At 36.7% G+C, this 1,153,433-nt stretch overlaps 3 protein-coding genes, 2 long non-coding RNA genes and 3 pseudogenes across 34 annotated transcripts; 5 read left to right on the top strand and 3 right to left on the bottom strand.

Annotated features, from left to right (window-relative positions):
* Positions 1 to 96,918: 96,918 nt before the first annotated feature.
* LOC134474201 (uncharacterized) lies at positions 96,919 to 172,257 on the bottom strand. The gene is made up of 3 exons (XR_010044869.1): positions 170,213 to 172,257; positions 99,969 to 100,163; positions 96,919 to 97,261 (listed from the first exon to the last, which is right to left on the bottom strand). It is a non-coding gene; the product is annotated as an uncharacterized LOC134474201 (long non-coding RNA).
* Positions 172,258 to 467,167: 294,910 nt separating this feature from the next.
* On the bottom strand, positions 467,168 to 468,053 carry LOC100734824 (large ribosomal subunit protein uL6-like; annotated as a pseudogene).
* A 50,563-nt stretch (positions 468,054 to 518,616) lies between these two features.
* On the top strand, positions 518,617 to 532,553 carry Ccdc196 (coiled-coil domain containing 196). Of its 2 annotated transcripts, XM_063240907.1 has the most exons (9): positions 518,617 to 518,987; positions 519,091 to 519,243; positions 520,657 to 520,753; positions 521,421 to 521,471; positions 523,232 to 523,309; positions 524,059 to 524,118; positions 524,528 to 524,660; positions 530,349 to 530,407; positions 532,294 to 532,553. In XM_063240907.1, exons 1-9 carry the CDS (start codon positions 518,941 to 518,943, stop codon positions 532,408 to 532,410), a joined length of 795 nt encoding a protein of 264 aa, XP_063096977.1. In that variant the 5' UTR covers positions 518,617 to 518,940; the 3' UTR covers positions 532,411 to 532,553. The 2 variants fall into 2 exon arrangements, with proteins under 2 accessions (XP_063096977.1, XP_063096976.1); XM_063240906.1 differs by lacking the exon at positions 521,421 to 521,471 and having other exon boundaries at positions 518,628 to 518,987.
* A 13,169-nt stretch (positions 532,554 to 545,722) lies between these two features.
* On the top strand, positions 545,723 to 1,077,643 carry Gphn (gephyrin). 25 transcript variants are annotated; one of them, XM_063241454.1, is made up of 27 exons: positions 545,737 to 545,858; positions 585,098 to 585,261; positions 678,726 to 678,804; positions 727,577 to 727,634; positions 758,329 to 758,421; positions 771,037 to 771,075; positions 790,695 to 790,789; positions 843,313 to 843,379; positions 847,742 to 848,014; positions 849,305 to 849,409; positions 889,614 to 889,748; positions 900,736 to 900,792; positions 910,981 to 911,022; positions 945,148 to 945,190; positions 971,697 to 971,834; positions 990,452 to 990,544; positions 1,005,423 to 1,005,478; positions 1,008,651 to 1,008,770; positions 1,010,944 to 1,011,002; positions 1,012,005 to 1,012,158; positions 1,023,527 to 1,023,648; positions 1,045,822 to 1,045,909; positions 1,059,116 to 1,059,189; positions 1,064,516 to 1,064,580; positions 1,068,026 to 1,068,129; positions 1,075,306 to 1,075,402; positions 1,076,657 to 1,077,643. In XM_063241454.1, the coding sequence occupies exons 2-27, from the start codon at positions 585,141 to 585,143 to the stop codon at positions 1,076,788 to 1,076,790; spliced, it is 2,511 nt and encodes an 836-aa protein (XP_063097524.1). In that variant the 5' UTR covers positions 545,737 to 545,858; positions 585,098 to 585,140; the 3' UTR covers positions 1,076,791 to 1,077,643. The 25 variants fall into 25 exon arrangements, with proteins under 25 accessions (XP_063097527.1, XP_063097530.1, XP_063097534.1 ...); XM_063241453.1 differs by lacking the exon at positions 910,981 to 911,022 and adding an exon at positions 903,081 to 903,152; XM_063241457.1 differs by lacking the exons at positions 585,098 to 585,261; positions 910,981 to 911,022 and adding an exon at positions 903,081 to 903,152 and having other exon boundaries at positions 545,723 to 545,858.
* LOC106028177 (mortality factor 4-like protein 2) lies at positions 995,834 to 1,005,416 on the top strand (annotated as a pseudogene).
* Positions 1,068,887 to 1,072,620, bottom strand: LOC134474246 (uncharacterized). The gene is made up of 2 exons (XR_010044971.1): positions 1,072,402 to 1,072,620; positions 1,068,887 to 1,069,394 (listed from the first exon to the last, which is right to left on the bottom strand). It is a non-coding gene; the product is annotated as an uncharacterized LOC134474246 (long non-coding RNA).
* A 3,997-nt stretch (positions 1,077,644 to 1,081,640) lies between the features above and the next one.
* Garin2 (golgi associated RAB2 interactor family member 2) lies at positions 1,081,641 to 1,137,200 on the top strand. 5 transcript variants are annotated; one of them, XM_063241485.1, is made up of 11 exons: positions 1,081,641 to 1,085,343; positions 1,090,270 to 1,090,351; positions 1,092,981 to 1,093,129; positions 1,096,452 to 1,096,648; positions 1,097,240 to 1,097,783; positions 1,111,994 to 1,112,241; positions 1,120,958 to 1,120,986; positions 1,124,659 to 1,124,733; positions 1,132,938 to 1,133,056; positions 1,134,128 to 1,134,210; positions 1,134,317 to 1,137,200. In XM_063241485.1, the coding sequence occupies exons 3-8, from the start codon at positions 1,093,007 to 1,093,009 to the stop codon at positions 1,124,670 to 1,124,672; spliced, it is 1,155 nt and encodes a 384-aa protein (XP_063097555.1). In that variant the 5' UTR covers positions 1,081,641 to 1,085,343; positions 1,090,270 to 1,090,351; positions 1,092,981 to 1,093,006; the 3' UTR covers positions 1,124,673 to 1,124,733; positions 1,132,938 to 1,133,056; positions 1,134,128 to 1,134,210; positions 1,134,317 to 1,137,200. The 5 variants fall into 5 exon arrangements, 4 of the variants coding, with proteins under 4 accessions (XP_063097555.1, XP_063097553.1, XP_063097556.1 ...); XM_063241483.1 differs by lacking the exons at positions 1,132,938 to 1,133,056; positions 1,134,128 to 1,134,210; positions 1,134,317 to 1,137,200 and adding an exon at positions 1,126,977 to 1,127,258 and having other exon boundaries at positions 1,123,574 to 1,124,733; XM_063241486.1 differs by lacking the exons at positions 1,132,938 to 1,133,056; positions 1,134,128 to 1,134,210; positions 1,134,317 to 1,137,200 and adding an exon at positions 1,126,977 to 1,127,258 and having other exon boundaries at positions 1,081,642 to 1,085,343.
* Positions 1,137,201 to 1,137,294: 94 nt separating this feature from the next.
* Positions 1,137,295 to 1,137,409, top strand: LOC111757617 (small nucleolar RNA SNORA44; annotated as a pseudogene).
* Positions 1,137,410 to 1,153,433: the final 16,024 nt, after the last annotated feature.

The raw sequence follows: 1,153,433 nt of genomic DNA, 5'->3' as shown, positions 1-1,153,433 counted from the left end.
CAGAGAGCCCAACATCCTTCCTCTCCAGTTTTACCAAACTTCCCTCCTAACACAAATTCCTGGAAAAAGTTGTAAGAAGCTGGGCTCTGAGAACTGCAAAATGACTGCAAAAAGAAAACTCCATTCCCATTCTTCAGATGCAGAACTGAACCAGGAGTTAAAGAGTTAGAATCCTACTGAATTTGGATTCGCATTATGTTAGTAGGGGGCTAGGGATGAGTGGGGAATCAATCAGCAAGGAGGCAGAGGGCAGACAGGCGCTTACTCGTTAGCCTCTCCACTCCCTTCCCCACTGCCTCTGCAGAAGCTTCGGGTGTCCTAGAGGTGCTGCCCAAGGTGTTTGTGCCTCGGGAGGATTCAGCACATGCAGACTGGGCTGGCTGCTTCCACTAGCCCTTAACCAACAAGCTGCAGAGAAGCCTGAGTGCAGGGCTACTCCTTCAGGAGTGGAACTATGTAAAATAAATGTAAAATACAATTTTTGCCTTCAGGAAGGGTTGAAAAAGCACAAGGTGCTAAAGGAGCACATGGCAGGGTGTCCAGGGCCTGTGGAGTCCAGGGAAGGTTCTGGGAGGAGGTGACCTTGAGGCTGAGGTTGAGGATGAATAGGAGCTGGTACCCAGTGGCAAGGAAGATGAGTTGGAAAAAGGTGCTCCAGGCAAAGGAAAGGACATAAGCTGGAGGTCAGAAAGACCAGACTGTGTCAGTAGGAAGTAGGGCCCAATGTGGCTAGAGCAGAGAACGCCAGGGAGCAGAGGTGTAATGGGGAAGGAACTCTTTGGGGGCCTCACAGGCAGCTAGAAGAATCTGGTTAACATAGAGCAGTGTTTATTTTACTCACTGCTGCATTGCTTTTGGGTAGACGTACTTAGTAGATGATCAGTACTTAGTAGATGATCAGTACATGTTAACTGTTACAATTGCAAGGTTTTAAGCAGGAAAAAATCTGGTCAGTTTTGCATTTGAGAATCACCAAATGCAGTGTGGAAAACGGCTTGTAAGGTGATGGGGATGAGGTAGAAGGTAGAGAAATGTCAGGCACTCTAAATGCAGATGGCAATGAGGAGGGTAGAGTAGAGGGTAGCATCCACAGGACTTGTGATTGGTCCAAGGATGAGGGATCAAGAAGGGTATTGGTTTAGCCAGCTTTCCATGAATGTGACAAAAATACCAGAAATAATCAACATACAAGGAAGAAAGATTGATTTTGCTCATGGTTTCAGAAGCTTCAGTCCATGCTTGCTTGGCACGTGGCTTGGGCCCATAGTGCCACAGAACATCATGGCAGAAGTGCATGGCAGACAAGACCTGTTCGTCTCACAGCAGCCAAGAAGGAGAGAGAAGAAAGGAGAGAGGAGAAGAGTAAGGAGCTGGGGTTCTAATATCCCCGTCAAGAGCATGCCCCCAATGACCTAACTTCCTCCCATTAGGTTCCACCTTTTAGAGGTTCTGCCACCTCCTGTTAGTGCCACAGGATGGTAACTGAGCTTTCAGTGGATGGGCTTTGGGAGGAATTTAAAATCTAAAACATAATGAGTATCTTGGTGTCACTTCTGTGGCTCTTTAGGGATATGGATCCCAGTCCTGAGACAAGGCAGTTGCCATGGACACAGAGCAGGGTCTACTTAACCCAGAGCCTAGACTCCAGGATGAGCAGGTCTGAGAGGCTCCTAAGACACATGATCACCTGACCCATGTCATATGTGCTACCCTCTCCACTCCAAGTTCCCCTCAAAGACAGATCCACTGTCTTGAACTGATCTAGTAGAAATTAGTTTTAATTCACTTGAAAATACATGATGCGCTACACTGAGGTGCGTGCGTGTGTGTGTGTGTGTGTGTGTGTGTGTGTGTGTGCGCACGCGTTAATGGGGATGAATGATCTCAAACCCAGGATTCCCAAGTCTTCAACATTTTACAAGTGATATCACAGAATTCAGTTTCTTTGGCCTTGAAAATGTGTATTGAACAACTTTCATAGGCAAGGTAAAAGGGCCTATAATCGAGCATCTTCTCCTTAACCATGTTCATGTTTGCTGTATTCCATTTAGTTTTCCAAGAGTCTCCAGAACTGGGGTTTGGAGTTATGAAGTGACTTGCCTGAAGCTGTAAAGCCATTTGGGTTGAAGCCAGAGTATGGAACCAGTGTTGTTCTCTAAAGTGAAGGTGCCCATCCACCAGCATCTTCTTTACCACCCACAGCACCAATGGTCTTCACCCAGAAAGATACCAGTTAACAAAGAGGAAATAAGGGAGGAATTCAATCCATCCCTAAGCTTGGTTATGAGAGAACAGCAGTGAAAGAAAGACGTGGTATTGGTTTTTTTGCAAAGAATACATGATAGATCAGGAGTCAAATTCTGCTTCTGTCACTTGCAAATGAAGTGGTTTTGAGCAGTTACCTGATGTCTCTGGCTCAGTTCTCTACTCTGCAAAATAGGGATGCTCCTCTTCATCTTGCAGGAAGAGAGATTAGAGACTTTACAGAGGACCCAGCACTCAGGGTTAGCTCAGTGCGACAGCTCCAAGAACATAAGCTGGGCCCTGGAGTATAGAGGCCTCATCGGGGCTGGGGTCAGGGGAGGACATTCCAGGTAGAAGGAAGAGAATGAGCACAAAGAACATTTGCAGGGAGACATGAGGAGTGATGAGTCATTCAGCCTGATTGAAATGTAGGAAAGTGTGTGTGAGGTGGAACGTTAAAGAACAAGGAGGACTTTAAGTGCCATCTGTTTCTCTCCACCCCCGCAGCTCTGCCCTCTCTGTCTCTGGTGGCTGCCGATGGTTCTTGCCCATCTCTTCACCTCCAGCCTGTTGTTTTGCAATCCATCCCCCAAACACGTGGTTTGTGGCTCACACAGTTCGGACTTCATTGCGTGGCCATGAGGAGCCGTGGAATGACTTGAGCAGGGGAATGGCGAGGCCAGCCCTGTGCCTCAGTTGTGTTACCCAGGCAGCAAGGCTACACAGTGAGGACCATGGCGCAGCTTAGGCAGCCCAGCACCTCATCTGGGCAGGCTGCCAAGGCCTCTCTGTCACTGACACAGTTCAGCCCCACAGCACTGGCGTGTTCTGTGAAGCTCAATTTTGAGTGGCCCCATCTGCCAGCTGGTCTCACCAGATATCCTGAGCCCTGTATACCAGGCTCCTCTGCATTCGAGAGCACTCTGAATCACAGAGGCAGTGACCAAGACCCTGCCTCATGGGTCTGTCACAGGAAGCAAGAGCCCCCATGTATGACATTAGGGTTCATCCTTTGTCTTAAACTTCAAACCAATTTTGCCTCTTTACATTCATGATTATTTTAATTTTTAAGAAGCTTCAATTACTGCTTACATTGCTTATTTTACCCAAATGTTAAGTACCATTAACATTACAAGAAGGTGCACCACACATACTCAGTCCCTGAACCACAGCAGTAGTCCGTGGATACACAGATGCTCCATTTGGGGAGTGCTGTCTTCAATGCTAGTTTGTCCTTTGCATGGTTGCCATTCTCCTCCTGAGCTGGAGAACCCCTGCGTACACTTCAAGCTCCAGCTGAGATGCTACTTCTTACTTGAAAACAAGCCAATTGGTTAATTCAAGTGAGAATGCATGCGAGGCTCCCTGCTAGCTTCCCAGGCTTGCTCCTCCCGCTGGACCTTGCACAGCCTTTTGTGTTTCCATTGAACTTTATGATACAGCACGTCTGCTGTTTTTGTCCGTCAGGTTAGAACTTAGTGTTGATGCGTCCATCTGTCTGCCCTACAATTTCTGGAAAGCCAGAAACACAGCAGGCTCCGCATCATTTTTGCACTTTGGAGCTACCCCAGTGCCTCACACACAGTAGGAGCTCTGTCCATGGGGAAGAACAGTCACTTAGGGTGTCAGAGTGGTGTGTGCAGTCGAATCCTGACTGTCATGAGGTCCCTGGGATCACATCAGACAGCACACAGCAGACAGCAGACTCTTCCGGATAGTTCCTGTCCTGACTTCAGGCCGGGGATATCGGTGGGGGTAGCAGGACATTTCTTATAGTACTACTTTAACATGGCTTTGCTGCCAAACAGGTCCAGGTACAGAAGACAGAAGCTAGAGGAAGGAACTATCTTTAGCCTACATAAGTAATCTATGAGTAAGATGCTGTCCTCATCGCCCCAGTAATTTCATCAGCTTCCACCCAGGAATCAGCCTGACCTCCAGATTTCCTTGGCTTGGTTGTTCTCCAGCCAACCACTACCCCTACTGCAGGAGTCCATGTTCCTTTCTTGAAGAAGCAGGGATGTGGGTTACAACCCACATGTCCCATCCCAATCTGTCTCTTGTTACTCTGTTCTCCAGGGTTTCCTTAGACTCCCAGTGTCCCACGCTTGATTACCCTGCTGGCCACAGTTGTATACACTGGCCATTCAATTCTGCCACACCTTCAAGTTCGTTGGGTTTTGACCTTGCAGGATTTGTTGACTCAGGTTATCCAAAAATGGATGTTCAATGGCTGCGGCATTGAGTGGTTTTTCTGAACATGACGTTCCTGATCCTGCTTCTATTTATAGAGTTTAAGCTCTGGTTTCCAGTGGTTCTAAGTCTAGGGGGTGGAGTGGCAGCCTTTTCTTTACCTTCCATTTGCCTGTCTTTGCAGCTGCAAGAGACTAAAATACTCTCTTCCTACAAGCAGGCTGCTGAGACTTTGAAGCCCAAAAAGAGTTGTTTCAGCCAGAGCAGTTAAACTCCAGGAATCTCTGCCCAGAAAGGAGAAAATAAATCAATGTTTGCTTAAGAAATAAAGAACAAACTCTTCTGGAAAAACAAAATGTAATTTTTTAAATTATCAAAGCTGTATTTAGCAATCACAGAGGAAAGTAAATTCCTTGAAGCTCTTAATGGGTCCTTATGGTATCCTTACTATGGTAAATACCAGATTTGCTTAGCTATGATTAATTACTGAGGCCTGATCCTCTCTTCCCCTGGGCTATATCTTCCCTGCAGGCCTGGTCACCTACATCTTCATGCTTTTCTGACATTTGCATCTGCCACCAGCCATCCTTTATATTTGAATAAGTTGGAGAGAATGAAGCTCTGTTTTTCTCATTTCTTGCTTGAATCATTAATTAACATAGGCTCCTTGCCAATCACTCTGGCTCTAATTTGCCCCTCTTTAACTTCATAGTTGCTGCTCCTGGTATCTGTCTGAAATATAAACTTGTTCCTGTCCAATGCTAGCAACAGGGAGTGGCATCTCTGTCCTATGCAAAACCTATGGAAGTTTTGCTCCTGGGACCCAAATCCCTCTCCAAACACATACAATGCAGCATGACTCACGCTTCCTCTATGGGCATAAGTTTCTAATACTGAGCTGGTCTCAAACCTCCCCTGTGACCAGGTCTCCACAAGAGCAAAGCTCTAAGTCAAGAAGTCAACAAAGAAGAAGGGAAAAGAGAAAAGTCTACCAAAATAACATGTGAAATAGAAAGTAATGGAGGAAAGTGGAAACTTTGTTTTCTTTCTCAGCTTCCCCAGCTAAATGCTGGGTGATGGTAGAAAAACTAGAAAGTCTGGCAAATGTGCCATTTTCTCTTTAAACACTTTTTACGGAAGTATTAAATACACTTAGAAACATAAATTACAAATATCGAGCTAGAAAAATTCTGTTAAGTGGGGCCCATGAGTGGCCCATGAGTTACATGAGTGGGGCCCACTCATGTAACCAGCACTCAGATCAAGAAGCAGGACATGACCAATACCCCAAGAGTCTTCTTTATGGTTATTACTCCTGAATCGGTTATGCCACGCCATATTGATTTCTAATACCATAGAACAGGATTGTCTATTTTTTAACTTTCTAAGGTAGCAATGGCTACCTTTGCTAAACATTACATTGATAAGACTCTCCATAGAGTTGTAGTTTGTTCATTTTCATTGTTGTATAATATTCAGTTGGATAAATAAGCCATTATTTATCTACTGTATCACTGATAGGCTATGGGCAATGTTGTGGATTATGTCTAGATGTCCCTTAAAATCCTCATGCAACCATAGGTGGGGCTTTTATAGATGTGGCTGAATCTAGAGTGTGTGATATTGGGATTAACAGTGTGTGATTATTAAATCAGGCTACTGATTGGTTTGGCATAGTTATGAATGTGGGTATTGGAAGGGCTTGGCATGGGTATGAGGATTATCTGCCCTAAAGTGTGCCCCCTGGCTAGAATACAAGGAACATAAAGAGGGATGCTGTGATCACTTGTTGCTTGCTGTTTGTTCATTACTTTGCTGCCTTCTGCCCACCATGAACTGCTTCTGCTCTGCGATGGCCCCTGCTATGCCATCCAGCCTTGAAGTTAGCCAGCTATAAACTGAAACCTCCAAAGACTGTGAGCTAAATAAATCTTTCCTTCTGTTACTTTGGGTGTTAGGTATTTGGTCTCAACAATGGGAAAAGTAACTAAAACAGGCAATTTTCAGTTTGGAACTATTATCAGCAACCTAATTTGCTGATGATGTATTTTGGTGAATACATACGTGTTTACAGTGGGCACATATCAAGAAGTAGCATTGTTTGTTCATGGGATATGTGCCTATTCGGCTGTGATAGTTGTTAAATAGTTTACCAATGTATATAAGTAGTACCAGTTTACAAAGTGTGAGACACTGAGTGGCTAGAATCACTCAATGTCTCACACTTTGGTAGTTTGGTAGAATCAGTCTCTTTTCCAGTACGTCTGGAGTGGTCTGTCAATAGTTTTAATTAGTATTTTCTTCAGAGTGCTAATTTTGAGCACTGATTCCTATATTAATGATCATTTTGGATAGTTCCTGTTGGGAATTATCTAATCAGAAGTGTTGGCTATTTTTCTACAGGTTGTCTATCTTTTTCTTATTGATCTGCAGGAGAAGCTGGACCACTTTGAGTAACTGTATTTTCCTTTTTATCTACCTTACCACTACGTAGGGCAGTTCAGTTTAACCAGCCCACACTGACAGTTGCATGACCGTGCTCGTCGCAGTAGAATTTAAAGTGGAGTGAAGTTCAAAGCTCACTCCATCTTCACAATTGATCTTTTTCCTTGAGGGTTTGGAATTTAGACCTACATCCTCATATTGGCCAGAATTCTTAGTTGGTCAGGGAAGAAATGGCGGACTATTCACACTATGGCTTAGCATGGTTAGACAGAAATTTATTTGACTTTCTGGATATTTAATGATGAACTCTTCTATAGGTCTACAAAAGAGAACCTGGGAGAGAGGAGCAAATGACTTGAGACAGGTGAGGTATTATTGACTCTGTCCAGCTCCACAGATTCTGTTAGGAAACGACGTTACAGAACAGTTGGGCTGTGCTTTCTCTCCCAGGAATGGATGGCAATAGTAAATAGCAAAACAATTGATACTGATGCTGCCTCACTTCATGTCTTGCAGTGATAGCCAGTACTCTGGTTTGGGAAATGTGAGCTTTCCATATGACTCCTACTTTGGAAATCTATTGCTATGTCTTAACTGATGGCTTCTATTTACAAGGATTCACATTATTGTAGGACAAGTATGAGCCACAGAAGTAGGCTAACAGATAAGCAGAAAAAATTTTATGGGATAACTGAAGCCTTGTATTGGCTTCATTTTATAATCTGAGATTTGTGGAAAATTATTGTGCTATAATAATCAACACACTGATGGTCAAGAGACCTGGATTCTGGTAATTACCTGGGTCAGGTTGCTGTGAGACCTTAGGCAGATCTCTGATCCTTCCTCTCTGCTTATCTGCCAAACTGAAATCCTAATCCTTACCATGAACACTTTGCCAAATTTTTAGAAAAAAATAAAATAAAGTGGTACATGTGTTATGGTCAACTTAACGCCAGCTGGATTACATCAGCATGGGATTGAGCGAAGATGAGGAAAGTTGCCAGCATAAATAGGTGGAGAAGAAGAAGGGAGGTGTTTAGGCGTTAATGCATTGTTGCATTGAGGCATTGTGGGTTCTCGTACGAGTTGCTGTTTGAGCCGTTAGATTCTCCTGGAGAAGCTCTGGTCCTCACATCAAGCATTACTTCCTGGCTCTGGAGGGGAAGACGTGTGCCACTTGGTCTCCAGGATGAACTCATCACGCTGCTTCCTGGCAGGTACCCAACTGTGCTTGTTGTAGGAGGAGCTCGGGGCCTCTGTGTCGCTGAGGATGGTGGCGATGCCTTTCAGGATAGTCCTGGTCTTTGTTGTGAGTGTGACTTCTCAGCTCCAGCATAGAACCCTCATCTCACCAGTACAGCTCTTTCACCCCCCTGGCATGGACTTTCTGGCTTCCACCACTGACCTTTGGGCCTTCCTGGCACGGATCCGTAAAAGAGACTGGTGTGAATCCTTCTTGTGGGCTCTGGACCTCCAGCTGGACTCGTGGGAGGCATTGTCCTGAGCTCTGGGTTTTCATCTGGACTCATGTGGGATACTGCTGTGGGATTTAGGTCCTTGACTAAATATTCTATGTCTTTGGTGTTGTGGATAGATTTCCTGCATTTTCTTGTGTTAACTCCCAGTGACCATTATAAAAATATTATAAACTCCATGTGCTGATTCTAATTGTTCTCTGCACAACCCCTGACTACAACATGTGAAAAAGATTTTGAAAAAATAAAATACCATATAGATTGGGTATACACTGGGTCTACCAAAATGCTTGAGACCAGAAATGTTTAAGATTTTACATTTTTTGTTTCAAATTTGGAGCTATTTGCACAAACCCAATGAGATATCTTGAGGATGGGTCCCAAATAAAAGAATGAAATTTATTTATGTTTTATATATCCTCAAAAGTAATTTTATGCAATGTTTTTAATGTGCTCGTGTTTTGATTGTAAACCATTACTTGAGGTTGGGTATGGAATTCTTCACTTGGGGGTTATATTACTGCTCACAAGGTTTCAGGCTTTGGACTATTTCAAATTTTGAAATTTTGGATTATGGATTATGAATGCTCAACTTGTTTATAAAGTGCTGCTACATACCTGAATTTGCTCTAAAATAGCAACCAGAACCCATATCTTTTAATCATCAATTTCCTCCTTACCTCCATTACTTGGTGTTAGTGATCCATGGCTTGGAATTCTTTTGTAAAAGTCACATCTTTGATCCAGATAAACTCTGGTACCTTGGCATTTCACCACACTGCTGTTTCCTCCCTGACCTTTTTCTTCCTTTGTTTCTTCCCAGGGTCCAGCAGACCTTTTGTCACCTGGACAGTTTGCTAAGACAGCCTGCAAACTGCATCAAGGTATTTTAATTTCCTCACAACTTTGTTAGCATTTCACATCGTTACAGGTCAAAGCACAAGGTGATTTACTAGGACTAAGAAATGTCACTGATGTGATTCACAGGAGCCCCATGAGTTCCTTGTGGGTAGTCAAGGCAACACATTGCACCTATAGTCTTGGTGAGTTTAGATCACCTGACTCCCTCAGGGTCCTGTGCGTGACTAAGATCTGAGTGAAGAGCGACTAACTCGGAAAGTGATAATGCACATTGATTTGCTCAAGGAGTCGCTTCCTTTTAATGGCAGATGTTTCTTCACTTTCTGGAAGATTCAAAATCTATTTCCTAGCCAATTAGGGAGGAAGAAGTTTTTCATTCACTCATTCAAAAGTCACTCATTCAACTTTTCAATGGGACTTTTCATGCACCCCTTCAATAGAAAGTGTGTAAATATCACGGGAATGAGTGTACAGAGAGATCGAGAGCCATCTCCTTCTTCCCTTTCTGCTGTATCTTTCTATCATCATAAATGTAGCAAAGATATGGAGGAAAGGAGGACCCAACAGGGAGTGCCCTCACCAGTTCTCAAGGAAGGATTCGCTGAATATTCAGTAAAAATGGAATTCCGTGAAACATTCCCTTCTTTGGTTCCAGGGCACCTTCCTTTCTTGTTTCTTGTTTCTCCCTTTCTTGTTTTTCCCTTTCGTTGTTTCTTGACATTGAAGTACCTCTACGTCTGACTCAGATCCCTTCCTCATTTCTCCATGGAGGCCCCGGCTGTTATCCTGGAGATAAATGCTTTCCATTGGCTGCCTTCCATCCCTCTCCTACATTTCTAGGCTTGATTTCTCTGCTGAGCTGTCGATAGATATATCTACTTATTCACTTGATCTGTCCACTTGGCAGTCGCGAGAGCCAGGTTTCCACTACTGCAATGAAATACCTAAGATAAAAAAGGTTTATTTTGACTTTATAGTTTTGGAGGCTTCAGTTCATGGTTGGTCAGCCCTATTGCTTTTGGGCCAGTGATAAGCCAGCATCTCACAGTGGGAGGATGTGGTAGAAGAAACTACTTACATTAGGATGGCTGGTTAGAAAGAAAAGGAAGAAGAGGGCCTGGGGTTCCACACCCCAAAGAACTAAATTCTTTCTTCTAAACCCCACCTCCTAAAAGTTCTACAGCTTCCCAATAGTGCCATAGGCTGCAAGCCTTTAACACATGGGCCTTGGGGTATACTTAAGATCCAAACCATAGCAGCAGCATCAAAAGCATCTTCAACTTTATAGGTCAGCTGCGGGGTCCATCCTTTTCCCAGGCCTGAACCTCCTCTACTTTTATCATCTCTCAAAACCAGGAAGCCAGCAGACATCTTGACATTCCTCCTCTCTTTTCCTTCCCTTCCCATCATCCTCTCCTGTCTGATCTACTGCAATGGTGTTCTGGCTCACATCTACATATCGCCCAAAGTCTTATAGGTGGAGGTGGCTTATTTTTGGAGGTGGCTGGATCTAGAGTGTGTGATGGTGGGATTAAAGATGTGATGCTGGGATTGATTCATGGTTTGAATCAAGAGTGCCCCATCCTAGGAGTGAGTGCTACCTACCCCTAAGGTAGGTAGCTTGGATAGACTGTAAGAGACAGAAAGAAGGGTGCTGTGGATGCTGCTTGTCACTTGCTGCTTGCTGCTTTTGCTGCCTTCTGCCCTCCATGAACTGTTTCTTCCCTGTCATGCTCCTCCGCCATGCCGCCCTGCCAACTATGAACATTGGTATATATATATATACAATGTATAATGATCCAATCGGGGTAATTAGCATTCCAGTCTCCTCAAACACTGACTATTTCTATGTATTAGGAAACCTCAGACTGTACCATTTGGAAAGCTTCTTGTAAGGGAGGACTGGCCAATGACATCTTGGCTCCTGCCCCCTCCTTTTTCCCTTCCACTGACCTTGGTATCTCTCAGGCCCCACCTCTGTGTCTGTGCCCAGGAGATTCCTTCTGCCTGGAATCCTTGCTTCACTCAGCAACCCCAGAGCTTCTTCATAGCGCAGGCTGAAGGCCAAGGGTGCCTTTTCTTGCCTCCCAGTTTGTCTTCCCTGATATTGCTTTTATCTTTATATTCTTCCCAATTTGTTGTTGTTATAGATATGCAAATACATGGCATGGTGTGATGTCTGCCTCCCCTGCATAAGCCCCATGAAAATGGGGACTGTGATTCTCTCTTGTGTTTGGGCACCATTGTCCGCCCCTTCTCCTCTGACTGGCTAGCATATAGCAGGAACGTGGTAAGCAAATATTTACTGAATAAATAAATACCTTAACTGTACAAAATCAGTTATTTAAATGGCAAAAAATTACACACTGTGTTTATTTGTTGAGAGCATAAAAACAGCAATTTATAAACTAGTCCTGCCCTGGGATCTGGGAAGGCAAGGCCCTGACCTATGGCCTGTGATTCAAAGGCCCTGCTCTGGCCTGTCCTCAGCTGTGGCCTTTCCCCCTCACCCCAGGGTGAGGAGACTACATGGCCCATGTGAGGGTCCTGCCCAGCACTGCCACCTCATCTAGGAAGGCAGATTTAACAAATAAAAAAACCCTTGATGCACAACTAAGTTTGAATGTCAGATAAACAATCACTTAATTTTTGAAGTATAAAGATACCATGTGCAGTATTTGAAACGTACACTAAATATAATTCAATAATCTGGAATTCAAGATTAATTAGGTGTCCTACATTTTTTGGCAGCCCTAGTCCTGGGTTCTGGACCATGTGCCTGCAAAGTGTGGTGTGCAGACCAAATCCAACTTGCTGCCAGCTTTTGTACATAAAATTTTATTGGAATACACTGTCATCCATTTATGAGTTGCCATGATACAATGGCAAAGTTCAATAGTTGAGACAGTGAATGCATTGCCCAAAAAGCTTTTGACCCTTTACAGAAAGAACAGATGAACTGTGTTACACTGTGGGTCCGCAGAACCTTTCAAGTCCCCACACAAACAATCCCAAATCTCCAGAGCACACAGGGGCCAATCCTCCTGCTTGGCCTCCGAGGATGGCCCAAAGCTGAGGGTTCAGGGCTGAGGCTGGAGCAGGGAAGCAGGTGAGTGAGGGCTCCACAGGGTGGAAGGGCTGCAGGTGCAAGGCTGGGCCTGATGCCCCTGGAACTACTCCCCTCTACTTGCGGCTTTAACAAACTCAGATTTCTAAATCAGCACCCGGTCTTCCATTTCAAGGTGTGCTTTTCAAGAAAACATATTTTATGGACTCTGCGTTTTAAATTGAATTTACTTTTAAACAGTTATACATGTGACATACAGGCTTCCTTCTGTACTCCTGACCTGAGGCCCTCAAATGTCAGGTCTGTTTTAATCAAGACAAAGAAATGTCATCAATAGTGCCACCTGGTGGTGAGATCTCCTATTACCATTTTCGAGCTACTTAACTACTCAATCTAAGGAGTTTTTTAAAGAGCTCTGCCTGAGACTGTAAGTGGCAAAGTTCTAAATTATAGTGTTAGAGCATTGAGAGTTTCTAAAATACTTGAAGGGATAATAAGGGGACATTAAATTATATTCTGTATCGTTCTTTTAAAAAAATTAGTAACTTATGCATGGCCTATCATAAAAATTTCTCATATTAGTACTGTTTAGTCCTTAACAGTTATGGAACATGTTTTCATATACTTTCATATCTGGGCCTAATGAGTGCTATGGGCTTCACTACAAAGGAGGTTATTATGACCATTGACATGCCCCAGCCTGTCCAGCTAGTTGAGTGCTCTGTCCTGCCAGAGCCACCTTGGTATTAGCCAGAATGGGAATTAAACAAAATAACAAATTCTCTCACCATGAAGAGAACAGAGAAGTAACATTTCAGCCAGCAAAATAAAGGAGAGGAGGCTTCTGAAAGCATGTTGTGATCTATCTTTCATTTCCAGAGATTTGCGATGATTTCTTACTCTCCACAACAAAGAGCATTTAACCACAGAGTTGACTCTCTGACATTTCTGTTATTCCTCGAACAACTTTGAGCCCCACTTCTCTATTCAGCAGGCAGAGTCCATAATGGGGAGAGGCTGAAGGCCTTGGCCTTGAGTCAGGGCTCGTCAGGATGAACCTTCTGTGCTGCCTCTGTTCCAGCACAGCCACAGGGTCCTAGCTGCAGGGGGGATTTTGGGTTTCAGTCTATCAGCAGTAAATCTTGTCCAGAGGTATCTGCGAAATCAGCTTTCCTCCAGCAGGCCAGTGGGTGAGCTACAGAGGTCACCATCATAGGCTGACACACAGGTAAGTTTCATGTGACAGTTGGAAATACTTGGTGGGAGTTCAGGGATGGAGACAAGCAGGAAGCAGCCCTTCTGTTAAATTCTGCTTTTCTTGAAGAACACTAGAAGCTTCAAAGAAAGTCTGTGTGTGTGGGGGGGGTGGCTTTGATTAAAACAGCTGTGCTTCTGGCTGCTGGGAAAGCACATCTGAGCAGCCCAAGAGACACCTTTGCTACTTTTTGTCTGTGTGTAATACGATTTGTGGGGAAACAAGTTTACTTTGTCTTTCATTGTAGACTTCTGGGTTATGTAGCCAGCCGAGGGACCAGGTTTATCAGATCCAGGCTGGCCTTCTGAGCTCCAGACTCATTCGTTTATTCATGCTTGCATTCAATGAATAAACATTGAGTCCTGTCTGTCTCAGATGCTGTGCTCAGGAACAAATGAATAAGATTCGATCAGGCCCACTTATTGCTTCTCACTGCTGGAACATAGATGGCAGGGGACCAAGGAAGGTTTTCCAGACACATAAGCTGTGTCTTGAAGGACTAATCCCAGTTAGCAAGATAGGCTGGGGGAGGGTACTTCTTTCTGGCTGATCTAAATCCCAAAGATTTTACCAGAGAGTTCAGTTCCTAAAGCCGCCCCCCCAAGACTGTGGGTCACACAGATGGCAAAGTCAGAAAAGCATAGAGATAAAACCAAAACTAAGTAATCCCAGGAGAGCACAGCATGCCCTGCTGACTATGGTCAACAGGGGCTGAGGAGCACTGTTTGGGGGAGTTGATAGATTATGATTTGGGTGAGGAGGTCCATGAAGGTGAAGTGTCTCCCCAATACTAATTACTTTTTGAAATATTCATCCATTTATTTTCTATTTATTTTCTATTTATTGTCTGTCTTTCCCTCTCAAGGACCTATCTTAGCCTCTGCTGTTCCTATTTCTGCTTATTCCCTGGTATGTACTAAATTCTCAATAAATATTTTTAACAGTAATGAATGTGTGAATCTATGTAGCATTGAGAAATGGGCAATGCAGAAAAACTAAGATCTCTGTTCTACCTTTTGCTCCTAAAAGAGAGCCTGACTTTTAAGCTCTATTTCAGTTTTGCCGGATGGGCAGCCAGAGGCATGGTTGACCACAGGAGAGTCTCTGTGTTGGCGAAGAGGCCTTTGCAACCTGGGTAGAGTCTCACTGGGACCAAGGTAAGCTGTTGACACCTAGCCGGAAAGCCAAGGCCCAGGGCCAGTGGGCAGGGAGGAGTGGGCATTGCCCTGAAGCCTTGTCCTGCAGCAGCAGAGAGATTGAGAGGCACCGTGGTAATGTGTGATGCCCACTGCATCAAGGCCACAGCTGTCACCAGGAGCAAGGCTGTCAGGTTCAAAACAGATGGAGTGGTGAAGAGAGTGGTGAAATCCTCCCTGTGCTGAAGGCAGGCCTGTGCTGACTCCACAGATTTCCACTCTATGATTATTTTGTGACTTGCTTTTAGCGTTAGCCTCATGGCTTCACTCACTTATGAGCACTCGGTTGTCAACTTGATTTTTGTACAGCCTAAGAATGAAAAAACTAGGTAGATATATCACAAAAATACCAGCACAGTCAATAAATGATCCATGTTGCAGTCTTTGGAGTATGCTCAGACTTGGATGTATTGAAATCACTATGTCAATAGCCTTTTAATGAGACCTCAGAGAATATGGAGTGATAGCATAAGTGATGTTCTGGACAGCTGAGCTGTCAGGTGACATCTGTGTATGCTGGGAGATCTGTTTTCTAGGCTGGGGCCACAGAATCAAGAATTATAGTTTTCAAATTTTAAAGCAGAGTCACTGTGCTGTTCAGGCTCTTCCCCACCTGTCCTATATAATTAAGGTCCACATTATGTCATCTATATCACCAATCCTTCCAGTTCTTCTAACACTGAGGGGATTTCCAGGGCGCAAGGATTTCAACCTTGAAACTGAGCATCCCAGGAAAACTGGGACAAGCTGATCACTCTGGTACTGGTACTGCCAGTCTCTCCCAAGTATCTCGGACACCATTGTTTGACACCATTTGGGATGAAGGTTGGTGCATGAAATAAGCTTGATTACTGATGAGGATCCTGTGATAAAAGTAGTTTGGCACCTGTCAAAACCACCACCAGTTCTGATGAGGCAAGAAAAGCCTGTTTCGTAGCATCTTTCCTGCTATGGGAGGTGAGGCAGGGGCAGGGAACGGTGTCTCTACGTGTTTGTGGTGCTTAAGTCTAAACTGTCATTCACGCTGTCAGGGTTGTGGAAAGTGGGTTGTTAGCTGATGCCTATGCAGGATCACGCAAAAGAGTCCCCACAGAGAATGCTCCAGTTTTGCCAGATGTAACTGATGGGCCAGCATTGCCCATTTGCTGACTAAGCAAATTAGAGAATGATGGCAGGAAAATCTTCTAGATGAATCTTCTCATGGAGACTGAAGCATAAACAAGCAGTTAGAAAAGCCATTCAAAGTGCAAGCTGCCAGAGAATGTTGCTTGGCACTCTCCAAATGCCATAGTCAGGAGGGATTAAATTCTGTTTTACCTTCCCTGGATAGCAGAATGTCTTTGGTGCTGCTTTAGATCTTGCCTTTTGGGTTAAAGGAATAACAGTACTTCCCCTAATTATACATGAGAGAGGGGGGAGAGAGAGAGAGAGACTGGACACAGCTGATAATCTGTGCAACCCAGTTTGTTCTGGCAAATCCAGGTTTGTAGGTGGCACTCTCACTGATGACTCTGATGTGACACCTTGAGAATAGATGAGTTAGAAAATGGAACCAGACAGGGGGAAGTTAAGGAGGGATTTTCAAACCCATTTTAAGTTTTCCTTTTAAAAATTGCTCATGTTCACAATATCCTATGGGTCTGAGAATACTCTATACCATGTATCATCTTTGCTTTATATTATTTTGAATGTCTTTTTCTCTCAATTTCTGGCTTAAATTCCTCAAATGAAAATGAGTTGATTTTTTTTCTGTATATTATAATCTTGCTATAAATCCCAGGAATCCAGTCATATCTATATCTATATTTGTTTATATTACTTCAACAAAACATCTGAGGCAATCTACTTTATTAAGAAAAAAGAGGTTTGTTTAGCTCACAGTTCTGGAACTTCAAAGTCTAAGATCATAAAGGAGTAGCATTGGTGTAGTTTTTTGTGAGTCTTTATCAATGCATCACAACAGCTGGAGGAATAGATCATATCCTGAATCTGGAAGACAGAGAGCTTGGGGTTTTACTGTCTCTTTGGAGGTTCTTTGGTGAATTCTCCATGGCTTGTGGACCTTCGGCTAACCCTCTCCTCTTAAACATTCCATAATGCCTCTACTTTACCCAACTGAGGACCGATCTTCCAGTACATGAACCCTTATAGGACAAACTTCAACCAACAGAGCTCTATTCTTATCTATCTGTCTGTCTATCATCATCATCCTCATCATCACTTCTGCCTATCTATTGCCCATTACTAGCCTTCAAGCAACTCCTACTTTAATGCTAAACCAAAGCCTCCATGGTTGGAAGATCAAGTTTCTCTAGGTGGAAATAGCATTTCTCAGTGAGATAAGTCCTTTTCTTTAACAACAGCTATGCAGTTATGGAGAGTTATTGTGGGGTACTTGCTCTCTGAGTCTTCTCTGTATCTCCACAAAATTCTGGAATGACTGTGTGCTAGTTGCCTTCCCCTGCTTGCCTGGCTTTGGGAGTGTGTTAACCAATCTCAGATGGGTGACTGATCCACGGTGAGTTCCTGACCCAGGCAAAACCAAATCAGAACCCAGTAGAGGGTGCTAAGAGGGGACAGACCCAGGGTTGCTAGAGTTTCTTGAAGTTATAGCACTGCCCTCTAGGAGGACTTCTAAGTGAAAATAAAGCCAAACAAACCAAAGAAGGTAACAGACTGTGCTGAGCTGAATGGCGACACTCAGAAAACTCTTAACCACCTAGAACCTGCAAATGTAACCTTACTTGGAAATACAATGGCTGGGAATGTAATCAGTTCACATGTGATCATACTGGACTAGAATGGGTCCTAATCCAATGAAAGAAACAGGCACAGACATGCGCGTGCATACACACACACACACACACACACACACACACACACATCCCGGGCACACGCAGTCATGTAACAACACAAGCAGAGGATAAAGTGATGCCTTTGTTAGGCAATTCCAAAGAATGTCAGAAACCCTATGAAGAAGCAAGGGAAGATCCTTCCCTGGTACTTCAGAGAGCATGGCTCTACTGACACCTAGACTTTCGACCTCTAAGCTCTGTAACTAGTGAGGAGTGGTTGGGCTTGTGTTTTTAAAATTTATGGTAAAGTAGCCGTAATACAAAATTTACCATTCTAACAGTTTTTAATTCTACAGTTCAGTGGCATTAAGTATATATCCACACTGGTATGCAAAAATCTCTACTTTTTTAAGCTACCGGGCTTATGGTACTTTGTTACAACCACTGTAAGAAACTAGGACAGAATTGTGGAGGAGGAACACGTCCTGGTAATATTGTTTAAGACCTTGGATCAAGCCAAGTCTGAATTTCTTTAGTTTCACTGATATGAGGCTGTAGTTGTCATATATTTGTTTTAATCATTTTTTCCAGTGATTTTCTCTCACTTCTGTTCCCTTGAGGATTCTTAATACAGATGGGGCAGGTTGGTAGTGTGTTTTCATTATCATTCAATAAATGAGGGTTCCGATACACCCAGATGAACTGTCTCATTCAGAACTGTACCAGCCTTTGCTCCCCAACTTCTCCCCCAGTTGCAACCCTCTCTTGGTGCTCATGTCCATTGTAGCATTAACAAATAATAAAATATTTTGGAATGTGAGCCAAGTCTAAAGACAGAAATTAAGGAACATCTTGTAAAATTGCATCCCAGTTAGAAGAAATCTGATTAAGAGGATAGAGGAGTGAGATGAGAAGCAAGGACTAAGGTAAAAGAATGTGGTGTGTCTCAGAGAACTATCCAGAAAGCCTCTCCGTGTGCACAGGTGTTCCAAGGTTACTGTAGGTCTCATTTCCAGGGATGAAATGGAGGACGCAAAGCAAACAATTAATTTGTGTTAAATACCAGCTAGTTAATGAAACATATTTTCAAGTCTAAGACAATCCCCAAAAGGATGTACTTATAAATGGCACTGATATTTAGCCAATCAACCATGTCTATTTTGACGTTACAATTTGATGAGCCTGGTTGCTTTTATTAATCAACTGCAGATTGATTGCTCCTTATATTTGTTGAGATTTCATATGGGTGATTATCTAATAATGGTGGAAGCTGATTCCTCCAGAGCCTGGTGATACTAAGCAGGAAATGAACTGTTACCTGAAAGCACAGTCATGTGACATAAAGAACATGAGGTTTGGCTATGTGGGCTGGAAAGATGACAGTTACTACCTTCAGCTATAGTGCAGATTGATGAGTGGTCAAAATGGGCTATTGTCAAGGCCACAGTGGGCTTCTGGTATTGGTGGACAGTTGAAGTAAAAAATAGGTAACATCTAACTAGACAATCACTAAGCAAGGTTATCATTTAGCCCATGAACTAAGTGTGATGAATAGTTCTAGCTCTCCATGTAGCTAGATCAAATGGAACAAGGTATGAATACAACCAATTTGGGTTATGGAGGAAACAATAGCTTCCAGACCAGCTTCCTAACTGTAAAGCTGAGTGACCTTAGGCAACCCTCATCTTTATTAACCTCCAGCTGTAAAATGGGATTGGACACTAGGTTTTCACAAGCTCAGATATTGTGATGGACGCCAAGTACTTTTCCCAAAGCACTGGAAGGCTGGTAAACTTGCTTCTAAGGGACAGGTGAGATTTTTCTGAGATGCATGCTTAACTTTGATCTTTCCCCACAGACAGGCCAGAAGCTGGTCAATGCATTTCAGATACTACTAAAGCAAAAGCCTTTGTCCACAGTAATTGGGTGAGATTTGTCAAAGCTGCTCCAGACTAATGTGTCCTGTGGACACAGTGCCTTTCTCATTACCAGTGTGACTTTGGCTGCATGCTTTGATTTTGTCCTTGCCTGGTTCTGGGCCAGCAATTTGGTTTCTGATCTACTCTGCCCTGAATGTTCGATTTCTGCTCTTCCCTCAGAATGGTTGATTCATAGCTTAGCTCAAGTCTGTCCCTTGGAGGAGGACCAAGTTCAGTGCCCAGAACCCCACTGATAACCCAGAAGAACAAATGACTCTGTTTCTGCCAACTTCCATCCCATGGATGGACCCACAATAGCATACAGAAAGCTCAGACTGAATCCCTCCTTCAGGAGGAATGGCGCCTCATTCATCTGCTGTGAAGAATCAAAAACTCCATTTCCTGACATTTATTACAAAGCAAATCACATGTATAATAACGACTCCAAAAGACACCAGAGGGGAGGCCATGAGAACAGGTGGTGATGGTGGCAGTGGGGACTGCAACATGGCAGGGGCAGGGGGACAGGCAGCGAGAGAGTCCCCTGGATCCTTGGAAACCACATGGCCACATTACACCTCCAGATCCAAGTTACCTTCCAGGATTGCAGAGGGACTGGGAAGCTAACCTACATTTCCTGACCCAGATTCTCTAGCCAAGAGTTCACCTGCTAAATAAAGGATCAGAAAATGACACCCATCTTAACACAGTGGTCTTCAAAGGAAGGTGCTTGCCTAAGTGTCTTGTCCAAGTTCTCACCTTCTTGAATCAGCCGTGCTCCCCAGATCTTTGTCTCTCCCCACTTCCTACCTGCTGGGACTCTGCTTTTCCAGCCCAGGGAAATGGGAATTTTCATCAGATAGGAGGGTTTGAGTCATCAACTGTGAAACTGTTCCCTAAACACCTTCGGTGCCTAGTCATATGCACGATTTAATTTACTTTTAATATTACAGATATTTTAAAGTGCCATAAAGCTGAAGCTTGGCTACAGATAAGTTTATGTCAACACTTGTTCAGAATAGGTTTTTGAAAAATTACCTTGGCTATGTGAGCAGTTCTTTCCAGACAGCTGAAGGCTCCCTTGTTTGCTCTTGAGCACTTTGTTGTAAATTAACACAATATCACACTCTACTTTCAGGTAATTCTCTAGCTATTTGATGCTTGTATTCACTTGTGGCTTTTAAGCTCTCTTAAGGAGGGAAATGAGATCTCATGTGACACAAAGACCTCGGAGATTGGTGCTGGCCAAGACTGCTAACTTGGCATGCTTCAGTAATCCTCACCATGACCCCATTTTACAGATTGCCCTCATTTTACAGATAAGTAACTGAGGTTTTTTTTGTAGTCAGGGGTTGTGAGGAGAACAATTAGAATCAGTTTATAGTATTGTTTTATGATGGTCACCCAGAGTTAACACAAGAAAATGCAGGAAATCTATCTGCAACACCAAAGATATAGAATATTTAGCCAAGGGTCTGAATCCCACAGCAATGTCCCACATGAGTCCAGATGAAGACCCAGAGCTCATGACAATGCCTCCCACAAGCCCAGCTGGAGGTCCAGAGCCCACAAGAAGGACTCACACCAGACTCTTTACGGATCTGTGCTGGGAAGACCCAAGGGTCAGCGGTGCAAGCCAGAAAGTCCATGCCAGCAGGGTGAAGGAGCTGTGCTGGTGGGATGAGGATTTTACACTGGAGCCAAGAAGTCACACTCACAACAAAGACCGGGAATGTCCTGAAAAGCACCACAGCGACATGGAGGCTCCGAGCTCCTCTGACAACAAGCACAGTCGAGTACATTCTAGAAAGCCAGCATGAGGAGTTCATCCTGGAGACCAAGCAGCAAAAATCTTCCTCTCCAGAGCCAGGAAGCAATGCTCGATGTGAGGACCAGAGCTTCTCCAGGAGAACCAATGTTTCAAACAGCAACACATAGGAGAACCCACAATGCCTCAACACCTCAAAGCACCTAACGCCTTGCTTCTCCTTCTCCATGTCTCTATTTATGCTGGCAACTTTCCTCGGGTGAAACATCTACACTCAGCGCCACGGTGATTTAATTCCACTGGCATTAAGTTGCCCACCAGTTTCCAATCCATAACAGTTTTAAAAGAATAAGAAACTTATCCTTTGTTACAAAGAGGAATCCAGAGTCAGTCTATGTCTATTTGACTGATAGGCTATTTTTGTTTCATTACTTCTTTGGTTTGCATTTTGGTGCATACAAACATTACTACTCAGTAACTGCAAGGATATGAATAAATTGACTTTTCTCACCAGGTCAGTCTGGTCCCTACTAAACACTTTTCATAAAAGTCTGAGTAGTAGGATTCTTCAGGAGATGTAGGATGCTATCCTTACTCACAGAATTATGAAAAATAGGGCTTGTAATGAGAGTTCCAGAGGACCCCTGAATCCTCAAAGAGAGTCAGTTGTTTTCACTTTGATTTTACAGATCTGAAATTTCTGGTGATTATAAGTCCTATATAGTATATTGGGAATTACTTCTTATTGGAGAAAGAAAGAAAGAAAGAAAGAAAGAAAGAAAGAAAGAAAGAAAGAAAGAGAGAAAGAGAGAGAGAGAGAGAAAGAGAGAGAGAGAGAGGAAGAAAAAGAAAGAAAGAAAGAAAGAAAGAAAGAAAGAAAGAAAGAAAGAAAGAAAGAAAGAAAGAAGGAAAGAAAGAAAGACAAACAGAATGTATGCCCTGGGCTTGCTAGCTGTGTTGATTAGCTGTTCCCTGTCCCCTCCTTCTTACTTTGGGGGAGAGAGCCAGAGCTTCACTTCAATCTTAAAGAAATTAAACCCACATCTGGGCAGTGGGGTTGAATCAGGACCAATGTGAGAACCAGGGCCAAAGCCAGGCTAAGACCCTGCTGTATTCACATGGCATCTGTTAGATCAGAAGTGTTAGTGGTGTGTGATTCTAATTAGTATTTGTGTGTATCCAACACACCAGCAGCAAACTAAATGTTCACCTGATACTGATCCTGTCCCCCTCTAAAAGTATGTATTTTAGGCAAAATGTCTGACTTAAAACATCTGAGCTCACAAATCTACATTGGTTTTAGATATATCAGAGGACACTGCTAGCGACTGAATGAGAGAGTGATAGAGAGATGTATGACAGAAACGATCCTCAATTGGAAGACAAGACACCCTGGAAGAATCTCACTAATGAACACTAGACTTGCAAATGTCCATGTTTACATCTCAACCCAAACACACGCTGCGTTGCTGGAGCGCACAGCCCACTGTCCGCTCTTTTAGAGAAGATGGATCACAGAGATGGAGGAAAGGGCAGTAGAAAAATACAGGAAAAGCGTTGGGAAGCTTGGAGGACCTCGACCCTAACCTTTGCTGCCTCAACTGGCCTTGTAGCTGCCTTTCTCCGAGCCAGGCCTTTGGCTGCAGCACCCCACCTCACCCTGTCTGGTCTGTGGTGGCTGGGTTGGCCTCAATGCCACATTTCTTGGACCCCCTCATCATCACCACTGCAGAAAACAGTGCAAGCTCTTTAATGCCTTAAAGGTGGCCTGTGGTCTTCACCCGCATGCTGCTCTTCCACCCAACAGTTACCTCCTCCACCGTCCTGCCTCCTGCTTCCTTCCAGTGCTTGCAAGGCAGGTGCTTATGCCGCTGAGCTAACTCTCCAGCCCCTTCCTTCCTGTCTTAACTGGACAAATCCTAACTCATCTTCCAAATTCTTGCTTAGGTGTCAGTTTCCACAGGAGGCTGTCATGGCCATTTCCTGAGGAATGACTCCCTCCTCTGAGTCACACATGTGCCATGCTGTCGTCACTCTGTTCTATCTACAGTACTTGTACGCTTCTTAGACAAGGCCTCGTCACTGCGTCATTTCCAGCTCCTCTTCTGGAACCCAGCACAGTCAGTGCTCAGTGTGTGTTTGTTGGGTTGAAGATGAGAATTTAAAAAGTCGGATTTGTTCCAGCCCAGCCCGGGCAACTTAGTGACTTAGTGAGACTGTCTCAAAATAAAAATGGACTCAGTAAAAAGGCTCTGGGTTGTCGTTCATTTAAAAAAAGTGTTCGTTTAAAAAAAGATTTTGTGGGCTAGGTTAGGCAATGGCTGCATTTTTTAAAATAGAGACTATTCCAAAACAGGAAGAAAGAGAGAGAGAGAGAGAGAGAGAGAGAGAGAGAGAGAGAGAGAGAGAGAGAGATTTGGCTGGGGATTTAGCTCAGTGGCGTAAGTGCCTGCCTAGCAAGTGTAAGGTTATGAGTTCAATCTCCAGTACAAAAAAAAAAAAAAAAAGAATAGAGAATTTTCCAGTAAACTTTTAGAACTCATTTAAAAGTACAAAGCAAATAATACAAATATACAAATAGGATAAAATAGTGCCCCAAAACTTCAGAGAAAAGACAAATCACTGTGGCCTCAGGTTCTCTTTGTAAGGCAATGGAAAAGAATACACTTCCATTTATTGCCTACCATGGACCAGATTTTATGTTAGGCGTTTTGTTGAAAAGATAAATAAAAGATGGTTCCTGAACACGACGCCATAGTTGGATAGACCAGAGAAACAGGAAAGAGATGTGTAATTAAAATGCCATGGAATAAGTTTCTAATAGCTGATATTTAAGTTGGAGAAGGGACATAAAACTTGAAAAGCTATTGGAATTGTGCTTCTTGTTTAGGACAGATTCAGCTTACTCTTGGCAAAATTTCTTTCCTTTGGTTTCTTAGCTTAGTTGCCATTTCAGTCCCAGGACGACATTCACTCACTGGGGCCACTATTACCATCTGTAGCCAACACACAGGCCCTGTGTGGTCTCGGTGTTCATCTGACCTCTGAGTGCTGCCGGGCATACAGTTAGTGCTAGGATGCGTGGTGCAGCCCCAGGCCTCTGGGCTCGCAAGTGCAGGTGCAGAAGCTCTAAGAGCTCAACTGGAGGAGACAGAAGGGGAAAAGAGGTCACTGACGTCAGCGTCACCATCTCTTTGGCCTTCCCACTCCAGGAGCCCACGCCTCCCCCTCTACCCCACTCTCTTGTCTACTGGCAAAATTCTACTGAAGTGTCAAGACGCAGCCTAAAGAAAGCAAGCTTAACCTTGTCAGTGTGGAAGGTCCCAAAAGATTTTAGTAAATATACTGGTTAATTAAGTACTCCCAAAAGATTTTTAAGCAGAGATCGGTCATGACAAAAGTGGCCTTTTGAAGAGAGGGGTGAGCCACCTAGGAGACATTTTAATAGTCTAGGTATAAAATGAGAAAAAACACAAGGCGGCAGTGGGGGTGAAAGTGGTCTCCACGTTGGTTCTTAGAAAATCTTTGACTAGTGACTCATGGAGTGCTTTTTGAATATTTTTGATCAGTCTTGGCTCTCTATAAATTATGTTATCTCTTCTCAATTATAATTACTCCTGCATTTGTCTCCACTATTGGAATGTAAGTTCTCTAAGACTAGGGTCTGGGCTGTCTTGCTTATGACTGGCCCCTAGCTCACAGGGACTTTACCTTATGTCAAATGTTGCATGAGTTCAATGCACATTTTTTGGGTGGATCACTGACTCCATATTAAGGTCAAGAGAGTATCGGAAGCTCCCTCTTTTGTAAATCATTTCTAAATTTAAAAAGAGGGACCTGATTCTAGAGATGTCCTCAGCCTATCATGCTGTCTCCATTTCTATCAGAGAGCTTCCAGCCAGCCCCTCATTACATCAGTTAAACAAATTTGGCCATTGCTGTTTTAGTCTTCTTTTTAGTGATGTTGGCCTCTTAGTCATTATAGATCAAAAAGTCTGACAAATTTGCCTCCTTGCCTGTTTTGGACATTAATTATATCTTTGGTTTTAGTGACTTTACAATTCCCATGGGGGCATTGGCAGGGTTCTGGCAAAGGAGCAAAGGAACAGGCTGGCAATCAGTGTGATCATCATAATTTATTTTCTGCTGAGACTCAGAAAGTTCATCAGTTTCCCATGTCAACAAAATCCCCTTACTAGAAAAAAAGAGGAAAGAAGCCATGAGATCCACATTGGCATTATAGCCACATCCCCTTATAGACAGAAAGATGCTGCTACCTTTTTGTTCCTTTCTTGATGGAGACAGAGCTCCAACCCAGGGGCTCCCACATGCTAGGCAAATGCTCCACCACTGAGCTACCCCTGAGCCCTGCTTGTTAATGCTACCTTCATCAATTAACACTTTTTAAGATGCCGCTTCAAATAAGCTATTCTGTGGCTATGAAAACAAATGTCAGAGAACTCATGTACTGCATAATATTGGCTATTTACTTGTGAGTTCATCCTACATGCCTGCTGATTTGTAAATAAGCAATTTAATCATCAAAACAGCACTAGGAGACAGGTACTGTTATTTCTTCCATTTTACAGGTAGGGAAATGGAGGCTGAAAAAGTTAAATAATTTACCTATGATGCCACAGTTTTTAGAGTTGCCTCTGGATTTAGATTTAAGTAGTTGATACCACAAGAGCTCTGTTACGATTCATTTCTGGGTGTCTTCCTAGAGCCTCATTCGCTTATAGGCGGGGCTTCTGGGTGGTGATTGGATCAGGAGGGTGAGATGCTTATCAGTAGATGAGTTCACTGATGAGTTTAAACTAAATGATTTTGGGAGCTGAAGTCTGGTTGGAGGAAGTGGGTACTGGGAGTATGGCCTGGAAGGGTCTACCTCTTCCCCATCATCCCTTGGTCTTGGTCTCTCTTCCCCTCCCTCCCTCCTTTCTGCCAACCACACCCTCTGCCGTGCTATCCTGCCTTGGAGCCAGGCTACTGTGGACTGAAACCTCTACAAACTGTGAGGCAGAATAAATCTTTCCTTTAATTTGTAGGTGTCAGATATTTCTTTCTCCTGCGCACCTCTCTCTCTCTCTCTCTCTCTTTCTCTCTCCCTCTCCTTCTCCCTCTCCCTCTCATGGGAGTCTCCCTAATGTCACATATTAGTTGGTGAAGCTGTGCAGACAACTCAGGTCCAAGCTCGCTCATACCTAACTGCTAAAGGAAACAACCACCATAAGAAATACCCTCTTGTTTGGTACAAACACAGCAGAGAAAGGCTGTTTCTTAGATACCCTGACGGGGCAGCTTGGCATTCTCTGAATAATCCTGGTAAGAGGAAGTAGAAGGATAATCTATTTATAGGGTTAAGTATCCCAAATGGCAGGCCTCTGGGTGCGTGTCTCAGTAGAACCACTTGCTCAGTAGCCTAGGGGTTTCAGAACTAGAGGTTTAGCTGTTACAGTCTTGTTTTAACCTTCTCAGCACTTGGCTCTATTGTCTGGGCTTGACTGTCCTGCACATGGCCCTCAGAAATTCCCTAAAGCCTAATAAAACATTCTTCCTTTAAATTTCCCTTAAATTTTTAAACGTGATATAATACATACTGGCAATTTTGCGAGACATATATGTTCAGGTTGCAAAATAATTCAAAAGCAAGTATCTGTGTTATTACCATCCTGGTCAAGAATGACAGCATGGGGTCTAGGTGGTGATTGTTAGCATCTGCAAGCCTGGAGGAAGAGACTGTCAGGTTTTATGAATCTTCTAAAGGAAGCACTCAGCCCCATCCATGAAATGGTTGCACAAAACGTAGAACCCAAATCTGGAGAAGTTCAAGAACAAACCGTAAGTTTATACAAAATATGGGCTGAAGTACAGGTACAGCTCAAATGTTCTAGAGATGTAATAAAAAAATTCAGACTTAGGAACTTCTAAGGGCAGATGATATAGCTTATTAACACTAACAAATTGCAAGGAAAAAAGAAAGGAAAAGAGTACATGAAGAGACCAGTCAACCTATTATATAACCTGGTTGGAACAAAGCAACTACAAAAAATAGTCATGGACCAATTGGGTACAGGTTAAATATTCCATGATGTCAAAGGAATTGTTTTAGATGTGATAACTGTGCGTATAGTAAAATAAAGAATTTTTATTTTTATTTTTTTTAATTTTATTTTGAAAGTGGTAAAATACAACAGAACAAGACAGAATAAAGCCATCTTAGATCATACAGTGAAATTGGTATGGAACTTCACAGCAGGTTACCGGGATAACAGTAATAGGTATCACAGTATATTTCGTTATCTTTGTAGTAGTTGTTCTTTCAATCACGTATATCAAAATGAGATGAAATACAGCACATTATAGAACTTATCAAAACAAAATATTGAATAGAGCAGTACCATTAATCAGAATAGAGCAAAACAGTAATAAAATATTTGCCTTCAAAGAGATGGTAGAAGGAAGTCCCCCTTATTTGCTATGGTCAACCTCCAAGGAGATGCTCAGATTTCTGGTTCCCATTTGCTAAGTGGGGGGGGGGGGCAGGGGAGGACAGGAGAAGAGGGGTAGGGGAAGTGGGATGTTTGAGTCTAGGCCGTGCATCGGTAGGTTCACAATTGCTTAGCAGGGAGGCAGGCTGGTTGTTTGGTTTCCCAGTGTCCTAAGTTCCAACATGGCAGGGATCTCAGGAGCTGCTGGTGGTTCTCCCCCTGGAAGGGCCGCAGTCTGCCACACCACCACTGCTTATCAGGAAGGGAGGTGCTTGCTTCAGAATTTTTATTTTTTAAAGACACACATTGACGTGCACACCTATAAAATGATACTATAGGCTTTCCGGGATTTGAATAGAGCAGACCCATGGGGCAGTAGTGCAGTGGCCCTCTGTTAAGGTTTGAGGGCAGCTGGGTGGCTGCAGAGGGAAGCACTGCTGCTGTTCTCTCTTGTACATGTCTCAAAATATCCATAATAAAAAAGAAAGCAGCTCTCCTTTAAGATGCAATTAAAAAGCCACCTTACTCATATCAAAGGCAATCTTTTCCTTCTCAGCCCACAGCACTTTTTTTGTTCCTGAGGCACAGCTTGAATTCTAGTTATTTAGGTTTCTCTGGCCTTTCACTCTACTCTCTCCTTCTCCAAAATTCATCAGTGACTTGGGCAGGAAGTTTGTCCTTGCATTCCCCTCTGGTACCTAGTAAAGTACCCAGTGGTAGGCAGGGTACTGAATTAAATGGGGAGAGACTCTAGAGTACATCAAAAATACTTTTGATGAAACCATTCATTGCCCACCCCCAACTACTTACTCATAGTAGACCAACTTCTGAAACAGGTATGATCTCTGTTTTACACACAGGGAGCCTGAGGCCTCAGCCCGCTAGGAGTCCTGGGTATGGATTTCTGATACCACCCTAAAAATGTTTTGTGCCACCAACTCATGTGAAAGAAGCAGTTAGCTTGGGAAGTCCTTGCAGTGTTTAATGACAGAGCCCCAGGAGACTTTTCTGCCCAACTGTATCTTCTCTGGCTTTTGTCTGTGTGTCTGAGACCAGTAAGAAAGTCAGTGTTTGAACAAGACCTCGATTTGTTTGTAATTCCTGAGCTGGTTAACAATAAGCACTTATGTTCTAGGAGATTAGTGACCAGAAGGATTGCACAGAACAAGGCAAAATGCTGGTGGCAGGTTGCTTGTGACCATTTATAACTTCCTCCGGCCACAGCACTCTCAGGAGATAGCTCTGCAGGTATCAGTGCACACCAAGGACACACATCCCCTCTGGCCAACACTGTGATATTACTGTTTCTTTTTCATTTTCATTATGATCATCATAGCCATCATTGCTATTTCTTGATGTCATTTTATGTATGTAAATGAACTGAACACCATACAAGGAAAACAGTCACATTTAAGAGGAAAATAAAAAGATCTGGAAATCACAGTGCACCAGCAGTTAAATTAAATTAGACATGGTGTTTTTTAGAAGCAAACATGAAATGGGGAGGGGGAAGAGTAAAAGAAAACACACCTATACTGTTTGAGGGCAATTATACTTAATCTTCAGTCACTGTATTTTGGAAAGAATCTATAGCAATTGAAAGGGGGTCATGAGGAAAGATATGGAAATAGGGAGATGGCGTCTAGTCTTTTTTTTTTTATTTAAGAGGAAAAAGAGAAAAACACAAAACAAAACAAAGCAGTGTAAGGTTACACATAATACAGAACTACAAAAAAAAACCATAACAGTAAGAAATCACCTGTTAATAGATTACATATTATCATCTTGGAAATAGTTGCTCAAATCACAGTATCAAAGAATACAAAGTAGACATTCAAACAGAGAGACTGCAAACAGCTGTGTTCAATGATCCAAAAACATTAATATAGTCAGCCGTCTAGTCTTAAGAAGACCCTATTAGGAAGTCTGTTAAATAAAAACAGTAGAGTGAAGCAGGGAATCTGAACTCAGTTTCTAACCATAGCAGCGCTTCTCCATCAACTCAAAAAATTAAAGAAGAAATGAGCCTCATCAAGAAAGAGTTCAATTAGAAGAAAACTATGATCACAAGCCACGATCACAAGCCAGAATAGGCCTTCCAAAGAGGCAAGTGAGCCTCCATTGGCTCATATCTTTGAAAAGAGAATAATTTCACATTTCTCTGACATGATCTAAGCACAGGTGCACCCAGGGACATTTGGCTGAACTATAAGAATTCCATCTTTAACTTCCATCACTCCTAAATGCTGTCTCTTGCTGAGAGCTTACATACCATCCCAAGTGGTGCTTTTAGCCTCTTCTCTTCCCCCATAGGAGCACACAGGGAACTATTTTTATAGGAGCAGGTGTGATTTAGCAGCCACTTGCTGGGTTCGCAGATGATCAGCCCAAATCCAAGCCTGCTATCTGCTGTCTTTGGCCCTGGAACAGAGCAATTGGCCGAGTCTGGGGCTATCATCATTGTTCTCCCATCATCCAAGTCATGGTGGACAATTCTGCATTCTGACCAGCCGTGGATCTGGCATACTTTTCACTCTGAGTCCCATTGAACCCAGGGGTACTGAAGGCAGGTGTTGGCCTAGGGATATAGCTCAGTGGCACAGTGCCTGCTTGGTGAGCACTAGGTCCTGAATTCCATGCCCAGTCCCCACCACCACCACATCACCCCCAAAAAGGCAACTGAAGGCAGTTTTCCACTTACTTTTCATAAAGAATTTTGGATTGAAATGCTCCTATTAGCCTCTGAGTGTGACCCTTTGAATTTGCAAATAAACAAACTAGGGCTCAGGGAATTGGCCTGCCCAAGGTCACAACATGCCAGCTTCCTGCTACTATGCAACTATTCCATCTCCTCCTGTTTCAGCAGCCAAGGAATAGACGATCAATTCTTAGAAAGAATGGAGGTCAGCTCAACTTCAACCATAGGCAAATGAGAAAAGAGTTGTGCAGGGCTGCAAAGTTAGTATTTTTCTATAAATCTGCTGGGCTAAAAGGCACACAACGGTCCTACTAGAGCGAAGGACAGAGTTCTGAACTGGGAAAGCCACACCTGGCGAATTTCTCCTTCTTTATCAAGAAGATAGACTAAGTTGACAAAGGGGTAAGCGTTATATCTGATAGAACTGTGGGGGACCCATGGCAGCTGAAAAGATAAGAAGTATGAAATATAAATGACCTTTATTTTGAGAATGTGGGGAGACAATCCCCTGGGGCATGGCATGGCACCCCCCTTCCCCGTCAGTGATCTCTCTGTGGAACATGTGGAGTGGAGGCATATAAGTAGCCTAGTTTAGGGTGGAACCTAAGGGGCCATTAGGGATGCACAGGTAGCCCATTGGTCTTTATTTGGCACTAGGTAAATTCCTAGGGGTGGGGAAGATGGGGTCACAGGTAAATTCCTAGGGGTGGGGGAGATAGGAGCTCCTTGGTTCCTCCTCTAAGGCTTCATCCACTACAGTGTCCTGTCTGGGCCAAAACTCTTTCAATATCCACTTCATATCTGTATCACTAGTTCTTTCATTTTACATTTATGTAAAATGAACCATTAAGTTCTGGGTACCTTGTTCCCTGCTATAATTAAACCCAAAGATAAACAAGTTGTTACTACAGATCCCTTTCAGACAGAGGGACAAATTGTTATGTGGTGTGAAGACAGAGACGGTCTAGGGAATTGTGACACCAGGGAACCCCTGCTTTGTCACTGGGGCCGCCCAACAAGAAATCATTTTTGAATCATAGACATTACATCTGTTTCTGATAATTTTATGAGCCCCCACACCAATCCTACCTCAACTCCTCCTCAGAATTTCAAGACTGCACATTAAAGATCATTAAGAGTCATTTATTTCCATTACATAGGTGCAACAACTGAACAGGGGGGTGGAGGTGCTGAACGAATGTGGCAGGCCTGACAGGGCTGACACATTCCCTGTGGTGAGCAGCCCAGCTTCAATAGATGCAGACCACCACGAGCTGAGCTACTTCTTCCCCAGTCCTTCCTGGATCAATGTCCAGAGCCAGGAACCAGCTCAAAGCTGATTTTTAAACAGAAACTTGCTAAATGTGGACACTGAATTATTCATATTTGGGGGCATAAATAATGTATTGGATGTTAGTATCAGATTTATAAATGCATCCATAACCCTTAGAGTGATTAGTCACTGTTATGCGCTGACCAGAGGTAACAGATTACCTGGCTCTAGTGTCCTTGACTGGCTTTTGCCCTTGGAGATGGCTCCCCTGCTGAGTGTTAACGCCCTTCCTGTCTCTATTAGTGTGATGTTAAATAGTAGATGTCTGGGCTAAGAAATATCACTGCAGAGCCAGTGTACTTATAACCACTAGCCTCCAGCACTGGGTGCTGTACTGTGCACTCAACAGAGTTGTGTGAAGCCTTCAGGGTGCCTCCCATGTGCCAGGACAGAAAGCAACTACTGGACACTAAGATTAACTGTCTTGTGGGGGCAGAGGAGAAGAGGAGAAGAGGAGAGAGTTTGGTTTCTAGGATCCAGGACCCTTTGTTATCCATGGCAGTGCAGCTTCCAAGCACAGACACCATTTGAGGTCCCTGTCTGTTCTCGGAGAACAAGGAAGCTGGGGAGAAAAAGCACAGCCCAGAAGAGTGGTGCTTGGAGCTGTTTATAGATCCCTCCAGCCTAGACTGCTTCTCTGAGGGAGCCCTTAAGTGCCTGCTATGGGCTAGGATGATCCCTAACAGTGAGAATATTACTGCTCATCCCCTTACCCCATGTGTTTTGTCTATAACTCAGAAGGCCAAAGCATGAGATCTCAACTCCTAGTGACTGGTCCTTGGGACAGGAGTGCCCATGCTGGCTGGGAAGTCCTCTGCTGGGCACAAGAAAGCCCATGGGGGTAAAATGACCTCTGCATACTTCATCAAATAATGCCCCAGGCTCCAGACAGGCCTGGCCTGTGAACTGCTGTGCTGGGTGACAGCTCTGTGGTACTTGCTCCTAGCAGTGGTGTATAAACAATAACATTATTGCATTATTACAAGAGAGGCAGTGACATGCTGATGCAAATGCTCATTTCTGACAAGACTGAGAAAATGAAATGGCTCAGAAGGGAATGGGAAAGTGTCCAGAGAGTAATAACTGTTAGGCTGTTGAAGAGCTCCAACAATGGATAACTCTGCTGTGATTTCATCAGCCAAAAACCAATTAACCCCTGTGGAGCGATCTAACACTGTGGCTGGGTAGAGGGAAAAGCCTTACTTCAAGTGATCATCAGGGGAGCCTTAGCGCTAGAATGACTCTAAGGAAAGAAATGAGGCACTATGCATGTTTCATGGGGTCACAGAATGTGATAGGTGACAGCCCTGCAGTGGTCCAGTACCCACCAGTATGTCCTTTTAGAAACAGCAGAGTGGACCATGGCTTTAGACAGACTGTTTGGATAAGAGGAGATGAAGCTAGTGCATTTTGGACAGACTCATCTCAGGATGCCTGGAAGGGACACTGCCCCTTCTGCAACCACTTTTGCTTACAGTAGTCCACATTTTACCCAGTGACCCTGATCCCCATCAATCTAATCAGGAGACCAATGGGTCAGAGAAGAACTCCTGGGCCAAGCACCACTTAATGCACTTGGCCCACTTGATGCAATCCCTGAACTTGCTCGGAAAGTAAGGGTGGTCACAGCCCATGCAGTTTTCTCTCTTGTTCCTTTGAAGTAGAAAATTTCAAAGCCTGGCTACTAGCAGGTGGAGTCGAGGTCATGCTGGATGAATGCCAGACTGTATGGAAAAGAGAGATGTCAGGACCACACAGAAGAGGCAGAGAGAGAGAGAGAGAGAGAGAGAGAGAGAGAGAGACGTATCAGGACCACATAGAGGAGGCAGAGAGAGAGAGAGACAGAGACATGGGGGGGGCAGGGAGAGACAGTGAGAAGCATACATAGAGAGACAGAGACAGAGACAGCCAGAGAGAACAGAGGAGAAGGATGTAGAGGAGACAGATGGTCTTAGAGAGACGGGGGACAGCAGCTGCTCCCATATCTCACCTCCCTTGGATCCTGTAGCTCTCACAGATGCACATCTGGCTTCTCTTCCTGTGAATCTTTGCAGTGACCACCCCCGCCCCACCCTCCTCTCAGGTGATTTGATGAGTCTATTTCTCATGACCAAAAATGCCTCGGTTGAAAGATATGGATAGGGAAGAAGAGAATCATGAGTCAAGCAATGCAGAAAACCTACATTCAGACATCAAAATGAAACTGTGGCTCCGAGCGTGGAGAAGCTGGTGTGGATGAGGGCAGAATTCAGAATGGACAAAGAGGGATTAGGGCAGCACTTCTGGAACAGCTTGTGGTGATGGCCCACTTTCCCTCCTCCAGTCCACTAAGACCTTATTTTCAGATCTGTGAAATGCAATAAAAATGTGACAATGTCAAACTGCTTTAAAAACTTCTGGCTTCTTACTCAGGAATCTCACTGCAGGTGGGTCACATTCACAGATCACACCTGGGCTAATGCTGGTCTACAGGATTGTCATAGGAGACGGAAGGGTCTAAGCCTCATCTTTACTAACTATCTGTACATGGTGGTAGAGGCCTAACTAGAGAAGATCTAAAATAGTAGCTCTCAACTTGGGGTCCTATTGCCCCTTCCTCTTTCCAGAGATGCACAAAGAATTGTCCTACCATGATGCCAGCAGTAACCTGGCTGAAGCTTTGTGGTCAGGGAAAAGCCCAGGCTCTGCAGAAGCCCGACAGCAGCTCACGATGTTTGACCTATTTCAACAGTGTGTGGTTGTTTCTGCTGAAGAGCAGTGAGAGTTTGGGCCCAGGACAGGACAGACAAAAGGATGCTGGAAAGGGAATGCTGGGCTCAGAGCCCAGCCTAGCCAGAAGTGCCCAGGGACAGAGATAATGTAACCTTTGACAAACTGCTGTGGCTTAGGAGTAGTCAGCTCAGACAGAACAGCCTGTATCCACTTAATTAGATTTTAATTTCTCTTTACACATTTGACTTTCAAAGATTCTAAGAAGTAATTATTTACAGTATCAATTGACTAGGAGAAACAATCCCCAACTTAGAATAAGCAGCTTAAGGAAGTTTTTCTCATCCCTGTTCAAACAGCCTTTCAGGATCAGCTTGGGCTTGGCACATCATGCATCACAGCCCTGTAGAGACAGGAATGGCCCAGAGGCAGACACCTGGCAGGAAGCAAGCGGGGCCTGAGGTGTGAGAGAGAACCCTGAGGATGACAAAGGTAAGGTGTGTGAGGGGCCGTGCTGATCAGGTCATTGGGTGCAGGAATATGAGCAGAGCCTCGCTTATCTTTGGAGGTCAATAAAAACTGTCCATGCTTGGATACAAAATAAAGCCCATTCCCCAGCCTCTGAATCTGAATAACTATAGAGGAGCATCAGTCAACTTATTTGGAATCCTTATAAGATTTCTGCATTACACGATCCAACCTCAGTTAGCATATTTGAACTCAGAACACTGGAGAAAACAGCCCAATCAACACAATAGAAGTCACTGCTGATAGAGGCAATTACCAAAAATGGAAATGAAATTTTAGCAATTGTTATTGAGTGTGTGACCTTACAGGTGCAAGTGTGGCCATCTTATTCACGTTATAGAACAAGGGGTTGATAGGTTATAAAAATCAAGACTATTATCATAGGTAGGGAATATATGGAATACCTAAAAACTAATCACACAAAGGGCAGATCAATCAGAATGCAGCTAGGGCCATCCTATCTCCCAGATGGCTACCAGCCCTGCTCACAATATACATCACTACCAGCTGTCTTCAAGTTATGCAAGTAGGTGTGTGTGTGTGTGTGTGTGTGTGTGTGTGTGTGTGTCTGTCTGTCTGTCTGTCTGTCATGGATAACATTTCCAATGACCATGTTGCACTTGTATTTTTAAACTGGTGCATTTCAATACACAGCAATACAGGTGACATCAGTCAATGCAACTTCAGTGATAGAGGACACAAATGATAGATACATATTAGAAGTCTGAATAAAATTGTGTGAAATATGAGACTAGAAAAAACTGTTTCTTATAAGAAATGTTTCTAAATTTTCATTCTGTATCACCCATAGTTTTAAATGTATATGTATAACTAAATTAATAAATTAAATACAAGTCAATACTTTGAGTATATTTTCTGTATTTCTAAAAGTATATACATTTGAGTTGGTCAAAATTCTGTGAGGGCTCTGTGCAGTGGTAGATTTAGGAGTTTTCTTATATGTTGGGCCGAATAACATTTGATGACTGGATGAATGAAAAAATGACCTTCCAAACCATCCAAATGTGAAGTACTAGAATCCACTGGGGAGCTTTAAAATCCACTGGAGAGATCATTCAGATGATCTTCTAGACCAAGGGAAGGAGAGTTTCCAGAGAAGTTAGGGACCAGTTAATGGTACTGTGTTTTAGAAAGTGCTGTCCCTAATTCTAAAGTGTAGCAGAGTTGAGACCACTGCTGTAACGCATGTCTTCCATGCAGAGGACATTCAAGGCAGGTAATGGTTAAGGGCAAGGGATCTGCTGTGTGTGCTCCTCCTCTTTTTGATCCTCCTCTTTCACTCTCTGCTTTCTGGCTGCCATCAGGGGAGAAGCTTTCCTCTGCCATTGTCTTCTGCTGTGACATTCTACCTTGGACTCAACCCTCTATGGACTGTATTTTCTGAAACCGTGAGCCAAATTAAACCTCTCCTTCTGTAAGTTGTGCTATGTATTGTGTCCCAGCATCAGGAAAGTTGACTAATACACTTGGTATTTTCTCTATACATCTACTGTGTAGATAGGATATAGTCCAAGACAAGACAAGAATATAAATTTTACAAATGTAATCAAACTCAAAACAATACAAACCACAAGTGATGGAAAGTCAAAGATGACAGGATGCCCCTGGAAAGAAGAACATGTGTTGGTGGTGCTAGGTAGCTGGCTCTTGAAGGATGATGGGTAGAGGTTCATCAGGTGGAGCTAGAGGAATGGGCCAAGGAATTCTAGACTTTGTAGGCAGAGGGAATAACATGAGCAGAAATTTGAAGACAGAGAAGTGCCAGAAGTCATTTCATTTAATTGATATATAAGCTACAGGAGGGAAGAATTGGAGAATAAGGTAGAGCAAAGGTTTCTATAAAAGACCTTAAATGCTAGGGTGAGCAATTTATACCTAATTTGTCAGTCAGCGGGGAGCCACTGAGGATTTGGTAAATGGCTACAGCTGTGCTCAAGGAAGAGTAATTATTCATAAAATGGCCAAGAAGGGAGAGAAGATGGGAGATAGGGAAGATGGAAGGAAGTTGCTAGAATATTTCAGGTGAAGATTAATGTGGGTTTAAATGAGAGTATTATGGAGGGACAAGATAATGGCAGAATACAAAGGACGTGATGATTGTTTGCTATGCTAAAAAAGGAACAATCAAAGATGAAACCTGATTGGGGGAACAGAACATCAATGGAATAATAAACTAAACAGTATAACAAGTGCTGGAACAGCTTGGGGAGGCTGGTTAATAGGGGCTGAAAACTCTGCACCTGTAGCAGTGCTGTTTTCCCTCTACCTGTAGCACCTGGCTCTGTGCTTAAAACATGGTACGTAGTCAAACATCGGTTCTCATTTTGGTTCAGACAACTTCTTTTCTTGTCATGCCAAACTACTTTGGTATTTGTAGTTTACATTTCTTCACTTGTAGAACCCCGCTCCTCTAAAGGGGGATAAGACTATCTGTCTGACTTGGTCCCATTTTCAAATGTAAAAAGAACTTTGAGATGCAAGGCATTGGAGAAAAACATGGTAACAACATAAATATAATTGTGCATGCGGTTAAAAACAAAATGATTAACATGTGAGTCTGCAGATACCTTAACTCAAGAATCTCTGCATTTGAAAACTCAAGACAACAGTGATGCCGCATTAATAACACAGCTATCTCCTAATTTTTAGAATCCCAGCTTTCTACACATTGAGACTCATACTAGAACCTTTCGCTAATGGACAGGCCAAGTAGTGTGAGAAAGTCACACTCTGGTGGTTTACACACTTAGAGTTCCTAGGAAACCCCCAAAACTGCCCATTTTAGTCCCTTAATGCTCAGTTTTAGCTCTTTGATAATGTCAATTGCATGTCTGGTACATTATTAAGTGTACCCCAAATCGCACAAAAATATAAATTGGAAGCCTCTCTTTATTCTCTCTTCCTTTCTTCCCCTCTTTATTCTCCCCAACCCTTTCCTCCCTTATCTCTCTCTTCTTATGGAGTCTTGCTCAGTTGTCTAGGCTACACTTAAACTCATGCTCCTCCTGCCTCTGGCTCCTGAGTAGCTGAGATTCCTGCCTCTGCATCACCACACATGGAGTTTGTCTGTCCCCTGACGCTGCGTCTCCTAGCTTCTCTTCTCTCCTTTTTTCTCCTCTCCCTCTTTCCCTCCTCTTCCTATTTCTTCTTTTTCTCCTCTTCATCTCCTCTTCTTCCTCTTCATCCCCTTCTACTTCTTCTTTAATATACTGAGGTTTCACTTAAAACTTATGAGAAAAATAATTTTAAAATTCTTCTCTTTTTTTTTGTTTGAAAAGTCAGAAAATGTCTGGACTGAAGAATTTATAAGCATCCTTCTACCTAAGTTCTAAGGGATTTGCCTCCTTGTTTTGGAGGGACTGTTTTGCCTGTGCATCATTCTATAAGACTTAGTGATGTCCACTGGATTTGGTGGCACAGGTGTGTGATGACAGCACTCTAAGAGACTGAGGTGGGAAGATCTTTTTATCTGAGACTGTGCTCTATGGTGTTGGCCTTGAATTTGCTGTGAAGCCTAGGTTAGCCTTGAATTTGCAGCGATCCCTCTGCCTCAGCCTCCTGAGTACTGGGATTACAGGCATATACCACCACGTCTGCCAGGAAGATCTTGAGTTTGAGTCTAGCCTGTGCAATTTAGTGATTTAGTGAAACTCTGTCTCAAAAATTATAAAGCAATGAGAATGTCGTTCAGTATGGAAGCCCTGGGGTTCAATCCCCAGGAGCCCCTTCACCAACACACACACACACACACACACACACACACATACACACACACACACACACACACAAAAGTATACACACAAGAAATGAAAAGGATATTAAGTTGATTTCCCAAGCGCTGACTGCTCAGGCAGGGCCCCTGCCCTGTAAGTGGCCTCCTCATGGGTTTGGGGAGGGCACTGGGATGCTTTTCCTACTCCCGTTAACTGTCTGTTCCTGAGGACATTGCTGTGGCTCCCTTTTGCCACTCAAGTCATTCACTGAGCAGCATCCTGGCTTCTAGTTTCTTCGTTTGCTCAGCATTTGCAAACCCAAGTCAGTCTGATGTCCTACTGGAAGGCTGAGAAGAACTCATATTTCCTTCTGCAGTGCTTGCTGCCTATTTGGGGCATGCATTAGAGGGGGAGGAGCACTGGTCTTCGAGCCAGGTAGAAGGAGATGGGCTGCAAGCCCAGCAGCACTATCGCCAGTCCTGTGGCCCAGGCTAGTTGCTGCACTTCTAGACATCTCCACTACCACCCTTTCTTCATCTTTAAGCAAGATTTAACCTCTACATAGGTGTTTAAGAGGGTTGAAAGACCCAGTATAGTGATCGTCACACAACAAGCTCAGCAAATGGTTCTTATCATTTGCTTATCGTATTGTTGGCTGAAACAAGTTCAAAAGACCTTCTGGGGAACCAAATCAAATGGCAGCTCTAAAATGAATCCAGTTTCTTCTGAGCACCAAGCCTTTCTCACAGAACTAAGCCAGTTGTTCCTGGCTCTTTCATTCCCTGAAATGAGTGATTGCCTCACGTTCTTCTCAATGAATTTTAATAAGTCCCAGCCACAAGCGAAGCAGAGGTGATGTAACCTCAGTCTTTGGATCCAGGTGGGCCTTCCTACTTCTCACATCTAATCAGCATGAGAATATTCCAGAAAGTGTGGGCAGGGAGAAGGCGGAGGGAAGTGAGCAAAGAGAGCTGCCACAGCCAACGGTACCCAGGGGTCCAGTGTCTGAGAATTTTCCACTGTTTTTCAAAAGTGTCTTCCCTGAAAGAAGCTACTCAGGGAATCATCTAGATGAATAGTGTGTTAGCAGGTGAGGTGGCTATTTTTCACAATAGCCATTCAGTAAAGCAAAGGGGAGGCTACCCTTTGAAAACATCCTCCAGTGGATCTTTTGGAAGATGAAGATGAGGTTGAAACCTCAGCCTGGAAGACAACTCCATTTTTCTCTCTTTCTTCTTCATATCTCCTGGGCCCTTTAATGCCTTATAAAACCAAATTTTTCAGATTATGAAGGCAGAAACCTTTGAAACCTATTCCAGGGCTTAAAAAGAGAACTCCTGCATTCTCCATGATAAAGCTGTGGCAGGCCCAGGTCCCAGGTCCATTTCTTCCTATCCTCTGTTCTTTCTCCCACAATTAGACTAATTATGCAAAGAGGAATCCCCAGAAATCTACCAAGGCTTCACAAGATCCGTGGAAGATAAACAATATCCTTCAGGTTGGTGGAGAGTATGGAGGAATTACATCCTTGTGCTGAGTTCAAGTGAACCATCCAGCAGCCAGCCAAGAAACACAGTTTTGGATACAAATGCTCTATGTTTTTAGCTTTAGTTTATACCTTGATTTGTTTTGTTTCATTAGAAAGAACTCGTTAGAAAGTTATCACTCTCTATTCTTCTGGCCCAGGGTATGCCTTAGAGGTAGAATACAAGAATCATGAGGTAAGGATCCATTTTCAATTGTCATGTGGTTTGTCAGCTTCATTTTTCTCACTCTCTATTTGGCCTCAACTCATCTGTGCATTTCCTTCTGGTGAGAAGATCTGTACAAATCAGCTTTGTCTTACTGGTGATTTATTTAAGGCCATTGCCATTCTAGAGTATTTGTGAGCCCTGACCCACTTCTTAAAGGTGGAAGCTCCTTCTTGGGGGTATTATCTATGATCACTAGAAAATCTCTGTCATGATAAAGGGGTCATTTGTGATGTGAATATGTGACCTTGGCCTAGAATACACCACAGAAGAAACTGAATGCCCCTCTGCTTCTCTTCCTTGTCCCACCCATCTGCAGCTGGACAGAGCCGGCTGTCACTAGGCTGTGCATGGAAGTGCTATATGTCATACCTGGGTCAGAGCATTGAAAAGCTATGCTTGACCCTTGCGTATCTCTAATGTTTGCTATAAAGATGTCAGAGAACTCATCTTCTAGGAGGTACAGATACAAGATGAGAGAGCCTCTGTCAGCTTGAATCTGTGAAACAGACTTCCTGGACAGATCTACCAGCAATAGTAGATTTTGCAAAAAATAAATTTCAAGTGTTAAGCCACTGGAATTCTCAATTTGTTTCTGCTACATAGCATATCTTTCTCATCTAACATAGTTGCCAAAGGTTTAAAGACAGAAGAACCTTAGATAGTGGTCTAAACTGTATGAAAATGAGGTGACAGAGAGATTGGCAAAGCTTAAAATGGAAATTTCAATTTAGCTCTTTTTACTATGACAGAGCATCTTTTGTACTAATTTATATATAACTCAAATCTAATATTTCCAGCCTCACTTCTTAGTTAACCACAAATCCTTGATTAACTGAAAAATAAACATATTATTTGATCAAATTCTCTTGGTGTGTGTGTGTGTGTGTGTGTGTGTGTGTGTGTGTGTGTGAGCGTGTGGTCACTCTCCCTCTCATTCTCTGATGAAACTGTGGTAGAATCACTCTTTCATCAGTGACCTTAGCTGTCCTGTCATATTTCAGGGAAAACAAGATGGCACTGTTGGACTCTACACATGTAATTTCCTTGTACTGCACAGCCTGACATAAACCTTGGGGTAGAGGTGGTGAAGATATCTTGGAAGACTGGATTCTGAATAGAAGGCTAGAATTTTATATTCTTATTAGCTTCTATCCATATAATGGATACATATCACAATCCACTCTGTGTGTGTGTGTGTCTATCTGTGTGTCTGAATAAAGGTGCTCTTTATCTAGAGTCTTAATGTAGAGTAACAAAAAATCAAACTCTGAATGAAATCTGAGAGGGCACATACAAAGTAAGTCATGAGAATTATAACCAAATAAAATTGCTTGCAATTCAAGGAAATGAAAGAAGACAGAGACTGAAGACCCAGGAAGCTAGCGTAGGTCTAAACAACTGAGGTAAGCAGTGGATTTTGTTCAGCAGTTGCCCTAGAAGCATGGACAACACTCCCAGTTCATGTTTTGCATATTTGTAGCATGTGATTTTCTAGACAATTCAAAATTCTTAGCAATAGACCCTCACCAGTAAACTAAGACTGAAAATACTCTAACCCACTCCATCCGCAACAGTCATGAGTTGTATCAACCTCCAGGCTTGCATTTTCCTTGTTGCTGTGTGCTAACTTCTTGAGGGTGCTTGCGTGTTTTACCTAAACACATCATTACTAGATATCACTATGGATGATGTGAGTGCACTGATATTTCCCAGAATCACTGTTACAATTACCTGCAGAGTAAGTGGAAGTCCACCCAAATTTAGCTCATATACTGAGACTGATTAAGTCATGCAAATCCAAAAATTATGAAACAGTTTGAATTTATACAGTTGAGGGCTTTATGGAGAGCAAGGCAAGCCTCCTGCAAGTTCCCAGTGGCTTGAGACAGCCAGGAAAGGAGACTATCTCTGGGGTTGGATAGTAGAGTGTTACCATGCAGGACAGGCACAATATTTCTGGGTTTGAAGGACAGAATTCCCAGGGTTTCTTAGCAGCTTATCTAGATATAGGCATATGGGGAAACAGAGAAGTGTTGTTTAAAAGCTATCCACAATCACACATCAAAAATTGGGGCCAGACTCTTCATCACACACTCTATTGCTCTAATGATGACCTGCCCATCAGTATGAGATGGTTACCCAGTTTCCCACCCCAAGACCTCAGTAGTCCCCAACAAGTCTTATACCCAAAATGGTCTGCTCAAGTTCAGCTCTAGTCTCATCCTTTCCTCTTTCCAAGCTTGAAGCAAGGCTGGATCCAGCCATGCTACTGTTCTCCATGCTTCAGTGCCATGGCACACACATTGTGCTGGCCTCACTTTGGCAACCGGTTTTAAAATCACAGGCGATCACTTCCTGTTAACCTTAAGGTGACAGTGATTAGCAGGAAGCAAAAGGATTACATTTCTTTGAGGATTCAAAATAAGGAATTTAAAAAAAAAAAAAGGAATGAGGAATGCAGGGGCAGGAAGGGGTAAGGGTTTCTATCAATGAGGATAGAATGAGGCTGTGTCTTCCCTTTCTAAGTGCTCTAGGCTATCAAATGTCTTGGCCAGCGCCGGGGCAAGTCAGCTGCCTTGGATCATTTTATGGCACCCTTCTGACTGTGGCTGGGCGGAGGAGGGTGGCAGAGAACGAAGCCAGTGGATGTTAAATTCCGGGCTCTTCAGCTTTCTATTGTTATGACTCAGGTTTGCTTCCTTGTCTAAAGGGAGCTGGTGCAGGGCCAGGCTTTTTTGTTTCTGACAGAAGCAAACACATAAACTCTCTCCTATTGAGGACTTTAATTGGCCTTCTGTTTTGTGTATATGTTTGAGGACAGTGTTCTGCCTTCTTTATAAATACTTCCTTTTTCTCTAGAGTAGAGATATGGTCTCAAGCTTTGTAATGGATTTTACATGCAGAGAAAAGAAAGAAAAATGATTTTTCCAGGACTTTCTTCTCTGTTAGTTTGCAACACAAAGAAACATTCTCCTTAGCTAAGCATTTTACTAACCCCAAAGTGACTGCTTCACCAAAGGAAGGAGTGATGAGATTAAAGAAATAAAGGGAGATGCTGAGGTCATTAGGTCCCTGCCTGATTTTCTCATTTGAGACTTTCCTTTTTCTCATGCTTGACCTTTTCTTGTCACCTCTTCTACTTCACATCTGCTTCAGTTTCACTAGTTTAATGTCCAGAAGAGCTGAGCTGTCTTCAACTGTTTTCAGATCTTTGGTTCCCCTTCAGATTCAAAGTGCTTTTAAAAGATGCACATGTGATTATTTAAGATTTGACTTTGGCTGAAAATATCTCTAAGTGTCTATTCATAGTAACAGGGACATCCAACATTGGAACGATAGAAAGTCTTATAAATCAGAGATTTGGTATTGAACTTTTATTAAAGATAGAACATTGGCCAGAGGACCCAGGAAGACTGGAACCCATATAGTGATCACTTCTCCCTGCAGGTGAACTCTGAGGGAGATACAAGCACTGGACAGTGGCTGGCCAGGCAGGGTGGGACTTTATGATACTTGGGACCAGGCAAGACCTGAGAAACTGGGTATCTTGTTTTTCTTAGGCTAGAAAACTAACAACACTGTTATTCCCCAAGCCACATCTATCAGCATCAGAGAAAATAGAGAAGAAAAAAAGCCAAACCGATGCCCTGGAGTCTGGCCAATCGTACTCCTGTGTTCCTCCACTGAGACTAAAGAAGATCTGACGGTGGCCTCAGATGATTTCTCTACAGAGACCAGAAAGGAAGAACACCTTGAAAATGTGATGTTACCACAGGAAACGCACTTGTCACCTCATTGGCACCTTTGGCCTCTCCTTGTCCCCCTTCCACCCTCTTTCTTAATTTAACTCTAATGTTGGACTTTGAATCTACCGTATACTCAAGTCTTCTCATCTCTTAGAATAATTCTGTGGCCCAGTCACTTTTTGAACCCACACCCATGTTTTTTCCTACTGCCCTGCAATGTCCTCCTTTCATTTTGAAGTGAATATTCTCTACAAGAATTCTCCCTACATTTAACAGATGTCTGCTTCCATAGGACATATGTATATTAAGAGTCCACAATTTTTATATCCAGACAGCACTGGACTTCCATGCATTATTCTGAGTCTCTTTTGCTGCTGGTGACTGTCTTGTCTGTTTCATCCTCTAGGAGGTGTGGGACCTCCTCTGTCCTGTTTCCACTATGAATAGCTCAGTTTTCATTAGTAACCAATATCCTTAATATCTCAATGATTTGTAACAACAATATTTATTTCCCCCTCTTCTACATGTCTGTTTTATATGCCTTGCTGTGTCTTCTTCATTCTAGAAGTCAGGATGGAGGAGCATCTCATACCTGAGCATGGTGACAGAGGGATAAGAGCAACAAAGGAAACGTGACGGCTCTTGACATTTTCACTTGAAACTGGCATGTTGTACCAGGTCGCACTATATTGGCCAAAAAAATCCCATGACCAATCCCTGTGTCAATGGGCTGCAAATTATAATCCTTTTGTAGGGAGAAGAGAGTGAATCACTGGGGACAAAAATAATGTCTACCTCAGGTTGATGAATCAGGAGCCCTTGAGTGACAAATGAATAGTAAATACAGTAACTGACATCAATAAGACCTTGGTTATTTCTCATGGAAAGAGATACCCGTAATTTATCTCTTATATTTGGAGATAAGTATTCTTCTAAAGGCCTCCAAAATGTGTGTATTATAATGTTTGTGTCTTCATACTGGGATCCTAATTCCTCAAGGTTATATTAAAAAAATGGGGATTGGGGAGATATTTAGATCAGGAGAGTACTGCACTTATGAATAGGATTAGTGCCCTTATGAATGGAAGCCCAGAGAGCTCTCTTTCTACCATGTAGGATACAATGAGAAATCATAATCTGAAACACAGAAAAAGGTCCTCACCAGAATCTGAATACTCTAGAACTCTGCTCTCAGACTTTGGCCTCAACAAGTATGATCAGTAAGTTTTTGGCTTTCATAAGCTACCCTGCCCATGATACTTTCTTATAACAGCTCCAACTGGATAAGCAATAAATATCCTGGTTTTGTTAAACAAATGCTATGACACAGTAGAAATGTAACTTTTTCTCAGAGACTCAGAGTCATAATCATGACCATCACCTTGGGCTTTGTTGTAACATAGTAACACTGCTGAGGATAATTTAAAAGTACAGGGTTTCATGACTCTTCTTTAAATGATTTCCAGGTCATCCGGTTTTTGGAGATCAAGATTATATTTTCTAGTTTTTCTATCTTTTCCCAAGGCATAGGACTCTTGGCTGTTATATCTTGATAGTGGAACCATGTCTTTCTTTTAGCCCTCACATCATCTGGATGTTTATTAGAAATTCAAGATCTGGGCCCCATCTCAGGCCTTCTCAATCACATTCTGCATTTTAATAAGTCTCCTAGGTGTTAAGTATGCATATCAATATTAGAGAAGCTGCTCCGTGGCTCAGAACCTTGAGGGCACACTGATATCACACTGGTATCACCTGGGGAGCATCACAAATACTAATGAGTCTTGACCCAGTTGGGCTGGAATGTGGTAGGGCACTGGACATTTAAAAGTTTCCTAGGTGTTTCTGATGTGCAGCTTGGGCAGAGATCACTGCTGCCTGACAGCTTCTTCTCAGCTGCATGACTTTTTGGTTCAATATTAGGAATGCAAGTGCCTTATAATTGTGTTTCTGACCATTTGCATCAACCAGGCTCCCAGCAAGAGCCAGAAGAGCCTGGGCCATAAGAAATAATTACAGCCCTGGTTCTTAAGGAGCTTCTGTGGGTTGCAAATACTATCTCCAATCCTCACACACCTTCCTACCCAAGTTTAAAAATCTGAGCCTCAAAGAAGGTAAGCAGGTTTTTCAAGGTCACACAAACCCTAAGAAGAACTAGAATTTGTATTTGTCTCTAATTTTCAAAAACCTATATCTTTATTCCAAGCCCAGAGAACTTTTGTTCCCAACCTCTATGAGCTCTAATGGCTGGAGTTCTGTAATGTCTACTGTGGCTGCTCATAGACCCAAGTCACTTCCTTTCAGGGTCTGATTAGTTTCTGTTTGGGTAAGATTACCAACGTAGAGAATAAATTCCCCAGTGTGCCCCTCTTCCTCGAAGTGTGTAATTTTATAGTGGGGAAAAACTTAAATCATCATAAGGACATTTGAATGATTTTACAATTGGATGACACAAATTGATCAGTGCTGTGAAACTGCATGAAAAGGTGGAATTGTGCATGAACCAAAGATACTTCCTCCACATTTACTCCGTAATAATCTAGAGTATGCTGCTCATAGTGCCAAGCACACTAGGGACATTTCTTCATGTGCTCTTCACTGTAGAGTCCCACTGAATTTTGACCGGCGCAGCCCCCCAATGAGACAGGAGACGCTCTTGTGGGCGACAGTTAACTGCTGCTTTATTTACGCGGGCTCTGGTTTATATGTTTGGCTGTGACCAATCACAGGCTGCCACGAGGAAGCAGGGCGGGAATAGGACGCAGGCTCTGGCTACTATATCCAGCTGTGGCAATCAGGAGTTGCCACAGAGTACGGAGTGAGCACGGGGTGCGCACGGGTTGGCTAATTTAAAGAGGGATGTAGCGCATTGCGGAAGCTGGCGTGGTCCTTAGTCCCGGGTGGGGTATGGTATGTTGAGCGCCTGCGCCCAACATCTCCCCCTTTCTTTATAACTGACGCAGGGTCTCCAGAGGTCGGTGCCCCTCGTGAGGTGTCACGCTGCAGTCATGACAGTGCCTCACTACTCATTGGTGCTCTTTTGGAGGGGGCGGGAGTATTGTTTTATGAGCCCAACCCGCATGCTCATTGACTTGGAGACTGGGGTGTCTCCTGGCCAAGGACGACACCCCCTGCGATGCTTTGCTCCACACCTGCGTCACAGCATGGCGAGCCATGCTGCCGGGCTTTGACCAGATTCTACGGCCAGCAATGCTTGTTTGATACTTTGTCCCTATTCCTTTGTCTGCGAATCTGACAGAGCAGAAGTAGACTGCCGAATGCAGCAAATGTAGTCATGGTAGCCAGAGCCTCTATTCCTGCCCATTCCTTTATGAAAGCCAGTTGGAGAGTTGGCCCGAGCTGGATCACAGGAAACTCATCTGGGTCCGTCATAACTGGAATCGGTATGAACTAGAGTACCTGCATAACGACAGCTGAAAGTGTACTGTTATCCCAACATTGTAACATATAACAGGTTGCGGTGGAGCAATTTAGAAAAGTCGTATTTGTGGTGTTTATGGTGGCCAGGGAGAATCCCCATAATATCTCCTGGGAGTATCCATCCAGGGGGTCACAAGCGGTAAACTGGAGGACCCTTGCCCAGATAGGGGTGCAGAAGGATCCCCGGGGTCTCCGAGCTGGCGCGCCCTTAATTGCGGTGGGCTGGACTTGGGCCCCCTGCAAGGTGCGGGTCGGGAGGTAGAGCCATAGGTCTTATACAGGGCGGCCCTGGGATCCCGTACTCGCTTTCATTGACCCATTTACTCTGAGAAATCCTGTGTTGCAGCTCATTTATGGCCTCAGAGTAGGGCCCTCTAGACTGCGTGTGTGTGACTTCCCCTCTTTCGGTGGTGTCTGCATCCGCCATTTTGTGTACTTCTTCCTCCCCCTCATTATCTGACGAGTCCTCTGTTTCTGGGTTGGGTGCGGTTGCCTCGCCTGCGACACTGGGCTCTCGAGATTGCTCGCGGGAGGATTCTGCCTGATGGTAATCAAGCGCCATGGCGCCAGCCCTTATATGGTCACGACAAGAGGTGTCTGCGAGGCAGCTTCTCACTACAGCCCAAAGGGGTCTGACTCCTGGCTCCAGGAGGCCATTTTCTGCTGCAAAGTCAAGATCTCTCCCTAATTTATCCCAGCTGGGGATGGTAATGGACCCCGTGGGACCAAACCAAGGTACTACCTTATCGACCTGATCGAGGAAGTTTTGAATTTGTTCTCATTTCATTTGTAATCCCTTTTCTCTCAGTAAGTCGCCCAAAGCGACTGACAGCGGCTGAGTAGCGCTGTTACCCATGTTAACCGGAATTTCAAAAGTTTCTTTTTTGTTTGTTTGTTTCCTTTTTCCTTTTTTTTTTTTTGTAACACAGACAGCTTAGTCCCCGTGCCCCTTTATGGCGCCCCCAAAACCTGCCTCTTACGGCACCGGGAACTCTCTTCACGAGTTCCTCAACCCTTGCAACGTGTCTGCCCAAGGTTGCCCGATAGCCCCCGCCATCCGGCCCGGCAGCACCCGCTGCCTGTTGCGTAGCCCCCGCTACCAACGTTGAGCAGTTTAACCTGTCAGCCCCCGCCCGCCGAGTAGCCCCCGCTATCGGCGCTTGATGGTTTTACCTGTTAACGTCTCTGTTCCGTCGGAGAGAGGGTCTCAGCGCTCCGGGAGAGAGGGTCTCAGCGCTCCCCGTACGGGCCACCAGTTGACCGGCGCAGCCCCCCAATGAAACAGGAGACGCTCTTGTGGGCGACAGTTAACTGCTGTTTTATTCATGTGGGCTCTGGTTTATATATTTGGCCGTAACCAATCACAGGCTGCCACGAGGAAGCAGGGCGGGAATGGGACGCAGGCTCTGGCTACTATATCCAGCTGTGGCCAATCAGGAGTTGCCACAGAGTATGGAGTGAGCACGGGGTGCGCACGGGTTGGCTAATTTAAAGAGGGACGTAGCGCATTGCGGAAGCTGGCGTGGTCCTTAGTCCCGGGTGGGGTATGGTATGTTGAGCGCCTGCACCCAACAGAATTTGATATTAACTTTGCTCATTTTATAAGTGTAGAAATGAGAACTGGGGTATAGATTTTTCCAATATTAAATAGTAAGGAGCAGAATTAGCATGGACATGCAGGTTTAATGCCTGTACTATTTCCTTTTCTCTTTGTCTTTCTTTTTCTTTCTTTCTTTCTTTCTTTCTTTCTTTCTTTCTTTCTTTCTTTCTCTCTGTGATTCTGGGGATAGAATTTAGGCTTCCTCTATGTCAGGCAATTACTCTACCACTGAGCTATATCTGCAGTTACATTTCTCCCATTGCTGGGACAAAATACTTGACACCCAGAATGAAGGAAGGAAAGGTTTATTTAGCTCACAGTCTTTATAATTTTCAGTCTGTACTCATTTGGCTCCAAGGCAAGGTGGCATGGCTGAGGGTCAACCATTCACGACAGCTGCAGAAGGTATCACAAGCTCACAAGTGACCAGAGCAAAAAGGGCAGAAGAGAAAACTACTCCTCCTTCCCTGCCTTACATTGTATGCTGGCTCCCTGGCCCTGGTGGGTGCAGCACTCACACTATCAATCCCAGCAATAGACAATGAACTAACCACAAATACTAGATTCAGACCCTTCCATGGCTGCATGAGGCTATGGCGGGGGAACACTCAGAAACAAATGGTAACACACAGCCTGAGTGTTTCTAAGTGCATTACCTGCCAGCTGAGTTCTCTCTGGATCATTTCATGCTATATATCAACTTTAGGACAAAGTGCTCAACATCTCTTGATATCAGAATGGTTTTTAGGGAAAATGGAAGAGCTTCAGGTAAACAAGTGAAATAGCCAGTCTCCATTAGTCTATGGGGGTTCTTGTGCTTATTTTTGTCTTTTAATAGGTCAAGAGAAAGAAGTGACTTTGGGGGAACAAACAGATAGTCTGGATTTAGGGTACAGTTGTTTAAAGTGGTGTAGGGATTCAACTTACCAGAATCTAAAACCTTGGGGATTTTTGTAAAATTATAGAAGCTTTTTCAGGGGCAAGGAAGCCACTAGTGCTACAGCAAGCTGAGCTTAAAGTCAGCACCAAACCCAGTGTAGTTTGTTGTTACCTAGAGGAAGCTTCCAGTGCCAATTTTCATGAGAGAATCTACAAGGTTACCTGAGATAATAGTTATAAATGGCAAAGTAGGCAAGCAGTGCTAGACACGCCTACTAATCAATAGAGGTAGCTGGTTATGAGGAAAAATGGGAGGAAACACAGGTCTGAGGCACAGCAAGCTCTGCCTCTTTACTTTGGTCTCCTATTTCCACTCTATCTTCCTAGTTGGTGGGTGTGACAAGGGGCCAGTTCTGCAGAAGTAAGCTGATCTCAGAGTGAAAAGATGAAGAGGGTGGAGTCATATTTTCTGAGAATGGGGCAGGGTTGGATTTGAAACAGATAAAATTTTAAATATCACCAACTCGTATTCCCGCTCCCTCTAAATTTTGGTCGACTGGACAAAGCCCTCATTTCTTTGAACAACCACATCTTTGTTCTCCTCCCTCACTGCGTGCTTTCTTAGGGAACCTACCAAGAAATACATATTCACAATTTACTCACATCCTTATCCTTTCTTGCATGTCCACCACCCAACTCAGCTCAAGGAAATTTAACGTATTTTTCATTTCTGATATGAATCCTATCTTATTTCCTAAGGCCTTGTCTTTTAAAAATCAAAAATCTGGAAGAGTTGTAGGTTTCTGCTGTTGTTGTTTTTCTCCTTTATTTCTTTGTGCTCTTATATCTGTCTTAAGAAAATGAGTGTTGAATGTCCTGCAGCCCAAATGTGAGATGAAGTAGAGTCCATTATGTGCTAGGAGATGGAGAAAGAGCATCCATTAATATTTCAAAAGTGTTATATTTATAACATTAAGTTATCCTTTCCTTGGTTGTAGATATTGTTTGGTGTTAGTATGGATAAGGAGATGAGTCTACTAAATGCAGATGTGCTTCCATTAAGATACTAGGGCCTTTGTCTGGAGGAAGAGACTAGCAATATGTAATTTTCCACCTGTAGTTTTATTTCCTTGGTCTAGATACAAAGCGGCCCAATTCAGTCAAAGACTCCGTGGGAATAAGAGGGGATGTCTCTAAGAGTGAAACTGACTCCTGCTGTATTAGGGTAGAGTTGAGATTATCCTATTACTGCCTAGTGTCTAAGCCCTGGAAAGGCAAATGCCTTCCTGAGACACCTATCTTGAATTTAGAGGATCTTTGCTTTAGCCTGCTGATGGCTATAAGGGAAACAGTCTTCTAAAGGACTCTGCTCCCTATGTTGTAGGTGAATTGTCTAACCATTCTTACAGGAGGACTTAGCAGTTTTGATGGTTAATCTTGATTATCAAGTCAACTGGCTTGAGAGATGTGGGGATTAGTAAGGCACACTTCCATCTGTGAGTGGGTCTTGGGGGCATGACCTTAGGGACTGAATCTGGTCCCTGATCTCTTTCTTTTTATCCTTTTTCATGACCTCTACTCCCTGAATGCCACAAGGCCAGCAGCTTTCCTCCACCTCACCCCTCCTCTGTAATATTTTTGTCTTGGAGTCAGCCAGCCATGGACTGAAACCCTAAAACTGTGAGCCAAAATAAAACTTTTTTCTTTTAAATTTTGTGTCCCGTATTTTATCCCAGCAACAGAAATGTGAATACTAAAAACAGTATGTTCCTCCTTCCCTTTGCTTTTGGAATCCTTCCTGGCTTTAGTGGGGATAGGGAGGTGATATAGAAAAAAAGAGGAAAAAGGTAAGGAACTGTGTTCACATAGCAAGGATGCAAAGATGCCTTATGAGGCTTGAGCGACTTCAAATCCGTATATTACTAGATGAACAAATTACTTAGCTGCCAAGAGAAGGCTGGAACCCACTCGAGTGGAATTAGGCCAGAGAAACAGATATGCTTAGAGAGAGAAGAAAGAGACATTAGTGTCCAGCCCAGAGACTCCAAGGCAACACCCAGGCCTGGAGGTTGCTCCTCACATTTTCCAAATCATTTATAGCATCACTGAAAGTTAGAAATGAGCAGGGCAGATTGGTGTGAGTAGGGCAGAGGAAGCACACAGTGGACATATTCCAGACCATGAACAGACTGTGGGCAAGAGCTACTTCAGGACTGAATGGCTGGGAAGCAGCTGTAACTTCGTTAAGAAGGACCAGCTTCGCAGCACTTTCTCTGGGCTGCTGAGGAAATCTGAAATGAGACTCAATCCCCATCATCTTGTATCATCTTGGGAAGGATTTATAAAAGGAATGATATCAGTCATATTAGAGGACCAGGGTTTGAAATTTTCCTATACAATTCTAGAAGATATGTTTTGTGCATAGGGTTACTGAGCAAGACGAAAAGTCCCTGCTTTCATGGATCACAGGCTGTTTGGCTGCTTCATGTTGTGTGACAGAGAAGGGGAACTTTATCAGTGGAGATGGGACGAGTTAGCTGCTGTGGATACTCCGATTCTGCTCTGAGTGTTTCCCAGAAGGTCCCCATATTGGGCTCACGGCATGTCGTGACCACCTTTAAGGAAATAGAGAAGAATCTAGACTTTACCGGGCATCTTGGCTCATAGGAGAAGACTCCTATACCAAGCACCAATGTGTCAATGCATAGTACCTAGAGTTTCTGCGTATCCACTAGGGAAAAGATGAATATTTTACCTCAAGCAGTATGCAGATGGTCACTGGTAATTAAGAAATAAAGGAACTGACGAAATAAGCCAATTCAAGGGGCAGTGACTTTGCCTAACTTCCAGGCTGGGAAAATTTAGATGGCAAGTAGAAAGCCTTCCCTCTTTTTCAGGCCTGATGCCATGCCCTAACTATAACCCAGATACATTTTATAAAAGGGTAGATGTGAAAATTTTTCCTCTTCTGAACCTTAAAAGTCCATCTCCATGTCCCTCAGTGTCTGGGGGTTCCTGGAAACCTCCTCGGCAAAATCAAGTTTCAGCCTGGTTCAACTCTCCAGACAGCTTTACCTGCCCAGCCTCAGCATCAGGTCAGACACAAGGTCCTTGGAGGGCTTTTCCAAGAGAAACTCCCTAGCTTGATATTGTTCTTTTTGAGACCCAGCACTGCGAAGGGGCACAGCCCTGGTCTACCACCACTGCCATGGCTTCCTCAGTGCTCTCCAGAGCATGAAAGAATTTCTGCAGGCAGTTTTCCCCTCTTAAGGTCCCCGAGTCTCTTCTCCACCCTAGCCCCAAGTCTTCGTTCTCTAGCCTCTACCGAGAAAATTCTCACTCTGATTTTTGCCTGCTATTGCCACACTTCATGGAGCCAAGCATGGGGCGGTCATGGTGCTCCCAATGAGTTCCCAGGGACAGCTTCCTTCAGTCCCACAACATGCAGCCCTTTCTTTCTCCCCAGTGCCACGCCATTACTAGCTCCATTCCCATCTCTGGGGATCAACCAGGGCCTTACACATATGAGGCGAGTACTCTATCCCTGAGCTAACCTGCAGCCTACACCATGGAGGGCTTTCCCAACACCTGCCTCGTGGCTAACGACTGCTCCATTGATCTGCTGCTTGAACTATGGCTTTTCCTGTGTCTCTGGGGTTGGCTGGTCGCCTCTGATGGGAGCATGGGGTGATGATGGCGCAAATAGAGCATCACTGCCCCTTCCTATCTAGATGACTTTGTAAGTTAATTCTCCCCAGAAAGCCCCAGTTTCCTCAACTGTAAAGTGGAGATGATTATAGCACCTAATTTTAAGGACTGTTGTGAAGGTGGGGTTAGATAATGCTTCACACAGAACCCAAACCTGAGTAAATAACACAATCTGCACTAGGCTGTCCCGGGTTTGGAAATGCTTAATACCCAGTCTCTGTAAGTCAAAATACTATCCTAAGCAAACATTTCTCTTTTTAAGGAATTCTAACAAATACCATCTTATTTAAAAACTTCAAGTTTTATTATGGCATTTCAGCACTTTGTTATGTACTGTATATAGAAGTCTTTTATCAAATGTATGTGTTTGTCTTGTCCCAATCCATGCCTTGCTTTTTCATTGCCATAATGGTCTTTTATATGAACAAAAAGATTTTAGTTTTGGTAAAATCCAGTATCTCACTAACTGTGGTGGTGCAGGCCTGTAATCCCAGAACTCAGAAGGCAGATGCAAGGAAATGGGGACTTTCAAGGCAATCCCAGACACATACTGAGATCGTAAGGAAAAACAAAACAATAAATGCAATACCTCAATTTCCTATGGTGATTGTTTTCTGTTCCTGAAATGATTTGGTATCCCAAGTCAAGAAGATGTTCACTCATGTTTTCTTCTAGAAAGAAATTTTGTGATCAGTTTTTATGTTTAGCTGTATGATTTATCTAGAATGGTTTTTGTATATAATGTGAAGTACAGGTCAAGATACTCTTTTGCACATGAAAATCTAGTTGTTCCAGTACCACTGTTAAAGAAAATTTAGTTTTTTCCAGTTGAATACCTTTGACCAATTGCCTGTATGCAAATGCATTTTATAAATGTGAATCTATTTCTGGACTCTTTGTTGTGTTCCATTGATTTATTTATTTATCCTTATGCCAACACCGTTACTACCTGATTTTTATAAATGTTGGCTAAGGTCCTGAAATTACGTTAAATAAAATTCTCCTGTGGTTTTCCTTAAACATTATTATTCTATTCTAGACTCCTGAATTTCCACATAAATTTTAGAATGGACTTATCAGCTTCTAAAAAATAGGCTTGGTGAAATTTATATTAGGATTGCATTGGATACAGAGCTCAATTTGAGGAAAATTGAGTTTAACAATATTGCACTTTCAAATCACAATATGCATCTTTCTCTTCATTTGGGTTTTCTTCAATTTCTCTCAAACATATTTTCCACAATTTTATAATTTTATGGCAGGTGAATAAGACCAACAACAATCCTTGTTGTATCATGGCCAGAGTTAGAAACAGATCAATCATCCTTATTTGTTGAATTTGTACTTGGCTCTCAGGTTTATCTCTCATCATGGTTTCACCAATTTCTACAGAAATGCCACTGTCTGCAAAGGGATTTCCTGAAGAAAAAGAAGGCTTTCAAGGCTATAGGAAACTTGCTGTATTCAAAAGGATTATATTATATAGTTCAACATTAATGTTGAGACAACATTTTCTATGGGCAACATTCAATTCAGCCCCATACGTAACCTATTTGGGCAAGGGTTTTGTTTGGAAATTTGATATTTCTTGGTATCTTATATTCCTAATGTTTTTCAGAGTGTTACTTTCCAAACTGACCTTTTAAAATGCAAACCAGACCATGTTACTCCTAGGATTAAAATTATCCTATAGTTTTTGTTTTGATTATCTATTGCTAGTGTGCAAACTACCCTAATGTTAATGGTTTAAAACAACTATAATTCTTTGGAACAGTAATACAGGTCGGGCTTAACCGGAAAGTTACTCTGTTGGTCTTGCCCAGGCCCACACATGTTGCTGCAGCCATTTGCAAGTCCCTGGGGCTGACAAGTTCATCTACACATACTGATGCTTGACCTCGCTATTGCTTAGAACTTGTCCCCCATATAGTCACTTACTGTCTAGTAGTCCCATCTGAGATTCTTACCTGGTGGCAGAAGCTATCCAAGAAGGTGACATGGAAGCCACCAGCACGCTTGAGGCTCAGCTTTTGGAACTAACACATCACTTCTGCCAAGTCCTGAGGTTGAAGCAAGTCACAAGGCCAGCTGGATTACAGAGACAGGAAAACAGACTTCAGCTTCTGAGGGGAAGAGCTAGGAAATAACATGCTTTCCTTTCGCAAATTTTCACAGCTTCCCACCACACTGAAAATAAAGTTTGAATTTATATTTTAATATTAAGAATAAATTCAACTATTAAAAATAAAGTTCAAAATGCAAAATCTAGCACCTGCTTCTGTCTCCTTGAATTAGTCAGTTACCAATCTCTCGTTGGCTCACTAGAAATAAACAGTTGCCCTAACTTCAGGGATTTCATATTTACTGCTCCCTCTCTGCATGGAGAGCTGTTTTCTAAGATCTTTGCAAAACTGAATTTTGCTTTCTCTTTTAGTTCAAATGGTTTCTCAAAGGGGCTTTTTCTGAGAAATTCTCTGATCTACCCTGTCCCACTTGGCCATTTTATTTTCATATGTCATTTAGCAATAGCAGAAATTCTATTGCTAATTCATTTATTGCTTGTCTCCTCATCAGAATGTAAACATCACGGACACCGGCTTTCTAGTTTGCTTCTCTTTCTCAAGTGCCTAGAACAGTGCCTGACACCAACTGGATGCTGAGTAATGATCTGTTGAATCAACCCTGGAGTTTTTAGCTTCACATGTTTGAAAATCCATGATCACTTTAGAAAACAGGACAAAAATCTGTAGGCACTTTTCCTGAAATTAGCATACATTACTACCAGTGAGTGCCTTCTCATTTTGTGCAATCTATTAGGCAAGGGTTTTCCCTGAAATTCAAATGATGCTGTTTGCCTGGTTCATGCTAATAGATTTAGAATTAATTATGTGATATTATTTAAAGATTCTTGACTTGAAATATCAATGAACAGTAAAGTTATTTATTTCTCGAAGAATAAACACTTTTCTTTGAGGAATTCTGTGTTCTCTCTATATGTATATGTTATTAGCCATCATTAATTCTAAATCTTTTCCCACAGTCATATTTTTATGATTAAAATGCTCTTTGTAATTTGATCTGAATTTCATAATAGAATCAACATGCTTTAAGGCTGATGTATGGCACTGGATCTTCAGGCTTGGTTTGTGCAGCGTTGAGACCTGTCTCTGCTGAGCTCTCTCCCCATTTAGCCTCCACTGATGACTTAATTCCTTGTGTGTTTCAATGCTCTTTCCTCAACAATGGTTCTTTTACTTCTCTTCCTGCAGCAAAATTAGGCAGAAAGAAAAATACTTATTTTTTTACTCTAAAATCCTGACTCTACTCCAGATTCTAATACAAAGAAAATAATTTCTACTTCTTCTTAAATAAGAGTCAAACCTTTCCCTTCATTCCGTTTTTTTCTCTCTGGAAGTTCCTTAAACTACTGATTATATACAATAGGGCTTATTGAAGTCATAGTCAAGCCATAGTAATGGTTTGACAAGAGACAATTTATAAAAACTGTTTTCATAATAAGAGTTTCAGAAACTCTCTTCCTAAAGAAAAAGCTAGAGATCTTAAACAGAAAAATGCAACGATGCCATGCAAAGCTTTCTGGTTGGGCACTGAAAAGTTTTCTGCACTGTTCCTTGTAGAAGGCCGAATTGATTTCCTGGGTCAACAACAGCCTTCTGGCTGTGTTGTACATTAAGATGCCAGGATACTGGGCACTGCTGTCTCTCATTGGCCGCCGTTCCTTTGCCAGGCACTTGGGACGCAGTAAAGGCTTACCTAGTGCTCTACTGAACCACCCAGACTTGGGTTATTCCATAGCACAGCTATGTGAGCCAACACAGCAAATAACTTATTTTCCTTCCATGGGGATGAATCAAACATTCATAGTTTTGAATATAGCTTACAAAACCCAATCACTTTTAAATTGAAAGTCCTTTAGAACATACATGCAATCAGTAATCATTAAGGCCTTACTTGTGAGTATTGAGTATTTATTGAATGAATAAGAATGATGATTCAGAATATATAACCTATAGGTATGTTAATTTATATGAGAGTTCTGGATGTTTGTGAGGTATAGCCCACTAATTTAAAAAGGCAAACAATCTTTTAATATATTTATGTAACTTATTCATGTGTTCTATTGTTCTATTCTCATATATCCATGAAAATATGCATGAGAATGTAAATTAAAAATGGGTAAGATAAAAAGAAACAAATAATGCTTTTTAATCATTATTTTACTTTTCAATGGTGAAATTTTTACTCTTACTAAAATCATTTACATAATAGTAAGTCCCCAACGTACAAACATTTGAGTTGCAAACTTCCACAGATGCGAACAAATCACAGAAGTAAGTAGCTCAGGTGTCTGCAGACATTGTCACAGTAGTGCCGTTGTGTGCTCACTGTACAATGTGACAGTGCACAGTGGTGCGGTACTCAGCCAGAGCCCAGGGTGTCTGGAAGTAAGAGGAAAAGCAGTGGTGATGTGTAGGTGATACTGGATGTGAAGCAGTAACCATGGAAACAGAAGTGACAATAATTGAAATATTGGATCAAGGTAAAAAGATGGAAGAACTTGCTCATTCTTCTGATGTGAATTGCTCACCCACTGGCACAATTTTAAACTACAAGGACAAGATAAAGGGACAGTGAAACTTTTTATGCTTTACATTGTATTTTTTGTCAGAGATATATAAAACTCACTTTGTCAGACTTACAAACGAATCTGATTTACAAAAGTTTGTAAGCTGGGGACTTACTCATTCCTTGTGAAAACAATGTAATTGAATATAAATCTTCGAAGTCTTGACTTAGGGCTTTGTAATATAATCATTGTATGGTCTAGTTCTAAATTTGGCTTGCTCACTTCGTTGATTTTAATTTCTGTCAGAGCCTCCCAAAAGATACTTAACATATCTACTGGAAAGATACAATTGATCTCTCTTATGAAATCCATTATTCATTGTTCAGTATTTTTGGTGGTTGTTATTGCATGAGACAGAGTCTCACAATGTGTTCCAGGCTGGCACGGAACACACTATGAAGCTGAGACTGACTTGATTTCTCAACAGTCCTCCTGCCTCAGCTTCCCAAGTGCTTGGATGACAGGTGTGAGCCACGCTCCTGAAAGTCCTTTTTTAATTTAATGTTTTACATTATTCAATCTTATTCATCAGTTGCACATAAGTTTTTATGGAAACTCAGTTACTGTTTTTCTATATTTTCAGATAGCATCTTGATTTTTTGCAAAAGAATCAGAAGTTTCTGAGTTTTTATATTTTTAGCAAATGTGTTCAAAACTCAATGTGGGAAGAATTTTTAAAAATTAGAAAATTCAGCTTCTAAATTTTTTGGTGTAAGGACAAAAGTTTCCCAGGTGTTTCAGTATCATTCCAACAATGAAATAGAAATGAAAATATCTGTTCCCACACTTTTCTATAGCACCAGTTTTATTTGGAGAGCCTTCTCATTCATTGTTAAATTGCCATTTTTACCTAAAGGGGATGGTGAGGTATATTTATTTCTGGCTAGTAGAGTTCTAATTATCATCAGCCTCTACTTAAAAGATCAGGAGTTGGAAAGTATTATATTTTTGGTAAAAGCCAATCAATGGCATACCTTCACCTTTTCAGTACTGGAGGTCAGACCCAGGCCCCCCTGCATGCTGGGCATGATGACACCACTGAGCCACAGCGCCTGCCTCATGCATCACAGGTCTTAGGAGGTTGAGATAGACGGGCAACAAACCTCTCTGTGGTACAAATGACTTGTCTGATCCACACCAAATAATCTAAAGATCATGTAGCAGATTTCAAGATGAAAAGTGGACTGAAAAAATCACCCTTTCTATATTTTTTCACGCCTGCAGTAGTCAAAGAGTGTAGTTTATTGACCAGCAATTTTAGATCGCTCAAAGACTTGTTAGAAATGAACACTTTCAGGATGAGTTGGACATACTGAACCTGTATTTTAGTAAGATCCCCAGATGAGTCATGCTTCGAGGGCACTGCCTATGAAATTCCAGTTCTCACCTGTTGCCAACAATAATCTTATTTAGGGAAAATGAGGTTATTGGTTCTCACAGAGGGGACACCTTTGTATCCTGTTTGACTGCCTCCATGACATCCCTCTGACTGCACCCCTTGCGCCACTGAGTAGTAACCCTACTTTCAAAAAAGTCATTTTCTGTGAGACGTATATCTTCTTTAGTGCCTCTTTCCTTTGGTAACTCAGAAAATCAGTTCTTTCCCTAGTTCATTATTGAAATAGAACCAGCAATACCAATAACTTAGTTAACATCAGTACTTTTTGTCCCAAAGTCTTATAAATCTTCCACTCCATGTAATTTCATTCCTACCCATTTCTTTTAACGATCGGCAAGGTTTTTGCCACATCTTTTTAAAAAAATATTATTTGGTGAAAAAGGAGTCCATTTTAGTTTTCAGCCATCTTCTTTCCTACATCTGATTTCAGTCATTTTTATCACACAGGAAAGAACACAGAAGGAAAATGTATGGTTTTTTGCTTCTTATAAGTGAGAAACTTTTAAATAACTTTTAAAAAATTGCTTGGAGGGGCTGGGGATTTAGCTCAGCGGCATAAGCACCTGCCTTACAAGCAGGCAGTTGTGAGTTCGATCCCTGGTAACGATAAAAATGAAAAAGACCAAAAAAAAAATTGCTTGGTAATGTTTCAAACAATATGGGGTTGGGTATCACAGGGCCTAGGATACTGGGGGCTGGGTGGGTTGTAGACATGTGTGTCTGTGATTGAACACACAGGGCTGGGGTAATAATCTCTTGGTCACGATGCCTTGCTGCTCACATTAGGCCTGTCTTCTGGCATGGCACCTGCGTAGGGCACCCTAATAATAGTTAATGACGGTGGATGTAGATATGTTCTTTCTTCATTTCTATTTTTGCCTCTTCAGCCGACTTCTCTTCAGAAAGTCAGACCACCCCTGTGCCACCTCAGAGTGCGCCCACTGGAGAGCTCGTGGTGACCTCACCCTCAGCCCAGCCATCTCTTCATTGTCTGTCTCTGTAAGTCAATCGCCTACTATTTCTTTGCAGAAAACTTGTGTCCATCTTCTGACAGCTGAGTTAAAATTAGACACTTGATTCCATCAGTACCCAAATCAGGAAATATGCTACACTATGGTGAGGTTAAAGGAGAAGGAATGCCATGGCCAGACCCCCTCACTTGTGCAGTGCGAGATCCACAGACAGTAACCATGGACATGTTATAAACTCAGCTGCATGTGCTTCAGTTCTGCCTCTGAAGCAGAAGGTATGCATGGAATGATTCTGCCTGAAGACAGGGGAGGAAAAAGGGAAGGAAAACTTTGAGCATGTTAGAGGCAGATGTGGAGAAAGCATTCCTGATCACAAAGTGATGTTTCTGCTCCCCGGACTTCCTGTCACTTTAGCCCTCAGACACTTGACTTCACTGATCCATGAGCTTATTTCTTGCCTGTGTAAGTATAATGTGGACATAACCCATAGCTCTCTTATCCTCACATTTTCCTGACATTCCTTTTTACCCCTATTCTACACACTCTTTAAACTCTTTCATAGTCTGAGCCTTCTCTCAAAAGCAACCTTGGAGAGCATATTTTTCCTTTTGTCAGGAGCAGATTCCACCCACCCTGTGAGGTGATGGAGGGCTTTTCCCATTTCTACAGGATCAATAAAGCTGACTTCGCTGTTGTTAAATTTTATAAGGTAACGCTGACCCTATCGTGAAGTGTTCTCATCTATACTGCTTTGCTCATTGACCACAGTCTAGCATTAACCTTTTCAGACATAAATAATACAGCAGCCTGTTGGCCTGCACAGAGGAGGAGGGAGTGGTCTGGGCTCCAATTCGTCTTTTTTCCTTGCATATTTGCAGAGTGCTTTTTTTTCCTGTTTGACCGAAAGCTAAAACCGCATTTCTCTTTGTGTTGAAAAATCCTTCAACCTGTCCTGAACTCATGCTTTCTGCCATTTAAGTCCACAATGATGGTGGGGTGACCTGAAGCTAGGTTGAGACACATGATATGCTTTGGTCAGCAGATCAGCAGACACGACACAGAAAACAGGCTGGGACATGGGAGTTGCTCTTGATCTCTGTCATGACCAGGAAGAGAACCCTGGGAAAGCCTAGTGGTCCCAGGATGAAGCTGAAGATCATGGGTAGCAGATGCAGAGCATCCCGCTCAGTTGACAGCTCTGGTGTCTGAGGAAGTTGTCAGCATCAGAGCACAGTGACTTCTGTCAAGCACTAAATAAATAAATAAAGTGAGAAGGTTACAAAGGAGGGGATTGTAGGGACATAAGCCAGATAACAGGAGTTACTCACAGGAGACTCTGCCAGAACCATAACCTTACACACACACGCACACACATGCACACACTTCTGTAAGGATGCCTTTCCAGCAATTGCCTGTCCAATCCTGGACTGCTACCACCCATGTCATTGGTACAAGTAGCCTTAGATTATTGCTTGTGTAATACCTTGTGTAATATTCTTCATTTTGTCTTTAAAAATGTCTGTTTTCCTCAACTTCCTTGAACACATTAATACTTTACTGTGGCACATGTATTATCATTGGAGTGTTCCATTATTCTCAAATAAATACTACTATTTTTGGAAAAATCATTTTTCTATCTCTCACTCTTTCATTCCCTCCCTTGTTTCCTCCTTCCCTCCTTCCTGTCCTCTCTCCCTTCCCCACCTCCTCTTTGCAACATTTCATACTTTTGACAGCCCATTCATTCCAAACAAAGCCTCTCCCTACGGAGCCCCTCTGCATCACTTTTTCCTAAATCTCTGCTGAGCCTCAAGCTGCATCATAGGCTCCTCACCCTCTTCCAGCCCTCAGATGTTGGTTGATTCCCTAGGGCTCTGTTCCAGGATCCCTTCTCCCTATACCTCAGGTAATCTCATCCTATTACAGTAGGATGATGATTCCCAAATCTTCAAGGTGTCCCAGTTTCTTGTTCTATGGTCCAGATACATACATTCTATTGGATATCCCACAAATAAAGGTGAGATTCCTAAAATTTAATTCATCATCCTCTCTAAACTCCTCTTTCCCTTCAGTTCATTATCTCAGTAAATCCCAGTGGCATAGGTCAGAACCTCCTTAGCTTCTCTTCCTCCTCTTCCATGTTCAACTCATTTCCAGGTACTATTAACTCTACCTTCCTAACATAGCTTCTGTCCATGTCAGTTACCTTACTTCAGACAATTGCACTCTTTGCGTTGATCATTACTCTCCCAAGCTCCCAGCATGCATCCTGTATCTCCTCTTCCAGTTCTAACCAGTTTCCCAAAATTCAGTCAACAATATTTTCTAAAATGGGAAATTGATTTTATCACTACCCTGCTTAGAAATTTTATTGATTTTCCATTGTCAGAGATCATGGAGGCTCTTTTTACCCCTCTGGTTTTACCAATAGATATTTTCTTTTTTGAGATAGTAGGAACCATAAGGAGCCACTTGAAAGTTGCCCAGAAATATTCTGTTTTCACTGTCCTTGAAGCTTTTGTGTCTCCAACCCCATCTTGCTGGAACTATCCACACCTTAGCTTTGACCTGGCAGGTCAGGTTGAAAGCATTCCTGTATTCCTCTACATGCATTGGCATGGCACCCCATTTTCTTCTCCATATATCCCACTCTATATCCAATGACTTCTTGCCTAGTTTATGTGCAGTGTCCTCCAGACAAAGATTGTGTTGCTTATTACTGTATTCTCAGGACCCACTACATTTGGGCACATAGTAATTGTTCAATAAATATTAATTATCTGACTGAAAAAGTGAATTGTTTTTTCCTTTACCTTGTATACTGTGAAATAAGGCCTTTTAGTTCAGTAAGATTTTTTTCCTCTTACCTATCATCTACAAATGGATTTTGTCCTTATTTTATTGGCACTATCTTTAGGTTCTATAAAAAATGTCTTCAATTTCTTTTACTACCTATCTCAGAGCAATAAGCGACTCAAGTTTCCCTGTCTCTAATGACTGCCATATGGGGACATGATTCGCTAATGCTCGCTTCAATAAGCTAAAGTTATTGTTAAAATAAACTCAACTACCTCCAGTTCACCTCCCACTTTAAAGGACCACTCAAATTGATTCTGTGAAACAGGCTTTTAAAAAATATCCCCCTTAAGGGGAAAATATAAGCATGGAGAATGTTAGCTCAGAAAGTGCAGTCTATCTGGAGTCCTAGCTTTGTTTCACTCTATTGAGCAGGAGGTAAGGACACCCACTGGCACGGTGCAGTTCGACATTCTCTGTCCACATCAATGGACTCAGAGTTCTCAGAGATTCTGAGACCAAACAAGCCTCCCTTCAGCTTTCAGTCTCTTTGGGAGTGACTTGGCTATGACTTGGCACAATCCATGTGCATGTGGAATGGGAACAACAGTACACACAGTGCTGTAGCTGGAAACATCTTGCTTGCTGGTGCTGTGTTTCCTCAGTACTAGCAACCAGGGTGTCACATTTTTACACCTAAAAACTTACTTATAACTACCTGAAACCTACTGTTTCTGTGGCAGACCCACAGCAATTTTCACGTCCACACATGCACACATGCACATGCACACACATACACTATTTGTCTCCTGAGCCTCCTAATTACCATCATTTAAGGCTGCAAGCAGTGAACAGTCCCAGACTGAGCATTTTCCAGCACCTCTGTTTGGAGTCAGACATTTCTATGTGGGAACAAAGAGTCCTGGAATGATAGCAAAACTGGAAATCAAAAACAGGAAGAAAACTTTGACTCTAGCTTCTGCTCATAAATTTCTTGAGCTAGTCATCCCAGCAAGTGGCATCTTTGAACCTAATCACTGTGTTCATCAGAAGGATGAAATATTCTGAGAGCCTTTAAAACATAACCTGGAGACACATGGAAGATGGTATCAGACAGAACTGACAGGGCATTATAGGACTCACGAGCAACAGAACCCTGAGTGGGACATCTGGAGGACAACCCAAGTAGTTCTAACTGGCAATTTGGGAGCCGTGCATTGTGAATTACATTACAGAACATGATAGTTTTTAAACATCAATTCTGTTTTCCTTAAAGAAATTATTTTGCTTAAAGAAAGTAGAGTGAATCAAAAACTGTAAAGAAGCAGAGAAAGATGATAAAATGAGAAAGTGTGAGGTACAGCAGAAAAAAGGTCAGCTAGGCTTTCTTAATCTCAGGATCAGTAAGTACCCCACTCACCCACGCATCCCCTCCTGGGTCACAGATCTGTTCCCATAACTTTGCCAGATCTTTTGTTTGAAGAAACAAAGTTTAATATGTACCCAGTTCTGGATAGTCTCTTTCCAGCCCTAAGAATTGTGAGAACATAGAGAGCAATCTTCTAATGACTTTTAAAGGAAAGGATTCTCCAAACTCATGATGACACACCTTACGTATTTATTTATTAACATATTGAAAGCATGTACTACTATTCTAAAATAATACCCACATGTGTAAGTACATATGAAAAATAAAAGTTCAGTGATCTGTGAGGTAACACACACAAACAGAGGTTCTAGCACAGTATTTTCTTTCCATAAGAGAGAAGACAGCCCTCTAGCCCTCTTGTGAGGAGGGTCCAGACAATGGTAGAGATTGCAGGGGCAGGAAAACAAAAGGAAAATCAAGAGCGCTTTCTGAGTAGGTGATGAATTCTCCCAAACAGAAGAATACAGAGATGCAGACCTACATTCCTGGCAATACAGTACATTAGAAATCCTGAAAACCCTTTCCATTCCAAAATAAAAAAGGAAGGCACCCCTTGGACCATGGACCTCCAGCCCGGAGGGCAGGCTGCTTCTGTGCCTGCCCTCCCAGCCACCACTGGAGACCTCTTACCATCTCCTATACCTAGTATTGCTGTTGATCTTTGGTTGTGCCTTCTCCTCCCAGAAACTTGGATTGCAGTGGATTAACATTTGTGGGTTGATGAGAGACTCAGTAACCCCTCATCCAAACAGAAGACCTCGGCAGGCTTCCATCAGTGTGGTGAGTTTGCCTCTAAAATAGAAGTCTTCACTGGATAAACAGGAGCAGAAGCAAAGTTCCCTCCAGCTGTAGGACCTTGGGGAGCTTGGCAAGAGTGTGGGGGAGTCCTTCCTCCATACAGAGAACATCAGGAGGATTGAGGAGTGTGCCAATAAGGCATCCTCCAACGTGGAGAAAATTCAAAAGGCTTATGAGATACCCAGTGACAAAATAGGGTCCCAGCCAAGAGAAAACACTATAGACAGGGAGACCTGATGACTTGGAACAATCTTAAGACATAGTAACAGTGAGAACTAAGGGTTGACTTACACCAATAGGCTTGTCAGCCCAGGAAGAATATGGGACTCTCCCAACAGGCCCTGCAGGAGGAATTCAGGTGATTGGTCCTCCTCTTTATTGTGGTACCCAGCAATTGGACAAACATCAACCACACAGTAGGACCCTAAGATACACACTACCAATAGTTGAGACTAGTGGGATCAAAAGACCAAATAGCCTGAAAGGTGAAAATGACAAAACAAAAAAGCAATCTCAAACATCTAGCCCATCAGGAGTAAGTACAGGAGGCATTAAAATAGAACACTTTAGAAGTTATATACCTGAAATCTCTGAAAAGATAGCAAGTGAAATAAGGAAACAATCCATGAGGCTATAGAGGAAATCAAATTAGAAATAGTTTTTCAAATAAAGACAGAAATGACAACCTTAGCAAAGGAGTTGCTCAGCATAGCTAGAAAAGAAATAGATTTTTAAAAAAAGTACAGGAACATGGGAAACTGATTGAATGAACAATATAGAAAACAAGAAGAATGCATGAAACAAATTAAAAGAGATATCCAAGAAATAAAAAATTCTATTGAAATCTATCAAAATTGTTCAAATGAAGCTAAGGATAGAATTTTGGACCTTGAGGACAGGACCACAGCTAGCAATCATGAAAGAATAGAACTTTTAAAACTAACAAAGCAGCATAAAATGACAATTCAGCAGCTTCAAGATGATGCCAAGAGAAATAATATAAGACTAATAGGCATCAATGAAGATGCAGGAGTCAATGTGAATGACATCAGTAAACTGTTTTCAGAAGCAATAGCAGAAAATTTCTCAGACATGAGGAAGGACTCTGATATGTGGGTAAGTGAGGCATATAGAATGCCAAACAGTCACAATGAAGATAAATCTACACCCAGACATATAATAATTAAGATCCCAGGCATACAGCATCAAAACAGAATATAAAAGCTGTTAGAGAAAAGCCACAACTCACCTATCAAGGAAAGCCCATTAGAATCACAGCAGACTTTTCAGCACAAATCCTCAAGTTAAGATGAGCTTGGAGTGGGGTGTTTGAAACTTGAATTCACACTTCTTGTATGTACCAAAACTCCCCACTGATTTTACTTAATGACAAATTTATCAAATTTGTCCATTGTTCAAAGTGGCCCTGGCACATGGCGGATGCAATGAAATGTCTCTTTCACCACCTCTTATGGGATTTCCCCAGACAAAGGCATGAGAAACAGTAAGGCATCAAGGACAGAGAAGTCAAACATAGATCTTTTCCAGAAGCAGATAAGATGGGAAGGATAATGGGAAGGAGCAATATCTCCTTAGGAAAATAAAGGCTGAAACTTTCTAGATTTGCAATTGCAATAAGTCCCAAGCAAGGGAGTAAAAAGAAATCTACACTTTGCCACAATCTAGTGAAACTTCTTGAACACCAAAGACAAGATCATCTGTAAAACAGAGTGAAATCTGGGATCATAGTGACAGTAATTGACCAATATTAGACTTCTCAACAGCACCAATGGAAGCAGGCAGGTAGAGGGGTGGTTTTTTGAAATAGCCAAGAGAAAATAACTGTCAATGAAGAATTGTATGGCCTATGAAAATATAATTTTGAAAAACAAGAAATGATAAAACATTTTCTTAGAGAAATGTCAGGAGGGGTCACCACCCACAGAAACTTCTAAATAACCTTCTCTTGAGAAATTTCTTCTCCTTTTCAGAAAATGGGTCTCAATCACAACTCTGGTCTTGAAAAATGTTGTGATTACTCCTCTCCCTTGTGTTCTCTTCACCCTTCCTGCTGCTGGTGCCCACACTCACAGAGCTGCCTGAGTGGGTGTACCTTTTTCCTTCCTTCTCTCATCTGATTGCAGAGATGGCAACAAACAGCTGCTGACAAGTTGTTCTTTGCATTTCCAGAATGAGCTGTCTATGCGTGATGTTAGAAATTAGAATCTGTCCAGACACAGTGAATTTCAGATAGAAGGTTGTTTCCTGGGCTCCAGGAAGCCAACCTGTTTAGTTGACATAAGAGACAAAAGACTAATGTCCTCTGTTTTCTAACCAACTGATAATTCATTCCCTTTTACAGTACTTCAATTTACTTCATTACCATTTGGTATTTGGGAGCCACTAATAATACTGTCAGGTAAAGTGAAAGAAAGGGAATGAGGAAAACACCGGGAGGTATAATTAAAATGAAGTGCTAATAATCTACCCATCGAAAAGCATGCTTGAAACTTCCGAGGAGATGCACAATGGTTAGCAGAAGAGAAATCGCCTCTCCTATATTTGGAATTCAGATGCTGGAATGTAGCAATGTGAGGAAGAGAAGAGGAGGGAAGTGGATCCTTGGGACCCAGGAAGGATCTGATGTGAGAATGAAAGTCTATGGGGAAAGTGAAGAGAGAGCCCACATCAAGGAGGAAGCAAGTGGACAGTGGCACTTTCTTCCTGAGCCCAAGCTTACTATGTGGGAGGGGCAAATTAAACTGCCAAAGCACAGTACTATAGGGACTCCAGAGGTCTCTATGGAGAAATGCACTAGTGGAACAGAGCAGTGGACACTGAAGTCTGCAATGGCTGGTCAGGTATTTGGGTTTAGATGCCCACCAGGAGAAGATGATTGGCCAGTAGCCATTTTGGGAAGAAGCCAATGGCAGTCAGAACTCAGAGCAACTGTGGGTTGGCTCCAAATGTCAGGAAGAGATGCTACTGAGTTCAAGTCAGCTGGAGGTCAGGGAGCCAAGTTCAAGTCAGTAAGAGTCACTTGGAGTATTGCAGGCTGAAAAATTCAGGTCCTAATTTCATTGCCAAAAACCAGAAGCAACCTGAACTTCAGTGGAACTAAGGGTCCAGGTTTTCTGGGGTTATCCATCATCACCAAAATTCTACTGCTGGCTTGCTGGGATCAATCAACATGAATCTGGGCTCAGGCTGCCCCCTTTGTCAATCAATGACAGCAGAGATATGCCCTGAAGTAGACACGTTTTTGTGCTTTTTAACTCATGTTTTGTCTTTTTATTTTATCTTAATTTTTTTCTCTCTCTTTTTTTTTTGATTGCTCTTGCTTTTACATGAGTGAGAACATTGTTTCTAGGGTTTTTTTTTTTCATTTTGTTCTGTTCTTATTCCTGTTTCTTCCTTCTTTCTTTCACTCTTGTCTTCCTCATCAGTTCCTAAAGCTTTCATAATTTTCTTTTACTTCAAGCCTTGCTTCTAATTTCTTTCTCTATTTTCCCCTTAACTTCTTTTAAATTTTCTCCCCTGAGGATAAAATCACCATATTGAGAAGAGATCTACTTTACACAATTTTCTGGTTTCATTAGACTTGGTTATATAACTATAAATCCTGTTCAAATCCTGGTTAAAAGTGAAAACTTAGTACATACCACTGCTTGTCATTTTCTAAGGTTGACGCTATTCCATTTGATGCCATTCTTATTACTGATTGTACTACTTTAGCCAAGGTGACCCAATTATTCTAATCAGTTGTTTTTCCTTGTATGCCAAGACTAAGATTACCTGAGTGTCATAAACAATACTATAGGGCAGTGCCAAATAACCAAGTTTTAGACAAAATGGGCAGCAATTTATCATCCTCAATAAATCAAAGAGGTAGGGTCCTGCAACAAACTCAAAACCCCAAAAACAGCTACCCCTGGAAGATAGCTCTGAGAAATAGTAATTTCCTAAGGGTTCTTGATATGAGCAATAAAGATACCTGCCACAAACAATCTACAGCCATAAACTCAGGATTTAAACTAAAAAAAATAAAAACAAAAAAAGAAAATAAGATGACATGGAAGCAAGATGCAACCTCAGACTTCCAAATCACCAAAAGCAAATGCAGGGATCATCAAAGTGGAACGATTTGAAGGCCACCCATGTGGATTCTCTGAAGTGGTAACAGCAGTAATAAAAAAGCAAATGAGTGAGGCTCTAGAAAAAAATCAGATCAGAAATAATTTCTCAAATAATTTCAGAGATGAGCAACATAATGAAGGGCATAATTAGTAAATCTAGAGAAGGGACTGCTAAAAATATAGAGGAGCTTAGGAAAATGATGGAAATCATAACTGTCCAACATAGGGAAGAAATAAAATCCATAAAACAATTCAATCAGATATCCAGAAAATTAAAAGTTCTATTGAAAGTATACTTAGCAGAGTGAAGCAAATGTGAGAATAGAATATATGGTATGGAAGATAGGTTTGTGGTTAGTAATCATGAAAAGAAATATTTCTTAAAAATAACAAGGACCACAAGAAATCAATCCAATAGTTGTAGATAATGCAAAGAAAAATAATCTAAGATTGACTAGAGTCAATGAAAAAGTAGCAGATGGAAATGACATTTAAGAAACCCGTTTACAAAAGTAATGGCAGAAAACTACTCAATCATGGAAAAAGAATTTTACATAAAGATAAGTGAAGTATATAGAACTCTAATTAGTCATGATAAAAATAAAAACTACCTCAAATCATATAATATACAGGATTCCAAAAATTCTATACAAGAACAAAATATTAAAAGATTTAGAGAAAAGAAAAAGTCACCTGTAAAGGAAAGCCCACCAGAATCACAACAGACTTCTCAACAAAAACTCTTAAGTCAAGGGGAACTTGGAGTGAAGTACTCTAAACCTTAAAAGAAAATAGCCTCCAACCCAGATTGAGGTACCCTACAAAACTATCTTCTGCAATTGATGAAGAAATAAGATACCTTCATGACAAAGAACACGTGAAGAAATACATGACCACCAAATCAGCACTCCAAAATATTCTGAAGGATATTCTAGAATGAGATAAGAAGCACTACAACTCCATGAACTCCAACAGAATAAATCCACTGGGAAAATCAAGTAATTAAACAGAGAGGAAAGAAAGAGAACCAAAAAAAAATATGACAAAGATAAGCCAATATTATAAGCTATAACTGTCAAGGTCATTGGGCTGAAGATTTAGCTCAGTGGTGAAAGCACCTGTCTGGCAAGCATGAGGTCATGAGTTCAAGCCCCAATACCAGAAGAAAGAAAGAAAGAAAGAAAGAAAGAAAGAAAGAAAGAAAGAAAGAAAAAGAAAGTCAATGGGTCTGCATTGGAAGGTTGAGGAGTCTGTGCTAGAAGGTTGAAAGGTTCAAGGTGGAAGCCTAAGAGTCTGCACTAGAAGCCAGGAAATGGCCAGTAAGCTGAAAGCAAAGGATTCATCTCCTCTGAGAACAGAAGCAAGTCTGTCCTTTCTCAGCCCCGCTCTATACTGTCCAGGCCATCAGCTACCTTTAGGTGGGTCCTCTACACTACAGGGTGTAGAATTGCTGAGCTGACTTAATTAAGCTCCTAAACTTCTCAAGTTGACACAACCAATGAACCATTACAACTTCTCAAGTTGACACAATCAATCCACCTCTTATCAACTTGGCAACCAGATGTTTCTTTAACCAATCTACAGATATAATAATTATGCATAACATAACTATCCCATGTACAAATGGAAATGCACTAATCCCCTCTCCAGAATAAAAGGTAAGTTTTCTTTGAGTGATTCTTACTCTTATCATTTCATAAGAGTATGGTACAGATTTAATAAATCATATGGTACAGATTTAATAAATCCTGAAGAACCAGAATTAAATTTATCAACATTTATTACATTAGAATTATATTACATTAGGAGAGAAACAGTACAATTACAATATTCTTTTCTGTAACTAATCACAGGGTCATAGCTGGTATTTAGAACTACCTTCTTCCACTTTCCATTCTGTGTTCCTTTGGCCTTAAGGAAGTACCTCAGCAGGTCTTGGTTATTTCCTTGGTACAGAGACCCCTACCTTCATTCCTGAAGGCTCTGGACCATTTGTCATTCTGTCTGGATTAGTTTTTTGTAGTTTGCCATTGACTTTAATAACAGAGAATGGTAATATTAAGAAACATCCCAAGGGGTTTCCTGCATTTCAAATATACTCTTCCATTCTGGTGAAAGGCCTTAGGTCAAATTTTATCATCCTGTTCCTTCTCAAGAACCATGTTCTTCTCGGTTTCATTCTTGAATCCACAGCTCCACTGGAACCTCTCCTCTGGCCAAATTCTTCAAATCACTCTGCTGGCTCTTCATTCTTAATCTCATGGTATTAGAGATTGAATCCAGGATTATGTGCATGCTAACCAAGGGCTCTATCACTAAGTTACATCCCTTCACTCCTCACTCTTAATTTTAACACAGATCTAGCCACCATGCCACCAGTAACCATGCCACCATCCCAACAGTAGACTCATTGAAATTTTTTTCTGCCACTTGGGCAATATCTCTAAACATAAGCAAAATGCATACTAATTTCCTGCACAAATATAACATATCTCACCTGGGACCCAGTATCTAATGCAGTACTCAACAGAAGCCTCTTGAGCTTCACCCTAACAGGCAGATTTTAAATCAGTATTCTGATTTTTTGGGATCTGACCAGAACCTTCTATACAGTTAACATCATCTAGGGCCTACCTCTTCACCCAGTATCTCAAAATATTTCCAAATTAATTCCCATGGCTCTTAAACTACAGGACTAGGTAACATAACAGCAATGACCCCACTTCTGGTACCAATTTTGTTGTAGTCAGAGTTTGCAAGGGAATAGGTTTAATACAAAACACACAATTTATAAGATTACTTTATAATATTTACCCAAAAAGTCAAATGCATAAGAGTAAAAAAGATCTTTCCAGACAATTGAGACTCAAAGAATCCAGCTGAAGGTCTGGATTCTATGACAATGTCCTGCATGAGTCTAATTGAAGACTTGGAGTCCATGGCAATGTTCTCCATAAGTCTGGCTGGAGGCCTAGAGCCCACAACAATGTGTCATGCAAGTCTATACCAAGGATTTGCACTGGGAAGGCCCAAAGGTTGGTGTTGGAAGCCAGTGGGATGAAGGATCTGTGTCATCAGGCTGACAGATCTGCCTTGGATCCAGGAAGTGACAGTCAATGTAAGGATCAGAGCTCTCCTGAAGAGAACCAAAGCCATCCTCAGCAACAGCAAGGACTCAAGATCCTCTGAGGATGAAAACAACTAAGTTAATATCTGTAAAATCAGTGTGACAAACTTCTGTGGGAGAATCAACAGCACACCATTCTCCCCTCCAGTTCTCCTTTTATGCTGTCGGCAACAATCCTCAGCTGGGCCTTCCACACTCAGAACCATGTTGATTCAGTTCAACTGGGTGTTGCAAGTTACCATACAGTTAACAGCATCTAGGGCCTGATTAGTTAATCAGCCATAGATGGCATCTTTCCATATATTATAGGCTGTGGGGGCTAGATTGCCTTTTTTCAGGAGTCTTGGTACTGAAGACAAAAATTGCCTCAAGATGAAGGATGGTGAGAGAGATTCATGTATGAGTAAACAACTGGCAAATCCATGATGTCTAAGTAACTGTTTTCAAACAATACAGCCATTGCATGCTCCTTCAGAGACAATAAAATCCCAGTCAGAAGGCCTGCCTCATTTGTTTCTTAGAACAACTCTGATGAGGCAGGGATGATCAGCATTCTCACTCTGTAGATGGAATATGCTGAAGGAACAGTGTAGGGACTGAGGGCCAGTGGCTGGCAAGTTCAGAGCCTTAGCCCTTTGTAAAGCTAAAACAGCAGATGGTGCTTCTGGTCTGAGATATTATAGGAGGACGCATAAAATACCATCAGTTAAGATCAACTGAGCTCATCTTATGAGAATGACTGCAAGGGTTTCCTGTGTGTTAACACATTTAATCTTCATGAGAAATCTATGGAACAGGTACTCCCTTCATTCCTATTCTACACATTGGATAACTAAGGCCCCCAGAGATTGTTTCTTGCCTGAGATCATAGAACTGACAAAGTGGCTGTGAGCAAAGTTTTCAGTATTTTGCTCTTAATCCCCTTTCCTTCACTCTTCTTTTTTGTCTCTTCAATCTTCTTTCCCCTTTCTGTCTCTAAATCCAGTCCTTGTGGGTTCTAAAATGCTAAAGCTATTTTTAACAATTAAATAGTTTGTTAATACTATATTGTAGTGCTGTAATATAGTTATGTTCTCAATCTGGACTGGCCTTCAACTTGTTTTTCCTGTGGATGAAGGATTATAATTAAGAGATTCATGTCTAAAGCTAGTTACTGTCAAAGACAATGGTGTCACCATGAATATAAAGAAACTCGACTGGCTAGGACTAACTCCAGGGCTTGGCAGTGTTAATGGGACTGAAACTAATGATCAGTTTCTCCTCTGTGACACAAGTCAGGGTGCAGTGTCCTGATGCTGTCCTCTCCAGAGATGGCCAGGTGCAGCCCTTTCCCCTTCGTGTCTGGAAGGCTCAACCCTCTCCTTAGCACTAGGGTCTCCTGTGGCAGAGGTGTGGCAGTCAGAGTAGGTGAAATGAAGCATACCATGCCTGTTCTGCTCTGCTGTTAAGAAGGGAGGCCCAGGGATCCAGTGGAGTGCAGAGTTGTCAACTGAGTTACAAGGTAATGCAGAAGATTTCTTTTGTCAATTTCATAATCTTTCTCTCATCACACTTGGACATATTCCTTCCAAGAGAAACTCTTACCAACCTTCTTTTGTTCTCGAAGAACGAAGTCCTTCTCACTGGCTGCATGATCTTTGGAACTTGTTTGTACACAGAGCTTCCATAATGAGGAATTGATTCTCAAGAGCTGCACCTACAAAATAACTTGTTATTGATTTTTTCTGCATAGGGAAAGAGCCAGAAGACATCAAAATCTTATGACCAAAAGAAGTGAGATAACTAGATCTTTTATCAGGGTCATTACTTTCTTCCATTCTGCTTAGGGATTCTGTAAATCACCCAAAACTAAGCAGAAGAAAAACAAAGTGAGGCAGAAAAGCTAACTACAAAAGGGCTACACACTTTACCCAGCGTGCTTTTGATCTGTCAGCACCATCCTCAAAACTCCATGACTTGAGCAGGTTGCTTGAATCTTTAGGGTAAAATTATATTCCTTACTGAGAAGCCTGATGATGAAAATAGAAGAAAAAATAATTGACCCCGACCACTGTTTGAGTTAGAGCATTTCATAGAGGGGCTCCCTTAGCCTAACTCAATATAAAAATACACATTTATATTATACAGCATCTTTTTAAACTCTATATCCAAAATTGCCTTTCAGAGCAAATGTACTTGTGATTTGGACACTGTATGAGTTTCCAGTAGAATGGAAACTAAACTTCTAGCTGAGATCTGAAAAAAATCAGAAATACAATGGAACACATTTTCTTGTTGAAACTATCTAAATGAACCCCATGACCTCAGCCTCATAGTACTCATTGTGACCCATCTTTACATTATATTGGTTTCGCATCCTTTGTGATGGCTACAGGATCTTCTTCTATCTTGGTCCTCGTTGTCTGGTTTGAAGTGCTCTCCGGACTTTCAATTCAGGGCATTCAGCCTCTATGAAACTCTACTATCCCAATTCTTACTGATATCCGTCTCAGGAAACAGACATCCAGGTCATCTGCAGATGAGGGAATGGAAACTAGAGAGGGGACAGGTAAAGGGTTAAAACAGTGCATGAGAAGCACATGCCTATCATTCCAGCACTCAGGAGGCTGAGGCAGGAGAATTGTTGTGAGTTCAAGACCAGCCTGGGCTACAAAATCAGCTCAAGGCCAGCCTGAACTGTATAGTGAGACCGTGTGTCAAAAACACCCATGCACGTGCATGCATGCGTGCGAGCACAACACACACACACACACACAACCCCAAAAAACAGTACATGGACACAGACAGAGAAACATCAAGGGCCCATGGGCTGATATCTACAGCTTGTAGATACAGCATTATGATGGGTTTTCATAAGCACCACTCTGCAATAAGACCTGACACAGTGGATACTTGACCCCATCTAGAGTCTGGTGGACAGTGTGTTGTAGTCATGAGAAAAGCAGCTCAGGATGCAGAAAAGAGTCTTGAGAAGAGGGTCATAGAAGTGAACTCCTATGAAAAACACTGTGGTAGAAAAGGAAGAAAATCACAAAGTATGGGTAACCTGAGGGGTCCCAGAGTCAGGGAGCTGGAGAACCTGAAGGATGGTTAAGCCTAGCCATGAAAAAAGAAATAAGGAAATTTCTAGGAGTGGAGAGTCTGAATTGTAGGTCATATGCAGGGAGAAAGAAAGGGAAGCCATGGTTCAAGGTTTGGTGTGGTCATTGGTAGACAAGACAGAAGGAAAGAGGCATGAAGTGTTTGGACTGGGCTTTTAGATGTCCTGTCCTCAGGAATATTGAGATCTGTTACTCCAGTGGCAGGAAAAAATTTTGCTCAAGAAAAGCAGAAGAGCCCATATCTCTGAGCTACTATCTTTTGCAACTTCTGCCTTAATAAGCAGCACCTGCGCATTCTGCTGTCATGCTAGGAGCACTTTATGAAGAAGACAGCTGCAGGAAACCTTGCCTCAGAGCTCCCATTCTGAGCATCAGGACAGCAGCTCCATCACTGCCCAAGAAAACCCTGAACTGTATCTCTCTTTGGGGTGGAGATCTTAGCTCCTACTAAACCTCTTCATTCTTGGCTAAGTCCTTCAAGGTTAGAGTGGGAAAAAATGATTGCCTGTACTAAAATTAAAATAAGGTCAAGGTTTTTGGTTGCTTCCTACAGTTTAGATCTTGAGTCCTCCATGACTCTGTCTGCAGATGTCCTGAGTATTTTCTCCTAGGAAATCTGAGCTAGAAAATGTCATAGAAGGGCTTCTTTAGCCTAACTCAATATAAAATTTAACATTTTTCTCCTTTCTCCTCCAGCCTACTCTGTCCAGGAAAGGTACAGATAAGTGATAAGCTACTAGTTGTTGGGCTCAAAATAATTTCCTTAAATAATTATTCTCCCATGGTTGTTTTTTTTTTTTTTTTTGCCCCCTAGTGTTACTTCATAGAAATGTACTTTTTGTATACTTTTGTGTCATCCACATATGTAGACTCCAGACCTTAGCATTCACATTAGTCCTAAGCTTAGAACTTCTGGCATCCAATCATGATCTAGTTTTTAGCGGATATTCAAAAATCAATATCATCATCAAAAACAAAATAGGAAGAATTGCAGCAGTGTTCCTTTAAAAATTAAAAATTTCTAAATTAGCTACCAAGAAATATTGACAAACCAATGGGAAGGAAAAATATGACTCTCAGTGAGTCACTTTGTCTCAGTGAGCATTTGTTTGCTCATTTGTTGAAATGCCTCAGGTCTCTTCTAGTTGTAAATATTGATATGGATATACTTAAATAGCTTTTATAGACCCTGGAGAAATTTGTTCACAGAGAAAGAGAAAAAGTCTGGTTTAGCCTGACCTTTCCCTTAGAGACACTGATAGGACCCAGCGCCAGTGTTGTTCCTATTCATCTCATTTTTCTTTCATTGCATCTCACATCTCAGCAGAGAGCTTATCTTTATTTCCAACATCCTCCATATTATCCTCATGGTGTCTTTGTAAGTCTATTCACTGTATTGAAGTTTGGAATACGGTTTTCTTGAAAGATAACACTCAGAGTCAAATTTTTACAAAAGACTGTCACTTCGGTTTGAAGGGTAGAATGAGTTGCCAGTAAAGATAAGACCCTCCCTTCAAGTTAGGAGCAAAGAAATCTGAAATCTTTGAGAAGCCTAATTATGAACTGCATACTTTGCTGAAAATGCCAAAATAGATACATTCTGCTTTTCAGTAAAAAAAAAAAATCTCTAGCAAAAAAATCAGGGACAGAAATTCCATTTAATCATCATTAATGAAAGAACTTGGAGTCCCGGATAACTTATTCCTTATCACTTCAAATATTACATCATTTATTTCCAGCTCAGCTAAATTCCCTTGCATTGAATGTCTTCCTTTACTGAAATTGATCTTTGTTAATACCAGGCATAATGTGTTCTCCATCTCTTAAAGGAAACCGATGGACTCTTGCCATGGCAGGACATAACTGGAAATCTATATACTCCGGACACCAATTCCCCATCAATACACTGAAATGTCTTTTCTTTAAAAATAACAGCCCTGCATGAATTTGATCACTTTCTCAAATTAGTATAATTGATGCACCCTGAAGTCTTAATGATTCAGAAAGTGCATACTCGAGGGGTATTTAAATACCTATTTTGTAGGGAGATAAAATATGGGCCAATTCGCTGCAGATACACTCTGCAGATTTAGGGAACACTCAGAGCCTGGCTGAGGGCTGGCCAATGTGTCAATAAAACTGCTGATAAGAGGCACAGAGGGCAAATGGCTTCAGCATGGCCTATTCTCTTTGGGACCTTCAGTGGACCATGACAAGGGCCGCATCTGAAGACATAATAAAAGGAATTATTTCCACTTATTCTTTCCAATTCTGACATGGACCCCAGTTTTCTACCCTGAAAATCAAGGTTTTTTGATAATAATATTTTCTACTTCCTGGAGTTTTTATTGATATCAAATCTAAATGTGGTGCCAAAGCATGTTTGAATCTGGAAAATAGTTCTGTCACTACCTGGAACTTCTATCTACAGCATTCCCTGACTTCCTCCTGGGTGACAGTGTTGCATATGGAGGCTATTCTGAGGATGTTGAGTAAGTTAATACTTGAATAAATAAATTCCTCTACTTACATCTGCCAGGCATGATCCTGCTGCCTATCAGCTCGGAGCTGCACTGCTTCAAGCTAAAAGACAGCAAGTGTACCCCCACTCACCATTTCCAAACCTTGGCCAACATGAATGATCGAACACAGCATTCTTCTCAAATGTGTCCTCCAAACTAGCTCTCAAGTCAGTGTTGCAGGCAGCAACTATCAATTGTTGACATCACAGATAAAATTGTTGATACTGGAGATAGCCTACCAGGGCATTCAAATCATTGTTTGGTCACAATGCTCACCCTGAACTGGTGTTTGGACCATTGATATTTAATAGGCGCCATCCTGGGCATGGCTCTGAGTGCTATGCTCCTGCTCTGTGGGTGGAGAATGCTGGAAACCAAGGTCTGTTTAAGGGCAGGTCATTTATGCTGACGAGCTCTGCACAGGGACCTATTTGGTTTGCCTGTCTGGCAGCCCTTGACTCATCCCACATTCCTTGTGTGTAGGTGCCTATTTTCTTCTGCCCAGAGTCTCTGACCTTCCTAGTGAAGGTGTATAATCTTACTGTATTGAAGCCCATTTGGTGTGTGTGTGTGTGTGTGTGTGTGTGTGTGATTCCTTCTTTGAGCTGCTTCAGATCTCTTTTGGCCCATATTTTGCCTGGATTCTTGCTTCTTACCACTCAGACTCTTGCCAAATCTCTGAGAGGCCCTACCATGTCTCCTTGTCCTCCCTCAGCCCGCTGGATGTTTGCCTAGAGTTATGGTGACCCCTAGCAAGCATCAGGCACATTGTGCTGAATGATTCTCAATGTCATCAGCTCTCCTGGAGAAAGATCCAATATGTATTGCCTGCTTTTTTTTTGATGCCAGCTTCTTTAAATCCATTACCTAATTTAATTTTCAAAACAAAGCCAGGAGGTTGATAGAACATTATTATCTGGATGAGGGTATGAGAGGTGATTAGAGATTCAGAGATGTTCAATAATGTGCTCAAGGTTACAGAGCTAGGAAATGGCAAAGCTGTACTTTAAGATTTGATTTTGGAATCTGGACACTGTTCACCATGCTGCCTCCTGAACAGATACATACTTTGTGAGCACTGGGGGGCTGCACAAATATGGGTCAGTACATTTACCTCCCCATCACCTCTAGTCCCGGCTCTGTTCTCTTCCACATGGCAAAAAGGCTCATGTGAGCCTTCTCTGGGTACTAGAAACTCAACCCAGTGATTTGCAGCATGGCACCTGATAATTAAAGATTCCTTGCAATGAGACCATCTCCCTTGATTTTACTACCACATTAAAATGTGAATCTTAAGCAAAACAAGAATATAAATCTTACTGAAAGGTGGTAGAGTTTAAGAGAATGCACACCTAACTCAGTTCTCAATAGAGATGTCTTATCAAAAACCATAAAGCTCTATGCAAGCCAGAGATGGGAGTAGAATATGACTATAAAACTGGTTCTGGTTTAGTGATTGGAAAATGAATAGAGACTGTTTGGGCCCCAGCAGAATTCTTAAGAGGCCGTCATCAAGGTCTTCATTTCCAAGAACAAAATTCTGTAGATCAGAGTTACTCAAGTATGATGGTTCTTTCTAGGAGTGCTTCAGGCATTTGGGACAGGATAGTCTTTATGGAGGGGGTGGCTGTACTGTATACTACAAGATATTTACATCTATGGGAACAGATCTCACCCCTTTGCCGAAAATAGTTCAAGCCTTCTCTAAAATACCAAGAGATAGAGTTTTTCTCATGTGCCCTGAGTCATGCAAACCAAATGCATCCTTACTTCTCCAAGCTCCAGGTGTTCCCTCTATACACACAGGAGAATGCCATCTGCTCTTGACTTACCTCCAGGTCTTGTGACTGCTCAGAACAAGTAAGGGGTGCATATGAGCAGAGGAGAGAGAAAAGAGGCAGATACAGTTGCCAAAAGACACTGCCCTGAAAAGGAAATTCTTGACTCATACAAATATAAAACTACCATATGCCCTTAATAAGGAGGATAGCAGTAAGATTTTACAGCTAATTTGAAGGATTCCAACAAACATACATACTCATCATCATCATCATCATCATCATCATCATCATCAAAAATCCTGAAATCATACAAATAGAAAAAAATTGATCAGTAATCGTAGAGTAATAATCACCTTTCTTTCACTGGACATCATTTGCATTTCTATGGACAAGAATCTCTTGTATTTATACTAGAATTCTACATTTTGATAGAATTATAAAATAGTCGATGGATCATAAATGATGAGCCAGAAGAATGGTCACTAATCAATTTTGCCTCTTTCCAAAGACTTTTACAATTTTGCTTAACCACACGGATGTGATGGGTGCCCCTAAGTGTGTCCTACCCTATTCCCAGTTAAGCCAAGGGCAGGGCCACATAAACAACAGAAGATTTGAAAACCTGAAGAGTGTACAGTACATATGCCTACCTTCCCTGTGGTTTACAAGGAAGGGGGAAACCCTGTAATGTTGTCCCACAGACTGTAGCAGAAGACATGCAGAGAGGGTATAGAGGTGACTTCCGAGAATCTCTTTACGCTTGGAATGAGCCAGCCTGGAAAGCACTGCTTGACCTGGTTGTGCCCATTTCCGTGACTGCAGATTTCTCCATTTTCTCTTTTTTATACTCCACTGTTCAACAATTTTTCAGTTCACCAAACTCATCCCTATTTCAGAGTCTTTGTGCTCCCATTTATTCCTTAGGAAATCCATTCCTCTGAATTTCTGCATAGCTGCTTTCTCTCAGCATTCTACTTAGCTCAAATGTTGTGCCTTAACAAGACATTGCCCACCACGGCTCCCTTCTCAGTACTTCATATCACCTCTTTCCATTTCTTTGTGTTGGTGTTCATGACCCAGTTGCCTTTTCTAGAAGACCATCTTTCATGGACAGGAGCTCTCAGATTTGTGCATTGCTGTTCTCAATGCCTGAGACATGGTGGTGGTCATAAATATTTTCAAATCTCTCTGATGCTCAGCCAGCTAAATGGAGGCAACATACTTTGTTTGTTTTGGCTAAGAGTAGTCCAGAGGCCTCCTAACCAGGGTAAGACGATGCCCTTGGCTCAGGGATATAGTTCAGCAGCATGGTGCCTGCCTGGCAAGCATGAGGTCATGAGCCGATTGCCTGTACAACATTTTTTTTAAATGCCCTCATTGAATCTAGTATGAACTGTAATCCCTGGAAATCAAGAGAAATGAGGGCATTTTGGGAAATGACAGGCAAGTGACTTGGCCAGGCAACTCTGTGGCCACACTTGATCCGCGACACTATGCAAAGGCCCAGGTCAGGGAAAATGGGCAAACTAAATAACCCTGAAGTGACTGAGTTGACCTTGAATCAGCAAGGTAGCATTTCCATTACTGTGTAGAACAGGACTCAAGATAGCTCAGAAAAAATGGTAACATTTACATACTCTAGACAATGACGTTTCATGGTTTGAAATTCCATAGGCTAACCATGAAAACTTTTTAGGACACGGTATTGCATATAATTGCATAATACAAATTGTGAGAGTAGAGGAAGTTCAAAGCTTTTTATGGTCTTACTAAATTTTTAAACAAAGAATCAGCAAGTGGTTTAAGTGCTGGGGATCAAACTCAGGGTCTCTCACATGTTAGACCAGTGCTCTACCACAAAGCGACATCCCAAGCTCTTACTATTATTTTTCTTTGTCGATACAGTGAGTGCAATGTAGGGTGGTGGGATAGACGATGGGGGAAATAGGGGTATTGGTTACTTTCCAATCCTGGGACAAAACATCTGCCACCCATAACTTTAAGGAGGAGAGATTTATTTTGGTTCATGGTTTCAGTTTATTGTCAGCTGGTCCTCAAGGCAGAAACAAGAAGGCTGGCTCCAAAGCAGAGGGGCCTGGAGAGGAAAAGGTGCTACATCCATGCCACCCAGGAGGCAGACAGACAAGGGAGGAGCTGGGGACAAGAATATACTTCTCCACGTTGTGCCATCAGTGATCTACTTCCAATTAGGCCCCATCTTCCCACAGCACATTCCTCAGTGGGTGACTGCAACAATGGGTACAGCGCCCCATGATCCAGTCACCATCCAAACACATGAGACTTTGGGGGGAAATTTTAGATTTTAAAGTATAATAAGATTCTGTTTTTTTCTTGAAGGTGAGGTCTCACTATGGTGCCCAGGCTGGTCTTAAACTCCTGAGCTCTATCAATCTTTACCCTCAGCATCTTGCATAGCTGACAAACAGCAAATGCTTCCACTACTAGCTAAGAGAATTCTCAATTTGTATCTTTACCACAGGAACTGTAAGGACACTCATTCCTGCTCTGAACACATTAACTGAATGCTTGATGTATCAATCAATATGTGTAGGGGCTTAGAATACAGTAGTTGTGCCTTTGAGATTCTTCTAATCTAGCAAAAGATAAAAACAATAAATGATGAATAAATAATAAGCAAATGAATTTAATTGCAGATTAAAAGGACATGAGTACATAGCCAAAGGGGAAAAAAAAATAAGGATGAAAAAGATCAGAAAAAGGAAGCAAAGGGCAGGGGCATCTGAGCCAGGGTGTAAGAGAAGAAGGTATCTGAACATTAGGTTGAAGGGGAAAATTGATAAAGGACAGGAAGATGGTGTGGGATCATGGCTTGTTTAAGGACAAAGATTGGCAAAGGGTCAAGATGTCCAGAATTTGGGGCTGGGTGCAAATGTAGTAAGAGTTAATAGGGGTTCGATCACAGAGTTTGCTTTCATTAGGAAGAGTGTGCTGGGAAATGAACCCAGGGCTTCATGCGACACTAGGCGAGTGCCTGCCCACTAGCTACACCTTCCTGGAGGGGTTTAGAGGCCATTAGTGGAAAGAACTGGGGGAGGTGTTGGTTTATGGTGGCTGCTATGACAAATTACCAGAAGTTTGGTAGTTTAAAACCACAAAACCTCTCTCAGGGCCCTAGGGGTTCAAAGTCAGTTTGCCAGGCTGAGATCTGGGTGTGGGCATGGCCTGCTTCTTGGAAACTCCAAGGAGAATTTGCTCCTCCACTTCCAGCATCAGGTGACATTCCTTGATTGGCAGCCACCTTGCTCCCATCTCTGCCTCTATGGTCACACTGCCTTCTCCTCTTCGGTCTGGTGGTTAAATCTTCATCCCTTTCCTCTTAGATGGCTATGTGTGAGTGCAGTTAGAAACTGCCCAGCTGGCCTAGGATAATTTTCTCATCTCAAGATCCTTAATAACCTTGAAAAGATTCCACTTTGTCTTGAAATATAACACAGATTTCTCAGCCCAGGGTCTAGATATCCTTTCGGGGCTGTTTCTACCACAGGGACCATTACAGGGTTTGAAGCAAGTCTGATCTGACTTATCTTTTAAAATGATAAAAGGGCCCCTTTAGTAGCAGAAGAAAGTACAGAAGTAGGCAGAACATAATAGCAGGAAGGCTTTTTTAATGTTCCAGTTGAGAGATGATAGGCTCAGGTCAGGGTGATAGCAATGGAGATGAGAAGAAATGGTCAAATTCTGAGTTTATTTGAAGATAGAATTGATAACATCCAAAAGATTAGATGTGAAACATGGGAAAAAGCAGTCAAGAATGGCTCCAAAGTTTTGGACTTGAATAACTAGAAAAATGAAGCTGCCTTTGACTTGGAAAGGCAGAACTGTTGGGGGATCAGGTTCAAAGAAGATTGATCCACGCATGGTGGCACATGATTGTAATCCCAACTACTCAGATGGCTGAGGCAGGAAGTCTTAGAGTTCAAGGCCAGCCTGGGGTATTTAGTGAGACTTTGTTACAATAACAAAAATGCAGAAAAAAAGAGAGCTTTATAGTTTAGGACAAGTTCAAGATGCCAGTTAGATATAGCCATGGTGTGAATAGTGATTTTCCCCCCAAAATTATGCTGAAAACTAATACTCAGTGTGATAGTAGTAAAAGGTGGGAACTTTGGAGAAGTGATTAAATAAAATTTTCATCCTCATTAGTGGAATTAGTTCCCTTAGAAAAGACCTTGAAAGGAGCTGTCTTCCCCTCTTCTACAAGGCAAGGACCCAGAAACTGGGACCTTCTATGATGCTCCCTGTGATCCAATTATCTTCCAAACTTTCAAAGTTTATTGGACCTTCCTACTTCCAGAACTGGGAGAAATAAATTTCTATTGTTTAGAAATTATCCAGTGTAAATATTTTGCTATAGTAGCAGGATTAGCTATAGGAATGTATAAGAGATCTAAGGAGAGATGTCAAATAGACCATTGGCATATACTAGTCGAGTTCCAAACTAAGGTCTGGACTATAAATAAACAGTATTTAAAGCCAAGAAAAATGATGAGATCATCAACGAAATGAATTTAGAGAACCAAAGACTGAGCTCCTGGACATTTCAATACTAAAAGATTACCAAGAAGAGGATTTTTATGGTTTATATCTAAGTCATCTTTCAAAAGACTCACATGTTGAAAGGATGACTTTTAGAAAGTTGTTGCATCATAAAGGCCCTAACTTCTTCAGTGGATTAACCACTGATAAAATCATAATTGGATGGTACTGCTGGGGGTTCCTACAAACAGGAGCTAGGGACTATTTGAATAAAGTGGATCTTGACGATGTAAACTTGGGAACTATATCTGGATCCCAGCCCCTTTTTCACTGGTCTCCTCTCCCCTCTCCCTTCTCTTCTCCTCTTAGCTGCCATGAGGTTTTCTCTTTGCTCTACCACACTGTTCTTCCTGGATATTCTGCCTCACTGCAAGCCTGCAGTAATGAAACTAGCCAACCACAGACTGAAACTGTGAGCCACAGTGAATCTTTCCCCCTAAAAGGGGTTTTGCTTAGGTATTTGATCCCAGAGATGGAAAGCTGACTAACACAAGGAGGAATCAGAAGAGGTATTTGTTGAGCTAAGAAGAGGTACAAAAAGATACTTACGGGGGTACAAGGGTTCAGGACAGCATGTGGTCAAAGAAAAGCATGTGGTCTAGAGAAAAGAAATCAAGCAGGATGAATGACTCAACTGTGTCAAATGATACTGATAGGTCAGGAAGGCGAGGAAGGTGAATTATCTTTGGATTTAACCAAGTGAAGGTTGTCAGTGATTCTTATAAGCAGTTTTTGTTGGAAGAATTAGGAGAGCTAGGAAGAGAGGAATTGAAGGCAACTAGCACCTACATTCTTTGTTGCAAACTCAAACAAAATGGGATAGCAGTCAGTGGAGGATAGCAGAATCAAGAAAAAGATTTTAATTTCTTTTTAATTTCTGGTAATTTTACTGTTTAGGTGAGAAAAATAACTTCATGCTCGTATACTCATGGGAATGACTCAGTCAAAAGAGAAAATTGATGATGTAGGAGAAAAGAAAATGAATTGCTTGAAGTGTGTCCTTGAAAAGACAAAAGAAAATAGATATTCATCTAAGCTAAAGTACACAGAGGCAGAGTAAGCAGTGCAGATGTTGGTGGGAGGTAGATACGGCAAGGAGGAACTGTGGAAAATGTCTGATGGCTTCAATTTTTCCCAGAGGGTTGGAAAGAAGATCATCTGTCTACGGCAAGGATGGGGAAGGAGGTGGTGGGAGTTAGCACTTTGTGAGCATGACAGAGGCTATGTGGAGGTAGGACTGGTCTCACTCCTGGGAAGTGCCTCTGCGTAGGTTACTGGATTTGCTAGCTGGAGAAGCTTAATGTCACGCCAAATGCTCCAGTCCCGTGGAAGGCATGGTTTTAGTCCATTAAACTTAGAAGGGACTAATTTCTTAAAAGTCTTCTTTGCCTGAAGGTTCAGGTCTGTTTGAAAACATGACAAGGAAAGCTTGAGGAATGAAGGGTACAATGACCTGCAAAATAAAGGGCTGCTCCAGCCTCGGAAGTCCGCGTGTGGTTGGGCAGTCAGGAAGCAGTCCTAAGAGGCCTGAGGCAGTGGGCTCACCCCAAGGGAAAGGGCGACAGCACATGCTGTGTCCCTCTTAGGCAGATGGCTCAGGCCAGGCCAGGAACTGCGCGCCCTCAAATGCCTCCCAGCTCAGCCTCTTGGGGCCTCCTGGAAAACTCCAGAAAGGAGAATGAAGTGAAAGGACAGGGTGAGCATCTGGGGACACAAATGGCTGAGGCTATCTGGGGGTCAAGACAAATATTCAGAATCAGTTAAAGAAGTGGCAGGGGCAGGGTAATGGCCATGAGTGAGTTACAAGGCTGCTCTGGACCTTCCGATGATACGGCCCCAGGAGGAAGGCTCTATGCCAGACTCCCTCTTGCAATTTGTTTTTCAGAGAACAGCAGGTATAGTCAGCTACAGGCGGCTACTCTGACAAGTGGCCTAGCCTCATGCAAGCTGGCTAGGTCTGGCTGGAGTTTGTCTAAGCCTTCCCAGCACCAAGAGGAAATGGGAGACTCAACCCTGTGGATTAAGTGCTTCCAGCAGCTGCCATGCTGCTGACAGTGGCAGATAAGGAGGGATGAGCGGCACGTGCTCCGTGCAGCTCCAGTTTTTCTCAACTTGGCTGCACCCAGAGGGCTGGTGTTCAGAGTATTTAAAGTTATCCATTCAGAAACATCAGCCCTTCTTGGGAAGTCATGTTTGCCTACATATGTGAGGAGTCCAGGGAACAGAAGAGCACATGTGTCACAGCTCTTATCTGCCTCGGCCACACGGTGCCACTACTGGTGCTGGGCACATAGACCCTGGATGCACGCCTTCCTCCACTGCAACTGTGAAAGGGTCCTGTGTGTTAGTGACCCAGGCACCTCCCTGACCAGCCAAAGGGCTGGGGTACGTGCCTAAAGGTTTCGGGTCTGTTGGAAAATATGATTAAGCAGAGCTTGAGGAATGAAGGATACTGAGGACCTGTAAAATAAAGGTATCTCCCAAGTAAAGAAGACGTAGAATTCTTTATGTGCATCTAAACTGGCAATTAGAAAAATGTGATAAAGTAGGCCCTTTGGGTAGGGAGGTGCTTATTACAGCAGGAGTCAGGTAACCAGCTGTTTGACCTTCGAAGGTCATGGAATTTCTCTGATCCTGATGTTATTTGACAAATAATTCAATCAGGTTAAGTCATGTCTTCTTTATTTCTTATTTAAAAGTATGGAACCCTTTTATAAATGAAGAGAATTTCACTAGATTTACACTTTTACTCAGTTTTGTTCCTAACTTTTTAGGGCAAAATTAGTCACTTAATTCTTCATGCATCATAGTTCAAGGTTGGCAAGCTCCTCTGGTAAGGATCCAGGTGGTTTTCAGGTTTTCTGGGCCATTTGGTCAAGAGTGAAAGCAGCAATAGACAAAAGGCAAACAAAGAGGCACAACTCTAACTGCTCCAATAAAAGTGTATTTGTAGAAGCAGGGGGCTGTGTCTTCTCCACTTCTGAACCTGCAAGGGCTTGCAACCTGCAGGGTTGAACAGAGTGCGGAGGGGCTGAGACAAAGGGATTAGACCACTTCATTTTCCTTAACTGTGGCTCCAATAAAAATTCCATTTGTAACTCAGTCTAAATAGAAGATTAAAAACTAATAATACAAATTATCAGTAGTTTTTATTTATAAAAAAGTACTCTATACCCAGGACTGGAAAAGAGGGGAGAGACCAGTTAGCATTCACTTACCATGACCAATAGGGACACGATTTCAGAATTGGATCCAGAAACCCTCAGGGTTCTCTCATTTTCTTCCACAACAGCAGAGGCCACCGACAGCACCCAGAGAATATCTCTGCTTTGCATAGCATTTGCTGCCTCAATAATTTTCAAAAGTTGCATTTTCATGCTGTTAACTGTGAGGACAGATTCTAATAAAATTCCCAGGTGTACAAAATTTAACAGTAAGCAGTAGTACATCCTGGGGCTATTTGTCCAGTATTGTTTTTTTCTGAGTACCGTTCTCCCTCTACTCTAATAATCATTTGATAGATGACAGGAACCTAGAAAGGACCCAAAGCCCCCTTTCCCACCTCAGGAGTTTTGTACATATGGTTTCCTGAACTTGGATCTCTCTTCCTTTAGTATAATCTTTAATTATTTTCTGCTTATCTTTCAGATCTCAATTTGCATGTTATTATCTCAAAAATACTCTATTGTCCTCCAATCTAAATCAGCCCTCTGTATTGTTCTCTTTAGTATCCTATCCTCCTACTTCAACATACTTATCACAAGTATGTTGTGATTTGGTTTAATGCTTGCTCTTCTACAAGGATTTAAAGGGAAAGTTCAGGATATTGATTTTTGTCCAATACTGTATCCCCGGTATTTTGTACCTTGCAGTGAGTTACTATCTAATTCATATTTGTTGAATGATGATCCACTCATTGCTGCTGTTGATAAGAAGAAAGGCTGGCATCTTTCTAGTGGATGGGGGTTGGAACACCCTCTCCACCTTACAGCCTTGACTAAAGTCTCACTGACCACACTCCACTGTCCCCAATGCTGTGAGAGAGACATTGTAGGCACACAACACAATCAAAAGGGAAAAAGAGCTAAGGGCCAGAATGATAGGTCAGCAGAGGTCCTGGTTGTAAATTGTAATTCATTAATCTTAATTTGTGATCACTGCATTGTCTAAAGCAAAGTAACTTCTTTTGGTATTCATGTTTCTCAAACAGCATATTTAAGATTGGTGGTAAAATTTAAGATAAGTTCATGCAAGTGGGTAAGCAAGAATCCTACGCTACTTGTAATTTGTGGAACCAATGCCCATAATCTAGAAGATCCTGAGTGGGTGGGAGCTGTCAACAGCCTGGCATCAATCTCTTCATCCTCAAGGGCATGAATTCGGCTACATTCTTGAAGTTTAAAAATATAACAGTTTATTTTCTGTCCTCAGTTAACAAGATGTTTGCTCTCAATCATAAAAGAGCTGAAAATGGCTAATAAATTTGGGGGGACATTTGGACAACACAGTTATAGAACCACATGAATTGGCAGTAATTCTTTCTGACTCAAAACCTTTGGAAAATGTCCCTTCTTTTATGCTTACATGGATCATTACTTGGCAAAGAAATTCCCCCTAATATTGATCTATGAACATAAAGAATTATGTGCTGGGATGAAAAGATATAAAAATAAAGTCAATTAACTTATTCCCAATAAAATCAGGGCTTGGTTTCCATGAAAATGAACTAATGAAAGCCACCATCAAAACTGGATGAGCTGAAGAAGAGCAAGTTTAATTGCTTTACCCTGAGTCAATGGTTTTTGAGCAAATGTCCTCAGTTCTGAGCCTCCAGGATTTTCTTGAAATTGTTCAGTGTTGAGAATTGATCACTGAATTTTCATTGAGAGCTGAAAGCTTGATTGTAATCTCCACTGTAGTATCTGAGCACCTCATGCTCAAACTTGTATTTACTGGTTGAGTAAGATTCCAAAAAACTGAGATCCTAAAACTTTAAAACCTTGATGAGGAAACAGACAAGCATGAACCTACTACCACTGGAGGTTGCTAAGTTTCCAAACTGCAAAAGCCATTAAAATAGATTCAGAGGGTGACACTTAACCAATTATATTGACAAGTGCTTTCCAAAATTGCCATAAAAATTGAAGTCAAGAGAAACTCAGGAGCACACTGGTTTTCAAACATACAATATTGAGAAAAAGTAGGTCTATTCATAGACTAGTTCATATCAGGTTCTCAAAAAATGGTTTTGACACACTATGCACATTTGTATAACCAGCAAGGTTGTTAAACATATATATACTATGTTTAATATTTTATTACATTTAAAAGGAAAAAGTATTTTTAATTTGCTTTGCATTATGTATCTAATGATATCTTCACCTCAGTTTGAATATGCTTACTTGGCTGAGTCATCCAAAGTACATTCTACCATTTTGCCCTTGGAAGATCATCTTCTGAACCTTTAATGTTCTCATTAACTGAAGCCTGGCCGAGAGCTGAGGAAAACTCAATTAACCTGGCCACATACGAACAGTATTTTGCTTAGCCAATTTATCTAAATATTATTAAATATTAGCTCTGTCTTTTTCTACCACCACTTTGTAGATGAATAATGTTATGGTTTAGGTCTAAAATGTATCCCCAAAGTCTTACGTGTCTGGAAAGTGATCAGATCATGGAGGTGTGAAAATCATTGTGCATTCATCCATTAGTGAATTCCTAGCTAACTGTGTTGGTTGGAAGTAGATCCTGATTTGAAATGGATCACTGGGGTGAGACCTGGAAGGCTGTGTGCTCATTCTGTCATTCTCTCTCTTTCTCTTCTCTCTCTTTTTCTCTCTTGGTTGCCATGGGGTGAGCAATGTTCCTTCACCATGCCCTTCCATCATGCCAGTCTGCCTCAGAGCCAGCCAACCATGGACTGACCCTCTGAGAACAATAAACCAGAATAAACCTCTTCTTCTTTAGGTTGTGATATCAAGTATTTTGTCATAGCAATAGGAAAGTGACCAAAACAGATGGATAGATGGATAGGATAGGTAGATATGGATATGCAGATATATATATATATATATATATATATATATATATATGTTTTACTTTACTTGTAAAACACAACAAAAAGTGCTAGGTTTAATCTGCTCCATATATGCATGAAGTAGAGCCATCATCTTCTGTGGCTGAGCTGTTCACTTTTATTAAATTGCCAGATCACTGACCCTCGTTAGCCTACTGCAGCCTTTCATCTGAATTGCATGGAAAGTTCTTCATACAAGTAATGATTCTTGTTTTGAAAGGCTCTGGAGGTTTCAGCAAAAAAGTTGCTCCAGGAATAAAGATATGGGCAGAAATTATATGAATGATGCTGGCTTCCTTCCCACCTGCCCCATCTTCACTCTCTAGAGAGGGGACAAGCTGCAGGCTACTTCAGACAGTGGAGTTTGGGGTCATCAGTCTTGGTTTATGCCATTTTTTTCTTCAGTAAATGGGCATCTATAGTTATTCCCACAGAAAGATTGGCAAAAGAAAACTAAAACTTAAGGTTAAAAACACCATAGCTTTTAAATAGGTACAAGCCCCTCCCACATTCTCTTCTTATCAACTATACAACTGCCATAGCAACCTGTCCCTTCCTTCCTACCTCAGGGCTTTTGTATATTCTGTTCCTTTGGACTGGATCTCTCTTCCCAGTTTTTCCTTGTTGAATTCCTTCTTATCTTTCAGGTTTCAAGCTACACTTCATTTGTTAAGAAATACTAACTCTGGTCCCTCCAATCTAAATTGGTGACCTCTTATTCTCTTCATGTCTTATTCTCCTTCATGGCTCTTACTGCAAATGTTTTATATGTATTTGTTGTCATTAGGTTCAGTGTCTGTCTTCTCAAGAGAATTTACAGTGAGCGGTGAGGACTTTTTCTATTACTTTATATATTTTGTTTAACACTGTAACTACAGCATCTTGCACCATGCATGAATTGGCATTTAATTCACATTTGTTGAACGAAAGACCCATCTACCACTGCTGTTGATAAAATGAAAAGCCTGCATCTTTCCAGTGCACTGGAGTTGGAGTACCCTCTGCCGCACGCAGCCTGGACTGAGGTCTCACTGGTCACACGCAGCACGGCAATGCAAGAGAGACACTCCAAGCAGCCGCCAGCATCAGCAAGGGAAAAACACATGGGGCGGGGTGGATGAGAAGTCAGTGGAGTAGGAGGTTCTGGCTCCAAAGTGTTAAAGGAAATCTTTGAAATTCTCAGCCAACTTTGCCTGGGCTTATGGGCTTTCATACTATAGAAGATTTTTTTTTTCCTCTTTAGAAAGAACAGCCTATTTATTGATAATTTCCAAACACTAGTATACTCCAATACTGAGCCCCATCTTTCAAGCTGTGGCCAGAGTTCATGCTTTGTGGTTGCTTCTCCAGGCAGGCCATACCCAGACACTTGCCTGGACCAGGAGGGCCAAGTTTTGATGTTAACAAGGCCAGTCCACTGTACTAGTTTTCTGTGCTGCTCTAACAAATCACCACAAATCTAGTAGTTTAAATAACACAAACCAGTAGCTTATAATTCTGGAGGTCAGAAGTCTGAGGTGGCTCTCATCAGACCAAATTCCAGATGTTGGCAGAGCTTGCTCCTTTTGGGAAGCTCTAGGGGAAAACCTTCTCCCTGCCTCTCCCGTTCCCAGAGGCTGCCTGCACTCCTTGGCTCATGTCTGTTTCCTCAGAACCAACAACGTTCCAGCTCTGACCATTCCTCCATACCCACACATCCCTCATGTCTGTTTCCCTTAGCACTTTTAAAGACCTTTGTGACTATACTGTGCCCACCCACATATCTAGGGTAATCTCCCCATCTCAGGGACTTTAAATTAATCTCATCTGCAAAACTCTTTTTGCTATATAAAGTCAAATATTTATGGGTTCTGAGAATTATGACTCTGGGGGTTGGGGACACCATTCTCATTACCACACACATGAATAGTCCCAGGAAAGTCTCAAAATACAGGTGAAGAAGTTCTACCTCTGCCAGTTTCTATGTAGAGTTGAGGAATATAATAAGAAAAGAGTAAGGAATATAATACTGATGGATAAATAAAAAGAACATCAGAATCCTCAGGCCAAGGAAGTCCATCCTCCAGTATGCTGGCTGCAACAGTCAATAACAGCCAGCTGTGAAAACATTTGAGACCCTGAGAAAACTGTGTAAAATAACTGAGCACAGTGATCTGATGTATCTGATATTTGTTAATAAGAAATTCAGGGTAGTCAGAAGTAAATTTCAAAGCCATTTGTGTCAGGAATTATTTCAGCTACAAATAACAGAATAACCACTTAACAGTGGCCTAAGCTCTAATTATTCTCTGTAACAGAAAGCTCAGAGGCCAGCACTGGCTCAGAATGAGCAGGGACCCTGGCTCTATCTTTCTGCTCTTTCTCAGGAGGTCAGTAATGTCTCTCCACATGGCAGTCAGATGACAGCCATAATTCCAAGAAGCATGACCTCACAAAACATCTTCCCGACCACAACTGAAGAGTGTGAAGGGGAAGACCCTTTCTCCTCCTGCTGCTCCCTCTGCTATCAGAGAGGACACCCTTCCGGAGTAGCTTGTGAACTCGGCCTCAGATTCCTGGCCAGGCAGGTCACATAAACACACTGGAAATAGGGATGAGATTCTCTGATTGGCTTATTCCAACCGGAGTCATCATTTGGAATGGATATATCGCCCCCAAGCAGAAGTGGGCCCTGCTGAAAGAGAAGAGAGAATTGCTGTTGAGTATGGAACAGCCAACTGGGTCTGCGACAGAAACATTATTTTTAAAATGTGCTAATATGTAAATAGCCAGATCTCCATTCCAAATGAGGAAAACTTTGTATTCTAATCTGAGAAGTTTCTCATAAACTAGACCAGAGCCTTTTTGACCCTTAGATACACAGTTATGTAAGCTAAATTTATCTATTTTATTGCAAAAGTAAAAAAGACAAATGTGGGGAAAAAAGAAAAGACAAGGGTATTAAACTGTGTATTCATGGGCACAGGCTCATGTGATACACCTTGTCCATTCATGACAAATATTTTCTTGAGTATTCACAAAGCACCTGCACTGGTATGACCCTGACACTGTGACCACCTGTGGCACTACGACTGGTAATACTGGGTCTAAGAGACTCTGTCTGTCTCCTTGGGTAATTCCAATGCAGGTGGTTAAGAGTTACAACAGGACAAGAGCGAGGAACAAAAGAATGCTCTTCATGATAGGAAGACAACCTGGCCTAATTAAGGGGTCAGAGAGGTTTGGAGGATGTGGTGTTTGCAGAGATCTCCAAAGACAAACAGATTTAGAAGAATGAAGCAGGAGATGGAGACCATGTTGGGGTAGGGAAGAGGATGAAGAAATGCTCCAATTTAAGGAACTGGCTGTGAAAAATCCTGGAGATATGAAAGCTCAGGAAATTTTTGAAAACAAAGGTAATTCAGTATGCAGGAGCAGTATGTGACTACTGCTTGAGAAGACAGCTAACCTGAGGTCAGATGATGAATTTAGCTCAATCTCAAAGACAACAGGAAGTGATATAATCAGATTTTCATGGTTAAAAACCAAGAGGAGTAGATTTCTTCATGGGCCCCAGTACTCACTGTTTCCTGCATCTGTGCCCTTGCCATGATGGCATGGGTAGCTGAACGTGCTTCTCTACCTCTTGACTTTGGGCCAGTCCATATGGCTTGCTTGGGTTGTTGGCATGTGGGCAGAGGTGACCATGTGCCATTCTAAGCCCAGGCTTAAGAGACTTTGGATGCTTCCATTTTCTGTCTTGCACTTCTGCCATTGCCATGAGAACAACAACCTGTGACCAACTTACTGGGCCCAGGAGAAAGATGGGAAGCACACGGAGGGAAGCCACCAGCTGTTGCAGCCTGAAGCTGAGTTGGCCCACCTGCTCCCAAAATCTCATAAGGGAGGAGTAAATGTTTCACTTGTAAGCTACTGAGAAATTAAAGTTCTGCAGGATGTAGCATTATTGTAGCTGAGGCTGAGACAGAGCCACGCTAGAAGCAAAGGCATGTTTTAGGAGACAGTGCATCTGACAGAGAAATTCAAAAGATATTTGGGAAACAGAATTTTCAGGACACAGTAGTGTACAAAGGAGTTAGTTGAAGATGTCTATTCTTCTGTGTATGTAGAATGCAGACAAAATACAAGAGATAGGGAATACAAACAGGAGATGATAAGCTCAGTTCTGCTATATATGAGGCTTGTGAGACATCCAAGTGGAGACTCCAGTAGACATGGGGCTAGAACTAAGGAGAGGGGTCACAGTTGGGTCATCAGTGGACATACTGGTGGACACTAAAACAGTGGGTCTGGACAGGGACACTTGGGAAGACAACAAGGAGCTAGAAGGATGTGATGGAGGAGAGAACTTTGGAGAGGCCAGTGTCCAAGGACCAAAGAAGAGGCTCTAAAAAGACCATGGGCAGCCATGCAGGGCAGGAGGGAGGAAAGCCCAGAGAGAGTTGCTTCCCCCGCAAAGAACGAGTGTTCCTAAAAGGATCCTGTAGTCAATCCCCCAGGAAGCTAGTGAGGAAAGAGGCAAAGAACTTACAAGGAATCGCAAAGAATTTACCTACTTTACAAGGAAAAAAAAATAAAAGAGAAACTTTTGCCAAAAATCTTTCAACAACTGTAGTAAGGGCGCCAGAAGAGCTCTAGCTTTAAGTTCAGGTGCTGTGGCTTCCTGAGATATCCAGGAAACAAATAAAAGCAAAATCTAAGGGCATTTGGAGTCACTGTCTGGATGCCTGAGTGACCAGTGCTTTGGAACAGAATTCAGCTTTCCTGTAGGACATTGAGGTGTCATCCAGGCCACCCTGCCCAGAAGCTGGGCCTCTGATTAGCTCATGAAGCAGTGTCCGCCTAGATGCTGGACTGGCCTCTCAGTTCTCTCACTCATTTCTCATTGATCCAGGTGAACTTTCTGAATGCTGAGGCAGCCTCTCTTCCATCCAGCCTGGCTTCTGCTACTGAGAGCCATGGTGGCTCCTGCTGTCAGCAGCAGGGTGGCTCCTTGACCTTGAGTTCAGAAGTTTCTACACCAGCTGTGGCTGAGGGACCAATACCCCTTCCAAGCCAGGCAAGGGGCAGTGCTGGAGGAGAGGTGAACATGTGAGCTTGTAGAGGAGCAGGCACGAGGCTTGTGCTGGTGATGCACAGAAACAAACTGCCACCACACCCTGCACAACACTAGCTGGGCTCTCCAAGGATTACAATTTATTGCCTGGGCAACTGCTCAGTGCAAGGAATGCAGACTGAGTGTTGAAGTTTGTTTTCCTCTTCAATTGGAGTTGACATTTCCCCACAAATGAATTGCTTTGAAATCAAGAAATTGCAGCTCAGATAGTTCATAAATTTATTCCTGTTCCATCTTGTAGCGTTTATTATAAAGTCTGATCAGCCAAAGAATATGGTCTCTCTGCTCTTCATTTCCTGTTTTATTGAACCACCTTTTAAAATAGGGTAGTGGGACTAGCTCAGAGGCAGCAGATAGGGGTGTAGCAGAGCAGAGACAAGGGTTCTCTGCTCTGAGGGACATTCTCTGTTCTCCAGTCACCCATCCTCCTAGAGAAAGGGCTTGCAAGTGTCTTGGGACCAACTGGGCCAGGGGGCTATGGTAAAGAATCACTAGAACCCCAGCATCAGGTCAGAGGCAAATGCAGAATTCGAGGCATGGCCATCCTCTACTGTCCCCAGCCCAAGCAGTTATTCTTGAGGACAGGCATGGAAAGGGATTTTGGTCTGAGGGATGGGATCATAAACCCAGTAGTTCAGGAAGGCAGTCTTGAACTTTTGAAGGCCACAAGTCACCAGCCCTAGGGTGTATATGTGTGAGGGAAAGAGACTTATTAGTTATGTCAAACATTTATCCACTAGTGGAAAACTCTGGGTAGGAGTCTGGGGACCCAACAATGAATTCTCAGTCCTCCAAAAGGTTCCATCTTGATGGTCATCAGGAGCCAGGACTGGATTCTCTGCATGTACTGTAGAGAGCCACCCGGAAGTAGGGTCTGGGACGCCTTCTGCGCAGATTCCTTGGAGTGAGAAATTGTCTCCCATGTAGTTAGATGCAGATTCCTGAGACAGGAATAGGGGCCAGGATTCAGGACAGGAGCCCACCTCAATAACAACAATTGTAAGCTTCACAATTTAGCAGGCTGGTTAAAAATTTCTTAAACTGATGTCTTTGCCTTTGTCATTTGCTGTGACTGTGACTGTGGGGGCTAGAGTAGGATGTCAAGCTGATTGACTGGGATTTGTCCTGGGGATTGGTAGACTGCACTTCTGAGGGTGTCTAGGTGGGTCTTGGACATGTGACCTTGGGTACTCTAGCTTATCTTTCTCCCATTCCATTCTGGTGCCGATTCCCTTCTCTACTTTATGGCTGCCATAAACTGAGCTTTTTTTCTGCCATGATGCTTTTGCCTTGGAACCAGCCAACCATGAACTGAATTTCCCGAAACCATGAGGTAAATTAAAGCTTTCTCCCTTTAACATGTGGATGGCTGGTACTGTGTCACAGTGATGAGAAAGTTGGCTAGCACAGTGAGCTGACAAATACGAAACACTGTGTTCGTTTCTTTATTTGTGAAAAAGTGGTATGGATGCCTTAGGTCATAAAGTTGCTGAAAAATTCATGTCACATCTAAAGATGGCACTGCATGTCAAGGATGCTTAGTAAGTGTCAGCTCTATAATTTAGCTGTACCTGACTCTGTGTGTGTGTGTGTGTGTGTGTGTGTGTGTCTTTCAGAGGAGATGAGAAGGATAAAGAATACTCAGGGTCCACACCTTTGTCCCTGGCTTATCCAATTGTAATCAGCCCCAAAGTTAATAGACAACTTATTGTAAAGGAGAAAAAGACAGCAAAGTTTTTCCCATTCTATCATCTGCCCCATACTTAAGGTTTAATACTAGCTATAACCCCCACCCCACAAATACATGCCCAGGTTCTTGTGAAATAAATGGCTGGGGGCACCATCTACCTGTTACAATAGGACAAAATGAAACCTCAAATTCGTTAAATGATTTATCCTAAATCCCACATTGGAGATTACAGAAGAGTGTAAACCTGCACCTTGATCTGCTGAACTACAGACCTAGGCTTCCTAATAAATCACTTGTGATCTACTTCCCAGCAAGATGCATCCCCACAGTACTGAGCTGCTCATACAAGGCGGAAGGATTTCATCGAGCAAACCATGCTCTGAAATAGAAAATGTTGCCTCAGGCATTTTCTTGGATGCTTGATTTTAATATCAAGGCTAGTTCTATCCGTAATGGGCAAATATTATGCCATTGATTCTCTTAGGTTTCTGTGACAGCCAAGAACAGAAGCTGAAAAGCAAGCTAGCTCTGGAGAGTCAGCAACAGGGCATGCATGGTGCTGGCACATTTTTATTGGCATGAGCGGGGATACAACTTTGCAGTCCTGCTCATCTGTTCATCCAGAGGAAAACTGTGGCTTAAAATTACAGAAAATCAGTAGCTAAAATTATTAATAATAGCAAAAGAAGCTGTTTGTGCAGCAAGTAATTTGTGGTAATGTTTTATAATGGATAGTCTTTTCTATTACTTAAATTCTAATTACTCCATGTACTAAGCAATGTATTGACTTTACTTATGATGTTATGGAAGGCCTGCTAGCTTAAAATCATTCCTTATTGTGTTCTTTAGGTAATTAGAATGCAGTTTGCTTGTTCTATTTGTGGCTGTTTTTAAGACTGTGCCCTCTGGGAAAGGTATTGATACAAGAGTGACTGGTTTGCAGTTTAATGATTTTCTTACCAGTAGAATTCTCAGAATCCTTTTCTTACCTGTAGAATTCCCAGAATTCTTTTCTTACCTATAGAATTCCCTTGGTAATTGGTCCACATGATCTTGTTCTTTGTCTCATTTGCCCGTGTGTAAAATGAGAATTTCACACAATCTGTGTGTACCACTGCCCTTCAGTAGCACTGACCATATGGGTTCTGACTTTTCTGCAGACAAGTTTCTGGGCAAGTCCCTTCACCTAACCAGGGCTGCACCCTCCTGCCCAAAGGCACATTAGAAGAATAAAAAGAGTTTGTGGAGCTCTAAATTTGAATGAGTTAGGCAGGTGTATTGAAAGTTCTAACTGTTGAAAACAGAAAACAAAACAAAATTAAAACAGAAAAAGCGTAGTGGGTCAAAGGCACTGGATGATTCATGACCAACAGACATGAGTTGCCTGTTTCCGTGTAGTATTTCTGCATCTATCTGAGGGCTGAGTTTCACTATTTGATTCCTTTTAAAAGTAGGCTGCAGATAAAATCTATTGGGTCTTAGATGAGGCACAAGGCTGATGCTCTGTGAGACATTCTAGATTATTCTTCCAAGTTTATCTACAAGATAGGACTATTCATATTGTATTTGTTGAACCTGTTAATTGTTTTCAATTTTGTCTCAGGAAGGCAAGACTGGGTTAGGACTAAACGTTTCTTATAAAACATCAGCTCCAGTATGCAAATATAATGGATCACTTCCGTAGACTTAGGACAATGCAGGTCAATGAGTTTCAGCAACTTTGAGAGATCAAGCTCTTGGATTTGCATTTCATGTAACTGCTCCATTTCATGGCCTCATTTCACAGTCCCAGCTCCACCCAACTATCTTGCACTTACATATTATTGGACTGAAGTTTGGTGCTGAATTCTTGTTACTTGTGGACAAAAGGTTTTCCTCATCTCAGACCTATCAGTGTTGAGCAGCTCTTGACTCACAGTTGGAAATGCAAGTCTTTTGGCACAAGAAGTCTCACTGACCTGGTTGAACCATGACTTTTCAGAGGGTGCTCCCGAGCTCAGCAGCTGTCCTATCATCCTTCTGATCAGGTCTAATGTCAGACGCAAAAACCTTCTTTCAAATGTATTCTCCCAGCTTTGAATAAGCTGTCATGAGCCTTGTCAGCCCATCTTAAGATACCACGCACGTCCAGCACCTGCTGAGATGTTGCATACCTTTAGGAAAATGTAAAAAAAAAAAAAAAAAAAAGCAGACATAGCTACATTTTAAATAAGAAAATTATTCGACAACAAAATGTGTATCTAAAAAATTGACTTTTTCATTTTTCCTCTGCTGGAAAGTCTTTAAGAAATAATGTGAGCAAAACAACTAATTTTTGTTTTTTTACAAGAAATTAGTGAGAAGGGATATGCCCTAAGATTTGAAACATGCTATTAAGTTGAGTAAATAATCATTATGATCCAATTACAAAATGGCTAGGCATGAAAAAAAGATAACCTAGATATATACTTTGTTATTTATCATTGATCTATAAGAAAGGAGGAATTACAAATTCAAATAAATAGAATTGGAAAAGCTTAGTATGTGAGGAAGAACAATTAATTTAGATATTTCTCTCCAGTATTTAAAATATAATTTTCAAGAGAATGAAATAAAGGACAAATATGTGCACAATAAAGCTTCAAATATCAAAAGAAATCATGGAAAGATTTTTACCCAACATTTTCATGTCAAAGAATATTTTCAACATAAAAACAAAGGGGAAAGGTTAAATAGATTTCACTTACAAAAATTTAACATTTATATCAAAATCAGTGTTTATATTCAAAGCCAAATAAACTATGAAAATGGTGATCAGAAAAGGATTCTGGAATGATAGTAATGAGGATGGCATAGTTTTTAAGCCCCCTATGATTTCCACATAAAACAGAGTAATTAGTGAAAAACTGAAAATCCAAGAACATTTAAAACAAGGGTAAGTGACAAAATCACCATGAGCCCGAATAAACAAGCAGGAATGAACCATCCATGGCTTCCAGATCTGCAAGGCACCAGCAGACATGAAGGAGGGAGAGGAGAAAAGGGATAACCCCAAACTGACACCTGGAAACTTGGCAGGTCACCGTGGGGACAGCAGCTGAGCTAGCAGGGCTTTTACTCAATTGTCTTTGTCAGAGTTCTCCAGAGAAACAGGACCAATAGGATAGACACAGTCAGCCCTCCATCGCTGCAGGCTCTGCGGCAGGTCATGTGGGTTCAGCCAAGCACAGTTCAACAATATTCCTTCTGTATGAACATGAACAGACTTTTTTTCCTTGTCATTATTTCATAAATAATACAGCTACTTCTAGGGTATTTACACTGTATTGGGTATAAATAGATAATCTGCAAGTGAGTAAAAATATATAGGAGGATGTAGGTTATATGGAAACACTGCACTCTTTAACATAAAGCACTTGGGTATCTACAGATTTTGATACAGACGGAGTGTCCTGGAACCAGATCTTCATGGATACCAAGGGACAGCTGTATATTTAGATAAATAATAAAAGACTTACTAGCACCAGCTCATATAATTACGGTGGCTGATGTCTCATGCTATGTTGTCTACAATCTATAGATACATAGAGGATAATGGTGTAACTCCCAGTACAAAGTTGCAGGGTAAGTCCAGAGTTACAGGGTCTAAAGGCCTAAAAACCAGGATCTGTGGTATTAAAGGGCAGGAGAAAATGGATATTCCAGTTTAAGAAGAGAGACAGTTCACCCTACCCGAAATTTTTGCCTTATTTGGACTGGCATTCAACAGACTGGATAATGTCCAGACACCTTGATGAGAGTAGAGCTTCAGTCTAAGGTATTCTGAGGCTATCAGGTGTGTATGGTAGCATAAAAACAAATGGGTAATTACAGAGTATTTTATATGTCTCCTGTGTCCCTGAGAACCAGGATTATTGGCATGTGTGATGGGAGGAGCAGATTACCATGGATGAGGTTAAGTAAAATCTTTACAGTCCTGAAGTTGAATTGGAAGTATCAGTATACACTCACAAAAACGTACCTGTGTTTTGCTAGAATGTAAGTTTTCAAACAATCCACTACAGTGTACAAAATCACACATTAAAAACCACTGGGATTATGGTAGAAATAGGGATAAGAGAAAAACGCTCAAGAGCTTCATCAGTGACAAGTTATGAAAATGTAGAAATCTAACAAAAGTGGTAGCACACTCCTACATGTGTTAAATGGTAAAGAAATGTGTACATACTACAATAAACAGGGCAGCTTGCCATGAAAAAGACTGGGACTTTTCTTGCGGCTGTGGGTTTTGGAGGTGTAAAGTGGGGAATGGGGAATCATCTAGAACTGGGCAGAAAGTTGTCAGACCAGCCACGGATGGGTGCAGCTCATTATCCCGGTAGGCACTGCCACTGAAAATCAGTTACACGATCTCTTCTATTTTCATATCCTGGGTCAGACATCACCTTCATGATAGAAGTCTTTTATTGCATGCATTTGTAATAGATACTTGTTTCATCAAAGTTGAAAATTTTATCTAATGTTTCGTTAACTGTCTTTAGTTAACGTCTCTGTCACCACTGAAAATTCTTTCATTGCTTTCTCTGTAACACTCACCATTTCACCTGATAGCTAAAAACTCTGGAAATTGCAACGATGCTTGAAGTCACTAAATTACTCATTCGTAGTATAAAGGGTTCCTGCACTTTTGCAGGAGTTGGCAATTTCTGTTAAAATCTTTGCATATACGATGTGCTTTCTCTCTGATTTTGAAAAAGTTACTCCTGGTTTCTTTTTGTGCTTTTATGTATTCTTACATGGCTTAATGTGGCTTCATGAAGTTTTCTGAATGCACCTAACATTTCTCTTGTATAAAATCATTCATAGTGAAACACAAAATTTGTGTTATGCTCTACTTGTTCCCTAATATAACAAATGCATTTGAACAAATTAGAGTTTCAAACTAAATACTAAAGCCTAATGGAACATGTGTTGAATCTTTCTCCTCCTAGCTCTGTCCACCTGAAAGAAATTTCTACAATGACTTAGCTCTGTGGTATACCACCGAGCCATACCCCAACCCCTGGATGAAGACTTGAAATACTGTATCCGGCTAAAAGAAATCAGTGCTTCACGGAGAAATGTCTGGTTTCAGAACTAGAGTAGGAGACAAACCTGGAACAGGTCATTCTATACAGCAGGGAAGCTTTTGAAGATAACTAGTCACAAGGCCTCCAGAGCCAAGTGAGAAGGTTAAGTAAAACCTGGTGCCAAAAAATGAGACCTTTTATTTTGACAAGGATCAAAATTATATAAGCATATTTAAATCTATCAAATACATTAAAATCCATAGGTTTCTAGTGATAGTTGAAAATAACTGGCCACTTTTGCAAAATGAAAAGCATGTTTTCATTATCTTAAAAACTGATAACAAGAATCAAGTATTTGTTCTGTCTTTTCTTTGTGAAAGATACTACTGGGTAACCAAATCATAGATGAATAAAACCATCTCTTTGTGGAAGTGTTCAGCTCATAAAAGGAAATGATAGAATCGGAACATTACCATTTTCCAGTCCCTGATGAATTAATGGATCTAGGAACTGAACATCAACAGCTGCTAACATCGCAAAGAGGGAGCTGTGCAGACATTATTTGCCTCCTGATGAAAAACAGAACACTACCTATAATCTTACCAAAGGGATCAAATTTAAGTCTAATCAAGCCTGTGGATCTAGCTACCAATTTGCAGGAAATACAAAGCTCAAAGGAATGTATTGAACTGTTCCTTAAATATGCAATCAGCAAAATCCAGACTGTGGGAAACTTTGACAAGTTAAAGGCTCTAGTTCCTAAATGGAAAGTTTATAAGACTAAGGATATCTAAGTGGAGCATGGAGGTTAAACATTTTTCAGGCACAGTCAGGTTTTAAGAATTGGCGAGGCTAAATTATGGCATCTTCAGATGCATGTTTTTTGGTAGAGCTATAAAAACACAAGGGGAAAAATAAAAAGTAAAAACACAAGGAAGTGGTTGCTGTAAGAATCAGGATACTTAATAATTAAGGTAAACTAGAGAATAAAAGGAACTTTATTTCTGTGTGACTGCGCGTGTGTGTGTGTGTGTGTGTGTGTGTGTGTGTGTGTGTGTGTGTTACGCCCACTCCATGCCTTCACAGCGGTGCTTTTTCTAACCGGCTTTATTTTAGGGTTATGCATAGGTTTGCCACATTAGTCAAATTATGTTCCCTGTGGTAGCAACCATTGGGCCTTATAGCCCATGAGGCGGCACCTGAATCACACGGCTTGCTCTGGGCTAACCTTCTGCCATCTTCCTGTGGGTGGCAGCAGTTCCCTGGGTTGAGCTGAGTAGATATTTTATTCCCAGCTCCCCTCTGTAAAGTCCTGGGAAAATCCAGAGTTTGTTGTTATTTTTTGTTTTTTGTTTTGTGTTCCTCTATCCAGGAAAACAAAAGCAAATGCTGAGTTGTTGTCTTCACTATCCCTGCAAGAGCCCTGGAGTCCTATTTGGGTGTTTGATGACCAGCCAATTAGGTAAAGGTTGTTGATCAGAGTAGTGAAGGGTCTGGAGGAAAGGAAAGAGGGCAGGGATGTGGTGGAAGCAGCAGTGGAAGATGGAGCGGCCCACCCCGCCTGCTCTCTGCTGATGTTTTATTTAGACTGTTTGCAAATGAGCTCTGGAAACAGCATTAACAATAAATGAGATGCATTAGGCTGAGGAAAGGATGGGGAGGGAGACTCGGGTTTTTTCCTTGCCATACTGGTTTACCAGCTCCCTGCCTGGTCAGCCAAAGTGATTCTTCTCAGGGTCCTTACCTGCCTGCCCTTCCTCCACTTAGGGCTGCGGAGGAGGCCTGCATCCCGTTCAGCAAATAATGTTAAGAAGCTCAGAGGTATTTCTAACAGATCACAGCCAGCCTGAAAGGTGAATCCAACACAAAACCTGCAGACTGAGTACACTCATTCCCATTTCATCATTAATGTTCTCGTAACTCAAGATGTTAGGTAATTATCTCACTATGTTAAGACAATCAATCTTTTATTTATGCTATTAAAGCATAAATTAAGTACATATTAACCATGCACTTTCGCATGTATTGTCAAACATGTAACCCTCCAGGAATACAGTGACCAGTTTTATATAGAAACTGAGCAAGGTTCTGTAGGATCCAGAAGTACTTATGTTCAAGAATTCACATTTCTGCTAGCCTGCAATCCCAGTGCTTGGAAGGCTGAGGCAGGAGGATTTCTGTGAGTACGAGATCAACCCAGCTACAAAGTCAGTTCAAGGCCAGCCTGAACTGCATAGTGAAACAGTGTCTCAAAAAAAATCCTCCAACAAAGAATTCACGTTTCCACAATTCTTTACTTTTGGACAATTTCCATGTGCTTCAGTATTCCCTACTTTACCCAGACTTGAGTTGTTCCTTCCTCTCAACCAGTATACATGGACTATGTCCATAAATCAAGGAGTGAGCCAGGCAGAAAACAGGAAATCCCAGTGGCCAAAAGTCCTACTGTTTTATAGGCTATCAAGCTACCAATTTCGTAGCATATGAAATTCCATTCTACTATAATTAGTGGTTTCTCTTTAAAAATGGCAATAGTTGCCATTAAGTGTGCACCTAGTACCAGGTACCATGGAAGGCAATTTATGCATGTTGTATCATGCAAAATTTGGAACCTTATTTCTTAACTACACAGCCCATGTTCTTAAACCCAGGGGAAAGGCTTCATGAAATCTGACTCCCAGCAGAGAGACTTCATTTGGCTGGCCCGGGAGTGTGATTGTGCGGTATAGCTCTTCCCGTTTCTTCACACCTATTTGGCATCCTGAGTGAGAGCCTCTCCAGCAAAGGGAGATAAAGGAAGACCAGGTTTTCTCCCGAAGCTTAGCCAAAATCGTCTTCTAGCTTATAGACACTGGAGTTTGATTCCTACTGGCTGGGCCAAAAGGAAAACTTAGAGGGATAATCTTTGGTACCTGCAGCTTTCTGGGGTCTCCTAACATATTCTTGACATCTCAGTGTTGAGGTTGAGACCTTAAATGGCCTTCCAAACCTCATGCTTTTGGAAGGTGACTGGATCGTGGAGGCCACTACAGCTGACTTGGTGTTAGGAGGTGGGACCTCAATAGAAGCAGGTCCCTGGGGTGGTGTGACCCGGAAGAGTGCATCTCCCTGCAGCTCCTCTCTGCTTCCTCTGATACCTGACTGCCATGACATGAGCAGCTTTTCCTCTGCTAGGTCCCCCTGCATTGCTGTTCTGCCTTGGAGCTGGCCAATGGAGGAGTAAACTGTGAGCCCAAAGAAATGTCTCTACCTTGAAGTTGTGGGTGCACGTGTTGCATTGTGTCTCTCAGCCTTGGTTCTCAATAGCTGGTCCTCACTGGAGCAGCTGCATCCACATTGCCTAGGAGCTACTTAATAATGTTAAACCTATTCTATCAGAATCTGTGCTCTAATAAAATCTCCGGGGAAGTGAAATCCACATTAAAGTATTGCGTAGGAGGCATTGAGCTAGAGGAGGTGGGGGAGGGAGAGTAGCATAGCTCTGTGGTTCTCAGACTGGGGTCCGCAGAGACAGCAGCATCAATGTCACAAGAGAATTTGTTGGGAATGTACAGTTTGGGGCCTCACTCCAGGCTAACTGAATCAGAATCTCCAGGAAGAGGGGTCTAACCACCTGTGTTCAGTAAACCCTCCCGGGGACCTGAATCCTGCAAAACTTGGGAACACAAGTGTAGCGGATTCTCTCTCCAAACCCTGGCTTCCCTGCCCCTCATGTGGCACAGAGGTTGCAGATACTTGGGGGACTAGAAGAAAGTCCCATGTTTGATCTCCTCCTGTCCATGTGATTGCGAATTCAAGCCTCTGAACAAAATCTCTCTTGCTTGTAATTTAATGCTTCATTTGCATTGCCAATAATTAATGGGAGGAGAGGAGTCCCAGGAGGCCAGCAGCTTTTAAGTGCTACATTGTGTCTGGTCAGAAGCACGGCTGGGAATGTAAAGCTAAGCCCCTCACTTTATTATCCCAAGCATTAACAAGGCCATGGGGCCAGAAGAAAGAAAGGCTCTTCCAGGTCACAGATGCGGATGAAGGGAGTAGAACGGAGGAGAGGTCTACACAGAGGCTCTGGAGAAACCCAGAAGCACAGCACAACTGCCTGTCAGAAACACTTGAATCCACCCAGACTCTGATTAGTACCATGCCTACCTTTTCTCTCCAGACTGGGAACCTTCATTTATTCACTCTATAATAGTATCATCAACACTCACTGATATGAAAAAAGAACACGATAGTGTATTCATTCATCCATTCACTCAACAAGTCTTTATGGAGACTGCCCTTCCTTCCAGGCACAATGCTATGTACACCAAGAAAAGCACTACTCTCTACCCCATGGAATAGACATTCTAGTGAAAGAAATGGGCATCAGTCTCTCAAATACATAATTACAACCTTTGGATACATTGGGAGCATGTGTAATAGCCTCCTCTCAGGTCAAGGATGGGAGTTTGCTTCAGTTGGGGAGCTGGAGGTTGCATAGGAGTTAATCAGTAGTTTTGAGAACATTTCAGACAAAGGAAAAACACATGAGTGGAGACAGAGTATAGTAAATTTAAGGGCCAAAATGACAAACTAAGAAGAAACATAGATCGTAAGAGAAGGAAGCATGGCATTAGATGACAAAGAAATGATGGAGAGGACCAATCAGTGCAGATTTACAAAGCTCTGGGTCTGTAAAGATATTATCTAGATCCCTTGAGTAGCTTTCAAGGGTTTCAGCAGAAGAGTATCATGGACAGGTTTACATATTCTAGAGCTCACCCTGGCTGTGCCATAGGAAGGGAATACAGGTGGCTGGAGTACTGGCGAGTTTGGAGCCATGACAGTGGTCCAGGGGACTCTCACCAACCCTAGTGTTGAAGGTGTGAAGAAACATGAAGACTAGAGAGAGTTTGGAAGATCACAACCCTTCTGTATGAACTGGACATGAGTAAGAATAAAGAAAGACGACCAGCCTTGTGCCGGGTCACCAGTCAAGGGCGGAAAACTGGGTAGGAGCTGGGCTGGAAAACAGGCAGTCTTTGCATCCAGAAAGGACATGTGATGAAAATCAGGACAATCTGTGAGGGAACAAGATTCAGTGTTCAATTCACATAGGTGTCCTGGTATAGCTCAGGACACAGCCTTTGCTTAGGCAGCTGGTAGCTCTAGTAGCTACCAAACCTAGTTCAGGTTATTTAACACATCACTTAGGGTCCTGGCCTTCCAGCTGAAACACCTGGGCTTTGTTCCTTTTGCTGCACTAGCAGGTGGAAAGAGAAGGGAAGGGAGCGGGGAGACCAGCTCAGGTAGTCCGAGAACATCTGGTAGAGAGATAAGAACTGAATGGCCTCACCTTCTCAGAGTGTCAGGTTGGTGCCACTGGTTAGCTTACAGAATAGCGGTCCTCTCTATGGAAGAGAGGCCACACAGACACATAACTTACACCTCTGGCAACTTTCTTCAACCATTCCTTAATGAATTAGTCAAATTATTATGGCATCCAAATTGGTTCCTGTGATCTTTTCATCTGTCTCCCAGTTTTTGTGCCTTTAAAGTTTGGTACTGAATGGGAGAATTTTTTAGCCCGAGGAAAGGGGTATTTGAGAAACCAGCACTAGAGAATAGTAGAAAATAAAAGCTGATGGCAAGCTTTTGGGGGGTTGCTTGGTGGTGCCGAAGGCCACACCCAGAACCTCATGCACACTACGCAAAGGCCGTATCCTGAGCTAAACCAGGAGGGGCTTTCCAGGAAGGTTTGCAATGTCTTACTGATGTGTCTCTTGGAAAGGTGGGGGGACAGCAACCACCACTGTGCTTGGGAATTATTTGTTTGGAAAAGGGAGTCCAGAAGCCACTAAAATTTTAATTATCCATATGCTCCGCTTCAGGATTACGTTAGATTTAATTTTCTGTTATTAGTCAGGGTTTGGGCAGAGATCAAAGAGCACTCTCCAAAGAGAAGGTTGGAGATAATGAACAGACTGTTTCTATGGGTGTGAGCAAAGCTAAGGGAGGTGAAAAGGGACAGCACCAAGCCATGGAGAAACACTAACACCCCAAGACCCCAAGGTGTGAAACGGTGGGGGGGGGGGGACACACAACAGTGGCAGGTCATTCCTACACCAGGGAGCTGTCCTGGCTCTCCATGCGAACCAGAAACCAATGAGCAAGGAACCCACTGGACGCAGCCCCCACTCACAGAGCCCGTGGTCTAGGCTTCCCCAGTGCAAACAGCACCCTGCAGCACACTCACAGTGAGGCTGCGGGAGATGCAGAGAGCTGGTGCTGGACAGGCAGAGAAAACCCAGCGCACGAGCCAGAGTCTGGCTCAGGTGTGCACATTCATGTGGATCAATATATTTATGCAGATCTACGGGTTTCACTATCAGTGTTTTTCTGGTTTTGTGATACAGTTAATGCCAAGTCGATTGTATTAAATAAACCAGCAACAGAAGACAGATCTGCCTGCCCTGGTTGCTGAGTGAGGTGGGGAGGGAGCTGTGCCACACACACACTCTGAAGCAACTGTGCCTCTGGCCACTGGCCTCTTCTTTTCCTCCTCCAAAAGGGGACAGGGTTTGAATTATTGATGAAATCAGAAGGATAAGTTTGAGGAATGCATGTCTCCATCCTGCCTGTTGTTTGTCCAGTAAACAGCATTTCCTCTGTAAAACTGGAGCTTTTATCTCGAGGTGCAGCCCAGACTGAAGCCGACATTCAGGCTTCCCTTGGAGGAAATGCTCTGTGATCCTGGCTCGCTTTGATCAGCTCTCTTCCCAGATGCAGTCAGGCACACGGAGTCTGCCAGGACATTTTCCCCTTGGCCCTTTTTTTAAAAATTTTCCCCCCACCACAGAGCACACTCAGAAATAGACTTTGCTTCTGGTCTTTTCCCCGGCTAAGATACGTGCTTCTCTCACTGCAATTTGATAATTTCTAAGCTGTTAAAACATTCCCTTTGGTGAGGCAAAGAACGCTCAGCGACCCAGTGGAGGCAGATTCGCTCACATACTGCCCTCTGCTGTACAATATTGGGACTGTTCACTCCTCCCGCAGGTGTTGGGCCAGTTTGGAGCTGTAGGACCACACAGTCTTACCTGGATTGGGGATGCTTGTGTAGACTGGGGGTTCCTTACCCAGCGTGCCTCTCTCACTGGCAATCTAGAGTAAAAAAGTGGACTGTAGTGTAATATGTTTTTTCCATGATTTGGTATCAAGAAGATTTCTAAACAAGGCACAAAAAACAAAATACGTAAGAGACTACATTGAAAGCAAAAACTTCTGAACAGGTAAAAACATCACCAAGGAAGTTAAAAAACAAAAGAAGAAACCACTTGCAGCAAAGGATCAGTATCTAGAATATATAAAGAACCTCCACTGATCAAAAAGAAAATGAAAAAAAAAATCCAATAGAAAAATATTCTAAAGCTAGAAGATAATACTTTACAGAAAAGGAAATGTAAATGTCCCATAATATACATGAAAAATACTCAGTTTGGTTGGTGAATAGCAAATTGGAGACATCTTTTTTATCTGTTAAGTTGGAAACATAAAAATGCTATAGGAAGGGGCTGGGGATTTAGCTCAGCGGCATAAGTGCCTGCCTTGCAAGCAGGCAGTCGTGAGTTCGATCCCTGGTACCGATAAAAAGGAAAAAGACAAAAAAAAAATGCTATAGGAAAAAGAATATTTCCACATTCTGTCAGTACCATTGTAAACTGATGTGGTCACTTTGCAGGGTAATTTGGCAGAATCTATTGAAGTGTAAAATACCCACAGTGTATGGCCCATTGATTCCACTCCTCCAAATCTACTCTAGACAGGCATTTATCCATGAGGCCAGAGAGGCAGTTTTGAACATGCTTGTGGCAGTTTTGTTTGCAAATTTTAAAAGAAAAAACTTTTGTTAAAGAGAGACATAATTTAAATGACCATTGATACGGGTTTGCCTAAATGAACTATTGGCCCATTCATACCACAATCTTATATATCACCATTTTGTTTTTGCAGTGCTAGGGATGAAACTCAGGCCCCAGGCAAACACTCTACCACTGAGTTATTCCCTCAGTCCTATTTATAGCAGCTTTTTAAAAAAAAAGTATCATGTGTATTAACAAGGAAAGATTTTCAAGATCTCATGTTGAGTGAACAAAAATCAAGGTGCAGAATGACATACTATGAGAACTTGCACATTAAAAAAGACTATTATATGACATAAAAGTTTTTTTTTCTACAAGACAGATAACACGGATCTTGAATGTGTGCTAAGGTACATAGGGAATATCAGATAATAATGAGAGATACCTCTGGGATGGAGATAAGGATTGGAGATGGTGGTAAAGGGATTTCAGCATTATCTATAATGCTTAATTTTTTAAATAAAGAGAATATATTCATGTAATATATACACAATTAAAACTAATTAAAGCTACTCATTACAAAGAAGAGAAACCTTCTTCATCCTTCCTAAAATACCTGAAATGGCCAGGGGACCACTAAGCTAAAACATAATGGTGCTTTAGGTGATTTGTCAGAGGACCTGCTAAGTACGGGCACTGTGGTTGTCATGGAGATGACTGCCTTCAACACAAACCATCCTGGCATCATCTGCCCACACACTGTCAGGTTTCTAGCCAGTTACTGCTCAGTGTCTTACTTGTAAATCTGGCTCACAGACTCAGTAGTATTACTATGTGTTTAAATGTAACATCTCATTTAACCCTTCCTGTTCAGTCCCCATCTATCTGAGTTTACTTAGATTTACAGAGCTTGCCCAAAGTCAGTTAACTGATATGGTGTAGGGCTTTTCCTAACCTAAGAAGCCATATTTTCACCATTTAAACCATATTACAACATCTTTGTAATTCTGTTAGCTTCAAAATAGCCACTTCCTTTCAGAAGCTTTCTTGGCTTTTCTTGACCTGTGTGCCATAGCCATTTGATACACTGATCTGAGCTGCAGTGGCAGCTGGTTCGTTTCGGGAGAAAAATCTGCCCAGGATGAGGTGTTATTCAAGTCGTAGTACAGTGAAGAAGCCCAAAACTTGAACACACAAAGTAACAATTAGATTAGGGATAATCCTCAACCCAGACAGCCACTTCAAATATTGTGAAAATGAATTTTAGAAACAAAATTAATCAATAATATGAAAGGTTGGCTGGATGTGGTGGTCCACACCTACACTCCTGGCACGGAGGAGGCTGAGGCAAGAAAACCACTATGAGTTCGAGGCCAGCCTGCACTACACAGTGCTGAAAAACATAGCAGAAACCCTCAAAACACAAAACAAAACACAGAAAGAGGAAAAGTTAAAGTCCAACAATAATGTTAACCTTGTAGGATTCTCTAATGCCATACAATTTGCTCCATTTTCCAGACATATTTCTTCAGCAAAATGAAATGGATTCCAGTGATGCGGGCTTGCTCTCAGCACTCACCCATTCCCGCCAGGCAAAAGCACAAATCCAAGTGACATCAGAGGTTGCAAAGATCTATGCCCAGCAGGAAACTGCACCCTCTTCTTGCTGCAAGAAATGGGCTGCCAGGGGTGTTTCTGGAACAGTGTATGAATAGTTAGGGCAGCAGGTTTACAAATTAGAGCTGTGATTTCACACCTACCTTCGGCACCCCAATTTGAAAAAAAGAATTAGTCTCTGTTTGTCTTTTCGCTTAAGAGCAGGTGCATCTATGAATAATACATAGCTCAGCAGGTGACACACGAGTCCAAAGGCCCAGTAGTCTGAAAGCAAATGGGACTGAGTACGAAGACTTACAGTAGATTTTAAATAGTGTCACATAAGCAAGAAAAACCTGGGAGAGCTCAAAAACTGCTCTGCAAATAATAAGCACATCAAAGCCCCTGGCTATGTACACAAACACATCTCCTTGCAGATAATGGTAAATTGAAAGTCACTAGGTTTCCTTATGGGGAGTGGGGAGATAAATCAAGGAATGCAATCTAGAAAAGAGATTAAAATACTAGGGCTTTAATGAACTATGTTTGCAGGCACAGAATAAGGACATTTAAATTTTCCCTTCTGGATCATAACTCCACATTTTTAAATCCAGAAGGTCAGTCACCAGAAGAGCTAGGAAGTGGAGTGGTGTCTTCAGAACTCCTGGGTCCAGTTTAGGATTCCACTGCCCAACCTTTGGACACCTTCACTCTGACTGTGTCCCATAGAGGCCAAGAAGATGTGCATTTTCCCCAATTGCTCAACTTGAGAAAATAACAAAGTGTCACACGGGTGGGTAACTGGCAGGGTCCCAGCTTAGAGATTTTTTGGGAAACCAAAGGAGATGTCAAAAAAATGTGACTTCGCTCAGGCCCAAGAACATAGGGAAGGACCTTACACTCTGGATTAGGTCCTCACAAGACCTGCGGTGTCCCCAGATAAAAGCGAGCCATGGGCTCATTGAGATTACACATCTCTCCAGAAAAGAATATTGCTGTCCCAAGAAGACATTGAGATCTCAACAGCTTTACCACATGTACACACACACACACACACACACACACGCACGCACGCACATATACATACACATATGTACATATAAATGTGCACACGAATACACACATGCACATGCAGTGTGTTTCTTGTCAGCTCTGCTGAGCAAAGAGCTTTCACAGGTACAGGATTTGAATTCTGACTTTTTTCCCCATTCCTCAAGGTTTATTGTCTGGAGATAGGACAAGATATTGTTCCTTTTAACCGCATCTCATCTGGAAAATACACATCAACAATATATTATTCTACTCCCTCTCCCTGAGTAAAATAGCCCTCATTTAGGAGCAGAAGCTATTTGGAGATGTAGAATGAGGCAAATTAATAGGTGAACTGAAAACAGACAGGCTCTTTAAAAGTCTGCCCACATTGCAGAATTGGAAATAGAAGAACTTCTTTCCTATTATAGCAAGAATACCACAAGGCACGATTTGTTTACACAATAATAAATTGGCAAGCAAACTGGACCTGGAAGACGGCTCTACATCACTCTGCAATCTGAGTCTGCTGAAGAGGAAGAAACCCAAGGGTTTTTTGGTACAGAGCGCAAGGAAATCCAGGACAAGGGCTTAGGCAAAACACTCACCATTTCCCTACTCCAATAGCTCTGTCCCCATGACTCTCTTTGCAGATGATACCTCCTCCTGAGTCATGCATGCCTGCAGCCAGATAGGGTCTGGTTAGGTCAACTGACAGTTTGTGCTCTATTATGGCCTTCCTGAGACCATTCGTTGTAATCCAGATACCACCGAAGAGAAATAAGGAGCATGGACTGCCATCTGCAGCCTAACTTTCAATTCTGACTCCACATCTTGCAAACTGTGTGACCTTCAGACAAGCTGATAAAACACAGTGATACATTTACTGAAGAGAAAATACACACCCTATGCATTGGTGGTCCCAAAAAATAGATTTGATGCCTGGATGAGATAAAAAGGGAAAGAAAGAAGGCTTGCTGTTTCCTGCCTGCTATGCCATGGACTGTGTCTCCTCTCTGATGCCCCTCTGCTGTGCCATCCTGAATTGGACCCTGCTGACTTGGATAAAAACTTAAACTAACTTGTGCTAAAATAAACCTTTTCTCCTTTAACTGGTTGGTTTGGATATTTTGTCCCAGCAACAAGAAAGTAACTAAGACCCTACCAAACTCATACATTGAAGCCCTAAGCTACTATGTCACATGTGACTATTACTTTCCAATACCATGGGCTAGAGGACATTTGAAGTCCAAGCCATAGCAAGAAGACAAGCTAGAGAACCAGGGCAAAAGGAGTGCTGTAATTGGGATTTGATAAAGGCAACACTGTAAGAGTATAGGCTACAATGATTAAAGAAATGGTTTGGAAGAAGATATTCTTAAACCATGCTTGAAGAGCACTGTGATGTAAAGGACTGTGGGCCGAAAATTACCCAGCCTTAGGTATCCTGTTTCCCCAGAACAAAGCAGGCCGAGACAAGTAGGTCCTTAAAAGTGGAAGAGGAGGTAGGGAGCAAGTTGGAGAATTCAGCCCACTGTTGCTGATTGGGAAGATGGACAGAGGCCAGAAGCCAAGGACAGAGGATGCCTTCTAGAAGCTGAAAAAGCTAAGAAAGTGGATATTCCTCAAGAGCCTTTGGGAAAAACACAGCCTCTCAATATCTTACTTTTTGGTCAGGGAGACCTATGTCAGATTTCTTACCTGACCTGCAGGATGGTGGAATTTCTATTGTTTAAGGTTGTGTTTGTGGAAATTTTATAGGAAACTATTAGGGGTAGGTAGGATTTCCTCATGCAAGATTAGACAGCATTCCTGGGGTGGGAACCCAGCCAAGGCAGGTCTCCTGCAGCCCACGACACACCCAGATGTGGCCGGGGAAGGTGAGTGGTAGAAAGCAGATGGTATCACAGTGGCAGAGCTTTCTATTGCAAAGACATAGGTAACACTTTATTCTGAGGCACTGCAAAAACGTACGATAGGGCCAGCGTGATGTGTGTTTGTTCCCGCTGCTGTGAGTCACTTTGTAGCACCTCTCTCCTGTCATTTCTCAAGGCCCTCCTGCACCCTGATTAGCACTGCTGGAGCATGCCACCCGGTCACGAAGAACTTTAACAGTGAGGGAAACAGTAGCAGGTGTCAGAGCTAAGAGAGGGAAAAAATCTCAATCCCCACGGAGGCTGAAGATCATTTTATGCATTTCCATTTAAAGGGAAAAGTGAAAAAGCATGAAATCACTGCCAACAAGGAGAAAGCATTTAAACCAGAATAACCTTGACAGGAGCAGTCACCCGCAGCTTCCAGGTCATGGCTCCCAAATTCAGGGGAGAGGCAGATACGTGCACAGGGATCCTGTCTGTCCTCAGCCCCAGCCTCAATCACTCATGGTGGGCTTGACCTTTCCTCCTGAAGTTGCCTCAAGCTCTCAGTTCACTCTGACCCAAACTCAGTTTATTATCTTTCTCCAAAATGCTCTTCTCACATAATGACTCCTACCCAAGCAAGAAATCCAGAGTGTCCCAAGCTGCTCTCCCTATGCACATCCATAGCTACCCAGCATCCTGACCCAGTCCTGCCTCTGTGGCCTCCATCCTCACTGTCAAAGACCACCCAGCTCTTGGCATCTCTGGCATGGATCCTTGCAGTAAGCCTCCTGGCTGAGTTACACTCTAGATCTATCCATTTCAATCTCTATTTGCTCCCAGATATTTTTTTCCTGTTAAAATACAATTGTGATCATGGAACTTCCTTACTTAAAATCCTTGAGTAGTGTTCCTCCACTATTGAGATAAATTTCAAGCTAAGGCTGGTGAACAAATCATTCCAAGCCTCCTCCCTACTCAGCAATCCAATTTTATCTGTTCATCCACGCTGGCCCTATTCTCAACTCTTCCCCCTCAAGATTCCAGGATATGTCCCACACCCTTAGCTTTGAAAATTTCTCTTTGTCTTATCTTTCTGATGAACTCCTTGTCATCCACATCCAGCTCATGCATCTCCTCTTTGGGCCTCTGTCACTCCCTCATACATCTGTTCTATCACCAAGAGTTCCACAAGCACAGTCACTCTGCTGTCTTCTGTGCTCACTCCGGGAGAGCAGTAAGTGTGTCCTGTTCGTCCTTGAATCCTCAGGTCACAAACCAGTGCCTCACATAAAAGCCTGAGGCACTACCCTTGAAGTGTGTGGCACTGTGAAAGACCCCCATCCTGGGATGTGAGCAGACTTCTGAATGGCTGGGGGGACTTGATGAAATGAAGGCAGAGTCATGTTTCTCCTCAGGGACTTGAGCCCCACCTGGACAAGTGCTGGGCCTCCAGATCTAGGGGACAAAGTAAATGCCCACATTGGAATCCATCAGAATACATGTGAACTAAATATATTATGATATAAATCATATAATTTAAATCATTTTACCATATAAAGCATATATACCAAGATACACACACACACACACACACACACACACACACACACACACACACTGGATTTCTTGCTTAGATAGGAGTCATTATGTGAGGGGAGCAGATTTGGAAGAAAGATGACAGGCTGATTTTGGGTCAAGGCAAACTGAGAGCTTGAAGCCATTCCAAGTCTTACCTCTCTCCTCCTACCTCCTGACATCCACAAGTCTACCTACTACTTCTATACTGCCTATTCTGGCAAATTTATTTCATTTAGATGGAATCATACACCATGTGTCCTTTTGATTGGGCTTCATTTATTATAATACTTTTGAGATTCGTCTATGTCATGCTACGTACAACTTCATTCCCTTTTGTGACTAATGAATATCCTATTGTATCGATGTTTATCTATTCACTGTTCCTTTATCCATTCATCAATTGTGGGACACTGAAGTAATTTGTACATTTTAGTTATTATAATTACTTGGTAGCCATAGATATTTGTCCATGGCTTTGTGTGGATACATGTTTTCATTTCTCTTGGGCATATGTCTAGAATCAAAATTGCTGGGTCAAATGTTTATCACTTTGCTTAGGAAACTTAATAAAGATTCTTCATTTTTGAGGAACCATTCTCTTTGAAAAAGGTCCTACAGGGACTCTAGACTTAGTAACTGAATTGCTATTCAATTGTCTAGGACTTGGACTTAATGCAAAATAGTCTTACATCAGCTAGGACCTGAGGCTCCTTGTGCAAGAGCCTAGGAGCACAACTGGGAATAGAATGTGTCCCTGTCCTATCCTTTATCACTATACATCAGGGGAAAGAATAGAGTGAAAGGTACTACAATACAGCACCATAGAACCAGGACATGGCGGGAGGAGGACATCAAAGGGCATTAGCAAGGCTTCACAGAATTGGACCTGAGGACTAAGTAGGCAATTTCCAGAGGTGGAAGATAAGAGGGGTGATACATTAGATAGCTTCTCTTTTCCTTTGGGAAAAATGCCTGATACACTTAAAGGAAGGACAGATTTATTTGACTCATGGTTTCAGAGGATTCAGTCCATGGTTGACTGGTTTTAAAGCAGAATCCTCATCGTGAAAGTGTGTGTCAGAGTAAAGCTTCTTAGTTAATGGGGCAGAGCAGGGAAACAGTGCCAGAGATAAAGTGGCTAGGGTCACAATATAGATCCCATGACAAAGACATATCCATGACCTACTCAAACACATCCAGAAGTGCTTTGCTAAACCCCTAGGTTGATACAATTAAACTTGACTATCACATTCAACCCTTTGTCAGTTTGATACCCAAACGTGTATCTTTAAAGCATAATCTCCAAATAGACACAATAAATTCATAGTTTTGCCTTGCATGATACAGCATCCTGCCTATGATCAAAAAATGTGACAATCCCTTCGCTCAAGGTCTCAACAGTTCCAGCCTTGCTCAAAAGTTCCAGTCCAAAATCTATGATAGTCGAGGCAGACTCTTAGTTGTGGGCCCCTGAAACAATCAAATAGCAAGATACATAATGTCAAGGCCGGCACAAGGTAAACATTCCCATTCCAAATGAGAGGAATAGAGGAATAGAAAAGAAAAGCACCACCAAAGCAAGACAGAAACCCAGCAGGGCAAACATTAAGTCCTATAGCTCCATGTCTAGTACCCACAGCACATGATAGTGAGATGTGAGTTTCAAAGAGATTGGGTGGCCCCACCTCTATGGTCTCATTAGTTTACAGCCTACATGGCCTTTCTCTTAGGTTGGATGAACTTGTGGCCTGCTACTTTCCTGGAAAACGTTCCAGGTTCCTGGTATCTCCTGGTATTTCTGGTGTCTAAAGTACCTTTAATTTCATTCCTTCAACTTTACACATTCCCATCTCAAGAGCACATTGCCAATCTTCCCTGGATTTTCTTTCACATTGAGTGGAAGCTTCCATGGCCTCATAGCACTTGCATTCTTGAATAATCATCATCACATGTATAACACTGAGGTCTTTTTCCAATGTGAGGAATTGCCAGGTCTCCTTGAACCATATCTGCAGCAACCTCAGGGTTTGAATAGGTGAATACAGTAAAATAAATCCCAATACCTCTTCTCTAATAGGAAATCCTAGGGTCTCTCTTCTCAAAAAAAAAAGATTTACACTTTTGCACCCATGATCCTATGATGTATGGGGTCTTTCAAATTCTTAAGATACTTTCAAGACATCATTTTTGTCCTAGTTTAAAGTACTTAATGTCCTTTTAATCTCTTTAGCAACCATACCTCCCTTTGTCCCAACCTTATATGTGTTTCTTTTGGAGCTGAATGTTATATTTTTCAAGTACTTCTTCTCCCTATAAATCTACCTAAAAGTAGCCATAGTACTCACATAACAGCCTAAATGTTGGGCTGCCTTGAAATTTTCTCTGCTAGATCAATTAATCTGTAGCTCTTAGCTCAGCCTCTTGCAAAACATTAAGATTTGGGCAAAATGTAGACAAAATTTTTTGCTAGAATGTAGCATACATGGCCTCTAAGCCAGTTCCTAGTAGTAGAATTTTTTGTTCCTAGCTGAAACCTTCTGAGTCAGGCTTTTACTGTCTACATTTCTGTCAGCATTTTGGTCTTCTGAGCTCCAACCAGAATCATCCGTTAGTCTCTGCTTACAAGGCTTTCTCTGACCTGTTTATCTAAATGTTTTCAAACTCTTCCTTTTATCAACCAGCTCCAGATGTTTATAAATCACAAGGTAAGAGTCTCTGAAATGATTCTATTTAGCGAGTATCAAGTTTCTTTATTGGTCAGCTTTCCTATTGCTGAGAAAAACAACAAAAACCTGACACCTGCAGGTAAAACCCTCAAAGAAGGAGAATTTTATTTGGCTTATGGTTTAAAGGTATTCATTTCATGGCTAGTTTCTTCCAAGACAAAAACATTATTGGAAGAAGAATTCTGCTTAGCTCATGGGGACTGGAAGCAGATAAGGGGAATGGTGCCAGAGAGGAAGAGGCTAGGGGCCAGATAAAGGTTTCTCCCTGGCCTACCTAGATACACCCAGAAGTTCACTTTACTAATTCCCTAGGCAGCTCCCAAGCTAAGCGAGCTGACAGTTAAAAATGTCTGTCATGGTTGTAAATTTTCAGGCTGCTGAAAACAGCATGTGCAAATGATGGGAGGATGCAATGAAAGGACACCTTACATTAAGAGACCTAGACTTTTTTATTATTGGCTTTCAGTTTGAGGAAGGTGAGTAACAGGCTACGCAGGTTGGGCCAACAGTCAGAACCAAACAGGAAAGTCAGTGAGCCTGCTTCTGTGGTGTGCAACAGTCTGCCTGTTTTTATTTGTCACTCACCAGTCTGGTCTTGGTTCTCAAATGAGGCTGTGCTTAATCTGCTGCTTTCATATCTCCTGATTGCCCATATCTCTGCATACTACCTGATCATAGCCTGGGCCTGACAAGCTTTTTGCCTCTTAGTGGCCAGTTCTTCTGTGTCCCTGCTGGCCCACCCTCCATGTCACAGGGGATTCCCTACTCCTCTGGCTCCTACAGAGAGAAACCCTGATTTCTGAGCAATAAAATAGCACCCTGGAATTTGTCATGTGCTGTCTCCCTGTTACTTGCCAATGAGATCTAGACTAGCTTTTTTCTTCTTTCAGATTTGTGAGTGTAAGATAGGAGAAAGGCTTCACGTGGGCATTCGCACCTGACAGACTTAGGGAGCAGGGCATGTGATGAGCCTAAGATTCTATCTAGCACTGACCCTGTGATGGGGTCAGCAGTAAGCACCACAGGCCAGACCTGAAACCTCACTGCTTGTTTAGTATGTCCCAGGATCTGAAAATGGATTTTACATTTTTTGAAGGTTGAAAAAAAAATCTAAAGAATAAAGCTTTATAATATATGAAAATTACGTCAAATTTGAATTTAGGGTTTATAAAATTTTTAATTTTTTCAATCAAAAATTAAAAATTCTATAATTTGTTTTTTCTCTTGCTATAAAATTATGTACATATGTACTTCCTTTTTCTTCTTGGCCCCAAAAACAGTTGGCTATGTGGCCCTTCATGGAAACATTTTACTAACCCCTTCTCCCTACAGCCTCACTTGCTTCAATCCTACCCGCCACCCAGCCCACCTTCCCAAAACCCAGGGGTGAAGGAAACATTTTAGTTGCCTGTCACTAATACTGAATTCAAGAATCTATCTGCAGCATTTTACCTATCCCCCCACAACATGTCAAATTTACACTCCTCTACCCTCCATCTGTAGATTGTCAAACACTCCCATAAAATACAAAGCAACTCCAACTCACAAAAAGATTGACAACACTTACTGTGTCCAGTGATAAAGATCGACAGTGGCACTGTGTGTCTCATAGTAGACATTGTGCTAGACGTGTTAGGCACATCGCAAATACTTGCACCTCTGTTAAAAGTTCTCACCAATGTCCTCCTTCACATACATGGCAGAAGAGAGATATGGGTTCTCTTCCCCCTTTTATTCTCTCCTATCTTCTGAGTAGAAAATGTAACACATCAAATTGCACTGCCTTACACAGAGAACATTGATCATGAACATGTTGTTGTCAAGGTTTCTCAGCCTTAGCACTGCCAGCACTTGGGGATGGATAATCCTTTGTTGTGAGGCTGTCTGGTGCATCATAAAATGTTTAAGTATCCCTGGCCTCTAGTGCTAGATAGAAGCTAACAGTTCTTCTCTTCCAGTTGTGGCAACCAAAAAATGTCTCCAGACATTGCCAAATGTCCCCTGGTGAGGTATTGCAGGGAAGAATTGCCCCCAGCCAGGAATCATTATTTTAAATATTTTATATAGAGAGTCAAAAATCCTTAGCACAGGTAAGCTATGTAACATCTCAAGATCAGGTCACACAGCTGGTAACTGACAGCGTAGGGTGATGGAGTAGGACTTGAACCTATGTAGTTTGACTGCTGTATGCTCTTAATACTATCAAATTTAACAAGACTCAGAAGCTCCTGAGCTAACTTCGCACAAATAAACTGTAGGGAAGCACCCTCTTTGCAAGTAGGATAGAATCAAAAGTGAGGATCTCTTTGACCATGGGAGACAGCAGCAAGATAAAATTGGAGAACAGAGAGGGAAGGCTAGAAAGAAGAAACAGAAACAAAGCTAAAGGCACAAAATTCTGGGTATCCATCTGACGCTGACTCTGTGTGGCGTGATAGAAAAGACAAGCCACCCTTCATATCATCCTTTGGATTATGGTATTCATAGCCTTCTTGTAATAATTTCTTTCTTCCCTCTCTCCCTTTCTCCCTTTCCTCTCCCTCTTTTTTCTCTTCTTTTATTATTGATAATGAGTTACATATATGCCTTTCCAGAGGTTGTGAGGTATAACAATAGAAAAGAGAATATTAAAGTAAATGGAGGCTCAAAGTTTAATAAGGTGAAACACACACACACACACACACACACACACACACATACACCAGCACACTAAAGGTCAGCTGTGGTTTTGTTTCATTTCAGATTGCTATTGACTGCAAATATCAGAAACCAGACTCAAAGTGAATTAACTACAGAGGAAATAATTATTCTCTTTCCTAGAAGAGTCAGATGTAAGCACCCCAGGACGGCTGAGTGATTTTCTAATGCTACCAACATCCCCGTCTCTTTCTCTCTTTCTGCTCTTTCATCCTTGAGACCCAGTTTTCATTCTCTTGTTTGCAAGGCATCTGTGCTTTCAGGCCTCACAACCAGTCAAGCAGGAAAAGGCAAGGAGAGAATAACTGAATCCGTCCCTGGATTCAGTCTTTGGCCAGAGTGTCCTCACTTGCTCGCCCTTGCTACATGGGAATCTGGGGAAGAGCTTGTTTTTAAACAGGCATGTTACCACTCTGAAAAACTACGGGGTTCAACTAATAGAGAGAAAGGGGAGAATGGGTACTGGGAAGACGTCTAGCAGTGTCTGCCATACATTCCAAAGGCGACCCCCAGTGCTGCAGGGAATTCTGCCCACAAGACACAGCAGAGTGGGCTGAGAGCGTAAACTCTGGATGGCTGTGTTGAGTCCTGACTCTGCCCCTTACTTTTGCCTTGACCTTGAGTCCGTTGTTTTACCTTTTTGCATCTCAGTTTTCTTATCTGTAAAAGTGAGGAAAAGCATACACAGCATTGTAGTAGAGAAAATTAGGTAGCACAGGTGAAATACTCAGAACTGTGTCTGGTGCATACTAGGCTCTTGATAAATAGCTTTTGGGGGTTGTTACTATTAACCAAGCATACACTACATGCCAATCAGTACAATGAATGCGTGGGGGAAATGACTGTACACCTAGACTGTGTATACCCATGAGGGCCCCAAGCCTGTTGTTGGCCATGTCATCATAACTTTACTCCCTTTCATCATGGAGACTTCTAATCCTTTAGACTTTCTTTAAAGGAAGTACTTGTAAGAAAGGTCTGTAAGACTTTTCAGCAATGATCATAGCATTTGACAGTAGCAAACATAGCAATCTCTATTGGTGAAGTCAGCACACTTGGATGTTAAATACAAAGCTTCTGCCTCTTACTTTTCAATAGGTCTTGCCCTGGGTCCAGGCCAAAATTTTCAGTAAAGGTTTAATCTAAGTCCTGCTCTTTCTTGCAAGATCTGCAAAGGGGCTCACCTATATCAGGTATTTAAAGAAATGTGTTAATGGTGCTCTAGGGATAAAGCAGAGGCTGCTGCACACAGTGCATTCAATAATCAAGTAGGTCAGGTTGAACTGACCTAGAAATTCAGGAAAGAGGAGCTTGGAGCGGGGATTGGGGCTCATAGAAGATGGGAAGGATGGTCTCCTGAGTAGAACCAAACTAGGTCACAGAACAATCAAATACAATGACACCACTGACTGAAAGTCAGGGATCCCAGGGAGCCAGCAGGGATGAAGGATTCAGTCCTGTGGCAGAGGGGAAAACAGATCAGACCCCTCTGACAGCCCCTATTCACTGTGACACCAAGTAAAAGGCTCCCCACAAAACCTGCTTGCTGTAAGTCCAGCTTAAATGAAATGATACTTTCTGGAGGTACTCTGGGAAACTGAAAGATTCTCATCTCCAAAGGATAAATTCCACTTCTAGGAATATTTCAGGTAGAGATAACTTGCAGAAGAATTCTGCCTTGCGGCATTGTTTGTAATAGTAACAAATTTAGGGTCAACCAAAGCACTCATTAGTAAAGGACTAGTTACTCTATGAGATACATACATTTAAAAACAAAGATACCTATAAGAATTTACTAACATAAAAAGATGCTTCTGAGATCTTATATGAAAAAGAGAACAGTACAAAGTTATATGTAAGAATTAAAATATGAGAATATATATATGTTAGAAAAATATTGGTAGAAAAGCAAACATGAACAGAGACAAAGACTAAAATGCCTAAAAAATGTTTACCAAAATGTTAACACTGTTTATCTGTGTATAAATCTCCAAAAGAGCTAAAAATCTGTCTATTAGATTGGGAATTTATATATAAGCAAGAGGACAAAGCCAGAATGATCTATATGATAGTGAACTAGACTTGGAGACATAAGTAGCAACTCCTGTTTAGCTTATGCAAAGATGGTTATATATCTATACCTACATATTGATATTAATATGCACACATATATATGCTCTATCAGTTGAGAGAGCCTAGAAAAAATGACATTCTTACAGCAAGAAGGCATCTAGAACCCAGATCTCTCTTCTTTTCTTCCTTCCTCCCTTCCTTCTTTCTTTTCTTTCCTTCCTTTTCTTTCCTCTGTTTTTCCAACTGTTTGGCATTTACTTAAACTGATTCAGAACCTGTTACACAGTAATTACAATCCTAGATATTTACCCAACAGTATATATATATATATATATATATATATATATATATATATGAATATTTATAGTAACAGCATTTTTAATAACACACATTGAAAACAACTCAAATGTCTGTCAACATCAGAAAGGATAAATAAACTGTGGCATTATTCATACAGCATATTCATATAGCAGTATTATTATATGCAATTAAAGTAAGCTGAAACCACACCACAGAAAGTCCAGATCTTTATTTCTAATACTATTCTCTAACAAAATGAAGCAGGCTTCCTCTGGGGAAAGAGCTGATTCCAAAACTATGGCAAGAAATATACAAGTGGAGCATCTTGTAATGACAGCAAGTAAGGAAACATAATTATTGCTGCTTAGTGATGGATCCCTTCTGAGGAATGTATTAGGCAGTTTCATCACTATGTAAATAGTATACAGTGTACTTGTGTAAACCTACATGGTATAGGTCAATCACTCAATATGGAGTTTTGATGAAATTAAGAGACTAAGTAAACTCCAGTATCTGAAGTTCTTGGTAGCTAAACAGAGCAGACTGTTTGTTATGGTTTGTGCCTAGATGTCCCCCCTCAAAGCCTTATACAGTCATGGAACATTTTCAGAGATCAATGAATCGAGAGTGTGTGATGCAGAATTAAGGGCATGTAATTAGCATATAAATCCACTGGCTGATTTGGCATAGTTCTGGCTAGGATTAAGTGAGCGAATGCTGCATCCATCCTAGGCTGGCAGCCTGCTTACCATATAAAGGCCAGAAAGAGTCTTGTCTCACTCTCTTGTTGCTTTTCTTGTCTTCTGTTGCCACGAACTGTTGCTTATCTGCCATGTGCTACCGTGCCTTGGAGCCAACTGATTATGGACTGAAACCTCTATAAACTGTGAGCTAAATAAACATTTTCTCCTTTATGTTTGGGTGTTGGGTATTTTGTCTCAGCAACAAGAGAAAAGTGACTAAGACACTGGTTTTATAAGTAGAAGAAATACAACTAAATAATGGTAAAAATTATCAAATACTTAAACTGCTGTCATTTATTATCATTATGGTATCAAGTAGGGTATTCAAATATTCTACACTTTGATATGACTGGAAGCACAGTAGGTTTGTTTACATCAGCATCACCACACACACACACACACACACACACACACACACACATTACAGTGACTGCTCAATGATGGGATCTTTCCAGCTCCTTTATAACCTTATGGGCAACTGTAATGCATGTGATCTGTCACTGACTAAAATGTTATTAGACAATGCATGATGTAATAAAAAAAAAGATCACATTGGTGGTAACATTGCAAATAAGCCAGGGAACCAGGGGACAGAACTCTCAGTGGCTAATTCTAGAACAATTTGAACAATAAAATAAAGCCATTTTGCATATAATGCAACACTAAGATAATATCCATGAATTTGTACTGATTAAAAATAAGTGTTTGATTAAAATATTAAATACTGGAGAAGGGAAAAGAGAAATTTTCCATGAAAAATTCCAAATAATTTCTGTATCCACTCTGCTCTCAAGGAGCAAATTGTCCACTGCTTAAGTATAACTATGCTTATTCCTTCCTTCCAAAAAATATAGTATGGAAATAAAGGTGAAGGGGAAAAACAAGCTTTACAGTGGAGAAATTTGATGAACATCTCAGTCTGGTAATCAAGATCAAGACTGGTGTAAATCACACTGGTATTCTGTAACCTTGATACAATATGATGAAAATGATACTTTTCCCCTCTGATTTCCTTCCTCAAAATCTAAAACCTCTGCCTATTCATGGAGAAATCATCAGACAAATTATAGTAGAGAAGCATCCTACCAAACACTTGCCCAGTACTCCTCAAAAATGCCAAAGTCATAAAAAAATAAGGACAGGTTGACAGACTATCATAGGCAACAGGAACCTAAGAGGACAGATTTTTAGAAATAGTCTTCAAAATAAAGGCTATTTTAAACTAAAAGACTCAAATGGAACTTTTATATTAATTTATAACAATACAGAAATCAGTAAAAGTTTTAAAAATAAAGTCTTTCTTTTTTCCAATATTCTTGAACAAATTTTTACCTGGCGTATAAAATCAAAGTTCTTCAGCTTCCTCCAAGACACAGAAAGGTACTCTTCAGTACATCAGAAGCAGATGCAGTTCTGACTGAGTAAAGAGCTGAAGGAAGTTTAAATTTGCTTTCCTGTGTTCTTGCTAGTCTGTACATTCCAGTTCATCTTGTGTGAGATGGTAAAACTGAGTGATTACAGCTCCATTTGTGAAGTTTCCAGCGGGCTCTAGTCCACCTCAGTGCTTGACCATTGTATGTCCAAGGAACAGACCCTAGGGAGCTGAGGCCTTGAAGTCTCCAGAAAGAGCTACACAGATTGGCCAAGTACCAGAATTAAATACTCTCAGGCTCCTGATTCACTGAGGATGCAGGAACACTTCACCATGAACGTATCCAGTCATCAGACCGGCTTGCAAAATATTCTAAAGGTTTCTCTGGTCTTCACTTCTAACGAGAGAGAAGAATCTTAAAAGACTACACTTCTGTGAATCAAAGTGATGGGGGCAAACCATGGCATTGTTTTATCTCATCTTATTGATTTTGTATGTATGCAGTTTGACTAAGTAGAATTATGGCAAGCCATTTCCCCAATGACCTGGAAAATACATTACAAAAGATAATTCTTCCAAATAGAGAAGTCCCCAAATTTAGTACTAGGATTTAGAAGCAAGGTCAGCAAATAGTGTCTTTCAAGACTGAAAATGACAAAAATCAATGTCTCCCCAAACCAGCTCTGGCTAATCATCTCCTTGAGTCATCCACACTTAGAAATACTTGACAAGTGTATTACAGATAAAACTGAGCTTGCTCCCAAATCCTGTCAAAGGTCCTGGGGGCTTCTGTATTTCTATAAGAAACTATTCAAATTGAATTTACCTTATTGAAGTAAACTACAGTTTTGAAAATTGAAACATGCTAGTGATGAATGCAAATTAAAGCTCTAAATGAAGCTTAGAGACAGAAGGTGAACAGAAGTTCTGGTCAGGAGTTTAAAGTAGGTCTAATAGGAACCTGACCCATATTTGCTTTCTAGTTGCTATAAAAGTGTCTTTTCCAGTGGAACTGGGGCAACTCTTCCAGTTCTTTCAAAACAGGTGCCATGTGACTAGGCAATCCTTTCTTTAAATGTGAATTCACCAAAAAAAATTTAATCTACGCAGAAGATCTTAGGAGAGAGGTGAACCAGAGAGGTGTGCATAGGTACCTGATTACTGCAAGTTACTTCACTGTAGATGTCCTGTTTGAATGTGTTTACAAGTCAGTATCTTATGAGTTTGGAAATGCGTCTCTTTAATACAGAGCTAGAGCACACGTGTATGTACTGTACAAGTAAATTCTCAAGCACAAGGCTGGACCTCAGGTATGGGACAAAGATGTCTACACTAAGAGCTAGTCCAAAAAGCCTGCTTGGACAGTCAGCTAAACCCTTTAACGCTTTCTCACAGTAATTGTGGATCTTGGTTTTCTTGGTTTCAAAACTAACACCTTACAGTTAAAGTCTATCTATTTAACCCAAGATGTTTCTTAGAATCGTTTATGTCACAGAGCACAGTGAGTAAAGACGGGTTGATCTGACTTAATCAGGTCTTTCTCTAATTGTATCTGATTATACTTTATACAGCAACAGGAGTGTTGGTTTCTTTCTTAAATGTAATGAACTACTTGGTAGCAGCTACCTCGTATCTTTGTGTCAGTGAAGGACCTTTGGTGTAAGCACTTTGGGACTGCAAAGCCAGAAGCCTGACCTCAAATCCTTTGTTCATGCTGCACAGAGAGACTCAAGTCTATTTGTACCAAAGTTGTCCTCTATAGCTTAAGAACAGCCCTCCAGAATGTCCACCTGGGATAGAAAAAGCAACACTAACTGACATGAATTTGTAATAGTCACCTGGCTGCATAGAGAAAGCCTCTGTTTCCTTTAAGTTTTATCTGAGAGTTAAAGAGAAGGTCATGCTCTCTAAAATATTTGTACGCAAGAAAAACTATCTTACCCTCTAAAATGTGCTCTTAAAAGAAGTTATTTGAACTTCTTTGCCTTCCAATACAACCATCATGTCTCTTTCCTCACTTGGTTTTCTACAGAAATTGCAAGGTTTCTGGTCCCCCTCCATAAGCCTCTTGTGTTGCCCCAGGGCTGCTTTGTAAACATGCACCCTGATATGTTTAAAAACATTTACCAGCTGTGGAATGTCTTCTCCAAGTTCCTACATAAAAGAATATTAAAATCAATCTCGTGCTGTGAGGAGTTTCTGGAGCAACAGTCCTGGAGGCAACAGCTGCTCTTTCTTATTGTTACAGAAACTTTCTTGGCAGCACTAAGATGGCCTTACAATCTCCCTGGAGGGAACCTACTAAAATTCAAGAGCGGAGCCTGCCAAGCCCTGACCTCTGTGTGATCCAGGAGAGCCTTGACAGGCATGAGCTAGCCCTGAGGAAGGGGCCAGGGAAACCCTCCTCCTGTGAGCCACACATGGAGGGAAGGCGGGGCTTCTCCAGGGCCCTGGACAACGTTCCTAGGTATCTAACCGCCCCTAGTGGTCGCACTTCCCAGGCTGCATGCTCTGCTGCTTCCATCAGGCCTAGACTCTGGTTGGGAACATCAATCAGGAAGGCCTCGAGCCACGTTAGCACTTTACAGATGTGCATGGGTTTCAACCACTAAAGAAAAAGATAGAGAAAGGGGGCTGGGGATTTAGCTCAGCGACATAAGTGCCTGCCTTGCAAGCAGGCAGTGGTGAGCTCGATTCCCAGCACCGACTGTGGTTTGCTAGGGAAACAGCAGCGTCGCTGAAGGGAGGTGCAGAGAGTGATTACTGCAGCTCAAGTAGCTCAACACAGAAAGCAAATGAAGGCATCACGGGGAGTATAGCATCAGTCCATCTTCCCTGCTCGACCCCAGAGCACACAGTTATCATAGCTCACCTTTGGAATGAACACAAGACTTTTTTCCATACTATTTGCTACTATCATGCTTGGAAGAACCAGTAAGTAAAACATTTTAATAGGCTATTATAATAAAATTAATACCATTTATGTCTTATATATATTATTTAATCCTCAGTGGACCAATAAAGTGCTTTTATATCCATTTAGTACATTAATAACTTGAAGATATTAAGGGATAAGTGAATCATTTAAAAATATGCAAAGACTACCCACCTGAAATCTCAGCACTCTTGGAGGCTGAAGCAGGAAAATCACAAGTTTGAGCCCAGCCTGGGCAAATTAATGATTTTTAAGGAGACTTGGTCTCAGAATTAAGAATCAAAATAAGATAAAAAGGGCTGGTTATGTATCTCACTATGAAAGCCTTGAGTTGAATCCTCAGCACTACAAAATAATAATACATACAATTTGAAAAAATATGCAGAAAGCAAGTGCCTGAGGGATTTGAACTCACATGGGTTTAGTACTAAAGCACATCTTATCAGCCAAGTTATCATCTTCCTCCGATTTGTACTTGCCCCACCTTGTCAGAGTGGCTGTGAAGTCTCAGTCAAGAGACCTGTGTATGGGCCAAAGCCTCTGAAGAAAATGACCTCTGCAGCGTATTTTGAGGTCCGGTGCTTGAATAATTTGCAGGTACTGTTTGTGAGAAGAACCCTTTATTGTTCTAAATTTCCTGATGAGATGGCCTTTTTAAAAACTAGAATGTTGGAGTTGCACATTCCTGAAGGAGACAATCTCCATTTGTGTCTCCAGAATTCTGAATGTCACAGGATCACACTAATCCATTTTGCATGAGGATCAGAGGGACCTGGCCGGAGAAATAGTACAAAACATTTTAAAGGTTTCCAGCAAAGCATGGAAATTTAAAGTACGCATTTATATTTGCTTCACACTGAAATGACACTAAAATTATAGTACAGAAATCTAAAGCAGTAGGCCCCAGAGACAAAGATTCCTTTTAGAAGGGGAGACAACAGAAACCAAGATGGCAGAAAGTAGAAGAATGAGTGATAAACTCAGTAGAGAAAATTAAAACCCACTGACTTGAGGAGGTGGGCCAGTGAGAAGCAAGGCAGTTTGTGCCACATGGTCTCCAAAAGGCTCTGGGTTTGGAGGCCTGCGTGCATCTCCTGACAAGTGGAACTGAAGACAGCCTGATCTGTGGAAGTCTTTGTGAGAAGCATTTACACCCAGCCCCTTGTTCCTTCTACTATCCCTGTGGGGCGAAAAAAAGTTTTTTTTCAATTATATCTATAACAGTTCCGTAAGTTTGGACTTCTTATAAAGCTTTAAGAAGTAATTAACTGATAAAAGGCCAAGGTAGTGAAATTACAAAGGAAAAGATTTTTGTAAGACAATGGATGCACCTGGAGACCATAATGTTATGGGAGACAAATCAGATATCGAGGCCTAAGTATCACATGATTTCTTTTATAGAAGAAACCCAAATTATAAATAAAGAGCAAAATAAAGTAGTAGAAAGTAAGAAGCTAAATCTTTCTCAAATAAGAAGGGGATCAAGAGATGGAGGGAGGATGGAGGAAAGGAAGGGATAAGAGATGAATAAAGGAAATGGGTTGTTCTATGTGCATTTACCAACCCCACACAAGCAGTGTAAACACTATGTACTGTAAACATGTACTAATAAAAAATTCAAAAAGTACAAAAAGAAAAGATTTTTGAATGAGTTAAGAGCTGAGGCCAGGAAATCCAGTATCTGAATATATGAAATTCAGAAAGACAAAACAGAATACACAGGGAGGGATAAGATTATCAAAGAAGTGCAAAAGAAAAAAAATGTCCCAACCCATAGCACACTAGCTCTCAGATTAAAAGGCTCACTGAGCACTCAGCATAATACATGGAACAGATCAAGACATACAATCATGAAACTTTACAGCACTGGAGATAAGGGTAGACACAAAAAGTATCTGCAAAGGTTTTTTAAAAGTCACATATTCTTCACAAGGCAATTTGGGACTGAAGAATAGATCATTTCTCTTTGTCAAGCCTTAAATCAATAAAATTATTTTTATAAGACAGTGACTGAAATGTTTAGAAGTAGAAGAGATACACATCAATCCAAAAAGTTTTTGCAACAAAACTCTACAATTTTCTATTCAAGATAATGTTAAATTACAATCAGTACTACAATTAGTTCCTTAAACTTTTTCCTTAATTATATTGATTTTTGAATGGCTCTTCAAAAGTCAAATATAGATTTGAGACACAGTTGTCACTTCTCTTGGGAAGATGGAATGAAAGATGATTTTCTGAACATGAGGTCCAAGAACCCCAGCTACTCACCTTTCCCTGAAGTGAGTGGCCTCCTATCTTTACACCCAAAGGTGTTGAACAGAGATGCCATACGATGTAAGCATTGTCTTTTGATTGTGAGGCTCCAAAAAGTAGATGAACTCTATTTTCTAATACACACGCTACAAAGTTCAAGTCCTCAGGACATCTATGAAGCATAAAAGAGTTTACCAGGCCAGTCCTGGTTTGCTTCTATTCCCTCATTTTCTGGGGGAAAATACCTGGATTTTTCTCTTGGGGATGCTTATAGTCTCCAAGAATCAATTGTCCAAATTCTCACATTGCTAAACGAAAGAAGCTGCGGAAAACCTCTGTCACATGCATAAAGGAAGAGAACCATAAAGACTGAAACCTGCCAGCAAAATTAATCAGTCCCTATAGAAAGCCAGGATTGACCCTCAAGGCAAAAGCAGTTGCAGTATATCAAAACTAGAGTAGGAAAGAGAGTCAGTGATGCTGAACTCTCAACTCTCCAACAACTGCTGAAGGACACTCAGGATCCCCACAGCACAGTGGATACCCCTGAAAGAAGACACACACTCTGATTTCTAGGCCTTGCAGGGCAGCTACAGTAGCATCTCTGTGAAAATAAGAAAAGGAGCCCCCCCCCAACTTGGACAGATGGCCCCAGGCTCAAGGCATTGGTGTGGCTCTTCCTTTGGGCCAATTTAGCCTAATTAAGGAAGCATCAGCTGGATCTAGTCTCCAAGTGTTGCTCCCCCAGCCTAGTATTTTTGTGTGCCCTGTCACAAAATGCCCAGCATACATGGAGGCCCTGAGTGTTTTGCTTAACCCTTCCTCAGTTGGTAAGCCAGCCTGGAAGCAGGTCAGTGACATCTGCCTCAAGGACTGTAGCTCAATTAAAATCCTGACTCCAGCTGTCCTGTTGGCATGAAGAGGTCTACACCCAAAACATGGGATTGCTCTCTCAGGTCTTTGCTTTCTGCTTTACTTCAGGCCCTTGTTAAAGGTCATTCACGAGGAAATCTCCTTTGCAGTAAGGGCTGCCCCAGCTTCACTCACCTCAAATTCTGAAAATAAAGCCATACAGACATTTTTCCAATTTAGTCCAGTGAGGCAGAGGAAGATGATAGAATGAGGCAGAGAATCTTAAAATGTAATGAAGAGGATTGCAAAAGGCAATCTCCTAGGAAATAAGACTTTTCATCTTCTTTCCTTCTCCCCTTTTTCAACATCTGTTTAAAGCTAATCACTGATCTTCAAATTAGTCAAACCAGGGATTTGGGGATAGCAGCAGAGATTTTACCTTTACTACAGACCAGAGTGTGACTCCAGAGCCCACATGAACCAAAGTATTACACTGGTGGCTGCATGAGAATTTGAATGATGCCAACTGGAGCCCAGAAGCTACCAGAGACTGTCCTAGGGAAGAGAGAAACGTGGGGTTTCTGCAGTTGCACTGAGGATTCATAATCTCTGTCCTCATTCTCTTACCCTCCTTGGATGTGCTTCTAGGGTTAGAGAAGCCTGGGAAATCAGGGGTACAATTTTGAAGGCTCCATCTGCATTCACCGCACAGCCCAGTAACCCCAGCAGCTGCCAGAGGAGGTGCACGAGTTGGTATATGATGTGTCACTCCCATTTGGACAGCTTCCACATGTTCATCTTATCAGTGTAGTGCAGGACAACACTGTAGTCATCTCGCTACATCAAGAAAATTTAGGCTCAGAATTCATGGTGTCTCTGCATTTATATCTACCTCCAAGTAGTTGGCATCACTGAAACAAAAAAAAAAAAAAACTTTCCAACTCTGGCCAGTGGAATTAAAATTTTCCATCTAATATCAATTACTCTTACTACTCACTTTGCCCTATGGCTTGATAGAAAGCACTCTTGAGGCCTAGACCTTCACACAACTCACTAGCTATCAGGGAAATAGTAAATTTTCTCTTGACCTTAACTACACTCCACATTTGAGAGTGCTTTAATACTTTAACAAGCAAGATCTTAGTTATCCCCACATTAAAACTCCTATTAGAGAGAAATTATTCCTTCCTTAATTCATATAAGTTCTTCCAATTGTTCTGATGTAACCCCAAATGGAACTAATTTTAACTTAAGTCAACATTTCCGCCCACTTAAGCAAAATGCCTGAATGATGGGTGGTCCGTTCAACATTAGTAAGAATCACGGGATATTTTTCTGGTTCAGGACTCTTCCTCTGAGATTTCCCCAAGATGCCTCACTCATGTGAAGACTTGCACTGGCATAGAAATCAATAATACTGACACCGAGAAATAGTTTTAAAAGTTTCTTCAAGGTACTTGAAACTTTTTTTTGAGAATAATCCACACCGAAATCCCACCCTCTACTGCTCTACTAAGTAGCAACAAATGATCAGTCTGAAACTGACCTCTGTCCTGTGTGCGGTCAGCGTTTACTCTGCAGTTGGATGTCCTTTCTTTCTCCTTTGTTGTTTAAGTAAGCAGCCCCTGTCTAATTGACTTGTTCAGCTAAACAGATTACTTTAGGAATACTCTTATTAAACTGAAGTTTAAAACCTTTCTCCTAACAAAGCCACCTCCTCCATGGGAACAGGAGAAGGTCAGCTTTATTCATTCTTCTCCCATCATTCCTTCACATACCATCTAATATATGAAAGTGCTTGATGCTGCAGTGGTTTCTGGTTACAGCCATGAACTGTACCAATGAGCCAGCTGACATAGAACAGAGTTATATTCATTTTTAGCCCATGTAACATGGCTCACATAGCTGTAAGAAACTAGACAGTCTTCTTCCAAAAATGTTTTGTAAAGATGTGAATCAGCCCCTACTTAGTGAAAATTATTTCTCTGTGACCTAAAGATGTGACATGAATATCATATACAGTGTGAATTCTTACCTAACAGATAGAAGAATCAATAAAATATCCTTCCCTCTCTTGCCTTACAATACTAAATAGTTACAAAGATGAGCTATGCAGCTATACTATCTTTTCAGACTGTGTCTCTAGTATTTGCTAACTGTGACCTTGGCAAAGATTCCTGTGATTTAGTCTTTACATCTGTGAAACTGAAATAGTAATGGCTTATAACTCAGGAGATTATGGTGAAAAGCATATGAACACTGTGCAAAGAGCTTAGCACAGTTTGCAGCATCATAAATATTCAATAAATAATAGCTGCTTTTATTATTATATACCTTTGGCCCAATTTAGTAAAAAAAAAATCTTTATCTCAAAGTGCTGCAAGAGTCTCGTATCATTTCTAAAAGGCAATAGAAGAAAAACATTACTTGTAATACTCCTGCCACAAAAGCACAATGGTTACAATAGTCCCCTTCTGGCATGGATATTTGCAGGACAGTTATTTCCATCAACCACTTTCCCAGCTGCTATTGTCTTTATAAGCTCAATGAAGCTTCTTAAAGGATCACTCAGCAGTACAAGAGTTCTGTGCTTTTATTGGAGCTGCTTCCCAGACTCTTGTCCTCCCTCTGACATCTTCAGCTAATCTTAGGTTTCTGGGAGACAAGTTTAGTGCCATCGTAGAGAAAGATGGAGGCTCTCTGAGCAGGCACAGGCTGACCAGCAGTGGGAAAGAGTCTAAGTACTGAAAGAACCATGCAGAGTGTTAGCATGGGCCCTGATATTTCCCTCCTCAGGACACCAGGTCCAATCCAATTTAAGCTTTCATCAGTGCTGCTGGATGTTTGTAGCTCCTGAAAAAGAGACCATTGATATGTAGGAGTTTCTGACTGAGGGTAGGATTGGCTGTGGCCTTGATACATGGGTTTGGGAGTGTAGGATGAGAAATCGAAATGGGCCTTATTTTCAAAGAATTGAATTCAAGTTTAGAGTTAGCAGAGGTTCAAGATAAGGTTAGGCCTCTGGGTCCTGCCAAACTAGGAAGAAAGATGAAATACTGATAAAGAGCATAGGCTTCGGGTTAAAAATCCTGGAACCCCTTATCCCGACAGCCATTATTCAACACAATTCTCAACACATGAGTTTTCTCCCTAGATCTCAGTTTTTCTATTTCTCAAGTAACAATAGTTAGATCTAGTTCTTAAAATTGCTTTAAGCATTAAATGTTTTTGAGTGCCTAATACAGATAGATCAGATATTTGATAGTTTTGCTCATCTATTAATGTTACTATTATCATCATCTTGATTATTATCATCTTCATCTGTTCCAAATTTTTAGGACTCAATTTAGAATCAGAGGACTAAGGGAAGAGATTGATAAGGGAATAAAGAATAAGGAAAAAATACATGCTTGCATTGAATTTCATAACTGGCGTTCCAAGCTAGAACCCATCCATTCTCTCCTCTTTGATTCATCCATTCTCTCCTCTTTTACATGAAAGAAAACATTTTCACCACTCATACACTGACTTCTGAGAATCCACAGTTCAGTGACAGAGTTGGAACTAGAGAAAAGACTTCTTTCTCTATCTTATATCTCTGCCACCAGCTAAGCATGTTCCAACTCATGCAGCTTAGCCTTTGGTTTGGTGTTGCATTTCCTAGACACCTTCTGGTGTATATGAGAGTCGTAGTAGACTACACAATCTGCTTCCCCTAGCTATGCTGAGGCTAATAAGAGGGTGCAGGGGTGGACAGTCACACTATACAGGGAAGACATAGATTCTGGCTCATTCATTGTACTCAGATTCTCAGACACATAAAACTCAGTTTCATTTCTTCTTACAGTTCAGCAGAACAGGGGTTAATGACTTTGTCCAAAGAAACAAAAAAAAGAAAAACTCAAAACCAATTAAAAAGATCTCAGAAACAAGTCAAGCATAAAGAGTGTGAAGAAACTCTACAATTGAATATTTTTTCATTGACAAATGATCCTGCCATTGCAGTAGATAGGGTAACATATCTAATTCCTATAATTCTATATCTTCAAATGAAGCCTGCAGGAGATGCTTTGATGGAAAGGAAGATAAATGGCACTGAAAGGAGCACATTCCACTTCATTCTCTCCCTGAATTCAATCTCTCACCAGGTGCCCGGAGAGGTGATACCACCTCTCTCTTCCACTCCTGCCCAAAGCCAGTTCTCATTTATTTGACCACAAAAAAGATCATGAAGCCAGTGGGTTCACAAACATCTAACTCAGCAAGGGCCATCTCCTCCAAGCAAACATCTTCCTCTTTAGAATTTTATCTTTATTTTCTTCATGCATAAGAGAAAGAAACAAACAGGAAGATGACCAGAAAGAGAAGAGGGAGAGAGAGGACCAAAAGACCCAGAAAAATCAGCCACAAGAGAATCTGCTTGCTTCTGTATTGTAAAGCCCTTGCCATCGCCATAATGCAGAGTTGACTTGGTGCTTCCAAGACAGGACCCAACATGGAAATCAGCTGGTTATACTGTTCATGGCTTGCTATGTGATAAACTCAATGCTATGCTCTGGAGGATGCCAGCATGAAGAGAAGTAATGGAATGTAACATTGTTTATAGTGTCACCTTGGGCAAGTTTTAATCTCTTGTGACTCAGTTTTTATATCTGTAAAATAATCACAATAAACTGTATCTCAAAAATGGTGATAAAATTTAAATGACAGAACCTAGTAAAAGACACCTCCTCCTCCCAGCTTTTCCTCATGCCACTCTCCTTAGCCAATGAACACATGCTCTCAGTTTACCATCTCTGCAAAAGCCTCAGGGCAAAAGGATTAATACAACAGACCATGATCTGTGACAGGATCACAAAACCTCAAACAAGATTCATCATCATTTCCTTCCACTGGGACACCAACATTCCCCTCATCTCAGCAAGTACTTTAGTGGGTGGAAGCTGCTAACCTAGAGATGGCCTGGACATAACACGCCAAGGGGACAGAGCCTTTCCAGACTATGATTGTACAGTGGTGACTTGTAAGGCTTTGAAGTCACTGTGACAAACCTGGCTTCATGTGAGGGGCTGGGGATTTAGCTCAACGGCATAAGCACCTGCCTTGCAAGCAGGTGGTTGTGAGTTCGATCCCTGGTACCAATAAAACAAAACAAAACAAAACAAAAAAACTTGGCTTCATGTGGATATGACTGGATCTGAGCAGTGCAGGGGAAGGACTGTATGTCACATCACTTCTCAGTTCTTCCTGGCCCACTTTTCTGGCCCGTTGTTGCCGTGCTAACCAGCATCATGCAGATATAAGATGATCATATCTTGCCTAAGCTATGAACTGCCACCTGAAGTGCTCCAATGACAAGAACCACTCAGGCCAGAACACTGACACTGCAGGGCACAAGCACCAGCCTAGCAGCCTGGCCACTGCTGGTGCCAAATCTCATTTCCCAGGTCACTAACCTTGAGTGAGAAGATTGCCTTAGATGGCCTCATTTCAAGAACCCTTTCCTGGGTCTCACCTTGCATTTGCCCAAATTCATTCATAGATGCACATGCTTGGGTTTAGACATAGACAGTCTATGAGGTATACTACTGAAAAAGTAGGTATGTTACTGCAAAAACTTGAATCGTTTGTTATATACACAAATTCACACACAGAGAGGGAGAGAGACAGAGAAAACCTTTTTCTATTCTAAAGATCTTTGTAATAGTTTCAAATTGGCCTACTTTCTATAGCAAAGTTCTATACAGAAACCCAAACACACATGCACACACACACACACACGCACGCACACACACACATGCACACACACATCCAGTGTCTTAAACATAAATTGACAGAGAGTAGGACAGCATCTTGTTTCCTGTGTAAGGAAACACCTTAATGATATTCTTAGAAATAATACCTGTTCTCAGAACCACTTTTGTTTTTGATATTTATTACATGTTATTACCAAATTTTATCTGCTTTTCAGAAGTATTTTGCAAAGTCTATTTTTGTTGCTGTGAAACTAAACTCAAAGAGCAAAAATCCCCAAGTATGTTGCTAATAAGTATTTTGAGGTTTCTTTAAAGTAGCATAACTTCATAAAGTTGAGAATACAGAGGCACAGAGTGTTGAAAAGGTATCATATCTGTAAGTACCATCTAAACTAAGCCTAAATTAACACTCTGGAAGATTCCCCCTCAGAAAGCTTTGCTTGTTATCCAAGATCAAGAACGTTATGAAGAGGAAGCCAACAATAAAGAAAGTAGCCAAGAAACAATTTTTATATTAATCACTACTTCAGGCACATTCTCCATGCCTTAATTTAATCACTGTGATCTGGAGGGTGGGGCACTGGGACTGGCCAGAACCTGGTCACAGTCTCACACCTGTGACTTAGTGAAGCAGAGGACCAGGAGTGGCAGTTGCAGCACTAGTGCAGTAGGCTTTCAGAAACAACAGATCCAGGGGGAATTCACAGCAGCATAAAGAAAAAGAATTAAATTATTTTGGGTTTCTTTCTATGAACTATGGGCCAAGGTCCCATGTCACTGATCTACACAGGAAACCTTAGTCCTACCTCTTCTCCTTGTCCCAACTGCCTTTTTGTACAATTAGTACAATTTATACAATTAGTACAATTAGCATCCTGGGCAGCCTGTCAAAATTGTGATGGGGATGAACCAACTTGGATTGTGAGCCACTTTAACCATCATTCCCACTTACAGTGTGTTTTTAAACACCTGCAGGACGGTTGCTCTACTGGATTGTGCTTCTGTGTGGACAAATAAATTGAAATTGAAGCATTATCACAGCAGAGTCTAAGATTTCAAGCCTGGATGATTCTGATTGTAATTCACTCCACAAATGCTCACCAAAGATCCTCTGTGACATTAAGTGACACTCTTCAGAGACACAGAGATGGATCAGGGCCAGCCTCCACTTCAAGGCACTATGGTCTACCACATTGCTACCTTGGCCAGCAGCTGGAGAGGAAAAGTAGTGTGTTGGGTTCTAAGTGTTGTTGTTTGGAATGATTGGTTCTCCTGGAGGAGCTTGTCATGCTGGCTTACCTGATATGAACTCAGTTGTTATCATCAGAGGAGATTGGAACCTTGTCACTGAGAATAGCTGCAGTTCAATTTGGGAGTGCTCTGGTCCTTACAGTGAGCACAGCTATCTGGTTCCAGAGGGGAAGATAGGTGCTGTTCAGTCTCCAGGAGAAGCTTGTCACTGGTTTCTTGATGTGAACTAGGCAGTTCTCATCATCTGAGGAGTTTGGGACTTCGTTGTCACTGAAGATGGCTGTGGTACTTTTTGGGGGGAGCCCTGTTCCTTATGTTGAGCATCACTTCTTGGCTCCAGTGAGGAACTGTCAACCTATTGGCACAGATTCTTCACCTCATTGATCTTTGGGCCTTCCCTCTGCAGATCTGTCAAACTTTGGGCTTGCATGCGTCATTGTCATAGGCTATAGGCTTCCAGCTGGACTGGTGGGAGACATTGTCTTTGGCTCTAGGTCTTCAACTGGACTCATGCAGGACATTGCTATGGAATTCAGGCCCTTAGCTGGATTCCTTGGGTCTCAGATTTCCTGTGTGGACAGATTTCTTGCACTTTATGTATTTAACTTTTGAGTGGCTATTACAAAATAATACTGTAAATTATGCATCCTATATTATCTTATTCTCCTTGCAAATCCCTGACTACAACAGACAGATTCATGCTCCACCCAGAAGTTACAGAGGTGGGCTCAACGAGTACCATATCCTCTCCCCTGGTGAGTTTTACAAGACTCATCAATTTTTACCCAACAAATATTTTCATTTGGATTATTAATATTAACATTCTAGATTTTATGAAGTTAAATCTTTCCTAAAATTCTGAAACCTTGGATAGCAAAACTTGGCCATCACATCTTTAATTTCATTAACATGAGTAAAGGAAATGAGCATTATGCAAATGTGGATTAATCAGGCGTCACATGCAGGAAAAACAGCTATAAAACCAACCTTCAGTGGTGCTCACCACAGTAACATTCTGGATGGAGGGACACATAAGTGATCCAGCTGCCCTTGTCAAAAGATTGTAATGACTATTTTAGCCTCATGTCATTACATTACTTAATCAAGCATTCCTTATTTTGATCCCACATGTATCGAGTGTGTTGGAGCTGAGGGAGTTAGGTTATGAAACCTTCTGTATATCCATTTGTATTCCCTTGATTTACATAAAGGATGAACTACCACTAGGTTAAAGTTTCAAATTCTGGGGTTCAGTTATAAAGAACACAAAAGGTGCACTAAGCAAATGATGCGGTTTGATGCATTTCTTAGCTTTCTCATTGCCGAGACAAAATATCTGATGCTGAAAGTTGGAGGAAAGGTGTAGCTACCGTTCTGTCTGAAGAGGTTTCAGTGCATAGTGGCTGGTTCCAAAGCAAGGTGGATGGAAGAGAGATGCTGCAAAGGAGAAAGAGCCCGAGGATGGCAGAGCAGGCAGAAGTCAGCAAGCAAGCCAGCAGCAACAGTCAGAGCAGCCTTCCACCCCTCCCTTTTCATCCACCCATTGATCTGTGTCATCTATACCCAGGATGGGCATCTTTAACCCCAGCATCACACCCTTAATCCACATTCACACATCCTAGATCCGATCACCTGAGTACATGAGGGGACATCTAGATATAATCTGTAACAATGCAGTGGCAAGAAGAAGGTTCAGGATACCAAGGGACAGTATAAGGTGCTCGTGCCCTTCCTCCCTATTCCCTGCTGCCACGGTACTGACATTTGCAGTTAGTTTATGGCGCCCACCTAGGCGGTGCCTGGAGAAAAATGTGTTCTGCTTCCTGCACACTTTTGTCAGGTTCCAGTTTGGTGGGGATCAGGGACACGAGTGGAAACCAGCTTAAAAGATTATAATAGGGATGTCTAGAGCTAAGTCATCATCAAGGAAGAAGACTTGAGCTGTGATGAACCAAAGGCAACACTGAGCCTGACCCTGGTAGAAAATGGTTGTGGGATTTGTGTGGTAAGTGACACAGTAATGTGTCCTGACCCAGCTGTGCTGCTGTCGTGTGTATGCTGGTGAGGCAGAGACTGAGCAGAAACTTCTCTGCAGGCCTTTTGCTTAACTAAGAGCTGTTCTTTTAGAGTAGCAGTAACGGATCTTTGGCCTTAAGCCCTATAAAAATATGAGGGATTAATATGCAAAATATAAGTTCATCTAGCTGTGATAGCTATTAATAAACAGAATCCACATGTATAGAAATATAAGAAGGACCCTTGGGTCTCTAAACCTGTTGGAAGAAAATATAACTGGAAAAGCTAAGATTCTAGCAGCAAACACAGAGGCTCTGTGTCATCAGTAATTGATTTAAATCAAACTAGAGCTTCATCCTCAATCTGACAAACCCAGAGATGCTTGGGTGGGACATATGTGCTTACCAATTTCATTTCCATAAAGATTTTCAGGGATAACTCACTGGTTTTCTTAGAGCTAATTGATTTCTTTTCCTTGTCTAAGACAAATCCCTCCACTTAGCTCCTAGATTCTAACCCTTTCACTTCCCTGAGCCCTTTTCCCCAGCAATCTTCTTTGTTCTTACATCATTAGTTTTTCTGTTCCTGTTGGATCATTACCATAAGCTTAAATGAACACTGTTATTGTCGCATCTTTAAAACAAATGACTATTATCTTCTCACTTTGTTTCCCTACCTCCAGTCCTATGTTTGTTTCTCTCTTCAAAGTGCTATGTGTGCTAGTCAAGCACTTTCTCCCTTTCTCTCTTAAACATGCTAATAAAGTTCTTCTTCTGAAATTGCTCTTATTACAAGTATCCATTACCTATGTGCTCCTAAGTATGATGATTGAATTTCAGAGATTTTTTCTAAACTTAACCCTAACTTCTAACCTCAATCCTTAACCCTAATCTTAACCCAACCCTTAACTCTAATCTTAATCCTGTCATTTTAGTTCTGATCTAATTTGGCCCACCCACAGCATTTGGCATGAGTCCTTATGTCTTTCTCCTGAGGCCACTGTCCTGCCCTGACTTTCCAGTTAGTCCTCCCAATTTGTGTCTCCTCCTAACCCCGTGATTAAACATTTGACTTCCTTTATTCTTCCTCTCCTCCACCTTTATCTGTCCTTACTCCCACGGTGATCTGATCCAGTCTCATTGTCATAAATCCCCTGTAGTCCTTGATGACTCCCAAATTTATGTCTGACGCCTGGATCTTTCTCTTTAACTCCAGACCCAATCACCCAACTGCCTACAGGAAACCGCCACACTGTCATGTGTGCATTCAAAACTGATTTCCTGATCTCCAGACCTGTGTCAAGGGCATCCTTTTCTATCTCAGTTGATAGCAACCCTATCTTTCCAGCTGCTCAAACTAGAAACATTATTACTGATTTCAGTGTTATTCTTATACTTCCTACATACCATATGTCTGGAAATTCTATATTTCAAAATATAACTGTAGTTTGACTGTTCCTTACTGCCTTTGCTGCTATTACACTGGTTTGAACCACTAGCATCTGTCTCAGAGAGCTGTAATAACCTCCTGATGATCCCTCTTCTCGACGATCGAAGAGTCAATAATTTTAAAATTGTGTGATGGACAACAGTGTACTTTAATATACTATTCTGTCTGCTTTTAGTTTAAAATTATCATAATACAAAGTTTAAAAAATGAAAGAAAAAGTTAGTCAGATCTTTTCATTCCTCTATTTATGCCCTTATTTTGACTTCTACTGCACTCAAAATACATGTTGCAGACTTCTATTTTCTTCCTCCCTGCCATTTTCCCTTTGTAGGGCCTTTGGTTAGTCTGCTCTGTCTGCCAAGAATGCTCTTCCAACATATCTATGCCTCCTACCAACTTTGTTCAGATAGTATTCTCTCAATGATACCATATTGTGCATTTTATTTAAAATTGCAATCTTGCCGGGCTTGGTGGAGCATGCTTGTAATCTCAGTACTAGGGAGGCGGAGACAGGAGGATCACTGCAAGTTTGATGCCAGCCTGAACAGTATAATGAACAAAGTGAGTTCAATGCCAGCCTAAACAGTATAATGAAACTCTGTCTCAAAAAGACAATAAATAAATAAATAAATAAATAATTGCAATCTGCCTCCCTGGCATTCTCAACCCTCTTTACTTTGATACAGTAAAGTGATTTTTCCTAAAAGAACTAATCACTTTCTAGCATACTACATTATTTGCTTATTTGTTTTTATATTACTTATTTTTATTGCTTACTGATTTTTGTCCATCTCCTTACCTGTTCCCTAAAACACAAGCTCCTCAGAATCAAGTACTTATCTGTTTTGTTCATATAAGTATGCCAAGCACCTAAATAGTACCAAGGTCCAAGGCTATGATGTGTAATATGTGCCACTCAGTATTTGTTTAATGAATCAACAGATGAACAGTAAAGCAATCAAAAACACTGATTCTGACTTGTGCTTCCATGTGTCTTGACTATAGGAAGAGAATGCGCCGGTCATGCCTCCATAGTTGGACCACATGCTCCATAGTCTGACCTATTTAAGAGTCCTTTGTTGTTGTGGTTATGGTTGTTAAAATGGTGTATGCAAGTCTTTGTGTTATAGTGAATATATTATTAAATGTGCTTCTTTATTCTGATTACCCTCTATCATTTAATAAGGAGGAGCTTCAGAGACTTGGAAGGGGAAACCTACAAGTCTAATGCACCTGGCTTCCTTATCTCCATTTAGCTTTACTGATAATAAACCCAGGAGTTAGGAAAAACCAGACCACAGGTAGGCAGTCCAACTCTTGTCTCTCAGGAAACACAGAAACCAGTCAGTATAGTGAATAGAGGGTCCACACAGATGGGGTTAGGCAAAAGCAAAGACTGAAGCACAAGGAACGGCCAGGAGAAACCAAGTTCTTGGGGGAGCATGTCCTGACTGTCAGTGCCCACTTGGAATCTCAGTCCTCATATGGTCTAGAGGGTCTCTCTCTCTCTCTCTCTCTCTCTCTCTCTCTCTCTCTCTCTCTCTCTCTCTCCTTCCTTTCTCTCCTTGCTGCCCTGTTAAATCTTGAATCTTTGAAACAAATTCTTTACTTAAATCTGCTCTCTGTTCATCAAAAAGGCATTCTTGGGTCAGGCACCCAGGCCATGATGTGTCTGGCCCCTGGAACAGTCCAATGGAAGCACACCAGTCAATTCTGGACACTGGTCCGAAGTGATCAATACACACTCTTGAGCTGAATTCTCAGAAATATGGATTCAAATGTAAATGTGACTGGAGCTAGGAATATGCTTTCAATAGTTACTTAGACTATTCCAGTTTGCAGATCAGTTTGGGAAATCACAATAAGCACTATTTCCAGAAACAGAGGCTCAATGCATTTCTAGAGTATAAATGTGAGTGTTTTAAAATTTTTTGGACAAAATTTGTGTTGCAAATATAAAAGCATGTCTCATAGTACCTATCTATACTAGCTCCCTCCTGGATGCAAATAGTATACAAAAGGTGCAAAAATTAACCTCAGTAACCTTCAGGATTTCTCCAAGAAGTGAGCTCCTTTTTCTGATATCCTTACATTGTCTGCATATGAAAAATAATCATATGAGAAAAAGCAAAGTTCCTCATGTGGTAGGCAACCAGCACTATGCTAATTCCCTGGAGGTCACTCAGTCCTACACTAGGATCACACTGACAGAGGGGTGGACCAGGTGGGGGCTTAGTAAATTTTATGACTACTAATAACAATCCAAGTGATGCAGCTGAGATAAAAGAGCTAATCAAATTTCACACTCCAAGGCATGAGCTGATTATTGCTGAGCCGAAAGGGGATTTATTTCCTGAGGTTCTGACAGGCACAAGGGGCCAGGTGTACTCTGTGAGCTTCACACCCTGCTGACCACCTTCCAACAGGAAGATCCATGAGTTGGAATGCCCACTGCCAGGGCCTTGGCTTTCATAGTTTCTCAGCACAAGGACAGAGGAATGCCTTAGGGGAAGCTCCACAGGTACATGATTTGCAGAAACAGTTGGATCAGACTAGCTGAGGGCACCCAGAGAACGCATGTGTCCAGGCTTGGCCCAATCTAGAAAGGAAAGAGAATATTGAAGACCTGTGCTCTTTTTATTTAGTATCTCAACAACTGGAAGAATTAGTCTCATCATTTGTGAACTCAATATAATCTGTTTTCCCAGTTCCCTTCTAGAATATAATGATAGAAAACAGCAAACGCAGAAGATCCTTCCAGGAGAAAAGTTGGGTGTTGCAAAGTAACCAAACTATGGGGATAAGAATCATAACTATCCTATCCTCAGATCTTTCCAGCCATACAGTTACTCTAGAATGGAACTGAAATAAGACTAAGCTACACTTCACAGTATACCCACGACGCTCTCTCCAGAGTTCTGTGGCTCAAGATAGTTCCCCTGTAGGTAGGCTGTCCCCTCTTCTCACTTCCTAAGCAAATCCTACTCCCTCTTTGGATATTAGTTCAAATCAGTTTATCTCTATCCAAAGTCTTGTTTAACTACCCCAGGCCACAAAATGCTTACCAGTTTCAGAATTCCTTACTAAGATTTCTACTAAGCATCTTAGTGTTCACAGAAATTATCCCTAGTCTTGTTTAAATGAACAGATAGAAAGTTAATGTATTTAAAAGAAAGAAATCTTATTTTGAAGATAGGCCTTCATCTCACTAACTTGTTAGCTAAGTGAATCTTGGAAAGTTCCTTCCCTTCCCTAAGACTTGACTAAGATGAGACCCAAGACTCATCTGTTAAATGCAGAAAAATCATACTTCATAGGGTAATTTTTAAGTTTAAAATAATAAATGTAAATCATATGACAGGTTATGTTTATGTCCATGGCAAAGAAAATGTCCTTTGTCTAATACTTCTAGAAGGAAATGATTAGTGGACCATAGATGCCATTTGAAGATCTGGAACTGAGACATCCTGATATTGGGAATATAGAGGTGGAATCTGTTATGCAAGAGTAAAAATATAGCAAAAATTGAAACATGGAATAGAAATCTTTCCCTCTTCCAACAGAAGTAGGAAGAGAGTAGGTGAAAGACCTTAGAAAGGAATCAGGATGACAGATTCAGATGGAAGAAGTCAGGAATAAGAACAACCTTATAACAAACTCAGATATCCTGATGTAGAAGGCAAGCTTTTCTTTGGTATCTGTTAAGTCAGGTATCAATTCTGGTATAACCACCCCAGGTAAATCAGGAACCTGAAGGTACCTGGCTGGGTTATGTATCCCAAACTTCCTCCAGGAAATAATGACACACATTCAGAAAAAAAAAAAAAAACTAAACAAGAAGAAAAACAAACAAACAAGGCACACAACCTGATTTAATTTTGGACTTCTCTAAGAGCAACCATGCCGTCACTATGTGCACCAGAAAAAGACACAGGAAACTAATGGGCTTCAAAAATAAGCATAGAAAGGGCTGCTGCTGTTACATCATGTCTAAAAACTCAATCAAATTGATCATTCCACATTTACATCCCAGAAAAAAATAAACCATCTTCCATTCTCCCATCACTCTCCTTGGCCATTCTCTTCTTGTTTTCAGTGGTTTAAATACCCTTCTTGGAAGTCTTCTGTGTGTGTGCCTCAGGAAAACATGTCTTCCTGGGTCAAGGCCAGCTCTCCCATGTCTGGGTTGGGCCCTCTGATTTACTGCTGGAGCCTCACCTTGAATTCCTCTTCTGCCATCAGGCGTTGCACTACCATCAGCCTTGGAAAAGCCTCATAACTCAGGATGACAATACAGAGACCATTAAGCCTACATACTTCAACAAAACTGCCTCACTGCTGTCTCTGCTTCAGGTCATAAAGATTTCTCACAGCTCACACAGGCCGCTCTAGCACTGGACTTGATGGCTGGCCCTCAGAGGGCCACTTCCAAGACCAAAGATATTTTTCTCTCAAGCTCTCTGTCTACAGAGGCCTCAAAGTACTGCACAGTAATTTTGATGGTGATTTCTTGGATATTACCCAGGTATGGCCCATTCTGTAGGCCTCAAAATTGGTGATCAAATCTAGCTTAACTACCTCAAAACAAATCCTCATTCATATCTACGCTGAAACATGAATGCTAGTTTCTCCAATTCTTGTGATTGGAGAAAATTCACAACCTTCATTGCAAAAATCTGTTCACTAGTTTATGATGAACTAATATTGGTGATGGAAGTCAAGATGGCCAAGTCAAATTTCACAATCCTGAAAACTCATATGACAAGAAAAGTTCCTGGACCTGGTGAAGATATTTTTTCTGGACCCACAGAAGTTGAGCTATACTGAAATTATCAATTTCCAGCTCCTTTGGTCAAGATCCCCCAGTGCCATTTTCTTAGCCCTACAACCCAACTTCTACCATCAGGCAGAACAGCAGAAGTTAAAGGATGACATTATCAAATAGCAATATTTTAGACAAATGTCAGATTCAAGAGTGTCTACATCAGAATTTACAAGGATAATGACATTTGCCAAGGACATTAGCCAACACCATTTTCCGTGATGCTGCAGCCAAAGGCAACAAGATGAGGCCACCTCAATCTCTTGTCCCTCATTAGGGCCTGATGATGGACTCTTAATTGTGAAATGCTATCTGCAGCATGCTGTACCAGTTAAACTCTAAGGATTTTAATTTAATATGCACTGGCATTTATTTTGAATTATCTCTACCTCATTATCACAACAGATGTCTGCCAGTTTAAACTTCTCATAGCAATGTTCATATAAATCAGCTGTGGCCAAAACAACTTTTTAAAATGTTGGAAATGTTCTGCTCAGTAAGAAGCCACCTATGTCTATTAAGCACTGGAAATGTGTTTGGTACAACTGAAAAAAGAGCTAAGTTTTATTTATTTAAATTTAAATTTAGCCGCAAGTGGCTAGTGTCTACCATATTGGACAGCACAAATTCTAGATGTTCATGACAGGGGATGGGGTTGCTTCCTCAGCATTTTAAAAACTGTAGCATCATAACTTAGCCAAGAATAATAAGCAGCTGAAGAAGAGGAATTAAAATGAGGCTCAAATACACCAAATGCTAAAATAAGTGTGAGATAGTCTGCTCCAATGAAGTGTTTACAAAGGAAATGGTCAGTTGAAGTGGTTCCATGAATCCTGACCCCCCTCAATCAGGCTATGGAAAAAAATAAAAATATCAGGCAAAGGGAATGTATTGAAGAGATTTTGGGGGGCAAGTGGTTGCTACTGACTGTACGCTTCCTACAGTTTGGTAGATGAAGACGATAAAGACATCTAGGGACACCTAATAGAGATGTCCTAATTAGAACCGGTTAAATCCCACTCAAGAAGATTGTCGACAAGAGAAAGGGAACTCCAACAGCAGGGACTGGGTAACATGAACCCAGTGTTGTGCAAGTAAATGTTTAACACTCCACTCTCTGAAGAGGAACAAAAAAGCTCTAATGTGCTTTTGTTTGTTTTCTTCTGTTTGCACTTGCCAATTTTCAGTTGTCAGTTTGAAGTCCCCAAATACAGAGTTGGGAATGGACATGCAGGGGCAGCTTTTGTGAGCAGGCACAAGCCAGACCCACCACAGCACCGTGAGCTGGGCCTTGAAGGGGCTGGTCTAGAAAATGAAAGACTGACCCTACTGTCCAAGCCTTGCATATGAGTTGCAAGTCACAAGGGAGAATCGGTTTTAACCTCTTTCCAGAATGAGAACAAAAGCCACTCCACCAAGGGAGAGCTTTCCCATCCCTTTATCTTTCCTCCCTCCTCTCTGATCCTCAGATCTTGCAGCGCATGAAGTAGTTAGGGGATCTACAAAGGGTGAGTGAAAAAGCAGAATCTTAAAGGCAAGCAACTGTGTACCAGTGTTAGCCTAGGGAAGAGGAAACATCTCTCATCAGCATGAAGACTGACACATAATATCTCAGTAATGTCATAGATTGATTCTAGTCACCAAACTCAGATTGTATGTTTAGACTTACTCTGACCATCTGTAACTTGCCAAATTTTTTTCTGGGTGTAATGGGGACCTCAAACTAAAAGTGATAGGCTGAGCTTTTATTATACCATGAGCTATGCATATTCAACAAACTGTTAACAAAAATTTCCTCTTGATTGGAGAGTAAAAATAGAACCAGATTTTAGCATTCCTCCTTCTTTATCTTTGTTCTCACAACATATCTCATTGTTATTAATATGAGAAGTCATCACCATAAGAAATCCCTATAATCTGTATCTTTATTAATATACAAAATATGATATTTGGGGCAGGACTGCAGCAAACAGAACACATAGTTTAACCTTACCTAAACAGGGTGTGCATCTGGAGTACAAATATGTATTAAAGTGAAAACAAGATGGCAATCAGTATGTTCCCCCATGTGTAGAACAGTCAGCTCTATGAAATCCATTGTCTTAGTTACTTTTTATTCATTGCTGAGATAAAAATACCTGGTGCCCAAAGTTGGGAAAAGAAAGGTTTATTTTTTACAGTTTTTGGAGATTTCAGTCCATACTCAGTGGGTTCCAAGGCAGGGTGGCATGGCGGGTCTGCAGTTCATGGCCGCTGCAAACAGCAAGGCAGAAACAGGCAAGAGAGAGAGACACACCTTCCTGCCATTGTATGCTGGCTCCACCCCTATGTGGGTATAGCACTGACATCATCAATCCAAGCTCTAGACAATGAACTAATTACAAATGCATAATGCAAATGCATGAGGCCTGGGGGCCACTGACATAAACCATGATATCTATATAGCTCTGTAGTAGAGCACTTGCCTAGAATTCATGAAGTCCTGGGTTCAAAGCTCAACATTTAAACAAATATCAAATTCAAAAAACAAACAAATTCTAAAACTTAAAATTAAAATAAAAGCTAATTTGAAAAGTATTAATAAGAAAAGAGCAGTTATCTTAAGGAATGTTCCAAAGCCATCAGAATCAATTGAGCAATCTGTAAATCCTACTTTCCTGTATTTCAGAGGACAACGTTAAGGTGGAATATGATAGAAAGTGACAGGTTGTAGAGGCTGAACACTCCTGGCCAGCTGCTGGGCTCCATTCTACCTCAAAGAGATTAGAAGGCAATACGGCAAGGATGAATCTGTCAGATGTAAAGAACTCTCTAGTTAGACTGGATCTAGAGGAGCTTATTCTGTAAAGACACCCTTTCTGCTTACGCTTTTTAAAGCTGAATGCTATCTCTAGGCCTTAAAGTGGCCTTTAAGATGATACTTCGTCTTCATCAAAACTCAACCCTTGACTGGCAAAGTCAGGAACACTTTAGTTTTCTTGATAACTGTAATTGTCCCTTCAAAAGTAGGAGCTATTCGTGTTGAAAGTCTCCTCCTAAAATTCAGTGCCTTTGCATGAAGGTGTGGTCTCAGATTTCCAATAGTGGAACAACTAAAGGAAGAAGTATGTATGCAGCTCCCGCCAGCGTATGAGATAAACAAGCACATGGATCTAGTCTTTTCCTCCAGTCTCCAACACTGACTCATGTTATCTTCTGACTTTCAGCTAAGCACATTTCAGATGTTGGCTAATCCATTCTAAGCACAGAGCTGAGGACTCCAGAAAACTCGTAAAACTTCAATGAGCACTCAAAGCTTAAAGGGGATGATGGTTCTGTGCTCCCCACCTGCAAGGCTGAGTGTTGGAAGGTGTCACACAGAATGCTGCGGCTTTATCTTCCACCCCTGAAAGCCTTTCCTCTCCTTCTAGCTTCCTGATGATGATTCTTCTTATATTTGATTTTATATTATATTCTTTTTTATATTAGATTAGATTTTTTACATTTTAGATAGCAATCACATTCAACTCAGATGATTCTGAATCCTGTCTGGATCTTAGATCTGTCTGAGAATTGCCAAAAGTACTGAGATTCCCAGAACAATGCATACATGCACACAGTTAGATCTTCCTCCAATCCCGCATATAATTTCAAGGGGGTCCAAAGATGCCACTCCGTCACCACAGCCCCAGATGTGTGAATCAAGATTCTGCAGTTCTATGTTCAGAATCTCTGTATCCAGGCAGGTCTTCCATGGCTAACACCCTTCAAGATTGCAACTGGATGCTGCCCCAACCCAACTCCTTATCTTTGCAGCTGGCTGGGGTTCAGCGCATGACTGCTTGCCAGTTGAGCTGCCACCATGGACTTCTCAGTAATTGTTTTCTGGCTCTAGAGGAAACAGCCAAATTCCTTTAAGCAAATCTTGTCTTAGTTATTGATTTTTCCTCACTTGATGGTTTTTCATAATCCCTGATTAAATTATAAACCACCACATCTGCCTTCTGCTACCCCAGTCTCTTGAACCAAACGTCAGTTTCTTTGGGGCCCTTCAACAAATACTGCAAGTTCTGGAACTGTGTACTTCATTTTATCACTCATTTAAACACCAAACTCTATTGAGCATGTATTGTCAGCCATTTTCTAGGTATTGGGGATATAGCAGTGAATGAAACAGATCTCATCTTTGTGTATTCCAAAATGGTAGTTCTAACTATTGTAGCTTTAAAGCAATAATAATAATAACCTTATAAATCATAGGTTCTATCCTAAATATTTAATGTGCACTATTTCATTAGTTTTCAGAATACTCAATGAGGCAAGTATTAATATTGACCTCATTTTACACATGTGAAAATCAATAAGTTCAAGCCATTTATCCAAACTAGAGAGCGACAAAGACAGGATATAATATCAGGCAGTTTATATTTAAAATACTTTTAGATTCAATATTCTGGGTTACAGCTACAAAGCAAAGTTAAACTGTTTAGCACCACTAAAATGAACAGATGTCTCACCAAAAAGTTAGCTCATCAATGTGCATATATTTCAGTGGCCTGGGGGTTATCAGTGGTTGCCAAGAGGCTCAAAGTCAGTGTACTATAATTAAGAAGCACTGATGACTTCGTTAATCACACAATGGATTAAAGATCCTGACAAGAGTGTGATGTACATGAATGAGGATGTGAGGCTGAGGATTACTGGGGTTAAGCTGACAGTCAAGAAACACATGAGCCAAAAAATATACATATTTTAATGCTGTACACACACACACACACACACACACACAGTGGTGGACAGAAGAGATTATTCTAATTCTGAGGCAACAACTGAAGAGAGTACAAAGTAGACACTAAAGGAATTGACAAGTCTCAAGAAAATATTTAAAGAGATAATGTTAAGTGAAATAAATCAGACACAGAAAGTTAAATATTGCATGGTTTCTTTTATATAAGAAACTCAAAACACAAATAATGAGTAAAATAAAGGAGGGATGGTAGGAAACCAAAAGGTAGAGTTTTTAGAGATGGGAAAGGGAGTCAGGAGACAAGAGGAAAAGGTTGCAGTGGGGAGGAAAGGGCACAGAAAATGGCTAAGATATGTGTATGTACCAATTCTCCAAAATATATGTAAACATTATGTATCACAAATATATAATGATTTTTCAAAAAATTTTTTTAAAAAGAGCAATTTTCTGTTTCCATGGCTTCCAAGGACCTCAGTTCAGGTTAACAGAAATTCAAAAGCAGCATGTAGGACTGGGAATATCTGAGAGCAGTAACTCCTAGACAAGGGTGATTCCGTGTTTTATAGGGTTCGAATGTTCCACAATTTGTGTGATCCTCCTTAAAAATGACTGGTAGCAAATTAGATCGAAGACATTTGAAAGGACCCTGAACCTTAAGCAATATGAGTTCCACATCCCAACCAGCTCTGCACAAGAGGATATCAGATTTGGAGAGGAGGCTGCTAAGAAACATATGCTTTGTTAGTGTTGGGCTACAGTGCCAGTGATAAGAAGGAAAGCCCAACTTGAGGGACTTTACAACCTAGGGAACAATTATTTGGGAGTGCTTTGATAACAAGATGTAAGACCACAGTAGAGCTCATTTGAAGGGAGGCTTTTGCCAATCTACCACTGAAAGACACACACAAGCCCAATTTCAGTGAGCTACCATTTTGCATATCAATTTTAAAATGTATACTGTTAAGCCAGCCTCCAGCTAGCAGGTACAGAACTGACAAACAATCTACAAAAAGACAGCTACATGGGCAGAAAAGATAGAAAGACAAATGCCCTCGGGACATAGAGCCCCTCATCCTGCTCCTCCAAAGTGGGTGGTGTGATAGAACAATCCGGTGGTGCTTTGTGATAAAGCAGAAAGCATCCCTCTCTCCCTGTGTGATGTTGTACTTGTAGGGAGCAAGGCCAAGCCAGGGAAACAAAATGGTTTTCAGCCCCAGTTCATCTCTCAGCTGGGCACTACTGTGCAGTGCTTCATCTGCTCACTGAACACAATGCTCCTGTGTCTCAGGAGCGCTGACCGTAGCAGCATGCCCACAGGGGCTTAAAAACGTACAAGTCTCTGACCCAGGACGTCTCCTTTTGGAATATATCCTATGAAAATTATCAGTAAAAGGACAAAGACTTATGTAGAACTAACGGTGTAAAAGTAGTATTTATTTAGTGAAAAACTGAAAACAACCTGCATGTCAGTAATAGAAAACTGATTCATTAGCTTGTGGCTTGGCCTTGTAATAAAATATACCCACTTATTAAGTGAATTTTAAATAACAGGAGGAAGAGTTCATGATGTGACTGCAAATTAAAAAGCAGGAAAGGGAACCATGCAGAGTGTTAAAATACATGTGTCTGTTTAAGATGTCTAAGAAGGAAAACACCAAAATATTGAAAGTAGTTATCATTAGGTAGTGGAATTACAGGTAATTTTAATATTCTTCTTTATAATTTTACGTGTTAAAATAAACGCATTTTCTATGTAAACACCATGCCCATCAGTATTGTGAACACACATTTTTAAATGATAGCCATACTTGAAGGGCAGAGACAAAGGGGGAGCAGGGCGGGAACACAGCCCTGACCTCATGGGTGTATTATTCGCACCTCATTGATTTCCGCTTCTCAAGGAGCCTGTGCCGCTGGCTGCTCTGTGTCCTGTACTTCATTGCCCTCCATCCCGCGGTGATGGATGGGCACCGGAGGAATGTGATGCTTGCCCCTGACTGCCACTACTTTCCAAAGCACCTCCATGTACTTGAACACTGAGACAAGACAGCTGTGGGTCACTAAAGATGCTTAGCCAGATACCGCCATAGACGGCGAAGCTAATGGCAGCCAGGTCGGAGCAGCTAATTGACTTAGCTATTTACTCCCAGATTTATGGGGCACTACTGTGGAGTAATTAAATTTACTGAGCTATTTCCACAAGATATTAACTTTAAGTAATCCTCACTACACATGAATTAAGAGCTGGGTTTGGGTTTTGTTTTGCTGTTTTTCATTTTGGAGTCAGTAATTAAAGATTATTCAATTATGATAATGTGTTTCTTTAAGGAATGGTTTTTATAGCCAAATCCTGATGAACACTATGCAGCCCTGGATAATGATAATGAGTTGAGAAAAAAATAAAAATCTTCTGCAAAAATCAAATTCTGCAAAGAGAGAGAGTTGTGCTTTTTTTCTATACAAGTTTAGTTATTCTTTAAACTTAATTCTAGAGTCATCTTTAATTCAAGACCAATTTTCTCCATGTCCCTTTAGAGATGGACACAGATTTAGGCAACGTGTGTTTAATGACTTGCATCCTAGGGACACCTATCATGCTGGACTGTTTTAGTACATTGTGGGAGAAGTCAGAAGTGTTGTGACAATTCAGCTGAACTGGTAACTTCACTGGTTTGAAAGCTGCCTACAGGATTAGTAAAGCCCTGGGTGAGTTAGGTGGCATGACCTTGGGATCTCTATCTATCTAGTCCTTTGCCTGCTCCTACCTAATGCTGTTCCTCTGTGCTTCTGGCCCCCATGAACTAACCAACTTTGCTCTACCACTCCTTCCGTCATGATGATTCTGTCTTGGGGCCAGCCAACCATGGAGTAAACACCTTGAATCCATGAGTCAAAATAAAACTCTTTTCCTTTAGCTTTGTACATCAAATTTTGAGTCCCAACAATAGGAAACTGAACAATACAAGGGCTTTTGAGTTCAAACATCATATTTATATGGCAACATAAGATGATCAGAAAGAGAGGCTCAGAACTCAAATATTCCCTAAAGGATGGAAGGAGAGGCCCTACTGGAGTCACACTGGCAGGACTGCACAACCTGGCCTGGCCTCTTCTCTCCAAAATTACTGTTGCCTCAAGCTTCATCCGCAGTTTATTGAGTGTGAGATGCTGATGCACATCACATCCCTGGTGAGCGTGCAATCAGCACTTGTTCTGGCAAGTACTTAGCATCCACTGGAGCAGAAGGCAAATCCAAATATAAATTGACACATGGGCAAATTACAGCTCCTGCTACACAGGAGCCCAAGCCCTCTCCATGGTCTAAAATCCCTCATGGAATCAAGGATTCTTCATCAGAAACGGAAGAGGAAACACAAACTTCTGAATAAGGCAGGACCAGGGATTTAAGTCTCCCTAACTAGGGCAACTCTGCTTTCCTATGTCTCTACATCTCTGAAATCAGGATAGAGCATGTAACTCATTGAGGATACCATGGTGTCAGTAAGAACTGCCTGGCACAGTTACTGACATATGGAATTTGCTCTCTTCCACAGTTCCCAGGCTTCACTCATTCAGTCCTTGATGCTAGTAATTGTCATCCCCGGCTATACTTGAGGATCATCTGTGAGAAATACTAATGCTTGAATTCTGTTTTAATTAATCTTTGTGTGCCTGCGCATGTACACATGTAAGAAATTATTCCAAAGCTTAGTGATTTAGGAAACACATATTTATTGTCCCATGGTTTATGTGGCTTAGGGACCTTGTATCAGTCTAGCCAGATAGGATTTTTGTTTGTTTTTCACTTGCTCACTGTTTCATTATAATTATCATAGCTCTTGGTGCATATTAATTATACTAAGTAATGGGTTTCATTATGCCATTTTCACACATGCATATAATGTGTTTTGATTGTATCCACCTTTCCTATTACCCTCTTTTATTCCTCTCCCATTTCCAATTCCCTAATTGTCTCCCTTCTATTTTCATGCCATCTTCTTTCCTCTGGGTGCTACATATGAGAGAAAATATGTAACACTTGTCTTTCTGCATCTAATTTACTTTGTTTAACGTGATGATTTCCAGTTCTGTTTTGCAAGTGACATTATTTCACACTTGTTTATGGATAAGACTATTCCACTGTGCATGTATATTACATTTTCTTTATCCATTCATTCATTTACCAGCACCAAGGCTGGTTCTATAGTTCGGCTTAATGCATATAGCCCAAGAGTATGTTGACTTTGATTTCTTTAGGTGTGTGCTGAGGAGTTAGGCTGAATCACACAGTAGTTACACTTTTAGTTTTTTTAGGGACTTCAGTATTGTTTTTCACTGTTATCCAGGTAGCTCAGACTCAGAATTTCTTATGATGCTGCAACAAAGTGTCAACTGGGCTGCAGTTACTGAGGTTTTACTGGACCAGGAGACTACATAATGAGTGACTGATACAAGGTCCCTAAGCCACATAAACCATGGGACAATAAATATATGTTTCCTAAATCACTAAGCTTTGGAATAATTTCTTACATGTGCATCATATCATAATGATATGATGAATGATTAAATAAAAATTATTATTGTAAAAGACATATTGGCATGAATCCCCCTCAAAATTCTCCCCGTTATTTCAAGCACACTAGTTACATAATTTTTGCCACTTTCCGAAGCAGTTCTGGAAGTTCTCTTTCATGAGCGTCTTTATGAGGTGTGATAAAAATTATGCAGAACGCTGCTGTTGAATACCATCCAAGGGAAATGTGGCTCATAAAAACATTATAGTGCATTCTTGCCTATCTTATATCTGAAACTGAAACTTCTGACTCCTCCCCAAAGTCAAAATAACCTTAAAAGAAACACTTTTGAGTTGATTCAGGATATCAAGGCAGCCACATCAGCACATGGCAAACATGCTGGGATAAGTGTGTTTGAAGCACGGGAACAGTATTTTGAGGGGAATCAATGACAATATGTATAATCAATGACAATATTGCAATCATTTGTTAAAAATTCAAATACACACCATACTTTTCTATCATACCTCATACTTCAGGTTCACTTGTGTGGCTATTGGCCAGAATTCCTCAACAGGCAGGCCTCTCTACCATGACATGGTATCTGCCTTTCTCCACAGCAATGCCACTCTGCCTCTTACAACTTTGTCCAAGTCTTATAACTTCACATTCACCTCTTATTAATTAGAAAAAAGTCACTGAATTCCACCCACACTCAATAGAATAGAACTACAAAGGCACTACTATTAGAGGAAGGGTCATGGAGACAATCTTGGAGGCCATGCAGCCAGACCCCATTTTGACTAGTGTGGACTCCAAGTATCTTTTCTTCTTTTTCATTTTTCTTTTTCTTTCTTTCTTTCTTCCTTCCTTCCTTCCTTCCTTCCTTCCTTCCTTCCTTCCTTTCTTTCTTTGTTTTGTTTTGTAACTAGTGTGTCACCAAAGTTACAAACCACAACCACATTCTAAAGTTTTTTGATACTTTCTCTTCAGCTCAATTTTATTAGTTTAATCCTTTCTCTTAATTGTCTCATTATATCTCACTGTTAAACTTCCTTTGGTTCTAAGCAGTCAAGCCAGAAGTAGAAGTCACGGGTCCCAGGGAAGCAGGACCCCTAAAATGCAGATATCAAAGAGGCAGTGGGATTAAGGGTCAGAGTAGCGAACAGTGCCTGATACTAAGATTTCCTGGAAGGTCCTGGAGTCACAAGAGAAAATAGGTAAGGGACTAAGCAAAGTCAGGAAGTAGACAAAGTGGAGAATGGGAAGTGCTGAAAGGCTGGGCATGAGTACCAGCAGGCCAGAGAACAGTCACACATTGCCAAGCACAAGGACAGACCCCGAGCCAGAGCAGTTGACTGGCTCTGCTCCAGCTGTCTCGCTACCATTAACTCAAGAGAGTCAATCCTCAAATCCCTTACTAAAAGGCCAGTCAAAAGCAACCTAAAGTATGAATACAGAGGAAAACAGACATTAGAGACAGTTTCTCTAACACAAGCTCTCCTCAAACCCTCTTCCAGTAAGCAAGCTTTCCTGGCTCATTATAATGTTGGCATTGCCATTTGCCAGATGAAAGTTGCCTACAACAAAAATAAACATAAAACAGTCATGATATACATATCACTGGGGAATGAGATGTCCGTCATCACAGATGGCTTGTTCATCTCTGTGTAATGAAACCAAAACTATAATTGTGTATATTTCCAGCCTGTTCCCTTCTCACTAAAGAGGAATCTGGCTTTTTCTGATTGGTTTTTGTGTGATCTTCCCCTCTTGCCTTTGGCTTCTTGTAAAACATAATCTATGGAAAGAGAAAGAGCAGAAGGACAAGAGATCAGAGCAAGGACGTGAAGATGGCTCTGTAGGGGTGGTTTTGGGAGGAATGGAAGGGAATTTGCCATATATGAGAAAAAAAGGATGGAAGATAAAAAAGGGTTATAAAAAGAGAAATTTTCTCAGGAGTATGAGTCCTTTAAAAAATGTGCAAGAATAGAAATTTTTAAAAATGGTTACTTGAAAATTTATATTTAGCTGATGAATTGCTTTTTTAAAAATTATGTTTTGAGATTGGAATATGGAGATACTTACTTACTGTGTTCATTAGTATCCACATTGCCTGTTAAATGAATATTACATGGCCATAAAGTTTCAGAAATACCATTGTGTAAATGCTGAAATACAATAGAAATAAGGGCCACAGGACAGTACTTCATCAGCTCGCCACCAAATGCTTTCTGAGCAATCTGGCCTATAGCTAGAGTTGGGGACTTGCTGTCCTTCTGGATGCTTTGTGTCAACGAAGTCTTCCATGACCTTCTAAGACTCCAGTCACCCAAGCTATACTCCTAGAGTTAGCTTCAACTCCTCCCTCTTCCTGAGCATGCCTCTCATCCCCTACCCTACCAAATTACTAATTCCCATTGATTGTCTTTTAATGGTTCTTACATTTAAGCTTTTTCTTCTCCTGCATGTCTTAGTCCAGCCCCTTACCACTTCTCTCCTAGACTAACACCTACTAACTAGCTTATTAAGCACCCATCCCCTAGAGCTTCTAGATCTAACCTGGTGCTCCACTGCTAAAATAAAGTTCAAAGGCATAAACAGTTCTTTTTGCTATGGCCCCATATATCCACCAGCTCAGCCATGATGCTTATTTAGAGTGCCAAGGGCTCTGTGTGGCATTTACATCTCTTTGTCATGCTCTTCCCTTCCACTGAGTAGCCATTCTGTCCCCACTGCCTGCATGTATACCCTACCTACGGGGCATCTGATATGTCTGCCTAGTCTTAATTCAATGATCATTCATCCTACATACAATTTATTTTATTCCAGCATTTCTAAACCGTTGCACTCAAGAAGATGTAAAGATTAAGTGTATGGCCTTATCCTGTTAGTATTAAAATAATTATACTTCCATTATTATGAATAGTGCTGTTTCTAATATACCATTTTTCTCTTGTTCTCTCTAATAATTCTTAGTATTTTTGCCTAGCACCTTGTCTTAATTACTTTTTTTGCTGAGACAAAATACCTTATGGCCAAAGCTAAAGGAGAAAAGGATTATTTGGCTCACAGTTTATAGAGGTCCTGGCTGATAGCTGGCTAGCTTTAAGGCCGGGTAGCATGGCAGATGGGCATCACAGAGGAGAAACAGCTAATGACAGGCAGAAGGCAGAAAGAAGAAAGAATCAAGGCAGCAAGAAGCAAGCTATGAATGACCCTCTTTCTTACTTGTATATTCTATCCAGGCTACCTACTCTTAAGGGAAGTAGCACTCACACCCATGGTGGGACAGCCTTAATCCTAGCATTGAACTATGAATCAGCCCCAACATCACGTCCTTGATCCCAGCATCACATACCATAGATCCAGCCATGCCTGAAAAGCCCCCACGTATGACTACATAAGACTTTGCACAGACATCTAAATATGAGTCATAGCATTCTTCCCACTGGTGCCCCAAAGACTCACGTATATCCCTTTATGCAAAAGACAGTTAGTTCATCTGGAAGAGTTGCCAAAATCTTAACAGTTTCAGCACTGTTGAAAAGTCAATGTCCAAAAACCCCTTTGACATTTAAGGCAAACAGCTGCTAGCTCCTGTAAAAATGAAAAGTAAGTTAAACTTTTCCAACAAACAATAGCTCAAGATAAACGTTACCATTCCAAAAGATACAAATGGAGGATAGAAAGCAATGGGACCAAAGCAAGTCCAAAATTCAGCAGGGCAAACATTAAGTTCTGTAGTTCAATGTGCAGCATCAGAGGCAAGCTGTGGTAATATATGTATTCCAAAAACTTTGGGTAGCCTCACTTCTATGACACGGCATGTGGCTGCAGTTCTCATGGTTTCTCTTTTGGAATGACTTTGCTCATTCTTGTAACTTTCCTCAGACAATCCATGTTCCTGGCTTTGCCAACCTTCTGGGGTCTCCAGTGCACCTTCAGCTTCATACTCACAGATACACACACTGACCTGTCCGGAGCACACTGCCTGGTCTCCCAGGCCTTCTTCAGAAGTCTGTCAAAGCCTTCCTGATCTCACAACTCATGCATTCTAAAACTGGAACCACACAGATGACACCAAGGTCTACTGCCAGTTGAAGCAATAACCAGATTTTCTTCTCTTTTGACTATAGATATCGAGTGCCTGGATCATGGAGCACTCTGAACTCAATCCTGAGGAACAAGTTCTCTGGACTACCACCATTCTGGAACACGGTGCTCTGAGGCTGTCTCTCAAAGCAGTCTTTCACCTTTGCAACCTTGAAGCTGCAAAGGTGAGAGTCCTGCTGTGTCTCATGATGTCTTCAGACCATCTTTTCCATTGTCCTGTTCTTTCTCAGAAGCCAAGTTCTCCTCTGCTCTATCTTTGCAGTTCACAACTTTACTCAAGCTTCATTTCTAATCAAACTCATGTTTTAAATTATTCTGCTGGGCTTTTGCTCATGATTCTTAACATAGATCTCACTAAAAGCCCCCAAAAGTACCCGTGTCACTACCTCAACATTTGACTATCTTTGAACTTTTTTCTTTGAGATTAATTAGCCTGCCACTCTTAGTCTGAGGCAAAGTCCCTGGACATGAGAAAAATGCATACAAACTTTCTGCCAAGGCAAAACACATCACCTGCCATCCTTCCTACTTGAAAAAGCCCCCTGATCCTAGTATTATCAACTGCATTTCTATCAGCGTTCTGGTCTTCTGAACTCTAACAAAAATCTTCCATGAAGTGCAGTTTAAGGCATTCCAAGACTGCTTCTTCTTCAACTGGTATCTCCAAATCCTTTCAAGTTCTTTCCACAAGCCAGTTCCAAAGAACCACATGGTCAGGTACAGTTAACAGCAATGACCCTACTTACTTGGTACCAAATTCTTAATTACCTTTCTCCTTTCTGAGACAAAATTCTCTATGCTCCAAATTAAAGGAGAAATGGTTTGTTTGGTTCACAGTTTGCAGAGGTTTCAGTTCATAGCTGACTTCAAGGCAGGGTGGCTTCAAGGCAGGGTTACATGGCAGAGGGGTATTGCATAGAAAAAATAGTTCATGGCAACTTAGAAGGCTGCAAGGCAGAAAGCTGCAAGTTACAAGGGACCCTCTTTTGTCCCTTATGTCCTACCCAGTCTACCTACCTTTAGGGCAAGTAGCACTCACAATCAGAATGGGGCAGCCTTAATCCTAGCATTGCACCACAAATCAATCCTAGCACCCCATCTTTGATCCCGGCAACACACACCATAGATCCAGCCACTTCCCAAAAGCCCCACCTATGACTGCATGAGGGCTTGGGGGGTACATCTATGTTTAATCCATAGCACATTTGCTGATATGCAGGAGGCATTCAGTAAAAATGAGTAAGGATACTTCAACAGATGAGTATCTATTTGCTGAGAATAAGGAGAGAATTCGGGTTTGACCTTTCTAGTCATCTTCTCTGGCAGACTGAAGGACTGTGGGCTGGTCTCATACTTTTGACTCCAAAAAGTGAGTTTTTTAGGTAAAAATGAAGCAAATAATAATAATTGTTATATCTGATTTGATGGATATATAAAGGTCCTTTTTTCTACTTCCTCTGCATTTGAAAGTTACCATAAAAAGAAGAAAACTTTTATGTGGTATTGCTTTAAGATCTTTCTTGCTCTAGACTTTCCAGTGGTTATGTGGAGGTTTACTAACTCATCTGCCAAGCCAGCCCTCTTCCTAATAAGCAATTGGACCACTCTCAGCAAAGTTGCCATAGTGAGCGCTAGATCAACTGCAACATATTATGTATTTTATCTGGTGAAATTACTCTTTAATGTGTTCATTTGCTTGGCTTGGTCTGATTTGCCTGGGTGATGGATGCAGCAGTGATTCAGGCCTACTAGCGCCCCAGAGAGACAATCTTTCCTCAGAGGACAGCCAAGGCATGTGAAATGTGGCTAGTGAGAGGCATGATGACAGCAAGATTTATCTGCCAGGCAGGAAAATGGTTAGTGATATTTTTCATTTCTAGGACAGGACCCAGACTCAGTGGCAAAGCTGCTCAAAGTCTATAGCCTGGAGCAAATGGGATTTTCCTCAGTCTCTGCAAAACTTCAGCCAGATCTCTGAGTGCAGCAGAGCTGCAGCTTACAGCTCAGCAAGACATTCAAGGTTCCTGTAATGACGTATAGCAAGCAATTACATTTGATCAAACATCAAACCTTGCAAAATTATAGTGAGAAAAGCTGGCTGTTATATAGAGGATAGAGCAGGAAGCAAAATAAGTTTTAGAGTCAGTTCAATATAGATTCCAATTCCAAATAAGTCATGATTGATTTGCAGTCTTGGACAAAATCTACACAGCCCGAGCCTCCATTGTCTCAGAAAACAAGAAACAGTGATAACCTTATTTAACTAATGCATATAAAGAACCAACACAGTGACTGGAACATGAGTTCCCAACAAATGGTAAATATATTGTTTCAGGAGATTTTGAGAGTTCATGACGTTCTAGAAGGCACTCAAGAGAGAAAATAAATCTTGACTTTATAAGCTAGAAATAAAAGACAATGAAAAGGGATCAGAAATAATAAATTATTCGAATATAGGTTAAGAAGAGATTACAGAAATCAATGGAAAGCCAACAGAAAGACAGAAAAATATGGATAGCAAAGCTTGTATGTAGATTTCAATCTTTCAGGACTTGCTCCTGGTTTTACAAGATATTAAATTATTTTAAGTCAAGTCAAAGTTTTCTGAATATTCAAAAATCTCATTTCATTAGCTTGAATGCTTTTGACAAGGACCTGCACAAGCCACACAGTGCTGGAGCAGCACTCGGCTAAACGTTGACCTCAAAAAGAAGCAGGACAGTGACTGAGAGGCTGCTACAGTGAACCATTCTCTACATCCCATTTTTCTACATATTTTTCCATCTGTGTATAAACACTGCAGTTCATTAACTTTGTCCTAGTCTACAATTGTCAGTTAGTGCTATCCCATATGCTGCACAGGAAGAGAAGCATGACCCATGCTGCCTCCACACATCGGTCCTGGGACTTTGGGTTCAGACCAGAAGATGAAGCTTCAACTTAGATGTCTGACACCTGCCTGATTGATGGTCTCCTTTCTTTATGATGACAGCTGGTAAAACTGTGGGAGTGCATTTTGATGCCACTTATGTTCATTTTCAGCAATAAATTGTGATGGTATTGCTAAAGCAAATGTATCAATAGTCAGAACCTATTATTCTGCAAGGGCAACAGCTTCCTGAGAAAATCATAATAAATGCAGGATGAAAAAGCTTTCTCCAAGTATCATTTAGGGATGTTTTAAAATAGAAAATTATGAATCTAGTCATTAGCAGTCCCACTAACTGGGACACATGATCATCTAAGCATCAGGTTGTATGTGGCACCCAGCAGGACTGGAGGGTGTCACAGTGAATCTCCAAAAATCAATCAGCCATCTGCAGAGTGGGATTGTCAACCTTAACAGTCTGATTATACTTCATGTTTGTACCATGACATTTTATGTAGCTTACAGATTATCTCCTAACTTGTTAGGAAGTGATATAATCACTTCTATCTCTTTCCTTCTTTGTTTTTCCTAGTTCAGCAGCTCTCATTTTTTATTTCAAAATTTCACACACTTCCCCCGGCACGAACCACCCTACCCCCAATCTGTCTGACAACTGACAGCAAAATTAATCTTTCATATCAAGCACTTCTCAGAGTCATCAGTGGAGTTTCACACCTATTAAACACAGCCACACCACATTTCATGGTTAATCTGCTATGTGGGCCTGGTTTTCTGGGGAAGTTTTCCAAGCCCCACAATTGTAAACCATTTTCCTTGTGTTTTTCTTACCTGGCATTAAATTCTGAGAGCACTACAGTACTGGTGTATAACAGGTGCACATAAAATATTTGGTGAACAACTACATGAATGGACCTGTTCCTAAATATAGGTTGGCAATATGAACCAGTAAAGTTCTTCTGGAAAAGTAATTTGCCTGTATCAATATTCATTTAACTATTCATAATCTTTGACCTTAAAATAATATCTCTGAGAACATATTCTGAGTCACTCTTCAGTAGGAAAATGACATTTATTAGGTACTGCCTATAACAATGAAATGTCAGACATGCTTAAAGCAATAATAAGAGAGTGGTTAAGTAAATTAAGGTAAATCCACTCAAATGAATACTATAAAGTCAATAAAAATTTTTATAAAGCCCAGCTCAGATCATGGGACATTCTTATGATCTATTTCTTTTTTAAACAAAGTATTGAAAATTAAAAATATATCTTATTTTATCCACTTATCTAGTAAAGCTGGTTTTTAAAAAAGTATTCAAAATAATAAACAATGGTATTATAGGACAAATTCTCCTTTATTTGGATTTCTGCTCATGTCACTGTCCTGCTCAAAAAAATTGGGATTTGGTTTCCTGTCCCTCAGAATAAAACCCAGACCAGCCTCACATTTCAAAGGAATGATTTCCAATATACTTCTATTTCCATATTGAGTATTTTTTCTTTTTTTATCAGTTGTACAGTATATATCAAAAAACATAGAAATAAAAATATGCCACTCAGTGATTTCCCATGAAGAAACACCCCCAATTCCTAACTGCCCTGCCTCCCCCAGAAAGAAAGCTGTTATCTCTACTTGTATGCATTTTTAAAATCATTTTATCATATAAAAATTATCACAAAATATCACAGTTAAAACTTGCTCAGAACTAACTTAAGTACATGAAATCACTATTTTTTCAGTGCTAGAGAGCAAACCCAGAGGCTTGCACATGCTAGAAAACATTCTACCACCAAGTTACATGCCCAGCCCCAGAATCACACACTGTAAATTATATTTGGCTTCTCCTTCAGCATCATGCTGTTTAGATGTATCTTTGATGTTATGTGTGCCTATAATTTGTTAATTTTCTTTACTGCCCAGAATTCTATCGCATGAATATATATATAGCATTTATCCACTCTACTGTTTATGGATATTTGTTAAGGTAATTTCCAATATGAGATTATCATGAGCCTTCTATTAAATACTTCTTGGTGCTCACATATATGCATTCTTTCAGGTGTGTATCTACAGTGGAATGGTCCAGCCAAGTGAAGTTGACATCTGTCAAAAAACTGTGAGATAATAAATGAGTTCTATCTTACACTACTAACTTTGTGGTAAATTGTTAATTCCTGCACAAACAGAAAATCATTGCAAGAGGTCATTGGCTCTCTGGGAGAAGGGTCTAGCACCAAAAACTGTGAGGGTAGAGCTCTTGGGCTGCAAGCACATTGGGAATGCTTGAAGAATAGCCAGTCAGCCAATGATGGAACAAAGTTTAAAGGATGGAACAGAGTGATAGAGAATGTTAGGAGATGAGGTAAAAGATACAATTAAGGGTCAAATCATGTGTCACTTTGTAGACCTTTAGAATTTTTCTGGAAGCTAGTGGGAAAGTTTGAGCAGGAAAATATATTTTAAAGAGCTAACTCTTGCTCTCATGTGGTACTTTAGTACATGGCAGCAAATATAGATGCCCATGCAAAAACAGTGAGTAATCTACCGTGGGAGTCAAAGAGGGAGATAGATCTTTGTGACTGGCACCTATCAGTGAAGAGAGGCAAAAAACTGAGTGTTAAATACATTTTGAAGATTCAACATGATTTTCTAATGAATTGGATGTAGAGCATAAGAGACGTGAGACTTGGAGGTGTTGAGTAGGTAGCTGAGTGTGCAAGTTGGAGTTTATAGGAACTGACAGTATTAGGTGCTAATTTATAATATAAGGCTGGAAGGAATTTTCTTGGGAGTGAATGTAATTGGAAAAGAAGTATGCACTCTGAGGTAGGCAATATTTAGAGATCTGGGAGAGGTGGAGCTAAGCAAGGAGGTTTGAGGAAAACCAGAGCTGGGTCCCAAATGCCAAGGAAGAAAAGGTTGTAAGTAGGATGTCAATACAGTGAAGCACTGTTAGGAGGTTGAGGGAGAGGAGGCTGGCACTAACACTGGGTTTGCAGCAGGGTGGTCCCTGGTGATCTAAGTAAGACTGGAGTGGGAAGATAAAAGCCTGTTTAGACAGTCTTGAAAGGAAATAAGAGAAAGAGAAGACAGGGAGTACAGACCTTTGAAAGTCATTTTATTGCAAAGAAAAGCAAGGAAATGGGGCTATAGCAGTAGGGAAAAGAAGGGTCAGAGAGAGGGTAATTTTGTTTAAGCTGGGAGCTGTCATCTTGCATGTCCAATGATGGTTGAGTGAGGTTCCAACTGGAGTAAAATACTGGAAAGAGCTCACTGGTTCAGGACTTGGGGCCAGGAAAGGAGGCAGAGCAGATATGGAGGCCTGATGGCTGGAGGATGCATTTGGAGAGCATGGATGTGGCTTGTGGAAATAATAATGACCATCAGTAACAGAGATGTAGCACTGGATCAATTAGAGAGGAAAATGCCTTCACCCCTTCCTGAGAGTCCTAGTGAGGTAGGTCTTATTTTACATGCAAAGAAATAATGCCCTAAAGAGATTAAGTATCTTGCATTGGCTCACTCAATAATTGAGTCAGAGAACATGGCTCTATGAGAACAACCATCATGAGAGAATGTGGATGATCCTGCCTAAAATATCTGAGGGTAACCTGGCACTGTTCAAGCCTGTCCAGAGATGAGAAAAAACAAGAAGTAACAGACCTTGTTGCTTCTATGAACATCAGAAGCGCTACAAATCAAGCTGAAGTTTTGCAGAAGGAAAAGATAGAACTAGAAAGAAAAGTCTAATAGGGACAAGATTTCTTACCCAATTTTATCTACTAGTGTAAGTTTTGTGCTCAGGAGTTCACCCACTGTGACAAAGTCCATGTGTGCACACCCCCAAGGCATGCTCACTCTTGTCTTCCACTGATATTTTCCAGTGGGATGCACAGAGGCCCACCCGGTAGTCTGTCCACTATGGAGCTCTTTGTTTCTGCTTTGTTCCTTTCAAAGTCTTGTCACCACCTTCTCTTAGACATGATTGTGCTGTGCCCTCCCCACAGCCACTGCTGTCCATGTTCACCACAAGAAGGTTGGTTTGGGCCAGGATCTGACTTCCCTGATGTTCTAGGATAGGAGCATGACCCAGGGCAGCTCAAGGAGTACCTTAATCCCCAAGTGGGGGAATTTTGGTCCTGTGGTCTAAGCTGTCCTATGATATGCAGAGCCTCGGTGTTCACAAACATTCTTTGATCCCTTGGTTTTACCTTTTGCTTGCCCTGCCACAGACTCTGTGTGTGCGTGCATGCGTGCGTGTGTGTGTGTGTGTGTGTGTGTGTGTGTGTGTGAGTGTGTGTGTGTGCTCTTTGTTTTTCGCTTGTTTGTTTTAGACCTGGGGTGAGTCCAGTTCTATTCAAAGGGGTGGGCAAGGAATGATGGGTGCTACCTACTGACCAACAGTGCTTACTCATTTTTACATTTTCACACCTTCTCCAAGCCCAAACTTTTCCTTTTTCTCCACATTTAAGACAAAGTTACTGGCAGTTGGGGAAGAAGTGAAGATGTTCTGTAGGGCCAACATATCTGGCCTAGATGAACCCCAAACCTATCTTCCTCCTCTCCCTGGCTAACTGAGGCTGGATAAACTACAGCATCCTGCCTGATAAGAGTCAGAGAACAAAGGGAAGGGGTGGGGTAAGTATCATGGATGCTGACGAACGCCTCACAGATGTTCTTAAATTCTGTTTCAAACTTTAGGAACTCCCCTGGGTCCACTGATTTAGAGCTGGGGAGAAAAGATAAGCAGCTTCTGAAGAGGTCTCTGCAAATTATAAGGGAGCTGAACACTGATAATGGCTTCTTTTTAGGCTGCAGGTTCTTAAGGATAAAGATTGTGCTTTTGCTTACCCTAGCAAGCTGCTATATACAGAGAGGCATAAACATAACTCAATGATATGCAATTTGAAGCCAAGAGATATGGCTAATACTTGTCTTGTTTTTTGCACAGCGCTAGACCAGTGCTCAGTTCACAATAAACACTTGCCATGTTCCTGGGTAGTTGTTTTGGAGTATTAGACAGAGAGCACAGGTATTTGAAACAGAAGAGCTGCCTTCCAAATTCAGTTCTGCTCTATGATGTTGAGTTAAGTCAGTCAGTGTCTCTGTCTTTTAGCCCCCTGCCTTTTTAACATGTGTGAGATCTCTGTACAGGATGGTGTGAGGTCAGATAAGGCAGCTGTGCACAGAGGTCCCAGGTACACTAAGCTCAAAGCATTAGACAAAGGGAAAATATTTCTGCTGTCTTTCTCCACTCCTCACAGGTCAATAAAGGCTCGTTTCAGAAAACCTTGGATCCAGTGATCCAACACCTTCCAGTTAGGTAGGACAGATCTACAATTTCCAGGCTACTGGCACAGACAACAGAGACAATTGGAAGAACTTGTTCTCTCTAGAGAGTAAACAGGAGGGTACTAAAAGAAACTCAGGAGCCAAAAGGAAGATATATCTGCAAGCCCAGGGCTACTGAGCATCTTCTGTTGACACCCAGTAGAATTAAATGGGCAGCAATTGAGTGGCACAAGTGACACTGGAGAATATTTGTAGGTGTGTACTTTTCTTGCAACCTCGGTATGTTAGAAATAATATCTCACCTGAGTCTCCCTGAAGTTAATGAGACCAAGCTGACAGTTCATTGATTTGCTTCAAATAATTCATTTTGCAATTGTCTCTAATCCATAGGACGCCTCTTCCCTAATTTAGAACTCAACCAAGAGAAATTCCAGAAGAGCCACCAGCTCACTTATACTTACTGTGTTACTTTATACACAGGGTGCATTCAATCAACACAATTCAGTGTTCAACTCTGAAAAGAAAAAGACATCTTGAAAAATTCAATACACATAAAAACATATGTGTACACATACATGTGTATGTGTGTCTAAGTGTTCAAGTTATAGTTATAAATTCCTATATGTACAGGACTTTCTGTTCAGCTTCCTATTTTATAGGAACAGACTCTTTCCAACTGAAAACTCAAAGATTTCAACATGGAAGGGAAAAAGACAAATCCTGGTCACTGCTTTTTTTCCAGGGCAATGGTCCCATCACGGCCAGACTTCCAAGAGTATGGTTGCAGTTTACACTCATAAATAAGGGTTCTGATACTGGGTTTCTGGTCGTGGTGAAGATTCTGATGCCCTGTGACATGGGAGATGTGCAGGACAGGCATTGAGGGGACCCTGGAGGCCTCATGATTAGCTGCTCACATGGACACACAACCAGTTACCGGTGCCATCCCCGCCCTGACCTCATTTGGGATGAGAACTCCATAGTGACTGAGATTAAGTTTTTCTAGAGCTCAACGAAATGAGGACTTGGGTCAAATTACGCAGAGCTCTAGAATGAAGATATTATTTATGCATATGGAATTTGGGGTAAAATTTATATCTCTTTTGATGGAGAAATGATTCAGAACCTAAAGAAAAAAATGGCTTTGCTACTTTTTGCACCTCAGTGTCCACAGAGAAAAGTTGAAGTAATTAAGTCAGCTTCGTCCCAGCCTCAAGGGAATACAGGAACTAAGATCAAACAATCTCACAGTTTCCAAACCCCATTAATTCCTACTCTGAACCCTATAACTAACGCTGACCTATTTCTTCTCTGTCTCTGCTTCCTGCCTAGGCTAACCATGGCTTCCTGTATACTTGTGATATTTTTTAAATTTTATTTAAAAGGAAAAAGAGAAAAAACAAAACAAAACAAAGCGGTGTAAGAGTACAAGTATACAGAACTACAAAAAAAAAAAAAAAAAAAAAAACCCAGTAAGAAATCACCAGTTAATAGGTTACACATTATCAACTTAGAGATAGTTGCTCAAGTCACAGTATCAAAGCATACAACGTGAACATTCAAACAGAGAGACTGCAAACAGTTGTGTTCAATGATCCAACCAAAAACATTAATATGGTCAGCTATTACTCTTGTGATTTGTGTGATAAAGGTTATTACATGCACCTGGACTCTTCCATATAATAATTCCTGTGTTCTACCTTCTCTCCATGTGCTATCTCACTTCTGTTTCTTCAACAAACTAACCGACCATCTCCCTTAATTCTAGTTCAAATTCCCGAGAAAGTTTTATGTTTGGCAAGCTTTTATGCCTTGATGTTACAGGCTACCCACTGCTGCCTAGTCAGTGGATTTGCTAATCTGATGCCTTCTACTGGTATAATTGATTGAAACTGACAGGTCATATGCTGTAAAACCAAGCTATTACTTCTGTCATTTAAAGCCATGTATGGGAATCCCTTAGTGGAGATTGTGGTCAGAGCAGGTTTTTCAGAAGTTAATTCAGCTATCTGCATGCATTATTAGGAAGTCAGAAATCAGATGTCAATTACCTGAGCAATTTTTGTACATCTCTTGGGTCATACTAAATCTTTTCTTTTAATTCCACTATTTTCAGAAGCCCATTCTTTGCATTTTAAGACAAAAGAGAATTATAGATATGACCCAGCTTTCACTTTAAAAGTGGAAATCATGGAGATATCATGGAACAGCAAAGTAGACTTAGATGCCTGGACAAAAGTGTAAAGGGCATCTTAGAGCATCTGATTTAACAAGTGCCTGGGTGTCAGCAAGGTGATTCTCCCTGAACAGTACAGTGTCTTTTCTTCATAATGAAAGGCTCATGTTTCTAGGATCAGAACAGATCAGAAGGAAACTGTTTTGTCTTCTGATGCACAAGAGAGAAAAACAGAAAAAAAGGAAAAAGGTCTTTATGCGGGCATGGGAGGGCTGCCAAAGACATGCAAGCACCCTATGGAAGGTTCAGGACAAAAACCGCGGGCTTTATTTGGAATTGACAGGGACAGAGTTAAAGGGGCAAGTGGAATGATGTATTGACAGTTGACTGGAGGCCCACTGGCAGGTGCGAAAAGTGGGAGATTTAACTTTCAGGTTCCTGAGAAGGCAGGGAGGCGCTGTCCAGTGCCATGTTAGCTTGCACATGGGGAAAAACCTGTCAGAAAGCTACTCCACTTGTTCAGTTTCACTGTCATGTAGATCAGCACGTAGAGCACTTCCATGTGTCAGAATCTGCTCTTTGCCTTGTACAAGACATATCCTCCACAGACGTCTTTTTACACTCAAGGCTTAGGTGATGGTTTGGCAAGGAGGGTTGCATTATTCTTCAGAATAATTCTTCAGAGGCCTCCCTATGCCTCTGGGGGAAATTACTTCTTCACCCCCACTCCACCAGCTGGTGCCACTTGACTTGGACCCACTAAAGCTGCTGCAGTCAAACAGGCTGGCAGAGTGAGCGTACTCATGCTCGGTGGTGTACTTGGAAATCAGCCCTCTGGCTTTTAATGGAACTTTTCTCCAGTGGTTTCATGCTTACAAAGACAATCAGAGCAGTTGGAACCCTGTAGTATTTGTACCTTTCACTCTGTTTGGGCCTCAAGCACCAAAAACATTAAGTCAATGTCCCAGAGAGCTCATCCCCTTTAGAGAAAATGTTTAATAATTGAAGGCACTGTATGTCTGTACTCATTAATTTAAAAATATTCCCCAGTCAATATTGTAGCAATGAACATGATTATTTACTGCACAGTGATGAGCTGAATATATAATAGCAGTCTTTTTCCTACCACCTTCCGCTTTCTATCATGAATAAATAGTAGCACTCACCTATTCACAATGTCTATCAGCTGCTAGTGTAATTTTAAGTAATATATACAAACTGCTATTTTGGTTTTTATCAACATTTAGTAGCAGTTTTTGACTACCATCAACCACTGAGTTCAGAATCTCACTGTCCTTCGATTACTGGCTTTATTTATTTTCTTTTGTTATCTATACTTCTCTTGTTGTTTTTCTTTATGTGATTGGAACTTTTAAATGCTATTTCATAGTTTAGTTAAGTCTTCTATGCTTCATTTATTCATTGAGTATAAATACTAAAAATCCATCACTTTTCGTATTATAAATATTGTTCACCACAGTCACAAGGTGTATATAATTACTTTTATTTCTTATGGGTAAACATGTCTTAATTCTCATGGCAATTGGAGAAAAACATTGTCAGTGTCAAGTTCAAGGGAGAGTCCAGTCAGTGAACTTTTCCCATGACCCATGGCTTTGCTCTATAAGGCTTTTTTCAGAGATTTATATTACCTTTTAGTTTTTCTAGGAATGACGGACTGTTCAAGTGTCTTTAGTTTTCCTGACTCTCTATGATAACATTGATGCAATCTTCACTTCTACCCCAAGACAACCTCTGAAGCTCTGCCATTCTCCACCTGTTGTCCAGGCCTGACACGGCCCTTTGGAACCAGACCTTCCTTCATGCCCCCACTGGGTTAGGCCCCACTGAGTGCAATCGGGCTTTCTTTCCCTGTCTTGCTGGAATAATTTCCTTTTTTTAACCAGGCAAATATTCTCAATCTCTGTCTGTCTAAAAATGACTTTATTCCTCCTACTTAATTGACACTTTGCCAGCATACAGCATTCTGGATCAAATTAAATCCAGGACAAAATAATTCCCCATATAATAGCTATATCCAACCCATGGTGCTCATCAGAAGTTCTAGACACCTAGCAAATGGCCTTACAAGATCATAAACTTTTAACACTATTGTATGATTTCAGCCATATTTTTTCATGACTTGACTATGTGGTGCTCGGGTGTAGACTGCAGAGATGACCACAGAAGGCTGTGGAGAGAAGGGTGCAGTGCCAACTCCAGCCCCAGCACCCCCCGCAGAATCAACAGAATCTGAAAGCAGATGTTACATTAGCTTGTGCAATTTGAGCAGCAAAACACAGTGGTTACCAACAGTAGTGTATCCACCTACTGACACATGTGTGTCTGTAAAGACAGATGCTTATTGTTAATAAGCAGCCATGTTTTGTGTCTTTTGATTCTTTTAAACTTTTTATTGTACATTTTGTAGTACATAGTGATTACATTCACCATGGGAAGGTGGTATATGTACCTGACATATTGTAATTATTTTTATGTCTCCTTCCCTTCTTCTCCCTCTCTCCTTCCATCTCTTGGTCCCATTCCTGTTGGTAAAAACTCTGTTTCCTACTATCTATCTTTTATTTTGTCTTTACTTATAATTTCAGTTTCTCACATAAGTGAAATCATGCAATATTTAAACTTATATGTATTTTATTTCATTTATCATCATCTCAAAGTGCATCCAATTTCTTACAAATAACTCAAACTTTTCCTTACACCTGAGTAGTTAGTACTCCACTGTGCATAACTACTATATTCCTTACTTATTAATCCACTGATGAACATATAGGCTATTTTTGAGATTTAGCTATTATGAATTGTACTGTGATAAACATAGGTGTGTATGTATCTTTGTAACATGATATCTTTAACCCTTTCTGAATGCCACCTAGAAAAGGCATAGCCAGGTCCAATGCAGTTTCTAGTTTTGTGGAACTCTCCATGCTGATTTCCATAATGGTTGTACTTGTTTCTCTTCTCACAATTGCCTTGCCAGCATTTGTTATTATATGATTTCTTGAAGGTGGTCATTCTTCCTGCAGTAAGATGGAATCTCAGTGTTATTTTAATTTGCACTTCATTAATGGCCAGTGATACTGAACATTTTTCATGCTCAGCATCAGTATTTATGGCCATTTATGCTACTTCTCCTGTGAAGCACCTGCTGATATCAGTTGCTTATTTTTTAATTGAGTCTTTTATTTTGAATATTGTAATATTTTGAGGTCTTTGTATATTCTAAGTACTAGTCCTCTGTCTGAGGAATAACTGGCAAATTTTTCCCATAGTATAAGATTGTGTTCATTCTATTGGTTGTGTCTTTTGCTGTGCAAAAGTTTTTAATTTCATATAATCCCATTTGTTGAATCTTATTTCTTGTGCAATTCAGGTTCTGTTCAGAAAGTACTTGCTTATGCCTGTCTTCCATATGTCTAAGGATTAACAATTTATGTTTTAATATTTAGGTGTTTGATCCATCTTGATTTTATTTTAGTTTATGGTGAGATTTATGGGTTTAGAGTCAGTCTTCTGCATGTGCATAGCCAATTGTCCTAATATCATTTGTAAAAGAGGCTATCTTTTCTCCAGAGCATATTTTTGGCCCTTTTGTCAAGGATCAGACGACTGAATGTGGCTGAGGTTGTTTCTGTGTCCTCTATTCTGCTCCACTGATTCACATGTTTGCTTTTTACAGTACCATGCTGTTGTTATCACTGTTGTTTATAATATGACTTGAAGTTTAGGATTGTGAAGCCTCCTGCCTTGGTCTTGTTGCCCAGAATTGCATTGGTTATTTTGGGTCTCTTGCAGTTCCATATGAATTTTATATTTTGTTTTTGATTCTGTGAGGAGCACTACTGGTATTTTGATTGAGATTGCATTAAATCTATATATTGGTTTCGGAAGTATGACCATTACAACAGTAGTAGTTCTGCCTATTCAGGAAGAGAGGATTTCATTTCACACTGGTGTTCTTGCTGGTTTCCTTTTCTGGAGTCCTATAGTTTTTTTATTATAGAAGTCTTTCACGTCCTTTGATACTTGTTATATTTATTTTGGTCCTTCTTTTTCGTACTGCTATTCTTTCCCACGTATTGCTTTGCCTACACAGAAATGAGGAGCAGATGGTATGGTTTATTTTTCCTACTTTATAGAAACTACATGGTTACTTCTCCCAACAGACCTCTTCCCTGAACAGAAAGGTTGATTGCAGACTGTGTGATCAACCAGGAACAATCTGCCCACATTTCAAAAGAAAAAAAAGTTTCAATTCAAGGAAGCTTACCTACCTAGAAATCTTTGCTCTCTAATAATTTCTCTTTTCATAGAGAAGAATCTACTTTTGTTTTGGACTTTTATTTGTTTATGCTTTAGTCTAGGTGCAAATACTAGTTTCTAGTTGTTCTACAAGTGGAGGCGACAGAGAAAGGAGTATGGGGCTGATTTCTGTAGCTTTTATCAGTCTTTCTCTTTCTAGCTCCTTATTATTATCCTTTTATTTACCTATAGTTCCAGAGTCCAGACCTTTTAAAATCTGCAAGCAAGATTAGCTCCCCAATTCCTCTGTAGGCCTGTAGCTTCCCTTCTCTGACTACTTATTATTATACTTTGGATTTAAAATGTCCTTCAAAAGTGTGATATATTCAGAAATAGGCTTTTAGAGGGTGATTGGCTCATAGGGGCACTATACTAATATTAGATTGACCTACTGATGAGTTGATAGCTAAATGTGCACTTAGGAGGGGGGACGTGCTCAGAAGTGGGTCACTAAGATTGTACCCTGGAAAGGTGCATTCTTGTCCCTGGCTCCTCTTTTCACTCTCTCTGCTTCCTGACTGCCATGAGATAACCAGATCTTCTTCACCATGCCTTTCTACCATGATATCCCTGTCCTGGAACCAAGCAACCATGGACTGTACCTAATGGAAACTATGAGCCAAATAAATCTTCCCTCTTTGGAGGTGTGGGTGTTGGATATTTTGCAGCAGCAATGGTAAATCTGACTAACACACTTAGCAACACAGTTTAATTCATCCTCTTCTGGGAATTTCTTGAAATTTATATTCCCTAATTATCTCTCTTTCCAAACTCTTTGTTGCTATAAGCTTATTCCTTCTCATGTTTCTCTGAGTCCTGAAATTCAGCTGAGTTCCAGGATAGGGGATTCCATAAATGAGTACACATTTTTTACATCTTGAATCAGAAGCCCTCAGTGCTTGCTTTTAGATGTTTTAATGGAGGAGGCTATATTGCTCCTTCCTTGCAGTAGACAGGGAACTCTGAAGACAGTTATGTTCAGTAGAGTAGCTCTCTTCCAAAAGTCATGAACCCTAAGAATCTCTCTTGAGAATCATCATAGTCGGGGGGCGGGGGAAGCCAGATTAGAAGGCCAAGGTGTGAGTCACTTGTCTATGGAATGCTTGTAAATAACAGGGGGTCAGTTTGAAAGAGAGTGGGGGAGAGGTTTAATCCCTAATTTTAATTTCTAAAAATAAGCAACAGAAGCTCATGTGAACTTACACTGTGAATAAGGAAACATAACTTTATATTGTAGCTAGAATTATTCCTTAGAAATTTGCTTTCATAAAAGTGTTGTAAAGTTCAAAAAGAAGTCAATCTTTAGGGCATAGATGATATCTCCAGGGACAAATTTTGCTTGGTATAAATCATTTTGCCTGTTATAGAAAGCTTAACCCCAAGTAAGGGCAGGATTTAGAAAGTACCAATATTTATTAAAATTCTAATACATGTTAGGAATTTTATATGTTTTAATTTGTTTAATCCTCACAAAATCCATAATATCCATTCATTCTTTCAGTCAATTAAGTTTAGTATGCGGTTTAGATATACCAAGAACTGTGAATTGGAAGTACAATAGGTATAAAAACAACACTCATAATATATTGATACCCTATTGAAGAAGGCAGATTTTAAGCAATCATATAAATAAGTATAAAAAGTATTTTAATTGATATGATATTCTAGCATGAAATATATAAATGGGAAATGGGGGAAGTACCAGAGAATACACCTCAGAAAAAAATGTTTGGTCTGAGATCTCAGTAAATAATGAAATCTAAGTAACTGAAAAAGAGGGAGAGGAGAATTACAGGCAAAAGGCACAATGTGCAAAGGTTCTGTAGCAAGACAACATGGTACTTTATAAAAGAATCAAATTAGAAACTACCATAGGGAATACAAAATGTCCAAATAATCATCAATGGGTTCTAGTGTTAGAAAATAAAAATTCATTATATAGTCTCAGAGTGCCTCTTTGAATAGTTTTTTTTTCATCACAAAGGAAAAAACAATAACATTACAGTGGAAAAGCTGACAAGTATCAGCTTAATTGTGTGTTCAAAGCTAGTATCTAAAGTAATGGGATAAACGCCCTCCATGCACTCCTGATATGACGCACTTAAAAGACAAAATAGTATCTGTAATAATCCTGCCAATAATTTATGTCGTGTTTCTAATCATGAGGAACCTCAGACAAACCTCAAACAAAAGACACACTGAATAACTGGCCAAAGATGTCATGATTAAAAATGGCAAAGAAAGACTGTAAAATTACTCCATTGTGAAGAATTGAGAACTACAATAGAGCCTGTGATCCTGGAGGAAAAATAACTTTTTTGCCATGAAAGATACTAGGGGAGAACTAATGATATTTGAAAAGTGTTTTCAAAACAGAAAAACTGGTAATATATTCATATTAATTTACTACAGTACTCTCAAAAAGTACAAAAAAGAAGAGAACAATCAACCAATATGGTAAAATTAGGTTTAAAGAATATATTTTAAAATTGCAATATATTTATATTAATTTATTACAGTACTCTTCAAAAAGTTAAAAAAAAAGAATAATCAAACCAATATGGTAAAGCTAGTTTGAGGAATGTTTTAAAAGTATATACTAATTCTTCATACTATTTCTGCATTTCTGTATATTTGGAACTACCTCAAGATAGGTTAAAATAATAAATTTGAAAGATAATGCATATAAAAAGAATTCAGCAGACAAAGGATGTAAGGCAAGATGAAGCTGAACTTATACAGGAAAAGCCAAAGCTTGCTGTCCTTGGAGATCATGTTAACAATTCTGGTCTTCACCCTAAACACAATGGGAAGCCACTCAAAGATAAATACAGGTAAATGACATAATCGGATAAGTATTTTAAATATCATTCTGGCTACAGAGGAGGACCTTCCTTCCAGAAGTACTAAATGCAAGGGAGGCCAGTTAGATAGTGTATGAGTCACTTTCCCACTGCTGGGAAAAGTTTCCAGCACTGGAAACTTAAAGGAAGAGGTTTATTTTGGATCATGTTTTGAGGAGATTCGTCCCATGGTTGGTTGGCTCGGAGGCAGAAGCTGTATGACAGTATGGCATGGCAGAGGAAAGCTGTTCACCATATGACAGCCAGGAAGCAGAGAGAAAAGAGGAGCGGGGGACAAGAATGATCTCAGTGATCCACCCCTTCTGACAAGGTCCCAGCTCATACATGAGACTTGTAGGGGACATTTTAGATCTGACCTGTAAGAGAAGGGAAGTGTCATGGTAACACAAAGCAGAATGATGGCAGTGAATTGGTAGATGTGGATAGATTTAAAAGCTTCACATTTACAAGCTTGGCATAGGTTAAGAACAGAAGATGGTGAAGAGAAGAAATGGGGAATCAAAATGGGCTCCTAGGTTTCTGATTTTACTACTAGATAGAGAGGAGACCAACTTTCTGCAGAAGTCAAGAGTCTGATTCTGGATGTGTTGCTTAAATTCTCTGAGACATTCAAGTAGGGTTACGGAGGAAGCAAGTGCATCTGCACAGGAATAGGAGTGGAAGGGATGATGGGCTGAGCGCTCCCAGAGAGCAGAGGATAGACAGAGTAGGGCGAAGGGTACAGCCTTGGAGACTTCCAGTTGTGGGATTGTCTGCCTGTGCTCTTACCTTCACTTTATAAATGATGCTTTATAAATGGAGGCATGGTGGCCTGTTCAAGGACACAAAATTAGTGAGTGGCAGAGTAGGAACTGGAGAATAAGTCTATCTGATCTCAAATCCATGCCTTCCCTAACAAGCTCCTTTCATAAAGATGCTAATTTTTAGCCTCTTTTCTGATTTAATGCAAAATTAGCCTTAAGGAAACAAAATGCATTAATAAAGAATGACCTAGATCTAGAAATTTCTCCATCTTTTTTTTGTTTTTTTTTTTTTCTCTAAATGGCCAGGTAGAGGTACTTATCAGTTAAGGGTAAAAAGTCACGTTTTTTTTTTTTTTTTTTTTTTTCACAGATTTCCATGAATTTCTCTCCAAAAGCATATTATAAAGACATTTTTTTTCTAATGAAAAAAATCCTTTGGTGCTGATGAAGACTTGGAACCTCTGTCATTCTCTTCAGTTGTGTATAAATTTGCATATCAAGTTTGTTGAGTTGCTTTCTCCATGAACTTTAACATTTGTCTCCTGTTACCATGCAAGGTAAGGGGAGAGAACTGAATCATCAGAGACTGGGTTAGCTGGATCCCATCATAAAATTGCACTAATTCTTCCCGCTTCTCTGAGTCAACATTTCAAGATATGGCTGCATGAGCAAATGAGAGATTTCATGTCAGTGATTCCACTAGATTTTTCTTAGTTACACAAAACAAACCCACCGGTAACCCTTTGGATATCTTGTAGAGCAACGTGTAATAACTTCTGGCTTATGAGCTCAGCTGCTGCAGAGTCCCTTGGGCAGTATCGTGAAGGATAAGTGGCCAGCCCTAGGTCACAGTTAACAGAACCATTTGGAGTGATAAGCTGATGCTAAAGGGGCAATGACATGGGGCCCTAGTAACTCAGAAGTCTGTCTGGCGTTATGGACAGTTTTTACTCTTAAAAAGTATATTTACTTGATCTTTTTTTGTGCTTTTCAAACAGCACAAATCCCCACATGGATGGTTTAGCTATCCTTGAATTGACCCCAAGACTACGAAATCTTTCTTAAATTCACAATTACCTTTCAAATAGTCTATTTTTTGGAAAAGAAGATAAACAGAAGATTTTAGTTCTAGGCCTAAACCTTGTTAATTTGGACTTTTATTCTAGCCATGCTACATACTACTCCTCAGTAGATTTAGATTTTTAAAAGTCCTTAGTAGAAACAATATTGCTTCATCTCATTCCAACTCCAAAATCTCTCTACTCGAAGAATCATCCCCAATGTCCTTACTCTAACCCAGGATAGACCTTCACCAAAGTCCTCCAATTCAATGATGGACCTGGAGTGGGGAGGAAAATGAGCTGAATCCAAACTCTTCTTCATAGTATCCCTCCTCTGCCTGTCCTCACATATTTCAGAAACACCATTGAATTATACATCTTGAAAATGTTTCTAATCATGAACACAATGAAAATAATCATAGAAAATATTTAAGAAGCACTTACTGAGTGCCAGGCACTGTGCTAAGCTGTTCATACATATTATTTTATTGATTTCCACAACTCTGTGAAACAATTTCTATTATTATCAGCCTCAATCCACTGATAAGGAAATAGAGACTCAACAAGATCAAGTAACATCAATATTGGCACCTGGCCAAGGGCATAGAGTAAAACATAAATAAACCACCAACTCTTCAAATGGAAGCTTCTCAAACTCAGTCTTCCTCCAGTTTCTGTAATAACCCAAATCATTTGGTTACCAGTACATCACCTAAGCCTGCTTTCAGGGTATTTCAGAGGTATTTCAGGGTATTTCAGGGTAACCCAAATCATTTGGTTACCAGTACATCACCTAAGCCTGCTTTCAGGGTATTTCAGAGGTATTTCAGGGTATTTCAGGGTAACCCAAATCATTTGGTTACCAGTACATCACCTAAGCCTGCTTTCAGGGTATTTCAGAGGTATTTCAGGGTATTACATTGCCTTACTAGAATAGGCTTTGCACATTAGTGATTGTAAGCGTTTGTAATAACACAATGAACATTCTCACAATGATTATTCTGCACCCAAGAATTCTCATTTAATGTTTTCTAAATTTTTGTTGAAGGATGAAATGTGCACAGAAAGTGTACAAATCTAAATTGCAAAGTGAACACACCTATGTAAATAGCAGGAAACAATGTTATTAATATAAAAGTAGTCCCCCTTTTTTATTACCCTTCTACTCATAATTTTCCCATCCCAAAAAGTAAGCTGATATTCCCAGTAAGAATAAAAAAATAGGGCCAGGGATTTGACTCAGTGGCCAAAGCACTAGCCTGGCAAGTGAGTTTGTAGTTTGATCCCCAGTATAAAAAAATTAAATTAAAGTAAAAAGCAATCCATAGAACAGGAAAACACTCTATCATCATAGGTTAATTCTTCTATTTTTTGAGCCCCATGTAGATGGGATTATACACTGTACTAGTCAGCTTTTTAATCCCTGGGAAACAACACTGGATATCCACAACTTGAAGAGGGGTTCAATTTGGCTCACAGTTTCAGGGAGTTCAGTCCATAGTCATCTGGTTCCAGAGCAAAATGGTGGGAGGCCATCGCAGAGGAAAGATGCTTATTTCCTGGTGGCTGGGAAGCAGAACAAAGGGACAGTTCCAGTGAGGGAGGGGGCTAAGGACCAGATATAACACCAAAGGTCATGCTTCTGTGACCCAACCAGACACACTCAGAGGTGTGTCTTACCAATTCTCTGAGAAGCTCCCAAGACAATCAAGATGACACAATGAAATCTGACTATCACATAGATTACATACTGTTTTGTGCCAGGCTTCTTTTTCTCAACAGTGTTATGAGACTCACTGTGCATAACTGAAGATCACTCATTTTCATTGCCAAATAGTGTTCTATCTTAACATATCATATGCCATTACATTTACTCATTCTGCATCTGATAGACATTGGACTTGTTTCTAATTTTAAATTATCACAAATAATGTTGCTGTGATCGTTCTTATCCATAATTTTGGATTTCCATTTCATGTAGGAGGGAAAATAGTAGGCCATAGAGTGTATGTATACCTTCAACTTTAATAGATACTGCCAGACTGTTTTCTAAAATAGTTGTATCAGTTTGACCACCAGGCAGCAGATATGTAGTCTGTGAAACCTCTCATTATCCTATTGTTTTTTAGGAGATGGACACATATATTTATTCTACCTTCCTCAATCTGTATTATTATATTCATTGTTATAAATACTTGGCACGTTGCATCTTTTTCACTTTAGCTATTCTGGTAGATTGTAGAATCTCACTGTGATTGTTGTTTTGTATTTGAATGAAGTTGAACACTTTAAAGGAGAATCATGGATTTTTAAAAATCAAGTATCAAAAGACACACAGACATGGTTTTCTACCTACAGTTTCATAGAGACAAGAGGCATGGCACAGCATGCAGGAGGCTGCCCTGGGAAGCACCAAGGTTGTTAGGAGGCAGAGAGAGCAAGGTAAAAGATTTTACTGTGGTTTATAGAGCACAGGTAAGAGATTTTACTGTGGTTTCTGTGAGGAAAAAAGAACAAGATGGTGAGCAGGTTTAGTATTGGCTGGGTCCGATAATATCAGTGGTCTGCATGGTAAGAGGCTGTCCTGTAGTACAGTTCTAGGCCTTAGGTGATCAGAGCAGGGAGACAGTAGTCCAGAATGTGAGAAATGAAGGATGGTGGGGAATAATCTCTTCCTGGTGTGTTCAAAAACAAATTATTTAATTTATCCTCAGCAATTAGCTAATCCTAATGGGCATGGTCCCTCCAAGGTCAACAAGGCCCAAGATACCAAAGTATATAAACACAGAAAAGAAAAAGATATGATTAAGAATTTTTGCATACCTAATGAAAAACTAGAGATTTTTATGAGTACCCCTTCAAATTTTTCTGTTTTTCATTTTTAAAAATTTGGGCTGAGGATTTAGTTCAGCGGCATAACCAAAGGCCTGGCAATTGTGAGTTGTGAATTTGATCACTTGTATCCCCTCCAAAAAAAAAAAAAAGTGAAAATAAAATTTGGTTATATGTCCTATCTTACTCATTTGCGGGAAAATTTTTCCTTTCATTTATGTATGTATTTAGTTAGTTAGTTAGCTAGTTAGTTACTATAGTTATTTGCAGTGTTGGTGAATAAACCCATGGCATTGCACATGATAGGCATATGCTCTACCAAGGAGCCACATCTCCTCTCTTCTTGCAATTTAGATATGAGAATTTGGTTAGCTACAATATAATACAAAATGTTTTCCCATTCTGTGGATTGTTTTGTGTTCTCATAGTATTTTACGATTAACAGAGTGCTTTGTTTTTATATAAACTCACTTGATCTTTTTCTTCATACTTAATTCTTTCAAAAAATATTTACCTACTTCAAGGGCATGAAGATATATTCTTTTACATTCTAGAAGCCTTGTTATTTTACCTTTCATCTTGAGAACTACAATCCCTCTGGAATTTGTACATACGGTATGATGGAGTAAGCAATTCATCTTTTTGCATACTGATATACAAAGTCACTAGCATCATCTGTTAGAAGACAATCAGTTTGCTATAGTTTTCAGTGGCATTTTGTTACTAGCTAGGGGAACACTTATGTGTGGGTTATTTGTATACTTATGATTCTCTTCTTTAGTCACAGCATCTGCCTGCAGTCCTTGGTGTTTGGCTCCTCCACACTCTGACCTCTGCTGCTGACATCACATTTCTTCCTCTGATCCTGACATCCCTTCCTCTTTTTGTCTGGCCCCTTGTAACTACTTTGGGCTCACCCGACTAATACAGGATAATCTTATTATCTCAAGGCTCTTTATTTAATCACACTTGTAAAATCCCTGTTGCCATGTGAGTGTCATTGAAAGTTTCAGAGATTATTAGCACATGGACATCTTTGGGAGTCTGTTATTCTTCATACTCTAATACAATAACAATGGGAATTTATCATCATTCTTCTTATAATGGAACTGGAAGTAACAAACTATAATATCTGGTAAATGAATTTAAGCATCTATTTAGATTTTATCTTTAACATGTTTGGTTGGCATGGTTTTAACAATGGTATTTAATCCTTTTGACAGCTCCACATCATATTCCAAGCCTGGGAAAGAGTAAGTGATCATGTCTACAGTCCTTATATTCCTATCTGTTACCCAGGCTTCACTCCTGACTGAATAGTTTTCATATACTGTCCTGGAAGTGTGGGAAAAATAAAATATAGGCCATTTGGCCACTGACTGTCCATCTTTTCCAAAGTGTTAGACAGCCTTTTATTTCAAGTAACAATCATGCAATTCTCTATTTCTCATTGATCTATCCCTGTCTTTCCATGAGGTTTTCTTCTTTTTCACATGCACTCTCCCCTCACGGGGCCCCCATTATCACTTTAGGCACCCTTATATTGGATACCTGCCTTCACCACTGCCCTCCAAGCATCGGAGAGCTCTTCTTTTATAAGGTAAATATCCCAGGTAGGGTGAATTGACTGTTGTAACAATGAAGTGGATCAACACTCTCTCTCCTCCCACAGTCCAGTGCAGTTGACAGGATGTGCTAAATACTACACATGTAGTGGCCCAGACTCTTTTCTCCCTGAGGTTCCACACTACTCTGGTTCTACAGAGTTTTCTGTATTCAGCAAATAAAAAGAGAAAACGAGAACACTCACACAGGATAGAACTTCATAAACCAGGCCTTAAAGTGGCATATGTCACTGAACTTACATTCAATTAGCCAGACTCCAGCCATTTGGCCACACCTAATTAATTACAAGAGAGTCTGGGGGGAGGAGGTTAGTTTGTGAACCCTAAAAAGGAAAGGAAAATAAGTATTTGATGAATAGGTAGACAATTCATACCAAAATATATTACATTGTGTTGTATCACGTGAGAACATAGTATTGGATGATATTGATGTTATAAAAAATAGGCATCACTCATATGACTGGCTAGCTTTAGAGAATGGAGACGTGTTTTTTTTTTTAAACTGTATAATACAGTAGTTCTGCAGTAAATGTTTGATATGTGAAGTATAGGGTATTGAAGCTAAAATAATCCTTAGATATTATCTAATGTAAAGCTTTCACTTTAAAAACATGAAGAATCAAAAAGCTAGAGCTGCTAAGCATTTTGCCATGTTTGCTGGCAGGGCTGGGACCCATTTATCTCATATCCCAGATCAAGTGAGGCAATCTTTTTAAACCAATTTATCTCATCTCCCAGACCAAAAGAAACTCTCTTTTTAACCAACTTATCAGAAGTTGCACATCTATTACTTGTTCAGTGAATTCTCCTCAGGAGTTCTTACACAAGTCACATTCTACAGCCATTTAAAATATTCATGGAACTTCATTTTAGGAATTGCCTTCATTGCCTATGGTGCTCTCTCTAGAATTTCACTAATGGTGGTTGGTAAATATTCATTATTTGAAGATGGATTTGATTTTGAAAAAGTGAAGTTATTTGGAGCTCAGTTTGAAAGATAAAAGTTGAATGTAGGTGACCTAGCTGTGCAATTCTGTTTTGGATCAAAAAGGAAAAGAAAAAGTGAGGCTGTGTGTTACTTTATGATGCACAGCCATAAAGAGGTAAGTTTTCCGTTGGGATTTGGCAACCAGCTTGAGGGACAACTTCAGAAGAGGAACTATGTGAGCATTTTGAGCCATGCTATCATGATTGAAATAAGTACATAGGTCTTTGGGTGATTACTTTGAAGAGGAATAACAGTCTTCCAATACGTATGTATAACTCCCATGACAGAAATATCAGTGCTGCAAAATGCCTAAGGTAACTTCAAAGGCCTTAAGGTTAACTCGTGAACTGAAAAACTTTGAAAGTGTTTAGGCCCACATGAGCCCCCCTTTTTTAGAAAGCAGCCACACGATGAGGAAAAAAAGGGGTTATTTTTTAATTGGAGGCAAGATTCCTGGAAAACATTTTTGAAAGTTGGTAACCTGATCCACTCTGCTCTTAGGAAATACTTTAGAATATGAGAACAAAAGATTAGACTATAAAATTAGAAGTTTGTCACACTCCTCCTTCATACTGAAGTTCAGGAGCTGAGAGGATCATAAATGCAATTATGCAAACAGTGAGAGCATTCAAAAAGAAAACGTCTTTGCCCTATTAACAAGCTCCATATCAGAAAAGATCTTTCCTCCCGAGATGAAACAAAAAACAACAGCCTCTTCCCTAAATAGTACTGGAAAAAAAAAAAATGGATATCCATATGCAGAAGAATGAGATTAGGCCCGTATCTCTTATCACATATAAAAATCAACTAATTGATAACATACTCCAATATAATATAAGACCCAAAACAGGAAACTGCTAGTAGAAAATATGGAGGGAAAGTCTCATGACTTTTTTGGATAAAATCACAAAAGCATAGACTATAAAAGCAATAGACAAATAGGACTACATCAAACTAAAAGTTTTCTTCCAGCAAAGTAAACAATCTATGGAGCAGAAAATCTACAGAATGAAAAAACATATTAGCAAGCGACACATCTGATAAGAGATTAATTTCAAAGTATGGAAGATGAGGAACTCAACAACAATAACACAAATAAATTTTAAATGGGCAAAAGACCTGAATAGATATTTCTCAAAAGCAAAAAAATGTCCAACATCACTAAGCATCAGGGGTATACAAAACTACAGTAAGACATCACCCATCACCTCATGACTGAAATGGCTACTATCAAAAAATGAAAAGGTAAGTGCTGGTGAGGATGGGGCGAAAAGGAGAACCCTTATGGGTAGGAATGTAAATTAAAACTGCGTTTATGGAAAACAGTATGGAAGTTCTTCAGAAATTAAAAATACAGCTGCTATTTGATCCAGCTATCCCATTACTGAGTCCGTAGCCAGAGAAAATGTAGTAATTTGAGGTGATAGCTACTATATAACCCAGCCACTAAACAGAATGAAAGTCTGTAAGTTGCAGCAACTTGGAGGAACTTGAGTATATTCTGTTAGATGAAATAAACCAGGCACTGAAAGACAAATATAGATGACCCTCACTCATTATATGGTGTCTTAAAAACATCATGTCATAGAAGTGCAGATAAAATAGTGGTTAGGTGGGTCTGGGAGGGAAGGGAGTAAAAGAGATGGAGAAAGTCTGTCAGTGTTACAGTGGGAAGGAGTTAGTTGGTGTTCTTTTATACAGTAGGATGCCTAGCGTCAACAATATGTGCATCTCAAAATAGTGAGAAGAGAGGTTTTTGAATATTCTCATCACAAATGAACGTTTAAGATGTGGATATGCTAATGACCCGCATCTGATCATTATACAAAGTGCACAAGTACAAACGCATTATGGTGAACCCCAGAACTATGTTCAATTATTATGTACAATCATAAATTTTAAAAACAAAACAAGGATTCTCAAGGTTTGCAAACCCATAAAGAGAAAGCAATGCTATAGCATTAAGTGTCCAAGGTTCTGCTTTCAATTTTACTAAGTAAGGTAGGGGAAAGGAAGTCACAGTTCAGAATCATTGTTTTTGTTTTGTACAGTGATACAAAAACATAAATATCAGTCTCATTACTTTACTCTCGCACCTGGCCTATTTTGAAGCATTCTACGGCATTTCTCTGACAATCCAATTTAAATGCTTTTCAGTTGCATAATTATGCTCTTCTGGTAAATTACCATCTTGAGCAAGGGCACACTTTAAAAGAAAAGGACCAGTGGGCATGTGATTCTTGGGCCGCTGTGCTGTAATAGGGGTCTTTTAACACGCAAACATCCATTTGAAAGAATGAAAACATATGAAGTGTGACCACAAAATGACTAGCAAAGGTCTCAACAAAGACTCTGCCTGGAAAGGCTTTTGCTAGCCTCGTCTGTTCACAGAAACACCCGCCAAGGAGAAACCTCAGCACAAATGCAGTTTGTCTATGCCACTCCTTCCTTGTGAGGTGCTGTTACACTACTTGGTTGCGGTATTTCAAAAAAAGAGCAAAACCACCAGTGATAGAAGTATCGCACACACAACCCTCCTCATCTGCCTCATCACAGCAGCTGGGTGGCTTAAAACATCTTCCTGGCATAAGCAGTGGCATAAGCGCCCGCCTGGCAAGTGTGAGGTTGTGAGTTCGATCCCCAGTACAAAAAAAAAAAAAAAAAAAAAATTTGTTTGTTGGTTTTGAGTTTACAGGTTACTGCAGAAGTGCTGCACCCTGACACACACTCACCTCTGGAAAGTACAGTCATCACAGAAATCAACACCAGGGGCTTCAGGTTTTGTTTCCCCACAATCACTTCCTGACTAAATCATCCTCACTTAACAGTTAAAGTTGATTCTTTTATCTGCCAGGCCTGAAAATTCCACCTGAAACAAGGTTCCCTAACTGTATTTTTTTCTGTCTCTTACATCTTTAGAAGTAATAAACTTCAACAATTGGAATTTAGTCTCAATTTTGCTGATGAGGCAGTAGGAAAATTAGAATTCATTTTCCAGCCTATAGCTGTTAGACTCAACCAATGCTATCTGGTGCAAAAAGTTGTGGCCACACAGTTAAATCAGCAGCCATGATCTAGTCTCAGAAAACCCACACATTGACTGAAAAAGGGCAATTTAAAATAGTTCATCCTTCCCTTTTAAAGGAGGAGGGGCGCTGCTCTGGTAATTGTTTAAATCTTGATCTCCTCTGTTACAAACAAAACAAACAACTGGGAAGTGCATGAAACACATTCCCTAGAGACCAATGCAAACCAGCAAATGTAATAATGCATCAGAGTGTAAGCTTCAGAAATCCAGGGTCTCAGCCCAAGGTTCATCCATTTTTAATACACTCCATTCCAGGGTCCTTGTTAGCCTCCAGCTAATGACACCACCACCAACAGCTGGGAGAACTGGAATCCAAAGAAGAGTGAGAATCTAATTGAGATAAGAAATAGGTGTTGGTTCCTGTCAGCATTTGTTCACATCCAGAGCCTATGTCTTGTGTTTTTAAAATTTATTTTACATCGATTCTCCAGGGCTCCCTAAGAGAGAGCATTCCTGCTATTAGTCAAGATAGCCCTGGACGGTCAGTAACAGACTGTTACTCACACCTTCCTCTCTACCATCCACATTCTTGGTGCTGTAGCTCTCAAAGCTGGTTCCTGGCCTCCAGCACACAGAGAGCACTTACCCACATCATGCTCCCTGCTGGCTCTCCCCTGATCATGAGAATCTTCAACCTAGATGACAAGTCATAAACTCACAAGGATTTAGGTATTTACTTCCTGAGGAATCCAGGCTCCTAGGCTTCAAAGTCTACTGAAGGAACTGGGCCAGCAACTTAGCTGCAACTCTAGTTTTCTTAGTCTTATAAACTGACCATCCTCCTACCAGCCTCACACAAACCTTAGGCTTAATCATTCAAAGAATCCTCCCTGTTATCTTAGCCCCATAACAAAAGTGAAGCATTTAAAAAAATTGTCATCCTTATATGTGGTTATACAAAGGAGCATGGTAAACTTAACTAGTGCACAAATTGTTGGTTTCTTCTCTAGATTGGTCTGTGTTGAATTTCCGTGTAAGAACAAGAGGAAGGGCTTCCTGCATGTGAGACAAGAGCAGAGAGAGAAATATTCTTTGTGAAAATACCGATGTATTAACAGTAAATCCAGGAGGCTTTTCTGATTTCTGGTTCCCACCCATCTTCATCATGGTCTAGACCATGTAAGGCTTGAGGAAATCCTAGGGTTTCACTTCAGACTAAACTCAGGGGTCTGCAACCTCCCAGGGCATCTCACCATGGGTTCAGAAGTTGATCTGGGCAGTTTGACCTAAATTCCCAAACAACAGGAACACCTTAGAGTGCCTGTCTATTCCCATGAGTATTCAATCACATTCGAGCAAACTAGCCACTCAAATTTTTAAACAAGTGTCTGGTCATTGTAGCAAGGTAGACAATACAGGATGACCAAGGTAAGCTCCCTTACCCATCAGGGATCTGATGATTGCAGGAAATGTATTTTTCTGTGCCATGAGTGGGTCAGTTTGTTCTGGGTGCTGCTGGCCAGAGAGAGCAGTCAGAGCTTAGATGGACTACAAAGCATCAAAGCCTTCTCCAGGTCAGCTGCAGTCCCAAGACTTTCTAAGGGTTTAATTCTCTTTTGTCAAATTCGTCTCATCTGGAGATGGATCTTATTTCCTTCTGGATAAACTATTCCTGTCTCAGTGTAGCAAAATATAGCACATATACTTGCATTTAATAAATGCTGACAACTCAATGTTATGTTGGTTAAATCAAAACAGCAATAACAGGAGATAAACACCCTCTTTATTAACCTTCATGTAGCCATCTTCCCAGGTAAGTATACTTGCACTTTGCAAAGTCTTACTATATATCCCTTGACTTTGCCATTAAACTAGTAATAGCTACAATGTATTAAGAACATACTGGGTACCAGGAATGACTGGCATAACCAGAGCAGAGAGGAGAGATCAATATGAAGGTAAGTGCTGAGGTATAAATGAACACAGCATATGTGACTGGAAATAACACTTAGCTGTATGTAACAGAAACACAGCTCTAGCAGCTCTGGCAACAACAAACTTCCCAACCCATCCATCAGTTGGAAACTTACCACAAGCTTTGAAAACACACTTACATTTAATCCACATTCATCCCCACTAGCTGCATAAATGCATGTAGGTGCAAAACACTCTCAAACACCAATGCACACCATCAGTCTCTGCTAGCCCATAGTTGACTTTGTGAAACATAACATAAGTCACCTTCCCTCTGAGAAGTCAGGTAACATGGAATTTTCCTTTGAGGGAGCCGATGCTCGACATCAGAGTTTGGGCTCAATTTCTGCTCTCATCAGCTCCTTGGCTTCTTCTCACATGTGAGTTAGTGTCCTGCTCAGTTTTCCCAACCCACCATCAACGTTAACCTCTCCATTTCTCTTTTTATCATCCTTTCGCTCCAGATCACTGGCATCTTAAACTCCCTTGATCTAGCATCTTCTGTAGCTGGTAGTCAAATCCTACTGAGGGCAATGTATTAATTCTTAACCAAGAGAGATGAAGTCTTTCAATTTAACTAATAGCATTCTCTTTGAGGTCTCGCCCAAATTTTCTTGAAAATACATATAGTAAAATTTCCAATGCGTGACAATAGTAACAGAAAAAATAGTTGTCAAAATAATGGGAGAAACTTTTTGCTAACTATAGAAAGCTGAATTGAGAAAGTCTGTTTCATGCTTCATTTCTCTCTTCCTGGCAACATCTGAAAAACAGTAGGTTGCTGCTCCTTCTCTATAGCCCAACTCCAGGGCCTACATCTGTAGCAACCAGAAATAGGAACAAATATCTTTGCATTAGCCTCCTCTTACTTTCCCCAAATCTATCACAGGGAAACAACATTTTGGTAACTATTTAAATAAATATTTCTTATGTATTTTCCCACCTTTGACTAGGTGAGGAGGAAACTGATGTTTTGTTTTAAAACTGTATATCTCATTCCAAATATTCAAAATAAGAAATCTACTATATCTATTTAGTGAACACTCCAACTTTCTGAATATGCCCATTCAAAGTTTTTAATTGCTTATAAGGGTATCAATTTTTGTATTTATTAAAAACAACAAGGAAGGGAATATGGAAAGAATTGAGCTCTGCTGTGTACATGTACCAATTCCACATGATGAATATAATCATTATGTACTGAAAACATATACTAATAAAAAATTATAAAAATGGCAGAGTGGATAACATGGTGAGATACATCTCTTATAAAGCACTTTCCATGGTTGTTTTTGTTTTTGTTGTTATTATTTTTACTTGTATGATTGTTCAATTACCTGCCTTTCAGTCAACTGTAAGCTCCATGAAGATTGTTTTTTGTCATCCTTATGACCCTTGTAACAATGATGCATAGCTGTTATCCCAGTTTACAAAAGTGCCAGAAGTCATAAAGCAATGTCTGTTTTACCTTAAAAACAAAATGGTAGAACTCAAGAAAATAATTTTACTGATAATGCTTCACTCCCTCTTTGCTTAAATTTTTTAAAAAATTAAAATACTGAAGCACCCCTGGCACAAGCCAGGAGGAGAACCAGTCAGCATCTCCCAAGATCCAGCCATGGTGGAGCTTAGGCAGCTGAGCAAGAAAGCAATTTTCCTCCCTTCTTGGTAAGTCCCTTGGTGCGAGCCAGAAAGAAAACCAGTCAGCATCTTCCCTGAGCTACCAGCATGTGGACTGAGAATCAAACATCTCATCCCTTCCTCCCCTGCCCCATCCTATTAGCAACTGGGGCAGAGGTCTGAGCATCTCTTGAGAGGATGACAGTATAGCAAATACGTGAGATTTCCTTCTATCTTCTGTTTGAAGGCAAATGTTTTTACTGTTTTGCTTTGTTCTGATTGTTTTGCTCGCTTCAGTATTCTCTTTCAATTGATTTTATGATCTATTTTTGGTTTGATTTCACTATACCTAGTTGAATGGACAACTATTGTAAAGACAACAAGATATACTATAGTACTATTAGTACTATCCCAGTATCCTGCTGCGAAATGCTGTACCAATTTCACTGCATTGTCTTGATTGGCTTTGTTTTGCTGTATTTTACTACCTTCAAAATAAAATTTTAAAAAATTAAAATACTACAGATCATAAGAATAAGAGTAGAAGGTCTTTGGGAATTTTCTCATTGAGCTATCTTCTGCTTTTTCATTGACTCCAATCAATCTTAAGTTATCTTTCTTTGTGTCATATAGCAGCCTCAGAGTTGGTTTCTCATGATCCCTTTCTGTTTTTAAGCAATCTTTCTTTTCTTGATCACTAACTACTAACCCATTTTTTATATCTGATATTCTGTCCTCACACTGATTGACTCTGTTCCAGATACTTTCAATGGAAGTTTATTCTCCTGGATAGCTGCTTGAATTTGTGTTATGGATTCCATTTCTTTCCTATGTTGAGCATTCATGGCTTTCATCATTTTCTTAATCTCCTCTTTTTTTTAATCTGTACTGCTCTAGAGTCACTAAGTATGGTTTTCACTGTGTATACCATCACTGCAGTTATCTGAAAAATTATTTCTAATTTGATTTTTTTTCCAGAGCCTCTTTCAATTGCTTTGTTATTATCACTTCAGAGATTCTGGGTTGGTAGTTTTTGGACTATCCTACCTCATTGCCCCCTGGGTTGTCTTTGGTGAACTGGATGTCTGGGGCTGCATCTTGTCTAAGTGTCTTCTTATTTTCTTTCTTTTTTTAAGTTTAATTCCTGGATCAATGATTATAAATTGCATGGTGATTTGCTTTGTTGATAGTCTTTAGAACCATTTGGAAATGACTATTTCTCAGAGGCATCTTCCAGGTATAGCTGGTTTTTGGGTTTTGACTCCATTGCAAGATCCTACCTCTTCAATTTGTTGGGGATGAGAACTTGCTGCCTGTTTGGCCCAGCCCCTCATTCTTAGGCACTGTGCCACAGTACATTCTATGACCCTTAGTCACTCTCAGTCTTGGTGTACCAGGATGAACAATTGGTTAGAACAATTATGTCACTTTCTGCTAACATGGTACCATCAGCACTAACAATAGTACCAAACATGGCCTAGAAAGTGACAAACTGAAGTGAACATCAATTTGCCACCTTTAACCATATGAACTAGACTTGTGGTTACATAACAAAATCTCAAAAAGGCAATATATAAATCTTTAATATGTCCCCTCAAGGGTTAAAATTTAAAAGGAGTTAGAGAGGAAATAGAGAAGTAGAAGAAGAAGAAGAAGAAGAAGAAGAAGAAGAAGAAGAAGAAGAAGAAGAAGAGATTAGAAGTAAGCCTGGAGAACAAATGGGATCACATTAATGGGAATCACATTAACTTTGGGAAACTGGTATAGAAGAATGGAGGGAAAGAGAGAAGAAAGAGATAAAAGGAAGAACAGAATAGAACAACAACCACAGATGGATTAGAAATTATGTTCACAATCATATGAAAATGAGTTCAAACAATGAAGGAGAAAAAGAATTAAAAACAAAAGCAAAACCACTGCCACAACAGAGACAAAAAAAAAAAAATAATAAGAGAGGAGAAAAAAATGCAGTCTACTTCCAAGTTGTCTCTTCTGTCACTGGTAGACAACATGTGGAGAGAGAGTCCAGTTCTGTGCTGACTTATCACAACAAGCCTGTACCTTTATTTTCCCTGAAATTCAGTCTATGTTCTTACCATAGGAGCCAAAACCAGGCCTATTCAGCCTGCAGCAGTAAGCACACCTTCCACAGCAGGCCTGAATCTAGTGGGGGCCTCTAGATGGTGCCAGCAGCCACTCTGAGTTCTGAGTTTAGCTGGCCCCTCTCCAAGATGACTCCCAGCCAATTTCTGTCTCCTGCAGGATGACTCACCCCAGCTGGTGCAGACCTTTATGTGCATTGCTCTGTCTCTCCATGAAGGCCTCTGGGGTCACCAGCAGTCATCATGAGTTCTCAGGTTAAAACTGCTACTCACATGCAGCGAGTCCCAACTCCAGGGACAAGGCTCCACTGGATACCTTCTTCTTCTTCATTGAAATTTCTCTCTTCACTTTTACTGTGGGCTTCACATCTTGCTTCAGATCCTTCCTGGGTTCATGAGACCCACTCCTCTCCTTCTTGTTCTCTCTCAAATTGCTATATTCCAGAGTCTGGATGGCAACTCTGAGAGGCTCTTTCTCTGCTGCTTACCACTCCACCATCTTGGTGTTGTTCTGGAATTTTCTACTTGAGAAAACAACAAAAAGACACTCCCAGATGTGCAAGCACTAAACAAGGCTAGCCTTATATCCTTCCTGAAAAAACCTTTTAAAAAAATTTCATCAAAGGAAAGATAATTTTTAAAATACTGATCATCTCCACTGCATTTGCACTCAGAGTGATGTGTTTGCAAGTGGTCAGAGGAAGTTTTCCTTTACAGTGTTTCACTTTTCTTTCCACACCTTTCAGTGCACCAAGAAACTAGTCTCTTAAACCACTTTCGAGTAACTACTAATTGTGTTCAGTAACGTCATACAATAATAATAATGTTTTTCCAGTTCTTTCTAATAATGATCAAACCCATGTAGCTAGAACTCTAGCCCAGGAGAATTGTTAGGAAAAAACTCTCCTCGTTTCCCCTACAAAAGGATAATTGTAGGAAGAACACATTGTTCATTTCATTGCCAGAAAATTAGATAAGATCAGCTAAAACATGCAGTTTCTTTAAGTGTTAACAATAACAAATGATTTCTGTCATTGAACTCTTTCTTGTTTTATTTCATCTACTTTCTCTCTGTTTGCAATGCCTAAAAATCAATGTACGATGTGATCTGTATATGCACTTTATTAACATCCATAAAATTATTTTGTATTGAAAACATACACTAATAAAAAGGAATAATCAAAATACAAATGAACTATGTTTTAAGACAATTATAAATACACTAAAATATTAACATTTGCTATATTAAATTTAATTATGTGGTTGCCTTAGTCTATTTTGTGTTGCTACAGCTGAATACCTCATAGGTAATTTAGAGAGAACAGAAACGTTTCTTACAGTTCTGGAGTTAGAAAGGCTGAGGTCAAAGGGCCTACAGCTGGTAAGGGCCTTCACGCTATGTCACCCCATGGCAGAAAATGGAAAGGCAAGACAGTAGGAGAACTGCGCAGTGTGGTAGTGCACTGCTCACACCTGTAATCCCAACACTTAAAGGCTGAGGCAGGAGAATTTCCATGAGTTTGTGGCCAGTTTGTTCTACAAAATGAATTCAAGTGGAGCCTCGTATAGTGAGGTGAGAGTAAGAGAGCTAGAGGACAGAGAGGAAGACAGGGCTGAACTCATTTTTCTCTCAGGAGCACACGTCCGCAGTAACTGCCTCCTCCACAGTGGAAGCGTTGCTCTGTCCTGTCCTCTTGACATAATACCCCCAGAAATGCTGTACCTCTCAACAGGGGATTAATTTTCCAACACATGAACTGAGGGAGCACAATCAAAGCACAGTACTGAACTTTCTATGTGACAGCTGTCGGGACAGAGCAAAGGGCAGAAGACAAGAAAAGCCAGTAGAATTTTGGCTCCTTTATTGTATGCAAAATACTGTATACTCTCTGAAAACTTAAACATTTCTCATGCTTTTGTTTCCTTTACCACTGTTATTCATATCAGTCTTTTATGATAACCTTAATTTCTCCGCAGTGGTGCATTTATCCCATTTTATAAGTGATACTATTTAATTGTATCTTGTCTTTTTTCTTAGACAATCCTGCCAGAGATTTGTCAACTTCTTAATGCTTTTCAAAGAAAAACTTAGTTTTTTCGATTTCCCCTACTATAACTTTTGCTCTAATTGATTAATGTCTGTTCTTTTGCTATTTTTTCTTCTCTCTTTGAAAGTTTATCCTATTTTTTAGCTTTATAGTATAGATGCTTATCTTATTTATAGGCTTTCTTCTTTAATAGGAGCATAATAAGCTATTAATGTCCTGTGAAGTATTACATAATAGTTAAGACTAAATTTCTCCCCTGAATACCATCAAAGATCGCAAGCTTTATCATTGTTCTTTGTTGTTCAGTTCAAAGAAGCTTGGTAAGAAATTCTTACAATTTGTACATTGTTAACAGTTCACAGCCACAGTCTGTCAAGGTTTACTTATTATATAAATTTTCCAAAAATTCCAAAACAAGAAGCTAAGAAATACTAATTAACACTGATAGTATTACGAATAATCTCAGCATAAACTGTTTCTAAGATCTGAATACAAAAAGAGTGGTCAATAGGCTAAGATGACAGAACAGGCATTCCCTATGAAGTTGCCAATCCATTAATTACTGGTAAACAATCTCATCTTTTCTCACATCCTGAATAAATATCCTTTCCCCAGTCCCTGAGAAGTCCGTTTCTTGACTGTTTTCTTTATGCACGTATAATATGTCAAGGACATAAATCATTGATAAAAGTTAGGCTGCTGGTCAGCTCAGTTACTTCTGTTTTTCTTTAATTCACTTTTTAATGCCCATTGTTTATGATATATGAATTATTTAGAAGTGATAAAATTCACAAAAATTTAAGTCTTCTTAAATGTTTTAACATTTAATTTGTCAGCATTGCAGTCATATAGTCTTAATAATGCCAAATCTTTAAAATTTGTAAATACTCGTTTAGCTGCCCAGAATCAAGTTTTATAAATGTTCCATAATAATTTGATTCAAATATGTATTACCCTTTTGTTATACTGCATTTTTGCAAAATTTTTGCAAAATGTTTGCAAAATGCTGTATATACCCATTAAAATAGAATACCATTGGTATTGTGCAATTTTTTTACGTTCTTATTAATTCTTTGGGTTTGCATGTTGTTGAGAGATCTCTGTCAAAATCTCCCATTTTGGTTATAACTTTATTGCTCCTTGAAATTTCATTAGTTAAAAATTATATAATTAGGTGAATCCAAGATTAAAATTGTTATCTTTTCCTGGCAAATTGAGGGTTTCCTATTTAGATATTTTCTTCACTTCCACTGAATACTTTTGCCTTAAAGTCTACTGCTTATGATGAAATACACAGCTATACTCATTTTCTTTTGGTTATTATTTGCCCACATTCAATTTTTCCCACGCTTTTACTCTGAACTTCTCTGTTTTTATGTGTGAGGTGTGTCCCATGTAAGTAGTCTCTGGGTAGATTTTCCAATTCAAGGTGACAACCTTCTTCCTTTAGGTGGAGTTTATGAATGCTTATTCACTACTTTCTGGCTCTGTTGCTTTCCAAAGTCAATTGTACCGTCTTTATAGTAATCTCTCTTTTACTGCTTTTAGGAGTTCTTCCTTCACTATTACTTTCTGCCCATTTCATAACATTTTATTTTCAGAAATTCTGATAAATTCTTTTTCAAATCTGAAAATATACTCTTTATAACTTGCAGTAACTTTCATTGAATTTCTTTAGACACTGACCATATCTTTTATGTTTAATCAGTGGTCTAATCCTCTGGTTACTGGCTCCTGCTTTCTTTCTCAGCTTCTTTTCTCATGTGTTCAGTACCTAGCTTGTACCCTATGAGCTCAAAGGAAATGCATTTATCTGTTGAATTTCATTGAGGAAATTTCAGAGATAATGTGCATCCATTCCTATCAAATATCTGAAGACATAAGCAATACAGTACTACTTTAAATTTTCTACTTGTATTTTTTTAGGTCAAATAATACCCTGAATTCAAGTACTGATGCTTCTCAACTTATAGTGAGTTTGTATTCCCATAGGCTCATTGTAAATTGAAAATACCGTAAGTCAAAAATGTAGTTGTTGTGCTTAGCTTACTGAGCACTTGTGTCTAGCGACATAGCTGGCTCTGACGATTGTGTGGCTGACAAAGAGCTGCCGCTCACTACCCAGAACTGTCAGAGGGCATCCTGTGCAGCACATTGCTAGCCTAGGAAAAAAGATCAAGTTTCAAGGTCTAGTTGCATTTCACTTCCACACAGTGGTAAAGTTCCAAGTTGAACCATAGTAAGTGAAGGACATTGCTATAAACTTATGGCTTAGGAATTCTTAGAACTTTTCTTTGCCCTCCAATCTGATCCATCAGCAGAGCAGGTTCCCTATCTCTCCCCAGTTTGCCCCATTGTGGATCTGTTACCTTTCAGAGAGCTTCACCCTTATTGTAGGGGAAAATTCTTTGACCTCCCATCTGTTTGTACGGCTAGTCTTATCCCTTGTTTTTAGCATAAGTAGTATTTTAGATCCAGTCTTAATATACTCATCCTCAGGGATCAGCAGATATTCCCAGTGCAAACACCTACCCAAGACCATGCTTCTGTCTAGTTTTCAAGCCTTTCTATGATTTTTACCTTAGATGTATTCCTTTAGTGTGCCCTAATTCACGTTGCATATGAAAAACAAAGGTTTTGTCCTTTAGCTAGCATTTTAAAAACATTTTGGGAGGGGTTTCTCTGAATATCTATTCTTCCATATTGTTAGAATTGGAACCTTCTTATACTACACTGTATTTTTACATTTTCTATGAAGAACATGTTTAGTTTTACATTTTTGAAACCAGATGTATTTCCCCAAAGAGGCTTATGTATCATTTTGAATATGATGAATGATCACAGCAATACCAAAACATACGTACCCATCACAAAAACAAAACAAAAAAATAGCTAAAAATAGTCTCAAATATATGTAGGAAGAAAACTATGGAGAGTTTGTGCTTTTGACTTTTCTGTATTTTTGAAATTTTAAAAATTAAACAAGTGTTTATTTTGGAGTCGTAAAAAAAAAAAGAAAAATAGTTCTTAAGAAAGAAAATGAGAAAAAAGTCAGAAAATAGTATCATATCAAGATACTCCACACTTGTCCTTCTAGAATATTACTGAACTAATTTTACTTATATAAATCAATTTTTAGCTTTGCTGTATTCACAGGCAAAGCTACTTCAATGTGATCTTAGCCACTGCCTTGGGATAGTTCCCATTTAGTCACTGTCCTCTTGAAATCAGAAAGGTCCTTTCTTAATGCATTCACATCAGTGCACATTGGAACCAAGGAAACTCTTAGTGCACGAGGAAGATGTCAGTGCAGAGAGCAGACCCAGACTTTAATTCCTACTTAAACGTGGTGCTTGTATCATGGGAGAAGCAGAGTCTCCTATACTTCTGATTCCATGGCTCTGAGAACTGTCAGAAATCATACTAAGACCCTGACTTTTGAGTCCCTCTGGAATGCAAATTTCAATCCTTAGGTTAAAAGAAGGCAAAGGATTCAGCAAGTACTGGGGGATCCTTCCTGGGCAGTATACAGACCTCTGAGGACGTGATGGGATCCAGATCTTTATTTATAGTTTTGTTTTTCTGTCTGCTGATATGTTTGAAGTATTACACCAAACATATTTTTATGATTATAAAATATAATTTTAGATTCATTTTTATTTTATGTAATAAAATTATCTTGACACACTATTAAACACTGAAGCCTCTTTCAAACAAAAACGAACTACCTTTTATTTGATATTCAATGTCTCTGTGTCTGCTTTTATGTGTGTACCATATACTACTGTAGACTGAGTACTGTCCAGGGTGGTATCCAAGAGTGCCCTGTGTGAATGGATATGTGCATTCCCTTTAGATCATTTTAGGGCTTGCACTCATATTGACTGGATGAAGAATGAAAACCTTATCTTTGTATAGTTCTAAAGTTTATACTTAGAAATACCACATACCACTTGGAGAATGGTAGCTTGTATAAATCTACCTTTACCTTGGATCAATAGACACAGCATTTTGCTTCTGTGGAATCTACTTTTTCACTTGGGAGCTTGAACAGCATATAAACTGTACCATCTGTAACACTGGTTACATACATTAATATTTCTTAATGCATTTGAAAAAATAGATATTGGATGATTGTTTTTATCTTTATTAATCTTCCAGAATAAAGGGATTTTTGCTATTCTGTCCATTCAGATAAGAAAGGGCAGCCAGAGAATTTTAAGATTGGTCAGGATTTCAAAAAAAAGTCTATAAAGTAGTAGGCAGTTTCCAGACAACAGACTCCTGAGAAGCAATAAACAGACAGTCTATCCATTCAGATGCGAAAAGAACCTCAGCTCTGAATACACAGATTCCAGGGTTAACTGTCTGTGTCCTACCCTTAAAGCAGCAGAAAATTATATCCCCAAATTCCATACAAGAATCCTTGTCCTTTTAAAAGGGGCCAGAGATATAACTAAGTTGCATTTTGCACACTATTAGGTATTTTTAATCAAATATTCACCTCTACATTATAGTGGTAAATCTGTAAATAAATTTGCAGAAACAAACAGCAGTCTATATTCTACAGGCCTTAGTTTACCATACTTTGCCACATATCACACATACCAGGTAAAGAAACATTCCTGGTTCAGCATCCCAGTTCACCATGGAACTGTGTGTCTCCTCTCGCAGCATGGAGAAGGCATGACAGGGTCCTTACTCCATAAATGTGTATGACAATATGAAGTATGGATTACACATTAAATGAGTAATATATGATTTCTAACTTTGAAGTAATTTTATAACTACTGTAATATTGAGTTTTACCAAACTTAGTATTGAAATTAACTTTTTTTCTTTTTTGCACCAGGGGTCAAACTCAGTGATTTCATGCTTGTCAGGCAGGTACTTATACCACTGAGATAAATCCTGGCTTGAAATTAATTTTTAAAAGAAAGTAAAGAATTAAATTTATGGGCTGATAAGTGACCCAGAACTAAAGCATTTGTCTAGCATGCACTCTAGTATCACCAAAAAATTAAAGTTACATCTGCCTTTGTATACATATATACGCATATATAAGATATATGAGATAAGCATTATAAATTTAACTGACCATCAGATTGTTTGAAAGCATCCAAAAATATTCTCAGTATTCTTCTATATTGACACAGGGTTGGCTGTAGTTGTGGTCTTTGCACTAAACCCTTCTATGATCTGGTTATGCTTTTCGTGTCTTGGTGGAATCTGATTTGTGCCTTTTAAACTACTTATCAGTCTTTCTCTTTCTGTTTACCCAACTCCTTCCTTGCCCACTCCTAGGATATCGGCTTCACTGGCTGGTTCCTCTGACCTCTTCTTTAGACCTCCCTTTAAATTCAGCACTGAACATCCTTAAACAAAGAGCTAAAGTGATGTCTGGACAGGTCTTTAATAGATATCTGGTAGAGGGTAAGAGAACAGCCATTATATAATCCTAGTGGATTATATAAACATAGGTTCCTGTGGTCCAATCAGATGAACATATATATATATATGTATAAAATATAACTATAAATATATATGTATACACTATTTCCCATCATGACTCAGTGTGTGAAAACACTGTAGAAACATTCATTATCTTTTTTAAAAACAAATTATTTTTGAGATCTTTATTAACCCTGACAGCTACTCATTTTTGAGTCAAATTCATTTCCAATCATGCCTCTAAGGAAGAGATAGACAACTGTGAAGGACCTACAAACCCAGAGTCCATTCACAGCAATTCAACCACGTACTTGAGACTGTGTTGACCTAAGCATCAGGAGAAAGTAGAAACTTACAGTTGAAGTCTAAAAGCAGGCCCAGGCAGGAGGACACAGCCTCAGTATGAGCAGGAGTCAGCCTTGAAAGTGGTTCGACGTTTGAACAAGATAAAATAAGTAAGTATCTTCGTAATCTAAAAGGCCATTAATTTTGAGAGCAAACATTATTGTAGAAAGACTTCATGAGCTGGGGAAACCACCCTGGTCAGGATTCAGCAGGAGCCAGCCCTCTTTGGACATAGGTTGAGAGAAAAATGAGAACCCCAGGATGTCTTTGAAAGACTTCAGACTTTGTGCCAGTCTAATCTGCCACCCTCCTGGTTGACATTGGACAAAAATAAGTTTCTCGTATAATTCGCATCCTGGGAATTGATTACAATAAACCCCACAAGTGCTCTTAGAAATCTTGAGTCAGCTTCCTTCATGCTGGTTAGTTTCCTTTCGGAAACTCAAGCACTGAGCAGGTGAGTCTCCAGCAATCTACCCCCTACGACCGACCGCTTTAGCAATCAGCCTTTCAGGATCAAATGAGAGCTCAGCTTCTAAATGCTTAACTAGCACGTCAGGATAAGGAGGGAACATAAGCACAAAATCTGCTTCCCCCAGCAGAGCAGATCTAGGACTTCTCTCAGCTCCATGGTGTCTCTCCCTCACAGCTCTTAGGTGGTTTTTAGGACAAAACAAAATCAAGAGATGATTCTTTAACACTAAGTGCTTTATTTGATCAACATGAATATAGGAGCATGGCACAGATGGAAAACGTTATCAAAGAGGCATTTATAGTCATCTATTTGATGAATCCCAACATGACTTCAAAACCAGTGGTGAAAATGACAAGGACAGACAGAGAGCTTCAATCTTCAGGATAATTGGTTTTTGCCTAGAGATATGCATTCAAGGTATTCTAAAGGGGAAATTAAAATATCAGATACTGTCATATTTGTAGAAGTGTCTTTCCCTTTATCTGCAAAATTTGTATCTACATTATCATAACCTTTTTCAAAAACCATGCACATTTTAGTAAAAAAAAAAAAGTACCAAGAAGAAGAGAAGGGGGAGAAGGGGCTACAAACAGACTTGTGTGTATAAAAGATAACATTTTGGCAACAATGACAGCTTCTTTGCAATCAGGACCCCTTCCTCATGCTATGTATTCTTCTAGGACTTGTCCTTGTCTTCCTCTGTATTCCTCTATCGTTACTATTTCCTTTGAGAAAATACCTTTGCCTTTTAAGTACCTGCTTAACTGGACCATGTGCTTTCTTTTCTAACCTTTTCTCTCATGAATTCTACAACTAGACTGCCTGGTATGTAATCCTGACTCTGTAACTAACTAGCTGGTCATCTTCAGCTTGTGTCTGGGTCTTTCTGTGCCTCAAGAGAAGATTTTATAAGTCCTATCTTGACCCAATTTGGGTATTATGGCTAAAAAATTCTCAATTCCTTGTGTAGGCAATTTGCTCAACCCACTATTTACCTTATTGTATAATTTGGATTACCCTTGGATTGTATACTCAATTGCCTGGTATCAAGCACTTGAGAATGTGACCGCTTATTCCTTGAGCTTGAAGAGTCATTAAAAATGTTCAGTTAACAAGAATCCTGTAAAACCTGGCCAATTCTACCATACTTCCATACAGAAAGACCTACTTGATATTATTCTTTCACCTGGTATACATCTTACATGATTCTGTAAGGCAGTTTTATTTCACTAGGAACTGTAAAAAAATAATAAAGCTTTCTATCTTTCGTCTGTCCAGGGGTCATTATACTCTGTCCCCAACAATGAGAACTTTACAAATATTTAGACAAAATAACCAGTGTTATGATATAGAAAATAATTATAATTAACATCATTAATTGACACTATTTCAATGATATCAGTATTAAATGAGTTAATACTTGTAAACCCCTTAGAAACTATACTGATGTTTGTTAAGTCAATTGACAAATATAAATACTCAAATCTAACCAGAGGCTGCCTGAATGTGGTATATGCATGTCTTACATCTGTATCATGTCTTATATCACATTGCCACTTCTTCCAAAATTGCTGGGATTTTCCCCACAAGCCTTTTTCTGTTAAAATTCTTCCTATTCTTTATGTCTCAGTTTAAATGCCACATCATTAGGTCAATTAGTTTGTTTTTCTTGCTCTGGTTACTTTCCTCTCAGAAACCTGAGCACTAAGCAGAACTGTCTCCAGCAGGCTGTGTCCCCCCAGCTTCATTTTAAGACAGTCAAAGAAGCAATTGTGCTAGCAAAGATGAGGCTGATTGACACAAGAAGTAACTTGTTCCCGAATTTAACTCTCATGGCATAACATTGTTGGTTAAATCACAGATCTTTGAAATTGGAAGAAAGTCAAATTTGAGCATGTGTCAAATGGGAGTTGTCTGTGCAGTTACACCTAAGACATGGCCTTACAGCCTGTGCTCTAGCTCCTTTCAGGCACGGAGTTCTGTCCTCTCAGAGCTGACTGCAAAGGAAGACAGATTCTCCAGAACATCACCTAATGGCCTCTACAGCTTTAAAAGTTCCATTGTTTTCTTCTTATTTGTATTCAAATTCTGATTCTTTCTTCACCTAATAAAGTTCTAGAGTCGCACCATGGCAGCCTGTAGTGCCAAGTTTGTTTCGTTTATCTTGCACTTTTTAAAATTAGTTGCCAACATTTGAAACTTGTGAGGTCTGATGTAAATTACTGGGTTTCCAGGTCCTATTGAAGAATTGAAAGATGTGGCTATGTTGACCCCTCATCCCAGGAGGCAACAATCAGCCCGGGCACAATAAGGATGGCTGCTGTGAAAACATGTAGGCCTTCCACAGTTTTTCCCACCCTGGCTGTCTGCCTGCTCCCAACACCTCATCTTTGTCACGCCACTGGACAGCAGTTCCTTATGAACTTTGCAGTCTGAAACTCAATTTTGAGAGTCTAACTAGTATACATAACATATTTGCATGCTCAAATTCAAATCATAACTATAAAAATAATGTGAAAGCAGCAAATTTCTTTTTCTGTTGTTACTAGATATTTTTCATTCAAAATGGAGAAAACCACTTGAAACTCTCAACTTTTACAAATTAAGGACAATGTTTTGATGAGCCATAACCGCGGACTCAGGGATGCCCAGGTCTCACTCAGTCAATCAGACTAGCACCTTCCACCGACCCTCTCGCCTTACTGGGCGAGCTCTGTGTAACCATAAAGTGTTAAGTGGGAAAGTAGGGCAATAGGATTAGAGATGTAGGTTGGCTGGGAATTGTAATAAAAGTCTCATCCTCGTGTTGTGTCTTATTTGGGTCACAATTAAACAAATGTAATAAATTTTCTGCTTTAGCTAGAAATGCTTGCAGATTGAGCTTTCTGGAACAGATTCTAATTACATTAGAAATAACAGTGAGGATACAATTTGGAGGGGGGAAAAGACTTGAGTTCTGTGGGAAAATAAACTATTCACAAACAAATTGGGGGTTGGAGAAAGACAATGAGTTCAGTAAGGCATCTAGAGGCTTAAATTTTAAAAATGGCCCTCCTAGAACCCACACAGAAAATATATCTCACAGTACATTTTCTTGTAACACTATGGTTCTGGACAACATTTGGGAAGGGCGATGTTAGAAATGATAGCATTGTAGGGGAGGAAAAGTGATTTTTTCTTCACCTTTCCTAGTTTTTATTATGGATGGAACCTTATAACAAGAAACAGAATAACAAGAGAAAAACAAACATACATTTAACATATATACTTCATGTGCACATAAAAGACACCCAGAAATGGATACTTCTCAAAGAGGTGACTCAGAAATGCAGTTTATATAGCATTTTCAACTCAGATCAGGAAATTCTTAGGGACCTGACAAGGCAAAGGAAAAACCTTTTGATAGATACTATAGATAGAAAATTGTGGGAAGATAAACACATAGAAGTTTGTTATGTGGATTCTTTGGTGTCATTTCAGTCTGATAAGGGTCAAAGTTGTCTGTGGTCAACCTGTATTCCTGCAAGAGAGTAGCAGAAGGATACCTTTTCGTCTGCAAATTTATGTCCTATTTTTAGGCAAATTGAAGAAGACAGAGAGCTTTCCTTATGTCCTTCACTTGTCTGCTTCCTTGAACTCAAAATAATCTTTATGCCAAAATGGCGTATTGTGGGGTAACATGTTCTGTTTTCCTACAATAGTAATGACAATAGCTGTTCAGAGTGAGGTTGTAGCTTCCTGGCTAAAATTAGAGACATCAGAGCAAAGTAGCTGAGACCACAACCTTGAGAGTCAGAATAGAAACAAAGAATAACCCTCTTGGATCAGGTACGACCCTTGAAATATCTGACTGCTGAAGATTCCACTTACATATATAGGATATGAAGCCTAATTCTCTGACTTACTTACTCTGAGTACTTGGTTTCTTCTACCTACCAAAGGCAAATGAGGAAATCACTAAACTATAATCAGCTGCACTCAATTATTCTGTCTAGTGATTATTTCTATTTAGTTATTTTCTCAGGAACTAAAGAAATTTTGGGGTCAAAGAGGCATGACTGTATTAATCACTGGGAACACAATACAAAACACTCTTAGTTTAAAGGAGGAGAGGTTTCATTTGGCTCATAGTTTCAGGGAATTCAGGCATGATCGGCCAGCTCCAAGGCAAAAGCACCACGGTGGAAGGACATGGCAGAGCTAAAGTATTTAGTTCATGGAAGTAGATGGGGAACAGGGCCAGAGAGAAAGGGGGCCAAGACCACATCCAGTATCCAAGGGCACACCTGCATTACCTACCCAGACATACTCAAAGATTTGTGTTTCACTATCTTGCTTGGGGTTTCTTAATCCAATCAAGTTAATATATCACAATTAACAGTCAAAGTTCACAAATTAAAACCATATTCCCACCTATCTTTGCTCCAAAAAGTCCACACACATATCAAGGATTTCTTCTCTCTCAGTTCGCTGGTCTTTTTACACACCAACCTTTTTCTCAACTGTCCTATAACATAGGAGTGTTTGCCCTCGATGGTCTAAGAACTTTGTTTCAGCTATGTGTCTGCTATGTGAGAGTCAAGCTTTTGTTTTTTAATTTCAGGAGAGAGACGGGAGGTAGATAAAAGATGGAAGACAAAGCCTTTATGCTGTCTTACATCCTTTGAAGTTTCTTTTCTGAAGTTTTTTAAGCTCTTTGAATCCAGCACTCCAAGGATTCATGAGAAATAGTGTGGGATGTTCTAGTCTAAGTTAATAATGGAAAAGTTCTTTGAGGCCAGCTCCAAAGCACTGCTATTCTTTAATGCTATGTCTGCATTGCATTTTCAATGCCTATCCTTGTAAACACATGGTATGAGCACCAGTTTTCAAAGAACATCCTTGTTCTTCAGTGGGGTCTGTTGTTATAATTTACTATGAATAAAAATCTCCAGGTTGAATAACAGAGAATCATGAGCTGAGAGTTGGAAACAAGGTAGGAGTTTGTAAATTTAATAATTCAAAACAGTAAATCCCAGAGAAGTGATAAAAAGTAAACCCACATATTCCATCTAAGACAAAGCTAAGACTAGAACCAAATATCCTCATATTGGTTTTAGTATTCTTATCAGCATTCAAGTCGTGAATAGCCAGGATTTCCTGTTCCATTGAATGCTCATTTACTCCCCATTTGCTCATAAGTACTTTGGAGAAACCTTTGGTCATAAACATGTGTGGTGATAGCTTTGTCAACTTGATGGACTTGAGAGTAGCATAGGGGATGACTAAAACATACATTTGGGTATGTCTGGTGGGTCATGGAAACGTTACTTTGGGAACTGTGTCTGCTCCCTAACCCTTTCCTCTCTGGCTCTTTTCCTGTGCTGTGACTAGAGCAGTTCTCCTCCACCATGTCTTTCTGCCATAATGTTCCTGCCTTGGTTGGAACCAGCTACTCATGGCTGGTAGAACCATGAGCTAAAATAAACTTCTGTCCCACTGTGTCCACTGTGGGGGTCGTGGTAGAGCAGCCCAGGGACTGAACCAGCCCCTCCTCTTATCTTTTTTACTAGTACTTACCTTTTCCAAAGAGCTGAGGTTTCTCTGCTCCACATTATTCAACAAAATGTAAATGGACAGTTTGGATTATGGCCCCACATAGAAAGTTAAAAAGCCTCAAGGTGTATTTTCCCTGGTCTCTTCGAAGTGTTAATCAGCAGACAGTCTTTGAACTGCAGTAGTTCAGCTTCTGCAGACCTCTGCCACTACCTATAACTATGGATGTTTTGAAGAAAGCTACTGGATTTTATTTCTAAAAAGCATTAATTCCCAGAAATTGGAGTCTGTTTCGTAAGTAGCTTTTTCTCTTGATTTCATTCTGAGGGGATGTAGGGATCTTATAGCTCTAATAACAAAAAGAGGGAGGCCAAAAACATAAGAGGGGCTAAAAAGAAACGAGTAATCACTACTAAAATAAGAAAAGGCATAGGAATGTAAAATACCAGAATATGCCACCCCAAAATACAGTTATTTGGCATAAAGATATTTTGAGCTGGTTACTATAGTTTGGGAAACAAGAGACACTGGAAAAGTTTGGTGTATAAGTTTTCCTTTTGTAAGTAGAACTTACATCCATAAAGGAAATCTCCATTTATAAGTATGTCCCTCTCCCAGTAATAAAAGACTTTTACTAATAGAAAAGGCACCTTAAACTTGCATTTAAAAATTTACCCTAGTTTACCACACTTTTCCTAGTTATAATCACATAATTTGCCTCCTCTGCTCATAAACCCAACATCCCCTTTCCTCTGTTGAAATTTACATTCAAGTTTTGACTTCCTCTTTGACTTAATCATCTCTAAGTTTTTCCCACATATATATGACATATAAATATTAACAAATTTCTGTTTTCTTTACCTTGTTAATATGCCTTTTTTAAAAAGAGAACCAAATAAATTACAGAAAGTAGATTTCTTTACCCTTGTTAATATGCCCTTTTTTTGTAAAGAGAAAGAAATAAATTATAATACATGTTTTCTTCCCAAATAGGAGAAAGAAAAGAAAATGCCTATATTGAAACAGGGAGAAAGAATAAAACCAAAAACTATAATTGGGAGCTGATGAGAATTATGTATCCAAACGAGCACAAAGGAAAAAAGAATCATGAAAGACAATAGTTGCTCCACAGAAAAGTCTATCAGTAGTATGACAAAGATGATGGCCCAGTCTTTCAAAAAGAAAGGAGTAGCATATCTAATCTTCCATGGTTGGACAATTCTTGACACCTTCCTGCGTGAAGAGGGATGGATTAGTGCCAAGCATGGATTGCATTTAGATACCTACCACTGAGTCCATCACAGTTATAACCCTCTTCCCAACAGTCATCGCTTCTTTGGAAGTTACCCTTTGTAGAGTTCTTTCCCCATTCTTTTGCCTATTATTCTAAATTCTAAACAAAATCCATACCTAAATGATTAAGATACTAGCTACTAAGTAATCTTTCTTCCAGTTTGCAGAACCCAGAGCATTTGTGGACCTTCCATTAACATCAGCATGTGTAAAACCTCTATTTTAAATCCTGTAATCAATTAATCCAAAGTAGATAAATTGTCATGATATTTAATTTGTAGAAAAATAATACATCTGTAAATAGTCCCAAGAGATCAAGGTCAGCTGTGATGTTCTGATCAAAGGGAGAAAACAAGAGGTGTACACCCTATGACAAAGACCATGCTCAGCAGGTAGGCTTCCTGCCCATTGTTCCCTGCATCTCTTTTCCCTCCTGATGAAGTCATTTTATATTCTTGAGTTCTCCAAGATGGAGCTTTGAGGACAATAGCTCTCTCTGACTTCTCAGCATAAGCTTTAAACAAACCCAATTTCCTCTCTAGCAACTCTTAATTCCTAAGTATGAGCCTTTAAAGAGTGGACAGAGTTAGGTCCAGGAACAATCCCCCCAAATGCCATTCGAGACATTGTCTTGGGACAGTAGGCTAACCCTACTGTAACCATTTCTCCAGGAAATCTAACTTGAACATTCCGCCTGACCCACTCAAAGCAGAAGCAAACAATGCAGAACAGAGAATTGGAAGTAGGAGGCTGCAATGACTTATGTAAACTGAGCTCTTCTGTCCCCAAAGTGAGGAGAAATCACTCCAAATGACAAGTAAAGCTTTCCTAAGCATTACCAAGGAACATATAGCTCATAAGTCTAGGCCTGTTCCCTTTTCAAAAAGAATGGAAAATCTAAGAGAAAAAGCACAAGAGAATAACCTTATGGGATCAAACACAACTCTTCAAATATTCCATTGCTACAAATTCTACCTACATTTACAACAGCCTCTAGATATCAGATTTTTAGATTTAATTTTCACTTCTACGAAAATAAAAGAATGCTAAAAGTGAAGGAAAACCTCCTTCCATGCATCAATGACATATGATGACCTTTCTTCACTTGGAGATTGCTAAAGATTCATACATTGGACTGAATTTCATACATCCAATTATAACAGAATGAATTATGTAAGGACATGAGCAGCAAATACAACTGGTACAACTAAACACCCTGTCAATTAGACTGTCAGTCATGCTCTGAAAGACCCAATGGGAAGTGACCTAAGCCTGAAACAGCATTTTAAATTCTTTTTTTAACTTTTTTTATTTTAAAGAGAATAAAGCCAAGCAAAACAAAACAGAACAAAGTCAATCAAAACAAACTAGTGTAAGTGACACAGGGCTTCAAAACAATAGGAAATCAACAATGCCTCCTGCTGTCTTCAGAGTAGCTGCAGATACCTTCAAACATTGGAAAAGTCAAACAAAACAGTACAGAATAGAGCCCAATAAAAAACAAAGCAATAAATTCAAAACAAGATAATAGTAAATCCAAAATGACTACCATAATATAGTGTGTTATCTTTTGAAATAGCTGCCCATGCCAGTAGATATAATAAAATCAAACAAAACAAAATAGAACAAAATCCAACCCAACAAAACAATGAAAATGATACAGGATTTCAAAACAAGATAATAGGGAATCAACAATGGCCACCACCCTCAGAAGGAGACCACCCCACAGATGTTATACTGCATGTTGTCATCCTCTGAATAAATGATCAGACCACAAGTTTTACCTATAAAGTCAGTGAAACACTAAACACTACAAACATTAAATTGTATTCCACCTAAATAGCCATCATCGGGGGCAGGGCAAGGCTGGGGGGACGACTGCTCTTTGATTCCCTTTCAGGCAGAGGGAGCCTTATGATCCCAGAAGTGGTTTTCCCTTCTCTGAAATAAAAAGAAAATCTCAAAAGGAGAAGGACTCAGACACTTCCCCAGGCTTCCCATATGAAATTTGGAAAAAGCTGCTTGGAGGCACTACAGGATAAGACTGAAGCTAAGGATGAAAAGCAGGAGATAGAAAGAGACTGCACCAGCCTTGCGCTGCTTCAGAGATGTGGGAAAAGCCAAAATGCTTTTCTACTCTACTCTCTATACATTCACTCAGCGTGACACTTCTAACACCAAATTCTTCACTGGACCCTAGGCATATGTCTTAAAATTCAGTTCAATTCAGAAACTGGTTACTTAGAGACAGCATCCCATCCCATAAGTTAAAAGCTCAGTCCCACAAGCTCCACCCCGTTTTGACAGCCTCGCAGTTGTGACCTGCACTTCTGACCAACAGTTGCCATGACCACACTTTCCACACCTTGGACTCATTTAATTTGCTAGAGCAGATGAAAGTTCTCAGGAAACACTTATTTATGCTTATCCATTTACTATAAAAGATGTTACAAAGGAGACCAATGCACAGGCTAAAGCAGAGATGCACAAGGCAAGACACCTTCCATGTCCTTCCTGGGCATCATTCCCTAGGTCCTCTAACATATATACTGTTATCCAGATGCTCTCGAAGCCCTGTCTGTGTGGTGTTTTATGGGCCCCTTTTTATATAGACATAATTGATTAAGTTATTGGCCATTGGCGATCAACTCCACAGTCAATCTCACTACTCTCCCCTACTCAGTGGTCAGAGGTCAAATGCAAGAGGCTCTGCTAAAAGTTCCTGCATTCTTAATTATATGTTTAGTTCTCCTGACAGTCACCCTCCACTCAAAAGCTATCTAAAAATGCCCAGGCACAGTCATCACATTAGGGCAGAAAATACATTTATCACTTTGAAGATATCAAGGGTTCTAGGAGCTGTGCACAAGGAAACTTGGGTAAAGACCAAACACAGGGTAGATAGATATAGATATATTTTACTATTAGTCTCAGTGTTACTCTACCTAGCTCCAGACTTCTTGGCACATGAGAAGAATAAACTTACTGGTTGAAATCACTGCAAGGTAAAGAACAATTTTTGAAAGACTATAAAATGAAAGACTATAAAATGATTAATTGTCTTCAGTGAAAAACTAAATATTGTCTCATATATATACACTTCCATGTTATCTGTTTCTATGGTGTCTCTACACCTCTCAGTGTTGTTGAGTTATTTTACAATTCTGTAAATTATATGTTACTTCCAGCAATGCAAATGAATCTTGTCCATAAATGTGCAAATGAATTCTGACTGGTAGAGGTGTGACTGGTTTCCCACGGTTTTGCTCTACTAAGCAAATTCATTTTAGTATTTCTAATTACCTACATATGTTTCTGCTCTTTGGATTGTCTTCTAAATTGATTGTAATATCTTACTAGGTCCCTTGTTAACTAATGAGTTAAATAAAATCTTCAGCATGTGTTCATTCTACGTTGTATGAAAGCCATAGTTTTACCACTTTTAAAAAATATTTTTAAACAGGAGTTTTCCATTACTTATTACCTTACTAAAACACATAATCTTAAGTGACATATAAATATATCAAGACTGTATATAATTATACTGGTATAAAGAAGGAAAACATTTTTCCTTTAATAACCAGTGAATAACCAAAACCAAGTTTACAACTCAAATAACTAATTCTTAGACATGTGTTTCTCCTGCTAATCTCAATTTTCAAAGGAAGGCACATGGAATTTTGACTTTCCTCTCTCAATCTGACAGTATTAGAAACAGGAATCTGGCTTGCCAAAAATTCATACCTTGCTGGCCTTTTGTAAATTGTGTCAGACCTCAACTGCAATTCTGGAGTGAATGGAGTATTCCAGTCTCTTTATTGTCCCTTTGTGGTCACCAGAAACTGTATTGAATAAAAAATATATATCTTTTCCTTCTGCCTCTCCAAGCTCTCAGCTGGAATCTCTGTCATGAAGGACAGATTAGCAGAGAAAAGCATACAAGTATATTTAATAGGAATGTTACATGACAGAAGAATCTTCATATGGAAATAAAGACCTGAAGAAATGGCAAAATCCAAGTGCTTATACTAGGTCTTATGAAGAGTAGAAGTTATAGAAAAATGTGACAGGCCAAAGGATGATGAGTGAAAAGCTGTAAACTGAAAGAAAATTACAAAGGTGTGTCTACATTGTTGATAACCATTGTTGATAACCTTGTACTCTGTTTTACATCATGTACTATGTCTATCCTTGGTTTGATTGACAGCTTTGTTTTGCCATATTTGACTTTATTCTCCCTCCCCCCCAAAAAGTAATAAGAACTAAGGAGTAATAAAACCCAAAATGTGTAAATTTTGTTGTAAAAAAGAGAGGGAAAAAAAAAAGAGTTCTAAATGATACAACAGCAAGAGTGTTTAGGGGTGTTAAATAGCTGACCATATTAATGTTTTTGGTTGGATCATTGAACACAACTGTTTGCAGTCTCACTGTTTGAGTGTCCACTTTGTATGCTTTGATACTGTGATTTGAGCAACTATCTCTAAGATGATAATATGTAATCTATTAACCAGTGATTTCTTACTGGTTTTTTTTTTTTTTTTTGTAGTTCTGTATTACTTGTACCCTTACACTGCTTTGTTTTGTTTTGTTTTTTTTTCTCTTTTTCCTTTTAAATAAAATTTAAAAAAAACAAAAACAAAGGTGTGTCTATTCAGATTTCTCGTTATAAAGCGGGAGTTTCTAACACGGGGTCTTATCTGCTCCAGAGGAAAGCTGGAGAGTCCTTCCTGTGTTTACCATTCTAATTCCTGTTGCTTAAAATATTCAATAGGCACAGGTAACATACTTTGGGGCTGTGTGTCCTGAATCGCGCTAGTGGCATCTGGGCAAGAGCTGATGCCACCACCCTGGAAAACCCTACAGGTGGAAAGTCACTCAGCAGACTCTGACTAAGCCAGTATCATCCAGACTCAGCACACATTCCTTTTGCTCTTTTCATCACCTGCCCTAGCAGAGACTGAGCAGGAGCAATTACTCTAAAGGACTTGACTTTCCTCACAAATTTCTGAAATAACTTTGGTAGGAAAAGAAACTGGCTATAGTAACATTGTGAGCCTCTTTGGCTTTACTTATCCTGACAGACACTGAAAATTGAAAGTTTGATTTCAGGGTGAAAGTATGTACCCGAAAAGAATGGAATCATTACTCTTGTGGCATCCATTCTATTTTTCTACCCACAGTAACAGACTCCACAAACGAGAAAAAAAGTTAGTCCGAGTTCAATCTCTCTGGCCTGTATTACCAGAAAATAAGTTTAAGTGTCTTCTCCTTTTCCTTTGTATCATTTTTCTCACCCACTATAGCCCCGGCATATGTCATATCTTCTTTTTTTTATAGAAGTCCTTTGGGAGCTGGGGTATGTCTTTTGATGGATCTCATAAAGCAGCCATCACACTAAGAGCGTTTCATTTGAATTAAAAAGCATGCTGATAATTGGAATAAGAAATTAGCATTTTTCTTTCTCGCAGGGTTTTCTCTGCAACAGTCCCTAGAGATGGTCTGTGCTATGCCCTAATAAGCATAGGGACATTTTTCAAGAGACTATTAGACCATGTTACATTTTTCCGCGCCTCCTTTTGACCTTCAGGAGTCTCTCTGGGGAATGGAATCTCATTGTTTGCATTTGAAAATGTACTCTCACATGCATTGACATGTTATCGGTTGGTGCTATCTCAGCAAGCGCTTTCTAGAGATGTTATTAAACAAAGGGTTAGAGTTTGAAAGGGTGTATCTAAAGAGCTGAAATAGAATATTTTAAGAAGGTATTCTTTCTTAGACCAATACTCGATATAAAAGACAGTCAAAAAATCTTTCTTGGGAGAAAAGATACTTTAATTAAAAAAAAATAAAATTTCCTTACCCCAAAAGATGTGGATTTTAAAATAAAACTCTATTAGCCGAATCAGACATGCTTTAACTGGAAAGTTAATTAGGCTTTTCAGATGTTTGTATCTGAGTGATGTTATAAATGGTCCAGGGCAAGGTTTCAGAGCGCACAGAGATGTTCCTGTGCGGGACCAGAGTACACAACCTGAAAATGTTACTTACTGAGCGGAAGACAAGAAGAAAATCAGATGCAGGCAGCTCTCTGCCCATCCTAAATTTGCCTACAAGTACAAAGCTGAGAGGCCTGTGGATCCCTGTCCTGAGAGAGAGCACTGAGAACAGCTCGAGATGCTTATTGGTCAGGAATTGTGATTAGAGGAATCTATATTAATACGCTTTGCTAATTAGCCTTTATCTGCCATTTATTTTTCTCTCTTTCAAGTTTCTGCCTCAAGATACCCAGGATCCTTTCTTTTATCTTTTTATTTCTCTAAAACAAAAAGTGCTGTTCTTTGTTGAAGATGCTCTATAAGCTATAAATTCAAAGTCACTTCTTGCGAAGCACTCATTCCTCAAGTTCAAGATATGTTATTTTGGGTGTTACAAGGACCTGTTCCAAGTAAGAACCCCCAAGGATTGAAGCAAAGGGTTTTTTTCCCTTACCCTACATAGCCACATTAAATTAGATACTCAAGGAGATTGAAGAATGCCTGGCATGTAGCACTCAATAAATGGCCATTGCTGAGGAGGCTGATACATCCCCTTCAAGGACTGATGGTGTAATTTAGCCTATGGGAGTAATTATATAAAAGGAAATCTCCTAAAGAGAAGCCGGTAAGACAAAAAATACTGTGATCAATTTGAGAAAAAAAGAATGAGCACAAGGACTTTGTCTGATTTATTCTTGTGTGAAGAGAAAAAAAAATAAGGTTCTCTTTCAATTCTCAGATGTTTACAGTTTGGATAAATTCCTATAGCAAACAAGATCAACAGGAGAGGGGAAAAGTAAGTTTCAGACCCATACAAAGCACATCATGGGGAGAAAAGTGACTCAAGACAGTAACATAGGCATTGGTTTCTATAAGATATCTAACCGAGAACAATTCATTTCAGAGAAGTGATAAGACAAAGTAAAACAAGACCAAGTTTCCAAAGGCCAGCAACTGTGAGCAGGAATAAATCTACTCCCAGATTCCTTTGGTGCCATCTCTGAGCTAAAGGTTTGTAACAGAGAATTTACATTCTGTCTTTAGTGGAGGGAGCGGGCAGAAGATAGGAGGACCTTATGTCATCATAAATCTCTTTCTTTCAAAAAAATGGAAGGCAAACAGCTGCCCTGAATCTTTATTTGTTTTCAGCTCAGCAATCCTTTATAGGGGGGCTGAAGGGTATAGTCTGTTCTCCTTCGATGTCTCCAGGGCTGACTGTGCTTGCCCATGGAAGTCCTTCCATGAATATTGAATCAATACATTCTGGTTAGATCTAAAAGTCCCCCAAAAGTCTCCTGTGTTTAAAGCTGAGCTTTTTAAAGGGATTGGATCATGGGAGTGCTGTATTGATTCGTGGATTCATCCACTAAAGAGTTCAGAGCTGAATGTGCTGTTGGGAGTTAAGGCTTGGTAAGAAAATCTGTGTTGGTGGGGTCTGACAGGGGAGGGTATGTCTCCCTCCACCACTCTCGTTCTCTCCCTTGTCTCGTTCAATCTTCTTTCTGGTTGCCAAGTTGTGAGCAGATTTTCTTGCTAATTTCCTCCACAATGCCCCTCTGTCATGCCATCTCTGCCTTGAAGCCAGTCAACCACAGGCTGTAGCCTTAAATCAAAATAAGCTTCTCCTCCTTTAGGTTGCAGGTGCTGGGTATTTTGTTCCAGGGATGAGGAAAATGACTAAAATGCAAAGAACAAACTGCAGGTTGTCCATCTGTCTCCCAGTGTTTCTGAGCACTCCTAGAGGATAATTGTCCTTCCACTCTCACTGGTGATCCACAAGCTCACCATGAGCTCCAGCAATTGGTCTCCATTTTGCCCCCTTTCTTCTCTTAATCTTTGTCCACACTGCCCACTTTCTTTTAGCCCTTCAAATATCTCTAATTTAAGGCTGGTGTGTGAAGCTGAATCTTTTCTCAAAAGCGGATAAGGATTAGAATGTTGGTCAGGAAAATAGTTCCCTTGGAAATCAGCCTGTAGACCATTTGTGTCCTAGAGATTTCATTTTGGACAGCTCTTTCCCATGCGTGGTTTTCCTGCCAGGTGCCTGGGGCTGGTTTTCCCATCTGCTTTCCTTTCCCTGGAATCACGGGCACTTTCAGAGCTAGCTCCTATATGGACAGAATTGGGAGGTGCAGAAGTAGATGGGGAGCTTCACTGGTTCAAACAGAACAGACATACTTTCTTCCTTCAAGTTACACCAATAACTTGTTTTTCGGAATCAAAATGGTCATAAACCTGCCTTTTAAATAAAATTACCATGCCTGTCTTCTTCATCACTCCAGCCCTTCGGTTATACCACGAACCAGTAGAAGTATGAAAATACAGATTCTTTAACGATCTTTATAGACTCTCATGTCACCTCTCAAGCAAATCTCAGAACCAAAGAACCTCTGCTTTGCTCCTCCTGAGGTGTGCCTGTAAGCAGAGTACTTAAAAATTCTGTAGACTCTATGGTCCCCTCCCCCTCCCAGAACAAAACCCCAAAAGTCACACATTTCTATCTCTTCTCACTACACAGAGAGAAAACTGTATTTCCATAAATTATTCAGACCAAATCTTGTGCCTTAAGATCTTCACTCATTGTGCCAATACAATTGTATCTTGTGACAGAGCAGAGTTGAAAAGTAATTCTATAGAGAAGAGGCACTGAAAGGAAATAGTCATGGAGCAACTCTTAATGTATGTGTTTGACTCTAAGTTTTGATCTTCCTACTGCATCCCCTAAAACAAAAGCAAAGATTCAGGTTTTGACCTAATGGTACCACCCCTTGGAGTTGTGTTAAAGGTTGGTTAAAACAGAATATCAGAGGTAGCCCCTACTTAGGAACTTCCCTGGAGCCTATTTCAAAACAGGAGACAGGAAAAAGCTAAAGATCTGGAGCTAGAGCAAAGGAAAAGAGGAGGGAAGAGAAAATTGTAAATTTGTTTGTTTGGAAGAATTACAGTTTCACAATTCTGGTCTCACACAAGGAAAAGTTGAGATAAAGTTTGAAAGATAAAACAAAACCCAAACTGCATATGAAAAAACTTATCACTAGTGGGTCTCTTGGCTTAACTGGGATGGTTTCTAGGCTTCAATACCATATCGCCCCTGGAGGAGGGAGGTAAGAAGGAGGAAACGACCAGTCCTTCTCCTCTGGTCAGGTGTGTTTCAGGTGGTGTTTGCCTGTAGTAATGACCAGGAATCACCACAGAATTCTTCCAACTCCAGTTGAAGGCAGAGAAGGTAGAACACCTGCTCCTAGTCTGTCTCGTCCACTTATGAGAACGGAGCCTTCTGAGCCCAATGCTTTCTGCCAGGTGCCTTAGGAAAAGGAAATACAATACATTTCTTTTGTGAGACCCAAGTAAGCATTCATGGAAGAACTATTTCCAAGCCACCTGTCCCAGATGAACAATCCCAGTTTCTTCATCACCCTTGTCAGCTCCAAGGAGGAAACATACTCATCGGAGTCTTTAACTTGCCCATAGACCTCGTCAGTGGGAATATGAGACCCAATGTCTAGTGTTAAGATTGAAAAATATTTCAGTAAATTGTTTTGTATTCTTTTCATGACAATATGTGCATTAGTTTGCACTAATATATGCATCAGTGCAAAGTAATATGTGTAACTAATACAATAAAGACATTATTATCCCTCTTACCTCCTCCCACACCTTCCAAGCTTCTCTCCTCAGAGTCACATATCCAACTGTTTTCATTGCCACTTTTTAATTTCCTTCCATAGTTTTAATGATGCTTACACTGCTACTTCTTGATTGATCAATGTTAGACATTATTTATTGACTTCTCTACCAGTCAGATTCCACAAACCCATGCCAGATAATTCAACAGGAGGAAATTTAATTTATGTTGTTAATTAGAAAGTGTTAGAACTGCTAAAAGATCAAACAGATCAGTCACTCACATTTCTGCCTCCACTGGCTGCTGGAGAGACTAGAAGGATGCGAGCTGTTTCTCAGATGACCCAGTGAGAAGGGGACCTCTACAGTCACCTGGAAGAGGATGTAAATATTATTCACCCTTAAGACAGTACTGCAGTTGGGGATATAACTCAGTGGCACAGCACCTGCCTGGAAAATGTGAGGTCATGAGTTTGATTCCTGGTACAAAAAAATTTTTTTTCTCATGCAATTTTATTTTTGTTTTGCTGAAATAACCACACATGTTGTGATTTGTTTAGTTTAACCAGTGCCCTGTGCTCCTAAATTCTCAATAGTTAATGCTCTAAATTCTCAATACTTAATGCTTTCCTCCTCTACATGGTCCAGCTCACAGATGGCCAGAGTTCCATGTATTTTTTCCTGGTGATCCATGCTGCCCATCTGTCTGGCTTGGAGCCATTTCTTCCTGGTTCTGGGGCCCAGGCAGCATCCCCTGAACTTCCTGTCACTGCCTCGTACTCAGGCCTCCACAGCTTCCTCTCTATTTCCTTTTTATTGTGCAATCGCAGTCTCCTTATACTGGATTCTATTCCAGATTAAAAGTTTCCTTCTGTACATCTTGAAGGCATCATTCCAATTTTTTATACTTCTGCTTTTGCTTCTGAGAGGTTTAATCCCATTGTTTTCTGGTCTTTTGTAGGTGATTTTCTTTTCTCAGTAATCTCAGGATCTTCTCTATCTCTGATGTTCTGAAAACATAAAACAATGTTCTTGGTCTGGGTCTTATACATTCACAGTGTTGGTTAATAGAGGGATCTTGCCATTTAGACTTTGTAAAGGGTGAGACAGCAAGATTTGGGGCTTCATGTGCCATATTGTCTCTTTCTTAACTTTTTAACTCTTTAACCATGGCAAAGGAGCCATGGACAACAGGGAAACAAAACAACATGTTCCAATAGAACTTTCTTTACAAAGCAGGCCAGGGACTATAGATTGTCGATCTCTGATTTGGACACTCGGCACTCATGGTACTCAGTTCAGGTGTACTTTCTTGTGCCAATTTCTTGGCAATAGCTTCCTCTTCGGCTTCCCTAGTCTCTTTTTCTAGACTTTTAATTGGGTACTGACTCTCTTAGATTGATTCTTATCTTTACTTTTTTACTAAGCATATCTAACCTTTTGTTTTCCTTTATAAAATTTTTTATGATTGAATACTTTTGTAATCATATTTTTAAACTTTCTTGTCCTCCAAGTCTTTTTTTATACTGTAGCTGGCTTTTGTGCACAGATGAATTTTTTTGTCTTTCTATAGATAATATTATGAAAGAGGATTTTTATACTTTGTTCTGATCAGGCAGTGTCTCTGTTACCTCTGAGCAACCCCTCCCCAAACTTTCCCCCATTTTAAAATTTTGCTTTGTTTTTGTGTTCTATAATGAGTGCTTTCTTCAAAATTTTGCTAATCCTTGGCTGTTCATTTATGTTTGGAAGATAGAAAAAAAGGGATGGGAGAATAAAAGTTACCAAAAAATTTTAATGGCAATCAAAAATTAATTCTCATCAGCTCCTATCAGACCAACTTATATCTTCCCAGGAAAAAGCAATAATCTTGAAAACCAACAACAACAAAACTTCCTTAAGACACTGAAGAGTGACTAAAGATATTTGGAGACCAGAGAAGAGTTGACACTTGAAAGCAGAGGGATATTTCTCCCTCTCTGGTAGCTCTGGCCCGAAAACAAGTTCCATTCTGTACCAAGTAGAGGGTAAAAATTCCAACAGGCTTATTGACTTGAATTTTCAAAATTGTGGACAGCATTATTGTGCCAACTTTAACCAGTGTATTTACACAAACCAAGGAAACAACAGTATCAATGGTGTCGTCTTACAAGACCTCCATCATATATGTGGCTCATTGTTAACCAAAACATTGTTATGAAGCACAGAATCGTAGCTCAGATTACACCTAGCACCTTAGTGTAGTACAGCCACTGCACCATCCTGCACAGGAGGAGACACAGGAAGAGACCAGCGTAACAAGCAAAGAGCTCAGTCAGCGGCTGCCCTGGGAAAGCAGGCATGGATGCGGAGAGATTTAAAGAGCTACCTCCTCATGACAGAGCGGTTCTTTATTTCTCTTCAAAAAAGGTAAGCTGATTCTGAGACACAAGCAAAGGAGGGCTGGAGATACAGCTCAGTGTCACAGCAACTACCTGGCAAACATGAGGCTGTGAGTTCAATCCCCAGTGTCAAAAAAAAAAAAAAAAAAAAAAAAAAAAAGGCAGGAAAAGAAAAAAAAAAAAAAAAGCAAAGGAAACCCAACCCAATGCCCTGGCAGGCTGTTGACTAATAGCAGCTAGTAGTGCCCTAATGTCCTGGTTGGACCTGCCCTCCTTGCCTGGCCCTCTGTGACTGATTCTGGGTCTTCTCTCAGGTGACAGATGCTCCCCTGTTCTACTAGGCAGAGTCTGGTTGTCTCTAGACTCCTTCTGAGAAAAGACAAAAGAGCATTTTCCACACAACACTGGGGGCCTCTTGGTCCTTGTTGCTTTATCAATAAAATAGCTAGAGATGGAAGTCAGGTGTCCTCCCTGTACCTTTGGTCCTTTTCCCATATCCAGGACATGAATGGAACCAAACTTGCCACAGGTTTAGGAAGATGAAGAAATTTCCCAGGTACTCAGTAAAAATTTGCATAATGTAAAAAATAATCAAGAAGAGGTGAAGACCTCAATCAAATGCATGCAGCTAATAAATGAGGAAGGGAAATTTGAAGCCAGGACTGTCTGACTCCCGAGACAGAGATCCAGAAATCCGAACCACAGTGCTGAACACACAGAGGCCAAACCTAGGGAGAAGATACTATTTGAGCTATGGAAAACCTACTGGCTCGTTCATGCCTGATCTGATCCCTGACTCCAGTCTGCCTGGCTGAGCCACCTCTCTGCTTCCTTAGGTAGCCAACTGTGTGGAGTTTTTTCACAGCTTGAGCAGACCAGCTGCAGCTGATCGATAGTATTGGATCAAGAGCTGCCACAGTCATCTGCAGGAAGGCTGCATTTCAGTAGTAAAATAAATCAATTCCTTCTCTAGATTCTTTAGATAGTCCTCCTCCGACAACATGGCAGCATTAACTGTCCAGATTAAGGAGTTGCCCCAACAAGAAGCACATCTCCCCCCAGGCTCATGTAGGCTCTCCGGGGCATTTTCTGAAAGAAAAAAAAAATTGACTGTAGGATGGACAAATACTGCAGGCACTTGTGCTCACTGCTCTGCCTCTGCTGTGTGTCTTCCTGTGCCAGCAACAAATCACTCCACAGGCCTGCCCTTTCCCTCCAGGCTCCTCTCTCATCAAGTCCTCATTTACGATCCAGAGGGAACACTTCTTCTCTCAACTCTATTTTCTTAAGCAATAAGAAAAAAATAAATGAGTAAATAACGAAACAGGAAATAAATGTGTCACATGGCATCAGGTAGCATCAGCTGCATCCCTGTCTAGGGACAGGCTGCAAAGGGGTTTCTCTCCAACATTAAGATTAGTCTACTTTTCTTCTTCCCACTAACAGGTCTCACTAACAGGTCAGGTCTCTCTATTCCAGCAGAAGAGTTCTCTTTATTATTAATCCCCCCTGACAAAGGAATTGGAGGTACCCAGAAAACCTAAACTTCATTTCAAAAACAACCACAATTCCCAGATACAAAGATCACATGGTATAGGTATCAAAGAGATCATACAGTACAGGCATGAAATAGGAGTCATAAAAGGAAATTTACCAACAGAGAAGCAGTTAAGCACATGTGACCTATGGGTCTCTCACCATCTTATAGCTTAAGCAAATATAGATGGCTGCATGATCCACAGAAAGGCTCCCATCAAAGGGGCCCACTTGGAGCTCTCTCTATGCTCACAGAGTCGGGGAGCTGCTTTGTGACTGTAGGACAGTGGGAGCTGTCTGGTATCCAAGTGACCTTGTTAGGAACAGGGACTTGGAATCCCTCTGGGCTGCGCCTCTGTAAGTTGACTCAGAGCTGTGAGCCAGTGCTCTGTGAGGTGGCCAGAATATGGCTTCCTGAGCCATTCACATGTGTCTGCCATAACAAAGCAAAAGCAAAATTGCATGGGGGTGCCACTCGTTAGAATGAGCACACGGGTTCAGGCATTACCAGACTCCATAAAAAAGGTTACTCACAATTTAGAGATGTTCTTTTTCAAAATCAAGAGTCTACAATACAGAGAGAAGTCTGCATCACCCCTCACTCCCCACCTCTGTGCTCTTTCCATGTTTTCACATTATCTCCTGTCTCTGTCCATTCCATCTCCTTCATGTGAATAAACCTGGTAAGTCATTAACATAATTAGGTATGGTACCTAACTTTTGGGTAGTACTTTACTACTTAAAGAACTTTTATGCCCATTATTGCTTTAAGTGCACACTAGTTATTTAATGTACATCTAGCAGGCACCAAACACTGCACTAGGTATATAGGAGCCTCTGGCATAATACTACTTAAATGTCACCCAGATGTCTGGTATCTGTGTATCTCAAATTCTCCAGCTGTCTCAGATCACCAGTCCCTTCAATTTCCCTTTGAAAAATAAAATAAAATGGATAAACCTTTGATCTCACTACTGAATTTCAAATTTTTTGAATGATTCTGCAAAGGTTCATGTTCTGATGGTCATTCTCCTGTCTGCTTTCTGTCCTCTTTGGTAGTATCCTGCAGAAGGTGCTCTGCAAAGCAGTTAGCTCCTCATCATTCTCAGCCCTTAGCCCACAAGATTTGGAGTAGTTGTTTCTCATTAGAACAAACTTCTAGGGAATATTTACATTTTTATTTAGGGCAAAGTTTCCCCTCATTGAATACTGTTTGATACAAATAGGCTAAGAAGAGTCATCGGGTTGTGAAGGTTTTCATTACAGTGGCATTTGCTATATAGGATTGCACCCAAGTTTGAAATTTTCCATTGGCTTCAAATTGAATTCCTTTAACCAACCTTCCAGAAAGTGAGATACAATTGCCCCAAAACATCATCCCAGTTTTTAATAATTTGAAACTATCTACTTCCTCCTCCAAAATATATTACCTCCCTTAGGAAAATCTAGTGAAGACAGAAATACACCTGATATGCATAATATTAGGAAAACTTACTGACCTCATGATGTCCATTAGCATCTCAGATGTAGCCAATGCAATGTCTTAAGATTATCTCAAAGTTGTAAATTCATACACTAATAAATACAGACTGGTATCTACTATATATTATATTTTCCACAATACCCATCTTGTTTGCCATTTTTCTAGCTTTCAACACAATATTCTATAAAACCCAGTAGCATGTTCTTTTTTTAAAAAAGCTAGGAGAATAAGTCTTTTTTATTTAAAAAAGAGAAAAGTCAGAAAAGAAAAACAAAAAGCAAAAGGCATAAACAACAACAAACTCAAAACAATAACAATATAGGTTTTCAAAACAGAACAAAAGAAATTTAACAGTTGATGCTATGTTGCATGTTGTTTTCTTTTTTCAAAGAAAGAAAAGAAAAAGAAAATAGCAAAATAGAAAAGGGTAGAACAATACCGAATTCAATAAAAATTTATCATCAAAGAATCACTAGTTGATACATTGCTCATTGTCATCTTAAAAAACAGTTGCCAGAGTCACAAAGTCAAAGCATAAATAGTGGCTTCACTCAAACATTGACAGTGCAAGTCCTTCTGTTCAATGTTCAAACAGAAATTCAGAAATATGGTCATCTATGTTACACACTATACATACCATTATACTCTTTAGAGCACTTTCCCTCACTTTCACTTTCACAATATGTATTACACTTTTTTGATCCCATTATTCTGTCAGTTTTTATTATTTTTTACACTAGAGAGACAATGTGATATTTACTCCTATGTGTCTTGTTTATTTCACTAATGAGGATATTTTCAAGTTGCCTCCATTTACCTACAAAGGCCTCAAGATCATCCTTTTTATAGCTGAGTAGTATTCCATTGTATAAAAATACCACATTTTTTAATCCACTCTGCAGTTGATAGGAATTTTGGTTGTTTGCAAGATTTAGCTATCACAAAATGTGCTGCTGTGAACATGGGTGCACATATATCTCTGTGACATGACGTTTTAAATTTTTCTGGGAAAATATCTAGGAAAGGAATAGCTAGATTGAATGGAACTTCCAATCTTAGTTTTTTGAGGAATCTCCATACTGATTTCCACAGTGGTTGCACCAGGTGACACTCCCACCAACAGTGGAAATGTTCCTTTTTCCCCACAGCCTTGCCAACATTTGTTGTCAGTTGTTTTTTGATGGTGGCCATTTTTTCCAGGGTGAGATGAAATCTCAATGCTGTTTAATTTGCATTTCTCTAACGACCAGTGATAGTGAACATTTCTTCATGTGTTTATTTTCAATTTGTATATCTTTATCTGAGAACTGTGTGTTCATCACTAATGCCCATTTTGGGGGAGGGTCTTTGAATTGGGGGGGCTTGATGCTTTTCAGTTCTTTATATGTTCTGGATATAAAGACAAAGGTCTGAGGGATTATTGGCTAAAATTCTTTCTCATTCTGTGGGTTTTCTTTTTACTTTGTTGGTGATTTCTTTTGAAGTTCAAAAACTTTTTAGTAATATGAGATCTCAGTTGTTGATTCTTTGAAGTATTTTGCATGCAGTTTGCATTTTATTCATGAATTCTCTGCCTACCACTATGTCCCCAAGGTTTTTACCTACTTTGTCTTCCAGTAGACTTAGTGTTTGTTTTAATATTTAGATCCTTGATCCATTTTGACTTTAGTGTATGGTGATAGGCATGGGTCTATTTTCAGTCTTTACATATGAGAAGTCAACTTTTCCAACACCATTTATTAAAAAGGCTTTTTTCCACTGAACATATTTAGCTCCTTTGTCAAATATAAGATGGCTGAGTGCCTTTGTAATAGTGTTTGCATCTTCTAATCTGTTCCACTGATCCTCAGATCTATTTCTTTTCCAGTACCATGCTGATTTTATTACTGTGGCTTTGTAGTATAGTTTCAAGTCAGGAATTGAGATACTTCCTGTCTTGCCTTTGTTGCCCAGAATTGCCTTTGCCATTCGAGGTTTCTTCTGTTTCCAGATAAATTTTAGGGATATTTTTTCTAGCTCTGTAAGGTATGTTGATGGTATTTTGATTGGGATTGCATTGAATCTATATAACAGTTTTGGGAGTATGGCCATTTTCACAATGTTTGTTAGAAGAAAAAAGTGCTTATCTTTAGGCATGGTATTTGATGTCCTTTGAAAGTTCTTGATGTCTTATGAAAACCATTGCTAACAGAAAAGTTTTCAGATGCTCACAAGCATTCCCAGCTTCTTGGGCATCAAGATTATTGCTAGGTGCTTTCCCCACCACATGGCATACCCCTCACAAAACTAAGTTCATATAAATCTTAAGTATCAAATTTCAGAGTTGTTATGGTTTGTATCTGGGCATACCTCCAAAGCTTCATGAAGTCATGGCCCCAGGCTTCTAGAATTTGTGACTGATTCGTGGACCAAGGCTGATATTATTGGTGTGAGTGCTATACCTGTGCTACGGTGGGTAATTTACTGTGTTTGTTAATTTTCTATTGTTGTAGGGAGAAAATATCCAACACCCAAAATGAAGTAAAGAAAGATTTATTTAGCTCACAGTTGTGGAAGTTTCAGTTCATAATTAGCTGACTCGAGGGCAGGGTGACATGACACAGGCACAACTGTTCATGGTGGTGGAAAACAGCAAAACCAACAAGGGTAAAAGAGGAGGAGCACATAAAGGAAGGCTTTTCTGTCTCTTATATTGTATGTAAGGTCATGCACCCTAAGGTGAGTGTAGCACTCACACTCATAATCCCAACATTGGATCATAAAGCAATCACAAATTCTAGAAGCCCATCCACATGACTGTATGAGGCTTTAGGGGGACATCCAGACAAAATCCATAACATTCTGCCCATGGTCCCCACAAAGACTCGTGCACATCCCTTTATGTAAAAGGCATTTAGTCCATCTCAAAAAGTTGCTAACAGCTTCAGCACTGCTGAAAAGTCCAAATCCCAAGTCTTTTCCAAGATATAAGGTGATCTCTTAGCTGTGAACCCCTGTCCAAAGGAAAAGAAAGTTAAACACTTCTGATATTCAGTGGCAAAAGACAAACATTTCCATTCCAAAATTTAAAATTGTTAGGACACAAAGGAACAGGATCAAAGCAAGTCCAAAACCCATCAGGGCAAATATTCTTATAGTTACATGTGGAACATTTGAAGCAATCTGCAGTAAGTTATGAACTCCAAATGGCTTGTGTGGCTCCACCTCAATGGCATTTTTCAGTGGTGAAAGAACCTTCAGCCTATCTCCTAGACCTGCCTTGCTGCCTTCTTGCAGGTTTCCTCAGATAGTACGCATTCAAATTTCTGGGGTCTCCACTGCACCTTTTGCTTCACCCTTACAGTTTCACATATTGCCCTCTCAGGTGCACACTGCCTGGACTTCCAGACCTTCTTTGAAATTTGGGTGGAAGCTTTTATAATCTCAATGCTCATGCATTCTGCATGCACCTAAAACCAGCACCATATAGATGATGCCAAGATCTGCTGTCAGCTGGAGCAGTAGCCAGCCTGTCTTCTCTTTCGGTTGTAGAGGTCAAGTGCCTGAATTGCTAGGCACTCTGAATCCAACCCCAGGAAACAAATTCTCTGGCCCACCTCCATTCTGGAACCTGGTGCAGTTGCTGCCATTTTGGAACACCATGCTCTACAGCTTTCTCCTCAAAGAAAAATCTTTCACTTTTGCAGTTTTGAGGCTGGCAAGGGCAATGACTTGCTGTTTCTTGTGATGCCCTTAGGCCATCTTTTATGTGCTCCTATTCCTATAGAGAACACCTCAGCTCTATCTTTGCAGTCCACAATTTTACTGGAGCTCCCTCTCTGACCAAGCTTACAGCACTTTAAATCATCATGTTGAGTTTTATGCTCCTGATTCTCAACATAAATCTGAATAAAAGCCCCCAAAAGCAGCCTTGTCACAGCCTCAATATTTGACTGCCTTGAAACTTCTTCTGTCAGATTAATTAGACTACTTCCCTTAATATTAGTCTCAGACAAAGTCTCTGGACACAAGCAAAACACAGACAAACTTTCTTCCAAGCCATAATATACATCATCTGGACTCCAACAACCAATGCATTCCTCCTTTCCAAAAGAAACCCCCTAAGCCTAGTCTTTACTGACAGGATTTCTATCAGCCTGCTGGTCTTATGAGCTCTAACCAGAATCTCCCATGCAGAACAGCCTAAGATGTTCTAGCTCTACTCTTTCAGGCAATATCTACAAACTATTCTAAATTCTTCCCACAAACCATCCCCAATAGCTCTTGAACCACATGGTCAGGGATAATCACAGCAAGGTCTACACTTCTCTGGCACCAAATTATGTTTTGGTTACTTTTCTTTCATTGCTGGAACAAAATATCCAACACTCAAAGTTAAGGAAAGAAAAGTTTATTTAGCTCACAGCTTGTGGAGGTTTCATTCCATAATCAGCTGGTTCCAAGGCAGGATGGGATGGCAAAGGGGCAATCATTCATAGCAGCAGAGTATAGCAAAAGCAACAATAGCAAAAGGGGAGGAGCACTCTCAGAGAAGACTCTTTCTATCTCTTATATTGTATGTAGACCACCTACCCAGGGTAAGTGTAACATTCACATCCATAATCCCAGCACTGGACCATGAATCAATCACAAATTCTAGAAGCCTGTCCACATGACTGTGTGAGGTTTTATAGGAACATCTAGACACCAACCATAACACCTACATACAGTGTAAGAAACAGAAAAAATCTTGTCTCTGTGCTCCTCCCCCTTTGCTCTTGTTGCTTTTGCTGTCCTCCCCCACCATGAACTGTTGCACCTCTGCCATGGCATCCTGCCTTGGGCCAGCAGATCACGGACTGGAATCTCCACAAACCGAGCTAAGTAAACCTTTCTTTCCTTAACTTTGGGTGTTGGGTATTTTGTCCTAGCAACAAGAGAAAAATCAACACAAGAGTCTGCATTCCCCAGTCACAAAATGAGTGCTCTAAGTAACATAAATGGTAATGTTGAAGGTCACTGGGGCAAGGAAAAGAACTGGGGCAGGCAAAGAGTTGAAAGAGAAGATAATTACATATATGAAATATCTACTCACTGTTGGACATGCCCTTTGTGCTTGGTACTTAGTCCATTACCTCAATTAAGTCTAAGCTTCTTACCTGTGAGACTCTCTAACCCATGTCACCTAATTCTGAAACTATCAATTTTCCATGGGCTCAGTCACATTAAGAAGCTAGTTATAAGAATGTAGGTTGTGCTGGCTGACAGCATGCAAGCAACTGATGGTGCAGGAGCTGGGGAGGGTGCCTTCATTCTACTTCAAATGGGCAGTTGCTTATCAAGACTTTTCCCCAGAAACCAATTTAGTGTAATGATTGTGAGTAGCAATGACTTCTGCTTAATTAGTACAGTAATCAGTATAAGTTCCCCCTAAATTGTAAAGACCCATTTGGCAGGTGCCAAGTGATGCTTAACCAGGTGCTAAATAGGTGTAAATGCTTTAGTTTGGTCTTTCTCTGCGTGTTTCCAACTATGTAAAGATTAAAGGAAGTCCTAAGGATTCTTGGATGGATGAGCTATTGTAAATAGCTTCTAATTGCTGGTAAGAGCCACTACTATCACCCTACAAGTCTGCCTTAGGGAGCCAATATGCATGAGTCCAGGAGCTCCAGGAGCAGAGCTTGAATGAAGGAATGGAGCAAAATAAACTCACCAAGATTTGGTGTCACTTCTCCTGATTCTGGACTCCTCCTATTTCCCAGTCCCTATCAGCATCCCTTTCCTGACCAGATGTCCCAATTTCTGCCTTTATTTAGAACTAGGTATTTTTTTCATTTACTAAATATTCCCAGGGGGCCAGGGACATAGCTCAGTGGTATAAGTGCCTGCCTAGCAAAGGCAAGATTGTGAGTTGGATTCTCTGTACCCAAATAGATAAATAAATAAATAATCCTAGGGCTGCCATTCTAGCTGTATCCTCCTCTGATAGGAAATGAAAATGTGACCCTGAACCAAATGACAGAGGAAGATAAACATTACAGGGAAAGGACATTCCATACATAGAAATGTGTGTATAATTGACCCAAAGAATAATTTATTTATTATTGGGAAAAATAACCTTTACTGAGTGATAATTACTGACCAGATAATGTTCATAAATTATACTATTTACTCTTTCCAGACACCTAGTTCACTCCATGCTGAACCCATCCAAGATGGCATTTCCTTATTGTGCAGTGTACCACGGATGGACATGTGTCCTGGTATAAACAGATGGAAGTGAAGATAATATGTCAAATTGTAAGGAAAGAAATTTTTTCTCTTGTGGACTACACAGAGACGGAGAGTATGGTTGCCTTTATTGCTATTAATGATCATGCAAAACTAAAAGGAAACTGATCAAATAACAAAGTTGAAACTCAGGAGAGGACAGAGCCACGAGAACTAGAGAGCCACAGCAGTCTTTTGCCTAGAGCTCACTTCACCTCTGGACTTCTCCCTGTGTGAACAAATAAATTTGCACATTGTTTAAGTCAGTTTGAGTTTACTTCCCAGTTATTTTCTGCTGAAAGCATTCTAATTAAAACTACAACACTCTGGGGAAGGAATTATAGTATACATTCTATAGCTCAAGGACCTGAAGCACAGTGGGATTAAATAACTTGACAAGGAACTGGCTAAGTTAAGCATCATACCAAGGGCCACTTGGGGTCTGTGCTGTCCAAGCCATTCCCCTGAGAGTACAAAGAGCTTAAACATATCCTCAAGGGTACCAACCTTCACTCTTAACAGTTTTATTGCTGTCATTGTTGTTCAAACAAGTGAATGAAGCCAAGTTTGGAAAATCAGATGGGTGAGAGATGATATCTGTAGCTAAGATTAAAAGACCTTTCCTATGTGCTGAAGGAAACATTCCCAATTCTTTTAAGCAATGGTAGCATTGCCAGAACAAGTCCAAAGTCATCTAAGGCAATCACTTTGAGAGACTCTGTTTCTCCGGTATACATAGTTTAAGAAAATATGGAATCTTGATTATTTTAGTCACATCTCACACATGATCAAGTCCCAAGTGTGAATCTACACATCTCTGATTCCTCTCTTTTTTATTATCTCTTCGGAAACAGTGTTGAACCATTCTCCTTTGGAATTTATCTTTTCCTTTCCTGTCTGTCACTATTATAAACTGACTGTCACTATTATAAATCCTTTGCTCATTTTTCTCCTCACATCACAGCCAGCATTTCACTGTTTGGCCTATTGCAATATAATCCTAACTCCAGATTTCCTCTATTATCATGTCCTCATCTGATTTCCATGACATCCGCCTCTAGAGAGGCTGAGAAACCTGCAAAAACAGGTTACACCTGAGTAACATGCAAAAACAACAACAACAACAAAACAAGCTTTGTTAGACAGAAATGGGACCAAATAACAGCTCTGCCATTAATTAGCTGTGTGACTCAGCATAAGTTACTTATTCTATAAGACTCAGTTTTCAACATAGCAGTAGTAACATTCTTAATTCCACTAGCAATAATTATTTGCTAATCCATTCCTATTGGACGGCTGTGAGGATTACAGTGGGCAAAGAATACTTTCTGACTTAAAAAGTCATTCAGTGAGAAAGAATATTAAATAGCTATTGCAGGACCAGGGAAATATTAGTTATTTAATGGTTGGTATCAATCATACTACTATTTCATCTGCAGTATTTATCACACAATATATGGTAGCCTGCTCCAGTGATCTAATTTCCTCATCATTCAGGATTTTCCTGGATTTCTGAGTTCATATTTCTGTCCTGTCTTAAAACACTCCAACCATACTCTTCATTGTCTTCTAAGTATGGCTCATGGATCCTACTTCTAAATACCAGTTCTTTCTGCTAATCTTGTCTGAAACATTCTTCCCTGGCCCTTCCATGTACCTAAATATGATCACCTATCTAAATTATCTCTGACTGTACAAGACCATGGCAATACCTGTGTCCACTAAACACTTTTTCCATACCAGGTACTCATCAGTTAGCATAGGTTAAGCTTCCTCACTTGATGTCAACTGCTTTAAGGTATGAGCCTCGCTTTATGTTATGGTTTGTGCTTGGATGGACCTCCAAGCCTCATGCACTCATGGAGGCAGCTGAGTCTAGCATTTGTGATTGGTTCATTGTCTAGTGCTGGGATTGGTGCTGAGAGTGTGGCACACCCTCAGGGGTGGGAACCTGGAACACAATGTAAGAGAGGGAAGGAGGCCTGCCTTCCCCTTATTTGCCCATTTCACTCCTGTCTTGCAGCCACCTTGTATGGCTGCCCCTCAGCCATACCAGCTTGCCTTGAAGCCAGCTGAGTATGAACTAAAGCCTTCAAAAACCATAAGATAAATAAATCTTTTCTTTCCTGATTTTGAGGGTCAGATAGTTTATCCCAGCTACTAGAGAAAAGTAACCAAGACACCTTATACCTCTTTGACTCCCTAGTGCTCAACAAAATTCCCAGCACTTAATACAAGTTCAATAAATCTAAATTATTGTCATGAATATTGTTATAAGTTTTCTAGGCTATGAAAACTTTTTAAATCATCTTGCATCATCAAGTATCTATAAGCAAAATTCTTCCAACCCTGATTTTTGAGGTTCTGGTTGTAGGTGGGCATTTCTGCAGTTAGAAATACAATTCTATGGGAAGTTCATTAAAGTACAGTAGGTCTTCAAAGCTGATATCCAAAGATGCTGTTTTGGCCTTTCCTAGTTCCAACTTCACATACCTGAAGATAGACTGGATTAATTATTTAATGTAATCTAAAGAATGAGCCATTCACAGATGACTTCCCTGAAAACTTTTATTGGATCAATAATAGCAGAAGCAAGTTTTCTCTTTATTGATGATGAATCAATGTGGGACAAAACTGCTGATCTTCCACTCAAGAGAAATACTATAGGAAGAATGAATATATGACACTTGAAACACTTTGTCAAATATAAAATAGAAGCTTGTGATGACTACTATAATTGTCCATTGTTACCCCTGATAATAATGAAGTCACAGAGGGTGATCTTTTGTTTCTTAGACTCTCCCCTACCACCTAATCTGGGTTTATTCAGTAACATCTCAGATTCTAGCATCTCTTTCTTTTGTATTTACCAGCTAGAAAAAAAAAAACTTTTGAAAAGTTTTACTTATTAGTAATGTCCCTATAGAGAAAGAATATGAGATCTTAGGTAAAAGTGAATAAATGTCTGTGTGCATGTCTGATAAATAGCCCAAATTTCTTTAGAAGTTTCTGGAAGGGAACCCCACCTTCTGACAATGGCATTAACGAGCTGTGTGTGTTCATCGTTTCCATCATTTGAGCTCCCCACTGCAAGCCGGAATCTGTAATCTGGGGCCAGCTGCTCTGCCAAGCACAGATTTTAATGAGGGACACAGCATAGAAAGTCACAGTCGCTACTGCTTTTTACATTATGAGGGCTGCTGAATGGCACGAAGGAGGCTCACTAAGGTCTTGGAGTATGTGCAAGGGGCAGGGGAGCTGAGTGTTGATAGACGTCTTGCATGTTGATGACAGTTAGTGGAAGAAAGCTGCCAAAACACAGCTCTAGGCCAGAGGAAGCTTGAAAAATTAAACTTACCTCAACAGAAAATACAGTTAAACTTAATTTCATTCAGCTGCATGCAATGGCATTTCTGGCAACAGGAATGAGTCTGTTTTCTCATACAAACCTGCCTTTTCCCAAACAAAAATTTCTTCTTGACACACTCTTCAAGACTCACACCTTGTCCCATCTAAGCCTGGTATAATAGTAATTTATTTCTTTTGTCCTGTTATAATCATATATTGATAAATGAAATCACTAACTAGTTTAGCTTGATATGTGGCCCATATTTTACGTGATAGAAAGTGAATATATTCTAAATATTTACTGACTAAACACCTATTCTTTATGTGGGATGGAAGAGAATTCCATAGAAAAAAATGATAAATTCACCATGTCCAGGACTTAGAGTCAGAAGCTGGCGAGGTGGGGAATGAGGACTTTTAAGGCATCTTGGGTAGGGGGAGGAATCAAGAAGCAGGGATGAATGAAGGAGACAGAAGCAGAAGCAGCAATGACTGCTAATAGGAAACTGGTTTTCTCTGGGGTTTTGTTTTGTTTTTTTGTTTTGTTTTGTTTTGTTTTTACATTTTTCTCTTGAACTCTCAAAGAAATAATCTCTTTGCGGAATTCCTGGGAAAAGATCTTCTGCCCTTCGCTTCATCTCTAACTCACCTCTCCTACAAGAGAACAAGATTGCTGCCCCTCACCACAAACCCAGAAACTATGGAGATAGCTGATTATGAACTGAAACCTCTGAAACGGTGAACAAAGTAAACCTTTCCTTCTTTAAAGTAATTTCCTCAGATATTTTGTCTCAGTGCAGTGAGTTGACTAACACACCCATTTATAACGGAAGGGTGAAATCATGGGCACTTTAGTGGGTTTGTTGCCTGACAAGGAGTTGCCAAGAGGTCATTATCCTCTAATTTTTCTCCAGTATTTCACTTACAGGCTCTACCCCTCACCCTGCCCACTAAGAAAAATCTAACTGGAGAAAATTTAATTTCCAAAAAACTACTTAGAACCAGTTAAATATATAGAAAAGGTTGTGAAATAGAATGAGTAGGAGTGGTCTCCAGGAGTCTAGAAAAAAAAATAAGACAAATTAGTTTCTGATATGTTTGTAGCACTGTCCCCAAAATAATGTCCTTTTAAAAATGTGTATTTAACAATTTTTTAAAATTCCAACTTGTAGGCTTGTTTATATAGAGAAGACACCAGTCAACTGATTCAGCATTCTTTCTTTCTCTAATCTTTCTCTTTGTCTCTCTCCCTCTCTCTCTCTCTCTCTCTCTCTCTCTCTCTCTCTCTCACACACACACACACACACACACACACATACACACCAGCACAAATACATACAAGATCACATAGGTAAAAATTGAGATTTTTTTTTCCACTTACATATCAATCTCACAAATGTTTTATCAGAATAAATGAGTTCTCCGAGTCTGGATGTATCACCAAAAATAACCAGATAAATTCATGTTTCTGAAAAAGAGATTACAAGCTGGCCACATCTGACTCACGCCCCATGTGGCAGTGGGTGATCATCCCACTTTTCTTCCTGAGGACTCTATTACTTCTTCAACGTTAATACCCTCCCAGGAACTCATATGGCTTTAGCGCCTCTAGAGTCTCTCTGTTAAGTAAGCACTGAGGAACTCAGGGAGGAGCTGTAGTGAAGCCGAAGCTCGGATCCTTACTCTCTATGTCCTCTGAGCACCATGAGACTTATCATTCTGGGGTTACCCATGCATAGCCTCAGTTTCCACCTAATTCCCTTCCGGCAACTCTACAGACTGCACAGATGGGCAACTTTGCCATCCTAAATCATTTCTGCCTTTGAGGAGCCAATAGAAGCTTTCATTAAAACAATGCAAATTACTTTCTCAGCCCCACTGGACTTAGCAAATGTTATCATTTGCTGTTCTCCACCAAAGCCAGACAGATATGGGCAGCCCCAAGTACCCCCATTATCTAAGTCCCTTTCCTGTGATGTTCCGCTCCTTTCTCCCTGGCACAACCCAAGCATTCTTGACTCTATGCTAATTTCTCCAGGGTCCCTTTTCTAGCCCCCAAGAGTTCTCACACTGAACATTGAGCCCTTGTTCACACCCAGTGTGACAGAGATGTTGGAGCAAGGAACACGAGCACTGTAGAGAGCATAGTCACAATCTAGTAGCAGCTATGTCACTGGCTCAAGGTCATCTAGCTGGTCAAAGCCACTTTACATTTTTTGGCAGCTGAAAGTGACATTTTATGAAAGAAAAGAACAGTGTCAATGGCTCAGAATACTGTTTGTGCAGAAAGCAAGCAGCAAATGCCTACTCATTAGTTAGTATGCCTCTGCATGGCTGCATCTTTCAAGTCTGATTAATACTTAATGTGATTGTCTTTAAAATCTGTCACTATTTGGCAGGGATGAGATGAGTGCTAGTGACAGAAGCACAAATATTTGTATTAGGGCTATGTCGTCTGCTAAGGTTATATGATTAATAAGTTTTGCCTGGTCACCCATGGAGGGTTTATTTTCCAATTTATCCAGCAAAAATGTTAATCAAAAATGCTAGAACCAATGTGAAAAAAGGTAAGGAAAGGCAAGTTGTTAGTAGCTACAGATATTTCCCCTTTAATTATTGAAAGGGTGACCCAATGCTTAAAGGGACTGGCAGATAAATTTAAAAGTCCTCAAAATCCCACTCGAACCAGGGCAGATGCTTCTGAAATGTGAATTTCATGAAGGCAGACACAGTCTGAAGGGAGAACACGGTGCCAAAGAAATGATTTAAAATTAAAAGGGGGAGAAGGGTGCGAACAGGAAGAGACAGAGATGCTTCAGGGAAAACAACAATAGAATTTTTTTTTAATTTCAGAGAAAATGCACACAAAATACCAGATGCTGTAACTTCAGCAATTCAAATAGTGCTATGCTAAATATTTCCAAGAAAAACAGAACATTTTGAAAGGAAATGGGCTACTGCCATGCCACGAGCAGCTATATAGTGATTATAAAAGGGTCTGTCTGCCACAGGCAAATCTGACATGTCACTCTCTGCCTTGACCTGTTCAGTGGTCTCAAGGTGCTCACATTGGGCTCTGTGTTCTAGAATTTCTGGTTTTAGGAAGAAAAAAAAGGCAGTCAGATATCTCTTTAGGGTTTCCTATGTGATCCAACTATTCAAAATTGCTGTGCCTAGGAGACAGGTTGGCGGAACTGTGGGCCTAGAGGACGAATTTCCTTCACATGGACCTGTGATTGAATCCTAGCTCTGTATGGGATCTTGGGCAAGTTACTTAACCTCCCTGGGCTTCAGTGTTCTCACTCTGCAAATGAGGACAATATTTACCTTGGGAGTTGTCTTGGGAGTTAAATGGATTAGAAAGTCAAAACCACCACCATTATTCCTGGAGACTCAGAGCCTACAAATCTCTCAATTCTTATAATCCCCTTCTTCCTTTTTCTCCTGCTCTCCTACCTTCTCATGAAGTATTAATTTCCAGCCATTTGACCAGTATCAGCCCATCAGATCTGCTGGATCACCTGGAAATGCATTTCCACCACACATGCACACACACACACAAACACACACACACACACACACACACACACACACACACTATCACCTTTCACGTGCTAGTACAAAGACATTGATGAGCCAATTGAAGGCAGACAGCAGTCCCCACAGGATACAACACTAACAGAAGGTGTCTAGTGCAATTGTCATTATATTATCACCATCATCATCATTAATTACGTCTGCTGTGTGTTAGTTTTATAGAAGATGACTAGCCACCTGTGTTTGGTGAGGCAAAACCCAATAGACTGCTAGCATGGCCAAATTACTCTTGTGCCCAAAGCCAGTCTCTACAGAGGGGCAAAGGTATGGAAGGGAAGTGCTGACAGAGATGAGAGGAGCTATGGTCTACGGCCAGCTCTGGAAGCTCAGAATAGTATAAAAGGAGGCCAATTATGAGTAAAGAATAAGTCTGCAGTCCCAAGACAGCCAAAAACAGGTCCACAAAGGAGTAACACGCACAATTTAGCCTCACTAATATTCTCTAGCAAACCCTAAGTGTGAGCATATTCTGAGCCCTGATCACAGTGAATGCTTCAGACCCTGTCTTGATCCTCACAGTGTCACAGTCTAGGGTGACAAACACAAGCAAAGAACGTTGTTGACAGAATGCTGACAGTTTGTCTGTGGGAAGAATTAACAATTATTCTAGGGTTCTAATGCATGAATAGGAGCTGAAGGGCAATGATTAGTTAATTGAATGAGAATTTGTGTTTCTACACAGCCTCCAACAAACACTACCAGTGAAAAGAAGTGCCTGGCTGATTGAACCACACAATAAACTGAGATTAAAACCTGGAAAAAAATATTAATAGGCATATGTAATGTGTTTTGACATCAAATCATAATTAATTTGGAAATTATACTAGACCAAAATCTTTTTTTTTAAACTGGTACCAGGAATCAAACTCACAACCATGTGCTTGCAAGGCAGGCGCTTATGCTGCTGAGCTAAATCCCCAGCCCCTCAAAATCTTAACATGTCATTCCAACTTCTAGGCCAAATCCCTGAAAACAAACAAAAAAAGCTAAAACTTTTTATACTTCTTAAATCTTATGACACCATTTGTACACTGGGATCTAAACATATTACCCAATAATTGCAGAAAATACTTTAATCATTAAACAATGTAGAAACCCCTTCTAAATGTGAGCATATGCTATTTTGAAGCTTCTAAATCTAATCTAAGCCTTGTGTAAGTATCAATTAACAGAGCTTTTCTATCCCAGTGAGGTAAGATATATTGACAGTTGAAGAAACTGCATCCCCAGGACGGCAGGTGCTACCAACACCACATCGGAGCCCAGAATGGTCAGCAAATTTGCTACGCAGTTATGGCCGGGTGTCACTTTGGGGTCCACCCTGAGCAGTTTCTCTATTCTGCACTCTCCCTGCTGACCTCGCCCCCTTGCAAAAGGTGCTAAGAGCTCCTTCATTTCTATCTGGAGCCTTGGCCTCTTTCACAAACTTCCTGAAGCAGTCAATCTGCCTCTAGAACACTTCTCCACTAGATGTCCCAATTGAAACGTCCAAACCTAAATAAATCATTGTTTTTCCTCAACATACCTGTCTCCCTTCCTGGATATCTTAGTTCAAAGAATGTTGGCACCATGTACTCTGTTCCCCCAGCCAACACTGAAAAGTTATGATCTGTATTTCTCACCCATCAATCACCTATAACAAAGGGCTACATTTCCCACCTAGCTCTCAAAAAGAATTTTTTTTCCTGAGACAAGATCTCGCTATATAGCTCAGGCTGGCCTTGAACTCACTATGTAGCCCAGGCTGACATCAAACTTATGGCTGCCCTCCTGCCTCAACTTCCTAAGTGCTGGGATTACAGGTGTGTGTCACTATGCCTGATTTCTCAAATCTTATATACTTTTCCATCCCTATGGCCACCACCCCATTGGCCTTTCCCTAATACAATCATCTTCTTTTCCAATCTATTCTGTAGCTGGAATAATCTTCTAAAAATGTAAATCTTATGCTATTCTTACTCAAAACTTTCCCTGGTTTTCCATTGCCCTTAGTATAAAGCGCAAACACCTTAAGGTAAACCCTGAGGCCCTGGTCCTAGCTCCCTCTCTCGCTTCATCTCCTACCTCTTCCCTCGTCTAACTGTGTGGCCATGCTGAATTCTTCTTGCTCGGTTATTGCGTTGCACTCTCTCACTGCTAGACCTTTAAAAGCTCAGTTCCGCCACGTGGAATACTGCTTCCCCTTTACTTGGGGAGCTGCTACTCATTTTCAACCATTTTCTTCTAGAGTCTCTTTGAAAATTCAGTAAGTGAAGTTTGTTTACTCTGAAATGTGCTCCTAATGCCACCTCGCCTACTCAAGAGCATACCAGATGATCCTGTGGCAATAATAAACTCCAAAATCTTAGTGATTTAACACTGTAACATTTTATTTCTTAGCATTTAATTTGGAAATAACTGCATACTTAGAAAAATTATAAAAGTAAAAATAGTACAAGAAGCATCCAAATTTACTATTAGTGTTAACATTTTGCCTTCTTTCCTTCAGTATTTGAGAGCAATTACATCCACTGTGGCCCTTTGCCCCTAAACGCTTCCACAGATATTTGAAGAGTCTAGAAAGGTCTTCTACACGGCCCTGGTACAAGTGTCATTTTCTCAGGCTGACACTTATTCAACATTTTTTAAAATCTAATCTGACATCCATGTTGCAATTTTGTAACAGGATCTAGGGGCAGACGTTGCCTTCAGCTGTCACACCTCTTTAGTGTCCTTTAATCTAGAACATGGCCACATTCTTTGTCTTTTACGACACTGACATTTAAAACTGATTTCATACATTGCAGTCTGGGACAAATCAGACAGCCCTTCTCAAATGTACTGTTGTCTTCTCTTGAATATGTTGTCCCCAATGTCACAAGGCAAAGATTGAGTAAGCATGGAGAAGTCCACCATGCGTGACAGTGACACTTCCACTCTCTTGCCGCTAGTGAACATTAGTCACACAACCCTCCTAGTGCAAGAGAACCAAGAAATGTGGAAATGAGGTGGAGCATGAGTGCTAACTATCTCCTCAGGCTCCCAGCACTTCCACCACGAAACTTACTGCGTCATATTGTGACCCGTGTACAAGAGTTGCCACACGAGTTAGGTTTTCAACTCTGTCTTGAAGGGGTTGCCTTGGTCATTGTCATCTCTCCACCTGGAACATATGCTCTTTAAATATTTGTTGAATGACTGATCGGGTTTGCTCAGTTTACACATCATCTGGAATATCATATACTGTCAAAATTCCTAATATTATTCTAATCCTAGAATTCTCAGAGTATGGTGAAAAACTTTTCCTAAACAGCAAGATAATCAAATCCAGAACCACATATACACTTTGCTAATAACCACAAATTTAGTAGCTGGTAACAACCTAAGTATAGTTCAGAAATTTCTTCTGTAATATCTAATAATTCTAAGAGGCCCACTGACTTCTGGGTAGGATATGTGAGTGAATGAGAAACAAAATTCCACTTAAATCATGTAAATTTGAGGCCCATCTCCAACCAGTTTTTTTTTTTTTTTTTTTTTTTGATTCTTTAATAACTTGTTGGAGAAGATTTTCTGTCTCTTCCATCAGCCCCTGAGTAGGACTCAGGACATATGTAGAGACTGTAAAGAATATGAAAGATTTCAAAGACTTACAGGCCACTGCTACAGAGACATTCAACATCCAACGCTGTCACAGACCATGGTAACATTCAGCCCGACACTTAGGAGTGCTTTGCTTGTGTTTGCCTTCCCTTTGGCTGGAAGCCTAGCCAAGTCCCAGCTCTACCAGGCCATCCCTACCTCTGTTCAGCTCTTCCTCTCTCCCCGTCTGAGACGATATTGTGCCTTCACAGTGCTTCCTTTCCAGGTATAGCCTTAGCAATCTCTTGCTGCATTTGTGATTAGCTGATTCAGTGTCTGGTCACATACAGCTCCCGGAAATAAGTACCTATTTTCTTCACTTTCATCTTCCCCACGGTGGCATACTAATGGCCAGAGAGGTTATACATCTGGTGGCATAAGCTTCAAGGCTCCTGCTTCATTCTGTGGTTTCCTAGTCAGAAAGCTCAATTTTTAACTCCCCTGAAATTGGAGCAGGGACATCTAAGTGGATGTGATACTGGAAGCATCATCCCGGCTCTGGTAATGGCAGCTTTCATCATATTTCTTCCCTTTAACACAGCACAGTTAGCTCTTTTGTAAGGGCTTTACCTGGAACACCTCTTCCTAATTAAACCCGCTACTCCCTGCCATTCTCTTTGTACTGCAAATAGGATTCAGCACTGGCCGCTGTGTGATTTGCAGCCACCTGAGTTACAGAGGTGTAGAGGCTCCGAAAGAGGGCTGGAGAGACAGAAAGAAGAGGGATAAATGGTTTATTTTTTTCTAAGAAAAGATCACATATCCCCTCCTGGACTTTTCTTACTAAGCGCTGAATTATTTTATTACCAAACACTGAAAAAAGAAAATGCATATTCGATATTGGGAACAGCTACTGTAAAGGATTTGTTCATTTGGCAAATAATGTGAAGGTGCCGTTTTTTTCAGTTTTGCATTGTGTTAATAGGCAACATTCACATAACAGATTATTTTATGCCAAGTAGTGTTTTAAGTACTTAATGTATACAAATTCTTGTATCTTCATATCAAACTTATGGAGTAGATATGACAATTATGCCTGTTACAGACAGAAACTGAGAAACAGGGAGATTGTGCATAACTAGGTCTTATGGTATAAGTGGAATTTTAATTCAGCTGTTTGGCTTCAGAGCCACCATGTTTGACCTCTATATCAAATGCACGCATGCGCGCGCGCACACACACACACACACACACACACACACAATGTGACACTAAATGTCTTCATTTAGGAAGCATTTTGGGTAATTGCTGAATACTACTATCTATATCCTGATCTGGACAAGGAGGACAAGACTTATATTCACCTTGCAGCCAGATATAAGGATTAATGGCAATATCTATAAGGTGCCCATGAGAACCTGTGGCAGTAATGTTGAACTCTTCAGAGGTTTCAATGACACAAGCAACCCACCGTGGACTATGTATTATATGTTCTCCACCACTGATCTACAGCTTATATTTCAAGATAATAGTTAATACTACTACTATTGTCTTTGTCATTCTGTATATATCAAAAAAGACTCTACAAATAAATCATGTAAATATAATTGCCATGCAAAGATGGATGCTTTAAAACCCAAACCTAGAGGCACCAAATGAGTATTAATATTTATCATTTTATCTATCACTGAAAATCTAACTTCAAGTAAACAAATGTCATAGATCAACCTATCAAGAAGACATTGCCTGAAATCTTTGCTTCTCTCTTCCTGAAACTCATGAAATTGCAGTCAGTGCTCAGGGTGAGCGGCACCCAAGAGTCCCTTGGGTGATCAGGTCAACTCTTGGCCCTCTGGTTCCACGGGGTGAGTTGTGTTTTGGTTGAGGGCCCTGCTCAAGTACACTGCAGTCCAGAGTTCAGCTCTGGAGTCCCTCAGCCTCCCGAGAGTCCCCCAGATTGGATGTGGCCAGGGTCAGCCCTCCTGGAAAGTTCTGATTGAAGAGTTCCCCTGAGGAGGAAGAAAGCAGGGGAGTAAGAAAAGAAAACATCATTTACAAAATCCTGGGGGTTTCCTGGCCCTAAGTTGAGCCTTACATCAAACAGTGGGTAGTTGAGCTCAAAAATTTCCAACTTTTTCCAATTCCTTTCATGGAAGAAAAAAGATATAAAGACAACAGCTTCCTGTGAGGACCTTGGGATCCTGACAAGCTTCTTGCCAGAGAATGGAATCCCAAAAGAAACACAGGAGCAGACAAGAGAGATTAAAAGATGGCTGCCTGTTGGAAGCTTGTCGCATGGAGTCTATCGCTGATGAGCAATAGAGGATGATCAGATAAACTGTGTCTTGCCTGGGGTCTGCTGAAGCAAGAGGAGAGCCTCAGAAGTTTCTGAGGGCTGCCGGCTTTCAGCAAGGGGTGTGGCCCCAAAGCTGTGCTTTGAGAGTGGAGTTGAAAGGTGTGATCCTGATGTGTGGCTTTGTCAGAGCAGAATGAAAACTGTCATTAGCAAAAGAAAATTGCTTATGAAAGGACATCAGCCATCCTCATCTACCCCGAAGAATAAAAGAAACGCATCTCAGTTGCTGAACTTTGCTTAAAAAGCAAAGAAAAATCTATGAACAAAGAGAACTAACTGTATCTTTCTACTCAGAACTAGGATTTGTGGTCAAATTAAAACTTCAGTGTGAAGAAAGTGTTAAGATCTCCAGACATGAAATTAACATAATTAGGTAATAGCCCTTGAACTTGAATCTCTCAGGAAGCTGAGAAAAAGAAAAAACAGATCAGAGCTCATTAAAACTAAGTGAATAAATGCCAGCTTCCTAAAGAATGCAATAAAACAAAACAAAACAAAAAAGCAGTATGTGTAGGCTCAGACACGGGCAGATAGAGCATGACAGAACGCAGAGGGCTAAATTCAGTGTCAGGAAACCTGGGTTTGTCTCCTGCTAGCAGATACAGGACGCTGTACAACTGCAGAACTCACTGTTTCTCAGCCTATAATTGAACCGGGAACCTTCTGGAGGGCTTGCTAAACTGCAGATTCCTGGGCGCCACACCCCATGTTTCAGATTCTGTAGGCTTGGAATAGGGATGAAGCTTTACATTTCTAATAAGTTTCATGGGCATGGTGATGCCACTGGCATAAGTGCCACACTTTGGAAACCACTGGGCTTTCCTTGATCTCCAAATCAGTAAAATGAAAAAGGAAACTAGATGATCTCTATACTCTCGCCCATTTAAAAATTCAATGGAATGAACAATCTGGAGAAAGCAGGGCATAGGTCAAAAATAATTATTCTACCATAACACGGATGGTTTGTATGCTGCCTGTACTTTTAGGAGGTGATTGTGCAAACTGGCTGCCAGGGAAAATGTGCTGGAGTGACTCTGCTGATTTCCTGAAAACCAGAAAGCAGGGCTGGGCTGCAAGCAGTACATCCCGGGAGACAGGAGCAGTGCTGGCCAGAAACAGATGCTCCCTGCACCCTGCTGCCCTTTGTGAAGGGAAAAAAAGTAGAAAAATTACAGGACACATCCGAAAAATCATCACTCAAAAATGATGCCTATCTGTAAGACGTACAGACAATTTACAAGGAAGGGGTGACCACAAGTAACAGGAAGAGCACTGTTTTCCGATTCCCAGGTGTCTTAGCTTTTCACAGCTGTGACAAAATGCCTGGAAAGTGAATTTAGAGAAGGAAAGATTGATTTTAGCTCACAGTTTCAGATGTTGCAGCTGATGCTTGGCCAGCTCCAAGGTGAAAACAGCAGTACAGAAGGACCTGGCAGGGGGAAGCGGCTCACCTCAGGAGGTCAGCCCAGGACCCACTCCCTCCAAGGAGACCCTCACCTCTCACATTTCCATTACCCCCAAATGATGCCATCAACTTACAATCTCATCCAAAGATTTTGTAAGTAAGGAGAGGAAGAGCAGTGGAAGGGAGGGCAGGACAACGGGAGAAAAAAAAGAATCAAGTCATACCATGGACAGGTACAAACTCCCTATAATGAATGTGATCATTATGAATACTTAAAATGTATCAATAAATATAGTTATAAAAATTATAGTCTCATTGATGGCTTAATCCATTGAGGAATTCCCAGTCACCTCTATGGGACTAAGCCTTCGGTCATGAGTCTTGGAAGGCACTTCGTATTTGACCACAAGGAGAGGAGATTGGTTTGAAAAGATCTTATTTCATTTAAAATTTAAAAGCAAAGTCATGGTTACTTTTGTCACCTGTGGCCATGTTTTTATGTTACTAAATGAACATAATGGCTATGTTTAGCTTCTTGGTAGAAAAAATAAAACTGAAAAAAATTTAAACTTAAATTTCGGAGCCCATCAAAGGGTCTGTGATACTCATGGTTAGTTTACACTTGTTAATTTAAATAAATGAAGTTAAATCTTTGATAATTCTTGACTGTTCAGTCTATTTCCCCACAAGGATTAGTAAATAGACAGCCCTTATAACCAGAATGTGACTGTAAATCTGTAAACCTGTTAGAGTCAGGTACCTTTGAGAAATTTTAATGAAAATGTGTTTTATTCATATGTATAATTACTTAGGTTTATAAATATACATGCATGCAAAATTAAAACTATGTAAGTTTCTTAGAAAATCGTGTATATTTTATATTTAATGTCTATATGCTTCCTTTCTCACAATTGAAAGATTCCTCTCAATCCATTTCTTTTTTGTATGATTTTATTGGTATATTGTAGGTATATATAATGATCACATTCATCACAGAGAATCCGTACCTCTACAGGATAGAACTTGATTCTCTTTTTTTCCCATTCTCTTGTTCTCCTTTCAACTTTTTTCTCCTCCCCATTTACAAAAGATTTGTTTCTATTTTTCTTTCTTTCCTCATTTTTTTTTTTTACTTTTCCTGTTTTTCCTTTCCCCTCTCCCTTCCCATGTTCCCGTCCCCATTTCAACATGTTCTTCCTAATTCACTATACCTATTATACATTTTGGTGTTTATTTACAGTTTTGGTTTCTAATGTCAGAGAAACAATGCAGTATTTACATGTGTGCTTGATTTTGCATCTGGGCTGTTTCTAAGCTTTGGCTATTACAAACTCAGCTGCTATAAACATGAGAGTACATATGTCGCTGCCACAGGATGTTTTTAATTCTTTCTGGAAGATACCCAGATAGCTGGGTCAAATGAGACCTCTAGTCCTAGTCATTTGAGGAAACGCCACACTAATTTCCACAGTGGTTACATAAGTCTGCACTCCCATCAACAGCAAAGGAGGATTCCTTTTTCTTCACAGCCCCACTACATTTGTTACTGGTTGATTTCTTGATGATAGTCATTCTTTCCAGAATGAGACAGACTCTCAGTGTTGTTTTAATTTGCACTTTTCAAATAACCAATTTTATTAAGTATTTTTAATCTATTTATTTGCGATTTTTATTTCTTTATCTGAGAAGTGTCTGTTTCAGATGCCCATCTGGATTAGGTCTTTAAATTTGGGACATCGGATTTTTTTTAGTTCTTTGAATGATATAAACTGTAGTTTTTTTATCTACGGAACAGCTGGAAAAAATTTTTCCCAGTTAGTATTTTTATACAATGAAATATTACTCAGCTATAAAAAAGGATGACCTTGAAGCTTTTATAGGAAAATGGAGGCAACTTGAGACTATACTCATAAGTGAAATAAATCAGACTCACATTTGTAAATATCATGTTGCCTCCTTAAGGTAAAAATAAATACATAAATAACAATAATAAACTGAAAGAGTAATAAGATTCAAAATGTACAAAAGGTATTATAATAATGAAAGCAAAAGAAAGAGCTTAAAAGGAAAGAACAACTTGTAGGTATACATATAATCATATATATGTTTAAGTGTGCAATATAGATAACCACACTACTAATTCTCTGTTAGTTCATCAAAAAGAATAGTTTGTGCTATCATTGTTTGATTGTCTGTTTATTTTTATGCTTATATTTTGTAACTTAAACAACTACTTCTAAGATAACAATATGCAATATATTAACTAGTGTTGATTTCTTATTGTTTTTTTGAAACTGTATTACTTCTACCCCTTTTCTGTTTTGCTTTTTAAAAATTAAAAATAAAAAGGATTACAGAGAAAAAAGTTTTTCCCCCACCACAGGTTGTCTCTTCACTCTGTTACTGGTTTTCTTCTGTGCAAAAGATGAGATTTGGGTTGTTGATTCTTTGTGATATTTCCTGTGAGATTAGGGTTTGGTTAATAAAGTCTTTGCCTACACCAATGACTTCAAGAGTTCTACTATTCAGTTGCCTAGAATATATAATGATCCTGTTTTAATATTGTATCTTTGATCCATTTCAATTTTACTTCAGTGCATACTGAAAGATGTGGGACTAATTTTAATCTCTGGCATGTGGAAAGCCAGTTTTTCCAACATCATTTATTAAATAGGCTATTTTGTCTTCCAGTGAATGTGTTGGCACCTTTGTCAACATCAGGTAGCTAAGTTTCTCTGGAGTTGTTTCTTTATTTTCTAATCCATTCCAGTGATTGTCAAGTTTGTTTGTCTATTTTTCCAGTACCATACTGTTTTTTATAGCATTGCTTTGTAGTATAATTTCAGGTCAGGGATTGTCATGCTCCCTGCCTTGCTTCTGTTGCCCAGAGCTGCCTTTGCTATTCTACACTTCTGATTCCAAGTGAATTTTAGGATTGCATTCTCTAACTCTAGGAGATCAATTTCTGTTGGAACTTTCTTCAGAATTGCATTAAATTTGTATAATAATTTTGAAAGTATCACCATTTTTACTATATTTGTTCTTCCCATCCGAGAGCAACAAATGTCTTTCCATTTTCTGATATCCTCTTTGCTCTAGTTATCCAGAATATTGTAGTTTTCAATGCAAAGATCTTGTGCTGGCTTTGTTAGACTGATTCCTAAGAACTTCACTTTTTTGGATGATATTGTAAAAGATGTATTTTCCCAAATTTCACTCTCAGTGAATTTGTTATTTGTGTACAAGAATGCTATTGATTTTTGAGTGCTGACTTTGTAACCAGCTATGCTACTGAATTTGGTTTTTAAACCTGGAAGTCTTTTGGTGGAGTTTTTGGAGGTTTCTATGTGGAATATCATGTCATCGGCAAATAATGACAATTTAACTTCTTCCTTTCCTATCCTTACTCCTGTCTCTTGTCTAACTGCTCTGTCTAAAGTTTACAGAACTATAGTGAATAACAGTGGAGATAATGAACATCCTTATTTTTATCCTGATTTTAGAGTAAAAGTTTCCAGGTTTTGTCCATTCATTGTGATGCTGGCTGTTGTCTTGTCACAGATGGCTTTTATCAGATTGAGATAATGTATCTCAATTTTCTTTAGGGTTTTTATCATGAATGGATGTTGGACTTTGTCAAAAGAGTTTTCTGCATCTTTGGAGATGACTATATACTTTTTTTCTTGGCTCTGTTAGCATGTACATTATGTTTATTGATTTGTGTATGTTGGACAAACCCTGCATCACTGGGATAAATTCTACTTGGTCATGATATATAATCTTCTTGATGACTTGCTGCATTCTGTTTGCCAATATGTTACTGAGGATTTTTGCATCTTGCGTTAGGGAGATTGGCCTGTATTTCTCTTTGATAGTGGGGTGTTTCTCTGGCGCTGGTATCTGGGTAGTGCTTGCTTCCAGGAATGAGTTTGGGAATATTGCTTCCCCTTTAGCTGCATTAGAGAGTTTGACATGTTGTGGTATTAGGTCTCTCTAAATGTCCTGTAGATTTCATCTTGACTTCATCTGGGCCTGGCCTTTTCTTGGTTGGTAGGTTTTCAATCACATCTTTGATTTCACTGGATGATATTTGTTCATTTAGGATTTTTATATTTTCTTGATTCAGCTATGGTACTTCATATGTATCTAGGGATCTATCCATTTCTTTTGTATTTTCTATGTTATTAGATTCTCAAAGTAGATATAGATGATCTTCTAAATTTCTGCAAGATTCCTTGTGGTTTCACCCTTTTCATCCCTAATTGAAGGGATTTGAATCTTCTTTCCTTTTTTTGGTAAGTATTCATTGATTTTATTTAATCTTTCAAAGAACCAACTTCAATTCGCTGATTCTCTGTATTATTTTCTTAGTCTCCACTTCATTAACTTCTACTCTGATCTTTATAATTTCCTCCTTCATACAAGCTTGATCTGCTCTTCTTTTTCTACAGGCTTGAGGTTCAATATTAATTTGGTTATTTGAACTCACTTTGTTTTCTTGATGTTGGTATTTACTGCTATAAATTTCCCTTGTAAGATTGCTTTCATTATATCCCATAAGTTCCAGTATGTTGTATTGTCATTGTCACTTACTTGTAGAAACTGTCTGATTTCTTCTTTAATTTCATCTGTGACCTACTGGTTGTTCCGGAGGGCATTATTAATTGCCTGTGTCTATGAACTTTTTGTTGTTTAGTTTGCCATTGATTTCCAATTTCATTGCACTATTCTTTTTTAAAAAAATTTTTATTTAAAGAAAGACTAAACAAAACAGAATATAGGTAGAAATAGTACATACGTTCAGAGAAAAAAATAAACTAAGAAATCACTAGTTGATGTTGTCATTTTACAAATAGTTGTTCAAGGTACAAAAATGAAATATGTGGGAATTCAAACAGAGAGACTGCAAAAAGTTCTGTCCAACTGTCCAACAAAAACTTAGTAACATGGTTGTCAATCCTATGCACTTAAACATACATGCAGTTATCCATATCTTCATTTATGTTTAGATTAAACAAACTAAAGCAGGTTAAAATCATTCTGAACAAAGAATAATAGTATTGCTGGATTTCACATCATGACACTCTGTGATCAGCACTGGGCACTGTAGTGCTTTTTTTTAAAATTTAATTTAAAGAAAGACTAAACAAAACAGAAAATGGGTAAAAATAATACATAATTTCAAAGAAAAAAAACAGTAAGAAATCACTAGTTGATGATTACAGATTGTCTTCTTACCAATAGTTATTAATGGTACTAAATTGGAGCATATAAAGTGAGGATTCAAACAGTGAGACTGCAACCAGTTTGTTCAACTATCCAACAAAAGCTTAGAAATATGGTTATCAATTCTATACACTTAAACATACATGCAGTTACCCATATCTTCAATTATGTTGAGATTGATCAAACCCAAGCAGGCTAATATCACTCGGATCAAAGAATAATACTATTGCTGGGTTTCACATTATGACACTCCAGGATCAGCACTGGGTATTTTAGTGTCTCTTTTTCTTCAAAGTATCTATTCATTTCATCATGTGCCATAAGATCAGTTCTAATAAACTGTTTATAGATTCTACACATGCATGAGTCTTAACATGTATTTCTTTTTTTTTTTTAATTTTGAAAGTAGTAAAAATGCAACAGCACAAGACAGAACAAAGCCAATCGAGACAATGCAGTGAAATTGGTACAGGATTTCACAGTAGGATACTGGGATAGTAGTAATATGTACTATGGTATATCTCTTTAACTTCACAAAAGTTGTCCGGTCAATTAGGTATAGCAAAATCAAACCAAAATTAGAACATTATAAAACCAATTGAGAATACTGAATAGAGCAAAAGAAACATAACAAAACAGTGAAAACAACCTTTGCCTTCGAACAGAAGATAGAAGGAAATCCCCATATTTGCTATACTGCATATGGTCATCCTCCCAAGAGATGCTGAGACATCTAGCCCCAGTAGCTATGGCGGGAGGGGACAGGCAGGAGAAGGGTGCTTGATTTTCAGCCTGTGGCAGTAGGCTCACAGGTAATGGTCCTCCTCCAGGCCCAACCTGCAGGTGCTTACCAAGAGGGCAGGTGAATAAGCTTCCTGAGTCCCTCCATGGCCAGACTATTCCTAATAATATTTGTTGGATAATTTCAATTCCTTTGTATTTACTTAAGCATGTTCTAGGAGCTCAAATGGCCTATTTTGGAGAACATCCCATGTGCAGCTGAGAAGAACGTGTGTTCTTCTGTTGTGGGGTGAAATGCTCTAGCTCATTTGTGCAAAAGTTTGATTCCATTCTATTATAACATTTCTTGGTTTTCGTCTAGTTGATTTTTCGATTTGTGACAGTGGAGTACTGAGATCTCCCAATACAGTTATATTAGTATTTGTTTGATTTTTCACATCCAATGATATTTGTTTTGCATAGTTGTGTGCACTGGTGCTCTGGCTTGGTACATATGTATTTATGGTTGTTATCTCTTCTGCTCGGACTGTTCTCTTTACAAGGATGTAGTGACCATTTTTGTCTCTCTAAATTATTGTTGGCTTGAAATCTGGTTTGTCTGCAAATAAAATAGCTAGCCCTGCTTCTTTCTGGTTTCCTGTCACCTGAAGTATTGTTTTCCATTGTTTGAATTTGAGTCTATGAGTTTCCTTTTGAAGTAATTGTGTTTCTTATATGAAGCATATTATTGGATCTTGCTTCTTCATCCATTCTGCCAGACTGTTTCTTTTGATTGATGAATTGAGACTATTACCATTGATGCTTATAACTGATGTATATAGGCTTTTGCTTGTCATGTTATTTTCTCTTTTTTTGGCTTCCTTTTTTCCCTCCTGTTCAGTTGTTTGCTTTGCCTGGTAGCTTCATTCTGATGGGGTTCATAGACTTGTAGAGCTTATTATCTCTTCCTAGAGTGTCCTTCAGAACACTGAGGAGTGCTGGTTTGTTGTTCATGAATTTCATCAGGTGCTCTTTGTCATGAAAATATCTTATTTCTCCATCAATTTTGAAAGACAGTTTTGTGGGATACATCAATCTGGGTTGGAAGTCCCCCCCCCCCACCTTTTGGGCTTAAAATACTTCGCTTTAAGCTCTGCTTGACTTGAAGGTTTGTGTTGAGAAGTCTGTTGTGATTCTGATGAGCTTTCTTTTATAGGTGATTTGTTTCTTTTCTCTAACAGATTTTCTTTTTCTTTTTTGAGACAGAGTTTCACTATGCAGTTCAGTCTGACCTTGAAGTCATTTTGTACCCGAGGCTGGCCTTGAACTTGCACCTCCTGCCTCAGGCTCTTGACTTTCTGGATTACAGGCATGTGCCATCATTCCTAGTTTCTAGAAGCTTTTAATATTCTGTTCTTGTGTTGGATTTCTGGAATATTGACTATTATATGCTTTGCTGTAGATTTTTTTTATCATAGATAACTGTAGTTCTATATGTCTCATCTGTATATCAAGTTCTTTTTCCTGGCCAGGGAAGTTTTCTACCATGATTTCTATGAACAGTTTGTTTTATGCCATTGATGCTATTACCTGCTTTACATTGACTCCCATCAAATTTATATTCTTCTTTGCATCATCTAACAGCTACTGGCTTGATTTCTCATAGTCCCTTACTATTTTTAAGAAATTTTTCTTTTCATCATCACTAAACCTGTCTCCTATACCTAAAATTTTCCCCTCAAGTTGGTTTTCTCTGGTGAGGATACTTTTAGTGGAATTTTTAGTCTCTTGGTATCTTCTTGAATCTGTTTTATGGATTCCATTTCTTTCCTATGATGGGCATTCATGGTCTGCAATATTTTCCTAACTTCTCCTAAATTTTTTATCTGTGTCTGTTCTAGTGTCACGTAGCATGTTCTTCATTGTGGTCACCATCTCTGCAGTTATCTGAGAAATTATTTATGATTTTAAGTTTTTTAGAGCCTCATTCATGTGTTTTGTTGTTACCGCTTTAGAGAGGCCAGGTGGCTGCCTTTCAGATTGTGCCACCTCATTGCTCCCTGGTTTTTACCTTTGGTGAACTGGATGTCTGCGTTTTCATCTTAAGTGTCTTCTATTTTTCTTTTTTGTTATTTTTAAGTTTAATTCCTGGGTTGGTGCCTGTAAATCACTTTGGAGCTTTACACTGGTGTTTAGAACCCTTAGGGAATGACTACTTCTCCTGGTGTCTTCCAGGTGCAGCTGGCTTTGGGGTTTTGAGACTGTTGCAAGATCCTACCTCTTCAGTTTGTTGGGAATGAGAAACTGCTGCCCACTTGGCCCAGCCCCGGGTTCTTTGGCACTGTGCCACAGCATTTTCTATGATCCTTAGTCACTCTCAGTCTTGGTATATTGGAAAGAACATCTGGCTAAAACAATTATGTCATTTTGGCTGAAGTAGTACAATCAGAAGTGACAGTGGCATCAAACACAACCTAGAAAATGACAAACTGAGGTAATCGTTAATTTGCCACCTTTAACCACAGAGTTATGGTTATATAACAAAGTCCAAAGCAAGCCAGGAAATTGCAGGCATTACATAAGCTCCCAATATGCCAATTTGACCCTTTGAAGAAAAAGTTTAAAAGGAGGTAGGTGGAAAAATAGAGAAATAGAAGAAGAGGAAGAGATTAGAAGCAAGGGCAAAGGACAAAGGAGGATCATAAACTTTGGGAAATCTGTGCCAAAGACAAGGGAAAAAGAGACATGGAAGAAATAAAAGGAAGAACAAAACAGAACAAGGGCCCAAAGAGGCTAGAAACCATGTTCACACCCATAAGAACAAGACCAAACAATGAAGAAAAATAAAAACAAGAAAGAGATAAAGAGAACAAAACGTCTATTTCAAAGTCTCTCTACTGTCACTGTAGACAATGTATAGCGACAGAGTTCAGTTCTGTGTCGATTTATCCCAGCAAGCCAGCAGTAGCCTCGTAGCAGGCAGTGGACAATCTCCGTGAGCCTGTGCTTTTACTTTCCCAGTAGTTCAGGTTGGTTTCTGGCCATGAGGATGGAATCAGACATATTGAGCCCACAGGACTCAGCACACTTTCTGCAGACTTGAACTCAGCTAGGAGCTGCTAGGTGAGGCAGCGGGTTTTCTCAGTTCCGAGTTCAGTTGGCCCCTAAACAAGATGGCCCCCTGCCAATCACTGTCTCCTACAGGATAGTTTACTCGGTGCCACTCACCAGCCAGTGCAGTCCATGGTGTCCACTGCTCTGCTGCACTGCTGAGTCTCTCCACGGAGGCCCCTGGGTTGTCAGCAGTCACCATTTGTCTGCAGGTCTGAACTGTCCTCCCATGCAGTGAGTCCTGGCTCAGGGAGGAGACGGTGCTCACCACTCGCTTCTTCTTTGTTAAAGTTTCTCTCTTTACTCTCTCTGTGGGCTTCAATTCTCGCTTCAGATTCTTCCTGGGTCCAGGACACCCATTTCCTTTCTGTTTCTCTTTCTCACATTGCTGCACTCCAGTGTTGACACTAAATCTCAGAGAGGCTCTTTCTCTGCCTTGCCACCCCACTACCTTCTGTCATTACAAGGTGGAAGGGTAGGTATGTTGCTGGCGACTATTAAAGGTGTTAGTAATATGCCCAACTTCACGGAAACAAATCTGAAAAACTTATATTTAAGACTGAAAGCAGGGCCAACCTGGGAAGTCGGTGACTTATCAATGCTTTCAGAGATAAGGAATTGTTCTGCAAGGGGGCTGTATAAGCAGGAGGACTGTTGCAAGTTTGAGACCAGCCTCGGCTACAAAGTGAGCTCAAGGCCAACTTGAACTGCATAGTGAGACCCTGTCTTAAAAAAACAACAATAAAAAAAATCTATCCTCTGCCAGGCATGGTAGTGCATGCCTGTAATGCTAGCATTCTGGGAGGCTGAGGCAGGAGGACTGCAAATTCAAGTCCAGGCCAAATGTGGTAGACTAACTAATGGTTAACATGTCACATCCAGCTAATTAAATAATGTGGTGTTAGGTGTGGAAGGCCCACATGAGGATTGGTGCCAGCAGAATAAGCAGAGAACTGGAGGGGAAAGTTCGATGTGCAACATGTTGATCTGGAAAAGTGTGTCATGCTGATTTTCAGCTTCTCTCTTTGTTAGAGGAGATTGGGACCTCATTGTCACTGAGGATGACTGTGGTTCACTTGGTTACTTTTCACTCATCGCTGAGATAGAATACTCAACACTCAAGGTTAAAGGAAGAAAAGCTTATTTAGGTCAGTCTATGGAAGTTTCAGTCCATATCTGGCTGGCTCCAAGGCAGAGTGGTACATGGCAGAGAGCAACAGTTCCTGATAGCCAGAAGACAGCAAAAGCAACAAGAGCAAAGAGGGAGGAGCGTAGAGAGAACTCTTTCTGTCCCTTATATTGTATGGAGGCTGCCCACTCTAGGGTGGGTGTAACACTCATACCCATAATTCCAGCATTGGACCAAGAATTAATCACAGATTCTAGAAGCCTGACCCATGACTGCATGAGGCTTTGGGGGACAGCCAGACACAAACCATAACAGAAAGCTCTGGTCCTTACTTTGAGTATTTCTAGGAGCATCACTTCTTGGCTCCAGACAGAAAAATGGTGTGCTATTGATTCTCTTGGAGAAGCTTGTCCACTTGGCTTCCTGATACAAACTCAGCTGTTATCATCAAAGGAGCTTGGGACCTTGCTTTCACTGAGGATGGCTGAAGTTCTCTTTGGGGAAGCTCTCGTCCTTACTTTGAACGTTGTTTCCTGGATCCAGTGAAGATCCCTCAGTCTGCTAGCACAGATCCTTCATCCCACTGATGCAGACTTTGTAGCTTCCACCACTGACCTTTGGGCTTTCCCAGTCCAGATCCTTTATATACACTTGCATGGGACATTGTTGGGGATCTGTTCCTCCAGTTAAACTCAAGGTGGCATTGCCACAGATTCTAGGCCTTCAGCTGGACTTGTACAGGACATTGCTGTGGGATCCAGGCCCTCAGCTGGATTCTTTGGCTCTCTAGTATATAGACAGATCTTCCACACTCTTTTCATATGATTCCTTAAGTAAATATTTTTAAAATCCTATAAATTATGTGCATAGGTAGAATCCTTTCCTTGGTAAACCCTGACTACAATAGTGGGCAATTTAGAGACTTAGCAAGATTCTGTCTCAAAAAAAAAAAAAAAACACCTTGAAAAGATCTGGGATGTGGCTCATGTAATTGAAGGCCTTGAATACAATTCTTAGTATTAAAAAATAAATAAATCCAGTCTCTTGGCATACTACTTTGTATGTTTACTGTAATACAGTTCATTATAGACAATATGCCCTGAAATTTATCTCTAAGGCTTAATTCAACTTGTATAATCAAAATTTTGTTTTCTTTGACCAGTAGCCCCATTTCATCTTCCCCAGACTCTTGGGAACTATTATATTAGCAGCACTCTCTGCTTCTATGAGTTTGACTATTTTAAATCTATCATATGGTGCTTGTTCTTCTGTATCTGGTTTATTTTAGTCAGCATAACATTCTCCCAGTTGGTCTATATTGTCACAAGTGGTAAGATTCAATTATTTTTCAATGATGAATAATATTCCACTGTATACCACATTACCTTTATCCATTGATTTGTAAATTAATACTTAGGCTGCTTCCATGTCTTAGCTATTGTGAATAATGCTTAAATGAATATATAACTGTAGCTCTGTCTTCATCATACTGATTTTCTATACTTTGGATTTGTATTCAGAGGTGAAATTGCTAACTCATATGATAATTCTATTTTAAAGTTTTTCAGGAACCTCCATATGGTTTGCCATAACAATTGTATCATTTTATACTCCTTATCAAAAGTTTACAAAGGTTTTAATGTTCTCAAATTCTAGTACTTGTTACTTTCTTTAAAAGCAAACAAACAAAATGATGGCCACCCTACAAATGTGCCTGATAGATACCACAGTGTGGTTTTGATTTGCATTTCACTGATGTCAATGATGTTGAGCATCTTATCTATTAGTCCTTTGTGTTTTTCTTTGGAGAACTCTCTAGTTAAGTCCTTTACCCACTTTTTAATGCAGTTATGTATTGTTATGATTGTTGTTGTTTTGCCATTGAATTTTATGAGTTACTTCTGTACTTCAGATATTAACTTATTAGATACTTGTGGAGTTTGCAAATGTTACTCCTATTCTGAAGGTTGTCTTTCACTCTGTTGATCATTTTCTTTTGCTGTGCAGAAATGTTTCGCTCTGATTTAGTTCCACTTTTCTATTTTTGCTTTCATTGCATATGCCTTTGACATCAATATCAAAAAATCATCACCAAATCCAGCCATTACGGTTTCAATCTAGAATATCTCTCCACAAGATTCATGTGTTCAGAAGCTGAACTTTTTGAATGTGGTTGTATTATAGGAGTACTAGGCTCAGCAGTGGATTATTCTAGTGATCAGTTCACAGCTGCATGTGCTGTTAGCAGGTGAGCCTGGCAGGAAGAGGCGGGTTACTCAGGAAGAGTCCTGGAAGGGGTTCTCTCTCTCCCTGGCTCCTCACTTTGTGCTCTGCTTCCTGATCTCCATGAGGTGAGCAGCTTGCCTCTGCCCAGGCCTTCCAGCCAGCTCACCCAGGACTGTAATTGTGAGGCAAAATAAGCCTCCTCTCCTTTAAACTGTGTGTGGTTACTGTTCAGTCCCAGTGAAAAACGAAGTGACTTAAGACATCAAACAAGTCTTTTCCCTATGCTTTCTTTTAGGAGTTTTATGGTTTCAAGGATTACGTTATTTCTAGGGTTTTTTGGTGTATATGCTGGAAGATAGTAGCTCCAAATTATTCTTTTCCACAAGGATATCCAGTTTTCTACAACCATTATTGGAGAGGTTATATTTTCCCCAGTATTTATTCCCGGCACCTTTCCTGAAGTTTAGTTGAAGCCTGAGTTTATTTGTGGGTTTTCTATTCTGTTTAATTGGCCTCTATATCTGTTTTAATATCATTATCATTGTTTTGATTACATAATTGTAATATGTTTTGAAATTAGAAAATGTGATGCTTCCAGCTTTATTCTTCTTATTCAAAGTTGTTTTGGCTATTCAGGGTCTTTTACGGTTCCATATGAACTTTAAGATTCTTGTTTCTTTTCTATAAAGAACACCTTTGGGATTTGAATCTGTAGGTCACTTTGGGTAGTAAAGACATTCTCCCAATGGCAACTTATCCAAGCAGTAAACATAGAATATCTTTCGCTTTGTTTGTGTCTGTTTTAATTTCTTTCATCAGTGTTTTATGTGAACATGTCTTTTATCTCTTTGGTTAAGTTATATTAATCTTAATATGTCATTCTTTTCAGTGTTATAAATATATTTTTTAAAATTTTCCTTTTAGATAGTTGTTAGCATGCAGCAATACAACTTGTTTTCATTCTAGGTAACTTTGCTGAATTTACTTATTAGTTCTTTTATTAACATTTTGTGTACTTTTAAGGATTTTCTGTTTAGATCATGTTCTTTTAAAATAGAGATAATTTGACATTTTTCTTTCTGATTTTTTAATTTTTATTTGTATTTTCTAGTTTATTTACTGACCATTTGCATTTTGTTACAAATTGTGCATTTATTAAAGTTATTAACACCCTATACATTTGCTATTTTTATTTTTTATTGAAAATAAAAGACAGAATGAAACCAAAAATGAATAGAAGAAAATAATAAAGATCAGAAAACACAATCCCTTATCAAACTGTCAACATCATTTTTCATATAGATTAACATTTTGATTTTTACATTTCTTTAAAAATAGAAAAGTCTCAGAATAGTCTAAACAACTTTGACAAAGGAACAAAATTAAAGCTCCAACCCTCTCCATTCCCACGACTTACCACAAAGTCACAACAGTCATGACAAAATGCATTGATATCAAGATAGATAACCACAAAAGTACTAATATTAAGTCCCAAAATAGATACCCACATAACAGACATTTGATTTCCACTAAGATGCAAAAGTAATTAAGTGGAGAAAGGATTGTACCCTCAATAAATATACTGGAACAACTGGATATCCACATGCAAAAAAAACTAAAACCTTATAGCACATCAAAGATTTCTTAAGGCATCCAAAAGTCAACTCAGAATGGCTCACAGTGGTTCATTAAAGTGATGGCAGGTGTGGCCTGAGTCTTTGCTTTGCTGAAGTCATTCTCTCTGGGACAAAACACATTTTTTTTCCCTTATCATACTAATGAAACAATGTGATGATTGCATGCCTGACATATTTATTTCACTAATAAGTGTTTTCAAGGCACATTCATTTACCTATAAAATCCTTTCTCATTTAGATGCCTTTTATTTTTTAATTCCTGCTAGTTCTCCTGATGCTCATAAAAGTGGTAAAAATGAACATCTTTTCTTTATTCCAGCTCTCAGAAAAACCTTTCAGATTTTCACCATTGAGTATGATAATGTTAGTTGTGTACTTTTCATTTATGGTTTTTATTATTGAGATAAGTTCTTTCTATACTTAATTTGTTATGAATTTTATCATGAGATGGCATTGAGTTTTGTCAAATGAATTTTTTGGTGTCTACTGAAATAATTGTGTACATTTATCCTTTATTTTGTGATATATCATGGTGATTGAGTTGCATATGTTGAACCATATTTGCACTCGGGATAAATCACATTCTATGTTTTTGCAGCAGTTTTTTAATGTGCTGTTGACTTTGCTTTGCTAAAATTTCAGTGAGCATCTTTGCATATGATCATCAGGTATACTTTTCTTATGATGTGTTTCTGACTTTGGTATCAGTGTGATGCCATAAAAGATTTTGAAAGTGTATACTTCTATTTTCTGAAGGAGTTTAACTATGATTATATAAATCATACCATCATTGTATAAACACCATCGCTCCCTCTTCTGAATCATTATTGAGACTTTGGCAAGTAGCAAGCATTCCTTTAGTGTAGTAAATGTAATAACTTAGCTACGTTTGATTGGCAAGATTTTAATTATTTTTGGAGTCATTGTCAATATATTATTCATACACACACACACACACACACACACACACACATATATATCCACATATTACCATTGAGAAAACTGAGGCACTTAAAAGTGAACTAATTTGTTCACTGTTTCTAAATTAAGAGACAGACTGAGATTAAAATTTAGCCACTTTGTAACACTAAAGTCCAAGCTCTTAAATAGACAGTAGAGACTATGCCACTTCAGTATTCCAAAGGATATTCCAATGCCTCCTTTTACCAAAGCCTTCCTGTCTCTTATTTAATTTGGGAACAACCTCTACAACATTACTGACATGGGCTCCATATTTTCTGTTTTTAAGTTTCCAAATATGGCTCCTTGCTGACTAAGCCCTCTGCATGACTCAACTTTATAAGTGCTAAAGAAGCAAGCCCTCTTTAGCACTTATAAAGGAAAAGAATTCCACTTGTTAGTAGTATGAAACCACCCCATATTCCCACCCCTGACCTGAAAGTAAAATGTGTTTATAATCTAGAGTCCGTCCCCTTGGGATGGCATTGGTTTATGGTAGCATAATTTTAATTGCTCCTTCTAAACCATGGTTCAGCTAAGCTTATGTCTTTGTTTTTCATTTTGTGGTATCCAAAGAAATAGAGTTGAGCCTTCAAGCATCTCCTGATACTGCCAACAATAGCACTCCCAGTCAACACCCAGGGCTAAAACATTCATGCTGAATTTACAAACTTCTGTTCACCAGGGCACAGCCTGCTTCCCATTGATTTTGTTCCTTAAGGCTATCGCTTCAGATGTGAGGAGCAGGTTACAGGGTAGAGAGGCATGGAGGAAAATATAATTCATTGATTTGTTTCCTTCTGAAAACCCATGCAGTGGACTCTGGGTCTAACTTTTGTGTAACCATTTTTAATTTAATAAGCAAGATTCTTTTAGCAATTTATTTAGCAAGTGGCTAAATTTTAATAAACAACCTTCTGGCTTAATCGTGCTGATCATACAAAGTTAATTTTTAATATATGATCACTATTGAGATAAAAATATAATTGGAAATTCCTTGCCTTCTACTTTTTGAAAAAAGATGAATATATAGGGAAAGATATAATCACTCTCAGGCCAATATCTTATCTTTTTTAGATCTAACTTCACATTTAAAAAATCACCCAGAGAATCTTAAGAACAGTTCGCTACCTCAAAGACCTTAACTTAGCTCTCAAATTCACATATGCCACAAACCTGAGAAACAATATTTCCATCAAAGTCATTAATATTTTAGAAGTGGGAGAAGTGGGAAGGACAAAAACATGGTTCTAAAACACATCTGTCCACACCTCCCTCCAAATTCATATTAATAAATTCACTAGTCAATCAAACTGCATAAGCATCTAGGCTACACTGCTCCAATTTCTCCAAAACGATACAACTTGCTCAAAATTCTAGCAGAATTCAGATAAAATCAGTCTCTTCATTGGTCTTTAACTCTACTGATCCTATCAGAAGAAAGAAATCAATGATGATTTGTTCATAGTAAGCCAAGATCAGGGCCCTCTACTTAGTAATGAATTCTATGATTTTTCTAGATACAGATATCAAGCTTACAAGTCTATAGAGGATAAAATCTTCTACCTTATTTTCTTCGTTTTTAAAAATCCAGACATTTCCTTAAAATTTACCCATCCACTCAGCAATTTTAGTTGTAACTTTTAGCTACCTGAAATGAAAAGTCACCCAAGCCCAGATTGAGCTTGGTTTCAGACATTAAGTACACACTATTTACCTCCTCCCAAGTCTTATGATTCATTTTAGATCATATAGGATGATTCTTCCTTTCTGAGTAATTAATGTCTCTCTTTACACAAATAGAAACTTACTGATACTTCTTAGCTAAGGCTTAGGCCACATCCTAGTCCACAGCTTACTTAAACATGCTAGTTTCCTTACTGTAAAGCTTCCTAAATGGAGGAACCAACTATTGTTCATTGTTAAACCCTTTCAGAATCTAGCACCACACCTGATAGAAAAACCCAATCATTTTTGTAGAATTGTTGCTAAATGAAACCATTGAAAACTGACATTTTGTTTTTTTTTTTTTTTTTTTGTCTTTTTTGTTTTTATCGGTACCAGGGATCGAACTCACGACTGCCTGCTTGCAAGGCAGGTGCTTATGCCGCTGAGCTAAATCCCCAGCCCCTGAAAACTGACATTTTGAATGTTAGTTCAGAATGACTATTCTGGTTGTGGCATAAGGACAGATGGAAAAGTACAGAATATGGGAGCAGGGAACTAGTATGAGATGAGTTAGGCCTGAATTAGGAGGGTAGCTATGGGAATGGAAGTAGAGGACCACTATGAGAGAAAATTTGGGAAAGAAATAAATCCAGCAAGTGATTGGATATAGGAGGGAATGAATGTGGCAGAAATAACTAGCTTGTCACCAAAAACTCCTGTTCCTCTAGGGTACTGTCAAGAAATCACTGCCCACCTGGAAACAATTCCCTACTCCTTGTGCCTAGGTAGAGCTAAACAGCTAGCTTTTGCTATTGAAATGTGAAAAGTAATGTGTATTGTTTCTAGGTCAATGTAGTTAAAAAAAGAACATAAAAAAATTTTCCATGATCTATTGCACTATCCACTATACAGGAGAAAAAATAAACTTTTGGGCCTTGAAAAAAGCGTTGTCTTTGAACAGCAACCTACTAAACGAGAACATTGATACTGCACTTTACATGGCTATGACATAAATTACTATTGTGCTGGGCAGTGAGATTCTGTGTTTTTCTCCTACAGAGCAGCCAGTGCTATCTTAATGAAAACAAAAAGGACAAGAGAAGTCATGGGTGCGATATGGTGGTATCCAATGCTTTGGGGGAATGGTGGTACTATTTTAATATAATAGAAGGTTTCAAGAAGACAACCATGAGAAAGTGAAATATCAATAGCCAGCTAAGTGACAATCATCTGTGGAAAGTGCTAGAAACTGGGAGTCAGAAGGCTCAGCCTTAGGCTCAGGGACTCTCCATTAAAGTATGTCCTTAATTCATTTCACTTTGTCCTGTTTCCTTATCTGGTGGTAATAGGCCAAAAAATAGCTACTTTAATATAAAATATCACTATTATAATCTTATCATTCACTTTTCAAACTAGAATAGATCTTATAGATCATTTTAGTAAGAAAAACTGCAAATCTCATACTGCAACTCTAAAACTGGGCATTGTATTAACTCACATAATTTTCAAGATATAATACTATTATTATCAGCACCAATTTATAGATTAAAAAAAAACGAAACATGAGTTCAGTAATTTTCTCAGGGTCACACCACTATTAAAGTAGAAAAGTAAGGGTAAAATTCAGGAAGGCTGTTTCCCGAATCTATGATCTTAACCATTAAAAAAAAAGATGTCCTCTAGCTAGAGCATCTTCATTTTAGATGTGCAAACTCAGGTCATGTCAGATAGGTGATTATGCACTAAATATAGAGTACGGTGACAGAGAAGGCAATTTTCTCCCTAGGAAAATTCTAGTTTCTCATAAAAGGCTGGTTCTGCAGAAAATCATTGAGCTGAGAATGCATAAATTACTAAAGAAACTGAACCAGATATTTGAACAGAATTTATGGTGACAAAGAAAAAAACAAAATGAGCCTTACCGTTACTATATCTTTCAAATAAAAAACAGAAGAGATAAGCAGATGGATTTATTTAAGTGCCTTGCAGCAGAATTTTTCTTATAGTTCTAAAACATAGGACAGCTTTTGGAGAAGTAGACTCTAATTCCTTGTACCCTTTCTAATGCAGAGCATAGAAATAGTCCCAGGGTAAGACAATAGCAAGTTCAACTATCCTGCTGAAAGCTCTTAGCAGGGTAAAGTGAGTATAAAGAGATGCCTAGAGAACCCACAACATATCCCTTTCTCCTGAGGCCTGAAGTTAACCACCACGGAGTAACCTGAATACCCAACCAGAATCTCTGCATTTGGTTGACACCAATTGAACCTTCCTCTTGATAAAGTCGCCTATGCACAAAATACCACCTGAAGCCATCTCATGAAAGAATGGGTTTTCCTGCCGTGAGACCATTCATGAGTACTTACATTCAAATGGGAAAAATCCTGTTTCTGGATGACCCAAAGGATAACATGGCACTTCTCAGCACAAACTGAACAGAAGATCCACCTGTCTTATCCATGCCTACTGATCTAGTTCATGTAACATCACCATTCTGTCAAGAGCCAGATGGAATATATTAAATGAGTTTTCAGGTGTCCAATCTTCCATTTCTCACACTGAGAGACTAGGATCTACAGGATATTGTACACTTTTGAATATATTTATCATCTCTCTGTGGACTATATACTTCCAGTGATGCATAAACTAATCTAACAAGTTTCAAAAATCAAGACAATGTGATAAAGATGCTTTTTTTAAAGAGACAAAAATAAACCAAGAAGTTTAAAAAATAAGAAAAAAGGAAGGGTAAAGTAGAAGACTTAGGTATCTCTGAATGATCAAGAGAAGGAATCTGACTACCACACCATTTTTCCTGTTCCAAGGCTCTTTACTTCACACTATATGCTCTCACATCACCATATAAATACAGGAAAGAACACAGGTCCTACTATCAATGGGCTGTTAGGTTGGGGATAAATTACAACCCCTCTAGGCTTTAGTGTCTTCACTTAGAAAATGAGGTTGCATTAGAAATGGATAGTCTACAGTTCTAGATGTCTATGAATCCAGAAGTTTGCACCCATGAATTTTAACAAAGTACTATTTTTCAAATTGCCAGTTATGATCTACTAGTAGATCATGAAATTAATTTAATGGGTAGCTACTATTCCACAGTTAAAATGAAATAGAATGGGAAAAGTTTGTATAGATTAAAGTATAAAATAAGATTGAAAAAATCAGCATGCATTCCACAAAGTAAGGTTGAACACTGTATGCATACAGAATCATAATACAACATTTATTTCTAACTATGGGACACTGTCAAATATGATCAAAGTCCAGCTTTGAACCACAACCTTTTATGACACCTTATAATGGAGTCTTAGTATAGTTTCCAAATATCTGCTACTTTCTGTTCTGTCTGCAGTATGACTCTCTTTTCCCTTTGACATCTATTCCCAAGACCAGCTTTCCCCACCCTCTTCTCTTTCTCACTTGCTCAGTATACCTTTCCTGAGGAGTATTCTGAAGCTTCTGAAGAGGGGAATTCTGCAGGAAGAGAAACTATTAAAAGTATTGGACAGAATTACAGACCATGTTGAGTTTAGAACTTCTAGTTTCCTGAAAGAAAAAACACAAAGGATGTTCAAAGTCTAGCTGGGATGGTATTGGAAACCTGGAAATCCTGGACAGTAGTGACATTGTCTGAGAGGGACAAGGGTGCATCTTACAATTACTTACACCTCTGGCTCTTATACCCTCTCCTTGCAGGGAGGTGACTAATATAAATGTGTCACCATCTCTAAATAAGAATCTCTCGGGGGGAGGGGCTATTTTGAGGGACGTGGGAATGATGTCTACTTTCCCAAAGCGTGCTATCCTATTCTCACTTCAGTAGCACGTATACTGAAATTGAAATGATACAAAGATTGCATGGCCCCTGCGCAAGGATGACCCAAAGCTTGCTGCCCAAGGAAAGCCATCTAAAAATGTACAAGAAATGCAAGTTTGGAGAAGAAACTGAGGAGTAGAGTAATTCCCCCAAAAAGTATGCCCCTACCCGGCCAGCTCAAGTTTAAACAGATGAGACAGGAGCTCCAAATGGCTAGATATAGTTCTGTGCCCCCCAGAGTCTCTCATGGGCAGATTTCTAATTGTTGCCTTTAGTTAGCCTCTTGGGTACAAGATATTTGACTTTCTGCTCAATTTAAGGTTTGATGTCAAAGTCATTGACTAGAAAATAAAGCCCCTTTTGCTGTCAGATTCTCAGCCATTCATATGTCTGAGACGAAGGTCGATAAAAGCATTTGACTGAGAACTTTAATTCTAAATCATTTGGGTGGAAATTCAAGCCACAGCATTCTATTCTTCCTATTAGCCTGGTCTTGAGATAGATTGGGTTGGAGTAATGTTCAGGAAATTATTAATAATGAGTAAAACATTGTTCTTAGCAGCCACAGTCTGTTAAAGGGCTCTAAAATGTAAGTGCAATCTCATGGGTTCTGCATAAATATTCTCTTTTGTTCTCCCAAGAATAAACTGGTATCTCTATCAGTGTTAACTGATAGAGGTGAAGCAAAGGTATCTCTGCGCTGAGCTCTGTGCAGAGGCTCACAGTGTCCATTTCAGATCTGTCTGTCCCTGATGCCTTGTACTACTGTGTTAAGCAGCCCCTGGTGGCTTTATAAAATGGTTGACCTTCTACTGATCTGCTTTGTGTCACTGGTGCTCAGGGGCAGTGTCTCTAGCTAAATACTTATGGGCCCCCAGGTAGATTACAATAAAGATTATAAAGGCACAGCTAAGACTTAATGGCTCCCAAATGTCTCATAGTACAAGGAGCAGTTGCTATCAGAGGAGTAGCAATGAGTCCCTTCCTAGATGTCCGCAGGGCAGTTCAGTAGTAATGACTCCAGGCCACTCCACCAAGCACACCCCTTTCTTAAGTCTCCTGAAGAAAACCAAAAGGTCTGCTTAGAATCAGCACCACATTTTGACAAAAAAAAAAAAAATCCCCACCTTTCCCTAATTAATGCTCAACTCCAATGGTATGCATGAATTTTTACAGATAAAATCTCATCTTTATTTGAAAAATGATTTACTAGGAATTTATCATTCTGTGTGTGCCACTGGGCAAAAGAGTTAGGCACCATTTCTGCTCTGGCCAAATTCAAGTAAGTTCAGCACTTGCAGTTAAGGGAACCAAAGCACTAAAGAGATACTTAGTTAAAATCAACATGGACATCAAATGTGGGACACAGAGGTCCACTGAAGATGACAAGAGGGGCCACTGACAAACTACAGTTGAGCAGAGCAGAAAATGCTGCTAATATTTTTGAGGCATTACTGTGTTATACACTATGTTAGTACTCCTTTAACCTTTATAACAACCAATGGGGAGAGGTGTCATTAACTGTATCTCCTGAGGGAGATGGTGCTTAGTGAATGTTAAATAACTTATCCTAATATCTACTTCCTAGAAGTAGAGGTTAAATGAGATATATAAGTAAATTCTTGCAACTCAATGTAGGTCTGAATATATATTGCATAATAGGATAGATATTTTTCACCTTGAAAGATCTGTTGCTGTTATTGTTAGCTGAGTAGACATTTGTCCCTGGAAGAGTCCTAATATATAAATTAAGAAGGCAGCTTTGACCTTCTTTGATCAAAGAATGAACAGAAAATCTGAAGAATGAATAGACCTTCCAAAATCCCCATAAAGAGTATCTTCTTAATGAAAAATACTAGAACTGTGAACCATTGCCTCCACCCTCAACTCCTCCCTTTAAGGCATCTACTGTATCAGGCCTCCTTCACCCAACCTACACTGAACCCCCGTGGTTAGAACAGGGAAGGTCACTGTGGTATTTAATTTCACTGTTAACTTGAATAGGGAATGCCTAGAAAATTTGTCTAGCACATTTCTGGGTGTTTCTGGATGACTGGCTCACTGAAGAGGGAAGATCCAACCTGCGTACAGTTGGCACCAACTAATTGAGGATTATAGCCTGGATAGAATAAAAAGGGAAAGAAGAAAGTCTTAATTTTGTTTCTTCAGAGGTGTTCCAGTCTTCATCATCATCTTTGGATATCTGCCTCCAGGACTCCAGCTCAGAGTCTGTAGCCTTCCAACACAGACATTAGCTTCCCAGTACAGACTCACATGGGACTAGCAGTGAGCACAAGGTCTTTGGCTTTTCACTGGGTCCTTCTGCTCTCCAGCATGAAAAGAGCTCTTTTGCATTCTTCCATTCCTAAATCTTCAGGTAGCCATTGCAAACCTATTTTGTAAATCTTTTATATATCATCTATATTTATGTTTTTATATTAAATCTGTTCCTCTAGTGAACCCTGATATGGGCAGACACCATCAGATGGCCAGAAACCAGAGATGACTGCTTGATGATGAGTTGAGCCAATCAGTTTTTCTCCAGAAATTTGAATCTAAAAGCCCCAACTGGAAGTAGGATCACTGCCAATCAATCATAGGGCAAATGTGAGCCACATAAATTCAAAAGAGAAGAAGGCAAGAAAATAATAAAACAGTGCACATAAACATAGGGAGAGAAACCATGTAGGAGACTAAGAGAGAGGTATGATCACGTACTCTCTCCAAAAAGTTGTCCTGGATCCAAAACCTCCTCCCATTTTCAAAACTGAATATAATGAGAACCTTGTTTTTGGATATCTAAGACAGCCTTGAATTTTTCCATAAATTCACATTTTCTTGGGTGAGGTTGAATGAGTATTTCTTGCAAACAAATAAGCCTGACTAAAACACAGGCTTTTAACAAAAGTTGAACAGCAGAGAGTACAATAATCTAGTCTCTACATGGCAGGCATTATGTTGATGAATGAGGGAAATCCACTACAGAGAGCAAAACCAGACTGCTTAACACACATCAACTTGGATGTATCTCAAAGGCATTATGTTGAATGGAAGTCAGCCCCCAAATTTTTTATAATTCCATTTATACGTCATTTTGAAAAGACAAACTTACAGTGATGAGCAACAAATCACTGGTCCCCCTACTTACCTTCAAACTTGGAATGATAATGGTTCCCTACTGTCACTAACTCAGGGTGCCCAGCATACCTTCCAGTTCCCTACATCCTGCTCACATCTTTGTAAATACTCATTTCAATAAACTGAATTATATCTGCTTTCTACCAGGACCCCATTGATTTAAGTGTCTCCATATGCCAGGCACAATGCTAATCTCTGGGTCTCCCAGTACAGATTAGACAGAGATCCTCTAGGGCATTCCCTTGCAGAAAGTGACAGGTACACACCAGCAGATTCTAACACAGGTTGGCATGTGCAATCAGAAGCTGTGCACAGAACTGTGTTCTCCAAAACTGGTTTCTGAAAATTAAGCTGTGCTCTACCTCTCGGTACAGCAGTGGAGAACTTTCACTGTGCATTGAAGAAAATCCAAAAAGAATGCTCAGAAAGTTCATCTTGCTGACTTTTTCGCTGGTCTTGAATGCATAAAAAATGACTTATTTAAGGCTTCCTGTTTAGAGCTACAGAAACAGAAGCAAATTCAACATGAAATCCAGCTATCCAACAGATAGTGTTCAGATTTTTCCAATAACTCTCCACTGCCTTTTAAGCCAATTTTTAACTTGTGGATACTTTTATGATTACTGGTTACTAATTTTCTACGTAATTTTTGCTAATTTCTTAGAAATGCCTAAATTTTAGCTTTTTAAAAAGCCTTTATTTTTCTCATTGACAAGAAAGTTGGAGATCAGCAATTTCTGGTATTATTTTTGGCAGCTCAAAAATGGTACCAAGGACCTAGTTTCCTACCATAGGTCTGTTCCACCAATCTCAACATGTTCACTTTTCATCTTCATGCTGCTGCCTTATGATGACAGGCAGGATGACAGCCACACCCCAGACATAGAAGTATAAAAGAAAACAATTGTGCCACTTACCTCATAGAGCTGGAAGGATTTGAAGAAATACAAATATAAAGTATTTTCAATAGTGGCTCATAAATATTGTGAAAAATAATATTTGTGATTATTGTTATAGGTTTTTATTATTTTTTATTATTACTGTTGTTACTGAAACTTGAAGTAGTTTCAACATCACAGGTACTAACTAAAAGGCCGAGAGAAGACTGAAAGTTAATAACCAGTTTGCAGTTCTTCTTCCATTGGCTAGCTGGATGAATTTGAAGAAACCATCTTTCCTCTCTGGCCTCAAGAGTATCTAAAACTCTGTGATTCTAATCCCAAAATTTACCCACTGATGCATTTTTTGAACCATTTATCCAACCTCCTAAACCATGGGGTATCCAGCTCTCACCACTTAGATCCTATTGACTACAGAGCAAGGATGGGTCCACTTACAAAAGAAGAATCGTAGAGCACAAAATCCAGCCCAGGAAATAAACTTAAACTCACCTTACATAGAAAGTTCAGCTTGGCTCCTTTTAACACAGATGCCCAACTTCATTTTGGCCCGACCCATTTCACTCCCAGGAATATTATGCCCCTGTCCTTGACTGTTCATAGTAGCTATAATATAGGAGTAACTGCAATGAACCACAACTTGATATGCATTTTTAATAAAACTTTAACAAAATTACAAAGTAGCTATTATTGTCCTATTTTCCTGACTGACAAACTAAGGCTAAGAATTTTTAAATAACATGTCTAAGATCACATGACAAAGTCATGGTGCTGCTCTCCCAGAGCCCCTGAAATAGTAGCTCATTGTATATCTTCTTACTGCTCTGCTGCAAGTCACCATCAGTGGTCTCACCTATGGATTCGGTCTCACCTCAAGCTTCTACACAAGTATTGTTTCTGGACCAGGTGTTTAAAGAGAAATGTGTAAGACCAAATATCAAACTAGTCCATTGGCTTTCTGACCAGACATTCTGATACTGCCTACTTATCTCTTCTTTATTATCTACAACTGCCTGGTACCCTGGCCTCAGGGCCCCTGTATCTACTGTTCAAGACCCCAAATGTAGGGGCTGGGGGCTTAGCACAGCGGCATAAGCGCCTGCCTTGCAAGCAGGTAGTCATGAGTTCGATCCCTGGTACCGAAAAAGGCAAAAAAAAAAAAAAAAGACCCCAAATGTAATATTGTTTTTAAAGATTTCCTTTTTGTCTTCTCTCCACAAATGGCTCCACATGTCTGCCCTTAACTAACCAATGTCCTCCTGCTTCTTTCTCCATATTTTCACTTATTTACTGAGCCCTGGTGTCAGCCAGTCCCAGATTTCAAGCTGCAGTCCTCCAGAGCCCAAATATATTATACTCAGACATCCTTTTTTGCCTCCTAGACACAGCTAGCCTATTTCTAATTTTTGGTTACTCATTATAAAGTTTAAAAGTGAATCTTTGCTATTAAAACATTTTTAGCATCCTAAATCAGGCTATAATTTCCAATTAAGAATATATTTGTCCATTTTCTAGTCCTTGATGAGATGTGGTTTACTGACTCCTACCTGCAAGGATAGACTATTCATCTTAATAGGCACCAAATGATTCTTTCAAAATGTATTTTCTATAAAGGGACAAGCATCACTCCAGAGAAGAAGTGAACAAACAGGTAGAAAGAAGAAATATAAACACTAAGGACTTTTAAAAGTTAAGGGATTTTCTACAGATTTAAGCAGGCCTTAGTTTAAATCCTCTCCTCGCTTCTTGTGTCCTGCTGATCATTCACTTCTTGGTATTTATCCAGAAATACTGACATCAGGGTCTTGAAGAAGTATCTCTTCAAAATTCCATTATTTACAGTATTATTCATAATAACTAAGATGTGGAAGCAATCTAAATTCTACTGATGGATTAGCAGATAAAGGAAATGTGGCATGTAGACATAAAGACACATTATGTGACCTTTAAAAAGAGGGAAATCCTGCCAGTTGCGACCTCAGGCTGGGTGAAACAGCTCCCTCGCAGACAGATAAGCATCACATGATTCCTTTTATATGAAGCATCTAAAATAATTGAACTCCTAGAAGAAAAGAATAAAGTGGTGTTCTCCAGGACTTAAGGAATGAAGGAATGGGGATTTATTGTCCAATACATTCTATTGTTGTTTATCAAGTGTCTTTCAAAGGCTCACATGTTAAAGGTTGCTCCGTGGTGCCATTAGGAACACATAGGACCTTTAGGAGATAGAGACCAGAGGAAGGGAGTTAAATCATTGAGGTTATTGTCTTGAAGAAGGACGTGGAGGTCCTGCCTTCACACAAGCCATGAGGCAGGCGGCTTCCTCAGTTAAAAGCACTCAGCCCTGGTATGCTGCTTTGTCACAGGCATAGAGGCAATGGGACCAAACATCTGTGGATGAAAACCTCTGGAATCATGGGCCAAAATAAACCTTTCCTCCTTAAATTTTGATTTGTCTTAGGTATTTATTATATTGATTGATAGCTGACTGGTAGCACAATAAGTAAAGAGTTTCATTTATACAAAATGAATAAATTCTAGAGAGTATCTGTACATCCTTTCTGCCTATAGTTAACAATACTGTACTGTTCATTTTAAATTTTTGTTAAAAGGGTACAATTCATGTTAAGAAATCTTACAATGGGGGAAAACACAAAGGGCCAAAGAAAATCTTGGAAGCAATGGATATGTTTATTATTTAGAAGGAAGCAGTGGTTTCATAGGTATATACCTATGTCTTGGTTACTTTTCTCTCATTGCTGAGACAAACACCTGACACCCAAAGTTTAAGGGGAAAAGGTTTACTTAGATCTAATTTGTAGAAGTTTCAGTCCATAATCAGCTGGTTCCCAGGCAGAATGGCACATGGCAGAGGGACAACAGTTCTTGGTGGTGGAAAACAGCAAAAGTCACAAGCAAGGAAAGAGAAGACAAAACTCTTTCTGTTCCTTATATTGTATGCAGGCTACTCACCCTAAGCACTCACATCTTTAATCCCAGCATTAGACCATAAATCAATCACAAACTCTAGATTCAGTCACCTCTGAAAAACCCAGCCCCCATGACCACATATGGCTTTGTGGGGACATCCAGACACAAACCATAACAACATATATCTAAACTATAAAGTGACATATATTAAATGTGTGCAGTTTTTAAAAATAAATAAAAACATACTCCCCAAATTCTTCAACATGTTTCCTATTGAGAGGTACATCTCTATTCTGGATGTCATGGTTGCTTGATCAATAGAATATGGAAGAAGTGAGACTATTCTAGTAACCAGCACCAGGCCTTGAGAAATGTCATCATCTTCTCCCTCACTCATAAGATGCTTAATCCCAGCCACTGTGCTGTGAGGAAGCCAAAGTCACCACATACAGAGCTCACACAGAACAAAACCAGGAGCTGACATCCCATTTCCAGCTGTGGGGTGAGCTGAATGGAAGCAGATCATCCAATCCCAGTGAAAATGCTCTGACCGACACTCAAACAAGTTGGCCCCACCTCGTCCTGCCCAACTTGCAAATAGAGGAGCTAGCAAAACACATGTTGTTATTTCAAGCCACCCAGTCTGGGATAGTGTTTCATGCAACAGTAGATAACTGGAACACTAGTTGCCAAGTCCCTTACCCTTCAGTTTTTATATTTCCATGTATAAAATGAGGGTGATGATACTTAACTCATAAGGTTCATCACAAAGGGGTTAATGAGGTAGTGGACATGAACTCACCTTATTGAGCTTATCTATGAGTTAGTAGACAGTAAATATAAAGTTCCAGCCTACATCCAGCACTTGGGAGAGTCTCATATCATGTTGGAGACCACTGTGAAGCAGCTCTGAGCAGGATTTAAATTTTACTAATTGGTTTTCTATGTTTATCTGTGAGTCTGTCCTAGGTCTAGGCCCCTTGCCTCGTGACACGAGTTGATTCATAGTAAGTGAACCTCTATGAATCCCTGGTCCTGGCTGAGGCCTGTAGTGGCCTGTGAGGCCAGAGATACCTCAAAGGACAAGATAAGGCCACAGCTGTGGACACTCTGGTTCCAACCCCAATTAACAAGGTAGAGACTGCAGCTGCAAAGATTACTCCTACAGTCTCACTTCTACCATGTCTTCATGATAAGACAGTGCTACTAAGTGGACTTGATTCATGACTTGGAGACGTCCTTGAAGTGACTCCCAAGGTCCTGCTCATTGCCTGCACTTTCCTCAGTTTCTCCGCCCTTTGTCCTTGGTCCTAATATAAGTAGACTGACCCAGAGAATCCTTTGTCTTTACCTTCGAAGCCTCGAGCTTAATTAAAGGGTTTTGACCCTCCTGGAGCCCTAAAAATCATACAATTTGTCTCTTTTTATTTAACCTCTGCCGTACATGTTTGGGAGATTGGGGATATAGGACAGAACCCAATAATATCACATCTAGAAGCCAAGCTTGAGACAAGATTCACAGATACAACTTATTCACAAGTATCCTCTAGAGGACCCACTAACGGTATGGGAGGAGCACTGAATGAGAATGTGCCATACCCAAAGATGCAAGTTCATAGATGCTGGCTTCTGCAAGTCAGGGGAAGTTACACCTGAGTGAAAGGAGCTGAGCTCTCATACTCTTGAACCAATCAGTCACTGGTTAAGGCTCACTTCTAGGAAACATAAATACTCAGGCACCCGTGACTGTCTGTGTGGCAAAGTAGGTGCCAGTAACCTGAAGGAAGTGGCTGACGGAAGTTCCTCAATAGAGAGCTGCAGGTGACGACTGTTGGAAGTGAAAGAAACAAATCACTAATTGCTGCTCCTTCAGATTCCCCCTCCTGCACACACACACACACACACACACACACATGCACTTTGAGTGGGGTTCTAATACCATCCACTACACAAAGACGTTTAAAGCATGCTTGTTCACATGAAGCTGTATCTCTCCCCTCTTCCTCATGAGGAAAGTCAAACTGAATGAATGAGGAAACACTCTTCCATGAAAACATTTACACCACTAAGACAGGAAGCAGTAAATAAAAGCAACAGATTATGCAGTATTACTAAATCCCATCGTTTAGGCTCCCACCTGGCGGATTTAACAAATGAGATCTATCTCTTCTTGGTGGCTGCATTAGCGTAAGTACCATCTAAATCAGGCCAGCAGAGAATCAAGTGACCTGATGAATATCTATCTTTTAGCTCTATAGCAGTAATACATGGAATATTCGAAGGGATTTGTGCCAGGAATCAAAGATATTTGTCTTGAATCAACTAATTTTTATAATCAATGTACTGTGAGTGATATGCTCCTGCCAAAGTAGATTTGTGACCTGCCTAAAGTACCAATTAAGTTCCAATTTAAACAGTAAATCCATTTGGTAATATGAGGTGTTGCAGCAATTTTAACACATCAGTAGAGATGGAAATCACTTTATTTTACTTAGCATTTGGCAGTAAGCTTTGTAAATAAAGCAAGGAAATACTGTACAGGGTTTCTGGGGCCAGGTTACCCTTTTGCTTCAACTTTTCAACTTCATGGCTACTGGTTAAGGGCAACGTTTGACCTTTGAGAGATTCCACTGACACAAGCTGAACTTGGCTTTCCCTGGGTCACTAAGCCCCTTGAATTTCTGGGAAAGTGGGGTTTCTTCAGGGCATCTTATAGGTATGTTGATGGACTGAAAGTGAGCCTTAAAAGCCTGGCATTGCCAGACACATTAACCCAGCCAGCGAAGTAGACTGGGAAGATATCAGCATTCTTACCTTACAAATAAGGAATGCACATGGGGCAAGAGACTTGTTAAAGATACTAAGATAGAGCGAGACTCCAATTCTAAATCTTCTGTTCATTAATCCTAATTTTTGTCTATGAAACCATCGTGCATCAACACCGACTTAAGAAGAAACTGAGCCCAGAATAATGAAAGAATTTCCTCCGGAGTTATTTCAAGGCTGTGTTCCACAAACTTGGCCCAGTTGAGATGGAGAAATGTGAACAGATAAAGCTCTAGTTACTTCCAAACAATCATTGATGGTTCAAGCAAGCCTCTAACATGAGCTGACAGTAGTTTTCTGTGATCCTAATATTGCTGTACTAAGCAAAGTAAAACATTTTCCATATGGCTAAGCTAACTCCAAACTCCAAACTCTTTCTTGATGACCTCCTCAACTTTGGCACCAAACCATAAAATGATCAGCGGGAAATGTCACATTTTGTCAATAGCTGGCAGTCATGACTGGAACAACACAGACTAACAAGAGGAAGTAGCAGGAGACCAAAAATGAATCTGAAGAGAACAAAGTGATCTCTAACCATCAAGAAAATACAGCCCAATCATCAGAGAAAATCAATGGGGTGAAAATGGTCTGCTCAGGAAAATCAATAGGGTGCAAATCAATTGTGTTCCTGGCCTGTAACCTCATACCTCACCCTGACCCCAAAACTGAACTGCATCATTTCTGCTACCCAAAGGCAGCTCCTCATACCCATCTTAACTGCTTCCCCTAGCATCCTCTTATTTACCAAAATGTATACTCAGACATGGAAATACCCTAAATCTTGACACATGGAATTTTTATTTTCTACTTTGTCGCTACTTTTGCCTAGGACCTCAACATTTTACATCCAGGTTATTTCCAAAAGCTGCTCCCTTTCCCTCCATCTGTCCTTCATATGTCTCACACACGGTGCTCAGAATAACCTGCCTCCTTATCTCCTATTCCTCCCCTCCATGAGTCCTCTGCCAAACAAGCAGATCTCTGGCAACACAAAACTTTTGTTCAGGCTGTTCCTTGGAATGCCAGTTTTCTCCTTCCTACCCAGATTCAGATCTGTCACTCCTTTTGGGGTTGAGCTACAGTGCTCTCTTCTCTGCCAGGCCTTCCTCCCAAAGACCTCTTCTCAGCACCTACAGAACTTTTCTTTGCAACCCTCATTCACATATTAAGCACATATCCACTTTCACAGTTACCAAGCTGGAGGTGGGAAACTGGGAAGGTACCCTAACAATATTCTAAACTACTGGAGGAAGGCAGCATGTGGCAGCACCTGCTTAGGGATGAGGATGCTTGTTTCCAGCCAAACTCTCCCTCTAATTACTATGGTGCTCTAGGCAAGTGATTAAACATCTCAGGGCTTTATTCTATAAAACTAGATACTATTATGGGAGATCTCTAAACCCCTAAGGCAAAGTTTGTATCTTTTTAATATCCCTCAGAACACTTAGCGATTTGCCTTTCCTTTTCTTTGTCCTCCTAGAGTCCTTTTCCTCATTTATTAAATGGGATTGATAATAATACCTTCTTCATAGAATTTTTGAAAGACTGAAATAAAATGCTTGCGAGATACTTACCAGAATCCTGGCACAAAGTAAGGGCTTAATAAGTCTTTGTTGTTACTATTAAAGAAATAGAATGGTACATTTAAATATCTGTTGAAAAACTATAAAAAGAACCTTTTAAAAAATAACTACCTATTGAAGCCAAAAACAAAAAAAGAAAGAAATTCCAAGTAATATTTGCTTTTCTAATAATAACACATATTATTCTTCCTTTAAAAATATAAAAATATTTTCCTTCCCTTTCCCTGAACTAAAAATTGTCATTATAATTGGCCTTCTGCAACTGCATTGAAAGCAGATGCTCAGAGCTACTTCTGCAGCTGACCACTGTGGCCAGGGAGGCCCAGGGAGGCCAGGGAAAGGTGTAGTGGCTCTCTCAACACAGTGCTTCTGGAAGTCAAAGCCACTGCTCCTCCTAAATGCAAAGACCAAAGTCCCATTTAAAGAAGCTTTAGCCACTTTAACCTGAGACACAAAGATGGCATTGCTTGAGAGTAAAACAAGGTGACAGCTGCCGTGCAGAAAGCCCTGGCGCCTGGCTGATGTGATGTCAGAATGTCAGTGAGCTCACTGAGTGAATCTTTCCCTTTCTCAAAGCAATCACACTTACTATGCTTCTCTCAGAGTCAGAAGATGGAGAAATCTCACTGGCTTTCTTGGGGCTCATTTACCCAGACAGTCAAGTCCAAAGCAGAGAATGTATGCCCTCAGGCAGTTCCCCAAGGATAAGATCGTCCCCTTAGCTACTAGTCAGAGCAAAGAGAAAAGGAACCCAACTCAATCAAATGGAAAGTTTCAGGAGGAACCATGATAAAACCAATTGTCCCTGTCACTAAAGGGCAAGATGATTTTGCCATTAAAAAGGACTCCAGAGAATAAGGTTAAACTACTTGGAACAAATCTGTAAATCAGAATTTATTGCATTCCAGAATTTTAAAACCTATGCTAGATTTAGAGAGAATGATAATATCTACCTCAGCAATACATCAGCTTAGTAAGTCTACAGAAGAACACAATGCAAAAATCTTTATCACTGCTTATGGTTTTAGATTTTTAAAGTATTACTTTAAATTTCAACAAAACAACAACAAAATCTACCTCATCACTTTTGACAGAATTCCACTGGGCTGAGAGGCAGACATGAATGAAAGACATACAGGGTGATTTCAAAAGAAATAAACACTTTCAAAAATGCATTACTCAGAAACTACATTATAGATGAACAAGTAGTTAAAAGTAATCTGTGAAGGAATTGTCACAGTATTACCATAATCTTAAAAAGACTTGGGATGGACCTTTCACTTCACAGGACACACATCACACTATGTTCTGGCCCATTCCAAACCTTCATAGATCTGTGGCTGAGACAGCGGCCACAATGCTTTCTTTTGTTTTTTCAAGTCTACAGAAAAGGCAGTACAAATGCAAGCTTCTTGAGGTCTCCCTGCCACAGTCAGAGTGGTATCTAGGGAGAAGGTCAACCAGCACTCAACTCCTTTTGAATTATCTTGTATTTTTATAGGGTAAGCATATGACACTGACTACATCATGCACACAAAGAAAATTAATAAAAATTTAGTGACAAGAACATACTGAAAATGTGTGCCCTCCACCATGGTGACATCTATAGTAGAACAAGTGAGAAATAAAAGAAAATGTCATAAAGGAGTCCGTATCACATTGCAGAAAAAGTGTTCAGAACTGAACTGTCATTGCTCTGCCTGTCAACAATGGTCAGAACATGGGTAATTAGTTACTTTTCTCATTGCTGGGACAAAACATTTGATACCCAGAGTGAAAGGAGGAAAGGTTTATTTAACTCACAGTTTGTAGAAGTTTCATTCCATAATTAGCTGGCTGCAAGACAGGTGGCATGGCAGACAAGCATCACAGAGAAGAAACAGTTCACAGAGGGCAGAAGGATGATCACAGCTCTTTTTTTTTCTATGCCTTCTGTCTCCTCAGGGTAGTTAGGGCTGGTAGTATTCACACTCTTAATCCCAGGGTTCTGGATTCTGCATCACACCATAAATCAGTCTCTGTGTCATGCACGCTAGATCTTGCCACCTCTGAAAAACCCCCACCTATGACTATGAGATTTTGAGAAACATCAAAACACAAACCATAACACTTTCTAAACCTCAGCTTCATCACTTACAAAAGTGAGAAAACAAGGAAGTACCCTGTGAGACTTTAGATCTGAAATACCCCCTGCAAAACTCATGTGTTGAAGACTTAGCCTCTGGTTCATGGTGCTATTGGGAAGCACTGGAAACTTTAGGAGGCAAAGACTTGTAGAATGAAGTCAAATCACTAAAGCTGTATTCTGGAAAGGCCACTGGAGCCCTGGGCCCTTGCTTTCTCTCTCTTCATTTCTCTGTTTACTTCTGCTTCGCTGATACTATGATATCAGCAACTCTACTTCGTCATCCTCTCCGCTAAGACTGTTACATCCTCATCACAGGCCCCAAAACAACAGAGCCAAGCAACCATGAACAGAAGCCTCTGAAATTATGAGCCAAAATAAAGCATTCCTCCTTTGTTTTCCCCAGTTATTTCATCACAGCAATATAAAACCACTAACACATAGCCCTCCAGCCCTTATTCACATTCAAATTCATACTGTATTGTGGGGTCTTTAAAACTCAGGATCCCAAGAATCATAGTATGCAGAAAGCCAGTATAGACACAGAATCCTGATATTTACAGATTTTCAAGTCTATTTTGAAGATCTGCTGATTGTGTTAATATTTTCTAGTCGCAGAGTGGCCTGTATGATCCTGAGTACAAAACAGAGTGAGTCCCCGAGTCAGGAAAGTCCCACGGAATGGTGAGAATTCAACACAGAACTTTCACTTTGGAAGCTAGGGCTGAACAAACTGGGATTACATCTTTTCATCTGCTCTGGTTATTAACAAGAAGTAATTTTATTTTTATGCAGAAAGCCTGCTAATAGCCTTGTCTCTTGAATATTTATCATTCTTAAAAGGGGAATATAAATTAAATAGGCTTTCCCTGCTTCTATAACAGAAATGCCATATTCTGTGATACATTCTTCTCCATGGCAGATTGGGGGGAGGGTGGGGTATACATGCATATGCAGCCATGCATTCATGAGAAACATTGTCAACCACAGTGAAAATTCCCTGAGTCTAAAAGATCACTGAAACTCTAAAGGAGAAGAAGGCAAGGTGATAATCTTGATTCTGACCTCCACTTTGTGCCATTGGGAATTCCCTTCCTCACCCACAATGATGGTCTTTGTGTTTGCATCAAAAGTGATTTCAGCCAGCCTGGTGCCACCCCCTTCTCCTCAATGTCCAGTTCCCATGTGTGGGAGGCTGCCAGCCAACGGACCAATTAGTGTCAACTGTGATGTCAACACTTTTCTAGTGAGTCCTGCATTCAGCCACATCTCCCTAATGAAGCTCAGAACTATTTAATTAGGATCTGCTCTAACAATTCTATCCTTGTCACATCAGCAATAGATTGGAACACAAAGGAGAAAATTTTCATTGAACCCATGCCATAGCATTTGCCCTGTAAATTTGTAAACTGCGACAAGTGAGATACACTCACCTTGTTAATGTATGGAAATAAGAAGTAATGCCCTACTCACTGCATCGGGTGGAGGTGTAAAGATACAGTCATGCATAAAACAAAGGACTGCTTTCCAGCCCCAATCCAAGAAGCTGTTTGCTCACCATCTCTTCCTTTTAAGACATGCTTAAGCTATGCTTAAGGTCATTGTCTTCAGACTCAGAAGATTCTGCATTTGAATTCTGGCTTGGCCTTTAGATCATTAGATAATAATGTCTACCTCTGAGGTCATGATTAAAACAAACAAAATGACTATACTGCACTAAGTATAGCCCTAAATGTTCAGTGAAGAATTCTCTTTATTACTATTATATCTCAATGTCCTGTATTCTAAATTGAAAGAGTAATCTCATTCTGTGATAAAATACACCCTTGTCTTCCATTCCTTGCCTTTCTCCTGTTGTTCAATCCAGTCCTTTTCTTCTTTGTAACCTGGCTTTCACTAGTCCTTATGTAAGATTGTACCCACCTCATTATCCCAATTGTCCTCCATAAATTCCAGTTAGTAGGTTGTTTTCAAAAAGTGTGGCTATCAAGTGTGAACACCAAGCTCACCATTACAAAATACAATGGGAGTTTTATTTCATTTGAACTGGATACCTTGCTCTCAGATTCAGTTCCAAATCCATTAACTTTTCAGCAGCCAGATTCACGCAGCGATGGAAAAGGGCCCTTTTAGCCCAAGGGCCAAGAAAGAGTGATTTATTTGAAAGAAATCACCTAACTTCGCCTATTTCAGTTTTTATTAAATGGTGAGGAAATGAGATCTCAGAATTATATCATTTGTGCTTATTACATTTTTTGAAAAGGTTATAGTACCTACCACAAAATATAAAACAGTAATCTAAGCCTTTGATGCTGAAGTTTTGGGAAGGAGAGTTGGAAATGAGAGACATTCACTCTGCTGGAGTCTTGGGAGACCAGCAGAGCCCTAGGAAGAAGTCTGACAAGCAAAGCAAATAAGGCTGAAGAGTAAAATTGAACCCTAATTTCACTGATTTCTCTTTTTCCATTCAAAAGAAAATGTGGGTCTTTTCAAAAGGTAAAATTGCCTTTTAAAAAAAGCAAATATGATGATATTTCTTTCTTTTTCTAAAGATGATCTTTTTAAGCATTGTCCATTTGGCCTTGATGTCATTACACCTCCTCCATGAAGATGCCCAACCAGGGCACAGTGCCCATCACAGAGAGGAAAGTTGCAATTACTGCATGTGATAATGGCACAAGAGAAGATGAACAGGGAGTAAGATTCATCTAGTTTTCTATTCCTCCTTTGAGTCACTCCTTAGGTCGATAGTAATATCTTTAAAAATCTGGCAGAGATTTCTACACTACACGAAATCCCTATCTGTGTGCAGTATTTTGTCACTGGAAAATCTGCAAAACCATTCCTTGCAGAGCAAAGCAGAGAAGGAAGAAGGGAGAGGAGCTTCATCAGAAAGAGCAATGTGGCAAAAACAGATGAAGTTCCAGGCGATGGCAGAGGCTTACAAATAAGGGAAGATTTTTACTGAGAACTGGGAGGTAAATGAAAGTTCTTTAACTCTCTCATCCAAAGGCAAAACCTCAAGAGAAGATAAAATTATCTGTCCTCTCCATCTAATCACAGAATCAGAAAAACAGAGTTTCAAGCACTCCAAGCTGGTGACTATCTTTAGGATACGTAATGGGCAGGCAAGGAATAAATGAAAAAGAAGGAGTGTGGGAAGGGGAGAGATTATTGTGAGGACTGAACATAGAGAAACTTACAAAATCCTATCACATACCTGATTCATAATAGATGTTCAATAAATGTCAGGTTTTGCTCCTTCCCCAAATTAGGCATTCTACATTAGTCTTTTTAATCATTAATAATTTTCTCTACTGTCTTCTCACACTCTGGGCCCTGGCTTTCCATTATAAACTCTTTAAGGATAGAATCTGTGTTTGGTTGATCAGAGAAACCTCACTGCTTCACATGGTACCTGGCACAAGGGAAATGTTCAATAACGAAATTTTTTAAAATCCCACTAATGAATTAATGTGTAAATGGGCGGGTGGATGAATGAATGAATAAACAAACAAATGAACTAATGATAGCAACAGTTTTCCTTTTGGGAATATATATATATATATATATATATATATATATATATATCTGTCTTCCAAATTTCAACCCAAAGGTATGAAATTGGCAGACCAAAATTTGCATCCACAAATCTGAGATGGGTAGCTTTTAGAACTTTCTAACATACCAAACTAGAAAGAGGGTAGAATGAAGACTAGAAGAACCAATTCATGTAACAGATTTTCAGTATAACAAGAGAACAGATTTCAGTCATGAGAAAGAATGAAGCAAGAGAACAAACAAGAACGCTTAAGAGATAAAAATGACCTTGATTCTCTAGGATTCTTCCAATTTGAAATGTCTAAGTTCAAAATCAGTCTTCGTATATCTTTTGGGTTTGTAAAACTTAAATAGGATATAGAAGAACAAAATTCATCATATTGCTCGAATATCCTTTTGTCTATGACTTCATCCATATAGAAGAAAGCCAGCATTCTAGAAAGAAGTTACAGTAATTGAGACTGGTATCATCGTACCAAATGTTCATTGGTGTCTTGAACACATTCCCATCTGTTGTACAAGAAGCTAGGTTTTCCAAATCAACTTTGGAATAAATGTACAAGCTATGGTGGTCATAAGAATATACTTCACAAACTTCCAGCCACAGAAAACTTCATATTCAAGGACTTTAAACTACTGTTTCTGTTGTTCTGCTGCTGCTGCCACTACTGCTGAGCTCTGAAAATCCACCAGTGGTATGGTTTCAAGGCTATGCTTCCTGAAAGTTCTTTCATTCAAAATGTCCTTTCTCTCTCCTTCACCCACCAACAAGTACATCACTATTTGATACCTCTCCCAAACCCCCGTCAACCCACATTTTGTCAGGAATCAACCTTAATCAAACCTTGTAATGGCATTTGCTTCCTGGAGAATCTATACATGCTGACAGAAGACTTAGGGCTTATCTTTAAGACTTCCAAACATGTCATTGGGATGGGAAAGGAGACGGGAACAAGGGGGGATAAATCTTTATGGGAGTATCCAAAATAGGCTGTTCTATAAGCAACAGAGCCATGCTTTCCATATTTTATACTTAGCAAGACAATAGCTTTTGATCATAGAGAGGAGGAAGCCAGAAAGAAACTAGGAATGGCTAAGAGATATGCATGCCCCTTTTATCATCTTGAGCTTCTAGGATTGTTCCAAGTCAAATACTGGCCCAGCTGTTCTTTTTGAGTTTGCAAAACACATCCACACCAGATACAAAAGAACAAAATTCACCTTATTCCCTTAACACAGTATACCTTTCCAAGGTAACTTTGATTATACAGTCCAGAAATGTCATTGTTAGTGGCCTGGAGTTTAGGCAAAAAGAACAAATCTTTTTTATTAAAAAAAAATCCCTATTAGTGTGACAAGTTTGTGTCTTTTAGTTTTGTGTGTGATTTTTTTCTTTATTCTCCATACTATTTTCTAGATCCTGCCTCTGACCAACTAGGAACAATTATAAAGTGGCAAAATCCAAACATTCACAAGTCCATTTGAACCATTCATTGAAAACATACTATGTCTCAGCCTTCAAGTTGAGTCCTACAAAGAAACAAAATTGACAGGATTTCTATCATCATTGGAATTTTAAGTTTAGGAGGATGATGGTTAGTTATAAAATAGTCCCACAAATCAATATCCTATATAAGTTAGATAATGTGTTATAAACAGTAGGATGTTTTTAAGCGTCTCAGACAGTAATAGACTGAGCTTTCAGATAGTAACAGAAACAGTTAGAGGAGACCTGGGGCTGGATTTGCAATGGTGAGCAGGGGAACTGATTCCAGACAGGTGGATTAGCATGTGGAAAAGTAGAGAAAAACACAAAAGCATTTTAAGAACTGGAAGAAGACCAGGATGACTGGGCCCGAAGCACAAGCTGGTACACAAAGAGATGCCATCACAAAAGGATGCCAAGGCAGCAACAGCAGGGCTCGTGCCCACACAGGCCCCTGAGATGGTCTTAGTTCTTTCATCCAGAGCTTAGTGTTCTCAGAATTCCCGTAAACTTGCATCTGACACAGTGTGTATACTTTCCTCTTGGGTTTTAAAGTCCTCTCTCACTTCTTTCCCAGGAAGACACCCAGCCTCTCCTCCTGGACCAGCCTGCTGCAACACTGTTCTCCAGCCCTGTCCTTTCCTCTGTTGCTTTTCTAGTATGAAATGTCTCCCCACTTTTTCCTTTTTGATTCAAATTTATTCTCAGATACCCCCTTTGAAGATGTAAAAATACCTCCTAACAATATTGAACCTTAGAAAGCAAGAAAAAAGGCCTCTGATTTGAGTTAAAATATGAAATCCCCAGCCAAGGTCTCCAGGAATGTATTTTTAGAGGAAAAAAATTTGTAGGTTGATACTCCTAGAGCTCGTCACACTTGCTAAGTAAGCACCTGCTATTTTTCCAAACTAAACTTGTCTACTTCCTAGTAGACATAATATGAGAGAGAAATATAATCATCACAACTCAGTATAACAGTGAAGTAGGCAACTTTGCCCCTAGGAAACTGATAACAGTGTCTGGAGATATATTTGATTTTCACACTAGAGTGTCTTATGATACTACTGGCAAGTAGTATATAGAGGCTGATATCGTTAACATCCTGAACATCCTGCAATGCACAAGACATCCCTGACAACAAGGAATTATTCAGCAAATGTTCATAGCACCAAGGTTGATAAACCTTGCCAAAAAAACCTTCCATCTTGAAAGTGACAGTGCTTACATTCCTCACCTCTGATTAATATTATTCACTTGCTCGCTCCCTTCACAATGTACTCACATAATTGCAGCATGCATTTGTATGTATTTTTGTTGATTACAGGTTCAAAGAAATGAAGCATCCTTAATATACACTTAGCAACCCATTAAAATCTGGTTAAGCAACTGCTCTCTGGAAATCTCCTCTGTGTTGACCAAGATTGTTTAAATTGTCAAGAAGTACTAAATTTGTGGTTTCTTTTGTGTTGCCATGACAGACTACCAAAAATTAGGTGATTTATAGATAAAAGGAGCTTATTTCTCATAGTTCTGAAAACTCAGATGTATACGGACAAGGGGCCATGTCTGGTGAGGACCTTTTGACTACTTCACAGCAAATGGGAGGCACGGTGCGGCAAGAGAATATAATACACAAGTTTAGGTTTCTCTTTGTCTTCTTATAAAGCCATTAATCCCAACACAGGGGCCTTGCTCTTATTACCTCATCTAATCCTATTTCCCAAAGACTCCCTCCCTCATCTTACTATCATCTTACGAATTTTGGAATTTTGGAATTCAGTTTCTAGTACATGAAATTTTGGGGAACACAGCCAATCATGTTAGTCTCTTGGTTTTACAATTGTCTTTCTACAGGGGATAGGACTGTTGCAGAAGACCCCAGAACTGACTTGTAAAGGGAAAACAAGTACAACACAGTCAGGATAGAATTGAACATACTGTGGTGATAACAATCCCAAGGTCTCAGGGGCTTTAAAACTGCAGGATTTTATTGCTCACTCTCATTACATCTTTATTTCAGACTAGCAGGGGCATTTTGCCCCTGTCATCCATGATGAAGCCACAGGGTTCACCTTAAGACAGAAAGAGATGCTAGAAAATCAGGCCTCAGCCCAGAATTGATACAAGTCACTTCTGCTCATGGTTCATTGTCCAGGAACGGACATACAGTCCCATCTAGACAAGAAATAACAGCGACAATGACTAGGAGATACAGGACGCCAAATAGAATATGAGCTAAGTTTGGATTTCAGCTTTATCACTTATAATTTGGATCAGTTACTTAATTTCTCCAAGACTCTATTTCTTCATCTATAAAATGACAAAAATAATATCATTATTATTATTAAAATGCTTCAGAGTACTTCTGAACACTAAATGAAGTGTTTTCCATAAAATCTATGGCATACTTCAGACATTTAGTATAGACTGAGAAAATGAATACTGATATTGCTATTATAACATTGATGAAGAAAATGATGGTGTTTTGCGGTCACCATTATGTGTAGGTCCACTAGATCACAAGGAAAAGTTGAACCAAGCAGAGGTTTCCCCCTGACTGGCATTTTTTTCACCATGTTTGGTAAAATTTTCTTTTGTATCTCTGAGAAAAAATAAGGTTTACCCTTTGTTCATTCATCCAAAATAATTGTAAATATCTTGTAGTGTCCAGGTATCTGAAAAGTTCTTAATTAGAAAGATGACCACGAGCTCAGGCCCATCATGCAGGAGTTTACAGACTGGAGGTGGAGGAAGAGGCTACAGGAGCTCTGAGACAGCACCCAGCAGATTGGGGAAGAAAGATTTAGTCACAAAAGCCAACATGGAAGAAATGGTGACTGAAGGGCAAATAGAAGTTAGCAGAGGAAGTAGACTGCACAAACGAGAACGACTCAGCACTTCCAAAGTACAGAGAGAGAGACCTTGGTCTGTTCCGTAATTTAGCAACATTGACGTACCAAGAGAGGGAGAAGGAGGAGATGGGAGCAGAGAGGCCTTCTCCATAGAGAAGTTTAAGCAGGACAGTGAGGTAATTAGAGTTGCTTGTGAAAGAACCTCCGTATGTGAATATTTTAGTCTTCTAGGGCTGCCAGAACAAGATAGCCATAGACTGGGGTGATTAAACAGTAGACATTTATTTTGTCACAGTTCTGGGGACCGGAAGTCCAAGATCCAAGCGGTAGCAAGGATCAAGTCCCCTCACTGGGTGGCAGATGACTGCTTCCTCTTTGTGTCCTCACAGGACTGTTACTCTGCGCAAGCGTGCATGTGTGCACACACACATGGTCACACACACATGAATACACACATCTGATATCACTTCTTATAAGAACACTATTCATATTGGATTAGGGTCCAATCTTTACAACCTCATATAACCTAAGGACCAGAAATGGAACTTTTCAGGAGCTAATTAAGGTTAAAGCTTCAATGTATGAATTTGATGGTCAGAGGGTATAATTCATTCTGTAACCGTGGGCAAGCTCGGTGGCAGGCAGGCCAGAGGAGACTAAGCTGCCACAATCCAAATTTTAAAAATCCTATGACCTGCACTGACTTAGTGAGCAAAGAGATGAGGCAAAAGAGAAATATCTGGAGAATCAGAAGTGGGAAGATGGATGACGCCTGATAGCTGGTCGTGTGGTGAGAGGACTGAGCATCTGCAGAGGGAGTAACAGTGCTGCACTCGGAGGGGAGGGGCAGCGACATGCAGAAGAGGAGGAGTTCCCTCTAACTCCCAGGAACTCAGGTTCCTGGGGGACGTGTCAGGGGACATAGTTAATATCCTGACTCAGGAATAAATCGAGGTTGGAAATAAAGATCAGGGAATTCTCAGCATGGACAGGGGCTAGTTAAGGACAGACAAGTGAGTGAAATCCCTGAAGGACAATAAGCAGAGAGAAGAGAAGAGGCGGCCTAAATCCAAACCTCAGAAAATACCACTTAAAAAGTAAGTGGCATGGATTACTTGTGAAGGTGGTTCAGCAAGAAAACTAGAAAAGGAATTGAAAACTGAGCATTTAAAGTCACTAGAGAAAAGAAAGGAGAGGATTTCACGAAAAGCCTGCATAACAAAGTCAAAGGTCACCACAACATTAACGAAGTGGATTAAGCACATAGATATTGTGAGTGCGCTCCATCGAGCAGTCCTAGCAGAGCAGAAGAGCTGGGAGCCACACTGAGACAAAGCAAGAAGGATGAGCCAGGGGAGGCAGGGAGCAGATTAACCCTGCCAGGTTTCTTCATGGGGAAGGAAACGATGAGGAAAGAATGGAGACTGAAGGAGAATTTATAAGAAAATTAAGGATATTGTTTTGTTCAGGCAAAAAATCTGAGCACATTTGTACCCTAAGTAGTGAATCTACAGGTAATTTAAATCAACAATTGAGGGGCTGACCCATAACCTGCCCTTTTGTACAGATAGATTATACCAGGCAAAATCAAAACAGAAAGTCAGAATGCTTAGGCTCCTATCTCACCTTCCCTGTCCATGCAAGTCTGGGATTGAATTTTTTGTATCACCACTTATGCTTTACTGGAGGTCTTTGTCCTCCTCGAATATCTCCCTGCATTTTTAGAACAAACACTTTTGAGCAACACAGGTTGAGCTATCATTGTATAGACTTCTGGAACAGTCTCTAGCCTAGAAGGTTCAATGATTATTAAAAACAAATAAATCTAGGAGCAGTGTCTTAACTGTTCAGAGTAGACCTTGCACCTTTCCGTGGACCACGCAGTATCAGGTGACAAGAACAGGAAGATATACTTGCAAGGAAGCTCTCTAGGAAAGATTCATTATTCACTGCACAAACATTTACTGAGCATACGGTGCTGCCATCAGCCACAGAACAGATGGCCCAAGGCAACTTATACACGAAGCCTCCTCCAAACTGGAGGATTCCCTACTCCCCACAAATGACAAATCAGTGCCTTCTACATGCACCCATCTGGCATGATCTGCAGCCAGATATTCTCTCTGAATTCTAGGCATGAAGAAGCAGATCACTACCAATTTTTCTTTCTGTCAACAGGAGCTGAGGAATAATTATGCCCAATTGACATAAGCAGTTCCAACTGCCTTCAGAATTTGGCCTGAAGCCCAATTATATTTTCCTAGTTTGTGCCACAGTAGATGAAAAGTACAATTTGTCTCATTTCTTTTTCTTACTTTTTAGAATATTCAAAAAATTTTTGGCTCAGTGAAACCAACCAAACATTTTCTTTAAGAATAATTTTAAGCACATTCATAGCCAAGTTATTAAGATATATATTCTAAGACAAATTCAGTTGAAAGAACCTAGGTAAGTTATTTTAAAATTATATGCACATGAGTAAAGTATATTACACACAAATAATTTTAAAATGATGTTGCTAGGTTGAATATAAATCAAGGTTATAAATATGTTCAATCGTACACACATATAAGATCCTAAATTTACCAATGAGCTGCTTTGTAAAAATTATTTTTTAAGCTAGTTGTCGAAATTTAGATCATATGTTTTCAGAAATAATGCATAGGTGTTTTCAGAAATAATTTCAGAAATGTTTTCAGAATAATAATAAAGCTTCTTGTGGTCATGTTCCCCTTTTAAAAAGTACTTTTCAGACTACATAAGATTGGTCTGGTTCCCAAGGCAATGCAGCCACTTTGGATGGGAAGAAAAAGATGAGGACAGGGTAGCAGAAGTTTAAAAAGACATATTCAGATGAAACCTGTTAGTGAGAGGTGGCATTTTGCAGCTTCCCTTTCCAAGACTCTCATTGTTGCCCTACATCTCATGTTCTAGAATTCTCTCCCAAAGCCCAGACCTCCACACACTATGCTTATCCACCACCGCCACCCACATTCCGTCAGAAATACAAACCTCATACCATAAACAGACCAGCACTGCATATGGGTTTGCCCTAATAAGCCAGTCCCACGTTGGACTACTGGTGAGACCCAACTAAGAGAGTTTGTTTGCATTGTGCAGTGTGGACTTGCTCAGTTTTCTTTACTTTTTCTTTTTCCCAACTGATGTAGTTCCTAGTATTCTAAAATCAGGAGCACAGTAGATATTCTCAGTGTTTACTGACACCCACTTATCCTCCTCTGGGAGTACTTCCAGTCCCTCAGTAGGTGGGGTTACTTAGCTGCTTCTGGTCAACAGACTTTAAATAGGAATAGCAGGAGTCTCTGAGGCTAAAGCAGGGAAAACCTTCTAGATGTGATGACTCAGTCTTTCTGTTTGTTGATGTACTAGTCTTAGGGTTGCTATAAGGGCCATAAGTCATGACTTAAATAACATAAGTTGTCTCTTTCCCAGTTCTGGAATCTAGATGCTTTCAGGCCAGGGTATAGGTCAGAGGGCATCATTCCTTGGAAGGTGCTAGGAAAGGATCTGTTCCAGATTCCTGTTCTGGCTCCTCTGACAGTTCTCTGACCTGTAGCTCCATAACTCTAGTCTGTATGTGACCTTCTTCCTATATGTCTCTGTCTAAATTTTCAGTTTTGCAAGGACAGCAGTCATATTGGATTAGGTCCTACTATAGATTGGATATGGTTTCATTGAGTCCTCTGAGGTTCTTGTATTGAAATTTAATCTCTATTGTGAGACATTAAGAAACTGGAAATTTAATTCAGTGAGGTAAGGCCTTTGGGAAGTGGTTAGGGTTAAGTAAGGTCCTTAGGATGGAGTCTCCACATGATTGAATCCTGGTGGCTTTATAACAAGAGGGAGAAACATACATATGCATTTTATATGTTTCCATGCAAGACTCTATATCACCTCCAGATTGTGCTAGCAAGAACCATTAAAGAAGTAGATCTCTTGTCGTAATTCAGCCAGTCAGTGGTATCATTACTGGCAACAGAAAATGCACTAATATAAGCCCCCTTATCACTTCTTAATATGATTGCCTCTGGAAAGACTGTATCTCTAAGTAAGATATTGTATGAGGTACTAGAGGTTAAATCTCCAATATATCTTTTTCTAGGAATATATAACTCAATTTAAAGATACCGTTCAACCCGTAACTTCCTTGGCTTCTCCAGGGAGGTGCCTTGGAGAGTTGCACAAGCTCCTTTGAAAAATTAGTAATTTTCTTTATTTACCAAAATGTAGTAGGTTGATTTATACCCTCAACACTCACAAAGATGTTTACTTCCTAATCCCCGAACCTGTGAATAATGTCTTATTCATTAAAAGACTGAATGTTACTGTCTTTGCAGATATAATTAAGGACTGTGAGATAACAAGATGATCCCTAGTCATCTGAATGGGCCCTAAATCCAATGTCAAGTATTATTATAAGATACATGAGAAAGGATGCAGAGGAAAAGGTCACATGTAAATGGGGACAGGAGTTAGCATTGTGCAACTCTAAGCCAAGGAACATTTGCATTGCTAATCAGTTAGGGATTCTTTTGCTCAATTCAGATAGAAATCACAAATCAGTAAAGTACAGTTCTTCTAACAGCTATAATGCTACTAAATGATGCTAGTTGGTACTAGATGACATCAGATAACACACTAGCTGCTGTTCTCTGTTGCTTCTGGCCCTGCTTTTTGATGCTAGCTTGTGCCTGGTGCTGTGAATTAAGTCTGCCCAGTGCTGGTCTCTGTCACTGCTAACCACTACCATTCCACCTTGATTTATGCCAGATGGAGACTACTGGGTTCTGGTCTCTGCCACTGCTGGCCACCACTGTTCAACATCAGCTTGTATTGAATATTGTCAATCAACTCTGTCATTTGCTGCTCTCTGTAACTGATTCTCATTACTTGCTAACCTTTAGAGCCCTATAAGACTAATAGCCTCTACTGCTGATTACTTTTATTAAAATAACTGCTGTATCCATACTACTCAAAATCATGTCCACAATCCCAAAAAATAAATCATAAGCAGATTTACTGGATCAGCAAACAATTTAATTTAATTTAATTTAATTTAACAAGACCTATGCAGCAGCACAGGGGGTCAGGACATAAAATGAATCCCTCCTGGACCAACTAAGAGGTATTAAAGAAGAGCAGCTTACATAGAAGATGCAGTCCTGTGATCCTTTCAAGTGTAAGCCTGTGACTGGTTCAAATTAGGACTCACTGATTAGTCCAAGTGTAGGCCAATGACTGGTTCAAATGTGATACACAGCATTTAGAGCAACCACTTTATGATGATGATTAAATGACAAGATGTTTGATTGACAGTTGTTGCATCTCCATGAAAAATGGTGGGAACCAACACGAAGGAATCTTTAGGAGGACTAATTGTGTTCATCATGTTAACAATGGATCAGATCTCTCCTACCCTGATCTTATCCACTTAAAATGGTTCCCTATCATTTCTTCAAAGAAGTAGCATTAGAGTTTATACTAGCAGAAGTAGAGGAGGAACACCACAGCTCACAGCTGAGCTGCATCTCTTACTGGAATAGTCTGAAGAGTGGTTGCCAGTTAACACAAGAGGATACCAAGGCACATTGTCACAGTTCATCCTGGGAAGGGTGTAAGCAGGAGAGAAGGGAAGCAAGGGGGAGGGGCACTTAAGCCCTTGGCCACATCTCCTTCCAGGTATCATAAAATAAAAAAGAAGAGAATCATTTGCTTCTGGTCTTCTTATCGGAAGCCATAAAATTCTAAAAGAGACAAGAAAATATTCTTCTCTATAGCATTCAAAGTAATTTCAGCCTTGCCAACTCCTTGATTTAGGATTTATGGCTTCCAGAAGTTGAAAGAATAAATTTTAGTTGTTTAGATAACAAATGTGTGCTTGTTACAGCAGCTACAAGAACCTTACATACCAACTGTATTGGTCAGCTTTCTGGTTGCTGGGATAATACCTGACACATTCAACTTAAAGGAAGAGAGGTTTATTTTGGCTCACAGTTTCAGAAGTTTCAGTCCAATGTTCTCATTATGGAACAAAGTTGCTTGCTTCATAGCAGCTAGGAAGCAGGACACAGGAGAACACCAAGAGAGGTATTTCCTCCAAAGGGAAGCTTTAATAACCCACCTCCAGCTGGGCCCCATCCCAGAACAGCACATTCACCTGTGAGCATCTGTGGATTAGTGGAATGTAGTGACCTCAGTATCCAAACACCTACTTAACAATAGCTTGATCTGGTCAAGCTGACAATTAAGATGAATTGGCATACCAAATGTTATGGCTTATGTCTAGGTGTTCCCCCAAAACCTCTTGCAGTCATAAGTGGGGCTTTTTCAGAGGCAGCTAGATCTGGAAGATGTGCCACTGGGATTGATCCATGATGCAATGCTAGGATCAAGGGCTTTAGGGTTAAGGGTGTGAATGCTACCCACCCTAAATATTTGGATAAAATATAAGGGGTAGAAAAATCAGTGATGATCCCTTGTTGCTCTACGACCTTCTGCCCACTGTGAGCTGTTTTTCCTGTGTGATGCTTGTCTGCTGTGCCACTTTGCCTTAGAGTCAGCTGATTATGAACTGAAGCCTTTTCAGACTGTGAGACAAATAAAACTTTCCTCCCTTAACTTTGGGCGTTGGATATTTTGTCTCAGCATTGAGAGAAGTAATTAAGACACCAACTATTATTTAAAAACCAATAAGCTACCCTATTCTGAGCCTTGTTGCTTTGCAAGATCATTCCAGCGTGAAGAACTTGGGATGAGGCCAAGAGGAAGAAAACAGTGAAGATGGGATGAGGGTCAGAGATAGAATGAAGCCCAGAAAGCCTCTTAGAATTTATTTACGCCTTAGCTGGTCCAAGTCTCAAATTCTTTCATTCATTCACCAGGGTTGAAGACACTCTGTAAACAGACAGTTAGCTTCTTGCTCTCTGCTCTGGAATACATAAGAAATTGCCAATTACATTTCTAGCAGTTCCTTCAGAATTTGGGTAATGTATATTTTAATTTCTTAATATTTGTTGGTAATTCTGGTTCAGAAAGATAAGCCTGACACTCCTAAGACTCTATCCTAGTTTAAACAAACTTCTAAGAAATGTTTTTAATTTTTTCCAGAATAAAAGTAATAAATATGCATAAAATTCACATAATAGTTAAGTGAATAAAATATAAAATGAAAATTACCATAACAGAAGTAGCGTTCTCATAGAGCAAGGGTCAAGGGCAGTTATTGCACACATTTTTGCTGATAAAGACCAGTAATTTTATTAACTTACAAGATCAGTTTATGTAGCTGTGACATAACAGATTGAATCAAATGGCTAAGCCAAGATGAGCTTTGTATCAAAGCAGCTGAGTCTAAGTCCCCTCATGTCTCTTCCAAAGAGCTCTCCACTGTCCCTGACCTTTCAACACCCAGAAATTCCCCTAAAAGATCCCCAGAAATGCCTAAAAGATCTTTTGCTACAGCTTGAAAAATGTTCAGTAAGATATTCTTAAAGTGGCCTCTCAGTTATTACATTCAATAAATGTGTGTGGAATGGGATGAGTTTAACATATAGTCATAAAATAACACAATAAACAGAAAGCTATGGAAATGGCTACCCATTAAACCAGTTAATGCCTATCAGCAATCAGAAAACTAGCAGCTTCTGTCTCTATTGATAGTTATGGCTTTAACTTAATGAAGTTTTTACTTAACTGATGGCAGATGTCTTCGTGAGACGCTATTAGCACATTAGAACTTTATTGAAACTGGCAGAGTAATAAATAATGTTTGTGACTTCTTCTTTGTTCACAAGGTTAATTGTTGTCTAATAATACACTGAGATGTGTTAATAGCTTCCAAGGAATTCTATATGCAAACCATTAGACCAAAGATAATAATCTCAATGTATTAATTTATAAGATAAAACTAAACCTAAAACACAAAGGTGGTAAAGTACTGGGTAATGTGATGATTACCCAGCTTTTCTGTATTGTTTTAATTTTTATATTTGCATCAACAAATACTTATTAAGCAAAACACTAAACTAGAAACTCTGGGAGGTATAAAGATTTATGAGCTATCACTTCTGTCCTTGGGAAATGTCCAATGTTGTTGCGGATGCTGTGTACATGAAAGCAAATTATACAATGAGTAGTATTCAGTAGTATCCAAAGACAAATTACTCTGGCTTGGCTACAATATAAAATCTTTCTTATACTGCTGGATTTAGTTTGCTACGATTCATATAAACCACTTGTTTAAGCTACTGTTAATAGTTTGGTACTTGCTGCCAAACACAATCTATTACCATTTACATATAAAATGTCCCCCCAAAGTCATGTTCAGAGGTGGGATTTTGGAAGGTGACTGAGTCATTGGGGGTGCTACACTCATCGGTGGATTAATTCACAGATGAGTTCTCGGATGACTGAGGTGAGGCCTTGTTGGAAGAGGGGACATGACTGGGGACATGATTCACTTCTTGGAAACTTTAGAAGATTCTTTCAGTTGTGCCACCCCTATACTTTGCCCAGTTTGGACACTGTACTTCAGATCCCCACACACAAATCAGAATGAGAGAAAGAGAAAGAAAAAAGTAATGATGGTGGTGGTGGTAAAGAAGGAAAAGGAAGAGCAAGAAGAGGAAGAACAGGAGGGGAGGAAGGCTACAGTCCCGTTTAGTGACATGGGTGGCTTGTTTCACACACACTATTTTTGTATTTGGTGCAGCATTTCTCTGAGACAGGCACCAAAATTATTATAATTTTACAGATGAGAACACAGTGACATTAAATGCCTGAGGTCACACAGGAAGTGGCTGCCAATAAGTATGAAATCCCAGTCTAACTTTGCAGCCTGAATTCTAAAGCATAACACTGTTTGACACTAAAGGCTGTGCAACTTCTGGTAAACTCTGCCACCTGCAAGGGGGAGGCAGCAGGATGGCGGCTTGGGGCAGTCCTTGTTGGCAGCGGATGAGAAAGCCTGATAGAGGATCAGATTATTACAGCAGCCCCAGATAGCATTTCTAATGTTCTTGCACTCTGTGGTGCATTCAGTTACCAAGACAATCATTTCAAATAAGAATTCTAGCATAGCTCAGAGCAAATTAATTAGCCGTGCTGCAGACACATTAAAACTCTGCAAGCAGTTACCATAGTAGGTAACCTTGCAGGTTTTACAAAGTGCGACTTTTTCATTTGCCTCATATTGAGTAATGAATAATTTTCCCTTCCCCTTGCTAGACAGTGAATGATGGGAAGCCCTTTGGTAATTCAGTAATGTTAAATTAATCTGTTGGTAGAATACCCCCACTTTCCCCAAGGCCTTCCATCCCCTTTCTCTAGGGTCTTCACTTTCCGGCCCTCTGCAACATGCTCCATCACAAACCTAGAAAGGAGATGGCATTTCATTCATGGCTACATTCTCAGGACAAGGCTCTGGCTGGGACTGGAGAAAGAGGCCCCAGCATTCCAGGCTGTCTAAACACTGGGAGACTCCAAACACCCATCCGGAGCTCACCTTACCAAGAGGCATCATCACACAGCATTACCTCCCGAAGGAAATGAGTCTAGCACTATGTTAGTCTCAAGCCCCTTGCTCTACTTTTTTGTCATCAGTAAAATTATAAACTTCTTTGTATTTAATGTTACTTCCTTCCATTGCATGCAAATATCTTTGTTTTTGCTCACCACTGTCTCCTCAGCTGCTAGAAGTGCATCCAGTACACAAAAGATGCCAACAGAATTTCCTAAGTAGATGCATAACTCCAAATTGATTTACCAGTAATGTCTATTTTGCTGATAATTCCCTAGCAAGATGGAGGAGAGAATGAAATGCTATCCCACAGCAAGGCATCCACCCAGTCTTCCACTACACATTCATTCTCTAATCTAAACCCTCTCCTTTATCCACCTCCATACCTGTGCCTCATTGTCCCAAAAATCTAGGAGGTCACCCCCGCCCATCAAAACAAAGCACAGATTTACCGTGCCTTGGCCCTACCTCCAGCTTAGAAATCACTTCAGGAAAAAAAAAAAAAACCAGCCAAACTTCAACAGAGAACTGACTAAACAAATTATGGAATATTCATAAAATAAGCTATGTAACCATCACAAAAATGGTTTAACGATAGGTAGATTGATTTGTTGGTATGTTGGTAGATAGATGGATAGATAGATAGATAGGCAAATAGAGGACAAAATATATTGGTTTTTTTTAAAGCAAGCCATAGTAAAATGTTGTCATATGGTTTTATATATAGAGAAATATATATATATTAATATTTGCATAATATATCTCTAGAAATACATATAAAAACTGTTAATATAACTGCCTTTAGAGAACATAACCTGGAAAATGAGTCAGTAATAGCAAGAAATTATTTATAGGTATTTTTATACTGTTTGGAGTTCCACCATTGGAAGAGGTTGGTATGTTTGAACTTTTTATTTAGAAATTAAATATGCAAAATCATATACTAAAGGAAGAGTAGAACAGGCACTCAGTCAGATAGTCAAGCAAGGTATCAATCAATTTCATCATGCCCCTGCAAAAGTTTACCCAACCAAACAAGAAGTTTATGCTCTGGGGTGTCTGCTGAGGACACGAGATTTATTTCATAAGAACTGAATCTTCACTCTTTTATTCTCCATGAAAGTGACACCTCAAAACACAAAACGGCACCTCCTGGATCCCACGGCCAAAGAAACTCAGTGAACTAATAATTAACTTAAAATGTATTTGTTTCATGAGATGTTATTTAAGTGTAACCTCGGGGGTGGAATTCCCCCCAGAACTTTTAGCTCCCTCAGCCATTCTTTTCAAGGAAAATAATTTTCTTAAACCAGAATAAATTAGTTCTTGTGATTATATTGACAATACAATGTAACAAATGTTTATAAACATGTTATATTTATTGAGAAGTCTCCAATCACATTTATGTGGTTTTCTTGAATGTATTTCTCACTGCATTATATATTACCTGCCTGTTCTGTTTCCTGTATCCACCACTTGCTAATATGTCCTATAATGTTAGGTTAATAGACAGAATAAGGAAGAGAATAAGATCAGGGACTTTCTGATGTTTTCTCAGCTCCCTGGAGTAATCCTGCTCCCCAGGTGAGGTTCCTGTGAATTTGCTTAGGGGGCGAAAGCACAGGCTGGAACCCCACAGTTCCTAATGAACCCCTGCAGTGGCTGACAAGGCCATGTTCCAGAGCCAACAAGAGACAGCTGAGAGGATCCAAATAATGTCTAAGTAAGGCCATCCTCACCTCACACAGATTTTGCCAAGCCCTTTACCTATACCTATGCTGTCTAACGGTGTGGGAGATCGACCACAGTCAAGAGACAGTGAAGCCTGGTAAATTTTGTACTTAAGTAAAAGTACAAAATTCTCTTGAAGTGGATCTTCATTATTTGGCACCATTAATGAGTTCATGGTAGAAAGCACAGTGCCTTTCTGATTGCTAAAAAATACCCAGGATTGGATTTTATGAGATATGATGAAAATACACAGTGAATATTAAAAATATTTTTAAATGTATTACAGTTAAAAATAAAACAACAATGCCACATCCTTCTTGCTTTGAACACACTTATTCCATCATTCCTGTAGTTCTGGAAGTTGCCTGTCCTGAGTGTCGTGGTTTGGATCTGGACAGTTTCCCAAAGCTTCATGTGTTCAGAGATAGGACCATGGAAGGTAATTGGATTATGGGGTGCTCAGCTGCCTTGCTGTTTGGGGGGGGGGGGTGTCGTTAGAGCCAGGACATTGGAATGTGTCCCGAAAAGACAGATTTCCCTCCCTAGCTGCCCCCTTCTCTCTCTTCTTAACCACCATGACATGAGCAGCTTTTCCTCCACGATGGCTCCTCTGTTCTTCTGTTTCCGCCTTGGACCCAACTGAACAAGGACTGCACCCATGAGCCAAAGCAAACCCTTCCTTCTTTAATTTCTGGGTGATAAATACTGTCACAGGGATAAAGAAAGTGACTAAGACAAGCATCTTTATAAGGAGTGATCAAAACTACGATGAATGCAGCTGTTAGCTCCCCTCGAGTGGAAAAGCAGGCTTGTAAAATCATCACAGTGTGTCCTCATCTATCTTATTTACTGGATCTAGCAGTGTACAACTTCTGGCTCTTTTCCAAAATCAAAATAACCATAAAAGGCAAATGCTTTGAATAAACTCAAAACGGCTATGATAGTATCATTAAGGTCACTCACAAAAGGTCACTTGTAGAACTGCTTCAGAAAATGGCAAGAATCATGGAATAAGTATGTTTGAAGCAAGGGGGGATATTTTGAGTGGGATTAATGGTAATGTGTCTTTTACTAAAAATGTCTTTGTTTAAATTTAAATGTTCATCATATTGTTCAGTCACACTTCATACACCTACAGGCCAGATGAAAAGAGAGAATTATAGTAAAAGGACAAAATAGGAAGTCCTGTGGCATCAAATTCAGATGGATATTAGCAATACAAATGCAATGAGCTAAGCACACACACACACATTTAGGTTCATAGCCTCACAACTTTATTTTGTATCTTCCTGGAACTAAAGAAAAATTGCTAATGTAATCAGCAAATCCCTGGATTACTGACAATAGCAGATGATAAATTAACAATGTGGCAGTTTAATTTAGGGGCTGATTAGCTAATAAAAGAGGCTTTATTTAGAACTGAAGGGTCCTATATTTCCAGCCTTAAAGCTTCACTTCTCTAATATAAAGCACTGGAAATCACTTGCAAACTGTTAAAGATGGAGCCCACTTTGAAGGCTGATCAGTCATGTAGACCAAAGTAAAAATTAAATATTTTAGACCTCCTCTTAAGAATTGCTTTCATGAAGAAGAGAGAGACAGAATTCAAACACTCCTGCTGAGTGAGAGAGTTGGGAAGGAGGTGCCACCCTAGAGCAGAGCAACCAGGAAGAAAGTACAGGAAGAACAGGACCAGCACCAAAAACAAATTTCAAAACTTTTCTTGGTGGCTGAGGTTCACAGACAGTTTTGGATATCTCATGTATTTGGTGCTCTGTCCAGTGGCAGACAATATAGTGGGATACTTGTATTTCCTGATTCATATAACCACATCATTCTTTAGCAGAATCTCACCCAAAGGCCTCTCCAAGTTGCCCACTCCACAGCTGGTGTTGTCTATTCCTCTAGCAGCAGAATAGCATGACCTCACTCTAAAGTTCAAAACACTCATTCTCTGTTGCAGGGTGTCACCTCTATCTGAACACTCCCCTTCCTCTAATCCACAGTATCATGTACTTTGCACATTATACAATAAACATAGAACTTATCATGGTTTATGAATTCATTTTCAGGGTCCGTAACTGACATTTCTGAAAGAATAAACCTTAATGCTAAATGTGACTTCATTAAAAAACTATTAGACTAGATCTTAATTGGATCTCAAAGCCAGAAACTTACAATTTAGAGAAAACTGACTCTCACTATTATGAGGTCAATTTATGTTGAAATCTTAATACTTAGTATCACAAATGATGACCCTACTTGAAAATGAAGTCTTTTCAAATGATTGAATTAAAATGACATCACTAGGATGCCCTCTAATTCAATACCATGTCCTTATCAAAGAGGGAAATGTAGGATTCTGGAAGAACATGGTGGATAGATAGCAGCAGCCTCTGAGGCTCTCGAAGAAACTGCACTTGAAATCTAGGAATGGTGCTGGACAGGAAGCCCCAGGCAAGGAGGGATATTCTTTGCTAACCCAGGAACGAACTAAATTAAGAGGAACCAATCTGGATACGCAATCCTGGTGAGACAGCAGGCACAGATAAGGTCTCAGCACAGAAGATAGACCTGTGCCACTGGAAACTGAGATTTGAATTACCTGCAGCCGCTGTTGCGTCCCGGTTGGCACAGCAGGGAGAGAGGCGCGAAAGCTCAGAGAGTGGGAAGTGTTGAAAGGAGTTGGGAGCAGGACGGACTGGATGCCCTGCATCGACCTGCGGTGAGTGAGCAAATCGGACCCTTACACAGAGAAGGAGGTTTCAGCGGAGGACATACTCAGACTGGGAAGAGTTCCCAGAACGAGAAGCTTCAGTGACTTCAGTCACATATCCCCCTCTCAAGCGGGACTGGTGGGGAGTGCCTGGCCTGTGAGACGCCACTGGCTGAGACCCAATAGGCTAGCCCAACTCAGGTCCCAGCGCCTGAAGGTGCACCCTACAGGTGAAGCCTTGGGGTAGGTTGACCTGGAGGGGCGGGCCCAGCATAGGCTGCCCAGGTCTGTGTCTCCCTAGTACACTGCAGTGGGTGGGAACACCTAGCCAGCACAATTCAAACAAACTGTGGCCAACAGGAAAGGAAGCTGGGCCTCCTATACACACTTAAATATAAGGAACAAAGAATATGGGAAGAGGGAGCAACAAGAAAGTGTCCTCGGCCCCCAATCCTGAGAAGCACGCAATAGCAGACACGGCACCAATAGATATAAAGTGCTATCTCCAGAGCCTCATAGACGAGTTCAGGAATGAAGTTATTAATGACCTGAAGCAAGACATAAGCAGAATAGTTAGAGAAATGCTAAGCACCGCCCAAGAAAAAACAAATGGTGGAATGGAAGAACAGAAAAAAAGGGGAGAATTGTTTGATGGAGAAGATAGAGAAAACATAGAATACATGAAGCAGGTTCAAAGAGTTTACCAGGAAACTAAAAACTCTATCGAAAACTGGCATAACAGCTTGAAAGAAACTAAGGATAGATTATCTGAACTGGAGGGCAGATTTGTAATGTGGGAGCATGAAAGGAAAAAACATCTTTAAAATAACAAGGAAACAAGCAGTAACAATACAAAGGCTAAAAGATGATAAGAGGATCTATAACTTAAGAATTAAGAACATAAGAGAAGTAGGGACACAAACAAATGGACTACAAAAGCTATTCATAGAAATAATCCAAGAGAATTTCCATAATTTGGCAAATGGTAAAGATACTCAGATATATGAGGCATATAGGACCCCAGCCACCTACAACCCAAACAGAGATACACCCAGGCATATAATAATCAAAGTTCCAGAAATCCAATATAAGAACAGAATATTAAAAGCCATCAGAGACAAGAAACAGATCATTTACAAGGGAACACCCATCAGAATTACAGCAGACCTCTTGGCACAAACCATCAAATCATGAAGAGCATGGAGGGAAATAATTCAAGCTTTGAAAGATAATAACCTCCAGCCAAGATTGATATATCCTGCACAATTGTCCCTAGAAATTGATGGAAAAACAAGGTGCTTCCAGGATAAAGAGGAACTGGGGGAATTTGCAACCACTAATTCAACTCTACAGAGAACACTGCAGGATAGTCTAAAAAAAGAAAATACCAAGATTCCAGAAATAGTGGCAGAGAGGCCACAATGAATGGAGCAGAAAACAAAATGAAGAATGACATACTGACAACGACAGAAAAAGATCTCAACAGAAATGAGGCAGAGAAGATCGGAAAGTAGTAACAGCAATTTTGGAGAAAACAAGACATCATAATAGCTAGTGCTGATTTAGTATCATCTTGTTTTGAAGTCCCATCAAACGTGTATTCTTCAGTCTCCATTGGTCTTAAAAGGTTGTATCTTATTGGATTTTATCATATATGATAATATAAGCAAAAACTTTTATAGACAAGGAGTTTATATAGAAACCATTGTTCATTTTCTGTCAACTGGTTCTAAATACCCTGTAATAATGTCACTCTCTTGAATGGTTTTATAATGTCGTGATATGTTTGGTGCTACAGTATAAGAAGTTATACTCAAAGATTTCAAGGAAAGAGACACTATGGTAATTATTTTTATGTCAGGATATCTTGTGTGAAACACTGGTTTGCTTAAATGGTTATGATTTGACCTGTGCTGTTCTGTTGTTATGCCCTCTTTTATCTCAATCCCCCCCTTTTTTTAATTATTTACTTTTTTCTTTTTATTTTTTTAATTAAGGGGAAAATAAATTAAAAAAATAGCAGGATACATTATTATAGTAACCTACTTTGATTTCCTATTAACTTGATTTGAAATCCTGTATTGCCCTCACCATCTTGTTTTGACTGATTTTCCTCTATTCTGCTTTGCTTGATAGTACCAAGATTGAAAGTATAGGCATAACTGTGAAGACAATAAGAATTATTATGATGCCCATTCCGATTGACTATTATTTTCTTTTAAAATCCTGTAATGTCTCCAATGCTTTGGTTTTATTCTTTCCTGTTTAGTTCAATTTTATTATAACTGCCAATTCTTCTTAAAATAGCAGGAGGCAGTACAGTAACCATTGTTGATCACCTTGTATTTTGTTTTTACATTATCTATTATGTCCATCCTTTTGATTTGACTGACTCTGTTCTGATATGTCACATTCGGTTTTACTCTCTTCAAAAAAAAGTAATAAGAACTGTGGGAGTAATAAAACCCAAAGTGTATAATTGTCATTCCTAAAAAAAAAAAAAAAAAAAAGAAAAGAAAGTGCTCTAAAGGTTATAACTGCATATATGTTTAAGTGTATAAGATAATCATATTACTGAGTGTTTTTTGGATCATTGAACAAAACTGTTTGCACTGTCACTGTTTGAAAGTCCACTTTATGTGCTTCAATTGTGTAACCTGAACAACTATTTCTAAGATGAGAATATGTAATCTGTTAACTAGTGATTTCTTACTGTTTATTTTTTAAATTTTAAATTTTTAAATTTTATATTACTTGTAGCCTTTTTCTGTTTTTTTTTTTCCTTTTTCTCCTTAAATAAAAAAATAAAAATTAAAAAAAAGAAGGAAATGTGGGCACAGACACACATATGTGCACAGGTAGAAAACCACATGAAAATGAAAGCAGAAATTAGAACGATTTATTTACAAACCAAGAAATGTCAAAAATTGCCAGAAAACCACAAAAAAAAAAAAGTAGGGAGGAAGCGTGGATGGGACCCTCACAGATTGTGTTCTTCAGAAGAAATCAACCTTGCCAACACCTTGACCATAGACTTCTAGCTTCAAAAAAAGTGAAACATTAACCTTAAACTGTTGGTTAATCCATCCAGTTTGTATTAAGAACAAGCCTGTGATTCTTTATTACAGCAGTGTCAGGAAACTAAAATGCTCACCTTTACAGTTCTAGCTCAGTAACCATTGGCTTAAACATTAATATCTAAAAACAATTCTTTCTCTACTTCACCTAAGCATTTCAATAATTAGTCTTCATTTGGTAAAACAACTTCAAATGGAGATGGATCTTGATTTCCAGCTATAAAAGGGAAGCTTGGGCTTGAGACCAAGTTGACCAGTTGTGTGAACTTGAACAAGTTTTTTCACATCCCTATACCATGGCTTTCTGATTGTAATATGAGAGAGTTAATATTCATTTCTTGTGCCAATTCTGCCTGATTTGCACTGGCCAAGGAGAACACTGTCTTACCACTCTAGGGGGACCAGATCCCTACATCTCCATCCTGATCCAGTAGCTGTGATCACCTCATAAGGTGAGAATCAAATCACTTAGAATTCAATTGAACCTTTCACATAGTGATCCAATAGGCCAGGGAGTCAGACTCCTTCCTACAGAGCAAGCACTTGGGCTTTGGGATCACTCTTTGCCTTGATGATTAGATAGAACTCTTGACTGAGCAGGAAGAATATAAACACCGATCAACATAATTTACATTTGAAAAAGGAGATACATTCTCTCTCTGCCTTTCTCTCTCTCTCTCTCTCTCTCTCTCTCTCTCTCTCTCTCTCTCTCTCTGTCTGTCTCACTCTCATTCTCTCCTCTGCTTCATGGCTTTGGTGCTGGCAAAGTTATCTGTTATAACTGTCACCAGTCAAAGAGAATATATGTTTCCTTCTGGGATGGCAAAATAGTCATAAGCATTGTCTATGACCTTTGCAGCTTAGGTCCTTGATTATTTTCCCCAAGGATTTTCCTAGTCTTCTTAGTTTTCCAAGTGTTTGAAGCAGTCCTAAGTGGTTAGGCATCCTGGATGCCACGGCAAGACACAGAAAGCCTTCCTAACACTTAGTAAATTCTGAAAGAAGGTAAAATCATGGTTACCATTTCCTAAAAGAAAGTTAATACAATATGTAAAGTGAGTATTTATCTAATCTTTCCATATTTTATCCTGTTTGATCATCATAACCCTATGATATGGCAGAACAATATTATTTCCACTTTAAGGATCAGAATCAGAGAGGCTAAGTGACTCATATACACAGAAATAACACATTTCAAAGTTGTATCATCTCCAATCAGAAAACATTATTTAATCTCATTCATGAAGATATTACCATATATTAGTAGAGCCTCTTTTATAACCATCATGATATACCAAATGAGTAGAGGTAGCTTGCCTGAGATTGCATTGATTAAAGATCAGATTTAATGGAACCTTGAACTATGTCCAAATAGCTTTTTCCCAAAGAAACAGAATGGTATCTCTCTAAAGCACTCTCTCTGTGAGTGAACTAGTCTGCTATAATTTCATGCCTGATGCATGGGCTCTATTTGTCTAATCAGGTGGAATCCAGATAAATTTAAAAAAATAAGTAAATTCTTTTTTATTTATGATTCAAAGTTAATAGGCTCAGAGTGAGGACCTTTGTTTACTCTACACTTATCCCTCAAAAGCAACAGGCTTTAGGGTCACAGTTTTCTTCACTGTCCAGATGACTTTTGCACCACAGTCAATATACCAAGAGTATGTCCGGTTGTCAAACTCACCATAAATATACAAGCACATTGCACAAGAAGCAACACTCTTCCGTATTTTCTAGGAAAATAAGGAGATTATCTGCACTAAACATTATTTACTGCCACAATTTTCAGTCTCTCCCACTGGACTTTTCTGAAATATTGTCAATAAGAAGTAATAAGTTTTATCTTTGCTGAAATTTTCCTCTGGACAAAGACTAAATAAAGCTACACTGGGAGCTCAAAATAGTGGAATCCTTTTGTGGAAAAGCAAACATGTTTAGGATGAGAGTTCAGTATTTCCACTGCCTCTCGGCTCTGATGAGGCTTCAGATTGGAATTCTGTGAGGTAAGCAATGTATGTTCACCTCAGGAGGTGCACCCACGTCAAGGATTAGAACAGTGAAGGACCACAGGTTTGCTCCCTGAAGAGTAGAAACATCACTATCCTTTCTTGCTCTTGAAAGGCTTAACCTAAATCATTTGCCAAAAAGACAGAGCACAGGTTTCAAATAAATCTTTCAGGCTGAGGTAGCAGAGGACTCATTATTAGATTAGAGATTGAAAGCCACCAAGGTGATTACTGCTGGGTAGGCCTCCCGCATCCCTGAATCACTCTTCCTGAGGCAATCCACCCACACTGCTGTACCAGGATGGCAATCTATCAAGTGTCGCTAGTGCACTCATGAGGTTCAAACACGCAGAAACATTCCAAGCTCTATTTTGTCAGATATTTATCACATAAATCATATTTGATCATTTCTACTTCTCTAAATCTTGTTTTCAGTCTGTCCCGGTGATACCCTACTCTCACTCTGTCAATCCTTAAAATGTTTCACTCACTGCTCCTCCTTTCATATCCAAATGTTAGAGTCTTAACAGAGTTTTCTGGTTTCTATTTTTTCTCTACTTAAACTTTCTTCCTAGGTGATATCATTCATTTTCATCATTTTAAATTTTTCTGACACTTTCTGATCCTAAAAATTTTTCCTGTAGAGATTGATCTTCTGAGTTCTAAATCTGTTTACCTAACCACTTTCCTGTTGTCTTACGGTGTAGTCTCAAAGGTTACTCAGTTTAGCAAAGCCAAAATTGAAGTCTTCATCTAGTTCACTATGCAGATTCTGTTCAATAACCATCATTTATCCCAGAATCAGTTCTGGAAATGGTAGAATAGACATACATAGAGCAAACTAGCCATTTCACTGAGAACAACTAGAAAAGCTGAAAAAATATTTCTAACTTTGTTAGAGGGCACCAGAGAACTAATATTATGGTGAATTGTTATGAGACCAAAACCTAAAAAATTGAAATTTAGAGTGATGAACACAACATCTTAGAGAGGTGGACCCGCATCAAAAGAATTTCTAATCATGTAGAAATGGCTGAGAGGCAGAAAAGAGAGCTGAGCTTTCAAAGGAATAAAAATTGGAGTTTAGGGCCTAGGAAACCCTAACAAAATGCCTGTGACTTAGTTTGGGGCCTGTATTAAGGTTCTCCAGAGAAACTATATATATGGGGGGAGAAAGAGAGAGAGACAGAGACACAGAGACACAGAGAGAGAGAGACAGAGAGAGAGAGAAAGAGAGAGAGAGAGAGAGAGAGAGAGAGAGAGATCCAAAATCTGCAGGAGGGCAGGTCGTTCGGTCATTGGCTTAGAAATCCAAGAAAAAGGACGATTTATTCCGGACCCTTCCCATCCCTCAGAACTACTTCTTTTCCCCCAATAAACCTTTGCTACTCTTAACCTTTGCTCTTTGGAATTCATTCTTTGATTTCAGGAGACATAAGCTCAGTACACATGACATGTAGCAAGTTAGAAATTATATTTCTCCCATATCATTTTGGAGGCCCCAGTGAGATGTTTGGAAGAAGGTACGAATTTAGTTTTACTTCATGACTCCCTTAAACACAGTGGTACTTTGGTTCACGAACAGAATTGATTCTTTCCATGATTCACAGACCAAATTGGATGAGAACCAAATAAATTTCAATGCTGGCTTGACAGAGAAATTCGATTCAGTTTTCATCAAGTTCAGTTTGTGATCAGAATCATGGAAAGAACTGAGTTTGCGAACCAAGATACTACTCTAGTTTGGATTCTAGATTGATTTACTTAGGTAATCAAAAATTGTCATCCACCGTTTGCTAGTTGCTTATGCTTTTTGTTTGTTGCTTGAGCCCTGCTAAAGGTTAAGAGCAGGGAAGTGTGTAGTGTCTCTATATTTAGATTTCTTTGATAGGACATTTTTATTTTTGCAGGCAGTACCTTGTATTCATGATTTATGCATTTAGACTTACTCTGCACTGGTTGCTGAATTTACTTGTATTCCCTTCTTGACTTGTTTGGTGGTCATGAGATGGCTTGTCTTATTTTATACAGTTGTTTGGAACAGCTTTTTGAAATTCTAATTGTTTTGCTCTTGAGTATGTCTGCAGCATACTCAGTTCACCTCTGTTATTGATGATTGTTATCATAGTCAGTAAATGCTAATGTGCTTATCTTTACAATCCTGAAAATCTTTTTTCCTTTTCAAGTGGGAGCTCCTGAGCCCCTAGAAAAATGAGTGCTCATCTGTTATCATTCCTTTATAGACTTCATAACCCCCATTCCTGGGTTAGAAAAAAAAAATCAGAATTTATGCTCAGCTAGAAAAACACTCACAAGGATTTGGCCAACCGAGTGCCTGGGCAGGAGTTTTCTCTTGTGAACAGCAGGACCAACAGGAGAAAACACACAATCATTTAGGCTTCTTGATCATTGACTTAATTTTTTATTAAGCTTACTGATACAATTTAGATATACATAATGATCATATGAATCATAGAGAATTTATACCTGTATATATCATGATTCCTCTGTTTTCCAGTCCCTCTCCTCCCTTCAACCTCTCTTCCTCTCCTTACTTACAAAGCTTTGCTTTCATTTTATCCTTCTTTTATCTTTTTTCTTTTCCCTTCTTTCCTTTCCCACTCTTCCCTCCCTAGTTCCTCTTTCCTTGAAAAGTTGCTTCCTATTTCACAATACCTGTTGTACATTTTTGGTCCTCATTTACACTTTCAGTTTCTTACAACAAAGAAATAATGTGTTGTATTTATGTGTTTCAAATTTATTTCACTTAAAGAGCATGGCCTCAAGGTGTGTCCATTTACCTAGAAACGTCTCAGATTTATCCTTCTTTGCGGCTGAATAGTACTCCATTCTATTAAAGAAATGTGGTTTTTTATCCATTCCTCAACTTATGGGCACTTGGGTTGTTTCTAAGATTTATGTGTTACAAATTGTGCTGCTAAACATGGGTATGCATATATCACTATGGTATGATGCTTTTGATTCCTTCAGGAAGATACCCAGAAAGGGAATAACTGGGTTGAATGGGATTTCTATTCCTGGTTCTTGAGGAATCTCACACTGAATTCCTCAATGGTTGCACCAGTCTACACTCCTACCAATAGTGGAGAAGGTTCCTTTTTCCCCGCAACCCCTCCAGCATTTCTTACTGATTAATCTGATAATAACCATTCTTTCTAGGGTAAGATGGAATCTTAGTGTTATTTTAATTTGTATCTCTCAAATGACTAGAGATGTTGAACATTTTTTCATGTATTTATTTGCCATTTGTACTTCTTCCTGTGAGAAGTGTATACTATCTCAGATGCCCATTTTTGGGTTGGATCTTTAAATTGGGGAAGATCTGATTGCTTTTCCAGTTTTTTATATGTTCAAGATATTAGTCCTTTGCACAACTGGCTAAATTTTTTTACCATTCTGTAGGTTGGCTCTTCACTCTGTTGGTAATTTCTCTTGCTGTGTGATAGCTTTTTAATGGGATATGATCCCAGTTATTGATTCTTTGTAGTATTTCCCATGTGATCAGGACTTTTGTTCATGAATTCTTTGCCTACATCTATCTCTTCAAGTGTTCTACCTATTTTCTCCTCCATCAGTCACTGGATCTCCTGGCCTATGCCAGGGGCACTTACCAAGAGGGTGGGTGAATAAGCTGCCTAAGTCCCACCATGGCCAGATCTCTTGTAAAATTTGATCAATTTTGCATGCCTATGCCATGCACATACTCTAAAGATAACAGCACACAATATATTAACCATTGTTAATTTCCTATTATCTTGTTTTGAAATTCTGTATCATTGTTTGTATTTTTTCTCTTTAAAATAAAAATTTTAAGAAGATAATATGTATAATTTAAAGTGTTAAAATAGCATCATTCATTTCTCATGAATTATTTAAAGAAATTGTTAAGAAATATTTAAGTTGGCTATAGTTAAAATGTTAAGCTTTCTATGTCTAAAGCAATAAAGTTTTCTTAATATATCAAAATTCTCTTGGTAAACTTATATAAGAAGATTTAAAAGTAAAATGTTCTCTATTTTACTAAAATAAGTTTCTTGTGTTCACATTGTTAGATTTTTTGTTACTTAAAATTGCTTTAAGAATTAAAGATATTTAAGTATTGGCTTATAAAATGTTTTCAATAATCAGCTCGTGATTGGTTAAATGAACAACTATTACTGTAGCTTATTATTCAACCTAAATATCTGAGGTTAGAAATACATAAAAAATAACCAAGCTATGCTGTGAGTCTAAGTTTTAAAGTTTATAAAGTTAAGACTGCATAAGTTTAAAACACACAAAATAATAGGTGCTCTTTTTTTATACAACATAACTTTAGACCTTAAACATATAAATGATCAAAATTTGACATCTCTTTAAATCTGGTCCTGAACAGCCAGCCTTCAAGGTAAGCTGCACAAGCCCTACATGCTCCAGGGAGAGAAAAGCCAGCATCTCTCCAGAAACCGCTATGCTGGGACTTGCAGGACCCAACAGAAAACCCACTAGCCAGCCTTCTTGGTAAGCTGTGCAAGCTGTGCATGTTCCAGGAAAAGTCAGATAGTGCCTCCCATGAGCCTACTGGCACACGAGGTTAAGAATCAAACACCATCCACCAAATGAACCAAATATTTTGGTTGAAAGATAAAGATTGTCACATTAATATATATATATATATATATATATATATATATATATATATATATACATACACACACACAGTTTATGAGATTTTCTTAAATATAACACTTGGAAATTGAAAGAGGATAGAAAGACATTATGAAAATACTAAGCCTGCAGTAAATATATTGCTATCAGGTATACAAGATTTTAGAGATATATTATTAGAGCAAAGGGGTAACATGACATAATGCTAAATATATCAACACAGAAGGAAGATATATCTATGCTAAATTTACTTGTATCTTGTAAAATAGCTTCAAAACATACGAAGAAAAAATACAGAAATAAAAATGCTCAAATACAATACTAGAGCAGGAAATTCAAACTAACTCAGCTAGAATGTCAAAAAATTGAGAACACAGAAGATACAAAGAACACAACTAACAAACTTTCTCATATGTATAACTGAAAATTATATATATATTTTTGTGCTCTTAATTACTGCAGAAAATGTATTCTTTTCAAGAATATATAGAATGTTTACCAAAATTATAATATTTGGGTTTATCCAGGAAGCCAACACATTTTAAAATACTTAAAATCTCATCAGAGAAGACTTCTGGGCTGATAGTGCAGTAATGAAATACAGTGAAACAATTTCTCTGTGGTTTGGTGCCAGACACTTGTATATAGCAATGTCAGGAAGACCAAAAAAAAAAAAAAAAAAAAAAAAAATAGAAGAGGAAAATGGGTACTTGAGACTCAGCAAAGATCTGAAGTGAAAATTGAAGCCCAGGGAGAGTGGAGAGGAGACCTCAACACAGAAGGAGTTGCCAAGTGGTGCTTTCTCCCCAAACTCGATCTGACACAGAAGAGTGGGCAGCTTGAATCTGCAGATGCATGGTAACTACTGGTGACCCCAGAGGCCTCCACAGAGAAATATACCATGAAACAGAGTGGTGGACACAGGGGACTTTAGTGAGCAGCGAGTTATTCAGGTTCAGAGGGTAACTGGCCAATTGCCATTTTGGAGAAGGGTCAACTGAGTTTAGAACTCAGACCAGATGTGGGTTAGCTCCATATAAGGGCTCCCAGTGCCTGAAATGGACCTTTTATTTTTTACTTATTTTTCCCTGGTTGTCTGTTCTTGTTTTCATATGAGTGTGACTATTATTTGTACTTTTTAAAGTTGTTTTATTCTGTTCTGATTTTTACTTCCTTCTCTCTTTCGCTCCTGTCTTCTTCACCAGTTTTGCAAAGTTCACATTATCTTCCTCTGCTCTCCACTCTTGCTTTTAATCTCTTTCTCTTTTCTATTTTTCTATTTTTCCCCTTAGCCTTCCCCCCCCCAAGGATAAAGTTGACATACCAAGAACATATCTACAGTATGAAATTTTCAGGTTTGTTTTAGATTTTGTTATATAATCACAAATCTAGTTAACACAAAGATTTCAAATTAATACTTATAACCATTTATAATTTTCTAATCTGTGCTTGATGCTATTGCAATTACTGACTGTACTACTTTAGCTAAGATGATACAGATGCTCTAATCAGTTCTTCCTGGTATGCTAAGATTAAGATTGTCTGAGAGTCATCAACAGTACTTTAGGCTGGTACCAAAGAACCAGGGACTAGGCCAAATGGAGAATAATTTGTCATCCCCAAAAAACTGAAGAAGTAGAACCCTACAACAACCTCAAAAACTCAAAAGCCAGCTATACCTGGAAGAGATAAAAGTAAAAAGTAGTCATTTTCTAAGGGTTCTTGATACTAACAATAAAGCTACCCACTATAAGGAATTTACAAGCATCAGTGCAGAAATAAAACTTTAAAAAATAGAAAATGAGAAAACAAAAGAAAAATGCAACCCTAGACTTCCAGCTTGACAAAAGCAAACTCAGGAGGCAATGAGGTGGAACAAATTGAAAGCCACCTACCTACACTGTGAAACGGTAACAGAGGAATTAACAAAGCATATGAAGGAGACTTTAGAAAAAAAATCAAGTTCAAAATAGAGAACTGAAAAGATGATGATCACAATGAAGGATGTGGTTACTGAATCTAGAGTAGATATAGATAAAAAGTAGGAGTTTAGGAAAATGAAGGAAACCATGAATGCCCATGTAGGAAAGAATGAAAATCCATGAAACAGATTAAATTCATATACAGGAGGTTAAAAATGCCATTGAAAGTACATGCAGAAAAAAAAATGGCTGGGGACTTATCTCAGTAGCTTAAACGCCTACCTGGCAAGTGCAAAGTTGTGAGTTCAATCCCTGGTACCAAAAAAAAAAAAAAAAAAAAAAAAGAAAAGAAAAGAAAGGAAGAAAGTACATGCAGCAGGATAAATGAATGTGAAGAGAAAATATTAGATCTAGAAGACAGATTCATGGTGAGTGATTAGGAAATGAAAGATTTCTTAAACATAGACAGGGACCACCAAAAATTAATCCAACAGAAGCTAAGCAACACAGAGAACAGTAACATAAGATGCACTGGAGTAAATGAAAAAATAGGAAATAGTCCAAATGACATTAAAAAACGGACATTAAAAAACATCTTTTCACAGAAGTAATGGCAGAAAACTTCCCAAGCACAGGAAAAGAATTTGACATACAATAAGTGAGGGATATAGAACTCCAATTATCCATAATCAAAAAAATCTATAGCAAGGCATTTAATAGTCAAGATTTCAGAAATTCAACACAAGAATAGAATATCAAAAGTGTTAGAGAAAAGAAATCTTATACAGAGGAAAGTATATAAGAATCAAAGTTGACTTTTCAACAAAAATCTTTAAGACACGGAAAGCTTGGAGTAAAGTATTTTGAATCCTAAAAGAAAACAACCTACAAAGCAGATTGATGTATCCTATAAAACTGTCTCCCAAAATAGATGGAGAAATAAGCTACTTCCATGACAAAGAAGAAAAATGAAGAAAATCATAGCCACCAAACCAGTACACTAAAACAGTCTAAAGGGGCCAGCGAGTTAGCTCAGTGGTACAAGTGCCTACGTGACATGTGCAAGGTCATTATTTAATCCCTGGTAACAAAAACATAAAATATTCTGAAGAATATTAAAGAAAGATATAACAAAACTTAAACTCCATAAACCCCAAAAGGATGACTTCACCCAGCAAGAAAAGCAATTAAACAGAAGGGAAATAAAAGAACTAATAGCAGGAAAATAAGATGATAAAGATAAGTCAATACATATCAGTTATAACCATGAATGTAAATGGTCTTAATCCACCAGTCAGAAGAAACAGACTGACTGAGGAATAAGATTCAACAATATACTGTATACATTCAACTCAAAAAGAGATTCATAGACTGGTGACTTCCAGGAAGATGGCAGAGTAGCGAACAGCAAAGAGGCTCTCAAGATTTGGTGTTCAGACACTAGAATATAGCAATGTGAGGAGAAGAAGGACAGAAGTGGGTCCCCAGGACACAGGAAAGATCTGAAGTGACAATTGAAGCCCATCGGGAGAATGAAGAGAGAGATTTCCATGAAGAAGGAGCAGGGGAAAGGTGGTACTTTCTCCCTGAACCTGGATTCACTGAATGGGAGGTGCAGCTCAAATTTGCAATGCACAGAGACTGCTAGTGACCCCAAAGGCCTCCATGGAGAAACCCACCAGTGAACTAAACCAGTGGATACAGCAGACTCAGTGACAGGTGAGTTATTAATGGATAGAACTCCTCCCCCCAGAAAGGGTGATTGACAGGGAGCCATCTTGGAGAGGGGACAACTAAACTTGGAACACAGAGCAACTTCTGGTTCTATCTAGCAGCTCTCAGTATTGGGGTAATGAGTGGAGATCACGTCAGAAAGAAGTCAGGGAGCCAAGTTCAAGTTAGAGGAAGTGCATGGACTGTTAATAGGTTAAATGGGTCTCATTCCAGCCTCACAGTCAAAAACCAGCCTGAACTTCAGCGGAACTAATGGTGCAGGCTCACTGGGATTATCCAATACGCTGCTATAAAGCTGGGTGGGCTTAACTAACTTGGGTCTGGACTCTGCTGCCATCATCTACCAGTGACAGCAAAGACATAGTTTGACATGGACATTTTTTCTTTTTCTTTTTTTTCTTTCTCTCCTTTCTTGCATTTGTTTTCTTTTGTTTTTTCTTAATTTTTGTTCTTGTTTTCATATGAATGTGACCATGGCTTTTAGTTTTTTTGTTATTGTTCTATTATTATTGTTTCTAATTCTTTCTTCTCTCCCTCCTGTCTTCTTCACTATTTTCCCAAAGTTCAAATAGTCCTCCTTTGTCCCCCTTGCTTCTAATCTTTTCTTCATCTTCTGTTGCTCTATTTTGTCCCTCAACCCCTTTTAAATTTTCTCCCCTGTGGGCAAAATCACTATATTAAGTGCATGTTTGCTGCATACAATTTTCTAATTCACTTTAGATTTTGTTATGTAACCACGAGTCTTTTCATATGGTCAAAGGTGACGACTTAATAGTTACTTCAGTTTGTCATTTTCTAGGCTATGTTCCATGCTCTTGCTATTTGCTCATTGAGCCCCTTTAGACAAAGTAACATAATTGTTCTAACTAGTGCTCTTCCTGGAGACTGTTTAAGGGTCATATAAAATGCTGTATAAATCATTGCCAAAGGAAGGGCTGGTCCAAGTTGGCAGCAAATTCTCATCTCCCAAAAATTGAAGAACTAACACCTTGCAAAAAACTGAAAACCCAAAAGCCAGCTATACCTGGAAGACACCTCTGAGAAGTAGTCATTTCCTAAGGTTTCTAAATACCAGCAATAAAGCTACTCACTCTAGGTACTTTAAAAGCATCAACCCAAGAATTCAACTAAAAGAAAAAATAAGACACTTAAAGAGATGCAACACCAGATTTCCAGCTCACCAACTGTCTTAGTTATTTTTTACTCATTGCTGAGACAAAATACCTGAAGCCCAAAGTTGGGAAAGGAAAGGTTTATTTCTTACAGTTTTTGGAGGTTTCAGTCCACACTTAGTTGTTGGCTCCAAGGCAGGCGGGCATGGCTGGGCTGCAGTTCATGGCAGCTGCAAACAGCAAACAGGAACCAGCAAAAAGCAAGACACACCTTCTTCCTGCCATTACATCACATCCTGGTGCAAGGAAAGGCACAAAGGGGTGGAGCACTGACACCATCAATCCAAGCACTAGACAATGACTGAATAATGAATGCACAATTCAAACTTATGAGGCCTGGGGGCCACAGGCATAAACCATGACATTTCACCTCTGACCCCCAGGACTCATGTATATCCTTTATACAAAACACATTTAGTCCACCTCCAAGAGTTGCCAAAGTCCTAACAGTTTCAGCATTGCTGAAAAGTCCAAGTCCCAAGTCTCCTCCAAGATCTATGGCAAACTCTTAACTGTAACCCCCTGTACAAATGAAACAAGGTTAAACATTTCTGAAATGCAAAGGCACAAGATAAACATTACCATTCCAAAAATTACAAACAGGGGAATATAAAGTATTGGAAACAAAGCAAGTCCAACATCCAGCAGGACAAACATTAAGTCCTAGAGTTCCATGCTCAGCATCTGAAGCAATCTGGTTGCAAGCTCCAAAAGACTTGGGTGATTCTACCCCCATGGCATTTCTGGCAATTTCAACTCTCACAGCTTTTCACTTAAATCTTCTCTGCTGGATTTTTGCAGATTCCCTTGGATCATCCACATTCCTGGCTTTTCCAAACCTCTGTGGTCTCCACTGCACCTTTGGCTTCACCTTTACATCTTCAAAAATTGCCCTCACAGGGGCACAGTGCTTGGCCTCCCAAGCCCTTTGCAATCGAGGTGGAAGCTGTCTTACCCTCAGAATTTGTGCATTTTCCTTGCACCTAAAATCAGCACCTTGTGGATGCCTCCAAGGTCTGCTGCCAGCTGAAGCAGTAGCCAGGCTTTTCTCTCTCTTGGCTGTAGGCTCTCTTGGCTGTTGCCTGGATCACAGGGCTCTGTTTACCTGATTGTGACAAAAAGCTTCTCTGTGTTGCCGCCATTCTGGAACCTCATGTGGCCTCTGTCGCCATTTTGGAACCTCACGTGGCCTCTGTCGCCATTCTGGAGCATGGCACTCTACAGCTTTTCCCTCTGAGCAAGTTCTTTCACCTTTGCAGTGAGGCTGCAAAGGGTGGGGACCCGCTTCCTGGGATGCCCCAGGGCCATCTTTCTTATCTCTCTGTTTCTCCTCAGTAATCAAAATCTCAACTCTGTCTTTACAATCCACAGCCTTCTTGGCATTTTTCTTCTGGTCAAACTCACAGTATTGCAAATTATCCTACTGGGCTCTTTGCTTTTCATTTGCAACATAAAGCTGGCTAAAAGCCCCCAACAATGGCCATGCCACAACCTCAATGTTCAATTGCTTTTTAATTTCTTTTTCAAGATTAATCAGTACATTGCCCTTTGTCTCGGTCTCAGGCAAAGTCTCTGGGCAGGAGCAAAATGCAGACAAACTTTCTACCAAGCCATAACGCACATCATGTGGAGCCCAACAACCAATGCAGTCCTTCTTCCCAGCAGAAACCTCCCAAGCCTGGTCTTTACCATCAGGCTTTCTATCAGCCTTCTGGTCTCCTGAGCTCTGACCAGAATCTCTTCTACAGAACAGCCTACGCTGTTCCAGCTCTATGCATCCTGGCAACATGTCCGAACCTTTCCAAACTCCGCCCACAAGCCATTTCTAAAGCCTCTCGAAAAACATGGTCAGGTATAGTCACAGCAAATGACCCCACTCCTTGATACCAAATTCTGTCTTAGTTACTTTTTACTCATCACTGAGACAAAATACCTGAAGCCAAAGTTGGGAAAGGAAAGGTTTATTTCTTACAGTTTTTGGAGGTTTCAGTCTACACTTAGGTGGCTCCAAGGCAGGCAGGCAGGCATGGCTGGGCTGCAGTTCATGGCAGCTGCAAACAGCAAACAGGAACCAGCAAAAAGCAAGACACACCTTCTTCCTGCCATTACATCACATCCTGGCTCCACCCCTATGTGGGTGGATCACTGACGCCATCAATCCAAGCACTAGACAATGAACGAATAACAAATGCACAATTCAAACTCATGAGGCCTGGGGGCCACAGACATAAACCATGACACCAACAGCAAAGAGAGGAACAATTAAAGAGAATAATCCAAAAACCACCTACCTGGAATCTGAAGTGTTAACAGCAGAAGTAACAAAGCAAATGAAGAGGGCTCTAGAAAAAAATCAATTCAAAAGTAATCTACAGAGATGGTGACCATAATGAAAAACATGCTCAGTGACTCTAGAGAAGATACAGGTTAAAAATAGAGGAGTTTAGGAGAATGATGTATACCATGAACACTCAACACAGGAAATAAATGGAATCCATGAAACAATTTCAAACAGGTATCCAGGAGATTAAAATTCCATAGAAATTATATGCAACACAATGAGCCAGTGTGAGGATAGATTTCAGACACAGAAGACAGATTTGCACTTTATCATGAAAAGAAAGATTTTTTAAAAATAGCAAAAGACAAGAAAAAATAGCAGAAAAGACTAACATAAGATTGACTGCAGTCAGTGAAAATGCAGGAGACATCACAAATAACATAAAAAACCTGTTCACAGCTGGGGTTTAGCTCAGTGGCACAAGCACCTGCCTGGCAAGCACAAGGTTGTGAGTTTGATCCCCAGTACAAAAAACAAAAATCATCTTAAAAAACCTGTTCACAAAAGTCATAACAGAAAACTTCCCAAGCATGGAAAAAGAATTTGACATACAGATAAGTTAGCAAATAAAACTCCAATTATCCATGATAAAAAACAAAGAAAAAAAAAAGAAATCCATAGCCTGAGTCAAAGGATGAAAACCAATATCAAGGAAAAAAAAAAAGAGGCAGCAAACAAAACACATTTTAAGACAAGACTGATCAAGAGACAAGAAAGTGACTACATCCTAGTTAAGGGAAGAAAAGATAACAACCATAAATATATATACACCAAATACCAGCACACCCAACTATATAAAATAAATATTAATGGACATGCAAAATCAAGTAAGCACTAATATAATTGTAATAAGAGACTTCAAAAATAGATCAAGCAAAAAATCAACAAAGATGTATCAGAACTAAAACAAACTTTTGAACAAATGGACTTATTAGATGTTTACAAAGTTTCACACCACATCAGCATGCACATTCTTTCAGCTTCACACAGGATATTCTCCAAATACTCCATAATATACCACATAGCAGTTTACACAACATGATTAAGTAAATGCAAAAGAATTGAAATTATCCACATTTATATTATCAGAAGTGCAAAGAAATTGGAAATCAATAACAGACAAACCACAAAAAATCCATAGACACATGAAAATTAAACAGCATACTGCTGAATAAAATTAAATTCAAAGAAGAAATCATATAGTTTCTACAATTAAATGAAATGCCAATACAACATACACAGAACTTATGGGACACAGTGAAAGCAGTACTATCAGGGAATTTTATAAATATCTGTGGATTTCCACATCAGAAAAACAGACTGAGCTCAAGTAAACAACCTAATGTTGAACCTTAAGCTTCTAGAGAAAGAAGAGCAGAGTAGCAGTTACTACAAAACCAGCCCAGAGTAGCAGTTACTACAAAAGAGACTAAGAAAATAATACTAAGAATCAATGACTCAAACAGCTAGTTCTTTAAAAGATGAAGCAAAATCGACAAACCTTTAACCAACCTTATTAAGAAAAAGGAAAAAAAGATTCAAATCTCTGCAACAAGAAAGGGAAAGGGCAAAATTACAATCAATCCTGCATACATTCAAAATATCATCAACACCTACTTTGAGAACTATATTCTAATAAAAAATAAAACACAGAAGAAATGAGCAGACTCAATATACATATGAATCACCAAAGCTGAATGAAAAAGATACAATTCTAAATGGCCTGATATTAGTCAATGAAATTGAAGGTGTAATTAAAAACCTACCAACAAATAAAAGCTTAGGCCCTCCTGAATTCACTACTGAATTCTACAAGAAATTTAGAGAAGATATAATTCCACTACTCCTCAATCTCTTCAATGAAATTGAAAGAGAATCAATACTCCCAAACTCATTCCCAGAAGCAAGCGTTTCTCTGATACCAAAACCAGAGAAGAATCCAACCAAAAAAGAGAACTACAAGCATCTCCCTAGTAATTGTAAATGGAAAAATCCTCAATAAGATACTATAACTAAAATGCAGCAAATCATCAAGAAAAGTATACATCATTACCAAGTAGTACTCATCCCAGGAGTGCAGGAATTGATCAACATATGTAAGTTAGTAAATGTAATACATCATGTTTTAAAAAACCAAGAGCAAAAACCATGATCATCTCAAAAGGTGCAATAAAATGGTTAGACAATGCCCAACACTAATTCATGATAAACTGTCCAGAAAATTAAAAAATATGGTCTTTATCTCAATCTGATAAAAAGCTTCTAAGACAAACTAACATCTAACATCATACTGAATTGTCAAAAACTAAAAGCTTTCACTCTAATATCAGGAACAACACAAGGAAGTCCACTATCACTACTCTTAGTCAATATAGTTCTGAAAACATTAGCCAGAGCAATTAGAAAACAGAAAGAAATAAAAAGAAGATGAATGGAAAAGAAAGTTAAACTACCATTATTTGCAGATGACATGATAATCTACATAGAAGAATCCAGAAGCTCTACCAAAAAACTACTGATTTAATAACCAAATGCAGTAGCATATTTGGATACAAAGTCAACAAAAATCAACAACATTCCTGTACACAAGTAACAAATTCATTGAGAGAGAAATTTGAAAAACAACTTCTTATGTAATAGCATCAGATAAATAAAAGATTTGGGAATTGATATAACAAAGGAAGTAAAATATCTTTACATTGAAAACTACAGTCCTCCCCCCCCCCCAAAAAAAAGGAGAGCAAAGAAGATATAAGAAAATGGAAAGCTCTTATTCTTGGGAAGAAAGAACCAATATAATGAAAATGATCATACTTCCAAAATTGCTATACAAATTTAATGCAGTTCTAATCAAAATACCATTAGCATACCTCACAAAATTAGAGAAAATATTCCTAAATTTCATTTGGGACCAGAAGAGACCTAGAATACCAAAGGCAATTTTGAGTAACAAAGGCAAGGCAGGAGGCATCACAATCCCTGACTAGAAAAATATATCACAAAGCTACTGTAATAAATTCAGCATGGTACTGGAGGAAAAAAGGTAACAAAACAAAAACAGACTCATGGACCAATGGAATAGATTAGAAGATGCAGAAAAACTCCAAACATCTCAGTCACTTTATCTTTGACAAAAGTGCCACACTCAATCACTGGAAGAAAGATAGCATCTTTAATAAATGGTGCTGGAAAAACTGACTTTCCATACGTCTAAGACTAGACTCATCTCTCTCACCATACACTAAAATCAAAATTGATCAAAAATCTAAATATTAAAACAGAAATACTAAATCTGTTGGAAGAGAGGATAGCTAGAATTCTTAAAGACATCGGTATAGTCAAAGACTTTATGAACAAAACCCCAGTGATACAGCACATACTACAAAGAACCATCAACTGGCATCACATCTTATTAGAAAGCTTTTACACAGAGAATGAAATCACCAGAGTAAAAAGACAACCCACAGAGTGGGAAAAAAATTTGCCAGGCCTATTCTTCAAAATGCTAACATCCACAATATATAAAGAATTCAAAAAATTATACCCTCCCAATTGAACAACCCAATCTAAAAATGAGTATATAAAATGAATAGATAATTCTCAGATAAATAAACAGAAAGGGCAAACAAATATATGAAAATTTAACATCACTGGTCATTTGAGAGATGCAAATTAAAACAATACTGAGATTCTATCTAATCCCAGAAAGAATGGTTATCATCAAGAAATTAACCAATAACCAATGTTTGCAGGTCTGTGGGGTAAAAAGGAACCCTTCTCCACTATGGTGGGAGTGTAAACTGGTGTGACCACCATGGAGTTTTCTCAAAAAATCAAAACTAGAATTTACAGTTGACACAACTATTTCCCTTCTTGGTATCTTCCTAAAAGAATTAAAAGCATCATACCACAGCAATATATGCACACCCCAGTTTATAGTGGCACAGTTTGTAACAGCTAAATCTTGAAAACAGCCCAAATACCCATCAAACAATGAATGGATAAAGAAGACGAGGTTTCTTAAAACAATGTAGTACTACTCTGCCATAAAGAAGATAAATTTGAGACATTTCTTGGTAAATATATATGCCTTGAGACCATATTCTTAAGTGAAATAAATTGGACACATATTTAAATATTGCATTATTTCTCTTGTGTGAGGAACCAAAAGAGTACATAAGAACCAAAATGTATAACAGATATTGTGAAATAGGAAGAAAATGTGCAAATGGGAAAGAGAACAAAGCAGGAGAGGAGGAAGAAAGGAAGGTAGGGAAAGGAAAAAAAACAGAAAGGAAAAAATGGAAACAAAGTTTTGATAAATAAGGAGAGAAAGAGGGGTTGAAGAGTGGGAAGGGGGTGGGCAAAAAAAGAAAAATCAAGATATGTAGTTGTACAAATTCTCTGTGACACATGCATATATAAAAGGTACCAATAAAATTACTTTAAAAACAACCAAAAAAACTTAACATGATCATCAACAAAAAGTCACAACAAAGCACAGTCTTTGGATTCAGTAGAATTAGGCTGGATAACTAGAAAATCAATTTATATATTTGCGTATTAATAAGTAAACTTCTAAATACCAATGAGCCAAAAAATAAACTATGTGAATAACATTTTTCCAAAACGCAGACACACACACACACACACACACACACACACACACACACACACACACATCTCTAAACCACACTTATGCGGAAATTATAATCCAAATGTACATATTAGAAAAAAGGAAGGTCATAAATCAGTACACTAAGCATCTACTTTAAGAAGTTAGAAAATGAACAGAAAACTGAGCTTAAAAATATAAAAAGGTAAGACATAATAAATGTATGATCATATAGAAGGAATGCTTAAAGAAGGCAGTATCTTTATTGAAACTTCTTCAAGAAAAGGCACAAATAATCAGTGTCAGAATTAAAGGAAAACATCACTATAGCTCTCACAAACACAGAAAGGTTAATAAGATATAACAAACTATACTTAAAGAGCACATGCAACAACTTAGCAAAACCAATATGAATTTAAAAACTCAATCACTGTTTTAGACTTTCTCACCAAGAAAACTATAAGCTCAGATGGCTTTACTGTGAATTCTATAAAATATTCCAAGAATGAATAATTTCGCCTGTGTTCTTTTGTCTGTCCTAGAGAGGTGCACAGTAAGCATTTAATAAATCACCGTTGAAATAATGAGTGAATGAATAAGTGAAATATTGCTGCATATATACTAAGTATTCTAAAAGCATACACAGCACTTTGAGTGGATTCCTGCCAGCATGCATATTTTAACCACCAATGCTAGTAACTGTGATCACGAAAAGTTTCTAGCATATAACCTTGAGCATCCAAACAAACCTTGAAGTCCTAGCAAATGAGCGATGTCTTGCAATTAATTCTAACTCCTAAAAAACCTTATCTACTGACACTAAGATTTGTTACATATGGACCTTATGAAAAGTTATTATGAGGAGGCATAAAAGTAACCAAAATCTTTATCAAAAGTTAAAAGCTTTTATGCAGCTAGAAATATAGTTTTCTAGCTGAGCAGACTTCAAAGTCAAGCTAAAAACTCCATTTTCGTGGTAAGCAAATAATGTTCCTAAAATAAAATGTGCAGCCAGTGATATTTATTCACAAATGCCCTATGACCACCTTCTAAAAAATGCTAAGTGACTGTAAAATTTTAAAAAGCACCAGTACATCCAACAAAATCTTTCTTTTAAATATATTACTTTTATGTGTTGATCCTAGCAAAATGATCTTTATCACTCTTGCAACTAATCTCTAACTCCAGAGTGACACAAAGTTAATTTGGTTTTGCCTTTGCACCCCTTTTTTTCTACCCACAAAAGGTGGCTGCCAATGCTATGCAAAAATAGAATCTATAGAGACCCCAAATGCAAAGATACCTTATAGATGGGGCTGATCTTAACTCAGAAAGAAGAAATTTTCTTTTTCTTTATTGGTTAAAAGACATGATCAGCCCGTATGCCATGATTGGAACAAGATCAAAGCTAAAGCTCTTTCTAAAATTAAACTAAAACTCAAAATAATAAACAAAAAATAGTTAAAGTAGTCTTGTAGGCAGAGAAGGAAAGCATCCACTGCCTGTATCCTTATTTGAAGAAAACAAGACGAGTCCAATAAATATCAAGCAGTAGAAATAAATGTCACTGGAGGGTTCTAGAAGCAATAAGAACAGAGGAGGTCAGCAAGGGTTTTGTCATATTGTGTTCTGAATCCAAATCCCAGCTGCCTCACAAATGGGTTGTGAGGCTTCCAAACTTTGCTCAGCTAATTTCCTCATCTACTGAAAGAAGATGCCAGTGTCAGCTTAAAGGTTTCCTGTGGGAATTAAGAGATGATTTACAGGAACTACCTGGCACACTGTAGAGGTTAGTAAGTGGGAGGCATCCAGTGGAAGGGGGCCTGACATTTCTTTCTATCCCTCTTTCATAAACATAAGTGAAGAAGAGAGAAATAAGAGCTGCCAAAGGGCTTTGGTAATACTACCATTCCTCTTGAGGATGTTTATTCCCACCGGGAATTCTAAAAACCATTAAAAAATAGATAAAAGTGAGTTACACAGTACTTTACATCACATTCAGTTAAATTAGCATTAACCACTAAAGCAAATGTTATCAAATCTGTTTTACATTGCAAATAAGGTTTGGAAGTTCTGAGGAAGAGATAGAGAGGAGAAATGGAGAAGGGAGAAAAGAAAAGAAAGAAGAATAGAAGAGAGGGAAAGACAGAAAAGAAGAAAAACAAACCTAGCCAACTCCTTCTAGCTTGAAGTTTATTACAGAAATAACAATGAGTCTGTCACCTCATCTCTGTTATATTCCTAGAAAGGCGAAGACTGTGTCTACTCTGCTTAATTCTGTATGCCCACTAGCTATCGCAGCATCTGAAATATCACAGCTGATTAATAAGTAATTGTTGACTGAACAGGTGAAAATATGAATGAGTGCTGTGTATATCTCTGGAGCCATAAATATTCACTCTACAACCAGGAACTCAAAAACACAAACAGCTGCTTTTATGCATTAATTCTAAGTACCTGGAATCAGAATTCCAGATATGAATCCCCCTGTCCCAGGTTTGCACCTAGTAGCTATTACTTAACTGTTTCCCTGACCCCACAAAATGGCTTTTCCAAATAAATGATTTGTATCATTTGCAAGCTGGCCTTACCTTCAGCATTCACTTCACCAGCATCCTCAGCTGCCTTACAATACAGTTTCTGTTGTCACACATTAAAATGCAGAAGAAACTGTTTAAAGACTGAGTTACATGTGAAAGAAAAATCAAAGACAGAGCTGAGCAGTAAAAAATCAGTCGATATAGTGTCTGCTCTCATTATTGACAGGTGCTTAATCTTATTATTCAGTTTTAGGAGAGAACAGGAGCATGTGGTAAAATTCAATGCTGACAATATATACAGCAGAAGATTTGGTTACGATAAATTAACAGAGTAATGTTTCAATTCCAAGTTCAACATAAATTTACCTATCAATAACTGTAACTATAAAGCATTATAGGAATATTAAATTTTAATGTATTGATCATTAATACTTTATCTATGAAAAACAGATCAAGTGACCCATAAAATATTAAAACTTCCAGAAATTCACCCTTGTTGAATCTTGTGATGACCGTATAGGCCACTTGGAGGTTTTATGGAAGGTACTTTATGGGGGTGTGTAGTGCACACATTTATTTTTTAGGAGTATTTTATTGATGGATCATTAATTTTAATTTTATAATATTACTATATGAAGCAATGTGTACTTAACGGAAAAATAAAAATCAATAAAATATTAAATTTTTAATATGTAATGAGTGTGTGGAACAAACATCAATATTTTCAACATCAAGCGTTTTTCTGTTTACAAGATCCAAAAAAATAACAGCAGAAATAAATTTCTATGGGAACTACAATGAAAATACAAATCAAACTCTACTATAAAAATCATCTTTACTTCACTTATCAATCCTAAAGCAATTTTCACACATGAGAACAGCATTTTCCATACATCAGTATTGTTTACACTGATAGCACATGTGTTTTGTTTTCCTGTCTTCTTTAGTAGGACATACTTGACATACTTCTTGTGATTTTTTTCCATTGGTCTGCTCCAGAATTTTTTTTAAAGATAGTAAAATTCAACAAAATAAGCCAGAGCAAAGCCAATTAAAACAATGCAGTAGACTAAGGAATGCCACACCACCCTGGAACATAGGCCTGTACCATCATGTGCTTCATGAAAGGCTCCTGCTGGCACTGGGGAACTCCACACTGCCCTTGGACCTTGGCACGCACCTCTGTGCATTTCCTATGCTACACTCACTGACTTGGAGGAATGCTGCAGCAATGGCCACTGCCCTCAGTGACCCTCCCCATCTCCTAGACCAAGTATTTGATCTGTGGCTCCCACTCCTCCTCCCAGAACCTTTAACTGCAGTTGGATTAACTGTGCTGAGTTGAAGGGAGACTCACCCAAACAGAAGACTCCAGCAGGCTCCAATCACTATGCTCCTGTGCTTCTTGTGGCATTTGTCCTACAACTTCAACAACCAGTTGAAGTTATAGCTTCATTAAGTAGACTAGGACCGAACAGGATGATACAGAATGAACCCACTCAAAATAAAATGATGAAAACAATATAGGACTTCAAAACAAGATAGTGCCACATGGACACCTGGACTAATGCCACCAGCGCACCCATCAGCCCAGGACCACGTATACTGCTGCACCATGCTTTTCGCGTGCCCCATGGACACTGGGACTCATGCTACTGGCCCGCACCATGGCCAAACCACATATGCCACCCCGCTGTGCTTCGTGCACATCCCTCAGACATCCAGACTGACACCACCAGCCCACCCCTCAGTCCAGGACCACCTATGCTGCTGCACCATGCTTCCACACACCCAGGGAACACCCAAACCCAGTACATCTGGTGTCCCCTCAGGGACACTCTTTACCTCCTAGACCTAATACAGCTATTGATCTTCAGCTCCCACCCTGCTACCAAAATCTTGGACTACAGTGGATTAACTGTGCTAGCTTGAAGGGAGATTCAGTAACTGCCTCACCCAAACAGAAGAACTCAGCAGTCTCCAGTCAGTGTGGTGAGTATGCCCCTAAAATAGAGGTGTACTATGGATAAATAAGGCCAGTAGTAAATCTCCCTCCAACTAACTGTAAGATCTTGATGAATCTGGCAAGAGTGTGGGTGACCCCTTCTTAGACACAGAAAACATCAGGCAGGGTGAAGAGTGTGCCATTAAGGACTCTCCCAACTTGGAGAAAATCAAAAGGGGTTATGAGACACGCAGGCACACAATAGGGAAACAGTAGGGCCTGAGTCAACACAAACAATATAGACAGGGAAATTTGGTGACCTCGAATAACCTGAAGATAAAGTAACAGAAGGTATTAAAAGATGACCTGCATCAATACTACTAAGCTTGTCAGCCCAGGAAGAACATAGAACTCACCCAACAGGCCCTGCAGTGGGAAGTCAGGTGACTGGTCTACCTCTTCATTGTGGGACCCAGCAATTGGACAAATATCAATCACAATAGGACCCCAAGATACACACTACCAACTGTTGATACTAGTGGGATTGAAGGACCAAATATTAACTCAAAAGGGAAAAATGGCAAAACAGGAAAGCAAAATGTAATCTCTTATTCCACCAGGAGCAAGTACAGGAGACATTGAAATAGAGGACTTCTAAAGCAACATACCAGAAATTTCTGAAAAGATAGCAAGTGAAATAAAAAACAACTCCATGAGGCTACAGAGGAAATCAAATTGGAAGTACTTTCCCATGTAAAGACAGAAATAACAACCTAAGTAAAGGAGTTGCTGAGCACAGCAAAAGAAGAAATAGAGAAAAAAGTACAGGAGCATGGGAAATTGATTGAAACATTGAATGAACAGTATAGAAAACAAGCAGAATTCATGAAACAAACTGAAAGAGACATCCAAGAAGCAAAAAATTCTATTAAAAGTTATCAAAACAACTTAATGAAGCTGAGGATAGAATTTTGGACCTTGAGGACAGGATTGCGATAGCGACCATGAAAAGATAGAACTTATAAAAAGAACTAAGCAGCATGAAATGAAAATCCAGCAGCTTCAAGATGATGCCAAGAGAAACAATATAAGACTAATAGGCATCAGTGAGGATGCAGGAGTCAAGGCAAAGGACATAATTAAGCTATTCAGAGAAGTAATAGCAAAAAATTTCCCAAACATGGGAGAAAATCTGATATGCTGATAAGTGAGGCATACAGAATGCCAAACACTCACAATCAACACAAATTTACTCCCACACATACAATAATTAAGATCCAAGACATACCTTCATAAAAACAGAATTCTAACAGCTTTTAGTATTTAGATGATGCCAAAAGGAACAATATAATATTAACAGGCATCAGTGAAGATACAGGAGTTAATGCAAATGACATAACTAAAATATTCACAGACATAATACCAGAAAATTCAACAAACACAGGGGAAAAACTGATATGCAGATAAGTGAGGCATATACAGTGCCAAACAGTCACAGCCAACATAAATCTACACCCAGACATACAATAATTAAGATCTCAGAGATACAGCATAGAAACAGATTACTAAAAGCTGTTAAAGACACAACTGACCTAGCAAGGAAAGCCCATTAGAATCACAGCAGACATTTCAGCACAAACCCTCAAGCCAAGACAAGTTTGAATGAGGTATTTCAAGCCCTGAAAGAAAACAACTTTCAACCCAAACTGATGTACCCAGAAAAACTTTCATTCAACTTTAATGGAGAAACAAGTTACTTCATGACAAAGAACAACTGAAAAAATTCACGTCCACCAAACCAACTCTAGAAAGAGTATTGAAAGACATACTAGATAGAGATAAAAATGACCACAGTCCCCAGAACAACAGAAAGAAATCACCAGGCAGGACAAGCAATTAAACAATGGGAAAAAGCAGAAAGCAAACACCTGGAACACAACACGACAAAGACAAGCCAGTACATATCAGTAATATCCATAAATATAAATGGGCTCAATTCACCTATCAAAAGAAATAGGTTGACAGAATGGACCAAGAAACAGGATCCCACAATATTTTGTATACAAGAAACACATCTGACCCAAAAAGAAACTCATAGATTAAAAGTCAAAGGATGGAAAATAGTATTCCATGCAACAGGAAACCTAAAGAAAGTGGGGTAACTGTTCCATTTGCAAATGTGAACTTCAAACCCAAAATGATTAAAAGACATAAAGAAGGTCACTACATACTTGTGAGTGGAAAAATTCAAGAGGAAGAACTAACAAAACAACTATAAATATGTATGCACCAAATAAGCACCCACTATATAAAACAGATACTAAAGTACATGAAAAACCAAATACATAGGAACCCAATAATAACAGGGAACCTTAACACCCCATTGTCACAAAGAGATGGATCAACTGGACAAAGAGTCAGCAAAGAAATAATAGAACTGAATCATACCTGCAAGCAATTGGACTTAGCAGAAGTTTACAGAGTTTTCCACCCAACCACATTCGAACACACATACACATACAGCTGTGCATGGGACATTCTCCAAAATAGACCATATATTATCGCACAAAACATTCTTAAGTAAATGCAAAGGTATTGAAATTATCCCATGAATAATATCTGACCATAGCACAATGAAATTGGAAATTAATGGCAAAAGATATTGCAAAACCTACATGAATATGTGGAAATTAAATAACAACCTTCTGAACAACCAGAGAGCTACAGATGAAATTAAAGAAGAAATAAAGCGTATTGTTGGTATTCAACAATTCAATGAAAATGGGGGAACAACACACTGTAATCTGTGCGATGCAATGAAAGCGGTCTTAGGAGGGAAATATATAGCAATAAATTGTCATATCAAGAATACAGAACAAGCACAAATAAATAACCTAATGCTTCATCTCAAGCTTCTAGAAAAAAAAAGAGCAAGATAAACCCAAAGATCATAGAAGAGAGGAAATTGTAAAGATGAAAGCAGAAATCAATGCAATTGAAACTAAAAAACAATACAGGAATTAATGAATCAAAAAGCTGGTTTTCTGAGAGAATAAACAAAACTGACAAACCTCTAGCTAACCTTATAAAGAAAAAGCCCAAATTCATGCAATAAGGACTGAAATGAGGAAAATTACTACAGATCCCATGGAAATTCAAAAGACCATGAATATCTACTTTGAAAATTTCTACTCACATAGAGTGGAAAACACAGAGAAAATGGACAGATTTCTAGAAATGTATGAACTACCAAAGTTCAACCAAGAAGATATAGCAATTTTGAATAACCTTGTATCAGCTATTGAAATTGAAATTGCAATTAAAAACTTACCAACAAACAAAAACCCAGGTTCTGATGAATTCATGGCTGAATTCTACAAGAAATTTAGAGAGGATTAGATGCCAGTACTCCTTAAACTCTTCAATGAAATTGAAAAGGAAGCAATCCTTTCTAAATCATTCTTGGAGGCAAGTATTACTCTCATACCAAAACCAGAGAAAGACTGGTTCTCACAATCAGAACTGTAGGCCAATCTCAATAATGAACATTGATGTAAAGGTTCTCAATAAAATACTGACAAATAGAATACAGTAAATTATCAAGAAGATTATACATCACGACCAAGTGGGATTTATTCCAGGAATGCAGGGGTGGTTTAACATACACAAATCAATAAATGTAATACACTGCATCAACAGAGCCAAAAATAAAATCACATGATCATCTCAATAGATGCAGAAAAAGCTTTTAATAAAGTCCAACACCTAGATAACCTACAGAACACCTACAGAAACTTGGAAGAGACAATGGCAAGACAGGAGGCATCTCAAGTCCTGACTTGAAACTATACTACAAAGCCACCGTGCTAAAATTAGTATGATACTGGCAAAGAAATAGACTTGAGGATCAATCGAGCAGATTAGAAGATGCAAGCACAACTACAAAGACACTCAGCTACCTGATATTTGACAAAGGGGCTAAACATGTTCACTGGAAGAATAATAGCCTCTTTAATAAATGGTGTTTGGAAAAAATGGCTTTCCACATGCCGAGACTGAAAATAGACTCATGCCTATCACCACACACTAAACTAAAGTCAAAATGGATCGAGGATCTGTATATTAAAACATAAACACTAACTCTACTGGAGGACAAGGTAGGTAGAAATCTTGGAGACATAGAGGTAGGCAGAGAATTCATGAATAAAATGCAAACCGCATGGAAAATACTTCCAAGAATCAACAACTGAGATCTCATATTACTAAAAATTTTTTGAACTTCAAAAGAAATCACCAACAAAGTGAAAAGATAACCCACAGAATGGGAGAGGATTTTACCCAACAATCCCTCAGAAAAGGACTTATATCCCAGAACCTATAAAGAATTGAAAAACATCAAACCCCCCAAGTTCAAAGACCCTCTCCAAAAATGGGCGTCAGAGATGAACACACAGTTCTTAGATGAACATATTCAAAAGGAAAATAAATACATGCAGAAATGTTCACCATCACTGGTCATTCGAGAAATGCAAATTAAAACAGCATTGAGATTTCATTTCACCCTGGAAAGAATGGCCATGGCCACCATCAAGAAAACAACTGAAACAAATGTTGGCAAGCATGTGGGAAAAAGGAACACTTCTCCACTGTTGGTGAGAGTGCAGAGTGGTGCAACCACTGTAGAAATCAGTATGGAGATTCCTCAAAAAACTAGGATTGGAGATTCCATTCAATCCAGCTATTCCCCTCCTGTGCATTTTCCCAGAAAAATTGAAAAGGTCATGTCACAGAGATATATGTGCACCCATGTTCATAGTAGCACAATTTGTGATAGCTAAATCTAGAAAACCAAAATGCCCATGAATCACAGAGTGAATAAAAAAACATGGTATTTTTATACAATGGAATATTCCTCAGCTATAAAAAGTATGATTTTGAGGCCTTTATAGGTAAATGGAGGCAACCTGAGAATATTCTCACTAGTGAAATAAACAAGACTCACATTAGTAAATATCACGTTGTATCCGTAGTGTAAGAAAAGAATAAAAACTGACAGAATAATTGGATCCAAAAAGTATAATAGATATTGTAAAAGTGAAATGGAAGGAAAGTGTTCTGAAGGGTATAACGGTATGTATAGTATGTAAGATAGATGACCATATTACTGAATTTCTGTTGGATCATTGAACAGAAAGGTTTGCACTATGAATGTTTAAGCATCTAGCCACTTTTTATGGTTTGATTTTGTGACTTGGGCAGCTATTTTTAACATGACAATGGGTAATGTATCAACTAGCAATTTTATGATGCTATTTTGTAAATTTCTGTATGTTCTACTTTTTTCTGTTTTTCTATTTTTTAAATTTTCTTTTCTTTCTATCTGAAAAAAAATGACAACAATGTGCAATATAACCACCATTGTTAAATTTCTTTCATTCTGTTTTGAAAACCTACACTATTATTGTTTTGGGTTTGTTGCTGTTATCTGTTTTGCTTTTTGTTTTTCTCTTCTGACTTTTTTTTCTCTTTAAAATAAAAATAAATTTTAAAAAGCCTAGTGGCTGAGTTCCAAGATAAGCTTCTAAATTCAAGGTGTAAAATGTCAAGGTGTAAATTCAAGGCATTTTGTATACCATTATTTGGAAAAGTTTACTTGGTATATATTGCCAAAACCACAAAATGATGCAAGTTGTTCATCAATTGAGAAATATTCAGATGGAGTATAAATTGCTTGACAGATCAAAACAAGGCATTAAATAAATGAGTGAGTGGCAGCCAAATTATTGAAATTTTTTCTTTTTTGGTGGTTTTTTGTTGTTGTTGTCAAAATGTAAGCAATTTTGAAAAGCACCATATCTCTTGAGTGCCATTCTTGTTCCAAAAATTTCAAGGCCACATTTGTCACTTCTCCATAAATCCTTTAGATTCTGATTATTAGGATGATAAAATCCTGCAATGAAGTCTTTTAGTTCAGATAGTGAAGTATCATGATAAGTATTTTTAAGTATTTCTATTGATGCATATAGAATATCTTCTTGTATTTTATTATTAGTGCATTTTAAAACATCTTATAGCATACTTTCCATTACATATGATTGGTAAACAGATTTAACCTTAGTTCCTCATACTGGGTCAGGGATGCCTACACTACACTCTCCTAATGAAAACTTGTATTTTAGCACAGTGGCAGCCACTTGTGCATCTCAGCAGCTGTGCTGGAGGAATATAGGAAGCAATCTTTGTGTTCACTCACAAATAACAAGTTAGTTCAGATAGTGAAGTATCATGATAAGTATTTTGTAAGTATTACTATTGATGCATATAGAATATCTTCTTGTATTTTATTATTAGTGCATTTTAAAACACCTTATAACATACTTTCCATTACAAATGATTGGTAAACAGATTTAACCACTGAATCACAGTGTTGGTATCCCATCCAATAGGCTTCACCTGTGGCAAGAATCTAATACCATTTTCTGATCTGGTTCTAACATAGGATCATTCATGACCATTTTGCAGCATTTTGATGAGTCAAGTATTTATTTATATTACTCTTTTCTTCCTCATCTGAATCAAGGTCTTCATTCTGTACTTCTCTACCTTTTATATATCTTTGTTATTTCTCCACCTGTCATGCCTGTCACATCTTGCTAACTTCTTTGGCTTACTCGATCGAAGTCATCAACAGCAGCTGAGCCACAGGACGGCTCACTGCCACCCTCCTCCCAAAGTCGAAAAAGCAAATTTTCATGTGACATTGTACTAAATTGAGCTCATTCTACAAGAAAAATCAAAAGGAAACATTAATTTTAAAAGTATAAATACCCAAACATTATGTAACAGCACATAATATGGGCAAAACTTGGTTTTTCGTTTGTACGTTTGTTTGTTTTGGGGATTGAACTCACAACTTCATACTTGCCTGGCAGGCACTGTGCTGCTGAGCTACATCCCTGGCCAAAACTCACTTGTTTATACTTTGACACGTGTATGCATCTTGTTATTTGTGAGTGAACACAAAGATTGCTTCCTATATTCCTCCAGCACAGCTCCTGAGATGCACAAGTGGCTGCCACTGTGCTAAAATACAGGTTTTCATTAGGAGAGTGTAGAATACCCACTGACCCAGTATGAGGAACTAAAGTTAAATCTGTTTCAGGACTGGGAATATAAACTCAAGGGCAGGGCATGTGTAAAAAATCTCTAGAATACCTTACATAAATTACTATGACCAAGATACAGATCTATAAGGATTAAATTTAATTATATATGCAAAAATGCTTTGCTAAGACTTGAGTATACATATGACATCATTTCCTTCTCAGCCAATATGCAAGTAGCATGTAAACAAATCACCTTCCCATCCTACTGTCTTTCTATAGAGGCAAGATTTTTCTTTTCTTTCCTTCTTAAACTAATGAGATTGTGAAAAGCAATCTCATCTTCTCAAAAGTCATTATATTTCATAAATGAAGTGATTTATAGGTAGTAATTATATTACAAAAAGTTTATACATCATTTGAGCCTCATTCAGGGGGAAAAATATATAGTACGCTATTGCTATCATTAAACCCCTAAGATTCATTGATTGAGAATATAAAGATCAACCACTTGTTTTGGTAAGTAATTAATTTACTCTTTCTGATAGCATCCATTCAACCTTAACATGATCCTTTTCTTATTGGCAATGAAAGTCCCCAAGAATGTATTGAAAAGTGCTACTGAAAGTAATGCTATATAACTGCCAAAAGTAATTATCATTTTGTAATTGTATTAATATCTAATTTGATGTCACTGGATCATTAAGGTGCCAATTGCACATCTCTGCTGTAATGTATTCATAAAAAACAATCACACATTTATTACCTTTGAAATTCCTGAGATAATTATACAATAAAGTGAAGTTTTATTTTTTCAGTAACTCAGCCAACATAGCTATCACATTAGAAGCTCCAATGGTTAGGAAATTAATATACCAGAACTGACTCATTAGAGCTAAAACCAAATATTCTCAGCCTCTTCGTATGGTCCTCGGGCCATTCTGTGGAACAGAACTGTAAAGGACTGGGAACTCGCCTCCATAAGATATTCTGTTCCCTGACTTCATTCTTCCTCAGGAGGAGTCAAATAGGAAAAGAGGAAAAAACCTTCAGGAACAAGAAGACGGTTTTCAAGTTGGCTTATAGACCACATGTTCGCCAATGACAGAGAGAGAGGCTACATGTCTAGCCTACCAATGAATCACTTTCATTTTAAGTATATGTATCTCCTTGAGGGGATATTGAAGCATCTCTACAGCATGAAGAAGGAAGCTAAAAGGGTGAAATAGCAGACTGAAGGTAATATTTCAGGGCATGATTTTATTATTATGCATTAAATTCTATGAATTCCCACACCATTAGTCTCTTCATCATAGATATAAAAATCCATTATGAAGACAGAAATAATTTAAGAAGTCTTTATTTTGGATTTTCTGTACTCTGTACTTTAAATATGAGTTTCAGGGCTGAGAGTGTAGTTCAGTTTTAAAGCATTTGCCCAACATGGTCAAGGCCATTTGGGCCTTGCACCTTATAGGAAAAAAAAGTAAATGAGTTTTAATGTGATCAGAGGATCTCTCCTTATCACAAAATTATGACATCGTGTGTCTTTCGCCCTCTTCTCCATGTTTGTTACATTTAAGGCTGAAGCAGCTATAAAAAGTTTCACACGTGGAAGGAGAAAGCTATTCCATCACATTACAGTTATCTCTTTCCTCATAAAGTATCCTGTACAAGTTGCTTATCAAGATCTCACAGTCTGAATGATGCTTCTTTATTAGTTTGTCACATTATTCTAGTGAGGAGGCTGGCAAAATACAGCTCAAAAATCAACCAACCTTCATTTTGGTTTTGTAAATAAAGTTCTGCCTGAAAGTAACCTATAGAACTTGCTTACATATTACCTATACCCTATATTGATGTTCACCCTCCAACAACACAGTTAAATAGCTGTAACAGAGTCTAAAATATTTACTACTTATTCCCTTTCAGAGAAAGTTGGCAAACTCTCATGGGATTTTTGAAACCTGACTTACTACAATTTTCTTCCTCACAAATAATGACCTTTTTTCTTACCTCACTTAATGTTTTCCTTTTCTTTTTCCTGGAGTTTCTCCTAGATTGTAGCATCTTCTTTAGCTTCTGAAATTTAATTAAAGCAACATTTCATATACATACTCCCCATTGACTTTGAGAAAATAATCCATAAAGAAACTCACAAATACTTGATAAGTCTCTTGCTCGATATGCTGCTAAGGAGTAACCCTCTGAGTGAATATGGAAAGTCCACTCATCTCTTTATGTAACAGACACTTGATAGTGGTTTATGTTATGTACCAACCCATGCTGTAAGTTCTGAGATGATGTCCATAAAAAGGCACAGTCCGTCTCCCACCTAGAAGCTCATAGTCTGGAGGGTATTATGCAAAGTAGCATACTTCAGGGTATTATAGTTGCTGCAATTCTTTTTTGTTTTAGCAGACACCTTTATTGTTACATGGCAAGAACTATTTTAAGTTTTTCATACACATGCACTCATCTAATCCTCGTAACAGCTCTAAGAGGTAGATGCTATTTGCATTCACATTTTAGAGATAAAGAAAGTGAGGTATAAATAAGGGACTGTGAATATAAGGTAGAACTATAACAAAGAAAATAAAAGCAAGGTCGACTTCCTGTATCTAGAGTGGCTCAGTGTGATCAGGAAAACTGCACAATGTGAAGAAGGGAATAGAGTGTGTTCAGACTCTGGCTTTTCAAAGGGCCAGCATAGGACTGGTGTCTGTCTTGCCTGATTCGGGCACTGATGGGGAACTGGGATACTTGAATGTTTTGTGGCTTCTGAATATAAGGAAGAGTGGGATGGCTTCCTGCTCTAGAACCAGACAATACACATGCCAGACGCCAGACACAGCAAGACGTTACAAGCTCCTAGAAAAGAAACCAAAGAGTTTCTCTAATTCAGAAACTGCACACTCAGACTCAGAAAAACTACATCCTCCCCACAGCAAATGTTTTCAAGACTTCAGTAATTTATAAACAGGTTGATTGATGAGGGTATTCCCTACAAACTACTCTGTAAAGACTAAGACAGGTGGCTGGTTTTTTTTCAAATTCACAGTCCCAAATGAAAAATTACAACACATATAAAGAAATGAAAGAGTATAACTCAAAGGAACGAAGTAAACCTCTTAAATTGATTATTTGACTCATTTTTTATCAGCTATATCAATTTGAAACTTAATCCCTAAACTTACATTAATAGTATTTAGATACAGGATCTCTGGGAACTAATTAGAATGAAATCTGGTTATGAGATGGTGGCCCTTGCTAGATTAGTGCTTTACATGGAAGAGTCGGAGAGAGAGAAGCTAGGCTCTTGCTGCCTCATGCGATATCATCTGCCATGTTATAATGTAGCAGGTCAGTCCTTACTAGATGCTAAGTAGCTGCCAGCAGTGTCTTTAGGCTTTCTAGTCTTGAGAATTATGAGTCAAGTAAACCTTTATTGTCATAGATTACTCACTCCCAGGTTTTTCATTATAATAACAAGAGCAGATTAAGGCATCAATTTTAAAGAAATAGATGCAAATAAACTCCCTGATAAAGAATTTAAAATAACTGCCATAAGATGCTTTGTGAACTCAAGAAAACAATGAAGAAAATTGGAATATCAACAAAGAGACAGAAAATATAAAACAGAGCCAAGCAGAAAGGTTACAGTTGAATAATATAAGAAGTATTTGAAAAACTCACTAGAAGGCTTCAACAGTAACCATACTCAGGCAGAAGAATCAACCAAGCTTAAGATAGATCACTTGAAATTATCCCAGTGGAAAAACAAAACAGGAAAAAAGAAGAAAAAGAGCAACGAAAGCCTATGAAATTTTATATTCAAATTTAAAAAGCTAGCCAGTGGTGCACACTTGTAATCCCAGCGCTTGGGAGGCTGAGACGGGAGGATCAATGCAAGTTCAAAACCAGCCTGGGCTACAAAGTGAGCTCAAGGCCAGCCTAAACTTCATAGTAAGATCTAGTCTCAGAAAGGTTTTTTTTTAAATAGATGAATCAAAAATTCCACACTAAAATATTCAGTTCTTCAAAATTCAAAGGCAAAAAGAAATTTCTGTACCAAGAGTAAGACTATCACTGGATTTTTAAGCAGAAACCTTGTAGTCCAGAAGGAAGTGGCAAATTCAAATAGTGGAAAAAAAAATTACCAACAAAGAATGCAGTACCTGTCAATACTTTGCATTAGCAGTGAAGGAAAAAAAAAAAATACAGACTTTACTCCATTAAACAAGTTGAAAGAGTTCATCACCACTAGACTTGCCATATTAGAAATGCTACAAACAGTCCTTCAAATTGAAACAAGAGGATATTAACTAACATGAAAATGCAAAGCTCACTGGTAAATATATATGTGTGTGTGTGTGTGTGTGTGTGTGTGTGTGTGTGTGTAATATATATATATGTGTGTGTGTGTGTATGTGTGTGTGTAAATATGCTTTTGATTTTGATAGAAAAGATATATAGGAAGATATGCTTTTAATTCTAATATAAAAGTGATAAGACAACGTATAAAGGAAACTATCAAATGTCAATGTGTATACGATACAAGAAGATGTAATTGTCACATTGTAATTGTGACATAAATAACAAAGTATGGGGAGAAGTAAAAGTATACAATATTCCTGTGAGTTTGAAGTTAAATTGATATCAGTTCAAAATAGATTGTTAAAACTACAAGATGTTTTGAGTAAATCCGAAGGTAACCACGAAGAAAGTAGTATCTATGAAAACACACAAAAGTAAGTAAGAAAGAAATCAGAGATTGTCGACGTCATACCAAATATGAGGAAATAGAATAAAACTAGAATGGAAAATAAAGAATGTAGAACTTAATCCCTAAAGCAAACATGGGAAATTTAGAAGTACATAGAAGTTAGACAACATACTCTGAACAATAAATGGATCAAAGAAGAAAGCAAAATACACTGATACAGAGGAAAACAAAAGCAAAAAGCATGGAATGTAGCAAAAGTAGGGCTAAAAGGGACGTCTGTAGAGATAAACTGGTACATTAAAATCCAGGAAGATCTCACATAAACAAATGAGCTTTGCAGTAGAACAAAGAACAAACTTGTTCTCATCAAAGGAGTAGAATAAGAACAAACTAGGCCCAGTGTAGATGAAGGAAGGAAATAACATTAGACAAAAATAGAACAACAGAAAACTTTAAAAGTTAACTAAGACTAACTAAATATTTTAAAAACTAAGATTTTTAACTTACAAAATTGATAAATCCTTAACTAGTTTAACTGAGAAAACAGAGAAGACATAAATAAAATGAGAAATTCCTAGAAATATATTCACACCTACTGATTGCAAATATGTTGCAAATCTACATTAGTCAAACAGTAATATATTGGCAAAAAGTAAATATATAGATGAAAGGAACAGAATACAGAGGCCAGAAATATGCCATGCATAAGAACAAATTACCTTTGACAAGGATGCCCAGACTGCGCAGTAAGGTAGGAGCAATTCCTTAATAAACCATGTTCAGAAACCTGAATAACTATATGCAAAAGAATGAAGTTGGATTCTTGTATTGCAACATACATATGCAAAAATCAGTTCAAATAAATCAAAGACTCAGACATGAGACCTGAAACTACAAAACTCTTATAAGAAAACAGGGGGAAAGTTTCTTGGCAATGGTTTTGACAATAATTATGTTTATGTAACACAAAACACGTAGGCATCAAAAGTAAAATCTGCCTAAGTGGGAATACATAAAACTGAAATGCTTCTGCAGAGCAAAGGAAACAGAGAACAGAGTGAAGAAACAACTTACAGAGCGGGAAAACGTATTTGCAAAATATATATTTGATAAGGGACTAGTACCAAAAATATATAAATATGGATGAAGTACTTACATGAACATTTCTATAAATAAGACATATGAATAACCAAAAGGGATCTGAAAAGATGCTCAAAGTAACTATCAGGGAAAAGCAAATCAAAACCTGCATCACTTCACACCTGGTAAGATGGCCATTACTAAAAAACAAAAATTAATGATTGTTGGTGAAGATGTGGAGATATTGAAACTACTGTGCAATACTAGTAGGAGCACAAAATAGTACAGCCACTATGGAAACAATAATTTTCCAAATTAAAAGTAGAACTACCTACTACATGATACCACAATTCCACTTCTGTATATTTACCCCAAAGTACTGAAATCAGCATCCTAAAGAGGTATCCACATTACCATGTTAGCAGCAGTATGATTCTATCAATGGATAAATGGATTTAAAAAGTTGGTGTATTTATACAATGAAATATTATTCAGCCACAGAAGGAAGGAAATTCTGTCATATTCTATAATATAGATTAATGTTAAGGATATTGAGTGACACGAGCCCATTACAGGAGAACATTGCATGATTCCACTTACACATAGGATCTAACATATGGTAATCAAATTCATAGATTCAGAATCAGAATAATGGTTGCCAAAGACTGGAATGAATAAAAAATGAGAAATTACTATCCAGTGAGTAAGCAACTTCATTCATATGAGAAGAAAAAGTTCTAGAGCTCTTTTGTAAAATATTATGCTTATAATTAATAATGTACTTAACAATGAAATATTTCTTAAGAGACTGTATCTCATGTTAAGTTTCTTACCACAAACAAAAATAATAAATTTTAAAAGATATTCAATTTTCCCTATCTGTGAGGTATTTATTGCAGGTCCCTTCAGATACCAAAATCTATGGATTTCCAAATTCCTTATATAAAATGGTATAGTATTTGCATAAGCTCTAAATACACCCATGTTTTTAAGTCATCTCTAGATTTCTTATAATAACCAATACAACATAAACATTACATTAAAAATGTTGTACTTTATTGTTATGGGGATAAAGATAAGAAGAACCTCTATACATGTCCAATAAGGATGCATTTCTTTTAGTTACTTGGGTGCTAGACATGCTACTCAGTGGTAGAGCTCTTGGGTTGTATATGCTAGCCTCTGTATTTAAACTACAGCACCTCAATGAAAAGATGCATAGAGAGACGATTGGTAGATGAGACAGACAGACAGAGAGACAAATGATAGGCCTTGCAGTTGGTTGAATCTACCAGTGCAGAACCCACATATATGAAAGGTCAATTTAACTAACAATATACGTTCACACTTACCATGATAGCTACTATAAAAAAGAGGGGTAATAAAAAGTGTTGGAGAAGATGTAGGAAATTTGCTGTTATATAATTTGCATTATATTGCTGTTGGGAATGTAAACTGGTGTGACCACTTTGAAAAACAATTTGTCAGTTCCTGAAAAAGTTAAATGCACTGAGGAATGCGTGCTGCCCTAAGACCTTGGCCTGTGCAGCCGCCAGCTTCCTGCATGACACCAGTCAATGCTGAGGAATGCAACGCTGCCCTGGGACCTTGGCCCATGCCCAGCAGATGCCTGGACCCAGGACATCTGGTGGCCCCTCAGGGACACTCCCTACCTCCTGAACCTAACACTGCTGTTGATCTTCAGCTCGCACAATTTCTCTCAGAGCCTTGGACTACAGCAGATTAACTGTGCTAGGGTGAAGGGTGATTCAGTAACTGCCTCATCCATACAGAAGATCTCAGCAATCTCCAGTCAGTGTGGTGAGTCTGCCCCTAAAATAGAGATATACAGTGTGTGAATATGGCCAGTAGTAAAGCTCTTTCCAGCTAACTGTAACACCTTGGTGAGTCTGACAAGAGTGTAGGTGACTCCTTCATGTACGTAGGAAACATCAGATGGAGTGAGGAGTATATCAAAAAGGACTCCCCCAACTTAGAGAAAAGCAAAAGGGCTTATGAGACACACAGGCACACAATAGGGACACAGTAGGGCTTCAGTCAACACAAACACTATAGACAGGGTTACTTGGTGACCTGGAATAACCTGAAGAAAAAATAATAGCAGGAACAAAAAGCTGACCTACATCAATACAACTAGTCTTGTCAGCCCAGGAACAATATAAAACTTATCCAACAGGCCCTGCAGTGGGAAGTCAGGTAACTGGTCCACCTCTTTATTGAAAGACCCAGCAATTGGACAAACACTAACCTTACATTAGGACTTCAAGATACAGACTACCAATAGTTGACACTAGTGGGAATGAAGGACCAAATATTCACTCAAAAGGGGAAAATGGCAAAATGAAAAAGCAAAATGCAATTTCAAACATCTAGTCCGCCAAGAGCAAGTACAGGAGACACTGAAATAGAGGACTTCAAAAGTAACACACCGGAAATCTCTGAAAAGATAGCAAGTAAAAAAAAAAAAAAAAAAAACTCCATTAGGCTATAGAGGAAATCAAATTAGAAGTACTCTCCCATGGATAGAAATAACAACATTAGTAAAGGAATTACTGAGCACAGCTAAATAAGAAATAGAGAAAAAAGTATAGGAGCATGGGAAACTGAAACCTTGAATGAACAATATAGAAAACAAGCAGAATTCATGAAACAAACTGAAAGAGACATCCAAGAACAAAAATTCTATTTAAAGCTGGAAAAACCATTTAAATAAAGCTGAGAATAGAATTTCAGACCTTGAGAACAGGATAGCAATTAGCGATCATGAAAGTATAAAACTCTTAAAAATAACAAAACAGCATGAAATGACAATCCAGCAGCTTCAAGATGATGCCAAGAGTGACAAAGTAAGATTAATAGTCATCAGTGAAGATGCAGGAGTCAAGGCAAACTAAACTAAAACTAACTAACATATTCACAGAAGTAATACAGAAAATTTCCCAAACAGGGGAAAAAGTCTGATATGCAGATAAGTGAGGCATGTACAATGCCACACAGTCACAACCAAGATAAATCAACACTCAGACATATAATAATTAAGATCTCATACATAAAACATAAAAACAGAGTACTAAAAGCTGTTAGAGAAAAGACACAATTCACCTGTCAAGGAAAGCCCATTAGAATCACAGCAGACTTTTCAGCACAAGCCCTCAAGTCAAGACAACGTTGGAATGAGGTATTTCAAGCTCTGAAAGAAAACAACTTTTTTATTTTTAATTTTATTTAAGGAGAAAAAGAAAAAACAATAAAAGGGTACAAGTTATACAGAATTTCAGAAAAAATAAACAGTAGGAAATCACTAGTTAATAGATTACATATTGTCATCTTAGAAATAGTTGTTCAAGTTACAAAATTAAAGCATACAAAGTGGACATGCAAACAGTGAGACTGCAAACAGTTCTGTTCAATGATCTAACAAAACTCAGTAATATGGTTATCTATCTTATACATTTACATATACATGCAGTTATATCTTTTAGAGCACTTTCGTTTCCTCTCTTTTGTACAATGACAATTACACATTTTGGGTTTTATTACTCCCACAGTTCTTATACTTTTTTGAAGAGAATAAAACCAAATGTGACATAACAAAACAGAGTGAGTCAATTCAAAAGGATAGACATAATACATAATGTAAAAACAAAATACAAGGTGATCAACAATGATTACCAAAATGCCTCTTGCTATCTTAAAAAGCATTGCCTATATCACCAGTTATAATAAAATTGAACAAAACAATAAAGAACAGAACCAATAAAACCAAAACATTGGAGACATTACAGGACTTCAAAAGAAGATAATAGTCAAACCAGAATGGGCATCATAGTGAATCTTATTGTCTTCACAGTTGTTCCCTGTACTCTCGAACTTGGTACTACCAAGCAAAACAGAATAGAGGAAAATCAGTCAAAACAAGATGGTGAGAGCAAGACAGGGTTTCAAATCAAGTTAATAGGAAATCAAAGTGGGTTACTATAATATATCCTGCTATTTTTTATTTATTTTTCCCTTAATTAAAAAGATAAAAATAAAAAAGTAAATAATAAAAAAAGGAGATTGAGATAAAAGAGGACATAACAACAAAACAGCACAGGTCAGAACATAACCATTTAAGCAAAATGTGTTTCACCACAAGATACTCCAACATAAAAGTAGTTACCATAGTGACTTTTTCCTTGAAATCTTTGAGTATAATTTCGTATACTGTAGCACCAAACATATCAAGACAATGTAAAATCATTCAAGAGAATGACAGCATTACAGGGTATTTAGAATCAACTAACAGAAAATAAACAATAGTTTCTGTATAATCTCCTTGTCTATAAAAGTTTTTGTTTATATTATCACATATAATAAAATCCAATAAGATACAACAAACATGTTAAGACCAATGGAGACAGAAGAGCAAAAGCTTGATGGAACTTCAAAACAAGAAGATATTAAATCAGTACTAACTATTATGATATCTTGTTTTCTCCAAAATAGCTGTTCCTACCATCAATCTTCTCTGCCTCATTTCTGTTGAGCTCTTTTTCTGTCATTAGTTGTCAGTTTGTCTTCTTCATTTCGCTTTCTGCTCCATTCATTGTGGCCTCTCTGCCACTGTTTCTGGAATCTTGGTATTTTTCTTTTTTTAGAATGTCCTGCAGTATTCTCTATAGAGTTGAATTGTGGTTGCAAATTCTCCTAGTTCCTCTTTATCCTGGAAGCACCTTGTTTTTCCATCAATTTCTAGGGACAGTTGTGCAGGATATATCAATCTTGGCTGGAGGTTATTGTCTTTCAAAGCTTCAATTATTTCACCCCATGCTCTTTGTGATTTGATGGCTTGTGCCGAGAAGTCTGCCGTAATTCTGATGGGTGTTCCCTTGTAAGTGATCTGTTTCTTGTCTCTGATGGATTTTAATATTCTATTCTTATATTGGATTTCTGGAATTTTGATTATTATATGCCTGGGTGTAGTTCTGTTTGGGTTGTAGGTGGCTGGGGTCCTGTATGCCTCATACATCTGAGTATCTTTACCTTTTGCTAAAGCAGGGAAATTCTCCTGTATTATTTCTGTGAGTAGCCTTTATAGTTCATTTGTTTGTGTCCCTACTTCTTCTTTTATGTCCTTAATTCTTAAGTTATAGATCCCCTTATCATCTTTAGCCTTTGTAGTATTGCTGTTTGTTTCCTTGTTATTTTTAAGAAGTTTTTCATTTCATGCTCCCACATTACAAATCTGTCCTCCAGTTCAGATAATCTATCCTTAGTTTCTTTCAAGCTGTTATGCCAGCTTTCAATAGAGTTTTTAGTTTCCTGGTAATCTCTTTGAACCTGCTTCACATATTCTATGTTTTCTCTGTTTTCTCCATCAAACAATTCTCCCCTTTTTTTCTGTTCTTCCATTCCACCATCTGTTTTTTCTTGGGTGGTGCTTAGCATTTCTCTAGCTATTCTACTTATAGCTTGCTTTACTTCATTAACTTTTGAACTTCACTTTTGAATTCATCTACTTGGCTCTGGAGATATCGCTTTATGTCTATTGGTGTCGTGTCTGATATTGCATGTTTTCTGTCCTCATTCTCCTTTGCATTTACCTTTCCTGGATCAATGTTCTCAGGATTGGGGATTGAGGACCCTTTCTTGTTGCCCCCTCTTCCCATACTTTTTGTTCCTTCTGTACAAGCATATATAGGAGGCCCAGTTTCTTTTTTTGTCAGTTACAGTTTGTTTGAATCATGCCAGCTAGGTATTCCTGCCCACTGCAGTGTACTAGGAAGAGACAGACCTGGACAGCCTCTTCTGGGCCCACCCCTCCATGTCAACTGACTGAAGGCTTCACTGCTAGGGTGCATCACCAGGTGCTGGGACCTGGTTTGGGCTAGCCTACTGGGTCTTAGTCCATGGTGTCATCCAGGACAAGCACTCCCCACCAATCCCACTTGAGAGAGGAATATGTGACTAAAGTCACGGCAGCTTCCTGTTCCGGCTAATCTGCCTGGTCCAAAAATGTCCTCTGTTGGAGCGTCCTAGTTTATGGAAGGGTCCCTGTTCCTCTCACTCACCACAGGTCGATGCAGAGCTCCCCACCAATCCCACTCTCAACTTCGTTCACCAATTCCCACTCTCAGAGCTTTCACATCTCTGTCCCTGCTGTGCCAATTCAGACACAGCAGCAATAGCAGGAAATTCAAATCGCAGTTTCTAGAGGCATGGGTTCCAGCTTTGGCACTGAGATTTTATCTGTTCCGGTTGTAGCACTGGGATTGCATTTCCAGTTGGTTTCTCTCAGCTTAGTTTTGTTCCTGAGTTGGCAGGGTATATCTCCCCTTGCTTAGGACTCCTCACGCCACACTATTCCTGGATTCTAAGCTGGCTATCTCAGAGAGCCTCCAAAGCTGCTCTTATCTATCCACCATGTTCTCCCGGAAGTCACAAGAAAACAACTTTCAACCCAACGTTGGAATGAGGTATTTAAAGCCCTGAAAGAAAACACCTTTCAACCCAGACTGATGTACTCAGAAAAAATTTCATTCAAATTTAATGGAGAAACAAGATACTTCATGACAAAGAACAACTGAAGAAATTCACGTCCACCAAACCAACTCTGTATTGAAAGACATACTAGATAGAGATAAAAATGACCACAGATAAAAAGTCCCCAGAACAACAGAAAGAAACCGCCAGGCAGGACAAGCAATTAAACAATGGGAAAAAGCAGAAAGCAAATAACTGGAACATAACATGGCAAAGACAAGCCAGTACATATCAGTAATATCCATGAATGTATATGGGCTCAATTCACCTATCAAAGAAATGGGTTGACAGAATGGATCAAGAAACAGGATCCTACAATATGTTGTATACAAGAAACACATCTGACCCAAAATAAACCCATAGATTAAAAGTCAAAGATTGGAAACAGTATTCCATGCAACAGGAAACCAAAAGAAAGTGGGGGTACTATTCTATTTGCAGACAATTTGAACTTCAAACCTAAAATGATTAAAAGACATAAAGAAGGTCACTACATACTTGCTAGTGGAAAAATTCAAGAGGAAGAACTAACAATTACAAATATATATGCACCAAATACAGGAGCACCCAACTATATAAGACAGATGCTAACGGACATGAAAAAAACAAATACATAGGAACCCAATAATAACAGGGAACCTTAACACCCCATTGTCACAAAGAGATAGATCAACTGGACAAAAAATCAACAAAGAAATAATAGAACTGAATCATACCTGCAAGCAAGTGGACTTAGTAGAAGTTTACAGAGTGTTCCATCCAACCACATTAAAATACCATTCTTCTCAGCTGTGCATAGGACATTCTCCAAAATAGACCATATATCATCCCACAAAACATTCTTAAGTAAATGCAAAGGTATTGAAATTATCCCATGTAAAATATCTGACCATAACACACTGAAATTGGAAATTAATGGCAAAAGAAATTGCAAAACCTGCATGAATACATGGAAATTAAATAACAACCTTCTGAACAACCAGTGGGTCACAGATGAAATTAAAGAAGAAATAAAGCAATACCTACAATTCAATGAAAATGCAGAAACGACACACTATAATCTGTGGGATGCAATGAAAGTGGTCTTAAGAGGGAAATGTATAGCAATAAATTGTCATATCAAGAACACAGAACAAGCACAAATAAACAACCTAATGCTTCATCTCAAGCTTCTAGAAAAAAAAAGAGCAAGATAAACCCAAAGATCATAGAAGAGAGGAAATTGTAAAGATGAAAGCAGAAATCAATGCAATTGAAACTAAAAAACAATACAGGAATTAATGAATCAAAAAGCTGGTTTTCTGAGAGAATAAACAAAATTGACAAACCTCTAGCTAACCTTATAAAGAAAAAGCCCAAATTCATGCAATAAGGACTGAAATGAGGAAAATTACTACAGATCCCATGGAAATTCAAAAGACCATGAATATCTACTTTGAAAATTTCTACTCACATAGAGTGGAAAACACAGAGAAAATGGACAGATTTCTAGAAATGTATGAACTACCAAAGTTCAACCAAGAAGATATAGCAATTTTGAATAACCTTGTATCAGCTATTGAAATTGAAATTGCAATTAAAAACTTACCAACAAACAAAAACCCAGGTTCTGATGAATTCATGGCTGAATTCTACAAGAAATTTAGAGAGGATTAGATGCCAGTACTCCTTAAACTCTTCAATGAAATTGAAAAGGAAGCAATCCTTTCTAAATCATTCTTGGAGGCAAGTATTACTCTCATACCAAAACCAGAGAAAGACTGGTTCTCACAATCAGAAGAACTGTAGGCCAATCTCAATAATGAACATTGATGTAAAGGTTCTCAATAAAATACTGACAAATAGAATACAGTAAATTATCAAGAAGATTATACATCACGACCAAGTGGGATTCATTTTAGGAATTCAGAGATAGTTTAACATACACAAATCAATAAGTGTAATATACCACATCAACAAAGCCAAACACAAAAACCACATGGTCATATCAATAGATACAGAAAAAGCTTTTGATAAAGTCCAACACATGTTCATGATAAAAACCCTTCAGAAACTCAGAATACATGATGTCTACCTCAATCTTATAAAGGCCATCTATAACAAGCCAACAGCCAATATTATACTAAATTGACAAAAACTGAAAGCTTTCACTTTAAAATCAGGAACAAGACAAGGATGTCCACTATCACACTTCTATTCAACACAGTTCTGGAAACACCAGCCAGGACAATCAGATAAGAGAGAGAAATAAAAGGAATAAAGATAGGAAAGGAAGAAGTTAAATTATCACTATTTGCAGATCACATGGTACTCTATATAGAAGAACCAAAAAACTCCACTAAAAGACTGCTAGAAGTAATAAACTAATTCAGCAGTATAGCTGGATACAAAGTCAACACTCAAAAATCAATAGCATTCCTGTACACAAAGAAAAAACTCACTGAGAGAGAAATTATGGAAATATCAACCTTCACAATAGGGTCTTAAAAATTAAATTCTTGAATCAACCTAACTGAGAATGTAAAAGACCTGTATGCTGAAAATTATGCTACACTAAAAAAGGAGATTGAAGAGAATATTAGAAAATGGAAGGCTATTCCTTGCTCTTTGCTAGGAAGAACCAATATTGTGAAAATGGCCATTCTCCCAAAACTCTTATTCAGATTTATTGCAATCCCAATCAAAATACCATTAACATACCTCACAGATCTAGAGGAAACACTCCTAAAATTCATTTGGGAAAGAAGAAACCTAGAATAGCAAAAGCTATTCTGGGCAACAAAGGCAAGGCAGGAGGCATCTCAATTCCTGACTTGAAACTATACTACAGAGCCACAGTAATAATATCAGCATGGTACTGGCAAAAAAATAGTCCTGAGGATCAATGCAACAGATTAGAAGACGCAAATACAACTACAAAGACACTCAGCCTCCTGATATTTGACAAAGGTGCTAAACATATTTACTGGAAGAAAGATAGCCTCTTCAATAAATGGTGCTGGAAAAATTGGCTCTCCACATGCCAAAGACTGAAACTAGATCCATACCTATCACCATGCACAAAACTAAAATCTAAATGACTCAAAGACCTAAATATTAAAACAGAAACACTAAATTTACAGGAAGACAAGGTAGGCAGAAGTCTTGGAGAGATAAGGGTACGCAGAGAATTCATGAACAAAATGCAAACTGCACGGGAAACACTTCAAGAAATCAACAACTGGGATCTCATATTATTGAAAATTTTCTGCACTTCAAAAGAAATCACCAACAGAGTGAAAAAGAAAACCCACAGAATGGGAAAGAATTAGCCAGCAGTCCTTCAGACAAAGGTCTTATATCCAGAACATATAAAGAACTGAAAAACATCAAGCTCCTCAAATTCAAAGACCCTCTCCAAAAATGAGCATTTAAGATGAACACACAGTTCTCAGACAAAGATATACAAATGGCAAATAAATACATCAAGAAATGTTCACCATCACTGGTCATTCAAGAAATGCAAATTAAAACAGCATTGAGATTTCCATCTCACTACACACTTAACACACTTAGCAAATGTTGGCGAGGTTGCAGGAAAAAAGGAACACTGCTCCACTATTGGTGGGAGTGTCGACTGGTGCAACCACTATGGAAATCAATATGGAGAATTTTCAGAAGACTAGAATTGGAAGTTCCACTCAACCTAGCTATTCCCCTTCTGGGTATTTTTCCAGAAAAACTAAAAGGGTCATATCACAGCAATATATGTGCAACCATGTTCATAGCAGCACAATTTGTAATAGCTAAATCTTGGAAACAACCAAGATGCTCATCAACCGCAGAGTGAATGAAAAAGATGTGGTATTTTTATACAATGGAGTATTACTTGGCTATAAAAAAGGATGATCTTGAAGCCTTCGTAGGCAAATGGAGACAACTTGAAGCTATCCTCATTAGTGAAATAAGAATCACATTTATAAATATTACATTGTGTCTCTAGTGTAAAAAGTAATATGAAATGTAGGAGTAATAAAATCCAAAATGTGTAATTGCTATTGTAAAAAAGGGAGGAAAAGAAAGTGCTGTAAAGGATATAACTGCATGTATGTTTAAGTGTATAGGATGGATAACTATGTTACTAAGTTTTCATTGGATAGTTAAACAGAACTGTTTGCAGTCTCACTGTTTGAATGTCCACTTTGTATTCTTTACTTTTGTAAAGTAAACTTGAACAACTATTTCTAAGAAGACAATACGGAATTATCAACTAGTGATTTTTGTTTATTTTTTTGAAATTATGTATTATTTCTACCCTTTTTCTGTTTTGTTTTTTCTTTAAATAAAAAAAGTTAAATGCAGAATTACCATATGAGCTAGAAATTCTACACCTAAATGTATAATCAAGAGAATTGAAATCATACATATACACAAAACTTTATTCATGGAAACATTTTTATAATAACCAAAACACAGACATATCTAAATACCCATCAGTGTGAGTGGGTAATAAAAATGTATTTTATTTGTGTGATGAAATATTAATCATCAGTGAGAAAGAATGAAGGAGGTGTAGGGTACAAATAATGAACCTGAAAACATTATGCTAAATGGAAGGAGCCAAACACAAAACACCACATATTCATGCTTCCATTTATACAGAATGTATAATGCAGTCAAACCTAAGGACTGGAGGCAGAATGGTGGTCATCAGAGACTAGAGGAGTCACAAGAGAAATGACTTCTAAAGGGTACTGAGTTTTTTTGGGAGGTGACAAAAATGTTCTGAATTAAATCATGGTGATGGTTGAAAAGCTTTGAAAATACACTACAAAAATTGTATACATAAAAGCATAAATTTTACATGTGACTTATACCTCAGGAATAATATTTTTAAAGCTTTGTGTTCAACAAACACCACAAAAGGAAGTGGTCCTGGAAAGGGCAAGAGAAAGCCTACCAGAAACAAGTTCATCTCATTCCTAGTGACAGATTTTAAAAGGAATGTTCTTTTTTTTTAATTCAAGAGAACCATAGGCAGTTTTTAAACACTCATATTTGAAGTATTACACCAAACAAAGAAGTCATCTAAGCTAGAAACTATTTTTAGATGATTCTGATTGAAAAAGATAGAAGAGAGACTTTTTTAAAAAAAGGTACTATTTGCAGATTTATTGTTCGGTCATAATGGCAGGAGTTCAAAGGGTGCATGTGTGAGTTCTCTGGCTGCAGGAAAGCCTTCAGTCTCTTAAGACTAAGGATGTTCATTGAAAAGAAAGATTTGTGCTAATATCATTTGGAGAATATTTTATGACCATATCTTGTACTCTGAGTAACTCCTTTGAAGATAACAACACACAATATATTAACTATTGCTAGTCTATTGTTTTGTTATGAAATTTTGTTTTGTTTTTTCCTTAGGAAAAAAAAAGCTAAGGATGTAGCAGAGCAGGAAAGCCCCAGTGGTGCCACACTCCAGGGGTGTACTCTGCCTAGCTGCCTGGGTCCTGAAGGTTCTGAACTCCACCCAGCCAGGAATAAGGCCCTAGCACCACATTCTTGGGGTGCATCCTTGTTAGCTGCACAAAAGATCTGCCCAGCCCAGCATCCTAGCACAATCCATCAGAGGAATGTCTGCCAGCCTTACAGGTCACAAAGGTACCAAGCCTACCCCAGCCTAGAACCCCAGAGCTGCCCAACAGGGAGTGATCAGCCTAGCCTGCAGGTCTTGGAAAATTTGAGCTCCACCCATCAGAACACAAGGCCCCAGCTCCATAGTTCAGGGGTGCAGCCCAGCTGGAGGGTCCCAGAGGTTTTGAACTTCTTCCAGCCAGGTGCAAGGCTTCAGTGCCACACTCTTGGAGTGTGTCCCTGCTAGCCACCCAGGTTGCAGAGATTCTAAACACCCAGCCAGGTGATAGGATCTGGTGACAAAGTCTTGGGGTGCATCAGTGCTAGCAACTTGGGTCCTGAAAGTTCTGAACTCTACTCAGCCAGCCTCTAGACACCAGCAACACATTCTAGGGGTGTGCCCCTGCTGGCTGTAATGAGCTCTGCTCAGCCTAGCACCCCTGAGCAACCCAGCACAGTACATCAAGGATACGTCTGGCCAGCCTAACAGACCACAGAGCACAGGTCTTGGCACCATGGTCTGGGGATGTGCCCTGGGTAGCCACAAAGATATTGGAGGATTGAAGCTCTGTCCAGGACAATATCCCAACAGGGTGCCTTGTCAGCTACAATGGCCCCAGAAGAAAATGACAAAATGAAAAAGATGCAGTTTCAGTTCTCCAGCCCGCCAAGAACAAACCCAAGAGACATTTAAATGGAAGATACAGAAAATTGCACAACTGAACTTTCTGAAATGATAGCAGCTGAAATAAAGAAATAATTCCATGAAGCTACAGAGGAAATCAGATCAGAAATAATCTCTCAGGTAAAAAATGAAATGACGAACATTATGAAAGAAGTGCTGTGTATAACTAAAGAAGATCTACATAAAAAATAGAGGAACATAAGAAAATGATGGAAACTTTGAATGCACAATATAAGATGGAATTAGAATGCATGAAATAGATTCTAAGGTATATTCAGGAAACTAAAAATTCCATTGAAAGCTAGCAAAACCACTTGAATGAAGCTGAAGATAGTTTCTCAAACCTTGAAGACTGGATGGAAGTTTACAATCATGAAAGAAAATATCTCTTAAAAATAACAAGGACCTAGGAAACAACAATTCAACATTTGCAAGATGATGCAAAAGAAATAATGTAAAATTGATAGGTGTCAACAAAAAAGCAGGGGTCAACACAGAAATGATAGCAGAAAATTTTCCAAACAAGGGAAGATAATCGGATATGCAGATATGTGAGGCATACAGAACCCCAATTAACTATAAACAAAATAAATCTTCACCAGACATATAATAATTAGGTATCTGAAAGTTACCACAAGAACAGGATATTAAAATCTTCCAGAGAAAAGAAACAAATCACCTATTATGGAAAGCCTACCAGAATCACAGCAGACTTCTCAACACAAACCTTCAAGTGAAGAAGAGCCTGAAGTGAAGTATTTCAGGTCCTGAAAGAAAATAACTTTCAACCCAGATTGATGTACCCTGAAAAACTATCTTTGAAAATTCATGGAGAAATAAGATACTTCCATAACAAAGAACAACTGAAGAAATTCATGACCACTAAACCAACACTACAAAGAATACTAAAAGATGTTCTAGAAAGAGATAAAGATAACTACAATCCCAAGAACAACAGCATGAGGAAACCACTAACAGGGCAAATAATTAAAAAGGAAAAGTAGAAAACCAACAACAGAGAGATAACATAAAAAGGATAAGTCAGTACATTTCAGTTATATCCATCAATGTAAATGTTCTCAACTCATCAATAAAAAGAAAAAGATTCCCAGAGTGCATTAAGAAACAAAATCCAACAATATGCTGTGTATAAGAAACACGTTTAACTCAGATGGAAATTCATAGACTAAAAGTCAAAGAATGGAAAACAATATTCCATACAAGAAGAACCCAGAAAAAAGGAGGGGTAGCTATTCTGTCTTTAGATAATGTAAGCTTGAAGTCAAGAATGATTAAAAGAGATAAAGAAGGTCACTATATACTTGTTAGGGGAAAACTTGAAGAGGAAGAGATTACAATCATAAATATATATGCACCAAATATCGGAGCACCCAACAATGTAAGACAAATCTTAATAGACTTGAAAAATCAAATAAACAATAATATAGGCATAATAAGGGAACTTATCCCTTAATCACAATAAGACAGACCAGCCAAACAAAAAAATCGGCAAATAGCAGAACTGAATCTAACTTGTGAACAAGTTTGTGAGCTAGTTGACGTGTATTGAGTGTTCCACCCAACAACACATTCTTCTCAGCTACACATGGGTCAGTCTCTATAATGGATCATATACTAGCTCATAGAACATGCTTAAGTAAATGCAAAGGAATTAAAGTGATTCCATGCATATTACCTTACCATAGTGCAATAAAATCAGAAATTAATGACAAAAACCCCACAAGAACCCATTAACACATGGAAATTAAATAACACTCTCCTAAACAACCAATTGGTCACAGAAGAAATAAATATCTATAATCAAATGAAAATGCAAATATAAATTACCAGGACCTGAGGATACAATGAAAGCAGTCCTCCGAGGGAAATTTATAGAACTAAACCCCTACATCAGGAAAATGGAATAAACACAAATGAACAGCTTAATGCTTCGCCTCCACCTTCTAGAAAAAGAACAACAAGTCAAGCCCAATTCCCAAAGAAGGCAGAAAATTATAAAGATCAGAGTAGAAATTAATGCAATTGAAACTAAGAAAACAATGCGAAGAATTAATGAACTGAAGAGTTGGTTCTTTGAAACAATAAATAAGATTGATAAAACCCTATCCAACCTTATCAAAACTCAAATCCATGCAATAAGAAATGGAAATGAAATCACTATAGACCCTGTGGAAACACAGAAGATCAATACCTACTTTGAAAAACTTTAGTCTCATAGATTTGATAACACAGAAAAAAAATGGGTAGGTTCCTAGAAATGTATGAGTTACCAAAGCTGAATCAAGATGTAAAACTGTCGAATAACCAGTTTCAGTTAATGAAATTGAAAAACTGTAATTAGACTTTTACCAACAAAGAAAAGCCAAGGTCCTGAAGGATTCACTGCTGAATTTGACAAGAAATTCAAGGAAGACTTAATTCCAACACTCCTCAACTCTTCAATGAAATTGAAAGGAAAGTAAGTCTCCCTAACTCATTCCTAGAAGCAAGTATTACCTTAACACAAAAACCAGAGAAAGATCCAACCAAAAAAGAAACTTATAAGCCAATCCCTCTAATGAATATAGATGTAAAAATTCTCAATAAAATACTGGCAAACAGAATACAGTAAATCATCAAGAAGATTATACACAATGATCAAGTGGGATTCATCCCAGGAATGCAAGATGGTTCAACATACGAAAAGCAATAAATGTAACACACCATATCAACAGAGCCAAGGACAATATCACATGATCATCTCAATAGATGCAGAAAAAGCTTTTGACAAAATCCAACACTAATTCATCATAAAAAAAATCTCTACAGAAAACTGGAGTAGATGGTCTTTACCTCTATCTGATAAAATCCATATATGATAAACCGATAGCCAACATCTTACTAAATGAACAAAAACCGAAAACTTTCAACCTAAAATCAGGAACAAGACAAGAATGCTCATTATCACCGCTACTATTTGATACAGTTTGGAAACATTAGCCAAAGTAATTAGGCAAGAAGAAAATAAAAGGAATAAGGATGGAAAAGGAAGAATTAAATTATTCTTATTTGCAGATGATATGTACCCTGCATAGAAGAACCCCCAAAATTCCACTGAAAGACTTCTACATGTAATAACCAAATGTAGTAGTGTAGTTGGATACAAGGCCAACACTCAAAACTCAATAGCATTCTTGTATACAAACAACAAACTCACTGAGAGGGAAATAAGGGAAACCACATCCTTCATTATAACATCCCAAAAAATGAAATACTTAGGAATCAATCGAACAAAGGAAGTAAAAGATCTATACAGTGAAAATGACATTACTCTGGAAAATGAACTTCAAGAGGATTTCAGAAAACAGAAAGACATTTTCTGCTCATGGATAGGAAGAACAAACATTGTGAAAATGTCCATTCACCCAAAATTGTTATACAGATTTAATGCATACTAATCAAAATCCCATTTGTATACCTCACAGATCTAGAGAAATCATTCTTAAAATTCATGTGGAATCAGAAGAGACCTAAAGTAGCAAAGGCAGTTCTGGCCAACAAAGATAAGGCATCACAACTCCTGACTTGAAATTATATTATAAAGCTACTGTGATAAAATCGTCATGGTCCTAAATAAAAACAGACATGAAGATCAATGTAACATATTAAAAGATACAGCCACAACTACAAACACACTCAGCCACCTCATCTTTGATGAAAGAGCCAAACATATTCACTGGAAGGAAGATAGCCTCTTTAATAAGTGGTGTTGGAAAAAACAGCTTTTCATATGCCAAAAACTAAAACTAGACCCATGCCTATCATCATGCACTAAACTAAAATCAAAATGGATCAAAGTTCTAAACATTAAAACAGAAACACTAAATCTGCTGGAAGACAAAGCCAGTAGAAATCTTGATAGAATAGGAGTAGGCAGAGAATTCATTTAAAAAATCAAACTGCATGGGAAACACTTCCCAGAATCAACAACTTGAATCTCATCTTATTAAAACATCTTTGTATGTCAAAAGAAATCTCCAACAGAGTTTAAAGAAAACCCACAAATTGGGAAAATATCTTAGCCAACTGTCCCTCAGACAAAGGACTTCTATTTAAAACATAAAAATCAGGGCCCCAAAATTCAAGGACCCAATCCAAAAATGGGCATCTGAGATGAACATACATTTCTCAGATGAAGAAATACAAAAGGAAAATAAATATATGAAAAAATGTTCAACACCACTGGTCATTCAGGAAATGCAAATTAAAACAACACTGGGATTCCATCTCACTTCCAGAAAGAATGGCCAAGATCAAGAAGTCAACCAACAACAAATGGTGGAGGAGCTGTGGGGACAAAGGAACCCTTCTCCACTGTTGGTGGGAATGTAGACTGGTGCAATCACTGTGGAAATCAATGTGGAGATTCCTCAAAAAGCTAGGATTAGAGATTTCATTTGACCCAGCTATCCCACTTCTGGGCATTTTCCCAGAAGAATTGAAAACCTCATACCACGGTGATACCTGTGCACCCATGTTTATAGCAATAGAATTTGTAATAGCCAAATCTTGGAAACAACCCAAGTACTCATCAATCAAGGAATGGATTTTTTAAAATGTGATATTTGTATAGAATGGGATACTATTCAGTTCTAAAGAAAGATTGCATCAAGACTTTTATAAGTAAATGGACATGACTTGAGACATGTTCAAAGTGAAATAAATCAAACTCACATGTGTAAATACCATATTGTCTCCCTAGTGTAAGAAACTAAAAAAGTATATACAATCCAAAATCCACAAGAAACTGCTCAAAGAGTAAAAGTAATTAGGTTAGGAGAAAGGAAGAAAGAAGGAAGGGAAAAGGAAAAAGACATAAATCTGTGTGTATATATATACATACAAATATATATATATATATATATATATATATATATATATATATATGACTATACTACTAATGTAGTAGTTATTGGAAAAGAACAGTTAATACTCAGATTAATTTTAAATGTCTATATCTGTTAATCTAAGCAACCCTCTTGAAGGTAACAATATGCAATATTGCAACAATTGTCAAATTCCTATCATCTTGTTTCATAAACCTATACTGTTATTGTATTGGATTTGTTATTTGTTTGTCTCTTTTGCTTTTTGTTTTACTTTGCTGTGTCTTTTTTCTCTTATATAAATAAAAAAATAAAAAGGAATGTAGCAGAGCATGGTGGTACATCCCTGCAGTCTTAGCACTTGGGAAGCTGAGGGAGGAGAATTTATGTGAGTTCGAGGACAGCCTGGATTATGTAGCAAGTTCAAGGCCAACCTGAATTGCATAGCAAGACACTTTTTTAAAAATGACTGAGAATGTGCTCAGAAAGAGCAGGCTAAGTATACTCAGAACCTGACAGCCAGCCCTAAGTGGGAATTACCCCAGTTTCAGGCAGGCTATAAGGTCAGAAAAGAGAAATTACCCAGCCTAGGAATTTCCCCATCCCCCATCACCCTTAAGGTGCTGGTTGGGACTTGGAGTTGATTCAAGGATACCACAGGCCACACAGGGACTTTGATGACACTGTGCAGCTCCATTTCTGAGATGTCACTCAAGCAAATCAATCTGATGCCTCAACACCCTTCTTTGCAGTTCTCTTTTCACTGGGATTTATTATTCAGAATACATTAAGAACATGTCTCAGTTTAACAATCAGGGTTTAACAATCAGGGCAAGCAACCTGACATCCAGCAGTCTGTCTAATAAAGTAAGTAGGTCCCCACCGAGATGATCTGTGCCAACACAGGGGCTGCATAAATGATATGCTAAGGCAGAAAAAAGGCAGATGAACATGGCAAGGGGTTAAAGCCGGACAGCAGCAGATCTCCCCATGCACAAGGTCATTCCATACGTGATTTCCACCAGGTGAATGCTTTTTCCACTGCAAACTCTTCTCCATTGAGCAAGGGTTATGGCTACTACCTAGTCTTACCTCTCTGTCATTTGTTTGCATTTGATCACCAGTTGATTGGACAGTCTCAGGGTTCAGAGAAAGAGAAGAAAAAAGACCATACAGGGAAAAACAAGAACCTGCAGAAGACAAACTTTGCTTTTAAACTTGGGAGAACAGTCAGGAACTTCTGGGACTTGAGACCTCTTTCCAATGAGACATGTGGACATGAAAGAGGAATGAGTTAAGGGAAGAGGACTGCAGACCAGAGGGAGCAGATGCAGCAAACCCAAAAGTCATCCTGCTCAAAAAAACCCAACCCCCTATACTCTACTACCACTCAAAATCCAGGCTAGAGACAGCTAGGAAAAACAGGAGGAGCTGGATCAGAGTCACAAACCCAGAATTCCTCAGTCTCTCAAACCCAACAGTAATAACACTCACCACAGACAGCTGGCAGCACAAGCTTTTCTCTAGAGCTCAGCAACAGAATGAGGAAGTCTGAGACTCCAGCTTCTTTCCCCAAAATGACACCCACCCATAAGGTAGAAAGAGATCTACAATGTAGGTTCCAGCCTCTTACATTTGGGCACCTCCAAAACCACCTCCTGTTCATGTTGCAGACATTTGGTTCCAGGTTCGTTTCTGAAGGTTGCTAACACTGTGTCCAAAACTCCGCTCTTCTTCTAAGCTAAACGACATTGAGAAAATCACCTACTTTCTTAGCATCAAAAACACTTAAGAGATGTCACTAGACATTAGGGTTAGTAGGTGAGAGAATTAGGAGGAAGACATAAACTTGACCCAGCTGTTACTGGAGTTGATGGAAGCAGAGACCTAGGCTGGAGTCCACAGAAAGAGTACAGCATGGTCAGAGAGCTCAGGATTGTCAGGGGAAAGTCAGCAAAAACTTGAACAGGCACAACAGAGAGTACTCAGAGTTTGGGGCACTGGCCAGTGGACCCTCCAAAAGTAACCTGATTTTGTAATGCTGTCTTCCTGTTGTCTATTGTTTTATAACTCTCTAGGGATAGAAGTTAATTTGTAAAAAACTGAAGTAAACACAAGCAATTATTGTCTATAGCACTGTGAATGAATTTTGTTCCCGTAGAGATACAGTTGATTTTTACCTTGTGGAAATGACAAGCCCAAGCATTATATTTTATTGTTCTACAGATTAGTAATTAGTTTGCATCTATTAGCAAATGTACTTCAGTTTTCCTAAGTTCTATGAATTTTCCTTTTACTTGATTTTTAACATCTTACTTGTTTCTTAATTAATTAATGAGTTACTTCAAGTCAGGATGTATTCCTTTTATATCTGTGTAGGAGTCTTGATTTCACCTTTTGAAAATGGATTGTTCAGCAGGACCAAGCCCTGGCAGAAGACCAAAAGGATAGCAGAGACGCATGATCTTGGAAAGGGAATGAGAATGAGACAAAAGCAGTCAGTGAAACAGGGAAAGAAACAGGAGCACGTGGGCAAAGGTGTCCAGGTGAGGCACGGGTTTGGGAAAGGGGAGTGGCGGATCCATTAACTTACTTAGTCTTCCTGCACTGCCCGGTTGGAGCTGACCGCATGACTGACTGCATTCAGCCCACAACTCTCCCTATTCCTGTTCACCATTAGTCTCTCCCTGGAGACAAAAGGCAACCTTTCTAAACTCCTCCAAGCACAGAACATCTTGTTACACCCTTCTCAGGGGAACAGGAGGCCTACTTGTCTGACATTTACATAACCAAGGGAACCTACTCAAGTGTTCTTTGAAGAACAGGGAACATTTACTTCAAGGAGATTTTCTGTTCCCAACCTGACAGTGAATCACATGCCAATTTTAAAAAGGAAAGAAAGAAAAGGGGGGAACCCTCAAAGGTAGTGCATGGGCACACGCCTTCTAGCAGGGCACATACGCCCTGTTATACTAACATCCTCAGGGTAATGCCACCACATTAACGTCCTTGAAGACAATCAGGCAGCAAATTTGAATGTCACGGTTTCCAGATCACAGATGGGAAACCTGAAGAGAAGCAGGTAGCATGTCTGAAAATGTGTCAGTTACTCAGTCCCCTAAACTCACTCTTACTTCTGAAGGGAGCTGGCTATCTCAATAAACCTGACTTCCCCTCTTTTTCCCATGCTCTGACCTCCACACTGTGCCTGTCATAGGAATAAACTTCCATATTACTTCCCAACTCCTAGTATCTACAGAAAGCAGGCAGTGGAAAACTCATCACAATCCAATGAATAATTTTTTAAAAGCAAAGCTCCAAATGTTCTCCAATCTTAAAGAAAGATAAGCTAGAGGTAATAGCTTAAATATGCTCTCATTGTTTTTGATTCCCATTTTTCCAGGTTGCAGGAAAATCCCCTAGTCATCAGCAGGGTTCATTTGCTGAGCACCCAGTGGATGGATCAGCATTTTGAACTGGGTGCACCACCTGCTGTGATGATTTCAGGTGCACCCAAAAATGACACTTTGGCTAACAAGGCTGAAGTTTTTCTGCTCAGCAGAAGGATTCTTTAAGAAATCACCCATTTGTCTAGAATTGGAGGTGGGTGCAGACACTGCCATCCCAGATGGTCCCACTTTTCAGCATCACAGATTCTAGGACAACTTGATAATACAATAGAGCTCCCATCCCAACATCCACTTTCTCATTTACAGTTTAAAGCAACATGCCAAAAATGTTCTGGTGAGCGTTTTTAAGCTGTGGAGCTTTTGGTGTCTATCAGTGAATAAGCACCCCTCAAGTTCAGATGACATTTGTGAATGCATTCCAGTAACACCTTTGGCAAATTCCAACAGGCACTATTATACTTTGTGCAATATGGGTGTAATACTGGGGACAAGTCGCAAGATGGCAGGCTTCAACCTCCTAAAGGCGCCCCAGAGCGTCCGAGCTTTGCTGCTTGCAGGGTTGGGTAACAGAAATGACAAGCTGTGGGCAGAGGCACCTCTTCATTTATTAATACTCCCAGGCACAGCTTGAGGAGATCTCCCGTCACTTTAGGGAACTGATTTGTTTTGGCATTCATTTGGTTTAAGAAGAATAATTCCCTAATCATTTGTCAGGTGAGGTGCTTTTAAATTTTAGTCCCTGCTTTCACAGAAAAAAAAAAAAAAATGCCTGCCTAAAAGATTCATGACAAGGGATGTACATAAGTGTAAAATATTCACATGCATGTTAATAACAAAGAAAAATTCCAGAAAATAATTTATCCCACTGACAAATGTTGATAAACATTTATCACACATAAACAAACCAAAAAGATAAGACCATATTAACAATAGCTTGCAAATACTGCTTCATCTCAATTATAATTATAATGTTCACCATCAGCCCAGCTTGTTTTTTCTTCCAGTGACTCAGTCACCTAGTAAAAGACTCAAGGAAATAAAGATGCAAAAATCTGTGCTTTAAGTGTCTGGTTACATCTTCAAAAAGCAGAAAGCAGAAAAATCTGTTCCAACTTGTTTACAAAGAGAGAATTATGCACTTACACCCATGGGGAATCTACTGCTCAAGCAGGGGGCCACTGAGAGGGGAAGCAGGGAACAAATAAGGACAGTTCATCCTCAACTGGAGATGGTGGTGACACAAATAGAAATAATCCAGGTCCTCTTGGACAAACCAAGGAAGTTATCTGGTTGCAATTGGATCAAGCACATTTCACAGCAATAAGAACCAGGTAAGAGATAGTTAACAGGGAACATTTTAAGAGGGCAATTGAGATATAATTTCCTTAGAGTATTCAAAATAACATTAGTTTCAAAAGGTAGCTAGCATTCAGACTTGCACATTACTTCAGTTCATCCTGTTCATAAAGATATATCCTTAAGTCCACCCACCACACCCAGTAATTAGATTCAACCACTCTTGGTCCCAAGCAGTCTTGCAAGGTGACCATTAACCTCTATTCCAGACATGGGAAAAATGATCCAAAGATGCCATCTACACAGGTCAGGGCTCATAAAGACAGCAGCAATTAACCTTCCTCCAAGTGTGTGTCTGCCTAGGAGGGAAGGGGAGACAGGACAACACTTGGCACATTAAAAAGCATTTATAAACCATAGGTTACAAGAGCTCAGGGGAAGAAGAACCTTGTAATGAGTGATGGTTATTAATGACCATATTATCCTTGTTCTGATCCAAGGACCATGCCTTCAAAAATGTTTACTTAGTATGCAGAACTAGACCTTCAACATAAGGAGTTCAGAAACTCTGCTATTAATCCACTGGTTTTACAGAAAGAAGAGAGTCCCCAGCAAGTGAAATTCTCTTCCTACAAATTAATATAGATAAATGAAAATTTTAAAGCCCCCATGTTCCACTGGCAGAGAAATGGATCGATTCTCTGTATGCTGAATCACATAATGGAAGGCTGCAGGGCAGATTTAACATGAATAAGATATTGATTTTCCCTTGTTACTTGATTCAACTTCATTTCTTTTGGATCACCAAAAGCCTCTGTGACAAAATAGGCTATGGTCTACAGGGTAATTGGGAGCTGTATTTTTTGGTGCTTTATTTATTCATTAAAGTTTTGAGATAACAGTATCAGTGAAAAAAGAGAATTCAGTGAGAGCCCACTGGTCCTTTGCAGACTTAATAAAGAATGAATGGGTTACTTTGAAGGGACCAAGAGAAAAGATGGGCAGGCCATTATCAATATGATTCAGGCTATTTGTGGAGTTGGCTTTATTTTTTTTTACTTGTTAAAATTTCATAATTTATTAATATGGTTCTGTTAATATTTTATATAACACAAAGGGATTTTGAGGAAAAGGAATATCTTTTACTTGCCTGCTTGTCTTCCTAACTGATTGTATCCCTGGTAGGAAACACAGCTAATACGTACATAGAAGTACGTCCTGGATTTATGTGCTTTGGCATCCATATACTCATATATTGGCTGTTTGTTTTACAAAAATGGAATCAGACCTGTGTTAGCCAGCTTTCTGTATCTGAAACAAAATATACATTGTAATCAACTTACAATATTTTGGCTTATGGTTTCAGAGGCTTCAATCCATGGCCACTTGGCCTGATCACTTTGGGCCTATAGTTACGCAGAGCACGAAGGGGAGCACCTGGTGGAGCAAAACTACTCACCTCACAGTGGTCAGAAACAGAGAGAGTGAGAGAGAGAGAGACAGACAGACAGACAGACAGACAGACAGACAGACAGAGACAGAAACAGAGACAGAGACAGAGACAGAGAGGAGACCAGTGTCCCAATATCCCCTTCAAGAGCATTCTTCCACTTACTTTCATATGACTCCCCTCCTAATAGTGACACAATCTAGCAACCAAGCCTTTAGCACAAGCACTTTTGGGGCGCATTTAAGATCCAAACCACAACAAGACATTCGCATTGTTACACAACTTAATTTTTCTTTTGGAGATCCTTCTATATCAAGAAAAAAGAACTTTTTTTTTTATTACTGAGCTTCTCTCTTCTGCATAGTGCTCTATGCTAGGGGTACTCTATCGTTCATTTACTGGTCCTCCTACTGATGGGCTTTCAGAATACAATGTTTCCAGTTTCAGTTGCCACAGTCAGTAATGCCTCATTTGGCACATCTTGACCTTACAGATGGTCCCTTGACATATCGTAGCCAGAGGAGAGGCAAAATAGTAGTGGACTATGTCTTAGATGGATGAGGTATGTCCTGAAACAATCTGCTTCCTGCTCCGGTAGCCCATGGCCTCAGTTATAGACTTAGGCCAACATCTGAAAGGTCCCTCCACCCCTGCCTAGCCCTACACTACTTCATGTCACTCAAAGTGAAGATGAGGCTGAGAATGAGGTAACAGACATACCAAGCTTCACAGAGCGTTTACGGAGGTATCAGCAGAACCTAGAACACACAGACACCTCTGCCTATGGCTACAGCTTGGAGAGAAGGACAGAAGGAAAAAAAAGAAGTCCAAATTGCCTGAGAGTTTATTCAAAAATGACTAAGTTCTACTGAAGACTCTAAAATTTGCTTTGAATTGGCAAGATCAAGTTTATCATCATCAGTGAAAGAGAATGTTTGAGGTTTTTTTTTTTTAGCTTGCTATAGCTACCATAAAAACCAACACAGACTGGGTGTCTTACACAACTGAAATGTATTTTCTCAGAATTTTGGAGGTTAGAAGTTGGAAAGCAAGGCGTCAATAGGTTTGGTTCCCTCTCAACACAGAGAAAGGGGATCTGTACATGCCTTCCTTCCAGATTCTGATAATTCAATGGTAATCTTTGGTATTACTGAGCTTGTAGAGCACCACCCCAATTCCTGTCTCTGTCTCCTTGAGACATTCTCCCTGTGTGAATGTCTATGTTCAAATTTCCCTTTTTTATGTCACATTGGATTAGGCTCAATTCTAGTGAGCTTATTTTAACTTAATTATTTCTGTAAAGCTCTTACCTACAAATAATATCACTTCCTGAGGTACATCAACTTGGGTGTTAGTACTCCAACATATCCTTTTCTTGGGAGGGTGGACACAATTGAAACTATAACAAGTGTTAAGTTCAGTTTAATAGAAATAAGGTTCTACTTTTGCATACCTAAATTACATATGCCAAATTTGTACCCTCAATACTATTTCACTTGCATCAAGAAACAGGAAAAGCAATAGAGAGGTCTGTATTGGAGAATGCTTGAACTACAGTCTAGAATATGAGTTTTCATACAACTTTGTCTCTAAGTTTATTCAAATTCACAAACACTCCCTTGAAATCCACACCTTATCCCTGCAGAAATGAGACCGTTGTTGCTCCAAGAAAGACACCACTGGCCATCAAGCCCATCAGAGAAGACTTCCTGGGAGGAAACAGAGGAAGTTATCATGTGCTAGTTTCTATGCTACAAAGACAACACAGAAAAGAAACCTAAGCTCGTCAAGGGGGCCTCCCACATACCTGCGCAGAGCTTAGATTTCTGGAAGTGAGAGGGGGCAGAAGCCAGGAAACTCAGGTGACTTAACCATTTGTGATGCAGCTTTTCTAGGAACCGCCACCTTCTTATGATCCACTTTTATATTCATCCCAGGAAGTGCCTAAGAATGGCCTCAACAGATGATTTCCAGGTGCCACCCTCAGGGTCAATCCAGGTACCCATTCCAGCATTTTCAGGGATCAATTAGAAAAGACAACATTCATCCCACACTCAAAAAGATCACTTATCATAAACCAGTTTTCTCTCAGCCAGTAAATATCTAAAGTGAGGCCTGCAATTTGGCAGCAGGAGGTAGCTTTGTGGAAATTCCTAAGGACTGTAGTAGCTGCCCGTTCTCTTGACAGTTTTTATAAGAACTTGTCCAGCTATGAAATTAGTTTTAGGGCTTTGTTCAAGGCATCTAACTAATAGATTGGGTTAGACTTCACAAGACAAAAATTGTATATCATGTGCACCACAGACCAGACAAAGTACTAGAAAATACATTTTCAGGTTAAAAAATGGTGATTTTTTTTCTCATTTCTTCACTCCAACTGGGATGATTCTAGCCATTTTTCTGGCATAGAGTTAGTCCCCACGTGGAGACTCACTTGATAATAGCTTCCTCTCACTGCCCTACCCTCCCTGTCTCCAAGTGTTGCTCAGTGTCACCTCCCTAGTAAACACAAAGCCTTGGTTCCGGGAACGAGGGCCTGCTAAACTGAATTGGTCCTATTTCACCATTGTGTAGACCAAGGTCTGAACATGGATTTACCAAGAAACCCACACGGGGTTCTGCACTGTGGAGGCTGGGAGGAAACACGAAATAAGCAGAAGGCAATTTCTGAGACAGGCAATTAGTGAGCACTTGGGTTGACAGTACAGAGATAAGTAAGTTTTACTAAGACAGAGAGGTGGGTGGAGTGGAGGAGTTTTCCTACTGTTCCTGCATCGGTTCTTAAAATAAAAACGCGTGCCCTCTTGACATATGAGGAAGAAAACTCCTCTCCCCCATCTTCTCCACTGCGTTATGTCCTTTCCAGGAAAGCACCCTGAGCACACAGCTAGGTTTCACTGGCTCTTTTTTGGGCCAAATCTGAATAGACCTCAGGTGATTTCCTCCACGTGCCACACTTCTGTGTGCTGCAGAAGTCTACATTACCCCTGTGGAATGTAGTTTGCCTGCCTGTGATGGGCTCTTCTCTTCAGCTCCAAAAGGGACATCTATGAAATCCATGATGCCTTGGAGTCCACGCTGAGTTCTCCTGGGACTGGCATAAAGTGGATACATTGAGCCTTCTTGGTCCACTATGCCTAATTTTGGTTCAGGACCCAGAGTACACATGGCATGATTAACTGACACCCTCAAATGATACCCATGACCAGGGATGCTACTCTCAAGTATGGAACAACAGAAGGAGGGCCATTTCTTTTTATTTCATTTGCAAAAAAATTGTTGTATTGCTTTATTTTGTGTACAAAAGATCAGATTGTCAATCCAGGAGCAAATTGGCACAGTAGATGTCAGGAATCATGCAGTCCAACTCCAGCTGCAAACATTCTGGTGTCTATCTGATTCACTTAATGAAGATTAGTCCCCTCAATTCCCCAAACCAGCTGTTCTGAAGAGCAGATCCACTCAGTGTGCAACATTTGAAAGAGAATTACCTGTGTGCTTAACCAAGTCACCTTGCCTTTCAGAGCGAGTGGGGACAGCCTCTATTCTCCTATTGTCTCTTTCCCCAAATCTGCAATGCAAAATCCATGCAGCCAAACATGCTTCTCTCTGCCTCTTGTTTGTCTCCTGACCAGACCCTATGCTACAGACCCTGAAGTATCTCACAGCCAAATTCATCTGCACTGATGTAAGTAATCCTAAACTCCTTCCACCTACAGGACTCTGTTGCCACGTGCTCAGAATCTTCTATGCACAGAACATCCTCACTCTTCAATTCCTCCAGACTAGGAGCCATTGCCTCTATTTACTGTGAAGTTATGTAACTGTACATAATACTCCTGACTCTCCAACCCCACTTCTACAGAAGCAAGCCCTTCATCATCCCAGGAAGCCCATCAGAGATGAGGCCCTGGGAGGTGGCAGAGGAAGTTACCACCTGGCACCTCCTACACTGCAAAGAATGAAGAGAGACATGTGCTGGGTCACCCAGGGTCAGGACAGGGGGCAACAGTAAATGAAGGGGGCAGCTCCTCTTTCCCCCCAAGTAGACTCTGGGCTTATCAGAATCTCATTTTTTTAGAAAGATATGAGGAGAGGGAGAGAATGTTTATCACTGTGAGATCATGAGAAACAACTATTCGTAAGCCCCAGTTACAGGCCTAGGTAATTTCACTGGGGTTGTATTATGTCACCCCACAGGAATTTAAACAGTAGAGGGAATTCACGGTCATGAGATTTGGCCAGAAGAATGTTTTCTCTTCTCCTAGCAATGCTTGTTGCCCATAACCTAACACTCCTGGAAAAGCTGCCAGTCTTCCCTCCAGAACAGAGTTCCAGAGAGGGACCCAAACTACAGAAGAAAAAAATGTCAGAAAACCAGAGCACTTCTGAGCTGCGAGAAAGAAAGCCAACCAATTATCCCTCTCTTGTGAAAAAGGGGTTTCTGTTTTGGTTTGGTTTGGGTTTGTTTTGTTTTGGGGGGTTGTTTCATTTTTTTGTTTTTGGTCTTTTTGAGGCAGGGTCTCACTATGCAGTTTAGGCTGGACTTGAGCTCACTTTGTAACTGAGTCTGGTTGTGAACTCTCAACAATCTTCCTGTCTCTGCCTCTCAAGGGCTGGAATTATAGGTCTGTGCCACCATGCCTTGCTCCTCTGTGAAAGAGGGACAATTCTGATTCAGTACAGCAAATGTTTTATAGCCAAGGTAAACATGTCAAGTGTCTTTTACAGTTTCCATCCCAAATGCAGAAGTGCTTCTGGCCTGGGTTCTTTGCTTCTGCTCCCCTTACTAGCAGGTTGACCATTGAAGCTTGTCATTAGTCTTAGAATATGGTCCTCTGTCACAAGGCAATTATTTGAGTTCATATCTTACATTTATCCTAATGGTGATGACCTGAACTAAGAGGTAGTAACTCTGCGTTTGGTGTTGGCTCAGCACTAAAGAACATGGAAACCAAGAAGAAATTTTTCACCTATCCTAAAACTTACTTCCTTATTTCAGAAAATAGATGGATAAACCAGGACATCTCTAAGGTTTCTTCCATCTCCGAAAATATCTCCACTTTTATTCCTTTTAAAGATGCACAATGGTTTAATTGCTTTCATAGGTCACATTCAGGAAGTGGGAAAGAGAAGCAGATAGTGAAGAATAATACCTTTTGAAGACACCATTAAAAGGTAATTTATATTTCAAGACTTCCATTCTGTCTTCTTGGAAAGCCTGAAAGAAATTCCTTCCTTTATCTGGTTGCCAGACAACCTTTCTATTGAGGCTTTCATTTCTCTTTAAAAAAAAAAAAAAAGAAAGAAAGAAAGGAAGGAAGGAAGAAATGAAAATCTAGCTTAGATACCCGGGTAGGCGAGCTGACTTCAAGTGTCCCCCTGCAAAACATGAATTGCGGTTGCCCGTCAATAATTTGACTGAAATTGAATAAAAGTGCGCCCCTGAACACAACTGCTGAAGCTAAAAGTCGCTAGTAAATGCTGGAGGTTAGACGCTATTGAAAAGACTTGTAATTAAACAATGCATTGTATTAGGGATTCTCTATTTCTCAAAAAAATGTCTTCCCAAATCCTATTTCATCCTCAAATTAGCCTTTTGAGTAAGAAAAACAGATAGTCTCTTTTAAACTGATAAACAAATTACATGACTGCCTTTGTCTGCATGCTTAAATAATGACAGAACAGGTTTGAGCCTCTTGGGGGAAATGAGCTAATGGGTCTTCTCTAGTAATTACCTGGAGCCCAAGTTTCAAGTCTCTCCAGCTCAGTGGTTGGCTGGCATCTAGGTGAGCATCTGTAGAAGACAAAGGTATTCTCATCAAACCAGCTTCCCTCAAATCAGTCCAAGAAGAAAGATGGGGCGTAACAGATAGCTTTGGCAGTGTAGTCCTGTGCAGGAAAAAGGCTTACTTTTGGAGGGGGGAAAAGAGGAATCACATTTTCATTGGCTCAAGTCCCTGATTGGCACAGAAACCTTCTCTGCTGGATAACCAGGGCATATCCACTTGTCAGGATTCAGTGTGACATTGTAGAATAACAGAAATAACTCAATTGTTATGGCCCTTAAATTAGGATACAACCAAACTCAGCAGCACAATTTGACTTTTGGGTCTCTGGTGCCACCCTACCAGCTATAGAACTAGAGGCTACTTGTCATACAGGAACTTATTTGTTTCTGTGTCAATCTCTTTGTTAGACTGTAATCCAGTAAGATTACAGATGGATGAAACTTTCAGGTAGGTTCACACTAGTTGGGAGAAATAACATCCACTTCAATCTGTAAGGTTCCATGCTTGGTAATTTGGCCAAGAATGCTGGGAGCAGCAGAACAGCCCCAGAGCAGAAGCAAAGGACACCATCCTCAGTAGTTTCGTCATGATTCTGCCCATGCCCAGTCCTTTCATCCCTGGAACCTGTATCATTACTCAACAATCTGAGTTTTGGCCGGGCGTGGTGGCTCACGCCTGTAGTCCCAACACTCAGGAGGCTGAGGCAGGAGGATCATTGCAAGTTCAAGACCGGCTTAGGCTACAAAGTGAGCCTAAACTGCATAGAGAGACCCTGTCTCAAAAAGACAAAAAAAAAAAAAAAAAAAAAAGAATATGTGTTTTGGCCAGGGATTTAGTTCAGTGGCATAAGCACCTGTCTGACAAGTGCAAGATCAAGAGTTCAATCCCTGGTACAAAAACAACAACAAAGAATCTGTGTTTATAACCCAGGACTTTGACAGAAAATATTCCAAAAAAATCCATCCTCTATTTAGTTCTTGAGTCAAACCGAGTATTGATGAGGCTACATCCAGAGGTAGATGTGGGATGACACAGAAGGATAGAAAGTAGATGCAGTATCTGGCTGTCCTGGACACATCTCTACCCACAGACCAGCAATTTCATTTGTCTGTTACTTCTCCTTTCACTCTTTCCACTAGCTGTATACTGTCTGCTCTGTGGTTTGCACGTTTTATACAGCATCTCGTCAATGGTTGGTACAGTAAAAAAAAAAAATGGGCTTTTCACGTATTTTCAAATGAACTACGATAGCTGGCTCTAGGCTGTGTTCCGATTTCAATTCCTTTTTTTTGCTCCCATCCAAACTACAAAAATATGAGAAATGATAAATGACTTGAATGTTGACCCAGCTAGAGAGTGAAATGACCCAGATGTTTAAGAATTAACTCAATCTCATTTTTTTATGTACCACAGAACCCATCCCTCAAAACCCACAGGATTTCTACTCAGGCCATCCATCTCCTTCTTCAGCATTGAGTAAAGATTCTGGCTAAGCCTGCCAACTTGTCATCTCCTCATTCTTTTCTTTTTATGATCAGATATAAAAGTCTTCCCTGACTCTTTCTTCAAATTACATTTCTTTTCTTTCCTTGGACACCAGGGTCAGACCTCACTTCCTCCAGGAAGCCCACACAAACTAGCATCACCTCGTGCATTCCACTGGGGCCTATGCCTCAGTATTATAGCATTATTTCTCTTCTCTTCCTGTAGTGCCAGGCTCACACTGGCTGATGCATAGCAGTCAGTGAATGAAGATTTTTGAGTGTCAAATAGATAAATAAATAGATTCTATGAATTCAGTCTCTGAGTCATCTTTCAAATGTGCCTATTCCTTCCTGATCCTCCTGTCATGGCCTCAGAAAACCCTCTCATCAGTCCTCCCATGGACTGTCAAAACAGTCTCCTGAGAGGACCTTCCCTTTGTGCAGACTCCACATGAATTCCAAAGAAGTTCCTGAAAGAAAACTGATCACCTCTCCCATTCTTTATGATACTCCAGTGCCCAAGGGATAAAATCAAAATCTCTTAGCATAATATTCAAAGCTCCTCACAACCAAGTCTCAAACAAACCTCACTTTCCAGTATTGATACATTCGTGTTCCATTAATCCTTCAAGCACAGGGTGTAGAATTGCATTTCTTAGTCATTTACTTGTTGCTTCTTTTGCTCGTGGCATCCTCCTCTCTCTACCTGATTATCATTTGCTCATGTTTGGGGGTCTACCTACAGTCTAGAGGGCCATCCTGGCCAACCCAAGAGCTAGACTTGTCCTCCTTTGGACCCACGTGGTTTAAACCAACCCCCACTGATACAGGGCAATGCAATTGCTAGCTTGTCAGCTTTGCTTCTCATTTAGCAGCTTCTTGAAAGCAAGACCAAGTGTTCCTGTCTTTTACATCCACCGCTGAATTAGAGTACTTAGCTCTGAATGCTCTTAGTGCTGCTCAATAAGTGAACAAAGAATCTTGCTCATACCGTGTTAATTTGCATTCACATTGAATCACACACTTTAGAGCTGAAAGAAAGAACAGAAAATATCTTTTGTAACCTGCTCGTTTTGCATACAAGAGAACATCATCTCAAAAGGAGTTGAAGTGACTTGCTCAAGGTCTTAAAAAGTCAAGGAGGTGCTTTGATCCCTAGTCATCTGACTTATACCATTTTCTACTTCATCACACAAAGTCATGCTTTCCAAAGACAGCGTAAACACCTTACATTTTAACAACAACACCAACAAAAACCTGTCTTTTCTTTCCTTTGTATTTTCCTATAAGGTTTAACACCCTCATTTGAATTTAAGAGGAATGGCCAGCTCAAAGTCATTCACAGATGCTGCTTTGCTTTGTAGTTGTAGAGTTGCCTCTTGACATTATTTCAAAGTACATTTAGTGAACCTATTTTGTTGGCTTGAACTTTTAAAGTCTCCAGATCATTTGATGTACTTAAAACTTCTTTTAGGAAAGTCAGGTTAAATAATTATGGCCACTAACTTCCTCTAACACCTAGGGTCAAACTACCAAATTCTCAACTCATGCAAGTAATCTAGACAAACACCCATGTTGAGGTCTTCAATTCAGACTTTTACCTCACAATATGATATTGCAGATAATTTTTACTTCTCAGATGGGACAAGTCCAAGAAAGAGAGTAATAGCAATCATCTTCATAATGACACATGACACCAAAACGAAGAACTGACACAAACAGTTAATGAAAAAATAGGGAATTCAGATTCTCCTATTTTTCAACCATATAAAACACACTGACACAAAAGAAAATTCTCCTTCTGAGGGAAAATATTGAATGAGCTCGGCTTTAGTCTTTTGCACTTTGCAAGGCAATGAGCCCTGAGTTCCTTACTCCCTCCTGTCTACTGCCAGTTGTGGGCATCACTTTGCTTTCTTCTAACAGAGAACAATGTCTTAAGAGTTTCCAAGAATTTTGTTCAAATAAATACACAATAAAGAATTTTTGTTCACTTGCCAAAGGAAGGGAAATAATTATTTTAACAAGAAAGAGTGACATTTAGCAGTACTTTCCTGCACTAATGTATGCACAGCCTGTAAGTGAGGAGGTTTTCTTTATTCTGCTGCTAATACACTCCATTTCCACACCTTTGTCATGCTTATGGTTAAAACAAGCGCCAGTGGTCACATTACTGTCATTTTGTGCTATCTCACAGTTAAATCATGATGAGCTTTGAGATTGTTAGTTGTTTCTCCCTTGTTTTTGCTGAAATGCAGGCTCCTTTTTCATTTTGGAGAATCCGAGCCTCCAGGTTTCTATGATTACCTCTCACGCCTTCTCTTTTCTTTTATTCTCTTCTCTTCTTTGGCTTAAAAAGCAAACTCATTACCAAACCAAATGTATAAGCCTCCCACACAGGATCTGAGGGAGAAAGATATCCCATTTATTACAGAGGAGTCATTTCTGAGGTTAGCCGCGGTCCACAGCTTTGCTAGCCTGTGGAATTCATCAGAGTCGCCAGACTAAATACAGGACTGTCACTTTGGGACTGAGTAAAGCCACTGACAGAAAAGCAGCTTCTTCTGAGGGACCCAGGGTTGAGTTTCTAATTTAAAATCCAAAATAATGCTAATGAATATAGCAAACACGTAAGCCAAATCCACCTCTGACAACCAAGCACCAACACAGGTGCATTACACTATAACCATGCTAAGTCTCATGGAGGCCACATTTCTTCATAATCACAGATTTTGCAAATACTGCTATTTTCAGGCAATACTCTTTCCCAACTTCTATGTCTTATAAACTCCTCTACAACCTTTTCCTTCCTCGCATTACCCAAGCAGGACGGCATACTGCTTGCTAGGCACTCCTGTGTCACATCTATAGAATCCATTACACCGTGTTGTCTTCTCTTACCTGAATACGAGTTTTGAGACTACAAGAACTTATTCTCAAATTTCTTGCATTTTTATAACCTAACACTATGTATGCTTCATACTAAAGATTCCAGAAACTGAAAATTGAGTTAAATTAAACTTTTGTCTTACAATAGTTAGCCCTGCTGATATAGACATATAGATGCCTCAAAGTGAGACCCAATAGTATGGCTTTACTCAAAGTGACATTCAGTATCAGGGTTCTATACAACCAGTATTTGGAATTTGCTCTCAATGAATTTCCCTTATGTTCAGTGATCATTTGCAATAACATGGAACTCACTTTCCTTTATCACCCAACCACTACAACAGAGACTGACTCCATTAGTCCTCTAAAATTTGTGAGATTTCACATATCTGAAAAATTTTGCCATTAGCTTCTATCCCTTTAAGTTTGCCCAATATGGAGAATATTATATTAGCATAAAATTTTCTCTCTGGGTATAGGACAAAACAATGCAAAAAATAGTTATTTTGAGGAGAACAGAATAAAAATTAAAAAGCTCTTTTTAAATAATTGCAGTAAAAATATAAAGTTAAATTGGCCTTGGAATTCCAACTAAATTAATTCATTGAAAAATATACAGAATATATTTTCTTCTCAGTTTTCAGACACAGACGAATAGCAGAAGGAGATGATAGTGGTTCACATTTAGAGCTACTAAGAACCTAAAAATGTTCTTTAATTAGTTTTTCTTCCTAGTTCTGGATGGAAGGGCCATATGGTTACCCATTCATTTTAAAAATGGAAAAAATAAAGCACAGAGGGTTAATGATTTGCGGGAATTATCCAAATCATCACCTTCTGTTAAATAAAATCATAGTAATCACTTACTGGGGCTTACTTTGTAGCAGACAAAATGCTAGGAATTTATATGAATTACCTCACTTAGTCTTCACATCAGTTCTGTGAGGTAGGTGCTACCCTATGTCCTCGATTGTGGTGTGTTTTGATCTTAACATCTCTAAAATTGGTAAGTTTTATAGTATATGTTATGTCATAGTTTAGTTGGCATCAGTTTTTATCCCTTAGATGTACATAAAATAATAGTGGCACTCTATGCCCAAGGAAATAAAGTGCCAGCCTAAAGAAATAACTTCTTTGAGGTGATATACCATGTGAGTGACAGAACTTGGGTTTGAGCCTAGCCAGTTTGATTCAACTATCTGTAAAATTACCATCAAAGACAGTTGCTGTGCAGAACATCTGAGTGTCCAGTGTGCTAAAGAATGCCCTACAATGATCCTAGAAGTCAGAAGTCCCTGATTGCTGGGAGGAGTGATGAGTGATGAATGAACGAAAAAGTATGTTTCCCTTGACAGGTGGCCTTTGATGTCACTGGCTCACCAAATACAAAGCATCTGTGAGTACAAAAGGCCCGTGGGAGGTGCCTGCTCTTCCTTAAGGGTAAAATTGGGTTGCAACATATTCTAGGTGGTACCAGGAAATCACATCCCTTGCTCTTGTCGCCCTGTTCTACATCTCCCTTTTGCTAGTGTAGCCAAGTAAGAATCCATCTCTGATTAAAGCATTACTTTTGTGAACTTACTATATTTCCAGACATGGAGCCTGAATTTTCCCTAAACTATGGGAAATCTTATAAGACCACAATAAAGTTTCCATTTTGGGTTGCACTTTAGAAAACAAACTTTGCAAAGCTTAGAAAGTTGACAATAACAAAATGGCCATGTATTTTTCATTAATAGAAGTCAGAATGCAGTTATATGCAGGAACTAGAATATGTTTCAGTGCTAGAAGAGAGAAGTTGTTGATTTGGGCAGCAGTGTGACTAATTAAATTTTCTTTTGGTTTATATTGATTCATTTATGTCTGATGTAACTCAGCAGTCCTCTCCCTGCCTGGGAAGCCTGCCCAGACTGGTAAGTGATAAGAAGCTGGCAGAGAAACTCAGCTGGCTCTTTGGGGGTTATGCACCTCTTAGCCAAATCAAGGGGACAAGGCTAGAATGACCAAATTACCCAGACAGGTCCCAATTCCCTGCTTAGACACAGGCCAATCATGTCCTAGAGTAGTCTATTAATTATCTCTGATGGCTGAATTTAGAAGACTTGAAAAACATCAGTCAAGATACTTCAGACACTTGGGAAGGTTCTGTGTTAACCTCTAGCAAGAAAGTCCAACCTAAGGAAGAGGAGTTCGCTTTATGGCTTTAGCAGCCTGAGACACAAGTATCCTTAAATATATGTGTTATAGAGGGAGGTTTAGATGATTGGGATCTCAGACTCTGAGCTGCAAAGAACTTATACTTTCCTGATTCAATAAACTAAATCAAGCAGGGTCCTATACTATATTATGATAGGAAAGCTCCCTGTCCTTCATGGAGCTCTTTAATAGTACCAGGTCACAGGTGGTAGAATCTTTGCAGAGACAGAACTCAGCACATGAGTTAACAGATCAAAAAAGCATGCAGACATGACATCGAGGGCAACTTTGATTATGGATCTGCTTTCCAGAGGCTGAATCTGCTTTCCAGCAACTGAATTTCAGGTATGGTTTTTTAGCTAACTATCTCCATCCACAGTAGTCAAGGGACTGAACCCTGAACCCATGTTCCTTTACTTATGACGTCTCATGTAAAAGATGACATCTGTAAATTTATCATCTCTAGAGCTCATGTAGTATTATCTTCACCCAAGAAACTAATGGCTTTTCACACTGCTTTGCCCAAGATCTTTTTCTTCAACACACATCACTACCAATACACGGACAAAGTCTGAAGTTCTGAATCCATGAATAGCAATTTTTCTGTAGAAAATGAATGAGCAGGCTGAATGTGATGGTATATGTCTATAATTCCAGCACATGGGAGGCTGAGGCATTAGAATCACTGCAAGTGTGAAGCCAGCCTGGGCTGCATATTGAATTCAGAGCCAGTCTGAACTATACAGAGAGACCTTGTCTCAAAACAAAAACAAAAATGAACAAAGAAAAACAGCTTTAGAGAGATTTGGTAATTGGCCCAAAGCCAACCACAAGTAGTAGAGGTGATGTCCCAACCAGTTGTATCCCAACTTCATATTTCAAAACCTTTATCACAGTCATACTACCCAGGAACAATGGGCTAGAGAGGGAAGTGTTCTCAAAGTGAAAAACCCAACGACAGGAGACTGGAAACTGCTCGAAAGTGCTGCAGAAATTATACAGTATCTTTAAGAACAAAAAGCATAAAGGTTTTAGTGCTAAATCAAGTAGTAAAATAGAAGCAGCTTTCAGAGTTTGGCATGAGAATGGGAAGCCACAGGCCAGCTCTGGCTCAAACCAGACGAATAAAGAGCGAAAGCGTCACTGCCAGTCCAGAGTCAGACAATCACAAGGAAGTTTCATCCCAGAATCCCTGAGCAATCTTAGGGCGCAGATAGAGAGGACTTTGTTGATTCAGTGACTGCCACCCACTTTTGGGCACTTATGATTCCAAGTAAATAAAAATTTACCTTGATAAGGTCTTTGGTTACAAATTACAGAATCTGCTTATAGGTAACCTAAAGAACAACAAAAATGAAACATTAGAAAGGATATGAATCAGTTCACAAATTTTTTTTTAAAAGTAATCATTTGTCCTTATGGTAGTCAGAAACAAGAGCAGAGCCAGGTGTGGTAGCACGCACTATAATCTCAGCACTTATAAGGCTGAAGCAAGAAAATCACAGTGCGTTCAAATCCATTATAATCTGTACAATGAGACCTAGACCAGTCTGAACTACATAACAAGCCCTTGTCTCAAAAAAGAAAGAAAAAAAGGAAGAGAAAGAGAAAGGAGAGGAGAAGGAAGAAGAAGAGAGGAGAGGAGAGGGAAGCGGAGGGGAGGGGAGGGAAGAGAGGGGAGGGGAGAGAAGAGAGGAGAGGAGAGGAAAGGAGAGGAGAGGAGAGGAGAGGAGAGGAGAGGAGAGGAGAGGAGAGGGGGAGAGGAGAGGAGAGGAGAGGAGAGGAGAGGAGAGGAGAGGAGAGGAGAGGGGGAGAGGAGAGGAGAGGAGAGGAGAGGAGAGGAGAGGAGAGGAGAGGAGAGGAGAGGAGAGGAGAGGAGAGGAGAGGAGAGGAGAGGAGAGGGGGAGAGGAGAGGAGAGGAGAGGAGAGGAGAGGAGAGGAGAGGAGAGGAGAGGAGAGGAGAGGGGGAGAGAAAGAGGAGCAGCTTGGGAAATCTCATTAGGAGGAGTTACTTCAGATTATTTCACAACCAGTTTCCACCCTTGGGTCCATAAGATTTACATTCCTGAAGAAAGTACCTGGTTGACCTGGCTTTTCAATTGCTCTGTGTGTGCACACAAAAGTGCATATAAGAGTGCCCATGTACTAGGAGATCTAACACTACGAATGGAAGTTTCCCCAAGAGTTGCACGCAGTGTAGGAGAGGTAGTTGTTAAGAGCAAGAGAGAAAGATCTAGAATAGGCAGAAGCAGTGGATGGATGCTCAGTACAGGGTCCCAGATGCATTGTTCTACAATAGGAATGAAAGGGAAGATACTGTCCTTTTCAGGAGCCACATCTGGAAAGTTATCGGGAGCTGGAGGCTACTGAGAGTTGGAAGAGAATCCACACAAGTTAGCAAGCATTTAGGATTGGCAGAAATTCAGAAACTGGTTGTTCAGAGTTGAATCTGTAGACATCAAGCCTGGAGAGTCTGACCAAATTTCTGCCAGATCTCTGTTTGCCAGGCTCAGACTTGTCTACAACCTGGTTTAACCAACCTGATATTTTTGGAGGAAGAGAGAAGGTTGAGAGATGGACTATTCAGGAGTTGGATAATAGAAAATAATAGCAACCTTGCCAATAATAAGAGCAAGAAAGCTGAAACAATTACTCCTGTCTTTGGAGAATGTGGGCCCACCACCAAATGGGACAGAAAGTATTCTTGAGAGCCTCTCACTGTGCAACAATACATATGCTCATGCACACACGTACAACACACACACACACACACACAGATGACAGAAGATGAAGACCCTGGAGTAAACCCAAGGAGAAGATGCTGTTTTCTTCAGTTTCTGTGTAATTCATTCAAGGACTTGGCCTTCAAACTCTCCTCCTCTGTGATTCTTTTTGTACATTAGCAAACTGATTCGCAATGTGTTAGGATTCTGCATTTTAAATTCTATTACATTTTATTCCAACTATGGGATACATTTTATTTCTAAAGCATAATGAAAGCAGTATTTTGCAGGGTTTAAGTAGTGTTGGGGTCATGGATTGAGGCTGTACACATACTTACTTCACTTCTGGAGTGATCTCTTCCCATCACCTCCTGCAGGGTGGCATGCATGGTGGGGAACAGTGTTCAGTCACCTTTCTCTCTCCTTGATCATCCTCCTCCTAGGTCCAATGCTTTTCTCAAGCCGCTCTACCTTATAGACAAATCATATATGTGTGTGTGTGTGTGTGTGTGTGTAATATATATATATGGAATATATATATGGAATATATGAATGGTATGTATATATATTATATATAATATATATATATAATATATATATTATATATTATATATATATATATTCCAAGTGGAAGCAAACTGACAAGGAGGAAAGTATCTAATTCCTCAACTTATATTCTAGTTCTACTGCTGTTGAACAGAAAAGGCTTGGACATCTTGCTTTGCCTATTTGATGCTCTGTTTCACGATCTATAAAGTGGAGATGATCATGCCTTTTAAGAAGCTCTTGGAATAGTTTAGGTGGAAAGAAATTTCCACACAAACATATGGTAGCCACTACCAGTATTATCATCTTTTCTCAAAGTCTTCCCTGACCACTCCTTTTCATGGTGATTACGGATTTCTCTTTATAACTTTGGTGTGAATTCTCAGCATCCTTTAGGTGGATAGACAGTCATCAAGTGCTCTGGACTACTAAAATGTTTTTATGTGCATATCTGTTTTTAAAAGTTATTTAATTGGGGCTGGAGATTTAGCTCAGCGGCATAAACGCCTGCCTTGCAAGTGTGTGGTCGTGAGTTCGATCCCCGGTACCGAAAAAAAAAGTCATTTGACGCCATGTGATCTGTATTCTCCTTTTCCAGGAAATGTCCTGCCAACTAACTCCTCCATCATCAGTAAGTCGCATCACTTGGAAGCATGAGTAAGATTCTTTTTAAAAGTCATTTTGGGGCACGCCCAGAGTGGGCTGAGAGAACCAGGAGACTCACCTTTGCCTGTAGTGTGCCACCACCAGAAGTCCTTTTGCTCTGCATGCCCAGCGCGGCTGAGAGAACTAAGTGATCAGCCTCTGCCTGCCGGGCACCACCACCAGAAGACCCCTTCTTCCATGTGCCCAATACAGGTTGAGGGAGACAGACAGATCTACCTCTGCCTGCTGTATGCCGCCACCAAAAGGCCATGTCCTGTAGGTGGCCAGTGTGGGAAGAAAGAACCAGCAGATCATCCTTCATCCTCAGGGAGCTGCCACCAGAAGGCACCTTCCTGCAGGCAGCCAGCAGGAGCAGGGACACACAGCCAGGTAAGCCCTGTGCATCCGTAGGCCAGTATTTGAGGCCCTTGGTTCACTCAGGCAGCCATCACCCACTGCAGAGTCAGACAAACACACTCCTATGTGTCTGCCACCATCATGGGAGTCTCAGTGTAGACACACACACTGAAAGAAGCAGCCCCACCTCCATACATCCCTGACCATCAGCAAAGCCACAGTGCAGCTGCATGGGTCTAGAAAAGCCTGCTCCATGCCCTGCTATCTCCCTGTAAATCTGGAATTAGAGGAACCAAGGTGCCTATTTCATCCCCCCTACACTGCCTAGGGGCAGCCAACATGGGAAGTGCCTGGGGCCCTACAACCAGTTTGTTGAGAGGAATCCAGGAAAACGTCAAGATAAAGCAGCAAAAGGCAAAGTCAGACCTCTGGCCCACACAGAATAAGTCTGGGAGATACAGTCATGGAAGAGAACAGAAGGCAGACAACTGAAATCTCTGAGAGGATAGCAGCTGAAGTAAGGAAACAACTTCATGAGATTATAAAACCACTCAAATGAGAAATAATGTCTCCGGTAAAAAAAGAAAATAAATATACTGAAAGAATTGTTCAGCAGGTCTAAAAAAGAAAGAGACAATAAAGAGGAGCATAGGAAAATGAGGGAAACCTTGAATGAATGTAGAGAGGAATTACAATGCATGAAACAGATTCAAAGAGAGATGCAAGAAACTGACAATTCAATTGAAAGCTGGCAAAACTGCTTGAAAGAGACTGAAGATAGGCTTTCAAACCTTGAAGACAGGATTGCAGCTAGTGATTGTGAAAAGAAACATCTCTTAAAAATAACACGGAATTAGGAAATAACAACCCAAAGGCTGCAAGATGATGCAAAGAAGCAAAATTTAAGAATGATAGGTATATGTGAAGAATCAGGGGTCAACACAAATGAAATTAAAAGGGTATTCACAGAAGTAATAGAAGAAAACTTCCCAAACATGGGAAATGGATCTGGCATGCAGGTAAGTGTGAGGCGAGGACTCCAACTAGCCATAACCAAAATAAATCTACACCCAGACATATAATAATCAAGATTCCAGAAATTCAGCCAAGAATAGAATATTAAAAGCTGTTAGAGAAAAAAGACAGATCACCTATAAAGGAAAACCACTCAGAATCACAGCAGACATCAACCCAAACCATCAAGTCAAGAAGAGTTTGAAGTGAAGTGTTTCAAACCCTAAAAGAAAATAACTTCCAATCCAGATTGATTTACCCTGCAAAACTATCTTTCAAAAATGGTGGAAAAATAAGATACTTCCATGATAAAGAACAACTGAAAGAATTCCTGACTACAAAACCAACCCTACAGAGAGTGCTAAAGGATATTCTAGAAAGAGATGGTTTTAGGAACAGCAGCAGAGATGGATCACTAAACAAGACAGGCAACTAAATGAAGGATAAAAGTAGAGGGCCAACAACAGGAGCATAGCAGGGCAGAGACAAACACATAGATAGCCTCAGGTCAGCAATAAAAACCAGCACAGGGAGAGTGGATCAAGAAACAAGATCCATCGATACAATGAACACAAGAAACACATTTAACTGGAAAGGAAATTCATAGACTGAAAATCAAAGGAGAGAAAACTATTGTTTCATGTGACAGGAGACCAAAAAAAAAAAAAAAAAGGCAAGAGTAACTTTCCCATCAACCGCAGAATGGGTAAGAAAGATATGGCATTTGCATGCAGTGGAAAGCTACCCAGCTATAAAGTAGAACAATCTCAAGGTTCCCGTATGTGAATGGATGCAACGGAGATCAATTTCATGGCCAAAACAGTTGGACCTCATATGTGTGAACCCTAGCATAACAAACAGGAGGAGTTAATGGGATCCAAAAGGAAAATTGTTAATGTAAGAGCAAAGGGGAGGAAACACCTGGGAGGGAAGGGTGGAAACTACTGTCAATTTCTTACTGTCTTATCTTGAACTCTTGCTTTGTTCTGGTTGTTTTGTTAGATTCTATGCTGTCACATGGTAGGGGCAGCTACTTTGAATATAATGGGACAAATTATGGTAATCATGGTTTCCTGTTATATTGCTTTGAAACCTTATAATGCTTTCATTCATTTGTTTTACTCTGTTTTGTTTAATTTTATTATGTATAGTGGTATGAGTAGTTATTTTGAAGAAAACAAGACATTATGGTAGCCATTGCTAATTTATTATCACCTTGCTTTGAACCCCTACCATGCTTTTGTTCTTCTGCTTTGATTGGTTCTATGCTGTTGTGGTTTACTTGATTTTTTAAAAATTTTATTTAAAGAAAGACTAAACAAAAAAACAGGTAGAAATAATACATATGTTCAGAGAAAAAAATAAACAGTAAGAAATCACTAGCTGATGTTTACATATTGTCATTTTAAAAATAGTTGTTCAAGATACAAAAATGAACATGTAAAGTGGGAATTCAAACAGTGAGACTACAAACAGTTCTGTTTAACTGTCCAACAAAAACTTAGTAACATGCTTGTCAATCCTGTGCACTTAAACATACATGCAGTTATCCATATCTTCATTTATGTTTAGATTAAACAAACTAAAGCAGGTTAAAATCATTCTGAACAAAGAATAATAGTATTGCTGGATTTCACATCATGAGACTCCATGATCAGCACTGGGTACTTTGGGTCTTTGTTTTTAAATTTAATTTAAAGAAAGACTAAACAAAACAGAAAACAAGTAGAAATAATACATAATTTCAAAGAAAAAATAAACACTAAGAAATCACTAGTTGATGATTACAGATTGTCTTCTTACAAATAGTTATTCAAGATACTAAAGTGGAGCATATAAAATGGGGATTCAAACAGTGAGACTGCAACAAGTTCTGTTCAACTATTCAACAAAAACTTAGAAATATGGTTATTAATCCTCTACACTTAAACATACATGCAGTTATCTATATCTTCAATTATGTTGAGATTGAATAAACCCAAGCAGGCTAATATCACTCTGAACAAAGAATGATACTATTGCTGGGTGTCACATCATGACACTCCAGGATCAGCACTGGGTATTTTAGTGTCTCTTTTTCTTCAAAGTATCTGTTCATTTCATCACGTGTCATAAGATCAGTTCTCATAAACTGTTTATAGATATTACACATGCATGAGTCTTAACATGTATTTCTATCCTTTCTATATTAGAGGGAGGAACAAAACAAAGCAAGACAAAACAAAACATATTCCTATAAACACATGAAACGAAAAAACATATAAGACCGATGTACAAAGAGTTCTACCATGGTTCCTGTGTCGTCTCCTGTTATCTCCAATAGAATTGGCTATATCATCAAACATAGTTTAATTGAATATATCAGTAAATAACAGTATTAATAAAAACACAATTTTGTATATAGTATAGAACTTCAAAAACTGGCAGTTATCAAACCAGAATATGTATTGTAGAGTCTTGTCATCTTCAGTGTAGTTGCCTATACTCTCAGACTTGATACTATCAATCATATCAGTTTTGAATAAAATCTTCTCTGTCTCATTTCTGTTATGCTCTTTTTTTGCCATCAGTTGTCTGCTTATCTTCTTCATCCTGTTTTCTGCTCCATTCATTGAGGCCTCTCTGCCACTGTTCCTGGAATCCTAGTACTTTTCCCTCTCTCTAGAATGCCCTACAGTATTCTCTGTAGAGTTGGATTGGTGGTTGTGAATTTTCCAAGTTCCTGTTTGTCTTGGAAGCATCTTGTTTCTCCATTAATTTCTAGAGACAGTTTAGGAGGGTATATCAATCTGGGATGGAGGTTATTTTCTTTCAGGGCTTGGAATATTTTGCTCCGGGCTCTTCTTGACTTGATGGATTGTGTCGAGAAGTCTGCCATTATTCTGATGGGCCTTGCTTTATAGGTTGATCTGTTTCTTGTCTCTAACAGCTTTTAATATTCTGTACTTATATTACATTTCTGAGATCTTGATTATTATATGCCTGGGTGTAGCTCTGTTTCGGTTGTAGGTGGCTGGAGTTCTGTATGCCTCATACATCAAAATATCATTGCCTTTTCCTATGTTTGGGAAGTTTGTCTTAACTATTTCTGTGAATAACCTTTGTAGTTTCTTTGTTTGTACCCCTGCTTCTGCATTCACATTCTTTATTCTCAAGTTATAGATCTTCTTGTCATCTTCTAGCCTTTGTATTTTTACTCCTTGTTTCCTTGTTATGTTTAAAAAGTTTTCCCTTTCATAATCGCACATTGCAAAACTGTCCTCCAGTTTGGATAATCTATCCTTAGTTTCTTTCAAGCTGATTTTCCATCTTTGCATAGAATTTTTAATTTCCTGGTAATCTCTTTGAATCTGCTTCATGTATTCTATATTTTTTTATATTCTTCATCAAATGGTTCTCTCCTTTGTTTAAGTCCCTCCCTTCTTCTCTTTGTGTCTACTTGAGGGGTGGTTAGTATCTCTTTTATTAATTTTCTTATATCTTGCTTTACTTCGCTAAATACTTCTCTTTAAATAATTCACTTTTGAACTCATCTGTGAGGTCCTGGATATCTCTTTATATCCACTGGTGCTGTGTCTGATATTGCATGTTTGCTGTTCTTATTCTCCTTTGTATTTACCTGTCCTGGGTCAATGTTCTCAGGGTTGGGACCTGGGGATTTTTTTGTTGTTGCTTCCTCTTCCCATCTTTTTTGCTTCTTCCAGAAGGCTCCAGTTTCTTTCTTTGTTGGTTACAATTCTTCTGAAGCACACTGGCTAGATGACCCTTCCCACTGCGGTGTGCTAGTGAGTTGCAGACAGGGACAGTGTATACTGGCTCCTCCCCTCCAGATCAGTCAAGCTTTGTGGCCTGCACTGAATTACTTTGCACCACCTCCCATCTGGGTCAGTCAAACTTCTGAGGCTTCACTGGGTTAGTGTGGTTAGTGTGTGCCACTGCTGTAGGGACTTGATTTCAGATAACCTATTGATCTCAGCCAGGTCACGTGACCCAGGCCTAGCTCACTCCACCAGTCCCATTCGGGAAGGGAACAACTGACTGAAGTCAGTGCTGCCCCTTATACTCTCCAGTTCTGCCCAGTCCCCGAATTTCTGTGCAATGGCTCCACTCCCGTCACTTACCACAGGTCAATGCAGGCACCCCACCAACTCAGCTCTCTGTTCAGTTTGCCAACCCCCAAACTTAATGTAACTGCACCTCCAGTAAGTCAAAGCGGCAGGCCCTCAGATAGTTGGCAAATCACCTGCTGCAGCCGAAACACTGAACCTTTAGCTGTTCCAGTAATAGCACCGAGACTGTATGTTTGGTTGGTTCGTCTCAACTTTTCTTCTTCTTGGGATGAGAGATTTCATCTCCCTCTGTTTGGGGCTCCCCACTCTGTATTATGTTGAATTCTAAGTTGACTATCTCAGGGAGCCTCTGTAGCCAGTTGTTATCTATCAGCCATCTTTGCTCCTTCAGTTTATTTGATTTTATTATGTGTGACGGTGTAGAAAAAATTTGGGGGGAAAATGAGAGATCATAGTAGCCATTGTTCATTTCCTGTTACTTTGTTTTGAAGTCATATAATGCTTTCATTCTCTTGACTGATCTTATACTGTATTGCTATGTTTGATACTAGTGTGTGTGAAGGTATGTTCAACTATTTTGAAGAAAAGAGACATTATAGCTATGGTTGATGTCTAGCTGTCTGGTTATGAAGTGCTGTGTTGCTTGCATTGTTCTCTTCTGATTTGATTTGCTCTGTTCTCTTCTGCTTTATTCTCTTTAAAATAAAAAAAAATTAAAGTCATTTTGGTCAGAGGGTATATAACTTTATCCTAAAAATCTAAGTCTTAGCCTTTATCCTTTTCAGTCTAAACTAGACAAATTTCTGCTTATTTTGCTTTTCACTGGTGAACCTGGAAATAAACTCTTTCCTACCGCATAGATAATCACTTCTCTTTTCCTGTCTGCGCCATCCACAGTCTGGTAGTCCTTCTCCTAGCTGTGCACATCACCCTCCATTCCAGTTGTGCTCAGCACTGAGATCAGCCATGCTTCATAAGAAATCTGCCTACTGCTGCCCTTCCACACTTCCTAGGCGCCGGAACCCTCTAAAGAGTTACTGAATTTTGGATTTTGTTTCACTCAGTTTCCTCAGAAGTTAAGCAAGGACTGTTTTATATCAGAAGAAAAAGCAAAGTTTAGAGCAAGTTTAGAGTCCTAATACCAATTCATCAAGTTCAGGCCATAGACACACTCTGGTTTTGGTGAAAGAGATGAAAGGGCACGGTTGATGGTTTCCCTGGGAGGAAAGGAAATGAAGTCTGAAAGCTGTTTCTGCTGAGTGTGCTTATTGTCAGGTGTCTGGAAACAAATCCCTATCAGTTGAGTAGTTCGAAGGACATTCATCAAAGCTGGAACTCCATGCAACCTCTGCCGGAAGTTATGTCCTTTGTCCACTCCCAGAAGAGATCTGTGTCTACATAGGTGCACACAGACTTCATCCAACATGTTGATATAAATCAAGTAATATCAAAAGGGAAGAGGGAGAAAAGGGATAAATGAGAAGAAAATCAAGATCTCTGAGAGCCTTATGGCCATTTGAGACTGAAGAAAAGTCTTTTCCTCCTTCTTCCTTTATTTCCTAAGAATACTCTTGCTAGCACCAAAAATAGGCTCACAGACCTTACTCTTTATAAAAGTAATACACTGAATGCCAGCAACGCTATTACACAATGTATAACTATATCCACTCTCTATTCTGTGGGCTTATGTTCACAAGTGATGAACCACTGAGATATCAATGAAAGAAAAGACAGGAAGGTCCTTGGAAGCAAGCATATACCAGTATTTTTACATATGTTTCCTCATCTAATGCTTTCTCCCACTGGATTTCAAGACAGTAGTGAGCTTTGTACCCACAGACTGCTTTGAGTGTAGTAGGTACTCTAAGAATTGAAAGAAGAGAAGTTTAATTTGCCTTTTAATTTATTTATCTAATTAAATTAATTTAATTATTTTTTAGTATTAGAAATTGAACCCAGAGGCACCTTGCCATTGTACTATATCCCCAGTCTTTTTTTTTTAAATTTTTTTAAGAGAAAGCCTTACTAAATTGCCTAGGCTTCCCTTTAATTTGTGGTCCTCCTGCCTCAGCTTCCCAACTAGCTGGGATTATAGACATGTACCACCACAACAAACTGCTTTACACAGTTTTGAATGCTAGATTAAAACCAACGGGAAACTGTCTTGATAATACACAATAGAAAGGCAGAAAAGAAATGTCACATAAGACAAAACTGTGACTGGGAGGCAAACTTCCCACTACATTTCTTTCAGAAGCAAAATGTATGCTATGAAGAATTGGCTTGGACACAGATTCACAGCAGACTTGGCATTGCAATTAAAGTTCATGCAATTAAAGGTCTTTCTCCATATAGTATCTGAGGTCAAGTGTCAAATGAAAGAAACAGAGGACGACGTGTTCCTGCAAAAAAGCAGCTGGTGAGACAATAAATGATCACTTTTAGATTCAAGGTTATAAGCCCAAATGTATTTTCCAGTAAAGACGGAAATAGAACCCGTTTTGAACATTCCAAACATTATGCTGCTTTTGCCAGAGAAATTTTGTCTTAATTCTTAAAAGCATTTCAAAAATGGTAAATTTCTCTATGGTAAATTTTCCCAGTATTTTTCATGGAGCAAAAACAAATGTTTTAGCATTTAGAAATCCAAAAACCATGTAATTCAGTTATATTCTAAAGTAAGAACTGAGTTCTCTCAAATGACATCTTTTTATTAAGAAATAGGTCTTCTGTTATGGTTGATACATTGTGTCAACTTGAGAAGTTTAGAAGTTTAACAAAGAGACTCAGCAGGGAGCCAGGATCCTTATGTCATAAATATCCTCAGCCTGTGCAAGAGGAGGGCCCAGAAGTGGTGTTGAGTGCTACATCCGCCTTGCAGGGGTAGGTAGCCTACTTACAATACAAGGAAGGAGAAGAGCCTTGTTCTCCCAGCTTTGCTCTGGCCACTTTTGCTGGCTGCTGCCTTGAAGTGTTGCCCCTCAGCCATGCCACCCTGCCTTGGAGCCAGCTGATTATGGACTGAAACCTCCACAAACAGTGAGCTAAATAAACCTTTCCCTCCTTAATTTTGGGAATTGGGATACTTTGTCCCAACAAGGAGAAAAAAATAAACCAAGACATCTTCTCATTTCTTACAATATTTGGTGCTTAGTTATGATTACCCTTAAACTACCTGACTGATTTCAGACCTTCTCTCAGGAAGTAACACTCAAACGCAGAATGAGGAAGAGATCTTACTAGAAAGGCAGTCACACCAGGAAGGCTAGTTCAGGAAGTAATCTCTCCATGAGAAAAATCCAGATGATTCAGTGAAACAGTCAAGAAATATTCTCAACAAACTTGCTAAGAAGCTAACACTAGGGTTGGATAGGGGAGATGTCACTGGCTGTCAGACACACAGCTTTTACTTTGGTTTCTTAGCAAAATAGTACATGCCCTTTCTGCTTCCCACTGAGAGTGAATTACTCTTGCCTGCACTCAAGCAGAGAGAGGTTGACTGGGCTGGGAGCATTCAGCTACAGCCTATTAAACTGAAGTTGCCTTCCAAGTTGGTTAATGACAAGGAAAACTCTGTGTTTCCACTTATCTATGTATTTCAGCTCAGATACAGAAAGGGAACGTTTGGGCAAAAAAAGAATGCCTTCATTTAACAAATTTGAATATGTTACTGACTTGACAACTACAAACTCTTGAAGACACTGAGATAAAAACAAGAATCTGACTTGAAAAATTTTGACATCTATATTCTGTGAGAGTTGAAGTGTATGCACGTTATGCTCAGCCACAAACAAAATGACTTTCTTGGAGGTCAGCTGCACACAGCTTTGCTTGGCAAGGAAGACAGCTTACCTTTCCTCCCACTTGGTATCATTATCCTTGGTTCTGGCATTTACATAGTGCTGCACTTTATAAGCGTTCCTATCTGTTGGCTTTAGAAGTAACCTTCTTGAGAATGCAGGACAGAAAATGTCCATTTGCAAATGAAACACAGAGGTTAGTTACTTGCCCAGCTTATCAAATTAATAAACAATCTGTGAAGTCATAGCTCGAGAGCTGAAAATAAATTATATAAAATCATATTCCCGATCCTTGTTGTAAATCAGTTAGCTCATGTCTACTAGGAAAATTTTCAGGTCAAATTTCAGTAGCAACTTTACTATACAACTACTGATATCCCTCTTTTTATTCATTATTGTGATAAGCTCTAGATGCTTTTACATAGAATTTTTAGATATGAAATTATTCTAATATGTGAGACTGTATACTTGGAATTTTCCTCTTGTACATGGCTTTACAAAGGCTGATTTTGTTTTTTGTTTTAATATTCAAAGGCCACACCCATCTCTTGATCATCCAAATTAACTGATTCAGTTATATTTTTAAACCACTTCTTTTTTATTTAAAAAAAAGCAAAACAAGAAAGGGTAGAAATAATGCAGAATTTTTTTTAAAATTAATGCTAAGAAATAATTAGTTGATAAATTACATATTGTCATCTTAGAAATAGATGTTCATTTGGGAGAAAAGAAGGCGGATAGATAAGAGCAGATTACAGAGACTTCCTGAGACAGACAACTCAGATGCCGAAATAACACTTCATGGGGAGTCCCAGACAGAGGGAGATGGATCCTCTTGGCCCAGGAAGAAACTAAAGCAAAAAGAAACAGTGAAACATGCAGTCCCAGAGCTACTATTGAGGTAGCTAACATTCTGTGCTCTCGCGCACCCAAATTCCCACCTCTTCGACTCACTGGAACCACAGGCGCATTGCAGTGCAGTGGCACTGAAGTCCGAGGTCGGTGAGCCCAACAGAGAACAGAGCTGGCAAGGGACCTGCATTGACCTGCGGTGAGTGCTGAGAATAAAACCCTTCTATGGGAAAGGGGCACCAACGGGTTAACATTTTAGAATCAGGCAGGACTTGCAAGAACAAGAAACAGCAGTGACTTCAGTCAATAGTTCCCTTCCCAGATGAGATTGGCGGGGTATGCTTGGCCTGGGCCACACCCCTGGCTGAGACCCAATAGGTTGTCCCCCTTAATGTATAAGAGGTAGAAAGATCCAGAGGGTCATGAAATTTAACTGGAAATGAACAGAGGAACTTGTTCTTTTCTCCAACAAAAAACACTGAAACATCTGGTTCCTTTTGCAATCGGAACATCCAATAATTTAACAGTGATTTTACCCTGGTACAAAATGTGGACACTTTGAACTCTGATTGTAACCCACAAAATACTTCCCATCTGAAATTCTACAGCAATCATCAAAATAAATACTGTCTCATGTATCTCAAATCTAGAGCAAACCAGACAACAAGCTGCAAAAATGTATGCCTGCTTTCTTCTCTTGTGCTCTTCCTATCTGCCCAAACAGCCTAAAAGTGGCATCCAAAGAGTTCATTGACCCCATCCAGTGCCTTCTTTCCCACTACAATACCCAGCCCATAGTTATCTTCAAGTATTTTATTTCCTTAACTCATGGCATTGTCTAATTTCTATTACCCCTGCCCCCAACTTCTGCATCAAGCTCAAGTCAGTAGCTCAGTAACTGGCTAACTGATCAGCCAGCCCCTTCTGGGACATGGCTAAGTTCTGCAGTATGGTAAAAAGATGGCAGACTCTGGAGCCAGGATGCTTGGGTTCAGAGTTCAGTTCATTGTAATTGCAGGTACTGTCCTTATCTCCAGACATCCAGAAATGAAACAGCCAAGGGCCTGCTCTCACAGAGTTTATGTTTTAGTGGTGGGAGGAATAGAAACAGGCAATAAATAGTCAAGCCAGGCTTTTTAGTCCTACTAGTCCTAAATAGTGGGAAGAAAATTTAAGCAGGCTTAGGGAGAGTAGCAGGAGAGAAATGGGAGACTGGCACATTAGACAGTGTGGTGGTTGAGCTTTCTCTTTAGATCACATTTCAGTCAAAGCTTGGACAGAGAGAGGCAGCAAGGTGCTCAGATCTGTGGAGATGGCGGGTCCCTAGGAGAGGTAACAGTAATGAAGCCCTGGAGGTTGGAGAGCATGTTACCACATGTTTCAGGAAAGTCTCAAGATCACTGTGCTTGGAGAAGTGGGAGCAAGGAGGATAGTGGTGGCTATAAGGTAGGAGGTGGCAGGGGGACAGAAGATGTGGGGAAAAGCAGGCCATGACGAGAACAGAAAAATGTAAGATGTCACAGGATTTTGTGCAGAGAAAGGACATTATATGATTTATATTTTCAAATTATTCCTGTATAGAATATATTGGAAAAAGGAAGCAAGAGTAGAATCAGGAAGAACAATAAGGGGAGAACAACAACAGGTCGGGCTACCTTACAACCTGAATGAATAATGATCATGGCTAAGATTAGTGGAAGGGTCAAAAGTGAGAATTCTGATTAGGGAGAGAGAGGGAGGGAGAGAGAGAGAGAGAGGAGTTGTATAGACAGAGGAAAGAGAAATGGTCCTAGAGCTCATCAGAAAGACAAGGAGGAACCAGTGAAATAATAAAAGGAAAACCAGGAAAGAAAAGAAGCTAAAATGGAGTTGGAATAAGGAAAGTCTGATTGGAAATCGTTTCAAGAAAAATGGAAGGAGAAAAGCTATCAGGAACACAAGGGCAGACACAATTATCTTAGTTTTATTTAATGTGAGCATATGCATGGGACAATAGCTGGAGGGTAATTTGGGGTTAAAGGAGTTGATTTTATTTTTTGGAATTAATGGTTACTAAAGTAGCACTCCACCCCCAATACAACAACCAGCCCACTTATCACTTGACACTTACCACCACGAAGCTGGTTCTCTCCTGGTATGCACACACAGCTGCAGTAGTTAGGTGTGAAATAACCGCAGTGGGTCCCAGACCACAGTGTGCACTCAGATGAGTTTAGCCCCAGAAAGCGCTGCTCTCTATGGGATGAGATGTGCTCCTGCACGTATGTTTCCTGCCCTTGAGTCATTTGTAAACCTGTGTGGAAAAGCACAGATGATGCCACTTCCTGTGACTGCCAAAAAATCCAGGGAAATATGAAACAATGACTCTCATATTTTCAGCAAGAGATCTTGTTTCTGGGTAAAAATAGCCATCATAAAACTAATATCACACATATTTCTACTGTCCAGATGCTTTGGGCTTGTGGCTATTAATCCTGATGTGTCAATTATAGGAGTAAGAAGTATTTGGCAGATTTGGAAAGCACGATCCTGAATGTCTGGGTGGGTGATGGAAGTGTCGCCTCTTGGGCACTGTTCCTCTGTTCTGCTTCCCAAGTGTCACAAACTAAGCAATTTTGCTCTGCCACAATCTTCCACTATATTTCTGGCCTGGTGCCTGCCAATCATGTACTGGATCTCCTAAAACCATGAGTTAAAGTTTCCCTCCTTTAAATTGTGGGCAACAGATATTGTGTCTCAGTGACCAGAAAGTAGACTAATACAGAGCTTCAAAGAGGCAATACTGGACTGCGGGCACGGCCTGGCAGTATTCAGTGGCAGAGACAGCCAATGGAACCTAGCAGGAGAGAGAGGCTGGGGGAAAGTTGAAGTCCAACAAAAAGTAGCAACAGGGCTGGCAGCCAGCACTTCCATGAATCATGGGACCAGAATGCCAGCAGCCTGAAATGAGGGGCACGAATGAACCTAGTGACCTGGACTGACATGGCCCAGTTTGGCACGAGGTGCTAATCCTGCTTGTCGATGTCCGCTCCCGGCCGGCAGGAAGGACACACGACAAAGTCTGGCAGTGGACAACCTTTTCTTTTATTTTCCTTCTCCGTACAGCCTGCCCTGGGATCGCTCCCAGCCAAAGCCTCCTTTGGTCCGCTCCCCGCGGCTCCTTCTGGGCTTCTACTTCCGGGCTTCTTCTTCCCCCCCCAGGGGTGGTACCAGTATATATACGGATACAGTGTCCAATCATGTTAAAGTAAGCAAGGCAAGCTGATTGGCTAACATTATCAGTTGCCAGGCAGACTATATTGTTGAGCGGGTTGCTTACGCGGTAAGCAGGAAACTAACGTGCTCGATGGGAGGGGTAATCTACCTCAGGCTTTACTCTTTACTACAGGCCTCACGTCCGCCAAGTGAGGCGACCGGGCTCGGGGCTGCGGCTCCCAACATCTCCCCCTTTTTTATTTTTTTTATAAATGTGCGCATCGTAGCCCTTCCTGGACTGGGTGCAGAGGCTTATGCCCTATGCGTAGGCCCACTGTAGGTCCTTGGCTTAGACCCTGGTCGGCCGTCCCATGGTCTGCCAAGGCCCTGAGGCCCTCGTCCTTTTTCTAGGGCCAGGCACAAACTGGACGGAACCTGGATGCACACAAGCTTGCACTCATTTTCTCTCCGTAAAGAAATCCCCTTGGAGAGAAATTTAGACCTGGGCAGCGTCTAACAGTCCAGCGGCTTACGTGCAGGATGGGGTAGGGCCTGGCTTAGGTTGAGTCGCACCGGGGGAGTACGCTCTTACCCGTCATTGACTCTCCTACCCAGCTATGTCATAATTTTTTAGAGGAGGAGTGTGGGAAGCTCACCACCCCTAGACTCGGTCGTAGGCTAGGCGAGCGAGCCATGCATATGTCTGAGGATCTTCTTGTCCATTTTGGGCTACCGCTATTTTTATTTATCTTGTTGGTTGGTCTGTGATGGATCTCCGGTAGGGCAGGTCTGATCTTCAGTCGAGGGCTTTGTCGCCCGTGTCAGTCTCTCCGGTACCCACAGTGGTTCTCGTCCCGATTCCTGTGGGAAAACACAAACCGCGCCTCGGTTCCAGCTGACCACTGGATCCGGGCCCATCCATTGTCCTGTCAGGACATCTTTCCACTTCACCCACCCTTTATGGTTGGGGGAAGGGTTGCAGTGCTCCACGGCTGGGGAGCAATTATCATTATTTAAATTTAAAAAATTGTGTGTGAATAGTGCCATGGATAATCGTGCCTTTGGGGCCAGGCCTTGGCCTACTCCCCCTTTTTGTTTTTGTAAAATTTCTTTGAGGCTTCTATGAGCCCTCTCAATGATTCCTTGACCTTGGGGATTGTATGGGATACCATGTTTTAATTGAACCTCCATCATTTTGCAGAACTCATTGAAGGCTTTGCCTATATAGGCTGGTCCATTATCAGTTTTTAATATTTTTGGTTTGCCCCATGCGGCCCAAGCCGCCAGGCAATGATTGATCACATTAGACACTTTTTCACCTGTTTCTGCTGTTGCGAATATGACGTGAGAACAGGTGTCTGTGGAAACATGAACATATTTAAGAGTCCCAAACTCCTGTATATGTGTGATGTCCATCTGCCAAACATCACCAGGGATCAAACCTCGAGGGTTTACTCCCATCGGTATGGCAGGTTTGTATGTGGCACAGGAGTCACATAGTCGCACGATATCTCGTGCATCTGCTCTGGAAACATGGAAATGGTTTGCTAGTGTCCTGGCATTGACATGAAACTTATCATGGAAGGCACGGGCTCGCTCGATTGGTGTTAGTAAGGTAAAAATCCATAACGGGCGAGTGGCAGTATCAGCAGCCGCATTCCCCTGTGCCATGGGCCCTGGCAGGGATGTATGTGCTCTTATGTGGGTGGTGAAGACCTTATGGTGTCTGTTCTGAAGCAATGTCTGGATAGACAGGAACAGCCCAGCCACTGTGGAAGTGGATCCAATTAAACCGGCAGTCTCAAGCACTTGCATAGCATTGACCACATACCTAGAATCGGAGACAATATTAATGGCTTCTGAGAACCGTTCAAGAATCATTTTAACGATCTGCAGTTCTACCACCTGAGGCTGATCAGGTTCAAATTGTATGGTAACCGGGGGCTTGCCTAGGATCACATAGGCGCCTATCCCCGTCTTGGAGCCATCTGTGTATATTGTAGTTGCTGGGACTAATGGCTCAGAGGCAGTAACCTTTGGAAAAATTATAGGGTGCTGAGTGACAAATGACAAGATAGGGTCTTTAGGGTATTGATTGTTTATATCCCCATGGAAAACACATCTCAGAATGGCCCATGTATCTATGCAGGCAGCCAGGGTCTTGATCTGGCTGGCGGTATAGGGTACTCGGATGGCTTGTGGTCCTGAGCCAAAATGTTGGACAGCTCTATCATGCGCTTCAAGAGCCAATGAAGCGACTGCCTCCGGGTAATGCTCTATGACTTTTGCAGGTGAGACCTTAGGGTGTATCCACAGTAATGGTCCTTTCTGCCAAATCACTGCTGTGGGCTGTAGACTAGTCTGTAGCAAACAGACATCAAAGGGTCGCCCTGGTTCAATTCTGTGTAAGGTAGCCCCACCTAAGGCTTTTTCCACTCTCTGTAAGGCAGCTCTTGCCTCAGGAGTGAGCCTCCTGTGGGAGGCTATATCTGGGTCTCCCTTCAGAAGGTCGAACAGGGGTTTGAGATCTGAATTTGGTATATGTAAATATGGCCTAATCCAATTAATGTCTCCCAATAGCTTTTGTATGTCATTTAGGGTCCTAACGCCATCCGTCCTAATGGTGACCTTCTGTATAAGTCTGGAGGCGACACTGAGGTCCACACCTGCTGACCCAGGGGTGGCCCTTGTTGAAGGCTGCCATCCTGAGCTGTCCTGTCTCTGGGGCGGGGGCCCGCCTGTGAAGGGGGCCCCCTCTGGCCGTTTTTTGGCCCTCTACCATCTCGTCCACAAATACGGTTGCCCTGAGCATCAAAGACCGACCTACACTCCTCAGCTTTGTGTGATCCCCTCTTGTATCGCCCACAAACATATGGTTCTTCATTCCTAGGGCGAGGCCTAGCATCTGCATTGTTTGGGCAATGACGTTTAATGTGTCCTGGTTCCCCGCAGGCAAAACACCCTTTAGCCTTACATTCCCCTCCTGACCCGCGAGGTCCCCTCTGCTGTACAGCCGCGGCCAGGAGAGCAGCCACTCCCGAGTTGGAGAGCGGCCCCCCTATCTCTCTGCATATCCTAATCCAGGCGTTGAGGTCCTTGTTCTTATGAGGAGCTATCGCTGCCTTGCACTCCTTTGTACATTGCTCGAAAATCAGCTGCCTTACCAGCGGTCGAGCCACTCCCGGATCAGAAAATATCTTATCGGCAGCATCTTGCATTCGGGCCACAAAGTCAACAAATGGCTCTGTGGTACCCTGAATTACTGGGAAAGAACCCTGCGACTCCTTATCGAGCGACTTAGGCTCCTGACAGCTGGTCTCTTTGGCCTCCTTGCCATTCAACTTTCCCTCGTCCTCGGAGTCAGACGACTCCAAGGCTAGAGCCCCGTCCTTCTCCTTAGCATCTTTGTTCCCCTTGACGGGCCCCTCTCGGGAGCTCCCTGACTGGGCCTGCTCAAATACCCTGCGTACTTTTGTAAGCTCTTGAGAGCTTTCTCCACAACCACCCTCGCTCTTAGTGTTGCTACCTAGCATGTTTCCCATCTTTTAATATGTTACTCACCGCGTGAGGCCCAAGGAATCCGCCACTTACGCGTGAGCCTGAGGGGAGTCTAAAAGTCCTGTAGGTGCGCGCCACCCAGAGCCCAGGCTTATCCCCAACTCACCTGTCTCGCAGCTCTGCACTGGAGCGTTGTCCACTGTCACGTCTCGGGGGTGATCAGTCCCCGTGCGGGCCACCAAATGTCGATGTCCGCTCCCGGCCGGCAGGAAGGACACACGACAAAGTCTGGCAGTGGACAACCTTTTCTTTTATTTTCCTTCTCCGTACAGCCTGCCCTGGGATCGCTCCCAGCCGAAGCCTCCTTTGGTCCGCTCCCCGCGGCTCCTTCTGGGCTTCTACTTCCGGGCTTCTTCTTCCCCCCCAGGGGTGGCACCAGTATATATACGGATACAGTGTCCAATCATGTTAAAGTAAGCAAGGCAAGCTGATTGGCTAACATCATCAGTTGCCAGGCAGACTATATTGTTGAGCGGGTTGCTTACGCGGTAAGCAGGAAACTAACGTGCTCGATGGGAGGGGTAATCTACCTCAGGCTTTACTCTTTACTACAGGCCTCACGTCCGCCAAGTGAAGCGACCGGGCTTGGGGCTGCGGCTCCCAACACCTGCTAATCCTCCTGGACAACTGATTCTATGAGAAATGCAATTTAAGAACATTTTATAATCTTAAGCAATGGGTATGCATTGATGGTCCAAATAGCTTCAAATTTAAGAAATTGTATGTTATCTTTCTGGTACTTTCTTGGGAGTGGGAAAATCTAAGCTATACTACTCCTGACAATTTTAATATTTTCTCTATAAAATTTATATAATTTCCAAAGTTTATTAAAATTGGTGGTCAACTCGTCCATTTTTATCAATTTTTTCACAGATGTGCTTTTATTACTCTATATAGTTTTAATTGTAATAATTAACAAAGCTCATTTCAGGTTCTTTTATAAAAGCATATTTTACTGTGTCGCTAATTTGGACTTTGAGCAAATGTGTTATATTTCAATAAGGGAAAGGAGCCAGCTTCATATTTTGTACCTTTTCACATTATGTTTCTCCTTATCAACTTAATGTGTTCATAAACCTATGCAGGAAATTCTTCTTAAAATGGGAAATTGCAGAACACTTGCATTCTCCCGGAAATTATCAGTAAAGAGCAGGAAACTGACCACATAGGAGAGAGAATATAAAATTGCACAGTGCTGTCCATGATGAGTAAGTGAGGCTGGAGAAAGTCAAGTGGAAAGACTCTGCTCTGGAGGTTCAGGGCTGCTTCACCTGCCAGCAGATAGCAAAGGTCCTTGCTTCAGTAATAATGGAAATTAAAACTCAGGCAACAAATTTATGGGCAACAGCTTTAACTGAAAAGTAAGAGATAATGAGAAGGGACTTCATCTCTAGGAGAAGAGAAGCAGAAGGGACACAGCTCTCACAGCGATCAGGCTAGCCCCTTAACAAAAAACAGTAAGGGAAAATGTCATGAGCTTGTGTGGATCATAACCAGGTTAGACAAAAATCAAACATGGGTCATTTTAGACTAAAATCGAATAAAGTTTACTGTAGAAAAGAAACAAAACTGGCTCTCCTATAGATAACTGCTGGAAAGAGACAGAAAAGATGGCTACTTTACAGACGAAGTAGCACCCAGAATAGGATACATTTTATTTTTATGGGGTCTCAAAAGAATGTGATTGATTATTCATCTTTTTGGGGTTTTTTCCCTAAAGGGATAGAGGTTTTCACAACAGGGTGGAATTTAGTTACCGCATAGATAGGAGTTTGCACAGTCCAGATGTGCTTAGAAAATGTTAGGCACTCATTCAGAAAAACATTATATTCTAGAAACACATTATAATGGAGTTTAGGGTCAGTTCCCAGTCAGATTCATAGCCATCTTCACTTGCACCAGCTCTTCCCGTTGGTTTCCACATCTCACCTCTTGCCTCAAGAAATACTGTGGTTTGCTGGATTATTTGACAGGTAGAATTACTTCCCCTCTCTCACTGACAAAAGGTGCAGATGCCTGCTCATCTTCTCTCAGGCCATGACTTTGAAGCCCTGCCAGTGCCCCCCAACTCACACGTGCTTGACAATGGTGGATCTAGTTTTTATAGGTACAAACGTATGCAGGTTACATGTCCTGGTGGTGAGAGCACATGGAATTTCCTTTCTAATTGCTTGTATCTTCTTAAAGAAATAAGAAATTATGCCATGAGCTGAGAGCAAAGATTGGGGAGGAAGCCGGAGGTTGAAGAGAAAAGAAATATCAAAGAATGGTCTAGGAGAGGGAGAGGGTAAACTGACAAGTAAAATGCTGTGAAATGGGCTGTCTGGGATGCACTTGAGGTTTGTGGTAGTTAATTCAGAATAGGGTGGGAGGAAGAGAGAGGAGCCAGAGAACTGAGAATGTTTAAAAGACAGTTACATTGATCATAGGCCATAGAACCTAAGCTTGTCCCTCCCAAATTCGTATGTTGGTTCCTAAGCTCCCGAGTGTTGCTATTAAGGAGTGGGGCCTGTCAGAGGCGACTAAGTCATCTATGCGGAGGCCTTGTGAGTGGGAATAATACTGTTCTGAAAGAGGCCTGAGGGAGCTCGGTTGTCCCATCCACTCTTTGAGGACACAGCAAAATGGTGCCGTCTACGACTCAGAGAATGAGTACTCACCAGATACTCAGTCTGCAGGAGATTTTGTCTTGGACTTCTCCAGCTCCAGAACTGTGAGCGATACATTGCTGTCTTCTCTGAGTTACTCACGTATTTTGTTACAGCAATACAACTGGACAAGGCAGTGTGGGGCAGGGAAGTAAAGACAAGGGGAAGGAAAGGTCGGGGGACTAGCGATGGGGTCGGGGGCTGGAGGTGAAGTAGGAGAGCTGCTGGCATCTGTATTCGGGAGAATGAACTGGAAAATAGGAAAGAATGGTTTGAGGTCGGGATACTTACAGCTCAGATTATAAAGTGCCTAGATCGCCATAAACATTCCCATTACCTGCCACTATTCCTAAAGTTCAATAAAAGCCAGCTTGATTCTGCCTATGAATCCTGCACAACTGCCATTGAGGATGCTTCAGAAAACCTCTCCCACCTCCCTTCTCTCTTCCCCGTTTTTTCCACTGTCCCCTCCAATACCTGACCGCCTCCCTTTTCCATGAGCTTCCTCTCACAGTTCTGAAGTGGAATATAACTGCTTAAATTCAAATTTTACTGAGACAGATGAAAATCCGTGATGAAAAAGCATCTCCCTTCCAATCATATCAGAGATGGGGGGGGGCATAAAAAGAGCTCGTTGCTGCTAGAAACTGAGAGGAAGAACACAAGAAACAGTTGTCTCTGACATTTAAGTAAGCCTGATGCTAGGTGTTTTAAGATTTATGTGACTGATAAATAATACAAGATTCCCTATAAAGGACAAGTCCAAGTGAAAAATAACCATTTGACAAGAAGTACACAGTTTGTAATCTCAAAGGGAAAGGCTGAGCCATTCTAAAATCCAAGCTATCAGATGATGATTTTTCACCTGTAAGTATTGCACCGTTGGTAATTAACTTGCCTCCCATCCTCCTCATCTCTCTCTCTCTGAAAATCCTATAATGGATTTAAACTTCTGTCCAGGTAAACTGAGGTTCTGTCTACCAGGGAAGATAAGTTCAAGTCTCTTTTTATATTAATGGTGGTTCATCCTAGAAACTTATTTAAAACATAATACTGCTGTTTTTTAAATCTTTCCATTTCCCTTCCTGCTCTGACATTTCAGCAACACTTTTTTCTACTTCTGGCATTTCCAACCAGTGGTATTTTCCTCAAAAAACAGAGCTGGAGATCGGGATCACTGCACTTTTCCTTAGGAGTGATCTGATTTCAAGAGTGAAGAAAATATCCACCCACTTTTTTACACTAAAATTAAACATTTTTACATTCATATTTAACAAAAGAAACTCAAATTGTTAGTAAGCATATACGAGGTTTTCACCATCATGAGAAAGCATTTATGTAGTCTGTTTAGTGCTTATTCTGAATCAGGCACATCCAGAGCTCCACGCACCTTTCTAAATCACTATAAATAGTAACTCAATTAATTACAATAATTATCCTGTTGTCAGGTAGTATTATTTTTCATCGGAGAAATGAAATTGAGTTGCAGAGACATTAGGTTCAAACAAGATACCATTTTCCATACATGAAATTAGCAAAAAAATTTAAATGTTAGTGTTGTCTAATGCTGGTAAATGTGTACACAGGTTGCAACCATCTTGTAAGATACTCCAGCAGTATTCATTAAGATCTATAGTATAAAGAACCTTCTGTACACCACTTTGCCTTGGAAACTCTGCCCTACAGGAATAAAAGGACCATTATACAAGGCTATACATGAAACTGCAGAGTTTATAAATGATGATAAAAATGGAAATAGAACAAATGTCCATCATAGGATCTATGGTCAAGTAAATTATGTTCTATCCAACGAATGGTACACTATGCAGGTGTGAATTCAATCTGTATTCATTCATCTAGAGGAAGTTACAATAACGTGCAAAGTAGGCAGCTAAGGAAAAGCCTGGAGAATGAAGGCAGCGGAGCCTGCCTCGGAGTCAGCTTTCTGGAGAAGATCTAACCAAGGAAACAGCTAGGGAAGAACAAGGGTCCTTACTTTGAAGCTTGCTTCCTGGGGCTAGATCTGCATTCTGGGTTATAAATAGTCCAGGACCAGGATGACCTGCTTTAAATACAATGGGAAAAAGTAACCAAATAACTTAGCTTATGCACAATAAGTTCTCAGTCATGTGTCCTGTGACCTTTTGCCACCCTTCACCCACCCCATCTTAATTACCATGTTATTGACTATGCAAATTTGACCTCTTCTCTATGGATTTCGGATGCCTGACAATTCCCTAAGGGCCCTAAGGAATAAAGGGTCAAAAACTCCACTGCCTTATGGAAGATGCTGAGTCAAGGTACTCATTGGCAGCAGTCACACCTCAGACCAAATCCTCAATCCCACCTAAACCCTAAAATGTTATAACTTGAGTCCCGGTATAAAATCCAAGGAGGCAAGAGACCGAAAATTTAGTGGCAAAGGCTTTATTTTCAGGCCTGGCGACCAGTCTCCGGGAGCCAATTTGGAGACTGTCCCCTAGAAGCTGAAGGGAGGACTTTAAAAAGGGGCTGGAGGAAAGGGCGGGGGGAGAGAAACAAAGAAACCTGCAGAGCCATCAAACTTGTTGACCCGAGTCTGGAAACTGTATTGCTGTCTACTTAGCTCTGACAATCTAGGGAGTTTCTGGTGTTTTTAAAAATTATTTCCATCCTGCAGACTGACATTATCTCAGAGTGGCACGTCTGCAGCAATATTTGGAGAAGAAAGTGGACAGTTAATTATCTCAGGACAGCTTGTCTTCGCTAGTGAGTGCGAAGGGGTCACAAGTTATGAGACGCTGGAACTTAAGTTTTATGAAGACCTGATATCTAACTCATTTGATACATACAGAACAAAAGGAAAGCACCGATTGCGGTTTGGGCCATAGTATTACCTGGTAATTTGTTTAAGCTAAGCAGTTCTTAAAATTGGGGCAGGCTCATTTTACAACAGATCATCACCGGGTCAGGGGGAGGTCACCAGAAACCCAAATTCTTTATGGCCTAGATAGATAGGTGAGGGGAGAGGGAGGCAATAAGGCGCCATACAGAACAGAAAACGGCGGTAATGTGTCAAGGTCAGGGTAAAGGGTTAAACTCACACGCAATTCTCTCTGCACACAAGCAGGTTACTTTAAACAAATGTAAATTAATTGCCATTTTAGTTTTTCTTAGCTCTTTAGCGGAGAATAGAGGCTCCTAGCAGTGATTAACAACCCTTGTTAGCTTGTTTTAGCACAGCTTCTGTAGTTTGTAGAGAGCAACAATGGTTAACATATCAATTAGGTGAGATTCTTGTAATTCTTTACAGAGGAGAGTGTTGCTCAACAGATCAATTAGGTCCCTTAACATATCAGTTAGGGAAAAAGGATAAAACAAACACATTTAGTAAGCCCCTATACAGGTTTGCTATAATACACATATAACAAAGCTATTTTCTTAGGGTACAACATTCCCCACTGATTTTAGTCAGTGTGTCAAATCATTGACTCCTTAGCATCTGTTTATAACCTTGTATGTGTCTTTAAAATTATAAGCTTTTAAGAACTTTGACATAGTTTATCAACTTGTTTATAACACAAGGCCCAGTAGGAGGATTAACAAAGGTCTTGTAGCTGTCATTAAAGCTGTTAACCAAAAGGAGAAAGAAAACCAACATTTAAATTTACTCTGTTTTATCATACAAGTAACAATTTTTAAGTCAGACAGAGGCCTCTTAGGGGTCTCTACAAAAGAGGAGAACACAAAATTATCAGTTATATTAGACAATCTTAAGCTTTAAAGTGTCCTTGGAAGAAATGACAGTTTATTTATCCGCAGGCTAATGGTCTTTTGAAGCTGGGACCTGTCTGCAGTGGGAACGTTGAATTTAGGCAGGCTTTCAGCTACTTTGACAGTCCATTGCAGCTCAAGTGATTTATGGTGAGGTCGCTTGTCTAGGTGCCTAGGCTCTTTAGCTCGCAGTGGGCAGCAGCGAAATAACCAGTGGATGGAAGTCAGAGCTGGCTGAAAAGTCTGGGGGAGACTTAATAAGATCTTGATTAGTTAAATCAGCTAATTTTTAGAAACCTTTAATGATAAGAGGAAGATCTCTTATATAAAACCTCAAAAGAGGAAATATCTGCAACATAGGGGATGCATCACGCACACAAAGGGGCAGAAGGAAAAGAGACTTACCCAGTTTTCGCCAGTTTTTAAGGCCATTAGTAATTATAGTCTTTAAAATCTAACTTATCTTTTACCTCTCCTGAACTCTGAGGCTGGTAAGCCCAATCGAGTTTTTAATTGATCTGCAAAGCTTAGGTTAATTTGAGTTATTAGGCTATAAAAGCCAGGCCATTGTCGGACCCCATGGATAAAAAGGGAGACCAAATCAGGGAAACTGCTATCAGAGCTGACTCAGACTAAGTAGAAAACGCTTTTACTCATCTAATGAAAGTATCAACCATTATAACATTTATATCTTTGAAGTTTTAGGCTTTTTATTTTTGTAAAATCTATTTTTTAGTGTTTTTAGGCATAGTCTCACGATAACCAGTGGTTTCTATTTGTTGCAGTACTTTTAGATTTACCAATTGGCACTGAGGGCATCTGAAGCTCACAGACTGGGCTAGCTTGATATTAGCCCCCGGGAATCTCTCGGAAGTTGAGCTGCCAGATGCTGGTCTTTTTAAGTGTAAATGGGCTCTGACAAAGAAAATAGGTGGGATCAGCAGTAATGTCAAGCTTATCTCAATCTCCACTGATTTTGGGGCTTTCTGGCTATCTTTTGGAAGGTGGCATTTGTCAAATTATTTTTTCCTATAACAAGATCATCTTCTGCCCAATGGCTTATACAGCAGATAGTAGCCATTTTTTTTTTTTTTGGCATCTAGATGGCAGCCAACAAGTCCAAATTTGGGGAGCAATTTAATCTTTTGACTCCAGAAGACAATAAACCCCATTTTTGATAAAGACAACTTGAGGCCTCAGTGTGGGCAATGGGTTTAGCCCACTATGCTGATGTCTCTGGCTATAAGATTTGTTTCCATAGAACCTGAGATTTTGTGTAACGGCAGCTCCCAAGACCCGCTTACCTTGATAGACGTAGCTGCTTCCATCAGAGAAGTAGGATGGAACTCTAGATAATGGCTTATCCACTAGATAAGGTCGAAGTCCCGTGAGGTGATCAATGACCTCAGTACAATTGTAGTGAGGCACCGAGGGGTCATCCTCAGGCAGCAAAGTAGCCAGAGTTTGAAGCCGCTGTTTCCAGAAATAGTGCCTGATAATGTATGGCTCAGGAATTAGACATCCGCAGTCTGATGGGGCCTTGATGAGAGTCTCCAGGGAACAGGAAGAAACAAGAGTTTGTGTCTAAAAGTCAATTTTTAAGCTTCCTTTATGAGGGGGCCACTGAGGAAATCACCACAGACAGGGTGGTCATCTGGTTGTTACAGAATCAAGTGTCTTGGAAAGGTAGACAACAGACCTCTGCCAGGGTCCCAAACTCTGGATCAGTCCTGTGGCTCCTAGAAATTTTGCACTTGTCTTTTAGTCACAGGGACTGGAATCTGTTAGATGGCTCACAACAACCAGTGCAGTCTTTCTTTGTGTAGACTGGTTTTGACAAGGTCGGGGGGACTCGCATCAGAGCAGTTACTTTCTCGGCTGGCCCCTCTGATGTGATTGCTACTCTTTGAGAGGCCTGATCTGCCAAATTGTTTCCTCAGGTGAATAGCAGCAATCTGCCGACAGCCAGACTGTTGCCAGCAAATCTAGGATCTGTGGAGCCACCCCCCCCCTTTTTTTTTAAATCTTTGCCCTGGCCGAGGTTAAGAGACCTCGCTCTTAATAGATGGCTCCATGTACATGTATAGTAGCAAAAGCATATCTACTATCTGTATAGATGTTTACCCTCTTTTTTGTGGCTAGTTTTAGTACCTCAGTCAAAGCAATGAGCTCCACCTTTTGGACAGAGATGCCAGGCTCTAACCGCTTAACCCAGAGTACCTCCTTTTGGTGGTCACTGCTGCCCCGGCCACTCATCTGCCTCTGCCGTTCTGGATGAAGCTGTTTCCATCTGTGAAATTTCTCAGGTCGTTGTCAGGCATAAGGGTGGCTGGGTTTAAAACTGAAGAAGTCTTGAAAACTATCAATTTTGGGTCTAGGAGCAGGGCCTAATAGTGTGAGATTTTAGCACTCACATTTTCAGGAGGGGTTTTGATAAGAGTCTCTAAACTGTGGGAGGTCACTACAGAAATCTTCTGTCCAAAAGTGAGGTTTTTTTTTTTTTGCCTCTTTTAAGTAGCATTGCCACAGCGGCCAGAATTTTAGGCATGGAGGCCACCCTCTTGTTACTGGATTGAGCCTTTTGGAAGGATAGGCTATAGGCCTCTTTCAAGAGCCAATGTCCTGGGTTAGGACTCCTTTGGCAATGCCCCTGAGTTTATCTATGAACAAGGTGAATGGCTTGGTAACATCAGGGAGTCCCAGGGCTGGGGCCTCTGTCAAGGCCCACTTGAGCTGCCGCAAGGTCCAGTTTACATTTATCAGTCCAGTTTAGTGAGTTTTTTTTCTTAAGGGAGCCCTACAGGGGGTGAGCTGTTTCAGTAAAATTTAGAATCTACAGCCTGGAGTATCCGACAGCTCCCAGAAATTCGCGCACCTGTTTCTTAGTTTCTGGGAATGGGATCTGCAATATAGCCTGGACGCTTTTTTTAGACAAAATCCTCCTTTTTTTTTTTTTTTTTTTTGCAATTTGTAGTCCAGATGAGTCACAGCCTGACAGCACAATTGTGCCCTTTTAGTCGAGACTTTATAGCCTAATTGCCCCAAAGTCCTTAACAGTTTCTCAGTTGTCTCTTGACAAGCTTACAAGCTTCTGTGGGGGTCGAGGCTATTAACAAGTCATCCATGTGTTGGAGGAGCACTATCTCAGGGTGTTTTTTTTTTTTTTTAAATTTTAAAAGATCTCTTGTTAATGTCTCATCAAAAAGAGTGGGAGAGTTTTTGTAACCCTGAGGTAAATGTGTCCGGGTCAGCTGTTTTTTTACCCCCGTATCTGGGTCAGTCCATTCAAAGGCAAAAAGGAGTTGACTCACCAGAGTAAGTGGCAAAGTGAAGAAATCATCTTTCAGGTTTAGAACAGAGTACCAGGTGTTCTCAGGATTTGGCACTGTTGGGTATAGACTCAGAACTCATGTATTAACTCTCCGAGATCCTGTACAGAGCGATAGTTATTTGTCCCTGGCTTCAGTGACTAGAAGCAAGGGCATGTTCCAGGGAGAGACACAAGGAATGAGAATATCATTGTCTCTTAGCCTCTGCATGTGGACTTTAAATCCCTTTCCGGGCCTGCAGGCTTATCGGGCATTGTCACAAGCAGAAGGGGCATGCTTGGGGTAAGAGCTCCATCAGAAGTGGGACTTGGCTGACTGCTAGCCCTGGAGGATTGTCTTCTGCCCAGAATTCTGGAATCTCCTGATTCCATTTGCCCAACAGTTTTAACTCTAAGTCAGTTGTGAGGACTCAGGTACGCTGGACAAATTTTCCAGTAGACGGTAATTTTTTAGTTTTAAAAGACCTTTTGTGCTATCTCTATCAACTCGCTGAGGGGCATTTTTTTTTTTTTAAATTCTCAAACCTTTGTAATCTTTTTTCTAACATGTGGGGCCGACTGAGTTGCAAAGAGACCAACTGGCGATACTAGGGAAACCTCCTTACCTCTGGATGTCCAATCAGCTTGGGACAAAAGGACAACATGGTTTTGGCATTCCATATCAGAGAGCAGGCTTTATCTGGATGGCACACCACCTTTTGTCCCAGGGTGCCACCTGGCAGGCCATCATTTTACTGAAATTACATACTTAACAAAAAGAAGCTTTTTTATAGGTAACAAAATTGTGCCATATAATCTCCCAGAGGTCCACAGCACATGTGAAAATTTATATCTTATCTTTATTATCATCTATAATCTCATATTAATGGAAACACTTTGCAGCAAAGGTTTAGAATCTTATAAATAAATCTATCAAAACTGATCCAATACTGTCAAACTTTGAACACATTTACTTCTTGTCAAACCTGTTGTCTTCAGTACTATAAACCAAGACAAAATTTATATCATCTTGAGCTTTTTATAACTTATACTATACCTCTAAGTTTTATCTTTTTTTTACATTTTGGCACAGCAGACATTTTACTTGAAGACAAACCACTTTTTTTTACTTGAAGATCTTTTTTTTATATTTTGGCACAGCAGACATTTTACTTGAAGACAAACCACTTTTTTTATTATCACCAGTCAATTATCTTTTTTTTTTTTTTTCGCTTCTCAGACAACATTAAAACTCTCAACAAAACCCTTGAAGTTACCTTCTAGTAGTCTAAAACATATTTAATTAATTTTATGTCTTTTTACCACATTAAAATGCTGGGTTTTTTTTAAAGCTATAACCTTTTAACTGGCTCAATTACAGTATGACCTGGTTTTTACTTGGTAAAGTTGATATGATTCTTAAAAACCATAAATATACACATATATGTGCACATATATTTACTTTTTAACCAGAAAGAAAAATACTCCTTTTAAAAGGCATGCCAAGGTTGCAAGCAATCAGTTGAAGACTTACATATTAAACAAGGCGCCACAACATTAAAGACACAAACAAAGGGTGCTTTTTGCACAGTTTGGTGAGCTAAAGGAAATAATTTTTCTTATTATGAAGCTTGAATCTAATAAGCCATATGGATCCTGCAACAGAAATGGGCAACAAGCCCCTAAGTTAGTAACAAATCCAAACAGGCAAACAATTTTAAAGAACAAAAACACTGCACATCAATATCTAAATCCCTTTGTCCATTCTGGGCTCGTAGAAGGGGTTCCTAGGAGAGAATGTTCTGTTAGATTTAGGGTAACCAAAAGGAGAACAATTAGAACAAATGGACAAACAAACAGACATACAAGATGAGACAAGCTGCAGCAAAAATGGCCTTTGCCCAAAAATTAGTCAAATTTTGGGATCTGGAGGAATTAACAAATTAACCAACAGAGTGGTTCCTCACCCGGTGCAGAGTCACAAATGGCAAAAAACCAATTGACTCTGTCCTCAGGAGGTTTCACTTCCCAAATTAAGGGCGTCCCCTTCCAAACGGAGCTGTTCCCCACCCGGGGCAGAGTCACAAATGGACAGAATTTGTCCTACAAACCAACTGACTCTGTCCTCGGGTGGTTCCCGCTCCCAAATTGAGGGCATCCCCTCAAAATTACAAATTGACTGCGGCCCAAACAAATCCTCCAGAGCACTTACTTTCAAATGTTCAGAAATGAGTCTGGGGTCTTGCTTCCATCCAGGGCGAGCCCCCAAATGTTATAACTTGAGTCCCGGTATAAAATCCAAGGAGGCAAGAGACCGAAAATTTAGTGGCAAAGGCTTTATTTTCAGGCCTGGCGACCAGTCTCCGGGAGCCAATTTGGAGACTGTCCCCTAGAAGCTGAAGGGAGGACTTTAAAAAGGGGCTGGAGGAAAGGGCGGGGGGAGAGAAACAAAGAAACCTGCAGAGCCATCAAACTTGTTGACCCGAGTCTGGAAACTGTATTGCTGTCTACTTAGCTCTGACAATCTAGGGAGTTTCTGGTGTTTTTAAAAATTATTTCCATCCTGCAGACTGACATTATCTCAGAGTGGCACGTCTGCAGCAATATTTGGAGAAGAAAGTGGACAGTTAATTATCTCAGGACAGCTTGTCTTCGCTAGTGAGTGCGAAGGGGTCACAAGTTATGAGACGCTGGAACTTAAGTTTTATGAAGACCTGATATCTAACTCATTTGATACATACAGAACAAAAGGAAAGCACCGATTGCGGTTTGGGCCATAGTATTACCTGGTAATTTGTTTAAGCTAAGCAGTTCTTAAAATTGGGGCAGGCTCATTTTACAACAGATCATCACCGGGTCAGGGGGAGGTCACCAAAAACCCAAATTCTTTATGGCCTAGATAGATAGGTGAGGGGAGAGGGAGGCAATAAGGCGCCATACAGAACAGAAAACAGCGGTAATGTGTCAAGGTCAGGGTAAAGGGTTAAACTCACACACAATTCTCTCTGCACACAAGCAGGTTACTTTAAACAAATATAAATTAATTGCCATTTTAGTTTTTCTTAGCTCTTTAGCGGAGAATAGAGGCTCCTAACAGTGATTAACAACCCTTGTTAGCTTGTTTTAGCACAGCTTCTGTAGTTTGTAGAGAGCAACAATGGTTAACATATCAATTAGGTGAGATTCTTGTAATTCTTTACAGAGGAGAGTGTTGCTCAACAGATCAGTTAGGTCCCTTAACATATCAGTTAGGGAAAAAGGATAAAACAAACACATTTAGTAAGCCCCTATACAGGTTTGCTATAATACACATATAACAAAGCTATTTTCTTAGGGTACAACATAAAACTCTCAGGTCCTGAACTCTTTTCACTAACCCTCCCCAAGCCTATGGAGCATATCTTGTCTTTTCTCCTTCAATGAATCTCTGATCCTACTTGTACTCTTGGGTGTCCTATTCAATTCTTTGTTTAAGACATGAAGAATCTGGATAAGACTCCCCCCAACTCAGTAACAGTACAAGTCTACTCTTTCTTTCCTTCTTTTTTTTTTTTTTTTTGTTTTCTTGAGCATGTTTAACAGAAACTTGAAGAAATAAGACCAAGCAAATAAGATTATTAACCTTTTCTATATATATTAATAAATTGATTTTTATATGATTGATGCATATTGCCTTTATGATTTAAGTATTTAATTGAAAAAAAATAATTGTGAACATGTATTACATTTCCCTGAGCTTAGAAAATGTTTTAGATATGCAGTGCCTCATGGAGAAGTATATGAATAACATAGCTTTTCAAGTCAAATGTGAAAGATTCGTTTATATTCATGGAGACCTCTTGCAAATAGGCTTTTTTCAAAACTATAAAGTTTTCAGCAATTACAGAATGGGCATTTCTGGCAAAAGAAAGCATAAGGAATAATTTTTTTCATTCTTTGTCTAACAGTATAACTAGCCAGTGGAGAGTTATATCATTTTAAAAACCAGCATATGATCTACAATTTCTATTTCTGTTTCTATTTCTTCAGTTCACACTCAAGTGAAAAGAACACACATTTAGGAGGAAATGGAAGGCCAGAATGTCTTTAGCATTCCTTCATTCTTTGACTTAAAAGGCTTTGACACACTTTGTCTAGCTTTAAGTCTGTCTTTCAATGTTCCATGCTGTGCACGCTTAAATAGGAAAGCTGAAATCTGAAACAGTGGCTGAAAATGTTAGCAGGGCTGTGTTGGGAGACACAAGCATCATTTGACTTCTGGTTGTGTGAAGCACAGACCAAGAGCAGGCTGCTGAAATTTAAAGTGTTGCTGCCATCTTCAGGAGTTCCCCACTGTCATCTCTGACTTAGCCGTAAGTTGGGTACAGCCTCATAACATTTTCCAGGGATTCTGAGACAGGGTCAGAAATCCTGCAGTCCTCATGACTGTTGTAAGGAAGACCATGTCTTACAATAGTTTAAGAATATTCCTTAGCAAGGCAGCTTTTGGTTGGTATTTTTAATATTATGAAAGGAGAGGTTTCTCCAGTTTCAGTATGAGACAGGCAATCTGAACAGAGTTAAGATTTAGGGGCCAAAACACCACACAACTGAGACATGTGCCAAGACTAAAAATGGAAGTGGACGGGGGTTCAAGCTGTAATATTGTGGGTGCCTCTGCTGGCTGTGAAGCCTATCCAGTTAGTCTCTCTGAGAACGTCATGCTCCGTTTCCATGGCCAACACTAAGTTGAGAGAACATTTGGTCAGAAGGCACCTATGAGTTTCCATTTTTATCTGACTTACTTATTGACTGATTGTTTATTAGTTCTAAGCCTGTCTCTCTTTTCTGATTGCTTGAGTAATGGGTAGCTGTCAGGAAGGGCTAAATCATCTATCAGTACTCTGAGCACAGAGCTCTACACCTTTCTCAGAAATAATTCTACTTCACTGCTTTTTGAAAAAAAATTAAGGTTTGAACCAAAAATAGGTCCATCACACTCCTTCAACCTCTTCTTTATGGTTAGGGATGTTAAGACCTACAAATGGTCTGGGAAGTCCATTACACAACAGGCTTATAGACAGCAATGGTCTGATCTCCAGGTCTTGATAACATGACATTACCTGCAAATTATATTTTTGGACATTGAGGTTTTCATATATATACATTCATTTCATTCTTTTTATCATTAAAGCAATATTACTGTGTCATAGAAGTTGAGAGTTACCTTACAGAGCCCATTTTATGCTCTTAGTTAACATTATTAAAAGCAGAAGTAAAAGCCTTTAAAATCACTTTTAGAAAAACACCGATTATTTTAAGAGATATCCAACTCTCATCACAAATCTCACAATTAAAACTATATATGGAAAGAGAGGATTACAATATAGAGCTAGTACCATAATGGATGTCAAGTCATCAGTATGATACTATAAGAACTTTGTCATATTTGGAAAATTGTTCTTGACTTCTGAAATTTTTCCTTGGAGTTATTTATTTCTTTAGAAAACACTTTCTACAGGCCCTTTAATATGCTGTATATTCTGGTAGGCACTTTTTGTATGATACCTTTTCATTCTCTACAATGATTCTATGAAGTCATATAGTACTGCTTAGTTACACTTCTCATTGCTGAGACAAAATACATGACGCCCACCATTAAAGGAGGAAAGGTTCACTTTGGTTCACAGTTTGTGGATGTTTCAATCCATAATCTGCTGGCTGTAGGGCAGGGTGGCAAGACAGAGGAGAAACAGTCCATGGCAAGGCAAACAGAAGACAGCAAAGCAGTGGCAAGCTTCCCTTTCACTTTTATTTCATCCAGGTTACAAGTTTTTTGAGTGTTGCCACCCACATCCAGGGTGAGCCTTCCCATTGTGCACATCCAGAACTGTGCTAAACCAATCAGTGGAATCATTTAGTTATCACAACCTTAATCCATATTCACACCCTTAATCCACATTCACTCATCCTAGATCCAACCACCTCTGAAAAGCTTCACCTGACCACATGAGGCTTTGGGGAGACATGTAGGTACAAACTGGTAGCAAGTACCATTATAACAGACAAGGAAGTGGATACAGATAGTTTGAATAACTGTATGAAGTCACATAATATGTAATTTACACACACATTGAACTCGAGTGCACCTTATTCATGCCCACACTTCTTGTACAACTGCATCATCAAAACCAGGGGACAGCCTTCTGCCTGAGCTTTTTCCTGCCTAGTATGATTATAAAACAGTTATCCAATGAATATTTGATTCTTTGCTACAGTCAAGGCATTGTGAATTTTATTAATATAACACTTAGAAGGGAAAAAATAAGGCATGCCTAAATTTAGACCACAAAACAAGCAAAAGTTATAAAAATGGAAAATATGACTCAAAGCATGCTGAGCTATTTGTGCTCCCTGCCACTAGGGACATTGCTGACTTGTATATGGAAAAAGGTGAACAGAATGCACACCAGAGAAATGTTAGGGTAAATCTGACCATTTTCAAATTCACTGCACTCCTTACTCTCAGTTTCTCTGACCGAGTTCTAACTGGTCTGAGACTCTGAAGTTAAACAGTGAAGTCACCATCCCAGCTTAGTGCCCTCAGAAATCTTTAGTACCACTACATAGCTGCTTACAGCTTAATGAACCACTATTTAGTGCACTGTTAAATGAGGTTACCCAGAGCAAACCATCTCTAATGGTACTGACTTTTCACTTGAGGAAAGGAGTTCTCCTCACTTACCAGACTTCACCTGAAAGACAAAAACATGCCCAGCCAGACTTTTGCATTTGGGTATACCACTGTCTCTTCAGGGAGCAGAGCTACGACTTTGTATGTTGATCTGATTTTCTGTTGTAGCAATCACCATTAATATTAATGATAAATTGGAAGGTGAGACATTGGGGTCCTCAGGCAAAAGTCAGCACTAAAATTTGACTTGTGAATTAGCCAGGATGGATGGATCAGACCTACTGCTAATAATGATGACAACTCAAATATTGCTCAAATGCATTGCTCAAATGTTTACTGAACTCAGACAAATTCTACTCAGACTCAATCTAAAAGCAGGGAAATTACTAGTGCTACAATGACCTTATGTATAGTAAAAATGGAAATTTGATAAATTATTGAGATTTCTGTTTAGGGATGTGCTCTATTCTCCAGAGGCTTCTCTGCCTGGAAGTGAGGACGTTTGTCTGAGTCTTTTAATGGAAATTGCCCCAGATATTGTTTACATTTTCCAAACATCTCAACCAAGGATGCAGTTAGCATGCCCAGCCTCCCTAGCCACATCCTTCCTAACCCACCTATGGCTTCCAAGTCCGTACAGTAACATCCTAACTTCTCAATCCGGTACGCAAAGCCTTCCATGGTCACTTTAATACAGGAATTTGGCAACTTCCCCCCTATGCAGACACGCTCCAAGCAGACAGGCCTCTGTTTCATTCTTCACAGTACTATTCAGAATGGTCTGCCCGCTTCTTCTTGATATAAATATTACTTCTTTAAAAAAAAAAAAAAAACCTCAGTTTACATGAACCACCACCATCCTGCCCAGGAAGCCTCCCCAGTCCATCAAGTCTATGTTCTTTTCTTCAAAGCACTATTCTATGGAGCCAAGGGTGCAGCTCCATGGTAAAAATGTGTGCTCAGCATATGTGAGGCCTCAGATTCAATCCCCAGAATGCATGCATGCATAAATAAATAAAGTCTTCCTTTCTCTATGTCACATTTTCCAAAAGAATTTATAGCTAACTTCTTTAGAAACTGCTGAATATGACACTTAGTAACCGTTTCCCATAATAATAGTATCTAACACATAGTATGAGTACTACATACCATACTATATACACTGCCTTCACATATTATTTTTAAACTCACAACCACCCCCACAAAGCTGGTACTATTATTATTTCTTTTGTAAAGATCAGACACTGAGAATTTATATAACTTGTCCAAGGCCATCCAGCTAGAGAACTAAAGAATCAGAATTTTGACCCACTCAGTCAGCACCAAAAAATACTGTATTTCTGGCATGCGATCTTTTATGACTCGTCAACTGTTTATGCCTACTTTTGTCTTCCAAGCCAGATCTTCAAGGGTAATAATTATGTCTCATATCCCATTCTATCCTTCTCCATAACTAATATAAAGTTTTACACATGGTTGATTCTTTATGGTTTGCTGATCATACTGCCTTAAAGTAATGCTTCCTGCAGGGAAAAAAATGGATGGGATATAAATGTTTGGGAAATTTCTTACACATCAGTCCTGCAAATTTACAACTTGATCTGAGAATACTGTCATCTTCCTTGAACCATAACCTGGATAACTTGATCCCATAAAATGTATGAATTCTAGACCAAGAGCTATAAATTTAACTTATGCCTCCAAATGCACCAATTCCAACGTGATATTTAGAATGGTTTTCACAGGGAAAATACTTCCTGCTAAATTAACGTACTGCATAAACTAAATACAAAATCACCATCAAAGAAGGCTTGGGGAAAGTCGTCAAGTTCAAAATGTTGGTTGCAATATTATTCTGAAAGAACTTTTTGCAACACTTAGATCTTTACAATGTGTCATTCTAAATATGTAATATCCCATGAGGCTAGAAACCTTGTCTGAAGTCACATTTCTATTGTTCAAAGCACCTAACATAATGATAGACACACTTAAGATCTTCAATTTCTCTGGATTGATTTGTCTAAATTTGGGATTTTTCTTACATCATTGCTTTCCCTAGCTTTTCCCAAAACACATTAATTTCTTCCAAGCCTATAGATTCCCCTCGTGAGCCTTCCAGCTCTACCATTTTGTTCTCTTTGTTCATCTTTTCTGGGCCATTACATTGCCTACTATTTAGAGTTAGCTTGTAATATCATACTTGCCAGCAGGTGTTGCCATTTGCCACAGGATTTGCTAAATTTTAGAATTCCTTAAATCTGAGACTCCAGACTGTGTAAAACAGTACAGTCCCTAATTTATCAACTTGGCACAGTACAAATGCTATAAAATCAGTTACTTAAAATAAGTGATACTTGCAATGTGCCGCAGTTTTAATGAGCAGCACTCTTCTGCTCTACTAAGCCAACAGGAGACCACATTGAGAAAACAAGCAACAAGAATGTGAGGTTAAGAGAATAGCAGGGAAACATGTTTCATGCCCACAAGATCCCAGTGGGAACAATATGTTCAACAAACAATAGAGTTTCTTACTGGCAAGTAAAGGAGCTCATCTTAGTATCTTTACTATCTGTCCTTCTGTATTTCTATGAAGGTCAGCCATTTATATCTTATAGAAATTATTCCAATATCCTGATGTCTTTGCTCCTACTTCCCATTCTAAGCCACCCCATACATTTCCAGAAAACCCTTCCAACAATGACACTAATGACCTTCAGTGATGCTCAAATTGCCACAACCGTCTGTGGCATGACATACCTGACCATATAATCCAATTCCAAGTTACCTATTCAACCATGCTTTTCATTATTCCCAGAGTCTCCTCTTTGACATGGAAGGTGAATTTATTCTTCCCCACATATTAAAGTACCTTCGCCTGCTAATGCACATACCTGAAAAACCCTCTCTTGACTCCTTAGTCAAAACCATTGCATTAACTTCCCAAGAGTAAATAAATGCATATAATATTGCTGGTTAACATAATCTTTCTTGTTGATATCCCTAGAAACATCTGAAATATAAGGCAGGCATCCTTCAAAACAGTAATAATGAAATGCCCTTTATATGACACTTGAACTGAACACAGATGAGTAGACAACATACAGATAATTCCTGGAAGACCTTAGTCAACACAAGCACTTCCAGGCCCATTTTTGTCTTCCTAGCTAGAATATGATTTGGAAGCAGTCCCCACATATTCTGAGAATATGATTTGACTGCATGAGTGGAATCTCATAGGTAACCAGGAAAATCTGCTCCACTTAAAATACCATCTTTCATGGCTGGCAGCCCAACCCACATTTTTATCTCCTGTCTTCCTGAAAGTCGCAGGCTATACTGTATTTCCTGCCCCGCTGATCTGGATCAGAAAGCACCCACTAGTATCACCAGAGGGAAGGCTGCACCAGGAAGTACCCCTTTTCTACATTTTCATGGGTGGGCCAGACTCACTTCCCCACTGCACTTAATTCACCCAGAATCTTGGCACCCACTCGACTAATTTCTGGCTCTTCTGAGATATACCCTGATTTACTGGTTTTAGGTGAAATATGACCAATTTAGAATCAAAAATCAAAAGATATAGACTCAAGTTGTAGCTCTGGTATTTTCTAGCTGTCAGGTTTGAATCTCTGTGTTCCCGGAAGTAAATGGAAATGAAAATTTGTACAAGTAAGCTCAAAATGATAATGTATATTAAGTATATTGAAAACTACCAAGTGACACACACAAGCAAAATACCCTGTGTTCTTGTCCTCACTCAATAGCAGCCACATACATGGAGTTCACCCCCAATGAGCAAAGACAGGGTTAGCAAAGTCAAGCCCCGGGTACAAAGGAGGAATCTCCAGTTCCTTTTTCTTAGCCTGATTAGCTATAGAAATAAGTAGCTGTCCACCAGCTCTATCTGAATGCCACCTAGTGGACACAAAGCTCACGTGTGAACAGAACTCCTGTAAATACTAGAGATGGTTCATAAACCATCAGTCTCTGCCTGTTATCGATCCACAAAGAAATCTTAACCTTAGCAGGAAATACATTGCGACCACCTGTGAAGTACAATGTAAAAGATTCTGTGAAAGATACTTTTATCAACTCTTCCCCTACTTCCATCACACCTCAGATTTCCTCACTAGGGTGTCATTGCTGATTTTTTCAAGGATCGAGAGTTTTTAATCTTCCAACGTCCTTTATTAAAATTAATAGACTAATGGACCAACAAATCCTTAAATCTCTTTCATCTCATCCCTTAGCTGAGTTTAATTGACTGTGATAAAAAGCCAAGTCTTACAGGAGCAGAAATTCAGGAGGGAAGAGAAGAGGTGGCCTTGGAAACATAAAAGTATGAAAGAAGATTAGCATAGTCAAAGACAAATTCCACACTCATCCTAGTTTTGCTTTAGCCGGGCTTTGCTGATAAAATGTTTGTTGGCTGACTTTAACTCTTTTCATGTTCCACAGCTTATAATTAGCCTGGATGGCTGATGAAGCCCATATTCAAGCAAACATGGTAAGAATGTGTATGTTTTAAATTTTAAATATGTCTCCGAAGCCGTCTTGGCACACACACAGGCTGGCAGGGTGGGGGAGCTGCTCTGTGGTTTGAATCCAAAGACACGAGGCTTCCCACTCCAGCAGCAGCTTGGCGGCAGCGTGGCACTGGAATCATGCCTCTGTGGAAATGCAGCCGAGCCCTGCTTAGCAGTGACTGCTCCTCCTCAACGTGCTTCCTTTTCCATCTACAGTATTTAGAAATATGAAAGATGATGCTGAGAAGAACACAAAGACTTTTGCAAACTGTCTCTGGCTCCATTTTCAAAGCTGTCGCTACAGAAGTTGGATTTAGAAACTTGGCATTCGCTTGGTAGGACCACCCCTGTTGGCAGCCATCTGGAGTCTTCTGGAGAATTTTTAAAGCAGCAGTACTTGGAGAGCATTTCGTAGTAGTGAAAACACCAATTTAGTAAGTCTGGGTTTCAGGCCACCACCACTAGCTACGTGATCCACTGCCCTTCCTGGACCTCATTTCTTCATCAGTTAAGTGATTTGGCAAGTCCTTGCAATTCCCTGCAAGATTTACTAGTCAGCACAGGGATTCCAAGAGTGTGCAGGCCACTGAACCTGCATCAGTATCATAACCTGGGAAGTTAATTAGAAATGTAAATTTCACACACACTCCTGCCTACATCCTTGAATCAGAAATTCTAAGGATAAGACCCTGCAATCTGTGTCTAAGAAACTCTCCAGGTAACTCTACCATATGATCAAATTTGAGAACTACTGCTCTAAGTTCTTATTCTCTGGCTGTTTTCTGAGCAACCCTGCTTTGCAATGGATCAAAGGTGTACAAGAGGCCACGGCAGACACTTGCAAAAATCAGCTGACTAGGAAGCCGCAGGGATTCAAACCAGAATGTGAACAGGGATCCTGAAGGAGAATCCACTATCACTTCCCCAGACCCTTCAGCTCCAGAAACTTCCCAAAAACCATCTGCAGAACTGACCGCTCTTTGACCATGTTCTCAAAGCACATTTTATCAGTGTCAAAAATAGCAAGCACAAAGTGGCCTCTTTTAATGATGCCAACATAGCTTTCTACTATTTTGTCTATAATTCCCACATATCATTTGGAACTAGGCAAGGAAAATTACTTGCTTCATTTTAGCTCTTTGTTTATCCCCTTTACCTTTTCTGAGAGCGTTTCATTTCCTCTGAGTTACCAGGGACAGCCTGCAAGTCTGGTGCTGGGTTCCACAAGGGAACCACAGTTTCCTAGCAACAACCAGAGCCTGCTGGGCCATTCTATGAGTCATCAACTCAGGGAAGCTCTTGATAAGCAGCGTTACTTACAGAGGAACCTTTTGTGGGCTCCACACCAGAGCTTGCATGTTCATGCCTCCTTTGTAGGGTGACAGGATCTATAAAGAATAGATCATAAAGAGCATATAAACAATGATAATTGGGTACTCTTTATTTTAGGTTGGATTATGCTTCTTGGTTATTCTTTGAAATGTTGGAGAAGAAAAAGAAAGATGCAGGAAAGTAAGCTCAGAGACAGAAAGAAAGCAAGAAAAGGAGAAAAAAAGAAATTCATATAAATAAACATCCCATGGCATCCATGGTGTGTTCTTTAGCTAAACACTGGAGTTGCAAAATCAAAGAAGACAGATGCTCACTCTCAGGAAGCTTATATTCTAGTGGGGGAACAGATCAATAAATTCAATTTACTGATAGATTGTGATAGATCCCATACAAAATAAATACTTTATGCAGTTTACTGCCAGGGCTCATGAACAATTATAAGATATCTTTCAATTTTGTAACTTTTTTGTTTCATTGTATATCATCCTTATTTAGATTTTCAAGTGTATTAAGTCATACACAGTATGGCTGTTACATAGTGGATTTGGTCTCAGAGTCTGTGTTTATATCAATTTCTTTTCTTGTCACAATGACCCATAAGCATGGATGTGTCATACCCATGTTTATCCTTTTTTTTCAAATCCACTTTATTGAAGGATAGAAAAAAAAGTAGAAGGAGAAAGATAAAAATGAGAAGAAGGAGGAGAAGAAGGAGAAGGAGAAGAATCTACAATAAATTTCAAAATACATCAATCAGGGAGCATCAATGGTGCATACATTGCACGTTGTCATCCCCAAATCATTCACCCAAAACACAAGACATCTGCATTCAATTGTCTGAACAATACAAGCACACATATTTCTTTTCAGTAAACTCAGAAAAATCAGTAGTATAACTGCCTTAATTATTTTATATACATACATGTACACATATATATTTTTTTCTGCCAGCTTGTCACACTATGAAACAATATGATGTCTACAAATGTGTGTCTTATTTATTTCACTAATCAGTATGTTCTCAAGTTCCATGCATTTACCTATAAAAGTGTCCAGTTTATCCTTCTTTATGGCTTAGTACTACTCCATTGTATAAAAAACACATCTTTTTATCCATTCCTTAGTTGATGGGCATTTAGGTCATTTACAAGATCTGGCTATTATAAACTGTGCTGCTATAAACATGGATGCACATATATCACTGTGGTATGATGTTTTTAATTCTTTGGGGAACATACCCAGAAGCAGAATAGCTGGGTAGACTAGGACTTCCAATCTTAGTTTTTTGAAGAATCCCCACACTGATTTCCATAGTGGTTGCACCAGTCTACGGCTCATTTTTCCTCAGACCCCTCCAGCATTTGTATTGTTTCATTTCTTGATAATAGCCATTCTTTCTGGAATGAGGTAGAATCTCAGTGTTGTTTTAATTTGCATCTCTTGAATGACCAGTGATGTTGAATATTTTTCCATGTATTTACTTGCTGTTTGTTTTTTTTTTTCATCTGAGAAGTGTGTATTCATCTCAGATGCCCAGACACACTAAGCCACCTTATCTTTGAAAAGGTGCCAAACACATTCACTGAAAGAAAGACAGCCTCTTTAGTAAATGGTGCTTGAAAAACTGGCTCTACACATGCCAGAGATTAAAACTGGGCCCGTATCTTTCACCATATACTAAGCTAAAATCAGAATGAATCAAACATGTTAACATTAAATCTGCTGGAAGTTAGAGTAGGTAAAATTCTCAAAGATATTGGTGTAGGCAAAGACTTTATGAACAAAACCCAGACTGCACAGGAATTACCACAATCAACAACTGAGGTTTCACCCTCAGCTTTTGCACAGCAAGATAAATTGCTAACAGAGTGAAAAGACCACCCACAATGTGGGAGAAAATGTTTGCCAGCTGTTCCACAGACAAAGGATTACTATCAAGAACATATAAAGAACTCAAAAAAATCACTTCTCCCAGATATAAAAACCCAATCCATATTAATTCTTTAGAATATTTTTATTGATGAATTAATATCATTTTATGAGTTTTATTATATTAAATAATGAGTGCTTAATGAGAAAAATATCACAAAAATGAAATATTGCACTTTTAACATTTATTGACTTTATAAAAAAGCATCAAAATGTTCAACATCAACTGGTTTGGATGTACAAAGTCTAAAAAAGAACAACAGAGATAAATTCCTATATGAGTATATGAATGAAAATACCAATAGCATTGTCTTGATTACTTTTCTCTCATTTCTAGGACAAAATACCCTGGCACCCCAAATGAAGGAAGGAAAGTTTATTTGGCTTACAGTTTGTGGAGGTTTCAGTCCATAATCATCTGGCTCCAAGCACGGTGGCATTGCACTGGGGCAACGCTTCAAGGCAACAGCCAGAGAAAAGGGAAGAAAAGCAAGCCTTTTTTTCCTCCCTTATATTGTATGCAGGCCACTCCCCACATCCACCCACACCCAACCGCCAGAGAAGATGTACCACTCACAAAAACTCCATGTCTTCCTCTTGCACAGGATGAAAATATTTACAAAGTAAGGATCCTGGCTCCCTGGGTCTCTTAGTTAAACTTCTAAACTCAAGTTGACACAGTGTATCAATCATATCAGTCCACTCCTTGTCAGTTTGGCAGCCAGACACATTTCTTTAAACTGGTTTCCAGATAAAAGACATGCTTATAATTATGCCTAACCTGTTATAAATATCCTGTGTACAAATAGAAACATACTAATTCCCTTACCAAAATAGGTGAGTTTTCCTTGAGTGATGCTTACTCTTATCATTTCACAACTGAAACATTATAATACATTTTAGCAATCCATAAGAACCAGTGTTAACTCTATCAACATTATGTTACATTAGAACCATACTAAGGGAAAGTAGTAAAATTATAATTCTCTTTTCTATAGTTGATCATGGGGTCTTAGCTAGTATTTAGAACTACCTTCTTTCACTACCCATTCTGTACTACTCTGATCTTCAACTAGCACCTAAATTCCTTCCCTGGTGGAATGACCCATACCTTCATTCATGAAGCTCTGGGCCATTTGTCATTGTGCATATCTTAGGTTGTTACAGTTTCCTGTTGTCTTTAATAACAGCATATGGTAATAATAAGAGGTACCCTAAAGGATCTCTGGCTTGCCGTATATATTCTTCTTTTCCTCCACTGTGCAGTAGTAGTCCAGTTTCCTCTTGACAGCCTGGGTCAAGCAGCCCTGACAACAATATGACTCTCTATTTAGCTTGTTTCCTCAGAGGAATGAGGAGAACAAAATGATCAGAGAAAGTCTTAGTTTCCAGTTCAACAGTATCATTGTTGTGCTTCCTGGTACAAACCTTCCCTCTTTGGAATCAAAACTTCTAAGCCAGCAGGACATAAGGTCATGGGGACAAGAAGCAAAAATTTTGTTAGTGTATTACTAGAGGTACCATGCCTATTCCTACTTCCACACCTGGATTCCTGGTCCCTTGAACCCTGGCTATGAGAGACACAGTACCACGTAGTGGATGCTGCATCAAAGCATACATGGCTTTTTAAAGTACCTTACCCCAGCCCTGCAAGCTATTGTCACCTAGCTAGCACCTTAAATGTATCTTCAAAAGACCACTTCACCTTTCTATCAATCCAGCTGCTTTCAGATGGTAAGGAACATGCTAAGACCAGTGAATTTCATGAGCATGAGCCCATTGCCTCCCTAGTTTGGCTGCAATGGTTTCCTTGGTCAGAGGCAATGCTATGTGGATGGAATTCCATAATGTTAAGGAAGGCATTCTGTGGGTCCGTGGATGGTAGATTTGGCAGAAGCCTTACATGCAGCCAAGGGAAATCCATATCCAGAATACGTGTCTGTGCCAGTGAGGACAAAGCACAGTCCCTTCCATGATGGAAGTGGCCCAATACAATCAACCTGCCACCAGGTCACAGGTTGATTGCCCCAGGAAATTGTGCCACATTAGGGACTCTGTTGACCTCTGCAGCTGACATATTGGGCATTCAACAGTGGCTGTAGCCAGATCAGCCTTGATGAGTGAGAGTCCATGTTGCTGAGTCCATGCATAACCTCTGTCTCTGCCACTATGGCCACTCTGTTTATGAGTCCATTGGATAACACTTGGATGGCCAAAGAAGAAGGTTGGCCACTATCCACAGAATGAATCATCTTATCTACTTGATTATTAAAGTCTTCTTCTGCTGTTGTCACCTTTTGGTGAGCATTGACATGGGAAGCAAATATTTTTATACCCTCTGCCACATACCTCTGCCCCAAATACCTTTGTCACCAATTTTCCAGTAGTATTCTTTCCAATTTTCTGACCATACAGCCAGACCATTGGCTACAGCTCATGAATCAGAATACAGTTGCATGTCTGGCCATTTCTCCTGCCAGGCAAAATGTACTACTAAGTGCACTGCCTGAAGTTCCACCCACTGGGATGATTTCCCTTCACCACTGTCCAGGGATGTCCCAGAAATGGGCTGTCATGCTGCAGCTGTCCACTTGTGGGTGGTGCCTGCATAATATGCAGAGCCATCCATAAACCAGTCTTCTCATTGGCTGAGAGCTGGTCTTATGGTACACCCCACAAGTATGTGTGTTTATATCAACTTTTTTGTCATAAAGGCCCATATACATGGGTGTATCAAACCTATGTTTATTGTTTAAAATATTTATATTGATCAATTATTAATTTTAATTTTATGAGTTTTATTATATTGAACAATGAAGGCAAAATTATCACAAAAATAAAATATTGCATTTTTAACATTTATTAACTTTAAAAAAGCATCAAAATTCTCAACATTGACTGGCTTTTGGTGTGCAAAGTCTAAAAAAAAAAACAACAGAGATAAAGTCCTATATGAACTGCAATGAAAATACCAATAGCACTCTACCAAAAAAAAATCTTTACTTCAATTATGACATCTAAGCCAGTCTTCACATATGACAACCGCAGGTTCCATACACACGCATCTTGCTTCCAAAACCTGAGATGTTATCAGAAATAACAACCTATGTGAACTACAATGAAAATACCACTAGAATCCTACAATAAAAATAATCTTTGCTTCAATTGTCACATCCAAGGCAGGCTTCACCTGTGAAAATTACATGTTCCATACACAAATGTTGCTAACACTGATAGCACATATGTTTTGTATTAGGTTCTTTCCTATAGGGTATGGTTGATATCTTTTTGGTTTTCCTGTTGTCATTTAGTAGGTCTTTGAGACACTGCACCTGCCTATTCACCTATCATTTCACCAATATGGTCCACAATATTTTTGCATAGTTCCTTGGCCAGAAACATTTTATTTTTCCATTGCTATGAATGATCTCTGATCCCAATCTTCTAAGAAACTTTCTCCATGGTATTTTGCACTAATTTTCTTTGTAAACTATCAAACTATTTATGCCACATAAATAGTTTAGGATTTAGTAAAACACAACCATTGGCCAATGCTTTGTATTTCAAGTGACATAATAGTTGCTGCTTAAATCATTAACAACAGCTTCTCTGCCTTTGGAGTTGTTGTGGAACATTTCCATCTCAGGTTTTCATTTTGTCAAGGTTTCCCTATCAATATTTCCATCACAGTGTAATGTTGGCATCAGCAGTACCAGTTTGTTTTTGTTTGCCATATGCAAGGCCAACATAAACCTTTCTGAAATCCAAAGATTGTACTATACAATTTTCTGTTTTAAAATGGAAATATTTCATTTGGAATTTCTGCTTTGTTCCTGCATACTATTCTTGCACTGGTCAACATATACTCTATTATCAAATATAATATCCATTGGAAACTGGTAAACTAATAGTTGAATGTAACATTCTGATTAGTTTGGGACTTGGGAGCAACAAGTCTGTTTACAACATAATTTGGTTTATTACTATATAAAGAAGGCCCTGATGGCTGAGCTCCAGGATAAATTTCTAAATTGAAAGCATAATAAGTCTTTGTATCTACAAGGCCATAAGTTTTTATGCCATATTTTGACCTATTGCTTGCCATTCATCTTTTACATTCCTTCAATTACCATGAGAAATCCCTGCTAAGTAGAGCAGACCTATGAATGTTTTCAGTTCAGCAATGCGGTGTCATAATAAATATATTTTGAAAATGAGTGCATTCAGGATGTTTTACTTGTATCTCAGCCTTTTTCTATTTCACTGCATCTTGTAGCATTTCATCTGTTATAGTTTCCAACCTTGATTAGCAGTGCTGGCATTCCAACCAATAGCTTTCATGCCTGACAAGACCCTCATCATATTGTCAGACCTAGTTCTAACATTGGTCCATTCCATTTGATTGTATGATCATTTTGCAACATTTTAATTAGTTAAATATGTACTCACATTGCTGTTTTCTCTGTCATCTTAATTAAGGAGGTCTGCATTCCCTATATCTGTGTATGTCGATTCTTGCTTCATTTCAGTGTCACAGGAATTTTGGCTCACATAGCCAAAATCAAAGTCATCAACATCATTCATCCATACTACTCTTCTGTTATGGAAACATGTATTTTTCCATAATGGATTGTGTTATCAAAGCATAAGTAATATGATAATTCACTTTTGACCTACTCCCAAACTTGCAAGTCTGGCTTTTAATGTGCCACTGTATGAACTGAGTTACTTCTATGAGAAAAATCAAAATAAAACTTGAAAAAGTAAATTCTAGAATTGTGTATCTTCTACCCTCTGTGATGCTTAGCTAAACATACACAAAGACTGTCCCATGACCATCATGTGGGTATAAATCATTGACACTGTTGCACATATACACATCTTGCTTTTCATCATACCAGATAGGCAAACACAAAGATTGCTTACTATATCTTTCAGAGAAAGGTACTGAGATGTGCGGCCAACTACTATTACACTAAAGTAAAAATTTACAGTAGAAAAGCAAGGACTGAATTTGTGGGACCCAGTGTTATGCTCCAAGAGTTTTAAAGCTGTGTATTTGGGTCTTTTTTCAATTTTTTGTTATAAAGTTTTCCAAGAGTTTTGTCTTTAATGATCTTTACGAAATGACCTCTTGGTAATTTTATCAATTCCAGTCTTCTTTTAAATGTATTGATTTCTGTTTTTATTTTTATTGATTTCTTGCTTTTTCTTTCCTAAAATTATATTGGCTTTTATGTACTCTTGAATTGAAGCCATAACTGAATCCATTTGTTTTAATTTTTTCTTTTATACTAATAAAAGCACTTAAAGCTGTGACTGTCTCTAATTTTAGGTTTGGCTAATAATATGAACTATTATTCATATGAATTATTGCATCTGTATTTACTTTTGTTGGCTTGATCTATCAAGGGATTAAAGTCAGCCTCCATGATAATGGTTTATGTCGATTTCTTTTTGTATCTCTAAAAGATTTTGAACTATTATGAGTTGTACTTGCTAGTATTTTTTTTTAAATGGGAAGGGAACAAAACATGCTCTTTATCTTATTTAATGGCCTGCACCTTGAATTCTGTAAGATCATCTGATATTAATTTTGTTGCTCCTGATTTACTTTTGTTGTCTTTCCTTCTTTGACTTTACACAGAATTGTACCTTATATATTGACCCAGTGTACTTGGGCCAGGACCTACTCATCCTCGTATTTATTCATTCTGCTTCTGTTTCTCAGTTCCACATCACAGCGGGGCCTCTACAGACTGAGTCACCTGGTTTCTGCTGGATTTAGTCAACAGAAGTAACTGACAGGGGAAAGGGAAAAACCAGGCCATTTCTCTTCCCCTCCTGCCATTTGTCTTCCCCTCCTGCTTTTGTAATAGTTGCAGCTCTTCCCTGACTTCAGCTCTTATGAATAGTTTCATACTGGTTCCAGCTTCTGCCTAGTGATCCTAGTGATTCTGCTGTCTCCCTTTGTCTTTATAGTCTTGAGTTGGTAGTGTTTTCCTGAGGTTACAATCTTTAGGCTGCCTCACTATCCTGTTTTGCTTCTCTGTTCTTCTAGCCATTCAAGTTCCTATCTCAAATTCCTTTTGTTTTGTTTCTGAGTGGTTTCTTTTTACCTGAGTGAACCTTGATACACCCACTCTTTTTATTTTAGTATGAAAATTTAATCTATTCACCTTTGCAGCAAAGAGTGTGAGTTGGCTTACTTAACACCCTTTGCAAGCCCCTTTTTCCTTTTATTCTTCTAGTGCAAAGCTGCAAAACCAAAAACTAACCCCTTGCAATAAGAAGGTCATGTAGTACAATAAGACCTAAATAGAAGTCTGCTGAAGATTTCTGGGAAAGTATTGCGATTCAACTATAGATGGACTATATTTTCTTCTTCCAGTCCTTCTTGCTTCCTGTTTGGACATCGGACTTCATACCTAGAGCTTTAGCAGTCATTGTGAGACTATGAATGAAAGGTAAATAGAAACACAGTAATACTGGCTCTGACATCCTTGTACCACTAAACCTCCAACTTCCTGTAATGTAAGGAAAAGAAAGTACTTATGTATTTGAACAACCAATGGGGATTTCTGTTATTCTCAGTTGACTGCAACTTCTAAATTGATATTTCTTAAAAGGATAATTAACATTTGAGCTGATCAAATCTTCATTATAAGTAAAATGATGCAAAACATGAATGACAAGCATAGAGTCCATAGAAAGGCTCCAAGTATGAATTCAAGGGACTAAAAATTCTATCAAAAGTATGAGCACCAGAAGTGACCAATGTGAAGACAGTGTCAAAACTAGAAGACAGGGTTATCAGTGACCAATTAATGAAAATATTTTTAAAACAATAAGTAAACATGAAATATGGATCCAACAGGAGCTAAATGGTGCAAGGAAGACTAATAGATGATTAATTGGACTTAGCAAAACAATCAGAAGACAGCACAAAGGACATACAAACACAATTTACACAACTAAGAGCAAAAAAAACTTTCGAAACATGAAAAAAGAATTTAACATACAGTTAAGCAAGGCATATAGAACTCCAAATATCCACAAGCAGAGAAAAAAAACCACTCCATGACAAACACATCACAGTCAAAACACCAGAAATCCAACACAAGAGCAGAATCCTAAAAGCTCACAGAGAAAAAGCAATGAATCTCTCATAAAGGAAGAACCATTAGAATTACAGCAGACTTACCTACACAAAACGTAAAGGCAAAGATAATCTGGAATGAAATATTTCAAGCCCTAAAATGATAACCTGGAATGATATATCCTGCAAACCTATCTTTCAAAATTGATGGAGAACTAAGCTAACTCCATGATTAAAAGCGTCTAAAGAAACTCATGAACACCAAACCAGCACTCTAGGATATTCTTAAGGATAGAGAATACAGAGCAATGAAGTGACCAATGCAAAGGGCCCAAGGGAATGCACACACCAGATACAATAAGCTATTAAGTAGAGGGAAAAGAAAGGCAGTCAGCAATAGTAAAATAATGCAATATCAGGAATAAGCCAGTACCTATCAATTATAACTTTCAATGTGAATTGTCTTACTTCATCAAAAAGACACAAATTATGGTAGCCATTGTTGATTTCCTATTATCTTGTTTTGAAGTCTTGTATTGTTGTAATTGTTTTGTTTTGATTGGTTTTATTCTGTTTCATTTTGTTTGGTTTTATTCTCTTGAAAGCAAAAAATTAAAAAACTTTAACAGGAAGAGATAGCAATTATAAACATATATACACCAAACAAAAGCTCAACCAGCCTCATAAAACAAACACTACTGCACATCAAAGATCAAAGGCTGAGACAACAAGATTGCTATGGGTTTGAGGCCAGCCTGGGCTTCATACTGAGTTCAAGTCCAGCCTGAACTACATAGCAAAGACCCTATCTCAAAACAACAACAACAACAAAAAAGAAACAAAGAGAGAGAATAGGAGAGAGAGAAAGAGGCAGAGACAGACAGAGAGACAGAGATGAGAAGAGAAGAAAAGAATTGTGAGTAATCCAGTTTATCAGAAGCCAACGCTGGAACTTGGAAGACCGACCAAGAAAGCAATGAGCCAAACTTCCTGGTAAGCAGCGTGAGCGAGCCCTGTATGCACCAGGGAGAGAACGTTAGTGTTTCCTGCGAATCAGTCATGCTGGAACTTGGGGTACCAACCAGGAAAGCAATGAGCCAGGCTTCCTAGTAAGTAGCATGAGCCACAGGTTCACCAGGGAGAGAACAAGTCAGCATCTACCAAGAATCAGCCATAGTGGAACTTGGGGGACCAAAGAAGAAAGCAATAAGCCAGCCTTTCCGGTAAGCAGTGCAAGCCAGGAGCCAGCCAAGGAGAGGATAAGTCAGTGTCTCCCGCGAGCCTATGCTGAAAATCAAGAGTCTGTACCCCCACCTTTACCCCTTACCTCCACTCTACCTCCCCAGTTAGCCACTGGATGGTTTCGAAGTCAGCCAAAGTTGATAGCAACTAAGGCACATAAAGCAACTAAATGCTTGTATTGTTTGGGTGATTATGCTGACCTGGGGCCAGAGGTCTGAGCATCTCTTGGAAGGATGACAGTGTGCAATATAGCAAATATGGGGATCTCCTTCTGTCTTGTCTATAAAGGCCAATATTGTTTTCACTATTTTGCTTTGCTCTGATTAATTTCTTTGCTCTACTCAATATTCTGTTTTGATTGGTTTTATAGTGTTCTGTTTTTGGTTTGATTTTGTTATACCTGATTGAATGGACAATTATAACAAGATATACTATGTCACCTATTATTATTATCCCAGTATCCTGCCCTGAAATTCTGTACCAATTTCACTGTATTGTATTGATTGGCTTTGTTCTGTCTTGTTTTGTTGTATTTTACTATCTTTAAAATTAAAAAAAAGTTTACCAACTAAGAGAAGTCCAGCACCTGATGGATTCACTGCCAGATTCTACTAGGATTTCAGGGAAGATCTAATGCCAATATTCCTCAAACTCCTTAATGAAATTAAAAAGGAAGAAGTAGTCCCAAAGTCATTCCTGGAGGCAAGCATCACCTTGCTTGAAAACAAGACAATGATCCAACCAAAAAAAGAGAAATACAGGCTAAACTCTTTAGTCAACATAAAGGCAAAAATCTTCAACAAGATACTGGCAAGCAGAATGTAACAAATCATCAAAAAGATCACACAGAATAACTAAGTTGACTTCTTCCCAGTGATGCAAGAATGGTTTAACATATGTAAATCAATAAATGTAATTCATTATATAAACAGAAGCAAGAACAAAAATCACACAATCATCTAAATGGATGCAGAAAAAGCTTAAGATAAAATGGAAAACTCAATCATGTTAAAACACTAATGAAAACAGTTACAGAAGTATTATATCTCAATCTGAAAAAAAACCCATTTCTTCCCAATCTACTGCCAACATCATCTTAAATGAAAAAATTGAAAGTTTTTCCTCTAAAATCAGAAACTAGACAAAGATGTCCTCTATTACCACTCTTGTTTAATGTAGTCCTTGAAACATTGTCCAGAATAATCAGGCAAAAGAAAGAAATATAGGTTACATATAGAAAAGGTCTACGAAGTACTATTATTTGCAGATGACATAATCCTCTAAATAGAAGAATCAAAAAATTTCACCAGTTGGCTCCTAGAATTAATAACCAAATTCAGCAATGTATCAGGTCACAAAATCAACACAAAAAAGCAGTAGTATTCCTATATACCAGTAATGAACTCATTGAGAAAAACATTAAGTAAGCAGCACTACTCACAACAACATCAAGAAAAATTAAATTTAGGGATTGATTTAACCAAAGAAGTAAAAAAATCTCTACAACAAAAGTTATATCACTCTGAGAAAAAGGAGATCAAAGGAAATGGAAAGATTGTATGTTCCTGGATAAGCAGAACCAATACAGTAAAACTGGTTATACTTCCAAAACTCCTGCATTGATTTAACACAATCCCAATCAAATAGCAACAGCATTCCTCACATATCTAGAAAAAATAATCCTAATGTTCTTATAGAATCAGAAGAAATCCATAATTGCAAAAACAATCCTGGACAATTAAAACAAAGCAAAAGGCATCACAATTCCAAATCTGAGGTTATACTACAAAGCTAAATTGATTAAAAAAAAAAAAAGCACAGGACTGGCAAAAACAGACAAGTGAACCAACAGAATACAGGATGCAGAAATAACCCCAGACACCTTCAATCATCTGATCCTTGACCAAGGTCCAAAAGTTATCCTAGAGGAAAGATAGTCTCTTTAGTACACAGTTATGGCGATATTGTATATCCAGATGCAGAAGATTAAATCTAGACCCATATAGCTCATTATGTACTAAACTAAGATAAAAATGGATTAAAGATCTAAATGTTAAAACGGAAACATGTAGGGGCTGGAGGTTTAGCTCAGCGGCACATGCACCTGCTGGGCCTGTGTGAGGTCGTGAGTTGGATCCCCAGTACCAAAACAACAAAACAGAAATACTTAATCTGCTAGAAGATAAAATAGGTAAAACTCTTAAAGGTATAGGTGTAGATAGGAACTTACTGAATGGTTCAAAAAATAGTTACAAATCAACAAGTGGAATCATATCAAACTAGAAAGCTTCTGCATAGCAAAGAAAACAACCAACAGAGTGAAGAGACAACCTACAGAGTGGGAAAGAATGTTTTACCAGCTACTCCTCAGACAGAGGACTCATATTTAGAAAGAAAAGAATAGACCCCTAAAATAAAAGACTCAGTCAAAAATGGGCAACCAAAATGAACAGATACCTCTCAAAGCAAGTATAAATAGCCAGTAATCCACGGAAAAAGTTCAACATCTCTGGCAATTAGATAAATTCAAATTAAAACAACACTGAGATTTCATCTTACTCCAAAAAGAATGGCTGTCATCAGGAAATCAAATAATAACAGATGCTGGCAAGGCTGTTGGAGAAAAGGAAACTTTCTATGTCATTATTGTGAATGTAAACTAGTAAAAGCATTACAGAAATCGGTATGGAGATTCCTCCAAAAACTAAAATTAGAAATTCCATTTGACCCTTCTAGGTATCTTCCCCCAAAAGTTAATGATATCATATTACAGTGTTATATGCATAATTATGTTTATAGCAGTACAATTTATAGTAGGCAAATCTTGTAAATGTCCTCTATGCCCATCAATAGATGAATAGATAAGAAAATATAGTATTTATACTTAATGGAGTACTACCCTGCCATAAAGAGTAAGCTTGAGGCATTTGTAGGTAAATGGGTGTTATTTGAGACCATAAGAAGTGAATAAATAATCAGACACACAAGCTTAAATATTGAGTGATTTCTCTTATATGAGAAACCCAAAATATAAATAAAGAGTAAAACAAACAATAGATACAGGGCTAGGAATTTAGCTCAGTGGCTTAAGCGCTTGCCTGGTAAGCACAAGGTCATGAATTCAATCCCCAGCACCCAAAAAGAAAAAAAAAAAGATATAGGTAGTAGGGAGATCTTTTTTGCCTGGGAAGGAAAACAAGAGATTGCCGGAGGAGAGAAAGGAAAGGGAAAGGAGAGAAATATTAAAAGAGGGGACTGGGAATTTAGCTCTGCAGCATAAGCGCCTGCCTGGCAAGCACGAGGTTGTGAGTTCAATCTTTGATACAAAAAAAAAATTAAAAGAAAAAAACGGGAGTAGAGCTTTTGCTGATGGGAAGGGGATCAAGAGACAGAGGTAGAGGGAGGGATAGGCCAGTAGGGGACAAAAAGAGAGTTACGAGGTATTTCGTACACATAGCAGCTCCCCTTGATAAATGTTTTCACCATGCACCACAAACATGTACTAATAAAATATAAACCCCCCAAAATCATAAAATAAGTGTTTCTCACTAGTATGCAAAAAAAACCCCCTAAATCTCTAGTTCTTAAAGTTTCTGGCCTAGTGGTGGCATAATTTTCTATTCCTTCACTCTGCTGTAGAGGCCCTTGATATATGTTCGCGACCATTTCAAATGAATCGAGTGGAAGGAAAGGAATTTAAGTGCATGGATGGTACATCACTATCTTAGAGTAAAATAATTATTTCATGAACGTTATTAACATCTCACTTGTGGATATATATTAAATATGATTACTAATGAGCACTAGAAAAAAATAAGAGTTTCAGCTATGAAAATGGTTTTCATCTGTGAAGGAAATGCAGACCAAGTGACTAAGGATGTCAGAAATTCCTGCCCTGGGTCACCTGTCACTGAGCATCAGCTCAAGGCACTTTCTCCCCCTCCACTGAGGAGTAATTCTGCCCCAGAGAACTTGCTTAGGTGCCTGGCTTAGTAGATATTTAAGGGTATTTCTCGAAAATATTTTAATGTCAGTAAAAATGGGAAGATAATGTGCAGTGACATTTTCTCATTCTTCTCGCTGAAGGGGAAAGGGAAGGCTTGGAGCACAGGTTGAACTAAGGGAACGCTGGCAAGGCAGTAGCTAGATGAGGCAGAAGGCCGGGATGCCAGGAGACATGGGGCACCCTTTCTGTGCCCCCACCTAACCAGGAACTGTGCACAGATTAACTCATTTAATCCACACATGAACCTACCAGAGAGTGCTATGATTTCTGTTCTTTTACAAGGAGAAATTGAGGTCAAAGGGGTTCCTCAAAGGTCACATAATAGCTAAGTGACAGAAGGAGGAGAGAGGAAGTGGGTTACTCCTCTTTAATAAATATTGGGTTGAACAAGGAGGTAGGGATAACTTATGTAAGATACAGCTTTAGAGTCCTCCAGCTTTGTCTCTGCAGAATTCTAACCAGCAAAGAACTTTGAGAAAGTTGCTGATCTTCTCTGAGCCTCAGTTAAGTCATCTATAATATGGGAATAATATCCCTAACCATAGTTGGGTTAAATGAGTTCAAATATGTGATTCCTGATTCAGAAGTAAATTATTTCTCTCATCCCACTTTCCCTGCCCTAAAAGAAGAAACACCCTGGAGGGAATTCTGTCGTATCTAGCGTTTTTTATTTTGCCAATACCTTCTCGTTCTCAAAGTATTTTCGCATGCATTCTCCTAGGCAATTCTGGCTAGTAAAGTCTAATACCAATATCACTGCTCTGGCAGATGAAAAATAACCTCAGAAGCACTGAGAAATCTTCCTGAGGTCACAGAGCTCTCATTGGAGCTGGTCTCTAGATCACCTGACTTCTGGTTACAGCTGCACCTAATGGAATAGTTGCTAAGCATTGCATTAGCTGAATTACAAAGCACTATAGCTGTACATCAAAGCCAAAAGCTATAGCAAGTTGCTGCGACAGCAATTTCAGGTTGAGTTTCTATTGACCTGTTAGCTGTCTACCCCTGACTGAGGCATCAACTATCTCGTCCTTTTGGTGTACAATGTGAGGTTTCAATAAAGAGCCAGGTAGGGACCATCCATCAGTGTCACCTACTATGTCCGGAGGCCCTTTTGAAACAGGAGTAGAGGAGAAGAAATACAGCCTGAAATCCATAAATTTAGAAGCAGACTGACCTAAAATCACCACTCTATCAGGACTTAGCCTTCCTAAGTTTGAAAGATAGTGATTTATGAATAGTATCAAGTAAATCAAAATTATCAAAAGTAATATGGAGTAAATAACATTATCTAAGCTTCCATACTATGATTTATATATATTTAACTTCATCTCTCCCATTCAGACATACAGACACAGTCTAACTCTATTTAGGTTGTTTTATGTACATTTATCATGATTTTCACAGAAAACAAGGTAAATGTTAGATCCTTCTCTACATTTGTATCCAAATCAATATTTGCAAATCCTAATGCTAGAATTCAAGCTCCAGAGTAATGCTCAGTTAAAATGCTGTGCAACCACCCTCATTTCCATTGCAATATCTTAAATTCCTGATGGTTAAACCTTCTGTAGTGGGAATCCTTTGCTTACTATTCTCCTCATGTGCAGACTGCATGATTAGCTTCTCAAATGTGAACAATGCTTTATGGCAAGGTGATTGCAGCTACTGCACACATTACAGAGCAGACTTTGCATATAGGGGGAATAAATCTCAATGATGCTACAATCTTTCCCCCATAATCAGTTTTCTTTCCTCTAACCACATCTCTCTGAGGATTGTCTGGGGCTTTACTGCAATAAATAAGTTAATGTAGAAGAGGAAACAGATGTGCTTCACTCCATTCTGGAATTTTTATAAAGCAGTTCATTTCAGAAAGTGCAAGTGAGGTTTTGTCTACAAATTTCACAAAGAAATGGATAAAGAGTCGGAATTTGTATCCTAAAATAACACAGAAAGTGTATAATTAAGGTTCCATTCAACAAGTGGCCTGAGAATCCAGTCAGTAACACTGAGGCTCCAAATGCTAATCCCAGGATGGTCACCAATTCACTTTATGAGCTGACACACGTCAATTAACAGTTCCAAACTGGGGTAGGATTTTCATTTGCTTCACAGATTGCAATAAGAAATATTTATTTGGGATGAAAAAGTTGCTTTTCACTCACCACTAGTGAGTTTTATGCCTTGTCCTAAAGACAAGTTATGGGTCAGTTCAATTTGAAAATAATAAATTGCAATCAACTGACCACTCCCATGATTCTGGATTACTCAAAAGGTGGCATGCTGGGGGTAAGGTAGCAGTTTGACAGGAAGTAACAAATGCAAATACATAGACCATCCTTTCTTCTCTGAGAACTGCTATATGATGGATCTTTGTATGCAAGCCCCACTGCCAACCCCCATCACAAGATGAACAGAGTACCTAACTTACTGGAAAGAAGCCTCCATTCTATGATTGCCAAGAGGCAACCAGATTCTGCTTGCCAGAGATGTGGAAATAGGTACCAATGGGCCTCATCACATATGCTGGTAGGGATGTAAAAAGGCACAGCTATTGTGGAAAACAATATGGCAGTTACCAAAAAAGTTGATCATAGCATTAGCATAGGACCCAGAAATTCCACTTCTAATGTATGTCAAAAAGATCTGAAAGCATATGCTTTCACCAAAATTGGTACACAGAATTTATATCATATGCTGACCCAAAGTCAAATAAGAATGCTACAAAAAGAAAATTACAGGCCAATATCACTGATGAATATAGCATAAAATGCTCAAAAAATACTAACAAACTGATGCTAAGTGTGGTGGTGCATGCTTGTAATTTCCAACTACTTATTAGGCTAAAGCAGGAGGATCCAAGTTTGAGATAAGCCTGGGCAACTCAGTGAGACTCTATTTCAAAAGAAGAAAATAAAGGGCCGGGACTGTAACTCAGTGGTAGAGCACTTGCCTAGCATACAAGGCCCTGGATTCAACCTCCAACATGAAAAAGAAAAAATTACTAGCAAACTGAATTCAACAACATATCAAAATAAGCATTCATTGTGATCAAATGGTATTTATCTCGGATTATAAAGATGATTCAGTATATGCAAATAAAAAAGATATCGCACTTAAAAAATAATAAGAGGCGGGAACGGATACTGCGCAAAAGAACACATAAAAAGCTAATAAGTATCGGGGCTGGGGATTTAGCTCAGCGGCATAAGCACCTGCCTTGCAAGCAGGCAGTCGTGAGTTCGATCCCCGGTACCGATAAAAAGGAAAAAGACAAAAAAAAAAAAAAAAAAAAAAAAAAGCTAATAAGTATCTGAGAAAGTATTTGAGATCTCTAATCAACAGAGAACTGCAAAACAATACTACAAGATATCATCTCATCTTAGATTAGCTATTATAAAAATGATGAGTGATAGTTAAGGATATAAAGAAAAGGAAACCCTTATACACTGTTAGTAGTAAATTAATAGAATCAATTTAGAAAATAGTATAGCAGTTTCCCAAAAACTATAAATAGAATTATCATATGACACAGCAATCTCATTACTGGGTATATATCCCAAGGATGGAAATCACCTTTTCTTTTTTTTTTAAATTTTATTTAAAGAAAAACTAAACAAAACAGAAAATGGGTAGAAATAATACATATTTTTAAAGAAAAAAATAAACAGTGAGAAATCACTAGTTGATGATTACAGATTGTCCTCTTACAAACAGTTTATTCAAGAAACTTTAGTGGAGCATATAAAGTGGGGATTCCAACAGTGAGACTGCAACCAGTTCTGTTCAAATATCCAACAAAAACTTAGAAATATGGTTATCAATCCTATATACTTAAACATACATGCAGTTATCCATATCTTCAATTATGTTGAGATTGATCAAACCCAAGCAGGCTAATATCACTCTGAACAAAGAATAATACTGTTGCTGGGTGTCACAATATGACACTCCAGGATCAGCACTGGGTACTTTAGTGTCTCTTTTTCTTCAAAGTATTTGTTCATTTCATCATGTGACATAAGATCAGCTCTTGTAAACTGTTTATGGTTTCTACACAAGCATGAGTGTTAACATGTATTTCTATCCTTTCTGTGTTAAAGAGAGAAACAAAACATATTCCTATAAACACATGGAATGAAAAAGACATATAAGACCATTGTACCATGTTCTACCATGGTTCCTGTGTTGTCTCTTGTTATCTTCAATAGAATTGGCTATATCATCAGACATAGTATAATTGAATATATCAGTACATAACAATATTAATAAAAACACAACTTTGTATATAGTAAAAAAGTTCAAAAACTGGCAGTTATCAAACCAGAACGTGTTTGTAATCTTCAGTGTAGTTGCCTTTACTCTCAGACTTGATACTATCAATCGTATCAGTTTTGAATAAAATCTGTCGATACCAAACAACAATCAAACAAATCAGATTTAACTAAGATCAGTCATGTTAAAACAGTGTAAGTCATACCGGGCTCCAGATTAAGATAATAGGAAATTAAAGATGATTACTGTGTTATATCCTGATGTTTTTGGGATAGCTATCTGTGCGCTCAAATCTAATGCAAGTAGACAAACTGGGACAGAATAAAATCTATCTAAGCAGAGTGGTGCAAGTAATGTGGGTTTTAAATCCTGATACACTATTAACAATATTCTGCCATCTTTTTTAAGACTCTCCCTCCCCTTTCACTTCCCCAGGGTACACTGGGCATTTTTGGGTCTCACCAAGACTTGGTTTTCAATTGGGGGGGGGGTGTAAATTAGGTAAATTGCTATTTACCTAAGTGGTTCCGAACCTTCTCTCTCCTGGACTTGATCTCTAATTGTATTCCTTTACCTATTAAAGCCTGTCTTTCCAACCTATCCACAAACTGGTCTAGTTGCCCCTATTACTCTCTGGTTCTCTGTCACATAGAGCATTGTTTTCTCATATTTGATTTTCAGTCCATGTACTGTTTTTCATGCTAATTATATTTCCTATAAATAGCATCTCAGTGGATCCTGCCTCCTGATCTACTCCATGTGTGGTTCTTTTTTTTTTTAATTTAGTGTATCAAAGCCATCTCTATTAGAAATTATAACCAACTTTCTCTGCCTCACTTCTGTCATTATTATTATTTTTTTTTTTTTTGCCATCAGTTGTCTGCTTATCTTCTTCATCCTGTTTTCTGCTCCCTTCATTGAGGCCTCTCTGCCACTGTTCCTGGAATCCTAGTACTTTTCTCTCTCTCTCTAGAATGCCCTGCAGTATTCTCTGTAGAGCTGGATTGGTGGCCACGAATTTCCCAAGTTCCTCTTTGTCTTGGAAATATCTTGTTTCTCCATTAATTTCTATAGACATTTAGCAGCATATATCAGTCTGAGTTGGAGGTTATTGTCTCTCAGGGCTTGGAATATTTCACTCCAGGCTCTTCTTGACTTGATGGATTGTGTCGAGAAGTCTGCCATTATTCTGATGGGCCTTCCTTAATAGCTTATCTGTTTCTTGTCTCTAACAGCTTTTAATATTCTGCTCTTAAATTAAATTTCTGGGATCTTGATTATTATATGCCCAGGTATAGCTCTGTTTTGGTTGTAGGTGGCTGGAGTTCTGTATGCCTCATACATCAGAATATCATTGCCTTTTCCTATGTTTGGGAAGTTTGCCTTAATTATTTCTGTGAATAGCCTTTGTAGTTTCTTTGTTTGTACCCCCACTTCTTCACATTCTTTATTTTCGAGTTGTAGATCTTCTTGTCATCTTCTAGCCTTTGTATTATTACTGCTTGTTTCTTTGTTATTTTTTAAAAGTTTTTCCTTTCATAATCCCACATTGCAAAACTATCCTCCAGTTTGGATAATCTATCCTTAGTTTCTTTCAAGCTGATTTTCTATCTTTGCATAGAGTTTTTAATTTCCTGCTAATCTCTTTGAATCTGCTTTATGTATTCTATATTTTGTTTATATTCCTCATCAAATGGTTCTGTTCTTTGAGTTCCTCCCTTCTTCCGTCAGTGTCTGCTTGAGGGGTGCTTAGCATCTCTTTTATTAGTCTTCTTATATCTTGCTTTACTTAGCTAAATATTTCACTTTTGAACTCGTCTATGAGGTCCCGAAGATATCTCTTTATGTCCACTGGTGCTGTGTCTGATATTGCATGTTTGCTGTCCTCATTCTCCTTAGTATTTACCTGTCCTGGGTCAACGTTCTCAGAGTTGGGACCTGGGGACTTTTTGTTGTTGCTTCCTCTTCTCATCTTTTTTGTTTCTTCCAGAGGGCCCCAGTTTCTTTGTTTGTTGGTTACAATTCTGAAGCACGCTGACTAGGTGACCCTTCCCACTGTAGTGTGCTAGTGAGTTGCAGACAGGGGCAGCATATGCTGGTCCCTCCCCTCTGGATCAGTCAAGCTGTTGAGGCCTGCACTGTATTACTATGCGCCACCTCCCCTCTGGTCAGTCAAAAGTCTGAGGCTTCATTGCATTAGTGTGTGCTGCCGCTGTAGGAATTGATTTCAGATAACCTATTGGGTCTCAGGTCACATGATCCAGGCCTAACTCACTCCACCAATCCCATTTGGGGAGGGAACAACTGACTGAAGTCACTGCTGCCCCTTATACTTGTCAGTCCTGCCCAGTCCCAAAATGTTGTCCGCTGGAGCCCCCCTTTTTGTAGAATGGCTCCACTCCCATCACTCACCACAGGTCGATGCAAGCTCCCTGCCAGCTCAGCTCTCCATTTGGCTGGCTGACCCATGACCTCAGTGTGACTGTGCCTCCAGGCAGCTTGGCAAGTCACCTGTTGCAGCAGGACACTGAAACTTTAGTTGTTCCAATAATAGTACCGGGACTGTATGTTTGATTGGCTCTTCTCACCCTAGTTTTTTCTTGGGACAAGAGAATTCATCTCCCTCTGTTCAGGGCTCCCCACTCTGTATTATGTTGAATTCTATTATGTTGAATGACTATCTCAGGGAGCCTCTGTAGCCAGCTGTTATCTATCTGCTATCTTTCCTCCACCTCAGAAATCACCTTTTCAAAGATACTCTTGTCTTCACTGAAGCATTATTTACCATTACCAGGCTCTGGAAACAACCTAAATGTCCATCAACAGATAACGGATTTTTAGAAATGTGGTACATATACCTGGTGGAATACTATTTGCCTGTTAAAAAGGAAATTCTGTCATTTGCAACATGAATGAAATAAACCAGAAATAGAAATACAGCATGAGATCTTACTTATATGTGAAATCTTATTTTTAAAAAAACTAAATTGATAGAAGCAAATAGAATACTGATTACAAAGAGCTGGGGCGGAGAGATCAGATAGGGATGGGGTGATGATACTGGTTAAAGTATAACAAGTTTAAGTTAAGAAAAATAAATTCTAACACTCTGTTATACAACATTGTGATTAACTTTAACTAATAATAAAGTATACTAAATGCTAATATGGTGAATTTTTAAGTCTTTTCATCAGAAAGATACTAAGCATATGGGTAGATGGATATGATAATCAACTTTAAGTTACATGATGTATACAAATAGCAAAGCATCATATTGTACTCATATATATATATATATATATATATATGTTATACGTCAATTATAAATAAACAAAAGTTTTAAAATATTCATAACACTATCGGTAATAGTCAAAAAGTAGAAAAACACAAATGTGTTTATCTGGCTGACAAACAGATAAACAATTTATGATGTGTCCTGAAATTGAATATTAGTTATTAAAACTAATGAAGTATTGTTGCATGCTACACTGTGGATGAACCTTGAAAATATGCTGAGTGAAAGAAGTGAGAATCAAAAAGTTATATATTGTTATGCCTTTTATATAAAATGTCCAGAACAGGCAAAACCATAGAGAGAGAAAGCAGGTTAGTAGCTGTGCAGGATATATGGGTAGGGGATAATGGGGAAGAGCTGCTAAAAGGTGTAGAATTCCTTTCTGGGTTGATAAAAGTATTCTGGAATTAGATAGTGATGATGGTTGGGGAATATAATGAATATACAAAAAGCCACAATATAAAGATGAACTTTGTATGACATATACCTCAGTTTTTAAAATGCCATATATACATTTTTTAAAAAGCAAAAGGATTAAGGAATTCATGGAATCGAGGATACGAACATCTTAATAGACAAAAAACTGAGACATTCATGATGAAGCATCAAAGTTAAGCAGAGAAAGTTAGTCTTCCAGGGAGAAGATACTCAAGAGAACATCAGGGAGACTAACATTTTGAGAACTATGAAGTACAAGGACTATCCAAGTCCTTGTGCGAATCTTTCCAAATCCCAGCTCGTAGATACCACTGCACTGTGCCTGTGTAATAGAGCCTCCGTTTTTGATTGCTTGAGATGATTACTTATACTTTGAACAAAATAAAAGTATCCCTGTGTAAGACAAACACCAGGTAAAGTTCTTATTGCCATCCACATCCTACCAAAAAGTGACAAGCACTCTCCAGGTTCCTCAGAACCTCAAATGAGAAAGGAACTTATGCCTAAAGACTTGATTCTACCAAAGAAAAAGAAAGGTCACTATCACTTGATCAGCCTATTTTTGCTTGAAAATCTCTGAAGCCCAAACACAGCAGGAGCTCAGAATAATATATTTCTAACCCAAGGCAGACAGGAGACAGCATCATCAATGTTTCAAGCAAGTGCACTGTCAGGGCAGCTATAAACTGCTCTAAGAATTCCTTAAGGTTTCCTCCTCTGCCCATCCCAGCGTGAGGGAATTCTTATTCCCCACTAAACATCTAAATGAGTAACTGCTGGGAGAGTACTTGGTCAAATCTAGATAAAAAGAATTGAGCTGTTCCACTGTCTGTATTTTGTAAGGGTCACCTACACAAGATCTTAGCTTTTCTCCTAAAATATAAAGTAATGTAATACAAGATAGGTGATGGGCTTGGTGAACATTCTCCCTAATAGCATCCATGAAAATTAACTTTCATTGATTTGCTATTAAAATTCTATATCCATAACCTCTTTGTATAATGATTTACTCAGTAATGCTGATTTTGAGTCATAAGCTGGCAGGTGCACGAGTACATTTATAAAAGACAGTACAATCTTGTTAAAGGCACCAACAGATGCCTAAACCCGGCATCACTAATCAACCCAAGGCCCCCAAAACTGGAATCTCTATGTCTTCCAGCTTATGAAAACTACTGTTTGCAAAGTCAGAATCATGTCTGAGGTCACTGGACATTGGCCTAAATCTTATTTGAATAATTACATTTCATTCCACCTGAGTCAGTAGAGGGCCCTGATTAATAATCAGCATGTGCTACATGCCAGTGAAGTGTTTGCTGCTATAAATAGATAGAGTTAACAATCTGATTAACTGTACAAACTGGCAAGATGAACACTCCAACTGCGGAGAGAGACAGAGGACAATATCTTTAAGATGTGTGAGGACTGAGCTATCCCTGACCCTAATATATTAGCAGTTAGTGTCAAAGGTCTCTGTGCTAACCCTCATTCTTAAAAACCCCTTCCAAAAGCTGTTACCTTTTCTTCATGGGAACAGGGATATCAGCAGTAAATATTCTACAATGATACTATAGGACTTTGAAGTCCCTAAGGATAAAATACTTCTAGAGAAGATCATGTCTCCCTGAGCTCACAGCCTTGGACATGCCATCCCCAGTGACAAGGTCCCCTAACTCTAGTTGCTAAGCAGAAAAAGCTCTGCCATTGCCTTTTTCACCATAGTGCTTGGTCTATGGATGTCTCTTTGACACTTACATCTACACAGTTGAAGAAAAAAGAATGCGTTGGGCAAAAAAATGTGTTAAGTGATTTGCAATCTGAAATTCATAATCTGATTTTATTCTCAGGGTAACTGAATTTGGTCTACTATTGAATAAAAGTAACATTTTGAGAATGGTAGGATTTCTGTCCCTTTTATATTTCACTTACAATGCTATGTATTCTTCCCTCATCTTTCTCCTCAACACAGAATATTTCAGCCCTACATTATAAAGTCAGCTTACCAGGCATGATGGTGGAGACCCATAACCCCAGCACTTTGGAGGCTGATGCAGAGGATCATCGGGAATTTTAGGCAGGCTTGGGCTTTATAGTGAGTTGAAGGATAGCCTGAATGTACAGTTAGACCCTGTCTTTAAAAACAGAAATAAAAAATAAATCTAACTGAACTGTGACCTCATTGTTTAGCCAATTGGTGGCCTTCTTAAAGTTGAGCTGTTTGTTGGTCACACTACTAAATGCATACAATGTCACAGTGACTGGGAGCCCAGAGCTTCAGATCCACCTTTTCCTGTGGCCTAACACTATGCATTTCTCTCTTTTTTTACTGCCACGCCTCCCTTCTGAGTGATCCATATATACTGCTTGGGCTTCTGCCATCGTGGCTTTGTCAAATACCACCAATGGTCACAAAATTTCATTTCTGTGGCTTTAATGAAGATTCTACCACCACTGAAAACCGTATAGGACACTCAGTTAAATTTGACTTCAGATAAGTATACCTGAGGCATACTTGTACTAAAATTTATTTGTTGTTTATCTGAAATTCAAACTTAACCAAGTATATTGTGTTTTAATCTGGCAATACTGGATGGTGATAATATATCATTAGGCTTTCATTCCAGGCTTTGGACTTGGTTTTTATTATGTTGTTTATCCTCTGTTGTCCATCTCTGAATTTATCTTTTCTAACAGGCTCAACCATCATTTCACTTCTAGATCATTTCTGTCCTTCTGCTGAACTCTTTAAACATATTCAGCAGTTTTATATGCTTTCTTGTCACATATATCTCTTCTATTGTCTTAAATTATGATTTGGACCTTTCTCATGTTTATTATTTGTTGCTTATACTTGATTTTAAACTTTCAGAGGTCAGAATTCTTCTTTGTAACCCCAACGCCTGCAGTATAGTTCCATGGTTGGGAACTGTCAAAAACTATGGAATTTCCCAGACTGTTTCTGTCCACCAAAATAATCTCTCATGCCTTTATACAATGCTGCCTGGAAATCCTACTGCATTCCTTGTAGTTTATTCACTCTGTCAGTCTGTTAAGATGTCACACCTCTTCCCCCTCCTCACTCTTAGCTGATGACCTTGCTTCCCACACTTCTGAGAAAATAAGAGAAAAGAGCAATCAGAGCAAAATCCACGAGCTCTCGCTTGTATAACAAATAACATACCAGTATCTGTCCAATATATTTTGCCTTTCCTCCTCTGCCAATGAATCTACTCTGTGCTCCTTACCAAAGTTTACCCTCCCTTGCTCCCTGGGTCTCATGTCCCTCTCTGACTCAAGGGCACTTCCACTACAATTTTTCATTCTGTCCCACACGTAATTTTCTTCTTTTGTGCTTTAGTATTTCCTCTCCTAATAAGTAAACACACTTCACTCTCCCTTGACATCAAATTACCCTGCAGCTACCACATAATTTTTCTGTCCTATTTTCAGACACACACACAAAAAAAAATCCTTCAAAGGGTTTATATTCTGCCTCCTATCATTTTCTTTTGAATCTACTCCTCCAGAATTTTGTTCCACCTACACCTAAACTACTTTGGTCAAGGTTACTTATTAATCACCCTCAAAATGCCGTATTCAACAATAAGAACTTAGTCTTCACCTAACTCCAGCAGTCAGCAGAATGTGAGCTGAGTTTATTGCTTTAGCAATTGTCCCTGTCTCTCCTGTGTAATAAGTTTTGAAACAACATCTTCCCTCAGCCTCTACATCATCACTTCTCCCACAGTTCAGGAGGTTCAGAATCTGAAATCAAGGTGTCAGCAGGGTTCTGCTCTCTCTCTACAAGTCCTAGGGAAGAATTTTGTCATACCTTTTTCTAGCTTCTATGGTTTGCTCACAATCTTGAACATTTCTTGACTTGTAGAGGCATCACTCGGATCCCTGCCTCTGTCCTTAGATGGCCTTCTCCCCATGCATCACTGGATTCACACTCAAGCTGTCTCTAGTTATAAGGACAATAATTATTGAATTAGGGCACATCCTAATCCAGAACAGTATTATAACGTGGTTACATTTGCAAAAACCCTATTTTCAAATAAAGTCACTCTTCACAGGTGCCAAGATTTAAGACTTAAATATCTTTTTGTGGATATGACACAACTCATGACCACATCTAAAGGGGCTGGCAACATCTTCCCAAGACTAAATCGAAGTTAAGATTAACATTATTGGAAAGCATGCATGTCCAAAGACAGTCTTGCTGCACATGGGTCATCTATATATCCAAGTTTCCCTTGCACTTGAAAACAAATAGAAGTCAATCAACCTAAGGCATGTCATCCTGTTGGAAAAGGCTGTGGCAAAATGCCCTTGTTTCTCTAAGAGGCAGATTGATTCATAAAGTAATCTGCCTTAATCAGCATTATATAATCCCTCTAAAGGACGTGCAATGAAAGCCGTGATGCAAGCAGGGCCAAGCTCAGGGAGGAATGTGTCCTACATTGTTATGCAGCGCTATTGCGCAGCTGGCACACCTTTCTGCTTGCCTCTAGCACCTTGCCCAGCAACTAACCCAGTTTATTCAGACCTTCCAATGGTAAGAGAGCTTCTATATTTAGACAGTGTTCCCGGCCTGAGGATGAACTGTACCGGCTGCGGTGCCACACCTTAGCATAATTTTGTTCGTACCCTTTGTTGTTTGTCAGGGGAATCGCAGCCTTCCCTAGCAAGGGTTTTTAGAAAGGAAGGGTAGAATTCCCTTCCTTTGAAGATTTTTTAGAGCTAGAGAGACCCCAGAAGCTCAACCTTTTTACAATGTCTTGGTGCAGACTTTGAAGCCTGGGTTTAAATCACGATCCCACCACTTCCTTTTGTTGCATGCTTTTGAATCAGTTCCCTAACCTTTCTGTGCCTCTCTTTCCTAATGTGTAAAATGCAGATAATGGTAGAATTTGCCACAAATGGCTATGGAAAAGAAAAGTAGATGTGTGTAAAGCTCTTAGAGTGGTACCCAGCATAGAGTGAGCTTAAGAGAAATTTTGATCACAACCATTGTCATTGTGTTAGATGAGTTCACTAAAGCTCAGAGACATGATGTGAGCTGTCCAAGTTAACCAGCAATTTATCAGTACACAGGCAGAACTGGAACTGGTCTGCTGGGGAACTATTCTCTTATTCGGTCCACAGTTAGCACACTTAGACTAGCTCCTTTGAGATGGATAAGAAAAGGAGGAGCCAAGGCTCACCAGCTCTATGGCTCTGGCTTTAATTCATTTCCCTGCCTATCTAATTGTCATTGTGAAAGTCAGGAGATGCCCCTGAGGGGATGAGATAATAACAATAATAGCAAGTTAGACTGGAGGGGCATGAGATTAAAGGCAAGAAAACCACCTGGTGGCCATTGCAGTAGTCCAGCTGGTAAATAATTAGATAAGAAAGGAAGAATGGGGAAATTAAGTTTATTGAAAAAATTGTAATAAACTAAGGTGGCTTATTGTCAGCAAAAGTATATGGCAAACCAGTGGAAAAGTCTAAGTGCTTTTCCTTATAAAGGAAGACTCTAAGCTCATGAGCCTAGTTTGGTGAAAGTACATGGTTATTTTAGCCAGTTTGGCCTTAGGTGGAAGGCAGAATACTGATGTGCCTGGTAGAATTCTATGATGTTTCAACAACTATTTCAGTCATATGAAGAAGATGAGAGGAAATCATAGGTGGATTTGCTCCTTTATTCTGCATTAATGGCAGAGTGTCATAACAACTGAGTGTTGACAAGTCCAAGAAAATGCCCTGCTCTACACAGCACAGAATATTGTGTGTGGCACAAAAGGCAGGAGTGTCTTAGGGAAAGGTACTGATGAATTTTCCACAGGATAAGGAAAGAAATTAATATTTTTAAAAGACCGCTCCAGGCATATCAGAACATCCAACCAAGTTCTTAGGTATCACAGCAGACTTCAAATCCTAATGAGAGTGTAAATGGAGTTACCTCCACTTCATAGAGAAGAGGAAGTATTAATAGAAACTATGATGTGATTGGACGTGGGAACAAAGGGAAATGGAGCCTTGAGAATTATGTCCTGATGCTTGGTGAATAATATGGAGACTGAGGCATTTTCCAAAGTTTCAAATGGGCAAAAAGCACATCCATGTTCACTTCTTATTCCTCCAAACTGCCTGAAGAGACTAGTAATCACAATAGCAAATATTTGTCCTTCATATATACTTTCTTATTTAAGCCTTGAAAAATTCCTACTAAGAATACTTATTTTTATCTTTACAGATAAAGGGAAAAAATTCAGGGAGGTCACAGAATTCTGGTTTTGTGTCATTAAATTATGAGCATTTTGAAGCTGTCAAGGTCATGGCAATAGGTCTTGTGAATAAGAGAAAGCAAATATGGCAGTAACCAAGAAAACCACACCCACAGGAGTCCAAAGAGGACTGTAGCTTCAAGACGTCACATCCAACTAATGGGACAAGGAGAACATCATGCTCTTCTTAGTTTGTGTAGATTTGACACCCTGAAAATTCAAGCTTTTGGCAAGTTATGGAATCAATTAAATGTCTGTCAAAAAATGGAATAGTTTTCCATCACAATGCCTGAGGAAAAGACCTTCAAAGGAGGGAAGAATTATTTTGGTTCACAGTTTTAGAGATTTCAGTCCATGGTCACTTGGCCCTATGATTCTGAGCCAGTTGGAAGGCAAAACATCAAGGTAGGGAGCACGTGGTGAGTAAAACTCCTCACCTCATGGCAGTCAGGAAGTGGGGAGACGTAGGAGAGGAGGAGTAGAATAAGAGGAGGAGAAAGAGAAAGGCCGAAGAGGAGGAACAGGAGTAAGAGAGAAGGAAGAAGAGGAAAAGAGAGAAACGAGGAGAGGGGAGGAGAAAAAAGGAGAAGGAGGAAGAGTATGTGATGCTTAGTGAAATAGTCAAGCACAGGACAACAAATGCTGCTTGATCTCATCTATATGTGTAATTCAAAGAAGTCAAACCTATAGAAATACAGAATAGAATGGAGATTATCAGAGACTAGGGTGGGCAAGGTGAGGAGATGATCAAAAGATATTAAGTTTTAGTTATACAGGAGAAATAAGTTTTCCAGATCTATTTTGCAGCATTGTGACCATAATTATTAATACGGAATTATATTTTTAATTAAATATTTTAAATGTCCCAGTACAAAAATATTGAATACACGAAGTAATGCACTTGTAATCATTCCACAGTGCTTAACTTTGAAAAACCCTGAAACAAAATCACTCATTCATTCATTGAAGGTATTTTTAGTACATACTATAGTCAGGTTGGTAATGTTTTCAAGGCTAGGGATATAGCCAACAGCAGCACAGACAAGGTCACAGTGCTTTGGTGCTTGAGGAGGAAATAAAACATAAACAAGCAAATAAGTAGTTTTAGATCATATAAGTGCTACAGAAAGGTAAATTTGAAGTAATTGGTGTAAGAATTGTGAAAGGGTATTTAGTATCATAAAGAGGATGAACCAGGGAGCACAGCCTTATCTATATAGCACCTGAGAATCTTGTGTGGGAGAAGTCAACCTTGCTAAAATCTAGGCAAAATACTTTTCAGGCAAAGAGAAGAGCAGATTCAAGGGCCTGAGGCTGAGCTGTACTTGAAGGAAAAGCAGCAGATAAAGCTGGAGAAAGACACGAAGGTCAGCATATGTAATCCTAGTATGCTAAGGGATATGGATTTTATTCTAAATTCAAAGGAGAATCAGTGCAGGGTTTTAGACAGAAGAGTGATGATTTTGATTTACATTTTTAAAAGCTTCCTTTAGCTATAGCATGGAGAGTTAATTGCAGGCCAGCATGAATAAAAGTCAAAAGAACAGTTAGGAGAGCATTCTGTAGCCTCTAATGGAGACAGGGTAATGTCTTGGATTAGGGTCAAAACGAAGTCTATGGATATGGCATATCTCAGATTTTGAGCAGAGAGCTAATGGACTACATGTGGAGAATGGCACAATAAAAGAGATTCAAGAATAATTTATAGAGCTAAATCCTTGTCTGTTCTAGTAAGAGAAAACAATTTTAACTTTAGGTATGGATGACATAAATTGAACCAAAGAAGTGTACAGAAATAGGAAAACTTCAGACTGGTTGTAACATTAAGTTCTGGTCCCACCAGAAAAAATAGCTGAAAATATTTGGGCAAATTATCCTGTATCTCTGAGTATGCACTTCCTTCTCTATAAAACGGTGATAATAGTGTCTGTCTGTGAAGATTGTTGCAAGGTAATTCATGTAAGACTTTTAACATAATAGTAACACATAGTGATGATTTGATAAATGCTATACTACTATCATTATTTTCATTAAGAATTATTTATAAGGAAACAAGCCATTCTTTACCATTTTTGCTTCTAGGGGTCATTTGATCTTATCACATGACTAATTATACCATCTTCTTATATCTGAAAATAGTATCACTGTGAGTTGAATACACGAAACAAAGACAAGTATTCACCTGCTTTCTGAATATTCGTCTAGTGCCAATAGTTATAATCTTCTTAAGTCTGCCCCAGACACGCTTGCCAGAGACATCTAGCAAGTAGGACATTGGCACAGACCACCCCAACCAACCATGCTCAAGCCAACAAGAATTTCCTTCACTGTGTTTGACATATTTAAAAGCACAACTCAAGTGTTAATACAACATAATAAAGTATGGTTATTTATGAATAGAGTCATATATATATATATATATACACATATATATATACATATATCATATATATACACACACACACACACACTGTGTAATGGAAACAAATCACTATGAAACAGAAATTACTCTTACCATACATGTAACACTCCAAATACTTCCACTTTCGCTCCCCACCTTCACTGCCACCACTACCATTTTTTTTTTCAAATTCTAGTCACAACTGATTAAATTGATTTCATGGCCTATTAATGGGTCATGACTCACAATTTGAAAAGCTGTGCTGGAGTGTTATAACTGATTGTTTCATAACTCTGAGTTTATACTTGTTTCTCTAACCCTCCTTTCTCAGAAAGTACTGTGTCTCTAGCCTCCCCCTGAGTGGTTTGTTATGGTTTCTATGTATTTGAACTCTGTGCATCTGTGTAAGACGCTCATTGCTTGTAATTTTTCAAAAGATGCTTTTAACACAAGTTTTAGCCCATCTGTTAAGACCTATTTATTGCTTTTTACAAGAAAAAAATTAAAATCAAATTAAGAATTCCAGGCTCATGCTAACCAGGATTTTTCCCCCTCTTGTAAAAGCCTTCCATCTGTCTGCCCTTTTTTGGGCACATCTCAAATAGGAGCACACATCTCATCAAATCAAATGTGGGTGCTGTCAAACAGCTGCCAAACTATCATCGCTTTATTATTTAAGGAGAATTATAATCACTTTTAATATAATGAGTTGTTTTGTTGCTTTTCTTTCCATCCACTACAGACATGTGAACCTCACTTTACTATCTGTACACATTTTACATGGGAGCTTTCCAAGGATAATCCCAAAGTACTCTACAATAAACCTGATAACACCTATCTGCAGGAGTAAAGATTAATGGTGGGGAAAAAATAATGTAGGAAGGGAGGACACACACTAAAAGATCTAGCCTTGAATCCTATTAGACCAGAAACCCCAGAATGAGGGCAATTGCTCCATCTGGCTTGCTTTTCTCTCTCACGCAGAACGGAGCTCAAAGGAGGTTGTGCAATACTACCTAATTCCATTCCTCTGACAAGTCATTTCGTCTTTCACTCGTTCTCTGTCTCTGTCTCTGTCTCTCTGTCTCTCTCTCTTTCTTATTTCTTTTTGCCTAACTCTGAAATTACAATAATAGCTGTATACCAACTCTTTCAAAGATCTGAAAATAATCAGGGGTTTAAGTTATACATAAGCAGATAAAAGGACCAACTAGTTACTGCACAATTATGACATGACAGAGCCTGAAATCTCATTCAGGGAGTTCACATCCTCCAAACAAATCTCATGGACTTAGGAGTGTGCCACAGCCTTAAAGCTTACAAAGATGGCAGATGCTACGGAGTGGCTAAGATCAAAGACTGGAGTCAGGAAGACCCTTGTTTTTTTAATTCTGACTTTATCACTTAAATCTGTGGAGCCTACACAAATCACATACCTCTAAACCTGTTTCCTCATTAGGTTGTTTGAGGATTAAATAACAATAAATCATATAGAACATTTGGCACATTTTAGCAAAAATGAATCCCATAAATGGCTCATGCTACTATTGTTATTGTTATTGTCATTGTTATTGCTATAAAAAAAACTTATGGCAGTATCTTCTACAGCCAGAGCAATCAAAATAGGGGGAAGTCTCTAAAAAATGAAGAAGGAGATATACTTAAGATAAATATGATGATAACGTCAAATGCTTAGATTTAAAATGCAATGACACAATTCAAAATGAGAGATTGATGAAGCTGAAGAAGTAAAGGGGGAAACTGTTTTAAGTGGAGTACTCAGGAAGAGCTGCTTTTCCGAATCAGTCTGGTCTTTTTAATCATGCAAATATCTTGTTATCTAATCATAGGGACTTATTAAAGCAGAAGATTATTTTTTAATTTCCCTTCATATCATTTTCATCTCTTGTCACTTTCTTATTCTGCAGCAACCTCTTGGAGACACCTAACTTTTATTTACTCAAAATACGCTTCTATGGACTGTGTCACCTCTTCACTAATTCCTTACTCCTGTTAAATCACTTTCTATGGTTCTGATCAGTATGCCTTTCAAGTTTTTACTTGAGTACTTTATGTGTTATCTGAAATAGAAATAATTTAAAAGGAAGTCAAGGGATCTTTAAGCTTGAAGACCCTGATGCACTGTTGTAATATTTTTGATAGAGTTTTAGCAACTTCTCTTTATTACAGCACAAAGGATAAACTATTTATTTACCCATTTCCCTAAACAAGGATCTTGTCTACAGTTTTAGGTTCAGCTCAGTGAATCTCTTAACAGCATCAGACAGGGTTATTTTTAATTCAGGATTTGTAAAATTCATGTCATACCTAGAAAGAAAGTCTAACACAAACATCCACCTCGAGTACATATACATTTTTTTTAAAAAATGAAAATACTTAGGTGTTCTGTCCTTATGGTTTGTTTTAATTTTTAAAAATTATTTGTACTCCTTGATTTGTATTTGGTAGTTGTTCCTTGGATTCTCCATCAAGTAACTAGTTATCAATAAACAAAATGGGCATAGGAAACTGTAATTTAAAGAAATCTAGCTAGGGCCAGGGATTTAGCTCAGTGGCATAAGCGCCTGCATGGCAAGCGTGAGGTCATTAATTTAATCACCAGTACAAAAAAAACTAGCTAATTTAAGAAATTTTGTTTGTCAAGTGTTATTTTATAATGTGAATAACAGGTTCTTAATTTATCTAGGTTTATATTTAAATTTCTGCAGTACACTTTTCTTAAAATAGAACTTCAAGGTTATACCATAAAGGAAAAGCAAGTCCATATTAAAATCTTAGTAATCCTCTTTTGGAAATCTAAGGCAAGTTATTTAGCTTGTCAGAATACTGGTTTTCTTACCTGTTAATGGTATTGAAAATATGTATCTTAAGTGTCATGAAGATTGAAAATGATAATGCTTCTAGTACAGGTTTCATAAGGCTTTCTATGATAATCAGAGTTTTTAGTAGAAAATAAGAAGCTTATGAAGCTCAATCATAAGTACAGCTGGAAAATTATTTTTGAGTGGACCATTCAGGAAGAATTACTTTCATGAATGTCTCTGTGGTGCTGTCATTCACAATTAAACACCCGATTGCTGTGTTTCTGACCAGTATTTGTAGCCCTTTGGAAAAAATATTGAGCACTTATATTGCTGTCTCATTGCAGAGCTTTTCCATGATGCTGATTTCCTGCTGTGTCTATTTTCAAGTAGCACTGTTTCATTTACCCAGGTATTATCTCATTGTAAGTCTATTTTTTTATTGAATGCTAGATATAACATTTGTTAAGAGTTGGCATATTAAGTGTTTGTTTAATTTATTATTTTCTACAAGAAGTTTAACATCAGACAAGGTGATCTTTGAATTCCCTTCTACTTTTTAATATTGCATGATTTCAACCCAAAAGATATTAGTTTTAATTCACTCAAAACCATGAACACAGTGTTATCTATGATTATGGAACATAAACTGCTTTCAAAACTGATAGGTTTTCATAACTCATTTGTCTACAAACCTGATCTAAATCACTGGGAAGTTATTTATAGCCCTTACACATTTTACATGCATTTGATTACAGTTTATACTTGCCACAGATAATGCTGGCATTGTTATATAATATACACAGATTGTGTATTTCCCTAAGAGTGGCCTGTAAATATTGTAATCCTGTACTGCATCTGGAAATCCTGAGATTTTTCTGTCCTCCATTCATTTCCTACTAAGAGCTCAGCACAGTACAGTACATTGCCTAAGGCAAATGCCCTCTTATGACTGATTACATTCTTGTGAAGTGTGTTCCGGTCCTACAATTCTTCATGTAGCCTAGGTCCTAAACGTTTGACTTTCAAAAGACAAAGATGGAAAGGAGGAAAAAATTATATAAGTAAGTTTTCCTACTTACCAGATTTTTGGGGCAAAATGTTTGACTTAGAAAATCTTTTGAGGTTATTGGTGAAAAACAAGATTTAGGTGTTATATGGAGAATCTATGCACACACACCTTTAAGACAGTAAAACCATCATCACCAAATGTTTTGCTAATGTAAAACTCTCATACATTATTTTCCCCACAGCACATACTTAGAACTTATTTAAAAAAATTGAACCCAGTTTTACAAAGGATCAGTTTTCTACTTACCATGGTAAACATCAACAACAATAACAAAATTGGTCTTATGTAAAAGTGTATATGGTATTGATAGACCCCAAAGTAGGGTAAATTACTATGTCTATTTTCCCTAAGATTAAGAGATTTCTAGGAATGTGGGAATTCCTATGGTAAGTACAGGAATTCCTAGGCAAATCGGGAGGCGATCACCTTACTCTGAAACTATTTTAGCTGTGGTTCTCTTTTATTCTTTCAGCTTAGAAAAGCTATCATCTAATACTTGAGCATATAGAAAGGGTATAAACTGCAAAAAGAAGACAATCAGAAAAACTGTAGTTAGGTGCTCTTATGTGATATGATGTAGGAAGCATAAAACAAGACTTAAAAAATAATTTATTAGTGAGGTATTTTTCCTTCCATTAAACTTATCTCTATATTTTAATTCTTATTTATTCTTTCAAATATTGATTTGCTACCATATAACCCAGCAACTCCATTCTTGGAAACAAAAAGAACAAAAAGCAAGAATTTGAACAGATCCTTAATCATTAGTGTTTCATTGCAGTACTCTTGACAGTACTCAAAAGGTGAAAACAGCTCATGTCCATCAGCAGATGACAATGAAATGTCATACACTGAGTGAAATAAGATGCATATATACAATTAATATTATGGGCATAAAAGGGAGGGAAAGTCTGGCACATACTACAAAATGATGAATCTTAACAATATGCTAAATAAAGCAAGACAGATACAAATGGGAAAATGTATGATTTCATTGATATGAAATGTCTAGAACAAGCAAATTCATAGATACATAGTACACTGGAATGTACCAGGGGCTTGTAGGAGAAGACTTAAAATGGTAAATTTTGTTTTATATTTTACCACAATAAAAAACATACCCAACAATCATGTGTAAAGATTTTTTTTATAAGTCATGAGGAAAAATGTCGACAAAGTATTTGCAGTTTATATTGCTAAAGTAGTAACAGCCCATTAAAAAAAGCTATATGTATCAAATCCAGAATTCATGCCTGATTAAATAGGAAGTGGATTTCTCTCTTGTGCCTTCAACATATTTCCGTTTTTCTCTACTCAAGTCTCTTGTGAAAGGTTAATCATTTTCAAAATATAGCTGGAGATCTTCTATATTCTCTACTATGGACATGGGCTACAGGCTAGCTATTTAAGTATGACAGGGACAGTTCTTCAGCCCAAACCCAAATATAATAAGTAACACAATGTGTACTTAATAATTCTAATCAGAAATATGTCATTTCAGATCTGAAGGTACAGTAAATTTACTCCAGAGTTGAAATATACCAGAGACTCTTTTAGGCATTATCCTAAAAGAGGCTTCAAAATTCTAAATATTTTTTTAACAATCCATTAATAAAGTATTTCCCACATTGCAACTCAGGGGTTCTTTTTGCACATGTATTTCCACTTGCTCAAGTGCATTTGTTGAAAGATTGCATTTTCCTATTGAATTGCCTTGGCGTCCTGTCAAGAGTTGGATAAACATATAGTAAAATTAATTCTAGACCCTCTATTCTGTTCTTCAATCTATACTATGTGTCTATTTTATGCTCAAATCACATAGTCTTGATGATTTTAACTTTTAGTAAGTCTTGAAGTCAGATAGTGTAACTCCTCCAACTTCGTTCTTTGTACTAATTAGATCTTCAAAATCAGCTTGACAATTCTATCTCAGCTAGTATTTTGATTCATTCGATTCATGAGCATGGTATATCTATTTGTTTAGGTCTTTAATTTCTTACAACAAAGTTTTGAAGTTGGTAGTGTAGGATTTTAGTATGTATTTTGCTAAGTACATTTCTTAGTGTATTTAGATCTAGAATGTCGCCCAAAAGTCTCATGTTCATCTGTGGGGCTCCTGGAAGATGATTTGATCATACACACCTTACAGTCATGGACTTATCTATTGATGATTTCATAGGTAAACATGGTGTCATGAGGTGGGTCTGGTGAGATGTATGTTACTGAGGGTTATGGCTTTGGAAGGTATATCTCCCTCACTGGCTCTTTCTTTTCTCTTGTTTCCTGGCTGTCATGAGTTTAGCAGGTTTTCTCTGCTGTGTCTGTCCACAATTTCTGTTTCTGCCTTAGATCTAGCAGACCACGCATGGACTGAGCAATAAAACTTTGAGCCAAAATAAACCTCTTCTTATTTAAGTTGCAAGGGTTCAGTATTATAGCCAAGCTACAGAAAAATAACTAATACAAAATATTACATAGCTTTTATGCTATCATAAATGTTACTTTATTAAACTTAAATTCCTAATTATTCATTGAAAGTTAAAATCTTATTATTAATGGTAATTATGTTTCAGAAAGTCTCTGCAAACACTAAATTAGCAAATACTGAAACTTATTCCTTGGGAAAATACAAAGTTAAGTTTCTGTAACTCTGTGATCTTATTTTCATCAACTGATCAATACATAACCTTGTTTTATGTGTATTTCTGTTTAAAAACTCTGTATTTCACATATGTTGTTGGTTCATTAACATTGAACTCACAACTAAGAGTCCTATGATTTCCTGCTTGAATAAAACTTATTTTCTTTGTAAACTACATCTTGTACAGCATTCAGCACTATGATTGGGAACATTAAAAACAACAAAATCACCAATAAAAAGAACAATAACGCAAAAACAGTGACACTAAACAGACCACAAAAACGTGACTTGTTTAAGCATAAGGACTGAAATGAGAAGACAAGGTATCATCTTTTTCAACCTCTGCAAGGAGTGGGAACTTAGTAGATGTGAATAACTCCTGCTCGTCACAAAGCCCAAAAATGACTGTGACCATGCCACCAGGATAGAATTGAAATTTACAAATTCGTTTTAGCAAGTATGTGAAATTACAAACATAGAATCAGTGAATAATGCAGATTGATTATAAATTCAATTGATTTTTCAAGTTATAGACAGTTGATATTGATGCTGTATCCTGTGACCTTGCTAAACTGACTTAAAAATTTTACCAGTTTTTAAAAATTTTCTCTAGATTTTCCACTTCAATTTTTGAGCAGTCTGCAAAGTTTTCTATACACTTACCAGCTTTCTATAGACTTCACCTATCAATTATTGAAAAGAATTATTGAAATCTCCACCTATAATTATGAATTTTTACTTCTTCTTTCAATTCTATCATGTATTTTAAATTTTTGTTGTTTTACAAACACATACCTGGCATTACATTTTATTTATGAACTAATTAATTTATCATTATCACTGGTAATAGTCTTTGTTTTAAAATTTACTTTATCAGACATTAATTTATTCATTCTACCTTTTAAAAATATCATGAGTCCAGATCTTGGCTCAAGCCAGCAAGGGAACTTTATGGCTTCCTGCTACACAGAACCAGCTCAGCAGGGCGTGGACCTGCCTGCACCAACTTTCCAGTTTCCTGCCATGCTAGGCCAGCTCCAGGGAAATGGGCCTGCCTGCCTGAGCCCTGAACTCTGGAGACTGGGAGGCATGGGGTGAGTGTCCCCGCATCATCCCGAGTCCCTGGGAGGGAGTTTAAGGTCATTGCTCCCACCGACCAGGGAACTTTGCTGCTTCCTGCCACACTGGACCAGCACAGCAGAGCTTGGTCCTGCCTGCCCCACCCCCAGTGATGCTTTCTCAATCCAGGGACTGGGCGGCTGGAGTCCCAGAAGTTGAGGGTATAAAAGAGGATTTCAAACAGGCCCAGGGGAAGCCTTGGAATAACATTTGAAACATGGAAATATAGGAAAATGACAAGACAAAAGACCAAATACAACCTTAAGCCTCCAGCCCATCCCAAGAAGCCTTAGGAGCTATGTACATAGAAGAAAACATATGCCATAAACCTGCAATACTTCAAGTAATAGCAACTGAAATAAAGAAGCAAGTACGGGAAGCTTTAAAGGAATTGAAACCAGAAATAATCTCCCAGGTAAAAGAAGAAATGATAAAAGAAATGAAAGAAATGCTGAACATATCTAAAGAAGACACAGTTAAAAAATTGGAGGAACCAAGCAAAAAGATAGAATCCCTGGATGAACAATATAAGACACAAACAGAATACATGAAGCAGATACAAAGAGATATACAGGCAATCAAAAGTTCCATTGAAAGTTGTAAAAACTGCCTCAATGAAAGTGAAGATAGAACTTCAGACCTCAAAGACAAGATCGCAGCTAGTGAACAGGAAAGGAAAGATCTTTTAAAAATAACAAGGAATCAGAAAATAACAATTCAACAGCTGCAAGATGATGCAAAGAAAAACACCATATGATTGATAGGGATAAATGAAAAAGAAGAGGACAGCATAAAGGATGTCAAGAGGATATTTAGAGAAGAAAGAGCTGAAAATTTCCAAAACAGGAGACTGGAAACTGACATCAAGATCAGTGAAGCATATAGAATTCCAAATAGCCATAACCAAAATAAAACTATACCCAGACATATAATAATCACCATCCCAGAAATCGAACATAAAAATAGAATATTGAAAGCTGTCAGAGATAAAAGACAGATCACCTATAAAGGAAAACCTATCAAAATCACAGCAGACTTCTCAGCACAAACAATAAAATTAAGAAGAGCATGGAATGAAGTATTTCAGATCCTAAAGGAAAACGATTTCCAGACTAGACTGATGTACCCTGAAAAACTGTCCTTCAAAATGGATGGAGAAATAAGATACTTCCACGACAAAGAACAGCTGAAAAACTTCATGATCACCAAACTAACCCTGAAAAAGATACTGAAAGACATTCTAGATAGACATAGGAAAAGACCACTAAACAAGACAAACAATTAAACAGAGTGGAAAGATAAAAAATCAACAGCAGAAAGATAACGGTCAAAAATAGATCAATATATTTCAGTTATAACCATTAATGTAAATGGTTTCAATGTACCAATTAAAAGAAACAGACTGGCAGACTGGATCAAGAAATAACACCCAACCATATGCTGTTTACAAGAAACCCATCTAACCCAAAAGGATACTCGCAGACTGAAAGTCAAAGGATGGAAAACAGTACTTCATGCAACAGGAACCCAAAAAAAAGCAAGGGTTGGTATTATGTTTGCAGAAAATGTGAACTTCAAACCAAGAATAATCAGAAGAGATAAAGAAGGTCATTATATACTGGTTAGAGGAAAACTTCAAGAGGAAGAGATAACAATCTTAAATATATATGCACGCAATTCCAGAGCACCCAGTTATATAAAGCAACTATTAAAAGATATGAAAAACCAAATTAGCAATAACACAATTGTAGCAAGAGACTTTAACACACCATTGACACCAAGGGACAGATCAACCAGACAGAAAATGAGCAAAGAAATAACAGAACTGAATCACACCTGTGAACAAATGCGCTTGATAGACATATACAGAGTGCTCCATCCAACAACATCAGAATACACATTCTTCTCAGCAGTACATGGGACATTCTCTAAAACAGACCACATATTAGCCCACAGAACATATTTAAATAAATGCAAAAGAATTAAAATTATCCCATGCATGTTATTGGATCATAGTGCCATGAAACTAGAAATTAATGATAAAAGATACTGCAAAATTCCCACAAACACATGGAAACTGAATAACACATCCTTGAGTAATCATTGAGAAATCAGTCACAGGGAAAGTTAAAAAAGAAATTAAACAATACCTACAAGCAAATGAAAATACAAACACAACTTACCGGAATCTGTGGGATGCAATGAAAGCTGTCTGTTTTCCTGATGTGGGAACTCAGTGCAATAAATCTCAGAGGAAGATTTATTGCATTGAGTTCCCACATCAGGAAAACAGAATGAATACAAATAAATAACCTGATGCTACACCTCAAACATCTAGAAAAAGAAGTAGGGGCTGGGGATTTAGTTCAGCGGCATAAGCACCTGCCTTGCAAGTGTGTGGTCGTGAGTTCGATCCCCAGTACCAATTAAAAAAGAAAAAGACCAAAAAAGAAGAGCAAGTCAAGCCCAAGGCCAAAAGAAGGGAGGAAATTATAAAAATCAGAGCAAAAATTAATGCAATAGAGACTAAGAAAACAACCCAAAGAATCAATGAATCAAACAGTTGGTTCTTTGAAAGAATAAATAAAATTGCTAAGCCCCTAGCCAACCTTATTTTAAAAAGGGAAGAAAAAGCTCAAATTCATTCAATAAGAAATGAAAAAGGTGAAATCACAACAGACTCTGTAGAAATACAGAAGATCATCAACACCTATTTCGAAAACCTCTACTCTCATAGGTTTGATAATACAAAAGAGATTGACAGATTCCTAGAAACACAAGAAATATCAAAGCTAGGCCAAGAAGATGTAAAACTGCTGAATAACCCAATTTCTGTTAATGAAATTCAAAATTTAATTAAGTCCTTACCTACAGAGAAGAGCCCAGGCCCAGACAGATTCACTGCAGAATTCTACAAGAAACACAAAGAAGACTTAATGCCAACACTCCTCAAACTCTTCAATGAAATTGAAAGGAAAGCAATCCTATCTAACTCATTCCTGGAAGCAAATATTACTCTAGTACCAAAACCTGAGAAAGACCCAAATAAAAAAAGAGAACTACAGACCAATCTCCCTAATGAACACAGATGCAAAAATCCTCAATAAATATTGGCAAATAGGATGCAGCAAATCATCAAGAAGATTATACACCATGACCAAGTGGGATTCATCCCAGGCATGCAGGGTTGGTTGAACATACATAAACTAATAAATGGAATCCACCGTATCAATAAAGCTAAAAGTAAGAATCACATGATCATTTCTATAGATGCAGGAAAACCTTTTGATAAGGTCCAACATTCATTCATGATAAGAACTTTACAGAAAATTGGAATAGATAGTCTTTACCTCAATATGATAAAGGCCATCTATGACAAACCAACATCCAATATCATGCTAAATGGCCAAAAACTGAAGGCCTTTACCTTGAAATCAGGCACAAGACAAGGATGTCCCTTATCACTGCTCCTATTTAATGGAAATACTAGCCAGAGCAATTAGACAAGAGAGAGAAACAAAAGGGGTAAAGATTGGAAGAGAAGAAATTAAATTATCATTATTTGGGATAACATGATACTCTACATGGAAGACCCCCAAAACTCCACTGAAATACTCCTAGATATAATAAATAAATTCAGCAATGTAGCTGGATACAAAATCAATACTCAAAAACCAATAGCATTTCTATACACTAACAACAAGATCATAGAGAGACAAATAAGAGAAGATACACCCTTCACACTAGCAACCAAAAAAATGAAATATTTAAGAATTATCCTCACGGGGCTGGGGATTTAGCTCAGCGGCATAAGCGCCTGCCTTGAAAGCAGGCAGTCGTGAGTTCGATCCCTGGTACCGATAAAAAAAAAAAAAAAAAAGAATTATCCTCACAAAAGAAGTGAAAGATCTATATAGGGAAAATTATGATACACTGAAAAAAGAAATTGAAGAGGATCTCAGAAGGTGGAAAGACATCCCCTCCTCTTGGATAGGAAGAATATTGTGAAAATGGCCATACTTCCAAAATTGTTATACAGATTCAGTGCAATCCCAATCAAAATACCATCAACATACCTCATAGACCTACAGAAATCACTCCTAAAATTAATCTGCAACCAGAAGAGACCTAGAAGAGCAAAGACAATTCTAAGCAGCAAAGGCAAGGCAGGAGGCATCACAATCCCTGACTTGAAGTTACACTACAAAGCAACTGTAGTAAAATCAACATGGTACTGGAATAAAAACAGAGCCAAAGATCAATGGAATAGATTAGAAGATGCAACCACAACTACAAACACACTTAACCACCTTATCTTCGATAAAGGGGCCAAACATGTTCACTGGAAGAACGACAGTCTCTTTAATAAATGGTGTTGGAAAAAATGGCTCTCCATATGCCAAAAACTAAAACTAGACCCATGCCTATCATCAGGTACTAGATTAAAATTTAAATGGATCAAAGATCTGAATATTAAAACAGAAACACTAAATCTATTGGAAGACAAGTTGGATAAAACCCTTGGGGACATAGGGGTAAGTGGAGAGTTCATGAACAGGAATCAAACCGCACAGGAAATACTTCCCAGAATTAACAACTGGGATCATGTCTTACTAAAAAGTTTCTGCACGTCAAAAGAAATCTCTAGCATAGTGAAAAGAAAACTGGGAAACTGAAATATTTGAGTATAACTTCATATACTATAGTATCAAACTGGGAAACAATCTTAGTGAACTGTCCCTCAGATGAAGGTCTTCTGTGTAAAACATATAAAGAACTAAAAAATATCAGATCCCCAAAATTCAAGGATCCAATCCAAAAATGGGCATCTGAGATGAATACACAATTCTTAGATGAAGAAATACAAATGGCAAATAAATACATGAAAATTTTTTTAGCCTCATTACTTATTAGAGAAATGTAAATTAAAACTACACTGAGATTCCATCTCACTCCAGAAAGAATGGCCAAGAACAAGAAAACAACCAACAACAAATGCTGGAGAGGCTGTGGGGAAAAAGGAACTCTCCTGCACTGTTGGTGGCAGTGTAGACTGGTGCAACCATTGTGGAGGTCAGTCTGGAGATTTCTCAGAAAGCTGGGATTGGAGGTCCCATTTGTTCCAGCTATTCCACTTCTAGGCATATTCCCAGAAGAACTGAAGACTTCATGCCACATTGATATATGTACACCCGTGTTTATAGAAGCACAATTTGTAAAAGCCAGATCTTAGAAGGAACCTAAGTGTCCATCAACTGAGGAATGGATATAAAAGTTCTGGTATTTTTATACAATGGAGTACTACTCAGCTATAAAGAATGATCACATTGAGATATTTATAAATAAATGGACACAGCTTGAGACCATACTCATAAGTGAAATAAACTCACAGGTATAAATACCAAACAGTTCCCTAGTGTAAGAAATGGTAAAAATACATAAAAGTATGTAGTAATCATGATTCCCCATTATATTGCTCTGAAGCCTTATAATGTTTTCATTCATTAATTAGCATGGTTTTATTCTGGGTTGTTTGATTTTATTGTCTGTGTTGGCATGAACAGCTATTTTGAAGAAAACAAGACATTATAATAGCTAGTGGTGATTTAATATCATCTTGTTTTGAAGTCCCACCAAGCTTTTGTTCTTCTGTCTCCATTGGTTTTATTATGTTGTATCTTATTGGATTTTATTATATGTGATAGTATAAACAAAAAATTTTATAGACAAGGACATAATATAGTAACCTTTGTTCGTTTTCTGTTAGTTGATTCTGAATACCCTGTAATACTTTCATTCTCTTGAATGGTTTTACATTGTCTTTTTATGTTTGATACTATAGTATATGAAGTTATACTCAAATATTTCAAGGAAAGAGACACTATGGTAGCTACTGTTATGTCGGATTGTCTGGTGGTGAAACACTATGTTGCTTAAACTATTCTGTTCTGAAAAAAATATATCATGAGCCCAATCCCCAGTAATGCTTGTTGCATCCTTATCTATGCATTTATTTACTTATTTTTAACTTCTTTTGTTTTGTTTTTTGAGACAAGGTCTCACTTTGTAGCACAGGCTGCACTTGAACTCCGGATGAACACCCTGCATCAGCCTTCCAAGTGCTGGGATTGCAAGTGTGCTCCACCACACCTACATATTTATGCTTTTGTTTTTAATTTATCTGTGTTTACAGTTAAAGTAAGTTGCTTTATAAATAGCATACAGTCAGGATTTTCTTTTTAACCCAATCTGACACTCTATTTTAATTGAATTTTAAATCAATCATGTTTAATATGAATACTGATGTCATTGACTTTACATAGCTAACAATCTAAAATTTGTTTTCTATTTGTTCCATCTCCTTTATCACTTTTTTTGTATCTTTTATTGCCTTCTTCTATAGTGACTGAATATTTTTGCAATTTTATTTTGTGTTCATCATGGTCTTATTAGCTATGTCTCTTTTGTTTGTCTATTTATTTAGGCTATGTGAAGGGACAATAAAACCACCACTCAATTATCTCAAATAAAAAGATAATAGTGAGAGACATGCTAATCAGATACAATATCTCTGAGCAAGCATATAACTGGTTTTATATTTGGAGGAGAGTGGCACTGATTTACTTGAAGAAGGATAAGTAGATTGATACCATGTATAGAATGTGGTTACTCAGGTGAAACTGTCATTGATCAGTTGGCACTCACTGGCTTGTTTATGGAAGTTAATTCATTCTGGATCGACTGGCTTCAACAATGGCATTGATTGGTTGGCTTACAAAACCATGTTCAAAGTAAGTTATTTATTGATTAATAGGTATAAAATTAATTCTTGTAACTATATTTCATTACTTAGAAGTTTAAAACTTCCAAGCTTCTAATATCTTTATAAAGTTTTTTAAGTTTAAAAACATATCTCCGTAATTTATCACCTTTACTTTCAAATATTATGCCACTTTGTATCTTGAGGATGTTAACACTCAACTCATTCCCAAAGGCTGATTGTAACTCAAGTTGTCAATAGAAGGCTCAGGCTCCTCTACACAGCCCTCAAAGTCTCTCTCCTCTATACATCAGATCTCAGTGTCCTTAGAATCTAGACATTGGCTCAGGATTTCTCAATTAACCCCTTATAGGAAAGCATGTTGTAATGTCCCATCCAGAACTCCTTAAGGCTTAAATCTGTATCTGACACCATCTGGAAGAACAAGCAGCTGGCATTTGTGTCATAACTCAAGGCATTAGTCATAAGCTAAAACTAATATGCCAGTCATAACCCAAGTTGTTTGTATGTGAAGCCTGCTGTAACTCAAGAGTCCACTATATTTGCATTTTACCCGCCTGTCGTTCCACTGTCGAGTCAATTTCTCTTTTTCTTTCTTTCTTTTTTTTTTTTTTTTTTTTTTTTTTTTTTTTTTGAGACAGGATCTCACTATGTAGTGTAAACTGGCCTTGAAGTTGCTTATGTAGTCCAGGGTAGCCTTGAACTCACTGCAATTCTCCTACCTCAGCCTCCTGAGGCTGCTGGCATTACAGGTATGTGCCACCATGCCCAATTCTGAATTCTATTTCTGTTTGTGTTATTAATCACCAAATACATTATTCTTATTTTAAAATATGTTCAAAAACTCTTCAAGAGTTTTTAAAGTGAAAAGTGCCTTGTGTATTTATTCACATCATTGTCATTCAGTCCTTCCTGCCTTCACATAGATCACTACCATTTTCCTTCTATTTCACAAACTTTGTTTACATTTCTTGCAATGCAGCCTCTTGGTGATTGATTTGTTCTCCTTTTGTTTATTTGAGAATGCGACTTATTTCTTTTTCCTCTTTTTAAATTTTTATTAGTACATATTTGCAGTATGTAATTATTGCATTCATCATGGGAAGGTGGTACATGTATGTATACAACATCTTTCTAATGTTCTGATAGTACTCTTTCAGAGTGCTATAGTTTTCAGAATAGAGTCTTTCACTTCTTTAAGTTGATTTCTAAGTATTCTATTTAACTTTTCTTGAAGCTTTGGTGAATAATATTGTTTTTCTAAAGTCTTTTTTATGAGGTTCATTATCGGTGAACAGGAACACTTTCGTGTGTGTGCGTTAACTTTCCATCTCGCTCGATGAATTCATTAGTTCTAGAAGTCTTTTAGTGGAAGTTTGAGTCTTCTATGCAGAGCATCATGTCATTAGTATATAGGAATATTTTTCTTTCTTTCCTACATGTATCCCTTTTGTTTCTTGCTCTTGCCTGAATACTCTGGCAGTAAACTCTGAATACTCTACCTTTTATCAGGATATTGGTAGGTTCCAGACATAATTTTAGCAGTACTCCTTCCCTTTTAACATCATTAAAGAGTCTGAGGTGTTGAACGCACCTGAAGTTCTTGCAGAATTCACTGGTGAACCCATACAGTCTGAGACTTTTCCTAGTTAGTAGGTTTTATTAGTGCTTCAATTTCATTGCTCATTATGGGATTATTTGGGCTGTTTATATCTGCTTGGTTCAGTTTTGTAATTCATAAGTATCTAGGAATTCATCCATTTCTTCTGGATTCTTCAATAGTTTGGAGTACAGGGATTTTTTTCAATAAAGATCATGTATCACATCATTAAAATGTCACAGATTGGTCTTACAATTCAGAAGCACGTTTCTGTGACTGGAGAACTCTCAGATCTTATTCTTAGGATGCTGAACTGTTCCTTTTTCAGAAATACAGATACCATCCAAAAATTTTCTGATATCCTTGTTTTTGACTGTTGTGATTTATTAAATCAAAGCAGCTGAATTTGAAACAAGCTCAGTGTCATTTCCTTCAAGGATTAGTTCATCTTTCTGGGCTTGAGATACTGAGCAAGCAATATCTGCCCTCATATGAACCTGGAAGATGTATTTTCATTCCAAGAAATTACAGATTCTGACAAGAAATCCATTCTCTTGAATAACAACATCCTCCTATTATTTTGTTATGAAATTTTGTTTACATTTAATCCATAAAATAAGAAAGGAAAGGAAACTAACTTGTGCAAGACCTTCTGGATCAAACTGTCCCTTGAGCTGTAGACATGTAGACTACAGAATGCAGAATGGTAAAGAACCAGGAAACCTGAAAGTAAGCAGAGCTGGGACCCATGAAGTGCCCTCTCCTCTGTGATTCAGGGAGAAACATTAAAACAGCTGACCAATTGCTCCAGCATTTCTCTTTCATTTTCTGGAACGTGTGGTAAAATTTAAAAGCTGTGGGGGAAAAAAAAGCAAAGAAAACATCGATGGGGAAGTGAGCATACACAGACTTCATCTTCTAATGGAAGCCCAGCATGACAGCCTTGACCATTTCTGTATGATTATAGATCGTTCAAAGTTCCTTTCTATTTCCTTACCATTTGTCAACCTGGAATCTCTTCTTTGTCTTTCCAAGGAGACCGAGTTCTACATTGGCGTGGTTGAAGTCCCTCAGGAGGCTTTCACTGGGCCCCTTAAGGATAACTTAGCCTTTCAGAGTGACGTCAGCATTTTCCAGAATGTCTGAAGTCTGACTTCTGAAAGTGATCTTCATTCTTGCTGGAGTTGAGGCAAAGAAAGAGTGTCTGGAGTACAGGTCTGCTCTCCTGGATTTGAGCAGTATCCAGTGTGATTTCACTTTTTTTTAATTTCTAATTGTTTTAATATGGATCTTTTCTTTCCTTTTTTTCTTTTGGTAGGACTGGTTAGGGTCTTGTGTGCTTTGTTTGTTCTTTCAAAGAGCCAGCCCTTCAAATCACCGATTCTGTGTGTTGTCAATAGACTCTTTCATCAATTTCTATCTGCTCATTATAATTTCCTTCTTTGTACTAGCTTTGGATTTAGATTATTCTTATATTTCTAGGAACATGAAGTGTACCATTAGGTTAGTTATTTGAGCTTGCTCTGATTTTTCTGATGTGAGCATTAACAGATATAAACTTCCCTTCTGAAACTGTTTTATTATGTCTCAATAATGCCAACATGCATGTACTGACATTATTGCTTGATTCTAGGAACTAATTTATTCCTTGCTTTTTTTTCTATGACCAATTGATTATTTAAGAGTATAATATTTAATCTCTGTGTATTTCATAGTTTCTGTTTCTCTTGCCATCAGTTTCTAGTTTCATTCCACTGTGATCTGATAATATGCATGAAATAATTTTAAACACTTTGTATTTATTTAACCAAACTTTATAGGCTAGAAAGTTGCATATTTTGGAGAAGGTTCCATATGATTCTGGGAAGAATATGGATTCTGTTGTGTGGAGCACCATACGTTATCTATTAAACCCATTTCTTTAAAGATGTGGCTCAACTCGTATCTGTTTGTTCATTTGTTTAGTTTAGTTTATCTGTTTATTTGTGATAATGAGGTATTAAGTTCCCCCTTGTAATTATGTTGGTGTGTTTATCGGATCTTTTATGTCTATTAGTGGTCTTTTAATGTTGTTGGTTATGGCAGTGGTTGGTTTACATATATTTAGTTATAATCTCTCCCTGTTAAATTGTTCCCTTAACCAATATATACTTATCTTCTTTGCCTTTTCTGATCCATTTTGCCTTGAAATCCACTCGGTCTGAAAATAGGATTGCTCTACCTGCTTGTTTTCAGATAAGTATAGACAAGCTCGTTTCATTGCATGGAACATAGTTTTCTATCCTTTGATTTTTAGTCTTTTAACTTCTTTTTAGATTAAACCTGTTTCTTGTACATAGCATATAAGTGGGTTTTGGTTTTTGAACCAATCCGTCAATCTGTATCTTTAACTGGGTGGTCAAGATCATTCATATTGACAGTTATTACTCAATGTCTTGACTTACTGCTGTCATCACATTATTTTCCCGCTGCTGATTCCGTTTGCCCCCTTCTGTTTAACTGCTCACCCTCCCTGGGATATTCATTCCATCACACTTGGCACTGTCGACTCCATTGTCTCTTTCTAGGATATCCTTGAGAATCTTTTAGAGTGCTGGTTTGGTGGTCATGAATTTCCTGAGGGTTTTTTGTTATGGAAAGACCTTAATTCTCCATCAATTTTGAAAAATAGTATTCCAGGATATATTAGTCTTGTTTGGAAGTTGTTTTCTTTGGGGTCTTGAAACACTTCACTCCAAGCTCTCCTGATCATTAAGGTTTGTGTTGAGAAATCTGCTATGATTTTAGTGGATTTACTTTTATAAGTGATTTGCTTTTCTCTAAGTTGCTTTTCTCTAAGAGCTCTTGATTTATTCTTGAAAGATGTTTTGATTAGGCACTAAATCCTATGCTGACAAATTTTATTTCCATATTACAAAAGTATGATGCTGCTGCCTTCAGCTTTGCATAGTTTTTAATAATAAATATATTATTAATTTCCTTGTCCCTCTTTAAGTATCTTTTAAGTCTATCTGCCTTAAGATTTTTGTCTTCATCTCTGAACTTGAATGATATCTTATGTGGTTTACTTTTGTTTCATAGATTCAGCATATACTGAACTTTTGGGTTCTGTAAATTTCTGGGGTTCATCACATTTGGAAAAACTTTTAGTAATATTTACATAAATATGTGTCTATCATTTTGCTGTTTTTGTTTTCTCCTTTTGGAGTCCCAATTACATGTACAGTCAACCAACTGAAAGTGTTCCACTGATCTTACAGGATTTTTTTCTCTGTATATTTCATGTGGGTATTTTATATTGTGAAGTCTTCACATACTTGGAGATTATTCTGCAGATTTCTAATTATCCATTACTTCCATTCAATTTATTTTTCATTTCTGACAAGTATTTTTTTCATTTATACAAGTTCAATTGGGGTCTTTTTGTATCTTTTCTTTCTCTCACAATTTTTACGTTTTCCTGTCTCTTCTCAAATATATGGAGGCGGTGCTTTCAAATTTTTATCAAATAATTCCATTATCTCTGTTGTTTCTGGGCAAGCTTCTATTGATTTTTCTCCTGATTACAGATTGTGTATGTTTGCATCTTTTCATAGGCCTGGTAATTTTTTCTGGATGTTGGACATTTGAACTTTATGTCTTTGAGTGTTAGATTTGTTGTATTCCTTTATCTATTTTCAAGAATTATTCTGGGATACATGTAAGTTATTGGAATCTGTTTGATTATCCCAGATTTTGCTTTTTATGTTTTGTTAATGTGTATTTCAACTAACCCTTAATCTAAGGTTATTTTGATACTACAAAACCTCTCTGAAAACTTTGTTTCATTCCTATTGTACTAGGAGGTTTTACTAATTTGGCTAGTGAGAACACTAATTCCTACCCTATAAAATATATCTGCTTCTTCATTGAGTTCTATTATCTCGAGTAATTTTTCTGACATGCATGAGCAGACAATGACTCAACCAAAGACTTTCCTTAATAGATAACTGAAGTCCTCTCTCTCCCCGCTTCCCTCCCATCTTCCCACCCCCCACATACATATACATTTTGCCCGGAAAATTCAAGCCATATTGGTCTTCCTAAACTCCCTAACAGTTATAATGTTTCAGTACAGCTAGTCTCACATCAGGTTTCTCGATCTTGTGTTTTTAGATGTGCCGCCAAAGCGAGCACACCTTGTGCTTTATCCAGAAAACTTTTTCCCTAGATAATAAATTATCACAATTGTAAAGCTCACCTTATTTTTTTCCTCATCTCAGAAATCACGGCCCTGTGCTGCCTACTGTTTCGTCTCTTTCACCCAGTTTTATGGGGGTGAATGAGTGTGTTCCTTGTTACTTCATCATAACTAGAATTTCTCTGAGAGGTTCCTTTTAATACAAGACTTTTTTGAAGCAAGCTAAAGGACTAATTCAAAGCAATATGTACATATAATAGACTACTATTCAATTTTTTATTTTGAGGAGAAAAAATTGCAAAACATGATAATTAGAGAGTAACAATGGTTAACACATTGTGTATTGTTATCGTTATATTAGTTACTCAAAGTACAAGATAGCTGAATTATTCAAACAATATTAGCACAAATATTTCTTTTCAATGAACTGAGATATAAGTAGAATAACTATCTTAATTAATATATATTAATTAATAATAATAATACATATTCAGCTTCTTACACTAGGGAGATGACTTAATGTTTACATATGCTACTCTCATTTATTTCATTTATGAGTGTGGCCTCTAGTTGCATTTATTTACCTATAAAAGTCTTGAGTTTATCCCTCTTTATGACTATTATTCCTTTGTATAAAAATACCACTTTTTTATCCATTCCTCAGTTGATGGGCATTTAGGTTACTTCCAAGTTCTACCTATTACAAATTGTGTTGCTATAAACATAGCTGCACATATATTGCTGTAGCAAGATGTTTTTAATTCTTCTGAGAAGATATCCAGAAGGGATATCGCTAGACTGAATGAGACCTCCAACCCAATTTTTTTGAGAAATCTCCACAGTTTCCTCTGCATTCCCATCAACAGTGGAAAAGAGTTCCTTTTTCCCCACAGCTCCTCCAGCATTTGTTACTGGTCAGTCTTGATGATAACCTTCTTTCTAGGGTGAGATGCAATCTCAGTGTTGTTTTAAATTGCATCTCTCAAATGACCAGTGCTGTTGAACTTGTTTTATTTATCTGCTGTTTGTATTTCTTCATCTGAGAAGTGTGTATTCATCTCAGATGCCCATTTTTGGATTGGATCATTAAATTTGTGAGGTTTCTGACTGATGTGCTTTGAAATTTTGTTGTAGTTTCTCCCCCCCCCATTCTCTCCCTTTCCCTTCTTCTCCTTTCTCTTCCTTTTCCCCTTCCTATTATTATTCTTCTTCTCCTCCCCTTCCCTTTCCCTTCTTCCTCTTCTTCTCTTTCCCCTTTCTCTTCTTCTTCCTTTCTTCCTTCCTTCTTTTCTTTCTTTTTTTCTTTACTTCTTTTTATGTTTAAATAAAATGGATTTAAAAAAATAAATTTGGGAGGTTTGGGCTTTTCAAGTTCTTTGTTTGTTCTTGAGAGTAATGCTTTAAGGAACAGCTGGCAAACATTTTTCTCATGTTGTGGGCTGTCTCTTCACTCAGTCGGTGGTTTCTCTTGCTGCGCGAAAGCCTTTTAACAAGATGGGATCCCAGGTGTTGATTCTTCGTGACAGCTCCTGTGCAATTGGGGTTTTGTTCATAAAGTCTTTACCTACATCCATGTCTTCACGAGTTTTACCTTTTCGATCTTGCAGTAGATTTAATGTTTCTATTTTAATATTTAGATCTTTGATCCATTCCAAATTTATTCTTTATTTTTCTTTTGTATTTTAAAAAGCAAAACAGAAAAAAATGATAGAAATGATACAGAATTTCAAAAAAAAGAAAAAATATTAGGCAATTAACACTAGTTAATAAATTGTACATTGTTATCTCAGAGCTACTTGTTCAGGTTATAAAATCTGGATAAAAAACTGATCTATCAAACAACGACAGCACAAACTGTTCTTGATGAACTAAGAGAGATTAGTCGCATAGTTATCTATCTAGTGTACATATGCATGCATAAGTTTATATGTGTTTACAGACATACATATAATCTTTTCCCTCCTTCCTGTTTTCCTTTCCCCTATTCCAGTTGCTCTTTCCTTTTGAGCACTTTCTTTCCCCTTTACCATTACAATATCTATCGTACATTTTAGATCTTATTACTGTTTCAGTATTTTATTATTTTTTTACACTGGAGAGATAATTCAGTATTTACAAATGTGAATCTGTTTTATTTCACTTACGAGTATAGTCTCAAGTTGCCTCCATTTACCTATAAAAGCCTCAATCATCCTGTATAAAAAGGTCCTTTATAAAAAGCTGAGTAATATTCCATTGTGTAAAAATACATCTTTTTCATCCATTCTGCAGTTGATGGGCATTTTGGCTGTTTCTAAGATTTCACTATTATAAATTGTGCTGCTATAAACATGAGTGCACATACATTGCTGTGACATGATATTTTTAATTTTTCTGGGAAAATACCCAGAAGGGGGATAGGTGGATTGAATAAGACTTCCAATCCTAGTTTCCTTCAGAATCTACAGACTGATTTGCACAGTGGCTACACTAGTCTACACTGTCACCAACAGTGAAGAAGTGTTCCTTTTTCCCATAGCCCTGCCAACATTTGTTATCGGTTGATTTCTTGATGGCAACCATTCTTTCTGGAGTGAGATGAAATCTCACTGCTGTTTTAATTTCCATTTCTCAAATGATCAGTGATGGTGAGCATTTCTTCATGTATTTATTTGCCATTTGTGTATCTTCATCTGAGTACTCTGTATTCCTCTCAGATGCCCATTTTTAGAGGGGGTCTTTGAATTTGGAGGGCTTGGTGTTTTTCAGTTCTTCGTATGTTCTGGGTATAAGTCCTTTGATATAACCCATTCTGTGGGTTTTCTTTTCACTTTGCTGGTGATTTCTGCAAAAACTTTTTAATAAGGTGCGATCTCAGTTGCTGATTCTGGGAGGTATCTCCTGAGCAGTTTAATTTTTGTTCATGAACTCTCTGTCTACCCCTATGTCTTCAAGATTTGCACCTACCTTGTCTTCCAGCAATTTAGTGTTTTTATTTTAATATTTAGATCTTCATCCATTTTGACTTTAGTTTAGTGCATGGTGATAGATATGGGTCTACTTTCAGTCTTTGGCATGTGGAAAGCCAATTTTTCCAGAATCATTTATTTTAAAGAGGCTATCTTTCTTCCAGTGAACATGTTTAACCCCTTTGTCAAATATAAGATGGCTGAGTGATTTTGTAGTTGTGTCTGCATCTTTTAATCCGTTCTATTGATCCTCAGGTCTGGTGTTTTTTTTGCCAGTACCATGCTGATTTTATCACTGTAGTTTTGTAATATAATTTCAAGTCAGGGATTGAGATGCCTTCTGCCTTGCTTTTGTTGTACAGAATTGCCTTGGCTATTCTAGGTTTCTTCTGTTTCCAAATGAATTTTAGGAATATTTTCTCTAGATCTATAAGGTAGTTAATGGTATTTTGATTGGGATTGCATTAAATCTGTACAACAGTTTTGGGAATATGGCCATTTTCATAATATTGGTTCTTCCTAACCAAGAGCAAGGAATATCTTTGCATTTTCTGATATACTTTTCAATCTCATTTTCAGTGTGCTATACTTCTCAATGGAGACGTCTTTTACATCCTTTGTTAGACTGAGTCCTAGATATTTCATTTTTTGAGGGCTATTGTGAAAGGTGTTGGTTGTTTTCCTGATTTCTCTCTCAGTGAGTTTGTTGTTTGTGTATAGGAAAGCTATTGATTTTTGAATGTTGACTTTGTACCCAGCTATGATACTGATTTTCTTAATTAAATTTGATAGCTTTTTAGTGGATTTTTTGAGATCTTCTGTGTAGGGTATCATATCATCTGCCAATAACAATAATTTAACTTCTTCCTTTCCTATCTTTATGCCTTTTACTTGTTTCTCTTGTCTAATTACTCCAACTAAAGTTATCAGGACTAAGTTGAAAAAGAGTGGAGCAATTGGGCAAGTTTGTCTTGTTGCTGATTTTAGAGAGAAAGTTTTTGGGTTTTGTCCATTCAGTGTGATGTTGGTTACTGATGTGTCATAAATGGCTTTTATCAGATTGAGATTTAAAAAAAAACATGTATTCTAATTTTCTGTAAATTTCTTTTTAACATGAATATGTGCTGGCCTTTGTCAACAGCTTTTTCTGCATCTATTGAGATGATCATATGATTTTTGTCCTTGGTTTTCTTAATATGGTGTATTGCATTTATTGATTTATGTATGTTGAACCATCTCTGTATCCCTAGGATGAATCCCACTTGGTCATGGCATATAATCTTCTTGATGATTTATTGCATTCTGTTTGCCAATATCTTATTGAGGATTTTTTCATCTATGTTTAATAGGGAAATTGACCCGTAATTCTCTTTCTTCATAGGGTCCTTCACCAGTTTTGCTATCAGGATAATGCTTGCTTCCAAGAATGAATTTGGGAGTAATGCTTCCCTTTCAATTTCATTAAAGAGTTTGAGAAATAATGGTGTTGAATCTTCTCTAAATTGCTTATAGAATTCAGTAGTAAATCCATAAGGGCCTGGGCTTTTCTTTGTTGATAGATTTTTACTTACATCTTCAATGTTGTTGATTGATAATGGTTTATTTAGGATTTTTATATCTCCTTGATACAACTTTGGTAATGCACATATATCTAGGAATCCATCTGTTTATTATACATTTTCCATCTTATTAGAATATAAGTTTTCAAAGTAGGTATAGATGATCTGGATTCTGCAGGGTCCATTATGATTTTACTCTTGTTTTCCTAATTGCATGCATTATGGTCTTTTCTTTCCTTTTTTTTTGATAAAATTGAATAAGGGTTTGTCAATTTTATTTACTCTTTCCAAAAACCAACTCTTAAATTCATTGTTTCTTCCTATTGGTTTTTTAGTGTCCAATGCATTAATTTCTGCTCTGATATTTATAATTTCCTCCCTTGTAAAAGTTTTTGGCTTAGTCTGATCTTTTTTTGTTTTTTAGAAGTTTGAGATTCACCATTAAGATTTTTAAGTGGGATACTCTGTTTTCCTGATATGGGTATTTACTACTGTAAACTTCCCTCTTAGGACTGCTTTCACTGTGTCCCATAAGTTCCAATATATTGTACTGTCATTATCTTTCAACTGCAAAAACTAATTTCTTCTTTAATTTCATCTATGCCCCACTGGTTGTTCAGTAGGGTGCTATTTAATTTCCATGTGTTTATGAAGTTCTTGTAGTTTCTTTCGCCATGAATTTCCAATTTCATTGCACTATGGTCTGATAATATGCATGGGATAATTTCAGTTCCTTTGCATTAACTTGATCATGTTCTATGAGCAAGTATGTGGGCTATTTTGGAGATGATCTCATATACAGCTGAGAATAATGTGTATTCTGATTTTCTGGGGTGGAACACTCTGTAGGCATCTACTAAGTCCATTTGTTCAACAGTTTGATTCAGTCCTAATATGTAATTTTTGATTTTTTTATCTAGTTAATCTGTCTTTTTGTAACAACAGAGTATTGAGTTTCCCCAATACAATTCTATTAGGGCTTATTTTATCTTTCATACCCATTAGTATTTGTTTTATATAGTTGTGCATGAGTATTTGTTGCAAATATATTTATAATTGTTATACCTTCCTGTTGGATTGCTCTCTTTTGTGACCTTTTTATCACTCTTAATCAGTCCTGGCTTGAACTTCACTTTGCAGATAGAATAGCTATCCCTCGTTTTTCTGGGTTGCTGTCACACAGAATATTGTTTTCCATCCTCTGACTTTTAGTCTAATTTTTTTTAATTAAATGTTTCTTATTTGCAGCATATTGTTGGATCTTGTTTCTTCATCCAGTATGTGTCTTTTGATTGGTGAATTGAGACAATTATCAATTGTCTCAATGATTATGACAATGGTTATAACTGATATGTATTGACTGATCCTTGTCATGTAATTTTCCTGTTGTCGGATCCCCCTCTTTTTTCCTCCCTCTGTTTAATAGTTTGCCTTACCTAGTGAGTTCCTTCTGTGGAGGTTCATGGAATTGTAGTCCTTATTTTCTCTTTCTAGATTGTCCTTCATAATATTTTGGAGTGCTGGTTTGGTGGCCATAAATTTCCTCAGATGTTTTGAATTCTGGAATTAACTTATTTTTCAATCAGTTTTGAAAGATTATTTTGTGGAATACCTTACTCTGGATTGAAAGTTGTTTTCCTTTAGAACTTGAAACACTCCATTCAAGTCATGAAGAATTGAGAGTTTGTCCTGAAAAGTCAGCTGTGACTCTGATGGGCTTTCCTTTATAGGTTATTGGTTTCTTTTCCCTAACAGCTTTTAAAATTCTATTCTTGTGTTGAATTTCTGGGCGATCTCGACTGTTATATGCCTGGCTATAGTTCTTTCTTTTTTTCTTTCTGTCTTCCTTTCTTTTTTTTTTTTTCAACAATGGATAACTGGAGTTCTATAGGCTTTACTCATCTCAAATTCTCTTTCTCTACCAGGGAAATTTTCTGCCATGACATCTGTAAACAAGGTTTCTTAAATATAATTTTGCTATCTCTTTCTTTTTCATTCATTTCAATCAGACTTCAGCTACTATTCTTTGCATCATCTAGCAGCTCTTGGATTGACTTCTCATGTTCCATTGCTATTTCTGAGAAATGTTTCTTTTCATGGTTGCTAACTACAACCCTGTTTTCTATATCTGAGATACTGTCATCATGCTGGCTTAATCTGCTGAGAATACTTTCAATGGAATTTTTATTCTCCTGGATCTCTGCTAGAATCTGTTTTGTGGATTCCATTTCTTCCTATGTGGAGCATTCATGGATTCCCTTATTTTCTTAAACTTGTCTATTTTTTTTTTTTGTCTGTATCCACTCTAGCATCACAAAGCATGGTTTTTATTTTGGACACCATCGATACAGTTATCTGAGAGATTATTTCTGTATGATATTTTCCAAAGCCTCATTCAATTGCTTTGTTTTTGCCACTTCCGAGAAGCTAGATGGGAGGCTTTCAGATTGTCCCACTTCATTGCTCCCTGAGTTTGTCTTGGTGAATTGGATGTCTGGAGTTGCATCTTGTTTAAGTGTCTTCTCAATTCTTTTTTTAGTTTAGTTCTTGGGGGTGATGCTTATAAATGGGCTTCTCTATTGCTGGTGTTTAAGACAGGTAGGTAATGACTACTTCTCTGAGGTATCTTCCAGGTGTTGCTGGTTTTGGGATTTTGAGTCTATTGGAAGAGCCTACTTTTTACAGCTTTGTTTTGCCATATTTGACTTTATTCTCTCCCCCCCAAAAAAGTAATAAGAACTAAGGAGTAATAAAATCCAAAATGGGTAAATTTTGTTGTAAAAAAGAGAGGGAGGGAAAAAAAAAGAGCTCTAACGGATATAACAGCAAGTGTGTTTAGGGATGTTAAATAGCTGACTATATTAATGTTTTTGGATCATTGAACACAGCTGTTTGCAGTCTCTCTGTTTGAATGTCTACTTTGTATTCTTTGATACTGTGATTTGAGCAACTATTTCCAAGATGATAATATGTAATCTATTAACAGGTGATTTCTTACTGTTATGTTTTTTTTTTTGTAGTTCTGTATTATGTGTAACCTTACACTGCTTTGTTTTGTTTTGTGTCTCTTTTTCCTCTTAAATAAAAAAAAATTTTTAACAATAAAAAAAAAAAAAAAGGAAGAGCCTACTTCTTCAAGTTGTTGGATATGAGAAATTGCTGCTTCTTTGGCCCAGTCCCTGGTTCTTTAACGTTGTACCAGAGTATTTTCAATAATCCTTAGTCAATCTCAGCCATGAAATATCAAGACTAATAGATTTTTGAAATAATTATGTCACTTTACACGATAGTGATACTAATAATATTAAACATGGCCTAGAAAATGATAAAATAAGCTAATCATTACGTTTCCACTTTTAACTCTATGAACTAGATTTGTGGTTATATAAAAAAAATTTAAAACAAACCAGAAAATTATATGCAGTATACAAGCTCTTAATATGTCAGTTTTGGGGTTTAAATTTAAAATTTAAAACAGAGAAGTGAAAGAAGAGAAGAGACTGGAAATAAAGTAGGAGGACAAAGGGAGCTCACAGTAACTTTGGGAAATTGATGCAGTAGACTAGAGGGAAAGAGGGAAGAAAGAGATAAATAGAAGAACAGAACAGTACCAGAGCCACAAAGAGGCTAGAAACCATGTTCACACTCATATTTAAAACAAGATCAAACAATGAAGGAGGGAAAAAACCCCATGAAAACAAAAAGCAAAAACACCACCACCAGAGCAACAAAAGCAAGTGAGGGAGGAGAGAGTCTACTTCCAGGATTGTGTCTGCTTTCACTGGTAGACAGCCTGTGGAGACAGAGTCCTGATCTGTGCTGATCTACCCCAGCAAACCAGAAGTAGCTTTTTAGTGGGGTAGTGGATAATCTCAATAAGCCTGCACTTTCTGGCCGAGACTAGACTCATCTGACTCACTGCAATCTGGGCACCTTCTGTGGGTCTGAGCCCAACTGGGAGCCACCAGATGGAACCAGCCCCAGTTCTGAAATCTGATCTCAGCCAGCCCATCTTCAAGATGGTTACTGGCCAATTTCCATCTCCTACAGGAGACCTAAACCCTCTGTACTCACCACTAGCCAGGGCAGTCCTTCATTACCACAACTCTCTGCAGAGGCCACTGGGGTCACAGCTTTCACAATGTATCCACAGCTTTGAAGCATTCCTCTCGAGTCCCATCTCTGGGAGAAGGCACCACTAGCTAACTCCTCCTTCTTCACTGAAGCTTCTCTCTTCGCTCTCTGTGAACTTCAATTCATGCTTCAGATTCTTCCTGGATCCAGGGGACTCACTTTCTTCTTGTCTTCCTCATGTTCCTATTGCTATATTCATCATCTGGACAGCACCTCTCAGAGAGGCTCTTTCTTTGCTTCTTATTACTCTGCCATCTTTGTCTCCTACCTTTTTTTTAAAAGAAGGAAATTCTTGAAACAATATTGATGAACCTGGATGACTCATTGCCAAACTCATTAAGTTATATAGACTAAAATGTAAAGTGGTGACCACCCTGAGTGACCTACAAATCAATAAATTGACTTTTTATATTAAAAGTATGAGGCTATCCTACTTCTATGTACCTTGCCTGATGAGTCAGCAGTTGGCATGAGGAAACAAAATTCCCTATGTCACTGATCACAGTGGAGGTCTCAACAATCTGTGGCACTGTGACTTCTCTGAAGCCAAGATAGTATTTTAACTGAGAATTCTCTAACTCTGGTACAAAATTCTATAGATGTAAATATTAACCAAAGGGAAAGATAAGTTTCCCACTAATCAATGGTTTATTCACACAAGAGTGCTTTGTTTCTCACTAGATCTTGCTCACATCAGTGTCCTCCATTCCCAGAATCTTTCTACATATCCCCTAGAAAGCTGTATGTTCAATACAAATTGAAAAAACCAGAGATTCTTGGTCGTAGCCTGATAAGAGCTCTGAACCTCTGGACCCCCTTGCATTCTAAGTTATTGTCTCTTTCTATTTTATTCTCTGTCTTACCCTCACCCAGGTGATTGGGGACCAATACATATATACAATACATCATAATCAATTATACATAACAAAATAATTGAACCATTTTTGAAGTCTTTTTCCCTCTAATATCTAATACAACATTTATTCATATATAAGAGTGAAGTGGATGGATGCTGGAATCAGACTACCTTAGTTTTGCTCCTCCCATGACAAACCATGTGCCACTTGTCCATGTTCTTATTCTCTCTTCCTCTACTTTTTCACGTATTAAACATGAAACAATTTCATGGGGTTTTTGTGAACATCAAATGAGCCATAATGTAAAGAACTATATCCATTATGTAATACTGCATAACAAAGCTTCCCAAAAAGTTAGTGGCCATTTTTTTCTAGTTCACAATTTGGTAAGGAGAGATCTTCAAAGGAGCAGACAATTTATTTAGCTGGTAGGTCACAGTTTGGGCTGGTCTTTGAGAAGTTCTTTCATGAGCTTCAGAACAGCTTGCTCACACATGGGATAGTCAGTGTCTGATCAGGTAGCTTGTCCTCTTTCTGGAGTTCTGCTCACTGTTAGGTCTGTTGATGGGATGTGTGTGCCCCACTCACTGGGTGGTTTTGTTTGTTCACATGACTGTTCACAGTTCAAAGACCAGCAGCATTACTCACACATTTTTCAGGCCTCCTTGTTTCATATTTTCTATTTTCCCTTTTACTAATACAAGTCATATGACCAGCCAGAGGCAGTGTAGGAGGCACATTGATGGTATGGATATGGTAAGAAGACAAACTTGTTAACAGTTTTGCATTCTACCATAAAACTTCATAAAATATTTTTTATTTTATTGTAATATATAATAAACACACAAGTATGTAGTTGAACCTATTTTCAAGCAAAAGTAAAAAGAACCATTTAGCTAGGATGCTGCCTATTAATTCTATCTCATCTGTGCACTGTTATAGCTTAAATAAATTTCCTTGTCTTGGTCTAACTGATCTTTTCACTCTGCATTTGGGTGCTTCTTACAACTTCAGGGGACATCTCTTGCCTCCAGATCTGCTGCAAAATTCCTCTCTCTGCACTCTTCAGTGGGAACGCTTGTATAAATCACCCAGAAGGTTGGGAAAAAAAAAAAAAAGACATTTCTGGGCTCAGTGCTTTTTGAAAGAAAGAAAAAAAAAAAGATCTTCCTGCTACCCAGAAGTCATTTACATAGCATAATTCCTGGGGGTTAAAACTCATGGCACTCCTTTTGCTGCAGTAGCTGAGGGAGAGTCTTCTGCAGCATCAATGAAGTATTACTGCTGAAGCATTTTACACACAGTTATATGCGGGCAGTCTTGGCAAACAGAAATGCAGTTTATTGCTCATATATATTTAAGTGTGAATAGCCTTCCATCCTTGAATATGTTACTTTCTTGACACTAAATGTCACATTTATTGTCCTAGTAAAGTACTGGCTATATCTTCCTGGATCAAGCACTCATCTGCAAATCATAGCTCAATCATTCTCTAGTCCTACATGTCCAATTTTGATTCAATCATAGATAGTGTATGTGTATCCCACAAGTCTTCACTGAACCACAATTACCTACAAGTCACCTATTTCTCTATGGCAAGATGATTCATTAAGATATAATTTTTACCTTATTCTTGCTGCTATAGGAGAATACCAGTAATGAAAGGGAAATTTTCCTTACTCTATCTCTCTTCCAAGAATCTTCATGCCCTTGTGCTTGCTTTGTGGAAATTATTGCAGTAGTTTCTTTTCAAAAGAGACCTTGAAGGCAGTACCACTATTCACAATCTCACCTTGACTTTTGCTTTAGAAGAAGGGAGGGAAGAAAGGAAAGAGAGAGGGAGAGAAGGAGAAAGGGAGGCAGGGAGAGACAGATAGAGAGACCATGTTTCTATGGAGTGGGGGTTATGCAGAGGGATATGGTTTTGGAGGGGGTATATTTCAGGTATAGAAGAAGGCTTGAGCCTCACTCTTATGTGGGGCCTAGGAGTGATAAGACCACTAATACGGCATCACATAGATAGGCAATACAGCTTTGTGGAAATTATTGCCTTGGAATCATGAACAAATTTAAGGCATGAGAGTGCTCATGTTGAAATGAACCAGGTAGGTTTGTGCAGTAAACATTTTAGCAGCAACCATGATGGAATAAAGATCTGAGACTCTTTCTCAAATCTTCTACATTGTATAGGCCCTGGCAGAGGACTAGGTTGGTACTCTCTCCCAACCCTACCCCTGTTTTGTGTGCCTGAAATAACATTTCTTTCTAGCCTTGACCAAACCAAAAAGAGAGAAAGAGAGAGAGAAACAGAGAGAACATATTACCTTTTTCATAACCTAGTGTAAAATGAGCTGATAAAAATAAAATCTTTATCAAGTTCCTAGGAGCTGGTCTTCTAAGCTATTTTCCATCCTTGTACTTTTTTGTTTCGAGCTAGTTACCAAATCCCAGAGATAGCAGAAGATACACTGTAATAGCCAAGAGCTGGTAGGAGTCTAATATGTCAGTGCTGAAATCTCCTCCGGATTTGGTACACAATAGCTAGTTAACTGGCACCAGAAGGCCTGTTAGCAGGTGTGAGGAAAAGAGGATTCAAATCCTAACATAGCCCAAAAAGCAATTACACAGAAATGTTGCTGTAGGACTTAACATTAAAAACTCTCCATTGCTCTAGTCAGCTCTATCTACTAGTCCAAAGGCAATTTCCTCCCAAATTTTTAGCATTATAGATTCCCCTTGAACCTGAAAATCCAGCTGTGTCTCTCGCCTCTGACATCAGCAATACTGGCTTTGATACAGTCAACCATCTGGTTGATGAGCATGAGGCAGAATGGAATCCAGCTCACTGTTCCCTGATGTTTCCACATGAGCATTACAAAACTCGCTGGAGTCAACGTGGATGGTGATCTTTGAATCACACTTAGGAGGAATTAGCATGTGAAAAGCCTTGCACTATAATTTCTAGTGGCTATCAAAGACATTTTCAAGTTAGGACTAAGGTGGCTCTTTTTGTCATATCATGGAATTCTGGGGATTCAGGTGATCTCCCCAAGAAGTCCAACAGGTAATATGTTAGACTTATAGCATATGGAAAAAAAGGAGTTAGCTTGCTTAGGTACTTCACTGTTTGATGTATGAAATGTATCTGTTTGCTTACTGTTTGACCTCAGACTTTTCTAAAGCTTGCTTTTTCCTCCCAACTCTTTCAATTCCATCTCTGGAAGAGGTAGCTCATCAACATTAACTGTTTTCTTGGCCTTTAACTGCCTCTCTCATTCCTCCAGGTTTTCTGTCATTTCTAATGTTAGGGATTATAAAAGGAAAGAGGAGACAATAACAGCAATGAGGAGAGAGCAGGAAGAGAGAGAGGGAGAGAGAGAGGGGCAGGGAGAATACAGTGGTGGGAGCACGTGTTATAATCAGAGACCCTGGTGAAAAGTCTTTGTTCCGCTGCATTTTGATTTTGTCAGTCATTTAGTAACGACTGATCTTGTGTCACGTCATCTGAACACTGTGCTTCAGGTTCCTCATCTACAAAATAGGGAAACTAATAGTAAGAGGTGATGTAAAGGGTCTGTATAAACTAAAAAGCTATTATTTATTAAAGAAAATTTTAGAAAAAGATTTTTAACTTTCGATCACAAGTGGGGACAATAAAATGAAAATGGCTAAAGAACGCTAGTTTCCCTTCATTTAGCCATGAGCACCGAAGTAGGGACTATACTTGTTTGGTTTAGTGCTTTCATTATGGGATAAATTCTCTGAGCAGAAGAAAAAGAGCCTCTCTCACACACTCTCTCCTTCCCTTCATCCCTTCCTGCTCTTAAATTATTTAGGATTTAGGAACATTGGGTCTCCTATTCATTTACCTGTCTATGTTCTTTAAACTGCCCAGTTGTTCTCTGAAACAAAAAGAGCCATGCACAGCCTTCTCAGTGTGATGATACAAACCTATTTCACACGTATTTTGTATTCAGGACACACACACTCCTCCTCCTGTAGTATTTGCTGATACACTTTGCACTCCAGCTGCTGCAATACTTAAATCAGTGATTCAGTACACAGACCACACAATGTGCCACTACACTCCACCAAGCAAGGTCTGTCTCTCCATGGGGACAGAGGATCTAAGCATCTGTCATTCTCCTCCCGTTGCTTATAATTAACTACACACCCCTTTACACACATAAATATTTATGTGCAAAAATAAAACTCCCTGGTGCTATAAACCAATCTCTCTTCTCTTCAGTGAGCTTTGAAAGCTTCCAAAATGAATTTTGTTACTTAATTCAAGACTCTGTTTGTGTGAAGAACTTGTATAATTATATCCCCAGAAAATAACTTAAAACTTCAGACTAAGGGATATAGTGTATGCATACTACAGAATGTAAACTCCATGAGGGTGACATGATTGTCTATTTCATTAGTATATCCCAAGTGTCTAGAACAATCTCTGGTACACAGATTGAATGCACAGGAACCTCAAATACAAAACATAATTTATTTGCTTACATGAAAAATTTAAGACTAGAATTTCTTTCCCTCTGAAAAGTGCTAGAAGTCAAACCCAAGGCTTCATGTGTGCTAGTTAAGAGCTCTAACAATGAGCTATAGCTAGAGCCTCAAGATCAGAATTTCTAGGCAAACACTGCAGAATCTGAACATGTTTTAATATTAAATGAGAATAAGACAGAGTGAGAAATAATCATAAAATGCCAAGTTTATGCATTTATTTATTCATTCACTTAATAAATTATTACTAACTATTGCTCAGCTTCATCACATTAGGTTGTGAAGTGATTGTAACAACAGCAATAGCAACAATAATAATTCTTACTCTAAGAAATTCTCAGCATGTGTGTGACTTTCAAAACTGATTTCCTATGAATTTTGGGGATAGATACTTAGTTTTCCTCTCAAATTTATTGAGTCAGAATTACCAATGGCTATCCAGTGAACTTATTTCCAACATACTATCCAGGCAACACTTATGAACACTAACATTTAAGAAGTTGATCTAGTGGAACTGAAGTTATTTGATTATTTTTCAGCAACTACAGAGTCTCTGAGACTATTCAGGTAATGTTTGATTGCCACACGTACACATCCCTTAGTGAACAGATAGACTGTAGTAATATTAAAATAATACGGTCATTTTAGATTAGTACATCAATATGTTATTGGCAGGAGCCTACAAAGCAGTTTTGTTTTAAACTAATCCTTGCTGGGACTGGTTATTTAACATGAAGTATTAAAAAGACAAACATAGAAGACGTATTTGTAGACTTCCAGAAATGAATCAAAATCAAATTTCCTACATGTTTTCTATTTCTAAACTTCTGCAAATATGGTTTGAAATGTTCCTTAGGCCTCATCAGTTTTGAATATTCTAGTATCTCCATTAACCTGTCCTGCTCAGCGCAAACACTGACTGACACCTTCATACCTTCTCACAAAGTTTAATTAGGCCCTCAGTGCCCACGATGCAGTCAGAATCAGCTACCGTCTGGCTGAGGAGGGTGCTATTTAACATTCTGAATGTTTAGGTTTAACTATGGATTTGTGTAACATAATGCAATTTCCTATGGACTACTGACCTAGCATATCTTTAAAGTTTGCTGATCTCTGTGGATTGTAAGATCTGTTTCTTAGTTTTTCTTCCTCTTTTGAGTATTTGCTAGGACCTGGTTTCAGCAGGTAGAACCTTTTGCATGTTTCATTTCTCTAAAGTCTTATTGCTCCTACTCTTTTATACTTACATTGGTTCATGTCTCTTGTCCTTTATGGCTTTTGACAGTTTTAATAACCATTCTCTCCATTTTAATATTCTTGTCAGTCTTTCAATTCCTCACCACTTCTTTTTAAAATTATTTGTGCAAGTTTAATATTTAATTATTTTCCTTCTTCTGTGCTTTAGATTCATGGTGTTTACCATTTCACTAAGAAAAGAGTTAACACAAATTGAGAGTTTGATCACATAGTAATGTTGGTTATTATTTATGCATTAAATTATGCTCTAATGCACTGTGGAGCAGATATATTAAATTTAATGCTACATAGAAAAATGAAAATACTTTGGGAATTGCAAACATTGGCCACTGAGCTACACTTTTGGGGGGAAAACATTAATAATAATGTAACCTTATTTAATGTATTAATGTTAAACTGTGCATATTTGCTGTTAATCAAAGTAATTTTTTCCACTAAAAGTGATGGTACTCAGTGTGCTGTTAATTATGCAAGGAGCTAATCAATTTGTCCCTTAAATGGATGTTCAGCTGATTAAGAGAAGCTAATCATCAGTTATGAAATCCATAAGGCACAGATGAGTCAGGTATAAAACACTATTTTTTAGCTAATTTGGGGCCAATAATTTTGTCTCCTTAAATTACCTCTTATTCCAATTGGGGGAAGTTTCTTTTCTTTTTTTCATTCCTTAAATATGTGTTTTTTTACTGATGAAAATTAAAGTTTAGTCTGTGGTACAGGAAGCAAATCAAGGATGATGCTCTCGTGGGTTCACTTTAATCCCTAAAGGACAATAACTAGGCAAATTAATTATGATTTGGCATTAAGATATATTGCTATGGATTAAATAAGGTAGTTTATATATTTAACTTCCCTCAATGCTATAAAAGAGAATTTAGGCATTTTAATTGTTCACTACTCTAAAAAGATAATTTTATTTGATTATTTTCATCCATTCAACAAATAAAGAAAATAAGACCTAACAAAATAAAACAGAACAAAACCAATCAAAATAAAACAGAATAAACCAATCAAACAAAACAGTGAAAGTATACAGAACTTCAACACAGGATAATAGGAAATTTACAATGGCTACCATAATAGCTCTCAATACAGGCAGCTGAGCAGTGAGATCGGGCTAAGTCTTCAGAGGAGCCAGTGCAGAAGCCAAGATACCTTGCAACTGGAGGGGAGACAGACACCTCCAGCTGTGGGCCAGGCCTCAAGAAAAAAGATCAAACAAATGCGCCTGCATCCTATAGACTGATATGCTAAATAGGTCTCTTACCATCCTGAGAAATCCAGGAGCCACCATCCCAACTCCCTATAGGAAGAGTCACTGCCCCCTATGATGCCCGCTTTCTACATGATTCACTTCCCCATTTGTCCCCGATTTATTCAATTTTAGGCTGAGCAATTAATCTTACTGTTTAACCATTGTTCTGTCCCACTTTATGCCCACCTTGCAAGTTCCTGGGTTTGCCTCACTTTGGACCTGTCTCACCTCATAGTTTTATTCTATATAAGTCCCTACAAAAGATAGTCTTTGGCAACCTGCTTGGGACTCCTGTGTCGCTCAGACAGAAGCTTTTTTCTGTCAATAAATATATTCTGCTCTTAACCTCCATTGTTCCTAAAATACATTCTTAGATTTTACAGAATATGAACTCCTACTGGACATCTAGTAGGTTTGGGAATTTCATTCCCCTGTATTACTGTTATCTTCACAATAGTTTTTCATACCATCAGGTATAGTAAAATCAAATAAAACAGAACAAAATAAAACCAGTCAAAACAGAACATTTAATGAAACAAAACAATAAATTGGAATAAAACTAAACAGTGATAACAATATTGGATTTCAAAAACAAGACAGAATGAAATCGCCCATATTTGCTATATTGCATAGTTATCCTCCTAATAGATGCTCAGACTACCAACCATCGGCCTGCAAGGTCAATCAGACAATACAAGCATTCAGTTGTTTTTGCACCTCAGTTGCTATCAACTCAGCCTGTGCTCTAAACCAGCAAGTTGCTTGGCGGGAGAGGGATTCTTGATACTCAGCCCATGTGCCAATTGGGTCACGGGAAGGGAGAACTGGCTTTGCTCTTCCTGGGCCCTGCATGGCTTGTGCAGCTCACAAGAAGGGCAAACTGGCTTCTCATTGTTCCCCCCAGACTCAGCATGGCTCCTCAACAAATATTAAATATCTATTACGTGCCAAGTACTAAGCTAGACACCAAAACAATAAGGACACATTAGGTACAGTGAGAAACAAAAAGTAACTATCATAACAGATAAGTAGATACATTTTGACTTGTGAGAGTCACTTAAAAATAAAATGAAACAAAACAAAAAAGAATCAAACTCGCATTCAATTTCGCATAGCCTATACATCACAGATTAGCAGGTGGAAAAAAGCTACCTATGTCAGAAAATTTTTAAAAAGCACAATTCAATGACTCTAAATTTAGTGACCTGGCAGTCAGGATGTTTGGCCTTGAATTCATTTGTGGCTATCACTAACCACCATTTGACTTTGAGATTAGTTTAATTCTCTTCCTATTTCAATGTGTTCACCTGCAAACGATCAGCAAACTTAGCACCATGCAGTAGAGGTTCATTTTAAATCATTTGGAGGAAAATGGAGACATCTTCAAGGGCTTCTTTATTTGGAATCCAAATGCAAAATGTATTAATCAGTCAGTTAGTAAGTACTTATTGATTATCTCCTGAGTGCTCTCTTGGGTGCCAAGGTCTCGTTGGAGACAAAAACAGAGGAAAGAAAATGATCACTTTCTTTAGTTAGCTGACACCCTTGTTGAAGAAAAGCAATCAGTGCATAATAATAATGAACAATAAACAAATGAATATTTACTGGGTGACTACTATGTGTCAGACCCTGGTATGCTTTTTTAGACCGTAAGGCTCTTTCACAAGTCAGGCTACTACAGAGTGAACATGGCCAAACATGGTGGCACACTCCTGTTATCCCAGCACTTGGGGGGGGCTGAGACAGGAAGATCGTTGCAAATTCAAGACCAGCCTGAGTTACAAAGTGAGCCCAAGGTCAGCCTGAACTGCATAGGAGACCCTGTCTCAAAGAAACTAAATAAATAAATAAAGAGTGAACATGTGAAAATAATTAAAATTTAGATCATATAGTCTTTTAACAGCACACAAGGTTGGAGGGGAGAGAGGGCAGTTCGTCTACATTCAGAGATGTCTGCATTGAAGTCAAAGGATTTGAGCCAAGACGTTGAGTGACTGTGGAATAGGTGAAAGTGTCTAGACAGCAGCACATTCCCAAGGAAAGGGATCACACTCAGAGAAGGCAAAGGGCATAGCAAGTGATCACAGCATGCTTATTGCCATAGATTTTTACCAGACTAGAAATCTTACATGTGGATGGTGGAAAACAAAGTGGACACTGAATGTCCAATTGAAAATTTGCAGAATGTCAGTTTAGAAGAAAATGTGTAGGAAGAGAAAGTGTTTTAGGTAGGGAAAAGCTGAAGTATCTAGATTAGGAAATGGATGTGATGAAAGACGTTTGAAGGCTATTGGTTTTGTAATTAGATTGTAGTGCACAGCAACTAGATCATGGGACTCTACTAATCTTGTATTTCCAATTTCTGCAACATCTAATCACAGACATTGCTTTACAGCCAATCACTTAGAAATTTCTAATTGTGCTGTTTGATTTACTGAACTTGCAGTGATAGCTGGCTTACACAATAGAAATTAGTATTTCTACTGTCCAATTTGAGACTGTCACACAAAGATTTTCTGAAAAACAAAACCATTCAGTTTATTCTCCCATTTTTTATCTATTTACTTTTGGCTCAGTGGAGTTAAAAAAAGGATAAGCAAAATAATAGCATTAATCTTCTTCCTTGCTTCCTTCAATATCCAATTATGTGGAATACCTGGCAGAGATGAAATAGGGCCAGGAGTCTTATGGGGTCCTCAAAGATTTTTCTGGGATAAGAAACTGTAGTTCAAAGAAAGAAAGTACAGGATAATAGCTGTTACAGCAACCTGCCTCTCTTCACATCCACTAGAGACAGTTGGGAAGAAAAAAAGAGAGGAAGAATGAACAGGAAGGAAAAAAAAGTGGAGGTAAAGTGAGCTCAATCAGGTGATGGGCTCTGGTCAGAACCCAGCCCATTTTCAGCCCTAGGAGAGAGACCACAGGGCCGCTTCAAGACACAACTCAGTTCTGTAACTGTCCCAAACACCTAAAGGAGACTCCTGGGCAGCACCCCCAGCAGAAGCAGAATCTTCTCTTTTTCCTCTATTTCCCCCTCTCTAAATACTTCCATCTCAGCTTCCTCTTAGAACATTCCAGTCTTTTTTTCCTTCAGTACTGAGGGTTTTACCCAGTGCCTTTGCACTAAGCTCCATTCTAGGCCCCTTTTAAAATGTTTTGTTTTGTTTTGCTTTTGAGACAGGGTCTTGCCAAGTCACTAATTTGCCCAGACTGGGGTCAAATTTGTGATGATCCTTCTGCCCTGGCTTTCCAGAATGCTGTGGGAAGCACATTATTATGAATTATGCTTTCTATCTGTGTATCTGTCTATCTATCATCCAGTTAAATATATATACTAAACCATATTACTTTTTATAAGCAGGACTTATAAAAAGTACTCACTTCTTTTTCCCATCCCTTCTTCCATCATTTCGCTCCCCTCACTGCCTTCTTCTACAAGGCAGAAACAAACATATGAAATATGGGAAAACATGGTGACTTCCCTGAAGAAATACTGATTCCAAAAGAGGACACAGTTTCTGAAAATGGCAGACTGCAGAGGAATGCCCAAACAGGACACTCGTATTTCATCATGTTTTTTGCCCATGGGCAAAGTATTCTCTTCTTTACAATAGTAAAGTGTCTCAAAATTGAGTCACTTTAACCAAGGCTCTATTGATAAAGACTCCAAGAATCATGTGCTTGCCCCTTTGCAAGCACTCCAGTGAGGATAAGGCAATCTCACCTCTACCACACCAACTTGGTCACTCAGCAATTACCAGTCCAGCTTCCATCTCTGACTGTTTGTCTGTCTCTCTGCCTTTTTGTCTCTCTGTCTCCTGTCTCTGTTTCTCTCTCTCTCTCTCTCTCTCTCTCTCTCTCTCTCTCTCTCTCTCTCTCTCACAATCTTTATTTTACAGCAAATGAATCCTATTCTGTTTTCTTCTATTTTCCTCCAAGCCATTTGCAAATAGAAATGCCAGCAATGATTCTAAAGCCATACAGTTTATCACCGAGAAACATTTTATTCTAATTATATAGTAGTACTTGAAACAACTTGCAGTTTCAAACCATGCTGTGATTACTACATTTCCACAGTGCGTTACACTCAGTCTATGGTCAATTTTGTAACAGGAAATAAGTTTTACTAAATATTATTCAAGTTACCCATTCAGAACTGGCTTGCAAATTATTTATGCCAGCTTTTCAATCGAGATGTTCTTAAAGAATTAATTCTCCATTTTCTAAACAACAATGATTCTCTATTAGCTAACCAATGAATTTCTTGTAAGAGATTTTACATATGTGTGAGCATTAAAAAGTAGAAGAATGAAATAATGAAGACAACATTGACTTTTTATAGGTTAAGCACAGAATCAAACACTCACACATTTTAATCTTAATCTCATAGTAATGATTTGAAAATAAAAGAGGACATTTATAGCCACAGATTTAATGGCTTTAAGACATTTTGGCTCTATTTACTTTACAAGTCTAACAAAGATATAGTCTCATGATTTTTCTTGTAATGCAGTAACAGTAATATTTAATTACTTTCTCCTTTTTAACCTACTTAAAGCTCATTTTAAAAATGAAAATACATTTTGATTCTTCTAGTCTCAGAATGTTTCAGATACATGCTGGTACATCAGACGCATTTTACACCCACATTAATCAAAGTACAGAAAAAAATGATTACTAAAGATGTGAGATTGATAACACTGTCTCTCTAGACATCTAAAGCAAAAAGTTGTGCTGCACAGATTATATTCAACCCATACCTTTACTTGACTTCCCCTACTTCTCAATATATTGTTGGAAGAAAAAATATTTGTGACACAAAGAAGTCACTACTCTTTATTAGTATGTTTGTAATAATGTTTATGTTCCTTATGTCAAGTTGGCACATGTAAATTAGCATGCTAATTCCCTGTTTTTATTCTCTTTCCCTTCCTCCCTCCCCCTTCTAGCCATCTCTCGATCCCCTTTCCTTTTGAGAAAGATCTATCTCCCTATTTTCTATTATCTATCTTTTAATCTCCCTACTTTCCATTATCTATCTTTTATTATACTCTTTATTTATTCTTTGGTTTCTCAGATAAAAGGAACCATGCAATATTTAAGTTTATGTGTGTGATTTATTGCACTTAACATTATGGTCGCAAAGTACATCCATTTTCCTACAAATGATTCAAGTTTATTGTTATGGCAGAGGAGTACATCGCTGTGTGTAAATACCACATTTTCTTTCTCCATTCATCTGCTGATGGGCATATGGGTCACTTCCAAGATTTAACCAGTTATAAACATGGGTATAGATGTATCATTGTAATGTGATTTATTTAATTCTTACAGGAAAGTACCTAGAAGGGGAATAGCTGGGTCAAATGAAATTTCTTTTACTTTTTGAGGAATGTCCAAGCTGACTTCCATGGTGATTTTACTAATTTAGTCTCCCACCAGCAGTGTAGAAGGGTTCATTTTTTTCCCCATACCCTCATCAGCATTATTTCATTTCTTGAGTGTTCATGGAATAAACATAAAAAGAAAATTCAATGACAAATGTGGTTACCTCAAATCTGCCTAGGTGAGCTAAAGTCATCTTCCTTTGAAAGTCATATTGATTTCCAGTAGCAGTGAAAGTAATTAACTTTTTAAAATCCTTTCACATCAATGCTCAAATATTTTTCGGGAAAGTGTATTCTTTTTTTTTTTTTTTTTGGTACCAGGGATCGAGCTCACAATCTTATGCTCATCATGCAGGCATTTACACTGCTGAGCTAAATCCCCAGCCCCAGTTTATTCATCTTTAATCGAAAAATATTGACTGGTACAACCACTTTGGAGATCAATACAAAGAGTTCTTGGAGGACTGGGATTAGAGGTTCCATTCGACCCAGCAATTCTCCTCCTGGGTATTTTCCCAGAAAAACTGAAAAAGTCATATCACAGCGATGTATGTGCACCCATGTTCATAGCAGCACAATTTGTAATAGCTGAATGTTGGAAACTACCAAGATGCCCATCAACCACAGAGTAGATGAAAAGATGTATATTTTTATACAATGGACTATTACTCAGCTATAAAAAAGGATGATCTTGAGGTCTTCATAGGTAAATGGAGACAATTTGAGGCTATCGTCACTAGTAAAATAAATAAGAGTCATATTTATAAATATCACATTGTGTCTCTAGTGTAAAAAGTAATAAGAAATATAGGAATAATAAAACCCAAAATGTGTAATTGCTATTGTAAAAAAGGGAGGAAAAGAAAGTGCTCCAAAGGATGTAATTGCATGTATGTTTAAGTGTGTAGAATTGATAACCATATTACTAAGTTTTTGTTGGATAGTTGAACAGAACTGTTTGCAGTCTCACTGTTTGAATGTCCACTTTGCATGCTTCACTTTTGTAATTTGTAAGAGGACAACATGTAATTATCAACCGGTGATTTCTTACTATTTATTTTTTTTAATTATGTGTTATTTCCACCCTTTAAAAATATTTATTTGGCATCTATTAAGTGCCAGACAAATTCCAAGTACTAAGGATAAAAGATTCTTCTTTTTCTGGGGCTTGTATTCTACAGTAGCCATGTATAATGGAACTTTCTTCAATGATAGAAATGTTTTACAAGGATGCTCTCCATTCTAGTAGCCACTAGACACAAGTGGCTATCAAACATTTGAAATGTAGCTATTAAAATTTGGAAACTGTATTTAAAATTTTATTTAACTTTAATAAATTTAAATTTGCATTGTTTTGCTCTGCTCTACTTTGTTCTCCTTTGTTTTGGTTTGCTTTGTTTTATTCTCTTTAAAATGAAATTTTAAAATAAATTTAAATTTGTATTCAAATGATCATATGTGGATAGTGGCTGACACACTGAAAAGTGCAATTCTAGTGTGTGCATGAATGTGTTTGTGTTTTATAAATAGATGAATTAATAAGAAACATGAGGTTATATTAAGTGCAAATCAAAAAAACCAAAGTAAAGTGATATGATAAAGATTGTTTGGGAGGCTACTTTAGAATGGTGGTTGAGAAAGGCCTTTCAGAAACAGTAATATTAACCTGAGATATGAATGACAAAAAGGATCATGCAAAGATCCAGAAATAAGTATACCAAATAGAGAGAACATCTAATTCAAAAGTCCTAAGTGGGAAACAAACTTGATGTTCCACGCCAAAGGGAGAAGGGAAAGTAATGTGACTAGAGGGTTGAGAGATGCGGGAGGAAAAGAGTTGAAATTGGAGAGTTATAAATGCAACTGTATTAGCTTCTTAAAGCTGATACAACAAAATACCAACAACTTGCTGGTTTAAAATGACATGAATATATTTTTTCACAATCCTGGAGGCTTAAAGCAAGATTCCTTCTATAGCTTTGGTGGCTCTTGGAAAACCTTACAAGACAAACTTTGTAAGGTTTTCCAAGAGCCACCAAAGCTATAGAAGGCAAGACCCTAAGAAACCTAGAAACTCCTATCATTTGAAGAAAGTGAGTCTTATGGAATCTTGCACATAGTTGTAAGAATTTATAAACTAAGTTAAAACCTAGTAAAATTGTCAATTTTTAACTCACAAAAATGGATAATTTAGTATGATTCAACCTACAAGAATAATAAAATCATAAATCATTTCTAAATAAAGTTTTCTACAAATATTTTTTACCCAGATACATTTGTTATATGTATTTGTTTTGTTTTTGTTTTTGTTTTTTTGCATTTTTCAGACAGGTTTTACTATTAAGTTCAGGCTGGTCTTGAACTTACTTTTTAACCCAGGTCGTTCTCAAACTTGCAGTGATCTTCCTGAGTGCTGGGATTATGCCTGGCTTATATTTATTATTAAGCATGTGAGGAAAACATTAAGTGCATTTAACATTGAAGATGTTTGTGCATTAAATGTTGTAGATCTAGCTAATGACATACCAAAATTTACAAAGTAGAAAACCAAATCTAGGAAATCTGTACATCTTTTGGGAAACTGGCGATCAGAGCACAGTATCAAGTTGGCAATAAGCTCTAGATTGGTGTTTCCCAAACATGTTTGATGTCAAAACATGTTATAAGGTGGTGATGAAAGAGCAACATGAATTCATGAAATATAATAGGCATCTGGATTCAAGCAGGCAATAAAAATATTGAGGAAAACTTATCTTCTGTAGAATACAATCAAAATGTGATCTATGGTGCAAATATGCATAATAAGGGCTGAAGATGATAAAAGAGTTGGACATACTTCATAGTTTAGAATAAGTTGGGAGAGGAAGTACATCTGAAGCTGCGCCAACTCACAAATTGAGCACCAGTCATTTTATTCTTCAGGTAACATTTATACCTTTCTTTATTCTTAAAATTGCCCATCATTGCTTGAAGACAGATTTTCATATAAAAGAAATATGGTTAATATTTATCTTACATATATTTTTACACTGCACTTTGGAAGAAAATATTGCTAACTCCAGGTCTTTGGCTTATGTTTTGCTTTTGCTGAACCTAAACAGGACAATTTGGAAGCATCATTCTATGTACTATAAAGGATCAATAAAAAAGATGTCAGTCATGTATAGCCCATCACTTAATGTTTTAAAAGATTTTATGAACACTGAGACTAACTTCCAATATATGTGGCTGTGAGTGAGCTCACCTACTTCTTTATCAGACTGGGACATTAAATTGAAAGCTAAGATGATCGGTTAATTAATTAAAGAGTTCTTTCAATTATAAACTCCAAGTACAAGATAATTAAGATCTCCTTATTTATATCCCTCATCAGATTCTTTTTTTATAACCTTAAAGTACCCAGCATAGTACCTTTCATATAGTAGACATTTAATAAAAATGCCTGTGGAAAAGAGATAGTATGACATAGATAACCCTACATTTAAATGCTAACTCTATCTCTCACAAGCTGAGCAGCCATAGGCAAATTTGTTACTCTCAGGATTTGTTCATCCTATATTAGATGATAGTGAAAACTTATTCCACAATTGCTATAAAAATTAAGATAGGGGCTGGGGATTTAGCTCAGCAGCATAAACGCCTGCCTTGCAAGCAGGCAGTCGTGAGTTCGATCCCCGGTACCGATAAAAAGGAAAAAAAAAAAAGTGTAAAAAAAAATTAAGATAAATCAAATGTATGAAGTGTGAAGTGTCAGCATACAACAGAAACTCAGTGAATGTTAAAGCCCTTTCCTTACTGTATTTTTCATACCAGAGTCAATTCTAGAAAAAATTATAAAGAGAAGGCCCCTTCTGCTTTTCCCTTTAATTCCCTTCTCCCCAGTGGCTCACATCCTCACTGCAGGGTCATCACACCTCTGTTGGTACATTGCTGAGATAGGCAGGTCAGACTGCAATTCTTATTCTATCTCAAGTCCTCATTAGCTGTTTTATTTGCCTAAGCCATTCAGTGTCAGGGGTGAGGTTTTCGCCAGCTTTATTTGGAGATTGGTCAGCTGAGTGTGGTAATTTAAACACTCTTCATATTGAAAACAAAAACAAACCATTACTCTAGATTCCTGTGGGTTCATGTTCCCCATCTCTATCACTCCAGATACGTTGCTGAGAAAGTTGGTGACCTCTGATGTTTCTTTTAGCTCAGGAATTCGTTCAGCTCATCATATCTCCAACTCCTCTCCACCAAATTTCAACTTAACCTGATAAACTAGGCATCAGGGGAAACCTACTGCATATTGCCCAAGGCTTCCAGAGCAATTTTCCGGGCACAAGCAATTAGCTGCTCTAGGCAAAACTGCACAGTAGGCAAAGCTGCTCCTCCTCCTCCTGCAGCACTCACTTCCTCCACCTGCAGGCTTCCTCCACCGCCTTCAGCCTGCCAGAGCGCTCACTCCCACCTACAATTCTTCCCCTAAAACTTTCCCCTCTTCCCATATACTTTTCCATTCCTTCTTTGGGATAAACCTCAGTTAGGTTAAACAAGATGATTTGATTTAAATTTTTCTGATTGACATCTGCATTTTTAAAAAGTTAGCATGAATAGTAAAACCTTTATAGGAAATATTTCTGAATCTTGGGAGCATTAACATGCCCTTTGTTTACTGTAGGTTACTGGATTTTGCCATACTAGTTTTTGTATCTTCAAAAGCACATAAATCATTTCTTATGTGCTTTTTTTTTTTTTTTTTAAATCGGTGCCGGGGATCGAACTCACCACCGCCTGCTTGCACGGCAGGCACTTATGCCGCTGAGCTAAATTCCCAGGCCCCATTTCTTATATTCTTACCAATCCCCGTGGTAAATTAACCAATGAAAATAGGATTGTTTTAAGTAAATGCAAGTTACAGTGGCTTCCCCCCCCCATTACTCCTCCAATACATATTTCATTATCCTTCCTCATTTAAATTAGGGGGTCTCATACTTGTAGCTAAGAATTTCTATAGAGATCTGGTTGTGTTTTGTCTAGCCATGTTATTGATCAAATTGTAATTGAAAACAAGGTCGATATAATTTTTACCTAGGAGTTAAAACAATTTAGCACCTATTATTTTATATCTAGTCTATTTCATATATTTATTTTAGTTGCACTGGGCACTTGAGTTTGTGGTTCCTCCTTATCCTTCAAGATCCTATCCAAAACTCAAAATTTTTTTTTTATTTATTTATTTTTTTTTTTGGTCTTTTTCTTTTTGATCGGTACCAGGGATCGTACTCACGACTGCCTGCTTGCAAGGCAGGCGCTTATGCCACTGAGCTAAATCCCCAGCCCCTCAAAACTCAAATTTTTTACAAAGAGAGGAGAACCAATTCTCTGTATACTTAGGTTACAGGGAAGTAACTCCTAACCAGTTACATAACGCTGAATTGCTGTCTCAGGATGCCAAAATCAAAGACAAAGGAGGTGAAGGATTAACAGGAATCTCCTGAGGTTAAGGAGGAGTCTCAAACGTGGGTTGCCACTGAGGCTCTTTGTCTAGGGGGGTTTTATACAGTAAAATCACATAACGGTTTACCTTGGGTCAAACTAAATTCAATCTATACTTCGCTAATATTGATTTAATAGAAAAACCAGGATATAGCATGAAGAAGAACAAAGGCATTTCTGGAAAGGGTAGTCATGAGAGTCAGAGGGTTCTGGGTCATCTAACTACGTGTACATTACACTGCTTCTGAGTTTGTTATATTGTTCAGGCTTATTGGACTCAATGATGTAGTCACAATACAGTTTTGAGCTGTTGTTTATTTCTGGGGAAGCCTGCAGGCCTATTTTTCTTGGCTACTTCTTGGGGACTACTTTCTATTAGCTCAGCTATTAACTACAGCCTGGTTTGCCTCACCTGTGATGGATCTGTCTTTGGCTTTTTAACTGTCTATCAACCTCTACATAATTTAGTGACCAATCTGTAATACTAATAGCCAGTGAGTCCCTAGTTGCATTTAAAGTAATCACTTAGTGTGTATGCAGAGGCTGCCAATAGAAGAGTCTGAAAACCTAGTTCAATGGAATATGACTCATTCTCAAAAATTTAGATTATGATAGTAAGAGAGAAATAGGTATTTTGAGACAGACTTGGCTTTCCTATTCTTTTAAATTGTCCAATGTAGGATGCTGACTTCCCTTACATGCAGAAATGTCTAGTATCACCTTGCACTTTCCAGTGACTCTGGAGGCAGTATAAATTCATATATCTTGTATACACGCTGTCAATATTTAGAGAAACTTTGCTTGCCTTATACAGCATCTTTGCATCTTTTTCCTCTTCTGGCATTTAAACTAAGCTATTTGAACCATTTGGATCTCAGTCAGGATCCACTTCTCTGTTGTCTTTTCCTTCCATAAAGCAAAATAAGCAGTGCCAGAATACTCTGTTTTCCCTCCAATGTCATGATTCTCACATGAGGATAAATGTAATATTGACAGTAGCCACCATAAAAATAGCATCTCAGGTCTTCAGTTTTTCTGTGACCGTACTATAATAGCCATTCTCCTAGTAATCTGATAACTTCTTTGGACTTGAAGTTGAAAGGAGTTAATGTTATTCTAAATATCATCCTTTTGCACACAAAGTAATAGCAAAATTCCAGCATAATAATACTGGACATTTACATAATGTTACTTTTCATAGGCAATCATAATGCGTTAAAATTTCTTATGCATTTCCTAAATATTTGATAAGAAAAAGAGGAGATGATTGATTATAGATAGAGAAAAAGGAATAGAGAAAACTTGAATCCAGGAAAATGAAGTGTCTGAGGTATAAAGCTTAACACTTAACTAGAACCTAATGTTCTTTCCACGATCTTTCTGATAGGAAAAGGATTTTTCTTTTCTGGAGTCTGCTGTATAACACCATATTAATATTGAATAGCAAAAAAGCATTAAAGTGGCCCTTAGATTTGAGCATATTTAGAAGGCAAGAATTATTTAAAAATGGTTTCCGAATAAGACTATTTTTTTAAAACTAAAAGACTGATAAAAGTCCAAATTACAAGTAAATATAAAATGCTCAGATAAGAAGCAGTATCTTTAGATATTCTGTATTGTTAGTTTTGAAAAAAAAATCAGACTATCCTTAAATAACATAGAAATAATCATTATTAATAATAATTCACCTGATAAATTTCTAAAAATAAAATATATACAGCCTAAAACTACCAGAGGCTTTTTTAGAGTATTAAACTTAAAACAAGGAAATAAAAATACTTGAAATAGAAAAATGGAGGTGGGGAGGGTATATAAAGTAATTAAAGTTGAGTCTGATTTTTCTAAGGCAGAAAAAGAACTAATGCTCAAATATATCTGGAGAGGGAGAAAATGGGCTCATTAATAAATAACAAATGAGATGAAATGAAGTTTTGAAATATTTGGGTACTCAGCTGATTTTTAAAACATAACACATTTTTATTCAAATAGAAAACTTTTGTTGAAATAAGACAAACAGAAAATGAGCTAATGACAAAGAGGGAGTAGTCTTGTCAGCACACTCTGATACATAGCAAGCAGGGAAATTTAGTCTTTGCAAAACAAGAATTTTCTAAACCAGTAGACTTTGGATATACACCTTCCCAGTAGAGATGCGAATGAACTGAGTAATTTACATTCTAAGCCACACTTTCTCTTGTGTCTGCATCTAGCCAGGATACTCACACAATATTATATGCACTAGAAACTACCTTAACTTTATATGAAGTATCTTTCTCATAGTCTAACTCCTAATATCCTTGGAAAATCATAATTACCAACTATCCCAGGTACTGTAAAGGAGTAAAACATTAACATCTTTTCTAATCTTCCTGTTCACATTAGATCCTCATTTTTCTCTCAGGAGCCATCTGGCCTTCAATATATCACTTATGTACAGGTAAATATGTTTTTCCTTAAAATGATATTTACTTAATTTATTTCTGAACTGGGGAACAGAAAACTAAATTCCTAGGACCACAAACAAGCAATCATATCCAAAAAGCTCCTTGAAGGCCAAACATTCTTTTTAAAAGAATTTTAATTGCAAAAAGGAACTAATGTATCTGATTAACATTTCAGAGTTTCAAAAAGATGAATATATGGTTAAAAGTATGGTATTCTTCACATCCTAAATCACTATCCCAACTCTCAGAAGTGATCACTGATGAATTATTTATGTAACCTTTCATACAGATACTTTTAATATACAAACATGTATGTATAAAACAAACAAAAGCTGACTTAAACTTTCTTCTTTGCCATCTGCAAAGTTAACACTTTCTCTTGGGCAATTTCTCATTTGAATATATGGCCTTTATAATAGCAATATATTATTACATGGGAAAACATGGTTAACAAGAGTCTTGCATTGGACATATGGATTGCTTCTACGTTGGTCACCATTCCACTGCTGCGACAAAATACCTGACACCCATAATTTAAAGAGGTGAAGTTTATTTTTTGGCTCATGGTTTGAGAAATTTAGTCCATGGTCAACTGGACTGCAGAAGCATCACAGTAAAACAGTACAGTGGAGAAAAAGCTGCTCAATTCATGGAATCTGGGAAGCAGAAATCAAGGGAACAATGAAACAGCAGGAAACTAGGGACCAGATCTATTCTCCAATTTTACACCTCATGGCTCATCCAGACATACCCAGAAATGTGCTATATTAATCTCTTAAGTGGCTCTCAATTCAATCTAGTTGGCTATCAAAACTAATCATCAGTCTATCCCTTGCCAAACTGACACCCAAACCTGTCTCGTTAAACTATACTTAATCTCCAAATCATGAGCTGACCTAACATGATGTAACAATCCTGCATACAATAACAACAAAAAACACACTAATTTCTTTCCCAAAATCTCAACAGTCCTCACATAGCTTCAAAGTTCAAGTCAAAAGTCTTTTTCTGATACTCAAGGCAACTCTTACTTGTGAATACCTAAAAAATTCAAACAGCAAATTAAATACACTTAAGATGACAAAGTCACAGGGTTAAAAGTCCCCCTCCAAAAGGAACTAATGTATCTGATAGAGGGACAGAAAGTATCAGACAAAGCAAGACTGACACTAACAATTGAACAATAAATCTCGTGGCTCTGTGTCTTGCATCTGGAGATGTGGTGGCAAGATGTGAGATCCAACACTGAACCACCTTATCTTTGACTAAGGTGCTAAACACATGCACTTGAAGAAAGACAGCCTCTTCAATAAACCAGATTTCTGGTTTATTAAACCAGATTCCTAGCTTTCCTAAGCCAGAAAAACTGGCTGTATACATGCCAAAGATTAAAGTTGGATCCATATATTTCACCATGCACTAACTAATCAGAATGGATGAAAGATCTAAATACTAAAACAGAAACAATAAATCTACTGGAAGATAGAATAGGTAAAACTCTTGAAGACATGAGTGTAGGCAAAGACTTTATGAACTTCAGTTACACAGGAGCTGTCATAAAGAATCAACACCTGGAATCTCATCTTATTAAAAAGCTTTTGCATAGCAAGAGAAACCACTGAAAGAGTGAAGAGACAACCCAAAATGTGGGAGAAAATGTTTGCCAGCTGTTTCTCAGACAAAGGATTACTGTCAAGAATATACAAAGTACTAAAAAAATCAAACCTTCCAAATGTAAAGACCCAATCCAAAAATGGGCATCTGAGATGAATATACACTTTTCAGATGAAGGAATACAAACAGTAAATAAATATATGAAAAAATCTTGAGCACCATTGGTCATTCAAGAGGTACAAATTAAAGCAACATTAAGAAACTACCTCACCCCAGAAAGAATGGTTATTATCAAGAAATCAACCAAAAACAAACACTGGGCTACAGGGAAACAGGAACCCTCCTCCACGATTGGAGGCAGTGTAGGCCGGTGCAACCACTATAGAAATCAGTGCGGCAATTCCTCAAAAAAAACTATGATTGGAGATCTCATTTGACCCAGTTATTTCTTTTCAGATATCTTCCCAGAAGAATTAAAAACATCATACTACAGTGATATATGTGTGCCCATGTTTATAGCAACACAATTTGTAATAGCTAGATCTTGGAAATGCCCATCAACCAAGGAATGTATAAAAAAGATGTGATATTTTTATGCACTGGAATACCATTCAGCCATAAACAAGGATAAACTGGAGACTTTCATAGGTAAATGAATGGAATTTGAGACCATACTCATTAGTGAAACAAATCTGACATGCATGTGTAAACATCATATTGTCTCACTATATGAAAGAAACTATACATAAAAGATAGTTAATGTAGTTATATTACTGATTTTTCTGAGCTCAATGAAGAGAAATATTTGTGCTAACATTGTTCAGATGACTGAATCCATGTCTTTACTCCAAGTAACTGATGTGAAGATAGTATACAATGTACATACTTTTGTTATCCCCAATTGTTGTGTTTTGAAATTTTGTTTCATTTTTTTCTCTTTAAAATAAATTTTTTAAAAAGATGTGAAGTCCAAAAGACTTGGGCAACCCCATTCCTATGTTCTTTCTTATAGCCCGCATGGTCTCTCTCTCACTGAAGCTTTCCTCAACAGACATTCAACATCTCAGTCATCTCCATCTCCTATCTCTATTTCAGCTTCAGCTACCCTCTCATATCTTCAGATAGGGATTCCTAGCAAGGACAGTTATTCTATGACACACTGTAAAGGTCCCATATCATCCTTTGAAATCTCCAAACTTTAGTCCTACACCATCCTTTGAAACCTGAGGGGAAGCTTCATGGCCCCATGACTCTTGCATGCTGCATGACTGCAAAACCAGCATCACATAGATGATGCCAAAGTCAGTCACCATTGCAAGCAGTGGCCCAGCCTTCTTGTATCATGGCTGCAGCAGCCTCTGAGTGCCTATATTGTTATTTATTCTGTCCTGAGTCAGCCGGGCATGCTAGAGTTCTTTTTCTCAAAGCAAAGTCTTTCAAAGGAGTACACACTTTTACACTCTTGAGCCTGCAATAACAATAAGTAGGATCTTGCTGATTCCTTAGAGATAGTCAAGGCATCTTTCTCTTTGTTACGATGCAAAGTACTGACTTCTTTTTAATGGCATGAATCTCTTCAGCAACCACACTTTTCTTGGCTCTAACTTTATACATGCATCTTTTCTGGCAAAACTACAAAATTTTCAAATCTTTTGACTCTGTGTTTTGCTCCTGATAATCATTATAAATCTGGCTAAAAGCACATAGCAGTATTGTGATTTCTTGAACATTATATTGCCTTGAAACTTCCTCCACTAGTTAATTACTTCACCACCTTTAAATTCAGCTTACACAAAGTCTTGGGATATGGATAAAATTTATAGAATTTCTTTGCCAAAATTTAACATGCATGGCCTTTAGCTGAATTACCAATACTTCTCATTTATATCCAAAACCTCATGAGATTGTCTTTACTACCCACATTCCTATCAGTGTTCTGGTCTTCTAAGCTCCTACCAGAACTGCCCATCAAACTTTGCTTACAGGATTCTTGGAATTCTTTAGTCCAAATATGCAAACCTTCCCAAATGCCTCCTGCAAAGAAATTACAAAGGCTTCTGAATAACATGGTCAGGGATAGTCAAAACGACACTCAGTCATAATTTTTTGTACTGGTAACATTTCAATTGCTGGGAGAAGGTATTTGACGTCCACAACTAAACTGAGGGTTTATTTCTGCTCATACTTTCAGAGGTTTCAGTCCATGGCTGGTTGCCTGCAAAGTAGAAACATCTTGGCAGATGGGTAAGGTAGAGAAAAACTGCTCAACTCTTGGTATCTGGGAAACAGAACAGGAAAAGGATCCAGGAACCAAGTAAGTCCCAAAGGTAACAACCCCATGTAACCCATTCAGACATACACAAAAACAAGTTTTACATATTTTCTAGAAGTTTCTCGATCCAATCAAGTTTATAATCAAAATTACCCACCAAAACTTCTTATCTTTTACAATTAAATTAAATGTATTATCTGTAAAAAGAGCTGAATATACCTTTAGTCAGGTTTGTTGCAGAAATTAAATGAGATTATATATGTGAAAGTATATAGAATGCCTACCACAGGATAGGTATTTTTAGTGCATTAGCTAAATGAATAAATGAAGGGTGCAAATGAACCAACAGTGCTTCCAGTTTTGCTTCCTGCCTGGTAAAGTCTCCTGGTAAAGTCTCAAATAGAACAAAAGCCTAATGAAAATTAGGATTTTTCACGGGTGTGGTGTGCACATCTATAATTCTAGCACTTGGGAGGCTGAGGTAGGAGAGATTGCTATAAATCTGAGGCCAGTCTGGGCTACAAACAGAGTTCAAAGCCTGGCTGACCTACATAGTGAGACTCTGCCTAAAAAAAAAAGTTAAGATTTTTCTCCTTCTGTTCTCAGGATTAAAACCCCAGCCTCAACACATGCTAGGCAAGCACTCTGCCACTGCACTGTACCCCCAGCCTAGGGATCAAATTTGTCTGTCTTCATTCATGCTGAATCATTAGTGCCTAGAACAGTTCTTACATACGGTAATTGTTCAAATAATATTAATAAATGAATAAATATTAGAGTCATTATTCTTACTTCCCTCAGACCCATAATTTTAATTTCAAGATAGAAGGATCTATTTAAGATCAAAATGTAGCCTTATTTCAAGTGGTATTGTTTGCAGTCTCATTCAGAGAAAAGTTAAAGGTCCAGGCCATCCCAGATGAGTGTGGAACACTAGCGATTTAACCTGTCTTCACCGCCCAAAATAATCTCACTTGAAAGGAAAACGCACTGTAGCAACTTTAATAAGCCTCTTTGAATATCATTATGGACAGGAACTTTGAAAGTGATTTTAATTACATTAAGAAAAGGGGAATAAGGCTCAACACCTATATGGCCCTGCCTGCTAGTATGAGTCTCAGGATAGCTAACCTAGTTGTTCTACCCAAAGGATGAGCCTCTTCAGATAACCAAAGTTTATAAACAAGTAACTCTTTTCAAATATAAAGTGTAGTCAGTGGGTCTTTTACAAAATAATAACATTAAACTCACTAATAATTGCTTTTTTTTAGAGAGAAAGAATTGGAATCAAGGAACAGTCTCAATCCTGGATGTACCAAGAGTATGCGTTGGATATGGGAATGTCTCTGTCTTGTGTGTTGTCAAAGAGGAAAACTGGTCACAACCAGTCTCAATTCAGGTTTTTAAGGTCATGTAGGAAATTTGTTTAGATTTCTAGAGCCATCTATCTATGTATCTGGGGCAACTAAGGTTTTTAAGTTAGTGATCATGATATAATTCAGATAAATTAGGTTGACTTTCACTTGGCTAGTTTTCATATTCAAAGAAACACAATTGGGAGGCTCAAAGTAAATAATAGTACAATACTCTCTTCACTTTTTGTTTTATGACTTAATTTCTTGATAACCCCAAAGAGGAGAGTAGATTCTGAGTGCAGAACAAGAATCATTTCAAGTTCTTTTCCTATTTTTGTGTTTGTTTTTGTCTTTTTCTTTTTTATCAGTACCAGGGATTGAACTCATGACCACACACTTGCAAGGCAGATGCTTCACTTCACACAGATTTGGCTGATTCTGAAAACCTTCCTTCTCAGTTCTCAACTCCTTCAAAACATCATGCTGCTCCCAGGCAAGAGATCTAAGTTTCTTCTCTTCCTCCATTTTTCTGATATCATGGTCAATCTATTTAGTCTCAGGGATGGTTACTTTGGGCACAAATGGCTTTCCTTTCTAGACTTCAATACTGATCAAGACAGATATCCTTCCTCTTTAGTTCAGGCTGAGTTTGAATTTACTGTGAAGCCCAGACTGACCTCAGATTTGTGGTGATCCTTCTGCCTCAGTCTCCCAAGTGCTGCAATTACAGGTGTGCACCACCATCCCCAGCAAGACAAGTATCCTTTATTGTCAGAATCTCCTGCAAATTACTTGAAGGAATTTTGTTTCTGTTTTTAAATTTTATATTATTTCATACTTTCTTCCTTTTTCATTATACTTTTTTTCTTTTGTTTTGTGAGACGGGGTCTCCCTACTTAGCTCAGGCTAGCCTTGAATTCTCTGTGTAGTCCAGACTGGCCTCAAAATTGTGGCAAATCTCCTGTCTCAGCCTCCCTAGTACGGGAATTACAGGCATGTGTCATCACATCTGGCTCTTACTGTATTTTCTACTTGAATATTGACTTCATAAGAAAAGAGTTGTTGATTTCATAACAAATATTTATTTTATAATAACAAAAATCAATTATAAAAGCTTGTATATACTCATTTGAGAAAACGAGAAAATTTTTAAAAGAGAATAATATAAAAAGAAAAACCTTGATTTTAGTACGTTTTCTTCCAATCTTCTAAATATGCACATATACACATTATACTATCCTGTATTTTAATATTGTGTTTGTATTTTCTTTTTATTAAACACCCCTAAAAAATATTATTCTATTAGATCCACTGCACATTTATTTGTCCATATCCCTATTATTAGAAACTTACAGTTTCCAATTTTACAACTTAATAATTATAGCTCACTGATTTTTCATGTACAGTTCTTTAAAATATATCACAAAAAATTAGAATTCCAGAGCCAAATATTATGAACATTTTTCTAAATTTTATGAAAAATTTCAATTGTAACCCAAAATATAGATCAAAAGAATAAATTCCTTTACAGAGGTCTGTTACACAGATGTCAGCATATCAAAATTTATGTTTGTATTTTTAGTTTGTTGATATACAGTATATTGTCAAGTCCTTTCCAGAAATGATCTTCACTTTGACCTACATTATGAAAATCCCACAAGTATTCTCGACAGTAGTGAATATTTTCAATATGTGATTTTTGCTAGCAAATGTAGTAAAGGCATTTGGCCAGACGTTTTTAGACCAGGGCTATCATTGTCCCTTGTGTCCAGCCCCATAACCTTTAAGAACTCATCTCATCTCACACTGTAGTTTCTATCTTTCAGGATTGTCAGAATACCTTCACTTGAAGAGACGAGTGCAGGCTTCAAATGGCAATTTTTCTGCTTTTAGAGATGGGCTGTGAAAACTAATCCTCTTCTGTAAGAAGTACGCTTACTGTACTTGGGCAACTCAAACCCGATTCTGATCATCCAGTTACTCATCAGAATTCACTGTGAATAATGATCATGGGGAGGGGGGATACCAAAGCTTAAACTCATGACCTTGTGCTTATCAGTCAAGTGCTTGAGCCACTGAGCTAAATCCCCATCTCCTAGCCAGGTGTGGTGGTGCATTCCTGTAATCCTAGCACTCAGGAGGCTGAGGTAGGAGGGTCATTGCAAATTCAAGACCACCGTGGGCTACAAAGTGAGCCCAGGGCTAGCCTGAACCGCATGGCAAGACCCTGTCTCAAAAAAGACAAAAATAAATAAATAAATAAATAAATAAATAAATAAATCCCCAGCTCCTTATGAATAATGATTATTAAAGGCTTTTGGCAACTTGTAATCTCAAGCTAATAGTTTCCAAATGTCAGGCTTCTTTAAATCTGTATCTTTCCTGTGTTTGTACCTACTTTTTAATTAAAATATGTATTAAAAACTGATTATTATATACGCATTTATTATATATTGAATATATACTACATATTAAATACCATATATAGAATTAAAAGTTACATTGAATAATTTATATTCTGATTTGAGGCTAAAATAAAAAATTATTATATAAATTACACAATGGTTCTATAGTATCCTGGAAAGGTTAATAAAGAGGGGGAAAAAAACTACATGTTTATCTTATTTGCTTTTCTCATTGCTAAGACAAAATACCCAACACCCAAAGTTAAAGGAGGAAAGGTTACTCTAGTCCACAGTATGTAGAGGTTTCCGTTCATAGCTGGCCTCAAGGCAGGGAAACGGCAGAGGGGCATCAGAGAGGAGAAACAGTTCATGGTGGGAAGAAGGCAGCTAAGCAACCAAGTAGCAACAATAGCAGTCCTTTTATTGTCTCTTACATTCTATGTGGACTACCCAACCTCAGTGTAGGTAACAGTCACATCTAGGATGGGTCCCCTATAGCATCTTACCATGCATCAATCTCAGATCACATTGAATCTCATACTGTAAACCCAGCCACCTCTAAAAAGCCTTACCTATGACTGTGTGAGACTATGGGAGAACATCTAGATACAAACCATAACAAGACTTTATTTTGCTGTTAACTTGTTATACAATGTTAGGCTACATATAATATATAATATTAGGTTAGTTTTCAAACCAATTTTGATTTTTAAAAATTTACTCATTTTGTCTAGTTGTAAAAATTCTACAATTAAAATTGAGTTGATACAATTCATTATCCGTTTGCTACAAAAAATACACTTAAAGGTAATAACTAGCAGAGTAGTTGTAACTACATTATCTACAGGAGTAAAGTAAGTCACTTAGAGGTATGTTGCTAATAAATGCTTAAAAACCAGCCCTCTGGGGCTGGGGATTTAGCTCAGCCCCTCTGGGGCTGGGGATTTAGCTTGCAAGCAGGCAGTCGTGAGTTCAATCCCCGGTACCAATAAAAAGACTTTTTTAAAAATGTAAAAAAAACCAGCCCTCTGATGGAAAAAATCTCATATGTATCTTTGACCTACTTGCATAGAGTAAATGCTCCTAACACTGATGAATGTGGAATTGGAAAGAAGTATACATAATCATCTCACAAGTCCATATGCGCTGGCTCTGATACAACACTAGCCCTGAATTTGTATGGTATTTTAGGTAGAAAACAATTGCAAGTAACACAATACCTAGCTGTCCCTAGATTAAACAATAAAGGCATTTAAAGGTAGTGGTTCAAAGGCTGCTTTAGCAGTTCCACCATCCCAAGGCATTGAGTCCCTTTCTTTACAATTTTCTTGGACTTTCACCTCCATTGCTGCAAAATAGCAGCAGTAGCAACAAGTTCTTTGTTTTGTTTTGTCCCTTTGGAACAGTGCCAAAAGTAGGAAAGAAAAGAGGAAGAGTGAATATCCTTTTTTCCTGTTTTATTTTCTCTCCTTCTATTGAGAGGAAGCATTTGCCCACAAATTCCAGCAGTCTTCCATTTATGTTTCATTAGCAAACATGAATGACATGTCTGTCCTTAGATTTATTCCTGGAAAAGAGAATCTGAATTGCCACAGTGGCTCAGACCAGTTGTGGTTCTAACCCTGGGACTGAGCAGAAGGAAGGAGAATTCATGTACACAAATGATATTGTCTGCTGCACTTAAAATGTTTCAAGCTGAAAAAGGCTGATGCTTTCAACTATTAACTCCAGTTTGACTTGATAATCTGAGCCTGTTTAACAGGCAGACAAAAATATGTATTTTTCTTTCTTGATGATCACATGCCCAAGAATGGATTCATAGGAAACTTTGTAACAGAGTCACTAATCCACTTACATTTTTTAAACCTTTATGCCCCTGAAACATTCTATGTTTTAAAATATCAATCCATATCATAACTTAACTTCCAAAGAAATTTCATTTAATTAACATGAACCTCTTAAATGTGCTTTGTAATCATTTGTAGTAAATTAGTTCTAAATTAATTAAAACATTTTGACTTACTGCCCTTCAGATCTTTTATTATGTTAGTATACAATGTGCCTTATTTTATCTATTAGTCAAGTCCACTTGGTTTATAGATGTCCTAATATACGCACTCAAGTAATAGGCTTTCATGTATTTAAAATGAGTCTGTAGCTGCTGTTTTGATAGTTCATTTTGGGACAGTCATGGAATTTTCTAGATGCACCCAAAAGAAAAAGTGGAAAGGAGTAGACAGTATTTAAACAAGACTTTGAATGAACACATACATGAAAAAGACCAATTTAAAAAGCCAAAAGATTCTTGAGTTTGTCTCCAAGAACTACAAAGCTTCTAAAAAATACAGTTCCTGCACCGACCCCACTTCCTTGTATCCTCCTAATTACCATTTATACTCCTCTCTTAATTTGCAAGTGCAAATGAGAGAACACAGAAAAATGTTCCTTTACTGGAGTCTTAATAATATGACAAATGTCTTCTTTTACTTTTAGCATTTAATCATTGAAACAATACGCAAGGAAAGGGTACATAATTAGATATTTTTATTGTAAAATTATAGAAGGATACTATTAGAATAAAAAATTATAGCAGTGAAATTCATTAGGTTGCTGTCCAGTTATTTCAGTTGAGGTGGTATATGAGCACATAGATCTAGAGAATTCTGTACTAGGACTGCTGAGACTACTATTAATTTTGTCTATACCATATGACTAAATTGTCTAACTTGAGATGTATTATATACCCCAAGGCTTCATAAAGTTTACATCTTAACTGCTTAATACTTTTCAATGCCTCTCATAATGCCTAACATCAAGCATCAAGAAATATCTGTTGCTCCAGGGTTTTGTTTCCATTTTATTGTATAAGTTTTGCCCCGTCACTCACTCTCTGATACAGTGAATCTAAGTCCACTAAATTAAGAAATCAAATTGACATTTCATATAATTGAAACAAAATGCTGCTTGAATTATCTGAATAAATGCCATGTTTAAAATGAGGATTTCATAGTCAGGCATGGTGGCACAGATCTGTAATCCCAGCACTCAGGAGGCTGAGGCAGGAGAATTGCTGCAAGTTCAAGGCCTATATAGTGAGTTCAGTGGCAGCCTGAACGATAAAGTGAGATCTTGTCTCAAAAAAACAAGCAAAAAAAAAAAAAAAAAAGTGTTTTAATGCAAAAAGAAAAAAAGCTTAGCATTAAAAAATACCAATCTTGAATTGAGTTCCTAAGATAGCAGGCCAAATGCAGTGCCCAAATATACATTTGGTCCAAGCACTTGAAAATCAAGTGGTCACCCCCCCTCCAATTTAGATTTCTAACTTCTCTTAAAGATCATTAAGAAGTGCTAAGATGGAGTCTGCATTTTTAGCTAGACCTGATCACCATCCCCACACCCACTCCAAGGCTTTTACTGCTTTCCAACCATGCACAATCCCCATTCTACAAGGGACGCCACATTTTCACATAGCACCTCTACCCTGCCAGTGTCTTACACATGAAGTGTCTGATCTGCATTTGATTATGTCGGTGGCTCCCTGATAAGGCCACTTGCACTGCTAAAGCAAGTGGGGCTGCCCTCACCCTCACCTGAACCAGGACTTGCACCTAAGAGGCCTTGTTACCTAAAGGGGACAGCTCCCCCCTTCCCCATTCACAAAAGGAGACTAGGGGCCCTTTCAGGATTCTGGTTATGAAAGTATTAAGAGCAAGAATTTTGTCTTATTTGTCTCATTTGAATTTATAATTTTAGGCCTAAATCAGTGTAGGACATATAATACAAAATGTATTCAAAAATGTAAGACAAATAAATGATTTATGAATACATGTTTTTAGTTGCTACTATTTACCAAAATTTATTTCCAATAACTTTCAAAAGATTTAAAGTATATTTGGAGAAAATATTGGTATCTTTATCCAGCTATCAGCCTACAGAATTCTAGCCCTTCTTTAAGGTGAATTATTGGTTATAACTCAAATGTTCAAAGTCATACAATTGCTTCTAAAATCTCTAGTAAATCAGAAAAAAAAAAAAAGCCTTGATTACTGATCCTTCCCTAAAGAACAATACATGCTAGTATTTCTCCCCAAGAAGCAACATTTTCTTTATGGCCTAATTCTGAAATAAATGTATTCTGCGTGGCCATTTTTGGACACAACTGGTGGCAGGGGATCGTTCATCATGGAATCATGTCTAATACTTTTTATGTGGAATTTCCACATACAGGAATTTCCCCATATGTTTTATTTTCAGTTTGTGGTGAGAAAAACATTGGACATTTCTACATTAAATGTGAACATTCATCTCAAGCTGGTGTTTCATTGATAATAATCTTTTCTCTCCAAATCATTTATACTTTTTAAATTATTAATCTGCTCCCTTTAACTGTCGAGCCACACATTAACTTTCCAAACACATTCTCACTTATTTCTACTAGATACAAATAAGACTTTAATCAGTCAGCCTTACTTTCAACAATAATTACACACATATATTTATAACTGTTACACATACGTATGAATATGTAACTATAGACATATAATTATGTATACATTTCTGTGTATAAAATCTGTGCCTGCTTTTCAATATCAAATGAAATTTATTGCCCTCAAAAACAGATGAGACAGGATCAAAATGTAGAGTGAATATTTAAATTAAAAATATTATTAAAATAATTAAGATACATTGCTACAAAATACTCCTCCTTGATTTTAATGCAGAAATGATTATGTCCTTTTTCATGAAAGTTTCTAAAGTTATCCCAAATGAAAGGTGAAAGTGTAACATAAAATCTAACTCAGAAGAGGCTGTTCTATAGATGGTCCAGCAAAAAAACAAAAACAAAAAACCTCAACTAAGCAGCTTTCCGCTGATGCATTGTGATTGAAGAAGGAAACTTGAAGCAGTATTTTTCAAAAACAAATTCACAGATCCAACAGCAGAATGACTAGGAATGCTCATAGAAATCACACATTTTCCAGATCCACAGAGGAGGAATCTCTGGGGAGTTAGCCTGTAAAATCTGCAGCATTTCCAAGTTCCTTAGATAATTCTTCAATTTCTTGAGAGCCAGAGAACCTCTGCCTTACAGCAGCAATCTCTAGGCATTTTGTCCCTGTGTTCTGAAAGAATTCTGAAAAAGTAGGTATCATTTCACAAGTTTTAAATTGACATCTAAAATTTTCATTCTAATTTTAGATGAGCATAAAAAATATTTTTCTGGTATATCACAATACTGACATTTTCAAAGAAAATTTTGTACCACTTTAAAATGTATTCAATGACTATTAAAATGCTCCTATCTGACAAAATCTAAACAGATGAACTTCAGCAAATCAAAGTTTTTATTTTTCTTTTAGTCCTTGAGCTTGTTTCCTTTACTTCACCAACAAAATTTTATTTTAATAAAATGCGTTTTATGCTTGAAAGTCTTTCTGAACACTCTACCATACTTCTTTACAAAATAAGTGCATATTTATATAGAAATTTTATTTTTATTTCATGTGAGCATAAAGGGCAAAGTGTTAAAATCTCTTCAGAATCAAGTTAGTGTTATTAACACTACACAAGTGACAAAAAGGATTTATATTATATACGATTTATAAGTATTTTTAAGTAGAACAATATTTGGGGAGAATAATTTTATTAATTTAATGGGTAGGCTACTTTATTTTGTGTGTTCATAGTTGATTATGACTTATTGGAATATGACTGCCAGAATCATATATATAACTCGTACGGAGAAAACTTGTTTACACAAATAAGTGGATTGGAATGAAAGATAATTTTGTTATAACAATTTTTCTCAAAATCTTCAAAATTCCTTCCAAATTGTAGGCCAAAAATCATATTGTAATTTATTATGAAATTTTAAATCTAATAAGTTTAACTTAATTTTACTAGCTCTTCTTTCAGTCTTGTTGAAAGCAAAAAATTGGATCACTGGTCCACACAGAAGAACTTGTAATTCATTTTCTTTATCCCCAATACCAACATTTTGAATTTTGGTGAGTTTAGTGCCCTCAAAGATTTCACACACCTCCTTAAGCAAGTCACTGAAGATTTCAGGTGATAAAAATGTAATACATTATTTTAATAAATGAGGAAAAGTGATGAGGAAAGGGGAGGTAGCAAAGAAATAAAGGGAAATTCTCAGGCAGATTCATTTTAGTAAACAGTACTTATGGAAACTGATGACCTAGGAAGGGAGTATGTAAAAACTACCCTTGTTTCTATCTGTTTTGAAGTATTTGTGAAAGTTTGCCTGTCTCCATTTAAAGGCCACTATTTAAACACATCAAAAGGGTGCTCTACTTAAAGAAAATAAAAGACCTCAAAAAAATTTAAGAGTCTCCAAATTTATCTCAAGCTCCTCAAAATCTTGAGTTCTCTCCAAATGTAGGTATATACTAGACTGGGACTACAAAAGCAAGGATGAAAAGAAAGGAGGTGACAAAACGGTCATAGGAGGAAAAAGACATACCAGTGATCTTTAAGAGCCAACAATCTTTTGCTATTAAGATTTTTCAGGACTTTTAGATTTTAGTTAAAATGATTCTTACAATCGCCTCAAGGCCCAGAAGCTCAGACTGATGTGCATTAGATAGCAACAGAACCTTCCTACATTTCTTCCATGAAGGTTCAAGAACTCTGTAACTTTAATGGCCACTGCTTTCCCTGTTTAGACACTTTCTCCCTTTTCACTTTCACAGGATAAATTATGCATTTTGGACTCCTTTAGTTTTTATACTAGGGAGACAACATGATAGTCACCCATGTGACGCTGAACCATTTTACCCATGAGCATGATCTCAAGTTGTATCCATTTACGTACAAGTGGCCATTATTAATCTATTATTGCGATTTGAAACCCATACTGTTTTCATTGTTCTGTTTTGTTTGGTTTTATTGTTTCAGTTTGTCTAATTTTATTATATTTCATGGCATGGACAGCTATTTCAAAGATAACAAAATATATTATGGTAGCCAGTATTGATTTCCTATTAGCTTGTTTTGAAGCCCTATATTGCTTTCATGTTTCGACTGATTTTAGCCTATTTTGTTTTGTTTGATTGTATCATGTCTGATGATATAGGCAGCTACTTTAAAGATAACAAGATGTATTATGGTACTCACTGTGGTTTTACTATTATCTTGTTTTGAAGTCCTGTATTATACCCATTGTTTTGTCTTTATTGGTTTTATTGTGTACTATTTTGATTTTATTATGCCTGATGGTATGGGAATTCTTTTGAAGATAAAAAAAGGCATTATGGTAACCATTATTGATTTCCTTGTATTTTGTTTTAAAGTCATGTCCAATGGTCATCATTGTGTTTTGATTGATTCTATTGTTTTATTTCATTTGGTTTTATTCTCTTCAAAATAAAAATTTTAAAAATGAAAAAAATTCTGTAAATTTTGCTGTACACCAGAGAGGAAGGAAATGAGAATATGAATTCTTTCTCTCCCCACCCCACCACCACTCCCTCCTTCTCTCCCTCTCTCTCCTAATATGAAAATAATTGACTCTACTCTTAGAGACCTGGCTTAATTAGACTACTCTGATTTTCTGCTGGCAAAACTTACACTAAAATGGTATTGCTCTGAGTTCTCTAATTATAGAGCAATCACGCTTTTTCTTAACAGATACTAAAACCAAATGCTATAATGTTGGATGAGGTCATTGTGAATAACTTGGTGTAAGGCCTATTTTGAGGTATCACATGAATTTCAGTGAATTTTATGCAATGACAAGAAGCAACAGATTCAAAGTTTACTGTAGAAAAAATATTACTATATTATTCCTATAGTGATTAATTTCCACAAATTATTTCTTAAGAAGTATCCTCATTGATTATTAGCTCTATTCTTTCACCACCACTCCCCCACTCCTCATTCTCAATACCTTCCCAATGTCTCCTCGTTTAGGCAATTTCTTCTTCCATTTCCTTTGCCACACAGCCTGAACACTGTGATCAGCCTTTTGATAAATACTTTCTCCAGTGTTCTCAGCCCCCTTACTCCCTTGAACTTTCTGCTTGTCTTTTCTGCCAAGTCCCAGCCTGGAGTCAACCAACCATCTGTTCTCTCAATTATTGTTTTTAGCTTGCCAACTTCTGTTGGAGAAAATGGTATAACTTCTGATTCAGGGCATGGTAAATCACCAATTTGCAAACTCACATTGACCTTTAGCATTACATGGCAATCCTTTCTCTCTCATTTGATTGACTTCCTTTGACACGACTCAGGTACAATCTTAAGTCATTTCTTCTCTGAGGTTTTCTATCTTCCCAATCAACCGATGGCCTAACTTTCTACTTCACAAAAAATTAGTGTTCCACCTCCCTCCTCGCCAGTGCTAGTGGGCATCTGCAGATTTATCCAGCCTTCTCTTTATACCCAAGACTAATGCGGTGCATCAGTTATCCTGTCTCAATAATACTGAGTTTTCAAAAGCTCTTCACCATAATGTCTATGTACATCGGAATATTAAGAAATAAAAACTGCTGATTGACTATAGAAAAGACTACGTAAGATTAGCAAGTGCTCATGCTTTTTGAATCGTTTATGAGCAAGGAAAAAAAGGAAGGTGAGTTGTGTATGCTGGCTGCCTATTAAATCTTTTAAAATTCTTTCATAGTTCTGCCTGCCAAATGTCACAACATGAAATTTAAAGAGGCTATGTTTTAGTGATCGATTCCATTTTTGTTCTCTACTGTTTGCTACCACCTGTCATATATGCATTCCAAGATGCTATTAATAATAATAAGTCCACCCAGTAGTTCCTTTCAACTGTGAGAGGTTTGCTCACTTTCATTCAATCCAAATTTTTGAGGGCTATTCCTAGGGTAATTAATATGAAGTATGGTTGATCTGTTATGGTTTTTCTAATTTAAAATGATATTCACTAGGTATCACACAAAACATTCAAGTGACACGTGTTTGCTGAGAGTTTTTGTAGAGACTGTCTGCAAAGAAGCTTTGCTATATAGAATAATTAGTGGTGGTATGTATCTAAGGATAGGTCCAGATTTTGTGGGTCTTGATTGAATTCGGAGAAGTTTCTCTTTGTAAAAAACATACAAAATTATAATTACAAAAGGAATTTTAGAGCCTTTGGGAAAGATCTTGAAAATGATGGGCTTTCAGTTTATACTTCTATCAGCTTCAGCAAACTCAGATTTTTGAATCTGACCATTTAATTGGGACATTGAAGAAACTTAAACCATCTAAAAATGCAATAATATGAATTCCAAACATGAACCAGGCACGACTGTAATACAGAACTGTTGTGAGCAGAGGTGAAACACTCAAGTGACTGGTTTCTCAGAATATATAGGGCTTAAATTATCCTGGAGAACATCTCTAGAATATGGCTTGGAAATGCTCAATCAATACCTGATATTGACATTGAAGTTCACATTTGACACTTCTTCTGAAAATTCTAAATGCCTTTAAATGCCTTAAAAACTTAAAGAATACATGCACACATATGAGCACCCAAATAGATGCATAACTGTATTATCTCCCACTGACACAGGTATAGATGATATAGATGAAGATGGGATACCTTAAGGTTTATAAGATATGTGGTTCTACAAAAAGAGGAAAATGATGAATCAGAACTTGGAAGTAAGCCTAGATTACAGCCTTTGGGAGAAGAGTCTAGCTATGGAAGGACACACTCACCGTATAATACAAAATACATCTTTTTGCTACACGTCCAATGTCCTCTTATGACTTTATGACAATCAAATTTTAAAGATGGGAAAACAATGTCAATGGCTCTTACTTTACATTACTTTATGATATTCATAGCCTTTGTCAGTTTGGCTTCTATCATTTTTTAAATGCCTCTTAGAATTATCTCCTCCTCATTGTCCTCCTCTTCCTCCTCCTAATCATCATCAAAAACACAAAAAACAAAAAAAAATTAAGTGCTATGTCTCTTTATCTTTTCCCCACTCAGAACTCAGTCTTTCACACAGACAGGCATTCTACAGAGATCTGTTGCCATGGTGTTGATGAGTTATTTTTTGATAGGTCACCATTTTCTAACACAATAGGAATTCCATAGCATAGATACATTGAGATTCTATTCTCTTCACTCAAAGACTTCAGAAGAATACTCAGTGCAGTAGGCCAAAGCTAACACAAGAATTGATCTGATGTTGCTAAGTATTTTCAGTCAACAATCACCACTGATGCTGCTTAACAAGACCTGCTGACTTGTGGTCTTAGGACTATTGTGACATCAAGCTATACCTAAAATCAGTCCAATGCAACAGGAGTTTCAAGAACAGCAGCACAAAAATGATGTCTTAACTGAATAGGCAAAGAAGGCATATATTTTCAAGAAAGCCTCTTTATTCTTGGAGTAGAAGTTTCCCTTAAAGATGACAAGTGGTGCACACTCTTCGGGATCTTTTGTATCCTCAAAAAGGTGAGTTTTTAATGGAAGATGTCAAATGGCAACTATCAAGGAGAGAAATGGGGCCCTTATTAACCTGGGGTAAAGACAGATGTTACGATTTCTCTTCCCACAGAAGCTCTAAAATAGGTGACAACTACTTGAAGGAACTAAATGAGGACTTAAAGATAAGGAAGCAGGAACTTACAGAAATGCTAAAACCTCTAAAAGACAAGAACAACCTCTTATTCCAGAAGTTAATGTCTAATTTGGATGAAAAGCAAAAAAGGTAAGTGCTCCCTAGTAAGGGATACTAGAGATTGAAAGACTGGAGAATTTAATTTCCACAGGTTTAGCAATGATTATTTACGTTGCTTTGTTTCTGGTTTTTAATTTTGAATATTCAGTTCCAGTGGAATGTAAAGAAACTGTAGCACAAAATCAGGGTGAAGATGGATCCTTTACCTTTTTTTCTTTTTTGAGTAAAATTAAATCTGACTCAGCCCTCATGAGTCTAGGGTTGTTAGTTCTTCGTCCCTTGGTGCCTACCAAAGATATTTTGACCTATCAGGATCATAATGATAGCTTCTGTCTTCATACTATAGAATCACTTTAGAATAAATGACCCTGCTCTTTCTATACTAATCAGTAGCAGAGTGAATTTTTCTAAGCCTGGGAGCTGTCTGGATTTGGTCCTTGCCTCTTGTCATCATACTAGGCTGCTGAGGTCTTAACTGTTTGCTAGAATACTTACTGCTCTTGGGGTCCATCAACTCCCATTTCCTTTCTAGTCTCAGAAATCTCACCTCAGTTGGCGTACTTTCTTTATACAGGCTTTACATTATAAGCAACTAAGGAATTCAGACTACTGAAGAACATAAGCCAGGCAACAAGTTGTAGTCTGGCACCAGATGATTACAACCAGAAGCCCAGACTTCTCTCAGGGCAAGAGAACACAAAGGCCTGGTTTTCTGCTTAGATCTCAAGGGAACAGAGGACAAGGAACAAAAATATAAATTAATTAATGGCTATAAAGAATGTCGTCTTTCACAAAGACTATTTCAGATTTTTTTTTAAGGAACTTCTTAATGTTTGCATTCTATGGGGACTACCAAAGAGGAGCACGGTTTCCCCCAAAAAATTAAATGTCTGTTTGGAGATTCAAGGGTGCAGGAGAAAGTGAACAGAGATAGTATAGGGAATAAATTTAATATTTCTCCTGAAAACATTGATGATTTTTTAATCTCTTCCTTTACAGAGGAGAATCACTTCTTTTTCCCCAAATGTCATACACCAAAACATTCTTTTTCTTTTTCTCCTTTTTTTTTCTGATATTAGGGATTGAACTTATGATCTCATGCTTACAAGGCAGGTGCTTATACCACTGAGCTAAGCTAAATTCCCAGCTCAATACCCCAAAACATTCTTTGAGCGGGAAGAAAGGATTTTCACTGGCTGTTGGAGACTTAAATTTGGAGAACTGAAAAGCACAAAGTTCATTAATAAACATTTAATAATAGCAAGTGTCAATTAGGAGTGGAATCCTCCTAGTTAGAGCAACTTTCTACATCCAGAAAGACTTCCACAACTGCTGAAATTCCAGCCCCCACCTAACTTCCATGGAAGAGCACTTTTTGACTGCCTCAGGAAATGTTATACTAGCACCTAGAAGGTATTTACATTTTATGGTATCTTTCTTTAGTCTGCAGATCATGAGGCAGATCATGGCAGGGAAGGAATGTGATGAATCCTCAGTCATGGAGCTCATTCAGGAAGCAGAGGAGATGAAACAGAACCTGGTAAGAGGTTGGTAGGAAACCTAAACACAGCTCAGTTCCACTGCTGGTGACACAAGTACAAAGAAACACAGACTGCTAACTTCCTGCACCTGACGTTCCAACATTCCTATTTCTTTGAGACAGAAGGCCCAGGATGATCCAAAAGGAGTCAGATAGAATGTTGAAAAGAAAAGAACTAACAACCAAAATTCTCTTTCTTTGGCTTTTTAAAAACCTTTTCACCTAGTGGTTAATGAATATAAGCATATTAACTCTTCATACTGTTGTAGATTAGGAGACACCTATCCAAGTAAAAGAAAAAAGTGGTTTGCTCATAAAAAAAAATCTTTGATCTTTTAAAAATCAACTATATAAAGAATTTTAAAGATTATACAATATTTATCTAAGCCCCTGAGATATTGTCATATAATAAGTACCTTAGAATTTAGAACTCACTTCTTGAGGTATCACCTCATAATCCTATTTTTACTTCCAATAATATTTGTAACCATCATCATCACATTCATCTCTAGTATTCCTGGATTTTTACTAGGCCCCTTCATCATTGCCTTCCTCTGTGGTTTATTATATCCCTTGATCCCTTTGCCATCATTAATGTAGTGCTTTCTTCCAATCTCACTTTAATGTCTGCACAACGCATGTCTCTGTTTGGTCCCCCCACCAACAGGAAAGGAAAAACAAGATGCTTCGGAAGGAAATGGAGATACTATGGAACAAGGTGTGCCTCTAAGGATCTCTTGAAAGTACTGTCCCACAGATTATAATACAAAGAACCTCCCATTCATCCACCTTGGTCCTCATTTTTTCATGTCCTTGCTTCAACCATGCCTCATCCCAATGCATTCTTTCCACAGTAGCCAAATCAAATAACTATAGCATGTCACTCTTTTTATGAAAATCCTTTACAATCCTCCTTGTTGTGGTATAATCTGGCTGGGTGTCCAGTTCCTCTCATAGAAGTCCTCTCCTTCCCATGAAGCCATCACACTGGCCTGCTTGTGAATTCTCAAATATACCAAGCCTTTTCCTATCCCAAGTCGTCTGTTTTTGCTTTAAACTCACCTGTAATACTGTTTTCTTATAGTTGGTTCATTCTCATCCTTCAGGCCTCCATTTAAATGTCATCTCTTTATAAAGGGCCTCTTTGTTTTCTCCATCTAAAATAGAGAATCCTCCTACTTTCCATTATACAACTCTATTCATGTCCTCCATTGCACTTTATATATATATATATATATTTTTTTTTTTTTTCTTGCCCCTGTTCCTCCTCCTGGGATACAAGCTTCTTCTGCATCTTGGTTGCTCTGTTTGAATCCCTAATATCTGTCACAATGCTTGAATGCAGTAGAGAATCAATAAATGTAAATTGAATGAGTAATCAAATGAATGCCTAATTCTAATGCCTAATTCAATAATTTCACAACCATCACTGCATTATAATGACAAATTTAGGGCTTTGTTTTTTGTCTGGGAAGTCAGGAAAGGGAATCCTTTGTGGACTAGCCGCTGGCACCCAAGTGCTTTTTCATGGAATAGAAGAGCAGATTGTGTCTTACAATATAAACAGGTGTGTGGTGTGCTCTCTGACTGCTTTTTTTCATCTCACTTTCCAGAAATAAGAAGAATGCTTCCAAGTCCTGTACCTTATGCTGGGATCTGCTCCTTCTTCTCAGCTGCAGCTACAGATTAGTTATGTGAACTATCAGAAGTTCTAGTTCCCACGTTCTTGAGATCTTGTGACAGGAAATCCAATGCAATCCACCTTTTGCATTGCTCCCAAACTATTTTCTATAAGGGATGACCATACAACTTAGCTTGTGATACACGTTCCATACTTTTTTTTTTGAGACAGGATCTCACTCTGTACTTCAGGCCAGCATTCAATTTACTGTGTGGCTCAGGCTAGCCATGAATTGGCAGCAATCCTCTTGCCTCAGCCTCCTGAGTGGTATGATTACTAGTGTGTGCTGCCACGTCCAGCTTATCCTATTCATTCTTAGACAAGGAGAAATGGAGAACAACAGCATGGACAGTGGCTAGGAACATATGCTTTAGAGTGAGAAAGATCTGACTAAACTACAGGTCTATCACTATATAACCCTAAATAATGACTTAATCTCTCTAATGCTCAATTTTCTCACCTGTAAAATGGAAATAAAAGTAGTCCTCAAAGAACTGTGCAAATATAAAAATAATTATAATGCAGTAAAATACTGAAACTAATGTAGTAGGTAGCTCAGTGATTAACATGTACTAAGAATTCAACTAATAGTTCTTTATTATTGTAAGGTACACTCATGGTACCAAAGGGAAGGGCTCATTACATTCAGAATCCCCTTTGGTAGGTAGTACAATTTCCATGTTGGGTCCTGAGAAATTGCCAACTGGCAGGAACTGAAAGCCTTGATTCATTTTGGTTTTCCACTTCTCTCATTAATTCCAACTAATTTAAAGATTTGCCCAAATGCCTTTCCACAGACTTTTGAGACAGAAGAACATCAAGATCATCAAAAAGCACCACAGATAAAAACCACAGCACACTTGCAGGATGGAAAGGCAAGTAGACTGGATACACTAAGCATGTCACGTATGGTAAACAGCCTGTTGAAAATCAAGGCTAATTTGGTAGGCAGATAGGCGGAATCCAGGGTTTTAGGATTTATGGTTTTCTAAGACATTGAACTTTTTTTCATGGGACCTCCTATTTCTTTAGCTCTCTACTTTTTTTACCCCAGGTCCCTAAATCCCCCTTATCACCTAAAAAGCCCGAAATGAACTAAAGATATCATTTACAGAGAAAGAGAAAGAGATAAGACAGGTAGTGTTTTCTGGAACTGATAAATTAACTGAATTTAGCTCTGGTATACTTCTGAACCAAATGGATTTTTATAAGCAATTTAGTTCTCCTGTAATATATCTGAGTTACAGTGTCATTACAAGTTTCTAGGAAATCATTTTAGCTAGGAGAAAGTTAGAAAAACTACACCAACAATTACAGCTCCACAGTAGCTATGTGATATCAGAACACTTGTTAATTTGTCTTGGAAAATTGACCTGGGGGTACTATATTTGCATTTCATCCTCCCATAATGATCTTATTCACAGAAAATGGCTGTTCATTTACCTTTTAGCTTTGAGAAAGTGGATTGCACAGAGGAAGCAAATTAAGATGATTTTGCAATTGAAGCCTGTCTCGTAGTAAATCTACACAGCATAATTTCACTATAAGGTTACTCAGAAAATTGAGAAAACTGATTTTTTTATCTCAATTTACTTTATCACCCAGAGGCTCTTTCTTCCATCAGGAAAAGAAACAGAGAAAAATGGAATGGGTCAAGTATCAGGAACAAGCCAACAACCTTCAGGTATTAAAGTCTTCCCAGGCTGGACATGGGACACAGTTTTGCTTACACAATAAGTAAATTTTAGTTTAAACCCAATCTCCTCATCCTGGGTTATAAGCTGTATTGCTAAAAGAAATGTATCACCTGGAGATGACTGAAGTGGTCTATCTTTAGCTTTATCTTGAATTACTTGGAATAAATAGTATTTCTTCCTATGTCCTTGATTATGTTCTATTTAAAACAGAGGGAGGGGAAGATAATATACACTACTGAACAACTTTAAAAAATTGACCATGAAGGGTTTACTTTTAAATTTCTGCACAACCATTCAGGTATCAGTGGATTTATGATACTAACATTTAATTTAGTATCAGAATATAATATCAGAAGCTGATATTATATGAGTAGTTTGAAAAATGTCCTCTTTCAGAACAGAAAAGTGATTGAATTGAGAATTGAAGCCTTGAAGAACTATCAGAAGGCTAATGACCTGAAATTATCACTGTACTTACAGCAGAATTTTGAGCCAAAGCAAGCATTTTTGAATATTCCAATATCCCAAGGTAAGTACACAATTTGAGGTTTTATTTTATTAACACTGGAGATTCTATTTCTTATAAAGTAACACAAGCCCTAGCACACAGAAAATTAAATGTTAGTATCATAATAATAAAATTCTTCATTATCATGATTATTAGTAGCAGTCAGAAGCTATTATACTAAGGTAAGAGTTCTCTCTGAAGAAAAGTAGGCTGATCTTATAAAGATAAAGTAATATATCTAATACTTAATATATACAAATGATAACAGAGTTGACATGATAAAATATTAGTTACCTTCTCATCTTTCCCTTTTTCTACAAATTAAGAGTTGTTTCATTTCATGAATCTTATAGTAGCAGACTCTGCTACTTCAGCACAGATGATCAAGGGAATAGATACCTGAGAGTGGTTGTAAATTTACCAAGCCAGATGTTCCCCTAGGAGTTTGAGCAATTTCCCTTACAGAATTTATGTCATCATTTTAGGAAATCATATAGGGTTGTAGAAAAAAATAAAAAAGCCAAGCATAGTGGTGCACACCTGTAATCCTAGTACTCAGGAAGCTGAAGCAGGAGGATCATAGGTTCAAGGCCATCCTGAGCTACATAGCAAGTTCAATGCCAGCCTGGATTAGATAACAGAAACATGACTCAAAAATACAAAACAACAATAAAACAGTAAATGAATGGCTCTGGTGGCCAAAGAAAATATTCTTAAATTTTCATGTATTCCTGAGTCTGAACTTTGTATAATGGACACATAATGGGAAATTGTAACTAAGGGATGACAAAGTTCTATCAGTAGTAGTGTTTATATTTCTATTTTCTACTCAGTCTTATTCCACAAAAGGCTTGCATGCTTATAAAAATCACATACACAACACATAGGGTTAAATAAATAAGTGAGCAAATTACTATCATTGTTATTATTATTATTATTATTATTATTATTATTATTTTGTTTCTCGGTCCCAGGAATCAAAACTCATGATCTCATGCTTGCCAGGCAGGCACTTATGCCACTGAGCTAAGTTCCCAGCCAATAAATGAGTAAATTAAAGGAAAATGCATGATGGGAATACTATGTAGTTGGTAGAGATCAGCTATAAATTTGATTCTGCATTCCCCAGCAAAAAGAAACATGAATTTACACTGTTCACTATGTAATAATAAAGCAATTGCTTAGCAGAAATGGCTTTCTCTTATACTGAGACCTGAAATTTTTCCTCCATATTTTCAGTGTGGGGACAGAACCATGTATATGTGATAACAGTAATCAATATCCCCAATTAAATTTTTAAATGAATTCTGAATCTAAATTTCCTAGATGGTTTCTTATCTGTTCCTTAGCACAATTTGATAGCAAAGTATTAATCTAAAATTGTTTAAAGGAGATAGATCAACCCAAGACAATTTGGTTACACACCATATAACACTCTGCCTGATTCACAGGTAAAACTTAGAAAATCTAGAGAACTAGATGGACTACCTATCTTTCATGCAGTGTTTCTCCAGCATTTCTCTTTTAAATTTTGTTTTGAATCAAATTGAACAGCAAAAAGTCAGACAGAAAAAACCTAGAATGCAACCAGAAGCAATAGAAAGTCATTAAGAGAAAAGGAAGGCTCTGCAGACAGAAAGATTTCTAGTTTATCTCATTAAAAATTAGCTAAACATTATACAAAGGGATCCTTTAAAGATCCAAAAGTTTTTAAATTCCAGATTCAAACCCAGATAAGAATATATAGTGAAGGATTTCATTCAATTTGAGAGCATCAGCAGATTTGTTTTTCCTTGCTTGTAGAACACTGAATCAATTTTAACTGGGATGACCTACCCACAGATCAACACCTTCCTCTCCTCTTATAATCCTAAAGAAATAAAAATAGGGTACCACTGGCACACACCTATAATCCCAGCACTCTGAGGTAGAAGGATCACAAGACTCAGACATTGTCTCAAAATAAAAAAATAAAAATGACCGTAGATGGGAATGTAGATCAGTCCAAAGGCCGTTAGTTCAATACCTGGTACCAGAAAAATAAATAAAAAACACAAACAGAAAAAAGAGAAAGGACTATACTGTTCAGTTACCTCAAACTTAATATAGCCACAGACATAACTGGCCTACTAGTCCCATGTTTTATTATACATTCACTGAGCATTGGTCATAGTCCAATTTCATATTCAAAATTTCAGGGTTTGTTTGAGCCCAAGTGTATCTGTTAGCTAACAGTCCTATTTGCTTATTATAACCTCGAGTTTGATTATTAAAACAAAAAAGTTTAAAAGAAATCATATTAAGAGATCAACAGTGACATGAGGGAAGTACTGTAATTTTTTGATGCTTAGTGTTTCTCAACTTTATATGCTGCTTGGACTATTTTTTTTTCAATTTTTGCTCTTTAGAGTAACTTCTTTTTTCATAAATGCATTCCTCAAAAATAAAATGTATATTACTATTTTAAATGAAAACCTAACTTTATCCTAGTGGCATCTAAAATCATCTCCTCATTTTGAGAAGTTGTAATTTAATGAAAAAAGCACTAAATTTAGAGTCAGAGGTATGAGTTGCATGCCTTGCTCTGAGAGCTACCAATTATATGACCTGATCAAGTCATTTAGAGTTTTTCTATGTCTAAAACAACCATAGTAATTTATAGATCATGTTAAAAAAAAACTTCTCACTTTTTATAATTTTTACCATGATTGTATGTAACACATAGAACAAAAAACAAAGAAGATAGGCTTCTTACTACATGTGCAAAGCTCAGCTCTTCCAGACTTTGGGTATTTCCAGAGACTATGCCATAGAATGGCAGTGTTAAAGTACAGGATTCTTCATGCCTTTTCCAATCCTACAAGTTATGATTTAAATCTAAACTAATGAGCTATTGAAGTCATTATCCTGTTGATGAAGAATGAAAGTCCCTCCCTCAAAGGTTCATTTGTTCTACAGCAAAGAAAACAGTTACTAAATAGATTAAGGTAGATGTAATTCTGCATTTCTCCCAGTAGGTGGCACAAAGCACAATTAGGCTTCAAATCCACTTCAAAAGGAGGTAATTCAGGAACCCTGAAGGGGCTGTGGAACTGGCTGAATTTCTATGTTAGAATGTGCCACATTTATATACCAAATTTAAAAAACAAAAACCAACCTATGTATGTTTTGTGTCATTGCCTAGGGTAACAAGTTATATTACAACATTGGTTAAATCACATTAAATTCAATATTCTATTGTATAATTCTTATTATGAATTATTCTACTCCTTGAACATCAGGACTTTCCATTCCACAAAGCAGTCATGGCCCATTTTCTCCACAACACTCTCTCTCTCTCTCTCTCTCTCTCTCTCTCTCTCTCTCTCTCTCTCTCCTTCCTCTCTCTTTGGTACCAGGAGTTAAACTCAAAGGACCTTGTGCTTGCCAGGCACTGTGCTGCTGAGCTATATCCCCAGCTTGCCTCCTCAATACTTGGTTAACACTGCTTCTCTCTACCATAGATAAACTGGATGATTAGGACACTTAAGTTAAAAAGTTTAAAAAAAAAAGGGAAGTTGTACAGGAATTATTTGAATGTAAGTACTTAATAGTGCTCCAATTATATCTTTCCTTTAACTTAATAAGAATGGAAATTTATAAACCAGTCTTACAGAAAAGGTAATATGCAATTTTGGATACTACTACCGGCAAATGAGTGTACTAGCCCTTCAGTTCTAGACATTTCCCAGTAGAGAGAGGCTTTACCCTACTACTCTTGGCCAAGAATCTCTCCTCCTCCTTGTCCAGTGTGCTGGCTAACTGAGCTACAGTGGTGTGATCTACTTGGCTAGCAAATATTAATGACTTTGTTATAATTCAAGCAAGCTCTACTCAAGAATTCTCTTTAGCCCTGGATGTAGCATTGCCATTGGGAGTCTTGTTTGCTTAGCATATCTGCATCACCTGTCTTCTAAAAGGAAGAAACACTTTTCTGTTGTTTGCACAAAGGGAGAAATCTCTGGTTTTGGTTATTCCCAGAGACAGGTCATATTTAAGGAGGTTTACTTCTCCTAGCAATATAAAATTTATAATTTGACTCAGGGTGTACAGCAGGCCCTTTCTGGCTTTTGTGGGATCAAGAGAGCAGTTTGTGGCCTTCAGTGATCACCTATTTTAGAAAGCACGTGCACTAAGCAATCTCTAAATTCAGCTGAATTTCCCCGAACATCTGATGGTATATAGACAAAATTTAACTTCAGCCATAATGTAACTTGTAATAAGATATTTGATTTTGATAATATTTTCTCTCCTCCAACTCCAACTGTTGGCATTTTCTTCAGCTCCTTGAAAAGAGACAGAAAGGTCTTCCCTGAGAAGAACCTGAGAGTTGTGTGTGGATATTATGTTTCATTTAGGAATTATGATGAAAGTCCATGACATAGGAAGTGAATTCTTGACATCTTCTTTACTCAATAATCCTTTGCTCTGAAAGGAAGTCATTCCTCCTGCCTTTAACCTTAACTCCACTTTACTATTATTTTTCCTGATGACTGCAATACATTTTGGCAGATGCTTCTGAAAGAAAAATAGCAGTTAAACTACAATATTGAGAGACAGGGACAGAAAACTACAACTTCTTTAACCTAGTTTTGCTCTCAAGTACAGGTTTTTGTTTTTAGGCAACCTGAACCTACTGAATATTAGAGTTAGTTTATAGGGTTAGTAGGTAATTCCTAAGCTAGGCTTTCTTTTGCTTCTCATAAAGCCTCACACAAATTGGGGAGTGGGGAACAGAATCGTTTTTTCCCTTCTGAATATAAATTTTGGTGTTTTAAAAATCTAAACTGCATCCTTATTAATATCAGAATTATTTTAGCGGGGTCACAATACATTGAACTTGTTTGCATTGCACACCCAGGACAACAGCAAGATGTCTAGGATAAGGTGGTCATATTTAATTAAAAGAGGATATTTGGTTAAATTTCAGTGTCGGTTAAATGATAGGCTTAGTGTCAATATGTCCTGAATATTGCAAGGGACATACTGATACTGAAAATTATTGGTATTTATTGAATTTCAAATTCGACTGAATGTCTTAAATTTGAGTCTGTAGCCAGGCTATGAGGTCTACATTGCACGTTACAATTCTCCTTATACCTTTTTTTATCATCTCCTTTCTCCCCTTGGCCTGTACCGTCATTCTCCGTTTGCCCTTTGCCTTGCCCGATCCTCACCCTTACCTTTATCTTTTGTTTTCCTCTAATCTGAATTGATCTTTTTTATGGGACAGATGTCTGGATTATCTGAGGGTATATGTATACATAATTTATCATTTCACTTGCTCATTTAAGTGCTGTATTAGAAGTACATTTCATAGATTCTCAAGTTGTTTTTATTTGCATGTAGTGCTTATGAGGACATAAATTTTCAACAGAAAATAAAAGGACTAGCACTCCAACTTTAAAATGATGCTTAAAGTTCTTTTTTGTTTGTTTGTTTCCTTTTTATTGGTACCAGGGATCGAACTCACAACTGCCTGCTTGCAAGGCAGGCACTTATGCCGCTGAGCTTAATCCACAGCCCCTAAAGTTATTTTCTAAAATAATTAGAAAATTTATCGTTCTTACAATAAGACAATTACATACTATGATGGATGTTAGTAGTTTTGCAACTTAATATGTAGGGTGTTTTCTCAAAAGAAGCTATTTTCCTAATGATTTCCATCAGGTACTATGGACAAAACAACTATGGGCAAAACAACTTGTGACAGAAATAAACCCAATATGGTAAGAATGACTTTCTTTTTTTAAAATTTCCTATCTTAAAGGATTGAATAGATAATTGACATAGATTTTCATAAGGTGTGTGTGCAGGGTTTTGCTGTTGTTGTTGTTGTTTTGGTTTTTTTGGTAGTGTTAAGGATTGCTAGCCAGCCAAGGCAAGCCAGAGTCACGCTAGACAAGAGCTTTACTAAACCCGTTTCTCTCAAAAGAAAACCTAATCAGAAAGCAATTATCCTCGAAAACTAGACATCAAAAGTTCCACCCACTATCAGCCTACAAAGTAGCCATCCTTGTGGGGAAAAAGGAACTCTCCTGCACTGCTGATGGGAGTGTAGACTGGTACAGCCTTTGTGGAGATCTGTCTGGAGATTTCTCAAAAAGTTGGGACTGGAAATCCCATTTATTCCAGCTATTCCACTTCTAGGCATATTCCCAGAAGAACTGAAAGCATCATACCACAGTGATATATGTGCACCTATGTTTATAGCAGCACAATTTGTAACCGCCAGATCTTGGAAACAACCCAAGTGTCCATCAACTGAGGAATGGATAAAAAAGTTGTGGTATTTCTATACAATGGAGTATTATTCAGCTATAAAGAAGGATCACATTGAGATATTTATCAATAAATGGGCACAGCTTGAGACCATACTCATTAGTGAAATAAATCAATCTCGCCTGTGTGAATACCGAATAGTTTCCCTGATGTAAGTAATGATTCAAATATATAAAAATAAGTGGTAATCATGATTCCCCATTAGGTGGCCTTGAAGCCTTATAAAGTTTTCACTCATTAATTAGAAAGGCTTTATTCTGGGCTTCTTGATATGAAAATATTTGAAGCTAGAGTATATGAAGTTTTATCCAAACATTTCAAGGAAAAAGACAGACACTATGGTAACTACTATTAAGTCGGGTTATATGGTGGTGAAGTACTAGGTTGCTGAAACAGTCATGCTTTGACCTCTATTGTTATATTGCTTTGTCCTGTTTTATCTTAATCTCTCCCTTATTGTTTTAAAAAAAATTTAGTCATTTCTTATGTTTGTCTTAATTAAAGAAAAAATTTTAAAAATTAGGATATATAAATAGTAACTCTTTTTGATTTCCTATTAACTTGTTTTGAAGTCCTGTAGTACTCCCACGATCTTGTTTTGACCGATTAGACTCTGTTCCATTCTATATGATAGTAACAAGTTTGAAGACATAGGCAACTACTTTGAAGGCAATAAGATTCACTAAGATACCCATTCTGGTTTGACTATTGTCTTCTTTGGAAGTCCTGTAATGTTTACAATGCCTAAGTTTTATTGGTCTTGTTCTCTACTGTTTTGTCCAACTTTATAATATCTAATGAGATAGACAATTCTTTTTAAGGAAACAAGGGACAACGTTGATAACCATTGTTGATAACCTTGTACTCTGTTCTACATCATGTGCTATGTCTATCCTTGGTTTTGACTGACAACTTTGTTTTGCCATATTTGACTTTATTCTCCCCCCCCCAAAAAAACAAAAACAAACAAACAACAAAAAAAACCAAAGTAGCCATCCTCCAAGAGAACAGTGATGAGAAGTTAGTTAAAGATAAGCTGATTGGGGCTGGCATTTTTGACCTCTAGTTTTCTGGTAGACATTTTTTGTTTGTTTTTTAGTAGTAGGGATTGAATTTGTGACACACACTTGCATGGCAGGTGCTTATGCCACTGAACTAAATCCGCAGCCCTGATCTCTAGTTTTCAAGGCTGATTATTTTACAGCTAGGTCTTAATTTTGGGAAAACACGGGTACCTGGGCTCATCCCAAGATCTTCGGTGGAGTTAACATGCATTCTAATTTAATAATTTTTAGAAGCTTTGCACTCATTGTTTGATTTTTTTCTCTTTTAGAGAATTCTGGGATCAAAAATCTGCACAGAACATCAAGGAGCTAAAGAATGTCAGTGTGATGATACAGGAGGGAGGCACTTTTTTCTGAGGTCACTGTCGGATGAAACTCAGGATTAGAAGGCTTTAACTCCATTTGCTTTGGACAGACTAGGCACAGCCATTTGTGTTAATTAAAATCTCTCAAACCTTTGCTTTAGTGCTGTTTTCTTCTCTTTCCACCACCAATATGGGTGGAAACTTAGGTGGCTGACCTTAAGCATGTCGGGAATTTAGTCATTAAGGATTGTAAATAGTCATTTGGGGCTATTTTGTTTGCGTTAGGATTTGAGATGACTAGATTGAAAACACACTCCATGTAGTTAAATCTATTAACAGTTCTTCTTTACCTATGAAATATTTAATCTGGGGCAGATTCACTGCTGGCAAGAGTAGTATTTACAAATAAATTATTTCTCTATCTGCTCTTGCTGTCTCATCAACCACATCTAACTGCTCTGTTGATTCCACCTTCCCAGTGCCACCGTTGTAGCTCAGGTCCTCTTTTTTTGCCTGGATTACCAGCCTTTTCAATGGTCTCCTTGCTTCCCCCAAGTCCATCTTTTGCAGTACTTCTGAAGATGATGTTTTAGAACAAGAAATAAGAACTTGTCATTCCCTTACTGGTTTTTCACTATTATGAAGACTAAATTCCCTTACAGATCTGCCTCCTGCCTACTTCCCCAGACTCACCTTTCATGGTCCGCCTCCCTTCATGTATCCTACACTGAACTCTACATACGGTTCCCCTGAAGTACCACGACTCTTATCTCCATGCACAAAGCTTAAAGATGGTCTCCCGGCTTGTTTGACCGTTGCCTATTTTTCTTAATGACTGAGTTTAGTGCTCTTCTGTCCCAGTTATTCTTAATTTTGTGTATTAAAATACCCTAGTGAGCTTCTAGCATTTCACAGGGGCCTTCCCCAAATCACGTAAAGCATGATCTCTGAGGGATAAGGATCTGTAGTTTCAAAAAAGCTTTCAGGAAATTCTAATTTGAGCTAGGTTTGGGAGTCATCGCTCTAAGCTTTCTCCTGTTATAGTACTTGATGAACATATTACAATTTTTAAAATGTACTCAGCTCTGTCTCTAATCAGATGGTGAGCTCTTTGAGGCATAAGACTATGCCTTGTTTATCTTTTTATTCTAACCAACCAACTCCATATGGGGATTTAGTAGAGACTTGGTAAACAATATTGAATGAGGTATTTAATTGGTGAGTCTGTTTTGATGTACTCTTATATAAAATACTGGATTATATTATCATTCCTGAGATCTTCTTTTGCCATAACTGTTAATTTTCTATCTCATGTCAATATGGGAAAGTGTATTTAAAAATGCTTCATTATCCTTAGAAATTCCTTATCATTTTGGTAATAAGCAAAGTAAGAAAACCAAATTCAAAAAAAATTTTCCCCCATGGTTCAGTTTAAATCCTTAAAGTGCATCTTAAGAGTACTTTTTTAAAACTTTTTTTTTTTTCACGTGGGGTGGAGGGGTTACCAGGAGTTGAACTCTGGACTTTGCAGTTGCCAGGCTGCTACTGCACCCATGCCGCTGAAGGATATCCCCAACCTCCTTAAAGGTAGTTTTAAATGTTACTTTTGACTGGAGAAAGTTTACAGGAAACCATAGAATTTGGTCATCAGTTTCTTTACAACAGTTTCATCCAGTTTCTTTACAAAAGAAACTGGAGTTTAGTTACATTGCAAAGGTGTTCAAAGACTTAATTAACTGGAGTCAGAGCTACTTACCAAAGCCTGGGAAATATTTCTGCTATTCCAGTTTAACTCACATCTTTCTTCTCCTGACCACAAAAACAACACTCTCCAAAGCCCTGAGATGATTAGTTCATGTACTGCCAGCTGAGTTACCTGGGCATATAGTCCAATTTTGGTTTCAAGAAAACCACCTCTGCAGATTAGTCCCTGGGAGACTTTAGACAGTTTTGAGATTTTCCAAATCGACTTAGACAAGGAAATGAGAACAAAAGAAAGGAATACAAAATTTGACTTCTACTGACTACTTTGAACTAGTTGCTTAACACAGGGTCTTAGATTTCCAATTTAAGATTAGATTAAAAGGGCAGCATTTAAATGTTTTAAAAATTACTTTTAAACTACAGTTTAAATTAATATATAATATCCATTCTTTGTTGTAGTTAAATAGGGCATGAACAAGTAAACTAGTTTACTTGCTAGCAGAGGTTTATAATTTCTTTAAAAATGAGTCATGTTATCCCATTGTGGTTTACATCTAGATGTGCTTGAAGGTGTGCTTTGGAGGTGGTTGGATCTAGGGTATATGAATATGGATTAAGGGTATAGGTCTTGTAGCCTGGAAGCTCACTGCTGCTGCTGGCCTTCTACTTGCCATGCCCCTCTGCCCAGGAACAAGCTCACTATGGACTGAAACCTCTAAAAAATGTAATCTTCAACAAACCTTTCCTCCTTTAACTTGTGATTGTTAGGCACGATGTCTCAGGGGCGAAGAAAGACATCTCCAAAGTACAGTAATAATAAGTTCACTATCAGTCAGGCCTATCATCTTTCCTTCAAATGCTAAGAACCTTTCAATTTCTTGAAAATAAAAAACTGAAGTATTACAGTATTTGATCACATTTGTTTTCAAGATTTCACAGTAGAATCTAATTTTTACTGATAGCAATCCAAAGTTGTCACTTAGATTGACTATTTGTCAAACAGGTATGTATAGTTTGGTGAATTAACAATATGGATCTCACTTTTTTGGATGAAGATTTATTTGGTTAACTTATCCAAATGATCAGAAACTACTCAAGCTATTTAATTAATAAACCAAAACTGGAAAGAAAAAAGTTGGAGAAGCATGTGTATGTTGAGGGAGTCTTTGTACATTGTGCAGACTGGCCTTGAATTGTGATCCTTTTGTTCCAGCTTCCTGAGCAGCTTGATCAACCAAATATTAATTTAAACTACCGAGAGGGTTACGACTTCCAATTTAGACTATCTCTGCATTTAGGACATCTCCATTTTAAAATAAAGTTACAGGGAACTAAATAAGCACAAAGTATTTGGGGCTGAAACATTAATATGTGGTACTTTGGTTCAAGAATTTAATTCATTCCATGATTCTGGGGAAGATGGTTGCATCTGTGTTCCTTACCTGACAGAGCTTGCAAATGGAAGCAAAATTTTGTTGATTGCTTCTTTTTGTGAACCAAATTGTTTGTGAACAGAACCATTCATGAACTGAGGTAGTGCTGTATTATAATTTTATTTATATTCACAGTATTCCAATTTCTGAGAATAAATCTGATATTCTCTGAGGATAATTCTGATATACTTTTTCTAATTTCAGGGCCAGCTGAGAAAAATGCTGTAATTATCAACCCTTAGAAACCATAACTTTGGTGATACTATCTTTGTGGTGTATTTTCATTTATATTATTTTGGTTTTCTAGCTATTCAGAAGATGTTAATACCTCACCTGCAAATGTGGTTATTTTACAATGACCACAGCAATTAAAAATTTGTCTTAAATGAAGTAAGGTCAACAACTTGATACTTTCCTTGCTTAGTATAGGATTGCAGTCTTCAGAGGGAAAATTACAGTGTATAACATTTTTGCCTTATGTTCTTAGGTCTAGGTCTAAAATTCAGGTTTAATATTGTCTGAACTATGGCCATGTTAGTGTTTTATTTTATAGGTAGATACTTCTGCAATCTGTCATGTTCCAGGCAAATTTCTAATATGCACTTTGATACACTGGGGAAAGCCTGCATTGGTTCTAATTCACAGACTATATGAATACAAATGTTCTGCATTTAGTAATCAAACATTAGAAAATAGGAAGATATTCTAAATATTTTGCATTGGAAAGACTAACCTGTCAATGTCACAGGAGAGATGCTCAAGTATGTATCAAGTATATATATACAGGACAACTAAAAAAAATCCACCTTTCTTTCAAAATGCACTTATGTTCTAACATTGAAAACTTTCACTTATGTTTAAGCAGAAAACACAATATAAATGTTCCTATACTCCATATTTTGTTATTAATCTATATTGTAGAAGATGAGGTTAGTGTATTAGTAAGCTTTCTTCTCACAGAGACAATACTTAATACAACTGAAAGGAGATTTAATTTGGCTCACAGTTCCTGAGAACAGAGCCCATGGTTAGCTGGCCCCAAAACAAAAACAACAGGGTAGAAACATGTGGCAGCACAAAGATGCTTAGTTCATTATGGCTGGGAAGCAGAACTAGGGGATACTGCCACAAAGAATCCAGGACCATGTCTTCATCATATGCCTAGACCTACCCAGATGTATATTCCACCAATTCCCTGGGTAGATCAAAAAACCAGTCAAACTGACACTCCCATCTTAACAGTTACACTTACAATAAGAAAATCACTTTATTTCTGCATATTGCTTTTAAAGAAAAAACATATTTCTGGGGAAGGTAGACTTAGTAAGGTTTGGTTACATGGCAACCAATTACTGTACTAATTAAAGAAGAAAACCATGATGCTTTCAATTTGTTTTAAAAAATCTTAAGTCAATCCATATCAGTTTTTATACTTTGGACTGTTTTCATGATATACGTTGAATCTTGTACATATACACTGAATGTCCATTCTGAAAGCATTGTAGACAGACCTTTAGAAGGAATGAAATAAAAATAGCAATAGAACATCAGCAATGTGGTAGATCAACTAATGGTCAACATGTAGCACCCAACTGAACTGAACCAATTTGGTTCTGGCTGTGCATGACCCATCTGGTTGTTGCCAACAGCATAAAAGGCGATCTGGAGAAGATGGTGTGCTGTTGATTCTCCTGGAGAAGCTTGTCATGCTGGTTTTCCTCCAATATGAACTCAGCTGTTCTCATTGTTGGACGACCTTTAGTTCTTGCCATCGTTGAGGATGGCTGTGGTTCTTTTCTGGGGAGCTCTGGCCCTTGTGTGTAACTTTCTGACTCCAGTGCAAATGCCTCAGCTCGGTGGCACAGATCCTTCATCTCACTGGTGCAGACTTTCTACCTTCCACCACTGACCTCTGGTCCTTCTCAGTGCAGATCCTTGGTATAGACTTGCATGAGACACTGTCAAGGGCTCTAGGCCCTCAGCTGGATTATTTGGGTCTCTAGTGCATGGACAGATCTCTTGCACTCTTCTGCATTTGACTTTTTAGGTGACTATTATAAAATAATCCTATAAATTATGTGTCCTATATTAAACCTATTACCTTGAAAACCCTATAGAAAGCAAGGTGACTGACAAGGTATGAAATACCAATATGGTCCACAAAAAAGAACAATAAATAAACAACTACATTAGGGTTGCAATAGCTGAGAGAGTAGCCTGGAGAATATAGCAAGGAAGTGGTAAGGACCTAGTTCAGCAGGAAGACTAAAGATGGCCCCACAAGGAATACAATGTCCTTGCCACACTGTTTTCCTGGTAAAGATCAGCTTAGAATAAGAAGACATTTTCCCTAGAGTAAAAAGGCAAGCAGAAGCCCATAGAGCCCCAACAATACCATGTATAGCTATAGTCTTTTATTGCCGGGGAAACCCTGTCATCCTCACAGGCCCTGAACCCAGTGTTGAGAGCTGTCTGAAGAGACCAGATCACACTGTGCTCCATACGCTCCCAAATATCTGCCCTCTACAACACCCAAGATGTAGCTCTATGATACTCTCTTAACACTAAAGCTACTTGTAGAGTACTTTACCCTTGGAGCCAATAGCCACTGGCTATGTTTCTATTACTTGGTGTTTATACATATAGGCCCCAACCTTGGCCTACTGGAGCTTTGTAATGATTCCACAGTACCTTGCTTCTAAAAAGGCAGGTAATCCTTTTCAGCACAGAGGGGTGAGTCCAGACAGATTTGTCTACCAACTAGATGGACTACTTCAGGGGAACCCCATCCAGAGCTGGCAGACCAGTCATACAACTTTTATAGCCTATATCACCAAGGCATTTGTAAGGTTAGCTGCTGTTACAGAAGGAAAACAAGCTGCACAGAGACATAAAACTGCACCTGAAATCAAAGCCAGTGTATCCTATGCAAATAATACCTTAAGACACATCTACAGATGAGAATCTTTATGAAAGTGAATCTATAAAACTGGAAGAGATGGGCTGGGGTTTCAGCACTGCAGTGCCTGCCTGGTAAGCATGAAGTCATGAGTTAATTTCCAATACACACGCACACACAAAAAACCCAAAAAACTGGAAGAGGTGATCATCCCACCAGTATAGTCATCAACAAGGGACACAAGAAAGATGAAAAAGCAAGGAAATATGACACTACCCAAAAACCACAATAATTTTCCAGTAACCCCTAATAAATGGAAATTTATGAATTTCCTAAAAAGGAATTGAAAATAAAGATTATAAGGAAATCAGAGATAAAAGAGAATACAGGTAGACCATTCAATGAAATCAGAAAAACAATTCATGATCTGAATAAGAAATTCAACAGAGATTTAAAAAACCACAAGAGATGACAGGAGAAGGCAGGCAGTAGTCCATCTAGTTGGTGGACAAATTCAGAATGCTACATTACTGTATAGTGGAGGAATATAACTCGGGAAATATCCAGTATGAAAGTTAAAAGTCAATGATAATAAAGGAACATATAAACAGATCTAAATTAAGGCAACAAAACATTAAATTGTAGGTCATCTGGAGTATTTGTAATGTGAAAATTATCAGCTTAAAATTATCTCTGTAAATTTAAGGTGTGGTGTGCTTTTCAGGTATTGAACCCCGTCTTATAAATGGTAGGCAAGTACTCTGCCACTGAGCTACATCCCCAGCTCAAGTATAATATTTAGGTTATCATCAGAGAAAGCACACACACACACACACACACACACACACACGCAGCAGATCTAGAAAGAAAAAAAAGAAATTGAAGTTTAACAATACCAAACTATAAAGGAAAACAGTAAGAAAGGATCTACAGAACAATCAGAAAACAACAAAATGATAGGCCTAAGTCTTTATCACTAAAAAACGTTGAATGTAAAAGGAATAAGTTCTCCAATTAAAAGATACAAAGTGGCTGAATGGATAAAAACACAAGACTCAAGTAGGTGATAAGAAATTCATTTCATCTATAAGGACATGCAACACACACACTGAAAGTAAAGGAATAGAAAATTTTTTTTTACAAACCTTTTAAGAGCCGAATAGTATGCTTATATCATATAAAATAGACTTTAAGCCAAAAAACATTTAAAAATACAAAGGTTGGGGCTGGGGATTTAGCTCAGTGGCATAAGCACCTGCCTTGCAAGAAGGCGGTCGTGAGTTCAATCCCTCGTACCGATAAGGTACCGATAAAAAACAAAACAAAACAACAAAGGTTGAGTTGAATCCCCAGTACCAAAATAAATAAAGACAAAGGTCATTCTATAATGACAAAAGGGTCAATTCAACATAAGGATATAACAATATAAAATGTATACGTACCTAATACTTGAGTACTTCAACATATAGCAATTATTATTAAATCTAAAGAGAAAGACAGATTGCAATACAATGATAGAGATTTCAATAGCCTACTCTCAACATTGGACAAATCAAAAATTAACAAGACTAGGGCATGCTTGTGCATGCCTGTAATCCTAACACTTGGGAGGCTTACCATGAGTTGGAGGACAGTCTGGGCCACATAGGGAGTTCAACGCCAGCTTAGACTACATAGTGAGACCCTGTCTTAAAACCAACCAAACCAAGCAATCAAGCAAACATACATACATATCAGATTTTAAACCTTACTGTAAACCAAATGGACCTAACTTATCTATGGAACATTCTACACTATGGCTACAAAATATCCATTCTTCAAACTCAACAGCATAGATTAGGAACACTTCCAAACTCATTCTACCTGGCATTTTCTTGCTAACAAAGCCTGATAAGGTCTTAAGAAAAAAAAAAAAAAAAAACTGTAGATCAGTATCTACCATAGACATAGCTCGTGGAAGTAATCCTAGCACTCTGGGAAGCAGAAACAGGAAGACCGCAAACTCAAGCTTACCCGGGGCAATTTAGCAATTTAGTAAGACTCTTGTTTCCAAACAAAAAATATAAAGTTCATTATGAAAGTCCTCGTTTCAATCCCTAGCACTACAAAAACAAACAAAACAAAAAATCACCAAAACAAACAAATGAACAAAACCTTGCAACTTAGCCTCATTCCAAAGAGGCAAGATTGGCTTTATCTTAGCCAATAAATAAAGGCATTACATTAAATCAGTAAAATAAAGGATAAAAATAACACAATTTTAAAACATAAAAAGCCTCAAATAAAATCTCAACATCTCATGATAAAAACCATGAAAGGACTGAGCACCACAGGATCACACCTCAACACTAAGAGGAAGAGCTAAAAGTGTCACCTCTAAACTTAAGAATGAGAAGAGGGTGCCCACTCTTACCACCTTTAGAGGAATCAGGCAACAGAAACAAAAGGGACACACAGGAATGGAAGAAGTCAAACTATCCCTGCTTGCAGATGAGCTGATTCTGTATTATGAAAACCCTAATCAGTCTACCAAAACTCTCTTTGAACAATGAATAATTTCATTAAAGTAGCAGAATACAAAATCAATACAGAAAAACAAGTAATCCAATCAATAAATGGGTAAACTGAAAACACACTTCTGAAAAGAAGTACAAAATAGCAACTATATAACTGTACTGTCATTTATCTCACTCCAATCAGAAGTTATTATTATTACAAAAAATAACAAATAAAGATGAAGATGCATGAAAAAAGTAATATTTATACACTATTGGTGAAAATGTAGTACAGCCATTATGAAGGTTCTTCAAAAAACCAAAAATCGAACTACCATATGATCCAGTTGTACAACTGCTTGGTATATACCTGAAAGAATCAAAGTCAGCATACTACGGATACCTGTGTAGCACTATTCTCCATAGCCTAGTTATGCAGCTTAGGTACCTCTCAAGGGATGAATAAAGAAAATGTGATATATGCTATAAAGAATGAAATCATGTCATTTTCAGAAAAAAGGAACAGAACTGGAAGTCATGTTAAACAAAATTAGCCAGATTCAGAAAGACAAGTATTACATGTTTTCTTTCATATTTGGAATCTAGGAGGAAAGAAGAGAGTGTATCAGAGAAGAAGAAGGGGATCAGAGAGAGGGAGTAAAAAGAGCAAGGATGGCATTAGAAGAACAATATGCTCAAAGTACTTATGTGGATGTATGAAATCATCACAATGAAATCCATTATTTTGTATAATTAAAAAAAGGAAAAAACCAAACATGCTGTTGAACAACTGATGAGTCAAAGAAGAAATTTAAAAACAAATTTCAAAATTTCTTGAGACAAAAATAAGAAACACAACATACCAACACAAATGAGCAGTATTGCTCTCAAGTGGAAGTTCCCAGCAATAAATACCTACATTAGGAGAAAACAATTATACAAACAACTTAATGTTAAACCTCACAGAAGTAGAAAAACAAGAACAGAACTTAAAATTAAGAAAAGCAGTAATAAAGATCAAGGCATAAAACAACACACAATGAACCAAGAACTGTATAATGTGACAGTGTACAGCAGTATAGTGCTCAATCAGGGCCCAGAGGGAAAGCAGTAGTAATGTGGAGGGGACTACTAGGAAACAAAGCAATAACCATGGAAACAAACATAAAAACATTGAGAGGTTGGACAGAGGTGAAAAGATGGAAGACATCACTCATTTGATAACATGAATTGTTCACCCACTGGCACAATTCTAAAGGTCAAGGACAAGATCATGGAATATGTGAAGTTATTTTTGTTTTACACTGTATGATGTTGTTTGTTTTTTTGTATTTTTGAGACCGCCTCATACGCAGTGTAGGCTGGGCTTAAATTCACTTTGTAGCCTTAGCTAGCCTCCCACTCAAAACAATTTTTCCTGCCTTAGCCTCCACAGTGCTACAATTACAGGCATGCACCACCATCACAAGCTTACATGGTATATTTTTGTCACAGGTATGTAAGACTCAGTTTGTTGAACTTACAAAGGATTCTGACTTATGAAAGTTTTCCTGGAACAGAACTTGTTCATAAAATTGGGAGATTTCCTGTATATTCAAAAGCTGTTTGGACCACTTGATGGACTCAATTCTAGTTGTGGACATTAGCCAATCAAGAAAGAGGAAAGAGTGGAATAAGACTTACAGGAAGTATAGTCAACTCTTTTAAATTAATTCTTACAGGCATAAACAAATATTTTCTGACTCCAGAAAAGCACAGTAAGAAGACTTTGCCTTACATATATACTAAAATTCTGATTAACCTCAGGAAACCTAAGACTTAATTGCAGGCTTAGTGTAAAAACATCACTACTAGAAAAACCTCATTTCTATGATAATAAAAATCCTTAAAAAAATCCTTTCATATTGTATCAGGTATTTAAAGTAAACTCTAAATTACTACAGCCTTAAGAACAAGAAGAATGAATTCTTTGGCATCTCTAACTCAATTTCTGGTCTCCTCAATCCCAGCTTTCCTGGAAAAATTTGTCAGTATTTGGAAATGCTATTCTCCTTCCAAACATTTTAACACTTGATTCCAGGATGGACTTTGAAAATAATTTTCAGTGTAATAGGAGTACAAATATTCATATTGTAATACAGTAATACCCTTTATGATTCCAATCCACTTGGATGCCTGAAAATACGCTTTTTATTTGTCCTTGCCATAGTTCTTAACACTTCAGTATAGGTTCTTTTTAAGTCAAACAATTCACCTTTTCTCTTAAAGGAAGTACAGTCCAGCTTCTTTTTGACATATTCAGCATCACTAGTTTTGTGGGCCATTATTCAATAAAATAAAGGTTATCTGAACACAAATACTATGACTTGGAGACAGTCTGATAACAAAGAGGGCTGCTAATTAACTAGTGAGTAGGTAGCATATACACCACTGGGCTAAACTATCTGTGATGCCGTATTGTAATTCACATGCAATTTAAAAGTTTATGAATAGTTCATTTCTGGAATTTCCCAATGCATATTTTTGGACATTCGCTGCAGGTAACCAAAACCTGGGAAGCAAAAACTGTTAGATAGCAGGGCTACCACATTTCGCAGTTAAAGAAAAGATCACACTAGACAACCTGCTGAGATTTTCCTGTGTAAAATTTTGTTATAGCTTGCTAAATTTTGGAGATGAATGTATTTGAGAAAAATTATTGGAAAGCAAACATCTGTTGTAACTATTATTTTCAACCATTTTAATAAAAATTTAGCAAAACAATGTTAACAAACTTTGATGTAACTTAGAAAGCTCAAATTCACATTCACCTCTTCAGTTAAATGTTAATGAAGTTTTCCATTACTACTTTTATAGATGCAGAAACTGTTGTTGATTTGTGAAATAAAAATGCTAGTACCTCTCCCAAGAATAATTTTAGAATATTCTAAGTGAAACGGGTGCTTATTTAGAGTACCTTAACAGATGAAGGAAAAGACCCAAACTTGTTTAAAGTACAGATCTTGTTAGTGGGCAGGTTTAGAATTTATCTCTAAAAGGTATTTTCTAATCAGTTAAAACGTGAATGTACAGTAACAATGTAAACAACGACCTACTCTTTATCTTTAGAGACAAAGGAAATTATTCTTTAGGATACACTTTCTCATTTATATCCCTCACTTGACAACAGTTAAGTTTCTGAGGGCCACCAGGATCTCTGGTAATAATCATGGGTAATCTGTTGATCTGGCTTAAAATTCTTAATCCATTGTCAAAAGTATTAGCAATATTTGTTCTAAAAAATATCTTATTCCACTTTTCTTTTATCCATCTTTTCTATTGTTTAAAATGAAATACACAATAGGACGAATAATTTCTTGTTCCAACCGGAATACAAAACTCATAACTATCAAATATTAATTGATGTACAAATGCTCATATATTGTGTACAAATGCTGATCTATTTTTTGATGCCGCACTTTGCTTATTTTTATGCTTCTAGGGTTTAATCATGACTGAGGGTAGGATATTTATTATTATTTTTTTTAACTTTTTATCGGTACCGGGGATCGAACTCACGACTGCCTGCTTGCAAGGCAGGCGCTTATGCGGCTGAGCTAAATCCCCAGCCCCAGGATATTTTTTAGATACATTATTTCACAAGTAGAAAAGACGAGAGAAAGGTATGAAACCTACATGAAATAGCCACAGGTGGTTAACAATATGAAAGGCACACGGAAATAAATGGCAAAAACAGCTACGTTCACGGTAATCTCTTCTCCCAGAAACAACTGAAATAAAAAATTTCAATGCCAAGGCAACCGACTGTGGTTCACGGGAGACACATGTCCTTTTTTTTCTAAGTAGACGGCTAAGTTTCATCTATAGGCAGGCCCCCAAACCACGGGAGAGCCAGGAAAGGGAAGCCAGTATTCTCTACTCGAGATGCCCTGTTGAAGGCTCCTTAGATTCGCTGGCAGGCCCATCTGGTAGACAGTGTACTAAAGCGAGATCTCCTCCCTCGGGGCGCGCTTGACTAAGGAAGCCAGCCGCGGAGAGGCGGACGGAATACCGTATCCTCTTCGCCCACGGCGGGCTGGGTCACCGCAAAGGCCGTTCTGCCACCCACGCAGCCTTCTAGGCCACCTCGAGGTTCTCCCCAGCCTTCAGTGGGGCTCCCGGCTGCTCCCAGGGGCTGCGATGAAGCTCACACACCGAGTTGGCCTCGCTCCCGCGAGGTTCGTCCTCACAGTGGCTCCGCTGCCGGGGAGAGATGGCCAGAAGCGGCGGAAAGTGGCCAAGGCGCCAGTCTCGGCAGGGGATTGCTTTTGTCTGGGGCCTCGCCGCGGCGGCGTTCGTGCCTCGCGCGCACCCGCTCCGCGCTCTCCCAGCCAATCCGGCGCTACTCACGCGCCCAGGAGCGTTTCCCGGTCCCACTCAGGCTGGCTCGGCTCCTTCCAGCGCCTAGCCTACGGCGCCGGGATTTTCACTCCTCCCCTCTCCTCTCCTCTCATTCCCCTGGAGTCACACGCCTCGGGGTGTAGCTCCGCCCCTGTCCCGAGTCTGCCCCCACAACGTCCACAGCGTGTGTTCTCCTTTCTCGTCAAGAGTCTTGCCGTCTAGTCTGGCGTCTTGGGTCTCGCTCTCTGTACCTGCCTCTCGGTGTCTCTAACCTTGCTCCGCCGCCTCCGCGCTCCTTTTGGCCGGCCACAGGGCGCCCAAACCACCGCTTAGTTCTTCCCAGCCGGCTCGGAGCCGCGCGCCCTGGCTCCGCCCCCTCCGCGGACCCGCGCACTCCGTCGCGGCCCCTCCGCCCGCAGGCCCGGAGTGCTCGGCCGCCTCCCCCTCCTTCCTAGCTTGCCTCGCGCTTTCCGAGGCGAGCGCGCTCCCGGCCCGCGCGCTCTGGGCTCCGGCTTCTCCCGGCTCCTGTCTGTGCGGTGACTGCGCTGGGAAACATGGCGACCGAGGGAATGATCCTCACTAACCACGATCATCAAATCCGCGTTGGAGTCCTCACAGGTAACCGGCAGAGGAAGTCCCGGACCGCTGCGGCCGCTGTCCTCGACTTGCCCGAGGCTTTGCGCGCGTGGTGGCCCTTCTTTGCGGCCTCAGAAATGGGGAAGGCTGAGGAGGAGACAGGGAGTGCATTTTACAACCGCTGAGAGCTGCTGGAGGTTGGGGTGTTTCCGCGTGCTCCTTTGGGAGCTGGGGCAGGCCCCGGGGGCGTCAGGCCCCAGCGCCTGCTCAGCCGAAGTCTCTTGCCTTCGGGGACCAAGGGGCAGGTGCGGCGGGCGCTGCGGGGCCCCGCGCTGCCGGTGCAGGCGGCGGGATCCCGGCTCCGCAGTCTGAAGCGTGCAGCTCTCGCCGGTCAGCGCTGTTTTACGAAGGGGGGAATCCCATCTCCACCCCCTTTGCTCCCCTCCCCCAGCCGGCGGCCCCACTGCGCCCCACCTGTGCTTGCCCTGGGCACCGGCCGGACCCGACTTGAGGCTACGGCGGGCTAAACTGTGCTCCTCTTCAGGCTGCCCTTCGCGGCTTGGGTATCTCAGCCACCCATGGGACATCTCGCGCTCTTCCGGGGATGGGGGAAAATCGTCACTTGTCCGGACCGCGGAAAGTGTCTGCATTCTGCCTTTCTGAGCAAAAGGCCCTGCACTTGCTGTCCCTTTCCATAGTGAGGACGGAGTATTGCCTGCGGCCGGGATCCAGCCTTTTTCTTTAGAGAAGGAAGGGTTTCCCTACTCCGCTCCTTTCTCCTCCTCCCTTCTGGGAACCCCCCTCACTCCCCCACCCCCAGGTAAATGGTCCTGAGGCTGGTGAGGAGCGCACTTTTCTCGGGTCGCATTTCCCTCCATCGTGGAAGTCGTGTGTGCTCTGCATGTCTGATTCCGTTGCGTTGTATTTGGGTAATATCCCTCAGTTTGGCGATAGGCAGTTGCTGCAGGGTATGACTTCCAAGATGAATAGCAAGCTGATTTGTAGGGGTTTCTGCTGTGATTCTGTAGTTGGCAAGGTTTATGTGCAACTGAGTGGCGAGGCGGGGGTTAAAGAACTATATTTGGAATCTGAAAGCTTAGTTTAGAGCAAAGGAAATCCAAGTCTCTGATGTGATTTCGAAAAAAAGAAGCAATGTAGATGAGAATCCTAGTGTCTCCCCCACATCTTTTTTTTTTTTGCTTGTCAAATTCTGACAGGTTGAGACGGTGCTCGAGAAGGGACTAAATTGAATGAGACTTGCTTTTATCATTAGGTAGGAAAAAAAAAAAAACCCTAAGACTGCGGGGAGATAGTGAGTGCAATGCTTAATTTAGCTGTTGGGTTTTATGAAGAGATAATTCCCACTGCCTCCTTTCCTCTCTTAAGTAAACGAATTTCTTTTCCTAACCATTCTTTGCAAACCTTAATTAATGGCAATTTATTAAATTTTGCTAATGAAAAACCCCTGGTATAGAGAAACTAGTCTAAACCATTGTGGGGAAGGTAAGTACTCCTCCCTCAAATTAGTAGATGCATTATTCTTTTTTAGGGCTGGAACTTATGTGAGGATTCAGTATAACTCAGAATTCTTAAAGTATACTCTGGCAATTTTCAAAGAATCTGATCATGGAATGTAAAAGGATATACCTTATGCCAACTCTTGACTTGCACAGTAAATTCTAGCCACGCTTTGAAAATTAAGAGAGTAATGAAAGTGAAGTCTAGTGGAAAGCAAGATATGTCACCCTGCATAGAAATGGAAGTCTGTAGTTATTTAAAAGTTAAACTAGATATTTTTTAAAACAACGATTTTTAAATTTAAGCTTTCTCTTATATTTTTCTTTTACCTTGGCCAAGTGACAAACTAGGTCTTGTGCAGTGTACTTTTTGCCAGATAACCTGGAGCTGGTGTACGTATACTCCAAAAGGGATAACATTGATGAGCAAAGAATTGAAGAAACCATGTATGTAATTACTGTACAAAATTTTCTAAATATATTAACCTATGTATTTAGGGTCTAAATACAAAAGAAATTCCATATTTAGATGGATTAGCAGAAAATGTAGTTACCTGGAGAATTGAGTATAGAAGAAACTGGCATTTTTAAGGTGAGTTGAAAGTCAGCGGTAACCTTATAAATATGTAGTTGAAGATGAGGTTCCACAGCAGAATAAAAATACAATATAAAGGCCTTGAAAAGCCCAGGTGGAAGAGGTAGGTGGCATGATGTCAAGGAAAGAAGATAACTTTGACAGTAGAATTAAAGACAGTTTGAAGAAGCTATCTTATAAATATGAAGTACAGTAGTTCAGAGAGAAAAGTCTGGGGATAGGAATAAGGATGTATAGCTGATTGGCTGAAAAAGAATCTGTAGATTTGGAACAACTGGTAACAGGATAGTCAAATTTGATTATAAAATGGATATTTGAAGGCAAATAATTCTTTTAAGACTTTTTCTTGAAAGACAAAGTATAGTATTGTGTATTTTGATGGAGCCTAAAAAGGGAGAAAAATCAGAAAAACTATCAGTTTGTGAATAGTGGATTTTATTGCAAGCAGTGTAATTTCTTTGATCTTGACATTGTATGTGATTTTTTTGGAAAAAACTACAAGAATGAAGCTATGCTTTTATGATTTTGTGCTATAGAACTTCAAGTGTTATAATAACTATGTGAAATTACATCATAAATTGTACTAGTACACAGTAAATTACTATAAAATTATTCTTTACTGAACTTAAGTATTATGATTTCCCATTTAATAAAAGTGACATCACACTTAAAACCATGGTTTTTACAAGTTATGATTTGTGGCATTCTAAAAGGCATAGAATTTATTTTATAAAATCTCCTTGAATTTTTACCATAGTCATTGAAAGGATTTTACCTAAATCTGTTTTACAGAGGTGGTGTAAAATATAGTCTTCCCTCTTCTTACAATGTGTTTGATAATATTTTGATGAAATTGTACTGTATTTCTAAAATTCTTAGTTGACTGTTATAATTTTTATTACCTGTTGAAAGATATTTGTACTTTGCAATTTCCATCCTGTAGAGTTTTTAATCTTTATTTTGGAGATGATATGACAAATAAAGTACACTGTATACTGAAATGTCTCATCATGTGAATTAAATGCATTAGATTTTTGAAAAAATGACAGAAAGTATCAAATAGAAGCATTTTTGACCTATTTTGTATTGTTTAATACTTTGGATATTTTAGTTTTCAAATTTTTAATAGGAAAAATGAACAGGTATGCACATGAAAATAGTACATGGAAACATTTTATGTTGAAGATTATTGTCTGTCTCTAAGAACTATATATTAGTAACTCATTATGTTGTTTTGGCAGAAATGAAGGTTATATCATCTTTGCTGACTTAGGTTAAATGTTTAATATTTCTGTTTTTAATGTTCTCTAGTGATATTGCTTACAATAGAAAGAGTAGAGATAAGTTAATAATGAGTAGTGTGAGACAAACAAGTATCTTGTCTTAAAACTAGAATGAAGATATAGAACAGATTTTTGAGAGGGCTTCAGTACTCATTATAATACTGAAGAAGTTTTAGCTGATTATATTATGAATGTGTTGCTTTTCATCTACTTTGTTTTTTTGAAAGAAGCAGTTTCAAGGCAGCACATTCATTTAACCACAAGCTCCACAGAAATATTACAAGGAAAATAATGAATACACGTATAGAATGTAGATTCGAATATGTTTCTGTAGCTAGTTAATATATTATCTAGCCACAGCTAATGTTTAGTATTCAGTACTTAGGTAAAGGTGACAATCCATTACCTAAATTTTCGCTAAGCCTGGCATGGATGAGAAAAAGATGCAAACTTTTAGGAAAAAGGTATTTTTAGGGGGCTGGGGATTTAGCTCAGCGGCATAAGTGCCTGCCTTGCAAGCAGGCAGTCGTGAGTTCGATCCCTGGTACCAGTAAAAACGAAAAAGAAAAAAAAAAAAAAAAAGAAAAAGGTATTTTTAAAAGTCATACTTTTGTACTAGTGATACACAGTTGTTTTTGCACTCAGCTGTAGATTTCAAGTCAGAAAGAGACATTGGAACACATACAAGACTATTAGAAATTAGATAAAAGGATAGTTGTAAATTAAAACAACAAAAATGTTATGTGTACAAAGAACTTCAGTCATTCATAAACAGTCATTCAGAATATTCAGAAACAAGTTTTGAGCTGAAAAGATGTTATTCCTGTAACTCTGGAATTGTCCAAGCATTTATTTCACTCCTCAAACATATTAATTGTACTTTTATTTTTTCTTTCCCTTTCCCCTTCCTTCTTTCCTTGTCTCCTTTTCTTCTATCTCTGTCTGTCTGTCTGTCTGTCTTTCTTTCTCTCTCTTTCTGTGTTTTGTCATGAGATAGGGTCTCTCTGTGCAGTTCAGGTGGGCCTCAAGCTCACTTTGTGAATTTGCAATAATCCTCCTGCCTCAGCCTCCCCAGTGCTGGGATTACAAAACTGCGCCACCACGCCTGGCTCTTTGTCTTTTTGAGACAGGATCTCACTATACAGTTTAGACTGGCCTTGAACTCACTTTGTAGTCCAGACTGGCCTCAAGTTTGCAGCAGTCCTGCGTCAGCTTCTTGAGTGTGGGGATTATAGGCATTTGCTTCTTTGACTTTATAGGGATCAATCCTAAGGCCTTCTTTTACATGTTAGACAAGTACTCTACCACTAAGCTATATCTTCAGCTCCAGTATTAGTTTTTGGAAAGCCCATTTATTGATAAGGATGTAGAAATATATTTTTGTTTGGGGAATAAATACTGTCATTATGTCGGTGGATCACTAGTGTAAGAAAAACCTAAATCCTACCAAGAAGGAACTGTATGTTTTGGCAAACCTATCTTTTTTCTGACGTAAGTTTTTAGTACTGACCTATATGACTGTTTAATTGCTTCTTAGCCTTTTGGCTAAGATCATGTGAATAGGACTGTTAAAAAGGTCTATTTCTCAAATCAGATTGTTCTTTAATGAATTTTTGGTTGGAAGCAATGTATTAGAGTATTAAATATATAGAGTATTAAATTAGAGTATTAAATATATAGAGTATTAAATATATATTCAAAGTAGGAAAATGTTAAATTAATTTGTGATGAGCTTTTTCTTTTTGGTACTGGGACGTGAACCCAGGGCCTTTTGTTTTGAAATATATCCCAGCGCCTTTAAGAGTTTTTATTTTATTATTATTATCATTTTTAAAATACTGTGACAGGGTCTTGCAAAGCTAGCCAGGGTGGATTTGAACTTGTGATTGATCCTCTTGCCGTAGTTTCCTAGAGTGTTGGAATTACAGGTGTATACCACTGCTTTACTTTCTAGTGAGTATGCTTAGTACTATCATGATTGCCCAAAAGGTTCTACAAATAATGAGGTGCTACATAGTAATAGTTTTAACTATTAAAAACCATAACTGTTCAATTTCAAACTCACTTTGTAATGGGGAATCAGCAGTATGCTATTTGGTTGAACGTGATGATTAAGAGTCTGTTTTCACTCTTGAACAAGGAGCTTCCTGCACCATAGTGTTGGAGAAATTTTGAAAGTCTGTAAAGTGGAAAAAGTTTATATTTTGCTTCTGTAAATAGGATTAAAGGGCAATGAATTATGTTTTGTAATGTGAAATGTTGAAGAAAGAAATCCAGGAAAAGACATGGAGCTATAAAGGATTTCTTCCTTTACATCAGGGTAGAAAAGAAAATGTTAAGAAAGTAAAAAAGATTACTTAAAAAAAAAAAGATTACTTAACCAGTTTAAAAGTAAATAGAACTGCAGACAAGTACAAATAGGTTGTAATCTTCTATTCATTAAAACTTTTTTTTTTTTTTTTTTTTTTTTGGTGCTGGGAATTGAACTCAGGACCTTGCACTTTCCTGGCAGGTACTGTGCCACTGAGCTATATGCTTGGTCCTAAAACAGATTTTCAAGTGACGTCTCCAAGACAAAATGTCTAATGAAGTATTGTTAAGTGGAAGTTCTTTTCAGGTTGTTTAATGAATTCATGGATTACTTTGTACTTAATCAGTTAATTTTAATTAAGTAGATCTTCTTTGAAAAATTTGTAATTAAAATAACTAATAACTTTTATAGTACCATTACCAGTACAGTATACATTTTGAAAGAGTAGATCTACCATGCTTTTAAAAAAATTCTTACTTTGAAAGGAAGTGAGTTGTTAAAAAAAAAAAAAAAAGTGCTACTGTAGTTTGTGCCTTGCTTCTCAAAGTGCAATTCATGGGATTGGATGAAGGAATATTCTAAGGCTGAGGTTCTAAGCTATGGGAACAAACAGTACTTTTTGAAGTATCAATTTTACTAGAGAGTGTGCTATTTTAAAATATTTTAATGCTAAAATAAGTATATTAGACCCTTACTATTGAACTTCCATAGGTTTTTATTTTTATTTGTACCGGGTATCGAACTCACGATTGCCTGCTTGCAAGGCAAGTGCTTATGCCGCTGAGCTAAATCCCCAGCCTTACATAGGTTTTTAAATAAAATCAGAAACTATAAAAAAAAATCTAAGTGAACTCATTATATAACTTTACACCTTGTTCTTTTCTGTTATTGGTACTTTGGAGGAAAAAGAAAGAGCACTGGGTCATAGAACATTCAAAGATTCATATCTTAAATTGAGTAAGTTTTATAATCTTGAACATTTTACTCTTCCCTTTTTGCATCACTAAAATGAAGGAATCATTCTCTAAGATCATTGCAGGCTCTCATGACAATGTTTCTATTCGTTAACATTCTAAATTGCGGAACAGAGAAATAGAGCATATTACACTTAATTTTCTTTTTTACCTTTGTAATTGGAATGGTTATGGATGCGTGGTCAATTACATATAAAAATGCAAAGAATAAGAAATGAAAAGAAAGATAACATTTTTTGAGATTATGTTCTATAGTTAAAAACCAAAGAAAAAACTTTAGGTTTTTAAAATTTTTGTGACCTTACTCTGTTACTACTAATTTCATTCTTATACTTATTTTCAAACTCAGAATAGCCTCATTATCTCAATATTTACTGGAATTATTCTCTTCAGTGATGTTTTTCATGTTTTCTTGTGTGTTTGGGAGGTGGCATGGTGTAGTTTAAAAAAATAAACTTTGCACTCAACCAGACTTGGATGTTAGACCCTAAATTGCCTTTAATTTTAAGAAGTCATTTAACATCTCTGAGCTTTACTTTCCTTTTCCAAAATCAAGATGGCATACCAATTTCACAGAGTTTTAAGAACTGAGGTAATATATGTGAAAATGCCTACCATACGACTAATTTAGAGTGAATACTCAGTAATCATTAGTTCTTTTCCTGTTTGTATGGTGCTCTGGAGCAGTTTTCTAGCAGTTTCATGTACTGTGAAATCTACTCTTCAAAGTAGATTTTAAAGTTATTCGAAGAGGTAATTATCTTCTTTGCTTTTTTTGTGACCTGGTGTCATAACATTTAAGAAAGGAGTGATTGCGTAGAAGATGGTTTATAAAAAACTGCATGGTATGAAATTTATGTAGTACTTAGAAAGCAGTTACTGAACAACATTCAAATAAACCATTTGGCAATTATTAAAAGAGTACTTCAGGATGATTGGAGTGAGTAGAATTGAGTACTTGTTAAAAACTGTATATTCCTGGTTAACAGGACACTGTTAATGATATTGGTTTTGAGTGTGTTTTATAGTATTAAGTATCAGATATTACTTAAGTTAGTTTGGTGACTTATTTTATTTTTAATTTTTATTTATTTATTTATTTATCGGTACCGGGGATCGAACTCACGACTGGCTGCTTGCAAGGCAGGTGCTTATGCCGCTGAGCTAAATCCCCAGCTCCGATGAGACTTATTTTAAAATAATGGAGTTTGATGGCATCTTAAAAATGAAGTTTTAAAATTGTGGGTAAAAAAAAGTGCTATTTTATTGATGGTTAATCTTGCTGGTCAGAACAGTCAAAAGTTATAACATTTAGTAGATATTCAGCCACATTTTACTGCAGTGTCCTTATCTTTAGACATAGGTAATTATATTTATCTTGTTGAATTGATATGAGGAACAAATAAAATAATGTGTTCAGCACTCATCTCCTACCATGTGCCAGTCCCTGTGCTAAGTGAGGGATGCAAGAGTGAATAAAGAGGTTCTGTCCTTTATCCTCTTGGAGCTTATATTCTAGTACCACATGAAAACATTAGGTGTGATACTGATAAATTTATGCTGCATTTATGTCGCACTTCAAGGAATCCTGCTGTTTTATATTTTTATGTAAATAAGTATAAGCTATTTTGACATCAAGTCACTTTTGAAACAAATTTTTAAACCTCTGCATTTGCTGCTTTCTGAGACAATATATTGAACATAATTTTTTAAAAGTTTGGCTTAAATAATTATGATAATATTAATTGGGCAATTTTATGTTTTATTTATGCTGAATGCTTTGGATATGTTATTTAATCCTTTCAACTTTTATAGGATAGTCTTATTCCTCTTACAGTGACTGACTGAGGAGTAGAAAGGTTAAGTAACTTGCAGGATTATACCAGTGGCAGTGCCAGAATAAAATCACTTACCAATTATATTTCTATATTCCATCTTGAATATCTCTTATTGTAGTGTGACAGTATAATTCTGTGATGTATTTGTTTTTCAATTACAGTTTTAAACATTTGACCTTCCTCTTGTAGTTTCTAATGTATCATGTTCTTGGGTAGCACATAAGAAACACTTGCTAAGAATTATGTATAATATTACATTCAGTTAGACTCAAGAGAAGTATTTTTACTTTTTGGTTTATGGAATTAGGATGAATATTACTATAATAAATGGTTTTACTTCTTTTCACTTGGTGATTTTGGGATCATGACTAATTTCACCTGCTGCTGAAAATGTTAATAAAAATGCAGAAATTTGTTAAAGGGAAAAAAGAAGTACAATCTGAATGGTAAGTAGAAATTATTTTTTTAAAGTTCTCTATTTCATGTCCTTTTAAAAAAATGTTGTCTTAATTACTTTTCTTGTTTCTGAGACAAAAGACCTGATGCCCAAAGTTGCAGGAGGAAAGGTTTATTTGGCTTACAATTTGCAGAGGTTTCAGTTCATAGTTGGCTGGGTCTAAAGCAGGGTGGCGTGGCCGGGAGGGGGGCAGAAGAGAAGCAGATCGTGGTGGGCAGAAGGCAGCAAAACAGCAAAGTAGTGAAGCAGCAGCAAGTGACAGCAGCCGCTGTTTTTATGTCCCTTCCAGGCTGTCCATTCACACCCAGGATGGGGCATCCTTAATTCTAGCATAACACCATTAATCCATCATCACACACCCTAAACTTGGCTACCTCAGAAAGGCCCTTGTATGGCAATATAAGGCTTTGTGAGAACATATAGATACATGCCAAAAAAAAAAACTAAGAAAAAAGTACATTTGAAATTATATAATATTTAGAATCTAATTTAGGTTATCAGTTATTGGGTGTGTTGGGCATAAGAAACTGAATACGGTAAATACTATTTTCAGATGTCAAAGAAATGAAACATTACAATAGTGAGAACCCTTTACCATTCCCTTAAGAGTTACTACTAAATGTTTTGATTCTAGTGCATACTTTAAAAATTATGGTTTCATAAAGTTAATATCCATGTGATAGAAGATACATTTGAATTACATTGTAAATGAAAGGCTCTTGAATTCTTAAGTCATGCTTTTAATTAGCTTAAATCTTATTAAAGTATATTTGTGTTGTTAAAAAAATTTCTCCAGTCTTTCTCATGTTACCACTTTGAAATTTTATGTTTTTTAAGCTGTCATATTTAAATATCTATATGTGGAATTATATAATACATTAGTTTGCAAATTGATGAGCTGCTGGCTCTAACATGTGTACATATTGTATTTTGTTTGGCCCGTGCTGTGTTTTTAGAAGAATTTTCAGTTTCTAACATTTTATGTAAAACTCATATTTTTAGTTTAAGATTCAGCAACACTACAACCTCTTTCTCATGCAACAGTGATTAGAGTGGCTGTTCTCTGGAGAATAGGACATGCATTCTCTAGTTTCCCATAGCTTTCACTTAATTATGTTGCCTGCCTGACCTTTATTAGCGTTTGAGTTTGTGATCTTTTCTCATAAATAGTGTTCTCTACCTCCCTCTTCATTTTTCCTTTTACAGTATATTTTGGATATATTTTCATATTAGTGGAAATAATAGTAATAACAGTTAACTTCAATGAGAGCTTACCAAGTATAAAACACTTTCTGGAGTCTGTTAGGGAGCCTATGAATTCACTTAATCTCTAATATTAATATTATCACCATTTTCCAGTTGAGGAAAATGTAGCTGAGTGATTAACTTACTCAAGTTACTCTAAGATGATCTTCTACATTGTACTTCTCTGGATGTAAAAGTTATTTCATAGATTTTTTTTAATTTCATAGATCTTTAAAGGTATTCTTATATATTTGCTTTTTAATGGCTGTGTTATTGCATCACAGGTTATGTTAAATATAATCACTTCCCAATTGATGGATATTTAGATTTCTGATTTTTTACTGTGATTAATGTTGTAGACATACATTCATTTTTACATTTTTGTAGACTTGTGTAGTATAATATTGATTATTGTAAGTTGAATGTTTGCATTGTGTGTATATGAATTTTATAAACTTACTTTCCTTAAAAAGGATATAGTAGTTAATATTCTTATCTTTATTGAGTATTAACTTTAATTTTTGAGTTCTTTGGAAGTATATTTCTTCAGTTTATGTGGAGTAGAACCTTTTTATTACAAATGACAGATACTGAACTCACATGTTAGCTTAAATGAAAAGTAGAACCCACATATTTAGAATCTAGAGGAAGTGTTGAGTTTAGGAACACAAACATTGTTGGAGACAATTGCTAGGGAAAGAGAAGAAGGGTGAGCAGGAGAGGGAGATGAAATAAGAGTGGGTACTGGGGGATATGCATAGGATCAAAATACATCAACACATACACCCAAACTTGGTGGAAGTAATTAAAATATATTATGTGAAAGTACAAATCAGCCAAAATGAAACCCATTAATCTGTATAGCCAATATTCACTAATAAAAAATGTAGAATGAAAGGGATTTAATATAATCTTGGGCTCTTACTCTTCATTTTGGTGCTGAGTATGCTGCAGGCCTACCTACTTCTTTTCTAGTTAGAATTTAGAGGGGAAGGGACAGTTTGGGAAGTCACAGTAATGGAGAGAGTTTCAGGCTTTCTGCTTCCCATCTAGTGAGCCCAGAAGAAATATTTTCTTGTGACATTTACATGTAAAATTCTAAGATGTTTCTTTATCTGGTTTAGCTCACATGCCCATCTTTGGTGCTATTATTTTGAGTAGGAAGGTGAGAACTTTGTCCAGGTCTGTATCATATGTCCATCTCAAGGAGAGAGGCAGCAAAAGGATAATCATATATATAGGGTATCTTAGTCTGGTTAGGTTGTAATAATAAAATACCTTAGACTAGGTAATTTCTAAACAAGAGAAAATACCTTCTTATAACTCTGGAGGCTGGGAACACTGATATGAAAGCATCCATAGGTTTAGTGCTTATAAGGGCCTGTTGAGGAGGTGTATCTTTTAGCTGTGTACAGATTATAAGATGGAAGAACAAAGGCTTTCCCTCTGCTCTCTCCTAAAGGCACTTATTCCATCCACGAGGGTGAAGACCTCATGACCTAACTATCTCCCAAAGACTACTTCTTAGCTACTACTTTGAGGGTTGCATTTCAGCATATGTATTTGGGAGGGATGTATTTGATCAGACCATAATACAAGAGAAAGGAAGTGAAGTCTTCAAAAGAAGAGTTCCTGCCTTTAAAAGAGGAAATGTATGCTGGCCAGGTAACTCTATTTCTAGAGGCTCTATGAAGTCATGATGCTTTTTAATTTTTTCCCCTCAAGAACATAGTATATCTGCCCCCTTTTCCCTTTTTACATGTTTTTTTTTTTTTTAATGAAAATGCTCTGCTGGCAGATAGCTTTAAATTAGAAGCAGAGCAAGTTAAGTTAGGGTATGACAGTTTGTGGCTTGAACCTAGAGTGTCTAATGTCAAGAGTGGTGCCCTGCCAGTGACTGACTTCTACTTTTTTGTACCATACATAAGAGGGATCATCTGAGAACTTTTTAGAATTGTATACATGTAATAGAAAGGTTTTTAAAAATAGCCCCTTTTTATTGTTTATTTTGAATAGATGATCAGCCACAGGTCTTTGGTCTATTTTTTAACAAAAAGTGCCTCTTAGTCTTTTCCTAAATTTTGCTCTTCAACACTTGTTTGAAAGATGTTATAGTAGTCATGGTATGATGTCACTTTCATATGGTAAGAAAAGTTGGCAAGTGATTTATAATACAGACTTCCTTTTGGGGATTCATAGTATATTAAAGCCTAACATATTAGAGATATATGTTACTACAGTTGTGGATTATCTTAGCATTTATTTAGTCTAATACATCCAATGGAATACTTTTTTAAGGACATACAGGACCAGAGTTCTGTTCAGTACTTAAATGGAATAGAATACTTTTTTAAGGACATATAGAACCAGAGTTCTGTTCAATACTTAATAATCTCTCCCCTGCAGATCTTTTGGGATTGTGTATAAGAATCCTTTTATTTATTTATTTAGCCTAAAAATAGTAGTTAGAATAGCCTAGAATAACCTCTGGTGTGAAAATTATGTTATCTTTAAAAATTGACCTTTAAAAATATTTCCCAAGTGCTACCTGCCATTTTTTTTCTCTTTAAATGTTAAAATGTGGACTGAATATATCATTTATTGAGCAAACTTATGATAGCAAAGGCTAGAAATGACATACCAGACTTCATTCTGTTAGTACTGCATAGTTCACTGCAAGTTCTATTTAGGAAGTTTCCAGTGAAATTGTAGTATCATTATCCACAAAATGGATAATGTTGACTAGGTGATCTCTAAAATCTCCTTCACTCTAAAACTGTTACTCCCAATCATACAAACATAGCCTGTGTTTCCCACTCTGTGATTGGTTATGTTTATATTATCTATAGTTTATTACTGATTACAAGATTATTGATCTGAAATATCTTCCTTTAAATAGGAAAAATTGCTGGAAAAAATACTGACATTCAGACCCAGTGTAAATAGAAATAAATATTACTTCCACTACATAATATGTGCAATTTTATTTCCTTCAATATTACATGCTACAGAGAGTTTAAATTGCAAAATGCTTAAGGCTTAGAATAAAAATTACATGACTATAAGTGTAATAACTGATTCCCATAATCAAGCTTAAAAGAATAATAGTGATTTAGGAGTATTTGAGATATTATTTTCCTTTTAACATTTAAAATATATTGATATACCAGAGATTTGCAAATAAGAAATAGTGTTCTTCTTAAAATAGCTATTATTTTGGTATTATATAGTTAAAGTTGTAAAAATGAGACAGCATACCTTTCATGAATGATGTCAAGTTTTAGATTCACACAAATATTTGGAATAATAGGTAGGCTCTGGATTAGCCCATCTGGGTTTATATCTAAGTCGAATAAAGTTTTCACTCCTATTTAACTATTTTCAGTTATTTCTCTAAACTTCAGTTTTCTCATCTGTAAAATGGGAAGTAATACTAGTGCCTGCCTTAGACAATTGATGTGATAATTAAGTACTTAATGAGTATGCTCACATATATGTAAGTATTTAAGTATTCCTTAATTGCATGTATTATAATACATTTGAATATGATTATTTTTATAAACATGGTAATAGGAACCAGCCAATATAACTTTTAGATGTCTGGCATCAATTTTGTTTTATTCTCATGCTCTTTTTCCACTCTTTTGAACCCCTGCTGCCTCAGATAGTTCTTAGACTGTTTTTGGTGTTAAATAAGCAACGACTTGGGTCATTAAGAAAAAATAATATGTATAAAAGAGGAGATTCTTTATGACATACTAAATGCTGAAAGAAAATCTATAGAGTGAGAGCATTGTCAGACATTTTTGGTAGAACTGTTGAGTAATCATTAACTTAGGTTAATATTGGACTTGAATTTTCCAGTTTTTTCTGCAGCTGAGTTTTTTTTTTTTTTTTTTTTTTTTGTCTTTTTCCTTTTTATCAGTACTGGGGATCGAACTCAGCTTATGCTGCTGAGCTAAATCGCCAGCCCCTGCAGCTGAGTTTTTGAAGTATTAATTTTTAAAAATACTGTCAATTATTCATCATCATAAAATCGTCAACCCTTTCTGATTCTTACTGCTAAAAGTGGGCCATACCTGATACAAGACTGAAAGGTGAATAATGAAGTCATTCGAAATTTTGAGCAACCTAATAGTGATTAATTGTTCTATTGTTTTTCTGTTTGTGAGAAATACATTAGTTTGACTGTAGCTTCACTTGTTAACAAATAGTACAACTCAGTACAGTATGCACAATATGATGTACTTTATGTTAAGTTAAAATTATTGAATATTTGTTATACTTTAAGTGTGATAAGTTGACTGTAAAATTGGTTTACATTTTAAATATTTTTTGTATTAAAATGCTTGCCAAGTACTAATACGAGGGTTTGCCAGACTTTTTCTGTAAAAAGTTAGTAGTTTTTTTAGGCTTTATGGGAAATCCTATTTCTGTCACAGCTACTCAGCTTTGCTACTGTAGCATGAAAGCTGCCATAGACAATATGTACATGAATGAGCATGGTTGTAGTCCAGTAAAACTGTATTTCCAAAACAAATTGGTCAGAATTGATTTAAGTATAGTTTACCGAATACTGTTCCAAGACATAGTTTTTCTTAGGAAATTATAATTCCAAGTTACCTGCCTATGAATTAGACTTTTATGTTAGTTACATTTTATACTACAGAACACGACAAAGTTTACTTTAAGCTAAGTTTACTTTAAGCTACATTGTAATAGCTTTCACATTTCTCCTTGTTTTTTCCCTTCCTTCCTGTTTTGTTTTGTTTTGTTTGTTTTATTTTATTTTTAATTTGGAGTTAGTTGATTTGTTTGTTTGTTGTTGTTGTTGTTGTTTGTACTTGGAATTGAATTTAGGATCCTATACTTGCCAAGCAGGCACTTGTGCCACTGAACTACATTCCTGGCCCTATTTTGGGTTTTTTGAGATAAGGTCTCACTGTGTAATCCAGGTTGGCTCCAAGATCCTGACATTTATGATACATAGAGATCACTTTCATTGTGTTTGGTACATGTACATGATATATCTTTTTATCCTCTCTTCCACTCTCATCCCTCTCCATCTCTTTGGTTTCCTTCTCATTTGCAGATCCATCTCCCTGTTTCCTTTTGTTTACCATTTATTTCCTCTTTATTTAGACTTGGGGTTTCTCATCTAAGAAACGTACGGTATTTAAGCTGTTGCATTTGATGTATTTCACTTAATGTGATCTCACGATGCATCCATTTTCCTACAAATGACTCAAATTTATCTATCTTTGTAGCAGAGTAGTATTCCATTGTGTCTAAACGCCACTTTTTAAAAAATCCATTGTTCGGGGCTGGGGATTTAGCTCAGCGGCATAAGTGCCTGTCTTGCAAGCAGGCAGTCGTGAGTTCGATCCCCGGTACCGATAAAAAGGAAAAAGACAAAAAAAAAAAAAAATCCATTGTTCTTTAGATGGACATGTAGATTACTTTCAAGATTTAGCTATTATGAATTGTGCTAATATAAACACAGGTATGCATGTATCACTGTAGTATTTAATTCTTTGGGGAAGATACCTGGTAAAGAATAACTGGGTTGAATGGAATTTCTATTTTTAGTTTTTTGAAGACTCTCCATACTGATTTCATAGTGGTCCTGATAGATTACATTCCCATAAACAATGTAGGAGGGTGCTTTTTCTCTGCAGTCTCATTGGCATTTGTTATGGTTTGATTTCTTGATGTTAGTCGTTTCTGGAGTAAGATGAAATCTCAGTGTTATTTTAATTTGCAATTCTTTAATATTTCTGAGCAGTATCTATTCATTTCAGTTACCTATTTTTGGATTTAGTTTTTTATTTTGAAGAATCTAATTTTTTTAATTCTTTATGTATTTCAGAGCCTTCATATTTCTTTGAATTACCTGGCATTTTTGCTTCAAGTAGTATTGGTTGGGATTCTGTTGTAACTCAGAAGTTTAACTGAAACTGTTGGCCTGGGCTTTGATTCTCTTACATGTGGCTCTCTACATGGCTGATTCATTAGTCTTATAGTGTGATAGCTGGTTTAAGAGCCATTGCCTTAGTTGCTGGTTCAGTTAAAGATAGATCTAAAGTTGGCATGACTTTATTTCTGCTACTATTGTCTTGGTCAGAGTAGTTCCCAGTTTCAGCCTACAGTTGTGAAAGATATTATATAATAGTGTGAATACTGGGAAGTAGTATATGGGGTGCCTTCAGATTAACAGTACAAGATTGGTTTGGGTGCATGTGATAATTCAAATTGAACTAGCTTTAGTAAAAGGATCACTTTTTATAAGACTGTTTGGGTTTTGTGAGACAGACACAAAACCCCAGTATGGGATGAGACCCTAGAAGTAGTGGACTCTAGAAGTAGTTGCAGGGCCTAGAGACTGTTTCTCATCTTTGCTTTTTGTTGTAAGTAAGCCTATTTTCTCTAGTCAGAGATTTACCTTTTTTGGATTGACAAGAAAATATCATCAAAGCTATCTAATTATTTATTGCTCACCATTTCAGCCAGAGAACTGACTTTATTTTTGCTGCATGTTTCTAAAATTTTTGAGGAAGATCTCTGATTTCCCTACAAGTCATCTGTATGTAATAACAGAAGCAGCTGTATTGTAGCAACCACATAGACAAGAGCAGGGTCAGTTAACAGAAAAGGGATGTTGCATATATAGCCTCCAAATAATCCACCTGCATCTTCTCTAACCATCTCTGTTTTTAAATTTTTATTTATGTTTTATTTTTTGGTGCCAGGGATTGAACTCACAACCTCATGTTTGCCAAGCCAGTACTTACTCCACTGAGCTAAACCCCTGGTTTCTCTTTTTTTATTTTGAAGAGAAAAAAAATCAAAACAAGAGGGTAACAATGATTCATACACTGCATATTGTTATCTTTAAATTTGTTACTCAGAGTACAAGATGTAAGCATTTCAATGTCCAAGCAATATTAGCACAAATCTTTCTTTTCAATGAACTAAGAAAAATCAGTGCTATAACTATCTTAACTATCATATATATTTTTTTTTAACTTTCCCCTTCCTTTTCTCCACTCCTGCATTCCAGTTTCTCTTTCCTTTTGAAACTTCTTTCCATTTTACAGTATCTGTTGTGTGATTTGGATCTTATTTACTCTTTCAGCTTCTCACACTAGGGAGACAATAGAATGTTTCTACATGTGTGTGTGTTTTGTTTTACTTCTAAGTATGGTCTTGAGTTACATTCATTTACCTATAAAAGTCTCCAGTTTATCCTTATTTGTGGCTGAATAGTACTCCATTGTATAAAAACTATACTTGTTTTTATCTTTTCCTCAGTTGATGGGCATTTGGGTTGTTTCCAAGATCTATCTTTTATTACAAATTGTGCTGCTATAAATATAAACATGGGTACACATATATCACTGTAGAATGATGTTTTTAGTTCTTCTGGGAAGATAACTAGAAGGGGAATACTGGGATGAAATGAGGCCTCTAATCCCATTTTTTTTGAGAAACCTCCACACTGGTTTCCATAGTGGTTGCACCAGCCTATACTCCACCAATGGTGGAGAAAGGTTTCTTTTTCCCTACAACTCCTCCAGCATTTGTTATTGATTGATTGCTTGATGTTAGCCATTTTTTTTTCTGGGGTGAGATGGAATCTCAGGATTGTTTCAGTTTGCATCTCTTGAATGACCAGTGATATTTAACATTTTTTTCATATACTTATTTGTCATTTGTATTTCTTCATCTGAGAAGTGTGAATTCATCTCAGATGCCCATTTTTGGATTGAGTCTTTTCTGTTTTAATATTTAGATCTTTGATTCATTCCAAATTTAGATTACTGCATGGTGAAAGATTTGGGTCCAATTTTAATCTTCTGTATGTGCAGAGCCCCTTTTTTCCAGCACCATATCAAGAGGCTGTCTTTCTTCCAGTGACTGTGTTTGTACCTTTGTCAAAGATAAGGTAGCTTAGTGTGTCTGGAGTTGTTACAGCATCTTCTAATGTATTCCATTAATTTTTGGGGTCTGTTTTTTGCCAGTACTACACTGTTTTTATCACAGTAGCTTTATAGTATAATTTCAAGTCAAGGATTGTGATGCCCCCTGTCTGGCCTTTGTTGCCCAGGATTGCCTTTGCTGTTCTAGTTCTCTTCTAGTTTGAGATGAATTTTAGGATTGTTTTAGGTGTATACTATTGGAATTTTGACTGGAATTGTACTAAATCTCTATAATATTTTTGGAAGTATGGCCATTTTCATTATATTAGTTCTTCCTACCCAAAAGCAAGAGATGACTTTCCATTTTCTGATACTCTCTTCAATGTCATTTTTCAGAGTAATAAGTTTTCAATGTAGTTTTCAATGCAGAGAGGTCTTTTACATCCTTTGTTAGATTGAGTCCTAGGTATTTCATTTTTTTTGAATGCTATTGCTAAAGGTGTTATTTCTCTAATTTCTCTCTCAATAAATTTGTGTGCAGGAAGGCTATTGATTTTTGAGTATTGACTTTAAAATTAAATGTAGCAGTTTCTTAGTGGAGTTTTTGGGTCTTTTATGTAAAATATAATGTCATCTGGAACTAATGTTAATTTAACTTCTTCCTTTCCTATCCTTATTCCTTTTATTTCTTTCTATTATCTAATTGTCTAAAGTTTCCAGGACTATGTTGAATAAGAATGGAGATAGTAGACATCCTTGACTTGTTTCTGATTTTAGAAAGAAAGTTTTCAGTTTTTGTCCATTTAGATGATGTTGGCTGTTGGTTTGTCTTAGATGGGTTTTATCAGATTGAGTAAAGACCATCTATTCCAATTTTCTGAAGAGGGTTTTTTTTTTTTAAATTTTTTTTACCATAAATGGGTACTGGACTTTGTCCACAGCTTTTTCTGCATCTGTTAGGATGGTCATATGATTTTTGTCCTTGGCTCTCCTAATATGGTGTGTTACATTTATTGATTTACATATGTTGAGCCATCCATGCATCTCTGGGTTGAATCCCACTTGGTCATAGTGTATAATCTTCTTGATGATTTATTGCATTCTCTTTGCTGGTATCTTATTGAGGATTTTTGCATGAGTTCATTAGGAAGATTGCCCTTAAATTCTTTTTCTTAATTGAGTCCTTCCCCAGTTTTGGTATGGTAATGTTTGCTTCCAGTAATGAATTTGGGAGTATTGTTTCTCTTTCAATTTCATTAAAGAGTTTGAGAAATAGTGGTGTTAGATCTTCTCTAAATTTCTTGTAGAATTCAGCAGTGAATTCATCAGGGCCAGGGCCTTTCTTTGTCAATAGGTTTCTAACCATCTCTTTATTGGCATAAAATAATTTTTAAATTTTTTTGATACATTCTTCATTGTAGGCCTAATTTACTACTTCTTCATTCAGCTGTCCACCTTTATTTTATTGTTCTACTGAATAGTAAGCTAAAGTGAGGACTACTATTAGTTCACTATCTTAACTATTCATTATAATCTCTTCCTGCTCTGAGTAGCGGATAGCACTTTTAGTGTCTACTCTTCTTACTTTGCCACTATTAGTGTAGAAGCAGATATGAATCTTACTGTGTTTTCATCTATTGATTTCTGTTTGATTTAGCTGATGTCACTGGTGAGATTAATATATCTTCTTTGGAAAGGACCTATTTCCATACATGAAAGCAAGCACTATAACTAAAGTATAGAATGAAAGAAGAAATATAACAGAAATATAAACAACAAGCTATAGGTACACAGAAGGAACTGTTCATTTTGACTGAATGACTAGGAGGGATGGAATTTTAATGAAGGTAGTGTTTGAGCAAGGTATAGAAAATAACCCAAAAGTAATCTAGCCATCAGATTTCTTGGCTGCTGAAGGGGTGGCACTTAAATGTCTGTGCTGAAGTATATGAATTTTAATATAGGTATAGACAGTTCAGGATAAACAGTAGCAGGCAGATATCTGATTTTAACTTTCCTGAGGTAGAATTACAAGACCTAACGTAGATTTATTACATTGAAGTGCTAGGTGACTATATGGTAGTTTGAAATTTGAGAATCTTAATTTTCTAATTAAGCAATTCATTTTTGAGACTCAGATATTGGATGGAGAAAGAGCTTTAAAGGGTTATCTATACTAACCCACACTAATACATAAAGGAAATAAGAATCCAGTTAAATGACTTATTTATCTTTTAGATTATACATTTGCTTTGGTCTGTCCACCAAAGGTTTTATGCTCTGTAAGCCTGGCCCCCAGCGTAATAGCATTAAAAGATTGTGGGACCTCTAATGTTTATTAGTGAGAGGTGCCTGGGTTTTGACTATGCTTGTGAAGGGAGTAATGGTGATCTTGCTGGTGGATTGGGTTTTGCAAGAGTGGGTTAGTTCCTTATGGGAACAGGTTTTTAAGAGTTGAGCCTACCCGATACATTCTTGCTTTGTTGTTCATAAAGGTGTAGAAGAGGCATTGTTTCTCTTTTTTCCTTCTCTAACCTGTCCTTCCACAGCCAGAGAACCTTTACCAGGCACCATGCTGCTTGGTTTTTTTATAGGCACCAGAATCCTGAACCAGATAATCTGTGTGTGTGTGTGTGTGTGTGTGTGTGTGTGTAAATCAGCCAGTCTCAAGTATGTTGTTATGGTAACCCTCAATGAACTAAGACATCTGAGTGATAGAGTTAGGGCTAAAACTCTGGCCAATTTATTTTTTAGTGTTTTAAAAGTAACATATAGTGTACCTTCTTAGTAAGATTTGCTGCAGGCACACTCTCACATGGATTTTTTTGTTGTAATAGTAATTTTAAAATTTGAGGTATAATATGCTTTCAATACAATGCACAAATATTAATTATACATCAATGAAAACTTATCCTATGTAGAAACTGTTACAGGTACTGCCCAGATCAAGATGTAGGACATTTCTAACACTATGGAAGCTTCTGAAATACCTTTTATAGTCCATTTTTACTTCTCTTGCCACTCCCAAGTTTTCTTTAGTGCTGTAAAATACTAAAATCTCAGAAGACTCCTAAACGTGAGCATGACCCATGATACAGTGTATTCCCAAAGAATTTCTTGAGTTTTCTAATTCTTACAAGCAAAGGCCTGGGGATGGTATTAGAAAGGATCTTAAGGATGTGGAATAATGATGGAAAGAAGGTAATCATGAATCATTTCTTGCTATGGGCCCATTAACAGACATTGTGAATTTAATATTGCAGCTCATGGAGTTAAAAAAAAAAAAAGATGTGACAGTTCATTTGTTCGATTGCCTGAAATATGGGTCAAAAGATGGCCTAATCTTAATAAAGCTGGAGATGCCTGATAGTAAGAGTTTACTGTCGGTGAGGGCATTCAAAGGCTCAGGGGAAAACCTACTCATCCACACTTAGAGAATCCAGAAAATGTTCCCTTCACTAATAACATTAAACAGATTTGGAAGGTTGAGCATCAGCATTCTTACGTCATAGTTACTTTTTTGTTTTTGTTGCTAAGACAAAATATCCAACATCCAAAATTAAGGAAGGGCAGTTTTATTCAGCTCAGTGCTTGTGGAGGTTTCAGTCCATAATCAGCTGGCTCCAAAGCAGGGTGGCATGGTAAAGGGGCAACACTTCAGCATGGCAGAAGGCAGCAAAAGCAATAAGAATACGTCAGGGAGCAAGCCTTTTTTCCTTCCTTATTGTATGCAGGGTACTTGCCCTAGAGTGGGGTTCAGCACTCACCTCTTGCACAGGCTCAGGATGTTTACAAAGTGAGGATCTGGTCCTTTGCTGAGTCACTTAGTTAGACCTCTATACTTCTCAAGTTGACGCAATGTATCAACTATTACAAGGTCTGTTAAGGGTCTTTTCTTTATGCTAGATGTTATGATGGAGACTGAAACCACTCATTAGGGACCCTTAATGCAATGGTGTAACTGAATCTTGGAGTGACAAGGACCCAGTGGCAATGATTAGCTGTCAAAAGCAAGGTGGATATACTTTCTGTAATGGACAACAGAGGCAAAACAGTGATTGAAATAGTTTCACAGGTGTAGACTTAATGCATTGACTAATCATTGTGTTCCCAGAAGTGCAATAGATATGAAGCATATTAATTCCCTGAATTTATATAAGCAGAAAAAATTAGGATAATTTTAAAAAGTCTATCACAAATTGTAGCAGGTGCGAATCATGACCCTTAAATTCCTGAATTAAGCCATTTTATAGACCCAGAACCCTTTAAGAGGAAAAGACCTACCCTGCTTGTGGGTGGCAACATTTAATAGGCTGATATCCCTTATGGAATAAAAATGGAGAAAAAAGGAAGAGTACCCATTTTGAAGAGCTCATCTTGACTGGACGTATCCTTTGCTTCTGGCCCTTTTTGAACATTGCTGTCCAAGACTCTAATTTCTTTATCCTTCCAGTATGGACTCACATGTGACTGGCTAGCTAACTTCAAAGCTGTTGATCTTGGGCCACTGGTACATTCCTGATCCCTATTGTTTGTGATTCCCATCTTCTTGGGCTGAGCAACTACTAGATCTGCAGGCTTTTCCAGAGTACAGCATTGTGAACTTTACCACCTCATTACAAATATGGCCATTGTGGACTCTCCTGTGTCTGATCCTGTAAGCTAACTAATAATACCCTGAAGTATATATAGGTTTTTTTCTTTTGATTTTGTTTCTCTAGAGAACCCTAACTTACATACCTATTTAATGCTTCCTACAGTCAATTTTCAGTTTCCCTGCCACCCCAAGTAATTACTATTCTAATTTTATGATCATTTTTGTTTTCTTTTGAGCGTCATATAAATGGAATGACTTTGTTTACATAGCAGCATATCTGCAGTACATCCATAATATTGTTATGCATTCTTTTTAGTATGGTGTAGTTTTCCATTGAATGGATTATTATTTATTCTTTTTTTTTTTTCTTTTCTTTTTGTGTCAGGGATCGAACTCATGACCTCACACTTGCCAGGCAGGCGCTTATACCGCTGGGCTAAATCCCCGGCCCCTATTTATTCTATTAATGATTAGAATTATGTATAATTTATGATTATTAAAAAAAAGCTGTTGTATTTTTGTGTATGTTATTTAATGAACATATTGTATCACCTCTAAGTAAAATTGCTGAGTGGTTGTTTTCCAAAGTGGTTGTACTATACAATCTTGTCAAATTTGGGTATTGTCAGTCTTTTTAATTTTAGCCATTCTGGTCAGTAGCTTTTCATGTTTATTTCCTGGGTAAATAATGCAAGAACAGAACTACCTGATTTATATCGAAAGTACTCAATAAGTCATTGAGGAAATAGAAGATTATTATTTTATTTTTCCAAAACATAGTACTAAAAATCAGCTATATATCCATATGATTGAATAAAACTTTTAATCTCTACCTTATATTTATACAAATTAACTTGAGAAGTATGATAGACTTTTGAATAAAAACGAAAACAACAAAATTTTTAGAAGACAATCTGAACACTTTTTAATGTATTAATTTTTGATGTATTTTGAAACTGGTCCTTGACTTACAAATTTTTTGGAGCTCTTTATTCTGAATATGAGACCTTTGTATATTAAATACCTTGTACTCCATAGCTTGTTTTCTCTTTTAATTCTATTTTGTAAGCAATAAAACAAACCTTAATTTTAATAATGATTTATCAATTTTTAATGTTTATCAAGATTTCTTTCTATGATTAATGCTTTTTAATGCCATATTTAATTAAGGAATCTTTGCTAACTGCAAAATCATGAAAGCATTCTCCAAAATTGTCTTCTAAAAATTTTGTTGTTTTCGTTTTTATTCAAAAGTCTATCATACTTCTCAAGTTAATTTGTATAAATATAAGGTAGAGATTAAAAGTTTTTTTTCAATTATATGGATATATAGCTGATTTTTAGTACTATGTTTTTGTTTTTTTTAATTAAATAATTTTTTAATGAATAAGGGAGAGGTTGAGATAAAAGGGGGCATAACAACATAACAATACAGGTTAAAGCATGACACTTTCAGGAACCCAGTGCTTCACCACCAAATAACTCGACTTAATAGTAGTTACCATAGTGTCTTTTTCCTTGAAATATTTGAATATAACTTCATATGCTATAGCATCAAACATACCAAGACAGTGTAACACCATTCAAGTGGATGAAAGCATTGTAGTATATTTAGAACCAGCTAACAGAAAAAATGATCAATGGTTTCTATATTGTCTCTTTGCCTATAACAAATTTTGTTTATACTACCACATACGATAAAATCCAGCAAGCTACAACATGATAAAATCAATGGAGACAGAAGAGCCATAGTTTGGTGCAGCTTCAAGACAAGATGGTGTTGAATCAGCACTAGCTATTATGATGTCTTGTTTTCTTCAAAATAGCTGTTCATTGCATCACAGGCCGTAATATCAAATAGCCCAAAATAAAGCCATTCCAATTAATGAGTGAAAACTCTATAAGGGTTCAAGGCCACATAATGGGGAATCATGGTTACCACATACTTGTATAGGGAAACTATTCGGTGTTCACAGATGCGAGTTTGATTTAGTTCACTTATGAGTATGGTTTCAAGCTGCGCCCATTTATTGATAAATACCTCAATGTGATCCTTCTTTATAGCTGAATAGTACTCCATTGTATAGAAATACCACAGCTTTTTTATCCATTCATCAGTTGATGGACATTTGGGTTGTTTCCAAGATCTGGCAATTACAAATTATGCTGCTATAAACATAGGTGCGCATATATCACTGTGGTATGATGCTTTCAGTTCTTCTGGGAAGATGCCTAGAAGTGGAATAGCTGGAACAAATGGAACTTCCAATCCCAGCTTTTTGAGAAATCTCCAGACTGACCTCCACAAAGGTTGTACCAGTCTGCACTTCCACCAACAGTGTAGGAGAGTTCCTTTTTCCCCACAGCCTCTCCAGCACTTGTTGTTCTTGGTTTTCTTGATCCTGGCCATTGTTTCAGGAATGAGATGGAATCTCAGTGTGGTTTTAATTTGCATTTCCCTAATAACCAATGATGATGAACATTTTTTCATGTATTTATTTGCCATTTGTATTTCTTCCTCTGAGAAGTGTGTATTCATCTCAGATGCCCATTTTTGGATTGGGTCTTTGAATTTTTGGGGTCTGAGTTTTTTTAATTCTTTATATGTTTTAGACAAAAGTCCCTTGTCTGAGGGGGAGTTCACTAGGATTTTTTTCCCAGTTTGTGGGTTTTCTTTTCACTATGCAGGAGATTTTTTTTGACTTACAGAAACTTTTTAATAAGAGGTGGTCCCAGTTATTGATTCTGGGAAGTATTTCCCGTGCAGTTTGAGTCCTGTTCATGAATTCTCTACCTACCCCTATGTCTTCAAGGTTTGTACCTAATTTGTCTTCCAATAGATTTAGTGTTTCTGTTTTAATATTCAGATCTTTGATCCATTTAGATTTTAATTTAGTACATGGTGATAGGCTTGGGTCGAGTTTTAGTTTTCGGCAAATGGGATCCAGTTTTTCCAACACCATTTATTAAAAAGACTGTCGTTTTTCCAGTGAACCTGCTTGGCTCCTTTATCAAAGATAAGGTGGTTAAGTGTGTTTGTAGTTGTGCTTGTATCTTCTAATCTATTCCATTGATACTCTGCTCTGTTTTGATTCCAGTACCATGTTGATTTTACTACTGTTGCTTTGTAGTATAACTTCAAGTCAGGGATTGTTATGCCTCCTGCCTTGCCTTTGCTGCTTAGAATTGCCTTTGATATTCTAGGTCTCTTCTGGTTCCCGATGAATTTTAGGAGTAATTTCTCTAGATCTATAAGGTATATTGATGGTATTTTTATTGGGATTGCATTGAATCTATATAAGAGTTTTGGGAGAATGGCCATTTTCACAATGTTTATTCTCCCTATCCATGAACATGCGATGTCTTTCCATTTTCTGAGATGATCTTCAATTTCTTCTTTCAGTGTATTATAATTTTCCCTGTATAGGTCTTTCACTTCTTTCGTACGAGTAATTCCTAAATATTTCATTTTTTTGCTTGGTAGTGTGAAGAGTGTAGCTTCTCTTATTTCTCTCTCTGTGATTTTGTTGTTAGTATATAAGAATGCTATTGATTTCTCAGTATTGACTTTGTATCCAGCTACATTAATGAATTTATTTATTATATCTAAGAGTCTTTCAATGGAGTTTAGGGGGTTTTCTATGTAGAGTATCATGTCATCTGCAAACAATGACAATTTAACTTCTTCTTTTCCTATCTTTACCTCTTTTATTTTTCTCTCTTGTCTAATTGCTCTGGCTAGTACTTCCAGTACTATATTAAATAGGAGTGGTGATAAAGGACATCCTTGTCTTGTGCCTGATTTTAAAGTAAAGGCTTTCAATTTTTGGCCATTTAGTATGATACTGGCTGTTGGTTTGTTGTAGACGGCCTTTATTATATTGAGGTAAAGACCATCTATTCCAATTTTCTGTAAAGTTCTTATCATGCATGAATATTGGACCTTATCGAAGGCTTGGAAATGATCATGTGATTCTTACTTTTGGCTTTATTGATATGGTGGATTACATTTATTGATTAACGTATGTTGAACCATCCCTGCATGCCTGGGATGAATCCCACTTGGTCATGGTGTGTAATCTTCTTGATGATTTGCTGCATCTTATTTACCAATATTTTATTGAGGATTTTTGCATCTGTGTTCATTAGGGAGATTGGTCTGTAGTTCTCATTTTCAGTTGGGTCTTTCTCAGGTTTTGGTACTAGAGTATTTGCCTCCAGAAATGACTTGGGAAGGATTGCTTCCCTTTCAATTTCATTGAAGAGTTTGAGGAGTGTCGGTATTAGGTCTTCTTTGTGTTTCTTGTAGAATTCTGCAGTGAATCCGTCTGGGCCTGGGCTCTTCTTTGTAGGTAAGGAATTGATTACATGTTCAATTTCATTGATAGAGATTGGGTTATTCAGCAGTTTTACATCCTCTTGATCTAGCTTTGGTACTTCATATGTTCATAAGAATCTGTCTATTTCTTCTGTATTATCAAACCTTTGAGAGTAGTGGTTTTCGAAATAGATGTTGATGATCTGTATTTCTATTGAGTCTGTAGTGACTTCACCTTTTTCATTTCTTATTGCATGAATTTGAGCTCTTTCTTCCCTTTTTAAAATAAGGTTGGCTAGGGGCTTATCAATTTTATTTATTCTTTCAAAGAACCAACTTTTTGATTCGTTGATTCTTTGGATTGTTTTCTTAGTCTCTATTGCGTTGATTTCTGCTCTGATTTTTATAATTTCCTGTCTTCTTTTGGCTTTGGGCTTGACTTGCTCTTCTTTTTCTAGCTGTTTGATGTGTAGCATCATGTTGTTTATTTGTATTTGTTTTGTTTTCCTGATGTGGGAACTCAGTGCAATAAATTTTTCTCTGAGGACGGCTTTCATTGCATCCCTTAGATTCCGGTAAGTTGTTTCTCTATTTTCATTTGTTTGTAGGTATTGCTTAATTTCTTTTTCAATTTCCTCTGTGACCCACTGATTACTCAAGAGTGTGTTATTCAGTTTCCATGTGTTTGTGGGATTTTTGTAGTATCTTTTTTCATTAATTACTAATTTCATAGCGCTATGGTCCAATAGCATGCAAGGGATAATTTCAACTCTTTTGCATTTATTTAAATATGTTCAATGAGTTAATATATGGTCTATTTTAGAGAATGACCCATGTACTGCTGAGAAGAATGTGTATTCTGTTGTTGTTGGGTGGAATACTCTGTATGTCTATTAAGTCCATTTGTTCACAGGTGCAATTCAGTTCTTTTATTTCTTTGTTGATTTTCTGTTTGGTTGATCTGGCCATTGGTGTCAATGGTGTGTTAAGATCTCCTGTCAGAATTGTGTTACTGCTGATTTGGTTTTTCATTTGTTAGTACTTGTTTTATATAACTGGCTGCTCTGGAGTTTGGTGCATATATATTTAAGATAGTTATCTCTTCCTCTTGGAGTTTTCCCCTAACCAGTATGTAGTGACCTTCTTTATGCTTTCTGATCATTATTGGCTTGAAGTTGACTTTGTCTGCAAACAGAATAGCTACCCCTGCTTTTTTTTGGGTTCCTGTTGCATGAAGTATTGTTTTTCATCCTTTGACTTTCTGTCTGTAAGTATCTTTTTGAGTTAGGTGGGTTTCTTGTAGACAGCTTGTGGTTGGATTTTGGTTCTTGATCCATTCTGCCAGTCTATTTCTTTTAATTGGTGTATTGAGACCATTTACATTGATAGTAAGAACTGTTATATATTGGTTTATTGTTGACATATTATCTTTCTGCTGTTGCATGTTTATCTTTCTGCTCTTTTCAAGTGTCTGCTTTGTTTAGTGGTTTTTTCCTAAATGTATCTAGGCTGTCTTTCAGTATTCTTTGCAGGGTTGGCTTGGTGATCATGAAATTTTTCAGCTGATCTTTGTCATGGAAGTATCTTATTTCTCCCATCGAATTTGAAGGACAGTTTTGCAGGGTACATCAGCCTAGGTTGGAAATCATTTTCGTTTAGGATCTGAAATACATCACTCCATGCTCTTCTTGACTTTATTGTTTGTGCTGAGAAGTCTGCTGTAATTCTGATAGGTTTTCCTTTATAGGTCATCTGTCTTTTCTCTCTGACAGTCTTTAATATTCTATTCTTTTGTTCAATTTCTGGGATGGTCATTATTATATGTCTGGGTGTAGATTTATTTTGGTTATGACTATTTGGAGTTCTATATGCTTCATTGATCTTGAAATCAGTTTCCAATCTCATGTTTGGGAAATTTTCAGCTGTTTACTTCTCTGAATATCCTCTTGTCATCCTTTATGTTGTCCCCTTCTTTTTCATTTATCCCTATCAACCTTATGTTGTTTCTCTTTGCGTCATCCTGTAGGTGTTGAATTGTTATTTCCTGATTTCTTGTTATTTTTAAAAGATCTTTTCTTTCCTGCTTACTGGTTGCAATCTTGTCTTCGAGGTCTGAGATTCTATCTTCACATTCATTGAGGTGGTTTTTACAACTTTCAATGGAGTTTTTGATTTCCTGTATATCTCTTTGCATCTGTTTTAAGTATTCTGTTTGTTTCTTACATTGTTCATCCAGGGATTCTATCCTTTTGTTTAGTTCTTCCAGTTTTTTAACTGCATCTTCTTTAGCTATGTTTATCATCTGCTTCGTTTCTTTTATCAATTCTTCTTTCATCTGAGAGATTATTTCTAGTTTGAATTCCTTTGAGGCTTCCCATACTTGCCTCTTTATTTCAGTTACCATTATTTCAGGTATTTCAGTCATGTGGCATGTGTTTTCTTCTATGCACATGGCTCCTGGGCTTTCTTGGGATGGGCTGGATGTTTGAGATTGCATTTTGGTCTTTCATTTTGTCATTTTCCTGTATTTTGGAGCTTCAAGTGTTGTTCCAGGTGTGGGAGAGTGGTCTGCCAGCCCTGGATGGGGTTCCCTGCGAAGGCCCCACTCACTGGACCCAGCAGGAAACCATGGCCTGGTCCTCAGGCCAGGAAGAGTGTCTCCTCAGGCTGGGCGGGATTCCCAGCCGCCGCTGCTACAGTCTCTGATATGGTCTGGTCCCCGATCTAGTGGGGAGCCAGCCTGGTCCCCAGGTCAGGGAGAAAGTTCCCGCAGGGTGGGCGGAGCTCCCAGCTGCTGCTGTTACACTCACCAGTCCGCCCTGGTCTCTGGTTTTTAGTACTATGTTTTGGAAAAATAAAATAATAATCTTCCATTCCTCACTGACTTATTGAGTACTTTTGATATAAATCAGATAGTTCTGTTCCTGCAGTATAAGTGCAAAAAATAGACAAATAGACCAAGTATTCTCTTCTGTTGGTCTATTTTTGTGCCAATGTTGCCTTTTTATTTTTATTCTTTGGTATTAGAACTGAAACCCAGAGCTCTGTATACTATTGAACTACCCCTGTAATCCCTCTCCTATCATAATTACTATGGCTTTATATTCAGTCTTGATATTTGGTAGTATAAGTTCTAATTTTTTCATCCTCAACATTTGTGGGGGCCTATCCTCCATTTTTTGTATTTCCACATGTATTTAGAATCATATTTCAGTTAAAAATAGTATTGCTATTATGTTTGAATTTAATTTTAAAAAATTATTGAATTGAAGCTATAGGTCAATGCAAAGAGAATTGACATCTTAACAATATAGTCTTAAGTCCATAAACATGGGTACATTTAGTTGGATTGTTACTTTCTCAGCAGTGTTTTATGGTTTACAATATAGAGGTCTTACACATTTTTTAAAAAGGTATGGCTAGATATTTGATGAACTATATCAATGATATTGATACTGTTCTAAGTTCATCTTGGAATTATTTCATATTACTACATAGAAATATTATTTATTTTTGTATCTTGATCTGATGGATGCCAGTCTTGCAAAATTTGCTAATTTTTAATATTTAAATAATTTATGGATGCCAGGGATGTAACTCAGAGGCACAGTGCCTGCCTGGCAAGCACAAGGCCGTGAATTTGATTCCTGGTTTAGAAAAAAAAAAACTTTATGGATTCTTCTATATTCCCTGTATGTGATCACATCATCCAAAAAGAATTTTCGTTACACTTTTTCAACATTTATTATTATTTGTTTTTTCTAGTTACAATAGCCAAGAATTGCACAAGGTTTGTTATCCTCCCAAAAGGAATTGGGAAATCTTAAATTTTTCTCTCTGTATTCCAAGTGTGTTTTATGGTGATACATTTCAAGTGTACTCAAAAAGATTAGTTATTTTGTAATTATTGGTGCTAGTGTTTGGTGTCAGCAAGGACAGATTGGTTAATCCTGTTCAAATCTTCAAATGATTGATTTTTTTTTTCTATCAATTGTGAATATTTTTCTTTTTAGCTTTTTCAGTTTTCCTTTCATGTACTTTGAAGCTCTTACTGGGTAATACACATTGAAGAGTGTTTATAATTTATGATTGAAGTATGATTTTGCCCTATGAAATAACCATTATTTCCAGTAGTACTTCTTGCCTTGAAGTCTACTTTGAACTTCTATTATTATATCATTGTACCTTTCTTTCTTTTTTATATTATACTTTTATTCTCATCAATACTTACTTTTTTTCCCTTTTAGTTCAACCTGTATGTATTCTTGTATTGAAGATTTATCTCCCGAAATGCCATATAGTTTGAATGATCTAGTTATACTTTGTCAGCATTTATAATTCTTTTTCCTAGTTACAATAGCCATGTTTTTATTTGTCTAGTTAAATTTTTGTGTTTTAAGTGGGATGTTTATTTTGTTTACATTTACTGTAACTACTAATATAGTTGAGTACAACTCTTTTTTTTTTTTTTTTGTCTTTTTCGTTTTTATCGGTACCAGGTATCGAACTCACGACTGCCTGCTTGCAAGGCAGGCGCTTATGCCGCTGAGCTAAACCCCCAGCCTCGAGTACAACTCTTTCATCTCACTATTTCTTTTTGCTTTGTCTCATCTGTTTTTTTTAAAATCCTGCATCCTGCCTGTTTTTTTTATTTTTCAGGGTTTTAAAAATTTCATGTTTATTCATTAACTTTTCAGTTCGTATTTATTCTTCTGTAATTATAATTTTTTGTTATCCTGTAGATTTTAATAAATACCAATGACTTCTTATTGTGTCTTAAATTAATATTTTTATCACTTCCCAAACAATGCAAAACCCAGCAATTTAACTTGATTTATTTTCTTCTTTCCTTTGTGCTATTTTTACATATGTTACACTTTGGTATAAGATAAAAATAACTTATTTTGGGTAAATAATCAATTTTTTTAATCCACCCACAGACATACCCTTTCCAGTATTCTTTATTTTTATAATTGTTTGTTACCATCTGAAATAATTTTCCTTTAGTCTGAGGAATTGTTAAAAATATTTTTGAAGTGTCAGTCTGCTGGAGGCAAATTTTTTTAGCTTTTTGTTTGTGTGAAAAACAAACTTTTTTAAAAAGCAGTATTCTTTTGGAAAGAAATCTTCCAGGTATAGAATTGTGGTTTGGAATTCTGGGTTGGCATCTTTTATTCTTTTTATTATTATTATTTTTTTGTTTTGTCGTTTTCCTTTTTATCGGTACCAGGGATCGAACTCACGACTGCCTGCTTGCAAGGCAGGCGCGTATGCTGCGGAGCTAAATCCCCAGACTCCATCTTTTATTCTTTTAACACTAAAAATACTGTATGTAATTCCTGTTTTCTCAATGCCATATTTTCTGGTGAAAAGTTAGGTATCAGACTTAATGCTCTTCTAAAGGAGTAAGTGTGTTTTGGCTGCTTTTAAGTTTTTTTTTTGTTTTTTGTTTTTATAATGATGTGATAATATAGTGTCCAGGCATAATTTTCTTTGCATTTATCCTTTTTGTTTTTTGCTGGGTTGATGGTTTTCACCAAGGTTGGAAATTTTTTTCTTTTTTATCTTTAAATTTTATTTTTATCATAATCTGTTTCTCCTTTACTCAGTTTTGTTAGATGTTTTGGCCAGGTACTACGTACTCTTGTTTTCTTTCTGTTCTTTTCTCTCTGGTTCAGTTGAGTATTTTCAGTTGCTCTTTTTCTCTATTCTTTTCTATCTGTTGTTCAATTGAGTATTTTCTATTTTTCATACTTACTAGTTTTTCTGTTTTGTAAGCATAATATTGTCCATTCATACAATTTAGTTTTTGTATCTTTAAATTCTAGGAAGTCCAATTCTTTTTAACTGACTCCCTTTTTGTTGATTATCTTTATCCTTCCATAAATTTTCTTTTTTTTGTTTTCATTAGCATATAAAAATTGCTGATTTAAAGCTCTTATTTCCTAATTTCATTATCTGCATCATCCTTGAGTTTGCTTCTATTTTTTGCTTTATATCTTGATTCTAACTCGTGTTTTTTTGTCACACATTTTTTTTAAGATTATATGTTAAACAAAATATATAATGTGACTATAGAGGCTGAAGATCTCTTCCAGCAAGTAATGATTCCCCTTTTAACCATTAGGCCAGTTGGGTAAAATAAATGTACCTTCATTATAATTAGAAGTTGATTTGGGTTTTATTAGAATCAGTCTTTATTGCAGTTTTAGTAAATTTAGTAACTTTAGTAGATTACACAGGTTCGTCTTACTTGACCTATTAGGTTTTTGAACAAAAAACTGTCAGATTTCTTTACATTCCTGAAACGTGTGTAAGTCTCAGTTTTTTGGAGGTTTTGAGATTAGTTCGTTGTTCTCTTGGTCACACTTAAGTTGGATACCTGTAGTGTATTTGTGTTTAAGTCCCCTTTCTCTAGTAAGATTTTCTTTTCTACCACTATGAGACTGAAGGAGATTTCACTCTGCTGTGTCTTTCATTCTGAAATGCAGTCTTACAGCTTTCATTTAGAATGCAATATCTGTTCTTTAGTCTTGTATTTAGGTATTTCTAGTTTGCAGACTACGGCTAAAGAGCTCAGTTACTTTATATTTTGAGCCATAGGATCTTTCTGCCTAGGGCTTATCTCAAATTTCAATCTATGCCCAGAATGTTTAAATGCTCATAGGAAAGAAAGTGGTAGGTAAGTAATACATAGTGTTTGAATTTTAGTTCATTTCATATTACTTCATAAACATTCTAATGCCTTAAAAATGTGACTGCAATTCATTTTTTTCCCTAGTTTTTGAAGTATTATAGTAACTCTTGTCCTGGTGAATTTTATGTTTTTCTAATTTTAAAGTAATAAATGCCATATTAACTTTTGCTGTTATGCTGCATAACAGATGACCTCAATATTTCAGCAGCTTGTAACAATAGCTTATTTTCTGCTCTTGCCACATGTTAGTTGAAGATTGGCAATAGCTGTGCTGTTGCTCTACATATCTTCTAATTCTGAGATCCAGGCCGAAGAACAGCTCCTATTTGGGCCACACTGTTCTTTTAAAAGGAAAGGGGGGAGGGAAGTTTGGCAGAAACACACAGCTGCTTTTAAAACTTCTGCTTGGATGTTTGTTTACATGTCACTGGCCAAAGCAAATTGGTAGCCAAAGCCAAAGTTAGCGAGGCAGGAATGTTTATGCCTACAGGAATATTGTAAGTTATATAGGAAGAGGTAGGAGTGATTACCTTTTTGAAGGAAAGTTGATTTAATAATTGCAAATTGTAATGAAATCTACCACACATACCAACTGAAAATGGATTAAATACAGATATATACAGGTACAGGGTTTTATATTCTGCCATCCAGGATAATTAGTAATGATATACACTTAAGGATATTGAGGATAGATACCTTGTGTTAACTTACAGAAGAATAGTCTTGACAGAAATTATGAATAAGACTTTTGTTTTTTTAATCATTTATTTATAAAAACAACAGAATCCTCAAACTGGGTACATTTAGTTCTTTTGCCAGGTAGTCCTAGACTTACTACAATGGTCAATTTACAGTCTGTTGTGGTTAGGAGTTGAGAAGAGAACAATTAGAATCAGGACATGGAGTTTATAATATTGTTTTATGATGGTCACCCAGAGTTAACAGAAGAAACTGTCCACAACACTAAAGATAGAATATTTAGCCAAGGGCCTGAATCCCACAACAGTGTCCCACATGAGTCCAGATGAAGACCCAGAACTCGTGACAGTGCCTCCCACAAGTCCAACTGGAGGTCGAGAGCCCACAAGGACTCACACCAGTTTCTATTACGGATTCATGCTGAGAAGGCCAAAAGGTCAGCAGTGGAAGCCAGAAAGTCTGTGCCAGCAGGGTGAAGGAGATGTGCTAGTAGGTTGAGGGCTCTACCCTGGAGCTGTGAAGTCACACTCACAACAAAGACCAGGGCTGTCCTGAAAAGCACTACAGCCATCCTCCGCGACATGGAGGCCCTGAGCTCCTCTGACGACAAGCACAGTCAAGTACAAGCCAGGAAGCCAGTATGACTAGTTCATCCTGGAGAGCAAGCGGCACACATCTTTCCCTCCGGAGCCAGGAAACAATGCTCGATGTGAGGACCAGAGCTTCTCCAGGAGAACCAGGGGCTCAAACAGCAACACGTAGGAGAACCCACAATGCCTCAGTACACCTCAACACCATAACTTCTCCTTCTCCAAGTCTCTTTTTATGCTGGCAACCTTCCTCAGATGAAATATCTATGCTCAGGAACATGCTGACTCAATTCTGCTGGCATTAAGTTGACCACTAGTTTTTATGGTATAAAAGGTATAAAATACCTTTACCAAAATTGGTTCTGATCCATGGTATGTCTATATCATTACTTTCTGTTTTCTGAGAGGAAATAAAATCAGAATCCTGAGATTTTGTGAGTGATATATATATACTTTTAAGGGTAAGGGTGCTAGAACTAATAAAAGTCAATAAAAATTATTATTATTATTGAATTGTTGAGTTGTTGTGATTTGAGCCTAGGACCTTGCACATACCTGGCAAGTACTATACCACTGAGCTACATTCCTTAGTCCTATACTACATTTTTGGTATTTGTTCATTTGTTGATGGACACACAGGATGATTCTGTGTCTTGGCTGTTACAGTGCTGCAATAAATGTAGGAGTGCTTATTTCATTTCCTTTGGATATAAACACCATAGTAGAATTGCTGTATCACATCATGGTTCTGCTTCTAAGTTTTTGAGGAACCTTCACACTGTTTTCCATAGTTAGTCCACTAATTTACATTCCTACCAACAGTGGCCAAGAATTCCTGCTTCTGCATGCTCTCCATCATTATTTATTTTTTTGGTCTTTTTACTTTGATGGTACTGAAGGTTAAACCCAGGGCCTCGTACATGGTAGGCAAGTGCCCCACCACTGAGTTGCACATCCCCAGCCTTTTTTATTTTTCATTTTGAGTCAGGGTCTCCCTAAATTACTCAAGCTGGTCTTGAATTTGTGATTATCTGGCCTCAGTCCCCTCAGTAGCTGTGATTACTCAAGTATGCTGGGTTTTTTGGTTTTTTTTTTTTTTTTTTGGTCTTTTTGATAATGGCATTCTAATTGTGAAGAGATGATTCAAGGGTTGATCTAAATATACAGTTAATACTTAAAAATTATTACAGTACAAGATACATTGCCATTAATTCCCCTCAAAATAATATCCTACTCTTTGCTTACACATTTATCTCATTATTCGTGCCACTTTCTGAAGTAGTTCTGGAAGTGCTCTTTGGTGTTTTTGTGATCATATGATTGAAAATATGGCGAATGCCATAGCTGAAAGCCAACCAATGACAAGACTGGTTTGTAAACATTACAGTGTGACCTCATCTACCTTATTCACCAGATCTGGCACTGCAATTTCTGGCTCTTCTACAAAATCACTATGACCATAAAAGATAGATATTTGAATTAATCTATAAGGCAGTCAGGTGAGAGCAACTAAAAACATGAAGGGGGACTTTAATATCTATTTCAAAATGTGGCAAGAGTGATGAAACAAGTGTATTTAAAGGATAATGGTATTTTGGTGATTAATGACAGTGTATCTTTTACTGTGATACATTTAGAAGAAAACCTAAATATTCACCATGTTTTTAGCATATCTCATATTTCATTGTTTTGATTTCTGCTTCTCTGATTGGTTACACTGAGCATTTTTTCATATACTTCACCATTTGAATAACTTCTTTTGATTAGTATTTACTTGACCATTTTTCCATTTTAAAACCAGTTTTTCTTTGCTGTTAAATTCTTATACATTAAGGATATCAGTACTTTGTTGGATAGTTTGTGCTTATTTTTTCTTGTTCTTTAGTTGGTTGATTGTTCCTTTTGCTGTGCTTTTTAGTTTCATCCATTTGTCATATTTTGCTTTTATTGTTTATGATTTTGGGGTCATAAGCCAAAAATACCTTTGCACAATCTCTTGAAGTATGTTCTCTGTTTTTTTCTAGCAGTTTTCACTCTTGCATTCAGATCTTTGATGCATTTTGAGTTGTCAAATAGGGGTCAAATTTTATTCTTTTGCATATGGATTTCTAGTTGTCTCTGTTCAAATTATTGAAGAGATTATGTTTCTCTGATGTATGTTCTTGGTACCCTTGTAAAAAATCAGTTGGCTGTAAATATGTAGACTTATCTCAGTGTTCCCATTTTGTTCTGTTGGTCTCCATGTCTCTTTTAATGCCAGTATAATTCTTTAAGCTTTTGTCTATTTCACCTTCAGTTTTGAAGGAATACTGTAGCTGAATACTAAATTCTAGTTTGAGACTGTTTGCTGTTGTTTTCTGATCTCCAACAAGAAGTTCATAGTCATTCTTAGCCTAATGTTTCTTTTACATGTTGTATCCTTTTTTTCTTTTTGCCGTTTTTCAGGCTGCTTTCAATTTTTTTTTAGTTTATTTTAACTGTGATATAAGTGGATGTGGTTATCTTTATATGTATCCTGCTTGGGGTTGGCTAAACATACAAAGTATTTGAAAACTTTCTGGGTATCATTTTTCAGATATTTATATTATATATCCATCCATATATATATATATATATTTTTTTTTTTTTTCAGGTATCTGAAGTTGTCTCACAGGCCTCTGAAACATTATTCATTATTCATTAGTCCTCTCAGAGAGGTTTTCTACTTTACTTTTTCTACCATCTCTGACCTACTGTTAAGACCCACAAGAAAGGTTTTAATTTCAGTTATTGTGCTTTTAAATTCTAGAACTGTCATTTGGTTCTTTTTATGATTTCCATTTTGTTTATTTATGAGTGAATCTAAAATGTTGATTTTTAAATGCAATAATTTCTTTCTTCATTTTTAATTTCATCAAAAAATACCTCATCTTGATTATGAAAAGAGTCTAGATATAATGTAGTATAAATTGTAAGTGATTACTCATGTAAAATTTTGCATTTTGGGGATGTTTTTCTTTGTTTACATTTTTGGATTTTTTAAAAACTTTTTTGAACATTCTGTGGATTTTTGTGTTTCATACCTACATGATGTTATAATGGGTATGTGATTAAGCACAGAGAAAGGCAAAGACACAAGGTAAAGGGTAGATTCTATAAAACAGTCATTATAACAAATAGGATTATGGCCTTCATATAGTCTTAAATTTGGTATAGCTTGCTATAGATTTTTGGGTTTTTTAGCGGTGCTTTGCTCTTTTATTGTCAGTTATATTGTTAAGAATCATAGACTTTTAGGACTTGAAAAAACTTAAGAAATGAACCTGGGAGCTTTATTTTCATTCCATTAAAATGTATATGGTAGGCTTTCATGGACATTTGAGTTGAATAGCTAGATGATAGCTACTTCTAATATAGATTGTTAGGCCAAATGTAGTACAGCATATCTCTCAGCCACTATATGACAGATTATTTTAGTGTATGACTTTAGAATATTAGAAAAAAGTGGATTCATAATTTTTAGAATAAGTAAGTCACTAGATTATAAACAGAAAACAGTTCCCTTAACTTAAAATAAATCTCCCCAAAACAAAAGATGATAGCAAAATCACTTCATGTTTCTTTATTGTGTCAATTACAGAAAAAATGTCTCTAGCAGATTCTGAACATATGGTAGATTAAATAGAATGATATATTACACAGATAGTATATCAACTACATGAATAATCAACTGTGTGAATATCACTTATTTAGGCACACGTTTGCCTAAATTGTATTGTTTTTGTATTACTTTTCATTTAATCTTTTGATTTGTATTACTGAATAACAATTTTAATCTTCTTTTGTTTCTCTTGTCTGGCAACAGACTTGAGGGTTAGTGGCACAGACTTGAGGGTCAGTGGCGCAGACTCGGAGATGAGGAAACAACTCCACAAACACATTCAACCACTTATCTTTTTGGTGTAGGTGTATGCACCGAGAATCAAACTCAGAACCTTGCACTTGCCGTTAGCACTTGTTCAGTCTATTTCTAGAAATATAATGAAGGGTGGTGGTGATAGTGGAAATCCTTGTCTTGTTCTTTTTTGGGGGGGGTACTGGGAATCAAACTCAAGACCGCATCCTTGAAAGGCAGGTGCTTATGCCGCTGAGCTAAATCTCTGGCCCACCTTGTCTTGTTCTTGATTTTAGAATGAGAGTATAGAGATTCCTCATAAAACAAGGACTAGAGGTCCTGTTTGACCCAGCTATTTTCCTTTTAGGTATCTGCCTGAAAGAATTAAAAGCATCATACCTCAGTGATATATGCACACCTATGGTTATAGCAGCCAATTTGTAAATCTTGGAAACTCCAAATGCCTATCAGCTGGTGAATGGATAAAGAAGATGTGTGTGTGTTTAACACAGTGGAGTACTACCCAAAAGGGTAAGCTGGAGACATTTCTAGGTAAATGGATAGACCTTGAAACCATACTCTGAAGTGAAATGAATCAGACACATGTTTTTCTGGTGTGAGAAACTAAAAGTGTAAATAAGAGCCAAAATATATAATAGGTACTGTGAAATAGGAAGAGATTTTCTTTTTTTTTTTTGTCTTTTTCCTTTTTATCGGTACAAGGGATCAAACTCCCGACTGCCTGCTTGCAAGGCAGGCGCTTGTGCCGCTGAGCTAAATCCCCAGCCCCCATAGGAAGAGATTTTTCAAATGGGAAGGGAGAAGGTGAGCAAGGTAGGAAAAAAAAAAACAGGAAGGATAAAATAAAGCAAAGGTTTTGTAAATAAAGAGCGTAACAGGAGCTGTAGGAAGAAAAGGACAGTGGGAGAAGAGCTATATTATGTACAAGTACAAATCCCTATAATGAATGTGCTCATTATATATCTAAAATGTACTAATTAATTTAAAAAATAAACTTGATATAAGGAAAAATGTAAAACTAACCATATTACCTAATTATAATGGAATAAAATGGTATACAATAGTAATCCCTTAAAATGTATTATAGTTAGAAGTTAAAATATACATTACTCATACAAATGTGGACATCATTAAACATAAAGTAGCTAAACAAAAATACTGCGTAAAAAATAGATTGCTCAGGGTTTGATAGTTACCACCAAATGTCATGGTTAAGTTTCAGAATATACCCAGACAAAAACCTCTGAAGTAGAACTGTTATCTACCAAATTTGGGATTTCTTTTGGGTCTTCTTGAATGAGCAGTAACTTACCTGTTAATGAACTGGTAGCAACTAACACATTTTTATATGCTGAGAAATTTACATTGTTGTGAGCTTTTTAAAAACTCCACTCAGTGATTTCCTTTTATTTTGGCTTTCAGTCATGTCTGCTTTGTATTTATTACATAAGCATTTAATCGTATGTATCTTGCTCTACTGGATTTCATAGTTCTTAAGTATGAGATCCATCTTTTATATAGTTATTTCCAGTTTAAGTTAGTATGTTATTATTCATGTGGTTGATGGTTAACAACTATTGAATGAAGTCATGTTTGACACTTTGTTAATCTTTGGTAAACCTAGATATTCTAAAGAGTCTAAGGTACAAAAGAATACATGGAAGGTAAGCAAGCTTGTTGGTAAAGAAATGAGAGTGACAGCTATTCGAACCAGGGATCGTGGTACATGCTTGTTTTTCATGCACTCTGGGAAGCTGAGGCTGGAAGATCACAAGTTTAAGGCCAGCCAGAGCAATTTAGTAACTTAGTATGATCTTATTTCAAAATAAAAAGTAGAAAAAAGACAGATATTGAGATCAGTGAGAAAGCTCTGAGTTCAATCCTAGCACTGCATTAAAAACTAACAGGCAAACAGCTATGAGACATAAACTGCCTTCACTTGAACTAGCTGTTTTATGTTATACAAAATTGAAATGTATTTGAAATTTTATACTTGATAAAACAAGAATGACATTTTGACATTACATATTTACATACCTATATAGTGAATCATCTTAGTGCTCTTTTTTGAGAATTCATTTTAGGTTTCGTTAGGGCTAACCTGCCCAACTTATTTTTGTTCATTTTCCAAACTAGAGCTCATAGCCTGAGATCCAGGCCCCATCTGAGATGTTTAAATTAAAATCCAGGGTGTTTTAGAAAGGTTGCTTTAATTTAACAAGAATTGACTATGAAATCTCTGCTCAGATCTTCGGCTTCCTGGGGACAGTTTTCTGTTGGCATTCTTGGAGTTTTTCCCTGTGCATTTATGTTTTAGAAATTAGTCAACAAATTGAGGGAGTGTCTTTCTTTTTTTTTTCCCTTTTCTTTTTGTTACTGGGGGATTAACTCAGGACCTCATGCCTGGCAGGCTCTTGTGCCACTGAGCTAAACCCTCAGGGAGTTTCTTTGTAGATTTTCTCTGCATTTCCTTTAAAGGAATAGGTCCAAGCATAGTTTGACAATAATTTTGTGTGTCTCACCCCCCCCCCCGTCTTCTTTCCAGAGAATATAATTGGTAATGGTATGCTAGTTCAAGGGTTCTCTTCTAGAACTAGAGAAAACTTACTTTCTGTTGCCATTGCTTGTTTCTGTACAAAGAAGCTCACAAGGTTGTGGCTTTAGCATTTAACAATTTTCATTTTTTATTTCATTTCTAAAGTGCAGAATGAGAGTAAGGGAAATATATAAAAATAACATTGAGTAAAGTTGACTTTTTGGGTACAGTTTTATGAACTTAATCTGTACATAGGTCCATGTAACCATAACCGTTATCAGTATACAAAACAATTCCCTCATCCTGATAACCTTGCTTGGATTATTTCTGTAGTCACACTCTTCACCCACCCATAACTTTAGGCAATTATTGATTTGTTCTTTATCATTTTCAGTTTCATTTTTTCAAGAATGTCATTAGTAGAGTCATAGTGTTTAGCTTTTTGATTAATGTTCTTTTTTCATTTGGCATAATGTCTTTAAGATTTATTTAAGTTGCCACATGTGTCAATGGTTTATTTCTCGTTATTTTTGAACAATATTTCATTGTTTGAATGCACCTCAGTTTGCTTATCCATTCACCAGGTGAAGGAATTATGTGGGTGTTTTTGGATGTTGTTGAATTTTTTAATAGAGTTGCTCTAAATAATTCATGTGTACACTTAGATTTTTGTTTTTTTAGTGTAACAACCTAAGATGGCCAAGTCTTACGGAGTATGTGTCTTAACTTTTTAATAAATGACCAGATTGTTTTTTTAACTAGCTTATGTCTGTTTGCATCCCCATTCATAATACATGAATTCCAGTTGCTCTGTATACTTGCTAGTACTTGTTATTGTCAGTATTTTTCATTTTAGTCATTCTGATAAACATAAAATCTTACTGTGATTTGTATTTCCTTAGTACCTGATGATGTTAGATATCTTTATGTGTGCTTACTTTCCATTCATACATCTTATCTGGTGAAGTGTCCAGGTATTTTCCCATTTTTAAATTTAGTTTTTTAATGATTTCTAAGACTATCCTACTTTCAGCTTTCTCTTTTGACTATTATTACTGTGTGTTTGTAATTAATGGATGAATTTTAATCTTAAATTCACTATGCCATCTTGATTGGACGTTCAAGGCATAATATTCGTAAAGTCATGATTTCTAACACTAAAGAATTGCATAAACAGTGGAAATAGACATGTAGTAAAATAATTGACTATAAATAATCCTGTTAAGTATTCCTTTTTGTGAACAGATTCCAGTCTGTAAAATGAAGTTAAACTTTGAATCTCGTATCACTTAATTTTGAAAGATTAGTTTAAGACATGGAGCTAAAACTTTGGTTTCATAATTATAGTCTGCATTTAAAAACTAGATGTCAAGATCATTTTTATAGGTTAATATTAAGTGTACTGGATATTTACCATTGAATTATTGGGAATTTACAGAAGTACTTTATAATGATATATGTTTTATTTTAAGATTTAAAATCAGTATCTATAGACAAAGGCTTTTACTCAGTCATTAGCTACATATCTAAAGTTTTAAAATGAACTAAAAATGTTTAATAAGTACTAGTTAAAATGTTTCTCTAAACTTTGTTGAGAATGGCTTAATGCAAAGGAATTTAATTAAAAGAAAAATCACTGATTTAAGTGACCTGAGGCATTTGACACCTGTAAATAGAATGATTTCCCTATGGGAGTTACTTTTAGACATTTTACTTTTAGAAATTTCTTTTCAGTTCTAGCAGCAGATTACGATGATTTTTAAGGGAAATTTCATGTTTTTATTTTAAAGAAAATGATACTTTTGTATTAAATCATAAGGTACAATATAGTACAGGGTTATTAAAGTCAGGATATACTTTATTTCTCAGAGACTTCATGTTTCTCATGAATACGACTGAAGTATTAAATTAAAAGGAAGATAATTGAAGGCTTAGTTTCATATTATCCGTGTTCGCCTGTGAACCATCTGGATGCTGTGGTTTAAATGTTAAGCAAGGATGTCATCAGAAATCACCTGGACTTTCAAAATTGAGTTATTTTCACTTATATAAGTTATTAGTACATCTAGTGATTATATCTAGTTGTTATAGAATTCCAAATTATGGTAAGCTTCTTGCCTTTGATTTTCATTTTGGCTTCAGAATGTTTCTTTGGCCTACTTGAAATTCGTAATACAATAATGCAAATCACTATTCACTTGAGAAAACATTTGACAGTCTTAAGTAGATGAACATTATTTTAGGAAAAGCTCAATAATTCATTTGAAAAATTTCTAAAAGCCTTTACAAGAGACATACGTTCTTTTTAGAAATTTGAGAAAATGATTTTTTCCACTAAACCTGATCTCTCAAAGCAAAGTGGGATGGGTATCTAGTTGAAGAGTGTAGGTACTCATTATGACTATATTCCAGTAAGCATTACTGTGTTTGAAACCATAGCATCATTATAGTATACATTCCTTCTTGGATTTTTTTCTAGAAATGACATAAATACCTTTTTAGAATTGATGTTTTGTATAAAAAGCCCTGAGATAAGGTGAGAAAAATACTCAAGATAATTTCTGAAGATCAAAAAAAAATTTTTTTCTGTAGAGATCAAAAGCAATTTTTCTGTGAAATTCTCTAATCTAAGCAGTGAAGAGATAAGATGCCAGAAAATAAGTCTTATTTTACATGAGTTTCAAGAAATCTTTAATGTTTTCAGAGTTTAAATGTGCTTTTACTGTTAAAGATTGTTAGAGTCTTGAATCATTCTTAATTGCTCATACAATTTAGTATAATGTTCATTCTATAAATGGTATTATATAGTGCAATTTCATTAATATTATCATGAATTAATAGCTGTTTCTATATTGTTTAATCCTGAAACTTGAATTTGATACTATTGGCAATAATTGCTGTTTCCTTTCATAACACTTTCTTCGTAGAATTCATTTGCAGATAAAGTAATTAATATCCAAATGAAAGTTAGTTTCCCCAGGATTGCGCAGATATTTAGCTATCTGACTAACTAGGATACAATTTATCTTATTTTTAGTCATATCTATATACATATATATGTATATATATATGTTGTATGTGTATTCTAGAATTAGTCTGAGCAAATTAAATGTAGCATCTTAATTTATCAAACTAAAGTTACTTTAAAGATATACTCTGTTTTCTATTGCTGCAGTAACAAAATTATGATCAATTTGGTGGTTTATTCAGTTAAATTTGTTGTAGTTTTGAAGGTCAAAGTCCAGTAGGTCTCTCACGGTAAAAATCAAGATGTCACCAGGGTTTCATTTCTTTCTGGAATGTCTAGAGAAAAATCCACTTCCTTGCTTTTTCCAGCATCTGTGGACTACCATCATAGCCAGGAAGGAAGGGCTAACTCCTCACACTATTAAGTGTTGGATTGTCTTTCTTTGAAAACCCTTGAGAACATGTGATTATATAGGTCTACACAGATAATCCAAGACAATTTTCCATCCTCAGAATGCTGAATCATTTTTGGAGAGTCCATTTTGCTATGTGTAATGAGGAAAAAAGTTCTGTTTTTCCTCCTAATCTCATTGGTTTTCTGTCTGCAGCCCTATAAATTTGACAAAAGAAAGATAAAATTTTAGATAGACCACATGAATAAATTCTGGGAGTTTGTTGATAGCCTGATAACTATCTTAGTTGTTTGTTGCTGTGACTGACTCGCTGAAAATAGAAAACATAGCTTAGGGAAAATATTTTGTCTAGTTAATGTGGAAGTTGTATTAGTTTTTCTTTCTTTTTTTTTTTGTTAGCAGATTCTATGTGCTTATCGTATTAAACCCATTACATATTGTGTAATCATTTTCATTTTTGTGAAAATCACGTTTTGTGATAACATTTTATAGTAACTATTGTTACTACTTGTTTTACAGATGAAGAACCTAAGTTACAAAAGATGATCAGCAACAACCCCACTGGAAAAAATGCTAGTAATTAAGTAGTATAAACATATGATTAAGTTGTATAAGCCCGTCCTTATGATTTTGTGACCTAAGATTGTGGATTTTTTTAAAATGTTTTAAAAATTTAGTTAGTGGCACTTTAATTTTGATGTTGCATAGATGTTAATCAGTTACTTTAGGAGCTAAGCAAAGTTTTTCTTGAAGGGCTCTGAGTTGAATATTTTAGGTGGTGGACCATATGATTCTGTCACTGCTACTCACCACTGCTCTTGTAGCTCAAAAGTAGCCATAGATAACAGATAATTGGTATTGTCACCAGGAAGCAATGTCTCAACACTATGAGGAACCTGTGACACACCTCAGTTCTTTGTTTTTGATGAGTGATTTCAGACAAGACATATAGTCGGTCATATAGAGTATAGATAGAGTATATTGCAAAATTATTAATTTTTAGACTATGAGAGATAATACATCTTCAAATGTGAAGGTGGGCAAGTGCCAAGATGGCAGGTGCACTGAATGAGATCTCAGGTTACATTTACATGATCAATGGGGTCTTTTTTGCAATATTTTTTACTTCCGCCTACGTCTTCATTCTGATGCAAGAAAAATGGACTGTGTTAACCTACAAAGCCTGTTTACGCTCTAGATGGATGTTTTCTATTGTTTGTTTTGAGACCTTGACATTTTTCCATTTCTTCATCCATGGTCTGGACTTTGTGCTATGTCTGGACTAGTCAACATGCCAAGAAGGTGTTACCTCTTAACATTTAATAACACAAACTTGTGTAGATTTTATCTACAGCTAATGATTAAGAAAGTGAAGGAGAAAGAAAAACTCTCATATGTTTGCTTTTCAAGTAGCCCCCACCCATCTGTCCCTAGGCTTGCCAGTGTCTACTTTTCTACCTCTGTGGCAATGTTCTAACAAAACTTGTATGCAGCTAGATGATTGGTTCATGAAGTTGTAGTTTACTGCCTCCTGAGTTACAATGGCAGTTCATGTGATTTAGATCTTCAGTGTTTGCATTAGTTTTCTCTTTGCTTTTAAAATGTTATTAAGGAACATTGACATTTTAATAGTGATTGTAAAAAGATCATCTTCAAACTTTTTGATAAGAGGCAAAAAATTAGTATGTGTGATGAATCATGTCATTCCTATAGCAAAGGCTTAGTTTCGATATATTTTCCTGTCTGAAGTAGGATGCGTATTTTTTTCTGACAGTTGAATTTGTAGCATTAGTTAGATGTGTTCTTTGGCAGCAGCTAAATTAAAAGCAACAGGCTTTCGACTTTCTATATTTTAGCATGATACCTGATGTACTGTGGATATTTACTAAACAATTTTGATTGAGTTATTATGAAAAAATACAATCTTTATTATAAAGAAAGTTAATCAGGAAAAACTGGGATAATTTTACATCATCTTAGTTTCTTAGTTTCTTTTCTAGAAAGCATACATTCTTATAATTGTTAAGCCGTCTGTGCTTTAAAAACTTTGCTTGTGGGCCGGGGATTTAGCTCAGTGGTAGAAGAGCCTGTATGGCAAGTGCTAAGTCGTGAGTTCGATCCCTGGTACCTAAAAAAAAAAAAATCTTTGCTTGTATCTGAGAAGATACTGTATTTAGAAAGTTAATGCATGATAATAAAACATTGTCATAGGGATTTATAGAGAGAAATACAATGAAAAGTTAGAATATGTTTATATAAGAGAACTTAAGAAAGGGAAGAAAATAAAAACAAAAAGAAGGGAGGGTAAAGGGGGTACGGATTGGATAAAGAAAAATAAGAAAGGGACAGTATAAAGTCAGAGTTTATTAAGAGAGGGTTTTTATTTTTTAAAAAAGAGCAAATAGTATAAAAGATATACTTGGAATATAGACTAATAGAAAATTTTGAGGTCATGAAAAACCTGAGAAGGGGCTGGTCTGATGGGAGTGGGTTATCAGAACTTATTAACATTAGTGTCACTAAAGTTGGTATTACCCCACCCCCCCACCCCCACTAAATTTGACTGGCTTTAAAAAAAAAAAAAAAAAAGAAAAGAAAAACCTGAGAAGGCATTCGTAATTAGTCTACATAAAGGTGAGTGACATTAATTTGTTAAAAAAGTAAATATAAAATATTTAAGTTCTGCGATATTTGACATAAGTAAAAAGAGAAGTGAAGATGAGATCATTTCCATATGAAATTTTGGAAACTGAGTAAGTATTTTAATATGTCAACAGGAAAATTTACAAAGTGACAGTAATAAATTAGGGAATAAGGACAAAAGCTTACACTTCGAGATTTTTTTCAAGGGTCAGTTACTAATGTAAAATAAAATGTCAGTCTTTTGTATTCATAATCTATCAGAATTTCAACTTGCAAATTGCAACTTTAGGACACTTGTTTTGGATGCTGTGTTTAAACTGTTAATTAATAGCATATTTATTCTAACTCATGTTTGGACAACTGAATTATTATTTTGACCTTTTAAAACCTTTGTTCTGTGGGTTAATGTGAAACTTACTTGTTTTAAGGACTGCCAGTGTTAAACATGCAGAAACTTTCTTTGAACTACATGTGCATTGATTATTTTGCTAACAAGATGAAACATATCATTACACCAAGAAGTCACCTATCAAAAGTTCTCATCCTTTCTACTTCCTATAAAATGGAATGCAAACAATAATTGTTTCAGTACCTCTACTTGAAGGTGTGAATCCTCAGTTGTCCAAGAAACTTTAGCACTTAGAATTGGCTGTGTTAGCTCAGTAATTGTTGGTTGAATAGTGTGGGTTGTTTACCTATGTCCGTCAGTCCATAGACAGCAGCAGTGATTGCGGCAGCAAAAGCAAAAAGTGTTCTTTCATATTGCATTATGACAGAAATTATGAGATTTAGTGACAATGTCTTTTTGTCTTACATGAGAAACTGAGTACCAAGTTTTTCTTCATCTGTTTATTGGGATAAAGATATCAAACTTCCAAAAGATCAATGAGAGATCTTTAAATGAAACATTTGCAGAAGTTACTAAATTTTCCCTCATGGAAAATATATACTCTATTGTAGGAAAAGATACTTTGGCTAAAAATAAAGACACAATCCTTGTTAACTCATTTATTTCTACAAGTATAATCATTACATTATGATACAAAACATCTAAAACATTTTCGGGGATTGATTATTTTCTTTTTATTTTAAAGACAATAAAACAAAACAACAAAGCAAATCAGAACAAAATAATGCAAGCAACACAGGATTTCAAAACAAGACACAAGTAGTCAATAGTGGCTATCATAATGTCTCTTGTTTTCTTTGAAATAGTTGTCCATATTTTCATATACAGCGAACTCAAACAAGACAAAATAGTATAAACCAGTTAAAGCAGAATGAAAGCATTACACGCCTTCAAACCAAACAGTAGGAAAATCAACAATGGCTACTGTAATTTTATTGTTTTCTTCAAAATAGCTGTCCATATCTTCAGACTTATTGAAATTAAATAATACAAAATAGACTAAAACCAATCAAAATAGAGAATAAAAGCATTATTGGATTTCACAACAAGATGATAGGAAATGAGCAATGGCTACCATAATGTCTCGTTTTCTTCAAAGATCATTTCCATATCCTGCTTTGGAGACTGAATACACATTTTTAAGATGTCAATAAGAAAATTTATAAAGTAACACATTAATAATAAATTAGGCAATAAAAACAAAAGCTTACACTTCAAGGTGTTTTTTTGTCAGTTACTTTAGGAGAAGATCTAGGTTAGGGGTTGATTATTTCTTATAACATTATCATATATTTATCTGATCAGTGGTTGCTGTGGTATAGGATGAGAAACTTTGGGATTGGTACCACATACCTGCATGGAATTTTAGATCTCAAATGACCTCAGACAAAGCATGTGGCTTCTTTCAACCTTAGTTTCCTTATCTGTGAATAAAGATGATAAGCCTTCAGAAAGGTTATTTTGAAGATGAATTTAATAGTTTATGTGAAGCTAATGTACCAAGAATATGGTACTATAAAATATAAATTCATATTTAAAATATTGTTAAAATTTTTGAAGTTTCAAAATGTTTACTTTTTATGACAATTCTTAGTTCATAGGAAATTAAAAATGTCTTACCAAGAACAAGTACAGTATATAAATGTCATTTCTTCAAATATTTAATGTTTTATCTAATATGTGACATCTTAAAAAAGGAATATAAAAGTAGAAGGGAGGTTAGAGACAAGGATGGGCATAAAAGAGAGGTTGCGGACAGCCTAAGGGAGAGCAATGAAAGATGGGTAAGATGAAAATATGCACTTTAAAACCCAATATTTTGTTAAAATAATTTAGCACTAATAATAAAAGGAAAACAATTTAAAAGTCACTTCTTAATATAGAGGACTACAGTACTTTACAGAAAGAATAATATTCTAGTTATACATATATTTTCATTAGTTCATTTGTTTATTGAGAAATGATAGGAATGAAGGAAATGTTCCTATATTTCAAAATTATACAATATATTAAATCACAATTAAAATTTTATAATTTCTGATTACTGTATGACTGTCATCTGAGAGGAACAGAACAATAGAATGAGTTGTTAAATCTTTTGACTAATAAGTTGACAGTTTTGTGGTTAAAACAAGTGCCTTAGTTTCAAAGAATAAGGTGGTAATTTTACTATTGCAACATGCTATGTTCTTACTTGATGTTTAATTATGAAGGATTAAGTTTTGATCTTTTGAAATGTTTGGCTCTATGAAATAAGAAAGTAGGTTTTTGTTTTTAATAGATCAGTGCAACTTGGCAAGTTCTAGTTACTGATGGGCTCCACTGGGTGCTCTCAGTGCTTCCTGTTGGTCCGGGTGTAAATTTGCTAAGTTAAATGTCACAGAGTGAATATTCTATTGTAAAGCAAGTGATATACACTGTGATATGCTATTTTTAGTGCTCAGCAACAAACACTAAGCAGTGGCTTCAAACAAACAGTATAGTCTTAAAGTACTAGGACTTACAAGGGCTCTAGAGGTTTCCATTCCAAATAACCACTCTTTTTAGAATCTGATCTTTAGATAAATGGTTAACCATTTTGACCCTTGATTTGTTTATACATAATTTAATTACAGACTTAACTTTATAAGGTTTTCTTTTTGTTTTTATTAGTACATATTTGTAATGTATAATGAATTATCATGGAATGTTAATGCACATACATAACACATCTTAATTCTTCTTTTTATCTGTCCTTTCCTTTTGCTTTCTTTTTGCCTCCCTTGTAGCTCTTGGTCCCTTTCCCATTTGCAGATCTCTGAGTTTCCTGTCTTTTATTTTGTTCTTCATTTAATATTTTGGGTATCTCATATAAGAGAAACTGAGATATTTAAGTTTGTATGTCTGATTTATTTCATTTAACATTATGGTCTCAAGGGACATCCATTTTCCTACCAATGACTCAAATTTATCTTTCGTTTTAGCCAAATAGTACTCACTTTTGTATAAAGCCACATTTTTTTTTCTGGTCATCTGTTGATGGACATGTAATCTACTTCCAAAGTTATATTATGAGTTATGCTGCTATAAACATGGGAATGGATGTATCCTTGTAAAATAATATCTTTAACTCTTTCAGAAAGATTCATAACTGGGTTAAATAGAATTTCTACTTTTTTGTTTTTGAGAAATCTACATAGTGATTTCTATAGTGATTATACTGGTTTACTTTTTCAGTATACTACTGATTTACCAGTAGTGTAGAGAGTCCCCTTTTCCTGTAGCTTCACCAATATTTGTTGTTATTTATTTTCTTGATGATAGCCATTCTTTCTGGAGTAAAATGAAATCTCAGGGTTGTTTTAATTTGCATTTCCCTAATGGCTGGAAATTTTGAACTTTTTTTGCATATTTAATGGACAGTTGTACTTTCATTTCAGTTTCCAATTTTTTTTATTGGATCTTGTAATTTGGGGGAGTGATTTTTTTTCTTTTTGGAATTCTTTATATCTAGACATTAGTCTTTTATGAGGTGTAATTGGCAAATTGGTTTTTTTCCCCCGATTCTATAGGTTGTTTCTTTACTCTGTGGTTTTTGTTTTTTGTTTTGCTGTGTAGAAACTTTTACATTTGATATAATGCCTTGTTTATTCTTGATGTTAGTTCTGCAGTTGGGGTTCTGTTTAGGAATTCTTGTCTGTGCCTGTGGTTTCAAGAGTTTTACCTGTTTTACCATCTACCATTAAATGTTTTTGTTTTAATATTTAGATTGTTGATCCATTTGATTTTAGTTTAGTACATGGTAAAAGATGTCTAGACTAGACTCAGTCTCTTGTGTATATAGTGTTTTCATAGCAACATTTGTTTAAAGTGTCTTTCCTCTAGCATATTTTTGGCCCCTTTGCAAAGATCAGAAGGTTAAATCTGTCTGAGGTTGTTTCCACATTCTCCGTTCTGTTCCATTGATCTGCGTGATTGGTTTTGTGCCAGTGTGGTACTCTTTGATTACTGAAACTTTGTAATATAGCCTGAAATCCTGGATTTTGATGTCTCTTACTTTGCTGTTGTTGCCCAGAATTGCTTTAGCTATTTGGGGTGTTTTGGGTTCCATATACATTTTGGAATTGTTTTCTCTATTTCTATAAAAATAATGTTATTTTCATTGGATTTACATTAAGGTGTATATCAGGTTTAAAAGTATGGCCATTCTTACACTATTGGTAGGATTTTTTCTATTTTCTGACCTCCTTTTTAAGAATACCTTAGGTTTTGTGTAAAAGTCTTTCACTTCTTTCATTAACTTAATTCCTATTTAATTTTTCTTGAAGCTATTTTAAATAGTATCATTTTCCTAATTCCTTTCTTGGTACTTCATTATTGATATATAGGAACTGTTGATTTTTGTGTGTTGATTTTATATCCTGCTATCTTGGTGAGTTTATTTATTTGTATAGAAGTCTTTTGATGGAATTTTTCCATTTTCTATGTAAACGATCATGTCTGTGAATATGGAGAGCCTGTCTTCTTCCTTTTCCATAGTCATCTATTTTATTTTCTTTCTCTTGCCTAGTTGCTCTAACTTTTCAAGTACTATTGTTGCGAGGAAAATTGCCATATCTTACATGATGCCCAATATGGATTGACTATTGTCCTTTTTTTTGAAGTCCTGTAAGGTCCTCAGTGTAGACTTTATTGTTTTTGTTCCGTACTGTTTTGATCAATTCCATTATACCTGATAATATAGACAACTCAATTTAAAAAGAGCAAGAGGCGCAATGGTAACCGCTTTTGATCACGTGGTATTCTATTTTTGCATCACGTGCTATGCCCACCCTTCTGTTCTGACTCTGTTTTGCTTAGTCACATTTGTTTTTATTCTCTTCAAAAAAAGTAATAAGAACCGTGAGAGTAATAAAACCCTAAAAGTCTAATTGTTACTGTAAAAAGAGAGGAAAGTAAGGTGGACTAAGGGATATAACCGCAGGTATGTTCGAGAGTGTAGGATGGAAAACCATGTAACTGAGCTTTTGTTGGATCATTGAACGGAACTGTCTCCCATTTCAATGTATGAATGTTCACTTTATATGCTTTAATTTAGTGATATGGACAACTGTTTCTGGGAAGATAAAATGTAACCTATTAACTGGTAATTTCGTACTGTATATATTTTTTTCTAGAAATACTGTATTATTTGTACCCTTTTACTGCATTGTTTTTTTATGTCCTTTTTTTTCCTTTTCTCTTTAAATAAATAAAAAAAAAAAAGAAAATTTCCATATCAGATGGAAAGGAAGACTCTTCAAGGAGGAGTATTTTAATCTTTATGCCAGAGGACTGTTGTGGGATATTTCCCAAAGGTAACAGCCCTGAGAGAGGACTTTATAGAGAAGTTAGTTTCTATAGCATTTAGAAGTAGGGAGTACAAAGCAAGTGACAAAGTGTTACATAATTGGTTACATGCATGGAGTCATATATTGACAGGCAGGCTAGTTTTGAAACATTTGTTGAAAGGAAGCAATTATTTATCATAAATAGAAATATTCGAGAAACAAGGGGAGGGGGTACTTACAAGGTGAACATAGTTAAAGGTGTGCTTGGCTAACATAGGGTACCTTCAAGTGTAGACATTTTCTCTGACTTAGTGCTTATCAGCTGGGCTTTAGACACTGTTAGGTACTGTACACTAGCAAAAAGAGCTTCATTATGTTTGTGTTATGCCTATGTACCTGTAACGCTGTACGGTTCTTTTTTTTTCCTCTGGGTAATTTAATTGATAAGTTAATCAGTGCTCCCCTCTGTAAAGAATTGTAAATTCCTGGGAACCTAACCTAATTGATATATTAACCATTGTTGTCCTCTACAAATAACAGATGTGGTGCTAAAATAAGCTGACAAAGGATTGTTAATTACTGCTAGACTACTCTGTCCTCTGCTAAGGGAAACAAAGGTCTTCCTCATTTCCTTAGCAGATTTCCTGATCCATCCCCATAGCCCTTTACTTTGTAAACTGTGCTCTCTACAATAAGTCAGGGAAAGTTTTGAGTGAGACACACAGCTTTTGCAAACTACAACTGCACTGTGTCGCTGGGCCCAGGATAAAATAAATCAGCGCTGCTTTTTTAAAAAAACATGTCCTGCCCCATTTTTTTGAACTTGAGTTTGGGGGCTCTGGGGGGCTCGTTTGTGGATTACAAGATTAGGGTCCATTGAATTCAGCAGAAATTTGTCAGAGACCTTTAATTGCTCTCTAATTTGTATCATGAAACACCTATAAGTTTGCTATTATAAATGTGTTCTTACATTATAATTGTGCTTCAACGCTATATTGAACAGGATTGGTTATAGTGAACATCCTTATCTTGTTCCTAATTTTAGAGGAAGCTTTCATTTTGTTCCCATTTAGTATGATGCTACAGTAGGTTTATCTTAAATGATTTTATCAAGTTGAGATAAAGTTCTTCTGTAGCTGTTTTCTTAAGGGTTTTTTTTTTTATCATGAATGGTTGAGTTTGCCAATGGCTTTTTATGCATCTATTGTGATGATCATGTGTTTTTTTGTCTTTCTACTTATGTGATGTATTACATTTACTGATTTGTATATGTTTAACCATCTTTGCATCCCTTGGAGGGTACTTGGTCATGATGTGTAATCTTTTTTAACCATTTGATGCATTGTGTTTGCCATTATCTTGTTGAAGATCTTTGCATGTATTCATTAAAGAGACTGGTCAGTAGGTCCTTTTTAGCTGAGTCCTTGTCTCCCTTTGGAATCGAGGAAATCCTAGCCACCAGGAATAACTTCGGAAGTACTCTTTGCCTTTCATTTTCATGAAGGAGTCTGAGGCATGTTGACATTAGCTCTCCCCTGAATTTCTTGTAGAATTTAGTGGTGAATCCGTGGGGTCCTATGAAGAAGTAAAAGAAAATTAATAGAATTAGATAAAAGTAAAGAAAAGATCAAATAAAAATTGAGAAAAAAACAGCAAAATACAGTGGTAGCTAATGAATTTAATTCATGATCCTGGAAAAGATGGCCACATTTGTGTTTCTGTGGAAAGATGGCTACATCACGTTTGCCTTGATGCAGAGTTTGCAAACAAAAGCATTCATGAACCAAAGTACCACCGTGCAAAAAAAAAAAGACAAAAGAAAAGAAAAAAGGTGGAAAACAGTGCTCTAATCCCTGTACCCCCAAGAAAAACCATTGAAGAGAAAGAATAAAAAATCCTTCTATGTTTTTGAGTGAATTGTTTTTTTCTAAGGTCTACGGTACTGGAATACACCAGATATGGGGGAGCAGTATTGATCCATTACTAAGACTTGTTTTATATCCACATTCATGTTTTTGTGTGTGAATGCTGAATCCTGCCCTGCTTTTCTTCTTGGGTGTGTTTGGTAAATGCTTTTTACCCTATGGCTATGTATTCATTTCAGCCACCCCCAATTTCTGTGTACCTGTCTGTGCCTTAGTTCGCTACTTTCTTTGTTTAGATTTATGTCTTGTATGTTTGTGAGGTGTCTCCCCTGCTCCAGAGGTCTCAGTATCTCTGTGTTCATATGCCCCAGGCTGTGGCAACTATTGAAATGAGGTAAATCCTTGAAAATGCTGGAAAATGCAGAAAACATCACATTTCTGATTTCTGTGTTGTATGTAGGGAGCAAGGAAAGGGGTTAGGGGGAGCAAGCAGTCTCCTAGACATAATTCCAGTCCTTTCAAACTCAGATCCTCTTCATAAACCACCTAGGACCAGCTTAGCCTCTTAACCCAGAGGGTGAGACCCTCACATTGTTCTGGCCTGAGCTTAAACTTATGAGGGGAGTCTGTGTGTAGCTCTTGTCCTGTCCACGATTGTTTCTTGTGACTATTTCCCAACCAGACACTGTGATAGGGTGACTGAGGAAACTCTGATATATAAGCTGTTTGTGTAGATGTCATAGCCCAGTTTTAAACCATTAACCTTTTCCAAAATGACTCCTGATTAAACACTCTCAAATATGTCTGCTACTATGCTAGATTTCTTCTCTAATTGCAGTTTGCCGTGCAGAAGGAATCAGTTTCAGAGTAAACTCTATACTGGTTTTGCAGTTTACAGTAAGTGTGAGCTTTCCATCTACCAGGTCTGTTGTTTCTCCCTTGAGCTGCCAAACCTCTTCAGGCTTGCCTGGTGTTAGTGGAGAGAGGTCCCTGCCTCTGGGAACCAGGATTAGTTTTCCTGATTGCTGCTTTCTTTTCTCTACACTGTGCTCTGTTTTTCCAGCTTCATTGTGATTTCTAGTTTTCCTGTCAGCTCCCGCCTGGTATCTGAAGATGTACTTCTTTTTTTCTTCACCAAGTTGTTTTCTTTTTCTGATCATTTCAATTCCAGGTTCCAGAAATGCTGTGTTTTGTTGCTGGTCTTTACGCCACCATTTTCCCCAGATTCACTATTCCAATTAAAAAAAAAAAAAAAAAAAAGCAGTGGTAGAAGATGTGTAATATGTATGAACTAACATTATTATTTTGCATTTTAAATTTTATCTTTGTTCTTTTACTACTTGATTAACATAAATAATCTTATGTGTAAAGTAGGTAAAACATGAATCTAAAAGATTTTAAAAATTCTTTAAGTGTTTAGGAAAACTAGAAGCAATATTGTGTGAAAAGCAGAACTAGCTAGATGTGATTGGACCCATATGCAGTCTCAGTACTTTGGGATTCTAAAGCCAAGTGGATTGCAAGTTCCAGCCCAGCCAGCATACCTTAGCAATTTAACAAGATCCTTTCTCAAAATAAAAGATTGAAAAAAGGACCAGCAGCAAACTCAGTGCAAAGGGCTTGGTTTAGATCCTCGCTACTGCAAAACAAAAAAACAAAATAAAGATTGGAAAATAGTCATCTTTTACTTTCTATATATTCATTTTAGATTTTTTTGTTTGTTTGTTTTTGGTACTGGGGATCGAACTCATGACCTAGTGTTTGCCAGGCAGGCACTTATGCCTGCTGAGCTAAATCCCTGCCACAGAATTTTTTGTTTGTGTTTTGCTATCAGTTTGTCAGTTAGATAGAATGTTCAAGTATTTTTTTGTCTTGTGATAAAAATTTTAGCACCTGTTAAATTCATACCATCTTGTATAATTTTTCGCAAAATTTCCTTCCTTTCTCTATAATTTCTCTACAGTTAGCTTTTACATTACTAGCAGTGTGGTTAATTCATCTTCTTACCTTAAAGCTTCTTTGAGATTTGAGAGAAAGAAATTCCACCATTTCATTGTAATCTATTCAATTGTTTGATAGGCCACATTGCAGAAATAATTTCCTTTTAATCGAATAGGTATCTAAATTATGTAAGCCCTCTGGGTTACATCCTGCTGTTGACTTGAGAAGATAGTTTGGCTGTTTTATGAAGGAGTAGAAATACTAAGGAATTATATTTACTCTGTTTTTGAAACACAGTGTGCAGTTGATAAAGTTTTTTTCTTCCTTCCTCCCACCCTCCCTCCCCCTTCCTCTCTCATCCCCTTCCTCTCTCTTTCCCTCCCTCCCTCTATCCTTTCTTTTTTTATTTCTGTCTGTCTGTCTTTCTGTGCCAGGTATCAGGTATTGAAACGAAACTCACGACCTTGCATTTGCAGGCAGATGTCCACATTTTTCATGGTCTTAAATCATATACTTTTTCAATACCATGTTGACTTACTATTAGTGTTTCAATTCTACCAGATTGAGTTCCTCAAAGTGATGAATTTTATTTTATCTTCTTCATCTGTTCTTTATACTAGTAGATAATCAGTTTTTGTTTATTGATTTACCTTCTGTACCAGAGGTATTTTGAGTCTTGGGGGTTTTAGAATGTTTATAGAATCTTAAATATTTTGCCAAATTAAGCAGAAGACATCCTACTACAGAGCAAATGACAAGGCTACTGACTGTTATTGAGTCACTTTGGAATATTAGAATTTTAGAGTATAGATCTGATTGATACTGAAAACTAAACCAAATACATGAGAGTAGCCAAAAGGTGGGACAGACTAGGTTGTGGTTTAGCATTATGTTTTCTAATATAGATACCATTAGTCAAGTGAGCAGGGCATATCAGAAATTCAACATAGATGATTATCACAGAGATGTAATTATTATCTGCAAAAGATACTTTAATGTTGTCAGGTTTCTGTGGGCATTGTTTCAGGCCCCAGGTATAGATAGAACTGGAAGAAAAGCGAAGTAGATATTAAGGCAAAATCCAGCCCTCAAATCTTGATCATATATTACAGAAAGCTGAGACTCCAGAGCAGCATAGTCTCAGTATCTTCTTTTAGATTTATTTTAAAGTTTTTGTTTTTATTTTGTTTTTTGTTTGTTTGTTTTAGCTGCTTAGGGAACTTGGCATGGTGATGTAGCTTTGGTGTGAGTGGCTGTATGTCAGTGCTTGATGTGAAAGAGTGAATGATGCCAAGCCCTAAAAGATAAGTGGACAAGGATATTTAGGATTTTTTTTTTTTTTGTCTTTTTCCCTTTTATCGGTACCAGGGATCGAACTCACGAATGCCTGCTTGCAAGGCAGGCGCTTATGCCACTGAGCTAAATTCCCAGCCCCAACAAGGATATTTAAAAACAAGTCTTTCAGGGATCTGATCATTCTCTCTGGACAAGAGGCAAGGAAATGAGAGATTTTTAAGATACTGTTCTGAGAGATCTAGAATTGCTTTGATTTTCTTTAGTCACCAGAGATTTATTTAAAACACTTTGAATGACTAAATGAAAATGATTACTCAGGTTTCTTATGGTCATTAAAACAATCTAGGTTATAGAAATCATTTTCTTTATGGTAATAATCTCACAACTTCAGAATTGAATATAAAATTGGCAGGTTAACATTACTGGTTTGAGTTAAGGTTTTATCGATACTACTTTCTTTTTTCACTGATACATGTCCTCATTCAGTAACTATTAAATATGTTGTCACTGAATATGATGTGTAGTGATTAACTTTATTCTGTATAAGTAGGTATTTCTTCAGGGTATTACAAGTATACTCATGAACTGTGTGATCTATAAAAAGTAAATAATTTATTCCCTATAATTAAATAGGTTAGATTATTACAGTTTAAATATGAAGTATCGTTCAGTGATTCATGTATGGAGGACTTGCTCCTTAGTGTAGCAATGTTTAGAGGTGGGGTCTAGAAAAGTGATTCAATAATAAGAGGATTCACTTCATTAATATCTTAATCTACTGGTGATATAATTTGATGGCACTGTAGGGAGATAATGGAAATAAAAGATGAGGCCTGGTTGGAGACAATAGATCACAGGGTTATGAACTTAAAGACTACATCTAGTTTCTGGAAACGTCCTCTCTGGATTTTTCTCCCTCTCTGTTTCCCAGCTCGCATGAGGTGGGCAGCTTTGTTCTACCAGTTCCGTATACTGTGATATTTCTGTCTTGGGATTGCTGATTACGAATTAAAACCATGATCCAAAACAAAGTTTTCCTCATTTAAGCTGTTTATGTCAAATATTTGTCAGTGTTGGAAAATTTAATATAGTTAGCTAACTCAGAAAGATAGGTAACTACATAGGCTAGTCAGTATATGAAGAGTCAAATGAATGATGTTTAAGAAGAAACTGCATTTAAAACTTAACGATGGAAACTTTAAAGTATGTTGAAAACATTCTCTTGACATTTTTCTGTATTTTGCAAGCACTGTTAAAAGAATCAGGAAGTACCTTTATTTCACATTTAATTAGGGGGAAATAACCAGTTTATTTTTTCACAAGAGGTGTTATAGATCATTCATTACTATTTGAAAAAGAACATTTACAGAATTCCAAAGAGGTTACAGTAGAAAAGACATAAATGTTCTATAAATAATCATTCGCTGTGTATTAAGATTTGATTGGCTTAGACCATTACTACATTACTACAAATGCTTAGAATATTGTTTTATATTTTTGGTAAAAGTACATTAACATTCTTGGTAAAGCCCTTATATCCTTTTTCAAGACAGATTATCGGATCGATATTGAATTAGTGGGAATGGAGCCATCTAATGAGTCACTGACATGACATACCATCTATTATTTCCAGAGAAAAAGAGGAAAATATTTATTCGGGTTTTTAACTTTATTTTTATATTTAGTTGCTTCTTTATTCAGTTTCACAGGAAATTTTATTGAAAGAATGTAAGTAAAGACATGCTTTGATTCTAAAGTTCCCTCAGTTAGAAATAGCAGTTGAATTTGAACTTAAAATACATTCTGTTTCCACTCAATTTAATAGATTGAATTCTACTAAAGCTTACTTATACTACTTATATATCATTTTAATATCATCCTGTGTGGCAAGTGCAAGGTCGTGAGTTCAATCCCCCCCCCAAGAAAAGAAACCATCATCATCCTTGTTTTCCCTTCTTTATACTCTGTATTCCTCAAGCATACTTGCTCTGCTTCCTACATAAAGAAGTTTGAAAAATGGCCTGAATTCAACTTGGATATAATTGAGTTAATAGTGAAAATTAAGTCAGTTTTTCATTTTTAGTATTTAGGTTTATAGCATGTTTTTAATCATAAGGTTGTATTTTGAAATCCTAGAACTTTCTGAATGAAATATATTTTTTCTGTATACTGTGAATTCAAATAATCAGCACATACAAAAGTATCTAGTTTATTTCATATTTGCATTTAAAATTTATTAATATTGTCATCGTGTGTTGAAATATTTTACTGATAGTTTAAAACCTGATCAATGTTTCCAGTTTCTCAGGAACTGGCCATATATGTTCTTCCCATGCACCAGTAAATCTGTTGGTATCCTGTGAAATTGGTTATAAGCAACTGAAAGGGAAAACTGTTACTATCACTGTGACATTAAATCAAAATACAATATGCTGAGCTATGTGCCATGTGCATGTAGTTGCAGCTACTTAAGAGGCTGAGACACAAGGTTCAAATTAAGCTCAGGAGTTCAAGACCAGCCTGACTGTCTGTCTCTCTCTCTCTCTCTCTCTTTTTCTCTCTCTCTCTCTCTCTCTGTCTCTCTTCCTCTCTCTCTCTCACAAACACACACACACACAGTATAAGCAGTACTATTTTTTTGTCTATTTTTAAATCTGGTATGTTTTGATGTTCTTTTGTTGATTAAACTCTTTGATTAAACTTTTTGTATTAAATTCTTATCAAATGTATGACGTAAGCATTTTTTTGCATTCTGGTGGTTGTCTGTTCATTCTCTTTACTATGCTGTTTGCTGTGCAGAAGCTTTCTGATGTGATATAATATTGTTGGCCTCTTTTTGCTTTTGTTGCCTTTTGCTGTCGAGATCATATCCTGAGACTCATTTCTCAGAGAAATGTCGTGAGCTATTTGGCTAAGATTTCTTGTAGTGGATTTATTTATTTATTTATTTATTTATTTATTTATTTATTTGGTACTGAGGATCAAACTCATGACTTTGTGCTTGCCAGGCAAGCACTTATGCCACTGAGCTATATCCTCAGCCTCTTGTAGTAGATTTTTATAGTAGTAGGTCTTATGTTTAAGCCTTTATTCTATTTTGAATTGATATGTGGCACCCAATTTTATTCTTTTGCATATGAATATACAGTTTTGCTCAGTACCATTATTAAACATACTGACCTTTCCTCATTGCGTGTTTTTGTACTTTTGTCAAAAATCAGTTGACATAAATATGCGGGCTTACTTTTAGGTTGTTCTTTTTCATTGTGATTTGTATCTCTTATACCAGTGCCATGCTGTTTTGAATATTATAGCTTTGTAGTAGATCATATGCCTCCAGTCTATTGCTTTTTATTCAAGATCGATTTGATTATTTGAGGTGTTTTGTAGTTCCCTATAAATTTTAGGAGTACTCAATCTGTGTGAGACATGCCACTGGAATTTTGACTTAAAATTTCTTGAATTTGTAAATCTCTAGATAATACGAAATCTTTTTTACAATGCTAATTTCTAATTCGTGAGTAAAGGATAACTTTTCATTTATTTCTATCTTCTTAAATTTCTTTCATCAGTACTTTTGAACTTTTCAGTATGGGTCTTTCACCTCTTTTTAGACATTTATCGCAAAGTGTTTTTTTTGATAGTTATGGTAAATGGAATTTTTTTCTTTATTTATTTTAAAAAAGATTGTTGGTAGTGGATCAGAACACTACTGATGACATTTGTTATGTTGCTTCTGAATCTTCCAACTTTATTGAGTTTGTTAATTTGAATCTTAACAGTTTCCAGTGGAATCTTTAGAGTTCTTTTTTTCTTTTTTTAATATATTAGATCATGTCTGCAAACAAAGATGATTTAACTTCTTTCTTTCTTTTTCTTTTCTTTCTTTCTTTGTTTGTTTGTTTCTTTCTTTCTTTCTTTTTCTTTCCTTTCTTTCTTTCATACCAGGGATCAAATTCACAACTTTATGCTTGCCAGGCAGGTGCTTACACCGCTGAGCTAAATCCCCAGCCCCGAACTTCTTGCTTTCTTATTTGGATGCTTTCATTTCTCTTTTTGCTTAGTTGTTCTATCAAGGACTTCCCTGTGCTAAATAAAAGTGGTCAGAATAGGTAGGCACCCCCTCCCCATTTCTTTCTCTTTTCTTCTTTCTCTCTTTCTTTCTTGTAGTACTGGAGTAAAACTAGTGCCTTCACACTGAGCCAGCCCTTTTTAAATTTTTTATCTGAGATAAAGTATCTTTTGCAGACTAAATCATTAAGTTGCCCAGGTTGGGCTCAAACTTGTGATACTCCTGCTTCATCTTCTTAGAGTGCTGTGATTACAGGCATGCATCACCATGCCAGCTTATCCTTGCTTTATTTCTGACCATAGAAGTAAGGCGTTTAATTTTCTGCTTTTTAGTGTGTTCTTAGATTTTTATATTGTATTGTAGTATGTTCTTCTATAAATGTTTTATTTCCTTTTGACTTCTTATTTGTTGTATTAACTGTTTAATTTCCATATATTTATGTATTTTCCAAAATTTCTTTTGTTAAAAATTTCTAGTTTCATATTTTTGTGGTCATAAAAACACTTTCTGTGGACTTCTATACTGAATTACTGAAAGAGGTGAACTGTTTTTAAAATCCTGCTTTTCTCTATAAAATGAATCCCAACCATTTACATGATTCATAGTTTGAAACAGAATTATTTAGTTTTGTTATTCTGTAGTCATCCTATTCTTAAGAAATATAAACTAATGCATTTTCCTTTCTTTATATCTGTTCCTATACCTTTAATTTTTCTTTTGATGAGCGATTACATATTAATATAATAACTGAAATATAAAAAATAGTCTTAGCAGTACTAAAATTTTCATTTAAAGTTAATTATATGGGAATCTTGTTGATTACAAGTTCTTACTAAGTTTAGAGATGGGAATTGGGATTCTGTATTTCTAACTACTTTATAGTGCTGTTAATTGTCTACAGATCACACTTAAAGTGACAGAAGACTTAAAATAGGTTATCACAAAATTTTACAGGTAGAAAGAACTTGACAAAATTGATAATGTATCTAAAAATCTGCTTCAGGATGAGGTCACTGAACCTCAGAGAATTTAAGTGTCTTGTCTGAAGTCCTGAAAGCTAGTAGTAGAACACTTCAGAATATCTAACTATCTTAACTTTATTGTAGCTTTCAGGTCAACATTCAAATATGTTGTGGGGGCTACTTAAATAAATCCATAGATCCTTGGAATGTACTGCTAAAATTGTTCCCTCTTCAAGTAACCTAGTACATTATACAGTTATAGCAAGGTTTGCCAAAGAACATCTCAGTGATACCTGTATATTTACCCAAAGGGGAAATAATAATGTATGCAGATCTTCTGTTAGAATTTCAGAAATTATGCTTCCTGGTGTCTTGAGAAATTTCTTCCTAAGACATTCTAGAAAAAAAATTTGTCCATTGGATTACTAAATGAAGCACGTACAGCTGCACACAAATCTAAAGAGATTTTGTGTATGAGATTTCACTAAGGACACATTTATGACTAAGTTTCATTATAGCACTCACAATTGTCCTAGGAAAGGTTGTGTACTGTCCTTCTAGGAACAATACCATATCTGGAATTTAGATGCTTGCACAAGCAAAGAGTCCTGTGTTCAGACAGAGGACAAAGTATAGCATGTAAATATTGGTAATACACTGTAAATATTGATAATACACTTTGATAAAAAAGAATGAGTTAATTTTTTCTGTTTTATAGTGACTAAAATAAAAGAAGATTTGGAAAATAGGAAAACCATTAATTTTGGCTCATCTTAAAATAATATAACAAGTTTTCCAATGTTAATTATTTTTTAGTCAACTTCCTTATTAATTAGAAATTCATAAATAGCACCTAGTATTATCTCAAGAAGAAATTGTGACTTGCTGGAAATAAAAAATAACAGTGAATATAGTACACGTATCATTAAATTCTATTAGAAAATGTTGCATATACAGTGTTTCAAACATGAGTCTCCTTTTGTTAAAAATGGAGAGTAAGTGTTCAAGACGTGTTAGGGGCTTATGCTTATAGAGAGTAATAGTAATAGAGAGTATCATGAGAGAATTAAAAAATGCAGCCAGAAATAGTGGCACAGATCTGTAATCCAGTCATGGAGGCCTGAGGCAGAAGGAGTGCTGTGAGTTCAAGGCTGGCCTGGGCTACAAGCCTGAACTATACAAAGACCTTGTCTAAAACAATAATAACAATAATAACCAAACAAAGATTTAAAAACATAGAATGATATCCATGTAATTTTTATGACATATTGTCCTTTTCATCATCCCAGCTCTCTGAATGTCACATGTAGTACTTTGAAAAATGCACATTCCTCATGTTGTTTCTTAATTGATCTAGCCCTCCTGTAGAAGCTTAAAATTCCATGGAGAAAAAAATGAAATGAAAATTCTTTCCCTACAACACTTCTCCAGTAAGCACACAGTAGGTATACAGTAGACCTTTAATGATATGTCAGAAATTTTTTTTTTTCTTTCTGTTTTTCTTTTTTTGACATGATTTCACTGTGTAGTGCAGGCTGGCCTTGAATTTACTATGTAGCCCAGGCTGGCCTTGAATTTATGACAATATCCTCCTGCCTCACCTCCTGAGTGATGAGATTATAGGTGTGTGCCACCATGCCTGACTTGGTAGAATTCTTAAGAGTTGAAAAGATTAGGAGATTAAGGACCAAAGAAAATAGGTAACTAGCATAATTGTCAGATTTGTTTTCAGTAACACTGTGGTTTATTAGTTACCAGATAGTTGATATTGTCATCTATGAAGACAGATGTCAAATGAATGACTTAAAGCAAGTCAGTCTTGTTGAGATTTTATTAGGATCAGTAAGAAAGACAATAGATTGGTAAAGGAGAAGGGAAATACCGTATATGTTGACAAAAAAATCTGCCCAAAAGTTTTGCTAAAGTGGGAAGAAAAAAATTAGGCTGACTTATTTTACATAGAATTCATGTTGATTAATTTTTTTTTATTTTAAATGCTTTATTTCCCCACAAGTTAAAACAACATACTGATGGTGTATGACATTTTGATATGTGCATAGAATGCAAATTAATTAAATCAGCATAATTAACATTTCGATAATCTCATGCTTCCTATTCTGATGAAACATTTAATTTACACTCTCAGTAACTTTGAAGTACATTAGGCATTACAATGAACTCATTATAGTGTAAAATATTATCTAAAGGACTGGGTTTTACTGCAGTGAGCCTGAGATTGAGGTCAAAGACAAGGCCAGTTCTCTGTTCTCTCCTTCCCTCTATGGAGGATCTTTTTATGTACTGTGCTGCCTCAGGTTGGGGGAGGAATGATGTAGGGAATGTGAAACTATCCTTCCTTCCTTCATTAGTATTTCTTGCATTTCTATGGTGCAGCCAGATTTTGTACTTTGTCTGGTGAAAATATTTTTATATATGAAGAGGTGTTTAAATTGATGTTTCTGAAAGACAACAAATGAAAAAACCAAACGCTAACATCGCTTTGCCCACTGGTCTTTTGATATGGCTACCAAACAATACTCTACTCTTGACAAAAGAGGGGAAATTTAACTCAGGTTTAGCCAACTACATTACTTCATGTCACCGGATACAGTAATGTATTTAGAGGTGGACAGGCACTTCCAGTTGCTAAAGATCATGCCCCCACCTGCCACATATAGTAGATAGGTTATTTATCTTTAGTCAGGATAATAAAATTCACTTATAGTAAAACAGAGACCAAGAACTATAGGAGCAGAAAAAAATCCTGATGATGTGACAGACAGATTCCCAGATTCTAGCTCCTCATATCTCTGAAATGACCTTGAGTCTGTCTATTTATTAATGTTCTGTGAGATGCCAAGATAATTTATAGAAAATAGATTCTAATCCTCCCATTATTAAAGATAGTTTATACCATTTACACATAGAATAACTTTGATTTTCACTTACAGCAATGTTGCCAGTCAGTCTCTTAAATTTTATCAACTGAAGAACCAGACTCAAATTTTGTCCTCAAATTTAAATTTTTTTCTGAGTGGTAAATAGTGAAAAGTATTTAGTTCATTCGTTATTTGTACTTAATATTTTTATTGTCGGAACTTCTAGGAAAATGGCAAAGAGATGAGCAGTTGAGAAAAAGCATCTCTGAGATTTGGTATCCATATGCTGGAATGTAGCGATGTGAGGAGGAGAAAAAGGAGGGAGGATGGGTTCCCTGAACTCCTGAGGGATCTGAAATGAGAATTAAAGCCTACAGGGAGAGTGAAGAGAGAAACTTCAACAAAGGAGGCAGTGGTAGGGGGCACTTTCTCCCTCAGCCCTGACTCACTCACTGAGTGCATGAGACAGCTCAAGCCTGCAGCCACACAGTCACTGCTGGTAACCCCAAAGGCTTCTGTAGAGAAACACACCAATGTAATAGAGCAGTGGACACAGTGAACTGCAGTGGCTGGTGAGTTATTTGGATTCAGACATAGCCTAGGAGAGGGCAGTTGGTTGGGAATCATCTTGTAAAGCAGGCATCTGAGCTCAGAACTCAGAGCAGCTGCATACTCCATCTTGTGGCTCCCAGTGTCCTGGTCAGGGAGCTGAGTTCAACTCAGCTGGGGGTCAGGGAACTGAGTTCCATGTGGCAAGGAGCCAGTCTCAGGCTAACAGGTGAATGAACGGCTGCGGGCTACACAGGTCTAGTTCCAGCTTCACAACCAGAAACTAGCCAGTGGAATTAAAGGTTGGGGTTTGCTGGGATTATCTACTACTGTGCTATAATGCTATAGCTGGCTTGCTGGAATCAGTCAACTTGGATCTGGACTGGGTCTACCCATGACACTAGAGACACACCTTGAAGTGGACTTTTCGTTCTTTTTTTTTTTTTTTTCTTTTCTCTTCTTGGTTTTCTTGTTGTATTGTTCTGTTTTCTTGATTTTTTTTTGTTCTTCTATGAGTGTCAATGTAGTCTTTTTTGTTGTTGTTTTATTCTATTCTTGTTTTTATTTATTCTTTTTTTCTCTCCTATCTTCTTCACTAATATCCCAAAATTTGCATGTTCTTCCTTTTTTCTCTGGCCTTGCTTTTGATCTCTTCCTCTTCTTTTATTTATCTATTCCCCCCCCCCCCCAACTTCTTTTAAGTTTTCTTCCCTGAATGTAACATAGCCCTATTGAGGGCTTATTTACTATATACAATTTCTGATTTGTTTTAGATTTTGTTATATAACCATACATCTCATTCATACAGCAAAAGGTGGCAAATTAATGTTTCATCATTTTCTAGGCTTTATTTTATGTTACTGTTATTGCTGATTGTACCACTTTAGCCAAAATGATGTAATTATTCAAATCAGTTGCTCTTCCTGGTATGTCAAGACTCAGATTGCCTCAGGGCCATAAAAAATACTATAGTCCAGTGCCAAAGAACCAGAGGTTGAGCTCAGTAGGGAGCAGTTTCTCATCTCCAATAAATTGAAGAAGTAGCATCTTGCAACAAACTCAAAACCTAAAAGCCAAGCACACCTGGAAAACACTTTTGAGAAGTAATCATTTCCTAAGGGTTCTAAATACTAGCAATAAAGCCATTCGTCATAGGCAGTTTAAGTAACAACCCAGGAATTAAACTTAAAAAACAAAGGAAAAAGGGAAAATGAGAAGACACTTAAACAAGATACAGCCTGAGACTTCTAGCTCACCAGAGGCAAACCCAGGGGCTAGTGAGGCGGAACAATCTGAAAGCCACTCAACTGAACTCTGAAGTGGTAACAGCAGAAGTAACAAAGCAGATGTTTAAGACTCTAGAAAAAACTCAAGTCAGAAATAATTTCTTAAATAACTACAGAGATGGTGACTATAATTAAAGATATGCATAGTGACTGTAGAGCAGATACAAAAAATAGAGGAGCTTAAGGAATGGTATAAACTATGACTAGTCAACATAGGAAAGAAACGGAATCCATGAAACAGATTCAAACAGATATTCTAGAGATTAAATATTCCATTGAATATTGGGTCCTGACCTAGATCCCCGATCTCCCAAATGAGTGTATGGCAGAGATTAAATAAATTGAGACAAGTTATATGATTTTAGGGCTCCAGGAGGGTCAAAACTGTTTAGTTGAGCTCGAAATTCTAAGGGCTAAGATGTCTTTGGATCAGCCCACTTTTATTAGGACTAAGGACAAAAGGCGGGAAATGAGCAGGACCTTGGGAGTCATTTTAAAGACTTCTCTAACTAGTAAATAATGTCAGTTTAGGAGAACTGTCCTATCTCCAAGTTGACATTTAATGGTAGGAGTGCGACTGCGGGAGTAGAATTCTTTTAGCTATAGTTTCTATTTACTTAATTAGTATTGGAGCCAAGGGTCTTTAGTTGTGGCCTTACCTTGCCCTTTGAGGTATCTCTGGCCTTACAGGCCACTACAGGACTCAGCCAGGACCGGTGATTCAGCTCCCATTGCCAGGCAAGGGGCTGAGGCCTAGGACAGACTCACAGATAAACATAAAAAGCAATTTGTACAATTTAAATGCTGTTCAGAGCCACTTTGTAGTAGTCTCCAACAGTGAAAGTATACATAGCAGAATGAGCTAATGTGAGGACAGAATCTGAGACTTAACTGTGGTAAGCAGTCATGAAAAGAAAAATTTCTTTAAAAATAGCAAGAGAAATCAATCCAGCAGCTATTAGATGATGCAAAGAAGAATGTTGGAGACCACTACTAAGAGGCTCTGAGCAGGATTTAAAATTAACTAATTGGCTTTGTGTGTTTATCTGTGAATCTGTTGTAGGCCTAGGCTCCTTATCTGGAGATGGGCAATTGATTCATAATAATGAATCACTGGTCCTGGTTGAGACCTGTAGTGGCCTCTGATGCCAGAGACGCCTGAAATGGCAAAGTAAGGACACAACTGAGGATAACCTGGCTCCAACTCCAATTGAGTAGGTAGAGACTACAGCTGCGTGCATCTCACTCGTACTATTGTTTCATTCCCACCATAAATGTCATCATGGAGCTAAGACAGTTCTCCTAAATTGGCATAATTTGCTACTTGGAGAAGTCTTCGAAGTGACCCCCCAAAGTTCTGTTCAGTATCCCCTGTCTTTGTTGAAAACCTAATAAATATGGGCTGCCCAGAGAAGTTCTTTGTCTTAGCCCCCAGAGTCTTGAACTCTGCTACAGAATTTTGATCCTCCTAGAGCCCCAAAATCATACTGCTTCTCATTTATTTAAGCCTTCATCATACACTCATTTAGGAGATTGGGAATCTTGGCGAGGTTTGCAACAGAAGAATAACACAAGGTTGATTGGAGTTGATGAAACAGCAGAAGATAGCACAAGCAACATAAAATCTGTTCAGAAAAGAAATAGCAGACAACTGCATGCATAGAAAAAGTTTCACATACAGCCAAGTGATGCAGATAGAACTCCAACTAGCCATGATAAAAAAATTATACCAAGGCATATAATATTCAAGATTCCCAAACATTCAGTACAAGAATAGAATATTAAAAGATTTTAAAGAAAAGAAACAAATACCTATAAAGGAAAGCCCATCATAATTATAGCAGATATCTCAACATAAACCTTCAAGTCAAGGAGAACTTGAAGTATTTCAAGGCCTAGAAGCAACCTCTTTCAAGTTAATAGAGAAATAAGATACTTCCATGACAAGAGACATCTGAAGAAATTCATGAGCAGCATTCAAGAGTGTTTTGAAGGACATTGTATGGAAAGGTAACAATAGTTACAACTCTGTGAAACCCAATAGAATGAATCTACCAGGCAAAGCAAACAAAAGGGCAAAAAATGGGAACCAACAACAGAAAAACAACATGACAAGGATACATCAATACAAATGAGTTAAACAATAAGTGTCAGTGGTCTTAATTCACCAATCAAAAAAGCACACTAGCATAATGGATGAAGAAGCAAGATCTAGCTGTATCCTTCATAGAAGAAGCGTTTAATTAAAAAAGAAATTTATAGACTGAAGTTCAAAGAATGGAAAATAATACTCCACATGACAGGAACCTAGAAAAAAGTAAGGATAGCTATTCTACTTGCAGACCAACTGAATTTCAGCCCAAGACTGAGAGAGACAAAGAAGGTAACTACATACTTGTAAGGGGAACAATCCAAGAGGAAGAGATAAAAATCATAAATATATATGTGCCACATACCAGTGTACCCAAATATATAAAACATATAAATCAACAAAAATCAAAGAAGTACTAATACAATTATAATGGAAAACTACAGTACTCTAGTGTCACAAATAGATAAACTGGACAAAACAATCACCAAAGAAATAGCAGAAGTAAACCAAACTTTCAACACATGGACTTAGTAGATCTACAGATTGTTCCAGCCACATTAGAATACACATTGTTTGCAGCTACACATGCGGTGTTTTCCAAAACCGACCACATAGTAGCTTACAGAACATACTTATGTTAATGCAAACAAATTGAAATTATCCCATGCAAATTGTCAGACCATAGTACAATGAAAATAGAAATTAACTGCAGAAGAAACCATGAAAACTTTGTAAACACATAGAAATTAATTGTGCCCTGCTTAACAACTAGTGGGTCACAGATGAAATTAAAGAAATTAGTCAGTTTTTGCAGTTAAATCGTAATGCCAGTGCAACATACCAGAACTTATGGGATACAATGAAAGCAGTCCTAAGAATGAAATTTGTAGCAGTCAGTTCTCATCAGAAAAACAGTGAGCTCAAATATACAATTTAATGTTAAACCTCAAGCTTTTAGAAAAACAAGAGCAAGTCAAGTCTAAAGCTCGTACAAAGCAGGAGATTATAAAGATTGGAGAATAAATTAATGTAGACTAAGAAAGCAATACAAAGAATCAGTGAATCAAAGAGTTAGTTCTTTGAAAGAGTGAATAAAATTCACAAACCTATAGCCAACCTTTTGAAGAAGACTCAAATCCATATAATTCAGAATGAAAAGGGTGTGATCGCAACAGATCCTGCAGAAATCTAGATCATCATGTAGACCTATTACTACAAGAACCTGTATTTTGTTAAGACGGAAAACAAAAGAAATGGACAGAATTCTAGATACACATTAATTATCAGAGCTGAACCAGAAATGTATAAAAATCTTAAATTAACCAGTATCAGTCAATGAAATTGAAGATGTAAATAAAAATCTACCAACAAAGAAATCTCCAGGCACTGATGCTTTCACTGCTGAATTCTATAAGAAATTTAGAGAAGACTTAATGCCACTATTTCTTAGACTCTAGTGAAATTAAAAGGCTAGCAGTACTCCCAAATTCATTCCTGGCAGCAAGTATTACCCTGATACAAACTTTTTACTAATTTCTGTCATGTCCTCATTGCTGGTTCTTGCTTCAGTTTGCTTTCAGTTCTTGTTCATCTTATTGTTCCTCTGTAGATGTCTTGGAAAGTTTTTCATTTGTTATTTGTTAATGTTTCTCAATGGTTTTTGGCATGTACCTATATTTTTTTCATTGACCATTCTCCTCCATCAAGCCTGTCTTACCATCTTCAGATCCATGAGAACTCTTTAAAATCATTCATTACCTTACTCCATAAGTCTTCCCAGTTGGCATTTACAGTTTCTGTTTTTAATTCATCCATTGTAACTTTGATGAATATTAATTTGTCCACACTAGTGACTGATGTCCAGCACTGTATTATTTGTCTAATATATGCATCAATTGCTGATTGAATGTGGTCAAATACTGGGTGATCTTGACCAACTGAATAATACTCTCGTGAAAGGACTGAAGCAATCAGGTTGTGTTTGGAAGTAAAAATATAGCCTCTATATTTCATTTTCATAAAAAAATTCAGGATGACCATCTGCATTTTTTTATTAATAGGACTTTAAATTCTAAACTTTCCTCTTTCAACTATTTATGAAACATTCAAAAAATGTCTTAGTACTCACTTTCTGATTATGTTGCAAAATACAGGCAGATTATTTTTGTTTGCTTTTGAAGCACTTGAATTTTTGAAGATGGTCACCTGCCTGTCATGTGTCCTGCAGCATTGCTACATAATACCAAAGTTTATCTGTCCTTCCATGTTTTATGTCATAGCACTTCCTTTGCATTTTTGTAAATTTAGGTTATGTTGCACATTTTCTTTTAGAACAATCTGGTTTCGTTGTATTTCAAATCCTGCTTTTGATAGTATCCTCTGTTTTCGGTTTCCTTATCTGTACCACAAATTGAGCAGCAGCAGTTTCATTTGCAAATACTGGGTCTCCAGCAGTTTTTATATTTTTAAATCCCAAAATATTCCTGAATGTATGACATTTCCTATGGCTTTGGCTTAGTGTCACTTATTTCAAGGGATTCCCTTGCTTGAATTCTTGATGCAGGCACAGTGCTTTCTGGCGTAACATACTGCTGTCAACAGGGACAATTTTCTGTACATGTCTTCCACTCAGGCACAAATTTAATGCCTTTTCCATCTTCACTAAGCACTTAATCATGCATTGTGGCAGTAAATTTTTCATTTTGAAGTACAATTGCAAAGCTGGCATAAATTCCTTTTTCTATCTTCACAATTTCATGAGTAGAAGACTTCATTTTTGATCATAGTATTAGCAATCTCAGTATATTTTTTTCTTCCATAAACAAGGAGTTTTACCTTTATATTTAAAGAAAGTACTTTATAACTTTCTTTATGGCATATCCAATTTAGCAGCATCACTATTATTTTGTGCTTTATCACCAATATTAAGTAAACTAAGGATTACCTGAATGCTCTACCACTTCTACATCACAACAGTTTATCTGATAACTGAGATAGCTACTAAATGACTAAATAGATGTGTACCATATATAGCATGCATATGCTGGGCAAAATGATTATTCATGTACTGGACAAATCTGCATGAGATTTCATCACACTGCTCAGAACAGTGTGCATTTTTAAACTCATGAACTGTTTATTGTTGGAATTTTCCATTTAATCCTGTCAGCCCATATTTGACTGAGTAACTGAAACCATTGAGAGCCAAACTATGGGCAAGAGGGAGTATGGTACTTTGTATGGATTCTAGGTTCAGGATAACTTTGGCCTATTACAATAAATTAGGAAGTTTTGCCTCCTCTTTAATTATCCTGGCAGTAATTTTACAATATTTGTGTTGTTTTATAAATATTGGATAGAATTTTATATTTAAAAAATCCAGATCTGGAGTTTTTTTGTTTTTCTATTTTTTTTTTTTTTAGTATAAAACTTCTGATATTTAGATATTCAGGACTATTTTATCTTGATTGAGTTTGGGTTAGTTTGTATATTTTTGAAGCATTGGTCTCTGTTGTAATTTGTACAATTAATGAGGACAAAGTTGTGTTCCTTTATTGTCTTTTTAATGGCTACATAATATGTACTGTTTCATTGTTTGTTTTGGTGATTTGTCTCTATTTTTTTTCTTTGTCACTTTTGTTAGATGCTGAGTGTATTTTTTCAAAGAACCAGATTTTGGTTTCATTGATTGCTGGAGCTTAAGTATGGTTTGTGTGTGTCCCCAACGGTTCTTTTGAAGCAGCTTTGTCCTCAGTGTGACAGTGTTGAGAGGTAGTGGAATGTTTAAAGAGGTAGGGCTTATTGGAAAGCAGTTAGGTCACTGGGGGTATCATCTTCAAAGTGATTATTTCTGGTCTCAAAGACTAAGTGTGTTCTCAGAGTAACTTATTTTTAAAAAGAACAAACGAGCCTCTAAATCTCGACTTCTTATTTTATCATGTGATCTCTTCTGCTTGTCATTTTATGCCATTTTTCATGAGGCTTTCATCAGAGGCTGAATAGATGGTTTGTACTATCTTAAATTTTCAATCTCCAGAACACTTGAGCTTATTAAATCTCTTTTCTTTATAAATTACCCATCATGAAGCATTTTATTTTAGGAACAGAGAGTGCACTAAGACATAGACTTTCTTCTGCATTGTTTGCCAGATTTTACTTGAATTCATTTTTAGTTTTAATAATTTCCTTTTTTCTTAGAACATATAATTTTGATATTTTTAATTTCTTGAGTTATGAACTTGTATTATTGAGATTTGTCCTTGTAATGTAAGCATTTAGTGTTCTGAATTTTATTGTAAGCACTGCCCTACTGCACTATCGTTAAACTGTATAATTTAGTAACATTAAGTACATACAGTATAACTAATACCATATCTACTTCCAGAACTAAGTATTCATTCTACATTCCGCCTTGCCTTTTGTCCTTGGGAAGTACTAATTTGCTTTTTCTATGTCAGCATATTTTGGATAATTCACTTGTGAAATCACAAACTATTTGGCTTTTTGTATCTAGGTCCTTTCACTTAGCAAAATGCAGTCCTGGTTCATCTGTTTTATAGCATATATCAGTACTTGATTTCTAATCATGTTTCGTGGGATTGGTATTTTATCCTTTGTTTATCTCTATATTCATTGCTGAAGATTTTGAGTTACTTTCATTTTTAAGGCTATAGATAATCGTTTTTTAGAGAGGTATACAAATATGTTATAGCCCCTACTTCAGTTCTTTTAAATATATTCACAGAAATGGAATTGCTGGGTCTATGTGTGTGTGTGTGTGTGTGTGTGCGTGTGTGCGTGTGTGCGTGCAGTGCCTGCGTGTGTGCCTGTGTGTGGTTGCTGAGGACTGAATCCGAAGAAGTGCCGAGCCAATCCCCATGGCGTTTTTATTTTGATCTGTTAAATTTTGAGATAACTTTGCTAAGTGGACCTTACTGTCTTTGAGCTAGTTATGTTCCTGCTTCAATTTGTCAAGTACCTGAGATCATAGGCATGTATCACTATGCCTAGCATATTTTTAATTTTAAAAAGTTATTATACTGTTTTCTGTAATAGCTTTAACACAAGCTTGTGTGTTTAATTGTTCCAGTTGCTCTGCATCTTCTACATCTTCAACTTGTTATTATCTGTTTTTAACAGCAGACATCTTTTTTTAAAAAATTTTTATTTTAAAGAGAATAAAACCAAGCAAAATAGAATAAAGCCAATCAAAAAAAAAAGTGTGATACAGGGTTTCAAAAGAAGATAATAGGAAATCAACAATGGCTACCATAATGCCTCTTGTTGTCTTCAGAATAGCTGCTCAACCATCAGACATAGGAAAATCAAACAAAACTGAACCAAATAGAACCAATAAAAACAAAACAATGGATGTAATACAAGATTTTGAAACAAGATGATAGTAAATCCAAAATAACAACCATAATATAGCCTGTTATCCTTGAAATAGCTTTTCCTGATGTCAGATATAACAAAATCAAACAAGACAAAACAGAATTAAACCAAACTGAACAAAACAATGAAAATGATATAGGACTTTAAAACAAGATAATTGAGAATTAATAATGGCTACCACCTTCAGAAGGAGATCCCTCATAGGTGCAATATTGCATATTGTTTTTCTTTTTTTAAGTTTTTTTTTATTTTAAAGAGGGTAAAATTAAACATAACAAAACAGAGCAAAGCAGATCATAAGAAAACAATTTAAGAAACACAGATTTCAAAGCAAGACCACCGGAGATCTTCACTGTCTATCATATTGTATCTTGTTTTCTTCCAAATAAATGTCCATATCTTCACACACAGTGAATACATACTGAACAATACAGTACTAAACTGATCAGAGCAGAATGATGAGACATTTTAGGTCTTCAAAACCAGACAATTGTGGAGTCAACAATGGTTGCCATAATGTCTCGTTCTCTTCAAAATAGCTGTCTATATCTTTATGTATGTTGAAATTAAACAAAAGAAAACAGACTAATACCACTCTGAACAGAGAATAGCAGGTGTATGGTGGAGGTCTCAGGCCCTTTCTGTATTGCCTATGGTTTTTCTGAAGCATCTGGCTAGGGGATTGCTGCCTTCTCCAGTTTACTGTTATCTGAGGTGCATGCAGGGACGATTTGGGCTGACCCCTCTCCTCTAAGCCAGACAACTGGCGAGTGCCTTCAGCATATTAGTCTGTGCCATGCGGATGTCACAGGTTCCAGTTGGTTTCATCCCTGGCCATTGGGTCCTGACCAGCCCAGGCAGATCCCACCAGTCCTCTTTGGGCCAAGGGTGGCCTGACAAACCACTGGGGTTCTGGATTCAGGTCTGTCCTGCCCAACTCCAATATGTCCTCCAACCAGTCACCCCCACTGCAGGACTAGATTCCTAGCACTCACCACAGATTAATGCAGCTCTCCATGTTGGTTCTACTCTGTTGCGCTGCATCCTCCCACCAAGGGTCCTGGGCTCACCAATTCCTGATTTCTGTGGCTGCGACTTCAGTGCAACCATGAATCGTCCCGACTCCAAGGCGCGCCCAGCATAGTGCAGGACCGGCCCCAGTGAGAGGGCCTAGTTCCAGCCTTTCATCCATGTTTTTTCCTTTGTTTCTTTTTTTTTTTTCCCCCTTTTTCCTTAGTTTCTTCCTGTGTCATGAGAATCCCTACCCTTTTGTCTGGTCTTCTTCATGGTGTTAAATTCTAGTGTTTGAGTTGTTTTCTCAGAGAGGCTCTCTACCCTGCTACCTATAAAGCCACCATCGTCCGACCGCCCCTATTATACTGCATATTGTTATCCTCTTAATAAATGATCAGATTACTAGCTTTAGGCCTGCAAAGTCAATGAAACACTAAACACTACAAGCATTAAGTAGTATTTTACTTCAGCAACTTCATCTGAGCCTGTGTTTTTCTGGATCAGGTGGTCACTCTCTGGGGTTGGGGACCTTGGCTTTTCTTGTCTTCCAGCCCATGCGCCAGGAGAGGCTGATCTGGTTGTCCTCCCTGTAGCCCATGTATGGTGCTGACTCACAGGGAGTGGCTGGCTTCTTGTTCTCCTCCCTGTGAATGGTGCAGACTAACAGGAATGGACTGGTGTCTGATTGTTCTCCCTGTAGCCTGTACATGGTGCCAACTCACAGGAAGTGACTGGCTTCTTGTTGTCCTCCCTTTGGCCTATGAATAGTGCTGACTAACAGGAAGGGGCTGGCGTCTGGTCATCAACAGCAGACATCTTTTTTTTTTTTTAATCGGTACTAGGGATCGAAATCACAACTGCACGCTTGGAAGGCAGGCGCTTATGCTGCTGAGCTATATCCCTAGCCCCAACAGCAGACATCTTAATAGTGATGTCTCATTCTGGTTTTGATTTTCATGTCCCTAACTATTAGCAATGCTGAGCAACTTTTCATAAACTTACTGTCTTGTTTTTTATCTTCTAGAGGGAAATGTCTGATCAAGTTCTTTGTCAGTGTTAGAATCAAATTGAGTTTTGGTTATTGGCTTATAGGCGTTCATTATATGCTTTGGACATTTACATCTTATCAAATATATGATTTACAAATAATTTCCCTATTCTGTAGGCTACCTTTTGTTTTGATTTTATATCTTCTATGTACTGAAACTTTAAATTTTGAAGAAGTCTGGTTCTTTTGTTACTTGTGCTTTAAGTTTTATTTCCAAGAAATCACTAACAAATTCAATGTTATCATGCCTTGTATTTATAGTTTTAGTCTGATGTTTAGATATTGATTCCATTTTTAATATTTATATTTCCTAATGGTTTTAAATTGACACAAAATTTATAAATATTTATGGGTCATTACAGATGTTTTAATACATATATGCATTTTATAATGTTAACTCAGAGTAAATATATCTAACTTCTCAAGCATTTAATCATTCCTTTGCAATGAAAACATTTGAAACCCTTTCTTCTGGGTTTTTTAAAATATACAGTATATTATCATTACCTAGGGCTACACTATTGTGCAGTAAAATATCAGATCTTAATCCTGTTTAACTGTAACAATGCCCACTGCTCAACCTTTTCTCATCCTTCTTTCCTCCCTACCCTCCCAAACATCTGATCCACATTATTTTATTCTCCCTTTCTATGAGATCAACATTTTTAGATTCAACATATGAATGAGATCATGTAGTATATCTTTCTGTGTCTAGATTATTTCATCTTATAGAATAACTTCTAATTTCATACATGTTGACACAAGTGAATGGATTGTATCTTTCATTATAGTTGAGTAGTGGTTCACTTTGTATATTTCCATATTTTATCAGTGAATCAGTTAATGGATCCTTTGGTGTGTTCCATTTCCTGGCTATTGTAATGCTACGATAAGCATGAATATTGATGCTTCTTCAATAGACTAGTCTTATTTACTTTGGTTGTATATTCCATAGTAGTATTGCTATATCACAGTGGTAATTATATTGGTCATGCTTTGAACAATTTTCATATTGTTTTTCAAAATGACTATACTTATTTACATTCTCATCAGCAGTATGAAAATGTTCTCTTTTCTCAACATGGTTTCCAGCACATTTGTTCATTTATTCATTAGTGTTTTATAGTTTTTAATTTTAGAGATCTTTTGGGGGGTGCTATTGTAAATGGGAATGATTTCTTTTTTTAATAACTCATCATTGAATTTTAGCAATAGCCATGCTATTTTTGTATGTTGAATTTTTTCATACCAAAAATTGGCTAATTTTTAGTGGATTCTGTGGGATTTTTGTATGTATCAATCATGTCATGTTTAAAGAGTGGTAATTTAACTTCTTTTGCAGCTTAGAGAGCCTTTATTTTTCATCTCATCTGATTTCTTTGAGTAGAAATGTTAGCACTATTTAAGAAAGAAAAAGTGATTGAAAGTATGCATCATTATTTCATTCCTGATCTTAGGAAGCTTTTATCTTTACCCTATTCAATATGATGTTAGGTGGTAGCTTACTTCAAATGACTTTTATTTTCTTGAGAAATGGTCCTTCTGTGTCTCATTTGTTCAACATTTTATTTATGAAGGGATATTGAATTGTGTCACATAGCCTTTCTGTATCAATTGATGATTATATGATTATATTTTATTCATTCAGTTGGTATTCTGTATCATGTTTATTGATTGGTGTGTATATTGAACCATCCTTGCATCCTGATGTGGATTCCACTTGATTATGGTTAGTACTCTTTTCAAAGTGCTATTTGATTTGGCTTGAGAGTATTTTGTTGAGGACTTTTACATCTGTATTCATCATGAATATTGGCCTGTAGATTTCTTTTCTGTTGCATTTGTGTCTGGTTTTGGTTAATGCTAACCTACTAGAACATACCTGACAAGATTTGATTTGATAGCTGTTTTTTAAATGTTGGTAAAGTTCTGTAATGAAGCTATCTGACCCCCTTTTTTTTTCCCCTATTATGGAAAACTGTTATTGTTTCCATCTCATAACTCATTATTTATCTGGTCAGTTTTTCCTTTTATTTATGATTCAAATACATTTCATTTTATCTAGGTTGTATATATATTCTCTTCTGCTGATTTTCTGTAACCTTTGAGAGCTTGATTATATATCTTGGAATATTTGATATATGAACCAAATCTGGCTGAGCCCTGTGACCTTCTACTTCCTTGTTTGTATCCTTATCTGTTTTTTGTAGTTTTTGTTTTGTTTTGTTTTGTTTCTGTACTAGGCATTGGCATGCTGGGCAAAATGCTCAACTACTAAGCCATATCCCCAACCCTATTATTTTTTGAATAAGTTTTTTACTCCATTGACATTCTCGTGTTTCTTGTGAACCACTAAAACTGTTTCTTTTAATGTGATCTCAAAGTTCCTATAAGCTATCTTTATTCCTCCTCGTTCTTTTGTCATTTATCTCCCCAACCTGTGTATTTCCAGATGGTCAGTCTTCAAATTCACTGTTTCTTCTGTTTCATTTGCTCTGCTTTCTATGCCTCATGTTACATTTTTTTCATCTTGTTTAGTATACTTTTGGCTCAAAAATTTCTGTTTGAGTTTTAGAAATTACTGGAATCTGTGTTAAATTTCTCTCATAAAGTACTGAATTATTTATATTTGTTTTCTTAAAGCTTGTCAAGTTTCTTTAGTTATTTTGAATTCTTCTGCCCAAGAGTTTATATATGTCAGTTGTTTTATGGTTGGTTTCGTGCACCTCATTTTGTATGTTAGATGACATCATGGGTCTGAGTGTTCTTTTTGCTTGTTGGTGCACAGTCATCTATGTACTGTAGGATTAGATGTTTATAGGAGTCTTTTAATGTGGTTTTTATTTATCTTATTGAGTGACCTATTTTTGTCTTTGAACCTTTAGTTACTTTTATTTTAGCACTAGTTGGTGAAATATGTGCAAGTTTGCCGATTATTAATGGCGGGTTGTCACAGTTTCAGCACTAGAGGGAGCCCCAACTCCACATTTGTCCCCAAACCATAGTCTGCTGTTTAGAATTAACTGTGCACATGCCTACAAAGTTGTCTCTGTATGTCTCCATCTGGGGTTATGGCAGGTCCAGATACTTTTTCCAAAGCCTCCTACCAATCATCAAGTCCTATAGAGTGCTGCCAGCTTTACATTTTGTAATGCAGGGACCAGCCCCTAGGCTCTTATGCAATGTCTTGGCAAGATGGCTGAGTATGGGCAATTTTGTGACTTCCTATACCACTATTCAGGTTCACACCTAGAGCCCACAGTCTGCTAAGAGAAGTGCAGCACAGTGGCCCAAGTTGCTATGGGCTGCCAGCTGGTGTGGTGGACTTACAACTGTAGCTCACAAGTACTGTTGATGTTGACCAGTATAGAAGTTCAATTGCCTGGGGTCGTGGGTCTCCACATTATACCAGCATGGGTCCAAGACTTAGTCTGTAGTTAATGGCCCAGTGACAGGGGCTGTGGGAATCCTTCTAATGTTAGATTTCACTGAGTGCCAAGCTGTAGGGCACTGTGTATTCTCAGGGATGCACCCCAGGCTTAATTAAGGTGCTGATTAAGGTGGGAACATAAATCCATTCTACCAGAATGTACGTTTTGGTGTCTAGACAGATACAGAAGCTCAGCAGTTGCCTAAGGATAGAACTCTTTTCAGTTTTCCTTGGTTCTGTTTCACCATGGCAACCTTAATACTAAGTTTGAAGACAAAGTACTATGCTTCCTTTCCTTTCCTATGCCGTAGTAAATGGGGTCTTTCTCATTGCTGTCCTGTTCAAGACTGGAGGTGTGGTGATAAAGCCAGTGTCTTAGCCCAGTCTTCTGGTATTGTGAACTCAGAGGTTCAGTATGTGGACCTCGGACTGGAGACAGGTAATAGGCTCTGTACCATTTTGTTGCTTAATCTTCATAGTTAATTTGACTAGATTAAAACCTGCTAGAGTGGTGATTCGATTGTCAGAGCACTAATCTTATCAATAGGTTAATTCTACTGATGAATTTGTAGCTGAATGGTCTATTAAGAGTAGGGTCTAGTTGCAGAAAGTGGATCATTGAAGCATGGCCTCAAAGACTATATCAGGTTCATGGTCCCTTACTGTGGCTCTTATATTGCTTTATGCTTCCTGATGCCATGAGTTGAGCAGCATTCCTCCTGATGCCCTTTTTCCTTGTTTCTGCCTTGTAGCCAGGTGACCATAGTGTGAAACCCCTGATTCTGTGGGCTAAAATAAAACTCTTTTATTTGCAGTTGTCAGGCATGTTGTCCTAGTGCTGGAAAAATTCTGCCTAATATAGAAAATTGATACCAAAAAGTAAGGAGTTGCTATGACTGTGCCTGACTGTGTGGTTTGACAGACACTAGCTTGTAAGAATTTTTAAAAAATTAGGAGAAGAGGGGTGGAGAAAAGACTTCAGTAATATAAGCAAATCTTGACGGATTGTGCGCTAAAAAACCCAGCATGCTGGTAGGAATATGGAGAGTAAAGTCCTGGCTCATGAAGTCTCTGTTGAGAATAAGTACTGTTGGGAATTGGACTCCAAGCCATTCCTGTTTATATTCTGGTAAACAATTTTGTCTACATTTTGTCTAATCCCTACAATTTGATGTGAGATTGAGTTTAAAGGTAATGGACTAATGGATCTGTTAGAGGAAATTTAATGGTAGCTCAGTGTTTAGGTTGTAGATTGGCTACTGCTGGCTGCTTTAGCCAGATTTATATTGAGAATCAGGAATAAAAAGCAGACCAGAAAAGTTTAAAATCTTTTGATCTGGCCAGAAAAGAAGCACATATAAAGTTGAGGCCAAATGTGGTGTGGTCATTGAAGAGATTAGCCCCATTAAAAACAAACAAAACAACAACAGTAAAACAAGTACAGTTATTTGAGCCTGTAAAAGAAGATGTCTTGTTAGCATTCCAGGAATCAATACGACCCCACCATTTGTTTAGTTTTCCCTAGAGTTCACACTAATAGGAGGAGTTCCTCTATGATCAGACTGTTTTTGTCGTTCACTTTAGACTCTCTCTGTACTCAACTTCTGAGTCCTCTCTCCCACCCCGTGCCCATGCCATAGCCTTTAAGCTATTTCTTACTCTCTCAGAAACTGTGCTCCCAAAAAACAAACTTACTTCTGCGCGCCCCTTACCTCCTCCCACTGTGACCTGGTCTTCCTCGCAACATACTACCCCTGCTGAGTCCTCCACTACCACCCTGCAAAACAAAAGGCCAAAAACAAAAACAAAAACACCTCTCTACCCTTTACAAAACATTTCTGACACTAAGGCCTATGCCCTTGTTTGCATCCCATTTTCCATCTCCCATCTGCCCCAATTTAAAGCTTGCCTCTATCTATTATGAAACTCCTCACAGTACAGTAAAGAATTTACTCATATTACTTAATCCCTTTGACCTTATCTAGTATGATATTCATATCATTCTCCCCAGTACTCTTTGTGTTGAATGATGGTGAGTTTAGACAGTGGTTGCCTCTACAGCAGGCTGAGGCCCACTGCCAAGACACAGACCCAGGCATAATTGCTGTTCCTGCACAGGACTCTAGATGGAGCCACAAGCCTGTTCACAAAGAACAGGAAAAATGCCAGGACTAGCCAATACAGTCTCTCACTGGTCTAGACAGGACCACCATTTAATTAAGTACATCAACTTTGACAGACTCCAAAAAAAACCTCTCTAGACCCCCAAGAAAGTCCTGCCCAACTAATGACCCAGCTTACAGAGGCCTTGAAAGCCTATATCCACTTAGATCCCTTCTCAGTTGAGGGACAACTTTTTCTCAATATTCATTTCATTCTCCTGGAAGCATCTGACATTAGGGAAAAACTCAAAAACAAAACAAAACAAACAACAACAAAAAAAAAACAACAAGGATGGTCTTCAAACCCCTATGGCCAATCTTATGACCACGGCCTTCAGGGTTTACCAAAACCAATAACTTGACAGAGAAGTCTCGAAAAAACTTTCAATGTATTGGTCGTCTAGTTTCTTGTAACGCTCTCATTAGTCCAAACCCCTTAGGTCTTGCTTTCAATGTGGCAAAATGGGACACTGGCAAATACAGTTTCTACTTTCATTTATTTATTTAGAGAAATCTCCACCCTGATTTGCATAGTGATTGTACTAGTTTACATTCCCACTAACAATGTGGAAAATTTCTTTTTCCTTACCAGCATTAGCCATATTTAGATTTTTTGACGAAAGCCATTTTTTTCTGGTGTAAAATGGTAAATCAAGTATATTTTTAATTTGTACTTCTCTGATGGCCGGCAGTGATGAGCATTTTTTCATGTATGTATTGGCCATTTGTACTTCTTCTGAGAAATGTCTGTTCATTTCAGTTTTCAGTTTTGACTGGAGCTTTTATTTTGGAGAGGATTCTGGTTTTTTTTTTTTAATTTTTATTTTTATATAATCTTGAAGTTAGTTCTCAGTCCGTGACATAGCAAGCAAATTTTTTTTCCTGTTTTGGAGATTGTCTCTTCACTCTGTTGGTTATTCCTATGTGGAGAAGCTTCATTTGGCTAGAGACTTTGTGTTTGATCGTTTGTTGATTCTTGATATTATTTTTTGTGCTATTGGGGTTCTGTTTAGAAAGTCCTTGCCTATACCCATGTCTTCAAGAATTGCACCTGTCTTATCTTCCAGCAGATTCAATGTTTCTATTTTAACATTTAGACCTTTCATCCATTTTGATTTTCACTTAATACATGAGATATATGGGTCTAAATTCAATCTTGTGTATGTGGATACTTAGTTTTCCCAGTACAACTCATTAAAGAGGCTATCTTTCCTCCAGCGTATGTTTTGGCTCCTTTGTCAAAGATCAAATAGCTGTTTATGTGCCAGAGGTTGCTTCTGCTTCTTCTCTTCTGTGCATTGATCCATATGCCTGCTTTTGTGCTAATACCATGTGGTTTTAATCACTATACCTTTATAATATAGCTTGAAGTCTGGGATTATGATCCCACCTGCTTTGCTTTGTTTGATGTCCATAAAAGCATCAGGAATCTGGCTTTCTGGTGACCTTTTTCTCCATGGAGGAGTTTGTAGCCCACTAGGACTTACTTCTGGCTCTTGGATCTCAAACTTTTCAGAACCAAAAACTGATCTAAAGTTGTCTGTTTATATGTTTTCTTTAACCCTGTTCTGTAGTATGACATAGCATTGTTATGCAAGTGAATGCAATGATTGTTTTTTTTTTTTCTCTTGTCTGGGTGAGTCTTCTCTACAAATGTTTATAACTCAGTCCATTGTTTTCAGATTTCCTTTATATCAGAATAACTTTGCTGCACTGGTTGTTCTCCTCCCCCGCCACTTTAGAAAGCTTCTCAGCTGCCATTCTGTGTTGCTCATCTAGAAGTTGCTGAAGTTCCTCTGTAGATAATTCTCTGAATGTTTCTCCACTAGTTCCTTAAAATCACTGCTGTCTACGTGCAAGCCTATGGACTCTAATATGGTGACAGTGTCATCAACTACAGGGTCATTTGAAGGCACAGGCTCCTCTACACAGGCTTCAAAGTCTCTCTCCTATATAATTTCAGGCCACACTTTCTTCCATTCGTATCTCAGTGTACTTAGACATTGGCCTAGGATTTCTCAGTTAACCTTACATAGGAAAGAATGTTGTGATGTTCCTTCCAGAACTCTTTAAAGAGTTAAATCTGTATCTGAGATCATCTGGAAGCACTGCAGCAACAGTTCCTTGATATCTAGCATCTTAAAGGTAGCTATAACCTGCTTGTCCATAGGCTGCAGTAGAGGAGTTATATTAGGTGTTAGGGATACTTGAATGGGAATGAGAATTTTTCAGCCCATTCATTCAAATCTCATGGGTGAGGAGGAACATTGTCCATGATAAGGAGCACCTTAAGTGCTAAACATTTGTCTTCTAGATATTTCTTAACAATAGGACAGAAAGTTTCTCCAATCCACTGAAAAAAAAGTACTCTCATTATTCAGGCTTTTGCATTAGATCTCTACATGGTCCCTATCCTATTCTTCATGATATTTTCTGAATACCCTAGAGATCTCAGAGTGATAACTCAGAGGCTTTGTTCTGAGGTCTTCACTCACAATGGCACATAGGAGTAAGGTTAGCCTATCTTTCATAGGCTTGTGGCCTGGCATTTTCTTCTCTTCCTGGGTAATATATATTCTCCTGGACATTTTGTTCCAGAAAAAGGTTGGTTTCATCACAGCTGAAAACTTGAGATTTACAGCCATTTCTCTGCATCATAGTTTTGAAGTGGTATATGTAATTTTCAGCAGCCCTTTGATCAGCATTGGATGCTTTACCATACCTAGTTACCCTGTGGACTCCAGTTCTTGCTTTAAAATTGTGAAACCACCCTAACTGGCACAAAATGTTTCACCATTATCACCTGTTGATGGGTGATCCTTTATGAGTTCTACATTTATAGCCCTAGCTTTTTTATGGATGATAGGCTCAGGCAATAGTGGGCCATCTGCCTTTTGTTTATTCACACTAATGATAGCCTTTCTACCTCATCTAACACTGCTGATTGTGACTTTCAGTATATGTCTTGTTTTACTTTTTTTTGTAGGATTGGCTAAGCATTCCCTACCTTGTTTATTCTTTCCAATAACCAGGACTTCAGTGAATTGATTGTAATTTTTTAAAATCTCAATTTCACTAATTTCTGCTCATCTTTATAAATTCCTTCTTTATACTTGCTTTAGATTTCTGTGATTCTTGTTTTTCTGGGACCTTGAGGTTCATAACTGAGTTATGTATTTTAGCTTTCTCTGTTTTTCTGATGTGCAGACACAGCTATAAAATTGCATTTTAGGACTGCTTTAATAGGTTCTGATGTGTTCTGCTGGTGTTACCATTAGATTCTAGGCTCTAATTTTTTCCTTGATTTCTTCTGTTACCCATAATTATTCAAGAGTGTTATCATTTCATCTCCATGTATCTGCATAATTTCTGTGGTTTCTTTTGCCACTCTAGTTTCATTGCATTATATGATATGACAATATGCCTGGGATAACATCTATTTTTATTTAACTATAGTTTATGGGTTAATGTGTGTTCTGTGTTACAGAAAATTTCCTGCTGAGAAAAATGTGTGTTCTGCTCTTCAGTGGAATACTCTATAGTTATCTATTAACTCCTTTGGTTCTATATGTGGTTCAGCTCTGATATATCTTTGTCGCTTTTGTCTATTTCATCTGTTTGCAATATTGTAGTATGGAGGTTCCCCAGTAGAATTTCGCTGATATTTATTTGATCTTTTTTGTCTAGTAGTATTTGTTTTATAAAGTTGGATTTTACAGTATTTGGTGCATATGTATTTATAATTATTATCTCTTGCTGTTGAATTGTTCTCCTCACCACTTTGTAGTTTTCTTCTTTGATTTTTCTGATCAGTTTTTCCTTGAAATACCTTTTGTATGAAAACAGGGTAGCTGTTGTTGTTTGCCTTTAGGTCCCATTTATTGAAATATTGTTTTCTATTCCTCGATTTTTAGTCTATGAATTTCTTTTCAAATTGTGTTTTTTGTAGGGTTTTGTTTGTTGGTCCAATGTGCTCATCAGTATATTTTAATTGGGGAGTTGAGAACAGTTTCATGAGTTATTACTAACAGGTATTGACTTGTTCCTGTCATTGCTTTATTTTCCTGGTGCTGATTGTGGTTTGCTTTTTTTGTTTTATTTTCTGCTTAACTGATTAGCTTGCCTGGTATATTCATTCTATTACACTTTTTGGCCTTATTGGTTTCTCTGTCACTTTCTAGGATTTCCTTGAGAATTTTCCGGAGTATTTGTTTAGTGGTCATGCATTTGTTAAGGTTTTCTTTGCCATGGGAATGCTTTATTTCCTCATCAATTTTAAAAGATAGTTTTGTAAGATACATTATTCTGAGTTGGAAGTTGTTTTCTTTGATCTTGGCTTTCAAGGGTTATGTTGAAAATCTATTATAATTTCAGTGGTGCTTCTTTTCTAAGTGATTCAGTGCTATTCTTAATGACTTTTTAGATTCTGGCCTGTGTTGGACTTCTAAGATTTTGTCTTTGATGTGTCATGGAGAAGTTATTTTCTGATCAGGTTGTTTGAGGTTTTATATGCTTTGTTTGCCTAACTATGAAAATTTTTCTCATAGCTGTGAAGTTTTTTTTACTGTTAATTTCTATAAACAGAATTTTTGTGCCATTTGCACCATTTTCTGATTTTTTACTAATTACACTTAATCTTAGGTTAGTTTTCTTTGCATGATGTAGCAGGTATTGGGTCCATTCTTTTATTTGATCTCTTGTCATTTGTAAGGTATGTCTTAGTATATGATCACATGCATCAGCCTTCTAGTTTTGACACTTTTTCTTCTCATTGGAAAAAAAGATTGCCAACTCCTGCCTTCAGTTTCTCAGGGTAAAATATTTTCCCTTAGGTTTTAGGTTGTGGCCAATGACCTCACTTACATAAGAACACCAGATACATTCATACCCTTCTATGACAGTGAATTATGGAAATAAATCACATTTGCCAGTATTTCTGGGCTACTTATGTTGATTCCTAGCCTGTTTTATGAGACTGACTAGAATTAAGTTCTACATAAGCCTGACTTCCCAGATCACCACGATGACCCCTGTTCCATCATTATATCTGGTGTGAAAACATATCCACTATCATACAGGTGATAAAATCAGTATCATAAAGTCAAACTGCTTTTCTCATGCTGAACAATTTTTAACCATGACTTGGGTATACTGTGGGTGTTTCACAGTCACTAACATGTTTTTAGGTTGTGGCAGTGATTTCTAGTTGGTCCACCTTACTCTGACCATGCTATTGAAAGTACTGTGTCATGTTTTTTACTTTTGCACTGTTTGCAATTTGACAGTGGTGTCTTTTATCACAAAGGCCAACCTATGGTTGATAGCTAAAGGTAGTGAATGGAGATTCTATATTGTGTACCATACACAACATCTAGTTCATCAAGCACTGGACTAGCTAGCTTCTTCACTTTTTTTTTTTTAAACTTTAACTTTTTACCGGTACCGGGGATTGAACTCACGACCGCCTGCTTGCAAGGCAGGTGCTTATGCTGCTGAGCTAAATCCCCAGCCCTCTAGCTAGCTTCTTGAAATAGCCAGTCAAAAAACTTTCTGACCCTTCCATCTTTCTGGAGCACATGTCTTGGTGAATATGACCATCCTCAGAAAAGAGTTATTTCCACTTGACTGTTTCCTCGCTAGTGGGTGGGAGATTACATAGACCTGTTTTTAAAATTCAGTATTTTATGCAGATCATTTCTAAGTATGATGCTACTTTCTTTCCCCTAACAGAAGCCCTGTACCAGCTGAATGGTACACTTTCAGGGTAACAGCTTAGTGAAAAGGAGTTGGCTAATGAGTGCAGACTTTTCTTTGTTTGCTAGGGTTATATGCATTCTAATTATATGATATTTGATGCTTGCCCTTTAAATACTCATTAAAAGTTTTTCTGGTTTCTTATCCCATTACAGTTAGTTCTTCCATTACTAACTAGCTCTTCATTCATATTCTAGGTTTTAGTTCATGTAGGTTTTTTGCCTTTTAGCTTTGTGATAGTTTTTTTCTTTTTTAAAATATTTTTTGTTGTTTATTCAGTACGTTTTTGATTTTAGGATGACAGTGACATTCTCTTGTAAATGTTATCTTACACAAAATGGGACTCTAAGGAATTTTAAAAATTATTTTTGAAACTTTAAAAAGTTGACACAAATTATATGTATTTGTTGTATACAACATGATTTGAAGTACAGATGTAAATGACAATATTTTGAGTTTTTTTTCTGGCTGACGTGTGTGTGTGTGTGTGTGTGTGTGTGTGTGCATGTGTGCATGTGTGCGTTCCCTTTATTAGGAAAGATTTTTAGTAGTAGGATTGCTGGATCACATAGTATTTCTATTTTTATTTTCTTAAGAAACCTCCTTGTAGTTTTCCATGATGGCTATGTTAAATTAGATTCCCAACAATGGAGTATATGAGTTTCCTTTTCTCCACGTCCGTTCAACATTTACCTTCATTTAGTCTTTTTGATAATATCCATTCTAGTATGTGTGGATAATATTTCATTGTGTTTTTGATTTGTATTTCCTTGATGATTAATGATGTTGAGGGACTTTTATTTTTATATACTAGTTGGTCTTTTTTTTTTTTTTTCGTCCCTTCTAGTTGATTATTTGTATGTCTTTGTTTGTTTGTTTTGTTTTGTACCAGGGATCGAACTCATGACCTCACACTTGCCAGACAAGTGCTTATGACACTGAGCTAAATCCCAGGCCTGTATGTCTTCTTTTGAAAAATGTCTATTCACATATTTTGCCCATATATTAATTGAATTAATTTTGTTATTAAATTTTTGCTTTAATTATATATTTTGAATATTTACTCCTTAGCAGAAAGTTTGCAAATATTATCCTAAAAGTTATTTAATTTGCTTTCCAGAAACTTTTGGTTTGCTATAATTCAGTTTGTCTGTTTTTGGCTTGTTGCCCATTGTTTTAAGATAATATCCACAAAAGCACTGCCCCAGATGAATGTTATGGAACATACCTACAGTGGTGTCTCCCTAGTACTTCCACAGATATGGGTCTTATATTTAATGCTCTAAATGTTAAGATGATTTTGTACAGCATGAGAGGTGCTAGCTAATTTCAATCTTCTGTATATGCATGTTGAGTTTTCTGTATAATTTATTTAAAGAGCCTGTCCTTTCTCCATTATGTATTCCTGGCACTTTTGTTGAAAGTCAGTTGGTACTCTGTAATATCTTAATCTGTTTGGATAAATTTATTCTAAGGTATTTTTTGTAACAGACATTGTTTTCTTCTGAAGGTAGTTCCTTGTCATATATGGAAATGCTATTGACGTGTATGTTGTTGCTTGATCTTGGATTTTCTGTGAAATCACTGGTCAATTCTAATACTTTTTGGATGGAATTTTTATATTTTTTACATGTAAGATCATACTACCTTCAAAGACTTATTTGATTCTTTCCAAATTGGATAAACTTTATTTCATTCTCTTATTTAGCTCCTCTTGTTCGGATTTTCAGTACTATGTTGAATATAAGTTGCAAAACTGGGCATCCTTTTTTTTTTTCTTCCTTCCAGAGTTTAGTAGAAAAGATTTTAACTTTTCTCCATTTACTATGAGAAAAGGGCTTTGGGTTGGTAATATATTAGCTTTATGGTGTTGAAGCACATTAATTCTGTATTTAATTTGTTGAGAGGTTATCATAAAGAGAAGTTAAATTTTTGTCAACATTTTCTTTTTCTGTATCTATTTTAGTGACCATATGGTTTTCATTATTCATTCTGTTAATGAGATGTATTATACTCATTGCTATACTTATATTGGACTCTCCTTAAATCTCTGGGATGAATTCTACTTGGTCATGGTGAGTGATTTTAATTGGATTTGGTTCATAGTATTGAATGTTGAGCACATTTCTGTTCATAATGATTATTGGTCTGTAGTATTCTTTTTTTGTTGTGCCTTGTCTGGTTTTGGTATAAGGGTAATTTGACCTTATAGAATGAGACTGAAAATGTTTCTATTCCTTTACTATTTTTTTTTGTAATAGTTGGAGAAAAATTAATCTTAGTTCTTCTTTACATGTTGGGTAGAATTAAGCAGTGAATTCTAGTCCCTGATTTTTCTTTAATGGCATACCTTTTCTAATTTAATCTTGTTACTCATTATTGGTCTATTCAGATTTTCTATTTGTTCATAATTTAGATTTGATAGGTCCTTTTCTGGTAGATGACCTTTTCTGCTTGAGCTTTGACACTCTGAATCATATTCTCTTCACATGCCAAATTCTGGCAGAGAAAAATGAAGCTAGTATTACTTTTCTGAACAAGACAGCTATATATATATATATATATATATATATATATATATTTTTTTTTTTTTTTTTTTTTTTTTTTTAAATTGGTACTGGGGATCAAACTCATGACTGCCTGCTTGCAAGGCAGGTGCATATGCCGCTGAGCTAAATCCCCAGCCCCAAGACAGCTATTTTTGAGAGTATTTTTAAGCTCTGTTGTGTGACCATCTTTACTTGTTGCTGCTGAATTAACATGACTATTACAGATCCTGATTAAGTTTATTATCTACTATTAGATATAAAGTTTGTTTCTGTTTTATTTCCTGAGCACTCAGAGTGATTTTAAGCAGTAATAATTGATTATTTCTGATAATTCTGTAGATTGACTAGGTGCTTTGTATCCGTTTTTCATGGTTTCTGTTGAGATGACTGAAAGTTCCAGAGTGGTTATCTAAAGTTGACATTATTGGCCAAATGTATGTGTTCTCTTAAATATCATCCCCTTACATGGCAGTTTGGGTCATCTAATGGCATGGCAGTTGGTTGTTAAAAATATTTATAAATACTTTCTTCTGTTTCTTATTCTGTATTCCTTTGGCCTTTAGCAAGTACCTCCTAGGTCTTGGTTCTTTATTTGGCAGCTTGACTAAACCTTCATTACTGAAAGTTCTGGGCCATTTGTCATCTTGCCTGGATTGAATTATTGTAGTTTCCCTTGACCTTAATAACAGAGCATGGTAATAGTAAGAGACAAAGGGATTTCTTGTAATCTGTATATTCTTCCTTACCTGCAACATGGAGTAGTAGGGGTCCAATTTCCCCTCAGCAGTCGATTAATTAATTACCAACAGGTAATTTTCTTTATAAGCTGTTGACTCCAAGGCATGAGGAGCCCAATATTACAAATAGGAAGTCTTAGCTTCCAATTCAAGGGAATCACTGTTGCACTCTCTGATAAAGTGCTCCCCTCTCTGGTACTAAGACTTCTAGGCCAGCAGAGCATAAGGGCGTGGGAATAGGAAGTGAAAAAGGTTGTTAGGAATAGTAACCATTCCCAATTCTATCCCTAGAATTTTAGACCCACAAGTCCTGGTTATACGAGAAAGTGTCATATGGATGCTGGTTTAGAGAATATATAGCCTTCTAAAGAACCTTGCAAGTGATTGCCACCTAAGTGGCACTGTATTGCCATCTGTTCTACCCCTCCAGTTGCTTCTGGATGGTGAGCAATATATTAAGACCAATGAATCACATGAGTATAAGCCTATTGTTGCACTTCTTAGGCCATGAAGTGTGTTTCTTGGTCAGAAGCAATGCTGTGTGGAGTACTGTGATAGATGACAGGAGTATTACATGCAAAAAAGACAAATACACACCCTAGAATAAGTGTCTGTTCTCATAAAGACAAAGTATTGCCCTTACCTTAATGGAAGTAGTCCTAAATAATCCACCTGTCTCCAGGTTGCAGCAGGGAATGTTGCCCTATCAGTGACTCACTGTCAGTCTTTGAAGCTGGCATATTGGTCACTCAGCAGTAGCTATAGCAACCCCATCATTGATGAATGGAAACTGTGTTGCTGAGCCCATGCATAACTTCCATCCCTGCTACCATGGCCACTTTATTCAAAAGCCTATTGGGTAATGATGGGTGGTTGAGCAAAGAGGTTGGCTGTTTCACAGACTGAATCTTCCTATCTACTTGATGATTAAAGTCCTCTTCTGCCAAGGTCACCTTTTGATGAGCATTTACATGGGACACAAGTAATTTTACATTCTTCACCTTTATGGAGAGGTCTATGCAATACCTCTTTGTCAAGTGTGTTTGTCACCAATTTCCCAGTCACTATCTTTCTGAGCATTTGGCCAGACCACTGGCTACAACCTGTGAAGTGGTATATAGCCATGCATTTGGCAGTTTCTCTTGCAAGCAAATGTATGGTCAGGTGCACTGCATGAAGTTTTGCCCACTGTGAAGATGTCCTATAAAGGGGTTTTGTAGTACTGTAGCTGTCCACTTTTGGATGGTGCCTGTGTAACATACTGAACATACTATAAACCAGGCCTTTATCTTTTTGTCCTCTTTCAGTTGATCATAGGGTGTCCCTAAGGTGCCATGATAGCAAACAGAAGGGCAGTGTAGCAGAAATAGCAACCATGGGCATTTTGAACATTTTTTTCATGTAACTTATATGTATCTTCCACACATCCTTAGGCTAAATCACATATATACAATTTCCATTTGATGATGCGTTGTTGCTGTGTATGTCCAACTTTATGACTTTAGGACTCATTGGATCAGATAGCACCCATTTTATAGTGGGCAGGTCACATTGCCTGGTACCTAGGTGTCCAGTGGTCAAGTGTTTCCACAAGCCCCAGTAGCAGGCCAGAGGCTGTTTTTCAAAGAGAGAGTAGTTGTCTGCAAATGATAGCAGAGCCTTGTTCCAGTACTCTGAAGGCCTCTGATTCACTTATGAGGCTCTGCCAGAGGCTGCAAATATCATTGTTATGGACACTGACACCTCAAGTACATTGAATGTACCGGATCTTATGGCTCAAGAATTAGAGCAGTGGAACATGTTGCAGCCTCTCTTGTTCTGGCCTCCACTCAAAATTAGCACCTTTTTTTAGTTACTTGGTAAATAAGCTGAAGTAATGTATCCAGTGAGGAATACTTTGCTTCCAAAATTCAGATAGATCCACTTGGCATTGTGCTTCTTTTTTGTCTGTAGGAGGGGCCAGATGTAGCAACTTAGTCTTCAGATTGGAAGGGATGTCCCATTTCTGCATGTTCATACCAGTGAACTCCCAGAAATTTCACTGAAATAGAAGGGCCTTGAATTTTATTTGGTTGTTGTAGATGGTGATGAGAATGGGTCCTGAGGTACATCAACATTGTCTTGTTTGATAATTACATTAGGGAAGGGCATTACTGTTTCTACTGGCAACACAGCATTAAGTTCCTCAGATACTAGTGGAGAGGCCAATACCATAGGGGCTGGGGGTAAGGATGCATCTGCCAATATTCCCAACTCCCCCCAAACATCTCCATTCCAATTTATAGGATCTCATTCTTTTCTGATAATGCTCTCATTTTATCTTCAGATACCCTTCAAGTCTCAGGGTTGAACTTGGACTGTATTATAGTCAGGTATACAAGCAGAACAAGACAATACAAGATACCTTATTTAGAGCATTATTTGCAATATCACCCAAGGAGTCCAATAAAAGAACGTGCAGAAAATCTAAAGACCTGAGGGCCTGGATCCCATGGCAATAACCTGCATGGAACAGGAAATATGCCAGTCAAAGAGATCTGCCCTGTACAAGGCAGAAGGCTGGAATAAGATTCAACATGGGCAGCTAGGGAAAGGGCCCACTGTGAGGAATGAGCTGGAAACCCAACATGGCAGAGTAGAGGAAGAGCCATGTCAGAGAGACTCAGAACATCAATAAGAAACACAGAGGTGAGAAGATAAGGTGGTGGAACAGTAAGTTCTAGCACCTTGGCTTCTTTAAGACAGCTGTCTGAAGTCTGGAGTTGGAGACAGCAGGAAGAATGTGAGTCTCAAACTCCTGAGTAACCTTCTGGTGGTAACAGGGGGGTGAGTCTCTGTTCCCCAGTACATAGTCTTGTAGTGTAGTCAAGGGCCAGGAAGGTATTTTGGGAAGTGGCTGGGAGTTTGAACTCGAATCTCAATGCAGCACCCTAATGCCTTCATACTGCCAAAATCCGAGAGTTGATGAGAGAAAGATAATTATTGTTGACTGTTTTCAGTTGGAGAGAAGATTGGGGTGAGTCACAATGAAAGGCAGAGACTAGTATCACAAACCTAGAATCTGTAATCAGGCAATTGATTCAGCCTGAGTTATCTAGGCTCATATTGATGGGAGGCTCACATTGGTGAGCTATGAGCACTAATAAGGAAGATCCAAAATGGGCTTATGGTATATTATTTCTCACCTATCCCTGATAGATACCACTAAAACAGATTAGCCTGTTACTGCTGTACTTGAAAGGATTGCATAGTGGACAGTTTAATGCCAGTGAAATTGTCTGCCAAATATACCATCACACCCAGGGAGAGGGACAGCAAGAGTACCTAACTCAAAAGGAAAAGAAAACAAATACCAGATATTGAAAAATCTATGAAAAGTTCTTAGAAGGGTTAAAGAAAATAAATGAGTTTAAAGAGTAAACTGAACCAAAAGTTTGCAGCAATTACACTCAGATTGCCTAACAGTAAATTTCAAGAAAATGAGTAAAAAACTGGAGAAGATAACTAAAACAGTCCAAAATTTGCATGACAGATTCAACAAGGATATAGAAGTCTCAAAAAGATGTCAGACAAAAATAACTGAAATAAAATATTGTATGGAATTCACGAATTCCAGAAATGACAACTGTGAAGACAGATATCAAGAAGGAAACAGTGAACTATGATAAAGAACTCAAAGAAACCAAAAAGGAAGTAAGAGAAGAGACTACCCAGCATTTACTACAAGACAACAAGGAGAACAGTCTAAGGCTAATCAGAGTTAGAGACAATCTAGATTACACAGACAATTCACTACCAGCATGCTTACAGAAATTGTGGGAGAAAACTTCTTGAATATTAGAAAAGGTTTTACAGTACAAATAAGTGATGCTTATAGAATTCCAGACAATTAGATGAAAAGAGAAGTTCACCAAGGCATAGCCTCATTAAACTTGCAGATAGCCAGATACAATATCCAGAAACAAGCAGAATTTTAAATGCAGCCAGAGAAAAACCAAAAAGTGACAAACATATAAAGATTACCAGCTAGAATCACAGTACACTTCACAGCACAAATCCTGAAGGTCATGAGAGCTTGGAGTGAAGTATTTCAAGCCCTAACTTACCTAGCAAAGCTGTCCTTCAGAATAGATGGAGAAGTAAGATACTTGTATGAAAAAGACAAGCTCAGATGATACATGAATGCTAAATAAACTCTAGAAAACAATATTCAAGAAATAGAGAAACAAAGAATCAGACACACCTATAAACACAGGGGAAACTAGTGAATTCAAAAGATAAACAACAACAAAAAAACCAGGAAAAATAAAAGAAATTATTTACCAACAGATAAAAAAGGTAAAGATAGTAGATAACCAACATATCTCAATGTTAATGGCTCAACTTTCTAATACTGGCTTCAAGATCAAAAAACAGAATCCAAGCATCTGTTGCATTCAAGAAACTCACCTAACACAAAAATATATTTATAGACTAAAATTTAAAGCATAGAAAGCAACATTCCATCACCAGGATAGCAAGTCTAATATTAGACACTGTAAAAAGTTAAAATGGATTCCAAGGGACAAAAAGGTCACTACCCACTAGTTCAAGGAACAATCCAACAAGAAGGGACAACATTGATAAGTATATTTACACTGAATACTGAGCCCCTATCTTCATAAAACAAAAACTGCTGAAATTAAAAGATCAAATAAGCATTAACTCAATGACAGTAGGGTATTTTAATACTTCCACTTTCACAGAAAGCTCAGCTAAACAAAAAACCAATGAAGACGTTTCAGAGCGGAACCACACTCTTTAACATACAGATTTAATAGATATATAGCATAGTTCACCCTTACATTCTATTCAGCATGACATGGTACTTCTTCCAAATAGATTGCATACTGTCCACAAAGCTTGCTTAAGTAAATATAAAAGAATTAAAATCACCTCATGCATACTATCCAACCACTGTGCAATGAAAATAGAAATAAACAACAGAAGAAATTTTGGAAAAGGCAAAAGCTCCTGGAAAATTAATAACATACTCTTAAATAATGAATTGGTCACAGAAGAAATTAAGAAATTCAAAAATTTCTGGGAGTTAATGACAATGAACGTACTACTCAATGAAAACTCTGGGATACTATGAAAACAATTCTGAGAGGAAGATTCATCACATTCAATGCTCACATTAGGAAAACAGAGAAGGGCCAAATAAATAACCTTATGAGAAATCTTAAGATACTTGAGAAATAACCACAAAATAGCTCCAAACTGAAGTTAAGGAAGTTATAAAAATCAGAGTGGAAATCAATGAAATTGAGACCCAAAAAAATTGTAAAAAAAAAAAAAAGCTAGCTTTTCTAAACAATAAAGTAGACAAGCCTTTAACAAGACTTACCAAGAGAATGTGAGAAAACACTCATATTAATGCAATTAGAAATAGCAAAAGTTAAATCATAACAGACACTGTTGAAATCCAATAGGTTGTAACTACTTTGAAAAAATTATATTCCAACAAATTAGCAAACTGTGAAAAAAAGGACAGATTCCTAGACATATATAAACTACCAAAACTAACCCAAGAAGACATAAATATGCTTAATAGCCCAACCACAAGCAATGAAATTGACTCAGTAATAAAGAATGTAGCAAGTAACAAAAGCCCATGACCTGATGGATTCACTGCTGCATTCTACAAAACCATTAAGGGTGTTATATCTTCAATACTTTTCAAAGAAATTGAAGGGGTGGAGTGCTCCTAAATTCATTTATGGAAGCCATTATCATTGTAATCACCAGACTAGATAAAGACCAAGAACTGTATTTCCATGTCTTTAATGAACATAGATGCCAAAGTCCTCAACAAGATACTAAGAAATAGAATGCAGATTATCAATAAGATCATACTTTACAATTAATTAGGTTTCATCCTAGAGATACAAGGATGTTTCAACATATGTAAATCCATGAATGAAAATATTACATAAACAGGAGCAAGGTCAAAAAAACACATGCTCACTTCAGTAGACACACAAAGGCTTTTGAGAAAATCCAACACTCCTTGATGATAAAATCCCTGAAGAAGAAAGAGAAAGACTATACCTAAATATGATAAAAACTATCTAAGACAAACCATAGTCAGTGTCTTAGTTACTTTATGCTTGTCGCTGAGACAAAATACCTGAAGCCCAAAGTTGGGAAAGGAAAGGTTTATTTCTTACAGTTTTTGGAGGTTTCACTCCACACTCAGTTGGCTCCAAGACAGGCAGGCATGGCTGGGCTGCAGTTCATGGCAGCCGCCAGCAGCAAACTCGAACCAGCAAAAAGAAAAACACACCTTCTTCCTGCCATTACATCACATCCTGGCTCCACCCCTACGTGGATGGAGCACTGACACCATCAATCCAAGCACTATACAATGAACCATCACGTATGAACAATGCAAACTCATGAGGCCTGGGGGACACAAACATAAACCATGACAGTCAGCAACATACTAAATGGGAGAAAGCTAAAAGCATTGCCCCTAAAATCAGGACTAAGATAAGAATGTCCACTGTCACTTCTGTTATTCAACATATTACTTGAAACATTAGCCACAGCAATTAGTAAAAGAAAGAAAAGGGACACATATAGGAAAGGAAGAATTCAAATTATCATTATTTCAGATGACATGATACTCTACATAGAAAACCCAAAGAGTTCCACCAAAACACTCTTAGAATTAATAACCAGTTTCAAAAAAGTAGCATGGTACAAGATCAACACACAAAAATCATTAGCATTTCTGTATACCAACAATAAACAACAGGATGAGAAGGAAATTCTGAAAATAGTACCATTCATAATCACTTTAAGAAAAATGAAATAGCTAAGAATTAACCTAAGGAAGTGTGAAAGGTGCCTTAGTTACTTTTCTGTCTTGTTGCTGAGACAAAATACCTGACACCCAAAGTTAGAGAAGGAAAGGTTTATTTCTTATAGGTTGGAGGTTTCAGTCCATATTCAGTTGGCTCCATGCAGTAGGGTGGCGTGCGAGGCCTCAGCAAACAACAAGCTCAAACTAGGCAAAAGAGAGACACACCTTCTTCATGCCAATACATTGCATACCATCTTCACCCCTAGGCTGATGTAGCAATCATACCACCAATCCGAGTGCTAGACAACAGACTAATCACAAATGCTCAGTTTGGTGCCTTCCATGATTGCACCAGGCTTGAGGCATGATTGCACAGGAACACAAACTATAACAACCTCTACAGATCAAACTACAGTACTCTGAAGAAGGAGATTGAAGAGGCTATCAGAAAATGAAAAGATGTCCCTTGCTCCTGTATAGGCAGAACCAATATTGTCAAAATATTCCAGAAATAATATGCAGATTCAATCAGGTTGCAATAAAAAATACCAACGGTATATATATTACATATCTAGCAAAAACAATCCTGAAATTCATATCAAACCAGAAGAGACTCCAGATAACAAAAGTAAATTTGGGCAATAAGAGCAAAGCAAGTAGTTAGCAGTATCAAAGTTAAAGCTATACTACAGAGCAATAGTGATAAAAATGGGATGCAATGAAAACACCTCTGTGGATCAGTGGAACAGAATTGAGGATACAGAAACCTCCAGACAGATTGAACTGTATGATCTTCAACAAAGGCTCCAAAAGTATATGTTAGAGGATAACATATTCAAAAAGTGGTACTAGGAAAAAACTGGTTGTCTGTTTTTAGAAGAATGAAACTGGACACTTATCTCTCACCATGTGCTAAATTAAAAATGGATCAAAGTCTAAACACTAAAACAAACATTACACCTACTGGAAGGTAATATGGGTAAAACCCTTGAAGACATAGATGTAGGAAAATATTTTATAATTAGAACCTCAGTTGCACAAGAAATAGCAGTAAGAATCAATAAATAAGATTATATCCCATTAAAAGGTTCGGTACAGCAAAAGAATTAATGAATGAGGTGAAGAGACAACCTACAGAATGGGGAAAACAATTGCCAGTTAGTCCTCAGAGGACTAACATCTAAATATATAAAGAACTCAGAAATCCTTAAACTACCTAAAAGTAAAGACCCAGTCAAGAAATGGCCTAGAGAAATGAACAGATTTTTCACAGAAGAACAAATGCAAATGGTTAACAAATATGTAATGGATTAAATAATGTTCAACTTGTAATACCCAGCTGAATTGAATCAGCATGGTACTGGGTATGGATCGGCCACCTGAGGATTTTTGCCAAAAGCATAAAAAAAATAAAATAAAAAAAAAAAACAGAAAAACTGAAGGAGAAGATGATGTGCTGTTGGTTCTCCTGGAGAAGCTTGTAACGCTGGTTTTCCTGATATGAACTTGGCTGTTTTCATCATTGAAAGAGCTTGGGACTTTGCTGTTGCTGAGGATGGTTGCAGTTCTTTTCTAGAGAACAGTGGCCCTTATTTTGAGCTTCCCTTTTTGGCTCCAGTACAGTTTCTCACCTTGCTAGCTCAGATCTTTTATCCTGCTGGTGCAGACTTTCTAATTTCTACCTCTGACCTTTGGGCCTTCACGGCGCAGATCCTTGAAAGTGACTTGCACAAGACATTCTTGTGGGCTCTGTGCCTCCAGTTGAACTCATGGAAGACATTCCATGGGCTTTAGGTCTTCAGCAGGACTCATTCAGGACATTGCTATGGGATCTAGGCCCTCAACTGGATTCTATGGGTCTGTAGTGTGTGGACAGATTTCTTGTGCTTTTTTGCATTTGACTCTTGGGGTAGGTATGATAAATAATGCTATAAATTATATGTCTTGTATTAAATCTTTCCCTGACTACAACAAAATGTGAGATAGGAAGAAACATACAATTCTAGTAAACGGTAGCTGTGAGCTTTGGCTAAACTTGACTTTGAGAAAGAATAATTAAAAGTTTTTTAAAATTCAAGCAGTTTTTAAAATTCTCGCAAATATTGCAGATAACATTCTTAGGGTTTCTTTTCTGAATAAATTACAGGGTACCCTAGTGATTTGGTACACATTTTTAGATGCTGATGCTGATTTCTTAGACAAATCTTGTTCTGCCCATTTTAGTGTTTTTTTCTGATTACCTTCTTGAAATTAGATAAAAGTGAGCTATTCCACTCAGCATAAAATATTCAAACTGTAATGTATAGTATATCATGTTTCAAAGTACTTTAACGTGTATCATCTGATTTACTCTTTTAGCAACCCTGAGCATTCATAGCATAGACTACTATTATCCATGTTGTGTTGTAGATAATAAATCTGAAACTCAGGAATATAAAGATATTCATGTCTCATACATTAGAAATTGATGAAAAGACTTCAGAAGGCAATGCAGATTTTAATTTTCTATTCACTATACCAGTGATTTTAAAAACCTGATTATATCAGGTATGTATCTCCAAACTTTAGTGCATAAATATTAAGCTAAAATCTGTAGACAGTACTTCTAGTGCCGTCTTTTATTTTTTTTAAATCAGTATTTCTGATGCATTCTGGAAGGGTAGCATTGTTCTTTGTTACAGTTAATTAAATTGATTAGAGTGAATATAACTTTTACGGCTTTCAGAACACTATACAAATTGTTGGTTATCTTCATAGCAGATCTGGTAACCAGACCTTTTTTTCCTGGAGTCAAGTATCTGTGGGATTTGTCTTCTAGGAGGGTGGGAATATGAATTCCTGCTGAACTTGTTATTCATTAAGAAATCTTTTGATTCATTGAATGGTCTTAGAAGTGAGAGTGTTTGTTTGGTTTTCAGCAGGCTGAGGGAGTGAATCCTAGTTCCATAGGAACTGACATTACATAGGGATTTTTGTTTATTTATTAGAAATTATGACCTAATAACTTAGAAGTAAGTTAGAAGCAAATTAAAACACACATGTACATTGGAAATAGTTAATGTCTCAAGCAATCTGTACACTTTACCACAATTGCATACTAGAATTATCTCTCAATATTTGCAATAAACTCTTTTTTTTTTTGGTCTTTTTCGTTTTTATTGGTACCAGGGATCGAACTCACGACCGCACACTTGCAAGGCAGGCGCTTATGCCACTGAGCTACGTAAAAGATAAATGTTGTTCTATCATTTTGTTCTTTTGTTCTAAAGCTGAGTATTACAGATTTTTAAAAGATTTATTTTTAATGCATTCATACATACTTGAGTGATCTTAAAGGCAACAATTTGCCAAAAGAATAAATATATTCAATTACAAAAAGTACATAAATATACAAATTATGATACATTGTTCAAGGAATTTTAATAATCACACTTTACAAGTAGTGCTTTGATCAGGAAAGAGAACAGAATCTTCAAATTACATTTGATCTTCCTCCCAATATGCCTTCTTGACTAGTCTTCAAATATAGTAAATTTGCTTTTCTTATTTTAAATGATACCTAAATAGATACATATAATGTATATTTTTGTGTCTGGTTACTTTCACTCATACTTTATTGCCAAACTGATTTATGTTCTGTGTAGTGTAGTACTGTCTTATATGACCATTGTTTGCGTTAAATTGCCCAGCTTGTGTTTACAACTAAACACTAATACTGCTGAACAGTGCTTTAATTTATAAACTTTAAAATCAGAAATCAATTGAAAATTTTCAGATTTACAAAAACTATTAAAAGAATGCGTTCATTGATTATATTCTTTTTGCCGGAATCCACCCATTGTTAATAGTTTGGCATATTTTGGCATATCATCTCATTCTTTCCCTCCCTCTCCCAACCCCTCTACTCTTCCCTGCCCCTCCCTTTTCCACAAACATGCACAGACACAGGCTTTTTTCTGTTCGCCTCACCCCACCTCTTTTCCTGTTTCCTCTTCTCTACACAGGTATAGTTCCCCTGTTATCCAGTCAACTTTCAGATGTTCTACTTCTGAACATAAGACTTTTGGGGGACCTTTTAGATCTGAACCGTAGCAGAGTTGTGGTAATATTGAGTTACAGTTTTAATTTTCATGTTCCTTTTGACTAATGGTACTGCCTCCAATTTCCCAATGCCCTCCAATCTTGCTAAGATTTTATAGTAAAATTTCTGATCATATATTTTTCTTATTGTTTAACTTTTTTTTCTTGTTTTTAAAAATTGAGCTATTAGGTTTTTTCTTTGATCTTCTTTTGTTCTAGATTTTTAGGACCTCTCTTTTAAATATTCTGGATATCAGTCTCTTGCAAGATATATGATTTGTAAATCTTTTTATCTCAATTTGTGACCTGCTTGTTCACTTTATTAATGTTATATTTTGATAATCAAAACTTTTAAATTATGATGATTTAATGTATCAGGTTTTTTTCTATGACTATGGTTTTCTATGTTGAGTCTAAGAAAATTTTGACCACTCCAGAATGACAAAGAAATTCTTTTTATGTTTTCTCCTGAAAGATCTATATTTAGAATCAAGACCTATCATTGTTGTCATTGTCATCATCATTCCAAGAGCTAATTAAGTATAATAATTGCTACGTTGCTTCTGTCATGACTTTGTAATTCTCTGTAAATGTGTAACATTTCTCATTTTCTCCCTTTTTAAGTCTTTCACCATGTTGGCATTTTCGAGACATCCAGGTCAGTTTTCTGTATAATTTCACTCTTTGCATTTGGTGTCTCCTGTTCTTTCTGTGTTAGATTCAGCATGACATCTACAAAAAGAAACAGTTTCTTTCTTTTTTTTTCCCCAGTCTTTGCTCCTTTTATTCCTCTTACTTTCTTATTGTACTGGTTAACCCTTCCATTCTTTGTTGAGTTAGAGTAGTATAGGAGGTTACAGTTTTGTTTTATTTCTGATTTTTATGGGAAACCATTCTTTTTACTGTTTAATGGTATTTGCTGATAGTTTTGTTTTTGTTTTGTAGATACTCTGTACAATTTGAAGAATTTTCCTTTTCTTTTTACTTTGTGCAAAGTTTTGTCATTAATTTGTTGATTTTTTTTTGTTTGTTTTTGATTGTATGATCATGTGAATGTATTTTTTTAGCCTGTTAGTATGGCGAATTTCATTGATTGTTTTTCAAGAACTAGCCTTGCATGACTTCAGTAAATACCTTTGGTCATATGTGTATAAATTCTCTATGTATTTATGAGTTCTTTTGTGGGCACTTTATTAAGAATTTTTTGAGTCTATTTTCACATGAAAGTTATTTGTTTGTGGTTTTTTTGTTTTATTTTGGTATTGTCTTTAATACCTGCATCAGGATAGTAGTAGCTTCATAAATCAATTTTAAGTATTCCCTGCCAAAAGATGATGTAGAATTGTTTGTATTAGTGTTTCTCAAAAATGTTTGCTAGGATTTTGAATGAGAACATCTGTGCCTAGAAGTTTCTTTTGCGGGGGGTAGTTTTTAAATTACAAATTTAAACACATTCATAGTTGTAGGACTATTCAAATTACTTATTTCATATTACGTGCATTTTTGGTTTTTTTTTTTTTGAGGAATTGGTCCATTTCAGTCTATACCAATGTATAGACCTGTTAATGGTATTCTTTTATTATCTTCTTGATTTCTGTAGTAGGTAGTAAAATATGAGTTATGTCTTGATCTGTTTCATTACTGATACTAGACATTTGCTTTTTCTTGTTTTTTCTTTGTCAATTTTGTAAGGAGTTTCTCAGGTTTTGTTTTTGTTTTTTGCTAATCTTTTGTCAAGTAGCCCTATTTATTTTATGGAGTTTTGTCTGCTTTCAGTTTTATTGGTCTATGATCTTTTTTTTTTTTTTTTTGGTCTGTTTTATTTTGTTGTTCATTTTTTTAGTTAAGTATTTTTTTTTAGTTTTTTTTTTCATGTATTACAGATCTGAGACATACTATTTTTAAAAAATTCTTTGATTGTGAAATATTTCAGTATTATTTTTTTCTGTTACTAAATTTTGATGTTTACATTTTCATTCCAGTTTGTATATATGTGCATGTACATGTTTTAACTTTCTTTGAAATGTCTCTTTGTTCTACAAATTATTCAAAATTGTGCTATTTTCAAGTATTTGAGAATTTTCTAGTATATTTCTATTTCTGATTCAGTTATTTCAGTTTTTAAAATTTATTGAAGTTAATCTTAAGGTCCAAGTATGGTGTATGTTACATAAGGTATAAAGGTATGTATTTAGTATTTTTATCTGGAATTTTCTTTAAATCTGTTGTATCCTGATTGCTTGAGTTATTTCATGTAAGTGTTGATTTTATATTCTAGTTCTTTCAGTTTGCAAGAGATTGACCTCTCTTGCAAATATACAGGTATATTTGAGTCATACCTGTATTCTAATAATCTTTTCATTTTACTTGATGTATTTACTGTATTTTGGTGCAGTATATAATTATTGATGAACAAAGGCTTCTGTCTGGAATTTATTTTCTTGCTTTTTGTTTTTGTTGTTTTTGTTTTTTTGTCTTAATTTTATTTGTGTCCTGTAGTTAATTGAATGTCAGGAATTTTATAGTATTTTTAAGCATGTATCCTTTATAATAGTTGCTTAATTGTTACTCTGGGTATTACAGTGTACATTCATCTATGCAGTTTTACTAGTTCAAGACAAGTGTTAGAACTGTGTCTCCCTATATATCTTATTGCCCTTTCCATTTTTAATAGTTATCTGAAATATTTCTTATACATACATGTACAATTATATCAGAAATTGTTACAACTTTTCCTTTAGCATTCAAATGTAAAAACTCAAGAATGAAGTCTTTTTATTTACCCTTGTATTTGCTTACTGTACTCTTTCTACCTGCTGGGTTTTTGTTGTTGTTGTTGTTGTTATTATTATTTTGTTTTGTTTTGACCAGAAATTGAACTCAGGACCTTGAGCTTGCCAGTTAGGTCCTTATGTCACTGAGCTATATCCCTGGCCTATCTACTGTTTTAAGATTCCTTACTGGTTTTATTTTTTTCTTTATGTTCACAGACTTCCATTAACTGTTGTTTTAAACTAGTTGTCCTAATAACAAGTTTTTGTGTTTTGTTTTGTTTTGTTTTCCTCTAAGGATGTCAATTTTTTTTTCCCTTTGTCTCTGAAGAATGTTTTTAGTTGATACAAGATGTGAGTTAACAGTTCTTTTATTTGAGCACTTGAAAAAGTGCCTACTAAGTTTTAACCAGAAACTCTTTTTTTGTATTCAGTTTTATAAGTTTAGTTATGATATGCTTCATTGTGGCTTTCATTAACTTCATGTTTTAGATTTGCTTACCTTTTTTATATCTTCTGTAAAATCTGTAGTTTTCAAGGCATGAATTCTTCAAGTAATTTTCAGCCCAGCTTTGTTCTCTTTTTTCACACTCAGATGATGGAAATGTTAGAATCACTGTCCTCTGAACAATTGTATATTTATTTTTTCAGTCTTTTTACTTTCAGGTAAAACATTTTTGATTCTTCTGCTTTTGGTTCACTGCTCTTTTTCTATATTTCCTCCATTCTAATGTTGTGCATATCTGTGGAATTTGTATTTCAGGTATTGAATATTTTAGTTCTAAAATTTCTACATGGTCCTCTATTTTCTGATTATTTTGTTGTTAGTTTATTTGCTATTTATTAAGATTTTCTATGCCCTTGCTGATATTTTCTGTTTTTTAAATTTTTTAATTTCATTTTTACCATTCCTTTCTGAAGCATTTTTTGTTAAACCAGTTTTAGAATCTTTGTCAAATAATTTTAGCATCACTGTCATCTTTCTGTTTGTACCTATCAGTTGTAGTTTCTTTTTATTTCGTTTTAAAATGCTGTTGAGGCTTTCATTGTTCTTTTTCTTTCTTTATTCTTTTTTTTTTTTATGAAAACAACATTTTGGGTTGTAGGATAGAAGACTGTGGACCTTATTTAAATTTTCTTTTGTAGCCTCATTTTGACACTTGTCAAAGAGATAAAGAGAATAAGGAATGATCTTTTTATAGCCACACTGTGATAGAAATTAGATATTCTTGGCCTTCTTTGAACCCTCCACTTGTGGTGGAGGGTTCGCTTAGTAGGGTGAATATGGCAGTTCTGGCTTTTTACTAACTCTCAAAATTAAAAAAAAAACAGAATTGTTATCTATAATATGTGTCTACTAGTTGGAAAAGATTATAGTTTAAATTTATAATTGGTGGAAGTTATAATTCGTGTTCTTTGTGATGAAAATTGATTGCAAATATCTGTTAATGCCTATGGAATTATGCTTTATAATCTTGATGGCTAATTTCATCTTTGCAAATGTCTTTGGCAGAAATAGTTACTGTTGAAAATTAATCTTCCTATGCTTATGATTTTACATGAGCCTTACCATAACTATTTGGAATTCATTTTTAGAATTCTATTAGATTTTCTTCCTTTTTAGCATGTTAGTAACATTGCAGACTCATCACTTCTTGTGAAGAGTAGATGGATGCTCCTCAGTTGTAAAGTTTAATGAATTTTAAAACATGAAAATTTCATTTACACTGATGTCTCATCCAAAACTTCTGCTGGAACCATAATTTGAATTTAGAAAGTTTGGCATACGATGCATGCACAGGAAGCAAAGAAAGTAAATTAGCAAGACCCTATCTCAAAAAAATTTTTTAAGTTGAGGAGGTGGGGATATAGCTCATTGCAAAGGCCTGGAGCAGCAGTCCCCAACATTTTTGGCACCAGGGATGAGTTTCATGAAAGATAGTTTTTCTATAGATCAGGGAGGCATGACAGTTTCAAGATGATTCAAGCACATTGCATTCATTGTGTATTTTATTACTACATTATAATATATAATGGAATAATTACACAACTTCACTACAGTGCAGAATTGGTGAGAACCCTGAGCTTGTTTTCCTTGGTCCCTTCTGGGTATGATCAGAGACAGTGACATTCAGAATGTGTTGTTTACGTCCAGTCTACTTCATAATTTCATTTTGGTTGCTCTCACTTGTGAAAACTCTGCTTCACAAATTGATGCTGGAGCATACTTTTTAGTACTTTTGTGACAATCTCAGGATATTCTACTTCACTTTAATTCTGAACATATGTCAAGTTCTCTATTATTTGCAGTCTTAAGCAATTGATCTAGCACAAAGTCAAGTCACCTGGCTTATTCACTCATTAATGGGTCATGCATCCATTCCTTCCCATTTCAGGAGTCTTTTGTGGTTGCAAAGTAATGCTTAAACTCTTGAAAACTGATATAACTGATCATTCACGAGCTGAGAGAAAGATTGTCCTGGCCTACTCTTTCAAAGTCTCTGCTGATGTTTGAAATGCGTTAAAAATCTCTCTTTTTCACTTATCACTCTCTAATTCATTTAGCTTTGAATGCATTCATTTTTCCTGTGGACTTCAGCACAGTTGTCATTCTTCCTTTACTTGACAGGTTCAGTTTATTTAGCAGGTTGAAATAAGCTGCTAAATAAGCTGAAATAAGCAAGTTTTGTGACCCATTCCGTGTCACTGAAATGTGGTGCTAGTGGTGACTTTTTCTAAAACAAATCTGTAGAGACATTTTTGTAACGCAGAAACTCTGTTCGGTGATCTACCTTTGGAATGATGTCATACTTCTGTGGTAAGAAAAGACAGTATGTGCTTGGGGCCAATCTCCTCACAGAGCCATGTGAAGAGATGTGAGTTAATGGCATATACCTTACTGGGGTCAATAATTTTAATCACATCCTGCAAAATATTGTCAAGTTCAAGTGCCATTTTTTTTGTCTTGCCAACATGCCACCATGGAAGACGGAGAGTATAGATTTATGTTCAGAAATGACCTCTTTGATGTTGAGTAGTAAAACCAGAAAACCATATTGTCATAGCAGCTGCTCTTATCTGCATAAACCAACACAAACTTCTTCTGATATGTAATCATTCGGACTTTAATATTTCTGTAGCTGTGGTGTTAGTTGGCAACAAAAATGGGCATGATATATTCCCCATGCACATCCTCCTGAAAAAGGTAATATACAAAAGCATTGTTACTTTATTGCTGATATCAGTAGACTGATTAACCTGTATGGCATTCCAATAATTCTATTAATGATTGTGTCTCAATATCTTCTGCTGTTTCATCAATTTGTTTATTAATGGTGCTACCTAAAGAACACATGCCATCTTTTGAACTTAAGTCTTTCTTAAAAGTTCATGACAAATGTCCTTAACCACAGGCAGGATCAACTCTTCACCAAGTGTAAAGAGATTCTTAGTTTTATTGATGCAATTAGCTGTTAAGAATGATGCTCAGTGCAGACACATTTGAAGTGGCTACCTTTAATAATTGCTTCTGTCCTTCACGTCCACATTTTTATCCATTGAAAACCTTAAAGGTGGGTCTTTTTAATGCAGGTTAATTTGGCTCCATATGTTGAAACAGTTTTGAAAGTTTCATAACTTTTTGCATAGCTAGTTGACACATACAAAAAATAGACTTAGAGGATCTGAATCATCTGTTGAAGTGAACCCATAATTTAAGTAGGACTTATGGTATTGTTTTTTATTTTTATTTTTATTTTTATTTATTTATTTATTTTTATTTAAAGAAAAGGAAACAAAAAAATACATGGAGATAAAAAAAAAAAGGGTAGAAATAATACAAAATTACAGACAAACAAAAGGTAAGAAATTGCCGGTTGATAAGTTACAAATTGTCATCTTCGAAATAGCTGTTCAGGTTATAGAATTAAAGTATTTAGAATGACATTTAAAAAAGTGACCCTACAAGCCATTCTGCTCTATGATCGAACAAAAGCTCCGTAATATGATTATCAGTCCTACACATTTGTTTTACATCTCAAAGAGAGTAAGATTAACCATATCAAAACAGAACAGAACATTTAAAAAAATAAAAAATAAAAAACAATTTAAAGAAATACAGATTTCAAAGCAAGTCCACTGGAGATCTTCATTATCTAACTGTCTCTAGCTTCTTACAAATAGTTGTCCCTATCTTCACCCACTTTATATACTTATTGCATATTATAGAACTAATCAAATCATTACAGGATGATGAAGTCTTTTTAGGTCCTCAAGTTCCAAATTAGGGAAGACAATAGCAACTACCATCGCATCTCTCATTCTCTTTGTGATAGCCGTCGCCATCTGTGCATATGCTGAAGTTGAACTGAAGAAACCAGTCCAATGTCATTCTAATCAGCAAACAATAGATTGCTAGAATTTATATTATAATGCTACAAAATAAGCCTCGGGTTTCTCAGCGTCTCTTCCTCAGAGTATTTGTTCCTTACATCTTGCATTATATAATCTGTTCCCGTAAATAATTTAAGAAAAAAAGAAAAAAACAAAAACAAAAACAAAAAAAAACCCCATGTGTGAATTTCTACCTATATATCTATCCTCTCTGTATTATAGGGAAAACCAAGTCATAACAAGATAGCAAAACAATTTCCTAGAAAAACATGCAATGGATAAGACATATAAAACTACAATATAAATGATCTTCCGTAGCTACTATGTTTTCTCTTGTTATTTTCAATAGATTTGTCCACAACACTGGCTTATTATAGTTAAACATACTATCACCTATTTTTATAAAAACTTAACTTTGACTGCATTGTAGTATTTGAGAGCTGTTACTGATTCATACCAGTATGGATATCCTTTACATCTTGTCATGCTCAGAGTAGTTTCCTCTACCTTTAGGGTTGATTCTAACAAGCATACCAATTTAAAATAGAATCAGTCAAGGCCAACCAATAGTCTTATGATTCAGATACAATTAAGATCAGTCATAGTAAGACAATGTAAGTAATACAGGATTTCAGCCTAAGTCAATGGGAAAGTAAGGATAGTTACCATGGTATAACCTGCTATTTTTGGTTCTAGAGGTCTGTGTCCTCGAATCTGACATGAGTGGACAGACCAGAACAAATTAAATTCAATCTAAATATGGCACTAGGACTACTGTGTCTTTTAAATCGTTATACACCATTACCAATGACCTCTGCTTTTTTTTTTAAAATATAGTTTCAGAGCTGTCTATACTAAAGACTAGCTTACCGTCTCTGCCTCATGTCTGCTACTCCACTTTTCTGCTATAATTTGTCCACCTTATTCCCTCATTCCATTGTCTGCCCCATTCACTGAGGCCTCTCTGCCACTGTAGCTGGAATCCTGATATCTCTTCCTCTCTCTCTGCAATGTCCTTCAGCGCTCTCTGTAGGGTTGGATTGGTGGCCACGAACTCCCACAGTTCCTCCTTGTCTTGAAAGTATCTTATTTTTTCATTAATTTTTAGAGAGAGTTTTGACGGATATATGAACTTTGGTTGCATATTTTTTTCCTTCAGGACTTGGAATATTTCTCCCCATTCCCTTCTTGACTTAAGAGTTTGTGTTGATAAGTCTGCTGTTATTTTGATAGATTTCCCGTTATAGGTAACCTGCATCTTTTCTCTGGCTGCTTTTAATATTCTGGTTTTTTTGGTGGATTTCTGGGATCTCGATTATTATATGTCTAGGCGTAGATCTGTTTTGGTTGTAGGTAGCTGGCGTTCTGTATGCTTCTTTTATCTGGATATCATTTCTTTTTGCTATACATGGGAAATTTTGCTTTAATATATCTGTGAATATTTTTTGTATTTCATTTTTGGATGTTCCTGCTTCCTCACTCACATTCTTTATTCTTAGGTTATGTATCTTTTTGTCATCTTCCAGTTTTAGAATTGCTTCTTTCTGGTTCCTTGTTATTTTTAAGAGGCTTTTTCTTTCACGTTCATATGTCATAAATCTCTCTTAAAGTTTCAGAAGGCTGTCTTTAGTTTCTGTCAAGGCATTTTGCCAATATTCAATGGAGTTTTTAGTTTCCTGATATTCTCTTTGGATCTGTTTCATGTATTCTAAGTTATGCTTAAATTCTTCTTCAGATGCTTCTCTTTCTTTTCTGATTTCCTCAGTTCTTCCATCTGTGTTCTCTTGGGCGGGGCTTGTCATTTCTTTAATTAATCTCTTTATATCTTGCCTCACTTGGATCAGGAGTACAGCTTTAAATTCCTCTATGAGATCATGTAGGTACTTTTTAATTTCGGCTGATGCTGTGTCGAGTAGAGGATGGTTACTGTGCTTGTTCTCTTCAGTGTTTAGTTCTCCTGGGCTTATTTTCTCCTGTTGAGCAGCTGGAGATTTTTTTTTATTTTTATCTCTTGTCATGTTTCTGGTTTCTTTCAGACTGTCCTGGAGTTCTCTGGCCCTCTCCGAATTGCTTAGGGCCTTTCAGAAGCGTGCTGGCTTGAGTTTTTGCTGTCCTCCCCAATTTACTGTTATGTGGGGTAGGCTAGGATGCAGGGGCGGTACAGGCTAGTCTCTAGCCTCTGTGTCAGTTAGTTCATAAATTAGGCTGTACTTTCTGGTTGTCACTGAGTTGTGACTATTTTGTATCCGCTTATTGGGCCCCAAGCAGAGGCTTGGTTTAGCCCCAGTAGCTCCTGCCAGTTCTCTTTGTACCAGAAGCAGCTGAGTAATGTCACTATGGCACAGGGTTCTGCCCAAATCCCAGCCGTTCTCTTCCAAACCTCTCTGTGACAGGAGCACCAGAATAGCAGATCCGCCCAAAACCAAGATGTCTCCCACTAAGTTCTCTGTGTGGAGCTGAAGCCAGCAAGTAATCAGGCTCTGCCAGGATTCAAGATGTCTTCCACCAACCCTCCCTACAGGGGGACCTGGTGATGTCACCAAGCTGCAGTTTCTGCCGCCAGGCTAATATGTCTGCACCAGACCCTGTGTTATTGATTTCCCCGTGGTGGCGGGCCAGCTGTTCTCTGGCCAACCCCAGCAGCCGCGGGGTTCCCGGTACTCACCAGAGTCCAGTACAAGTCCTCATTCCGGGACCACCGCACACCAAGTTGCCCACCTTTCCCGCACTCCCGGCACAGCGCGGAACGGTGCACAGCATGCGCTCCCGTCACAGCGCTGACTGGTCAGATATCTGTGCACTGTTTAGATTTGAAACGCCAGAGCTTTGTACATTCGCTCTGGTGCAGCGGTGCAGTCCTGGCTGCTACTTGGAGACCCGGCCCGGGTCTCAGTTTCCCGCAGTCCCCAAATGCAACTCAGCTTTTCCTGCTGGGTCGACGGGTCAGTTTGTTGATTTAAAGGCGCGGGGTTTGCAGCCTCCCGTTATCAGCGTTCAAGGTCTCAGCACGACTTTAAATCCTCCAGCTGTACTGTCTTGGTTAATAAGAATCACTATCGATTTGTCTGGCCCTCTCCATGTTGTCTTTTTTTAGCTTCTAGTATGAATTCTCCGGAGAGACTCTTTGCTCGATCCCCTAGCCAGCCGCCATTTTGACCCTCTCCTCCCGAAATGTGTTTAAAAAGCGGTATTGTTTTTTGAATTCAGCTTTCTTTCCATTGACAGTGTTAGAGTCTTCTGTCTTCTCAGTGAATCTGTTCCCCATTTGAAAGAAGTTTTCCAATGACTTTTGTTTTTTCTTTACTTTGGCTATGATTACTGTGTGAGCTTAACAAAACTGTGACTAAGAGAAGTGCATAGAATGGGAAGGAGACATGGATGGAGGTGATAAATAAAATAACAGGTAGGCCATGAACAGACTATAGTCAGTAAGTGTTAGATTCTAACTTATAGTACCTGCCACCATGTGCAGCTGCAGTTTAAGTAACACCAATGCATTTACCACTATAAAACGTACCACAGAATGATAGCATAATAGTCACTTGCATCTCACTGATAGTATTTTGTTAAGTTTTCAAGCACTTGATTCTTATGGTCACTCTACAGTCAAAACACTCTGCTAATGTTAATCAGTGTTTGCAGCCACTGCCTCTGATGTAGCGTTACTGACTTAGCTCTTGTACTTCTTTTCTATTTATAACCACTTACCATTGCTCACATTATTGCCTGAACTCCACCTCCTGTCAGATCAGCAGGGCATTCTCATAGGAAGGAACCCTATCTAAGTTGCAAGCTCCTTATGAGAGGCTTATATTTTCCTTGCCAGCATACCAGTCACCTCCTGCTGTGTGACCTGGTTCCTAATAGGTGGTGGACCTGTATAGGTCTGTGGCCCAAGATTTGGGAACTAGCTTATAGCATTCTGAGCAAAAAAAAAAAAAAAAAAAAAAACCAAACCCAAACAAACAAGTAAGTGCTACAAATTGATAGAGACAGGACCTTTTGTTTCTTTTAACATGTCATAATGGAAATGTGTTATATTTTGACAGCATAAGAAATGAATGAAGCATCATGAATAACAAAATTCAACTTTTGCAGTTATGAAATGACTATTGCATTATAATTTTACACATAAACAATATTTGGTTTATAATTTTAGACTTGAATACATTAAAGAAATTGCCAAGTTTTTTTCATGTTCATTTGTTCTTTTGCTTCTATATGTGCGTGTAACTTTATTAAATATTGATTTATTGCACTGATACAAGACTATCAGATTGTCTATTTCTCCTTTCAGGAGTTTTATCAAGTTTGTTAAATTTATGATTATAGATTTGGTCATAGTATTTCTTTATTATCTTTTTAATTCTATAATATATGTAAAGAGGTCTACTTTTATTTCTGATGCTAATAATTTGTGTCCTTTTACTTTTTTTCTTAAGCTGATTAGAGGCTTTAGTAATATTGCTTATATTTTTCAAAGATCATCTTTTGTTGCCATTAATTGTCTGTATCCTCCTTGTGGTTTTATTGATTTATGTTTTCTTTGCTAGTATCCAGTTTCTCTTTATCAGTTTTAAACTTTTCTTTTCCAACATAAATTAATGCTATAAACTTCCCTTTAAATGTTGCTGCTACTGTACCCCTCAACATTTTGATAAATCTTTTCATTTAGTTCAGAGTATTCTTAAATTTGGCTTGAGATTTCTTCTTTGACTTATGTTTTATTTAGAAGTATGTTTAATTTTGAAGTATTTTGAGATTTTCTGGATATCTGTTGTTGATTTCTAGTCCATTTCTCTGTGGTCTCAAAGCAAGAACTGTATATTTTTTTTGTTAGGTTGGTTAAATTGTTTTTTATGTCCCAAAATGTGACCTTTCTTGGTGAATGTTCAATATCAGCTTGCAAGAATATGTATCCTGCTGTTGGATTGATTTATCAGTAGATGATAGTTATACTAGCTTATTGATACTGTTGTTGAGCTCAGCTATGTCCTTACTAATTTTCTGCCTCCTGAATTTTTCCATTTTGTTGGAAGGATATTGAAATTTCTGACCATAATAGTGGTTCATCAGTTTTTCTTCAAAGTTTCATTAATTATTGCATTACACATTTTAACAGTCAATTTTTAGCAGCATCTTTGGCAAAGATTGACATATCTTCTTGGATAATTGACTACTTTATCATTGTATCATAGCCTCTTTATCTCTAATAACTTTTCTTGGTTCAAATTATTGTATTTAAAATAATATAGCTATACTTCATTTCTTTTGATTAGTATTAGCATAATGTTATGTTATGCCTTATATCTAGATATCCACCCTAGAATCTCATGTACCAATAGATGAGGATTTTGAAATGTAATAGGATTACAGGAACATGATAGCTGAGTTGTTTTTAGGGGCGAGGACTGGTGGGAAGACTGATCGCTGTGGGATTGACCTGGAAGAGTATATACTCCTTTTTGTCTCCTTCCTTGATTCTCTGCTTTTATCTGCCATGTGCTGAGCAGATACTACTATACCATGTCCGTGAATCATACCATCTTGCATGGAGCCACTCAATTGTTACCTCTTGGATCAAATCAGATATAAAATTTATTTTCTCTTTATCTTCCATTCATTATTTAGATCTAAATCTGTTGTATGATGTTTCTCTTTCTAAAGAAATTTTACCCTTTATTACAAGTCAGGACTATAATTATGCAACCAATTACTTAAGTATTTTGTCTCAGAAAGTCTTTCATTTCTTCTTCACTTTTAAAGGATCATAATGTAGGGTACCAACATCTAGGTTTTGACTTTTTTAAAAAACTAATTATTCCACTCCTCTGTCTTGTTTCCTGCCTAGCTTCTTAGAAGTTGAATATAGACTAGCCTTAATGTAATAAATGGTGCTGGGAGAATTGGATATCCTGCTTTCTCCTTCATACCATGTATAAACATGTCAAAGTGGGTAAGTGGATCAGTGATCGTATTATAAAAATTAAAACTGTAGGGTCTTGACCTAGATCTCTGATCTCCCAAAGAAGTATATGGTGGAGGTTTAAATAAAATGAGACAAGTAATATGATTTTAGGGCTCTAGGAGGGTTAAAACCCTTTAGCTGAGCTTGAAACTGAGGGCTGAGACAGAGATTTTTTTGGACCACCCACTTTATTTATTAGGTCTAACAAAGGGCAGGGAAACTGGGGAAAGTGCAGGCAATGAGCAACACCTTGGGAGTCACTTTAAGGATGTCTCTAAGTAATGAATCATTTCAACTTAGTAGAACTGTCTTATAAAGATTTGGTAAAAGTGATACTGTAGGAGTAATTTTTGCAGCTGTAGTCTATCTACTGTATTGATATTGAGCCATGGATCCACAGCCTTATCTTGCTCTTTGAGGTATCTCTGGACTCACAGGCCACTATAGACCTCAGCCAGGACCAGTGATTCATAGATGTTCACTTACTATGAATCAGCTCCCATCACCACTCAAGGGACCAAGGCCTAGGACAGACTCACAGATAAACATAGAAAGCCAGTTAGTTAATTTTAAATCCTGCTCAGAGCCGCTTTGTAGTGGTCTCCAACAAAAGCAATAAACTCTTTGAAGAAAATACAGGTGAAAATCCAGATGACTAGGATTTGACAATGTATTTGTTTTATTTTAAAGAGAATGAAACAAAGCAAAACAAGATAAAACCAATCAGAACAGAACAATGAAAGTGATACAGGACTTCACAATAAGATAATAGGAAATCAACAATGGCTACCATAATGTGTCTTGTTTTCTTCAAAATTGAGCTCCATATTATCAGGCATTAAAAAAAATCAAAACAAAACAGAATAAAACCAATCAAAACAAAAGAATGAAAACATTCCAGAACTTCAAAGCCAGATTATAGGAAAACATTGATGACTATCATAATACATCCTGTTATCTTCAAAATAGCTGCCCATCCCATCAGATACAGTAAAATCAGAACAAGACAGAATAAATCCAAACCTAATAAAACTATGAAAACACTACAGGAATTCAAAACGAGATGGTAGGAAATTAATAATGGTTACCACCTTGCCTTTGTAGATGTTTCTTCCTCTTTGACTATCATGATATCTATTGTACATTTTGGATCCCACTAACAACTTCAGTTTTTTATGTGAAGAGATAGCGCAATGTTTACCCATATGAGTTACTGAAACATTTTACTCATAAGCATGATCTCAAGTTGCATCCATTTACATACAAGAGCCTTGAGATTATCCTTCTTTATAACTGGGTAGCTTTCCATTGTATGAAAGTACTCTATCTTTCTTATACATTCTGTGGTTGATGGGCAAGCTACTCCTGGTTTTTTCTGGTTTCCTGTTTCATGGAACATTACTTTCTCCTTTGACTTTCAGTCTATGGATTTCCTTTTGAGTTAAATGTGTTTCTTGTATACAGCATGTTGATGGATCTTGTTTCTTGATCCACTCTCCCTGTGTTTCTTTTTATTGATGAATTGAGGTCATCTACATTAATGGTTACAGCTGGCATGGCTTGTCTCTGCCATGATATTCTTCTGCTGTTGGCCTTCCCTTTCCCCATTCATTCAGTTGCTGCCCTGTTTGGTGATCCTCTTCTGCTGCTATTCCTGGAACTGTGGTTATCTTTATCTCTCTCTAGAATATCCTTCAATGCTCTTTGTAGGGTCATCCTTTATTTGTTCTTTATCATGGAAGTATCTTGTTTTTCCATTAGTTTTGAAAGATAGTTTTGCAGGGTACATCAATCTGTGTTGGAAGTTGTTTTCTTCCAGGCTTTGAAGCACTTTACCCCAAGCTTTTCTTGACTTGATGGTTTGTGTTGAGAAGTCGGCCGTGATTCTGATGGGTTTTCCTTTATAGGTGAGCTGTTTCTTTTCTTTAATAGCCTTTTTTTTTTTGGGTCTTTTTCGTTTTTATCAATACCAGGGATCGAACTCACAATCGCACACTTGCAAGGAAGGCGCTTATGCCGGTGAGCTAAATCCCCAGCCCCTCTTTAACAGCTTTTAATATTCTGTTTTTGTGCTGAATTTCTGGGGTCTTGATTACTATATACCTGGATGGAGGTATATAGTAATTATTTTGATTATGACTAGCAGGAGTTCTGTATGCTTTGTACATGTGCATGCCAGGTCCTTTTCCCATTTGGGGGACATTTTCTGCCATTACTTCTGTAAGTAGCCGTTTTATGTCATTTGTGTTGGCCCCCACTTTTTCACTGACACGTATCATTCTTAAATTATTTTTCTTTGTGTTGATATGCATATGTTGACTTACTTTCTGGTTCCTTGTTTTTAGATATTTTTTTTTTTCATGATCACTAGCTTTAATCCTGTCTTCAAGGTCTAAAAGTCTATCGTCAGTGCCTTTCTTGCGATTTTTGCGAGCTTTCAATGGAGTTTTTAATTTCCTGGATATCTCTTTGAATCTGTTTCATGCATTGTATTTCCTTCCTATATTGTTCATTCATTGTTTCCATCATTTTCCTATGTGCCTCTTTTTTTATGTATGTCTTCTTTAGATATGCTCAGCAATTCTTTCATTAGATTTGTGATTTCTTTTTTACCTGAAATATTTGATTTCATTATTTTTAGAGCCTCATGAAGTTGTTTCTTCCTTTGCTATCTTTTCAGAGATTTCAGGTGTGTGACTTCCATTTTCTTCCATGTCTATATGTCTTAGACTTGTTCTTTGTGGGCTGGAGGTCTATGCTTGCCTTTTGCTAATTAGAATTGATATATTCTTGTCAACAAAACTGTTTTAGAGTCCCAGGTGCTTCTCATGTTGGCTGTCTCTCCACAGTGTAGGGGAATGGGCCAGTCACCTGGGTTTCTCCAAACCCTGGTTCCCAGGAAGGTAGCAGGGCATGGAGTGAGCTTCTCCAGACCTGTTTGGCTACACCAAGGCTTTCCCAATGGCCTTGAATGCGTGATGACAAATACGCTTTTTTTTCTCAGCCTATATGGCTACCCAGGGACTCCCCCAGTGCCAGCAGCTGCACAAAGGCATATTGAGTAATTCTCCCGGCCCTCGCATGCTGCCTACAGGAAGCAAGCATCTTTGATGACCTGCAGGCACATAGTGATTATCTGCCTGTTTCTCCCTTTTCATGCTGGTTACCTGAGGGAAGGAAGTGAAAAGATGATGGTAGGCATGCAGGGTAGGATTTGGATGTTCACCCTGCTCACAAGAGGCTTCCAATGGCGGAAGCAAGCATCTGGAAGTTGCCCACCCATATTTTCGTGCGTATGATACCACTGGCATAAAATCTTTAAATAAATTTCAGTAAACTCATTAAATAAGCATAATCAAAATTAAACTTGTATGTGTATTGTTTTTCAATGGCTACTTTCAAGACAGTTGTTAAAGTGTAGAATATAACACAATATTTATACATCATATGAAGACATTATGTTTCAAATTATAAGCGGTATCCAGAATAATTTCAGTAGACAGATAATGCAGATTGGTGGTTGGAAGAAGTTAGGAGAAGAAAAAAATTGAGGCTTGCTTGTTTTTGATTACTAGCTTTTTTTTCCTCTTTGAATGATGAATAATTTTAGAACTACGTAGAGGCTGTAATTATGTAACATCATAAATATACCAAAATGATCACTGCTTATGCATTTATACATGTTTAAGTTATTTTGTTTTGTTTTTTGAGACAGGGTCTTGCTGTATAGTGTAGGCTGGCTTTGAACTCACTTTGTAGCCCAGGCTGGCCTCAAACACTTAATAATCCTCTTGTCACAGCTTCATGAGTGCTGGATTACAGGCTTGTGCCACCATGCCTGACTCTGAATTAATGAGTTTTGAAGTAAATCTTTTTCTCCTAACACTACATTGTACTTAGAAATGAGAAAATCAGCATGAAGCTCTTGGTATATAATGCATACCAGTTGTTACATACCTTGATTCCAGCCCGGAAAGATGAATGCAGGAAAAATGCTTATTAAAGCCATGCTAAATAGTTTTGCAAATCTTTTTAATTATGTGTTACTATGAATGCTGATATTTACTGACTACAGGTAATTCATGAATAGAGTCTCATGAATAAAGGATTGAAAGGTAAAACTAATGCAGCGTTGCTTGTTCATCTGTGTGTGTGTGTGCTTGTGTGTGTGTGTGTGTATGTGTTTCACCTTGTATCATTTATTTAGTAAAATTCCTACAAGTAAAATCATTAAAGGCCATCCCCTGAAAACAACTGCCTGTATGGAAAGAGAAAAGGCTGTTCATAGAACTTACATAGAAGCTTTGAGTAACCATGAAACAGAGTTCCCTAATCACTTAATTGAAAGATATATAATATTTCTTTCAGTTATAAAAATCTGCATTTTTAAATGAAACTTTGAAATCATGTATTATCATACATTATCATGTATCATGTGTTATCATATGAGAATTGTTTGTATTTCTTTTTTTTTTTTCCTTTTTCATTTTTATCGGTACCAGGGATCGAACTCAAGACCGCCTGCTTGCAAGGCAGGTACTTAGGCTGCTGAGCTAAATCCCCAGCTCAATTGTTTGTATTTCTTACATTGATTACATTTATTATGAGGAGTTGGTACATGTACACAGCACATCTTAATTCTTATTTTTCATTCCTTACCCTACCCCCTCCCTGCTTCTTTTAACTCGTGGTCCCTTTCACATTTGCAAGAACTCTATTGTTATTGCAATTTTTTCAACTTTCAGTCGTTTTTTTTCACATCCCCTCTTCCTTCCCTCTTTATGTGAGACTAGTGATTAGAACAGCATAGTGGTTAAATCTATAGGCTCTAGAGTTGTATGGCTAGGGTTTGCCCTATACTGAGTTTTATGATCTCTAGTAGAAGATTTAATCACCCATATTTTAGTTTCCTCATTAGGAGTAAAAATAGTAGATTTCTAATTGTATGACTTTGATGATTAAGTAAAAGTATCAAGTATTTAGCATGTGAGGACTGTCAACCTGTAATTATATATCAGAAAGTTACACAGAAAAAATGCATATAACTAGTTAAGAATTTGTTTTAACAAGTGTGCTTTACAATATTTCCATGTAATTTTTCTTTCTTTTCCCAAAGGTAATTATTAACATAAATCAGATTGAGAGTCAAGTTTATAATTTTCATGTTAATATTGTGTACTATGATGTGTTTCTAATTTCTCCTGTTTTATCTTTTATTATATACAGAATGAGAGATTTTCATTAATCAATTGGTTAAAGACCATCGTAAGTCTTATTTTTATGTAATTTACGCATAAATAATTATCTTCACATTTATGATTCAAAACTAAAATCAGAACATTTGTCACTGATTAGGTGGGGCAATTTCTGTAAAATATAGTTCAAAAATTATATATTAGCTTATTTCTCTATTGATTATAAGTTTAATATTTCTTTAGAATCGACAAATCCAAACATTTCCAACTTTAAATGCTTTTTACTGCAATACATATCACCATTAAGGCAGATCTAGATTTTGAGGAACTTTTTATAGGAAATATAAAACATAAAAAGTATTAATCTTTAGAAGGAACAAGACAAGCATGATATTCTTGCTTCTTAGGTAGATTAGAAATTTCTATAATATACAATAAAAGTATTGGATTTTGATGGAAAATAACACATCAGTTAAGTTTCATGTTAACAAAGGCAGAAATATATTTATATATTAATATTATATTGACTTTAAGTTGATAACTGTTTTCTCAAGGTATAGTCTTTTACAGTTGTGGTTTTTCTCCAGCATTTTTAAACATTATTCCATTGTTTTCTCGATTCTATAATTCCTGCTTGAAAATTTATCTTTAAATCTTACTTTTTCTTTCTTTCTTTATTTTTTTTTATTTAAGAGGAAAAAGAGAAAAACACAAAACAAAACAAAGCAGTGTAAGGTTACACATAATACAGAACTACAAAAAAAAAACATAACAGTAAGAAATCACCTGTTAATAGATTACATAATATCATCTTGGAAATAGTTGCTCAAATCACAGTATCAAAGAATACAAAGTAGACATTCAAACGGAGAGACTGCAAACAGCTGTGTTCAATGATCCAAAAACATTAATATAGTCAGCTATTTAACATCCCTAAACACACTTGCTGTTATATCCGTTAGAGCTCTTTTTTTTCCCTCCCTCTCTTTTTTATAACAAAATTTACACATTTTGGATTTTATTACTCCTTAGTTCTTATTACTTTTTTGGGGGGGAGAGAATAAAGTCAAATATGGCAAAACAAAGCTGTAAGTCAAAACCAAGGATAGACATAGCACATGATGTAGAACAGAGTACAAGGTCATCAACAATGGTTATCAACATTGTCTCTTGTTTCCTTAAAAGGAATTGTCCATCTCATTAGATATTATAAAGCCGGACAAAACAGTGGAGAACAAGACCAATAAAACTTAGGCATTGTGAACATTACAGGACTTCCAAAGGAGACAATAGTCAAACCAGAATGGGCATCTTTGTGGATCTTATTGCCTTCAAATTAGTTGCCTATACCTTCACAATTGCTACTATCGCACAGAATGGAACAGAGTCTAATCAGTCAAAACAAGATCTTGCGAGTATTACAGGACTTCAAAACAAGTTAATAGGAGATCAAAAAGAGTTACTACTATATATCCTAATTTTTTAAGTTTTTCCCTTAATTAAAATAAACATAAGAAATAGCTAAATAATTTTTTTAAAGAATAGTAGTTACCATAGTGTCTGTCTTTTTCCTTAAAATATTTGGATAAAACTTCATATACTATAGCTTCAAATATTTCCATATCAAAAAGCCCAGAGTAAAGCCTTTCTAATTAATAAGTGAAAATTTTATAAGGCTTCAAGGCCACCTAATGGGGAATCATGATTATCACATATTTTTATATATTTGAATCATTACTTACATTAGGGAAACTATTCGGTATTCATACGTGCGAGATTGATTTATTTCACTTATGAGTATGGTCTCAAGCTGCGCCCATTTATTGATAAATATCTCAATGCGATCCTTCTTTATAGCTGAATAATACTCCATTGTATAGAAATACCACAACTTTTTTATCCATTCCTCAGTTGATGGACACTTGGGTTGTTTCCAAGATCTGGCGATTACAAATTGTGTTGCTATAAACATAGGTGCACATATATCCCTGTGGTATGATGCTTTCAGTTCTTCTGGGAATATGCCTAGAAGTGGAATAGCTGGAATAAATGGGATTTCCAATCCCAACTTTTTGAGAAACCTCCAGACAGACCTCCACAAAGGCTGTACCAGTCTACACGCCCACCAACAGTGCAGGAGAGTTCCTTTTTCCCCACAGCCTCTCCAGCATTTGTTGTTGTTGGTTTTCTTGATCCTGGCCATTCTTTCAGGAGTGAGATGGTATCTCAGTGTGGTTTTAATTTGCATTTCTCTAATGACCAATGATGATGAGCATTTTTTCATGTATTTATTTGCCATTTGCATTTCTTCATCTGAGAATTGCGTATTCATCTCAGATGCCCATTTTTGGATTGGATCTTTGAATTTTGGAGGTCTGAGTTTTTTAAATTCTTTATATGTTTTAGACAGGAGTCCCTTGTCTGAGAGAGAGTTCACTAAAATCTTTTCCCAGTTTGTGGGTTTTCTTTTCACTATGCTGGAGATTTCTTTTGACATGCAAAAACTTTTTAATAAGAAGTGGTCCCAGTTATTAATTCTGGGAAGTATTTCCCGTGCAGTTTGAGTCCTATTCATGAATTCTCTACCTACTCCTATGTCTCCAAGGTTTCTACCCAATTTGTCTTCCAAAAGATTTAGCGTTTCTGTTTTAATATTCAGATCTTTGACCCATTTAGATTTTAATTTAGTACATGGTGATAGACATGGGTCTAGCTTTAGTTTTCGGAAAATGGAGAGCCAGTTTTTCCAGCACCATTTATTAAAGAGACTGTCGTTCTTCCAGTGAACCTGCTTGGCTCCTTTATCAAAGATAAGGTGGTTGAGTGTGTTTGTATCTTCTAATCTATTCCATTGATCTTCAGCTCTGTTTTGATTCCAATACCATGTTGATTTTACTACTGTTGCTTTGTAGTATAATTTCAAGTCAGGGATTGTGATGCCTCCTGCTTTGTCTTTGCTGCTTAGAATTGCTTTTGCGATTCTAGGTCTCTTCTGGTTCCAGATGAAATTTAGGAGTGATTTCTCTAGATCTATAAGGTATGTTGATGGTATTTCTATTGGGATTGCATTGAATCTGTATAAGAGTTTTGGGAGAATGGCCATCTTCACAATGTTTGTTCTTCCTATCCATGAGCAAGGGATGTCTTTCCATTTTCTGAGATCGTCTTCAATTTCCTTTTTCAGTGTAATATAGTTTTCACTGTATAAGTCTTTCACTTCTTTCGTAAGAGTAATTCCTAAATATTTCATTTTTTTGCTTGCTAATGTGAATAGTCCAGTTTCCCTTATTTCCCTCTCTGTGGTTTTGTTGTTTGTGTATAGGAATGCTATTGATTTCTGAGTATTGATTTTGTATCCAGCCACATTACTGAATTTATTTATTGTATCTAAGAGTCTTTCAATGGAGCTTAGGGGGTCTTCTATGTAGAGTATCATGTCATCTGCAAACAATGACAACTTAACTTCTTCTTTTCCTATCTTTACCCCTTTTATTTCTCTTTCTTGCCTAATTGCTCTGGCTAGTACTTCCAGTACTATATTAAATAGGAGTGGTGATAAAGGACATCCTTGTCTTGTGCCTGATTTTAAAGTAAAGGCTTTCAATTTTTGGCCATTTAGTATGATGCTGGCTGTTGGTTTGTCATAAATGGCCTTTATTATATTGAGGTAAAGACCATCTATTCCAATTTTCTGTAGAGTTTTTATCATGAATAAATGTTGGACCTTATCGAAGGCTTTTTCTGCATCTATAGAAATGATCATGTGATTCTTATTTTTGGCTTTATTGATATGGTGGATTACATTTATTGATTTGCGTATGTTGAACCATCCTTGCATTCCTGGGATGAATCCCACTTGTTCATGGTGTATAATCTTCTTGATGATTTGCTGGATCCTATTTGCCAATATTTTATTGAGGATTTTTGCATCTGTGTTCATTAGGGAGATCGGTCTATAGTTCTCTTTTTTAGTTGGGTCTTTCTCAGGTTTTGGTACCAGAGTGATATTTGCTTCCAGGAATGACTTAGGAAGGATTGCTTCCCTTTCAATTTCATTGAATAGTTTGAGGAGTGTCGGCATTAGGTCTTCTTTGTATTTCTTGTAGAATTCTGCAGTGAATCCATCTGGGCCTGGGCTCTTCTTGGTGGGTAAGGACTTAATTACATTTTCAATTTCAGTAGCAGAGATTGGGTTATTCAACAGTTTTACATCCTCTTGATCTAGCTTTGGCACTTCATATGCTTCTAAGAATCTGATTATTTCTTCTGTGTTATCAAACTTTTGAGAGTAGAGGTTTTCGAAATAGGTGTTGATGATCTTCTGTATTTCTATTGGGTCTGTAGTGATTTCTCCTTTTTCATTTCTAATTGCATGAATTTGAGCTTTTTCTTCCCTTTTTTTAATAAGGTTGGCTAGGGGCTTATCGATTTTATTTATTCTTTCAAAGAACCAACTCTTTGATTTGTTGATCCTTTGGATTGTTTTCTTAGTCTCTATTGCATTGATTTCTGCTCTGATTTTTATAATTTCCTCTCTTCTTTTGGCTTTGGGCTTGACTTGCTCTTCTTTTTCTAGCTGTTTGAGGTGTAGCATCAAGTTATTTATTTGTATTCGTTCTGTTTTCCTGATGTGGGAACTCAGTGCAATAAATTTTCCTCTCAGGACGGCTTTCATTGCATCCCACAGATTCCGGTAAGTTGTATCTGCATTTTCATTTTCTTTTAGGTATTGTTTGATTTCTTCTTTAATTTCTTCTCTGACCCACTGATTACTCAAGAGTGTGTTATTCAGTTTCCATGTGTTTGTGGGATTTTTGCGGTATCTTTTATCATTAATTTCTAATTTCAGAGCGCTGTGATCCGATAACATGCAAGGGATGATTTCAGCTCTTTTGCACTTGTTTAAATATGTTCTATGAGCTAATATATGGTCTATTTTAGAAAATGATCCATGTACTGCTGAGAAGAATGTGTATTCTGATGTTGTTGGGTGGAACATTCTGTATATGTCTATCAAACCCATTTGTTCACAGGTATGATTCAGTTCTGTTATTTCTTTACTCATTTTCTGTCTGGTCGATCTGTCCCTTGGTGTCAATGGCGTATTAAGGTCTCCCGTTACAATTGTGTTACTGATAATTTGAGTTTTCATTTCTGTTAATAATTGTTTTAAATAACTGGGCGCTCTGGAGTTTGGTGCGTATATATTTAAGATAGTTATCTCTTCCTCTTGGAGTTTTCCCCTTACGAGTATGTAGTGACCTTCTTTATCCTTTATGGTCATTGTTGGTTTAAAGTTCACGTTGTCTGCAAACAGAATGGCTACTCCTGCCTTTTTTTGGATTCCTGCTGCATGAAGAATTGTTTTCCATCCTTTGACTTTCAGTCTGTGAGTATCCTTCTGGGTTAGATGGGTTTCCTGTAAACAGCATATGGTTGGATTTTGTTTCTTGATCCATTCTGCTAGTCTGTTTCTTTTGATTGGTGCATTGAGACCATATACATTAATGGTTATTACTGTTAAATGTTGTTTAATTGTAGGATTCTTATCTCTCTGCTGTTGCATCTTTATCTTTCTGTTCTGTTTAATTATTTGCTTTGCTTAGTGGTTTTTTCCTTTGTGTATCTAAACTGTCTTTCAATATTTTTTGCAGGGTTGGTTTGGTGTTCATGAAGTTCTTCAGCTGTTCTTTGTCATGGAAGTATCGTATTTCACCATCTATTTTAAATGATAGTTTTGCAGGATATATCAGTCTAGGTTGGAAATCATTTTGCTTTAGGATCTGGAATACTTCACTCCATGCTCTTCTTGACTTTATTGTTTGTGATGAGAAGTCTGCTGTGATTCTGATAGGTTTTCCTTTATAAGTGATCTGTCTTTTCTCTGTGACAGCTTTTAATAATCTATTCTTGTGTTGGATTTCTGGGATGGTGATTATTATATGTCTGGGTGTAGTTTTATTTTGGTTATGACTATTTGGAGTTCTATATGCTTCACTGATCCTGATGTCAGTTTCTGATCTCATGCTTGGGAAGTTTTCAGCTATTGCTTCTCTAAATATCCTCTTGATATCCTTTATGTTGTCTCCTTCTTTTTCATTAATCCCTATCATTCTTATGTTATTCTTCTTTGCATCATCTTGCAGTTGTTGAATTGTTGTTTCCTGATTCCTTGTTATTTTTAAAAGATCTTTCCTTTCCTGTTCACTAGCTGCAATCCTGTCTTCAAGGTCTGAAATTCTATCTTCACTTTCATTAAAGCGGTTTTTACAACTTTCAGTGGAGTTTTTTATTTCCTGTATATCTCTGTGCATCTGCATCATGTATTCTGTTTGTTTCTTATATTGCTCGTCTAGGGATTCTATCTTTTTGTTTAGTTCCTCCAATTTTTTATCTGTGTTTTCTTTAGATATATTTAGAATCTCTTTCATTTCTTTTATCATTTCTTCTTTTATCTGGGATATTATTTCGAGTTTGAATTTCTTTAAAGCTTCCTGGAGTTGCTTGTCAACTTCAGTAGCTATTGTGTCTGATATATGAGGAGGATGGGATATATTTTCTTCTAAATACACTTCTCCTAGGGTTTCCTGAGATGGGCTGGAGGTTTGAGGTTGTAATTTGGTCTTTTGTTTTGTCATTTTCCTATATTTCTGTGTTTCAAGTGTTATTTGAAAGCCTCCTCAGGATCTGTTGAAAATCCCCTTCTATGTTTGCAGCTACTGAGATTCTGGCACCACTCTACCCCAGGCCATTGGGCCTGCAGAACCATTGGCCCTTCTCTGCTTGTTCAGAACTCCGCGGTTCCAGACAAGCTGGGCCTCAGGGACACTGTGCGCCCACCTGCCCCTTGGTAGATCCACAGCTCTTGGATCGCAGCCGGGTTAGGGTACTCACCACAGACCGCAGTGCTTCAGGAGCCTGTGATCCCTCCCTGTTTGCAGAGATATCCACAGACCTCCAGACAAAGGAAGGGCCTCCTGCGGGCACTCTGGATCTACCCAGCTCCTCCTCTGCACGCAGATGGCTATGCGCGGCTGGGCACAGGCCGAGGTGCCTCAGGAACCCGGGACCCCTCCTCCTCCAGACAAAGGAAGGGGCCTCTGCAGGCGCTCCGGATCCGCGCAGCTCCTCCTCCGCACACCGATGGCCAGGCGCGGCTGGGCACGGCCGAGGTGCCTCAGGAACCCGGGACCCCTCCTCCTCCAGACAAAGGAAGGGGCCTCTGCAGACGCTCCGGATCCGCGCAGCTCCTCCTCCACACACCGATGGCCAGGCGCGGCTGGGCACAGGCCGAGGTGCCTCAGGAACCCAGGACCCCTCCTCCTCCAGACAAAGGAAGGGGCCTCTGCAGGCGCTCCGGATCCGCGCAGCTCCTCCTCCGCACACCGATGGCCAGGCGCGGCTGGGCACGGGCCGAGGTGCCTCAGGAACTCGGGATCCCTCCTCCTCCAGACAAAGGAAGGGGCCTCTGCAGGCGCTCCGGATCCGTGCAGCTCCTCCTCCGCACACCGATGGCCAGGCGCGGCTGGGCACTACTTTTTCTTTAAAAGTGATGTGTTCTTTCTCTCCTTGTAGCAACTTTTAAGATTTCTTATTATCTTGATTTTTGGTATTTTGACTTTTGTTTTTGGTTTTATTTAAACTTTTGTAGTATACTGTTTGGTGTAATGCCTAACTATACCTTCTGTATTGAATCAATTTTGGAATGTTCTCAGCAACTTTAAAACCCTTTTCAAAATACTCTTTCTGTCTGTCTCTGCTTTATTATGACAGCAATTATATGTGTATTTTACTATATGATTTCTGTGTTTCTTATCTTCTGTTCTTGTTGTGGGTTTTTTTGTTTTGTTTTGTTTTGTTTTGTTTTGTTTGGTGTCTGTGTGGCAGGGTTCTGTTTCAGTTTAGACATTTTCTGCTTATTTTAGATTCACTAATCCCTTTTTTTGTTGTATTAACTTGGCTCTGGAAGGCGTCCACTAACTTCTTAAATGTTTCATTGTTTATTATTCATTTCTAAAATAACTAACAATGTTTAATGGATTTTATTTTTGTTGAAGTTTTCTTTTTTTATCTATTGTGAAAATTTTTATCTTTTTAAAAGATTATGTAGTTTTCTTTAAATTTTTGTCTTTTAACTGTATCATCTGTGTATGTCTTTGTATTTATTGTTTGTCTCTAGATTATTGGTCATACTTTGTGCTTTTTACCATACTTAAAATTGTTATCATAATAGTATTCTTTATAATGGAGAATTAGAAATTTATATAAATGTTATTTTTATTCAATTCTATTTTGGGGAGATTGTAGAACATGCTGATTATTCTCAGATTATGTATAATTTTGAAATCCAGTAGATTATGTTATGTGAATCAATCAACACCAAAAACTGTAATGGTTTTTCTTCTCTCATAGTCCCTCTCAAATCATTAGTGTGTATCTAAATGACAAATTATTCCTGACAGCTATAAATAGTCAGTTGACCATGCCAGTATTTGGTGCATATATACTTATAATTGTTATTGCTTCCTGTTGAATAGTTCCCATAAGCAATAGTGACTTTTTTTCTTCTGATCAGTTTTGGTTTATACTTTACTTTGTCTGAAAGTAGCACAGTAGCTATTTCTACTTGTGTTTGGTCTCCTTTTCTGCTTTTATTTTAGTAAATAGATTGTTTATGTCATTTGTGCTGTCTTCTGATTTTTTATTAATTCCAGTTAATCTTGCATTAGTTCATCTCATCTGGCAGCTGCTGGATTTCTTTTTTGTTTTCTCTTTTTTTGTTAAGGTATCTCTGAATAATCTATCTTTGACAGCAGCCCTGTATTTTATTTCTGACATTGTGTTCTCACAATGCTTACTTCTGTTGCCCCATATTTTCAATAGAAGTTTTAATCTTCTAGATTTCTGTTTGATATCTTTGGAAGGACTCTTAGTTCTGTGTGAAAGGAGTCATTCATGTTTTATTTTATTTTGTTTAGATTATCTAGTGTTCTTACTGTTTTTGATAAATTCACTTAACACTGTGTATGTTATCTGTTTAGTTATATCTTTTTTTGAGCTTGGTAAACACTTTGTTGGCCTGGGTTTTTTTTTTTTTTTTAATCTCATGTTATCTTATTGAATAATTCAGCTGTTTGATTTCCTCCCCCTTGATTTCCTATATATCAGCTTTGGGGCAGATGGGAGTTTTGGGAGGTGTTTTGTTGTCTTGGTTTCTTAGTGTTGTATTCTCTTGTTTATTATTCTGATGATTTTGGTACTTACGGTGGACTTCGTTGCTAGTGTGACAATTTCTTTATTTAATGTGTGCTTTTCAGTGATATACTCTGAACATAGTTAGGCTTTTGTCATTGTCCCAAGATCTGGCATACTTTTCTCTAGTTATTCAGACAAAATACCAAATGCCCAAAATGAAGCAAGGAAAGGTTTATTTAGCTTATAGTTTTTGGAGATTTCAGGCCATACTCAGATGACTCCCTCTCAGGTTGGCATGGCTGAGGTGCAGTTGTTTATGGTGGCTGCAAGCAACAAGAGCAAAAAGGGCAAAAGATGAAAATCATGCAGTCAGGTAATTGAGCCAGAACCCAGTTCTTTGGGCAGGAACTGTAGTATAATTAATGACAAATGCAATATGGGTATTGACAAACAGAGAAGAATCTATTAATAGCAACAAGTCTGCCAACCTGGAAGTAGCAACTAAATCAGCAATAGTAATAGTATTAAAGGTCAAACTGGATATTGGCATACCATAAAAGCCAATACTATAACACCTTTAAGTACTGATAGTTCTATAATTATTGTATAGTATAAATACTAATTGAAGCCATATATTTACATGAATCCTACTAAACACAGCAACTTTTCATTCACAAACAATAGAAAATAATTAAACAGTATTAGCATTTAGTTAACTATCTAAAAATTAATAATCTTAATGGTTATACTGGGTATGGAGGAATGCAAGAGTGAAAGGACAAAACTGAAAAATTAAGCTTTGGAAAATGATAAGGATGAGAGCACAGTGGGATAAAGGATAAAAAAGGGATTAAAAAACTAATAGAATTAGATAAGGTAGCGCAAAGAGCAAAAAAGAAAAGACGAAGAGGAGGAGAAAGAACATGTAAGAATTTTCAAAAAATAAAAAGAAGAAAAAAAGGCTAAAGGAAAAATTTCCAACCCCCAAAATCAAGCAAAGAAGAAAAAGGGGAGAAAATGATTTCTTCCAATTTGTCTTTGTATTTTTGGGTGATGTTTTTCTAGGATCTGATGGTTTGAAGTCCAGCAAGACATGGTTTTCTCTGCCTAGCCTTATGGCCCAAGCCTAGGCATATTCTTGGTCAAACTGGGAGTTGGGGAATGCAATAGAAAAAGCTGCTTGTCTGTGCTGGAAGTAAGTAGCAGGGCAAGAGTTCAGTCAAGCCACTATACTGAATGCCAACACTTTCAGACCTGTTTCTGTAAGCCATACTCACCAAGCCTGGCTTCTCACCATAAAGGGAAAGACCCTGTGTTCTTCTTGGACTGAGCTTAAACTTTTCATAGAGTTTATATATAGCTTGCACTGTGTTTGCAACTGTCTGTCTCTCGTGGCCATCTCTCACCCAGTCACCTTGTGAAGGTAACACTGGGAACCCTAAAGTGAACTTGAGTTTTAGTTGTTCTGAGGCTAGTCTTAAATAATCAGTTCCTTCCCCCAAAATATCCACCGAATAAACACTCTGGTAATATTGCAGTCACTGCACTGGATTCTTTCCATAACTTACCTTCTGTATAGATGGAATCAATTTAGAAATAAAACCCCACACTATTTTTGCTATTTACAATAGCCGTGGGCTGTGTAATTATAGTACTAATGAGTGCTAGCTCAGCTGGTTTGATCGATTGTTTCTCCCTGGAGCCAGGTCAAGCTTCTAGACTGCCTGGTTTTTTTTCTCTGTGTTGTGGACCATTCCTCTAACTTCTCTGTAATTTCTAATTTTCCTTTCATTCCTTTTTCTTCCTGGAGGTCTTCTTTTTCTTTTTCTTCTTCTGTTTTTTTTCTCTTTTATTCATGCAAAGTTTTTATTTTCAAGATGTCTGGATTCTGGGTCTAGAGAAAGGTTGTATTTTACTGCTGATCAGGACTCTACCACTTTGGTTCATCTAGAAATAGAACAGAATTTAGACTCATGTTTATTATTTTATATCTTGTGTTTAATACAAAGTCTGTGCTTCAATTATGGCTTGTTATTGAGATGTTGGCCTTGTTTATTGAATTTTAATGTTTAAAAGGCCTAAAAATCAATAAGTATGGATATTTGGAAAAAATTTTAAAAGCCAATTTTACCTCAAAACTCATTTTGATCATCAGTAGCTTAAATGAAATGTAAGCATACAGTAATTTTTCTTTCCTTTCTCTCTTTTTTGTTTAGTGAGTGATAGTTGCTTCAGGAATCTTGCAGAAGACCGTAGTGGGATAAATCTCAAAGATCTTGTACAAGATCCATCTCTGTGAGTATTTGGTTTTCAGTACTAAATAGAATCAAAAACTTCATTGTTAGTGTTACATTTTCAAAAGGGTTATAACTGACAGTGTATTTTTGGACCATTTCCTAGTTCTTAATAGTTTGTATTAAATATAGTGAAATTTGATGAAAGATTTTCTTTCCAGAAATAGAAATTTTATTAGGGATGATATCATTATTAAAAGTTGATTTTTAAGCATCAAGACTGGTGGCTAAAAAATGCTTGCCAGTGTTACTGTAGATAGTAGTGAAGCCTTGCTTGGGAAAGTAAGATCACACTTGTTTAATTAATATTAAGCTTCATTGACAATATTATGTCACTATTTTTAATTATAGCTAGAATTATAAAAATATTTATAATAACAATATGTAATTTAATATATTGCTTATCTTCCTAATATTCCACTTGAGAAAACTACACATAGTGATTTCAACAGTTTTATAGCTTTCAAGTTAAATTTTTTGCTCATGAGTCATTCCTATTCCTACTCAGCACTACTCTGGTATCACTTTCTATTTTATGTATCAAATATAGTTTGACACTTTTATGATTACTTACAAACTGTGTGTATTTGAATATATTCGCCAAATGGACCAACTTGCATTTAAAATAATAAATTAAAAAAGAAAGATAAGCCTGGGCAGCAGGAAAAAGAAACTTGATGGTGCTTTGGTTATTGATACACGATGCATGAAATAAAGTATATTAAAATAAAAAGCCTTCTCAATTACATATAATCTACCATTTTACAAATTAAACTAATAAAATCACTGAGAATTTTGTGAATAATAAAACAACATAAGAATATCTAGAAATTGGGGCTGGGGATTTAGATCAGCGGCATAAGCACCTGCCTTGCAAGCAGGCGGTCATGAGTTCGATCCCCGGTACTGGTTAAAAAAAAAAATCTAGAAATTAAGATTGTTAATTTATTAGTGATTGATCATTTAAAAACTATCACAAGAGTGCTGAAACGTAGAACATTTAAATTCACATTGTAATAAGTTCAGAATTTTTTCAAATCTGTTCCATTTTTTTCTTGATTTTCCTCAGTGAAAAGAGTATTGTGAATATTCTTTCTCAGATGATTTTTATTCATTTGAAAGTTGATAGTTGGCTTTTCAAGATTTATAAGTCAGTCCATGAGGATGTACTTATACCTATTAAATGCATACTGAATAACATTTACTTTTTGAAGAGTCCTAGTTCTTTTGTAAATATGAGAAGCTATAATTTCTTTAAAAGATGTCAGCCACACAAATGAATAAAATAAATTTTCTCATAGTAATTATATAGTAAGGTATATTTTTACTACACTATGATTATATATCTGTTTAATGCAATATTGGAATATAAAATATGTTCATAAGATATTTAATGATATAGAAAGTGTGAAGAATTATACTTAAGTAATGAATTATATCACCTTTAGGGTATACTTGCCAGTCAGGTGCTTATGCTGCTGAGCTAAATCCCCAACCCCTAAAACCTTTTTAAGAATTAAAAGAGAAAACAAGTGAAAAGAACTAGAAAAATCCATTGTGTTCATGGTACTGACTCTGTTTATAGCAGATGGTGGTGAGGAATGTGATTGATTGTTGGTTTTGTAGATATATATATATATCATTTAATTTGTAAAAGCTCTTACAATTTAGGAACATCTTTGATATATGTTGGATAAGACTATTAGGGGAAGAATTAGTTGCTTAAATCATGGATTTGGTTATATCTGAATGCTAGACATGTAACTCAGAATACAGAATATTTGTAGTTTTTCCTTCTAACCATACAGGGAAATGTGTTTATCCATCACATTATATTTTTCCTTTCATCTCCATTACTAGACATTTGGGTACCTCTTATCTTTTGGTTATTGTGATTAACTCACCTGAGAATATGGGTTACAGATATTTCTTTAGGATATATATCCAGAACAAAAACTTCATTGTTTTTCATGGCAGCTAGCAATATATGAGGATTCCAATTTCTCTACACTTTCCCCAATACTTGTTGTTTGTTTTGATAATAGCAATTTTAATGGGTATGATGTGATAACATCCAAATGAGTGTTCTTAGTATTTTTAATTGAACTTCACATACATCTTTTTTTAATAATGGCTTTTATGTGACTTGTCATGACAATAAAGAAAAATGGGTGGTTTTTATTCATCACTATGGTATGTACTGTGAAATAAACTATAACACTGCATTACTTCAAACAAAGTCTGTTTCCTATTACTACAAGGATTAAAAACACAAGTACGTAGTAATTTTGTAACCATAGCATTTTGATACACTAATTTTTCTATTTTGTATTGCTTGACTTGATGTATATTAGTACTGTACTAATTATACCATGTTAATAAAGAATTGCTTTATAAGGGAAAAAACTTTTTAATTACTAGTTACTAGCTTAGAAATGCAGCATACTGTTCATAGAAACACTAGCAACTACCTGCTAGTTAAAATATATTTTGATGGTACAGATCATTAATAATAATGATATTTTATGTTAAAGAAGAGATGAAATTAGATAAAATAGTTGTATCTAATTATACATTTCTTAGACATAAAAATGTCATTAACTTTTATGTAATTTACAAATTTTACCACTTTAAGTAGAAACTTTATTGTTTTGGTGGTTCTGAATCATAGCCTCATCTCACAGAGTACACTTGTCATCACATTACATTCTGATTAAATGATATTTTGATACCTTGGTTCATGACATTAAGTGTGAAGGAAAGGCAGGATTGCTTTCGGTAAAGCAATCATCTCTAAATATAGCCTGTGCTTATCTGTTGGTGTTAAGAGAGGTTGCTATGGTGAAATGAATTTTTTGAAAATGCCGGTCAGCACAAGATAAACATTAAGTTCTGAAGTGATTGCTTCCCACAGAGATGTATATTCTCATTCTGCATTTTTCAGGTAGACAAATTTAATGTTTTTACATATTATTTATAAAAATTCAGTTTATTGTATCTTTGAGGCCTTTATGATTTACTAAAGAAAATTAAAGAGTTTTTATATTTTTATTATTTCTTTCTCTGTGTATGAATTTTACTTGGTACAAAAATGTATTTTTCTAGTGGCAGCATTTTAAACAACATTGTCTTTTTTCTTTCCATTTCACATTGGATAGTTCTGTTAAATCTAAGAGAGCTATCAAAATTGTCTTGTGTATAGTAATGTCTAACCATAAGATTTCATGCCCCTTTTTTTCTTGTCTTTTTTCTTTCTTTCTTTCTTTCTTTTTTTTTTTTTTTTTTTTTTAATATTTTTGAGACAGAGTCCTACTATGTAGCCCAGGCTGGCCTTGAACTCATGGTGATCCTCTTGTCTCAACATCCCTAGTGCTGAGATTACAGGCATGTGGCTACCATCCCCAGCCTTTATTATGTTAATCAGGTTCTTTTTTGTTCCTTGATAGATTATATACTTTTTGTTCTATAAAGTATATATTGGCACACTACAGTTTCATCTAGACTGGTATGTCAGTATTTTGGCACAGTTTCATGTTATAGCTATAAACTCAAAGATATAACTAGTTTTTTGAAGATGTCTTCATTTTTATATGTTCCTGATAGTGTATGCTCAATTTTTAGTGGATATTCATTTTTATAATTTATTTAATCCAAAATTATCATGCAGCACTAAAGTTCTGTAGCAGTTGGATTCATTTTAAGAAACATACAATGAAAACTGATAATATGTGTTTTGTCCCTGAGTTGTAAATATTCCCAGTTCAGTATTCTAAAATAATTATGAAACAGAGAGGTGAAACAATATGATATCTGAGCAGAATACTGTAATGAATATCTCTCTATAGGCACACCAAATTGAAGAGCTACTACACTGCCTTTGCCAGCGCTAAGAAAATCAAGTGAGAGAGCATAGTGCCTACTTTTAGTACAGTGAATGAAAAGAAATACTGAAGAGGGGAGGAAAAAAAGAGTTACTTATTTCACCATAAGCAGCCCAGTGTGGAGTGACAAGCCTTGCGTTTGGAGGAGGTAAATTAAGCCAGATCCTAGACTTGAAGCACAGTAACAAGCCCACTACGTGAAACCTAGTGCAACGTGCCATGATCACTATGCCAGGCCAATTCCCTGAACCCAGACACTGGAACTTCATTAGACCAGGTGGTTGACTGTAATTATTATCACACCTTCTTCAAATTGGGGAGAAAGAGTAGAAAGTAACATTTTATGTTGTGGGAAGCAGATCATGAAAATGTAGAGATTTGTCTTAGAGCTGTGTGCCAGGCAGTCTTGTAGAGTACCAGTACCCTGTAGAAACTGACATGCCAGGCAGTCTTATAGAGTACCAGTACCCTATAGAAACTGACATATACAATTACAATTAAGGGTTCACATATAGTGCCTCTCGATAAGGCCTGTCACCAGATAAAAACATCAGCACTAATAGGACAAATTTACATTTCGACTAGCGATATTTCCAACGTTGGAGCAAGCCTGGAACATATTCATCCTTTTCATAAGACTTTACAGGTCCCTGTGACTATGATACTCATGTTATGACTCAGCTTAGCATGAGTGTAGGTGGCCAAGAGACTCCCTTTATCAACACTGCCTTGATGTCAGGAAGCATTGCTCTTGCAAGGCACCATTCAATGAGAGAACGACTGGCTAGCAAACACAAAACTTTGACCTAAAACCTAATACTGGGATAGTGAGACTTAACACTGAACAAATTCCAACAGCTAGCATCTCCAGGCCTGTCTACAGATGCTGGAATAGCTCTAGTGCCAAAAGAAGACAATTCTCAACCTGTCAAACTTGGATCCCAACAAGGTAACTTGTGGTTGGTTGCAGAGGCCTCAAGTCCACTTAAGCATAGTACTATGAGCTTGGTCCTGCCAGTGTTCTAGTATTGGCAGGATGTGTTTTCAGAGTTCAGTGACACAGCTTGTTGTTACTGATAGCTACAAGAATGACATAGTTGCCTGGGGTTGGCTCATTCATGGTGATTCTGTGAAGAGCCAGGTACAGTCCCTCAGTGACTAGCCACTGGGCAGCAACTATGGGTCAGGCTTGTGTAACTTCACAAGCAAGAGGCTTGTGAGACAACATACTTTTTTTAGGTACTCTCCTACTTCTAAACATCATGTCAGTTGTGTATGTGGGACACATCCAAGCTTGGGTTGCCTAGTACTGAAACAGTGACAACACAAGAGCAGACTCCTGGATAAGATAAACCAGTACAAAATTTATTGCTGGAATAGCAGAACTGACTAAAAGCCCTGAAAACATAAGTAGCTTACTTAGAATTTCTAGCAAGATAAGCACAAGTAAAGTCATGTTAGGAAGACTGGGAGACGTATCTAATTCCTTGATGCCCTAATAATATCATGCCCTAAGCATCAATAGCTTTTAAGAAACCATACCCTCACTGAATATCAAAATAAAGTACTAGAAGCTGGCTAGACAATATTCAATCTGGGTTAATGTTATAAGAGACTAAAACGCTATTTTAAACTCAGTGAGCTTGAGGACAACAGAAACGTTAACAAAATGATAGAAACAATTTTAAAAAATCCTTAAGCCAGGAAATACATTCAGTGAAATTAAAAATGTGATAAACAGCATCAACCTCAGTGTAAATCAAAATACAAGAAAGAATTAGCACAAGAGGTTATTTGAGAACGTGGAGGAGAAAAAGTAAAAAATAAACAGGCATGAAGAAAGCTTACATGAACATTAGTAAAGAACTAAAAGAACAAATACTTGCAGTGTCGCAATTCAGAAGAATATGACAATATGAAAAGGGTAGAAAGTCTATTTTAAAACTGAAACAGAAAACTTCCCAAACCTAAAAAAAGAATGCAAATATCCAAAATCAGAAGGTAAAAGGCCACTAGTTAGATCTAACTCAACCAGGTCTACCAGTCTTATATACAAACTGTCAGTCATGAAAGATAAAATCCTAAAAATTTCAAGGAAAAAGAAACAATACAAAGGACTCTCTGTTCACCTGAAAACAGAATTATAAAGAGAAACCTTACAGGCTAGGACAGTGGCATGAGGTGTTGAAAGGACCAAAGTGGAAAACAAAAACATTTAACCATAAACACCATACCTAGCAAATCTATACTTTAGCAATAAAGGCAAGATAAAGACATTTATAAACAAACTCAGGATGCTCTAGTACTACATTATTATAAGTATTCAAGCCATTTATAATCTTCAGCATGAACTTTAAAATTAAAAAAATTAAAAGTAACAAATACATTAATATGTCAAAATATATACAGAGATATAAAATGGAGCTTGAAAAATTCAAAATGAGAGTTGAATGAAAGTACAGCATTTGTTCATATTTTTTCTATATGTTTCAGTTCTTTTTGATCACTTTACATTGTTGTTATTTAAGAGTACCGCACTATAATCAATATGTTTTAGAACCAAACTACATCACTAAAAAAACTACAAAATGGCTATTATTGATCAATAATTACTGATCATTATTTACACTGTAAATATATTAACATCACTATTTACAATTCACACTGTAGCTGCATGGATTAAAACAAATGCCCACGTGTATGTTTCTTACAGAAAACTTATTTTACTTTAGCGTACACACATACACTGAAAATAAAGGAATGAAATAAGATAGTCTATGCCAATGGAATCCCAAAGAAATGTGATGTAGTTCTACATATCAGATAAAATGTGCTCTAAATCAAAACCAAAAAGAAACAAAATCATGATAGAATGATAAAGGAATCAATTCAGAAAGGATAAATAAGTTTTAAGTATGTATCCAATATCTGAGCACTTAAATGTACACTACAAAGCAAATATTAATAGACTTAATCATCGATATTGAGTCCACTACAAAAATACTGGGGACTAATACCCTCCTTTAATCAATGGATTGATATCTAGACATAGAAGTCAACAAAGATACAACAGAGTTAAAATTGTGCCTTAGATGAAATGGACCTATTAGAAATTATATACTCTTGCACCCAACTGCTTATAAATGCACATTTTTCTTAGCATATGGAATATTCTATTCCATCGTCTATTTCTGTGGCAATATGTTTTTCTGTTTCTCCCTGTGATTTGTAGTATTTTGAAATCAGGTGCTGTGATGCCTCCAGTATTACTCTTTGCTCAGGACTGGTTTTGCTATTCTGGATCTTTTGTTTTTTCATGGGACTTTTATGATTATTTTTCTAAGTTTTTTGAAGCATGATGTATACAGATAGGTTTTGAAACACAACCATTTAACACAGTTTAACAGCCCATAAACAAGGAAGGTTCTTTTATTTTCTAGTCATCTTCAATTTCTTTCTGCAGTGGGCAGTAATTTTTATTATAGTGGGTTTTAATCATCTTGATTAGGCTAATTCCTGGCTCATTCATTAATTCATTCAAAGCTACTGTGAATGAAATTATTTTACTGATTTACTTTGTGACAGTTCATTATTGGTATATAGGGAAGCCATTTTTTGTTTGTTTATTTTATATTCTTCCACTGTTAAGAATTTGTCTAAAAAAACCTAGGAATCTTCTGGTAGAGTTTTTAAAATCATCCATGTAAAGGATGATGTTAACTAAAAGTAGTGATAATTTGACTTCTTCCTTTCTTGTTTGATCTCTTATATTTCTTTTATACTCATGGTAGGAGATTGGAAAGCTTTCTAAGAACATCCTTTTCTTTAAATAAGAAAAGGATGCTTTTTTCACCACTTTTATTCAGCATACTATAGGACATCCTAAATAGAGCAGTCCAGAGAAAAAATTACAGGGAATTTAAATTGAAAAAGAAGTCAGCTTCACATTGTTCGTAGATGTCATGATCCTATGTACAGAAAATCCCCAAAATCCTACCAAACAATTACTGAATTTAATAATCAGTGAAGTTACAGGATACCATATCAGCATGCAAAAACAGTATTGTTTCTGTATACCAATGATTTTTGTGAAATAAAATAAAAATGTAGCTGGAAGAATAAAACAAAACCCTAGAAATTAGCTTATGCAGAGAGTTGAAAGACTCTACAATGAAAATTGTAAGACATGGATGAAAGAAATCAAAGAAGACATAAAAAATGAAAGGCATGATACATCTATGAATAGGAACAATCAGTATTGCTAAAATGTCTATACTACCTCAAAGTATCTCCAGATTAGATACAATCCCTACCAAAGTAGCTATGAAATTTTTTACCTTAGCAGAAAAAAAATTCTAACATTTGTAAGGAACAACATAGAAAGCTAAATAGCCAAAGTAAGCTTGAACAAAAGGAATAAAGCACAAGGCAGTCAGTGTACTGTTTTACTTTATATTACAAAGAGTCAAAACAGGATACATAAAAATAGATATGTAGAGCAGTGGAACAAAATGGGGAGCCTATAAATAGCCCGTACATCTACAACCAACTGAGTTTTTTCTTTTCCTTTTTTATTTTTCCCTACTGATTATTGAAATGAAAGCTTTCTGCTTGTCAAGGACTGGGTTTCTCAGAGTTGCTCAGGCTTTCCTAGAACTCACAATCCTCCTGTCTCAACCTTCTGAGTAGCTAGGATTACAGGTGTGTACCACTGTATCCTTGGGTAGACAACTGACTTTTGACAAGGTTGTTAAGAATACATATTAGAGAAAGGACAGTTGTTTTTTTTTTTTCAATAAATGGTGTTGAGAAAGTTGTATATCCATATGCAGTTGAATAAAGCTAGACATCAAAATGCATTACAAACTTTAAATACAAGACATGAAACTAATTATTATTAGTAATTAGAAAAAAATGGTGGGGGTGACTTCTTGACATTTGAATGGACAGGGATTTTTTGCAGAAGACTTAAACAGTAGAGAAAAAAAAAAGACAAAAAGAAAACAAAAGGAATTGTATCCAACTAAACAGCTTCTGCTTACAAAAAAGAAAATAAGCAACAAAGTAAGGGGGCAACCATGGTAGTTACTTTGAGTGTCAAGTTGATTAAATGAGAAACATCTGGGAATTAGTAAAGCACATCTCTGAGTATATCTGTCAGGGTGTTTCCAGATGATTGCCATGTGGGACAAGTAAACTCAAGGAGAGGCCCAAGTTGAATGTGGATAGATGATTCAGTAGGCTGGAATCTAGAGGTAACACCACAGAAGAAGGAGTAAGCCTGCCAGCAAAGGCTTTTCTTCTCCTTTCTGGCCACCGTGAAGTAAGCAGATTTTATCTTCCTCTTTCTGCATGATTTACTGCCCCACCACAGGCCTCAAAATGATGGAAGTTGCTGTGAACCAAGAACTCTCACACTGTGAGGCAGAATAAACCCTTTCATTGTTTATTTCCCAAGGTATGTTTCACAGGGATGGAAAACTGTGTAGCACAATGATTAAGAGAATGAGAAAAATATTTGCAAACTATATATTTGATAAAAGAGTAGGTATTCAGAATATAAAAGGAACTCCTAAAACGATATTAAACAGGAAAAAAGTTATAGTTAAAAATTAGTAATGATAGCATTAGGCTTTTATCAAAGAAGACAAATAATAACTCGGTACATTAAGCAATTCTCACAACACAAATAATTAAGGATATGCAAGTCAAAACTACAATGACATATCACCTCATATTAGGAAGAATGACAATTACCAAAAAGACTAATGGTGAAAAATGCTGGCAAGGATGTGTAGAATTGGTTGAACTGTGAATTAATGCAGTCATTGTGGAATAAAGTATGGCAATTTTTCAAAAATAAAGAAATAAAACTATGGTGTGACCCTATAATTCCACTACTGGGAAAAGAGATCAGTCTGTCACAGAGACATCTCCAGTCCCATGTTTATTACAGCACTATTCACATCAGCAAGAAGTGGAAATAACCTAAGTGCTCATTAATGAATGAGTGGATAGAGCAAATGTGTTACATATAGCAGGGTATACTGTATCCATCCCTAAAAAAAGAGTGAAATTGTTATGCGTATTGTGAGAAAAAGGAACTAGAAATCATTGTCTTAAAGTAACATAAATTAGGCACAGAAAGACAAGTACCAGATGATCTTACTTATATGGAATCTAAGATGTTGATCTCATAGAAATTGACAGAATGGTGCTTATTAGAGACCAGGGAAAATGAAGTCAAACACAGGGAAGGATGATAAAGTTTAAGGAGTAGGGAGAGAGAGAGAGAGAGAGAGAGAGAGAGAGAGAGAGAGAGAGAAAGAGAGAATAAACAGCTCTCATATGCTGTTGTACACTTGGGTGATTAAACTGAGAAGAAAAAATTTTGTAAGTTTTAGCTATAAAAATCATCTGTTTATTATGAAATCAAGTGTGGTAAAAAAATCATCTGTTTGCAGCGATACATACTTTTAATCAAATTTATCCTTTATGTAATATGTGCATTATTAAAACCGTACATTGTACTTCATTAAAAGTGCAATGTTTGTTTTTTTATTCATCAGTGATAAAGTAAATAAACTTTTAAATGGAAAATAAATTTTTAATAAAATAATGTATTATTTTAGTTGATTCTTTCATTTTCAGGGATTAAATATTTAATTCAGGCTTATTTAAAAAGAAAATTATGCTCAACTGGCTGTATAACCAAGGAATTCTCCAAAATGTTGAAAGAGCTTCAGGTACCATTTAAGTGTGGGAACCTCAAGAAGTAAAAATATTATGGGGTTTTTGTCATCAAATTTTTGTCTTTTGTTCTCTACTATGATCTGTTCTCATCTTTGTTGGCTTTAGTTTCACAGACTTTTTACGCGGAACTGGAAAGATGGCTGCTAACTTACTTTAATTCCCTTTCCCTTCCTTCTAGCTTCAGGAGCTCCATAAACTATAAGATCCCATGAAAGTGTACGATTTCACTGGTGGTAGGCCATTTCACTTACCCATTGTGGGGCAAAGCTGGGAGCTAGAATGGTGAAGATACTCTTAACTAAATGTGGGGAAATGCAGTCCTCAAAGAAAAAGAAAAGTCCAGTGTATTCATTGTCAGTGTTTAAAAAGAATTTATACTTTGACAAGAATTGTTACCACTTCTAAATAGAACATTTTCTTGCCTTCATGTAGTGTCTTCATAAATATTGATACGATAGCTATAATTATAATGCACTGTATATTTTAGTTGATCAGCAATTGTTGTATTTGCTGACATTGTCTAAATGATAACATACTTGCACAAATGTAAAGGTACTCACATGAGTTCTTTTTACTTTATTACAACTGAGTGCACAAGCAGGTAAAATAACAGATTATTTCTACTTTTTCGTATTTTCAGTTTTCTTTAAATGAGGAAATTTACAGCTGTAAACCAAAAAAATAAAAAGAGTGAAACAGTTTCACCATGAAACCTTAACTCTAGGGAATATTATTTTAGAGACTTTCAACAATTTAATTGCAATACTGTTGAAGGATTTCAAGAGGAAGCAATCTTTGACACAAAACTTCTGTTACAAAGAAAGAAAATAAAATCAGAGAAGGGAGGGAAAGTAAGAGAGAAGAAAGAAGGAAAAAGCTGGAGGAGAGAGATTAATTATGAGAAGGAATACAAATTTCATGAATTTGTTAGTCTTTTTGGAAATACAAATTGGCTGAAGATGAATTAGGTTATAGGAAGTTAAAAATTAATGTTTAAAACAAGTTTTTTTATGTCCATGATTGCCCTCTTTGCCTAAATTTGTTGTATATTGCTATATAACAAATTACCACAAACTTACTTGCTTAAAACTTTCTTACTGTCATATATTATTATCTCATGGGTTGAAAAACAAGGGTTTTATGCACAATTTAATGTCTTCCTAATCATAAGATTGTATACTGTTAACTGTATTATATTTTGTTGGTTAGAACCAAGTGACAGGTTTGCCTGTACTCAGGAGGTAGAGATTATACACTGATTTGAACTAAAAATTTAGCAATTATTTGGCAATCATTTGGCCACTAGTTTTGAAAATTTCATTTCTACTATGAAAGCCACATTTGTGACTATTAAATTTAATTATTTCTTTGACTCATTTATATCAGTGACTCAGTCTAAGTAAGCAGACTCAAGAAAACCATTAAGGACAGGTCGTAGTTTGTCTGGGTATCTTTTTAAACATAACACCAGGAACTGAAAGGAGTATTACAGATACAGTGTGGCTGTACTGAGGAGACTGAAACTTTTGCAGAAATCATGTCTTTTGTCTTTCCTTTTTAGAGATGTAAACAGTTATACTGAGATAGAAATTACTTACCATGCAAGTACCCATTTTAAATTTATACTTCAGTAGTTTTTAGGGTATTCACAGGGTTATATAACTGTCACCACTCTCAGTTGTAGAATACTTTCAGCTCCCAAAAAGAAATCTGAACCTTTAGCAGCTATTCTTATTTTCCTTCTACTGTCTCATCCAGACACTGGTAATCTGTTCTGTCTTTATGTTTGCCTATGTAAAACATTGCCTGAATAATATCATACAATTGTGATATTTTGTGAATGGCTTCATTAATTTAAATTAGTATTTTCAAGGTTTATACATACAGCATGTGAGCCCTTTATTCTGCTTTGTTGTTGAATATTCCATTGTATGAATATACCTCATTGGAGACAATAAAGTGGTGGCTTGCTAGGTAACTCTCTGGGAAAAACAGCTCAGATGCTGGAATTTGAAAACATGGAGAGGGCTGGACGAGTGGAGAGGGATTCTCACGACCCTTCCCAAGAAACTGAAGGAGAAAGGAAAATGGGAAGAGGAAGGAAAGAGGTGGGTGGAGGGCTGGAACGGGACTCACTTACTAAGACCCATCCCTTGTTGTGCTGCGCTCGCCTTTGAATCGGACGATTGAAGGTTGCGCTGAAGCCACTGCTACCAATAAACGGGAGTTGGTGAGTCCCAGGCCCTTAGTGGGAGGATGCGGCACAGCGTGGAGTGGAGCCAAGGTGGAAAGCTACATTAATTCTTTGTGAGTGCTGGAAATTGGGTCCCACGGCAGACGTGACTGGCTGGAAGACATCTTGGAGTGGGGCAGAGCCTGGCGCCGCAGTCGCATCAATCAGCCACCCCTGGTCCAGAGAGGACTGGTGGGACTTGCTTGGGCTGAGTCACACCCCTGGTCGGGACCCAGTAGCCAGGGATGAAACTGTCCCGACCCTGTGATGTCTGCAAAGCAAAGGCTGAAGGCACTTGCTGATTGACTGGCTCAGAGGAGAAGGACCTGCCCACAGTCCTGTGTGCACCTCAGATAAAAGCAAACTGAAGAGGGCAGCAAAACCATAGCCAGCACACTTCGGAAAAACCGTAAGCTCTACTGAGAGGGCCTGAGACCTCTACCACACAGCTGTCTGAAAGAAAACAGAAATATGACAAGAGAAAAAAAATTAGAAAAAACCTCCAGTCACTGACCCTGGGAAAATAAGCCCAGAAGAGGTAAATAAAGAAGAGAACCAGTGCAGCAGTCATGCAATATTGGCCAAAATATCAGCAGATATAAAGAAATACCTTTGTGACCTCATAAACAAACTTAACACTGAAATTCTAATCCAAGTGAAGCAAGATATAAAAAGATTAATAAAAGAAATGCTAAGCCCCTCTCAAAAAGACACAGATGGAAGACTGGAGGAACCCAGAAAAGGAAGAGAAACCTTTGGTGAAGAATATAAACAAAATCTAGAATACCTGAAACAGATCCAAAGAGATTACCAGGAAATTAAAAACTCCATTGAAAGCTGACAAAATGCCTTCACAGAAACTAATGTTAGACTTTCAAAACTTGAAGAGAGATTTACAACGTGTCATTGTGAAAGAAAAGACCTATTAAAAATAACAAGGAACCAGGAAGTAACAATTCAAAGGTTAGATAACAAGAGGATCTATAACTTCAGAATAAAAAACGTGAGCAAAGAAGCAGGAGTAAACACAAATGAAATACAAAGGCTATTCACAGAAATAAGGAAAACATCCCAAGCATAAGAAAAAGAAATGATATCCAGATAAATGAGGCATACAGAACTCCAGCCAACTACAACCAAAACAAATCTACACCCACGGGGCTGGGGATTTAGCTCAGCGGCATAAGCGCCTGCCTTGCAAGCAGCCAGTCGTGAGTTCGATCCCCGGTACCGATAAAAACGAAAAAGACCAAAAAAAAAAAAAAAAAAAAAAAAAAACAAATCTACACCCAGACATATAATAATCAAGATCCCACAAATCCACCACAAGCGGTCATTAAAAGCGGTCAGAGAAAAGAAGCAAATCACCTACAAGGGAAAAATCATCAAATGAACGACAGACTTACCATCACAAACTATCAAATTGAGAAGCGCCTGGGGGGAAATTGTCCAAGCCCTGAAAGAAAATAACCTCTAACCCAGATTGATGTACTCTGAAAAATTGTCTCTCAAAATTAATGGAGAAATAAGATGTTTCCAAGACAAGGAGGAGCTATAGGAGTTCATAGCCACCAATCCAACCCTACAAAAAGTACTGAAGGACATTCTACAGAGAGAGAAAAAAATAGCAGGATTCCAGCAACAGTGGCAGAGAGACCTCAATGAATGGGGCAGACAGTGGAATGAAGGAGAAGAGTGGACAAATAATAACAGAAAAATAGAATAGCAGAGATAAGGCAGAGAAGGTGGGCTATAATCTCTAACATGGATGGTCTTGATACACTAACAAAAAGAAACACAGGCAGAGTAGATTAGGAGGCAGGACCCATTGAGATGCTCTGAATAGGAAATATAGTCAACGTGAAAGAGGGTTAATAAACTGAAAGTCAAAGATCAGAAAACGATGCTCTATGTGACAGGGAACCAGAAAGAAATAGGGACAACTCGTCCAGGAGTCGCAGATAGATTGGAAAGTTATGACACTTTTGTGCAGTTGTAGAACTACACAGCTATAAGGAAGGAAAACCTTGTGGCTTTAGTAAGTAAAGGAATACGGCTCAAAATCAAGCTCCATTAAAAAGGTTCAGCACCACTCAGATAGATAACGGGTTGAGCCCCTACTGTAAAAACTGAAAGGGCTAGTGGGACCCAAAATATACAAAGCATCCTGAGAAAGGGAAAGGTGAGGAACTGCCTAAAATAGGAAGGCAGAGCACATTGTTAATAGTGTATGTCATGGTTTATGTTTGTGTCTCCCAGGCCTCATGAGTTTGCATTGTTCATTTATAATGGTTCATTGTATAGTGCTTGGATTGATGGTGTCAGTGCTCCACCCACGTAGGGGTGGAGCCAGGATGTGATGTAATGGCAGGAAGAAGGTATGTCTTTCTCTTTGCTGGTTTGAGCTTGCCGTTTGCAGCTGCCATGAACGGCGGTCCAGCCATGCCCACTTGTCTTGGAGCCAACTGAGTGTGGACTGAAACCTCCAAAAACTGTAAGAAATAAACCTTTCCTTTCCCAATTTTGGGCTTCAGGTATTTTGTCTCAGCAACGACTAAAAAGTATCTAAGACAGTGTATCAGGATTTAAAAGCCACATTAGTCTTATCTCTCTGTTTAGTTTGATTTTATTTTGTTCTGATCTGTCTGCTCATACTAGATTTGAGGTCACAGACAGCTATCCCCAAAATAGCAAGGTATATCCCACAGTAACTATCCTTAATTTCCTATTAACTTAAACTGAAGCCCTGTATTACTTACATTGTTTTACTATGACTGATCTTATTTGAAGCTGGTTCTTTAGACTGCTGTTTTGCCTTGACTGATTTTATTCAAATTTGGTATACTTGATAGTATCAAGTTTAAGAACAGAGGCAACTACTCTGAAGATGACAAGATGTAATAAGATACCCATTCCAGTTTGATTATTAACTGCTTTTGAAGTCCTACAATGTCTCTGAAGTAGTATTTTTATTAAAATAGCTATGTAATGCTATGTTCAATTATATTATGTCTGATGATATGGACAATTCTATTGAAAATAAGAGAAAGCATAGTAACTACTGTAGATCACCTAATAGTGTGGTTTTATATGTCTTTTTCATTTCATGTTTTTCTAGGAATTTGTTTTGTTGTCTTGTTTTGATCTGTTTTTCACTATAATACAGAAAGGATAGATATACATGTAGAGATTCACACATGAGGAGAATTTCTAAACTATTTACGGGAACAGATTATATAATGCACGATGTAATGAACAGATATTCTGAAGAAGAAGAGACACTAAGATACCCAGTGCTAATTCTGTAGTATTATGATATAAAATCTAGCAATACTATTATTCAGTGTTTAGAGTGATATTAGTCTAGTCTCATGTTTAATTTCAGCATATGTAAAGATAAGGACAGTTATTTTGAAGAGAATGAGAGACATTATGGCAGTCATTATTGACTTCCCCAGTGTCAGGTCTTGAAGACCTAAAAAGCCTACAGCATGCTATGATTAGATTAGTTCTATAATGTTCAATATGTATTCAATGTGTGTGAAGATGGGGACAACTTTTTGGAAGAAAACTAGAGACAATAAGATAGACAATGAAGATCTCCAGTGAACTTGCTTTGAAATCCGTGTTTCTTAAAATTGTTTCCTTATGATCTGTTTTATTCTTTTTTGTTACGTTTAATGTTACCCTCTTTGAAACAAAAAAATAAGAATATAACTCTTTGTTTATCCATTCATTAGTTAATAGGCATTTTTTAATCTTTTAACTTATAAATAATGTTTCTTTGAACTTTACTAGATTTTATACAGAAAATTTTTTTGTTTCATGGATATAAGCCTACTAATAGAATTATGAATTTATATTGTAACTTATGTTTAACATTTTGAGGATGCACCAAATATTTTCTGTTTTCTGACTCTTTTTTTTTTGTATGTGTGCATAAAATTTACCATCATGACCATTTTTTTAACTGTATGGCTCAATACTATTAAGTCCTTTAGTATTATTATCTGACCACTGCCACTATCCATCTTTAGAACTTTTCATCTTTCCCAATTGAAATTGTGTAATTCATTAAATGCTTAACTCCCACATTTCTCCTTCCATTACCTAGCAACCACAATTCTGTATTGTCTCTATATATTTAACTACTCTAGGGATTTCATGCAAATGGAATCATATAATTGTCCATTGGCTTATTTCATTTAGCATAATGTCTGCAACAGCTCCTCTATGTTATACAATACATGAAAACTCCTTCTCCTTTAAGGCTGTAAATAATATTATTTGTGCAGTACTGCCATATTGTCTTTTTCGATTTCTCTATAGAAACTTGGGTCACATTTTCCTTTTGGCCATTGTCAATAAGCTATGAATATGACTCTACATGTATTTTTTTAGATTCCCTGCTTTTGTGTGTGTGTGTGTGCCTTTTTCTTTTTTATCGGTACCAGGGATCGAACTCACAACTGCCTGCTTGCAAGGCAGGCGCTTATACCACTGAGCTAAATCCCCAGCCCCAGATTCCCTGCTTTTACTTGTTTTGGTAATACACTGTTAAATGCTATTGTTAGATCACGTAATAATTCTTTTTAACTTTTTGCGAAATCTGTGTATTAATTTTCACAGTGGCTCTACCATATCATATTTGCACCAGTAGTGTATGATGTGTTCCAGTTTCTCCACATCCTCTTCAACACTTATTTCCTGAACTTTCACCTTCTAAGAGCCATCCAAATAATTGTGTAGTGCCATGTCATTGCTGTTTTGCTTTGCATTTCATAGTGACTGATGATGTTGATCATCTTTTCATGTATTTATTGACTAGTAATGTCACAAAATGACATTGTCATTTTGAGTTCATTCAAGTCCTTTAACTATTTTTTGATTAAATAGTTAAACATTTTCAGTTATAAGAATTTTTTGTATATTCTGTATTTCAGACATATGATGATATGGTGATATGATTTGCCAATATTTACTTTAATTCTGGAAGTTAACTTTCCATCTGTTGATGATGTTCCATAATGCAGAAAGATTTTTAGTTTCTATACAGTTCAACATCTTAATTTTTTCTTTTGCTGCTTGTGATTCTGGTATCATTTTTAAGAAATCATTGCCACCACCTCTTTCATGAAGCGTTTTCTTTTTATTCCCAAGTGTTTTGTATAGTTTAGGCCTTTATGCTTAGCTATTTGGTGTTTGTTGAGTTAATTTGCTATAAGGAAGGATCATCTTTGAGCATGTGAATATCCAGTTTTACCAGTAGTGTAACATCTTAATTTCTTTATTTAATAATTTTCTATGTAGTTTTTGTATTTTGTTAGTGGTTGCTCTAGAGCATACAAAACAGATATTATTAAAACCGACTTTAGAGCTACATTAATTTGATTTCAGTTAGGTAGAAAAATTGTTTGGATATGAGTGCTATTCCCTATCTTTATGTAGTTATTATTATATATATTTCCTTCTAGATTGTGTAAACCCAACAGTATGTAGATTTTTATAATTACTAGGTTATATACTTTTATATCTTTTTAGAAGCTAGAGGGAGAAGTATTCATATATATACATGTAATCTACTAATACATATTACAGTATAAATACATAGTTTATAAAAATATATGTATTAATCCAAGCTAGTAAATAAGTTTAATTTAGCAAACACTACTTTATATTTGGATTGTAGTTAGTATGTAGTGTCATCTTCTAAATTCCATACAGCTTTCTCCTTACTACCTCTTTTGTGCTGTTATTATTGTATATATTTCATATCCAAATGTTACAGGCTTACTGGCTAAATCAGTATAGAAAAGTAATATGCAATTTACTGTCTTTAATATTTACATAATTACCTTTGCTCCTAACGTGTCTTAATTACTGTGTGATGTCACTTCCTTACAACCTTGAATACTTTCGGGGTAGGTGAGTGTGCAGTTTTACATGTTTTACATACCTTCAAAATAATTTGACCTATGGTGTGTGAGAAGTAATAGTGATCTTTAATGTGGACATTGTCCTATTCTGCATTAAATATTAAATGCACAGACAGTGGCAGAAGTACCAATAAATGTCAATATAGAAGAAAATGTAGACAGCTGTAGGCCAGCAAGGAGCAATGAGGGTTGTCATAGAGCAATATGTAAGAAGTATAAAGTATAAAAATAAATAAGATTATAAAGGAGAAATGAATTCATGTTGGATGAAAGCAACATCCAACATGCTTACATGTGTTGTTACTGTTAAATTTCTACCTATATTTAAAGCGTAAACCTACTTTTGTCTTTGAATTTTAATTTAAAATACTTTTTTTTGGTCATTCATTATGAAAATTCGTGTGTGTGTGTGTGTGTGTGTGTGTGTGTGTGTGTGTGTTAAATTTCAGTAACTATGTATCTCTCTTTTTGGAAGTTTAAAGTCATAATTAAAAACCACTTCATTCTCTTGCCTTCTTTCCTCAAATCAAATAGGAGTTTGTGAGTTTCTCCACTTCATTGATGCCAACAATTTTTCTGTGACTATTCATAGATATATAAAATGTTCAACACTGTAACCTCACCAAATTTTTTACTCACAATATATATGCTATATACTCATACCATTTTTATGACAATCAAAATGAGACTATTTGAAAAATTTTCCATAGTTAACCTAGCTTGATTATTTATGTAGCCCCCTACCCCAATAGTAAGTGACTGTATGGGCAGGGTTTTTAAATTGTTTTATTTATTTATTTTTTGTTAGAACTTTTTTATAATGGAGTATAGAATTTAATTTACCTTTAAGGTGAGAAATATAAACCATAAACATAGCATTAGATTTTTAATTCAGTACGCATAGATTTAATTGAATTTTTTTCTTCTTGAAGTCCCAAATTATATTGAAGTTTTAAAAGTGACATCCATACTTAGAAATCTGGGAACCCTGCTAACTAGGTATCAAGTCAATATTTCCTAGAGGCCTTTATTATCGTTAGGGTTTGGTTTGGTACCAGGGCTCAAACTCATGACCTCACACATGCCTGGCAGGCACTTGTGCTGCTGAGCTAAATCCCCAGCCCCTGTTCCCTGACACTTAACTTGTATCCCAAAGGGACTATACCATTTCTATTCCCACTACACATTTATGCAGGAAAATTAATAGTAATTTAATTACATTAAATATTGAATTTGGGCCCTTCAGACTTTACTGTCTTAACTATGTAAAACTGTGAGAACTATATAAAAACTATAAGAACTATGTAAATGATATAATAAAAAATAAAGAGTTCTGGATTTTAAAACATGTTCAGAAAAGTAGCATCCTTTGTATTTAAAGGATTTATAGTTTTTTTTTCTGTTTGTAATTATATTGATGACAACTTGATTTTCTTTTTTCTCTTGATTTACAATAATTTTCTTAGTTTTTTGGAATTTTCAATGTTTCTAAGTCTCTTAGAATTTTCAGTATCTATTTGTGGTTGGTATGACATGAACAGGAGTAAATGGCTTTTAAAAACTTAGAATATATTCATATAAACATTTATGAAATGGAGAAAAAATATAGCTTTGCTTTCCTTAACTAACTAAAATTTTATTACCTCCTGTTGGAAATTGGAGTGGATTTCATTGTTAATTGGTAGATAAGACCTGGGAATCAGATTTTACTTATAAATTTAAAAATACATATATATTTTTTAAGCTCACACCCTGCAGACAACTCTTCTTTATATGACTGTTTCTACTGTGTTACGGTTACTACTTCTTCCTTATGCCCCTTTAGTTTCAGGTTTAATTGCTGCCATTTATTGCTCATTTGATGGGTACTATTCTATTTATTGGTGGTTTCCCTAACCATCTTTTCTTTTCTATCTTTTTTCTTTATGAAAAAACAAAATTTAATAACAATGTTATAAGAGAACAACAGTAGTTAATATCCTGTGTATCCTTACATTCAAAGCAGTTACTCGATTACAAAGTGTACCCAAAAAGATTCTTAACAGATAATAACAAAAAACAGCATAGACTGAATTTGCCATGTGTTTTACACTAGTAATTTAGCTTATAAAAGGACAGGTGAAGCTTTTAAGATTATATTAAGATTATTTATGAGATTATTTTATAAGAAGCTTTTAAGATTATATATAAGATTATTTTATATTATATTAAGATTATTATATTCTTTATCTTTTCAGTTGTATACTTTGTAGAGCTATATTACTATTTCCTGGTGATCTCTTTCCATGTGACTTACGATTTTGTAAAATCCTAAACTGTACGTATCCTGAATTATTCAGATATTTTTTGAAAATACAAAACTAAAAATTCTTAAAGTAGTATTACCCATGAATATCATCAATCAATATTACGTTATAAAATAGGTTTCTACTAAAAAATTTTTTTCTGCTCAAATTAGCATACTTCTTTCTATTCTGTGTCTGAGTAGAACTGGAAGGATGGTGATTTAAAGGTAGTCTACTGTTAATCTCTAACATGGGTAAGAATAAAGAAATAGATAAGGAGGAAATATGTTAGCATGGTACTCTAAAATTTTTATGTTAGGATATGGAGGAAGGTTTTTTATTTATACTTCTGAATTTTAAAAATATATATACTACACCATGAGACCATAATGTTAGGTGAAATACATCAGACACACAAATTTAAATATCACATGGATTGTATTCTATGAGAAACTTGAATTATAAGTAAGGAGAAAAATACAAACTTGATAATAGGAAGTAGGAAATAGGTCTTTCTAAAATGAGAAGGGCATTTAGAGATGGATCAACACAGGTGGGACTAGAGGGCAAGAGAATGAAAAAAGAAAATGTGTATGTAGCTCCAGACAATGAATGTAAACATTATGTACTGCAAACTTGCTAATAAAAATATGAAAAACATATATACATGTTGTTTATTCGAAATGGTATTTAAGTTAAAATTAATGACTGCTATAATAGGATAACTTTCCTACATGTAATATTTATTTTTTAAGAAAGTAGTTATCATAATTTGATATTTCTGAGCTGGGAATGTGACTCAGTGGTAGAGCTCTTTACTTGCATGTACAAGGACCTAGGCTTGATCCCCAGTGCCAAAAAAGAAAAGTTCATACTATTTTCAATATTCTTAAAGATTTCTATGTAATTGATAATTATATTGCTTGATAGTTTTTAAAAATTTGCTTCCTACCTTTTTAAGAAATGCAATTTTATTCAATTATACCTGTGAGATGAATTATTTTTGTGTTTTACCTTTTGAAAATTTAACTGATGCATAAAAACCATAAAAACTATATATAGTAATGGCATATAATACCATATGATGTGATATATGTGAATATTGTTCAATTTTAAATCAGGATTAAGAATATGTGTCTTTGTATTTGTCATTTCTTTATGGTAAAAACTTTCAAAATCCTTTCAATCTGCGGAACTGGGCTGCCAGAGGTGAGTTCCAGCACACCAGCTTGGGCCCCAGGAATATTTAAGATCATTGCTCCCAGTGGTTAAGGACCTGACCAGCTTCCAGCCAAACTAGACTAGACTTGGGACGTTTTGTGCCCAACTAGACCACGCCCAGCAACCTTCTTCACTCAGGAGAGCTGAGGGCATGTGAAGTGAATTACAGTGCTTTGGTGCTTGCCTGAGGAGAGCCTTGGACCATCACCCACAGTGGTTTGGAGCCTACCCAACTTCCTGGAACACCGGAGGTGGCACAGGAGGTCCTGAGGGCCTGACTGGACTGTGCTCAGCAACCTCCATTCAGTCCCAGGACCCGAGGGCATAGGAGATGATTTCCAGCACGCCCAGGAGAAGCTTTGGAACATTACTTGAAACACACAGAAATACAGGAAAATGACAAGACAAAAGCACAAAATGCAATCTCAAAACTGAAGCCCATCCCAAGAAAGACTGGAGCCATATAGAAAGAAGAAAATATATGCCATACGCCTGAAATACCTGAAATAATAGCAACTGAAATAAAGAAGCAACTCATGAAGGTAAAGGAATTCAAATTAGAGATAATCTCCCAGGTAAAAGAAGAAATGAGAAAAGTAATGAAAGAGATGCTGAGCACATCTAAAGAAGACATAGTTAAAAAGTTACAGGAACAAAACAAAAAGATAGAATCCTTGGATGAATAATAAAAGAAACAGACCATACATGAAGCATATTCAAAGAGATATACAGGAAATCAAAAATTCCATTGAAAGTTGTCAAAACCGCCTCAATGAAAGTGAAGATAGAATTTCAGACCTTGAAGACTAGATTGCAGCTACCGAACAGGAAAGGAAAGATCTTTTAAAAATAAAAATCAGGAAATAGTTTAACAGCTGAAAGGTGATGCAAAGAAAAACAACATAAAATTGATAGGGATAAATGAAAAAGAAGGTGACAACACAAATGATATCAAGAGGCTATTTACAGAAGAAATAGCTGAAAATTTCCCAAGCATGAGAATGGAAACTGACATTTGGATTAATGAAGCATATAGAACTCCAAATAGCCATAACCAAAATAAAACTATACCCAGACATATAATAATCACCATCCCAGAAAATCCAACATAAGAACAAAGCTGTTAGAGAGAGAAGGCAGATCACTTATATAGGAAAACCTATCAGAATCACGGCAGACTTCTCAAAACGAAGTCAAGAAAAGCATGGAGTGAAGTATTTCAGATCCTAAAGGAAAATGATTTCCAACCTAGACTGATGTACCCTGCAAAACTATCCTTCAAAATAGGTGGAGAAATAAGATACTTCCATGACAAAGAACAGCTGAAGAACTTCATGATCACCAAACCAACCCTGCAAAGAATACTGAAAGACAGTCTAGATGCACATAGGAAAAAACCACTAAGCAAGGCAGATAGTTAAACAGAATGGAAAGATAAAGATGCAACAGCAGAAAGATAACATGTCAATAATAAACCAATATATAACAGTTAAAATCATTAATGTGAATGGTCTCAGTTCACTAATTAAAAGAAACAGAATGGCAGAATGGATCAACAAACAATGTCCAAACATATGCTGTCTACAAGAAACCAATCTAAACCATACAGAAACTGATAGACTGAAATCAAAGGATGGAAAACAATACTACATGCAACAGGACCCCCCCCCACCAAAAAAAAAGCAAGGGTAGCTATTCTTTTTGTACACGATGTGAACTTCAAACCAAGAATGATCTGAAGAGATAAAAAAGGTCACTACATACTAGTTAGGGGAAAACTTCAAGAGGAAGAAATAACAATCTTAAATATATATGCACTAAATTGCAGAGCACTCAGCTATACAAAGCAAGTATTAAATGAAAAATCAAATAAGCAATAACACAGGTATAACAGGATTCCTTAACACAACCATTGACAACAAGGGACAGATCAACCAGACAGAAAATCATCAAAGAAATAACAGAATTAAATCACATCTGTGAACAAATGCACTTGATAGACATATACAGAGTGTTCCATCCAACAACATCAGAATATACATTCTTCTCAGCAGTACATGGGACATTCTCTAAAATAAGACCCTATACTACCCCACAGAACATATTTAAATAAATGCATATTATCAGATCATAGCTCCATGAAACCAGAAATTAATGATAAAACTGCAAAATCTCCACAAACATATGGAAATTGAATAATACACTCTTGAGCAATCAGTGGGTCACAGACAAAATTAAAGAACAAATTAAACAATATCTACAAGCAAACAAAAATATAAATTCAACTTACTAGAATCTGTGGGATGCAATGAAAGCGGTCCTCAGAGGAAAATTTATTGCACTGAGCTTGCACATCAGGAAAACAGAAAGAATACAAATAAGCAACCTGATGCTACACCGCAAACATCTGGAAAAAGAAGAGCAAATTAAGCCCAAAGCCAAAAGAAGGGAGGAAATTATAAAAATCAGAGCAGAAATTAATGCAATAGAGACTAAGAAAACAATCCAAACCAAACAATCAATGAGTCAAAAAGTTGGTTCTTTGAAAGAATAAATAAAATTGATAAGCCCCCAGCCAACCTTATTTTAAAAAGGAAAGAAAAAGCTCAAATTCATGCAATAAGAAATGAAAAAGGCAAATCACTACAGACTGTGGAAATACAGAAGATCATCAACACCTATTTCAGAAACCTCTACTCTCATAAGCTCTATAACACAGAAGAAATGGACAGATTCCTAGAAACATATAAGGTACCAAAGCTGAGACAAGAAGATATAAAACTGCAGAATAACCCAATTTCTGTTAATGAAATTGAAAATGTAATTAAGTCTTTACCTACAAAGAAGAGCCCAGGCCCAGACAGATTCACTGTGGAATTCTACAAGAAATACAAAGAAGACTTAATGCTGACATTCCTCAAAATCTTCAATGAAATCAAAAGGAGAAATCGAAAGATTCTTTCTAAGTCATTCCTGTAAGCAAATATTGTTCTAGTATCAAAAATTGAGAAATACCCAACTAAAAAAGAGAACTGCAGGCCAATCTTCCTAATGGACGTAGATACACAAATCCTCAATAAAATATTGGCAAACAGGATGCAGCAAATCATCAAGAAGATTGTATACCACAACCAAGTAGGATTCATCCCAGGCAAGTAGGGATGGTTCATCATACATAAATCAATAAATATAATCTACCAAATCAATAGAGCCAAAAGTAAGAACCACATGATCATTTCTATAGATGCCAAAAAAGCTTTTGATTAAGTCCAACACTCGTTCATGATAAGAACCCTACAGAAAATTGGAATAGATGGTCTTTACCTCAATACGATAAAGGCTGTCTATGACAAACCAACAGCCAGCATCATATTAAATGGCCAGAAACTGAAGGCCTTTAACTTAAAATCAGGCACAAGACAAGGATGTCCCCTGCCATCGCTTCTATTAAACATAGTACTGGAAATACTAGCCAGAGTAATTACATAAGAGAGAGAAATAAAGTGGGTAAAAATAGGAAAAGAGGAAGTTAAATTAATATTTGCAGAAGACATGATACTCTACATGGAAAACCCTCAAAACTCCAATGAAAGTCTCCTAGATATAATAAATTCAGCCATGTAGTTGGATACAAAATCAATACTGAAAAATCAATAACATTCCTATAAACTAAGAGCAAAATCACTGAGAGAAATAAGAGAAGCCACATTCTTCACATTAGTGTCCAAAAAAATGACATACTTAGGAATTAATCTCATGAAAGAAGTAAAAGATCTTTACAGGGAAAATTATAATATCCTGAGAAAACAAATCAAAGAGGTTCTCAGAAAAAGGAAAGACATCCCTTGTTCATTGATAGGAAACATAAATATTGTGAAAATGGCCATTCTCCCAAAACTGTTTTATAGTTTCAATGCAATCCCAATGAAGATACTATCAACATACCTCATAGAAATCACTCTTAAAATTCATCTGGAATCTGAAGAGACCTAGAAATAGCAAAGGCAATTCTAAGTAGCAAAGGCAAGGCAGGAGGATATCACAATCCCTGACTTGAAGTTATACTACAAAGCAACTGTAATAAAATCTACATAGTCCTGCAATAAAAACAGATCTGAAGATCAATGGAATAGATTAGAAGATACAAGCACAAACATATTCAACTACCTTATCTTTGATAAAGGCGCCAAACATGTTCCCTGGAAGAACTACAGTCTGTTTAATAAATGGTACTGGAAAAACTGGCTCTCCATATGCCGTAAACTAAAACTAGACCCATACCTATCACCGTGTACTAAAGTAAAATCTAAATGGATCAAAGATCTGAATATTAAAACAGAAACACTAAATCTGTTGGAAGACAAATTAGGTAAAAGTCGGGAAGACATAGCAGTAGGTAGAGAATTCATGAACAGGAATCAAACCGCACAGGAAATGCTTCCCAGAATCAGTAACTGATATCACATCTTATTAAAAAGTTTATGCATATCAAAAGAAATCTCCAGCAGAGTAAAAAGAAAACCCACAAACTGGGAAAAAAATCTTAGTGAACTGTCCCTCTGACAAAGGACTTTTGTCTAAAACATATATAGAATTAAAAAAATCAAACCCCCTAAATTCAAATTCCCAATCCAAAAATAGACATCTGAGATGAATGTACAGTTCTCAGATGAAGAAATACAAATGACAAATAAATACATGCTAAAATGTTCATCGTCATTAGTCATTAGAGAAATGCAAATTAAAACCACACGGAGATTCTATCTCAGTCCAGAAAGAATGGCCAGGATCAAGAAAACTACCAATAACAAATGCTGGAGATGCTGTGGGGACAAAGGAACTCTCCTGCCCTTTTCGTGGGAGTGTAGACTGGTACAACCACTGTGGAGGTCAGTCTGGAGATTTCTCAAAAAGCTGGGATTGGAGACTGCTGCCCTTCCAGGAGGAGAACTACCAGCTGCTCCTGAGATCTGCACCATGTTGGAACTTAGGACACTGGGAAGCCAAGCAAGCACTTCCCTTCCCTAGTAAGCAGTGGAGGTATGGTAGACTGCGACTCTTCCAGGGGGAGAACCAGCAGCAGCTCCTGATCTGCACCATGTTGGAACTTAGGATGCTGTGAAACCAAACAACCAGCCTGCCTCCCTGCTAAGCAATAGTGAGCCTACTGATGCACGGCCTAGAGTCAAACATCCCACCTCCCCTACCCCTTTTCTCCTGTCCTCCCCCCGCCCCCACCCATTAGCAAATGGGAACTAGAAATCTAAGTGTCTCCTGGGAGGTTCACCATAGCAAATAAGGGGGACTTCCTTCTACCATCTCTTTGAAAGCTAATATTTTTATTACTGTTTTGCTCTATTCTGATTAATGGTACTGCTCTATTCAATATTCTGTTTTGATAAGTTCTATAATATTCTGTATTTTATCTCATTTTGATATATGTGATTGAAAGAATAACTATTACAAAGATAAAGAAATATACTGTGATACCTATTACTGTTATCCCGATAACCTGCTGTGAAGTTCTGTACCAATTACCAATTTCACTGTACGATCTTAGTTGGCTTTATTCTGTCTTGTTCTGTTGTATTTTACCACTTGCAAAATAAAATTAAAAAAAAAAAAGCTGGGATGAAAGTCCCATTTGTTCCAGCTATTCCACTGCTAGGCATATTCCCAAAAGAACTGAAAATATTATACCACAGTGATATATAAGCACCCATGTTTATAGCAGCACAATTTGTAATAGCCAGATTTTGGAAACAACCTATGTGTCCATCAATTGAGGAGTGGCTAAAAAAGACGTGGTATTTTTATACAATGGAGTACTGCTCAGCTATAAAGAATGATCATATTGAAATATTTATAAATAAATGGATGCAACTTGAAACCATACTCATAATCAAAAGAAATCAAACTCACATGTATATATACCCTGTAGTCTCCCTTGTTTAAGAAATGGTAACAGTATATAAGACTTTATGGCAATCTTGATTTCCCATTACATTGCTTTGAAGCCTTACAATGTTTTCATTCATTAGTTGAAATGGTTTTATTCTGATTTGTTTGATTTTATTATGTGTGATGGTATGAACAGCTATTTTGAAGAAAAGAAGACATTATAATTGCCATTGCTGATTTAATATCATCTTGCTTTGAAGTCCTACCATGCTTTTGTTCTTCTGTTTCTATTGGTTCTATCATGTTGTAACTTATTGGATTTTATTATGTGTGATAGTTTAAACAAATTTTTTATGGACAATGAGATAATATAGTAACCACTGTTCATTTTGGGTTATGTGGTTCTTAATGCCCTGTAATACTTTCATTGTCTTGAATGGTTTCATACTATTTTGTTATGTTTGATAATATTGTATGTGAAGTTATGCTGAACTATTTCAAAGGAAGAGACATTATGGTAGCTACTGTTAATATCGGGTTGTCTTGTGTTGAAGTACTATGTTGCTTACATTGCTCTGTTCTGATCTGCTTTGTTCTGTCCTCTTTTGTCTTAATCTCTTTAAAATAAAAAAACTTTCAAAGTATTTCTTGTAGCTTTTTGAAATATATAGTACATTTTCGTCATCCTTGTATAGTTGAATATAACAGCAGAGTTTCTTGCTTTTATCCAACTCTAACTTAGTATACACACTGATTAATTTTACCCATGCCTCTCCCAAGTCCGTACTCTTCCTGTCCTCCACTGTACCTTTCTTTTCTCAGCTTCTATGAAATGAAGTTTTTAGATATTATAAAACAGTGAGATTATCCAGTGCTTTTCTTTCTATTTTGACTTACTTAACATAATGCTTTTCAGTTCCATGTATGTTGTCACAAATGATAAAATTTTACTCTATTAATGGATGGGAAGTATATTGTTTGTGGGTTTAGTATATGTACAACATTTACTCCATCTATTCATCAGTTAATGGGTGCTGGAGATGTTTGCATTTCTTAGCTGATATGAATAGTGGTATTGTGAATCTGAGAGTGCAGTCTGATTTCATTTCTTTTGGATATATACTCTGTAATGGGTTTGCTGGATTGTATGGTAATTACATTTTTATTTGTGGAACCTCAGTACAACTATACATATTGGCTGTGCTAACTTACTGTCCCACTAATGGTGTTCCAGGATTCCCACTTCTTATATCCTCAGCAGTACTTATTTTCTGCCTTTTTGATAATAACTATTGTTGCAGGGATGAGATATTTCATTCTGCTTTTGATTTATATTTCCTTGATGATTACTGATACTGAAAGTATTAACTTCCGTCCATTTTGCCACAGTGATTTTACTCTTCTGATGGATATTTAGGTGCTTTCCACAGCTTAACTATTGTAAATTATGTCACTATAAATATACATATACCTGTATCACTGTAGTATGTTGTCTTTAATTCTTTAAAAAATATGCCCAAGCCTACAGGGATCAAGTGGTATTCCTATTTTTAGCTTTTTGAGGAAATTTCTATATTGATTTCCATTGTGATTATGCTACTTTGGCTTTTTTTTTTTTGGTATTGTTAATGATAGCTATTCTGATTTATGGAGATGAAATTTTAAAGTTGTTTTGATTTGTATTTCCTTAATGGCTGAAGAATTTTAATACATCTTGATATGTATTTCTTCATATACATATTTTCCATTTGTAGTACTTATGATAAATATCTACTTCATTAGCCTATTTTTCTATTGAGTATTTTTCTTGGGAAACAATTTTTTTCTTTAGATATTCTAGAGATTAATTCTTTATCAGAAGAGTAGATAGCAAACATTTCCTCCCACTCAGGTAGAACATCTATTCATTTTATTGTTTCATTTGCTATGTAGAGCCCTTTTTAATGTGATGTAGCCCCATTTGCTGATTCTTGATATTATTTCCTGTGCTTTTGGGGTCCAATTCAGTACGATTTTACCTGTGCCTATGGATACAAGTGTTTTCCCTGTGTTGCCTTCCAGCAATTTCAAAGTTTCTAGTTTTGCATACAAGTTTTTGATTTATTTTGACCTAATTATAAATACAGAGTGAGAGATAGGAATCTAGTTTCAGTCTTCTGCATGTGGATATCCAGTTTTCCCAGAACATTGTTAAAGAAGTTCATTTTTTCCTAATATACTAATATATATAAAAAATATATATATATTCTCTAATATAGTTACACACACACACATATATATATGTGTATATATGTATATATATCCATTTGTAAAGTCAGATGGATGTAGGTACATGGATTTGTTTGTGTATTCTGCTCTGGCCCATGGGTCTTCTTCGCTGTTTTTATGCTAGGTACCAAAGCTACTGTGGCTTTGGCTTTGCAATATAACTACAAATCTGGTAATATGATTGTTCTAGTATTGCTTTTCCCCTCCCAGATTGATTTTGAGACACTCCTTCTTTTTCTGTTACATAAAAATGTTTGATAAATGTTGGTGGTCCTAACAGTCTGGTAAAATAGTCATATTGATTAGCTGTTCTACATCACATGGTTATTTTTCCTGATAATGATTTTAGGGTTAACACTGGAAACATCTCAAAATAAATGCAAAATTTTGCGGGGTTTACAGTGTTTTCCAAGTCATGTCATCTGAAAATAATTGAGCCTTGTGCTAACAAGGTACTGCTGGTTTAACTGCTGTTTTTCTAACAGCTGATTATTAAAACTTGAATCCATTTCTTAGAATTATAATTATGCAAAATCTAGAAAGTTACTGTTTTTGAAATATGTATATGTAGATGATAAAGCCATTAATTTCTATTTAAATATATTGACATTCATCCATATGAAAATGTACTGGTCATTAGTTTATTATAATTTGAACTACTTGTGTTACTTTTGACTTAATAGTGAAGCAAACACTTTTGTAATACACAATAAATGTTTGATACAAGAACATTAGGATGGGTGATGGGCTTCCTATGAGTTAGCTGTATAACCCTCAGTTTTTAACTTTCACTATTTTAAATGAATAGTGCAACAGAGCAACACAATACCAGAACATTTCCTATGTTTAAACTAATGTAATAACCTGAATTATACTGGTCAGTAAGTTTATTTCTTTAGATAAGTGACAGTAATTAAATGGTATAGCCTTTATACCTGAAGAGATCTAGTCTTTACTTTCAATTTTCTGAAGTTCTAATCAGTAGATGAATGTTAATAAAAACTGAGAATTCTCAATCAAATGAGTATTGTGTTTCATCTTAATTGGATCAATTCCAAAAGCTAAAATGATTCAATCCACTATAGCTGTAGGGCAATGATGGCAAACCTTTTAGAACTTTTAGTGACAATAAACAGCCCACTGCGGTGTATGTGCTATATATTCACCATCACTACTGTAGAAGAATTTGTCTTAATAAGTTACTTTGTTGTTCTCTTATATCTTACTAAACTCTTGAATTGTCAAATACTCAGACTGTAAACACCTCAGAGGGCAAAGACCCACATCTTCTCTATATCATGTACCCTCTGTCAGGTAAATGTAGCAAAACTGAAAAACAAATGTACAGTGTTAGTCAATCTCTTGTTTCTTTTTGTAGTTTGTGTGGTTTCTTTAGCTGTCAATTTCTAGTTTCATTCTTTTATGATCTGATAAGATGCATAAGATTGTTTCAGTACTTTTGTATTTATTGGAACTTATTTTATGACCTAAAAATAAGGTCTGTTTTGAAGAAAGCTCCATAGGCTTTCAAAAAGAATATGTAGTCTACTGTTTTAAGTCTGTGAATATTTGTTAAATCCTTTCAATCTATAGTGTAACTCTGGCATATCTTAGTTGCTTTGGGGACGGAGGTGTTTGGATGATGACCTATTTGTGAGAATGCAATACTTAAGTCCCCTACTATGATTGTATTGACCTTCGACTGTCCTTTTATGTAAAATACTGGGTGTTTATGAAATTGGTTGTGATGATGTTTAGCAATATATGAGTTGTAATGGAAATACTGTGAATATTTAATTAAAAACATATTGTAGTAAAAGACATATTGCCATTAAGTCCCCTCGAAGTACTCCCTCTTGCTTCAAACTTACCCATCATTCTTGCCACTTTCTGAGGCAGTTTTGCAAGTTCTCTTTTGTGATTATCTTTAGTTGTGTTGTCATAACTGCTTTCATGTCCTGAATCAACTAAAATATATTTACTTTTCATGATGATTTTGAGTTTGAGGAAGAGTCAAAAGTTACAACTAGATTTGGTGAATAAGGTGGCTGAGACTTCTTTTCCATTAGATGGCAGTTGGCAGTAGTATTCATCATATTTTTGATGAGACCTTGTAAAAACACAAAAGAAGGCTTCCAAAACTGATTCAGAAAGTGGCAAGAATGATGGTATAAAAGTGTTCAAGGCTGGGCATTTAGCTCAGCGGCATAATTGCCTGCCTGGCAAGCCTGAGGTTGTGAATTTGATCCCTGGTACCAAAAAGAAAAAGGTGTTCAAAGTGAGAAGAAGTATTTAGAAAGAGATTAAAGGCGATGCCCCATTTACTATAATAAATTTTTGAAAGTTTAAACATCATATTTTTATCATACTTCATGTATTTCCAATTATTATCTCTGATTGGTGAACTCTTCCCTATACCAATATGTAGTGCCATGTTTGTCTCTTCTGATAGGTTTTGGTTTGAAGTCTACATTGTTGGAAGACTTTAGCTATTCTTTTGGGAGAACTACTTGGAATATCATTCTGTTTCCCTATATTGTCAATCTTTATATATATATATCTTTGTGGATGAACTGTTTCTTGTAGGCAACATATGGTAAGTCTTGTTTTTAAATCTAGTTTGCCCATATGTGTTTTTATTAATTGGAGAGACCATTTACATTAATTATTATTGAAAAGTAGGTAGTACTTCCTGTCTTTCTGTCATTTTTTTTTCTGCTGTTTTATTTATTTCTGTTTCTAGCTTTTTAAACTATTCTGTAACTGAGATTTATTCTTTCTGTTAACCTCATGGTTGTTGTCTTCATTATCTCTCTGTTTAGGACTTCTTTAAGTGTTCTCTAAAGTACTGGCTTTGTGGTCATGAATTTCTTTATCTTTATCAGGTATGATTTCAAGTATGAATGAGATTCTTGCAGGATTTAATCATTTGCATTAACAGTAATTTCTTTCAGTGCTTGAAAACCTTCATTATAAGCCCTATTGGCCTTTTAGATTTTTGTTGGAGGTCTATTATTCTGATGAATTTCCCCTTATAAGTGATTTTTTTTTCTTTTTACTTTCTCTAACAGCTTTTAACATCTTTCCTTTTTTCTGGATTTCTGGAATTTTAACTGTGAGATATCATGAAGAGGTACTTTCTGATCATGTGTATTTGGGGTTCTATAAGTGTCCTATTAATCTCATTAATTTCATATTAATCTCATTACCCAGATTGGAGAAATTTTCTGTAATAATTTCACTCAACAGTTTTTTTTTTTAATTTCATTAGTTTATGAGTCAACCTTCTCCTTAAGGCCAATGATTCTTAAGCATGTTCTTTTAGAGTTGTTGGATAATGTTTCCTTGTATGTCTTGTTCTTATTTTTACTGACCAAACATTTTAATACAAGTCATGGTAACCATTCTTCTGACTCATCTTATCTGTTGTCAAGAGATCTAGGTTAGTTTTTGACATATTCAGATTTTCATTTCCAGGCTTTATGCTTGATTTTTTTTTTAAGCTTGCTTTACTGAAGTGGATTTTTGCATCCTGTACTATTTTCTTTAATTTGTTTACCTAATTTTTATCTTTCTTGAGCTTATCAATAATTTTAGTAATTTATTTGTTCAACTGCTTATTTGACTTTTTTAAAACTCTGATCATTTTAACTATCAGTCTTTTAAGTTCTTTGTCTGAAATTGCATCTACTTAAGTATCTTTGGGATCAATTTTTGGAGAGTTACAAATTTGGGAGAAAATTTATTGCCTTATTTTCTCGTGGATTCTTGTTTTTCTCTTGAAGTTTGTAGATCATTTAGGATGGAAGTCTCCACTACTGTTGTATGGAAATATCTTTGATAAATCACTTTCTTCTTTTGATAGGTCCTCGGTTTTAGGATGTATTTGGCACAAACATACCCACTGAACCTATTCAAAGTACTAGGTTCCATTCTTAGTAATGCATTATGAAGAAAGAACAGTTATCAAAAATATTATCAAAAAAATTATCAAAAGAATCAATCCATATATTAATGTATAATTTTTTAAAGTTTTGAATGTTCTCTACTGTTTCACTAACCCAAGAAAGTAAAGAATAGGTAATGATGGAAAATAGTCTAGGAAAATAACAAAACAACAGAAAAGAATAAAGGTACAAAGAAAAAAAAGAGGAAAGGGTTAAAAAAGCAATTAAAAAATAGGGCATAGTGATGTTTATAATCCAAAAAAGTCAGAAATAGAGATTTCAGAGTTTCTGTGAACAGACAGAAAGAAAGAGCTGGGAATGTAAAGGAAAAGTGAAACAATGTACACTGAAATAGAATCCAGTGAATAGACTAATTGAATGAATAGCAGATACACAAAGTTAGAAGAACCGTGAAAAAATCCTTTGTTTTGAGGAGATGACCAAAAAACAAACAAACAACAAAGACCACACAAAAAAATGCTAATCAACAATTAAACACATGCATATGCTTCACTTATACACACAAAGAAACAAGAAAAAAGAATAAGTTTTAATGGTAATATGTACAAGAAAAGAAGGGGCAGGAAGGGGAAATTGAGAAAGTTTGACAAGGGAAAGAAAAAAGAATAGTTGGAGAGAGGTTATAAATGGAAATTGAGAGAAGATACAGGGCAGTGATGGTGAACCTTTTAGAGTTTTCGTTGATACAAACAGCCTATTGTGACACATGTACTATGTGTTTACCACCACTGATATAGGGCGATTGAAGGCAGTTAATAAACTAATAAAACACAAATCTGATAAATTCCAGTAAAACAATCCTTTGTATGGGAGAACATAATGTAATATGTGAAAGAATCTATAGAGGCAAAAGCAATAAGTAGCACTTATAAACATTTATAGGCACTAAACAAAGAAACACTAAATAAGTAAAACCAGATTTGATATTTCCTTGTATAGTAGTATTTATACTGGAGTCAGTTTTTGAATGCTTCCTGATTAGGGATAGACAGGTGAAAGTGTTTTTATTTTTCAATTTAGAGTTCTCTAGTTCTATTCAGTTAGGAATACTGTTCAGAGGCGGCTAGAGTCTGAGCTCCACTGTTCTGTGGTTGTGGATGAGCCTTCTGATTAATCTACCAGTGTGCAAAACTGCCTCATACCTACTGTTTTAATCTCTTCCTTACCTGAGAATGTGGAGCAGAGTGGAAACTCAAGGTTGTCTACTGAATATGACTTACATAGTCCATGTGCAGGTCCACAGAGTGCACTAAACCTCTCTTAATTTTCCAGACTGCATTTTTAGAAGTGTAAATCGCCAGTGTCTCCATGCCCATATTTGGTATGAATGTCTCTGGCAAAATTGGAGATGTGTGAACTTACAGGTTGTTTGTATTAGGAGGCACAGATTCCTGTAGAGATGCCTACTGACTGAGAACTCCTCCTACCAAAAAAAGGAGAAAAAAAGATCCCATGAATCAGTCTGCATTCAGGTTGCTACAGTTTTTCATTCTTCAACTCATTGAGATTCTTCCAGCTTGGAGTTCAGACTTTTTAGAAGAGGGGCTAATTTCATAAATTTTACTGTATAATAGTTGCCTTTTTCCCTGGCCCTAGCTACTAGGGCAGATGTCTACTTTTACCCTGCAGCACAGTGGCAGTTACTTAGAGTTACAGAGAAGTGTGGAATTTTCTTTCCCGAGGTGGTGGTAGATCCTCAAGGTAGCTTCTCACCTCAACTGTGCCAAGACCATCTCTTGCTTGTTCTACCTAGGCAAAGCACAGGAGGAGCTTCTAAAGCAGTTTCCCAATCTAAATCTAGAGAGGAAACATGCACTCAATCTCCTGTTTCTCAGGCTGTATCTCTATCCAGCACCCGAGTGTGTGTTAACAAAGAGTATGCTAAATTTTCTCTTTTACTGCTGCATGAGAGAAATTTCTCCTCCTTCAGTGAGCTACAGTCCGGTTAGTGCCAGTGTGTTGCTTTACTTAATTTACTTATCTTTGTAAACACTAGTATTTTAGGATTTTGTCTGGTTGCTAGCTCCGTCACATTGCAGTTCCACAATTTCCTTTAGAACCCTCATCCATTCACATACTTACTGTTTTGTAAAAATATTCTGGAGTTGTTGCAGGAAAATCCCCAAACCAAACCAAACCAAACTAAACTGAAAGGAAGACTCCTTGCACCATGGAGCTGAGAAGGCAGCATTTAATTTTACACCTGCAAACTGTTGTTGGATAATCCTCAAAGACAATAGCTCTGAATTTTCAGAGAGCTTAGTTTATATAGAATTTAGAAGTAGGAGGTACAAAGCAAGTGACAAAACATTACATAATTGGTTGCATGCGTTGAGTGATATGTTGACAGGCAGGCTAGGCTTGAACAGATTTGTTTATCATAATATAGAAACACTAAAGGAACAAGGAAAGGTGACCCTAACAGAGTGAGCATAGTTAAAGGCATTGCCATAATATAGAACCATTCCAGGGAGGGACCCTTACAGAGTGAGCATGATTATAATGGTGTCCTTCATAGCCCAGGGTGCCTTAATATGTAGACAATTACTCTGACTCAGTGCTTATCAGAGGTATGCTGCAGGGCTTCATACTGTCAAGGTCAGTTGAATTCAGCAGAACAAAAACTTGGTCAGAGACCTCTAATTAATCATGAAATACCAGTAAGTTTGCTATTTTATAAATGTGTTCTTACATTATCATTGTGCCCCAACAGAGTGACTTGTGAATGTAGGCTGCTTACAGCCCTCTATCTCCCAACTCTTCTATTGAGTTGGGTTTGTTTTTTTGTTGTTTTGTTTTTTGGTACACTGTGCTAAGTCCCTGGCCCTTATATTGAAGTTTTAGAGTTCATATAGTTTTTGGATATTAACTCCTTGTTCAATATAATATATAGTTTGCACATTTTTCCCCTATTATGTAGATTATCCCCTCACTGTGACTTATTTCCTTTGCTGTTGAAGGCTTTTACTTTAACTTGTAATTGTACTTGTTAGTGCATATTAGTTGTATAAATTAATGAACTTCATTGTGAAATTTTCATTACTGTATATAACATAATTTGATTATATTTGCCCTCTCCTCCTCGCAATCTTACCCTTCCCTGATAGTTCCCTTTCTTCTTTCACCTAATTTTATTTTTTTCCTACATTCTACAAATGAGAGAGAAAACATGCAATAATAGTCTTTAAGACTGGCCTATTTTGTTTAACATTATGAACTTGAGTTCCATCCATTTTCCTGCAAATTACATAATTGTATTCTTTACAACTCAGTTATGTTGCAGTGTTAAACATTTTTTTCATTTATCAGATGATAAGCATCTAAGTTAATTCTATAAACTGACTTTTGTGAATAGTATCATAATAAGCATATTTAGGCTTTTCTATAGCACACTTCCTTGAATTTTTTCAGATATATATATATATATATCCACATCTGATATAGCCAGGTCATCCAGGATTCTATTTTTAATTTTTATGAGGAAACTCCACACCATTTTCCATAGTAGCTGTACTAATTTATATTCCTACCACCAAAATATAAGGATTTGTTTATTTCCTCATATCCTCACTAGCATTTCTTTTTCTTTCTTTTTTTCCTTAATAATAACCATTCTGACTAGGGTTAAATGAGATTTGAATATAGTTTTCATTTGCCTTTCCCTAATGGTTAAATAAGTTGAACATTTTTTCATGTGTTTATTGGATTTTATACTTCTTTTCAGAAGGATCTGTCCAGTTTATTTGCCTATTTATTGAATTACTTGTCCTTTTTGTGTAGTTATTCTTTTCTTTTTTTAGACATTACTCTTGTTGAATGAATGGTGATGAAAGATTCTTTTCCATCTCATCATTTTGTTATGGACTGTCTCATTTTGTTGATCATTTCCTTTGCTGTGCAGAATCTCTTTAGTTTTATATAATCCCATTTATCAATTGCAGTGACTTGTATGATTATTTCCTGAGTCTGTTCAGGAGTGATTGCCTGTTCCAATATTTTGAAATTGTTCCCCTATATTTTCATGTAGTAATTTAAAAATTTTGAGCTGTACATTACTATTCTTGATGCATTTACGATTACTTTTTGTCCAGGAGATGAGATAGAGATCTAGTTTCAAATTTCTGCAGTATGTCTCCAAGTTTTCCAGTAGCACTTTTTGAAAAGGCTATCTTTTCTGCATTGTATATTTTTATTCCTGTGAGGAAGATGCCCATCAACTGTAGATGCCTGAACTTATTTCTGGGTCTTCTACTCTTTTCCATTGGTCTTCCATTGGTCTACTTGTCTATTTTTATAACAATGCCCATGCTGGTTTTGTTACAGTGTTTCTCTAGTATATTTTAAAATCAGATATTGTGATGTCTTCAACATTGCTGTTTTTACTCAAGATTGCTTTGGCTATTTGACATTTTTTCTACTTCAAATGAACTTTAGCACTTTTTCCGAGTTCTCTGAAGAATATCATTGGTATGTTGGTGGGTATTGCATTGAATCTATAGATATCACTTCAGAGATAGTATGACTATTTTATCAAAAATAACTTTCCCAACCCATGAACATGGGAAGTCTCTTCATCTTCCACTTCAGTTTCTTTCTTCAGTATTATATAGTGTTCACTGAAGGAGTCTTTAACTTCCTTATGTTGATTCTTAGGTGTAGTTTTTGTGGCTTTGATGAATATTAATTATTTTCCTGATTAATTCTTCAGCAAGTTTATTATTGGTATATAGGAAAGCTATATTGATTTTTTTTTTAATCCTTCAACTTTACTGAATTTTTTTTTAATTTAAGAGACCTCTAGTGGACTGTCTTTTTCTAACTATAGGTTTGTATCATTTGAAAACAGATAATATGATCTACTCCTTTCACCTTCCTGTCCTTTCTCTTTCCTAATTGTGCTGGACAAAGTTTCCAATACTATGTTGTGTAAGAATGGTTAAAATGGGCATCCTTTTTCATTTCATTTTCTATACTAAGAGAAATGGTTTAATTTTTTGGTCATTCAGATTGGTGTTGGCTTGGGCTTACCATATGTAGATTTCATTATATTGACCTTCTATATCTAATTTATTCAGAGGTTTTATCATGAAGATTATTGAATTTTATCTTTTCTGTATTATGAAGATGATCATGTGGGTTTTTAAAAAAATTCCTTATTTTATTTATAAAATGTTTTACATTTCTTTAATTGGGTATGTTGAACCAACCTAGTGTGCCTGGAATGGAACCATTTTGACCATGTTGTATGTATGATCTTTTCTTATTTATTTATTGTAGTTTATTTATTTATTTATTGTCTTTTTGAGACAGGGTTTTTCTGGGCAGTTCAGACTGACCTTAAACTCGTTTTGTAGTCCAGCCAGCCTTGAACTAGCTGTAGTTCTTCTGCCTCAGCCTCTTGAGTGCTGGAATTCCAGGTGGTGTGATCTTTTAAATGTTATGTTGAATCAACTTTCAGATATTTCTTTGATGATTTTTGCATCCATGTCCATTAAGGATATTGCTCCATAGTTTTTGCTATGTTCACATCAGGTTTGGTAACAGAGTAATATTAGCTTTATAGTATGCATTCAAAAGAGTTCCTGTCCTTTGTATTTTATGTAATATTTAAGTGGTAGTACTCCATAGTGAGTCCATCCAATTGTAGGTTTTTCTTTCATGTGAAACTTTTTTATTATTGTTTCGAATTCATTGCTGCACCTTACCACTGAGGTACCCCTATTCTTTTGTAATTACTTACTTAATTTTTTTATACAGAGTCTTGTCAAGTTGCTAATTTGCCTATGCTGGGTTAGAACTTGCTGTCATCTAGCTTTAGCATCCTAGAATTTGGGAATATCAACATATACTATCATATAGAAAATTAACAGTGGTTACCAACCTTCCCTTTATAGTTTTTCTTCCCCTATCACTTTCATAATATCTATTGTACATTTTGGATCCCACTAACAACTTCAGTTTTTTATGTGAAGAGATAGCGCAATGTTTACCCATATGAGTTACTGAAACATTTTACTCATAAGCATGATCTCAAGTTGCATCCATTTACATACAAGAGCCTTGAGATTATCCTTCTTTATAACTGGGTAGCTTTCCATTGTGTGAAAGTACTCTATCTTTCTTATACATTCTGTGGTTGATGGGCAAGCTACTCCTGGTTTTTTCTGGTTTCCTGTTTCATGGAACATTACTTTCTCCTTTGACTTTCAGTCTATGGATTTCCTTTTGAGTTAAATGTGTTTCTTGTATACAGCATGTTGATGGATCTTGTTTCTTGATCCACTCTCCCTGTGTTTCTTTTTATTGATGAATTAAGGTCATCTACATTAATGGTTACAGCTGGCATGGCTTGTCTCTGCCATGATATTCTTCTGCTGTTGGCCTTCCCTTTCCCCATTCATTCAGTTGCTGCCCTGTTTGGTGATCCTCTTCTGCTGCTATTCCTGGAACTGTAGTTATCTTTATCTCTCTCTAGAATATCCTTCAGTTCTCTTTGTAGGGTCATCCTTTATTTGTTCTTTATCATGGAAGTATCTTGTTTTTCCATTAGTTTTGAAAGATAGTTTTGCAGGGTACATCAATCTGTGTTGGAAGTTGTTTTCTTCCAGGCTTTGAAGCATTTTACCCCAAGCTCTTCTTGACTTGATGGTTTGTGTTGAGAAGTCGGCCTGATTCTGATGGGTTTTCCTTTATAGGTGAGCTGTTTCTTTTCTTTAATAGCTTTTTTTTTTTTTTTTTTTTTGTTCTTTTTCGTTTTTATCAATACCAGGGATCGAACTCACAATCGCACACTTGCAAGGAAGGCGCTTATGCCGGTGAGCTAAATCCCCAGCCCCTCTTTAACAGCTTTTAATATTCTGTTTTTGTGCTGAATTTCTGGGGTCTTGATTACTATATACCTGGATGGAGGTATATAGTAATTATTTTGATTATGACTAGCAGGAGTTCTGTATGCTTTGTACATGTGCATGCCAGGTCCTTTTCCCATTTGGGGGACATTTTCTGCCATTACTTCTGTAAGTAGCCGTTTTATGTCATTTGTGTTGGCCCCCACTTTTTCACTGACACGTATCATTCTTAAATTATTTTTCTTTGTGTTGATATGCATATGTTGAGTTGTTACTTTCTGGTTCCTTGTTTTTAGATATTTTTTTTTCATGATCACTAGCTTTAATCCTGTCTTCAAGGTCTAAAAGTCTATCGTCAGTGTCTTTCTTGCGATTTTTGCGAGCTTTCAATGGAGTTTTTAATTTCCTGGATATCTCTTTGAATCTGTTTCATGCATTGTATTTCCTTCCTATATTGTTCATTCATTGTTTCCATCATTTTCCTATGTGCCTCTTTTTTTATGTATGTCTTCTTTAGATATGCTCAGCAATTCTTTCATTAGATTTGTGATTTCTTTTTTACCTGAAATATTTGATTTCATTATTTTTAGAGCCTCATGAAGTTGTTTCTTCCTTTGCTATCTTTTCAGAGATTTCAGGTTTGTGATTTCCCTCTTCCATGTGTATATCTCTGAGATTTTTTCTGTGTGGGCTAGAGGTCTGAGATTGCCTTTTGCTTGTTCATCTTGATATTTTCCTGAGTTCCTCCCAACAAATTGGTTATGGGGTCCCAGGCATTGCCCACATTGATTGCTCCTCCACAATATAGGGGAATGAGCCTGGCACTTGGGTTTCTCCAACCCAGATTCCCAGGGAGGTAGCAGGGAATGGGTTGGGCTTCTCCAGATACATGGGTTACACCAAAGCTTCCCCAGTGGCCATGGGTTCGTGGTAACTGGGCTGCTTCTTTTAGCCCATGTGGCTACACTGTGTCTCCCCCAGTGATGGCAGGCACACAGGGGCATGTTTGTCTAATTCCCGAGGAATGCTATTGGCTGTCCTTGAGAACCAAGCATCTCCAGTGGTGGCCTGCGGGCTCACAGTTCATATATGGCTGTTTCTCCCTGCCCACACTAGCTACCTGAGGAAAGTAAGTGTCCTGATGTTGGTCTTGCACAGGCAGGTCTGCCTTCTCAAAAGAGGCAAGCCTTTCAGTGGCTGCAAGCATGCAGGGAGGAGTCCTTGTGTTGGTGTCAAGTTTCTTTCCATTTGGACTTATACCATAGTTGGCATTACTTCTTTGGATGTGATTAGTACAATTTGACCAAAAATGTGCTGTATTGGAACCTGAGGATCCCACGTTTTCTTATAAGAAGTTAGGTCCTTCTAAGTAGTTCAGTTGGTTGTGTTATAGGTACCACAGTACTTGGAACATGGTTTTTGTGCTATCCAAAAAGTTTGTTGATTATTTTTGCAAAGAACAGTAAAGTTGACAAACCTGTAGCTAGCTGACTTGGGGGTTAAAAAGATGTTTTAAGTTTAATTATAGAAATGAAAGTATGAATATTACTAAGTATACACTTTGGGGAAATGGGAGTATAGCCAGAGTCCAAGACTAGATTAACTTAACCAAATCTCAAAGAAGACAAAAAAGAAAGGAGAAGGAAGGAATGGGAAGGAGGGAATGAGAAGTGAGTAAAAAGGAAAATCAATTATTATAATACTACATTAATAAAATGAATATAAAAAATGATAATCTCATTTGACACACAAAAAGCCTTTTTAACATAATCCAACAGCATTTTATGATATAAGCACTTAGACAACTAGGAATAGTAAAGAATTTCTTTTATATGAAGAGGCATCCTTGCAAAGTCCATAGTTAACTTCATACTTAGTAGTGACACAATATTTTTCCTAAAAACAAAGTTACTCAGTTTCACTATTGCTGTTTAATATTGTACTAGTAGTTCTAGCCAGACCACCTAGGCAAAGTAAATGAAAGGAATCTTTTTAAAAGGAACCTAATGGGAAAAGAAGTGAAGCTATCTCTATTCATATATGATATGTTATATATTCATTTCTCAAAAATTGGTAAATTTCAGCCAGGTTGCAGGGTCAGTATTAACACTGATGACTATTTGTATTTCTCAACACATACAATAAAGAATTCAACTACCATCTATCTGAAAATAATAAAATCTCTAAGAATAGATTTAATTGAATGTATAAAACTCTTGTGTGTATATCCACGCACATACTTATATGAAATTTATAAAGGATAGATAAATCAAAACCAAGGTGTCAAGTCATATCTGTGACAGTAGCTTTTAAGCAAAAATAGTCTTCCCAAATAATGGTTGTAAGGCACCTAGGTTTCCACATATAGAAGGAATTAGTTAAATCTATACTTTGTACCACATAAAAAATTAATGCAATTTGGGCCAGTGACTTAAATGTAACAATTATAGTCATAAAACTCTTCAAAGATAACAGGGCAGATCTTTTAATCTTGGATTTGACAGTGGATTTTTATGTAGGGCTTATTCTTCTTATATATAACACCAATAATATAAGCAACAAAGAACTTGGTAAATTGAACTTGATGTTCATGCATCAAACATTGTCAGAAAAGTGATTTGATCGCTTATAGAAGGGAGAAAATATTTGGTGAAAGTACATATCTGTTATGGCTTTAAAATCTATATAAATAAACTTCTAAAACAGCTGTAACAGCAATACTGAAATTCCACTTTAAAAAAGTAAGCAGAAGACAAAGTAGATACTGTTGAAAAGTTGTACAACTGGTTATTAAGCGTATGAAAAGATTTTTAGTGTCATTCGTTGTTATAGATATGTTAATACAAAAGCAATAGCAAACTACATCTCAACAATTAGCATAGCCATTTAAATAAAAAAGAGTAAGTATTGGTGATTAACACAGAAATTGAACCCTTATATATTGCTAATGGAAATAGTTTAGCAACTATGAAAAATAATTCTAAATAATAATTCTAAATGTAGAATGACCTTACAATTCTGTGTCATCAACATATGGAGGTACAATCAAAATATACAGGGAATGTTTAAATTTTAGAAATTGTCACACTATTGTAATAACTCGGACCCCGGTATAAAATCCAAGGAAGCAAGAGACTGAAATTTAGGGAGCAAAGGCTTTATTTAGGCCAGGCCTGGTGATGAGTCTCTGGGAGCCAATTTGGAGACTGCATGCCAGAGACTGAAGGAAGGGCTTTAAAAAGAGGCCCGGGGGTGGGGTGGGGGGAGAAACCTGCAGAGCCATTAAACTGTTCACCCAAATCTGGAAACTGTATAGCTGTCCACTTAGTTCTGACAACCTCGGGAGCCTTTGGCGCCTTTCAAATTACTCCCATCCTGCAGATAAACATTATCTTAGAATAGCACATCTGCAATAACATTTGGAGAAGAAAGTAGAAAGTTAATTATCTCAGGACAGCTTGTTAATACTAAAGGGGTCAAAAGTTACAAGAAGCTGAAACTTAAGTTTTCACAAGGATTTGGAACTTAATCCTTTTGGTGCATTACAGATAAGCCACAACATTTTCCTGTAATTTCTTTGAAACTAAGGCGCATTTTATGACAGACCACTACCGGGTCTGGAAGAGGTCACCAGAAACCCAAAATCTTTATGGCCTAGCCTAGATAGATAGGTAAGGGGAGAGGGGAGGCAATAAGGTACACAACAGAACAGAAAACGGCGGTTATGTTTTTCTTTCTTTTTAGAGGGGGATCAAGGTCAGGTAAAGGGTTATGCTATTAAGCAAATCTCCCTGCACAGAAGCAAGTTACTTCAAACAAGTGTAAATTAGAGGGCCATACTGGTTTTCTTTAGCTCTTTAGCGGAGAATAGAGGTGCCTAACAGTGATTAACAACCCTTGTTAGCTTGTTTTAGCACCACTTCTATTGTTTGTAGAGGGCAACAATGGTTAACATATCAATTAGGTAAGGTTTTACTATTCTTTACACAGAAGAGCATTGATTAACATATCAATTAGGTCATCTAGAGGGAAAAGGAAAACACATACAGTAAGCCTGCAGTACAGGTTTTGTTATAATACACATATAAGGAAGCTATTTTTTTCCTAGAGTACAACAACTATAAAAAACTAAAGGAGTTAGTGGAATCCAAAATGCAGTGGATGTTGTGAATGTGAAATGGGAGATGTCTAGAAGAGGAAGGCAGTGGCCATTTTTAATCTATATCCTGTTTTGAAACCCTGTATTGTTTTCATTTTTCTGTTGAGCTTGGTTTTAGTCTGTTTGTTTTGTTTGATTTTATCATATTTGATGGCATGGACATCTATTTCAAAAATAACAAAATGTATTATAGTAGCTATTATTAATTTGTAGTTCCCTTATTTTGAAACCCTGTATTGCTTTGTTTCCCTTTGATTGATTTTATTCAATTTTGTTTTGTTTGATGACAAGATGCATTATGGGAGCCATTGTTGTATTCCTACTCTGTTTTGAACTCTTGTATTACTTTCATTGTTTTGTTTTGTTTTGATTGGTTTTAATGTGTTGTTTTGATTTTATTTTGCCTGATGGTATGAGCAGTTATTTGAATATAACAAGAAGCATAATGGTAGCCATTATTGATTTCCTTTTATCTTGTTTTGAAGTCTTGTATCATGTTCATTGTTTTGTTTTGATTGACTATTGTATTTTATTGTTTGATTTTATTATGTCTGATGGTATAAGCAACTGCTTTGAAAATAATAAGATGCGTTATAGTAGTGAATGTTTTATTCCTTCTGTCTTGTTTTGAAGTTCTGTATTGCTTTCATTGTTTTGATTTTAATTGGTTTTATTCTGTTCTGTTTTGTTTGATTTTATTATACCTGATGGTATGGGAAGTTATTTTGAAGATAGCAAGAAGCATCATGGTAACCATTGTTGGTTTCCTTTTATCTTGTTTTAAAGTCTTGTATCACATTCATTGTTTTGTTTTGATTGTCTCTTTCTATTTTATTCTTTTCAAAATAAAAAATGAAAAAAATTCTTATACTAAGAGGCATACTGCCACTAATCCCTCTCAAAATATTCATTACTTTGAACACACTTTACCATCATTCCTGCCACTTTCTGAAGCAATTCTGGAAGTCTTCTTTAGTGAATATTTTTTGAGGTGTGATTAAAAATATGATCAATGATGCTGCTGATTTCCATCCGGTGGAAAAGCAGATACTTAATATCCTTTATCGTTTCATCCTTAATCACTTGAGAGGCAGAGGCAGGAGAATCGCTATGGATTCAAGGCCAGCCTGTCCTACATAAAGGGTTCCAGCCATCTTGAACTGTATAGTGACACCTGTTTTAAAAAATCAAAAACAAACTATCAAAGAACTTTGTCATTGGTTTGAAATTGATGTAGAAATGCCACTCTTGAGGTTAACAAAGAGAAAAATGAGCTATTTATTCCAAGTTTTTTTGTGGGGTGGCAATCATTTTTGCCATGGCATTGTTGAATTATTTTGGTAACAAATTGAAGCTGTTCATGTAATCTATTCCATTTGTGTAACTGTTGCTATAGGCTGCTTTAATCATGAGCAGTCTATTTTATAATGTTAGGTATCTTGTAAAACTTCTTTTGAAAGAATTTCAAAGTTTCTCAATTGCCCTTCTAGATTTTTAAGTAATTTTGCCAAGTTTTCCTTGATATCCTAACAATCTCAACTGGTAATTGAGTCAGTTTAATAACTGCCAATGAAAACTTTTTATTCTGTTTTTAATTTTAATTCTTTTACAAAAAGATGTGGATTTTAATTTTAGTAACTTGTAGTTATGCTCTTTTAACAAGTTATGTTCTTGTTCTACTTGCTTTTCCTTTTTTTGTCTTGCCACACGCCCTGCAGGAATTAAGTTAAACTTTGTTAGTGTTTATAGCATTCCACATAGCATGTTAAGTCAAAGAGACAATTCTCAAATCAAGATCTGAATAATAGTTTCATTCGCATGAATAAATGATAATAAATATCAGAGTTTTTCAATGAAAATCTCTAGTTGATTTTTCAGTTCATTCTTTTATCAGTTGATGATCACAGTACATAATGATTACATTTCTTGTGGAGAATTCTAACGTTTAAATAACACATCTCAATTCTTTTTTTCAACCCCTTCCCCTCCTCTCCTTTCCTCTACCCTCCATTTTTTCATCACCTTCCCACTGGAAGATCTATCTCCCTACTTCCTAGACTGTCTCTTAATTTGCTCTTTATTTGTATTTTTGGTTTTTCATATAAGTAAAACCATGTGATATTTAAGCTTCTGTCTGTTTTATTTCACTTACCATGATCTCAAGGTACATTTATTTTTCTACAGGTGACAAAACTTTATCCTTTTCTAGCAGAGTAGTATTCCATTGTGTATAAATACGGTGCTTTCTTTATCCATTCATCTGTTGATGTTACATACAGTGCTTCTAAGATTTAGCTATTATGAATTGTGCTGCTCTAAGCATAAGTGTGCACTTGTCCTTGTAACATTATGTCTTTCAACTCTTTTGAGAAGACAAGTGGGAGAGGAGTAGCTAAGTTTAAACCAGGGTATTTTTTATTTATCCAAACTTGTGAGAGTTTAGGATACATCTCGTATTTAGAATACTTGGATGACCTTTATCTGGTACCATCCTCATGTTGAGGTAATTATAAACTCTAATAAATATTCAGAAAGTTCCTTTGTAACTATTAAGGTAGAGCAAAGGAAGGTAGATAATTTTGGAGTTTTAGAGCTTAGAGCACTTGATAGAGATATGACAGGCACAACAGATGTCCTGCCTCTAGTAGGTACATTTAAATAGTAAAAAAAAGCAGATAAAATTATTAACTTTAATAAGTACTTTTATAATCCAGTATATCCAGAATGTTACTTAAACATGTATTGTTTTCAAATTACCCTTTTTATATTGTTTTCTAATTTTGATCTGTATTTTATACTTAATAGATACTAATACCTATTATCTCATCTACTTACTAGTTCCTTTGGTTACTTAAAAATTACTAAATATCTCTGTGTCTCAATTTTCTCATTTTTAAGTAGACAGTTGCATGAATTAAATTAGATAACATGCATAATATGTCCACATTATATAAATGTTGATCACTTGTTTAACATGAATATGACAAGGCAAAAAACGTATCTTAGAGATTAAATTATTTGTAACCTCCAAATTCATTTCTCTCTTTTTTGAATACTGCTAGGCACTGCTTTAAAAAAGTTAAAAATAATTCAGAAAAATGTAGTTATACGTAAAAGTCTAATTTAATGTTTTCTTTTTCAGTATTAATTTTTATCTTTTAAACTCATAAACAGGAAACTTAAAAAAATTCTTCTCCATGGCTTTTGGGGTGGGCCTTGAGAAGTTATTGGTTGGCTTTCTGATGGAAATAGTATAAATCTTCCATTTTAAAAAATACATTATTGCTGGTTTTGAGAATATTTTTTTCTCCTGATTTCAGGTTGGGTGGGACTATATCAGCATACAAGATAGTACCAGATGAAATAGAAGAAATCAAGGTATAGTATAACACTTTTCACCTCTACACAGGCTCAGTGTCTTGATGAGGATGTGACAAAAGAACTGCTTTTTCTCATATCATTGAATCTTTGGTTATGCTACCATTAAATTGCCAGTTATTTTACTTGATTTAAAAATATACATGTAACAGATAATCACCATCACATTTCATCTGCCATTTGCAGTGGATTTCTGAGAAAAATATTAGCAAATTCAAAAACGACACTTTCCTGTGAAATTAATTGAGAATCTACAGAAGAAAGCATTCTGCGTATGCACTGGTCTGTATAATGAATTACCTTTGTATTTTGTTGCAATTTCTTTTCCCTAAAAGCCTTCACCAATAACAAATAGTCTTTGATTAAATATTTCCTGATTTCTTTTTAAAATACAAGTACCAATTTCACTTAAATGTATAATAATTAACCTTATTCTTTAAAAATCAGGGCATTGCTAGTTTCTTCTGTCTCTAACTTTTTCTAAGTCCTGTGAAATGTTAATCATCTAGCACAACATGTTGCTCTTGTTTGAAAGCAATTTACCATATATTGAGAACTGAGCTTTTTCATAAGTGAAATTTAACAATTGGCTAATAGTAGACAGGAATAAATAATACTATTTATGTTGTTAACAGTTACATATAAAAACCAGCAAGTTAGTATGCATAATTTAACTAAAGTTTTAATTATTAAGTTTAGTGTAATTCAAACAGTAACTTATACTGCTTTTACATTGGTTAAGCCCACTGATCATTATTATGTTACTATTACATGATATATTTCAGTTGATCAGCTATTCTAATGTGTAGTCAACATTAGGAATTTATAGTTATTTTATTCTAGCACCAAAAAAAAAAAAAAGATTTCAAAAGATTCATTCATTGATGTATTATAATTATAAAAACGAAGGCCCAATGGAGAGAAACCTCATGTCCAATTTATAGCCCTCATTTTTTAGATTTAGAAATAGAAAGATGAGCTTGCAAATGATTGTTTGAAGTTCAGTAATTACTCTGAAAATTTAATTGAGTACTGTTAAAGGACCTAAAACATGATTGTTAATTATTAAAATACACTTTATTGTAAATACAAAAAACTTGAGCTCTAAAAACTTTAAGCACTCAATAAATATATTTTAAAAAGAAACATTTGTATAAAGAATATAAAAATTGAAATCCACCGTAAAGTTGCTTTGTCTTAAATTGCTAGTTATTCTACTTAATTTGAAAATGTACATGTATATTATAATACAATAAAATGTGTTAATGTACTCATGATAAAATTTCTGACAAAAAATAGGTATAAGACCTAACCTCAAACTAGAAAGCAATTTATGACAAACCCACAGCTACCATTATAAAAAATGGGGAAAAGCTGAAAACATTTACTCTAAAATGAGGAACAAAGATATCCTCTGTCAACACTTCTGTTCACTTCAGTACTCAAAACTTTAGCCAAAGCAGTCAGGCAAGAGGAAGAAATGAAAAGATTCTGAAGGGAAAGAAAGAAGCCAAACTATCTTTATTTACATATGATATAATCTTTTACACAGAAGACCAAAAAACTACACCATAACACTGATAGAGCTAATAAATTCAGTAAAGAAATGGGATACAAAATCACCACACACTCATAAAAACTGTAATAACATTCCTATACACTAATAATGAACTCAGAAAATGAAATCAGGAAAATAACCCCTTCACAGTAACTGTAGAAAGGTCAATTAGCTAGGAATCACCCTAATCAAGGAGATTTAAGACCTCTGCAATAGAAATTCTGATACTTTAAAGGAAATGATTGAAAAGGTCATTACAAAGCAGAAAGACAATTTGTGTTCCTAGAGGGGAACAGTTGGTACTATCAGAGTAGCCATATTACCAAAATTGACAAGCAGACTTAAGTACAATTCCTTTCAACAATATTCTTTACAGAACAAGGGGGAAAAAATTCTAAAATTTGAGTGGAATCAGAAGAAACCAGCATAGCCAATGCAATTCTGAGCAAAAGGCAAGGTAGAAGATATTACAATACTGGATTTCAAGTTATCCTTCAAATCTGTGATAATAAAAACAGCATGTTATTGGCATAAAAACTGACATATAACCAATGAAATAAAAGACAGAAATAATGTCATGCACTTTTAGCCATCTGATCTTTGACAAAGGGCCTAAAACATAGACAAGGGAAAGATAGCTCTTTTAAAAATGGTGCTAAGAAAACTATCCATGTGCAGAAGAATGAATCTAGAACCCTATCTCTCATCTTGCACTCAAATGAAAAAAATATATATGCAGAAACTCTGAAGCTTCTGGAATATCATAGGGAAGACTATTGAAGAAATAGGCATTGGCATGGACTTTCTCAACAGAACTCCAAAAGCACAGTAAATAGAATCCAGAACCAATAAATGGGACATCAAATTAAAAGGGGTTTACACAGGGAAATGATAACTAGAATGAACAGGTAATTTATAATTCCCCAAAATGAATGTAGTTAATACATGTCAGAATCATATACTAAAAAAAATGGTGAGGAACAAAAAATATAAATAAATAAAATATATGATAAGTGATAAAACTAAGTAAAGGTTTCTGGGATATGCATAAAAGAGAACCCAATCATTTGAAAAAGAAAATAAACAAAGTCCTTCCAAAAGGGAAACTACAAATGGAAGTTCTGTGCAGAGGCACAGGTACTTGTGAAAGAATATATAGGAGATTATATGACACCAGACCATAAGTTATAAAATAAGCCCTACCGAGATACATAGTTAGACTTGGGTCTTTATGCTATGTTAAAAAATTTGAATTTTATCTTGAAAGCTGTAGTGTGTGCTTATATGAGTTTAGGAAAAAAAGTAACATACCCAATCTGTTTGGTAATAGATACAGTTTTTCTGTCAGAATGATGCTGTTTTGTGGAGATGAGGAGTTCTGAGCAGGCAAAAGGAAACTGGATTGTGGAAATTTGGACATGGAATGATAAAATTCTTGAATTAAAGCAATAGCAGACTGTGGGAAAAAATGGGCTCAAAAATAAAATTTAGGAATACTGACTATTTGGTCATTTCTAGGTGAAGAGAAAAAGTTGACTAATTTCTGGCTTGAGAAATTGGCTTTATTTTTTGCTGTTAATTTTAAAAGAACATAGTAGAGAGACAATATTTTTGGAACACAGAGTAAGTTTTAGACTTGCTGAGTTTGAGGTCTCTCTCAGATAACTGAATATCCACTATGATACTGGATAAATCAGACTGGGACTCAGAAGAGAAATACAGTCTGGTGATTGGTTTTGGGACTTGAACTCACACAGTGGTTAGTTGAGGCTATGCTGTTGAATACAATCACATGGGAGAGTTATATGAGGCAGTAAGAGTGAAATGAAGAGGTAATACAGAGCAGGCTTGACCTAAAACCTGAGTATTCATACATATGCTATTTAGTTAACTTGCACAAATGCTATCTCTTTTTAATGGTAACTTGTCACTAAGTTTTTTATTGTTAAAAAAAAAAGCTCTAGAGCTATGAATTGTCCCTCAAGGAATTTCTTTAAAAATATAGTTTTAGGTTATTAAATAACATGGCTTTTCCATCAATTACTGCTGTTATATCTAAAGTAATCTTTAGTAACTTTGATCCCTGAGGCATAAAGGATGGGCAATTGATCTTGCTTTCACAAGCAGTAAAAAAAAAAAAAAAAAAAAGACAAAAAAACACCAAAACTCTGTGAACTGTTCTATCCACATTTCTTGTCACCATTAGCATTTTCTGATAAAATCTGATATACCATCTTTTGTTTTGTCCACCCACAATATTCTAGCCAGGTAATTAGAGTGACACTTGTGGAAGGTGAAACATGGAAGAATTGCTCCATGCTCCAAGCCCTACCAAGATAACCAGGTGTTATGGCCCCACAAAGCTTCATGCCCTTATAAATGGGTCTTTTCAGAAGCAACTGAATCTAGGGTGTACATATATTAAGGATGTGATACTGAGATTAAGGGTTGTGGTACCTAATTAGTCCATTAGTTGGTTTATCATAGTTCTGGCGTGAGTAATGAGAAGCCACACACTGGGTCTGGGTGGCATCACTGCAAAGGCTTGTAGCCTGGATAGGGAAAAAGGGCAAAAGGGAGGCTTACTGCTGCTGCTTCCTACCTGTCCTGCCGTGGACTTTTTCTACTCTGACATGCTCCTCTGTTATGCCAGTCTGTCTTGGAGCCCACCAATTATGGACTGAAATCTCTACAAACTGTGAACCGAAATAAGTATTTCTTCCTTTAACTTGTGAGTGTTGGATATTTTGTCTCAACAGTGAGAAAAGTAACCAAAACAGGTAAGGAATAAATAAACCTGACATCTGCTCATGTTTGGCTTTTCTAAAGTTATGGGGGAAATAAGTTTTTCTGTTGATAATTCACTTAAGTAAGATGAACATTGCTGAAAAGATTTTTTATTCTCTTAAGTAACTCTTGTCTTGATCTTTTAGCTGGACAAACAAGCTTTTGTAGGACCATTTTTTGTTGTTTGTGGCTCTTAATAATTCTGCCATCATATCCAGATAATAGTATGTGGGAGATAATAAAGTAACCCAAAAGGCTCAGGGCCACATTATTTCTCAAGCCCTAAAGTTCTTGGATAGTCTGCCTTTTTCTTTCTTTCTTCTTTTTACTTTTTTAATTTTTTCTTTATTTCATTTTTTTTTTAGTTTCTGCTTATTTCCTAATACCTAGAAATTTTAGAAGTATAATACCATATGATATAATATTTTGTGTATGTTCTGAAAATACTTTAGCACAGTTATATTTAAAATGTAGAAAAGTAAGAGTACTTAAGTATAAGTAAGATTTGCATTTCACTTGAAATGGTCAAGCATCTGTACTAGTAAAATGTAAGTTTATCTGTGTATTTTGATACCTACAGCAGTGGTGGCAAACCTATGGCATGTGTGCTCCAGCTGGGTGTTTGTTATGATTGAAAAATTCTAAAAGGTTTGCTATCATTGACCCAGAGTGACCACTAAGAAATGTGTAAAAGCAATATGCTCAGAAGTACTACAGACAAAAACAGAATCCTGACAACTGTCTAAGTGATCTACAGTAAAGCTAGCATATATAAGCAGGAATAAGGAACAAAGGGCACAAATGGAAAGTGACTCCACAAGTGGCTTAAGCCTTTAGATATCAATAATTACCTTAAATATAAATAATCAAAATATGCAAGCTAAACGAAGTAAATTTGACATGATAAGTGTTTTCTCAGTGAACTGATACATATTTTCAAGAAATGGATTTCTAAAACAATGATTTAGGTTGACAGTAAAAGGATCAAGAAGAGATACCTTCCAAGTATTTAATTTTTAAAAAGGCAAATAGGAATGGTTATATTGATATCAGCCATGCAGACCTCAGGCCCTATTGAGCCTATTACTAGGCTCAGTAGGGACATTGCATTGTACAAAAGAATCAATCCACAGAAAAGATAGTGTTCATTAAAAGTATCTGTACCAATATTGCCATACATAGAATACACCACCTAAAATTAAATAATATACTTGAAACATTTAACAAAAAAATACAAACAAGAAACTATATCCTGAGCCATAAGATAAACTACAACAATTATTTTTAAATGAAAATTGTATAGAGTATCTTCACATGATAATGGAACTAAAACATAACACAAAGATAAAGAAAAATCTCTAATGTGAGAATTAAAAGACACGCTTATCAGTAAGCCATAAATCAAGAGAATATCTCAAAATATGGAGGGCAGCTAAAGCAGGGCTGAGAGGACAGTGTACAATACTAAATGTTTGTATTAAATAAGAAAATTTTCATAATAAGTTTCTTCCCCAAGAAACAAGGAAAAAAATGCAAAGTAAACTCAAAGCAAAGAAAGGAAATAATTAAAATATTGGAAGCAAGAAAATAATTCAGAAAGCTGAATGAAATTAAAAGCTGTTTTTTTTAAATCTAGTCCTTGATAAAATTGAAAAATATTTTACTACACTGACAGATAAAGAAGAAAGATTACATAAGGTACTGTTACATTGCTATACTATCCTTGAAATGTCAGAATTCTAAACATATAAAACATACTGATAGGGTCAGATAGGAAAGACAAATAAGATGAAAGGTTTCTATGTATATCAAATTGTAACATGAACATTTGTGATGGAGATGTTATATATCTGCACTGTAATAGTGGGCACACAAAACTATGTATATGTAAGAAGAAAATTCATACAAATGCATGTAAAGTTGGTGCATTCTAAGGGTGGTGATTGTCTTGTCTGATATTTGGTTGTTGGCTGTATTACAGTTATGCAAGTTGTTACCACTAGAAAATTGGTTGAAAGATGAAGATGCAACTTGTGCATTATTTTTATTACTTCCTGATAATCTATAAAATATTTTAAAAATATTCAAACTAAAATTTGTATAACCATTTAGTAAGTTTACCTTTAACTTGAGAAGCAAAGATATCTATACAAAATGATTGCTTACATTCAAAATGTAATTAAAATCTGCCATAAAATCATTTAGTTTTGCTCATATTGGTGTTTTTAATTTCTTTTACAATTGTATTTATTCTATCCTATTTTTCTTCTATAAATAGAATATTTTCTCTATAATTTTATTTTAAGCATGTATTTTTTCTTTATTTTTACCTTTATAGTCTATATTTTCATATTAACATAATAGAAGTATAAGATACTTTAAAAACTGGATATTTAAAAAACCAGCTTTTACAAATAGTGCCTGAAGAACTCAGCGAACCTACTTGCAGGTGAAACAACCATAATTGATGAAAATTATATTGAACCAACCATTTAAAGTATCTGGATGTTGTTCTAAAGCCCTGCTGCAAATGAAGAAATATGCATTCAAGTAAAATTACTAAATGTGAGATAAAACAGAGTGTGTGGCACTTTAGCGACCTAATCCTTCTCCTACCCTGATTCAGCCTGATGAATGATGTACTGTGGGCGGATAGGACCTCTAGTACAGAGCTCTATCTTTCCTTACTCTCAATTAAGGTACACAGAATTTCTCTGAGATGAACAGCCACCCATCATTTATCATGCCATCAACTCTGATTTATAGAGGCTAAAATCCTGATCAGCTTGTCTGATAGGTTAGTTCTTCTAGCCTCCACCCACCCCTGACTCATAGTGATGTAAGGGAAAGAAATTCCCAAACTGCTAGATGGTCTGTATGAGTTTGTGTTCTGTAAAATTGAAGAGTGAATTCCAGGAACAACAGAGGTTACAAACAGAATATATTTTTGGGGAAAGCTTCTGTCTGAGAGAGAGACACAAGGGATCCCAAATGGGATGCTGAGAATCCTGTTTTTTCAAGTGATTCTTGTAGAGTAAAACCAAGAGGGGAAGCGAGTCTAGATGTGGAAAAATGGAAATCACAAGGTGGACATAAAGTGAGACAAAACTGTGGTCAACCAAATTATGAACATAATTAAATGATGATCAAATGAGGAAGCAAGTCATATAGCAAGGAGACCTGAAACAGAACAGGGACTTTTTCCTAGAGTGGGTACATCAGTGGCTCTTCCTGGCTTTCCCATGGTGATCCATATCTATTTAGAGTATAGGTCACTATTGTTTATCACGAAAGGAAATATGTGAGTGCATTCTTTTCATCTTTTGTCTTGAGGTCATGACCACAGCCAATGTGTCTGTGTTTCCTCCTCGGCTGCAGTGTATCCAGTCTTTTGCACTGGCTCCTTCAAGAGCGTATCCCTGTCTAACTAGCCTATAATGTTTCTACCTAATTTAGCTTTCTATACCAATAGCAAAAAGCTCTAGTTCTCGGCAGCAGTTCTCAATCATTATTCTGTTACTGCAATCTTAATCACTCTTACTGCGTCTTTCTCAGTCAGAACATTCATATCAAGAAAGTTTAACCAAGGGCTACGAATATTACACAGCATTTAGAACAGTGGCTCAGATATTTGTTTTTAGACAGAGGCACTCCATTAGAATAGTTTGCTTCCAGAATCTTTGGAAGGAACTGACCCTACTTAAAACAGAATGTGAAAAATGGCAAGCTAAATAATTCTTTAAAATAAAGGAGACTTTGGTGATAAGTTTATAATCAAGAAAAAGCTGATCATTGTTGATAAGAAAGAAACTAAACCATATAGTTTATCAAAAATATCTTAGGAGAAAAAAATGACTAAAAGGAGTCCTCCCAGGTTAATACAAGCTTAAAGTCTGGGCTCAAGAACTATCCCTGCTTAAATTTCATTGGATCAGTCTATGAAGTATCTTTATACCAGCATATTATTTAAAACAGTAATGGCAAGGCCATTAAGTAATGGCAATCCCATTAAGGACAAGTAGTAGTGAAATTAATAGGCTCTGAACAACCTCATGTGATAAGGGCAGATAGCTTAACAGAAAGATGGGAAAGGAAAAGAAACTAACAGTTCTAATAAAACAAAGATAGTCATACTGAGGTGATAATTATAATGCTCATGCCTAGGCTGAGACCTCTGGCAACATCAGAGGCTTCATCTTGGGTAGAAATAGACTTTACAAAATTAGCGTAGTGAATTCAGTAAACAAGCAAGCATATGGCAGCAAAAAGAGGAGAAAAGGAAAAGAAAGGAGGGAGAGAAAAAGAAAAAAGACTTGAAGAGGAATCAGTATCCAGAGTTTCTATAGTATATTATATAATGTCTTTTTTCTAATTACAAACACATAAAGGATGTAACCCATATACAGGTAATCAAGCAACAGAAACTACATCAGGTTCTAAATATTAAATGTTATTCCTACGTTCAAAAAAAAAAGAACTATAGAAACCTATGAGTTTAAAAAAATAAGCTATAATGACAATATTTCATCACTAATGTATTAGTTAGAGTTCACCGTAGGAACAGAATTAATAGGAGACATACAGAAATACAAGAGAAGATCTATTTTGCAAATTGGTTGTGTGATGATAAAAGCCAAGAAATTTTCTACTATACTATTTGCAAGCTGGCAACTAGGAAGACCAATGGTATAAATCAACCTGACTCCAAAGAATGGAGAGGCAGGGCAATGGGTGATGTAACTCCTATTTTTAAGCCAAATGCTTGAAAACTGCAGACTGTTGATATAATTTTCAGGGTCAAACCTTTGGAGAATCAGGAACTCCATGGTCAAAGTGTTACCAGCTTTTTGGTCCCAGAGAAATTTCTTTCAGATTCTTGGTGTCTTCGACAAAGAAATGGACAAGGCAACAACAACAAAAAAACGTGGTGAGGATTTACATTTATTGAAAGAGGGAAAGACATGCTCTGCAAAATGAGAGCAGGCCAATGAAAGGCTCACAGCAGCCATTGTATCTGTTTCTAGATTGCTTCTCTCCATGCAAAGAAGGCATTTGAGAGGATTGTCCTATCAGAAATTCACTTGGCTTCATATGGGATCTAAAATGTCTAATCAGAGGCCTGTTTGGTTTCCCACCAAATGTAAATGAAGAATTGAAGAAAATACTTTCTGATGTGCTACAATCACATTCTGAATTTTATGTTCTGGGTATATGTTCTGGACCTTTGTGATTGATAGGTTACACCCACTTGCTTAACCAGTGTCCCTTACCCTCATCTCCTGTCTCAAAAGGGCAAGAGAAGTTGGAGTTCCTTAGGGGAGAAAGAAGAAGACAGAGGAGCCAGTGCTGACTTTTTGTTCTGTTTGGGCCTCAGCAGACTGGATGATGCCTGCCCTCCACTTTAAGTGAAGATCTACTGATTCAAATGATAATCTCTACTAGAAACACTTAGAAATACACATAGAAACAATGTTTTAACAGTCTGAGCATTTTATATTGAAGCATCGTATTAACTGCAATGAATAGAGAATATCAATAGAGATAGTTTTAAATTAAAAGAACCAAATGCATTTCTGGAGATGAAAGTAAACTACCTGAAATGGAACATTAATTACAGGAATTCAACAAAAGATTTGAGTTACCAGAAGAAAAAATAAGTGAACTTGAAGATAGAACAGTAGAAATTATACAAGTGAAAGAACAGAGAGAAAAAAAAAAACTGGAACAAAGACTCAGTCAGAAATGTGGAACATGGTTAAACCTACAAACATTTGCATAATAAAAAGTCCAACAAAGGGCAGAAAATCAATTTTAATGGCTGCAACTTGATGAATTTTATTACAAACATAAATTTGTATATCCAAGAAGCTCAGTCACTTCCAAATGTGATACATTCAAAAGAGATTGATACCACATACCACCATAAAAGACCTGACAGACATAAATAAAATTTTGAAAATGGAAGAGATAAATTATTCCTCAAATAAAGTGAACCCCAGTAACATTAACATAAGTTGTCATCAATAAATGGGCCTGTTGTAGAATATCTGCAAAGTATTGAAAGAAATTGTCAACCAGTCACAGATCTTATATCCATAAAAATTATTTTTTGAAAATGAAGGTAAAATATATTCTTAAACAAAATTGAGAAAATTTAAAACTCTATTTCCTAAAATAAACTTGTATTATAACATGTTATATATGTGTACACATAGAGACATACACAGATTATTAAGTATAAAGCTTGACAGATTTGTATCATGCCTAACTACATACCACTCAAATTTCCATGTAGCCCCTACGAATCACTACATCATTCTTCTACCCCAGAGTTATAAGTGTTAGAGTTTTGGGGCGTACTAGAGATGCAGAAGAAATAGTGACAATATATTCATCTTAACCAGTCTGAGGTTTCCTAAAAACACAGATAATGAAACTTACCCTTATCCACTGTTACTGTGAGAATTAAATATTTTTACTCAACATACTTTACATAGTAAGTGCATAATACATGAGAAATGATCATCATGTGGTGTGATAATAATAGACTGGAGAAGTGACAAGTAGAAATAAAGGTTAATTCACATTTTTTTAGCTTAGATGACTTCAAGAAAGCCCAGGTCTCTGAACTAAGGAATAAAAAAGAAGTAACATATTTTGTGGGAAATAATGAGTGTTAGTAGTTTTTGAAGAATACATGTGAGAACATCCCTACTTCTGGTTTGTTCCTTGGAAATGATTTTCATCTGTCTTACTTTGTTTTCTGGTACTATTCACTAGTTTGAGAACTTACTTTTCTTAGAATAGTATGGTCCCAAAGCATGTAATGGTTAAAGTACAATACTTTAAGTATAAACATCAAATAGCTGTAGATTTTTCTCTCTACTATACCTTTTATCTTTTAACCCCCTCACATTTTTGAAGTAGAACTTAGCTTACCATTGAATAATGTGGAATGGGTAATTTTCTTCTCAAGTCAGAACATTCTGATCTGATAAACAGAAGAATTCTTGGCTCTGTTTGAAAAGATAACAAATCCATCTGCATTTCTGTGAATTTTTGCTATGTATAGATCAGTGATCTATTGTTTCTCTTACTACATATCTTTATATGAAAATCTTCAGACCTAAAATTCCATCACACCTTGTAAATCCAATCCCACATAATGCTAATAATTAGTGAATTAAATTTCAGATGTATATTAAGAATTTATTAGAGTTAAATTGCATAATAGATGTTATCTATGTTCAATACTTGTGTAACTATATTCAGCCTGATTTTAAATGTTGAAAAGCCACATCATGTATGTAACTTTTTTCAGAAGTATATCATTAACATTTGAGAGAAAATGTTAACTTCAACAGAAATTGTTCTGTTTCCTGTTTATTATATAATTTCAATGTTAAAATCATATTTTGTACCAAACTTTGGTACATACAAAAGTCGGTTATAAATAATATGGTTTCATTAAGTACCTCTACTTCTTTAATAGTTTGGTAATATTTTTATATTGGCACCTAGAAATATGTATTTATTTTTTATTTCCTCTTATGAGACCAGAATTACACTACATTTTTAAATTGTCATGTATTACATGTACATACTAATGGAGCTCAGTGTAACATTTCAGTAACTGCATGCAACATGTACTAATCATATCCAGCTTCCCCTTGTCCAACCTCATCTCTCTAACTGACTAGCTTCTGTCAGTCATTATTCTATATTCAGATTGAGGTTTGTTTTTTAAAATTTTGTTGATTGATTTGAGTTGTTTTTTACATATGAAGGAAAACATATGGCACTTGCCCTTCTATTTTTGGATTATTTCATTTAATATATTCCCTCTAGTTACATTCATTTTACTGCAAAGGGCAGGGCTTTATTCCTATTTATGGTTGAATATTCTATTTCTAGGTATACCATTTTTAACTATTCATTTATTGATTTGTTTTTCTTACGTTTTTTATTTCAGACCATATCCAAAAACATCACTGCTTATTCCATTGTCTTGAAATCTTTCCCTTATATTTTCTTCTAGAAGTTTCATTGTTTCAGATCTTAACATTTATGTCTTACATCCATGTTTCAGTTGATTTTCGTGCAGAGAAGGATAAAAATTTAATCTTCTGCATATAGATACCCATTTTTTCCCAACACCACTGACTTTATAGACTATTCCTTCACTAATCTATGTTTTTGGTAACCATTTTCAAAATCAATTGACTATACACAAATGTATTCTGGGATCTCTGTTTTGTTCTCTTGGTCTTTTAAGTCTGTTTTCATGCAAATACCATGCTGTTTTGATTACAGTTGGTCTGTAGTATGGCTAAAATGAGGTATTGTTATACCTCCGGCTTAGTTCTTTTTGTTCAGTTTTGCTTCAGCTATTTGGTATTTTATGCTTCTGCATGAATTTTAGAATTTTTTCTAGTTTTGGGAAGAATGTCACTGGTATTTTGATGTACATTGGTTTGAATCTTTAAATCACTTCAGATAGTATAAATATTTTAATGTTATGAGCTGTGAACATGGAAGGTCTTTCTGTATTTTTGCATCTTCAGTTTCTTTTATCTGTATTTTATAATTTTAGTTGTAGAGCTCTTTCATTTCCTTATTTAAATTTATTCTTGGGTTGCTTTGCTTTTTTTGTAGCTATTATGAATGAGATTTGCTAGCATGACTTATTTTTCAGCAGTCTCATTACTGGTGTATTAAAATGTTGCTTTTGATGTAAGCTGCAGGCACGCCAGGGGAAAAAAGTCAGTATTTCCCGTGTTACTGATGTGGGCTGAGAATCAAACATCTCGTTCTCTGTCGTGCCCTCCCCACCCCTTTTAGCAACCAGATGATTCTGAGGTCAGCCTCAGTTGATAGCAACTAAGGTACATAAAGTACCTAAATGCATGTATTGTTTGGTTGATTATGCTGACCTGGGTTCAGCAGTTCGAGCATCTCTTGGGAGAATGACAGTATGCAATATAGCAAATATGGGAGATTTCCATATATCTTGTGTTTGAGGTCCAATATTGCTTTCACTATTTTGCTTTGTTCTGATTTTCTTTATTCAATATTGTTTTGATTGGTTTTATAGTGTTCTGTTTTTGGTTTGATTTTGCTATATGTGATGGAATGGACAACTATTACGAAGATTTTAACAAGGTATATTATGGTAGCTATTATTGTTTTCCTAATATCCTGCTCTGAAGTTCTGTTCCAATTTCCACTGTTCTGTTCTGTTTTGTTAGATTTTACTATCTATAAAATAAAAAATAAAATACTGCTTTTTCTGTTATTTTCATATTATGTAACATTCAATTCATTTGTAAGTATAGAATTATATCATTAGCAATCAGAAGGCCCTTTCCTCAGCACCTAGCTTGAGCAGAGAGAACCAGATGATCTGCCTCTGCCTGCCAAGCACTGCCACCAGAAGGCCCTTCCTTCTGCACTACTAGTGCTGGCAGAGAAAATCACGAGAAGACCCACCTCTGCCGGCTGGGCACGGCCACCGGAAGATGCTTTCCTCCGTGCGCCAAGTGTGATCAGAGAGAACCTTGCAATCTCCCTCTGCCTGCCAGGTGCTGCCACTGGAAGGCCCTTTCCTACTCATGCCCAGCACAGGCAGAGAGAACCAGGCAATCTGCCTCTGCTTGCCCAATACTGCCACCTGAAGGCCATTCTCACCTTGCACCGAGCATAGACAGAGAGAACCAGAAAACCCACTTCTGCCTGCGGGGCACCGCCACCAGAAGGCGCTTTCCTCCACGTGCAGTGTGGGCAAAGAGAACCAGGAGATCTGCCTCTGCCTGCCAGGCATCACCACTGGTAGGCCCTTTCCTCCACGAGCCCAACGCAGGCAGAGAAAACCAGGCGATCTGCTCTCGCCTGCCAGGTGCCACCACAGGCAGAAAGAGCCAGATGATCCACCTCTGCCTGCTAGACGCCGCTACCAAAAGGCCCATTGCCCCACACGCACAGCGTGGGCCAAAGGAAACAAACAGATCCAGTTCTACCTGCTGTGCACTGCTACCAAAAGGCCACATTCTGCAGGCAGCCAGTGTGGCCAGAGAGAACCAGCAGATCCACCTTCACCTTCAGGGTGCTGCCACCGGAAAGCTCCTTCCTGCAGGCAGTCAATAAGAACAGGGACGAACGACCAGGTAAACCCTGTACATCCTTAGGCCACTATTTGAGGCCCTTGGTTCCTTCAGATAGCCATCATCCACTAGCAGAATCAGACAAACACACCGCTGAGTGTCTGTTATCATCATGGGAGTCTCAGTGTAGACACATAGGCTGAGAGAAGCAGCCCCACCTACATGTACCCCTAATCATCAGCAAAGCCCCAGTGTAGATGCATAGCTCTGGAGAAGCCCACTCCACACTCTGCTACCTGCCTGTAAGTCTGGAATTAGAGGAACCCAGGTGCCTGTCCCATCCCCCTACACTGCGTAGGGGCAGCCAACTGTGAAAGTGCCTGGGACCCCACAACTACTTCTTGGGAGGAACCCAACAGAATATCAATATGAAGGAGCAAAAGGCAAACTCAGACCTCTAGCCCACACTAAGTCTGGGAAATATGGTCGTGGAAGAATATGAAAGTCACACACCTGAAATCTCCAGAGGATAGCAACTGAAGTAAGGAAGCAACTTCATGAGATTATAAAAGCAGTCAAATAAGAAATAATGTCTCAAGTAAAAGAAATCACAGACATACTGAAAGAATTGTTCAGCTGGGGCCCAGGGATTTAGCTCAGCAGTATAAGCACCTGCCTGGCAAGTGCGAGTCAAGCTCCATCATGCTGAACCACGGATTGTCTGCTGTTTTTCAATAAATATGTGTATAGTTTACATTTGACTAGTTTTGGACCATTAGACATGATAGTTTTCAAATATAGGAAAAATTTTTGTTACAGTATTATAGCACTGTTTTTATGGTTTGCTTCTCATATCTTTTACTGCTAATTATAAATCTAGTAGAAACCACAGTAAACTTAGAAACAATGTAGAACAAAGCATGGTCAATGTATAGTATTATATTAGTATGTATATGAAATATAGTAAGTAACTTTTAGTGTGACCTTGAAGAATACTGAAATTAGTTTTTCTAACTATACTGGCAATTGTTTATTACAGTAATATTGGAAATTTGATTTCTGAGGAGGTAGAATAAGTGTTTCTGAATACAAATGATAAGGCACTAGGATTGGTGTGGAAAAACTGAGCCAAGGACAAGAAACATCTGCACTGCGTGAAAAATAGGTACTTACTAATTATTTAAACTGTTATGATGGTAGCTCTAGAATATTCAATAACTTTTTCTTGTGGTGTTAGTAATCAGACCTAGAACCTAATACATGCTAGATAAACACTCTACCACCAAACTACATCCCCAGCCCAAATTTTTAAATATTGGCTCTGAGTTGTTACATAGATAGATAGATAGATAGATATAGATATCGTGCTGAATATTTAAAATTTTGAGCAGAATGTTTCATGTAATACAACAAAAGTATATCTTTAAGAATCATGTCATTGGGGCTGGGGATTTAGCTCAGCGGCATAAGCGCCTGCCTTGCAAGCAGGCAGTTGTGAGTTCAATCCCTGGTACCGATAAAAACGAAAAAAGGCCAAAAAAAAAAGAATCATGTCATAGTGTCAAGTTGTCCTTTACGATTTGATATGATGACTAGAACATCTGGAAATTTTTCCTATAGATTATATTAGAGGTTGGATCAATTAATACTTAATTCACAACATAAGACTAAATAATGGAGACCAGATGCTATACCCTGTTTAAATAGTGTAACACAGTATTACAGTAATAGTGATTCCTTTGCTTACTGGAATTGTGTAGTTAGAATCTTTTAATCTCTTCAAGTGTAAAACACTAAAAAAAATTAGGGGGTGTCTACCAGAAATCAAACTCAGGACCTTGTGTTTGCCAGGGAGGTGCTTGTGCCACTATAACCCTAGCCCTAAAAATTTTTAATAGTTGAAACTACCACTATTACAAACAAATTAAAAACCACTGCTTTAAAGTGAATTATCAGCAAGATGGCATGATCATTTTTCCTGCTAAACAGCCAAGACACTCATTATATGTATAATATTAATAGTTCTACATTACTGCCAGGTGTGGTGGCACATGCCAGTAATTCCAGTACTCACTCAGAACACTGTGGGAGAAGGGTCAGGGAATTCAAATATGACTTCTGTTAATGTTAGAGCTAATAATTAGTAGTAATTCTATTGTTTTTCTTTCATGGTAGTTTGTAACTCACATCTCATCGCCTTTAATTTTAAAAAAAATCTTTGCCCACTCATCTATATAATGCGAGTAGTTTTCAGACTTTTTATTTTAGTTCACTTCAACTATTTTGAGACTTTTTAATCACTTTGGCATACCTCCATGGTAAAATTCAATTAGTATTTTTTTTAAAAGGAAGATAGATCTTAATAACTGAGCTGTTTTCCATGGTTGTATAGGTTACTAAATTTATATATTCATTTTCTGAGCATTTACTATATTGAAAAAGTTGGAGAGTAGGATCAAAGCTAAAAACAAAGTTGGCTGCTGATTCTTTAAGTTGTGTTAGTCAGCTCTATCACTATAATAAAATATCTGAGATAATGAAAGACTTATTCTAGCTCACATTTTTGGAAGTTCCAGTCCATAATCTTTTGGCCTCATTTGAAGCTGGGGCAGCTATGGTAAGGAGGACATCATAGTGGGAATCTTGGCAGAGTAAAACTACTCACTTTATGGCCACTAAGCAAAATGAAAAAGAGATAAATACCAGACCCCTGTGATTCCTTTGAGGACATGTACCCACTGCCTATATACCTTAACAAGGCCCCACCAAGGTTCTGCCACCTCCCATAGCACCCTCTAGAGGCCAGATCTTCAGGACATGTGCCTTTAAGGGACATTCAGAATCTAAATGATAACAAAAATATTATAAAAAAACACAAAATTTAGATGATCTATAAGAGGATCGTTCAAAAAAAGTATAAGTACAGAAGTAACAGTCTAAAAGAATAATATCTGATTGGACTACTTAGAAAAAGCTTGAAGCAGATACATAGTGATTTTGTTTGAAATGACACAGATTTAAACTACATGTTTCATTTAAATTTACATTACTGCCTTGTACAAAAGAATGGAGGCAAAAGGGCACCAAATTAATATATAGAATAGAATGAAAAGCACATTAGAAAAAATAACAGTGGAAAAGTTGTTGACAGTAGGAGGATTCCCTTTGACTCGTCAATGACTCACAATGCTAAATAGTCCAAATATAACTACTAGTTCATTTTTTCTTCCTTTCATTTTGAGTTTGGATTTAGCTCATTCCCCCATACCATACAAAACTGGAGGTTAGAATCCATTCAAGGTGAATATGGAGAAAAAAAAGTGAATATGGATTAACATTTAAAACGTTAATGTTCCAATGGATGAAGGAGGAAAAAAGACAAAATAAAAATATAAGTGTGCAGAAATGTATAATCTGACAACAGTTTAGAGGAGAAAGTATTGTATTTTTTTCATTGTAACTACTACAGTACAGAAACCAGTCCTAGAGAAGTGTTCTGAGTTCCTTGACACCATTACTTTGGAACAAAATTAGTTGTTCAGATTTATAAACATATTTGTTAATTATCTCCATCATACAAGGGATTGTACTAGCCCTAGAACTCTCAATCCTTTTTTCTACCCATTATTCTTCCTCTTCACTCATGAAAACAGAGAAGTGTAAAATTTTCCCCTCTCAGCCAAGGGCCTGTTCTGAATTTTAGTGACAAATCTTCTCACATTACTAACATGAATTAGAGATTGTTGAATATCCATTCATCACTTCTGTACAGTTAGCATCAGTTTCTCTTTCCTAACTATTCTTTGTGTAAAGGTGTTAAAATAAAGGAAGACATCCAAAGTACTTAGTAGGAGAGGGAAACCAGTAAGAGGGAGCCATTATAAGTAACTGGCCATGAAGGGAAGATTATGTCATGTTTATTATAAAAGAATGTTTAAAGACTTCAAGTTTGAACAAACATGTTAGACAAAAAAGGAGAATATAATTGTATGATTAAAAGCTCAGAAGAAAAGAAATAAGACAATTTAAGAAAATTCAAGCAGAACTTGATTATTCTTTAACTATGAATTATTATGGGAAGGGGAATCTAATAATCTTCAGATGGAATGAAGATTGGAAAATATCCTTGATTTAGCAATATGGAGAAAGACATTGGTGATCTTAGCAAAATCTCATTAAATGTAGTCATAAATAGAAAAGTAAGTCATATTAGAGTAGAGAGTGAGTGAATAAAAGGTGAGGGGATGACAGTGGCAAGTAGAGTTCTTTAAAGTTGGGGTCATGGCGTCAAAGACAGCAGTAGCTCCAGATGAAAACTGAGTTTTAGGTTTTTGGATTGCTATTCCTAATAATCTACAAAGACTTACATGAAGTGTGTTACTCCCCATCCCCCACATTACTTCCTCTCTGACTTAATTTCTTAGTTTTCCTCACTTTCCTTCTGTCATACAGACTGTTTACTGATTCTAGTGTATCCAGGCATTCTCCCACATGAGCATTTTTTTCTTTTTTTTCTTGCTTTCTTTTTTGAAGTAAGGTCTCCTTGTATAGTACAGGCTGGCGTTGAACTCATGGCAATCGTCTTGCTTTAGTCTCCTGAGTGCTGAGATTATAGGCATACACTACCACACCTGGCATGTTAGGAGTTTTGTGGTGGCTACTTGCCTTGAATATTCTTCTCCAAGGTATCTGCAAGGCTAACTCCTCTTTCAAATGTTTGTTCAAATGTTTTCTTAAAGAAACCTTCTTGTTTGCAATTGCCACCCACTCTACCACTCCATTAGTACTCACAATCTCTCTATAACAGTAACGTGTTGCATAAGGTATGGCTTTGTAAAGAACTCCAAAAGTCTATGGCATAAAACAGTAAACATTTAGTGTACAAGTCTGAAATTTGGCAGTTTACACATAGATTGCTAAGATTTTCTTTTGGTCTGAACTAAACTCAGCTCATAGTATTTTCAGGGACAGAAGTAACAAAGAAGTAGATGATGTACAATCATTCATTCTGTAAGCAGAGTAGCCCTGGTACATTCCCATTGCAATCACAGAGGAACAAGAAAAAGTGGCCCACATGTGCATGTGCTTTCAATGTCTTTTGAAGTCATTGAGTTTATTAATAACACATTGGGCAAGAAAAATCATATGAACAAATTTGAATCAGAACCTAAATGTGAGAATAGTACATGGGAGAAATATAGGCTATTAACACACATCAACAGCACACTGTCTTGTACTGTTCCACTTCTTACTGCATATATGTATTACCTACCAATATCTTATTTATTATCTATAAAGCATGAATAACATTTCATTATTCTCCATACTTTGTATGTATAGGTTATGGCTTTTTTTTTTTTTGGTTGAAGAACTCTTCAAATGTTTTTTTTTTTCCTGCAGTATATATATGAAAGTACTTTGTATATAATAAAATATTATTCACATTGAGGATGTTACGTATATATTCTTGCAGTACTTTAGGAATTTAAACTGCTGGAATATTAAAGGTAATATTTAATATTATAAGTTTCTACCATCGATTAGCTTCTCCATGAAAACAGAAGATCAGCAAGTATAGTATGGGAAAGGTTTATGTTTCTCATTCTTTTTAGCAGCCTTTTTACCTTTCAGCAGTAGTAGTGTTGGTTGCTTATTTTAAAATGCTATTTATCTATCTATCTGTCTGTCTGTTTGTCTGTTGATCTCAGTACTGAGATTGAACCTTGAGCCTTCACACAGGCCTCCCACAGCAACTACATTCTTCATCCATTTATTATTTTGTATTTTGAGACAAGGTCTCACTAAGTCAGTAAGTTGCTCAGCCTGGGTTTGAACTTCCAGTTCAAAAGCCTTTTGTCTCCCAGAATGCTGGGATTAGAGACCTATGAACCATGCGCTAGCTGTTACACATTCATTTGCCTCTGTGTCACAGCTCATGAAACCAGAGTGTCAAACAAGAAAAAATAAATCTGTCTGAAAATAGTCATATTTGTACTAAGATTTTTAAAGTTGGGACTGGGCAGTATTGTAGGAGAAATTGTACATTTTATAAGCTGATTACACCTCTAGAGCAAAACACCTTTCTAATTTTGAAGGCAGGGTTTGGCTTCTCCAATTAAAATATTAGAGTTCAACACAGTGAAAAGTAGGAATTCTGTAGATGCTTGGTGTATTTTATAAGAAATAGGAGAAAATAGTGACTTATTTTTATTAGTAATGTGCATTTCTCATACATAATAACAGTTTTCTTGGAGAATTGATCCATATGCATGTTTTATTCTGATCATTTTTACTGCCCTCCCCCCAGCCATTTCCAGAACCCATTTTTACCTATCTCCTTCCCGTCACTTCAGAGTCTATCTCCCTATTTCCTACCATCTTCTATTTTTCTTTGTACTATTCATATTTTAGGCTTCTCATATTAGAGAAACTATGTGATATTAAACGTGTGTCTGATTTATTTCACTTAGCATTATGGCCTCAGGATCCATACATGTTCCTACAATAACTAAAATTTATTGTTCTTTATGGTTGAGTATCACTCTCTTGTGTATATATGTGCTACCTGTTCTTTATCTACTTACCTGTTGACGGCCATATAGGCCATACTTTAACTACTGTGAATTGTGCTGCTATAAAGATGTAAACGCATTGGATAAAATAAAATTTCTATTTTTAGTCTTTGAGGAATCTCTACACTAATTTCCATAGTGGTTTCTTCCATACACAATGTAGAAGATTTTCTTTTTCTCTGCAGCCTTGCCAGCATTTGTCATTTTTTGAGTCTTTGGTGGTAGCCATTCTTGCTGGAGTATGATAGAATCTAAGTTGTTTTGATTTGCATTTCTGTAATGGCCAAGGATATTGAACATGTTTTCATGTACTTATTGACATTTGTATTTTTTGATTGGGTTTTTTTATTTGGGAGGGTATAAATTTTTTGACTTAATATAGTTTAGATATTAGTTCTCTGTCGAAGGAATAGCTGCAAAAAAAATGTTAACATCTGTAGATTGTCTGTCTCTTTGCCCTCTTGTTTTTTCTTTTGCTGTGCAGGGCTTTATGATTTGATGAAATTCCATTTGTTCATTCTCCCCCTACTTACCAAATTGGCAGGTTACCTTCCAGGGAAACAGACTGCTGCCAAGCACCATTTGAAATCAGCTTCTTTGGGAACACTGTAGAAAGTGCATTGATGTACAAAGTGTGTATAGTATTTGACCACCCCACTGCCTCACCAGTGCCAGCTTGTATTTTTTTTGTTAGTGCATAATGGTTTCCACATGTGGGATGAAAAAGCTTGAATAAAACCTTTCCATTTCTCTTTATAGTCTGTATTGTTGAGAAGATTAGGTTTTATCAACAATGATAAGAATAAGAACTTAGGGGAAAAATACAGAAGAGGCAGAAGAAAATCAGGATCAACATAATCATATTAAGATTTACAACATAATCATATTAAGATGGGTTTAGAGTTCTGTGGCACAACCGCTTACTTGGCAACCACAAGATCCTGAGTTCAATTCCTGTTACCAGAAAATTAAAAAAAAAAAAAAAAAAAGAATAAGATATACAATACAATTCAATACAAAAGAGCAGACTCCATAAGACAGAGGTTAGGTTTTCTGGTTTTGTCTTATTTTGGTATTTTTAGCAATATTAATCTAAACATAGTCTTCAAAAGAAACAGTCAGGAAGCATAACATTTTACTTTTGGCTCAGAACAAAGCAAATTATTAAAGAAATATCCTCGTTAAAGATCATTCTGCAAAGAGTTTCTTTGCCTCCTTTTTAGGCTCCTGACCTTCAAAGAATTCTCTGTCAAAACATTAGTTGGATGCAAGTTAAAGGCTCAAAGATTTCAGAAATTGCATGTGTCAAAGAGATGTCTTTGCAAAAACAATATGAAAAAATAGTTTTTGACAATCAAAATAATAGCATGCCTGGGGAAGGAGAAAACCTGATTTCCAGAGTATAAATGTTTTTTATGTTTTCAGAGTTTTTTATGTTCCAGAGTATGTTTTCATTAACAACAAAACAAAAATCACAAGGCATACAAAGCAACAGGAAAGTATAATCCATTCAAAGGAACAAAACTAACTGAAATAGTTCCTAAGGAAGCCCCATCATTGGACTTAAAGACTTTAAAAAACAACTATCTTAAAATACTGAAAGAGAAACAGGAAAACATATAAACAAGAAACTAAACAATCAGAGAAAAGATGTCTGGACAAAATGAGAGTACCTAAAGAAACAGATGCAAATTATTATAATAAACCAAACACAAACTTTTAAACTAAAAAACTAAAATAAGTGAAATAGAGTATTCACTGGAGAGGTTGAGTAACAGGCAGAAGAAAGAATCAGCAAACTGAGAAATAGAGAATTTAAAGTTTTCCAGTCTGAGGAGCAAAAGGAAAAAGTGTGAAGAAAACAACAGAGTCTAAGGTCCTACCAAACCTAAGAAGTGTAGCCACATATGCATCATAGGATTTTCAGGAGAAATAAAAGAGACAAAATGTGTTTGAATATATAGCAGCCAAAATTATTTCAGATTTGTTGGAAGATGCAAGTTTATACATTAAAGAAGTACACATACTTCAATAAGATAATGTCAAAGACACTCAAACTGAGTCATATTAGAAACAAGCTGTCTACAGCAAAAGATAATGTGATTCCTTAAATATGATAACTCACTGCCATTGGAGAGAAATAAAGTCAGAAATGTCTTCTGAAACTATGGTAACTATGAAATCCTACAAAATTGAGAATAATTCGATTCCTGTTAAACTATGGTAACTATGAAACTAGAATGTATTGCTACTACTAATTGCATAAATTTATGTCTGTAAAGAATAAAACATATTGTTAAGGCATATGAAGTGGGGATAGTGAATGAAGACAATGCCAATAATAGAAAAAAGTAATAACATATGGTATTAAACATTTGTTTACCTTCTTATCATTCCTGCTGTTTATTCTAATAATACTTGCCAGTGCTTTGTAAAGTGTGTAAAAGGTCCTCTTCACAAATATAAAACACAGCATGAAACAAATTAATAAAATCTATAATGACTTTTAAGTGAATCACTGGAAAGATTTGCCATCTAGATTATATTTTCCTGTAGTAAGAGCCTTTTCCACTGATATTTAGTAATTCCTTACAGGCAACAGAAAGATTTCATTATCCTTTTTTCTCTTAGCTCTTATAACTTCTTTAATATCTAATAAAGTACTAAACAAATCCATACATTAAATATTATTTCAAAAGTATAACTGCAAAAGCACCATGTTTTGCCATTTTTGTTGACTATGTTGATTGCAGCATTCTGAAAATGATTAATAAACTTCTGACAGTAAACTGATCATTACTAGATGGCATTATATTTCTATGAAATGAGAATTCTTAGCATTCTTTCATGAAATAAGAGAATTTGGCTAAGTCTTTCACCCTGCTGAATAGTTCTTTAGTAGAGGTCACAATGTGACCATCCAAATTTAGAAACCAAAGAAACCTGTATTTTATTTTTAATGGAAAATTGATAAATATAACTGGCACACAGTGTCGTTAAGCCAAACCTAACGACTTAGCAGTATGTGTTACATATGAACGTTGTTTGTCATGTTTTAACAACTTTGCAAATCAGACTTTGTAGCCTAAAGTGATGTGTTTCTGTCTCCTCGTCTATAAACTTAGTTTTTATTAACTTATAGTAAATACCTAGTATCGAATTATTCTCAATTTTGTAGGATTTTATTTCTAGTTTGTTTTGATACAAACTAAACTAATCCTAGAATTCTAAGAGAAATTTTGATGAGAGGCTGTTTCATTGTTTCTTTCATATCTTAGCTGTTCGCATTTCCTAGATAATAAATACATACCTGGTTGGTATGTATTGCTTTTCTTCTGTAAGGTAGTTTCATAGGGATTCCTGTTAAAGACAATGGTTAAGACAGTATATTTTATTTCCTCTTGTATGATTTTAAATGTTTATTGCAAAATCTGTTTTTAGAGGTTCATAAAATCTTGGAAAAACCTTAATAAAAGAAATGATAGCATAAAACTATTTTTATTGTAAGATGTTATATGGTAAGTAGTGATCCATGCTAAAAATGCTAAAAAATGAGGTGCTAAAAAATGAGGAAAACCATTACCAGATTTCAGTCATATGTTTAACTCTCTTTTTAAATTGGTTAAATCGCATTATGAAATATAATGATACTCTCACTATTCTATTTCTTTCCCCCGTACCTCTCTGTACCTTCAAGTTTCCAAATATAGTTATCAAAAGAGCTAATAGAATGATATCCAATCCTCAAGCTTGAGCATCATTTCAAAGCCATTACAGAATGTAGGAAGAATAATAAAAAGTCTCAACTATGTAACATCTTACACAGAAAAATATAGGGGAAACAAGAAACCAGAAACAATTTGGTAGAATGCTATGCCATTTTTCCTTGAAATTTTATTAATTGTTCAGTACTAGAATTTTGAAGAGTTTAACTCATGATTATGCAGATAGTGTTATTAGGTTTAGAATTAGTTCCCCAATTAATATTTGTTTATAAACTGTCTTGATCACAGTCAGCCCCTTGTGGAATTTGTTTCTCAAAACAACTCCTTGTAACACACACACACACACACACACACACGCACGCACGCACGCACACACACACCCCAAAAGAAATCTTTTTCAATGTGCTAATAGTCTTAAGATTTCTAGGAGTTTGGTAATCTGCCTTTATGATTTATTGAGTCCAGAGCAGCACAAGGAATATACTATGTTGCACTATGCCTCTCAAAGGTCTTTTACCTCTGCCCATGATCCATCCAACTTTTGAAATGTATGACATGAGGCTAGATCTGTTTTTTAAATTTATTTGGTTCAGGTGCTTTTGCTTTGTATTAATTTTATTAGTTTTTCAGAAAAAAAATTACACAGTATACTTTTGTTCTATTGTACTAACCTGGAAACTCAAGGCAATAAATTTCTAAAGAATCAGTTTCCACAAAAGAGAAAATTAATCAGTAGACAATGGTTTTAGACCCACTTTTTTTTTCAGGTAAAGTTCTGATTATTACTTTTTAAATTATTATTATTTTATAAATCAATTATTATATTTTAACCATTTAGGAACTGTGCTGGAAAAGATGTAACTGATGATCTGATGTTATATCTAAAGAAACAGAACCCAAAAGATGAGGAAGCTGGTTCAACATCATAGACAGTGGACAACATAGGACTAGAACTGCCCTTGTGGCTCCTCATCCAGCACATTTTCTAGACTGTTGCATTGAAAAACATTGTCACTTATTTGTAATTTTCCTTAATCACATAATGCATTTTAAATAATTGATGGAAACAATTTTTACAGTAAATTGGTACATAAAGTAACACTTTACAAAATATAGTCCAGGTCTTTAAACAGGGAAGAAAGCAGATGTGGAGAGAACTTTGTGTACCTTATTTTTTCATTTTCAATCAGATTTTATTGGTACATCTTAGATACACATAAGGATCACACTCATCATAGAGAATTTGTACCTGTACATGATATAATTTGGGTTTTTTTCTCATTCCCCTACGCACCCTTCAGCCCTTCCTCCCTGTAAATAAATGTACAAAAGAATTTTTCATGAAGTCATTTCATGCAAAAATTCTCAGTGGCATCATTCCTGATCGAAGCAGCTAAATACTAAAAAGTGTCAGCATGAAAAAGATCTTAAAGGTACATAAATGAACATGGTAAGATAAATTACTTTCTCATAAAGGTAAGATAAATTGCTACATTAAATAAGACAAGCTACTAAGATAATTAGCTAAAATCACAGAGATTTTGTTTTGTTTTGGACATAGTAGAATATAGATTGATACATGGTTAGAAAGTATATTTTTCTCATTTAATGTGGACATATATCACCTTGAGGAATCTTTCTAAAAATCTTGATTCTGATTTAGGACATCTTGCATGGGGTTTGAGATTCATTATTCCAAACATGTTCCAAGATAATAGTAATGCTTCATATTAAGATTACGCTTGTTGTAACAAAGTTCCAGAATACCATGCACTGAGTTATACTACTTGAATAAGTACTTCAGACAACTGTCCCTTTCTTTTTGTTAACCTTTGTGTTGCTTATATCTAATGATGTGACAAAAAATATATTCCTTGAAGTATTTTCTTGTTAATTATTAGGGACCTAGAATATTGGTATTCTGTCTATATCAGTGGTAGAAGAAGAATCTCTATGTTTTGGAAATCAACTAAACAGTAGGGTGATATGATTATGCTAGTTTGTTGTAAAGATCTAAAAGACTAACTTTTATTTTGATAAAAAATTGCTGTGTCACAGCTACTTTATACAATAAAATATTCCCAAATATTTAAGCAAATCCTTTTGAGCTCATAACACCAATATTATTTAGGTAAAAGAAACATATGTGGTATTAACAGTTACTCATCATGGGAATAGGGAAACGAGTAATGTTACATGGTAAAACAGATTTTAATCTACTGACAGCTTCATAAGCATATCCAGTGGACTTAGTTGTAAATTTATCTTCAAGTAAGTGTACTGATTATCTCGTTAGACTAGTAATTTTCTAAGTTTGGCTGCATTTTAAAATCATGATATTCTTAGCATTCCAGTTCTCTGGAGCTGTAGCTCTAGCTCAGTGTAGAGCCTAATTTCAGTGTATTCCTTCAATCCCCAGCATAAAAAAGTTTTTTAAAGTTTAAAAAAGTTTATTCCAGAAATAGGACCAAAATTTTTTGTTTTTCTTTTTTCCTGCCACTGGGAATTTAACTCAGGACCTTTGCATCCCCCTCCTGTCTCTGAGACAGGATCTCAGTTGATCAGGCCAACCTCAAAATTTATATTCTCTTCATTGGCCTCCTAAGTTCTGAAATTATAGTTGTGTGACACCAGGCCTGGCCTAAGTATTTTTTAAATTACATAGATGATTCCAGATTGTAGCCATGAATGAGCACCATTACTTTACTATTAGCTTTTAAGTCAGGGTCAGTTTTTCATTTAGTTTATAACTGTTAAGGCATTTATTAAGTAGCTTATATGTAGGATGGATTAATTAGCAATAGACAGAAAAAGTAAGCAGATAGACATCCTAGTGCTACTTTTGTACAAACTTCCTTTGTAATTTAGAGGAAATTACTTAAGCACTTTGAATTTTACTTGTCTCATCTATAAAATAAATAGGTAAATATGGTAGAATTCCTATTAGCTCCAAAATGTATCATTTCTAGTCTTAAGTTCTTAAAAATAAGTGTCAAAGTACTCAACAAACAATAAACTTTAAAAATTATTCCTTGTCTTGGTTACTTTTTTCTCATTGTTGAGACAAAATACCTCATGCCCAAAATTAGGCAAAGAAAGGCTTATTTAGCTTACAGTTTTTTGGAGATTTCAGTCCCTACTCAGCTGGCTCCAAGGCAGGGTAGCGTGGCTAAGGGGCAACTATTCATGGTGGCCACAAGCAAAAGAGTGAAAGGGCAAAAGAAAAAATAATACCTCCTTCCCTCTCTCCTTCCCTCTTCCCCATCCCCAGTCTTGTGTGCTGCTACCCACCCCTGGGCAAGTATAGCACTCACACTGCCAATCCCAACACTAGAGAACAAACCAATCACAAACACTAGACTCAGCTGCCTCCATGATGGCATGAGGCTTTAGGGAAGGGTACACCCAGGTAAAAACCATAACATTCCACCCAATAGAAACCATAGCATTCCACCATTTGCCCCTCAAAGACTCATGCACATCCTTTATGCAAAAGACATTTAGTCCATCTCCAAGAGTTGCCAAGTGTTAACAGGTTCAACCATGCTGAAAAGTCTAAGTCCCATGTCTCCACCAAAATCTAAGGCAAATTCTTGGCTGTACAACTGAAAACAAAGTTAAGTACTTTCAACTTTCAATGACAAGATAAACATTACTATTCCAAAGGGTACAAATGGGGATACAAAAGGAATGGGACCAAGGGAAATCCAAAATCCAACAAGGCAAACAATTAAGTCCTGGAGTTCCACACTTATCATCTGAAGGAATCTGGTTGTGAGCTCTAAAGGGCTAGAGGGACTCCACCCCAATGGCACTTCCAGGAATTTTAGATTCCATGGCTTCTCTCTTAGTCCCACTCTGCTCAGCTCTTGGAGCTTTGCTTAGATGATCCACACTTCTTGATTTTCCAAATTTCTGGGTTCTTCTTTGCACCTTTGGCTTTACATGGCTTCAAATACTGCCATCTCAGAGGCAAACTGCCTCGCTTTCCAGGCCTTCTGCAATCAGGGTGGAAGCTGCCTTAATCTAAGAACTCTTACTTTGTGCATGTGCCTAAAACCAGCATCATTGAATGATGCCAAGGTCCACTGCCAGCTGGAGCACTAGCCAGGTTTTGCTTTCTCTTGTCTGTAGGGGTTGAGTACCTGGATTCCTGAGCACTATAAATCTGATTGTGAGGAACAGAAGCTTTCTCTATGCCCCTGCCATTCTGGGACATGGAGTTCCTGCCAGTATTTTGTGAACCTCATGTGACCACCACACCGATTCTGAAACCTGACACTCTGCAGCTTTCTCCTCCAAGTAGAGTCTTTCACATTTCCAGTTTTGAGGCTGAAAAAAGTGGCAATCTGCCATCACTTTGCATGATGCCCCCCAGGCCATCTCATTTTTATTTTCCTGTTCCTTCTCTGCAGTGGAGATCTCAACTCTGTCTTTGCAGGCCACAGCTTTACGGGAGCTTCCTTTGTGGCCAAACTCTAAATCATCCTACTAGCCCTTTGCTGTTGATTCACAACATAAAACTGGATAAATGCCCCCAATAATAGTCATGGCCCTGCCTCAACATTTGACTGCCTTGAAATTTCTTTTGCCAGATTAATAGTCTGTGGCCCTTAATCGCAGTCTCAGGCAAAATCTCTGTACATGAGTAAAATGCAGATGAACTTTCTGCTAAGCCATAACACACATCATCTGGAGTCTAGCAACCACTGCAGTCCTTCCCAACAGAAACCTCCAGAGCCTGGTTTTTTATCAGTTTTCACGTCTTCTAAAGTCTGACTAGAATCTGCCATACAGAACAGCCTAAACCATTCCAGCTTTATGCTTTTAGGTGACATCTCTTAACCTTCCCAAACTCTTCCTATAAGCCGTTCCCAAAGACTGTTGAACCACATAGTCAGATACAGTCACAGCAGTGACCCACTCCTGGTACCAAATTCTGTTTTGCTTGCTTTTATCTTATTGCAGAGATGAAATACCTGACACACAAAATTAGGGAAAGAAAGATATATTTAGCTTACAGGTTGTGGAGGTTTCAGTTCATACTCAGCTGTCTACAAGGCGGGGGCAACCATTCATGGTGGCCACAAGCAACAAGAGTGAAAGGGCAAAAAAGAAAATCATACCTCCTTTCCTCCCTTATATTGTACACCAGCTATCTGCCCTGGTCAGGTGCAGTACTCAGTACCAATCCCAGCACTAGACAATGAACCAGTCATAAACACTGGACTCAGCTACCTCCATCATCATAAGAAGCTTTGGGAGTACCCCCAAATACAAACCAGAACATTCTTATATCTTACTTTCAAGAAGCCAATTTCAATTAACAATGAAAAATGTAAACCTTTCTTAATCTCAAATTGGACATAAAGTATTAAATTACTAACAGGCAAAATGTAGGGTAGCCTTAATTCCTGGTCTAATAGATATAGTTCGAACTCTAGTTCTTCTTCCTTATGGTTTGTATACCTATGAGAGACTTTTTGACCTCTCTGAGTCTGTTAATTTAAGAAAAAAAAGATTCTGTTTTTTTCATATATAAAATTAAAATATCAATATTTAGCTAGTAAAATTGATATAATTATTAAATTATATCATATAATTATCACATAGTCAACTTTTTAAACTTGAATATATTTTGTATGGTTGAAAGGAACTTAAATTATACCATATAAGTCAATAATAGCAATTACTGATAAACTATGATATTTTGATGTTTCATTTCCCTTCAGTTTGATGCTTACATCTCACTTTGTGTATTTAATAAAGTGAATACTCAAAACTGAGTGCTTTTTTTTAATTTAAGAAATTTTTCCATTAATTGCCTTTAAAATTTTTCTTGATTATTGAAAAAAATCTGTGTTTTCTCATTGTATACAAAGTATATGAGGACTTGGATGTTCTGAGCAAGCAAGTCCTTTTTCATGTGACAATGCTATTGTTTTCTTTCAGGAAACTCTGATAGATTGGTGTGATGAAAAGGAACTAAATTTGATATTAACAACTGGAGGAACAGGGTTTGCACCACGAGATGTCACTCCAGAGGTGAGATAGTACATGCCTTTCTCGTATTCAAGGAACCAAGTAATGTTATTATCAATCATTTTTAGTATTTTGTAGTTTTATAATTTTGCTAGGCAAAACTGATGACTTGTGATTAGAATATAAAAGTTTGACTATGGAAAAATTACTATAAAATGCTTAGGCATTTTAAGTTTGGACCTAAACTAGAAGTGATAGAATATAAAGAAGAGTCAGCTGTTTTAGAAGCTCATCTTTTATTTCTTGGTCATCTTCAATATCAGCTGAACTTCAGGCACATTAATTAACATGGGAAGTTGTACCAAAATTGTGACTGTTAGCCTGTGATCTGGTCTAATGTGTTTTTCACTACAATTCAAAATTGCATCTGACTTTCTTTACTTGAGGTACCCATATCATTTGCCTTACAGTATAATAGTAGGATAACTGCAATGGAATATTTATACCAATTTTATTGTACTATTAATTAAAAAAATTACCTTGTCCATAATTTTTAATATGAGCTACATTTAATTGTGGAATTTAATAAAACAAAAAAGCAGAGTTATTATCTAGACTTCATGCCATGAAGCACCTTCAATCTTTTTTTTTTTTTTTTTTTAATCAGTACCAGGGATTGAACTCACAACCGCCTGCTTGCAAAGCAGGTTCTTATGCCACTGAGCTAAATCCCCAGCCCCAGCACCTTCAGTCTTTGTAAAGGAAGAAAACTTAGGGAAAGAAAAATAACTATTACTTACTAACACAGGATGAAGAGATTTTTTTTTAAAAGCCATAACTTCAGGTGTCACTTTGGTATCATGTAGAAACTTATATTTTATAATGTCATTTATTTTATCTCTCAAAAAGAATAACTTGGCTCAATTTTCAGCTTAGTATTAACTGTGTCCTTGTTTTCAAATAATACACTATTTCAACAGCCTTTATAACAGCAAGGTACCTTTTCTCTGCATTTGTTAAATAATTACTGTCCTTTGTTAGTACAATGGTCTTGAAATTTTAGTTTACAACAGAACCAGCCAGTGGGCTTGTTAGAACAGATTGCTAAGACCTCCTATAGTTTCTGTCTCAGCACATTTGCAGTGAATCCCAGAATCTTATTTCCACCCACTCAGGTGGTACAGATGCTGATGATTAGAGCTGTACTTCTAAACTTTGAGAACCGCTGCTTTAGTATATTAAAATGCAATTTTCTAAAACAAGGATAAAATATTTACTGTTTTTTGTAAATATAATTCTATGTTACTTGCATCAGGGTTATAAATAAGATAGATTTGCAGTTATTGCGATCAGAAGAGTTATACTAGGAGATTATTGAATTCAATTATATAAACAAGAAGATCATCCTTACATAATTTACATAGTTATAAATGGGTCCTAATGGGAAATGGTCCTTGGACAATTTTTATATTTCTTTTATACCATAGAAAAACTCAAAAAATAAAATTGAGCAAGGAGTCCATTTTCTACAGAGGTATATTTGCCTTGTCTTGTCTTGTCTTGTCTTGTCTTGTTAGTAAAGAAACTGAGTCTAGGTATAAAGGCATTGTTTTGGGGGGGGGGTTACCTTATGTGAATGACCTTCTGATTAACCCTAATTTTTGTATGATGGTTTGATTTTTTTCATAATTACTTTTATGTCACCAAAGTAGAAAAAATTTTATCATAAATTTCATTCATAAATAACAGCATTCTTTTTAATCATAGGAAAATAATTCACATTACAGAATAATTTGTATCCTGTGGGCTTCAAGTTAATTGCAAAACACTAAGCTAAAAATGTAAATCTTTGGAAAAAAATTTTAAAAATAGAAATTTAAATTTTTGAATTCTGGCTCTGTTACGAAGTAACAAAATGGCTATATGCCACTTCTACTCACACTAATGATAAGAAATGTGTTAATTTTTCTTAAACCTACCATTTCTCCAGCTTCTTCAGACACCAAATGCCCTTTACTAGATACCAGTTGATTTCCAACACTACCTCCCTAGAGTTAAATCAGACTTCACAGGCATAAAAGCTATATTCACTAAAGATGCTAGTCCAAGTACTCTGCTTCAGGTTACACACATTTCTGTTTGATATTGCTACAAAGTTAGCAGGTTTCCCACAATCCGCTACCATCAGGGATTTGATAGTTAGGCTAGAATGGCTCCCAAAACTCTAGGACATGCTTTAATCTTCTTACGAGTTTATTATCGGGATACATCAAAGGAACAGCCATGTGAAAGCCAACTGAATGGAAAAGGCAAAGTGTAGATGGGAGGATTTGTGTATGGGCTCTTTGCCCTTTTCTGATGTAGTACCTGCATGTGATCCCTGCTTAGGGAGCTCTGTAAATCTTACTGTTCAGGATATTCCTGTATAGCTCAGTCTCCAGGCTTACTCCTTTGCCGAATGGGACTAAAAGTATCAACCTTGATACCACTTGGTCTGAGATGATCTGCACTACCCTGAGGCTATCCAGGGTCCCTTTTGATTTTAAGGTGTTTGACATGAATGGTAAAAGTTACTTGTATCTCTCAGGAAATTCCAAGGATTTAAGGAATTCTGTGTCAGGGGTCCATGATAAAAACCACATATATGTTGTGTAATTTAACCACTTTGTGCCTTAAATTTCTTTAAAAGGAGAGAAATAAAAATATCTACTTATCAAGATGGCTATGAGCACTCAACAAGAACAATTTAGAATTAACTAGCAATTTAGAATTAACTTACATAAGGGTTATTTTTTATGAGTTGCTATGTAACTCCCAAATGGACAATCTTATACTACTTTTAAAGTTTCTATGAAATCCTCATAATCTTGTAACTATTTTATTAATTTTAATTAACTTTTTATATTTGAGGTTTTCCATTTTTTATATAAATCAGATCTTGAGTTTTTGTTCATCTAGTATATTTTTAGTACTGTTGGCAAGAATCTGTGTCTATGACCTTGTATATTTTGTTACTTCAGAAATTGAGCAGCTTTTGTTTTCTTAAAGGTTTTTCAGTCACTTGAAAACCATAGAGATGCTCTTGTAGCACTTCTTATAGATGTTCTTGAATAGCTGTAGCAACTCCCTGGGAAAATTACAGTGTGAAATTTTAAAAAATGTAAAATATGTATAAACTTCTCTTTTATATTAGTTTTTAAGAGACAATTTATTTGTTAATAACTTTTATCTTTAATGGGTTTACTTTTCATGTTTTATGTATATAAATATATATGATATAAATATCTATGTTAAGAATTCATAAAACTATTAAGCCATAAATTAAATAAAAATATGCAATAAGGGCTGCCAAAAATAATTTTACTCAGTTCTCATTTCTTTTTTATACTTAGTTATTTGCGATTCTTACAGTATTTAAATCTGATATTGTCATGTCAGATAGGAGTTTAAAAAAATATATGTATGGAGCTGAACTACATAGTATGATTCCTTAATTTGTCTGTCTTGGTGGTTGTACCTAAAGGAGAGGAAAATGCCAGAGATACAGCTCACTGGCACAGTACTTACTGCAAGCGCAAGGTTGAGAGTTTGATTCCTGGTACCAAAAAAAAAAAAAAAAAAAAAAAGAGAGAGAAAGAGAGACAGGGAGGAAACTGCTTCAAGACACATCTATCTACATACAGTTTAGAATTTCAGCATTTTGAATAGGACCAGAAGTGCTTGATAGAAAATGCAGTTATTAATTGGACAAATTAAATTTATGTGTAAAACTTATCTTTAACATTTCTAATAGTTAGCAGTCAATAATTGTCAATCAGTTTGCTCTACAAACAAAAAACAATCATTTGTGAAATGTTTGTGTTTGAAGGTAGAAGGTAAATGAAGTGAATCAAATAAAGCAACTCAAAATTATGATCAGTGGATAGGAACTACAAAAATTGTAATTGTGATTTGATTAACTTAGATTGATCAAAGTTGTAAACTGTAATTTGATCAACTCAGTTTTTCCTGTGGTCTAGTAAAGAGGAAAACGAAGCAGCAGTTTTAACAAAGTTTATTTTGTGTACAAGCATTAAAGGAATAACTGTCAGGATTGATTACCTAAAGTATTAATTTATTTCTAGTTTTAGATTTTATGTCATAGATTATGATTCATCCCTCTGCTAATTGTGTGTCCAATAGCCTTCTTTCCTCTATAAACATAAGATGCTATCAGAATTTACATATACTAATAGAATAATCTATACTCTTCTACTTTCTAGGTGTTTATTTTATTATGAAAATCTATAAAAAGAATGATTCTCGGTGGGCTGGGCATTTAGCTCAGCTTCATAAGCACCTCCCTGGCAAGTGCTAGTTGGTCAATACCCAAAAAAAAAAAAAAAAAAAGAGAGAGAGAGAGAGAAAGATAGAGAACTTACTACATGTTAATGATCCCATATTCAATTATTTAAAACCAGTTCAAAAAATATTACTACATAAAAAATCGTTTATTATTCTTTAGACATAAGAAATATATTCTCTAAGCACCAATATATTCTTTAAACATATTATAAAAGTATAATTCTAGAAGACATTGAAAGATTAAGAAGCATACAAATAGTAGTTATTAAAAAGTACTTGGTAATATTTTATAATAAATTAGAAAACACTAAGGTGTTTAAAATTTGTAAGTAAAAATTGCTGTAAGTACTTTTAGAGTACGATGCTATATCACAGTTGTGGATTATATATTGATAAATGATTCTTGTATCTAGTTCATTATGGAAATAAAGAGGTATTTGATAAAATGATCAATACTAATGAGGAGAATATACAGAACCTGGTACAAAGGAAACATGAAGTTCCAAGAAAAACTTGTGAATTCCTGAAGGCATGTTGTTTATAGCCTACTTTAAATTCCTTAGGAACAGATTACTAAGCTTTTCTAAAAGTGTTTTACTCTTAGATAATTTGGAATTTTTTTTCTTGAAAATTTATTTTCCTCTACAAAAGATATGTATAGTATAAGTCAGGTATTATTTTCTGCAATCATTAATCATTTCACTTTTTTCTAATGTTTAAAAAACAGAAATACTATTAAGTACTGGAAAGAAAACAAAATTTGTTATTCTTATGAAAATCAGTGAGAACTTGCATTTAACAATGTCACCTAAAAGTTAACATCACTCTTTTTAACAATCTGGAAACTCTTACATAATAACAAATACACAGGAAAACAACATGTTTAATAATTTATTTCTGAAAAAAATTTCTTCACTAACATAAATCACTTAAACATTATAGTTATTTTCCAACTGTGTCTCAGTAACCTCTGGAAAACATCGATCATTTCACTGGAATAGACTCAGTATTCTTTCATAGTTCTAGGATTCTTTTGAGTAAAAATACTCACGAATAGTAAAACAAAGTAATTGTAATATACCATGATTTTGAATATGCTAAAACTTGTTTGTTGTAAATAGGATAATTAAAGTATAGAAAATTACTTACAAAGCTGAATATCAGAAACCATATACTTGACCTGTTTGATACTAATTTGAATAAAATGCACTTTCTATCTATAATCACATTTTATGGTTATATTTTATGTCATTTCAAGGAGCTCTTCTTACAGTTTTTATAAAGTAACTCTGTACATAGGAGATACAATATTTCCCTATATCATAGCTTTGTCCAAACTTTTTGGAATGAATTACAGTATAGTAGAAAACTATAGTACAGTAGTACACTGTCAAGGTCAGGAAAATCTGAATTCCAATACCAGTTCTACTTCTATGAAATTTAAGGCAAATGATCTGTTCAAACTCAGTATTTTAATTTGCTAAATTCATTAATGCCTATCTTTCAAAATTATTTTTAATAATTGATAATAACAGCCAGTAAGGAAACTATCTTTTATATGTTTCACAAGCTGCTTTAAGTATACTGTAAGCTACTTAGTTTTCAAAACAATTAAATAAGGCAGCTATTATTGTTATATCTAGTTTAAAATTAGAAATACTTAGAAAGATTAATAAACTTGCTATAAATTATCCAAGGTATAAATTAGAGTAATGTAAAAATTTAATATAATGGTTGTCATCTTTGTAGTTATTAAAGTGTTCATTTTTATCTTTTTTCTGCTTTATTTTATTAATAATAATAATAATATCTATAAGTTCCACTGAGACATGGTAGCCCCAAATACTTGTTCTTGTAGAAGTTATTATTAATATAAAAATAACTAATGATACATCTCTGAAGATAACAGGCAGTCGTTCCCTGCTGCTACTTTAAGGCTGGGGCTAAAGAAATGAGAATTTATATAATCTATATGATATATGGATTATTAGTGTACTCAGAATCATTCCTGATGAACTGCCTTTAAAAGATTCTGGATAAAGTTCATTACAAATATATTTTTCATGAGTAAACCTGTTTATTTTGGTTTATATCTCTTAATTCCTTTAAATTTTTAGAATTTGGTTCTAAAAAAATTCAGATTTGTAAAAGGATAGATTTTTAAAAATAATATTCCTTTAATTTCTTTTTTAACACATAAAAACACAAAATCGTACAAACTTCTGGATTCTATGTATTGTTTGAATAGCTTATATGTGATATAAGTAAGCTTGAGTATCCCTTTTTATAAATCTTGAATTTATAATTGTTTTTCCATTACTCATTGAAAACCAGTGCTGTTTCAGTGACAAGCATACTTCCAAACTTCTCATCATTCATTGTCTTTAATTAGGAGCATCATTCATTGACTTTCTTCAATTTAATAAATATTTATGAAGCAAGTTGAGCATTACTTGGTTCAGTGCTAAAGCACATCTAGTCCTAAAATGGTCACATGAGAAATTGAGATAGTACTAGAAATGTTTGACTGAGTAAGGCCTAAAGATTTCTTTAAATGGAAATATTGAGGCAACTGAATACTAAGGTTCAAGTTAGGAGAGAGAGGGAAGTGGGAAAATACTTGAGCAAGATATACAAAAATATAAACTTACAATTCTTCCTGGCTACCCCAGAGGTTTCACCTTAACATAGAAGCGTAAATAAACTAAATCTTTGTTAGTGTATTCCTTTCTAAGTACAGCTAAAGTGGTACCATATATAGAGATAACAAACTGGATTTGTTTTTTTTTCAGAGATTACTTGGAAACCAAAACCTATATGACCATTATCAGCTAGCCTTCAAGATTCTGTAAAATACTTTTTTAAGAGAGCAGTTTTTAAATGAGTATAAACACATTCTCCATCAAAACTAACCTTTTTCATTTTGAAGATTGTTTTTTATGTCTTGATTTTTAAATGGAGGGGTAGGGAAACAGCTTAGCATGCCCAAAGCTCTGGGTTCTAAACCCAGCACTGGGGGGTATGGGTGAGGGAGTCCAGTACAAATTGAAACTACTGAGAAATTCTAATTTTGTCAATCTATTTTTTGGAAACTTTTAAAATCAGTACTTCTCTCAGAATCAAGACAATCAGGAAGTACTTTATCATAGACTTGTTAGTGTCATACCACCAGTCAACATTTTATATAAAATTATAAATTTATAGTAATAAAAAGGCCACAGTTTTCATAATTTGGGGAAGCCAAAGACCATCATATTCAAAACCTTACTATGTCTTTTTGTTGTTGTTAATCATGCCCAACCTTTGCATCAATATCTCAGTTACTTCTATCTCAGAGTTCATTGCTTGAACAATTCTAGTAGTTTTAAAAGTCCAAACATTAAACTGAAATTTGTCACCTTGTAAATTCTACTCAGAGGACCCTATCTCTGCTCTTAGAAATACACAAAAGAAGGTTAATCCTTTTTCACATTGAAGAGAAATAATTGCATTTCCCCCTTAAGTCCACTTATTCTTATTTTTGCATTTTTTCCTACCAGCCTCTCTATTAAAAGCACAGACTGTTTGAGTTCATATCTTAGATTTACCAGTTACTGGTTGTGAGCTATCATTATATATATATTTAAAGAGAAAATAGTAACAATAGGACCACTTATCTAGTAAGATAATTATGTTAATTAATGTAACTAGGATCTTACATTAGTTCTGTTTGTTATTATAATAAAATACCTGAAGCCAGGTAACTTATTAAAGAAGAATTTTTGTGGGAGACAACTCCAGTGGCTCCCTTTCAATCCAAAACAATTACTGTGACTTTGATTTGCCTGGCTAGCTCAGTAGGTAGAGCATGAGACTTAGTCTCAGGGTTGTGGGTTCGTGCCCCATGTTGGACACCAAATATTGTAAACCCAAATATCAAGTTCAGTGATCCAAGTATTGTAATCCTCTTTCTAGTTTTCCTCACAATCCAAAAGGTTATATTTGTAAGCCCATTGAGATGTTATTGGAATCCCAACAAGTTAATTCCAGTCTACCACCACCAATGCATCCCACAATGAGAGTAAAAATACCAAGACATATTCCAAGTTAAGGGCAGCCAAGGGGTCTTAAGTCCAATCCTTGTGAGGACAAGAAGACAAAAGCCTCCATCCTAGGCCTCTCCCAGCATTTATTGTCTTGTGAAGAAGCGAGGTGGCTCAGGTATGAGTGATAGTGAGGATGGTGGGAATTTCATGAGTAACTTGAGCTGGCTGGTCAGGTGCAAGATTAGCATCTCTGTAAATTGCAGAGAGAAAGATAGGAAGAAGGATCAATTTACATAATCCAATTAAGGTAGCAATGAAATTGTTTGGGGGGCCTATCTTCAGTTTCTGATATGCAAACTCTTGTGCCCTGTGGAGTCATAGCCTCTTATCTTGAGGCTGGTAACCAGTTGACATTCTCAGAGCTGTTTGCTCTAATATCTCCCATGCTCAATCCTGTATTGTGGAGAACACTGTGCAAGGAAATAGGACTGTCAGTTGGCTATAGATTTTGCATATTAGCACCTCAGCTAGCCTTATTTGCAATGCTTAAAGCCAGTTGAAGAGAGAAGGAAATACCCTATCCAGCCTTTTATATATCTGTATAAGGAAATGAAGTCTCCAAATAATCAAATTCACTATAATTGTTTTGGATTCAAAGGGAGTCACTGGAGTTGTCTCCCACAAGTTTTATTTAGCTCATAATTTTGGAGACTGGAAGTTGAAGATCAGATGGCTTCACTGGCTCAGACTCCATTGAGGGACTACCGAGTATCATGGTGGGAGCTTAAGATTGAGATGAAACCAGAAAATGATTCAGTCATCAAGATTGGGTTTTTATAGCAATTCACTATTAGGAGGACTCAGGAGTCAGGCCAGTGTTGCTTTAATTTCTTTGGACAGTTAACGCAATAACCATTTACGCGCCTTCCACTATGCCACATTTCCTAGAAACTCACATCATTTCCCAGTATCTCTACACCAAGATCTAAACCTCCAACACATAAACCATAGCAGGCTCTAAAAGCAGTATTTGCTACATAAATAGTGGTTTATTTTATTTTGTTTTGATAGTTTCCCTGTGTTGCTCAGGCTGGCCTCATCCTCCCAAGGAACATACTGCAGGCACATACCACCATACCTACTTACTTTTTTTGTTATATGCATTATAAAGAGCTTGCCAGGTATAGTGGCACATACCTATAATTCCAGCACTTGTGAGACTCAGAAAAATCATAGCAAAAATAAAATAAAATAAGATAGGACCAAAAGTACATAGTCATATAGTTGTGGGGAAGTAAAAGCAAACAGTAAAAACATGCTAAGTGTATTTTATTTTGAATTTGTCAGAATGATAAATACTTGAGATCACCTTTCCAGTGAACCTTACAAGCCTACTGGTAAAATGAACAGAGGCTGTTGTACCAGAATATCTAAAAGATTTGTCTAAAGACATAATCCTAAGAGTGAAGATTGCCAATTACTCCTTTTTTTTTTATTACTGACTGAAATCAATCATGTAAATTCATCTCTTTATATATTATCCATAAAATAGATGTATTATTGTTTTTTACACAAAACATAAAGTGATAACAAATATGTTTCTGTCAAGTACTATGAATTTCTCAGAATAGTATATATGAATGGTAGAATACTTACAACTTATTATTATTGCTTGCCATTAAAGGAAACTGATGTAAAATCATAAAGAGGACTTGGATGATAAAATAAGTAATTTAGAATGATTCTAATAATTTTATTAGTATTATCTCCTTATGCTGGAAGTTCAAAAAAGTATGGCTACTATTAAAGAATAAAGGAAAAACTATCCAGTGGGACAAGTCACCATTCTACATAGTCATACACAGATGAGAATTTTCTGAAAGGATCCAGGTGTCTTCAAAAGATGCCTAGAAGAAACAAGTAGTAGGCCTCTTTGATACCAAGTTTGAAGATGACCTGTCAAAGGTGAAAAATACAGAAGAAGCAGTTAATCATGCTGGAAAGGTTAATAACAAAGAATAAAAATAGCATTACAGTGATGGGTGTTTTGGAGTAATTTGTGTCTTTCAGCTTTTTTACCTCTTTTATAAGTTTGACTGTAGCAAATAATATAATGTCTTTGCTTGCATTACTGTTCAGAATGAGATGTTATGAAAGGAAGAATAGGTCAGTTTTTAATAAGATGTGATTTTGAAAAGAATTTCACAGATTTTTAAAATACTTTCCTACAAAATATAGGTATTTAAACCAGTGAGAAAATGATTTAATTTTGTATATTATATAAATTTAACAGAGTGATATTATGTTTCTTGCTTGCAGTGATTTAGAACTGCATTATATATTATACTTTCATATTAGTACTAACCTCATGGATAAAGTTCAAAAAGAGATTCACATTCATACAAATTTTCTAGTGTAAAACAGTAATTAGTAGTTTATATAATTATATGACTCTTTGATACAGGTTTTATTTATAGGCTATATTTACTTCTTTTTAAATTCCCTCCCTTTTTTTGCCATTTTCAAGGCTCACCAATACTGAACTCTTTCCCTTAAAATGGGCCTGTCCTGTTGGGTAGATATATGAGTGGGTATCACTATCAGGAATAAATATTGAGAGGAATAAGAGTACCACTTTTACATAATGTTGAAAGCAAATTCTCATAAATGTGCCTTCCCTCAGTGTTACAACAAAGACAACAGTGGCAACAGTATTAACAATTAGCTGTAGTCTATTTTTACTCAGCCTTTACTTATGAAATCTTACTTATAAATGCTGACAAATCAGCAAACTTATTTTTAAAGGGCCAGATGGTAAATATATTTGATTTTAATGGTTCATATGGTCTCTGTCACAAGTACCAAACTCTGCCAACCCTGTAGCACAAAACTAACCACAGATCATGTAAGTGAATAAGCCTGGCTTTGAACTATGGAAACTTTATTGTAGACAATAAAATTATATTTCATGTAATTTTCATGTCATGAAATGTTATTCTTTTTAGTTGTTTGAATTATTTTAAAAGGTAAAAATCATTCTCAGACTGCAAAACAAGAAAAACTAGCAGTAGTGAGGATTTGGCCTGTGGGCTATCGTTTGCCAATCTGTATCATACATTTTATGCTATTATGCACTAGTATCTATTCTGTTAATCAAAGTTTTTGAGCTTTCGGAAGATTGATGAAAATTTGATATCATGAAAGGAGAAGTCTCATAAAAAAATAATAAGTGAAATGTGTAGTATTGGAGAAAGTAAAGATGAAACAGAGAAGAAAGATAAACAGTTCAAGCAGGAATTAGCATTGTAATTTAAAATAAGGCCATTCTTTCTTTAAAAAGGGTGACATTTCAGCAAAGATCTAAAGGAAGAAAGAGAGGAAGCCATGGAACATGTAAGCCCTTATATCGCTTTTAGTGTAATGGTGCGCAGGCTTGTATTTTAATAGGAAAACCAATACAGCAGGCTATTGAAATAATCCAAACAGAAAATGTTAATGATTTAGACTGAGGGAAATAGATTTATTAATATATTTTGAAAGTTGATGGGACAGATGATATAAAGAAAAAGAACTAAGCCAAGTAAAAGATTCGATGTTAGTAGTTGAAAGAATAGAATTGCTACTCATTGAAATGGTGAACACTGGAGGAAGCGTACACTTGAGGGAGAAGATCAAGAGTTTTGCTTTAATCATGGCTTCTTGATATGCCTTTAGATATACAAATGGAGGTACTGAATTATAGTTAGATATATGCATCTGAAATTCAGAGAAAATGGGTTAGAAAGTTTATTTTTTAAGAGTTATCAACATATAAAGTTAAAATTCATGACAACTGATGAAATCACCAAAGTATTTACTGATGTTGCTATTTATTGGAATTACTGCCCCTAATTTTTTTCTTATCCACTTTTAAAGAGGTAGGTAGTTTCTAGTATTTGTCCCCTCTGCTCACCCACAAAGAGTGAAAGGAATCTCACTGAATCAGAAACCTGAACTGCACAGAAAGTACCATTAGTTGACCATCCTCAAATTTTGCCATGATGTAAACATGGAGTGCATTTTCCAAACTACCTCCTTGCTGGAAACTGTTTGCACTGGAGGTAAGTGTAACAGGGGAGGTTGTGGGTAATGATGGGGTGAGGGCTTCCTAAACCTTTCTCAGGCCTCAGAAATGCTTTGGTTCTGAGGAAAAGAGAAGGTTCAGGATGGTTCTTATTTACCTGAACCAGTTTATACAGCCCTAAGTTTGAACTGCTTTCCTCAAACTGGGAATCAGAAATCCCTTTTCTCTTCTGTTTTTCTGCTGCAGAAATTCCCAACATTCCCATTTTGTGGGCTCCAGAAAGGGGTAAGCGAAGACTTCAATCCCAGCCAATCATTTCAAGACTAATAATTTTTAGTATTTCGGTTTCTTTTATCATCATAAAAATGCTTGGACTCATTTTTTCCCATCTGTTTAATTTCTTTGTGGATTGTTATGTATCTGTGTTTTAGGGGTCGTTCTGTATTCCTTGGCAGTAGAGTTCAGATCCATCTACTATTTCCATTTTTGTGGTGGTCTCTTGTGGATTCTTGTACGTAGTTTATGGATTATGGTTTCCTAGATGGAAGATACCCAATTCAGGAACCGTTTCACTGTCAGTCTCTTCTTTTTCCTGAATGGTATTTTGTTCCCCTGCTGACAGCTTGTCTCTACCCTACCCAACTGCTTCTGATGACCTGTCATTGCTTCTCTAGTGTTCCATCTTCCTGCTTGGTTGCCTTTGGATTTTTGTCTCTACTTATTGCCTCACTTCATTCATCTGCTGAATGATTTGCATTCTTTATTTACTGGTGATTTGTCCATCCGCAAATAATGAGGTACTGCCATATCTGTTTGCTCTCTTAGCATTTTAGACTACCCAGCATTGCTTATCTGCTCTTCCACCATCCCACTGTATTATGGCCTCCCAAATGCTTTGCCAGCTGCCTGTTTTATCTTGCTCTGTCCAATCAATGCTTGTGATTTTCTAAGTAGGTATAGATTCTTAGCATTCCCCCTGTCTTTCTCCACTTGTCTTGTGCCACTGATACAAACTGCTGACTGAATTTGCTTGACTGTTGCCTCTCTACCTATTTGCTTCCCATGGCTGCCTCATTAATATACCTGAAATATTGTATTCACCTCCTATGAACTTGCAGCTTGCTGATTGACTTGCATTGCCTTCTTTATATTTCACAGCATCAAATAAACCACTGCTGTTATTCAATTGTCATGTAATTGTGGTCAGATTTTATTTCCATAAAAAATTTTCCTGTATGTTTTCCAAGTACAACTTAGAAATAGGAAAATGCTTTGCTATTTAATAGTCCATCCAGTTTACTCTAAATTTTAGACTCACTGTCACCCATTCTCTGCTTTTTTTCTACAATTTGACATTCTTCTCTTCATTTAGATTTTTTTAAGTCATTCATCTTCGCTTTAGCTATCTTTTGCATCATGTATTTTGTATACTTATTCCTTCTGTATGGGATCTTTCAATAATTTTCCATGCACTAAATTCATTTCTTATTGTCCCTAAATTTTCCAGGGTTCCATGAGGACAAATTACCCCTATTGGTTTCTTTCTTTCTTTCTTTCTTTTTTTTTAGTACATGAAGATTTTTTAACTTTAAATGTATGTGTTCAAAAATAATGAATTTTATATTATATTTCTTTGTAGTATAAGTTAACTTTCAGCTATGCTTTATTTTTTCCTTTGAGAATATCATTTCTCAGCTTCCCAATAGCATATGTAATATTAGTTCTTCCGAGATCCTTCTGATGTATTTATGATTCCCTTTTTAAAAATTATCTTTTCCTGTGTGTGAGTGGACTCTTAAAATTGATATTTTTCCATTATTTTCAGAATACCAGGCATTAAAGATAGCCTGCACTATAAAATTATTTGCACTATTGAATTTCTGGTCTTACTCACTTATTTTTCAATGAAAATTCAAATTCAAGAAGCAAAGGAGAATTTTGGTGGAATTTACAAGAGGCTAAGAGCAGTTATAAAGTAGAATGTATGTGTGCATGCACATACGAATGTATAGATTTGACATGTTCTGTGTATGTATTTACAGTATCATTGTGCTTGAAATGTGAAAAAGTACAGACTATCCATATTAAAATTTAATTTTATGGAGAACAAAAGAGAAAGGGATGATCCTAAAAAAGGAAATTATAAATTCAAAGAATATGGGGGAAAGTGTGAACAAGATTTTTTTAGAATTTACTTTTAATAATAAAACTTAAAATAAGGGGTCACTATGAAAAAAGGCCACTTTTTAGGAAACTCAAGGACTTCATTTAGCTACTTTTTAATTGTTTTATTATAGGAAAGAGTACATAACATTCACTCTTTTAAATCTCTGAAGTAAAATTCAATGGTATTAGTTCATTCATTGATACAGAGCTATTACTGTACTTTGTAAATCTTTACCACTATTTCCAGAAGTTTTTCATCATTCCAGGTAGCAACTACATACACATTAAGCAACACTCCTCATTAATTTACTTTCAGCCCCTGATAAACTCGTATTTACTTTCTAACTGTGAGTTTACCTCTTCGAGGTACCTCATGTAAATATAAACATACAATTGTTCCTCCATAATCTGCTACATTTTAATTAGCATATGATTTTCATGGTTTATTTGTGTTCTATATATGTATCAAAATTTCACTTTTCAATACTAATATTTCATTGTACTTGTGTGTCACGATTTGTCAACTTATCTTATTGATGGACATTTGGGTTGTTTCCCTCTTGTAGCTCTTAGCGATAATGCTAGTATGAACATTGATGTGCAAATGTCTGTTTTGTTTTTCTTTCAGTTCTTTTCATTATATAACTAGAAGTAGATTGGATAATTTTTATCTCTTTGGGAGGAAACTAACAGCAAAGAGATCAGGGAAGCTACATAATTAACAAATGATGGATAAGTTGAAGATGTTTGATTAAGAGCTGAAGAAATTTCAAACTTTTAGAAAGACTGCAAAACTCGAAGATTTTATAAGATCTTGTAAGTCTAAAAGAAAAAAATGAAGGTAAAGCATCTTGGATGTCTGGGAGACAGAAGAAATGATTCTGAAGACTTTTCATGCCAACTGCAGAACAGAATAATGGCATGTCTGTGAAGTGGAATTATGCAGACTTTCAAATGGGGAAAGAAATAGTTAATTGAATGGCAGGGATTCAGTAATAAATGACCTGAGGGAGACCCAGTCTTGTTTAGAAGAACCAGCAATGAGAATAGGAATTCCTTTTAATTTACTAGTCCTGTATGCTGAATACCTAGTCTTTTACCTATAGTGACATTTCTAAAACAGTGCCTCAGCCCAATTTCAGGAGATTCTGATTAAATTGGCAATATGGTTTAGGGTGTGTGTGTGTGTGTGTGTGTGTGTGTGTGTGTGTGTTACAATGTGAGTTAAATTGAACTCTACATAGTGCTATAGATCTCACAGAAAAATTGACCCTTGTATTTGAGAAGTTAAAAAGTAGCTTTTTAAAAATAATGCAGAAAAGACTTTCAGTACATTGAGTGAATATTTTCACTCATTAATTCATGAATTTTAGGATGAATTTTTACTTACTGAATCTATCCTTTCTCAACTGATGTCTGTCATCTTAATTTTCAAACACAGAAAATTATTTGAGTCACTATGTCTCAATCCTCCCAAATGTGTTGCATAAACTCCTACCACCCTGTAAGTAAAGGAGGGAAATTAGCTCAGTACTTGAATCATTCTTTTAAAACTTATTAAGAAGTGCTGCTCTACCATGTAATATGCTGGGAGTGTGTGGCAAAAGGAACTAGCTTTGCTGTCAATGAGTTTGCATTCCAGAAGAGGTAAAAAAGACATTTAACAAAACCATTCATTTCTAATATCATCCAGCACATTTTATTATTTTCTTCTAATTGTTTTTAGGAAATGTTCAAAATCAGATTGATTTCAAGAAGAAAATCCTTTCACCTCTCCTAAGCATCACTGACTGAGGAAAAATAATCTCTTCTGCATTGAAACTCCAGCACAGCCGATTGGTACTGGGAATAATTTAAATGCCAGTGGAAGCCTCTTAATTTTAAAGTCCAGTTCAGTTACAGATTGGAGATTTCACTGGTAGCAATTAATTAGCATTACTTAAAACCAGACATAGTAGGTATGTAGTGGAAGAGTAAAAAATGTAGTAGTCAATAATTAGGGCCAGGAAGGTTGTTTGTGAATGCAATCATAAACACAAGGAAGGATTTTTCTACCTGAGGTATAGCTCTTATCCTGGTCAAAATGGACAGTATTCAGGAATTCACTTCATCCTCACTACTGATTAAAACTCACTGACCTGCTAATGTCAAATATTTAGACATACTCATTAGCTTTTAGTGTGTGCCTGACAATGTGAACTTGGAATTTTTTTATCCTCGTTATATGGATGTATGCTCAAAATTAAGGGTAATTAGCTTTCATTTGTATTTTTTACTGCCTTGCACAGATTCCTTTAAAGCTGCACTTAGGATAAGTTTTAGTAAGTTGTTATTTTTTTTTCACGATTGTCCTACTAAAGCTGTTCATTTTAAAGACACAGCTGTGGGAAGATCTCATGTCAAGAAGAAATAGAAGCTAAATAGAAACTGCTACATCCCATTTAGCTTGTTTTTTTAACAATGATAACTAGTTTAAAAGATTTTTCCTCACTTATCTTTATTCTGAAAAATACTTTGAAACCAATATTTGTGTATGACATTTTAAAGATATAAGAACAGAAATTATAAGTAACATCATTTTATTAAACTTAATAAGTATCCTTTTTCTTGTGATCTCTAAACTTCCATTTTTAATTTCAAAGAAAATTAAATTGAATATACAATCATATAATGTTTCCTTTAAACTAAAGTTCATCAGAATGTAATATATCCATTTTACCCTTATTAGGCACAAATGGCTTTCATATTTAATAACAAACACTATCTTAATTTCCTTGCCACCGTGCAATTTTTAGGAAACTTCTCTCCACAGATAGCTAACTTTTCTCTTTTTCTCTCTACTAATAGTCAAACATACTCCGTCCATTATTTTGTAAAACTATGAAGCTTTCTTACATGGATGTTTTGTGAAAGTACTTTCTCTTCAGCTCCAAATCACGTTATAGCATGAGGGAGCACTAATAATCAGTCGTTATACCTCCTTGATCTCTTTCCCATTTTCCCTCCTTTTATCAAATATTTTAATGTTGTTGTAAAAAACCATGGCATAAGAGTTTAGGTTGGTAAAGGGATCAACGAGTGAAAGTAAATTCTTCAAATCAAGAAAACTGTATGGTACAAAGCTTCCTTTGTTTATATGTAACATTCTTTAACTTCATAAATATCAAAACTCAGTGAAAAAACCACTAGCTAGGGCCGAGAATTTAGCTCAGTGGCACAAGCACTTGCCTGACAAGCACAAGGTCATGGGTTCGATTTCCCAGTATCCAAAAAAAAAAAAAAAAAAATCACTAGTTAGCTATTTAGATGTTTATAAAACACAAGCCAATGCCAAGTATGTTGTATTTGTTTTACAGTGCTTTTTAGATTTCTTGTAATATTTAAAACATATGAAGAAATTGAGAGTATCTTCTGTTCATATCAGCAGCATTAAAACTGCTTACATTAATTTTTTAAATTTCTTTTGTGCTCAGAAGTTCAGAATTCAAATTTTCTTTGATTTGTTTACTTCTATAGTGCAGTGGCACTTGTGTATTTACTTTGAAGTCAAGGTAATCCTGTTATGGAGGTCCTTAAGTAATGTAAACCTTAACTCTTCCTCCAGATCCAAAAAAGTATATGCAAACCGTTTTAAAACCTAAAGTCTTTGGAACTAACTCTTACCTATCCCCCCCCCCCACAAATATGTAAGTGCTTCTTAAGTAGAGGCAATTTTGGTTCTCAGGCAACTTTTGCCAATGCCTGGTGACATTTTGGGTTTTCACAGTTGAAGGGACACTACTGATATTGAGTGATAAGAAGCCATAGATTTTATACTGCATGGGATATTTCCCTGTCTAAAGAATTAGCTGCCCCAAAATGTTAATGATGCAAAATCAAAAAACCATCATTTAAGTAATACTATTCAGTACCCGCTAACTTACAGTCACTATGCTGAGGATTGGGGGTATATGGGTAGGAAGTTATTATCTTAAGTGTGAAAATAACATTATTGTTGAGAAATAGAAAGAATTGAATATATATTATATGACAATTGATTTAATAGTGGTAATGTGTGTAATATATTAGGAGCGAAAACTATCAACCTAAGAAGTTTAGTGTAAGGAAATTTTCAGGAAAGTTTCCCAGGGAACAAACACTGGAATTCTTTTTTGTTGTTATTTACCTTTTCTTTTAATTACAGAAATACACAAATAGTATAGGTATAACTTAGTAGATTTTCAAAAACCAGATGTATTCTTGTAACCAGAATACAAATGAAGAAATCAAAATGTTACAGCATCCTAGAAACTCCTCTGGTCCTCTTAGAATCATTGCTCATTTTTAAGAGTAACTAGTATTCTGACTTACAATACTATGCATTATTTTTTATTGTACCTGATATAAAAGGTGTCATACAGTAACATTTTGTATTGTATTCTTTTGTTCAACATCATAAAAATGATTTATTTCATTGTGTGTAGTTCATTCCAATTACTGGACAGCAGTCCACTGTATACATCTATCAATGTTTATTACTCCATTCTACTGTAAAATCCTCACTGGTTCAAAGTAGAAGTTGGCCAGTAGGTTCGATGGCAGCAGAATGAATTCTGAAAGATATGGAAGAGCCTGTAAGTATAATACAGTCAAATGATGGAAGATATCTGTGTATTATGAAAGACATTTGAATTTTTTTCTTGTAGAAAATGTGGGGTTTTTTGAAAGATGTTAAAAGAATTTATGAGGCTTGTATTTTTAGAAAAACCACTTTGGCAGCAGAATATAGCATAGTTTGAGTGGGAGTAAACTCGTAACACTAGTCAAGAAATCATTGAAATAGTTCAGATAAAAGATGCAGGGGGAAAAAAAAAAGATGCTGAAAACCTAAATGAGGGCAGTGCAAATTAGATGGAAAGGAATGTAGAATTCTCTGGATAGTATTGCCAGCACTATTGAACTAATTGAGCATGAAGGTTTGCAGAGGTTAGTTTCTTAAACCAAACTTGAAAAGCTTTATTTTTTCATTGAGATACAAAATGTGTTAAAGAAAAATAATAGAATTCAATGATAGTGATTAAAGTTGAATTCAGAATAGCTCTCTAATTTCTCTTTAAGCTTCTGGAAAACCCTTTATCATTATTTAAAAATAAATTGATGAAAATTTTTACAGAGAATCTGAAAGTGTAGGTCAGTGGTAGCAAATCTGTGACAGGTGTGCCACAGCAGGGTGTTTATGTCATTGAAAGCTCTAAAAGATTTGCCATCACTGGTCTAGGTTAATAGCACTAGCTATTTTTACTTAAACCTATAACTACTAAGCAGTACCTTCCCATTTCTCCATCTCTCTAATCCTTGGCAACTTCTAATCTATCCCCATATTTCATATAAGAGGAATTATATATTTATCATTTTGTAAGTGGCTTATTTTACTTGATCTAATGCCTTCTTAGGTTATTCATGTTGTAGCACACATCACAACATCATTTTTATGGCAAAATCATATTATGCTGTATGGATATACTACAATTTTCTTACCTGTTCATCAGTTGATAGATACATTGTTTCTAGCTTTTCTATATTTGGTGATAGTACTATAGTGATATTTGAGATAGAAAAATCTGAGTTTATTCTATTCAAACTATTGGGATATAAGAATCTAATAGATTTTGCTTTCTGTTCCTTTGGTGATAATACCTGAATCATATAGTAATTCTATATTTCACATTTCAAGGAGTCAAACTATTTAAGAGTTTTATAAGTTTATCTCTAAATTCTTAGTCCATTTAAAATTAATTTTTGTATGTGGAATGAGATAGAAATTCATTCTTATTTTGTAGTTATGAAAATGTAGCATTTAAAAATTTTCTATTTGAAGGTATTACTGGAAATGTTACTCCAAACCTTAAGTTCCTATTAAGTTCCAAATATAAGTACATTTGATATTTTCTTTCTTTTTGAAACTATGTATACGCTAATATCCACAGTGTAACCTTGTATAATATTCTTTTTATTCTTAATTTTTGATAGGCATCCTGTGTAACTAAGCAAAACTAACGTTGATAAGTAGATCTTTTAGGTTAATGGACCTTTGTTAAACAGTCTAAATTGATTAAAAAAAATAGAAAATGCAATATAAGATGCAAATCTTTATAAGTGCTGAAACATACGGCTATTAACTGTTCTTTACTGAAGTTAATTGGGAACATGGACTTTCACACATTAATAGGCACATGGTTTTTATTTTATGCTATTCATGTACGGTAAGGTTCATCTCAACTCAGTAAAAATGTAAACAATTCATAGTTTTAGAGCAAAATAAACTTCAAAATGTTTGTATGAGATCTGTGTGCCAGTATTACAGGCTAAAATTATAGATTAAACTTATTTATGTTCAAATAAGTAAAAAAAAATTTCAACAGGGAAGTGATTCGATCACTAGCATCTGTCAATCAGTAAACAGGCTATTGCAGAATATTAGGAAAAGAGGAAAAAGACCAGGCGATTAAAGCGTAAGTGTTCAGAGTAAGTTCAATCACAAATGAAGAACAGTATTTCTTAAAAGTGAGCAATGTGTTTTAACTATGCCTTAGCACAGGATTATAAAGCTTCCCAACCTCTTCTAAAAGCTAACAAAATCTGGACACCATGGTGAAATAAAGACAATGAGACTAGGCCTACTCCTATATGAAGACATATGTAGAAATACTAAATATACACAAATCTCATATTGCAACACATCTTTTGCAAAGAAATATTTAAGAATTTATGAACAGTAAATTTTAAACATTCTCTATTTCCACTTATATCATTATTAAATAAATCATAAAAATGATACAATTATCAATATATGCCAAAAGGCATAAAATCATGTATGTTTTCGAGGTGAAAATGGATAGCATGTTAGAATTAAAGAAAATTTTTGAATGTGATAAAAAGTTTATCACAAGAGCCAACAGTATAATAAAGCTGAAGCACTGGATGAATTCTTATTGAAGGTAGAAATAAGATAAAGATAGTCATTATTACCATTATTTGTTTTAGAAAGTCTAGCTAACAAAGTAAGAAAAAGGAAAAACAAAAGCATTTAAATATTAAAAAGAAGAAACCATACCAGCTTTATTTGTATATAAGATTTCCTAAAACTGAGAGTCCATTAAAAAGTGTTTAAAGCAAAAAGAATTTTCCTCCATCTAACTTTGTTCTATTTTCGTTCATAGATAATTTTTAATATGAATAGCAAAGCACAGATTTTAGCTGAGTGGTACATTTTTCATTGTGTTCCCCTGCTAGTACCACTTTGAGACTTATTTCCTTGGGAAAGGGTAGCATAACCTTCTATTGGTCATACAGCTATAGTATTTATTGTGTGATTATACAAATTAAAAACTTCATAAGAGAACCAGTTCAACTGCTTACCATAAGTTGTTATAGCAGTTGCTTGTATATTTTCATCTTTGTTTAAATACATAATTACATAATTATTTCCCATAGAATTTAAGATTACAGCTACACTCTAGGAGATGTTATTAGATCTTTTATTCTTCATAAAATTTCAGCAGACATAAAAACAAAGTTGCTATTTGTGTAATACATGAATGATGACTCAAATTACAAAGTTATAAATGAGGAAGAAGCCTGATCACGAAATGAGATATTAAGATTAAATCAAACTTTAAATGAAAAAATCTGTAAGAAGCAAATTATGTAACTCAAACATCAGGGTATTATAGCCTCCAAATATTTGTGTATACATTTTACTCTCACTGTTGGAATTGTATTTAGTTAAGCTGATCTTAAGGCAATGGAAATACTGAGTTTTCTTTGCTTTTAGGAGAACTGCAGTTGTTTTCCTTTTTCCTAATTGGCCCTCAACTTTAAAACTACTGTGGGTAGTATAAATGTAACACCTTATAATATAATTAAAATCTTTCTAGGGTTTATTTTGGGTTTTTGTCCTTCTAAAAAGTTCTTCCCCTTACTGTTGCTTAGTGTTGTTACTGTTGCTTACTGTTACCGTTTCCCTTACTGCTGCTTTTTCACGTGTCTATTTTGGTGAGAATTCAGTTTTTCAGAAAAGAAACTTTGAGGTGATAATGAAATGTTTTCAATATGAATGCTTTTTTAAAGAAAGATACCAAAGAGAATTAGCACCTATAGGGCAAACGAACAGTGTCATTGGTTGGCAGTAAGCCTTTTGCAAATAGTACTCACAAGCAAAGAAGGACTTTGTTTCTTTTATATTCAATTAAGGTATTTAAAACAGCCGAAAGTCATATTATTATAGAACATTAAAAATTTGCACTGCTTTCAGTAAACCAACTAATTAGATAATGCAAATTGAAAATACAGTGTTTTTAGGGTAGCCATTATGTTTCTACTTATATCAAACATTGTAGTAAGTCCATGACTTACAAACTTTTGAACTTTCACAGACATGAATGGACCTCACATTTGGTTTTTTATGCTTTATACAGTATATTTGTATCAAAAGTATGTAAAACACAGTTTGTCAGACTTACAAAGGAATTCAATTTACAAATGTTCTCCTAGAACAAAACTCATTCATAAGTTGGTGACTTACTATTTTTTCCCACATCTAACAAAGAATGCAATACTAGGCTATATTTTCATCAGTTCACTGATCAGAGCACAGCCTTTCAGTACATTTTAAATTAGATTATCTTTCAACCTCTTTATTTCTTTTTTTACCCCATTTTTATTACAGTATATTTAACAAAAATGTGTATTTATTTATTTGATAAATACTATATATTTGTGAAATGATTAGCATGGTAAAGCTAATTAAAATATTCATCACTCACATAGTTATCTTTTCTGTGGATATATTGAGAACGTTCAAGATCTACTCTCAGCAAATCTCAAATATGTAATACAATATTATTGATGGTCACCATGTTATATATTAGATCTACCAAACTTATTCTTGTATTTTTAATTGGTTTGCTTCCGTATCTACATATAACTGTTGAAGAATAGGAATGAGAATAATTTTTCTTGAGTAAATTGAGTGATGTGTTGTCAATACCTTGCCATTAGGGACAACTTGTTACTTTGTTTTGTACATAATATAGAAACTATATTACTGCAAATATATATTGCAAATATTAAAATGCTACTAATTCCAGATAAATTAATGATGACTTAGAGCGTTTTGTTATAATTATGGAAGTAAATAACTTTATTTACCAAAACCTTCTCTGGTACTGTAATTCACTAACCTCAGGAATTGATGTGAAATGTGAGAAGTGACCCGTACACCAACTCACTGCACATTACGTGCTTTCTAATATTACAGTGATACATGCATGCCCATGTTAATGGCAGCACAATTCATAATACCTAAATCTTAGAAGCAACCTGTGTGTGCACCAACTTTTTTATACAAGGAGTACTACTCTGCAATAAAGAAAACAAATAAAAAGTCTTTGGTAAAGAAAAAAAAGTATGTTCTTTGAGTGGAATGTAAAATGAAGTTGATTGCATTATTACAATTTTTAATCCCTCCTATTTCCTTTTTCCCTACAATTACCCTAACTTGTGAACTGTCATCATAAACAGATCTTATTTATATATCATGCAGTTTAAATTAAAAATACAGCAAAACTGACATATCTCTTTCCATGAAAAGTTCTCTGCTTCCTCCAAGGGCAGAAGATTTAAATGTTTAGGAAGATTACAGTCCCAAGAAAAAGACTCACATTAGTAATAAGGTTATATCACCCAAGTAAATTGGAATACATTTTTATATTTTCTGTCTGCTTTTTTAAAGTTACAACTGTATTTCAATCTTATAACTATTAAACTTCAATTGCATATAAAAACCAACATTGATTTCTTGGTCTTATCTTCTCTTTCATCAAGTTATATTGTTATGATACGCTGATGTAATATGATTGGCTAAAATATAAATTAATATGTTTAAATTGAATATGAATATAAATTAATTGGAACTAATACAAAAATAGAAAACTGCAAATGAATGTTTTTAACTAATTAAAATAGATTGTGACTGCTATTATAATAGTGTGACTTGTACTTTTATTCTGCTTTTTCTCTTACTGAGAAGAGAAGGGAGTAAATTTACAACTAGTATTCCTTGAATATCTCAGGGGTTTATCCTATATGTAAATTGTGTCTATCATGTGTGTAAGTATAGGGTCAGTGTACCATGAGATACTTTTTTTAATTGCAGGAAGGATATGCAGAATAGACAAGGTGCTGGAAATTTGATCTCAGAACTTTACACACACCAAAGAAACACTCTACCACTTAATCCTCAGCCCTTTGTGAATTTTTTTTTTTTTTTTGAGATAGAGTCTCTCTAAGCTGCCCAGCTGGACTCAAACTTGGAATTTCCCTGCCTCAACCCCCTAGAGTACTGAAATTACAAGTGTGCACCACCACATTCTACTACCATAGGATACTTAATAGGAACAGCTTCATATTTATTAGTTAAAATGTAAAATTAAATTAATATGCTTGCTTTCATGAAAAGTAATCAACAAAATGTAACTGACTGACACTAAAATGCCTATTTTTACCTAAGTTTTCTTCTTGCTTGGAACACATTTGACTCTAATTGAATATTTTCCTGTTGTTATAAACCTACAACGTTGAACATACAGTAACATTAAACATTACACCAAGTGATAGGCCTTATGTCCTGCATTCCTTCCCTCAGCAATGTGTTGTATTTTCTAATAAGCATCATAAGTTTTATGTGGAAAATTTTGAGAAATGTGAAATGTGTGGCCCATTAAACATTCTCAGTCAGGAAAGAGAAGTAAGGTCCACCAAGTTGCATTAATAAGCCTTAGATGATTCTGATATATGCTGAAATTTGAGAACCGCTACTGTAACCATATCTCACCTTCGTAGTATAACAAAATAATTAGTAGCCACTATCTGGTTTCTTCATGATTGTCTATACTATTTTGGGTTTGGCTTGATTTGGTGTAGTTTTGGTTTGGTTCGATTTTGTTTGGTTTGATTCGATTTAGTTTGGTTTGGTACACGGGCTACCTATGTATCCAGGCTTTTCTTGAACTTAGTATGTATATAGACTGTCCTTGAACCTGTAGTTTTCTGAGTCCTGAGATATAAGTATGCTGCACCATACTTAGCAATAGTCTTTGCTATATAAATTATTTGTATTATTATAAGGACATTTTATTAAATCTACCCAATCAGGTAATAAGTTTGTAAACACAAATTTAAATTGTTCTGCTCCATTAATAAAAGTGATACCTCTATTTACAAAATTAACTTGTTTTACAATTTTGGAGAAGATGGCTGGCTGTGTTTGTATTTGCGTGGTAAAGATGACCATGGTTGTGTTCTTCATCCAATATGGGGTTTGCAAACAGAAGCAAAACTTTGCAGAAGGCTTTTGTTTGTGAACAGAATAGTTTGCAAACAGAAGCAATCATGAACCAAGTATTACTGATAACTGTATACATAAGTAAAAACATTATACTACAGGATTTTCCACAGTCACCGTATTTGTAAGAAACTTACACAGATTTAGCTACTGTATGTTCTATTTATGTGTAAACATTATTGCTTGTTAGCAAAACTTCTTAAAGGTCTTTTTTCTACAAAGTTAAAAAAATTGACATGAATTTTATCAAGAAGATCTCTTGGCAACAGAATCTTTCTTTATGACACAAATAAGCAGCTTTTGAAAGAGCCTTCTGAATTTAAAGACCCTTCTGAATTTGTTATCTTTAAAGTGAAAAGGATAAAAGGAAAAGATCACAATTATGTGATAGTCACTTGCTACTTTCATAGTTAAGAAAGTCTTTAAAAGTTTAAAGATAAATATTTAAACAGAGTAGCTAACTCCAACTTACTATTAAGGACATTACTAAATCGATTTATAAGAAATTTTTTTTTCTTAAAAGGTAGTAGAAATTAAGAATTTGATAATTAGGCATACTAAGTAAGGAAGTAGGTAATAGTATTTTAAGTAATTAGTGAAAAATAATTCCAAACTTTAATTGCATCATTTTGCCTTTGATAATGAAGTCTGTTAATAATAAATTTATTTATCTACACATTAACAAACATAGATAACTTTTACTTATCTATGTGGTACTAAAAATATGTGTTTAAAATAACACTATAACTCTTGAAGAGATTAGTGTAGGCAAAGACTATGAACAAAATTCTGATCACACAGCAAGAATCACAAAGAATCAGCAAAAGAAACCACCAACTCAGTAAAGAGACAATCCACAGTGTGGGAAAAAAAATTTTGCCTGCTGTTCTTTAAAGGACAAATATATAGAATATATAAAGAACTCAAAAACATCAGGCCCATCCCCCAAATTAAACGCCCAATCGAGAAATTGGCATTTGAAATAGACACTTCTCAGATTAAGAAGTAGAAACAGCAAATAAATATAAGAAAAAATGTTCAGCATCACCAGTCATTCAAGAGATGCAAATTACAACAATGCTGAGATTCCATGATAAGAAAGAATAGCTGTTAACAAGAAAACCAGTAATAAATGCAGAGAGACAGTGTGGAAAAAGAGCCTTCTCCACTGTTGGTGGGAGTGTACACTGGTGTACTCACTACGAAAGTAAGTGTGCAATTGCTCAAGAAACTAAAACCAGGGGTTCCATTTGACCCTTCTTGGTATCTTCCCAAAAGAATTAAAAAGCATCACACCACAAGAATATATGTGCACCCATGTTTATAGCAGCACAGTTTATAATAGCTAAAATTTGGGAACAACCCAAATACCCATCAGCTAGTAAATGGACAAAGAAGATTTTTTTTATACAGTGAGTACTACTCGGCCATAAAGAAGGATAGACTTCAGACATTTTCTAGGTTAATGGATGCATTGTGAGACCATACTCTTAGTGTGAAATAAACCGGACATGTGTAAATACCTCATTGTTTCTATAGTATAAAAGACCAAAAGTAAATCGAGGCCCAAATATATCATAGATATTGTGAAATAGGAAGAAAATGTTCAAATGGGAAGGAGAATTGGGATGGGTGGAGAGGACAAGGAAGAAAGAGAAAAGAAAAATAACTAGAAAAAATGGAAACAAAGCTTTTGTAAATGAGCGAAAGGGGTTAAAGAAGGTTATCAAAATGGGAAAACAAAGAATCAAGATATGTCATGTATAGGTACAAATTTCCTATAATGATTGTGATCACTTTGTAAACCTAAAATCTACCCAAAAACTTAAAAATAAAACAAGAGCCAGGGATTTAGCTCAGTAGTATAATGGTCTACCCAGCGAGCACAAGGTCGTGAGTTCCATCTCCAGTACCAAAAAGAAAAAGAAAGTAACACTGCCTTCTTAAACCCATTCTTCTGCTTAACTATTTCTAATATTTTAGATAATACTTTTGTCCTGGTTGTTCTGCCCTCTAGTTGTGCCTGCACATTAGGCTTATAGATTTTTGCACTCTTGTCTTCCAGTCCCCACCTCATTTGGCTGCTTGCTCCTTAATGCAGATTGTACTGTTTCAATACTCTGCTTTCCTGCTCTGCACTTACCAATGCTCTTCCATTTGGGTTCTTACTCTTCTTTCTCTATCCTTTCATCTTTGATTCTCAACTGCTGTTTCCAGGTAGTTTGTGGATTTTTATATTATTTCTGTTCTCTGATGAGCAAAGCTGTAAGATTACAAGTTGAATTGAACATTAGAAGTATAGAAAAAATATTAAAATCTATTAAGTTCCTATTGTATGGAGGTGACATTTAAGTCTTAGTCTCTTTAATATGTAGATATGTTTTTTATCTAAATTTTATTGAAAAGTACTCTGAAGCACTGAGAAGTTAAACATTTTCTACTTCATAAAGCAACTAAGTAGTAAAGTCAGGTTTCAAATTTAGGTAACTTCATTTATGCATGCATTCATTTCTTTATTCAGTAAATAGTTAAGGTGCATATACTATGTGTTGAACACTGTAATAAGCGCTTCAGTAAATATCTTCTCATAAACATTAACTATACAGATGGTGGACTTTTCTGCTATATTGAGCAATGTAGAATAGAAAAAGGAAACAGAAGGTTCTAATGTTCTGTGGAAAACATATACAGTATTTGACATAGATGTACAAAAGACTGTATTTGTACATTGTGGAGGGCCAGCCTATGGAAAAGGTGGAATTGTGCCTTGTCATGTTAGGGAACCTGAACATTCTGTTCTCCACCCTTAGCCTACTGATCACTGGCAGTACCAGTGTCTTTCAGTTCCATCACTACAATTTATCCCTTCCTCTTGTATTTGAAATATATATGATCTGTGTGTCTATATTGCTCAAATTCTTTAGATGATCTTAAATAATTAACTGTCCTTTGTGCAGTATCTTTTTTAAAAGATAATATACATATTGGTAAACCCATACATCATAACGTTTTTATGCCTTGAAAAATAAAGTGTGTTTTCCAATTACATAAATACAAACAGAACTTTTAAAATAGCTATTCGATTAGCCTACTGAAAATGATTGATAAATTTGCCTCTACTTTCAGGGATAACTTGAGTCACAAGCATCTTAACTTTAAAACTAGTAGCACAAAACAGAATCCATTTTTAAGTTATTATACTTGAGATTCCTAAAAATAAATCACAATATAACATGAACAATGACCCCACATAATTCACGATATAGATTTTTACTAATCATATTTAGATCCGATTGCATACCACAGAAGCGAAGTCCAATAAAACAATTACATGAAAAGTGATGCACATGGGTAAACCCAGCACTCCGGAAGCTGAGGCAGAAGGATCACTGCGAGTTTGAGATCATACTAGGCTATATAATGAGTTCAAGACTAGCCTGAACAGCGTAGTGAGGCCTTGTCTCAAAAGAAAAGAAAGGAAATTAAGGTGAGAGAGACGGAGAGGGAGAGAAAAGAGAGAGACGGAGAGGGAGAGAAAAGAGCAGGAGGGAGAAAAGAAAAGAGAAAGAGTAAATGGGACATTCCAGTGTTTGACCATTTTCTAGTGTCTGATAAAATCTGTGACATATTTTAGAAAATTAAAAAAATTAATGAGCTGTACTTCTTTCAGGTACCTTATTGTGTTGCACCTATGGATAATAATTTCAAACGCTCTCAGAAATGTGTTCACTCCTAATGAATATGTCTTACTTAATTGGATAAATACTGTGCTTCCAATTATGCATGTTAAACATGAGAAATCTATTGGTATTTTTCTCCTTGTCCCTATACAAAGTGTGCTGCTCTCTGTGGTAGTACATCCTCTTTATATAGACTTCTGTATTCAGTTTCCCCTTCTATTAAAGCAAAATAACTGAAGTTGTGTACATTATAAAGAAAATAATTTATTTAGTGCATAGTTTTAGAAGCTGAAAGCCCAAGGTTGGGTGGTCTGATCTGTTCTGCTGCTAATGAGGGCTCCCTTGGCTGCATCATAATACAGTAGAGAAGCAAAAAGAGAAATAGCTCTATACAGAAGGCATTACATGGTATAACAGAAAACCAGAATAATGCAGGAGTCAGGCTCAGTCTTTCTTACAGCTTGAGGTGTTAGAAAATAATTCCATGAGGAGCATTAATCCCTTAAAAGGGTAGGGGTCCCCACTGAGCTAATTTCCATACACTAAGCCCCACAAGTTAAAGGTTTCACTATCTCTTAACATTGTCATACTGTGACCTACTCTCTAGCACATGAATCTTTGGGGTACAATCTATATCCATACTATAGCAACCCCTAAACTCATCAAATGTCCACCATTACTCGTATGGATGAGTTTTTTTAAAGACCTCCTTTAATATTATTCCTAGTAAATTCCCTTGACTAATTTGTAAGACTTTTAAGATTTTAAGTTCCTTTAGAAGTTCAAAACCTTAATAAAGCAATTTCTAACATTAAAATACAGTAAATTTCAGGAGGCCTCAAAATCTTATCAGCTTGTTTTTTACAAATAGAAATAAAGTTCAGCTAATTCTAGTGTAACACTGTTTAGCTGTGTAACACTATCTAGTGAACCTGTATTAGATTTTTACTAATCATATTTAGATCCGATTGCATACCACAGATGGGAAGTCCAATAAAACAATTAGTAGTCACTCCAATAAGAGTGACTACTCTCTTCCAAACTGAAAAAATTAAAATTTACTTTTGTGTTGACTGCTGTTGCCCCATATTTAAAGTGTATTTAATTGGGAAGCATTCTTTGTAGTATTCCTTTAAAATATCTACCAGATTAAATATTACAATATGCTGGGATTAAGTGAAGCAGCAGATTCTAGTAATTCAATTCTGTTAATCCTATATTTTATATAATTATAAAACATTAAAAATTTATATGTATCCTAAAATTTTGTTTATAACATCAATTACCATCTAATACATAAGTGATCCATTTTAACTCCTTTGACAAATTTTCAACTTGTATTTCTAGGAAAAAAAATTTACCAGTGCTATATAATTTTATTTAGAACTATCACTCTATAGTAAAATATTGAAATATCAACCTTTTTTGATATCCCTCCACAATTTATATTTTGTTTTTCTCTGTATTTAGTAGAAAAGTTTATTTTGCATGCTTTGTTCTTGTGTTATTTTCATGTGTTATAACTTGCTTCATTTATAAAAAAGAACAGACAGCTGGAAATGGATTGTCATATATTTTGCCCACTACTTTTAGCATAAAGGATATCTTGACCATTCCAGTACAATATACAGGCAGAACTCATTTTATGGAGCTTCAGTTGTTACACTTCGCAAATATTATGTTTTATAAATTGAAAATTTATGGCATCCCTGGGTCAAGCAAACAGTGCCATTTTTCTAAAATGTACACTTCATAGCTCTGTGTCAAATTTTATTAAGTGATACAATATTCCATACTTTTTCATTATTATTATACATCTTTTGATCAGTTCATAACCATCAACAGGCAGAGAAGCAAGACCCGGCACCAGCAAGACATTTAGTGACTTGCTGAAAGTTCAGATGATCATAGGAATTTTTAGCAATAAAGTATTTTTATTATGTGTTTTCAGACATGATAGTATTACACACTTAATAGACTACAGATTGTAAAAATACAGCCTTTTTGTAAATGTGTGTGTGACTTATTCTGTTGTGATACTTCTTTTATTGTGGCTGTCTGAAACCAAACCTAGAATGTCTCTTATGAATCTTAAGAATCTTAAAACCCCTAATACATCGCTAAAGTTTCTTCCTGTATTATTATTAATCACTGCTTAATTTATATTGAAGATATAAAAAAGAGTAAATATAGAGTGTTCTTGTAGCTAGTACATGGGGAAAGTTGACTTAATGATATAATCATGTTATAAAAATCAGAACTAGTACAGATACAAGATCTTAGGGTTTTCAGGAATTAAGTATTTAAAAAGAGTAACAGACAAAAATGCCTAGGTTTTTTGCCGTGAGAAAAATCTATAGGGTTGTTATAGCAATTTGAGGCTTCAATTTTGGAATTTAAATTATTAAGCAAGGTAATATTTCTATCAAATATTTCTTAACTGTAAGAGATAAGGCAGGGTTACTAATACAAAAGTTTTCTGGATTTTCTAGGTTCAGTAATCCTGAAAACATAATACTATTTGCCTTAAAAATACATCAACATTTGAGGAACTACAATGTATGGTTCTTAGAAAGCCTGGTTTGTAATTATCTTTAATAGTGAAATTTACTACTCTGATTTTCTTCATTTTTTGGCTAATTTCACTCAGTTTTCTATTTAATCTTTAATTACAGGCTACAAAAGAAGTAATAGAACGGGAAGCGCCAGGGATGGCCCTGGCAATGCTGATGGGATCACTTAATGTTACACCTCTGGGCATGCTCTCTAGGTAAGAAAGTCACCAACATATTACAAGGAAGTTTCATCCAGACCACTCATCAGTACAAAAGAATGATAAATCTAAAAAACTTTAGTCAGAACACTTAAGTCAGCTCCCATTTTAACCCACTGTTAGGGTCTTAGTATCCTGTGTAAGCTAAATCTTGACCAGTTTCTGGTTTTTTGGTTTGGTTTGAGGTTTTTTGCACTTTGATGTTTAAACTTCTGGCAATTGCTGATATCTGCTAAAAGTAATAGTTGCTGAAAGTTATCAATCATAGTCCAGAAAAATGTCTAGTTTATGGATGGAAAATTATTTTTTCTTTGTGATCATCAGTTGACAGTTTTTAATTGTATCCATTTAATTATAGAGCATGTGATTTATAATATTTTTATTTGTTATTGAGATTAATTTTATACCCTATCCATGTAGCCAATGAAAGCACAGCTACAAGAGAATGAATCATTCATTAGTTTCTATGTACTTTTTACTTGAGCCAGGTGTGGTGATACAATCCTGTAATCCCAGAGCTTGGTAGACTAAGGCAGGAGAATTGTTTGCAAGTTTGAGACCAGCCTGGGCAACAAAGTGAGCCCAAGACCCGCCTGAACTGCGTAGTCAAACTCTGTCTCCAAAAGACAAAAAAATAAATAAATGAAATATACTTTTTTACTTTCTCATGATATTGTATTATGACATTTAATTTAGTAAAAGATAAAAATCAACGTAGCATAATAGAGATTTTAAAAATCCATGCTTGTCTTTAAAAACTAAATTGATACTTTTATATTTTTTTTTAAAAATAGTCAAAAACCACATTTGATCTCCTTTTTTGTGGAATTTTGTGTTTTTATCATGAAGAGAAGTCTTTGTGGTATACAGAGAGTATAGTCAAGAAAGAAATGTCATGTCTTGTTAATATTTTTTGTAATGGCATTTTAATTAGGTAAATGTAATAATACAATTAAGTGTAAGACCCCATGTTAAATATTAAGGATTCTGACGTTAGAAAAGTAAAATGAAACATGATACTCATCTTAAGAATCCCACAGTTTAACTAAAAATATTCATTGCAATTTTAAGGTAACTCTTTAAAGTGAAGATAACTTTCCAGACCCAGAATAGAAAGTAAAGAATTGAAAGTCTTTCTTGGTTTCTTCTTCTCCCTCCTCACCTTCATCATTGCTGGACTGTTATTCAACAGTTCAACAGTAAAATGTTAACTCAGGAGAGATAATTCTAACTACTTTGGAATAAGTCCATTACCTTTACCCTGGAGGCTCCAAAAACTAGTAGGTATAGGTAATATGGTAACACTTTCTTCTGCCTTTTTTTTTTCTGTTTCTTACTGACTTAATTGAAAGTTTAATTCAAAGTTCAATTACAAATTTCAGAAGAGAGATAGCATTAGCTAAGTGAAAAGGAAATGTAAAATATTCCTTGAATGTTCATTTTTAAGAAAATATCTCAAGTTATCTTACAAATTACTATTTTTTAACAAGTATGATTACATTGGTCCTTCCTTTATACAGCTTTTACCTTTTTGAATGCACTTTGAGAATTTTTACATGCAGCTGTGGTAGAACATTTCATTCTGTATGGTAATTAGTTACTTATCTGTATTTTCTAACTTACTGCACATTCATAAGAACAGAAACTTATTGTGACCTTGTTCTTCTGTGTGTTTGAAGATCGAAGACTACCTAAGGACACTTGATATGGTGTGAAGTCAGTAAAGGCTAGACTTGTACAGTTAATGTGGGTTTTTAATTAATTCTTATAATTTTATTAGTGCCTATTAATTTTATAAAATGTTTAGGTTTCAGTGTTTGTAATGCACATATGTATATCTTATTATCTTTTATACCTGCCTTCTTTCCCTCCTTATTTCCTTGCTCTTGTCTAATAATAGTATCCCATCTTCTTTCATATGTTCTTTTTAGATTACACATTAGGATGAGAACAGGAGGCTTACCCTATTCATTTTTCACATCCTCAGGCCCCAAAACAACTTCAGAAACATAATAAATACTGAATTAAAAAGTAATAAAAATATTGATAGTTATGGTTACTGCTGGCGAATCAGTGAGTCACTGTAGTTCTAATAGCATCTTTTCCCCAGATGAAGTAATACATCACATTGGTGCCTTATCTTTCTATTTTTTACTCTAAAGCAACATTAAATTAAAGTAAAATTTAGGTTATTGCTAATGATTTGAATCTACTTCAGTGAGTTAATATCTTTGGTGGAGAGTACAAGTAGGTTGAGAAATGGTGGTGAAGAGTATTATCTCTAGGGAGGCCAGGGATATAGCTCAGCGGCACAGCACCTAACTGGCAAGCACAAGATAGTGATTTAAATTCCTGGTACCAAAAAAAAGACTATCATCTTTAGGGCCAACTGTGATCACTGCGAGCTCAGGACTAGCCTGGGCTACATAGTAAATTCAAGGCCAGTTCAAGCTACATAGCAGAACCCTTGTCTTTAAAAGAAAAGAAACAGAGAGAGAGGAAGGGAGACAGAAAAAAAATAAACCATCTCTGAAGACAGACTTCCTGTACTTTACCCTGGCACTAGCTACTTAATATCTTTTGACTTTGTTTTCTCATCTGTATAGTGAGGATTTATAATAGAACCAAATTTCTTGAATCAAAGAGTTAATCTGTGTAGATTGCCTAGAACAACAGCTGGTTCATAATAAAGCTTAAATATTAATCATTATTGTGTTAGTATTGTTTAAGTGTTTCGGTTTTAGAGCAAGTTGGCTGGCAACAGCTTCTGTTAGCTTTCTTTCACCAGCGAATATCTTAATGTTTTTATTTCTAATGTATAGGTTCACTACATATGGAATTCTGGGATGACACTGCTTTTTTTTTTTTTTTTCTTCAGCGTTGTAAGTCTTCCACTATAGTCTAGTTCCATGGTTCCTAAACAGAAATGTAGCAGTTAAATTACTGTACCCTGATAGATACTGTGTGCTTTTTCATTGGCTCCTTTGAAAATACTTTATCTTTGATGTTAGCAGTTTGATTATGATATGGCTGTGTGTGGTTTTCTTTGAAATTATCTTTTTGTAGTTTATCTGTTGCTATACTGCTAGGGTTTGCACAACAAAAGAAACTCAGAAGTTAACTTGACATCATTAGTTATATATATTGTACATGTACTGCTTTTATTCTATTCACAGAGCATGATGAATGAGGAAACTTGTGTTTCTAATCAAATTTGGATTTTTGAGTCATTTATTTCTGCACCAAACATTCTTTTTGTTTTGCTTTATTTTTTTAAAATATATGTTTGCAATACATAATGTTTACATTCCCTCTAAGGGGTTGTACACTTATAAAACACATCTGAATTCTTTTGTGACCTTTTCTCCTTCCCTCTGCCTTCCCTGTGTCTCTTGATCTCCTTCCAATTTGAAAAAGATCAATCTCCTTACATCCTATTGTCCCTTTTATTTTGCTCTTTATTTATATTTTGGTTTGCATATTTAAGTGTGTATCTGATTAATTTCATAATACTATGATTCATAATAGGTACATCCATTTTCCTACAGATGACTGAAGTTTATCCTTTCTATATCACACCAATACTCAACTGTGTATAAATACCACATTTTTTTACCCATTCATCTGTTGATGGACAGGCTGCTCCCAAGATTTACCCATTATAAATTGTGCTGTTATAAACACAGGTATACATATGTCACTGTGGTATGATGTCATTAACATATGTCATAGTTACTGTTCTCATTGCTGAGACAAAATACCTGAGACATAAACATAAAAGGGAAAGGTTTATTTAAATTACAGTTTTTAGAGGTTTCAGCCTTTAATCAGCTGGCTTCAAGGCAGAGGTCAACCATTCATGGCAGTGGAAGACAGCAAAAGCAACAAGACAGCAAAAGCAACAAGAGAGCAAAAGGATGAAATACGCCTCTTGGCCCTTTTAATCTTATGCAAACTGCTGGGATTAGGGTGGTACCAGTGGATTCCATGGACTGATCCAGCAATCAATCACTCTTAATCCCAGCACCTTTAATCCCAGCATTTTATTATAAATCAGTCACAAACTCTAGATTCAGGTGCCTCTGAAAGAGGCATATCTAAAACTGTATGAGGCATTGGGAGGACATCTAGACCCAAACCATAACAACATACCTAGAAGGCGAACAGCTGGGTTAAATGGAATTTCTAATTTTAGTTTTTGGAGGCATCTCCATACTGTTTTCCATAGTAATTGTACTAGTTTACACCCTGACCAACAGCATACAAGCACTTCTTTGCCCTGCAGTTATATCAACATTTGTTGGTTTCTTCATGATAACCATTCCTTCTAGAGTAAGGTAGTATCTGAATGTTATTTTCATTTTCATTTCACTAATATTCACAGATAATGAACTTTTTTCAAAACTGTATGTATTGGCCATCTGTATTTCCTATTCTGATGCTTTAGCAAACAGAAACTCTGAAAGGATACCCAGATTTAGAGGATTTGGAGGCAGATTTATTAACAGTTGGACGAGTGCTGACAAAGAATGGATCCTTATAAAAGTGCCAGGCCTTGAAAGCCCAGGGAGGGTCTTATATGGGGTTGCCCATAAGAAGTACAGACTTAGAGTACTTGGCTGTCTTTGATCAGCTCTTATGATGTGTATCATAGTAACCAGCTGTGCATCACAGTGACCAGCTATTTCTAAGAAACAGGAACTGCAACAGGAACTGTCACTTGGCTGGGGGTGAGCCTTTTCTACTACACTGCCATGTGTCTTTCTCTCATTTGCTCATTTTTGACTGAGTTTTGCTTTGGAGGTCTGTTTTTTTATTTATGCACATATTTTAGATATTACTCCTCTGGCTTAGTAGCTGCCAATTTTTTTTCCCAATCTTTGTACTGTATTTTCACTCTGTTCCTTTTTTGGTTGGGGGGTATCTATTTTCCTATGCAGAAACTTAAATTTGTTACAGTTCTATTTGTTGATTCTCGGTACTATTTCCTGTACAACTGGGGTTTTGTTTAGAAAGTCCTTGCCTATGCCTATGACTTCAAAAGTTTATCTTTATCTTCCAGCAGATTTAAGTGATACTGTTGTAACATTCAGATCTTTAATCCATCTTGATTTTCCTTTAGTACATAGCAAAAGATAATAAATATGAATTCAATCTTTTGCATGTGGATAGCCAGTTTTCCAAGCACTTTTTATTAAAAAGGCTGCCTTCCCTCCAGTATATGTTTTCAGTTCCTTTGTAAAGATCAAATAGTTTCATGTGCTTGGAGTTGTTTGTGCATCTTGTGTTCCATACCATTTAACCACGTGTCTGCTGTTGTGCCAGTACTATGCTGTTCTTTTGGAGGTTTGTTTTTGTTTTTTGTTTTTTATCACAAAAGCTTCATAATATGACTTTAGAAGTGGATTTCTGATGCCTCCTACTTTGCTCTTGTTATCCAGGATTGCTTTTGTTATTCTAGATCTCTTCTAGTTCAATATAAGTTTTAGGATTGTTTTCTCCAGTTCTTTGAAGAATCCTGTGGTATTTTGGTTGAGACTGAATTAAGTCTGTATCTCAACTTTGGAAGTACTGTATAGTCATTTTAACTATATTGGTTCTGCCCATTTGGGAATAGGGAGTATCTCCCCATTTTCTGGTATGTTCTTTGATCTTCTTTTTCAGAATTCTGTAGTTTTCCTTGTAGAAGTCTTTCGTTTCCTTAGTTAGATTAACTCCTAAGTATGTAATATGTTTTAGAATGATAGCTTGTTTCCTAATTTCTTTCTTAATGAATACAGGAAGACTGTTGATTTTTGAGTGTTGACTTTATCCTGCTTCACTACCAAATTTAGTTATTAATTCCATTAGTCTTTTGGTGGACTTATATACAGTATCATCTCATCTGCAAATAATGAAAATGTAACTTTTTTCCTATCAGTATTCCTTTTATTTCTTTCTCTTATCTTTTGCTATTGTTAATGTTTTGAGAACTATGTTGAACAGGAGTAGTGATATCCTTGTCTTTCTTGTCTTTAATTTTAGAAAGCTTTCAGCCTCACTCCATTTAGTGTAAGACTGACAATCACCTTGTCATAGATACCTTTCTCAAATTGAGATAAAGGACTTCTGTTCCTTTTTTCCTCAGTTTTTTTTTTTTAATCATGAATGGATGTTACATTTTATCACATGCTTGCTTTTTGTTTACCTATATCTTTTTTGAGGATTTTTGTATCTATATTAAAGAGATTGGTCTGTAGATCTCTTTTTTGTTGGTTCATTACTGGTTTTAGCATCAGAGTAATACTAATTTCCAGGACTAAATTTGACAGTACTCCTTCCTTTTCAATTTCTAGTTTAAGGAGCACTGTCATTAGATCTTCTCTAAAACTTCTTGTAGAACCTGACAGTCCTTTGGGACTTGAGATAATCTTACTGGGTTTTTTATTCTTCAGTTTCATTGGATGATACGAGATTATTCAAGATTTTTATATCTTCTGGGTTCAATCCTTTTGTATCTTGGAATCCATTTCCTCTGGATTTTTCATTGTATTAGAGGGCAAGGTCTCAAAGTAGCCATCAATAATCTTGTGGATTTCAACAGAATCCATTGTGATTTTTTTCCTTTTTCATTTCTAATTGTATGATTTTGGCTCTTTGCCCTCCTTATTTTGGTAATGTTGATTTGATTAAGGGTTTGACTATTTAGTTTAATCTATCAAAGATCCAACTCTTTCATTTGTTCATTCTTTGTCCTCAATTTCATTAATCTCTGCTTAGATATTTATAATATCTGTTCTACTAGTTTTGAATTTGAATTATTCATATTTTTCTAGAGATGCATTATTAGGTTATTTATTTGAAGTCACTCTTTTTCCAATGTGAGAATTTACCACTATAAATCTCCCTCTTAGGACTCCTTTCTTTATGTTCCATAGGTTCCAGTGTGTCATATTTGCATTATCATATGATTATAGAAACTGTCTAATTTCTTTTTTAAATTAATCTATGACCCACTGATTCAAGAGGTGGTTACTTAATTTAATGTTTGCTTGATTTCTGTGATTTCTTTTGTCACTAATTTCTGTTTTTATTGCACTTGGATTCAATAATAGGCATGCAATAAGTTGATTCTTTTGCATTTATTTAAACATGTTTAATGGGCTAGTATGTGGTATCTGGTTTGTTTTGGGAAAAGTTCCATATGCTGCTGAAAAGAATATCTGTTCTTATCTTGTTAGGTGAAACACTGTAGATATCTACTAAGTCCATTTGTTTGAAGGCTTAGTTTAACTCTGATATTTCTGGGGTATTGAGGTCCTTCCTTACAATAATATTGGTTTTTATCTAATTATTCATATCTATTTGTGTTGGGAACAGAAGTTATCTTTTAGGGCTTGAAACACTTCACTCAAAGCCCTCTTTCCCTTTAAGATTTGTATAGTGAAGGCTGCTATAGTTCTAGTCATTTACCTTTGTCTTGTCTTTCTCTAACAGCTTTTAATATTTTGTCTCTATGATGCACTTTTGGTACATTGAGTATAATGTGGGATGTACTGGTTCTCATTTAATCAAGCTATTTGTATTCCTGTATGCATCTTTTATCTTACGTTTATTTCTTTTGCTATAGTTGAAAGTTTTTCTGCCATTATTTCTGTGAGCTGGTTTTTTAATGTCATTTGTGTTGACTTCTTATTTTTCACTTATCCCAGCTATTCTTAGCTTAGTCTTCTTTGCATCATCTAGCAGTTGTTGGGTACGTTTTGCATGCTCTCTTTGTATTTAAGGCATCTTTGAGTAGTTGATCTTCATTGTCTTCCAGCTCTGAACTTCTGTCCTCACACTGGTTGCGTCTACATCCCATAGTTCCAATGTGAGTTTTATAATCTACTAGATTTCTATCTGAAACCTTTTTTTTATTTAAAAGAAAAAAAAAACAGTATAAGGGTACAAATAATACAGAATTACCAAAAAATGGTAAGAAATCACTAGTTAATAGATTACATATTATCATCTTAGAAATAGTTGTTCAAGTTACAGGATGAAAGCATACAAAGTGGACATTCAAACAGTGAGACTGCAAACAGTTGGTGTTCAGTGATCCAACAAAAACTTAGTAATATGGTCACCTATCTTAACACACCTAAACACACTTGCAGTTGTATTCTTTAGAGCACTTTTTTCCTCTCTTTTTTACAACAAAATTTACACATTTTGGGTTTTATTACTCCCATAGTTCCTATTACTTTTTTTTTGGAAGAGAATAAAATCAAACATAACAAAACAAAGCAGTCAGTCAAAACAAAGGATAGACATAGCACATGTTGTAAAAATAGAGTACAAGGTTATCAACAATGGTTGCCTCGCCTCTTGTTTCCTTAAAAAGAATTGCCTATATCATTAGGTATAATAAAATTGAACAAAACAGTACAGAACAAGACCAATAAAACCTAAACATTGGAGACATTACAGGACTTCAAAAGAAGATAATAGTCAAACCAAAATGGGCATCATAGTGAATCTTATTGCCTTCAAAGTAGTTGCCTATACCTTCAAACTTGATACTATCAAACAGAACCGAACAGATTCTAATCAGTCAAAACAAGATGGAGTAACACAGGGCTTCAAATCAAGTTAATAGGAAATCAAAAAAGTTACTATAATATATCCTGCTAATTTTTTTATTTTTTTCCCTTAATTAAAAGAATAATAAAAAATAAATAAATAAATAATTTTTTGATGAATAAGGGAGAGATTGAGATAAAAGAGGACATAACAACATAACCATACAGGTCAAAGCATGACAATTTCAGCAACCTAGTGCTTCAACACCAAATAACCTGACTTAATAGTAGTTACAATAGTGGCTCTTTCCTTGAAATAGTGAATATAACGTTGTATACTATAGCATCAAACATATCAAGACAGTGTGAAACCATTCAAGTGGATGAAAGCATTATAGGGTATTTAGAACCAGCTAACGGAAAATGAACAATGGTTTCGATATTAATCTCTTTGCCTATAAAAAATTTTTGTTTATACTATCACATACAATAAAATCCAGTAAGATACAACATCATAAAACCAATGGAGACAGAAGAGCAACAGTTTGGTGGGGCTTCAAAACAAGATGATATTAAATCAGCACTAGCTATTATGATGTCTTGTTTTCTTCAAAATAGCTGTTCATTTCATCACAGGCAATAATATCAAGTAGTCCAGAATAAAGCCATTCCAATTAATGAGTGAAAACGTTATAAGACTTCAAGGCCACATAATGGAGAATCATGATTACCACATACTTTTATATATTTGAATCATTTCTTACACTAGGGAAACTACTCAGTATTCACACATGTGAGTTTGATTTCACTTATGAGTGTGGTCTCAAGCTGCGCCCATTTATTTATAAATATCTCAATGTGATCCTTCTGTATAGCTGAGTAGTAAGTACTCCATTGTATAAAAATACCACAACTTTTTTATCCATTCCTCAGTTGAAGGACACTTGGGTTGTTTCCAAGATCTGGCGATTACAAATTGTGCTATAAACATAGGTGCACATATATCACTGTGGTAGGATGCTTTCAGTTCTTCTGGGAATATGCCTAGAAGTGGAATAGCTGGAACAAATGGGACTTCCAATCCCAGCTTTTTGACAAATCTCCAGATTGACCGCCACAATGGTTGTACCAGTCTAAACTCCCACCAACAGTGCAAGAGAGTTCCTTTTTCCTCACAGCCTCTCCAGCATTTGTTGTTGTTGCTTTTCTTGATCCTGGCCATTCTTTCAGGAGTGAGATGAAATCTCAGTGTGGTTTTAATTTGCATTTCTCTAATGACTAATGATGATGAACATTTTAGCATGTATTTATTTGCCATTTGTATTTTCTTCATCTGAGAAGTGTGTATTCATCTCAGATGCCCATTTTTGGATTGGACCTTTGAATTTTGGGGGTCTGAGTTTTTTTAATTCTTTCTATGTTTTAGACAGAAGTCCCTTGTCTGAGGGAGAGTTCACTAAGATTTTTTCCCCAGTTTGTGGGTTTGCTTTTCACTATGCTGGAGATTTTTTTTTTTTGACATGGAGAAACTTTTTAATAAGAGGTGGTCGCAGTTATTGATTCTGGGAAGTATTTCCCGTGCGGTTTGAGTCCTGTTCATGAATTCTCTACCTACCCCTATCTCTTCAAGGTTTCTACCCAATTTGTCTTCCAATAGATTTAGTGTTTCTGTTTTAATATTCAGATCTTTGATCCATATATATTATGATAAGGTCTATTCTTTTTTTTTTTTTTCGCTGTTTGAGGTGTAGCATCAGGTTATTTATTTGTATTCATTCTGTTTTCCTAATGTGGGAACTCAGTGCAATAAATTTTCCTCTAAGGAGGGCTTTCATTGCATCCCACAGGTTCTGTTAACTTGTATCTGTATTTTCATTTTCTTGTAGGTATTGTTTAATTTCTTCTTTAATTTCCCCTATGACCCACTGATTACTCAAGAGTGTGTTATTCAGTTTTCATGTGTTTGTGGGATTTTTGCAGTATCTTTTATCATTAATTTCTAATTTCAAAGCGCTGTGATCCAATAACATGGAAGGGATAATTTCAGCTCTTTTGCATTTATTTAAATATGTTCTGTGAGCTAATATATGGTCTGTTTTAGAGAATGACTCATGTACTGCTGAGAAGAATGTATATTCTGATGTTGTTGGATGAAACACTCTGTATATGTCTATCAAGTTCATTTGTCACAGGTGTGATTCAGTTCTGTTATTTCTTTGCTGACTTTCTGTCTGGTTGATCTGTCCCTGGGTGTCAATGGTGTGTTAAAGTCTCCTGTTACAATTGTGTTACTGATAATTTTATTTTTCATTTCTGTTAATACTTGTTTTATATAACTGGATGCTCTGGAATTTGGTACATATGTATTTAATTAAGATAGTTATCTCTTCCTCTTGGAGTTTTCCCCTAACGAGTATGTAGTGACCTTCTTTGTCTTTTCTGATCATTATTGGTTTAAAGTTCACATTGTCTGCGAACAGAACGGCTACTCCTGCTTGTTTTTGGATTCCTGTTGCGTAAAGTATTGTTTTCCATCCTTTGACTTTCAGTCTGTGAGTATCCTTCTGAGTTAGATGGGTTTTCTGTAAACAGCGTATGGTTGGATTTTGTTTCTTGATCCATTCTGCCAGTCTGTTTCTTTTAATTGGTGTATTGAGACCATTTACATTAATGGTTATAACTCTTATATGTTGGTTTATTGTTGACATGTTATCTTTCTGCTCTTGCATTTTTATCTTTCTGTTCTGTTTAATTATCTACTTTGCTTAGTGGTTTTCTCCTTTGTGTATCTAAACTGACTTTCAGTATTTTTTTACAGGGTTGGCTTGGTGATCATGAAGTTCTTCAGCTGTTCTTTATCATGGAAGTATCTTATTTCACCATCGATTTTGAATGATAGTTTTGCAGGGTACATCATTCTAGGTTGGAAATCATTTTCCTTTAATGTTTGGAATACTTCACTTCATGCTCTTCTTGACTTTATTGTTTGTGCTGAGAAGTCTGCTGTCATTCTGATAGGTTTTCCTTTATAAGTGATCTGTCTTTTTCTCTCTGACAGCTTTTAATAATCTATTCTTGTGTTGGATTTCTGGGATGGTGATTATTATATGTCTGGGTGTAGTTTTATTTTGGTTATGATTATTTGGAGTTCTATATGCTTCACTGAACCTGATGTCGGTTTCTGATCTCATGCCTGGGAAATTTTCAGCTATTACTTCTCTAATATCCTCTTGACATCCTTTAGTCATCCCTTCTTTTTCATTAATCCTTATCAATCTTATGTTGTTTTTCTTTGCATCATCTTGCAGTTGTTGAATTATTTCCTGATTCTTTGTTATTTTTAAAAGATCTTTCCTTTCCTGTTTGCTAGCTATAATCCTGTCTTCAAGGTCTGAAATTCTGTCTTCACTTTCATTGAGGTGGTTTTTACAACTTTCTGTGGAATTTTTTATTTCCTGTTTATCTCTGTGCATCTACTTTATGTATTGTTTGTTTCTTATATTGTTCATCTAGGGATTCTTTTTGTTTAGTTCCTCCAATTTTTTAACTGTGTTTTCTTTAGATATGTTCAGCATCTCTTTCATTTCTTTTATCATTTCTTCTTTTACCTGGGAGATTATTTCTAGTTTGAATTCCTTTAAAGCTTCCTGGAGTTGCTTGTTTATTTCAGTTGCTATTATTTCAGGTATTTTAGGTGTACGGCATATATTTTCTTCTATATACATCGCTCCTAGGGTTTCTTGAGATGGGCTGGAGGTTTGAGGTTTTAATTTGGTTTTTTGTTTTGTCATTTTCCTATGATTTCTGTGGTTCAAGTGTTATTTGAAAGCTTCCTCAGGATAGGTTGGAAATCCACTTCTATGCCCGCAGCTCCTGGGACTCTGGCACCCAGTTCCTCCAGGCCGCGGGGCCCCTGGAACCCATGGCGCTCGCCTGCTTGCTTAGAACTCCATAGTTCCCCAAGCACAGCTGGAATGGGGAGACGGATGCAGGCACCTCAGACCTGCCTAGCTGTTCCACTGCACCTGGAAGGCTCAAGGGTCCCGAACAAGCTGGGCTGGGGGTGGGCGTGGAGGGGAGTTCGCAAAGCACTTACCCCAGAATGCTGGGCCTCTGGAACTGGTGATGCTCACCTGCTTGCTTGGAAGTCCACAGTCCTCCCAACACACGGGGAGGCAGATGCAGGCGCCCCAGAGCCATCTACCTGTTCCACTGCACCCAGACAGTGTGAGGGTCCCAAACAGGCTGGGCTGTGGGGACAGTGGGTGCCCACCTGCTTGCTTAGAACTCCACAGTTCTCAGAGCGCAGGCGGCACCTATCTGAAACCTTTTCATGAACTCTAATTCTTTGATAAACTGGTCATTTATGTTTGTACCAGTTTGTTAGCTCATCTTGCTTTTTATTAGTGTCTGCTTAGAGCTCCCACATCTTTTTGCTTATCAGTTCCATTATCTTTTTAGTTATATATTCTCTTATCCCACTAAGTACCTCTTTAGTTTTTCTATCCTCCTGTGCTATCTTTTTTTACTAAATCAGGTGTTTTTTGCTATTTTGTCCCTGGATTCCCCTTTGATTGGCTTTGGGGAAGTTAAGAGTTTTGAGAGGCATTTTGTTGCCTTGTTTTCTAATGTTCCTATAGTGTTTTTTGCTTGTTTATTTGTTTGTTTCTGAGGTTTGTGGATGCTTACAGTCTAAAGAACATGTTCCTTTAGTTGCTTTTCACTGATGTACTTCAGGTGTGGCTAACTATAATCCTTTTCTGTGGCCCCAAAACTGACCACCGTCATTAATTTGGGAGTAGAGATCGCCATGTAGTTAGCCTAGCCACCAGTGTACTCTAGTATTTTTAATGTCACAAAGATAATCTGAGTGTTGATTTTCAGAGAAATAGTGACAATTATGTGAACTTATTAATATCAAGCAAATCGGCTACCAAAGTATTTCAAAAACAAACAGATATTAACATATCATTAGAATCAATTATATACTACTTTTAATCTTTGAGAAGAAATCTGTGGTTATGGTATATACATTAAAACAACTCAAATATTAACTTACAGCTAATATGTATTAAAAGCAATAGTAATACCTTCAATAATGATAGAAAAGAATTCAGTAATTTTACAAAGTTAGCTATTAAAAGATTACTAATGGTTTATGCTTATACTATTAAAAATATAAGGTTTGGAAATGGCAGAATAGAAAAGGAAAACTTTGAAACATTAGACCCTGTGATAGGAAAAAAAGGAGAAAAAAGTGGTACAGAGGGTCTTATTGCAGAGTAAAAGGGTCTTTATAGAATTAGGAAAATATAAGAGAACAAACTTGGATGAAAGATAAAAGAAAAATGAGAAAATGAAAGAATTTTGTATAGACAGTCAAAATAAGACAAATAATTACAGCAAGGAAAATTAAAAGAGAGAAGAGGAGTAAAAGTTTTGAAAGAAGTAATAAAAAGAGATAAGTAAAGCATAAGGACACAGAAAGATTACCCAAGCAACAGGAAACTGGTGAAGAAGAAAGGAGATAAGGAAAGAAGAAAAGTGAATGAAACATCCAAAACACACATGGACAAAAACAAACCAAAAAGAAAACAAAACAATAACAAAAACAAAGAAATTTTTCTGTGATTTTTAACAGATGGTTTTCTTCCACGATCTACAATTTGGAGGCAGTGTCGAAGTCAAGATGTTTCCCTGCTCACATTGATAGATAGAGAAGGTAGTCAGATCCCAGATCTGTGCTGAATGAATTCACCAGCAAACAGTACATTTAGGTGAAGGGTACGGTTCTGAGATTTTCAAATCCCTTGTGTTTCAGGTGGAGTCTGGCTTCTTGTCGTGGATATGAGACCTAAGCTGCTTAGCTTAAACCCTTTAGGGATCTTTTGCTGCTCTGACCACACTGTCTTTCATGACTACCCTCACCCAGTTACTGTGGAAACATATCACTGGGAGCCAGCTGCCTGAGTCCTAGGACCATTTGTCCCTCATGGCAGAGAATATGGTGTGTGCTTGGACTAGAGCACCTCCTGTTGCAGTGGACACCATCCGTTGCTCTGTTCCACTGCTACGTTCTTATTTTCTTTGGTCTTCTCTTTCTCACAAGCCATGACCCAGGTGCCAGAGAGAAAGTGAAGATTCCTTGTTCTGTTATATACATTGTGTTCTGTCTCTTCAGTTTCCACATTGGCTCCAGTTTTCCCATCAGATCCTTCCAGAGTCTTGAGAATCTACCTCACTCTTCTTTTCTTCCGTAAGTTGTCATTTTTCAGTGTCCAGATTCTGGAATCTTGAAGAAGCTGAATTGTTGTTTCCTACTCTGCCAATTTTCCAGAAGACCTTCATCAATTTTGAAACATAGTTTTATAGAATGTATTAGTCTGAATTGGCAACTTTGCTTTTATAGCTTGAAATATTTCATTCCAAGCTCTCCTGGTCTTTAAATTTTGTGTTGAGCTATCTGCTGTAATTCTAACGGGTTTACCTTCATAAGTGATTGGCTACTTTTCTCAAACCACTTTTATGATTCTGTTCTTGGGCTGGACTTGTGAGATTTTGACTATGGTGTGTTGTGGAGATTCTATTCTGAACATGGTTATTGGTTCTGTATGCCTCACTTATCTCCCTGTGGAGTTTACAGCTATTGAAATTTTCCCCCCATGAAAATAGATCAAATTTTTCTGATTTTTTTCTATCTTAAACAATTGTAGGTGATGTCCTTACCATTTTAGATATTATATTGTGAGTAAAACATATAACTGATTAAAATCTTCTGGATGAATGTTAGTTATTTAGTGTTAGCAGTCAATCCTGTTGGCTTTGGATTGCAAATATTGTCTTAAAATCTGAGGACAGTTGTTTGGCCTTTGTTATACTGTTAGGGTTTACCCAGCACATATCCTTAAGGAGTTAGCTTAGGATTGCTTTTTTTTTTTTTTTTTTTTTTAATTTAAAGAAAAGGAAACAAAAGAATACATGGAGATAAAAAAAAGGGGGGGTAGAAATAATACAAACTTACAGAAAAACAAATGGTAAGAAATTGCTGGTTGATAAGTTACACATTGTCATCTTAGAAATCGCTGTTCATGTTATAGAATTAAAGTATTTAGAATGACATTCATAAAGTGACACTACAAACCGTTCTTCTCTATGATCGAACAAAAGCTCAGTAATATGGTTATCAGTCCTACACATTTGTTTTATGTCTCAAAGAGGGTAAGATTAAACATATCAAAACAGAACAAAGCAGTTAAAAAAACAATTTAAAGAAATACAGATTTCGCAGCAAGCCCACTGGAGATCTTCATTGTCTATCTAACTGTCTCTAGTTTCTTACAAATGGTTGTCCCCATCTTCACCCACTTTATATACTTATTGCATATTATAGAACTAATCAAATCATTGGAGGCTTTTTAGGTCCTCAAGTTCCAAATTAGGGAAGACAATAGTAACTACCATCGCATCTCTCATTCTCTTTGTGATAGCTGTCCCCATCTCTACATATGCTGAAATTGAACTCAAGAAACCAGTCCAATGTCATTCTAATCAGCGAACAATAGTATTGCTAGAATTTCTATCATAATGCTACAAAATTAGCCTCAGGTTTCTTAGCGTCTCTTCCTCAGAGTATCTGTTCATTACATCTTGCATTATATAATCTGTTCCCGTAAATAATTAAAAAGAAAAAAAAACCCCATGTGTGAATTTCTACATATATATCTATCCTCTCTGTATTATAGGGAATACCAAGTCATAGCAAGACAGCAAAACAATTTCCTAGAAAAACATGCAATGGATAAGACATATAATTCCACAATATAGATGATCTTCCGTAGTTACTATGTTTTCTCTTGTTATTTTCAATAGATTTGACCACAACACTGGCTTATTATAGTTAAACATAGTATCACCTATTTTTATAAAAACTTAACTTTGACAGCATTGTAGGATTTGAGAGCTGTTACTAATTCATACCAGTATGGCTATCCTTTACATCTTGTCATCCTCAGAGCAGTTGCCTCTACTTTTAGGGTTGATACTAACAAGCATACCAATTTCAAATAAAATCAGCCAAGGCCAACCCATAGTCTTATGATTCAGATTCAATTAAGATCAGTCATAGTAAGACAATGTAAGTAATACAGGATTTCAGCCTAAGTCAATGGGAAAGTAAGGATAGTTACCATGGTATAACCTGCTATTTTTGGGTCAAGATGTCTGTGCCCTCAAATCTGACATGAGTGGACAGACCAATATAAATTAAATTCAAACTAAATATGTCAATAAGACTACTATGTCTTTTAAATCCTTATACACCATTAACAATGACCTCTGCCTTTTTATTTTTTTTAAAGAGTTTCAGCGCTATCTATATTAAAGACTATAGCTTACCATCTCTGCCTCATGTCTGCTACTCCACTTTTCTGCTATAATTTGTCCACCTTATTCCCTCATTCCACTGTCTGCCCCATTCACTGAGGCTTCTCTGCCACTGTTGCTGGAATCCTGGTATCCCTTCCTCTCTTTCTCTGTAATGTCCTTCAGCACTCTCTGTAGGGTTGGATTGGTGGCCATGAACTCCCACAGTTCCTCCTTGTCTTGAAAGTATCTTATTTCTCCATTAATTTTGAGAGAGAGTTTTGATGGGTATATGAGCTTCGGTTGCATATCATTTTCTTTCAGGACTTGGAATATTTCTTCCCACTCCATTCTTGATTTAAGAGTTTGTGTTGATAAGTCTGCTGTTATTTTGATAATTTTCCCGTTGTAGGTAATCTGCATCTTTTCTTTGGCTGCTTTTAATATTCTGTTCTTTTGGTGGATTTCTGGAATCTTTATTATTATATGTCTAGGAGTAGATCTGTTTTGGTTGTAGGTAGCTGGTGTTCTGTATGCCTCTTTTATCTGGATATCATTTCTTTTTGTTATATATGGGAAATTTTGCTTTAATATATCTGTGAATATTCTTTGTATTTCATTTTTGGTTGCTCCTGCTTCCTCACTCACATTCTTTATTCTTAAGTTATGTATTTTTTTGTCATCTTCTAGTTTTTGAATTGCTTCTTTCTGGTTCCTTGTTATTTTTAAGAGGCTTTTTCTTTCACGATCATATGCCATAAATCTCTCTTCAAGTTTCAGAAGGCTGTCTTTAGTTTCTGTCAAGGCATTTTGCCAGTGTTCAATGGAGTTTTTAGTTTCCTGGTATTCTCTTTGGATCTGTTTCATGCATTCTAGGTTATGTTTAAATTCTTCTTCAGAAGTTTCTCTTTCTTTTCTGATTTCCTCAGTTCTTCCATCTGTGTTCTCTTGGGCGGGGCTTGTCATTTCTTTAATTAATCTCTTTATATCTTGCCTCACTTGAATCAGGAGTACAGCTTTAAATTCTTCTATGAGATCATGAAGGTATTTTTTAATTTCGGTTGATGCTGTGTCGAGCAATGGATGGTTACTGTGCTTGTTCTCTTCGGTGTTTACTTCTCCTGGGCTTATTTTCTCATGTTGGGCAGCTGGAGATTTTTTTTTTTTTTATCTCTTGTCATGTTTCTGGTTTCTTTCAGACTGTCCTGGGGTTCTCTGGCCCTCTCTGAATTGCTTAGGGCCTTTCAGAAGCGTGCTGACTTGAGTTTTTGCTGTCCTCCCCAATTTGCTGTTATCCAGGGTAGGCTGGGATGCAGGGGCGGTACAGGCTAGTCTCCAGCCTCTGTGCCAGTCAATCCGTAAATTAGGCTGTACTTTCTGGATGTCACTGAGTTGTGACTATTTTGTATCTACTTGTTGGGCCCCAAGCAGAGGCTTGGTTTAGCCCCAGTAGCTCCTGCCGGTTCTCTTTGTACCAGAAGCAGCTGACTAATGTTACTACGGCACAGGGTCCTGCCCAAATCCCAGCTGTTCTCTTCCAGACCTCTCTGTGACAGGAGCACCAGAACAGCAGAACTGCCCAAATCAAGATGTCTCCCACTAGTTCTCTGTATGATGCTGAAGCCAACACGTACTCAGGCTCTGCTCAATTTCAAGATGCCTTCCAACAGCCCTCCCTACAGGGGCACTCAGTGATGCCACCGAGCTGTAGGTTCTGCCCAACTGTAAGATGGCTGCCACCAGATTCTGTGTTATTTATGTCCCCGTGGTGGCAGGCACTGCCCAGTTCCAAGATGTTCTCTGGCCAACCCCAGCAGCCGCAGGGTCCCCAGTACTCACCAGGGTCCACGCCGCCCACCTTTCCTGCGCTCCCGGCACTGCGCAAAATGGTCACAAATCCGCTCAGCGTGCACTCCCAGCACGACGTGGAATGGTCAGAAATCGGCGTAGCGTGCACTCCCGGCACAGCGCGGAACGGTCAGAAGTCTTCTCTGCGTTCGGCTTTGGAGCTTGAGAGCATTTCACCGTCTTCTCTGGTGCAGCGGGGCAGTCCTGGCTGCTTCTCGGGATCTCAGTTCTCAGTTTCCAGCAGTCACCAAAAGCCAACACAGCTTTTCCTGTTGGGTCCATGGGTCAATTTGTTGATTTAAAGGCGCAGGATTTGCAGTCTCCTGTTATCAGCCTTCACAGTCTCAGCACGACTTTAAATCCTCCAGCTGCACTGTCTTGGTTAATAAGAATCATTATCCATTTGTCTGGCCCTCTCCATGTTGTCATATTCTAGCTTCTAATATGATTTCTCTGGAGAGACTCTCCGCCTGATCCCCTAGCAAGCCACCATTTTCTGTCAAAGATTTCAACAGTGATAATATACTTGTGTTTTACATGTCTTTCCTGTGTTCTTTGAGTCTGTTCCACATAATTACAATTCACAGATGAGCTCAGGACTTGTATTAGTTCATAAGCAGAATTAAGGTTTCCTTCTCCACCTCTAAGAGTTTTCCCTTGCTCTCTAGGTTCCAGGTGCCCTCATTCCCAGTTATGCTGTCCAGAAGAGATTTCTTGTAAAGTGTTAGTCACTCTTGCTATTAAATAGTTCTGTATAACTGGCACACTTCTGGGACAAAGGGACAAAAGATTTTTTAAAAAGAGCAAAAGATTCTTCTCCATCTTCTTTAGACAATAGAGTTCCCTTTCCATACTCATTAGGCAGAGTTAAGACCTCTCTCTGGACTAGGTAGTTATACCATCAACATCATAGTATTACAGCTCCACAACTGAGAAAAGCCCCAATAAGAATAAGTATTGAAACTTTAACTTCATTATCAATTCCAGAGCATTCTTTGTGTTCTCTCCAAAATCAGTACGAGAAACTATAGTTAGCCATCTTTCATTTTGACCAACAACACAAGGGCAAGTACGCTAGCTCTTTAACATCAGATCTTTAAATTCATGTCTGCATTTACTAGCATTTAACATCAGTGTGACCTTGGAAAAGTCACTTAATTAGCACTTCCTATTACTGTAGCTATTTGACTTGCCCACCAGATAGCAGCATATAACCTCCCCAAATTTATAATTTATTCTCACTTTTAAAATGTGTCAAGTTATTTTCTAAATTTAGCTAATAATAGAATAGCTATTGTGATTATACATTAAGAAATTTACTTTAGGTTTTATTTTCAATTCTGTTCACTAGCTTAATTTATAATTTCCACTTAGTTTTTTAGAAATATCACATAGTTTATAGAAATGTTCTAAGATCCTATATAGATTTGTTCACTGAAACATATCTAAATCATAAAAACTGGTGCTTGTCTCTCTTCTTAACTTAAATTTTCTATTATAATCCTAAATCACCTTTCAATTATGCTTTATTTAGTTCATTTTTAAATTACATAAAAATTTCTGCTATAATTCTATTTTCTTTCAGTCTATATTAAGAATATGAGATCTTTAGTTAGTTTTTGATGTGTGAAATGGAACAAGGCCTATCTATTTTTGTCATTATTTGTCTTACTACCATTATAGCCAGTCTGATCTTTATGTTTTATCTGGTCAGAAATAAATATAAAAATTCTGATAAACACGTGCACTATTTGGGGAAAAGAAGTAATTTTGCCCACTTGATGCCAAGGATAGTTTCATACTAATATGGGTTAAATTTTTTATAAGAAAAAAACTCACTAAACATATTTCTATATCAGTCATATTACCTTTGTCATAATTAAATAATGTTAAAGCAATATGGATCACTTTTGCAGTACTACTCTCTTAAAGAGTTGAAGCTTTTTTGTTTTAGTTTTTAATACACGTACTAAATGTACTTAGCTTTTTGAGGCTTTTAAGGGGACCAGGAATATATATAGCTCAGTGACAGAGCCTGTCTGGCACCTGTGAGGTACTGAGTTTGCATTCCTGGTACTGAAAAAACAGGCTACTAAGAGGAATCTGTTTCTCTACCAGCAAACATGGGAACTACTAGAATCTTTGTAATGTAAGTACTATGTAATTTAAAAATCTATTTTGACTTGCAGCTTTCAAGGGAAGTCTTGACTGGTAAACTATGGTTTATGTTGCTCAGTTTCTGCCTAACTGTAAATAACCATCATCTAACACCCTTTCTGACATAGATAAACCTTGTAATAATTCTTTGCAAATAGCAAAACCTTTGGAAAGGTGTAGAATCATATTTCTAAAATTAGTGCAACATTCAAATGTCCAGTTTTTAACAATCAAAAGACAAAGAAGAATAAAAGGATAGTCCATTCAAATGAAATTGATAATTGGACAGAATATTTGAGGAAGTTCAGATGGTGAACTTACTAGACTGCACAACTGCCTTACAGATTTGAAAGAATTAAATAAAGACTGAAGTTATTAATATATATTGTGTTAAATATATTTTTTAAAAAGCTGAAAAGAGACTCTAAAGTTAGAAAATATAATTGAAATTTGCATTAGGGGTACTAAAAAGCACATAAAGTAGAAAAAAAATCAATGAACTTGAATACAGAACACTTAACATTGATAAGTCTGAGAAACAGAAACAAAAAAATTGAACTGAGCCTATAAGACCTACAGGAAAACATTAAGAAAGTTCAGTATATACATTATGACAGCTCTAGCTAGGAAGAGAAGAAAGGCACAGAGTCTGTATGAAGGAAATGATAGCTCTAATCCCCAAATTTGATGTAAGATGAATTCAAGAAATTCAACATATGCGAAGTAGGATAATTTAAAACAAACCCACAACAGACATTTTACTAATTGAACTGATGAAAGCCAATAAAGAAAGAAGAAATACTGAAAGCATCATGAAAACAGCAAGCCACTATATGTGAGATATGTTTAGTAAGATATTCTTTTCTCATTAGAAGCTTTGGGTGCTATAAAACATTGGATTTATATATTTAAAGTGCTGAGAGGAAAACCATCAACCAAGAATTCACTGTCTGTCAATAGTCCCTCAAAAATTGAGGGGTAAATTACAACTTTTCCAGACAAATGTGCAAAGAGACAATTGCTACTATATGTGTTGTATATAAGAGGTTAACAGGAAATCCTGTAGGTTGAAATTAAAGAATGCTAGACAGTAACTCACATTTTAAGAAGAAATGAAGAGTCAAGGATAAAAGCATAGGCTATTACAAAGGCAACTGTTATTATTTTTTTTTAATTTTATTTAAGGAGAACAAAAAAGCAGAGAAAGGGTACAAGTTATACAGATTTACAGAAAAAAATAAACAGTAGGAAATCACTAGCTAATGGATTACATATTGTCATCTTAGAAATAATTGTTCAAGTCACAAAATTAAAGCTTGTAAAGTGGACATTCCAACAATGATACTGCAAACAGTTCTGTTCAATGATCCAATAAAACTCAGTGATATCATTTTCTATCTTATACACTTAAATATACATGCAGTTATATAGTTTAGAGCACTTTCTTTTCCTCTCTTTTGTACAATGACAATTACACATTTTGGGTTTCATTTCTCCCACGGTTCTTATTACTTTTTTGGAAGAGAGTAAAACCAAATGTGACATAACAGAACAGAGTCGGTCAAATCAAAAGGGTGGATATAATAGATAATGTAAAAACATAATACAAGGTGATCAACAGTGGTTACCATAATGCCTCCCGCTATCTCTAATAGAATTGCCTATATCATTAGTTATAATAAAATTGAACAAAACAGTAAAGAACAAAACCGACAAAACCAAAACATTGGAGACATTGTAGGTCTTCAAAAGTAGATAAAAGTCATCGAGAATGGGCGTCATAATGAATCTCATTATCTTACAGCTGTTGCCTAAACTTTCGAACTTGATACTATACAGCAAAACAGAATAGGGGAACATCAGTCAAAAACAAGATGGTGAGAGTAATACAGGGCTTTAAATCGAGATAATGGAAAGTCAAAGTGGGTTACTATAATATATCCTGCTATTTTTATTTATTTTCCCCTTAATTAAAAGGATAAAAATAAAAAAGTAAATAATGGAGTGGAGATTGAGATAAAAGAGGGCATAACAGCAAAACAGCACAGATCAAAACATAACCAGTTAAGCAGAATAGTGTTTCACCACAAGATAATCCTGACATAAAAGTAGTTACCATATTGTCTCTTTCCTTGAAATCTTTGAATATAACTTCGTATACTGTAGCATTAAATATATCAAAACAATGTAAAACCATTGAAGAGAAGGACAGCATTACAGGGTATTTAGAATCGACTAACAGAAAATGAACAATGGTTTCTGTATAATCTCCTTGTCTTTAAAAGTTTTTGCTTATACTATCGTACATAATAAAATCCAATAAGATACAACCTATTTAGACCAATGGAGACAGAAGAACAAAAGCTTGATGAGACTTCAAAACAAAATGATACTAAATCAGTATTACCTATTAAGATGTCATTTTCTCCAAAATAGCTGTTCCTATCATCCAATCTTCTCTGCCTCATTTCTGTTGAGCTCTTTTTCTGTCAGTAGCTGTCAGTTTGTCTTCTTCATTTTGTTCTCTGCTCCATTCGTTATGGCCTCCCCACCACTATTTCTGGATTCTTTGTATTTTTCTTTTTTTAGAATATCCTGCAATACTCTCTGTAGAGTTGAATTGGTGGTTGCAAATTCCCCCAGTTCCTCTTTATCCTGGAAGCACCTTGTTTTTCCATCAATTTCCAGGGACAGTTGTGCCGGATATCTCAATCTTGGCTGGAGATTATTATCTTTCAAAACTTGAATTATTTCCACCCACGGTCTTCATGATTTGATGGTTTGTGCAGAGAAATCTGCTGTAATTTTGATGGGTGTTCCCTTGTAAGTGGTCTGTTTCTTGTCTCTGACAGCTTTTAATATTCTGTTCTTGTATTGAATTTCTGGAATTTTAATTATTATATGCCTGGGTGTTGCTCTGTTTGGGTTGCAGGTAGCTGGGGTCCTGTATGCCTCATACATCTGAGTATCTTTACCTTTTGCTAAATTAGGAAAATTCTCCTGGATTATTTCTGTGAGTAGCTTTTGTAGTTCATTTGTTTGTGTCCCTTCTTCTTCTTTTATGTTCTTGATCCTTAAAATATGGATCCTCTTATCATCTTCTAGTCTTTGTATTATTGCTGTTTGTTTCTTTGTTATTTTTAAGAAGTTTTTCATTTCATTCTCCCATATTACAAATCTGCCCTCCAGTTCAGATAGTCTGTCCTTAGTTTCTTTCAAGCTGTTATGCCAGTTTTCGATAGACTTCTTAGTTTCTTGATAGTCCCTTTGAACCTGCTTCACGTATTCTATGCTTTCTCTGCTTTCTCCATCAAACAATTCTCCCCTCTTTTTCTGTTCTTCCATTCCACCATCTGTTTTTTCTTGGGTGGTGCTTAGCATTTCTCTAACTATTCTGCATACTTCTAGCTTCAGGTCATTGATAACTTCATTCCTGAACTAATCTATGAGGCTCTCTATATGGCGCTTTATGTCTATTGGTGCAGTGTCCGCTATTACCTGTTTCTCAGAATTGGGGGCCAAGGAGCCTTTCTTGTTGCTGCCTCTTCCCATATTCTCTGTTCCTTATATATGCAAGCTTATATAGGAGGTTCAGCTTCTCTCCCTGTCAGCCACAGCCTAATTGAATTGCGCTGGTTAGGTGTTTCCACCCACCGCAGCACACCAGGAAGTTCCAGACCAGGCAGCTATGCGAGGCCCGCCCCTCCCCGCCACCGTCATGCTCTGGGAACTGGGTTGGGCTAGCCTACTGGGTCCGCCAGCAGTGTCACGTAGGCTAGGCAGTTTTCACCAATCCCGCCTGAGAGGGGGGTGTGTGGCTGAAGTCGCCACCGCGCCCTGCTCCCGCAGGACTGCCCAGGCCCAGAATGTCCTCCTGGAGTCAAACTGTGGCAGAGTATCAGTTTCTCTCACTCACCTCACCACAAGTCAGTGCACGCCTCCCTGCCCATCCTGTTTTCGACTCTGTTTGCAGATTCCCATTCTCAGAGCTTCCGCGCGTCTCTCTCCTTGCCAAGCTGATGTAGAGGCAGCAGCCGCCGTGCGGCGGGAAACCCAAATCGCGGCTTCCAATGGCGCGGGCTCCAGCCTCCACACTGAGGCTTTTCTGTTCCTGTTTTAGCACCAGGACTGCATTCCAAGTTGGTTTCTCTCAGCCCAGTTCGTTCCTGAGTCAGCAGAGCATATCTCCACCTGCATATGTCTCCTTACTCCGCACCCTTCCTGACTTCTGAGCCGAGCCTTTCAGAGAGCCTCCATAGTAGCTGTTATCTGTCCGCCATGTTCTCCTGGAAGTCATTATTATTTTTTTTTAAGAGAGTAAAACAAGAACAGAACAAAGAAAATCAGAACCAAACAATGCAAGCAACACAGCACTTCACAACAAGACAACTGGATATCAACAGTACTACTGTAATGTCTCTTTTCTTTGAAATAGTTAAGCATACCTTCAAACACAATAATATCAAACATACCAAAATAGTATAAAACTACTCAAGAGAATGAAAGTATTACAGGACATTCAAAACCACATAACAGATAATGAACAATGGCTACTATCATATCTCATTTTCCTTAAATTTGTTTATACTATCACACATATTAAAATCCAGTAAGACATAACATGGTAGAACCAATGGAAACAGAAGAACAAAAGCATGGTGGGACTTCAAAGCAAAATGCTTTGGCATCAGCAGTGGCTGCCATAATGTCTTGTTTTCTTCAGAGTAGCTGTTCATATCATCACACAATAATAATAAAATCAAATAAAACAATAAAACCATTCCAACCAATGAATGAAAATATTATAAGACTTCAAAGCAACATAGTGGAGAACCATGATTACCATAAAATCTTATGTACTCTTACCATTTCTTACACTAGGGAGACTATATGGTATTTATATATGTGAATTTGATATATTTCACTTATGAGTATAGTCTTAAGTTGCATCCATTTATTTATAAATATCTCAGTGTGATCATTCTTTATAGCTGAGTAGTACTCCATTGTATAAAAATACCCCATCTTTTTTATCCATTCCTCAGTTGATGAACACTTAGGTTGTTTCCAAGATCTGGCTATTACAAACTGTGCTGCTATAAACATGGGTGCACATATATCACTGTGGTATGATGTTTTCAGTTCTTCTGGGAATATGCCTAGCAGTGGAGTAGCTGGATCAAATGGGTCCCAGTTTTTTGAGGAATCTCCAGACTGACCTCCACAGTGGTTGCACCAGTCTACACTCCCACGAACAGGGCAGGAGAGTTCCTTTTTCCCCACAGCATCTCCAGCATTTGTTATTGGTAGTTTTCTTGATCTTTCTGGAGTGAGACGGAATCTCAGTGTGGTTTAAATTTGCACTTCTCTAATGACTAATGATGATGAACATTTTAGCATGTATTTATTTGCCATTTGTATATCTTCATCTGAGAACTGTATATTCATCTCAGATGCCTATTTTTGGATTGAGTCTTTGAATTTCGGGGATCTGACTTTTTAAAATTCTTTATATGTTCTAGAAAGAAGCCCTTTGTCTGAGGGACAGTTAGTTCACATAAGATTTTTTTCCTGACAAAAAAAAGGGGGGGCTGGGGATTTAGCTCAGCGGCATAACCGCCTGCCTTGCAAGCAGGCAGTCGTGAGTTCAATCTCTGGTACCGATAAAGAAGAAAAAGACACACACAAAAAAAAGATTTTTTTCACAATTTGTGGGTTTTCTTTTCATTATGCTGGAGATTGTGACATGCAGAAGCTCTTTAATAAGACGTGATCTCAGTTACTGATTCTGGGAAGTATTTCCCATGCAGTTTGATTCTTATTCATGAATTCTCTACCAACCCCTATGTCTTCAAGATTTTTACCTAATTTCCAACAAATTTAGTGTTTCTGTTTTAATATTTAGATCTTTGATCCATTTAGACTTCAGTTAGTACATGGTGATAGGCATGGGTCTAGTTTTAGTTTTTGGTATATGGAGAATATTATTGATATTTTGATTTATAACTATGCTTTTATAAATTTAAATTTCATTATTAAAAGGACACACAAAGGGCCAGGGATTTAGCCCAGCAGCACAAGTGACATGCATGGCTTGCAGAAGATCATGAGTTTGATCCCTGGTACGAAAAAATAAAAAAACTTCACATTTTAGAGGCAGGGAGCTTTAGGTCAGTGTTTGTCTGGCAAGTGTGAGATTGTGAGTTCTCCTACCAGTACCCCCCCCCCCCCCGCAAAAAAAGGACACACTTAGGACTTTTAGCTCCTAGTTCCATAAGTGAGGAAAATGCAGAAGTCACCACTCTATTTTAACAATAAGTGAAAAGCTAAATAGCTTCCATTTCAGTTACTTGTCTAGTATCCATAATAGAGATAATAGGACAGACCACCGCCTTCAAGATTGGACAAGCAAACACACACATACAGTCTTGGAGTAGAAACTTATAAATAAAACTCACAACTAGTATCAAAGTAGGAAAACTGAAACTATAATCAATAAGTTAGAGGTTCAGTGGAGACAACTCTCCTGAAATTTAAAATTTCCAGAGAGACCCAGTTATAAGGATTTACTACATTTCTGAGTTTTGCTACCAAACATTCATAGTAAATTTCAAAGAAAAACTACCAAATAATTGATAAGAGAAGGAGAACAGAAAACATTTAGAAATACAACAGGACAGTTTTCGTAATGAGTCCTTTTGCAGGGAAAGCCAAGCCTCACTTGCGTAGAAAAAGAGAAATAGTCAACTACAGTCCACTCCTTTCTCTCCCACATAAAGGAAGAAAGGATAAAGAGAAAAACTAGGAAACATTCATGAAGCTTATAATAGAGAGATAAAGATATATATATATATATATATATATATATATATATATATATACTTTTTTTTTTGTACCGGAGATCGAACTTACAACTTTGCACTTGCCAAGTAGGCACATGTGCCACTGAGCTAAATCCCTAGCCCCATAATACAGTCTTAAAAGACTGAGATCCAAGACTATAAATGCTTCTGTTCCCCCTACAATTCACCATGACATCAATAAATGACTATGTACAACATTTCCTTTACTCAGTACATTATGGCTAGTTACCAAGAAAAAATTATAAGATGCATCATAAGAAAACACAAAACACACACAATTTGAAAACACACGAGAAGCATGAAGCCATAAACAGCAAGAATATTGAGCAGTCAGATTGGAAATTTAAACTAATAGTCCATAAAGTAGACAGCATATGAATGCAGAGACAATATATACAGAGAGATTGTATTACCTAAAAAGTGCTAGAAATAAATGCTAGACATAAAAAGCATTGCAATAGAAATGAAGAATGCTTTTGATGAACTTGTTAGTAGTTGGACACAGCTGAGAAAAGAATCTCTGAAGCTGAATATTTTTCAGTATAAACCTCCAAAACTGAAGAGCCAGGGAAATAAAGATAGGGAGGACCAAGAATTTCCAGACTGTGTGACAACTACAGAAGGTATAATGCATATCTAATGGTAATACCAAAGTAAGAAGAGAGAAACGAAGAAATATTTGAAAAAAACAGTGATTGAGAATTTCCCTCAAAGTAATGTGAGACACTATCTTAATTGCTTTTCTGTGCCGTTACAACAAAATAACAGAGTAATACATAAAAAAAAAAAACATCTATTTCAAGTGGTGATTGCAAACTCTTGAGATCAAAGATTCTTATCTGTTGAGAACTTTTTTGCCACCTCATAGCGTGATGAAAGGATCACATGACAGGAGGACAAAGAGGTGGAAAGAGGGGAAAAAACAATGAGAATGAGGGAGAATGAACAAGCAGGAGTAAAAGAGACAAAGCAGTCCAAACTCACCTTTTATCAGAAGCCTGTTCCCATAACAATTAACCTACTTCTTCAGTAGGACTTTAATCTTTCCGTCAGGGTAGTGCCCCATCAGCTAATTACCTCTTAAAAGTCCTGCATCTTTATGCAATTACAGTACCAATTAAATTTCAACATTAATTTTGGAGAGAGCATTTCAACTGTAGCAGACATCAAGTAGGCTAAATGTTGAAAATGTACATAGGCATGTTGTTTTCAAACTAGAAAAAATCAAGAATGAAAAAATCCTGAAAGAAACTGGTGGGGGAATACCTTACCTAGGGAGGAACAAAAGTAATAATCATATCCAACTTCTCTGATATGTATAAAAATATTTAGCCTTATTTGGGCCATATAACATATAGAAATGCAAAAACATATACTAGTAAAAAATAAAAAGGCATAAAATGTAATTTGTGACACTAAAAGGACAAAGCAATAAATAGTTTTTATATTCTATTGACATTAACAGTGGAAATAATAAAGATTAGAACAGAAATAGATGAAATAGAAAATTGAATAACAATAGAGAAAATCAACTAATCCAAAAATTTAATTCTTCAAACAAATAAGCAAAACTTCAGTTAAGAATAAATGAAATGATTCAAAATATTAAAATCAGAAATGAAAATGAATTTATTCTACTATAGAAATAAAGACTATAAGACACATTGGATAATTTAAGATGAAATAGACAAACTCCTAGAAACACAGAACAAAAAAATTAAATCACAAAGTGATAGGAAAGTTCAATAGATCTCTACCTTGCAAGAAGGTTAAAAAATTAAAAAGCTCACTTTATTTGAAATGTCCAGGTGAATGTCTTCAATGGTGTATGTTACCAGACATTGAAACAGAATTGACATTACTCTTTCTCAAATGCTTCCAAATTGAAGGCAGCACTTCACTCTATGAGGCCAACACTGGTGTGTTACCAAAGACAGAAATGACATACTACAGAAAATCTACACACCAATATCCCTTATAGGATGGCAGAAATCTGTTAGCACACTTAATTCAGCGTCATGTTAAAAAGGATTATACATGACCAAATGGAATATATCCCTGAAATGCAAGAATGATATCATACAACACATAAAAGTAAATGGCCCCCCAAGCCTCATGTGCTCTTAGGGGGGCTTTGGGAGGTGACTGGATCATGGGTGTGTGATGCTGGAGTGGTTCACGGGTGGGCTTATAACGGGTGTGATGTTGGGTGTGACATTACATATAGTAATGTCTCCAATTCACTAACACTTCTGCCTGAGAACAATTTATTTCACAAACAGTTCTTTGCAAAATTTTGCTTCCATTCATGAAACTTCACATTAGGTAACAACACAACCCTGGCTATCTTACCTGCAGGAGCACAAACACAGCTGTCTTCCCCAGAATTGTGAAAGAATTAAGTTCATGAACCAAGGTACCACTTGCAGTGCCACAATAGATGAATGAAAGGAGAAAAACATGATTAGTACAGTTGATGTAAGAAAATCATTAGAAGAAATTTGACACTTTTTCAGCAGTGTTTTTTAGTTTTCAGTAGGTATTGAATTTCTTTAAGTTTATTAAGTTATTATTACTGTTACTCAACAACAACCAAAAAATGGCCAAGGGACTTGAATAGCTATTTCTCCAAAATGAACATAGTATTTGAGTACATGTTTCTCCAAATGTATACATGAAGGGATCCTACCACTACTGATCATTAGAGAAATACAAATAAAAAACAAATGATGTAATACTTTATGTCCATTAGAAGGGCTATCATTATAAAAAAGAGAGAGAGAGAACCAAAGTAAGTTGATTGAGAATTTTGAAGTCTTTTACATTGTTCATAGGAAAGTAAAATGGTAAAACTTCTGTGAAAAGTAATATTTCCTAAAAACATGAACAACAAAATTACCATGTGCTCTAGCAGTTATAGTTCTGCTTATCAAAAAAAAATCAAAAGCAGTACTCTAATAAATATTTTTTCACCAGTGTTCATAGCAGCATTATTTAGCAAAAAGCAGAACCCAAATGTCCATTGACTGCTGAATGAATTAAAATGATGACTCACGTGAATATTTTCAATATTAGAATGTTACCACCCATGACAAAGTGTCTCCAATTTTTTTCTGTATGTTGCAGTTTTCAGCATATAATTTCTATACTTGTGTTCCTAGAGTTACACATATGCATTTTGTTTTGGTTTGAGTTACTATAAATGGTATTTTATATTTTAAGTTTTAGTGTATATAACCTATTAGTTGTTTTTATATAGTTCATTGTATGTTCATATTATGTACTGCAACTTTAACTGCTAGTATTATTAATTCCAAGAGGGTTTATTATTTCATTGACTTTTTGTTTTTACTTATTTGAGAGTTTTGTTTTATTTGGAATTCTCTTTGTCAAAAATCATATCATATGCAAATAGGGATAGTTTTGTTTCTTCCTTTCTGATCTTTATGCATTTTATTCTTTCTCTTAGTTGTACCAGATAAAACCCCAGTACCATGTTGAATAGCCAGGGTGAGAATGGATGTCCTTACCAGATCATGATAGGAAACCATTAATCATTAAGCACAAACATTACCAACTGAATTTTTTTTGCACTTCTTGGGAATATGCACCATGACTAAATGAGATTTATTCAAAAAATGCAAGAGAGACTCACTATTTTGGAATCAATCAAAATAACTTATCCAGTTAGTAAACTAAACAAAAAGTGATCCTGCAGTCCTATCAGTTAATGTAGAAAAAGCAGTGGACAAAATACAACATTCATTCATGATAAATATTCTCAGAAAAACTAGGAATAAAGGGTATATTTCCTCAGTTTAAAAAGACTTTGTACTCTATATATTTTTGAAGTGAAAATTTATATTATTTATATGAGACTTTGCTAATACAAACATGAGAAGCATTGTTTTTGGTGTATCCCATAAATTCGTTACACTGTTTTTGCTTTTTTTTTTTTTTAATTTCTTTTGAGCCTTCTTCTTTGACCCGTAGATTATTAGAGTATTGATTGTTGTTTAGTTTTCAAGTGTGTAAGAATTGTCCTGTTTTTTTTTTTTTTTTTTTTTCTTCTTCTTCTTCTTCTTCTTTCTGCTTTTGACATCTTGTATCCTCTGTGGTCAGAGAGTACTGTAATTTCTTTTTAAACTTTTTTGTTAGTGTATGTTTTGCTCACAACATGTAAAAATTACAGTGATCTTGGGGAAATTGCACATATGCATATCACATCTTGATCATTTTTACTCCCTCTTCCCGATACCAACATATTTTTTTTTAAACCTGTTCCACGATAGGATCTTTCTGGTAATATGCCAGACATTAAATATGAATATATATCATTCACTAGAGAATGTTCTATAAATTCCAATTCAGTCCTTAAGACTGATGAGAGTATTATGTCATTTTTATTTGCCTTCTAGTTCCTTATGTTCATGAAAACTGACTTTAACCCCAAATATTGAAGAATTTGAAAACTCATGTCCACCCAATAATCTGTATGCAAATGTTCATAACAGTTCTATTTACAGTTGCCAAAAAAACTAATCAAGCAAGATATATTTTGATAGGTAAATGGATAAACAACTGTGGTAAAACCATTAAACAGAATGTTATTCAGTAATATGAAAGATGAATTATCATGTCCAAAAAGAAAGATCTTTAATGAAAATTGTTTATAAAAAGAAGTCAATCTGAAAAAGATACAGACTGTATGATTCCACTTATATAATATTTTGAGGAAAAATAAAACTGTAAGAATAGTCGAATAACTGTTTAGTTACTTGAAATTTTGAAAAGACAGATAAGTGAATGCATGGACCACAGATTTTTAAGACAGTGACATTATTCAATATGACACTTTAGAAAATGGAAACATGACATTAGACATCTGTCAAAACTAGGAACTTTAGATCAGAAAGCATACTAAGCATTCTATCCAAATAGAACCCAGAAGGAATGCAGATTCTAGTAAAATCTAAGGCTTTATAAGATAAATCCAATGGAGGGAATAAAACAATTGAGCACTGACTCTAATAAAATTACGTATGAGTGGAATCTGTGAGACCAAAGGCCAAAGCAATTACACGTAAGTACATTAATTGATAAATATCATAACACACATTTGAGAGTATATATCAAAGTAACATAGGAGACAACTGACAATTTCCAAGACCAAAAGTCTAAAAAAATAACTAAGCAACAAAATAAAATATATTTATTTATAGACCAAAGTAAAATAAAATACGTATCTGTGAGTCCATGCTGATATAAATTATTGAAAGTGAATTTGTAGAAGAGAAGAGACCAATTTCCCATGAAGGTTTCCAAGTAATTTAAGATTTTCTACTCTCAAGGAAGAGGGCACACAACTCCCCACTCCTTAGCCATCACCTGCACATAGTTACTTCATTCCAAAGAACACAGTATTGCAAGGTGCAGAATGGAAGAAAAAGTATTTTTACTGTGGAGAGACCTGATAAAAGCTTCAGCTAAGTGATCAAGATTAGTGTTAACATGTATAATTTACATATATATTTTGATGTAATGGGAATGGCAGTTTACTTTTATAGTCTTCTTTTTAAAAGTCTTTAAAACTAATCCTAGAATTAGAAAATATTAAAAGCACCCTTGTAAAAACCGGACTGGATTCTTCAAATCTGTCAAGGTCATCAAAAGCAAAGAAAATCTGAGAAACTTTCAGTGTCAAGAGAAGCATTAAGAAGACATGACAACTATATGAAATTTAATATTCAGATTGGCTTCTTGGAACAGAAAAAAGATTAAAAACTAAAGAAATACCGATAAACTATTATCATTGGGTTACTTATAATTGTATCAGTATTGGTTCATTAATTTTAATGAATATACCTTATTAATGTAAGATGTTAAATTTAGAGGGTTCCATAGGAGCTCTCCATACTCTTTTCTCCATTTTTCTGTAAATCTAAAACTTCTAAAAATTTTAGTTTATTTTTTAAAAGTATACTAAGTTCAATTAATTAAAGATAAATTTTATGAACTTTCAAGAAATAAACTTTTAATGTGACATAAATTTAAACCATTTCTAGAAATGATAGAGAAGTAAATATTTCCCAACTCACATTGTGAATATAACATAACCTTATTATCAGAAGTATAAAAAAGTTAATAAACAGAGAGAATACTGATTAATATCTGTTGTGAACATAGATATAAAAAAACTCTGAAAAAAATATTGACATACCAAAAAAATACATGAAAACAAACACAGATTTATTTTAAGGATACAAAAATACCTTCTAGATAACTGATTCACATAATCACCATATCAACAGATAAAGATAGGAAAGTCATAATCTTAATTGGTTCATAAAAAAAATTTGAAATTTCATACCCAAAATATAGCAAGCTGGGATAGAAACTTCTTAATTTGGTCAAGAAATGCAGATAATGATTAGAGGTTATTAAAATATTTTCTCTAAAGTTAGAAATAATATATCCTATTACAGCTAACTATGTTCAAAGTAAAAGAAATGATAAAAGTAGAATTTCTTGATTATTCATATACAAATTTATTAAAAATCAGTAGTATTTTAAACTACTGAAAAAGTTCAAGTTTGTGGGATACAAGATTAGGATATATTAAATACCCTGCTATCACCCAAAATGTATTTTTAAGGGAGCGATTTGCAAGATTTATTCTTTCTTTACTTCATGATGTAAAATTATATTTTAGCACAGTTTTCTGAACTTCCTTTGTTTCATAAAAATGGGTTTATTAAATGATTATGATATTGTATTTGTTATATAAAAGTATCTTATAAAACTGCCCTCTATGCTTACATGAACAAGATTCTGTGTCTAAAAGGAAAACAAAGCAAAAGCATACTTTTTAAAAAGTAAACAAGTGACATATATGTATTCTACACAGATAAGCCTTGAAAACTTGCTAAGTAAAATAGTAAAAGCTGTCACATATTCTGATTCTATTTTTATTAAATTTCCAAAATAAGCAAATCTATGAAGTTAGCAAGTAAATCAGTGGTTGCTTAGGATTGAGGGTTTAAAGAAAACACAAAGTTATTGTTAAAAGCTGAAGGGATTTTTGGGGGGAGAAGTAGGAACTTGTTAAAGTGCTCTGAAATTGTGCACAATTCTGCGTATATTCTTTAAATACTATTGAATTTTGTCTTTTGTACAGTTTGTCTTTCTTTTTTATCAGTACATATTTGCAGTACCTAATGATTACATTTACCATAGGGAATTGGTAGAGCAACCTAACACATCTTAATTCCTTATTTGTCCCTACCCCTTTCATCACTTCCTTCTATCTCCTGGTTCCCTTCCCATTTACCAAAGCTCAATTTCCATTTTTTTCTTTCAATTCTTTTTTTCAGTTCCTTTAAATTCAAAATTCTAGTTATCTGGGAAAGAAGAGAATTTGAATCAACACAAGTCACATAATAATCTTTGAGGATATGAGTAATAGTCTGTTGCTTTACAAACATATCAGTGGTTTTATTGTTCTTTCTGTATTTTACACATTATGTCTGTTATTTAATATTCGATAAAAATGTACTTTTAAGGGCAACCCATTCAAGATCCCTCCTGTCTCTCAGGAGCTATTCCTAGTGTCCATTACCCAGTACATTTTCATACTCTTAAAAAAATGTATTTTTAAAAGAAATAGTATTTTTCATATTTTTATTCTGTCATGATCAAGTTTATCCATAGAATATTGAACTTCCGCTATAAATCCAGGTTTAGTTTTCATCTAAATATATCCCATTTCAAAATATTCTTTGCATCTTAAAGTTTCCAAAAAAATATATTAGAATCAAATGATAACTGTCACATTCTATTCCCTGTAGTTCAGAATGTATTCAAATATAACTCTACTTTTCTTCATCTTTGTACCTACTGTAATTCACCTGTTAGGTTACTTCAGCATTCTCTTAACTGCTTTTCTTGCTTTCTTATACCTGTCTAGTTAGTTTTCCATTTCACTGCTAAAAATATCTCTTGAAAACACAATGTGTTATTCCTCTGCTCAGAACTCTTTAGTCAAGTTTGATTTTCCACTATGGGTCAAGGTTGTGGATGAAATCTAAATTTTTAGGATTGCTTTCGAGATTGCTTTTTATGGGTAAAGTTTGTCTCGTATCTTTTTTAGCACTGTCTACCATCCACACTTCTTGTTACTAAACTCGTAAGGCTCTGTTGGTAGCTTCTAGGTCCTAAATATGCCATGTTTTCTCCCTAAAGTCCTCACTCTCTTTACTTCTCTTAAATCTACTACTTTTTCAGGAAACTGATTAAAATTTCCTTCTTCTAGAACTTTTCCCTAACCATCCCCACCATCCTTCATCTAAGACTAAAACGTCCTTCCTGTTGCCCAGGTAGCATTTTAGCATAATGTACCTATAATATTTATGTTGACATAGTATTTTTCTTAAATCTGTTTATTTCCATAGGAGAAGACTCTTTGACTCATTATTATGGCCCCTAACACTATTTTTTCCATGGTAAATACTTAATAAATGTTTTTTGAATAAATAAATTCATTTTAGTAACTTTATATGTTTTAGTGTTATGTTTTTTAAATAACAAAAAGTTGTTATGTTTTTTAAATAACAAAAAGTTACATTACCACATGTAACCTGCAAATAGGTTCAGAGTTTTATGTCTAATTTTACTTTTTTTTTCCTCTTTGTAGAGCTCAGCTATTTGAGTTATTATGAGGTTACTACCAAATCAGCGTATTATTCAGGCTTATGCACTAGACTAATCGACCTGATTTTTAAATTTTATTTTGTTTTTTAAAACTGCTTTTACATTAACATTTAGTTTTGGATGTAATGAGTGCTTATGCCATTAATGACAGAGTTGAAGCTGAAAACTCTTTGAAAGGAAATACATAAAAATCTATGTCTTACTCCTATGAGTAGAAATTCAAGTAAATGTATTCTAAACTTTCTTTTGGTATGTTTGGTATTCTAATAATAATGCTGACAAAAATGTAATTTTGGGGGCTGGGGATTTAGCTCAGCGGCATAAGCGCCTGCCTTGCAAGCAGGCAGTCGTGAGTTCGATCCCTGGTACCGGTAAAAATGAAAAAGACCAAAAAAAAAAAAATGTAATTTTTATCTTCTATACCAGAAATACATAAAAATTAGAACCAAAAGGCAAGTAATATCTATTCAAAGTAACAGTAACTTATGTTTATATATGAGTGAGTTTCTTAAGCTGGGCAACTTTATTTTCTAAACATTTTATTTTTTTGAAATATTAAGCTGAAAATTTTGTGTTTAAAAATCTATCCAAGTCTGGTTGTGGATGAAATCATATACCAGAAAATTTTCCAATATAACCAGTTTCCATTGAAAACACAGCAAATTATAAAACAACTCTTTTCCATTTCTAGTTTGGTTTCCTAGGAAGGAGTAGAATTTAATGACTTTATTTAAACACTCTTATAAAAAAGAAAACAAAGAAGCACAGTTTTTAAGAAATGTTTTTCCACAAAGCAGTAATGCCATTATTACATTATACATTCTTTAATTTGTATAGCCTAATTTAGAAAAGTTGAAATCCCAGTTGTGCACTTAACTGTTATCTTGGTCAAATTAATGCCAAAATTCTATCCCCTCATTAAATCAGAGGAATACTGTGGGTGCAATATGAAAATGTCAGTAAACATTTTGACCAGGTAGGCTTCATCTCAGGGATGCAAGGAGGGTTCAGCATAGGCAAATCATTAATGTAATACATCATAGAAACAAAGACAAAAGTCACATGATTATCTCAGGAGCCACAGAAAAGCCTTTGACAAAATTCAATATCCTTTCATGATTAAAAAAAAAAACAGCTGAAAAAAGGTAGGTATAGAAAGACCTTATGTCAGTGTGATAAAAGCTATTCATGACAGATGTACTGCCAACATCACATTAAATGGGCAAACTGAAAAGGTTCCCTCTAAAATCAGGAACAAGACAAGAATATCACCACTCTTTTTCAACATTTGTAAACATTTCGAAACATTACCAAAGGTAATTAGCAATATATATACATATATATATATATATATAAAATAAAAAGGATAGGTATAGAAAAGGAAGAAGTCAAATTATGATTATTTGCAGATAACATGATTATCTACCTAGAGGATCCCAAAAAATTCAACCAGAGATTCTTACAGTTAATAACCAGATTCAGTAATGTAGCAGGATACAAAAATCAACACATAAAAACGAGTAGTATTCCTGTACACTAAAGCCCACTGAGAAAGAAACAAGGGGAAAATACCATTCACAGTGGCACCAAGAAAAATTAAAATACTTAGGGATTAACTAAATGAAGACAAAGACCAACAAAAACTACGGTACTCTGAAAAAAGAAGTTGAAGAGGACATTAGAAAGATATTCCCTGTTCCTAAATAGGCAGAATCAATATAGTCAAAAAGTCCATACTTTGAGAATTGATAGATGTAATGCAGTCTCAATTAAAATTCCAACAGAATTCTTCACAGAACTAGAGAAAAGAATCATAAAATTCCTAAGGAATTCATAAGAGACCCTAAGTAGTAAAAGCAATCCGGGGTAAAAAGATCAAAGCAGGAGGCATGACAATCTCAGATATGGAGTATATTACAAAGCTACTGTGATTAAAAATAACATGGTACTGGCAATAAAACAGACTTAAGGATCAGTGAATCACCATAGAGAATGCAGAAACAACCCCAAGCACATGAAACTATTTGATCTTTAACAAGGAGGTAAAAAATATACATTGAAGGGAAAGTAGCTTGTTTAATAAATGGTTTTAGGAAAACTAGCTATCCATACGCAGAAGATTAAATCTAGGCCCATATCTCTCACTATGTACAAAAATGTCTGTAAAGTACCTGGGAAGTAATAAGAAATAGTTAACTGTTAGATATTAAGTTATTGATGTGCCATCTTATTCTGCTATAAAGTTAATTAAAAGAAAATAGTTACTCATACTTTACCCTCTGCCACCATAAAAAGGAGAAAATGAGAAAGCACTAGAAAAGGAGGTAGCATGTGTTTTTATAGGGGAAAGAAGCTAAAACAGATACATCAGAGAATATGAACTAAAAATCATTCAGCTTTTCTTTAGTGTTTTCTCTTTTTAGACATTTTTGTATCATGTCTCTTCACTTTTTCAGATCATCTTAGATTATTATAACATGAAATATTGCTTGATAATGTGAAGCAGAATCCATCAATGGTCCTTGATGCTATGAAAATATATTCTAGTTCCTTACAGTGAATTATGACTTCTACTGTCTAATCCTATTGTACTTTTTGAGGGAACATGGACCAACTATTTATTGTCTATAGTATACTGTGTACTCAATATATTATATTTTCACAAGTTACTACTTTTAAAAACTTAGATTTTTGAAAACTAAGGATTAGAGGTTTAGTAATTAATCCATGATTATAATGATATTAAAAGTATCAAAATTCAAACATAGTCTATCACAGTAGCTCTCAAACTTTACCACGGATCAGAATCAACAAAAAAGCTTATTGATACAGAGATTGCAAGATTCCACCACCCAGTAGTTTCATATTCAGTAAATCAGTAGCAGAAAGGAGGACATAAGAGCAGTATGGAAATTTTTTGCATTTCTAAGTTCCTAAATGATGTATATGATGCTGGTTCCAAGTCTACACTTGGAAAAACACTGAACTATCACACTGTAACATGTTTCCTCTGGTACTTTTTATTTTGTAGTACAGTATGTTCTTGCCAGGTGCAAGAGTTGCTATATACATAATGCATGTAGGGTTTTTTTCCTTTGTGCTTTTGTTTTATTTGCACCCACTCACTCCACTCCACACACATGTATGCATGCATCTAACCTTTTTGTTGCTCCTCTCCCATCCTTTATTACCTTTATTATTTTCTCATTCTTTATTATTTTTTGTTAAAAGGCTACTCAAATATCTCTTTCCATGAAGTCTATCTCATATCCTGACCTAGAAAAATACTGTAGTTTGAGTTAATGATACTTTACACCAATCACTATCATGATCATTTTACCTTGTAATTATTTGTTTGTATACTTTAATGTTTTATATTGCATTTATAAACTCCTTAAGGATTTATGATGTATCTTGTAATGCATAGTATGAATCTTCAGTTGTTCAATAAATATTGAAATAAAAGAATATGAATATTTTAGTTTTTTAATTGTTATATATGATACTGGTTGTAAAAATACTTTTTATATAAAGCTAAAGTTCTTTTTCTTACAGTGACCTTTGATGTTCTAGTAATGAGAAAGCATATCTCAGATTTAAAACACTTCCAAGATCAGAGAATTTATAAACAAAAATGACTGATTTGATTTTTAGGCAGACTGCAGGACCAAAGAGATTGAGGGGATATAACAGGCATAATCTCTCCCGGTCATATAATAAAACTTGTTGTTACATCATCCACATATACATACCTATAAAAACAGGAAGACATGGTGATCATGCTCTGTAGCTATCACTTATATTAGCACTGCTGCTAAGGTATCAACCTAGAGAAAAAGAAATATTGTTGGAGATAAAATAGGTCTTAGCTTCATAATCAAAGTTGGAATAAAAAGAATCATCTGCCTTTTCATTTGTCACTAAAATTGTGATGAGGCCATGTTGGAACTTAGGACTCTGGGAAGCCAAGCCAGCACCTCCCCTTCCTGGTAAGCGGCGGTAGTGTGGCCCACTGCAGCCCTTCCAGGGGGAGAACTAGCAGTGTCTCCTGAGATCCGTGCCATGTTGGAACTTAGGACTCTGGGAAGCCAAGCCAGTACCTCCCCTCCCTGGTAAGCGGAGGCAGGGTGGTAGACTGCAGCTCTTCCAGGGGGAGACCCAGCAGTGTCTCCTGAGATCCACACCATTTGGAACTGAGGACGCAGTGAAAACAAATGACCATCCTGCCTCCCTGCTTAGCAATAGTGAACCTACTGCTACATGGCCTAGAGTCAAATATTATCCCACTTCCCCTATCCTCCTTCTCCTCCCCCTGCCCGTCCATTAGCAAGTGGGAACCAGAAATCTGAGCATCTCCTGGGAGGTTGACCATAGCAAATAAGGGGGACTTCCTTCTACCATTTCTTTGAAGGCAGATATTTTTATTACTGTTATGTTCTTTTCTTATTAGTGGTACTGCTCTATTCAATATTCTGTTTTGATAAGTTCTGTAGTGTTCTATATTTCATCTCATTTTGATATACGGGATTGAAAGAACAACTATTATAAAGATAACAAAATATACTGTGATACCTATTACTGTTATCCCGGTAACCTGCTGTGAAGTTCTGTACCAATTTCACTGTACGATCTTAGTTGGCTTTATTCTGACTTATTCTGTTGTATACTTTCAAAATAAAAATTTAAAAAATAAAATAAAATAAAATTGTGATGAAATTTAAAATATAATTTTGTTAGAAAATAAAATCCAAGCCGGGTGTGGTGGTGCACACCTATAATCCCAGCACTAGGGCGGCTACGGTAGGAGAATCATCAAGCGTTTGAGACCAGCCTATGTTACAAAATGAGCTCAAAGCCGGCCTGAACTGCATCGCAAGACTCTATCTCAAAAAGACAAAAATAAATAAAGTAAAATAAAATAAAATCCAAATTCTAATCTGATACATTCAACCTAGATACAGAAAAAAAAATCACTGTCAGTAAAGTTACACTCATGGATTTAATACTTAGGAAAAGAAGCTACAAAAATGCAAGATGCCATGAACTTGCTATGTAGAATTGCAAAGATCTCAGAGAAACTTATCAGTCGAATTCTCAGGATATTAAGCTGTTTTTTGTATTTTGCAGAAAACTATTTTTCTCTCCACAGAAATGTTGATAGCATAGCAAGCAATAATCATTTTGGGAATATTTCTAATTCTTAAAATGAAAGCAACTACTTATTTGTGATGTAAGAAACATTCTCTGAGGGAATACAATGCCCTTACTTGAAATTCTAAATTACCAAATTTGATATTTAGAAAAAGGGAGCCTTAAAACTGTTGACATTTCAATGATATTGCTGATTAGTTATCAAACTGATAAAAAGTTACAGTGTAACACTTCTGTTGAGAAAGACAGGCAAATGCCTAATAGAAGCATACTAAGAACTATAAAATTACCCAGTGCCATTTTGGCTCTCAGCAAATTAGTTTATCTGATTATTTTAGAACAAAAGCAGACTTTGAAGAAACATTAAATGTTATAAAATAAAACTTACATTTCTTAATGAAAGCATAAATTCCAATAAGAGGGCCAAAGGGTGATTCTTTAGTCATTTTCAGATATATGGAAACCTTTTTCTTCATCATTGTTTAATTTTAATTTTTTAATTATTTATAATTTTACAGTTAATTTAGTTGTAATTTTAGTTCTGCCTGTGACCAAACCCAGTATATAATCATAAAATAATTACCTCCATTTAATGAACAATAAAACTGAAAAAAAACAAAGACTCTAACTTATCAATGAAGTGAAGTGTGATTTGAGAATAGAATACAGTCTCACTGATACTCTTCAGATTTTTATTCTTCCTATTGATTCTAACATTGAAATATCAATTGCAGACTTTGTTCCTGCCTCATACAACATAAGTATCAGATTTTTCTTACAAAAATTCATTTTGGTTATCGAGGTAGCTTATTCTTTTTTTCTTAAGTGTATTGTTACTATTTAGATACACAGTGATCACATCCATCATAGGAAATTTATACCTCTACATAATATATCCTCATTCCTTTTTTTCCCTAGTTCCCTTAGGAACTTCGCACACTCCAATTCCTCCCCCTCCCTTATTTATAAAGTTTCCTTTTTATTTTCTTTCTTATTTTTTCTTTGCCCTTCCTTGCTTTGCCCCTACCTCCTCCCTTGTTCCCCTTTCATTTTGGACAGTCTTTTACTATTTCACAATATCTGTTACATGCTTTTGTTCTTAATCACATTTTCAGTTGCTCAAAGAGACAGTGTAATATTACACGTGTGTCACATTTGTTTCACTTAACAATGTGATCTCAAGATAGATCCATTCACCTAGAAATGTCTCATTTATACTTCTTCATGCCTAAGTAGTATTCCATTGTATAAAAACTCAATCTTCTTTATCCATTCCTCAGTTGATAGGCATTTGAGTTGTTACCAAGATATAATTATTACAAACTGTGCTACTATAACCATGGGTATGTATGTATCACTGCAGCATGATGCTTTTAATTCTTTTGAGAAAATACCAAGAAGGGAAATAACTAAGTCAAAAGGGACCTCTATTCCTAGGTTTTAGGGAGAGGACAGGGGTACTGGGGATTGAACTCACAACCTTATGCTTGCCAAGCAGGTGCTTACGCCACTGAGCTAAATCCCCAGCCCCTATTCCTAGATTTTTGAGGAATCTCCACCCAGATTTCCACAGTGGTTGTACCAGTCTGCATTCCCAACAACAGTGGAGAAGGTTCCTTTTTTCCCACATACCTGCCAGCTTTTGTTATTTTTTGATTTCATAATAATGGCCATTCTTTTTGAAGTGAGAATGGAGTCTCATCATTGTTTTAATTTCCTCTCTCTAAGGACCAGTGATGTTGATCAATTTTTTTCATATATTTGTTTGCCATTTGTACTTCTTCATATAAATAGTGTGTATTCATCCTCAGATGCCCATTATTTGATTGGGTCTTTAAATTTAATGGCCTGATTTTTTTCAATTCTTTATATGTTCTACATGTTTTTTTTTTATTTTAAAGAGATTAAGACAAAACAGTACACAACAAAGCAGATCAGAATAGAACAATGTAAGCGATACAGTATTTCACCAAAAGATAACCTGTAATTAACAGTAACTACCACAATGTCTCTTTCTTTGAAATAGTTGAGCATAACTTCATATACAGTAGTATCAAACATAACAAAATAGTATAAAACCATTCAAGAGAATGAGTGTATTACAGGGCATTCTGAACCAAATAACAGAAGACAAACAATGGCTACTATGTTATCTCATTTTCCATAGAAAATTCATTTATACTATCACACGTAATACAATCCAATAAGATACAACATGATAGAGCCAATGAAAACAGAAGAGCAAAAGCATAGTAGGACTTCAGAGTAAGATGATATTATATTAGTACTGGCTATTATAATGACATGTTTTCTTCAAAATAGTTGTTCATACCATCACAGATAAAAAAAAAAAAAAAACAGACCTACCAGGATAAACCCATTCCAACTAATGAATGTGATGATTATAAGGCTTCAAAGCAATGTAATGGGGAATCATGATTACCATAAACTCCTATGTACTCTTACTATTTCTTACACTTGGGAGACTATATAGTACTTATACATGTGAGTTTGATTTATTTCGCTTATGAGTATGGTCTCAAGTTGCGCCCTTTATTAGTAAATATCTCAATGTGATCGTGGACACTTAGGTTATTTCCAGGATCTGACTATTACAAATTGTGCTGCTATAAATATGAGAGCACATATATCATTGTGGTATGATGTTTTCAGTTCTTCTGGGAATATGCCTGGCAGTGGAATAGCTGGGTCAAATGGGACGTCCAATCCCAGCTTTTTGAGGAATCTCCAAACTGACCTCCACAGTGGATGCACCATTCTACACTCCCACCAACAGTGCAGGAGAGTTCCTTTTTCCCCCACAGCCTCTCCAGCATTTGTTGATGGTAGTTTTCTGGATCTTGGCCATTTTTTCTGGAGTGAGATGGAATCTCAGTGTGGTTTTAATTTGCATTTCTCTAATGACTAACGATGATGAACTTTTTTACATGTATTTATTTGCCATTTGTATTTCTTCGTCTGAGAACTGTATATTCATCTTAGATGCCTATTTTTGGATTGAGTCCTTGCATTTCAGAGGTCTGATTTTTTTCTAATTCTTTAATATGTTTTAGACAGAAGTCCTTTGTCTGAGAGACAGTTCACTAAGATTTTTTCCCAGTTTGCGGGTTTTTTTCACTATGCTGGAGATTTCTTTTGACATGCAGAAACTTTAATAAGACGTGATCCCAGCTATTGATTCTGGGCAATAGTTCCCATGCGGTTTGATTCCTGTTCATGAATTCTCTACCTACCCCTATGTCTTCAAGATTTTTACCTACTTTATCTTCCAACAGATTTACTGTTTCTGTTTTAATATTCAGACCTTTGATCCATATAAATTTTAGTTTAGTATATGGTGATAGGCACGGGTCTAGTTTTAGTTTTCAGCATATGGAGAGCCAGTTTTTCCAGCACCATTTTTTAAAGAGACTGTTGTTTTTTTCAGTGAACATGTTTGGGGCCTTTATCAAAGATAAGGTGGTTGAGTGTGTTGGTAGTTGTGGTTGTATCTTCTAATCTATTCCATTGATCTTCAGAGCTGTTTTTATTCCAGTACCATGTTGATTTTTATTACAGTAGCTTTGTAGTATAATTTCCAGTCAAGGATCATGATGTCTCCTGCTTTGCCTTTGCTGCTTAGAATTGCCTTTGCTATTCTAGGTCTCTTCCGGCTCCAGATGAATTTTAGGAGTGATTTTTCTAGGTCTATGTGGTATGTTGATGGTATTTTCATTGGGATGGCATTGAATCTGTATAACAGTTTTGGGAGAATGGCCATTTTTGAAATATTTGTTCTCCATATCCATGAACAAGGGATGTCTTTCCATTTTTCTGAGATCCTCTTCAATTTTTTTCAGGGCATTATAATTTTCCCTATATAGATCTTTTACTTCTTTCATGAGATTAATTCCAAAGTATTTCATTTTTTACGATGCTAGTGGGAAGGGTGTGACTTCTCTTTTTTTTCATTTCACAGAGAGTAAGATTAAACATAACAAAACAGAACAAAACAAATCATAAGGAAATAATTTTAAGAAACACGGATTTCAAAGCAAGTCCACTGGAGATCTTCCCTGTCTATCTTGTTGTCTCTAATTTCCTTCCAAATAGTTGTCTCCATCTTCACACACATTGAATACATACTGAACATTATAGAACTAATCTAATCATAACAGGCTTTTATGATGAAGGCTTTTTAGGTCTTCAAGATCTGACACTGGGGAAGTCAATAATGACTGCCATAATGTCTCTCATTCTCTTCAAAGTAGCTGTCCTTATCTTTACGTATGCTGAAATTGAACATAAGGGACTAGACTAATATCACTCTGAACAGTGAATAATAGTATTGCTAGATTTATATCATAATTCTACAGAATTAGCACTGGGTATCTTAGTGTCTCTTCTTCAGAGTATCTGTTCATTACATCGTGCATTATATAATCTGTTCCCGTAAACTCTTTAGAAATTCTCCCCATGTGTGACTCTCTACATGTATATCTATCCTTTCTGTATTATAGGGAAAAACATATCAAAACAAGACAAATTCCTAAAATAACATGAAATGAAAAAGACATATAAAACCACACTATTAGGTGATCTACAGTAGTTACTATGCTTTCTCTTGTTATTTTCAATAGAATTGTCCACATCATCAGACATAATATAATTGAACATAGCATTACATAGCTATTTTAATAAAAACACAACATTGGAGACTTTGTAGGACTTCAAAAGCAGTTAATAATCAAGCCGGAATGGGTATCTTATTAAATCTTGTCTTCTTCAGAGTAGCTGCCTCTGCTCTTAGACTTGATACTATCAAGCATACCAAATTCAAATAAAATCAGTCAAGGCAAAACAGCAGTCTAACAAACCAGCTTCAAGTAAGATCAGTCATAGTAAGACACTGTAAGCAATACAGGGCTTCAGTTTAAGTTAATAAGAAATTAAGGATAGTTACCGTGGGATATAGCGTGCTATTTTTGGGATAGCTGTCTATGCCCTCAAATCTAGTATGAGTAGACAAACCGGAACAAAATAAAATCAAACTACACAGAGCGATAAGACTAATGTGGCTTTTAACTCCTGATACACTACTAACAATGACCTCTCCCTTCCTTTTTTATGTAATTCCTCATCTTTCCCTTTCTCAGAATGCTTTGTGTATTTTGAGTCCCACTAGGTCCTTTAGTTTTTAGATTAGAGGGTCAACCCGTTATCTATCTGAGTGGTGCTGGCCCTTTTTACCCCTGAGCTTGATCTTGAGTTGTATTGCTTTACTTACTAAAGTGAGTGTGATTTCTCTTATTTCTGTCTCTGTAAAAATGTTGCTAGTGTATAGAAATGCTATTGATTTTTGTGCATTGATCTTGTATCCAGCTACATTGCTGAATTTATTTATTATATCTAGAAGTCTTTCAGTGGGGTTTCGGGGGTCTTCTATGTAGAGTATCTTGTCATCTGCAAATAGTGATAATTTAACTTCTTTTCCTATCTTTAAGCCTTTTATTTCTCTCTCTTGTCTAATTGCTCTGGCTAGTATTTCCAGTACTATATTTAATAGAGCGATGGCAAGGAACATCCTTGTCTTGTGCCTGATTTTAAGGTAAAGGCCTTCAGTTTTTGGCCATTTAATATAATGCTGGCTGTTGGTTTGTCATAGATGGCCTCTATCATATTGAGGTAAAGACCATCTATTCCAATTTTCTGTAAGGTTCTTATCATGAATGAGTGTTGGACCTTATCAAAAGCTTTTTCTGCATGTATAGAAATGATCATGTGATTCTTACTTTTGGCTTTATTGATATGGTGGGTTACATTTATTGACTTACATATGTGGAACCATACGGCATGCCTCGAATGAATTCCACTTTGTTGTGATGTATAACCTTCTTGATGATTTGCTGCATCATGTTTGCCAATATCTTAGTGAGGATTTTTGCATCTGTGTTCATTAGGGAGATTGGTATATAGTTCTTATTTTCAGTTGGGTCTTTCTCAGGTTTTGATACTAGAGTAATATTTGTTTCCAGGAATGACTTAGGAAGAATCACATCCCTTTCGATTTCATTGAAGAGTTTGAGAAGTGTCGGCATTAAATCTTTGTATTTCTTGTAAAATTACTCAGTGAATCTGTCTGGGCCTGGGCTCTTCTTTGTAGATAAGGACTTAATTACATTTTCAGTTTCATTAATACAAATTAAGTTATTCAGCAGTTTTACATCTTCTTGTCCCAGCTTCATATGTTTCTAGGAATCTGTCCATTTCTTCTGTGTTATCGAACCTATGAGAATAGAATTTTTTGAAATAGGTATTGATGATCTGTATTTCCACAGAGTCTGTAGTGATTTTGCCTTTTTCATTCCTTATTGCATGATTTGAGCTTTTTCTTTCCTTTTTTTAATTAGATTGGCTAGGGGCTTATCAATTTTATTTATTCTTTAAAGAACCAACTCTGATTCATTGATTCTTTGGACTGTTTTCTTAGTCTCTATTACATTAAGTTCTGCTCTGATTTTTATAATTTCCTCCCTTCTTTTGGCTTTGGGCTTGACTTGCTCTTCTTTTTCTAGATATTTGATGTGTAGCATCAGGTTATTTGTATTTGTTCTGTTTTCCTGATGTGGGAACTCAGTACAATAAATTTTCTCTGAGGACCACTTTCATTGCATCCCACAGATTCCATTAAGTTGGATTTGTATTTTTGTTTGCTTGTAGGTATTGTTTAATTTCTTCTTTAATTTTGTCTGTGACCAACTGATTGCTCAAGAGTGTATTATTCAATTTCCATGTGTTTGTGGGGTTTTTGTAATTTCTTTTATCATTAATTTCTAGTTTCATAGAGCTATGATCTGATAACATGCATGGGATAATTTCAACTCTTTTGCATTTATTTAAATATGTTCTGTGGGTTAGTATATGGTTTATTTTAAAGAATGTCCCATGTACTGCTGAGAATGTCTATCAAGTCCATATGTTCACAAGTGTGATTCAGTTCTGTTATTTCTTTGGTGATTTTCTGTCTGGTTGATCTGTCCCTTGCTGTCAATTGTGTATCCTGTTATAATTGTGTTATTGCTAATGTGCGTTTTCATTTCTATTAATGCTTTCTTTGTAACTGGGTGCTGTGGAATTTGGTGCATATATATTTAAGATTGTTATCTCTTCCTCTTGAAGTGTTCCCCTAACAAGTACGTAGTAACCTTCTTTATATCTTAGGATCATTCTTGGTTTGATGTTCACATTGCCTGCAAACAGCATAGCTATCCCCACTTTTTGGGGGGTTCCTGTTGCATGTAGTATTGTTTCCAACCTTTGACTTTCAGTCTTTGAGTTTCCTTTTGGGTTAGATGGGTTTCTTATAGACAGCATACGTTTGGATGTTGTTTCTTGATTCATTCTGCCAGTCTGTTTCTTTTAATTAGTGAATTGAGACCATTTACATTAATGGTTATAACTGTTATATATTGGTTTATTGTTGATATGTTATCTTTTTGCTGTTGCATCTTTATCTTTCCATTCTGTTCCATTGTCTACCTTGTTTAGTGGTTTTCTCCTATCCGTATCTAAACTGTCTTTCAGTATTCTTTGCAGGGTTGACTTGGTGATCATGAAGTTCTTCAGCTGTTCTTTTTCATGGAAGAATCTTATTTCTCCATCAATTTTGAAGGACAGTTTTTCAGGGTACATCAGTCTAGGTTGCAAATCATTTTCCTTTAGGTTCTGAAATACTCCACTCCATGCTGTTTTTGACTTCATTGTGTTGAGAAGTCTGCGTGATTCTCATAGGCTTTCTTTTATAGGTGATCTGTCTCTTCTCTCTAATAACTTTTAATATTCTATTTTTATGTTGGATTTCTGGGATGGTGATTATTATATGTCTGGGTGTAGTTTTATTTTGGTTATGGCTATTTGGAGCTCTGTATGCTTCACTAATCCTAATGTCAGATTCCATTCTCATGTTTAGGAAATTTTCAGCTATTACTTCTGTAAATAGCCTCTTGATAGCATTTGTGTTGTCCTTTTCTTTTTCATTTATCCCTAACAACCTTTTGTTGTTTTTCTTTGAGTCATCTTGTAGCTGTTGAATTATTTCCTGATTCCTAGTTATTTTTAAAAGATCTTTCCTTCCTGTTCACTAACTGCAATCTAGTCTTTGAGGTCTGAAATTCTGTCTTCACTTTCGCTGAGGTGATTTTGACAGCTTTCAATGAAATTTTTGATTTTCTGTATATCTCTTTGAATCTGCTTCATGTATTCTGTTTGTTTCTTATATTGTTCATCCAGGGATTCTATCTTTTTGTTTTGTTCCTGTAATTTTTTAACTGTGTCTTCTTTAGATGTGTTCAGCATCTCTTTCATTACTTTTATCATTTCTTCTTTTACCTGGAAGGTTATTTCTAGTTTGAATTCCTTTAAAGCTTCCAGGAGTTGCTTGTTTATTTCAGTTGCTATTATTTCAGGTATTTCAGGTGTATGGCATATATTTTCTTCTGTGTACATGGCTCCTAGGCTGTTGGGATGGGCTGGATGCTTGAGATTGTCTTTTTGTCTTTCGTTTGTCATTTTCCTATATTTCTGTGTTTCAAGTGTTATTTCAAAGCTTTTCCTGGGCATGTTGGAAATTGTCTCCTATATCCTGGCCTCCTGGGACTCCTTTGGCAGCATAGCTCCTTCCTTGGGCAGCGAGGCCCCTGGATTAAAAGAAGGTTACCAGGCGTGGCTCAGGCAGGCCTAAAGTCTCCTTGAGCAGCGTGGTTCCCCCCTCTTGCAGCGAAGCTCCCTGGACCAAAAGAAGGCCTCCAGGCAGGCCTGAAACCCACCGGGCCCAGTCTAGTGTGGCCGCAAGCCACGCGGGTCCCCAACCACCTGAAGCAAGGATCTCAAACTCTCCCGCGGCTCGGATGGTGTGCAGGCACCCACCTCCTCGGGGGGCAAGGCTCCCCTGGCTGAAAGAAGGTCGCCAACACGGCCTAGGTAGGCCTGTACAGTGCAGCTCCTTCCTCAGGGCCATGTTTTATATGTTAATCATTTATCTGAGGAGTAACTGGCTAAAATTTGTTTCCATCTGTGGGTTATCTGGTCATTGTGTTGGTGTTTTCTTTTTCGCTGTGCAAAAGCTTTTTAATAAGATGAGATCCCTATTGTTGATTCTTTGTAGTATTTCCCATGCCACTGGGGTTTTGTTCATGAAGTCTTTGTCTACACTTATGTCTTCAAGTTCTACTTATTTTATCTCCCAGCAGATTTAGTGTTTCTGTTTTAATATTTATATCTTTGATCTATTTATATTTTACTTTAGTGCATTGTTATTAGGCATTGTTCTAGTTTTAGTCTCTGGCATGTGAAAAGCCACTTTTCCCAGCACCTTTTATTAAAGAGGTTATTTTCTTGGCCCCTTTGTCAAAGATAAGATGACGGGGTGTATTTAAATTTGTTTCTGCATGTTCTAATCTGTTTCATTGATCCTCAGGTTGATTGACTGATTGATTGGGTTTTACCAGTACTATGCTGTTTTTATCACAGTAGCTTCTGTAATATAATTTCACATCAGGGATTATGATGTCCCCTGCTTTGTCTTTGTTGCCTAGATTTGCTCCTGCTGTTTGAAGTTTTTTCTGGTTCCAAATGAATTTTAGGCTGATCTGACCAGAAGAAGCTAACTGTACACTCTGGGAGCAGGCTAGACCTGTCCCTGTCTGAGGGCACCACAGCAATTGGGAAAGAGACACAAAAACAGATTGTTTTTGTTTTTTGTTTATGTTGTATAGGTGTTTACCTTTATCCTTGTTCCAGTGTTTGTCTTATTTCTCTCTTTTCTCAACTGTCTCTCTCTTGATTTTTTTTATTGTGAGTGAACATTTTCTCTAGTCTTTCAGGTCTGCTTCAGTAATCTTTTGCTTTCTCGTTCATATTTTCTTACTTGCCCCCTTTCTCCAGTTTCCCAAACCCTGGATGCTCATCCTGCAGCTTCCAGCCTTTCTTATACTGTATTTCTCTTCATTTATCTGTTTTGTCTTCTGTCCTTTTTAAATTTCCCTACTACATGTTAAAATCGCTCGACTAAGGGGAATATCTTTGTATGTAAGTTCCTAAATACTGTTGGATTTTGATATATAACTGAAGATCTTGCCTTTGTGGTTAAATGTACCAAATTAGTAATTACCCCAGTTTGTCAGGTTTTAGGCTGTGTTTCATCCTGTTGTTATAGCTAACTGTATTACTTTATCAAGATTTCATGTCTGTTGTAATCAACTATTCTCCCTTTTATATCAATACTGTGATTGTCAGTGTCACAACCATCACCATAGTTCAGTACCAAAGGACTGAGTGCCTAGCCAAATAGATTGCAATATCTCATCCTTAGTAAATTTGAAAGGTAGGCTCTTTGGACAGACACAAAAATCAAGAACCATCTACACCTATAAGATATCTCTGAAGAACAGATATCCATTCATTTGTGAAAAACATTATTTTACTGTAAAACTAGATTTCTTGAGAAACAGAAGCTCAAGTAATCAGACTCAGCTTGAGTCCTGTACATAGTAAACCTCTTAAACATATATATTTCTATATTTGACATTTTATGCACTAACATATTAAAAATCTTACTACTGTCTGAGAAATGAAAATGTTGAAGTTGTCAGTTGTGATGAAATTACTTAAAGTAACTACTTTATTCTGACTGTATTTTCATTGCATTTTTCCAATCCACTACGTCAGCTAGAATGTCCACTTGGAATCAGATTTGGTGAATTTCTTACTGTAACAACTGTATTCCTAAACAGTTGTTCACATATAAAGTAAATTGACTAACCTTTATTATGGAATATGTTTAAACCAAATATCCATGTCAAATTAGTATTCCTCTACTTTCTCCTTTCAGACCTGTATGTGGAATTAGAGGAAAAACTCTCATAATTAACCTACCAGGTAGCAAGAAAGGATCTCAGGTAAGCATTATTGACATTCATATGGTTTAGTATAAGTACATTTAACCAATGTAATGATTTAACCATCCAAAAAAGTCAGAGCGGGCTCCAGACTCTTAATTTCAAGTTCAAGTGATTCCCAAAATCATCTTCAGGTTTAAAAATTACTAGAAAGACTTTCAGAACTCACTAAAGTCCTCATACTTATGTTACAGTTTATTACAGGGAATAGATACCAATTGAAATTACCCAAGAAGGAAATACATAAGACAGAATTCAATAAAAATGCCAAATCTGTCCTTTCTCTTTTAAGTCATGAATGCTTTATGGTGTTATAGGGTGCCAGGACACATGGAATATTGCTAATCAGAGCAACTCACCTTAGCTGTTATTGTACTGGGGTCTTTTATGGAGTTCATCACATATTCCCCATGTGATTAACCTTCAGGTCCTAGCCCTTCCCAGAGGTTGAACTCATGTCTTTAGTTTCTAATACCTTACAGTGACAAAACCAATACCATGTAGGCCAAAAACCCCATCACAAATCACATTGTTAGATTATCTGATGACCAAAGTCCCCAGACAAGCAAAGATATTCCTCTCAGGCATGAAATTCTTTGTATCTAGAGATTACCTTTCAGTAGTTGACAAAGACCAGACACTCTGAGTAATGTGCATTATTACACTAGCTACTCCTGGCCTTTGGCCAAGGCTTTCTTACAGCAAAACAGCTAACATTACCCAGAGAGTTTGAGCATCTGTATTTACTATACATATGTGACAGATATAACAGTGCTATCTGTGAATATGTATAAATTGGGAGGAGGCAATGTGAAATATGGGTAGATTCAGAGAAACAGCTAGTCCCATCTTCAATGCATTCATTACATTTTTATATTTTTGAAGTAATTTGCTTATTTTCTATTTTAATCTACTGCTGTTTGTTTCATATGAAACATTTGTACAGAAGTGAGTAACACAGAAATTAGCTGGACTAATTTGGATTAGTCCAGAAATTGGATGGACTGATTTCCCATTCCTTATTAGGCCAATTTTTTTATTACCTCTTGGGTAACTCAATTTCCCATACATTTGAGCATCAGCAGTATCAATATCACTGTATTGCTAACAATGCCAGTATTACATATTACCACGTAGAAGTGAATATAACAATGATGGTGAGAGGAGATATTGGTACATTACTGGACTCCTCAGACACATCATCACTTAAGTTTGTAAGCTTCTCAAGTTCCAAAAACAAGAGTGGTCTTGGCAGCGTACAACTTCACCTTTTTAAGCAGTTGTTACAATTATGCCAAGAAGTAATATCCCTTGTTCTGAGCCTCTTGTTGGATTAAAATATAATATTCTGTTTCCCACATTACATAACCTGGTTGTTTCTCTTCTTCATTTATACTTATACTATCCCATTTTTTAACAAGGCTTTAAGGGTTAGTGCTATTATGGTTTAGATTGCCTTTAGTAATATTAACTTAGCAAATGCCTCCCACTTAGTCTATTTCTATTCACATAGGGTAGGATTGAAAGGAAAGAACTAGTGGACTTAAGCTAGTAAGTAGTTTAACTGCCTTCACTGTCAACTCTAATGGCCAGATGAGGTAAAAGTAAGATGAAACTCTTAGGGATTTTGACATAAAGTTTAGATATTTACAGTTTTCTTGCTTAGAAATCATCACTTCTTCTGGTACCCAAAGTTGTATCACTGATCCTGAGATTACTGCTTAAAGTAGAAAAATTGAAAACCCTGAGGTGTCCTGAGGGGGCGGGGGGAACACTCCTAACGAAAACATTATAATTGTACCAACATCCTCCCTCAACCCAATATTTCCCAGAAAATCAAAGGAATTCATATAGTAAGAACCTACTTTTCTTACCCCTATGTTGAATGTGGTCACATACTCATGAAGACATAAATTCAGTGCTTCATACACTTATTTCACCTTACTATAGACAACAGATGTTTCAATTGTTTATTCCATTACCTATCATATTATGACTCAGCAGACAAAAATGCTAGGGTCCATTGGTATCTTGTAGGAGCTATTGACATCAGTCTGCCTTGCCAGTTCTATATAGGACTATCTCCCTTTGGAATATGCTCCGGAGTCTTCTGCAGTCTCTTTCTAACTTTCTGGCACGTGTAACAGTTCTACTCAGCATTTTGTGTCTCTGAAAATACAAAAGGAATATATTTAGATTCAGTCTAGCTTTGCATCGCTTCCCTTGTGTCTACACATTGCATGGGCTCAGGTGGCAACATCAAACAGCAGCGCTGGATGTCTGTCTGCTCTTTGGTTCTAATGAACTTCTAGCCCTGAAAGTTCCTCCACTGACATTGACACATTTATTTTCATGTACCAACCTTAGTTTCCAAAGTGATTTCCATAAGAACTATGGCCCATGCAATCATTCCTTTAACATAACAGTTTTTGTTCCCCTTCTGGGTGATCCAAATATGAAGGCCATTGAACAGTGCATCACCAAAATGTCAGCAAAAAAAGAAATAAAAATCATGCATTCCAATCACTTGAGTTGATTCATTTTTATCTCATTTAGCTGCTACAAAATTGGCGCACTCCAAAAGACTCCCTCACATTTGACACCAGTTGCAAATTCAGGGGTTCCTAAAACCACTCAAGTTTAAAAATTGTCTGGGATTCATAGGACTGGCTGAATATTGATATGATAATTGGTTAGTATAATAAAGAGATATAGATTAATCTCAACAAAAAAAAAGTACATAGGTAAGAATCTAGGAGCTTCCAATGTCCTTTCTCTTTAGAGTCATAAACATTTTAATAATGTGTACACTCAAGAGTATTGCCAGCTAGGAATGCTAGCCTGAGCCTTTCATGTTCAGAATTGTTTAATGTTGCTTAAAGTCCTGGGGAAAACAGAGACATTTTTATCAGGAATTACATTCCAAGCATCTAGAAATAACTCTAAGAAGCTGATAGTAAAATCCACATCTCTCTTGATCGATGTTAAAATCTTTACCTGCACAACATTTAAACTGAGCCATGCAAAGAGTTCAGAGGATTAGGCATCCTTCAGGTGTTCCAGTAACTCCATAGAAAGTTTTTAAAATTTTTTTTACATTATTTTTTAATTAACTTGTTACTTTAAGTGAGAAACACTTTTACTTATTCCCCAAATAGGTCTGGCTTTATGTTCTGGTTATAAGTTCTTACCTATTCTCTTTTGATGATGCATTGTAGGTAACATTGTCACTTGAACAACAGATTATGTTGACTTCTTTGTGGAGTTCATTATAAGCTTGTTTCTGTTCTTACATATTGTGTTAGATGTACTCTGAAAATACAGTGCATGTATACACTTTTAAAAATGTATTGGGGCTGGGGATTTAGCTCAGCAGCATAAGCGCCTGCCTTGCAAGCAGGCGGTCGTGAGTTCGGTTCCTGATACCGATAAAAACCGAACAAGGAAAAAAAAAGTGTATTATAGTAAAAGACATACTGCCATTAATCCCACTCAGAATGCTCCCTCTTGGTTGCAACACACATCCCATAATTCTTGCCACTTTCTGAAGCAGTTCTGGAAGTCCTTCTTGATGAATATCTTTCTGGCTGCCTTAATGTCTTGAATTAATACTAAATGTTTACCTTTCATGTTCATTTTGTGTTTGAAAAAGAACCAGAAGTTGCACAGTGCCAGATCTAGTACATAAAAGAGGCAAGGACACCTTTATATTTTTATTAACCTACCTCCATTAGATAGCATAGGACAATGACATTCACCTTATTTTTTATTATATCTTGCAAAAAAATGAAATAAAATTCAGAACAGCTTCAGAAATGAACAAGAAAAATGGTGTAAGTATGTTGGAAGTGAGGGAGAGTGTTTTGAAAAGGATTAACAACAATGTGTCTTTTACTGTAATTATTTTTAACTTAAACATTCACTATATATTTCAATCACATCTGATATAATGTTATCTAGTTATATTTTTATAATGGTAATTAGAACTTTAGTGCTGAATAAAATAATCCAACCCCCAATTGGTTTATTAGTTCTAATGTCTTGCTCTAACTAAAAATCTGAAAATTCTTTCCTGTTTTTCCCACCTTTCTCATAGTGCATCTTTAAACTAATATTGTGTTAAAATTTAACTTACAAATGCAATGTGTGCTTTATTAGTACCATATTTTGTAGTTAATAGAGAATATTATTTCCCATGTTTCATATTTCACATTGCAAAGATAATGCTTTAAATATAATTCATTCTTGAGATTGAGGGAGAGAAATGCAGATCCAAAATCAAGACTCACTTTGGCTGTCATAATTTTTTAAATCTAGAAAAAGACTTCATCTTCTGTGCTTTTGTCTTCCTTTTATGGACAGGAATGTTTTCAGTTCATACTGCCAGCTCTACCTCATGCCATTGACCTTTTACGTGATGCCATTGTAAAAGTAAAGGAGGTACATGATGAACTTGAAGATTTACCTTCCCCACCACCTCCACTTTCCCCTCCTCCCACAACCAGCCCCCATAAACAGACAGAAGACAAAGGGGTTCAATGTGAAGAAGAGGAAGAGGAAAAAAAAGACAGTGGTGTTGCTTCAACAGAAGATAGTTCATCTTCACATATAACTGCAGCAGCAATCGCTGCCAAGGTAAGCCTACTGAGAAAGACAGATCTGAAGGACCCACAGGTGAATGTACTGATTTCATTCCTGTTTCCATTCCATCCTTGAAATTCCATACTTCTTTAGGATAGCCTAAAAAAAGTAAAAGTCATTGAGCAATCCGGTATACTCTATTACTGTTTTGTTCCTGAAGCAGTTTCCTTGAAGGTTCTGAAGTTTGTTCTGTGCCTTAAGGCATTAAAAATACTACTGTTACAATTAAAGTTATAACTGCAGTAATAAACAATGTGACATTCAAGACCTCTTGGAAGCTATCATTTTTGTTTACATCTTAAACAGTGTTTATATATTTAGAACATTAAAATTTCACAAAATTTTAAAGAAGTAATAAACTGAAATTAAAAGACCTTAGATGATTCAAGAAATGAGTTGGAAAAAACTAAATTTTTTTTAAAGATGTAACTTGTAAGCAGTTGTGGAATTCTCTTTTACTAAGCACTTACTCAAATATTAATGACAGATTACCCTAGTGCTATAGAGAAATGGATATATTTGCATTGTAACTTCATAAAATAATAAATATTAGGATAATATCAAAGTATTATAAATGTTCTCTATACAGATCTGGAAATAAATATAGTACCATGAGGGTTTGAGTAAATTTAATCATCTTAAAGTCACAGAATATGATTTTCATTATTATTCATGCCTAGTAAAAAACCACCTGGTCTATTTAAATTTCTAGAAAGATTCCACCTCTCAGAGATAATTGTCCACTGACTGACTAGAAGGCACATAGGTTGAATAATTTAATTGTTACATAAAGTAATTTGTAGCATTTGATAGATCACACATATATTTTGACTATGAATACAGTAAGGATTTTATTGAGAACCCATCCATTAGAATCATAGAGAATTCTTTTCAAGCAACCATTCATGCAATCAGTAAATGGTGCCTTTACTGAAGACTGCGTGATTTCATTTCTCCAGATCGTTCATTGACTCATTAAGTCCTTACTTGATATTAATAAGTATTTAAGCTGTACATAATTTTTAATGCAACTAATTGGTGAACTAAGTTTATTTTTAAAAATCATAACTTTTTTCTCTTTTTCTCCTAAGTAAAAGAGTAAAAAAAAAAAATCATCATTTTCTTTTCTACATTTTAAATCTACACTGATTTTATCATTCTACATGTAGAAAATTTTGGCATGTCATTATTTCATGTTTTCACCTGTTTTTCTTTTAGTCATCTTGTTTGTGTAGTGTTTTCGTGTCACTGTATTCATAATTGTTATGTGTTGTGCATTCGAAGCATCCATTCTACACCAGTATTGCTGTTATCATGGCACATGGTGAGCAGCCCATCCCTGGTCTCATCAGTTATTCCCACCATGCAACAGGCAGTGCAGATGAACGGGTAAGACAAGAGGCTTTTACATTAATGATTTTCCCACTATACATCCTACTTCCTATCTCTGGAGGCAAGTTAAAACATTCATATCATGGAAGGTGTGGTTTTATTTTGTTTTGCTTTGTTTTGTGTTGATGAATCTTTAGTCGTACTTTCCCTATGAAAGTACCTTTAAGCATAGTCCTTCAAGGAATTTAATAGCTTCTCTTATAGCTAAAAAGCTCTACTATCATCAAGCTTATTGTGACAAGAAGCTTTTGTCATATAACTTCAGAAATTTAATGCTCCAGGAATTTTTTGCTTACCATTTTTATTGGTTATCTTTAAATAAATTGCCTGATTTAAAATAATCCCTTGATAAAATCACTTTGAGTCTTAAAATCTAAACAGTTGGATAAACTAATATCTAATTTATATTAACTTTGTTTTTTATTCTCATGACTTTCATTTCATTTTACTTTCCTTCACTGTGTGCTCTTTACAAACATTTTCAGAATTGATGCAAGAAAAGAATAAATTGATAGGTATAATTCATTAAAAAGTGATGATTAAGACTATAACTGCCAACAGAAAATCAATCTCAACCCATTGCTATGGGTATAAAATGTAAAGGAACAAAAAATACTCAGAATAACAAATATTGATTTGAAATTGACTATTTAGAAAGAAAAACATTCAGAATTTGGTGGAGAAAACCCAATAACTTTGCATCAGTGATCTCTTAGGAGTATACTAGCAAATGAAGACTTAAACTCTCATACTTGACAAGTCATACCTCATCAAAAATAAACTTGGGTTTGTCACAGCCCAAGTAAAAATTTAAATCATGCTTAGTGAAAATATTAGTGAATTTAAGTTGACAACTACTGTGTGAATTTTCCAGAGGTAGCTTTGTTATAAATATTCCAAAATGTACCAGTTTGAAGATCTTTTTACATTCTCTTTGAGCAAGGCAGCTATTGCTACTATATTAACTGTTCCAAATTTTCAACATAAAGTAATTAGAAGTTTCTGTATTCATATTTTAAGTTATACTGAGCTTCATATTAATATAGTATAAATTTTTGAGGTACTTTTTCTTCAGTTCTCCCAATTATTTAATATAACTGGTATTACTGGAGATATATAAGTGAGAAGTTATTACATTTGATGAATGCCTTAAATTATTAGAACTTAATTCTCTGGAGGAGCTAAGAATGGCTGTTAGACTGTTAGAGCTATAACCCCTGAAAGAGGAGTACGGTATGACTCAGCGGAAAAGTACTGGCATACCATCTGTGAGTCTCTGGGTTCAAATCCAAACACTGCAAAGACAAAAACAACAAACAAAGCCCAATTTCCCACAAAGCAAACGTATGCCCTCAAACAGCTTCACCCAAGAACTTTTTATTTATTCAGTAGTATTTACTCCTTTATAAATAGTAATACTGATCATTTTAACAGATGCTCAATGTTATAAGTAGTTACATGTTTTTGTACTTCCTTTGATAAATGAAATGAGCCATACATCAAAGAATATTATGTGTGTGGCCTTTTTACCTGCATTGATTCAAAAGAAAGAAAGAAATTTGCAGTAGAAAATAAAAGGAAAATGGTTTCTCATATTAGAGTTTAATTTCTTAACCATACAAATATGAATAGATTGTTTCAGCCCATAAACAATTTACCATCTAGAGTTACTTTTTATTACTTCTCTACTTTCCTAATTCAATTTTCTACTTCCTGTAATCAAGAAAGTGATGAATGTACTGACTCTTTAATAGTTACTTGTAATCTGATTATTTCTTATTGCTAAACTCATCAACCTGCTATTTCAAGAGATAAAAATCCTTGGAAAACGCCTCTTACAATACTTAGTTGTTAGCTGCCCCTCCAGCAGCCAATTCCCATTTCTTCTTCTAATACTGTATTTCATTTCCCAGTTACATCGTTTGGGTACATTGGCTTAATATAATCAGCATATTCATTTCACCTAGCCACTGTTATTAGTTCAAAGACACATAATTTAAGCCAGTCAGAAGCAGTATGTATTTCCTTTTAGATTTTTTGCTTTTAAGTACTAAGCACTCTTCCTTGCTAAATATAAATGAAGAAAAATAAATAAATAAATATGAATAAAGAAATATATAGCCTTGGGCAGGGATCTGGCTTAGCAGCATAACACCTGTCTGGCAAGTGCAAGGCCATGAGTTCAATGCCCAGTTCAAAAAAAGTAAACATACACACACACACAGAAAGAAACCCCATCTTAAGACCATTACAAAGAATTTCTGCTGTAGTGGAATCAGCAGTAAAGAAGCAGTCCTGAGAAATGAAAGGTAGAGATAATGGGTCCTGGTCACATTGTTTGAATCAGTTACTAAAGTCAACTATGTCTTACCGCGAAGCCTTTCAGTTATATGAGCCAATATATTACTTTTTAAGAAACAAACTAGTGGTAAAGTTAGTATGTGCTGTTGTTTAACCACTAAAGCATTTTCACTAATATGTACTATCTCATGAATGAGATGAAAATTGTTCTTAACCACTTAAGGTCCAATTCTTTAAACACAAGATGACCAAAATCACATATTTTTTGGCTAATTTTTATTAGATAATATAACAAGAAAGGTAAAAATGATAGTTTTATCAGATTTATTCAGTATAAGAATCAACTGGTTGAAATGACACCTCCCCACGCAATGTTTGGGATAATCAGTAATATAAAGAAATGTGCTGCCTGAGTGATGCTCAGGTTAAACTGTTAAGTGGTTAAATAATACCTAAAATATATCAAGTAGGATTTCCTGAAGTTTCATATTTAGATGAGAAAACTGATTTAGGAGTATAGGTAGGAGGAAGGTAGGAAAAGAAAGAAAAAGCTTAGTTCTCTGTGTTTAGAAAATAATCATGAAGGTCTTCTCAAGAAACCCTGAGGACAGTTGTTCAAACTTTACAGTGTGAATACAACTGATGGGTTCAAAAGTCCAAGTCATAATGACAGACAGAAGATAAATTTAAGACAAAGAAGGAATATACCCTTGGAGATATACAGTAGAAAATCCAACTTATTAACAGACATTCAGATTTCTAGCTAAAATATGTAAAACTCTTGAAGGCATAGGTGTAGGCAGAGGCTTTAGGAACAAAATCTGGATTGCACAGGAGATATTACAAAGAATCAAAAACTGGTATCTCATCATATTAAAAACCTTTACACAGCAAAAGAATCCACCAAAAGAGTGAAGAGACAGCCTACAAAATGGGAAAAAATATTACCAGCTATTGCTCAGATAAAAGACTATATATAGAATATAAAAGGACTCAAAATAATCAGACTACTTAAATTTAAAGATCCAATCAAAAAATTAGCATCTGAAATGAATAGACACTTCTCAGATGAAGAAATGCAGACAAAAAATAAATACATGAAAAATTGTTCAACATCACTGGTCATTTAATGCAAATTAAAACAACATTTCTCTGTCTAGAAAAAAATGGCTACTGTCAAGAAATTAGCCAGTAACATATATTGGTAGGGCTGTGGGGGAAAAAACCCTTCTCCATTGTTGGTGAGAGTATAAATTGGTACAACCAATATGGAAATCTTAATAGAGATTCCTCTATTAAAAACTGAAACTAGAAGTTCCATTTGATCCAGTTGTTACCCTTCTTGATATTTTCCCAAAAGAGTTAAAAGATCATACCACAGTGATATGTACACACTCATGTTTATAACAGCACAGGTCATTATAGCTAAATCTTAACAACAGCCCAGGTCTCCATCAACAGATGGATGGATATAGAAAATGTGGTTTTTATATACTCTGCCATATAAAAGGATAAACTTGAAACATTTTTAGGAAAATAGTTGCATCTTGAAAACAAACTTTTAAGTGAAATAAATACACATAAATACCATATTCTTTTTTGTGAGAAACCAAAAGCACAAATAAAGACCAAAATGGATTCAGACATTGGTTAAGCAGGAAGAAGTGTTCAAATGAGAGGTAGAAAAAAGGAGGACAAAAAAGAATTTAAAAATGGAGGCAAAAATTTTGTAAAGGACAGAAAGAAAGGTTAGAAAGAAGAGAGACGAATAGGGAAAAAATAAGAATCAAGGTATATTATGTATGGGCCAATTGCCTATGATGAATGTGATCCTTACATCAAAAGTATACCAATAAAACAGTATTCTAGAGAAATCCAGAACCAAGTTCATGCTTTCCAACCTGTGTTGTACAAGACAATACCTTTTGCTTGCCTCAGGAAGAACTCAGATTATTTTCTCTTAACGAAGGATATGGAGAAAACTTAGGTCAGATCCACATAATCAGCTGAGAATAATCTGTCCTCCTAGACCATTTATTTGAATCTTTAAAGAAAACCTGCCTGGAAATAAATGACACAAATGCCCAGAAACACTCTGCAAAATTTTGGTCAGAAAATTAAGAACTATAAAACACATGTTTGGGGGGGCTTTTCTGTGTCTGTTCATGAAGGTTTTGGTATATTAAAATAATGAAGTTGAATGTCAGTCACTTTTGCATTTTACAAACATCAGCTCCTAAATACATTCTCATTTTGCTTGTGAGAAAATTGAAATTCAAAATGATTGAAATAATAGAAATACTTTGTGGCTGAATTTGTATTCAGGTATATGCAATACAGTTCAAAGATGGACACTTTTGATTACTGTACTGTAGCACTTCTCTGTACGATTTCTTTTTTAAAAAAAAAGAAAAAAAATTCCAGAAGATGAATAAATAATTTTTAATGAGAACTGAGATTTTTAAACCTTGGTTTGAAATACTTGAGATAAGATGTGCTGTACATCGTAAGAATCATAAACAATAGAATGTGATTACTATTCAAGTATAGTGATATAGCCAAGAAAGCTTTGAGCTATGAGCTATCATCACCAAGAGTGAATGAGAAAAATATTTAAATAAAAATATTAAACCAGTACTTTGGAGGATACAGTATGGTATATGTTAACAATAATTTGTAAAGATAAAGACTTAATTCTCATACACATATAAAATATTTGTACCTCAAAGATTTTATTTAGGGGCTGGGGATTTAGCTCAGTCGCATAAGCGCCTGCCTTGCAAGCAGGCAGTCGTGAGTTCGATCCCTGGTACCAATAAAAAGGAAAAAGACAAAAAAAAAAATATTATTTAACATATGAATTAGAGAACTAAAAAACTATTATACCAGCTCAAAAGATTCAGAGGACATAGACATATGAATAGTCATCAGGTCTGAAATGAATTCATAAATAAATGCATATCTTTGTAAATACACATAGGACAATAATCATTTGCTCCTCATGACAAAATTTATTTGTATTTATATAGACAGGAACTGTAACTTGCATTATTAGCAGTGTTATGCAGCTTCTTGAGTTGTAAACTAGTAAAAGACTATGAAAAGAACAGATATGCTGGGTATAGCTATCAAGGTATTCTAATAATCTTTGTGATCTCAAGATGTTTTTTTATCACTCAAAACTATTGCTGACCTAACTCATTTCTAGAGGCTAGCATTACCGTGATTCCAAAACAAGACAAAAGCCCAACTAAAAAACAGAACTACAAACAAAACTCTTTAATGAAAAGTTGCATAAATCCTCAACAAGATGCTAGCAAACAGAATGCAGCAAATCACTGAAAAGATCATCCATCATGACCAAGTAGGCTTCATGCCAAGGATGCAATAATCTTTCAACATACACAAATCACAAATGTAATGCATCACAGAAGTAAGGAGACAATTCACATGATCATTTCAAAAGACACAGTAAAAACCTCTGATAGAATCCAATATCTATTCATGATTATGAAAAAAGAAAACCTAAAGAAAATAGGTATAGAACAATGTTCTGTCAATCTGGTAAAACCCCTTATGACAAACCATCACCACTTGAAAGGGGAGAACACTAAATACACATCCTAAATATTGTATAACTTCTCTTATCTGAGAAACCCACAGTATAAATAATCTAAAGAGCAACAGAAAGAATAGACAATAGAAAATAGGGTGGTGTATATTTGGTAAATGAGAAAGGAATCTTGAGTTGGGAGGAGAGGTGCAGAAGGGGAACACAAGAATATATATATATATATTACCCACAGTGATGTAATCACTGTGCTCTAAACAAGTACATAGTAATAAAATATATAGACATCCTGGGACTGAGGAGGGAGCTCAGGGTTTGGGTGCTTGCCTAACAGTGTGAAACCCTGGGTTCAATCCCAACACCAAAAGTAAGCAAAACAGGCCTCACCACGTTTGGCTTATTTACACAGGTAAAACAAGAATATTAGTTCTCCATAAAGCTTCTCTTGAATTGGTTTTACAAATACTGTATTGAGGCTGCAAAATGAACTTTTTTTATTTAAAGAAAAAAACAAAACAAAAAGATAGAAATAATACATAATTTCAAAAAAGTAAACAGTAAGATATCACTAGTTGATAATTACATATTGTCCTCTTACAAATAGTTGTTCAAGTTACAAAAGTAAAGCATACAAAGTGGACATTCAAACAGCAAGACTGCAAACAGTTCTGTTCAACCCTCCAACAAAAACTTAGTAATATGTTTGTCAATCCTATGCACTTAAACATACATGCAGTTATGTCCTTTAGAGCACTTTCTTTTCCTCTCTTTTACAATAGCAATTACACATTTTGGGTTTTATTACTGCTACATTTCTTATTACTATTTATACTAGAGACACAATGTGATATTAATAAATATACTTGTGTATCTCACTAATGAGGATAGCCTCAAGTTGTCTCTATTTGCCTATGAAGACCTCAAGATCATCCTTTTTATAGCTGAGCAATATTCTATTGTATAAAAATACCACATCTTTTTCATCCACTCTGCAGTTGATGGGCATCTTGGTTGTTTCCAAGATTTAGCTATTACATATTGTACTGCTGTGAACATGGGTGCACATATATCACTGTGATATGGCCTTTTCAGTTTTTCTGGGAAAATAGCCAGGAGGGGAATAGCTGGATTGAAAGGAACTTCCAATCGTAGTCTTCTGAGAATTCTCCATACTGATTTCCATAGTGGTTGCACCAGTCTACACCACCAACAGTGGAGCAGTGTTCCTTTTTCCTCCTGCAGCCTCTCCAGCATTTGTAATCAGTTGATTTCTTGATAGCAGCCATTCTTTCCAGAATGAGATGAAATTTTAATGCTGTTTTAATTTGTATTTCTTGAATGATCAGTGATGGTGAACATTTCTTCATGTATTTATTTGCCATTTGTATATCTTCATCTGAGAATTATGAGTTCATTTCAGATGTCCATTTTTGAGAGGATATTTGAATTTGGGGGCTTGATGTTCTTCAATTTTTTATATGTTCTGGATAAGTCCTTTGAGGGGTTGCTGGCTATAATTATTTCCCATTCTGTAGGTTTTCCTTTCGCTCTGTTGTAATTTCTTTTGAAGTGCAGAAACTTTTCAATAATATGAGATTCCAGTTGTTGATTCGTTGAAGTGTTTCCCGTGCAGTTTGCATTTTGTTCATGAATTCTCTGCCTACCCCTATGTCTCCAAGACTTCTACCTGCCTTGTCTTACAGTAGATTTAGTGTTTCTGTTTTAATATTTAGGTCTTTGATCCATTTAGACTTTAGTTTTGTGAATGGTAATAGGCATGGATCTAGTTTCAGTCTTTGGCATGTGGAGAGCCAATTTTTCCAACATCATTTATTAAAGAAGCTGTCCTTCCAGTGAACATGTTTAGCCCCTTTGTCAAATATCAGGTGGCTGGGGCTGGGGATTTAGTTCAGCGGCATAAGCACCTGCCTTGCAAGCAGGCAGTCATGAGTTTGATCCCTGGTACCGATAAAAAATGAAAAAGACAAAAAAAAAATATCAGGTGGCTGAGTGTCTTTGTAGTTGTGCCTGCATCTTTGAATCTGTTCCACTGATCCTCAGATCTATTTCTTTGCCAGTACCATGCTGATTTTATCACTGTAGCTTTGTAGTATAGTTTCAAATCAGGAATTGAGATGCCTTCTGCCTTGCCTTTGTTGCCCAGAATAGCTTTGCCTATTCTAGATTTCTTCTGTTTCCAAATGAATTTTAGGAGTGTTTTCTCTAGATCTGTGAGGTATATTAATGGTATTTTGATTGGGATTGCATTAAATCTGTATAACAGTTTTGGGAGTATGGCCATTTTCACAGTGTTGGTTCTTCCTAGCCAAAAGCAAGGAATATCCTTTCTTTTTCTAACATCCTCTTCAATCTCCTTTTTTAGTGTAGCATAATCTTCAGCATATAGGTCTTTTACATTCTTAGTTATGTTGATTCCTAAGTATTTCATTTTTTTAAAAACTATTATGAAGGGCAATATTTCCATAATTTCTTTCTTAGTGAGTTTTTTTATGTGTGTATGTACAGGAATGGTATTGATTTTTGAGCATGGACTTTGTATCCAGTTACACTGCTGAATTTGGTTATTACTGCTAGTAGTCTCTTAATAGAGTTTTTTGGATCTTTTCTATAAGTCATCTGCAAATAGTGATAATTTAACTTCTTCCTTTCCTATCTTTCTTTTTATTTCTCTCTCTTGTCTGATTGCTCTGGCTAGTGTTTCCAGAACTATATTGAATAAGATTGGTGATGGTGGACTTCCTTGTCGTATTTCTGATTTTAAAGTGAAAGCTTTCAGTTTTTGTCCAGTTAGTATAATGTTGGCTATTGGCTTGTCATATATGGCCTTTATAAGATTGAAGTAAGTGCTGTGCATTCTGAGTTGCGGAAGGGTTTTTATCATGAACAAGTGCTGGACTTGATTGAAAGTTTTTTTCTGCATCTATTGAGATGACCATGTGGTTTTTGTTTTTGGGTCTGTTGATGTGTATTACATTTATTGATTTGCATATGTTAAACCATCCCTGTATTCCTGGGATGAATCCCACTTGGTCATGATGTATAATCTTCTTGATTTGCTGCATTCTATTTGCAGTATTTTATTGAGAATCTCTGCATCAATGTTCATTAGTGAGATTGGCGTATAGTTCTCCTTTTTGGATGAATTTTCCTCTGGTTTGGTATGAGAATAATACTTGCCTCCAGGAATGGTTTAGGGAGGATTGCTTCCTTTTCAATTTCATTGAAGAGTTTAAGGAGTATTGGCATCAAATCTTCTCTAAATTTCTTTTAGAATTCAACCGTGAATCCATCAGGACCTGGGCTTTTCCTTGTTGGTAAATTTTTAATTACGTTTTCAATTTCAGTAGCTGATACTAGGTCATTGAAAATTGCTATATCTTCTTGGTTGAGCTTTGGTAGTTCATATGTCTCTAGAAATCTGTTCTTTTCCTCTGTGTTTTCCACTGTATGTGAGTAGAGATTTTCAAAGTAGGTATTTATAATCTTTTGAATTTCCATGGGATCTGTCATATTTCTCCCTTTTCATGAATTCATATTTCTCCCTTATTTCGTGAATTTGGGTTTTTTCTTCCTTTCTCTTTATAAGGTTAGTTAGAGGTTTGTCAATTTTTTTTATTCTCTCAAAAAATCAGCTTTTTGATTCATTAATTCTTTGTATGTTTTTAGATTCATTTGCATTGATTTCTGCTCTAATCTTTACAGTTTGCTCTTCTATGAGCTTTGGGTTTAACTTGCTCTTCTTTTTCTAGAAGCTTGAGATGAAGTATTAAATTGCTTATTTGTGCTCGTTCTGTTTTCTTGATACGACAATTTATTGCTATATATTTACCTCTTAAGACCACTTTCAATTGCATCCCACAGATTGCAGTATGTTGTTTCTGCATTTTCATGGAATTGTAGGTATTACTTTATTTCTTCTTTAATTTCATCTGTAGCCCACTGGTTGTTCAAAAGGTTGTTATTTAATTTCTATGTATTTATGCAGGTTTTGCAATTTCTTTTGCCATTAATTTCCAATTTCAATGTGCTATGGTCAGATATTATGCATGGGATAATTTCAGTACTTTTGAAGTCACTTAAGAATGTTTTATGAGGGCCGGGGATTTAGCTCAGCAGCATAAGCGCCTGTCTGGCAAGCGTGCTTTCGTGATTTCGATCCCTGGTACCAAAAAGAAGGTTTTATGGAATAATATATGGTCTATTTTGGAAAAGGTCCCATGCGCAACTGAGAAGAATGTGTATCCTGATGTGGTTGGGTGGAACACTCTGTAAACATCTACTAAGTCCAGTTGCCCACAGGTGTATTTCAGTTGTATTATTTCTTTGCTGACATTTTGTCTAGTTAATCTGTTTGTGACAATGAGCTGTTAAGGTCCCCTATTATAATTCTGTTCTTGTGTATTTGGTTTTTCATGTCCATTAGTATCTGTCTTATATAGTTGGGTGCTTCTGTATTTGGTGCATATATATTTGTAATTGTTAGTTCTTCCTCTTGAATTTTTCCACTAGCAAGTATGTAGTGGTCTACTTTATCTCTTTTAATCATTTTAGGTTTGAAGTCACATTGTCTGCGAATAGAATAGTTACCCCTGCTTTTTTCTGGGTTCCTGTTGCATGAAATACTGTTTTCTATCCTTTGACTTTTAATCTATGAGTTTTCTTTTGGGTCATATGTGTTTCTTGTATACCGCATATTGTGGGATTCTGTTTCTTGATCCAAAAGAAAAACCTATTTCTTTTGAAAGGTGAAATGAGGCCATTTATATTTATGGATATCACTGATATGATATGTACTGTCTCAACTTTCCCATGTTGTGTTGCAGTTGTTTGCTTTCTGCTTTTTCCCAGTGTTTAATTGCTTGTCCTACCTGGTGGTTTCTTTCTGTTGTTCCGGGGATTGTAGTCATTTTTATTGCTATCTAGTGTGTCTTTCAATACTCTTTCTAGGGTTGGTTTGGTAGATGTGAATTTCTTCAGTTGTTCTTTGTCATGGAAGTATCTTGTTTCTCCATTAAATTTGAATGAAAGTTTTGCTGGGTACTTCATTCTGGGTTGAAAGTTGTTTTCTTTTAGGGCTTGAAATACCTCACTTTAGGGTTTGTGCTGAGAAGTCTGCTGTGATTCTAATGGGCCTCTTTGACAGGAGAGTTATGTCCTTTCTCTAACAGCTTTAGTGCTGTGTTTTTATGCTGTATGTCTGAGATCTTAATTATTATATGTCTGGGTGTAGATTTGTGTTGGTTGTGACCCTTTGGTGTACTGTATGCTTCATTGATGTGCATATCAGATTTTTTTCCCCATGTATAGGAAGTTTTCTGCTGTTACTTCTGTGAATAATTTAGTTGTATCATTTGCATTGACTCTTGCATCTTCACTGATGCATATTAATCTTATTGCTCTTGGCATCATCTTGAAGCTGCTTGGATTGTCATTTCATGCTGCTTTGTTATTTTTTAAAGTTTATCCTTTCTTGATTGCTAATTGCAATCCCATCCTCAAGGCCTGAATGCTATCCGAAACGCTTCATTTAAACAGTTCTGCCAGCTCTGAATAGAATTTTTTGTTTCTTGGATGTCTCTGAGTTTCTTTCATGAATTCTATTTGTTTTCTATATTGTTCATTCAAGGTTTCAGTGAGTTTCCCAGGCTCCTGTACTTTTTTCTCTATTTGTTCTTTAGCTATGCTCAGCAACTCCTTTACTAAGTTTGTTATATCAGTCTTTATATGGGAGAATACTTCTAATTTGATTTCCTCTATACCCTCGTGGAGTTGTTTTTTTATTTCACTTGCTGTCTTTTCAAGCTTTCCAGTGCATTACTTTTGAAGTCCTCTATTTCACTGTTTCCTGTACTTGCTCTTGGTGGACTAGATGTTTGAAATTGCATTTTGCTTTTTCGTTTTGCCATTTTCCCCTTTTGAGTGAATATTTGGTCCTTCAATCTCACTAGTGTCAACTGTTGGTAGTGTGTATCTTGAAGTCCTAATGTAAGGTTAATGTTCGTCCAATTGCTGAGTCCCTCAATAAAGAGATGGGCCAGTCACCTGACTTTCCACTGCAGGGCATGTTGGGTGAGTCCTATATTGTTCCTGGGCTGACAAGCCTAGTAGTATTGATGTAAGTCAGCTTTTAATTCCTTCTGTTACTTTATCTTCAGGGGATTCCAGGTCACCAAATCTCCCTGTCTATATTGTTTGTGTCGACTGAGGCCCTACTGTGTCCCTATTGTGTGCCTGTGTGTCTCATAAGACCTTTTGATTTTCTCCAAGTTGGAGGAGTACCTATTGAAACATTCCTCACCCTGCCTGATGTTTCCTGAGTGTCACCCACACTCTTGCCAGATTCATCAAGGTCTTACAGTTAGTTGGAGGGAGCTTTACTACTGGCCCTATTTACCCACAGTACACCTCTGTTTTAGGGGCATACTTACCACACTGACTGGAGTCTGCTAAGATCTTCTGTTTGAGTGAGGCAGTTACTGAATCTCCCTTCACGCTAGCACAGTTAATCTGCTGTAGTGCAAGGCTCTGAGAGAAAGTGTGGGAACTGAAGGTCAACAGAAGTATTAGTTCCAGGAGGTAGGGAGTGTCCCCGAGGGGCCAGCAGATGTCCTTGGTCCAGGCATCCATTGGGTACAGGCCAAGGTCCCAGGGCAGTGTGGCGTTCCTCAGTACTGACTGGAGTCATGCAGGAAGTGGTTCAGCTGCACAGGCCAAGGTCCCAGGGCAGCACTTGTTCCCCAGGGCTGGCAAGAGTCTCACAGGAAGCTCATGACTGCATGGGCCAAGATCCCAGGGCAGCGCATTCCTCAGTGCCCGCTGGAGTTGCATCTATTTCCAGGTTTAGAGCAGTGCTTCAAAGCTTCCTTGGTGTAGTGGGAATCACCAGGACCACTTTTGGTCCCCAAAGCAGACTGCTGGCAACTGCTTGCCACTTGGAACTTGATGGATGTGGGCCAGTTGGGCCCACAGGGACTCAGTGTGTCCTTTGGTGATTTTAGACACAGGGCATGGTCTTACCACCTGAGAGCAGAGTTCCAACTTTTCCAGGTGTGCTGAAATTTAACCCGCACATGTGGTCAGGGCCGGGGACTGGATTCCAGGCCCTGCTTTTTGTTTGGAGGTGGCTAGGCGTGGCCTGGTTAGGCCTGCTGGTACCTCTGGTGAGTCTTAGGGTGATTTCAGACGCAGGGTCTGGTTTACTGCCTGGGGGCAAAGTTCCAAGTTTTCCCTGGTGCGCTGAAATTCAACCTGCAGACATGGTGAGGGGTCAAGATCGGGGGTCAAAAATGGACTTTTATCTGGAATTTTTTGTAAGGAATATCAGATCTACTTATCTCTTTTGATAGCCCCAGATTAAGAAAATACAGTATGTCTAAAAATTTCATATTTCATCTGCACTGTCTATATTTAGATGAATCCCTTTTTGTCCAGGTTACCAAAATTTAATTTCTACATGTATGTGACCTTCCTTACCACATGTATGACTGAGATCCTCTAGTCTAGATACCAGCTCAGTATCCCTCAGAGGGCTTTGTAGACATTGTCTATAAAAGTATAGACAAATTTCAAAGCAGTAGTAAAATAAAATCTGATAAGATGAACACCATTCTCAGGTACACTATAAATAAGGCTTTAGTTGTATGTTTTGTCTAATTATATTCTGTTAAAAAAAGAAGACATTCTCATTAAATATCTGTGAATAGCTATATTGTCAAGAAATGTAAGATGTCCAAATAAAAATGAATTCTGATGAAGTCACTCATGTATCATTTTAAATGGTTCATTTTAATAGAATTAAGTTCATTTTAAATGCTTCATTTTAGATTTAAAATCAGAGCTATTAAATTGTATTGATTAAAAAAACTTAAGAAAAAGTTTTCTGATGTATCTAAGAAATAGAACATTTAAAACAACCAGCTTCAATAATATTCCAAACAAATAAGAAAAGAAATTTCCTTTTTATTTTTCAACCATACATATAGTGAGTCCTATGTAACTAATTCTCATTCAGCTGGGCACTAGCATAATATGTTTATGAAGCTCTTCTTCTAAATTAAAAATAGTTCTGGAAATCCAAACTTAGTCCACTGTTATGGTTTAAAATTATAGGAGCAGGATTAGTTAAGAAGTCTATACCCATGAGTCTATTCTCTGAAAGGACAGTGGTTGAAATTGTCTAGTACAATCCTTTCCATGAAACTTTTGAAACAATCTTTGTTGAGTATACAAACTGTGGCCAGTAGCTGCTAGCATAACTATTGGGTAAGCATCAAAATCTATCTGTAGATGAAAAGACTTAAGCGCTGGTTATTAACTATAACCAGTGATACCAAAGTGAACAAGAGTAAGACTTTCTGCTGAGGAATGGGGCAAATATTTCAAAAGAATTATGATCAGTATCTGCCTTTAGAGTAAAATCCTTATAAATAAAATCCTTGAATATATGGTCCACTGATTTTGACAAGCATGCTAAGACTATTCAGTGAAGAAAACACTCTTCAACAAATTGTGCTAAGAAAATTGCATATTCACATACAAGAGGATGAAGATGAACTTGTATCTAGTATACAGAAATTAACTAAAAATTGAACCAAGACCTAATGCAAAAATTAATGCAATAAAACTCTTACATGAAAATGTAAGACAGAAGTCCCCTGACATTAGATCTGCCAATGGTTTAGTCACTCCAAATGCATAAGAAACATAATATAGATAACGTAGAGTGCATGAAAATGTAAAAACTTTGTTCATCAAAAGATTCTATCAACAAAATTAAAACGACAGCCCACAGAATGAAAGAAGACATTCATAAGTGTATTTCTGGTAATACATTAATACCCAAAGAGCTCCTAAACACGTCAACAAAAGCAAAACTAAAAGTGTGTGAAAGATTTAAATAAATAGACACTTCTCCAAATTAGATATACCCAATGCCAATAAGGAATCAAAACTATTACTACTCATGTAATAAAATATTACTACTAATCATTAGAAAAATAAAAATGAAAACTATAGTGAGATACTACTTTATACTCAGTTATGATTAGATAAATAACAAGCATTAACAAAAACTGGCAAAAAGTTTAACCCTTCTGCACTGTTGATAAAATGTAAAGTGGTACAGCTGCTTTGGGGGACAGTATGGTGATTCCTCACAGAAATTAAAAATAGAATTACCATATGATCTAGTAATTCCACTTCTGGGTATAGACTCAAAATGATTGAAAGTAAGATCATAAGAAAATATCAGTATTCCTGTCTTCATAGTAGCATTATTGTCCGGATAAAAAGTTTTACAGAAATGAATATATAATGTTGTGAATGAATCAGAATTTAACTATAGAACTAAAACTGTAAAATTAGCAAATTTTATGTGTGCTTTACCACAATAAAATTTTTTAAGAATAATTCTCTCAAAATTTGAATTAGAAATCCAAGAAATTTTTATATCACTGCTGTAGTTGTTAATAAATATATAGACTTGTCAGAGTGCCTATTGTTTTTTTTTCTACCATGACTATTGGATAGTATTGAGTAGTATCAAGTAAATCATATCTATCCTGAGAACTCGAATTACTACAAAATCCAAAACTTTTTGCATATCATGTTAATGCTGACATGTTTTCAGTTTTTGTAGCATTTTGGATTAGGGGTACTCTACCAGTAGGGTCTATGCAAATATTCTAACATCCAGAAACTTCAAAATCTATAATACCTGTATTCCCATACATTTCAGATAAGTGAAGCTCAACTTATACCTATTATGTATGTATGTTGAATTCATAGTATTTATTATTTAGACTAATATGTTTTCATATATTGTCTACAAAGCTTAATATCAATAAAACTGATTTAATAAACAGCACAATACTTTTTGAAATCTGTAAAGCAATAAGCATTGCATTTAACAAACTTTTGAGTCAGTTTCAATTACATTAATTATGTATTATACAAAGGGAATTGCTTTTCCTTTTTAAGCTCCAGTTTCTCCAAAGTAAGAAAAATAACAGTCTTAAAACCCATTATGACTTCATAAGTGTTTGATAATAAGAAAATGAAAACATTTAACATAATCACTGATCCTGACTCAACACTCAAGGGTTAACATAAATAATACTCCCTTTGCATTTCTTCTTTCCTCAACTGAATAATTCTTTCTTCTTCCTGTTAAACTTTTAGGCATCTTTTAAAGCCAAAATCATTGGTTCTTAATTTCTTTTCAGCTTTTTTTTTTCCAGTATTGTATACCAGACATAGGGCCTTACCCATGCTAGGCAAGCATTCTATAACAAAGCTATGCCACCACCACCTAGCCTGATTCATAATTTTTTAAGGTGGGGAGCTCCTCTGGGAAGATGATTAATATTACTGACCCATTCCAAAGGCTCATACATGCATAGTTAAAATTACAAAGAAGGTCCTTTAGATTGAAAACAGTATCAGTTGAAGTTACCTCCTCCACGAAAGACTTTCAGTCTCCTTCATTAAACATTGCATGAATTCAGTCAATAATTATCTTTCCTTTTCTTTTGTTTTATGGACATTGATTTACTTATTCACCAAATATTTGTTCTGATACTAGTAGATATGTATCGTTCTGCTCTATACTGTGTTTTTAAATTTACCTGGGCCATGCCTTTGGGGAGCTTCCAATAGATAAGGGAAAATATTTATCAATGAACTTTTTATAGTGTATTATATAACTGTTAGTATTCTCATAAGATGAAAAGTATTCTACTACTCCACACCCCATTTTGAATCCTGTGATTCTTATTGGTAACTTTTTGCTTCACTTGATAAATTTCCAGGGAACAACCTAGTCGTTGTTCACTGTCGTAATTCAGTCATAATTCACTGTCGTCTTTCACTCTTCTTAAAGAGGTTGGTATCATCAGTCCCACCTTTGTCTTCATTCACTTGACTCCTCACCTCACAACCATTGTGAATTTTTAAAACATAAAGTCACATCACTTCCCTACTTGCACTTTAATGGATTTTCAGGATATTTAGAATAATACAAAACTCCTTGAAATGATCTTCTAGATTCTATAAGATCTCTTTCCTTCCTGTGTTTCTAGGCCTTCATGTTTGCTATCTAGGATGGCTTTGTTATAAATATGAATCCTAAATTCACATGGGTTATATCATTGATTTTAACAAATTCAAATCTGCACATGTATTGTTAAATTTCATTTTGTTAAGTTTACTCTGTCAGTCTGCTAAGGATATCTTTCTAAAATCTGTACCAGTCATCCAGTATATTACTGATCTTTTTTAGCTTCAGATTATGAAGATATGTTAACTTCAGATTACTGCAGATATGTTAAGCATATTTTTATTCAAGTTACTGATAAAACTTCTTTCTAGGATAGGCCATTGCACATACAAGCTAAAATTCTATTGGTTTCAGCTGCTTAACTAATATATAATTCTATTCCTGCCTATTAGAACTCATTTTGTCCACAAGAATTTTATGCAGTTCACCAAATACCCTACGAATTTAAGATATTTATGTTTGACAATATTGTTCTTTAATATAATTTTGTTGCATGTAATAGTAGCCTCTAAAGGATCAGTATCATGGGAAGGTACATGTAAAGGATGAGTATCAAAGGAACGTACATGTTTTCTGGAAGAATCCATGTAAACACTTTTAGGAAAAAGAAAGAAAAGAAACAAAGGTACAAGCTCAGCAGTACATATTTATTTCAGAACAATCTTGAAGGGACCTTACTGTCATGATGACCAGAAAGGATTCTCTCCTGTTGACTATAGGATCTTTTATAGGGTCGGGGGAGAGAGAATTAGTGAAAGGGAGTTGTGGCTACTTGCCAAGAACAAGGCTTGGGAAAGTGAAAAGAGGAATGGTTGGTATCAGTGGCAGGACTGATAATGCTATGAGTCACTAGTGCAACTGTGCTGAGGGTGGGTTCAAAGTGATCTAAGTCATGATAGTGGTGGTCAGTTTCCTTGAGACATTCTTATGTAATCAACTTTTATTATTTAGATTCTATATTGAATACATAAATGTATAGTAGGATTTTTAGAAAATGTAACCTATCTTAAAGGTCTCTGGGTAGAAATTTCTAGAAAAGGGTATAAATGGCAGACCTGGTGCCCATCTGGACAAGGACTCCAAAAGCTTGTGCCACAAATACTGCCAAATAATAACTGCTGAAGCTATACTTCTGTGTTGCTTTGGAAGACTCACTCCACTTTTTATAAGTTTATCCTCCAGTTACCTAAAATTAAATCCAGATAACTAGAATTACAACTTTTATGTTGTTTAAATTTTTTTCTTTCTTTTTTTTTCTTCTTTTGGTACTAAGGATCAGACTCACGACCTTACACTAGCCAGGCAGATACTTGTGCCACTGAGCTAAACCTCCAGCTCCTGTTTAAATATTTTTTAAACAAAAATTATATCTAATAAAATAAAGGTTAGATGGGAAAATGTATACTTATTTGTAAATTTGTCATCAAATACATACTCATTAGTATTGATAAGCAATTCAAAATACCGCATTCAAAAAGATAAATCATCTTTTGGTTTTATTTCCTGAATTTGATATGTTCTGTTAAAAAAAAAAAATCTACCCACTCAGTGAAATTAGATTTAGGGCAGAAAAGCAATGCTGATGATCAGCACAGTTCCTAGGAAACTACAGTATATATTCCCATTACAATTTCCCATAATGAAGATTCAGTTGTTTAATAATTCACAATTACATTGCACATCTACAGAGAGTTTGAGATCAGCTGTGACAGTTGTTTTCTTCATGCTAGAGGTTGTATGAGATAATAAGAAATACAGATTAGTTTCCTAAAAGTAGGAACATTGCTTTTGGAAGTGATTTGCCATTTCTCCTCATTGTGTGACTTAACCCACTACAAGTTTTGCAACTCTAGATAGATACACACTGTAGATTTCTTGATAAGCCTGTGGTTCATCTCTTGATTCCCTTATATGCATGGGCAATTGAAAATCTCAGACTTTGCTTTTAGCTTTTTATTTCTCCCTATTCTCTTCTCTTGTTCCTCATAATATGGAAAAAGCTACCTAGGGTAAACAACTGTCATTTCTATTTAAAAATCATTTCCCTTAGTTAATATTTTTGTTCCATTGTTTTTTTCTGTCTCAAAACTAGCTTACACTACCAAACTGCAGTGACTGCTTCTACTTCCTCATTATTAAGTAAAAAATTATTGTTTATTCACTACACTCAAAACATGCTTTTTTCTTGTTTGTTCTTTTACTTCTGTCTGGGTGTTGAATTTCTGTTTTTTGAAGTAGCTTGCTCTATCAATTTCATTACTGAATTTTTAAGTGTGCAAGTAATACACAACACATTTTCCTTGTTAAAAAATAGAATGAAACAAACATATGATTAACATCCATGTGGAGCCACCCTCTCTATTCATTCTTATTTGTGCCCACACTTCCCCAGAGGTAACACTTTTATCATTTTAAAGTGTACCCTTCAAAACTTTTTCATACAAACATAGGAAATGAATAAAACCCTAGCAATTTGAGTTAGGGTATAGCATACTAGGAAAGTGCTCCCCTAGCATTCATGAGGCCTTGGGTTTATCCGTACCACCACCACAGAAAAGCAGTATGGAGCAGCTGGTAAGGGTGTGTGGGTATTTGTTTAATTAAAGACAATATATTTCTAAAATATATGTAGAATAGAAATGCAGAAGGCCATAAGAACCAAGATACTCGTGAATCAAAAGAAAAATACAGAAAAACCTGCTTTACCAAATATCAGGACTTAGTAATAATGTTATGAAATTCATTATCAGTGTATTTACATGAATGGAACATAATATAAAGCCCAAAATACTTATGCATGTGGACAATAGCCATATTGCAAAGTTTATACTGTAGATTAAAAGAGATCCTTTGTCATAAAAGATTCTGGAACCATAGGCAGTCCACATTCTTTAAAAAATGAAATGGACCTCCCTTATACAATACACAAAATCAATTGCAAGTTTGTTACAGATCCAAATATAAAAAGAAAAACTATGAAATTTTTATAATGTTTAGGACTATATATTTTGGATTTTAAAAGGGTTCCTTTTGAATTTAATTGAAGTAAAATATAGAATTTAGTGGCTTTGGTACATTTATAATATTGTGCAACCATTTCTTTTATCTATCTCCAAAATATTGTATCACACCAGCCAAAAAAAAAAAAAAAAACTTTGCCTAGGAAGCAATCATTCTCCATCTCTCTTCCCTCAGCCCCCAGCACTTAACAACCATTAATTGCCCTTCTGTCTCCATTGATTTGCTTGTTCTGAACATTTCATATAAGTGTAATATATAATATATGGGTTTTATGTGTTTAACTTCTTCCACTTAATAAATTTTCAAGGTTCATCTGTGTTTTAGCATTTGTGAATATTTCTTTTTATGATTGTACACTATTCCACTGAATAGACATCACAATTATTTATCCAGTGAGGGACATCTAGGTTGTATCCACTTTTGGATTATTAAAATAATACTACTATTCTTTTTGATGAACTAACAGATTATTAGTGTAGTTATGTATCATATATATGTGTGTATATATATACACATATACATAATATATATGTGTGGAATATATATATATATATTACACACACACACACACATATGTACAATCTTTTCTTTTCTCCTTTCCACTATCCCAGTTTTTCTTTCCTTTTGAGGAGTTTCTTTTGCTTTTACTTTCACAGTATCTATTGTACATTTTGGATTTTATTTACTCTTTTAGTTTTTTACTCTAGGGAGACAACATGATATTTAGACATGCGAGGCTGATTTATTTCATTTATGAGTATGGTCTCAAGTTGCATCCATTTACCTATAAAAGCCTCAGCTTTATCTTTTTTATAGCTATATACCGTTGTATAAAAATAGATCTTTTTTACCCATTCCTCTTGGTCGATAGGCATTTGGGTTGTTTCCAAGAGTGAGCTATTACAAATTGTGCTGCTATAAACATGAATGAATATCATTGTATGACATTTTCAATTCTTCTGGGAAAATAACTAGAAAGGGAATAGCTGGATTGAATGGAATCTCCAATCCTAGTTATTTGAGGAATCTCCAAACTGATTTCCATTATAGCTGTACCACCAGTCTACACTCCCACTAACAGTAGAGAAGAGTGCATTTTCCCCACAGCCCCACTAATGTTTGTTATTGTTTAATTTCTTGATGACAGTCATTATTTCTAGAGCAAGATGGAACCTCAGTGTTGTTTTTAATTTGCTTTTTTCAAAATGACAAGTGATGCTGAACATTTTTTTATGTATCTGTTTGCTATTTGTATTTCTGCTGAGTACATATTTTTCTCATGCCTATATCTTGTAATCTCAACAACTACTTTGAAAATAAAAATACAAAAATCTATTAAGCAAGCTTAATCTATTATTGTTTTGAAATTCTTTATGATCATTTTTATTCTTTTTTTTTAAAAATTTAAAAATAGCAAAAACAAACAAGAAAATTCCATAAATAGTTCATTTTGAATCCTGAAAAAAAAAAAGTAATGCTGCTGTGCACATTCTTGTACAAGCTGTTGTTTTAATGTAAACTTTTGATTCTTTTGTATGCATGCCTAAGGTGTGAAATTATTGGGTTATATGACAACTCTGTTTTATTTTTTTGAGGAAGCACTAAACTGTTTTCCACTATTTTATATAAGTAATATATGAGGGTTCATTTCTCTACTTTTCATCAACATTAATTATTCTCCTTTTTTAAAAGTTATTTTTATCAATGCAAAGCAGGATCTTGTACAAGCTTTTGTTGTACATTTGTTTTAATGTAAACTTTCGATTCTTTTGTATGCGTGCCTAGGGTATGAAATTATTGGGTTATATGACAACTCTGTTTTGATTTTTATGCTTGTTATCACACTGTTTTGATTATATAGCTGTGGAATCAGTTTTCAAATCAAGAAGTATAAGTCTTCTAACTTTATTATTTTCAAGATTGTCTTAACTAATTGGAGTCCCTTGATTTTCTACATAAGTTTTAATACGCATTTTTTCTATTTTTTACAAAAAGTCATGGATAATTTGACAGGAATTATACCAAATATATAGATATCTTTTTTTGTTTGTTTGTTTGGTTTTTTTTGGAACAGGGTCTCGCTATGCAGTTCAGGCTGGCGTTGAGCTCCCTTTGTAGCCCAGGCTGGTCTCGAACTTGCAGTGATCCTCCCACCTCAGCCTTCCGAGTGTTGGGATTACAGGCATGAACCACCAAGCCGGGCTCATCTGTAAATATCTTCAGGTAGTACTACCATCTTAGCAAGGTCTTCACAGATGTCTTTTTCACTCATCCATGTTCCCTTTCTGCAATGTTTTTTTATATTTTTGATGTATAAGTTTTACGTCTGCTTTGTGAAAATTATCCTGAGTGCCTTATTCTCTTCACTTCCTTGCTTAGGCTAATTCCTAGGTTTTCAATTTTTGTTGATGCTATTGTGAATGGTATTGTTTTACTAATTTCAATCTCATTGAATTTATTTTTGGTATACACAAATATCATTGATTTTTGTATGTTGATTTTGTATCCTACTATATTGCTGAAATTAGTTGTTAATTATAAGAGTTTTTGGAAGAATTCTTTGGTCTTCTATGTAGAGAGTATCATGTCATTTGCAAATAATGATAATTTGACTTCTTCCTTTCATATACATATCCCCTTTATTTCTTTCTCTTCCCTGATTGTTCTGATGTTTCAAGTACTGTGTTGAATACAAGTAATGAGAGTAGACATCCTTGTTCTTCATTTTAGGAAGAAACTTTTTAGTTTTCCCTAATGTAATATGATACTGACCATTAGTTTGTCTTAAGAAGCTTTTGTCAGATTCAGGTAAGATCCTTCTATACCTATGTTCTTCAGAATTTTTATCAGGAGTTGGTGTTGTATTTTGTCAAAAGCCTTTTCTGCATCAATTGATATGGATCATGTGGCTTTTGTCCTTGCTTCTGATATGTGGTGTATTACATATATGGATCTGCATATGTTGAATCATCCTTGCAACTCTAGGATGAAACCTTCTTGGTCACAATGTATGATCCTTTTAATGATGTGCTGCATTCCACTTGCTAGTATTTTGTTAAAGATTTTTGCTTATAAAACTTTTAAAGACAAGGAGATTATACAGAAACCATTGTTCATTTTCTGTTAGTCGATTCTAAATACCCTGTAATGCTGACATTCTCTTAAATGGTTTTACATTGTTTTGATATATTTGATGCTACAGTATACGAAGTTATATTCAAAGATTTCAAGGAAAGAGACAATATGGTAACTACTTTTATGTCAGGATTATCTGGTGGTGAAACACTATTCTGCTTAAATGGTTATGTTTTGATCTGCGCTGTTTTGCTGTTATGCCCTCTTTTATCTCAATCTCCACTCCATTATCTACTTTTTTATTTTCATCCTTTTAATTAAGGGAAAAATAAATAAAAATAGCAGGATATATTATAGTAACCCACTTTGACTTTCCATTATCTTGATTTAAAGCCCTGTATTACTCTCACCATCTTGTTTTTGACTGATGTCCCCCTATTCTGTTTTGCTTGATAGTACCAGGTTTGAAAGTTTAGGCAACAGCTGTGAAGATAGTGAGATTCATTATGACGCCCATTCTCGGTGACTTTTATCTACTTTTGAAGACCTACAATGTCTCCAATGTTTTGGTTTTGTCGGTTTTGTTCTTTACTGTTTTGTTCAATTTTATTATAACTGATGATATAAGCAATTCTATTAGAGATAGCGGGAGGCATTATGGTAACCATTGTTGATCACCTTGTATTATGCTTTTACATTATCTATTATGTCCACCCTTTTGATTTGATTGACTCTGTTCTGTTATGTCACATTTGGTTCTACTCCCTTCCAAAAAAGTAATAAGAACTGTGGGAGCAACAAAGCCCAAAATGTGTAATTGTCATTGTACAAAAGAGAGGAAAAGAAAGTGCTCTAAATGATATAACTGCATGTATATTTAAGTGTACAAGATAGATAATGATATCACTGAGTTTTGTTGGATCATTGAACAGAACTGTTTGCAGTCTCACTGTTGGAATGTCCTACTTTACAAGCTTTAATTTTGTGACTTGAACAATTATTTCTAAGATGACAATATGTAATCCATTAACTAGTGATTTCCTACTGTTTATTTTTTTCTGTAAATCTGTATAACTTGTACCCTTTCTCTGCTCTTTTTTTTTCTCCTTAAATAAAATTAAAAAAAAAAAAGATTTTTGCTTATGTGCTTACTAAGGAGATTGGCCTCTAATTTTATTTTTTAGTTGGGTCTCTGTCCGGTTTGGGCATCAAAGTCATGATGACTTCTAGAAATTATTTTGGGAGCACTCCTTTCCTTTCATTTTCATTGAAGAGTTTGAGGCATATAGATGACATATCATATTTAAATATTTTGTAGAAATTAGCAGTGAATCCACTAGTTCCTGGATCTTTTTTAATTGGTAGATATTTTATTACCACCTCAGTTTAATTGCTTGTTATTGGACTGTTCAATATTTTTATGTCTTTTTGTTTCAGTTTTGGTAATTCATATGTTACTAGGAATCAGTTCATTTCTTTGAGATTTTCTCATTTGTTGGAATACAGTTTTTCAAAATTGTTACTGTTTTGTGAATTTCTACGGCATGTATTGTGATTTTGCCTTTTCATTAATTATTGCATTGATAGGGGGCTGGGGATTTAGCTCAGCGGTATAAGGACCTGCCTTGCAAGCAGGTGGTCGTGAGTTCGATCCCTGGTACCGACAAAAAAAAAAAAAAAAAAAAAAAAAAAAACAATAATTGCATTGATAGGAGTCTTTTAGGTGATAAAAGGGTTTGCTTAAGGGTTTATCTGTTTTGTTTATTAGAAGAACCAACCCTTTGATTTGTTGATTCTTTGTATTGGTTTTTTACTGTCAAATTCATTACTTTCTGTTCTGATCTTTTATAATTATCTTCCTTTATTTTGATTTGGACACAGATTGTTGCTTCTCAAATGTGTTGAAGTTCCTTATAAAGTTATTTATTGAGCACATTCTGTTTTCCTAATGTGGACACTGGTTGCAGTGAACTTTCTTTTTAGGACCGCTTCCATTATGTCCCATATATTCTGGTATGTTGTATAGGCATTTTTATTACTTCCAGAAATGGTTTAACTTTTTCTTTGTTTTTTTTTCTGTGACCCATTGGGTGTTCAGGACTGTATTACATTTTTAAGTTCTTCTAATTTTCCTGTGACCTCTTCTGTGGTTGATTTCTATTTTCACTGCACCTGGGTAATTTTGACGCTTTGTGTACTAGTATTTCTTTTATTTTGGAGAAGGTTCCTTGGGCTGCTGTAAATATTCTGTCTTAATAAGATAGAACAATCTTGAGATAATCTATTAAGTCCATTTATTCAAGCATATGATTCAGTTCTGATGTTTCTTTATTGATTTTTCCCCCTTCTGGTTGCTCTGTCTTGTGAAAGTGAAGTTATCCACTGATTGTGTTATACTTTATTTGATCTATTATTTTCAGCAGTATGTGATTGATGAAGATAGGTGCTCCAGTATTTGCATATATATTTATAAGTTTTATCTTTTCCTCCTGAATTATTCCCTGAACACATTCATAATAGGACTGTACTTTATATGTTTTGCTGCCAGACTGCTCTGATTTGAATTGAGTCATGACTGTCCCATCTGGTGGCTTGTATTACTTCTCAGGATGTCTTTGATTAGTTATGAATGCAATGAACAGCATTGATTTAGCAGACCAGATGTTATCATATTACAGTTCCTTAAGGAAAACATTAAAATTGTGTGAACAATTGTAATACAGTTAATTTGTGTTAGAACAGTTCTAAATGCATGTTATGTACACCTGAAATGGGGTACTTGTAAGATTTCCATTTTAAAATTTAGAGAATTTATTATTGATAAATCACTTATGAATATAAATAAATTTGTTTTAATGAAATAAATTTGTTAATTATTATAATTTTAATTGATATCAATGCTATTAATTAGAACTTATATTGGGTGGTAATTATTCAAATTAAAGCAACTAGCTAGATTTGGCCCATTTATAAACTTTTTATTAATTTTCCTAGTAAAAATACAAGTAGAAATGAGAGGTCCATTTATGGCACCAGTGGTACAAGCCACTGGGTAGAACCAAATCATATATGTGCCGTGTATATCAAGCTACCTGATGGGATAATCATGCATACAGTTTATTCAAGCCAACAGGAATGTATTAACTGATATGTAGTAACTTTTGTTCCTTGTGGTCAGTTTTAGCTTGATATTTACCTTGTCTGAGATTAAAATTCCTACTTCTGCTTGTTTCTGAGTCCTTGCACATGAAATATTGTTTTCAATCCTTTTTTAGTCTATGAATCTTCTTTTGGTTGAAATAAGTTTTTTGAAGGCAAAAAATTGTTGAATTTTGGTTTTTTATTCAGTTTGCTAATCTGTGTCTTTCAACTGCAGAGTAGAGGCTATTAACATTAACAATTATTATTTAGAAGTGATTAAATCCTAATTTTGTATGCTGTCTGTTTTTTACTTCTTTTTCTTTTTTTCTCTCTTTGTTTGCTTGCTTACTTGCTTTTCTGTTGTCATTGCTTGATATATGTATTTAGTTTGGGTTTTTGTTGTTGCTTTCACCATTTCTGTCTGTTATTTCTGAGTATGTTCTAGGGTACTGGTTTGGTATTCATATGTCTCTTGACTTCTTTTTCATGAAATGTCCTTATTTCTTCATCGATTTTGAAAGAATGTTTTGCTGAATATTTTAATCTGTTAGAAGTTTTTTGTTTGTTTGTTTGTTTGGTTTTTAGAGGTTGAAATACCTCACTGCAAGCTCTTCTGGCCTCTAAAGTTTGTGTTGAGAAGTCTGCTATAATTCTAATGGTCTTACCTTTGTATGTTGATTTTTTTTGTTTTTGTTTTTCTCTGACTGCTTTTAAAATTCTGGAGTTCTTGTGGACATTTGACATTTTCAGTTATGATATGCCGTGGGAAGCTGCTTTCTCTTATCATAGTTGTTGTTTTGTAAGCCTTACTTGAATGTTGAACTCTTTTCATATTTAAGAATTTTTCTATTATGATTTCTTTTGTTGTTGTTTCTTTGTTTCTTTGTTTTGAGACAGGACTCACTTTATAGTGCATGCTGGCCTTGAACTCAATATGTAGTCCAGGTTGGTCTTAAACCTTACAGACATGCACCACCACGCCTATCTCCTGTTAAGATTTCTAAAGGCAAATTAATCATTCCATCTGTATTATCGTCTAGTTTCTCACTCCAATCAGCCATAGGTTGGTCTTACAGTCATCTATTAACTATTGGATGACTTTTTTCTTATCTTTTTCTAGTTTTTGAGATTTCTCTGAGTACTTTCTCATAATTTATCATTTTGTGCTGTTTAAAAAACCCTGTCTTCACACCGATCATTTCTGCAATTTATGAGTTCAATACATTATGTTTTATTTTTATTTTTTAAATTTTTATTAGTACATTTTTAAAATTTTTATTAGTATGTTTAAATTTTTATTAGTACATGTAGTACATGATGATTGCATTCATTATGTGGAATTACATGTACATAACACATCTCAATTCTTATTTGCCTTTGTCTATGTCACTCCAGCTCTTTTTTTGTCAGCATCGTATTCATTTGTCTATACAGTTTTTTTGTCTTGCATTTTTTTCTGTTGGCTTTTTGAGGATTCTGTATCTTTGATAAATTTGTCATTTATGTTTTTAACTGTTTTGATCAGCTTGTCCAATTTTTGTTTCCATCAAATGCACGTTGATCATTTTGTGTTCCATAAATATTGGGGCCATGTTCTCTGAACTCCTCAGATTTTTCTCTTTTTTAAATAAACAAGTCATAATGCTCTGCTACGCAGTGTTTGTTCTCCTCGCTATTTCCCCAACCTTAGGGGGCCTTTTGTTGGTTTGTGTTTCCATGATACTGATATTTGGTGGATTTTCCCCCCTTTTTTGGTGCTGAAGGTTGAGATCGAATAGGATAAGAAAAGCATATAATTCATATGTATTTTCAGTAAGATACAGCCTTATGATGTGCTTCAACTTTATTTGTCCAGAGCTAGTATTTATCCCTACAGCTATTTAATTTAAATGATTTAGACTTCATACCTTTGTTTTTAGGAAAAAGATACTTCTGGTTATAACACCCTTATCAGATCAAATCATACATCACTTATATGAAGTAGACTTTACACTTACACTTTCAAAACTTTATCAATGCTCTTTGCAACCTATATTCAATTGTTACTATCAATTATGCAAGATGTGTAGGAGAACTGGAGGGGAAAATTGAAGGATGGGTAAAAGAGGAGAGTAAATCCGTAGGGTGAGGTAGATACGCTCTGAAATTAATCACAGTTGGTTAATATACTACCAGATTAGGTTGCCCATTTTTGTTGTAGCTGTTGAAGTTTTTTCAAGAATATTGGTCTATAGTTTCTTTTTCTGTAATGTTTTTGTTTCTTTTTATTATCAGGGTAGTACTAGCCCCATTAAATGAGAAAGTATTTTCTCTTATATTCTGTGGAAAAGTTGGTGAAGAATTTTCGTTAATTCTTTAAACCTATCATGAAATTCCTCAATGAAGCCATTTCATTCTGAGCTTTCACCTATCCCAATTTTTTTTATTTCTGCTTCAATCTCATTATAGTTATATGTCTATTAGTATTTTCTATTGTTTCTTAAATCTGCTTTGGTAGTTTTGTTTTTGTATAATTTTATCCATTTCATCATGGTTACTCAGTTAACAAAGTCGCACATATTATTATAAACAGTTTTATTTATGTAAGATCAATAGTAAGCTCAATCCTCACTTTCATGCCTTATTTTAATAATTTTAGTCTTCTCTTTTGGAAGTTCAGTCTACTTAAAAATTTGTCAGTTTGTTAACTTTTAAAACACCAGCTTTGATATTATTGAGACTTTTAATGTTTTTCTGTTCTCTGTTTCATTATCTCGAGTTTATTTTCATTATCTTCTTAATAGTATTGCTTTATGCTTTTTTCCTTTTTAAAATTAGAAAGCCAGATATTGATTTAAAATCTTTCTTCTCTTCCTAAAGTAAATGTTTATGGTCATTAATTTCCCAGCCACTGTTTTTGTTACATCCCATGAGTTTTGTACATTTATATTTTCATTCATTACAAATTTTTTCCAATTTTTCTTGACTTTTTCTTTGTCTTATAGGTTGTTTAAGAATGTACTTAGCCAAACAGTGGTACATGCTTATACTCCCAGCAATCATGAGGCTCAATGAGACGATCTCTTGAATCCAGAGTTTGAAGCCATACAGGACAACATGCTAAGACCCCTTCTAAACAGTAAAGTTTGAATGAATAAACAAAGCCTTGAATCTGATGTTCAGCATCACCATGAAAAGTATTTTATCTCAACATACTTGTAAATTTCCCAAATTTCTTTTTGATTTTTAAATTTTTGAAACTTATTTTATAATAGAAGGCATCCCTGTAGCATGATTTGTGTTCACTTAAGAAAAATGTATATTTTTTCTGTTATTGTGAGGAGTACTGTCTTTGTGGTTGTTAGGTCTAATTAATTGATTTACCCTTTTGGTTAAGTCTTCTTTTATGCTTATTGGTCTTCTCAACAGTTATCCTAACAGTTATTGAAAGTAGACTGTATACATTTCCCATTCTTATTGTTCAATTTTTTTCCCTCTTTAACAGCATTAGTTGTTGCTTTGTGTAGCTGCTTACAATTGTCACATCTTCATTAACTGATCTTTTATCATTATGCAATGTTTTTTCCTTTGTAACAACTTTGATCTTAGAGGGGTTTTTAGTTTGATATTCCTATAGCCTCTGCATCTAGATCTCTTTGGTTATGGTTTTTGCATGGAATATAGCACCAGTTTTTTTAAATGTACCATATAGTTAAATCATGAGGTTTTTTTTAAACCATCCTGCCAATTTCTGTCTTTAAATGGATAGTTTAATGTATTTATATTTAATGTAATTCCTCATCAGGAAGGACTTTTTTCCATTTTTCTGTACGTTTTCATTCTGTCATGACTTTTTATTTTTCACTTCCTCTACTACTTGTCTTTTTTCATAGATATTTTCTAGTATACTATTTTCACTTCTCTAACTTCTTTTACATATGGTTTTTAGCTGTTTTATTAATAACTGGCCTGGGGATTACAGTTAGCCTCTTAGCTAACAATCTAATTTGAGTCAATACCAGAATTAGTAATATTATGTAAAATCTTGGATTTATGATGCTTTCTTATATATTTTTATAAGTTACATATTTATACATTGCATCCTCATCATGGATATATAATCACATTATGTGGTATTTTTAATTATACATAAGAAAAGGAATTTACAAAGCAAAAATACTCATATAAACTGACTTGTTTAATTGCTGGTTTGTTATAAATTTATTTTATTAGTAGTACATGTTTGCAGTAAATGATGATTACATTTATCTTGGGGAGTTGGCATATGCACATCCAATTATTTTTACTTTTTCTTTCTTCCCTTCCCCTTCCCTCTTTCTCTTTGGTCTCCTTGTTTAAAAAGAGATCTACCCTACTTCCCATTATCTATCCTGGGTTTTTATTTTTGATTTTGTTTTTGGTAGTAGGAATGAAACTCAGGACTTTGCACTTGATAGACTGTTACTTATGCCACTGTGCTATATCTCCAGCCCTCTATCTTGTTTTTTGATCTATAAACTATTCATACTTAAGGGTCTTACAGGAGAAACCATGTAATATTTAAACGTGCTTGTCTGATTTATTTCAGTTAACGTTATTGCTTTCCCACAAATGATTTAAATTTATTATTCTTTATGAAAGAGTAGTGCTCTATTGTTTGTAAATATCACATTTTCTTTATATATTCATCTGTTGTTGGTCATATAAGCTGCTTCCATGATTAAACTAGTGTGAATGGTGCTGCCATAAACATGGGTATGCATTTATCACTGTAGTACAATGTCTAATTCTTTAAAGATAATACCTAGTAAGGGTGGTGGTTTGAGTTTTTAGGGAGATCTCCATAGTGGTTTCCAAAGCAGTTATTTTAGGTTATATTATCACTAACAATGTAAGTTGTTTTTCCCTGCAACCTCACTAGCATTTGTTGTTATTTGATTTCTCTATGATTGTCATTCTTTCTAGAGTAAGATATTATCCCAGTATTATTTTAATTTGCATTTTTCTAAGGACCCAGAGATGATGAACATTTTTTCCTATGTTCATTGGCCACTTATACTTCGTTTGAGAAGTGTCTGTTGATTTTAATTGCCCATTTTTTAATTGCCTTATTTTTTATGTTCTTCAAATATTCTAGATATTAGTCTTCTGTCTGAGAGGTAGCTAGGAAAAATTTTGTCCATTTTGTAACTTGTCTCTTCATTCTGTTGGCTATTTCTTTTGCTGTGCAGAAGCTTTTTAATTTGATGTAATCCTACTCATTGATTATTGATGTTATTTCTTAAGCAGTTATGGTTCTGTTCAGAAAGTCCTTGCCTGTGCCTACATCTTCACAAGTTTTACCTATGTTGTCTTCCAGCAGATTATTTTAATATCTAGATTTTTTTTATCTATTTTGATTTTATTTTAGTGTACAGAGATATGTATCTAGATTCAATTTTATGCACGTATATAGCCAGTTTTCCCACCACCATTGATTAAAGAGGCTCTTTTTTCTCCAACATATATTTTTGGTGCCTTTATCAAAGACAAGATGGCTGATTGTGGCTGGGGTGATTTTTGTATCCTCTGTTCTGTTCCATTGATCCACATGTTGGGGTTTTTTTTTTTGTTTTTTTTTTTTTGTTTTGTTTTGTTTTGTTTTGTTTTTGTCTTTTTTCGTTTTTATCAGTACCAGGGATCAAACTCACGACTGCCTGCTTGCAAGGCAGGTGCTTGTGCCACTGTGCTAAATCCCCAGCCCCCACATGTTGGGTTTTGTTGTTGTTGTTGTTGTTGTTTTGTTCTGAGGGGGAGGGTTTTGGGAGTTTTTTGGTTTTGATTTTTTTGTTTAGTTGTGTTTTGTTTGTTTTTTACCAGTACCATTGCTATCTTTATCGCTGTAACTTTGTAGTATAACTGGAAATCTGGGATTGTGATATTTCCTGCTTTCCTCTGCTTGCCCAGGTTTGCTTTTGCTATTCGGGGTCTATTGTAGTTCCATATAAACTTTAGAAATATTTCTTCTAGTTTTGTGAGGTCTTTATTCCACCATTTTTAATCTTCCCTCGAGTCTTTTAAATGATCAATTTATAGCTCTAAGTCATGGTCTCAGTGCCTTTTACTTCCTACTGTTGGCTAACAAAGAAAAAGTGTCACTGGACATAATACTAACTTTTACATTCATCTGTATAGAATACTTTACCGATGAAGAACTTTTTATTTCTTGATGTGAGTTTCAGTACTGCTGACATCCTTTCATTTTAACCTAAAGGACTTCTATTTCTATTGTTTGCAACACAGGTCTACCATCAGTAGCTCTGTCTTTGTGTATATATCTGGGCATCTTAATCCTTGTGTTTTATAAGAATAGTTTGGGGCTGGGGATTTAGCTCAGCGGCATAAGCACCTGCCTTGCAAGCAGGCGGTCGTGAGTTCGATCCCTGGTACCGATAAAAATGAAAAAGACAAAAAAAAAAAAAAAAAGAATAGTTTGACCAGATATAAAATTCTAGCTTGACACATTTTTACTTTAAGAATTTTGAATATCCACCTTCTGATTCTCATGGCTTCAGTGAACATGCTTAGAAAATCAACAATTAAACTTTTGATGATCAGAATTTTATCTGTCACTTTTGACAGTTTGATCATAATGTGCCAATCATTTTTAGTTTAGTCTTAATGTTATTGAGTGTTTGTATTCAGTAATATCTTTCATCAAATTTGGGAAATTTTTAGCCATTATTTCTTTAGATAATCTCTTCTGAGACCACCCATCTTTGTAGACTGAATTTTCTCCCACAGGTTTTCTCCCCTTTCCCTCCAAGTTGTTTTTCAGTTGGTTGATTGGTTGGTTGGTTCTGGTTTTTTGGTTTTCTGCGGTTTGTGGTTTTTTGTTTGTTTCTTTGGTGTTTATTCTACTCCTTAGAGTAGATAATCACCATTGACTTGTGTTCATTGTCAGTAATTCTTCTGCTGGCTCAATTCTACTACCAAACTCCTCTATTGAATTTTTTTAGTTAAGTCATAATTTTCAAATTCAGAGTGTTGTTTGCGTTATTCAACAATAAAAAGCATAAAATCCTGGCATTTACAGAAACAATGATGCAACTGGAGATCATTATGATAAATGAAATAAGATAAGTAAAAAGACAAATACATGATACCCTATAAACTTTTTTGCTTTTATATCTCAGTTTAAATTTTTTTATTTATTAATTTTTATTAGTATGCATTATTTATTTAGAACAATGTGTTTCATTTTGGCATATCTCACAGTTTAATCATTTTTACCCAGACCTCACCTCCTCACTCTTTTTCTCTTCCCTGATTTCCTTCCCATTATCTGATAGTCTCCCTTTTACTTTCTTACCATCTCTTTTTTTCTAGATTCCACATTTAAGAGAAAACATACAATATTTATCTGAATTCAGCTTATTTCACACAACAGGATAGTCTACAAGCCTAATACCCTTATCCTTCAAATGACTTATGTTCCATGTTGCCTCTTTTTCTTTTTCCATGCATCCATTGTGGAGCACCTAGTCTGTTTCTACTGTTTAACTATTGTGGATTGTGCTATATTACACATTACTGTGCAGCTATCTCTATTGTATATTTTAATTTGGGAAGTATATACTGAGGAATGGTATATTAAAATCATATGGTATTTCTATTTTGGTTTTTTGGAAGAAACTGCAAACTGACTTCCATAGTTGCTATTCTAATTTACATTCCCACCAGTCGTATAAGTGTTTCTTTTTCCTTGCATCCTCATTAGCATTTTTTGTATTCTTGATGATAGTCATTCTGACAGATGAATTGGAATCTCAATCTAGTTTGGTTTGCATTTCCCTGATCGCTATTTTTTCACTGGTCATTTGTACTTCTTTTGAGTAGTGTGTAATCAGTTCATTTTCATATTTATTAATTAGGTTAGTGTTTTTGATATTAAGTTTTTTGAGCTCTTAATATATTTTGGCTGTTAATCCTTTTGGATTTTCTTCCATTTGGTAGGCTGTTTACTCTGTTAATTGTTTTTTTGTTCTGTATACAACTTTTAATTTGATGCAATCCCATTTGTCAAAATAAGAATATATATTATATAAGAATAATTATATATTCTTATTATTTCCTATGTTATTGGAGTCCTATTTAGAAAGTTTTTGCCCTTTCCTATGTCTTGAAGTGTTTCCCCAGTGTTTTCTGCTAGCAGTTTAAATTGCAGGTTTTATACTTAGGTCTTTAATACATTTTATTGATTTTTATACATGGTGAGAGATACGGATCTAGTTTCAGTCTTTTGTATATGAATGTCTAAGTTTTCCAGAGCCAGTTGCTGGGAAGAGGCATTTTCTCCAGTGTATGTTTTTGGCACCATTGTAAAGAATGAGATGGCTGTAGCTACACACATTTGTTTCTGTGTTCTATTCTATTTCATTGGCAAAATATCTTAGTACCTGGATATTTCTTGGATTTTTTTTTAAAAGTTATTGTGAAAGGAATTGTTTTCCTAATTTTTCTCAGTGGGATCATTGTTAGTACATAGAAAATCTATAGATTTTTGTATATGATTTTGAATCCTGCCATTTTGCTGAGTTTATCAATTTTTCTTGGTCTTCTCTGAAAAGGTCTTATCATCTGAAGACAAACTACTTCCTTTCCTGTTAATATCCCATTTATCTCCTTCTGTTCCCTAATTTCTCTGGCTAAAGTTTCAAATACTGTGATAAACAAGAGCAGTAAGCGTAGAGATCCTTGTCTCATTTCTTAGATGGAAAGCTTTGAATTTTTCTGAATTATGTTGGTTGTGGGTTCATCATATATAGTTGTGGTTATATTGAGGTATGATTTTTTTTTATAGTACATACTTTCATCACAGCTAACGTGAAGAGATGTTAAATTTGATACTTTTTCTGCATCTGTGAGAATTATCACATGATTTGTGTCCTTGATTCTATTTATGTGATTCATTACATTTCTTGATTTGCATGTGTTGAACCATCATTGCATTGCTGGAATGAAATTGACTCCATTATGGTGTGTGGTCTTTATTTTAATGTGTTGAATTCTATTTTCAAGAAATATATTGAAGATTTTTACATATAATTTCATCATGGATATTAGTCTAGATTTCTTCTTTTGTTCTTTATCCATATTTTTGTGCCAGACTCTGTAGATTAAGTTTGAATGTATATGTTCGTTTCTGCATCATGGAATAATTTGAGAAGCATTGATTTTAGTTCTTTAAAGTTGTGGTAAAATTCAGCAGTGACTCTGCCTGGTTCAAGGCATCTCTTTTATTACTGCTTTAGTCCCATTACTTGTTACTGATTTGTTTAGGTTTTTATATCCTAGTAGTTCAATTTTGGTAAGTCAGATGTGTTTAGAGATGTATTGATTTGTTCTAGATTTCCAAGTTTATTACAATATAAGATTTCAAAATAATCCCTGATAATCCTCTGGATTTCAATTAATTTATTGATATCCCTCTTTTATCTTGGCTTTTTTCTCTGTCTTTTGGTTTGTTTGGCTAAGATTTTATCCCATTTGTCTTTTCAAAGAGCCGATTAATCTATTGTGTTTTTTAGTCTCATTAATTTCAGTTCCAATTTATACTGCTTTTTCCTTTTATATTTGGTTAGCTCTTGTGTTTATAAGACTATTATAAGATGTATTATTAGATTAGTTTCACTGATTTCTTCAGTGAATCACTGATCATTCAAAAGTATATTGTTCCATCTGCATGTATTTGTGTAGTTCTTGAAGTACATCTTGCTGTTGAATTATAGTTTTATCTAATATGATACATTATCGGCTCCTGACCTCAATTCCCAATCTCCCAAACGAGTATACGGCAAAAGCTTAAAGAAAATGAGAGAAGTGGTATGATTTTAGGGCTCCAGGAAGGTCAAAACTCTTTAGCTGAGTTTGAGACTTTTGAGGGCTAAGACAAAGACTTCTCTGAACCACCCATATTCATTATTAGGTCCAAAACAAAGGGCGGGGGACACTGAGGAAAGCACAAGGAAATGAGCAGGACCTTGGCAGTCACTTCAAAGACTTCTCCAAAGAGTAAATTATGCCAATTTAGGAGAATTGTCTTATCTCCAGGATGACATTTATGGTAGGAGTGGACTGTAGGAGTGAAATTCCTTCAGCTGCAGCCTCTATTTACTTAATTAGCGTTGGAGCCAAAGTGTCTTCAGCTGTGGCCTTATCTTGCCTTTTGAGGTATCTCTGGACTCACCGGCCACTATAGGCCTCAGTCAGGACCAGTGATTCATAAAAGTTCACCTACAATGAATCAGCTCTCGTTGCCAGGTAAGGGGCCTAGGCCTAGGACAGACTCACAGATAAATATAGAAAGCCAGTTAGTTCATTTTAAATCCTGCTGAGCCAATCCTGCTCAGACCACTTCATAGTGGTCTCCAACAATACATGGAATTATTTCAAAGTTTTTGATTTGTTACAAGTAGTTTTATGACCTCATGTATGTTTTATTTTGGAGAAGATTCCTTGGTCTGCTGTAATGACTGTATTCTGCTCTTGTTGGATAGAATACTCTGTAGATGTCTATTTGATTTATAATGTACTTTAACTCCACTATTGGTTTGTTGAGTATTTTGGGGAATGACCTACTTGTGAAAGAAAGATATTGAAGTTATCTTTTTATTGCTTTGGAGCTTACTGTTTCATTAAGTCAAGTATTGTTTGTGTTATAAAATTGGTTGTACCACCATGTATAAAATTGGCTATGATTGTTATTTCTTTGTTGTGAATTGTTGCCTTTACCAGTACTTCATTTATTTTGACTAATTTTGCCTTGAAGTCTGTTCTGTCAGATGTTGAATAAAGCTACTTTTGCTTACTTTCAAATTTGATTTGCAAGGATTATTGTTTTCTATCCTCTTATTTCCAATCTGAATATCTTTGCCACTGAGGTGTGCTTCCTGCAAGCAGCATTGTATTTGATATTATTTTTTAAATACAATCTGCTGGTCTGGGCTTTAAAAAAAAAAAAAAAAAGCAAAACAAAGGATAGAAAACAGAGAGATTAGTAGTATAGTTATACATCTTGCATACATATACATACATACATTTATATATGTTTACCAACATACATATAATCTTTTTCTTTCTTCCTTTCTCCTTTCGCCATCCCAGTTGTTCTTTCCTTTTGACCATGTTCTTTCCCTTTTGTTATTACACCTGTTGTACATTTTGGATCTTGTTATTCTTTCAGTTTTTAATTTTGTATTATTTTTTATACTAAGGAGACCATATGATATTTATAAATTTGAGTTTGATTTATTTCACTTATGAATTTGACCTCAAGATGCCTGCATTTATGGTCTGGGTCTTTTAAATTGGCTAATTGAGACCATTTACATTCATGATTATTATTGAAGTATACATATTACTATCTTTTTTTACTTTTCTAGTGTTTGATTCTGTCATAATACTTATTTACTTGTTTACTGTTCTTTTATATATACTGTTTCTTTACATATCTTCTATAATGCAGCCCCTCTAGTTGTAAATTCCATGTTTTTGTTTATCTTGCAAGGTCTATATTTCTCCTTTAATTCTGAAGGATAGCTTCATTGGATGTAATAATTTAAGTTGTCAGTTCTTTCAGTGCTTGAAGTACATTATTTCATGCCCCCTAACCTTTAGAGTTTCTACTGAGAAATCTGCAGTTGTTTGATAGCTTTGCGTTTGTAAATAACTTGGCATTTCTCTCATACAGATTTCAATTTTATTTCTTTTTTTCTGTACTCTAGACATGCAGACATAATTTTTTGTAATATACTTCATTAGAATGGTACTAGATTAAAACAGTAGCAAAAACATAAGTTTCATCATGACAGTCTTTTGAAATAGTCATTAATCAAGCTATCACATTTATAAATGATGTAGAAGTGTGGCTGTTACTCTAAACAAAAGACATGTATGCTATAAAAGAAGCATGTAATCTTTCCAGTGCATGATCTTTTTTAGCAAGTGAAAATGTCAAGAAATAGCTCCTATAAAGCACACCATCTTTATTTCTTAAAACTATCACAATCCATTGTTCAAATGTACTGTCAAATGCAGACATTTTTCTTTACAAATTTTCCATTATTTGTCATCCTATTTATGTTATTCATAAGTCACATAAAATATCAAGCACTAAAATGTTGACAATATTATGGGTATTGAAAATGTTGGTGTAAAAACTAAATAAAAGGTACTTGTTTGGAAATATATACTTTATGAGAAGAAAATTGATAAAAAAAATTTAGAAGTATCTTTCTAGTCACCAAGTCTAGTTATTTTTCCTTTCTTTTCATGTAGTAAGATATTTGTCAATAGATTATGATTTGCAATTTGTGTTTCAAGTCTTGTGCACAAAGCTGCAGATGTAGCTCAGTGATTGGACACTTACCTGGCATGCATAAGACCCTGGATTTGATCCATAAAACCACAGGAAAAAAATTGTCTTATGTATGAAACTTGAAAGTGCTTAAGTTTTCATTCTTAGAATAGCAGATCTTTGCCCTTTACTGCTAGCCCAAAATGTGAACTAAATTATTCTTAGGTTAAAATAATGAACTTTGTAATCAGCATAGATATTAATAATATTAAAAATATTATACATTATTTTGCTGATGTTTATCTGTTGTTAAAATAGTGATACTCAATTACATCAATCTTTACAATATTGATAGGTATAATATAATAATAGCAATTATTAAATATTTACTATTTCAAAGTGCTAAATACTTGATGTACACATTATTTTACTTAAGCTTCACAGTAAGTATCATAGTTACTTTTCTCATTGCTGAAACATATTACCTGACACCCACAAGTTAAAGGAAGGAAGGTTTATTTTGGTTCACAGATTGTAGATGTTTCATTCTATAACTGGCTGGCTCCAAGGCAGGGTGGCATAGTTGAGGAACATCACAGAGGAGAAAAAGATCATGGCATGGCAGGCTGAAGATAGCAAGTAGTAGCAGCCTGCCTTCTCTCTGTACCTTTTTATTCTGTCCAGGATGCACACCTATTGATTGGTGCCACTTACACCCAGGTTAGGGTTTCTGTTATCTCTACCCTTAATCCTACCATCACACCCTTAATCTATATCCACACACCCTAAATCCAGCCACATTTGCAAAGCCCCACCTACGATCACATAAGGCTTTGGGGAAAACATCTAGATAGAAACCATAACAGTAGACCACTGGGGGAATATTATCATCCTCATTTTTCACATAAAAGGAGTGGAAGTTAAAATGATATATTCATCATAGTCTTAGCCGAAGTGAAATTGCACACTTAACTGATAATTTAAAATATTTTATAAGAGCCTATCATGTTTCCAAAGGTTTGATTTGAATTTTGGGAAAATAGCAAAGCATCATGGACTACCATGAGATTAGTAACAGTGAATCATTAATGTTCTTAGCCCTACTGTGGCAATGGAAATCAAGATAATTCCAGGAATCTATTAAAATTTAGGAAAGAACTGTTATAAATAAGAAAGAGCTGTGGTCTTTAGTTGGGAGACACTACTAACCTGTGTTGGGCAAGTAGAGAGGGAACCAGAGAAATAAATTGTGGATCTATTCTCCTCTTACCCTCAGTCTTCTGTCAGTGCCACCCAATGGCTAATTCCAAGAAGCACAAAATTGCCTGGTAATGCTATATGCAGGTCAGTTGAAAGCAAAGAAGATGAAGAGTGTTGGAGAATGAATCTGAAAAGGAAATGGAAAATATGGAGTTAAATATTTTGTATAAGATTTCAAATTATTAAGTAACACAGCTTATAAATGATATACTTAATCACATTGCTATACTACTTCTCATATAAAAGTGTTTTCAGACATATTTTAAATTTGAGTTTCTGTCCAATTTCAAATCAATTGGTATACCTAAGCATAATTTCATATCCACCATGTGAGGGCTGAGCAGCAAAGAATCCAAAAACTAAAAGTAGATGTGTGTATTGATTTTATATATTGTTGACATTTTCCGAATATTGAACTCTAGTTGTTCCCTTTGTTCAGATTCCAGACTCCATCATTTCTCGTGGTGTTCAGGTGCTCCCACGAGACACAGCCTCACTCAGTACTACTCCTTCAGAATCCCCTCGTGCTCAAGCTACATCTCGCCTTTCTACAGCTTCCTGCCCAACACCAAAAGTAAGTACAGTTCTTTCATACCTTGTAACTGCTGTACTGTGAAACCTGAGAAAATTAACCAATATTTCCTACTGCTTGTCAAGATTAGATTGCATGCAAGATACTAGAAAATATAAATGTAATATAAGATAGTTACCACCCATTGTTTCATAAGTTGTCATACAGGCCATTTGTAGGAAAATAAAAATTTCATGCAAAATGTCTACTATATTACAACTAAAGTATCTCTTTCTGTGGCCCATCTTTGTTGTAGACTTGTGTTTTTTTTTAGTTCATTCATCAGTATAAAGTAATATTTTTACATTAAGGGTAAACCATTTTGGGTCAGTAATCTGCAAGATAGATAAAATACTGTCACCAAGGATTTTTTTTTTTTAACTTGTCCAGACTGGGGTAGCTCCCTGCTCTAGTATCATTCCAAATTTTTCCAAACATCCTCAACGTGGAATACTGCTGCCTAATATTTGGAAACAAATCTAAATTTATTAGAAAGAAAGTTTTAATGCCAACCTTTGGGGGAAGGAGAAAGAGGAAGTTACTTAGTCTTTATTTTTTGTGTGTCACAAATTGCAGTGGGGGAAAGATTACACAGTTTATCTGTTGCCTGATATCTTTGTGTGTATGATAAATTATCAAACTTAGTAATTCTATGAATACTTTTCTCTGAAATGTCCCTTCTCTAGTTAAGTTAGTTACTTGTACTTTTAAATTCTCTATGTGATGGATCCAACATGGTATCAAAAGACTAATAGGAAAATTTTTATTTCTTGTTTAATAACATGTGGTATTAGATATCAGGCTACATTCTAAATCTATTCTATGGATCTAAATCTATTCTATGGATCTAAAATTTATTATTTTCAAACTGTGGCTCTTTCCCCCATCTTCAATTTTTAGGACTTGTACATCTGCCTTCATCAATTCCAACTCTATTAGTTTTATGAATGTTATAATTGCATTTGACTAGAAGTGATTTCACCCAGGTCTTGATGTCAGTAGTAATTTGTTTTCCATTACATGATACAACTTTCTCAGCAAAGTCTTCATAGTATTTCTGTTGTATGTTTTTAGATGTGTCAAAAATAAATGATACTGATTTTATCATTCAAAAACATGAGGTTGTAAAGCTTCAATGAAGAAAAACTGCATGAATATGCTAGACATAAAATATATACTATTTGGGTGCCTAGTTTGGCAGACAGTAATGACTTTTCTTGACATTTTTTCTTAGATAACATTTAGATGTCCAGATTGACAAAGAATTCAAATACAACACCATATTTGTATTTAGGAATAAGACTGTATTCCTAAATATTTTTACCAATACTAGATTAGATACCTTAAAGATGAAATTATTGCCTTTATATAATTTCTAGATAACATTAAATACTGAATTAGAATTCTAATATAATAAACTACTTTGAATACTAATAATGTAAAAGGAGTAAAGAAAGTAAATCTTTATAATAAAAGCCATAAGACTGCTTTGTTGAGTATTAACTAAGTATACTTACCTTTAAGTGTTTTAATATCAGTGACTTCTGTATCTTCTATCTTCACAGAGTTTACAGTTTAGTCGAAGGTATGGTAAAATAAGCCTAAAGATAAGGATTTTAATTACTATAATTCACAACAAGTTATAATTATATATTAAACACAGCAAGAAGAAACAAAATGTACAGCAGGAAAACCTCATTTAGAAAAGAATAAGGTGGAACTGCTAAGAAGACAATAGCATGAAGGACAGAAAAAGTCAAACATGAAATTTTTGTACTACATGGAGAGTTTAAGAATTGTATTCAGCAGTAATGACCATTTTAAGGGGACTTGTCAGTAGTCAAGAACTTTGAGGGTAGAACTTTTTATAGTATATGATTAGTCTTAATTCAGTAGCGCCAGTATCCAATTCCAAATATCAGTTCTTTGCATTTTAAATAATGTCTTTTTCCCCTTCTCTACTGATTGAGATTTCAACGCTATAGTTTTTAGCACTTACCTGTATCCTAGGTGAATTATTTACTTTAATTTTGTGGCATAAAATTGCGGGGCAAAGAAAAAGTCAAAATGATTCTCATTTAAGATATCGGGTAGGTGATGATACTGTATTGAGAAATGAAAGCGAAGTAGCAAGTTTGCAAGGTAAAGGAAAAGAGGTAATAATACATTTGATAATGTGTTCAATCTGAGGTATGTGTGAGACATTCAAAAATGACATACAATACAAAATAGGAAATAGAATTTAAGTTTGACATTATTTTACTGCATCTTGGTTGGAATATTTATAATTTAATACAAAATAGTATTGCCTAAGCCCCATGGAAATCCATTTTCTATATTTCAGAGTGACCATGCAGAATCTGTCATGTTCACAAACTTATGTGCAAATGAAATGAATTTCCTTTGCATCAGAAATACCATGGAGTCTTGAATGAGCTGCATTTGAAAGAGAACTTAACTTAAAATAGAAGACCTGGATTCAGATGTTTGTTTCTCTACTTAATAACCACGGAATATTAGGCAAATTATTTAATATAACTTTGTATCTCTTATGAAACCAACAACACCTATCTCCTTAACAAGTTTAATTAGTCTTTCTGGAGAAAGCAAGAGTGAAAAACAGACATTGACTCCACATCAGGCATGGTAATTCATGCCCGTAATCCCTGCGCTTGGGAGACTGAGGGAATAGGGTTGCCATGAGTTTGATGCCATCCTGGGCTTCATAGTGAGTTCAGGGCCTGCCTGAACTACACAGCAAGATCTTGTATCCAAAACACTTAAGAAAAGAAAAAAAAAGACATTGACTCCTATCTTTACAAACAGATAAAATAATCAACTATAATTATAATAAAGCATAATTAAATCTCACAATTGATCAGCAAAAGTACAGAATATTATGTAAATAATCTTCAGAAATACTTAACTGAATCTTTATAGAAACTCAATAGAAGGTACAGAGTATAGCTCAGTGGTAGAGCACTTGCTTAGCATGTGTGAGGCCTTGGATATGAGCCCCAAGACCACTACTACCTCCAAATACTTGAACTTTAGAATGATTAAATAACCAGATTATGATCCAAACTAGTAGTCCCAATCTTTCTCTCTGTAGCTTTTATCATCAGACAGTATTAAGCAAAATAGTTACTGTTCTTTACATGTATGTATCTATAATAAACATTATTTTTGATTAACATTTTATAAGCATGCTGAAATATAGTATAGACTATGCTCTGATCCTTTAGGCTTTTCCAAATATAATAAACATAAGTTATATCTATAAAATATACTTAAGGTCCCTTATCACAATGTATTATATTTTCTAACCAATTCCTACAGAGTGACATTTTCTCCAATAAATATTTATTTGCTGAAATAAATAAATTAATTGTATATAGGTAAAATGTCATTTTTATTTTATATCAGACATTTACTTTTAATGAAAATGATAAATTCTTTTCACTGGCATTGATTTATGACTGTAAAAAAATTTTTTGAGAACAAACTCGAAGTTTTAGTCTGTTACCCTAAATAAAATATGGTAATGCCAACAAAATGGTATGTAGATTCTCTTTAAAAAAGTGTAGGCAATATCTAGAAGACTCAGATTCTAAAATCATGGTAGTCTTCCAGAAAAGATTTCCTGAAAGATTTAGCTATAACAGACAACTTCTTTTTTAAAAAATTTTCCCACAGAACTGGATATTGAATCTAGAACCTTCACATTAAGCTACATCCCCACCCGTTTTTTCTTTTTCTTTTCTCCTTTTTTTTTTTTAACCTTCTCACCAAATTGTGAAGTTGCCCAGGCTTGAATTTTTGGTCCTCCTCTGTCAGTCTCCCAGAATACTAAGATTACAGGTATGCACCACCACACCCACAGAATATTTTTTAAAGACTAATTTTATTATCTTTTTATTTTCTACACACCTGAAATTTAACTTTTGAAAAGTTAATGTAGTCTATAGTCATATATTATGACTATGAATATTAGAACACAGTTTCCTAGTAACTAAAAAGTAGTTTTTTTCCTTTCAGGGAGAAAATATAAACACTATTAATATTTCATTGAGCTAATAATTATACAAAAATTTTGTAATACAAAAATATCTGTCTATGAAGGGTATGCAAAATTATGATCTCTTAGTAGGTTTGTTATTGTTCTTTGAATAAAATAATTTAGACTACTCTAAATAAACCTTTTTCTTAAACTCAGGGTTTTTAATGTGTGAATGTGAAAGCCAGGATGATTTCCTTATTTTTTTTTGTTTACGTTTTAAAACGACATCACTGATCCAACATCACTGTAATAGTTTCTATTAGATTTTCTGTTAGTTATATTAGTTTTTATAAACTTTTCCATATTGTCACCATTTTCCTTTGAATTACCAGACTGATAATGTGATATGGCTAGGCCATTGGCTAAACTTGAGATTGATTCTTATGTCTCTACATAATCTCATTTAGTTGCTATAATTTTAACCTTATTAACCAAGGTACTAACTGACACAAGAAAATTATTTTCTTCTATTAAGAGTCTAGACAAGGGGCTGAGGATTTAGCTCAGAGGCATAAGCACCTGCCTTGTAAGCAGGCAGTCTAGAGTTCGATCCCTAGTACTGATTAAAAAAAAAAAAAAAGAATCTTAAGATAAAATCAGAATATTATACTAACCATCAGATGTCTTTGCTTTTGTCTTTAAATCAGCATTGGCATATAAAGTTGTTCAGTTGTTAATGATGTAATAGAAATTTATTTGTTGTACATGTACAATCAACAAACTACAAAAAGATTGAAAACTTTTGAAATAGTGAAAATGAAACTAAATCCTCGATACAATAACAAAAAACTTTTTTGTTTTCTGAAAAGTTAACTATTCCATCTAGAAAATGTTGAATAATAATTATCTCACTGTTTTGGATCAACTCCAACAGTTCTGCTCTCAGGACTCCTTTCTACAGTGAAAAATTATTAAGGATTCCAAGTACCTTCTATTATTGTGACTTATATCTAGCTATATTAACTGGAATAGAAGTTAGAACTGAGAAATTAATTGACTTATTTATATTTTTAAAATAATAATAGTAAAGGCTTAACATGTTAATATGATTTTATGAAAAAGCTAAGTAAATTTTCAAAACCCCCCAAAAATCTACTAGAAAGAATAGTGTTATTTTACATTTTTCAAATACATGTTGAAGTACTAGCCTGTTTTGAAATTCTGTTTTATTGTTATTTTTATTGTTTTCTTTTTAAATTAAAAAATAAAAATGAATACTGAAGGCTGGTTTAATAGAACACGAGTATATGCTCATATTTGCCAAGATGTTTTGTCCAAGAGTATGAAGAAACAAACTTGTCTTGTGGTTAGAAAAGAATGCACTATTTTGTTAGCATTTTCAGGTAATTATGGATTTTAATACTATATCAGAACTTTACAACTGTTAGTCAAAATGTGAAATGTTAGTTGAAATGTGAAATCTGAAACCTTCTCTAGGAAATGGTTAGTACAATGGTAAGAATGAAACGTCGTCTGGGGCCATTCCATATTCTAATACGTTAAAATCCATTGGTCTGACCTGCACTTTGAATGGATCTTTTTACCCAAACATTATTCTGGAACTTCTCTCAGTCATTTGGAAAGTAAATGGTTAGAACCATTGTAATATTTGTAGATTGTTTTAAGAATTAAGTATAACACTGCATATACATTAACTTACTATGGTATTTGACTTATAGGTACTCAATAAATGTTGGCTAGCATTATTATTAAATTGTCTAAAAGATTTGAATCTATCTTGTTTAATTACTAATATGAACATTTTTCTGTGTCATGAACATCTTTACAATTTTTAAATTGTCTTCTACAAAATTACTTCAATTGGTTTGTATTGTAATTAATATATGTAACATACTTTTCACTAGGCCCCATTTTACGTATTTCAGTTGTTTTTTATTTTCCAATTTGATAAACAATGCTCTAGAAAACCTTTTGTATGTTAAATATTTTTGGAATAGTGTCTTAATTAAACTGAGCAACTTGTATTAGTTCTTCATTAAAGTATACAGAACTTTTAGGCCCTTGATTCCTATAATTCACTTGGATATTGATAGTAGATCATTTTTGCATCCTCATGAATTCAATTTAATGACATATTGGAAGAAGCTGTTAACATTTGTATTTACATGACTTACTGTCAAGCATTTTAAAAATATGGACTGAAAATTATTTGAAAAGCTAGCAACAGTGAGTATTCTAAATTAATGCATTATGAGAAACTAATATTAAGTGTGAGTCCTAGTCTTCCATTTTATGGAAACCAGTAAAGATCACTTTCTATATCTATAACATCAGGATACTAAATGGAATGCTCTTTAAAGTTCCTGCTAGACTTATAAACTTATTCCTTGGGCATAGTTGCTATCCCAGTTCAGTCTCTATTGTTACTCTTTTATCCCTTCTCAGATATCTTATTAATTTTCAGTTAATACAGAAAACTACATTTATTTATTTCAGCTTTTACATTCTTACATAGTTGAGATTAACAAAACTTCACTAAGGATCTTTTTCATTTAGATCAGTCTTGTCTGTTAAATTGGAGTATTGATTTTTCTTGACAAACAAATGAGTTTTGTTCAATTTAGAATAAGATAGGGATGTGAACTATAATGATACAAGAAATAGTGAAATTAAGAATAATGACTTATGGTATAATTAAATAGATTTGATTTCTGTACATTTTTTAATGGTTTGGAACATACTGTCTGCAAAAGCAACCCAACAATAATGATTTGTGCCATTAGTTCATCAGCAAAATTATTTACAGTCATGATTCAAATCTGGATAATTAATTTTTCATCTCATTGATGATTTTATGTCTCGAACTAAACTGTTCTGCGAGACTTTTTATTTTTAGATGATACATATTCTAAAATTAATCAGGTATTTTCTGACCCAAAATTTCAGGATTATCGGCTTTAACTTTTTAACTACACATTTAACTTTCACTAAGGAACAAACACAATTAATTCAGATATTCATGCAGTGAATATTTTTTAGTGTACATGTGTCTGTGTGTGTTGGCTACAGCATGGATAGACTTATTAACCCTGCCCTCAAGCAGCGTTTTGTGGACCTAACATAAAAATAAAATATTTACAACATGTCTAATCAGTTCATAGCCTCAAAAAGTTCTTCTAAACTTTTTGGAAACAATGATGGGAAGATTAAAGGACAGTAAGAAGCATTACATAAAAGAAATGCATGCAGCAAGAAATATATGAAATAAAATGTGCCCTGGCTAGAAATCTAAACGTAACACAAATGCTGCAATCAAATTGATACTTACTTTAAAGTTACAATCATCCATTTTGTTTTGAGTAGTGACATGAATATTCCTATTCAAAATAATAGGAATATTGATTTATTTACATAACCTTGAAGCAAAGGGCATACATTTGCTTGAAATGCATGTTTTTATATCATGTGTCCAGAGAGAAAGAGGAGAGGAAATCTTAACAACTGTGTTTTAACTACTCACTTTGTTTCTAGAAATCTGACTAAAAGTTTCAGAAACGCATCAAAGAATATATTTTTGAAAAATTAGAAGAGCTCTTAATGTGTGTGTTTAAATAACATATATTATAGAATATATATGAATTCATATATAAATTTTCTACAATATTACAAATAAAATGTTTAATAAATTTTATGGGAATTATTCAAAATAGCATATACGCAAAGTAAAAAAGTTTAAAAGAGTAGTAAACAAAATTGCATAGGGATGAAATCCCAGTTTATTTTATAATGTACATTGTTTTTAAAAGAAGAAAACATATTTTTCTTTGTTTTGATCTGTTTTTTAGATTTAGTTCAGTAATGACAAGGATGCCTATTTTGCCTACTTCTAAGATTTGTAGCAGATCTTTATGAAGTCAGTTGATACTATTTGTTACTATATATATATATCAGTGCTTTTTTATATCGAGACTAAGCCATTCTATTCTTAATTGTAGTGGAGAAAAAAGTTATGCATTCAATTATAAAATTCAAATACAGGGCTGGGGATTTAGCTCAGCAGCATAAGCGCCTGCCTTGCAAGCAGGCAGTCGTGAGTTCGATCCCTGGTACCGATAAAAAGGAAAAAGACAAAAAAAGAATAAATAAATAAAATTCAAATACAGGTAGACTTTTTTCTGTCTCATATACAAATAATCAATTAAAACTTCTGAAGGCCATACGATGTGTTAATAGTTATCTGTTTTAAAGTATCTAATAACTTCCTTATGCCATAACAGATGGACTATATAATATTTTTACAGACAGATAAAAATTCAGAGAAAATAAAATGAATTATTTCTGGCTAAGAGGTAGGGAATAACTTGTTTAAATGTTTCATTCTATAGACTATATTACCTTGAAATAAAGGTATTATAAAACTGAAGGATTAGGGGCCGGGGATACAGCTCAGTGGTATAACACCTGCCTGGCAAGCACTAGGTCCTGGGCTTGATTCTCATTACCCACACATATATACACACAAAAACGGAAGGATTAAAATTACAAATTTATAAACCATGGAAGATCAAAGACTTTTTAAAAAAGAATCTCCTAATGGTAAAAATATGTCAGGTAGGGAAAAAAGAAAGAATCTGCAACTTGTTACTAAGATTCTAATTTGTGACTTGTCATTTTTCTTTGCTCTTTGTAGCTTTCCTTAATCACTTTTATCCTTTCATTTGTTTAGTTTTATAATCATATTGCCTTTCCTCCAGAAATACTTATGTATTTATTTTTCGTTAATACATATAACTCCCACTGTTAGACTTTCAATTTTGTCTTAATCCATAAAGATTCTATTGTCTTACAATGACATCAGTTTTATTGAAAGGACTGAATAACATAATCAAGTGAAACATTAATCAGATCACAAAAATATTTCCCTTTTTTTCTTTTCTCCCACCCAACCCCCCTCCATTTTGGTGGTGGTGGGCTTCTAACCCAGAGCCTCCTACATACTAAGCAAACACTCTACCCTGAGCTATATCCCCAGCCCTAAATCTTGAACACTTAAGCAAAATATTTTTTAAATCTCCAAATTATAGCTCCCAGAAATATTAAGCTATGCCAGTGTATACCAAGAGATATTGGTTAAAAGAAAAAAATTTTTAACCAAAAATTTACCCCATGTCATTGAACCACAATTTAAAGTAATAGTGTAGCATAATAGGGCTAAAAGTAGAAATCTCTGGATAAATTTAGAAGTAGGTTAGATGATTCTAAAATAAGATGGTCTGAAGGCAAACAAACGGAAATGTCTGTTTGTCAATATAAACGTAATTTAAATCCATATAAAAATTATCAGTGGAAGAACAGGAGATCTATATTAGTCATCCCACAGATAAAAGCCTAAATCATGCACATACATGTGCATGTGCACTGGCACATGTGTGTTACTGGGCATTAATCCCAAAGCCTTTGCACTGAGCTGCATCCCCAACCTATGTATACATATATATATATATATTCTTTTTTTTTTTTTTTTTTTTTTGAGACAGAGACTCACTAAATTGCTCACACTGGGCCAAACTTGAGATCTTCTTGCTTCAGTCTCCCAGATGGCTGGGATTGCAGGCATACATTATTATACCAGGCTGCTAAGAGGCTAATTTAATGAAAGAACCTGATAGAGAATTTAGTCTCCCCTTTACAGTTTTTTAATTGATGTGTTCAATAAGCCAATGAACCTCTCTAGACTCAGATTCCTCATCATATAACAAACAAAATTTACAGCCTCTCTTAAAATATTTTCACCAAACATAACTGAATTGTGAATGCTGGCACCGAGTGAGACAGGATCCCATCTTAAAGTAGCCATCTTGCTGACATAGAAAGTGTTTTACAAAAGTGGAAAATTTTACTGAGTGAAAGGGAATCAGTACCACATACCAGATTAAAATCCAGGCAGCTTCTTCATTGCATGGTATTTCTGGAATCTTTTTGAAAAAGGGAAATACAAATGGTAGCCATTTTAATGTTTTATAGGCCACATCCTGGTAATAAATTCTGAGAATAACTGACCCTAAGAATTTGACATTGCACTAATACTTCTGTCTCCCAAAATGAGAATTTTCACAGCTAACTTGACCTAAACTAGCCTGAATTAAGAATTTCATTCTGTAAGTACAGGAATTTCTGTCTTTAACAAAAGCATTGCTTATTATTAGAGCACCATTACACACACGCATGCACACACTTGCTTACACACATCCTTATCTAATAAGAGACTTTGTTTTGAGAATCTTTGTTTACTCAATTAAAGATATCAGGCAAATGTTTTAAAATTCTACTTTTTGTCTGTCTGACCGGGAAGAAAATTTATTTGAAACAGTAGAAAACTTTGAAAGATCGAAATATCTAGCATTGGTCTGGCATTAAAATTTTCTGGTTGGGCAGCACAGTTGTTTAACTGGGAATGTCAGTGACAGCTGAACAACCTCAGTGCTTGGACAGCAAGCAGAGGAGCTTCACTGTCACCTCTTAAGAATGATGCTTGTTAGGATTGATCTTTCCTCTTAAAGAACACTTGTTTCTAGTCATAGAATTGATGTTTTCAGATACTACAATGGAATAGACACAAACACTGAAAGAGAAAAGGTGCATAGGTGTATTTGTAATTCTTTCTTTTTGTAAGCCAAATGCAAATGTAACACTACTCCAGAAACTGCTTCATCAGGAGTCCCCAAGATAACTGAAAGTAAGTGCCAATTTCCTCATCTCAGGAATAGTGCCATAACAAAAACTGAATTCTAGCAACCAGCCTATTTGCAGAGCATGTCATACAAACCCTGGGTTAGTTAACTCATCGACCTCCTAAGAAGTACCTGAACGATTCAATTGATGTTTTTGCATGCATTATTAATGTGTAGAAAATTTTTAAGTTCACTTTTTCTTTATTCTGTCTTTTTTACCCATCTTCCCTCATTGTAGCAAATTAGACGGCCGGATGAAAGCAAAGGAGTTGCTAGTAGAGTTGGATCCCTCAAAGTAAATATGTTTCTAACATTTTTTGGCAAGATTTCGTCTATAGCCTACACTTATTCCTTTTTGGTGGGTGGTGGGAGGAAGGGGGCTTTTTCCATTTTTCACCATCCCATTTTTTATTTTAATATTTTTATTGGCTGTTGGGTCATATTATTTTTCTGTTTCAGCTACACACAGAGCAACCAGCTGAAGGCAAGCTGCCAAATAACTAGCTTGAATGGCACCATAAACAAGAGAAAGGGCAACTGCCTCATTATAGGTGCCTATAATTTGGGGTTCTAGAGTAAACCGTTCCTCTGATTGATGTCACTGATTGTGTGTTAAGTTCCTCTTACTCAGAGAACTAATATATTTTCAGATTGTTGCCTCCTCTTTTAATTTTTTGTAACAAAAATTTAAATGTTATGTTAGTGTCATTACCTGTTATAGTTCATTCCAGAAAAAATTGTGTTAATAACATGTACACATGTAATCTTAAGAACTATAAAGGAATTTTATATGATGTTAGTCTAATGGGCCCATTTAGAGTTAATAGTGTTTAAACACTATTAATCATCTTTGTTTCACTTTTAAAGTTTAAAAAACTGGTATAGCTAGAGAAAGAGATATCTAACTGTTCTCCCATTTGTGCATATAGTCTGATAAGGTACAGTTTAAAGATTTCAGACTTGATGGTCCCATTTTAGTGGCTAAATACCACTTGGTCAGTATATCTCAGGCATTCAGTATGCTAACATTTAATCACTTTGAAAAGGAAAATGCTATCATCATCTATAAGAAACACAGACATAGTCATCGATCACTTTTAATGCTGCCACCATAAATGCTAGTTAGAAAATTGCTGAACTCAACATATAGAATGGCCCACAAAATTAACAGCTTTTTTTATATATTTCTATCCCATTTGTCCTTAGAGCAGTTGTAACCAATAAATTAATCAAAATGCCAAATAATTCCATGCACTAGGATATCCAAAAATTCAGTAACTACCTTAAGGCCTAATATTGATTCATTTCAGAATTTTACACACCTCCAATTTATTTCCACTTAGTGATTTATGAGATACAAATTTCTACACTTTCCTCTCCTTGCCTCTTCTGCCTTCTTAGTTTTAATTTTTTTGTTGTTGTTTATTTATTTACTTATTTGTATATGCACACATGAGTGCACATGGGTAAAAGTGTGTTTGTATGTTTGTGTTTTTATTCCAGAAAAGCCATCTTCTATGTTCCTTAACACTGCTTCATAGTGGGTAGCTATTATATTGAAATGTTATTTCACTAAAAATAATCAGAGGGAGTGGGAAGTATTGGTGATATGCTTATTTCCAAAACTAGGCAATTTAAAATTATTCAGTCAGGAAAATGTCATGCTATATTGATAGCATTCCTCACTGTCTACTTGTGAGGCATCATGTTTTACCTTTGTCTTTAAGGGAAGATAAATTCATTATTGTTAAACTATGAATTATGACACAGATTGAAGTGAAATGGTTCAGTACACTATTTTTGAAAATTACTGGTAATGAACTAAAGCTAAAAAATAGCATCCATACCTGCAGAACTTTCTGCTGTAAAGTAGTTTTTATGTACAAGTATGTATATGTGTGCATGTGTGCTAGTGTGTGCAGTTATCTCCTAAAATCAGGAGGCCTGGGCATGGTGGCACATCCCTTTAATTCCAGCCCTTGGGAGGCTGAGGCCTAGGGATCACTGTGAGTCCAAAGCAAGCCTGGACTACATGGCAAGACCATGTCTCAAAAAAACAGAAACCAAAAAAAAAAATCCGCTTTTGGATTGCAGAAATTCAAATTATAAGTGAATTAATTATTAAGTATATGTATGATATGATTATGTGTATATACATATGTTTAAAATCAAAAGATCATCTTATAGTTCAAATTGGCTTATTTCAATATGGATGCACCCTTAAATCAAAATGTGTGGTTGGGAAAAACAGACTTCATAATCTTTAAATATTTTTACCTTCACATTTATAGCAAATAGAAACTTTTAAAGTGATTCTGTAGGGCATTACAGAGATAGTTATAGTATTTACTTTCACTGATGCTTTGGGGGGAAAAGACTATAATTAAACAAAATATAATAGCCTCCTAGTATAGGTTTTTTTAAGCATGTATTATATTATGCAGTAATTTTTGATGTTTTAAAATGTTTGCCAAAGGCAGTGAGAAATGTATAATTCTATGATCTTATTTTAAAAGGAAAAAGAGGAAAACTGAAAGGAGAACAAGTTGCCTTTTCAATTCATTTTCTGATGTTTACATGTAGCTCCATCGAAAGCTGGAGGAGCTCAGAGATCACCTAGAAGGCAATGTGAAAGGATACTCTCTCAGAGTAAATGTACGATTTTTCTTGGTGATTTTTTTTTCTTAAACTTCTGATGACTGGTAATTCCAAATCTGACTGGTTTGTCCTCTCATCTCCATCTTTTTTACTTTCTGTCTCTTCCCACCCCCTTTCTTTCTTTTCTAGCTGCAGCTTCATGCTCTCATTTTGAAATACAAATTAAATTGGCAGTATAGAAATCCTTTCAGCTATATAAGGAGTAGAGTCTTGATAATTCATTCAGTTTTCAAGGTTAGTAGTACAGGTCATCATAAATAATCAGGCAAGTAGTCATGTGTACTCTGAGTTAATAGAATTCTCTTAACTCAGATTCTTTTAAAATAATTGTCATATTTTGTTTAAAATAACAGCTAGCATCTTTACCAGGAACACCTTCATGTAACATCTTACAAATACTTCAACTGAAGGCTCATATACTCAGGACAACCTTTGAAGAAAAATAATACCTTATACCCATACAATATTGTACATATATTGTATAGGCAGTATTAATAACATTATTATTTGTAGCAGATCAGACTTTTAGATTCTACATATATATTTTTTAAAAGTAGAAATAAAATTACTAAATATATCATAAACATGATAGAAGAAAATTAAATTATTCACTAAATAATTTGTGATGTAACCTTGGTCTCCTGTTCCTGGAGCATCTAAAAAATACTCCTTTAAAGGTTAATCATTTATTTCATTCATTTTGCTATAATACTTATGTTATAAAATTTAGAATAATAGAGAAATGACAATCCTATGCTATTTCAGCTCATTTTTTAATTATGGTCTGTTTATAAACATAATTACCTATTTAGTAAATTTCTGATTACTAAATTTCAGTGTTTTATTAATATCAGTTATTGAATTTTATTAGCTAAACACAGAAAGAAATTAATACAGATGCATCATCTCTCTATTGCTTTCTTTGAGCCAGTATTTCTTTTCTAGGTATATACTTAACAGAATTTGAAAGATCATGCACAGTTGGTCCCTAGAATCTGTTACACTGTGTTTTTTAAAAAGTTAGTATGAATATTGTGATAAACCAGTCAAAATAAACACGAATATTATTTTAGAAACTCATAAAAGAACTTTCATGTATGTGTTTTAGGGTTATCCGTTCATGGAAAGTGGTATCTTCCATTCACTCAAACTGAGACTGGAAAACTGTAAAGTCTGTAATGGTAGATAGTTAGGGTAAGGTCAGGGTTAAATTAAGTCAGGTGCTTTAAAGTTGAATTATCTCATGCCACTCTTTAATTTCTATATTTCAGTACCTATACAGCTATATAATGACTAATCTCAACATAATCTTTTGTTTCTTTTTATTCTGAAGTACTTTGATTTAATTAACTTTGCTAAAAAGATTAAATATGGGCAATATAATTCTAAGGATCTATTAACTACCATACAAAAAACTAAAGGTATAAAGGCAGCTGAAAGAGTTCAGCTGAAAAATATGCAAATCAATTGGTGGAATGTTCAGTTTTTGTATTTCTGCTTTAATGCTTACTACCAAAGTATATTTAAAATATACCTTGTATACTAGGAATTGCTGAAACCCATCATGGAAGTACACACTTGCATTCTCAGCTACATGGGAGGCTGAGGCAAAACAGCTTGAGCCTGGAACTCGTTCCTAGCATAGACAACATGGCAAACCCCAATCTCAAAAAATAAATAAAGATAAAAATGTTACTTAAAAGAAAAAGTTATCCTCAGAACTATAAGCTAAATTAAGTGGATTTTCTTTCTTAAATGAAGTAAATTGGCAGTCACCATTCCATTTCATGAAATTTGTTGCAGTTGCTCACAGAAGAGCAATGATACAGGTACCTTTCAGTTCATTGTAACACTACTGAATATTTCAGTAAGTGAAAGATTCAGAACCATGTTATGAAATAACTATTTTATGTAATAGTTGGAGAAAGTAACACATCATTCAGAATTGTGGGATAAGGGTTTAATTAAATCAGAGATGATTCAATAGGTAAGATATATACACAATATTATTTTTTGGAAAGGTAGTAGCCCTGCATTCTTTTGATAGATGAGCCTTGCAGTTGTCAGAATAAAATTCTGAATTTTATTTATTTCTCATATGACAGCATTATTCATCTTACACTGACTCTTCTTTAGCAAAAAGGAGGATGTGTTTTACTCTTGATCTTTAAGTTAGAAATGCATCATCTTTTTCTCTGCACTGTACAAAAGCAGGAGTACTCTGACCATAAGTGGGTTTTAAGTAACTTTAGTAAGTATGTAATTGTTTTAATAATATCTAGGCAGAATCTGCCTAATTTAATAACTGAAAACTTACTGGGAATTCTAAGATTGATGATAATTTTGAGAATAATGACCAAATAATAAAGCTATACCAAATAAATTAATTTTCCATCTTATCACATGTATGAATGTAATAAGGACAATATTAAAATTAATGCAAAAAATTAAAGACAAATCCAGGCACACTGATTCATGCTTGTAATCCCCACACTTGGAAGACTGAGGCAGGAGGATCATGAGCTTAAGACCAGCCTGAGCTACATAGTGAATGCAAGGCCGGCTTATAATATAATATGATATATTACATATATATATATATATATATATATATATATATATATATATTATGATGTAATATAATAAATAATTAAGACTGAAGACAAGTGCAGACAGTGTTAAGAATAAAAAAAAGAGTGGAAAAATGTAAGCTAATTGTTTAGATACTATAAATTAAGATAAATTTACGGAGAATTTAATTAATTAAAGAGCATTAGGGCCAAGGAGAGCCTAAATACTAAATTAATCAGAAAACATGGATAAATGAACTTGAAATAAAGACAGATTAAGAAAAAAAAGTAAAAAACTCATAGACCACATCCTTTAATTTTTATCTAAGTAGCATATGTAATATGATAATAATTTCTGTTCAGCTTTAGATACATAGACATAGGTTCTACCTAACTAGATATGTTAATTTTTAAAGGCTTTGGCAGTTTAAAAAAAGGAACATAGCTTATGAAAACAGATTACTAGCATATAAGTGAAACCAAGATGAAAAGATAATGAAAAATAGAATAATTATCAGTAAGTACTTGCCACAATAATACAAATCAAGGAATTGTATTTGAACTGAAAAATAGTGAAGGGACAAGGTTATCACCTAACTTAAGACCATCTTTTTTTTATAAATATTAAAGAAGTATCTGAATCAAATCAGAAAATTATAAGCCTTTTGGATAGTGATTTCAGGTATTTAACAGTTTTTCTGAATGTCAAAATAGATCTATTATGAAATAAAACTAATGAATTAGAAGACCAGACTTTAAGATTTCTTTAATATGAGCATTTTCGGTATTTTAGCTTTGATTCTGAATTACTTTTGTATATTGTTGATGAATAATTATCTCTGGGTGCTTTTGCACATTTATATTCACTTAGTGAGTTCTATATCTCATAGGTTGGCAAACCATCCTAGGAACAAATTCCACTTTTTTGCAGGACCACGTGCTAAGAATGATTTTTGCATTTTTAAATGGTAGAGGAAAAATAAACCAATAGACCACCTCATGGCATTTAAAACATTCAGACTTTTTAGTACCCAAAAATGGAGTTTTATTGAAATGTTGACATTTTCACTCATATGTCTAAAATCTATAGTTGCTTTTGGACTACGACAGAAGTTGAACAGTTGAAGAAATTGTATGGCCTGCAAGGCCTAAAACATTTAGTCTCTGATCTTTTATATGAAAATTTGTCTAGTTCTACTGTTACTGGTCAGTGCTTCAAGATAACATTAACATAGAAATATATATAATAGTCTGAAAGACCACTTTATAACTTCAGAAAATAAGAGCTCCTCTTTTTTCAGAAATGGTTTTAGACAATTCTGCATTAAGGTGTATGTTTGGAGGAGTTGTTTGCCTGAGATGTTCCAGTTTTATATTTTTATTCTTTCTTTTTACAATTTTTTTCTTACTCTCTTTATATACTACCCTCCTGCACCACACACTCTTACATAACGTAAAAAGTGAACCCACAGAATTACCATTAAGCCTTCAAATATAGAACTGTCATACAGAATATAGCCTATAAATTTCTATTTTCTAGTTAAGTATAAAGCTAAGCTCCATTATTCCTCTCCTCTACTTTTTTTGAAAATTATTTTAGAATGTTTCTGCTGTCTACCTGCATTTTCCTGTTATTGCTTCTTTGTTACATCTTAATAAAGATATTTCCCCTGAAGCCAATAATCAACTTCTGGTTTCTACTAAATCACTTGTTTGATTTCACCTAAAATCTTTGTCCTCTATGAGAAATTTTATACAACTAAGAAAGATAATCCTGATATGATTTATATATATATATTTAAATCATATCTTTAATACAGAACTGAAAATGCTGAAAGTTACCTGAATTCAATCAGCCAATTTTTAGCAATCCGAACAGCTGGAACACTGGTCCTTAGATAAGAAGCAATAAGTGGTCTTTAGATGAGAAAGCATCTGTTTGTTTATAACCTAATTTCTTTAGGCACATTTCACTGTCTCTCAGTTCTTGTATGTAAAATATTCTTTAAGCCCTCCAGATTTTCCCCTTTTTTGTATTTTCACACTTATATTAATATGCATTTATTTACTATTTCATTTATAATAATTATGTAATATCCTGAATATGTTGGTCGATAGTGCCTTGTTAATATGACCAGATTACAATAATCAAGTACATAATACTGGTCATTTAAGAAATATAAATTAAAACACTGAGATTGCATCTCACTCCAGAAAGAATGGCTATCATCAAGAAATCAACAAATAACAAATGCTGGTGGGGCTGTGGGGAAAAAAAGAACCCTTCTCCATTGTTGGTGGAAGTGTAAATTGGTACAACACTGTGGAAATCATTACGGAGATTCCTCAAGAAACTGAAACTAGAGGTTCCATTTGACTCAGCTGTTCCCCTTTAGTTATCTTCCCAGACAAGTTGAGCATCATACCACAGTGATATATGCATAACTATGTTTATAACAGCACAATTTAATATAGCTAAATCTTGAAAATGGCCCATATGTCCATCAATAGATAAATGAATAAAGAAAATGTGGTGTATATAATGTAATAGTCCTCTGCTGTAAAGAAGGATAAACTTGAGCCATTCTTAGATAAATAGATGCACCTGGAGACCATAATTATAAGTGAAATAAATCAAATACACAAGTTTAAGTATACCTTTGTTTCTCTTGTATGTGAAACCCAAAAGGTAAATAAGGAGCAAAATGAAGGATAGAAATTGAAAGGCAAGAACTTGTTCAAATAAGAAGGATAAAAAGATGGGGAGAGAAGGAAGGAAAAAAGTTGTGGTTTGGTTTGGTTTTACAAGAAGTTGAAGGAAAATTGTAGGCAAAGCTTTTGTAAATGGGAAGCGGAAGAAGGGTTGAAGGGAAGAAAGGAAAATGGGGAAGAAAAAGAATTCAGATATATTATGTCAGATACAGATTCCCTATGAGAGTTGTGATTATTATTTTGGCATGATCAATGTATACAGCAAGTATATTAATAAAAATTTTAAATAAAAAGCAATAAAAATAATATAGATGGTAATAAATCAATTTTAGGATTATCTCTGGGAAGCAAACTAAGTTTGCTAATTTTCACTTTATTAGTGTTCCTTTTATGTAGAAACAATTTGGTTTTGAAATTTAAATTCTACTTTAGGAAAAGAAAAATTTGTTGAAGATGATCAAGATGCATGTACCAGTTCCTCCAAATAAACATCATATTCTGTATTACAAACATGCACTAATAAAAACACTAAAAAATAAGAAAATTCTATCTTCTCCCCTATGCTTTAGACCAAAAAACTTCTTATCAAATGTTTGTAAAATAACTTACAGTGGAGCCAGAGATTTACCTCAACAGTATAAGCACCTGCCTGACAATCATGAGCTCATGAGTTCAATCCCTGGTACCAAACAAAGAAAAAGAATTATTATTAAAATAACTCAGAGTAGTTTAAGCCTCATTTGAAATGGAAATGTCACATCTGGGAGATTTTCAATGCTCATTGTGGACCTGCCCTTCTCAAAATTGACTTTAATATAAAAACAAGGTACTAATAAAAGCTCACCTTGGCAAGACAGTTTACCTAGTAATAGAAAAGAGAGAGCTGAAAAAATTCCCAAACTGTTTTTAACAGAACAAACAGGGCTAGCAAGATTTCCTTAGGGGGGCTAGGGATTTAACTCAGCAACGTAAGAGCCTGCCTGGCAAGTGCAAGGTCGTGAGTTGGATCCTCGGTACCAAAAAAAAATACTTTCTTAGAACTATCATCTTGCTAAAGAAAATCAGATGTGTATGGTTTAACTTAATTTCTTACTGAATAGAATTATATTTTGGAAAGCACCTTAGAGTAGTAAGTGGCATGATATTTTTATCACAAATATTTATGATAGTAAGCTTTAAAATGTATGCATATTAATCCATTTAGTTTTTTAGGAAAAGATGAAAAAATTTATTCAGTATACACTTATTGAGCACCTACTATATTCTATGCTATGTGCTAGAAATACAGTTAAGAAACAGATTTGATAACAAAGTTGTTTCTAATTCCTGAACCTTGTCATCTTCTTTAATTCTTTTTGTGTTCTAAAAATTCATTTCAGAATTTGTAACTGAAGAATGTGTACTTAACAATTTTAACTTAAATGGTTTTGAGAGAGGTAATAGAAGAAAGAGACCATTTAATTGAATGTGACAGTATAATAACCTAGAAAGTAAGAATAGGCTAGAAAATTACCAATTCAAAAGCTTAGTGGATGGCACACTATGGGGGCATGCTTCAGAAATCCCAACTATTTGAGAGACTGAAGCAGGAGGATCACTTGAGTCTGGGAATTCAAGGCCAGCCTGGACAACACAGCATAGCACATCAAAAGAAAGACAGAGGGAGAGGGAGGGAGGGAAGAGGGAAGAAGGAAGAGAGAGGAAAGGAAGGGAAGGGAAAAGAGAGAGAGAGAAGAAAAGAAATTTGTGAAGTAAAAAGGTTATATGTGGTTGGTTTTTGTTTTGTTTTTTTGTACCTGTAATCGAACCCAAGACCTTGTGCTTACAGGCAGGCACTGTGCCACTGAGCTATATATCCCAGGCCCCTAAACATGGCTTTAAGTATTAAATAACTTTAAAATCAGTGATAAAATAGATGTTCAAAAAACCAGTGGGGGAAAAAAAGAAACATTCTGATAAAAGAAGAGTCTGAAGAAGAATTTTAAGTTTTTACATTTTTGTGGTGTTGGTATGGACATCTATATGAAAAGAGAGAGCTGTAAGGGGTCTGAGGGCATTCAATATACTATTGTAAGTATAGTAAGAACAGGAAATCAGAAGACTGAATTGCGTTTGGTCCCTTTTTCAGAGACTAACATGAACATGCACAACAGAGTTATAAACAATTTCACCATTCATTTCTGAATCTTAAACCAATGAAGACTACTGATACCTGAAGGAAAACTGTCCAGTGTCCAGCTTTCTCCCTTGCGTGAACATCTTCTCAGGAAGATTATATCAGAATCTGCCTGATTAGAAGGTGTCATCTCCATTATAGAATATTTTGTATTTCTTTTTAGCAAGGTTCTTTTTTTAATCACAGGATTATCCTTCTAATAACTTGAGCCTTGAGAAATTTTTCTACTCAAGCATTCACTTTTAAGGCTGTTGTGTTTGTTATCTGGCAAAAGTGTTGGTGATGGAGCCATCCAAACCTTCTGAGACCCTTACTATTCTATAATTTCCTCTTTAACAGTGTTTTCTTTTCCCCACTGCAAAACCAGGCTCGGCTTCCCTCGTGCTCATCTACCTATAGTGTATCTGAGGTATATTTTGCACGTGTTTTCTTACATGGTCAGCAACATGCTCGCACTCACCATTCTTATTTTATTTTCCTTTTGCCTTAATTTATTTTGCCTTGCACTTTGCACTTGGCTGAAAGGGATGAGGGTAACAAAGGGAAAATGTCACTGTTCTATTGGGAAAATTCCATATGTTTATATTGAACTGTTTTCTAAATAACTGTTTGGTAGTCTCTGTATGATAGCCAACTCTCTTGTTACCACTACCTTATTCTATAAAGTTTCCTTTGAACTAGGTAATTTATTATTAAACTCACACTGGATAAAGACAAAGATTTTACTTTGGAAACCATATTATCAGTCTGATAACTGAAGATTTATGTTAAGTCAGTGATGAGCCTGTCCCATTAAAAATATAATAGAGCTTCCATAGTTATTGTTTTAAAAAGTGAACAAAAAAGCTAAATGTAAGTGGTCTGCTCTCTAGGAGATTCATTCCCTTTTTTTAAAAACTAATTAGGCTAATTAGTTTCCCTGACACTTCTATTTTCACAAGGTTCATATAGGCCAAAAGAGTTTGTCTATCATAAGAATCGCTTTTTTTTTTTTCAGAAAGATACTTATAAAATGTGATCTATAGTCTTTGATTCTTAAGGGATTTATTTTGTTATTCCTATTGTGGTAAACTGCAATATAAATGGTTTTTCTTCTTTTCATAAAGCAGGATTATTAAAATATTGACAAACTTTGAGTATCTGATCTGTTAAGTCTACTTTCCAAAGCAAGACACTATTGAATAACTAAGAAAAGAGTACATATACCTCAAAATATGGTAATAATAGACTTCAGTCTCTGAATTTTGTTTAAAATCTCAGTCTTTTCTTTACAACATAACATTGCTATATACATACTTACTTTGTGTGGGTGCTACAGCTTCTATATTAAGGTCAACTTAATTTTTTTATCACAGAAATATGACCTCAAAATATCAAGCCAAAAAAAAAAACCCCAAAAACCATGTACTATCTAAAATACCACATACAGAGTCACAGACAGAACACTTTCTTTAGATTTCAATTTTTAAGAAAAAGCGTTGAAAGAAATCAGAACAGGGACTGAATTGCCTTTGGTCCCTTTCTCAGAGACTAACATTAACATACACAGCAGAGTTATAAACAACTTCACCATTCATTTCTGAATCTTAAATCAAAACCCATAGTCTTGGAGTTAAAGTTTATTGAGCCAAAAGAATTATAGGCACCTTCTTTAATTTTTATTTTGTATGTTGTACCGCTCACAGATTTTTTTCTCCTAATACTTGTATTATAAAGCATTACTTACTTCTTACTTTTTTTTAAGGTGAGAAACCTTTAATTCTATTCACAAAACAATGTATACTAATAACAGCTTTTTTAAAAATAGAAAAGAAAAGAAAAACATACAGTTTGAAATGGGTATATAAAAAGAGTTTAGGAAAAGTGCCATGAGAATAATACAAAATGTTAAAAACACCCAATTAAACAATGATCTTTATTTAACAAATTCTAAGGACCAAATTCCTTTATTTATTTTCATTATCATTTTTGTACTTTAAGTATCAGATTGTAATTGAGGTAAATAGGTGAATGGTTTAGCATAAACATATTTTCATCATGTTTTTTATTTAGTTTCACTGTGATTTTAGTAAGATGCACAAAAAGCTAAAGATTTTTTTTTTTAAAGATCCCTAAGCAATGTAAAATGCAATGAGTAAACGGTGATCTATGGAAGATTTATAGACCAACAGTACTTCTTAAAAAGAATATATATAATGGAACTTGTCCCTTTCCCTGCAATAAGGACATTTTTAAAGATGATATGATAAAGGTGAAGAGTTAATTTATTCTTGAAATATAGTGATGGAGATGCAAAACATTACAAGGCAAATGAACTACTTATGATACCAACGACTTTTTAAAAAGAAAGTTTATATCATTTCGTAATTATGTTTTCTATGGGTCTTTTCTTAATTCCCTGGAATTATGACTCCTAGTATAAAAATATATATAACACATTTCTTTCTGCCACTTCATCCAGGCATTTCTCCATTTCCCATGAGAATGTAAAAGAAGTCTACCATTGGCATCATCTCCAATCACAGCCTACAGCATCCATCAGGGTATTACTTTCTCTGTGACAGCATGTATTTAGGAGGGCTCAGACGGAATGTGAAACTGGGTTGGGGGTGCGGATTTTGTGTGCTGTGGTATTACCTCCATGGCACTCAACTCTTAGGTGAATTCTGGCTTCATCTGGATTTGGTTCTTCCATTATTACATGTGGGTTTTCTTTGTCATGAAGTCTGCTTCTCTCGCTCACTCTGTCTCTCTGTCTCTTTCTCTCTGTCTCTCTCTGTCTCTCTGTCTGTCTGTCCGTCTCTCTCTCTCTCTCTCTCTCTCTCTCTCTCTCTCTCTCTCTCTCTCTCTCTGTCTCTCTCTCATTTTCGGTAGGATTTCTCTGTTCCACTCAATGCCACATTTCTGTACTCTCCATATAAGTGGTCTTTCTAATTTATGTAGACCAATATAATTAAAATTTCAAGAAATAGTCTTGTGTTTTAATTTTGCATGTGGAAGCCTCTTGAAGGACTGCTGTAAAGTGCATGGCATCACTATGGAGACAGCCAGATCTTACATGGCTCAATATCTTGTTTTACATTTATATCTTACTCACATCCACTGTTGAAAAAATAAAAGTCTCCAATCCCTAATGTACTACATTGGCTTTACTAATTGTTCATCACTATATTCTGTGGCATTTCTAAGATGAAAATATAAGCTTTGCTCAAAAATGAGCCTCCCCATAAGTTATATGACAAGATAATTTGCAGGTACATCTGGTTAATATTGTAGGCTAGTCCATGTAATTTATGGCCCCTTTTAAATAATACACCAAATTTACTTTTAAAAAAGAAGATCTCATCTTCTAAATTTCTAACTGACCTTCAGCTTTTTTGTGACATCTTCATTTTTTTAAAGTCTTTTGAAAAGATTGTTTGAGAATTCCTTAATGGCCAAAGTACTGTCTGTAATCTAAACATACAGTGAATATTTACTTTTTAAAAACTCATTGGAGTAAAAGATACATTGTCATTAATCCTGAAAATATTCTCCCATATTTTGAACACACTTATTCCATAGTTCTTGCCATTTTTTAAAACAGTTCTGAAAGTCTTCTTTCTTTGGTATCTTTAGTTGCTCTGTAGTGACTGCCCCAATGTCCTCAATCAATTCAAAATGTTTTACCTTTTGTGGTCATTTTTTGTGCCAGATCTGGTGACAGAGTGAATGAGAACACACTGTACTGTTTGCAAGAGCGTCCACTTCCATTAAATGGCCCTCAGTAGAAGCATTCACCTTATTTTTTATCACATCTCATAAAGACACACATTGCAAGAATAATGCAATAAGTATACTTGAAGCAAGGAGAGTATTTTGTGGGGGTTAATAGCAATGTCTTTCATTATAATAAAATTTATTTGACTATCACCAGATATTTTTATCACACTCCATATCTCTTTGTAGAAATAGTGTTTGTTCTGATTTATATAAGAATCTGGAGTATATATTAGATACAAATCTGTTATGATTTGTAGGACAGCACTGAAGCAAACAAAAATAGAAAATTCAAGCTGAACCTTTTAAAACCTTATATTTAATGTCTTAGATTTCCCAGGACCATTGTTGATTTAGATATCTGGAAACTTTGAGGCTAAGTTATTTCCTGTTGGGTGGACAAGGACTAAAATAATTATATTTTCATTTAATGTTTTAAAACTTTCAGCTACCTAAGGAAAATAGTATTTAAAAGTTGCAAGATGCTAAACAGTTGTCCTTTCAATTATTAACACATTTACTAGAATACTAGTAAGCCCTAAATGAATAATAATTTGGAGCTTTTGCAAAAAAAAGGTTATAAGACAGAATTTTTAAGTACCACCTTTTTAAATAACAAAGAATTATAAACTAAACTGTTAAAGTGAAAGAAACTTGGTAGCCATAATATATTCTACTCTGTGAGGTAAACACTTAGAAAATCTTTAATGATTGATTTTCTGTTTACCTCAATATAGTTTCTATGATATTCTACTTTTTGCCTTCAGTCTTAATGTTTCTTTTCATATCATTTATATATAATGGTAGTAATAAATCTGTTACAAATATTGCCTTTTGAAAACACTACCAGGCTACTATTAAAATATCTTGATTCTTACCTTACTTTTGCATTTTTGAAAATGAACTGTAATATGAGTTGCTTTGGTCAAAGTAAGTGCATTAAGTACATACCTCTCTCTGACATCCAAATAAGTGATGATTTTTCTGTTTGACAAATGTACATGTTAAATTGATCAAATTAAAAAGTTCTTTAGGCTGGGAATTTAGCTCAGCAGCATAAACACCTGCCTGGTAAGTGTGAGATCATATCAACTCCAGGTACAAAAAAAAATCTTTGAAACGAATTGCAAATAGTTGGTTGATAAATGTTGAAATGAAATGATAAATATTTGTGTCTTTAGCATACATTTTTTAATTTCCATATAATATTTTTAAACATAATTGTAGTTGACACTAGTGAATTTTGTGTATACACTGCACCATATACTGTAAACATTTGAAATACAGAAAAGTCACCAGTGAAAATAATGCATAAAAAATTTATATTTTAATATGAAATATTAATTCACAGATAAATAGAAAGTTTTTGAGCTAGGAGTCTTAAAACTTATATATAATCTTTGTATATCTGAGGGACAGGTGATAGAGAGAATCTCCTCCTCTATAGAAAAAGGATGAATAAAGTTAGATACTAATGTAGAAGTCCAGTTTAACATAAATATAGATTATCTTATCATCATATGGTAAGTTTCAGTCCTTTGCTTAAAAGGAATTTAGAAATGAGTTACATTATAGATATGGCAAATTAGAGCTCACATAACTGCTGGTATATTATAATATACACTAAAATGGCAAAACTCACGTGGATTCATATTTAAATTTCCAGCTCCTATTTGAATGTCTTTTTATAATCTCATATACAGTAGGTTAAACTCTGTTTTCTGTGTCAAAACTCACATTCTTAATGTTTCTTGACATAGAAATTACTTGTTTTTCACCTTTGACTAATGTCATAATTTTATATTTCTTTCTTTAAATTATCTTTTTAAGTTTTTTAAATATATACAGAGAAGTTTGTAGCCAGATCTACTTTCAAATTTTAGCAGTGGCAAAAGAAGTAATAATAAACTAGGCATGTCAAGTAAGAAAAAGGCTCTCAAAAAATATTTGAGAAATGGTGAATGAGTGTGTGAACAAATACCTAAATATTTATAAAGTGTCTGTGATTGTTTCAGAGAGAATTGACAATTTATGTAAAATCTAATATAATGCCTGAAATATAGTAAGCATTAAATAAGCATAGGTTTATTTTTCTTCCCTCACATAGATGTTGAAACCCAAATCACTTCAAACTTAAGATTACTATAATAGCTTAAAAATTGTGTTCCCTTCGCATAGTTTCTCTTTCCTCTTATGTTTAGAACAGTCTTTCTGAGCATTCCTGTGTTACCCTCAGTTCTTTGTATCAAAGCAACTACAAAGTGAACCTGTTAATTACTGTATTAAGAATAAATGCCTCTGCTTCTCTTTCCAAGTCCTTCGTATTTTGGCCAAGCATTATTTTTCTAATACTGCTTTCTAGTGATCAACCCGTCCTGGCTTGCATAGCACTTTCCTGATTTTAGTGCTGAAAAGTCCCAACTCCCAGGAATCCCCCAGTCGTAGGCAAAAAATAGGACAAACAGCCACTTACTTCCTATCAAGACTTCAATCAGAATGAACCTTCTTGTCACCTATGTTCCTTTGCCTTGGCATTATTTGAATTATTTCTAAATATGGGCAGCAATATTCAATAGGGTGAGGGCCCAGATGGAACAAAAAACAGAAGTCCAACATGCTTTCTGCTCTCTGCTCCTTGGCTGCTGTCCTCTGCATGAGCAGCTTTCTTCTGCCATGCCCTTCCCATGATCCTCTGCTTCACCTCAGCCTACAAGCATTGCAGCCAACTGACCATGGACTGAAATCTCTGAACTCATGAACCAATATAAATCTTTCTTCTTTTAGGTTGTTTTTGTCAAGTGTTTTGTCACAGTCACATAAAACCAACACATCTGTTTTATAGAAGTACTTTCAGTGATATAATCAAGTTTCTCATTTGGATTTCTAGATTAATCTACAAACTTGTTCTCCTTCCCTCATTATTTATTCCATAAGTAGCCCATTCTTATTTACACTCTTTACTCCAGTGAAATTGTTAAAATGTTAATATAATTATAACATTCCCTGTTTAAATCTGTTAGTGGTTTTTCATGACCCTTGTGAATTGACCTCTACCAACTTTATCAACCCCTCCTCTTATCATAGGTTGTTAGCTTCGATTATATTTGCAATTTCCCAGTTGCCACAGGCCCCATCACTTGTGAGTTGCCCTGGCCCTTTTTTAACTATGTCACCTTGTCTACATCTAATTTAGTTATGATTGTCCCTTAAAATTCTGATCATAAACAAAGACTGAATTCCTCTAGAGTTTTAGAGGAAGTATAGGTCTTCCTCTAAACAACAGTTTGATTTTGCACTTGTAGCATTTAGAACTAAGACAACAAATTTTGTTTATTTTGAGCATGCCTCTACTACCACCATCACCACCAAAGGGAAATAGCCTCTACTCATAGGGGACAACTCCAGGAACCCTTTTCTGATCATACCTCCCCAACCTTACCCCAGTCATTTCTTACAATCACTATTTGTATCATAATGTTTACATTGTACATTTATTTGTCTTTGTTTATTGTGTTCTGAGCTGTTTGAAACCAGTTGCTCCACTTTATATTTTTAGATATAATTTATCACTTAAACCAGTTTGGGGGAAACAATCGGGGTTTAATAAATACACTTTGAGTTAATGATTGAATAAATTACAATTATGCCTTAATCACAATATCATAATGGTATATAATTCATTACTAGATTATAAAATTTGGTTCAGTAGAGACACTGACATAACTTCTTTTAGGTCTTAGTCCTTTTCTTCATCTAGCTCATAGTAAGCATAGTAAATATACGCTGACCGAATCGTAAGTTAGAACCCAGTCTGAAATATCCCACTATATACCAGTGTCAAATGTCACAAGATTTGCATGCATTTTCTAATTCCATAAAGCATATATTAACCTAGGTCAGTGTTTCAAAACCATTTTAATTCCTTACTGACTATTCTTATAGTATACTCTGATGTTTCATATAAAAATATACAAATACATAGGAAAGGTAATGTGCCCAATTTTTCCTATGTGGGGGCTCAAATACAATGAAATAGAATAAATCAAATACAATCCCTGTCTCTACAACTCTGATCCTTTATTAACACTGAATATAATGAGCGGGAGAAAGTCTCAAGCTCTAAAATTGACCTTCCTATCCTAATGCAAAGGTGTTGGCAAGCGATTTGAAAGAAAAAAAAGATCAACATATTAACTTCAACCTTATTTTTTTTTCACTCTCTTACAAATAGTGAGAGAAATTGAAATCAAAGAGGTTTTTATCCTTCCTTGGGCTGATGACCATTATTCTTTTTTTATTTTTTTCATGTTCGCTTATGCACCAAAAACCAGAATTTGGTCTTCATTTCTCCTTTTTTTCGTGACAAACTCTATCTGGAAGATCACACACAGTTTTCTATAAATTGTGGAGGTTTAATGACTGCTAAGCAGCTCTTGATCATATCTTGTAATTGTACTCAAGAGATTTACAGACAGCTTTTGTGTACCATCAGTTCTAGTTTAATTTTTTAAAAGTTGGATAAGTATCATTTGTTTACTTACAAAAAATGTGCATTTGCACAGAATGAAATCTATTCTCTTGATTTCAGCAAACAGAATTAACAATTTTCTCTAGATACCCTTTTTCACGTTCAAAGCATTTCTTCTCAACCAGGATTCAGGAAGTATTTGTTTGATTGTATTCTTACCACATTTGTGTGAAGTTGGTACTGTTCTAGATTTATAAAAGAGGAATTTATTTCACTCCATGTGATAACTGTAAGTATATTAGTACTTAGTTCTCTCCTAGAATTGGTAAAGATGTAGTAACTGTATTTAAGTAGTTCACTATTTCTTGAAGCTATTTGTTATTTAAAAGCTTTTCTTCAATGAAAATTTGCCATATTGGGGCCTCTTTGGATACCTAAAGTCTGTATAGTCTATGCCTACCATGTGAATTTAGGTTTTAAGAATGGCAGACATGTTGAGAATTTTTAAAATGTCTGTCTGAAAAAATGTAATCAAGGGATTTAGCTCAGCAGCATAAGCGCCTGCCTTGCAAGCAGGCAGTCGTGAGTTCAATCTCTGGTACCGATAAAAAGGAAAAAGACCAAAAAAAAAAAAAATCTAATCAGTTTATCTCCATGTTCTAAAAACATTTTCATATTTTTGCAGTTACTAATATTTTATTAGTTTTCTCACAGTTCTGAAATAAACTTACTGCAAAATAAACATACCATCATATTAAAAAGTAAAATTTGTGGCTAAATTTTAATCCTAGCCTTGGAAACCTAACCCTGTTCCTTAAGCAAGTTAACTTGTCTTTACCTTCTATTCCTATAAAATGGGAAAGATACCACCTTTTGTGGTGCCATAAATAGTGAGCAGTTTAATATTGTTCAGTGCAGTGCCTAACATGCAGAGACTCAATAAATATTAACTATTATTACCAATATTTATATTAAAGGTCCATGATAGTTACATTTAGTTTAAATGAACTCTTTCATATTTATTATAGGCTGTGTGTTATGCAGTTAAATGTTTTGTATAGCAGGTAGACAAGACCTGATTGAAAGATCAAGTGTTATTAGCTTCATTATTAACCTGTCTTAATATCCACACTTATACCATTCATATCTTATTTCTTTTTTCTACTTATTAAAAAAGAATATAAAATATTATATTTTATATAAAATATTTATAAAACATTAAAGCTTTCATTCTGCCAGTTGACTGTCTTCTCCAATTAAATAAACAAGTATGAATGGATGCAGCTTTTTGCCTATTTGTAAGTTTTTCTTGGGGGAAATGCTTTTCAACATAATAGGATCCAACCTACTGTAGGATATTTTTTACCTGTCATGTTCTGAATGATGACAGGATCCATATCCTATTTATTCCTCTGATGGCTCTTTCTTTTTTATAACACTTAATTATAATGGGTAGTAAATTATAATGGGTAGTAAATGTGTTAGTTACTTTCTTTGTTGCTCACACAATATCCATGCCCACAACTTAAAGGAAAAAAGATTTACTTTGGCTCACAGTTTGTAGAAGTTTCAGTTTGTAGTTGACTGATGAAAGCAGAGTGGCATGTAGCAAAGGGAGAGATCAAGGGAGGAGGGCAGGATGTATACCCTTTGAAGCTGTGCCCCCAGAGACCCACATCTTCTGACCAAGTTCCATCTCCCAGTATTACTTAGATCTAAATTCATCAGTGGACTAATCCATTAGTCCCCCATGATCTCATCACATTCCAAAAGCCCACCTCTGAGCACATGAGGCTTATATCTAGATGTAAAACAAAACAGTAAAGGTAGAGGAAAACTGAAAATTTGGGCCAAGGATTTCCTCACAACATCACAAATCAATTTTTGTTGAATGAGTAAATTAGATATTTATATTGAGGTTGTATTAAAGCAGTTAGTCTTGTACAAACTGAGCTCATAGTCTCACAAAAAGTCAAAGAATAAAGTCACAAACCAAAACAAAGAGGTTAGGAGTTTTTACTGGAAATAAGGAAAAGGAAGGAAAGATTCCTAGTTTCTCTAGGAGGGGAATCCAAAAAATGGAATTTCCATGTGGTCCTTTAGTCCAGAACTTTATAGGTAAGCAAAGAATGGACATTGCTCAAATGTTAAGTGGCCACCTAACGCAGGAGGCTCTGTGAATTTAAAATGGTCAATCAGAACTGACAGTAGGCAAATTAACAGGAGAAAAGGCATTTAAATTAATTAATGTGCACATATGTGCAAGAGCAAAACAAAATACAGAAACTCAGAAAAGGGCTGTATAATTTAAACTTAAATATTCCCTTCATAAGGGAGAGGAAGATGGAAGCAGGGCCTGTTGAGTGATAATTAATGACTTTTAGGAAAAATGAATGCCGATCTATTCCCAAGAACAGACAATAACAAATACCTTCGGGAGAAGGTAGCAACAAGATTGGGGAGGTGATGGGTGAAATTGCACAACAAATAAAGGTTATCTGATTATGCAGATAGGCTCTCAGGTGTTGATCTTCACATGCTGTATTTTGTAAACTGATGCATAACTTTTAGTTTTCTATGAGTAAATTTTCCCTACTTAAGATTTTAGGGAGGGAGTTCAAGATAATTAATTATAACTTTTAAAGTCTTTAATGCATTTTGATATCCTGAGCAGAGATAAAAATTGTTAGGATTGTACCAGTTTTAAATTGATTTATGCTTTCAGTTGTGCTAATAGCACCAGTGGATAATGATAATTTAGATACTTACAAAGCATCTACACTACAAATAATGTGATATAAAGCATATATAGAGAATGTTGCAAAAATTAAACACAGGACCTGACTTCAGAACTTCACAAATTATAGTATTGTCATTTTTTTGAATCATACATACTCTATTTTTTCAGGCTCTTGTTCTCAAATATATCTAAAGGAAATGCCTTTGGCTATGAAAATCAAAAACAATCTGTAGAAAAATCTTGAATGTTTCATTCACAAAATCATCATATGGAAGTTATTTAAAAATTCATCAAAATATTGTTAAGTTCCCAAAAATAATTTAGGGGTTTTATTACATAATTTTAACAGTGCCATAATAAGCTGAGCAGAAATTGGTGAAATCAACACACAAATACAAATAATGAATTCAAGAAGTGGTTCTTCAAAAGAATATACAAAATACACACATCCTAAGCTAATCTTGCAATAAATAAATAAATAAATAAAAGACCATTAGAAATGAAAAATGCAAAACTCACAGTGGACACTACTGAAATGTAGAAGATCATTAACTATTTTGAAAACCTGTAGTCAAATAAACTGGAAAATCCAGAACAAATTAATAGATTCCTAGATACATATAAATTACCAAAACTAAAGCAAGAAGATAAAAAAAACCTGACTAATCCAGTAATTGAGAATGAAGTTGAGACAATTAAAAAAAAACACTACCAAGAGAGCCCGGGACCCAGTGGATTCACCAGAGAATTCTGGAACTTAGGGAAGACCTAATGTCTGTACTCCTCTTTAATGAAGTTGGAAGGGAAGGTATACTGCCAAATTCATTTCTGGAAACTAGCTTTACCTTAATTCCAAAAACAGACACGTACTCAACTAAAAAAACAAATTATAGGCTAATTTCTTTAATTAACATAGATCTAAAAATTCTCAACAATATACCCACAAGCAGAATGTAGCAAATATTAAAAACATTATCCATCATGATCAAGTTGGCTCCATTTAAGGGATTCAAGGATGGTTCAGTGTATACAGATCAAATGTAAATGTATCACAGAAGCAAGGACAAAATCACATATTATCTCAATAGATACAGAAAAAGTTTTGACATCCATTCGTAATAAAAAATAAAACAAGTATAGAAAGATCTTCTCTGAATCTGATAAAAGCCCTCTATGACAAACCTACTGTCAATATCATACTTAAATGGGAAAAAACTTGCACTTTTTTCTCTGAAATCAAGAGCAAAACAAGGATGTCCACTCTCACCACTCCTGTTCAGCATAATACTCAGCACCTTCCAGAATAAAAGGCATTCATGTAGGAAAGGAAGGAACCAACTCTATTCATAGATGATATGATCCTTTATATGGAAGACTCAAAATAGCTTCACCAAAAGATTCCCAGAAATAAATACAGGAAGACAACAGGATACAAAAACAACAATACAAAAATCAATAGAATTCCTGCACAACAACAATGAACCCAAGAAAAAAATCAGAAAAATAGTACCGTTCAAAATAGCCTCAAAAAAGTAAATATTTAGGCATTAATCTAATCAAGGAAATGAAGGACTTTTATAATGAAAATTATAGTACACTAAAGAAAGTCAATGAGGACATCCAAAAATGGAAAAATGTCCTGTTCCTAGACAAACAGAACAAATATTGTCAAAAATGATCTATAGACTTAATGGATTCACAAACAAAATACAAAGAGCATTCTTCACAAGACTAGAAAACAATCCTAAAATTGGAATCGCTAAAAGAAAAAGCAGTCTAGTAAACATTGTAGGTTAGAATTACTCATATATACCCAGGAAATATATTTTGTCAAAATGAATTTAGTCTTTTTAAAGTTCACTCAGTTGAACTTAAAGACATACTTTGAAGTGAAGTAAATCAAACTTAAAGGTGTAAATACTGTATTGTCTCCCTAGTGTAAACTGAGAGTGTAAATAAGATTAAAAATCTTCAATAAATATTGCAATAGAGTAAGAAGGGGAAAAATAACAAAGAAAAGGAGGAAAGAAGGAAAGGAAAAGAAAAAAAGATAAATTTGTATATATACACAAGATAGCTAAGATGATTATACTACTAATTCTATAAGTTCTTGGAGCAAGATAGTTATTCATAGGATTAGATCAATTTTGCATGTCTATCTGGTAATCTGAATAATTCTTGAAAATAACTGCAAAATAACAACTGTTGTAATGTTCCTACCACCTAGTTTTGAAAGCCTATATTGTTAATGTTTGGGGCTCTTTGTTATTGTTATTTATTTGTCTCTTGTTTCTTGTTTTTCTTGTGTTTTGTTTGTTTTGTTTTTTGTTTCTCCGTATAATACAGAATGGATAGATAGATGTACAAGGACAGGCTTATACATGCCTAGAACTTCTAACGAGTTTATTATGTGTGATGGTATGAACAGCTACTTTGAAGAAAATGAGACATTGTGGTAACCATTACTAATTTCCTGTTATCTCGTTTTGGAATCCAATAATGCTTTCATTCTTTGTTTTTATCGGTTTTAGTCTGTTTTCTATTATTTGATTACAGTATGCGTGAAGGTATGGACAGTTATTTTGAAGAGAACAAGAGAGATTATGGTAGCCATTGTTGATTTTCCCCTTGTGTGGTTTTGAAGGCCCATAATGCTTTCATTCTTCGGTTTACACTGGTTTTATACTATTTTGTTTTGTTTGAACTTACTGTGTGTGAAGGTATGGGCAACCATTTCGAAGAAAACGAGATTATGGTAGCCACTGTGGATTTCCTGTTGTCTTGTTTTGAAGTCCTGTGTTGCTTGCTTTGTTCTGTTCTGATCTGCTTTGTCTGTTTTGTTTTCTTCTCTCTAAAATAAAAAATAAAAAAAGACATTGAGTCTTAATACTGAGTCCTGTGAATTTTTAACCATTTATATTACCTAATAAATGCTTATTAACCTTTATAGTTGGAACTATTGTTTTCTAAAGTAGATTAATATATAACATAGTCTTTTTAATAACATAGTTTTAGTAGTCCTAAGTGTACCATCCAAGGTTTAATAATAACCTGTTAATATTCTACTAACAATATACTTTTAATAATATCCTATTAATAATATTAATATCCTACTAATAATATCTTTTGGCAGTATCTTAAGATTTTCACTTTTGTTCCCATTGTACATAAGAACTAGAAATTATACAGAAATTGAGAGGTTTTTTTCAACAAGGTGCTCCCATCATCAAAAATAGAACAAACTAGAAAGAAAAATGGAGAATGTATGGTGGTGTCCTTTTCATTAACTTCATTAAAGTTTTGATTTGTATGGTTACACATACACGATGTCAGAATATTTTATTTAAAAAGCCTTTTTTGTATACTGTGTTGCTTCTCTTTAATGCAAAAATTTTAGGAACCCAGATTTATGTTTAGCTTTTTAGTGGAGAATTAAGCATGAATGCATACATCCTTTGAAATACATGTATTTGCATCATTTAAGAATCTGCCTTTTAAAGTGTCTTTGGCTTAATTTCCATGCAACTTTTGTTATTTATAAAACCATATAATTATGAAACATCATTATTATATATAACAATATCATTTTATAATAAAAATGGAGTTGGTTGCAAATTGTACTTGAATTATATATGCCTTAGAATTGAGAAGGAAGAAAAAGGAATAGTGATCCTCAAGTATCTGACATATTAAGGAAAGAAAGAATGAAAAAAGAAGGGAAGGTAGAAAAAGAAAGAGGGAAGGAAGGAAGAATGGATCACTTATGCTCACTTTCCCATAACAGTTACAGAGCATAAACAGAAACATAGAAAAAATACTAATTTCAGGAAGACCTTAAAGATATTTTGGGTTTATGTTCTGTGAAACCCTGAATGGAATACAGATATCATAAGAACTTTTTATAATCATAGTTCTCAATTTTATTTGCAATTTTCCCCATCCTGTTTCAATGTCTGACAGGATAAGAAAAAAAGACCCTATTTTTGAAATTTTTTCCCATGCTCTTGCACATTCAATATTGTCCAGAATCATAAAATATCTAGCTCTTTATTTTTTCTCTTTGGTAATGTGCTGCTATACTAACACAACAATTAAATCTAATTCTATTTGGGCTACATGCTTAAAGTTGTGGCTAAGAAGCATGGCGTGGCTCTTTGAGGACACTTCTGTGTTCACATGTAATGAAAGAAAATTTCCTGTGGTAATCTACTCATTAGCATTTTCTACTGGAACTTCAGATAAATGATAAATTTTTATAGTGCTTGACAAAGAATTAGCAATAAAAGTGGGAACAGAAGTAAAAATGATCTATAGTGAGATAAGACAGTAGTCACTGGTACTTGGTTGTGAAAATTAGACATCTCTTCAAAGAATTCCCCTTAATTGGCAAGTAGGAAAGAAAAAGAGAAACCAATGAGACTTGAAAGAAATCATATGAGGGAATGTTGAGTTAGTTATCATGAGTACATTGTCTCGAGTATTTGGCTCAGAGTGTGAAGTCTTCTCAGCCAATAAAAAGTTGGAATATATTGTTGGCTGTGACTAAGATTATCATAGTAATTAAAAACAGTAGGAGGTATTTGAAGAACTTGTCAATGTAGGGGTCCGAGTGTATATATCACAAGGAGAACTCCATAATAGATCATGTTACGAATAAGGCTACTAGTTTGAGTCCAATTAAGACTGATTAAATTATATTGTCATAATATTTCATATCATAATCATCCAGTTTAACCTGTCAAACACAACAACTCCATTGTACCCATGACAGTTCAAGCTTCAATAAACATTATCATTGCCCTCAATATTTTAAATGTTTATTAGAAGCATTGGTTTCATGATCAAATGATAAATATGCTTCATTAGCTCATCCTATTTTATGTATACATCTTTTGTTACTTGAAAGTAAATCAAACCAAATGTTACTTTTTACAATAGAGAAAAAAATGGCCAGGTGTGATGCCCAGGCATGCCTGTGATCCCAGCACTCAGAGGCTGAGGCAGGAAGATTGCAAGTTTAATACAGCCTGGACAGCTTAGCAATTTCATGAGATTCTGTCTCAAAGTAAATTAAAAAAAAAAAAAAGCCTGGAGATACAGCTCCGTGTGAAAGCCCTAGATTCAATCCCTTTTCCTGGAGAAAAAAAAATTCTTATTTTTCCTTTCATGTCATAGTTTCTTCTTGAAAAGATGGGAAGCAAGTAATTGAGCATTTAATCTGTACATTCTTACATTGTCCTTATGCGCTGTGAGTTAGTTTTACTTAGTTTGTCAGAATTTTGCCAAGGAAAATTAATACAAAAGTAATTGAATCATACAACTGTCAATCGCTCCAACCTTGAATATGTAAGCTAATGAACTTGAAATAAACAAAAATCTTATATGGCCAGAAGCCTGCAATCATCTAAATGACTTCCACTAATTCATTTCCACTTAGATATAGCAAATTTATCTAAAACCTCACCAACTGATCTGTTATAGATACATGTAGAACATTCAAGAGTTCAAAAAAAATTAAGTAATATCCATGGTTAGCTGAAAACCTTAAACACAATTACATAAGAGAATTTTTCAAGTTTAGCCTGGAAAACCTATGACAGTAGATTCAATGGAGAAGGAAATGTGATATCTACCTGTCTTCTATTAGTTAGCTACACAATAAAGCGATTTGCAAAATAAAAAAAAAGTTCAAAGGATAGGTAAAATTGGAATTATTTATTTAACCTCAATTGCCACCATACAGCAAGGATCCCTATAGCTATTCTCAATGTCACTGATCACTACTATATTACAGACAGCAACTTTTAACCCTTTGTAGTGCAAAGGATCAAATCCAGGACCTCACACATGCAAAGGATACACTCTACTACTGAGCTACACCCTCAACCCCAATAGTAGCATTTCTAAAGTACTGTGTTCTTTGACATATAAGTACCACTCTTTCATTCTACCTGTATCTCTACCAAATCACTTTGCAGTTATCTAACTTTTAAACATAACTTGAGCTGTTTGAAGGCTCTGGTCTGAAATGTTCCCTGGCTAGAGTTACATAATTGGTCTTTGTATTACGAAATCATATATCTTTGTGGATGTTGTCATACTATGTCTTTGCTTTAAACTGTGTGAAATATCTTTGACTTCCTTTTAAAACATCCTATTCACAGGGGAAAATTTTGCTACAACTGTTAAGATTAGTCATAATGTCAGTCAAAATGCCCTACACACATACACCTACTTAAATTTTACAAGCTATGCCTTTGAATACTACCTAGTTGATTTTAAGAGACAGTTTCAAATCAGGATAATATTTGTGTTTTTAAGGTCTGCTTTGTATTTTGAAGATTCAAATAAGTGTGAAGAGAAATCTAAGCTGTGTAAGCATCCCCATTCCACTTTTTTACCTTATTTGCATTTACCAACTTTCTCATCACAGTTCCCTATTGTTGTGGATTGGTAAATTGGTGGTCAAGTTAAACGCCAGCTGAACTGAATCAGCATGGTGCTGAGCATGGATGGCCCACCTGAGGACTGTTGCCAGCCTAAGAAGGAGACCTGGAGATGAAGAGTGGCATTGTGGGTTCTTCTCAGCATTGTTATTTAGAGCCATTGGTTCTCCTGGAGGAGTTTGTCATGCTGGCTGTCCTGATATGAACTTAGCTGTTGCCATTGGAGATGTGCAGGACATTGTTGCTAAGAATGGCTGCAGTTCACTTTGGGGGAGCTTTGGCCCTTAGTTTGAGCACACTTTCCGGCTCTAGAAGGGAAGATGCATACTGTTTAATAAGCAGAAATTTGTCATGCTGGCTTCCCGATATGTACTTGGCTGTTCTCATCAGAGGAACCTCATTATCCTGAGTATGGCTGTGGTACTTTTCAGGGGAACCCTGGTCTTTATTTTGAGCATTGCTTCTTAGCTCCAGTACTGAACCCTTGGCCTGCTGGCACAGATCCTTCACCCTGCTATCATAGACTTTCTAGCTTCCACCACTGACCTTTGGGCCTTCCCAGCGCAGATCTGTGAAATAGATCTGTGGGCTCTAGGTTTTCAGATGAACTCTTGCGGGTTACTGCAATGGGATGCAGGCCCTTGGTTGGATTTTCTAGGTCTTTAGTGTTGTGGACAGATTTCCCGCACTTCTTACTTGACTCCTGGAGTGACCATTATAAATAATACTATAAAGCATGTGTCCCATGAGTAACTGTTCTCCTTGCAGCCCCTGACTACAATACCTATACTTCATTTTTCTTGTGTTTCTATTCTTTCTTTTTTTGTTTTCTTTTTTCTTTGTATATATGTATGTATTGTCATTGTCATTGTTATTGTTTTCCCATTAGGTTATCTTTATTTTTAGTCCTCTACAACACTTTTTTTCCTTTCTTTTTCAGAGAATAATAACTCATTTTACATACTCAGAAAGAGAACGGACTCTAGTAATCATCAATGAAGTGAATTTGTATATCTCAATTTGCTTTAAAGGAACAAAATTGGATTGCATAGTTATTCTAGCTAGTATATCAAGCATACTTCTAAACCACATAAATCATAGGAATTGAAGAGTCTAAGTGATACTGGTATTAGTAAATTAACTACAACAATTCTAGCTATAAAATTCTAAATCATACCATGACCCTGTTAAAAGACTTTATAAATAGAATTATATTCCTTTTTCAGCATAGTTGAACTTTTAAAAAAAATCAAATACATGTTTGCAGAGATGTGAAGACAGTTATCTTCACAGCCATTTTGTGATGATATACTTTAAACTGATCCGTAATATTTTATTACAATTACATAATCCAGGGTAAAACTCAGAAACCATCTGTTGATAGTCCAAATTAAGTCTATCATAAGTTAAGTACACTTGAGAAGATAATGTAATGTATTCTGTAATAAAAAGTTTTTTATTTTTATTTTTAAAACAAAAATTTTTCATTTTCAGAAACATTTTTTATTTCTCTTTCATTGTAAGTAACATTTTTCTTTGTTTTCATATAGTCATAAAGAATATAGATAACCAAGAAGAAAATAAAAATCACCCTTAAATTCCTTCCATGTTAACTGTTGTTAACAGTTAACAGGTAGAAATAATGAGAATGACAAATTGGAAGAAAGAAAAAAGTAGGTAATTCTATAGAAAATGTAAGCCAAAGAGAGAATTTAAAAGTCACATATAGAAAAAAGAATTATCATTGTCCAATTGTGGAAAAGTTTAAGAACAGCTGACATGTAAGACTTAAGAACTGGGAAGCACTTATGAATGAGATTCTGTAGTTTGACTTGATTACATTCCTCATATCACACTTGAACGATGTAAGGGATTTGTGACAAAAGCTATCTCAAACCACCCTCAGAAGAAAGAAGAGAGCAAACTGGCCATTGATGGAACTGTTAGGGCAGTGGTTAGAATTTAAAAATATTCCCAGCTCAAGAAATAGTGGCTGGGCCTTCCTTGAGCAGGGTCCACCATGGGGAATGGGAAGAGACTCAGTAAGAAACTGAACCACACCTTCCCATGAGTCAGGGTCCACCTTGCGGAACAGGAAGAGACTCAGCAAGAAAACAAACCATGCTTTCCTGTGAGCCTGGGTCCATCTTGAAGAACTGGAAGAAAATCAGCAAAAAGTCAAGCCATACCTTTTTGTGAGGCAGCCAGTGCACGGGCTAGGAAACCAGAAGAGCATTCCCCCACCTATAAGCAACTGGTTGATTCAGAAAAAGCTCAGGGCTAGATGATAGCAACTGAGATGAAAAGAATAGCTTGATGCTTGTACTGTTGGATTGAGTTTGCAGGCCTAGAGCTGGTCGTCTCAGCATCTATTTGGAGGATGGCAGTATGCATTGTGGCAACTGAAAGGAATGCCTTCTATCTTGTTTTTGAAATGTTTATTTTCATTTAACTGTTTCGTTTTATTCCAGTGTCTGATAATTTGAGCAACTATTTTTAAGATAACAATATACAGTATAACAACCATTGTTAAATTTGTATCATCTTGTTTTGAAAACCCATATGGCTGTTTTGTTTTTGTTGTCATTTTGCTTTTGTTGTTGTCTTTTAGGTTGTTTGCTTCTTGATTTTACTGGGTTTTTTTCTTTTCTCTTTTTAAAATAAAAAAAAAGAAATAGTGAATAAAAAGTACAATTTTTTATTTTTTATTTTTTATTTTATTTAAGAAGAAAAAAAGCAGAGAAAGGGTACAAGTTATACAGATTTACAGAAAAAAATAAACAGTAGGAAATCACTAGTTAATGGATTACATATTGTCATCTTAGAAATAATTGTTCAAGTCACAAAATTAAAGCTTGTAAAGTGGACATTCCAACAGTGAGACTGCAAACTGTTCTGTTCAATGATCCAACAAAACTCAGTGATATCATTATCTATCTTATACACTTAAATATACATGCAGTTATATCATTTAGAGCACTTTCTTTTCCTCTCTTTTGTACAATGACAATTACACATTTTGGGTTTTGTTGCTCCCACAGTTCTTATTACTTTTTTGGAAGGGAGTAGAACCAAATGTGACATAACAGAACAGAGTCAATCAAATCAAAAGGGTGGACATAATAGATAATGTAAAAGCATAACACAAGGTGATCAACAATGGTTATCATAATGCCTCCCGCTATCTCTAATAGAATTGCCTATATCATCAGTTATAATAAAATTGAACAAAACAGTAAAGAACAAAACCGACAAAACCAAAACATTGGAGACATTATAGGTCTTCAAAAGTAGATAATAGTCAACGAGAATGGGCGTCATAATGAATCTCACTATCTTCACAGCTGTTGCCTAAACTTTCGAACCTGGTACTATCAAGCAAAACAGAATAGGGGGACATCAGTCAAAAACAAGATGGTGAGAGTAATACAGGGTTTTAAATCAAGATAATGGAAAGTCAAAATGGGTTACTATAATATATCCTGCTATTTTTTATTTATTTTTCCCTTAATTAAAAGGATAAAAATAAAAAAGTAAATAATGAAGTGGAGATTGAGATAAAAGAGGGCATAACAGCAAAACAGTGCAGATCAAAACATAACCATTTAAGCAGAATAGTGTTTCACCACCAGATAATCCTGACATAAAAGTAGTTACCATATTGTCTCTTTCCTTGAAATCTTTGAGTATAATTTCATATACTGTAGCATCAAATATATCAAAACAATGTAAAACCATTTAAGAGAATGACAGCATTACAGGGTATTTAGAATCGACTAACAGAAAATGAACAATGGTTTCTGTATAATCTCCTTGTCTTTAAAAGTTTTTGCTTATACTATCATACATAATAAAATCCAATAAGATACAACCTGTTTAGACCAATGGAGACAGAAGAACAAAAGCTTGATGAGACTTCAAAACAAGATGATACTAAATCAGTATTACCTATTAAGACGTCATTTTCTCCAAAATAGCTGTTCCTATCATCCAATCTTCTCTGCCTCATTTCTATTGAGCTCTTTTTCTGTCATTAGTTGTCAGTTTGTCTTCTTCTTTTTGTTTTCTGCTCCATTCATTGTGGCCTCTCTGCCACTATTTCTGGATTCTTTGTATTTTTCTTTTTTAGAATATCCTGCAGTATTCTCTGTAGAGTTGAATTGGTGGTTGCATATTCCCCTAGTTCCTCTTTATCCTGGAAGCACATTGTTTTTCCATCAATTTCCAGGGATAGTTGTGCAGGGTATATCAATCTTGGCTGGAGATTATTATCTTTCAAAGCTTGAATTATTTCCCCCTATGCTCTTCGTGATTTGATGGTTTGTGCAGAGAAATCTGCTGTAATTCTGATGGGTGTTCCCTTGTAAGTGGTCTGTTTGTTGTCTCTGACAGCTTTTAATATTCTGTTCTTGTATTGAATTTCTGGAATTTTAATTATTATATGCCTGGGTGTTGCTCTGTTTGGGTTGTAGGTGGCTGGGGTCCTGTATGCTTCATACAACTGAGTATCTTTACCTTTTGCTAAATTAGGAAAATTCTGGATTATTTCTGTGAGTAGCTTTTGTAGTTCATTTGTTTGTGTCCCTACTTCTTCTTTACTGTTCTTAATTCTTAAGTTATGGATCCTCTTATCATCTTCTAGTCTTTGTATTATTGCTGTTTATTTCTTGGTTATTTTTAAGAAGTTTTTCATTTCATTCTCCCATATTACAAATCTGCCCTCTAGTTCAGATAGTCTGTCCTTAGTTTCTTTCAAGCTGTTATGCCAGTTTTCGATAGAGTTTTTAGTTTCCTGGTAGTCTCTGAACCTGCTTCACATATTCTATGCTTTCTCTATTTTCTCCATCAAACAATTCTCCCCTCTTTTTCTGTTCTTCCATTCCACCATCTGTTTTTTCTTGGGTGGTGCTTAGCATTTCTCTAACTATTCTGCTTTTTTCTAGCTTCAGGTCATTAATAACTTCATTCCTGAACTGATCTATGAGGCTCTCTAGATGGCGCTTTATGTCTATTGGTGCGGTGACCACTATTGCCTGTTTCTCAGGATTGGGGGCCGAAGGGCCTTTCTTGTTGCTCCCTCTTCCCATATTCTTTGTTCCTTATATATGCAAGGGTATATAGGAGGCCCAGCTTCCTTCCCTGTCAGCCACAGTCTGATTGAATTGTGCCAGCTAGGTATTCCCGCCCACCACAGCACACCAGGAAGTTGCAGACCAGGCAGCCTATGCGGGGCCCGCCCCTCCAGGTCACCCTCAGGCTCTGGGATCTGGATTGTGCTAGCCTACTGGGTCTCAGCCAGCAGCGTCACGTAGGCTAGGCACTTATCACAAACAGCTCTGACTAACTAATCCAGTACATCATAGAGCTATATGAAGTAATATATTGTAAACCCAAATAAACAAAATGGAAATTTCAAGGAAGCAAAACACTAACACTGAACCAAAGCATTTCAGTATATTTGGGGGTAGGTATTAATTACTACAAATAGAAATTATGTATAAGTAAGCTTTTACTAGTTCAATGATTATTGAGTCCCATGAGATATATTTTCAATAAGTTTGAAAATACTCAACCACCTCTAAATGCAAATCCAACTGTCTGAAAAACTCTAATAAGTGTAATAACTGTCATGAGTCAGTTGCTGTCACAAGAGTTACATGCAGAAACTTAATTATAGTAAAACCAAAATAAGTGAAAAAAAATATGTTCTCTCCCTCTAAGGCTGAGGATCAAACCAAGAGCCTAACACATCACAGGCAATTGCTCTACCACTGAGCTATCTCCCTACTCCTTGTATGTATGCTTTTTTCAGAATTGCCTTCATTGAATTTTATGGAATATAAAATTTTTTCCAAAAGAAATTTTTGTCCCTATTATCAGAACCCTAAGTCTGAATAGTTTTGACTCTTTTTATCAATATTTGGCCCTTCTAAAAAACTACAGCAGTTTCCTTTTGATTTTGGTTTTAGACAGTTCTCAACCAAAAAGAATTGAAAAGACTAATTGTAGTACCTGGATTTTCATAGCAAATATCATAGTCATAAATAGCAATCATCATTATTTTCTTTATTGTTACCATCAGAGTAACAATTATCCTTTATTAAATATCAAATAAAGAACCAAATTTTCTGCCAGCATTCATTTCAATTCTCACAATAATCTTATGAGGTAGGAACTCAGCAAAGCATTTGAGCCTTTGTATACTATTAGCTGTCCCCTTACTCATAGGAATTCTTTCCCTTACTTATTCAGGAAAATCTTCCTTGCCCTGTCTGTTTAAAATATATATACTGTATCACTAGTCACTTTATCCCATTAATTTTATTTATGTACTTACTAAAGCACTTATTAACTGTATTCCTATGAGAATGTAACTTCCAAGGTAGTAAGGTCTTCATCATTCTTGTCTATATTTTACCCCTAGCCTCTAGATCAGAACCTGGATTGAGTAGCTGTTTTTAGGAGGTATTTATTTGTTCAATAAATGAATAATATTATTATATATACCTAAGGTCCTGGATACAATTCCCAGCACCAATGGGGGAAAAAAACGCTAGGGGAAAAAACTGTCAATGTAGAGTTAAATTAACAGACATAAATTATATAAACAGATGCTCCCAAGCTATAAAGTATCAGATAAAATTGTAAAGCAGTCTTGAGAGAGATAAAACTGATTACTGTCTATCCTGTCTAGGGTACCTCTTCCCCTTCTCCCATTTTCTGTGCTATTATTCAGCACTAATTGTGGCATACAAATAGCTACACAAATGATCCTGGTTTATAAAAATGCAAATTGTGCCCACTTGGCAATGCAATTTTTTTTTGCCCCAAAATAAGCAGTTGGTTTATCTGCAGCTACATTCTTGAATATTCATATGTATGTGTGTTTTTAATTACCCTTTGAACCAAATGGAGTACCTTCCTCATTAATATTATGGATAAAATCTTTAGCACATGTTCATTTGGTATTTGTATGAGTCATGAGTTTGCCCTTAGGAAAAAAAGGTTTCGGTGCAGTTATCCCTTCTCTGTACATGTGAATTTCTTTAATTTAGCTTTTCCATTTGAGTTAGCTCAGATGCTGAAAATATGAATATTTAGAGAATGTGAAAGGTTATATGTAATGTAAATACAAATCTAATGTTAAACTACATTTCTTAACTTGGTAAGATCATGAGAGACTTGATTAGCAGCATGGTATGTGCCACACATGGATGAAGGAGCTTAGCTTTCATCTCTAGTTCTCTAAGGAATATCCTACACATTGCTACTGCACTCATACAGAACAGCTGTATTTTGTGTAACTCTCCATGTACCTTTCACATGCTAGGTAAACATTTAGAAAACTAAACTCACAACCTTTCAATAATATTGAAATGTAGCTTTTGATTATAAAGAACAATACAGCCATACTCTTACATGACATATTATTTCTTTATTAATGATTAAGTGATGTGACATGACACTTAAGAATGAAAAATAAAATGAATACTAAAACTAATTATAAACTCAGTATTTTAAAACTTATGCTTAATAAAAATAAATGTGAAATTTTTCCTAGACATGCCAGAAAATAAATAATTACAAATGCTAAACAATGTAGACCTTTTATATCAATGTTTTTTAGGCTCCATTTCTTTTTTTTTTTCTTTTTTCTTTTTATCAGTACTGGGGATCGAACTCATGACCACCTGCTTGCAAGGCAGGTGCTTATGCTGCTGAGCTAAATCTCCAGCTCCTAGGCTCGATTTCTTAGTTACTATTTTTAACACTTTCTATTAAGATACTTAGTAAAATTGACCTTATTTATCTTATTTATGAGTTATCAAAATTAAAAAATTAGTCAACATTTTTTATTACAGTTCCAGAATAAAAAATATTATACAAACATAAGGATAACAGTAGTAACAACATGGTAGTAGCAAACCCTCAAATAATGCTCATTCTGGAACAGTGATTCTTCTAAGCAAACTTTTTACGTATGTTCTCACATTTTGTTCGTAATTATTCCATGAGTATAAATAGGTCTTATTATTATGTTAAGTTTATACATAAGGAAACATAGACCTGGAGATATACAGTATGACTTGTACAGTGTTACATAGTTTATATGGCCAAGATGCAAATCTAGGCAGTCTGGATCCAGTGTGCTACTCCTCCGACTACCTTTCATTATAGGTACCAGTTTTCCTTCAGTCCCACACACACATTCCTAGTGTCAGTATTCTTAGTCCTAAAAGAAATACTCAAGAACAAAGAGGCAGTGAAAATGTATGGAGGTCTAATTAGATTGCCTTCAGTAAGTTGGAAAGATAAGAGTTAACTTTTAGTGTACAAATAATTGTTAGGCAATCAAAGAGCTAAGATTTATTAATATTTTATTGTGTGCCCTAAAAATTGTAATAATTCCTGCCTGGTAACTTTTACAGTAAAGATAAATCCCTCTACAAAATGTTATTCATCTGAAGTTTGGGAAATGATGTTATAAATAATCCGAAGTCCCTACTAGTCAGAAATATTTCATTTAGGTTTGTAATATATTATGTGAGTGGGTGATACCTATCTTCATGCTTATGATCCACATCAAAGTTCTCAGAACACTAAATCAAAAATTCTGGTTCCAATGGGAGATTAGCCTGGGATTTGCTGTTTATATAAGTCACTGAGAATGATTCAGTTTAGAGTTAAGGCTTAATATAAGAAACACATTAAAAATATTCACCACTAATGATCTATTACCTTGATAACCTGTTCTATTCTTAGTTATGTTCTACAGTGTACCCTGTAGTACTCTACTGTAATATTTCCTTAAAGTACAAGTAAGAAAGTCATCAAGGTACTTACATAGGAGCATAAATAAACTTTGATATTCAGGGCAATTATAATTCACTTCACTAGCTTTGCTGCTTGGTAACCTTTTAGAAGAGGTCAGAACTAAAGTGGCAGAATTTGTCACAGTAACTAAAAACATATGAAAGCTGAGTGAAGTTTAAAACAATAGAAAGTCACTTAACAGAGAGAAAACATTTTCCCCTAGAAAAAGTTGTATAAAATTGTTCGCTTTTAAGTATTTTCTGCTCCTGCAAAGAATTATGTTATACATATAGTGTTGTTGCTGCCTGGTAGTAACAAATTAAATTCAAAAGTTTAGATAAGGGTGAGTGTATATGTGTCAGTTTTATCTTTGGTTAGGTTTTCAATATGACTTTTAAATGATTGTATTAATTAGTCATCTAAACCAGTGGGAAAGGAGCAAGTGAACAGAATTTCTATCTTCACATTTTCATAACTTCTTTTTTTTCAGCTATTATCATCAGAGGAGTTTTTCATAACTTCTTTAACCATATTGCTTTTTTATTTCATATTTTGATCTATTAAATGATAATTAAGTGACCAATTTCATACTGTTTTTTAAAAGAGGAATCCTTTTAAGTATAACTTGATAAAACATAGCAAATTGAGATGGAAAAGTTTCTTAGAGCCACAGATTCCTTCAAATAAAAGAAAGCTTGGAAATTATCTATTCCGGAAGTTTTACTGGTTTTTTTTTTTTTTTTTTTTTTTTTTTTGTCTTTTTCGTTTTTATCGGTACCAGGGATCGAACTCACGACTGCCTGCTTGCAAGGCAGGCGCTTATGCCGCTGAGCTAAATCCCCAGCCCCTATTCCGGAAGTTTTTAACCTTGTTTTACCTTGAACTCATTTGGTACTCTATCAAAGCCTTCGGCCTTCTTTTCGAAACAAAAAATATTTTAAATATGAAATAAAATATACATGATTACAAAGAAAATCAGTTAAATTGAAATATTGACCAAAAAATTTTTAAAAACAAATTGTTGTATAATGGCTCATTTTAAATCCATTAATAGTTTTAGAAGAAAGTTTAGTAACTGCTATGATTTCAAAGTGTTACACAAATAATATTTTAAATATTTAATAAGTTGAAGTAAAAGTTTCTTTTAGTAAACGTTAATTTACTAATTATAAAGATTTTAATTTTATTTCTCCATTCCAGTAAATGGGCTTCTGATTTTCATCCGTAAATTTTCACAGGGAGCCAACTGACTTCACTTTAAAACTTTGGGAAAATCTGTATTTTATAGATGAAGAAACTAAGACCCATACAGAACAGATAAAGTCATACAACAGAGAACTAGATTATTCCTTACTGAGCTAATCTTGGGACTTTACTCAACTTTTTTTGGAAGTTTTAGTATTAAAATGGTAATTATACAGTAGTCTGTTAGTTGTTCATGACATAATCTGGAGGAAATATTTTAGTCTTGTGCCTCAGATTCTCCTTATATAAAATATAAGTGACTGTAAATCTGTATCAGTATGAGATTAATGATTTAGATTTGGACTGCTCTTTTCACTTACAATGAATAGTGTTCAACTTCGCATACATTTTTCTACATTGTTTTCCCCATTCTATAGATAACGAAATTGAAACTCCATGTGTTCAACATTATGTCCAAGGTCACACAGCAAGGAAGAGAAAACCATTTGGCTCCAAATATGTTCACATTTTTATCTTTCCTCTCATATCGTAAATAAGCCAAAATTTTTTGAGTTCTTTGGTTGAAAGTATTGCTATAGTATCATTCTAAATAAACACAGGTGAATTATCATCATACTCAGTTGAGTCTAAAATTTGTATTCTTATTGAGTCCAGTAAGGTGATGAATTAAAGAAACCATGAAAGAAATGTTTTCTAGACCAATTCACTATTCTTGTGTAAGAAGTGAGAAGAGAAGGAAGTAGAACATAAGGTTCTATGTACAATGGCTGCTCAGCAGCTCAGCACCTGTCTGGCAAGCATGAGATTGTGAGTTCAATTCCCAGTACAAAAAAAAAAAGAATGTAGAATTGTTGGCTTACTGTTGCTTAAATCAAATCTTTTCTTTTCTCTGTTCTAGGTTGAATAAATAGGCAAATAATCTGAGTAAATACTAGTGAGACCCATTGTCTCTATTCTCTTAAGTGCTAGTTTAATGGACAAGTGATACTTAAATTTTGTTCTTTCAAAACAGATTAATCTCAAGCACATTTTAAAAGGTAGAAAAATTAAACTCTAAAGGACCATCCATGATCCATCAAAAATCTCTTATCATCTCTGCCATTCCAGTGACCTGACCATATGAGATAATAGAACATCCTGCTCTCTTAGAAAATAAGTGATCTTTTTAACCTGACCTGAAATCCTAGATATAGAAAATCTATGTTGAACTGTACATCTCACTCTTTGATTAAGTATAAGTACTATCAATGGTAATGAGTTTTCTAAATTCTCAAGATCATTTTGTAGTGTCCAGATGTCTCTTAGCTATAATCTTCTTGGTTTTCAGCTTTGTAAACTTATAAAATAGCATTATCTTATACAAGAATGACTATTGTCACACATGTATCATTCAAAAATGTTAGCTTCCTAAGGGAAAAAAAGGACAGTAATTAATGCAAGATCAATGGGTAAATCAGATTTAGCATATGTTTGCCCTACACAAAGCATTATGTTTGACATAGTGGGAAATATAAAGAGAATTAACTTCATTGTCCTTTCTAGGAACCTGTAATCTGTTTGGGAACTCATGTCAATAATTGGAATATGAGTAGATATGTAAGTCCTAGGGTAGAAGTTCAAATATGATACTTTGAGAATTTAGAGAAATTTAAACCAAGAGTGTGGTAATAGTCATCAAACTATACATTTAGAATGATTTAGAATTTATGGTAGACAAATTCTGTCTCAACACTTAAAGAGAATTTAAATGTAGAAGATATTACTTCTGATTGAGGGACTTGGGAAATTGTTTTTGCAACTGCTATAATCTAAACTGGAATCTTAAAGGACAGGTAGAATTTGAATCAGAAAACAAACAAGTTATTCCAGAGAATTTTCTAGATGGACTAGTTCAGACTTTGCTCAATGATACATAAATATCTCTCTCTGTCTCTCTCTCTCTCTCTGTCTCTCTCTGTCTCTCTCTCTCTCTTTCTCTCTCTCTCTCTCTGTCTCTCTCTCTCGATGAGGAAATACAAGGTGGAGTGTGTATAACCACAGATAATCTCATAACTGTGACTGGCTCCACTGATCATAACTACTACTGATAGCCATTTCCATTTTTTAATTTAAAACCATTGATATATACATCATTTTATTTGAGCCCCACAGCAATCTTTATTTTAACCATGAGAAAACTAAAATCATAGGAGGACTAAGAGCCAAAAAGACTTTAGTAAGAATAAAATGAGGTAAAATATTTTCTGCTAAGAATACAATGAGGTAGAAAAACTGGTAATACAAGTACATAATCTTTGAACAGTTACAAGTCTGCTAACTAAATTGAGATGCCACACATGAATTAAAATTAATTTCATACTAAAATAATAAACTAGATGGTATTAACTACTGTCATCAATAACAGGGACAGGTGAATATGTTCTCACGAGTTAATTTGAAGCTGTTATTGATAGCAATAGCATCAATACTCTATAAAAGCTCATAGGAAGTATTACGGTTTCTAAATAGGTAAACTTTTTTTTTTACTTTTAACAGTTTTTTAAAAATAGAATTTAACTGATCTCTTTCAAACCTGTAGTACTTCTCAGATTTCATAAGTAACAGGGTTTTAATTTCTAATTTAAAGCATGATGCCTGGCCAATAAAGTCATACTAAAAATGGAATGATAGAATTTTCTTAATGAATATCATAGTAAATAACTTCTTTCCTTCTTCACTTTGACCCCATCTGACCAACTTTTCAGAATTTTCCCATATCAGACATACTATGTATCATTTATAAGATAAAGAATATGAATTAGCCTGGTGAGCAGCAAAATAGACCCATTTTGTGAATCCTAATTTGTGTTAACCTAAAATCAAATGTAACCTTCATTTTAATATTTATGCATCTTTATATTGTTATGAACTTATCCTTAACATGAGTTTGATTTTGTTTCTCTTCTCCCTTACTTCTGTAAAATGCAGAAGGAAAGGAGTATTTGTTATTCACATATTTACACCCCCACTAACTGGTGTTACACATCTGGCTTCCACTGGAGAGCCCCTGACATCCCAGGGAACGGTGATCAAAATTCCACACATTAGCTTCAAGCTGGGGGCTCGTAGCTACTACAGCATTGAAAGGGAATCTTTTCCTGGCTTCTTTAAAATAAGCATGGTGATGGGATGGTTTAAGGGAAGAACACCTCTCAAATCACATGACCACTGCTGTGCTTCCGTGTGTCCTGCTTTCTTCATAACAGCTTGGCACTACATTCTTTCCCTGTATCTTAGTGGGCTTGTGTGTGTGGATGAGTGGGGTGGGGATGTGGGAAGGTAAATGGATGGTGGTATATATGCATGCATCTTTCACCATTACAGTGTGCCTTCCCTTATATGTCACAAATGATAGCCACATTAAATCTGTGTCCTGAGAGATTGGGCCGTCTCTCCCTTTTGGTGTGAGATTTATATGTTTTGGTGTGTTTGATGTTTACACTCTCAGTTATTCTTCATGTTGCATTAAATATAAGTTGAAATGTTCTCCCATAAGAGTTAGCTTTTCATGTTGGGCTGAAAAATTCTTCATTTCTGTGTAGCAATTCATGTTATTATAACCTATGGCTTTCAATTGTACCTCCCATAATGAAGAGCTGACTTTAAACACTGTGCTATTCTTGTTATGACCTAAACATAAGGTAAGTGATTTCTCTAACTGTATCTAAAGATTATAATTGTTTCGTAAAATTGCTCAGCTTTTTAAAGGCATTTTCACTTTTGTTCCATACCATTTATTTTATGCTTTTCCCTCCTTTTGTTTTCTATCTCATATCTTAATGGGCAATGTGATCTTCAGCAAAAATTATACATGTAAACACATCTTGAAATGAATAACTTGATGTTTCAAAGCAATCTTAATTGGTAAATGAGTAATTGTTTTCAATAAGTCTGTTATGTTTTTCATTTCCTCCATTGACTTTAATATATTATTTATATGTATTATTTTAGTTTTGATTCCAAATGAAAGTAAAATTATTTGTCAGTACCATAAAGTCAGTCATATGTTAATTGTAGTAAAATAACATGACCCAATAGGATAAAGAGGGTAGATAATCTGATATTATGCCCTTCATTTAATCTTGCATTTTAATCCCTGACAAGTTTTATATTACCTCAAAATCTGTTTATTTTGTTTCTCAGACATTTTTTTCCCACTGAGTAATGCCAGGTAACAAAGAAAAAAGAAAACAAACCATAAAACTTGAAACAACTTATTGTATCTTCTTTATATGTGAGAACAATCTTATTCTTTCAATTCCATTACATTGTGAGTTAGATAAAAAATGTTTATACTGAGATTTTATTAAATTAAATAAAAATTCTAAATATGAATGGTTCCATTGCACAAAAGAAACACCATTCACTGTATACATAAGTAGTAAATAAAATTTTTTTAAAAATTATTTTCCTTAGTGTTGTAAATATATATATTCAGGATCACTAAAATAAGGAAAATCTCATAATCATTCATTTTAAAAGTGGTTTCCCTCAAATCTGGTTCAAATAGCCATTGTAACAAAGATAAGAAAACTGGTTTTATCACTGTTGGCAATGTGCAAACCTTGATAAACTCTCCTATGCAGGGAATTGAATTGCTTTTATCATGCCATTGTCTCTTCCAAAGCTGTTTGAAGTATTATTCTAAACCAGATATCACAATTCTTTCTTAAATTCATGTTATGAATGATTTTCTTGTTAATTTCTTTAGCCAGCTAGGGAAGGAGAGAGGATTTTTCATTGTTTGGATTTGATTTTTGTTTTTTGTTTTATTTTTTAGCCAACTAGTTCTTCACCACCATTACCATTATATACATTATCTAATGTATATAATAGACATTATATAAATCTATTGAAACATTTTATGAGACAATTTAAACTACTCATCTGAACTGCTCTGTTCATTAAAGATTTCTTGTTTCTATCCATACACTAGCTCCACTCTAGATTGGAAGGGCTTAAAGATGAACTCTGGAGGAGTAGAGGCTACGACTTAAGAGTAACTATTACTGATCAAAGGAGCTACTTTTCCATTCGCAAAATTGGTTTGCGCTATGGGTTTGGGCTCCTTCTGTTTCACATCTTGTTGAAGACTTTCTTGACTTCCATTTGACTTCTTTGGACTGTTTTTGTCTTGCAACATTTTCCTTTCTTTTCCCTCTCACCCAAATTTTTCTCTCACACTTGTAGCTTTCTCTTGTGTCCTTTGAATCACTTTTTAGAATGTAGTTTCTTTCTTTATTAAATTTGTCTGTTAATGTGTTTCTTTTCTTCTTTAAGACTATAGTAGTATAACTTATTTTCATTCCATAGTATGCCAACTTTCTTATTTATTTTGTAGCAAGTTCATTAGTCATTCTTACCCTCTTGGTATGAAATTTTAATAAGAAATTGTAGAACATCCTCCATTTGTACACTGTTCCCTTCTATAAGCTCAGTTTTCTTTTTCTATACCTAGATTTGTTCCCTGAACCTGTCCCTTTTCCTTATTCTCATGTCTTCCCATATTGTTTTCTTTAAGCGATCATTAATTTATTTCCCATTTGGCCCAGAATTGTTCTTTAATCAGACTTCAAAGCAAAACAACATAAGAATTTTATATTGCAGATTAGCTTCTTCATTCTAGTGTATTTAAAACTAGTTGAACAATCTGAGCCAAAAGAGAATAACTTTAACATTTGAAATTATTTTTCCTCTTGTTTTTCTTTTTGGGGTATGTGTGTGTGCGGTCCTACCCCCTGTCTGTGTGTTTGTGGCATTTTTTATTGTTGTTTATTTAAACATTAACAATTGTTTTTTTCAGGAAAGGACAACCATAACCACCCTAAGTTACAACATTCCTTTCATAAGTTGTTTCATACAACTGTAGATTGTGTTAAGCTATAGAAATTAACCTGTATGTATATATATTTATATATTTCCATTTGGGGCAAGCTGCTGTGGAGTGGGAAGAAGAGGTGTGGAACTTAAATATATTTATATCTAAAATTAACAATGCCATCCACCATGGCCCTTGAATACAAGTTTTACACCTTTAGAAGAATGATCCACTTTGACCTAAATATTTGAGTCAGATAATAATGGTTTCTGATTGATAAATTATGTATACACCTAACAAGTGGTTAATAAAGTTCAATTTGATTTCCAGCAAAGTAAATTTCATAACCAATATAATTATAGTAAATTAACTATAATCAAATTACAAAGGTTATTAGAAGTAATAGAAAATACTATATATAAGAGTTTATTTCCTCTCAATAGCATATGTGTACTACTAAAAAATGACTAATGAAATGTTAGGTTACAAGTTTATTACTTGAATTTTATTATTATTCTAGTTAAAACATATGCTAAATTATTTCTGATTAAGGTTGGGTATTTACAAGTGAATATGCAATAACTTGAAATTTTTTGTTTATAATCATCTCTTAATATCCGTGGAGAATTGGTTTAAAGATCCTGTGGATATCAAAATCCACAGATCCTCAAATCCATTGTGTAAAATGGCAAAGTATTTACATATAACTTCTATATATCGTCCCTTATATTTAAATCATCTCTAGCTTACTTGTAATACCTTATACACTATAAATGCTGTATAAATGATTGCGGCATTGCAATGACTCCCCCCAACAATATAGATGCAAGGGTTTTGCTGTTGTTTTGTTTTGTGTTTTTCTAATTCATAGTTTTTCAAATTCATGGATAAGTGTGAAGGACCAACAGTAGTGATTTCAGACACGATTGGGCTCATTCAGGGTGGTATGGCCATAGACAACAGTACTGATTTCAAATACACATGAATAAAAATTTTCTTTTATTTCTGTCCAATTTATGATACTATGTCCATAATTTTTTCAAAAATTCAGTTTTTTCTAAGTAAGGAAAGTATGAATTAAAATATATATGAAACAAGAATAATGCATTTTTACTAGCATGTTATGACATCTGAGATTTATAAAATCTCTGCTCCAATACCTCAGGAGCTTGCCCATTAAATATGTGTATCTGGCTATTTGTATTAAGAACCCTCAATTACTGAGTTTATGCTTTTCTCTGCAGGTCCAGTCCAGGTGCAGCAGCAAGGAAAACATTCTCAGAGCAAGTAAGTATTTCGTCATTTTAGGTAAGCTACTGAGCCTAGAGACTGTGAGTCAACAGAAAGTAGAGCTAAAATGACATTTTGATGAAATAAAGAAGAATAATGTGGAAGTTTTATATTAAGAATATTAATATTAGGATTTTTAACCTAAAAATATTGGTGTTAATATATAAATGTTTCCCTTATTGCTTTGCAAGCAAAGTTTTAATGCCTTCTTGATAGGGTAGAAATGAGCTCCTTTATGACCCAGGCCCCCTATAACTGCCACAAAGTTTTATGTATGTGAAGGTACATCTAATCTTTTTGTGACTATGAATATTGAAAGATTGTACCTTCAACAAGTAGACTGAGTTTTAGAACATAACACTCTGACCCAAGGATGAAAATCCTTTGGTTTCATCTTTCATAGTATGAACTTTAAAGTCATTTCACTCTGTATATGATGTGTTATATTGCATATTACTCATTTTCCCATTTTATCAAAATAAATTCCAAACTACTTATTACTTATCCATATCCTTAAAATTGTATCATATGGAATGCTTTCCCCTTAAAGTTTTATGATCATAAGGGAGAGTGTCATATAAATGCTAATTATTTTGTTATTTGTCATTTAATAACTTAGTGACATATTCCTATGTTCTTCCTGATCTCTATCAAGAGAATTACAAGTGGGACATATTATAATGATTCTACTGAAAACCCATACCGCTGGGGATTTTAGTAAATGGACTGATTTGTTCCTGGTAGAATGTCAGTAGTTGTTAACATCAAAAAGTAATTGATGAATTTCAGATAGGTAAAATCTATGTTTTATTTTCTTTGGTATAAATTTTTCCCACTTCTACCTTCTAAATCAGTTAACTTAGCTCAGAACCATTGGCACATTGCAATAGTTTGCCCAAGACATATGTATTAGATAAAAGAAGAACTTACCTTAGATGTCTAAAGCTCGACGTTCAATCCTTAGCACTGTGAAAGGTATACACACAAACAAACATACTAACAGACAGGTATACTTTAACAGGTTTCTGTTTCATTTGACTAATACATGCATCTGAGGGAGGCTCTTCAGTAAGGAGGTATAAAATCCTATAATCCCTACTGAGACCTAAGATGGAGAAATGTAAGGGTCAGTGATATGATAATTTCCATCTATTGTTGTTCCTGAAATGATGATCGGTTACTGATACAGATTATGGTAATTAAGAACAAAAATTATTTCGTAATTAAGACATTCTTTGAATGCTTTTTCACTTCTGACATGGATTATTGTGTGGTTAGAACCTTCTTTTAGTTATTCTCTTACTGACTTGTTGGGTAATAATCAACTTGAATGGATACTATGATGACCAAGTTTTATTGATCCTGTTTTCTTATGATGAAATGGTTCTATAGATGTTCCTTATCATGACTTATATCATAGTTTTGTGACTTATGTAAGTTTATAGTCTTTCCCATCAATACCATGTTTTAGACTGTTTTAGACTGTTTTGTTTTGTTGGTACCAGGTATCAAACTCATGACCTCGTTCTTACTAGGCAAGCCCTTTAGACTGTTTTATCTTGCTTTTTTTTCTTTGCTGCTTACTATATTGAGGTTATATAGAACCTATTAACAATTCACCTTTCTTTCTTTGAACTCATACGCCCTTTTTCCATCCCAGTCCCCACATGTATACTATCCATTCCCTTGTTTTCCTAGAAAGTTCTTACTTATCATTTGACTTAGTTCAGGTATGATTCCTCTGAGTTCTCTGCAATCAAGATGATTAATCCTTCTTGCATACCCCTATTGTTCCTTCTACTTTAATTATTTATTATATTAACTGTTCTCAAGGAAAACGTTTCCAAAATGTAGGTAGCATAAAGAAAACCATAATGAACTTCTTTTTAATGTGTATAAAAATATAATACAATATGTCTGGATTCTAAAGAAAGAAAAATGGTTAGAACTTAGTAGAGCTTATCTAAATTGTCCAAGGAAGAGGTAGCTTTGATTACTTTGTCAAAGGGAAAAGTAACATTCCTTTGATTCTTTAAACCTATCATCAAAACAACTCATAAAGTTTCAACAAACTCTCAGTGTCAGAGTCTCAGGAAGGAACAAAGTCAGAATGTATGTTGGATCTAAAACCTATCTTTTCATAGAACAGTTGATTAAAATTGGATAAGAATCATGATATAATCTTTTAGGACTGATGGACATAGTAGGACAAGAAGTCTATAAAGTCTTTGTACATAAACTATTTAAAAGATGATGCTTGTTCCATAATTTCTAGGATAAACACTGAGATTCTTTACAACTTCTGTCTTCAAGGGAAGCATTTTCTAGTATTGTAAAGTTGCTTTGATTTTTTAAAAAAGACAATAGAATAGTGTTACTATGTTAAGGAAGATAGTGAACTATATAGTTACAGGTGGTTTCGGGTATGCGGGATTCCTAATGGTTGTTCTTCAGCCTTTGCTGGAAGATAGACCACTAATATCTGGGAATGTGATCAAACTTCTACCCCTACTTAATAGTATATCAGCTTTCTAGAAGAAGTATTTCAAGTGTCAAGGATTCCAGTTTATTATTGTTGCATATTCATTTATTGATTCAATGAGACAGCAGCTATACATCAGCACTTAGAATTCAGTTATACTACCCACATATCAAAAGACTTACTACCACAGATTATGATCTTTTTCTTAGGAACCACTAGTATCTAAATCAAACCGAGATAATAGATATCAACCCCAATATAAGAATAAGGATTAGAATAACAAAATATAAAAATAGAGTAAGATAAGGGGTCATTGGCCAAATTACTCAATTTTATGGTTGATTTCCTGAATCTTTTTAGCAATCTTAAAGATCCCATAGAAGGCTAACAGAGATATAAAAACATTCCTACCTTAAAGCAGCATATGAGTACCACATTATTCCTTACGAGGTCAGTTTTGTATCTAAAACCAGTGAGCCACTGCTTTCCTAATCTAATGAGGCTTTCACGTGAAGAGTTCTTAGGCTTGCTGGCAATATCTAAATCACCTATTCTTCCCTGAATCAAAGCATGTGAAATCCTCCCTGCTTCTTAGGACATTTTGATAGTAAAAGCACAAATCCATAAATTTCTTTGGGTATTTGCCATCTTAACAATATTAAGTCTTGTAGTCAGCTGTCATTTACTCTTAGTATGAGGCACACTCTTACATAACAAGTATTTTTACATTTTCACAATATAATAGGCCAAAGCACATAAGTATCTGGTACTGGTTCCACTCCCAATCACAAAGTAATGTGTATATTTATTTCTGGAGAAACTTTTATCATAGAGCTCTCCGTGGCATTTTCTTATCTCAGAGGAGAAAATTGTTAAAGCTTGACACTAGCATGAACTACTATGCTGAGCTCTAAGTATTTATCCAAAACTGCTTCTCCACTAAGAATCCAAGGCCATTCAAGCCAAGCTGTGCCCCAGTCCCATAATAAGCTACCACACAGCCATCAGCAGAGGTCAGAAACCTGTGCCCATAGTGCACCTGACATCCTTACAGAGGACTTCATGTCATATCCATTTCCAAGCAGACCCCAGTAAAGAGATCTGAAGTTGAACATTTAAAAACATAGAGTTTAAGCTGTTTTCAATGCTTTCAAATTACTCTTTGAGTTCAAAGGCTTTTGTTTTGTTTTTATTGTTTGGGGGTTTTTTTGTACCAGGGATTAAACTCACAACCTGGTACTTGCCAGGCAGATGCTTAAACCACTAAGCTAAATCCTCGGCCCTCAAAGATTATTTTTGAGGGCTGGATATGTCCCTCAGTAGTAGAGTGCATATTTAACATGTATAAGGCCTTGGGTTTGATTCCTAGAACTACCCATAAAAGAGGTGGATGGTGTTTTTTAATTTCAGTAATGTTTTTAAATTGATACATAGTGATAGTATATATTTATGAAGTATAGTGAGTGTGACATTTCAGTGCATACATACAAGCATAAGATCAGATCAAGGGTAATTGGCATATATTTCACCTTGGGAGTTAAAAGATTTTTCTGTTTGATCCACTCTATGTTGATATTTAGTATTGCATCTTTTAATTCTATTTATCATATTATTCAGCTCTTGAATTTCTCTTTAGTTCTTTTTATTATTTCTGTCTCCTTATTGAACTTCTAGTTCTGTGTATTGTTTTTCTGATTTTATTATCTGTGTTCTCTTCCAGCTCACTAAGCTTCCTTAAAAGAATTGCTTTGTATTCTTTTTCAGGCAATGTATGAATTTCTATTTTGTGAGGATTAGTTACTGAAACATTTTTGTGTACTATAGAATCTCAAATTTCTTTGAAATTTTTTTCTTGCCTTGGACTGATACCTGCACATTTGATGAAACAGTCACCTCTTCCAGACTATACAGATTTGGTTTTGATAAGAAAGACCTTGTTTGGATGTGTGTGAGGGTGTGAGCTGGATAGGATGCAGCAATTCCAGCTCCAGTGAAGGCACAGAGGCATAGTCTTATCAATTGAAAACATCAGCAAAAATCTTTATTCTCAACATCCAGATCTGTAAGTGTCCACAGTAAAAGTAGTAAAAGATATTAAGGTCTTTAGTGTTAAACAATACTGATCTTTTTCTCCCATGTAGAATATTTTGGTTTTGAGGTTCCCTCTTAGCCCTGGATCAAGCTCACGGAGGCAATAGCATAAATATCTGATGTACAGTGGTTGTGGAGTGTCCATTCATCCAGATCTGGAACTCAAAGATACATGAAGAAACCTCAGCTTTGGGATCTTGATTTATGCTAGCACCAGTGCTTAGAACGTAGGTACCCCTGGGCAATGTTAGTAATGGTGTAATGGTTAGTAATAGTGTCTGAGGTGGATGCATTTTTTTACAAGTATTTCTGATCTGTTGTTCATTGAACCTTTAGTATCTGAGGTCCCAGTGTTTGTTTACAGCCATGAGATTGGGACCTGAAACACAAAGCTATAGAAGTTTTTAGGCAAGTTTTTCTGCTTGTACTGTAGCAGTGGTTCTGTTATCCTCGGCAGTAGTTTCTGAGCTAGTATCTAGGGCATATGTGGGAGTGGAGTGGACCATGAATCTGAGGCAGCACAACAAAATGGCTCTTCCTTGAAGGCACTGCTCCACTTTTAGGGAGACTAGAATAGTCATCCCTAATTTATAATTATTTTTAATTGTATAATAACTTTATCTTAGAGACATGTTTACTTGAAGACATTACTATCTTATTGGAAACATTTATGTATAATACTGTTCAGTAAGATAAATGTAAGATAAATACCATTCACTAAAAAGTCTTACTATAACTACTAAAAGAAAAATTTTAGATACATTGTCATTTCTCAGTATGTTTCCAGTACCCTACACAGATGCTCAAGCTCATTTCATAAAATATTTGCAAAAAAAAACTTTGAACTTGTTCCTATATACTTTAAATCATCTGTATCTTATAATAATATAATAATATAAATGCTGTACAGTTTTTACTGTACAGAATAAGGACATGATGTGCTTGCCTTGGCAGCAAGTAATACACAGAATAAGGACAAGAAAAAGTTTGTGCATGCTCAATGTGGATGCATTTTTTACAAGTATTTCTGATCTATTGTTTATTGAACCTTTAGATGCCAAATATATGGACATTGGAGGATCAACTGTTGTAGTTTAGCTCCATTTCCTAAATTTCCATGACACTCTGCTTTTTGTAATTAATGTGTAAGTTTTTGGTAGTCTTATTCTAGTCAATGTAATGATATTTAGGTCCTGTATTCCCATGATCTTAACACTCCAGACACTGGTTTCAGAAAATAGAGTTAATGAAAAATTATAATGTACTGAAATTTTTCTATTAGTGATTCCATTGATTTCCTTCCCTTATTCCAATATTCCAGTATCCATGTTAAGTATCGGATAGCTGCTTTTTTTTTTTAATGTTACTGATTTAAAATACCCTTATGAAGCTTCTTGCTAGCATGGAGGCACACATCTGTAATCTCAACACTTGGAAGGTTGAGGCAGGAGGATCTCTGCTAGTTCAAGGCTATCTTGGGCTGCAAAATGAGTTCAAGACTAGCATGAACTGCATAAATTGTTTGGAAATACAAAATAAATAAAGCCTCCGATTCACTCTCCTACCATACTATCAGATATGATGATTAACTAGCGTAGGCTACAAAGTGAGTTCAAGGCCAGTCTAAACTATGTAAATTGTCAAAAAAAAAACACAAAATAAAAAAGCCTTTTACTGTACTACCATGCCATCAATTATGATGATTATTACCTATAATGAAGGCCCACTTCATTAAAATCTCTTGACATTTGAAACATTACAGGTCACAAACTTTCATTTTTATTCAGTAAAGCAATAAAACAATTTTAAATTACCTAAGATTTGTGATTCAGCAATCTTGTACCCTTAAATTATGATTCGTTGCCCATATTCAAGCTTATATATAATCAAAGCAAATGGTTACCTTTTTAGTATATTTTGAGATACACTGAAAAATCTACATACTTCTAATATCTTTTCTCACTAAATCATCTTATAAAAGATCATATTCCATAGAGTTAATCTATCTATACTCAAATCCTGGTTTATCTACATATTACCTGTATGAAATTTCATTAGTGATCAGTATCTCTGTACTTAAATTTCTTTATTTATAAAATAAGAATAATAAGACATTGTTGTAAACTAGTGTAAAGCTTGATACTTAATTATCAATAAGTGTTAGCCGCTGTTAGGTACTTTCTCATTCCTGGGACAGAATACCCAATGACAAGAAGTTAAAGGAGGAAAAGTTTGTAAAGATTTTAGTCCATAGTTAGCTGACTCCAACACAGGGTGGCATGACAGAAAAGAAACCGTCCATGGCGTGGCAGGCAGGAAGCAGCAAACAGTAAGCCACCTTTTCCCTCTTATTCCTTCTAAACTACAAACCTTTTGGGTGGTGCCACCTATACCCAGAGTGGACCATCCCATTATCTGTGCCCAAAAGTATGCTAAGCCATTCAGGAGACTAACTTAATACCATGTATCTTTAACCCAAGTATTACACACCATGATCCAGCCACCTCTGAAAAGCCCTACCTATAAGAACATGATGCTTTTGGGGGACATCTAGATATAAGTCATAACAGCAATTATTGTTATTACTACTAATATGTTTAATAATAATATTACTGTTATAATACCATTATTCTTTTCTTTCCTTTCCTTTCCTTTCCTTTCCTTTCCTTTCCTTTCTTGAGACAGGGATCTCATTATGATACCCAGGCTGATCTTGAACTCCTAGGCTCAAGCAATCTTCCCTCCTCAGCCTCCTAGTACCTTTACATATGTACTATCATCATTATTTAGAATGAAACTATATCTCCAAAAACCATGGAAATGTATTAATAATGTAGGAGGCTTTCTGTTACTTCCCAAATTTGAACAAGGTGCCCCCTTTGTCTTTTTTCTAGCACCTTTAGTTGTCTATTCCAATCCTACTTACAAAATAGTACTTTTATGCCTTCTTTACTATCTCCTTACACTTAACCCTAAGGTTTTTACAATACCTTATGTATTGTTCACTAATGCCATTCTTCAAATGTAGCCTCATGACTCTATGGGTTAGATAGATAAGTGAGTAAATAATGAAAGAAAGATCTTGGACAAGCAAGGAATACCAGACTACATGAATAAAAACCAGAGTAGAAATAGGGAACAATAGCAAAAACAATGTTTATTTAAAATATTATTTTTCTTAACTATTCCTTCTCTTTAATTCATTACATTTTCAATTTGATCCTTATCCCTTCATTTTTCTCACTACTGCAGCCCAGGTTCAAGACCTACTATTATCTTTTTTCTGGAGTACATTTTCAGACTTTCCAGTTTTGATCCTCTGTCTTTTAATGTACCCTACATATATAGGTTTTTAGTTCATTTCTTTGCATCTTGATTTTAGGAAACAAGAAGTTTTATCTTTTTATGGTCCCCAGAAAAGAGAATTTTGAACTAATCCTTAAATGTATGCTTCTAATTTATTTTTAGATTTTCTTTTCAGAAATTTTTTCTTAATTTTTTTTTACAACAACCAAATGCCTTATCTTCTTGATTGGCATTTAGTACAACAAACAACAGTTTATCATCACTCAAGTTATCTTTCTTTTTTAATAGTTTAGTTAATTAGTTAGCTAGTTAGTTAGTTTTTTTGAGACATAGTCTCTCTATGTAATTCAAGCTGGCCTCAAACTCACTGTGTAGCCCAGGCTGGCCTTGAACTCGCACAATTACCCTGCCTCAATCTCCAACTGCTGGGATTAAAGATGTAAATGCATCATCACTCAAGCATGACAATCTTTCTTTGCATAACTAAAAATAATTAACAGTTGACTCAAAAAATTTATTGAATTTTAGAAGCACTGTTCCTCTCAACTTTCTCATCAGCTAAAAAAAACCAACTTTAACCAGTTTTCTTTAATGTTTCTCTATATACTTTATTTATTGAGTTCTAATATTTTTGTTACTTTTTGATTTTTGCAACCCAATAATAATTCCCTAAGCAATATTTGCCTTCAATATAGTAAATTTGGTCTCACTTTTTTTCTTGGATTACAGTTTTATTTTATATAGAAAAATTGTATTATTCAATATTTCTGGTCCATCTCACCTTCTTTATTGTCAGTGTTATAGTAATACAGCCAAAAACATTGTCTCCAGATGGCGGAATAGGAAGTCCTGGCTCTCATTACCTCAAAAACACACCAGTTTAACACCAAGATATAGACCACAATATATCCATGAGAACTCCAGAAAGCAGGTAAGACATTGCGTTATTCCAGGCAGGCACAAAGCTGAGAACAACCACAATGAAATGGATAAGAAGAGCTGATTCGGGCTGGGGGTTTAGCTCAGCGACATAAGCGCCTGCCTGGCAAGCAGGCAGTCGTGAGTTCGATCCCTGGTACCGATAAAAAGGAAAAAGACGAAAAAAAAGAAGAGCTGATTCGCTTTACTTGTGATCTCCCCTTCCCCAAGCTGTCATATCTCAGCATAATAAGGAGAAAACTCCTGATTTGTGCAAGAGAAGAGTGGAACATACAACCAACATTCTAGCATTTGTTTTGGGCCACCCAAAGAACTGCTTGTATCTCACTGTACTGACAGAGCCAGCATGATTTGGACACTTTGGATTAACTGAAAACAAAAGAGAATGTGAACAGCTTGCCCCACAGGCCCTACCATGCCAAATATAGATGCCAGCACCTCTTAGTCCAGTCAGAAGGAAGTAAGTACAAAGCCTGTTAACTTCTCCTTCAGAAAGGAGGGAGAGAAATAGATCGTGCATTTGGTGTCCTAGCTTTTTGAAGGACTTCCCAGGTGAAAAGATTCTGTCTTGCTAATTGTGGTGCTGACCAGGAGCTGGCTGATTGTCTTTGTTACTTTTCTTATTGCTGAGACAGAATGCCCAACTCCTGAAGTTAGAGGAGAACCGATAACTTTGTAAGGACATCTCATCACAAGCCATAACATTCCACCCCTGGCCACCCAAAGACTCACCCACATCCCTTTATGCAAAAGGTATTTAGTGCATCTTCAACAGTTGCCAAAGTCCTAACATTTTAAGCATTGCTGAAAAATCCAAGAAGTCTCTGATATTTAAACCAAGCTTAGCTGCAACCTCTGGAAAAATGTAAAGAAAATTAAAGACTTCCAGCATTCAGTGACACAAGATAGACATTTTCATTCTAAGTTATAAATGTGGGGCAACAAAGGAACCAAAGCAAGTCCAAAATCTAAGAGGGCAAACATTAAATCCAGCATTTCAGGCAATCAATCTCTGGTAAGATGTGAACTCCAAAGAACTTGCTCTGCCCCTATGGCACTGCTGAAACTTGTAGCACTCAAAGCCTCTCTTTTGGGCTGATTCTGCTCCCTCCTTGTAGTTTTTCACAGATAGTCCATGTTCCTGGCTCTTCCAAACTTCTGAAGTCTCTACTGCACCTTTGGCTTCATATTCACAGCTTCACACACTGCCCGCAAGGGCATGTTACCTGACCTCAATGCCTTCTAAAATCTGAGTGGAAGCCTTCCTAATCTAACTGTTCCTTTTTGCAGGCAACTAAACCTAGTACCACATGGGTGATGCCAAGATCTGTTGCGAGCTGGAGCACTATCCAGGCTTAAATCTCTGTTAGTTTTAGGGGTTCAGTGTGTTATGTACCAAATCTCAACGAACAAGTTCCCTAGGCATTCTGGAACATGGTGCTTTGGGTCTCTCTTCTCACAGCAGAGTCTTTCACTTTTGCAGTTTTGAGGTTGCAAATGGTGGAGTCCTGTTGCTTCTCGTGATGCCCTCAGGCTGTCTTTTCTTTTTTTTTTCCTTTGTATCGGTACCGGGGATCGAACTCATGACTGTCTGCTTGCAAGGCAGGCGCTTATGCCACTGAGCTAAATCCCCAGCCCAGGCTGTCTTTTCTATTCTCGTCCTTCTCAGCAATCAAGGTCTCTTCTATCTTTGCAGCACACAGCTTTACTGGAGTTTCCGTTCTGGCTAATCTCATAGCATTTTAAATCATTCTGTTGGCTCTTTGCACTTGATTCTCAACATAAATCTGACTAAAGTTCCCCAGCAGTAGTCATGGCACTGCCTCATCATAAGACTGCCTTGAAATTTCTTCTTTAGATTAATTAGTCCAACACCCTTCATGTCAATCTCCAGCAAAGTCTCTGGACATGAGCAAAATGCAATAAAACTTTCTTTTGAGGCATAACGCACATTGTCTGGAGTCCAACAAACAATTATTTTCTTAGCCAGAAATATATCTTCCAGAGTCTTAGCTCAAATATTGGGGAATCTAAGAAAATTTCTTAACAAACATCTAGCTTAATTATGTTTTAACCATCAAAACTTCTATTACTTTAAAGTTTAGACTGCTCAGAGTGATATGCTAGACCTTTCTACTTCCTGTTGATTCTTGGTTTAGTTTGCTCTTTATGTCTGTGTGTGGTCCTAGGGATTTAACCCAAGATCTATAAATACTAGGCCAGTACTGTACCACTAATCTAAACCTCCAGACTCATGACTCCTTTTGAATTAGGGTCTTACTATGTTGCCTAGGTTGGTCTCAAACTCATGTTCTCCAGTGATCCTCTTGTTCATCTTCCTAAGTAGCTAGGATTACTGGCATTACCTCTAATTCTTTGGGATAGAACATTGTTTGCTTTTAGATCACTCCTCCTCATTAAATATGTCTTCAGGCCAGACATGGTGATGCATGCTTGTAATCTCAGCATTCTGGAAGGCTGAAGCAGGAGTATTCCAAGTTTGAGCCCAGTCTGGGGTAACAAGAACCTGTCTCAACAAACCCAATAAAAAGGTAACAGCTCAGTGCTAACACCCTGAGTTCAGTTCTTCAGTACTGCTAAACAATATTGGTGTTCATTGCTATAAACTTTCCTTTTAGTTCTGCTTTTGTTGTAACTAATAAACTTTGGCATGCCATATTTTTGCCTTAAAACATTGTCTAATTTCTCCTGTAAGTTTTTTCTTTGATTCAACTCATTGATTGTTAAGAGTATAATACTTAATTCCCACATATTTGTATATGTTCCAGTTTTTCTGCTTCTCTTTTTCTAATTTTATACAATGTGTTTATAAAAGATAACTGACAGATTTCAGTGTTCTAACATTTTAAGATTTTTAGCCTACCACATGATCTGTCCAGGAGAATGTTCTATGTATGCTTGCAAAAAATGTATATTCATCCTGCTGCTGTTTGGCATAATGTTCTAAATATGTTTGTTAGATCCAACTTGGTCTCTAGTATTGTTCAAATTCTCTATCTCCTTACTGACCTCTTATCTCATTGTTCTTCTCATTATTGAAATTGGAATGTGAAATTTTCCTACCATTTTCTCATTACTGTTTTTCCTTTTAAAATTCTGTCAAAATTTGCTTCATATATTTGGGTTCCATGATATTGGGTATATTTATAATTGTTATACTTTCCTAGTAAATTCAGCTTTTCATCAATATAATGTAATCCCTGCGTCAACATTTAGTTAAATAATTTTGGGCGTAATGCCTACTTTTGTCTAAGTCTGGCTCACTTGCTCTCTTTTGGTTATAAGTTGCATGGAATATCTTCTATCCTTTCACTTTCAGCTTATATGTGTCTTTGCATCTAAGGTAAGTCTCTTGAAGATGGCATATGGCTGGGTCTTGTTTGTCTTTTTTTGTTTTGTTTTATTGTTCTTGAGTCGCTCTATGTCTTTTTACTGAGGAATTTCCTTCATTTGCATTTAAACTAATTACATTACTGATAAAGGACTTATTATTGCCATATTGTTAATTATTTTATAACTTGTACCTTCTTTGTCCATCTTTTTCTACTTTCTGTATTCATTAGTGTTACTGACATTCTTTGATGCCTTTCTCATTTTCTCTGTCACTTCAATAGGTATTTTTTTCAGTTGTCATTTATATTTATACCAATCTATCAGTTGTACAAAAAACTCCATTTTTTACATCTCCCCACTCTGTTTTTGATGTTACAAAGGATTTTTTTATGTTACTTAAACATTCACATGCTTATATATTTATACTTTTATCTTTTAAACTGTATACCATAATTAAAAGTGCTTTACATACCACCATGACAGTATTACAGTTTTCTATATTAACTGTCTTAATTTCTTCATTGCTCAAAATGCCTTACACTCACAACTTAATGGAGGAGAGTTTATTTTGGCTCATAGTTCAGAAGTTTTAGTCCATGTTGTGGTTTGAAAGTCATGCATTCTGGACATGTTGAGTGCCAAGTATTGAGACCCTTTTCCTGTCCTCCTTATTGTCCGGAAAGTTTGTATTTGTAATCCCATGGAAGCGTTATTGGAATTCTGGTGAGTTAATTCCAATCTACCACCTCCAGTGCAATCCACAGCGCAAGTAAAGACACTAGAACATATTCACAGTTAAGAGCAGCAAAGGGATCCTGAGCCCTGTCCAAATGAGAGTTCGTGGAACAAGAGCCTCGACCCAGGGCCTAACCCAGAAATTGTTAATTCATGAAGAAGGGAGTGGGTCAAGGATGAGTGATGGTGAGAATGGTGGGGATTATGTGAGTAATATGAACTGAGCTAGTTAGGAAGCCAGAGAAAAGGGTATGCAGAGAAGCCAATCTGCATAATACAATTGAGGTAGCATTTAATGTTCAGAGGACTGGTTCTTCAGTTCTGCTATGCAAGCTTTTTCTGTCCTGGGAAGTCATAACCTTTTATCTTGAGGATCAAGCCCAGTTAGTTGTCCTGGAGCAATAGCTCTGCCATCCTGCAGGGCTCAACCATTTAGTGGGAGAAACTGACTTGAGGAAACAGGGCTTTCACTTGGCTTCAAAGATCACACATCAGAACCTCAGCTAGCCCTGTTTACATTGCTTAAGCCAATTGAAGGAAAAAGGAAATAGCTTGGCCAGATCTATACATATCAGTACATGGAGAAAGGGGCAGGTTTAGCTAAAGTAGAGGTAATCGTACTATATTCAAGGAGAGCTGTCCATATGTTCTTTTACATAAACATCATATTGTCTCACTAGTGTGAAAAGCTAAAAGAAACAATATATATGTATATGTGTGTATATATATTATATATATAATTGCTCAGATAGTTAGACTACTGATTTCTCTGAGTAAACTGAAGAGAAGGGGTGGGCTAGTGTTGTTTGGACAATTAAATGTAGATATCTTATACTCATTTGAAGATAACAATATGAAATGTATGTATACCATCATTGCCCCCTAATTATTGTGTTTTGAAATTTTGGGGAGATTTTTCTCTTTAAAATTAAATAGATTTGAAAAAAATAGATTTGAGAATAAAAAAATTTAAAAAGAAAAATAAATTATAGAGCTAGTATTTTGTGAAAACAATGCCCTGTTTTGTAATCTCGATGCACAAAATCTCTTTAATATTTTTTATTCAGCTCTAGAAAATGTGCAGTCTTCTCAGTTGTGCTAAGTTTTCTCAGAAATGTTGTGAGACTTATTTTGAACAAGCAAATATATAAAACTGGTAAAACACCAAACTGAAGATAACATGAGAAATTTGTTTTCAGCTAAATGAAGTACCACCTAATCCTAAATATCTGAACTCTACCATTGCCAGTGCTTTCCTAGAGCTTTGGCACTGATTTCTCTGAATTGTAGAGATTTATTTGAAAGACTAAATGCTTCAAACATCTGAACCTCACATTCTTGAAATTACCAGAAGGCTCTAACTCTAAACTAAGCAAATTACTATCATCTGTGCTCTTTGAGTTTCCTAAGAAAAGTATTCCTTATCACAGATAGTTTACTGTTTGGAAAGATCCAGGAAGTAGAGATACAGGGAATGATAGCTGAAAATACCATAGTAAGTAAGGGCAGTGGCCAGGCATAGTGACACATAACTGTAATCCCAGCATTTAGGAGGCTAAATCAGGAGGATCACCATGATTTTGAGGCCAGCATAGAAGCCATAGTGAGTTCAAGGCCAGCCTAAACTACATAGTGAAAAACCTTCTCAAAAAATAAAATGCAATAATATTAATATAGGAAGTGATATTAATAGTTACAGAACAAGTCTTTTCTTTGGGGTTTTCAGTATATCAAAAAATTGAATAATAGTTTACAGTTTAGGTCGGTTAGGAAACTTTTGCTGATTATATTAGTCACTTTCCTGTCATTGGGACAAAATATCTGACAATCATGACTTAAAGGAAAAAAGGTTTATTTAGCTCACAATTTCCCCTGGGTTTGGTCCAAAGTCAGGTAACTCCAAGGTAAAGACAGTCCGATGGAGGGACCTGGCAGAGGATAGCTAAGAGACAGAAAAGCAAAAGGAGGAGCCTAGGATAAAAATGCAGCATTCCTACCAGGCTAATCCCTGCACTTGGGAATGTGAGTCAGGAGAATTTCTGTGAGTTTGAGGCCAGCCTGGGCTCCACAGTGAATTCAAGGTCAGCCTGAATTACATACAGTGACCCTGTCTCCATTAAAAAAAAAAAAAAAAAAATACACCATTCCAGGTCATGCCCCCAAGACCCACGTGCAGCCAGGCCCACTTCCTACAGCATATTTGGCTATTAAGCTCATCAATGGATGGTGAATCCCCTGATGAGTATTGTGCCCCCTCAATCCAGTTGACTTTTAAATGCATGTCTTTAGACCCTAACACTAACTGTTTAACCCTAACACTAACTGTTTTGAAGAATAAAATTTGCTCCTGAGGTTTTTATTAAATCAGTGAAAACTTGCATGAATATTTGGACCTACTATAGTCTATTCTATGATCTGAAAGTATCTTTTTATTTACTTTTGATTTAGAAAATATATTTTCAAATCAAGATGAAACATTGTATGTTAAAAATCAGTAGGTTAAGAAGGATGCATTTGAACTGAGAAAAATAATTTCATTTGTGTAAACAGCTCTATTTCAAGATGGTCATGCCACAAGAAAACATTTCCTGCTACATAAATATTCTTGTTAACCCTGTTCCATAGAACAGAATACATTTGTACTTTCTGTACACTTTTGAAGGCCTTCTTCATCATAGATATTTCCATTATTATTTAGCTATGTCATCAGTGATGGCAAGCTTGAGTGAACTTACATTCTTTTTTCTGTCAAGTTCTTATAAAATATTTTTAGTGATTGTAACTATTTCATGGAAAACAAGAAAGCTCTATTACATTTTAAGTACTCTCCCTAAAAACGCTCTAAGCTGAAATATATTTGACAGTACCTCTGGACTGAACAAAAAAATACAAAAGAAACCAGTTAAATTTTAATTTTGGAAATGTGGGTTAGTTAAAGAAAATACTAGCATTACTCTATGGCCACTTTAATTCTGTAGCATTAATTCTGTAAATATGCTTGAGAATATTGAATCCATTACAGAGGAACCCTGTCAATTTAAATGTTATAATAATTCAACCTATCACTTTTAATTTAGATTAGGTAGCTGCTTGTATAGAGAGTGTCTAGATTTCTTCTCTTGCTTCACCCTGAATCCCACAAAAAACAAATATTTTGTTTTGTTTTCTCTATACAGTTCAGGCTGGCCTTGAACTCACTGTGTAGCACAGACTGGCCTCAAACTCGCAATGATCCTCTTGCTTCAGCTTCCTAAGTGCAGGAATTACAGATGGGACCCACCACACCTGGCAAGATCTTATATTTTAAGACACTTTGTAGAGTCTTTTTGACAAATTAGCCAACTTCAAATTATCAAAAACAATCCTATATCACAAAAGTACTTTTGTCGCTGTAAATTAAATACTCCTTTGAACTTGAGAGCATGTGTTTTTCAATAGAACATGGTTTTGTTTTGTTTTGTTTGTTTTGTTTTATTTTGTTTTTTAGCATGAATTAGTTGCTGAAGCTAATGCACTCACAGATTCTCCTTCTGACCATTCATACCCATTTGTAAGGTGGCTGTCAGAATATATCTGTGGCTATGAAATCTCTCTTTAGGAAACTATTTTCATTATCTAAATCTAAACTTTCTCTTCAGTATAACCTACATACTTTTTTAAAGATTTGTTCTTTCCTTTTTTACTTCTGCCTAAATAGATTTTTGTGGACTGCTGACAGCCAGGCTATAATTCCCACTTTCCAGGGGCAAAGAACCATGCTTTTTTTTTTTTTTTCCACTCAAAAATTTTCTCTTTTCTCAGACTTCCATGCTAGATTTAGTCTTAAGAAGTGGGTTATGGTGTGAGGGAAAAGTTTTTTCATCCTTTTATCTGCCGATTAAGTTTTTCTGATAGCCTGAGAGAGTGAAAAGGCTTCGGGATTATAGTTTACAAATGAGAAGTCAGACATAATTATTTATAAGTTTTCTGAAGCTTTTATTTTGAAGCTTTTTATAAATCACTGGCATCAACTTCAGAAATACTTAACATTATGTTTCTTTTAAAAGTGAAACAGGGCTAGAGATTTAGCTCAGTGGCATAAGTGTCTGCCTTGCAAACACGCAGTTGTGAGTTCAATCCCCAGTACCAAAAAGAAAACAAACATAACCATTTCCTTACTAGATTTAGTTTAGAAAGTATTCCTTCTATAAGTGGACTTCCCTCTTTCCCTGCTTTGGGAGTCCTGCATCAGAGCCTATGAGCTCTGTGTTGTATCTTGTGCATTCTTGGCTTGGGGCCCTGGCTGCTAGTTCTGTTCAGCATAGTTCCCAGCCATTGTTCCTAGAGCAATGTATGTCAGCTTTTGACTTGAAAACAAGCGGACTAAACCAGTACTTGTCAAATTTCTTTAGTTAAAAACTTCAGTTAAATAGAATCCTTTTTCTTTCTTGAAGTCTGGGAATAGAAGCCTTATACGTACTAGGCAAGTGCTCTACCATTAAGCTACATCCCCAATTCCACAGTGAAATCTTATGTAAATGTATAATCATGCTAAATAAAAATGTATAATCATGCTGTATTTAATGAGGGATACAACAGAACTAGGTCATATTTAGTCATTATCCTATTTAGTCATTCTTTTTCCTTAAAAAGAGTAGCTGTTTTTGTTTTGTTCGCTTTATTGTTGTGTGGAGAAAACAAGTGCCAAACACTGTTTTTCCCATATTTAGGGAACAAGTTAAGCATTTTCTATTGGTGAAGTAGCTGACTGTCCATACTCTGATTTGGGGTGGATTATGAATAGGTAAAGTAGCTGACTGTCCATACTCTGTGATTTGGGGTGGATTATGAATAGGAAGAAGCCTCGTGATACATAATAAATGCTCAGTAAATTTTTGTTGAAAGCATATGCACATAGGCATACTCCTTTACCTGCTAGTGTGCCAGAGAATTACAATACTTCTCCTTTGAGACATTCCTTTCAGTTATTTTACCATATATGCAAATTATCCTATGTGCTAATTAATCCATGAATATCAAAGTATTTCAATTCACTGTAGTGATTCTGCAACATACAAAAACTGTGAAACAATATATTATGCACCATAAATATAACATTTTTTAATTTCTCAATTAAAAATAAAATAACTCTAAAATCTCAACAGCAAAAGCAAAGTAACTCAACATAGGGGGAAAAAAATGGCAGAGTAGTGAGGGCCAGCAACTCAGCTTCTTCAGGACAAAGTGCGTAGAGTCTAGAAATCAACAGCTCAGAGACAAACCCAAGTGAATGCAGGGGTCACGGAAATTACAAAAGAAAATAGGATTAAGTAATAACATAAGAAATATCTCTCTGGCACAGAGAGCAGCTGTGTAGCTAGGAAGCAGTGAAAACAACAACTTTGCTAAGAAGCGGAGATCAGATCTGGCCTCAAGAATTATGTAGTCAAGGTACCAGTGTGAACACAGGCCAGTTTCCCCATTGATCCCCAAGTAAGCCATTGATGAGTGATGGTGGAAACCAGAACTCAGCCTCTCAGAGCAGAAAGAGGTGGGCAGATGTTGCGTTTTTATTTAGGAAAGGACTTGGGACTCAGACTTGAGTCCAGACCAAAACCACTTTGCTCCACAGCCGATTTCTCAGAATGTAAGAAGGGACAGACAGACCAGTCAAGGTGGACTGCCAGCAGTTGGAGAACCATTAGGGGACTCCCGTGACAGGTAGAGGCTGCAACCACACAGACTTTGCTTCTGTGGTGACTGTGGCTTTGCTGGAGAAGATTTGTTCCCACAGTTACTAGACCTCCAGACCCAGCACTATGCCTAGCAAGGAAACCCTCATCTTCCAGTCTGAACAAAGACACACACTGCCTGCAGTTCTTCTTAACATAGGCCTGAGGAAAGGAACCACAAATCCAAAACAATGAAACTTTTTTCTTTTTTATAAACTGTTCTTTACTTGACTGTGTTATTCTCTCATTTTTTATTCTCATTGTACTTTTTAAAATATTTTATTTCTTATTTTCCTCCTTCTGTCCAATATTCCCCACAATTTTATTCCATCCTTTTATAATATTCTATTTTAAGAGCTTGTCTGTGTATCTGTGCTTTGCCCATGCTTACTTGTCTGGTTTTATTTTGTTTTTTATCCTACCAATATAGTTTTCAGAGGGTAAGGAAACCCTTTCCTGTTCATTTATACCCCTCCTCCTTTTGTCCATATCTCATTGTGTGACCTTTTCCCCCTGTGCTTTTCTCATTCTCAGTTTTACTTTTCTCCACTCTACCTTTTTAATTGGCTTCCTTAAACTTTTTCTCTAACATTTACATCAAGCACAGAGCCTTTCCCCATCCCTATCTCTCACTACTAATTGTGTATAGTCTTCCCTGATATATTAGGACCTTTTACCCCTTTTTTATATCTCCCTTCCCATACCACACAGCAAAGGACCTAAAGAGAAAAAATTTTTTTCCTTTATATTCTATTCCTCTTCTCTTTCCCACTTTGGCATTACCAAACCTCTCCGGGCTTCAGATGGTTGATTCTATAAAACTACTCTTTTTTTTTTTTTTTTTTTTTTTTTTTTTTGTATTTTTACCGGTACCAGGGATTGAACTCACGACCACAGGCTTGCAAGGCAGGTGCTTATGCCGCTGAGCTAAATCCCCAGCCCCTATTCTATAAAACTACTCTTGAATGTTGTTGTTGTTATTGTTGTTGTTGTTTACCAATAGAGGAGACACAACCAACACATTTGGTGCACAGTACCAGCGGGTTAAGGCTTCAGTTGTTACAGTGTTTATATGATAGCCATGAATTTCTTCTCTAGACTAAAGGGAGACTTTTTATGGCATGTTATTTTGCAGCAAGCCCTGATAGATTCCACTGCAGCAGATTGGCCTGTTGATACTGTAGTTGAATTGATTCCAGAAGAATTCCCGACTCAGAGGACAAATGAATACCAGTGAACTTACCTGCCAAAGCCATCATTAAACCCAGGGAGTTATCAAGTGTTCTAAACCCAGGATCACAGGGTCAGTCAGACTCTGCAAGAATGTCCAAAACCTGGCAGAAAGAGACCCTGAGTCTCTCTGGTAAAGAAGTGACTTGGGAATCACACAGGAAATGGCTCATTGGAATATCTAATTAGTGTTTCCAGTGAACATTGTATTAGTTTAAGTTTTTGTATGTTTCTGGAGTTATTTAGTAATATGGGATTACCTATTTTTATAGTTTCATCTATGTATTAGGTTGTTACACTTGTAAATGGTGTTTTCATTGGCTATGATTTAATAGGCATCTAGATTCTCTCCCTCATCAAGAGAATAGACAGAGAAGTATAACTGCAATAACTGTCATATAGAAATGTTGCAAGATGGGGCTGGGGATTTAGCTCAGCAGCATAAGTGCCTGCCTTGCAAGCAAGCAGTCGTGAGTTCGATGCTTGTGGCAAAAGATAGGGACAGAGACAAAATCACTTAAAGTAAACAGTATAAGTAGCAAATAGCAAATCTGGACATACAGAGCTGAAAATAACTCACAGGGAAGCAATATCGTACTAAAAAAACTCTATATAACCACATGGTTGCCTCACTTGTTTAGTCCCCAACCAACTGGGGAAGACCCATATAAAGATACACCACCTATGTATGTAGGAAGATGGTGAAGGAAGGAAAAGAGCTCTCCAACCCAAGCACTCCCAAGCAGAGAAGGGAACCACAAGAGGAGGAGAAAACAAATGCCAGATAGCAAAAACCTGTGAAAAGTTCTATAATAAGATGAAGAAAATAGACAAATCCTAGCAGGAAATAAACCAAACGTTTACAGCAATGACACTCAATATACCCACGTTGAATTTCAGGGTAATAGGTAAAAAACTGGATAAGCTAATCAAGGTAGTTCAAACTTTAACAACAGATTCAACAAGATATAGAACCCTCTAAAAGATGTCAAGACAGAAGTAACTGAAATAACAGTATAGAATTCATATGTTCCAGAAATGACTATTGCAGATTATTGAAGATTGAAGAAGACATCAGAAAATGGAAAGATGTTTCCTATTTCTAGATAGGCAAAGCCAATACTGTCAAAATGGCCATACTTCCAAAACTGCTATCTAGTTTTAATGGAGTCCAAATCAAAATACAACAGCATACTTTACCGATCTAGAGAAAGCAATCCTAAAATTCATATCAAACCAGAAAGAGACCCAAATAGCAAAAGTAATTTGGGGCTATAAAAGCAAAGCAGATGGCATAGCAATACCAGAGTTTAAGCTATACTACAAAGCAATAGTGATAAAAACAGTGTAAAAGAAAAACAGATATGTGGATCAGTGGAACAGTACTAAGGACAGGTATTTTTGTTTTTTGGAGTTTTTTGATCCTGGGAATTGAACTCATGATCTCACACTTGCCGATTAGGCACTGTGCCTCTGAGTTACATTCCCTGCCCGTAATTTTGTTATTTTCAGAATTGATACAGAAACCTGACAGATGTATTGAACTATTAGATCTTTGACAAAGGGTGTAAAAGCATATACTGGAAGAAAGATAACATATTCAACAAGTGATGCTGGGAAAACTAGTTACCTGTTTGTTGAAGAACAAAACTGGGCCCTTATTCTTTACTATATACTAAATTAAAATCAAAATGGATCAAAAATTGAAACATTAAACCTCCTGGAAGACAAAACATGTAAAACAATTGAAGACACAGGAGTAGGAAAGAATTTGCTAAACAGAACGTCAGTCACACAGAAAATAACAAGAATCAAAAATTAGGATTATATCAGACTAAGAAGCTTCTGTACAGCAAAAGATTCACTGAGTAAAGAGACAACCTACAGAGAGGGGAAAAAATTTTGCCAGCTACTCATCAGCAAAGGACTAATACCTTGAATATATAAAGAACTTAAAAAAATTAAACCTCCTAAAATTAAAGACCCAGTCTGGAAATATGCTAGAGAAATGAACAGAGACTTCACAGAGGAAGAAATGCAAATACCAGCAAATACATCAAACAGTGTTCAACATCTCTGGCCATTAGAGAAATGCAAATTAAAACACTACTAAGATCTATCTTACTCTGAAAAGAATGGCAATCGTTAGAAAATCAGGCAGTTACAAATTTTGGCATGGTTGTGGCAAAAAGAACTCTCCCACATTGTCAGGGACAATGCAAATTAGCACAACCATTATGGAAGTCAGTAAACAGATTTCTAAGGACTGAAATTAGAAATTCCACATGACGCATCTTTCCCCCTGCTGAATCTCTTCCCCCAAAAGTTTGTCATCATATTACAGCAGTACTTGAATACCTGTGTTCATTGCAGCACAATTCATAGTAGTGAAGTCCTGGAAACAGCCTGAATAGCCATCAGTAGATGACTAGATAAACAAAACATGGTATCAGTATGTAATGAATTACTATTACTAGCTATGAAGAAAGACAAACTTGAGGCATTTGTCAGAAAATGGATGCATCATGGGAAACAGTGTTGAATGGAATAAATTAAACACACAAGTCTGGATACCATATGCTATCCAACATTTGAATGAGGTAAAGTAAAAACAAGGAAAATGAAAAAAAGACACTAGAAAGGAATAAGGAGGCAGATTTCACTCAATAAGGAAATGGTTCAAGAGAAAAAGGAGAAGGTAAGAAGGAAACAAAGGAGAAATGAGCAGAGTAAATATATGTCAAGTACAGGAACTTAATAACCCTAATCAATGCAAATGTTATAGTTCATAACACACACTAAGACAAGCAGTATCAACATATAGTGTCAACATATAAGAAAATGGTGATTAGGAATCATGGGAGGCGGGAGGGAAAGAGAGCTGTAATCTATGTGGGTAACAATTCTCCAAGAGTATTGTAAACTGTATGAATTACAAACATATACTAATCAGAAAGATAAAGACCCCATGATCTCACTCGTATGTAGAATCTAAAAAAGTTAATCTCATAGAAGTTGAGAGTAGATGGTGGTTAACCAGAGGCTGGTGAGGGTAGGGAGTAGCAAGGAATGGGAAACAATTGACAGTGGGTCCTAGGTTTTAGTTTGGAGTTAGAATTTTTGTATGCTATTGCACTGCAAGGTGACTATAAATAACAGTGTATGTTTCAAAAAGCCAGAAGAAAGGATTCTGAATGTTTTAACCATAAAGAAGTGATAAATTAGAAGACAAATATATTTGACATACATTAGCCATTATTCATTTTCTGTCTCCCACATCACGATATCCGTTAACATACATAATCGTTATATTTATGCATAGATTAAAATCAAATTTAAGATAAATACGATGTTTTGTTGTCTATAAAAAAGCATGAATTAATCAATCTGATAAGCATTTTGTTACAAAGACTTCATAAATATTCAAAGTTTAAAGAAGCAAATGGATAAAGCAGAAAATGCCACCCTGTTTTTTTTCTTCCCAGTTCTAGACTTTGCTTAAAATATTTGCCATTTATTCACACCTTGAATATTTCTACAGTGACTATCATAAATAGAAGGAAAGCATTATTTTTCAAATGGCAAAGATTACTAAGATATAGGAGTATTCCTTCAAGTTTTTAATCTACTAACAGATACAGCAGATCTTTAAATATGTATACCATAAAATGGAGACTGGTAAGTGCTAGAAGAAATTATAAATTAAGACATAAAAGTATCTTAGAAGAGCTTTTTTCCCACTGAAAGTTATGTACACTGCAGTTTACAAACAAAAGAACAAGAATTATACCAGTTTCTGTAGTTAGAGAACCACTAGGTTTTTTACTCTCATTTGCTTGTTTATTATTTATTTATTTATTTATTTGCAAGTCTTTCTGTTTTCTGGGCTGTAATTGTCTTTGTGAAAGAGCATATATTAATCTATATCTTAACTCCCTAATTTGCCCCACTCATAAATATTTTATGATGGATGTGTGTAGCATCAACAATCAAACTTGTTGCTTAATAAGAAAAAATTTTTCTATTACAAAGTATATTTTAAAAACAAACCCTACATAACAAAAAATAAAAGGTTTTTCTGAGGAATAATCATATTTTAAAGGGAAGTTTTTATAATATTATACCCAATTTGTACCATTAAGTATGGCATATAACAAAAGGTGATCTGGGACTTGTATAACTGAATAAAAAGCAAAAGTAGCTATTATTCTCTCCATTTACACTCACTGTGACAGTGTATTTGTGATGTCTGATTCACCAGGCCCAGACATCAATGAAAGTGAATCATAAATAAATTTGCATTTTAGTTGTGAGTGATAACTTGTGCATGATCCTTTTTTAACTATTTACCTGCAATTTTGCATAGAAAATGTTATTCAGCGTAGCAGTAAGTTCCTTCAAGCTTTAAATTTTGTGATTTGAGAGTCTGTGAGGAAAAATATACTAACATTATTAGTAACTTCATTTGTCTTAAGAGAAGTACTTGTTACTAGTCTTAGACGGAAACTGTCTATCTTTAGGTCAATTCAGTAAACGTGTCTGAAGCAACTTCTGGGATTATGGTAGAAATGCTAAATTTAATAAGATGCAGTGACAGAAACTATAGTCTTTAGAGGGACATACACATATAAGCATTAAAAAGTAGTTTAAAAGGATGCAAATTTATTTATCTCATATCAAAGGTCTAGAGATAGTCTCAGACTGATCTAGCTGCTTAAGATTTTATCAAGGAGGCCAGGGATTTAGTTCAGCGGTTCAAGCACTTGCTTGGTAAGTGCAAGGTCTTGAGTTCAATCCCCAGTACAAAAAAAAAAAAAATTTCATCAAGGTCTCATGTTCTTTCTTCTTATGTTTCTATTACTGTATAGGATTGTGACCTTAAAGTTGAAAAATGGGTACAAACATTTGCCATATTCATCCATGTTACAAATGGAAAAGCAAAAGTGTTTTTTCTCATAAGGGTTTGTCTCTTTTGTCTATTATTTGTTAGCAAGATCCCTTCCCAGGCATGTCTTCTTATATCCCACTGGCTAGAATTATATCATAGTATCGCTCCCTTCTACATGGGTAGCTAGGGAAGAAGCAGAGTGGGGATAGTGTTTAATACAACCAACCAGAGTCTTTACATTTACTCTTTACCTGTTAACCATTTGGGCTATATGCTTGTAAGGTTTCAATGGAAGGCCAAGTGATTTATACAAAAGGATACAGTACTACAAGAAATTCTTATCATTAAATGATTCATTTATTCAGGAAATATTTATTCAGGAAATATTTATTTATATAAATATATGGCTTTGAATATCCATATACATATGCATGTGTACATATATGGATCCATAAAGAAACATAACATAGTATTAAAAATAGAGTGATGGTAGGAATTATTACATATAATGTATTTAACAAAAGTCTCCCTGATGAGGTGATTTTCTAGCAAAAACCTAAAAGAAAAAAAATGAGAGATGCATAGATCTATAACATTTGGAGAATGACCTGAAAGGGAAAACAAATGTAAAGCCTCCGAGGACAGATGTATTTGACATTATCAGTCAAAAGGAACAAACTAGAAGTGGTGAATAATGATTAGATTCTGTGTGTTTCAAAGGTGGTTTAGGTACGGTTCTGACAAGGAGAAAATGGGAATATTGCCAAAGTTTGAAACCAATAACTGGGAAAATGGAGTAATTGTTTACTAAAATGGGAATTGCAAGGAAGTAAAATGCTGTATGGGTAGGATAGGAGGATCTGGGAATCCATACCTATAATTTTGGACATTTGAGGCGATTTGCATCTTACACATCCAAGGACATGTTGGATAATTACAAGTCTGAAAGTATATTGTCTACTGGACAGTAGATGATATAAAAACCTAGAGTTGAAGGTAGAGATTGATATTGAAGATATAAAATTAACAATTGTATGGGCAGTATTGATGCCATGAAACTAGATAGTGTCACACAGGGAATGGATAACTAATGATTTTTCATATGACTGTTGACAGAGGAAAAAAATTTCCAATAAAATCCCAGTTAAATTTACATTTGGCTGGGGCTGGGGATTTAGCTCAGCGGCATAAACGCCTGCCATGCAAGCAACCAGTTGTGGGTTTGATCCCTCGTACCAATAAAAACAAAAAAGACCAAAAAAAATATTTTTTTTTAATTTGCATTTGGGAGCTTCATTTTACTATCTTATTAAAGGTTAGTATAGTAAATTAAAGTTGAGAACATGAACTCTGAAGCCAAGCATACCTACGTGTTATTCCTGGTTCTGCTGTTACTAGCTCTGTGATTTAGGCAGATTCATAGCTTCTCTAAGCTGCTCTTGCCTCATCTCTAAATCTTTATGTTGCCTCAATGTAGATTGTTTTGAAGATTGATGAGTTAACTTAGTACCATCCCTTACACATGGTAAGCACTCAAAAAGTATTATACGGTATCATTACATTTCACCAGCCTTTTGCATAGAATATACTATTGGTAACTTGATTTAATGTCCTACCAGAGCAGGCTGTTTTGGAATCAGAAGTAAATAACCTAGTAATATTTATTTGAGGATATTTGAATTGGGAGTTGTTGATAGTTATAAGTCATTCTCACTTTTTGATCAGTGTTTCAGCATCATATTACTGATTAATTATCTTCCTATTTAGGTCACAGTGCTGTTGATATCACCAAGGTGGCTAGAAGACATCGCATGTCTCCTTTTCCTCTGACATCTATGGACAAAGCCTTTATCACAGTCCTGGAGATGACTCCGGTGCTTGGGACAGAAATCATCAATTACCGAGGTACTTTCATATTTCCTTGTTCTTTTTTTTTCTTTAATTTTTTTTCCAAGTAAAATTTCTATAACATGAAAGCAGAGTTTTCCTTAAAGAAAAATGCTGCTAACCATTGTCGCAATTATGATTACTCCTTTTGTTTCTTATTTCTATTCAGCCAAAGAATCAGACTTAGCAGCATATAAAGTATAACACTATAAAGCTTCCTTTTCATTAAAAAAGGGAGGAGAATCAGCAGTGTTTCTTATCTAAAGCAAAAGTGTTCCAATTTAATCCTAGACTATCCTCAAAAAACTAGGATTAGAGGTCCCATTTGACCCAGCTATTCCCCTTATGGATATTTTCCCAGAATGATTAAAAACATTGTACCACAGTGATATATATGTACCCATGTTTATAGTGGCATAGGTTATAATAGCTAGATCTTGAAAACAACCCAATGCCCAACAACTGAGGAATGGATCAAAAAGATGTGGTTTTTATGGTGGAGTACTACTCAGCCATAAAGAATGATAAATTAGAGACGTTTATAGATAAATGGATACAACTCAAGATCATACTCATAAGTAACAAATTATAAGTAGAAAAGTTTATTTTACTTCAGGGTTTTGGAGGTTCTGTTCTGTGACTGAGTGACCCCCTGACTATGACCCTCTAGCAAGGCACATTATGGCAAGAGCATGTGATGAAACAAACCATTCACCTCATAGGCCAATAAGCAAAGCAAGAAAAAAAAGAAGAGAAGAAGACGAGGATGACAACGACAGTGACTAAGGTCTCACAGTTCCCTTCATGGACTTAACTCCAAGGATCTAAGGGCCTCCCCCAAGGCCCCTCCTCCTACAGGTCCACAGTACACACCACCAGTGCTGCTCTGGGAACTAAGCCTTTCATGTGTGAACCTTTGGGGAACAGTCACTATCCAAACTATAGCTCTACCCCATTGCTCAGTGGTTTATGTTTATCTCACAATAAATGAGCATTCTTTCCATCTCAAAGTCTAACTGTCCCAGAATTACTCAGTCTTCTTCAAGACTGAAGACAAACTCCATGTGATAAACCCTTCTAAAAACAGAACAAAACTTATGTCCAGGTTACAGTGGCAGGACAGATATAGGCAGTACCACAACTAGAGTTCATGCTGCTCGAAGCAGTCCTTCAATTTCCCGCCCTCTAACATTTCTGGATATGTTAACCTATTTAAGCAGAAAATTAAATGACGCAGAGAGAAAAACATTAATGTTTCAATGTATTTGAATACTCACCATGTTAAAATTGAGTAAATTGTTACAATATAATTTTCATTTTGACCAGTAATCCTCCCACAAATGTACCACCACTGGATGGACAGGCCACCAATTCCACCCCCCAAGCTATGCCAGTGGGTACAGAATAAACGTGTCCTGTTCCTAAGTGGAGACTAGGAAAAAAGTAAGGAAGCCCAGCCCATCAGGATAAACACTAGGGGCCATACTTTGGTGATTTGTGAGTTCCCGAAGGTTTGGGCAGCCCTTTCCCATGGCCTTGTTGGTTGCAGCCTATATGGTCATTTCGGGGGGGGGGGGGTTGCTCTGCATGTTGCCTTTGATTCTCTTTAAAGAGCATTTTACCTTGCTGGTATCTCTACCTCCCTTGGTTTCAACTTTAGTTTCACTCACATAATTTTACTACATATCACTCTTTGGAAGAACGTCAACCCTGCAACATGTTACCTGGCTTCTGAGACTTTCCATTGAAATCTTGGTGGAAGCCACCTGACCTGAATTATGGAACTCTTGCATTCTACATGCCTCAAAACCAGCATCGTGTGGACAGTGCCAGGATCTGCTACCAAAAGGAGTCATACTTGAGTTGATTTGAGCCATGGCTGCACCAGCCTCTGAAGGCTTTGTTGGCTCAACATGGGAAATTGACTCCCTAGTCAGTCATGGATTCACAGGCATCTATATCTTTGTGCCTGTGATGCAGATTTCTGAGACATCCTCGTATCTTTCCTATTATCTTAGAACTAACAAGTAAACTAGTCCATTACCTTTTAAGCTCAGCCTCACAAAAATGTACTATCAGGGACTAGACAAAATGCACCCAAATTCTGTGCCATAGCATAACAGGAAAAGTCTCTAGACTGATTCCCAGTGGAATCTGTCTTTCTATATGAAACCTCATCCATGCTGCCTTTACTGACCACATCTCTATCAACATTCTGGTCTTGTGAACCCTTACCTGAATCACCCATTAAGTTCCACTTATAATTTTTTAGGTTTTCTATAATCTGCTCCTCCAAACTCTTTGAAACTAATCTCCTAAACCAACTCCAAAGGATCTTTCATATTGTAAGGCATAGTTACAACAACAGCCCCCCCTACTTTGGACCTCTGGTGAAACAGCACACCATGGTTGGAACACATGGTGGAGCAAACCACTGACTTCATGAACCAACAAACAAAAAGAAGGGGGAGACCTACAGGGGGAAGAGAAAGAGAAAGAAAAGAGGGAACTGGAAGAGACTAGGGTCCCACACTCCCAAAGGCATACCTTCAATGACCTAACGCCCTCTCAACAAGGCCCCTCCTTCTAAAAGTTCATAGCACCTCCCTCGAATGCCATTTGGATACATATGGGCTTTTGTAGAACATTCAACATTCAAAGTATAGGAGTAGTACCCCCTGTTGCTTTTAATTTTTAATCAACAACTTCCATTTCCAACATTTCACTATAAAAGTTATAGGCATTGAATCATAGCAGATCAAACTCATGAGGAAAATTTTGAACTAGGAGCACTTTTGGTCACTTCTCCCAGAAAAAAGGTTATATTTTTAATGCAATATGAATAAAATATAGTTTCTTAGTTTTTTAATGCCTATAGAAATAGCACAAAAGATTTAATATTATGAGCACAGAAATTTTTTATAGAAGCATAAAATGTTCAAACTATAATGAACATTAGAGAGCATCTATACAAACACACTCTGAGGAAACTCAGAGCAGCAAAAAGAAATAAGATTAAGGTACCAATACTTACATTTTCTTCTTGCTACATGATAGCAGTCTTCTTTTGGCATTAAAATTTAAAAATAATGGTAGTTAGCATAGCAAATCACATTAAAAGACCTGAAATTAGTAAAATACTACATGCCATATTTTAACTCTTTGATTCTTCACCCTACTTTTATAAAAATTAGGTTTTAGAGTTTCTACTTATCCTACATCTTTGACTCATGTTCTTTCTAAACCTGTATTATTAGGCTTAGACTTTTTTTTGTTGTTGTTTATCTTCATTTAAAAAAATAAAGATTAAAAACTCACTAGGGAATTTGTCAAAAATTAACCGTGTCAGGGCCAGGGATTTAGCCAGTGGCATAAGTGCCTGCCTTGCAAGTGTGAGGTCGTGAGTTGAATCCCCAGTACCAAAACTCAACTTTAATTAGCTCTAATCTTTTTTCTTTATTGTTAAATTCAGAATATGTAGATATTTATTGATATCAATCTAAACCAAGTTATTTCCAGAAAATATGAATATTTTTAAGCTTAAAATTTTTAAAATACTTACTATAAGAATAAATTAGCCATCTCTGGTCTCTTTTAACTTTAGAGGTGTTTCTCTTAATATCAGTCCTTAGAAAAATATACTCCAACCCAGATGTAGACAGAAATTCATCCTTTTAAGAAAAGAAAAAAAAAAATGGGAAATGGCCATTTCATTTTTCCTATGGGCAGCAAACACTTTTAGATGTATTTCCTTTTCCCTTCGCGTGCTTATTTCACTTTCATTTGTTCATCAGAGCGGTTGTCGCTTACAAGTAAGCAAATTCATGGATGGTTAATGTGCTTGGCAAGTATTCCTACCAAGGATGAAAAATAAATGTTTACATTCAACCTTTGTGGTGGGTCAAATTCAATTTTTAATACAAAAGAGTATTGCAGCTAGACTTCCTATATACTTTAGTTAGGTGTTTGGAAACCAATGTCATATAAAAATAATTGTTATCAATGGACATGGTGACTCATGCCTAATCCTAGCACTGGGGAGGCTGAGGCAGGAGGAGTGCCATCAGTTCAAGGCCACCTGGGCTACAATGTGAATTCAAGGCCAGCCTGAACTCCAATAGTGGGATTCTGTCTCAAAAAGATAAGTAAATAAATAAATCATTATTATGATACAATTCAGTTTGCTCAGCACGTATTGATTAAGCATCTACTGAGAGGACTGTTTTAAGTTCCAGATATACTAACATGAATAAAAATAAAGCTCTTGCCTTATGAATCATGTAGTTTAAGGCAAAAGAGAGAGAGAGAGAAATAAGCAATGTGGTACTTGTCTTTATTAGCTCCTTTGCAGGCTCACCTTCTTTTGTCAACTCTTTGAATTAAGCTTTCTTTAGTTTTTTTTTTCCCCTTTGCACATCTTCTATTTTCACTTTATACAATCTTATACACACCAGTAGTTTCAGATATCACCTCCATCCTCATTTTGAAATCATAAATGTAAAGTACTGCCCAGACCTTACCTGGTCTCAGACTCACGCACCATAAGCATTACATACCTGCTGCTGTAGATTTAGCAGAATAAATACTAAACTTATTTTCTCTGCCTCTGTGTGTTTCTTCTAATTCCTCTTGAATCCATCACTTGTTCTTATCCCAACTGCTATTATTTCCATTCAGGTCACTTTTATTAACTTCCTGGATTATTGTACTCCAGTTAACATCCTCCCAATCCTTTCTCTATTGTTGGTACTCTGTTCAAACAGCAGAGTACAATACCTCAGTAGTGTAAAGATGACCATAATATCAAGATAAAACCAAACTCTGTGACATGTCCTGTAAAGCTCTTCATTATCTAAAATCTAATTTTTTCAATTTCATCTCTTACTTCCTTATTGTAAAGACTTACTCCATAGGGTATAAGACATAAACCAAAAGGATTCTTATTTTTTAAAAAAAGCAGCTGAGAGTGGTGGTGCCTGTCTGTAATCCCAGAGGCTGAGGCAAGAGGATTGCACAAGTTGGAGCCCAGCCTATGCTCCATAGTGAGTTCTTGAACTACCAGCCTGAACTACTCAGCAAGACCCTGTCTCAAAAAAACAAACAACAACAAAACTAAAGAGATCATAACACAAAACTTTCTTGTACTCTTAACTACTTTGAAAATAATCATATACCATGTAATAATTGTTATTCACTTATTATTTGATTGTGAATTTTTATTTTATTTCTTCATAAAATAAATGCATTTAAGGGGGAAAAAACCTACTTCTTCCCAAATCTAGCATGCCATTTCTTGCCTCATATTATCTCTTACCTGTAAACATTTGCTTATATTAACTTTTGCTTATATTAACTCTGCCTAACTACTATAGATCAAGTTTAAACTGAGCATAGTGGCACACATCGATAGTCCCAGCTACTGGTAGGAGAGTCTGAGGTAGGAAGATTATGAGTTTGAGGCCAACATTGGCAATGTAGAGAGACCCTGTCTCAAAAAAAAAAAAAAAATAAATTTTAAGGATTATTTCTTCCATTAAGAATTCCTTCCTGTCTGCTTCTGAGTTTCTTTGACTGATTAATTCCCCTTTCCTTGCATTTATATGTTCTGACTATATTTTTCACTATTGATTGTGAATACACTAATCAGTAACATGAGCAAAAAAAAAAAAAAAGACCAATGCTCTGTGTGTGAATCACTATAGGTTGGATTGTCATAAATAAAATATGACATAATTTTCCTACTGAAGTAAAGAAAATTCTCTTCAGGAAAAAGAATTAGAAACTTATTCTTACTGTATTTTAAAATTTTATACTTACCAGTATATTTACATTTTAATAAACAAACCTTTGAAGTTCATTTTTATTGTAGCTAATTGTACTTCTAAACTATTTGACTTTGCAGGGTATAGTAACACATGCTTGTAATCCCAGCACTTGGGAGGCTGAAACAGAAGGATCTCCATGAGTTTGAGGCCAGCCTGGACTGCAAAATAAAGCCTTGTCTCAAAACAAACAAACAAGCAAACAATTTAATTTTATTCATTAATCTATGAGTAAAGCATAGTATTTGGGGGGAACTTAAAGATCTTCATGGTTCACTGACACCTCAAATATTTTTGCCACTGCAAATGCTGTCACTTAAAATCGTAGAAGTCTTTAAAAGAAAGCGTATCTTTTGTAAGGGAAGTCCAAAGTCACTGAATCTATGAGCCAATTTCGAACTATGATATCTCTAAAATGTTTTTTTATTTGTCTCAGTATAACAGTAAGCCTAAAAAACTAAGAATATAACACATACAAAAATGCGGAAGTGGTTGCTATGAAGGTCATAAATGTAAAGTACATAAAATACAATAATAAGAGCATAACTTGAAGATCATGTAATATTCCTTACTTTAAAGATGAGAAAACTCAGCATAAAAGAGTTATGATGGTGTTCTTAGAAAAAAACATAGTTATGATTAAACAATTAAATGATTAAAAATTCTTACCCAGTCTGATGTCCATTTTAACATAGCATATTGCTTCTCAAATCAGTATGAAACTTACTTATCTCAACCAAATTCCTAGATGTGTATATATGTATAAATCGGGTTTGGCTTGTCTTTTAGTATGAATTTTCTATTGTCTCTCATCTGTCCTTTGTATATTTATTTTCAGTCCCTATTTGTAAGCACAGCTTGTAAGGAGCAAGTCCTCCATTGATATAAATAGCTTTCCTTTGGTTTCTTGGGAGAAGCATACCTGTCATAATAATGGATGATAACATTTGTAAGACTATCATTTATAGTTCATCTTCTTTCCTGGTAAAATATATGACACAAATAATTACAACTTTACACTTGACATGGTACCAGCTACTCTATAGCAAATTAAAATATTCTGGCATCATTCCTTAACCCAGTCTTTTTCAGTTAACAATAAAAAACTGTGAATTTTCAATAGAAAGGATTCACTGTTAGGAACTTTATCACAGATTATTAAGTACTATGCTTTCCTATATAAGATCACGTGATCAAAAACCTCAGTTGTTTTTCCACAAAAAACTTCATCAGTTCTAGTGAAAGAACCTTTAAATGCTGCAATTCATTTTAAGCAGTGAAGTATCTCTCTTTTAGAATACTGATCACACAGAAGCTCATGTTTCCATCTTTGACTTCTAGCTAGTTAGTATCTGAAAATGACAGTTTTTTAAAAGCAGAGATTCCCTGCCCTTTAGAAGCAATTTGAAGGCTTCTGATTCTCTGTAGTAGGAAATGCTCACCAAAGGTTGTTCACAACTTGTGCTGGGAGTTCTTTAATTCTTCCTGACTGTGCATGTGCTGTCAGAGACTAAGGACAAAGGAATCAAAGTATACTGGGAGAAGCTTTGTTATCATATACTCTTTACTTTGCTCCATCTTTTACTATCTGAATAGCTTTGGACAAGTTATATAATCTTTCTGAGTCTTACCTCCTTCTTATGTAAAATGGAAATAATTTCCAACAACATAGGGCTATTGTGGGATACTTTTAAAGAATATACACAAATGAATAGCTCCCATTAAACTGCCATATTTGGAAATTAGTAACTGGTTCCCTTCCCTCCATCTCCCTACATGAGTTATAGCCTTGTGATAAGCACTCCTAAAATATAGAATGAAAGCTAGAATTTTCTGGGTTAGCTACATTTGCTGGTCCTCACTAATAGTCTCTGAAAACTACATGCATTTTGATGTAATCAAATTTGCATTCTACCCACCCAAGTCATTCAGGCATGTGCCCGTCTTATTAGAAAATATAATTATGCAGTAGTTTTCCATTGTCTTTCTGCTTATCTGCAGTTGAATTTTACAAAATTGAACTAAAAATTAAGATTATTATTCTAATAGTTCAAGTGAAAGCATATACTCTTATTGTCCAAATTATTGCCTCCAGGTAGTACCTCCAAACTAGTAAAGTTTTAAATTGCAAGTATCTCTTGGGCTATTGGTCTATACTGTCATTGGTTTAGATTTTTCTGTGAAAACAGCCACTTAAATTCATTTATAATTCCTTTCAGGTATTTTTCTCTTTCATTCTTGAACTTTATTATATCTCTTAAATCTGTGTATCTCCTATTCTTCTATTTCTGCATCTTATTTTTATATTTCTCCATGTATCTTTTGACTCTAAACATCTCATTAAATATGTTTATACAGTAATCGCCCCTTGTATAGCAAGGATATGTTCTGACCCCTAATGCCTAAAACCACTGATAGTATTAAACCCTAAATACTGTGTTTCTTCATATAGGTTCTTGAGTATTGCCATATGGTACCAAAGTTAATGTCTTTCATATTGTATGCCCTGATTCTTTCTTCACATCATTACTTTTGTACTTTGGGGCCATTATTAAGTAAAATAAATATTACTTGAATATAAGCCCTGCAACACCTTGATAGTTTATCTGATTATATAGCTGCCAAGTGACGAATAGGCAGATACCATATCTGTGACTGTGCAGGGAAAAGGGACGATTCCCATCTCAGGTGGCATAGTAGAATGCCCCAAGATTTCACAGTACTGCCCAGAACAGCACACAGTTTAAATCTTGTGAGCTATTTATCTTTTAACTTTCCACTTAATATTTTTAGACCATGGTTGACCACAGGTAACTGAACTACCGTATATTTGTTTGTCATATGTTTGTGTGTGTGTGTGTGCGTGTGTGTGTGTGTGTGTGCTTACATCTGTAAGTAACTATAATGGTTTATAGTTATATAATTAAGTAAAATTAACATATTCACATAGGAATAAGGCCTGTAACCTTGATATAGGTCATATGTCAACAACTAAGTAGACTAGTCTTCCTATTCCACACATCCTTCTATGCATACCATTGTATATTTCTATACATAGCCTCATTTTTTAAAAGGAAGCATATTATAAATGTATCTCACCTAAATCAATTTTAATAACATTAATTCATGTTTAATCAAAAAAGTAAAGGAGAAACAATTTTTCAGTAGTATATATATATATAGTTTACTATGGCCTTGAACACTCAGTGATCCTCCTGCCTCAGCTCCCTAAGTTCTAGGATTACAGGTGTGTACCACCATCCCCAGTTCTCAATAGAATTTTTATATGCAACTTTCATTGAATATATCTGTGATTAAAACAAAGCATAATCTTTAAACCTGAGTCTCAGTTTTTCCATTCTTTTTAGGTACCTTATTATGTTTCCACACCTTGGTTATACATGTCTTAATAAGTATAATTTATTAAGCAATTTTTTTATTCAGAATCTATTTTGAAGTACCATAGTCTATGTTAATAACATAAAGTTAGAATTCAGAGGATAAGAATGGAAAAAATGTTGAATTAAAGTAGAAAGAAAATAGAAATTGCCTAAGAAGGAATAGCATTAAAATCTCATATTCCTGCAATGATGAAAATTTCTAGGATAGGTCCTGTTTTTAATAGCCATAGTAATATCCAAACATAGTGTTACAATGGGGGAGATCCAGCAGATAGACTCCAGGGTCTTGTGTACAACAGGCAAAAAAATGCAAAGTGCACCTGATTGCAAATGAAAAACAGCTACATTTATTGAAGATCAAGGGCAAGATGTACTCAGGGCAAGTCCATGCCAACAAAAATTATGGCATGAACACCAAAGTCATGCTGAGACAACAGGAAAGCAAAAATCACTACACGTAGATAAATTAGGTTTTCTGAAGTTAAAAGACATGCATCCCAGCCTGGGTGCCTCCACACAGTCTTTCGGTAAAAATACAGGAATGATGATACAGTGCTGAGTCATCGCGGGCTTTCAAGGCACACTCCTATCCCAGAACTCACTCTGATCTTAATTACATGTATGAGATATAGTAAATATTTATGAACCTTAATAAGATTTGTATAGGGTAAAAGTGACTGATGGTTAAGCCAGGAGAATCAATGCATATGTGCTCACTCCTAGAGTTTCAAAGGTTTCCTGGGTTTTTGTTATAGTCTACATCTCTGGGACAATGAAAGAAAGAATGGCCCTAGAGTGCTGTCCAAACTCAAATGATTGGAGGAGAGGGATTTCTTCAGCCCCATTGTTCTAACTGCACTAATAGGACCAACTGATATCGCAACAGTTAGGAATTATTTGTAGAATACTATGTTGTGTACATCGTGAAGAATTATAAAAATCATAGTAAGAAAAAATTTTCCCTCTGTGGAGCATTGGCAGTTTATAGGTCAATGATTGAGACATTACCATTGAAAAAGAATTTTAATTGTTCAAACTATAGAATGAGGCCGGGGCTCTTTCAGGTGCCACCTGCAGACAACCCTAGGCCTGCCTGAGGAAACCTCCTCCTCAGAAACACTGGGGTCTTCATTAAGTTCCAGTCTCCCTGGACTCCAGCACTGTCCTAACTCAGCCTTCAGGAACCAACCACTGCCCCAAGCCCCACTCTTTTTTTTTTTTTTTTTTTTTTTTTTTTTGGTCTTTTTCCTTTTTATCGGTACCAGGGATCGAACTCATGACTGCCTGCATGCAAGGCAGGCGCTTATGCCGCTGAGCTAAATCCTCACCCCCCTATGTCTGGAGACCTCTCACGCTCACCACAAAGACTCTTGAAACTTGCTCTGGAAACTAGAAATCAGGAAATCTGAGCAGCCACGGGAAGAAGCATAAAACGCCAAGGGAACCCAGGGAACACTTGGGCATTTTACCTTGGTAATATGGCAGTGATGAATGCACCCATGGTGTCCAGCAGAGCTAGGGTGGTGTCACTTTAAGATGGGTGTCCAGGGATGACACAGTGGACATTCCCAGTCATCACTTGCATCTGAGTCTTTTCTTCTGTGGCTCCTTAAGATATGAAAACTTCCATTCTTCCCCTACACAACTGCCAAACTGCTCCATATTTAAAATCTATGTCCCTCTAATTCCGGCAGCCAGAAGGCTGAGGCAGGAGGATAGCTATGAGTTTCAGGCCAGCATACGCTACACAGTGAATTCAAGGCCAGCCTATATACTTGTTGAAAAACAAAAACAAAAATCTATGTTAACTGTGGTCCTTGTATAATGTCTAAACATCTTATGATTCTCTATAGCTATGTATGATTTTTATATGCTTATATATCAGCTTAAATATTAATGGACTCTTTAAAAAGAGAGGGAAAAATATGACACATGGCTGAGTACAATCTATTAGGAAAGATCATACCCACCAGTCAAGGTCATGTGAGGCTCCAAGGCCAGGACCTCATTATACTTCTGCCCTTAAAAATTGCATTCATTTATGTATCCCAGAACATTTGTTGAGTTACTATAACGTGTCAGAAATTGTTGCTAAGAAGTGGGATGACCCCAGAGAATGCTCTGCATGTTTCAGAGTTGTTGCTGTGTATCAGCAAGTCATCAAACATGAGAAGGTGAGAGTTTTAAAACGTAAAGAACTGAAATACTCCCTTTCCAGTGATGGATGATCAGAATAGTGAACTGTTATGCTCTTATCCCCTCTCATCAAATTCTGAGTCAAATTGGCTACACAGGTCATTCCTTAGGACTAAGCGATTATAGTGTTTATGAAATAAGGCACAGGAAGAAAAAGAATGGGGAGTAAATCCTCCACCTCTGCATTTCTGGCACTGAGGAAGCCATTTGGAGCAATCACAGGATACACTCTGAGCTATTGTACCTGGCATTCCAGTGCCATGGAGGGAACCTTGTTCATTAAGAAGACATTATTTTGTGCTGCATCTGGTAAAAATATCTTAAAGACAGATTGAACTGGTGTCAACTAGTCATGCAGACAACTGCCACATCCTGATCAGACATGCTTAGGATGGCTTGGGAAGTCACTTTTACAGAGAATGGCAACTTCCAGGTGAACCTAAACTTTGAGCACATCCTCTAGAGATTGGGAGCTAGGCTCCAAGTGAGGACCCAGTAAGCCATGGCCTCCTCATCAGAGAGACAAGAAGAGCTAGGAAGATCACAGTGTGGCCAGGTACTATGCTTTGGGTCCGGAATGTCCCCCAGAGTCCTGTGAGCTGAAGGCTTGCTCCCAAGTTTGGCACTATTGGGAGGTTATAGAAACTTTAAGAAGTGGGGCCTGGGACTGTGAAACTATGGTCAGTTCCTCTTCTCATTTGCTTCTTGGCCACGAAACAAGTAGATTTGCTCTACCATATGCGCCCACCACGGTGACCACCAGTCCAAACCAACAAGGCCAATTCATTATGAACCTTCAAAGCTGTAAGCCAGAACACCCCTTATCTCTTTATAAGCTGACTTATTTCAGATATTTATTACTGCGACAGAAAGCTGACCAACACATTGGGAGCAGTTAGAAAACCAGGTGGCTCAGTAGCTGCCCAACTTCCACAACCCAAACGTGAAGAAGTCATGACCCTTCTTCATAGCAGGTGTTTTGAGACCTTTGGTAAGTTAGGTGAGTTGCCCACACTTACTTTCATAGAGCCTGAAATTGTTCCGTTCAATTTGAAGAATGAATTATTTTTCCTATACCTTGGTACTGACAGGAATATATATCGAGGCATGTTACACAGTCACAGCATCAGGTCTCAGTTAGTGGCTGCTGGTGGCTTCAGGAGATGAGTATTCTGTTGTACATAGACATCTACTACTTTTCAGTCGTGGTATGGTTGAGATAGACATGGTTGACACAGGACACGTTCATTGCTACCTCAATAGCCACCTGCAGTAGCCTCCTGACAAATCACAGAATTCCTTCTTACTCCGCAGGCCACAGCTCCCTCAACCCAGGCTCTGAGAAGCTGACCACCAACAATTAACTGTGAAAGTAATTACTTTCCCCTCCGTTTGCTAAGGGAGATTTCATGTGTCCATGGATGAAAGATGTCTTTGAAAATTGTTCTGATAACAAGTCATAGGTGAGCAAAGAATTCCCACCTGCTTTCCAAGCATCTGTTAAGAAGCATCTTAGTGGTTTCCTTGAATTAATATCTTGCAGGAGTTGACAAAGGTCACACAGGCGGAAGTGCCTGCCACAAGAGAGATTCCTGTTAACAAAGGAAGTCCAATGTATAGTTCACAGTTCTCGTATTTGTACATTTTTAAACATCTCTTTAAGGTACATATTTTATGTAGTTGTTTATCATGAGGATCCTGTGATGTTACCCTCAGTTTTTTTCAGTAAACCCACGGCTTGCTGGGATCATTAAAAAAAAAAACTAGAATGAATATTTTGGGTTTTTGTTTCTTTGCACCAAAGTCTAACCAACAAATTCTCATTTGCCAGTAATATTCCATTCATTTGATCTAGTTGTGGCAAGATTTCCATCTTTCAGTACTGAAAAAGCAAACTCTTGCTGTCAGCTGAAACATTTTCTGTGACCTCAATGCTTACGATATTTTTAAAACTATTACACTTTCTATAGTTACCATTTTAAAAACTTAATATTTCATACATAGAAATGAAAATATATAAAAGATATAAGTTATAGTAATAAAAACTACCCAAACTAAGAACTAATTACCAATTCCTTTACATCTTTTTGCATTATTAAATTGTGACTTATTTCTGATAGTCATAAAATTTGTATTATTAAAAATTCTATAACAGTACATAAGTTTTGTTTTATCTTATGACACAAGAACTGTAATGCTTCCCCTTACTCATTATGTTGGCAGGTAATGAGTATCCTTAAGTGGGAAAGTATAAATGCATAATACACTAACACTTTGGAAAAGCTATGTATTTTATAAGCATAGGAATATTATTGTATTATTTCACGTACAGGACTTACGGAAGAATTATAATTAACATACAAGTTTTCAGCACAGGAGACCTTAACCTCTAAATCAAGTATTCCCCCATCTACCTCCCCAAGTTTGTGGCCCATCAGGAACTGGCTGCACAGTGGGAAGTAAGCATTGAGCAAGCCAGAGAAGCTGTATCTGTTACTTACAAGCTTCCCATGGCTCATGTTACCTCCTAAGCTCTGCCCCCGGTCAAATTAGCCTAGGCATTAGAGTCTCATAGAAGCTCGGACCTTATTGTGAACATGTGCATGTCGTGGCACTCGGTACAATTCGTAAATATACGTATTTTTTGTATGAGCTCCATCTTCACCAAATTGAAGAAAATATTTTACAGGAGTTAGGGAGTAGAGTGTATGAAGGGAAATAGAACAGAAAGGACATTTTCTCTTCACATTCTGAAAGCAAGACCTTAGCTCCTTGGCACACAGCCTTTCAGCAAAATGAATTGTTCACTGCAGTCTGTGAAGAGCTACAATCTCCCGCTACCAAATGTTCCAAAGCAAGCATGTTAGTTATACTAATTGCACACTTGAGGCAACTGTGTTTTACCTATTACAGGTGCGATTCTTACTACAATCAGGAAACTAGCAGAAAGAAATTTTGCTCGTTTTCCTGAAATTACATCTTTTATAAAGTCCTTTAGTTACCACTTCTTCAGCTACTCACTGTTGTTTCTCTTTCAAAGGCTAACTTTAAGACATAATATTCTGGTGGGAAGTTATGCTTTCTAGTGTCTATATAGGTTTGAAGACTAAAGCTGCCTTTCTAACCACTTGCTCAAAATTTATTCAGCACTGATACTTAAGAGTCCACCTGTGGGGAAAGGAAAAAGATAGTTTAACATCTATGTAGGTATATATAACAGAGAGAGATTTATATAAAATGTTGTCTCATGTGGGGAAGTAATTTTCAGTAACTACATGCTTGACATTCTCAAGTGAATAATCAGGTATCAAAAAAAATCTAATACATTACAGTAGCGCTCTCTGTTTATTCTTAAACTCACCTGAAAGACATGAGTATTGTTGCTTCTGTAGCAGAGAAGTGTATGTGACATTTATTCCTTCAGTTCTTTTGTATCTGCTGCTAGTTATCTCTTACCATTTTACAGTAGATTGCATATTTATCTCCAATTATTTTCCTTCCTTTGGGCTTTTAGACCAAAACTTGAAGTAGGCAAGCTTTTCTCTTTGAAACTCTATTAATATGTTAACTCAATAACAACTCCAAAAGCAGAATTAATCCAATAGGGATCTAATCTAGCTTAAAGATAGCAATACCGTGTATATTAATAGTCTTAACTAGAGTGAAGAATTTCTTTCAGAATTTTTTTTCTCATATTTGAAGAAAGCCTGTAAATACCAGCTGTAAGGTCTGTGCTACAAGTGTGACTTTTCCAAATATATATGTTTAAGCAAGAACATTTTTCGTTTTGAAAAATCTCTTATCTTTGCTTAAGAAAACAATAGCTTTATCAAGATATAATTTATGTACTATATAGCTAACTCGTTTAAACTATACAGTACAAATGTTTTTAGTATATCCAGAGATATTTGAACCACCACCACAATCTTAAATTACTTGCACACAAAAAAACTATCCTTTTAGTTATCTCATGTCCTATGCTCCCCTACATGCATACATTCTAACACTAAACAACCACTAGTCTACTTTGTATATTCTGGACATTTCTTATAAGTGGGATAATTAATATGTGGTTCTTTGTGACTTATTTTACTTAGCACAGTATTTCAGGATTTCTCCAAGTTGTAGTGTTTTTAAAACCCATAACATAAAACATGCCATGTTAACCCTTTTAAGTATGTAGCTGCATAGTGAAACCTTGTCTCAAAAAAAAAAAAAAAAAAAAAAAAAAAAATATATATATATATATATATATATATATATATAACCAGAATTGAAAGTAAATGCAATTCCTCCTAAACATTTTCTATCTTATCACCACAGAAATTTCTAAAAGGCAGATCTTACTATCTTTTAAGAGATGTAAACTGCTGATAAGTTACCTTGAAATCATTAGTCTGTTAAGAATTACCTTATTGAATTGCCATTTTTACAAGATTATATTGATCCTGTTTTATTTATCTAAAATGCACCCCACTCCTACCTCGGACTAACTTTTCCTTGAAAACTCAGGTCAGATGTTATCCTAGGTAGGAAGATTTTCTACATATTCTGTAGTCTTGGCTAAGAAGTTTTCTGTAGTTTGTCACAACTTATATATATATGTCTATGTCTACCCATATCATCCTATCTTACAGTCATCTCTGTATTTCTCTTTTTGATACCCATTATACATGTGAATTCCTTGAGGGCATCAGCCAGGTATATTATTGGTATTTCTGTTCCTGTTGTATGGCATATAGTATGTTCCCAGTTGTTTAATAAATGAATGAATAAACTGCTCAGTGAACTAGTTTACTTTAATAAGAGGGGAAAAAAAGATTACATTTGAGCTGAGCTTTGGAGGATGCATGAGAAGAAGAAAGGAGAAAAGAAAAAAACATTCCTCCCCCAGGCAAGACTCTGCAAAAGCACAGAGATAAGAAACATCCTATCATGTTTTACTTCTTTTTTAATGTTTTATTCAAGTGTGTATATGCCACATTATGCTTATTCATTCATTTAAAAAGAGACACTTGAGTTGCTTTTTCCATTGATGAATGTGAAAAATGCTATATAAACATGGTTGTACAACCTTCTGTTCAACCTTGCTTTCAGTTCTTTTGGATATGTACCCAGAAGTTGAATTACCGGTTCACATGGTAATTGTATATTTAAATTTTTGATGAACTGGTCTGTAATTTTTTAAAATGTGAAGGTGACAAGAAGACCAGTAAGTAGGTAAAGGAACATGAATGGTAGTCATTATAGTGGCATGGTTTGTATGTTCTAAGAATCAAATTTTCAATCCTGCCTTAGCCCCAGGAGACCTTGAGTAAGTGACTTATCTTTCTTAAACCTCACTTTTTTAGTCTGAAAATGAACATAATAACACATCATTAGATTTTTGTGGGATTAAATGATACTGTAAGTTTATATTAATTATAAAAGAAATAAATTAATGTCAAATAAACATTTAATAGGTTAACCAGGCCCCGTGCCAATAAAAGCTCAGTTGTTATGCTGTCCCTGTTAATAGTGGTTAATTGTTAACCTCTACTAGTGAACTCTTCCAAATCTCAGCAAAGTCTTTTTCCTAGAATCTGAGCTAGTTTATATTTTGATCTCCTACTGCATGCCAGATTATTTACAGTTGAAAAACTATCCTAGGAATTTGTGATCCTGGGCAAATGTCATGGTGCTTACTACCAGGCACTACCATATAGCTTCAGTCATTTAGGAGTTAATATTGTGTGGGTGAATACAAATCAGACCCTCTGATCCTACTTTATCATAGAAAGTATGGTACAAAGATGCAAGGTAGCTTCAAATTACTGAAGGTGTTAAAGGTAATAGCTATCAACAAGTTCTGCTAATTTAGATGTGTCTTCTCTATAAGAAGAAAGTTGATACCATTATCACTATGAATCAGAGTAAAAAAATTTTAAATTTTCTATATTTACTTGTGTGCCCTAAAATCTAAAAAGCACAGGACCTGTAAGTATTGTTTATTTAAATACTTGTAGGTTGCTAAAAAGGTCCAAACAAAAAATACAGATTCACTTACCCAACTATGGAAACAATGGAATTTTATAAATTATAACTGTATAAATTTACATGTAAATCAACCCTATATTGCTTGCCTAATTATTTTCCTTCCACTCTTGTTTTTCTACCTCCTATTTATTTTTGATTTATTTCTTTTAAATTAATAATAAACACATGTTCTGATTGGAGGATGTAAGGAACTGGTCATGACTTAATTTGAATACTGCTTCACACCATTGGTTGCTGGTGCTCTTCTGATTGTTACTGTTTAGGTTAATAAATCCAAATCAAAAGATAAAATACAGTAGAATAATTGGAAAGCTTATTCGTTTTCTTTGCTTTTCTCTTTTTAAGAAAAAAAATGTTTGGGGCTGGGGATTTAGCTCAGCGGCATAAGCACCTGCCTTGCAAGCAGGCAGTCCTGAGTTCAATCCCCAGTACCGATAAAAAATAAAAATTTTTTAAAAAAGTTTTTGATAATAAAAACAACACATGCTCTTTGTAGAAACTTGAAAATTTTCAGATAAGTTTAACAAAAAATAAAAATTAGAAATCTAACATTCTAAAATAAATGGTTTATATTTTCTTGTATATATTTTTGTCTCTATTGACATATATACATAATATAGTTGAGATTTAACACTACACATACAACTTTCAATGTTTTTAAAAAATATATTTTGTGTTTTCTTTTGTCCATGAATATCCTTCATAAATATTGCTTCATCTTATTTTATCACAATGATAGACAATTGTTTGTTTAAATATAGATCTTTTGGTTTCTTTCCACTTTTAACTAATGTAAAGATTAATCTGTTTTCTTAGGACAGATTTCTGAAGGGAAAATTAAATATGATAATGTTTAAAATCCAACTATCCTTTTAAAGAAAATCATACTTGGGTTTTTAAAAGATCAGTGACCCTTACTGAAAACATCTTTGTCGACTATGTAATAATGCATATTAAAATAATTGCTACAAGTGTTACTATGAATTGCCCAAATTGTAATATTTAATTTTAGGCACTAGGCTTCATCTTCTTTTTCTGTCTTCTATTGTTTGGGACAGAAATTAGGAGCTCAGCTGAGCCTCTTGCAGTCTGTGTCAGACAAATACTCATGCCCGTCTAGTTTATAACTACTAGCTTACTTCACTGATCTCAATATTTACATCTCCTTCTTGCCTTTCAGATGGAATGGGCCGAGTCCTTGCACAAGATGTATATGCAAAAGACAACCTACCCCCCTTCCCAGCATCAGTAAAAGATGGCTATGCTGTCCGAGGTAAATGTTTGGTTTTCTGAAGTATCACTACTTTCTATTTATTTAGTTACAGACTTTTGGCTCAACTCAGGTACCCAATTATTATTGCATCTATTTCCTCTGTGGTTGTCAGAATAAATTCATTCGCAGATAACTGTGCCAACTATACCTATACATTTTCTGACACATGTTGATTAAAACTTTTCAGTAAATATGAATATATATACATATCAAATAAAAACTATGTTACTGTAATTTATTCCTCTTTAAGTGTTTTGTTTTAAGATAGAATCTCACTGTGTAGCCTAGGCTGCGCTCAAACTCATGGCGATCTTCCTGCTTCAGTATTCCAAGTGCCCCACCATAAGCCCTATAATTTATTCTTATGGCCCCTACACTTGTCAGACAGCAGACAGTCTTGATCTACAAGTATTCCAAATGTTTTCTAGTGAAAAACCTCTACATGCTCCAGGAAAAATGCACAGATACCAAACATAGAGATTAAGTGAAGCAGTCTGTTCTCTTACCTTACAAAAACATTTATGAGCACAGAGCTTCATGAGAAGCAAGCAAGAGGGAAACTTCTAATTCTCTTTGGAAGAAACTTTCTTCCAAAGCTTTGGAGCCTCAGATAGTACTAGCAGCTCATCTCTTCACAGTTGCCTAACATTGCAAAAGCTTGACAGAAATACTAAATAACATTTTCTTTCCTAAAGTCCAATTTAAGAACCCACAATGAAAATTCAACTAAATTTTTAGAAACTGTTATTGGATTATTTTGCTTTATTTTGGTTTTCTGTATACCACATATTTTGAAATGCATATACATTATGGAATGATTCAGTGGAGCTAATTAACATATGCATTTCCTTACATAATTATTTTTTTGTCATGAGAACATTTAAGACCCATCCACTCACAATTTTCAGAATATAGTATAACTCACTGATATTGTTATTAGTTAATGGCTCAAGGCTGATATCAAACAAATATCTTTTTAAATTTTTTACTTTATCAGGGTTAGCTAAGAGGATGATTTTTAATTGGTTTTTTAACTGAGACATAAAAATTATAAATATTAATGAGCACCATGTAATGTTTTGATTCAGTTGTACATTGTATAATATTTAAACCTGCTTAACCAGTTCCTTTTTTAATATCACTCATAGAATCTCTGAGTTGTTCTTTAAATCATATATCCATTAAAATATTCTTTTCTTTGTAGTTAAATACATTCATTAATCTCCTTTATATTCTTTTACTGCTTCTTAGCAGCATCTTTTTTATGTTGGGGGCAGTGTAGCAAAGACTACAGAGTGTAGAAAAAAAGTGATCTGGGTTCTAATAGTAGCTCCATTCATCTAACTTGAGCAAATCACTTAAAGTTTCTAAGCCTCAGTTTTTTTCATCTGTAAAGTGGTGACATTAATGGTAATACCCTAACAAGTTAGTGTGAGGATTAAATAAAACTATAGAAACTTTAGGATAGTAGTTGGCATAAGGGAAAAGAGCACACAGTATGTAACTGGGTTTTTAAAATATTTAATAATAATAACTATTATTATAGAAAGGTTTTCTTAGACTATTTCTCAAAAGAAGGTACAATTTATCTGAAATTTTATTCATGTATTCTGTAAGTAAAATGATAGGGAGATTGATCTTGTGCTTTAATTTCCACTAGTGTATTCTTTTGCAAGAGATGTATTTTGAATGTGCTCATTTATCTTGATATCACTAGATTAGAATATCTCAAAATAAAAAATCCTTTATGGCTTCTATATTTTTTTTCTTCCAGAGTGATTGTACAATGCTTATGAGAATGAATGTTTTCCAGAGAGAAAATTGTTTTATTCTTCTGATAGCTTCTTTGGTTCTTCATCTTTCCTGTCTCTACATAAAAAGCAAATTCTAGGGTATTTTTATTATTTAATTTTAAAGGGAATAAAACAGAGCAATAAAATGAATTGAAACAGTGATAAGACAATAGGAAATCTTAATAGTTACCATATTGGATACTGTTGTCCTCTAAATAGTTGCTCGGCTTTAAACTTGCAAAACCAGTCAAACACTATAGTTCCTCCAAATTGGCTGGTTCCTGGCAAGGAGACTGTTCTCTCCCCAGCCCATGCGCTGGCCAGCTCTCATGCTGGGGCTCAGCTTCCATCTTGGCTCTCCCCAGCCCACTGCAAATTCTGTTTGAATGTTAAGCTTGTGGCCATGTAAGATTACTAGTTTTTGCTTTCAGAGTAAAACAAATACAAAATTGAAATAGAGACAAGAAAGTATTTTTTTACATTCTTAGGATATAAAGTAGAAGAGAGTAGGAAAATAAATTTTTTGATGCAGAGTTACTCTAAAGCAAATGTTGTTCTGTGGTTTTTACTTGAGGCAGCAGAGCTCAATAGGAAAAAAAGCCATTGTCCTTACCTTTTTTTGTTGTCAAAAAGTTAACTCGCATGAGCCATAAAAGAGCCTGAGTGCTACTATAGAATCTGTCAAAGAAATTTTTCTATAAAATTCAGCATCTTACTTATTCTTTTCTTTTAGAATGGTATTATTTTTAGTTATTTCTCATGCTCACAAAAAAGAAATGTCAGGTGAATTTTACCATATAAAAAATGCAAGAGATTATATAGCATGCACCATACATTTGCTTTATATTATTTCTTTTCTACACAGTGTTGCTAGTTCTCTAAGAGATGTAACATAAAGACAACACATAGCATAATCATTATGGATATAGCTAAGTCTCAAAGCAGAATGGTTATTACACAATTGAAGCAGCAAAAGTCCTTAGTAGGAAAGAGTCTTGGTCTTAGAGGCATAATGAATTTTTCAGCTTATACTTCTTTATCACCACCCATTAAGGGAATTTTCATTTTTCTGAAGGTAAATGCATTCATTAGTCTCTTCAATGTTAAAACATACTGGGTTTTGATTTTAAAAATCATATATATACATATATATATATGTATTCAGAAACATGTAGGATAAAATTCCAAATCAGCTGGAAGATCATTTGCTTTAGTGTATCTAGGTTGAAAACTCCTGATAATAATAAAATGACTAAAAAAATAAGAAATAAATAGAAACAGCATTTAAAAATTAATATGAGAAGACAGCATGTAAGGAAGATAGGAGTCAAGTGATAGTGAGACAAATAACAAGATCTATAATCTAATAAACCTAAAGCTACATCCCCAGGGTAGAGAATCTAAAAGATAAAAGAAAACAGATGTGGTATGGTATATTAACAATTAGAATCAATGCAGTATTTTTATTCTTTATATGTTTTTTAAATTTTATTTCTCCTTTCACACTGATCAGGGCAACTCTCCTTTGGATATCTTAACCCCTTGGGTATAGATGTGGGTACTTATTCCTAGATGTTAACAAAAGCAGAAATCCCAAAATCTCAAGTTAAGTTCCCTTGAAAAAGTTCAGTTTGAAAGGCTTATCACTTCAGAACTTCTTATTAAAATCACTTAGAGAAAGAATATTTTGAACAAGCTAAGAATTACTTTGAGAACCACATATAATATACAACTATGAAAGAATTCTTTAAAGAACTTCCCCTTTGAGTGAAGTAAATTTTAAGGGTTTTTATATTTTACACTCTGATTAAAAATAGTTATGGAAAATATAATTTTAACTGCACAGTATCTCACTGCCTTTTGTCAACATCTTATGGGATTAGCCCATATCCTTTCGTTAAAATGCACTGAAACTCAATAGACAGCCCACAACTATTTAGAGTTGTTTCTTACTGTTTTAATCATATTTTTGTTTCAGTGTTTTCATTCTATTTTAATCCTCTTCAGCTATAGCTTGCTCTTCAAATCAGTTGACATTCTGTTATTGCTTTCCTCTTATTCTGAATAAAAAAGAGGACCTTATGATAAAAGGAATATTACTCACGTGACCATTTAGCTCGTTTGGAATAATTAATTTTAATTAACTCAAAAGAGATTAAAAAAATGAAAAATTCCCTTAGTTATAATAAATGGGCATTTTCTTTGGAAAACAATACAAAATATCTTTTCAATTATCCTATTCCAAAAAAAATTAACCTACTCACAACTCCATAAGAAAAGGAAGATTTAAAATTCCAAACAATTTACCTGATATAGTTCTTCAGTAAAATTCCTGTACTAATACTCTTATTCCAGCATTAACTTCTTTTGTCACCTTCCTCACCCCAACCTTTCCTATTATTTTGCTATACACATAAATTCTGTTACCTCATGCTTATCATCCAGCCTTAGACAATGTAAGTCCATAGCAGAGCAAATTATTAATCCTTTTTTTCTCTGTCCTGGAATCCTTGAAAGTTATGCTATTAATATAGCCCTGTTTATTTCAGAAATGATGAAACTCTTTATTACTGAATACTATACAGTATCTCAAGGTGCTTACCTATGGTTAGAAAATGAAAATGAAGGGTTTAATTGTATGCCAAATGGTCTAAGGACAGTCATGTTCTGTACAGTGCCATAACAAATAGTTATCTACTGATAGCAATTTTATATCAAGTTCTATAACCAGAAGTCTTCAAATAAAAGGAGACTAAAGCTCAAATTATTTTCTGAACATTAAAAAAAGGTGTGAAAGGGAGGCTTTCCGTTATCACTGACTAAAGGCAGTAGTGTATGAGCAAGGCACCAAAGATGTACTTCAGAAAAGGGCAAGTGAACAGTAACTGGGGAGGTAAAGAAAGTCAGATATAGAAAGGCAAACTGAATGGAAAAGGCCCCACAACCAAATCCAATAACTGAGGAGAGGGAGCATGCCTTTTGCCCCAGGTCTGGACATTTGCCATATGAGAGAGAAACTAATGCCTTGGAGGAAGGAGCCTGTACTTAATGGCCCCTGGAACAAGCTCCTAAACTTCCTCTCTATTCCCCATCAGAAAAAGAAACTTAGCAAGTGAGATACTCCAAATATTCACAGACTAGGATGCTAGAGAAACAGAAAGCAAGTGAACAATATCTGAAAAAGTACCTACAGGCCTTCAGGAAAGTTGAAAATAAGTGCATGATCCTGATTAGGGAACCAGATTCTAGCCCGGAGAAAGTCTGAACTCTGATATAACTCAAATGGGCTGCAACTGCAAATGGTGAGACTCTGAGAAATAGTCAGACTTGTCTAGCAATAAGCACTCGCGCATTCTTTCTCCAAACACTGAGAGTGTTGGGCCTGCGGGATATCCCACACACTGGAGCTGCCCACCCTCAGAAACCCCCGCCACCCACCACTGAACGCAGTGGGCCCTGAGAACCACCAGGTTCACAAGCTGGAGAATGGCATGTCATGGACAATGAAGAGGGAAACACCACAGGGACAGAGCCAGAGAGTGGCACCTTAGTCAAAGGTATCCTGGGGCATGCCTATCAGAAAACTTGTCAAGGGAAAACACAAGCAGTATAGGACTTCTCACACAGAGCAGGGAGTAATGAGGATTAGAGTTAGCCTACCACATTATACCCATACCTCCATGACTTCATTGAGGAGGTCTGATTCATCTTAAGACAAAGGCAAAGAGTGTGGCTCAGAGTAGGGAGGCAGACTCAGTGGTCTACACAGATCATCAGGCCGCACATAGCAGGCAACTGAATAAAACATAGGAAGGCACCTGAGACTGAGGAGGGCAGACTGAGAAGGACGACAAGAAGCACCTTGTGGTCACAGGGATGCCATGAGGAGGGTGAAGTTTTGGGAAAGAGCCAGACCCCAGAAATCCATCTATAGGCAATTCCTACAGACCAAAGCTTTCCTGTTTATGAACATGGAGGTAGGAGCTTGCTGATTAAAGTCAGAGTACAATATAAATAAGGTGGTGAAGATGCTTTAATTTTGTGATTTTTGCAGTTCTGTGAGTTTGGAAGGGTCTTTTTTTCTTCTCTTTATCTTTTCTCATTCTTTTTCTTTCTCTCTTCTTTCTTTCTCTTTTCCTTTATCTCCCTGCTTTTACTTTCCTGCTTGTATGTATATTTAATGAGAGGTCTCTGAACATGTGTGAAGGAGAATAAGAACTGCATTGTACTGTATTGAAATACTAGCTTCCATGGGCATGTCAGGGTAACACTCATCAAAATCGTATATAGGGGATCCAAATGCAAGCTACCAGCATGTTACAGGAAATGCTTTCAGCTTCTCTTTGTTTAGAACAATATTGGCCATTGATGTGTCACAGATGGCTTTTATCACACTGAGAAAAAGATTTTCTATTCCTTCTTCAGGGCTTTTATTTTCTTCAGGGCTTTTATCATGAATGGATGTTGGCTTTTATTAAATGTTTTTTTCTGCATCTATTGTGATGATCATGTGGTTTGTCCTTGGTTCTATTAATGTGCATTACATTTATTGGTTTGCAAATGTTGAACCATCCCTGCATCCCTGGAATCACCCTCTTCACAATGTAGGATCTTTTCGATGATTCACTGCATTCTGTCTGCCAGTATTTTGCTGAGAATTTTTACATCTATGTTCATTAAGGAGATTAGTCTGTAGTTCCTTATTTGGTTGGATCCTTTTCTGGGCTTGAAATCAAGATAATGCTAAGCTTTCAGGAATGAGCACTCCTTTGCTTTCGTATCATTACAGAGTTTAAGGAATATTGGAGTTCTATGTTCTCTAAAGTTCTTACAGAATTTGACAGTGAATGCCTCAGCACTTGGCTTTTCTTAGTTGCTAAGGTTTTTTTTTTTTTTTTTTCATTGCTTCTTCAATTTCACCTATTGATACTCGGTTATTCAGGGTATTTTTTATATCTTCTTGGTTCAGCTTTGATAATTCATGTATATCTAGGAATTTATTCATTTCTTTTGAGTTTTCCATTTTATTAGATTATAGGTTCTCCAAGTACCTACCAATCACAGTGGCAGAATCCACTGGGATTTAACGCTTTTTCATTTTCAGTTATAATGAACTTGGGGGTTTTCTTTCCTTATTTTGATAAGATTGGCTAATGGTTTGTATGTTTTGTTTAATCTTTTAAAAAACAAACTCTTCATTAACTTTTTCTATTTTTTAATCTCAATTTCATTCATTTTTGCTTGAAATTTGATAATTTCCTTCTTCTTATTAGCTTTGGGTTTGGATTATTCTTGTTTTCCCAGGACCTCAATGTGCATCATTAGGCTATTTATTTGAGCTCGTTGTTTTCCTGTTTTGGGAATTCACTGCTATAAACATCCCTCATAGGACTGCTTTCATTGTGTCCTGTAGATTCCAATATCTCATACTGCATTGTCATTTAATTGTAAAAACTGTCTAATTTCTTCCTTAATCAATGAGGGTATTATTTAATTTACAACTTTTTATTCAAGTGTAATATTTAGTTTACAACTGCTTAAATACTTTCTGTGGTATCTTTTTCTATTTCTAGATTTATTGCACTGTAATCTGATAATATGAAAGGATAATTTGTTTCTTTTGCATTTATTTAAGTAACTTTATGTGCTAGTCTTTGGTCTGTTTTGGAGAGAGTCCCATGTGCTGCTGAAAAGAACTTGTGTTCTGTATACTCTATGTATGTCTATTAAATGCATTTGTTCAAAGGTTTAGTTCACCTTTGATATTTCTTTGCTGATTTTTTATCTACTTGATCTATCCATTTGTGACAGTGGAATATTGAAGTCCCCCATTACAGTTGTATTATATCTGATTTTTATGTGCACTAATATGTTTATTCCATGAAGTTGGATATGCTGGTATTTGGTGCATTTGTGTTTATAATTGTTAACTCTTCTTTTTGAATTCTTCCCTTAACCTGACCTTCCTATTTTCTTCTAATCAGTCTTGACTTGAAATTCACTTTGTCTGAAATTATGATACCAACTCCAGCTTTTTTCTGGGCTCCTGCGCATGGAATATTGTTTTCCATCCTTTGATTTTTATTGAGAGTTTCTTTTTTACCATCCCAAAAGACGTATTAGATTCCATTTTGGAAATTACTAGCAGTTTTTGGGAGGGAAGGAAGGAAGCTTGTTAATTAGAATAAAAACAATTTAATGAATTACAGCAAGCAGGATTCTCAATCCTGGACAGCAATCAGCAGAAGAAGACATCTTCAAATAGCCATCCTAAAGCAATATGCAGAGAAATAAGATGAGGGAGACTCTAGGAAAGAAAACTGCTGATCTACAGTCAAGAATCTTGAGTCAACAAGCTCTTCGGGGAAGAAAGGGACATAGCTCTGTGGAGAACTTCCATCAGGATTTGTGAGGAAGAGAAAAACAAATGAACAAATAGAAAATTTCTGTGAATGGAGATAGTGGCAGAATCAATAAAGCACCCCAGCCCAGAAGAAAAGGTCCTCTGCAGACCCCACTGTTGAAAGCAAGGAGGCATTTAAGAATAGAATGCAAGTTAGAGTGAAGATTCCTGAAGAATTAAAACATAGCCTATTGAAGACAGCTTTACTGAGCAGGCAAAAGCAGTTCTTCCAATTTCCTGCTAAGAATGTAGATGTCATTCTGGAAGAGCATGCAAATTGTACGAGTCACAGTGAAATACTGACCATAAGGAATAGCTAATGGACTTGTGGCAGGAATAAAAGAGTATTTTACTATGATGTTAGGCACTCAGGTGCTCTGCAAATTTGAGAAGCTTCAGTATGCCAAAATCCTCTTGGCTCACCCTAATGTGCCACTGTCCTGGGTTTATGGAATGCTACATCTACTAAGATTATTTTTAAGACTCAGAGCAATGTTGGTGTATATGGCCTTTGATGCAAAGAGTCTTGCAGTTGGATGTGGTGGCACATGCCTTTAATCCCAGCACTCAGGAGGCCGAGGCAGATCATTACAAGTTCAAGACCAGCCTGGGCTGCAAAGTAAGCTCAAGGATAGCTTGAATTGCATAGCAAGACCCTGTTTCAAAGGCAAAATAAAGAAAGAAAAGAGCCTTGCTTTATTGTGGGCTTTGCTTTATTGCTTTATTCTGTGATTTCCTAAAGTATCTAGCAAAAATTCTGCATCACTGTTTATTGCCAGTGATTGCAAAGTGGCTTCTGCTGACCACCATCTCAAAGTCCTATGAAAATCTACTGACCACTCACTGCTAATGTCTGGCATCCGTAATCACTGTCTGTTCTTAATTTTTTTCCTTGTATAATTGATGTTCTTTAAAATGTCAGTGTATAATAGGTCATTTCAATTTATTTTCTGTTCTATTTTAAATAGAAAATAAAAAGACTATAAACTCCTTTCCTCACTTCAAAATTGCTACCAGTGTGTGCAGTAATTCAAGAAAGAAAACACATTCAGTAGACTATTTGAAAAACATTCAGTAGATTATTGCAGACTTGATAACATTGCTTGAATGCTCTTCATCCTTTTGACACTACAGTTTTCTAAAATGTGTTAAATACGATATGATAAAAATACCCTGATTTCTAGTGACAAAGATTCATATTAATGTATATACCAGAAAAACCATACATTTGTGCTTTTTTTTGTGTTTCTTTTTCTTTTTTCTTTCTTTTTTGTTGTTGTTTTTTTGTTGTTGTTGTTGTTGTTGTTTTTGTTGTTTTCCTGGCACAGCTTCAATTAAAAGTAAAACATAACTCTTTATAAGAAAGAAAAAATTCCTCAAATAAGATAGAAAATTCCAAAAGATAAAAATAACTTGCATTTTAACTGACATCCTTCCAGATCTTTTCATATACTTATATGCACATATGTACACATACATATACACATATTCAGTTCATGCTGATCTGCAGGCTACTTTTTTCTTAGGAAAACCCCAGCCTGTATTCTGCAGACATACATTTATGTAAATTAATAATTTAAAACATTTTTTTAATGGATTGAGTATTCCATTGCTGCAAGCAGCATAATTTTCCTATTTTCTGGAGATGTTATTTCTAGGAGGACTTTTAATATAAAAAAATCATAGCAAGCAATGTCCTTGTATATTATTTTTCCTTTCTTGAATGCCTAAGAAATGAGATTTCAAAGGGAAAATCTAATACATATTTTAAATTTTGGTAAATAATGTTATATTGATTTCATCTTCACACCAATAATGTACAACAGAAATTGTATTACTACACACATACCAATATTAATAAACAAAAAGAACATCTGTTTGGTAGTTGTACACCTTTCATTTGTTAATTCAATGTGTTTCTTGGCTTAGGAATAGCCTATTGATAGCTCTTGCCAATTTCATTATTTGGAGTATTCCTCTTTCTTTCTTTCTTTTCTTTTTTTTTTAAACTGGAGATCAAACTCATGACCTTGCGCTTACCAGGCAAGTGCTCGAGCCACTGAGCTAAATCCTCAGCCCATCTAATGATCTTCTAAGAGTTTTTGTATAGTAATAGTACTTTTCTTTTCTTTTCTTTTCTTTTCTTTTTTTTTTTTTGCAAATGATATACTTTCTAACTTTATATCCAAGTTACAATCTTCATATGATTAAATTTCACCATTTTGTTCCTTTTAGTTTCAAGTTCTTGTTTCATACTCGCAAAAGTCTAGGTAACCTCAAGAGTATAATCATATCCACCTTGATTTTCGTCCATCTTTATAGTTTCATTAAGTCGCCAGCATTTTTTCTGGTATAAAAGATGAGATAGGTGTAAATGAAAAGAAGATAGCTTCTTTTCACTAACTAGTCATTTCTCCAAGGATCTTTTTCTTACTGAAAACTGATTTACAATATATAGTTTACTAGTTACTACTAAGACTTCCCTTATTTACAAATAATATTGTCAAAGAGGATGGCCTTCTACCTCTACAGATTGAAGACAGTAGTTACCATGTTACACTAGTAGGCCAGTTAGGCCCTAAGATTTGGAACAGGAATTATTCCCTCCTGAACCCTGATCCTGACTGTGAGCTCTCTTTTGTGGAGCTGACCCAACTCCCCAGTTGTGGATTGATGCCTCAGGAGTGGCATGGGTAACAGATGAATTCAAGAGCTAGAAAACATGCCCTCATAGACACTAGGTGACTGTTGGCACCATTATCCTCGAGGCCTTCAGATGAGAAGGAGCACAGAATGTGTGGCAGATGGAAGGAGAGACAGCTTCGGAGCCGCACGTGAAAACAGCTTTTTGCTCAAAGGCTCATTGCTCAAGCTCCTTGAAGCAAGGTCTTAGGGTTCCCTTGGGCTCAGGATTGTCTCTGCGGTTCTCCCAGTGGCATCCAGGAGGCCACACATCCTCTCTGGTTGCTCCTGCCCTGGCTGGCAGCCTCTCTGCAGCTGTTCGTTTTTAATGGTGCTTGAATGAAGTAAAATAGCTCATCCTCTGCAAATCCATTTATGTTGTTTTTTAGCATTCTGATTTTGTTCAAATTGTTAAAAGATAGTGTTTTTTGTGTTTGGTTTTTGTGTTTGTTCAAGACCAACTTGGGCTACAAAGTGAGTTCAAGGCCAGCCTGCACTGCACAGGGAGACCCTGTCTCAAAAAAAAAAAAAAAAGATGTGACATGTAGATGTACCAACTCCCTAGAATATATGTATTCATTATATATAATAAATGTACTAATAAATAAAATAATAAAAAGAAGCAAAAAGAGAGCTACTTTACAGTCTAGCATTAACTTTTGTGAATTGTTTATATAATACATGTGTGGTTAGAATTTAGTTTATATTACTTTTATTGCTTCCTTAAAGTTCAAGTCCAAAGTTACAAAGTAGAAAAACGAATACATGTATATGAGAATTAGGTGGAAAAGAGATTGGCAAAAACCCTTAAAATTTATCCATCTTTTGTAACACTATATTATGGTTTACTGTATTTTTTTACTTCTAAGCTTTGAGTTCATGTGCTACCTGCCATGCCTCCAATTCTGGCCCTTCCCCCCAAGCTTATATGCATCATCTTGAAAATGGAATCTTTTTAATAAATACTTTAAGTATCAAATTAGATTGATAATTTAAGAAATAGTGAGATCTGATGTTTGTGTAAAATTAGGTCTTCTGTGGGTCACTAATTTTTAAGCATTAAATTTCCTCTTAGTCTGAACTTTTTAGATTGAGTTAATCTTGTAGTACTGTGCTCCTCCAAAAGGGTAGTCTGAGGACCAGCAGCATCAACATTAAATTGTTAATCCCAAACCTACTATGGCAGAAGCTACATTTTTATAAGAACTCCAATTACTTGGATGCATATTAAAATTTGAAGAGACTGTTATGAAAGAAATAATAAAAATAACTCTTGTGTCCCAAGAACCTTCTTACTGTTGGTTGACTGAGCCTTCTTTGGTGGGCAATATAAAGACATATTTATGAAGTAGAAAAGATTCAGAGAAAGGCGAAGACCATAGCTGAACTGTTCCTGTCTTCTCTCCCCATGTGCTACAATTAAGAACTCCTTCAGATATTGACCCCTTTAAGATTCTATACCAGACTTGCTCCTATTAGTTTATTTCTAGTCACTCATTATCCTAGAACACTTGTGAACATTCGTGTAAAACACTGAGGTAAGCTGTTTGTGCATGTGCACAGGAGCTGCAGTCCTGGTTCCCAAGGCTGAGACAGGAGTATCACCTGAGCCCTGGAGTTTAAAAACAGCCTGGGCAACATGGTGAGACTTTACCATCCCTTCCTCTCTGTTGCTCTCCCACCTCCAAAAAAAGAAAACAATACAGTGCAGTGAGCAAAATCAGATATCATTTTCATTCTAATATAATGATAAGTCCATTGTAAGGTTTTTCAAACTTGGGATCATATTTGGAGGTGAACTATAAAATCAACTTGTAAGTATTTTCTAGTGAAAAAGCCTCCAAATATGATCCCAAGTTTTGCTTGCTGCACTGTCTCTAGTCTAAAGTATGGCACATAGGACATAAAAAACACTTAGAAAATCTCCTAAATGAGTAAAAGGAGTAAATAACTTTAAAAGGTGTTATTTTTATAGTATGATTATTTTCATAAGAACACAGGATTACAGAAAGTCAATAATTATGTTGAAAGTCTTGAAGCTAGTAATTGTAAGCAGAATCATGATTCAGGCTTGGTTTTATTTCGCTCAGAACTCTGCTAGTTTCCTATTACACAGGAACTGAAAGGAAAATGTCTAGGATGCTACAAGAAGTAGCAAGCTAATTATTTCACCAGAAGAGAAATAATTTTTTAAAAGTGTATTCATATTTGAGATTCAGTTAGTGAAGAATTTTTAAAAATAATTGATATGTTAATTTTCTACCACCATCATTTACTTCAAAATACTGCAAAAATAAGCAGGTGAATACATGTAATAACACTGGTTAAAATAACCAGCTGTTGAATCAATGTCTCTGCTTTCAATTATTAATTTTAAAAAAGAACCCTGAAAGTGGCATAATAAAAATAGCATTGCAGTAAAACTTTTCTGGCTTTTTCAAGTGAATACCAAAAAAATTCAAGAAATTCAAGAATTTATTAACTGAAGTATCTATAAGGCACAAGATACAACATGTAGTGACAGAGGGATCCCAGTGTTAATTTTTGTCCTGTTCTATATCTAAGCAAAGTCATTTGTGCAAAGAAGTAATTCATTATAAAGAGTAGTTTATTTGAACCCTTAGAAAAAGTACTGTTTATAGTTACATTTAAAAATTCATCTGGCTGAGGATGTGGCTCAGTGGTAGAGCTCTTGCCTTCCATGCACAGGGCCCTGGGTTGGAGACACAGCACCTCCAAAAATAAATGAATAAATATAATTTCATCTTCTCTTTTTAAGAGGCAAAATCTTTTTATTACTTATCAGTGTTATTACAAATATAATTAAAACATTTTTGTATAAGGTGTTTATTCTCTGTAAATTCCTCAAACATTTGCTTCGTGCATAATCATGGTAAGACATATTAGATAAGCTTTGCTGTTACTATTTGTGTAAAATCCAAGTAGTATCAGAATTTCAAAAAGAAAAAAAAAAACCTTTGAATCTCCAGAAATATTTTCCAGTGCCAGAGGTGTAGCTCAATGGTGGAGCTCTGGCCTAGAATGCACAAAGCCCTAGGTTCAGTCCCTGGCACCATAAATAGCCAATAGAAATGTAGTGTAGCCAGGCATGGTGGTGCACACCTGTAACGCCAGCACTCAGGAGGCAAAGGCAAAAGGATTGCTGTGAGTCTTTTGTTTTGTTTTTTTGTCTTTTTCGTTTTTAGCAGTACCAGGGATCAAACTCACGACTGCCTGCTTGTAAGGCAGGTGCTTATGCCGCTGAGCTAAATCCCCAGCCCTGATTGCTATGAGTTTAAAGCCAGCCTGAACTGCATATTGAAACCCTGTCTCAAAAAAAAACAAAAAAACAAAAAAAAGTAGTGCAGTACTACCTATATATTCTGATTCAGAAATAGCATTATTTCTGATCATTATTTTTTTTAAAAAATACTGTTCTGAGCATTAACATACTAGGTTTTAGCATTATCTCTACCATTAAGCAGAACTTGTGTTAGGTACTTAATCTTTTCCACATGAGTTCCTTTATTCTGTAACTCATTCCTTTCACCTGTAAAATGAAGAAAGAAATACATGTTATCCCTACCTTACTTGATTATTAGGTAGTTAAAATTATTGTCAAAAATGAAAAAGTACAGATATATACAGTGCTATGTATCAATGAGTGTGTTCATACACATTACAAATACATGTGCACGGATAAGGTGATAATTATTTAGAAGGGTAAGCTAAAATTATGTCCTCTTAGAATAGCACAAGTGTATAAGCTATGGAGGAACTAGAAGTTCATCTATACTGGCACCAAGAAAGGGCACATATAGGACCACTTCTACTGTACTTGGGAGTTATGGATTCCCAAAATCAAACCAAGTCAGAAAAATATCCCAATTCTAAAGAATTTGTATTTATTTGAGTTAAATTTTAGAATTCTAAAACTAAGTTCTTGTTCTAGGCTGTGGGTTCATATTGATGTATATTTTTGCTCTGTTCCATCTCACAGCTGCTGATGGTCCAGGGGATCGTTTCATCATTGGGGAATCCCAAGCTGGTGAACAGGTAAGACTTACAAGGATCTTACCACTACAGGGTCAGGCTTAGCTTCTTCCTTGTCCATGTTGTACACAATCTGTGTGTAATCTCTATGACCATTTTCCTGACCAAAAAAGAGCAACTAGTCTTAATCTTTTTTTATAAGAGACTTACTTCAGATTTATAATTTGACTTTTATCAGCAGTGGACATCTAAAGCATCCATTTGTATAACAAAGCTACAAAATACCCATTATTCAAGAAGTACTTGCCTAATCTTCAACTGAATCAACCCAATATGTATCAAACAAAACCACATGTGTACCAGGTGCTAGGTTCTGGTGATACAAATTACATTGAAGCACATTTATTACTTCTCAGAAGATTATTACTCCTATGGAAAAGATAAAATAAATGAATAAATATAATAAAGCATATTAGGTGTTAAGTTAATGTCATCACACAGGTGCCATGAAACACAAAAGAAAAGTTGAGCATTTGAGCCTTGGAGAGTTAGGGAGATGACTTGAAAATGGCCTTAGAGAGTTTTGCAAAAGCAGCAATGAGAAAGAGACATTCTAGGCAGAGAGCACAGTATAAGTCAAAAACTCAGGGGTGTTTAAAAACCAATTACCTGGTATACCTGGGGAAATAAATAGTTTGTGGTAGCCATAGCAGAGCAGATTAAGGGCATTATGGACCTCTTAAACCTGTACTATTAAGAGAACTAGGAATTGTATTTACTTTAAAATTGTTAACACATGGTGGCACATGCCTGTAATCCCAGCACTCAGGAGGCTGAAGCAGGAGGATCACTGCAAGTTCGAGGCCGGCCTGGGTTACAAAGTGAGCTCAAGGGCAGCCTGAACTTCACAGTGAGACCCTGTCTCAAAAAAAAAAAAAAAAGAAAGAAAGAAAAGAAAAGAAAGAATTGTGTAATTTAAAGGTTAATTTCTTGTAAATTCTCCAGATTGAGATGTCTATCTGAAATAGAAAATCATCATTCTGAAAAGACATCATTTTAAATATTATATTCTACAGCAGGGGATGTAACTCAGTGTTAGAACATTCATATAATATGCTCACAGCCCTTGATTCAATTACCAGCCCAAGCAATCAATATAGCTGGGTGTGGTGGTGCATACCAGTGATCCTAGCACTTGGGAGGCTGAGCCCAAGGATCACTGTGAGTTCAAAGCCAGCTTTGGCTATGTAGTGAGACCTTGCCTTAAAAAAAAACAAAAACTCTATAGGACTTTGGTTGAAAATTGCCTTAAAATATAATAATTCTGAATAAACCTAGAATGTCTTTTGTTCAGTAACAGAGTAAGAATGATGGATAGCTAAATGCCAGATCTGATCCCAAGTATCTCTTCCCAATGACTGTAAAAAAAAACAGGGAAGACATTGAAATTGTAAGCCATAAAGCAATGTATAGTTCATGCATTTGTGATAATAAGATGACATAAAGCACATTCATTCAGAAACATTTATTGACTACCAGCTATATACCAGATACATTCTAGACCTTGGGATGATAGACCAATATACAGTATCTGGAAAAGAGGAAGTTAAGGAAAATTAATGCAGGAGCTATCCAAAATATGGATAGTATTAAGGGAAACCAATAAAGGATTATGAAGCACACAGGTGCTCACAATAGTAAATTCTGTAATGACTTGTAGGTCTGAAGGAGCAGAAGGAAATAGTGGTATCTGGACCTAGAAAGATTCATAACTACAGGACCAACCAGAGGAGTGATGCCCTCAGTTAGTAGAAATGCTTAACCATCACCAAAGAACAGCCCAGTACGAAAAAAGCAAGAGGGGGAAAAACCTTTCTTCTCTTTCCTACTTTCTTGACAACCTCATCTCACTGGCTGAAGCTAACCAGAAGATAAGGTGATGGGACCCTGGTTAAAACAGTATACAAATGTCGCTCTTCTGGTACATAGCAGAAGTCAGAAAGTGATTATGTGATCTGGAGAGACAAACAGAAAACAAAATTTAAAAATCTGCCTTTTTAGGGCATATATCCTAGAATATAGAATTCATTTAATATGATAGCTAGTATACATTATGGATTCAATAACTTAGTAATATCATTTGTATCTTTATACCATAGACAGATTTTAAAGGTTTTTCTAACAAATAAATATCCACTTTACTTTTATCTTACAACTCATGGTGGGGTATTTCTCCATAACCATTCCCTAAAGTGTGTGCATGTGATTTGTGGGGAGGGGATAGGAACTAAATAAGTATCTCATATAACCATTTTTAAGCATATAGTTTAGTAAGTATATTCAAGTTGTAATGACAGTATTTTAAACACTTATGAAGTAGATGTCTTTACAAAATTGGAGGTTTTTACTGGAAATTTTTACCATCTCAAGATTTAATTTAAGAAGAAATTTGAAGCATTCATTTTTCCAACTATCACCTAAATCATGATCCCTGACAAATGAGTCTCCTAAGACCTGATCAGAACTATCGGATGAATCTTACAGAAATATAATTTACTTCATGCTAGGAGAAAACTGCTAGACAATTCCTATCATTGTACCATCAAAATGAAAACTCGCATAGTGAAAATATTGTATTTGAATTTCAAAAATAATATTTAACCCAGGTCATACAAACCATGGATTATTTTTAAATGATTTAATTATACTTCTTAGACTTTATTAGTAGTTGATAAGTAGGCTAATATGTTTTAGAAAGATCAATAATTAAAATTATTTTTGTCCTGATTTTATTTAACCAAAACGATTAGTTAATGCTGCATTTGTCAAATATCAGAACTTCCAAATTTACCTAGGTTTTCATAAATATTATTCATCATATCATATGGTCTTGCATTTTTCCCTTACACCCTTAAGTCACTTTACATTAATTCACATTATTTAAATAAGAAACAGTAATAGCAAATGTAACTGCTAGTTCATCAGAAAGAAAACAAGACTCCAAGAAAATAGTTTAATAGTCATTACCTTAAAATACATATAAAGTCAGGTTAAATCATGTTGAAGCCTCTTGGGTGTAAATGTACCTATTTGTGGGTAGCTTCTATTATATTGGCTCAAAATAAATAAAGACATAAGATTTTTCATCTTTGTTTCTAAAAATGTTACATCTTTGGCAGATTTTCCTTTGCAGTAGCCAAGTAATCATCTGTCTCTTTCACGTTTGTTCTTTCAGCCAACTCAGACAGTAATGCCGGGACAAGTCATGCGGGTTACAACAGGTGCTCCAATCCCCTGCGGTGCTGATGCAGTAGTGCAAGTGGAAGATACCGAACTTATCAGGGAATCAGATGATGTATGTCACCACCAGCTCTTACCCTGCTGTTGTCCCTATGGCAGTTTTAGAAATCATCCCCATTTTCTGCCATGTTTATAAGATTAAACTTATTTGTTTGTTTGTTGTTGGGTCTTACGTTGTAATTTATGGGTCTGCAATAAGATATTACCTCAGGCTTAAATCTTAGGTGATAGGAGGGGTCTTTTTACAATCTTGTGATAGTAAAATTTGAGCCATATTTAACCCAAGAAATTTTACATACAAAGAAAGAAAAAAAAACTCTTCACATTTAAAAAACATGATAATAACAGTTGACCTACCTTCTAGCTCAGTAACTTATCATTGAAAGTAGTTTCTGATAAAATGTGAGGGTGTTCATGAAATCAAAACTTAATAGAAAAGAATTTAACAAAGAACACTTGAGTAACTTTTTTAATGTTACTCTAAGCAAGTATTTCAACCTAGAAAAGCTTTTGCTTCCAGTTTTCTATAATTCAGAGGAAAGCTGTGTTATTAAATGATAGCCTGGAAATGTTGAATTTATGTCACTTTCCTTTCCACTGTCTAATAGACTTAGTTATTTTTCTCATTGCTGAGCCAAAATACCCAACACCCAAAGTTAAGGGAAGAAAGGTTTATTTGCTTCACAGTCTATAGAAGTTTCATTTCATATTTGGCTGACTCCATGGTGGGGTGGCATGGGAGAAGGGCAGCACAGGGGAGAAATAGTTCATGGTGGGCAGAAGATAGCAGAGCAACAAAGTAAAGTGGCAAGCCTTGATTTTATCCCTTACATCTTATCTAGGCTACCTGCCCTGCACTCACACCCTTAATCCTAACATTGCACCATAAATCAGTTCCATCATCACATACTGTAGATCCAATAACCTCTGAAAATCCAAAGTATGACTGCATGAGTCTGGGGGACATCTAGACATAAGCAATAACATGGACTTAGGCAGGATCTACACATGTCTTTTTTTCTTACTGAAACTAGAAGTGATTGTTAAAACCAGAGTTTATCGGTCAGTGATAAAGCAGGGCTGGGGATATAACTCAGTGGTATCTGTAGATCAGTGGTACAGTGCCTGCCTGGTAAGCACAAGGTCATGAGTTCAATTCCTGGCAGAAAAAAAAATTGGAAAAATTTCAGCTAAGGCATAAATGACTGGTATTCTTACTTGTTTTATAAAGAAGTTTAAGATATTTTATATTTTTAAGCTGTCATATATATATATATATGCTGTATATATATTGTCTATGGTAGTGCTATTTATATTTAAGCTGTCTCATATATATATATATATATATATGTATATATATGTATGTACATGTATTCTCCAAGGTTAAGTAAACTATAAAATATTAATGCTGAGAAGCATCTTTCTCAATCAGGAGACTTCCTTTTTAATCACTTTTCCACATGCAGGGCTTATAAAATTCAACTCTTCGCATACAGATTACACTGCCTTGTATTAAAACTGTGTGAGCAAGGATTTATTGGTATCAGAAAAACCTACTGAAATCCAAAGCACACATATCCTTAACTGCCAGATGACAAGACACTATTCAAATGTCGCAATATCATTAACAACTCAGAAATGTGAAATTGATGCTCACCATTAGTTTACAGAAATCTACCAAGCATACCTTCACTGAAATTTCTGCAGGTATTTGAGAACCTTGACATAGTAATGATCCCATGCTTTGTGGGAACAAAATACCTACCTCCGTGGACCTTTGTTAATCTATTAGGGTATAAATATACACATAGATCGATGTAGATATAAAGAGAAAATACTACTTACAAAGTAAAAATTAATATTCAAATTGCTACAGTATTAAACTGATGAAAATTAGAAAACATATTTATTTATTTACTTACTTATTGGCACCAAAACTAATTTTTCAGAAATTTGTATTAGGAAAGTCATAATTTTCTAAGAGCTATCAAAAATGGTTTTCTGTCTCTGTATTTGCACATATGCTGAGCCTATTAATGATAAAAGTATCAGAGAAACTAGGTTCTGCTGATCAAAAATTCTGTTAAGGGCTGGGGGCCTAGCTCAGCTTCACAAGTACCCACCTAGCAAGTATAAGGTCATGAGTTCAATCCCCAGTACCTAAAAGAAAAAAAAAGAAATTCTGTTAAATTTTTCTGTTTGAAATTTCATACCTACTCCAATTGTAGGGCACTGAAGAACTGGAAGTGCGAATTCTGGTGCAAGCTCGGCCAGGCCAAGATATTAGGTAAGTTCCTAATATATAATGTATAGCCATATCTTGTTGCTATCTCATTATAAACTCAGGAGAGTGTGACTGTTACAAATTCACAGAAATATCAAATAGCCATGTGCCTTCACGTTTAATAAGAAGCAATATGAATTTTCTGAGTTCTGTATCCCAAGTCTTCCCTGCCTGCTTTTTAAGATGATGATAAAGGTGAATGAAATAATCAACATGAGAAGAAGGCAAAGTTATAAACCTACATAATCCATGAGTAATTCTATCTACAGATAATCCAGATTATCCAGATTAACATCTCCCCTAAATTTTCTAGAAATTGTTACTAACACATAATCCAAGAATATTTACACAATTAAGTGATAGCACATCTTTTACTGAGTACTCTTACTAATGGAATAATGCTTCCCCTTACAAATAAAAATGAGGCTGTTGTTGTCTTACCACAAATAATATATCTGCTTTAAATTACTTTTCTTAGAATATAACATTTATCCACATTCCATTAATGCTAACTTACCCAATATCCCAATATTACAAAGCTATGTTTTTCCCAGCAAGGTGAGTATACATCTATGGCCCCAGATCAGGACAAAGCTATACAATCTAAATAGAAATTACATCAGATGTAACCTTACTGACATTATTCCTCCCACAAAACTAACCAGTTGTGGATCTCTAGTAATGACACGAGGTATTTCCATATAAATCTTTGCCATATATTAGAGAAAGTTTGCAATTGGTACTTTCAAATGCATGTAGTATAAAACCAATTTGTACAGTAATTTTTAAAGATGAAGCAATGCATTTTTATTTAGCAATAATAGAAGTACCATTTCTATCTTCTGTTGTGTTAACTTTTAAAGTTTTTTAAATATCCTTGATTATTCTGCTCCTGCCTCAGGTCTGTGGCCTTTTTTCTCCCCTTGAGTCTTTTCCTTTTCTGACACTACAGTTACCCTCTGAGTTAAGAAAATGTGATTCTTATGATTTTACTTTAACTTTCAGACCCATCGGCCATGACATTAAAAGAGGGGAGTGTGTTTTGGCCAAAGGAACCCACATGGGCCCCTCAGAAATCGGTCTCCTGGCAACTGTAGGAGTCACAGAGGTTGAAGTTAATAAGTTTCCAGTTGTTGCCGTCATGTCAACAGGGAATGAGGTAAAAAAATGAAGATAAAAATTTAAAAATAGGAGGGAGGGCTCTCAAGATAAAGGCATTTCTGACATGTGTTCTGTGTCATAAATAGAAAATTATAGGTTCTGGACCTCACCAATGGGATTATATTCCTATAATAAAATAAGTTGGCCGTAGGATATAGTTCAAATACAAAAAACAAGAAGAAACAACTAGAAATTACATAATAAGAAATGTTCCCTTCCATTTATTAGAATGAAATGTTATAACCAATGATCTTTCCACATGTTCAGTACACATAAGTAAAGAACATTAGCAGCAAGCTATCGATACCACACCGTGCAAACTCAGTGCTTAGTGTTTTGGGGCAATGACTTGTGCTTATCCTGTTGCTGAAATGATGGGCCACCCCTGTGTAGGAAATAAATCAGTGAGTCAGGATTCTCTATTGATAGTATCTCTAGTGAACATTATTCAAAAATGGTTTAGAAAATAATTTAGAAAGGAGAAGTTAGCCTGTCTTTTTCTGAGAATTCTTGAAAAACCTCTGCGCACTATTTTGCCTGTGTTGCTAAAAACTTCAGGAAGGGACTCTAAGGTCATACTGATAATAAGGAAAAGTGAATCTGCTGCTAGAAATTTGAAGCCTTATAGCAGAATTTGAAACTACTGAGGTTTTAAAAAGTAATTCCTTCAAACCATAGTATTAAAGAAAAGACTTAAAAAGGCTACTTTTTTTTCTAACCTCTTAACTTTATTCTGAAAATACCCCTTTTTTAGTATTTTTAATTTCTTGAGCCCTTGGAAATGAAAATTTTCAAAGATCCTTCTCTGACTCTTATGGTTCTTTAAGACAAAAGAAAAAAATAGAATCTTTTGTTTTACTGATGGCTCCAGCACTGTCAACATTTTCCTTGTGACCAAGTACACTATCATTTGACCTGAAACAGATATTCTCTTTAATCTGATCTGTATAATGATGATTTTAATATCCCTGGGACCAGCTGATACTATTATTTAGCTCAGGAAGAAATGTCTTTTAAACTAATTGAGTTGTTCTGATTTACTTAAATGTTTTTCCCAACTAAGTTCATGGGGCTTGGAAAAGCTACATAGAGTAACCAAACTCATAAATAACTATTATTGGGAAACTTCATTTGGGCTATGTTGTTGTAACACTGGACTAAGATTATTAATTAACCCCCAAAGTATATTAGTACTATTTTTTAAAGTCACCTTTTACATGCTATTAAAATTATTTACTGATCATTAAAAAAAGTGATAGAGTTAACACAGATGATGTTTATATCACAGAGTCTAAGATTTTGTGATCTTAGTTCCCTACCCACAGACTCATTACCCTTGAAAACATTTTGAATGATTCTGTATGACTCCTTTCTTTTACCTTCTCTGGCCTGCTGATTTCGGCATGGTTTTCAAGAGATTCATATTCCAGTTTTACTTATTTCCCTTTGTAGGTACACTAGTCATTCCCTAAAACTATGGACTTACCCCAAACAGACATTCTTTTCATTTTGATATATGTAGTAATGGTTTTAATATTCCTAGGACCATCGGCAGTGTATTAAACATCAAAAACAAATTTGCTCCTGAGTTCTACAATCTCTAGTTTCATATTGCTCGACATTCACACCCTCAAAATTAGCTTTTGCCATAATCATGTGGTATAGTGTAGTTCAACAAATGTTTCTTGGATACCTCTGTGTCAGGCATTATACTTGAAATTGGTGATAAAAGAGATAAATAAACCATAGTATCTCTCCTGATGGCTTGAGATTCTTAGATATGCAGAAAACAATAGCCCTTCCCCACAAAAATAATTTTTTTCATTTACTTCCAGAGGCCAAAAGAAATTGCATTTATCTATTAGTGTGACAAGGCTATAATGCAAGGTCCCCTTATGTGCTGGTTCTGATTTCCCTTGATATGTTTGGTTTCACATATGTGTACTTCTTAAAACTAACATGTTATGATAAGTAAGACCGTTGCCTTAAGCAACCCAAACAATACCAAAGAAGATGTCTGTAAATACTATTCAAAGCCTGTCCAATATTTTAACTGTATAACCTTGTCAAGGATGAGAAAATTCTTTCATGATTAAGGAAATAGATCTATCAACTGTAACACAAAGTAACTAATTTAGACATTTGTTGATTTCAACAAGATATATATATATATATATATATATTTATTTTTATATATATATAAATTTATTTATATATATATATTTACTATATATATATATATATATATATATAGTAAAATTTAGATAATACCATTAACTGATTGTTGGCATGAATTCCCAGACTCATGAACTTGCTCAATAAGGATATACTGAGCATCTGTTACATGCTATAATGACCACTAAAGAGTTCTTTTAACTAAACATTCAGATTTGAGGGCTGAGGCTGTAGAACACAGGTAGAATACTTGCTAGGCATGTGCAAGGCCCAGGGTTGAAGCCCTAGCACAAAAAAGGGGGGGGGGGTCAAACAATCAGACAGACCAATAAGATGTTGACTAGACCATACCTTGAATCCATTTACTTGGAAAGGTATTGAACAAGAAACTCAGGTCCAGCAGAGCAATATAGGCTTTCTGCTTCAAAGAGGTTAGTACTTTTATCAGTTCACATAGCCATATACAGCTGTTTTGATTATTCTCCAAGTGACAGCTAGGTAAAGGGAATTAGACTCACAGTAGGAGTGTGTGGGAGGCACCCTGATTTAGAAGCCTCATGTTCTGTATATAGGAATCAATATTTCTTATAGTAATCTTTGGCAGCTTCTAGGTCCTATACATGGTAAATGCCTAGTTAGGTATTCATAGTTCATTTGTAGTATCACTCAAGCTATATGCTGGAGATATAGCTGAAGATCATTTTTAACATAAGCAGTATTGTCTAGCCAAGCAGAGTAATCTACACCCATAATCTTAGTACTCCGGGAAATCAAAGTAGCAAGATCAGATATGCAAACCCAGTGTGGATAACTTAGTAAGACCTATCTCAAAATAAAATATTTTAAAAGGTCTGGGGATATAGTTCAGCCTTGGTTTCAATCCCCAGTACCACAGAAAGAGGGAGGGAGGAATGGGGAGAAGAAAATAAAAGGAGGGAGTGAAGAAAGAAGTTGTCTAGTAATGAGATGATATTTCATCTATATCAAATTTCTAAGGTAGCAAAACTAGAAGCAGATCTAGATAATGCATTATCTATAGAAAATTAGAAGAAACAATAAAAAAACTAAAAGTCAATCTGCTTTTTATTATCACCATGCACTGGCAATCCTAAACAATGTCAGTAATAAAAGTACCCCTCTCCAATAGGTCATACCACCCTTCCTCACTCCGTGTGCTGTTCATATCTGATACTGTAGATCAGCAACAAGCAAGATAGACAAATTCCCTGCTTGTGCAGAATTTATTTTATAATTGGGAACTCACCAATAAATAAATAGTGATAAATATTATGAAGAAAAGTAAGTAAAGACACGATGATACAGTGTCAGTAGAAGTATATACCAGATATTATCTGTTAAAACTAACCCCATTCACCTCTTGTATGTTGTCCCCTATAACAGTCAGCCTGGAAACCTACGAGTTAGATGTACAAGGCTATGTGGTTTTGATCTAATTAGATTTTACCACCTTTATAAGGTAGAAGCATCAGCAGAAGTACAATCCCCTCAACTCCGGACTGTCACTCCACCCACCAACAGCCTTGAAGACAATAATGTTTTCATGCAGTCACACCTTTGAGAATATGATTTTCTCCTTTTGCTCCACCAACTTTTACAACACATTTATAATGAATGTCCTGCATTAAAAATTTCTCTCACCTCCCTCTATTTGAAATATCTAGAAGATATTTTATTTTCCTATCTAGACCTAATCAAAGAAGTCTTCTGTTATAGATAGGGTAAACAAGAATGAGATGGGATTTGAAGGCATTGTGAGTATATGTCACATGGGGGACCTGTGTTCTAGACAGGGAGAACAACAAAATCCATCTTTATCACGATTAAGAAACAGGAGGTCAATGTGGCAAAAAGTAAAATTAAATGTGATGAATTTGGAGAAGTAATAGGAGCTAGATCATTGTATCCTACAGGTCCTTTGAGGCAGGAAAACAATGTAGGACATAATATATCTTAAATTTTAAGAGTATTCTGGCTTCTGTATGGCACAGCATATATAATAGGAAAAATAAGGAGATGAATTCATTGCTATAGTGAAATATTTAGACCAGAAGGTAGCAGTAGAGAAGTATAGACCCAGGATATCTTTTGACAATAAAGCTAGCAGGACTTGTTGGAGATTTAAAAGTAGGATATAAGAGAACATAAAAGTCAAGATGAACTCAAGTTTTTCCTTGAGCAAATCTAAGGACAGGCAATAGAAATCAGGGATATTAGCTAGGCATGGTGGTACACACCATTAATCCCAGGACTTGGGAGGCTCAGACAAGAAGTTCACTATGAGTTTGAGGCCAACCTAAGCTACAGAGAGTTTAAGGCCAGCCTGAACTACATAGTAAGCCCCTATCTCAGGGAGGAAAAAGAGAAAGAAAGAAAAATCAGGGATTCTGTTTCAAACATACTAACTTTGAAATAACCTATTAGAAATACTGAAATAATCTTACGCTCTCTCACTCTCCCTCTCATTCTCCTTCCTCCCTCTCTCCCACAAAACACACACATACATACAGAATCAAATTTATTAATCTCTACTGTGTCGTTGCTTTTTCTGTTCCATCTTTTATCATTTTCCTGGCCATGGTCAGTAACAGAGGCCTATATAAACAAGTTTGTGTTTTTGTGGTGTTAGAAATTGAACCTAAGGCTTAATGCATGCCGGGCATGTGCTACACCACTGAGCTACATCTCCAGTCCAGAAGTTTGAATTTTAGGTATATAAAATTAAAGATCTCTGTGTAATCATCTTTGGAATCTTCCAAAGATGTTACAAAAACTGTAATCTTAGGGACAAGGGTTTAGCTTAACAACACAAGGGCCTGCCTGGCAAGTGGGAAGTCAAAAAAAAAAAAAAAAATGTAACTATTAAAACCTTACCTAGGGGGCTGGAGGTTTAGTTGGGGGCTGGAGGTTTAGCTCAGCGGCATAAGCGCCTGCCTTGCAAGCAGGCAGTCGTGAGTTCAATCCCTGGTACCGATAAAAAGGAAAAAAAGACAAAAAAAAAAAAAAAAAAAAACCTTACCCACACTAATAAGAGAAAAAAAGAAGGAAGTTTAAAGACAATGATACCCAGTATTGCTATTTGCCTAATGATTCAACTAAATCCAAGAGATTAATCCTCATTTTATGAAAAAGGAAATCAATACTCAAAAACAATTTGCCCAGTGTCATGTATCTTGTATAAGTAGTACAGACTGATTTTCCATCTAAGTCTTTGGCTATGATGACATTTTTACTCTATGTTACAGTATTTCCCACTTAAATTTATTTTCTCCAAATTTTCAGTGGCAGACTCTGAAACCTATCCAATTAGGTAGTTCATTGCTTTCTTCTAGCTATACTGCTTGCCTAGATTAAAGGTCATGGCTCACCACTTCAAAGTTTCCCTCACTAGTACTTGCTTTAAACCCTTTAATCTATTTCTTTACTTATATGCTAATGACCAAATTAAATTATTACATCCACCACCTTCTCCATTTTGTTCCTAAGCTTAAAAGCATTACTGGAGAAATTCACAAAATTATGATGGCCTATCCAACTTTAAATGTCTGTCATTTAATTTTAATCTGAAACTTAAATTTGTTCAGTGATTCTCTTGTAAATGTCTTATTGATTTCCTAACACGTTTCTCCAGTGGACAAGTTAGTCATGCATTCCAAATGTGCTTTAAACATCAGTAGCAGTCCTGCTTTCATACACTTAGCAGATGATCTTACCACCCTAATTTAAAAATAAAGTTCTAAAAATCTGTTCAAAATGAACTACATGAGGCCTGCCTCATCATCCCTACCCTTTACCTCAAATTCAGATATCATCATTTGTTCCAACCCAAAAAAGGAAAAGATACTTTATGAATCCATTGTTATTATAACCTTCCTTGAATCTTTTATTTCTAAATCATTTTATTTATTCTTGATGTCTTTGTTTTCTCTCTAAGGGTTCCTTCACTTTTTTGTCAAAATATACAGAGATTACCATTATCATAAGAAAATCTGTATCTAAACACCCTGTTCATACTTGAGCTACTACATTATTCCCTTTCTGTTCACTACTAGATTGGTCAAAAGAGAAGTCTATACCTACTGCCTTTCCTTCCTCATTATTCACTTCTTCTTTGAAAAAATTATGATTAGTACCTCATTGCTATATAATAGAAACTGCTTTTATGCATGCACTGATAACCTATTAATACCAAATTCCCCTCCAGTAGTCATCCTTATTAACCTATTTGTACCTTTCAATATCAGTTACATTCCTTAGCCACCACTCTGAATCTGTCTCTTTCTGTGACTATTCTCTCTTGATGCCCTACTACTGTTTTTCTTTCTATTGTTATTTATTTTTCTACCATGACCTAAATGGAGTGTCCTCCAGGATTCTGGGTCCATTGGCCCCATATGCTCTCTAAATCCTCCTTAGAGTTTTCCTTTTATGTCAAATACACACAGATAATTTCTTTTATCTGTGGTGCCAATTTTGACCTCTCTTGTAAATTTAAGCTTCCATTTTCAACTTATTTTGGATAACTACCTTTAGATATCTGATATTCTACCATCCTCTAATCTCACTCACTGTACTTATCTCTTTCCTGCATTGCCTCATTTTGTGACAATATTAATATTCTTAAAAATTATTTTTATCATTAGTGACCTTTTTAAATATTTTTAAAATGTTAGAGTAAAATTCACAATCATTTTTAAACATAAATTCAGCAGTGTTAAGTATACTCACATTCTTGTACAACCACTTATCAGAAGTCTTTTCATCTTACCAAACAGAAACTCTATCCATTAATAATTTGCCAGTATCCTCTCACACTAGCCTCTGGAAACTTCCATTCTACCCTCTGTCCCTAGGTATCTTCATATAGGTAAGATTGTACAGTATTTGTCTCTTTATAATTGGTGTCTTTCACTTAACACAATGCCCTCAAGGTTAATCTATATTGTAACATGTATCAAAATTTTCTTCCTTTTTAGTGATGGATAATGTTCTACTGTATATGTATATCATATCTTGTTTATCTACTCTATGGTTAAACATTTGAAATGCTTCTACCTTTTGGCATTGGCAAATAATATGAAAAAGTGCAAATATCTCTTTAAAATCTTGCTTTCAATTCTTTTTTAGTATATGCTATCTATTTTAATATAAAGAAATTTGAGTATAGTTAACAATTTAGTTTCAGGAAACTAGAAAATATAAATAAGCTTTCATTAATTTACTTACTATATATTGTCTGTACTATGTGCCAAGTATTATTTTATTTGCATAGAATATAGTATTAAGTAAAAAACAACCATCTCTGACCTCATGAAACTTACACTGTAGTGAAATGTACAAATGAGAAAGAAACCGCCTGATGTGGTTTTGCTATGTAGCCATACAGTCTTATTTATATAACCATATAAATACAGATATAGTTAAACGTGGCAGTGCTTTACTGTTTTATGATCTGCATTTTTTCATTAAAATTTCACATCACAAATATCTTTCAGTGTCAGTAACATATATCTGTAATTCATCTTTGATAGCTGCATAGCAATTTTATTGGATGTGTTTCACATAATTAACTTGTCAGGGATTTGTTTTGTTTGCCATTTTTCACCAGTGAAATAGAAGTTACTGTAATGAACATTTGAATTTATTTGCATGTTTTGATTAAATTCATATAATTGCTAGGTTGAAGGATATGCCTTATCATAAGGCTTTGGATTATATTTTGCATAATTGCTTCCAAAAATATACTGATTAACCTTCTCTTAATTACTGTGAAGTGCATATTTTTCCATATTCTTACCAACGACATTATTATTGTTTTGCAATCTTTGATGGCCTACTTTTAGTTCTGGTCTTCATTCATTAACTCAGTAATTCAACAAATTAGTTGTCATTTGCTGTATTTCAGGCCATTATCAACCTATTGCATCTAATCAGACTTCATGTCTCTACATATTGCTTCTCATTACAAGTCAGTCACTTGAAAATATTATGCATCGTCTAGATATTTCTTCTTCCTTGAGGTCCATTAATACACTCACCATATTTGTTCTCTTCCTATTTCGAATACCTAGGTAAGCTTTATTCCAGTCAGCCATGCTGTATTTATCATATAATTTATTGTACTGACATCATATGTACATCTTTAGGGGGCTGTATTTGTTTGTGTCTTTGTTTGATGGTACTGGGCACTGAACCTAGGGCCTTTGCACTGAGTTGCTACTGCCCATTTTGTATTTTGAGACACTCTCAAAAAGTTCCAATGTTGCCCAGGTTGAACTCAAACTTAAAACCCTCCTGCCTCAGCCTCCCAGAATTCTAGAATTAAAGGCCAGTACCACTACTGGCTTGTGCATCTTTTTTAAGAGTATTTTCTGTTATCAACAAATATGTTTTAAAAAAAAAGAGGGAAGATCATATATAAAATCACCATGCTGTAATTCAAACATGTTAGCATTTGATTTCTTTCTTTCCATTTTTCTCCCTGTGAGCATAAGTTTATATTGTTTATTATGTAGCTGTCATCATACTATGCATATATTTTCCTTTAAAAAATTAACAGTACTTGGGTCTGGTGGCACACACCTGCAATCCCAGCACTCAGAAGGCTGAGGCAAGAGGACTGCCTAAAGTTCAAGGCTGGCCTGAACTACATAGTGAGGTTCTGTTTAAAGCAAAAAAAAAAAAAAAAAACCTGAACGTTATATGAAAGCACTCTTATTACTTTGTCTCTTTAAAAACTCTTTTGTTAGCTGCATAGTATTATATGAGTCTGTGTATTCTTCCTTCCTTTACATAGATCTTCATACAGATTAAAGAAGGCATTACAGCTTTTTTTGTGTGTGTTTTTCATTTTTATCGGTACCAGGGATCAAACTCACGATCACACACTTGCAAAGTAGGTGCTTATGCCGCTGAGCTAAATCCCCAGCCCCTTTTAAAACACCAAAAGAGTGGTTGTTTCATTGCTGTCATTGAAAGGAGAACTGAGGAGGTAGGGCACAGTCTCTCGAGAAAAACTAACTTACTACAGGCTTTTTCCACTCAATTACCCATTTCCACTGCCATCCCCGCTCTGCTGCTTCAAGGAGATCTGTTTTTTCTCCTCTTATTCTCCCTCCATCTTCCAATCCTTCTTTCAGATCTCTATTTTTCCATTCCAGTGCTCAAAGAACTGACGAGTAAACCTATTAGAATGTACTCTTTTCCCACTTTGAGCCCACCACAATTTATAGTTTATTTTCCTGTGATTAACTTGTAAATCTACACCCTCATTTAACCAGCTGTTAAATCATTATGTCAGTTTTACAGATAAATAATTTATTTTCTAGTGATCTCTAATTGTTCTGTTATTTCTGTGACTGTTTGGAGCAGAATAATAGAGAGGAACCTGAATGGCAAAGAAAGCACCCTAATGCCAGCACCCTGTTGTGAAAAAAAATTATATAACTACAAAGTTTTTCTAAACCAACTTGTCTCATTAATGAAGCTAAAGAGCTGTAAGCCTTGGCCTTCATAAAATTTAAATGACTTTAATAACTGTTAATTAAGATCAGCAAACTAATTCATATTAACTTTGCAGTAACAATTTCCCAAGCACTGCCAATGCCTAAGGATAAAAGTGAGTTGCAGTGTTAATGGCAGCCAGTTAAATTAGTATAATATTTTTAAGGAAAATCTCCAAGTAACACTATGAGATGGTAAGTGTTTTCTCCAGCCTATTGATTGCAGAGCTCCTGCTCTTTCAACATTAAGCCAAAAATCTGCTCATACCATCACTAATGAGACAAGAGAAAATTAAAGGAGCTTGCAGCTATTGTTTAGGAAAACTGATATATATAACCCTGAGTACTGACCATGAGAACAGCCTAAGCATCTCAGATGTGCAGGTTTGCCTCCACCCTAAAATAATATTTCAAATTTACTCACTTCAAAGAAGTACTTTGGGATTAGGCTTGTGGCATAGTAGTAGAACACCACATTTCTGAAGCCCTGCGTTTAATTCCAGAGTACCACAAGAAAATAAGTACTTTTAAAACTTTATGATACTTCTTAAGTCAAAATGTATCTTAAATTTAATACAAAAGTTAAAGTTGTATTTTGTAATCATGTATCTGTATTTGTTAAGGGCCCTCTCACTTAAGAATTTTATCAAAATCTGTGTTTGTTGACTCTGTGAACTAATTCCATGTGTACTAGCACCTAGAAGTAACAATGGGAAACAATTGAGAAAGTAGGTTCTCTTTAAACATCAATATCATGAAGAAAGGAAAGACAGTCACATTTGTTACATAAACTAAGTGTTCTTATCTTATTATTCATAACTACCTGGAAAATTTTTATTATAACTAAGTTTATAAATGAAAAAATTAAGACCAGAGGTCGGGCAATTTCAATTTTAATCCTGTCTCAATCCAAAGCTCTTCCGACTATATAGTCTGACTACATTAGAATACCCAACATAAAATAAACTTCTGGTTTTCTTCATAAACATATTAACAGTAGATATTCAGCCTTTATAGGTGATTTCAGCCAGGGGTATAGCGCCTGCCTGGTAAGCCGCAAGGTCTGAGTTTGATTCCCAGTACCAAAAAATATAAAAAATAAAATAAAGATTAATTCAACTCAGAGTAATGGATTTATAGATATATGCAGCAAAGTAGTTTTTATTTAAGTTAGTCTCAGAAAAAATTCTCCTTCAGAGGGTTTTAATATCTATAATACTATTGATCTCACTTCAGAAAAGAGTTCAAAAATCTTGGGGGGAAAAAAGGTAAAATGATCATTCTCTTCATACTTGAGAATATTGTGTCATACAGTCTCTACCACAGATGTTCTCATTAAAGGTAAATTTGAAGATAATACTGGGAGGAAAAAAGATAATTGTTTTATTTGGTTGGCCCAGTAACCATTACAAGGAAGGCCACTATCTTCAGAGCATTATCATTAAACTATATTCAATCACAATTGAAATGTCTAGATTTTTATAAATTCTGTAGGAACATTTTCTCATCTTTTACTTCCAATGTTTATTACAGGTTCTTTGGGCATATACCTTCTATGTGCCAGATACTATTATAGGTGCTAGAAGTGCTATTAGCACACCTGTCTTTTTCCATTAGAAATAGGCAACATTACCTAAGAAAATAATTAGTGATGGTTTTTTGGCTTTGTAGCTGCTAAATCCTGAAGATGACCTCTTACCAGGAAAGATTCGAGACAGCAATCGTTCAACCCTCCTAGCAACAATTCAGGAACATGGTTACCCCACAATCAACTTGGGAATTGTGGGAGACAAGTAAGTATTGTTTTACTTTGAAAAGTTGTTGTTGTACAATTATGAAATTTTAAACTACTAAGTAGAGTTGCTGCTAAAGAGACAGGCAACATCACCATTTGGTCATTTTCTTCCTAAGCCAAAGAGTTATAGAAGTACCTATATCTTTTAGGAATAGGCATTTTCTTGAAACACATATTACAATAGGAAAGATATTTTACTTTGTTATGTTTTTACATTTGCTGGAATATTTTTTTCTGGTTTCCTCAGGAACTAATAGTTGTGGTATTCCTATTCACAATTTTATTTGTTTCAAACAAAAAAACATGAATGAAAATGGTTATCTGACATGAGATCATATGAACGTATGATCAAAAAATGAGAAGTAACCCAGGAAGCATATATTGGCAGACCAAGTTTTAGGGTGGAGGGAGGATTATCCTCCTGGGGAAGGAGAGATAAATTAGGCTAGCTTCTTACCAAAGGGAGGGACATGTTTTCATTAATTGTAGGAGTAGATTTAGGATCTGGTCGATCATTATCCCGATTCTGGTTCTGTAGGAGTCATTTTTAGTAGGCAATCTGGTTCCCATGAGGTGATCGCTCCTACTTGGAGGGATGATGGAGGGGCATAAAGAGGGACAACTCAGTTTTCACCATGAAGTAATTGTTCCCATTTAGGATGATCTCATAGGATGGTTTGTCCCAGGAAGCCCTTTTATTCCTGGAACCCAAAGTGACTACACATTTAGGGCAATCAAGTGCAGACTTCTAGGCATCGCTCCAGGGGTTCACAGGATGTTATAAAAGCTTGCAGCTGAGTGCTCCTGAAAATATTTTACTTTTGGGGTTCCATCATGAAGAAGAAAAACATAAGTTAGGGCTTGTTTTGCTTACTTTTCTCTTTGCTGAGACAAAATACCCAACACCCAAAGTCAAAGGAAGAGAGGTTTATTGTAGCTCACAGTTTTTAGAGGTTTCAGTTCCTAATTGGCTGGCTCCAAGGCAGGGTGGCATAGCAGAGGGGCACCACAAAGAGCAACAGTTCATGGTGGGAAGAATGCAGCAAAGCAGTGAAGGAGCAAAGAAGCAGCAGGCCTGCCTTGTTTCTGGCCCTTTACAGCCGCCTTTTGAGTGGTGCCATACATACCCAGAACTGGGCCAAACCAGTCAGTGGACTAATTTAGCAATCACACACCTTTAATCCCAGCATCACACACTTAATCCCAACACCCCACATCCTAGATCCAGCTATCTGAATAGCCCCACCTATGACTGCATAAGATTCTGAAAGGGACATCTAGACACAAGCCATAAAAGGGTAATCCCTGCCTGTTTTTTCATCCTTTCTGCACACCATTGTGTTTAATGGATGAAAATTCAGGGTCTAAGGTATAAGAGTTTCTTCATCTTTTTTCCCTGTGGTGGTCCCTGTCTTAATAACTTTTTTCTTAATTTAATACACTAATATTTAATTGTGTGAGTTCCACACTATTGATATGGAATGGATATTTCCTGATAATAAATGCTGATGTTATATTTTACTCCAAAATGTATCTTGAAAATGGTGAGAACACTAAACTCTTAAGTAGGTATAGAAAATTCAGAAAAATGTACCAATCTTTAGTGTGTGCCTTTTGTGTGATAGCAATACCTTGTAACAGGAGAATAGTTTGATTTATTTTTTAAGCAAGTGATGCACACGAAAGCTTTCTCAGTCTTAAAGTGCTGTATCAAAGAGGCCAAGAGTGAATGGTTTAGAATGCAGAGGTGGAATGTGGAATGAAAGAATTTATAACTGTTCTAATGGAAATCTGCCAGGAATCCAGCAAAAGAAGTAAGATATATTTACTCTACTGCCTATTAATATTCTGTGTAGGTTGCCTCCTTTTTCATTTTTCTTCCACTGTGGACATTTGCTAATGAAACCGAATGTTGTTATACAGAAATCTCTGTACAAAGCTCCTCAAGGAAATAGTTTAGGTAGAACTCGGCCCTATGTTTGAAGGTGGGAGACAAATACCTTAAGACATCAGCATTCACAAAACCCTTACTAAGCTATGACACATAAAGGGAATAACAGTCCTATTCTTGTCATTTAAGAAGACTTACATCTGGCTTTTAAATTTTGTATGATTAGACTGGAGATTTAGTTTAGGGCAAAGTGCCTGCCTGGCAAGCACAGGTCTTGAGTTCAATTTCCAGTACAAAAACAAAAAAAAAAAAAATCATGTGATTCTACTTCTTGGGTTCTTGTTCTTATCACCTACTATAATTCTGACAATCAGTGTAATACACTGCAACTGTTTATATTGAATTGGACTAAAGTTTCCCTTCCTTACTGCACCTTTTATTTTAAAGGTAGAGAATCTAATATATTGTACAGTGAAGGTTAATGAGACAGGTGCTTCAAATATTGAGTGTTAGCTATATTTGCAAACTATTTATAAACATTTTGTGTATATTAAATATTCCATAAGATATATTTTCTTTTTGAAGAGAATAAAACCAAATGAGACAAAATAAAATAGAGTCCATCAAAACAAAAGAATGAACATGGTACATGACTTTAAAACAAAATACAAAAAATTCAATAATGGCCACCATAATTCCTCTTGCTACCTTCAAAAGAATTGCCCATATTATCAGGCATAATAAAATATAAGATATATTTTCTTACACAATATGGAAACAGTGCATTGTTATTCCTAGGATTTTTCTTTAAAAAGATATATTTGGCTACATGCCTATCATCCCAGCACACACGAGGCTGAGACAAGAGCTTCACCAAGAGGTAGAAGCCAGCCTGGGATACATAGTGAATTCAAGCCCAGCCTGAACTGTATAGGAAGACCCTATCTGAAAAAAACAAAAAATTAATTAATTGAAAAAATTTAAAATAAAATAAGATAAATTTTGGAATTCAGAGATACTGAGGAACTTATCCAGCACTATACAACTACTTAGTAGCAGAAATAGAGACATAATTTAAACTTCCTGATATTAACAGTCCATAGTTAATATAGGAAAAATACAACTCTCGAATGTTAGATGTTAAATGTGCCAATTCATGGTCTCATAGCATCAAGAAATAAAGTCATGAACAAAAGGAGGAAGTGAGGAGAATTTTATTGGAAACAAGGAGAAGCATCCATCCAGCTCCTGGATTTCCAGGAGGTGTCCTGAGTAGGTGACCACCAAGGCTACTTCATCTGTAGTCACTCATAGGTAAGCAGGATGCAAAACTTAAGGGCTCTAACCCAGTTGTTTCACACTGTGTTTTCAGTAAACTGAGGTCTTAGGAAAAAAAACTGGATACTTTGTACTGCAATTTCCTCAGAACTCAGGAACTTAGTAGGAGGTAGCTGTGCCTCTCTTTAGGACAATGGGGCTGTATTTCATGTTGCTTGGGGGGAGGTTCATTCTTAGTCCAAAGTCCTGGTTCACTATTATTATTTAAATTCCTGTTAGTACTCCTGATTACCCAACTCATCTCAGGGTCTTCCTCTAAGTAGCTTCCTCTCATGAGCTAACTAAATAAGCTATTTTCTACAGTATCCTTAACTGCCTCTAAAGGAGAATGGGCAAAGTACTACCTGCTGAAAGAGGTACACATGGGGAAATGGCAGTCAAGAACTTTCTCTAGAGGGCTAATCTAAGGGGCCTTTGATAGATGTCATGTTGGAATGTGGCACTTAGTGACCCTTCTCTGGAGACTGATCATTCATTGTTGGCTCCATCTTCATGACCATTTGGAGTTTGACAGCTTCTAGGCAGGAAAAACAGTTTTACCAAGAGATTAAGAATGTATGGCTCAAACATAAGAACCAGAATAAAAATTGGGGAAGGAACGGTGTCTAGATACTATTTTAAGGGACCGGAATAGGAATTGTAACCAGCTGGGTGGTAGAGCTGTCTGTTCATGTAAGTTATCTATAAGTCTGATTTTTTTTATTGTTTTAAGATCCTTTTTTTTTAACCTGATGTGAATTATTTATCTAAAGATGACAAGTTTTATTTATTCGTGCACAAGTCCCTCTAGTGTCAGTTGTAAGAAGATGGCGAGTGTATGGTTTTGAAGGACATTTTTAGCTAAGGAATTTAAGCACTGTTTCTGAGCTTATATAACTGCCATTGTGGCCTTTTAGCTTCAGTGAATTGTAATAGTTGCCAGCTGCAGGTGTAGCTGGAGACTGCTAACAGGAATCAATGCAGTAATTGGAGCCTCCTTTTTTATATTTACCATGTATTACTATTATGTTTATGCATATTCTTGGTTATAGTTTTTGGTTAGGTGTTTAACACCAAGTTAAACTGAGACCTGTGTTAATCAAAATTAACCTCTCACTATATACATATATATATTCATATATATATATATATTTCCATATATATATATATATATATCTCTAGATCACTTAAGGCTCCTCGTGGATTCTTTTGGGACCATGTATGGAACCACTTAGCTCCTCTGTCAGTATCAATTGCCAGGGTGGATTACAGTCTTGCTTGTCCATATGGCTTCCTGTGAAAGAATGAGAGACATTTCTTTCTTTGGTGATCTCTCTTTTTGCACACGATACATTAGTTGACTCCTGTCTTCTGGGGGTCCAACAATCTCCCTGGTCAGGAGTTTGAGTGACTCATTGGAGTTGTAGGAACTTTTCAAGAGGTCTCCTTATGGCCTGCATCCTTGTTGACTTTGGAGGGCCAGATTCTGAATACTGGCTGCCTTCATACCCTGTTACCTTTCTTAGCTTTGGTATCCGAACTTAAGCTGTTGAATACCCAGAAGATCAGTCATACCATATTGTAGTAGGAGCAGGATATCAAGCACCTTGAAATATGCAGTATTATCAGAGAACTGTTATTTCATTGTCAGTCATCATTGTCTTAGATATCAAATTCCTATTGAAAGAAAAAAAAATTCCTATAGAATGTTAACAGATAACAATTATGAAATTTTATGGAGAAAATTTGAAATCAAGGGCAACACAGCATTTTAGCATGATAATCATGATGTTACTGTATTAGAACCATTAGATTTTGCTATTATTTCTGAAATGCATTTAAATTTTTATTTTAGTATAAAATAATGTTTAGGGCTGGGATTTAGCTCAGTGGCATAAGTGCCTACCTACCAAAGTCGAGGTCCTGAGTTTGATCCCTGGTACCACAAAAAAAAAAAAGTTTAGTCAGTTACCTTTACCTAATTATAAGATATTAAATGACATAAAGAAACCTTTACCTAAATTTGTTATCTTTATTTAAAGAGTGCCATTTAAGTAGAATGTATTTGTGTATAGATGTACTTGATAGGTTATTACTGTCCAAGCTTTAATTTTCAGTGACATTGCCTGGTGTTTAGATACCTCAGTTATAACACAATAACAGTAATAGTTCAGTTCCTGAATGTTTCTGTTTCCAACAGTTTAATTCGCAAACAAAAGTGTTTGGCAAAATTTGTTCTGCCCACAAATTCGGCATCATATAACAAACTCAATCACTTCCGTTTTCCCCCACACAAAGGCAAATGCAACTGTTTTCCCCCAAATCATAAAACAAATGAAGTTCATACACTGAAGTACCACTATATGTAACAATTGTACATGCTGAAAACTATCTGTATCATCTAACTGACTGTATCATGTTAGATTAGCATACACATTTCATCAAAGTAGTTGGAACACAAGTAAGGGAAAGCCAGATGTTTGAGCCCAAAAGTTTATCACCATAAAGAACTATAGCCTGGGAGTCACCAATCAGTATGATAAGAAATTTTTCCAGTTTTGTGTCTTTGAAAGCTTGTGCACTTGGGAAACATAAGTATATTATTTACTGTGAGATTAGCAATAACTAGTATCACAGCTGTATAGAACTCTTTACATATATTTAGTTTTCTACTCAAGGCAAAATTTAGACTCCTTACACAGGTTTTACAGGGCATAAGTATACTGACAAGAATTAAGAATATCTTTAGAGCTCTTGCAAATTTAATAAACAGTTTTAATTATCACAAATAGACTTATTGCCCAATATACAAGTATATCTCATTTATACAATAACAAAATGTTTAATTAAAGCCAATAGATGTAAATTAAGTTTTAAATAGCAGGACCAGATTTAAATAGATGCCAAAGGTGATCAGTTTATATGAAGCCTAGATGTATATTGTGAAAATAGATCACCTGTTACTTTGTTTGAATTAAACTTACATAGTTCAGCTTTACAAACCTAACTTCAAAGCTTAGACTCATAGCATAGCTTGTTTTTAGATAAATACATTCGTATATTCACAAAAATGTCATAGTTTATTTACTCAGTCATAAACTGATTATTGAAGACATTTTATAGGTTAACATTCAAATATTCATTAACCGTTAAAGCTTACTTTTTAGTAACTAAAAGCCTAACTCAAGGAACTATTATAGTAAAATATAGAACTTTTATTAAATTTAGTTTTGTAAGTTTAACCAAGAGCATCTTAATGTCCTTTTAAAAACCATATTATTTTAGACATAGAAACCTTAACTTTTTAATTAGAGTCAATTTATTTTATTTTATTTTATTTTTTTCAAGATAATGCAGTGAAATTAGTAGAGAACTTCACAGCAGTATACCAGGATAACAGTAATAGGCACCATAGTATATCTCGTTATCTTCACAAAGTTGTCCAATTAGGTACAGCAAAATCAAGCCAAAAATAGAACATTATAAAATCAATCAAAAGAGAACATTGGATAGAGCAAAACAATTAATCATAACAAAACAAAACTGAAAACAAAATTTGCCTTCAAACAGAAGATAGAACGAAATCCCTCATATTTGCTATATTGTATATGGTCATCCTCCCAAGAGATGCTCGGACCTCTGCCCCCAGTTGCTAAAGGCGGGTGGGGAGGCATGATATGTTTGATTCTCAGCCCGCATGCTGGTAGGCTCACAGGAGCCGCTGACTGGTTCTCCTCCTGGCTCACACTGGGGCACTTAGCAAGAGGGTGGACAAATTGCTTTCTTGACAAAGAAGTCCTGTCAATAAAATTATAGAGGTGAGTTTTGTCCAGCTTCCAAGCCTAAAGAGTCCCCATTTAGCTATCTTAGCAGTTACTTTTGATGACTCATCATGACAGTTAACTCTCTAAATGTATATTATCTTTGACCAAGGAAAACCCTTAACTGTGACAATGTCTGGCAGACATGTGAGCTACTTCCATGATTTGTTCACATCTACAAATACTCATAGTGTAAGGCCCTTTTCTATCTGTGACAGTTTGCAACTCAAATGTTCGTAACTCAAAAACTGACTGTAAACCATTATTTTAGAAGATAATGTGTCACGTGGGCCAATGGTGGAAGAAGACTGGAAATGAGGAAAACAGGACAGTTTGTTTATACGCTGCTTAGTCAGTCACCAGCAAATATTAATTGTGTGCCTGTGTGATCACCTGCAGATCTTACTGAATAGGCTGACTATAGCTAAGCTGAGATTCTGTATTTCTAACAGAGTCCCACTTGGCAGCAAGCTGCTGGCCCAGGAAATAGAAAGGATATAGTAAAGTCAATCTTATATATACTATGATTTTTAGGCCAACCATTTTTGAAGACACAAACTTGAAATAGATGTAGATCCTCAACTACGTGTTAAATCAGAAACACTTAACATACTGAAAGACCAAATAGTAAAGCTCTTAAAGTCATGGGTATAGACTAAAACTTTCTGAACAAAACCCCTGTTGTACAGGAAGTAGTACTGAGAATCAACAAATGTGATTGTTTCAAATTAAAAACCTTCAGCACAGCAAAAGAAATAACCGAGTGAAAAGACAAACTACAGAATGGGAAAAATGTTTTTCCAACAATACCCTAGACAGAAGACTTATATCCGCAGTAAGTAAAGAATTCAAAAAAAGTAGACCCCCTCAAGATAAATGACCCAGTTGAAAAATTGGCAAGGTAAAATGAATACACACTTTATAGAAGTACAAATGGCTAATAAATACGTAAAGAAATGATCAACATTGCTGACCATAAGAGAAATGCAAATTAAAACAATACTGAGATTCCATCTCATTCCAGAAACAGTGGGCATCATCAAGAAATGAATTAATAACAAATGCTGGATAAACTGTGGGAAAAAGAAACTCTTCTACAATGTTTATGGAAATGTAACTAGGGCAACCACTATGGAAATCGGTATGGAGATTCCTCAAAAAACTGAAACTAGAATTTCCATTTGGCATAGTTGTACACCCTCTAAGTATCTTCCTGAAAGAGTTGAAGACATTGTATTACAGTGATATATGCATACCCATGTTTGTAGTGTCATGATTCATAATAGGTAAAACTTCTGTCTGTAAACAAACAAATGGATAAAGAAAATGTGGTATTTACATACAACAGAATGCTACTGTGCCAGAGAAAAAAGGTAAACTTGAGTCATTTATAAGAAAATGGATATACCTTGAGACCATAACATTAAGTGACAGAAATCAAACAAGCTAACCTATCACATAATTTCTGTTATGTGAGAAATTCAAAGTAAGAGTAAAGAGCAAATTAAAACAGCTGATAGAAAGGAGAGAGATAGATCTTTCACAAAGGGGAAGGAGATGGATGGATGGATGGATGGATGGATGGATGGATGGATGGACAAGGTAGTGGAACATTGGGGATAAGAAAAGGAATGTGTTACGCACATGTACCAACTGCACACAAGGACTGTAAACATTGTGTGCTCTGCAAACATGTACAAAGTAAAGAAAAATCAAGGGGACCAAGAGAGCCCACACAAGAAATGTAAACATCATGCACTACACACATGTACTAGTGAAATTAGAAAGAAAAAAAAAAACCATATGTTGTGAGGATGGAGGTGTGTGCATACCACAGCTCCATTGGAAGATGCAGCTCCTGGGGCTGGAGATTTAGCTTAGCGGCATAAGCGCCTGCCTTGCAAGCAGGCAGTCGTGAGTTCGATCCCCGGTACTGATAAAAATGAAAAAGACCAAAAAAAAAAAAAAAAGAAAAAAAAAAGGAAGATGCAGCTACCACCAGTAAGGAATTAAAGAAGTACAGTTTAAAGGAAGATGGTTTATTTGGGAAAAGGTGGAAAAAGAAAAGATAGACAGCTCTTCTGGAAATGTAGGGGGCATCAGAAAGGCAAATACACATCCTTGTTCCTGGATCCTTTTTTTAAAGACTAGTGATTTCCCCACCATCTCCACCACCACCATCCCCAATGTGGGCACCTGGAAGTTCTGGCAATCCGATTGGCTCTCTGGCTGTTTTGACTAACTCGGACAACTCTGCCTACATTCTTCCTGGCATTTGATTCCTTCCTGTCCTTTGTGATGGGTAAGGGCGGGGCGCTTACAAAAAGATCACTCAGAGTTAATGGTTAAATAAAGGAGATGTGTGCATCTGGTGTGGTAATATAATGATGCTAAAGTGAGAATATGCATATATGTATATCTGTATAGATATGTACATGTTTTACAGATTAAATAGGAGCCATTAGGTGGCCACTCTTTGTCTGTTTTACATTTTATCAGAAATGGAAGAGGAAAGCTTGTTACCTTGGTCTTTTATGTTTCTGGCCTCCTCCTTGGTTCTTACCTTTCTCATAAATTCTTAGCATTACCTGGCGCCTTTCTGGTCTGATTTCTCTCTCCTTTTTTACCTTTGTCTTTCTGATTATTCTAACTGTAGAATCTTAACTGTTGAGGCAAAAGCTGCTTTTTTAAATAAGTAAATAAGAGTCTCTATTTATTTTAAGAGAGCTTAAATGAGTCTTTTATCCTTTCCCTTCCTAAGAGCCCCCTTTTCCTACAGTTAGATCCTGCCACTGAGGAATTATAGACTAGTACTAAAAATCATTTTAGAAAGTTCCAGGTCTGAAGCCTGGCATAGAGGCACACACCTATAATCCCAAGCACTCAGGAAGCTGAAGCAGGAGGATGTTGCAAGTTTGAGACCAGCCTGGGCTACAAAGTGAGCTCAAGGCCAGCTTTAACTGCCCCGGTGTCCCTATGCCCATTTGACCCTAAGTCAAAAAAAAAAAAAAAAAAAAAAAACAAAGAAAGAGAGAAAGGGACAAAGAAAAGAAAGTTAAGAAAGTTCCAGGGCTTAAACTCCTATTTGGAAGTGAAATTAAAAGTATATACCTGGTACTGCCTATACCCCACCCACAAAAAAAAAGAGATTAAAATAGGAGAAATTGTGAAAGCTATTATATAGAGTACAGCAAAATCAGCATTGATTTATCTTCATCTGGATAACAATGCCTTATTGAAATAGTATGTATATGGACTTTTTTTTTTTTTTTTTTTTTGGCTCCTTTCTCAGCCTCCCAAGAATTGGGATTACTGCTCCACCGTGCCTGGTTTGTGTAAGCAGTCTTTACTGCAATTTTATATTCCTCTCTAGTTGCACAGTTCCCACATCTTTATTCTCTATTTGCAATCTACCCTTTCTTCTTTCAAAGCTCTATATAAACCTCACCACAGCTCACCTTTTTCTCTGTATACTTCAAATTCCTTTTGCCAATGCTTCCCAAATTTATATCATATCCTCACTCAAAATCTAAAACTAGTCAAGTCTGGATATTGCAAATAGGCATAAATTTATGTGCGCTTATACCATGCCATTGCTAACTTGAGTATAAGACAGTAGATTCCCTAGTTTTATTTTTCTGGTGGCTGGCTCACTGTTAGCTAGCTTTCTGTTTATTCTTCTAAGAAGAATCAAAACACACAAGGAAGTTGTAGGTGGGTTAAATAAGTAGAGAATGCTGTATGTACCAGGTAATACTGTTATGGCCAGAATTGAGTTAAAATGTTAGTACATACCTGCTTTTGTGTTTTTCTGCTTTTTTCTAGTTTCCTGATAAAATGTAAGAAATTACTATCTTGTCTAGTCTACACAAGAATGGAAAAGGGAAAAAAAAAAAAAAAGAATGGAAAAGGGATTATATTGGATTACGATAGTGTTCTTTCCCACTAGATAAGCTCCTGAAAACAGGAACAGAGTATGTCTTGATAGTCACTATATCCACAGCACTCAGCAGTGCTGGATTAGATAGCCCTGATACCTTTACCTATACTGTCTTCTTTTTCACGGAACCTAGAAACTTCTACCAACAACTATCCAGCAGAATCTTCCTGGAATTCCTTCAAAGTCCGAAAACCACAGCCAACCAAAAAAATAAACAACCAAATTAACTTTGGACCCATGAAAAGGACAGAAAGTATGGCACTGAAAAGAGTTGCATTAGTAACTGAGTTGCATCCCCCAAAAACATACAGTATAAAAGCTTTATGGCTGGGGTGATTCACTTTCACTTCTAAAGAAAAGGATCTTGGGGAAGAAGAGGATGGAAAATTCCAAACTATTTAGGAATTGTAATTTTAAAAATTGGGGAACTGTTCTTTCAGACTTAAATGGGTGATGTCACACATTTATCTCTTGAACTTGACAAGCAGTAACCATGATCCATATACACAGAATCCACTTTGAGAACTTTTTTTAAAGTAAAGATCAGGGGGCTGGAGATTTAGCTCAGCGGCATAAGTGTCTGCCTTGCAAGCAGGCAGTCGTGAGTTTGATCCCCAGTACCGATAAAAAGGAAAAAGACAAAAAAAAAAAAAAAAACCTTAGTAAAGTAAAGATCAACAACAATAAATAGAAATAAATTTTTTAAAAATTTTAAAACGTGAAGTTCAAATTAATTGAGTTTATGTCATTCCTGTAGCTGATTTTAACTGTTAAATTATTTGTATTTCTCCTCAACTTTAAGGCAGCTCAGTAATGTATCTTTCCCAATGAAATGAACTGCCGGGAAATTCCCATACTTAGGAGAAGGGTTCCCCCTTCTGGAAAATTGCCATCACAGAAGCCTGCCACACTCAACACATACGGCTTGACCTTTCATAGACTGGTTTTCTGGATTTGAATCACTTGTTCCTGATGCTGCCAGCTTGTGAAACTGCCTCTTAACATTAAAGCATAAAGTAGAACATTAACAAGAACTGAGATAGCAAATTGGGTTCTTATAAAACTGGCACACTAAACAGGAATTACTGAGATAGACTTAACAGTGCAGTGATTACTTGGGCAAAACCCAATGCCGTACAACTTCCAACTTGTAAATCACATGTGTCCTAACTTATTAATGCTTACCTAATATTCTTAAGATAGGAATCTTCTGATTATCAAAGAGAATTTAGATTTGAATTTGGTTGGTTCTTCTTTATCAACCACATGTTTTCTTAGGAAATAAACACCCTTTTCTACTCAAAATGCAAAATTTTAATCTTTCAGTCAACATAATTTATTTCCTCATCATTTGTCAGCAATGCTCTCTCATTGTCTATTAACAAAGAATATTCTTCCACTCTTTTTTTTTTTTTTTTTTTTTTTTTTTTTGGTCTTTTTCGTTTTTTATCGGTACCGGGGATCGAACTCACGACTGGCTGCTTGCAAGGCAGGCGCTTATGCTGCTGAGCTAAATCCCCAGCCCCTTATTCTTCCACTCTTAAAGACTTATGGTGGCTATTACAGTTGCCTTCGTTAATCCTTAAGAATACTACTGTTGATATTTCTGTTTTTTCTAATTATCTTCTACCATAAGCTCATAAAAAGTATTATCTTCCAGAAAGCTTTTCCTAATGATCCCCACCCAATTCTGATCATTCTGCTCACCATTTATGTAATTTCTCCTTACATACTTTCTAAATACTTCAACTGAGTAATGATATTATAATTGTTTATTTCACTCATTTTTTTAATCTTTTTTCAGATATTGCCTATACTAGCTTGCTCATTTACAGGCTGACACCATACCTCTTTGTAAGACTCCAAAGTGCCAAATCACCTAGTCATACTAAAAAAGGGCAAAATGATGTCTGTGTACTATGTAGGGTTTTTTCCATACATTAAACAAGGACCCAAAAATATTTGTAGTTGAGTAACTTGTACTTGAACTGAGAATAAATCAGCTTATGTCCCAGGCTATTTTTTGTCACTGTGATATGTACTGTTCCTTAATCTATAAATCCTAGAACTTTTTCTCATGAACCAACTGTCATCTTTGCTCATCTTAAAATGATACACAGCTTTTAGTTGGTATAACAGATGAAACAAAACTAATTGCTTTCTGCTATTGTCCATCTGTTTGTATTAGATATTTTAAAATAAAAATTATTTGTATTCTAAATATTCTATGTGAAATTTATAAATCCTAAATTTGGGTGGAGTATTTCTCTTGGTTTTAAATTTTGCAGCAGACTTCATAGTAAAGCAGAATTTTATGCCACAATCAGGGTTATAGTAGTTTAAGGCAGATGTAAAATTTAAAGCCAGAGTCTTAAGGAAGTAGCCCTCTGGCCATATTGGGACTCAGGAGGGGAGGGTGACCAACAACCCAACTAGCCTTTCTGATAAGCCAGGCAAACCCTTGGGGCCCAGGAAGAGAAAAGTCAGATAGCGCCTCCCATGGGCCTATGGGAGCACCACTCTCCCCACTCCCCCATGCTGGTTCAGAGGTCATGCTCAGTTGATAGCAACTGAGGGACAGAAAGCAGCTGAATGCTGGTGTTGTTTGGTTGACTTTGCAGGCTTGGGGCCTGCAGTCTGAGCATCTATAGGGAAGATAACAATATGCACTGTAGCAAATATGGGGGAATCCCTTCTGTCTTGTCTTTGAAGTCCAATGGTGTTCTCACTGTTTTGTTTTATTCTGATTAATTGTTTTGATTCATTCAGTATTCTGTTTTGCTTGGTTTTGTTCTGTTCTGTTTTGGTTTGATTTTGCTATGTCTGGAATGGACAATAACCGTTGTGAAGATAGCAAGCAAGCTTTAGATACTATGGCAGTCATTGTTGCTTTCCTATTCTGCTTTAAATTCTGTCCAATTTCACTGCTTTGTTTTGATTGGATTTATTCTGTTTTGTTTCATTGGGTTTTATCATCTTTAAAATGAAATTTAATTTTTTTTAAAAGTAGCCCTGTATGTAATTAGATTTTCTGATTTACAGAGCAAATAGATGGGGTACCCCTCTAGATAGCGTATTCCTTCTTCACAGAAACTGATTTGGGTACTTAGTTTTGAAAAAGTTACATTCATTCCCTGATAATTTTTTTTGGTCATATATTTCTCCTTTCTCTTTTTCTATGTATTAAGTTTATGCTTTTCTGATATGTGAAGAAGTTATAACTCTAGGGAAACTGATACTATTATTGGTATCCATCTCCCAAGTTATAAATGAATGTCATGACCTTAAGAAGAAAAGATACTTGTATTTTTTTCATGTAATTCAAATTGTCAGATGTTCCTGATATTCAGAAGCTAGAGAAGAGTATGATCTACAAGATGGTATCATATTGCAATACTCAAATTAGTTTCTCCCTTTTTTTTTAATGTATCAGAAATCGAACTCAGGACCTCGTGCTTGCCAGGCAGGCACTATGTTGCTGAGCTATATATCCCTAGCCTCAGTCTACATGTGAAGGGAAAAGACCATTGTTTATGTAGAGTTCAATTATTTCCATAGACTTAAAAAATCTTAGAATTACAAGGACCTTCTGATGCTGGGTCATAACAGTGTCACTCAGTGGCAGCGTTACAGAAGTATCTTTCTGCCAGCCCTCAGTTTTTCATTATTTTAGTGAGAAAGATACTGCTTTGTCATGATCCATTAGTCCTAATTCTGCCCAGTGAACCAACACTAGATGTATTAACTCCCTCTTCAATGTGATGATGGCCTTTTGGCTATTTGAATGCATAGTCTTGTTTTACTTTAGTTCCTTCTCAAAGTACATACTGACATTTATATAAATGTTAAGTAGTATCTTCTCTTCCATTTTTCAGACTATTTTTCCTATAAATCATTACAGGTTTAATAGCTCAACACTGCTCCCAGAGTTACTGTGAAGAGATTGACTTGAAATTAGAGTTATTTCGGCACATTTACTTAAAATGTTCTTAAAATGTCCAAAGATTTAGAAGACAATCACCAGCCTAGATAAAGTGAAACTGTTTCTGTGAGATAGTTACATATTGTATCATCTTTACAAATGCACCTTTTAGCACATTTTGTTGCCTCTTTCTCCTTGTTTGTTCTTTTAACTTTGAATCCCATTTTAACATTAACATTGCCACTTCTGCTTTTTTTGCTTATTACATTTGCCTAGTTACCTTTTCCCGTACCTACTACTTTCAGTCTTTCATCTATTAGTGTCCCTTACAAATAACATTAAAATGGGACTTGAGCTTAAAACTGAAATCTTACTATTGTATCTGACTTAATTTACTGTAACTCTGATCCTGGCATGAAATTCTTTTTACTTTACCAGGAAGTTTCTGTAAATGATTTCTGTGAATTTTTTTTCTTTCATCTTACTTTTTTTTTTCTTTGTCTTTTTCTTTTTTTCATCGGTACCGGGGATCAAACTCATGACTGCCTGCTTGCAAGGCAGGCACTTATGCCGCTGAGCTAAATCCCCAGCCCCTATCTTACTTTTTATTACAGTTTCTACAATGTTAGTATTTCTTCCTTTTGCATGTGCTATTGTTGTTTAGATCTTGGTACCATTACTGTTTCATCCCTTATTTTGAAAGTTATGCCATACCTTCCAGTTCCCGTCATGTTTTCCTTCCAATTAGTGATATTCAGAATCATATATAGATTTATTCATTATTATATAGAAAGATGGTGGTAACTATATTCCTCTTACGAAGCATTTCTCCAAAATACCTCCTGCACCAGTAAGTTGAGAACTTTAGAGTGCTTTTATTCCCTCCATCTCCTCTACTAACCCTTCAACTTTTAGATAATGCTTTGAAATATTTTAATTAAATCCTCTAAAATGTTTATTAAGCCTACTAAGCTTTCTTTTAGGTAAATCTCTGCCATTTCAGGAATTCATACTTATTACATAATTATAGCTCCCTGATGTGTTTAATTATTATCCGCTTAAATTAGCTATTTTAGCCAGGCATGGTAGCACACTTCTGTAATCCAAGCACTTGGGAGTCTGAGGCAGGAGGATCATTGCAAGTTTGAAACTAACCTGGGCTACAAAGTGAGCCCAAGGCCAGCCTCAACTGCAAATTGAGACCCTGTCTCAAAAAGACCAAAAAAAAAAAAAAAAAAAAAAGAACTATTTTTTAAAATAAATAAATATGTACGGATATGTAGTTTGTCTTTAGTGTTGTTGATGTTATTGAGCCAAGGTTTCACCATTCAGTTCAGGCTGACCTTGAACTCACTTTGTCACTCAGGCCAACCTGGAACTCACAGCAATTCTCCTGCCTCAGCCTCCCAAGTGCTGGCATTACAGGCATGTGGCACCACGCCTGCTAATGTATATTTTACTAGTGCTTTTTCTCATCTTCTTCTATTTTGAAGTCTATTCTGATTCACTTTTTCATTTACAGTCACTTTTCTAGAACATTACTTGCTTTTTTTGTTTGTTTGCATTTTTACAAATATTATTCTTCCTCCTGACTGGTATAGGGTTTAGGGTTCATATGTGCTTTCTCTCAGAGATACATTTATGTTAGTATAATCAGCAACGTAAATATTTACTGTTTTCAGCAGGGTGTGGTAGCACAGCCTGTGTGATCCCAGCTATTCAGGAGGCTGACGCTGGAGGATCACAAGTTCAAGGCCAGTCTGGACAACTTAGAGTCCTTGTCTCAAAATAAAAAAACTAAACTATATAGCTTAGTGATAACGGTGCTTACCTAGCACATGAGAGATCCTGGATTTAAATCCCAATAACAAATCAAAAAAAATACCATTTTCTAGTTTGGGGTACTATAAGCAAAAAGTCCAAGGTCGTATCAATTTCCCTTCATTAGTAACCAGTCTGTCTCACTGGCGTTGTGTAAGATTTTCAAATCTTGCAAATACAAAATTTCCTCAGAACTTACTGAGTTTTATGTTTTTCATCAATCTTGTCTATAATCTTTTCAGTCTCCAAATCCAGCGATTTCCAAGTAAAGGGACTTTTCCTCTGTTTTCACCTTTTATCTACTTCTTTTTCTACTTAAGGATTTCTTGCTGGTTTTATGTCAGTCTCTTATTCTGTGTCTCAAATTTTTTCTTATTTTGCATAGCTTCCTTTGTTTTATGTTTTTGTTCTTTCCTGGAAGATATTTCTACCACTTAATCTTCCAGGCTGCTAGTTGAGATTTCAACAGGGTATGTTAGCCTTTATCTTTATCTGCCACATTTTAAAATTTGAAAATCATGGGATTGTTTTAGAACATCATTTTAATATACTATATATTAAATATCCATTAGTGATTTATGTGTTGTCAATATTGCTGTTATTGTTAAAGCAAGCCCCACTCTCAAGAAATAAACAAAAACTTACTCTTCCTCCACTTTTATTGCTCTAGAAACCATGCTAATTTTTTTTTTTATACTGGGGATTGAACTCACAGATTTGTGCCTGTGAGACAGGCACATATGCCACTGAGCTAAATCCCCAGCCCACCATCCCAAATATTATACTTAATCTTCTACCTTCCAGTTTCTGGCTTCTTGTATTTCTGTTTTCCTTTACTTACTGAGAGTCCTTTTCATCCTCTAGGCTCAAAAAGTTACCTGTCATACTTTAGACCTGATGGGCATGGAGTTGTGTTAGAAAAGTTCACAAATAGTAAAAGACATGAAAGTCTCACTCCCAGACTGGCAAAGCACTAGGAGCAAGATGTGCCAGTTTTCTGTTGAAATATAAAAATGCCTCTTTGTTTCCTGAACTATTGAGTTGTAAATTTGGATTTTCCTAGCTTTACAGAGAGGGCAGCTTTGATGTTTTAGGTAGACTTCCCAGTCAACATAAAAGCAGTATCTGCCATGCATGGTGACACACACCTGTATTCCCAGCACTTGGGAGGCTGAGGCAAGAGGATTGCTGCAAATTTAAGGTCAGCCTGGACTATATAGCAAGACCTGCTGAGAGAGAGAGAGAGAGAGAGAGAGAGAGAGAGAGAGAGAGAGAGAGAGAGAGAGAGAGAGCAATGCCTGTACACTGAAACTGTATCCCATTAGCCTCGAGTGCTTACAATTGGTGAACATTAGTTACAGAAAGATCCTGGCCCAAATGTCCTCATTTGGGAACCTCCCAAAAGTTAGTTTTTCAATTTCATCTGGGTAGTTAGTAATAGAGGTAAACTTGATTCTTGACTTTGTGATACTCAAGTGTTTAGCTGATGGCCATATCTTCTGTCATCTAGTTCTACCAGTCCTAGGTGGTACTTGTAGAGTATTTTTTTGTAATAGTGATACTCTAAGAGAACAGTGGACAGGTACTTAATAAATCAAATGAAAATGAGGATAGAAGAGAAGGGAAGAAAACAAAGAATTGAGGTATGTTATATACAGATACCAATTACCCCACAATGAATGTAACCATTACTGTAAACATTAACTACAAAAATAAAAATCTTTAAAGAGAAAAAAAGAGGTAAATTGGAAAAATAACAGAAATGAATAAACAAAACAAGACTAAGTAAATCTAATGCTAGCATTAGAACTATCTTTAAAGACATGGTTAATTACCATTCAGATTTAATTTAAATTGTACATGTTAATGAAGGACAATTTAAATGATATTATAATATCCCTATAAGATCTGCTGCTATTTAAGAGAAAGGAAACCAGTGTTGGTTACCTAGAATACTTAAATCTGTTTGATCCGACAACCTCTCTGGTGGCAATGGGGGAAAATTATTTTAAATGCTAACAGTACAATTTTTAGTTTTGGGGGGCTTGTTTGTTTTGGTTTGGTTTGGTTTGGTTGAGACATGGTTTCACTATGCAGTTCAGCCTGGCCTCAGACTTGCAGCAATCTTCCTGCCTCAGCCTCCCGAGAAAGATATGGGGTTTTTTTCCTATCAGTCTTTGGCAAAAACAGATCAAATTTATATATTTAAATATATAATTATTTAAAAATTTTTGTCTGAAGGTGTACTGTGTATAGCAAATTGTCTTCTACAAGTTGTCTTGGAAAACACAAGTTGACTTTGAACCCCTTGCTGCATCTGTGAACCTTCCTACATCTGTGTCCTCTTGTCTTGGCTACCTCATACCATTGTGATAGTAACATGTAGATGTTAGAAAATATTGTTCTTTTAAGATATAAGTATTTTTGTATTTTTTTTTCTTTCGTGGTGGTGGGGGTGGTACTGCAAATTGAACCCAAGCCCTTCAGACACTGTCAGCCTTGTTTACTTTTCATTTTAGGACAAGTCCTTGCTAGGTTGCCAGATTATTTTCACAAATTACAAAATTTCCTGTAACGTTTGATGACTCCATAGTTTTAGAAAATAGAAAAAAGTTTCCAGTGAAAACAGTGAATAAGAAAATTACTAAAAGGTTTGTTTGCTTATTTGCTATGCCATGAGCAGCTAGCCGAGACTTTATCTACCCACAAAGATCAGTACCATAGTGGTGTTCATGGCATTGTTGCTCTGTGTCTAATGGCTTTACAATATCCTATAGCTGTGATATTTTGTAAAATTGTTGAAGTTAGCTAATGACTCTTTGTATTAGCACAAAATTGCCTTTTGTTGATACTACTCATTATCCATTCACTTGAGCCATATTCTACATGGTGCTGTGTTTATGATGTTTTCCCCATTTATTCCATAATCAGCCATTTGACTCAGCTTAATGATAATGTGATCCAGCAAGGGAAGGAGCCCAAACTATGGGCATTAAGAAACCATCACATGCAGATTATCTATGATTTTTCCCTAAAGCAAAATGAAAATGATTAATGAGAAATCTTTTATAATACTTAGTTCAAAAATACTTTAGATTTACCCACTATTCAATATAATGCTTCTTAGATGCTTCCTCAACCAGTTTAAGTTTGAAACCCATGTCAGGCTTTTTTTAGATTCTTATCTTACATGTAGATTCTTTCTCCAGTGAACATTGGGTACTTTGTGGCTCTGTAAGCAATTAACTGAGTGTCAGAAGTTATGTAGGGAGGCTGAATCTCACACAAGTGCCTTTCCAAACTTCTGCTTTTCTCCCTTCTTGGAAGTTGCGTCCCAAAACTAGAACAAACCCAGTGCACAGTCTAGTGCTCCAACTAAAGAAAATTTTATCCAGATTCTACAAGAGAATCTAAAAGTAAATAAAGTTACTCAAGCTGGAAATGGTGTATTCTTACTGGCCAGGTTGTTCAGACCTAAACCTAAGTCCCAGGCGTCTAGGTTACTAGGTTTGTATACCCACAATTGCAAGTATGAGGAAAACCCCAGAAAAATGGAAAAATTAGTTTATTTACAACTTGACCAAACTGGGAGGGCAACTATTCCACCCTCTATATATAAAAGGATTCCAATTTATAGGAGAGATAAAAGTCAGGAAATATCCATCAAGTTTGGTGGTCCAGAGGGCGAGAAATAGTGTATCCTTCTTAGCATTAGGCCTGGAGGATTCCAATTTACATTCTTAGTATGAGGAAGCATAGAGAAACAGTTTATCTTTAAGATCCACTTTAAATCTGAGTTATACTGTCTTGCCATTTGAACCTTTCACAGGTACCTCTGTGAATATATTAAGTCCCAACCCATGAATCCCTTCTATGTGAGTCATGGATATTCTCCAGAATAGACACTGCCCAATGTGCTTAAATTTTCCGCTCCAGATTGTTGGATATGTTTGTATGGTTAATTTTTGTCAGCACAACAGTAATATTAATGACAACAACTACTCTTTCTTAAATTTACTTTATTCTGGGAACTATTTCAGCTGTTCTGTATGCATTATATCATTAATCCTCATAACAATTCTGATACTGTTACTTTAAAGATGAAAGATTGAGGCAAAGAAAGAATTAGGCAGTTTGTCCAAGGCTTTACAATAGCAAGTGAGTAGCGATGCTGAAATTTAAGCACAAGCAGTCTGCCTCCAGAGTTCACACTCAGTCTCTGTGCTGTGGCACTCTTAGTGCATCTTTTTAAGAGCCGGGGAAAGTCGTATGTCTAGCAGACATCAAGTTCCACTTTTTATTCTTTTCATGCCTGGATTTAAAATAAAAATAAAAAAGGTGAAATGATATCCTAGTTACAATTCCTGCCACCTGGAGTCTCTAGCTTTCTTTCTTGCTTGCTTATCAAATATATCAAGTAGCACATTTAAGTGAAGGGACATTCAACTTCACAATCATGAGAGATTTGAGAGAATATTTGGTATCTCATTAAGAAATCACCTGAAACCCTGCCAACGCTAGTTTAAGCAAAAGAGAGATTTAGAGTTATTGGAGGATACAGAGATACCTTGCAAAACCGTAGAGCAGGAATACAGCAGGGCCTAAAGAAAGACTAAAAGCAGAAGCTAGAAAATTAAAAGCTGTGATTATTCCCTTTCCAGATTATACCCATAGGGGAAAGGAAGATGAAGAGGCAGAGAGTATGAAGGAAAATACCCCTGTCCTCAATAGGTGGGAAGTTCTCAGTAAGAGTGTGGGTTAGGTATATACTCCTAAAAAGCACCTTTTCTTTAATTTCATTAGTTGAAGGGAAAACTAAATGCAGGATAACATTGCCCAGTAGCTTTATATCGATTTAAAGTAGTGATTAAAAAGTTCCTTTCCGTTGTTTCGTGCTATCCTGTCCCTCCTTAAGTTCTGATGCTCGCCATATTTTGACATGTGGCTCTCAGCTCTAAAAACAGGATGTTCCTAGATAAACCAAAATAATGGTACATTCTACAACATCTCATTGTTTCCCCTCATTACACTGCCTTGTTAGAACAAAACCCTGGCAGTACCAATAGTCACTACTTCAGCCCTTACACAATACAACTTGCAGTTATCATGCATAGGGACCTTTCTATTTTTATTTTTATATATTTTGTACTAAAGATCTAACCCAAGGCCTTCACACTGAACCACAGTCCCAACTTCTTTTATTTTTTGAGACAGTATCTCAATAAATTGCTAAACTACCCAGGCTGGGCTTGTAGTCTTCCTGCGTTGGCCTCCAAAAGTTCTGAGATTACAGGGTTGCACAACACAGCTAGCCAAAGAGCCTTTTGATTCCCACTTCCTACAGAATATATTGCTATATTCATGCTCATACCTACTTAGCAAATAAAATGGCTTTAAATTAGCACTCTATCTAAAATATTTTCCTTGCATGTTAACGTATTTGGCTTTACTTTTTCTAGCCCTGATGACTTACTCAATGCCTTGAATGAAGGAATCAGTCGTGCTGATGTCATCATCACATCAGGAGGTGTATCCATGGGAGAAAAGGTATGGAAAAACAGGGTTTTTGAAGATCTGTCTACTTAATGTTCTTGCAGATGGTTGATTAACTGCAGTATGGTTAGCACCTGTCATCTATAACTGGGCTCCCACAAAGCTGAAAACCATAACACTTTAGAAATTACCAGTCTCTCTGAAAAGATAGTACAAAGAAGATAAGGCCCGAGGACCAGCCTGAGAATCCCAGCAATTGCAGAATGGGTTTTGCCATTTCCCTGAGACTTCTGTTATGATGTTTATGCCCACAGTAAAGCTACAAAATTATCCCTCTACTCTTAGTTAAACATGACCTTACAGAGTCAGTCATCTCACCCACAGCATGTTCCAAATATTAACAAGATCCTTTAGCTCTCCTTTCCTATAGGGAAGAAAGAGAAAGTAGGCATTCCTTATGCCCTTATTATATTATACTACATTATAATATTACATATTATATAATTATAACAATGAAATTACATATATATATATGAATTTTAGGACCTAGTGTATGGTATATGCTCATAGTGTATGCTTAGTCCTATAAAAATCCCAGTGAATATTTCAGTGTCATTAGGCTTATATATAACTGGCTTATATATAACTTATATATAACATCATTTGTAATGGTGATTGGATCTCTTGAATGTTATTTAATAGCTTTAAGTAAAATATTCTTTACTACAGTAGCCAATTTATGTCTCAAATATTTCAGATCACATAATATTTTGCCAGCCTATAATTCCTTACCTATCTTATTTCATATTTATTAATAGCTTGAGCTAAAAAATTATAACTGCATTACCATAATAACAGCTTTTACTAAAATTCATATTTTCTAAGAGTTTGTTTATTTAAAGTTAGATCAACTATAAAGAAAGATAAACTCAGGAGTTTTATAGGTAAATGGATGCAACTAGAGATCATCCTCATAAGTTAAATAAATCAGACTTGGCATGTGTATCTCCCTAGTTTAAGAAACTGGAAAAGTAAATACGGTCTGACATATACAATAGATATTGTGAAAGAGAAAGAAACTTCTCAAAAGGAAAGAATAACTGGGAAAGGAGAAAAAAAGGAAGGCATATAAATACATAGATATGTATGTATATATATGATAGCTAAGATAATTATATCACTCATTCTGTTAGATAATTGAAAGAAACAGTGCTTATATTATTTGGTCAATTTTGTATGCCTATATCTGGTAATCTGAGCATTTATTTTGAAGACAACAGTATACAATATAATAATGATTATTAATTTCCTATCATCTTGTTTTGAAAGTCTGTATTGTTTTTATTCTCTTTAAAATAAAAATAACAAAGTTAGATCACACGTGTATGGATTAGTTCTTAATCTTATAAAAATGCCTATAAAACTACCTGAATGTATAACCTGACTAGACAGTAAATGCTACTGGCTCTGAGAACAAATGTTAGAATGCAGTACCCTGAATAGAAGAGTACCTACCTTCCAGTCACAACCTTTAGAATATTTGAGAACAGCATTAGCTACCAAAACCACAGAAGAAAAGCAAGACGCATCTTATCCTATAGTAAAACTACTGATGAGTGAGTAGGTACTCTTGTAACAGGTAAGTGCCTGAGTTAGTGGCTCCTCAAAGTCTCCCAGAAGCCTTTAGTTCCAGGTCAGACAAACTGCTGCAGACCTCTTCTGAGACTGCAGAAGCTGAAGGTAAGGTCTGCACTGTGGCAGAGCTGTAAGAAATCATTTGCAACATGTCTCTTTGGATTACTCTCAATCTGTGCTCAATATCACAAAAGCACACTCTTATGTCAGAACTATTTAAGTATTAAACTTAGTTTTTCCAAGATTCTTTTGTGCAGAATTTATCTTTGTTCCTAATAATCTTACTTGTGGGATGATGCTAACTCAGCAGACCTAATGTTTGTCTTTTCTAGTACTTCTAGAGAGACAACAAGCTTATAGCACACACAGGCTTGCAGTGATGGCACAACTGTGGTGAGGACAAACACTTCTGAACCTAACCTTTGGCATTAGTAACAGCAAGGATGTCAGTTATCATAGGAATTTGCTTTCAAGTAAACAGGCCAATATAATTGAAGATTGTGTATTTTATTGTTTGTGTGGTAAGATGCTTATATATACCTTTGATTTATTAGGAAAGAGGTATCCCATTTATTAGGACCTAGGTATCCCAAAGTTATTCCCTAAGAGCTAATAATGGCCCTTTTTGCCTCATGGAGTAGGAATAAGGTAGTAGAGGAGCCAGGAAAGAAGTAAAACATGTATGCAGCAAATTCTTATGGCCAACCAGTTACGGTCCGGGAAAGAATTTCACTATATTCTATTAACAGAAAGAAAGAAAAGCATGAAAAATAGAACATCCCCATCAACTCAGGAGCTCAGCCTAAAAGTCAGTCACTGAAAAGACAAGAAAAGAACCAGAAAAGATCCAGAAGCATTATGATGCACACATGAGATTTTTTTTCTTTTTAATTTTTGAGACAGGGTCTTACCATATAGCACAGGCTAGCCTTGAACTCACTATTTAGCCCACGCTGGTCTCAAACTCATGACAACCATCCTGCCTCAGTGCTGGGATTATAGACATCTGCCACTATGTGCACACATGAATCTTAAGTGTAAAAACTCAGGTCTGCAAAAAATTTATATAATTCCACTTAAATCATACAGGAAATTTTATTTAAGGCATGACTGAGAGTCACTTCCTCTAAGTATTATGCCAAGAAACCTGGAGGTGCTTAAGCCACACAGAAGGGTCAAGAAGATACATCTGGCCATTATCTCTACTGGTTATATCTAGAGTTTTCTGGTTATGCCAGTGAAGTCTTTGATCCTTTGGGCCATGCTAGCAGCACTGGAATCATTGGAAGGCAAGGAGTCTTGGGGCAGCGAGCTTTCTTCTGTGTTTTTCACAGCCATCTCTTCTAAACTGTGACAATATATTACCTACTGAGCAGAGTGGAAGGAGGGGGCCCTGCTGCTTGCAAGTACCACAGAACTCCACCCTCTTCCCACCCAGGAGCAATCAATCTTTCATGCTTTCTTCCCTGAAGATATCTCCCCACCTCCACCTTATCCTGCTTCATGTATCTTTTTCAAAGTGGTTTTTATCCTTCCAGAATACTGAAAATTTCAGTTAAACAGTGGTTGCCATTTGCATTGGAAAGTAAAGAATCATGTGCATTGCTGTAAATTTTCAGCAACTACAAAATTATGAAAATTTTCAGAAACAATGAAAGGTATCAGTCAGCCATATGGATGTATTAAGCCCATTTCAGGGTCTTTTAATTTTTCCCAACAAGTGTCTCCACTTCCCATGTGATCAGAATAATTACACATATGTCACTGACCACAAAAAAGTTTAGTCTGATTAACTTTCCTCTGACTGAACCCAGGAGTGTTAGTTAACTGTATAAATCTCCTTTACTTTGTTTTGCAAATACAGAGCCATGCAGCCACAAAATATTTGAGACTAATGGTATCCCAGATAAATAAACACAGTGAAGTTTTCCTTACTGAAATTCCTGACTCAGTCTATTGGTGCCATATGAAGGTGTATCACCACAGAAGCCTGTATCAAAGACACTGTTCTTTGAAATGTCAATGGTTTAAAGTACCTACTATAGTCCTTTTCCTTAGTTTTTTGAATCTCTCTTTGTCCCAGATACAAATTGTTAGCTATTCTTATAACCTTCAACTATACATCAGAATAGCTTTTTTTTTTTTCTGGTACCAGGGATTGAACTCATGACCTCATGCTTGCTGGCCTCATCTGTGCCACTGAGCTATATCCCTGGCCCACATAAGCTTTTTATAGTAACAAATGCTTAACGGCTGCTTAACTGACCACTGTAACCAATAATATCAGAATATCAGATAAGTAAAAGTGTCTATCAGAATACAGTATGAAACCATTTCATACAAATTCATGGGATTGTGTTTTTTATTTTTGCAATGCTGGGTACCAAACCCAGGGCCTCATGCGTACTAGACATGCATTCTAACACTGAGCTACATCCTACCCAATTTCATAAGGTTTTTGGGTTTTTTTTTTTTAATCAGTACCAGGGATTGAATTCATGACCACCTGCTTGCAAGGCAGGTGCTTATGCTGCTGAGCTAAATCCCCAGCCCCTTTAATTTCATAAGTTTTAATCAGTATTTTCTCCAAGGATAAAATAGCAAGGGCACTGTCAAATTTCCAGGCATGTCTCAAAGAGCAAATAATTCTGAGATATTCATATTAATGCAAATTTACCTACACGAGTCAAATCTAAGTTAGACTGAGCATCTCTGATTGACAGTTCCTCTCATGAAATTCTTAAAATTACAGCATATCAAGTAAACTTAATTATTTCTAGTATCTCTTTTTTAAAGGAGAGAACAAAACTGTGATTTCCTAGAGCCTTTCTAGAAAATTTCAAAGATCATTTTACATATAAAAGACATTCTGGCTGGGCATGGTGTCACATATGTGTAATTCCAGCACTTGAGAGGCTGAGGCAGAAGGATTGCTATAAGTTTAAGGCTAGCCTAGGATACACAGTGAGTTCTACGCCAGCCTAAACTATAAAGCCAAAACCTAGTCTCAAAAATAAAAAAAGGAAGATATTGTGAAAAATGTTTCCTAAATTTAGAAAGCAAAATCAAAAGAGTTTATTACAAAACAACTAAACACTTGATTAATATAAATTCACATGTATGTGAGAAATAGTACTGGGTTACCTAATTTTTCTAGCAACGATAAAACATTTAAAAATACAGAAAGTAGCATGTTTATAAACAATGTGTTTGTAACATATTTGACTAAATCATTGAGATTGTTGTTCTTTACTTCATTTTTTTAATCAGAGACAAAACAAACATAAAATACAAAAAACAAATTACACAAAAACAATAATCTTTCATATTGTAAGGAATGCAGTAATACCAAAGACAACCTCATTAAAACTGAGTAAATGCACTAATTAGGGTAGAGGAGGAAGGGAATGCTGGGGATACAATCAAGAGCCTTCACACTAAAAGTTACATTCACAGGCCTTTTTTTCATTTTTTTATTTTGAGACAGGCTAAATCACTACATTGCCCAGGTTGGGTTCAGACTTGTGATCTTCCTCCCCTCGCCTCCCAGAGTATAAAATATTAATGTATTTGTCAGCTTCTTTTTGGGCACAGGAATTAAAACAAAGACAAATGAAAATCATTCCAAAGTTTTGGCCTAGATTTTGTCGTTTGATCTTCTAGAATAAACTGACACTTAGAAAAGAAGAATGACCTCTGGACTTATAAAACTCCTGAGACCGTTTATTAAGGAGCCTGTAAGGGAAAACTATTTTCATTAAAACAAGATTTTATTTGCCTCCTTTATGCTCCTTCATTTGATCAGTGTACACTGTACTTTTTCCCAGCAGCTAAATGATGTGTGATATCTCATCAGACTGAATGTAGCAGATATGAGAATCTACCCAGCTGACTTATATTAAGACATATTAGATTTTCAAAATTACAAAACAATACATAGCAAATAAGTTACTTATGTTAACGTGAAATAGCTTCATCATCAGCATTTTCAAGTGAATCAACAAATTATTTTTTATTTATAATGCAATAAATATCAAAAGATGCAACCTATATAAACAAAAGTTCTTTTTTTAAAAATTTTATTTAAAGGAAAAAAACAAAACAGTATACGGGTACAAGTAATACAGAATTTCAAAAAAAAACAGTAAGAAATCACTAGTTAATAGATTACATATTGTCACCTTAGAAATAGTTCAAGTTACAAGATTAAAGCATACAAAGTGGACATTCAGACAGTGAGACTGCAAACAGCTGTGTTCAATGATCCAACAAAAACTTAGTAATATGGTCATTTATCTTACACACCTAAACACACTTGCAGTTGTATCCTTTAGAGCACTTTCTTTTCCTCTCTTTTTTACAATAACATTTACACATTTTGGGTTTTATTACTCCCATAGTTCTTATTACTTTTTTTTTGGAAGAGAATAAAACCAAATATGACAAAACAAAGCAGTCAGTCAAAACAAGGGATGGACGTAGTACATGATGTAAAAACAGAATACAAGGTAATCAACAGTGGTTACCATAATGCCTATATCATTCGGTATAATAAAATTGAACAAAACAGTACAGAACAAGACCAATAAAACCTAAACATTGGAGACATTACAGGACTTCAAAAGAAGATAATAGTCAAACCAGAATGGGCATCATTGTGAATCTTATTGCCTTCAAAGTAGTTGCTATACCCTCAAACTTGATACTATCAAACAGAACAGAACAGAGTAAAATCAGTCAAAAAAAGATGGTGGGAGCAATACAGGGCTTCAAATCAAGTTAATAGGAAACCAAAAAAGTTACTATAATGTATCCTGCTAATTTTTTTTATTTTTTCCCTTAATTAAAAAATAATAATAAAATAAATAAAAAATTTTAAAAAGGGGGAGATTGAGATAAAAGAGGACATAACAACATAACCATATAGGTCAAAGCAGAATAATTTAAGCAACATAGTGTTTCACCACAAGATAACCCGACTTAATAGTAGTTACCATAGTGTCTCTTTCCTTGAAATATTTAAGTATAACTTCATATACTATAGCATCAAACATATGAAGACAGTGTGAAACCATTCAAGAAGATGAAAGTATTACAGGGTATTTAGAACCAGCTAACAGAAAACGAACAATGGTTTCTATATTATCTCTTTCCCTATAAAAATTTTTGTTTATACTATCACAAATAATAAAATCCAGTAAGATACAACATGATAAAAGCAATGGAGACAGAACAACAATAGTTTGGTGGGACTTTCAAAACAAGATGATACTAAATCAGTACTAGCTATTATGATGTCTTGTTTTCTTCAAAATAGCTGTTCATATCATCACAGACAATAATATCAAACAGCCCAGAATAAAACCATTCCAGTTAATGAGTGAAAACTTTATAAGGCTTCAAAGCCACATAATGGGGAATCATGATTACCACATACTTTTATGTATTTGAATCATTTCTTTTTTTTAATTTTATTTAAGGAGAAAAAGAAAAAAAACAGAAAAAGGGTGCAAGTTATACAGAATTTCAGAAAAAATAAACAGTAGGAAATCACTAGTTAATAGATTATATATTGTCATCTTAGAAGTAGTTGTTCAAGTTACAAAATTAAAGCATATAAAGTGGACATTCAAACAGTGAGACTGCAAACAGTCAATGATCCAATAAAACTTAGTAATATGGTTATCTCTCTTATACACTTAAATATACATGCAGTTATGTCCTTTAGAGTACTTTCTTTTCCTCTCTTTTGTACAATGACAATTACACATTTTGGGTTTTATTACTCCCACAGTTCCTACTACTTTTTTTTGAAGAGAGTAAAACCAAATGTGACATAACAGAACAGAGTCAGTCAAATCAAAAGAATGGACATAATAGATAATGTAAAAACAAAATACAGAGTGATCAACAATGGATACCATAATGCCTCTTGCTGTCTTAAAAAGAATTGCCTATATCATCAGTTATAATAAAATTGAACAAAATAGTTCAAAGAACAAAACCAATAAAACCAAAACATTGGAGACATTACAGGACTTCAAAAGAAGATAATAGTCAACCGGAATGGGCATCATAACGAGTCTTATTGTCTTCACAGTTGTTGCCTATACTTTCGAACTTAGTACTATCAAGCAAAACAGAATAGAGGAAAATCAGTCAAAACAAGATGGTGAGAGCAATACAGGGTTTCAAATCAAGTTTGAATCATTTCTTACAATAGGGAAACTTTGGTATTCTAAACAAAAGTTCTTAGAGATCTTTAATCAATTTTAAGAGCCTATAAAGGGATCCTGAGACCAAAAAGTTTGAAAACTGGACTTTAAGATAAATGTATTCTTTTTCCTTGAAAAACAAAGAAACATATAGTTATACTTTGATTATTCTTCCTAGTACAATTGCAACTACCCATATTCGTTATACTGTTTAAGAAAATAACTAATTTGTAGTTCATAGAAAAAAAAATTATGGGACATGGATAATTGAGAAATCTTATATAATCATTTTATCATTCTAACAAATCTTATAAACAGAATATAACTTTCTACAGCTACAGCATCCCTTTTACACCTTATTAATGTAGCAGAGTTAAACAGGTTCATTCACTGACATAACCCAAAGATATAGCCTCTCTGTAATATATAAAAATAAAAAGTAAAATATAACTTTTTAAATTGTTAACTTAAAATTTTACTTAATAATCAGTGATCTAGTATTTTGTCTTGGAAATTATCTAAGTCACTCATGATTATTTATTAATTTAATATCTGTCCAAGATTTTAGCATACATAAAAATATTAAAAATTATCCTCAAGCTTATATATTATAACATAATTACTATGGAAATTTTAAATTTCTTAGAAAAATATGGTTTCATTAGTCTCAGTTTTAAACTTTTTATAATCTTAAATACTATATAGAACTACTTATTTGATAAGTAAACCTAGATAAGCTCAATAAAATAAAATGTATGCTTTTATTACACCTAACACTGACAAAGAACATGACTGGCTTCTAATAACTAAAATTATGAGGCTAGTCTCATTTGCCAAAGATTTATCGTATTGCCAGACAATGCATGAAGTAATACTAGAACAAAAATCAAAGGAGAACTGGAAATTTGCAAATTTTTACTTTTATTGCAGCTCAGAACCAAGAAAACTCCAAAAGCCAAGGAAAGATGGGCTCAGATTTCAGCCATTCATAAAGTATTTCTCTGACAATGAAGTTTAACTTGCTTTGTCCAATAAAACAGTGAAGAATCTCAGTGGACCCTCTAAAATTATAATAATTATAATATAATGTAATAAAATTATAAATTTTAAAAGATGAAATCATGTATGTGGAAAGATAATAGGAAACAAGGAAATAATATCTTTTACAAATAGAGGACCAACAGATGGGGTGAGTGACATAAAAAGAATTAAAATGCGTTATGTACATTTACCAACTTCCCATGAATGAAATCATTATGTACTATAAACGTGTACTAATAAACATTTTTATAACTAAATCATTTATCTGACAAATATATAAAATGTACACATGTAAAAGATTTTATTTAACTCAATAATATGGAAACTAGCAAGCTATAACTGACTCAAAGGATTCAAAGAGCAACCACACACAGGTAATCAGGAATGCTGAAATAAATTTGCTAATGATACAAAACTGGTCTATAATGATAGGAGAGTAGTCAGTTACATCTACATTAAAGTTCATTTGTGTTTCTTTGGAGAGCTTGTTCATTATCTTAACTCAGACTACTATAACAAAATACAGTGGCTTGAACAGCAGACATTTATTTATTCATTTGTTTATGTATTTATTTATTTTGCACAGCTCTGGTGAGGTCAATATGGCAAGATGATGGATTCTGATGAGCACTCTCTTTCAGGCTGTAGACAGCTCACTTCTTGTGCCTTTAATGACAGAAAGTAAGGTAGCTAATTCTCTTCTAAGGGTATGAATCCCATTCATGAGGCCTAATTACCTGGCGAAGGATCTACCATCACACTGATATTAGGCTTTCAACATAGTGAATTTGGAGAAGACAGGGCATATCTGGCCCATGACATTCACTATAAGTTTTTTACAGATTAATTGTTACACTAACTCACAGACACATCCTAAAGGTTGTGTTGCACTGAACTTCCAATGATCTTTCTATTAATTTCAAAGTCTTTCATGACTTTTCTGACACTAGTAGATTATCAAAGATTCTTGTTGCTTCAAAAGTAGACAAAATTTAAGAATAATGATCCTCAGCTTTTATCACTTAAGTACAAGATTTCCCTGTCACAAAGAACATAAAGCTCTTCCTGTATAAAAAGAACTAAAAAGGGCATTTTTTTAAAACAAGGATTTTCTTTTTCAACAGATACAAATCATTCATTTAGTAAATATATTCAGTAAGTATCTGCTTTCCTAACTCTGATCATAATCTGAAGGCCCTATAGAAATGGCCTCTTCCTGCTTCTGCAGCCTCACCTTACACCTCTCTGTCTCGTGGCTACTTCCATTGTCTTTAGAGTTCTAGATACATGCTTTGCTATTTTAGAAGCCTTTGTATATACTTCGTTCTCTCCGGAATTCCCTTCCTTCCACTTCTTGTATAATTGCATCCTTCATATCTTGCAGGCTTCTAAAATAGATTTTCCTTATCCACCACCTGCTTATTGTCTATCCCAGCACCTGCTTATTTTTTCATAACATGTATCACAAATGACAGTTACTTTATGTGGCAGTTAAACGACAATTACATATTATGGGCTATTCCTTTCAGTAAAATGTAACAAGACCTCTTTGTATGTCTTGCTTACCATTAAATCCTCAGCTCATAGAACTCCTGATACATAAAAACACTCAAAAATGTTTGTAGAGCTGGATATGGTGGTGTACACCTGTAATCCTGTCCACTGGGATGGAAAAAGCAGAAGGATCACAAGAGTAAGACAAGGCGGAGCAATTTAGGAAGACCTTGTCTTGAAAATCAATTTTTTAAAAAGGATTGGGAGGGGCCGGAGGTTTAGCTCAGCAGCATAAACACCTGCCTTGCAGGTGTGCAGTCGTAAGTTGGATCTCTGCTACCAAACAAAATTTAAAAAGGATTGGGGCTGTATGCTTTGGTAGAGTACTTGTTTAGCATGCTTAAGACCTGTTCAAGTTCCCTCACTGGTTTAAGAAAAAAAAAGGTAGAACAAAAAAAAAAAAAAAAAAAAAAAAAAAAAAAAAAAAACGACTGAAAGGCACATGCTATCCCCTAGGGATTTATTTTATAAATGTAAATATTAAGATTAAGCTGAGTGTACAAACAGCACTCTGGGCTGCTGAGGCAGGAAGACTGTTAAGATTGAGCCCAGCTTGGGTAACATAGTGAGAACTCTGAAAAATAAAATTGGAGTGGAAATGTAACTCAATACTAAGACCCTGGGTTGAAACCCCATCACTGCTAAATGAAAAAAATTGCCAATCTCTAAGCTAAGTACATGTGAGGGAGAAGAAGTGGTACAGAAACCAAGAATCCAAACAAAAGAGTAGCTAAGAACCTAAGAAATAAGAAGACTTTCATCCTCCTAAGAGTTTAGGGCCCACTGTAAAGGAAGTACCTTGGAAAATATCCTAGACTTTCATTTCAAACCCGTAAAGAACTGAACCCTAGGAATAAGTTCACCGTAACTAACTACTAGAAGGAATTAAATTCCTCCTAGAGGAATATGCCGTCAGCCTGTATCTCTTCCGGTTTTTATGACTGTGGCAAAACTAAAACCAAGGACAAAGAGAAAATTGTACCAGCAAAACCCATTAACTTCAAAAAGATAAGAAAAATTGTTTTCTCAGGTTACAATCCTAATGAGTACCCTAAAGCATAATTATATTTGCTTTAAAAAATAGGGCTGGGGATTTAGCTCAACGGCATAAGCACCTGCCTTGCAAGCAGGCGGTCGTGAGTTCAATCCCTGGTACCGATCAAAATGAAAAAGACAAAAAAAAAAAAAGTAGAGGAGGAGGAAAAAGAGAGGCCAAGAAACATTTAGGGGGTGACTCAATGGTAGAGCACTTCCCTAGCATGCTGGGTTTATTAGCCATTAGGAGCATTTTGTCATTTTAAATAGATCTGTTCATCAGGAATATATAATTATTGTAATTTTTGTTTATTTATATATTTTTTCCTTTAACAATTCCAAATTTATTACATCTAATAATATACATGTTGAAATGCCAAAATAAAAATAAATAAATTAATCAATCTGTCATGCAGCCTTGGTAGATCAGATGAAATTGAGAAGATAGTCTCCTGAACAGAGATAAGAGCCGCAAGGAGGTTAATAAGTATTTAAGGTAGGGCTGGGGATTTAGCCCAGCGGTATAAGCACCTGATTTGCAAGCACATGATTGTGAGTTTGATCCCCAGTACCGATATAAATAAAGAAGTATTTAAGGTAGAAGAAAAAATATTTTCAAGGAGTGGAAGCGAGAGAGCTTAGGAAACTAAAAGCACTGTACTCTTGGAAGAGAAAGACTGTGACTGGGTGGCAGAGGGCTGACTGAAGAGACCAGTGATTTCAAAGAGAGCTGAAAATATAGACATTTTAGAAAGCATATTTAAAAGATAAGACTTTCCCTAAGCACCTGGAAGCTGTTGAAGTGTTACGAAGTCCCTGGCTCACATTTGTCTCAGGAGATCCCTTACTCCTGGAGGAGAGGAAAGCAGGACCACTGGCAAAGGGACGTGGTTCAATCTGGGCGAGACACTGGGTGAGGCTGTGGAGAAAGAAGGGAGTGGATTTTTAAAGTAAAGTACCTCACAGTTTGTGACACATTAAAAATTTTGGCCTTACTCTTAGAATAAGAAAAAGAAATTTGGTAATAGACCCAGAAGTTGTATTCCTTAGGAGACATTTTAAGGACTGTAATTTTTTTCTGTGTATACAACTACCACAGGGCAGTGTTAACTTTCATTTCTAAAGATCTACACTTATCAGGTTACTCTGGGTTAGTCATGACTCAGGTTGGTTGTGTTTTTGTTAGCAGAACATTTATGGATTTCTTTCCTATTTTTGTTTTTCAAAGTTGACTTATTTAGATTTGATGATCAATGTCCATGGCAAATGCCATAGGCAAATGTCCATGTCTTTCTTCAAGGGAGGTTGTAAGTCCATTAAGCAGGATAGTGTAGGAACATACATGTGACTTCCCTGCCTAGAGACAACTTTTAAAAATACCCTTGTAAACAGCCTTTCTCAAACATAAAATTCTGTCTGAAAAGACAGTCAATAGCCCATAAAATAAGCATATTGTACATTAATGTAGTTTTATTTATTACCTAATTTCCCTTACTAGAAAGTACTTTTCTATGAGGTCAGGGACATTGTCTCTTTTGTTCAGGACTATCACCCCCCACACACACACCTAGATTGGTACTCAGCATATACCAAGTGGTCAACAAGCATTCACTGAGTATATGAATAAATTAAGAATTAAATCACATTTGTGTTAAATAAACCTCACTGAAACAAAGATGTTTCTTTCCCATCTTATAAATTCATTTTATTTTCATTTAAGGTATTAAAAGTCTGATAGTAAAATGTTTGAAAGTAAAATGATTATTTTTAATGTTTGCAGGACTATCTCAAGCAGGTGCTGGACATTGATCTTCATGCTCAGATCCATTTTGGCAGGGTTTTTATGAAACCAGGGTATGGAAATCTTATTTCCTATATGGGATTGGTTTGGGTTGCTTTAACTAATTACGTTTTAAATGCTTTCTTTTTTTATTTTCTATTATGATAACTGTTCTTTAAAAAAGAAATATTATAGTAGTAGAATTCTTTGCATAACTGCAGCTTCTATTTGAAATGAAAATTCATCTTTTTTATGAATCAGTAAGTTTGGGATAAACAAAGAAAGAAACTTTACAAACTTTTCCATTGTAGTTCTATGTCTACTTCCTTCCTCTGTTTTTCTATCTCCCTATACTACTTATTCTTTTTAAAAAGAATTTAGTATAAAATTATACATAAAAGTAGGGATACACCTCCTCCCTTGTATTCATCCCGTAGCGTCAGTGGCTGTCAGCATCCTTCTGTAATTGTTTCATCAATTTCTATCCTATCTCCTTCAGGGGAAGGAGGGCTGGGTTTTAAAGCAAATTCTAGAACCCATCATTTTTGGTGTTCATATCAAGTAATAAAAACAATAGCATTCTCTTAGGTAAAAACTACAGTATTATCTCCCCTAACAAAAATACTTTAATTTCATCTCATATCCTGTTCATACTCAAAATTTTCCCAAATATCAAGAAAAAGAAAACATTTTTTTTTTTTTTTTTTTGAGACAGAGTCTCACTATGCAGTTCAGGCTGGTCTTGAGCTCACTTTGAAGCGCAGGCTTATCTCAAACTTTCAACAATCCTGCTGCCTCAACCTCCCAATTGCTGGGTTTACAGGAGTGTGCCACCACGCCCAGTGAAGAATACCTTTTCATAACTGTTTTGTTTGAATTAGGATTCAAGTAAGACCCACTAAGTCTCTATTATATCAAAACATTTAGTCCTCCTTGCCTTTTTTTTAACTTTTGTGTTATTTATTGACTGGTTGATTGTTACGGCATTGAATTGTTGGAGAAACTGGATGAGTTGGCCTGACAAACAGATTTGCCTTTTTGTTTTCATGGGTCATGTTTTACGTGTTTCTCTATCTCCAGCAAATTCTATAGATAGAGAGCTAAAGGTTTAATTAGATTTGTGTTCTTTTTCTCCTTCACAAGTGGAATTTGATACTGCTTCTTGCTGTTACCCAGGAAAAAAGAAAAATAAACACATACCAAGATTTTATGTATTTCCTAAAAACTAATAACTCCTAACAAAGAACCATTAGAGGGAGATAGTGTATTAGTTTGTAAACTCTCAAAGAATAGCAAACCCTGATCAGAACCCTGTTAACTCAGTGAAACTTTGATTTCTATTCAAAGAACTCAATGTATCAGTGAGCATTTCAGGATGCCACCATGCTGTCAGGGGCAACAATAATACAGTCGTTCACACTGTAGCACTCTGACGGATCCTCTTGAGAACCCTGAGGGAATGGAGCAGTGGCCTCCCAAGTGGTACAAAGGAGCTATGATATAATGGCTGGGTGTGAAGATGCATTCCTATAACTCCAGTACTCTCCAGAGGCTGTGGTGGAAGGATTACAAATTCAAGACCAGCCTGAACAATTCAACAATTTAGCAAGACCCTTTGTCACATTAAAAACAAAAGAGAGAGAGAGAGAAAGGAAGAAAGGAAGGAAGGGAGGGAGGGAGGAAGAAAGAAAAGGAAGGGAAGAAAGGAAGAGAAAGAAAGAAGGAAAGAAAGAAAGAAAAAAAGAAAAGAAAAGAAAAGAATTGGTGATGTAAGTCAGTGCAAAGGCCCTGTGTTTGGCCCCAGTATACAAAAAAAATAAAGTGAATTATGGGAACTATCAGCATATTCCTGCCTTATCAAACCAACCCTCCTAATACCCCTAATGGATTGTATATTTCAGTTCTAATACCAAAAATAGGATTTATCTCCATGATTTGGTATTATTAGATTTAAAGTTATAACCTAAACTTTCCCCACAATTGATAGAATTTACACAGTAATTCTTGCCAGTATGTTTTTGTAGTTGTCTGTTGAATGAATGTGCCTCAATATGACCATACGAACAAAGACCTTTTCCTATTAAAACTGTGGTATTTGGGTCATTCTTGTAAAGAATTGTTGTGTTGGGGGCTGGGGATTTAGCTCAGTGGCATAAGCACCTGCCTTGCAAGCAGGCAGTCATGAGTTCGATCCCCAGTACCAATAAAAAGGAAAAAGACAAAAAAAAAAAAAACAAGAATTGTTGTGTTAGGCTTTTTTTTTTTCTTTTCCTGTTCCTTTAGATATCCTAATTTAATTAGACTGCAGAAGACATGGCAGAAACATATAATGAATTCTCGCTAATCTCAAAATTTGATTTTTCCCTTTCTGGTGGGAAGGATGCTAACATAACTTGCCCTTATCTCTAGTGTATCTGTTATTTAAAACATAGCACCTATAATATAATTTTGTGTACTTTTTTTCAGTTTAGTATTTACCATTTGTTTTACCTTTAGGAGTTCCTCAGTTTCTAATGCTTATTCTTCTCCCCTAAAGTCATAGCACTTTGGGACTTTAGTCATTGTATAAATGCTGTTACATTCTGATCTTAAGAGGAGAATTGAACAATAAGTGTTGAATTCCAAAGAAGTGGCCTTCCAAAGCTTACACAAAAGCTTCACAGTCTAGAAGTAGGACAGTTGTGACAGTAGTACATGATAGCAAAATGTTTTGTTGTAAGTAGAATCTTTGTAAAAAATCACATTCCCTATCTGCAAGATACAAAAGATGGTTTAAAGAAGCCTTGTAATGTACATTGGCTTTAAGTACAGGAGAAAGAAGAAAGTATTATGCATTTGTGTGCTACCTTGCTAAAATAAAGTGGTTAAGAAATCTAAATGGGCTTCTTTTAATTGGTCAGAATTTTATACTTGTCTAAAATTAACAAAAATATAGAAGTAACTTCTACTTACTAGTACAAAAAATACGAAGCTCAAATACAGTTGAGCTTTGCTCTTCCTATATGCATTATGAATATAATTTCCTCTTTTATTTTAGAAATAGAGATATTCAGAAAAGCATTTGGAGTTTTGTAAACAAGACCTATGAAAGACATTTTTATGGTCATATATAGTAACCATACCTGTTATCAAGAATGTACCTACGAAATTATTTTTAGCATATAGTAATAATACTGAATTATCCATCTGTAAATCAATATGATAGCCTAATCTTATTTTTCTAAAATATAGCAATTTCTAAAATACAGTATTTTTTTCAAAAATACATCAGGAAGTAAGCAGAAAGAAAGAAAGATTGATAGACAGGCAGGCCGCCTGGAACGAGCCAGGGTATAGGTCAACAAACCTGCCCACTAATCCCTCACTGAGCACCCATCAGAGCTATACTCAAATGTGAACCATGAAGTTAGAATAACCTTGGTTCAAAGCTTCATTTCCTCACTTAGTAGCTAAATAATTTTTGGCCAAATTGCTTAATCTCTCTCTGAGTTTGAATTTCCTGGTCTATAAAATGAATAATAAATGTCACCTCTAGAGTTTGTCGATGAGATTTTGAAATGAAATATGGAATATTAAATAATACATAGATGTTACTTTTAAAATATTTCCATTATTAATATTATCATTCTAATAATATGACTATTACTACTGGTCTTTAATTGCCATACCTAAACCCAGCTTTTTGGGTTGAAGTGATGGCAGTCTGGCATTAAGGGAAACCACAGGAAAAAAAGCTATGGGGAAGAAAACAGAAATGAGAATCATAGAAACACAGCAGTGTACAGTTATGTTTCATAGATGAAAACAACCAATAATACCTTTGTGATCTAACGTCACTGTCTTATGACAGATTATGTTAGTAATGATGACTATGAATTATCAAAAGTTGCAAAATTATAGCAAAAGTTAATAAATTAGTAACCCACTTTTGAAAGATCAACCTGCAAAATGGTAAAAATAATAATTTGGATAAATCAGATACACAAATTTAAATATCATGTCTCTCTTAAATGAGAGACCCAAAGTACAAATAAATCAGAACAAAGAACAAAATAGAAGATAGATACCAAAAAACAGGGAGATAGATCTTTTGCCAGCGGGAAAGGGGGAAGGGAAAGGGAATGTAAAAAGAGTTTAGATGTATTGGGCACCTGTAGCAACTACCCACAATGAATGTATGCACTATGTACCACAAACATGTACTGATAAATAAGAATAATGATAATAACTTGGGTGCTTAAAGGATAAACTGCCTATATGGAAGTATCAGTATTCTCTAAGGATTCTGCATTGCTCATTTCATTAATACAAGGATAATTAATAGAAAACTCTACCTATGCTACTCACTTCTCCAATTAGCCCATGATAAAAGTTCAGTTAGAATTCAAGTTAGAATTTAAGAAAGTATAATTTAATATTTTAATTACTATGTTTTAATTTTGTTCTACCTGTAGTGTTTTATTTGGATTTCTTTCTTTTTTTTTTTGTACTGGGGATTGAACTCACAACCTTGTGCTTGCCAGGTAAGCGTTTATGCCACTGAGCTAAATCCCCAGCCCTTCAAAAACTTCTCATATGAAAGTTTTTATGTAAGTTGCTGAGTGTATATATTTGTTTGTTTGTTTGTTTTTGAAACAGAGTCTTGCTATACAGTTCAGGCTGCCGTGAACTCAGTTTGTAGCCCAGGCTGGTCTTGAACCTGCAGCAGTTCTCCTGCCTCAGCCTCCAGGGTGCTGAGATTGTAGGCATTTGCCACACCCAGCTGCTGAGTAAAACTTTAAAAGGATAAATATTTATCTTGAGCAATAGGTAGTTAGATATGTATTATCAGTTTGTCTTCTGATAATAAGAAAAATTGTTGCAAGTTTGCAACAAAAGTAGCATAGATATCACTAACTAGAAGCAGGGACCAGGGGAAAAGAGGTGTGATGGTACATCCCTGTAATCCCAGCAGCAGGAGGCTAAAGCTGGAGAATTGCAAGTTTGAGCCCAGCCTTGACTACATAAGATCTTGTCTCAAAATAGAAGATAAAAAAAACATAAAAAATAAATTAAAAAATAGACGATAAAAAGGGCTGAGGATGTAGCTCAGTGCAAAAGCCTTGGGTTTAATTTCCAGTACAAAAAAATAAAAGATGGTGGAGAAACTTGGAAACCAGAATTTAGAGTGTGCTTCTGTGACACCGTCAATAAGAAAGAGTGAGCTACAGAAAACCAGGAAGTTTAGGGACTCATAAATTTAAACAAATTTATTTAAATATTCCTGAAATAAACAGAAAAGTGCTTCATATGATAAGTGATCTGACTAGATAACCACAAACAAGAAAACCAGAGCACATGATACACTTGTTGGGTTACTTAGCAGTCACTAACAAGTTACCTTTTTTTTTCCCCCTTTAGCTTGCCAACAACATTTGCTACTTTGGATATTGATGGAGTAAGAAAAATTATTTTTGCACTACCAGGTAAGAATCATAGAAATTTTTTTCTGCTTTTTATGGAAAAATGATCAAAAACTTTCTGGGCTTCTCACATGACCAGTTCCTGATCGTATCATTGACTTTGGGATCCGAAAGACCTGGACTCAACATTACTAACAAATCACTTAAACCTTCTCTGAGGCTATTTTTTCACCTATCAAATGAGATTAATGCCCTGCTTCACAGGATGGTGTGAAAATCAAACCAGATACTCTCTGCCAAAGTACATTCCAAAACCTAAGATGCTAATCAAATGTTGGCTGTCATTGGATATTCCTAGAGCACCTGTCTTTTCCTTCCAGAAAATTGATCAGCTGTAATCACCACTCACTAGAACTACTATGCTCAAGGGTCTCTAGCGCTTTGAGTCATTCAGGTAAATATTAGATCAAAAACTAAGAACTAGGGCTAGGAATTGGCTAACATGTGAGGCTCTGAGTTTGATTCACAGTGCCACAAAAAATAAAAATACAAAGCTGCCTCTGGTCCTTCTCAGTTTGAGGTGGTTGCGGGGAGGGACAGTGGGAAGGCGGGAAGTGGGAGAGGACATCCACACTGGTGCAGGTGAGCTATATCCAACACTTCATCAACGTGACAGCCTCACCATCATCATCTTTGCACCCATGTGAGCAGAAACTCACAAGTTGCAAAATTTTACATGGATTTTAAAATTCAGTTTTATTATTTTTGGCCATGTATTTAAGGTCATTATGAACCATGACAGGTTTTGAAGCTGTTTAGAACTTTTATATGCCTACTGGTTATTTTTTAGCTTTTAAAAGTATCCTCTAATAATTCTGTCCTGGTTCCTATTTTTTAAGCACACAAATTCCTTCAGAATTAATGTACTTACTCTTTTCAGAGTCAAAAATCTCATAGGTTTAAGATTTTTATCTGTTTCTCAAGAAAATCTCAAAATAAAAATATGAAGAAATGGAGTCAAGCAGAACATTTTGAAACTAACATTTTTAAGCCCATATTAGCATAAAAGTGATACTCACCATGTAGAAAATGTTGAGGGAATATCTAAGTAAAATAGTCCTCAAAATGTATCTGTAGCATAAAACTCCCTCATCTAATTTAATATGTCCATGGTTACTCTGAAAACCATTTGATAAAGAAAAGCTACTTTGTCTGTACAAGACTTGCCTTAACCTGCAAACCATTAGTGATAGTATGGCTGTGAAGGTTATTGTGGGAACCTGTTTCACCATTATTAATGAAATGTTGTTGATCTGCCTAAGAAATTATGAAGTTAAAATCTGTCTTAAGTTGTTAATTTTACTCAAAACCTTTTCTGCTTAGACTGAATGAACCTAGAGGGCAGCAACAACTCACATGTTCAGATTACAGACCAGCAAAATGGTTCAGATTACATAGTGTTGAGTTTCTTTTAAGGGGTTTGGTTAGTTGGTTTGTTTGGTTTGGTTTTGGTTTTGGTTTTTGGTTTGGCTTGGTTTGGGCTGGGGATGGAACCCAGGGCCTCATGAATACTAGGCAAATACTCTACCACTGAGCTACATTCTCAACCCCTAATGAGTTTTTTTGTTTATTTGTTTGTTGGTTGGTTGGTATCAAGGATCAAACTCATGACCTTGCGCTTGCCAGGCAGACACTTGCGCTGCTGAGCTGAACCCCTGCCTAATGACTTTTAGTTTCTAAAGTATATTACTACTTTCCTTGAGTATACTATCACTAATCTTGACCCACTGTAATCACTTGCTATTTTTAAATTTTGTAGCACTATTATAGCAACACATATTCACTACAAAAAACTTTGGTGGGGCTGAGGATTTAGCTCAGGGGCATAAGCGCCTGCCTTGCAAGCAGGCAATCGTGAGTTGGATCCCCAGTACCGATAAAAATGGAAAAGACAAAAAAAAAAAGAATATAATCAAGAAAAAACTTTGGAAAGTACAGATAAGCATAAACTAACATTATCCATAATCCCCTACACAAAAATAATCACTGTTTTCATCTTTTTAGTATTCTAGTTTTTTATCTTACACAGAGCAGTTCCTTTTTTTATTTTTAATCCTTAAAGGTTTTTGTATTTTTAGTATTTAAAAGCACCAAATTATAAACCCTGCTTGGTTCCAATCTTGGTACAGCCATATAGCAATAGCCATTTATTGAATACAGCCTCAAGTGTAGACTTTGGAGTAATTCAAACCAACAGGTGCCAAGTGCTTCTTCTACCCAAGCAACTAAGACACAGACTGCACAGCAAGCTTTCTCATATGTGCAAGATATTGTGGGAATCAGAATGTCATTAATTATGGAGTTTAGCCTTTCTGTGGTCGTGGCACACTATTAGATGTTGATATTTCGGGAGCCTACTTTACACTAAATGACTTGACAGTACTGACTCACAGCCACTGAAGGATCACACTCTCCCTTGGAGCCTTTCAAAGCACCTCGCTCTACTTACCTATCACCCTCAGAGCAGTTCATTATTGAAAGTCACTTTATAAAGCAGTGATGTAGAAATTTTGAAATCATTGGTATTTTGAAGCAAGGGAAAAGTGATTGATTCTCCTTAAGAATCTACTTTTCTGTTACACAGTTTATTTTTCCTTTGAAATTATTAGTATCACTTATTACTTTCTACAATTTAAAAAATCTATTCTTGACGACCTTTGTGGGTAAAAAAGAATTGAAAGTATGACTTTACCTTATAATAGAATGAAATGTTCATTATATTTTACTTTGATGACGAAATTAGCGGCTCTTAAGGGAACCTAAAAAAGCTAATAACCCATTCTACCACCATCTATTGGTACACATATATGCATATACAACTTTATGAAAGAATGAATAAAATTAGAACCTTAGAACCTGAAAATCTTATAATCTAAACTCTTCATTTTGTAAATGAGTAAAGTCATACTCAAAAAGGTTTGAAACTTGCCAATTTTGTATAGTTTGATTAGCTATACTTTGTAATTTTTGGTACCAAGCTTATCTTACTATAATAGTTTTTAAATGCTTAAAAATAGAAGATATGTAAAGCATTTAAACTTCTTTAAAACTTTGCAAATTAAGGGACACATGCTCAAGAGTAGAATATGTACGTAGTATGAAGGCCTGGGTTCGGTCACCCTCGGTAAAGAGAGGAAGGTAAAGGAAGGGGATTCTTACCAGGTTAGTAATGGCTTTCAGTTGTCTGTCAGGAAAGTAGAAATAGTGTCCAACAGCTTCTAGGTATTATATTTTTCTGCATTGTGTTAGATGGCTCAAACGTTCACATCATCTGTGGCATTTGGTCAATTATCTGTATTGTCAGGTATGGTTGGATTCAAGGTGATTCAAAAGAAGAAGCACTAGTAGTTGGTCACTTTCATCATGTGATACCTGAAGGTGTGAACAGGTGTGACTGTTTGGCAGATTTTTATGTAACAGACTAAATAACTGCTTGGTTGACTTTCAGGGAATCCTGTGTCAGCTGTGGTCACCTGCAATCTCTTCGTTGTGCCTGCACTGAGAAAGATGCAGGGCATCTTGGACCCTCGCCCAACCATCATCAAAGCCAGGGTAATGTTTTCTAACGACTAGAAACCAAATAGAAGCCTGATAACAATTAAGGATCTGATTCTCCAACTGCCCAAAATAAGCATGCAAATTTTCCTATCAGTTTTTATGGCAAATGTGGTAATATTTTCCCCTCTATAACAGAAAATGGAGGAGAAAGTTTTACTTTTATTCCCTCATATAACTTCTAAAGAAAATGGTTTTTTGCAGCTAGAAGTTTATAAAGAAGTCCAGAGAGCAAGACTTATAACTCATTCTAGATTACTAGTAACAATTTTCTTGGCAACGTAAACTGCAATATCAAGCCATTCTTTTTCAAGGATTCTGAAGTAAATTCAGATATGACAGAATGTTATCATTAACTGACAAAAAGAACATGAAACATACAAGAGGAAAAGAAATATCAATAAATATTACTCTGAGAATACATAGAATAAAAACCTTTAGAAAATCTGGACTTTAGATGTTCTTAACATTGACCTTTTAAATATTGAGACTGGACTAATCAATAAAGTCATCTTTCCTTAAGATTTTATTAAAGAATCAGCTAGCTTTTTTCCCACAATCAGTAGTAGTCTTATTTAAAATGAAGTTAAAGAGAAAAAAAAAACCATCAGTGAATACAAGTATTCTGATCAAGTTGGAAGGTCAGAGTTCTAAGACTGAGGTTGAGATCACCAAACCAATGATACTGAATTTACTAACCTAAAGAAGAAAAATCCACATTGTTGTAGGAGAGACTTCTCTTTGACTCTGAAAAGTTTTTATGAATCCTTTTATTTATTTTTCACTGTAACATCCATCATCTCTTCCTTCAGACTGACTTGATGGCCTCTGTCCTTTCTGACCACATTGATGAGGTGATCTCTGTGACCAAGTTGACACTTGATATTGTTCATGTGCTGCCCATTTCCAATCAGTTTAGGAAACTGAGAACTCATCTAAGAATCCAATGCCTTTTTCTCTTACAGTTGTATCGTTGGAATTGTCAGCATAGGTCATCAGTATGTGTGGCTATTTGTCCCTTTTGTTTCTAACTCCATAAATCACCCACACCCCTTCACTGATGGCACTGCCACTTCAGTGCACTGCTCACACCCGCGAGTCATGGTAAATCTGACCTCTTTTCTCATGCAAGGTGCAGCTCAGAGACACCGCCTCCGACTGCTCTCCATAATAGATGCCACAGTTCGTTGCTGCTATGGGGTAATGGGATGGATATTAAAAGTTGTCTTGACTGTGGGCTGCTGGACTCCATTGTCACCATCCTGTGGGTAGAGCAGTATTGCATTATTATTAAACGATCAGCCCAGAAAATATGGTCCTTTTTATCAAAGCTTTTAGAAGAGCATCCATTTAGCATAAATTCTTCCTGAATAGTTGAAATAGAAATACTTCTGATTTTGAGTAACAAATAGAAACAGAACCATATGATTTATCAAATAGAATTATTGACTCAATGTTTCTACACCAGGACATTCTTTTTTTTTTTTTTTTTAGTTTTATGAAAAAATAAACTCATAATCAAATGGTAATAATAATAGTATATTACACTGATTATTGGGGAAGCTTTAGCATTGTTCATTTTGAGTTTTGGGGGAAGTTTGTGTGTTTGGGGGTTTTTTGTTGTCATTGTTTTTGGTTTTTGTTTGTTTGTCCATTTGAAACAAGATCTTGCTCTGTAATTCAAACTGGCCTTGAACTCACTATGTAACCCAGGCTGGCCTCAAACTCATGGCAGTCCTCCTTGCCTCAGCCTCACAACTTCTGGGATTTTTATCTTCTATCATGTTTCCTGCAGGTGTTCTCAGTTTCTTCCCTCTGAGACATTCCTATCTGTGTTAACAATTTGCCTTAGGCATGACTGAGAAGTGGAAAAGGAGAAAACACATTCCTCTCCCATGAATGGGCTGAATCCTGAGATCTGTAAGCCTTTTGGGTTTCCATCACACTGCTCTTAATTCATCTGCCTTTGTACTTCAATACTCCAGTGTGCACAGTGGAAGAACTTGTCAGATGCCCTTTGACTGATGACACAAACAGCCAAATACAATAAAGCATTTCAATAAAATGCTTGTATTTTAATTTGAAAATTGCTAAGGTATTTGGATTTACAGAGAGAAATGTGATTGTTGTGATATGATTAGTGACCATTAAAAGATATTACGGGATACATGTTACATGAGACTATAATGGTCTGTAGATTTAAAATATACATATTTAGCTAAGCGTAGTGGTGTTTGCCAGAAATCCCGGCACTCAGGAGGCTGAAGCAGGAGGATTGCAAATCCAAGGCTAGACTGGCTTATGTAGTAAGGTCAAACCAACCTGGAAAAGACATCAAAGTAAAATAAAATAAATTATAGATATTTAAAATGACAGTAATGCCCATGACTTACAAGAAATGCACATTGGTTTTTTATTTATTCATTTGTTTGTCTGTTTGTTCATTTGTTTTTGGTACCAGGAATTGAACTCAGGACCTTGTGCTTGCCAGGTAGGCACTTATACTACTGAGCTGTATCCCCAGCCTATACATTGGTTTTAACATATTAGAAAATAAGAATTAAGGGGTGGGGATTTAGCTCAGTGGTTACAAGCACCGGCCTGGTATGCACAAGGTTGTAAGTTTGATTCCCTGGAACAAACCAAAAAGATAAAAATAAGAATTAAAACTAGCTGGGCCTGGTAGTGTGCACGCCTAATCCCAGCACTCTAGGAGGCTGAACGGGACAAATATAAACCAAATAGGGGCAAGTTAACAAGACCCTGTCTCAAAGTTAAAAAAATTAAAAAGGGATGAGGATGTAGCTCAGTGTGAAGCCTCTGGGTTCAGTTCCCCGTCTTGGGATTAAATCTATTCGTACATACATAAATTTTTAAAAAATAAATAAAGCTAGGCTAAAGAACTTTGGAAAGTTTTGAAACCAATCCATTTCAGCATGTATATGAATTTAAAGTTATGGGGTAAGTTTTAGACAGATGAATTATAGGATAAATGTGCTGAAACCCCTCTGTGGTATACTAATGGAAACAATGCTTTGTAACTTTTATAGCACTTATCAAAAAAGTTAGTGTTGTAAATCTCTTTTAACCACTCTTTAGAAACTGGAACCAGACTCCAGCAGGGAGGCATACTCCAGCACTGTCCAGGGTCTCAAATGTGTCACCCTGGGCCTTTCCCCAGAACAGAATTCCTTTTGGACTTCTGTTTTCTTACAAACTCTCCTTCATCTCTCAGTCCCACCTGTTTCCCTGACCTTTCTGAACACACACACACACACACACCACACACCCCATCACTGTCATCAAACCTCCCACAGACCATTCCCCACAGACATTGAAGTCTTTGGCAGTTGTTTAATAGTGTTCCTCTCTACCTTACCACTGCCCAGCAGTTGCTTTACCTCCATAATTCTAAATTCCTTTTATTTCTACTTCAGCAATTCTCATATCCATCCTTTTCTTTATCCTAAACTGAAGAAATCACCATCTCAGAAATCTCAGAAATCACCAACTGTGGCATACCATTTAGGAATAGTGGCAAATTGCCCATCAGCACATGTAAAATCTAGTATAAAATTCACTCCTGTGGCCTCTACTTTTTTTCCTCAATCCATAAGCCCTCTTAGTTCACAGCTGTCTTCATCAAACCCAAACCTTGTGATGTGAGACAAATTACCACACAACTTTTTCCAATAGTCTCAACTTTTATTTCCCTCTTCCATTTTAACACAAAGAACCCACAAACTTGGCTCAATCCTCTTTCCTTATCCTTCACTTTTATTCCCAGATCACTAAGCACAACTAAAAGGAGTATACGTATCCTACTTTGATTATTATTTTATCAATTCAGTAGACCAAAGCGTACTTTACCTTTCTATATATTATAAACCAACTCTATTCCTTACTGTAATCTTCCACATCCTCACCAATTTTCTAAAACTACCCTCCCATCTACATCCCAAGATTTGAAGCCAAATAAGCCTGAGTTTGGATGATGGATCCAGTGTTTACTAGTATTATACTTTTTGGCATAATTAATGACTTCCCTTCTAATCTTGTCTCTTCATAAATCTCTTTGATGTCTAACTCCGATAATCTATCTCCAATTAAAATCCTTCAGTGCTTCCCATGATACCAGGATTAAATCCAAACTCCTCAACATGGCGTCGAAGGCCCTCTATCCCAAGGTTTTTCTTCTCCAGCTTCCTATCCCACACTCTGCCATCCCAAGCTATGTGCAACTTCCAGAATGACTGTGAAGTTCCTTACCCATTTCCGTGTTTCTTCTTCTTTATGGTTCTTTCTTTACCACCACCATTTTCTTTCATAGCTTGATAAATGCTACAGTTGTGAGACTCAGACATCATGTCTCCTATGAAGCCTTTCTCAAAGTCACTTTGAGGTTAGCTCTCTGTAAGAGGGAAAAAAAATCAGAATATTTTTCCTATTTAATAAATTTTACTGTTAGAGCACTTTTAGCTTCATAACAAATTTGAACAAAAAGAGCAAAGAGCTCCTATATACACCTTGTCTGTACACATGCCTAACCTCCTTCACATTCAACGTCTGGCACCTGAATAGTACATTTGTGACAACTGATAAATCTACATTTACAGATCATTACCTAGAATCTGCAGGTTGCATTCCAGTCCACTCTTGCTGTTATACAGTATAAGGGTTTTCACAAATGTATGATGCCATTGCAATATCGTATGGAATAGTTCCACCATTCTAAAAATCCTTTGTACTCTGCCTGTTCATCCCTCCCTCCAACAACCTCTGTCAGCCATTGATTGTTTTAGTGTCTCCATAGTTTTTTTAAGAATACCATGTAATTGGAATCATGTCATATGTAACCTATCCAGATTAACTTCTTTCCTTAGTGATATGCATTCACTTTTCTTTCATATATTTCTTAGCTCATTCTTTGTAATACTGAATAATATATCATTGTCTGACTATACTACAATTTATGTATATATTTACATACTGAAGGACATCTTGCTTACTTCCAAGTCTTGAAGTCTTGAACAAAACTGTTATAAACATCCATGTGCAGTCTTTTATGTACATGTAAGTTTTTACTTCATTTGGGTAAATGCCCAAGAGTATGATTGCTGGGTTGGGAGCTAAAATTGTGTTTTTAGTAAACCACCAAACAGTCTTCCAAAGAGGCTATAGCATTTTTGACTTCCACAGTCAGTGAATCAGAGTTCCTTTTGCTCTACATCCTTCTCAGCATTTTGTATTGTAAGTGCTTTATATTTTTGCCCTTCTAATAAATGTGTGCTAGTATCTTACTGTTTAACATGCAATTCTATAGTGACATATGATGAACATCTTTTCATATGCTTGCTTATTTTCCATTGGTATTACTCCTTTGGTGACATGCTTGTTCAGCTGTCGGTCCGTTTTTTGAAATTAGATTCTTCATTTTTGTATTGTTAAATTTTAAAAGTTATTTGAATATTTTGAATACATTCCTTTATTAGCTGTATGTTAGGCAGAATTTTTTCTCTCAGTCTAAGGCTTGTCTTCTCATTCTCTAGACTTCTCATTTTCATTCTCTAGTCTCTAGACTTTTTTTTAAACTAATCCTTACCAATAAGCATTTATATAAAGACTATAAAATGTACTATAGTAAATACACTTTTTGCTCTTGAGTTATTACTATGTTAGACAAATAGTGCAAACAAGAAATACTTCTAGACCACAGTCTACTACAGTCCAATTTCTAATGAATAAGATAAATCCTCAGAAGTGAAACATCAACTAGTTAAAATTCTTTATTCACCAAAAAGTATGTGTCTACATTGATGCAATTAATCATTTTTAAAGCATTGTGGCATCTAGTAAACAAGTGCTTTCTTAAAGCATTGTGATAGACCAGAATAATTATGTCAATACATTGATTACTAAAGTATTTTGGTGGGCATGGTGGTACACACCTTTAATCTCACACTTGAGAGACTGAGCCCCAAGGATTGCCACAATTTGAGGCCAGCCTGGGCAACATACTGAGTTCAAGCCCAATTTGTACTATATATAATAAGATTCTACTTCAAAAAAAAAAAAAGGATTTTATAAAGTGCCTCAAATCTAATCTGTTTCATTGCGAGCTGCAAAAGAAATAGCTCTTTGTAAGAACCTCTGAAAAAAATTGGTTGACTGTAAATTTGATACACAACTTCTGTTTATTAAATTTGCATAAATGTCTTCCTTTACACAAAACAGCAGTTTCTTTTTTTTTTTTTTTTTTTTTTGTCTTTTTCCTTTTTATCAGTACCAGGGATTGAACTCACGACTGCCTGCTTGCAAGGCAGGCGCTTATGCCGCTTAGCTAAATTTCCGGCCCCAAAACAGCAGTTTCTAAATGTTAATATCATAAAGCTTGAAGACACTTTAGCCATTATGTAACATAACCCCATTTTGTAGATGATGAACCAACAGGTATAGGAAAGCAAAATAACTTACTAATACAAAAGATTATTTGCAGTAAAATTAAAAGAAGAACCTAAGTGTCTGATATTCCAATCCATTGCTTATTACACTGTACTACAATGAACTAGTCCTGCAGTTGCTAGGGGAAAAAACCTTGTTGAAACACTAATAAATAAAGCAGTCACGTGAGGGCTGGGGGATGTGTCACAGTGGGAAAGCACTTGCCTAGCATGCCCTGAGTTCAGGCTCCAGCACTGCAAAACAGCAAATAGAATGAAACGTTCATGTGAATGGCTCTCGCAGTGTAGCACTGGGAAACACACACACACACTCACACTGACTTAGAGAGAGAAGCACGGAATGATTTAGGAATCCTACCAGTAGGTTACCCCTACCAGTAAATATAAATATAAATGTAAATGTAAAATAGTTTTGTGTTGAGAATAATTGTGTGATTAAGCACCTAATGCATGTAGGCTTCAGACCTTATCTTTTTCATCCATCCTTTCTCCCACCATAAACACTGACTTGTTAGTCTTCTTTTCTCTTTTCACCAGAGCTACTCAACCCTGGACTTCATGGACTAAAAATATAAGATGAAAGTGATGAAAGCAGCAGAATGCCAAGAATATTTTCATGCCCCCTACAGTCTCAGCTCAACCTCTAATTCTTTGTAGTTTTGAGGAATGACCAGGTGGCCGCGCTTACTTTCATTTCCTCTTTATTCTGTAGTTATCATGTGATGTAAAACTGGATCCTCGCCCAGAGTACCATCGATGTATATTGACTTGGCATCACCAAGAACCACTGCCTTGGGCGCAGAGTACAGGTTAGTCATTCACATTTGCAGGTGTCCCTATTCAGTCCCTCTAAAAAAGCCATCTGTTTATACTGAATTTTGTAATTATTATACATTTCCTTCTTTTTGAAAGGTAAATGAGCTAAATTATTCCTAAACAGTATAGCATAAAAGGGCAAGAGTAAACAAATAGTTCATTGATCCATCTTTTCTAAATAAACATTTGAAATACAAATTTAGAATTTCATAAGATTTTGATCTATTCAAGCAATGTTTTGAGTATAACTTTGGTTGTAGGAAAAGGACAGCCCTGTGGTTTTTTCACCCTGATATATGAAATAATTTATAATGTGATCCCTGTAGACTTTATTATGCTCTACATATTGGTAAAGTTTAAGGGCTGAAAAATCCATATGGGTAATTTAGAATTCTAAAGTGAAGAGAATGACTTCACACCGATCAGAGGCCTCCGTCCTCAGAACCCCTAAGAGAAAACCTTTTCCATCGTCCTTTCTCCCCCTGTACACACTGGCTCCAGCACCTTATTTCTCATTTCCCCAGAGCATCTCAACCCCTAGACTTCATGGGCGGTGATGCATGGAAATGGTAGAATGTCAGCATTTTCCAAGCCCACTGTGTTCTCTGCACAACCTCCACCACTGCGGTAGACTTCAGACATTTACGCACCCTCTCTAGTCATATTTTTGCCTAATCTTTGAAGCAACTGATGAAAATTGCATTAGCCTTTAAACAAAGGTCCTTTCAACTGCAAACATTGACTATCATAGTGGCTTTGCCATCCAAAAGACCTGCATTTAAACTGATCACCAACCTGTCTAGCAGGACCTCCAGCAGATTATCTAGGACCTTTTTAATCTTTTGAGAGTCAAATAAGATAATTAAGTAAAGCAACCAGTTCCTTGTCTGGCACTTAGTAAAGAAATGGTAGGTGCTGCCATTATTAACTTTATTAAAAGGCTTTGAACTTCTCTCAGGCACATGATATTTCAGGCTGAATTAAGAAGTGGTGTGACATTTTGAAATAAATCCTTATTTTACTCTTTTAAACAAGAATTTCTAATGTTTATTCTTAAAATGAGAAAGTGTAGAATACAGTTCGCGAGCTACTAAGGAAAGTACCATGAAGTCAATCATCTCTCTTTCTCTTGAAATCCTGCTTTTTGTTGTTGTTGTTGTTGGCTTTTGCGTCAGCAAAGTCTACGATGGCTTCAGATGTGCACACCACGATGCTTATGCTGCTGTAATAAGAGTGTTTCCTTCCAGGGAATCAGATGAGCAGCCGTCTGATGAGCATGCGCAGTGCCAATGGATTGTTGATGCTACCTCCAAAGACAGAGCAGTACGTGGAACTCCACAAGGGCGAGGTGGTAGATGTCATGGTCATTGGACGGCTATGATAGTCACTAGCAGGAGAAAGCGTTGATGCATGTCCACATATCACTGACTGTAATATGCAACGGTACAGCTAGTTTTTCTGATTTGGATAAAAGTTGATCTGTATAGTCAACATCTTGAACTATATTTCAAATGAATTTAAATACCTTTTAAAGAAAAAAAATCCCTAAGAATAAATCTTAACAGACAACTCTATTCTGATTATATCAAAGCAAATTTTTCCTTTCTTGCAAATTGCTTTGTGTGTTCAATGCTAGGTCCAATAGCGATAGCTTTTAGTAGACAGCGGTAGGTGCCTGCAGAACTTGTGTTTTTCTCATCTTTAAAATACAACTACTTATGCTCTTAAATCAAGGCTGTCTGCTTATTTATACTAGTGTAGGCAACACTTGGATTTCCCTTCTTCGTATGCTTCATAACTGCTTTACGGAGAGCTTCTGCTTGTTCTTTATCATATCTCTCGTGTTTATGTGACCGTGCCAAAAGGAGAGCGGTGGGGTAGAGGCCTGCCTGCCTCAGGAATGCTCCCTGCAGTGGCAGGGATGTTTCTCAGCCTCAGAGCCTCATGGCACAGTCCTCTTGGGCAGTAAATGGGTACCTTTTATTTGAACAAACAAACTGGGGGAAAATGCTTCCTTAAGTGCTGACAGCCTTTTTAACTGATACATTTAAAATTGTACAGAAAACAATAAAATAAAATCAAAGACTGATCTTGTACAGATATTAGTGTTACCAGCATTCATGTGGAAATCAAGAGCAAAGAGAAAATAATGTTAAACAACTCTGTACCATAACATTTTCTGTAATGATACTGAAACTTAATGAATAAAAAAATCCTTGATCATTATTTAAAAATGTATTGTGTTGGCGTTATTTTTTTAAAAAAAAAGATTTTCATGCCATTCTTAGAGGGATTTTGGATAAAAGTAATAATTAAGATGGTGTATCAAGGGGTAAGAGGTAAGAGGGAGAGTTGAAGTGTGGTATGATGTAACTATAATTTACCATAGTGTTTAGGAAAAATAGCATTCTGATCTACTGCATTGTGAACAAAATATATTAGAAAGCAAAAGAATCAGTAGTTAGACTGGTCTTTCAGATTGTAGCTGCACAGTAGTGAGCATGGTTAGAGGAAAGATGCTTTTTATAAAAAATTAATGCTGATTTTAGATGCCATAAAATCAAATTTGAAATTTTTATAGTTTTTGGAATGAAAGAAAAAATAAGTAATGCACCAAAAATTTTCAGGTGAGTGCATGAAGTTTTTCTTCTACTATGTTTGAAAGGAAATGAAAAGTGAAGATAATCTTTGCTGACCACTGAAAATACACCAAAAAGATGTGCTCTATCTACTGTGTCTCTTTAATAAAACCTACGAGGTACTTTTCAAATGGTGATAGCAGAGAGAAAAAATATGCTATAGAGTGTGCTTACTAAAGCAAACTATGAAAACCTGCATACTAGAAAACAAGGTGCCAAATTATAGTGATAAAGCAAGTAGTAAGCAATAAATATTTATATTGATATTTGACAGTTCCAAAGTTGAAAATGCAATGTTTTATTTTAAATTTTCTTCTTTACATTCTATTGAAAAAATATTGCTCAATATAGGTCAAGTAAAAAGTGTATGCAGAGTGCTTTACCTACATTCATTCCAAAAATATTTATTAAGCGTCACTCGTGTGCTTGAGTACAAAGTGTATCATGCTGCTATTTATAGAAGTGTGTAGGGCAGAGTACTGATGCTGCGCTCCATCAGAGACAACGAGCACGTGTGCAGGTCACCACAATGTTGTATGTGTGTTGGATAAGACCCAATAGAGTGTGTAGAATATGATAAATGCCATGATACAAACTTCAAGGTTGGAGAAGTTCAAATTACAACTTCTATAGGGTAAAATTTCAAGGGCTAAGATGGCATTTTAGGGGACTTGAAGAAATGCTAGAATTAAGATGAGGGTGGTACAGGAAGGATATTGTGAAAATATATAATTATGCAAATTATTACTGTTTTGGTTTTTTGAGACAAGGTCTTACTATGCAGTTCAGACAGGCCTTGAATTCACTATGTAGCCTAGTCTGGCCTTGAATTCATGGCACTTCTGCCTCACCCTCCTGAGTAGTGAGTGGGATTATAGACATGTGCCACCATGCCCTGCTGAGAATTATGTAATTTTAATCATCATTATAGAAGGTAAGCACACAAATATAGGGATTTTGCTCATTTTATCCTTGATATTACCCCAAATCCTTCATGGAGTTCCTGGCTTATGTACATATTTGTAGGCATCAGTAAATATTTGTTCAGTGAAACACATTATATATGGAGCTTACTATGTGCCAGGCACTATTATAAACACTTTGCATTTTAATTTTGCCAGCCTTTTGTTGTTGTTGTTGTTGTTGTTTAACCAGAGATCAAACTCATGACCTCACGCTTGCCAGGCAGGCACTTATGCTGCTGAGTTAAATCCCCTGCCTTGCCTGCACTGTTATATAACAGTTTTCACTGTAATTTTGCCTATACTCTGAGGGTTCTTATTCCCATATGACAAATGAAGAAACGAAGGCACAGAAATTTAAGAAGCTGCTCTACAGAAAATGACCAGGATTCAAATTTAACTACCTAGCTCCAGAGTTCATACTTTTTTTTTTTTGAACTGGGGATCAAACTCCTAACCTCACACTTGCCAGGCAGGCACATGTGCCACTGAGCTAAGTCCCCAGCCCCAGAGTCCATACTCTCAAGCACTAAGCTGATACAGAAAGCTTTACTCTCAAGCACTAAGCTAATACAGAAAGCTAATATAAGATATGGAAAAGCTTTAAAAAGTACATACTTAGGGTCTAAACTATAAAGCTTTTGAAGCTAGGCAGGGTGCTGCAGGTCTGTAATCCCAGCACTTTGGGAGTCCAAGGCAGGAGGATCTCTGAGAGTTCAAGGTCAGTCTAAAGTGCATAGTGAAACACTGTCTCAAAAAGAAGACATAAATAAATAAAGAAATAAAAGCTTTTGAATAGCAAGAAGTGTAGATTTATTCTAAAGATAAAACTGTTAGGGATTTTTTTTTTTTGTCAAGGAGGAGTCATGAGCAGAGCTGTTTAGGGGAAATCCTCTGGCAGCATCAAGCAGGTCAGAGAGCAGGGAGAGACTGGGGCACCAGTGAAGATGTGATTAAGGTTGTGCAGGTGAGCAGTTGGAGGTGATAATGGGCATCCATGATGGCGAACCCTTTGGAGTTGTCAGTGATAGAAACAGCCTACTGTGGCACGTGTGCCATGGGGTCACCACGACTGGAACAGAGGAATGTGCTTCTGGAGGTAAGAACAGAAAAAATCTAATCACTGGTTTCAAGTTTGGGGAAGTAAGTTAATGAAGAGATGATTCAAAGTCTTCAGTCTTGGCTGTTTGAAAAACGTTAAATGATTAATAAGAAAGTCAGAAAAGTGGATTGTGTGGAGGAGCTGATGAGTGTAGACGTGTTTGAGATGTCACAGGAGTACAGTACTGAGGAAGCCATGTCTTGTTAGTATTTGAAAGTTCAGGTTAGGAGTTGACAAGATACCAGTTAGACGCACTTGGAGATCATTTGTATAAATGATCTTTAAGAGCAGATGAACAGGATTATCAAGAAAAGGCATGCCAAGAAAAGAGGACAGGGTGTTGGGGTGTTTGGAGGGAAAGCCATGAATGAAATGAAAGGAAGAGTTAGCTGCAGAGAAGAAATGGGAGTGCAGCATCCCACAAACCACGGAGGAGAATCAAGAAGAAAGGATCATCAACTGTCAAATGCAAAGGAAATATATTTCTTTACAAGTTAATCAGTTATGAGTGATGAGTACAATTTCAAAAAATCAGATTGAAAATTATTTTTAAAAATTGCAAAACACACAGAATGTGATTTCTTTGGAACTTAACATAAAAGAAAAAAATACAAGATGGTAGATTAAACTGATAGCAAGATGGAATGAAAATTTTTGTGTTTTTTTTAAATTTTATTTAAAGATTTATGTGTGGTTTTGAAAAGCGAAACAATGCTAAATATATGAAACAGGTAATACCAAGGTACCTAAGTAGAGAAAGAATTTAAGAAGCTGAATTTAAGGGCGGTGGTTAATCTGAAAATGAAAAGGACGTTTTTCTTTGTGAGTTGTAGAAGGGAAAATACATGAACACATTTGGAATGGATACAAGGGAAATTTGAAAGTTAAGGATTAATTAAATGGTTCTACTTTGTCACAGTTATTATCACTTAATCTATTTCCATTTATTTGACCACAGTTGTTTTAATAATTAAGCATATATAGCATGTTACATTTTACAAGTTTTTCTGTCTTATTAGGTATACTTGAAAAACTGTAGAAGAAAAACTCTTCAGATTCTTACAGCTGGGTAAAAATTAACTAGATTTTGGGCTCTGTGTTTTGATTGTTTCCGGCCATATCATACAATGAATAAAGGAACATAAGCAGATTGTGATAGCAAAGTAAATGTTATTAAATGGTGCATGTTATAGCAGTAGATCTTTCACTGCTTTTATTTTTTAAATAATTTGCTAAGAAAACTTTGTAGATCTAGCCGATTATCAACTCAACCACCATAAAACCCTAGCAAGGTAAGTCATTATTCCTATTTATAGAAAATGGTGATTTATGTAAGCACAAACTCCAAAGCAAATTAACTGTGTATTTTGTTATCCTAATTATGGGTCTGAGTTACTGCATTATATCTATTTAGCATGTTTATAACAAATATTATACTTGATTCTCTGATACAGTTATATTGTTACAGAGTTTATTGATAACTTGGCCTAAAACCAAAAGAGTAAAGAATCAGTTGATTCTTTTTTTTTTTTTTTTTTTTTTTTGATGCACAGTTACCAACAGTTCTTGTGTGGTCTTTGGTAATAATGTATTCAACTAGTAGGCACTGAGAATACAGTGATGAACGAAGCAAAGTTTCTGATATCCAAGTAGAGAAAGTAAACTGTGAGAAACAAAAATATATATATATTTTTAAATACAAGATAGGAAAAGTCTATGAAGAAAAGCCATTAATATGTTAGACAGTGAGTGAAAATCTAAATCAGAGTCAGTTGTGGTAGGGTCCAGACTTTTTCTTAAAGATGAAAATCAAGCCAATTGTTTCAAAAGAGAGATTTTAATATAGGAATAAGTTAAACAGATTTTGGGGGCCTGGAAAAGCACAAGGGAAAAACTGAGATGTTAGGGATGATAACTAGAGGAAGCAACTGTCACAGCTCAGGCAGAGGGACTGGGAGAAGGGATTAAGGTGATTGGACCTAAAACCTCAGAGCAGACAGTTTGGGGATGGGGCTTAAGATATCTGCTCAGCTGATGATTTTGAGAATTTTAAAAAATTTCAGGCTTTTACCGTTTGCTGTTGCCAGGTAACACTGACAGAAACAAGGCTGCTGCTTCCCAAGCTCCAACTAGTCTAATACAACCTATCGTTGAACCTGACAGAAAGCCAGCTGGGGAAAGAAATGCAATTACAGCCTCAGCTCCACAATGCAGCATCTGCAAATGGTGGGCTTGGAGCTGAGAGATCATCATTAATCAAGAATTAAGAAAGAGCTCTCTGAACAGGTGACGTTTGAGCTGGGTTGTGAAAAATAAAAATAAACCCTGCATGTGAAGAGTTGGAAGATGATTTCAGACAGAGTAAAGGATTTAAAGAATGCAATAACAGCAAAAAGACAAAAGTATTATGAGAGGTGAGTAGTGAGCCAGAACATAGCTGGAGATAGATGGAGTCAAACTGTTCACCAGAACATAGGCTTTTGAGTGTAAGTACATGCCTACACCTTATGACAGATTCTGGGAGCACTGAGAGAAGTCGATCATTTACTAAATGCCAGATGAAAGGTACCATGCTAAACTAGGGTTCCTGCAGACAAGCAACTCATTCTCTGCCTCCCACACCTGCTCCTCTGCCTATATTTTGTTTCCTGCTTAATGGCATCATCGTTTATCCAGTTTCTCAAACCAGAAATTCCTGAGTCATCTTTCTGACTCCCCACATGCAGTGAGTTCCATGTTAATCCCCTCCTTCCCAGTCTTGCTGCACTGCCTTGGTCTCTATCTCCAGAATGTTCTCACCAAATCTGTCCTTTACACTGTAACCTGTGTGAAGGATCCAGAGCATAAATCAACTTTTGTAAAACTACTAGAACACCTCTGCAACAGTAAGGTAAAGTACCCAGTTATGTTATTCAAAGTCCTCCACAATCTAGTGCCTTCCTCCCCAACTCCATTTTCTCTCCCTTCCCATTTTATATATAAGCAAACCATTTGCAATTACTCCCTCAAACCTTGTTACAGAATGCCACTGTGCTTTTGTTTAGGCTGATTAATCCTTCAAGATTTAGCCTGAAGGCTAGGGATGTAGCTCAGTGGTAGAGCTTGTTCAGGAGGTACCACCAAAAAAAAAAAAAAAAAAAAAAAAAAGTTCGTGTAAGTATTACCCTCTCCAGCAAGCCTTCCTTACATCCCCAAACTGGACAAAGTGCTCCCACCACCAGGGTTCCCAGAGTTCTCTGGGTATCCCCTATGTTACTAGTAAACCACATTAAAATAATTTGCTTACATACTTTACTTCCTCCCCTGCTTACAGAGGCTGTTCTCTGAGGACAGAGGCTGTTCATCTTTACTGCCCAGCATGGATAACGGATACTCCTTACTCAACTGACCAGTAGAATTGACCTTGCATAGCACTCATCAGGGAGCCAGAGACAGAACATGGAGGAAACCTTTATATCCCAAGCTTTTAACAGGCAGTTGAAAGTACCCTACACAGCATGAACAAGCAGACCCATCTCATGAGCAGCAAAGAAAGCATGGCTTATTAGGAATCTCAATGATAAATACTTTAAGTGAACTTACAGCAGTATCTCCAAATGAAGTCACAAATATGACTTTATGTTTTATTGCTGTTAAAGAGCATTCATATTGTAAAGGCAAATATTTACACCATAATTTTTATTTCCCTATTTTGGTATTTCCATACTTTTTAATGTATCAGTATGAAGTAATACCAAAGGACTTAATCAAGATTCTTCAGAAATAATATCATCATGGCTAAAGAAAAGAAACCAGATTTACGCAAAAATGTTTCCTGTTCCTGGAGCAGGAAAAACAGGACCTAGAAAGTCGTAGTTAAGCAAGTGATAATTATGCAATAAATATGCTGGATAAAGAAGTGAAGACTAGAAACCTAGCCAGTGTTCTAGAGGTATGAGTGGGGGAAGAACTGTCCACCTGAAAGATGGTGCTCAGCATGAAATATGGGAAGCCCAACACTCAGGCAAAATTGCCCAGGGTGCCCTCAAGCCTATATAGGGAGAGGCTGCCTTTGTCTGTAGACTGAGCCAGTTGTGTGTGTTGAGCTCTCATAGAGTCTGTACCATTAAATACCAGAGCTAGTTATGCCTCAGGCCCTGGACTCTGCTTCTGGGAAACTGTCCTGATGCATATCCTGTGGGAGTGCCTGTTATCAACTCCTGACAGCCACACACAGTCCCAAAAAGCAGTTACAGTTCTTGTCATAGGAAGACTTATCACTTGGATAGTCCATGTTGGTTCTAAGAAACTGAAATATTGTCTAGGCCCTGCCAAAATCTAGCACTCAGATAGAATACAGTGGCCCAAATGAAGTGACTTCACTAAGGTAATGCTTGCCTTCAGGCCGAGGAGTCAGCTAGTACCTCCCGTGTGATTCCGCCTTCACAAGCAGGCAGTGAGGTAGCTGCACAGGTGGGCATCTGCATCATTTGACTAAAACATAAAAGTGAAAATGATGGGGGATGGAGAATCTCCTAAACACACAGAAAGGTGAGGACAAATAACCTAATCACATATTCTCTAGACAGAAGGACACTTTCAGAAAAAATGTCATGTGTTTATTTGTATTTGTTCATCCATCCGGTCAGTTCCGGAGTGCCCGTTTACCATGTGTCCAGATCCAAAGATGAAAGAGTCAAGCTGTGTATCAGAACCCTCAGTTCTTCCTGTGAGCAGTTGCCCTCTAAGAATGCTAAATTCTCTTGAAGCCTTTCTTCAGAGATGTCTCTGAAATTAGATACAGTCTGCCTGAATGATACATTACCAACTAAATGATAAATGATGTATTTTCAACCTTCACAGCATGGTATCTTTTCCATAGTCATATTACTGCTAGGCTGACATTTCTCCCCAAGGACACCCTAAATCTTCACAGGCCACCAGAACCACCCACGAGCTATCTGGACTCCAGGAATGCTGCCCACAGCCATCGCAGTAGAATCCTCTGAACCACCTCTGCCCTGTGCTCTCTTACTTCAAAAGTCTACCTATGTCAACACATTATGATGCAGGAACAACAGAACAATGCCCTGGGCACCCTGGCCTGCACTTTTACCAAGTGGTTAGCTGCCTGCCTGCCCAGGAGACATGAAAACCTTCTGCTAAGGACATGTGAGAAGAGTAGAAACGTGCTCATTGTCCTGGTCGACATCCAGGAGGTTTCCAGAGATCTATTGCAGCCTCATTTCTGTGTAAGTGTCTGCCTGTTACTGGTTACTGAACCCGAATGTGAACCTGAGGGAGAAGGAACTGGACAGTTAGTTGCTTTAATACTGATCCTGTAAGAGCAGAATGTCTCTTTCTGGCTTTCATTTTTCCTTCTTGTTTCGCTGCATCTACCCCAACATGAACAATCAGGAAACTCAGAGATTTACTATAACCTGGTGGCTAAATTTTTCTTAGACATAATCTTTTGACAATTTGAATTTTAAATAAAAGCATGCTTTCAGGATTACTTTTAAATTCTCATTTTTCAAACAACTGCACTAATTTTCTTCCATTAGTAACTGAGAATTTGGAAGTCCATCTTTTTTTTTCCATATTGGAATTTGAACCCAGAATCTTTGCACTGTTACATCCCCAGCCCCTTTTTATTTTTTATTTTGAGACAAGTTCTCACGAAGTTGTCTAGGCTACACTGAAATTTATGATCCTCCTACCTCAGTCTCCCCAAGTGTTGGGTTTACAAGTATGTGCCACCACCTGTTTTGATGACCGTGATTTTTAATTACCCAAATGGGAAAGATCCGTAACCCAGGATCTGCTGGTCACAGCTGGAAAGCTGGGGGAGGCGGCTGCCATTGTGAAGAGAAAGGAGGCTGCAACAGTCAACTTCAAAGATGCAACCAGAATTGCAACCTAGAATCATGATGGGCTAATCTTAAAATGTATTTATTAGTGTGTTAAGAATCTTCTCAGAAGAAAATCCTGTGTGTAAAATCGAATGCTTCAGGGCTGAGGATTTAGTTTAGTGGCATAAGCGCCTGCCTGGCAAGCACAAGATTGTGAGTTCAATCCCTGCTACCAAAAACAAAAACAAAAAATCCTGTGCTTCAAAATGCTTTGAAGAATTAACCTGAAACACCACGAATTACAGAAAACAGCTTTATTGAGTGACAGATAAGCGTCATCACTTAAGAGCAGTTATGTAATCACAAATACAATAAAAAGAAAAAGACCAAGAGAATCTAGGTGGTGGGTGGATGAGTATTCACTATAGAATTCTTTCAGTTTTGTCATAGGTTTGAAAGGCTCCAGGGAACTCTAAGTAGCTAACATTCAGAGACCATTTTAGAGGTATAAACATCCCTCTAAATCAGGCAGCCAGGAACCCAGTCAGAATACCTTTTTGCTGCCTCCTCAGGTACCACCCCCTTCTTCTCAGTTTTCAAGCTTTCACATATCCAAAATATTCCAGACAATTGCATTTATTCCTGGAAAAAAAAAAAACACCTTAGCAGCAGCATGCATGAGCACCCACACTGTTCTCAGCCCTGACAATGTGGCATGGTCATCCCTGAAAGAGTGGCAAGCTGGAGAAGCCCTCGGGCAGTCTGGACGCTGCGAGAAAGGGACGTCAGCTCCACTCCTGACTGCTGTGCACATGCTGCTTTTCTGTGCTTGATTTCCCAGTTTGTGCCTGACAGTGATTTCTGGTCTGTAAACAGATTTGATATAGGATCCCGCTACCTTTTCTTTTAGTAAAAGTAACCAACAATGTGTTTTTCAGATGAAAATTACAACTATAATTCTGCAGAAAGGTACAGCCTGATATAACTGCCTGTTAATGTTCAACTGAAACTGAAAAAAACAAAGAAAATGATTGAGGGGGAGGAAAAGCACTTAAAGGAAATAGCAGCCAGGCCTGGTGGTGCACACTTGTAATTCCAGAACTCTGAGACACTGAGGTAGGAAGATGGTGCATTCAAGTCCGGCCTGGACAATTTACCACTTAGTGAGATGCTGTCTTAAAAAAAAGGAACTGAGAAGACAGCTTAGTGCAAAGGCCCTGGGTTCAATTCTGGGCATCACCAAAAAAAAGAAAGAAAAAAGAAAAACACAAAGAAGTAAAGCATCTGCTAGTGGTAGAGGATTAAATCCTCCAATAGGATTAAAACTTTCCCAGGCCATCTTTGCTCTGCAGCACAGCTAAAACCCTTATCTACACTATATGCTCTGTGTCTTGCTTACTTGATTTAATGTGAACCTACCAAAGAACATAAATATGTACTAGAAAAATCTAAACTGTGATTGGGAAAATTAGTATATAACCCTGAAATAACAAATTATAATGAAAGATTGTATGAATCTATGAAATGAAGCCAGTTCTGTGTCCCTAAAGTGGCCTATAGAAACCATGCTGGGTTTCTCTGTGTTAATTCACACATTCATTCAACACATATGTATTGTCATTTAATTAAATTGGCCCTTATATAATTAATCTTTTAATACTGAACTTTACTTTTTATTTACAATGTTGTATTGTAGAACTCTAGTACACATATATTAACAAAGCATGATAGTAGAACTTTCCTAAAGAATTTGTGTAAGATTTTTACTGTTTGAAATATTTATATTTAGGGCTGAGAATTTAGCTCAGCAGCATAAGCACCTGTCTGGCAAGTGCGAGGTCATGTGTTTGATCCCTGGCACCAAAATATAAAATAAAATATTTGTATTTAATCTGTAAATATTCAGGTTAGTAGTATAAGTAACATTGTTGCAAGTTTCACCAGCAACATCTCTCTGCTCTAACCACTCTTGATTAAAGGCTATGGGGTCATCATTCTCATGTGGAATGACCACAAGGTGATGCAAGGTAGCTGTACACGCACTGTTCATGTTTTTCATTTATCCTTATTAAAAGTGTATCCATAGATAGCAATAAAAACATTTTAAATTGGGCAATACTGATGGTTGCAAAGTCACTGAAATTTGTACCCTTTAAGTAAGCTGGCTGGTCTGTAAGTTATTTCTCAATAAAACTATTTTAAAAACTAATCTAAGTCAGTCCCAGTGATGTCACCTGTAGTCCCAGCATTCAAAAGGTTGAAACTGGAGCTCACTTGAGTCCAGGAGTTTGAGAACAGCCAGGGCAGAGAACCCATCTTTAAAAAAAAAAGATTTAAAGATAAAAGAATTAGCAATCCCAACAGTTGGGAGGCTGAGGCAGAAGGATTAGCATGAGTTTGAGGCCAGCCTGGACTACATAGTAAGAACTTGTCATGATAGATGATAGATGATCCATCGATGGATAGATAACAAAACTATCTGCAATATTCCAGTCCATACAAAATAAAATTATGTTGAACCATCAAAATTAATAACTGTAGAAAGACTACTTACTGGGTAGGAGAGTGAGGGCTGAGCTGACTTATGCACTAAAAAAAGCAAAGCCAAGTACAAGTAATCGAGAGCCCTGGATCTATCTACTTCTTTTTAAAAGAAAATAATTTGTCAAACTTCAGTTTAATCACAAAGTACAATTAATTTTGGCATGTCTTACAAGAGGTTATGTTGTTCCAAATGGCTTCATGCCATGACTGCTAACTAGTGCTTTAAATGATATTTAATGTTCTGGAAAAATATTAATATATAGTAATTAAGTGAAAAGTCTATTTGTAAAACTCAAAAGATCAAAATTTCAATACTGTCACTAGATATTAAAAGTGAAATTACTATGTAGTTAATTTAATGGCTTAATTGTGAACCACTGACAAATTATGCAGGGTATGCGTGTGTGTGTGTTTGTGACCAAATTGGTTCCACAGAACCACTCATCTGAAGAAGAGTGCAGTCTTGACGAATTAATCAGGATACTTGGTGCGATTGGGAGGGTACTGTGTGTAGATAATATCAAATCAGTAATAACACAGTCAAAATTCAATGCATACCTAATCCAAGAGGGCCAAGATAACATCAGGACAAAATTATAGAAACGAAAAACATCACATCAGAGATCATGAGAGAGCCTGTTACCTTTTCTGCTCCTTAGATGACTCATCTTTGTTCCAAGTTCAAAAACAAGAAGGCAAAACCCACTCACGGCTACAAATTCTCTAAATTCTACCTGTTTCCCTCATCATCATCTTTGTGTCCTGATTCCACAGCTACCCTGGGAGATCTTCTGCTAACTTTTCTCTGGAGAGATTGTTCTTAAATCCAGGGAGCTCTGGAGGGAAAATAAATGCCTTCACTGAGAAAAGAGACACCCTAGTTCTAGTGGCCATGTGCACCAACTAATTAGCAAGTGTCTCTAAACAGTAGGCACAACTTCCAACAAGGGGGCGGTTTCATTCCCCTGAGTGGTTTTTTTAGTAGGCACTGTATCATCCACCTCTGGATGAATGAGTTAACTACTACATTTTCCCAAATCTAAAATCCAGCTGGGCTTGGTGGCACACACCTGTGATCCCAGCACGAGGGAGACTAAGGCAGGAAGACTGGCACAAGTTCAAGGCCAGCCTGGGCCACGTAGTGAACTCAAAACCAGTCTGAACTGCATAGCAAGACCTTGTCTCAAACAAAAAACAAAAGCTAAGCTCCATCATTAATAGGCTGTACTATTATTTTATGGGCCACTAAGAAAGAAAAAAAGCTGCTAATTATATAAAGCAATGCTTTCTTATTACTTATAGTTTTCTCACACAATATTCTTTAGTCCATCATCTTCTGCACATTTCTTAAAGGAATACTTCGCCTCCTTCTTCCAAGCTTCTGACATGTGTTCTGCTAGTTTTGCACTGAGATTTTCTCAATCTTAATATGTGTCAACATAAAATTTCAGATAACCACAGAACACATTTTAAACAGCATTTAAACACAACTCGGGTAAAAATCTGGGTCACTTCCTGTGCTACATTCATCAAATACCTTCTGTGTCTGAGAAGCCTAGCATTTCACTGTGGGCAGTTTCAGGTCAATGACAAGCAGTGGACTCTGGTTCCATCCACAGAAGATCATGATCATCAGCAGTGGCTGATATGTGTTCAAATGTGGACAGCAGACCCCTCTGACTATCTTTGCCCACCTAACAGGAAAGTAGAAATAAAGTATAGAACTGCAATTAGCTTCCTTTATATAATACTTTATTTCCTATTTTTGTTTCTTTCACAAAGGTTTCATCATGAAAAGGAGGAAGCACAAACTGAAGTGAGTTGCAAACCTTGTCTCTAACAGAGAACAGTGGCTGGGCTTGAGGTAAGATGTGATAGACCTTACAGATGAGCTTGTGTGCACACCCTCTCGTCTTTTAGTTTCTTTCTCTCCTTTCCTCTCTTATTTACTTCACTTTCCACGCCATGTTTTTCTCTTCCTCTCTTGGAGACTCAGTATACAAAGACGCCATCTATAGTGATCAGCTTTTCTGTATACCCAGAGAGAACTGTGAACTGATGAGACTCTGAGCTGAGAGGGGCACAAGGATAAGGAACCCAAGGCCTTGCCCACCGTGGCCCTGAGCTGTGTGATGTTAGGGTAGTTACTTTCCTCTCTAACCCAATGGGGTCTCTTCATGGCGTTTTGCAAATTGAATCAGACAGTCCATGAAAGCCTTCTTTGCCTGCCACTTAATAAGTGCAAAAAGAACATTGTTGAATATTCTCTCATCCTTTCTGTTTTAGATGATGTTGTTTGTTGTATCTCTCCTTTTTTCCTCAAATGCTTTTTTGTTTGGTGTTTTGTTTTCTCTCAATTTGGCTCCTATATTTTATTTTCTTTGCTTTCTTGCTTTTCTTGAGACATTTTACTTTCCCACTGTGCAAGCATAAGACATAGTAAAGGGAGCCGCTGAGCGGCCACCAGTGGGAGGTCTGATGGATATAACTGTGTTTGGAGTCAGATTCCCATGGTTGGCTGTGCCCAGAGCCGTGTGTTCACATGTCAGGAATGGAGGATTCTGCTCCTTACAGACACAGCTGGGCTACAACACGAGCTGCTCACCACCTACCCATTTGCTCACCTAGGAAGAAAAGGAGTCTCTGAGAAAGGATTGAAGTGAGACTAAATGTGTGCATATACATATCCATACACACTCGCTCATGCACATACACACATATTTGATCTACTGGTGCCAGTTAAGTACCCTTTAACTGGTGTATAGTTTGTGAAAGAGATGAGAAATATTTTATTATTTTGTTGTTATTGTGGTAAAATCCACATAAAAGTGGCTACCTTAACTATTTTTAAATGCATAGTTCAGTGATATTAGATTCATCATGTTGTTGTGACCATCACCATCCAGCTCCAGAACATTTTTCATCTTGTAAAAGTGAAACTGTACTCATTAAACACTAACTCCCTGTTCTCTCACCCCGTAACCCTAACAACCAGCATTCTACTTGTCTCTGGGATTTGATTAATCTAGGTAGCTCTATTATAGAATACGTGGCTTTTGTGACTGGCTTATTTCACTCAGCACAGTGGCCTCATCCATATTGTAGTATGTGTGAGAATTTCTTTCCTTCTGAGGCTCGTATTCCATCATATATATATATATATATATATATATATATATATATATCGTATTTTGTTTATCAGCATACATTTAGATTTATGCTAAATACTACTATGGACATGGGAGCACAAATGTCTTTTAAAGTTTTCAGTTTTTGAAATCTGTGTGCAGCAATAGAATTATTGGGTCATACAGCATTTCTGTATTTAAATTTTTGAGAAGCCATCATTGTTTTCCATACCAGCTGTACCATTCTGTCCAACAGTACATGAAAGTTTAAATTTCTCCACATCCCTGTCAACACTTGTTATGTTCTGTCTGTAGTTATAGGAGCAGGAGATAATTTTGGTTTGTTTTGCAGTAGCGGGCTTACACCAAGGGCTTTGTGCATGCTAGGCAAGCGCTCTACCACTAAACTACCTCTCCAGCCCCGTTTTGTTTTTGTTTTATTGAGACAAGATTCCACTATCTACTTCAAGCTAGTTTTGAACTACCAGTTGCTAAGACTACAGGCATGCTACCTGGCTTTGTGTTTCGGCTTAGTTTTAAATAGTTCCCAACCTTATGAATGTGAAGTAATATGTCATTGTAGCTATGATTTGCAGTTCTCTAATGATTAGTGATATCTATATTTTTCACATAATTATTGACCTTTTTAAAAAATTAGCCTTTTAAAAAGAAATGTCTATTTAATTGGGAAGGCAGACTTTTATATTTACTGAAACCTTAGTATTAACTTCTTAGAATTAGTATTTTTGGCAGATGAAAAGTGAAATCCAATGTCATAGAGTCAATGTCTATTGAAGCAGTTTTGAGAGACAGAGGAGAGAGAGAGAGAGAGAGAGAGAGAGAGAGAGAGAGAGAGAGAGAGATACTTAGATAGTGGGATAGGACCTGTTATTGATTAGGTCGATATCCATAGTTTACCTCCCAGCCAAGAGCCAAGGTTTAGTCATGAGTTAATTGTGTGGAAGAAGTGTTCTCAGTTTAGTATAGTTTTGACATCCTTCTTACATAAAAAAGAATTTGAGAAACCTGCAAAGTAGTACTGTATACCACGGAATATAGAAAGTAACGGTTCAGAGGAGGGGTCGCATGTACTGGGAAGTCTGCCAGCGAGCCCTTTCCTAAGCTCCGACTGAATCTCACTGCGTTCTAGCCACATAGCTCCATCACTCTGTATTGCAAGTGTCTGTTTTCCCGTCTATATCATCCCAACTTCTTTTCTCCACAATGTCACCTCGAGAGTGAAAGCTCTATGAGGACATGGACCTTATCAGTCCTGTTTAGATGTATCTAGGTATTAATAAAATTTGCTGAATTGGTTAATAAATGAAATTTAACTATTACATTTTATCATATTCATTCTTTCAGTTTTCTGATGTTTTTGTATAAGTACAATGAAGAAGAACAAAGGGAAGTCAGTTGACACGCGTGGTCCAGGACATCTTCAAAATATGTTGGATGAAGGAGAATATGCCCCTTTTCTGTCTGCTCCCATGTTAGAGAGCAATTTTATTCAGGTAACTACTTTAGCATCAAAGAAAATTGCAATAACTTTAGTATTTAATTTTCTCAAGACGACTGAAAAGGCTGGGAGGAGAATTGTTTTAAATGTGGCAAGGGAATCTGTGGTATCATTGAAGGCAACAGTTCTGGAATTTTAAACAACCTGGAATACTTACAGTGCTAAAAGGACATCCATTTCAAATGCTCCATACAAACTCTTAGGCAGGGATTCTGTCCTAATTCTACCACAATTGTCATTCTACCATAACCTTCCCAAAGTCACATGAAGTGATTTTTAGAACATCCTGTCACAGGGAAGCATTCAGATGACTTCTTTCTAGAAGAAATTTTAAGAAAAAAAAAGTGTGTAACAGATTCGGAATTAAAATGATTCTTAATTCTCTTCCAAAAAAATAAGTAATAAGAACTAAGGAGTAATAAAACCCAAAATGTGTAAATTTTGTTGTAAAAAAGAGAGGGAAAAAAGTGCTCTAAAGGATACAGCTGCAAGTGTGTTTAGGGGTGTTAAATAGCTGACCATATTAATGTTTTTGGTTGGATCATTGAACACAACTGTTTGCAGTCTCTCTGTTTGAATGTTCACTTTGTATGCTTTGATATTGTGACTTGAGCAACTATCTGTAAGATGATAATGTGTAATCTATTAACTGGTGATTTCTTACTGGTTTTTTTTTTTTTTTGTAGTTCTGTATTACTTGTACCCTTACACCACTTTGTTTTGTTTTTTCTCTTTTTCCTTTTATATAAAATTCTTTAAAAATGACTCTTAGCTCCAAAGGAAAAACATAATTGTCAGATAGTGTCAGAGAGAAAAGCTTTCTTCTCATAAGAATGTTCCTGCATCCTACATTTCAGTGCATGAAAGAAGTGCCAACTCTCCCCTAAACATACAACACTAAAACCTTCACACAAAGGATTAGGGAAATGCACTCAGTGGTATGGGCCATACTCTCACAATGTCTATACTAAACACTTAGCTATTATTACCTCTAAGTCCCACACAGCCAAGCGGACTCAGCCGATTCCACAGGAGTTACAAGAAAAATAACAGACACTTACCCAAAAGTAAGGAAGCTTCCTCTTTCATAAGTGGATTCTCTGTATTCACACCTGAGGGTTAGGTGACCTCCCCAGCCCAGTATATCACAGTCAGGAGGGGAACCTCCAGAAGCACGTCAGGTGATGCCCCAGAACACGTGTGACAAGTCACGATGTGATGTTCTTTGCCTTGTACCTACTTTCCTATGAATTTATTTTATTTTTAACCTTTCTTTCTATGCCATTTCCAAATCACCTTTTGCACACTCTAATTACATATACCTGCACTGCACTGGGGAGATTACAGTCGATAGACTAGACACAGACCTATGTCACAGTGTGATAAATCAGAGCCTTCAGAACGCACAGCCTCTCCTGATTCTGTATGTTTTTGGCTGCAAGTCACTGAGATTTCTGAGTGAATAGGCTTAAGTGAGAAAACAGACAGACAAAGTGATCTCAAATAGAGTGAAAGATTCAGGATGCCTGTGCACTCAGGGATTTAGGTTCTCTCTGTTATCACCCTGTAGCAAGACATCACATCTAAAAGAACAGTGACAGCTGCCAATAACACAAGAAAAAACTGTCTCATCCCGGTGTCCCTTGGTGAGGGGCCTGAGAAATACTTTCCAGAACCACCCACCAGCAGACCCTTATGTTGGACTCACTGGCCAGGCCTGGCGCACATGCCCCCTGCTGAAATCAGTCTGCCAAGGAGATGGAGTCACCTCCTCAGTTTTAATTGGAATTTAACCCCTCCCCACAGAGTCACCAGCCGTGAGGGGTAGATAATGAATAAACTCAAGACTCTGTTAATAAGAAGAGAGACGTGACTTTTGGATGGGCCACAGCCTCTTTCTGAAAATGTTTGCTTTTAAGTGGTTGCTATCTTCATTAAATAGGTTATCACACAGCTAAGAAATCAAAGTGTTGCTCCTCTCTGGCTTTCTTCAGATCTCCGACTACTCCTTTTCCAATCTTTTTTTGCTAATAGCAAAAACATTATTGCCGAAGAGTCTTGTTTTTTATACATGTGTGTCTCTACCCTCTCCTCTCCACCGAGCCAGGCTGTTCCCCATCCTTTAGGTCTCACTGAGAGTCCCTTCGTCAAGGGCTTCTCTGACCCCCACGTACGGGGGTGAACTGGAGTGGGCCTGCTGCTAGCTGTTTGGGATGTTTGTAAATCAATTGTTCAACATGGCCACTATTATTAGTATTATTTTAATTTGCAACAGCCAATTTCTCATTATTTGCCACAAACTCCTGGGATCAGTCAATCTTCTGGCCCAGCCTTCTGAGCACGTACCGCCATGTATGGCTTAACACAGCCAGTAATAAAAATTAAATTATATTGCCGGGTATACAGCTTAGTGGTAGACTGTGAGTGTTTGTTTTTTTGTTTTGTTTTGTTTTGTACCTGGGATCAAACTCATTACCTTGTACTTGCTGGGTAGGCACTTATGCCACTGAGCTAAAGCCCCAGCTAGATTATGTATTTTGCATTTGTGAGGCCTTGGTTCAAGCCCTAGTAGTACAAAAAACAAACAAAAAAACTAAATTATATAAGCTTACAATTAGGTTATATCCAAAACAAAGAAACTAAATATCAAAACTCAAAATTCTTTTATTATTATTATTGTTATTATTATTATTATTATTATGCTTTCCTTTTGCCTATCCTTTGATGCTATGGACAGAAGAGTTTAACAAAGAGGTATAGAATTATCACTTGTCTCTGTGAAATAAAGGGCCTGAAATATAGCTCAGTGGCACAAGCACCTCCTAGCAAGTGAGGGTCCTAAATTCAATTTCTGGCACCAAAAGGGAAAAAAATAGAAACTGAAGAAAGAATATATATAAAATATAAAGTGTGTGCTACTTATCCATTATGTTAGCAACATTTTAAATAAGCTTCTGTATAAATGTGTCTTTAAGAGTTATTAAAGGTTTACCAGCACATTGCTGGCTATATCCCTACCCTAAACTCAGTTGAATCCCTTGTTATACACTCCCACAGCATCCTGAACTTGTGCTTAGTAACACTTCATACAATAGCAATTAATTACTTAAATTGCTTGCCAACCTGGATACCCCCAAGTCCAGGACTATGTCTGCCCATGTGGTATCTCCAAAAATTAACATAAGCTAGTAGAGAGCGGATGCACCATGATCCATCTCTCCTTTATTTGCTGACCTCTCGTACCATGCCTCCAGTAAGCAAGGTTGTGAGGGCCATGCCTCTTATCAAAAACCTCCTCTCCTGTTCTCTGCACTCAGGTCAACAGGAGAGGAGAATCCATTTACGTTCATAACCGAGCCAACTGGGTGACTGTGGGCATCTGTTCTTCCAGTTCCACCCAAAAGACCCCCAATGTGATGCTGTTGGCACATCTGAAGCCCACCACACAAAAACATGAAGCGCAGTTGTTCGAAAATCTCCTGGCGTCTCCTACAGAGAAACTGGTGCTCACCAGGTGAGTTACAAAGGAAAGAGGTTAAGACTCCCAGCAAACATGCACCCTCCCTGGGGAAGCTGAAAAGGGAAACCCCATGACCCCTGCTCCAAAGCAGTATCTCACTTGCTCTCCCTGCTGCGAATGACCAAATTGTATCCTTGAAGTTGAGAAAAATGGTTTATGACAAAATCAATCAAACATATATTTGACTTGTAAAAACTAAAACTAAGTAACAAGAAATGAAGACTCATAATAGTACACTACTTCTCAAGAATATGCCTTCTCCCTCCCTCCAAAAGCCCAACTTCTATCAGAATTATCTCTGGTTTTGTCTCAGCCGCTAACTTGCTCTATGATGTTGATCAGATTCCTGAACCTCTCTAAGAGTCAGTTTTTCAGGATGAATTAAAGTGAACAATATCTTGTGGTAAATAGTTGGCACTCTGGTTTTTTAGTCCATCAAGAGTCTTGAGTACTCTTGGGAATCCCCACTGAGAGACAGATGTGTATAAGCCTGTTGTTCTCCTGCTATAAAATATAAAAAAGAAAGACCTTTTTACAGATCTCCGACCAGGTTCTTGATAATGTTACAATGGCATTTGTTTGCAGGTTTCTTCCTCTGCAGTTTGTGACTCTTTCTGTGCACGATGCTAAAAGCATGCGCCTCAAAGTGAAGCTGGTGAGTGGTAGAGCCTACTACTTGCAGCTTTGCGTCCCTGCGAATAAACAAGATGCCTTATTTTCTCAATGGATGGACCTCATCTCCCTCTTAAATGAGAAGAAAGCCAAAACTTCCAAAGTGTCAGAAGTATCAAGCCTTTCAGAAATCACAAACAGCACTGAAGTCACAAGTTCCATGGACATCATGGACATTACAGCTTTCACCAATGCACAGGCCACACACATGTACCTACCTGTACATGTCACAGAAAGCATGAATTTCTCAGAGTTCACGGATGCTACTGACATCACAGATGTCACAGATATTCCAGAAAATGAGGTCACAGAGTTCCCTGATATAAAAATCGTCACGGAAGTCACAGAAGTCATAGAAGCCACTGAAGTCAAAAGTATCTCTGATGCCACAAACTCCCCGGGGGTCACTGTGGTGTTCGAAAATGATGACATAATCAGGGCCAAGCAAGAGGAAAAGGTATGTGATACAAAATATTTAACTCCTTCATAATCAAGTTCTAGAACAACCCCCAGGTCCCAGTTCTGGAATGCACCCTGAGTAACCTTATGTCAACAATGAGATCTAATCCCTCAGCTTGACTGGAAGGAGTAGTATTCCCCTGAAACAGGCAGCCTTTTCCAGCAGATTTAACCCAGCATCTGAAAGCCATGATTCCCCAAAAATAAGACCTAACCAGAAAATAAGCACTGGTCATTACCATGGTGATTGGGGCTGGCATTTTTGATTTCTTGTTTTCAAGGCTGATTATTTTCCAGTGAAGTCTTATTTTCAGGGAACTTAGGAGTCAAAGGAGATCTGGTTTAAAGTCTTAAACTGCTGTGCATTAGTTGTGTGGCATTTGCTAAATCACACGAACCTTAAGCTTTTCACCTCTAAAAGAGGATATTAATATAATGTAAGCATTATTTTAAGTTTTAAGTATACATAGAATTACTAGTATCTTGCAGGATGGGTTGAAACTTCAGTGGTAAAACTGAGGGTGGAAATCACAAAATTAAAAAAAAAAATTTTTTTAAATCTGTTTTAGAAAAGACCAGGAAGTAGAAATACACAGTCCTGATTCAGGTGGGATGTTGCATAATATGGCGTGAAGAATATTAGAAGGCAGAGGTGGAGGGTTGCTTGAGTCCCAGATGTAGTAGGAGGGACTTTGCTCTTGGAAAAAACCTTAGTAATTAAGAGCTTCTATGTACTGGAACAAACGAACTGGTTTTTAAAACAATTAACAGAGATCAGTTGGAAGATGACCACTGAAAAGGTCTCCGTTAGAAAAAAAAAAAAAAAAAAAAAAAAAAAAACGGTGAGAATAGACATTCCACAGGAAAAAAACAAACAAAAACCAAAAACTCAAGTATTGCCCCAAAATGGTGGAGCAGAGTGTTTCCCCGCAGCTCAGCGTCCCCAAGACCGAGTGTGTAGAGCGTGCAAAACAATAGCTGGCCGGGAACCAAAGTGAGTGGAGGCCCGCGGGGAAGAGGAGGCTCGGACCCAGGAGAAGACAGCGGATTAGGTTACAGAACCAGCTCCGCGCGCGGAGGAGGGACCTGCAGCGCAGCCACAGCTCTGCCTCAGCCAGGGCGAGGCGAAATGAAACGGACCACTGTTTTGCTCACGGAGAACAGAGAGATGCATCAGGACTAAGAGAAGCCCTGCAGCTGAAACCGGCCGGGGAAATGCAGGGCACTTGTAGAGCGGCCTTCCGCGACGGACGGTGGTGAGTGACCGGGCGTAAGAGCCTGCAGCCGCAGCCGCGGAGCGAGAGCTGCAGGGACCGCGAGAGCTAGCAGGCCCCGGAGTGGAGGAGGTAAGGACAGGCGCGGGAGGCCGCCTGCCGGCCGGGAGACAGCCGGGGAGGCCCACCGGGGCGGGGGCTGCAGAACAGACCGGCTCCTGCGGGCAGACCGGGTCAGCCTCGGTTACCCAGCACTGCACACACGGCCTGTCCTCCCCGTAAGCAGAGCCCACACCCGGCACTGTGCGGCCCGACTGCCCCGTGCACGTCCAGCACGAACACAGACACATCCCGGCTGCAGAGCTGCTGCCTAACCCAAGGCTGAGGAAGGGAGCCGGGGTGCAAAGCCACAGAAACCTTTCAGAATTATTCTTTGTATTATTTTTTCATTCTGTTTTTATTTTACTTTTTTTGTTTTTCTATATTTTGCTGTTTTCCTCTTTCCATACATTTCCCCATTATTTTATTCTTTTTTCTTCTTTGAGTGTGTCTGTGTGCTTCTCTTCCTCCGGCCTTTTTTCCTCCTCATATAGTTTATAGAGGATAAGGAAAGTCTTTCTTGTCCTTTTATATCCCCTCAACTTTCATCTGTCTCTTACCCTGACCTCTTCCGTCTTACTCATTCTCAAATTTTTTTCTTGCTTCTTTCCCTTTTCTTTTTCTGTAATATTTAAGCAGTCACGGACTCTTTTCCTATCCTCATCTCCTGTCCTCGTTTCTACTAATTTTGTACCCAGTTTTCCCTGTTACCTCCTTCTAAATATGTAACATACTCTTCCCAGCATTAGGATCCTTTGCCCCCTCCCAGGTCCTCCTGCCTATACCACAGAGCAGAAGATCTTCAGCTTGTGGAAAGCCAATTTTTCCAACAATATTTATTAAAGAGGCTTTTTTTCCATGAACATGTTTAGCCCCTTTGTCAAATATAAGGTGGCTGAGTGTCTTTGTAGTAGTGTTTGCATCTTCTAATCTGTTCCATTCATCCTCAGGTCTATTTCTTTGCCAGTACCATGCTGATTTTATTACTATGGCTTTGTAGTATAGTTTCAAGTCAGGAAGTGAGATCCTCCTGTCTTACTTTTGTTGCCCAGAATCACGTTCGCTTTTCTAGGTTTCTTCTGTTTCCAGATAAATTTTAAGAATGTTTTTTCTAAATCTGTAAGGCATATTGATGATATTTTGATTGCGATTGCATTGAATCTGTATAACAGTTTTAGGAATATGGTCATTTTCACAATGTTCGTTCTTCTTAACCAAGAGCAAGGAATATCCTTCCATTTTCTAATACCCTCTTCAATCTCCTTTTTCAGAGTAGTATAATTTTCAGCATACAGATCTTTTACATTCTTGGTTAGGAACACTTCTCCACTGTTGGTAGGAGTGCATACTGGTATGACCACTGTGGAAATCAGTATGGAGATTCCTCAAAAAACTAGATTGGAAGTTCCATTCAATCCAGCTATTCCCTTCCTGGGTATTTTCCCAGAAAAATTGAAAACATCATGTCAAAGAGATATGTGTGTACTCATGTTTATAGCAGCACAATTTGTGATAGCTAAAGTTTGGAAACAACCAAAATGCCTCTCAACTGCAGAGTGGATAAAAAAAAAAATGTGTTTTTATGCAATGGAATACTACTCAGTTATAAAAAGGATGATCTTAAGGCCTTTCTAGGTAAATGGAGGCAACTTGAAAATATCCTCATTAATAAGCAACACTCACATGAGTAAATATCACATTGTCTCTCTAGTGTAAAAAATAATAAAAATTGACAGAATGAGATCCAAAAAGTATAATAGATACTGTGAAAGCAAAAGGGAAGGCAAGTGCTCTAAAGAGTATAACTGTATGTATAGTGTGTAAGATAGATGACCATATTATTGAATTTCTGTTCACACATTGAACAGAAAGATTTGCACTGTCAATGTTTGAGAGTCTAGCCCCTATTTATGCTTTGATTTTGTGACTGTGGCAGCTATTTTCTAAGATGACAATGAGTTATATATCAACTAGTGATTGTATGATGATAATTTTTTTGCATTCGGTATTGTTCTACCCTTTTCTGTTTTTCTATTTTCCTTAATTTTCCTTTCTTTATTTGAAAAAAAGAGAACAATGTGCAATATAACAACCATTGCTAAATTTCTTTCATTCTGTTTTGAAGCCCTGTATTGTTATTGAGTTTGCTGTTGCTGTTTATGCTTTTTGTTTTTCTTTTCTGACTTTTCTCTTTTAAATAAAACAAATAAATGAGAAAAGAGTTAGGTTGTTAAGATGCTTACACTATAACAGTGAATTTCTACTATAGGCTAAAAGGAGACCCAAATCAGGGTCTTATGGTGTGTTATCTCTTCGCTGGCCCTGATATTACTGTAATGAGTTGCCCTGTTGTTGCTGTAACTGATTTGATTTCATAGGAATAGTCCTGATCCAGTGGACAGTTTCATGCCAGTGAACCTGTCTGTTGAATCGATCACACCCAGGAGAAAAGACTGCATGGATCTAACCCAAGATCTCAGGCTGAATCAGGCTCTGCAAGGCCCTACAACCCGGCAGACAGAAGTCCCGAGTCTGATTGGCGGCAGTACTGCAGGGGGCGGGGTGAGAGCAGCTATTGGAGCGTGAGCGCTCAGACGGGCCAACAGCTACTCGGGACTCACATGCACAGTGTCTCACTGGAATATTTAATCCGTATTCCCATTGGACATCCCATAGGCTTAAGTGTTTGTGTTTCTTGATTTTTTAGTAATGTGGAGTTCTGTGCTTTTATAGTTTCTTGTGTTTTTTAGGTTGGTTTGTGTATTGGTTCTTTCACTGGCTCTGATTTAATTGGTGCCTAGGTTGTCTCTCTTGTCTCAGCTCCCCATCTATTTTCTTCACCTTCTCAACACAAACTATAAAGACCAAAAGAATTTGAAGTGAAGTATTTTAAACCCTAAAAGAAAATAACTTCTAACCAGATTCTTACCTAGCAAAACTGTCCTTCATAATAAATGGAAAAATGAGATATTTCTATGAAAAAGATCAGCTCAGAAGAGGTATGAGTGTTAGAAAAGTGAGACCATGTGAGAAAAGAAAGAACAAATCAGACTTTAGAGAAAATGGAGTCATAAGCAGCGAAGAAGGGGCCTCTCTGAGGTCTGGTGTCCAAAGGCTGGACTACGGCAAGATGAGGGAATAAAGGAGAAGGGAGATGGGTACCCAGACCCATGAGGGATCTGAAGCCAATATCGAACCCTGGAGAGGAAAGCAAAGAGATTTCAATGAAGAAGAAGGAGGTGGCAAGTGACACCTTCTTCCTGAGCCCTGACTCATTGCATGGGAGGAGTGGCTCGAACCACAGACACTCAGTGATTATTGGTGACCCCAGAGGCCTCCACAGAGAAACACACCAGTGGAATGGAGCAGGGAACACGGGCAGACTGTGGTGGCTGGTGAGTCCAATCCAGACATCCCTCAGGAGCGGGTGATTGGCAGATAGCTATCCTGGAGAGGGGCCAACTGAGCTCAGAATTCAGAGCGCTTCAGGCCAACTCCATCCAGTGGATATCACTGTGAGGGTGATGCTGCCAAGTTCGAGTCAGCATAAGGTCAGGGAGCCAAATTCAGGAGGTGCATGGAGTGTTACAGGCTGAACCAACTGGGTTCTAGCCTCACAGCCAGAAACCAGGCTGAACTTCAGTGGAACTAAAGGTATGGGCCTGCTGAGATTATCCACTGCCACTGTAACGCTATGGCTGGCTTGCTAGGATTAGTCAGCTCGGCTCTGAACTTTATCTTCATACACTGTCCACCAATGACAGCAAAGACATGTCAAGTGGACAATTTTTAAATTTAATGTTATTTTTTTTAACTTTTTCTTTTTGTTTTATATTGTTTTTGATTGATTATTCTTGCTTTTATGAGTGTGAACACGGTTTCTGGTTTTCTTGTTGTTCTGCTCTTGTTTTTATTTCATTCTTCTCTCTTTCTTGCCAGTCTTCTTCACCAGTTTCCTAAAGTTTACAGAATCTTCCTTTATTCTCCTTCTACCTTGCTTCCAATCTCTTTCTCTTCTATTTCTGTATTTTCCCCCAACCCCTTTTAAATCATCTCCCTTGTTAATAAAATCACCATATTGAGAGCTTATTTACTGTACATGATTTTCTGTTCATTTTAGATTTTATTACATAACCACAAATCTAGTTCATGTGATTAAAGGTAGGAAATTAATAATGACCTCAGTTTGTCATTTTCTAGGCTGTTTGTTATTGCTGATTGTACTTTAGCCAAGGTGATGTAATTGCTCTAACCAGTTGTTCTTCCTGGTATGCCAAGATTGAAATTGTCTAACGGTCATAAACAATGCTAAAGGCAAGTGCAAAAGAACCAGGGGTAGCAACTTCTCATCCCCAATAAATAGAAAAGATACAATTTTGTAACTGATTCAAAACACAAAAGCCACACCTGGAAGATATCTCTAATAAGTTCCGAATACTAGAAATAAAACCACTCTCCATCAGCAATCTATAGGCATTAAGCTAGTAATTAAACAACAACAACAACAAAAAAAAAAAAAAAATAGAAAAGGAGAGGACATTTAAATGAGATGCAACGCCAGACTTCTAGCTCATGAAAGGCAAGCCTAGGGGCCAATGATGTGGAAAAATTTGAAAACGGCCCACCTGGACTCTGAAGTGGCAACAATAACAAAGCAAATGAATGAGGTTTCATTTAAAAAATCAAATCAGAAATAATTTCTCAGGGCCAGGAATATAGCTCAGTAGCAAAGTGCCTGCTTGGCAAGTGCAAAATTGTGAGTTCGATCCCTGGTACAAAAAAAAGAGGAAGAGGAGGAGGAGGAAGAGGAGGAAGAAAAGAAAGAAAAAAATAATTTCTCAGATAATTATAGAGATAGTGGCCATAATGAAAGACATGGTTAGAGACTCTAGAGCAGATACTGATTTTTTTTTTTTTTAAAAAAAGGAGGAGTTTAAGAAATGATACAACCAATTCCGCCTGACAAGCTGAAAGTGTGTGCAGCGCTCTCCAGCCCATGGGGAAACTTTGGCACTTCTATCCAAGACTAGTAAGGCCCCACTGGGTGACCCCAAGTGGCTGGAACCATCTGGTTAGGTCTGTCTAAGGACCTCCTCTCAACTGGGGAAACTCCCTGCAATAGGGACAGATACTGTCAGCTCAAGAAACAACTGAGACCTTGCATTCAGTTTCCTTAAGGGAATATAATAGGAAAATGGCAAAACAAAAGAGCAAAATGCAATCTCAAACCTCCAGCCCATCCCAAGCAAGCCCAGGAGACATGGACATAGAACAAAATGTAAGCCGTACACCTGAAACTCCTGAAATGATGGCAATTGAAATAACTCTGGGAAGCTATAAAAGAACTCAGATCAGAAATAATCTCCCAGATAAAAGAAGAAATAATAAATGTAATGAAAGAAATGCTGAACACATCTAAAGAAGACATAGTTTAAAAATTAGAGAAATGATTAAAAAAGATGGAAACTTTAAACAAACTATATAAGAAAGAAACAATGCATGAAATAGACTCAAAGAGATATACAGGAAATCAAAAATTCCATTGAAAGTTGGCAAAACCGCCTCAATGAAAGTGAAAATAGACTTTCAAACCTCAAAGATAAGATTGCAGCTAGTGAACAGGAAAGGAAAGATCTTTTAAAAATAACAAGGAAGGCCAGGGATTTAGCTCAGTGGCATAAGTGCCTGCCTGGCAAGCATGAGGTTGTGAGTTTGTTCCCTGGTACAAAAAAAAAAAAAATTGAAAAGGGGAAAAAAAAACCTTAGGGCTGGGTGTTTAGCTCAGTAGCATAAGTGCCTGCTTGGCAAACATGAAGTCTTTAGTTCGATCCCCAGTACCAAAAAGAAAACAAACAAGGAATCAGAAAATAACAATTCCACAGTTTCAAGATGATGCAAAGAAAAACAACATAAGATTGATAGGGATAAATGAAAAAGAAGATGACAACACAAATGATATCGAGAGGCTATTCACAGAAGTAATAGCTGAACACTTCCCAAACATGAGAATGGAAACTGACGTACAGACCAGTAAAGCATATAGAACTCCAAATAGCCATAGTCAAAATAAAACTACACCCAGATATATAATAATCAACATCCCAGAAATCCAACATAAGAACAGAATATTAAAAGCTGCTAGAGAGAAAAGACAGATCACCTATGAAGGAAAACCCACCAGAATCACAGCATGCTTCTCAACATAAACAATGAAGTCATGAGCGTGGAGTGAAGTATTTCAGATCCTAAAAGAAAATGATTTCCAACCCAGACTGATGTACCTTGCAAAACTGTCCTTCAAAGTGGAAGGAGAAATAAGGTACTTCCATGACAAAGAACAGCTGATAAACTTCATGATCACCAAACTAACCTGAAAAAAATACTGAAAGACATTCTAGATAGACATAGGAAAAGACCACTAACCAAGACAAACAATTAAACAGAGTGGAAAGATAAAAAATCAACAGCAGAAAGATAACGGTCAAAAATAGATCAATATAGTTCAGTTATAAGCATTAATGTGAATGACCTCAATTCACCAATTAAAAGAAACAGACTGGCAGAATGGATCAAGAAACAACATCCAACCATATTCTGTATGCAAGAAACCCATCTAACCCAAAAACTCATAGACTAAAAGTCAAAGGACGGAAAAGAATATTCCATGCAACAGGAACCCCGACGAAAAAGCAGGCGTAGTTATTCTGTTTGCAGACAATGTGAACTTCAAACCGAGAATCATCCAAACAGATAAAGGAAGTCACTACATATTAGTTAGGGGAAAACTTCAAGAGGAAGAGATAACAATCTTAAATATATATGCACCAAATTTGGGAGCACCCAGCAATATAAAACAAATATTAACAGAAATGAAAAATCAAGTAATAACAAAGTTATAACGGGAGACCTTAACACCCCATTGACACAAAGAGACAGATCAACAAGACAGAAAATCAGCAAAGTGGGCAGGGGTTTAGCTCAGTGGTGTAAGTGCCTGCTTGGCAAACGCAAGGTTGTGAGTTCGATCCTTGGTACAAAGAAAGAAAAAAAGAAAAGAAAGAAAATCAGCAAAGAAATAACAGAACTGAATCACACCTGTGAACAAATGGACTTGGTTGACATATAAAAAGTGTTCCACCCAACATCAGAAAATACATTCTTCTCAGCAGCCATTCTCCAAAATAGACCAAATACTAGCCCACAGAACATGCTTAAGTAAATGCAAAAGAACTGAAATTATCCCATGCATGTTATCAGATCATAGCACCATGAGACTAGAAATTAATGACAGAAGAAACTGCAAACCCCCACAAACACATGGAAATTGAATAATATGCTCCTGAGCAGTCAGTGGGTCACAGAGGAAATTAAAGAAAAAATTAAACAATATCTACAAGCAAATGAAAAATATAAATACAACTTACCAGAACCTGTGGGATGCAATGAAAGCAGTCCTCAGAGGAAAATTTATTGCGGTGAATTCTCACATCAGAAAAACAGAACAAACACAAATAAACAATCTGATGCTATACCTCAAACATCTAAAAAAAAGAAGAGCAAGTCAAGTCCAAAGCCAAAAGAAGGGAGGAAATTATAAAGGTCAGAGCAGAAATCAATGCAATAGAGACTAAGAAAACAATACAAAGGATCAGTAAAAGAGTTGATTCTTTGAAAGAATAAATAAAATTGATAAGCCCTAGCCAACCTTATTTTTAAAAGGAAAGAAAAAACTTAAATTCATGCAATAACGAATAAAAGGGTGAAATCACTACAGACTCTGTGGAAATACAGCAGATCATCAGCACCTATTTCAAAAACCTCTACTCTTACAGACTTGATAACATAGAAGAAATGGACACATTCCTAGAAACATATGAATTACCAAAGCTGGATCAAGAAGGTGTAAAACTGCTGAATAACTCCAATTTCAATTAATGAAATTGAAAATGTAATTAAAACCTTACCAAAAAAGAAAATCCCAAGTCCTCATGAATTCACTTTAGACTTTTACAAGAAATTCAAAGACTTAATGCCAACACTCCTCACACTCTTCAATGAAATTGAAAGGGAAACAATTCTCCCTAACTCATTCCTGGAAGTGTATTCCTCTAATACCAAAACCAGAGAAAGATCCAACAAAAAAAGAAAACTACAAGTCAGTCTCCCTAATGAACATAGATGCAAAAGTTCTCAATAAAATATTGGCTAACAGAATACAACAAATCATCAAGAAGATTATAAACTATGACCAAGTGGGATTCATCCCAGGAATGCAGGGATGGGTCAACATATGCAAATCAATAAATGTAATCCACCATATCAATAAAGCCAAAAGTAAGAGTCACATAATCATTTCTTTTTTTTTTTTTACATGATCATTTCTACAGATGCACAAAAAGCTTTTGAAAAGGTCCAACACTCATTGAAGGTAAGAACTTTACAGAAAATTGGGATAGATATAGTCTTTACCTCAATATAATAAAGCCATCTATGACAAATCAATAGCTAGCATCATATTAAACAGCCAAAAAATGAAAGCCTCTACTCTAAAATCATGAACAAGACAAGAATGTCCATTATCACCACTCTTATTCAATATAGTTCTGAAAACTTTAGCCAGAGTAATTAGACAAGAAAAAAGAAAGAAAAAGAATAAGGATAGGAAAGGAAGAAGGTAAATGTTATTATTTGTAGATGACATATCTACATAGAAGACCCAAAAACTCCAAAGGAAGATTCCTAGAAATAATAACCAAATTCAGTAGTATAGAAGGATACAAAGTCAACACTCAAAAAAAAAAAAAAAACCAATAGCATTCCTGTATCCAACAAACTCACTAAGAAAGAAATTAGAAAAATGACACTTTTCACACAACAGCATCAAGGAAAATGAAATACTTAGGAATCAGTCTAATGAAAGAAGTAAAGGATCTTTACATAAAACACTACAGTACTCTGAAAAAAGAGATTGAACAGTATAAGGAAAAATGAAAGCCAAGCATGGTGGCTCACCCATGTATGCATTTGGGAGATTGAGGCAGAAGGATCACTGTGCGTTTGAGGCCAGCCTGGACTACAAAGTGAGCTCAAAACCAACCTAAAATATATAGCAAGATATTGTCCCAAGAAAAACAAAAACAGAAAAGGGAAAAAAAAAAGAATAAAGAATATCCTTTGTTGTTAGATGGGCAGAACAAATGTGGTAAAAATGACCATATCTCCAAAACTAATATACAGATGATGTAATCCCAATCAAAATACCAATAGCATACCTCAAAGAACTAGAGAAAACAATCCTTAATTTAGAACCATAAGTGACCTAGCATAGCAAAAGCATTCTGAGCAATAAAGGCAACACCTGGGCATCACAATCCCCAACCTGAAATTATACTACAAAATTACCATGATAAAAACTAGCCTAGTACTGGCAGAGAAGACAGATCCAAGGATCAGTGGAACAGAACAGAAGAGGCAGAAACAACTCCAAACACATTCAGCTACCTTATCTTTGACAAAGGGGCCAAACACCTTCACTGGAAGAAAGATAGCTTCTTAAATAAATGGTGCTGGGAAAACTGACTTTGCACATGTTGAAGATTAAACCTAGGCCTATATCTCACACCATGTGCTAAAGTAAAACTGAAATGGATTGAAGATTAAATAGTAAAACAGAAACTTAAAAAAAAAGAAATTCTTAATCTGTTGGAAGATAGAATAGGTAAAATTTTAAGACATAGGTATAGGCAAAGACTTTATGAACAAAACCCTGATCACATAGGAAATACTACAAATACTCAACTGGGATCACACAGTAAAAAGCTTTTGTATGTTGCAGCCAAGCATGGTGGCATACACTTGTAATCCCTGCCTCAAAAAGACAAAAAAAAGAAAAAAAAAAATCAGGGGAGGGAAAAGAAAAAAAGAAAAGAAACCATTAATAGATTCAAGAGACAAGCCATGGAGTGGGAAAAAATTTTACCAGCTATTTCTCAGACAAAAGACTGATATCTAGAATATATAAAGAACTAAGAAAAATCAGACCTTCCAAATTTAAAGATTATTCACAAATGGGCATCTGAAATGAATAGATGCCCACTTCTCAGATGAAGAAGTAAAACAGAATATTAATGTATAAAATACTTGAAATAAAAAGCCAGGGATTTAGCTCAACAGCATAAGTGCCTGCCTGGCAAGTACAAGGTTGTGAGTTCAATCCCCAGAGTCAAAATAGTAATTATTATATATATGAGATAGATATATGTATAAATATTCAATAAATAAATATATGAAAAAATATTCCGTATCACTGGTCACTCTCACTCCAGAAAGAACGGCTATCATCAAAAGATCAAGTGGAGCTAGGGAAACTGGTTGTGAATGTACAGAAGATTAAAAATGTAACCTCTCTCGACATATCCTAAAAATAAAAATGGATCCAAAATCTAAACATTTAAATAGAAACACCTACTGAGGGACAAAATATGTAAAACTCTTGAAGACATATATGTAGGAAAATATTTCCCATTGGGAACCTCACTTGCGTAAGTAACAGCAAGAATCAACAAAGGGAATTACAGAAGACTAAACAGCTTCTGTATTGCAAAACAGCAGAGTGAGAGACAATCTACAGAATGGAAAAAAATTTTACCAGCTACTTCTCAGAGGACTAATAGCTACAATATACAAAGAACTCAAAAAAATTAAACCACCTACAATTAAAGACAGTCAAGAAATGGGCAAGAGAAATGAACAGACACTTCACCAAGGAAGATTTACCAATGATCAACAAATACATGGGGCCGTGCATACAGCTCAGCGGCACAGTGTCTGTCTGGCAAGTGTAAGGTCCTGAGTTCGATTCTCAGTACCAACAACAACAACAAAAAAAAACAAATATATGATAAAATGCTCAATATCCCAGGCCATCAGGGAAATGCAAATTAAATTCTATCTTACTCCAGAAAGAATGGCAATCACTAAGAAATTGAACAGTAACAAGTACTGGCGAGGATGTTCTGAAAAAGGAACATTGTTGATGGGAGTGCAAACTGGTACAAACATTATGGAATCAGCACGGAGATTTCTCAAGGAACTGAAATTAGAAATTCCATAATGACTAATACAGTAAAACATTTCAGAAAGCAAAAAAAGAAAAAGCTTTAAGTCCACTTTTATTTTTTTAATTTATAGCCATCACACTGTGGAATAGAACATCAGGGTGTCCTCCATCCACCCAGCTATAGCTTTGTACCCGTTTACCAATGTCCCCCATTTCTGTCCTCTGCTCCCCCAACCTTCAGAAAAAATTAACCAATGTAACTGCCAATTAAAAAAATAAAAAAGTTCATTGTTACCAAAGGTGTGGTTAACTGGAAATTTATACAGATTCGTGGTATGGAGGAGAATTGGCTCAGCTTTCTTGAAATGATTATGAGTTAAAATCCTTTAAAAACTCTATACCTTTTGACAGAAATGAAGCTTTAGTTACAGAGATGTTGACTGTGGGTTGAGGCACAGCCTAGCGGGAGGGTGAGTGCTTGGCATGCCCAAGGCCTGGTTCCAGCCCAGCGCCAAACACACAGGGACACATAGGTGTGAATCATACCGTATCCAAACTGTGCTCTAAAAGTGAATTTATGAGAGCATGGACACGATATAATCATCCACCAGAAATGGCTAAATAAAATTAAAAATATGAAGGGCAAGTGCGTTATCTTGTTTCTGGAACTACCATAGTATCTAGCAAGATCTTAGGCACTCAATAAAAATTTATTAAATCAATTACTATGCTGTTGAAGAATGTTTCTTGGCCTAGAAAAATGTTCGTCAGAGAAGATTAAAAATGAAGACTACAACCTCCAGGATATAAAAACATATTAAGGAAAAAATTCATTTTGTGAATAGCGGTTTATCTCTAGATTATGGGGTTATGGACATTTTATACCTTATTTACACTTATCTTAATTCTCTCCAACAGAAAAGTAATTTTTAATTTGGAAAAATGTAAGCTGTTTTACACAAATAATAGTGACAGAAGGAATATGTTTATAATGTTAGGTGAAAAATGTAGGTCAACTTCAAAATGACCTCACAACAGTTATACACAAAGCAAATAAATGAGCAAAATAAATAGGAAATAATCGGCCAGAGACATAGTTGGGTGATAATATCATCTAAGGAAGCCGGGCGTGGTGGCGCCTCCCGTAATCCCAGCACTGAGGCAGGTGGATCGTGGCTAGCTCAAGACCAGCCTGGCCTGCAAAGCGAGCCCAGGGCCAGCCTGAACCGCAGAGTGAGACCTCGGCTCAAAAAGCTCCCTACACCAAAAAAATCATCCAAGGCACAACTGTCTCTTTCTTTTCCAGGAATAATTTTCTACCTTTCACGTAATTCCTTAGGAGACTTTTCAAATGTTTTAGTATCAGTATATATTCCATTCACTGTAAGAAAAAATTAACTTACTTTGAAGAAATAGGACTGTTGCATTGTATTCCAGCAAAAGAGGGGTAACAAGTCCCGCAGGGGCCACGGGAGGAAGATGGCGGCGGGGTGGGCGCCTCCGGGCTTCTGCCTGTCACTGACTGACTGAGGGAGCGGGCGCCTCAGCGGACGCCGGGAAACTAGGAAAAGGAGATCGTCTTCAGTGTGTTTAGGTGCAGCTTCTAAGTCTTTTGAAGAAACACTGCTGTCACTGCCCTTAAAAGCAACCTCCGGCTGAGGCTGTGCAGGAAGCCCGTGCACAGGCAGGCAGGGTGGCCAGAGCCCCGCCGGGTGCGGGCCGCGCAGCTGTGGGCGGGGGCAGCGCCTGGCGGTGCGGTGGCGCTCTGCTCCCCGGGGAATCTAGTTCGGGGCGGTGCTTTTCCGCTACCAATTTGTCCTGCTTGCTATTTTAAAGGAAAAAAGAGACAGTGTTGTGAAGACCAGCTGTCTGCGAGACGCAAGGAGCAAGCACGAGTTCAAACAGTCCTCAAAACACGTCACCATCTCCGACATCACCCTGACCTTCGAAGGGGAGAGATGCTTTCAGACTCCCCTGACTCCCCTGAAGAGTGAGGCGGATCTCTGCGGAGAGCTGACGGAGGCGACCTCGGAGGAGAAGAAGACCGGGTTTAAAAACACAGCTCTCAAAAGCCTAGAAGCCAGGTATGTGAGGAAGGAAAATCCGTGAGGACTCTAAAGGTAAAGCCACGGGCGCACGTGCGTGTGCGGGCCTGGGACTCACACTCAGTGTGAAGGCACACTCACATGGCAAGGTGTAACTGTCTGCATTCGGTTCACACCTGGCTGAATTTAATTCACACTCCGGTTCCTAACACAGTTGGTATTTTTGGCTGCTGGCCTGGTGCCGATTGAGTGCTTTTGAAAATATACCGAAATCACAGTGTTCACGTTCGGGAGTTTTAATACTGAGATCTAGAATGATTGTGTGTACATTATTTTTACCTCTATATTTTTTCTTCTCTCTCTACCCTCTCCATATCTCTATACTTCTCATACTTAAATTTATGATAATTTGTAAAAAACGAAAATTTGTATTTTCGTAATTGCAGTAGTCGTATTGAAAACTTAACTGCATGCTGAATGAGTGAGCACTGTAGTATTATAAAGATAATCTGATCATTCTGGATTACCAACTAAAAAGAAAAAAGATCTAAACGTTTAGATCATAGGGTGGGTGCAGTGGTGCACCTTGTAATCCCAGCTTCTCAGGAGGCTGAAACAGGCAAATTGCTTGAACCCAGCTGAAGACCAGTCTCGGAAATGTAAAAAGACCTTATCTTAAGAAGAAAAAAAAAGAATTTATATAAGAATGAAAATAGGAGTGCAATTAAGTACATCTACTTTTTAAAGAAATATAAAAAGCAGTAGGGCAGGGAAAACAAGAAAAATGAAAATTTAACCTAAGAAAAAGAAATTAACTGGAAAACTTTTAAAGAATTTAATGTGCTAAAAAAAACAACAAAACTGGAAAACCACTGAGATAGCTATTTAAAAACAAAAGTAAAATTGAAGACTTAAGTGTCACATCAACCTATAGAAATAACAATAAAATGTTACTGAAAATTAATATACAATTCTGCTTTAAAAGCTTGGAAACTCTAAATTTAGTAAACAGCTAACAAACAGGCAAATTGGCAAAAACTGACACAATAAAACATTGAGAACCTGAAGAAATAGAAAGCAATTACCGAACAATGCCTACTAAAGGAAAAGACAGTGCTGACATTCATTGAATAGTTTTTAGATATTCTACAATTGGCTCTATTTTGTGTAATGTTTTCTTTTAATAAAAATATCAGAAAAATGTTTTGTTTTCCCAAATTTCCTGAAGCAAGTAATTGATCTGGCTTCTAAAGCCAAAGATGCTATTATAAGAAAGAAAATTCTAGGTTAATCCTGTTTGTGATAATAAAAGTTAAATTATTAGAATCTCAGCAGACAAAATATAGAGAGCTTAGGATAAAATGAAGAAAGCTTAATCGTATAAATATGAAAGAGCAGAAAACTCAGGATACTTTAGACACATTTGACATTTTTTCTTTCTTTCTTTCTTCCCACTTGGTACTGGACACACTGAACTTCGGGCCTTCACACTGAGCTATGTCTCCACCCCTTTTTAAATTTCTAATTTTAAGACAAGAGTCTTAAGTCACTAAGTTGCTGAAGCTTGACAGGAATTTGTGATCTTCCTGCCTCAGCCTCCCAGAATGCTGAGTTTACAGGCATGGCCACAAATTTGAATGCTTGATGACAGGAAAGATCCACATAATAGTAAGTTTCCCTTTGTCACAATAAAGAATATTTACTTTAAATCAGAGCCAATGTTACTATTAATGAGGAAATTTTAGGGCTGGAAGTATAGCTCAATGGCAGATCACTTGCATGAGCCCTGGGTTAGATTTCTCCAGCACAAAGGGAAAGGAAAAGAGGAAGGAAAAAAGGGAAAGAAAGGAGACTAGAAAGAAAAGGAAGACAAATTCTAGAAGTGTCATACTTAAAGTGGAATACATATTTCCATTAGTATGTCTATGTACTATAAGAGATTCTAACAATTATCATAGAACAAAGAAATGTAAAGAAAAAATAAACATTTGAAAATGTCACTCTTGGAGTTAAGCACGATGGTGCACACCTATAATCCCAGCACTTGGGAGGCTGAGGCCGGAGAATCACCATGAGCTTGAGTTCAAGTCCAGCCTACATAGCAAGACTCTGTCTCCAAAAAAACCCACAAAAAATGCAGCTCAATGCTTTAAGTTATATCACAAAAAAGAAAAAGATAAATTATCTTAAACTAAAATAAGTTGAAAGAAAATGCAATGGTATCATTGCCTCAGTTACAGGATACAGAGAAAAGTTCATTTCTTGTCCACTGAAGCAACAAAAGTCATTTTCAATGACAAAGTCTGATTCATTCACTCAATATTTACCGAGCTCCTCCTATGCGCTGGGTGCTGAGAATATGGCAGTAAAAATATCAAGTCCCTGTCTCTTGAAGTGTTTTATTGTAGTGGAGGAAGTAGATCATAAATAAAATTTTGCCAGCCAGGATGTGCTGTAATAACGGGAAAGGGTAGCAGGTGATTTAAGGAAGGCAGGAGATATTTTACACGGTGGTCAAGAGCTCTCGAGAGGAAGGACATTTGGTCAGAGAACTGTGGAGGTGTGCAGCTGCAGGGGCATAATTCTGAGCTGAATAAAAATTACAAATATCTGCCAAATAAATAATTTACATACATCCATGTGTAATGTACATAAAACAGACTGGCAATAGAGGAATAATCAATTATACATAAATAGCTGGTGGGAATTTTTGAAAGATCCAATTAACAAATGATTTAAAAACAGGAATAGAAAATTTATTCCAGAAGACACATTCTTGAAGCAGGATCCACTTCACTAATAATAAAGAAATACAAGATAAGCAGTTACCAGTCTGCTTTTCGTTGGATGTCTGCATGTTTATGATGTTGCTATAAATTGTGAGGAGCTTTCTGAGTGACTTGGCAATTCCAATCACAGTTACACCCCTTGACAGGAGAATACGTATCACAGGAGAGCTTGTGAAAAGTAGCTTGTGTTTGGCTGGGGATTTAGCTCAGCGGCATAAGTGCCTGCCTTGCAAGCAGGCAGTCGTGGGTTCAATCCCCAGTACCAGTAAAAAGGAAAAAGACAAAAAAAAAAAAAAAAAAAAAAGTAGCTTGTGAAAACACAGTGCATCCTAGTTAAAATCCTAAGTAATTTAAATTACAACTAATGGAGGAATGGCTAGCAAATAGTATATTAACTAGGTAAAAAGCTTGATGTTCAGAAAAAGCAATAGGCAGAATTTCAATGAAAGAAGTATAGACTAATAAGGATTAATAAGTTACAAAAATAAACTTCAAAAAGTGTATGTACAATATTATTTCTACACCAGGATGGGGAGCACCACAGTTTGAGCATAGTTGATCAAAGATAGCTACTGGTAGATGTTGATAGGTTCTGCTAACCTGGGGTTTAGCTACATCCTCCCAGTTTGATACTGGTCCCCGAGAAACAACTTGTGTCTCCAAGAGTAACTTCTGTGTTCTCCTTCTCATTCCAGAGATAAACCTCCAGCTCCCTTTTTGCACGTGCTCTGAGCCCTCTCCAATCCCAAGAATCCACAAACACCCAAGCCTCGGCCCCCTACCCCCAGCAAATCTTTCTGTTTCCTGTTTTACACAGGCAGATACTCCTTCAAATCAGTGGTTAATATGTCACTTTGCTCACCTCCCAAACGCCTCCCCCAGCCAAAACTGATAAAAGTAGTCCCACTTCTGTGTTCTCCTTTGAGAGCCTCTGTACCCGGTGCCCATGAAGCTCTCCCATGCCCACATTAAAGGTCTCCTCCTGTGTCTCCTTATCTCTCTCTCTCATTTTCTCTGTGCTGCTTCAGATTGTGTGCCCAAAAATTCTCAGTCAGATGTTTCTATGAAACACTTATTACACAACTGATTGCATGTGGAATTTTAAAAGCAAATTGATGTAGGATTCACTAATTGGAAGGCAATTTCACATAACATCTAGAGAATGAGCTTTGCAGTTAAATACTTGAGTTCAGCTGGCTCCTCTTATTTATTTATTACCTTTGTAATCTTGTCAAGTTCCTTAACTTCTTCAGGACTTAGATTTCTCATCTGTAAAATGGGAATAATACCAACCATGTTGACCTAATGAAGGGATTAAATAGCTGATGTTTTAAAAGGTCACAAAGGCCAGTAGGATGGTGATTGTCAGGCTTCAGATAGATAGGGAGGAAGAAAGAAAGCAGGAAGGAAAAGAAAAGGCAGAAAGTAAAAGAGGAAGGAAGGGAAGAATCAAAATCTAGAATAAACTTTTAAAAATCTAATATAGATCTAACTCCTATTAAATAAAGTGCTAAGATGCTTCTATACCTTTCAGGACCTCTAGTCTTTCCACTGGCGATGCGACCCAATAAACTGAACCTAAGGAAGAACTGTGTGGGGGCAACACAAAGCTTACTCATAATTTTTATTGCAATAAAAAAAGGAGATTGTCAATTAAAGATGAGGATATTTGGATGTATGATTAAGTCCACAGAAGGCTAAATTTAAAGTAAAAATTCTTTTAACTAAATGCAAAGGGAAATTTTATTATGAAGTAAAATAGGATAGCAATCAACCAATGAATTAAAAATAGTAAGTACACATTATTGGTTATAATGATAAATAATAGAACTAGTTTCTGTAGGCTGTGGGAGCTGCCCCTGAAAACTTCACAAAAAATAACCTTAAGGGTTAGGAATATAGCTCAGGGTAGAATGCTTGCACACACCAGGTCCTGGGTACATTCCTAGTACTGCAAAAAAACAAACAAAAACCACCCCCCATTCCCCCATCCTGTGTATTTTGTCCTATGGATTCTGGAGACGACAGATATTCTGTGATGGGGCTAAACCTTTTTATATTTCTAATTGTTATATAATTTTGATTATTTAGAACATCCATTGCTTAAACAAATGAAAGGATACATGCTAAAGTAAAATAGAACTGTGTTCTGGGAAGTCCTTAAAGAAGTGTAGTAGGATGGAAATAGGTATGTTGTAGAATTCTGAGATACAGAAACAAAAGCATATAAAGGAATTGGGACATATTAGTTGCTCAGTAAGTGATCATTATTGCCACTGATTCATTTCCAATTGTGGATTAGAGAAACAAGTCTCTCAAAAAATAACTTACATAAAACAGCTCAATTAATTGTGTGTGTTGTTACTCAAAGCTGGCTTTCTTCTTTCCTAGTGAAGTGGGAGTCAAGGGAAACAAAGGAACGTAAGTGATCTCTGAGGAGAGCCACAGACCTGAGATGTTTACTTTAGCCCCTAGGCACTGCATTTCTCACATTCCAGAGCCTCCAGGTCCCAGTGCCAAGACTGGATCTTCTTTGCTCTCCACTGAAGCATTGTCTGATCTCAAGGGTTCCCGTATGGTGTCTCTCAAAAGAACACCACCCGGAAACTTGTTAGAGATGGAAATCTGGGAACCCTGCGCCATCTCACTGAATCGTAAACTCTGGGGAGGGGACACAGCGCTCTGTAATTTGCTGGGCTCCGGAATAATTCTAACACATGCCCAAATTTAAGAATCATTACTTTGTTGAGAAGCCAGTCCTAGACACAAAATGGAGTTTAACAAAGATGCTTCTTCAAATAAGGATTCTTCTTATAACTGTAAGAAAGAATATTGGCTCAAACTTGGCGGGGGGAGGGGGGGCCGGAGTCTTTCCTATATGAATAAGTGCCGAGATAGATGATAGATAGATAGATAGATAGATAGATAGACGAAAGGACAAAGATTTTTTTTAAGAGGAGGAGAGACTAAAGAAAGGATAGAAAAAAGAAACTACTAATCAGAAGTAGAGAAAGGAGACAATAATATAAAATGCAGAGGACTGAACATGGTGGCACACACTTGTAATCCCAATACTTGGAGGGTAAAGCAGGATGATTTCAATTCCAAGCCCAGCCTAGGCAATTTAGCACTGTCTTAAAAAAAAAAAAAAGAAAGAAAGAAAGAAAAGAAAGAAAGACTGGGGATGCAGTGCATTGCAAAAGCCATGGGTTCAATGGTAAGTATCTGGGGGGAAAAGAATGTGAAGAATAAAAGCAGATGCCCCTCAGTAGTGACCACACAGGTCGCTATTACCCCTAAATACAGTTTAGTAGAAAAGCCTAAAATTTCTTTAAAACAAACATGACAAAATAATCCATCTAATTTCATAATTTGTCCTCACTAGTTTCTGATCAAGTCTGGTCACTCTGACATTTTTCTTCTCCTTTACTTCACACTCTGCTGAAATACAAGCAAGGTCTTCACCCCTACACTTCAGAAGCACTGATCATAAACCAGAATCATAAACCGTCAATGGCTTAAGTCATCTCAGCTTCTTTCCTTGCTCTTTTCCGTGTAGTGAATGCCTTGAATCATTACATTACAAAACAGAACTTTGAAAACTCATTGACAAACGTTACTTTTTGTACAGTTTTAGATCAGCAGAATAATTGAGCAACTTAATTTTCATATACTCTACTTCTTCCTCATTCACTTGCCATCTCCTCAGTTTTCTTTATTAACATTTTATATATGACAATCAATGAAACAGTACTGATATGTTGTTATTCGTTTAGCCCATAGTATGCATTAAGGCTCATTCTTGGCTATACAGATCTATAGATTTTGACAAATACGTAATAACATGTATCCACAATTACATCTTCATACAGAATGGTTTCACTTTGTAGAAAACCCATCAGTATTAGATCGGTTTTTAATTTTTTTTAAATATTAAGAACTACAAAAATAACTCAAATTGTTAGGACAAAAAATGCCTGCAGATGCTGTTTTATTACTCTTTCCATTATAATCACTATTATAAAGGAGAAAATGAACCTAATACATAGATAGCAAAAATCATAACATTTTAAATACATGAAGGATTTTATAATTTAGCAAATCTCAAGTTCTTCAAAGCTCTGTCCATTAGCTTCTTTTGTCATTAGTCTCCTAACTCTGCTGCAGAGAAATAGATGAAGAAAAAAACAAATTTTTATTCTAAATAATCCTCCTAAGCTCAGTTTAATCAAACATGAGTTCCTTTTACTGCCTGTTTGCATTAGGAACATAATTACTAGCTAGAGTCTAATTTGAGAATGTTAATTACGAATGAAAGATGCAGTACTCTAAGAACAGAAGGGAATTCACTAGGGCTTTATTACAGGAACATTTGTAGGATTTATTCAGGACTATGAAGTTGATAAATAATTTCTGTACATTATGTTTCATCTCCAAGACCATGGCACAATGGAAAAAAATTAAACAATGATCTTCTTAAATATTCTGTCCTCAGATCCACTACTATTGAAAATATAAATCAGTTTAAATGTAGATCTAGTAAAGAGGATGAGACTTCGACTTTTTGGTCCTGTCTCTCTAGATCCTTTAAACATGAAGGACTTACTTTAGGACACATTTATATTCCTTCTTACACCTTGACAATACTGCTATCATGACTCTTCGTTTTAAAAAGGATAATAGCAGGCTTTATTTTAATTTACTCCTATTTTTTTTAAGGTACATCTACTTTATATTTCTCAGCCTCTTAAAATTTATCATTACTCTCAGCCTTCACTTAAATCACCAGACCTATTTGGCACAGACTCTATGAATACCTATTTGCAAAGTCTTCAGAAAACTATTTTAAAGTTACTTTCTGAAATATTCATTGTATAATTTAAATCGAATATATTTTCTAGCCCTTTACAATGAATCATTATTACGTCTTTGCACAATTGTCTGGGAAGATGCTTTCCAAAGGTGATTACTCTTCCTAAATTTTTTTCCTTAAACAGCAATATATGAAAAGTATTTGAAGACAGAAGGATCTGGTGAAAATTAAGACTCACATTTATATTTTAGTATGTCAAAATATAAATACATTTGTATTTAGCATGGTTAAGAAAATATTGGTTTTAATCATGATTAATTTTAAAAATCAGGAGTACTAAAATGAAGCTTTTTAAAATCCAAATATTTTATTTTTTGAAGTACATAGTAGAAATTGGATCCAAAGCCTTTTCATTAAGCTGTATCCCCAGCCTTTTTATTTTATGTATGTATGTATTTGAGACAGAGTCTCTCTAAGTTGCTAAATTGCCAGGCTGGACTTAAACTTGAAATTCTCCACAGTCTCCTAAGAGTGACAGGCATGCATCGCCATGTCTAGCTCAGATACATTTCCGAAGTTAAATTATCCAAAAACCTGACTGTGAGCCTCCTGGTGTACAGTAAAAAGATCCAGTAAGATACGCTCTTTGCCTAGGAGATTCCTGAGAGCCCCTTCCCCTGCTCAAGGTCGTAGAGATGGTGGTGAAGAAACTAGTAGAGGTTGGCAGCTTCTAACCCACCCAGTCCAGGATTTATCCGCAGTGCTGTGGGGGACTATATTTCCAACAAAGTGAGCCCTATTTACTTCAACCTCTGAACAGCAGTTAGCTTCTCTCGGTCTCCACCCAGCAAGGGCAGAGGGGCAGAAAGGTGAGGGATGCCAGCAGCCTCCCGGACTCACTAGGTGAATACGCTGCAAAAAAAACAGATTAATGTTACTGCACACCATTCACTTTTACGGCTTTTATAGGTTGGCAACCTGTAAATAAACATATTTAATATCATAATCAATAATAGCCTAGTCTTGCTAAACATGATTCATTATTATCTACAAACCATTTAGGAAATAACTAGTTATCTCATACCTATTAATTCTTTTATAAATATTTGTGTTACACTGGCAAATTTTTGAAATGCTCGGTTTGTTTTTACAGGAGCCTGAGGGCTGATTCAGACACTTCAGGTATGGAACAAATTCCACTACATGTTTTATTATGAGCACTGGTGTCCAGGAGTCACCTCTGGATAGATAAGAGCAAAGGAATACAGCTAGACTTTTTTTTTTGCACTCTTTTCCTTGCCTTTTCTCCTTTCTGAGAGCCTGACAGTGGAGAAACACTTCTTCATATCCTCTCCTCACACTGTCTTCTGAGTGACAGGCATTATTTAAACCATTCAGTTGTCTAGTTCCCTAAATCTAACTCCTCATTCCCAAACCAAGGCTTTTACAGGTTTTACAGACAAACTCTAAACTACAATAGTAATAAGACCTCCTATGCTTGCTGATGGGTAAGGGGATTGTGCAAATGTTTGGAAAATTAAGATCATTTGCTCCTCTTTTTCTTTCTGTCTTCACTGGGGGGTCAAACTCACGACTTCATGCTTGCCAGGCAGACACTTATTCCACTGAGCTAAACCCATGGCCCTCCTTAGATCTTTAGCCTCTCACTCTCAGGTGATGGTATTTCATATTGGGGTGGAGGTGAAAACAGGTCTTTCTGGATATACTCCCAGGTCAAAGAATCTTTAACTTGTCACAGCAAACATTTACACAGAGGCTTGTGTAGGGATCTTTCCCTTTGCAGTTACTTTCTAACCTGGGCGATGGACTGGGCCTCAGCTTCAGTCATACACTTATTTATGTAGATTCTTTTAATATTATATAAGAAATACAGAGGAATTTATAACTCAGTTCAAATGAAGAGCAAAAAATACTACCACTTCAAACTGGGCATAGTGGTACACACCTCTAACCCCACCTCTCAGGAGGCTGAGGCAGGAGAATCACCATGAATTTAAGGCCATCCCAGGCTATATAGTTCAACATCAGCCTCCCCTACAAGATGAGATGCAGTCTCAATAAACAAAAACAAACAAACTACTACTTCAAAAATCAAGGCACTTTATAGGAATCAGTCCTACAAAGGAGGATTAATAAGAGGTTTTTATAAAATATAGACGTCTTTAGGTCGCCCTATTCATCATTGGTATCCAAAAATACCAGATGAACTTTGCTATACTGTGATGCCTATATTGCAATCTACAGCATCAAAACCAAGAACACTGTGGGAAATGCTATTGTAGTTTATGAGAAAAGTGCAAAATTACCTTTCCAGGTTATAGAATTTTTATCTATTAACTTCCACCCTGAATTGTATTTCGCAAAGAAATAAAACTAAATATTTAGAGATGTCCGGTACAGCAAATATTTACCTCCTATTTGCTAAAGGCCAGGATAAATCTGATGGCACCCTTCTTACTAATTAGTATAGTTTATGTACATTTTGAGAATTCATTTATTCAGCATGGGTTTTGAAATTAACATAGGGCATTGATACCCTTATCGCTGCCTATGTGTAACTAATTCTTTGACCCATCATCTGACACACACCCAATTTTTAAGATCACCTTGATGGTTTAGTGGTAGATCCAATGCTTCACAAACTCAGGTTTGTTCAGTTGAACCAGTGTTCCGTGCCTGTTTTATATGAAAGCTCTGGGAGGGAGGAGGGAGAAAGGAAAGGAGAAGAAGAAAGAAAAAGACACTTTACCTGGCCTTAAGACTTGTACACAAATATCGTAAATCACCATATTATTTAATAGCATAAGTTGTTGTTATTTACTAACATAAATGATTATATGAGCTTTAGGAGAAAAATGGAAAGTGCATTAGCCTAGAAAGAGAAATCAAGAGAAGCTTTAAAGAGACAAATTTGAGGTAGAAAAAAAGGAACTAAGAATATCTTAGATAAAGGAGATGGTGTAATTCAGATCAAAGAAATGGACAGGTCAGTTCAGGAGTCTTGGTGGATGCAACTGGAAAGCGAGGCAGAACCCAGTTATGAAAAATTTGAATTAGAAATTTGGATATGGTGTTGGGAAGCTGAGAAGGAGCTGAACTTCATAGTGAGACCCGGCTACAAACAAACAAGCAAACAAATGGAAAGAAGGGCATGATCACAGAGTGGACAAGTTATTGATGGCGGGCTTATGGAGACGAGAGAAAAAAAACTGGGAATAGTTTGGGAGACAACTTGGGGAAAGGAATTGGAGGAAGTTTGGAAAGGAAAATGAAGAATTCAGCTGTAGAACACTAGAGCTAGAAGAGCCCCGGGTTTGTCCTAACTGCACCTCCTGTGTCACATGAACAGTTCATCTCGTCTGTCCAGCCTCAGTTTCCTCGACTGCAAAATGTGTGTGCACATGGCAGGGCGTTGGGGCAGGAAGGGTGTGACTAGCTGTCACAAGGCCTTTTTGGCTGTTAGGAGCTGATACTCTTGTGGTCCTGGGTACCAACTTTATGAAGCTAGCAGGCAGCTTGAAATAGAGCTCTGGAAACCAGGGAAGATACAGAAAATTACTAGTAAAATCCTTTGAGTTTGTTAGATCACAAAGAAAATATACTATATAAAGGGCAAAAAAAAAAGAAAACGGCATTTTCCAAGGAGTATTAACCATTTGCTCTGTTTGTTTTCTTTCATGTGCTTCCTTTTCTGCATTCTACTTTTCTCTCCCATGTCGTCTCTTTTTTTTTCTTTTTTCTTATTTAGGCTTGAATACTTTTTCAGTTCTCCCCTTGATTAGCATTTCTTTCCCCCATTTCACCCTCCTCTGACTCACTTTTACCCCTTCAGTGCACTCTTATTAACCCACAATGCTCTTCACACCAAGAAAAACAAAGCTTAGCCAAGTCTTAATCCCTCATCTCATTAAATTTAATCTAAGCATAGGCTAAAAATGAGTCTATAATTCCAATTTCTACTTTAGGTAGAAGCCAAACTAAGAACTATTCCCCCACTGATAAAACCCAATTCGTGGCATTATTCAGCTCTTCTGACTGGCGTTGGCAGTCACCCGGCCTCTGCGCCACGCTGGTTGGGAGCATGAGCTCTAAATTCTCCTTTCTCGCCTCTCAGCAGCTTCAGTTCTGTTTTCTTCTTCTCTCCAGTAAGGCTCTGAAAGCATGGCGCTGCGAACACAGCTCGTATGGCCACGAACCACTGGCAGATCCCAGGCTGGATCCAGTTCATCTCTTTTCTTTTTTGACTTTTAATTTCTTACCTTTCTAAGCTTTATTCTCCTTAATTTTTCCATTTCTTTATAGGGAACACAAGTGATAGGCTTACCTATGATACTGTGGTATTTTTCCAAAATTGAAAGAAATGAAACAGAGGATAACGATTTAGTGGATGGAGGAAATTACTTATGAATACTGAGAGTTTGATTCTTTCCCCTAGCTCTCTTTTTCTACTTCCCACTTAAATATTATAAATCAAATTCCTTAGACTCCTAAGCAGCCAGGTTCAATCTCTGTTTATGAAACTGAGGCTAAAAAGAAAGAAGGAGAAGCCCCTGAAAGGAAATAACTTTGTAAACTCTAACAGTGAGCTCTACTAGAAAAGATAAAGACATGTTTGATGACATGATTTGAACATACTTTGAATTCAAGACCCAAATTCTTTGTCCTGTGCTTTTTTCTTTCCTGCTTTTGTACCACATTTTCTTTCTCATTCCCTCTCTCCCTTGTCTCTAATGATATCTCTTCGTCTTTTCCTTTTCCCTTCTGGCTTTCCTCTACATTCATATCAAATCCTCTTCTAATTTCCTGAACCTTCTGCCTCGTCTCCTTTCTCAGGGGAAAGAATGTGAGGAAAGGAAAGCAAACAAAAAGAGACAAAATCGGTGGAAAAACATGTAAGATAATGTAAGGGTAAGTAGATTTTAAAAATTAAAAGCCTCACACCGGGCAAGGTGGCACACACCTGTAATGCAAGCATTTAGGAAACTGAGGCAGGAGGACTGCTGTGAGTTTGAGCCAGCCTGAGGTGCAGAGTGAGAGCCTATCTCAAAAAAAAAAGGAAAAGAAAGAATATATATGCCCTTTTATAGGTTTAATAAGAGTTATGACACTTTTAGAAATTGTTCATTAGTTGACTCTTTTGTTTACTTTAAAGAGGATATAATGGGATAAAACCAGTCAAAACAAACCAGTGTGAAAGATATAGGACTTCAAAACATTACAAAATCAGCAGTAGTTACCATAATGCCTGCAAAATAATTGCAGATAACTTTGGATATAGTAAAAATCAAACAGAACAGAACAGATTAAAAACAAAAACAAAACAATGATTGCATTAAAGGACTTCAAAAGAAGCCTATGTGAATCCAGAATGGCTACCATAATACATCTTGCTATCTTAAAATAGCTGATTCCGCAATCAGATTTGACATGAACAAAACAAGAATAAAGCCCAATCCCCAAGCCAACGAAACAATGGAAATAATATAGGACTTCCAAAACATGACCATAGGGAATCAACAATGACTGCAACCCTCAGAAGGAGATCCCCCCTAGGTCTCACACTGCACACCACTGTCCTCTGAACCAGTGATCAGACTACTGGCCCTAGACCTGCAATGTTAGTGGAAGACAAAGCACCACAGGCATCCAATTGCACTTCATCTCCATAGCTGTCACCATAGAAACACATAGCTGTGTTTCTCCAGATAAGCTGGTCACTTACTGCAGAGTTGGGGATGACTACTTGTTTGCTAACCCTGAAGTGGCTGAGGTCGGTCTGTTCAGTCCAGCTGCGGCCACACATGGCGCTGGTTCCCAGACTGGTCTTGCTTGCTCAATCAGTTGACTCTCTTAGCATGAACCTAAATACTACAGAATCCAATATACTACAGAAGATTGGGACACAGTTTATTAAAGGCTCTGTTGTGGTTTCTGCTATTGGATCCATGATGGGTCAAAAGTACCACCTGCACGAGGGAGCACCTCTGGTGAGGGAATGGAAGGGACTTACACACTGCTGCTACTGTAGTGACCCCTCTCATCCTCAGACGTGAACTTCTTTACTCCCTCACCATGGTATTTCCCAACCTGCTTTCCTACACTCACTAATGCAGCCAAGACCTCTGCCTTTCAAAACCAAAATTACACAAATATTTTTAGATCCTCAAAAGGGCTGTCACACACAGTTGTGTAGCTTGTGTACTTCATGGTGTAGGGTGCACCATTCACATTACAGCTGATGTACAATCCATAGTCTGCACAGCTGTGTATGGGCTGCATGACCTACTGTACTTAAAATTACTACTTTGAAACACCAGACGTTCTGTGAGACACAAGGCGTAAAACTCATCTGCACCAACATATCAACACCCAGGACCACAGGAATAGGAACGCAGTGCCACTTTAAAGCCATTGCTCTGTTACCGTTGCTGCCTCCCCATCATAGCTCATGCTGAGTGTGTCGGTGTCTGTGTCCACACCTGAGCATGCATGTATGTGTGAAGCACTTGATTTTTGAGCACCAAGTTTGCAGAATTGAAGGGAAGATTGGTGAACCCAGGGTGGCCATGGCAGGAACCACTTGCTCACCTTATGATTCTGCTGATAAAAGAGAGATATCTACTCTTCTGTCCACATTTCTGTTTTCTAAAAACAAAATATGAAGGCCTAGGGATTTAGCTCAGCCCTGGCAAGTGTGAGGTCGTGAGTTTGATCCTGGTACCAAACAGTAACAAACAAAACAAAAAATATTAAGGAGCTAAGTTTTTATGCTTTTATGTTTTTGGTAATGGGAGAGAAGCCAGGGCCTTGTGCATGCTAAGTAAACACCCTACCACTGAGCCACAGCCCTAGCATTTTTAATATCACTTCAGTCTTGAGATTAAAAACTGGAGATGTAGCTCATTGATAAAAAGTACCTCCTTTACATTCAGCAGCACCTAAAGGAATCAATAAATATGTCCAAAGTAGTCTTATGTTTATGTTATAAAGAAAAATTGTGTTGAAAATGTAATTTTAATTTTTTAAATCACTTTTTACTTGTATTCTTGTCTTATACTTAAAAGTAATATTTTAAAATTCTGTATTTAAATATATTTTAGATCTTTAAATTAAATTAACTGACTTCATTTTGTTTTGTTTTGTTTTGTCAGATAAATGCAGACCACTAAGCTGAAAGTAAGCCCAGCTCAGGAAACATGATCAATGCAAGGAGAAAACCAAGCAGTACTTTTCACATGGCAGAAATAAAGGCTGCTACTAATACATTAAGAATTCAAATCCATGTCAATCTAATTTTTTAAATCTTAACTATTTTAATTGTGGATATCTGTTTTAAAGGAAGCTAGAGAGATGTGAAAAGCTGTAAGATTTTCAATTCATAGTTTTTTTATAAGGCTTTATAAAGATATTTTTCTTTGGAGTTGTTAAACAAATTTATTATCCTCTGTTGTTTTTACTTTTCTTGACCAGTAGCCTGTGTTGCTCTGGCACTGGGCCATGCTGGGTTGCTGAAGGGGACCCACCGCCTTCCTTCCATCTTCAGTTCTGACCAGGCAATAGTGGCTAAGAGAACATTTACTGCAGCAGTAAGCATCATATTTAAAAGGGTTTGCATGTGTTGAACCAGCCCTGCATTCCTGGGATGAGTCCCACTTGGTCATGGTATAAAATCTTCTTGACGATTTGCTGCATTCTGTTTGGTAGTGTCTTACTGAGGACTTTTGCTTCTATGTTCATTAGAGAGACTGGCTCTCTGCATGCTGAAGACTAAAACTAGGCCACGTCTATCATCATGCACAAGTCAAAATGGACCAAATATTAAATAGAAACATTAAATCTACTGGAAGAGAAAGTAGGTAGAAATCTTGAAAACATAGAAGTAGGCAGAGACTTCATGAGCAAAACCCAAACTGCACAGGAAATACTGCAAAGAGTCAACAACTGGGACTTCACTCATCTTATTAAAAAGCTTTTGCACCTCGAAAGAAATCACCAACAGAGTGAAATGACAACCCACAGGGTGAAAAAAATCAACCAATTGTCCCTCAGACAAAGGATTTCTACCTAGAACACATAAAGAATTGAAAAAATCAGACCCTCCAAATTCAAAGATCCATTCCAAAAGTAGGCATCTGAAATGAGTACACGTTTCTTAGATAAAGAAATTCAAATGGAAAATATATGAAAAAATATTCAGCGTCATTGGTTATTTGAGAAGTGCAAATTAAAACATCACTGAGATGGAATCTCATCCCAGAAGAATAACTAACATTGAGAAATTAACCAATAACAAATGCTGGTGGAGCTGTGAGGGAAAAGGATCCCTTTTCCACAGTTGGTGAGAGTGCAGACTGGTGCCACCACTGTGGAAATCAGTATGGAGATTGCTCAGAAAACTAGAGTTAGAGGTCACATTTGACCTGGCTATTCCCTTCTGAGTATTTTCCTAGCAGAATTAAAATCATACCTCAGTGACATAAGTGCACTCATGTTTACAGCAGCACAGTTTGCAATAGCTAAATCTTGGAAACACCTTAAATGCCCATCAACTGCAGAATGGGTAAAAAAGATTGTGGTATTTTGGGCAATGGAGTAGTACTCAGCCATAAAGAAGGATTAAACTGGAGACTTTTGGTGCTAAATGGATGCAATTTGAGATCATACTTATAAGTGAAATAAATCAGACTCACATGTGTAAGCATCGTATTGTCTCATGAAGGTGAGAAACTGAAAGAGTAAATGAGGTCTAAAATGTACAGTCAAAACTGTGAAAAGGGAAGAAATTGTTCCAAAATAAAAAGGAACTAGGATGGGGAAGAGAGGAAAGGACAGAAGGGAAAAGGAAAAAAAGTGCAAGTCAGTTATACTGCTAGTTCTCTTGCTTTATTGAAAAGGAAGGTATGTGCTAATATCAATTGGAGAAATTTTAATGCCCATATCTTATACTTTGAATAACTATTTTAAAGATAACAGTGTTTGGGGCTAGAGATTTAGCTCAGTGGCATAAGTACCTACCTGGCCAGCATGAGGCTGTGAGTTTGATCCCTGATACCAGAGAGAGAGAGAGAGAGAGAACAATAGGCAATGTATTGATTACTGCTATTTTCCTATTCTTTTGTTGTGAAATTTTGTTTTATCTTTTTTCCATAAACTAGAAAAGGGTTTTTTAAAAGTCCATGTACTTTTAAAAATAAAAAGAGAACTATGAGGGCAGGGCTGTGGAGCTGGAAGCTCACTGTTAGGGCCCTTGTCAGGCAGGTGCAAGACTCTGAACTTCATCCTTAGCACTACAAAAACAAGAAAAAAGAAAAAGAAAAGAGAATACAAGAAGCTACCATCACTGCTTACTCACTTTCTAAAAACTGCCGTCATTTTGCAGCATGCTTCACATGTGCCACCTCGCTTCCTCTCCCCACACTCCAAAGAGCACTGTTGTTTGCTTTGCTTTGCAGACGGTGAAAGGGAAAATTAGAAATTATCTATTTAAGGCTACATGCCTAGAAAAAGGTGGAGATGACATTTTACTCTTGAAAGCTCTATCATAAGCTGAAAACAAGTTTGTAATTCCTTTTAGAACTCATGTATGTAAATTAAACATAAGGGTGGTCTTAAAAGGCTATATAAATATATTTTACTCAAATATGACATAAATAAGCCAGGTGTGGTGGTGCACGCCTATAATCCCAGCACTCAGGAGGCTGAGGCAGCAGGATTGCTGTGAGTTCAAGACTAACCTGGAATACATAGTGTAAGACTAGCCTGAACTATACAAGGAGACCCCCATTCCAAAACACTGAAAACAAAAATAAACAGTTTTTAAAAGTACATAAATAACTGTGGTATTTTTACTGTAAACCGAATTGAAAAGGAAGTATCTCCCACCTCCATCTTCCCCTTTGTGTCCCATTGACCATCATCAGGGGCAGGGTCCCCACTGCCTAGGCCACACACAGAAGAAAATGAGCAGCAGGTGAGCTAATGAGGCTCCACCTGTGTCACAGTGGCTCTGCAGTGCAGCATTACCCTTGAGCTATGCCTTCAGTCAGATCAGTGGAGTGTCAGAGTCTCAAAGGAACCACACACATAGGGGTCTAGATTGTGTGCTCCTTATGAGAATCTAAGCCTGGTGTTTTGTTCATTTTTTTCTGAGACAGGGTCTCACTATGTAGTTTAGGCTAATCTTAAAGTCACACAAGCTGGCCTCAAGCTTACAGCAATCCTCCTGTCCCAGCCTCCTGAGTGCTGGGATTATGTCGAGCACCACCTTGTCTGGTTGGTAATGCCTGATGATTTGAGGTAGAGCTGAGGCGCTGATGCTAGCACTGGGGAACATAATTGTTCTATATTGCAGTCATACTAAAAAAATAAAAGAAACCACTCACCACCACCATCACCTCCCCTGTCTGTGGAAAAAAAATTGTTTCCAACCAGTCAGTTCCTGGTGCTGCTCTGGAATTGTGCAGTCTAGGATCATAGCCACAAGACAGATTGGCTGCTGAGTGCTTGAAATGTGGCTGGTGTGATGGCAACGTTGAATTTTAGATTTATTTTGATTAAGTTAAATTAAGATTTTAAAACCAGAAAATTGTAGAAGTTTTTAAATTAAACAACTTTAGTTTTGGACTAAAAATTTCTTCGCATGCTGGGGATAGAATCCAGGGCCTCACACTTGCAAGACTTGTACCCTACACTAAGCTACACCCTCAGCCCAAATGGCTACATTTTTCATGTGATGTTGATAATTTAGTGTCAAATTTGAAGTATTAGTGTAAAATGCACAACAGATTTTTGAAATCTTTGGAAAAATAATATAACTCATTAATAAGTTTTACACTGATTACTTGCCAAAATTCTTGATTTGTTATGAAATAAAATATTTTTAGATTCCTTTCAATATTTTTCTACTTTTTTAATATGACTGTTAGATAATTTATGGTGCACTTCTACTGAAGAGCACTGTTCTAGAGAAAACTCCTTTACCTGCTCCCCTGGCTCACAACTCCGAGGACTGTGTCTCCTCTTTTCCCTGCTGCTCCAAAACTGGAAGGAATTCCTTTCCCAACTTCACAATCAGAAGTAAAAAAGATTTTCATGAAGCCAAGAAGAGATGATAGCTGGAAACATTTTAAAATGACAAATATTTCTAGTTTGCCTATGGTTTCTCCCTTACAGAAATGAATTTTTTGCTATTATAACAAGTTGATTCCTTAGAGAAGAACATTACAACTGTGATCATTACTGTCCACCCAAAGTTCTTCATGTGTTATGTATACACCCCGAACACCCCGTAATGTGACTCTAGGTGGGAGGGGAGCTCAAGGGAGTGACAAGCAGTGGGGAGTATGACATGATCAGGTTTTTGTTTTTTGTTTTTCAGACATTTCTCATTATGCAGTTCAGGTTGGCCTTGAACTCACTATGTAGTCTAGGCTGACTTCAAGGAATCCTCCTGCCTCAGCCTCCCAAATTCTGAGATTACAGGCCTGCACCATCACACCCAGCCTCAAAGTCTGTGATATACATACAAAACCCATTAATCTGTTTTTTTTTATTTGTTTGTTTTTTGTCTTTTTCGTTTTTATCGGTACCAGGGATCGAACGCCCGACTGCCTGCTTGCAAGGCAGGTGCTTATGCCACTGAGCTAAATCCCCAGGCCCAAAACCCATTAATCTGTATAACCAATAAAAGTGGAAAAAGAGCCAGGCGTGGTGGCTCACACCTGTAATCCCAGCACTCGGGAGGCTGAGGCAGGAGTATTGTTGCAAGTTCGAGACCAGCCTGGGGTACAAAGTGAGCTGAAGGCCAGCCTGAACTACATAGTGAGACCCTGTCTCAAAAAGACAAAAAACAAAAAAAAGTGGAAAAAAAGCCTTTCCAAATACAAATACCTGTATACAAATACTGGGAAAACAATTTGGAAGCTCCCTATCAGGACATTCTCACTGTATGACCAAGCAATCTTACTCCTAGATATTTACTCAATAAAAATAAAAACATGCTCACAACAAGGCATAGGTTAAAAATAAAGCTAATATACAAATGGCCATAGGAGTTTTCTTCATAATAGCAAAAAACTGGAAACAACCCAAAAACCCGTCAACAGATGAGCTGTTAAACAAATTGCCGTCTGTTCACCCCACAATACTACTTAGCAACGAGGAGAAACAAACTGTTACAAAGTGCTACAACACACATGAATTGTAGAAACATTATGTTGAATGAAAGCTGCAAAAAGACTACATACTATATGATTTATGTGAAGATCTAGAAAATAATTTCTTAAAATAGGCTTTGTAATCAAAGAAAACAATATTTCATAACTAGATTTTTAAAGAAAACTTCTTGTGATATTCATCTTCCTATGTAGCAACATACAGGACAAGGCTACTACGTTTTTCACTGAAAGTTACCAAAGCTTTTTACACTGCAGGATTGTATTATTTCCCACACCGGTCTATTGTAAAACTAATTCATGAGTTACCATACTGATCTCTTGGAAGACTGCCGCTCAGTAGTGTCTGTGCTCATAAAGATGCTCGGAATCTGTGTGGTCCAATACAGACAAGCATAGCTTCAGAGCATAATTAATTTTTTTGTCCTGGTAACTGAGCTTTTTTTACTTTTAATTTTAAAACAGGATCTCAGTCCCCCATATTACTGGGATTATAGGATTATGCTGCCAAACCAGCTAGAATGTAATTCTTAAGGTATTTCCTTACTAAAAGTGAGATATATTAATCACTGATTCTAATCTAAAACAAAATTTTCGAACTATATTTTGGCAGTCTTTCAATAAAATGAGGCACTTTTCCATGTGAATGTATAAATGAGTGATGCATACAAACACAGAATACAAACGCAGAGTGTCACTGGCTGTGACCTCAGAAGACGGTGAGATAGCTTGTGTCTAATGCCCCCTCCAACGCCTCAGGCAGCCATAGAGTCTTTGCAGAGGTAGCGGAATCCAGAATTTGTGTTGGATTCACAGTTTAATGCTGGGATTAAGCATGTGACGGCTATATGCACCCTAGGGTAGGTATCCTGCATACGCTCTAAGGGACCGAAAGAGGCTGGTTTTTCTCTTTCTCATTACTTTTTCTGTCTTCCATAGCCATGAACTGTTGTCTGTCTGCCGTGCACCACCCTGCCTTGGAGCCAGCTGATCACAGACCAAAACATCTGCAAACTGTGAGCTAAATAAAGCCTTTCGTCTGTAACTTTGGGTGTCAGGTATTGTGTCTTAGGAAGGAGAAAAGTAAGTAAGACCGAAGGAATGATCTGGCTATTGTTGGTACTGTAGAAAAATTCAACCAAAGACCAAGAAGCTAAGTAGGTGCTGTTGCAAGTAGATGCAAGGTGTTATGCTCCCGGGAAGAGATCATCATGATTCATCCCTAGAGTATATCTAGAGTAAATCCTAAAATACAGACGGACCACGACCTTAGCGGCACACTCCGTCTGTCCCTGCTGTCCTGACAGGAGCCTGTGCACTGGGGCCATGCTTACCCAAGCCTGCTGCCAGCATTGCATGAGAATGAAGAAGGAGGCTGTGTCCCGATTCTCTGACTGCGTGGAGAGTCCTGATACAGGTTCAGTTCCAAGGCTGAGGTTTCAGTGTTTTGCAATAGACGATACAGTAGCACAGGAGTTACATTACAGACCAAAGTGGTTTAAAAAATAAATACCAGTACAGGAAGCTCACTATAGGCTGGATATAGTAGCTCACGCCTTTAGGCACAGCGGTTGGGAGACCGAGGGGGAGGATCACTTGAGTCCAGGAGTTCTTTTCTTTTCTTTGTACCAGGAATTGAACTCAGGACTTGCACTTGCCAGGCAGGCGAGTCCAGGAGTGTAGTTAAGCTTGATGCCAGGTTTAGTGGTGCTCACCTACAATTCTGGGAGGCCAAGGCAGGAAGATTATGAATTCAACTGCAAGCTAGAAAAAGTGAGTCTAGGGGCTGGGGGTTTAGCTCAGCGGTGTAAGCACCTGCCTTGCAAGCAGGCAGTCGTGAGTTCAATCCCTGGTACCGATAAAAAGGAAAAAGACAAAAAAAAAAAAAAGAAAAGAAAAAGTGAGTCTGTCTCAAAAAATAAAAATGGAGGCCAGCCTGAACTACTTAGCAAGATCCTATCTAAAAAAGTAAAGGCTAAATGTCAAAAAAGAGGAAATCAATTTGTTTTTGAAAACGGTTGTGAAATGACCTGTATCTTTTCCTTGCCAAGCCCTCAATCAAATTTCAATTTTGTTTGTATGAAAAAATTCAGCTGCTGCTTTAATTTATATTCTTTTTTTTTTTTCAGACAATGTCTCACTGTGTAGTGCAGACTAGCCTTAAACTCACAGAGATCCTCCTGCCTCAGCCTCCCAAGTACTGGGATTACAGGTGTGCACCACATGCCTGGTTTTACTCATATGCTATGTGAAAGCAAAGACAGTTCCTACACATTGATCTAAACATTACTTTCTGGTTTTGTTATGTTTGTTCATAGGTTTGCTCTTATGGTTTGAACCAGGACGTTGAACATGGGAGACAAGCGCTCTCCCATTGAGCTACGTCCCCAGCCCCATGACCTTGTTTTTATCACTCCCCTCTTAATGATCTGGCCTGATGGCCTCAGATTCCATTTATACACTGTTAATTCCAAATTTATTTCTGGTGAGATTCTGCCTTGAACTCTGTATGTTCAACTGTCAGCTCATCATCTCCTGTTGACTTCTTAATGAGCCCTGCAAATTTAACATGCCATGATTATAGCTTTGTTTCCGGTTTCCAAGTTGTCAGGCCTTTTTGGCACTGCTCATCCACATCCAGCAGAAAACCCTGTTGTATCCACCTCAAAAATACATCTGGATCCCAAGCAGTGATCCCCAACCGCATGTTACCACTCTGCTCCAAACCTGCATCATCATAACTGTGCCTCCTGCTCTGTGTTACCCCTGCTTGGTGGAGCAGCCAGACTGAACTTGCTAAGCTGAGGGAGAAAAGTCACCTGCCCCGCAGTGCGTGGCCGGGCACCATCTGATCCTGGACCTTAGCTCCTCCTGCTCTTCCCTTTCTGGCTCACATCGGACCTGCCACCACCTTGGTGGCTCTGCACATGTTCCAACGGCTTCTCCTCAAAGCCTCTGCACCCGAGATTTCTTACACCTGAAACACCCAGGCTCCTGGGGCTACTCCTCCTCTTCCTGTGGGGCTCATTTCAAATGCTGTCCTATCAGTGAGGCCTGTCCCACCCTGGGCAAACAGCCACATTCCCGTTCCCCGCGTCAGTGCACTCCCTTATCTGCCCTACCCGGCTTTATTTTCCATTGAACTTACTCACTACGTGAGACACTGTCTACGTGTTAGTCATCTCCAGACTAGAATGTGAATCCCATAAAGGTAAGGAGCTGTTTACCACCATTTGTTTTTAGATTCCTCAGCATCTCATACAGCACCTGATACGAGGTGGTGTAGTCAACAAGCATTTGTTGAATGAATGAGCAAAATAGAAATGAGTAGATAGAAGAGGAGTGGTAAAAGGGTCAAAGATAAACTTGAGCTTTATCAAATGTTTGGTCTATGACTGTCTCATTTCAGGATGATTGCTTTCACCTCCTGCTTCCCCCATCCAAACACTAAACAAGTCTGATCCTGTTTAGTGTCTAAGATCAAAGAAAGTTGAATACATTTACGGTGGAATGGGTTTGGGCTGACCTTTGCTTCCATGGGGCAGGAGGGAGGCGTGGCAAACTCATAGAAAATCTGTCTCCTACCCCCTTCCTCTTATGCTTTGTGGTTCACTCCAGATACTGTAATAATCTCTCGTGAAGTAATATAGTTGAGAATTATAAAAACCAAAAGTCCCTTCAAATGACAAACAGATTCAACTGATCACTTGCACTTAACTTTTACTCTCGAATTACACAAGTTTCCCAAACACTCAGATATCTTGTTTCTAACATATAGCAAGTTGTAAAGGTTTACGTGTGTGAACCTTTAATGGCTCTCTTAGTCATTTTCCAGTTGCTAAGACAAAATAGCCAATACCCACAGCTTACAGGAGAGGTTTATTTTGGCTCACAGATTTAGTCCTTGCTTGAGTGACTCCAAGAGAGGAGCAGGATGGCAGAGGGGCCTGGCAGAGGCATAGGTGCCCAAGCCCTGGCAGCCGAGAGACAGACAGAGGGGAGGAGCCAAGATACCAATATACCATAACAAGGACTGCTCTAAACCTCTGCTGAGAGACGGGCTGGGGAAGACGGCCTGACAGGATGTAGGGCTCACTGGGGGTATTTGTAAACTCAGTGGAAGAAGATACATAAGACTTTACAAATTCTCCTCACACCGGGAACCCCTAACATTCCCACCTGCCAGCAGAACCAGAATAGGTATTGGTCCTCAATAGGGTTTTTTGTTTTGGTTTGGTTTGCTTTTTGGATCAAACTCCTGACCTTGTGCTTGCCAGGCAGGTGCTTGTGGCGCTGAGCTAAATCCCCAGCCCACCCCCCACTGGCTTTACATCAAGTAAATATAAACAATGGGTAACTGGTGCCAGCGCCAGATTGCTCAAGAACTCACTGCAAGCTTTCGGCCCCTGGTCTCTGGGTAACATTTCAAGCAAATGCAGGAAGACAACAGCGAAGGAGTCTCCTCAGCCTTGTATGTTCAGGGCAGGGCACTGTAGAGCTGTCAGGAATAATGTACACCAGGGATTTTTCTCCCACATTATCTTTAGAGTACAGAACATAAACGTACCTAGCAACTTGGCAAAATGTGTGAATTTGCTTTAATGAAGAAATGGAGTACTTTCTACGGGTGTCCAATCATCAGTTTATACCCTAAAATCATGTGGATGTTTGCACATGGAATGTACTCAGAAGGACAAGCTCTTCTATTGTTAGAATCAAAAATAAAGATCGTATGCAAAGAATCTCCATTTCTGTGGGTCACGAAACGGGAATCAGGGTCTCCCGAGGGTGACACGGGGATGTCAGCTGGGCCTGTGGCTCTCCAGCCTCAGCTCCGGAAGCTTCCCTCACACACTGCTGTCACAGAAGCTTCAGTTCCTCTCTGGGCTCTCCCAGCGCAAGGCTACACGCCAACCGTCGTCAACTTATGGCTTCGAGGCAAGTCACTAAATGTCTCAACTCAGGAGAAAAACAGACTCCACCTCTTACAAGGAGGAACGTCAAGTATTTGTGGACATTTTTGTTTTGTTTGTGTTTTGATGCGGGGAAGCCAACCCAGGGCTATGCACTTGCTAGGCAAGAACTTTACCACATCCCAGCCTTAAAGAATATTTTATCTGGGACCTTGGGGCTTTTTCCCCCTCTGAATGAATAGTGACTGGGAAGATAAAATCAAAAAATGTCCAAACCGTTTTCACAATCTATTGTCTGAGTCTGCATTCATAGCTAATAATAGCTGTATTATCTATTTCCTTTCCACCCACCCCGACTCCACCCAACTCCAAATGCAGGATGGCAGAAAACCCTCATACATTCCTTTCTTAAGAGTATTCAGACTGCATTCGAGCAACCTGGAGAGACAGCTCAGGTCAACTCAATACCTGTGGCTGCCACTCACCTTTCCTATAGGAAAAAAAGAAACAGTACTACAGAATGCCACACTCCCCCAACGGTGTTAATTTTCATCTACAACCAAACATATTTTGATGTCAAAAGGTGTCAAAAGTTAAAAAAATTCATACTTCAAAATTTCTACATAGTTGCCCTCATCTTCAGATTTACTCTTCAGCAAATGTTAGTACATTCCTGCAGCATGAGTTTCCCTTTCAGAAATTATGTGGCTTTTCCTCTAGTAACATAGGTTTGCTTATGAGCTCATAGGGGCGTGGAAACTATCTGCCATCTAAACTGGGAGTCTGCTTGGTGTGTTTAAAGGTACAAGGATCCTCCGAATTGGGATAGATTCATGTGTGTGTGTGTGTGTGTGTGTGTGTGTGTGCAGTGCTAGAGACGGAACCCAGGACCTATAACCTATGCACTGAGCTACATCTGCAGTCCTTGTTTTTTTTTTTTTTTTCTGAGACAGGACTTCCTCCTAGCTTAGCCCCCAAGTGCTAGGCTACAGGAGTGTGCCACCACGCCCAGTGGTTACCTGGTCCTGGTCTTGATCTTGTCTTCATTAGAAAAATTTCCAAGTTCCAAATTTACCTATGTCCTCTCTCCATAGTGAAATTTCTCATGGACCAGGTTTAATTTATCTAAACATCCCCAGCTGGCACAGGACCACTCAGAAAGGTATAAATAAAAGTGTGACAAGTGACCGACATCCTGGATATTACATTTACCCCCTGAGATTATTGCTGACTACTGTCCTCGTCAGCCTGGGCTTCTTTTCTCTGTGTAGTTGTTCAAATTTAGAGAGAGGTTTATGAATTTTTGTTTTCAATTTAATTTAAAAATTTGATTGATAAATAGGAGGTATCCCCAGACCACAAAAATGTATACATTTATAGTTTACAATCTGATGTTTTGAAATTTGTATACAGTGTGGAATGAATGGCTAAGTTGAGTTAATATTTCTTCACATACTTTCCTGTAATTTTTTTTAAAAAAATTTTTTGGTGGAGAAAACAAAATCTAGTGTTTATAATTTTCAAGTAAACTGTACATTATTAACTATAGTACCAAGTTGCACAATAGATTGCTTGACTTTATTCCTCTTATCTAACTGAAATGATATATCCCTTGACCCCCTCCCCCCCGCCAATGCCTATCTTTTTAAAGCCATGTATAAACTTGGGCTTTTCTATTATTGTAGGCACTTTCTCTGCAGTTAATTCTGTCTCCACACTCACCCCTAATTACTGAGTAAAGCTCCTGTTGATGTAAGACCTTATCTTTCTTTGAGTCCACAGAGCCCCTGATTTGCTTTGCCTTATTTTCCCTGGTGTTTTTCTTGTCTGTCTTATCCCTTTGCTAGCTCCTCCAGGACAGGGGCTGTTACTTGTTTCAATTCTAGGCACAGTACTATGCCTAGCACCCAAAATTGCTCAGCATATTTTTTACTAGTAAGTGTCTTTTTTTTTTTATTTAAAGAGAGAAGAAAAAAAAAAAAAAAAAGGAAAGGACATAAAAAAACAATGCAGTAAAAGGGTACAAATAATACAGTATTTCTAGAAAAAAATATATACAGTATGAAATCACCAGTTAACAGGTTACATATTATGTTCCCAGAAACAGTTGTCCATATCACTAAATTAAAGCATATAAAGTGAACATTCACACAGTGAAATTGGAGACAGTTCCATTCAATGATCCAACAAAAAGCTCAGTTATATAGTTTTCCATCCTACACTCTTGAACATACCTGCAGTTATATCCCTTAGTCCACCTTACTTTCCTCTCTTTTTTACAGTAACAATTAGACTTTTAGGGTTTTATTACTCTCGCGGTTCTTATTACTTTTTTGAAGAGAATAAAAACAAATGTGACTAAGCAAAACAAAGTCAGAACAGAAGGGTGGGCATAGCACGTGATGCAAAAATAGAATACCAGGTGATCAAAAGTGGTTACCATTGTGCCTTTTGCTATTTTTAAATTGAGTTGTCTATATCATCAGGTATAATAGAATTGATCAAAATAGTACGGAACAAAACCAATAAAATCTACACTGAGGACCTTATAGGACTTCAAAAAAAAAAGGATGATAGTCCATATTGGGCATCATAGTATATCTTATTGCCTTCAAAGTGATTGACTATGCCCTCAAACTTGATACTATCAAACAAAATAAAATATATAATAATCAGACAGAACAAGATGGGGAGAGCAATACTGGGGTTCAAGTCAGGTTAATAGGACAACAAAAAAGTTACTATAATATGTCCTGTTATTCTTTAATTTAGTTTTCCCTTAATTAAAAAAATGAGAGAAAATAGATTAATTTAAAAATAGGGGGAAGATTGAGATAAGAGAGGACATTGTAACAGAACAACGCAGGGCAGAACCGAGCAATTCAAGCATCATTGTGTTTAACCACCAGATAATCTAACATAATAGTAGTCACTAAAGTGCCTCAGTAAGTGGTCTTTATGTTAAAGTCAATGGAGTTGAGTGATACTTGTACTGAATCCTATGAGGCCAATTGCAGACAGCAAAACCCTACATTTTACAGTATCAACTTTATTGAAATCTTTCATTTTTCAGCTCAGGGGTATAGCATTTTTAGCTAGATCTAGAAAATGTTACATACAACTACAAAATACCAAGATAATAATAATACCCAAATACAATTTAGAAAAGTTTGTGGTTTGTACCTTATAATTTTGTTACTTTAAAATGTAGATATTTATTTACTACTATATCAGTTTGTTGTTTAATAACATCTCTAATATTATGGATTAGATAGGATATGTCCTCCCAGGGTCATATATACCGGAGACTTTGTCCTTAAAACAGCAGTGTTCAGAGCTGCAGCATTTGGGAAGTAATGGGATTGTAAGAGCTTTAATTTCATCTGTTTGGTAATTTCGTCTGTAGTTCAGGATGTCCTTAACTTCACAATGTAGCCTAGGCTGGCTTTGAACTCACAGCAATACTCCTGCCTCAGCTTCCTAAGTGCTAGAATTACAGGTGTGCACCACTGTGCCTGGCTCTGATTTTATCAGTGGTCAATCCATTGATGAATTCATAGCTCAGTGGCTTATTAGGAGGTGGGGATTAATTGGATGAAGCAGGTCACTGGTGTCTTCTTTGGGCTGAAGAGTGTATTTTGTCCCAATCCTTTTCTTTTCTGTCTGTATGTCTTTGTCCCTCCGTCCCTCTTTCTGGCTGCTATAAGGAGAACACTTTTGCTCCACCTCACCCTCTGTCATGCTGTTATGTCTCACCTCATGCTCACAGCAATGGAACCAGAAAACCATGGACTGGAACCTCTGAAATCATAAACCAACACAAATCCTCCCTTCTTAAAGTTGATTTATATCAGGCATTTTGTCACAGTGATGGAAATCTGACTATATATCTTACATTTTAATCAGTGAGTAGTCTGCTTTTAATTTATATTATCTGGTTAATACAATTGTAAGTGATAAGGCTACTATTCAGTTTTGAAAAACTATTACTAGTACAACATGGAGACAGAATGGCCTTAGTTATGGATTTCTCAGGTAATAATGAGAAACAATCTTTTCCTCCTTTCTTAATTTTAAATGGTAGAATCTTGGAAACTAAGACTTCAGACCTGTTACAAATAGCTGGGCTACTGTGGCTTTCCTCATGCCAGCCCACCCTTCTTTCTAGAGTGTTCTCCTCCTTTTACTCTGCCCATGCTTGCTCTTTCTCAGTGACAGCCAGTGTCTCCCCCATTTTTCACTTTTACTTTCTCAAATAAATGTTGCCACTGCTTAGAAATATAGCTGAAATACAATGCTAATATAACTAATTTTTTCAGTGCTGAAGCTGGAACCCAGGCTCTCACATATGCTAGGCAAGTACTTTACCACTAAACTACATTTCCAGCATCCCTCCCTGCAAAACCCTTTTAATGAAATAAAATAGACATTTTTTACATAAACATGTACTAAGGGATACTGGCAGATGATGGATAGGCAGATGCCAAAATGAAGAAAGAGGAAGGGTATGTACTATGTTTACTCTCCACTGTATGTGTGTGTGTGTACATATGCATTTAGTACTGGAGATTGAGCTTAAAGCCTTTGCACTGAGCTACACCCCCATTTCTTCTTTTATTTTTTATCAGTTGCTAAATTGCTCAAGGTGGGCTCAACTTTGGATCCTCCTGCCTCAGCTTCTCAAGGTGCTAGCATTATTACAGGCATGTACTACTGTGCTTGGCTTGTATATTCACTTTTATAGTTTGACTACTCAGCCATAATATTTAGTTACAAATTTCCCAGGATGACTCAGCAAGTTGACTACCTTGTCACAAGGATGAACAACTTTTCAGACAGCGGATTTTCAAACACTGCTTACCAATTTCTTTCTATTTTGGGACAAATAATATGGTATATTCTCATACTTCCATAAGCAGAAGCTACTAAAATCTTAAAATCAGAAACATAACAAAACAAATAAAAAAATAACCTTATGTTACAGATGAGAAAACTTAGGCTCAAAAAGTTCTCACTCATCCAAATCACAGAACTGGTTAGTAGCAAAGCTGAAACTCTGGTCAACTTGCTTCTAATTACTAGAATCCCCTTTCCCCCACCAAGACCAGCAAGTTGTGCATCTGAGGATTTGGGGGCTGGTTCTACTAACCAGAGCACAGATTTATTTGCTTGGGAGCTGTCCTCCTCTAAAATGGAAATACCAGCTGGATATGGTAGTGCACTCCTGTAATCCCAACACTCTGGTAGGCCAAGGTAGAAGGATCACAAATTCTACCCCAGCCTAGGTAACCTTACCATTTAATGGGACGCTGTCTCGAAATTAAAAAGTCTTTAAAAGGCCAGGGATGTAGCTCAGTGTAAAGGCCCTGAGTACAATATCCAGCACAAAATAACAAAATGAAATAAACCCAAAAATCTTTGAGGCAGAAATAACATTTTACAATACTTTAAAGGATTCCCACGTATTCTGAGATCAGTAGCTGCTTTGCTATTCCACACTAACAGTGATTTTATAAAAGTGGGGTCCTATAACAAGCATCTAAGCAGCTGGGGAAGGAAGATGAGGTATCTGGGGGATGATTTGGATGGAAGTGTTTTGAAAAATAGCCAGGCCAAATGTGATAAAGAGGTACTCCTTAAAGAGGTCATTTCCTTCAACAGTTAGATTACTGTTCCATAAATGCTTCCTAGGGGACCTCTGCCCTCAAGATGCCAACTGCACCTCCCTTCCCAGTTGTGACAAAGGTGTGTCTAGACATTGCACAGGACACCCCACAGAACAAGAACTACCCTTGTGCCGGGAGTGCCAAGGTTGAGAAACTGAGCTAGAGGGAGAAAGATTCGTTGAGGAGCTGGAGGAAACATCTTGGTTTATTCCTCATTTCATGTATGCATTTAAGAACCTGTAAAAGAAAACAAATCACACACAATTCCCTTGTTGAGTGTGGTTAAGAGTTTCTAGAAATCCTGGAGACTGTTAATCCGAAGTTCCAAAGTCCTTATACATCATGTGAAGGAATATGGACTGAGATGATAGTTCAGTTGTTGAGTTTTGCAAGTGGCTGTCCGTCTGGACTTAAAGTGTACTGAGATCTTTGATGGCAGGAGGATTAAGGTACCTAGTGGCATGCAGCAGAGTTCTGACCTTGGCTTTGCCTTTATTTTTTCATTTAAAATATTTTTATTAGTACATGTTTGCAGAAGATGATTGCATTCGCTATGGGGGAAATGGTACCTGTACATAACACATCTTAATTCTTTTTACATCCCCAGGGTCTTGCTATGCAGTCCAGAAGGCCTTGCACTTGCAGTGTAGTCCAACCTGGCCTCGAACTCATATTCTTTCTGCCTCAGCGACCTGAGTTCGGGGATTACAGGGAGCACCACCAAGCCTGGCAGCTTTTTTTTTTTTTTTTTCCCTAAATCGGTAAAGATTTGGATAAAATAATGATCGGATTTGAGGATGATAATCCAGGGAAAGCAGGGATCCAAAAAAGATCTTGACCCTCTGGGATGATGGTTTGCTGAGTTTAGAGCACCACAGTTCAGGAGGCCACTAACAATCAGTAAGGTTTCAGAAGAGTAAAGGGAAGGTTGTGAAAGAACTGGAAAGAAGGGGCGTGGAAATCCTGGGAATGACTGTAAGAAACCGTGGTGGGAGGAGATGACACAAAGACATGGTAATTACCCTGTCCCAGGGCTTTGAGGAATTGTCTCTGCAGTATGGCCCCTGGGGAAACAGGAATCTACCGATGGAAGTGATAGGCAGATCTGGGCCTAACAACAGAGGTTAAAGGCGGAGAAGCAAGCCTAGGAAAGCAGAGCCCTTGGTTCCTGTCAGGACAGACCTGTGGGTGGCTACTGCAGTCCAGGAACGGCATTGAGCTCTTGAAGTCTCGGCTACCCGGGAAGCTGAGGCAGGAAGAACGCCTGAGCATTCCAGGAGTTGGAGACTCAATCTCAAAAACAAAACGACAAAACGAGTGCTGCAGTGAACTGGCGGCTCAGCACTTCGGCTTTGCCCTCCTTTAGTGGGCTCTAACTCCGTAGCCATCGGGGTCGCCGTCCTCCAGGGACGACCCCCCCGCCCCCCCCCGCCCCCCGCAGCAGCCCCGCTTGGGGACCAGCTTGGCCCACAAAACTAGAGGCTGACTCCGGAGTTTTGTGAAACAGCTGTGGCCCGTGACGTCCTTTTTCTGCTTTTCTGAGTTCGGTCCCCGCTGGAATCAGGGAATTCTGCGGGTCACTGCACAACACGCAGGTGTTTAACTGTGTCACCGCCGCGTTTTTAACAAGTGTTGAGGACGTGTGACGCCTGAGAAGACAAGAAAGAAGAGTCGCCTCCACGGGAACTGGATTTTCTCAGGGGATGACTAGCACCCCGAGGCGGGAGGGTCACTGGCTGCAGGCGTTGGTCGGCTCCCGACGCTGCCTCGGGGAAACCTCGCGGCCCCACACAACCCCGCCACGGAACCAGCACCTACTGCGGCCAGCCAGCTCCGCGCGCGTTCCTCGGGAGCGCGCGAGTGCGCGCCACCGAGCCTTCGGGGAGCCGCGGAACAGACCAGTGAGCGGGCTCCTTCTCCGCGCGCGCTCGGGATTGGGCGAGCCGCGCCGGCCGCTCGGCCTGGCAGTGGGCGGAGCGCGTCGGGGAGGAGCTGGGATAGGCGCGCCCGCTGCGCCAGAGTCCCGGGGGCGCGTGCGCGGTCTCGGGGCGGCCGCGGGGGCCGGTCTCGCGCGGTCTCGAGGTGGAGTTGCTGGCTGTGGCGACGCAGGAGGCTGGCGGTGGGGAGGGGGCGGAGATTCAAGGTTCTGAGGTGGGGAATTCTGGAGTTTCTGGATTCTTTAGCTTGTGCGTGAAGGGCTGCAGGAGGACTGTCTCTTCTTGCGGTGTTTAGCAGCGGCGGGGGCGGGCGGTTCGGCGGTCGTCGCGGCGCGGAGGTGAGAGGCGGCCGGGTGGCGGACGACGGAGATCCTAATCAACAGGTCGGCGGGAGCCGGCGGGGGAGGGGCGGCGGGCTCGGTGCCCCCTCCCGCGCTTCGCGGGCCCCTGGCCGCCGCAGGCACCCACGCACGCAGCGGCATTCGCGGCCGCGGCGGGCTCCAGCGCAACCTTTGTCCCCCGGAGGGGCGCTCGCGGCGCCGCAGCCGGGACGCACCTTGGCGCGGGCGTCTGCTGCCCAGTCCGAGTGGAGTCGCAGGGGGCGCGGCGGGGCGCTGTCTGCCCTCGGCGCCCGGGACACTCTCTCTCTCTCGGCTAGTTCGGAAAGTCGGTGGAGTGGACACTTTCCTTCAGCAGACGGATGTCGTCGGCGTTCTTGTGCCTGAGTCAGTCAGGTCCTGGTGCTCTCTATTCATGCATTCTTTAAATAGATAATCAGTTCCTGCTTCCTTGTGATCACTTTGAAAGAAAAGCCTAGGGTCGTCAATACGTTCTCATGATTTACTCGAGATTGCGAGTTGAACTTTGAAGCTTGGAAATTGTTGGAAGCTACTTTAATACAGGGCGCCTCAAAGATCTTGCAAATTATGCAGTTTCCTAACGATAACTCACCTTCTGCTTAGTTGATTGACACGCAGTAATGTGTATGGAATTTAGGTTTCGCCTGAAAGGTTTCTCGAGGCGGTTTATCATAAAATTAAAATCTGATGGCCGAGAGGCTTTTAGAGATAGTATGTGGTGTGCATTTTGTCCTTGTCCCTTAGATTTGGAAAACCTATATAAACCTATATTTGGAAAATCTTAAAAGTTTTGATTTGACCAACAAGGAGAAAGTTGTTGGTATTTCTGAGTTTTAAAAAAGCAATACCATGTTTTAATGATAGTATCCTAATTATGTTTTTGAATTATACTAGAAGTTAATAACCTATTAAATTTTGCAAGAGGAACAAATGACATGTTGGTTATTGGTGTCTTCCAAGTGTATATACTGGTCGTAATGAAAATTATTAAGTAAGCTTTCTTGAATATGAACAACTGATTTTTTTTACAGGGTCCCAGTGAACATAATGTAAGCTTTAAAATGCTGTCTACACTGCTGTAACAGGCTGAAGTTATTAAAATGTGAAAGTTTTACAGATGAAACAGGCAAATATATGAAAAATGCTTCATTATTTTTGCTGTTTTTAGAAAAATCGTCTAGATTTTAACACAGATGACTTCCTTGGGTGACTTTAGGCGAGAGCAGATGTGAATTGGACAAGTAAGGATAGACTAAAGAACATAGACTTGTTTTAAAATGTTAAAATAGGAAAAGCTATGTAAATTTTACTTGAGGATTATCTGTCAGTATAGTGGTTTAGATCTCCCTGAATTATGATCTTGAGTTAAAAATTTCATGACAGGCATACCCCCAGGAAATTTGGTCTGTTTTATATATCATTATGGTGAGATGGCACATTTCTCTTAGATTTTCCAATTTTAGGGTATTTGGGAAAGTAGTTTCCTGGTATGTAGTGCTTAGAGTATGATCTATTATACACTTATTGAGTCATAGAATTATTGAGTTGGAAATAATCTTAGTGGTTTTGTAAAGTTATGTCTGACTTTCTCATTTTATGGAGGAAAACAGAGTTTTATGGAGATCAATTAGCTTGTAGTCTGCTAGATAGTGATGGAGTTAGAGCTAAATGTGAAATGTCTCCACATACTAAGTTCGGTGCATCACTCACTACATCTTCTTGTTAAATACATTAGTAAATTACTTTCTCAAAACCCTTGTAGTTAACAGGCAGGTATGCATTTTCCCTTTTCTTTCTTTCTTTTTTTTTTAACACCTAACTACAATTCATTTCCCTACTAAAGGGTTGTTTTTGGTTTTTTAATTTTTTTTTTTCTAGTACTAGTGCCTAAACCCAGTGCCTCCTGCATGCTAAGTAAGCACTGTTCCACTGAGTTACATCCCCAGCCACTCCCTGTTTTTTCTTTTGAGACAGGTCTTGTTCAAGCTGGCCTTGAACTCCCAGCAGTCCTCCTGCCTCAGCCTTTCAAGTGCTGGCATTACAGACATGTGCCACCATGCCTGACTCAGTTTTTCAATATTTTAAATAATGCTTAATAAATATCTGTGTTCCTATCTCGTTGAGCATCATTTCTGTCAACACAGTATGAATTACAGGACCTAGGGATATAGCTCAGTGGTGCAGTGCCTGCCTGACAAGCACAAGATCAAGAGTTTGATTCCTGGTACCAAAAAAAATATGAGTGACAGTGGTTTCTCATCCTTACTTAATATTACTGTTACCAGATTTTTAAATTTCTGACACTTGGTTAGAAATTATATAATACTTGTTTCCTTCTGTTTGTGGTAAACATCAGTGCCCCCCTCAAAGATGTAATTAATGACTGGGACCTGTGAATATGTTTGGTTATAATGGTGAAAATGAATTGAAGTTGTTAGTCAGCTGGCTTTAAAAATTGGGAGAGTATCATCAATGATCCAGATGGGCCCAGAAATCAAGAGTCTTTACAGAGGGGAAGAAAAAGGCAGAACAGTCAGAAAAAAGATGTGACAGAGGAAGCAGAATCAGAATGCAAAACTGTTAAATTTATGGTAATTTAGTATAGCAGTATGAAACTAACACAGTATCAAGTTGTTTCTGAAATGTCTGAACCACTTTGCCTTCCCTAGTAGTAATATATGAGCGTTCTAATAGATTAGATCCATATCAGCACTTGGTATGAGCAATGTTTTTAATTTTAGACATTTTGATAGGTATAAGGTAGTGTCATTTGTGTTAATCATAATTCTCTTATAATTGAAGGTGTTAGGTATTTTTTCATGTGCTTGTTTGCCATCTTGTATCTTTGGTAAAGTGATCACATCTTTTGCTCGGTTTTATTTATTTTTCAGATAAATAAAACTGTGTTTTATTTATTATTTTATATATTATTTTATTATTTATTTATTATGTTTATTATTGCTGTGTTGCTCTGGCTGTCATTTTTATTTTTATTTTTTATTTTGAGGCAGGGTCTCACTATGTAGTGCAGACTGGCCTTGAACACGCTGTGATCCTCCTCCCTCAACCTCCCAAGTGTTAGGATTGCAGGTATGCACCACCACACCCAACCTGCTCTGCCTGTCCTTGAACTCACACACTCAAGTGATCTGCCTGCCTCAACTTCCTCAGTGGCTAGGACTGTTGGCATGCGTCACCTCACCTAGCTTATTTTCGTATTGTTGAGTTTTGAGTATTTTTGTCCAATAAGTGGTTTGTCAAGATTTTATCACAGTCAGAGTTTCATTTCTTTGTCCAAATTATTCCATGACCATTTATTGAAGAGTCTCCTTTCTCATTTAATTGCTCTTGTCTCCGTCAAAGACCAAGTTAACAGTAGGGCATGGTGATGCACACCTATAATTCCAGCGCATGAGAGGTTAAGGCAGGAGGATTGCTGAGAGTTAGAGGCCAGCCTGCACTACAAAACGAGACCCCGACCCCGTCTCAAAGTCCCCACCCTCAAAACCAAGTAGCAGGATTCTTATGTTGCATTGATCTATTTGTCTACAATTTAAACATGTCTTGACATCAGCTAAGGTGAGTTCTCTAACTTTTTTGTTGTGAAAATTACTATGCTGGGCCGGGGGTTTAGCTCAGCCACGTGAGTGCTTGTTTGGCAAATGTGAGGTCATGAGTTCAATCCCTGGCACCAAAAAAAAAAAAAAAAAGAAAAGAAAAAGTAAAGAAAATTAACATGGTAATTTAGTTCCTTTGATATTCCAAATAATATATAGAAACAGCTTATTGATATTCCCCAAAAGCTGTTGGAATTTTTATTGCAGTTATGTTGAATCTGTAGATCAGTCTGACTTCTTAACAATATGGAGTCTTCTAATCTGTGAACACAGTATTTATTTAGATCTTTTTAGATTTTTTTTCATGGAGTCTTGCTGTTTCAACATTTAGATGCTATAAATGTTTTATTAGGTTTATATGTAAGTATTTAAAATCTTCTGGTCCTGTTGTAAGTGGTAATTTAAAGTTTCAATTCCCAGTTGATCATTAACAGTTTATAGAAATTTAATTATGTATTGATTTTATATTTATACTGCAGATTGAAACAAAGCTTTAAAATTATTAAAACATGAAAGAAAATATTACTTGTTTCATTATAGTCAAACATTTCTCACACTGGGTTTATTTAGACAAGCTGTTCAAATAGATGTGAATAGTGAACTGTGTTTTTTGGTTGTTGTTTTACAAATGTTCACACAAGCTCTAGTCATAGTTATAATATGCCTTTGAATGGACATATAACTAAATTAATATATCCATTCTGTGAAGTAATATTCAACAGTAAAAAGATACAAACTACTGTTATATGCTATAACTTGGTTGAATCTCTGCAAGATCATGCTGTGTGGAAAAAGCCAATTTCAAAAGGTTATTGTGTGATTCCATTTATAACATTGTTGAAATGACAAAATTATTGAATTATTGAGTTGGGTAGATGAGTTGTTAGCAGGAATTTTGGATGTGATAGAGGAGGGAGGGAAGTACAAGGGGAATTCGAGCAGTTGTTTTGATGATGGAGACCTCACGTACCTGTTTGATTATATAACACCAGTGTCAGCATCCTGGTTGTGATATTATACTGTGGGGTTTCAGGATAATACCATTGGAGAAATTTGGTAAAGTGTATGTAGAATGTATTTTTTTTTTTTTTTTTTTTTTTTTTTTTGAGACAGGGTCTTGCTGTGTAGCTCGGGCTAGCCTTGAACTTGCAGTGATTCTTCTGCTTCAGCCTCCCAAGTGCTGGGGTTATAGGTGTGTGCCATCATATCTGGCTAGAATGTGTTATTCCTAAACAGCTACTTGTAAATTTTAAATTATCTCAAAAAATTAATTTAGAAAAGAGAAAGTCAAAGACTACTTAAAGGCAGAATCATGTCTAACTAGTTGTCTTGCATAGTCTAAAGAAATTTCTTTTTTTTTTGTCTTTTTCCTTTTTTATCGGTACTGGGGATCGAACTCACGACTGCCTGCTTGCAAGGCAGGCGCTTATGCCGCTGAGCTAAATCCCCAGCCCCAAGAAATTTCTTAGAAGAAAGTGTGCTCCCTGTAAAGGAAGAGGCCTTGAGAACAAGATTTTGAGGTGGTATATAAAAAGAATAAACTGTGTTTGCACATCTGAGAATTTTGGGGAGTACTACAAACTTTTATTTATTTCTCCCAGTGATTACACTACAGAGCGCATCAGTATGTAAGTAGTCCCCACCTGCGTGCTCTTTTACTCTTCCGATGGCATTACTCCCTAAAATAGGCCTGAGATTGAGAAATGACAGAGCTCACTTGCCTGCCTCAAGAGGTGGGAGATGATTAAACGATCAATACTTGCTTTGCTTTCCCTCCCCTTGCCGTAGGTCAGGTGGGTTGAAATCATCTAACGGAGGAGACACTGCTTTGTGCAAGTGCAAATGGACCTGATCTAGAATAATGTGAGAAAAACCTAAGCCCAGTTGAGATCTGAAAGCAATAAAAGTTACTAAGGGTAACATATTACTGGTAGAATGAATAGTTCACGCAAAGGTATAGGAGGAGCCAATATGGTACATTTGGAGAACTGAAAGGAGGCCACTGTGGCTACAAGTGCAGAGACATAGTATTTGCGAAATACTGTTATTAGGTCTATGGCTAAGGATGAAGTTCTTTAGAAATCTTGTATGAGGAGCTGTCCATTTATGGGAATTAATTTTAATTTGAATGAAGATTAAAATGATGTAATTTGTAGGTTTTTGTTTAGATTGAAAATGTAAGTTTAAAACAAAATCCCTAAAAATAGATTTAACAAAATATTAGTTACAGATAGTAGAGAAAGCCAGGCGTGGTGGCATATACCTATAATCCTAGCACTCAGATGGCAGAGACAGAAGAATCTCCATGGGTTTAAGGCCAGTGAAAATTACTGAGTGAGATCCTGTCTCAAAAAGCAAATAAATAAATAAATGGTAGGAAAATAGCATTGTACAGTTCTTTTTATATGTTTGAACATTTTCATAACAATGTTTGAAAACATTTGATAGCTCATGATAAACCTCAGAGCAAAATCTGAATAAACTTTCTATTTAACTCACAAAGCGGGGAGGCTCCTTACATCAGAAAATCAGTTGTAGACTCTTTATGTTTTATTATTTTTGGTACTGGGAATCGAACTCACAACTTAGTGCTTGCCAGGCAGGTGATTATGCCCCTGAGCTAAATCCCCTGTCATTTGTAGACTTTGAGTTAGTAATATATTTGGTTTTGTCAGAGTAGATTGATTTCACTGACTGTTAAAAGTATGAAATAAAATATAGAAGTTCCTATAATGAAAGTCTAGGTTCTGTTTTGTTTTTCTTTTTTTCTTTTTCTGGTTCTTTGAGATAGGAGTTGCTATATAATAGCTCAGACTGACCTTGAACTCAGGGTGATCTCCTTGCCTCAGCCTTCCTAGTCCTGAGATTACAGGCATGCACCACCCTCCATGCCAGTTTGTTTTGTTTTGAACTGAGTATATTCCTGCGTGAAAATATGAAACACGGTGAAGGTATGTATGTTCATTAAATATATTTTGAACCATGAAGTTTTTCTTCTATTGACTCAAACTACAGCAGTTTATGAAAGTAAGTTGATGATCAAGGTGTTATATTTGGGTTTGTCAAATCATTGAGCATGATAAGAATTCAAGCATTTTAGCTTTTTGTCTCGTAATTTTACAGTTTCTTCAGTTAATTATGGTCTCAAAGACACTAAACATTGAAGCCTTAAGATCTCTTAGGTTCTGGGCCTTTGGAGCCTTCTGAGCAGGGGTGGACTACTTTCTATGAAATATTAAGGTCTATGGGCCAAATCATCTGTGTTTCAGGTATTCAACTTTGTTATCAGAGTGGAAAGGTAGCCAAACAAACTGACTGTGTTCTCGTCAGAATTTTGTATCATTTATTGACAGGGATACATTCCGAAAAGTGTGGTGGGTCATTAGGTAATTTTGTCATTGTGAAAACATTGTGGAGTGTACTTATATAAACCTAGATGGCCTATGTCAGTCACTTAGAATGGCCTTCTGATGCAGTGAAGAAATGTGAAAAGGTCAGGCACAGTAGCACATGCCTTTAATTCCACCTTCTCTGGAGGCTGAGGCAGGAAGATCACAAGTTCAAGGCAATCCTGGACAATTTTTTCTCTCAGCCTGGGCTACCAAATTGTCTTAACTAAAAAAAAAAAAAAGTATGAGGCTACTGCCAGATTAAGATGGCATATTATTTCACAGTAAGCTTTTTTTCATGAAAGTAGTATGTGCTGATGATAAAGAATAGAATAATAAACACAAACCATTAACATAATTGTTGCCATTTTCAAGTATTAAGTATTTTATATAATTGTATGTACTATACTTTTATATGCAGTAGATTGTGTGTATATCAACTTCACCACAGACATGTGAGTAATGTATTAAGCTATGACATCACTAGGTCGTAGGAATTTTTCAGCTCCATTATAATCTTCTGGGATCACTGTTTCTTAGATGGTCTGTCATCTTTATGTCAGGCATTGCTGTACTTAAAAAAACAGGGTGTACTTGATTTGACCTTTGGGTTTGATTTGTGTACCACTGTGTTAAGCCAGAAAAAAAAAAAAAAAACCAATAGAGGAACATTTGTAGCACAGAAGATTAAATTTTGATGTTCAGTTTGTCAAAAAAAATTTTAATGGATTTTTTTATTATTATATCTAAGAACTATTTGCCTAACTAAAGAGTTTCTCCATATTTTCTGCTGTAAGTTTCATAGTTTTGTATTTTAGATTTAGGATTATAATCAAAATCATTATGAGTCAGTTTTTGTATAAAGTGGAAGTCACAGAGTTTTTAATCCATCTACTTGTTCCGTAGCCATTTGTGGAGGACTTTCTTCCGCTGAATTCTCTTGTCTCTGACAAAAACATTGGCTATGTATGTGCGCATCTGTGGGTGAACCTTTGCACTCCACTTCGTGCTTGTGGGTTTTTTTTGCCAATGCTGTAGTGTTGACTACTGGGGCTATGGAAGTCTTAAAATCAGGTGGTGTGAGTTCTCTGACTTTATTTTTTTTCAAAATTGCTTTGGTGCTTTCATTCCATACAAATTTTAAACTTGTCAATCTCTATAAAGCTAAGTTTTGTAGATTTTGGTAGGAATTATCTATACACACACATATGTATGTATATATCTGTACATATGTATTTTTGCTTTAAAGGTTCTCAAAGCAGCATCTTGAGTTATATACAGTATATGGTAATGTTCTACTTTTTAGAAATTAGGTTATGATCCACTAAATCCATTTAAATGATCCTTAAATCAGGCATATATGGCAACTTCAGTACCATTGATCTAGTTAGTCATGGTGCCCCATTTCTATAATCCAGCACTCTAAGGCTGAGGCAGGCTTACAGCAAGTTCAGGGCCAGTCTGGGCTACCTGCTTTATCTCCAGAAACAAACAGAACCCTAATCTAGTCTGGAGTAGCCCTTCTCCAAGAATCTATATTCATCATTTCATTTA

This window comes from Cavia porcellus, unplaced genomic scaffold (assembly GCF_034190915.1).
Source record: "Cavia porcellus strain 051 isolate PalLab524CR breed Dunkin Hartley unplaced genomic scaffold, mCavPor4.1 scaffold_31, whole genome shotgun sequence".
Classification (NCBI taxonomy): Eukaryota; Metazoa; Chordata; class Mammalia; order Rodentia; family Caviidae; genus Cavia; species Cavia porcellus.
The sequence above is the reverse complement of the archived record's forward strand: the minus strand, read 5'-3'. Positions and strand labels throughout refer to the sequence as shown.

Coding starts and splice junctions, on each gene's coding strand:
- Ccdc196 (XM_063240907.1), top strand. CDS start 518,941: ATGACAAGTGGTGCACACTCTTCGGGATCTTTTGTATCCTCAAAAAG. Junction 519,244..520,656: donor TTGGATGAAAAGCAAAAAAG/GTAAGTGCTCCC, acceptor ATCTTTCTTTAG/TCTGCAGATCATGAGGCAGA. Junction 524,119..524,527: donor AACAAGCCAACAACCTTCAG/GTATTAAAGTCT, acceptor GTCCTCTTTCAG/AACAGAAAAGTGATTGAATT.
- Gphn (XM_063241453.1), top strand. CDS start 585,141: ATGCACACCTATGGTTATAGCAGCCAATTTGTAAATCTTGGAAACTCC. Junction 889,749..900,735: donor CTTCCTGCCCAACACCAAAA/GTAAGTACAGTT, acceptor CCCTCATTGTAG/CAAATTAGACGGCCGGATGA. Junction 971,835..990,451: donor AGAAATCATCAATTACCGAG/GTACTTTCATAT, acceptor CTTGCCTTTCAG/ATGGAATGGGCCGAGTCCTT.
- Garin2 (XM_063241483.1), top strand. CDS start 1,093,007: ATGAAGAAGAACAAAGGGAAGTCAGTTGACACGCGTGGTCCAGGACAT. Junction 1,093,130..1,096,451: donor TAGAGAGCAATTTTATTCAG/GTAACTACTTTA, acceptor CTCTGCACTCAG/GTCAACAGGAGAGGAGAATC. Junction 1,097,784..1,111,993: donor GGGCCAAGCAAGAGGAAAAG/GTATGTGATACA, acceptor GCTATTTTAAAG/GAAAAAAGAGACAGTGTTGT.